General features: G+C 38.8%; 5 protein-coding genes, 1 long non-coding RNA gene and 1 pseudogene across 13 annotated transcripts; 2 read left to right on the forward strand and 5 right to left on the reverse strand.

The window, feature by feature from the left end:
* The first annotated feature begins 15,639 nt into the window (after nucleotides 1-15,639).
* Nucleotides 15,640-61,716, forward strand: tbl1xr1 (transducin beta like 1 X-linked receptor 1). Of its 2 annotated transcripts, none has more exons than XM_005813028.2 (16): nucleotides 15,640-15,968; nucleotides 37,389-37,457; nucleotides 53,143-53,244; nucleotides 53,883-54,028; nucleotides 54,139-54,364; nucleotides 54,442-54,574; nucleotides 54,658-54,799; nucleotides 55,508-55,571; nucleotides 55,759-55,856; nucleotides 55,930-55,990; nucleotides 56,075-56,196; nucleotides 56,298-56,372; nucleotides 56,799-56,926; nucleotides 57,794-57,959; nucleotides 58,036-58,137; nucleotides 58,215-61,716. In XM_005813028.2, exons 3-16 carry the CDS (start codon nucleotides 53,187-53,189, stop codon nucleotides 58,239-58,241), a joined length of 1,548 nt encoding a protein of 515 aa, XP_005813085.1. In that variant the 5' UTR covers nucleotides 15,640-15,968; nucleotides 37,389-37,457; nucleotides 53,143-53,186; the 3' UTR covers nucleotides 58,242-61,716. The 2 variants fall into 2 exon arrangements, with proteins under 2 accessions (XP_005813085.1, XP_023195324.1); XM_023339556.1 differs by lacking the exon at nucleotides 15,640-15,968 and adding an exon at nucleotides 22,045-22,063.
* A 2,989-nt stretch (nucleotides 61,717-64,705) lies between these two features.
* LOC102222825 lies at nucleotides 64,706-136,803 on the reverse strand. 2 transcript variants are annotated; one of them, XM_023338917.1, is made up of 18 exons: nucleotides 136,634-136,803; nucleotides 132,711-132,752; nucleotides 131,853-131,926; nucleotides 131,682-131,750; nucleotides 130,418-130,517; nucleotides 126,018-126,156; nucleotides 120,111-120,176; nucleotides 113,383-113,506; nucleotides 96,462-96,561; nucleotides 94,595-94,653; nucleotides 93,042-93,106; nucleotides 84,736-84,882; nucleotides 68,994-69,036; nucleotides 66,755-66,869; nucleotides 66,511-66,613; nucleotides 65,798-65,867; nucleotides 65,596-65,699; nucleotides 64,706-65,500 (listed from the first exon to the last, which is right to left on the reverse strand). In XM_023338917.1, exons 1-18 carry the CDS (start codon nucleotides 136,776-136,778, stop codon nucleotides 65,290-65,292), a joined length of 1,776 nt encoding a protein of 591 aa, XP_023194685.1. In that variant the 5' UTR covers nucleotides 136,779-136,803; the 3' UTR covers nucleotides 64,706-65,289. The 2 variants fall into 2 exon arrangements, with proteins under 2 accessions (XP_023194685.1, XP_023194686.1); XM_023338918.1 differs by lacking the exon at nucleotides 120,111-120,176.
* Nucleotides 136,804-144,250: 7,447 nt separating this feature from the next.
* Nucleotides 144,251-543,512, reverse strand: naaladl2 (N-acetylated alpha-linked acidic dipeptidase like 2). 4 transcript variants are annotated; one of them, XR_002753301.1, is made up of 19 exons: nucleotides 542,985-543,512; nucleotides 542,798-542,860; nucleotides 460,693-460,731; nucleotides 390,122-390,298; nucleotides 388,974-389,151; nucleotides 387,756-387,917; nucleotides 343,401-343,668; nucleotides 333,974-334,093; nucleotides 327,931-328,063; nucleotides 297,907-298,041; nucleotides 285,470-285,562; nucleotides 272,441-272,628; nucleotides 271,025-271,153; nucleotides 245,257-245,409; nucleotides 215,873-215,962; nucleotides 174,866-174,959; nucleotides 162,764-162,962; nucleotides 146,634-148,611; nucleotides 144,251-144,754 (listed from the first exon to the last, which is right to left on the reverse strand). XR_002753301.1 is itself a non-coding variant. In XM_023339997.1 (18 exons), the coding sequence occupies exons 3-18, from the start codon at nucleotides 460,697-460,699 to the stop codon at nucleotides 148,365-148,367; spliced, it is 2,373 nt and encodes a 790-aa protein (XP_023195765.1). In that variant the 5' UTR covers nucleotides 460,700-460,731; nucleotides 542,798-542,860; nucleotides 542,985-543,512; the 3' UTR covers nucleotides 144,251-148,364. The 4 variants fall into 4 exon arrangements, 3 of the variants coding, with proteins under 3 accessions (XP_023195765.1, XP_023195766.1, XP_023195767.1); XM_023339997.1 differs by having other exon boundaries at nucleotides 144,251-148,611; XM_023339998.1 differs by having other exon boundaries at nucleotides 144,251-148,611; nucleotides 542,798-543,512.
* LOC111609752 lies at nucleotides 541,602-567,688 on the forward strand. Its single transcript, XR_002753302.1, has 4 exons — nucleotides 541,602-541,700; nucleotides 556,664-556,716; nucleotides 557,653-557,733; nucleotides 567,604-567,688. It is a non-coding gene; the product is annotated as an uncharacterized LOC111609752 (long non-coding RNA).
* A 12,219-nt stretch (nucleotides 567,689-579,907) lies between these two features.
* Nucleotides 579,908-930,990, reverse strand: nlgn1 (neuroligin 1). 3 transcript variants are annotated; one of them, XM_023339777.1, is made up of 13 exons: nucleotides 930,519-930,990; nucleotides 922,322-922,398; nucleotides 922,089-922,198; nucleotides 886,118-887,078; nucleotides 782,202-782,261; nucleotides 769,977-770,129; nucleotides 593,892-594,104; nucleotides 592,531-592,797; nucleotides 592,084-592,445; nucleotides 591,038-591,198; nucleotides 586,579-586,735; nucleotides 585,903-585,980; nucleotides 579,908-584,721 (listed from the first exon to the last, which is right to left on the reverse strand). In XM_023339777.1, the coding sequence occupies exons 4-13, from the start codon at nucleotides 886,650-886,652 to the stop codon at nucleotides 584,119-584,121; spliced, it is 2,589 nt and encodes an 862-aa protein (XP_023195545.1). In that variant the 5' UTR covers nucleotides 886,653-887,078; nucleotides 922,089-922,198; nucleotides 922,322-922,398; nucleotides 930,519-930,990; the 3' UTR covers nucleotides 579,908-584,118. The 3 variants fall into 3 exon arrangements, with proteins under 3 accessions (XP_023195545.1, XP_023195544.1, XP_023195546.1); XM_023339776.1 differs by lacking the exons at nucleotides 922,089-922,198; nucleotides 922,322-922,398; XM_023339778.1 differs by lacking the exons at nucleotides 782,202-782,261; nucleotides 922,089-922,198; nucleotides 922,322-922,398.
* Nucleotides 930,991-961,309: 30,319 nt separating this feature from the next.
* LOC111609738 lies at nucleotides 961,310-975,069 on the reverse strand (annotated as a pseudogene).
* A 115,480-nt stretch (nucleotides 975,070-1,090,549) lies between these two features.
* On the reverse strand, nucleotides 1,090,550-1,144,719 carry ect2 (epithelial cell transforming 2). Its single transcript, XM_023339531.1, has 26 exons — nucleotides 1,144,633-1,144,719; nucleotides 1,141,651-1,141,808; nucleotides 1,137,393-1,137,472; nucleotides 1,136,009-1,136,101; nucleotides 1,131,748-1,131,930; nucleotides 1,130,889-1,130,978; nucleotides 1,130,281-1,130,388; nucleotides 1,129,440-1,129,513; nucleotides 1,128,187-1,128,317; nucleotides 1,126,969-1,127,084; nucleotides 1,125,683-1,125,745; nucleotides 1,125,337-1,125,562; nucleotides 1,125,059-1,125,217; nucleotides 1,111,649-1,111,773; nucleotides 1,110,575-1,110,694; nucleotides 1,110,413-1,110,481; nucleotides 1,110,157-1,110,267; nucleotides 1,109,580-1,109,676; nucleotides 1,109,296-1,109,377; nucleotides 1,107,817-1,107,895; nucleotides 1,106,926-1,107,045; nucleotides 1,105,314-1,105,452; nucleotides 1,104,875-1,105,029; nucleotides 1,101,968-1,102,075; nucleotides 1,099,990-1,100,124; nucleotides 1,090,550-1,091,673 (listed from the first exon to the last, which is right to left on the reverse strand). Exons 1-26 carry the CDS (start codon nucleotides 1,144,641-1,144,643, stop codon nucleotides 1,091,584-1,091,586), a joined length of 2,922 nt encoding a protein of 973 aa, XP_023195299.1. The 5' UTR covers nucleotides 1,144,644-1,144,719; the 3' UTR covers nucleotides 1,090,550-1,091,583.
* Between the last annotated feature and the right edge of the window lie 8,714 nt (nucleotides 1,144,720-1,153,433).

The following is a 1,153,433-nucleotide window of genomic DNA, read 5'->3' on the forward strand; positions in this document are numbered from 1 at the left end:
GAAAATTGATTGGAATGTTGTGTAGGCTATGTGTGTGCATATCTGCGTGTGCATGTGTGCGTGTGCATGTGTGTGTGGGCGTGTGTGTGTGTGTCACACAGTACATGGTTTGTCTGTGCCTGTGTGTAGTGGGGAAGGGCACAGTAGTTGTGGCTGTAACTACTTGCCTGTCTGCCTTTCAAGGAAAACATCACAAAAGCTCTGTTTTGTTTCTGAGTGCTGGGGATTGTAGTGATAACGGTGCAAATACCACTGTGAGTAAAGAAGTGGCCAGACTAGTTTCACATAAACAAGAAACAAAAACTAGAGGGGAAAAAAATCATGAGTCTATCTATTTTTACACTTTAGCCAAAAAAATACAAAAATAGATAAAAAGCAGTTAAATTTAGCAGGTTGGTTACAGTAAGCTAGGCTAACGGTGCAGCTAGGTATCTATCGGCATGAATCTCAAATAAAAACATGCAAAAATAAATAACCTTCAGAGATGATTCCTGGTCTTTACAACAAATGTTGGTAACACTTTATTTGACGTGTTGTGAATAAGACTGACATAACACTTGTCATGAACATGAGTAAATCATGAATATTTATGACTGCTGTCATAAAGTATCATTCGGTAAATCATAACACTTTTAATACAAAGGTGACATTATTCAAAATGTCTTTGTTATGACAACTTGAAATCTTGATCTGACATAAATTTGTTATAAACGTGTTACTGATTAAACTTTAGCTTTAATAACATAAAGCTACAACATTTTTAAAGTTTAAAGTTAAAGCCAGAAAATAATATATAAAGTAGCATTGTGCTTTGGTATCTCAGCCTCCCAAGCTGCACTTTCTTTCAAATATTTTAGATCTGCTGTATGAAAATATCCACCAATAGGGAACTTTGGAGTAACAATCTTGTTACTCCAAAAAACTGCGAATAGTTGAATCCACAAATACTGGCCTAGGCAGGGGTCTGCTGTAGCTCCAATAATTCTGATCTTTGTCTGAATTCTGTTTCATAGTCATGATCTGACATAAATTTCATGTTTGTTTGTTTTTTCCTAACAAATTATTCTTTGTCTTCATATGAATTGCTTGGTGCTCTCAAACAGGTGTGTTTCACTCAGAAATATGCAGTTTTAACTAAAGGCCCTCAGAGAGCAGTAATTTGCTGGTTAAGACCATCTCTACTCAGAAGACCATGAGAATAAAGAAGTAAGAGAATTTATTTCAGACTATCAGTACCCCAGTGGGCAGGTACACATGGTGAAAATTACATTACGCAGTATGAGCAGACAGTGCAGCAACAAAGAAGCATAATTGAGGCATTGGAGAGAAATAGTTCCTTTATGTAAACTTCCAATAAAATATTGTACACTTTCACATCGAAACGAATAATGGCTTTAGGTCTTATGATGACATTTTAGGGTGTTTGGAGACTTCTTTTTGCATCTGGCGCTCATCTCTCAGGACAAAGAGTTAGACCTGAGTTTGATGGGAGTTTGTTTGAATTTCCTACACTTGTTAAGTATTTTCCACAAAGACAAATGGCTAATTTCAAATCCTTCTGAGGCCTCTTTAAGTCTCTTTTCAGACTTATAAACTGCTATAATCTGGTTTCTCGAAGTCTCAGACAGCAAATTTTAATATGCCATGTTGTTAAAGGAGCATTTAGAAAGGTCAACTTTAAGTACTTCCTTCTTTTCTTGAAAAGTTAATTAATAACCTAATTGCCAGAGAAATATGGGGATTCAAATAATAGTGCTAGTATATTAGTACTAAAGACTCAGCATAAAAGGAAGCTTTGTGAAATCTAAAATAGCATAAATGGTCACCCAACATCTGAGGAGTTTGATAAATATATCAAATAATGGAAGACTGAGAAGACAACCCAGTGATGTGTCTCATTTAACATGTAGACAACTGGATTGTGAATATCAGTAAAAACTGAATGCACCTATTAATCAAAATCAAAAGTACAGGAAATTAAATAGAAACCAGACTGATAAAGTTGTTGGTAACATGTTCGTCCACCCATGGTTGGCTTGTCCCCTTTAGTTGCAATAGGAGTTTTAGACATTTTCATGTTCAATATTTTCCATTGTCTCTCTTTGTAACTATGCTCTTTGGCCAGTACTTCCTTCTCACTGTAAGTTTTTTCAGACTTTTTCTCAGCCGTAATATTTGTGGTTACTCACTGAAACACAAGCTACAGTCGTGGTCAGAAGCTTCACAAGTTCCGGTTTATGTGGTAATATTTTCTGTTCCTTCCTCAGTTCTCTCTGTATAATGAGCCTTCAGCCAGAGCTTCTCTAACGAGGTGTTTTCTCTCATGTAACCTACTGGTGGAGGGGGGAGGGCGTGCTTGTTACGTATCATCCAACCACAATACTTTGTGACAAAAGAATACCTAAAAATCGCTGTACCAGAAAAAACCTTGTCAACATTTATTTTTTAATCCAAGGTTTACTTAAATAGAAAATTATGAAAAATTATGCTTCCTCTTTATTTTTTTCAGTATTTGGTTTCTGCTAAAAACACAACAGCTGTTAACAACAGATGTGCTTTGAAGAACCCGTATCTGTTGAGCTCAGCAGAAGAGTTTAGCCCTGCATCATGGCTTAAGAAGGACACAAAAACACCATTTTCATTCTGGTGCAAAATAACTTTTTTCTTCCTCTTTAGTTTTGCTGCTGTATGCAAACTGGCATGACGCAAAAACAAAAAAAAGTATTTCCATTGCAGTTTTGTGATATACACAAATTTTGATCTGGCTGACAAACCTTCTCCACTTGTCTCACGTCAAGACAACCACCTGGATCCACGACTACCTCACAAACAGACCAAAGTTTGTGAAACTGAAGAACTGTGTGTCTAACCAGGTGGTCGGCAGCACAGGAGCACCACAGGGAGCTGTACTCTCACCATTCATTTTCACTCTGTACACTTCAGATTTCCAGCTCAAGTCCCATGTCTGTCATCTATTCAAATACTCAGATGATTCTGCAGTTGTCTGTTGAATTAGAGATGGACAAGAATCTGAGTACAGAGATCTGGTAGACTCTTTGTGTCATGGTGTGGAAACAATCATCTCATCTTAAATGTGAACAAAACATGGTTTAGATTAAACCCTATTTCCATCATGGGAGAAGAAGGGGTGATGGTTGAGGATTATAAATACCTCTGTGTTCATCTGGACAACAGACTGGACTGGACCGGAGCGAGAAGCGTCTATATGAAGGGACAGAGCAGACTGGACTTCCTGAGGAAGCTAAGATCCTTCAAGGTTTGCACCAAGATGCTGCAGATCTTCTATCAGTCTGTTGTTGAGAGCGTCATCTCTTCTGCTGTCACCTGTTGGGGCAGCAGCATCAGAACCAGGGAACTAAAAACAGCCTGGTAAAAAAGGCAAAACACTGTTCCCTTTCTTGTCCACTGATTGGCTGTACCCCTAAAAGTGGATATGAGGAAGACTGTGGTTTTTGCAGTAGAGTCAAGAATATTTGACTCTGCATAATGCATATTAAGATATATGGTGTTTGAAATATTATAATAGGCAATTATGAGTGGTTTTAGAGGAGGTCTCAAGTATTCCAGGATTTCAGCTAAACATGGGCAGTTGTAGTCAATAACCCATGTGGGGTCCACTCCATCTTGACTGAAGTTTCAAGCTTTCCACATGGACAAAGCAAAGGTATTCTAGACAAAAAGATTTTATAATCAAACAAGGCAAAGATTGCACGTCTGTTTGGAGGTGCGAGGGTAAAGGCCTGAAGCCTAAAAGCACTTTAGCAACCGTGAAACATAGCAGTGGTAGCATCATGCTAAGAGTCTGGTTCACTGCCAGCAGTTGGGATTATGAAGACATCCTCATATTTAACCCTAAATCTAAAGCTTGATGGTATCTAGCTTTAGATCTAAGGGTTAGCGTTACACAACGTGGTGTTCCAGTAGGACAATGATCCCAAAGACACATCAGAAGTGGGTTTGGGAACGCTTAAAGCAGAATGACATTAAGCTTCTGGAATGACCCTGACCTCAACCTTATTAAAAATGTATTGCCCATGCTTAAAAGCCAAGTCTGTGCTGAAAAGCCAGTTTAAATGAACTCTACTGGTTCTGCCAAGAACAGTGGTTAGCTAACCAGCCAGGAGTACACCAGAAACTTGTGGATGGCTTCAAAAAGTGTGTGGCTTTTCTTCATTTTGCTAAGGGGCATATAGTGGGTTTATATTTCTGTTTCACCCTGGATGGATAATTTGGAGCATTTCTTTAGAAAAAAATCCCACAATAAATCTAAACTTGTGTGTTGTTTGCTTTGGGAAAAAAAATGTTTTATTTTATATTTTTGGGACACTCTTGAATAAAGGCTCAAAGACTCATTCAATGAATGTATTTGAACATCTGACTAGAGAGGCATATTGAGTTGTTTCACACAAACACATTAGAATATGAAGTGAGTTATCTCCTGTCGTTGTTCACAGACCTTCAAGGCAGCAGATTCTTTGTGAAATGAGCTCCAGTAATTGAAAATACACAGCCTGCTTTGTAAGAGGAACGCACAGAAGGCATTACAAGAAAAAATTTTTTTCCACATTGTCTGAAGGTTTATAGCTTTCTGTGAGGTGAAGTGCACTTGGTCCCACTCAAGCATTTTTATGGACACATTACCCAGAAAATGGTTACTGAAGATACATCAAATTATTCTGCTTCACAATACACCCCACGATTTCTCACAGTGCTTCTTATTCTGTAATTTTGAACAGTGTAGCTTATATACAGCACATCATCACCTTCCTAAAATAAGGTCTTGAGTTATTTCTTACCAAAAATGACTTTTTTTTTGTGTCTGTGTGTGTAGGGGTGTGTGTGTGTGTGTGTGTGTAAATTATATTTTGCCGAAAAGAGTTGGTGATTTTTATTTATATATATATATATATATATATATATATATATATATATATATATATATATATATATATTCTTTTTTTTTCTTTATATATATATATATATATATATATATATAGAGGTATAAAAAAAATATATATATATATATATTCTTTTTTTTTCTTTATATATATATATATATATAGAGGTATAAAAAAAATAAGGACACATCATTTTGCAGCTCTCTCTCTCTCTTTCTCTCTCTCTCCACAGAGCTTGGACCATCTTTAACTAAATGTCATGGTTATTAATATTCCCACAGGCAGCCCCTCTGCAGAAGGTCTGGAATATCTCATGGACTATTGTGCATGTGTCAAATGGCTCTGGCTACTTGTAGGCCACAGAAGAAAGGGTACTTCATGGTGCCCCTTCCCCTCCCCCATATGACATATCTCTCTCTCTCTCCCTCTCTCTCTTTCTCTCTCTGTCGGTGTGTACAGGCCTGTGTTTGCGTGTGTGTGCGGGTGTGTGGGTGTGTGTGTGTGTGTGTGTGTGTGTGTGTGTGTGTAGGTGTGTGTGTGTGTGTGTGTGTGTGTGTGTGTGTGTGTGTGTGTGTGTGTGTGTGTGTGTGTGTGTGTGTGTGTGTGTGACCACCTATCTCCACCTGCTGACCTGCATTCTGCTCCTCAGCCTCCAGCCTCATCAGCAGCATGGAAGATGTTGCTCTTTTTCTTCCTCTCTCTCACACGCACACAAACACCCCCACCCCCACACACACACACGCCCACACACACATATGGCTGCTGGAATAAAGGCAGCACTGTATCCTACAAAACCAATGATGATGTCAGCTTGTTATTGACTCTCCCAGGTCTGAATGACTGAGCAGAAGATAGGGGGTGGGGTGGAATCTATCTATTGCAGTGTGGTGACCGGCCAAGCACAAATGAGCTGTAGTGTGTGTGCGTGTGTGTCTGTGCAGTGTGGGGGATGGGTGGGATCCTGCAGTCCTCGTTTCCGCAGACATAATCTGTCCCAGTTGCTGCACACCTCTTACAGTTTACAATAAGCTCCATGTACCCCTCCCCCACCGCTCTGTTTCTCTCGCCCTGTTCCTCTCTCTCCCTCTTTCCCATGTGAAGGTGGATGATTCCATTTAATCTCCCAGGTAGATACACGGACATAAAGGTTTGACGATCAGATGTTGAAATCTTATGTGAAACTAATACAAAACGGTCTCGTTTGCTAGATCCCACTGCTTACTATCCCTCAATGCTCGGCGCATTGTTTGTATTTGTGCCTCATTAAGTAGCACCAGCAGCAAAACTGAGACCAGGCAGTGATCTGCATCATACACGACTATGATGGTATAAATCCCTGCAAACAAAAATAAATTAGCAATAAATAATCTTTCAAGCCATATTGTCATATCATCTTGAGTACATATTCTTTACCATCTTCCAGTAAGTCAATTCTGTCAGCTTGCAGGGAGAGTTTGAATATATTGTAGGTTATGTCTAGATATTATCAGTTATATTTCCCTACATGTAATAGAAAGATTTCAGGTTGGAGGGAAGTAAAGAAATGGTCTGATGGGTCATTTAAAACAAGTCAAAGTGTAACATTACAAAGATATGTTAATGAATACACTTCTGAAAAACTTCTGTGTTATTTACTCAAATGCAAATATTTGGTCTCTTCAGCTCTGAGTGGTAAAGTCTCTCTGTGGTCGTCTTCATGCCCCCCAGTCCTCTCTTGCCTCCACTGAACTGAAAAGCCTGAGTGACTTAAATCTTGTCATCTACCGGTTCGACACACTGTGGGATTTTTCTGACCACACTGGCTGTGCAATCCGACAGCTACAGTAATAAATCTATCCAAAGGGAGGCGCCAAAAAGCAGATGAAGGAAGCAACAAGTCGGATAACAGGCAGAAGAAAAACAAGTGTGTTTTATGGAAGTACAGCGAGGAGAGATCTGCAGTTTTCCCTCTATGCACAGAACATCTGTCAGGGTTACGCCATCTTCATTCTGATCAGAAATAACTTTAAACTTTTTGGAGTTCTGCTGGAGCATCTAAACTGGCTTCATGAAAAGGAAAGTATTTCCGTTGCAGTTTTGCAAAATACACAAATCTTTTCTATCAAAAATCATGATATTTTTACGAAATTGTTTCCATTAAGCCAATTTATTTTCATAATTACAATTTGCACTATTTTATGGTCTTTGGAAACACAGCTACATGTTTCTGTGTTGTTTTGTTGATGCAGTAAAGGGGAGATGGAAACCAACCTAACGAATAAGTTCTGGCGCAGTGAACATTTGATCAGCTCTTTCCGCTGTTGGAATGATTAGAATAAAAAAATGTCTCTTTTTTCTTTCTGTTTACGTGACAAGCCATTAAAAATCATGGCAGTGACGATGCTAGCGCTCACCAACCATCAGCCAATCAGAGATGCCAGTGTCTTATTCAGGTTTTGGAATAACAAGTTGCCGACTCTACAGAATCCATAGAACAGTTATGGATTCAACACATTTAAATAACAAATAACTTTTTTTTAAACTATAATGCTGTGAGAGGTCTGACGCTTATCTTGGTGGCATAAACAAAACAGCAAAACAAGTATTGTCCGAAGAAACATGAGTCCTCACTGGGGGTTACTATAAACCCCGTTGCAGGTGTAGCTTTTGTACAAGAACACCATAAAAAATTCAAATTCAAAATTTGAATTTGAAATCGTCCAGTTTGTGTAAGAAGTGGTTCGCAAACCGGGCCAAGGTAAAGTTCAGAGATGCAGCCACAGGAGCGCGCCAGGCGGCCAACGGTCAGAGGCTCCAGTGGTGTGATTGGTGCTCCAGTGGTGTGATTGGTGCTCCAGTGGTGTGATTGGTGCTCCAGTGGTGTGATTGGTGCTCTCCCGGCTTCATGCCCGGTTCAATGCATCAACCATAAACACGTCTTTCAGGAATTATCCTGCTCTGCCGGTGAAATGCTCAGCGTAGCAGAGACGCATGTAGTCCGGTGTTACTAGTACGTTAAAAAATCAACTAGAGTCATTACCACTTTGGAACACTTTTGTTCAATATTTTAAAAATAACTTGCAAAAATACAACTTGTCTCATAATTCTGCACACAGTGGATATTTGACATGAGCTCATTCTTTGCATTCCAGTGAAACAGTCAGCCTGCTGGACGGAGTCTCAAAGCAATAAAATGGCTAAAAGCTCACAGATGAAAAAGATACTAGTGTGTAAAATATGGTTTTTATCAGTACTGATATCTTCATCAAAGTGTTTCCAAATAATATCACCTTTCATGACATTTTAAAATCCTTATTTGGAATGAAAAATTCAGGCTAACGTTAGGAGCCCCAACCTCAGAAATCTATGAAGTTGTGTGTTGTGTAATCATTCATCCTGGTAAAATGCACTGATAAATTCAAGTGAGTATTACAGTAATGATTAATGAAAAGCCATATGACAGTGTGAGTTACAGGCACTCTATGCAGTGTAATCAATACAATCAATAAGTCTGAATTAATGATGTGATTGTGACTGTTTGTTTCAAACAGATGTCATTTTCTCTGACTGCAACACATCAGTCATCATTTTCTTTAGCCACTCATGCTGGTTTGTCCTAATGGAACAAACCATTAGGTACCATTAGGTACCCACGCATGCAACGGAACAAAGTCGTTCCCCGGAACATGTGAAAGTAAAACTCTCCGCATGTTTTCCAGATACATTCGCCCAGTGTTGTTCTCTATTCCATGGTATGAGTGTTTTAGTGAGATTCATAAAGATTTACACATCTGAGCTGCTCCCACACACCATTTATTATTCACGCTGAGTTCTTCTTTTCACTCTGCCATTCTCGCCTCGAACACATTCTGCATGTCCTCCATCCCAAGGACTTCTTACCGTTTAACTGATGCGTTTCTGTAACAAAAACGCAGCAGCTGCTGCAGTTGTTTGTTGTTTTTTTTATCCCTTCTCTTCATGTAAATGAACAATTTCTTTAAATGTTTTAATAAATAATCAAACTCATTCTCAGGCCTATTTTTATGGGGGAAAATGGTTGTTTTTGAGCAAGGGATTAAATCACAAGACACTTAACTTTATCAGTCATTGAGGCTGAGTGCAGCTCAGTATGGGGGTGGGGGATCATAGCTATAGCAACCACATCCAATTCCATTTCTATTTCTTATTTTCCCAGAACAATTTTCTTCTGCCTCCAGAGAGGAGCAGTGACCATTTGAAATGAAGGTTGGATTTAAACATAGGTGGGGACTATAAAGGGCTGCTGTGGCTGCAGCACAATCTAACAGGCTGAGACCCGTCACTGCAGACATTAATAGGTTTCTTCTTCCAGCCAGAAATAGCAATTAAGGTCTATAGCTCAGACCAGGGGTGTCCAAATTTTTATCATGTGGGCCAAAATTGTCGAGCCAAAACGCCCCGAGGGCCAAGAAAATAATTTTTAAAAAGAAAGATTTTTTTTGCTTGCTCTACAATAAGTTAAATGCAAAATATTTTAACCAAGGAAAGTAGACCAATGTTTTTTCTTTCTTGTGGTAAAGCAGTGTTATTCTTCGCACATCTAAAACTTAAAAAAGGATTTTGTACAATTGCTGTATTTAAAGAAAGGTATGTAGTTTTCAAATGAATTTGGAAATCAAATTTATTCTCACTTATAAGAACAGGATTGTTACATTTAGCCAAGTTTAATGCATTAGACAAAAGCTTATTTTGGTGCAGCAAAGTCGGCTTCTCAGTAAAAATCAACTGTGCTAGAAATATTTTTGCTGATCAAATGTAGCGCAATAGATTTATATCAAGCTTGTTTGGTTTTGTTCATGGGAGCAGTGAGGGGGGGCACAAACAAAAAAATATGATGCACAAATATTGGACACCAATTTTGTTTAATTTGAACTGTTTGACTGTGATCTTTGCAATGAGTTGAAAACAGTAACAGTGCTCTTCCACTCACTTCCATACACCATCTTTGTACCTATTTGTATAGGCCATGCCTATAAACTATAGATCCTAACAGTGTGCAGTTAGGATTCATCGTGAAAAGATGGGACTGAGGGTCTGTCCTGGGGGCCGCTAGGTTAGCCAGATCCCACGACTCCTCAGCAGGAAAAACAGGGCTGCTGTTTTCAGTCCTAACTTTCTGGAAACTCTATAAGTCAAAGTTTAAAAAAACACTATTCCAGATTCCGGCTTGAATATTCACCCACATCCATGCCAGCAGTCATTTTTGGGTTCACTAAAACACTTGAAATGGATGTTTTTGGACTGTGAGAGGAAGCCAGAGTCCCTGAGGAAAACCCACGCATGCACTGGGGGAACATGCAGCCCTTTTTATTTCAGGATATACACAGAGGGCTTTGCTGCCTTTGGCTGAAGACATGTGTTTACCATCTCACTCCATATCACCAACAAAAACCCTCTAGATACTGACTGACTGCATGCCAAACTAACCAGCAGACAGTAACAGCCTCATTGCATCAACTTTTAAGCAAACACAGCCTAGTTTATCTCAGGTTTGCTCCAAACTGAAACCACAGCTGTGCATGAAGTGTATATGCTGGACTTTGATTAATGTGCAGCTTTCCTGCAGACCTCTTTGAAGGAACTACGGTAAGTAATACACTGTGAGGGATGAGCCGCGACACGTCTTCACTGGGTTATTTTTCCAGAGTCTTCCCCACAGAGCTGTTTCCTTTTATGGAAGTCTATCATAACCTGTCACATGGCATCGCTGGGATGTTTGGGGAGCCTTGCAGCTGCTGTTCAGGATTACCAGCTTAGCTTAGCATCCTGGAACCCAATTTAAATCAGAATCAAATGAGAATGAGTTTAGTCAGATTTTCAGATTGTCAGAATAGAATATTTATTATAGGAAAATGAATCATAGGAGAAGACACTTTTTTAGGAAGCTGCATAGGTATGGCTGTATAGTTTACATAGTAGGTTAACCATTTAAATTTACAATATTTACAGTCTTCCTCTGTAGCTGCATTTTCATTAACCATATAATTTGCAATTTGACATTTGCTTAACAGGAACATGTCAGTTCAGAAAAAGCTCTTGTTACATGAAAAAAAAAAGTTTTGGCAGTAGGACGAAGTGTATTTTCGGCCGTATAAAAATTGTTTCATTTCGCAAAACTGCAATGGAAACACGTTTTTCGCATCACGAGTCACATGATCAACAACTGGATGTTGCCGCTGGTGCAAATCATGAAGACAACAGGAAGTAGGTGGAGGACCACTGTGCAGCATGTTTTTTAATGCCATTGTATGAATAAACTTATTCAAATAGGATTTTAATTGTGCTTCTTATTTAATGGAAACACTACAATTGCAAAATTGTGAGGTGCGGGGGATTACATAAGCAGAATACTGACAAAGTTTTGTAATGGAAACACAGCTCGTGTCTGTTATTTGCAATAGAAAAAAAAGTGACCAAAGCTAAATCTGTCTTTCTTGTAAAAGAGAAAATGTAGTAACTCTTTCAGGCAATTCCAAATGAGTGCAAAATGTTCATGTTTAATAGAAACAAAAAAGTGTTTCTTATTGCCAAATTTTGAAATTTGTTTATGAAAACATTTGTTCACATGATAAATGAACAAGTTCAGCCACAGAACTGCCTCTCCTCAGGCATCAGAGGAAACGTCAGTGTCTTATTGAGGTATTGGAGCAACAAGCTCCTTAAACTTGGGAGTGACTACATATCCAAAACTGTAGACTGCCATTTTGATTGAGCTATAGATTCAACACTTTGGAATGACAAACTCCACTGTTGATAAACTGTGTGATTCTGTGAGACCACTGGTGGAGCCAGATGTGTATTGTCCAAGCTGGATTCGCCTAAGAGACATGATGCGAAAAACGTTGTTTTTTACGGAGGCTGCCTGATCACATGAGAGAAAATGAACAATTTGTGCTTGTTATAATTATGTGGTTCCTACAAAATAAACAAGTCGTTCCCACAAGATATTAGGTCATGGCCATGATTGTTTTGTTTTTTATTTTTCTCCCATGTCAGTAGACTGGCACCATAGTTTCCATTAGTCTTGGTAAATTCACCAAATACAATATAGCTGAAAAACTACTTTATCCTGCCACAAAAACTTTTTTTCATATAAAAACGTCTTTTTTGTAATTCCATTGAGCACATTTATTCACAGAATTCCAATTTGTGCAATTTTATGATCAACAGCTAGTGATGCACAACAGATAGAGGCTCTGCAGCTGTATGCTCTGTAAAGCTGGAGAAAACTCCATTTACTCCAACACTTCCTTTGACATCTCATTACTAGGACTTTAGACCATACAGGGGAAAAAAATCTGTTTTGAAACTTCACAACCATACAGATCTGTGGTTAAAAACAGATTCACATAAAATCGAGATTAAATCTTTCAATAATAATGCATTGAGAAAGATCAATAGTTTTGCTTTCATTTACTTATTTTATTGGTATTGTTTGTTTTTCTTCACTCCGCAGGCTGTGTCTTTGTCCAAGCTGGATTTTCTAGTTGTAAATGTTAATGTGTAACTGGGTGAGCTGGGATTGATGGGCTTATTAGATGGGCCGACTTCCCCTTTTGTCTTATCAGCCTGATGATGCAGAACACACTGTGCAGCTCCCCCTTTTATTGGTCAGCACACAAAAACACTCATGAAAGAGTAACTCATCTCTCTCTGTTTTTCCTCTACCCTGCTCACACACAAACCGCACAGAGACACCTTGCGATATCTTTTCCCCCCCTCTGTCTCCATCTCTGCTGCGTTAAATAATTTAATCAGTTAACAGAAACAGCCGAGCGTGCTATTCCAGGCTCTGCTGCAGAGGATAAATTATAACTCACTAGGTAGACGACAGCCATTACTGTAAGAAGACATATTATGGAGCCATGAATTGTTGAGACCTTTTTATTGTTTGAACACTAAATATCCCTGAGGTGGGACGAGGTATTGCTTGTCCTATGAATGTTTATGCTGTTTGAGGCTTTTAAAAGTGGAATTCACAAATGTGCAGCTTCTGAAAAGTGGTCAAACCAATATTGGTGTGAGCAACTGCACACCAATATTGCCAGGGATGACACAACCCCAAAACACATGTTTGTGCGATTCAGACATGGGTGCTGAACTTTTTACGTATACCTTTGAAGTCCATGTATCTCTTAACAGCTGGTTCACTGTCTCATCTGTCTTTGTTATAACAAAGGCAAATGTTTGGATTTGGATCAATTGGAGGCATGTATTGATGACTAATAGACCATGTTTCATGTTGAAATATGAGCTTCCTTGGTTCTGCATTTATACATATGATTGTTGTCTGAGTGCAGAATGGAAAAGAACCAATCCTGTCAATGCACCAGTGTTACTCCAATAATCGTTGGTCTGGAAAGTTGTTGGATATGTCTCCAGGTCACCGCTGGTGGTAGCCAGGAAATCCTGACTTCCACCCTGTCAGAAACCGTCTCAGACTGCAGCTTGGTTCTCACTTACTAAGACCACTCTGATCACTCTCTCAACAAGATCCATCCCCACATGGCACAAACGTCTATGAACTACCTTCACCATGTTAAGGTCCTGATGTGGACAGTCTCCAGATATTTTTTTCTCATCAAAAGTGTTTGGGATTAGTTTGACCTCCAATCCAATGCTACGTCTTAATAACCAGTTACAATAACTAAGGGTTTTGTTGCAGAACAGGCTGTGACAACCGTATGACTCAAGATATGTTCCTCCCTTTAGAACGGGTGGATTTCTGCAACACACATTTTATGTGTGGCACTCAGTATTGACTCTGCTTAATTCAGGTGTGCCCAAATCCAGTCGTCGAGAATTACAATGAGAACCATTTGATTGAGGTGTATTAAAGAGAAGTGTCAACGAAAAGTTGAAGTATAGTAGCTCTTGAGGACTGGAGATGGGTACCTATGGTTTGGTTGTATCTGCACAGAACACTGCTGGTTTGATTTTTGATTGATGAATGACCTGAGGCAGCTTTGAAAAGAGATTATATCTGAAAAAAAGTAGATGACTTAATATTTCCCAAAAGGCCCAACAATCTCCTTATGAAGCAAAGTCTACAAGGTACTGCAAAACATTAACATATAAGATATATGACATATAAGTGAATAATAAAAGCAAAAACAATATATTACTCAGAAAATACAAAAATAAAAATTATATGTTTCAAGCTTTATTTGTAAAAATCCAGTGTTTTGCACTGTAGCTTAATATGGACATTCAGTTGTTATTACAAGTTATGTTATAAGACAATATTGTCAAACACATCCACTTTAATAAAACCAAACTTCCTAATCTAGAAATTCAGATATTTATAGTAAATATTGACATCATCACATATGCTGAAGTCATTTTGATTGGTCTGTGATGGACTGAAGACCTGTTCCTGCCTCTCCCCCAATAATCACTGCAGATGACACCATGCAAGGAGAGGCAGGTATGGATGGATGTAGAATAGTGGACCCGTTGCGGCAATGTAAAGTAAAAGTTATGTAAAATTTCCTGCAGTCTCTGTACTATTAGCCATCCTCCACTCCTCTATTACAGCCACACCGTAGTTCACTCTACGAAGCAGCCTGAGGCATTCTGTCAATGTTTGCGTGTCTCTTTGACTCAGCCAAGCCTTATCTGTGCAAGTGCCTGTGTGTTGGAGCATACTGATAAGCATAAGATTTCAGTTAAAGCAAACATGAGTAGCCGACAATTTTTCTACTTAATTCTGAAGACTATGTTGTGTGCCTGTTTGGATCTCCTTATGGGGGGGCAGTTAATGTTATAAAGGCACCACCATATTAGTAGTGGTACTCAATTGAAATCTTTCATTGAGTTAATTACAGAGTCTGTATTTAATCAAAATATCGCATTTTAATTGAAAACCATAATTTGACAAAATAAACATTTCCAGTATTAAAAAACCTTATTTCTTCTGAATTATTGAATAAATAGATATGAGCTCAACAATAACGATATATTGTTTAGAAATGTGGGCTGTATCCCCGTTAGCATGTCCCGATTAGCGTCGGAGCGACTGTGCTGTTGCTATTTGTTTAGCATCGAGATTCTATTTAAGGCTTGGCTTTGTGCTAACATCCAAATGTGCGCAGATGGTGCGTTAATTTTTAGACATGCAAAAAATTGTTCACCAGTTGTTTTTAGAACAAGTGGTGAACAAAACAAGCCTACTTTGTTATTCCAATACACTGTGCATGGCAATATAGGAAACGGTAAGAAGACGAACTGAGACAATACGCAAGATAGGACTTTTTATAACCTCTCACAGAACCCGACTTGAAAAATTTCAGAATGACATATGTGTATGTTTGTGTGTGTGCTACTTCAGCATATTAATTTTGTTATATATTTTTTATTTTTTACTTCGGCAAAAAAACTGAACAAAATAAAATGTATGAATAATAAACAAGTAAACACGAAATAAAATATATATGTTATGAAAATTTTGTTTTAATAGAAATGTATAGTGTACCAAAAAAAAAAAAAAAAAACAACAACAAGATTTTAAGCTACTTAGTGTTAAATAAGGCCAATTGCTTTCAACACAATATTTTTAAAATTATTATTAAGCTGCTAACGCCAACCCCCAGCCTGACAGCACAATCCTTTCTCATACTGCGACACCCATTTTGATGTTTATGTGACTGGAGTGTGCTTCCTGCAGAGAAGAGCTCAGGCCTACCTCATTTTCGCCTGGCAGGTCAGCTGCTCTGTGTTTCAGTCTGAAGCCGTTGGCTGCTACGGAACCGTTTGGCTCTTTTCTCTACTAGCGAGCAACACTACATTCAAGACTCGACTGTACACCCAGCTCAATTTTAAGGGGATTTATCACTATATATGCCCGTATATTCAAAACACATCGCTCACTGGGGATTCCAGCTACCGGTTGACCTGTTCCGAAGGCCGTTATAACGCTCTTTTCGGGGTTTAATTAGAGCTTGAAAACAGCGGTGGTAGTGGAGGAGATTCCATATTAGGAGCACAGAGGAGAAGGCACCCCCTCCCCCCTTGTGTGATTTGGAGCTTTAGGTGAGTGTTTATCATATTTTGGCTTTATTGCCGTTATAACTTATAACCCGGTGTGCAGCGGTGCCGTGTGAATGTCCAGTTAAGGTTTGGGCGCATTATAACGTTGTTTTCGGTGTTTATTTCAACATTTTATTTCTGTGTGGGGGATGGGCAGCATCAGCGCGTGAGTAGGCGCGCGCGTATTGTGCACGTGTTCGCTGAGTAGTTCCCGTGTGTGGTTTGTGTTTGTGAGCGCGCCCTTCCTTCCTGCTAGCTGTAAATGAAACCCTCTGTAGTCATTTTTAACCTCAGTCATTTAGAGAATGTTTCGAACATGTAGTTACTGTTGGTGGAGTTTTGCTCTCAAATTAAATGCTTGTGTTCAAGCTGGCCTTGTACTTGGCAACTTTTTGCTTTATCAACTTATAAGATTTGAATGACTTCCACAAGGCATTAATGTGTGCATTTCCTTCATAGATTAGTCAGTTTAATGTTATGTCAGGCATTTTAATGAAGTGTCAATAAATAAATTTTTAGTAGTTCACAGTTTGAAAACAAGTTATTCTTGCCTGCTTTTTGCTTTAAAACCTCCTAATCACTGCTAAAGTTTAAACTAAGGTTGCACTTTGACCTAAAAAGTTTCACCATCCACTTAATTACCTTCTTTTTAGGTTGATTGAAAGTTTACTAGAGTGCAGTGCTTTTGGCGGCTTTAAAGTTGTAAGAAGAGTGGGGGAGGGATGAATACACACAAATGTACTCAAACACACACACATACTCATACACACACAGCTGAGATGGCCACTTGCCAACCTTGTGAATCTTAATTCAGTGACACAATGTACTAGTCCCAGATAAGCCTTCTGTAACTCTGTTACCAACTAATTGAATGTGTTTAAAGCTCACAGCCTTGTGGGTTTCGAACACATTTATTGTTGTGATCATGTAGCAGATATGGACGTCTGTTTTTATTTTGATTATTTTAGAAGTTTAAAGGAGAGTGCGAGTATTCTATTATTCGGTCAATTGGCACCTACATTTGCCAACTCATACTAATGCAGTGATATTTTGTGCTTTCAGTAATGCCATTGTACTTGTAAACAATTTCATGCCCATGCAATTAACCCATTGTGTATGTGTTGTGTTTTTTGTGTAGTTAAGTATGTAGGGAAGCAGGTCTTGAATTGTTGTCAAAACTCATTTATGAAAGGCTTCCTGTCAGACTGAATCACAACTCTGTAATGAAATTACAGAAAAAGCTTCCAGCCCTGTGAAAGTGGTAACAGTAACAGAGAAGGTGGGAATTCTGCATAAGCACTCTGGGAATGCCACAACTAGCCAGCTGCTAATGGTTGATGTTGCTGAAGTTGGCATCTGCTTTGGACTTTTGAGACTGGACTGCAGTTGTGTATGTCTAGTTCAATACTCAAGATACTTTAAATTGATCAAACATGAACAGGATCATTCAAAAATTCGTTAGAGTACATTTTCGTGAGACCTTTATTCTGTTTATGAGAGATGGAAAAAACAGTTTGTGGGTTCAGATTAAAATATGAGATAACTATCATTGCATGAAAATCTAAATATATCGCTTTATTTTGAACACAGCTGCTTGCTTTTTGCAATGCTTTTATTTGCACAAAGACTGCCACGTTTTCACCAGTCTTTGGTGTGTGTGTGCGCGCGCGCTTGCATAACAAATGAATACACTGGTCAACACATTGTAGACATGAGTTGCCCATTCAAATGTCAGCTCACACTAAAAAGCACAGTGAGCTAATTGATCTGGACCTTTGCCACAGTCCCGGCTCCCTATGTGGCCCTTTGGAAAAAATGAATGACCCACCACTGCTGTAAACTGAAAGATTATCTTAGGTAACCTTTTCAGTTATTCTTAACAAGCACAGAAAATAGGGCAGGGTGTAATATTTCTTACCAGATTGCATAATGTTTATTTATTATCATCATTTTAAGTGAACAAATGCTACGTGTGTGAAGAATTGTTGGAAAAGCCATACAGTTTTTTTTTGTTTTTTTTTTTAATCTGGCAATTTTAGGACAGCTGTTTGGATGGTTACTCACAATATTATGTGATTTTTTTAGTCAAACAATTTCCTGGTACTGTAATAGAAATGTATAATTCTATAGAGGGAAGATCAAACAAGATGAAACAATTCCTCAAATAATTGGGGTAACTAAAATACAAAAAAAATTTCTAGGCAAATTATCTGCTTCAAATCTTTGTTAAATATTGCAATAAATTCTGTTAATGTACGTGGCACACTGTGTTTTAGCTGAAAGGTTATTTATGTTGCATGACAGTGCTCTAGAACCTATGTTGTGGATGCGTATATTCTAAGCGCTATTTTTAGCTATGGAGGGAGACTTAGATGAGCAAAAAAAAGCTGTCTTTCATGTTAAAGATGTAGTAGGAGGTATATTTTGATTATAGTCACATGTGCCGACTGGTTATACTGGCTTGCTGGCAGGGTGTTGACTAAAGAGCCCAGCATGGTCGGCCTGAAGTCAAAGTGTCAATGTGTGGTCATGTGATTTTCAGACGTTTGTTTTTGCACACTCCTTTCACCGTCCACAAGACACACTAAGTCAAGCTCCTCCTCCCTCTGCATCATGGTGTTTTACCATGTGTGATATACAACATGGTGTCAAACACAGCGATCATGGCAGAGAGCAACGATTATTATGAGTTCACGAGTTTGGAGGAGAAGGAGGAAATAATGGCAGACTGGAAAATCTCATTTAATTTTCCATGTTATCTTAAGAAAGAACAGAAGGTTTTGGTGTGATGTCTTTCCACTGCATCGCATGAGAACAGATCAGGGAGAGTTTTATAGTTGTTCATAAGTTTCTAATCGAATTAAGATCAGTTGGATTGTTTTATACATTCCTGCTTTAACTCTTTCAGTTGAGTGGGAAATGATGCCTGGAGATAAGCTGATTGGCTAACAGACCAAGCACACAGCTGGTCTTGATGCTCAATTCAGATTTTTATATTTGTATTTTTTTTTTTTTACTGAAAACAGATTTTTTTGTGTGGTTTTCAATACTTGTAATTTAATGCGACCGCAAGCAGACTTGTGTGAATGCTTTACGACCTTAAACGACCCGCGTGCACAAAAGAACATAGACGTCAAACGGCAGCGCTCTGTTTATGGAAGTCATAATGGATGGAGCTTTCTATGGATGGATTTTAAAATCGTATAGTATCGTCACTCGGTCATAACAACATGAAGGAAGCTAATGAAAAGAAAGCATAACTAGTACGTTTAATGGGGTATTGACTGCAGCTTCTGTAGAGAAGTCTGCTTGAATGTGAAGACAGAACCAGGAGTGGTGGGATTGGGATGTCATGTTTCAAAATGTCAAAATAAATATAATTTTCAGCCATTGTTTATATCTGTCTTATTCTGGTTCAGAGTTATGACCCATATCTTGTGTCAATTGCATAAAAGTTTGATAAAATGTGAAAAGATTGTTCAGATCTCCAATGCATTTGAAACTATGGGGTATATTGTATAATTTAGTTCCTTTTATGGAAGTGACACAAATTAATTAAAAAAACAAAAAGTTTTTTTTTGGCAATCTGGGCGTTCTGAGTGCTATGAAACAGTTGGACATAGGTCACCTATGGGCCAAAAAGCCCTCAGATTTGGTTCTCATTCTCCTGCTGTGTGAACGCAGCCTTAGTGCCTGGAGAGAATGTGAAAGACAGCTGACTGTCTTTACTAGGCAACAGTTTCTTCTCCATATTCCTCACAGCTACACATGTTGACTGCCACTGATACTGGAGGACATCAACCTCCCTGATGATCTTTCCAGAGTTGATTTTCAGTTTTGGAAAAACATGCTGATCACGTTACCGGCCGGTCCTCAAACTAGCAACCCTCTACATTCATTTCTACAACTCAAGATTCACTCCTGCTACAAATTATGGAAGCAATTAAATATGAAATGGGGAAATGCTTGGATGCCTTTTACCGGATGTATAAATATGTGTTTGTATGTACATGTATGTCTGTCTGTATATGTATGTACATATGTACGTGTGTGTGTGTATGTATGCATATATGTGTGTGTGTGTGAATTGTGCTTGCTTGTTTGTTATTAATGTAGCAGATAGCAGCAGTGAGGACCCAGGAATATGGCGAGCTGCAGATCAGCAAGCTGAGTCACATTATCTATGTAGGACACTGTGATTACTTGGTCTTAATAAATCACACAGGAGGTGTGTTGGAGTAGTGCAGTTATGTAACCGGTGCTAGGCGGTGTTGTGAATAGTGAAGGGACAGACAAAATGGGCTTAAGTGCAGTGCGTGAAAACATCTTCCTTCATTAGGCCCAATAACAAATAGAGACAAACAAACATAGAACAATCATTAATCCCTGATTTCGATTTAGTTCATTAAAAGTCTGTATGATGTATAGTTTTTATTTTTTTCTTTTAATGGTGGAGGCGTAACAAGTCACTGACAGGACATCACAGCGTGGTGGGATGAAGTAGAGAACACTCTAGGTATTGTTAGAGATTTTTATTCATTACAAAAGAAAGTGAACACTTGGTTTGACTTAGTATGAGAGCAGATTATTTTTTTTACCCCTCCAGGGGGTCTTTTTGTGGGCTCTATTGTCCCTTATGTGACAGTAGACTGACAGGAAACGGGGAAGGAGAGGGGGGAAGACATGCGGCAAATGTCGTCGGGTCCGGGAGTCGAACCCGCGACGGCCGCGTCGAGGACTCAAGGCCTCCAAATACGGGTCGCGCTAACCGCTACGCCACCACGGCACGCCCGAGAGCAGATTATTTTAGTTTTCCCCTTTTTTTTACCTGATGAAATATCCGCTAATGTTGTATAACAAGTTTCATAATCTATATTGAGTCTCCTGGAGCTCTAAGGCAGCAGGGATTCATCAACTCTGCCTCCACTGGGTGTGCTAAAAGTGGGCAAAGGTCCATGAAAACGTCTCAATAACACATCTTTCAAACAGAGCACCTCTCCTGGCACAGACAAATCTCCCTTACCTATCAGGGTTTCCCCCAGTATATTATAAGCCTGGTTTACTTACCTCCTGCCTCAGGCTAAGCTTGTATATATAAAATAGTTTAAAATATATATTTTTTAAACACACCAGTAACCCCTTACTGCATGCGTCTCTGCCGTTTTGAGGATTTCACCGGCAGAGCAACATTGTTCCCTAAAGATGGGTTTATAGATGATTGAAGAGGGCAATAAACAGATGGAATGGAATGTTCTATTTATTTACTCTTATCAGTTCCATAATTTAAACAGATTTTCTAGACCTTTTGAATATAAAAATTGGATTCTGACTTGAAAGGTGACCCTAAAAATTGTAATCGAATCATTGCTAGACACTGAAAGATTAGCATCTCTTGTGTCCACTCATCCTTACAAAGTCTTAAACTCATGTATCTAAAATTAATGACCTAAATTGTCTGAAATTAATTAAAAAAATTAAGTTTGCTTTAGAAACATGAACCACATGTCTTAAATTTTGCCACAGAAGGACTGTGGCAAAATTCTATGCAGAATCCCATATTCTATGTAGTTTTTTTTCTCCCAGGATATTTCTGTTAGCCAAAACTTTGAGTTGTCACGTCATCATAATATTCTGTGATTTGAGACGGTTACAACTACCGGCTAACTAGCTGTTTACCTTTGCTGGCTAGCTTTTTTCTTTAACACAAACTCTGAAATCATCGATTTAGTGAATTTAACATGGTGCTCAAACACCAGTCTTACCAGTTGATACTATGGAGGGAAATACTGCTGAGAATGTGGGATTATCAGACTAAAAAGTTTTTTTTTTAACTTGACATTATATGTCTAGAACATACAGAGATTGGCGTGGTACCCTCAGTCATAAATGGTGTTAATCAGTCATTAGGGTGCAGGAAATGGGTGTGAGTGTAGTGGTCGTTTGAGTTAGTGAAACCTGCAGAAAGCCAAATGTGTTGCCGTCCTTCTGTGTTCTCTCTCTGTGTGTGTGTGTCTAGGGAAGCCATGCTGGTGACAGGAAGTACATTCTGGTGGGACCAAGGCACTTCTCCTTCCTCTGCCTTCCCTTACTTAATTCATGTAAAGTATTTTTGAGTGCTTAGAAAATTATTATGCAAATAATAGGTTATTATCATTTATTATGATTTATAAGTTAGAAAGTATGATCGTTCTGAAAGAATAATCAGATCTGCTGTTAACAGTGAAAATGATGTCCCATTTTTAGTCATGTATTCTGTCCTCCCTGGACACTCGGTAGGAGTCTGGATCAGTGCAGGTGATTTAAAATCCATTCTAGTTGGACACATTTCTTTAACGTTTGGAGTGACGGTTCAATACCTTTATCAAATACTTGCTATGAAACAATCTGAGATTAATTATCCACATAAATCTGTTTCCACAATGGATTCCTGAACGTTTTTGGTCTGGAATGTAACTTTCCGTAACCTTTATACGGTCTCCTGGAAAGAAATGGAAAAAAAAACATTTTTGGATAGGAATTACAGCTGACTATTTAAAGACACGATATCTGACTCATTTGTGACATCAGTGCATTTGAGTGAATAATTGATATTCAGTATGGGTGGCTGGGCTTAAATGTTGTTGAAGCACAAAAATGCCAAAGTCCTTTGTGATACAAAGTTAACAGAGAATATGACTCATGAAAAGTATTGTGTTTGTCTAGTTTGGTCCTCGGCCCAAAAGTGGAAACGCAGGAAGGAGAAAAAGTTAATTTCTTGGAAGTTTGTTCCAGATTTGTGGTGCATAGAAGTTTAATGCTGCTTCTCCACGTTTTGTTCTGTATGTAGAACAGACCAGAACCAGAAGACCTGAAAGCTCTGGAAGGTTGATATAACAACAGAGGATCTTTAATATATTGTGGTGCTAAGCTGGTCAGTGATTTATAAACTAACAGCCGTATTTTAAAGTCTGTTCTCTCAGTGAAGGATTTTAGAATTAGGTGATGTTCTCTATCTTCCTGGTTTAAGTTAGTACGTCAGCAGCAGCGTTCTGGATCAGCTGGAGAATTATTATTTTTTTTTGTTTAGGCAGACCTGTGAACTGTTGCAGTAATCAATGTCAGTTATTTACTACAACAGATAAATGCATGGATGAGTTTCTCTAGAGCTTACTAAGATATTAGTCCTTTTATCCTGTAAATTTTCTTCAGGTGATAAAAGGCTAACTTTGATTCTGACTAGAATAGAAGTTACATATTGCAGCTTTAAGACAGTACCAGTGTGTTATTGCATCTGATGCAGTGCAGCGCTTTGGTTTGTTTGACTGCTGCAAGCAGCTGGATTTGGGCTTCAGCTGATTGATTCTGTTCCAGGTGTGTAACTCAGCTCAGTGTAGAGTGATCTACATAATTTACACTATTTAAATACGCCGACATAAAGTTCTGGTCCTGTCCACCTTTCTTTCTCCTCTACAGCTGCATGACAAACCTGAATGTTTCAGTGACAGCGGGGAGTCTTCTCTTTGTTTTGGTGGCACTTCTTAATGTTGCTCTTCAGAGCGCTCCTCAGAGATCACGCATCAACATTCTGGATGAGTTCAGGATGTGTTCAGGTAGAGAACTGGGCTGTATTTGTTTGGTACATGTGTGTACTGAACATGAATATTTTTGGTACAGTTACCATTGCAGCCCTAATGCACATAAAGAAACAGAATAGTGTGCGATGCTAGCTGACTCGGCATCCATGTTCTGCATCCTCTGCCCTGCTCCCAGATTCTGCTCTGTATTATTTCTAGTTGTCCAAATGAAATTCCAGCCAATAATCTCCTGCTGACTAATGTATGTATGTGTGAATGGCAGCTGTGGAGCAACTCTATGATCGTCTAGAAAACATTCCCTTATGTGTGAACTTGTGATGGTGGGCTCTACTTGTTGTAACATGTTATTGATGCCCCTGTTTGACTGTGTGTGTTGTCATGTGCACATGTTTTTAGCACACACAGAGTACATTGTTAGAATAACTGTGGCATGCTACATTCAGCGTGCCAAGTTGGGGGTGATGGATGAAGACAGCAAATGTTGGCAAAACACAGAGCTCATAGCAAGGAGGATATGAAAACCCTGAATTAAAAGTTTTCATATTGATTTTTTTAAATGTGGGTGTTCAATTTATGTAACTGAAAATTAGAAAATGGTAAATGTTGTACCCACCAGACCATCACAAGGAGCTATTTTTATTCTCAGAATCTCTTCTATTAGTTTCAGTTTGGCTGCAGAATGCAGTGAAGTTTCTAAAGCGGAGAGATACAGCACATAGTTTCACAAATTAGCTTGAATTTGGATGTTTTTCACCTGACGGTCTGGTGGACTTGGTGCCATTGGGGATCAAGGTTGAAACCAAACCCTTTGAAAAAACTTGTTCCCCTCCTCGCCTGTGGTGGTGCTGCACCAGGAACCATTGAAGGAAAGAAGAAAACCTCAGAACAAGACACTGAGCACAACTTCATTTTTCACAAAATCTAAACAAATGGAGTAGTGCCACATTTCAGAGGTTGTAGGATTTGTCTTTAGCAAAAGACCACAAGTCGTTTCTCTAGTGCTGGACATGCACATTTGTTTTGGCTGTATCTACCCAGAATGCACTATAGTCCACTTCCTGCTTTTAGAACGATTTCTGGTCCACTTGGCATTTACAAATCCCTTCAAATCGCACACACGAGTGTCTGCAGTTTGAAAACCATTAAAATGGGTGCATCTCTATTAAATGTTTTCTAAACAGCTGAATTCTTAGTGTGTGGTGTGTCTGTGTGGTGGCATGAGGGGTCACTTCCTACAGTTTGAAGAACATGTTATACCTTTTTCTTTTCTCCTGTGAAGTGTTGATATTTGCAGGGTTGTAGCTCCCTTTGCTTTAGTGTGACAGCACCTGGAAACACTCCTTTCTCCAAAGATTACTGGACAGTATAAACCACAGCAGAATTATCTGGTAAATAGGCCAATATGGACAAATATTAGTGTTGATTTATCATCTCTTTCATACATTAAACTTGAGACCAAAAGTGATGTTTAAATGGGCAGTATTATGTATTTGCCATTTTCTAGCACATCAAGTAACTGTTAGCTTCACTTGTTATAAAAATGTATAATGAAATATGACTTAAAAGAAATTTGACTTTGTAATTTAATGCCTTGAAATTGGGCTTCTGTCTCTTGAAGAAACACTTTTGGTAGCTCTGTCTTCAGGAAGTCATCAGAACATGGCTTGTCTGTTAACCCTTTAACAGCGTTTTTACCAGTTATGCACTTAGATGTTGCTCCTATAATGAACGCTGTAGATGCGCAGTTCCACCAGGTGTTTTCTAATTGATACTGGCTAGTCTGAAGGAGTCAGAATGCAGTGAAGTTTTATAAAGCGGAGAGATACAGCAGGACTCGGAAGCTTCAAAACTGCAGCTCTGAGGAAAAGCTGCGTCTTAAAGGCAGCACTCTGTCCACCCAGGTTGAATGGTTGCATTAAAGCATTTCTCAAAAATGCATGAAAGAATAATGGTAGCACTTCAAGTATGTTTTTGATGAAGGAATAACATAACATTTTTACAAGCATATTTTACTAGCTTTACTAGCTACTACAGAATGCAACAATATTTTTGTTTTCCAGTTTCTCAATCAATTGTCAGAATATTTAATATATTAATTACTAAAGTAATCTTTTGCAAGGGCCCACTCTCATTGTCTTAATTTAATCCAAACACCTGACAGTTAGTCATACTTTTGCTTTGACAAATGTAACGCATGTGACATTTTTCTGTCTGTGTCTCTTTACACCAGTAGGTCTTCCCTAACCCTTCCATACCATTGTACTGTGGACCCTGCACAGGCCTGTTTGGGTGTCACATGGTGTCTGGTTCTTGGGACAATCAGAGCTGCGGCAACCATGAACAGAACTGTTCTACTGCAGTGTGCAGATCCTCAATAGCATCCAGAGGTTGGAAGAAGTTAGAGCTCATGAATGCTGGTATTTGTTGATGGGTTGGTGTTGCTGTCTGTTGCTTGTGGTGTGTTGAGTTGCACTGTCCTGTTGGAGGAAGTGGTTGGGCTTCAGCAATGTTTAGTAAGTGTTTCGCATCGAAGTAGCATCTACATGACTTGAGCTAGAACTAAACGTTTTATTGTTCCTCTGTTAGCTTTTTAGAATACTTCTAACCAGAGTTGTTTGCATGCAATCTTGAATTTGGTTTTTGACATTTCTAAAAAGAGTCCTGCAGTGAAATTGTTGTCTGCTTAGTGGGAGACTTTCATTTGAAAATCAGACAACAGATCTGTTGGTATATAAACCTTATGCGTCTCTTCCTGCTGCATTAGCTTTTATTTTTATCTGTCACTTCATCTGACTTGATGAATAAGGGGATTTTCTATTAACGACTAGAGAGTTGGCTCTCAACATAGACAAACCATTTGACTTAAGAGAGGTGATGGTGGGGTGGAAAGTGTGACCTGGATTTGATGTTTTCTTGAACCAGAAACTCTAGCTATGGTATTTGATGCTTGTTTACCGCATATCAGATAACAGCACGATGAGACCTTCACCGCAATGTGGTGGTGCCTTGAAGACTTCTGATAAATTGATTTGCATCACCATCAGGGACTGTCTGAGCTCAGAGCTGCTTCACAGGCTATTGTCTTTATATAGGTTTTCAGGACAATGTTGCTATCAGGCAAGTTGTAGTTGTTCTGTCTTGTCAACCATTATTGGTAATGTTGCTTATTGTCTGGAGACAAAGAAAAAGAAATGCAATTTTAATAATTCTAACAGCAAAAACAGCTGATTCATAATAAAAGGCAAATATTCGATAGGTGAGAACTTACTTGGGAAATGTGATTCCATTTCTCTTTAAGCGCAATAACCGCACTAAAGCCAAAAACCACCTCAAGCGAGTGTAAAAACTTTTTTTTTTTTAATTAAAATTGAGGAAGTTATTTTGAATTTTGCAGTTTCCATTAACCTTGTCTAATGTGATGCTTCAAATGCGCATAAAAAATCGTTAATGGAAACATTATTTTACAAGGAATGTGATCTAAACGTCTAACGTTTCCAACTGTTCAGTAGAAATGCATTCAGCACACAGTCCAGGTAGATGTTAAAGTTCTGAGATCTTAAGTTCTAGGGGTGTGAATGTTTTACCAACTTTTGATTTCGTTTTTTGGGCCACGATTTGATTAAACATTAATTTTCAATTCAAAACAATTATGATTTCAGTTTTATAAAGCGTGAATGTGAACAAAAGTTCCATATAAATGTCTCCTATGTATACAAAAACCGGATTGTGGAAGTGGGCTGTTTGAAGAGAAATGTCAACATTGCTGTCTGAGCGCATTTCTGCATAAAAGACAGCCACAAACTTCTGAACAATCACACCCTACCCCACACAGAGCTCCGTACCGGGGGGGCTCTGTTGCAGTGTTCCTGAAGTGCTCAATTTGTATTTTGCAAACCTTGCACAAGGTGAGGCTAATATCAAGTTCTGAGTTCCCAGACATTCTGTAAAAATAAGTGAGTCCTAATGAAGACATGGCTGGTTGAATCCCCCCTCCTCCTTTATAGTTTCTTCTTTATTGTGGTGCTTTCTGCGAATGCTAATGTTCCGGTACTGACTGCTTGGCGATGTTGGATCATCCCGCTCAGTCAGGCCTGTTGCACTAAGCAATTAATCAATAAATTGCATGGTAAATTAAAATGAGCTTGATAATTTGTTGATAATGTATTTTGAAGGACAGTTTTGTACAAATTAATTCACTTTATTTATAAAATGGGTTTTATGAATATAATTTTTTTAATGCAATTTTTACGTTTACAATGTTTTACATTTTACAAAAGTGCCAAGGATCCCGTCGCTTACATGGACACAAAACGACCAGGCAAAGTGAGAGTTCATATCTTTAATTGACTGAAGATGAATATGTAAACTAAAAACTGGACTGTAGACATTTTTAATGTCTTTGTGAGCCTGCTGCTTTATTTATGCTTTATTTTGATTTAAATTCTAAATTTTTGTGTATTTGTTTTTGTCTAAGTCGACTTAAAAAGTAATATATTATTGTTAAGGTCTAAGCTACAGAAAAGTAAGTTATGCATAAATATGCGCAGATATTATATCCAGTATTAATCCATTTCTTATTACAGAATTTACCAGGATTTAATTTCAGCAATTTTTAAAAGTTTTTTATTTAATTTTTTATTTATTTATTTGATTACTTGATTATTACTTGACCAGAATAGTCAATAGTAGGGGTGTAGCGATACAATAATCTCACGATACGATACAATATATGATATTCTGATCACAATATAATATATATCACAATATTTGGCAAACGATACAATTCGATACAATTTGTTGCACTTTTATGATTTTCTGAAAGATTTTAGAAGGACAGAGTGATTTTAGTGACATTTTGTGTTCCATAGACTTGGATTTAATTTACTAAAAACTGATTAAAAGCACCAAGTACACAATACCTGATTGGACAGAGTAACAGTCTACAACTGGACAAAATGAATCAAAGATGCAGTGAGAAAATTAGCTTCTGTCATTTAATTCATGTGGATTTGACATAAAACTCAAAGTTTCAACAGTGATCAGAGGCAGGGGAACCTCAGACGATTAAACTAGCCTTATTCTGTAGAATATGGTCATTTGGTGCATCATGGGTAAAACTGAAGCACACTAGCTGTCATTTTCCAGCCTCCTCTTCAGCTTTCTTTGGTTTCATGAAAGCAATAAACACACACTGACCAGAGAGTGTGTTTTGGGTTGATGTTTCAGAATGCTCCGTTTCCTCTGGGAGTTCTTGTCTCTTCTTGGCCACACTCTGCTGAAAGCCATTTGCACCATGGCTGTCAATTTTTCAACAGACATGCACACTTCCATGTTAAGCCTGGCTGCTCAGGTGGAGGTGGCTACATAGTACCAGACTTTCAAAATGTCAGGACCCCTCAGTGCTTTAAGTATCTTTAACAAGCTTATCATTACAGGACAAAAACCTACTGGTCAAATCGCCTGTTTTGGTCAGAAAGCTACAATATTCTACCATTGTTTTCCTCCGTCTTCCCGCATTATTAATTTCCCTGCAAGTGTCCCTTATTATAATATAATCATTTTAAATAAGAATTTCTGTGCCTCTCCAAACTGAATTAAGTCACTAGCCTCACGAGAACTGCTACCTGCAGTAGCCTGGGAGGCAGTTATCACAAGGTTAGTGCGGACAGCGGGAATAAACCAAGTGTTGTGACAAAAAGTGATAGGGTTAGATCACTTACCCCATCAGAAGTAATTCACTCTGGGAGCGCATTCAGCCTGCTACAGTGTCTTGTTGCATCATTTTGAATGTCTTTCTCTGTCGTTTAGCTTTTTTAGTCAAATTATGCTAACAGCAATAAAACATTTATCGTTTTATGCCCAAGGATACATCAAAGGTTTGTCTCGTTTGTTCTTTGCTTCCCTAAAACTTGGGATGTTCTCCCCATGAAAGTGATGCACTTATTCACAGTGAGAGTGTTATTTACAGATATTTGTCATTTAACATAAATATCCACCCATTTAAAGGCCTAATATGCATATAGCAGTAAACATGTTCTTTTCATGGGTTATCTAAGGGTGCATTCAGACCGGATAGTCAGGTAGACTCTGTACGATTGGGGACTAAAATTGCAACATTTGGTATATTTTCAGAACTCTAGTTTGCATTCACACTGCATTATGTCAAACGACTAAAAAGTTGATAAAAAGTTGTAAAACAACTTCAGACCTTGCCGACACTAAGCTTTTCCTTGCTTAGTGTCTGCACACAAACCCGTGTCAACACTACCATCTTCGTTAACCTGCAGAGCAGAGAGTAATATATTGACCAGAATGTCCTGCACTGTTGCTAACTTCCTGCTTTTGAAACGGTCTCTAGTCAGGTTGTATTCAGAAAGGTTTTTCTACTGTTTTAGAGTCCACTTCAACCCAACCGAGTCCTAGGTTTGTAGTACCTGAAAAGGCTTTGCTTCACTCAAAGGGATTATATCTCATAGATATGGTATAAATATGTAAAACAAACAAATTTGCTTCAATTCCCTTGTGTGCTTTGATTTAGACTCTATTTTAGGAATTATATACATAGGAATATCCTATGTATATAGGACACCTATCAGATTCAGAGTGGTTGACAGGTAGTTATTTTAGATTTCTTGTAAACCTGTCTTAAACTGTAAAAGATACTGGACCTCGGTTTCCTGCTCACAGTCAGTGGCGGAAAATCTTTCCCCATTTTTAAATCCGAAAAAAGTAGCACAGTTCATGTTGTTGTAGAATGAAACTAGAAATGCAATGAAAGAGCTGAATTAGAGGACTTCAAGGTTTTGAGATGAGAACAAATAGACGACGACCTGTGATCTGGGGCTCAAAAGGGCGTCTTACTTTAATCTCGTCTTTTTTGTTGGGAAATCCTCCAACCAGCCATTCTTTGGATTTTAGTTCAAACAGAAGGACTCAGTAAGCACCTGTGGTTTTGGAAAACATGAGTTTTTGTTTTTCTTTTTAAATATCAATGTTACACTGAAGTGTTGAAATTACTTTGTTTTAGGATGAAAATTCTAAGAAATAACTCTGCAATTAATCCTAAACGAGGGTCAGAACTCTGAAGAAGATAACTGCAGTCAGGTTAACTCTTGTTTTGGTTTTTCTTGGAGTATTTATTTGCCCCTGAATGAGCCTGATAGCAGGTGTAGTCATGTTCTCAGTCTTTGTCCACTGCAGTCGGGACAGTTCCTTGGTGAACTTATTTTCGTCCCATAAATGTTTGCAAATCAGCATGAAAGATACCTATATTATTGCTTTATTAGCTCAGACGTTTTCCTGTTTGAAGTTTTTCCAATTCTGTGCTCCATTTTGAGCTTGATGTTGGTTTAATGAAGACCCGTTTGCTTTTTGGTCATGATTATATCCTAAGGTGTTATCCAAAGTGCATCCATCTTGTGTTTATAAAAGGTTGTCAACATGCGAATTCTACTTATAAATGTTTCTGTAATTCCACAAATACTGTCTTTAAATCTTGTATTTCATATGAGCAGTTTGTGAGTTGAGTTCATCAGAGTGTTTTCATTAAATGCGGTATTTCCCGTCAGTCATCCAAAAAAGCTGGGGACTGAATTTTTTTCTGCATGTCAGGGTTAGAGCACAAACAAGTTTGAGTATTTCAGCGTGTACCATTGCCATATGTAGCATGTAACGGTTTTTCTTTATGCGCTCTCTGTCTCTCACCTGACTCGGTGTGTGTGAGCATTGGTGACACAGAGTAGAAAGCGGGTGTTTTTGTCAACTTTGGTGTTGGTGATTTTGAGAGTCTGCGATGATTCCGCGCAAGCGAAGCAAATATTACTCTTAGTTCAGTGTGTAAACTACACAACCTGAGCCAAAAGTAGAAGAATCACCATGTAAGGACAAGGGACAGAACCTTATATTACTACGTGTAGGTCTGTCACGATAGCAAATTTTGCTGAGCGATTAATTGTCTCAAAAAACTATTGCGATAAACGATAATATTGTCTGAAGACCTTTTTACACTGATTTAATGGAAATGACGTAATAATGCATGTGATTTCCTGCCAAAGATAAATACACTTTATATTCAAAAGAACACTAAACACTGGAACTGATAAACAAAATAAACAAAACAACCAAAAACAAAATGAATTCTCAGTCTCCATTAACAAAAAATGTACTTGATAAAAACTAAACAACATAAAGCCAAAGTGGAAATAAATACTGCATTCAACCAAAAGAGTGCAGATTATGAAGTCTGTATATTATGTTGCCCTTCAGTAATAATTAGATTTAAATAGAGAAGATGGGCACATCGACTACATGATGCAATAGTTCACACTACATGATTTTTTGCTCCTATTTTTCCCCTTTTGACAATCTTAAAACGTTGGTCTTTCTAAGATTGTGTGGTGTGTTACAGTAGATCGTCGTTGCCGCTCCGATCTAAATCAGGGTTTTTCCCCGACTGGGAGCTTAACGCAGCCTGTTGAATGTGACAGGTAGCCAATCAGAAAGCGCGGATTCTCCTCCGGGCTTTCTGAGGGGAAATTACGTCGGGGAATCCCAAACAGCTGACACGGCGCAACCAGAGGTCCAGCGAACATTGGAGATGATACGTGGAAACAACATTAATGTTTATTCAACATGCAAAGAATATAGAAATGACAAGAGGAGGAGTTGGAGCGAAATTGCTGCCGCAGTTGATAAACCCGGTAACTTTTCAGCTGTTCTTCGTTAACGTGACATAAATAGGTTCTAATGATTTTCATTCAGTCTGGACTTTACGCTGACACTAGCCACATGCATTGCAGGTAGATTGTAGTAAAGGATTGATTAAAGCCTGGTTTTAAAATTAGTTCACTGGACTTGTAGCCATTATTTTGTGCCCATTGTTGGACATCACATAGCAGGACCGAACCCGATCGAACCGTTATACCTAGGATTTCTGTCGGCTAATGTGTGGTCTGTCAGGTTTTGAAAATGGGCCGACAATCGGCCCGTGTGTGCTGGACTTTACACTAAGTAAATGAGGAAGGGAGGGTCAGTGGAGAGCACCGGAGTTGAGCCTTTTTTCATTCGGTGTCATCAACAGAAAGAGAAAAAGGATGGAAGAGACGATAGTGGCGATAATTGAAATGACGTCGATAGTTTTAATTTATCGTACGATTAATCGATTTATCGTTTATCGCGACAGGCCTAACTACGTGCCATAATCTTTTTTGTGGAGTGGGGCACCCTCCTTGGGTAATGGTACAGGAAGCAGTGGGAATCTGAAAGCTGTTTAAACAAGCCATACACAAAAACAGGTTGCTCAACAGCACACAGTAATGGTCTAGTTCTAAGGTGCAAGACGAGCAGAGGCAGCACATCACTGAGAGCTGAGCTTTGATACAGAAAGCAGAACTTTCTTGATTTAAAATAAATGAGTAATGTTGAGAAGATTGTTTGTATCCTTTGAACCTGAAGAGTTTCAGTATTGATAACCTAAAATCTCTTCTAGAGATTCGTGCTAAAAGTCCCGTTTTCTCTTCCTGATCATCTCTCTTTGATCCAGACAAGTAATCTGTCTCCTAATCAAACATCTGACAAAGAAGACTCCTCACATTTGTAACAGTGTTTCCATGCTTTCTCAGATCACCTGGTTTAAAAGAAAAATCTGCACAAGGTGGAATGTTCTGCCTGAGAGGAGGGGCAGTAATCCATTCCATGAGCACTAAGAGATACTGAGCTATAAGCGAATTAGATGCAGACAGGTTGCTATGGAAATTGTGGGTGCACTAATAAATTGACCTGATTTTCTTAATTTTAGGTGATCACGATACTTGCTTACATGTGAAACTGACCTTATCTACTGATCTTATGCACCTCAGCATAGGTCTGAAAGTGCAGAGTTGGTGTGGGCTTCTTGCTGACCAGACACACACAGACGACTACATCGAAAAATGATGCCACTCAGATTATTGTAGTGACTTGCTTACAAAATCCCTGAACCTTCTCTTTCATTCACACAACACTTTTGGTACACACACGCCCACACACACGGATTTTTACTACATTTTGTTTCTTTATAAAATATGATATGGATAAAAGGTGTACTTTTAATTTCAAACTTGGCGCAGAAAATGATGATTCAACTAATTAGTCGCACTTAGGAGCCTATTGTTTTTTCAGAGTAGGGGCTCTTGCTTCGACAGCTAAATAATAAACAGTCCTGTCTTTGTATCACATTCAGCTTCTGGGAATCCTTTGCTGCATTTGAATTGCATAAGCTGAACACCAGTGGACTGAATACACCTTTAAGAGGTAGAAGGCATGATTACTGCCCGTCATCACTTGCTGTAGATTTTTAAGCCTTGAATTGCTGTAAGAACCAACTGTGGTGCAGATTAACCGATGGCATCTGTACTGACACTCTATGCTAGGCTAGAGCAAAACACTGCTGTAATCAGTAGCTGGAGGTTGGTGACGTCATGGAGCTCTAGTTTTAAAACTTCAAAGTTGCTTTCAGTCTTAATTTGCACAATTTAGGACAGAAAACGGTACAAACAGAGCCTCAGTGTTTCATTTGAAAAGGAATAACAGAAGATTTTGCCTCGTTTCCACGGACTAGTACAACATGGGTCGATGAGGTTTGATACACCATTTTATATCCGGCGTATTTATGAGAGCCAGTTGGACTCTCTGAGCAGAAGGGGTTCAACCCAAACGCCTAATGTAACGCCATGCCAGTGAGATGACAAATGTGGCACACTTGTATGTCTCAACATGTTGCAAGTAGTGGCATTTTTCTGTCCCCCAGTGGACTGTGTTCAACACTAGTAGGTCTACCCTAAGCATACCATTGTCCCCTGTGCCTACAACTGAAGGGGGCCCATCCATGGTGGGTGGTTGTATGGGCTGCTTTCACAGTAGAGACGAGCAATATGGCGTACCGAACCGCACCGAACGGAGTTGTACTGCTCTCTGGAAATGTCCCTGATATTCTAGTGTGGAGGAGCAAACAGATCAGCAATTAGATTGTCTAGACCAGAATTTAAACTCAGAGATACTTTATTGATTCTCAAGGAAAATTAAGTAGCTAAAGAAGGACCTGCTTTTTTTTAGTTAAGGTTTCCTGTTTCACAATGAATTATTCTAATTGTTTTATTGCCCTCATAAATAATATTTTTTGTTGATCTAAAAGGTTTTGACTGCAGTATTGTTGTATGTTTAGGATTGAGGGGTGGGTTGTGTTGCCACATAAATAATCGATTTGTAATCCCAGGGTCACCTTCTGAATGGTAATCAAATTGTAAAGCACCTAAAAAATTTCCACCCCTAATCATAATCCAGTTTTGGTCTGTTTAAACCTCATTTAGTTTGACACAAGTCATCATGAAGTTAGAGTGAACACCACGGTAAGATTGAGAGAACTGTCTGATTCATTCAGAAAGAAGATTGTAGCAGTTAATGACTCTAATAAGGGATTTGATGCTGAGGTCTGGTAATCTAAGCAACTTCATGCTGGAAGCAGGATGCTAGGAGTTTCCCAAAAGCCTAAAATATTATCACAGGACACAGCAGTCTCTTACTCCTCTTGATATGGAAGTTCATGACTGGACAATCAGAAAGAGACTACAAGAGGAAACGGTAGCTCTTTAAAAAACCCCAGGAAGGCCAGATTAAAACATGGCAGACAGAAAACCGTTCTTTTGACAAATGAGTCAGCCTGAATTATTTGGACACCACAGCAGAGGACATGTTTGGTCTAAACCAAACAGCATTCCAGGAAAAGAACCTTGGAAACAGGGTAGTGTGACTCACTGCTTCCTCAGTCAGAATACAGATTTCAGTTGGCATCTTTTGTTTCAGTAAAATGAAGCTGATATTGTTTACTTGTACAGGGATTCCTCCAGTGTATTATAAGCCTTTGCCAGGCTAAGCGTTGCTTGTTTTTGTTTTTATAATAATAATAAAAAAAGATTGCTTATTTGTTTAAAAAAAATTTTTAACAAGTTGGACTGCAAGGGTCTCCGTTGCTCTGAGCGTTTCATTGGCGAAGCAGAATTATTTCTAAAATATGGTTTATAGTTGTTGCATTTTAATAGGTCACAAAGCGCGGACCAATCACACCACTGGCGCCTCTACACATTGCCTTGCACGGTGAGGTTCCATATGGCTCAGTAGTGTGTCATTGTACCTCTGTAGCATCCACTGTTGGGCTGATCTCACGGATGTCTTGATTGGAGCTAAGTATCTTAGAGCTTTATTCTACTTACAAAGCTCATTCCTGGCATGCCAGGGCTGTGTCCTCCACCAAGTACACTGTAGCTTTAAACACAGAAGCATTTGTAGCCACACCCGGTTCCTCCCGCTGGCGTCTGAGTGGTTAACTGTATTTCTGGCTTTTATCTGCAGGCCTGCCAACACTGTTGAAGGCTGGAAACCTAGGAGCGGGAAAGATGAAGGAATGAATGGAAAAAATGACTAAGACGGTACAGAGGGAATTCAGGTCAGGGAATACAGGGAAGCAAGGCGGGAGGAGGCCAGAAAAAAACGGCATGTTCAGATTGTCTGTAATAATTACATGGCTTTGATCATGGTTTCACTGATTGGTGGACATTTAGGCATTCTCAGGACAGTGTTGCTTCATATTTTTCACTCTTCAAATATGGAGAATAAAATCCAAGAGATTTTGACTGAAGATATGTTTTGTGGTAGAATCAGACATGATGTCACACCATTCAATACCCCTGTGCTGCTGGCTGGAACTGTAAGCATTTTAGCATTCAGGTCAGTCCATTAGTGAGTGAGGATTTTCCATTTGATGACGTTGAGCTGTGCTGCTTCAGACGGCAACAATATTTCTTTCTAGTCGGGCACAATGGCTGCTGCCTGTGTCAGCCGCTGAGTTTTCTGGGACAATGTTTTTTTTTTTTTTTACATTTTCTACAAATAATAGTTTTACCCAACATAAAGAGTGAAGATAAACTATTGTGGCATATGAGTCAACATTATAACTGTTATGTTAACTTGTCTAAAACTGTTGTTTCCTTGCATGTCTTCTTGATAATGCTGATCGTTGCTAAAGTTTTTGATTTCCAGACGTTCTCTGTATCAGCCTGTTCTGTTACTATGGAGAGTTAATAGTGCCAAATTACAAAAAAACAGTGTATGAAATAAATATTTAAGTGTCATTAATTTATTAAAATCATAAATAAATACAGACATAACATTAAATAAATAATTTTGACGTGCCTCAATTAAATGTATTAATTTCATTTTAAAAATGAAATTAATATATTACCATAGCTATATAGAGCTATAGAGGCTGGAATTGCTCACCCAGAGTTTGTAGTAAATCAATTACAACAATTTATTGACATTATTTCCACATTTCCAGTGAAAATACTGACCCAGAGTCATAACAAACTTGGAAGAAATTGTCTTGACTTGCGGTTTGAAGCAGGCAGTCAGACGTCAGAGTCTTCCAGTAACCCCGCCCACTGAGTTTGATGGATGATTTTGACAGTTGAAATGAATTTAAGGGTTTGGGTAAATGCTACAATTTTTACTCGGAACATAAGAAACTAATTTAATATTTGTTTAAGAATGTCAATGCTACTAAATTTGATTTAATATTTTCAGCAAAGGTAAATTGTAAGATTTTAAATTTTCACATTTAAATAAGATTAAAACCTCAATTGTGTAAGATAGAGTGGGGTCTAGCTGCGCTGTTGAGGAGCCATATCTTAATTTCCAGCAACCTCTTGCTGATATTTCTGTAAAAAAAAAAAATTCAAAACTAGAACCCTTTGCTCAGTGCATCCATCCATTACCCATATTTGTTTGCTCTAACTGTTGATCCTTGTCTTTGCTGCAGGTTCTGAGCCCATGGTCCAAGTCCTGACTGACTGATCATAGTGGTGGTGCATACAGACTTACTGCTGGGGTGAGTGCTCTCAGGTCTGGCTGTTAAACCTCTCTGTTTACTGTGTTACTGTTGGCCAGTGTGTGCTAGTTTACTGTAAACAGTGCTTCTCATAGAGGGACCTCCATGCTTACTGGTTAAATATGGTCAGTGCAGGATGACGGCATCCACAGAGTATTCACAGTGCTTCACCTTTCCAATATTTTATGGTACAGCCTTATTCCAAATTGTAAATTAGTTTCTTAAATCAAAATTGTACACATAAACAACCCTTTATGACAATGCATTTTTTTTTTTTTTACAAATCTATTAAAAATAGAAAACAAAGAAATCACATTCACCTAAATATTTACAGCCTTTGTCATGAAGCTTGAAATTGAGCTTTTTCCACAGCTTAAATGGAGGTAATCTGTGGTAAATTCAGTTGATTGGACTTGATTTGGAAAGGCACACAGCTTTCTACATGAGGTCCCATAGTCGACTGGGCAGGTCAGAGAGCTAACACTAAGCATGAAATCAAATGAATTCGAGTAAGGTTGTAACATAACAAAATGTATGTAATTCATTTCAAAACTCCTAATTCGCTGCTGATTCATGGGCCTGCCTCCGTTTTATGTAAATTTGACTTTCAGAGAGCAAGTTTGACAATCTTTTTTTTTTTTTTTTTTACTCTAAAGCAGTTTAGAAATACAGTCACTGTTTGATTTCTTACTTTACATTCTGAAATTCTGCTGTCATTTATTAAGTGGTCCTTTCAAACTGCTACAAGATGACTGTGAAAAATAATGTTTATCCTCTACTGTTTTACATTAGATTTTTGAGCTTTTTCTGCTAGTTCAAATAAAAAATGAGCCCATGACCTAAGCAAACATTAGCATAATGGCTAATTAAAGCTGCCAAGTAGAGGAATGTTCCTAATTCTGGATGTTTTGTCCTTTTGTTTAATTTGGGCCTTTTTTTTGCTCGTGTTGCAACAGACAAGACAAAATGGAACCGTTTGACATGGGAATTTTTCAGACCAACCTTGCTTCAGTTTGTAACTGCCAGGCTTTTCCATACTTGCACCATATAGAACAAAAAAGTTTAAAATTAGTACTTGTGATACTGAACAGATTAACAAATTGGGACGGGGCGACTGAACCTGGAGGCTATTTTATTTATTTCTTTATTTATTCTTTATACCTGTTTGGAGGCTTTATTTGTATTTCACCTTCAACCGCATAGTTTATTTTAAAATCAGCTAAAGTTGGTGATATAATAATGATTGAAGGTAATGGTGTTTTTTTGGAAATTATCCAAATTTACATAATAGTGTTTGCGTGACTCAGTCTTGCACATTTGTTTCCGTCTGTATTAAAGTATTATGCAGCTCTGGCAGCTGATTGGGTGCTTCCACAGATAACCTGGTTTACAACCTCTTATCCTGAAATGCCTCGTAATAGATCTGTTTATGGTCACCTGATTGCGTCTGGCTTCCTGTTTGTTTGACTGTTACACCACTTCTGGTTTGTCACGGTGTTACTGAAAATAGATTATTGCTGTGTGCTAGGATAATTAACAGATTACCACAGTAAAGCTGTTAAAACGACACAAAACAATGGGCATAATCTGGGATATTAGGTAGCCACCAAAAGCTTCCAAAGCTTGGCCAAACAACCCAATTTTAATTTGTTCAATTGGCCCAATCAAGTATAGAACAGCCAACTAGTGGGAAATGGCTTCCCACTAACTTAACGTTAATAATAAACAATAGGTTGACTACCTTAGTCAAACATGCAGAAATAAACTGCAACAAACCTTCTGTCAAATGGTTCATAAAGTGCAATTAGCAATGCTAAATATAATGTAAAATAATAAACGGAAAGGAGGGAGAATTAATATTTGTTAAAACATTTCAAAATACAGAAACAAAAATCCTCTTGAGCACCATGAAATATAAAAACCATCCCCTCATTTCCATTGGTTGTATTTATCTATTGCATTCTCCATTAAATTATTTAAAATGAAATAAAGATAATAATACCTGCTGATGTGAGTGCAGAGCATTATAAGCAAGCTAAGTCGTAAAAAACAGACTGGAGTCACGGCATAGAGCCGTTCAAAAGAATTGAATCACTCTTGAACGTTCCAACATACTCTTAACAGGTATGAGTTATAGTTAGAAATATATATCTTTGGAAGTTTTCAGCTTCTGCTCCATTTGTCAACAAAGTTGAGAGCTTTTGTCTTGTTAGCTTCTGCAGTGGTGGTTTCTGATGTGGGCGATATGGGCAACCACCCAGGGCAGCATCTTGCGGGGGTGACATTGGCACGCCCCTCTCCCCCAGCCCCCACCCTGTCCTCAAATGCCCCTAGGCCCCCCTATATCTTTCATTTTAAACTCTATGAAATGTCAGTGTACAAATATATGGTGTATCACATATGCTTTTACATTGCTTTAACACAGAAAGGACCAACACAAAAACTTAATTCTGAAGGTGTGGGACTTTTATTTTGCTGTGGTGGTGCTCCACCAGCAGTTACTCTTGCTGGAAACCCAAAAAATAGAATTAGATTGAATAGGACAGCCCTTATGGATCAGGTACATTGTCAGCGATATCCAAGCTAGAAGATTTTTCAATATCTGACACAGATATTAATATCGGATCGGTGCATCTCAAAACCCGTAGAATTAGAACATTTTATTTTACATTTTTAAAGTAAGCTAAATCACACAAGATATCTCTGACTATCTTGTTAGCTTCAATTCAATTCAGTTTATTTATATAGCACCAATTCACAACAAATGTGGTCTCAAGGTACTTCAATTACACATACATTCCAATCGATCCTAGTTATTAAACAGGGCATTATACTAAATTATTCAAAGACGATGAAAAAGTTTCTATCCAAGGAAACCCAATAAATTGTATCGAGTATTGGCTTCCACCACTCTGAGCTCTTCCATCTACTTCACAGAGGGAACTATTATTGAAAACGTGGCAAGACCCAACTTGATAAAATACTCCAAAACTAAAATTTTATAATAGGAATATATGATATATCAGCACTGACAACAGAACAGGCTGATGTTTTTTTTTAACATAATGAGCCAATAGTAATGAACCCATGTTTATTTCCATCATCTTGCCATTTGTGTATGGTAATGTAGAGGTGAAGGATATTGATCGTGTAGTTTTCATTTGGGCATGTGATAGTAATGCAGCGCAGGATTGTGGGTATTATAGCTGAAGGAGAGAAGTCAGTGGTGTGGTATAACCTCGGTAGATACCGGGTATAAGTCTTAGCAATTTTGGATTTTGATATTGGCCAAAATGTTCATATTAGTGCATCCCTATTTTACGGGATGACCATTCATCCTTAAAAAGTATGAAATTCATTAGTGTGATGTATGTTAGTCTTAAATTAGCCTGTCCTATGCTCCTTCTCCTATGCTATTTGCTTCGTCCAGAGAGTTCGGGTTGAAAAACGATTGCTTCCTGGAGGCATACACTCACAATAATGCTGACGGGACTACTTAATCTTGCATATTCAGTTTTTTTTTCTCTCACAGAACTTTGCTGTCAGGCAAAAGTTTGAGTTGTGTGTCAACATCTTCATTGTGCTTTTTGGCCATTCTCATGGAGAAGGACAAACGATTATTTCCTCATTGTGCAAGTTCTATAAGAAACTACTGGACAGGTAGAGATGTTGCCTCACTTGAGCACAAAGTTATTTGTTCGTTTTCGCCACTTGCTCACGCCTGTTGTCTGAGGCTGGGTTCATACAAAGCAACTTTCAAACTTGGCACTACAGGGTTAAGGCTCCCACTGAGCCATATGCAATGGGAACATGAGAAGCACAAAGCCTCTGTCAAGAGCCATAAACTGACCCCAGAAATGTCTCCATTTTTGCTATGCAAAATTGTAATGAAGCAGAATCCCTAATTTAAAAAGGTCTTTAAAAATCATAAACTTTGACATGCTGAAACTGCTTTAATACACGTTGTAATAAAGTCCATATTTTCCACAGAGCCCTGCCAGCTGTTAGTTTAGGCTGCCACATCAGGAAACTAGACATCCATAAAAACGAGGATACTCAATGTACGGCAGCAAGAGTCCGATTCAATATCATGGAACGTTCTGGATGAAGAAATCTTGACAACCTGTTGAAAATATCAGAGTTAATATAGAGTACACTCTACAGGGATCAATTTTTACAGTTAATTATTAATATAAGACGCTAAAAACAGTCAACCCTGTGGTCATATTGCTTTTATCATAAAATGTAATGAAAATCTGTTTAGTTGCAGAACTGACTGCTCTCTAACATGCATGGGCCTGATAGAAATATTGATCAATTGTGATAAAAATATGTGTAAGGCTCCATTAATGTAACAGTAATTTAATAATTTTAAATTAGAAAATTACGTATTTCAAATTTAAATTATTTCTTTAAAATTATTCCTCTAAAATATTAAGCCATTACCTTTATATATTTTGAAATGTCCTTTAGAAAAAATGTAATGGGTGTGGAAATGAACATTAGAATAAAGAGATCAGATGTCACTAATTTCACGTTTCTGTTCTTGAGCCAAAAATGATGGAACATTTACTGCTGCAACTCCAGGGTTAACTTCATGTTTTTAGAAATCCTTTACAATATTTGGATGAGATTATTTCCAGAATGTGCAGATTACTAAATATGTACAAGTCTTCTTCCTGTAGACTTCTCTTCATAATTTTTCTGGTTGAATTATTGCGTGTTTGGATGATTATTCTGTCTGGTTCTGGATCCTGTCCTGAGCAAGAATGAGTTTTACTCTCTCTATTCACTTACTTTACTTTTGGACAGTTGCTATGATGTATATTTGTGGCAACAATTAGGCCTGTCACAATAACAAATTTTGTTGAGCGATTAATTGTCTCAAAAATTATTGTGATAAACGATAATATTGTTTAAGACCTTTTTACACTGATTTAATGAAAATGACGTAATAATGCATGTGATTTCCTGCAAAAGATATATACTTTATTTTTAAAAGAACACTTAACACTGGAACTGATAAACAAAACAACCAAAAGTAAAAATAAAATGGTTTCTCAGTCTCCATTAACAAAAGATTTAATTGAATAAAAACTAAACAACATAAAGCCAAAGTGGAAATAAATACTGCATTCAACAAAAAGAGTGCAGATTGTGAAGTCTGTATACTATATTGCCCTTCAGTAATAATTAGATTTAAATAGAGACGATGGGCACATCCGACTACCTGATGCAACAGTTCACACTAAATGATTTTTTGCCCCGATTTTCCCCTTACGACAATCTTAGAACGTTGGGCGTTCTAAGATTGTCCTTTGCGATTTCGTAACCGATCATCATGTAGTGTGTGGTGTGTTACGGTAGATCATTGTGGCCGCTCCGATCTAAATCAGGGGTTTTCCCAGAATGGGAGGTTAATGCAGCTTGTTGAATGTGACAGGTAGCCAATCAGAAAGCCCGGATTCGCGCTTTCTGAGGGGAGGCGTGGAGGGGAATCCCAAACAGCTGACACAGCCGACATTGGAGATATGTGCAAACAACATTAATGTTTATTCAACATTTCGTGCCAAGAATATAGAAAGGACAAGGGGAGGAGTTTCAGCGAAATTGCTACCACAGTTGATAAACCCGGTAACTTTTCAGCTGTTCTTCGTTAACGTGACATAAATAGGTTATAATGATTTTCATTCAGTCAGGACTGACACTAGCCACATGCACAGCAGGTAGATTGTAGTAGATCATTGATTAATGCTTGGTTTTAAAATTAGTTCTCTGGACTTGTAGCCATTATTTTGTGCCCATTGGACACCACACAGCACGATCGAACTCGATCAAACCATTATACTTAGGATTTCTGTCGGCTAATGTGTGGCCTCTCAGATTTTGAAAATGGGCCGACAATCGGCTGACAGCTCTTAAGACCGTATAGTGTGCGTATAATTTATTACTTTTACAACTGTGAGTAGCTCATTGGTGGAATCAAAGCTCATTCATCAAAGCTTTGATATAATGAAAATCTCCATTTTTTTTCTTTCTTTCTGTTATTGAAAGTCTCATCAGGAAATTCCAGAGCAGCCCCACGACTTGTTTTTCTGTAACCTTTTTGAAGAGATGGCTAAAGTGACTGCTAATATAAGCTAGCTCAGTGTGAGGAAATCATGTGTGATTGAGTGGCTGTGCCTCAGCTAACCTGCAGCATGCAGAGCAGGTTTAACTGCTCATCAAGTGAGTCTTGCTGGCACAGCCTGCGTGCCACCATCTGTCACTGACACACACTTCTCCTTGTTGACCCCAAATGGGGCATGCGAGGCAGGGTGAACCCTGCCAATACAATCTGTGACATAAAGAGACCAGGAACTCTACAGAAGCCGGGAGTGGGGTGAACGTCATGTAGGTTCCAGTTTTAGTTTGATTGCCATTAGAAATATTTTTGTGGGTTTTGTTCAGTCACTTTAAGTGTTTTTGGCCTGGGTCAGCGCTCTAAATGGAACTGCTGTATCTGTTTGTGACACTGAGTGTTTTGTCTTATTGCACAAATTAAAATCCGTGTATTTCTATTTGTCATTTCTCCTCACTTGCATCGTAAATGTAGCTGTTGCCATCACCAAATGTATTAAACATTTGTTGATCCATGTTGCTGGCTACAGATTCAGTCGCTGACATGTGCAGGCGTGCTAACGGAGGCTACTGAAGGAGTTGTATGTCTGAGACTGTCAAAAATTGTGCACTCTTTAGTCTTAAAAAAATCTTGTGCTTGGCCAGGTGTTTTCTCAAACTAGACGTGTTTCCACCGCTGGCCTTGTACTTCGCGTTGCAAATATTTCAATGAGCATTTGCATCGCATTTTGAAAAGTGGAGCCGTACATTTGAGTATTTTCTACCGGTCATGCTTTCTTTGCTTGCTGAACCAGTCAGTTCCTGACGTCATGACCCTCTTGCTGCCTTCAGGACAAGCGTGGAAAATCTCTCACTCTTTTTCCATACTGTCCCAATGATGTGTTTTGGGTACCGAAACAAGGTACATAAGGACAAGAACATAATTGAAATAAAACACAGTGGCTCATGACACGAAAAAATCTAAAGGAAATACATATTCAGGATTTTTTTTTAGATAAAAGGTAAAATGATATTGCTAATAAAGCATGTTTGGCCACAAATAATACTAATAAGAAATATATTTTTCAGACCGTAATGGTAATGAGTTTATTGAACTGCTAAGTGTAAAAGGGCCAACTTACTTCTCTGTTTTTAAGCAATGTTTATTTTATATCTTTATTTTTAAGTCTTATTCTTCATGCCCACGTTAACACCATGAGGCTTGAAGTTGGAAAAAAAAGCTGCTCTGTTACGCTTTGAATCTGATTTAGAATTGGCTTTGTCCTTGCAGTTATTATTTAAATACATGTATTTTCTGAATTCAGGATACTAAGCTTTCTGATCCAGGTTTAGTAAATAAATCGCTGTTGCACTAGAAGGGACTCTGGGGAAAATAAAAATGTTGCTTATAGCTGGAACGAATTTGTATGGCCCATTAAAAATGGCATTAGCTGTTTTTTCCGTGAGTTGTTTCTTTTGGTGTCAATCAAGCATTATTACTGTAATTAAGAAAGTAACATAAATAAAAAAAATCACTCTTAAAAAAACATGGTGAATGGCACAGCCTATCGCCGGTCTTCTATGCTCTCGTCTAGTCGCCCAACATTATTATTTATTCAGTAATTTAGCAGCAGGAAATGTTTTAGAATTGAAAAAGTTGCTTATCTTGTCAATGGTTTGTTATTTATTGCAGTTATTTAATTACAAACCCTGTGGTCAACTTGATCAATCAACCAATCAAGTTTATTTGCATAACACATTTCAGCAACATGGCAGTTCAAAATTCATCATAACATCAAACATCATAAAAAAACAAAAAAATACAAAGTTGTAGAACACACAGTCCTCAATTATAAAGTGCCATCGTTACAGAGCAGACAGAATATTGATTAATGTTTTATTTATGATGTTTCAAAAGCAGGTGGGTTTTTAGTTTATATTTAAACTCAGTGTTTTGGCTGCTTTGCAGTTTTGTTCCAGATTTGTGGAGCACAGAAGCTGAATGCTGATCCTCCATGTTTGGTTCTGGTTCTGGAGATGCAAACCAGAACCAGAAGACCTGAGAGGTCTGGAAGGTTGATACAACAGCAGATCTTTAATGTTTTGTGGTGCTAAACTGTTCAGTGATTTATAAACTAACAGGATTTTAAAGTCTATTCTATGAGCTCCAGGGAGCCAGTGGAAGGACTTTAGAACTGTGGTGATGTGCTCCATCTTCCTAATTTTAGTAAAAAAAAAAAAAAAACAAACCAGGAAAATCTTAATAGAATCCCTTAAATTCGCTTAAAAAAAAAAACGCTTAAAAACACAACATACTCCATATTCTATATAATATGGAGTATGTTGTGTTTTTAAGCGTTTTTTTTATATTTATATTTTTTTATATTTATATTATATTTATCAAATACCAGTTGTTCTGTACATTTGGTGAAATTTCCGAAATTAAAATGTTTTATTCGGAAATGCTCTTTGGTCAATTATCAAATTAATTTATGGGAAATACAAAATTCTAATGCTGTTTTACCCCATCACTCCTACACTGGCGTAATTTTAATGAGCAATATTTGAAAGCTGAATAAAAGTCACCAAACATATAAAAAGCACTACCTTCAGTGGACAGGTACATCTTTAAAATTTCGGATCACTTCACCACAGCAGATGTTTATATTGTTTTTCAAGAACAACGGCCAAAAGAAGAGCAGTGCCACCAACACAACCAGGAGCGTTCTCCAAGAGCTCCACATGATGACATGTAGCCATGTTTGGGAAAGAACATTCAAGGTTTTCTGTGGTTTGAATCAAAATCACCATTATTAATTGGTAATGTGTGGTTTCAGTTTGGAATTGGTTTGGCAAGAGAGACATAAATTTCTCTCGTTAAAACTGGATCCAAACCATCAGGCTTCAGTCAAAAGCTGTAAATAGTACCAATCAGTTTTTGTGGGGTTCTACTACAGAGAGGAATGCACCACTCCTCAGTTTGAGGACTATTGACTCAGAGCAGAAAATAAATTCTTCTAAGTTTGATCAAACAAGCCAGCCGTTGAATCCACCTTAATGAGAGACATATCCTTTAGATCGAGCATTTAAACTCAGTGGAAACTAGTCAGAGTTATTTATTCATATCAGCACAGAGCAAGATGAGGACAACAGCAGGAACTATGGCTGACTTTATCCTTTGTGTTCAAAAGTGCGAAACCTGTCAGATAAGTCAGTTAAAGTATGATCTGCTTTTTCTTTAGAAAATTTATTGTCACTGCTGTTTGAGTTTGCCATTTTAGCCTTGGCTAATGCCAGTTGGTCTCACTAATCCCACAATAAGTTGAAAAAGCTTTGAAATTGTATCATTTTGTCTTCCTTTTCAAATAATGTTAAAAATTCAACCTCACTAATACAACTGCAAACTGCTCAGTGACTTTTTCTTTCTTCACCATTAATGATCAGGAAAGTTCATTCACTATCATACTTTAAGAAGGGATTCACAGATGAACCGGTCCAGCTTTCTTTAATTTTCTGACATCGGTGATCAGCTGGTACTTGCATGTGAAACCGATCTGATCGACTGATCTTATTTTTACCTCAACAAAGGTCTGAAATTCAGTCACTGTCTCCTGTTGCTCTGCTGACTGACAGACACGCCCACCAGGTCATGTCTGCACATTTACAGTTAACAATAGACACCCTGCGTCTGCCAACTTAGCAACTCGTTAATCGGTATCGTCCAAAATCAGAATCAGGTCATACTTTTTAAAGATTACTGCTCTGTCAGAAACTTTCAATCGGTTCATCTGTAGATTTATTATTGTTAATTCAATTTATGGAAATATTTTCCTGCAGGGCTTGCAAGCATTTAGTCTATCAGTTGCTCTGTTGAAGTTTTTTTTTTTAATCCTGAGTACCCTAAAGACCACATGAACAGTATAGAGTTGGTTTAGGCTACTGGATTCTCTGGTCCTTCATGTTTTAGGTGTTTCCCTGCATGAGCAAGCTTCATTTATTAAAGACGTAGTCCTGGACCATGGGCCAATTTAAAACATGAAGGACGGTGTGCCCTGACGACCTCAGGTAAAGTCTTTATCGATTCTAATCACATCAGAGAAAATCATGTTAATCGTAGATGGAATTTTTGGAATTTTATGGAGCTTGTGCAACTATATCTTGTCACTGCAATTTCAATTGTATTAAAATTTAATAAATTTAGAATATATTTTTCTACAAATTGCTGGGTTATTAATTGTTTCCCCTTAAAGCAAATGTCTGCTGGTGTGATGAATAAGATGAACTCTCTCAGGCTTCGTCACTGATGCGTTTGGTAAATGTTGCACAACACCCTTCAAATAATGCATGAAGATGTTCTTAAGGAGGGACCTACAGTACCTCTATCAGGTAACTGATAGATTCAGGCAGAAAAACCTTAGTAAAACATTAGTATTCAGTATGATGGCCTGGGGTTACAGTTTGTAATTCTACAAAAATGTCAAACTAAAATGGTTTTTCAGTCACAATTAATGTAAATTAATTAATTCAACTCTGTTGTTTGAAAACAAAGCAACATGCTAGGAAACCATTATTTTAAGGGGTGCGAATTAGAAAAGCAGAATAGAAGTGGTTAAAGTTGTTTTAAACCTGTTTATTCCTTTATTTTCTTTGCTGCAGCTGCTGTCATTTCTAAAACTTGAATAAATTACACAAACATTTCTTTGTTTGTTTTTAGAACGTGGTGATATGCATAACAGTCATATAGGAGAAAATATTTCATAAAGCATAGGAGTCGTAGTTTGTTAAATTTTAACAAACTAATTTTAACAGTGGAAATTATGTAAAATTAAATTATTGACGAATATAAATGATGATTTGCTTAGTTCTCTTTTTCGTCTTGCAGGACTGGCAGAAACAAAACCGTTTATAGATTTGTATTCTGGGAAAATACAAACTTTACATATCAAAACATCAGCAAATTTCTCAGCTTTAACTTAAACCATATTTTAAACAAATTGGGTAAGAAATTAGGGCACTATGACCACTTTTGTGACAGATTCCTGTTCATCCCGCATTGGAACAGTCGACATGACTCGATCCATAGTAATGGCGCCTGCAGGACTGTTAGTGTCACTGAAAGCCTATCATTTCTTCATTGTAATGTATATCAATGAAGACATCCTTCAACTGCTAGAATCTGATGCTGTGCCATTTTTATTTACATTTTGGGAAGCAGGAAACTGCTGGTCTTCTTCATAGGTTTTTATGTTGTTTCCTTCAGCAGTTCTTAGTGCAGCGCTACCAGAGGCAATGGAAGGAACAGGTTTTTCAATTAGTTTGGAATTTGACACAGTGCAGTGTGAAGGCAAACCACACCAGCTGAAAATTTTACTATTTTGGTCGCCAATCAAACCCAGTCTACCGGACTATAAGGTGTGAAAACGCCTTTAAGCACTCTCTGTCAGGACATCAGTTCCTAAGATTTTCTTTAATAGGCAATAAAGCAAAATGGTCATTAACCATGTCAGGTTACATGTGATTTTTACATTTCACAGAAAAGTGAACTTCTGTTATTGTGATAACATGGTTCAGATAAACACAGTGTGGAAAATAAAGCATAATAAAAGCCACTGAGGTGCAGTGCATTCATAAGCCAGTTTATTTACAGACTCCTTCTAGGCCACTCATGTTCTATAACAAATTTCTAGACTCGCTAGGTAAAATTTTAAGTTTCAGCTCAGTAAGAACATACATGACCTCTTTCAGAATTGGTTTCGAATGTAGTCATTTCATATCTTCTGTTGTTCTTTATCAAGTGTTGGAACATGTCCTGGTCCTCCTCCTCCTTCTGCTGATGGATCGGTCTTTGTGTGGCTCCAGAAGTAGGGCTGGATTGAATTGTACTCACTAGTTTGCTGCTGGCAGTTGTCTCAGAGAGAGGAGAGGAGAGGAGGGGGTTGGGGTGCAAAGACAGAGATTCCCCTCTCACCACTGTCCCCATGCTGTGATCAGAGCGGCAGCTTCTGCAGTTTGTGGCTCCACAGCGCCACTGCAGCGAAGGGAAATGCAGCTTGTTGTTTACAAAGTTTCAGTGTTCCACAGACAGCGCTGCTGACTACAGCGTTGAAGTTATCACTGCCTGAACGGTCTCTGCAGCTCAAACTGGGTCGAGGACGGGGAACCGAAAAATGGTCGTTTAAAAATAGCTGCTGGATGGCTACACAAAGCCTGGATCTAATTATAACATTCTGCTGCTGCTGCTAAAGGGGGCTTTCAAATCTGTGGGGCAGATTCTTTACATTACAGTGCATTTCTTGGTGTTAATTTTAAAGATGTTTATTGCTTTTATGTGCTTTTAATTTATTTATTTTTAAATATGTAAAACAAGCGTTGAAACATGTCAGGTTTTAATAACGGTGATTGACCAGAAAACTTCAATCAGTGCATCCCTACTATTTTTTGCTAACAACAGTAAAAACAGTTAGTCCTCCTGCTACTTACAAGACTGCAATCTGCTGCCAAAACTTGACACATTTAACCCTCCAGCAGTCTAAAGAGACAAGATCATTTGAACTGCACTGACTTGTTTGCGCTTTTACAAGGCTTTCTTTGTGTGGTTTCAGAAACTGAAGGACTACTAGTCTGATGGGACAACTCGTCCCCGCTGTCCAACCATGACATTTGCGGCACTCTGAGACCATGAGTGTTAAAAAACGCTGATATCTTTGCCTTGCGCCTCTTCTGATCTCCTTGTGAAGAGGGACCTACCCACAATATTCTTGTAAGACTTTAATCAGATGATAGAGATTTAGTCAGTTAGGATTTTTTTATTCTGTTATCTGTTGTAACAAAGATGTGAGAACAGTTTTCATGTAGCCTTGCTGCCAGGAGGGGTCATAAAATATTTACATCAGGCTCAGAGGCGATTTCACTCCATGTGTGAAAACGCAATTACTGTGAAACAAGTTTTAAGTGTCCTGACACAGAGAGAATTGTTATGAAATTAACTCTTTTAAAACTATCTTTAGCAACTGATAATAGTGGTCAGCACAGCAACTGTAAACATCAGTCTGTGTTTTCTATATTATTTATTACTAGTTACTTTAATTAATTTCTTAAACGCCAGTAGATGGAGGGTGTACCCAGAAATCTAGCTCAGCCTGGTGGTAGGAGCACCAGTGAAGTCCACCAGCTGTCTACTGCGTTTTTGTATTAGAAATGTTAAACTTCGCAATTATTTGCAATAGTTAAACACCAACTATAGACAGTACAACATAATTAAAAGAAATATGCATTTTTGGACTTCAGTTAAATCCTAATAAAGTAATCAGCCAGTGGATCCAGGGAATACACTGGTTAAAAAAAAAACCTGTGTGATTAAATTACTTTAACTTTATCAAAGTTGCAAGAGCAGACACAGAGCAAAGCCTGAACATGTATTGTGTTTGAGATGTAAACACACACACACACACACACACACACACACACACACACACACACACACACACACACACACACACACACCACACGTTATTCTTTGCTCACAAAGGTATATTCACTCACAGTAAAGCCAGGTCGCCTGCCATGCTTTTCATACGGAGAACACAGTTAAATCTCACTTTCCACCAATGGTCCATGCTGCAGATCTGTAGGCACTGCTGAGCCAACATGTCAGAGAAACACACGTAACCTTTTCTCCTTTGATGTCCTGGGGGTTATACAGAGTCCACAGATCAGCATTGGCAGCTTTATTCTCCTGTGAAGGTGCTGTCTCTGTAACAGTCACAGTATTAAGTCAACACGTCCTATTCTTAAAATTAGCAACAGTAACGACACAAACACACTAATGCTCTGTCATTTCACGTGGTGTGTATCCTGAATTCAACCCTTTTTTGTGCTGCTGCTTCATTCACCACTTTAGGTCATCAATGAAGAGTAACCAACTGTTGAATTACTCATTTATACTGTATTTTCCTGATCTTTTCCCAAAAATTTTGATTTATTACATAGAAAATGTTAAAAGCTTCAAAAACATTGGAAGTTTGACCCAGCGTAAAGAATTAACCAGAAATCAAATTTAATATTACTTTACTGGCTTGGATTTCTTATTGGTAGGTGAAATACTGAACCATCAGGTTAATGTTTTTATGTTTAGAAATACACTAGAAATTCTACCTATATCAAAGAGCAAGCTGGACACTTGGTTTTCTTTTTTTGTTACAGTACTTTGGGAAAAAAAATCTCAAAGAAAAGCAGAGACTGTCATGAACAGGAAGAAAAGCTACTGCTAGAAAAGCAGCAACTTTATGACACCTGATGTTATAAACTGTGTGAAACTGTTCAGTGTTGTGCTGTGAACCCCCAGACCTGGACATTACGATGGACAGAAAGCAGACCTCTAACACTGCAGCAAACTGAGCTCTCCACACTCAGACCCTGGGCTGCTTCACAAAGACCAACAGGACCTTCACAGGGTTAATGTGGTGGCTGTTGTCTTTAACCATAAACCGCACTTATTGTTTATTGTTTAAACAAACCAGGGTTCACTTTCTGTGATTCCATCAGTCTGACTGAAATAAATTTGTTGAGATGTTTATAGGATGTAGGAACAAAGCATTTTCCCTTCAAGTCTGACAGCAGGTGTGTGTTGTCAGAGAATTCTTTAGTTTTTGTTCTGGTATAGTCACTGGTGGAGACACAAAGATCTCTAGGTAACTGTGATCACATTCACCGAAGCCACACTGGACTAACGCTGCGGCAGCCAGCCTGAGCCGGGCCTTGGATAATACATGTGTGTAAACCTTTCTTGTGATTGATGGAAGAAGCAGAGTTTGACCTTTCAACTTGTTTGGCAGGTATTTTCTCAGAGAACACAGTGGAAGTGTAGCGATAGCTGAGAAACGTGGCTCAGGTTTAACATCACCATGACCCCGACTGCTTCCAGAAACAGCCGGCTCAAGTTCTGATGGCACTGCACTCTGTCATTAACCCCAGAATAACACATTGTTCATTTTCCAGGTATTATATGTTGGCAACAGGTGGAAATAAGATCTGTGAGTTTATCAGTGACTCCTGTTCTACTGACAATCATTGAACAGCATTGTCCTGTTACATGTTTGCTAAAGCAACATGATTGTTGCCTTAGTTTACTTGGAAGACATAGCGGTAGCAAATAATAAAAAGGCAATGGTGGGTACCGTTAACTAAAAGGTTTGCTGCGCTAATCTTCAAGCATCAATCATTCTGCTAACGCTAGCGCGTTACACCAACACAGTATTTAGCAGAAGCTAGTGCTAAAGCGCCAACTTCAATTCAAATCAGATGAAATCAGATGTGAATGGTTCATAAGCTGTAACTGGCTAACAGTTAGCCTCTGATGATAATGGGGTCAGAATTGTATTGTCTGCCTCACATCCAAATGACTATTAGTTTTATTTTTGAGTCTGAATTGCACTTTGCATTTGATTGAAATTATTAATAGACCATACTGATTAGTCATATTAAAAAAATGTTTTGTTCCATAAACATCTCATTTTCATGAGCCCAATATAATAAACTGTGTGAGTTTATTTCCCTGCCACTGATGATGCTCCTCTCTGTGTTCCAGGCTAGAAGTGTGTGTGCTGACCTCATGGTGTAACTGGATTAAAAATGAGCATTAGCAGCGATGAGGTCAACTTCCTGGTCTACAGATACCTACAGGAATCAGGTATCCATCCCCACTTCCACCAAAGAATCTGATAGGCTCTTCCACTACTTTACATTCAGACGTGACACCTTGTCGCCTTACAAATGTTATTTACACAAGCTGTTTACCAAACACTGTGAATGTGGGTTAGAAAAGAGCAAAGGCAGGAAGGAAACCACACAGGGGCTTTTAGTTCAGCTGTTCAGTGTTCCAGGTTTGATTCCAGAGCTTCATTTCTAATCGGCGTTGTTTTCATTTTATTTCTTCTTGGCCATCATTTGGTGACTCAACATAAAATCTGGAACAAAGCTTTAGTGTCGACCAAAAGTGACAGAATTTTATAAATTTACTTCTGAGAATCCACTGATCACCCAGCCACTCATTAAACTAATTAGTTGTAGCCAGAAATATTTACCATTCTTAAATATTTGCATATTTCATCTTCACAATAAATTCTCTGTTAGATAAACATGGGTGTACTTCATGTTTGTCACAATAAAAGTCAAAACAAGACACACTGAAAGATGAAGTAACTTTTTATCATTCAATCTTCAAAACCTAAGTTAAAAAAACTTTAATAATGGGTTCTGTTTTCTCTGGGAGCCTTGGTGTCCATGGCAATGCTGTTAAACACCCTCTGTTGTGCTCCTGTTTGTCAGGGTTCTCCCACTCTGCATTTACATTCGGCATAGAGAGCCACATCAGCCAGTCCAACATCAACGGAGCTCTGGTGCCCCCTGCTGCCCTCATCAGCATCATCCAGAAGGGCCTGCAGTATGTGGAGGCTGAAGTCAGCATCAACGAGGTGGGAAACAAGCCCCTCCCCTTCATGCTACACCTGGTCCTGCTGCGGAGCGCTCCATCTTTGTTCAGCTCTCACTTCCTGTCTCTGTCCTCTCCTGTCTCGCTCCGCAGGACGGCACGTTATTTGACGGTCGACCCATCGAGTCTCTGTCGCTCATCGACGCAGTGATGCCAGACGTGGTCCAGACGAGGCAACAGGCGTACCGGGACAAAATGGCCCAACAGCAGGCTGCAGCCTCGGCGCCGGCGTCGGCTGCAGGGGGCAGCATAGCCGGCAACGCCAAGAACGGAGAGAACACTGCCAACGGCGAGGAGAACGGAGCCCACGCCTTAGCTAGTGAGTAGGAGCTCTCTGGTTAGCAAAGCCACGGCCCACATCTGTTGGGTGTGTGACAAGTCCAACTGTGTCCACAGACAACCACTCGGATCTGATGGAGGTGGATGGAGATGTGGAGATCCCTCAGAACAAGGCCATGGTCCTAAGGGGCCACGAGTCAGAGGTGTTTATCTGTGCCTGGAATCCAGTGAGCGACCTGCTGGCGTCTGGGTCAGTTCCTCTTCCCCTACACACAGTATGCATCAGCTAGAATCTGGAAGATGTAACGTGTGTATGTGTGTGTGTCTGTCTAGGTCTGGGGATTCGACGGCTCGTATCTGGAACCTGAGTGAAAACAGCACCAGCAGCTCCACACAGCTGGTCCTGAGGCACTGCATCAGAGAAGGAGGACAGGACGTCCCCAGCAACAAAGACGTCACCTCGCTGGACTGGAACGTGAGTTCATACCAACAAGCTGTGAGGTCTAGTTAAAGCCGCTGCCTTCAGACCAGATCATTTAACCAACCAGAGCAATTCTGGGTAGGACAGATTTACAGACAGAAGATGTTTTGTCTTTAACGTTTTGGACAGTTTAGCTTTGAGTGTGTTGCTCTCTTAGCTGACAGGATATTTTGGTCTTTGGTTATTTTGGTTAACATCTAATCAATTACTAAATTGGTTAACAATTATTTCAATAATTAATTAAACACAATTAATGCGATGAATTGTTACAACCCTCCAGTCATGTAACTGTTACTTTGAGTTATTAAAATACTGTGTATATAAAAATGACTTTTAAAGTATTTTTTAAGAATTTTCTGACACTGAAGGGACGTCACTCCCCTTATGAGGGAGTGACATCATGAAATGGCAGATAGCTAAAATAAAAGTTTCAACACTTGGTATGCGTTGATGAGGAATAGATCACTGTCACTTTACTGAAACTTCCTCTGGAACAGGAATGGACACAACACATGAACATCATCTCATTTTTCTAAATGCACACCGACACACACCACGTTGTCATGGAGCATTAGGCAGGTTGCCATGGTGACTCAGCATCAGCAGTATGGATGTTGGTTTTTGTTTTTCCAGACAGATGTTGGTTAATAAGTTGAGCATGAATCTGCAGCTCTGCTTGCATCAGTAATGTTTGTGTTGCAGAGCGAGGGCACCCTGCTGGCCACAGGCTCATATGACGGCTTTGCCAGAATATGGACAAAAGACGGTGAGATGGCTTTGATGGAAATGAAAAATGTTTGTTCATAATCAGCTAGTTTTCATCATCATGTCCCTGGATCCTGTAATAACTCATCATCATCTCATTGCTATTGCTCCTATTTACTGCCATCTACTGGCAGCATTATGTAACATCTCAGTGTCAGCTGACATCAGCTTTTGTTGTCGTCTTGCAGGTAATCTAGCCAGCACCCTGGGGCAACACAAAGGCCCCATTTTTGCCCTGAAGTGGAATAAGAAAGGCAACTTTATCCTGAGTGCAGGAGTAGACAAGGTAAGCACATGATGAGAAGCCGATAACGTCTGGACTCTGACACACAGATTCATCCCTACATCTGTTCTTACAGACTACGATCATATGGGACGCTCACACAGGAGAGGCCAAGCAGCAGTTCCCCTTCCATTCAGGTACTGTAGGGTCTCCTATGGGTTGTATAGGGATTGTTGGGAACTCGTTGAACTCAACAACATCCTGCTGTCCGTCTCCCACAGCTCCAGCTCTGGATGTGGACTGGCAGAGCAACAACACGTTTGCTTCCTGTAGTACGGACATGTGCATCCACGTCTGTAAACTGGGACAAGACCGGCCTATTAAGACATTCCAGGGACACTCAGTGAGTGACGTGGAGGCAGATACTCTGTGGTTTTAAATCATACATGTTGAAAACGATGTTATTCTGTTTCTACATGTCCTCATTTCTCTCTCTCTCTGCAGAATGAAGTTAATGCAATCAAGTGGGACCCTACGGGGAACCTGTTAGCATCCTGTTCAGATGATATGACGTTGAAGGTAAAACATATCGTCTCCGTTCCACATAAAGCACAAGTTTTTCATCCCTAAAGCCTGAGCACCCCAGTTGCCATGGGCAACAGCATTTCCACTAACAAAAGCATTCCAAACGCATACTATACATGAAGTAATACTTGATATGGATACCAATATAGCATATCCACGTAGCAAGGAATGGCTCATCCAAATGACAGTGTAACTAATGTTTATGATTGCTGCTTTAGGGTTAGCGCAGCTAGCTTTTTAGCTAGCGGTGCTTACCACTGGCCAAGTGTAATATCAGTTCAAACTAAACAACTAAACATCTTGTTTAGTTTCTTTTGCACATGTTGACTGTGGATATTCAGTGGAATTTAGCTTAACGGCTTATGAAACCTGGAACGTGACAGTTTTTTTGTTGTTGTTGTATGGTGTGTGTGTTTTCAGATCTGGAGTATGAAGCAGGACTCGTGTATCCACGACCTGCAGGCCCACAGCAAAGAAATCTACACCATTAAATGGAGTCCTACTGGACCGGGAACCAACAATCCCAGTGCTAACCTCATGCTAGCCAGGTGAGAGTGTGTTCATGTGAGAAGACTGTGCGTCAATGGCTGTGTTTCCATTATGAATGTGTGCAAATCTTTCTCTATATTCTTCTGATGTCGAAAAAACACAATTTTACAATCGTGATGTTTCTATTGTATTAAAAATTTAATTAAAATGACATGTGAATAAGTTAGTTTATGTAATAAGTCATTAAAAATCATGGCAGTGATGGATGTAAACGGTTACATGAGGTATATTCATAATTCAGTCATAGTGTTAGATCTGACCGATCAGCCAATCAGAGGAGACGTCGACGTTTTATTTAGGCAATGGAGCAACAAGCCCCGCCTACTTGGGAGCGACGACATATGCTGCGTTTTGTGGAAATTGTAGTTGGTGATTTTACAGAAAAGTTATGGATTCAACACGTTGGAGTGACACACAACTTTTTATGAAGTGTGTGATGCTGTGAGAGCTCTGGTGGAGCCGAAAAACCCCAAAAACAAACCATCATGTTACTGCCATCAATAGTTACGTCCAGCTGTTGATCATGTGACTTGTGTGATGGAAAACATACATTTATTTCATTGTGGGTGAAAACCATCTCATCTTAGTGCAAAACGTTTTTATGGAAAAATGTTTTTCAAAATTGCTATGTATCCATTAAGTTAGTTTATTCTTGTAATTTCAGTTTGAACAATTTTACGGTCAATAGAAATACAGCTAATGAAGCGATGCATCCAAATCTGCTGACTGAATTAGGAGCTGCTCCTTTTTACTGCATTCTGTTTGTCTCGCTAATTTTAAACAGGTTCTGCTAGCCTAGCCAAATGTTTTATTTCAGTAACTTTAACCAGCTGTGTGTGTGTGTGTGTGTGTGTGTCTGTCTGCAGTGCATCGTTTGACTCCACAGTGCGTCTGTGGGACGTGGACCGGGGGATCTGCATCCACACGCTGACCAAGCATCAGGAACCGGTGTACAGCGTGGCGTTCAGCCCCGACGGGCGCCACCTGGCCAGCGGCTCCTTCGACAAATGTGTCCACATCTGGAACACACAGGTAGGCAGACGAGTCTGTAGATGCTGCGACCTTGTATTGACCTCCTGTGGCCTCATACAATACCCTCTGCCTCCAGACGGGGGCGCTAGTGCACAGCTACAGAGGGACGGGCGGGATCTTCGAGGTGTGTTGGAATGCAGCGGGAGACAAAGTGGGAGCCAGCGCGTCAGATGGATCTGTGAGTACGCAGGGCTGCGAATTGGCTGCTCGTTCCCATAGCGATGCCCCAGCTGACTTCCCGCTCTTCTCTTCCAGGTGTGTGTATTAGACCTGCGGAAATAGAGCTGCTGTTCGCTGGAAGCCATGGACCGACCATGAATGTGTACATAGCCAAATGACTGTCCCTGCCTGCCCTGCGTACTGCTCACGCTTAGGCCCCGCCCACCGACTTACAGGAAGCAGGACACAGGAACAGGAAGCGAGTACCGACACAGCAGGTCCACACACGGGGATAAAGTGACAGATGGATGGAGTGGCGCCCCCCTCTGTTGGGTCAGACTCTCAGAGAGAAGCAGAGGCGGGATGCAGCGGAAACGGAGCAGAGACGTGACGAATCGGAATATTTACCAAAATATGGAAGCTGTTTGGCTGTTTGATCTGGGAAACATTCCCATCGTCATCAAAATGTAAAACAATGAAAACGTGTTGATCTATGTTACTAGTCAGATCTTATTGTGGACATATCGGCTCCTCCACCACAGATAGGATGGCACTTAGGGTTTCTTTTTTTTTTTTTAAATTTCAGATCTCTTGTTCTATATTTTTTATCATGTGGGAGGGTCAAAGGTCATGGAGACGTCCTGCCCTCTCCCCCCAGGCAGGTGGCAGCGCCTCACTAAGCTTCACCATGCTGATCAAACTCTGGATTCCTCTGATTCATCCACACGGGCAAATAACACATGATGTCCCCCCCTTACCCCCCTTCCTGTTCTGACCTGGAAGCTGCAGTAGAACCAGAACCAGGTCCAGACTGTCTGCTGGTTTGTTCTGATTTTTACTGGGAGCACTGGGAGCTCTGTGTGTTTTCTACTGTTTTCCATGTCATTTTTACAGCTTTTTAAATTAAATGGAATAGTTTCCCTTTTTTCCAGTCATAACTTGTTTCCATTCAGCAGTACAGCGCCCTCCAGTGGCTGTGAGGGAAATGTGACCTGACAGCAGACGTCGTCTCTGTGGATTTAGTCAGGACAGTGTACCATCGCTCCAACCATTGAATGGTTTCCACTGAACCAGTTCCAGTGTGAAACTGGCACTAGTGCTGTTCTTGACAGCAGTGGTTTGTGTTTCAACTGGTACCGATCAACTGGTTGGGCTGGGCCAGAACTTCTCATGGAGACCAATAATAACAAACCAAAACTTTGCATACACCATGTTTGAACCTCTGAAGTCCAGCTCTGGTTTAAGAATAAGCGCTTAGCTGGCAGAAAAGACCCAGTTAGGGAACATGAAATATTTACTAAGTCTCTTCTTGGAGCTGCACCAATAAATCAGCCTGGGATCTGATTGATCAGCCAATACACACATGGAAAACCAATCTTATCCACTTTCACATCAGACACCGTCTCCTCCTGTGAGAGAGGACTGACTGACCACCAGGTCACGTCTGCACATGCATGGTTAGCAGTGGTCACCTCTTCATTGTCTACTTAGTGACTTTTAGAAACTATTCTGACAAAGATATTGGTATATGCCAAAATTGGAATCAGCAGGATTTTCCTCCTCTAGTCTGTTTGATTCTCTCATAAATTCTTGTCTTGTTTTTGCTAACAGGTTGATTTCTACGGCCAGCTGTTTGGCTTTTCTGTCCTCTGTTCAGCTGAGCTGTTGCTCAGAGCAACAGGATGTTCCAGTCACAACAGCTGAGGACAGGAAGGGCTGTAGGAATCCAGTTGGTGCAAAACTCTTTACAGGTTTCAACATTTTTAAAACATTCTAATCCAGCCAATGTTGACGGTCCTAAATAAGCCGGTTCAAATCAGAACGAAAGGAGCTTTAAACCTGGTGTGAACATCTGGGCTGATCTAAGAATACTCGGTTGTCGTATTAAAGAAAACGGATGGAGATGATTTTTTTTGTCACATCTTCACCTGATTACAATCGTCTTTGTTGTGTCGGCTCCAGTTTCACTTGTTATTCTTCGGCTTGATTTAAGCAGTACTGGTCCCAGTGTAGTGGTGAACCTGGACAGACTGGGACAGTACTGGTGGACCTGGACAGACTGGGACAGTACTGGTGCCGTTCCACCGGCTGCAGCAGGAAAACATTTCATCCCCCAGACGCCGTTCCAGACATGCAGTCCCCACAAATCAGCTGGAGATGTTCACGTCTCTTTAATGATGACTGAGCATGGCTGAAAAGGAGTGTTTCCATAGCGACCACACATCCTCTGTGTTTTGCCCGTGTTCATGCAGGTTTCACAAAGGAAGAACTAATGAGCTCTGAGCTGTTCAGGTCTGCTCCCTGCATCATGACCTCTGACCTCCAGTCTGCTCCTCACCAAACCTCTGCTCAGTTTTCTACTCTTCTAAAGCCACCCTGTCATTTCACTCATTTAGAAACATGAGGCGAGCAGATGATGGCTTGGTTCTTTTTACCTTTTCCTTACAGCAATTAACCACTAAATGAATCAGTTTCCATAACAACGTGATCTGTTGGAAACATTTGTCCAAGTGACAGAGAAAAGAAATTTATCTTTAATTCTAAAATAAAAAAAAACAGGATTGCAATGAAATATGAATGTAATTTTCCAACCAAGCAACAGATCTGGGCACAGCAGATGTTTGATGGGAGGATCAGATCTGGAGGTGGAGCTGGTTGCCATGGTTGCAGCTATTTTTTTTTAACTGTTGACATGGTTTATACATGAAACCGAACACAGGACATTTACAGAAAATACTCTGGGTATAAAACCTAGCTGCTTTTTTGTCTCTGATCTCTGATGTTAAAAATATCAACTCTTTCTACTTCTGATCAAATTAAAAAAGGAAAAATGAGTGAATTGGAGCTTGTAAGCTTTACTGGACCAAAACCTTCCAGAAGCTTCTCCCTCTGACAGCTGCTGCTGACCGTTGTGTTTCCGCCTCCCCAAGCAGAACTCTGGACTTCTGGACTCCACAGATTGATTCATGTTCCTTTGATTCATGTTCCTGGTTTACGTCTTGTGTGTGATTTAAAAGAAAATTTTTTTTGTTTGTTTGTTTTTCTTGACTGTATCTGAAGTTCTGAAATCCAAACTTTCAAGCGGCCATCTTGGACAAGCCGGGGCGTTGCTGAAGCTGCGTCCGGGTCTGGATCAGTCCCCAGGGCTCCATCAGCGCGTTTTCTGTTTTTCTTTGCAGCTTGCATCTCATCCATCTGTGTCATCATTTAAGTCAGATCAGTAAAACTTCAGTGCAGAATAAAATATATTTTGATAAGAGGTTTGAGTTTTGATTTTTCTGTGTGGGGGAAATGAAGTGTGAGCGCTGGGGGGAAAAACGAGACAAAACACCCAACAAAAGAAGAAAAAAGAAATCGGTGACAGTCGTGTTTGTTTTATTTTATGTCAAAACACAAAGAATTGATTTTGGGTTTATGAACAAAATAAAACTTTGATTTCAATGTTCTTGAGCACTTATGTTAGTTTTTCTCAGTTGCCGACATTTTCAAAATAACAGTTATGCAACAACAAAAAAAAGCAAAGTTAAAAATACTTATGGCATTCATGTCCATGAGGAATGTTGTACATACTGCTGTGAATTAAAGAACATGAAAAATTGAATGTCCAGAATGTTAAAACAATGGTTTCTACAGTTTTTCTACAGATTTGACCGTTTACTGTAACCAAAACCTGAAAAAAGTTTGAAGAATTGAAGCCTTCAGGATGATGGGACAACGTTCCACATTTGTTCTGCATTTCCTAGTTTTACCTCAGAACAGCTTGTTGGACGTCACCCTGCAGGTTCTGTGCTTCAGAACCACAGTCCATAATCTAATAAATAAATATTGGGATGCAATAAAAGGGCCCAACATGGAGAGTTCAGTTATTAAAAACACTTTATTAATCCCAGCATGATTATAAAACATCACCATACATCACCACCATATGAAACCAGCGCCACTGTTCATCATAATGTTACACTCAAAAACCAAACCACAATTCAAGGTCACTGTTCTTTGGCAAACTGTAACCTTTTGTTTTCAACATTGTGACAGTGTGGAGCTTTTGTCTCAATTTGTAATTATAATAGTGTAGCTTAAAAAACTGCATAAAAGTGTAATATTTCTTGCCAGTTGTCTCAGAAAGTGACGCACTTTTTGTTGAGATTCATTAAGTTTTAATTTTTTGCTATTTCAAAAGTTTCTGAGGTGACTGGTGAGAAATGTTACACTTTTACCCAATATTTTTTGACCCAATACTGTTTCAGTGTTTTTCTGGGTTTTCTTGGCTCATTCCACTAAGCACCTGCCTATTCTGCATTTCCTAAACATTTTTCCCTTCAAGGACTTTTGAAGGACACTGTTGTGAGTGAGGTCCAGAGTGTCTCCGTTCCCAGACAGGACTGTACTACGACCAGCATATAGACCCATCAGAAGCTCCCGTTTACAGGATGAATGACCTCACTGACTGAACTCTTCACTAAAATGTTTTTTTTTTTTTTATTCATTTTAAAATAATGTCACAATCTGGAGGTTTCCTAATGCTCTACTACAGATGACAGTTAATGAGCGGCTGGTCGTCCTACACTGACTGCTCACGTCTTGAGCTGCTGTCATTTCGACCCGACTTTCCAGTCAGTGTTTCAGAAGTTCAAAGTTCATTTCCAGAGGATTCAGGTGTTGAACTGTTCATCCTTCCATCAGCAGATTCTGAGCCCAACGTTCAGGTGAAAATATTAGGAGGCCAAACCACTCTGATACACTCCACTTGTAACAATACTCTTCCATTATGCCATTTACATCAGTTGTTGGAAGTTCAGAAGATGTGCATTTCCACTAGGGGTCTGCTAACTGCTGCTGCCGCTAGTCTGAAGGAGCTGAATGGGGGAGGGGAAAGCTCAGCTGGAGACTGAACCTCAGAGGAGGAGCTTTGTGAAATTAGGCAGCACTTTGTCAGTCTGAGCATTTAGGCACCCCCACAGGGTTGCCTTGGAGATCTAAGGATTTCTAAACATGCATGAAAGAAACAAAGCAACATTACAGGTATGTTTTTGATGAGGGAATAACATTATAATATTATGCAATATAAAAAATAGAGATAATTTTACATAATATCAGAAGGCAAACAATATTACATAATGTCTTCTGAATGACTCAGTGTCTCCTTGTCTGCAGACCTTGGCAAATATCAGTTAAACGTGCATAAAGATGGATTTTTCAATGTTTGGCAGCAAGTGAGGAGAGGAGGAACCCCACTCCAAATAGTTCCAGTTTGGTAAAGTCAAACTGAACTTTACCAGTTTGACTGGGGCCTCATGTACAAAGACTGGCAGCCAGAGGAATCAGCCAGAGGAATGCCACTGGCCCCATCAAGGTACAGAACGAAATATTCACATCGCCTTGTTGATGGGCATGAGAAAGTATTAATGGCCTGGAAGGAAGGGGTGTACACACCATCCATCCATCCAGACAGACGTGTGTATTTTAATGTCTTAAAAATTTCAGCGCAATTCATCACATTTTTGTTATCTTCCGTACAAAAACCCAGAGCAGGAACCTTGGTTTTGTGTTTCTTGTACACCCGTAAATCTGATGCACAAGCGACACCCACAAACAGTGATGGAAGAGCATTTCTGGATAAAACACAGCCATAAACGTCTGACCAATCACACATGACATCACACAGAGCTCTGTGTGAAAACATTCATCCACAGCGGCTCTCATTGACGGAATTGTGTGACGAAAAATGCGTCCTCTAGTTCACAGGTTCTCCTCTTCTCACCAGGCCCGGTCAAAAAGACAGAGCTGTGTGTGTGTGTGTGTGTGTGTGTGTGTGTGTGTGTGTGTGGTGTCATGTGATTGGTCAGGAGTGTGTGTTGTGTTTTATCCAGAAATGCACCCAGACAGCAACGTTGACATTTCACTTCAACGAGTTTCTAATCCAAATCCACGAGGAGAGTTTATCAGACATGATGAAGAATTATTTCTCTGATTCTTTACAGAATCCCTACAAAGACAAATATCAAATAGCATTTTCATTCTTAGCCAACATTGTGTCCTCTGAATCATCTCAGCCGCTGTCAGGAAACAACCGCTCTCTGCAACGCATAATATACTCATCAGTAGGAGGCGCTGTCTCCAGGCGCTCTGTGCTGTGTATGAACGGTGTGTGGAATATAAACAGGCCGACTGTTCCACCCACTGATTTACTGCTGCCTGCTAACGCTAGCAGAAGACAAGACGAATGTTCTTCATGCCTCAACCTCATCTAGAAATGTCTGAGACTCCAATTCCTTCAAGTTCCTCTGCTTCCTGCATCTACTACTGTTGGCTGACAGATGCATACTTACACGCATTCACATATTTAATCATTTAGTGTTGTGCTTTCAGTTCCATATGGATTTATCAAAGAAATCTACATGAATTCATGTGTACGCACAGCTTCCTACAGCTGACTCGTACAAGGAATTATTAGGGCCATTTGTAAATAGAAAAAAAGGAGGAGTCGATTTCTAACAAAAAAAACAAACAACAAAAAACTCAGAAATGAGAAATTTGATTATTCTCAGAGATTTTCTAGAAAAAAACAAAGATATTTTTGAGCTCCAAAAGTCGGAAAATTTTGAGAGAAAAAACTCAAATGTTGAGTTTTTTCAACATTTGAAAAATGTTGAAATGTCTGAGATCGACATTTCTGTCGATCTCAGAAATGTTCTAGGTAAACATTCCAAAAGTCAAAATGTTGAGTTTCAAAAGTTTAAAAGTTTTAACGTTTGAAAATTTTTTGAGATTCAAACGTTGAACATTTTTAACTTTTGAAACTCAGAAATTTCCAGTTTTTTTCTAGAAAGTTTCTGAGATTCATTTCAAAATCTCTGAGTTTTTTGGAGCCAGTTTACTCATCTCTGTTTCTATCTGTAAAAACTCGGGTTGTTTGCGTTTCCCTCATGATTGAGCAGAAAATCCACACCAGCCTTTGTCCATGAGGCTCTGGAGGGGAGGAGAAGGGAAAACACCCTGGAGGCGTTTTAGGCCATGCTGAATGCAGAAGGAGATTGAATGAAAGTGCAGTGCAATGACAATGAAATATTTATCAAAAATGCTAAACTGTTCCTTAAAAATTGGTTAAAAATAAAAGAAGAAGAAAGCACTTGCTACGCTGCAGCTTGGTGGCGTGTTGACGTCGGAGCGCTCAGAGGAAGGAGGACAGGTTTGCTGCTGTGACGCTTCCCGTCACGTTGTAGACGTGCAGCTCCGGCTCAGGGCCGTAGTAAGGCAGGTAATGGGTCACGTCTGCCAACGTCTGCAGGATATCGTAGGTTACTGCAAACAGGAAGTACGTGGGCAGCAGCCAGGTGAGGCTGAACACACACTCCCCCACTGGCAAAGGGACGGCCAGGTGTCTGGAAACCAGGAGACAGAGAAGCGCCTGAATGCACCGCAGGGACACCTCACACGGCGCCTTGTGAGCAGGCGGCTCATCTGTTCAGGTACTCACTGGAATCGCTCTTCTCTGGACTCCCTCAGCATGATGAACACAAACAGGCCCACTTCAGTGTTGAGGGAAAACGAGACAACTTTGTCCAACATGACAACAAAACCCTGCAGTAGGAGGAGAACAGATTATTCCCACAAATCTACCATTACTCTGTGTGTAGGGGGGTGCAGGCGTGTGTGTGTGTGGTGTGTGTGTCATTTACCCTGGGATCACACACTGACACAATGAAAATGATCCCAAATCCAAGCAGGGAAAATCCTAGTTGGGCGAAACTGAGAAACAAAAAGACAAAAACGGAAAATGAATCGACTTTAAAACCCAAACAGTTTCTGCTTCACTTTTCCAACGTCTGCCTCTGTGTTACAACACTTCAGCTCGAGTAATGCTGATGATTCACTGCGGTGAAACAAAGTGATATAAGGCTGGATCAGGTTTTAACTGTCTCTCACAAAAAGCAAGATAATTCCTGGACAACAACACAATACTTGCATATAATTGAACAGATGAGCCTTCAGGCTTCAGTCAATTGTTCCCAGGATGAACCAAACTGCAGCAGCTCCATGACTCTCTTCCTTTGTCTTTCTACTCATGTCAAAACAGAAAGCACTGAGTTCCAGGGAGCCTCCAGTTAACTTGGATCATCTGGGCTTTCCCTCATTGTGTAAAGAGACAGTAATCATTTTGCATGTAAACTTCTGATTTTGAAGACAAATAAATCTTTGGTTATCAAGTTATCAAAAGTGAATTATTCCTGAACCGGCACAAGACTGCTATAACACAACAGAGGTTGTTTTTAGGCTACGATAAAGAGAATTTTGACTCTGACTTTTTGGAGCTTTCCTGGTTCTTAGATTGAACATGGACTCTCAGCTATCATCATTTCAAATCTCCACCAGACAAGCCATCCTGTCTTACCTCCTGGTGGAGCAGCGCTGGTGTTTGCCTGGTGAGTTTCTCTCCCAGGCTTCAGCCAGCCACTGCAGCCGGCTGCTCCACACAGAGCTCACCAGACCATCGACTGGAAGGAAGGAAACACGCTGTGAGAACCAAACCCAGCAAAACATTTTGCAGCTCAGAGCAACCCCAGCCGGTCTGCAGTCAGGGAACTGTCCCGTCTAGCCAAAATATCCGGAGCCTCTGTAGTGGCAGCAAAACTCACTGGTATGCTTCATGGCGGATCCCATCACCAGGAAGGACACGGTGACACTGATGGCGATGAACACCTGGATCAGCTGGGCCACCCAGGAGTAGGCCCTGTAACGCTCATTAATGATCTACATGGAGGGGTGGAGGAGGTGGAGGAGGTGGATGTCCAAATGACAATGAAGACCCGACAAGGGTCCAGATAGACAGCGTTTAGAAAATCACAGCTCATACAGTGAGTGACATATTAGCCTTAAAACGCTCACAGGTTCAAATATTCATGTTTCATAAAGACATGGAGTCTTCATCCAACATTCTAACATGGAGAGTTTTATCTTCTTCCACAACATCTCACCCCCAACCTGCTGATCTACTGTTTCACTATAAACCAGATGTATCGTAGTTTTCTCTTCTGTAAGGTCAGACTGGTTGTCATGTCAACAGATACTTCTGAGAGGTAGATCTCACCTGCTCCTTCGACGTCACCCTGAGCCACCTGACTGAAGCTGTCCATGCCAGGTGAGTCCAGGTGAAACACTCCATGTTTAGATCTACATGGTTCCTTCAGCAGCTCAGACTGTTGGATGTTCTTAGCTCTGCTTTAACCCTCTCCATCACCTGGTCTGCTGTGTTTGTTAGTCTTCATGATGTCGTTTGCTCTCACCGAAGTGGCCGAGATATTTCTTTTTATAAAGACCTGGCTGTAGCAAACCTCTGATGTTTGAACAGAACGACCACACTCTCTCCGAAGCCTCGCTCACACGCAGCCGGGAATTCAAAAAACAAATATGTCCTGAACATAGTTTAAAAAGATATTATCGTTTCAGACAAGCTAAACCCTATGTTAGCCAATCAGAATAATTCAAAACAACCACGACTTCCTGTTAGGCATTAAAGTTAATAAGACAAGACGATTTCTGTTGGGAATTGTGCCAAAGGAAGTATGTGGATATACTGGCGCATTAGTTATCACAGAATGTGACCTCAGGTCATGGACACACACAAATACACAGTTTTGTCAAATCTCCTCTGTGTCGGAGCTTTTATTAATAATTATTTTTAGTGATATTAAACAGAACTTTTGTGAGGACGGTAAGGCAACTAAACTAAACATGTATTAGTTTTCCCAGATTTCTGGTTCTGTGTGGACTGAGATTAAATCACAATCTTTTTAGTTTCCTGATTTCAACTGGTTTCACAAAATACACTTAGACATATCAGATTAAAAAGAGTGTTTTACAGTTTTCAGATTTGTACTCATATGAAATGTTGAAAATGTATTCTTCAATAAAGCACCGCCTCAGGTTGCTAACTAACTAAACTCCCAATAACCGTTGGGGTGTGAGAGGCACTGAAGGACAGCAGAGCTCTACATGTGGAAGCAGTGAGGGGAGAATATTGACTCCTTCCTTTCAGGTTGTGTGACCTGGAACTGGGACTAAATGAGCTGGCCGGCCCTGCAGCTCTCTGCTGCGTGTTTTTATTAGCACCACAGGCGGCTGTTTACCGAATGGAAGCATTGTTTTCTGGCTAATTGAATCCAAACACTGGTTGATCACATTTTTATTCCAGTTGACTTCATCCTTTATTATAATCCACGGGCCTCTTGGAGCGCCGGCTGCCAAACCTCTACAGCTTCTCATGTTATTCATTTAAGTTTGTCAGAAAAACACAGAGGAAAAAAAGTGGAGCATATAGAAAAGCTAAGCCTAGCATTAGTTTTATAGGTGTCTAAATTATTCTGAATTTATGGATCTTTACATCAGCTGACTAATGGGCATTCACATTTATGTACAAACACACTCACACACTAGAGTGTATTTCCTCCAGGCCTTCAGGGGCTGAACATGGGAAGATATGGAAAGGTTTCATAGTCACAGATGATAAAGACTGAGTTGTGTTGCTCAACCTAGCAACACTGTAGCAGCGCTGCTGTACTTGATAATGTAGCAATTGTCAAGTAAAGCAGACTTAGTGTCAACCTGAGGATTTGTCTTAAGAGGCAATTTGTCAATATGTTTATGATTCATCTGATCAGGTTTAAACGATGTTGAATGAAGCTGAGCTCCTTCTACTGTGTAGTTCTAACTTTAATCAAAGCTCCCACTTTTTCACACATCTCAAAGTCACTACAATTTATTGTTTAGCTTAAACTAAACATAGTTTTCATAGAAAAAGGTTAGCAAAATAAAATTTGGACTCATGTTCTAATTTCTTGATTTTATCATACATTGAAGATTCTTGAGAAGTCTCACCTTTGTCAATGGAATGGTAGCTATCTCTCCAGCCTTTTCAGACCTGAGGAGAAATCATACACACACACAACCACACACACCCACAGTGAATGTTGGTTGATCTGAAGAATACCAAAATATTTCTCACATCAGCAAAATGTTTAGCAATGCCAAGTCTAATCGTGTTGTGTTCATAGATTCTGTAAAGCATTTAACAATTCTGCCTGAGAAAACTGACACCGCTCAGAGAGACGGTAAGATAAAACATCCCATCTCCAACTTACAAGCCAGGAACAGTTTTAAATAAACAGGAACAGAGAAGTGGGTCAGGACAGAACTTCAAGTTTCCCTTTCTGTTCTTGTAGATGCTTGCACTTTGTGTTTTTTTCAAAAGGTGTTGGAATTAGATTTCTTTCAATGAAGGATCAAACTAATCCTGTGAAACTAAACAAAGCAGAAAGTGAAACATGAGGCTGGTTCTTGGCATGAAGCAATAAAACCTGGGTTGGAAACGTTCTGTTGTTTCTTTGAACACAATTCAAACCACCCAGGTTACATTAAGTGTGGATGAAATATGACCTGGCAAATGTGAGAAAAACCCATAATCATTAAACCATAAATTGAACCACCATGACAGCCAAAAGAGGGTTTGTTGATCCAACATCCTGCCAGGCAGAGCAACCGTCTAGTCAAAGCAACAGCCATTTGTGACAAAGCTGCCAGATGGGCTGTTTGCGTATGGAGGAGGGCGTGTGTGTGTGTGCGTGTGTGTGTGTATACATCAGCAGACATCCTTGTGTAACAATAAGGAGAGAATCACAGAACTAGAACTCATCCTTAGAATAATACTGTCAGAAGTTCTTTTTATGCTGTTTTCATAAAAAATAGCATCACATGGACTGAATTCTTGAAGAGATTTCAGGGAAAGAAAGGAGCAGATAAAAATTTTGTAATTATGGTAAGTTCTCATCTTATTTGCTATAGTCTGAGCTAGTGGGATCATGTTACGTAGATATGATATCAGAGGGACCCCAAGGTTGAGCCTTGGGGAACCCTTCACGTGATTTCTGTCATCTGTGATGTAAAGTTACTAACAGGCCTGATTTCACACTAGAGTCACAAGCAGGAGGTTCTGTAACCCAGAATTCCTCTTCTATTCTTTGTATTTATCTCTTTAAAAACTCCTGCTTTCTGAAGCCCCGCCTTCAGGCAGTCATCACAGCATGGCTCCTCTATTAACCCTTTAACAATTTGACCAGAGTCTGATGAATTCAACAGATGAACTGCTCTACCAGGTATTTGCTAATTGCTGCTGGCTAGTCTGAAGGAGCTGAGTGGGGGAGGAATGCTGCTCTGTGAGGCAGAAGCTCTGGAGGTTGAAAACTGTAGCTCAGAGGAGGAGCTGCGTCTTGAAGGCGGAGCCAGGTCCACCAAGGTGTTTTGCACAGCTGAATGGTTGCCATGGGAGATTAAGGGATTTCTCAAACATATGAAAGAATCAAGGCAACACTCCAGGTTTTTGATCAGTGAATAAGATTATAACATGACATAAAGCTAAAAAAAGTTGATTTTACATAATACTGTCCCTTTAACACACCAGAATACAATAATTTTAGGGTCTAGATGAGTGAATAGTTTTGGCAGCATAATGCAGCTGGTTCCTGGTGACACTGAGATCTGCTTTCAAACTTAGTTTATCTTTCCACGTCTCTATTAAAAGTCTGACCACATTTGTTCTTCTCCACTAGGAAGTTTGGCTCTCAGAGTAGAGAAACATCAGAAAGTGAAGGAATGGCCTAAATTATAAATGTGCTACCAACAGAAAATAAAGGGAACACACAGCGAGTTACTGATAAATCTACGAATCACTCCTTCCATTCTAAACTCTAATGCTATGGATTTGTCTGCAGCACAGCAGGTTTAAATAACAGAACTGAGACCTCCTCTGCAAAAGCAGAGAAGGACTCTAGAGGTTGTGATCACAGCTACAGCATTCAACTGTAAAATCACTACTGAAGATTCTTTCCAGTTTAATATTTCTAATGGGGCCAGAGAGATCAGACTAACATCAGATGTCGGGGGTCAGAGGACAGTCAGTGCTGCCCTGATCTCATCGTCATGGAGCTTCTTTAGGAATGTGGATTGTGGACGCTAGCATTAGCACTCATTCAGAGCAGGTAGGGCTCTGTGGATCTGAGTACTGCTTCTCCTCTTCCTCCTTCTTGGCCTTCAGTGAAATCATCTCTTGCTCTGTAGCTTTCATGTTCCACCACATTCAATTTCTGCCTGACCACATGCCCTCAAAATGTAATTTTTATGTGCCTTAACTCTCCAGTCGCCTCTGCCTTCTTCTCATCTGAGGTCAACTTCCCATCATTCTTGAGCTTTGCTTCTGCCAGACTAACTGACTTCCTGAAACATGTTCATTTCTTCAGTGTTTACTCATTTCAAGCAGTGTTACTTTTCTCGTCCACCTCCTTGTCCCTCCTCCTGCAACGGTAGCGCCTTTAGCTTACAAACAAAACTAAAAAGCTCTGAAATAAATGACTAGATCCAGCATGAAGGTTGCAGCACATTAGGATACATTAGTTTTCGCTGAGCAGATCCAGCAAACTGACAGCTGTACATTTGTTCTCATTTAGGCAATTCACAACGCGATTCCTTAAAATAACAATCGATTAACACAATCTTCTTGAAATTAATTGACTATGCCTGAATAACAAGATTCGGATTTAATGATGTTTGATATAAAATAATTAACATTTCAGACTGGTCTGATGCTCCGTAAATGGCTTCTTACTCCATACACTGTAACAAACCCAGGCTAATTAAATGTTAGTAAGTGTGACGATAATCAGTGTGATGTATTGGTGGCGTATTGAGGATGTGTTTGATGTGAAACGTGGTCCTTCTCAGAACCATGCCATGCAGATTTCCTCATGGTCTGGTTCTCCAGGGTCAGGCTGAAGCGAACAGGCCACACTGGGGGCAACATCAGCATTTTAAATCAACCAAAACCAACAAGGCAGACAGTCCAGCCTGAACCCGACTCCAGCCGGGTCAACGCTACAAACGGAGCGACTCACAAAGAGCAGGAAGGAAACACACACAGCAACAAATGTACGCATTTATCTGCTTAGTGATTCATGAGAGTCGTACGCTGAAAGCTTATGAATACATTTTAATGAATGTGTCTCCACTCTTTAATATCTGCTGAAATAAACAAAAATTACTGCTCTGACAGTGGAGGAGTTTTGGCTCAATTCTCTTTACCAGATTTCTTATCCTCTTTTTGCTTCTGTTCTTTTTTTTTCTACCAAAGCCTTTCAGTCAAAATGAGGGGTGGGTTTTAAGTAGGCCATTCCAACACCTTGATGACCCAGTTTGATTCAAACTATAGCTGACTGTAGATGGCTGTAGAGTCAGATGACTCCACATTTGACTCTAAAAAATTTTGGTAGATATGGTAGTTCATTCCTGAATCAACAGATGAAAGTTCTTGTGCCTGTAAGACGAGAGTTGCCTGCTGAATGCCTGTTAGCAATAAACTAACAACGTTGGTCAGACCCATAGGTAACGTTAATGGAATATTTTTCATATTTATAGAAAAAATTCATACAAGGTCCTAACTTCTAGCTAAGTTTTGTGATCTGCAGCAATTTTGTAGTCCAAGTTCAGTTGTGCCAAAGTTTCAAGTAAGCAAGTCAACAAGTTTGGTTCTAGTGTATTAACACACAGGATTCCTTACATCGCCCCTCAGCATCGGGGCCTCTTCAAAGTGCATGGGGAACTTAAGGACGAGTGCTTTAGCGACTTGTGGAAGTACCAAGAAGGATTTTCCTAAACACTTTGTCTGATTTAGGATATAACTGTTCCGTATGTTTTGAATACAATTATTTGGCTTTGTTTTTGCCATTTTTGTCTTGGGGGGGGGAAAAAATGATCCAAATGCTTTCAGTGAAGTTCTTGATGACTCCTTAATTATGTCTAGGCTTTGTTGACTTTATTCATATTATGGTAGCATTAATGTTTTAATAGGTATCTGACATGCTGGGACACTACAGTTAAACTACGCTGCATATTGTAGGTAGGTGGTATGTATAGAGAGGGTGTAAATACAGTAACAACACCATTGTGATGCATTCATTTGAATGCATGCTTCTGCAGGTTGGTCGTCTTCATTCTCTGGCTCAGACTCTGGCTCTAACATGTAACATCTAATGGACAAGTCTTCTGTTGTTGACGTCTTTAATAAACTTTGGAATAAAATGTTTCTCTGCCAGTAGATAATTGTATTGCTGCTATCAGACTACAAAAATGGCTGAATGGGGTGGAGTGGACCGATCTGTGACCTGGAGGGGGGCGGGGCGTGAACTCTCTCATTCACATTTAAAAAGACTGCAGCACAACAAGTTGCTCTAAAACAAGTTACTCTAAAAAACACCTCAGAACAGAGGTAAACCAAACCAGGGGTCTGTGGAGCTACAATAACTAGATATTCTGTGTAAAGTATTGCAGTTCTACTTCATATAAGTGAATGATTTAAAAGTGAAAAAGGTTTAAAGGCACTCTACATCTCCAAGCTACTGTTTTCCTGACTTCACTGCATTTCACTGTGATAGTTAAGTTCACCCTCCTGTACATCAGTCATCATGTGCCTCCCATTTGCTGTGTTGCCTAATGCTCATTCTTCTTTCACACTTTTTTGCATATTACTACAATTTGGACATGGAAATGACTGTAACTGTGAGCTACAAGCCTGGAAACAGATATGTTAACATTTTATGAATACTTTAACCCCTCTTCTATGTGAATTAATATAACTCACACACCATTAATAACGGATTTCTGGTTCATTTTTTTTTTGCTCGTTCCTCCATCTCCACATCTTCTTCAAATATTTCTTTTGACATTCCAGTCTTTTCTTTATACCTCTAATAATTAACACCCACTAGACATAACACACTTTCCACCATCTACTCTAATTTGATTATGCTCACCTCCACATCTTGATTCCTGACCTTCTCTGATGTCAAAAGCATTTTAATCAAGTTTGCTCTGCTAAATGTTAGGTCCCTCTACGGGAAGACTTATGGTAATGATTGGATTTTCCTCATAATTTAGACTCCTTTAGACTGATACCTGGAGCTAAAGAAAATGTGCTCCAACTTCCAATGTGTGCTTGAATTTCAGTAATTTTCACTTCCCCAGGCTGAGTGGCAGTAGTCCTCGCTCTTACAGTGGGTTATAAAAAGAATCTCAAACACTCTCCTGGCTGTAGATTTAGCAGCTTAGGGGTTGCAAATTCAGGAATTAGAATAAAGTTTACAGATTTGAGTAAATTTAAAGTTGAATTATTTTCCATTTAAATTCTTTTTCAATTCTCTTCATGATTTTAAACTCATCTCTCAGTTTTTTTAACTGGTCAAAATCACTGCTTAAAGCCATGTTGAATGCAAAGCTACACTGCATACTGTTCGGGTTCCCTTGCCTTTATACGCAGATGAACTTTAATTACATCTTATTCTTAAAGTAAAGGCTTCAGGGTGCTTAATAAAAGCTGAAAAATGAACTGCTGTGTGCAATTAAAGTATATAATGTGTTTCACTAAGTGGTGAAGTTCCTAACATAAATGGACTTTCCCATAATATGCTATTTTATTAAATAGGTTGTCAAAGAGAGCATATGTAAGGTTAAACACTGATGTTGGATGATTAGGTTGATGTCAGTACTCAAGTGCAGAGCAGACAAACTGCTCCATATTAAACACAAACACTCTTTAAGGACTTTGCTTTGTGCACCAGTGCTGGATGAAATGTTTGAGCTCCATCATACATTTTTAAATCATCACAGTATGATGAATCTGCACATTTTAGTTAAAATCATAAACTTGTTTTTGTTTTTGCTGTTCCTCATTGTCAAACTCACAGCTGAAGGGTTTCTGTATCTTATGTTTTCTCCTACATATTATGTTGTTTTTAAATGTTGTTTCAAAGGTCTGTATTATTATTATTATTATTATTATTATTATTATTATTATTATTATTATTATTATTGTTGTTGTTGTTGTTGTTGTTGTTGTCATTTTTCCTTTCCTGACAGTTCAGGAACTGTCAGGAAAGAGCTGACATATTTCAAAATGTCTTTGTAACACCTGATTTCCTCAGTGTAATAAAATGACATCAGACTTATATAGGGCTTTACGGGCTTTATGGGCTCCACACACTGGGAGTGATGTCACTCTGTTGTGTACAGATTCCTCAACACACTTCAGCAAACCTTCTCCATTTATGAATGGAGAGGCAAAACATTATTGTTTATTTATTTATTTAATTCAACCTTTATTTCACCAGGAAAATTACATTGAGATTAAACATATTTTTTGCAAGAGAATCCTGGCAGCATTAACATTTAATAATCTTTACCAACTTAACACTACAGAAAAACCCACTAGATATTGCCGATGAAACACATTAGCATTTCAAAATTTCAACCAATAACCTTTACCCACCCAAATGTCAGAGCACTAAAACTGTTGCATGTCTAAACATTAACTGCTGATTGTGATGCAAACTACAAGGCTGCAGAATTCCCTGGACTCTCTTTCATCTTTGTTAATCCCCCCTCCTACCTCATCTAAACAGTGTTAAAAGCTCATAACTGTTTCAAAAGAGTCAACAGATGAAGTGAAACAAGGTTAAAGGAAAAGGATTTATGGAGGTATAAACAACAATGTGCTCTGAGCAGATGTTTTGTTTTTCCTGGGTTACTAATTTACAGAAATCCACAAGAGGGCAATGTTATTCCACTCAAACCCTGTTGGGCAGAGAAGAAGACATACCTTTCATTGAAGGTGTCTGAGCCATATGGGTCACAGTCACAGTGTTTTTTTTGGGGGGGGGGGGTCTAAAAGATGAACAATGAACAGTGATGGGTTGAAGGGGGAAAGAGGGTGGAGAATAACAGAAATAAAAATTCATGCCAAACAATCAGAATGAAATGGTATTTCTGCAAATCAGCGTAATAAAAGAGGCTTTAATGGAAAAGGAAGACCTGAGCCAGGGAACCGTTGCAATCCAAAGATACTCTGAAATAATTACATATTCTGCTCAAGAGCTGTTAATTGCACATATTCACAGCTTTCTGCTGATGTATCATCACTGTCACTCTTGCCCATCAGCGATATAGAATCACCCAGAGTCAGAAGCACAAATGAAAATCTGCTGCAGCCTTTTTCTGATCTCAGAATGGCTGTTGACAATATAAAGCCATAAAAGGAGCATTATGCTCAGAAATGTTTTCTGACAAAGTGTTATTCTGTTTTTTTTACAATAGGAATGGCTCCCTTCACATGCTATGATTCTGCACCACTGTACCTCGCCGTCTCTCAGTGCAGCACAAACATTTTCAAATCAAGAAGAAAAGAGTAAGTGGACTTTATGGGGGGCGAATTGACTGTCAGCCTCGATTTTCATTAAAATAACATCGAGAAATTCTCGCAGAGGATCAGTTTTGAATCAGAAAGTTGGGCATCCAGCTACGGCAAACCGGCCTTGATGAACAAGGCTCTGAACACTGGAGACCAACTCTACTGCCTCAGTTTGACTCAGTATTTCTGAGGGCCATAATACACTTGGAGGCTTATTTCAGAACTAACACAGAAAGGTCACAGGGATTCTGTCAAATTAAGTTGGACAGTTTTTTTTCTAGACAGAATGTTAAAATACAGAGGCTTACAACATTAAAGTCTATAGTTAGGTTTGCACATGGAATCAACCTCTTTTACTCTAATGCACCTAAATAAATCTGGTGCACTAATTCTATTCCACGATCCAGCATCTTAGTACACAGATGACAGATGTAATGTAATCTCAGTATAAATGTAGATGGGACCGTCTGGTTGCAGAGAAACAAGCTCAGAGTTCCCTTTAGTCGTTATCAGTTAAAATTTTCACAAAAGTAATATCTTCATTTTTGTGGCGTATTTGTATTTTGTATCTTATTTTGAAGGGATATGTAAACGTTACCATAGCGACCACAGTCAGAGCATTAGAAGTGGTCGAGATGAGATGAGAGGAGTAGAACTTGTGAGTTTTAGGTCTGGTTCACACGGCACGATTTAAGGATTGTCGGCCGATTTCCCAAACCTCAGTGACCACAGAGCCGATAAAAGTCCAACAGGTTCGATCGGTTCGTGAGTCCAGCCACACGGCAGGAGCAACACACCACACGAACCGATTCCACATGAAAATCCCGATTCCAGAAGAAAATCCAGTAAAACCCCAACATACCAAACGTGAATTTAGAATAATCAAACACGGATGACGATGTAGAAGCAGCAGTGATAGTTTGTGGACTAATTTTAAGCGATAAAAAAGAAAAGGTGTTTGATAAAAGACGGAGGGAGAAGCCGCTCTATTTGCTGCACTATGATTCGGAGGTGAGTTATGTTAGTTTGTAGTTAACATTTTTAACTGAATAACCAGAACCACATATAACAAACATGTATAAAAATGACCTTTACATATAATAATAAACATTTCCACATATCACCTCTGATGTCCACCGGACTCTCAGTTGCCACGTCAACGGTTTGAGATTTTCCTCCGTTCTTACATCACCGCGCTTTCTGATTGGCTACCTGTCACATTCAACAGGCTGCGTTCTCGCTCCCAGTCAGTAAAAACCCCACAGGCTGAGATAATCAGGCCAAGACAAGTAACACACCACACACTGCAGGATGTTGTAAGATTGTCGTAAAGGGAAAATCGAAGCCAAAAAAAAGAGGCTTTAGTGGGAACACCAACATGCAGAAGAATTATCTGAGTTTGTTAAGTTCAATGTGAAAACAAAAAGTGGATTGTTGGTCACTGATATAACTGATCATTTGCCAGTGTTCACTATGTTGGATATTAGTAATCAGTTAAACTTAAATATGACAAAGTAAATTACTAATTTAGTTAGAGTAAAATCACCTGAAGCTGTGGAAGAATGAAAGTACAATTATTAAATTATAATTGGCAAAATGTTTATGTTGATGATGTTAATGAGTCATATAATACATTTTTGGAAATATTTGTAAGAATTTACAATCATTATTGTCCCTTAAATATTATAAACAAACATCCAAAAATAGATTGACTCCCTGGATGACAAAGAGTTTGGAGAAGGCATGTACAAAGAAAAACAAGTTATATAGGGATTTCATTAAGTGCTCAATTCAGGAAAAGAAGAAAAATATAAAATATATAAAAATAAGTTAACATCAGTGCTGAGAAAGCAAAAGCAGGATTATTATGATGGGTTGCTGCAATGATATTAAGGGTACTTGGAATATAATTAATAGTATTATTAAAAATAACAAAGATAGAGATTTCCCAATATGTATTAAACACAACAACACTATAGTGGAAAAAAAGAGGATATTGTTGAAGTCTTTAATAAGTACTTTGTTAATATCGATCCTAATTTAGTAAACAAATTGCCAAAGGGTAGAGATGGAAAACATAATTATAAATTTAATAATATTAATACAATGTTCCTGGGAATAGTGAGCGAAAGTGAGGTAATTGTTTAAAAGTAAATCTTTAACTGCATAAAAAGAGAAAAGCTAGAACAATTAATCAGATCTATCTCTACTACTATCATGTTAGATGATGAAGTTGTAACACAATTACAAAAACATCAAGAAGAGTTAGATGAGATATATAAAGAAAAAGCACATGGTGCTTTTATTCAGTCTAGAGGAGAGTGAAAACAACAGCAAATACTTTTTTAATATGGAATAAAGAAACTTTGAAAGAAAATCATTATCCAAATTAAATATAAATAATTCTGTAATAGAAGATTATTCAGTAATTTCAAAATATATATAACGTTTTTATAGAGATATTTATAAAAATGATAACTGCATAGATAGCACAGATGTATTAAACTCTTTGGTAGAAGTGAACAAAGCTAATGACTCTTTAAAAGAAATACTCTGCATTGAGGACATAAAATGGAGCATCAGTAAAATTAAATCTAACAAGTCACCAGGAAATGATGGTTTGACATCAGAATTTTATCACAAATTCTCAGCTGAAACTTCAGAATTTCTTCTCGCTGTTTGTAATGAATCCATTAACAATGAAGAACTACCCCGTCAATGAAACGGAGTCTTATCACTTTGATCCCTAAACCAAATAAAGACCATTTAATAAAAGATAATTGGCGTGGCATCACTCTATTAAATAATGACTATGACATTTTGACCTCCACCATGTTTCAGTTACTTGATTATTTATTTTGCATAATGTTGTTAATTCCACCTATGAGTTGATGACAAATGCTAAGATTAGCAGGATAACCTCTGATTTTCATGTTCGGTCCAGGGTATCCGGGTAGATTTCATTGCTTGATGTCTGGGTTTTTATTGTTTTTTACTGTTGCCAAACGCGAATCCTTATATGTCTGGTGCGATGCTTTTCTCCTGCTGGAGCTGCTGCCTAGTGGCTGGTTCAAACAGAACACAGTGGGCTGTGGGTTAGTGTAGCTAGACAAACTGGAAATAAATTTCCTGTTATTCCTGTCGCAACAAACAGGTGGTGTTGCACAACATGACGGTACATATGTGTTTCTGTGTGTGACGAAGGAGCCACATCTTGTTGCTAACTTGGACACAAAAACTATAGATGGCTGGAGAGTTCATCTATTAAAGTGACTGAAGATGAATTCATAAACTAAAACAGGAGTATAGATATTGTTTTTTTATGGGTGTCTTTGTGGACCTACTGCTTTATTATTAAATTGAATATAATTTCAGGTTTTTGTATAATTTTTTCCAGGTTGACTGTGAGCTATTATTGTTATAGGTTAGTTACAAGTACAGAAAAGTAAATGTTAGGGATGCACAAATTTGAAAATTTGGGGCAATATTGATATACAATATTAATACTGCTGTATTAACCAATATTTTGTCAACTGACACTCACATTGGAGGATATTTTCCTCTTGTTTTTTAAATTTGACACACTGGCTGAACACCACGGTGTGCTAATTTCTTCCCTCCAACACCAATTCTAGCTGATCTTGTTTTCCTACTGCTCAACCGGCCATAGGGTTCCTTTTCCTTGTATACTGAGCAGACACCGCCCCTGAGCAGTGTGTCTGTTGAATTATGCGCTGCATAGCCTTTGAATTTATTGTGCCTCCTGCTGAATCTCCTGCTGCGAGACACATCAGGGCAGAATTATAAAAGCAAAGAGCAACCAGAAAAAAAACAGGGTTCGGCAGTGGAAAAAATTATACTTTGCTTTGTGTTAGCCTATCATTTTATCCTGAGGTCGTTTTAGTTCCATGAATGTTCTTCACATGCTTTTTCACTTTAATTCTACTATAGTTTGTGTTGCCCATGGTAACAGCAGTGCTTGTTGCATTATGAATTTTGAAAATAAAATGTTGAAACTATCATTTTAGGACTGGTGAGCAATAGGGATTAGAAACTTCCCGCAGGACTAATGGGCAGTTTGGCATGTGCAGAGGTGTATTTTATTAGCTTCCTGCTTCCAGTTGAGTATGATTTCATTAAAAACAGTGGATAACTATGTTTGAAAAGCGCTGCCCTCTGACGTAGCAACGCTGCAGATTTATCGTCACCTCTTCAGATCACTGCGGAAATTTAATGAGAAGAGGGAAAAGCTTTTCTATGTGGAATACAGTTGATGGAAAACAAATTAGGTCTGTAAGAAAGTTCCAGTAGGTTTTTTAAGTAAAGGAAAAAAGTTTTCATTTGACTGTTGATAGGCAGTTACTAAAGCTATTGATATGGAAAGGTTACTGTAACTTTCAGAGACTAGTCAGTTCATGCTGTACTTTCACAACATGACAGTTTTACCATCCATCCATCCATCCATCCATCCATCCATCCATCCATCCATCCATCCATCCATCCATCCATCCATCCATCCAGGCTCAGCTCTCTCTTCACCACGATGGACCGGTACAGCGCCCGCTTGACGGCAGACGCTGCGCCAATCCGCCTGTCGATCTCCCGCTCCCTTCTTCCCTCAGTTATGAACAAGATCCCGAGATACTTGAACTCCTCCACTTGGGGCAGGACATCCCCCCAAACCTGGAGAAGGCACTCTATCCTTTTCCGGCTCAATACCATGGCCTCAGATTTGGAGGAACTGATCGCCATCCCAGCCGCTTCACATACAGCTGCGAACCCGAGGGACACGGTCGAACGGCTTCTCCAAGTCCACAAAACACATGTAGACCAGTTGGGCAAACTCCCATGCACCCTCCAGGACCCTGCCGAGGGTGTAGAGCTGGTCCAGTGTTCCACGACCAGGACAAAAACCACACTGCTCTTCCTGAATCCGAGGTTCGACTATCTGATGGACCCTCGTCTCCAGGACCCCTGAATAGAACTTGCCAGGGAGACTTAAGAGTGTGACCCCTCTATAATTGGAGCACACCCTCCGGTCCCCTTTTTTGAACAGGGGGACCACCACCCCAGTCTGCCAATCCACAATCCAGGGGAACTGCCCCAGATGTCCATGCGATATTGCAGATACCGCGTCAACCAACACAACCCTACAACATCCAGAGCTTTAAGGAACTCCGGGTGGATCTCATCCACCGCTCCTGGGTGGCCTGGCCACCGAGGAGCTTATTAACCACCTCGGCGACCTCGTCCCCAGAGATTGGAGAGCCCAACCCAGAGTCCCCAGACTCAGCTTCCTCGATGGAAGGCATGTTGGTGGGATTGAGGAGGTCTTCGAAGTATTCCGCCCACCGGCCGACAACATCCCGAGTAGAGATCAGCAGCACACCATCCCCATTATAAACAGTGTTGGTGCTGCACTGCTTCCCCCTCCTGAGACGCCGGATGGTGGACCAGAATCGCCTCGAAGCCGTATGGAAGTCTTTCTCCATAGCCTCTCCAAATTCCTCCCACGCCCGAGTTTTTGCCTCAGCAACCACCCGAGCCCCATGCCGCTTCGCCCGCAGGTACCCATCAGCTGCTTCTGGAGTCCCACAGACCAAAAAGGCCCGATAGGATTCCTTCTTCAGCCTGACACCATCCCTCACTGAAGGTGTCCACCAACGGGTTCGAGGGTTGCCACCACGACATGCACCGACAACCTTGCGGCCACAGCTCAGATGACCCGCCTCGACAATGGAGGCACGGAACATGGTTCACTCAGACTCAATGCCTCCCACCTCCCCCAGAATGTGTTTGAAGTTTTGCCGGAGATGGGAGTTAAAGCTCCGTCTCACAGGGGATTCGGCCCGTAAGCACAAACAACAGTCAGGACCCCGTACCCCCATCCGTAGGCGGAGGGAGGCTACACTCTCATTCACCGGGGTAAACCCCAAAGTACAGGCGCCGAGATGGGGAGCAACAAGTGTGCCCACTCCTGGCCAATGCCTTTCACCTTGGGCAACTCCAGAGTGGAAGTATGTCAAGTCCCTCTCAAGGAGACTGGTTCCAGAACCAGAGCCATGCGTCGAGGTGAGACCGACTATTTCTAGCCGGAACCTCTCAACCTCACACACTAGCTCCAGGTCCTTCCCCACCAGAGAGGTGACATTCAATGTCCCAAGAGCCAGTTTCTGCAACCGAGGATCGGACTGCCAGGGTCCCCTCCATCGACCGCCACCCATCTCGCAATGCACCCGACCCCTTTGGCCCCTCTCACAGGTGGTGGGCCCATGGGAGGGGGGACCCATGTTTCCTCTTCGGGCTAAGCCTGGCCGGGCTCCATGGGAAAAAGCCCGGCCACCAGACGCTCGCCGTCGTGCCCCCCCTCCAGGCCTGGCTCCAGAGTGGGGCCCCGGTGACCCACGTCCGGGCGAGGGAACACGAAGTCCAATGTTTTTACACATCATTGGGGTCTTCGGGCTGCGCGTTGTCTGGTCCCTCACCTAAAACCTGACAGCCTTGGGTGACCCTACCAGGGGCATGAAGCCCCAGACAGCATGGCTCCTAAGATCATTGGGGCACTCAAACCCCTCCTCCACGATAAGGTGGCAGCCCAAGGAGAGGATATGTGAAAATAAAAAAAAGATAAAATTATAAAAGTTACATACGGCAGCTTTACTTTCACTTATGAGAGGCAGGTCAGGAGGGACGTGGGTTAGAGCTGCTAATGGCTGACTCATCTGTTGTTAAGTGGTAAAGGGACAAGTTAAATATATGAATATCTTGGTAATTTTTTTTTTCCTTAATTCAGTAAATGCTAGTGAAAAGAAGGCAAACAGTAGTCTGTAGCTAAGCTAACTATGCTAAATGGTTGATAATCTCACAGTCTACCCATCTCTAAGAGAAAAACTGAGTTAACAAATTGACACTCTTACCTTTTTCTTTCTCCATCTCTCTATTTTATTTTATTATTTTTTTTTTTTTTTGAAAACCTGATTTTATCATTTTTCTTAGCAACAAAATAACCGCCACAGTACTTCTTGTCTTCTACTGACTGCTGCCGAACACCGTGACCGTCAAGCACGCTAAGCAGGAACGAACCATTTCATGAAGATCCAGGGGGGTGTTCAGGGCAAAAATTGATGTGTGTTTTTTGGTCTGGGAGTGGTAACATTAAATTTTTACTGCTAAAAACAATCTTAGAAAACACAAAATGATTATTTTGTAATTGACAGGGCCCCATTTTTTTTATTTCTATGAACAAAAAATAAGTAAATAAATTGTGGAGGGCCCCCTGTTGGTCAGGGGCCCTTAGAATTGTCCTAACTCCCCCCCCCCCCCCCCCCCCCTCCTAGGCTGTCTGCTTCAGCATTTAATCTTTTGCCATCCACAAAGAAACTCAGTTGAAGCAATGCTGTAAGTTACGTTTTATTATAAGATACATACTGCTTAAAATGTGTCTGACATTATTTTTGTTAAAATACTAACATTTAATTATTGTGACTGGTGTTTTCATCTGACTGCTTATGGAACATTTCAGTTAACTGCAGAGCTCCTAATTAGGTTAAATTTATGTACTCTAAGGTTTGTTTAGACACGGAACTAAGTTTGTATTATTTTGTGTTTATTCTGTCTGCAGTTTTCACCGCAGCACGTGTGAACAAGGAAGTCAACAGTAAATGGTCAACCTTACTTCTCATCTCCCTCTCGTCATTTGCTATGGTTTAACTCAGTGTTTAGCCAGAGTTGTTACACCCTTAATGAGAACACTACAATATTACATCACAAAACTGCAATCTTGAATTGTAGGTGACATCCAAGAACATTTATTCATTCAAGAGTTCAAGGAGTATTGAGAAAAAAATGAATGAAAACTCTGAGACCCGAAAGGAGATAGCGACACACTTGGGTAACTTAATTCAAGTTATCCAAAAAGTAAGAGGCAGTTTGGATAAACTGAGCATGACGTTCAATGACAACAATTTACTTAGAAAAATTGAAGAGCTGAATATTCAACTTAATGATACCAATTTGAAAGTCACCAGGATAAGATAAGAACTTCCTGAAGCAAGGGAGGTCATGCAAAATATACAATAGCTGGACGACCAGCTGAAAAACTAACAAAAGGAGGTGAAGGAAATGAAGAGATTACTTAGCCAGCAGCCATGTAAGATGTCTCTATTATTTTATATATTTGTTGCAGGCATCAGAACATGTTTAGGTGTAGGCCTTATAATTGTGGGAGGGACATGCCTATTGAAAACCTATGCTTAATAGACTTTAATAATCTCATTTTGCGCATAAGGTCCTGGAGGAGAGCAGTAGATCTGGGGAGTTGGAGTTAACACTTACTCCTCCAATGAGACGTTGGAGATCAGCAGGGGGTGGGCTGACGATGGAGGAGCAGGGGGGCTGCTGGAGGTGGGCAAGGTTGTTGTGTCAGTGGCCATCCTCCTCTGTGGTGACGTCTGTGGGACGATCTCCAGTACTGCCCAGCACCTGGTAAACACACACACACCCCCACACGCACAGAAAGTTACTGAATGATTAAAACGTGTGTTGCATACATAAATGAGTCATGAACTTGCGTGTTTAGCCAAACACAGTGAAGATCTTTGGAACTTGGAATTTTGTGAAATATCATTTGATTGGCTCTGACTGGTTATACTGAAAAAATGCATTTTTTCCCCCAAAGCGTTATGCATGTTTTGTAACATTTTGGTGCATTAATACATGAGCATTAGATATCTACAGATATATTGCAACCGTTGACTGGAAAAGTGAATATGACTTATAAGTGTCAGTGAAATAATTTATTTCTTGGAAAAAAAATATGTTTAGGATAATGTGTTTTAAGTTGGTTGGTTCACGTTTTGAGATTTGTGTAAAATGATTGTATTTTATTTCGTGTCGAACTATTTTTTGTTGAAATATAGTATAGTATGGTATAGACTACAGTATATACTATAGTCTGAGCTTATAACTTGATGCCAAGTTATAGTCCATGATCAATACATAAAGTAATAAAAAGTCACATTGAACATCATATCTTAGTGCAAATATACAGATTCTTTACAAATATTTCAAAATTAGCAATTGGCACAAAATGTGATTTTGATTACAAAATCCACAAAAGCAATCATAAAATCCTGGAAGGACTGCTATTTATTGATATATTAACAGTTTAATGGATTTTACCAATACATTTTGGCACAACAGGCCCTTTTATAACTCTAATTTGTGATATGGCCCAAAATGAAACTGAGTTTGACACCCCTGCTCTACGGTCACTGGTGCAGTTTTACCCAAAAGTCAACACCAAGACTTTCATGGAAATATTAAAAACTCCCAGTTTTAAACACAGTGTCTGACATTCAAGGTCTTGAAGTGTTAAGCAGATGTCATTTTGGCTTTAAACCTGCAAAGGAGAGCTTTTTTTATTTTATCTTTATTGATTCTCAAGGAAGCATCATTTACATGACCTTAGGCCTCTACATCACAAAACTATCTTCAATATTTGAAATAAGGTGGACAAGTAGACCATTATACATTATAACTGTCAAAACAAAAATGCAACTTCACTTCCCTGAGAAAGATTATAAAGTACAGAGTGTGAAAGAAGAAACAAAAGGAAAGAAAAAATTAAGTTTGAAATGTAAAAAGCAAACCACAAAAAAAGAATATATTAACAAAAAAAATATAGTATTAAATAATTATGAAGTATGTCTATCATAGGAGTGGATTATCGAGGAGATTTCATCAAGTTTGGTCTCTAAAAATGAAATCAGATCTTTTACGTTTTACATAGTCTACCCAAATCTGCCAATCTTGAGATTAAGAGGCTGTTATTTTTTCCATTTTATACATGTTAAATGTTATGTCGATCCAGTCGTCTAAAGTTGGTTTGTCTTGTGATAACCATTTTCTTGTAATGTTTTTCTTACTTGCTATTAATAAAATAGTCATCAGATATTTGTTTCCCTTTGAAACGTCTTGAGAAATTATGCCAAAATACATAAGTTTGATCTCCAAAAGAATCCGGTATCCGGCTGATTATAAAACACCAGATTGCGTCTAAATGAAAACGTACTGTATAGAAAAAAACATTATGAAGCAATAATTCACACAGAAACAGGCTGACCAATCAGCATTCAAGGGGATGGTGCTCGCTGAACTACATCAAATCTAAAAGTGGTTCCTTCCCAGAGGCACACAGACAAGTCAAAACTATACAGAGCCATTGCAGGAGTTCTAAAAAATAGCTAAAGAAATTTTTAAGTATTATGTTAACATCAATATATATATATTATAAAATAAAATACCAATCTGTCACAAAAACTCAATGATAAGTAGCCTGCAGGATAATCACTTTTTAAAATATACTCTCTGTCCTTATAAAGTTAATACTGCCAGCTTTTTGTCTTAATGTCTTCAATGTCAATTTACTTACCTAAAAATATTTTTCATTAAAATGTCTTACATATTCAAAGAGAACACATGCAAACTCCACACAGATTCCAACCCAGGACCTTCATTCCACAAGGCAACTGTAGCTGCATTTCCATTGGCCATGAAATTGTGCAAATTAAAATTGCGAAAATATATTTGCTTTAAGAAAAAAAACACCAATTTTGAAAAAAACCTTCCTTTTTTGATAAAACGTTTTGGAGCCAGGATGAAATGGTTTTTCAGCTGTGTGAAATTGGTGTGTTTTGTAAACACAATGCTGAGCTGTGGCTGAAATATGAATATACTGTATATCATGTTCACATCTGCCGCCTCCATGATTTTTAATGACATGTTAAGTAAATAAACTAATTCACATGGGATTTTAATTGCATATCTTATTTAAGGAAACACAGTAACTCCCAAATTGTGTTGTTTTATTTTGACATCAGCAAAATATCAATTAAACATTTGAAATGGAGACGTGCCTAGTGTTAAGAACTACACCAGTTTACAACTTTTCCGTTGAAAACACAAAGTTTCTCTCGGACTAATGAGGAAAAAAAACACCAGAGTTTGTTGGCTGGCTACATCACCTCAATAATGCACAAGGTAAGATGAAGCTTCCAGCGCAAGGAGCAACATACCTACTGAGTAACATGGAGGGAGTTCAGCTTTGTTTTTCTGCATCTGCCAGGTGGAACCTTGAATCTGTGTCGGGCAAAAAGGAGCGATAATACTAACGGGTGAAACACACTGATCAGTGTGGAGAAATGTAGCTTCCTTCCAGTCACTTCATGATCGTCCAGCAAGATAATAACATATAATAGCTAAAAGCAAACAAGAACGGCTGTGAAAAAAAACAGAAACAAAAATCTTGGACCTGCATGAGCCTACATACTAATCCTGCTCAACATCTATGGAAACACAGAATACACCAGAGACAGCATGAGTAGTTTGCTCAGGAAGGGTGGGTCAAGCTGCCTGCTGGGAAATGGAGTACAGAGGTCGCTAGTTGGTAGTGATTGCTGCAGAAGGTCCTGCCACAAAATAACAAGTTACAGAAACCATCGTTTTTCTCTTTTATTAAATATTCAGCTGAATTAATGTTGAAACAAAAAAGAAATTTATGTTAAAATATTTCAACTATTAAGTTTCAAGTTATATTAGATAGTCGTACCACCAAATCTGTCTGCATCTGCATCAGTATTCTGAAATAAACGCAACCCACTGAAACAAGAACCAAACTTTCTCATTCTGAGGTGAAATATTGTCTTGAGGGATCGCTCATGAATTATCATTTGCTTTACAACAACGAGAACTCAGGCATCCCTAACAGCTGCTAATGTCAGTAACGTTCAGACTCCTGTACCGACATCACACTGCAGGCATGCAGCAGTAACCATTAAATGTTAACAGATCTGGGTTGTGTATTTTATGAAAGATGATGTTTGACCGGGAGGTCAAACCAAACACCCCACAGGGGATTTTCGCTCCTGTTTTTACGGCTTTTTAAGTTTGTTGAAAATCAGAATGATAATCCTTCAGGATATAACAGGCCTTTGAAAGTTTTCTTGGTGACAATAAAAAAACCCAGACTGAGAAGCTGAGGTTGAATCAGAAATTCTTCACTCAGAAGCAAAGGGCATAAAGGCCACAGACTGTAGGAAGAGAGAGGAAGGTGGGAGATGTCGGAGGGAAGGGGGGAGGAACAAGTGAGCTTTCTCCTCTCTGCAGCTGTTGGTTGAGTCGGCAGTGCAGCTCTGAGAGATTTATCCTTTCATTTGTTGTGGCTTCGCTCGAATGCACCCAACAACACACCATTTCTATTTTATTCTACTAGTCTTTCACTCTGCAGGGTGGCTCAACAGAATTATGTCCCCAACGATAATTATCAATCAAAATTATGTTCTGAAAAATGGAGGCAGAGGAAATTGCTTACCAGGACGTCAAGCTAGAAAAGAACCCCAAAAGAAGAAGTGTGAATGGAGCGAGGGAGCAAGAAAGAGAAAGAAAGAGATGGAAGCGGAAGGGATTTGCATCTGTGCTGGATCAAGGACTCTGATTCCAGTCAATTCAGAACAAATGCTCACAGATGTCAAACTTTTTACAGAGTTCAACCTAGATTGGAATGAAGAAGCATGTTTACGCAAATTTCTAGTTCAGTTTGCATCAAATATTTCAGACATTATCTATTATTATTATTAGACCTATCGTTAAATACCAAACAGTCAGAAGATTAACCTTTTTCAGTGAAAAGAGTTATGGTAATCAATTGTGCCATATTAATGATTTCATTTTTGTTTTTAAGGCCATCATTGAGAGAAAATTTTAAAATTCTTCTTTTTATACCAGCAATGGTTCTCACTCATAAAACAGAAATCTGAGAAGTTGTCAGTGAAACATTTTCTGACCATGAAAATATAGGTGAATAGATCTAAAATCCTCATCAGACAGTTTTAGCAGAGCCTGACAGGGAAGTACACGGATAATTCTTCAGTAATATTAAAATGGAACACACTTCAGCAAACACACACTGGTAGCTTCACACAAGCATATGACTGGAACCTTAAAAACTTATTACTTCAAATTCCCATTCATGTTCTATTAGATGTTTAAGCTTGATATTGACATGTTATTTACCCAAATCATTTTGATAGTTTTGAAGCCCGAAGTGCTTTTGTTTAAATTGGCAGTATTATGTGTTCCAGACTCATACTGCCATTTTATAGCACAATCAAGTAACTATGTTACCTTCAGTTGCTATAGAAATATATATACAGTATATATCAAATACCTTTGTCCCTTTAAAAACTCCTGACCTTTCTGAAACCACGCCTCCAGGAAGTCCTCACAATATGGCTCCTCATTTAACCCTTTAACAACGTTTTTACCAGTGTTTCACTGAGAAGTAGCTCATATAATGAGCTGCTCCACCAGGTGTTTGCTGATTGTTACTGGCTAGTCTGAAGGAGCTGAGTGGGGCTGGTGCAGAGAAGGAAGCTTGGAAACTGCAGCTCTGAGGAGGAGCTGCGCCTTGAAGGCGGGGCTAGGTCCACCCAGGTGACCATTCACAGCTGAATGGTTGCCATAGAGATTAAAGGATTTCTCAAACATGCATAGAAGAATCCAGGCAACACTCCAGATATGTATTCAATGAGGGAATATTATAACACACTGTAAAGCTAAAAAAAATACATAATACTGCCTCTTTAATAAAGGCATAAAAAACAAAAGGTAACATAATAGTTTTGTGCATAAGGCAGTAGGGGAAATTTCAAAAGCTGTTTGAAACAACTCTGGAGTGTTATAATGAATCAATAAATGAAGTTCTATGTGGGGAAAAATGACTAAACCAGAGCATTTGCCACACGACATTGCTTTCAGAATGTGGACTGCAGGTTGGACACAAAACAAAAGGGGAAGAAATGTAGCCAGAAGCTTATAAATCTCAGGAAAGTGTCCCAGAGGAGAGAGACTTATTGTGTGGAGCCGCTGTACAATGTTTCACCAGAAGCCGATCAGCAAAGTACACCATAGGTCAGAACCAAGCAGTCATGGAGTTCAGCTCAGTGGAATCTGTCATGGCTGTACAGAGACTCATCTCATGCACCGGGGCTAAACAATTTTTTTTCTGTATGGGTAAATTTATAAAAGTAGAAGGAGGAAACCACAGTTTGGACACTGAAACATGCTGTGTCCACCAGCTGTGTTGTGGTGCTTGGCACTCCAAATAGAGTCAATTTTTATGGGGAAATAAAGTAGGTTTGATGAAGTAATATGGGACGGATTTTAGACTAAATAGAAAGAAGATGACCAAATTTTGATGGCACTGCATATTCTGTCATTTAAAATGGCCAAAGTGTATAAAACACTCATTTTCCCAGAGGAAAAATGAAGAATGCAACAAGAATTCTAAACTAAACTCTCGGACAAAGTTGAAGCTCACAAAGTAGCACACCAACACACAAAGAGCCAGATATTAAACCACACAGAGCAGCACACAGCCTGGCCCTTCCTGTTATACTTGCATTAAATGGTTTTAACAAACATATGTGTCATCTTCATGTTTCTTTAACTTATACCAAAAATAAAACAGATTTATGTGATATTTCTTCCTGATATCACATCATTGTTTTTCATTTTCCCATGTCACATAATGAGGCATTCTGTCTGAGACATTCCTTAAAACACGTTGCCTGGCACACCTCCACTTAACTCCAATATTGTGAATATAACAATCTTAGTGCATGTAAACTTCTGACTTTAAAGAAATGCTTGTACGTCTTTTCACACAATGTATGCAAACGTCTGGTTTCAGCTCTTAGTGCAGTTTGGTTCAAAAATCTATCCTGCAGAAGCTTTTTCTGTGTAGAGGCCAGAAGACAGCAGGCTAAACATTCTCCCTAAATGCACCTGACTCCCCAGCAGTAAAGTGGGGTTTAAGAGACTGCAGATGGTTTTTGCTCTTTTGTGCATTTAGAGTCCTTTGTGGACGGTTATTTTGCCAGATGGCCATTTATTTTGGCCCACCATGCTCACTGCTGCTTTCAATGTTCGCTCCCTTCGAATGTCTGCTCAGGGTCTCAGAGGATCTTGTTTCTCCAGCCAGTTCTTTTTTTTATACAGCTTACAGAGTGTCTTGTAAAGATTATTCACCAGAAAACATTAGAACCCTTACCTATCACTAACCTAATTTGTTTGTTAGGAATTTATCATTTACCACAGGTTGTATTTGTGAAGGTGAAGAGCAATTTTTCACAATGTTTTTAACGTGTTTTAGAAACAAAAAGTAGACTAATTTGTTTTTTTGTCATGATGGTGTAAAACATTCTGAGCCACATGAGCAGACACTCCCAGAAGACAAGTAACAATGAAAGATTTTATTGCAAAGAATTAATTATAAATGGACTCAGATCTGGGAAATGACTGGAGGCCAGGAATCGGGAACTCTGTGAGGAGACAGGACGGGTGAGATTGGGCTGATGGTTGAATGTTCATGAGATTTTGAGAAGCGCTTACGTAAGTTTGTTTTTTATAAGAATGCCAGGGAGAGCTGAATAGCATGTGGTTGTTGATCTTTGTGTGGTTTTCCAGGAAGCGGTGGATCTTGTGGTAGAATGAGGATCGCCAAGGAGACAGGAGTGTTGGGAGATTGGGCAGGTAAGCGCATGAGGATGATGATGAAGGAGAACTTGAAGATGCCAAACGTAGAGATTGTTTCCAGAGAGTCAGATTTGTATGGAGTCTTGAAAAGGGAAATCCAGAGAAGCTCAGGGAGGGAAACCAGGTGGACACAGGAACACCAAGAGAGCAAGGGAACACTAGGAGACAGGGAGGGCTTGGGTTCCCCACACAGGGCTAACACTCAGGCGTCAGAGCTCTGGCAGCCAGAATGCTGCGGATGTAGTGAATGTGGCGAGAAGGAGGACATCTGATTTCTGCAGGAGACTCCTGGCCTCGAGCTGGAGGAAAGCAGGTGGTCCAGACACTCCAGAGTAATTCCGACACTAACGAGTTAGTGTCGGAATTGTCACATGTTGGCTCCACACATTAATATATTCCAGTGATTCACCTGATATTCAGATTACACTGAAAATGATTAAAGCTGGACTATACTGTGATCTGAGTAGTCCTAGTTATTTTTTTCCGTCAACTGCGTCTTTTGGCTTCTATAAAGCATTGTAATTACTGTAATTAATAAAGTAACTCTTAGGTCAAAAAAAAAAAAATCAGTCTTGAAAAAACAAACGGTGACGGGCGCAGCCTATCGTCAATGGTTGATAAATTCCTCCAATCACCCAACCTTACAATAAAACAATCCATTCTTTGGCTTTTGCCATGCCAGATTATAATCGGCTTGTTGTCAAAAGTTGCATACTCCTTGATCATTTTTATCCTTTTCTATCAGGTTTTCAACAAATTACAACCCACCATAGCATGCAGCATTTTTAACAGAAAATCCCTAATAATGTACATTATCAATAGTACACTTTAATTTTCATTTTTGAGTGAAAACGCCTGAATATGATGTTAAAGCCTACAAAAAGATGTATACATAATAAAATAATAATTATTATTTGTTAAGCGTGCTGCATCTGGCTGAGTGAACTGGACAGAGCATGACGTTTTGTCTGAGTGTGTTTGAGATTTTTGAGTTTCTGACATGTTTTAAATAAAGGATTTGAATCTTCCTACTTTTGTCCATTTACCAGAGAATGTTCAGAACCATGCAGGTTGTCAGACCTCCAAGAACTGCTCTCCGAAACCACAGGATCTAGACAGAAACAAAAGGCAACATCTCATTGGTAATGAGAAAACATATAATCTGTTGTCCTGTTTTCTATAATAACATCTGAGGCCTACAAAGCCTGTCTGTACAAGTGCAGCATGGAGCAGACAATGAAAAGTTTCTTTGAAGATTATCAGGTTGGAAAACATCATTGAATCATCTATATAAAGAATCTGCCATTCAGAAATTCATAGTTAGGCAGATGATGCTGTGATCAAGGAATCTCAAAAGATTGTCCAAGTGTCCTTGGATGTTTTTCTATTAGACCATTTTAATGTTGTCAGATTAACCCTCAATGCCTTCATATCAGATAATCCTATCATTTGTTAGACTACTGGCAGTACAGAAGAATGAATGAGACAAAAAAATGGCTTGAAAGGAAATCATTAGAAATGTTTATTTAGTCTGGTACAGACGCGTGTTCAAATAGAGAACATTGTTTTATTCTGCTATTGACCCTGAGAAAATACAGCAGACAAAATGCAGACGTGTTTTACTGACATTAAAGTAGAACAATTAAATGTCTTTTTTTTTCTGGCATTAATTGTAAGAAATTTATTTACCTGGGCTTTCAAAACCAACATACAGTATGTGTCCAAATCAAACTTTCTAAAAAGTTGGCCATTTTTATTTTATAATTTTTTCTTGTCCTGTTACATGTGTGTCTATGTTGTTTCTAGTTAGGGGTTCCACCCAAAAAATACTTTTCTGATATCAGATATGAGGGTTTTTTTTCACGATGGTTCAGCTTGCAAGAGCGTTTTTTTTCTGAACAATGAATTTATATCTTATCTAATCTTATCTCGTTTAAGTTTCATTCCTTTAAATAATTTGATGTTGTGCTCTATGGGAGGGACATATCAAACCCTTCCAATATTTCTTTGGAAAACATCTTAAGCACTTTAATAACCACTTTGCACATTTTATTCAGATTTTGGAATCTCTGCTCATTGGAAAACTGTAGAAACAATTTTTTTTTACATGTGAAATTATGCTACAATTGTTAATTTCCTTATTTTATTATGTTCTTAAAATGGCACCCTAAACTCCTTTTTGCAACTTAGAAATGCTTCATTTTTTTGTGAATATAGATAAACAAAATATCAAACACAGCAAATATGATCCAGTTATCAGGTAGGGCTTTGTTGAAATCAAATGTTACAAAATGTGAAAGTAAAAATCTGGACCAAAAATTGAAAACGTCTGTCAGTCAAACCAAACAAAACAAAGAAAGAGGGTCCGTTTAAAAGGCATCTTCAAATTCATTTAAAGAAATCTTTTCCATTCCTCTGGATAATTGTTCATTTTAAACAGTTTTGTAGATATCAATATTTCATAGAATCAAAACAAGAAGCTGCAAGAACTGAAAGTCATTGGGTTCCATTGCTTGTTTTTAGAAGTTAGCAGTGTAAGGACATCAAAACAGACAACAGAACAACAGGTAGAGACAAATTAAGTCTAAGAAGCAATTACTTGTGTTTTGTTGTGTGAGATCTGAGAGAATAGCAGAGGCATCACATTCACAATCCCACCTGTGGAGACAAGAAGAAAACAAGAGGTTAATTCCTCAGTCATTTACACAGTCTGATTTATTTGTGTTTTGTTTTTTTTTCTTTTTTGACTTGTTATTTTCTGGAGGCGCATCGATCAGAATGTTGTGGCAAATTTCCAATCTCCAGTTTTTATAAAGCTTTGGCCCTGTTCAAGTGCTAGTTTAGATTTTTTTTCTGTGAAGTGAGCTTTTTAGAAATCTAATCTTAGGACCATTTTGTTCTGGTGAAAAAGAAGCACTGCCATTCTCTTTTGAAATTGTGGACTACACTGGATTTGCAAAATTCTTCTGTGGAACAAAAATTAACAAGGATTAAAAGACATGGAGAAGAGTGTTTTAATTTGTTGAAAAAATAACAAATTAATCATGGAGATTTTGGCCATTTGTGGACTCATCTGAGCTCATTTTTAAACAAACAGCTAACTTTGCACTTTCAGCATCAACGCCAAAGGAATGTTATCATGGTGACCTGCTTGTAAAAAGATTGAGTATCCTACATACTGGTCATTTGTCATAGTTGATCTAGCTGAATTTGTCAGAATATTGACTTTTGTTGTTTGAGAATCTAATTAAATTGTGCACATAAATTTGTCTGATCTATACAGTAATACTCTATGTATTATATCAATATTGTTTCAAAACCGTCCTGCTTACCATAGAAAGAACAGTTCTTTTATGTAACCAATGGACAGGTAGTAGAAGGAAATAATATTTTGGACATAGATTTACTTCTTTCTAATGTTTTCCTTCTGGTTTTCTCCTTTTAAGTTTCTTTTGCTTGAAGGTTATCTGGCGGGTTTTTAAATCTGGACCAAATTTTCATGATCAAGGGAAGTCTTTTTTAAATCTCGACAAAACAACTTCAAGATGTTTTTTTCACATTCCAAACAACTCAGAATGACAAACTGCAAAGTGGCTGTCACAACTGGCAGCTTGGATATTCCAACAGGCCTCTGAAGTAATAGAAACAGCAAAAAGTACAGTCAGAGCTGTCACAGAGAGGCTAATGGAACTGAGCCATCATTCCTCATCATGCCACAGCTGATGCACAAAATCCATGCTGCTGTGCTGGTAGGGAGAAATACACTTAATGGAAATCCTTACTAAGAGACAAATACCAGACCACAACCTGCTTCTACCTTTAGCTATTATTTTGTTCTGGTTTGTTGTAGCCCAGAAACACTTTGAAGCTGAGCTAATTAACGTGAAGCGATGTGACTGACACTAGCATGCACTGCTAACAGTGCCTGGGTAAAGAGATGTGGGTCTCAGGTGGGAATGATGTGGAAGGTGTTAACAGCACTGCAAACTGCATTCAGCAGCTTTCAGAATGAGGTGCAGTGCTTCTCCACATCTCTGTTGAAGAGTCAAGATTTTGTAATGTAAACATATGACACTATTTAAAATCATTTCACAGCTTATTACATCATTAATGTGGCACTTACTTTGTATAATTAATCTATCAGTAGGGGAAAAAACTAAAATGAGTTAGAGTTGGTGCATCTTCTTTATTATTTACATTTCTCCTTACACATTTATTTGTTTCTAAATTGAATTTTATTTTTATTATTTCCTTTATTTAACTAGATAAAACCTCATTGACATCTAGATCTCATTTTCAAGATGGACATGGGCGTACTTATGGTTGCTATTCAGTAATCTTCAAGAAACTCTCAGCAGTCTTTAGTATTTTTGACTTGAAAAAGACAACAACAGAAGAAAGGCAGAAGGACAAGAAAGGATGCAGACAGAAGAAGGGGAGTGATGATGAGCAAAGCTGAGTCTCACCTAGAGCTACGGTGCCCATTAGGAAAGGTTTCCCCATCTGACTGAAGTCACTGCTGCTCTGGAGGCCCACCTCAGAGCCCACTGCAAATGTCACCACCACCTGAGACACACACACACACACACACACACACACACACACGCACACACACACACACACACACACACACACACACACACACACACACACACACACACACACCCACACACACACACACACACCCACACACACGCACACACACACACACGCACACACACACACACACACACACACACACACACACGCACGCACACACACACACACACACACACACACACACACAATGCAGAGTGATAAAAAAGTTAAAGAAGCACACCCAAAACAGACCAGCTTTGAGGAATTGAAATGGTCTTCAATGAACCTCTGCTTAAAAAAAATACGTAATCAGTATTAGGTACATGTTAGGTACATGTTCATTAAAAAGAACAACCAAGACAGAAATAAACGTTAGAGAATCTCGTTAGATCTATAATTTTACTAAGTACCATGAGTTACAGATGTAGGTAAGCAGACTGATAACAAGGGAAATGATCTTGCTTATATCCACTTAACGTGCTTTTCACAGATGTAAGCTGGTCTTTTTGAAATTCTACAAAAAGCAACTAGGAACTTCGGTTTCTTATCTCACAAACTGCAAATGAACTTATGAACTTAGTTTTCCCATGTATTATTAATGCCGCAATGTACATGTTTCACTTCAACTTTCAATTTGTCCCATTATTCTGAAACCAGATTATGTCTAGAAATAAGGTCAAAAGGCTAATTTATACCTTGAACAAACTTGAAAAGATGTTTTAGAGATGGTTGTGTTCACTCTCTCATGGTGGGATTATTCCAGTTCTGTTTGGACGAACAGCAGAATCCGGTTTAACCACACAAACACACATGAACCATAAACTTGACTGTGCTGTCCTCCTCCCAGTGATCTTAGCGCCCTGCACCAGGCTGCACTGCTCCCCTGCTGTCATGGGAGCCAGTGGCATTAAAGGTTCAATGACAACTTTATTAGAGGTGAGAGTCTGGAATCCTAAGCAATTATTAAGCCTGAATAAATGTCACACTAATTATTTCCAGAAAGCCGTGAAATTGCGGTCGATTCTCCATGAATAATCTCCCCTCCAACACTGTTCAACTGCTTGGTGCATGAGGGTGTGTGTGTGTGTGTAAAACAATGCAGCATTTTCATGTGTGGCTGATGTAATGACTAAAGCTACACTCAGGCCTATTTCACAATGACTTAATAGAGCTTCTACAAAGGTGCATAAACTTCATTTGGGTTCTCCTCTTATTTTATTTAGCTGCAGGTTTTTGTGTGAAGCAATCAGTCAGATGTCAGGCCTTAAGGAGCTGCTGGTGCAGCACATCGATTTGGACGAAATTACAGAGAGAAGCGAGCGCTGGAAAGAACAGAGGAGGAGAGAGGCGGAAAGAGGGGAATTCATTTTCACCAGGACGCAGGGGTCCCATAAGGCTGGGGCAGATGTGATTTTATTCTTTAATTAGCATGTGTAGTTTTTGCTATTCCCCAGCGAACGGGATGGAGCGCAACACGAGAGGCAGCTGAAAGTTAACTTCAGAACAAAGCGTTGCATAATGGATCTCCCAGATCCTGCACTCCAGATGGATGGCGAAGACATGCTGGCAGGAAATGGAGGTAGGCAGCGCCACAGCTGTGTTTGGAGGAAAACGCTGATGTCAGCCATCTCATCTGTCCAATCACAGGACTGGAATTCACATGTCTGAGGAATCACTATTGCCGTGTTCACAATCATCCACAAACCTCACTGTGTTTTACTGAGATTTTATGTCAGCACATGATTGTGAAGTAAAAGGAAAATAATATATGATTTGAACATTGCTTTTCAATAGATACTGAAAATCTGTCGTTTGCCTTCAGTTTGAGCTCAGATTCAAGGAAAAGAGTCTGAACGTTTTTCAATCTAGATCTACAATCTAGACTTTATATATATATATATATATATATATATATATATATATATATATATATATATATTAAACTTGAAATAATTACATAAGTAGCTTGTCAAGCTTGTTTTAATCAAATTCCTTAATACTGCTTAAAAAATTACTTGTTCTGTTGGCAAATTATTTCACTTATATGGAAAATGATTTGGTGTAAGTGAAATAATCTACAAACCCAGAACAGGAATTAAACCTATTAGAATGAAAAAATACAGAGAAACTCTTACCAAAGATGGAGAACCAACATCTAGTTTTATTACAACAATCCAGAGAAACCCCTACTAGTTTATAAATTACGGACTACTTTCATGTGTAAAACATTTTAAAGTGCCTTGTTGCTGAAAATGTGCTATAAAAATAGAATGACCTTACTAACAGGACAAGTACATTTTCATCAATACTAAGAAATTGTTTTAAAACAAGCTGCTACGACACAACAGCATGTTCCAGTTTCTGCCAAATTCCGGCAACTTCACACAGCCATGGAAGAAGAGAGGACCAACATTCGCAGGCCACAATCCAAACCTAACCTAATCAAAGGAGATGTGTTGCACTGCATGAGGCAAATGGCGGTCACACCAGATATCAACTGGTTTTCAACCCCCCCAATAAAGCAAAGCATCACATTTCAGAGTGGCTTTTACTCTGGCCAATAAAGGCACACCTGTAAATAATCATGCTGACTAATCAGCATCTTGATATGTCACACCTGTGATGTGGGATGGATCATCTGTTCATCCTTTGATGCAAATAAGTGATAACTATCAGATTTAAATCAGATTAAATTTTTACAATATTTGAAATGATTTTGTGCATATAGAAAATGTTTTAGATTTTGAGTTCAGCTCATGAAAAATGGGAGCAAAATCAAATGTGTTGCATATTTCCGTTCGGTGTCTAAAGCTCCAAAAATTACATCTTGCATAATATTCCATTTTTAAAATTCTGCACACCTCTTTTATGAAATGAGCTTTCCCAAATGAGAGGGCTTTCACTTTTCATATGTCCTCTAACATTGTTTTCTTGCAGCTTATGCCCCTCATCAGCTCTGTTTATTCATTGACATACTGGCAGATGAACGGATGCTGTGGGGATTAGTTACAAAGACATTGATTTTAGTGTTATTAAATCTTGTGCCGCAGGCGGCAGGAGAGTCAGCCGAGCGGTTTATACTGCAGCCGTCAAACGACTTGGGGGACAGACGTTAGAGGATGACCACATCAAGAAAGAGCATACATTCAAAGTCGCCATCTCCTCAGATATTACTATTTGACCGTGAAGAACAATTTCTATCCAGAACTTAAGCTGAAAGATGGCTTTCTCATTAAAAATACCTTGAATAAAGTGAACAGTAATCACAGAGGATCTTAGTCTTAAACTGGTGGGTGAACATGCATAACTGATCAGGATCAGGGTCATGAAAGTTTTGGGTTTTACACTATAGTTCAGTTTTACTTCATTGTAACTTTTTGTTTGTCTAATTCAGTTAGTTTTAGTTAGTTCTTGGAGTGTGTTTGCTCATTTTTATTACCGGTAATTAGCATTATTTCAAAATTAAGTTTTTGTTTAGCTTTTATTAGTTATTGTAGTAGTTTTAGTTTTTCATACTTTGGTTAATTTTAGGTGCAGAATTCAAAGACTATTGTATTGTGATTACATCGATTGGGTAATGAATACTAAACAGAAGATATAATTTTCAACAAATGTATTCAATTATTGTTGCACAACCAGCTGACTGATGTTTTTTCCATTGTCATTTTGCAGATTAGCATTAGCGCCGCCTGGAGGAGCATGGAGCACCGTAATTTACCCACAGCTGATGTAAACTGTTTATGTGGGGGAAAAAGTAAAAACATCAATTTCACATCATGGATGTGAAATAAATTGATTCATAAACTTGAAAATGATGGATATTTCTATAATTTCAGTAAGTTTTAGTTTTATAAACGCATGATATAGTTCCAGTTAGTTGTAATTTCCCCCCATTAATTAGCACTTTTATTTATTTCAATTAACAACAATTTTTTCTCATTTTTAGTTTTGATATTTTAGTTGCTTGATCAGAATGCATCAGGATGCATGAACCCAACTTCAGACGGTTCAGCAACATGCAGTCAGTGAGCCGCATCTCCCCAAACAAAGGATCTCCTGTCCTTGAAGAACAATGAAGAAATGGGACAGACTGCATCACACAGCTTATTGAGCAACAAACACACACTCACCTCAACAGAGTCTGTGTCATGTAGGTGGTGGTTCAATTTCGCAGTCATTATTGACGCCTATTTTTTAACAGGAAACTGATAAAATCATCCTGACACTTCATCATGAGGTACCTCCTCATGCGCGTTATTTTGGGAAGTAGTCAGCGTGTTTTTGCACCCTGTAGATGGAAATGTAGATGCACACACACACACACACATACACCCCCCCCCACACACACACAGAGTGAAGAAACAGTGACCTGGAGCTAAGTCCCAAGCAGAAGGAGGTGCTAAGATTTAGAGGCTCAGCTGTGTAGCAGGGCACTGAGAGCTATTTCTTCTTCTGTGCATCAATATGAGTGAGAGCTGGTCAGGCAAGGCCGAGTGCTCCCGAATAAAACACACCACTGTCAAGAACCAGCCATTTATGACCCAGCAAATGGGATTTTTTTTCTGTTTTTGTTTGAAATATTAATGTTTCTATCTTGGTATACTTGCAAAGAAAACAGTTTTCAGGCTCTTTAGTGTAACTGTTGAGGTCTGAGCCCTGAGCCCAGCCCAACGGTCCAAAGAGGTTTACCAGACGGCAACCTGGAGACACAAAGACAATCAACCCTGCTCACAAACATTCACACCTACAGGAAGGGTTAAAACAGAACATAAATGTTTTGGACTTTGGAAAAGAAACCTGAACACCAAAGGAAAAAAAACAAAAACAAAACACACACACATGTTGTCATGTTGCAATCTATGATTTACATGACGGACACACAGTAGCACATAATAGCATAATAGTGAAATGGAAGTGGTGCATGTTTTTCTCTTTTTAATTTTTTTAATTTTATTGTGTCATGCAACTTTATTTTAGTGCAACTGTATCATTTTGGTTCTCTTGTATATCTTTCTTGTTCTTTCTGTACATTCTTGCGTTATTCATTATTTAGCTTCTTTGCTGTCACGCTGACTTATTAATATATTGAAATTCCTTAAATAATTACATTTTTCCACATGAAAAGTTCAAAGTATATTTATTGGATATTTTATCTGGTAGGCCAATGCAAATTAGAACATAGCTGAACAGTACAGAAAATGATAAAAGTTTTTTTTTTTTTTTTTGCTTTATTTATGTAGAGCCCTGGAAATATGTTAAGAACGTGATAATGTTAAATTAGACTACTTTATTATTTTTTATTTCATAGATTTCTGTTATGATAATATCTCTTTAAGAAAGACACAATGCATGATGGGAGTAAAAAGTTCATGACCTGTGAATAGACGAGAAGACAGAAAACTACACACGCTGTATGCTGAACCGTGGATTTTGTTTTAATAAAGTTGCACAAAACGAAGACCTTTGAGTTTTTTTTTAGTTCTTTTTAAGGGTGCAACATAAATTTTGGTGTTTCCGCCCGGTTCAGCAAATGTTTTCTGCAATGAGAAGTGATTTTTTTTTTGTATGAAGAGGAACTACGTTTCAGCGGAGCAACGCGAACGTGCTAGTGGCTATGCTAAGTAGCTATGCGGCTAGCCAGACGACATCTACTGAAAACGAAAAACAACTAATGAAGAAACAGACATGAATCTTTCCAAGCAGTGAATCAACCAAAGACGAAGCATCATGGACAGTGAGTGGGAATCTCTATTTGCCGATATTGAGAAGAAGCTGGTTACTCTGTCACTGGATGAGCTAAATGCCCTAAGTGAAGCGCTAGGCCTGCAGCTGAGTGAAGAGGTGAAGTCGTCATGTCGGTTAATGAGAGGAAAAATGCTTATTCACTTGGAAAGCGAAGATGTCACTTCTTTAGAGGACAATGGATTATCAGTGTTGTTGACCACTAATGATTTGATAGATGACTTGAATAAGAAAACGGATATGAGTGTTTTGTCAGGTGCTGCGTCAGAGCGCACCGCTGCTGAGCAACAAGTGGTTGGTGAGCAACCTCTGCTGGTACAAATAGGTACTACACCTTTAGTTTTACCACCGCAAATATCAAGCAGCTCACCAAGTTCTGAAAGAGAGTCATCGCAAGTCAAAGATCAAATAAATTTGCATCCGATATACAGAAAGGATTTTCGAATTATTGGACAAATCGGTGATGTGGGACAAAAGGATAAACTGAACTTTACTAGTCTTGAAAGACAAATGGAACGAGGACTAAAAAAAGGATACGATGAGGGAGAGATCGTTGAAGCAGTGATCCAAGCCATTGCACCTGATGTGAAATTAAAAAGTTATCTAGAGAGTAGGTCGGAATTATCCTTGAACTCTCTCAGGCAAGTGCTTAGGACACACTTCATAGAGAAAGATGCAACAGAACTCTATCATTCTTTGACGCGTGCAGTACAAGATCCCAGAGAAACTCCTGTTCAGTTTCTTATACGCACAATGGACCTTAGACAAAAAGTGTTGACTGCTTCTGATAGAGCCAAAGCTGGACTAAAGTACAATCCTGAGCTCGTGCAGACACAGTTTTTGCAAACTATTCTGACTGGATTACAAGATGATGCTGTAAGAGTGGACATTAAACCTTACTTGCAGGACGCAACTGTTAGTGATGAAATGCTTCTTGAGAAAATGAGCGCTGCCTACAGTGTTGAACTCGAAAGAAGGAATAAACTGTCGACCAGACAAAAGAGCATCAAAGTGGCCTCAGTTCAGGAAGAGGATAACTGCAAAAATGAAAATGGAAGCTCAAAGAAAAGCAAAAACCAGACAGAAAAGCCAAACCCCATTGTGGAAAAGCTGGAAGCTAATAACAAAGTTATTTGTGAAGCTATCCAAAATCTTTCAACACAAGTTGCTAATTTGACTCAAGCAAAAGTGAAAACTGAAGACAAAAACATAAGAAGTAAGCCATACTATCCAAGTGCTACCAGAAAGAGTCCCAGAAAATGTCGTCAATGTGAACAGTCAAACCCAGAAGGAAAATGTACACACTGTTTTAAATGTGGAAGCAGTGAACATTGGGCTGTTGGTTGTCGGAAAAAGAAAGACTCAATAGTTAATGTCAATAAAATCGAAGTACATATTGCAAATGTTATTGACAGTGTTGTTCCACAAAAGGATGTGCCTTTGTCAAAAAAACAAGAAAAGACAGCAAAACTAATAGGACGCAAAAACCTTGTACAGTGCAACATTGGAGGTGTTCCAGTCACAGCTCTTTGGGACACGGGATCACAAGTGTCAATTGTGGATCTAAACTGGAAAAGAGAACATCTACCAGATGCCGAGGTTCGATCAGTGAAAGAGCTTCTTGAGGAAGGTATGTTAGATCTTTCTGCAGCAAATGGGACTGAGATACCTTATGAGGGTTGGGTAGGAGTTGAGTTTAGTCTTACAGAGAACAGAGACAGTGAACTGTTAGTACCGTTTCTTGTAAGCTCTGAGCCAATTACCAAGCCAATAGTGGGTTTCAATGTCATAGAAGAACTTGCAAAGTCTAACATATCAACAGATAGGACTCTTCCCAACAAGTTTTTGCACAGTCTTGGGTCAGCATTAGACGTAGGACACAAAAAAGCAAAAGCAGTGTTCTCCGTGTTAAGTAAAGACAAATCTATGTCGGAGAGTCAAACAGTAAGGCTAGGGAGACAAGATGTTATTATCCCAAAACATCAAATGTTCAAAGTAATCTGTGGAAAATTCAAGAAAAATGTGCTAAAGGGACAATATGCAGTGTTGGAACCAAATGAAAGCACACCATGGCCAGAAGGATTACAAATACAGCAGCAGCTAATACACATACCAATTGATGAGGGAGCAACAATTTCAGTTGTAGTCGAAAACAACACAGATAACAATATCAGACTACAAAACAGGACAATAATTGGTTCATTATTCACAGTGGATAACGTACAAGATGTAAAAGAGATCACAAAGAGGTCACAAAGTGAAAGTGGACATGAACATACCAAAGACATGAAAGTGACACCAGAAAATGAAGGAAAAACTGACGAACAAATATGGGATCCACCAGTTGATGTTTCACACTTAACAGCAGAACAGCAAGACAAAGTGAGAAAAATGCTAAGAGAGGAAAGTGATGTTTTTGCACAAAATGAGTGGGATACAGGATGCATAACTGATCTGCAGATGAAAATACATCTCAAAGACAGCATTCCAGTGACAAAAACATACAATTCAATCCCTCGTCATTTGTATCAGGAAGTGAAAAAGCACATTCAAGATCTACTCAGTAGGGGGTGGATACAGGAGTCAACTTCTTCTTACTCATCACCAATAGTAATTGTAAGAAAAAAAGACTCTACCATCCGACTTTGTGTGGACTATAGACAATTAAACGAAAAGACACACCCCGACAGACATCCCATTCCAAGAATTCAGGAAATTTTGGAAAATCTTGGCGGAAATTCCTGGTTTACTGTGCTAGACCAAGGAAAAGCCTACCACCAAGGCTTTGTTAGTCCAGAGAGCCGAGCATGCACTGCCTTCATCTCACCATGGGGACTTTATGAATGGCTGAGGATACCTTTCGGACTAACAAATGCCCCAGCTGCTTTTCAGAGGTACATGGAAGGTTGTCTTGGAGATCTCAGAGATGAGATATGTGTGCCCTACCTCGATGATGTTTTAGTTTTTAGCAAAGAATTTGACCAACATGTGGAAAATGTGAGAAAAGTTTTACAAAGACAAAAAGAATGTGGAATCAAACTCAGAGCAAAGAAATGTGATTTTTTTAAAAGGGAAGTGTGTTATGTTGGCCGTGTCGTTTCAAAAGATGGATACCGGATGAATCCAAAAGAAGTAGAAGCTGTGCAATCTTTGAAAAAGTCAAGTCCTAAAACAGTCAGGGAAGTAAGATCTCTTGTAGGCTTTCTAGGCTACTACAGATCATTCATAGCCGACTTCTCAAGGATAGCAAAACCGCTTTACGATTTGTTGTCACATCCAAAGACAAAGAACAAATCCTCAAAGAAAGGTTCTTCACAGTTGCCACCGTCTCAGTCTGTGGAATGGACAACATTACAGCAGGAGGCACTTGAAAGGCTTGTAGACGCTTTATCAGATCCACCAGTAATGGCCTACCCAGACCTTGAAAAACCATTTGTGTTACAGGTGGACGCGTCAGAGGAAGGTCTTGGGGCTGTCCTGTATCAAAGGCAGGAGGGAGCATTAAGAGTCATAGGCTATGGTTCACGTACACTCACTCCAACTGAGAAAAACTACAAACTTCACTCAGGGAAGCTTGAATTTTTAGCTCTGAAGTGGGCTGTTACTGAGCGATTTCGAGATTACCTCTTCCATGCCCCACACTTTACAGTGTACAGTGATAACAATCCCTTGACATATGTGATGAAAAGTGCTAAACTGAATGCGGTAGGACATCGCTGGGTCTCAGAATTAGCTGATTTCCGTTTTACTCTGAAGTACAGACCTGGTAAAGTCAACCGAGATGCTGATTTTCTATCTCGCAAACCTGCAGAAATGGACAAAATAATGTCAGCATGTACAGAGGAACGTAAAGCTGATGACATAACAGCACTACAGCAAGGACTCAAAGCAGATCACTGTGGTGATACTGACTGGATTTCAGCTGTTACATGCAATGTGGATGTACTGTCACAACTAACTGCTCCATGTACAACTCCAGTTGAGCCAATAGCAATCAAAGACATTCAAATTGCTCAACAAGAAGATCGAGTGACACAACGAGTAATCACATTAAAGCAGAAAAATGAGAAAGTTAAATACAGGGATAAAGTGAAAGAGCCAACTGAAGTAAAACGACTTTTGAGAGAATGGCCTCATCTTTACCTAGACAAAGACGGAGTTTTACGACGAAAGACGAAAACTAGAAATCAACTTGTAGTTCCTGCTAAGCTAAAGACACTGATTTATCAGCAACTTCATGAAGAAATGGGTCATTTAGGCGCAGACAGAATGATCTCATTGGCCAGAGAGAGGTTTTTTTGGCCAAAAATGCGAGAAGAGATTGAACATTATGTTACAAGAGTCTGCCGCTGTTTGAAACAAAAGAAACCCAACCGAAAAACTAAAACCCCACTCCAAACTATTACAACCTCTGCACCTTTTGAACTAATTTCGATTGATTATCTGCATCTAGAGAGAAGTAAAGGTGGAGTAGAGTATATTCTTGTAATAGTAGATCATTTTACTAAGTTTGCACAGGCTTATGCAACATCTAACAAGTCTGGAAAGACAGCTGCACGCAAAATCTTTGACGACTTTATTCTGCGATTCGGATACCCTGCGCGAATCCATCATGATCAGGGAAGGGAATTCGAGAATGAGTTGTTCAGAAAGTTGCAAAGTTACAGTGGGATACAACATTCAAGGACAACACCTTACCACCCTCAGTCAAACCCAGCTGAACGTTTTAACAGAACTTTGTTAAGCATGCTCAGAACACTGGAAGAGACACAGAAACCTAACTGGAAAGACTATTTGAACAAAGTAGTACATGCATATAACTCTACAGTGCATGAATCGACTGGCTTTTCACCTTTTTTTCTGTTATTTGGAAAAGAGCCAATCCTACCTATTGACCTATTGTTTCCAAAAGAGCAAAGGCAGTCACAGTCTCATCAAGACTATGCAGACAAATGGCAAAGGTCAATGCAGGAAGCTTACAGCATTGCACAAGAAAACATGAGAAAAACAAGTAAGAGAGGACAAACGTATTACAACAGAAAAGCCTGGAGTTCAGAACTTCAACCTGGAGACCACGTTCTTGTCCAAAACCTATCTGAAAGAGGAGGACCTGGAAAAATACGTTCTTACTGGGAAAACAAAACCCATGTTATAAAAGAAAGAAAAGGGCAAGACAGTCCAGTTTATGTGGTGACACCATTGGATGGTGAAGGGAGGGAAAGAACCCTTCATAGGAATGTCTTACTACCCTGTCCTTATCTTATTGATGGGCAAGACATTAAAGAACCAAAAGAAAAACACAACCAAAAGAGACAAGTAAACAGACAAACACGCCAAACCACAGACCAAGTTCACGAGAATTCTGACAGCTGTAGTGAGGACGAGTATTCTGTGTGGATTACCCATCAAAGCCAGACTACCAGTCTCAACCCAAAAGCCCCAGTCTTTCAGTCCAGATCAAGCCAACCTGCAGAAGAAACCCAAACTAGGAGACTTGTACAAAGACAAAGCCAGTTTCAGGATGAGAATGATTCTGCTGATATCAGGAATCAGGTGGACGAGAGACATGAGGAAGGAGATACGCAGAACCAAGACCGAAGTCAAAATCCGGACATGGATACTGAAGGTCAACCATTTGAACTTGAAATGCCTGAGGAAGACATCAATGCTTCTTCAGAGGGTGATCAGGAGGTGGAGCAGGAGCGACGTTCCTCAAGAACACGTCAACCAAAATCCATCTTTACATATGATGAGTTAGGGAAACCTAGTTTCATATCTTTGAAGAAATAGGAATTGTATTTTGAACCATATATAGTTACAGTTACAGCTAAAGTTAATTGAAAATGTTCTATTATTCATTTGGTACACAATATTCAGTTACAAGTAAGAGTCATTTTTCAGAAATGTATTTCTAGTGACTACAGCTACACTTAAAAGTTATTGATGTGTTTACAGAAGGAAATAAGTGTTTTGTAAGGTAACACAAAAGTAGTCTGTAAGAAGTCGTACTACATTCAAAGTATGTTTAATGTGGATACATTTAATAAGGTGGAATGGTAGATTTAGCCATATGTGACTTAATGGACTTGGGAGGCCTACCAATGTACCGATGATTTAAGTCAATACACTGAAACGGGAATATAAGTAAATGTACTTATCCTGTACACATACATGTGTAGTCATTTAATGTGTAGTATTGGTTATTGTTTTGAAGAGCAACATGTAACTAAATGGTACCTGAGATGGATGAGTTCAATGTTAGAATCTAGTAGCAAGGATACATTCTTTAAGTTTTAAAGTGTAAAATGTTTTGAAAACATTTTATTATTTTAGTAGGGGAGGGTGTAGAGCCCTGGAAATATGTTAAGAACGTGATAATGTTAAATTAGACTACTTTATTATTTTTTATTTCATAGATTTCTGTTATGATAATATCTCTTTAAGAAAGACACAATGCATGATGGGAGTAAAAAGTTCATGACCTGTGAATAGACGAGAAGACAGAAAACTACACACGCTGTATGCTGAACCGTGGATTTTGTTTTAATAAAGTTGCACAAAACGAAGACCTTTGAGTTTTTTTTTAGTTCTTTTTAAGGGTGCAACATTTACAATAAACATTCTTATTAAAGGAGTGTGGCAGCCTGGCTGAAGGTTAGGATTGGTTTGCAGAGCAACATCTGACTGAACCACCAACTTCTGGAATCACATGCTCTGGGTTAATGAGACCACAGTGGACATTCTGTCCATATTCCACAGTTTGGGAAATAAACTCTGCAGATCAACACAAACACCTCACACCAACTGTACGGCACAGAGGTGGAGATGATTGTGGTTTGTTCTGTAGCCACAGGCTCTGGTATCCTTAAAGACACTGAATGACTAAAGTATTCTGCAGTCATGCTGAAGTTGGACTGACAAAGACTAGTCCAAGCAATGGATGAATATTGTATGAAGAGAAGTGGAACGATGTTCCACAACAATGTGTGAGACATTCCAGAACACAGCTGCTTCAGGTGATTATTACTGCTACAAATTGCACTTCTAGATTGCTGGCGTGTAGATTGGTTTTCACAATCTGCTCCGATTTTGGCTTTGTTACTATAAAGTAATTCAAAAAGAAGAACTGTGTTGTGTGTGTGTTTTCCTTTGCTCTCTTGAGGTTAGACTGAAGTGTTTGATCTGCAAAAATCCAGTGGCTTCAAATGTCACATTGCAAGTTTTATTGAGATATCATGTGACACACCTACACAAACCAGTGCACTGTTTGTAAAGGACACACAGTTCTTTAAAGCATAAAACATATACTGTGATGAACATTTCTTCTTATTTTTGTTCATCAATGCTTTATTGATGAACATCATTCAACAAAGAGTTGTGTTTCTCTGTTTTTTCACTACAGGTCCTAAAAATCTACTATAACAACATTAGAGTGGAAAAGCAGAGGCTAGACACAACAGTGGTACAGGCACTGGTGATGGTGGTGTTGCCTAGTAACCTTGTTCTCAGTGGGTCTACTATGAACTGCATTCCTTCATTTAAATCATTAATCAAAGGGACACACAGATCCTGTGGCTCTTTCTTCTGTCTAGTTAATCCCTGCTTTTCCATTCTAATATATTTTTAAATAAGTAGTTTACTCTCATGAAGTATGACAGAATATGATCAAACAAAAACAGTCTTGTGCTTATTGATATTATTTATGTGAGCCATGTAACAAGATTGAATTAAAGCAGACTACAAATATATTGTAGAACAATCTTTTTAATCATCTGTTGAAACTCACATAAATAATTTTACCCTTGTGGATACAAATGGAGGCACTGGCAGAATGAAACATCCTGGAGAAGAGCGTGCCATTTTGTCCAAACACTCTGATATGAAATGACCAAAACTGCAAAAGGATAAAATGATAAAAAAGTTTTCTAGAGGAAGTCAAATCGCCCCAAAAGGCTATCTGAGGAAACCAGCAAGGGCTGGCCAACTTTAAAATTTTAAAGACCAGTGACAATGTACATTTTGCAATGAAAGAGGTCAGTCAGTACCAAACTCCCTGGTTGGGCAGCACATCCACCTTTCACTCTTGCAGCAAGTAGCACAAGTGCATCTTATGTAAAAAAAAAAATAGAGGGGGAACAGCAAAAAGCAAACAAGACATTACTGGAGTGGCAAGTAGTGCATATAATACAGAAGTTGATTTAGTTCAGAGAATCTTAGTGTTTACTGTTCCCTTGAGAAGTTATGTACTTTTATGTCACAGTAAGGCCCTGGGCAATCGACTTGTTTAATAAAATAACTGGCTAAAAATAAAACAGCAAAACATGTCTGGTCTAGAACAGTTATCAAGTTCTTATTACCATGGGTAATAAGTCTGGTGCAAGGATGGAAGTCATCGTGTGCAAGTAGTGTGTTGTGTGTAATAAACTTGATTTGACAATGAATAACTTAAAAAATGCCAAAGTCAACAATTAACAAAACTAATAATTTAAATACACATTACCAAGTCAGGGCACCACCTAATTATCATGAAATAATAACCAATTACATCTCAGTCTCAGTAATTGGTGTATGAAGATGTGCCTGATAAGGCTTAGCTCATAAATAATAATAGATGAAAGATTAGGTTTCACACTGATGTTTTCAAACAGACACATAGAGAATAAACACAAACAACTTGTTTCCAAAATAAAAGAATATCTTAACAAAAATACACCAACTTCCAGATAACATTTTTTTCAGTCAACAAATGAAGGTAGTTGCATTCTCAATTAAACTATTGGAAAAAATCAAGACTAATGAAATACCAAAAATAACAATAAAAATGTAAAAAGAATGGGCTGCACAGTGGCGTAGTTGGTAGCACTGTTGCCTTGCAGCAAGAAGGTCCTGGGTTCGATTCCCGGCCAGGGTCTTTCTGCATGGAGTTTGCATGTTCTCCCTGTGCATGTGTGGGTTCTCTCTGGGTACTCCGGCTTCCTCCCACAGTCCAAAAACATGACTGTTAGGTTAATTGGTCTATCTAAATTCTCCCTAGGGGTGTGTGTGTGTGTGAATGGTTGTTTGTCCTGTATGTCTTTCTGTTGCCCTGCGACAGACTGGTGACCTGTCCACGGTGTACTCTGCCTCTTGCCCGGAACGTAGCTGGAGATAGACACCAGCAACCCTCCTGACCCCATTGGGGACAAGGGTGAACAGAAAATGGATGGATGGATGTAAAAAGAATAAAACCAGTAACCAATAAAAGGATGAAATGTTATCCCAGTATGACATCAATGTGTTTACTTAAAAACCAAGTTGTGCCTTGAAGAATTTTGAATGAGGCTAAATTAGCTAATAACTAAGATTAGTTTAAGACTAAATTATCTCCTCTTCACTCCCAGTTAGTGTTTGTGTGCCAGTGTTCTGGCAACTTTTACCAATTCAACCTGGAAAACCATTTGTTATTAGCTGACTGTTTGCAGTGGTTCTTTTTATCTATATAATTTTTGGAGGTAGTAGTCTGTGCTCTGTAGTGCAGACTGGTGAAATGATCAACAGACCATCAAAAGGTGCGTCAAAATCCACACTAAACTTCTCCCAAAATAAACAAGATGTGAGATGTTTCCCAACATGTTGCATCTGTATTACAACAGCAGCAGCAGATGTTGCAGCTATCTCTACAGCTCTTTCAGACTGTAATCATCTGGGATGCAATTGTGTTAAATGGACTCTGGCCCGTACCCAAAGATTTCTCTCCAGAGCTCCCAGTGAGCCACTGACACTTCAAAATGACGACGAGCACTGACCTGGAAAAGCTCAAACCAGCAAATACACAGGGGAGCTCAATATGTCTGACAACTTCTGCATGAAAGGACAAGTGTTTCCATCCATTTTCCCAGCATGACCTCATACTGGAAGGACGACCACATTGCATTTCTCAAGAAATGAATGAAGGGCGCACAATAAAGAAGGCACCAAAGAGAAAGTTATAAAGCAGAAACAGTGGAGCAGAGAGTATTTTTACAAGAGTTAACTCTTGTGTTTGGATCTTCAGGAGTACAATAGCATTTAGTAATGTGGTTGGATTTTTCAGCTTTACTAGCTCTATTTTCAATCAAATATTTTACTTTTTTGGGGGGGCGGCGGGCAGGTTTCCAAGAATAAATCTGCAAATGAGTAAATCTGTAAACACTGAGGCTCAAGTAGGGTCCACAGTAAAGTGTGGACCCTACCTCACTCTTTCAGTGTTCATGACTCTGTTACATTTCCTTCACAATAACTGATTTGTAGAAAGATATAAATGGTTGCTAACCTTCAGTTGATGTGTGGTACTCCAGGAGTGTTCACAAACCAAAACCCTGATTTGTTAAACTCCTAGTCTATGCTACTAATAGACTCTAGTATTGTCCATCTGACTTAATATATCATATGATGTAAATATTAAGAGAAGTAAACACATTTAAATAAGCCTGGTGCTGATACCACACTTAAGTAAAGCTAATTCTTTGTTTTGCATTTGGTCTTTACTTTTGTCCTGCACCTTTTACTTGTGACCACCATTGAATCTAAAATATTTTAATCAGTAGCTCTCTTGCATATATTCAAATTACCTTAAGTGACTCTCTGCTTTGCACAGAGTGCGGGCTACATGCTTCAGTATGGGACACTCGTTTGTGAAGAGATGTTTTCTCTAATTTCCCATGAGGGTTGTGTTGCATAATGTAAACACCAGCCTGGTAAGAGTGTGTGAGAACATCCATTTATATAGTCTTGTTTGTATTAGGTTCTTGTCTTTGGATTAATATTAAAACACTGCATGAATAAAGTTTTGTATGGTGCACATAAGTTCAAGGGACATAAATACTTTTACAAGGAACTTGATAATATAAGAACATCAGGATTAGCTCAAGTCTTCTTTTTTAAGGCAAATTATCAAATTATTAAAAGTCACTTTTATTGACATTCACATTTTTTAAAATCTCCATTTAGACAACTTGACCCTTCTGCTTCTCTTCTGAAAGATGTTTGAGTTATCACCAGAACAATTACCCTGGAAAATCCTTTACTAACAACATTAGACAGAATTACCGTAACAATGAGCAGGATTCCCTTGAGGAGGGTGAACAACGAGGTGATGGGCTGAATGACTGTGTGGCCACGTAAGATGGCCAGGGACAGAATCCAGGTGAAGGCAGGGATCACATAAAAGTGTCTGTGGAGACATGGAAACACATGGAGAAATCTTACCTGTTAGCTTTAATAAATCACACGTCTGCTTTCATCGAGGGAGAAATATTTAACCTAACATGCTGTCACCATGGAGATCCAACAAACGGTATCCTTCTAAAACACATCTCGGCATCTTTGTTCAACGACTAATTTTTTTTTTTTTAAAGAATAAATTGTTGATTTGTTTTATGTCTGTTTGGAGCAGGGGTGGGCACTCCTGGTCCTCGAGGGCCGGTGTCCTGCAACTCTTAGATGTCTCCCTGGTCCAACACACCTGAATCCAACAGCTGAATCTCCTCCTAAGTGCAGTCAAGTTCTCCAGAGTCCTGTTAACGACCTCATTATTTGACTCAGGTGTGTTGAAGTAGAGATGCATCTAAAAGTTGCAGGACACCGGCCCTCGAGGACCAGGAGTGCCCACCCCTGGTTTGGAGTGACACATTTAAATGAGTGCCGAATTGTTTGAGTTGCACTAAGGTAGGTTGGTACGTTCATGCTGTTCAAATAGCAGCTCTGTTTTTTTAAAGTAATTCTGACATTTTGACAGAAGCTAATACTTTAAAGCTAAGAAACCCAATGGACAATTCAATTTCAACATTTGAAAAACAGCTGCTAATGTTTAGTCAGATTATATAAATTGTTTGATGATCTGAAATGTTCAATTGCACAAAAGAGCCATAAAAATAACCCTACATAGGAGCAAATAGGTCCAACATGTTTCTACAAAGATCAACAAGGTGTTGATCAAGATCAAGCATGAAATAAGAAGTAGAGAAAAAATATTAAAAAGTAATGCGGGCGGTATTAACAAGAGCTAAATTACTAAGTTCACCATCTGTAGAGATAAGGCTGAGCTTGGTTTCATCTTAATTAAACACATGAGATTTAACTGATATTTGTGGGTTAAAGATAGTTTTCTAATCCTCTTATATTTTAGGCTCGAGGGAAAATCCTGACTTTTTGAATTCTAAAACTCACTTAAACTAAGGCTAAATCACAATGAAGTGAATGCTGAGGTGGAATGACTCAGTAAGGCTGTAAATCCTCAGCAGCTCAGTGGGGTTTGTGTCCAAGGCGCCCACCACCCTGCGAAGGCCATTCTGCACACAAACCTGCAGCACTCTATTGACTGCAGCATCCTGGAAGAAGGGGGAAGATGGTTTATCCAAAGGAGGCCTCCCAAGATTTTTTTCACTCCACTAACCCTGCCTTCCTACTCCCACAACAAATCGCTGCATCTCCCCTGGCGCTGAGCGTGCTGATAATGAAGCACCCAAGCGTGCCAATGAAGCAGTCCGACCGTCCCGCAGAGTGTGAATAATATTATTTGGGTAAAGGATTTACTGGGGCATGACAAAATAAATTAGCCCTGTTAACTGATAAAGGTAATTATAGGCCTGGGAGGGAAAGAGGAGGTGTGAATTGAGGGGAGAGACAGCAATCACCAGAAGAGACCCAAATAATCCAACTGTGAGTTTAAACAGTACAGCATTCTGGCTTTTACTCTACTTCTGTGCAGTATTCTTTCAGTTTAATCACTGTAAGCAACATTAACTACTGTGAGTAATGCATTGCAGGAAAGAAAGAAAAGCTCAGTAAGCCAACAGAGGGAGCAACCTAAACAAATATCTGATTCTGTTCTTATTTCCATACAGTAAAAAAATATCCCTGTCCTTTCACACAGCACTGCATCAAACGATCCAAACCCCATGCTTACCCCCTCGTCTGTGGGGACACTGCACCAAGAACCACTGACGGAAACAACACCAAAACCTCTGATGAAACTGAGCGCAACTTCCTTCTTCACAAAATGGAGCCAAAAATGGAGTGTTCTGAGATATTTTAGGTAGTAGGATTTCTCTTGTGTCTTTGGTAAAAGACCAGAAGTCATTTCTCCCATTAGCGCTGGACTCGCACATTTGTTTTAATTGTATTTACCCAGAATGCCCTGCGCTGTAGATCACTTTCTGCTTTTGGAGGACTCTCCGGTTTAAATATGTATTAGAACCACACCAGAGTTCACTTCAACTGAACCAAGAACCAAGGTGTGTAGACGGACCAGAGTTTGTGTTTTTGGTTCGATTTCACATTCACAGCTCCCTGAACAAACCGGAATTTCTGGATAAATAAACTGGAGTACAACTAACATGGACTAAACAGAGCTGGTGTGAACACAGCCTAAGTTGATGGTTTGAATCAGGAAAAATGGGGAAGCATAAGGATTGAACTCCATCAAGGGTTAAAGATCCTTTACATCTCTTCCAAAGTTCACCTACTGTATGTCCACTACGTACATTTTACTGGAGGAAAATGCATCTAAACTCATGAATGTAGTTGAAAAGTAAAAGATGAAAAGAAGCATCACCTAAAAACCTCATCAAGATGTGGAGCAGCAGGTTTCCGACAACAGATTCAAAGAAAGTAAGCCCTAATCCACCCGAATACAGACTGACCCAGCTGGCTGCAGGATGCTGGAACAAGTACAATGATTTGTTTTTTTCCATAACTAAAATAAAGATGTCAGATCGAATTCTATGGATGTCAAGCAGTGATATTTCAGTCGGGCAGGGTTTGCATATGCGAGCAGAAGCTCTTTATGTTCATGTATAATTCCTACAAAAGACAACTTTTAACAACCAGGTTTAACTTGTTCTGATGTCTAGTTTAGTCTTTGAGACGGTTTCATGCCTGCCCATTTGACAAACAGGGTTCCATCCAGATACATTTAATGTAGCCGCGTGTCTTCAAACTTTGACATGAAAGCAGTTCTTTCTGTCAACATCTGAAGCAGTAGGGTCTATATGTAGCATACGACACAGTCATTTGCTTTGCCCAAATTTAGCATCTAATTTCAGCATCAAACATGTCTCTGATGGTTATCTTCAAACACTTTTTGAAGTGCCTAAGTTCCTGTTCTACAGCAACAACTCACAGAACACACATTTACAGCAACATGACATTCAAAGTAACACCCGCTAATTAAAGGCCATTAGCACAGAGATGAGATGCAGATTTGCTTTTTTCCCATCATAATGGAAAAGAAAATAAAACCTCAACGGTGTAGTTTCCTCCCATCTCTAAAGTTTTCCAAAAGGTCATTTGCTGAGTTTTACAAGCAATTTCATGCAACTGCTCAGAGCATTCCTCCTTACTGGAATATCATCATCATATCTAAAAAAAAAGCTAAGGTCATATCTAAGGTTGTGTTGTCTTTTTAGAATTCTAAGAAAACTTCTGTTATTATTTGCAATGGGATCATTGCAATATATAATTATATACTTGTTTTGAACAACCAAGGAACCAAAATGTAGTGAGAGGAACTCACTACATTAACTCTTCTCCTGGTGAAGAGTTAATCAACTTTCATTTGACCACATGTTGGTTTGCGATCCAAAATCAGACAAGTCCAGCCATTATAGAGCTCTAAACTTTTCTTTATATCCGTTCTTTGCACATTACATGACAAACTGACAAACATTCCAAACAAGAGGGAGCCACCCCTCTGATTCAAACCACCTGGCTTTTAAAGCATGGCCAGGACTAATTAAGGGGCGGAGACAACAATTACATTTCCAGGTAAACAAAAGAACAAACATTTGTGCTAAACAATATTCCTAAACAAATATTCACAGAATTACAACTAACAATTTAACACAAACAAAAATAAGCTGGGACCAAACAAAAAATAAAACAAACATCTCTCTTCCTTCTCAAACAATGGACCTTCCCAGTAAGGTAAATTGGAAACACCAGGTCCTAGGCATCACTGCTCATGGGCGCGCCTCCATGGCAGCAGATGACCTCAAAGGAAAGAGAGGATGATCAAAACAAAATATTAAATAAAGCAACAATACAGGAAGCACAAAAAAACAACAACACCTGTTGAGGGGTGGGGGGTAAATCCCTCACACCACAGAAATGAGGAACTCCAATATGGTTTCACCATCCTCTCAATGTAAATACATCTTTAATATAATATACACAACTTATAGAGAATAAAGGATTTAACAAAGCAGGCCTGACTGCTCCACTATCAAAGTCCTAATCCCAGGCGGAAAACGTTTTTAATTTCCACCCATATGTTGGAACGAGCGAAAGCACACAGTGATGAGAAAGTCCTAAAGTTTAAAAACATGTCCCTTAAAACTGTGTAGCAGCACTGAGGAAATATTTCCCACATCTGTTCACACATGCAGGCTCTAAAAGTCTATTTACTGTGACAACAAATTCTCCTTTCCCTTTCATACAGAGAGAAAATGACGTGAAATAATTTTTAGATGGATTAAAATTGTTCTTTAATGACATTTTTGCCTCATATCTGACTTTCTACAAAGAATTAAACTTTAAACAGCAACCCTATCTATTTTTAAAGATGCTGCCTTATGTATTTTATAGCATAGTCAAGTAGCAACAACCCTCTTCAGCTCATCATCAAAACAATACTTCTCTGTGATTTTTCTCTATTTACATCTGTTCTTAGGAGCATTTCACTGAAAAGGAGTTTGTATAATAAGCTCAGCAGATGTGCAGTTCCAGTAGGTGTGCTGCTAATTGTCACTAGTCTGAAGGAGCCGAGTGGGGAAAGTGCAGGGCAGGACTGCTAAGTGTAGTGGAAGCTCAGTGGCGAACAGCAGCTTTAAGGTGGAACTTTAGTTAAATAGGCGGGGCATTGTGAGATCAACGTTTTGCACAGCTTCGTAGCTGTCAATGGAAATTCAAGGACTACTCAAATAAGCATGAACAAATTAAAACAACACGCCAGGTATCTTTTGATGAGGGAATGGCATTATAACATGATACAAAAAAACAAAAGTCAATTTTACATAATTTCCAATTTTCAAACATTCCAGTCTTATTATGGTAAAGGTTCTGAAATAAATGCATTCAATTTCCAATTTAATTCATGTGTATTGCACTCATTCCCAACAAATGTACTTTACTGAAAAATGATTTTAATTCATCACACACACATTGCAATTGATCCTAGTCATCAAAAGGTATGCCCAATTAATTATTCAAAGTAGGCTGACTAATTAAATTGAAATAAAATTGAACATATAGTTTAGTCCTTTCATGCATAAAGTTGTTCATTAACCAGCTTGGATGCAATACTTAGTATGGTATTATAGATCCATCTATAAACATTAATATTTTGAGAAGTTCAAGTTCTTTACAATTTAAAAATGACATTTTTTAAACTATCACTCAAAGAAATAGAAGAAAAAGATCAGACAATAGGTTAATGGCAGTCATTAATGATGAAATATCTTCATATCACCGAGACATAGCTTAACATTACCATGGAATTGATATTTTATATTATCTCCCATCTTGCTAGCAGGATATATTTATCCAAAGTAGTCTGATAGTAAAACAATAGATGAAGTGCCTTCTGACATTCAGAGTCTTAAAGGTCCACTATTATGCAAAATTCACTTTTTGCATGTTTCTATCCTTCCAGGGTATCTCCTGCTTCTAGAAATAGTCCAAGAGCAAAAAAAGGAAACCAGCAGAGAGATGTATTTTTGGGAATAAGTAAATGTTCTGCTGGTGTCTGGTTCAAAGTTCTTGCATTACAATTTTTTTACCTGGCAAGCCCAAGCCAAGCCCAATCCCTCACCTGGCACGCTAAGTTTGTTCTGCTGGTTTTACCGCTGTACAATGGCTGCTGGAAAATTTTAATATTTTGCTGTCGGCTGCCATGCAGGGCATGTGACATTACATTTTCCTCCAGTCACATAGAACAGAGTTACACAGCTTCATCTCATTTTTGCTTGCAATATCCCTGCAATGTTGCCAAAGGAAGTTTAGGATTGTTTCACAACTATTCTGTATTTTCCTAATCAATTTTCCTAATGCACTCCTGATTCCAATAATAGATGCATTTTGTGTTTCAAAATCAACCAAAAATGTTTACAGAATAAATGTAGGGGTGCACCAACAATTTGCCTTGGCTATTCCTTCGTTTTGGGAGATTGGCGATCAGCTGATGCATGAGAAATCAATCTTATCCCCTGATCTTCTCTACCTCTGATAAGGTCTGAAAATCAGCCACTGTTCCCATTTGCTCTGCAAAAGAGAGAGCAGACTGACTGGCCCACCCTCCGAGTCATGTCTTCACCTGGGCAGTTAACTATAGTCACCACACTGCTGCCAACCTAGCGGTTTTGTTGCTATGTTAAGCAACTTTCCAGACAGCAAAAACATAAACAAAAAAATGGTACTGACCAAAATCTGAATGAGTGGGTCAGGCTTTTTTAAAGATCAGCGATCGGCCAGAAAACTGCAGTCGGTGCACCACTAATAAGATGTACATTTCTTTGTAATTGAAAACCTCCAGTGAACCATAGAACTCTACCTATTTTTACCCTGCAAGGCTGCTTACACGCACAGTGAAGGAGAGCAGAGAATTTCAAATGTACATGTGCTGCTTTAGCTGATTATGTAACACTAAATTGGAAAATAAATTCTATTAGAGATTTAAGAGGATGCTGATTAAGTGACTACAGTTTGGTTTTGGGTTTTATAAAATGCTACTTAAGTTCAGCCAGTACACATTATTCACATCGTTCTTAAATTCAACTCACCTGATACCAAGAAGAGCAGCAAAAGCCTCACTGCCAGCCAACACATAGCTAATTCCAATTGATATACTGTAAGTAAAAACAAAACAACAATCAGGACAGATTGAAAAAAATAGAGAAATATATAGGAATATGATCAGGTATCAAAGCCTTTAGAAAAGAGCTCCTTCATTGAACAAAACAGATTTTTCATGATCAAAGTGTCTGAAAGATATGAAGAGTTACGAGGTTTAGTTTTAAAATCACTTTCTGTTTGTAAAGCAATGCCTTTATCCTCCACAACTGTTCCAGTTTAGGTTTTTCAAAACAAAGGATGCCTTTGGGATCAGCATTGGGATCTTCTCTTCATGTGCTCCTCGAACATCACAGTCTGAGAAGCAGCATTTCCAAAACAACACGCATGTCTTCATAAAGAGGATCGGCGTGACAAGTATCAGAGAGGAATGCTTTTACAGTTGGTTTCAAGACAGGTTTCAACAATTGTTCCCTCCTTACACGTTAAAGCTCCTGTAATCTCTTAACAGTTGGTTACTAAGACTGCAGATCTATTGCTGGTTTCTCCACACACCTAAGGGCTGAAGTACACCCAAGCTTTTGATTCTGCTCACTTTCAAACCATTCAAAGGAGATACCAAACAGACGTAGGAAGAGCCATTTTCAATCTAGAAGAAAAAAAAACAATCTGCATCTACAAACCAAAGACCTTTGAAAAGAACAAGTTATTGCAAAAGTTTGAATTTATTGCTAATTTGAACTAAGTTATACTTTGTCAAAATAATTAATACAGGAAGAAGGAAAGAAAATGTGTATGCCTAATTATTTTTTCATTGTAGCAATCATTCTTGTTTATTCCTCATTAATAGGTGCCACAGTTATAAGGAAAATTCTTCTATGGGCTGAGCTGCAGAGTTGTGTGTGGGAGTTGTGCCCAGTAAAAACCTGCTAAATCGTCTCTGTCAATGCCAGACAGCTTAATCTGCTAAATACTCTTGTTTGGTATGATTTACTAAATTGGATGGAAGAAGTTTGATGAAACAAGACGTACTGCCAATTTAATTATTTGTCTAATACAGTAGTGTGTGTAAGAACTATTGGGATTAGCTCTGACATCCCAGATGACAGAGTTCTATCCCAACAGTCTGAGATGTGGGACGATTGCTGGTTGCAGAATCTCTTCTTATTACTATCAACCTTCCAGAGCACTCAGGTCTTCTGGTTCTGGTCTACTCTGCTCTCCACTCTTCCAGAAAACTGCTTAACAGCTGAAACACTAAGATCCTTCAAATCAAGGCTACAAACACACCTGCGTTCCAGCTGTTTTGTAGTTTTCTGCAAGTTTGATACAGATTAGTGGTGCTTAGAAGCTGAATGCTGGGCGTGCCGTGGTGGCATAGGGGTTAGCGCGACCCGTATTTGGAGGCCTTCAGTCCTCGACGCGACCGTCGCGGGTTCGACTCCCGGACCTGACGACATTTGCCGCATGTCTTCCCCCTCTCCTTCCCTGTTTCCTGTCAGCCCACTGTCATATAAGGGACACTAGAGCCCACAAAAAGACCCCCTGGAGGGGTAAAAATAAAAAAAAAGAAGCTGAATGCTGCTTCTCCACATTATTTGGTTCTGGTCATGTAAATAAAACGGAATCAACAAATATTCAGACAGACTTGTATCAGAAACCTGTTGATGGGTACATAAAACAATGTGCCTTCAAGTTGTAATGCTTTATTGGACGTTTAAAGAAATATGAATGAAACTGTATGTTTTATTCAAGGTATAATTTTGACCATGTGAGAATACCAATCCATATAAATATACTTTGTTAGATGTAAATGCATATAATCTTTTATGTAGGAAGATTTCACTTGAGAAGAACAGTTGAAGTCCCCAAAAAACAAGAATAACACTTGTCTGACATTTTTTCCGACCCACATGGGCCTTAAAATGTCCTTCAGTGAGTCGTTCCAATTTGCAGCCTAATCGGATGTCACAGCTGGATCCGAGGGGAATTATCTGGCCTCCCAATCTTTATCTCCACCCACAGGTTGACATTGTGCCTCATTCACTGTGTCTCAGAGTAACTTCATATTTGACCTCTCCTTGTTCAGACTACAAAATAGAGTGAAGTCCCTGTTTGGGCAGTAACTAGAGTCTTGCACATTTAATCACATTTTTCAGTCAACTAGAGACTCTTCATAGTATATGTTTACATTTTTATCAGTTGGCTGATTAGCCTCAAGTTAATCATAAAGACACCAGGCCTTGAGGACTGAACTTATACACCCCCGGTTTAAAATCAAATATGAAATACCCTTTTTGATAACGGGAAAGTTTTATATTTAACCTGCTGTCACATTATTTATATTGTCATGTATGCTGGCTTAACAAAAAAATAAATGTTAGGTGGTTTTAAAAATGAGAAAATGAAGGGGACTGTGCAGATGGACATGTGAATCATATCCTCCAATGTACAGGACACGTGCATTGGGATCAAAGATGGTGGGAAGGTTTTTATTTTATTTTTTTTAAATTACACTCTCATTTTGTTGTGTTGAGAAACAACTGACCTAGAGATGAAGGCTTGGGAATAAAATGTTAATGCTCCATAAGTGCTTAAAACAGAAGTTGTCAAATAATTATTTGTCAAATGAATCGAAAGTAAGTCATGTTTCACTTTCAAGTATCTAGAAACCACAGGTGAATAAAGCACCTGTAAACCGTAAAATTAGATTGATGAATGTTATTATTGCATCATTCTACAAATTAGCTGCAGTTGCATCAGTTCTGCAGCAGAGCTACACAGACCATCTGAGAGCTGCAGCCTCCCTTAGCTGATGAACATTACATATATTCTACAACCATATTTTCATGGCATAATACTTTCCTATGTCATTGACAGGAAAGGCCAGGCAATAGAATAATGAAGGTATTAGAGCAATCTGTTTTTGTGTGGCTCTGACTGCCTGCAGTGATCCATGTAAAGAAAAAAAACTAATGAATTTTAAGTTGTTTTATCCAAGATTCTATTGTAATGAAAATGTAATTGTAATCAGGCACAGATCTTGCATTTCACGTGTAACAAGAACTAGACTCTTTTCAACAATCCAGTTTCTCTGCTAGACATGAATGACTGTTCTTCCCTGCTCTTGTTCGGAGCTAGCATTATGCTAATCACTGCTCATTAGAAAACGATCAGCTTGTGATCCTGTTGCTTTGTTTTGGTCTGCCTGTAGTGCATGTTGATCGGTATTTCAGTGAAGCATCTTCAAGGTGTGCAACATCTAAAGATCACTCTATAGTTCCCTAATTCACAACTTCTCTCAATGATAACATATTATTTGTGATAATAGAAGGAATGAACTTTGTAATTAGTTTTGTCTTCTAGAGTTGAAATCTTTAGCATTGCTACATTGATGAACTTACGGTCTTTCTGCCTCCAGGACAAAATATGTGATGATCCTCCAGTTTGGTTTTAAAATATTTTCTTTTATATCAAAATTTAATCTTGTCCAGGTGATTTTCTCTTTGCATGCAATATTCACAAAAAACCTGTGTGGGTTCTTTAACATTAGGTCATGTATAAATATTAAATTAATCTAGTTTTGAGTTTTAATCTAGTTGCCTCTTAATGTACTGAAATTTTGCTTTCACAACTGTGAAATATCACAAATCAATACACTAAAGCTTTAGGTACACATTGTCCATCACTACTCCAAAGACATTACATGAAAACAGGCACTTGTTACTAATTATGTAAATTTTCATTCTTTGTTCTTAAACAAAATGCTTTGGTATTATGAACACATGAAGCTTATGAGTCCCTGTCATTGTGTAGAGTCGTGCCAACAGACCAAGGCACGGCAAGGGTAAAGGATGCAGGTCATGTTCTGGGTGGCGTTTGTGTGTTAGTGCGATTGAGCCTCTGCATTGATCGACCACTAAGCCCCCTTGAACACAATGAAGGAAGTATTGATTGGCCAGGTGTTTCAAAGCCTCTCACACCCTGATAACAGGACCTTCCACCCATGTTGTTAAAAGCCTTGCGCCCTTCCTCTACGGACTTACACTCTCCTGCAAACAAACTGGTCAATGCTGCAAGCATTAACTTTGAATAATACAAGATCTATAGCTTTTTCTTTAAAAACAAAGTTACAATCTGAATTCAATAAGTAAATGGCTATAGCCGCATACTAATTTAGTATTTTAAAGTACGGTTGTCTCTTCTGGAAGCCACACCGAACTCAAGGTCAAACAACAGATCTGAAAACAGGGGGATCACTTTAAAAAATTACAGAGCCTCAGGAATTGCTGTAATAAATCATATTTTATCAGTGTTTGGCTCAGTTTGGCTTGTAACTCACTATTTCAGCTCTGTGCAGTAGAAGGCCAGGCAGTAAAGCCCTAACCTCAAGGACGGTTTTTACACAAGTCCGTCCTAGCTCTGTTAACAATCTGCAACAGTGGAGATTAAATGACTTGGCAAGTTTCATTCCAACAATAATGCAGTGAACATTTTAGTAGATCGCAAAGTGTTCAAAAGCAAAAGTAGCCTGTAGGAAATGCTACTGTATGATAAGGTAATTTAATTTGCAGGGGAGACCAGGGTGTACAGATAAGCCTGTGATGTTGTTCTTAGGTTAATGTTGACGAAAAGAGGTTGTGAAAAGTGATTTTCAGGGAACAAAAGAAAAAGTTTCAAATCATGAGGAAGCAAAGGAATACAGAAAAAAGAAGTTCAAGGAGAAAGGAAAAGGCTGCAGTGTATGTATTAAAATAGTCTGGCAACGAAAAAAAGAAAGAAAACAGTCTGGGACATATGCAAATGTAAAAATAAATATGTAACCTGCTGTCATTATGTCTTTATTTCAAGGGAATCTCTTTCACTGTTAATACATTATAACACAGTTCCACTACTTTTTATCAACCACCAGATCATCAGAGCTGAAGGGAGCCATGACTCTTCTAAAGATCTCTCCAGGGTGTGTGTGTCTTTCCCCCTCAGGCCACTATTTGTAAGTGCATGTTTTATATTTATATGTCTTAACATTTTCAAGCAATTAAAGTAAAAAAAAAGGAAAATCTGTGTGTGTACATTTCATTATCTTAAATCCTTATGATATGTTTTTGGAATGTGTCATTTTATGTAGAAATAAAAACCCCAAAAAACCACATCAAAACATACATATGAAAGTCAACAATGTCTCAGTTCAGTTGTTAGTGGGAGCAGCTTTGGGAGAAATTACAGGTTTTAGTCATCTTGGCTTTGACTCAAAGTTGTGCAGGTTAGATTTGGGTGGTTTATTCTGCATCAGTGATCAGTTACACCAGAAATACACATTTATATTCTCACCTCCTAAAAAGCTTTGGATGCTTCCAGACTTACTCCCTTTATGTCAACTTCCTCCATTTGACATCCACCGCCTGCAGTTCCCGAACTTCACATATGAATTTCCTCTGGAAGTTTAGTTTTTAATGTGGGATTAGAAAAGTGATCAATAAGTATACATGTGGCTTCCTAATTGTTATTTCAGTTCTGGAAATCAAATTAAATGCATATGCGTGTTTCAGTAAATAGGAAAGAAATTACATCAGGGTAAAATAAAATAGAAAGGACGTTACAAATGGTTTCAAACTCCTTAAACATTTTCACACATATCCATTCAACTATGCACTGCTTTGTTGCCATATTGCATGAATTCCAATAAAATGTGGAATTCGTTATTTCTAAGTGTCAAAATGTAAAAAAGATTAATATGCTTGAATATTGTTATCAAGCACTTTGCATCCCAAGGAAAACGGAATAAAGATCAATAAACTCAACCACTGGCTTCCTTCCCACACACAGCGTTATTCCACTTTTATTATGTAAATGATTCAACTTCATGACATGGAAAGATGATTGCCATGGTAACTTACAATTGGAAGAGGAGAATGCAGTTGAAAGCATGGCTCATGGGCCGGGAGAGGAAGAGGCAGCCAAGCAGATGAAGGTTGGGTTGCAGGTTTTCAGCTTGGTCACACAGAGCTGGTGAGCTGGACTGTAGTAAACCAGTATCTGTGAGATACAAATGGGTTCGTGAGGACAGACAAACTGCTACAATATATGTCAGTGTGGTTCTTTTAAAAGTGTCCCATCATCATGGAGCTGAATGTGTCACACATTCTTCCAATCAACATGTCAGTGACTTCTTTTGGTCTAAGTTCACGTAGTCAGTTAAGGTCAGAGTTATTAGTCCCCTAATGAAATCGCACAAAACTCTTAACGTTTTCACGGAAATTACCATAATAAAAGCTGTTCACACCTTTATTGCTTCCAAAACAAAATCTCCACAAAGTTTGATCAGTATTATATTGATGTGCTCAAGAAAAGAAAAACAATGAGAAGGCTAAAATAATTAGCTTTTTTAACTACCAATACAAATTTGAACATTCAATTAACTTTCACTGGTCAATTGAGAGATCAGTTACCACTGGACCTTAAAAAAAGAGAGCGAGAGACTGGTAAGGTCAGTGGTACTTCAAACACCTGGACTCTACCACGTTTGGTAAAAAATAAATTATATGAGCCTCTGAAAAAAGGACAGTAGACATTTGTCATGAGAGTGAAGGCTACATTACTATTTCTGAACCTTACATGTTGTCTGAACAGCAGTACAATGCATCATTGGAAAGCACCAGGACACAAACCTTGGGCGTGACCATGAGCACAACATTTCAAAAATGTTCTAAAGAAAAATAATCAGAGGTGTTAACAAGGATCCCTGGGTGCAATCTAACGTGTTGCTATTTCAAATACAGTAGTCAGACTACAGTTACTTATCCAAAACACTTTGCGTTACTGTGCGTTTCTTTTGTAATTAAATTTTATTTCCTCTACGTGTCTTGGGGAGTGACCAGCGTTTCTATGCAACAGTATTAGCAGCGACAGAAACATAAACAATGGAGGGAAGCGGGAGATGCGCATTTTATTACTGGAAAAACAGGAACTATTTTGAGTTTCTGTCGCCAAGTCCAATTATTATAAACGACTTTGGGCATGTTTTTTTCTAAAGTCGCTTACAGATTCAATGAGTCGTGGGTTTGCTGTTTTTGAGCTTGCAAATAAGCAGACATAAGTCTGGCATCCAGTTAGTTTTAGTCAGACTCTCCCTGTCCATCATTTCCCAGATGATCCGTCCCTCTGTGTCTTTGTTAATGTCAAATTAATATATTACCTCTGAATTACATCGAGCTTCGCGTTGCGCTCCAGAAAACTGCAAACATCAAGACTAATTTGAACAGTGCAATGAAGGTGAAAACAACCACGAATGAACGAGTCTAAAATCCTATTTACAGTTTTCCAGACAATAGAGGAACACACAAAAACACACACGATTTACTAAAGTTTTTTTGTATTGCTGTAACCATTAAACAATCTCCCCTTCAGTTCATCCTTATAAATGGAAATACATTGTTGATGTTACCATTATAAAATAACTTGTAATTAAGTATTGGCAAAGATCAATGTAATTTTCACAGCGTTGTTGTTAGCAGCTGCTGAAAGTAACTAAAAAAGTTACTTTTAATGTAACTTAGTTACTTTCCAAATCAAGTAATCAGAAATCTAACTAAGTTAGTTTTTCCAAGGAGTAATCAGTAATCTGATTAAAGTTACTTTTTCAAAGTAACTATGCCATCACTGGGCATTAAGGAGCTATGCTGGCTTCTGAAAAAAAAAACATTGATGCAGAAATGCACCCTATCTTGCAACCAGTTTCATCAGCATCAGCATTTGCATTGTTTCCTTATTTATTTTAAACCTTGAACCAGGTTAAGCCATTGCATATAATATATTGCTTAGATTTAGAATTGCTGTGCCTTGTTATGACATCTGTGATTTTAATGTTTTGTTATTTAAGTACTCTCAGAAATCCCTGACTTATTTATGCATTAGTCAGCATGAAAACTGCATATGTTTTTGCTTTTGGCAAAACATATGCAAAACATTTTACAGTTTTATCTCTCAGCCCACACTGAATGTCAAGGCCGGAACCAGAGAAAAGCAGAAGAGGTTCAGCGCTCTACCTCTGACTTGCTGTAATCATCCATGTATCTTGTGATCCAGAATAGTACAATGAACAAAACCCTTTCTGCAGCTAGAAAGATGGAGAGATGGAATGTTTTGGGTTTCTTTGGGGGTGGGGATTCCCATACTGCTCATACAACATGGGTGTCAAAAGAGTGACCCAGGGGCCATTTGCAGCCTTCTGAGTGATTCTGTGCGGCCCTCGACCACAACACAACAATGCCACAAATGCTGCTTTGTCAGCTCAAGAGGTTGATACTGACCCAAAAAAACAACAAAAAAAATTAATCTCTGACATTTTCACTTTCATGCTATGTCTTTCAAGAAAGATAAGGACAACTTAAAGTATTCTAAAAGTAGAAGCTACAACACAAAGTTCTCTTCTCTTACTAACAATGTAAAAGAGGAATACAAAGGTAAAAATGATGTTTACTCAGAATACTTTGTTGCACCCACTAAGTAAACTTGGCTGTTGTTATTCCTGAAACACACCAAAAAAATCCACATGAAATTGACTTAACATTTAGGACATTGTTTGTAGGTTTCATTCATTTGTTTTTAACAAAGCAAAACTCCAAGTTGTTTCAGATCTGTAATGATTGTCAGGTCCCATTAGACCAGGGGTCGGCAACCCAAATGTTGAAAAAACCATATTGGACCAAAAAAACAAAAAAAAATCTGTCTGGAGCCGCAAAAATTTAAAAGCCTTATATAAGGCTTATAATGAAGGCAAAAGAGGTTTATATTAGCCTATTATCAAAATGACTAAGCATTCAAGATTAAATGTTTATTTTCCCTGCAGTACATCCTGACAGTAATGATGCACCACGTGACTAATCTGCTGTACAATGGTGCTTTAAGAGTGCATTCAGACCAACCCAGAATTAGAGTTCTGAATCAGACTCTAATCCGTTTGTCTAGAAAGTTAGATTTTTTGGGGAGGTCAGAATGCAAATTTGAATTCCAAAACGGACTTAAAAAGCCATCTCCAATCAGCCTCAAAACCTGGGACTCGGTCCGGTTGAAGTGGACTCTAAAACGGTAGAAAACCTTTCTGAATGCAATCTGACTAGAGACCGTTTCAAAAGCAGGAAGTTTACAACAGTGCAGGACATTCTGGTCAATATATTACTCTCTGCTCTGCGGGTTAATGAAGATGTTGTGTCGGTTGCCATGGCAACGGGAATGCTTGCCGACACAGAAGGCGAGAAAAAGCAGAATATAAATGGTTTAAAGTTGTTTTACTGTTTATCAGCTTAAATAAGGTAATCCTTCCGGATTGGGATTGAATGCAAATGGTTCGGTTCAAGAATTGTAGAATGTCTCCTCGGCTATTTTCGGCCCACCACACACCCGTCGGTTTGTTTACAGCAGCCACCTGCCGCTCAGCTGAAAGAAACGTGTCACAGGCTATGACGCAAATCTTTGTTGACAGAAATGTTGAAATGTAATATTTACTCTACACATTTTTATAGCATTGGAAAATGTTAAGAATGGTTGTGTCATGTTTGTCCTCCTACAGAAACCATATTAATAAAACAAAAATTATATTTCCCACCCCCATTTTTTTTTCCATTTTCAAACATTTTTGAAAAAACTCCAAAGAGCCACTAAGGCAGCACTAAAGAGCCACATGTGGCTCTAGAGCCGCGGGTTGCCGACCCCCGAATTAAACAATCAGATTTTTAAATATTGTGCATATTTTCTGTTGAGGTTGTTAAATTTAACATTTTAAAATGTTCTTGCATTCTTAAAGGAAAAAAGTTCACATTTTGTGGCTCTCAACTTTAAACTTGACAGTTTTGGCCCCCCTGGCAAAAGTGCGGACACCACAGCTTCACGTTGCCTATGAGGATTTCTGTGCAGCTATGCAGTAATCTCTTCTTTGCCAGGTGATATGCCCCCCCACTGATCAGGCATTGCAGGACAGTATCACCTTAGCAACAAAGCCAGAGTCAACAGAAAAGGCTTAAAGTGATTCCAAGACACAGGTATGATAATCAACACTACAAATTCAAACAAGAAAGGAAAATCAGCATCTCAGAGGAATCACACTTCGTTCTTCCACATCAACCAACCCTGACCATTTTATTCCAACCTACTGAATGAAGTAGAGCTCCATCTAATCATCTTAGAGGTCTGTGGTGAGAAGAAAAAAACTTAAAATGCTTTCTTTAAATTTTTTTTTTTTTTTACAAATTCTCAGTTAAAAATGTTAGTCTGATCCTCTGCAAACACAAACATGTCTCACCAGCTTCTGCATTTTCAAGTTCTTCTTCCTCTTCTTCGTCTGGTGTGATTGGATTTTCTGGGCTCACTTGATCCATCACAATACACTCTGCGACACCTGTCTGATTACAGCATAAAAATAGACATTAGAAAAACAACACATACTTTCTATAGACTGTAACTGATCCAGCTGGGGGCTGAGCTTAATTTTACTTATGATTTAGACCATAAATTGTTTAAAATAAAATCTTACTTTGACTAAAGGATTTACTGTTTTTTGTTACAGATATAAGCTCTACCTTTAACTTAACAGAAGAAAATCGCTCTGGAATTAAACAGATGTTACTGAATAATAAACCAAAACTTTAAACCAATTTAAAATGCTTAGCACTCTTCCACTAAAAAACCTCCATCTAAGAATTGTTGATGAAATGGAAAAATCCCCCCCCAAAAAACACGGACTAAAGGTGCACTGGTAATCTGTTTTTACCAGTTTTACAGACAGTGTTTCTTCAGGTTTCAACAACCCAAATGTAAGTCTTTGAGACCTTTTTAAGACTATTATGAATGTCATCTATAATACATGATGTAGCACCAGCAGCAGTTTTCTTGGGAGCTTTTGCCACTCCAGCGGATCAAAACTGTCACAATTCTGGGGTCTGTGTGTGGCTCCAGGCAGCAGCTGTGTGTTTTTCACACTGCATATGGCTCTCTAGTCTTAAGCCCCACAGGGCCAAGCTTTTTTTTGCACAGAATGCATTGAGCATCGTATAGGTTGGCAAGAAGTGAGCCAATGGTGAAAACGAACATCATACAACTAACTGGCAATACATTTGCACTTACCCGTGGTAGACTCAAAAAGACAGTTAACAATAGCATATTAGCAGCTTGTTACCAGTAGCCTCAACTGCCTCGAAGGTGTCTGCGCATGACTAACGACAACTAAAATGACAAAAACTAAATGATTAAATAGGCCTATTTAGTCATTAAATAGAACTGTTTAATGATTAAATATTCCTGCCACAAACAGAATTTAAGACGTGCAATTAACATATTTAAGGCCTAATTAAAATTTTTAAAATTTAATTTAAGACATGTTATGACTTTAAGTTTAGCTACATGTACTTAAGACTTATTTAAGGATGTGTGGGTACCCCGCGAAATACGAAGTAGTAAAATTGGCTCCTGAAAACCAGCTGGGTTCCTGCAGTCGACATGCATCACTAAGAACGTCACATACAAACTGTAAGTAGAAAAAGGAAAAGAGCCTGGTTTGTTCTCCTGACCTTTAGAGAGTCCAGCTGGGCCACTTGACATTTTTGGAGAAGTTCCACAAACAGATAAATGAGCAAGGCCTACAAAGCAAAAGATACGTCAATTCATAATGCATCAATAACACATAATAGATAAACAGACAGAAAGATGTTTGCATTAACATTTTAATACACCTTGCTTACCTGAACAAAGAAGCCAACCAGAAAGGAGACCAGGAAGGGCACCAGGCCAGCATGTGCTATAGTGACTGGAAGACCTGAAAATGAAAATAATGTTGAACTGCCTCTGAATTTGATTCCCACCCAGGTAAAAGTGAAAACATGTGATAGACAATGTCTGTCGAGCTTTTTGTCGATGTGTCTCAGAAACGTCTCTCTGCGCTGGCTCCAGATTTCTATAAAATATAATTGACAATGCTAATTTCCAAATGAGATTTAAGTGGCTGAGCAAGTATTAACTAGGAAGGGTCAGACCTCTGAGGAACTACACAAAAACTCTGCTCAAAACAAAGCAGTTAAATGTAATGTCCCATGTAATTTCCACCTCGACAAAAATCTCTCTGGTGTTGGCCACACTTCATAAAACACATTTAAATTTTCCTCTGCCTGGAAATGGACAGTTTTAATTATATTCCAGGTGAAGTTATATTTCAGAAAAAACATGTAGGAGAAAGAGCAAACAGTCGCCACTGAACCTTGATTTTCGTACTGTCATCTTTTCCAAAACTACTACAAAATTAGGACGTTAATATTTTTAAACCTAAGATGCCAGGTTTGAAGTTTCGGGTGGTCCAAAGTATATTATTGCATTGATTGATGGCTACCTATTTTTTACTTAGGGAGGCATAGAATGTTTTTCCTCCCGTTTTTCTTTATCTAAAGCTTTCAGTACTCATTATAAAATAAAACTCATTGGAATGCTAACCTAAATATTAAACAATATTTCAGTTGTAACCAGTGAGGAACGCTAACAAGAAGGGCTTATGTGATGAGAGGAAGATTAGAATGTTTATAACTTCATAAAATAGTTTCAAAACTTACCTAAGATTCCAGTTCCTAGTATTGTTGCGATGGTCAGGAAGTCTAGAAAGACAATAGTTGAAAATATTAATATTAAGGCAAAGACTGTTTTACCCTTTATCTTTTATGCAGCTTACAGTCATATCTTGATTTTTCTAAAGATTATGCTACATAAAAAACTAATTCCATCTCGCTTTACAAAGAAAAAAAAAAAGCTAAAGAGATACAAGTTCAGCACATACACGCCTATACATGCACACATTTACTACATAGTAGACCCCAGCCTGTTCATGTTCAGCATATTTTTCTGTGGAAAAACATTCCAAATTCATAGAAAATCTGCATGTTCATGGTTTTTTTGTGCATAGCTAAAATACTCCAAAGAAAACACAACTTGGGAAGCTGAACTACTTTGGTGCAAGGATACTTGACACTACTAACTGGCTCCAGTAAAGCAGTCAATTTATTTTCCTTGCCACTCATTGACTGTACCTTCAAGAGTGGGAATAACAAATACTGTAGGTATTAGACAAGGGACAATTTCCACTGTGTGTATCATTGCATTTTAAGGTAGATTTGGTGTGTGACCCATAAAAATGAGCATTCCTAATCATTTTTCCAGGGGGTCTTAAGTCCTTGTTGATTTCAGCTATTTGCAGTCAGCTTTGGTCTTTAACACTGACAAAAACTCAGTTACATTTTTAACATCTTGAGTCAAATCAAAATCTACAGAGCACACTAGGAACTAGGAAATGAATCTAACATTAAAATACTAGACATAAGTAACATGATTAAACCGTGATTATGGTTTAATAATGGTAGACTATACCAAAGAATAACTAGACACAAGAAATAAACATAATAAACTAGAATAATTAAGAAAATACTTAGCTAAGAATGGATAAGTAATTCCATCTAAGCATGGATTAATACTTGAAATTTAATAAATGTGAAAAATACACCTTGTCTCCATTTGTAATTCTGCTTTGCCTGAAGTTGGTTATCAGGATCCTACAGATTCCAGCAGAACTCTTTATAAATAGCCATTTTCAATTGAAAATCAACTTTGAATCGTTGCTGCAAAGATCAGATGAGATAGTGAAAGAGGAAGACTGCATGCAGTTTGATAAGAACTAGCATGCAAACTCTAATAGCCGAGAAAAAGACAATTTTCTACACACATTCATATTGCAGTGACCATTTTTTGTAATATGGGCATCTGTGCAGTCCTGTGTGAATCCTCTGTGTTGCCTAACTGCTGACGGTACTGACAAGGTCGGCAGATTTCAGATGCATTTTATATTCATTACTTGGACTCGAGGAGCTAAAATTATCACGAGACAGACATAAGCTATCGTTTTATAAATCAGCCTGGTCAATTTTCAGAATTCACTTATCCCTTCTGTTATGTTCTCCTGAGACATCTGATCAGTAATCAAACCTGTCATCAGAATTGTTCTCACTGTCTGTGTTCCTAGGGCTCCTAATAACCACTCAGCTACTTCTGATTGACAGAGATCATAAGAGTTCCAGAGGAACATGGGCACAAAGATGCTAATCGTCTTAAATGCTACTTTGAGTTTGATGCTTCAATTGGTTGTCACTTCTCCCTTGTATCTTGAAATGCTTCAGTCTGATCCAACTTCAAAGTATAAAGCTGTATGTTGAAAAGAAGGAAAGAAGTCAAGAAAAAAGTCATCCCAAATGTCACCTTACTACATATTTTAACAGCTTCTAAAGGATTTCAGAAAAAAAATGAAGATTAATTTCAAAGAACAAAATTAAATGTGACAATAATAGGCAGCTCCTTTTGAATTCACTGTGATTCAGGTAATTCAAACCATTACAAAAGCACCTGAGCTGAAAATGTGCATGCTGTGTAAGTGGCCAAAATTCATTTTATAAAAGTAAAAAAACGACATGACGCAAAGTGGAAACATAAAAATAAAAGTGGAAAATGATTGATGCATACTCTGATACAAATCTGACAGCAATTTAGAGCTGTAGCTATGTACAAGTAAATATAAGAAACAAAAAGAAAAAAAAATGAAGATGACACGAATGATTTCAAAAAATCTGGCAGAAAACAAAAGCCCAGCTGTCTAAAACTAAATCTGTGTTGAAATGCAGAAATGTACTTATTTTACCATTTTATAAACCTGGACACACATCAGTAAAATTTACCCTCTCCCAGTTTAGATTGCAGACACTTCAAAGAAAAAAAGTTACAGTATTCATATACAGAAGTCAAAATATTGTAGCAAAACCAAAGACAATGACACCAAAATCTTCATAAAGGTCAGACAGACAAAATAAAGTCTGTTTTGTGTCTTAATATTAGAACTAGGACTATGAGGGGCCATTTAGGACAAAAATTATGTTTTGTCTCACACACACTACTAAAGACTCATACACACACACACACACCCCATATTAAAATTGCACACATATACTATTAAAATGTCACACACACATACAATTTTTCTCTCACAATTTTGCTCTATCGCCTTACTCCGGGGCGCCAATATCCAATATCCAACTTTAAGCTAACTTCACTGTGGTAACAACGCATGCGCGATCTGATCTCCAAATTATGCCCCCCGCCACCTCCCTCTTCCGTGACAACTCTCACACAGACAAAAAATGAGTCTCTAACACAGAAAAATACAAGTCTCATCCCCATTCATCCATTCATTCATCCTAAGTGTTAGGTCACACACACACATACATTTTCGACCTATCATTCAGAATACAATGTCTGTATTCTTTGCGTGTAGGGGTGTGTATGATATTTTAGTAGTGTATATGCACAATTTTAGTAATTTGTTTATTTTTCTCAATCAATCAATCAAATTGTATTTTTATAGGACATTTCAGCAGCAAAGCATTTCAAAGTGCTTTACATAATAACAAACACAAAAACACAAAGTCAGGCAACATACTGTAGAATCAACAATCAGAACACGACATTAAGTCAAGTTCCATCAATAAATTCGTAGTTGATTACGTTTCAAATACAATCCTAAACAGGTAGGTTTTTAGTCGAGATTTAAAAGAAGTCAGTGTTTCAGCTGTTTTACAGTTTTCTGGAAGTTTGTTCCAGATTTGTGGTGCATAGATGCTGAATGCTGCTTCTCCTCGTTTGGTTCTGGTTCTGGGGATGCAGAGCAGTTTGTATGTTTATGAGATGGTGGTAACCCACAAATCTGAGCATTTTTATAGGCTTTCTTCACTTTCCTATAAACTCCCCTGTCATGTCTTGTGTTATCTGTCTACTATGGGAAATTCCACAGAGCCTCACTTCAAAAAATCCTAAATATCCGTTTATGAGAATTAAACATATATAAAAGAGAATGTTTAACAAAAAACACATAAACCAGGTTGAAATCTTGCGTGGAAAAATATTTCCTGTGTCCTTTATTCCTTCCTGACACTGTGTGAAGACCAACAATTTTTGATCAGTCTTAGAAGAAGAAAAAATCGAGTCCATATCACTTTTGTTTTGGTTGACATATTTTTTAAGGCAGGGTATAACGATATATTTGTTTACTAACTTAAGCAAACATTAGTGCTAAACGTGCCGCAAATAAATTATTATAGTAATTTATAGCAGTTCAACCACAATTCAACAGACATGCTACTGATGTGTATGAAATAACTGACCTAAATGTAATTTCCTTGAGGAAACTGCGGCGTTTCCATCCAACACCGCAACACCTCACTGCAGTCTACCTGCTAACTCCCCCCGCCCCTCGCCCTGTCTCCCCTTAGCGCCAATGTTTATTGGAGGGTTTGCTTCTGCTAAACTGGGATATGACTTGGGTCAGTTATGATGATGTGACAAAGCAAAAGGTGGACATTAATGACAGGTAGCGCGTTTGTCATTTATTTTTCAGACATTCAGAGACTGCCATTTGTCTCCCATAATGTGTGTCGGTACTCACAGCACTGCAGATGGACGCACCGCAACCTCCAGTGTCTGTCCTGGTTTTTCCGCGTTATTTTGATGGACAGAGGGCTGAGGTTGTAGTCGGGGTTGGGACAGGGGCTTGTGTGAGCTCTTATCTCCCCCGCTTCGGTCGCCATCATTTTCACTTCTCCTGCTTCCTCTCTCCTCCGCCCCCTCCTACCCCCCTAACCCCCACCCTCTCACCCCCGCCCTCACTCACGAGTGAGCGCGAGCGACCTCCCGGCTGCGCGTGCCTGGCAGGATTTGTTTCAAAGCAAAAAGGTAAACTGACTATATGTATGTCGACTGTGTGATTGAATTAAAATGTTTTTGTTTTTTTTTGTTTTTTGTTTTATGTATAATATCTAGAGACTACATTTGTTGTGAATTGGCGGTATAGAAATGTAATTGAAATATAACGTTAAATATAGTGCAGTAAAATACTCATGTACTTTGGAGACATGTATGATTGCCTCCTGAATGGTTAGGAGCTGTTTTTTAATTGTACTTCTTATCCTTTTATCACATTTGTTTTCTTTTTTTATATAATTTGGACTTTGAGTTTGTAATAAAAATCTATCTCTATAGTGCAGATTAGTATAGAGTGAAACTCAGTTTATTCTAGCGACGAGATGAAAGCCAAAAGACCTGTTTATACCTTGCCGTAGCTAAGCCAGGAAAACGTGTATGAAAATGCTTTAAACCAAAAGCTAATTTTCAGCCCACATGCAAAAACACTACATCATTCTGAACCCATCATTGCTAATGGAAAAGGTGGCGTTTCTTCAGCAGGGACAATGAAGTTAGTCAAAGTTCCTGGAAAGATAGATGAAGTTAACTGACCAATTCTTTGAGAATGATTGTTCAAATTACCTAAGACCAGAGGTTCACTTTTAGAACAGTCTCTGATCATATTAAAGTGTTGGAAAGGCCCAATCAAAGCCCAAACAAACATCCAAATGACAGTGACAAGACTTGAAGATTGACTCCGATATCCAATCTAACTGCTTCAGCTATTTTACAAAGGAAAATAGGCAACAATACCCTGCACAACAAAATGCTTTTACAAACTAGAAGCATTTTGTTATGTTTTCTCACACAGTGAAGCAGCTGGTGGCAAAGTGACAAAATGTGAGAAAATTCAGCTGACATGAAGTTTTTCATTTTAGTTTTTGACAGCTATGTCAGTGCAGTGTCATATACAGGAGATTCTCAGGTCAGGAAAATATCCAGAATATAATTGACTTAGAGTAAGGTCAGGCAAGGTTCAGCAACAGGAATAAATAAAACTCTTCTCACATACCAGTAAGGACTAAGCAACAGGTTTGGTCAGAGACAGTCAAGTCCAATAAACAGCAAAACTCTCATGGATTATGAGGTGAGGCTTGAAGCCTGTGACAAAGACACGAGACAATCTCAAACTGAGCAGGTGTCTAAATAGGGAGCAGCACAGGACAATGAGTTATCAGCAGGAGAGAGGAAGAGTCAGCAGCATGAATCAACTGAAATCAGGAGTGCTGTCATGATTTCCTAACAATTATGCTTTTTCATTGCAGGTTTTCTTGTATTTTTCTTCAATTAAAGGTGATTATGAAATGAATTACATTTAATGTTTTTTTTTTTGTTAATACTTTTTTCCCCCAAAAGAGTTTTAATGACTTGTCTTTTCTTGAATGGTGTATTATTCTTTTAATACATTCATTATTACCTAAACAGGCATAAGGTTAAGTTGTCTATCACATAAAACTTCAATTACACAAACACACAAAAAGCCACACACACACTCCACCAAACCAGAGAGTGCTAGTGTTGTCTTCTCATGCCTTAATACTAGTCAATCACAAATCGAAGTTACAGAGAGAGAAGGTCGGCAGACACAAAGGATTCTTTGTGGCACATATTTAACACAATTCAATTCAATTTATTGTGTTTGTTTATAAAGCACCAATTCACATTTGTCACCTTAAAGCACTTTACTAAAAGTAAATAAATAGATAAATTCAGTCCAATCCAACAGACAGATTCCAACTCAAGCATATTTATCCAGTCGTTCTTCTCCTTCGCCTCCTCCTGCCCTCCCTCATGATGCTCGATGCTACAAAGACACATCCTGGGCTTACGCCCACAATTCAAGCACTGGTCTTAGGAGAGCTGCTAAAATCCAACCAACTAGATTGGCTGATCAGATAGGTTAACTAGGAAAACAAACATCATTTTGTAATTCTGTTAGTCTCCAACTTCCTAACTATTTAGATTTTGATTTATTTCTTTTTCATAAAGAGTACAATGCAATTGTCCAAGTTGTCAAGAAAATCCGAGCTCATCCCACTTCCCCATGCTGGAGATTTTAGTTTAACAGTAATAATAAATAAAGTTATCTTTAAAATGAATCACTCAAGTGACATCTAGGCCCAACAGTAGACTTAAGTGTCAATAAAATAAATCTGGTTGTGTGTGTTGTTTTTGTCTCATGCAAACTTTGCTTTAATTCTACTTTTTTCTATCTAATCATAAGAAATCATAGTCAGTCAGAAAGAGTCATTAAACAGGAAAAGCAGGTTTCCTGGAAAAAGAGGAAGTAAGTTCCAGCCTGCAGATTTATAAAAAATAGCTGAGACTATTCCTTATTTTAAATCATGAAAGTTTAAAGAATGAAATCTAAACATTTTTGAGTAATTGGATAAGATTCAAAGTAAAATACTTATATTAATATTGGTTTACTTGTAATAATACTTACACTTACATTTGTGGGAACAGTTACAAGAAAAACAAGTAACTGTAACTTTGGCATCAAATAATTAGAATCATGTATTATTCTTGGTTTCTTTTCAGAAAAACATCTGTAATAACTCACATTAGGATTATAATAAGTATAATTAATAAGTTATGGTTATAAAATCATAAATTAATGATAAATCAGAGAAGCTGAAGAAAATAAATGTGATATAAATGTGATTTTGACATTGAACTTGAAATGGTGTAAAAGGTGTAACTGCAATTAAACATCACTGATATGTTGGAGGTAGAGAGTAGGTGAAAGGTGAAAGGCAAGGAACTAACAGGAGAGCAGAGATGATCAACGCCTTATTTAGAGAGTAGGTGAAAGGTTGTGCAGGCAAGGGACATAGGAGGTTGAGCAACTCTGAGACATTAGCACAGACATCAGGCCATAATGTCTGTAAGACAGTGATGGATATGAGATCATCTGTCTAAGCAGACAGCCAATGAAAACGCACCAAAAGGTGGATAAACCCTATAAAAGGTGGGTGCAAAAGAGGAACCGTTCGTTGGATCCTCCGGGCAGCTTCGAGCCAAGAGATGGACAAAGAACTCTGCAGCTGAAGAAGAGCCGGGGCCACGGAGCCGAAGACTGTCTTGCTCATGGAGACCAACCCGTCAGGCCCACAACCTGTGGCTTCGAATCGCACTTCTCTCATCGGCTGGGTTCAGACCCCAAAGACAAAGATGAAGACAAAGACAAAGGCAAAGACAAAGAAGAAGAACTGGTGCCTTTTTTCCTGCCAGCACCAAGTCCTGTGTGACCTCACCATCCATGCGGAGAGGAGGCTCATCAGACCTACAGAGATTCCTGCCTTCGCTGATCAGCTTCCTCCTCCTGCTGCAACACCTTCTTCATCATCAGACCTGCGGAGATCCTGGCCTTCATCGATCGGCGTCTTCCTCCTGCTGCAGCACCTTCTTCGTCGTCGTGCCAGGTCTGGGGTTCGAGGCGCCAGGCTCCGTCCGTCTCTCTCAAAGGTTCCCTTTTTTAGTTCTCAGTGTCAGCAGTAGGGAAAGATAGACTAGATGACTGATTTTACTTATTTGATTATTTCTGCTACTGAATTAAGCTGTACTGACCCTTGCAAAAATGCCTTACTAATAAAATATTTAGCATAAAGAAAATCTAAAAGATGTTGTGGACATTCAGTTAATGAGTCACCTTAAAGTTCTTTGATGGTTGTAAAATAGCTGTGATGTTTGATTCTGGAGAGGAAAAAGTTTAAAATGTTTTATAGGTTGCTGGTAGCCCAAATTTAAAACGTCATCCTTGGGACTCGCCCGAGTCACTAAAACCTACCTGGTTCAATAACAAATGCAAGTTGTAAAATAGAGAACGAGCGACCGTTAACAGGTGTGCTCTGTGAAACTAGTTGGCTGTAGGCTGCTCAGTCTGGCTAATTCACAGGGGGAAGAAGGGTGGGACACCTGGATGTTGGCCGTCAGAAACCAGGCGAATCGTTTCTCGATACCAGCTTAAACAGAGTTTACTTCAGTTCTGGACAGGGTAAATCCCAGCAGATTTAGGAAACTCAATTAACCCGTTAGAAGGAGAGCTGGTAGCACATCTCCCCTCTCAGAAGAGGAAGCAGAGAGTGTGAGAGTAGAGACAGAAAGGAGGGGGGGGGGTGTTGCGCAACAACAAAGTTGAGTTGTCCAGAAGGCTCAATCAAGGTGCTGCCCCGAGGAGTTAGCCACATTCTGCAGTAAACATCATTGTTTAAGTCTGGAGTGAGCAGTTTGGTCTGTGGAGTTTTCTCAGGGTTACCTCTGTCCTCTTTGTCCCTGCTCTACTGCCTCTATACTATGCCCTTTGATTTATAGTGGTGCCACTATGGGTTTTCATCTTTAATGGTGCTACATGTATATTAAAAATGATTTATTTTCCATGCAATGCTGCCAGTCAGGACTCATCTTCAGTTTGTCTCCACTCCATGTAAAATTCTTTATTGTTTCTCAAACCAAGCAGACCAAGGTCCTTTGACAGTCCACTCAGGTGCACTTCAGTGAATCAGCTGAGAAAATCATACAAGTTTAATAGAGGCACACAACATATTTAATCGCAACAAATATATTTTCATCATCACAAGAGAATGCTTTGATACAATATTTGGTAGGATGCTATGTTTCATGTGCAATGCATGCAAATTCTTCATGCCAAAATGCCTGGCTTGTTGGTTTGTAATAAAAATTGTGTGAACATTTCAACGAAGGAAAGATAAAGTCAGGAAAAATGTGGCTTGGTAGTAAACCATATTTAATATTCACTATAGAAATTGGGTGTTTTTCAGAACTGATTCATTTTAAGGGGTAACACAACAGAAGTTAAAAGGTTTGCTGAAAAAAGTGACATGAAGCCCTTTTTAATGTATTTGTAGGTGTGTGTGTATGTGTGTGTTCTCATTTCTGTAGCCTGCATAGAACCTTATTCACTAACATTCTGAAGTCCAATAAGCTTTATGGGGCTCTGGTCCCGTTCTCATGTGTTGGATCCAATTTTTACCATTAAAGGTTAAATTTAGAGTTATGTTGTGAGTTTGGTTAAAGTTAGGTACAGGAATATACTAGTAATGTGTAGGGTCAGTGCTAAACATAAAAGCAGTCACTAAAATTAATGGAAGTAAAAACAAACTCCTAATATGGTTGGACATACAGATTTTTGTGTTTGTGCATGTGTGTATGTAATATGGTAAAATAACTCTTATTAGTCCATGAATCCTCACTTGCATTTGCGATAAATTGGGAAGGGAGACATGAGCGTGCCCAAATGAGGCTCTCTGTGTTGTACGCAATATCAATGATACCAACAATAAAACAGACTCAGGGTTAAACATACTTTTATTGTAAAACATTGTTAAATTACTTCAAGGGTGCAAATATATATAAAAACCCCAAACATGCCAACAACACTGACGTCATACATTAAAACCAGAAAAAAAACAAATTTAACATCTGGAAGGAATGCTCTGATTTGGATGTATTTTGAGCACATGCAGTCCAGTAATGACAGGATTTCCAAGGATCTGGCATGTTTTGAAGGGCATCAAAAAGTGAATACTGTGACATCTCAAGGGAAATAACAGTAATGCTAGTCAGTGGTAAGAGTGAGTCATTGTCACTTCCAACCCATAATTCACTGCTTTGACCAACTGTCAGAAGCTCTGGCCACTGCCTGTAAAACTGAAGGCCCCACATACTCAGGCGTTCTTCACTCTATGGAGGTCCACACAAACTCGAGGTGGACTCACTGCTGGACACGGATGCATAGAGGTCGATTGCTTGGCAGGAAACATTGTTCACATCGAACTGTTTTGTATGAGACATCAAGGTTGTGAGTCACTGCAACCAGTTGCAAAGACACCACTCTCTGTGCCGCACTGACAGCTGTGTGTGGTGGCGGCCCCGGCGCAGAAGAAATGGGACTAAGCGCCAACTCATAAAACTTGCTACTATCCATTCAGATTGTGGGAAATGAAGGAATTCATCATGAGAATTTTTGGCAATGAAATCTAAACTCTCTGGAGAAAGTGCACAGTGTGCACAGACAAATATGCACAGTACACTGTAGTATGTGAGAGCCTTCACTTCTCATCTTATGCCCTTTGGTACTGTTCTTAATGTGCAGCTCCTTGCAAATTCTGTCATTTCAATATAGCATTTGTTTTCAAAGTTACACTTGGTTTGTCAAATAGTACATTTTAAAAATGCTTAGACTAATTTGTACACATTAAAAAAAGAACTATTTCGCCTTTACAATTTTTTAATGTAAATATTTTACATCATCAGACAGATTTTAATAATGTCCTAAAATGTCCTGAGCACATATAACATGCAGTTTTTAAAAAACGCTTTACAAAACAGCCTATATAGAAAAGTGACCCCTGACCCCAACCATCGACACCGAAGAACCATATTTTTCAGTTCAACACTGACCACACCTGACCCTGATTTCTGCCAGACCTGCAGACTTATAAAATAGTTTGTATTTTAAAAAAGCAATACATCATACCCTGATGTAAAGAAATTGAAAACACTTAACCCTTTTTTTTTTTTACCTTTGCATAACTGCTTCTGGAGTGTTGGATAACATTAAATGCATTAAAATTTTACTGGGCTTCCGAAGGTCACTCATTTTCTCACCTTTGCAGTGGCTATTCACTCTCTCTATCTGAAACTTCCATCCTTGCCCTTTCTACTCTGTGCAGACTAATATCATTCAAGAACAACTTCAAAAGAAAAGAATACACTGATCCAGGAGATCATAAAACCATCTTGAGCTCTGCAGGCCTCACTTGCCTCAGGTAAGGTCAGTGTTCATGATTCAAGAAAGACTGGGCCAAAGCTACATCCATTCCAAGGCTAAAACCACTACAAATATTACAAACTAAAACAAATATTTACCAAAAAACATTTTGACTTTTGCTATTACATTTCTGTAAATTTAAGAGATAAAAGTGGAAGGTGTGTGACCTCTGACAAGTGGAGTAAATTTACCGTAGCATTTCATACCAGGCATGGTAACACGGTGACGGTCTGGGGTTGCTTTCTACTTTGGGAACTGGACCACTTGGAGTTGATAGAACCAGGAATTCTACTTTCATCCAGAAAATCCTGACAGAGTACATCCATTAGACCACTATTAGTAGCTGCATTTCCATTACAAATGTCTGCAAAACTTTCCCAATAATCCACAAAAAAATTTACAATCGTGGTATTTCCATTAAATAAGAAACAAAATTAAAATCACACGTGACTATGTTTGTTAATGCGATAAGTCATTAAGAAACGTGAAGATGACCACTTCCTGTTGTCTTCTTCTTTGTGGTTTGCAGCAGTGGCAACATCCGGTTGTTGATCATGTGACTCATATGGTACAAAAATTGTTTCCATTGCAGTTTTGTAAATTAACCAGTTTCAATATGGCCAAAGAAAAACCCACCTCACTCTAGCAGCAAAACTTTTCATAAAAAAACAAGAGTTTTTTTTCAAAACAACTATTTTTCTATTAAGCAAATTTATTTTCAAAATGTGAAATAGTGCAATTACATGATCAATGAAAATGCAGCTACTGTTAGCTGTAGAGAATTTGGAATACTAACATGGACAATAATCTGAAACACATCAGTAAGTACACCTTGGTTTTAAGAAAACAAAATAAGTCAAAGTCTGCTCTTAAATCCAACGGAGACATTGTGGCATGACCTATGACCTCCTGGTCATGCTTATTAGAAACCCTTCGGTATTGCTCAATTTGAACAAAATCTAATGAGATACAATTCCGCCACAGCGGTGTGAAAGTTGTCTAACGCAGGGGTTACTTCGAACAGTTTCCTCCCTGAATAAGAAGAAAATAAAAAAAATCACAATTTTAAATGTGCATTTTGTTTTCACTGACATTGTATTTGTCTGATAAACTTGTTTGAGGATCTGAAATGTTTCAGTGTTATTAAAAGCGAAACCAGATTAAATCTGTAAGAGAGCAAACACTTTTTTAGTTTGCTAAAAACAATATCTTTTGTTGCTTTTCAAAACAGAGACAAGAAGCATTACTGAATCTGGCACTAACTCCTATACATCATTCAAATTCTGTACAATTTCCAAAATACAGCAGTTTTCATAACTGCCTACAATGAGGCATATTTAATATTGCTTACATATAGTTTACACAGACAGCAGGTCAAGTCAAGTATTTTTCAAAAGGTTTCACAAAGGTAGCATGTCTCTGTGGTTGTGCAATGATGCATTGAGTACTGCATGTAACCACATTTACATCAGTTGATTAGGATCATTCTTAATTTGCATTTAACTTTTTTACATTGATAAGTTTAACATAAACTGTTACAGAACAGTGATCTGTGTTCTGTCCATGCGATTACAAAGCATACAAATGAACCTGATTAAATAAACTGAAACAAACGAATCATCCTGCAGCACATAAAGCCTGTCCGTCAGCTTTCTAGATTTCATCCAAGATGGATACAGTGCAGAGATTATGAAGCAGATTATGAATTGACTACATTCGCATTTCTACTAAGCCAACTAGGAGTAGAGTCACAGCAAAAAAAGCAGAATCAAAAGCCAATTGTTGAAAGTATTGTTTTTATATCTTTAACCTTTATAACCCAAATTCACCATGGTCATGTGTCATGTTTGATTCACCACTAATCACACATTCTTAAATTAACAATTAAGAATTTTTAATTTACATTTTTCATAATTTAAATTAAGAAGATCATTTTAATCCCCAATCTTGTTGATTTGTGACCTCAAGTTGGGTCCCAACCCCTACTTTGGGTTTTTTGCATTTATTAGTTAAATATAAATTTACACAATGTTTGATGCCAAATTAGTGTTAGAAGAAACTCTGCTTAAGTCTCGGAAATTATACCATTATGATTTACTTTGTATAATTTAAAGGCCAGTGTTCAGGATCTAACTATGGCATGAACAAAATTAGATTGAATGTCCTGTTTGTATTTGCGCTGCCCAAGGCTGGACTTCCAAAATGTTGTCACTCAGAATAAATCCAACCTGTGTCACAGAGTTACCTTGAAAAAATTTAAGTCATAGAAAACAGCAAATATCAGATTTTACATTGATTTTCCACCATGTATAAAGAACAATAAATTTGTGCTATTATTCTAAAAAGAGAGAGAAAAAATATGCACTGCCAAGTATCATAACCCGACAATATACTCATGACTTTGTTTGTCCTAATATAAATTAAAGCATGCATAACATTATTTAAAGTGATTTTGCCAACAAAGAGACATATTGATACAGTATTTTTCCGGTGTAATGATTTTCAAACTACTGACAATTCCACTCATCACAACATTTAGGATCGACTGGTCAGACAAACCTACACTTCAAAATCATTACACACTCACTGGAACACAGCAAGAGAAACATGAGACAGACACAATCCAGTTCACAAAGCTGAAAAAGACATAAAATGCTGCCATCAAAACAAATGGCACACAAGCAAACAAAAACTATAACTCCAACAGCCAGGAGAGTAAAAATGTGATGCCTGGGTTTTCAGACCAACAAACCAACAGTGCCTAAAGTCAAGTCCTTCTTTTTATAACAACAATTTGTTATGTTTGTACAAATAAACAAAAACAAAAAACATAACAGTTTTATTTCCAGCAAATAAAACATATATAAGAATTTATTTGATTCAAAGTTACAGCAAACCAGTTTTCACTCACCTTGTTAAAGGTGGAGTTTATAGAGTATGGCGACATCTGTTGGTGTAGGCTGGAATTTGCAGCCCCTCCTCTCACCACTCCAGTGTTTATTTGTCTCTCTTGCCAGAATAACAAGACAAATCAGAATTAAAAATTGCACTTTCTAGGTACTAAAAAACACATGAATGTGTTTTTCCATGCAATTTTACAAGCAAGAAGAAAAATCAGGGCTGGGAGGAAACTAAATGCAAATCACAGGTTAATTGTGGAAACCTCATGTTGCCAAAGATAACAGGAATTTTTTTGGTAAAATATATAACAAACTCAAGAAAGCTCCTTATTAAAGGCACACAAGCTTTTTTTTTATATCCCTGACAAGATTTTTTTTGTTTCATTACTGTAAATTTCTGCATTTAAAAGTTTGGTAGTTACATACCAATAATCGGTCTAACTTACAAAATGTTCTTTATCAAACGTTCTTAAAAATGTATGCACATCTATTAAAAAAAGACAATATATGCAAAGACTTAAAAATCAAAATTTTTTAACACATCATAATGGCTATAGAAACACAAAAAACCAGGAAATACATCAATCAAAGAAATTCTTCCTAGAAAACCTAGAAAGCGTTTTTGTGTATTTTCCAGCTGGCTTCCTGAAATACATTCACATAAATACAACTAATTAATGCTAAGAAAACCATCATAAAATATAAGAGACTAGAACAATCATCATGCCTTGAAACTGTACTTGAAAATACGTTAAAATATATATTATTCTTTTCATAGCATTAAGTTACTTTACTAGATGGTTTGCACAAAAACTAGCAAAAAAAATCATGCCTAACTACAACAAAACTTAAAGGCCTGTTAAATCTTTTTAAAATAAAATCTGGAAAATCCTTTTTACAGGATTTCTGATGATCAATTAACACAGAAAAGTCACATACTGTGGTTGAGATTAAAATAACTATATTGACAATAAATATGGATTAGCTCATAGTGATCTTTACTGAAACTAGGATGGCTTTTGTTCTTCGCATTAACAGATTAGTAGATTTTTACAAAAAAAAAAAAAAAAAGATTTATTTTCCAACCTGAATTGAATTTCACTTCAAATGCAGACTATCATCTATTTGGAGAGAGTTGGGATTTCCTAAAGCAACTTCAGAAACCAAGTGACGTCCTGGTGTTTTATTGGTGAACAGTCTAACACACTTCAAGTGCTCAAAGGGATTAAAGTGTTAAATATATTCTGTTCATTCACCAAGGCTACACTTTAAAGAGAAACTCAAATACTCTTCTATTTTCTTTGCTTTTAAACACTGACATCTGGTTTTCTTTTCAACCTAACATTGATTCTGAAGTGCTACTTTCATTTTCTTTTTACATTTAGTGCCGGAATTTGTTTAGTGGAAAGGAAAGAAACTTCCACATCAAGTGGAGCAAGTGTTAAGAGGAAAATCAGATAAAGTAACATAAAATTTAGAAAATAGCCATTCACCTTTTGGTTCAAACTCATTGGAAGACAGATTAGTGCAATTTAAGCAGACCCACTTTTCCATATCATTTGCATATCAAATAGCAGGTGTGCAACAAGTTAGAGTTGATACATTCATACATATTTTAAATTCTGTTTTTGCATGATTTGGATTTAAAAAAAGTAGCTGAAACTGTAAATTTCATTCTTTCTTGAACCGCAGAGTGATTTTTGAGATTGGTAGAGGAGGCACTCTTTATATCTGCATCAGAATCATTTGGTGGCGCCCGGGTAATTCTGGAACAGGTCCAGCCCAAAGCCAACTAGCCTCTCGGCCGAGCGCAGCGCCCTCAGGATCAGAGACAGAGACTGGTTCTTGGCGCTGGTGCAGAAGGCGTCCTTGTTTGGAGAGTAGTGCTTGGCCACCTTGCTCGTCACGCTGCAGTGCAGAACCACATCCGGGGAGAACTTGAGGACGGAGAACTGGGGAGTTTTTCCTGGAAGGCTGTAAAGTAAATTTCTGTAGAGACCAAGAAAAAAACAAACAATTGATCAGATTACAAAAGAAAAACCAAAACAAAGCTTTGGATACTGCGATGAAGAGATTCTTTTGTGGTTACATACAAACAAACAAGTTTGAGAAGAGATTTTGCTGTTTCCTTGTTTTTATTGGTGATGTTTTTCATTGACTCTACATTGTTATGAAGAATAATAAGATTAAAGGGAATCAAGTGCAAAGTTAATGAAAATTATTGAAAATGAACTGAATCATAAAACTCATTGTTTTCATCAGTTGGCTATTTTGAATTTCCAGTTGGAAAAACAACAAAATCATCCCACGGAAGTTGGAATTACGCCTGAGAAAGATCAAGATTGCCAAGCAGTTCTGAGTTTAGTTTCCAGCATGGCTGCCAAGGATAAAGAATGTAGTAAAAGTTGCTTGCATAAATGATTTAGTAGAATTTCTGACGATTTGCATTTGATTAAACCAGAGCCAACAACAGTGCAGTAAAATATCTATTTGTGAACATGTTCCTTTTGTGTTCTAAAATGAATAAAACTCTGTTCTTCTGGGCTTTCATCACCAATACCAAGTGACACTAAAATAAATGGCAAATTGCAACTAGACTGATTTCAACTTGGCTGTGATTTTATTTCCAGATCCAAGCTCCAACTCCTAACCATGTGAAACACTAGCTATCTCACAAAATGACCTGAAGGCTTCATTTCAATGTTTTCAGCTGCTAGCTCAAAGGAAAGTGCTAACAATGGTTAATTAGCAGAGCAGACGAAGGTGCTAAAAATTGTTCGTTTGTCAACCATGTTCACTTCAGAGGAAACGTGCTTCTGGTTGAAAGTTGAAACTCTTCTGGTTGAGAGTTTCACAAGAAAGGATGCTGCTGCTAGCAAGACGACGCTCAAATCAGCTTTTCATCAAACCACCAAGAACTTTCAGCTGCTCTAAAAAGAGACACAAGTTGCCAACTAAGTCCAGCAGCTGCCTCCATGAAGAGCTTCTAGTTATAGGATGGGCTTCCCACCATCCCAAAACCAACTGGCAGGTTGGAGTGTTTCCACACAGCAAGCTGGAATGTTTCGTACTCTGTTCTGGATGAGCCTCGATCCATGGTAGAAGTCATGGTGGAATCTACGATGTCTGGCATAAGATCAGTTGGATAAAATTGGCGTCAAATATTCAGGCTGAAACATGTGCAGGTTTCAGACAGCGTAGCCCTGTCAACATCATACATTTTGCAGGACGATAAATTGTCACAGAAAATTATTGCAATAAACGATAATCTTGTTGATTTGAGACAGTTTTCAAATAACACATTTGAAATAACATATTTGAAAACTTGCATCATTATGCAAACTTGCATACTGATTCAAGTTCCCTCAATCAGACAAATACACTTTAATTCTGTGCAGAACAAGATATTTTAAATCCATCCATCCATCCATCCATTTTCTGTTCACCCTTGTCCCTAATGGGGTCGGGAGGGTTGCTGGTGCCCATCTCCAGCTACGTTCCAGGCGAGAGGCGGGGTACACCCTGGACAGGTCGCCAGTCTGTCGCAGGGCAACACAGAGACATACAGGACAAACAACCATGCACACACACACTCACACCTAGGGAGAATTTAGAGAAACCAATTAACCTGACAGTCATGTTTTTGGACTGTGGGAGGAAGCCGGAGTACCCGGAGAGAACCCACGCATGCACAGGGAGAACATGCAAACTCCATGCAGAAAGACCCTGGCCGGGAATCGAACCCAGGACCTTCTTGCTGCAAGGCAACAGTGCTACCAACTGCGCCACTGTGCAGCCCTTATATTTTAAATATTTAAATAAAAAAAAACAACCAAAACCAGGAAATAAACTAGAAATAAAAAACACGCACACTTGAAACCATAAAGAAAATGGTTTATGATGCCTCTGAAAACAACATATCCCTTCAAAGAATATTGACCACCAGAATGAAAATGATCAAGCTCATTTTAATTTGTCATTCTTTGGGTGAGAAGCTCAGTCATCCGGGAGGGACTCAGAGTAGAGCCGCTGCTCCTTCACATCGACAGGAGCCAGTTGAGGTGGCTCGGGCATCTGGTCAGGATGCCTCCTGGACGCCTCCCTGGTGAGGTGTTTCGGGCACGTCCCACCGGGAGGAGGCCCCCGGGACCCAGGACACGCTGGAGGGACTATGTCTCTCGGCTGGCCTGGGAACGCCTCGGGATTCCCCCGGAGGAGCTGGAAGAAGTGGCGGGGGAGAGGGAAGTCTGGGCCTCCCTTCTGAAGCTGTTACCCCCGCGACCCGACCTCGGATAAGCGGAAGAAGATGGATGGATGGATGGATTCTTTGCTCATAAAAAATACGATATTTTAAGATATCTTTAAAAGTTCCTATTGATACAAAAGCTCTGAGCTGGAATGCTTTTTGAAGCTCGTTCCATTCGTTCCAAGACAGAAACCTATTTCTAGGATTTTTCAGGGAAACATTTTCAGGGCCACATATGTCATTTAAAATAAACAGTCAGAGGTGGGTCTCACCTAGCAGCGACATTCAAATGAATCAACAGAAAACTGTCTCTCCTCAGCACGTGCCTTTTTCTAAATCATTCCAATGGCCATTTTCCGTCATGGGTTTGTGTAAATTGCCTGACACATTTTGTCGACTGAAAACAGCAACTTGTGAAGAACTGTTTTTCACTCATTTGACCTCTGCTCTCTTTCCTGTCTGCACCATGTAAGTTATTGGCTGTAAAAGTCCTCTCTCCATACAGTACAGATACATAGATAAGTCTTTGGGGGTAGCAGAGTAGTCATTTGTAGGTCAGAATGGCACAAACTGCAGAGTGTTTCTCTCGATGGGACTGAAGAACATTGATTTGTCCTAAAGTGGCTGAACGGACAGTCTTAGAGAGTAAATGGAGTGATTCTTCATCTGTTAAGGCGCAGGTCGTGTTCTATAGGGTGTGAAGAGCACTGACCTTCAGCACACAATTCAGACTCAAAGACAGAGCACTGTGAAAATCCTCCGTCTACCTCTGGAAACTGCTAAATATACCACAGAGACTGTCCCTGAAGGACATAGGCACTGAGAATATGTTGATAATATGTTATTGGGATGACAAAGGTGAAATCAATCCCAGTCCCCATGTTCAGAGAATAGTTTTTCTAAATGAATTTCTGAAGGAGGCGCCAACTTTTTCTGGAGTTGTTTCAGAATGCTTCTCAGCAGGGGGGGTTGTCTGCTGGGTCTGTGTTCTCCCAGCTGGGCTTTATACTGATATTTGTCTCACAGACTATTAAAAATGGCAGAGGAAACTGCTTCAAAGTGTTTCTCCTCACTCTGCAGTCCCACATGCTGCAAAAACATGCAACAAACCAGTCAGCCCCTTCTCTAATGACGAGGCTTTAACTGGGTCTTCCCCAGTCAGCATTTGTCTCCATATGCAGGTCCTGCAGTTCTGGAACCATCTCAGCCGGACCTGACCAGGTATTGCATGCAAGCAATTTGATTGGCAGCAGAATGCATTCATTGATTGGTCTGTGGATTTCTGTCACACAGTGAGCAAAGGCGGTACTTGTGGGGCGCATACAGCAACTGGACGAAGCAACCAGCAATGAACAGATAAGCTGACAAATTTCAGAGAAATGATCTGCCCGAGAGTACAACATGACATCATCTGAGCACCGACCAAAGTGCCTGTGTGCTCAGGTCCCACATTCCCATTCAAGAGTGACGAACACACCACCATTAGCTGGATCCAAATCACACATTTACCGGCTAGAATGAGACTTGAAAATGGCTCTGAAATACAGATTAAAATGATCACATCTGGCTGGAGCTCATGATGATTAACAAATGTTAGGTTTTCATACAGCAGAAGCGCTGAGGGGTGGGGGGGTACCATGACGACACAGAGCTCCTTGTGGACTTTATTTATTAAAGAACTGTGTAATAACACAGACTTCTTTTGAGTTAGAAGTGAATTACATTTACCTTTAAATGCTACAGAAGGGCACTAGACTATAATAAATTCACAGTGATCACTTAATCACTATAAATTTACATTTGCAAAGCTGGTACCGACATGCAGTAAAAAACCTGCAGCTGTAATTGCAGCCATAAATGTTTCTTCTCCAAATTATTCACTCAGGACGGCTAAACGCATGCTGCATCTTTCAGAGATTTTTTTCATACAGAAATTTTACAGGTCTGTCCTGCCCACAGCCATCACCATCTACAACAACGCTTTAATTAAAAGAGACACTGCAGCATTTCATGTCCATTTGGGATCAATGAAGTATTTTTGAATTTGTATTGAATTTGAAAACCAGGTCATTTTTCCCTCCAACTCATAACTGCGAGGTGTTTAGTGCTGGTTTATCACATCAAATATGTGACTGCACTATATTACAACCACATTTATTGTATTGTGTGAAATACAATACAACCACACATTGAAACACATATCGAAACATATGCTTCATATAGAAATACAATATATTGACTTCTTCCATGTTGCTCATGTAGACCATTGCTGTTCTAGAAGCAGCTTCGTTGAGATTTTATAATCAAGTGGAACATTTTTCAATCTTATCATTTTTGTCTAAACACCTCTGGTTGGCTCTCATCTTTTTCATGCCAAAATGTACCAGTACAAAAATAATTGGCAGCTTTGGAACTGAAAGCAGACCCAAAATGAAACTCCACACACCAACAAAAGAGACACAGCTGATGCTCAAAGTCTCGTTCCTAACAAACAGGAGGCCGTTCAGCAGCTGTCTGTTACCATTCTGGTTTATAGGAGCTGCTTTTGAAGAACCTGTGAGTTTAGAGAAGATGTCTGTTATTGATTGGTGTGCTCCTCCAAATCCTGACAAGGACCCCTAATGGAGACCACCTGCTGCTCTGAAACACAACAAATTGTGTTCAAGCCAAGTCTGGGGCCTCAGGTTTGAGTCCAGGCCCTGCAGCAGCAAGCTTCCAGGACCGGTGGCTGCTTGGAGCGTCTGCAGCCTCTCAGACTTCTGTGGATTTCAAAGAAATACTTTTATCTCCACAAGCTCTTAGTAAAGTAAAAGATTGTATGTGATCATTCTGAATAAAAAAGAGATCATGATAAGCTAAAATATTTCTGGATATTCATATTGGACATATTTGAAGAAATGTTTTTTATTTTTTTGTTGTTTTTTTTGCAAGTGATTTTTGGCTAATTTTTAATGAGAATAAAAATCCATCAACTAAAAATGTCCTTCAATTTCTAAAAGCACTCTAAACAGCGGGGACCTGTTGTTAAATAGCATAATGTGTTATTATATCAACATAATCATAATGTTTGACACAAAGCCTCAAACTACTGTACATATGGATAATGTTAGAAAGCGGAATAGAATCTTCTGTTATTGGCACATTTATTGCTTTATGGAAAAAAATTGAACAGCTTATAATGTGAAATGTTTGCTCTAACACAGATGGCCTGCAAATTCAGTGGTTCTAGCAAGTCTTTTATTGCCTTCAATAAGAAGCAAACTGTGGTATCAAAGTCCTTATTCTGGTGCATAAACTGGAAAAAGATGATGGTATGGTTAAGTTGGCACATTAGTCTTGGAGGTAAATGTGGAACTTAAACTCTGAAGCGTAACGCGACTACTGCATGTGCACTGAAGTCATACGCTACACCCAAAAAGATGAAAACTGGAATGGATAATATATGCAAGCAGAGTGACAGACTGTGCATTTTGGGAATCAATCATTTGACAGGCAAAACCTCATTGTAGTTACAAAGCCTGTTAAGGTCATGGTTTAGTTCCATGTTGTTTTTGTATAACTCCATATTGATCTCCCTTGTAAGAGCCAAAAATGTTAGCTTGTAACATTGTTTATTATTGTGTATGCCTTTTGCATATTTAGATATTTTCTTAACAATAAGATTCTGTTTTAGTATGTTTTTGTAGAAAAGCAGCACCTAATGGACATAAATGAAAATATATAGAAAGTGCTGTGCCACATTAGTTCAGAAAGGAAATTGAATGCGGTGTGTTTAACGGAGCTCTACTCAGTTTTTTGACCGTTAAATGTGGAATGCTGTGCAAGATTAAAGAATCCTTTCTAATATCTGCTCAAAGAAAAGTAAAGTTTGTCGTTCGTCACTTTGTGAGGATTTTGTAAGCACTTCTTTAATTCACTAAGAGATGCACAAGAGCATATTGTGGGACAGAAACGCGTCAGCTAAGAGCCAAGCTAATGAACATCAACAAAAGAAAACTGAAGCTTGCTGAACAATATAGTGGCTTTACACTAAAACGAAAAAGCAGCCACTACACTCCTCACATGTGCTACACTCTCCTACTGCAATCATTTCACCTTACAAAGTGAAACGATTGCTTTATAAAATCAGCCTTCCATCACCTGAAGAACATCTCCAGGATTAAAGGACTTAATGTCTCAGGAGGATCTAGAGAAACTCATCCACTCATGTTTTTAGTGACATTGATTACTGCAGTAGTGTCTTCTCAGGTCTGGATAAAAATCCAACCCTCCAGATCCAGAACGCTGCTGTTGATGTTCTGACTAAAACCAGGAAGATAGAGCAATCGCCCAGTTCTAAAGTCCTTCCACAGACAGAATAGACTTTGAAAACCTGTTGTTAGTTTATAAATCACTGAACGGTTACAATACATAAAAGATCTGCTGTTGTTGGATCAACCTTCCAGACCTCTCAGGTCTTCTGGTTCTGCTCTACATCCAGAACCAGAACCAAACATGAAGAAGCAGTTATCAGCTTATTTGCACCACAAATCTGGAACAAACTTTCCGAAAACTGCACAACAGCCGAAACACGGAGTTCCTTTAAATCTAGACTAAAACCACCACCTGTTTAGAATTACTTTTGTACCATAATAAATGGAGCACTGACCAAAATATTGAACATGTATGAATTCACAAGCAATGCTTTAATTTCTTCATCACATTTCACCTTTTTTTTACTGTAACATATCTGCCTCAAACATGTGAAGTTAGAACTTGATAAAATGACAGAATGAACCATCACCCCCTACATTACCAAACCTTTTACATTATTGCAACGTATACTAGACTTTGTTGGGACAAAGTGAACTATTACAGCCAAGTGTTAAATATGTTGCAGTGCCTTGGATCTGCTTTGCCAGAGGGGAATCTGAACTACGAGAGATTCATTTTTAATCGCTCTTCAGAAGCCTTGCTGTCCCAATTACATTGGACTAGTACAGTCAAAATAAATATTGACGTTAACATCAGTTGAGTCCAGTAGCACCTGGCTGGAATAGCTTGGAGTTAGTTTAGCTGATGTGCTACTGGGGGTTATGCATGGTCTGCCCTACATAACATCTAGAGCTAAACTTGTGGGTTTATAAATGTAACACCAGAAAGTGAAAGTCTATGCAGAAAAGGTTTTGTGGTTCATTCTGATCCCACTGACACTTTCATTAATATGAATATTTGCTCTTTTGCTTTTATCCATTCCGAACTAGTAACATTCGTTTGCAGGTTAAATATAGGTTTTGCAATTTGTACTGTTTCAAAGAAATGCATGAGCTGTTGTGAAAATGTTAGAACTTCATACATTATGTACATTATGGCACAATTGGTGAAGGCAGATATAAGGAAGACCAAAAATGCTAAAGGTGAAGAGGCATGTCCAAGATTTATTTAAAATTTAAGGCTCGACTGGGACATAAACATCAGTTTACTCCAACTAAAGATGTAAACGCACAAGAATCCCACACAAGACCAAGGCACGACTAGAACTTAAATACTATATGAGACAGGTGAGAAGGACAGCTGATGAAAAACATGAACATAAGACAAAGATGGCTGAGCTGAGGAACTTAGAGAAAGCAGACTGGACAGAGAATACAGAAAAAAATTCAGACAAGAAAGCAAATCTGACAATCAGTATAACATGCACTAACTGAACTTATTGAGGAGATTACTAACTCTATAGATAAAAAGAGATTTGCTGTATGTGTATTAATAGATCTCAAAAGAGGATTTGATACTATAAATAACAGTTTAATCAGCGCTCAGCGCAGCAGCGTTGTTTCAGCGTTCTCAACATGTGTCTACCAAAATTGAGATTAAAGGATAATTAAACAGACTATTACTATTTGACCTTTGGAATGTCAAGAAGAAGCTTTGAGAGTGTACAGATAGACTAAAGCTTAAATTTAAAGGAATTACAAAAAAAGAAAAACAATAAAGAGTTTATCCAAAGAGAAAACCACTAAATAAAAATCCAAACAACAAAGGTTGAAATCGTTTGTCCCGGGTCTGGTGTTGCATTCAGCAGGTGGATTCCTCTCAAACAAAATGATGAGATTTTCATCATAGTTCTACGTCAATAGTAGCAGCTTTCAAAACTTTGGATCAAGTAGCAGTAGAGAACTGGACAGGCTGACTCCTGCTCTAGTGTTACGGACATGGTTACTCTTCTCAGATTGACATTCAGGAACATTCTTAGCTGCAATCTACACAGCAGCAAAAAATGCTCAAACCGGCTTTTAATCAGCCAATCAAATACATGTGGTTCATATGAAAACAGTAAGGGTGTGCTTTCTTTTTTACATGCAACATTTCCCAATTTGTTTCTATAAATCTGAGGCTGGATTTTGATGAATTTACATTCTGGTAAACATCATAACCCCAAAAACTTAATATTGATGCTCTTTTTTTTAAACATTATTGTGCACATTGCCCCACACATCATCAACTCAACGCCCTTCACTGAAGCTTACAGATTATAAATACACAATGAATTCTGTATTCATGTTGGTTCAAACACGGCTCAGGTTTTCCAAGTAAACAGTTTAATGATTGTTCAGCATCCCAACACCAATTGTTCCAACTCTGTGAAGGAATAGTAATGTCCTTCATAAATGAACGTGATTAAGCCTTAATGGCTTCCAAGCATGATGAAGCAGCTAATTTTAGTTTGGATGCTAATGGAAGTAGGGGGACAATTAACATGTCTATTACTGCCATAAACTGTGAATAACAATGAAAAGCAGACGCCATTTATTGTCAAAGCATCCAGCAGAAAAGCAGATCGCTTTAAGAGCCACAGGAGGAGGAGAGAGCCAGTGTGAATGCTAAAATCAAACACAGCAGGGGTTTACTGTCACAAAACCCTACACAACTACAACATCAGACAAGGAGGTTCCCGCCGACAGTCAAGGTCAGCTGGACTCTAAATGTAATTTCATTTCATTTATAGTGTTTATTTTTTAACTGTGTAGTTTGACCTAAGCAAATTAATCAGCTGATCTGGAGCAGAGCCAATGAATTAATAACAGCTGTTCTGCCCCGAGGAGCTCCTGCCAAGAAATAAAGTAAAAAAAAAAAAAAAAAAATCTAATGTTTCTCAGCATAAAACTTGACTTGTTTTCTTTATTTAATCAGAACTTCTAAAAATGCACGTGACTCCATGAAGCTCCAGTTTGTGTTTTATTGTTCCTGTTCTGCTCCAGATGTAAAACAATCAGAGGGAGGGTTAAATCACAACTACTCCCCCACATCATTTTACTGAGACAGAGATAAAATTACCAGGGAGGGCTGCACCATCATTTCTTTATCATGATGGTGCAGCAAAACTGGACTGTAATTTCGAGTTTCTTCCCCCAAGTCAGTTGAATCCTGTGTGGCTTACGTACTTTTCCTCTTAATTACATACGGGCGAGAGGGGAGACTGCAGACGTTTTAGAATCAGGACTAGAGTTGAAACAAAGAGTTATTATGCAAAACCCTATTTGTTTAGCTCTTATCTTTTAATATACTGAATTTCATGAGCAGAAAGAATCCTGCTGCAGCAGTGTAACTGACTGAGCTGGATTCAATGTCACAATTTAGGTTTTATTCGACAAAACACAGAGAGACACTTTAAAAGAATGCGGTTATGTATAAAAAACAAAAGACAGATACGTTCATATGGACTTTGATCCAACAAAGGAGCTGCTGGTCACAAAAGCAGTAATGCATAAGTTACCATGGTGATTTATCCTGTGCAGCTAGCCTGCTCCAGACCAGGCTCGAAGCCAGGCTTAGTTAAGCCTGGAGCCTCGTCTGTTCACCTTGCATTAAAGTACTGTACTGCTAATTCAGTTTGGTATTCAGTCAAGTACTATTATGTTAAAATCATGATGGTAGAAATTACAATTATCAGTTTTAAAACAATCAATGTAGGCCATGTCACACCTGCCATACGTCATCCATCCAGGACGCATTGCACCGTAAACAACATGGTGATGTTGTAAGCTGTCCAGAAAAACTAAACAGCTCACATGAGCTTTACTGTATTGTTTTTACATCTACTACAAATATTTGGAAATTAGCAAATATATATCAACACATATATGTGTTATATATCAACCCTATGTGGTTGATATATAACTACCCACATGGTTAAGTAGTTATTCTGCTTTCAGACGTCCATCTTATTGATGAAAGTGAACAACAATAGTGTTGTGAACATCCGTTCAAAGCTGTGAGTTTCCCTGCCCTCAAGGTCAAATGCTCTGATGGATTAAATTTAATCTCTTATCAAAATTAATTCAAACACAAAGTTTACCATTTGAAACTCTATGGATTCTGTATAACATCAACTAGCATAGTTATCTGAAAACAAAATATTTGCTAAATTTCAGTCAGAATTTTTTTTTCCTTTTTTGTTCATTCACTAATAGTGACTTCACTATTAGTGACTTAGTGAAATCACTAATAACTTGGTGAAGTTATTAGTGACACTAATAACTTCAAGTGTCTTCAAGTTATTAGACACTTGAAGGACCTGCATTATTTTTTCAAACAATTGTATGCAAATGTAGACGTGATGGAAATTCGCAACCATCCCACCCTTCAGGAAGGAGACGGGTTCTGGTCCAGGATGTGTAGATGGACACCAGAAAAACAGCCAAAGACCTTGTGAAAAAGCTGCTGAAGCTGGGGAGACAGAGTCATTATTCACAGTGAAATGTGTCCTGTACTGACATGGACTGGAAGGCAACTCAGTGAGGAGGAAACCATTACTCCAAAAAGAAACATAAAAAGTCAGATGAAAGTTCTCGAATGCACACAGGGACAGAGAACATTCCAGAGACGTGTTCTGTGGTCCGATGAAACTAATGTGGAACCAGTTGCTCGCTGGTTGAGCACCAGCCTCAACTGTAAGCCTATTTATATGAACTCATATAAATCGTCATCATAAATACCACAAGCGTAATGATCACTGCTCACATACATCTGAGGCTGCTTATTAGCCCCTTTTTTTCTTGCTGTTTCTCACAGACTAACATCCTGTTTTTCTGAATGTTGCTGGTAGCAGCTGGACAAACTGTTGCTGGGCAGCTGATTGGACCCAAACAGGTGTACCCTGAAAGAAGGTTGTGAAAAGCTGCATTCACCTCCCCCCACACTCCTGTCCTGCATTCATTCAGCTGCTGTAACATCCTACCAATCAGACTCCACAATATTGCTTTATCACCATATTCTGACAATAAAGAGTTTTGCATGCTAAACAGCTGACATTTAATAAAGGCCCATTTAATTATCTCTTTGATGGCAGACGACTGGAAGACCTTTTGAAATGAAGCCATGAATTTAAATAACTCCAGGGGATATATGACACACCATGTGACCGTTTCACTCTCCTTTATTTTGGCATTTAATAAATGACTCTCAAAAGAGAACAGTGAGACGAGGATATGTCAAGGAAGAATTCATTCAGATCTCTGTTTACAGCGTTTAATGTGCCCTGTAGGAGCACAGTCAAAATTAATTTTGTTATTTAAAACCAATTTATTCACTCAATAAAACCATCTGGCCTTAAGTGGAACACACTGACCAATCACCTAATTACTTCAGCTGATGACCTTTAGTCAAATTTACAAATCTGGCATTTCACTTATACATTCTAAACTCAAGAGTGCTTGACCTTCACTGGAACATAATTTGGAATGATATATGTGTCACGCAATGGCTGTTTAATTGTTATTAATTGAGACTTTAAGAGAACGATTGGGCTAAACTGAATTAAATGAAAGAGCATATCATGTAGATCTGCTTGATTATACTTTGTAATAAATTGGATTTTCAGAACTGTCTGCCCTACTAATATTCTAGTCCGAAAATGTTGCCTTTAAGTTGTTGGGAACTGAAAACTATTGATAAGGAAACTGTGGTGGTGAACCTTTACTTTGACTATTTGTTGTTTTTAATCACCTTATGCAGGATTAATATCCCCCGTCTGGTTGACCATCCCACTAAGCACTGCCTCTGCACTATAGTCCTTATAGTGCAGATGTATCATAATTTTTTTTTGACTTTGTATGCTATTTAAACTTAGATTCAAAGAGTGCAACAAGCCCCCAAAATCTCTGGGATTCATTCACAAACCACTATAATGTCCATTGTTCATTCCTGCTTCTCCTTCATATTTGCAGCAGATTTACAAAGCAGGTTGCACTAAAAATAAAACGATGTCCATCAAGTCCAGCAGATGGGAGCAATTTGTACGACTCTGCATCAGTGTGCAGTAGCCCCCTCTTCACCTACAATCACAGGAAATCATTGAAATGGAGAAAAAACTGTTTGACTCCAAATGATTATATTTAGCAGAGAGGTCCATGTGATCAAAAGTCCTGAAAACTTTAAACCAACCTCTGCATGAAGGAATCACTTTAGAATGGTAGTTCTAATTCTAGAACTGACGCTGCAGATTGCAAAAGAATAAAGTGTCGCAATGATGCATCCTTTTTCAGATAGAAAAATAATCGACTAAAGTTAAAAATCTATTAGATAATATTTTACATGTAGTCCTTAGAAATATATTGTACTAACTTGCAATCATGCCAATTTCTTTGGTTCTTCTGTATTGCAGTGTAATCAAAAAACACTTTCAGAAAATTATTTTTGTGTGTGTCATTTCCATTAAAAAACAGCTCTGGCATTTGAGAACCAAAAGCTTTATCCATAAATACACACATACTGGTAAACTATGGAATGTTGTCAAAGTTTGTCAGAACAGTAAAATGTTAGGATATTTTGAAGCAGACATTCTGTTTATCTACTTTCAGAAATAGAATCCCAGAACTTTATGAATTGATTGATTATTTAAATGAGACAATGCATAAGGGAGGTCCAGTGTTGTCATAAATTTCTGATGTTCTGAATTTACTACTATTAGCAAAATTAGTATTTTGCTAAATATCAACTTGCCTGAAATACTTTAATGCAAGAATATTTAGTGCTATCCTGAGTTGGATTATTAATTTGTAATTCTGATTAAATGTAACTTACAGTTTGCTTAATATTTGACTTGTCTGAATTGACAGCTGAGAAACTGTAATGTACTGAAAAACTATTTACTTCCAACAGGAACGCCACAGTCCAGCTGACCCCCAAAATAATAAATATATAATCATGACCCCCCAAAATAATAAATATATTAATCATGTCTCCTGCAGACGACCTGCAGCACAATCTCAAACAGCCGACATGGATCCATTCTGTCTGACAGCTTTTAGAGGATTTTAGCTTATTCTAATAAAATTAATAGATTTAACAAATCCATTTTACAGGCTTCTCCCTTAATTTCCTTTTTGTTCTCCAGTGAACAACACTTTCACTGTGCAGTTGAAAGTGTTCATGAATGCATCCGTTTTTCTTAAAGGCTGACTGGAAGAAAAACAACGAGCAAAACGTGTTTAAACTCCCACTGATGTGCTGCTGTGTATGAGTGACTCTTCAATAACAGAAATCCGAAGTTAATGAGCCGAAGACGGGAAAAAAATACGTAGAGAAAAAGTTCCTTGCTAGTTTGCCAAAAACAACTTTAAAGTAATTTACAACTAATTATTTTCACCCTGTAGGAATCTTCTGAGCCATCGTGAATTATTAACTAAAGCAGAACATCTTAGATTTTGCACATAAAAAACCACGAAGCAAGATAAATTTTACTGAAAGCAAATAGTGGATCTTGTCATACTCTCAAATTTTTTTATACTAATATCGTGAGTGTTTAATATTTAATCCATTTTCCAAAATGAAAAAGCAGACAGCGTCTCAGGGTTGGTAGAAAACTGCTCAGCAGTAAACAGAATCTGACAGGAGCTTCCTCTGTCCAGTGTGTACCTGAACACTCCGGCTGGCGTCTGTGGCATGATGAAGCTTTTTTCCAGATCACGGAGCACATCGTTCAGCATGCGTACATGGGAGGGGTCACGCTCTTTGGGGTCATTCGCCGGGCGCATGGCTTCGGACTGGAAGAACGCCGCGTGGTCTCTGAGAGCGGAGGCTGAGGACAGCAGGGGAGGCGATACCACATTCTTATCTGAGCAACAAGACGGAAAAAAAACAACGTTAAGATATCTCACCATGGCTTTCACATGTAAAAATATTTTTATATGTATTTGATGTATAATATTCTAACAACCTTTTGTGCTCAAAAGTGTATTTTACTGCAATGGTTTCCCAACAAGTGGTCTCCTGTTTTTAGGTGGAGGAAGCTTATTTTGGAAAACAACCCACTTGACTTATTGTCATGCTTTGTCCACTGATATCCTTGGATGGAAACCATTTCTGGACTACACTGAACAAGACGTGTCCACCATCTTGTGTTGTACATTTATTAACTCATAGACTCGGACTATAAAATGTTGAAAATGTATAAACCTCACGGTCAGATTTACAGGGTGCGGGCCGCAGGGCTGGAGTCAGTTTCTATTGGTAAAAAAGATTTTACCAATGCAAATTAAAGTACATTAATATGTACTCCTTTACATCAGCGGGTCTGATCTGACACAGGTCTAAGCTGGTTGGTAGCTCCATGTTGTCCACAAAAAGTACCATAACTTCATATTTTTCAAATATTTGAGTTTTGTTCATTTTCATAAAATCCTAAAATATTTATACAATTCACACTGATTTGGGCCAGGAGTTTTCAATAAAGTACAATGTTTGCAAAACACACATTTCTTTAAAAAAACCCCAAAAAACCACACAAATAAAAACAGAAACTAAAAATCTCTTGGGCCCCTAACAGTCGGGGCCCGGGGCTCCTGCCCTGTTGACCTTTTCTAAAGTCTGACCCAGGAAAGCCAGGGAAGTTTTTTTGGTTTCTCCTTTAAACCGTGTTACCGAGCTTTTGTTTGGTGATTGAATTTTGTTCTTAAAAATAAAAATTAATAAATATAGCTAAGAAAAAAATAAATATATAAATCTGAAAGATGTTGCACAGATTTGTATACAGCACCATTCACTCTTATTTATATTTTTCCCCTGGAGAAGGGGGAAAAGAAATTAATAAGTTAAAAGAGCAAGCCATTAATAAACTAAAAACCCATTTTGTTTGGAAGAAAAGAATAATATTTCTGTTGTGTTATCTCCTGCTGGTTGACACCCGCCACCATGGGGATGCTCCAGCAGGTAATCTGACACAGATCCCTCCCTACACACGGCGCTGTTGTTCACAGAGCCTGAACAGATGAACGAGACAATAGAGGTTTTCTGCCTGGATAAAAACATCACAACGTTAAGTTGCTTGAAACGTCTCCTTTTAACTGTCGAGAGCCCTTCATCTGTTCACATCTGCATCTCCATGTGAGAACAAATTTAGGAGCACAACTCCTACAGAGAGTTCCTCTCTGCTACATCTCCCTGTGAAGGGCTCACTCTGCAGCCAGGCATCTGTCAAGGTGGAGGTAAAACAGTTGTACTGCGCTCTCAGAGAGTACGTCTTTATCCATTCATACAGATGAGCGCAGCCAATGCTGAATTTGTGTGTTTGGCACTTTGTAGGGAAAAGAAAGAACGCCTAATGTGGTGCAGGCATCCCATTTCCATGTACTACACAATACTACAGCCGTTCCAGTAGGAAAGCTTTACAGGTACAACACAGAATCAAAGCAAAGTGAGGTTATTCATTCTGACAGGTGGTCCTTATTTAAAGAAGTCAGTAAATGTTGTACACACTAGTTATAGTGTACTTCCCTCTGAGTGAAATGACACCAGACATTGTTCCCAAGAACAGCTTACCTTGAATAAAAAGCTAATTGGAGAGGAGAAAGGGGTTTAAAGAAGTGTGAAAATGATGCAGCTCAGCTAAAACCATCCTAAATGCTTTAAAATGGAAACCAGAACAAAAAGACATGGAGGAAAATGGAACTGTTCGAGTGGATCAAAGAACAGCAAAAAATGACTGAGTCAGCCAGTCGTCTGCTCCAGGGTAAACTAAGAAGAATGGTGTAATGTTTAAACTCAACTATTTAAAGCCAAGCTTTCGGCAAGCGTCCCATTGCTGAAAAGCTGACGGCAGCTGAAGATGTTACAGGTTGCGAAGAACTCAGCGGCTGGCCTTGAGAGAAATGGAATATTTTAGAGACATATGAAAGAGTGAATGGTTATTTTTGGGACTACAAGCTGCCAACAGTTTGTCAGATGATCCCCAAGATCCAATCACTGTAGTTCTGCTCTGTAGCATAGGAAAGTGTTCAGTTAAATACTGCTACACTTTCCAAAACACCTGATAATGCCTGGCCACTGTTTTCCTATTTCAATGAATTCTCGTCTTCCTTCAGTGCTCCATCTCATATTTCTCCCATTGAACTGGATTTCTCGGGATGCATCCTGGCCAGTCAATGAACAGAAGGAGGAATTGTAAATGAGGCCGTCGAGTTTCTGCGCTGTTTGAGAATTGTATGGTTTGGATATGGCAGTGGAGGAAGAGAACGAAGTCATTCAGTCCATGCTGGACATGCTTCCAAATATTTAGCACTTAAAGTGAGAGCAAGATGAATGTTTTTAGCCTGCAGTTCTCATTAACTGCCATCTTGTTTGGCTTGGCACAGGCAGTTTTCAGTAAGCTTCATAGCGTAGCTTCCTTCATGGTCAAACGGGAGCATTACATACATCATGGTCAAATGTTAGCAATTAGGTAAAGTCAGATCCAATCGTTTTAACTTCAACAGAATCCACACCTTCAAGAAGTAATCGTTTCTCAGTCGCCAAGAGTCTGGGCGACTGAGGGTTTCTCAGACCCCCTGAACGAAGCAAAGCACAGAACAAAGACCTGGTTTGTGCCAGGCTATAATGTAGCACACACAATTAGATCTTACACTGTGATGGAAACCAATGACCCAATATTTTCTATTCCATCTATGTCCATATCTAATATTTTAACTCATCTTATGCTATGCAATAAGATGCTACATCTGCATAAAATAAGATGATTTACTGTTAATGATTTTCTCACATGTTGAATAATTGGAGCAGCTCCAACTGATGGCAGCTTGGCCTACCTTCTAATTAAGTTAGCTAACAATTTTTGACCACTGGTGGGGACTCGGAGAATAGAACTTTGTCACCTTGATTCAACCTGATCATAGACAATTCTTTAAGGTTACTGTGTATAACTTTTCATATTTTCTTTATATAATTATTCTAAGCTTATTTTATGTATTTTATGTTATTTTTACTAACTCATGCTTCATTGCCTTAAGTCAATGAGTCCTTGTCAGAAATGGACACTTAGACAAGATTCAGTTATGGTAAAAGGGTTATTTTAACAGAGTCATCCTGAACCGTATACCAGAAAATCTGTTGCCACTTCACAACTTCTAGTTTGTCAGAATTGTTAGTTATTTCACCAGAGCAGCGTTTCGCAATCCACTTCTGGAGTGACAAATGGCTCACTCTCCTGAAGAAAAGTGGAGGTGACAATTTGTCACTTCTATTTAAATACAAGGCTTTCAATAGTTCACTGACTGTTAAAAAAAAGAAAAAAAGAAGAAAAGAGGTTTATTCTACAAACCATCAAGACAAGAAACCGAACTTATTTAGTAGATGTCATCTTTTTGGCAGTGAACTTTACCATTCTTCTACCCATTTCTAAATCCTTTTAAAAATTTCTTCCAATCAGTCTGTTACCAGCTTATTTTAACTTTCACTTTAATACATCCTAGGAGTGGCCCTGCAGGTTAGCTATACAGCTAAGTTTGCTTCATAATGTCAAGTTTGGTCACAAGGTGGCAACATGTGATCATTTGTTACAGTCAAAGAGTATGTGATTTTCATTTCTTCCGGTCAGACAATCTTCTGATCAGAAATGATCTTTCTGTAACGCTGTGCATAACGCCACGCCCTGATGTGGAGTAAGGAACGCCACATCCTGTCTGTCTGAACGGCTCAGTTCTGAAAAGCCCGACTTGTGCCTCTTCCACATGCTAAATCACATACATATTTGATCGTTTTCAAAACGTTTGCATTCAGAACGGCCATGTCGCATTATATCTGACTTAAAATTAGAATACTATGGAAAGGGTAATTAATGAAAACTCCTAGAGCCACAGACTGATCGGCTCTAAGCAACATCGCATTGATGCAGTCAATCATGCAAACGGCCCTAACACGACTGCATAGATGTATTCATACTTTTCAGAAATCTGACATTTGTGCTTATAGCATCTGTTTTTGATTGGTCTGATGTAATATTCTAAATTTATGACATTTGTAAGCATTATCTGTAAGCCATCATCATAATTACAAAAATTAAAAAGCATGAAATATTTTACCAGTTTACTAATTGTGTTATGAATGAGATGACAAGCAAGATTTTTTTTTTTTTTTACACATAATTCATATTTTTGGGGGATAATAGTGGGAGATTTACAATTAACAACCTGTAGTGTAAACATCCAAATTTCAACTCTCTTGATACGTTTATCTCAGAATTTGTTCTGTGATTTGAAACATTAACAGAAACCTGAAGACATCCTTCATTGAGGACTGAGAAGAAGCAAGGGAAGCCCAGGATTAATTCCAGTTTTATTATAAACATTATTGGGAAGGAGGCGAACTGTCATCCAAGATATTAATCGGCAGGACTTGGTATGTCTTCATATCGCAGGGCCACAGCAGGTTTGGAACAGAATGTGACTCATCGGTGGGAAAAATGTGAAGACAGAGGGGCCAAAAATAGGCAGCGGGAGCTATTCTCCTACAAATTTAAATGGCTCGCCTCACAGCCAGCTGGGACTCATGAAATATTGTTTGATTGTTGTAATCCATCATATCTTTTGACACCCTGGGACATACATGGGAGAGTTTGCATTCATCTATGCAGTTGGGACTTGGACTCTTGAGATAAGAGCAGCAGGGAGAAGAAAGGTGAGAAAAACAAAACACACTCAAGGAGATGCTTTTATTCATCAGAATAATTTCTATTTTTACACTAATCTCTACAGATACCATAGAACCTGGGGACTTTCCTGCATGTACATTAGTTTTAAATAATTTTGTCAAAAAAATCCCCTCTTTTTTTGGTTCATTAAGTGAGGACGAATAACGAATAATTTTCTAGCTAACTGTACTTACAGTTAGTTGTTTTTATATAAGTCATGCTATAATATACTAGCAGATTTTTCCTGTTACAAGATCTATAGCTCTAATTACATGTGGGCACACATATGGCCATTACATTCAGGAGAGATGCACTATTTGCACTCATCTATGTGAGGTCACAGTGATTTCTTGACCCTCCGCACACGCTGGTATTTTCAGTCTGCAACCTTCATATCCAGGATAGATGAGCAGACAGGTCCACGGTTTGTGGTGGATCATTGGTTTCCCCGTCCTTCTCCAAAACAAAGCAAGTAGAGAGAAATGCCTCGATGGACTTCAACTATGTTATTCAATACCAATAGGTGTTCTCCAAATCCTTCATTTATTTGTGTTCTGGTCATTAACCTCTGCCTATCAGTCAGGATGTTCCTCAAATATCAGATTTTTATTTTCTCTCTTTCCTACCTTCTGTTTTCATGTTGTGTGAGAAATAGACATTTGTTCTTGACTGCATCAGAATTATTTTAGAGTTTCAGAATATGTATCGGATTATAACAAAAGCCATAATCTGATATTTTGAAAATGAAAGAAGTATTTTAACATTAATGCAATGTGAGTTTGCCGAAAAAAATGTGAAGGGAAAAAAAAGACTGGGAAAATAAAATATGCATGACATAATATTACAGTTCAGCAACAATAAGGGAATATAGAAAATGATGTAAAATCTAACAGTAAACAGTTTAGATAGATAGATGGCTACAACTAATAATTATTCTAGTAATCTGTTATTCTCTAAATTATTCTTACAAATAATCGATTAATATGACAAAAATTGGCACATTCTGCAGACGTAAGCCTTTTAAAACAATATCAGAACAATGTTATACAATATTAGAAATACACTAAATTCCTTTTTCTAAATAAACAAATATTTTACTGCCTGAAAGTCAATAACAGCATTTCTTTACAGTACACTTGATATTTTTGTGATTAACTGATTACTAATTATACAGCAAAAAGTACCATCAATCCATCCGTCCATCCATTTTCTTACACCCTTGTCCCCAGTGGGGTCAGGAGGGGTGCTGCTGTCTATCTCCAGCTAACGTTCTGGGCGAGAGGCAGGGTCACCTTGGACAGGTCACCAATCCGCCGCAGAGCAAAAAGTATCTAATAGAAGATTTTTCTAAAGAATGCAAATCAGCTGAAGTTGCAACAATCCCACTTGAAGATTTATATATTATGGATATATTTTCAGACAAAGATTTTATTTTTTATCTTAAATGCAAAATGTATACATTTCTTTAATATATACATTATAGCTCTCACTGACTTATTTAATCAAAATAGCTCTTTCTTTGGTCTGCATACTCCAGTTAACGATTAATTGATTACTAAATTATTTGACAATTATTTCAATAATTGATTAGTCTCAATTAATCCCATTAACTGTTTCAGTCCTTGAGAGATGCACAAACAGTTTCACTAATAAAAACTGGCCAAAGTACAACTGTAAGTCTGGAGATTACTTTTAAAACTAATATCAATACCTTCTGCTGCCCTGAGGTGAGATGGAAGGCTGTTCCATCAATGTGGGTAATAATAATAAAAGAGTCATCTCACTTATGTGTTCTTAGTCTCACTTTAGGTTTACATTGAAGGCCTGTGGGTTCTCAGTGAACATGGGATAGAAGTAAATCTAATAAATAGGTAAGGTCCAGACTGGTTTATTGGCTTTTAAACCAATAAAAGAATTTTCAGATCGATTCTGATGCAGAACGAGAGACAACACAAAGAGCATTTCCTGACCCGCTTGCAGGTGAGAGGAGGCAGAACATTTCAGCCGTCAATCCTGCAGGTAATAAAGAAGTGCTGCCCTGTCTACAGCGGGTCATGAGAGAGGACTGAGCTCAGGGAATATTATACTGATTACGAATTACAGTCTTTATTACATCTCAACTGGAAACTGAAAAAAAGAATCAGCCTTGACAGCCTTACGCTTTTTGAATTGTTTCACATCAAGTTTCTGATATTAGTCAGCAGAACCACTCTTCTGATCATCAAGGGAGTTGAAGTGACAATCTGGAGAAAAATTACTGCTAACGAGAGAACTGACAGGCAACATGTCGCCAAGAACAATGACACTAAAAAAAACAAATGGCAATAAATTATTTTTCAGATTATATTAAGGTTTTAAAGTGCTAACAAAGCAAGTCTCATATTAAGTTCGTCATCACATGAAGTTAAAATAATAAGTAGCGTCAACAGTCACACGTTAGTCATTAGATGCAGTCATATGTGAATAATTTACTCAGTCTACAACACTTTCCTGAAACATTCACACCTCCTAAATTTTAATACATTTCAAGAAGGTAAAAACACAGCTCTCAATGTTTTTTCATGGACAGGTTGATAAATACATAGATTTTAATCTGGTATACTCTTCCAGTTCCACTTTATCCTTTAACTCACTGAATGAGTGAGATACAACTTCTAATCTAAAATCTCAGTGATTCCACTGCTCTCTTTAAGGTGGAGGTCAGAAGAACATCTCCATGGAAAAAGGCTCCACTGGTAAGAAGTGTCTAAAAGCTGAACTGAGATGGTGAGAGACTGGGCTCCATGTTTACTGTGACGTCTATAAAGCTTAGATATACAGTATCTCTAAATGGAAGAATTAAAGGAAGTCTTTTTCTGAAATCGCCAATCATCCTTTCATCGGTAAGGTAAAAAGCTGTTTCAACAATTAACTAACTTCTTCACATTAACCTACCGCTTTGATGTCATTCAGTCTGGTTTCCATGGTTACTACAGTACTGAGACTGCCCTCATCAAAGGGTTCAATGACATCCACATAAATTCAGAGTGTGGAAGAACCACAGTGCTGGTTCTGTTGATGACGATACTTTGCTGGATCCACTGGAAAATTTTCAAATAGCAAGATAAGTTGCCATAAATATAAAGATGATAGCACGGCATGTCTTTTCAATATTTATATTCGTGTGAATTTAGTTGTATTTCTTTTTAATCATTGCTTCCTCTCTGTAAAAGGGAAAAATTACTACCCACTGTCGCCACATGTTTGCTCAGTAAAAGTGATTGCTGAGTTAAAAACTCAATGATGCAATAAGTGGAAGTGCAACTTTCAACCAATTGTCATAAACTGCATTTGACAACTAAGATGCATGACATTAAATTTGCATTAATTTGATTATATTTTTCTATATAACAAGATGTTAATTGGATGTTTTGTGTCTTCTAAAGTATCTTTTCATGACATTTGTTTAAACATAGATGCTACACAGCTACACAGTTTCTACCTTGTCACCATTTTCTAGAGTTATTTCACTCCATCCTGAATTCTCTGCATTTTAAAGCAGTGTAAAGACGCTGTGAGGAAGTCACAGTCGGGTTAAAAAGCATTTCGAATATTTGCACCGTTGCTAAAGGCCAATTTTAACTTTGACACATTTACAGTGAGACATAGAATTACATTTAATAACCTCAATAAAAATTCCAAAATCTGTCACTGCAGCCTCTCTGATACTTGTGGCAGATGAGAATAATAAAACCAATTGTGAGCATAAATAACACGTCCTATAAACCACAATGGCATAATGTCAAATTATGAAGGGTGTGCAATTAAAATAAAACATATTCCAAGGTCCGCTTTAAGGTCAACACCTAACTGCAGCGTTATTCATGTCTCATTCTCATTTATCTTGTGAAGTTTCATTGTCAATCTATTTATTGCCTTCCGAACAGAAGGCAGCATATATCGCCTTTCAAAGCTTGTGCATAGACTTCATTAGAAAAAAAGGTTTACACGATGTATTCAATGTATTAAAGAAAGAGCAGCTAAACATTAAAAATAAAAGATGTTGATGTTACTTTGTTGAACAAAGAAGTGAAAGAGAAGAGAAACTGGGGAGCAGAGATGTGGGGATGCAGAGGGACAGAGTGATGAAGGAACAGACATGGGGGCTACAGGCAGGTATCATAATCATTTCTCTCTCAGGTTATAATCTTTCCATTAGTCTCAGATGAGGAGGCATAACCACTCAATCTAGGCTTTAATGGGACAATGCTTATATGCTTAGACAGAGCCAGTGAACCTGAGGCTTAGAGTGATTGCCTTAGTGACAAAATGAATGAGACTTGAAGCTGGAGCTACGTGAGGATCGTCCGCTCGCCTACAGCGCTTTAAATCTCAGATCATGGTCCGTAGATGATCGATAATCCTCGCTTTACAGATTTTATTTTGTCCCGGCGATGAAGAATGAATTCTCCACAGTGCATATTCCACTGACTATATCTAGTTGTGACTCTGCTTATAAGAAACTCCAGTACTTTCAGGATACCTCTTGATGGAAGTAACACTTCACTTTGTTTACTCTGAATTTGCATGATGCCAGCTTGCAGGCTACAGGCATCAAAGTCTATTTTTTATTTTTTTGCAGCCTTGTTCAAGGGCCATTTTAATATTCAAGGACAGTCTTTGCGAGCTCTTAGAGTGTGACTGAATAAGCCTATTTTTGCTCACAGGGCTTGAGAGCTTGTACAGCATGTTAACTGCTGAATGTTTGGCAATAGAAATGTGGGCTGGGTTCATTTCAGACTAAAGCACTGCTTACTTAAAACAGAGAAAGTTGCACATGCAGACATATGTAAATTAGTATATGTAACAAACACACAGAGAGCCACCATCTAAAGTTCAAATGTGCATGCAACAACAACCAACTCATCTTCAAACCAGTACACACATTACTTATAGGCCTTCAGTCTTTCCTGTTCTGATTGTTCCAGATTGTCTATGTCTTATAGACTAAAAAGAAAAAACTTGATGCATTTTTTAACAGAGTTATTTGCATGGTCTGTAATTAATTGATTCCCATGAATCATATTTTAGTCAAAAACTTTATATTGATATAAAAAGCAACATTCTCAAAGACCCATTTTACTTCTAAATGATTGAAAAACAAATAGACACATGAGCTCAAACAGATACATTTTGGTTTTTGTTCTGCAACCATCATAGACTGTGCTATTGCTACATGTTTATATTTGAGATGCTCTTTAGACTTGAATAGCTTTGCTGATAGACTAACTCCTTTTAGCGCAACTTCAACACAACAATAGTCTTTACCAGCGTCCAATCAGATCATCTTTGAAGCAGAAATAAATATTTCAAAAGCAGCTCCAGAATACCATGAGAAGTGACCCTGTCATCCACAGATGTTGTTTGTGGATGTAGCTTGTGCGTCAGATTTATGTGTGTACAGAAACACAATACAAAGATCCTGTCTTGGGATTTTTGTATGTCTAAAAGAAAAAAAACCCCAAAAACTATGAATTGAATTAAAATCTATGTAGTTCATCAATTGAAATTTATGGCCCTATTTAGATGTGTCAGAAGGGAAAAATACTTTGTTATCTGTCATAACATAGTAGTGATGATGGGCCCAAATGCAGCAAGGCAGAGACGGCAAGTAGATGTTGGCATTTTAATAGGAAAAGTGAGCAAAAACTTATATATATATAAATATATAAACACAGGGAGCCAGAGTAGAACAAAAAACAGATCCCAGGGAACAAAAACCAGCAGGGGAAACAGGGAAGTAGTGGGATAAATGGGAGGAATCAGCAAGAAGGGATAAGAGAGAGGTGAATAAATACTGGGAGCGTGAATGCTGGAACAATAGACCGGGCTGATTGACTAACATGTAGCAGGAGTGAGGTAGAGAGAGAGAGAACATGGGAACAGGGGAACTTAGAGAATGAGTCTAAGAGTAATCTATACCTAGACACAAGGAATAAATAAACAAAATCACTGAGAAAAGACTGAACAGTGAAATCGAAACAAGATGATGTAATCAATATAAGGAAGCAATGAACACAATAAAAATGCAACTAGAATGAAATAATCAAAACACCAAAACAACCGTGACATTAGGTTCCTGACATTATCTCAAACCAGTCTTCCCTTTCTCCTCTGTCCTAAAAAAATGGCTTTTCTGTCCAAAAAGAAGCTGACAACTGGATATTTTCAACCATTGTAAGTAAACAACAGAGAAGGTTTTGGGTGCAAATTCCAGTTAATCTGCAATACTCAGTCCAGCCTGTTAGGAAACAATGACCATACCACATTCAAGTCAACTTAAACCAGAGTTGACCTTCCTGTGATGCTGAGTTTGACCTTCAACAACTCCCCTTCACCATTTCTACAGGTTTAAATGCATTGACTGACTGCCATGTTATTGCACAGGGATACCTAACAGAACAGCATGGAGTGAATGTTACTACAATCACCAACAGTGCACCAGAGTTCTTCGGCTAAAATCACGAGCAGCGTGATTTTATTATTTTTCAGAGTCCAGTTTCATCGAGAGAGAATTTCAGCCGCCTTCATTTTCCTGATGTTTAGCTTTGGTTATTATTAGCTGTAGCAGCAGCTTTAGTAGGTGAACTTTAAAAAGTGAATTTCTTCTCCAGAAGATCTTTTAGCTCCAATTATTAACATCAAATTACAGCATGACAGTTTGAGCAGGTGTGCTCGTTCCAGGATCCCAGCTTTGTGCATGAAGGCTCTAATTCTTGTGCACTGAGTGGAACTGAGCCATTATTAACTAAATCTGTTTCTGTTCTTATAATGAGGGCAATATGGCCACCAGAAAAAGGAGAAAATGTGTAAAAGTGGAGAAAAATAATCAAACCCAGCTCTATTCTGGAATCGGCTGCAAAGTACCAGAGCCCTTTACAACTGGTAGAAATACTTCTTGAACTCAATATATTGTTATAGAAACAGTGCACAGGTGTAAAGTCGAATATTTTTTCATATTATTACTATTTTTTTTACATCAGCTTTAGTCTTACCACTATTTTTACATCATATGTTACCTTTAAGTTTGTTTTGAACATCCAACACAATGTCCAGAGGGTAGAAAGGCAGCACAGGGTCACTGACCAGGCGCAGAATGGCTTCGGCTGTCATCTGCAGAAACAGTCACATAATAAAGCAAGTTAGTTTACTTTATTCATTCATCATTTCATATTAGCAACAATAATCAGTCATTTAAAATCCACAAGTTCATTGCGGTCTGCAGACCGAGGATCAACTCTTGGTCAAGCATGTTTTCTGTGGTCCCCAGTTCACCACCCAAGTCTGGAAACTGTTCTGTTCTGCAACAGAACATATCTGTCCTAAACACCAAGTTCAGTCTGACTTCTGCTTTCCATCCACAATCCAAATAAAGACATATAAAATGAAAACTTGAATCCACCTTACGCTGCCTCACCTCTACTCCTTCCAACTGGAGTCAGTTCCTCTCCTGGGTTGAATATGCACATGATTCTCACATCTCCTCAGCCACTGGTATTTTCCCGTTTGAGGTCTCTTTAGGTTATCAGCCTCCTCTTTCCCCTCTGATGACTGAGAATCCACACTCTTAGAATCTGTAAGTAACTTCAAATACCCAGGGAGACTTATTCCTTGTTTTGTCGTGGCCTGTCACATTTGTCTGCTTAGTGCTGACCTTCAGTTCCTGTTCTGAGGGATTGCTGGACAGGTATCTCCACTAATCAGACCATCATTTCATGTATTTCCCTTCTAGACAAACCAGCATCTTGTACATTGAAAAACTGACATCTCTATCAGTGGTTCACATGTGTATAAACTTAAATCAGAAAATTCCTTGCAGGTGCTGAACTATTTCTATGAGTGACTGTTTACGCTTTTAATGAAGGGTGGCGGAAATCTGAGACAAACATGATCTCATATTACAAATGTAATCTCAGTCGGGTAAAACTCATAGACAATGATCCACCCCTGACTGACAGCCCATGTTTGAGTTGATTTATCTAAATCAATTACTGCTTAATATGCCTCAGTCCTTGTTATATCCAGCAGATATGCCATATTTCCCTGCACCTTTGACCTGTTGACTGCTGGGATTTGATCCATCACCCCAACAACTCTAACAGAGCCAAATGGAAAGAGGAAATAGTCAAACCATTTTTGACTGACTCTGGCGTCTGTGTGCCGATTGCTTATGGGGGCTTAGTTAACATTTCAAAGCTGGCCAAAAATCCTTTTCTCACATCCCTGAAAATGTCCAATGTTCCCAACAACTATGTCTAATGGACACTTATTGTATTTGTGCAAAAAGCCTTGTGATTCTTCTTCTGCCAAAATCATACACTTAATTCTTTCTGTGTAGCAGCGTACAACTTAACATGCAACGTGTAAATTTTAGCAACTTTCAATTTTATTGTCCCTTAACCCCTAAAATTCCCAAAATAAAGAAAAATACAAAGTTCTGTCATCCATCCATCCATCCATCCATCCATCCATCCATCCATCCATCGCCTCTCTTTTCTAGCACTTGAGAACCCGGGGACATCTCTTTATGTTTACAAGCTGGCTGTTTCCTTCCTCTAGGATCTGCCATATTGTTATGTTTATACCAAAGCTGTAAAATCCAGCTGTAAAATTGCTGCAGAGCTTCTTTTATCCCTATTTGTTGGCTCTCCTCTGTCACAGACACAACACATATTCAGCCAGCAATATGCACTGGAAGCGGTATAGCATCAAAAATATGTCTACCGCGGTAACAAGAACAAGAGACATCATGTCCACTTTTACGCCTGCAGCTCTGTTTGTTTTACAACCTCCCAGTTATCTGCCAGTGGATTCTGATTGGTGTTTATCAGGATGGAAACAAGCATCTAGATCATGTTAGGTCTAGTCTTTTGTCATTTTGACAGATTCAGGTTCAATTCAAATTGTAAGAATCTGTGTAACCTTAGGTTTTCTTATCAATAAAATGGAAGCTGTGTTATAAGAGAAAAAGAATAATTGGGCTCTAGTGCAAGAAAACATTTCCTTGTGGCAAATTGAAAATGGGACTCATTTTATTAAACAACGGCTTTCTTCATGTGTCTCTTGCATAAAAGGAGAAATTTGTTGAGTGCACAACTAATAGCTACCATACTCTGGAGGAGTGCCATGGTGGCTCCTCCAGAGTCACTCCAGAGTCACCATGGCACTCATTTCAAGTGGTATGAACCGGAAGGCATTGATTACACAGTATTCTGTTACCATATGCATTTTTTTGCTTTGCCTTTCCCCTGACAACTTTGAATTACTCACTGAATAATTTCAAACATAACCTCATGGAACTTTAACTGCCTGGCCTCCATTTTTAGAGCCTGATAAATGGGGATAAAGAGATTTAAGAATCCACCGCTATCTCCACTACAGATCAGTTATACTGGCTTTCCTGCCTCTGTGATTTGTGGGCGCTCATTTATTCTGCTAACTGTAACCAGCTGCACCTATATAACTCTCGTTTGCAAGTATTTTGAAAAGAGCTTACAGTGTACAGATCTGCTCTGCACCCCTCTGCGCTGTTGTCACTGCCACCGAAATCAATCTGGCGGAGTGGGGGCAGGGGAGGATTATCGCATTGATTTGAAGCCAGTGAGTAATACGACTGCAGAAAGCATTCATCAAAAGCCTGTAATGTGGGGGGACAGAAAAGGCCGTTGATTTCTTATTTATGGCCTTATTTCTGGATCATCTCTTTCGAAGGCAGAGGCAAGGGAGGAGAGCAACGCAGAGACAGGAGATAATGACAGGAGAAGAAAAGCAGAACGGGGGCTGTGACAAAACAGAAAGCAGAATAATGTCCAAGCTGAAGAAATGTGACAGTTGGTGGGTTGTGGAAAATATAACAAACTAACCCCAACATCTGTTCTAACACCAGTTGTTTTTGTCGCTTATTATTCCATCTATAATGCACTTCCCATCTGACATATAATGAACAGATGTGTCACTTGCAGTGAAGGAAATTAGTTTTCTCCATTTCTAAGAGCAGCTTTCTAGGTGATAACCTGGTTTAACTGAGTGGCATTGGAACAGGGTGACTGCAGAGTACTGAATGAGCGCTTTAGTAAGGCTTTGTCCTGCAAGGTCAGAAGCAAAAATCAAAATACACAAAAGGAGATGTGAATTTCTGTGAACACTTCTGGCTTATTTTGTGTTTCAAAGTTTAAAAAGATTTCAAAGTCAGTTAAAGTGGCAGTATTGTGTGCTTTTCAGGAAGTATTTTGCCATTTTCTAGCACAATCAAGTAACTATGTTAACTTAAAAAAAAATGCTACATGTATTAACTATGACTTTAAATAAATTTGACTTTGTAATTGAAAACCTTGAAATTGGGCCTCTGTCTCTTGAAAAATTCCAGCTCACAACCTCTCTTTTATTAACCCTTTAACAACATTTTATCAGTGACCACAGCAGTACACAGTTCCACCAGCTGGTTGCTAATTGGTGCTGTCTAGTCTGAAGGAGCTGAGTAGGGGAGTCCCTAGGGAGGGTTGATCTGTGAGGCAGAAACTTGGAAACTGCAAGTTTACAAGTTTGAATGCAGCTCCTGGATTGAAAACATCAGCCAATAGCATCTCAATAGTGGTCACTTTCAAAAATGTCAGAAAAAAAAAATCCATGGATGATTTAGAGTTTTGTTCCACAGAAACAAATCTGTGAATTGGTGAATTCATGAACACTGAACCACAAGTAGGTGGTAACGTATACTTTGACATCTTATTTTCTGTCTGCGTGTGTGATGAAGAATCCAGAAGCATGCAAAGAGGAAGGCAAACAAGTGAGCACAAGGAGAAAAACGGGAGACAACAGGAACACAAGCATGGAGACTCCACCGAGGAGTGTAGGAACTGGGTGGAATGATTACTGGAAATGGGATCAGGGACGACTCATCTTTGACAAACAGCTGACAGCAAACAGAGAGTTCCATCATAATGAGACAATGTGGGACAAGTTTCCCTCTTAATTGAAGAGCTTAGTGTTAGTTGGTTGGACGGACAAGGACAGAGATGACCTGTCAGAGCAATCTGACTTTATTATGTCAAAAATATACATGTTGAATAACATCCTATAAGCTAAATTAGATGACTTGCTGGTTAATACAAAGCCTTCATTTGATCACATTATGGTAATTCATTCATTATTTCGATCTTAGAGGAATAATGAATGAATTACCGGTTTGGACACATGGTGGAAGTGGGCACCACTGACCACCACTGATGAATCTTAACAGGTTGTCTGTGGTGTACCTGGGCTAATGTGTCATTTGAAGTGGACAGATTACACAAGGAAACTGATGGAGGCTGACTGGAGGAAATCACTGAAGAAAATGAACACAGGAATCAGGAGAAAATAATCCCTCAACATGAACTCTGTCCCACTCAAGAATCCACAAAACCAACACAGAATCTAAAAGCTAAAGTGACTGAAGTGACATTGTAATCACCACCTACTGTATGCATTTTATATAAATACACACAAACACCCCCCCCCCCCCCCCCCCCCCACACACACACACACAAGAAGTGTAGTCATTTAACATTTAGAAGGCACTGGATGTGTGGAGTAACAGGCCATTCAGTTAAAGTTAGTACACATCTCTTAATCTCTTCACATAATGGTTTCTTCTGTTTTTCAATTCAAAAATCCTTTTTGGTGCTAAATTATTGACTAAACAGACATATGAGCTCAACCACAAATATATTTGTTTTTAATCTGTTCTTCAGATTCTCCAGCCATCAGATTGGTGGAAAGTTCCTTTCTAGCCTTTCAGCTTTCAGAGTTTCTGTTTCATTCATGGACTGTGGACGCTGACTTAGCGTTGGGGACGTCTGTGCTGCTGCTACATGTTTAGCATGAGATGCTATTTGAGGTTTGAATAGCTTTGCTGATAGGCTAACTCCTTCTAGCACAACTTGAACACAACAGTAGTGTTTTCAGTCTGTGTTTCAAGCAGAAATTATCCCCCAGTGGGCCATTCAGAGTTTTGTTCTGCAAAACTCTAAATTGTTATCATCTGCCCATAAATCAGATTTATGGGCGTACCCTATAAAGGTTATAGTTGGGGACTTTGTTTTATTTTTTATTTTTTATTTTTTTTAGAAAAAACCTGATTATTCACATTTTTAATATGTTAATTGCGATGTTATTAAATAATCAAAAGCGTTGTGTTAGCATCCTGGCCGCAGTTAATACTTAAAATACTGGCTTGGCAGCTAATGCAATAATTATATTTTAATCTGTTGGCAACAAATTCAATTTATTTTTCTCTAAATCTTCTCTGTTGCAACTGTTGAAAGTTAATATTTTGTTACAAACAGGAAGGTGATCATTTAGAAAGTCATAAAGGAGCAACTCTTAGAAGGCCTCTCAGTTGATTCCTCTTCAGCAACCATTTTAGCTCATGTCTCCTTCAGCTCTGTCATTGACATCATTGCCTCTGTTTTGATATTGCCGCCAGCAGACCTCTACTGGCTCAGCAGTCCATGAAAAACTAGATAAAACAGTCCAATTTTATTTCTTTTTTCTTTATACTTCTACTCAAAATGCCAAGCTAACAGGAACTATTTGATACAAACTGAAATTGAAAAATGACATCTACCTTTCAAGGGAGCAGACAGTTGTTTGGGGGCATACTTGAATCTAATGTCAGTGCAATTGGGAAGCAAAACAACCACAAATAAAAAAACATTTGATCCTTATGTATGAGCTCTGAAGAAAGTGGTATTTATGTAAATGACAGAAATGCGAAATGAGGCTTATTTTTCAACAGAGCAGTGATCTACTTGAACACCATTAACTCTGGCTTTCACCGGTTTGCCCTGTTAAAATTCAGCAAACAGTCAAACAATCCAGTCAGCCAGTTCACAAGTTCCTCCAGATACCAGTTCAAGACAGTCTGATGAAATCTCGGAAAGGCAGGCCAACTCTGACACACCATCGATGTCCAAAGAATCTACTGCTGATGAGTTTGATTTAGGTACTCAAGAAACTGCCAGAAATGTTTTCTCACTTCTACCGTTTGTACCTCTCAGGTTGGACACCATGATCACCTGACTCATAATGTGATGTTCCCCCTTTCTGCTGCCCAAACAGCTCTGACCCACAGAGATCATTTGAGCTGAGATTGGGGAAATTCAAATAAAGACCTCAAAGTCTTTGTTGTCATCACAAAATCATCACAAACTTATATATTTTTTATTTGTGGCAGGGTCCATGACCCTGCTAAATATTAACCATTAAAAGTTAAACCCAAGATTATTCACACCCGTGGAAGACTTACGTTTTAAGAATCTTTTAATTCAGCCCCATCAGTAACTTTCCTCTTATGGATGTCTAATCCAGGACATCCATACTCTTAAATGTCCACAAGATCAATGGACATCTAGATGTCTTAAATTCAGATGGGAGAAACTCGACTGCTTGTGGTTCATGATAAAATAGCAAATAGAAATTGGTACATAACCTGTACTTGTGTAGCACTTTGTCAAGTCCATTGGACTCAAAAGCGCTTCAGACTCTATTCACCCATTCACACACACATTTACACACCGATGGTGGCAAGCTACTGGATAGCAGCCACAACTGCCCTGGGCAGACTGACAGAGGCGAGGTGGCCAGACACTGACACCACTGGCCCATCTAACCACCACAAGCAGTGGGTCTGAGTGTTGCCTCTTTTTTTAAATTTTACTGAAATTATTTGGATTTATTTATTTATTTTTTTGCATTGTTCTACCGTCTGGTTCAAGGAAGGGATCATGGAAGGGGAGAAAAAAGTCGAATTTTTCATAAGACAACTTACAGATATTTACATTATATTGCTCTAATACTTGTCAGTATTTTACATTCTGTATTTTATAATTGTCGAATGATCTAATCAACAGTGAATTGAAACAAAAAATATTTAATTAAATTAAATTTAGGTTGTTTATACTGCAAAGTCTTTCTGCAAAGTAATGGAAGGAGTGAGAGGGGACATACTTTGTATTTTCCAAACACATAGTGTCATTTTATGGCACAAGTATCTATGTAATCTTCAGTTTTTCATAAAAATGTTGTATATATCAAATATATAAGAAGAATATATATAAAGGAAATCTGACTTTGCAATTTGATGACTTGGAGCTCATCACTCAAGGATTTGTGAAAATACCAGTGAAAAGCTAAAGCAATTATCACATTTATTTTTTTCAATATATACTTCCTTAAGATTGTTGCATTATCCTTTTAGAGATACCGGAGTCAGAAACAAACATCTTGCTTGAATAAATAGCAATTCTACATCAGCCAGGGATATGAATAATTTTGGGCTTAGCTGTATAACCCGGCCTGCAACAAATATTTACTTCCCCTGTCAGACGTCATAGAGTTACGACTGACTAAAAATGTAAAAGGACATGCTGGATGGTTGCTGCTTCCACCAGCAGAGGGCTCTGCTGCGACGTCCTGCCTCGACTTCCTCTCCCCTCTCCATCTCACACACACACACTCACACACACCCCGGCTGCACTGTATCCTCAGTGACGCACAAGCACCACAGCCTCTCAGCCAACTCCTGTCCTATCCAGATTGGTAGCATCATTTGCGAGGCTACTTTACATACTGTAAATAAATTCATGTCGACATCTAGAGTGGCAGTGCTGCTTTCCGAGCAGCGACGCACACCCTCACCCACACATCCCCACAGGCACATGTACACAGATGAAGCTGGTGAGAAAATTTAATGATGAGGGTCAGATGGGTGGATGGAGTAGGAGAATGGGTTGCGAGGATCATTTTCTCCTTTTCGTTCAGTGAAGTGGTAATTCTGTCCAGGTCTGCGATCTCGCTCGCTCGCTTGCCTGTTTTTTCCCCCAGGGCTCGTGGAGAGATGGAGAGATTTTGGTCTCATTCAGAATGCCTGGGCAAAAATAGGCCTCATGAATAAACCATAAACTAAGTAGTTAAGTTATGTAACAACAGCGCGTGGATAGATGCGGCATGGTAAAGTACAGTAGGAGGAGTGATATTTAACTTCTAGGTTGATGCTATGCTCCACTACATAAACAAACATCACAGCGTTCATGTAGCGCCTCTGATCATATAAAGTCAGTCTGCAAGTAAAATTCCCTGCCTTTGCAGCCAATGAGGTGAGCAGAGGGCAAAGACAAGATTTTTATGATGCATAGGAAACTTTGAAGGCTGCGAGACAAAATGTACTACTTGAGAAAACACACTGAACAGCCAGGACTGCTAAACCCACAGAATGAAGGAACTGTCTAAAGAACTCAAAGGACAAATCCCATTTCACCCCCTGCTTTGTAGCCTCACCCAGCACTCTGCATTCAATTATAGGAGTTTTGGAATCTAGATTCTTTTAGGAACCTAGTGGGAAGATAAATATTATCACCAACTCGTCCTTCAAACTGAGATTTACCAAAGACATGCTTGTAAGCAAAGAAGGAAGAGGTTTGCAAAAATCACAACTAGAGATGCCTAAGTGCATGCCGACTAAGCCTTTGTAACTGTTGCAATGTTGGTTTTGACCTAACTTTGTCACTTAGCAACACTAATTTAGTACCTGAGAGATATGCAGACGAAGGTCATTGTCTCCAGACCCCTTGGTTTTAACAGCCGATTGCTTAAAGACATTTGGACAGTATTTAAATAAATGACACTTGTTACAGCTGAGAGTAGGAGCAAGAAAATGTGCTGTAACAGAAGAACGCTATGAGGTTGTGTTTACATTGTTCATTTATTTTAGTCACTTTATTTTTTTGCCCTGTTTGACATTTTACTTCCAATATTTCCTACAAACTGTCACTAAGTAAATTTAAAACACTGTAACCTGTAATGGGTGAAACAGAACATCACACTTCCAGCTGCAAGCAGCTAGAAAACTGATTAACACTAATATCCAGATGCTTGTTGTGTGATTGCTTTACTCACCATTTATTTCCAAGTACTATAGCTACTAATCACACAATCAGCCTCATTTCCCAATCTCTCTAAGTTATATAATTTCAGAAATGATCAGTAAAACAGTTGCTAGCAAATCTGAAACTCAAACAATTAAGACACTTGTGCAGAGCATTCATATTGTTCTGCTCCATTCTCATGAAATCAAGCAGAGTGGAGGAATTTGGCAGCTCCCAGTTCCAAACCGTACAACACCTTAGGTCCTGTGAGATCACTGATGTCTATAATTTAAGACATCTGACCAAATGAGAGTTACCGCAAACAGAAATCTAACTAGAGAACAACTGAGAGGCATTTTGCACAACTTGTCTTTTCCACAATCTCTTCCGTTAGACATATGGTAACTTTACCAACAGCAACTCAAAGATGCCAGGAATAACATCTCTGGGTGGTAGAGCATAAATATTCAGAAAATACGCAATGTATTATCAGATTCTGTGGGGAGTCAACAGAACTGGCCTCAGCTAAATATTCACAATCAGCTCACTTGGAGCCTGAGGGACCCCAACTGAGACCCCCTCACTTGGGGACTCAGGCCCCATGTGAGGCCCCAAGTGGCAGCAAACTTTAAAAGTTTGCTGCCACTTGTTCTGTGCCACTGAACTTGGTTTGTATGAAGTTTAGCTTTTTCTGTGAAAAGAAAATATGAGGTGGGACTCAGATTGCATAATTTCAGTCGTCCATATTTCACTGTTAACATGTAATGTTGGTATGAGGAAGTAGCATCTTTAAATTTGAAAGACAGGCATCGCAGTGACAAAAAGGTCAACCAAGACAACCTCAGAGACAAGAATACAACATGGTGGACTGGAGCTGAGCAGAAACTCCCTGGTGGCTCCACTGCTCTGGAGACAATGAGCTCTCTGCCGCCTCAGGGGCAACAGCATATAACTATTCTGTGCCAGACAAGAGCTTTTTGATCAACAGCCACAGTTCAGCGTTCAAGTGTGTAAGCAACTTAATTTGAAATTTGGTAATTAGATGTGTCAGTAAGAAGTTGTCTGGGTACTGCAGAAATAAAGATAAGGACTTTATACTGCTGACAGAAGGCAGCTCCTGTTATCCTCAAACAACCTTGAAATGTAAACATTTTCCATTTTTGTATTTTATAACATGTTATTAAAAAAAGTTTAGCCGTTTTTTCTTTATAGAAAAAGAGTGGCTTCTAAAAAGCTTTTAAAATAAATCACCACAAATAACATTGCATAAGGCAACAATGGAAAGTAAGATGAGCTTTAAATTAATTTGCCTTGAGGTCAAACTGACTTTATATGAAGTAGGTTTTCTTCATATTTTCAGACTGTCAAATAATAAAAGTTTACCAACATAATTTCATCTCTATCCAGACCATTCCATTGTTTTTCACATAACCTATGTAACTGAGCAAGGTTTGTTGACTACAAATTTTCATTAGGATTATGATCAGGGTATCGTGATCTCCAATTGATTTGTCCTTCAGAAGTAATCGGGATTCATGCTTAGGGTTAATGTCCATTTGGAAGACCCATTTGTAAGTAAGTTTTACTTTTCTCATTGACGTCTCCAGATGCTGCTTCGATATTTCTACATAATGTTTTTATGGTCAATCAATGTTATCAGCTTGGTTTTTCTTTCAGTCAAAGGTTATAATGTTCAAAATTTTCTCTCATTGTTCACACCAACTACATAACCTGACCTTAATTGGTTTGCTTATTCCTGCTCCCCCTCCCACACTGCTACTGTTTACAGTTTGTACACACTTGCTTGTGCATGCTTTGTCTGCTGCATGTTCACTCTCTTAACATTCTCACAGATGTGCTCACAGACCAACTGAACACTAGTGGAGGAACTTTAGGTTACTTGCATGAGTGAAATGTGTCACTATGGGATACGGCCCTCCGGCGTATTCCTCAGAAATGTTTATCTCATTACACCGATCTTGATTGGCTGGTGATAGCAATGCTTATGCCACAACACGGCTCTTCTCGCTTCACCCAGTAAGAAGGGTTGTCTGGTGAGGCATGTCACTCACGCTACTCTGAGAACCGCGGTTACACAAGTAACCTAAACTTCTCATTCATAGCATTCGTTTCAATGTCTCACTGTGGGATATGGAGACTGTTGTATTGCCAGACAGCTTATCTGTAGCAATCCCCAGCACTTATCTGTGATTGCCCCATTCCAGCAAGGACCCAGAGTTTAAAACAGCTGAGGCCACACTTGAAATGAGAAGTCCAGCTTCTAAAATAAAGCAAAAGTAAGTGGTGAAGACCAACTCGTCACTTCACATATGCTCTGAATAGAAACCAAAGGGTCCAAGATGCAGCCAGGGCATTGGTGGAGTAGGCATGTGGGATTACAGGTGCCTGAAAGCCCTGGCCTGTATAGGACAATCCAATCGCTCCCACAACCCAGTGGGAGAGCCGCTGCTTGGTGATGGGCTTCCCTCTGGAAGATTTTGTCCAGGTCACAAAGAGCTGATCGCTTCTACGGAAGCTACTAGTCCTGTCCAGATACGCCTAGTTTGACAAACCTTGTTCCGCTGCTGTTCCTCTGGTGAGGAAAAAGGTGGTGGAGAAAAGGCTATAAGAATAATTACAGAGTATGAACCCACCACCTTAGGCAAATTCCTGACCTTTTGTACTTCAAAATAAGAGTCTGAAACATAAATAGGTCAGATTTCTTTCAAACTTAAATAACTTTGTCCAGAGGAAAAACAAGTCGTAGTTGCTGGTGTTGATAGAAAATCTTAGCCTGCACTTGTGACCACTGCCAGGAGCAATATTTACAGCCACTCGATGCACTGAGCTGCTTTCCCAAAAATATCTCTGCCTTGCTTCAATAAACTTGAGCTTTAATAACAGATGGTCCCATCTGCTGTATTTGTATCCAGACACACTTCATGTGTTCTTGGGCTCCACTTAAAGAAAATTTTCTGTCAGAGAAAAGCACTTCCAAGAATACATAAGCACTGAGGTTAGGCTGCACCTTTTAGAACCACAAAGATGAAGAAGAAATAATGAGAACATTTTTCTTTTCAGATTTTCATAGATAATCACTATAGTCTTTATGTTATGATCTTGGACAAAGAAAACTAAAACTTTAGTAATAGAAGGTAGATTTATGTGGGGTTCTTAACGTTTTATTTAGCCACTGAATTCCATGAAGAAAAGGGAAAAAAGGGAAAGAAAATGACAACAGCTCAACAGCTTCCATTCAGACTCAGCCCATGTGCTGCAGGACAATTTAGGGATGTACCAGAGAGTGATTTTGCTTCATCTTGGATTTTTTTTCATCAGCTCGAGGCCTTGTTAGATCATAGAGCGTGACATATTAGATAGAAGTGAAAGAGAGCCACCACACATGTTGCTAATGAATTCACACTTTGGTGACCATAAATGCTGGCGCCTGCTGTCTCTGCCTGGTACTGTGTGACATATGTAGCCTGGAAGATTGATACTGCAAAGGCAGCATGCAGCCATGTTCCTTACAAAGGCAGATGGTTATATCTGTGTGTGTGTGTGGGGGGGGGGGGGGGGGGGGGTGAGTGTGTGTGTGTGGTTGTGTATGTTGTATGCTTCAGGAAGGGTTCTTCTAAATTACAGTTGACTCTTGGTATTTGCCGGAGGTAGGGATCATGATTGTCTGCAAAAAGCTAAAGTCTTACTTTCAAGTAATATGTTACTGTAATCGGATTACTTTTTTCAAGTAACAAGAGATTGCGATTGCAAAAAGATCATTAAAAAAAGCATGTTACTTACCCTCATACAGACTATGTTACAAAACCGTGATTTTGTTTGTAAGCATCTGATAATCATGTATGAGCGTGTGACGTCATGGTAACAGGCAGGTGTGTTGATCAGCAAGAGACAACATGGAGTGTTAACATGGAGCAGCAGGACCGTTCAGTGTTTAAGGCTTGGTAGAATTGACATTAGTTTGACTCAGTGGCCAGACCATTAGCATCCACTCTACTCTATGCTTGGGAAGAAAACTTACCTTAAGTAAAAAACTCCACTTCAAATCTGAGCAAGCAGCAAGCTGGGGAAAGCCCCGGAGCCCCCCCACAGCCCCACTGACTTCACTGCTGCTGCTAACATCTAATTCCACAAGGAAAACCTTTGGCAGCCTCCTGCTAAACAGGTAAAAACAGATTTTGTAAACTCATTATTGCTCTTCTCTCCACTTCACCAACTGTTAACAGATGTAAATGCTATTAATTCAGAAATAAATGCTAAATGACTTTGGTTAGAACCTGCTTTGTGCTGCTATCAGCTCTAGGCTCAGAGACTGCTGTGTGTGCACATTTCATTAGGTTATAGTACAACTTGTGCTTCTTCGTTTTAAGGCTCCTCAGTAACCAAAAAAAAAGTTGCTTTTGCTCCTTTGCTTTATACTTTACTGTGCAACAATGAAACCTGGCTAGTGATGCACCCACAGAAGCGTGGAACTGCAAAAAAGTTTTACAAGCAGCAGCCAGATCTTGATCATTTTAGAGTTGCACACCAAAGCTGAAAGCTTGAATAAACATATGAATAATTAATTGTTGCAACACATTTCCTTTAATTTCAGGGGAAACACTTAAGAGTTGCTATGGTGTTTTTGCCAGAGTAATATCCCATGTGGCCGCTGGTTATGGTAAAGTGTATTTTCACAACATCAGAATAAGATTAGTGTAGCTGTTTTCATTTGCCTCAGTGATTATGTGGTGGAAGTAGTAGATTTGTAGCTGTGGCGTTCCATTCGTTGCCAGTGTGAACAAGTGAAGTAAATTGCACTCATCATTTATAGATTAAACAGGGAAGGAGCAGCAGACAGAAACAAATGCTTTCATGCATCTTCAGTGTTTTAGCATTTGTGTTAAGGTGTTTGTTTTGTGGCACACTACACCCTACTCATGCTCCGCAGCCAGCCTGCACCACTCTTACATCAGTAACACTATAACCCAGTTCCATTTACCTCGCTCTTTGGTTACCGTGGTAACTCCCTGAGTGTTGTAATACCACTCAAATTTGTTTTTACACAGAAAAAAAATCAATACAATTATAGAGAAAATTTGTTTTTGAAGAGCTGATTAAATAAAATATGTAGTAATTGCAGAAAAAAAATCATATTTTTCTTTTTCATATGGCAGAAAAAAACATGGCAAAACAGAAAGATAAAAAACTCATTTTAGTTCTACATGTTAAGTATCAAATTAAAGAGGTATGAATACTTTTGCAAGCCAGTGTATTTTGTCAATTAAGGTCACATTTGTCACATGGCAATGATATTTCTACCAGATTATGTTGAGCCCTTGGAGCAGGTGGTGAATATCTGCCCTGTCCTCCAGTAAAGTGTTTGGACTTGAAGCCAACTTCAATTTTCAAGCCAGCTCATTCCATAATGCTTTTTTATTTCACAGTTGCACAATGGAAGGTTATTTTCTTTTAGAACATATCAACAATTTCAACATTATTTGATGACCTTAAATGCCCTTGAGAGAGCATGTTATGAAGTGTTTATAAGTGTTTATTCCCATGGAAATGTTCTCATTTTGTCCTTAACAAACATGAGCTTCAATGTTTTTTATAAGGGTTTTATGTGTCTAGCGCAAAGTAGTGGATAATTGTGAACCTGAAGGAAAATGGTCACTTTATTTTCAAAATTTATTGGGACAAACATGGCAGCAGAGATGGGCAAAGTAGCTGAAAAATAAGAGAAGCACTTTTCCAAATAGAACTAAAACAGTCATCAGAAATGGCTCAAGTCAAAGTAAAGGAGTATTTGAAAAATAGATTCCACTGAATCTGAAAAGTCAGAAACAGTTTTTCGAGGAATGCAGCATCCTTGAAATTGGGATTTTGAGACAAGACCACAGAAAGTTCAAGCATTTTAGTCCAACTAATCCAGCAGATCGAAACAAAAACAAGTGATGAAAAAAAAAGATGTAAGTGAACTGCCAAAGATTTTTTAAGAGAATTGAAGAGCAAGCTGACACAACCTGTTCTCCTGCAGTGCTGTCATAATAAATACTGGTGCAGATTCACTGCACCAGTATTTATATCAACCCTCTACCAGGGATCATTTTTGGTGAATATTGAAAAAACATTTGCCTCAACTATAAAATCCACACAGCTTGCTCAACCATCGCACACTCAGTGCAAACTTGCAAAAGCCAGACTGAACTCAGTTTTTACCCAGAATGCCCTTGCGCTATAGCCTGCTTTATGCTTTTGGAAAGTTCTCCAGTCCACTGGGCATAAACTCATCACACCAGAGTTCACTTCGATTAGACAGGTTTTTAGTTGGACCAGAGGGTTTTGATCTAATTCAGAGTGATTGCAGATTCACACCTTCCCAAATGAACCAGACATTCCAGGCAAACAAACTAGAGTTGGATTAAAGTGGACCAAACAGGGCTGGTGTGAACGCACCGCTTCTCTAATGCTCACCTTGCCCACCCTGTCTGTTTAATATTTTGTATTTCTCTCTACATAAAATCCAAATAAAAGGCATTGATGTTTATGGTTGTTACGTGACACAATCTGAAAAAGGTTCTTGGGGGAATAACACCTCTAAAGGCAGTGTATCAGTTTCTGCAATCAGGTCAGTGAATGTTAAAAAGAAACCAGAGGAGAGGAGTTGGGCAGAAATCAAACAGAAGCTAGATGAAGGGAAAGATGAGTATGGGAGGAGGAACGACAAGAGAAAATGTGATTATGAGATCGGAACAAAAGGATGAGGTGAAGAGAAAGATAAAGGAAAGTAAAAGTAAAAAAAAAGAAATAAAGAAAAAAAAATCAGGAGATGGGGAAGAGAAGCACTATTAAAAGGATAAAATGCTCTTTGTGCTCCTGGGAAACATATGGTTCTCTTGCTAACTCAAAGAGCTGTGCAGATCCATTTGAAGCACGCACTGAAAGAGAAAGTGTGGCATACAGAAAGGTTTTAGTACACTGTCCCAGATTGAAGTAAGGAGAACACAGACAGCAAAAACCCTCCATGTGTCCCCGGTGGATCATTTGTTCTACATAATTCTTGGCATCAACTCTTGTCACAGACAAACACGTTGCTTTCTGCACAACTCAGCTCACTGAATCAGAAGAGACAACTGACTGACAATGTGTGTGTGTGCACTGCTGAATAAATTGAGAATCACTGCATCATAAATGGAAAACGGGGATATTTGAAGTCACAAATAAGAGCGACCTAAATAAATACTGATTATCATTAAAATATGTAATCATTTAGAATCAGGAAACACCTGCAGGCCACACAGAGAACCTAACCTAAACAAAGCATGGCAGGTTCTGAACAAATATGACACCACCACAAAATCCCAGATGTTAAATTGGTTTAGTCATCCCAAAAAAGCTCTCAGCATGAGAAGGCCTATCAATAGGATGGAGTGTCCAGATTGGTGCCACCCCAAAGCCTGGAATCAAAGTGCAGCAAGACTTGCTGGAAACCTCGTCTCATTTGGGCACCAACAGTGTGTTGTCCTGCAGATGTCTACACAATCTGGTCTGGCCAAAATGTATGAAACAGACCCATCATCTCATTACTGCATTATGTGTTGGTGGCAAACACAGCAATATGCTAACATTACATGTTGACGCTGTGACTAAATCCACTAACACCATCACTCTGTGGTCCAGGTCAAGTGAGGACATAACACATTGGTCAGAGACACGCAGGACAAACAGCCATGCACATACAAACACACACTCTCGCCTATTGGTAATTTAGAGAAATCAATCAATGTTTAATTTATTATAGTTCAAAAGTAACTAACCAGGTGAGGCTTTAGTCTACATTTAAAGGAACTCAGTGTTTCAGCTGTTTTGCAGATTTCTGGAAGTTTGTTCCAGATTTATGGTGCATAGAAGCTGAATGCTTCTTCCCCATGTTTGGTTCTGGTTCTGGGTGCAGAGCAGAACCAGAACCAGAAGGTTGTGTTTGTACTTAGCAAGCATGTGATTATTTTAAACAGTTCTGTCAGTTCAGCCTTCAGTGGGGTTGATGGGTTGTGGTTGGATGTGACAGCCAAGCAGGCAGCGAGCCAGCGTGCAGCCGCCGCCACACGACCCTCGCACAAAGACGCCGTCTCTGCGGAAAGAGATCTCATTCACATTTATCTTCAATCCCCTGCGAATGCACTGAAAACGCTCCCCTCTCCTCTGCTTGCCAATCTCGCGAAGGCTGATAACTCTTCATTTTTGACTCCTGATAGAAATTTTATTTTCACTGATAACACCCCGAGTGCATCTCTGCAGTCGGGGCACCAGCCTGGATCCTTGCTTCTCTGAAGGCATTTCCTTCCCTGGCTCACACACCAACACTAACGCCCCTCCATCAGCAGCAGACATGCTGCACTTTCATGTCTGTCTATCGATCGAACGCTGATGCAAATCCTTTACCCATCTTCATCATCATTTGCAGGGTAGCAGTGAGAGAGGCTGTTGAGCCAGACAGGGATACACTGAAAACAGGACGAAGCTGCTGGAGGTCATCAGAGGGCATCAGAAAAAAAACAAACCCCGACATGAGTGAAGAAGAAAGAATTGCGTTAATCTGGTGTTTGTCCACTGAAGAAGCTTTGGTTTGAGTTCATCTGGTGCTGTTTGTTGACACCGACAGAGGAGAATGACTTTAGGTTTGGATTAATAATGCATCAGACAAAATATTGAAATATTGAGAGCTACACCTGCCCGTTTGGCCGACAGCATTTAAGAATCACTTGACTCTGTGGTAGCGTGTCTCTGCTTTGTTTTGCTATGCATTTGTGGGGTTGAAAGCTGGTCACTCCACTCATCCTGTGCAGCATGAGAGGACAGAGAAATGCAGTTTTCTGCATCTCTGAGGAGAACAGAAGGGTGGGAACTCAGTGGAGTTTCCTTTCATCTTTTAACATGTTCCATTTTGACAGACTCTAAATTGCTCTGTGGGACCTGAAACAAGACGTCAAGGGTCAGTAACAGGAAGACAGCTGCATGTTAGTATCATCGTCGAAACAAACAGAGAAAACTAATTCACATGCTTATTTTCATGAGCAGATACTTTTTCTGAGGTGTTAATGAAATACAGTCCAGAGCTATCTATTGCTTTCACCTGATGAGTAAAGGTCCCTTCATGCTAGGGTGTACTTCACTCTGCTCAGGTATGCTAATACTCAAAGCTGACCCAAGGAAGCTGCAGGGATTGGTGTTCACAGTGACCTGCATTTTTTCTGACACTGAGTTGATGAGGTTGAGAGTCAGAGTTATCAGTGGCAAAGGTTTACGGTCGCTGCCATGGTAGGGTAGGAACAGGGCTAGGCACCAACTAGCTCATTCATTCATATTGCAAGAGATGAAGGATTTATCATGAGAAATGTAGAAAATCAGTATGCTCAAGTATGGAATCTCAACAGTCTGCACATACTGTAATAAATGAATTTTTACCTTTCTTTTAACTTTCTTAATTTTAATTTAAGGATCTGGATTACGCTGCAGAAAGGAAAACCGAAAAACATTTTCCAACACATCAAAAATGTCACAAAGTCGTTTTTCCTTTCTTTGGTATTCATAAAAAGGGTTTGGAAGATTATGATAAATGGAATTTTAAGGACCTCTCAAGAGGCAAGGCAAGTTTATTTGCAGAACACATTTAAGGAACAAGGCGCTTTACTTGATAAAAAGGCAGGGAAAGATATAATTTGGAAAAGTAATTGTTTCGAGGCTGAGTATTTTCACTATAATTACCATGAGATATACAGCACCTCCAGAAGAAAGTAACACTTCTCAGTTTCTACTTCTTTAAATTTGCATTCTGTTTTTATGACCACAGTTATACTGCACTGCATCGCAAAAGTACCAACAGACTGCACTTAGAGGAACATGTTCCTGTTATCAGCTTCAGCCACTCCCAGCTGTATCTGCTCAGCCTGACTGGAGCGCAGGCCAGAGGGTCACCTTGAATCATTTACAGTCGGTATCAGATGATGTCAGGTAGATGTAATCTGTGTCTGCAAACGCACCACAAATCATCACACTCCCGAAACTACACAACCCCTCATACAACAAAACACTGTTTAAACCATGCAGATTCTTTATCTTTTGTAGTGAGAAAACATTTCAATTTCTGAAGATATGTTACAAACACAAACTAAAAGCAACATTTTCAATGAAACAGACACACAATTTGGCTGTTAAAAAATATTCTACAGTTAATTTTACGAAGCTGTGGACTGAGAATATCCATCCATCCGTCTGTCCGTCCGTCCATCACAGAAGGGATACAGAAAATATTCACAACTCTTCACTTTTTCCACATTTTGTTATGTTATGGCCTTATTTCAAATTGACTTCAATTAATCACTTTCCACACATATACCTCATTCTGACAATGTAAAAAAGTTTTCTTGACAAACATGCATTTGTCTTATTAGCCCAAAGAATATTTTTCTACTGGTCTTCAGCTTCCTCTAGGTAAACTGCAGACCTGATCTGATTGGGCGATTGGTTTTCTGTTTTCTGTTTTTAATGAATTTTCAAATTTCACATTATCATAATGGGGTATATGTGTGTGAAATTTTAAACACAGAGAAATTAAATTGAGGCTGTAACATAAAATGTGGCAAAGTGAAGCGCTGTGAATGCTTTCCAGATGCCCCGTATGCATGCCCACCAGCATACCCAAAAATAACCAAAAGGTGGCAGCCAGCCTGATCAGATGCCTGAATCAATTCAACAAAGATCTTTTGATGTGCTGAGAGTCCTCACATCTTCTCTCAGGCTAACCTCAGCCACCTCGCTTCATTTGGTCCATTTATTCAGCATTAAAAAGATACTTTTCTAAAATATGAAAACCCTGCATGGTTCTGCTCTATTCTCTTTGAATACCTCAAAATCCATCTGTTGTTATACCTTCTTGCTGCAAGACAGCAATGCTAGCTGCAAAGTGTGCCACGGTGCACACTGCCTAAAAATTCAGAGCGCAATAATAAAACACCAACCAAAGCTTCTTAAAGGGGCAGCATTATGCATTTTCCAGGCACATAATGCCTTTATACCGCACAATTAAGTAACTATGTCACTATCAGTTGTAATAAAAATGCTATATACCAAATATGACTTAAGAGAAATTTGACTTTGTAATTTAACACCTTCAAATTGGAAATCTGTCTCTTTAAAAACTCCTGCTCTATCTAAAACTCCGCCTCCAGGAAATCATCCCAACATGGCTCCTCTATTAACCCTTTAACAACGTTTTACCAGCATTTCACTGAGAAGCAGCTACTACTGCACAACTAAGTAACAGAGAACAGTTCCACCAGGTGTTTGCTAATTGCTGCTGTCTAGTCTGAAGAAGCTGAGTGTGTAGGGCTAGATCCACTCAGGCATAGCTGAATCGTTGCCATGGAGACTAAACGCTTCTCAATCATGCATGAAAGAATCGAAGCAACTCTCCGGGCATGTTGTTGAAGAGGAAATAAAATTCTAACATTATTTAAAGCTCATAACACTGCCCCTTTAACGCAAACATACACCAAGTCAGTTTGAGTTGAAAAAGGGAATTTAACAAATGAATTGTTAGTGAAAATAAAAAAGAAGTAGGTTTCTACCTCCCGCAATGCAATAATACCTCCAGGTTTGATTTGTTGGCAGCTGTTTATGTTTCTTCAAGGGAATTATATTTTGAACAAACAGCGGTGGAATTGCATAACATGAACATATAGCATTTTAATTAGGAAGTATCTGAGTTGAATTTGTCCAGGGGAATGATGTTTTTAATAACCCTCTCCAGTTGAGAAAGATGTAAGGATATTCATTCTGTGGCTGTAATATTAGCAAGAAACAAACAAGCCTTATTGTCATGGTGCAAAGAAATAAGCATTTATGAACAGGATTACTTCTCCCCTGATGGGATGTTAGCAGCTATTTTAATCCTTTTCTTCATGTTGGAGGCAGATTTCTACTAGAGATGTAAATATGTTATTTTAAAGTACACGTTTGAATGAAAGCTAACAACAAAAAGGAACCAAAACAAAAAACATCTACAGATTTATAAAATCTTCACTGTTTGCCTCTGTACATTGTATACGTTCACAACTATTCCACATGTGAACACTGATCCCTGTCCAAGTTGGGCTGAGCTGAGCGAATGCTAGGCAGGAGGAATTTTATGTCAGTTTCCATGGCAGCTAAAGCATGCTCGGCTGCCGCTCCGCTACCGCCTGAACCCAGCTCTGGGAAATATGAAGTTGGGCCTCAGATGAGCCGGGCAGAAGCTTAATCATTAGGCCTGATGGATGAGGGCCTGAGCTGAGCAAAGGGGGGAGCAGGGAGGAATGGAGGCGCAGGAACATTAGACAGGAGCGATGGTGGGCGATGGAGGGTAAGTGGGAAAGAAAGAGTGCTTGAGGAAGATTTACAGGACATGCGATGAAGGCAGAGCGATGGGGAGAAGGATGAACGGAGGGAGACGTGCGGGCAGCCGCAGAGGAGGATCTGTCTAACAAATTGCCTTCTCCTCCATTACAGAGGCTGTCAATGTGGACGCCTCTGTCAGCTCTCATGCACACTCACGTCTGTCTCTGTTGCGCACGCTAGCACACCCCCCCACACGCACGCACACACACACCCACACACACACACACACACGCACACACACACACACACACACCCACACACACACACACCTACACACACACGCACACACACACACACACACACACACACACACACACACACACACACACGCATTTAGTCAAGCATACGACCACCTGGAATTGCTTCATCACTTCCTCCAAACCAAACACACAAACTCTACCTCCTGTTAACAAATGATAAAGTAGCTTGTCATGGCTGCACTGCACACTGCTGCCGTAGTAACGTCATCACGACTCCGGAGTGTGTCAGACAGAAGTGACTGCTCATGTTTTATCGCAGGCTGTTGGAAGCTGGGCTGTAAGACTTGAACTGACTGACTGACCGACTCAAACAGGTTTTCACCAAATGGTTCTCAGGCCGATCGGTGCATTGAGCAGGGATTTGGTTTTCTTTCATTTTGACTTTCACCTGAACATTTTTTGTGATTATCTACCTTTCTGTCAGAGCTATGATTCATTCTATTCAGTTTATTTCTGGAGCACCAGCTCACAACATATGTTGTATCAGGTACTTTCCAAGAAAAAAAAGTCAATTTAATGATATAAATAATAGAACATAGAGCAAAACACCTCAACAAACTGTATGTGCATCAGATCCTGCTGAACTTAACTGACTCTGTAAACTTGTTTGACCATAAAAGTTCAAAACAAAGTTTTATGTTGGGCTGGATAAGGATTTTCCCCTAAATAACTTAAGCAATCATTTGAAAACAGATTTTGTTTTGTGTAAACTTCAGTTTTACCTGTTGCTGATGTGTCTATGTTTTTTATTATTTATTTTTATTTTTTTTTAGCATTTTTACTGATCTGAAATGTCTACAAGAGGAATGACTCTGTACATCAACACACTCCAGCTGCAGACCCTGAGGAAATAAAAGCTGTCAGGATTTTATGACAATAGGCAAGTATCCATCAATGTCTTCTAATACAAATTTTAAAGTACTGCTTTAGAAAAAAAAAATCCTCAATTTTGCTTGGGGTGGATTTTGTCTTTTCCAAAAATAGAGTCAAAGCCCTAAACGGGGATGGAAACACCTTTGCTTAATAACGTCTGACGTAGTGAATCAGTCCAAACCTCCAGCCTGGAGGAGAAAACTCTCCACGCCAGTTTGCCACGTCTACTTCCTGTTTATAACATGCATAACATCAATATCTGACAAAATGATGGAAACACACCTAATTCGTGTTTTCTTTTTAGCAACGTTTTACAAATTTGTTCAAAATGCATATGACAATTGGATGGAAACATAGCTAGTGGTTTCTGTTATTAAATATTCTCAACCAAAATCAAACTTGTGTACATACTTAGCACAAAAGATAAATTAGAAGGTTTCACCCTCGTTTTCAGAACTTATTTGTGAGTATCATCTTGGTCTATGGTTCTCAGTCTGTGGTACAAGTACCAACAGTGCTATTCAGAGTGGCTTCAACAATCAGAGGACATTTTGGCCCAATTATTTGCAAGGTTTATATGGACAACCTACGTAGCTGTGATGTAGAGCTTATTAGCATGTCGGTTGTTTAATCGTTACATACATAAACACAGTCTCAGACTTTCAGATCGTGCTTTTTGGGCATTATTCTGAGAAAAGGACACGACAGACATGGCTCCAAACAGAAAAGCAGACAACTGCAGTATGCACTGTCTACATGATGTACATGATGCTGATGTAAGGTTTACATCATCTCAACAGAATATCTACATGCATTTGACTGTATGACTGTTCCCATTTTCTGGGTCAGCTGTTAAACTTAGCAAATATCATGTTGTAACATTTGCTTAAAGCGTCCTCCTTCAGTTGACACTTTCTTAACTCGTGTGTTAAAAAACAAACCCTGACTCAAATTAGCTGCTCCAGCATCAGTTCTGATTTTATTCTGTGGGTGTTATTAACATGAGAGAAAGCTGACAAGTTTAATGCTTTCTTAACAAAATGATTAGAGATTTCACAAGCAAATAAATGACTTCCTGGAGAACAATTCTGAATGTCATTATGCATAACTATGCTGAGGATATGAAAACCAACCCAAGAATTGCAGAACTAATGTTGTACACGCAAAAGCCAAGATGATGACTTCATCCATGTTGACAAGCCTGAAGACAAGGAGCAAAAGAGCTGCAATTTCCTTGAAAACTTTGGGGTGACTCAACATGTTACACAGACAACCCACAATAAAGGACACACACTGCAATTAAAGGAGGTACCATAGTTCAACGTGACGTACATAGAGAGATAAAATAAGCAAGAGTGTAAACAAACATTCTTGAATTGTGTTATTTAAAAGTAAGGCAGATTTAATGTAATTTGAAGTTGAGGTTCGTCCGAAGTCTCTGAATTTCCCAAATCTCCCCTAATATGTTGGCTAATTTATTTTTATTTTTTTCCATGATGCCACTCAAAGCTCTTATAAACTAACCAATCAGAAGCTTATGTGTCCAAAATCTGTAAAAGTATAATAATCATATTGTATATAAATAACAATTGCCTTAAAAAAATTCCATTATTGTGATGTTGAACTGTTTAGTCATCTAAACAGACCTAAACAGTAAACTGTTTATCAGTGAGAGAAAATGTATTTCCAGTGGACCACCCATTTTTGACAACTCACCTATCTACTATTTTTTCATAGAGCATATTTAAAACATTTGAAAGAAATTGTAACTTGGGAAGTTGGAAATGCCTAGCTGCATTGCTATTTATATGCATTTGCAAAGCTGCCAATCCAGGAGCAATATTTTGCTCGATTCTGATTGGCTTTACCAAAAGCAGAAATAACAAGGACTGTAAATATTAGCTTCTGTGGTAGTCCTAATATAGCTTCCACTGCACACAATAAGAAATGTAAAGATATATTTTGTGTTTGAACTATTAAAACAACCAATAAGCAATATAACAGAGAGTCTCAAGAATTTGAGGATATCAGCTACTCACAGGTGGATGTGGTTCCTAATTAAATTGTTTCACTCTGTTTAGTTGTCTACAACAATTCTAACAAAGTGATTCAGATGCATGGTTATAATGACATCCATCACTTATAGGTGTAGTTCTATTGTTTCTGAATGTTGTCATATAAAATGATACTGAGGTCGAGACTAACATGTCTGTCTAGTTTAATGAATGATAAAAGAAATACAAACAAGTTGTTTTTCTTAACATCTTTACCAAACTGTCTTCAAACCAAGTCAGAAATAACTTGCCTCAGAGGAGAGGTAATTACATGCCCTGTACCTTCTAATTCCCCATAAGATTACTCCTTGCTTTAAGCAGAAGCTGAAACATCCAGAGTGCAGAATCTAGCAAAGGAAATTCTGCTTCTTTGTCAAAAAAAATTGTTGCTAGAATCTGGTTTCATTTTTGTTAACTCAAATGTTGTGTGCTGCCTTGTTCCACAACATGGGGTGTATTGTTACAACCTTATCATGCTCTGATTTATTTCTTCTGTCATCAAAAGGTAGATGATTTAGAATCTGTGCCAACTGCTTTTACTCTGCTTAGAGTCTGGGAAACAAACCTTCAATTTCAGATTTGAGGATAACCGCTCAGTTACCTCACAGCTGTCTGATAACCTCGAAGAATTTCCTAAACAAGACTTGGAATAAACTATGTAAGGTGACTTTATTAGAACTCTTAGATAAAAAAAAAGACTAGAATCCATTTAAATATGTCATATAAAAATCAAACTTGTACAAAACAGCAGAAAGCAACGTACCTAAAATACTAAACATTGTGGTTGGACGTCAAACTTTTAAAAAATGTAATTAAACATAATGAAATAAAAACATGCATATCCATCGATTTATCCACAGAAAAAAATTATTCTCCCCAGACCTAACAGCTGGTTGTGTCACCCTCGATGGCAACAACTTCTGTAAAATGTTCTCAATAAATGGTTTTCAAATGTCTGTAAAAGCTGTACTGCTTTAGCAGACTTGCTGGAATTCAGTAACATTGATGGTTTATCTTTATGAAGGTGGACTTGGTGATTTGATTTTGCTTTTGATCATTGTCTTCTGCGTAACTTGTTGGAGCTAAAGCCCACAAACTGATGCCAGATATTCTTTTTCAGGATTTCTTATTAGAAAGCAAAATATTTGACTCTGAATTATAGTGAGTTGTCCAGATCCTGAAGCAGCAAAGTTACCTCAGACTATCACAATGCCACCATCATACTTCATATATGTTTCTTTTCTAAAATGCTGTATTAGGTTTTGAAAGGTTTTCAAGGTACCAGTGGGTTTTATTCAACAGTAACTGGACAGAAAGAAGAGAGAGACAAAAGGAGAGCCTGTAACAAATGTCTCAGGGCTGAGCAACGAACTGCAGACTGCTGTCTCTGTCTGTGATGCTGAACCATGCAGCGCCCCCTGCTGTATTAGTTTTACTCCAGAAATAAAAGCAGTATGCCAAAGTCTTGGGGACAATCAATATGTTTTAGAAAATGTGAGATGGGTTGTTGCGTTCTTTGTCACCAATAGTTTTGGACTTTGAAATCCACCAAGGATTTCCTTACCCAGTCTCTTTCTTTTTGGTGATTCAGAGACACCAACCTTAACTGAGGTGAGTGATCCCGGTGGTACACTTCTTTTGTGTTGGACAAGGACTCACTGTGCCTCAGTTGAGTTGTAAAGCCTTAAAATGGCATTATAGCGATTTACAAACCTGACAGTTACATACAACACCAGGTTTATCGTCATCAGTACTTTGTGGTAAAAACTGGTGAAGGAACTTGGCAGCAGTGTGTTGTGCCCCAATCAATGCCAGGTTCACCTTGAAAAGTCAGGACATGCCAACTCATATGCAAAACACCTTGCTTTAAAATGTGCTCCATGGGGACAACTAGGCACTGAGAGGACAAGGGAGACATGAGTAGAGAGAGAGGAAAGGAGGAAAGAAAGGGTAAAAAGGGAGGGAGAGATCCTTCCTGTTGCCACCTGCCACCCTGAACTCTTGCTGGCAAGCTGCATCTAAAACTGCACTTGACAAATGAGTACAGGGATTTAGAGCAAAGGAAGTCCCTGAGCTACAACACTAACTATGCACATATACTGATCCACAGAGAATAAATGGGAGGACGGGCTTTGGCGCATGTGTGAGCGAGAGGGAGGCAGACAGAAAAAAGGTTGCAACACTAAGCCAGCAAATGGGGAATAAAGAGCTGGTGTAGAGCTAATATTAATGACCCTGTTATACATGAGTCATTTTGTAATTATATGTTAATGCCAGAGGTCTACAGTGGACATCTGCATATCATTTGCACTTCACAATGTTTTATCTTTTCAAAAGCAGTTAAAATAAACTATATAGTTCATTTGACACTAACAGTGTCAACTTCTGACTGAGTGGACTTGAGGAAGCAATTGAAATTTTTGCATATGTTGTACTATTCGACTGTGAGTTATATTTATTTTTTACTGTCAATCAATTTTCTAAAGTGAATTATCAAAGTAATAACATCATTCAGTGATCATTTTGTTCCACAGTTTGGCCTGTTTTGCCATCTTCATCTTTTCAATGTCAGTTCATTCTCTTCTCTAAAATGAATGAATGTTAGGGAACTTAATATAGAACATTGTACTTTTTGGATGAGTGGGTTCTTTTTTTTTACTGTGCAACATTTGCCCAAAAAACAGGTCAATGACTATAGTTTATTCTGCTCCATCGTTGGTTTTCTACTTGTCCCCCTGAATAAACACACTTTGGGAGCTGACTGGTCTGGCATGGACTGCTGCCCACGAGTTTCCTTCAGTACTCACAGCAGACCAATCATCTCACACCACAAGCACATCCTGAATCGCCTTCTTTTGTTTTGCAAGCAAAACACTGGACAAGAACAGACACATAAAGCAAACACGGCAATGGGTGAGTTTGAAAAGTCACCAGAAAAAGAAGGAGATCCTCATGTTTGTAAAAACACTTTTCAGCTTTTCCAAGTTATTTTATTATTTTTTTAAGTTTTCTACAGCAATGGTTCTCCAGGTTTACTGAAGAGACATTTTAATCAGAGATGAGATTCTTTGTACCCACTTACATTTTTTTCTTTGTATCCAAGAACTTTTAACAGAATGGAGAATGAGGAACACTTTTCTCAATCATGCAGGTATTCAACCACTGCTGTGCTGCTTCAAAAGTAGAGCTTGACAAATCAATGATAAAACCTTGCTACGTTATTGTGTTGGCATACATTCTGTTGTTACAAAAATGTTTACACTGATGTACCGCCACATTTTGCAGACTTTCTTTGAAACAACAGGTTCAAATGCTTGGACAGGACCTTGGTTGAGTACACTGAGAAATCAAGTTTTGTGACCAGAATAAAACAATTTTTAATTAATCAGCCATTTGATGTGTTTTATAGGTGTATCTAAGTAGAGGCTTCCACATACTCAAATATATTGTGTGTACTTTGTTAGCTGCACAGACTTTGTGCACACACTCCGTGGGCAGTTGACTTTCATAGTCAAGCGTACCGATTTCCGATGGAAAATTCCAATAGTGCCTCTTCCTTACCCAGAGTCTGAGGTATTTCCTCCCACATAGTTTTATCTCTCTCTTATATTCCCTTGTTAGATGTTTCAGAGGACATGTCCGGCGGACATCCTCTTCGTCTGCATGGAGTCCACCTTGAACCTTTGCTGAGGTTCAAGGTGGACTGAGTATGTGGGAGTCTTAAGTCTGCATCCAGAAGTTGCAGGATCATAGTTTTCTAAGAGTTTGAGCATCCCTCCTTTAGAAAAACAAGATTGGTGACATAGCTTTTATTAGTGTGTCTTTACCTCACCGTTTGCCTGACAACAAAAAACAAAGCATGCCACTTTACACCCTTGAGATCTTGTGCCCCATAAACAGGTGGAAGTTTCCTCTGCTGTGTGTCTGTGTGGAGGGATTTATGTCCCAGATAATTAGTAGTACAAGCAGATGTACACACGTTAGAAAAGAGGTCAAAGTGTCTTAAACCCTGCCTGTGTTGCCGTTCCGATCTGAATATTCATCATGGGGAATCTCTGCTACTTCCAATTTGCCCTTCATCTTGACATCTATTGAGTATCTGTGTACTCCTGGCCTTGTGCTTTATTATTAATCTGTGTCTATCTGTATCTGTCCCTTATCAACCATCTCTACAACCTGTACAAACAACATGTGTTCCTTTGTCTGACCTGCAAAGATATAGGGGTTGAGGCCAAACAACTACTTACTTCCCTTAGGCTTTGTCACTATGGCAGCGAATTTCTTCATAAATAGACATTCCAAAGACAAATGCACCAGTTCTATGCAAAAAAACAAACAAATAAACAAAAGACAAAGTGTAATACAGTTATATCAATCTTATTCAGTAGGAAGAAGATAGATTATGCTTTGTTTATTAATTCCTTCAGCACTTTGTCCCAAAACTCCGGTGCTATGCAGCTAAAGGTCCTCCAGCACCTCTTTGTTTGCATGTTGGCTCTGTGTGGGTTTCCTCCAGGTGCTTCAGTTTACTTGCATAGTCCAACTGCAGTTTCATTAAGAAGAGGTTTTAAATTGGCTGTAATTTGTGGGTGTGGGCGTGGATGGTTGTTAGAGGTGTCAGTCAGAGCGACTGCAAACACCTGTGTGAAGATTCTTTTAAGTGTGATAGGAAGCCCAACATTTAATTAGAAACAGAGAAGAGTTTTAATTATAATGTTTACGCAACACACCAACCACTTTAGATTTTATCACTTGTCAAGTACTCATTTCACAGACAAGAAAAGTATGCTGTCAGGATGTGTTGACTGAGAGATAAAATGTGTTGCCGAAGGGGAAGAACATTAGCTAGACTTTAGCTGGAGAAAGAACTGAGATCTGAGTTGTGCTAATGGACACTTTTCTTCAGTTATATTAAGAAGAAGTTTTAAAATAGTAACCATTAACCGTGTAAGGTTTTCAAAAACTTAATAAATAAGAACAGTGAAAGAATATTCCTAAAAACACAGGTGCTTGGGACTTAAAGGAATAATTCACAATTTTGGAAGTGAGAGCTCTTTCATAAGTGATGAAAACTTAATTACAACAAATAACTATCTGGATTTACTGTATTCCACAAACCAAATACCATGAATATATACTGTACGTGTTTATATCCCAAAATTTATGTAATTTTATATTTATATATATAAGTCATGTATTACAATTTTCATCGGAAAATGTTTTAGTAATATATGTAAAGGTATAGTGTTACATGTATGTCTGAAATATGGTAGGGTATGTTTTGCATATGTGGAGATATAAATGAAATATATGCATCGATATTTGAGCAATATATGGTAAAATATATGAAGAATATGTACAATTATATATAGCAAGTCGATGTGGACTGTAAACTGCCACAGTAGTGAGGGTGACACTTTGCGCCACCAGCAGGCAAGACAGGCCCACAGTCACAGACGCGGGTGGAACGGAACTCTAACTGGCAAAATACTGATTGTATTTTCTGCCTTTAGCATTTACTATTAACAAAATTGGGGATGAAAAGTAAAAATGACTCAACTGACAGAACTGGTAGAGAACTTAAAATGAACCAACGTCTCCTGACAGGAATTGCAACTTCAAATTTGACTTCCTGGAGAAAGACTTGAAGTAATTCACACTGAAGTCTGCAGGCTTCACTCTGCGGCTCCTCTCTCTACCATCTGTCTGATTATTCTTGTAGATGTATGCCTGCAGATATGAAGTCACAAACAGGTTTGTAGTTGGGATGTCTAATCAGTGCCTCATTTACAGAGAATCAGTGGTATTGGTGCTTGACCTGATAGCATCTCTGCTGCATAATCAGACCTAAGAACAGTTTCTTTCCTGATGATTTGGTTATACTTGTGACAATATTGATACATTTTCAGCCCTTCATAATCAGTGATAAAACTTCTAAACGGGGTTTAGAACCATTCAGCCCAGCTAAGTAGACTGAGGAATTGGGCTGGTACATCAGGTTGTCTGATAGACTTTATTATTGGCTTCATCTACATACAGATCCCATTTCTGTTCTGTTCATTGGGCATTCCTCAGGGCTTTGTTTTTGTGCCATTGTTGTTTCTCCTCCCCTCTAGGGCTACTTCTATCATTTTTTAAGAATATTTACTATTGTTGTTTTGCTGATGATATCCAGTTGTATATTTCAATTTTCGTTTTTACAAATTAAATTCTAAATGGTGCAATTTACTAAATTGTCTGGATTGAATTAAAAGCTGGATGACTGACTTTTTCTGTATGAAGAAAAAACTGAAGTAATCATCTCTGCACCAGAAAAAAATAACTGTAAAGAGAGCAGGTCCTTGGGCCTCTGGGTTATTTGGATAAATATTTGGAATAGAATATTTGGTTCTATTCTGGTTTTAGACAGGAAAATTTTTTTCTGCTTCTGCCATCAACAAATATTGCCTCATTCAGCCCTACTGTTTCACAGAATCAAAAATCTTACTTCATGTGTCTATTTCATTGTCTCTAGATTATTGCAATGCACTGTTTACATGTCTAACAAAAACCTCTCTAGACCTTATGCAGTGTGGTCAGATACATTGGAAATGTAAAGAGAGTATTAAATGACATAGTTCTGCCATGTGCCTCCATTTCTGATGCAACTTAATTGGCTCTCGGTTCATTACTTAGTCCAATTCAGGATATTGGTCTAGAATTGGCGAACTCTGCATGGACAGACACTAGCCTACATCTCAGAACTTGTACATCCCCACACCACCATTGGGGCCTTGAGGTCCTGTGATCTAGACCTGCTGACTGTCCCTCATACTAAACTAAAAGAGACGCAGACTTTCCTTCTGTGGCTCCAAAACTCTGGAGCTCCTTTCCTTTACAAATTCACTTTTTCCAACACCTTTTGCAATGCACTCTAAATAAAAGTTTGATATTGCTGAGATTGTGCAACTGTAATTAAAGTTGAATTTATTTTAAGGTTTCACCCACATCTTTACCAGAGCTGTAAGATGGTGCTCCATTTCATGCAACACTGAAAGCATAAATTCCACTCCACAACCTCTAGTTGAATAATGATAACCAAATTATTCTTCCATTGGGTATGAATGTGACTGGATGGGAGAGAAAGACAAGTAATTCCCCTTGCATAAAGGCAGCTCCATCTTGGCTCATTATGTTTGGAAATGTCATCAATCAGGTGTAAATTCTCCTCATGCTGGCAGCTGTGCCAGTGATCACTATCTTGCACCTGCACTCACCAACATAAAACCACATTCACACCAGCAACATGTTTCTGCTGTTCTTTGACAGAAGATAAACAAAGCAGTGGGAGAATCAACATGACTGCAGCTGTGACAGATTACAGTAGAAAAAACGGGAAAACCAGAGAGGGAATCTTGGTGCCTGAAGATAAAGGTAAGAGGAAGGTTATGTTTGGAGCTCCAAAAATATTTCACCTGCTTTTATTAACACAATCAACACAAACAAAGAATTAGCATGCTAAAAAGGCAAAATATGTGAAATGGTTCTGCAGTAAATGTGCTGTATCTGTACTTCATAAGGACTTGGAATGTATTTTTTATATTCACTTGGTTAAGCCTTAACCTTGTCCTCTCTCCAGGTCATCAACAGTCTTCCCTTGCAGCAAAGGAAGACTGTAATATTCTGTATATGCACAGAGCGTCATGTCGACTGCCAGAGGAGCATATAAGTTACTTATATTTTCAAATCTCTCTCAGTTGTGGAAACAAGTACCTTTTTTATCCAGAATGTGGCTTCCTGATGAATAAATACTCTGTTTTTTAAATATTCTCAGAGAAGACCATGAAACTTGTAGACTTGGATCTCAGTATGAAACTAATCAGATCAGATGTTCTAACTGGTGCGAAATCTGAATTTACACACTTAATGATCAAATTCCTTTCCACAAGAACTAAGTGAATTCTATAAAAGCACTTTGAATTCATAGATTGTGTAGGTACAGTATACACAGAAATAGTACTTGATACATGGCTGGTTTTTCAAGTTTCCCCACCAACAAAGAATACAACTTAGCTGTGAGTCACAGTGATCATGTCCTATCATGCTGTAGGAAATCAGCTCCCACAGCATAATGGTTCCACCCCCATGTTGGGATGTTGTTTTTGGTTTTGTACTCACCCTTCCTCCTTCTGAAAGGAAAGAAAAGTTTATACTAAAAAGTTCTATTTTGGTCTCTTATGACCACATAACGTTCTCCCATGTTTCCCCTGGATCATCAAGATGGTGATTGGTAACTTCAGACGATCCTGGACTTGTGCTGTTTGAGCAGGGAGACCTTTTGATCCCTGCCAATATGTTGTGTTAATATGGTAACCTTAAAGACTGTGGTACAAGCTGTCTTCAGATCAGTGACCAGGTCTTCCCATGTAGTTCAGGGATGATACGCCTCAGGGAGGCAGGAACTGCAGCATGGCTGTGACGAAACACCCAATGGAAAACAGAACCAATATGAACCAAAAGAAATAAGCTACAAAACTAGAAATTTATGATATGTAGAAGGGCTCCATTAGAAATATGTTAACAATTTTGAAGTGTGGAGTGGAAAAGAAACAAATCGGCAACATTCAAAAATATTGAAGATTTGTGAGTACCAAGTCAGAATCAGCACTATCTATGCTTACTGGCAAAGACAGGATGCAAATAAAAGATAAATATGTGCATACACAGTGTGTGTAATTACAGGACAGACAGCGAAGTAGAAGGTTTTCACAAATAGTGCTCTGCAGTGCCAACCTGAAGGTAAAATCTAAAGAATTTGTGTCCAGTATATGTGGGGTCTGCACCTGTACATGTCCTGGTCAGAAAAAAGATCAGTCTGAATAATCTTCTTTCCTTACCTCACTAGCTAACGGTTAGCCACTAATAATGCTAACATTCCAATTAAAAAACCTTAAAAAACTATTTCAAAGCTGTCTAATGAGTCTGAACTGCATTTGATTCTCTTTAGTTCAACATATAAAATATACTGAGTGACAAATCTAGAGATTTATGAAACTTTCATTTTATTTTTAAAAAGCACAAAAAAGATTTGATCATACTTTGAGGTAAACAAACATAGCAGCTGCAATGTATCCTGGGATGTTTCTTTTATCTTGGTTTTTGGGGTTAAAAACATAATTAGAAATCAGACTTTCATTGAGATTTTTTTTTCTCCACATGAAGTAGTTCTGTCCAGCCAGCACTTCTACAAAGAAAGATCTTTGTCTTTTATTAAAAAAGAGGATCAATTTAATGCTAGCTTTGGACAAAACGTTTGGCTCCTGCTTCCTCTTTTAATTTTGCCCGGGATCTTCGAGCGGCGTTCTCCGTGAGCGTCCTGCAACCGCGTGCTGCTAAAACGAAACAACAACAAAACGTGTTGACGTCACAGATCACGGAGTTTAATCTCATACAAAGCAATCGACAACAAAGCTGCAGAGGAACAGAGATATGCATTATATCACAAAATAAGACACACAAGGGAAGACAAACGAACACAGAGACAGACAAAGGCGCCCACGTGGAGAAAAGATGAAAAAACTCAGAACTCTCGGGTACGGACCTGAAATTATAAACCAAAAGGGTGTTTCCCTATTTAATATATGCAAAGAAGGCGTTCTGCTCTTCGACCAATTAGAACTCCCTCAGGCCCCCAAAGAAAGTTGGGACTTCCTGATTTATAGCAAAGGTGTCTGTTTTTTATCTAAGCAAAGGGCGGACTACCCCGTGGTCATCTCTGCCTGATACGGAAGATCCCTGGCGCCAAGAAGTCTCTTCTGCTCTATCGGAATTGTAAATTTTATTGCTGTGTCTGTCAAAAGGGGGAGGAAAAAAGGGCCCTGCTCTGTCTGCTTACCGCATCTCAGACGAGACCTGTTCCAAATAAGAGTATTGTATATAACTATTACACATGTCGTATATTAGCTGTATTAAACGCCAACAAATAATCATTTTCCTTTACACTTTACACACCTGAAAAACACATAACAGCCCAAAGAACAGCAATCCATTCATCTCCTAAACATAGTGACACATACTTATTACACATGTGTTATTATTTTCCATGCCACTTGTCCTGACAATCCAAATACAGTCACTGTCATCCATGATATTCTCTCATCTGCTAAATAGAGCAGCATGCAGTTTGTTTGACAGCCTAGCAGGTGATCTCATTACACTTGTCTAAGCTTCATGTGGGCAAAGGAATACACTTGAAAACAACTGCAAACCTCCTGCAGACACATCACTGTCCACGCTGCTCCACCAACTGTAGCTGCAACGTGGTCATCCATCTAACAATTGTGTTTGCATGTATGTATTTTATTATTTAGGACTGAACTACACAGAAAAAGGTTTACACCGTCACCCATGAATATAGTCTGTAACAGAAACCACACATAGAAACCAGTGAATGCCACTTAAACCATTTATTCAAAACGTCCTCTCTGTGTCACTCATTTATATAAAGAGGAGAACAATTTATCTTCTGACTTCAAACTACCAGATGTAGCTGTAAAAAAACACTTTTTCTATGGTTCAGATATATTCTCCTTTAGAGGAGAATATATCTGAACTTTGTTACTAGCAAAGTAGCAAGCTTCCCTTCCTGCTTTTTGCAAAAGAAACAATAGAAATATCTTTTGTCCTGAGCAGCAGTGCAGTGAAAAATTTTATTGATGTACATAAAGGGATAGCTCAAGAGTTTTAGAAAGGGTTTCTGTTAAAATGCTCTAAGCAGTTATTGCTAACTAGTGGTTTCTCTTGGTGTTTTTATTAACTATAAATCAAGATTTACCGAACCCTGATGCTAAAGCTAATGGCTACACCGACAAGGATCAAGTCCAGAGAAGACCTCTGCCATTAATAACTCCTGTTTAAAAACCATCACAGCTATCACTACGTAATGAACCTTTAATCGGTCATCATGTTTGGAGTGTGTAACTATTTTCAGAGCAGCTGATGATTATGTTATTGAGAAATGAATGAATGCACCACCAATGATCCTGTCTGAGAACAAAACACACAATTTATGATCGCAGTGACGGTCTCATCAAAATAGTAAAAAACACAAACATCCAACTCTGTGTTGTCACAGACTTGAGTTGAAAACAACACACTTGTTAAATTTTGATACAGTGAAAACATCTAAAGTTAGATTCTTACTAGCTTTTATTTCAGTACACACAAATGCATTGGGAACATTTTCACTTTTATTCCAAATGGAATCTTGAATTACTGAGATTTGGTCTGAATTTTTCTTTACAAGTTCAAACATTTGGTCCTTCGATTGCCGGTCGCCAATATACCGGAAGGATTCCGGCAGGTCTGGTCGACCCCAGTACAGACCGTGCGCACGGCAAGTTTCCTAGTGGAAACTTATCAGATCCTGTTCAAGGGCTGGCGCTCGACCTGCCTGCTGGGATCTGACGGTTGACGGTGCTCCAGGGAAAGACAACGGGGGTGAGTGATTCTTGTTTAAAAGTGGCGAGTGACTGCGCGCACAGACAACCCTGTCAATTCTAGACTCTAACAGGTAACAAATAGTGCACGAAATCTGTGGAGGACGGCGGAGTCCTCGCGCAAAATTTCGTGGTTAGGTGGACGGAGCCTGGTGCCTTCCTGTTCAGGGAGACGGGGCCCGACGAATACCCGTTGCAAAAAGGACGACGGAGTCCTGCGAGAACAGGCGCTTAAATTCCGCGACAAAAATAAAAAAAAGTGTGTGACTGTGCGAGTGATTGGAGGTAGAAATACCACTTGGTATTTTACCTCATATAAAACAGTAGGATTGTAACCAGCAAACCTCTTGAGGATGCAGAGGTAAGAACCCCCACTCGAAAGAGTTGAAGCGTGGGTTACCTCAACAGGTTATTTCAATTGCTGGCCTACTGAACAGAACTCCAGTTTTTAGGACTCCCTAGGCGTCAACAAACTGGGCCAAATTTTTATAAAAATGGGGAAAGGGATAAGTAAAAATAAGCTGACAGACATCAAATGACTGGAAATATGTCGAAACCCAGGATCCTGGTAAAATAAAACATTTGGATAATTGGATAACAAACTATAACTTTGACGGCCGTCTAAACTCACAAAAACCTGACATTTACTTGGTGAGGGACAGGGTACAACCTGGACAGGTTCCCAGTATAAACATGTCAGCATCCTGTGAATCACGAAGATAATATTTAATTGTAGAAGGGTTGTTGCTCATTACTGCTTCATACCTGTGCTACATGAAGGGACAGCTGGACTACATTTATTAGTTCTTTTTGCACTTCTTGGTTTTTCTTTTGAAAAAGCAAAGTTGATATGACTCTAACAGTTTTATATTACATTCCTTGTAGTAATCCAGGGAATCAAAATAATGGTTTTTACTTGGTTATGGTGTCTCGGTCTCTGTCTTGTGTCATAAGGTCGTGTGATCGCTTCTAGTGTTTTGATGAACTCAGATTGAGCCATGATCTCTGGCTTAATCTGAGCCAGATTGAGCCGGAAGTTATTATGTGTTGGGTGGAATATGATAAATATGGCTGACACACGCCCACACAAAGGTCCTGTTCAACATTGTGAAATGGTGACCTTCCAGCTGTGAGGTCACCACACTTCACCCGAGTGTGTGTGGATTAAATACATAACATTTGTCATATCAGTATTGTAGGTGTAACATTTCTTTTCAAAATACCTCTAGTGGCAATGATACTCAAACTTGTTCAACCCACAAATGCAGAGAAGGACAGAGGAAAAATGAGGCATCATGCTCAGGCATCATGCATGTGCACGTTGAGTTAGAACAAGCTGTCCTTAGTTTTCATATTTGTTTCGAGGTCAGTGAATTTCTGCACCTGTCTGTGCAGATGAAGGAAATGGGTGTTTGAATCAAATCAGGAGAGAAAAATGAGCTGCCAACGAGGCGCCTTTTAAAAGAGCAATCACCATCCAGCAGGGATGGACTGCATGTGAAGGGCATCTGAACACAGAACGTCAGCACTGTACTCTGCCGACACACACACACATGCACACACACACCGGCCGTCAAAACTGTGTATCATGTTTCACCTACAGTATAACCGACTTTAACTACAGCCATGTTTGAGGATATATAGGAGCGACAATGAACAGCTCTGATGAAAATGAATCCCTAGGAATGTTCAGGGAAAATATTTTAGTGTTTACATGTATTTAGTTCCATCTATCTTCCCGTCAAGAAGCATTTCCACAGCATGACACTGCCACCACCATGTATTACACCATGCACACACACCTCCTTCTTCCACATCTATGAAGAGTCCTCTGCAAAGCTTGCAGGGAAACTTTCACATTGAATCTTTATGTCTTTCTGCCAATAGTTTCCATACAGGCCAGATTTGTGGAGTGAACCATTTTTAAAGATTTGAAAGGTTGTAATTGAGGCATTATTTTCTTCATGTTCCAAAATTGTGAACTACTTCATTTAGGTCTGTCACACAAAATCCCAATAAAACACATAGATGTTTGTGGTTTTAAAGTGATTAAATATAATGAAGTTTTAAGAAGTGTAAAAACTGTTTATATCAATACTCGATCGTCACAACTTTTTAAAATGTTTTTGACTAATTGGAACTTCTTTGATTTAACGTTGGATTTTTCGGGGTTTGAAATATGTGATGCCATACACCGTCAGAAAGAAACAGCAATAATTTGGGTTATTTAGTCTATCATAAGAGAAAAAAATGTCGCTTTACTTTTCAAGGTCATATTTTCACCATGGTTTTCAGAGTCTAAATAACTTAGTTTGTAAATGAAGTATTTAGCTTGATAACTAAATATTTAGTTATCAAATATTTAGTTTGAAGCTAAATGTTTAGCTCCTTTCTAAATATTTAGATTGGAGCTACATATGATGAACACATGATTTTGAAAAATGAACCCACATTTTAGAGTTTTACGACAGGCTAAATAACCCAAATTATTGCTGTTCCTTTTTAACTGTAAGTGTAGATAAGCCAGTCTTATTGAAGCATTAATTGTTGTAGAGATTTTTTTTTATTTATTTTCAGCAGGCTTTCCAGGAAGTAAAAATAAATTACAATAAATCATTTATTTTTATAAATCAGCTTCTTCTGAAAATCTGTGTACCTTTGAATTTATTGAAGGGATGACATGTTTTAAAAAATTCTGCAAGTCGTATTGAATGAAGAGTGATTTTAAACGTTCGCGCTGCCCAGGCAGACTCACCAATTTGAAGAGTCTTCATTTAGAGCCAGGCTCCATAAAAGATAATGAAAATGTCACAGAGCCTTATGTAATTTGTAAGCGCTGACAGCTTTCCCACAGAGGTGATAACTATTGTTAACTGGTGACATTTATAAGCAATGAGAGTGTTCTCTTTAACAGGCAGGGCTATGTTAAAAAGGCCCAGTTACATGAGATAGAAATTTTCATTTGACAACAGCTTACGTAAGCTCTGTGTGTTTTATTGGACTTTTATAAAGATGTCAAAGCGGGACAAATGAGAATTTATTCATGCAATGAAAATAACAAGAAGATTTTAACCACATCATATTCTGACCATCAGGTGATATCTTTCTAGATTTTGCAGACAAAACATTTTGGGCGGATAAACTGCTTTTTGAATTGCAGCAAAGTTGTTGCAGCTTTTTTATTAGATCCGCCATGCTGCTGAACAGAAGAGAAAAGTAAACTGCTGCTGCAATGCCTATATTAGCTCCAGTTTATATTGTTAAATAGGACAAGGTTTGACTGACAGAGATAAAAATGGATGTTTTATGCTGTACTTAGCTAATAACCCTGCTGTTTCCCACTAAGTGACTGACTGAAGTTGGCTTTGAGGCTGACTGTAAATAAAAGATGTTCTCAAGCATCTACTTTATAAGGATGTGCATAATGAGCAGCTGTTGATGAATACATCAACACTCCCTCAGAATTTGTTGTGTTCTGCACCTTACAAAAGCTGACATGTTAACTTGGAAAACGTATGGCTGCTGTGAAGCTGAACATGCGGCAACAAATGTTTGCTCCATTGACAGCAAACATTTGCTTGGTTTTGACAAAACCAAACTTTCGGCAAATTAAGACTTCATATTTATAGCTAATTCTGGATTCCAGTCGCTGGTGTTTAGACAGTTCCAACAAGTTAATTGTTTTACTTTCTAAACTTGCTAAATAGAAAAACCCTGTAATTAAGGTGAACTATCTATGGATGATTTTTGAAAGAGATGTCTGAGGGAAGCCTGTATCAACACAAACTATATCTATGCAGCGCCAAAGGTGACCCTGCTGGTTATTTAAAGCAGGGGCTCCCAAACCTTTCCACACCACAGCCCCCACAGAGCACTGACCTCTGGCCAGGGACCCTTTCTGCAAACACACAGTCAATGCTACAAAATATGTTAAAAAAACAAAACAAAAAAAAAACAACAATCTTTACATTCAGTTTGCATTAATGCTGTGTTATGTCAATACTTTGTTTATTCCAATCAATCAATTTGATCTATAAAGCACCCTTCATGTTGGAGGCAGCTCACTGGAAACACATAATAAATAAATTGTATTTCTGAACTGGGTTTGAACCATCCAGGGTCACAGTCTGCAGGTGCAAATCCCAGAGTTGTGAAGTAAAGTGAAACTGGTGGGATACTCCCTTTTGCTCCAGTCTTTGTAAGAGGACTGGTGGATATTAAAAGGGATGTACTTTCATCTTTTCTTCACTTCCCTGAACTAGCCAGTAGAGTCATTGCTCATATTCTTTGCTTAATTTCTTAATAAAATAATAATCAAAATGCATTTTGATTTGTTCTTGATTGACTCAGTGATTACATGCTGCCTCAAACTTTTTGATTTCAGATGGCCTGGAGTTCTGTGGCAGAAGATTTTACTACTAGATAGTACACATTTTCATCACAATCCCCTCTTTTGATTAAAAAAAATATACAGTATGTCATATTTTATATTAATCACATCAAATATTATTTTATCCCTACAATTCTTATGGTTTTTACAGCAGTGTCCTCCACAGCTGGATGGTTCCTTTGGTCTTTTTCTCGCCAGAAACTTTTCCGTTTTTTGCTTTGCAAGCAAAACAGCTTGATGAATTTGACTGGCTCTTCTGTAGTTAACAGTCCCTGCGGCTGGAAGTTGGCCCCTGTCTCTTTAGCAAACAAAATCAAATAGGAGCTTCTGGGGTTTAAAAGTGTAACTCAAAGTAATGTGTTCCTAATGTTGAAGTCAAACTGTTTCTTATTTCACAATGCATGTGTGTGAATGTGTGTGTCATGCTGTGGTACATGTGTTTGGGATAAAGGATGTAAAATTCACATTTTAAGGATTCCTTTACAATGAAGTCACATTATTGCATTTGTTTCTTTCTCCAGGCCCAGTTACATGACAAAGAAAGACACTTTTACTCTACCTGAGTATTAAATTGACCAGATATTTAATTAAAGGTGTTTGAGTGATTAGTGGGACAGACTCAGCAGCCGTACCTTTGCAATGGTTTCATGGAACTTGAACAATGGGTCGAGTTTTTCTGGCGACTCTGCAGAGAATTGGGCCTCTGACAGGAAACCGGTGGTCTGAAGAGCAAAATGGAATCGTTAGACATGATACAAATAAAGCTTTTACATTTTGTCAATTAGTCTAAACTAATCTCAATCACTTTACAGGTAATTCGACCTCATCAACAAAACTCTTCAATACAAACCTTGGTGTTTAAACATAAATATTCATACTCAACTATGAAATTATTATTTATTATTTCACAGGGTTTTTTTGTGTGTGTTTGGTGTTGCTTTGTGAGTAATTTACAGAATATGAACCAAAGATCCTGACAGAAAATTCATAAACAGTCACAATTAAACCAAACTGGGGCTGAATTCGTCATCGTTACTACGGTAACGGAGCCTTATCCCAACCTAAAACTGCTTTGGTGTGTTGAAAGGAAGCTAAAACGAGTCAGAACATTTTGGCTGTATTCAGACCCACAGGACCTCACTCTGAGCACACACCTGTGGATTAGCCCCCCTGCACACCCACTCCCAGCTAGCTCAGAGCCATTAGCCTTAGACACGCAGTGCTAAAGAGCAGGCCAAATCAAGCACTCTGTTCTATACTTCACAGGGCCAGTATGAATGGCCAGGGAGAACTGAAGGTTTTAAACAAAAGAGCTTTAGCCAAGATCAAAGACACCTGAGTTTCATTCCCATTAGAGGCCTTTGTGTTGCTAATCTACACCTCACTTCATCTTTCACACAACACTAGCTCGCCGTGCCTTCATCTCAGCTCTCACCCCTATTTTTTTCCTTTTTGCTTTTTTCTGGTAAGAATTTAAATTAGAATTATAAAGAAAAATATCATTCGAGGTTCATATGAACAAGCTGCTAAACCAGTTAGCAGATTAGGTTATGTCACTAATGGGTTATAAATGGCCTGTCAAAGACTAGAAAATGTTAGCTCATTGTGAGAGCTTGTAAATAAAACTAACCTATCAGCCCTGCTGATGTTTCTTATGTCATCACATGTATCAACTGAGGTCTGGAAAAATGAAGAGATCACATCATGATCTCCATGTATGAGGTCTACTTCAGTTTCAGATGTATTTGAATAAAAGCAGACCCTATTCTACTTACTGAAGTGGTTGATTAGCTAATTACCTGAACCAAATGTTTTCTTTAAAGAAGGTGGATATTAAAATCACTACCATGGTCATCAACATTACTCTTTCAATGGGACCAGCAGGATTCCAAGACAATGTTGATGGTATCTAAAAATAGGAAGGCAGGAGTAAGTTCATTTTTTTCTGTCACCTTTGTATTGCTTTTATCTACTAACATGCTTCAAACATTTTTATCTAAAAAGGAAGTGTTATGTACACAATCAAGTCACTATGTTATCTTTAGTTGTTATAAAAAAAGCTAAATATATCAAACATGACTTATAGTTCAACACATTGAAATTGGGCCTGTCTCTTTAAAAACTCTTGCTCTTTATAAAACTCCACCTTCAGGAAGTCATCACAACATGGCTCCTCTATTGACACTTTAACAACATTTTTACCAGGAATTCACTGAGAAGCAGCTTCTATAATGAGCTCAGCAAATGAGCAGTTTCACCAGCTGTTTGCTAATTGCTGCTGGCTAGTCTGAAGGAGTTGAGTGGGGGAGTGGAGGTAAGGTCTGCTCTGTGAGGAGAAAGCTTGAAGTTTGGAGTCTGCAGCTCTGCAGAGGAGCCGCGTCTCGAAGACGGGGCTAGATCCAACCAGTGGTTTTGCACAGGTGAATGGTTGCCATGGAGATTAAACTTGAACTTTTCTTCTTAGATTTTATACATTTTTGACAATTACACATTCAAATGATGTAAAGGAACACGTGGTTTGCAACTTGTTGAGCTTCTTACTGTATCAAAATGTTCTGCAAGTATTGCATGAAAATACCTTGTTTAGTATTTTTTTTCTTTAAAATATTGCTAAGCAATGTTTTAAAATGCAATGGCCGAATTTCTTACAAGCTGTGGTGAACATGAAACTTCAGCTGATAACCAAGAGCTGCAGAGCTTCCCACTGGTGCTAAACTTAAGCATTTTGTCATGTTTAGATTAAAATCCAAAATAAAAAAAAACTGATCAAACTGGAATAGGATTGAGATTCTCTAAAACACACTTTGACATTCGTGAAAACAGAAAATCTCCTTTTCGCCCATAAAAAGGTTGTTGTTTTTTTTGTTTCAGCCAAAATGTCTAAAATCTTGTTTCATCTTTTGAGCTCAAAGGATTTTGTTTTTTAAATCTCATTTCATTGGCTGGATGCATATCTACTCTTTCATTCTATTTCTAAGCTTTGCTAATGTTTTGGAGATGCTGCATTGATAATAAAGAACTTCTAATCTATTCTCAAAGTAAAGGGATTTCCACATTTTCCAGGCAGAACATTTGCTACCTTCAATAACTCTAATTTGATGCTTTTGTCTACCTGATTTGTCCCGCAGGCCGTATTTATTTGGTGACTATATTAGACTGGGAGTAAACAGGGTTTGTGAAATTAAAGTGAGCATTTGATTTTTTTAATCAAATTTAATTTGACATAATTGGAAAACTGCCTTTTGTTATGACTAAGGTTTCTTTATCCAATATTATGATTTTTTTAAAAATAAAACAAAGAATTAATTGAATAAAATGAATAAAAACCACAAAGGTTTTATTGATTAACTGCTTGTAAGGCCAAACAAATTCTCGGATATTCACATCAGTTAAATCATACAATAAATCGGTTGCATGCATTGTGAAATACAAAAATTAAGAGCTTAGTTAATATATTGAAGAAATACTTCAAAATCATATATGGCAGAAGAAAACATGGGAAAACAGACAGTTCAGCTGATACTCAGGACAGAAGCAATAGAGCGAAGGGGAGAGAGATAACGTTAGAAAGAACAAAGGGAAGGAAGAGTAAAAGACAAAAAAGGGATGATTAAAAAATCTTTGAGTGTTCATGAGGTTAATGTAGTGAATCCTTGTAAAATGAACACCCAGACAAACATCCACTTTCATCACAGAACGGGTGCGAAGCGAGGAGAGGCGCTGCATCGCTGAGCTTAGTTCCACCTGAGCTGGATTGCCATTGATTTTTTTTTCTCTGCCTCTCGTTTCTTAGTGAGGATCCCATCTGTCCATCTCCCTTCCTCCTGTCTTTCCAGGTGCTGAATGTAATTGGATTTTCTCACTGTAAAACTATGTGTTTAAAACTCTGCTGGACCAGGAGTTTGGACAGCCAGTCAAGCTTGGAAGCTAAGCTGAAAACAACAGATAGAGCGGCTTACCCAACACCTGCCATTTGTAAACAATTCGGAGTCTAAATATAGATATCTGTTTGAGGACTATCATTTTCTAAAGATATCTGTTTGTGGATGCTAAGTAACTAAATAGAAAAAAATATTAAAGCTGCCAAAGTGAAAAGTCAAACTGTCCACAGTCAATAAATATTATTGAACCTCAACATTTTACATTATTTGAAGTCATTTTGTTGGCATTTTTTTATCTTGAAAACACAAAAACAGCCCAGGCCATGTACAGGTAAGACCCGGGGCCTCATGCATAAAGCGTGCGTGCGCACAAAAAATGTGTGGCGCCATATTTTACGCACAAGTCGGCATGTATAAAAATTAACTTTGCGTCAAAGTTTGCGTAAATATACGCACACTTTTTCACTGGTGTAAAAATGTGCGGCAGCAACGCAAAGTTTTTCTGTGAACAATATCAAACTACAAAGCGTCAAAACTCAGGTGAGTTTTGACTACATTCGCTGTTATTTAGACCAAGAAGCATCAAACCCGATGTTTTTCATGATTTTAATATATTATTGTTTAAACGTAAACAATGAAACTGAACTGCATTTATCCTCAGACAATAAGCTAACACAAAGTAAAGAAAATAAAAATAAAAGTATGTGGAAATCTCCTTTGAATGTAAATAGAACTTTTTCTCAGTTTTTGTCTCATAAAGATGTAACGCATTGGTCCGTGCACCAAAGAGCAGGAAATGCATCTATGGGGTAATTTCATTCTCACTAAAAGAAGAAAACAGGGTTGGATCAGCAGATTAACTCAAACCTGCTGATTAAAAATAATCAACAGGTTTGATTATTTTTATATTACCCCTCCAGGGGTCTTTTTTGTGGGCTCTAATGTCCCTTAAATGATAGTAGGCTGACAGGAAACGGGGGAAGACATGCCGCAAATGTCGTCGGGTCCGGGAGTCGAACCTGCGACGGCTGCATCAAGGACTCAAGGCCTCCAAATACGGGTTGCGCTAACCACTGCGCCACGCCGGGTTTGATTATTTGTAAGGTGATCAAGGTGTGTATAAGTATATAAGTAGCTGCGTAAAGGTGAGCCGCGTAATTGTGGAGCGTTTTGGCTCTGATGGAGAACATCGCCAATGGAAGGATTCAGAAGGAGCGATTGATCAGAGATCATATTGATCTGCTGGGAAATGTTGATGATGGTTTATGAGCGTTTAGATCGCTCAGACTGATCATCCTGGAGCTCTGAGCAAAAGAGTCGTGCGGTACCGGTACCGGTCCAGCTGCAGTCATCCTTCAGTCGAGCCGCCCGCTTTGTGAATGCGCCTTATGGACATAAAGCATCTTTATTCTGTAAATGTACAACTCATGCACATGATTCTACTATTTAGAATAAACGCCCACATTCCCCACTCAAAGGACTCTCTGACTCGCTGTCTGTCTTTAAATCCCGGCTGAACGCGCTACTGTTCAAACAGGCATTTGCAGGATCTCTTTATTTTTTAATTTGGATTTTTTTTTCTTTAAAATGTATTTTTCTTTTTTTGAGGTGACATTATGTGTCCTCAAAGCACCTTTTAAATAAAAATATATAATTATTATTATTATAAATATTTATACTGCTTCGAACAAGGACGTTGCCATGATTATTGCTTCAGGTGGTGGCAGACTTCCGGGTATTTATGCTAATTTACATATGTATTTATGGGTGGGGACAGGGCGGACCAGCAGCTGCGCTCTATTTCCCGCAAATTAGGATTTATAAAGGAAAGGTGCGCAGCCACATGCGTGCGCACAGCTTTATACATCCATTTTTTTTTTGTGCGCCGCACTTTTCTAAATTTTTCCGTATGTCAAGTTTTAGTGTGAAAACTGCGCACTCTTTTATGCATGAGGCCCCGGATGTTTACATGCACTGTAAACCTTCAGTTTCTCACTGTCTGACATTAATGAGAATGCTTTACTGTTTTAGGTCAATTAGAATTACCACAGTTTCCTATTTTCTAAATGTCACAAGAAAAGGCCATTTTAAATTACTTTCTTCAGTTAGAAACTTCAACACGCTTTGCTTCTAAGTTACAATGAGAATTCCAGATAATGTCATGGCTGTGTAAGCTTCTGATAGGTTAACTCTCAGAATGCAACAGGAGGTAAATCCTGTGAAGGACGTTTAGGACAGCAGCTCAAACACTCTGCTGGGTTTAGGTTTGAAATCGGCATATTAACGTCGGATCAGAGGCAAAAGTTCTCATGAAGATTCTGGCTGAAGCTGGTAAAAGAAAAGCGTTGTCTTCAACAAAATAACTGTTGTACCAACACTTGCTAAAAGGCCACTCAGAGCAGAAGAAGCCATTTTTTTCAACAGCAAAACAAAGTCAGCATAAACATTGCAGCCTGATTACAGGTTGAAAATGCAAAGAATCATTTTTGGAGACAGTTCCTGCAGTCTGATGAAACATCATGTTGAGTATTTTGTTGAAGGAGCGGCTTGTTAAGACTGGCTTGTTTTGATTATATGATCCTATCTCCATTATTATTATGTTCCTTATTTCTATTAGATCAGCCTGGATACTATTTTTACTTTACTTCAGTTCTGAGTGATTCTAGTGTATTATGTTTATTCTTAGTGCATAGTTTTGTTTCTCTTTGATTCATTTTCATGTCTCCTCTGGTATGTACTCTCCCTCAGTCAGTCAGGCTGGTCCATTGTTCCAGCATTCACACTCCCAGTTTTTATTTACATCTCTCATTCCTCTTCAATGGTTCCTCCTGTTGAATCCTGTTCATTTCTCTATTCCTTCCCAGTGCAGCCCTGCTTCCTTTTCACTCTGGATTCCTGTTTTTGTTCAGCTCTGGCTCCCTGTGATTCTGTAAGTTTCATTTATTCAACGCCTCTGCCTTTCTGCATTTGGGTCCTAAATCAACACCACTCACAACATAACAAGATAGGTGCACTTCATGATATATGTAACATAATTACACTTTTTTCCCTTTTAAATAGCTATAATTCCATCAGACTGGATGAAGAGTCACTATGCTCAAATTCTCAGTTGGATTTATGTCTTTACTTTGGTTAGGCCCTTCTAGGACAAAGAAACTTAAGTCTTTTGTAGTTTTTAACTAATTTTTAAATACAGATTTGTTCAGTATATTGGTGCATCTTTCTTCCTGTCAACTCTAACCAGCCATTCTAAGCTTGTGGGCCCCTGCAGCTGTCCTCACTCTGTATTATATCACACTCATTCTGCAATCTGTTATTATCCCATACAGTTCATAATTGCTAAAAGTTGGTGAGGTAAATCAGGAACATACTATCAGTGAAGTCACTTAACTGTGATGGGGGCCATCACATTGACTGTGAAGCATGAAGATGACATGTAGATCATGGAAGGAAAGGATGATCTAAAATGTTATAAACACCCACTAACATAAACTGAAGTCTCTGTCATGTGACAAAATGTGAAAAAAATTGGAGGCGTCTAGCTAACTTTTAAAAAATGTCTCTTAGCTTACGCCAAAGTATGTCAGCTGTAGTCCAAACCCCCTAACAGCATTCCCTCCTTCTCATTAATATTTTGTGTTTAATGTTTAACATTTCAAAGCCTTGGTTTGCTTTAACCATCAGCTCAACGCCATCCCTGCCCCGACACCAGCAGAACCACTAAAAGTTCGAAAGCTTTCACGTTGGAGAGGTCCCATTACCAGACTGCCCTCTTAAACATTTGGTAGGTTCATAAATATTGATGGGGTGTGCTCCTGAACCATTATACTTTATTAAGAGGAGGAGAAATGTGTGTAAATTTGCTAGAAGAAAGTATTAAAATAAATGAGTTATAATAAAAACTTTGTGGTTCTTTTCATTCTATTAAATGTCCTCCAGCAAATTAAAAATGATCGTGCCCTGGCTTTCCAAATATTTGAGGAGTTCTCTCTTGTTCACCTTCACCCATTGCAGCGTCTGCTTCTTGAGTTTTATGCTTCAGGACATCACCAAGGTGGGACAATTAGGGAAAGCCAGGAGTCTGAGGTAAAAATCTGATTATATCACCTTTCCATAAAACCAAGGTTTTCACTTATCACAAAATAGTAAGAATTACTTTGTAAGTAACAGGCTAGAAAATGATTTGAACTTTAAAAAACACATAAAACTTTTATATTTCACTACTTCTTAAACAAAATGTGTGTACAACAGGTTCAGGTAATTAAATGCAAAATATGAATGTTATTATTTAATCAAGGTGAAAATCTGAGAAGTTGTCCATCATCTGACTTGGGTCAAAAAGCCTTTTGAGAACATCAAAAACACCAGCTACATTTCTACTCAATTATGTGAGTTTTAAGTACAATTAAAATGTAAAACAGAAAATCCAAATTAGCTATTTTTCCTTCTTCAAACAGGCTGTGCAGAGTTTAATTTAATCAAATATTGATGGTAATAGTAAACAGGAAATAGAGCTAAATACAGAGTACAGTTAAGGTGCATTCTTTGTTGGTAAAAAATAATAATGCAAAAAGCCATGTTTCAAATTAAATATCATACAAAATCATTCTCTGGATTCATTTTACAGTTCTGTCTCACAAAATTTCAACTGTATTCGTTGGAATTCTGGTTTGTGTGTGAGATCTGTTTTCAGAGAAGCTCTTTGCTGGGAGCTCTTATGGCAACTATGCATCCAGTTTATAAACACAGCACCAATGCACAACACATCATCTTAAGGGACTTTACTAGCAAAAGTTAATTCAATCCAGTCATATATAAATTCAAATTAGCAATCTATCAATGCAGTCAAGCTCAGCCTTTTATTCAAATTAGTTAAACAATGTTTGACTATGAAGTAAAAAAATTATACATGGTTTCCATTTTGCTTTTACCAATTAACATCTGAAAAGTGTCGGCCCTTTTGATTGGATATTCCTAAGTGATCAACTGCCTTTAAAAGACACCACAAATAAATTAATCTCTGATATATTCTTTCATTATTGTGGCAAATAGAAATAATTTTGATAATTCTAACTGACTTGAAATAAGGGAAGTTTGGTCTGATTTAGCCTTACTCGGTGAGAGAGAAAGGTGTATGTGAGTTTTTATTGAGCGTATGTAAACTTCTGGACTCAACTCTAACTCGGCTGCAGGGATTTGAACATTTTCAGCCACACAAGGATCAAACCAACAGAAACCTATCAAAATTTAACAATCTGTGTGAGGTTAGACATTTCAGTAGTAAGTGAGACAATAAAACACAGCTCTGTACTAAATCTCCTGAGAGGCAAAACACAAACTTTACTGGAGGATATTTCTGGGCCCTGTGCTCCGATATTTAGAAATATATAGTCATGTGGCACCTCATTAGAAACCTGGGAAAATTATTAGCATTTCAACTACAAACATCAACCTCCACTTGATTGTTTTTAATGAGTGAGTGAAAACATTGAGAAGTTACTTCTATATTCAACCTGAGTGTTAAAACATAGTTGAAGTAACATTACTGTGACTAAATCAGTAGCAGTATGTGCATCAAACCATCTATGCTTGCGTAATACAACTCTTCCCGTGACCTTTACCATTCAGTGCCTGTCTCTCATAGATATTGTGGAAATTAAGACCAACACTCAGCGCAATCTGAGGTTTTGCATTATCGAGGCTCTCTTCAAATGACAGGGTGATAATAGCTTAGAATGGAGCTTTACAGTAATCACAGAGGCAATCACTGTATCCATCATTACAGTGATTGCAAGGTAAAGTTTAAAAATACTGCGGACATTACAATTAGTCGTCCTCAATGGGTACTTGCACATTCTTGATTGGCTGACATTGACATTTAATGCTGCATTAGCAACAGTTGAGGAAGGCTTCAAATTTCGGGTGATGAGCTGTGTTTCTGGAAAGGTCTGTATGGGTCCATTCAGCTGATATGGAAGAAACTGTGATGAATCAAAAGTAGGAAAATTAGGCATTTATGATGGAAGACAGCCTAATTTATCAGTGGACATATTTAGATTAGAACAGAGTCTGCTGCCACCAAGAGGAGGAACTCACTGCACTTTGTGGTGGGTTTGTTTCAGCCTTTCAGTTTGCTGAATAGAGTTTTTAGCCACATTTTGCTGAATAGGTTGTCTATGAATTTACTTAAACAAAGCAGACATGTCTGTCTTCTCAGACACAGTCATGGTTTTTAATATGGACAAGAAGTTAGTTGCCCAGGGTGGCATTAGAATGGGTTGCCTGGTTCCTTACACAACCAGCAACTTTTAATAAAATATTGTATTATTAAGTTTCTACCATTAGTTACTCACTAAATAACTAACTAACAGTTAGGTACTGAGATAATGTAGATATTGAATTAACGCTCACTATTTAAGGGGATCTTAAACTACATGAAGTCGAAGAGAGTCAGTGGGGAGAAAATATTTGGGTTTCCTCCCAGGTCTTGTTAACTCTACTTCTGCTTATCTGAATTCAGTGGTAAACAGGTGGCAAATGTAAGGAGAAAGGGACAAAAAAAAAAAAAAAGATTTAATATATATAGGTAAACTCCTATGATTTTACACCCTGTCATACTGTTGTCATTGTCATGTACAAGACGACCCAATCGATTCCTCAAACAATATACACTGCCAACTTTATTTAGCTGAACCCCTGCAGCTAAGTCTGTCCGGTTGTTGTTATTAATCACTGAGTATCTATGAAACATAAGAGAATGCTTCTATCCCCTGCACTGCAATCCTGTTCCTGGCACACTTAATCTTTCTGGCAGTTATTTGATTATACCTTGGGGCACAAAAAAGTAAGAGAGAAACAGAGAGTATAAAAAAAGGTGAATTAAAATTTGACAGTGGGGAGAAAACGATGGAGAAAGAGGAGATGAAGAGTTGGGAACGCTCAGATAAAGAACGACAGTAACATTGCGTGGATCAATAGGGTTTGGGTTCCAAACATTTTGTTTCCTTCCTCTCATCTTCCAGTCTTGGTCTCTTTAATACACATTTTATTTTCTCATTCTGTCTGTCTCCAGTATCAAATGTTTACATCGGGGTGGTCCTCAGTGACAAACTGAAGCAGTTTGTTCTGCTGTTACAGAATCCCAGTGGCCAAAGCAAGCTAGGAGAAATCAGAGCTGGGTCCCATTACCATTTTAATTAAGGCCATTGTACAAATGAAAGCGGTGTCATTAGTGAGCCAGAGTATTTGGACTTGAGTGGGTGGAAAACAGAAGACCTCACAGTTGGTCGTTATGTACCACTCTATGAGCTCCACTCTAATATTCACCACAGGACATCCACAAGCTCATGCAATATTCGCATGAAGTCCATTCACCATTACACATACACATGGTCCTGAATGCTCAAGAACGAAATTTATATAGATGCACAAGACAACATTCGTATAATACTCTCATGGAATGGATCACCATTAAAGACCAAGGTAACAGAGCCATAGTGCTGTTGATTTAACAGTTAGTTCAGCATTAAATCATTGGGTATAAAGTGATACAATGATATGTAGAATAGAGCAATTTTTTTTCAACTCCTGTTTATCTTTTACAACATTTCTAAAATGCATGTTTCTCTGAAGAGGACCTCAAGACCCTTCTTTTAGAAAAATACTTTCTCAAGAGTTTCTTCCACTCTCTTATCAAAGAAGAAGGACAAAGATCTCCTTAGCAAAAAGCCTTTTGGACTGAAGTGGAACAAAACATGACACCAGAATAAACCACAAGCACATATCAGAGAACACAACTTCAAATCTATTTATCTTTCCTTCGGCACACATTTATATCTGTATATTGTCCATCCTGGTATCTTGGTTGCAGCTGAATGTGTAAGTGTGGGTATATGTCTCTGTACATTCCTTTTAAATGAGTCTCAGCCCTCACAGGATCCACCAGCGTATCGAATTAGATGCATGTTGGCCTGTCAGGATGTGTTAGGGCTGCGTGACAAGCCAGCACACACAGACTGCGCTGGCACTCAGACGTTTTGCATACACTCAGTCATGTATGCTTTAATTACACTGTCTGCTAACTGGTGGTGGAGCGCAGCAGCTGAAGGACACTGACAATAACCAACTCCCTCACCCTACATAATAGGACATACACCTAAACAATGTAAAATATGTGGAAAAAATAAACTGCAAACAATTTCTGGGCCCTAGAATTCCATTAAACATTCATGAAAACATATATCAATACTTAAAGCAGACACCGATGTGAAAAGAGTCAATGACATGTTCCCAGAACCTGACCGAAGAGTAGAGGAGACCGGACATTTGCTGTTACTGGTCTTAGTCTGTGGAATAACTTACCCTTTAAACATTAGATCTGCACAGTCTGGAACACTTCAAATCATTCTTTGGCATTTACATAAGACATTGTCATTTACCTGCCCTGTCTGTTTAATTTATTTAAATTTATTTTTATGTGTTTTTATAAATACTGTATGTTGGTGCAGTTATTATTTGTTTTTAAATAAAATTGACATTGACTAGATGCAATTTTCTGAGCTTTCTTAGACAGATACATTTCTCCAAATTGGCATTATGAAATGATTTGCATTATACAGCATTATAACAACAGTTAAACCAGACGGTCTGTAACTCAATCTGTCTACTGGATTGTACTGGAATGACTGGGACTACTTGATATGAACTCGAGCTTCTATAGGGTCTAGAGATGGCACTTGTTGTGCTTTGGCACCTGAGCTGAAGCAAATGTAAAGGGACAAATAATCTGCAGCTATCGATGCCATCAGGGGCAACATTAAAAAATATCTCAACTCTCAACTTTGCCCAGTTAACAACATTTCACATGGATCTGTGACTGTATCATTTCCATCAGTTTTTAATTTTTTATTTTTATTTTCTCTGAACACTAAATAGTGTCAGATGCCTTGGAATCTGGGATTACTGTTCTTTATCCATCTAACCACATTGGAGTATGTAAGTCCAGAATGTATAGATGAATTTAGGAAAATGTTATTTCGAGTCATTTATATTTAGCAAAACAGCCATAAAAAGAGTTAACTGAAGGGAAGTTATGCCTTTCCTCATAAGTTAATTGTAGTGTCCTTGTTATGGTATAATATTTTCTTTAATCTTTATTTTGCATCTCAACTTAGTTACTAAGCTTCCCCCAATAAGTCTGTAATAGAAAGATCAGAGAAACAGATAAGGCAGGTGATTCAAAGCTGCCAAATGATAATTTCCACTGTTAACCTGTGTTTCCATTTATGTTTTAGCTCAACGGATAAGCAAACTTAATGGAACATGCATCAATATTTCCTAAATTCCAGATCTATCTACTTATCGCCTTATAATCTCTGGACTAAAGTAGCTTCAATAATGCCAGAAAATGATAAATCTCTAGGCTAAAAAGAGAAATATGAAGCAAGGAAGCAGATGTTACCATAAAGACCCTGCTGCAATTGTTATTTTTGTAGATATTGGTGCTAGCGCTAGCTAGCCTGTCATCCTGTAAACACCTCCCAGGGGGCGATATTGTGATTTTCTGAAATGATTTCCCTAGTTCAATAAAACAAAGGCTCAGTAAGGACATGATATGGAATTAAACTGGTTCAGTGGGAAGATTAGTCTTCTCGTGATCTGTGCCGTTGGTAGAGGTCCTTAACCCCAACCTGCCTCCAGATCTGCTTATCGCTGTAAGAATGTGGGAACGTTTGTGAATGTGATTGGGAAACCGTGGCTCCAGTGTGACCACTATAAATTTAGTCCATTTACAATACATCAAGAAATAATTTATCTTCCATCCCCACATTCCAGAGTGTGTGGGAGTGTGATCTGAAACAAATTGGTGCTCTGCTGGTAACACTACCAAATCCTGTAATCCAGCCCATTGAACTGAACAGCTGTTTAGGGTATTTTTTTTTGTACAATTATGTGTGAAACAGGTAAAGTTCTCCTCAAGAAATTAGTAAAAAAGAAAAAAAAAAAACAGGAAGAGGAAGAGAACAGCACATGTGAGGGGTGTAGATTAACCATAGAAAGAGGATACATACAGGCGTAGTCCACATGCAGCCGGATCTTTTTCAGAACTATTTTCCATAAAATAATCTTGTCCAAGAAAACTGTTCAGCCACACAAACCCCAAATCCACCAAATGAGTGTTGTTTTAAACATGCCAAACCCATAGGGGGCAGTGCAGGGCAAAGCCATAACCTAGCAGCCATCACAGTCTTTCAAAACAATCACGACTTCCTGTTAGAAGTTAAACATGGTGGCAATGTGACGGCTCTGACGTCACAGTGCAGACTGTCATGTTTACCTCCAAATCTCGGGTTCCAATATTCACACGCAAATGCAAAAATGGAGAATTCAAAAATCTTTAATTTGGCTAGAGTGTTCAATGATAATAAACAATGTTTCAGTGCTGTATTTTAGTGCTATTAAATGGAAGTTAGTTGTGGATGAAAGGCCAAAACATATAAAAATGTGTTTAGTTTATCAGATAGCCAGCTACATGTGAATAAAACCACAGATAGAGAAAGCAGCCAGTAGTGATGATGACTAATGACTGAGCAGTCAACTGAAAAATAATCCTATAAAAGAGTTTATACTTTTTTAAAAACAGATTAAGATTTATTTGCTCTCACACCAAGAAAGTGTCAGGTGAAGCACAATCAGAAACAAAGTAGGGTAATATGTTTTAATTCTGCCAGATAGTTCTCTGAAAAGCTCACAAAAACCTCTCTGCACTGGTTTATGTAAGCCTGTTGAACTCTTGAGAAACTACCCTTAGCTGAAGTCTAGTGGTCTGTTCTGTCTCAACAGGTCACTCTGATCTAGGTAGTGCTAGCTAATGGTGGCTAACTGGTGGCACACGCCATTTTTAATCTCTACATTACATCCTTAGTAACTAAGCTGTATAGAAAGGCTTAAGAAGAAATTACTAAGTACCAAACAAAAGGCCAAACAGCCAAAGGAAGGAGAGATGAACTTACAGAAACACAGAAAATGAGCTGTAAGGTAGAAACAGACGTTTGGAGAAACAATGGAACTTCTTTTCATTCTGCCAGACATTAAAGAGGAATGATATTAAATTACAAGTGTGAACTGTCCTTTATTTGTTTTTCTTTGCAATGCCTCAGATTTGGAACCATTTTGTGTATATGAACTGCTGTCTGACACTGGAGGGTCTTACAATGGGCTTTTGACAGCATTAGAGGTGTTAGACTGAGCCCATTATGGAAGTTGCCATCTTTTCACTTGATCCTCCTCTGAGTCGTCCTTCTGGAAAGTTCTATAAAATTAAATGTGGCTCCCTAAAATCCTTTTCCAGTAAGCAACCCGGCTCGTCATCTTCACCAACGGATAAGTTATGTGACCATGGCCACGTTCCAGAACGCTGACACCAGACGTAAAACATGTCCTTAACAATCCACTAGCCTGATCTGTAGTTTTATTATTTACTTTATTTACTTTGAGCTTCTTTTTTACCATTTGCATCAAAAGACTGTTTTTAAAATGTACTTTTTCTCTTCCCCTCTCTTTAGATGGACTGTCTAAATTCCTTTATATACTTATCTTTGCACAAAGGTTTTGATTTTCATCTAACAAGTTCTTAAACTTAAACTTAAAGTTCAGAGTTCAGCAATAACACATCAGGAGCTTTAAACAGATGAGAAGAAAGACTTAGCATCACATGCTATTCCTACACACTGAGATCTGGACTAATCTGACTGGATTAAACTCTGATCAGAGTGCACACTGCATGTTTGCATAACTTAAGGTAAGTAGTTTTTTTTTTTTTCAATTTACATTTACAAATTCTATGTAAACATATTCCTTACCACCTACAAAGTGTCTGATTATATGGCTGATGAATACGATCTCAGTAACTCAACAGCCAAACATCCATTAAAGCAGCAGGAGAAGAACAAGTGATCTGCCAAACTTCTGAGTTTACAAGAAAAAGGGCAGAGATTGTACACAAGGTGAATTTGGTCTTCAGTTCCACTAATGTAATAAATCATTTTACAACCCATTACATTTCTAAATTCGGATAAGGCTTTTTATCTGCAAGTGAACCAGGGCAATGATCATTCTTTGAGACACTCTAGAGACCACCAAGAGACTTTGATTGAAGAACTGTTTAAACAGGCTCTAGTCAGACATCAACAGCAGAACTCCAAAAGGTTGTCTTAATTTCAGCTCCTGAATGTCAGGATCGGTGTTTTGTTTTGTTTTGTTTTGTTTTTTGTGGAAGCCTGCTGCTTCCCACTTCCTCCACCAGATGCCGCCTAGGAGCAGAGCCCCTGGAGAGGCGTGGGGTCGAACCCGGGGACACACCTGTGGCGCATTGTCTGACTGAGGCTGGGAGTATTTAAGAAGCGGCGAGCGACACTTCCTTGCCTGAGTGTTTGTTTACCTCGGTAACAAATCGTTCCTGAGTAGGCCCTCTGAGCATTTCCCAAGATAATCGCCTCCTGTGTTTTTTTCCCTGTTGTCAGGTTTACCTGGATTCCTCCGGAGGTTTCCGAGAGGAGAGTTCTGTGGGTCGTTGGTCCCGGACTCCGACCAGCCGTCAGTTCGCTCCTCCGCTCAGTCTGACTTACCTGTCCGCCCTCCAACGGTTCGCTGCCTCTCCACGCCGCCCCTGGGTCCGTTGTTGCTCCAAAGGAAACATCCATCCGCTCCTAGTAAGCCTTTCCCTGCGTCAACATACATATTCATCCACCTTCCTGGATTCGTTTATTCTAACAGCTTCTCCTCGTTGACAGTGGCTGAACTGGTTGCCCCTTCCAGACTCCTGCTCCGTGTTTTCTCCCCAACCCTATTCCCTCTTGTCAATAAACTCCATTATTGTTTTGCACACGCGTCTCCTGATTGTGTTTGTGCATGTGGGTTCGTAAACTGGAACCAAACATGACAGAACACTCAGGCCTACAGTCTACCCCTGCAGACGCAATTAGGAGAGCCTTGGCTGAACAACAATCTCTCATTCAGTCTCATGACGCAGCCCTGCGAGAGCTAGGTAGCCGGCAAGCAGAAACTAACCGCCGGTTAGCCGAAATATCCAATTTCCTCCAGGGATCTGCCCAACCGGACCCGAGCGCACCGCCAGCGGCAGCTCAAGCTCCGGATCCATCTAGCCACGCCACGTTTTCGGAGGTACGACCGCCAGCACCTGAGAAATTCTGTGGTGAGGTGAGGAAGTGTAAAGGCTTTATTTTACAATGTGGAATCATTTTCAACCACTCACCTCAGAGTTTTCGCCATGATAATGCCAAAATAGCTTATATGTTATCCTTGCTAACTGGACGTGCTCTGGAGTGGGCTGAGGCTAGGTTTCCCTCCCCCACCAATTTTGGGTGCACATTTTCTGAGTTTGTGAAGGAATTTAAGCAGGTTTTTTGTCGTGACACCGACAAGACTTCAGTTTCCCGAGAGCTGTGGACTCTCAAGCAGGGTCAAAGAACAGTTTCTGAGTTCGCTATTGACTTTAGAATTAAAGCTGCAGCATCTGGTTGGGACGCAGCTGCGCTAAAGAGCGCTTATTTCCACGCTCTGAGTGAGCAGGTAAAGGATGAACTAGCCACTTTAGATGAACCAGAGACTTTAGAAGATTTCATTAAACTCACCATAAAGATAGATAACCGCATCAGATCACGTGCTAAAGAACGAAACCGTCGTGACTCACCTTTTAGATCTCATTTTCAGAACCTACCTGCTATTTCTCCTGTATCCCCTGCATCAACACCTCTTCCCGAGCCTGAACCCATGCAGCTGGGGCGAACTCACTTAACCCCGGAGGAGAGACGTAGGAGGTTACATTCACGTCTTTGCCTGTACTGTGGTGAGTCTGGCCACTTCATTGCCAACTGTCAAGTCCGTTTAAACCCCCAGATCCGACAGTAACGACGAGGAGACTGTTGGAGCCAACACCCACAACCCAATCTCGTCTCATCCTACCGGCAACTCTCATAAATAATCACTTGTCACTTCCCCTGTCAGCACTTATCGACTCGGGCTGCGAACAAAACCTAATCGACTCGACTCTGGCCAAGCAGATGTCCATTGAGGTAGAACCACTGCCGGTTCCCCTCCGTGTTGCTGCCCTTAACGGTAAAGCATTACCTCATATCACACACAAAACCAAGCCAGTCTGTCTTGTCGTTTCAGGTAACCATACTGAATCAATATCCTTTTTTGTGTTCAGTGCTGCCAGTTCTCCCATTGTTCTAGGATTTAACTGGTTATCTGCCCATAACCCTCACATTAACTGGGTTAAAGCTCACATAGAGTCCTGGTGGTCCAACTGTCATGCTACTTGCCTCCGTTCAGCTATTCCCTCGAACTCCCCAACTAAGGATCCTTCTGAGAGTGAACCCCCCGACCTTTCCTCAGTACCCGTTGAATACCATGATCTGGCGCCTGTATTTAATAAAGATAACGCCCTGTCACTTCCACCTCATCGTCCATACGACTGCGCCATCGACCTTCTGCCTGGCGCCCCACTACCCAACAGTCGTCTGTACAATATCTCCCGGCCCGAACGCCAAACCATGGAGAAGTACATTAATGATTCCCTAGCAGCAGGTATCATTCGAACATCCACCTCACCCCTAGGGGCTGGATTTTTCTTTGTTGGGAAAAAAGATGGCTCGCTACGGCCATGCATTGATTACAGAGGATTGAACCAAATACCTGTTAAAAACAAGTACCCGCTACCACTCCTCTCTTCAGCCTTCGAACCTGTTCAGGGAGCGACCATTTTCACCAAACTAGACCTAAGAAATGCCTACCACCTCCTTCGAGTTCGCGAAGGGGATGAATGGAAGACTGCTTTTAAAACACCTATGGGTCACTATGAGTATTTAGTCATGCCCGTCGGCCTGTCAAATGCTCCCGCCTTCTTCCAAGCATTAGTGAATGACGTGTTAAGAGACTTTATTAATGATTTTGTATTTGTCTATCTGGATGATATCCTGATTTATTCCAGCTCCCTGAAGGAACACAAGCGGCACGTCCGACATGTTCTCCAGTGCCTCCTAGAGAACCGGCTTTATGTCAAAGCCGAAAAGTGTGAGTTTCATCAACCCTCAGTCACCTTCCTCGGCTATGTGCTTGAGGGCGGACAGGTGAGACCGTCGGGGGATAAGATAAAAGCAGTATTGGAGTGGCCCAAACCTGAAACCCGGAAGCAACTGCAAAGATTTCTAGGGTTCGCCAATTTCTATCGCCGCTTTATACGCGACTACAGCCGGACGGCTGCTCCATTGACGGCACTTACATCCACCAAGACGACGTTTACCTGGACGCCCGAGGCAGAGGATGCTTTTGCACGTTTGAAGTCATTGTTTGCTAATGCACCCATCCTCATCCAGCCAGACCCTACCAAGCAGTTTATTTTGGAGGTCGATGCATCAGACTCTGGAGTAGGAGCCGTCCTGTCCCAAATTTCTTCGCAAGATCACAACACTCACCCTTGTGCCTTTTTCTCCCGCAGACTGTCCCCGGCTGAACGAAACTATGACGTGGGAGATCGGGAGTTGTTGGCGATAAAGCTCGCCTTGGAGGAGTGGCGTCATTGGCTGGAGGGAGCTGAACATCCTGTAGTTGTCTGGACTGACCATAAGAATCTTTCATACCTGCAATCCGCTAAACAGAACAACCCCCGACAGTCCCGCTGGTCAGTATTCTTTTCCCGGTTTAATCTGTCCATTTCCTACCGCCCAGGATCTAAAAACGTCAAGCCGGATGCCCTCTCCAGACTCTACACGCCTGATGATTCTGATGAGGGTCCAGCACCCTTGTTGCCCCCTAGCTGCACCGTAGGGGTGGTGACATGGGAAATAGAGGATATAATCTGTCAGGCTCAACGCCTGGAACCCCCACCCGAGTCTTGTCCCCTAGGGAGAATCTATGTCCCCACCTCCGTCCGACCCTGCTTCCTACGGTGGATACACTCATCCAAATTCTCCGGACACCCAGGTATGAGCCGCACAGTCGGGTTAATTAATCGAAGGTTTTGGTGGGACTCTGTTCACAAGGATGTGAAGGAGTTTGTTCTCGCCTGCCCCGTCTGTTCGAGAAACAAGTCATCTCACCAGCCTCCCGCAGGGTTGTTACAGCCCCTTCCCATTCCCAAGAGACCCTGGTCGCACATTGCCATAGACTTCGTTACTGGACTACCCCCGTCTAAAGGTATGACCACCATTTTTACTGTCATTGACCGCTTTTCGAAAGCCTGCCATCTCATTCCTCTCCGCAAGCTTCCCACCTCTGCTCAGACCACCCAGTTATTGATTAAGCATGTCTTCAAGCTGCATGGCATGCCTCAAGAGATCCTGTCTGATCGGGGCCCCCAGTTCACATCACAGGTTTGGAAACAGTTCTGTTCTGCATTGGGTGCCAAAACTGCTCTCTCTTCCGGTTATCATCCCCAGACCAACGGGCAAACCGAGAGGATGAACCAGGAGATGGAGGCTACCTTACGCTGCATCTCCTCCTCCAACCCCGAAGACTGGGCTCAGCATCTCCCTTGGGTCGAGTACGCCCACAATAGCCACATCTCTTCTGCTACAGGGTTGTCTCCGTTCGAGGTCTCCCTGGGGTACCAACCACCTTTATTATCCGTTGACGAGGGCGAGATTTCGGTAACCTCAGTTCAGCATCATATCCGCCGTTGCAATAAGATATGGAGGGAGACTGTAACCGCACTCAACCACACAGCCGCACGAAACAAACATCTGGCCGACCGCAGGAGGACGCCGGCTCCAGTCTATACAGCTGGTCAGAAGGTTTGGCTCTCCACTAAGGATATTCCCCTAAAATCATTGTCCAGGAAGTTGTCACCTAAATTTATTGGTCCGTTTGAGATTTTGTCGGTTGTCAGTCCGACGGCTCTACGACTTCGTCTGCCCCCCTCCTTACGTATTCACGCCACCTTCCATGTCTCCCAGGTCAAACCGGTCCGGTCGAGCCCCCTTTGCCCTCCGGCCGAACCCCCTCCTCCCGCCCGTGATGTTGACGGTCACCCGGCATACTCCGTCCGCCGGATTGTGGACTCCCGTCGGCGAGGTCGTGGGTTTCAGTACCTCATCGACTGGGAGGGCTACGGCCCGGAGGACCGTTCCTGGGTTCCCCGTTCTTTTATTCTTGACCCCTCTTTGATAAGGGACTACGCCGCCTCTCTGCTGTCCACCTCTTCTCGGCCGCCAGGGGGCGTCCGTTGAGGGGGGGGTACTGTCAGGATCGGTGTTTTGTTTTGTTTTGTTTTGTTTTTTGTGGAAGCCTGCTGCTTCCCACTTCCTCCACCAGATGCCGCCTAGGAGCAGAGCCCCTGGAGAGGCGTGGGGTCGAACCCGGGGACACACCTGTGGCGCATTGTCTGACTGAGGCTGGGAGTATTTAAGAAGCGGCGAGCGACACTTCCTTGCCTGAGTGTTTGTTTACCTCGGTAACAAATCGTTCCTGAGTAGGCCCTCTGAGCATTTCCCAAGATAATCGCCTCCTGTGTTTTTTTCCCTGTTGTCAGGTTTACCTGGATTCCTCCGGAGGTTTCCGAGAGGAGAGTTCTGTGGGTCGTTTGTCCCGGACTCCGACCAGCCGTCAGTTCGCTCCTCCGCTCAGTCTGACTTACCTGTCCGCCCTCCAACGGTTCGCTGCCTCTCCACGCCGCCCCTGGGTCCGTTGTTGCTCCAAAGGAAACATCCATCCGCTCCTAGTAAGCCTTTCCCTGCGTCAACATACATATTCATCCACCTTCCTGGATTCGTTTATTCTAACAGCTTCTCCTCGTTGACAGTGGCTGAACTGGTTGCCCCTTCCAGACTCCTGCTCCGTGTTTTCTCCCCAACCCTATTCCCTCTTGTCAATAAACTCCATTATTGTTTTGCACACGCGTCTCCTGATTGTGTTTGTGCATGTGGGTTCGTAAACTGGAACCAAACATGACACTGAACAGAATAACCTCATCAATAGAAACATTCCAAGAACTTAAAATAAAACTAATAGAAGAGATAGTGTTTCTTTTCCATTAAGAGATTTCAGTTTTCAAAAACAGCCTACTTAGTTATTGAAAGACTTTTGGTGTTTTTTGGACAGTCATTTTTTGCAGCATTTTTAATAAAATGCTTCACATCCAGTAAACACTGATGACCTTCCTCCCCTATAATATGAATTGAAGCAAACAGATCATCCAACAGTTTATCAGTTTTGCTGAGTCAGCCAATGCAAATTGTGCTTTATAAACTGTTCATGAGAAAATGTAGATGACTTCCCAATAAACTGATCTGATCATGGCGTTTCTTTGAAATGAATATTTAAAAATCACCATAGGAGGATAAATACTAGGGCGCTCATAAGTAAGTAAACAGGAAGTGGAATATTAAATACACTCAGGAATTCAGATTCTACTTTGGTGGTTGACTCATAATGAATGCTGCAGGGGAGAAAGCAAAAGGGACAGAACCAGGCAGCACCATCCAAGTGGTTCTGATGTGTCCCTGTGTGGGCAGAACAAGTGCTAAAAGTCCCCCAACATCACCAGTTCTGCTTAGTTTTATTTATCTAGCAAGGCATTATAAATAAAATTCATATCAGGGTACTTGAGAAGACAAACAGGTTAAATTCATATCCAAATTTCATTTAAAATCAATCCTGAACATTACAGTACAAACAAGTTTTACACTCAGATGTAAGCACATTCAAATTTAAGTACTTCTATTAAGAATTTCTTTCTTTATGATTATAGTACAATAAAATCCAGTTCTGGCAGTTATATGTTGATATAGATACGTTGTATGTTATTGCTTACATCTGGAATTTTCATGCATACATTGAACACCAGAGGGCAAAAAGACAACTTGCCAACCATAGTCACGCTTTGGCAGTAGAACAATTTGTTCCTCCAATGAAACCTGGAGATGTATTTCTTATTAATTTAGTGCAATGAGCCACAGCAAATGGAATATAACGCAGAAAATCGTTAAAGAACAACTCAAAACTACTTGTATTCTTTTTTATGGCTCTCAGTGTCTGCTATGCTAAACACGGACTCGCTGCCATAGCAGCTGACTGACAACAGCTCCACTAGTGTATCAGGATTCAATAAAAAATACGTAAAATATTTCAAACACAAAGAACAGAATAGAATCATTGGCTTTGGAGCCATTCCTACTTGTGAATAGCATGTAGTTACAGTGGACTTACCATGCATAATTTAGTGTGTGGTCTGCTCTAGTGTGGTGTATTGACCACGTTTCACTCACTCTTCTGTGATGCTTCCTTCTCCAATATACTTTTCTAGTATTTTTCAGTTTCTCTTCTTGGTGGGTTGGCTCATGTGTGATTACCCTGACATTAGGAATACTCTTCATCTAGACTGGTGGAGACGTTGACCTATTTATTCCTTTGGCTTCTGTCTCTTTTATTGGCAGTCTTGGCATCTGTTTGTATTTCTAAGCTATTCTCTTTCTGAATTCACCCTTTTGGAGTTCATAAAGGGTGAATCACAGATTTATAAATATAAATATCTGTGTTTATGTGTGTGCGTTTGGTTTATTTCTCCCAAATAAACCAAAAATATTTCAAAAGTAGGTGAACTGACCTCAGATAAGATGTGGAGTCAAGATGGGAAGTGTTTCTATGTATTTGTGTGTAGTTTATGCGAGTCCTCCTTGGTGTTCCCACCGTTAGTAGCTGTTAATAGTTGTTTTTGGCCTGACAGCAGAAGAGCTGGATGCAGCTGTAATATACTTCCATCGTTTCTCATCAGCTTCGGACTTCCAGAATGACTGGTAGCACAGTGAGGTATTCACTGCCACTAAACAAGACTCAATTTAGTGTGTTTTTACAGTCAAGACATGCTGCATGAGGAATGCCAAATGCCACTGTAAAATTGATGTAATAAAATGGTATATCAGCTAGAAGAAAAAAAAAACAACAACACACAAGATCAAGCCTCAATGGGTTCCAGTAGTACCTGTTAGATAAAACTGCTGTGACATTTGTGTGTCCTTTCAAAAAAACGCACTAAATCACATGTTTACTGGTGCATGTATAATGTTAGCTGCATCGCTCTTCCTGCACTGGGACTTCTGAATAAAAAATATGTCAGAGCAGTTCATTCATAATGCAGACTGCAACATATCTCTGCAAAAGGAACTTCTTAGAGATACACAGTTTTATAGTTGATAGATCAAACTAGATGAAATGTTAATTATTAAGGAAAATTACGACCACATTCTGAACCTCACTCACACAACAGTACAAAATCAAAGTGAATATGTGCTCTAGAAAAAAAAATTAAACATATTATAATAAAAGGCTTTTTAGCAATAGCAATCCTTTGACCCTTCACACAGATATTTTCAACTAGAAAATGGACTGAGCTTCATCATCACCATCATTTGTATTTTTTTCAACATCGTTGTGATCAATATGAAAAAACACATGCAAGACCCAAAACTACTTCTAGAAAAACAAATAAAGCTGCTAAGTGAACTGATCTGCATGCATAAGCAGCAGGTAAAAAAGAGGCACGTGTTTTATTCAGGAGTGGAAGTTTTAAACCAGGACAGTGAAAGGCCATCTGGCTGGAGCATTCCACCAATTAACCATTAGTACATGTGCCTTATTAGTTGAATTAAATAAACTTTTGTTCTGAAAGTTCTTTTTAGGAAGGTGGGGGGTTCTTTAATTGTTTAAGAGTTGGGTTGGAAGGAATTTGCACATCTTATCCTTCATTTTTATCCTTCTTCAATGTTGAACTCTTTTGGGAATTTGGGAATAATTATTAGTAAAACCTGCCAAAGGGTTTCCTATTCAGCCTTAACAGAGACAAGAGTCTGTCCCTAGAGTAAAGTACATGTTTGTGTAAAAAACATCTAAAGCAAAATGAAGTGATGATATAATGCGTTTGTGAATTAACTTGCATAGATTTTTAATCTTTTGTTGTACATTGGTACATTTTTGCCTCACGACCTTGTTTCTATGACTGCAGTTCAATAGCTGAATGAGCAGCTTGTTACATTGTTTTACCAGGTCAATATGCACTCCCTATCCTGGGTTCTCATAACAAACAAATGGCTTGTTAGAAACTCCCAGAGATCATTGTGACAAACAAACAGGTCCTTCAAATCTCCTGGAGGAAAAATATAACTGTGAATAACCCCACATTAAGCTCCTTATTTTATATCCCCTTTTTAGCACTTATTGGTTTTATTTTGTATGATATATGGTTGACTGGTTGACTTCCAGTTTTTGATTTGATGCCTTTATTTTGATAGGACAACTTCGTAACAACAACCTTAACAGAAGACAAGTTGCAACAACATCATTATCTTGTTATTAGCGACCCCCTTTATAGAGGCGCAAGGTATGTTTATTTTGTAAATAACTATATTTCTATTATTGATTGGTTGAAATTGTGGATTTGTTTTATTGTAAATGAATACTGGTGTAGTTTTTGAATAAGAGTATATATTTTAGTAGTGAACGTTAATTTTTGGTTCAAACGTTACGGTTGTAAGAGTGTGTTTTTGTAGCTCACACCGTCTTCTTTGTGTGTGTTTGTACATAGAGCTCTGACAGTGAAACTCAGGGTTTACTTCCAATAAACCTCACTGCTCATCAATAAAGCCACAATCTTTCATTCTGGAGGGTCTGCTACAATAACTTTAAGTCTCCTTTAAGTTTTTCAGTAGGGCTGGTAGCAGTCCTCGTCTGGTTCCTGTTAAATATTGAACTACACATGCTGAAAGTAAACATATGCAGGCATTCAGGGGTCTATACAGGGTTATAATTCTGTCATGTCATCTTGAAGACATCCCATAACTGAAGGATAGTAAGAGGGGCATGTTAGAAAATGTTAGAAAGCCAGACACACAGAAGATTCACTTTGGGGGAGTAGAAATGACCTGCTGCTGTCTCTAGGCTGCTAGCTTGGACTCAACACCATAGCACTGCTTCCAGAACCACCTGTCCCCAGCAGCTAACACAGACACTTCCTCTTTGATTATCATCACAATACGAAGTTAGATTCACGGCTTTCGTGTTTCACCTGTTGTCACTGAGCCTTGTAACAGACATACAACTTTTTCTGGTATGGGTTCTTCAAAGATGCAAAAGGTACGAGGCCAAAAGAATGCTGCCACCTTCGTCCCTACCTGTCTGGAGGAGCTGTCTCTATCTGTAGAGCGCGGCAGGAATAGCCTGTGGTATAAACACAGCACTTGCCAAAGTCAAGCTGAAGATCCCACTGACTTAATATTTCACTATCCCTACCTGAACCTGAAAGTTGCCCTGAAACATGTAGCTGCAAAGATGAGCTCTTGTCAGATATTCCTCTCACACCTCAGTGCCCTGCCTGAGTTTTTCCCTCCAGAGCCCCAAAGCCAATGCATCTGCCTGATGACACATGTCAGAAATGACACCCACGTTGCACCGACGGGAGAGAATTTTACTTCCAGATTTCTGCACGCAGAGGTGAGAACACACAGACTGAAGGACATTTTTGAGAATTTGCACGCAATCCCAATGAGGAAGAAATAGTTGCACATCTGGCCTCATAATGCCATTACTTCATAGTCATTTTTAAAACATGTTTTTGTGCACAACTGAATTGAATTTAACAAACTAACCCTATAAGGTATCAATAAGACGTAGTAGTATTTTTTCACGATGGCTCAACCAACAACTTTGTGCAACAAACTTTAGTTGCTAGAGGTGCATAATCACATCACGAAGGAGAGCACTTTGACGAAATGAGAAACAGATGTTAAATACGGAACAAACACTGTTCAGTGAACCACATTTCATTTCTGAACACTTCAGAGCTGCTACTGTACACAACATCTGGAACTCTCACAACACATTACAGACTCAACAACTTTGTTTGCTCAGCATATGAGGATGAATGGATGCAATTACAGATGCGGCAGATTATGTATTGTAATCTGTATTATCACCATAGAACACAGAGCCCTAAAAGATGCTCATATGGTTAAAGTCACATCAATGTGCTTTGAGAAATGATCTTACTTTGTACATACACTGTTTTCAGATGTTGAGTACAGACATCTCTGTTGTTTCAATATGCATGGTTCAATGTAAACTTTATTATTCCACTAAGGGAAATTTAAGTGGCCCCACATTGCACATCTCATAAAGATATACAATGTGAAACAAATTACAGAACAGGCAATAGCTATAACACAATCTGGACATAGCAAAAATACCAAGGAATAAAATAACAAGGATAACCCTTGTGACACAATAATACCTAATGTATTCATTTTACATTTTTGATTTAATCTTAATGTCTCTAATACTCTTTTAAATATATTTTTGTACACTTCATAACAATATATTTTTATGAAGTATACTTTAAATTATGATTAAATATATTATTAAAATTAGACTATGGAAAATCTTTGTAAAATTATGCTGTATTTGTACAAATGTATATCTTAAAAGCAATTTTTTAAAATATGTTGCTTATATATATACAGTATACTGTACATATAAACAATATGTATTATTTTCAAATAGATTTTGTATATAAATAAAACAAAACTCACAATGAAATTACTGTAACAGATGTAATGTTACATGTTTTCACCTTCAATCTCTTTCAAAATCGTTTAACAAAGTAATAACAAATAACTGTGTTCATGGCTGACAGCATCAAACAAACTTTAGTGACAGAGGTTCTACAGCAAAGCCTTTACTGGTCTTTAACATTAAATGTAGAAGGCATCTTCAGTTTTACATCTCTCCAAAATACTAAATACCTAATTTTTCAAAAGTATAACGCTTATGAATTTGAAATACGTTCAAAATACTATTTAAATGTAATTCTTATACTTAAGTCTTACTAATTAAAAGTACATAAAAAAGTCATATACTTACAGTGTACAAAGTATATTTGAAGTATTTCCATTTTAGCATGCAGCTGTACAATTGATTCACCTCAAATTGTGATTTTCTACAATTTATTTACAACTAAAATATATTAAGTACAAAATGTATATACAACTGTATATGTACAACATGAAAATATACATTGAGCTGAATATATATTTTGTACTTAAACAGCAGCATCTGATTTTATGTATTTGAGAAATTACATTAACTTTTATCAAATATGTATGTTACAAACCTCTTGATCAGGAGAACTTTGTCATGAACTGAAAATATGTAACACATAAAGCATCATCAACATGTCTGACTGCTCTGCTGTTTTTTTAAGCTCAAGTAAAACCTGAGATGTTTTTGCTCTTCGGGTTTTTTGTGAACTGGAAAAGCAAGATAAAATACAACATGAGAACTGCTTCACTGTGATGGTGGTCCCTCAAGCCCAAAATGCAGGAATAGAGAAATCAATGCTTTAACCAACCAAAACATTGTCAGAAGGTAAACAGCCAAGAAAAAAAACCTTGAATTTCTCCCCCAGCTTCCTCACTGATAATTCCTACAAATTCAGATATGAGGAAAATTGGATTCTTCCAATTTTTAACGATGTCAATGAGTTCAATTGCTGCTGATTTTATGGTAATCTTTGCCTACAGGAAGTTTTTTAACAGAACTTGTTTATGTATCAGACTATTAATTTGGGCTTTTAAATAAGCCTGGACTTTATCTTCGCTGCCTTTTGTTGTTTTAATGCTGATAGGAAGCCTTAGAGGAAGATAAACATCATGAAGATCTCTTACATTAATTAAGCTCCTAGTTACCGGTTGAACCAGGAGTTCCACATTTGAGTGGGCTGATATTTCTGGGGGAAAAAAAAATAAAAACATCTCTATTTTTCTAGCCCCAGGTAATGCAACACACATCCATATTGCATTCTTAATAGAAGCGAATATGGGCATGAATAATTTCTACTCTCTAAGATGCGTATTTGTTGCTCGCAGAGACAAGATCCAAATTGCATTGTGTCAAACTGGGTTTGTAAATGATTTTAAGATCTAAAATAGCACTATTAGTTTTACAAGCTGAGGATGGTGGTTGTCACATTCAATCCTGAAGAAGTTAGTTAACTACACTCTCAACATGTCTGTCTTTTGCTGCTGCTCTGAAATTAAACACACGTTTTTCCCTGAAAACTATTGAATTGACCATGCACATGCACTGACAAAGCTTTTGTCAGACTGGTTCCAATGAAAGATGTGCAACTGTGATTGAAATCTGCATGTTCTTCCATTAGCAATGGCACCTAAAGAGTCAATTTTGAAGCCTTTTACTTGGTTATGAACATGCACTGACAAACATTTTGTATTTTCAGTGAAACTGCAGTATCAGTGAGTGCGACTTAAAAGGTCATGTTGGACTGATATGAAAGCAACAGTGAAACTTAGAGAAGTCCTTCTCTCTGAATCATTAGAAATGTGTGCAAAACTCAGCACTCTGGTAATGTTGAAAAAAAACAACAACACATTTTTGCAAATGAGAAACACATTTAAAATCCCAATGAGAATATGTTTGTTTATGTGATGAGTCATTCAAAATCATGGTATGATGAATATAAACAAGACATATATATTCATAATTCAGTCATGGAGCCAGATCTCATCATCTATCAGCCAATCAGAGGAGACGTTGGCGTTTTATTCAGGCAATGGAGCAACAAGCCCCGTCTACTTGGAAATGGCTATGTATGCAGCGTTTTGGGGAATTTTACAGAAGAGTTATGGATTCAACACTTTCACATGACAAACTCAATATTTGACGAAGTGAGCAATGCTGTGAGGGCTCTGGTGGAGCTCCAAGGAGGACAGTGTGTCTACAAATAAGAGTGTTGCTGCTGTTTACGAACTGGTGTGATGTGAAAAAAAGTGTTTTGTATTTGCAACCTCAATAACCACATCACCCAATCACAAAAACCTTTTATCAAAAAATTTGAGATTTTTTGAAATTGGCTCTTTTCCACTGAACTAATTTATTTTCAGAATTCCAATTCGAGCAGTGCTCACCTTGGAAACAAACTCAGTTAGTGTTGGACATCACTTCACATAAGACGCAACATTTCCATTAATCTAGAAATGGCAGCACAAACTGAAAACAATCCAATTGGTCAATGAAACGTGAAGACAATAGACGCTTTAGGCCACACCTACCTCTGTGCTCTCTGCTTTGGTCTGCTCAAAGGCGAATTCCACGGTAGGAACAGCCAGCTCGTTGGCAAAGAAACTCACATCTCCAGGCAGCTGAAAGGAGCTCACGTTGGGCCCAGGACAGTTTCCTCCACGGATGCAACTCAGCAACTGTCTCTAGAAGTGTGAGAAAAAACACTGGAGAATCAACTTGATGGGGAAAATAAAACAGCTCCATGAAAGGAACCATAATGTGCAACGGTTATTTGTGCTGGATTATAATTCTTGACTGAACTGTGACATTGCAAGACCTGTAATAATTCAGATATTTATTCAGACTGGAGTTGGAGAGTGGGTTGTTTCTTTGCCATCTCTAGCAACAACAAACTGATAAAGAATCCTCCCTCTGACTGCTGTCGGTACCTACAGCTGACAGCTGAACAACAAAACACTAAGAGCCTACAGATCACAAAAGAGACTTTTAGTACATAGAATACATACAATAAAGAAAAGGTCAGTAGAGCTAGACTGGATTCTTTCTTTTCAAGCTTTCTTTGTCCAATTTGGAATGCATCACACAAAAGGAGCATTTTACACATTCTGACACTTCTGCAGAAAAACACAGATGACCCTGACAGAAGTACTTCAGTATTTCAGTTAACTTGGAACAAAACGAAAAAAAAAAAAAAATACTAAGGATAACTTAGCATTGTGATTAATAAGTGAGTGCTTCAGAAGCTTGTCGAAATGTTATTCCATGTCTGCCACTGAAGTTGTGACATTGATTACAATACAGGTCTTCAAGTTTGAAACATTTTGCAATCGTAGAACTTTTTTATTAAGTATTTTTTGCAACATAATTGCATTTGTTAAAAAAGGGACTGATTTAATGGGTCTTAAATGAAAATGTGTTCTCAATCAGTTTAATTAAATGTTAAATAAATAAAATAAAATATATTTTTTAATACCACTCCAATAGAAGTGGTTTTATACTGTATATTTCTGAAATGATTTGCCAGCCATTGTAGCTTTTAAACCTGAACTTTGAACTATCCAATATCAGGAATTTAATTAGCCTGTTTGTACATCTTTTTTTCAAATACATGCATCTACAAATAACCTTCATTAAACCAGTAGAATTTTCTTTCTAATGACCTGGACCCACTGCACATAGTCTAATTTTACTCCCATAGCAGTACCTAACTGCATCTTTTGTTCAGCAAAACCTTTGCATAATTCCACTAAAATTACAAATTAAAATTCTAACATATGCAGAGTTTTTTTGTCGTTATTTTTTCCCCCAAATTAGTCTCCATGATGTCATTGACGTGAGATAATAAGTTGTATAAAGGACTGCGCAAAACCCCCCCAAAACAAACAAAAAGAAATCAGCAAAAAACTGGAAATAAGCCTCAAGACCTGCTGTGTGAATGTTGCCTATAAAATGTCAGAGTTGTAAAAATCGGACCACAGAACGTTTTGACATGTACAAGAAAATCTGTAGCAGCCTGTCTGAACTGCCTGGCCAAACTGCATAAGCAGGGGTCAAATTAGACTGAAGTTGATGTGAATGGAGAATATTTTTCCCTAAAGATGCTTGTCTTCCTGTGCCATTGAAAGAGAAAGTAGAAACAATAGGTGAATGGATAAAATGGGTATATATTCTTCAGGACTGGTTTGTACAAAGTAAAAGTAAAATAGAATGATAGGCTTAAACAAAATGGTCGCCAGCAAAATGCTATAATAATGCAATGATATATGTAAGTACAGGTTTCCACCAAAGTTAACCTACAGTACAACCATATCAAACGAGAAGACTGAAGCTGCGTTTCCAATGGCCATAAAATTCAGCAAATTGTAATTACCAAAATAAATTTGCATAATGGAAACATGCCAATTTCCAAAAGAACTTACGTTTTGCTATAAAAAGTTTTTTGCATAAGGATGAGGTGTTTTAAAGCTGTAGTGAAATGAAGGTGTTTTTCAAAACTGCAATGGAAACACTTGTTTTCACATGAGTCACATGATGAGCAACATGATGTTTCTACTGGCAGAAAAGATTAAGAAGCTGACAGGAAGTGGTTGGAGTATGGCAGCAAGGCATGTTTTTAATGACTTATAGCCTGAACAAACTAACTCACGTGTAATTTTAATTATCTCTTATTTAATGAAAACACCACAATTGCAAAATTGTGAGGTTTTTTTTGCATTAGTTGAATATTTACAAAGTTTTGCACACATTTGGAATGGAAACGCAGCTTGATATTTGAGTCCCAGCCTTCAAACACCTAATGTGTTTTTAAAATGTATCATTTTTCTTGGATGCTTAAGATGTGCAATCAGAATAATCTCAAGAATTATCCCCCATATTTATTCCGTCATTGCACTGAATCTCCACATTACGTTAAAAGCTTAAGCAAAACCTTCTTGTCTTTAACAAGACATTGCAAATTGTTTGAAGACTCAGTACTAATCGGAATTTTTAACTACAAGTCTAAATCTAGCTAAACAGGAAGCAGTGCGTGGAGAATGTGGGACGTGGTGAGGGTAGTGTTGTGGCTAATTGCTGACTCCAAGCTTTTGTCACAGCACCGCTAACACGCAGCTTGTCAGCAGTACTGGATGCTTTCCGCTGTTGTTCTGTAATTGAAAGAGCAACACAGCTGCTGGAACAGAAATTGTTCAGACTACAGTGGGTAGCGGAAGCAAACAGACTGCAACAGTCAATCAACTGAAGGCTTATCTCTACTGTCCACGTCCTCTGAGCCCACCGCATGTCACAATGTCCTTTTGGCCCATTGCATTTAATTAGAGTTTCCTTTTATCAAGGTTTGTCAAAGGGGAGAGAGCTCTGGTGTCCAATCATTGTCGCCACGGTCACTGACACATTGTCAGCCTGTTGTAGTTTATCACTCCTAAAGGCTGCTGTTCTCTGGACATGAACAGCTGTGGTGACAAGCTCCCAGTCGAACAGAATGAGGGGCAATAAGTCATACCTGGAACCTCAGCACAGAGTAAAATTTCTCTTTAATACCAAACTTTTCCAATTAATTCCTCAACAAGACTGCAAGGATGAAGGGCCATTGGTGAGGGGGATTTCCAACTCTCTGTGGAAAAGTGGAGAGTAGATATGGATACTCTGCTAGTTTATGTGTCTTTAGTTTCAATGCAACTGATAAGAAATCTAAGCAGATCTCTGAACAATTAAAAACTGTCAAGATTCCCAATGCACCATTAGCCATCTCAGTTTAAATAGGAAATAATGTACAAGGCATCCGTAAAGTATTTCACATTTTGTTATGTTACATCCTTTTTACACATTGTATTAAACTAAAAATTCTACACACAAATGCCCCATTTTGACAATGAGGACATCTTTAGGAAATTTGATATCCCTAAAATAAAATCAATATATCTCAGAACTGCAAGTTGTATTTGATTGGTTCTGGTATCAACATAAAGGTAACACTCCAGTGAATAGACCAGAGGTCTAAAAATCCTACTGGTGAGAGCAAATATGGAACTCAAAAAGGTGAATAAGTGTTTTTTTATGACATTGTGTGATGTATAGAACACTATTTACTGTAACAAACTTCATTTAAGCACTGAAATTTTGGAAAGGTATTGGTTGAAATAAGTCCAGGTTAATTAAATGCTCTGACTAACTGAAAAGCTTTTAATGTCACAATAACACCCTCAGTTACACTGTAAACATCATCCTGAGAAGGAAAAAAATCATGGAACGTGCCTTACTGTCAGATTTGATAAGAAAACCTCTTTCATGCCGTGAAAAAACATATTTCCAAAGATACGCAATTCACCATGACACAAACATTACTTCAAATGCAAAACTTTGATTTAGAGCAGAAAAAGTTTTTTTTTTGTTTTTTTTTGTCTTGACCTAGTAGTAGATCTTGAGCAATGTCCAAAATAAATCGCAGAGCTCAGGATGATTGAGAATCTGCAGTATGATTGTAAATTTGCCGTGCACCAGTGGAATCCATTCAGCTTGAAGGAGATGAAACAGTTCTGTCTTTAGAATTGGGCAAATTCCCAGTGGGAAGATGTTTCCAGCTTACAGAGACAGACCCCTGAGAGACGAATCCTTTAGCACACTCAAATTTTCTGTCTTTTGTCATATTTGTTCCACAATGACAAATGTTTTGTGCTTTCAACTATGTAGATTTTGTGTTGAACACGTTTTCAAGGGTTGCTCTACTTCCTGCCATCAGGACAACAGCTGCTGCAGTCTTTCAAAAGACTGTGCTTGTTAAAGGGGGAGTATTATGTGCTTTCCAGGCACATTCCGCCATTTTATAGCACAACCAAGTAACCATGTTACCTATAGCTGCCAAATACATCAAATACGACTGAAAAGAGACTTGGCTTCAAATTGGGTCTCGTTTTACCAGCATTTCGCTGAGAAGTGTCTTGTCTAATAAGCCCAGCTGACGCACAGTGCCACCAGATGTTTGCTAATTTACTGCTGGCTAGTTTGAAGGAGCTGAGAGGGGATTTTTTTGGGGGGGATGTGATCTGTGTGGGAAAAGCTTGGAAGCTGCAGCTCAGAGGAGGAGCTGAACCTCGAAGGTGTTGCTAGGATCATACAGACATTTTGCACAACTGAATGGTTGCCATGTAGATTAAAGGCATTCCTTAATGTGCATGAAAGAATCAAAGCAACACTCAAGGTGTGTTTCTCATTATGGAACAACATTATTACATGATGTACAGCTCAAAAAAGTAAATTTAAAAAATCACTATGACTGACTGACTGACTGACTGAATGAATGAATGAATGAATGAATGAATGAATGAATATCTACTCAACATTAAATAATTGGGAGCTGTTGTGTTCCCATTCTTTAATGGCAACTGGCAGTACTAAATCTTCAGTCAAACTCCATCTACTCTGAGTAATGTTCCTGTCCCTGCAGAAGAACAGGTTCCTTACAGTATCATACAAACAACGACTTGGAAAATTTTGAGGGGGATTTATTATTACAGCTTTCTTCTTGCCTCGATCAGGTTATTCTGAATAATCATTCCATTAAAGCTGAAACTATTGATGTGGCACCCAGGATTATTGAGCCATTCAAAGTGACGACAGATGCACCTATTTTCTGTGTAACATTAACATGCCTTTCAAAATTAATCTTTCCATATAATTAAACCAAATCAGCACAAATTAATTTCATTTCCTGTGTTTTTGTAAACTGAATGCGAGTCCGTATTTTACAGAAGAAGCACATTTCACAGAGGCATGTACCTATTGTTTGCAGCAGTTGTTTGGTTTCTAACGAGACACCAACAATCACTCTCTCAAAGCCATCATGTCATGAGGCTCTGCATTTCCAATGGTACCTGTCATCATGACTATATTTGTTGGTTGTTCATTTCACAGGAACATTGCTGCAGAGGCAAGATATTGAATGAACTTCATCTGAACTCAATTTACATAAATGCCTGTGATTAAAAAAAAAGGCACTACTACTACTACTACTGAACAATTCAATTTGTGAGCAAGTGCGCAACTGAACAAGCACGCTCGTAACTGCAGCCGGCTGCCATTACAAACTCCGAAGCCATCGCTCATGTTAGGAATCATTCTCCTGAGCTTATTTAGAGGAGGGAGGAAAAAAAGGAACTTTTGTTCTTTCTCAGCAGGTTTTTAATGTTGAAATTTAAGAACTAGACAAATATTTATACAGAAAAGCTGCAATTAAATCATGGTAACATGTTTATTACTCTTCATATATTTTTTAGCTGTATAACTCTTTTTGTACCGGCTGGTTTTAGAATGTGTTCAGAACCTTCAACATGATGCTGGTGTGTCCGGGAGTAAACAGTCGAGCAGGAGAGAACTGGATCCATCTGCTTCCTGCCACGTAGAACTGAGGGTTAATTAATAGCAGTGATTTGTTTGATGGGAAGTGATGCAATTAGAGTTCTGCAGGAGAAGTGTGCAGCCTGTAACACAACTCCCCTGACATGGATTCACACCTTCCACTTATTATTTTTTTTTTTTGCAACAAAATAGCAAAGACAAAACAGCTGAATATGTGAATATGTTTCAGAACATATTCAGCTGCTTTCAAGACAATTTGAGGTTATATTTAGGTATTTAAAGGCTTAAAGGTCTATCAGGTTTTTAAATTCAGAAAAAAAGGGCTTAAGTGGCAAAGGGTTATGTAGCGGCATAGACCACCAGTTTATCAGCTGAAGAGGAGCTTTAGACAAGAGTAAGTGTTGAATTTCTCTCTTTTTCTCCTGTACAACCAACAGAGGCTTAAAACAGACTCCGAGTGGGAAAGAGAAACAGTCACAGTGAGTAGAGTCCTTTAGAGAGGCAATATTAAAGAAGAGAGGCATAAAAATGGGAATTCAGTGGGAGGAGAAATAGAATAGGCAAGTGAGCAGGGATGGAAAGAGAGCAGGACAGCAGAGAGAATGGGTAATTTCAGCCTGTGGGCACACACCGGGAATCAATATTTAATTTCTTTGTCAGCTATGATACGGGGAGAGTAAAATCATTTGGAGATCTCAGCCCACCACTCAATATCACTCAATCTACAGAATCAAGTGTGCTACATGGAATGGCTTGCTGGACTCGGGCGTAACAGGATGAAACTAGATAATCTCCCAGAGTATATTGACTCGACATCATCAGACAGGAACATGGCTATAAATTCACAGATAATATCTTATTTTCATTTCCACACCAAACAGACAGTTTGCGGACTAAGGACGCAGTGCATAAAGAAATGAGTTACATCAAATATAACCAACCACCGACTGAAACTGAAACTCCTCATGGACTGTGGGGGGAAATCTGGAACTCACATCAATACTTATTCAAGCAACTGTCAAATTCTCTTATGAAATTGAAACATGAGGTGTTTTGTCACCAATTACGATATCTAACTACTTTCCACAGTGTTCAGAGTAAGTTCTGGCTTGGTTGTTATGTCTGGAATGACAGGATATGAGCCGATGGTTGCTGAAAATGTTTCTGAACTACTTTCCCACCATAAATCAGACTTCTGAAAAGTTTTCTCATGGGGGTTTGGACTTTGTGTCATATCAGTGATACCTGTTGGTACATATGGAACATCAACATCTTAAATCAGTAACTCAAAAACAGACTGGGGTTCAAAAGCATTATTATTATTATTCTACGAAGACAATACAAGCTAAATAAAAACTCCAGGGCAAAATGTCTAATCTATGTGTTACGGTCATGGAACTATTGCAACAACACATAAATTACGCTATTTCAATATTTTTAAGAAGACAGTGTTATGGAGGTATTATATATTCAACATCTAGCCTGTCGCTTCCAAAGATCACCTCACCTTCTATGACCAACTCTAAAGTCCAGCCAGTGTTCTTCCAACATGAATATTAGATGAGCAGATAGAAGGTTAAGTCCAAGGGAACCTCAGGAAGTGATGTACCCAATGTGGGGCTGGAACAGTATGGACTCAGCTCACAGCAGGAAAGCAACTTGTCACATTGCAATGGGGGATAAAACACAATTAGAGTACCGTACATGTAAAGTTATGTCATAGCAACAAATAGTGGAGAAAAGATATGCTGCACTCAATCTCCTCTGGCCAGGTTAAAGACTTTTAGACATTTGATTCAGTTTCTTTCCACACTGCAGATGAGACTGGTTCAATGGATCACTCTAAGTCATCCACTATACTGCAGATGACTTACATAACAGAACCCCAGGATTCACTGGATGTCTTTCCACTTTGATTTCTTTGTGTATATATATATATATATATATATATATATATATATATATATATATATATATATATATATATATATATATATATATATATATATATATATATATATATATATATATATATATATATATATATATAAGGTATATTAGCCTGATACAAACCAGCTCCTTGTTCTTTGCTTTGCTTTGTACAAAGAGTCCAATCCTTTAGCTATTGAGAAGCAATTACTTGCTAGAGGTGTGAGAAGATTGGATCTGTTTTTACCTAATCGCTAACACTTAGCCATGAAGTATGTAATGGGCCAGCTTGATGAAGCCTACCAGAAATTGTTTTTGCTGTAAACAACCTTGTGGGCAGTAGGGCCACAATACCTTTGCCAGGAACAAAATGCCTTAAACATTCCTCTTGCTCCGACTTTAGTTGCTCAATAATTGGAAGCGTGGCCAACATGGACTGAGTGGCTTTGATGACTTCCTGTGTGGCCAATAGAAATAGTATGTAAAGGTTAGTAGTTTCTACTACTGGTTACTACTTAGTTACTACTACTCATACTGTGTTTTGGTGACTGGAAACATATGAGTCCTCATCCTGCCTTGTTTGAGTTCCAATTGTTGTCTTCCATTCAGAAGCAAGTATAACCAGGGCAAGTACAAAGTAATTCCACAATGAATAAAAGTCCCCAGAGATTCTGATCAGCTTAAAAAGTATAAAGGGAAAAAATGCTTCTGTTGCACTTAGTGGATAGCAGTTTGTGTGTGTATGTTTGTTAAAGAAGGTCAAAATAATTCAGGACTTTTTTCAAATATCAGGGATGTTGGTTTTAATGAATTCTGTACTTTTACTATAGTAGAATGAGATCAACAGAGAGATGACTAGACAGACTGAAAGTGTAAATATTTGTCCCAGTTTTTTTTAACTTAAGCATTTTTCCTCTTGTGGCATACATTAGCATTGCAACATATCAAATCAGCAGAGAATGGTGGGGAACAGACCACAATCAGAATGCAATGAGCAGCAAAAAGTGCCAAATGAGGAAACAATTGTTTATTATGTGTGTGATGATAATAATAATTCTGTTCCAGGCGGCACTCTTTGGAAAAAACCATTTGCAGCTGTTGAACTGAAAAACATTTCCAAGCCATTCAAAACGTAAGTGACTGGAATATTGCAGAAATGAAGAGGGAATGAGCTGGAAGAAGACAAAAGCACAAAAGGGCTGAAACAAACAGTCGAAATGGAGCATTTTCTCTTTTCCTATCATTGAAAAAAAGGGAATATCGACAGAAAACCACTTCTATATAGCTATGGCACAGAATGCAACAGAGCCAAAGATGGCCTAAAAATATCCAATTAAATCCAGCACTGGCAAATAGTTTTAAATACTTTGCAACCAATTAACATTGCTTACTTTACAAACAAACTCTTTGACACCTGTTTGCACCCTGTTTATGTGGGAGTATTTGGCTTCCTCCAACAGTCACATCAGCTAATTAACTTGTCATATTCATTAAACAAAAGAAGTGAGCGGCTTTCTTTCTTTTGCAGAATCGAGTTTCATGGAAAACGCTTCACCTGCCTGTGCTTACAGTGATAACAAAGATAAAGACACATCTGATGTAAACCTCAATTATAATAACGTAATCAGCATCTGGAAACAAATCCGTAATCCCAACCTTTCCTCTCTCTGTTTGATCTCATTTAATCCTTCATTATACCTTCAGCCAGAAGTTGCAGAGATTTAACTCCAGCTGAAAGTGCAATTAAGAAACCTTTATACTGAAAGAGTGTTGGCCTCACCAGATGGCCACTCTCAGTGCTTCACACTGCTGTGCTAACAATGGATCTCACTGATCAAAACTGCCATTGATTAGAGTCAGATGTGGAGACGGCTAAGAAATACTAATCATTTATAGTAAAAAACAGATATTTATACACACTTCCACTGGTGTCTAAAAAGGTTTTTTGGGTTGTTTTTTTTTACGACAGACAGTTGTATTGTAGAAGCTTGCAACATTCACTTTTAACAGGTATGGTCACAAGCTTTCTCAAGCATGATGTTGTTAAGTCAATAATAAAAATGTGTAATTTGGATCCTACACATCTTAAAATTTAAAGGCCTATCTTCCAAAATCTCTTTTATGTCAAAGCTCCCTGAAAAAGCCGCAGCACAACGGCTCATTTCTTTTATGGCAAAAACATGAAATCTTTGACAAACATCAGTCTTCCCACTCCACACTAACAAATTTACTCAAAGTGTTTATGACATGTTGATGCCAGTGCACTCTGGAAGACCTGCTGTAATGATTCTCCTGGAACTGACATCTGTCTTTGACTCTGTATCAGTGGTGGCAAAAGCACTCAATCACTGAACTTAAGTAAACATACAAATAGAGACAAAAATATACTTAACATACTTACTTCCTAAATATATTCCCTACTGCAAAGCTCTGAAACATCTTTGCATCTATTGTATGTAAGTTGTCTTCTATACATCAGTAGTGCTGTGCCATTTTAATGAACAATGCTGCAGTTAATGCATGTTTTTATTGTGCTTTCCCTCTGTGAATGTTTCTCTGAACTCGGAATCAAACCTGCAACAGCGGCATCGAGGACTTAGAGCCTCTCTATGGTGTCCCAAATATTCGGTTTCTTTTTGCAAAAAAAAATAATTAAAAATTAAACAATGTATTGTTTTTCTCCCACTTCATAAGTAGCCACTTTCTGTCAGGTTGCCATCCTAATTGCTAAGAAAGCACAAGCTTGGGATTGCTCTCTGTCACTACTGTCTGCTTGCCTTCTATCGATCAACTTTGAAGAAAACGCTTTAAAAAAATCAACTTAGCAAGCAGAAATTGATTAATTGGTGCTTCGTCCAGTTACACATTTTCCGAGCTTCACGTTGCTTAAAAATTACATCATAATCAATCTTGGATTAATTTCTGGGTCAAGTAATTACCTAAATAAATGTCAAGAAACCTTTGGCAGTGCGACTTCATGCTTCTCTATTTTACACAAACAACACGCCTCATATTGCCTCTGCAAGGCAGGCGAGCCACAAAACTGCTGTTGGACAAATGCATCACATCACAGAAAATGACAAATGTCAGAGCCAGGAGTAATGACAGCGCTCATTCCTCACCTAACACACATTTTCATATGCGTTCCCCTACTTATGTTCTTGCCGCTGTGATATGAAACTGTGATGGAGGGGCCACGCTGTCAGCTGCATAAATGCCTTTGAGGCCGAGCGGCTTCTCCTTGAGATTATGCAGATTCATGGAGCCTGGCACAGTCGCACAATGCCTTCCCTGACAATACAAGAACTATGGTAATTCAAACATATTGCCAACAGCGTACTATTTCAAACATTATGCCAAGTGCGCTGTCGAACCGTCTTGGATGGCTGTAAAGTCACACACTCATTCTGGTGATTTATCGTCAGCTTCCTTCCTTCTGGCTTTATGTGAGAAAGCATATAAATTAGGCATACTTGCATATTCCTTCATTTAGATGATGTTCAGTTTTAACATTTATGATGCGAATTGGAAGCCAGCAGACTGTCATCCTCTCCTTCACTTTAAACCTGTCATGGTATCTCAATCCAATTAAAATATTGGCCATATTTCTTCTACTGAGTTTGCACAAACAAGACATTTAAGATGAAATGTGTGAATTATTTAAACTGAAAGTTCTAGATGGAATGTTTTCATTTGATTCTATTTTTGAGCAGATTTCTGAGACTTTTGAACTACATTTGTGTCAAAATCGATCTTATGAGAGACTTCATAGAGCACTGTAAAAAGTTTCTACCCCTAACAGATTTCTTTTTAGATCATCTAATTGCAAAATCAGACAAAGATAACCCTAGCAAATACAAAATGCAAATCTTGCAAACCTAATAAATGGCTAAGCCACCCCTGAGCATTTGTGACAACTGCTTTTATATCGCTATGGGGGAACTGTGGCCCAGCATGCATTGAAGTAACATTTTAATTCAGGTACTTTGGAGGGCTTTGAGGTGTTTACATCCCCTCAATCAAACTTAAATTTGGACTTTTACTAGGTCAGTTTAAGGTGGTCATGCTGGGGGTTTTGGATTATTCTCCTACTGGGACCATAATGGGTGTGTTTCTATGGGAGTCCATGTTTGTTATATACCATTATCCAATATCCAATAATAATAATAATAATAATAATAATAATAATAATAATAATAATAATAATAATAATAATAATAATAATAATAATAAATGATATAGATTGTATTTCACATATCTTAGCTTTAACAAGTGTTTATTTGGGTCTTTACATGAACTCACATCAGACTGTCTATATTCTCTGACCTCAACAAGACATTTCAGTCAACTCAAAGGCTGCTCACTTAGTGCTTTCCTTTTTTTGCACTGTGCGCTGTAAACCTGAGGGATGTTTGTGTAATAGATCAGGAGTTTTGCACATCTGACATCAAAAAGCATTCCATATTCAAGGTTTAAATCTCTGTTGTTTCCATTCCTGATGCTCAGTTTGAACCTCAAGAGATCCTCTTAACCTCGTCTATTGGTTTGCTGGTATGTGATTTACTTTTTGTGCTAAGAAAGCATTTCAACAGGCATACCCACTGGAGTTGGTAGTGAGTATCACTCTTCTTGGCAGCAGTAACAGTTCCCATTAGGTTAAAGTAACAACAGCATAGTTGGTTACTTTTTATACTGATTTGAGTCTGAAGGAGGTTTTAATACATTATCCATAACTTTCTGCTTTTCTGTTGGAATAAATATGTAGTCACATACTGTACCTTAGTTGGGAAATTAGAAGAAAACAAAACATGGCTACTCACTTAAACGTGAACAGGTGGAACTGTGACAGACAAGGTTGGAAGCAGATCTAAGTTTGTCCTTCCTGTTCAAGGCACCATTCCACAACGACGTAAAAGTGTGATGTTTTCGAAATTCGAGTGCCACTGAAACTTTCTCCTTGCTGAACTTTTTAACTGAGCTTTAAGATTAAGCTTTTCAGAAATATGCTCACCTGGTGTGGAATCCAAAGCAGGTTGAATGAGTCCAGACAGCACCTTATGCCAAATGCAAAGAAACCTGGAAATTGTGTCAAAGCCAAACAGTTGATGTGAGACATGTGGATCCTGTATGTTTGTTTTTGCACACACTTTTGTACAGGCAGCTTTATTTGTGGACAACAACGATGCAATTTCCATCCAGCAGTTTTTAATAATTTGACAGTCTTTGTAGTTGTAAAGTGAAGGATTGTACAGATGTACATAATTCCTCACCGCATCCGATTTACGTTCCTCAAACAGTATTTATGTCTCCCACAAATACAGAAGCTGGACAGCGAAGTAAGAGTGCATTTCCACATAAAACACAGCAACAAACTTCTGACCAATCACACAACACTTCAAACACAGCCTAGTGTCAGGTTTGGCAGGTGGATGATCTGGATGATCTTTTATATTCACAGTATCTGAGTGTTGGCATCAAAGTTCAATAAAACAAGAAGAAGAAGTACATTTCAAAAGCTGGGTTTCCTTTCTCCCATTTTAAAGAGAAAATGACAACAAACTGGAAAAGACAAACTAACCACGTTTGATATGCTTTGCCTTCCTGTTATAAATGTGCGCAAAACTTTTTAAATATTCTGCTAAGGTCAAAAAACACAGTTTGGCAAGTGCAATGTCTCCTTTAAGTAAATGCAATTGAAATCACAGATGAATAAGGTTTTCACACAGTGAGCCATTAAAATCATGGAGGCGACGTTTGTGAACAGGAGATATACAGTATTTTCCAGCCATCAACAGCCGTCAGCCAATCAGAGGAGACTTCTGCATCTTATTCAGACGTTGAAACAACAAGCCCCGCCTACTTGGGAGCGGCTACGAATGCAGCATTTTGGGCTGCAAAAGTGTTTCTAGAGTAGTTTTGCAAAATACACCAATTGTGACAAATCCAAAAATAAAAAAAACACCTCGTCCTACTGCAAAATCTTTTCATGAAAAAATGATCTTTTTTTTTTTTATTATTGTCGAGCTTTCCAATTTGCATTTCCAATTTGAGCAATTTTATGGTCAATGGAAACTCGGTTAGTGTGACAGAGCAGGGCTCAGCAGTCGTGCCAAGAAACTGGAAGCGAAATTAATCCCCAAATCAACTTTTCCTTACTAAACTTTTTTTTTTCTGAACTGTCAAAATAGGTTATTTAGGGTTCCATCCTTTCTCCTGTCTGTGCCAGCCTGGGTGGGGAGTCAAAAGATGGTAGAGTAAGCATCACCATGGCAACTAGCGAGCATTGATAGATAGCAATGCTCAGCTTTTACAAATCTGTGATTTATTTGCAATGGGTCTGCTCTGCTCTGACTGTTGGTGAAGGTATGGTGTTTAACAAATGACTGTGTAGCGCTTCATTCTGACTGGCTGAAGAGCCCAGGAAGTTGGAGAAGCTAATGGCGGCTAATGGCCACTCTCACTGCTCGCTCAGGACAGACGCACTGAGGCTGAGCTGCAGAGTGCTGTCAGCATAAAAGTCTCTCACAACACAGAAAAAGAGTCGTTAGTTTTATCACTAGTCAGTTGCTGTTTTGATGAAAGTCATTAGAGGAGTCTGAAAAATTGATAAGTGTTGATACAAAATGGACAAGTTGACAACAGTGTTTCTTTCGTCCTGATCACACCCACTCATCCCCACACTTGGTCGTGTGTGTTGGCTCTGCCCACTTTGAGTTTTTCAAAATTTGCCAGGGGTTTAGCTTTAGTTCAATTAATCAATCAATCAAATTTTATTTGTATAACACATTTCAGCAGCAAGGCATTTCAAAGTGCTTTACATCATTACAAACACAGAAACACAATGCAACATAGAATCAATAATCAAAACACGACATTAAGTCAAGTTCCATCAATAAATTTGCAATTGATTACATTTCAAATACAATTCTTAACAGGTGGGTTTTTAGTTGAGATTTAAAAGAAGTCAGTGTTTCAGCTGTTTTACAGTTTTCTGGAAATTTGTTCCAAATCTGTGGTGTATAGATGATGAATGCTGCTTCTCCTCGTTTGGTTCTGGTTCTGGAGATGCAGAGCAGACCAGAACCGGAAGACCTGAGAGGTCTGGAAGGTTGATACAACAACAGCAGATCTTTAATGTATTGTGGTGCTAAGCCGTTCAGTGATTTGTAAACTAACAACAGTATTTTAAAGTCTATTCTTTGAGCTACAGGGAGCCAGTGGAGGGACTTTAAAACTGGTGTTATGTGCTCTATCTTCCTGGTTTTAGTGAGAACATGAGCAGCAGCGTTCTGGATCAGCTGCAGCTGTTTAATTGATTTGTTGGACAGACCTGTGAAGACGCAGTTACAATAATCAATACGACTGAAGATAAACGCATGGATGAGTTTCTCTAGATCTGGCTGAGACATTAGTCCTTTAATCCTGGAAATGTTCTTCAGATGATAGAAGGCCGACTTTGAAACTGTCTTTATGTGGCTCTGGAGGTTCAGGTCAGAGTCCATCACTACTCCCAGGTTTCGGGCTGATCGCTGGTTTTTAGTTGTAATAACTGAAGCTGTGTCTAGATCGTTCCTCTTTAGGTCCAAAAATAATAATTTCAGTTTTGTTTCTGTTCAGCTGGAGAAAGTTTTGGCACATCCACACATTTATTTGTTCTAAGCATCTGTTCAGTGATTGGATGGGCTCTGAGTCACCTGGTGACATCATAATGTAGAGCTGTGTGTCATCTGAATAGATATGATAGCTAATATTATTTCCTGTTGTGGCAGTATGCCCTGTGGGCTCTGAACGCACCACACAAGTGCCTGACTTTAATTGGTTGTAGCGCTGTCTGTATATAAAGGGCCCTCCCTCACCTGGTAGACAACACGTTCTCCTTCCGGTTCAGACTTCACTGTTTACTGGCGCTATACGACTGACGCGCTTAATACATTAATTGCTGTTCAAGCCTTCTTCTGGTAAGAAGCTTCTCACACCTTTAATATCTGTAAGTCTAGCTTTAGTTCAGCTTTACTTGTAACATCTAGGTGACTTGTACCAGCTGACTGCTTCTTCTCCCTGCCAGAGGCATAACGCATCAAGCTCAGTGGTAAGCGAAAGCTCATTTTACGTATGCTTCCAGATTCTATTTTTGACATGTATGTTTGATAGACGCTGCTGTTTGTCCTTGGCCGGCTGCTTGCCCGTACTCTGTTGTCCCTGGTTGATGGTCCGTCCGCCTGTGACCTGGTTATTCGTCGTCGGCTGACGGCGGCCTACCCGTCGCCCTGGTTGTCGGCTTCATACCCGCTGTCCTGGTCGGCGTAAGCTGGCTTTTGACTCTCGTCCAGTGTGGCTGATTCAGGCTGGTTTATGACCAGCTCGTCCTGATCCCTCTGGTGCCGCTCTGGCTGGCGTTTGCTGTGGCGCGGCGGTTCGTCTCAGGACGGACTCCTAACTTGGACTGCTATTGCTTGATTTGTGAGGACTGAACTGTATAACCAAGAAATGTATGTAATTTGAATGTCTCTTCTTTTTTTGACAGGAACGGCCAGCTCGTGGTGTTGGTGGTGGACTTTCCGGGTGGTGGTACTTTCTTTGGTTTGGTGCACGATTTTCTTTTATTTGGTTTGCTGTTTCCTTTGTAGGTCCCTGCCAGCTTCGAGTTGAGCCGTAAATGTAATTTTAATGTGTGAGTGATTTTAAATTAATATATTTCTGACTAGAAAATTGAAATAAATAAACTGATTGGATTGAGTGGAATTGTCTCGTGCCTCATATGTAGCGGGCCTGTGTGCCTTAAAGGTAACTTTACAGTATTATTAAATTAGTTATCTTAAAATTCAAGTTGCCAATCGGGAAGCATAGGTACCGTCACACTGTTATAACCTGAGCTAGTGGGAGCATATAAATATTGAATAAAAGTGGCCCTAGGATTGAACCTTGGGATACCCCACATGTGACCTTTGACCTCTTTGATGAGAAGTTTCCAATTGAAACAAAGAAATCCCTGTTCTTTATGTAGGATTCAAACTTACACTTTAGTTACACTTTAACTAGAAAAATTGCCTTAACAGCACCGCTCAGTCCACATGAGAGAAACATTTGAGTTAGGTTATGTCAAATGCCAATATTTTGTATGTTCAGGTATATTTCATTGCTTGAAGGTTGACAGCACATCACTAAGAACTAGCACAAGTTAGCATGTCATTTATTTGCATTGTAAGATTTTTTCCTGACTTGTGCTGCTAATCAAGTGACAGAAAACGATCAGGGTTCGGGTAACTGTGCAGGACAGGCTGTCTTAGCTTCATGACTTTCAGTGACAAATAATAAAAGAAAACATAAACACACACAATGCATAGTAATGAGACGTGACTTTGAAGTGTGTTTGGTCTCATTATACAGCAACACTATGAATCCTTAATCTGAACCAGAGGGTGAAACACGTCTCAGAGGAATGGCTTTCTACTTCTCTTCAGTCGGGTTGGAGTTGACGAAACACAGGTGCTCAACTCCACAGACACAGACCCCCTACAAGTTTAATATTCCCCCCACCATGTCTCCCTGTGGCTTTGATCCACTGCAGTGTCTTTCTCCTGCCTACTATTTTCCCACACAAACACCCATCTGGTACGACCACAACTGTTTCAACTTACAGCTTCAAGCACTTTTATTGCATCTATTCTGATTATTGTGTGCAGAAACTCTGACAACTAACCAGGGGAATTAAGTAAGTTTGAGTATTTGAGTGAATGTAGTTGTTGCAGCGAAAAGTTTAAGGTCAGCATAACTCAGGCTGTTTGGTTGACTTACCACAGTTTTAGCTAAAGGTTTTGTGCACAGATGATTCCTCTATATACTCCAGTTTCCTCCTGCAGTCCAAAAACATGTATGTTTGATAAATTAGCTTTGACTGAGTAGGTAAACTGTATTCACACACCTCAAGGTGGGGCTACAGGGCCTTTTTGCCAACACAAAAGTCGAGGACAAAGTATCCAAAAATTATAAGTAGTTGCCTTACAATGTGTTCCTTCTCAACTAATATTTAAAAGTAACCATCTGAGATATTACTTACCAATGAGTTAAAAATTATTTCATAAAAAGACTGCAACTGATTAGATCATCTGATATAATATTTAAAAATGATGTCAGCCAGACATAAATGTAAAATTATCTTCAAATTATGGTATTTTAAAGACAATAATAGAAACATAAAATGTATAAAAACTAAAATTACAAAGTCACAAATTCAGAAGAAGAAACTGTTTCCAAATCATAAAGTTCTGTACGAACATTCACCCTGTATGTTAGAACAGGATGAATGAAGTGCATCCATTGCACAGCAGGCTCAGTAAGTAGAAGCTAGCATTAGCAAAAAGCTTCTGCACGAACAAGAAGTCTTAACTTTGTGTGTTGGTGTGTCTGCTTTTGCTTATTTTTCTTCATTCAGAGAAGTTTCTCACTGTGGTAGAGAATCCACATATTTTGCTCAAGTAAGAGTAGTGATGCTTTGTAAAAAATATTACAAGTAAAAGGTCCAGTGTAGTAAAAATACTCCTAAAAGTATATTCTATTCTAAAAATAGAATATATCTACTCACTTATTGCTCAAGTAAATAAGTGAGTAGATATGAGTGGTAAGTCCCCTCTTCTGGTTGAGGGAATGATGTAATGATGATGTATGATTCAGGCAAACAGCCAATCACATGATTTACAAATAAGATTTTGAAATAGTTTCCAATGAGAAAATTAAAAAGGTGAGATATATACATGAATTCAATTGGAAGCATTGGCTCAGCTAACAACAGGATGGGGGATCGCTGAGGTCGTGACATTTTGCTGTGATCCAGGTTCTCGTTTATACATCTCTAGTGACCAGAGTCTCTTACATTGGCACTCTTTGAAACCAAGTTGCAGAGTGGAACATTTCCGGAACACAACCAACTGTTATCAACTCCAAGCAGAGATACAATAATACCTGGTTTTAACTGCACTAACCAATGAGAAAAACAATTGAACCCAGGAGCATTTTTAAGAGATAAAAGGGAAGTAAGAGCACATGAAGTATTAATAAATAGTGCGTTCTTCCACTGTACAGTCGACTCCACTGACAACCATTAGTTTGAACTACCTGCTACATGCCACCCACATACCAGCTGGAGACCAGGCACACATAAATGTGAATAAGAATACCTAATTAAAGCACAAGCTTCCATCCATTTGTTTCATAGTCACCTCGCCTCCTTTCTTGCTTTCTTTCTGACCTGCTTTCTCTTGTTTCCCTTCCCTGTCCATTTACAAACTTAATGTCCATCCTCTTCCATGTACATTCCCAACAAAAAGAGTAAGTATTTTTTATTATAATTGGTTCCTAAGCACCCATTTCAAAGCTATCAGTACATTAGCATCTGGGTTTGGAAGACAAGCTCTAAGTAAGATAAGTAGTAAGTATTAAAGCCATTGTGGACAAAGGATTGATGATGTTTAAAACCATTTCTACATATTGGGAGGTGGGAGATCTATCTGGGGAGATCTCAGAGTAATGGGCCAAACAGCACAAGACCAGCAATAATACTTTTTTCTTGGACTGTTTGATAGAAGATATAACAACTCAACCTGGAAACTAGAAGAAGTTAATAAATTGTAGCTAGGGGTGCATTCACACCAGCCCTGTTTCATCTACTTTATTCAAACTCCAGCTCATTTGACTAGAAGGTCTGGTTTGTTTGCATGACATGGACCAAAAAAGTGAACTGTGGTCTGCCTAAAACCCTTAGTCTCAGTTTGATTACAATGAATTCTAGCACAGTCTGAATGCATATGTGAATGCCAAGCAGACTGGAGACCGCTCCAAAAGCAGAAAGTGTACAATAGCGCAAAGACAAAAGAAAAATCCCACAATCGCTTAAACTTGACGTGACTCCATTTTTGTTTATAAAGAAGGAAGTTGGAAGGATTTTTTCTGTTGTTTTCTTTGGTGGTTCTTGGTGCAGCGCCACCACAGGCGAGGGGGAGAAAAGGTTTTCAAAGGGTTTGGATCATTTACCACAGTACAGCATGAAAGTGAACCGCAACCAAATGTTGCAACATTGATTCCTAATTGAACCAAGTCTATTGGACTATTTGGTGTTAAAACACAGTAAGAGTGTGAAGCCAAAACATTCCTCCATTTGTCACATCAGCTTCATAACACCATTCACAACTTCAGCATGTCAGGATTTCAGCATGTAGAACATTTCAAAGCAATGATGCCCTGCTTCCTGTCCTTCAAACCATCTAACTCAAATTAATGGCAGCAAAAACGCTTCTGAAAACCAGACAGAACTTTATCTTTTTTTTTTTTACTTCTTTCCAAAGATGACTGTGCCCAAGTACATCCCTATGTACTTGGGCATACTTCAGTCTGTGGAAAACTGCATGTACCTGAAGTGGACATCTGCTGTGCACAACCACACAAAGCTAAATTTTTACAACATTTTTACAGCTTTTGTACTCTGTGTTGCACAGTAAACTGTTCAGCAGGAAACAGTGTTCACATTGAACTGTTTTGTATGTGACACCGAGCTGATAAGGCTGCCACAAGACATGGAGCTAAGAATCCAACTAGCTCAGCAAACTTGCTGGTATCTATTTAGATTGTGGGAAATGAATGAATTTGTCATGAGAAATATAGGCAATTGGTACACTCGACTATGGAATCTTAACCGTCCAGGGACAGTAATATGTGCAGAGTCTCTGTACTTTTCTTGACTCAGCAACTCAGTGTTCTCTCCCAGATAAATCCATTGTTATAGCTGGCAGCCATGTTTGTAGATAAACATGGCTGTCAGTGACACTGGGACATTACCGTTTATTGGTGATGTGACAGAGGACAGAAGTCGAATTTATTCTGAGGTCTTAAGAGACGTACGATGTGCTCAGATCCAGCTAGATGCAGCCAAACTGATAGGACAGCATTTCATTGTCCAGATGCACAATGAGCCAAAACACAGTCAATGCAACCCAAGAACTTATTACAGCAAAGAAGTGGAACATTCTCAAATGATCAAGTCCATTACTTCATCTGAACCTGACTGAGAATTTGACTTGCTGAAGACTAAACTTTGGACAGAAATGCCCACAAATAAACAGGATATCTGGTATCCTAAATGTTACATGAACATTAAGTGTTTCTGTCTCAGTGATGTAATTTATTAATGTCTGTGTAATTTTTATACTTGTACAATTCTTCAGAGGTTTGCTTTTGTATATATTATCAAAGTTTTGAAATGATCCTTTAATTTAGTTTGCTACAAAACAATGGAAAGGAGAAAACCCAACATCTAGTGGTGAACGTGGGTTCTGGTTGCAGTCATTGTCAACAAAGGGTTTTTTAACAAGGTATAGGAAATTAACATTTTCATTTCATTTTTTTAACTTGTCCAATTACTTTGACCTAATGAATGCTTTTGTTTCTTACAGGTTTATTCAATCTTTTTGTTAAAATTTACCAATGTCCACAAGCAGGATGGATGACAGAGCCTAAATTGGGCTGGCCAAGCCCAGCCCAATTTGAAAGACTTCTCTGAAAAGAAAACAACAAATTTAGATGAGTTCAGCTAATTATACAAGTTCTCAATACATTTTTAAATATTCAGCTAAATCACTCCTGATATCTACATAAAGGGTCTGATTTCTCTGCCACTTGCAAAAAAAAAAAAGTGTACAGCATGAAAAGTGAGGTCTTACTGGAACTTCAAAACACATTTTGATGGATTTTATTGATACAGATTACCTAGATTTTTAACCTACCTTTACCAGTGCAGTCAGTATGCATCGCTGTGTTAATAGCTGTTAATTACCTTTTTTTGTTATGAAGAGCAGGAGAGAATGCAAAAATCCTGAATGTGAATGTGTATGTCTTGGTTTAAATAGAAAGTGCAGATCTAAAACACTTGTTTCTATGTCATTTAATAGAATAGAATAGAATAGAATAGAATAGAATAGAATAGAATAGAATAGAATTACTTTATTCATCCCAGCAGCGAAATTATTTCGCAGTTACAGCAGCATAGAGACAAGACACACAACAACCACCACTGAGTAGCAATATAGACAAGATAAAATATAATATGCTGTCAATATAAAAAGCAGCCTAGAGCAGACCTTGCAAGGATTCAAAATGCAGAACAGAATGTATATGTAAATATATGTACAGCAAGTGTGCCAAAGTGCAGTTGTGCGAAATTGGACTGATTAGTGCAGAACAATGATTTAGCTTTTATTGTACAGTGAGATGGCATGTGGCAGGAAGGATTCCCTGTATCTGTCCCTACGACAGCAGAGCTGGAGCAGTCTATGTGAGAAGGTGCTCCGCTGTCTGTCCACTATGTGGTGGAGAGGGTGCTGTTTATTGTCCATAATAGACAGAACCTTCTTCAGTGTCCTCCTCTCCACCACAGTTTCCAGGGACTCCAGCCTTAGTCCCAGTACAGAGCCAGCTTTCCTGATGATTTTGTCCAGTCTATTAGAGTCGCTGGCTATGATGCTGCTTCCCCAACACACAGCAGCAAAGAAGATGGCACCGGCAACAACACTGTGATAAAAGGTCTCCAACATCTTGCTGCACACATTGAAGGATCTCAGCTTCCTTAAAAAATAGAGTCTGCTCATCCCCTTCTTGGACACAGCGTCAGTGTTAGATGCCCAGTCCAGTCTGTTGCCGATTACAACTCCCAGGTATTTGTAATCCTCCACCTCCTCCACCACTTCCCCTTTGATCTTTAGTGGCCGTGAAGTATGGTGGGCTAAAGAAGGCGGGCTTTAATGACGAGAAAGACAGTCAAAAGCTAGATCCCAATAGTGTGCTTGAGTTTATTAATTTATTTTCCCTTAATTGAGTAAACTACAAGAATGGCACTTTCCTTTGGGGATTCAGAAAGTGTTGTTGCATTCAGTTCATTAAAGCGCAGCAGAATATTGTGCAACCTTAGCTGATTTTTGTATTTATTTTCCTGTGGAGACGTTACTTTAAAAATCAGGACGTTTCTCACTTCATTATAGCAGAATAAAGCAGCCCAGGCCTTTTTAGTAATTACTTCAAGCTACAGCAGAGGAGTAATGGCACACTGAAATGCAGCTGTCCGCTTTTTAAATCATGTATCTTTCTAGATCCAGGGCAAGAGAATATATTCTCTGAAACCAATATCGTTAGTGTTCTGTGGAACCAAAAAAAAAAGAAAAGAAGTGAGAGATATGATTGGGAGATTTTAATGATGTAAATCTAAAGGTGTGGGGATGCAGTGCCTGCTGGTGATGAAGGAAGAGATTATGGAGTGATATTAGAACAAGGCAGGTGGGGAGAGAGGGAGGTAATGCTAAAGAAACATGAACTAAAAAAAGAGTTGAAAGCGGCAATAGAGGGAGAAAAGGACTGAGAGCGTTAATGAGGCATTATCAGGCAAAAGTTTCCATTGTAAAAAGAGACTGCAGAAGTTAGGGAACATCTCTGTCAGAGCATATTGGCAAAACAATCCCAGGTTTCAATAGAGGGACAGTTTAAAGCAGCAGTATACATTTTTAATAAAAAATATGTTTGTTCATGGTCATAGTGACCGTATGTGTTAAAACGGTCTCTATGTTGTGACAGTAAAGCATAAGACAGATAATCTGGAAAAAATAAAAATAAAAAAATCAAGCTCCTCTCTGTGGTCCTACTGCCATCTGCAGAAATACACCGCTCCCCAGTCAGAATCAACCAATCAGAGCCGGGGAGAAGCTCTTAGTTGGATTCACTCTTTCTATTCCAGTAGGGGGCTCTACACTTTGTTTTACATGAAGTCAAAGTGACTTGATGGCAAACCAGAAGTGGTTTTAAGTCACCACTGACTGAAGCAAGCAAGCCAAGTTAACTTTCCAACTACAGTAATTCCCAGTGTGGTGAGTTGATAATGAATGTTAAACTATTCAGATATATGTTTTATATGTCGGTTTTGGCAAATTATCTTTAAGCTAATGAAAATGCTAGTGGTTTTGTGGGTTATTTTGTACATTAGCAGCTAATTAGCATAATGCCGTCCCTTGTATATTGTACAGGGATGTTTAATGCTGATGTTTATTGGGGCTTGCCATACAAATGAATGTTAAGCTGGCAGTTAGAACAGAATGATCCAAAATGCCAACATGCAGTGACTGGACATAGCTTCCCCATCTTTGAGTCTATAGGGATTTCTCTTTGTCTTTTGCTCTTTTTACAATTACACAACAAAAACAATATATTTATTACTGACAGAAATTCAAACAATCTTTATATAATGGTAATAATAAACAGCCTTCTGTCTGGAATCTAACCAGTCCAAACAGTTTTAACCTTAACTTGTATTTAAATTAGATATATCTGTTGCCACATCCCTCCTGATGTGGGATGTGGCAATTTCTCTCCTAAGTGAAATTAAAGCTGCAGTATGTAACTTTATATATAAAAAAAAAAAAAATATATATATATATATATATATATATATATATATATATATATATATATATATATATATATATATATATATATATATATATATATACTGTATATTACATACAGTATTTGTTAGAACTGTCATAATGTTGTGAAAGTATGGCATGACAAATAATCTGGAAAAAATAATTTTTTATTTATTATTACAATCACCTTATTAATGTCCTCTGTCGACCACATGACAACAACAAGCCTTCCAGTGGTGCGTTACACTTTGCTGTTTCACCCATTAGTGTGGATAAAAATAGGTGACAGCTGACAGCGAGCCATTAGGTCTTGTACCATGGGTTGGAGTATAAATGGAGGCTAAATATATAATATAGGTGTACTTGTTTATCTTTTTCAAGGCAACACCTCAAACAGACTGCATCCTTGTGACATATCATAAGAAAGATATCAGGAGGAATATAAAGGACCTCCACAAATCTGGGTCATACTTGGGTGCAATTTCCATATATCTGAAGATGTCCATCAAGTCAAGCAATTGTATGCAACTATGAACATCATGAGAATGCCCTGCTATGAGATGAGTCCTGTACCAATGAAGGGAAAAATGCCATTCAGAAAGAAAGAAGACATTCCAAAAGCAGCATAATAATCCAGATTACAGCTTTCTCATACACAAATCTATGCAAAAATCTATCTTCCACAGACAAGTCATTTGATCAGATGAAACTAAAGCTGAAGTGTTTGGCTAACATCACCAATGTTACATTTGGAGAAACCTCAGGATAGCATCCAAAATGTGAAGCATAAGGCAGTATGATGATGAGAAGACATTTCACTACTGGAGGGAACTGGTGCACTTTACAAACTACAATGAATCAAAAGGAAATAAGATGAAGCATAAATTTTCTAGCAAGATCGCAAGTTATCAGCCGGTAAAATAAAGACGGATCACAAACAATCTTGCCTCAACTACTAAGTTTTAACATTGTCTTGGGAACAACAAAGTCAATGTTTTGGAGTGGTTACCACAAATCCTTGACCTCTAGCCCAAAGAAAATTTGTGTGCAGAGCAGAAAAATATGTGTGGGAAAAAAACTACAAACATGACTTGGTTACATTCATCATTGTCAAGTGGAATGAGCAAAAACTCCAGCAAACTGTTGTGAGAAGCTTCTGGAAGGTTATTCAAAATATTTTGACCGAATTTATGCACTTTGAAAGGTAACTGTACCAGATACTTTGGAAATGTCTGTAAATGTTTTAATTTGAAGAAATAAAATAAAAATGTCTGCGATGGACTGGCGATCTCACTAGGGTGATCCCGCCTCTCGCCTGTTGACTGTTGAACAGAAGCACCAGCATCCCACTGGGTTTGACAATGGATGGAAAATAAAAATGTTGTCACTTTGGCATTCAGTACACAGAGTTGGAGTAATCCTAAACTGAAAGGTTTGGTCTGATTTAATGTCACACTGAGAAAAAAACTTTGTGTCTTTGCAGTACGTGCAAAGACACAGAAGGCCTGTTGGAGAATGTATTGTTCAGTTGTGTGTATTATTAAGTTGCGTAAGAACTTACCCTTTGTATATCGGAGGTCAGTTGCAACAGAGTTGGAGATGCTGTAGCTTGAAGTGTCTCAGTCCCTTGAACTGGAGAGTTCAGACTCACGTAGGCCACAGCACTGCTCTGAAGGACAACACTGTTATCCTGCAGGAAGAACCGAGAAAAAGGAGTTGGGAATCAAAGTTATGGAAACAAAAAATGCCGTACCAACCTCACACAGTGACATCATAATCGTTGGGCATCAGAAGATGCATCAATGTTTGGCTTATGTCATTAATAATTTACTCAATAATTTATTATTGAATAGATTATTAAGAACATTAAAATTATTTAGCTTAATCAGAGCACCAACTTCAGTCTCTCATTAAAGAATGAATTCAGATTACTAGCAGAAGAAACTCACACAAGTAGTTATAACTGACACACTGATTTCCAATCAAGTCTGACAATTATTAACAAAATAACCAAACTTTACAGCTGAATTATTCTGTGAAAAAAAATCTTTCTTTAATGACTAAGATGCAATCCAGCTGCAAATGAAATGACAAAGAGAATATAGTTATTGCATAATAAAATGGGATTCAAATCAGATTGATGAACAAACTATGACAAAGTGAGACTGGAATACTGAAAAATGAACTTCAAAATTAATTACCTAATTCAGCAAGAAAACAAGGGAAAAGTCTGATTTACAGAACCATAAATGCAGCATACAGTGTCATAAAACAGAGTAACCTCATCCCTCTGGTGGAGGAGGAGGGAGATAAATAAAAAACCGGGAAGGTCACTGTCCAGACTCAGACCAGCCCACCACCTTAACCAAACAACTCAGTCATGTGTTTTGGCTAACCTCTAGCTAGACAAATTAATCATGGCAGGAGGTCTTTTATGACCACAAAGTGGACGTCTGTGCAAAGTAATCTAGGAAAAGAGAGAAGAAGCAGAAGGCAGAGATGGAGAAGAGAGGCGAAGAAAGGAGCCGATGAATTCTAGCAGCGCTGAATTCAGTTGTTCTGGATCCAATCTCTAACATGAGGAAGACTCAAAATGGCAAAGCAACGACATAACAGAATATCACAGCACATATTCACCAAAACATTAAGCAAGCTTTGAACAGAAAATCAAATAACAATAGCTGTCTTCAGCACAAGAAGTGATTAGAAATTAGTTTTGGTCAGTTTGTGAATAAAAATGGATTCCTACATTGTCTACCATTCGGAACTGTTGGCATATTTGTCACCCTATCATCACTCCACAATGACCTTCTACCTAAGTTAAAGCTGATTCTCTCCACTAAAGTTGGGTTCAATTTCTCTCTATCTACTCTTCATTTGTAAGTCAAGACTTAAGTTTGATGCCATTTATTATTGTCTTCTCTCTTTAAGCACAAAGCTGGCATTACAGAAAGTAAACGTTCCTCGTATCTCTGACCTTTCCCCACTCGTAGGACCCAATGTTCCCCAGGGCTGTGCCTCCCCATGAGCAGAACACAGTGGTACGGTCCGGCACCCATCCCTGTTTGGTCTGCTCTGTTAGTGCTGCGATGAGTTGAGTCATAATGGCCGAAGTTCCACCTCCCTGGTCGCTGTCATGACGACTGCCAACCAGAACGTGGCGATCTGAAAACAGAAACAAATGAAATAAATAAATTGCTTTGGTGAAATTGCAGAGACTCATCCTTAGTAATAAATAGTTTTCTTTAACCTGCCTTACTGCTGAAATGTGTTATACAGATAAACTTGATTGATTGTTCATAACTCCTTGATCTGTTTGCTGATTGGTCATGATGAAATTTGTCCTGAGAAATCCAGCTGATAAGTCCTCCAACTGGCCAGGCCAAAGAAAAGGTTCAATGGTTTCAATATTTATGCTTAAAATATTCCATTTATAGATTTTGGTTATGTGGATGCTGTGGGGTGTGAAGTTGGATGAAATTTAATTGCTTTATTATTAACAGGGCCAATTTTTTTCAATAGCTGTTAAGCTCATTTTGATGACCTCTCAGCCGTATTAGAGGCCACTTGAATATTATCAGGACAAAATAATAAACACCAATTCTAAGAGAAAACACAATAAGGTAGAAACAGAATAAAAATCATTATTCTTGCAGGTGTGCCACTTAGTTTAAAATGGTATCTTTCATATTTTCAATCCAGCTGGTACTACTGTGGAAACACGGAGGCCAATATGCAGAAGGGAGGATGAGTGTGGGATGATATTATGTTATCCATTTTGCTGGTGTGCTCTTCTTCTTTATATTCCTGGCACTGGTAATAACAATGTTTTCTGCAATATAATTTCATATTCAGATGATACATGTATAATAACCTTCTTTGATAAAAACACATTAGGCAAAGTACCTAATGTTCTTTCATATTCTCTCTGCCCCATGTTGCTCTAATTCCTTCTGACTCAAAGTGCCATCTCTTCTTATGAACCTCATGACGAGGTTTCATCCATTTAAAAGGACAAACGGTATATTCAGAAGTAGCCGCTGCCCCTCTCGGCTGAAATGGAAGCCGCCACCTGCTAAGCCAGGCTGCAGATTTCTTTTCAAAAATAATAATACAGCAAAATAAAAACGTTAAATTTCGACTCATCTGCGACAGCAGCGCTGCCTCCAGACACAGACACTGATGAGCTCACACTTCGCACCGCAAGGTCACTTACTGTTTGAACAACTTAATGATGCACACCTGTTGTGAACATCACTGCTGGGTTAAATATCTGCATTCAGAAAAGCACACAATGATAATGTTGGGAAAATGACAGGGGGACAAGGCAACCTCTCCACAGCAGAGCCACCATCTGTTCAATATTTAAACACCATCAGGCTTCCTGGCTTTATTTTTCTCCGTTGATAATAAATGTGGAGTTGATTTCAGTAAATATGTAAAACGCAATGAATTTATACTGCAATTCTGTTCTATTGCTGGTTTTGGCATTCCATAATTTGATCGTCTTAATGTGGAGAAAGTGCAATATAAATATTGTTATTATGGCAAGTAAATGCTAAATATTCCTGATGTAACTATAAAAAGCTTAGCTGTCTGACCTCAGCTAAGAAGAAAATAGAATGAAGGAGATGCGACGCAGGAAACAGGTTTATTGTCACGCACTAAAAGAAGATTTAAGACTTTTAAGATTACAACAGAAAGCTGTTTAAAACACACCAATAGATTGCTTTGTGTCAGTTTTAGTCATCATGAGTTATTATGATGGAACATTTGCTGACTCATGAAGCATGCAGCATCCATGCCTCTCTGGTTAGATAAGTTGCAGTTATCACGTTTTCTCAGCTGTGTTAACAGCATAATGTCAACCACACAAGTTGCTTTATCCATCAAAACTGTCTTCATGTTCAAATGTCCCTGTGGTCACATTCCTTACTAAATCTTTCACGCATGACTTATGATCTTTTATGTTAGAATTTTTTTTCCAAAGTGATTTTGATTTTTTAAGGCATAAAATGGTGGGGGGGGGAAAGTTGCAAAAAAAGAAAAAAAATATATACATATTTGCATGATCAGTTGTAATTTTCTCCAAATAGAAAGTTATTTGGAAAATACATCAGTTGTATTAGTTTTAAGGGGTTACTTGATGTCACAATGTTTTTTTTTAACCTGCTCTACAGTAGAAGGAGGGACTGGATATTCCTGAGTTGCTTTTTTGTCTGTCTGCCATTTTGGATTTAACAGAAATTTTCTTGCACATGCAGTGGATGATCAGCAGTTGATAGTGTCTTGTATGACGCACTAGTGTCCACTTAATTATATGTTACAAACTTAGATTTCTATAAATTGAACAATAAACACTAAGGGTAAGTACATGTAAATTGAACATTACATCTCCATTTCTTTCCTGTCCTGATGGAATCTCTCCTCCTGCTCATCATCATTGATCCAGATTCTCAGGAAACCGATCCAGAATTGACACAAGTCCTGCATTTTGATGCTCATGTTGCTCCATAGTTCAGAAAGTTGACCTGATTGACCAAAACCAATGTGAATTTTGGATTCAGCACATCAACATTACCCTAAAACAGTTGAAAACCCGACAATTTCTTGGCTGTTGACCAGTGTAATTCACATATATAGAAATGAATCTCATCCCCGGCTCACATTTTCTGTTGACTATTAACTGTTTTTAAGACACTGATGCCTGATTACAGAGAGAGGAAGTGAAACTAATAATTTGTGGCTTAAAAGGTTTATGTCCAGGAGCAAAAATAAAAACATCAAGCATTGGATTATTAAGATTCTTAAGAAATTATGGACTATTGCTGCTGGGTGTGTTTGTGTGTGTGTGGCGGTGCTCCTTTGGGACATGTCCCACAGGTTTAATTTATTTAATATCTGTGAATGTTACAAACTTTCTCTGCCTTTGAAGTGCCTATAATTCAGTTTCACAGAGTAAATCCTGTGAAATGATCACCAGTTTATGGCCAGAACACCAGTTTTATTTCCCCAACAGCAGCTGTCGCTGCTCCTCTCTTCCATCCTCTCCACTAAAGTGAGAAAACCCGGAAACTGCTCCAAGATTTGTCGATAGATTGACTTTTATGGCAGCCGCTACCAGTCTGAATCTTTCATTTGTTCAAATGTTTGGGATTGGACTACAAAGATGTTATCTTGGATCATGTAGGAAGGATTCTCTGGTAATGGTGATGTGATGCAGCCCATGAGGAAACAGCCAAATGAAGGAGGAAGGAAGAAATCTCATAATAGATAACTGGGTACAGCAGGCTGTCAATAATAATAATAATAATAATACATTTTATTTGTATGGCACTTTTCTAAGTACACAAAGACACATTGCAGGAGTACAATGACAGAAAATCAAACTGGTGAAGAAGGCCCAGCACAGACTCCATTTCCTGAGAGTCCTCAAGAGAAACTACATTTCTCAAAAACTGCTGGTGTTCTTCTGTCAATGCTCTATTGAAAAAAAAAAAAATCTGCTGTTGTCTCTGTGTGGATCTCCAGCTGGAACAGTGCGTTCCAGGGTGGGGCAGCGATGGGGAAGGCTCAGTCTCAGGTGTGGAGCTTGGTATAAACCAAAAACCGCCTATAATTTTCCATCCACTCCACAATTATGCCAAACTTTATGATGCTCTGGCAAAAAGCCCATATAAAATAAATGGATGCGTGTGGTTGTAATTTGGACTAAATATGAAAAAGAAATATGAATATATTAGCCCTTTCATGCATAGTGGTCACTGCAGTGGACAGCTAAGCCATTATCTTGTGTTTCTTCCATTTTTTGATGTTATAAATGCACAAAAAACACTTAATACACTCTGTTAGAAAACATTTTTTTCCTCCTAAAACCTTTTTTGGATGAGAAATATTAACAGAAATGAACTGATAATGTCACAAAAATGTGTTCAATTTAGTCAGAAGATCATATTTCTCTAAATCAAATTAGAATAAAAACCTGACCTGATTGAGGAAAAACAGATGTCATTTTTGGATTCAGAGGTGCAAAATAGTCCTAATTCAATTGAAAAAAACATAGACAAGTACCAAAAAAAATGTTTGTTGTAATCCTGTGTTATTGAAGGTCTGGTAAATGAAGTGGAAATGCAGGAAGACGGTGAGGCCATGCTGGTTCCTAGAACATGCTCCTGGAGTGGAAACCTGATCAGTGCAGCACACCACACTGCCGACTATCTGCTTGTTTAACTGAAATCCTGGCACTACAGCGTAGTGCAGCTTCCAGGCTAAATCCCTCAAACACTAACTAGTGTGAACTTCTTCAAATCAGTCATATGCTAAAGTTCTTTTATTTTAAGGGGTTTTGTGTGTGTATTTTACACAGTAGAAGATGACACGCTTCATCCCGAAATCGCTAGTGAATGAGTAACATTAGAGGAAACCATGTTTTTTGTTGCTCTTTGGCTGAAGCAAACTGCTGAATGTTAAAAAGGATCAGCTGTGATTTAATGCATTCAGCAGAAAAGATTTTCTTTCTAACCAGTTCTGTCCTAAAGTTAAAGCTTTTGAGGCAATTTGTGCAGATTGAAGTATTCATATTTTTCATACTTTGGTAATTTTTTTGGTTAATCTTCTCATTCAGACATTTTCCATTTTGTAGAAGATTAGAAAGAGCATCAGCAAGAGGTCTAAGCAAATCTGTTGACTCTCAAGTATGAGTGTCGGAAAAATAATAGCTTATAGTGATGGTCAGAAAATTAGATAAAATAAAATCTAACTTACAATAAAAAAAAAAAAAACTTGGTGCTTAAGTTTGAATTTAACACACATTTTTCCTCGTTCTAAACTTGGCACTAAATCCCAAATTGCTCACAAGTCTTTGTATTTTGTATGAATGTGAACATGAAGGGTAAAGCGCAGTCCACATGACTACACACAATTAGTCCATTTACCATTTTTGAAATTCTTTTGAAGTTGCTGTAGGGAACTTTTACAAAATGTTTCTTTATTTTACATGTTTGTTAAAACTGTCACCCTGTTGTGATAGAATAAAATCTTTGTGGTCCAACTGTACAAATACACGGCTTAGTCAGAAACAACCAATCAGGGAAGGGTTAGACTGAACGTTATGCTGGGTAAAATCAGAGGATTGAAGAAAACTTTACATCTGAGGATAATGTAGAATATTACTGTCATAGCAGTTCACAATGAACCAAAAAGCACTCTGTGATGTGTTAAAGCAATAGTCACTGATTATTTTATAACATTATATTTTAAATAATATCTATTCCAATGGAGAACTTCATCAACAATGTTTTTTCTCCTCAACTACAGCAGAAATTAGCTTTTGTTTAAAGGTACGAGGCTTTGACTGCAGGATTCACATGCGTGGGGGCAAAGAGTATTTTAAGATTTATTATGATGCTGCCTGTCTTTGTGCAGCCATAAAGTACATAAAGCTGGGCAGATAGGCCTGATGCAAGCATGCATGAATATTCATTTTGCTCATGTTTGAGTGTAGAACATGCATATGATCAAATGCCAACAACCAGTTGAAGTGTTGCTACTTGTGGAGATTTGTGGCCCACATTATGTGTTTTAGTGGCCCATTATGTCTGCTTAATATCACACTGTAAATCAGCGAGGTAATTTTCCACTGGTGAGTGGGCAGGACAGGTAGGGTTGCACCACAGCAGTGGGAGTGGAGGGGGAGGATGTGTAAGGAGCAAGGCTGTTGAGGAGAGGCAAGGACAAGATGAAAAAACCTTTGATTTACCGACAATAAAAGAAAAAGAGACAAAACGAGTCAGAAATTCACTCCCTGGAGCATCAATGAAGTGTGAGCCACTATGGACTCAAATCCTGCTTTACAAGTTCAACATTATAATCTAAACACATTGAAAAAATGTCCAGGTTGTGTGTGTTTCAGCAGTGGAGGAGCTTCTATTTTTTTCAAACTTCCTGTAAATGTTAGCTGTGTTGTGTTGTTGCGCAACACCCCCCCCCTCCCTTCTGTCTCTACTCTCTCACTCTCGTACTTCCTCTTCTGAGAGGGGAGATGTGCTACCAGCTCTCCATCTAACGGGTTAATTGAGTTTCCTAAATCTGCCGGGATTTACCCTGTCCAGAACTGAAGTAAACTCTGTTTAAGCTGGTTTCGAGAAACGATTCACCTGATTTTTAACGGCCTACATCCAGGTGTCTCACCCTTCTTCCCTCTGTGAATTAGCCAGACTGAGCAGCCTACAGCCAACTAGTTTCACAGAGCACACCTGTTAACGGTCGCTCGTTCTCTTATTTTACAACTTGCATTTGTTATTGAACCAGGTAGGTTTTAGTGACTCGGGCGAGTCCCAAGGATGACGTTTTAAATTTGGGCTACCAGCAACTTAAAAACATTTTAAACTTTTTCCTCTCCAGAATCAAACATCACAGCTATTTTACAACCATCAAAGAACTTTAAGGTGACTCATTAACTGAATGTCCACAACATCTTTTAGATTTTCTTTATGCTAAATATTTTATTAGTAAGGCATTTTTGCAAGGGTCAGTACAGCTTAATTCAGTAGCAGAAATAATCAAATAAGTAAAATCAATCATCTAGTCTGTCTTTCCCTACTGCTGACACTGAAAACTAAAAAAGGAACCTTTGAGAGAGACGGACGGAGCCTGGCGCCTCGAACCCCAGACCTGGCACGACGACGAAGAAGGTGCTGCAGCAGGAGGAAGACGCCGATCGATGAAGGCCAGGATCTCCGCAGGTCTGATGATGAAGAAGGTGTTGCAGCAGGAGGAAGACGTTGATCCGCGAAGGCAGGAATCTCTGTAGGTCTGATGAGCCTCTTCTCCGCATGGATGCTGAGGTCACACAGGACTTGGTGCTGGCAGGAAAAAAGGCACCAGTTCTTCTTCTTTGTCTTTGCCTTTGTCTTCATCTTTGTCTTTGGGGTCTGAACCCAGCCGATGAGAGAAGTGCGATTTGAAGCCACAGGTTGTGGGCCAGACGGGTTGGTCCCCATGGCCGGACAGTCTTCGGCTCCGTGGCCCCGGCTCTTCTTCAGCTGCAGAGTTCTTTGTCCATCTCGATCTTGGCTCGAAGCTGCCCGGAGGATCCAACGAACGGTTCCTCTTTTGCACCCACCTTATATAGGGTTTATCCACCCTTTTGGTGCGTTTTCATTGGCTGTCTGCTTAGACAGATGACCTCACATCCATCACTGTCCTTCAGACATTATGTCCTGATGTCTGTGCTGATGTCTCAGAGTTGCTCAACCTCCTGTCTCCGTTGTCTTCACAACCTTTCACCTAAATAAGGCGTTGATCATCTCTGCTCTCCTGTTAGTTCCTTGCCTTTCACCTTTCACCTACTCTCTACCTCCAACATATCAGTGATGTTTAATTGCAGTTACACCTTTTACACCATTTCAAGTTCAATGTCAAAATCACATTTATATCACATTTATTTTCTTTAGCTTCTCTGATCTAGCATTCATTTATAATTTTATAACCATAACTTATATCACATTTATTTTCTTCAGCTTCTCTGATTTATCATTCATTTATGATTTTATAACCATAACTTATTAATTATCCTTATTATAATCCTAATGTGAGTTATTACAGATGTTTTTCTGAAAAGAAACCAAAAGAATAATACATGATTCTAATTATTTACTACTAAAGTTACGGTTACTGGTTTTTCTTATAAATGTTCTCACAAATATAAGTGTAAGTATTATTACAAGTAAACCAATATTAATATAAGTATTTTACTTTGAATCTTATGAAATTACTCAAAATGTTTTAGATTTCATTCTTTAAAACTTTCATGATTTAAAATAAGAAATAGTCTCAGCTATTTTTTATAAATCTGCAGGCTGGAACTTACTTCCTCTTTTTCCAGGAAACCTGCTTTTCCTGTTTAATGACTCTTTCTGACTGACTATGATTTCTTATGATTAGATAGAAAAAAGTAAAATTAAAGCAAAGTTTGCATGAGACAAAAACAACACACACAACCAGATTTATTTTATTGACACTTAAGTCTACTGTTGGGCCTAGATGTCACTTGAGTGATTCATTTTAAAGATAACTTTATTTATTATTACTGTTAAACTAACTTTATTGACACTTAAGTCTACTGTTGGGCCTAGATATCACTTGAGTGATTCATTTTAAAGATAACTTTATTTATTATTACTGCTAAACTAAAATCTCCAGCATGGGGAAGTGGGATGAGCTCGGATTTTCTTGACACCCCCTCCACGAGGTCAGACCTTTCACATGCTGGGAGTCCATCACCCTCCTGCAGTTCGCCGTCCTCATCCCCTGGAAAGAGAAGAGGTTCGTCTGGGATGTGAAGATGCAGATTCTTCATCCTCAGTTGTCACAGAGGGCTCAGTGTAGTCATCAAAACTCCACTTCTCTTGACACCCCCTCCTTGGAGTTTTGATTTCCCCCATGAGGTGATGAATGTCGAAGAAAACTTGGATCGCTCTGATTCTTCTACAAGAACCTTCGCTGGATGAACTGTCAGTTCTTCAGGATGTGGGATGGTTCTTTAGGGAAGATGGGCTGAGACAGAAGGCCTCAAACAAAAAAAAAAAAAAATTCTGGCTGTTCAGCAGAGCAAAGCAAAAAGCATAAGCATCATGACGCTTTATCCGTAATCATGATCCTTTTCCATTTTAATCCATCAGGTTGTGACAGGAGTTCTTCTTTAGCATAATCCAATTTCTTCACGGCCCTCCCAGTCCAAAGCCTTGAAGTTGTTCTTTGAACGGCAACCTTCCTGTAATAGTGGCCAGTCTACTGTAGGATGGCATGGTGCTTAATTCTCTGGCCATCTTCTCGTAATGTTCTGGTTCGCTGTAGCTAAGAACTGGCTTGAGCACTGCTTCCTCATGGACCCCTTTCTTCATCAGTAGTACTGTGTTGAAGTTCAGTACTTACTTTACAAAATCTTGGGCGTTGAATCTCAGCTTGATCCCCGTAGCTGCAGGCCGATCTTGAGCTTTAATCCAAACTCTCTGCCCTGTTTTCAGTGACACTTTGAGCTGCAACTTCCCTTTTCCTCCTCTGAGCAAAAAGGAGAAGTGTCTTCGCCTCCCTGCTTTCTGTGACGTGAACGGAGTTCCTCTGCAGGGGAAGACCTGCTCTTCTAGCAGTTGTCACTGTGTCCATCAGCACCAAGAGGTACTTCTCACCTCTCTTTCCTGTTATCCCCATTGGCTCTGCTACGTCCATGCAGACTGAACCCCATGGGACTGTGCTCTTGATGAACAAACCTTCCATCCGCTGTCCTGGGTGCCCTGGGTAGCTGTGCAGAAAGTTGATGCAGTTCTGTTGAGGTCTCCTCCTTTTCCAAACGATCTGGACGGCCGGCTTCCTCCGGTTTCTTCCCCAGATTTTCCTCCTCGAAGTGATCATCCATCACTCCGTCTCTCTGTCGGTTCGAGTTGTCTATCCCCCAAAGCCTCTCTTTGCGCTCTTGAGCAGGGATGGGTCTAGACTATGTTGGCTACTAGCTTCACTGTCTGGATCCGGTCATTCTATCCTCAGTAGAAGCTTTCCCTCACCTGTACGCTATACAGTTACTGCGAGGGTTGTGACTGATGGCCTTATCAGTCACCACTAACTCTTTTCCCTAAGAGTTAGTAACCCAAGTGAGCTATTCAGAGTCTCACATCTGTTTTCACTGACTTGGTATCTTTGGGGCCCGCCTACTCAGTTGTGCGCCGCCCCACGTTGGGCGCCACTTGTTGTTGCGCAACACCCCCCCCCTCCCTTCTGTCTCTACTCTCTCACTCTCGTACTTCCTCTTCTGAGAGGGGAGATGTGCTACCAGCTCTCCATCTAACGGGTTAATTGAGTTTCCTAAATCTGCCGGGATTTACCCTGTCCAGAACTGAAGTAAACTCTGTTTAAGCTGGTTTCGAGAAACGATTCACCTGATTTTTAACGGCCTACATCCAGGTGTCTCACCCTTCTTCCCTCTGTGAATTAGCCAGACTGAGCAGCCTACAGCCAACTAGTTTCACAGAGCACACCTGTTAACGGTCGCTCGTTCTCTTATTTTACAACTTGCATTTGTTATTGAACCAGGTAGGTTTTAGTGACTCGGGCGAGTCCCAAGGATGACGTTTTAAATTTGGGCTACCAGCAACTTAAAAACATTTTAAACTTTTTCCTCTCCAGAATCAAACATCACAGCTATTTTACAACCATCAAAGAACTTTAAGGTGACTCATTAACTGAATGTCCACAACATCTTTTAGATTTTCTTTATGCTAAATATTTTATTAGTAAGGCATTTTTGCAAGGGTCAGTACAGCTTAATTCAGTAGCAGAAATAATCAAATAAGTAAAATCAATCATCTAGTCTGTCTTTCCCTACTGCTGACACTGAAAACTAAAAAAGGAACCTTTGAGAGAGACGGACGGAGCCTGGCGCCTCGAACCCCAGACCTGGCACGACGACGAAGAAGGTGCTGCAGCAGGAGGAAGACGCCGATCGATGAAGGCCAGGATCTCCGCAGGTCTGATGATGAAGAAGGTGTTGCAGCAGGAGGAAGACGTTGATCCGCGAAGGCAGGAATCTCTGTAGGTCTGATGAGCCTCTTCTCCGCATGGATGCTGAGGTCACACAGGACTTGGTGCTGGCAGGAAAAAAGGCACCAGTTCTTCTTCTTTGTCTTTGCCTTTGTCTTCATCTTTGTCTTTGGGGTCTGAACCCAGCCGATGAGAGAAGTGCGATTTGAAGCCACAGGTTGTGGGCCAGACGGGTTGGTCCCCATGGCCGGACAGTCTTCGGCTCCGTGGCCCCGGCTCTTCTTCAGCTGCAGAGTTCTTTGTCCATCTCGATCTTGGCTCGAAGCTGCCCGGAGGATCCAACGAACGGTTCCTCTTTTGCACCCACCTTATATAGGGTTTATCCACCCTTTTGGTGCGTTTTCATTGGCTGTCTGCTTAGACAGATGACCTCACATCCATCACTGTCCTTCAGACATTATGTCCTGATGTCTGTGCTGATGTCTCAGAGTTGCTCAACCTCCTGTCTCCGTTGTCTTCACAACCTTTCACCTAAATAAGGCGTTGATCATCTCTGCTCTCCTGTTAGTTCCTTGCCTTTCACCTTTCACCTACTCTCTACCTCCAACATATCAGTGATGTTTAATTGCAGTTACACCTTTTACACCATTTCAAGTTCAATGTCAAAATCACATTTATATCACATTTATTTTCTTTAGCTTCTCTGATCTAGCATTCATTTATAATTTTATAACCATAACTTATATCACATTTATTTTCTTCAGCTTCTCTGATTTATCATTCATTTATGATTTTATAACCATAACTTATTAATTATCCTTATTATAATCCTAATGTGAGTTATTACAGATGTTTTTCTGAAAAGAAACCAAAAGAATAATACATGATTCTAATTATTTACTACTAAAGTTACGGTTACTGGTTTTTCTTATAAATGTTCTCACAAATATAAGTGTAAGTATTATTACAAGTAAACCAATATTAATATAAGTATTTTACTTTGAATCTTATGAAATTACTCAAAATGTTTTAGATTTCATTCTTTAAAACTTTCATGATTTAAAATAAGAAATAGTCTCAGCTATTTTTTATAAATCTGCAGGCTGGAACTTACTTCCTCTTTTTCCAGGAAACCTGCTTTTCCTGTTTAATGACTCTTTCTGACTGACTATGATTTCTTATGATTAGATAGAAAAAAGTAAAATTAAAGCAAAGTTTGCATGAGACAAAAACAACACACACAACCAGATTTATTTTATTGACACTTAAGTCTACTGTTGGGCCTAGATGTCACTTGAGTGATTCATTTTAAAGATAACTTTATTTATTATTACTGTTAAACTAACTTTATTGACACTTAAGTCTACTGTTGGGCCTAGATATCACTTGAGTGATTCATTTTAAAGATAACTTTATTTATTATTACTGCTAAACTAAAATCTCCAGCATGGGGAAGTGGGATGAGCTCGGATTTTCTTGACAGTTGCTATGCTAAAAGCTAGCTGCAGCCTACTTCCACACAGTGGACAAGGTTTGGCTTCATGTTTATTACTGTCCTCTTTTCTTACCATCACAGCTTTTGAAGGCAAAAAAATACAATTTACTTTTCTACCGTGCTGATAATAAGCTGCTACATCACTCACTCAAATGTAAAGGTCCTTCGTAAATTTAAGATTTTGCTTAATCTAACATGAGAAATTGATACACTGTTCCATTTTTAGAAGAAGTGACATTGCTTTCAAAGCAAAAACTGCTCAACTCACTGTATGTAAGAGGCAACAATGGACTTCAAATTGGAAAATAAATATTTGAAGCTTTTTGTTTCGCAAGGAAATGACTAGAAAGCATTAATATCAACAATCAGTGTGAAACAGCAAATGTACATGGTGGTGACAAGAATTTGCCAAGTACAAATATATTTCCTCCCTGTTTTTGATATTTTGCCACACTTAAATGGTTGAATTAGTCAAACAATTTTTATTTTCAGACAAGCAAATCCAAAAAGCAGTTTACAAATAATAATAATAAAAAAAAACTACTCAAACCTGACTGGGTTTTTTTTTGTCTACATAAACTTAAAGCTGATGGTGTCACCCTTGGCAACACCTGCCATAAAGTGATAATCAAAGGAGGAGGTTTTATGAAAATGGGTTTGATGATCTCAGACATACACATGGCCCGACCACGGCTAGCATTAGAAGTGTCTGTAGACCATTGTCATTTAAAGGTCTACAGACCATTAATTGATGAAACTATCGAAGCCAAACTTCATTGACTTACAAACTGGATACTTTTTTTTATCAGATTCTTTCAATAAGAATGTGAAGGAAACATTCTGTCATAAACCAAGTCCAATGCTCTAGGTGTTTTGATGGTTCAGTGTAGCTTAAAACTCAGTGAGTTTTAATGAGTTCTGCTTTAAGATTGTTCAGTTGATTTGCTCTGTTCACATAATTGTTCATTTCTTACAAACCTGGGTTTTTTCTTCCTTTCAGGTATCCAACAACGTTGTAAATCTTCTTGTAGGACATCTGGTTTCCAATAGTCACAGTAATCTTCTTTCGCTCTGGGATAAAAACAGATCAAAAAAGACATTACAACATGTATTCTGTTTATTCAGTCTGCTCGACAATGACACAGCCACTGTTTTCGGTCTCAATCAGCAGCTTTAGGTTCTGTGGTAAACCCTGTCTTCTTGCTCTTCAGGAGAAGAAGAAGAAGAAGAAAACGTCTCCGTTTGCCACTATGCCTCACTCTTCTTCACTCTCGGCTTCTCCTGCCATCAGCTCTACATTTACACAATTGCTGGCTGCACTTACCTGCCAAATTTTCTGCTCTGTCTGTAATGTCTCCAGCCTGCTGCTCATTCACTCACCACCCACAGTCCCTCGTCGCCCGCCTCTCACTGCAGTCCACTCAGTCATCAGACATTTTCCCTTCTTTTATCTTTCCTCTCTATTCCCTACCATCATCATGCCCTTCTATTGACTTTTGCAATAACTGGAACTAGGTGACAAGAGACTACAAGTCTTGCAAACATATTCATACCCTTCAATATCTTTTTAGCATATGTTATCATACTGCAACCACACAACTCAGTGCTTATTAAGATTATACTTGACAAACTAAATCAAAGACGTTTATACATGTTAAGTCAAACAAATATGATACATGGCTTATAAGAACTTTTTAAAACCTTTAGTGACCGACCCTGCTGAAGAAAAGCATGAACACATGGTCCGGATAGAATGAGTGCATATATACAGTATATATATATATATATATATATATATATATATATATATATAACACATGGTCCGGATAGAATGAGTGCATATATACAGTATATATGAGTGCATATATATATATATATATATATATATATATATATATATATATATATATATATATATATATATATATATATATATATATATATATATATATATATATATATATATATATATATATATATATATATATATATATATACACTCACTCTGAAAAGTAACATCTGCTCCCCAAACATAGACACCTGATAAAAAGGGAAGCTATATTGGTGGGAGCTGTTGCTAGTGGAAGGACAACCAAGGGGCCGTTGCTCAGGAGCTCAAGAAAATCAGTTTCACATTTTGCACAAGAGTTTGCATTGTACACCTCTATCTGTGTCACCACCAAATGAGTCCAGTCAGACCAACACAGACTCCAGCAAATATTGCATGTCAAAGTCTTTTCCCATGTCTGTTGACAGTTTTTTCTCCCTCCATTAGAACTGGGGAGATCTCTTGGGAAAAGTGTTTGCCTAGCTTTTGGATTGCTGTGTGGATAAGACTCACACAGCATGGGATGGATGAAGCCTCTAGAAAAACCTTTTTCTGAGTGAGACACCTCCTGGTGATGATGCTCAGGTTCAGGACACTTTGAAAAGTGGCATTCACCCAACTGTTTTGGAGTTTGTTGGAGAATTTCTCCTCCTTTATTTCCTATGTCCATTTGTCCATGTCCTGCAACTTCCGTCCTCCCTACATCTGGGATGTCTGAGCCAACTCTCTGTTCAGAATTAATGTACCAGGGAGTAGTTGACTAGTTGACAGGCACTGTTAAATGTGCCCTGTAGAGAACTCTTCTCTGGCAATGCCAGAGATGGAACCGATGAAGGCAAAGCTTGTGCTGTCAGTTCAGCAAAAGCTTTGGCTATGAGGTCAGTCGCAGATAAATCTTCCCCAGCAGGGTTAGATTTTTCTACAACTGTACTCTCACAATCAAGATTGTGTTGTAGGTTAACTTTGAACAAACTTCCCCTGACAAATCAGTTTGTTCAAAGACAGTACAGTCGTCCTCAGTACTGTCTCGTATAGTCTCAGTCAGGTCAAAGTCTGCGGCCAATACAGATGTAAATATCGGATTGGTGCATCTCTAAGACAAAATACTTTTAACCTTTTTGTTTTGATTTGTGGAACTAAATTCGTTTTGTTTTAGCTCAAATTTCTATTTGGCTTCAAAAACTGGTGAAAAAAAAATATTTTTAAGCAGTTAAATTTTTTTTAGTGCTGTATAGTACTGCATGACCTCTTTGTGTTAAAAACAATCCTCAGGGAAACATGAGACCAAAAAGAGGAAGTTTCCCTAAACCTTCTTATCAATTCCAGACAATGCATATGGATTTTAGTGAACTTACACAAAGCGGACCATATAAATATTGTTTGTTAATGATTGATGCTTTTTCTAAATGGGTTGAAATAGTCCCAGCAAAGCACGCAGATGCTTTGACAGTAGCTAAAGCTATTTGTAAAACTGTTATTCCATCACATGGCATACCACTACCTTTTTATAATAAAAAGTAGATTAACACAGTTAAGATTCAATAACCTGAAATTTATTATTTATTGCTTCACCTCATATTCACAAACATCACAAAGACCAGATGAGTTTTGTGGAAAGAATTGCTAAAATTACTGTGACTGTGCTTTATTCAGAAACGAGAAGCACTGAAAACGTCCACACACACGCCTACATGCCCACACACGCATACACTGCTGGGAGATTCACGTGACTTAGCAGTCAGTGGAAGCTGTGACTGCCAGCTCTGCTGCCATGCTGGACGGCTGTGAGCTCAAGGGGGCTGATGGCTGGATATCTGAGGGAAAATACAGACGAACCGCCAGTAAAGATGTGAAGCGGGGGCTCAAACTGTGTGTGACAGAGGTCCCCTGCCTGCAGCACCACAGCATGACAGCCCACTTTCCCCAGCTCCGCTCCTCCGACCCTCCCAGTCCGCCTGTCTGCTTGCCCTCTCGCTCCTGTTTAATGCATTATAAAAATTCACTGCTCTCTCTTATCTGAGCCACATAACCCATTTATCACTTTTGACAATGGCCACAAATGACTACAGCTAAAGAGAGGGGATGGAACATGTGGCCCTTATGCGTATTCAGTCTGCAGACATACAGAAGCAGAGAGCGTGAGAGAGATTTGTCAAATAGCGATTCCCCTTCATGATGAATGAGTTTACAGATGGGGCCGTTTCTGTGGGTAAGAGCTTTCAGAGAAGATTTTGTTATTTAAAGACACTAAAATGTGTCTCTGATTCTTGCAGAATAAATCAAACATAGTATCATACCTGTATTCACAAAAAAACATATAGCTGGCCCAGCCATCCATTTGTTTCATTTATTCATGACATCCAAATTTAACAGTGTCACAGTAAGAAAAACCTGGTGGAAACTATGGAGACTTTTTGACTTCCTCTGATTCAGTCTGTCCTTATGAAAAAAGGACCAAACATGCCTGTTACGGTCACTGACCTCTAGGGGCTCTCTTCATGAGAGAGCTCTTTCTTTGTGTTTCAGCTTTACCTGGCTGCCACAGGTGCAATGTGTTGGAGCTCGTCAGCCACCCCATAAAGAGCTTCAACCGGAGAGGTCAGATCCCTTTTTTCCTTGGGCCTTGATCTGATGTGATCTTGTCAGTGAGCTGATTGTTTGTGGAGACTTTGTATGGTTTTGCTGTGAGCATTCTTGTGAAGCATCAAGTGTATAACTTAAGTTTTGTTTCTCTTCACAGTGGAAGCTGGTAGGGGTTCTCTGCCATTTTGTTTAACTGTTTTCTCCTGTTTTTGGTTAGTCAGGGAGTTCAGGTATTGTACTTTCTTTTTCAGTTCTCTTCTAGAAAGTGTTTCTATTTTACAATTAAGAGTGGGATGTTATGTTTGTTGTTTTGGCCTTGGAGACCCTGAAGTTTAAAGCTTCCTTGTGCTTGTTGTCTACTGTGAGTGACATTTTACTTGAACTGCAAATTAAATTATAGTTTTGGTATTGACACCAACTGTTTAGGTGGCCTTCTTTTTGTGTTCCACCCAGTGCCAGACCTGACCCTTATTGGTTTTGTGGGGGGTTGTAACAATGCCCAAGACATCAGGAAAAGAACGGTGTGTCTCTACGGGTCTGGCTCTGTGGGTACAATTTCCTGCTGGCTAACTGTGACACTTTCACTTTCTGTTTAAACAGTCCAAGTATAAACATGGGTCTATTCAGCCACTCTGCTGTGCAGGAAGGAGATGGGTCCAGAGATGAATATGTTTGGGTGAGAAAGGTGTGAAAAACATCCAAACAAAAAAATGTAGGTGCTGGCTGAAGATCTGAAGTCCTGTTGAAAGAGAAGGTCACCAGAAGGCAACAATTTGCCTGCGACTTCTGAGAAGACGCTGTGTTCCCGTCAACACTTTGAAGCGCTGCATTAGAAAAGGTTAGATGGAAACAGCAAAATTATAAATAACTTTGAAAACAGTCCAAACCTCCAAGCTTGGAGGGGATGACTCTCCATTTTTCTGAAAAGTATGGTCCATGCTGGTTTACAACCACTACATATAGTTTATTACAGCCATGCATAACGTCTTCATCAGATGAAATTATGAAATGGTTGATCCACACACGTCTACTTCAAAATAGTTAGATTGAAACACACCTCACTAGCATTTTTTTGTGACATTTTAACAGTTTGCTTAAAATTTGCATGACAACTGGACAGAAATATAACTAGTGATTTTCATAGCATCTTCTTTGTTAGCTTCAAACACTGAAGCTAACACTAAATCTAATTTGACCATTTTTTTTTAGCAAAACGTAATCTAATTGTTACTTTTTCGAAACCAACAATCAGATTAGTTACTTATCATGACTATTTTTATAATTTTCCTTTAAAAATAAAAAAACAAACAATATATTTGCTCTCTTGTTGCGTCGCAGTGAGCACGTTACACAAAGTCACGTTTTCAGCATGAGGACAACTCACATGGAAAAACATACCAAGGAGTCGGTAACACAACAGTGTAAGGAGGAGAGAGATGTGTGTTTTGGAGCTGGATATACTGTTATTATTGTGAGTTTGTGTCAGCTAAAGATGACAGTGTTAAAGGCTCGCTGTAGACTGTACTGGCTACAAAGTCTCATCTAGCTTATCTCAACATGGCCATCTTTCTGTTCCATGAAAGGAAAGTAGCTTTATTGGTTCAGCCTTTGAAATAATCAAAAACTGTTTACTTCACTATAGGGTGGAGATTTTCTGCAGATAAAAGATGCCTGGCCAAGTCTGGAACAGCAGAAGTTGTAGTTATTTTTCCTGCTATGAAAGGTTTAGATAAAACAGTTTATTACAACAAATATCTTCTTTACAGTAAGTTTTTAATCTCAGTGCTAAACGTTTTGAGTTGCTTTGATTTGTTTTCTGCCTCCAATCCGACAGCCTCCAGAATGTTTTAGAAGCTCTTTCTCAAATTAAATATATTTCACCTCATGCATCTGAAAGCTAATAATTAAAACAGACATTGTGTCTAAAGTGTTGATCCAAATACCATGGATGAAACCTTTGTTTAGTTTATTCCAAATATCAATTTTATTTTTGAGGAGCACTTTTTGTGTTTTCTCAGATAGCAACACTTTTTTCAGAGTAAAATGGAATCTGATTTATAAATGCAAAAGTTTTGATTTATTTCTTAGAGATTAGCTACTGAGAGTTTCAAAGAAATTCAAATATTCTTCTTTGTTATCACTAATAGGCTGTTTCTGGATACGTTAGCAATCCAATATTCATTTCTTTTTCTTATTTTAGCTGTAAAAATAAAAGCAGATTGAAGTTGACTTGCAGTGCAGAATAAATAATATTTTTCTTAATGAAAAGTTTGCTCCTGCAGTAGTTGCACACTTGAGAGTGAGCACTTCTTGTGGACATACTTTGACAGAAATAATGTATGTCTGTTATGAATATAGAAAAAGGTTTGGATTTTTGACTTCAGCTCAAAAGTCTCATATTTTAAAATGTACTTTCACTGCTTTAACCATCTTTTCGCTATCAGTCTATGCCTCTGTTTTCTGGTCCATTTTATCTATGTGCTGTGAGAAGTAGATGAACTTGACCCGTCCAATTGTACGCAGTCAAAGTGATGAAAAGAAGAAGCAGAATTTTTTTTAAGTGCTCCTTATTATTTCTGCTTCGAGGATAAAAGAACTAAAGTAGCAAATGACCTTTTATAGATTCACAGTTAAAAAAGAATGACCACTTAAATTGTAGGATTTATTATATCAGGACATAATAAAAAGGATCTGTGGCCTCATGCCTACGAGGTACGTTCAGACAGAAACATGGCCTTCGTCCAGTTCCTTCCACGAATTCAGTTGGCTCAGAAATAATTTAAATGTCTGGTCATCCAAAGCACAACATATATTCGAGGCAAAAATTTATACAAACCACCTTTTGGTAAGGTGGTCTGCACAGATACACAGGCAGAGTACATCACAGTTTTCAGGGGGAAAACAAACAGTACCAGTTATTTGGAGGAATTTCAGACATTCACATACTGATGGGGGTCAAGCTGCTACACTGTAGCAACAGCCACAGAGGCCAGGCTGCCATGCACCACCCGGCCCTCTGACCACCAGCAGGTAGGCAGGTGAAGCATCTTGCTCAAGGACACAACCACTGAAACAGACAGAGCTGGGATTGAACCGGCAACCCACCAATCACTGGACAAACTACCACCGTCAACACCATCGTTCTTCAAAAATAAGACTTAGAGACTTTTTCCCCACATTGTTATAATGGGGTATTTATGTGGCAATTTTGGGGAATGGGATTAATTTAATACAACTTGGAATACGACTAACAAAATGTAGACAAAATGAAGCACTGTGAAAACTTTCTGGACGCTCTTTGCACTAATTTACATAGATTTCTTAAGGTGTGTGGATTCACTGGGTTGTTGCCGACATCTGGAGTGAACTTTCATTCAATGGGCCAAATGGAAGACATAGATATGCTTCAGAGTTTTTTCTACTTGCTATGTATATTATATTGGCTCTACCTTTTTAGTTTAAGTAATGGAAAGATAAACCGAACTGGAACATTTTATATAGAACTATATGTTTTATCTATTTTGTTTCTACTACCTCCAGTCTGTGCCGTCTAAACTCTAATCACTGAGAAGCATTCCAGTGACATCCTCTGCAGGGCATGTTTAATGCACATTTAAGAAACAGTAGTCATTGAAAGTGGGGAACTTCCACATCACAATCAATAAGGGTGTAATTAAAGGGCCTGGGAGTACTTTTTATAAAGCCATTTTAAGTTGCTCTGCTTCACTCGATTCTCCCTCTGCAGCAGTGCAGAAATTTGGGACACGTTTGGCGTGGAAGAGGAAGATGGAGAGGAAAAAAATAAGAACCGAATGAAACAAAGACCTGCAGAAATCCACCGAGAACAGGTTTAGTAGACGTAACAGTATGATCTCCTGTACTGCAATTACTGATTTGAAACATATTCCAATTAGGTCCCCATAACCTATAGTGTGATTATGTCAGTCAGCTGCTGCGGCAGGTAGAACAGGAAACTTTATTCTGCTGTGGCTACTTCTTTTGTACCCCCTGAACTCTTTGTGTCACTCAGGTTCAGCCTGCATGCTTCTGAAAAACGTAAAAAAGAAAACCAGGACTTGAAGCTGCAAGCAGAGGTGAACATCTCTTGCACCTCTGCACTAATCACAAACACATTTTTAACCCATTAAAAAATATATATATTTCACTTAAAAAGCATAATCTTCTTCAGGAAGCTGCTGGTCTTCACTGACATTATTCAGCATCCTGGACACAAACTGATGGGCACAACCAGCACCTCACAGCCTGAGCAGTCAACTACACCATTGTGAAATAAATATTTGACTATTTTAACTAGTTCCAGAGCCAGACTAAAAATTAGTCTTATTACGAAAATAAAGTCAGGATATTTTCTGGTAACGTTATGACTTTGTTTTTTTTATGGTATGGACTATTTTGTACAATCATGACTTTATTCTCATATTATTACAACTTTATTTCAGTAATATAATCCTTGCGTAATTTCGACTTTATTCTGGTAATATTAGGACTTTATTCTCATATTATAATGACTCTCTAGTTGTATAACTTTATTCTCTTAAAACTTAGGTTAAGTTTTAAAAATCACTGAGCCTGGCTCGAATACTCTGTCTTACTAATCTGTCTTTTTTTTCCTTTACATAAATACTGTAAAGTAATGAGTGTACATATATTGATCAACTTCATTTATTTATCCATAACACCTACACTCCCTGAGAGTGTGAAACCAAAGTCAAGTTCCTTATTTGTTGCACAAACATGGCCAAGAAAGCCGATTCTGATAATTATACAATGCTGAAGAAATTGTTAAAACCAACAAGAACAAACTATTCAAAGCTACTGCAACAGTTCAAAATATTACAGTTTCCAAACAGAAACACTCTCCTAATCATACATTTCACTGTGTTATAATGGTATATCTAATCTCACTATTCAATCTCCAAAGTTTGAAGGGACGTGGACAGACTCAATACAAACAAACACAAACAGGCAAAGGTGGAAATAAAGTGCCTATACAAAGTATTTACCCCACTGGATGTTTTTTCTCTTTTCATTGCTTTTATAAATCAAGCATGATCAACAGCATTATGCATATTTTGACCCTAAAAATAACAAACACAACAAAAACACCCCTTTAATATTTAACATAAAAGTAATAACTGTTTCTGAAAAATAATGAGAATTAAAAATATGTAACAAAAAATAATAATTGTATAATAAATCACACCCCTTAAATGGACTGACCTAATTCAACAGAGGTCCAACTAACTGGTGCTAGTAGTTTTACAATGACTGGAGTGGAGATTATTGAATAAAAACATAAAAACTTGAATAAATCCCCAAGAACCAAAGTGGGACTCTGAAATGAAAGGTCAGATATTATATGACACAACATATTTTCAGTAAAAAAACAACAACTACTGCTATAGTGCATTAGGTATTATGTATTTGAATACAGTGTGGCATTTAAAATATTGCCAGAAAACAATTCAAGAAAAGGCCACAGCTCTTAGTTCCTTCTCAACAGAATCTGGAATGTCGTAACTTTCCCTTTCAGATTGACAGTTCAGGATCAGCTGTACTATAGTGGAGGAATGTTAAATATTTTTCATTATTTTTCAATACAGAAGAAAAAAAATATATATATATATATATTTATATGTGGCTTTGACGTTTCAGCAATCAGCTCCAACTGGCTCCGTTAAGCAGCTGCCCAAGCAAGATGAGAGTTAAATTATTCATGCTCACAAAGCAGAAGCAGGAAATCATTTCACACCAGCCATTTCCACAGATCATCAGGTAATTTAATAATATAGGTTTAAAATCAAGGTGGAGGTTAATGTGGGGACAGGAGGACTGACAATGTTCAAACACAAGCTCCACCTGACTGCAGTCACACAGTTCTACTATGACCAGATTTAGTTCGCCTTGATGCTACAGTCCAACATTCACCGTCATGTTCTGCAGCTTTGCTCTCACAACTAGGCTCTTTATGAAAACATGACTGTATCAAATAAATCCCCCTTTTCCTATTATGAAAACAGAACATTAAATGACCAAAGAAACAAACAAAAATATTACTATGTATACATAGTAATGTTAGTTTATTAAAAGTGGATAAACTAATGCATAAATAGCTTAGTGATGATGAATGACTTGCAAGTAAAATAACAGGTTTTGGTGTCTGAATGTTTTCCATCAGGACACTGTCCAATGGAAAAGGCAATTTAGCTCTTCCATGGCCGGCTTCAGTGGATGACTCCAAACTGCCATGTTCATGTTTCCAGCCCTGCTGCCCCTCTCTCCTGTTGGAGCAGGAAGCAGGAAGCAGTAAATAGGAAGCCTCCTCTGGGGTCAGGAGAGTTTCTGCAGGTGACTCTTTCTTGCAGAGCAGACATCTTTGCAGACAAGTTTCTGCTATGTTCAGACAGGAGGCGATTTGTCAGTTTATGTGATATCTCTATTTGGACACAGAGATGCCCAGGAAGCGTAGAAAAGCTTTTTTGCGCCACCTTCAATGTTTTACTGTTCTGGTCAGGCCACCCCTATGAATATTTCTTCTGGACATGTCTAGCCGGATGTTTAAAGTTATTGTCCTGCTGGAAAGTGAACCTCCATTCTGTTTAAAGTTTTCTGCAGCCTCTAACAGGTTTTCCTCCAGGATTGCTCCATGTTTAGCTCCATCAACTCGGTCTGCCTTTCCTGACCCTTGCAAATGAAAGCATCCTGACAGCATGATGCTGCCACCACCATGTTAGCAGGGTTGGTGTGGTCAGGATGAAGTGAGATGTCAGGTTTTCATCACACATTATTTTAAGGGAATAAGGTAAATTTGAATCTGATTACATTTCAAGTACATTGATGTTTGTGGCTCCGATGACACAAACAGTGAAAAATGCAGTAAGCGGACTTTTGTGAGGCATGGTGCATATGGACACAAAACACAGCAACTACAGAGGAACAAGAATCCCGAGGCTCCCCAAGTCATCTCGCTGGTCTCCAAAGAGCAATTAAACAAGGACCAGGCAATGCAGCCACCTTTAATTGAACTAGAATTAAAAAAGAAAAAAAAGTGTAAAAAGAGACTTGTCTAGAAAGCAAAGAAAATTGAAAAGAGGCAAGCAGATGGAAACAAATGATAGTGGGATCCCTGGTGTGGTTATGGGTGCAGCTAATTGATTGGAGACAAAATACGTCTCTCTCACTCTTTGGCTTCGTCTTCCACTCAGTCTCTGTCCCTCGTAGTTCATCTACCAGTTTCACTCATTTGATGTTGTAGAAGGAGCCGACCCAGCAGGTTCATTCAGTGTGGGTTAGGGTCGGTCCACATTGTGAACACATTTGCGATACTTCAAACTGTTCAGTCCATAACCAGCAGAAACATCGTTAGAATAGGCATAACATCCAACATCAGGACACTGGACACCAGCTGTCCTTTCAGACCAGAGATACTGACTTGTTTCCAACAGAAAACCACACAGAGTGCAGCAAACACATGAAACAACTTCTGCACTATAAGATCAATACTTTTGTCAATATTGAATGTGTCACTTATTTGCTGAGTGACTCCTTAAGACAGCACTGAAGCACAACAGCGACAAATAACTGCACACGTGTGTGTGTAGCTAATATCTGAGCACCAGAGGAGAAGGACAGCATCCTGTTTTCCAGCCACTGGCCAGCTGCTTGGATTTATTGGGGAATAAATGAAAATGGATGGAGTGTACACACAAGAAATGAGGGAACATGCTGTCAACAGGAGATGATGGTGGAAAAACGCCTGAGTGGAAGACAGAGGGACGGATCAGAGGAGCAGTGGAGGTGACTGTATTATTGATACTGATAAGTTTTGTTTTTTTAAACTCCTGTGGAAATCTGCCAACATAAAGAAGAGGGGACTTCTTTCAAAACATAAAAAAAAATCTTAGCCTACAATATTACAACTGAAATGATAATTTTATATATTTTTGCCAAGACGTAGCAGTTTTAGTTTATTATTTCAAGCTGGGATATCAGTTGAGATGCACAAAAGTCTTTATGTTGCATATGAGCCTTGTAGAGAATGGAAGGTTGATCCTAATTTTGAGTATATTGAAAAAACTGGATTCATGTTTAAAACAAGGAGAACAGCCAAAATAGCTTCTATATAGCTTCTATATAAATATATGCAGAGAAGATGCTAGCATCTACTGACATGTAATCTATGAGCACCTTGTGACCAGGGTACCTAAGAACATCATGCCCAATGGACTCAACCCAAAGTCCTGTCTATGGCCCAAATTAGAGCGACTTCCCTAATTCATTATCCTGCAGCTGCACTCAGAGCTGACCAAAGCAATTTCCATCTTACAGCCGTGCTCTAAATAAATATGTGTACTCACCAAGCAAGCTGTAGGCGAGTACAACACCTGATCTGAGACTTCATTTGCAGTAATAGTTGGAGCACCCTCATTAAAACTGTTATTTGAAATGTTGAAGTTTGAAGAATGAATATACACCAAATATATAGATTGAACAACTTATATATTTGAAATGTTGAAGTTTACACCGGGCACAGTTCTTAGATCTGATTTTTTGAGCAGCTCTTAGTTTGAAAGATTTGGACTAACATTTAAAACAAGCTAATAATCTAAAAAGGTCATAGTTTGAACCGTTTTAATGTTTGGAATCATCACAATTTTTCTCCAAAGGTCACATTATATAAATATAAAAGACTTGGATATTATGTAATGTACTAAATCATCTAAACCAGATGGGGTCAAATTCAACTTTGCATTTCCTTTAATTTATTCAGGCTAAAGGTAACATAATCCATGAATATAAACTAATATCACTATTGATCTGTTGAAGTCACACAACTTATAGAATAATTTGATTTGTGTTTTACAAACAGATAGCAAAGCTGAGCAGCTCTCTGATGAGGCCCAATGAAAGACAGACAAAGTTAAAAGTTGCTACAGTTAATGCGATTCCATCAGCAGCTCTGCAAATGATTTGTTGTGCTTACCTGTGTTGGGAGGCATGGATAAAAGAGTGCAGGCATCTGCTCCCTGTTCCACTGATGGTGGTGACAATAAAGTCTTGGCAAGGAAGGCGGAGATGGGCTGAACCAGCAGGGATGTGAGACTCCCTCCAGACCCAGCTAGCAGAAAAACAAAACAAAAGACAAGCAAGAAAAAGAAAAAAGGCAATTAAAGACTCTCTTTTGGATCTTTCTGCAAACCAACAAAATTACATTTTATGTAATGTAGTTTATAAATTGTATTAAATTAAAAATCTTACACTGCATTGTGATATAGGAAATGTTTGAAAATCACTGACATGATGGCATTTGATGCTGTTCAATAAAACAAAATATACTCAGTCCTTCTTGATTTTAACAGTTTTTTTAAGTACAGTTGATGCCTTAAGTCTTTTTTATATAAATTAAATAAATACTGAACAAGAAGAATAAAGGGCCTGAAATGAAACAGCCTCTGTTCACAATTGTCACTACAATGGATAAGATTACAACACTGAGAAAACCATAATATCTCTGTTACAATATTTTGATATATAGAAAAAGCTACAATAATTGGATCTATAATAGTAATTTATTGTTGAAAATTTTCAAAGGTTTTCTGGGGCACTGAAAACCTTTGCACTGCACTGCACTGCACTATATATATATATATATATATATATATATATATATATATATATATATATATATATATATATATATATATAGCCATACAACTCATAGAATCAACATATTGAATAGATATATTTTCTAAGGGTCTAAAATTATTAGTAGCAACATCCTTTGTTTTTATCTTATTTTCCATTCCTGCTTGTTTTATGGTTAAAGAGAACCATCAACTTAACAGTCATGTTTTTGGAGGAATCTGGAGTACCCAGAGAGAACCTACATATGTATGGGCAGAAAAACTCCCCAGGCTGGGATTGGACCTCAGGCGACTTATTCTACTGGACTGCTTCAAATAGGGACAAGCTCAGATGGATTGAAGAGACACTTAGCTCTTCTTTTTAATTAAGCTCCTCTTCAGTGTTCATTTTGCATGTATCCTCATCTCTAACTGATCCTGTTTAAGCAGAAATATTATTACCAAGGCGATTAAATTCATGGAAATGTGTTGATAAGAGCAGAGTATGAGCTGTAATGTGTTCTGTTCCGTCACGTTGTGACGGACCCGAACTGAGAGTTTGAAGCCTACAGAGTTATTTTTAAACAGGGTTTTCTTTAGCTTCAGTAGAATTACAATATTAGGGACATTATGTCCCTCTGCAGCATGTAGTAGAAGAAGAGCAGATCAAGTAGCAGAACAACTATGTACATATAGGAACTAAGTTGTTGCAGCCTTTCGTTCCAAAAAAGCAAAATAAAAACTCCAATAAAGGCTGTGGGTGGTAACAGGTGGTTTGGGATTTGTACGCACTTTGACTTGATTCATTTATTGTAAAAGTAGAAATAAAGGTCTTGTAACTTAGTTGAAATGAAAAATAATCTCAATTTAATGTTTGAAGGTGTAAACAAAACAAGTGTAAATAAGTGTAAATAAGTGTTCAAGTGTTCAAAAAAATCATTCTACCAAAACCTCCCATCCACACCAGACATCCACCAAACAATCCTCCCAGCACCAAGCACCCGGTGTGTTCTTAATTACTCAAATTGGTGGGAGGGTCTAACAATTAGCAACGTAAATTAAACAATTCCAAATATAAAAATTAATTACACATTTTAATTCTAAATTAACTTAAATATATTCAAACTACCCAAAGAACAAAACAAAATTGGTAGAAATTATAAACTACAAAACTTTTACATAAATGGCCACGGCATAAGTAATGGCACAATTTTAACAGTTGTTAAAAGTTGAGTGGAAGACAGATGGGTGAAGATTTAGAGAAATAGTTTAGATTGGTGCAAATTTTTATAGTGTATTGCAAAAATGTTCATACTCCTTTAGATTTTTCACCTTTTTTTACATTACAACAACAAATTGCTAATAGTAATTAAAAATTTTAGGATTTTAAATTATTCCAAAGAGCAGCCCAGATGCCAGTAGAGGGGAATGAATATTTTTGTGGGTGCCAATTTATAAGAACAGCTGTGACTCATTGGTTTAGACAAATATATGCTACATCAGTGATGCATCTATCAGTATCTGGTCCTTGTTTGAGCGTATACCACCCGGCTTCATTCTTCAAAAGAAACTCTCGTCCTTAATTAAAACAAATGCACAAAGTTTTTCAAAGACAAAATTGCGATACATGCTCAAAAATGATATGTAACATTTCTCCAACAATTCATCAGCTCAACAAATGAACATGGTCACAATTTTTTCCCCAAGTAAACTGAGTAAATGAGTAAATGAGTTACTACTCACCTTAATAACTGCAACACAGTTCACCAAAAACTAGTCAAACACTTTTCTATCACATGTGATGAAGTCAGCTGTTCTAACCTCTCCACAAACAAGTTCAATAAGAATTTTCAATTAGACATTATTTTCAAAAGCACATGAAGAGAACTGATGTGTTCACAGGAAGAAAATGGAAACTCAATGCAGAAAGACCTTCCAACCCTCACACTAATTTAACATTTTTATAAAATCTAGCTTGCATTCAATATCATTATAAACAATACATATGTTGCTTACATGCGACCTTTACTGGCTCCAATCTGTAGAGAAGTTTATATCTGAAAGAAAATTGTGTAGGCAAATTCACAGAAATGTGTTAAATAGTGTTTTGTTGTATTTTCTTGCCAACTGCCAGATAATCTACAGCCAGTAATAATTCAGTAAAACAGGTTCAGTGTTGCCAAATATCTAATTTCTTCAGCTAGTTTTATTATGTGTACTCAAGTATGTTATTATGCATCACATTTTATCCCAGCTACCCTTGCAGTTGATATATATTTTGCTCTAAGTTTGTTAAGAATCAATGTTCTAACCTTAGCAGAGAGGAGAAGTTCACCATCCAATGGAAAATCCCTTGGGGACTGTTTGAACCAAATTTATGGTGGATGACTTTCTGCCACACTTCTAGAAAGTGTCACAGCAGCACTCCAGCCCACAAGATGATTAATAATCCATGAACCACATGGGGGACATGACAAGAGGGTGTACAGGGAGGGGAGAAAGCAAAGGGGTGAGAGACTGAGAAAGGAAAGGCAGCCAGAAGTAAAAATGACAGCGCAAGTCTGGAGACATTTGGAGAAGATTGGAGAGAAAGAAGTCCTGGAGGAGAAGAGATGAGGGTATGGAGGGGAGAGGAGTAGATAAGACAAGGGGTGAATAGCAGATGAAGTGGCAAGAGAGGAAAAACTTTAGAGAAGATGAGCAGAGGGGAAACGAAAGAGATGAGAAGACTTAGAGAGGAGAAGAAGAGTGCGTGCTGAGGCACGTAGAAAGACTCAGGAAGAATGCAAATGAGAACTGGACCAGGTTCAATAAGTAACCATTTGAAAATTGACCATTACTTGCTTTAGATCAAAAGCCTAAAATATGAATGGAAAACCACAAATGCAACAATTCAATCATAGAAAAATCTATTGTTAATTTCTTTATGTCAAATAAATAAACAATTTAGATACTTATTATTTAAATATTTACTAATTATTTCATATCTAGTCGGAGTCATGCAGATTGGATCTCATTGTTTCCATAGCAACGGAGTTTGCTTAGGGGAAGTTTGCTTTGAAAAAGAGGCAGTAGACTGTGAAACCACAAATACTGATTTGGCAATGACGTCACAAGATTTTGGGAACAATTGTTCCCTTGTTCCCAAAAACAAAACTGACCCGGTTGGAAAAAACAGCGGAGAGTTCCTGTACATTTTCAGATTGAAAAATAGTTGGGTGAATGCCAAACACTTTTTTCAGTCTTGTCTTTGAGAACAGGGAGCAACACACCACTGGTTGGGGTTTCACAAATGTTCCTATCTGGTAATTGAACTTCTCCATCCGGGGAACAGTTGACCTCAAAAACAACGGAAGGCCTACAATTCAGAGGTGATCTTTTGGACAAGTCGACGGCTGTGACATCTTTGTTGACTCTCTCTGCCTCTTGAGATAAATTTCCTATCTGGGGAACTTAGTAATTCAAACACACTGGTGTATGTGCCTTTTAGTGGAGACTTCTGTGGCAAAGCCAGAGATGAAATTGATGAAGTGAAAACTTGCTCTGTCAGTTCAGCAAAGGCTTTTGCTGTGAGGTCAGCCACAAATAAATCTTCCCCGGCCAGGTCAGTTTTCTCTTTGGGAATGATTGAAAACTCTACAATATTTCATAAGCAATATTTCTGCACTTTAATTACCTGTCTTTAATTACTGCTGAAAATGTAGTAAATGTTGCAATTTTGGCCCCAAATCAAACCGAACTACAATACTCATCGAAATAAAGGCTTTCAAACATCCATCTGTGTGTAATTGTAACAGGGTTTTATTTTAACAGTATTATAGATGTGGAGTTTGTCAAAAATTGTTTATTTATTCATTGAAATTTATTTTGTTTAGTCAAGAAGTTGTTTCTCCAAACAACTCCAGCATTTGCCACGGCAACGCGTGTGCTTAAACAACAAAGAGAGAGAGTAAAAAGCTACGAGTGGTTTTGTGTTGTTCACCTGTTCAAGTTATTTTACCTTTGTTTACGTTTGTTACAGCCGCTGTGATTTCTGGATGTTCAATAAACGTCAAAATTGGACAAAGGTATTTTCCGGACAATAGAGCTCATCTCATTATAAGTCGCACCCACAAAATTTTTTAAAACAACTGGAAGCCGCACCGGGCTATAAGCTGCTGGTATCACCTCCGCTCTCGGTTTTCCACAATAAATCTGCTATTAAGGACGCAGCCCTGCGTCTCCGCTAAACCATAGATTAGTTCATGACGAGCTTACATGCAGCAGTTATCGATCTGTACTGCCAGATCGACAGCCTTCAACTTAAAAGCAGCATCATATGAACCTGTTTGTGTGGTTTCCATGATGACGGGGTATGAGTTTCAAAATATTTCTCCATCGTGCCTGCTGCTAGCATGTGCTTGTTCTAAATGAAAATCAGCACTTCTTTCTTTGATTTCCAATTTTGACTTCCAATGATTCAGTTCCTGCTTTTAACAAAAAACACTGACATAAAATATTGTCTGTCACTGCAGCAGACATCCCACCCCATTTGAGTAGGGAAGGCTCAAATGGGCCGGGGTTGGCGTCCCTTACTTTAACTTCTGAAAGTTGGCAAGCTGAGTATAAACATGATGGTGAGATCAAAAAATTATTTTAAACCTAACTCTCCCATGAATATGAATGATTTGGGGCATAATGGTTGCACTACAATAGGTCAAGCCACTTAAGGTAGAAGATGGGCATAAAATCTGAGAAAGGTTTAAATGCTATCAAAAACTGGATCCGGATTCACCCCACAGAATGTAGCTGTAACATGATTAGATACAATATCACATTCTGGGTACACTCTAAATCATTCATGTTAGTTTATTGCATTCTCATATCTAAACCAGGGCGGGAGTGATGGATCGATGGATGGATGGATGGATGGATGGATGGATGGATGGATGGATGGATGGATGGATGGATGGATGGTTGCACAGACAGCTGGACGGATGGATGAAACTTAAAAAAAAGGCACAGATTTATTTAAAACCCAGGTTTTTGAGGAAACATGCTACATTTTATTGAAATGCTTTACATCAGGGTGCAGGGTTCTCTGCACCCCGATGTAAAGCCTGCAGCATTTTTTTAACACATACTCAAGACTATTTCTAATTCGGATGAAGTATAAAATATAGGAGAGCCTTTAGTTTGGTCATCTCTAACAGCCTTGGTGATCCATTGGGTTCCAATGAATGTATAGCTGATAAAAATCCAGTCTGACAAAACAAATTGTCTTAAGCTCATGTAACAACATGAAAGAGCTTGTTCCAATCCTTATTTCTTTTCTCACCATATTTGAAGCATTTTTCTATAATGCTTCTCATTTTTCTCCTGGAATTAACCGCTCTACAGCCCTTCTCCTCTTTTCTCCATCCTCTGAATGTTCAGAAAAGCGAAAACTCAACAAATCAATAGTTGGGCAGCATCTACGCTCTGTAAATCAGCCTTTCCATTACTGGACACTGATATTGACTGATACCTGGATTGACAGACTGGCTCTAAAGTACAATTTTTCTTTGTGTGTAGGTGGGTGTGTGTGTATGTGCAGGGCACTGACATCTTGACATATTCACAGAGGCAAGACATCTGCTGTTACTATGATGTAGAGGGGAAACAGAAATCAGCCAACTACTTAGATGAAAAACTGTCAAGAAGCCTTTAAGGAACTGAAAGTAACCGCAAGCTTTCCCCAACTGATGTCTGTGTTTAATTGGCAATGTTCCGACTTATGTTTTGTTTTTGCCAATAACTGACATCATTCTAATAATTTATGTCCAAATATAACAAAAAGGAGGATGATACTATGTGGACATGGGGTGACAACTGTAAAAGCTTTCATTATACAGTCAAGCTATTGGAGCTTTATTATGTAATGTAGAAAACTGGAATAGATATAGCTGTTTTCTCTTTATATTTAAAATCAAATGTATTTTTGTTTCACTACTTTAAACATAATAACATAATGTTGGAAGATTTTTAATAATAGATGCCGTTCTTTTCAGGAAGTCAAATATGTGGTAAAACTTTAAAAACATAAACATCTTTTCAAAGGTTTGATCACATGTAGTCTGTACAAGACTTGAAATTTCTTAAGCACAATGACGTCAATCCCATGACTATTTTATTTCATATATTTACTATTTTTTTAAAACACAGAATTCAAATAGATTTTTATTTTTTGTAAACAAAATAAATAATAAAAAAAGGATTTTCTTGAAAAGTGAAAATGGGTTAAGAAGCATATAATGAGCTTTTGTTGTCATTGGATTGACATTAAATGTGACAAATATGAACTAAGCAGCATTTACAGGAACATATGTCCAGCCACCTGGCCAAAAGACACAGCTGATACAGCAGCTGTGGCTAAGAAGACAGAGTGTTCATGGACCAATTGGAAGGCCAGTAGTTCAATCCCTGGCTTCTCCACATCATTTATCAAAGTGACCTTGTGGAAGACACAAAACTCCACTTTACCCCTGCACTATGCTTGGTGCATAAAGGACGGAATAATAATAAAAAGCTTTGACTTGGCGATACAACATGTGTCAATAGTTATTAGATGAGGCTTTTAGTCTGTCATTTGTTTGGGGCATGAGGAAATTTGTCAGTTAAAAAAGGACCAAAGCACAACTTAAGTAATTCTTACACTTTTTCATCATCTGGATAAATGTAAGGATCAACTCCAGGATCTCGTCATGGCCTTCAGCTACTACTCCAAAGCTTTTGACAAGTAAAATGAAGTCTTCTGTGGCATGTCGCCGTACAGATTGGTGATCAAACAACACTGTAAGCATTCTGCGATTTTAATTACCACAACTACAGCAGTCATGGAGTGAGCTTAGGCTTTTCTGTAACACCAACCTGAAAAAGTCATTTTATGTGATCACTTAGAAATCAGCACTGTTGAGCAGGAGGATGTCTGGCTGTTGGAAGCCTTCCCTGTGGCTCTGACATTAACTCCAACAATAGCTGCATTTCCATTGACCGTATAACTACACAATTTGACATTTTGAAAATAAATTTGCTAAATGCAAATACACCAATTTTGAAAAACATGTTTTTTGATTCAAAGGTTTTTGGTTTATTTTGCAAAACTGGGAGGGAAACAGTTTTTTGGCACTAAATGAGTCACATGATCAACAACCAGATGTTTTAGAAATACATCTTTATGAATCTGTTGATCTTCATTTATTCTGGTGAGAACCATTTTCACCAGAATAAATGAATTTATTCTTATGTTTTAATTCAGCTTACATGACATTCCTACAATGGTACGATGCATAGCAAAAGGCCTGCTTACAATAAGACATCAGAGCCATTAAATAATGAAACCCAACACTGATGTCTAAAAAGTCTAAAAGAAAATCCTAATGTCATACACAGTTGACAAAATTGTGCATAATTCTAGAGAAAACTATAATATGACAGAGGATAAAGAAACAAAAAATTGACATGAAACTAATGCAATCCTTGAAAGCATCTCAATGATCAAAGCAAAGGAAAGAAACGCATTACAGCTAATAAGCTCAGCAGGAGCCACATCACTACATCACACACACACACGCACACACACACAGAGAGAGACAAAAAAGACCCAATCTGGAAAAAAATCCTTTCTTTCCTGCAACCTTCTCCTTACAGTCTGATGAAGTCAATGCAAACATTCATGTTTGTTTTTTTTTAGTAGATTAATATACTGTGGTTTGTTCAGTGGTGACCTGAACCTCCTCCTGAAAGGTTTCAGAGAGGATTGTTTTCAGTTATTTCCACATTGTTTACATTATGGTAGCGCAATGTTCTCCTGTCTTCACCTTCAGTCAATTAAAAATCTTTCCAAAACAGTTTTTTGTCTCTTGGTCACCAATATTGTTGCAATAATGTTCAACCAAACTATTTATTTCTTTATAAACGTACTCATGTACAAAGTGGTTCTATGTATGTTTCTGTCCAAGTACATTCTATTATGTTCTCGGAGCATATTTGGAGCTATTATTGTCAGTTCGCACATTTATACAGACTTTAAACGAAGTCTAAGTTAATCTAAAAGTCAAGAAACGATATGTATACCAGAGGTTTGTCATCAGATAAGTGGCCTGGAGGGAATTCACTTTTTGTCATTTGGCTACTTTGGTTTGGATAGCTTTTCTCTCAATGACATTGTTATTTGAAGACTGTACAGTGTATTGACTCAGGTTATTATTGTTGAGATTGACATTTGATGATCTGAAACATTTAAGTGTGACAAAAACAAAATTTGCAATGCAGTACCATGAAAAACCCTTCTCACCATCATCAAGGATAGGCATGAGCAAATAAATGACCACACTCCAAATTGTATATAAATTGTTAAAACTAAAATGCATGATGCAAATATTTTGAGCTAAAATTCTAATAACATTATATATGCCTGTAAATGGCAAGCCTGGATATTCAAAATGGTACACAACAATATTGGCAATTCTAGGTATTCTGTACCTGCACTTAATATTCTCTTGCTCACAGAAAGAAACCCAAAAATATAAAAAAATTAAGGATGCAGAGCCAACAGGTGCTGTTTGTGGGTTTTCATCACTGTTGTTATAAAAGACTGGCTGTGGTTTGATGTCCCCAAACCAATCAAATGGTGGATCCAAAGAATAAGTAATCCCTCTCTAATGATGATGGTGTTTTAATGAAAGTTTAATGACACCCTTAATACCCCGGTATACTAACTGTCACCGTGTGCTAAAAACCGAGAAAGATGAGGGAAGAACAAAGACTGAGAGAGGGGCCGAGGCTGTGGTTAAGAGACAAGACCACTAGCTGTTCTGCTAGGGATCCTGAAGGGTAACTACTACATGGTGTCTTCATTTCACAAGTAAATGCAACTCCTGGTTTACATTCAGACAGTTCACTTCTCATCCAGAGTTTATCTCTTTGCAGACCAGACAGCAGGCCAAAGGTACATCTAAATCAGTGAATACTGAGGGAATACCGCAGCTTCTGTTGTATGAATAACAGAAGTACAACTGAAACCAGAAGTTTAAATGCTCCAAATAAAAAGACACACCGTTTTCCTGTCTGAGGTTAAATCAATAAAATCTTCTCTTGTTTAGCTGACTTAAGATTTACCAAAAGTGTTTATATTTGAGAAATGTCACAATGCTGAAAGACAGAAATGCCTGGTATGTGTGTTTAATTTTCTTATTATTCTTGTGTAACATTTTAATGTTATAAAAAACTGAATAAGAGGTTTTCATCATGGCTATGATCAACCAAATTATAAGAAAATATTGCAATATTTCACTCTGTAATGAATCTATATGTACACTTTCCGAAGTTATTGCCAAAAATATTCAACTTTTTCATGATATTCAAATACTTTTGAGCTGCACTTATAGCTTGATAGACAAGCAGATAAATATCTTCATGAAAATATGATGTCCTCATGTCTGCACATGCCTGCAGTTGCTTTGTCTGCTGTACAGTTGCTTTTGGCTGGCTCTGTTGAGGTTTTGTGACATTGCCCCTCATCCATAACACAACAGCAGAGGAAGCGTCTACACCTCACCACTCCTCTGCTGTACGTGACTGTATGAAGCAATAATCTGATGATGGAAAAACTTTGTCCCTTAGAGGGAAACATGATGCCAGTGGCAGTTTGTCTGGTTTATTAGTGAAAGACCTGCACTAGACAAGCAGTTGTGATTCAGTAATTAATTTTTATAAGAACTGAGGATAACAGTTACTTGATGGTACTATAAATTGGCCAGGAAAATACATAATACTGCCCCTTTAGCGCTGCCACCATCATCTTTGAGGTTGGTGTTCAGAGGTAATTTGAGTTCCACACCTTTTTCATGCAAGACAAGAAAATCAGCTTTAGTCTCATGTAAATGTTTGAATGTTTGCTGTGACCAACAGGATGGCTGTGGAGTACATCCTTAATACCGGCCCTGTCAGCAGATTCTTCCACCTAAAAGCTAGGCAGAAGGAAAGCAACAAAAATCTGATGAAGTTGATGCACTGTAAACCATTCCATTACAGAGCCCAAGATAGAAAATACTCTAATACCACCTCACAATTATGCTTGTGCTCCCACAGGTATAAAGTACCTGTGGGAACTGTGGCAAATACTAGCTTCGCATATTCCTTTTGTGCTTTAGCCCTGACATATCGGTCCACTTTGTCGGTTTGCTTTATGACACCACATGACGTGATAATGGTCAGCAAGGGAGAACTCTGTTGCTTACACAGAGAAAAAAGTGTTGCTGGTGGCACTGAGTCTGGTTTAATGCTAACAAAAAAACATCAGACCACCATCTGCAATCAGTTATCAATCTATTAGTAATGGCTAAAACTGAAAAATTAACAAAAGCTGCTGTTTAAATTAGATTTTCCAAGAGGGAACAACACATTTCATTTGTCAGACTAAGAGCACATTGCCCGTCTAAGTACATACTGAGAATAAAATGAAAATAGAACCATTATTCCCATTTATATGAGGAAAGATAAAAGGTATGTGGCCAGTCAGAAGTCATCAGATATACTCAGGATGTATTATTCAGGCTACAGAGATGTTAATAAGGAGGTTAAGGCCCAGAATTACTTTTTCTTACCAGGAAATGAAGCAGAAGCACAACGACACAAGGGTCAACCGCAGCTGAATACACAGCCACGCAGTAAATTTGTACACACACAGGTCATACCACTTGGCGTTTCTTCCGCTTGACAAAATGAGTGGCTTTGCCAGATCTCAGCAGCTTGCTCTGCAGTGTGCACACATGAGAACATAATGAGATTAGAACTGAATCAGCCTGAAGCCACTTTCACTCTGATATGGGAACACAGCCACTTGTAGAATTATTCATTCCTGTTAAGTTAGGTTATATTTTGTCATTTGACAACCACAGATTTCAATTTCTAATTATATTGAGATTTCATGGAATACAACAACAGTACATGAAACTACAGTAAATATACAGTGTGATATGAATTGATGTGTCATAATCTGTTGTTGCCTTATTGAAACCTGTTGAGCTGTGGATCTCTGTAGTTGTTCCAGAGTTGCCATTTGCCTCTTGGTGGTTGGGCCATAAAACACCAACAAAACAAAACATGGTGGTTATAAAACTAAGTGAAAAAATGTGGGTGTACATCCAAAGAAATTTAACTTGATGAATCGGAACTTGTTGAGGTTATTGGGGTCCAAAGTGGTGAAAATAATAAATAGTTAAGATGTTAGCTAACACACATGTACTTGTGTCTCTCTGTTGCAAGTGCACATTTGTATGGTAAGAGGTTCTTCAGCAGTGGTCTTATTCTTCATTCAGAGGAGAAAACTTGATTGAAAGGCAGCTACAACAAAGAATGAACGCTTCATATGCTTCAAAGAGAAGACAGAATGCAGGCGAATAACTGGAGAGGAGAGTAAATGCCTTTGACCTCTGACACTGCTGTCAGTAATCTTCTTCCTCCTTATTTTACATTTAAATAGAAATCGATTTGCTTTCTGGAATGGAGGAAGCTTGAATGATCATGGTCACAACAAGTCCTTATGAGGTACATCATGTCTGCATATGGCCAGATTCAGGTTACAGTTTCACACACAGGGAGTTGCAGGAAACAAAGGATGGCACCGACCTATTACTCACAGAATGCAGCTTAATAGAAGATGGGAAAATGGAAATGGAGAACATTTGATTTCATTTACCCCTATTTAATCTAAACTATGTTTCTGACCAGATTAGGGAATGAAAAGGTTTGCCATAAGTTGATTCTAGAAATGTAGAAAACTTCATTCTAGTTGTACAAATATTTCTTCTCTAGCTACAGAATTTACATCAGTTATTATCACCATCAAGCATTCCATCTGACGCAAAAAGTTATGCGATACAAAAGCAGTGGCGACTGGCCAGTAGGCATAAAATCTAACATCTGCATGTTTTTCACCAATCTGTCTGGTAACAACACAGAGGCTAATGCCAATTTTTTATGATCTTATTCTAATTACCAGTACCTGCACATAGTTTTTTTGTCTGTATAATTACATAATTTCCACAAATTTAATTAGATTAAACAGCTGCTACTCAAGTATATCTTGAGGCAGAACTACTTTTAGAGCAATCGGCCGATCATAACGCCCGTTTCACATGGCAGAATGTAGGAACGATTATAGGAATGCAAAACTGTTGACTTGTCATGAAGCGGTGTGGTGGAGTGGTGAGGCAGAGGCAGCGGACCCAGGTAAGATGAAAATGATGATTTTAATGGTAAATAAGTCCAGTAACAAGCAGCAGGCACAAGGAAAACACTGACTACGACTAGACTGAACAACCACAACGACAAATTGACGAGGACCCGACGAGGAACAAGGAACACAGGTGGAGTTAAATACACGGGAGGGTAATCACAGAACGAGACACACCTGGGATCAATCAAGGGGAGGACAGGACAACGAAGAGACGCAAGGACACAGAAAACTCTAAATAAACACAGAAAAACACAGATCCTGACAGTACCCCCCCTCAAGGGCGGCTACCAGACGCCCACAAAACAAAAACACAACAAGGGTGTGCGGAGGGGCGCTGGACGGGGGGCCAGAGTCCAGAAAAAACAAAAAACAACCCACCGTTGTGGGCGGAAACACAGGGAGGGCCAAGGGTCCAAAAACAACAAAAAACTACCCACTGGGTGGGCGGAGGCAAAGGAGGCGGGAACCACGGAGGTGGTCCGGCGGTCGTCCGCGGCGGCGGGAACCACGGAGGTGGTCCGGCGGTCGTCCGCGGCGCTGGAGGCGGGAACCACAGAGGCGGTCCGGCGGCCGTCCGCGGCGCTGGAGGCGGGAACCACGGAGGCGGGAACCACGGAGGCGGGAACCACGGAGGCGGGAACCACGGAGGCGGGAACCACGGAGGCGGTCCGGCGGCCGTCCACGGCGCTGGAGGCGGGAACCACAGAGGCGGGAACCACGGAGGCGGGAACCACAGAGGTGGGAACCACGGAGGCGGGAACCACGGAGGCGGTCCGGCGGCCGTCCGCGGCGCTGGAGGCGGGAACCACGGAGGCGGTCCGGCGGCCGTCCGCGGCGCTGGAGGCGGGAACCCCGGAGGCGGTCCGGCGGTCGCTGGAGGTGGCGACGAGGAGTTCCGGGGGCCGCCCACAGACGGCGACGACGAGCCCCCCGAGGCAGGGTCTCTGGTGGAGAACATGGGGTCTCAGTTGGAACACAGGGGGTTTGGGTCTCGGGAGGAACAGATAGGAACTGGGTCTTGGTCGGAGCGCAGGGGGTCTCGGTCGGAGCGCAGGGGGTCTCGGTCTCGGGTGGAACGCAGAGGGCCAGGGTCTTGGGTGGAACGCAGAGGGCCAGGGTCTCGGGTGGAACGCAGAGGGCCAGGGTCTCGGGTGGAACGCTGGAGGTCAGGGTCTCGGGAGGAACGCTGGAGGTCAGGGTCTCGGGAGGAACGCTGGAGGTCAGGGTCTCGGGAGGAACGCTGGAGGTCAGGGTCTCGGGAGGAACGCTGGAGGTCAGGGTCTCAGGAGGAACGCTGAAGGTCAGGGTCTCGGGAGGAACGCTGGAGGTCAGGGTCTCGGAAGGAACACTCGGAGTCTCGGTAGGAACACAGGGAGTCTCGGTAGGAACACAGGGAGTCTCGGCCTCGGGTGCGCCGGCTGGAATGCCGGCTGGAACGGCCTCAGGTGCGCCGGCTGGAACGCCGGCTGGAACGCCGGCTGGAACGGCCTCGGGTGCGCCGGCTGGAACGCCGGCTGGAACGGCCTCGGGTGCGCCGGCTGGAACGCCGGCTGGAACGGCCTCAGGTGCGCCGGCTGGAACGCCGGCTGGAACGGTTCGGGTGCGCCGGCTGGAACGCCGGCTGGAACGGCCTCGGGTGGAGCTGGAGGTGCTGGTCCCGGAACTGGAGCAGGATCTGGGCTGGTGGAGAAACTGTGCGGCTTGGGAGGCAGAGGTTCGCCAGCCATGACGGCTAGAGCCGCCATACACTCCCACTCTGCCTCCCTCTGCAACTCCACCAACCCCGGGTGCAGAAAGCGAGGAACCCAGTAGTCCAGCAGCAGTCCCAAGCGGATGGCGAAACCGAGGCGTCGGATGGCAGCGTACGGCTTGGCCATTGCCTCCTCGTACTCTCTGATCGTTTCCGTCAGCTCCCTTAACTCCTCCGGGTCCATGGTGGAAAGTAAAAAATAGCGTGCCTCACCGTACTTTCTGGTCGGGTCCTTCTGTCATGAAGCGGTGTGGTGGAGTGGTGAGGCAGAGGCAGTGGACCCAGGTAAGATGAAAATGATGATTTTAATGGTAAATAAGTCCAGTAACAAGCAGCAGGCACAAGGAAAACACTGACCACGACTAGACTGAACAACCACAACGACAAATTGACGAGGACCCGACGAGGAACAAGGAACACAGGTGGAGTTAAATACACGGGAGGGTAATCACAGAACGAGACACACCTGGGATCAATCAAGGGGAGGACAGGACAACGAAGAGACGCAAGGACACAGAAAACTCTAAATAAACACAGAAAAACACAGATCCTGACATGACTTTAATAAGGCAGTTTCAAATGATATTTTTTGCCCATTAAACAGAATATTACAGATGATTTGTGTTACTAAGTATTAATTGTAAGTTTGAGCACAAAATGAAAAACTTAAAATAAAATTTCTATTTTAAAGTTTCAGTTTGTTTCTCATTGTCTGCCCAACTTGCCCATTTTAACAAGTTAATCGCTTATGAGAGAAACTATTAAGATATTAGAGATTTATTTTCCTTTTAATGTTATTTTTCCATATGTTCTTCTTTTCAATGCATTCCCACACAACACGTTTTTTATATTACTTTACAGTAAGAAAAAAAACCTCAGCATAGACAACATAATTCAATGTCAGGTTAAGTAAATCTCCTTTTTCTGTGCCTACATTTGATATTTTACCTGCTGAGGCAAAGTCCCTGCAGGCAGAGCATCTATTTTTACTTCTCTCCTGGGCATAGCAAAGCAGTGAGGCACAGATGTCGAAATTCCCCACTGGACTTGAAAATGCATTGAGATAACATTCAAAAGCCATCATCTGGATGACAACAATGTTGCTTATGTGTGTACAATTAGCCAAACATGCTCCCAATAAGCTACTTTTTCAATCTATCAACATGAAAATGAACAGAGCTGAAGCCAGGGTTTGTAAATAGCATTGCCACCATTCCTTCAAATGGGTGGAAGAGTGAGACAGAGCGCAGAGATCCATTCTCAAAGTGGAGTTAAGCTACAGTATGCTGATAGCTTTGATACATGACTCAATTTGACTAACAGTGAGTGAACGAGAACAGGGAATGAGTTGGGAAATGTTTATTTTGGTATTGCTGGAAATGGAGTAAAGGTCTATATTACCAATGGTTTCTTGTCTTTAGGTCTGTGGTGCACATTTCTCTTCACATTGCACCTTTTTGCCATGCACTGTAATAGAGTGTGTGACAATACAAACACCTCATTCTGTCATTGTCACTGTGCTAACAGGCTCATCGGACTGCCTTGTTACCCAACTCAAACAGCCCGACTCAAAGAAACCACAGCGCATTTCCATAATGTTATTGACTGAGTGCCGAGACTCGACACTGCCTGGAATGCGCACACTTATCGTGCTATTTGCATGTCTATTACCTCGGAAAACTGCAGTTCTTGACAGAAGTCAAGGAGAGCCAATTTGAAGCTCCGTTGCACAGCAGCCTCCTCCAAACCACCTACACGTAAATCTTAACACGCAAGAATCCAGGCAAGACGTGAAAAGCAAAGGGTTTCTGGGTTAAGGAAGTAGAATAAAGTAGTGTAATGAAGGCCAACTGTGTCTTTTTAGTGGGTTAAATACACTCTTGAAATGCATGATGGATCAGCTGTGAAATAGGCTGGAAAGCAAAGTTCAGTAAAGCTGGCATGACTGGAATTTCAAACAGGAAGTACCTGACTATCTTTCCGACTGGATGTCAGGTGCCAGCAAACGTGTTCGGTTTGTGGGATTGCATATGACACAGGTGGCAGGTTTAGCAGCTGTGATAGCAGTAGAGGATTATGTGATCAGTACAAGGAGCCTCATTGACTGTAAGGCAATAAAAAGCCTGACTAAGGCTTTTTATCGTGCCTTAATCAAGCTTGATTATAAATAAGGTTAAAAATAAGGGCCGTATTTATAACCTCCGTGTTTTCGTTTGGCATCTCACTCTTTGATTTGACCAATTGAGTACACTGACCTAACTAGAGATGAAAAACAATTAACTTTAACTATAAATCGTCATAGAGTCAAATTGACTCTATGAGCTTTTTTTAACTTTCTGTAAGCCTCTGGAGTTGAGACGCCCAATGGTCAAACATTATGACTTTTCCTAAAATGACTCACACCACTTAGCATCATTTTATAGCACAATCAATTACCAATGTTACCTTCAGTTATAAAAATGCTGTATATATCAAATATGGCATAAAAAACTGACATAATTTAATGCCTTGAAATTGGATATCTCTCTCTTAAAGAAACTTCTAAGTCCCACCTTCAGGAAGTCATCACAACATGGCTCCAGGTGCATCTCAGAGCCATGCTTTTATTTTGGTAACATTCTGTGTAACGTATTTATAATAACAGAACAGAGAGAAGGTTAACTGCAAAGAAGGAAAATGTTAATAGCAAGAAAAATGCATAAAAGGCGACTTAAATTTAAGCTTCAGTCAATAAGGGAACAAGTAATGGAACTGAAGTTTAAGTTTTTTATTTTGTGACAGCTTAATTCATGATTCATGAAAAAAACTGGTATCAATGTAACGAGCTATGCTTCACTAACGGTAAACCAATTGTAATTTTTTTTTCTCTTGTTTAGCTCTTATGGCAAACAAGGATGGCTTTAATAAATCATTTCATCATCAGTTCCAGCCTTCTCAAAGTTGACTGAATGCTACAGTTTAACTGTATCTAAACCACTTTCTTTCCCAGAGATAAATAACTTCAGCACAAAGCCAGCTAACATATTTTTTAAATAACTGAATATACAAGAGGATGTACTATTTTTTTTTTCACATGACTTCTCAGAAATTCAAAAGGAAGCGATGAGTGGCATTCCCTGACTTCCACTTTTATTACTTGGCAGTTCCTTAAAGCACAGAGAGAATAACAGTCCTTCTTCACTCCAAATGAAACTGGATCTGGTCCAGTAAAGGATTTTAATTTGAAGCAGTTTTACCAAATGAGGCCAAACAAAGCTCTTCATACCTTTTTAATCTTTAGTTTTCCTAGAAACATCTGCCATAACTTGTTTGGAGCATTTCTCAGGATGTTTTTTTTATCTACTGACCAGTAAAAACATCAAATCAAAGAATTATTTTTGAAGTCTAATTTTAAATAATCTGACATCAAATATTAATGAGCTGAGTTTATGTGTTTTGATAGATGCCTGACTTCCTATGAAACATTATTTTATACAGCAATGGCTGTCATTTTATAAAAGATATTTTTAAATAATCTACAAAATTCTTATTTCATTGTGTGTCCGGTATTTCACAAAAGCTGCATCTTGAAATATTAACTTAGAACATAACAGAAATAGGAGTTATTGCTTCACAGAGCAATAGTTATTGCTTTACATCCACATAAAAAATTCCAAAAATGTCAAAACATATGAAAATAAATCAGAATCAAATAAACAAGCTCTGATTTGGGTCTTTAATGTCAAAACAAAACAAAGCCATAATGGCCATTAACAATGATTTTATTGTTTGGTATTGTGTTTTAAGACCAAAGGAAATTTATGTGGAGCCATACATTTAAAAAATGTATTTGGAGAAAGGACACTAGACTATTTAGTTGTGACCCAGCTGTCAGTTATTTGTGACAAATCAAGCCAAGTCCATCTCCTACACTGAGAAACAATTTACTTTATTTTTAATAACAGAGATTAGACAGAAGGATCTGGAAAAGGTATTCCTGAACTGACGAGGGTGAATATTGGGACGAGGATCAGGAGATTTAGCTGCACTGTAACTCAGAACAGACGGGAACTATAGGATGAACGCAGCGCAGGACTGAAACAAGGAATAACTGCAGAGTAGACTAAATATGGAACAGAAAATGTGTCATAGAAAACTAAAGTGGTAAAGATCACACCATTTGTATGTCTTCTCTAATATCTGCCTATGAGTTTTACAAAAATCAATATCTTTTAATCTAATATTGCAAATATGGTAATAGAGCAGTCAGTGTGAAATCTTTTCACGGGAACCCTGGCCAGTTTTTAAAATCCCAGGCATCTTTATAAATGTCTTTGAAAGAACATGTAAAACTTAAAAAAATTATATTAAAAGTGAATATTTCCAGCAGTTTCCTGTCTGCCTGTCATTTGACTCGTTCTGTTAGCTGTGTGCGGCTCTGCTCAGACCGCTGTTGGAGAAACACTCGTCATGAAATGTAGTTCTTTAAATTTACAAAGCAGGAAAAGCGTCTGTTCTGTAAGATGTCTCATGACGTGATTAGTTGGAAAAGTATTGAAATACGTTACAAGCAGAATTATAAATGAGTCATATCAAAATAAATATGTTGATGTCAGGCTACCACTTCAACAAACAACTTTGGATGAAAGTATTGTCAGCGGTTTATGGAAGACTGAAGCTGTGCACAGTCATATTTAGCTTTAGAAAGAAATGATGAAGCCATGTGCATTTTAAAGGAAATGTTTTAAAACATTCTAGCAGCAGTTAATCGATGAGTTAACTTAAAGTGATGTTCTCTGAAGTTGTTTATCCTTAAAGTTATATCACAGGCAGCTTGTTAAACAGCTAACAGATCATCACAGTGGTGGAAGCTAACAACACTGTCTGTTTTAGTTAAAGTTAGAAAATTAAAACTACGGTCATAAAATGAATCCATGCAGGTGACACATTAACTATGAGATGAATATTTTATCCGTGGATGTTATTACAAAACACAATGTGTGGAGAAAGACTAATCCTATGTATCCAATAGATGGAGGTAAATACTGAACAGTCCTAAAGAGAAACCAGATAAATTCTGCAAAACACTTGAGGCTGAGATTCACCAGGTTTGCGTCACTGTTTAAAAAATCACTGATGTTTTTTCCCAGAGGTTAAATGAAATAAATGGCACTTACTCAAATCCATGGATGTAAAAAGCAACTGTTTTCATGGAATAGAAGGCCAATACATGAACTGTAGAAGATAAAGTCTTGACTTTGTTTCCGCTCATTTACACAGGAACAGTCTGGGAGTGTTGTTCAAAGTCCTCATTAAAGCTGCAGATGCTTATTTTTGGACTTCATTTTCATTTGAACAATTAGGCAATCTGCCTGGGAAAAACCTGTTTGGTGCAACACTCAGGAGAGAATGCAACACTGGGGACAGACATGCTCTGTTCTTTCTTTGTGACAACCAGAGAAAATAATTGTTTTTGGCACCTTTTCACATCACATGCCTCATATCTTTTGCCAGGCTTTTGCCCCTGGTAGTGAGGCAATCTCCTCTGTTGTGTTAATGTAGCTGCCATGTGTTGGGTTTGTCTTTCAGAGATTTTTTGTCAGAATTCCCCCGACATGTTTAACTAATGAGTGGTGCTGGTCAGTTTGTAATTGCTGCCTGTATTTGATATTATCCCTACTGTTACTGTGTTTGACTGTGATCGCATAATTGTTCACCTCCCGAATGCACTGATTCTTTTTATTAAAACTCCCTTGATGCAGCAGTTGAATATGCTAACTGTTTCAGGTTGTTACCTTTTGGGTGGTCAGAAGATGAGCGCTTTCATATGGCCCATTTGATTAGTTTAATGCCTCTGTTAGAGTTAAATGAAGACACTGAATGGAAAGTGGTCTTTAGCTCATCAGTTTAAATACAGGGTGGTGATGGAACATCAAACCAAAACCTTTATGAGGTTAATAGAGGAGAAGAAGAATTATTTATTGTACAATAGCTCTGGTTTGACTATGAATATCTATAAATGACTGCTGAGAGCAAATGGTAACAAAACTAGTCATTTAAACCACAATTAAATATCAGAGCATCACCTGATAACCAGGAAATAATATTCAAATAATTCCCAGTCTCAGTTACATGAAGAGGCCTAGGTATTAAAATAAGACTAGATGGAATAATAAGTCCAGCAAAATGAGATAAAGACAAACTGATATATCCTGATATATGCACACAACAATACCAAAATATTTAAGAAACAGGAATTATTTCATAGAATGATATATGGTGATATATAAAAGTTAAGTATGAATACTGAAAATTCAAGGTTTTAATTTCAGAGTTTTGGAAGAATTAATTAGGCCAAATTAACTAACCTGAATAAGATAAATCTAGGAAGGTTCAAACAATTCAGAACGCAAAGTGAAGATAAGACAATTTTGACAAAGTAATGTTTTATCAAAGATTTTGCTGAATCAATAACCTCTTGGATGATTGATTCTTAATTTATTAATCACTCACAGCAGTGATAGATCTATTTAGTCATTTTTGGGATACTAAGATTAACATAACTTAAAACTAACAAAGAATTATTTTTATGTTTTGAAAAATATATTCTAAATTCAACACGTACATTAATAACAGATTGTTTCAAACTGCTCCAGCTGATTGCAAAAGCTGGGTGCACTAATAGAGAAAAGCTTTATTTTGGAATGCTGTAGCGTGGGGCTACCTTTAGCATCAATAGCATTGAGCCTTTGTCTTTGAGCTAGCATTATGCTAGAGCTTTGTAGTTTAGTGAGGGGAAAGAAGCTATGATAAAATAAAGTAAGATGAATAAAATGCCCATCAATCAATCTCATAAAATACTCTATCCACAACAGCATACCATGATATTTAACATGTTTATCCTTATCCAACTTATCCCTGCACAGGCACAAGGGTGAGTTCTTAAGAACCACGGTTAACTTCTTCTCTCAAGTCCAGGGCTCAAACATGAGGCAGTGGTGACAGTGTTGGTGGGGAGAACTGCTCAGCTAGTGGAGCAGCATCGGCTCGGCTGACATGTTAGCTTAGACCGTTGGAGCATCCTCAGCCTGGTGGAGGGCCATGGTTTCTGCTCTCAGCTGTGGGCTGAAGCAAGCATGGGGCTGAGGAGCCAGTGGTGTCTGTTTCATGACGGAGTCAGAGTCTCCCTTTTGGGGAATCTATCATTCAATGATTCCTTCTACAGAATTTCAAATAAGTCGGGGGTGAAAGCTTATTTATTCAGTTGGAATATAGTAACCAAAGGCATCTTGGGAGAAGCAGCTCTCTCTTTGCTGCTAGCAGGAGGTCCTCTCTGGCGTCGCCCCTAGCAACGGTCTCTGTGCCAATGTGAGCCGGGTGAAGACAGGCTGGGGACTAGTCAGGGAGCTCCACACTGACCCCAAAATACCAAAAATATTAAATACCAATAACATCAAAAGTGTCCACAGAAATATTCGCACCACTAAAGTGAATAACCTAATTCAACAGACTGCCAGTCAGTTGGTGCCATTAGTCTCATAATGACTGGAATAGAGGTCACCTTACTGAGTGAGACAACAACATGAAGATTCTACTAGTGTTTGCTAAAAGGCACGTGAGAGACTCCAGGGTCAAGTAGAAGAAAGTTTTTTGATCTGATTGAGCTTATTGTTGATCCGGCACCAAACATACCATGAGGCACCAACATGTTGTAAAGGTAATGAAAGTAAATGAAAGCAGCAAAATCTAAAGAAATCCTGGAGGACATTTTGCATCCATCTGCTAGAGAACTACACCTCCAGAGAATATTTATTCTCCAGCAAGACAAAGACCTGAGGCAGGAGTTCTTAAGTTGTGCTCTACTGAAAATGTGAAGACTTGGTTGCATTTGGTTTTAGTTAAAAGCATCAGAGGTGGGGGCTGTACACAAAACACTTGCACATTTCTTTTGAATTTCTCATTTGAATAAAATCTAGGGATATGAATACTTTTACAAACCAATAAAAGCTGCTGATTTTTTAAATTACACATTATGTTTTACTTTTACAAAGTCTTTTGCAAGAGTCTATACGGTTGTACGGCAAGCCGTGAACTCCAAGCTGAAGGATCTTTTCCAAGAATAAATGCATGCTGCAGCAGCATGGTGCATATCAAACCAGATGAACGTGGAGTAAGGCTGACAGCAAACACCTGCTGATGATATCAAAGCAAACACTTCGGTCTCTGCAGGAATCTGCATGTAGCTTTATCCCCTCACATCTCCTTTCTTTAGTCATTGTAGTGTTACTAAACATGGGAGAAAAAAAAGAGAAGAAAACTTGGACCCATACACAGGGAAGAGTGTTCATGCAACACTAATAAGCAGGAAAACTTTAAAACCATCACTGCTGCATGCAAGGAAAGTTTGGGACATACAAACGCATGGTTGGCGACGAAAGCCCACGCTAAGACAAATTACGCGTCCGCAGTGACAAGAACACGTAAACAACATCATATGCTGCGCATCTGGGAGAGATGCATGAGGGTTTGTTTTTGCTGTATGTCTCAGCAGGCTCTGGGTGACAATTCATGGAACAGTCAAATTAACAAGGAGAGGAAGGAGGAGGTGAAGGAGCAGAGTGAGAGACAACAAAGACCAAACTATGAACTGAGATGTGGAGGGAAAGTCTGGGGAAATATTATTTGGCACCCAGGCAAACAGTGGAATTATATTGACTTTAAACAGCCCTCCACTGGCAGCGTTTCCACCAGGGAGCTCTACTGACAGCTTTTTCTAGCTTATTTCTCCATTTGAAAGGAAGGAACTGTTGACACCCCAGAGAACTGAGCCTGTTTTAAAGCTCTTTAAACACCAAAGGGCCTGAAAGCTAAAAGCTTCTAAACCCAAAACAGGTGCGAGGCGATTGCTCTTTAAACGTCTCACTAAACAGAAGACGATCTGCTTGATACGGCCGGATCCGCTGGAAACAAATGGCCTCCGTTCGCCAAACTGACCGGGCTGGGTTTGGGTTAGCCTGGGAGGAGTAAAAGGCCCGGTCCGAACCGAGCTGGGCTCAGGATCTCCTCATTCAATTCTGATGATTCTTTTCTTAACACATCAAGCAGCCAGGAAACAGCACTGTGGAATCATCATAATACAGCACATGTTAAGTAGGTTCTGATGGAGAATTAGCAGACTAATGGCACAAGCTCACTTTACAGCTCTAATGGATCCAATTTTCCTCTCGACCCCATGAGGAGTCATTTAAAGATCCAACCAAAGAAAAGCAAGTAATCAGCAAGAGCACTGATTATTCAAGATACTTAGAGATCAACAGAAGCTCATATTTAGTCCTTATGATAAAAAAATTAAAACGTACATGTCATGTTACACAAAAGGACTTGCCGTTTAATGAAAGGTACGACGAGTACATTATTAATAAATATAACAGATAAAAATACCATTTTTGGTTCAAGTTGGGAGAGATATGATGGTTCTCAAAAGTTTGGACACCCTACTGTCATTTTGTTGTTTACAAAATGCAGCAACAACAAAACATCCCTACAGATCTCTGGCTAGGTCATCGCTAGACTTATTTTCTTCTGATAATAACAAAATCCCTCTATGTTCGGTTTTCCAGCAGACAGTTTTGGGTCAATACAGCCTGGTATTTGGTGGATGAAAGAGGATTGATCCAAAATATCGGCAATACTGATGTTAAGTCAGTACTGAAACCAAAATATGCAGTATTACACACTATTTAGAGCTGATGATAACTGCATCCACATTGATTAAAAAAAAAAAAAACAAACAAAAAAAACACTAACACAAATTTAACTGCAGGTATAAATCAGGCCAGAATGTTTTTTTTTTCTTAGAAGTTAATCCTTCTGTCTTCAACCCTAATCCTTAGTCCAGACATACAAAGAATGCTATTGTCACATTCAGAACACCAGCAGTAATTGCTAGAAATTCCTGCAGCATTCCCTCAGTGAGGCAGCCGTCCTCCTGGCAGCCACACTGACCAGCTTCTGGCTGGTCTTGTCCGCAGTTTGGAAAAACTTCCACCCTGACCCTTTCTGCTTACTATGGCTTTAGGTAACAAGTTAAAACAACAAAATGTCAAGAAAATTCTGAACTTCTTTCTTGTAAACGAGATTTTCTCCACTGATCTTAGATATGTATGACAATGGGCAAAAAGATACTTGTCTAAAGTGAGTCACACTTATGAAAATCAGGTAAAAACAAGTTTTATTATTGATTGTTTTCTCCCACTACATATATACTTTTTAAATGTTCAGTTGAATTATACAGAATAGAATACATTAAAGGAGAAAGAATTTTAAAATCATTTTTCATGTTTTCATGCCGATTGTTAGGGGTGTTAATACTTTTGAGATCTACTGTTACCAACCAGCAGAGATGTTCTTGCAGAAAAGCAACTCTGGATTCCAGACTCCACACTATGAAGATCCTTTATGAACTCTTCCATAAAACTAACGTGTAAAAAGTGAAAACCTGGCAGAAAAAGATAAGGAGATGGATGCACACATTATTAAAAAAATATATGTTTTGCTCAGTGTGTAGGACACCAGCTGCCTGAGGTACACATGAAATACTGTCAAATTTATGACACCTGTTTTCTGACATCAAGTGCTTTTGGATATTACTGAATATTACCAATAATAGCCAGTTAGATTAGACATTATTGGTCGTCAATGAATAGGTGTGTGAAGATTTCCAACTTACTCTCTGTTCTGATAGAAAGACGCAGCAAATGAAATATTTCTCCATTTCGTGGCTCCCAGAGATCTGAGGACTTTTCAGCTGCCTGAAATATTTTAATGAAACTGAACCATTAAAGTATGGATTCATAAATGTCATGTGTGAATGAACCGAAATAATCTTTAATTTATTTAATTTAAAGAGAATAAAAATCTAACTTTCATTTAAGCAGTAATATTACATATTACTGTGTAAGTGGTATTAGATATTATAAAAATGACAGCCTGAGTAAAGATTTATTGGAAAGCGATGTGATAAGAGAATCACATTAACTCAACATTCTCATATCCACTTCTCGGAGGTAAGGGGGCTTCTGTCAAAATATGCCGTTACCTGGCAACAACAAAGACGAGCCCCCAGAGGAGGGCTTCCCCACATTAGAGGTCTGAAAGAACTGAGTCTAACCAAAGCCAAGCAGTTTCCGAGGGAACCAGAGAACCACCCAGACCAGCAAGGACCACATGAACCATCAGGCCTACCAGGTGCACTCAGCCCCCCAGCCCTACATTGACCACCCCTAAAGCAGATTCTATAAACCACAGTGAGTGATTTGCGCAACTTTTTTGTGTATTTGTAAAAAGAACACTTTTTTAAAGGGGCAGTATCATGTAAAATGGACCTTTCTGAGGTTCATATTACTGTTATTACTGTCGTGTTAAAAGGCTATTCATTCAGCAAAAACATACTTAGAGTGTTGCTTTGATTCTTTCTTGCATGTTTGATAAATTCTTTAATCTCCAATGGCAACCATTCGGCAGTGATAAACGCCTGGTTGGACATAGCAACAGTTTCCAGGCACAGCTTCTCCTCAGAGCTGCAGTTTCCAAGTTTCTTCAGACTAGCCAGCAGAAATTAGCAAACACTTGGTGGACCTGTGCATCTGATGAGCTCATTATAGCAGCTACTTCTCAGTGCAACACTAACAAAAATGTTGTTGAAGGGTTAACAGAGGAGCCATGTTGTGATGAGGCAGTCATCATAAACACAGGAGTTTTTAAAGAGACAGAAGTCTAATTTTAAGGTCTTAAATTATGGCATCAAAATTTTTTAAGTCCTACTTGATAGATTACTTTATTACTTTATTCCACTATAAAATGCCACTATATCCCTGGGAAATACATAATACTGCCATTTAAAAAAAAATCATTTTGAAATCTCATCTTGTTCTTGTGAAGCCGATATCATAGACTGTGACAGGTACAATATCTATCGCTATAGCTACTGCTCATCTTTCCCTGAATTCTCAAGTTTCTGTAGATCTGGCCATTGACAAGTAAAGAATGTTGCCTGCATGCACAGATAAAATCCTTGTTAAAACTAAATACTTCCCTCTTCTCATATGCTGTATGACATGCTTTAGAAGATTAAAAATAACCTTCATATCCGAACTACCTTTGGCACATATGAGCAATTAGGCGTCATTTATCATCCTCTGGTCTCTTGAGCTCAGTTAGCACTGAGAACCTTGATGGGGAACTGGCCATCTGATAGGATGGTCAGCATCTGTCTCTTTTCTAGTGAAATACACACCATACACACCCCTTCACATGCTCACACAGCAGCTCCAGACATCTGCTGGGGTTCCAACAGGTCTTTGCACCATGGCACTCAGGCTATTACAAGAACTAAGGATACTTGAGTGGTAATGACACATCCCTGTTGAGCAGACCCAGCATAAAACCAGGAAGTGGGGACAAGACTGGGGTCAAAGAGGACAAGAGCCCTGGGAGGCTGATTTAAATACAGCAGAACGGCGTCCTCTGCCTGAGGCCAGGGTAAGATACGAGAGCATGTTTCAGACCTGGACGACGTTCAAGAGAGAACACTTCAACAAAATTAGAGAAAATTATTTAAAGCAACCTAATAATTCAGTTTTTTGTACTTGTGATTAGTTCCTGTATCATGGTATTTACTTCAAAAGTTATGTGTTTTCTGTGGAGATAACCAGCAAAAAATGTTACGATACTTTAGCCTCATTAGATTGTAGCTTTAAAATACTGGTGTATGACCTGGTTGTAGAGGATGGAGGCGGATATTTAACTAACATCAGGACAAACATTAGTTTTATTGAGCTACATCTCTACTTGACATTATGTTTATTTGGTGATTATTGGAACCCTTTGGGCCCTTGGTACTAACTGGACCTCAATTAACCATCATATTCCTGCCTGAGTATTGTTGCTGACCATGCCAGTTCCTTAATGACCACTCATACTCTGATAGCTACGTCCAGCAGGATAACGCAGCATGTCACAAAGCTCCAGTTATCTCCAGCTGGTTTACTGGACATGAAAAGGGTTTCACTGGTCTCCAATGGTCTCCACAGACCCCAGATTTTAATCCAGTAGATCACCTCTGGGATGAGGTGGAAAGGGGGATTTGCATCACAGTTGAGCTGTAGAAAAGTCTGCAGCAACAGAGGAATGCTATCATCGCTAGGTACACTCAAAAAAATAACTTGGTGAAGTGTTGAACTAAATAGATGGAGCCCTGCCCAAACTAATATTTATTATTTATTTTTAATTTATTTTGAGTTATTGTATTATGAGTTGGAATTTCAAACATAACACACTTTATTAAGTTTAACATAATTTTTTTACTTGTTAAAGTCACATAAAATTATTTTTTGGTGCATCAGTAACAGGGCTGAGTGAATTCAACAATCCAATGTGTTCCTTTACAAAGTCCCCCATTGTATTGTGTGAAGACGACACCGCACATGCTGAGAAACTCACTCTATCAAGTAACTTAAGTAATAGGACTGTTTTTATGAAGATATTTCTAGAGCAAGTTTTTTTCAGTCTTTCATAAAGACAAAATAACAGTTACACCTCTTCAAATTCTTGTACAAGACACAAATTGTATTCTTTCAGTCACACTCACAAAAATCTTACACTTACAGTTTTGCACCAAATAATCCCAAACAAATGGTGCAAAACAAATTCACACAGCCATCTCAGAAAAAAAGATTACTTGTGGATATTAGTTGGTTTGCTCCTTCTATGTTGTCATACAGTGAAAGTCACCTGCCATGTCCCTGTAATAAGGAGCTAAACCAGTTTTAATATGAGTTAATAATAGACCCACTTTTCCTGCCGATTTGCTCTTTAGTGAACATATTTTAACAATCTGAAGACCAACAAAGAAAATGGAAAATGTTGATTAATTGAAAACAGAGTTTATATATTTGCATTATTCTGGTGTATTTGTTTGTCATGTGTCTTCAGTGAGGCATTGTGGGTAGGATTTATGTTTGTTTTAGTCATTTCTTAAATTGTTTAGCATTGTTGCTGTAGTGATCAGTCTGTTCCTGTTGTAGATTATATGTTGTTGTGTGTTAAACCACCCAGCAGAGTGGGTAGTCAGACCTGGACGATGTTCGAGAGAGAACGTCAGAGAGGTAGTCATCATAAAGACATGTGGGTTTTACTCCATCAGGTAATTCAAATATTAGCCTAAAAAGCTACATGTCATGGTGGATTCTTGAGCTAATCAGGGCTGCACCCTCTCTGTAGCTATAAGGTGTTATAATACTTTGGTAATTGGTTTGTTGTCTGTGATGCTTTGTTTTATCAGTAATAGATGTTTAAAGAACATAGCTCAGTTTTGTGGAAATTGTTGACATAACTAACTGTATTAGGTATGTGAAGATCTCTGAGGAATGTCTCTGACACCTGGTGGAATCTATGCTGTGAACACTTGAGATGTAATGATCACTAAAGAAAGTTTAACCTGGTTCTAGCAAGGCGTGCCTAACAAAGTGGCCTCATCATTCTGAACACTTTATATGAGTTTCCATTAAATTAACTAAGTCAGCCTTTAAAAATGCCACTGAATAAATGTGAGTAAGGTTTGTTACAAAGTACAGTCACTAGATAAAAATAATATTACAGATGTCCACATTAACATCGGTATCAGCCAATGTTAGTCATTTCTTAAAAATATGTAAAGTGTCCTGATATTAATAACCAATATGTATTTCCATCCTTCAGCTGTTTGTGTTTCAGGAGGAAGAGGATGGTTGGTCATGTGGTATTTGGTACATGATGCAGCACAGAGTTGGAGGTGTTTTTTTCACCGTGTCAGAATGATCAGGAGATATAGTTAACATCTGTAAACATAACAGCAATATTAATATTTAATATCGATACTGGCCAGAACTTTCACATCGGTGAATCCCTAGAACAGATAATGATCTCCTCTTCAGAAATAATTTAACACTTTGGAATATTATGACTGGAAAGATGCTAGTTGCCACATAACTTTACTGAGTTGGAACCAGAAGTTTACATATGCTGAATAAAAAGCTGTGCACTCTGTCTAAAGTTAAATGACAGTAAACTTCTCTTGTTTTACCCCAGTTAGAATTACCAAAATATCTTTATTTGCTACATTTACTTTTAAAATGTCAGATTATATCAACAATTACAAGTACATTTATTTCCCATATTGTTTTGTGGGTACTATTATTGTTCAGTGTTAGGTCAATACACTGGACAAGCAAATGTGCTATGATTTGAGAATAACAATAATTATTATCAAGTAGGCCATCAACAGAATTTAATTAAAAAATCATATCAGCAGAAATGTATTATAATGTCATTTAAAAAGAAAACACCTTGGTCACTTACCAAAAGAAGGGTTTCCTCCAGGATTTAAAGTGACTCTGAAAGCTTCGTGCCAGATGTTCCGGCCAGGCGGAGCATCACAGGGATCGATGTAGAGAAGAACGCCTCGAAAACCAAAGTCAGATAACAGAGACAGCTGGGTGCAAAAACACACAGAAATATAATTAAAGAGATAGTAATTCTCCCAAGGTATAATTAAAAACATTTTTAATTCTTATTCATAAACATATTGCAACTTAAATTTCTTATGGCAGGACAGGTATTGTAAAGAAAATGAAGGTCCAACCACCTACTGCAACTAGTCAAAAAAAGGAAAATAACATTAAAGAAAACTATGCGCAAAAACTATGAAATGTAACTGAACAGGACAAACAAATCATGTAAAATATTGATTATGCAGCTTTAGAAAAACATAAACTGAGGAACACATCGATTAATGCTGAGAACAGGTTGTGATGAGAGTCTGAAGCAAAATGACAGAAATAAGCAAACAAGACATTTTCCAAGAGCAAAAAAGACCAAGGATCATCTAATAAGCTATAAACCCACCAATAACCTGAAGTGGACACAATGGCCATCGAAAATGACAAATAATTTCATCATAGCAACAGTTAAAGAAATATTCCTTATACAGTGATTTTGCTTGCTTATTAAATTGTACTCCAGAAAAGTATACTGCTCAAAAAAATTTAAGGGAACACTATAAGTGTGAAACACCTGTTTAAGTGTTCCCTTTATTTTTTTGAGCAGTGTATATTTCTTCTTATTGTATAAGTGGAGAGTGGATATAAAATAGTCTACATACCACTTAACCACAAAACTTAACAGGAATTCAAACCTTTTTCCATCCTTATTTATTAATTTCATACAATTAAATTGAAACAAAACTACTGGATTAAGGGGTAGTGTAAAAAGTAAATTAGATTAAAAAAACAGTTTGCTTCTCTAGTTTTAGCTTTTTGTGTGAAATATTATCACCTGCATCATTTAGAAAAAGACCACTGCTTGCAGAAAAGGTTGGCAGAAGAACAACACTATAGGTCTCCAAAGGTGCAGCATGCCACCAGTGAAACAGTGGTGGCAGTACTATACTGTAGATTTAGAAAACTAGAATTTTTGTCAAGGTAGATTACGTTATGAACAGCTCCAAATCATTTTTGGCCTAAAACTTCAGACTGAAAACAATTTTTTTTCAGAATCACAGTGAGTCAAAACCAGGAAACGAACAGCTTCAGTGGGAGAATATTAAAGCTCTGGAGTGGTAGAGACAAAGTTCAGCGAATCTGAAGACACCTGCAGTGGACAAGAGACGTCCTGAAAACACTGAACTGTTAGTGAAAAGAAGCAAGCTATTATCCAGTCAAAATGTGGGATGTCGCTCGACTCCAACCAAAGAAAACTGAATTCTAAAATTAGATCATAACATTCAATGTGACAAACTGATCAATGTCACATTGAATGTTTTGCAATAGTTTATCAGTTCTGTGTTTTACGTCACAACAGGTGGCATTTCAATTGACTTTCAATAATCTCCATACTGGTTTTAATCATTTGCATGTTTGTTATCATTAGCTACAACACAGCAAGACCCTCAAAATGAATGTGTATGACAGGTGTTTTACAAAAGTTACCAAAAGACAACAATGCAACACAATTCTACTTCTCCCATATTTGAAATCATTGATGCCGCATTATTTTTGTTGATTTTTGTTCATTATTAGCATCCTGAATAGCAGGATGTTTTGCATGGTTACAGTTTGTTGATGCGCCACCTTGTGGAAATCTCCAGCACGCAACAGACTTGTCTATTTAACATCAGGCTTTAAAAGCAAGTAAAATGCACAGCATTAAATTGTCACATTACCACAAGAAAAATACTTATCACTAAATTAGCTTCTTACATTCTTATTGAATGAAATATATGATTGCGTGATTTCAGATGTTCGATTATGAGGGCATTCATTTAGTCAACAGCAGTGATGGGAAAGACAGAAAGATGTTGCAGTTGTCACAGAACAGAGCTGTATTTCACAGCTGTCAGTGGGAGGTGTCCTTGTTTCTGTTTTTTTATTGTTTCATGGGTGTAAATAAAAGTTTTATTGAATATGTGACACCAGCCACGGAAATTCCACACACTACACAACTCTGTCCTTCTCTGCAATAACACTGAACACATAGAAAACAGCAACAAAATCAGTTGCTTACATGATATTTACATTATCATGTAAATAATGTAACATTTAAATTCACATTTTACAAAATGTAAAATATTGTAAAATCTGCAAATAATTGCAGATGTAAATAACTTTTACATATGCTACTCACTCTGCAATTCTTCATAAAAATTATCTGTTCTTTATAAATACAGTGAAAGCATGGATATGTCCAGCACTGTATCATATTTTATTTTATTGCACACTTTGGGCCACCTTGACAATCATTTGAACACATCAACCTAACAGAGCATTGTTGGTGTCCATGTCCATCCTGTTGTGACAGCAATGTACCCAGGAAAACACACGGCGTCACAAAGCTCAAATCATCTCAAACTGCTTTCTTGAACATGTCAACGAGTTCACTGTGGCTCCATGTCCTCCATCATTGGAGGACATGGAGGACATGGTTCCACAATATCCAAAGATATTGTGGAACAGGACATTCTCATCATGGATGTGTGTCTAGCAAATCTGCTGCAACTATTTGATGCCATCACTTACATTAATATGGGGACAGGGCAGCTGTGGCTACAATCCAGTAGCTTGCCATCATCAGTGTATGAATGTGTGTATAAATCCTTGTAAAGTGTCTTTGAGGGTCCTGAAAAGCGCTATACAAATCTGACATCATTTCATGTTAAAGAAGATGGAAATCTCTGAGGGATATCACTGATATTTTTTTGAATCTATGCTATGATTAAGGTAGTTCTGAGGTAAAAACAGATGCAAAATCAATACTAGAACAGTGTTCAAAAATAAATAGATACCTGTTGAGTGTATGCAGTATTAATATTGTGTTTCCCTGTGATGGACTGACAGACTGTCCAGAGTGTACCTCACCTTTTGCCCAATGAATACTACAAACACTACCATAACCCAGCAAGGACAAGCAATGAACAATGGATGTCAGTTTTATAAAAGTATAAATATAAACTGTTTTCTGTTTGACTATGAGTCTAATATTTGACTGTGATGTATAAACTGTGCCAGCTCAACCATGAATGTAGCTACGCTATGAAGCTGTACCGGAAATTGCGTGTCTGTAGACAAGCATCCTCCACTGAGAAGAGAGAAATGTCAAGCTGAACGATATATCTCTGTCAGCAGTAAAATGTCTTATACATTCCTCTTGCTCCAATTGTAATTATGCTGCATTCAGATCAAACGTGTTATGCAACTCAAAAATGCATCCAACGCCTCAAGCTGGATGCTTGTGCACCAAAGTCATAGTGCACAAGAATCTGACATTTTGTTTGAGACGTGCAGTGGGAGAATTTCAGAACCTAACTGGACACTGACCAGTGTTCCTATGAGCACCATCTTTGTCTCACCTGAGCTCAGTTTGACAATCTGCTGACCCACATCATGCCTACACCAACAAAACACGTAACAGAAGGAACTCAATGGCGACAAATTGACACCACAGAAAACATAATTAAATCAACCTCATAATAATATTATATAAAATCATTAGACTCATATATAAAAAATAACAGCACTTTACAGTAGAGCCAGATTCACCCATTTGCACTCAAACATGCACACATTTGAATCACTGCAATGTGAAAGACAACCACAGCAGCTGGAGATTAAATAAATTTTGCAATTTTTATCCCCTATGTAATCTTGTCTATTCGACTATCAGCTGGGAAAACATCCTTAAAAACACACACAAGGACAGACAATAATATATTTTTTTATTCTTATCCTTACTGATATCTTTGAATAATGAGATTCTTCTGATCCTGTGGCTTTAGCTAAAGAACATATGTGCCTGATTAATCCAGCTGAGCTTTACTTCTGGTTCATCACCACATATCATACAGTGGAAAGTGAGTGCACTTTATCCAATAAGATTATTGGACCTTTTTAATGTATACTGTGTCCTTTTAACAAGGTTGTGTCGAATTTTAAGATTCATCATAAACAGCTCTGGAAAACAATAAGAGACCACTTAAAATGATAATTTTCTCTGATTTTACTTTTAATAGGTATATGTTTGAGTAAAATGAACATTATTATTTCATCCTATGAACTAATGACAACATGTCTGAAATTCCAAGCAAAAATGTGGTATTTATTTGCAGAAAATGAAAAATGGTCAAATTAATGAAAAAGATGCAGTGCTTTCAGACCTCAAATGATGCAAAGAAAACAATAAAATTCATTAAGAAACAACAATACTAATGTTTTAACTCAGGAGGAGTTCAGAAATCAATACTTGGTGAAATAACCTTCAGGTTTTCAATGGGGTTGTGTGCAGTGGTTTCTTCATTTTTTCCAGAGCTGTATATTATGTTTGAATTACACAGATGATATTCTTAGTGATAAAAAGTGTGTGGATCAATGTCAGCTACTTCTAAACTATATAGAGTTTAAAGGATGACAATGAGAACATGTTACAGCACTCACTGTCTTTTAGCGACTCTTGATTTGGACTAAAAAGCTGACATGCTGTTGAACAGTCTCGCATCAGCAAACATAATTTCATTCCAAAAGACAGAAACAATGAAAAAAATAAAATTCAGAGCTAAAAGCCATTTAACATTTGATTCACAGAACAAAATATGTTGATTTTGGACTGAGTGGATATACATTAACTCTGGATGTAATAGAACCAAACAGGGTTTAACCATGAAGATAAACAGGAGCATCTTGCTTTTGTCAAGTGTGACTCTTGCTGGCTGTGTAACGTTGGGCCTGCAGTCACCGTCACACACTCATTAGTGAGAGTTCAAGGCTCATCAATCACTTTTTTCCCCACTTGTATGTAAAGGGCAATCATTTCTCTCAGCTGCTGGCTCGTAGCACCATTAGAAGGAACACATGATCAACTCTGTCACAAACTAGGTGAAGATGAGCAAATGGGTCAACAGCTTCTTACTGGATCATTACAGGTTCCAGAGGTTCCAGTATGGTGTGGTGTGTTCAGCTGTGTACATTCAGAGAATGTGCAGTCACCTCCACTGTCTCACTTCCTCTTTTCCCAATAGCTTTATATAAAAGATTAATAATTTTCTGCAGAAGCTGAACTGTTTCATGAGGCAGAAAGTATATTTTTATTTTTATTTATTTTTTTATTTTGGATTTTATTAATGAGTCCCAGTGTTTTAAAAAGCTATATGAAAGGATTAAGATAATTCAGTTGACTGCAACCAATTCTTATTTCTACTGCAATAAACATTTAAATTATTAATTAGTGAAAATTTCTGTCACCAAATATTCTCTTAGAGTTTGCATGCAGGTTTCTATAATCAAATTACCTTTTGACTGAACGAAACATGCAGCTAAATTTATGAGCAATTAAAATGCAAGTAAACGTTTATGTTTTAATTAACTGGGTAGGAATTTGTATTTTCCCTGCCATATTCTAATTGATGGCAAAACTGCTTTAAGCAGAGTTTGGAACAAATCCAAGCAGAAATAGGCCTAATCAATCAAAGCACTGCTAATGTTAGTACGCTAAAGGAATCCAGCAAAGGAGCAGGCTGAGGATTTTTATAGAAAATATTGTATAAAAAAAATGAGGTGCATGGCAAATTAGCTCATGTTGAGTAGAAGATTCCTTTTGTAACAGGCTGCAGTTAGTATGCTACATTTGGAGCCTTAAGATAAATCATCAATCTCTTTATTAGACGGAAAACATGTCTGAGTTATAATTAAGTTATTTCTGAAGGTCAAAAGATGTTTATCCTCAGTTTGGGTAAATCTGTTCCTTCTTGTTGCTGGATTTCCTGCATGGAGGTGTCAAGTATCTGAACAGTCTACCTTAAGTGATTAATGTGAAGCGCTTATCAGCAGAATCCTGCTGTACTTTGATTTGTTCTTACCTTATATAATAAGGGTGCTTGACCAAGCTTGACCACAGCAATCTGGTTAGTGAGGTTCAGGGAGTCTTTGGCTCTTCTCAAATCTTCCACACTGGCATACTGGACATCCACCACCTCTCCCTGGAGAGAAACAGAGCAGCTTCTTAGAGAAAATATATTTTCAAAAGGAATCTAACGATATTTGAGGTTAATATGATACAGAGATGACAGAGACGTTAGCAGACAATACACATCCACTGAAATTCTAATTTGAGCTGTTTCCTTCAGGGCAAAGGTTTTGCCATCATTTATTCTCAAAAAACATGACAACATTTTTACTGATGTATATTTTTTAACTCATTGTTAATGCCATGTTTGTATATGCATGTTTTACGTAAATGCCAGCTGACAATGCTGCAAACTAGTTCACCCATGAGGACAAATAAATAGATATGGCTGTCTAGATGTTTAGCTTTTTAATTAATAATCTCTAAGATAATAGAATTAAAAACCAAAAACATAAAGATGCTGCACAATGTGCCACTGTACCATTTGCTATCAAATGTCATAATATGGTTCACATCAAAATAACATACTATTCTTTAACTAGCAATTTACAACAAGGTCTTGTAGGTGTTCAGAAAGGAAAATAATTTCATTCTTGTGGGTAGACCTGCCCACAAGAATTAAATTCTAAGAATTAAAATAAATAAATATATAAATAAAAATAAAATAGTCAATAATTTGGTAATAAAGAGGTTCTTCTATTTTTTTTAAATATTTTAAAAAAGCTTAATGTGCCTGTCTGTGTGCAGCGCTGCAGATCATTATATGTACTGATGAGTTTTATGGTCCTGATGGGGAAGCATGGCCACAAGAGACAACAAAATGCTAAAACACAACATCCAACATCACAATGAAAATTTTATTAAACTTGCTAGCATAACTTCCATTTTTGCATAACCACCATTAGGGGTTTTGGAAGGCTCAGACCGACCTATACTGGACCAACACCATGACCTGTTCAAAGTCACTTACTTCCACCCTATCTCCTCACCTTTTGATGTTTAAACTGAACTTCAACAACTCACCTAAATACCTTGGGCTCATGGCATATGATTGGCTGATTTGCTATTCCTCATAGCAAACAGATGTGCCTAATAAAGTGGCCGCTTGGTGTTTGTAGATCTGTTGAAGCTTCAAGAGAAATTATTTTATTTGTATTCATCCAGTCTTTATTCAAAAAGGTGTTGGAAGCAAGCCAGTGTTGTCTGCTGGCATGAGTGAATCTGTTTGTGTGAATCTTTGAGAGTGTTTTCATCCTTCTCATCCCGGTGACCTAGAAGTTGTTGGGGAAAGTCAAAGCATTACTTTTTGGGGTCTCTCGCTCTCATTCATCCCTCTCCTACTTGCCGCACCCTCACTTTAGCACTCCCTCACCGCATCACCTGGCTCTGATTCATTTTTCATGTGGCCTGGGGGCGAGTGTAACACAACGCTGCAGCGGGAAGAAAGCGTGCAAGTGGTAAAGAGGGACACTGCCAATGAGTCAAAGAGAAAGAGGGAGCAAGGAAGAGAGAGAGAGAGAGTGAGAGAGGGCACATCGCTTTGAATCAGGGGAGTTCAGGAGAAGAGAGCGGGAGAGATTTATCACTGCTGCCTGCATTTGCATCATAAAAGTCTTTCCATTTAACTTGCAGGCTGGGAAACAGTACAAGGCACAGTGAAATGTAATACTGAATAATCTCTCCGCTCACTGAGATGGTTCTGCTTGAACTGGATCCCTCTCTCCTTATTCCCGGCTTGCATTCTTCTGTTTCATCTTAGCAAGGTAGTTAAATTTACGACGAAGGTGACAGCTCTGGCTAAAGGAGTTAGCATCATTACACACAAATATTTCATTTTCCCACTATGCGTGTCCTTCGCACTAGATTTAGAAATTAGGGCAAACGAAAGAATATGTTGATGAATGGTGCCCAATTATTTAAACTGGTCTCATCCCATAATTTATTACTACTTCCTTTCTAAGCCATGGTCACATTCAAGCATACAAAAAATTAAAAAATAAAAATTACAGAGAAAACTGCAACTCACATTGAAATTCACACCAATGTATTTAGTTGAATTATGTGAGATAGACCAGCCTAACGTAAAGCATCAGTTCATTTCTTTCCCTTTTTTCAGCCATGCCAAAGCACTGGTTTCTTTTGGATATACACAAGTCAGATATTTTGACAAATTATAAACAGAGAGATGATGATGTGACAATGTCATGTGTTTTGTGAACTTGTCCATATTTCCCAACTTAAAATAGGATAGAAATAGTCTTTACTGTCACTTATGGGGAAACTTCATTGGATGTAGAGAAACTACACCAAAAAGTGTCTTCACTGACCTTTTTGACCTTCATCTCATATATTATCCAACAGATATGAATAAAATAACAGGGAAACCTGATTTTGAAATGCAACATCTTGGTACCCAACTTGAACCTCCACCATGGTACTTCACCTGTACTTGAATAGCACCTTATCCAATCCAGAGGACCCCAAAGCACTTCACATTCAATTCACCCACCAACACACACATTCACACACTGATGGTACCAAGCTACTGGATAGTACCCACCGCTGCAGTCTGACAGAGGAGAGGCTGCCAGGCTGTCGTTGGGCCCTCTGACCACCACCAGCAGGCAAGGTGGGTCGAGTGTATTGGCCAAAGATACAATGACTGAGACATACAAAATGAGATTTCAAACTGGCAACCCATCAATTACAGGGTAACACCCACCACCATAGTCTATCATCTAAAACACTCTTGATGAAACCATCGACAAAGCTTCTAGAATAATTCCAGTTGAGCATTTAGCTTCTTGGTTGAATTAGTACATATTTTTATTAGTTATGTTGCTGGTATGCTTTGAGGACACCCTTTGCTCCTTTTAAGAGGTTTAGGGATCCATTTCTGTAGTATCTCTTTAAAATCTGGATTTCCATCTGATGTTTTTTTTTTTTAGTTTAAGAAAGTTTTAGATTAAATTTATTTTGTCTTCATTTGTATCAAACAAAATAAAAAATCACTTTATACAATTGGTTTGACATCACCTGTCAATAATTCTAGGGGTTGTGTCATCAACTGACCAACCGGCGGTTGCAATTTGCTCCGAAGTACACATCCCTTATGTGGAGGAACTGAGCCTCAGTCAGCATTGCCGGGTTCATCATTGCATACACGCTGCAGTCATAAAGATTAAGGAAAATAAAAGGAAATCAAACGTTGTCAGCGGGGAACATGCAATTCCGACAGCCGTTACCCAGAGCGTTTAGAGAAACAATTCATTCAATTTCCAAAACCCAAATGAAGTCTGGAAAAATGCAAGGGATGGATTAAGGCCTGCATCTGACTTCATGTCCAATTGAATCAAAATGTGATTGACGGCAACATGTTAGTCTGTATAAAGGTGACTGGTTGCTAACATCCCATTTTTTGTCATAATAGACACTGTATGACTGCAGGCCAAATCAAAGATCAATAAGTGAAGGTAGTTATGCTTGATTTTATGAGTAAATTAAATAGGTAGCTCTAAGGTAGCATGAAAACATGGACTGTACTAACTGCTGTATTAACATTTAAGCACCTTTTTATGCTGCTGTTTTTTTCTAAGCAATTTCCTGAAGACAAAATTTTTATAAGCTCACATTATTTGAGTCATTACTGACCAAGTGAGTGCAAAATGTGTTGAAGATATTTTTCTCTCACATCCAACGAGACTTTGTGCCCCTCATCATTCTTCCTCTAGCTGTGATGACCTTACAGAGCTGATGGACGACTCAGAGAATTTTCTTCCCTGTTGTCTTTGCCTTAGTGTTGGCTGACAAGATACAAGTAACTCTCAAAATGTCTTTGATAACACATTGAGTTTCCACATTGAGTTTCATTATAATGAAGCCTAGGCGCAAATTCAAACTCGAAGACTCTTTTATCCCCACCGGGACCCGTTAATTGAAGCGACCTGCCCACAATCGTCGACCTATCAACGCCGGACCAAGCCACGTCACGTCCAATCACCGACCAAGTCCCAGCTGATAAGGACCTTCATTCATGGCGTCCTTCGCTCTCCAGCCGAGCTCAACCCACCACCACCCCTTCTCCTCCATTCGCCCGGTCCTGAGGCCCGCACCCTTCTTCAACCTCCACCACCAGTGCCGGGCCCCGGGGGATGACGTTCCTAACAGCATCGGGGATGCTCATCTGAAGCCTATCGCTAACGCTGCGATAACCGTTATCCCCAGCCGGGGCCCGAGCGCCAAAGACTTTAAATTCTGTTTGTCAATAAACTCTTCTAATTGTCTTCTCATCTCCGTCTGAGTCTCTCCAGATTGAAACACTGTTTGTTTGGTGGAGGTTTGCACTGCTTCCAGAAGTGGGGGTGGAGCTGGCGTCATGTCAACTGGTTCTGTAAAAAATTTTATCTAACAGACTCTGGAGGTAAGGCATCGTTAGGTCATTTGATCAACTAAAACATTTGAAATTGCATAGAAAGGTTATTGCCAGCTTTTCAAAACATAGTTGGATTTAGTTCTTTCTACAAACTTGATTTACCATTTCAAGCAAAGAAAAACGCCCATTGGTGAAGAGTTTGGAAAATATGTAGCACTAGGAATTTGATTTAAAGAAAAAGACAGAAGTAAGTAACATAAATGTGTCATGGAACAGCTGCATGTCTCTTATTGTGAGAATAAGAGACATACATATGAATGAGCATCCTTTTGAAGTTGAACCTTTAACAGACATACTGACATCGCAGACGGTAGGTGTGATTAGTAAACGGTGAGATGGAACAGATCTCTTGTGTCCCAATGCAACACTGTTGACATTTATGTTTCTCTCCAGACTTGTCTTCTGTTACTAAACTCTTGTCTCCACAAAAACTAGTTATTGTTGTGGAGAAGAAGATCTTCAAACTACGTCTAGCAGTGATCCGTATTTCAACACCACCAACGGCATCAGAAGGATCATATAGAGAAAACAGGTTTTCTGTCTACACAGTGAATCAGGTGGTGGCTGAAAAGGCTACCCCATTTTATTCCTCTGATCCAGGCGGCAGGAGGCCAAGTATAGCTTCTCGTAAAGGGCAGCACTTCATACATTATATCTCGACAGTTAATAGAGTTCTCAAAGTCCCAAATACATCTAATTTTCAGGCTGTTCCACTGAAGATGTCAGCAAGTGCCCCAGGGTACCTCACCCAGAGTTTGGGGTGCAGTTCTGTTTTTTACCTCTGCTAAGGTTAATGAGGAGTAAAACAGTCTGACGTCTGCCTGTCCTCACCTGTATAACTGACTCACTTAACCTGGCAGCGCAACTGTCTTTGTGATTGGACATGTCCTGCCTTCCAAGCCTGTTATTGTGGCGCCATCTCAATCTGTGCATTCTTTTAGCCAGTAAAATATGTTTTCTACCTTCTCTTTCTAAAATGCTTGACAATATGGTTTATCAACACACTTTTACACATTAATAAATGCAGACATGCTTCCTTTCCTTTCTAACATTTAGACATGTGTCACCATGGCTAGGGCTGTAGCAATACACTAATCTCCCGATACAAAACAATACCTGATATTCTGCTCACCATATGATTCAATACATTTTTAAGATCTTTTGAAAGATTTTAGAGGTACAGAGTGATTTTAGTGACATTTTGTGGCTGTTCAATAGACTTGGATTGAATTAATTGAACTGATGTAATACGGGTGTAATAAATGTTTTTGTTATACATTTGTTATACAGTCGCTTTGTTTAAAATTAATTGTGTGGCTTTGTGCATTTGGTTATGCAGAAAAGGAACCTTTTTTGTCTTATTCACTTATATTTGATAATGTAACTTATCTATTTCATTATTTAATTAATTATAACTGGTTGTTTCATTACATGTCATTTTTCAATGTACATGTGCAACTTGGTAAAAAAATGTCACGTGCGATAGCTGTAATTTAATTCATGTAGATTTGACATAAAACTCAAAGTAGGACTTAACGCATCGATACCCGCGGATGAAAAATCAATATTTTCTGAGGAAAAAAAAAATTGATAAATATTGTTGAATCGATCAAATTACAGTCTTACCCATGACACAAGGGGACACATGTATTGTTGGATTGTTGTTACAAAGTAATCCTGTAATGTTTTATAAACAAAATATTATAGGATTGTAAACAACAACATAGGGGTGTAATTATAAATTCTAAGTATTATGCTATTTAGAAAAAAATAACTCCTTCGAGCAACTGGATGTCTCATCCGTTTACTGTTCATGGATACGTAACAGTGCAGGGATAAAGAGAGGCTGGTGTCAATCTCCAGGGAGCGAGAGGCAGGGAGCACACCAGCAGTCCATCACAGGCCAACATGGACAAACAACCGTTTCATTCAATTAGATGTCATCAGTAACATGGATGTTATTTAAACTGTCTGGAGAGAAAATGCAAACTACATGTTAGACGAAACAGAATTTTGATAATGACCCTTTTTACAGGAGATACGTAGATATGGGCGTTTTACAACACATTCAAAAATTGCATATGGAGAAAAACTCATCCTGCACTTTAGAGTGCAGGATGAGTCACTATTTTGTAGAACCCTTTCTACCAAGAGTGAAAGATTCACCAATTCTTTGCAAAGTAGGTCAGTTTTCAAGTTCTTTCACAGATTCTCAATCAAATTTAGGTTAAAACCTTGACTGGGACATAGAGTCAGATAAATATGCTTTGATTTAAACCGTTCCATTTGGGGAGCACCAATAAACGGGCTAGCCAATAAATGGTCACAATCATTACATATGCAGTAGATTATAACATATGTTGCCAAAACACAGAGAAAGGAGAGAAGAAAAAGGGGTGAAGAGTGCAACACACAAACGACAAGGGAGGCAATTTTCTAAGCTGTGTTAAATTAGTTAGAAGCTTTTCCCTACTGCCTTCCTTGAAAGGCTTAAAAGTGAGCATTTAAAAAGCATCCCTGAACTTTCTGACTCTGTGATGTTGAGACATTTAATGAAGCCCTTGTCTTTACTTCATCCTCAACTCTGTTATTTGCATACACACGGATTTGTTCAGAATTGCACTGGTCCCTATAGAATATAGATTGTAGAAAGTCTTTGCATATTACATCTGAATATATATTGTTAAACTTGGTTAAAATCTACCTGCTGCATTGCTTCCTTTAATTATAACAAAGGTATATATAAACTTTACACATTTGGACAGATACATATGTGCAAATGTGCCTCATCCCCAGAGGACTACCCCTCCAAACATGGCCAACACCAGGAATCATTACTTTAGTATTCTTCACAACGACTCCAATCTATCAATCACCTATGCCATATTTAATTGTGAAAGCAACACATAGACCCTGCAAACTGCCACTTTATGCAAGGAAAGGAATGGAATGAAGCTAGGAAATAATCTGGTGATGGATGACTGTGACCCTCCTTTTTTTTCGACTTCCACAAGAGGACAGCTGGATGGATCAAGCAAAGCAGAGAAAGGAGAACGGAGAGCGGGGGGAGTGAAGAGTGAGAGGAAAAACTTGGTATTCAGAGAATGGCTCCAACTTTTCATCTGCCCTCAGGCCGAGTGGGGGGGCTCAAGGGAATAACAAGCTTCTCCTTCAACCCCTTTCTCTGTTCCCGAGATACAGAGAAGTAAAATCCTCTAAAAATAGTGTGACGGCATTTCTTTGTATGTGTGTGTCTGGCGCCCAACGCAGGCAGACTACATGCATAATGACTTCCATTAACCTTCACACTTTGGAAGGATGGTGGAAAAGATTAACCACGCATCTATTATGACTCAAATGCCATCTTTTAAAAGATGTTTTTTAATGGTTTCCATATTTTGGAGTTATCTGGAGCCACTGCACTTGTAAGCTCAGTTCCTATCTTTATTAGTACAGTATGTGTAAACTGCTCAGTGGTTCAGACCAGATGCACCTACTTGTTTGTTTTTTTTAATTGAGTTTTAGTTTGCTGTAAGTGCAGTTTATGGCTCATTTCAGTCCAGTTAATACATAAGAGTACTTAAATTTGGAATTTGCTGCATTATCCTGGATGTAAAAATTCAGATTTTTTAAACATTTTCTACATACGATGAGATATCAGCGCTGTACAAATCAACTGAAAGGAAATTCTAAATAGTGCAAGGAAAGACAAAGGCACAGCAAAATAAATACAATATAGTTCACTCTTGTATCAGCTGTAGGTTTCCACATGATCCGTACCATCTTTTAGAAAACTTTTTTATAAAGAGGTTTTGGTATAATTTGACTTTGTTTCTCCCTTTATTAACCAAATTGTGAAAAACATAAATAAATAAAATTGTTCTTTTGTATGAAAATGTCCTGTAAGTACATCTGTTTACACCTAAACTGCAATTTATCTAGTTAGTTTACTTTTGTTTATTTCCCATCTGATGTTTTTTTTTTCATGAGCTGAATGAGAGGTGAAGTTGAGTAAAAATGAATGAACTGACTTTCAAACTATTTAACCTGGTCAAAATGTTTACCAAACAGAATAGAAATGAAGCAAATGTCACTTCACCTTTCTCTGCTCTGGATGTCACAGACACAGGACCAGAACCTGGGAACCAGCAGGAGGAGAGTTCACTTCAAATAGGTCAGCTTTGTTTTCTAATATTCAGACTATGTAAGCATATATGAATGTGTCTGTGTTTCAGGTCTTGTAACACAGTTACAGTTAGGTTAGATGAGCAGTTTTTATGCACCATGCGCACCGTGCTTGTATTCCTGTGGGTTAGGTGCGGTTATGGTTTTGGTGCATTCCCTCCAACAATACCATGCACACACTTTGTCAGTTTCTCTTTCGTTGTCACTCTCAATGTCACTTTTGTCTCACTCTTTAGCTTGTGCTATTCTCTTCATCACGCAACAGTCCGGCCTCTCGAAACCCATTGGTAAAAAGCTGTGTATTAGCCACATCACAGTGCTTACAGAGTGTGAAAAACAACACCATGGTGTCTGCTTGTGTCTTCCAAGCAGACTTTAAGTGAGAACTAAGTGTTTAATAGGAGGTTGCTGTTTTTTTCTAAAACTGACACTTGAAGAGTTCTGGGTTCACATATTTACAGACAAAGAATGGTTTTATGTTGAATGTAAAAGGTATACTTTTTTGTAGTTTGGGCTGAATTGCCATTTTTAGAGTATGTGTACTCCAGTTAGCGATTAATCAATTACTAAATTACTTGTTGGTTATTTCAACAATCAATTAACACAATTCATTTGCTTATTTATTTCAGACCAAATATGTTAGAGTAGAAACAAGCTTCATAAGTTTTCACAATTTGACGATAACAAAAGGGTTAAAGAGGCCATCCAGCCATACAGAACCCACTCATCTGTAGCAGGTCAAAACCAAAGAGACAGCCGGTACCTGAACGCTGCCTACTGCAGAGTAGGCTGCGTAGGAGAACTGCTGCTTCAGCAGGTCAGTGGGCCCCCGCTGGTCACACGGGGCCCCATGGGGAAGAAAACACTGGTGGCTGGATCTGTCGGTGATGGTGTTTGGAGTGGAGCCAGGCAAGCTGAGCAGAACCGTGTGATTGTACAGCTGGACATCAGTAAGGCCAAGTCCGATCCACTGCCTGTACAGGTACCTGGCCCTGGACTCCTCACTGTCACCTGCCAGACTGGAGAAAGACCTGGAACACAATACAAAGATCAGGACAGCTAAAGAGTTTGGGATTATAAAATCTGTTTTGCTTATTTTTTTATTCATTTAGTTTTAAATAAATAAATATATAGTCATTTTAGACCTAAAATGACTATATAGCATTGGAAAATGTATTTTGCTCATTAACCATATATAGTGAGTAAGTGAAATAAGTACCAAGCACATAAACTTCTAATGTTCCTATTAAGATAAAGTTCCCACCATCATTCAGAGTCCAAGTAACACACACACAAAGAAATTCAAAGTAATCTCCAACTTATGTTATGTGTTATGAAGTGGAAATAACACAAGGAAAACATGAATAACATCATATTCAAAATGGATTGAAAGCCAAGGGAACAAGCTAAGATTTGTCAATATTTAGAAAGGATTCTTGGTGCTGTTATGCGTAAATCATAACCAGTTGGTTTAATATTAACTGAATGACTAGAAAATGTTTTCTCTTTGTAACCAAAGTAACTGCAGTGTGGTGTGATTTTTAAAGTAAAAAAAAAATCTTTACAGTAAAGCTGTGCTGTTGTAAATAATGTGAAAAGCGACGGCTGAAGCTGCTTTCTGAACCTCTGATTGATCCAGCAAGCTGCATGGAGTCACGATCAGAGAGACCGACGTCTCACCATCAGCCAGCGACAGAAAAACATTTTCTGATGGAGAAATCAACTGAAGAATATACAGACAATGAGCACTCAGAGAGCTTCGTAGACCTGAACGTAATAGGCACAGTTTTACCAATATTTTCGTACATTACTAATTGTAAAAAGTTCACAATAAAATAGCAAAAAATATATATATTTTATCTTTTTTGTCACTATGCTACTCAGTCAAAGTAGGAACAAAAATTAAAACCTGCTTGTAAGACTGATGGGCAGAATCCAATTCAGAATCCGTGTTGATAAGTGCAGAACATAAACTAATTGATCTTCAGTATCGCAGATAACGGTTCTATTCATCCCCAATCTGTTTTGCCAGGGGGCTAAACTGAATTAACTTCTCGTCTTTCTTTGCTTCTCAAACACACCGAAAATCCTCACAGGATTCTGGAGTCCCCATCATTCTCATTTTCCTAATTGCACAAAAGAAATGTCAATAAAGATTGATCCAAGTCTTATTTGATTCTCCTGGTTTGTTTGGTTCTTGATGTTTACCCTTCTTATTGTTTTGACTCGCAGAGAGCTGGACTCAAAAGTTCACCAATAAAAACGTGTACAGACTTGGCTGGCTGGCACTTCAACCACAAAAACCCAGCACTCCACCAGCGGTGATTTTTGAAGTAAAATAAACCTGAGGAAAACTGCAAGTCAAGAGAACTATAAGTATGAAAACAAAAGGAACAAGTACAACCTTATTTTTCAGGAAATTGCTTACTTTGCCTTACTGAAAGAATATCAATCTCAATATCAGTTATGCTTAGAGTTGAATTGACCCTCCACACTACTTCTTTGCAAATGGAAAATTAAAACTAACCAATCTGATTCCCAGCTAATCACATTGTTTTGGGTAGGTTCCAACATTTTCTGATGGAAGGAAGTCTGATATGGGTTACGGCTGCACCATACGAGAAAATCTTGCGATGACAATCTCAGGTGTTATATATGACAGTTTTCTTCTTCTATGTTTTAATCGGTTTATACTATTCTATTAGTATGAGCATTTTTGGAAATGTCAATTATATCTAGTGTGAGTTTTAACTGCTGTCAGACTCTATCCTACTGTCTAAACAGCAATAGCATGGAAATTACAACTTCAGAACTCAGAAGAGTTGAAATCTACTGCTATATTTATATCTGTTTATTTAAGGATCCCCATTAGTCTCTACTATAGTAGAAACTATTCTTCCTACGGTCCACATCACAAACATTACAATAAAACATTATAAAATACCTTATGAACAAAATTACAACACAAAAATTCAAATTAACCACCTCAACAATATCAACATTTTACAAACATTACAAGGGCATTAAAAAATACCCTAAAACACAAAAACAAAGATCAAAAGACCAAACATCAAAAATTTCAAAGATAAATTCAAAACAAATAGTAGCAATCTTTATTTTGAATATAAATTCACCCATTCTATCACTTCAATATTATTTTATTATCTATTATTGATTTTTTTAAAGATATTTTGTAAATTTTGTATGATCAGCAATTATTGTAATTACGGAAGGAAACATGTTTCAGTAAGAAAATGCTTTATTCACTACTGACTGACCGTCAGGAAAGAAAAGTTTGAAGGAACTTTAGACAGTTCATGAGTTCCTGCAGTAGTTTATTAAGTACATATCAGGGAGTAGATTAAGCAGTTAGCTGAAACCACTGCAAGCACTCGGCATGACCAAAGTGAGTGATTCTTTCTCAGCGCAGACAGAACATTTGCATAGTGTTAAATAAACTAAAGTAATGGTATTTGGTCACTAATGTGAAATTTAACTGGGCAACTGAAGCTTAAGGCAGGGTATCTTTATTAATCATTGAAATGCAAAATCAAAACTCAACAGTGTGCTGTGAGAATAAACTTTATCTAAAGTATAAACTCTTTGTTCAATACATCACCTGCAGACATTGTAGCCGTGTTTGTGTTACAGGCACCAGACCCAGGGGAAAGCTGGATGCTAGTCAGTAGCACACAGCTACGGCGACCAACAAACAGACGAGGTGTTTGTTTTCCATAAAATACTTATTACAGCGAACTACATCTGCACTATCCTTGTTGAATACATTCATTAAAAAACCTACATCAAACACCATCAAGTGCTGGTAATGTTGTCAAAACACCTGAACAACATTTAAAATGACTTCTAAACACTTCAGTGAATCTATGTACCAACTTCTGATACCTCCACTTATTCCACTTCCTTTTTAACACCAATTGCTGTTGAAATAAAAGTACATCTAAACAAACTTTCCTTTAGGGTGCCTAACTGTTATTGTCAGTGAGTGTACTTGGGTGGGAAATTGGCGCTTTCCAACACTTGACATCTATTCAGACACAAACTACAAGATGTTATGTTCCCCACAAGCCTCTATGAGAGGCCATTATCCCTCCTTCTAGTAAAAATGACTAACCCTAGGTGTGTATGAACAGGTGAGGAGCGCTTTTCAATCTGCAAAGCAGATGTTTAAATGATGTGGATGATCAGTTTTAAACAGGGATTGTGAGTTTAATGTGTGGGTAAGAGAGAAACGTGTACGATATCTCTATCAGACTCAGGAGCAGACGGCCCAAACGCACCGCTGGGCATTGTGTTGTTAGAAGGCTGCAACTCAAAGCTCTCCAGCAGTCACGGTGAGCCGGGCCGTGTGCAAATGTTTCCATTCATGTGTGCAACAGTGTTTCCCAAGACGTATGTGAGACCTTCAACCATAAGCCAAGTGGTTGGAAGGACTCCCTGTGTTTTGGGACACATGCCCAACACTGCTGACACTTCAAGTCTCAAAGGACTCTGCATGTGCACCAGTGTGTTTGTGTCCGTCAGACTGGCTCCTTCTGTAAGTAATCAACTTTGACTCTCTTTGATTAAAAGGTATGCTGATGTTTTCTGTGGCTCCCACACCCTACCATTCCCTATTGTGTCCATACAACAAATATGTTAACATTTTTAAATAAATTAATTTTTGACCAATAACATACCAATATAATACAGTTAAGAGGCAAAACTTAAATACATATACTGTAAAAAATAAAAATAAATAAAAAATAAAAAGCTAATCCATAAGGCAGGGCCTTTTTTCACTGAAACCCCACTAGACCTTCCACGCTCAGCTGTGATCACCAATATTCTTCCTTATTGCTAAATGTCAATAATTAGAGAAAAAATATTTGGATATTTTATTCTATAAATTTATACATGTACATATATTTCATTTGTATTTGATAGAATTGTAATTTTTAAGCTGAATGAGCTGATGAAACATTTAGGGTATCCAAAGTACTACTTTTGTTGGTGTCCTCAAGCCACCCATGTGCTTCATGCTGTGGAGAAGAGCTCAGGTTTGGAAGATTCCACATTTGAACTGCACATGTAATGATTGTAATTATAGCCAAAGACTTCAATTTTAGTTTGATCAGTCTGCAGGACATCTCAGAGGTAAATTAAGTCATTTACCTCTGAGTGCATTTGCAAACTGTAATCTGGGTTTTTATGTTGCTTTTGGAATAATGGCTTCTTCTCCGCTTAGTGGTCTTTCAGCCCATGTTGGTACTCATTACATTGTGGATAATTATGCTATCTTACCAATTTTCTGACAATATCTTCCCTTGGCGTTTTACTTTGGTTCTGTGGCTGATGCACAAAATTTCTCAGAACATGCTCGTTTCCATGCTGGCTGTAGATGTCAATTCTGTTTCTATTTGCATATAGTTTGAACAGATGACAGCAATACCTTCAGGCATCTGGATTACCCAATGAGAAAACAGCCTCTGGGAGTCCACCATTCTTTTCTTCATGTCTTCGCCATTTCTTATGATTTTTCCAATGAAGGCATTCAAGGAATCAGTATGCTTTGAGTGTTGCCTTAATATGCATTTAGAGATGTCTAACCATGTCACTGAAACATCAACTTACTAAAAGCTCACAAAAGATTAGACTTTCCAAATGGTGTGAAATCCATCCATCCATCCATCCATCCATCCATCCATACATCCATACATCCATCCATACATACATACATACATACATACATACATACATACATACATACATACATACATACATACATACATACATACATACATACATACATACATACATACATACATACATACATACATACATACATACATACATACATACATACATACATATGTGATATTTATAGAGGAATGAATAACAGAAAAAAGGTGATTTTGTAAACTCAACTTCAATTTCTTTTCTCCTACGACAGGCTAAATAACTCAAATCATTGATGTTCATTTTTGACTGTGTAACTTTACAGACATCATCCCATACAGTGACTGTAATATTGGTTTTTATCTCTCAAACCCTCAGCAGGATTAAGTGGTTAGAGCTTTCATGTTGATGTTAATTCCACCTCCTCATAATTGATAAGTAATGGAAGCTATGTATAAAAATGGCTTATGTAACAAATTCATTTCAGCATGTTAAAATACACACATGCACATGCATAAAGTATTATGTCAGGTCAATTTGTATTAACCAGTAAAATGATAGAACCACTAGGGAAAATAGAGGATCCATTTATCAGAATTCTTAAACAGATGAATTAATTCATTTCTAACATTCATTTAAAATGTAACACCTTTACTATAATAAATTCCAGGTTTTATATTCCAGGTTAATTTCTTTTTTTCTAGCCTAGAACTAGCAAAGTCCAGGAACAATGTCGGTAGCTCGATGAAATTAAAGAATCATTGATAATGAACTTCAAAATAACATAAGAGCGACATGGGGCAAAACTCAGATCGCTACACTGACACTTCCATTTCTCCTTTGGGGAGTTCCAGGGCTTCCCCAGGCCATAAAAGATATATAATCCACATGCTAATCTGAAAAAAATGGCATTAAATCGTCAGCCTGATGGCATTTTAATCAGATCCCTACACTGCCAAGCCCAATTTAGTCAGTTGTTTACTTCTGAGAAAGTTACCTTAGCATCCAATCTTGTCTGCTTGAGGCACAGACTCAACTCTGGCCAAGAGTTGAGTCTGTTATGAAATTAACTTCAAGTTATTAAGTTAATTTCACAGAGAGAGAAAAGCATCTGCCTTCACCGAGAGCAGGAAGGTACTGATGTGTGAATATTATTGTGTATACAATTTGCCAGACTGACAAGGCAGCTATCAAATGTTTGGACTCCTCAAACAACTCTAATACACGTGAGCAATTGAACTGAAGCACAACTACTTGATTGTTTGGGTTTTGTCATAAACTTTTAGATTTTTAATTGGAGACAGTTGGGTTGCTTTTTTTCTCTGAAACCAACTTATAGTTTCCTTGGCTGTGTATTTGGAATAATGCCAGTAAATTCACACTTGTTTCACCTTCAGATTGTTGTAAATGTCCTGATAAATTTCTCCAAACGACCTTCTTTCAGATCTTCGAGGTCTGCCTCGTAGATTTGAACTATATGATGTGAGACCCTTCACACCAAAATGCTACTGTCAGCTGACATTCTTTCCTCCAATGTATGAAAGTATGTCCATGACAACTCATGCTGGAAATCACTGGATTTGAGCTGAAAATCCAGCCAATCAGATCAGTCAGAAGAGTTACCACCCACAACTGACAAAGATGCCCAGTAAACAGAGAGCGATTTTCTGGCAAAGGCATACTGATAGCGGGAGGGATGGTGTTGTGCTCTCTCAATCAATATACAGTATGTGCTCATTACCCCGTGTAAGGATATTAATAAACCGCAATTCAGGACAGGACAACAAATTCCTAATTTTAACTAAACCAAATAGGGTCACCACTTTAGATTGTGCTGGACCTTTCAGTTCAGAAAAGTTAGACACAACCATCGATTCTTGTCTTTTGTTTGGGGCGGTTTGGTCTTCTTGACATTTTCCTGCAGCTAATTGAACATGGCTGCTGTGTACATTTATGCATTTATTCGGTTGAGGAAACAATACCAAAAGGCAATTGAAAAACTTCAAAATAAGGTTATTAAGATAATATGTGTTATTTCCATGCTGTGTAACCTTTCTTGTGCCTGAAGAGATGCTCTGATTGTTTTGAAGTGGTAATATGGATGCATTTGAAGTCTGCTTAGAGTCTTTACTCGATGCATGGGATGAATTGCCTCTGATGTCGCCCTCACAAGGGAAACTTATTGAAAAATGATTTGTTTAAACGTCAGCAGGCGGCACTCATGAAAGCTTATTTTGTAATGTTTCATATCTGGTGTTTTTGTCAGCTAAGCTTTAATTAATACTTTGCTCACAGTATGAATTGATAATAATATAACAGTTGAAACCCGGATCCCTTAATCTTGAATCTGAATGTCTTTAAAATCCAGCATCTTTTGTAATAACACAAATGTAAAAATGACAATATTACTCCACTGTAACATCCGACAGACATCCGACAGTCTCCTTGTCACCACCAGACATATGAGCTCTTAAAAAAACGTCTCGTCATGCTCCTATTTTGCTTTATGCAGCAATATTTTTATTGCATGTTTTAGACTCATTATAATGATAATAGGCAAGAGCTAGGAGCATGGGTGGAGGCAGATAAATCACATTTACCCAATGCGTATTGTAAAAATAATTGACTTGGTGAGTGTGCTAATGTGCATTCCCGGGCCAAGCAGACTTAGCATACGAGACGCTGTTGCCTCTGCTGGCAGCTGCGGAGGATAATATATTCCTGTAGGACACAATCATTTTAATAGCTCATCCATTTGTTCAAGAGACAATTGATTTTCTCTGTTTCAATGCACGTTAGTCACATTTGATTTCTCTCGTCCCATTTGCATTTGTCATATTTTCAGTGTGTGCAGCTTTGAGCTCAGGCTTTATGAAAGGAAATCCTTATTCAGGTGCCACGGTTGGTGTTTAGATGGAATCCAAGTGAAGACTGAGTGCCAATGAAGAAGATTTAAGACAACATTGGCATATCATTGCAGAGCAAGTCAGAGGGGAAAAATTCAGAAAGAACATCAGAGAGTTCATCAACTAACATCCCAACAGAAAACTTGGTGCAGTGATGCTCATATCCTTCAATGATATTGTGTATCTTGTATTCCTATTGTGTTTAAAGCTTTAAATAACACATATGATAATGTAGAACACACAATGTGATCTCCAATTAAAGTTGGAGTTGCATGAGCGTTTTAACTGAGGAATTACTAACAGAGTTCAAACTAGATGTTTTCATGCTGTAAACATCATTGCATGCAAGGAGAAAGGAGGTAACCTCCCCCCTCCTTACTGCCATTAAATTATACAAACCTCTCCAGCTTTAGGTCAGTCAGGATCACCAACATTATTTTAACATTTTCTAATTTGAAAATATGAAAACATTCTTGGAAGATATTAATAGAAAAGTTAATCCTTTGGCGCAAATGAGTTTTCTAAGCAGACAATAATCCAAATAATAGCAGAAAGTTAGCCACAAAGTTGCATAATGACAATAAAGTGAATCACAAAGAGCTGATCTCAGACCAGTACAAAATGTGCATTCAGAGCTGAGCAGGTGTGCAAACAAAGCAGTCTACAAATCTGACTCCATTAGATCAGTTCTGTCAGGGAGGAATGGGTCAAGATTCCAGCAAGCTATTGTGCAAAGATGGAGGAAGGACACCTGACTCATTTCACACAAATCATAAAGCTTAAAATCTAAACCTACCAAACATAAAGGGAAGGTATACATCTATGTGTCATAGTGGAGGAGGCTCCATCATGAGCTGGGAGCTTTTTCCTTCAATGGAGCTTCTGGTTGTCCACTGGCATCAACCATTAGACAACCAGTGGGCGATGCGGAGATGATGTAGCAAGTGTCCGTGTGGCAATCATAGAGTTTTTCAACAAGACTTGGTCAGGTTCCTTTGAACCTGACCAAGATGAAAACATGTTGAGGCATCGGGTACCCCTTTCTCATCATTAATTGACGTTCAGTGTTCTCTCATTGAATGCTATAGCGCTCCGCAAGCATCGGAAACAAAGAGGATGAGTCTATTCAATCTTTTTAAAAGGTATAAAAAGTACAATTTCTACTTCTACTTGTTCAAGTAGAAAAATATCCTTTGTTTTGAACTATTCTACATCCTTCTTTGAACGTAGCTCCAATGATATCATTTGGGGATAGATGACGTCTAGTGCACGTTATGTTGTTCTAACATTTTAGCATCAGAAATGCTGAATAAACTCCCAATCTTGAAATTACAGGACATTAGGGCAGTAGAAGTGGATCCTAAGAATAGCAATCTCTATTCTTCCTTACACTTAATCATCAACCATGGCAGCTTATCACCTGGAGTGTTTTTCTCTGCTCTAACTGTGTGTGAGCGTGTGTGTGATCAGTCTTGAACAAGAAGACATTGTGGAAAGACTTGCTTTGCATACAAGAGTATCTAAAAGGCCTATCTGGATGTAAAATATCTTCACTTTTCTTTTCTACACCAGCTTTGCTAACTAGTATTGCTCACACACAAACCGTAAACCAGCAGGCGTCAACTCCAGTCCTCTGCAACTTTTAAATGCATCTCAGGCCATTAGCAGGACCCTGGGGAACGCGACTGCATACTGGGGAGGTAACTCAGCCATTTGATCCGGGCGTGTTGAACCAGGAAAGCATCTAAAAATTGCAGGACGCCGGCCCTCGAGAGCTGGAGTTCCAAACTCATGCCATAGGCTGTGCACTTGACTTATGAAGCCCCTGGACAACATAGAGATTAATCTTTGGAATCGTGGTGACAAGAGATCTTGAACACACAATTTTAGCCTAACAACCAACATGACCCTGGCTAGCAAAATCAAATATGTTGGGTCTGCTTAATTAATAAAGTTTAACCTCGCACTTTGACTTTTATGAAATCCATTAGCATAAAGTTATAAGATTCATTAAACAGAGAGATGACTGCAAGTAAAATCAGCCTAATGAAGTCAGATCTGAATCTACAGAAAGAATTTTTCAAAGTTCACAATTTGAATAAGAACAGAAAGAAAGAAAGAAAGAAATATTTCTGTGATGAAAGACAAATATGAGCTTGATGAATTCCAGGTTTTAATTAGAACGCTGAAAAAGAAAGAGATGCAGAGGAGTATTTTGTCTTAATTGATTGATGTGTTTTATTTCAGTGTTGGAAGGAAAAATATGGTACATTCATCTGAAAATAGAAATGTGCTGCTCACTGATTCAGATATGGTGAATGCCATAAAAGCCATCTTTGGCTTTTCCTTATGTCACATTATCACAAATATATTACTCATGTAGCAATACTAGTAAATTAAATAATAATACTTCACCTGGTTTTAGTCTTTGTGAGTTGAGGGAGGGTTATTTTGGTTTTCCCAGGCACATAGTGCCATCTTATAAGTAACTACATTACCCTTAGTTGTTATGAAAATGCTGCATGTACCAAATATGACTTTAAATAAATTAGACTTTGAATCAAACGCCTGCGTCAGAATAATAAACAGCGTCAGATCATACATATCTGACACCTGGAAATTCTTCTCTTTCCCCCCTCAGCATGTCATCAGAACAATGCTTCTCCATGATGCCATTTACAACCATTCTTAGGAGTTTTGCAGTCTGTATGATGGGCTCAGTAGATGTGCAGTTCCACCAGATGTTGTTAATTGATGCTGCCGCTAGTCTTTAGGGGAGTTGTGGGGGTGAGGAGGTTCTCTGGGGGGCAGAAACTCGACTGAGGACTGGAGCTTCAAAGATGAGCTTTGTTTAAATAGCCGGCCCATTGTAAGAGCAGCTGTTCAGGCACCCCGATTGGCTCAATAATTATTATTACTATTATTATAGTTTTCAATATTCAATATTCAATAAGGTTAATACAAGAAATTGTTCACATTTCTTGATCAAGAAATGTCATTTTTCAAACACAACAAACCATTCTGATTCATCAAAAGTTGTGCTTTTTCACAACTTTTATTACTCAGTGGTATCCATTAGTATTAAAAGGTTCTGGGATAGTCTTTGTGTTGTTCCACATTGTCTAAAATCACTCATTTCTTAAGGCTGACTGGAGGCAAACTAGATAAAGATCCCACTATGTTCTCACCTGACCCAATTATAAGTTTAGTATGTAGCAAGTTTAACACCGAAAAAGCTCTGCAAACACCAACACTGATCATTCTACTTTATATATATATACTGTATATATTAAGTAGTACTTCTCTACAATAAATGGAAACAGCTGGAGATATTTTATGTTATAGTTTAACAAAATATAGTTAAAACTGAATCATTAGGGGTCAGAGGTCGATTAGTCATGCTTCCATTTATTGCTAGGGTTTAGGCATCGTTTTTCCTCCAATTTAACCAGTATAATAATCCGTCTTCAAAACATAATTTTAAAACCAACTTGATGTCACTACATCTGTGGACACACAGAAGGAAACACTTTGCTCTGCAGGATAAACGTTTGGTGGCGTTTCTTGCAGGTTACTGGATGAATCCATGATGAATAAAAAAGTGAAGTTCAGGTGATCTTGAAATTCTTCTGTCAAAATAATCCTGTTAAGGCTCAGTTTTTCTGCAGCTGAACGCACTCTGAAAAGCCTTCACAGCTGACTGTCACCTCTAGCGTGAAATAGGGAGGATTAAGAGGAATGTGATCCAGCAGCAGAGTTAAAATGATACAAGCCACCAATTTAAAGTGGTGTTAAAGTATTAAGCAATAGGTTCTCTCTCTCTGTTTGTTTGTATGTTCTCTGTTTAGCTTCAATGCTTGTCTGTTAATATGTGTTTGTATAATGTGAAAGTAATTATTTTCAGCTCCAAACAACTTTATTTTTCCTGTTAAACTTTGCTTTTTAGAAAGAGCAGCTATATTATGTGCTCTTCTGTGAGTAGTCACATTGTTATGACGCTATGCTGATTTTTACATGTATAGTTGGAAAAGCCTCTCATAAACTTTATGGAATTTCCCTTATTTAAAATTCACAATTTTTAAAACAATTTTGTTTTCAGAAATTGGTTGTACACACTGATATATACTGTATGTAATTTGTAGAACAAAGACAGAGCTTTACAAAAGCTCAAACTTCCTCATACCATCATGTTACAACCACAAACTTCTAGATTTTACACCACATCATCACAAAATAGTGAAAAAAAGAAGAAAAAGATGACGGATTTGCACATGCAGACACCTTTTGCGTAATTAGTCTTTTTTTTTAAATGCTTGTTTTTCTTGGCAAATGCAATCCATCTTAAGCCAGATGAGATGCAGAGTGTTTGTGCACCGCAATTTTAAAATCCAATTAAGAAATTTTTGAATGTTGACTAGACCATTCTCTATTCTTCTATCCAGCACTCTATGGAAATTCATACGTGAAAGCTATTTTATGGGTTTTGTCAAACACAGATCACAAACTTAAATGTATTTTACTGAGATTGAATATGATAGTTTATGTTTGCTGCATTCACACAGCAAGGAAATACGACCCAAGTCCGATATTTTTGCCCATATGTGTCCCATATCCGATGTTTTCACAGGAGTCTGAATTGTCCAATTTGGATCTTTTCACAATCTCCCACAAATCAGATTTGTGCCACTTCCATATGCTGTTCTAAATAGGATGTTTATCCAATATCTTTCAAAGCATCTCTAGTCTGAACTGTCATGTTGAATTTAATCTGACTTTTACATCATTGATGTGATATATGGGTCATAATTCTGCATCAGAAGCCAGAGTGGCTCATAACTCAAGTGGAAGACAGTGTGGTTGTCTCTCCAGCAGGTCAATGACCCTAAACCTACTAATAAAACTTAAATGCAACAAATACTTTTTATCTCTCTTAACGTATATTACATTTACAGCAGGAGCTGAAAAGGTAGTACCTCCACCAACAAACTAGAGTTTGATTAAAGCAGAGTAAGCAGGGCTGGTGTGAATGCACCCTGTGGCATGCCAAACGTTCATGGTACCAGTGTTCAAAGTCAGTACTTAAGAGCTGAAATTAGATATGTTTCCAAGGTTGTCCTGGTTTGACACATCTAATTATGTTTTCATCACCAGGTCTCTGTAGAGGTTCATGACACACTGTCCGGCTCTTGCTGGCTAGAACTGAACATCCATGGTCTATGGACTTCATGTTTCTCACTGCGGTACCACTCTGTTCTGACATCCTGAAAGATGTCCTGGTGTTGGCATCTCATCTCTTGTTTTTCTATCATTTTGTGCTTTTCTTTGGGATCATACATTTTACATAATCAGTAATTAACAAAGGGAAACACAACTGAGTAAAAGCCTATTTCTTCCCTGCATGTTATCACTCTGATATACTTTAATGTATTTTGAGGCAAGGTTTGATGTTATAGTTCTGGAGTGTGAAGGCCAGTGGGAATCGTTTGTCAGATTAGATCCAGGATGTTAGGCTCTGTGTCTGACTTATTATGGCTGTAAGTCATGTGGTGTATGACCTGAGTTGCAGCATAGTGAGTTACATTCACTGTCACAGGTCTGCATGTCGCCTCCAAAGGTGCTAAGAAAGACTACATCTATAGAGGCCAAGACCTTAAAGCTAACTTTCACAGTAAATGTAACAAATATTGGATGTCAAAACTCATATGTTCACAGAATCCAGCTGAGCTGTGTCAGACTTGTGGCTTTAGTTTATTATCACAACTGAAATCATTTAATTTCCTAAGATGACAAATCATCCTAGTGAGTGTCTAATGAGCTGTAAAAGAGACATCATAGATCTTAGTTCTCTGATGCGTGTCCATTTCTGTTTAAGTGCCTAATTGATGTGTTTTTTTCTGTTACCAGAAAGAGTTGAGGAGACATAGATTTAGGCTGTGTTAAGGAAGATTCTAACACTAAATTCCATCTACATCTCTCCCTTAGGAAAAGAGAACATGAAACGATAAATAAGTTGTGGTGACAAAACGAGTTTCCGCAGCAAGTTAAAGGATGAAGTGCGAAATTAGAACAATGCCTGACTTACTGCTTTATACAGCTGAATGCAGACAGAGTCTGAAGAATAAATGAGCACAATTTTTATTTGGGAAGAAGTATCTTTTGAAAACAAAAACTGGGGAAACACCAAAGCTGGGGAGGCTATTATCACAGAGCTGTAGTCGGATCTGCTGGGGAACATGGACAGAAATTGCCACCTAAACTCAACTGAAAGCATCAAATCCTCAGGGAAACTCAGATGGAGGGTTTTAGGTTGCGTAGGAGATATGCTCAAAATTAAGACAGAATATATTTATTATCCCTAAAATGCAAGAGATGCAATATGCAACAGCTAAGGTTATTCTATAATTACATTTTTCAAATCAAACTTGAGCATGTTTTTCAATAATTCAATGAGTTTGCATCATCTACTTTTGACCTGTTTTTAATGCTGTCTTCATGAACAACAGTACGTCTTTATACGTTATTGCATAGACAAAAAGAAAACAATTGAAAACCTAAATTGTGTTAAACCATAAGTATTGTTTGTTTATAACTAAGCTCCATAAAATATTGTTAAAATAACCTGTGCTTCTTTTATAAATTAATTAAACTTTTTTTTTTCAGTTTAATAGATTTTGACCTTTTTGTTCTTAATTTATTTTAGAAAATTATCTTCATTTCCTCTGAGTGTCTTTTCTTCTTTATCACCAACGTCAGTTTTACCTGCCCCGTATGAGACATCAAACCAATTAGTTAATAGTTTGTACTATGTCTACAATATGGTATATTTACAATTAGAGTAAAAAAAAAAAATTAAAATAAAAAATATTTGCACCTCCATAGTGTGTGAACCTCTCTGTATTTCAAAGGCGACACGTTTATAGTGAGGTCTGAAATCAGTTCACACCCCAGATCTATGTTTAGATTGGAAAAAAAGATTCCCAATTGTTTGACTGACTTAGAGTGAAGATGGGTGGGGGTTGCCAAGTCATTCTACAGACGCTTCCCAACTATGACAGACAGACTTTTCTTGACCGGGAATCATGACTAAAAGCTAATGATTCCCAGCATTAAAGTCACTGGGGGTCAGAGATGAGCAGCTTTCCTGGAAAACACTGCAGCATGCAATGGGAATTAGAAGGAGTTATACATTATGATAGAATCATAATTGGGTACCCAAGATTTACAGCTATAGTAAAGAAATCAGTATGTGGCATGGAAAGCAAAAGGTAGGTGGTGTGTGAAGTTTGGACGCTGCGTTGCTGCAGTCAAAGTTCAGCTTGGTTGAACTTTTATGCTGCATTCACACCAAACACATTTTGAGCAACAGGTGCATCTTGTTTACATTAAAAATCTATGTGGACATGCATTGAGAGTGTGTCATGGTGCATTTTGCGCATATTTGAAGCACTTTACGCGTGTCAAACACGCACCACGTGTTGACGCAGAAAAAAAAAATTAATATGGAGGATAAACTAAATGTTGCTGTTTGCTCTCGTTCTATTATTCACAACCAATCAAATTATGACTACAGAGACAGGAATACAAAGGACTTTGCTTGCGAGAGGTTCAGCGAGGAAGTTGGAATCTTGGGTAATTTATAACTTTTACTAATTGAAAATATTTCACTGCATTTGAGCTATCCAAATCCATCCAACAAAAACTTTGAGTCATGTTAAATAAACATTAAAAACATTAGATAAACATATTTATTTAGTTAAAATATGCAGGAAACTGTGGAAGAGTTTGAGGTACATGTATGCCAAGGAGTCTCCTTTCAATGTCCGCTAAGTGAAATTTTGCCGTGTCTGATGTGCATCAAGAGCAAAGTGTCAAGCATCTGACTTCAAAGTACACACACAACGAACTTGAAGCATTGGACGTTTTTGAGGCACGAAATGCGTTCAGTATAAACGCAGCATAGTGGTTATCTGTGGAATACTTTCACCACAGCCAATAGAAACGTGGCATTTGACAAAGACATTAGAAGAACATAATTTACCGAAGATTTTGTTTTCTTCCCTGTTCCTGTATTTTCTGTATCAGCAGCAGGCCTTGAGCTAGCTATTGTTTTTAGCGTGTTGCAGATCTTTCAGTGACAAAAAGAGCTAGTGCTGGAAATATAACAGTACTTAAGACCCAAAGCTACTTAAGCTTGTTTTTCACAAAGGACATCAGAATATAGCTTGCTATGTCTTCATTATGAATTTTAAAATGTAATAATCACTAGATAGCAGGGATGCTCAGGTTATTTGCTGCTTATTCCGATACCGATCACCCATGAGGCCGATCTTTGCCAATCGCCTGGATTGACTGTTAATTTTTCGCTTTAGGTATAAATTAAAAAAATGGTCTGGCAATAAATTTAACTAATTTAGACATAAACATACAAAATACTTGCAGGCACAATACAGCAGCTAATCAGTCAAAAGGACTGAAAAAACTGCAATCAGTAAAACAATATTCAACAGTAATGTTCTCAGTACCGTAAATTATTAGTCAAAGAAATCTGCCTTTATCAAATAATTTCAAGTAATAAAGGAAACATGAATTCAAAATCAATGCAGGTTGCATTAAAATGAACAATCCTAAGCTACTGAATGAAAACTTCCTGACAGCATGGCTAGCTGAGTAAAGCTGGTCCTGATTGGTTGGTTTTGACTGAGCTGAGTAATTCTGTAGAACACAGAGAGGAGGCAGAGGAGATTTATTATTTTCAAAGATTAGCAATCTCTGTCTTAGGTTAGTTCAGTGAAATTCTTAATGCATATCTCAAATAGTTTTTTTTAAGTTACATGCCACAGCTTTAAACAGTCTTTCAGTGTGAGGTTGAGCAGCTCTACATCTGTGAAATATTACCATTGATAGCGCATAGCGGTGGTTCAAGAGCGAAAGCAGAACCAGCGTCTTCCATCACCAGCTCAAAGACTTGAATTATTTTTCAGGTAATTTGTTTAGCTTTCTGACCGTGATGTTAATCAGGGTGAATGTTGGTACTTGTGCGCTGCTTTACCTGCTGTCTGGCCGCTCCAGATGTCTTGTTTTCCTGAATTGAGCCTCGATGCAGCCAAACTCCGTCAAGTGCTTTTTTTTAAATGCCATATTAGATTCGTTTTGTTGATGCATTTTGACGTGCTTCACTCCCGAGGTAATTTTCCGCCGCAATGCACAAATGTTCCCATTCACTCTCAGAGAGTTAGAGTTCCACATGACAAAGTGAGATACAGATGATCGGTTTTGATGATCGGCAACAGGAGATCGTGATTGGCGATCACTGATCATACACTTTTTCACAGAAATCGGCTGATTATGATTGGTTACCAATCAATCTGCACACCTCTACTAGGCAGTGCATGTCAGTAGTGCAAATGGTCAGTAGTCAATAGCTTCACCCAGGTTAATAATAAGAATTGATTTGACTAGAACTTAAACATTTATCATTGAAAGTATGTTATGATGTTTTTAATATCAGGGCAGCCAAGGACAGGGCTTTAAAGATTTTATGATGAGCCAGTGCAACAAAGGTTCCCATTTTCTTTGAAACCTACATAGTTTTTCAGCTTTTGCAGCTTTTTTTCCTCTTTCAACTTACTCAGTTAATCATTTAATTCAATAAAGGGCCATCATTGCATTACATTTTGCAAAACTGATAATAGCATATCCTACAACCTGTTTTCATATAGTTTAAAAACTATGAAGGTTAGGTATAATTTTTATGAGTAATTCTCTGAGTGATGCCGTTTTCTTTTACAGTATGATAACATGGCTATGTAAACTGATCATACATGTGAGAATTAGTGACAGGTAATCAATAAGGCCACTGTAATGGAAGCCTTCCCAGTGTGTCCTTGTCAAGTTCAGTTTTTGCTTGGATGGGTGTGTTACCTCCTCAGGATCCAGGCTAAGTGAGTTAGCTAATAGCTTGATCTTTGCCTCATCTCCCAATTTCAGAAAGGCTGCTTAAGAACAACATTAGCAATCTTGGACAGACCCTTTTTCACGCAGTGTTGCAGGTCTGGGTAAACAAAAATCAATCTCTTTTCCTCTCTCACTTTCTTTTGCTCCATTAACCAAGTCATGCGACATCTCTATTGGTGTTAATTAGCAGAGCCTGGTGTGCTGGTATTGATTATTAACTCTTCAAAAATTCCACAAGGACTGCTCTGAATGTTGAATACAGCAACATCTCCAACACCTTGGCTGAATCCACCAATTCCTTTTTAATCAGACTCTTGCTTGTTTTTTTATGCTTCTATTCTAGTTTGTTTTTTCGATATACAAAGAAAATGTGCAATTGCCAGGTGAAGATAGGCTGTCAACCAAATGCACAGAGGGTAAAACAAATTGTTCCTTATCCTATTGTTTGGCAACACAGAAAATGAAAGTAATTTTAACTGAACTTTAAAATGATTGTCTTTGTTATCATATTGTTAGAGTGTGTGTGGGGGGGGTTGTTAGCATACCGCTAGACGTTTTTTCGGGGGGGCGGGGGGGGTTCAAAGGAGAGATGGTGTGGAGGGGGCTAGCGTATCGTTGAGTGCTGGGGGGTGGGGAGGGACAGACGGACAGTGTATTGCAAGAAGGGAGATGGGGTCTGAATGTAAGCTAACCCCCGCCTGCCCCCCCAGGTATGCTATTTTATTTATATAATTATAAGTAATGTCACTACCAATAATGTGTCTACCAGAGGATTCCTCTGGTCATTATCTTTAATTAGAGCCTCATTGATGACTGTATGTTAAAGCACTGAGGAGTTACAGTCATTTCCAGTTTGTATATTAGGTGTTTTCCAAGTGTGAGATATGGAGACTCCAAATGGCACACTTGAACCTGTACATCCTCAAAAATAAACATGTCCAAAATGACATTTCTTTTTTGTGCTATTTTGATCAGTCTTGAAATTATTCTACAGATTTATTGTATTTCCCAGTCCATACATTCTACACTCAATATGCATTTACAAGAAATAAAAATGAAAAATCTGGATGAAGCAGAATTTTTCCATTTTTTTGTGTTACAAACGTAATAGCTACAAATTACTTACAGTTAAAGTACTTTTGACTGCAAAAATGTAAAATTTAGCTTGTCATCTTCATAAAGAGACAGAGCTTTTGCATGTACTCCAAATTGTTCAAGAACAGCAGCTGATTTAATGTGAGTATACCTGGATTTTTTTTCAGCAACTATCCCAAATGAAGAGGTCTTCAGTAAACATTGTTTTCAGCCTAACCCTCTGGATTGTAGCCAGAGGGTTACAGTAACTACGGTTTGATATTGTTAAGATGAAAGCAATGAATTAATATTCATATCAGTATTGCCTTTTCCCTAAACTGTTTTCAGAGTTCGTCACTGTAACATGATAGCTTGGTTCATGTTGGCACATTTTTGCTTTATAAAATAAATTAGCTGAATAAATGAGCCGTCCTGACATCCATTTGAATCAGGTGTGCTGCCTCACTGGAACATCTAATTCATCCAAAGCAGCAGTTCTGAACAACCAAGACCTGGAAGAAAATCTGATTTAGATGCGCCAGTAAATTCCAGTTCAAGCAGAAACTCGAACCTTCATTTGCAAACATTGTCAGATTTAGTTATGTGCCTACCAATGAGTACCATACCATACCATACCATACCAACTTTATTTATAAAGCACTTTAAAACAACCACAGCTGATACAAAGTGCTGTACATCAAAACACAACATAACAATAAAAAAAACATAAAATAAAAACTTACAGTTTAAAAACAAAAACAAAAAAAAAAAAAAAAAAAAAACATACAATTTAAAACTAGATCCCGCTAGAGTTAAAAGCCAAATAAAATAGATGGGTTTTAAGACGAGCTTTAAAAGTGAGTTAAAAGTGAGTACTGGTTAAAGCTCTGGGCAAAATTCTACCATCTCTTATGAGCATGTTGAAGTGAGCTGTGTGGGTAATTAGATGTAACCCTAACACACTGACAGAGTAAAATGAAATGCATGGAATATGTACACCAGTCTTTCAGTAATTAAGTCCAGCTTTTAATGTTTCCTTAACAACAGTGCACATGTTCCATTGTGAGGCTAGACCTCTACATGTGAAATACCCTCAGCAACACAGAGTTGCTGAGGGTATTTCACTGAAAATCACACTCATCAGTTTTTCATCATCTATTTGCTGTTAATAAAAAGTTTGCAAACAATAAAATGAAATACATTGAAAGTAAAATTTAAAATAAAACTGTTCGTTTCAAGTCAAATTTATTTGTACAGCACAATTCAGCAACAATGTAATTGGAAGTGCTTTATATGAAAAAAACATAACACAGTGAATAAGAAAAATGAACCAAAACAAACATTACGATGCAGTGTAGTTCCCAGATTTCAGACCTGATCACGTTTCTAGCTGGAACTCTCTCCCACTGTTTGTGCACTGGAACTACATCGACTCTGAAGAAGCTGTTAAAGACAGCTATACCAACAGGCTTTTAACTAAAGTGATGCATTTTATTTATTTTTTGAAACTGTATTCTATTATAACTGTATTATATTTTATGTTTGTGTCAATGTGATGTAATTTGTTATTTGAATGCCTCTGATAGGTGCTGTACAAATACATTTTACCTAGTAGCTGAAGCTGTGGGCTGCCTCCTGATTGTTCCTTTGGGTCCTAAAATAATTATGTTTTCATTTTTTTTTTTTTCTAATTAGCTAAAGAAAGTTATGGCACATCTGCTTGGTGCTGAAATGGGTTTATTGTCACCTGGCAATACTGTTGTAGAGCTGTGTGTGATTTATCCTACTTGGGGGAATAAATATAAGTATTAAGACAAATGTGTAAACCTGGACAGATTTATTTCACACTACACACAGATTTTTCAAGACATTGTTTTTGGAGGAGAAAATTAGTTTTCTCAAATCAAAAGTTAAATAATTAAATCTTGTCTGTCACATTCTCAGTTACTGACGGCAGCATTGAGAACCGACACTTGGCGTAACAAAAAATCCCCAAAAAATAAATAGAGGTTCGTGTTTGACATGACCGCATGAAAACATTCATGAAGCGTGAATACTTTTACACCGTATTGTTAGTCAAAACTGGTTCTAAACAAGCACTGGGACTATTGGTATGCAACTAAAGACTTAAGGATTTGAGGTCAACATGAATCTAATGGTTATACAAATCAAACTGAGTGGGTCAGTGTCCAATAATGGACATAAAGAAAAAGAACATCTTTGAAGCTACTCCAGCAAAGGTAGATTCAAGAAAAGAGTTAACAAATTTTTCAACCATGAAATTCTTTTCATGATCAAAAATCTTACAAAATACAAAACATCTTAGCTGTAAACTGAAGTTTAGCGTGCTCTCAGATCGGTTGCCTTTAAAGAAAATAACTGCTCTTGCCGTCTCTGTGCTATAAATATGCTTGTGCCCATGTTTGCTGCTACGTCAGTTCATTCACAGGCTTCCTCATACTGACAGGAGCAGACGCTGACAGATGCACATGATGAAATAAGAAGCATATCATTTAGAAAATGATTGGATGAAAATGGTTTCTGTTTGATTTCAACCTTAACAATCTTGTTTGCACTGCACCAAATGTTCACACCCCCATGTAACTTCAAATCCTTCACCATGAATGTTCACCTGCCTTTGTTTGAAGTCAGCGAATCACCCGGGGGTCAAAAGGAACACTCTGCAGTATGATGAAATCTTGACACATATGCAGAAACGCACTGATATGCAAGTGCTTTATAAAAGAGTTCTAGCTGTGGGCAATGGAAAAGTGATAACAGTGCAGCTCTTTAATCTTTATAAGTTAGGTTGTTTTTCTTTTGTATCTTGCTGTCGTACTTCAGGGCTTTTAAATGAGATGTTAGTCTCTTCTCACATGCAGCTCACCTGCTAAATATCACTGTCTTTAATGAAGTAAAACACTTTACAAGTGAAATTATGCAAATTTCACTTTGTGCATGTTTCTGTCCTTCCATCTGGTATCTCCTGTGTCTAGAAACAGTCCAAGAGTAAAAAAAAAAGAAAACCTCAGCCGTTTTTTGGGAGTATGTAGATGGTCCACTGGTGTCGGCAAAACGACTTGTTTCAAAAACTGCTAAATTGTTGTGTTATGATTTATTTGGCCATCAACCCCAAACCAAGGCCAGCCACTTGCCTGGCAAACCAAGTGAAGCTCCACCCACTTCATGACAAGACAACACTAAGTTTGTTCTGCTGGCTTTACCAATGCACAATGGCTGCTGGAAAAAGAAAGTGTTTTACTGTCAGCTTCAGTCTCAGTAGTACAGAGGATGTGTCCATGCATTTTCCCTAAGTCACGTAAAACAGAGCTGTGTGGCTTCATTTTATTTTTGCTTGTAATGTCCCTGCGATGTTGTCAAAGAAAGTTTAGGAAGGATTCCTTTGAAAACTACCAACACTACACGGCAGGATTTACCAAATACTTGGATTGAAGGAAGGTTTTCTGTGAATAACTGAAATTTGTGGACATTAACTGAAATCAGCCAATAGATGAATCTGCAGAATGGGAGGGATCCAAAGTATACATTGATGAACATCTACAGACTTACTCTTGCAAAGGCTTATTAACCAATAGCCTACTATTACGGTATGATATTGTTGCTGACTGTAGCATATTTTCTGACATTTTTTGCTACATTTTATCCATTAGCTGGGCTACAGATACAGAAGCGTTAGAGGGGGATCTGGATGGAGAGGTCCTGGTCGATGCTTTGAGGCTCCAGTGGAAAGGCTGTTCTTCAGGTCAGAGTGTTTTGTGACTGGCAGAGACTCATTGCCTCAGGATGGCTGTATGTTTACGGTCGGGTTGTCAAGGCAATGAACCCTTAGCCGCAGAGGCACAACTATCAATCGGTGCTTCTTCACAACCATCTCAGAAACAACTACGCATGTATGGAACCTGGAAAACAAACCTACACAACAGTCATAGCCACTATTCAGCAAACAGAATGTCTTTCTTTTTATGTAAATGTCTCAAACTCTCAAAATAGTTTTCATTCTATACGTCATAAATGTCTGAAAAGCAAACATTCTTGTCACTAGAAATGTAGAATGACAACCTTCATGAAAATGTAAACAAAATGTAAAGGGAAATGTTCCCTATGTGTTCTCTTTGTTGTGTGTCCAACAAGAATCGCATTGTCACAACTTCCTTCTGTGTAAAAAATCAAAGTTTGGAATGAAAAAGGATCGGGGCGGGTTGCCAGGTGGCCCAGTCAATGTTTTGACAGTTTACCCACAGCACAGTGCCATCATGGCAGCAGGCTGTCATTTCCATATATCCTCCTGAGGCTCATTTACGTCTGTGTCTCTCCCGCGCTTCCTTTCCTTATTTGTGATATTCTCCCTTTTTCTGCATCCACGTCTCATCTTTTTTCTGCTGCTTACACATCCCACAGGTTCCTCTCTTCTCACTCACTTTTCCCTCTTTCGCCTTCATGTTTTCATGAAACCAGAGTTAGAAAGAGAGCGGGCTCCTGCTTTGTCTCCCTCCACATCGAGACCCCCTCCTGTGCTTTGACTTCCTAAAGAGGCAGAGATGTCTAACATACCTTAACATAGTTTATCACAAGAGGTTCTCTTTTTGTGTGCATTCTGAAATAACATCATAAGCTAAATTCAGACCGCAGTGGCAGCTCAATGAGTCACCAATTAGAAAGCACATAAAAATAATCCATCCTTTGATTCAGTTTTAGTTTAGTTTGGGCAAGATTTTCCATATGTGCCAAGTAATAATCTTCTTGAAAAAAACACAACTCATTCATGAAGGACATATTAAATAACTCCTCCTGCATAATGCACTGCTAAGTCATATTGCTACTATGCAATATGATTTTTAGATATGGAAAATTTCAAAAAGAACTTTGAAAAACATCCCTTCAGTTACAAAACAATAAAATCCTAGTGATACGGATGCAGCTCAGTAAATTAGGATCTCATTGAAAAGTTCACTTGTCCAAGCAATTCAGTTGCAAACACTCAAACACTCAACTCATTGCAAACACAGTGATATACCTCTGGCGTTTATTTCAGCTAACTTTGATGATTATTGTTTGATGATGAAAGCAGTTGAATGGGTAAAATGGGCCACAGCTCAGAACAGTGTCAACTGACCATATTGTCACAAAATGTGTAACATTTTCAATTCAAAAACCATTTTGGCTGCTAAATTATTCAATAAGTGAACATATGAGCACAACAACAAATATATTGTTGTTAATCTGTTCTTCGGGTTTTTCAAACATCATATTGAATCAAAGTTCTATTGTATCCATTCATCTTTAAGGAGTTTCAGGAACTCCTGATCATTCATGGAGCTTCCATAGAAATGTGGACAGTAGACACAAGCTGTGTCCGAATTCAGGGTCTGCATCCTTCGAAGGACAGATTTGTAGGCCGATTATATCATAGCGTGGCAACAAGGCCTGTCTGAATTCAAAGATTCCTTCACACACGGCTTTCAAATGTGTCCTTCTTTTCCCCAGATTTGAAGGATGGGTCCGGTGTATCCTTCACGGCCCTCCATATCCCATAATTCATTGCGGGTCCCAACCGGGCATTCAGGCAGAGCGACAATAGCAGTGAAGAGCGGCAAATTATTTTGTTATATTACACTTTAAATGACACAAGGTGAATTTGTACAACGTTTTTAGGCGAGAATGTAAGTGTGTAAGTCTCAAATATCTGCTTTGTTCACCAAAACATAACCTGCTCTGACATTTTCGGACATGTCTGCTCCCACTGCGTTAACAGCCAGCTCCCCTCGCCAGCTGTCAGCTGGCCGGGCGCTTCAGGTTCGGTATACCGGAGGAGAACGCCTGACTCCCAACACATTGTTATAAAAACTCCCACTAGCTTTCCCAAATGACTGGAAGTTAAACACCGATATTATTCAGACAGGAAATATCTAGTTGTAAAATATTTGGTTTATTAAAGTATTTTATTTATTCCTGAGCAAATCGGTTTGATTGATTAAAGTTAAGCCTTCAAACATACTAGTTTTATTTAACTGTAATGGCTTATCCGAGATTCGGAGAGTATTATATTTTAAAATGAATAATTTGCTAATATTTGTTCCTGGTAGAAATGTGCAATACAAGTTTGAACATTTTAGAATCAAACTAACAGGTTTCTTTTTTTACTATGGAACAGCCTTTACTATAAAAGGTGAAGAATAATACAGAAATCAGGAGTAATACATGACCAAAAAACAAACTTCAGCTCCGTTGTTTTTTTTCTTCGCCACTCTTTGCTTCATGCTGTCATGGTTGCTAGGCAGCATGAGTTACGCTGAGGTGGGAGTGGGGACAGTTGGTGAAGGATAGACCTGTCCAAATTCACAGCTTTTCTCTTCTGGTCTTAGTTTATTCACGGCCTTGGAAGGACCCGGTCTACGTAGACCGATCCTTCGAAGGATGCAGACCTTGAATTCGGACACAGCTACTGACATCTGTGCTGCTGCTGCTACATGTTTAGCATTGAGATGCTATTTTAGGCTTGAATAGCTTTGCTGATAGGCTAACTCCTTTTAGCACAACTTGAACACAACAATAGTCTTTTCCAGCGTCCGATCAAATTGTTTAAAGCAGAAGTTAAACCCCAGTGAACCAAGATAAGCAGCTTTGTCATTCATCGCTGTTTGTGTAATTTTCTTGTGTCAAATTTATGGGTCCAACACAAACATGCAACTACAGAAGGTTCAGTCTTAGTATGTTAAAAAAAATATTAACAATTTTAAAGCATTAAAATCTATGTATATAATTAATTAGCATCAATGTGTTAAAACATGATGCATGTGCTTACATTTTACATGAGGCCCCTGAGTCTTTTGAACACTTGGTGTATTTCTTCCCATTCAAGAAGTTTCTCTGCCTGCTTGGGATAGACGCTTCTGGTGAAGCAAAGATTCAGTGCAGTCATTTGGCTTATTCCAGCAGATCAGCTTCAAATCGCATCAAATGATCACCTGAATTAGAATATAGTGTATCCGGATTATAATGGGATAGAAATGAACTGTGTGTAGTTAGATTACAGGCTGGACATGGCTGCATTGGATTAGAATGGATTTGGATTAATTTGATATATAATTGAACAGCCCTGCATCATAAAGTTCATGCTTGCTCTGCATTGGTCGGATTATATATATTATCCGACCTGAAATTACTCTTGTTCTATGAGGTGATTTTTTTCTAGCAATTTTAGCACTATTTTCCTTTGAAAAAAGAAAAAGAAACATTTAATAATAAATTAGAGAACTTGCTAAAGTGAGCATTTAAAAAAGGAGATTTTCTTCCCTCCATTAGTGTTCTTGGAAGGTAGATCTGTGGCTGGAACGGAATCCTCCAGGGAAGTTTAAAGCTGCTAGCACCTGCTGCTCAGACCGGCATTGATCAGAGGGACACCGCTGTGGCAGACAGCACTGTGCTAAAGTAATTACCTGTGGGCTTCACACGGCTTCACTCTCCAGGGAGCTGCGTTTTAGTCTATTTGAGCATACATGCACGTATACACGTTCTCAAGTAAGTCATTGCTTGCGATTGTAATTGAAAATGGATGTCTTTGCCTCTGCTTGCTCCTTCATAGAAAACTACATTACTGTCTCACTGCCTAGCTTATTACAAGCTTTGGTAATTACCCAGCTGGGTAGTCAGAGGACAGTCAGAGGAACCAAGAGGGGGGTGGGAAGGGTGTGGATGCATGTTGGATGAAGAACTCGCTGATTGATGCTTTTAGGTTTCATCCTGATAAGGAAAAAGGAAAACATGAGATCCTCGTTTATCTCTTTCCCACAGCCAGGATTATGCATCGTTATACAGTATGAATATTATACTACTAATTTTATTTCATACCATTTTGGATAAAGTTTATAGTCAACAGATAAGATTAAAGTCTGAAAAAATAAAAAAATGCACTTTTTTTATTTAGCCTTTTAAGAGCATTTCTCTACCAAAAACACTACACTTCCTAATAAAGCCTCACATGTTAGTGCAGTGATCTCTGACTTTGGAGACTCAAGTGTTTACCAAATGGTCCACAATTTCCTAATGCAAGCATTTGGATGAGTGACTGGGTTTCAGCCATCTTAACAGCCTGTATTCCCTCTGGCTGCAGATAAATTAGTTTCCACTGTAATTTGCAGTGAGCTGTGCGAAACGACTTCACCAGCTTTTTGTTTATTTATACCCGGAGAGCGGGCGAGGGCAAAAAATTATGCGAAAGAAATTCCAAGTGCTTTCTAAAATGGAGGAGTGGGAAGAGCTAATTACTGGGAAACTTTGAAACCTACTTTTACTTCTAAAGAAACTGAAATTAAACCCAAAAGACTTTATCCGCCAACTATGCGGCGGATGATTATCAAGCAGAAACTAAACGTCAACTCAGAATGTGTCAAACTCATCAGTTGCTACTAAGGAGGAAGGTTTTGATGGAGGTACATTAACATGACAGGCAGCAGAGACATGTTTTCTGACTGTACTTCAAGTCAAGAGCCTCTAGCACCATTCCTCATCATTCCAGCTGATTCGTTGTCACGGCAACTCTCACCAGCGTTCAAGGCTGATTGCCCATATACAACCTTTTAATTCCTGTCTTGCTGTCCTGTCACACTTCAGGAACAAACTCAAACCCATCAACTCTTACAACACTGACATTTGTTAGTCTTGTCATGTCCTAACTGCACGGTGGAAGAAATGATGGATGATGGGTGTTACATAAAGGAGAGGAAAAGGAAAGCATACCTACATGTGGTAGAGAGAGCTGAAAACAGTCTCCAAAGTGCCAAATCTTCTCCAGATGCACACAAAAAACTTGTCTGCTGTGCCTGAGGATATTTACAGCATGTCTACTTCCTCCATTGTGGAAATGTAGCATAACAGCATTACTATCAGCCTGAGTTTCACTCATGTCAAGTAGTTATGGGAAAGCTCCACTGTAAATGCATTTCAGTTTATCCATGACTGAAAGATCAAGAGAGCAGCAGGAGTTTGAGAAGCTCACACAGTAAACTGTGAGTGAATATCGGATTAAAGCTCACGGTTCTTACAACTTATCTGTCAATGGACTTGAAGACAGGCTCTATGATCAAGCACTGTATGAATGTGCTACCAGTCTGGAATTCCATTCTTTAATTAGACACAAAATATAATGGATTTCCTAGCTTGCATTACTGTATATAAATTATACATACAATATACAAATAGAGATACTCTGTCTAATGCATGATTATAGTTTAAACTTGAAGAGTTGAAAAAATGAAGAAATTTGTGGTCTGAACGCACCATGTTCATGTGTTCAAACTATTGTACACAAACACTGTAAGTATATTTATCGACTGTACTGTTCAGGTAAGAGACAAGTTTACCTCAGATGTGCACTAAAGAAAAAGACAAAGATATCATAATTCGCTTTATCCTTCACAATTTCTAATTTCTTTTCTTCCGCCTTGCTTTGAACAGATACATGCATAAATGTGCCATAACTTTCTCCAGCTGATTATCTTTGAACCTAAAGAGGAACACACAGCTTCAGCCATTACAGCTGGAAACTAGAGATCAGGCTGAAATCTGGGCGTAGTGATGGACTCTGACCTGAACCTTCAGACAATCACATAGTCGACCTTTTATCACCTGAAGAACATTTTCAGGATTAAAGGACTGATGTCTCAGCAAGATCTAGAGAAACTCATTCATGGGTTTATCTTTCTTCTCATTGACTGAACTGCTCTGTTGCTGAAATGAGCTTTACGAAACTTGATTGACTGACTGATGAATGCTGTTGACCATGTGAACTTAAACTACTCCAGTTTTTTTTCAGAGCTGAAAAACTTTATATCTATCAACTAGTACTGATTATAAAATATTCTTAAACTATAAAGCATATAAAATATATATTCAGTAAGTTGACTGAAAGGAGCATTAGTCAGTGCATCAGAGTTAGTTGAAGTGAAATCTAAAATGTGCATCATATTTTGCAACTCGCAAAGTATTCTGTTGCCTTTTCTCATATATTTTTATTTTTATATGCTTTTCCCCTAAAAATGCTTTTCATAGTCTGTTTCCAAATCTGCAATAGATGTTGCATTGACTAAAGCATTCTGACAGGAATTTTTGAAACATTTCCACATCTGTCAGCTGACTTTCTCCCTGTTGCTATGATTCAGACTGTAAATCCCAAATGTTTTCTTAAGACAACATATGAAAAAACAAAGACAAGGAAGTTTCTTCCAGAGAATTTGAGATATCTTACAAATAAAATGGGCTATCTCCAAAGACTTATGAACACAAAATGTCAATATCAGGGATAGATTGCTATGGTTTTTACACTGTGGACTGTGAAGCTTTGTGACAACATATAATGCAAAGCAACTTATTGTAGTTGGGCTACAAGCTTAAAGAGAGAAAAGGGTGTGCAAGAAAAAAATCTGAAATAAAACCATTCAGCTCAGCAGTTTTAATTTCAATAAAAGATGAGGAAGATCACATGCGTCAAGACAAAGAGGGCTCAAACTAATGGAACCCATTGAGCCGAGAGAGAGCTCCCAACAGGATTGGCCAAGGGATGCAATTTTTCATTCGTTTAACCTGCACCTGTCCACAATAACAGGATTGTAAGTAAAAATGTAAGTTGTGGAGAATTAGACCAATGGAGAATCTTGTAGAGGTTAAAAGACTCTACAAGACTAAGAACTATTAGAATTTACCTCTTTGGAGACGAGGTAAATTCCTTGCAATGTGTTTGAAACCACCAATTGAAAAAAAGAATGTCTTTGCTGCACTTTGTGTCTTACTCGACCTCACCATGTTTATAGATGCATTCTTAAGTAAGCTCTGCACTGATGGAAACATAATTCTGTCATGCACTTTAGTGCTTGTTGGACATTCTTGGACATGTGAAGCATGTCCAGCGAAGCTTCTTCCACTGGTTTAGAATTTGTCACCTTCATGGGTATTAAGTTCCAGAAAACTTATTTCAGGTGAAAATGTTGGAGCAACTGTTGCTTATTAAGAGGTAACCACTAACCAAAGGTTTCAGCCATATTTTCCCATTTTTACAGCAATACATTTATTTTTACAACGTTGGTCTTACTTTTGATGTGGCTATACTGACATGACGTTGGTTTATCATTTTACAAATCTTTTTGTGAAATCTTCCCTTTATTGTATTTGGGGTAGTGTTCTATTGACAGATTAATGTACAACATTTATGCACACTAAAAGATGTTGAGCTTGTCAATTCAGGTTTGATGTTGTTCTACAAGGAAATGATAGTAAACACACATCTCAAATATGCAAATGAATCATTGAATAATGTTTACTCCCGGGTGAAATCTGAAAACATACATTTGTCACTGCCAACAAATAAATGTTCTATTTCGTTTGGTCAGACTTAAAGGGGAAGTAGTATGTGTTTTCCAGGCACGTAGGGCTATTTGATGGCACAATCAAGTAACTATGTCAAATTCACTTGTTACAAATATACTATAAATAACAAATATTATGTAGAAGAAACTTTACTTTGTAATTTAACACCATGAAGTTGGGCTTCTGTCTCTTTAAAAACTACTACTTTTTCTGAAACTCCGCTTTCAGGAAGTCATCACAACATGGCATCTCTATTAACACTAACACAATTTTTACCTCTGTTGCACTGAGTAATACCACCATGTGTTTGCTAATTGCTGCTGGCTAGTCTGAAGGAACTGAGTGAGGGCTGCTCCAAGAGGCAGAAGCTTGTAAACTTGGAAACTACAGCTCTGTGGAGCAGCTGGGTCTTGAAGAAGTGCTAGGTCGAACCAGGTGTTCATCACAGCTGAACTGTTGCCATTGGAGACAAAATTAATATTGTAACTCGACAGAAAGCTCAGAAAATGGTAAATGGCTACCAAGGACTCATAACCCTTCACACCACATTTAGTCATTTACCTTTTCACACGCTTCTAGATAGCAGCCACATGTCCTCTGACCTCACCAGCAGGCAAGGCAGGTGAAGTTTTGCCCAAAGACACAACAACAAATGCGGACAGAGCGGAAATTGAACTGGCAACCCGATGATTGCGGGACAAACTCATACTACCGTCACCACAGTCATCCCACATTTTTTTAATATGTTATGGGAATGTGAACTGAGCTTTTATAACTGAAGTGATGTTTCTTCAAACTGACATTATGATAATAAATAAGATATGACACATGTCACAGCTGCTGTGCTGCAGAGAGTTTACATCAGCTTTGGCATTTAACCTTAGACAAACCTTTCAGTCACAGTAACCTAAATAGTAAATTGTTAGATTTTTGGCAATGTATTTATTTATTTTTTTTGCAAAAATGTCAACCTTTTTGTCTTTAACCACTTACACACATTAAGTAAATTCCAAACACTGGGCACAAAAGCCAAAGTTAATTTTTACTTCGTGTTTTGAGTATCTCATAAGATCTTTGTCAGTAGAAGAGCCTGCAAGTTGTTCCTTTGCATCAAACCACAATCTTTACTCAACTTTGAGTAGGGAAGTTCTTCAGGCCTCTGATAAGCACTGAATTGGCACACAGGATGCTGACACATAGCATCAAATGATAATCTATCTGTACCAGGGGTGTCAAACTCCAGTCCTCGAGGGCCGCAGACCTACAGTTTTTAGATGTGCCACAGGTACAAAACACTGGAATGAAATGGCTTAATTACCTCCCCCTTGTGTAGATCAGTTCTCCCAGTTTTGCTAATGACCTAATTATTCTATTCAGGTGTGGTGCAGCAGAGGTACATCTGAAGGTTGCAGGACTGCGGCCCTCGAGGCCTGGAGTTTGAGATCCCTGATCTATACCTTAAAAAAATACAATATAGAAATTCTATGCAGTTATCAGAAGTAGAAATGTTTTACTCAAGACAAGGAAGTAGGAAGAATTAGAGGGCTGGTTACTGAACACCAGAACAGTTATATATTGAAACACAGGAAGAACTTTAACCAGTTCCTTTAAAAGTGACTGGATTATTTCAAGTAAGTCAGAATTGAAGATGAATAACTATTATATGCATAAATCTGTATATTACCAATATCATCAACCTGATATGTCCAGTTGATACACATCAAGTCAAACATCCACAAGACGTGTAAGGTCTCCTTTTACAGAAATGCCCCTCTCCATTTACTCTTATTATATTGTATTCATACTGTGCATTAAGACAAGACATCTCCTCATTGCAGACATGACGAATTCAATGGGTTGAGTTATTTTGAGTTTCTGATTCTTGTAACTACTTGGAAGCCTCTTGCCACTCAGCATACTGTCGAAATTCATCCACAGATTGTTTATTTTAGGCTAGACTCTCACTCAGTGGCGAGGCACTTCCCTCTGTTGTCTTGAAAATGTGCAAAGACATCGAGGACTCTTCAACCTCTCTCTCTTCTTTTGACTTGGTAAAATAACAAATGTCCCAATGCTTTTCCTCTGAACGTCCTGCAGCTGCATACTCAATTGAGTTGGTGTTTGGGTTGATGTCTGCATTGCTGATGGGTTTCGTTTTTTCGTCATAATTGCATTTAGCAGTAGGAGAGGCTGAAAACCCCAGAGCCCTGTCACTGGTTTTGGAAATCTAAAGATGCTCTATTGTTCAGCATATACAGCTCTGTAGCTTTATATCATTATATATCCATGTTGGTATTTGCTTGTTGTGTCACTCAGTGGTCCCTCCTGCTTGTGTTGTTTGCATGTTCTCCATGTTGACATCGGGCCTCTTGTAGTCTCCTGTCTTCAAGTGTTTGTGCCATTTTCTATGTAATTACTCCCCCTGTATACTCAGAATGTCCCTCCATGTCTAATACATTATAACTGAATCTTCCTTTGCCTTTTTATAAGGTTTTCATTATGTGTGGATTGTCAGTTTGTAGGGAATGTGGCCCAAACTCCAACTGATAACAACTGTGGGGGTTGTACATTGGATTTTTTACCACAGGAGCAAAGTCAAATGTAACATCTGAGTCAGTTATTGCCTCCTTTCATTTTCATGATGTTTGTTAAAGATTGTGAAGTAAAGCCTGGCTGTTGTTACTGTTGTTGATTTTCAACCACTACTGACCAGGGGAAAGACAAGCTTCAATCTTGCAGCTCACGTGAGATGGGATAAGCTACTAAACTTCTCTACTCTTTGAGAGTTTACCTAAGGTTTTTGTGTGGATAAAAGTAAGATTAATTCCCAGGCCCACAAATTCAAATGTGTGTTTTTTGGCGCAGGCAGTATTGACTGCAGCAGCAATTCTAATCACTTTTTTTTTCTCTTTTTGTGTAAAGTTGTTAAAAAGGCTTTTTCCATCTCATGAATAAAAAAACTAATCAATAGCAAAAACTAGTGTATTCAAAAAATGCATTTTGAATAAGAGATAATGGTACAAAATATAATGAAGAGACAAGGAATGATTTATTGAGTTTTGAAAGCAGGACTGATTGTGATTTAGGGAATGCAAATTCTTACATCTGTTCTCCCGAACCAGTCTAAGAATACTTATTTTTTAATTTTAGTTAATGTGGAGCTATGAAAGTTTTTTAATGTGAAGTTTCACAGAACACCCCACGTTGTAATAAAGCTGGCTCTAATAAGGACTGAAGAGTGAATACTAAAAGTTCTCCTGCAGAGAGATTCAATAGTTACAAACCCTAGAATATGGCAATTAACTACACTGAAGATTAAAGCTCTCATCAAAGCTTACTGGGCTCTAAGTAGCAGACAAATCTCATCATAACTTGTTGGGAGGAGATGGTGTAAACAGGCCTTCCTGTGCATAATGCTGCAAAGAAGCAACCACAATCAGAGGAAAAGAAACCAGAGCTTTATGTTGTATATATGAGAAAGTAAGAAAGTAAAAAAAGTACATATATAGATGAATAAAGTTTCAATCATCCAACTCTAATGCTTAGATAAAGAATCACTCTCTTATAAATATATACTGTTTGTGTGATTTAATATTAATATTAGGTGCTGTTTTTTATTTTGCTCCATTCCACTCATTTGTTTCAGCTATCCCTAAATTGCATGAAGGTGACCCATATTTCCTTAAATTCAATCAATTTAAGGAAGTTACAATCAAGCAAAGTTATGATTGTGTCAGTTACAAATCATAACTATCCAGAAGTACAGCACAGCATCCAAAAGCAGAGGAAATAATTGTCCGAAGGCGCAACGCCTCAACCCAAAAAGAATTATGGACAAGTCTGCAAAGTTGTGCAATTTTAGGATCTGGAGTTACCCAGTCAGGATCCTGACTTAAAATCATTGAGGCCAAAAAAATAAATAAAGTGATGGCAGGGACAGGTTCTGTCTCAAAGACTTGGGGTTCGTTACCAAAGATTAATTATCAATTTACCGGTGGAAAAATGAAAGAATTTGTTGAAGAATCATTGGAAAAGTTTGATTGTTGTAATGCTTGCAACATGTTCTGATATATTTGTTGTCAATTGGAGTCAAACAAATAAACTGAACTGTATGTATCAATGTATTTTTTTTATTGTACCTTGTACTGTACAGCAACCTAAGTCGAGCAAACTGAGAATGGAAATAAAACAAAAAAACAATCCAGATTTATGGAACTGCCTGGGTGCATGAAACCAAGCTCATTTGCTTTACACATCCCAATCAATGTGAAATTGAGTGCACACTCCTCCCTTGACACTCCTCCATTAACAAATGCAAATCGATCTAAATAAGCTCTCTATGTGTGATTCTCCTCACTACATAGTCTAAAGTCCTTAATGTGTCAGTTGGAGATGCTTCTAAAATGGGGCATTTACTCAAGATTCATTTATGTTTTATTTGCAAACACGGACATCAATCAGTGATGTCCACCACTTATATGCGTGACATACACACACTGATTTGTAAATAAATGCAGATGTGCTCTGAGAAAAGACTGCAGCTGCAGTTATTAAACTTTATGCATGTGTTTATTCACAAAAATGAGTTTTGTGAACTGATGCACTCAGGGGCTTTGTAAACTCTTCTGAACTTCAGAATTTCAGCCAGAAAAAACAGGAAGCCACTCAGTTTGAGCATTTACTGAGAAAAAAAATCCAAAAACAAGATGATGTCTTCATTGTGCTGACAGGCAGATCTTCGTTCTGCTCTGGTGCCGATGTAGAAATTTAATTCCAGTCGATCGCTTCACTTACAGAACAATGAGGTCACGAATCAGACTATGGTTAATAATGGGAATCAGAGGTAGCGTTAGACTTTTTTGTTCTCCGTCATCTTGACCAACAGCATTTTTTAAAAAATTGGTCATGTACTATTTTTACCCGTCAACTTATAATCACATTAACATCAGCTATTTAGCCGCATTTTTTGCGGTTTAGTTAATATTCACTCAGTTGAACCATGAATCCAGATCCCATCATACATAAAGCAGATGAACGCATCTAACTTTTTCTCCGTAGTGACAAAAACCACTGACTGTGGCCCCAATAACTTACAATAAATTAAATTAAGCGACTCTGCTTAAATTACTAGCACTTCACCTGCTGCGGTCTGAACGCACAGCCTCACTAGTTCCTCCTGGTCGCATCTGCAGAGAAATCTGCGCTGGTTCATCAGTCAGTTGGATCTGTCTGATCCAAACCGACCAATTGAACCCCGCAAGCTTTTTACCCTGTGCAGTCCAAGATAAACATCCTGACATTTCTGTTTTAATTTTTTTTATTGATCTCATGCAGTATTTTAATTTTGTGAGAAGTTTGAATTTGCAACATCTTCCATAATCAAAATTACAAGAAACAGAGGCTTAAGCTATTTAATTTAATGTGTAATGAATCTATGAAATATATGAGCATCACTTTCAAAGACAAGGTTAAGGTTGTCTTTGAAACCTTAAGCATGATGGTAAGGGAAATGAAACTGCACAAAAGGCTAAGTAAATATATTTTTTCCAAATAATGTGTAGAAACGGACTGATTGCATTATTTCAGCAACTGTTTAAAAATGAACGACTCTGTCTTGATGTTTAACATAAACATCATAGAAACCATGTCTATTTTCCAACAGTCTGTGGTCAGAGAATGTGTATCATCAGAATGAAGCTAAGTGTTAATTTAGCAGTAGTCATATACTCTCAGCAAAAACATCATCTTTCTCTTTGAGTCTTTTTTTTCTAATCTGTAAAGAAATGAAGCGAGGCAGAGATATGTAATCACAGTCGTTTGTCTGTCTGCCCGACTAACTGTCAGCAGGGTTGCACAAATTCCATCAAGCTGCAACTCGTGAAACATAGTGGAGGACAGGCAAAAAAAATATATATATATATGGGTGTGATGATTGTTTCGCAATTTCAAAACAATGTCTGTGCAGCAAATGAGCTGCATTCATATCTATAATCTTGGACTTGCTCTTTTCTGCACCATTAGTATGTGACCCTATCCAAGATATATTTCATTTTTTTGTTTTACCTTACCACCTAAAAACAATAAGACTTAACACAGTTTCCACTGTGAACATTAATGCGTATTAACGGATATTTGGTGTTTGAACCATTGAAATAGGCAGTTACAACCAAATACCGGGCCACAGCAGACAAGTGTGTTCAACTTCAGTCCTCGGGGGCTGAAGTTATGAAACTTCTAGAAGTGTCTCTGAATCCAATGATCTTTCCTCAGTCAAGTTCTCCTGTCCTACAAATGACAGACTCAGGTGTGCTGAAGCACAGACACATCTAAAAGCTGGAGATCACCGGACCTGAAGGACTGAATTTCGATGCCTGTGTCTTAGAAGGACAAAGTTTAAGATTGGGGACAAACATGAGCGAAATTCTATCTCCAAAAGTCAGCCAGTATTCTTCAGAGATTCTGCTACTAACATAGAAATTTATTGTAGGCATTATATACTACTGCTTTCAGTGCTCCAGTTATCGTGTGTTGTATCTTCTGAACATGCATGGAACCTACTAGCAACCAATTTCAGCTACTTTCTTACTGATGTGCTGCCCACATAAAACTTCCTGTGGTGTGTGTGTGTGTGTGTGTGTGAGACACTCTTAGAGGAGCTCCATTCAGAAAAGAGCAGCAAATATTTACGTTGTTAAAATCCCCTCAATACTTTATGAATTCGGCACTAAATGTTTCACTCTGGGTTTTGCTTTTTTTAAAGCAAAAAAAAGAAATATATATATATTTTTAAAAATCAAAAAAATTGGGGCGTGCCTTGGTGGCGTAGGGGATAGCGCAACCCATGCTTGGAGGCCCTGAGTCCTTGACGCGGCCGTCGCAGGTTCGACTCCCGGACCCGGCAACATCTGCCGCATGTCTTCCCCCTTTCCTGTCAGCCTACTTTGAAAAAATAAGGGACACTAGAGCCCACAAAAAATATCCCCTGGCAGTGTACAAAAAAAAATATATATATACATAAATCAATAAAATTTATCTTTGTCTTGATCCTCTTCATCATCCTCTGTAGCTTGATCTCCATGACGACTGTAACTGTCTGCCCTCAATGTGGCTAAACTTAGCCATTCAATCCCCCATCAGTGAAGTGTTTTCAGTGATTGTCTCTCTCCTACCTACAGCTGACCATTTCTGTTTTCATTTTTATTCTTTCCCATCTTCATGTATTCTGCTCTTCATTCCTATAATGTGTGAATGACTTTATGAAGACACCACTGATGTAAAAAAAAATTGTTTTTTATATTGCAACTGCAAATGTTTCACTTGTAAATGGTTATAGTGCAGCTCACCGCCTGATAGGAAACATAAAGTACAGTGATATTGATGCACATGTCATGTTGAAATGGTTCTGCTTCAAATTTAAATACCAAAAACATTCTTATATTGAGGCATCACATCTTCAAATGTGTAGATTTGTAATTCCGTATCTCCATCAGCGCACATTCAGGCAGATAGTCAGAGGGCCTGTGCATGATGCAAAATCTATTCAAAATTGTTTATATACAGTTCACACACAGTAAATGCTTATTGCCCAAATAACAGATGCTAAATTTGGCCTTACACATCAAACATCAAGTAAAGTGAAAATCTGCAACTTTGTTGTTTTTTGTCATCTGCATAATATTGTTAGACTTCTCTAAGTGCACAATAAAAAATAGAGGTGCATATATAAAGTGCAATTTATCTGTCACAAGTACCGTATTTTCCGCACTATAAGGTGCACCGCATTATAAGGCGCGCCTTCAATGAATGGCCTATTTTAAACTTTTTTCATATATAAGGCGCACTGCATTATAAGGCGCATAGAATAGACGCTACAGTAGAGGGTGGGGTTACGTTATGCATCCATTAGATGGAGCTGCGCTAAAGGGAATGTCAACAAAATAGTCAGATAGGTCAGTCAAACTTTATTAATAGATTACAAACCAGCGTTCTGAAAACTCCGTTCATTCCCAAAATCAATAAACAGCTGTTTTATTATTTTCCCCGAGGTAATGTAAGTGACGTGGTCTTTACACAAAACCCAGCATGCACCGCGCGCTTCTTCTTCTACGGGGGAAAATGAAGTCGGCGGCTGCTTACCGTAGTTGCGAGACCTGTTGTGGCTCAATATTGGTTCATATATAAGGCGCACCGGATTATAAGGCGCACTCTCGGCTTTTGAGAAAATTGAAGGTTTTTAGGTGCGCCTTATAGTGCGGAAAATACGGTAATAAGTATTTAAATTGTATGTTTGATTGTTTAAGCAGATGTTCTGAATGACTTGAGCTTATTTGAAAACTAGATTCAACTGAAACCATAAAATGGGTTAAATGTGATTAATTAATTATTGAAATAATCGCCAAAAGCAGTATACATAAAAATGCCATTTGCTTAAAAAAACAAAACTCACAGAGCAGTAATAAAGCCAAAAATGTATTATATATATATATATATATATATATATATATATATATATATATATATATATATATATATATATATATATATATATATATTTTTTTTTTTTTTTTTTTTTTTTTTTTTTGCAGTTAAGATGAAAAACCCTCTTTGTAAACATGTTCTAACCCAGAACTCCTCTAGTGGTAGTTTTAGCTTCACCTGGTTCAGATACTATTAAGGATCTATTTCTTACTAATTATCAAAATATAAAAAATAAAAGTCAACAGATCAGCTCTACAGTACACTGCATTGATATTAAGTCAAGCAGAAAGGGCTGAGCCTCTCAGATGTAGATGCTACAAGGATTATTTTAGCTGGAGATGCAGCCTTTGCTATAAATGATCAAGTGTTCAATAAAGGAATTATGTGTTATTGCGTTAAAGACTAAATAAAAATCTGTTACAATGTTTAACTGGTGCTGACGCTTACTAAGCTCCAGTTCTATTTGATTCCACCAAGACAAACTCTTAGCTGACAAACTCTAGCAGCCAATTACTGAGGTAAGTGCCACATTTAAACCTCCAGAGTTTTTTTGGACTGGTCAAATAACAGTAAAACAATGCACTTCAACAGGAATGAAAAGTCAATTTCACCTGAGAATACCCCAACCAGATTGTCTATCTTCAAAAACTTTATTTTAAAATCCTTTGTGACGGAATTTAAGTATGTCATGTCCAGCTTCAATCTGTGCTCACAGCTAATTATTTAGCCATAAATGTCACTTCTAACTAAGATCTTTAACACCTTTTAATATCTCCAGGTGGTGTCAATAAATCTCACTGTGGAAGCTGAGATTAACTCCAATTTTCCAGTTGCTGGTTGGGATGAGAAATCATTTGATTAGGATTGTGAGGCATTCATAAGCACCACTGTGTTCAAACTACAACTGAGGCATCTGCTTCAGAAACACTGGGATAAATAATGCATGTGTGGTCAAATAGTCCTCATACATAAAAACATAGAATGAAAGACAAAACGTGAATGAGATGCTTAATGTCGTAACATGTCCTTAACTTGGGTCTTGGCTGTTGGGAAACCAGTTACAACTGGCTCCAACACCATAAATGATTAAGGACTGCAACCTCTTTTGTGGAAATGCCCAATGTTTGCTACATTCCACTATTATTACAGGAGAACTATTATGGAAAATTCACTTTTGCATGGTTTTGTACCATTTTTTTCTGTACTGCTTCTAGAAACAATCCAAACACTAAAATGAATCAATCAGCTATTTTCGGACAACTAGTAAATGTCTCATGGTGTCTGGAAAACAAGCCATTTCAAAAACGTCAATTGAATGTCAATTGAAACACCATTTCAATAGATATTGCAATCGGCAGGAGGGCAACAGTTAGCTTGAGGTGATGACTTGGCCTCCAAATTCTCCAATTTTAGATCCAATCATGCATGTATGGTGTGTGTTGGAGAAGCGTGTCCAATTCCTAGAGCTCCACCACACCTCTTCCAGAACTTAAAAAATTCTTCAAACATCTCATTGTCAGATAATGCTGCAAACGTTCAGGGGTCTAGCAGAATCCATGTGTTGATTCATCAGGGCTGTTTTCAAAGCAAAATGAAGACCAACTCTCTGTTGGCAGTTTGTCATACTTCATGTATGACAAACATGTGCTGTAGAAAACCTGTTTGGTGTGTAAACATCATGTCCTAATGCGTCATTCATGTCCAAGACAGTGAACCTCAGTCAGCTCTTGCATATGTTTCAAACATTTATTTATGCTTTTCTTTATATTTACATTAATAGTGACTTAATGAAGCCATCTCAGATCGCCTTTACTGCTACTAACATTCAAAACATCCCTACTTCCTCTAAAGATAGCACATGAATCACATTTTGCCTAATTTTTCATTTTGCCCAGCCTTTTTATTTTTTATGCCACTTAAAGCAAAAATGAAAGTCCATTAGCATTCACTGGGAGGGAAAAATATGTTAATGGCATTTTAATGGTCCAAATGCAAACCTTCTCTGTCATCACTTACCCTGTCCTCTGTCTGTGTTTTCATCTGTCCTCTTGTTTCTCTGTGCATAAGCTGTTCCTAGGCTGCAGACTGGGGGCTGTGAATATGTAGCCTTCAGGCAGTAACAGCCTGAAAATGTGAGGACTTAAAAAACAGACTTATCAGATTACATCACATCTCCTCTGCTTTCCCACCCCAGAGTGTCAGTGAACTAATGCTGTTTGCATGCGTGTGGGGGTGTGTGTTTTAACAAGGCCTCCTCTGAAACACATAAATGTCCTCATATACATAGCAAATTATATACAGCTACTATTCCAACAAATAACTTTCTCATAACTGTGTGTAGTTCTGCATTTTTGCTACAAAACCAATTATTATTATTTTTTGTTCCCATATCTGGTGATATTGACAAAGCGTTTTGTTGCCAGTGCTCACCTGAAACAGTCTGATTGTTTACCAACACTGGATTAAAATATGCATCTGTCTGTATAGCGTAAATATGCAAACATCTTGCCTTATTTACTGCTTGGTATTTTCATTTTTGCCTACAAATGAAAAGAAAAAAAATCAAAAATACCAACTTGCATCCTTTTTTTCAATTGTGACATTGTAGTGATAATGATGGTAAATATTAGATAAGTGATATGTACTGATGGACTAGTGACATGTCCAGGATGTGTCCTGCCTTCCACCCAGCATGGAGAGGGGAACCGGCTCCCCTGCGACCTCTGGAAAAGCAGATATTGACAGTGGATGGATGATGGATGATGGATGGAAGCATGCATTTTAATCTGAAGTGTCAATCAAGCTAGACAGGATGTGCACTGACAGCTACATGCTCTCAGGATATATTAGAGACAAAGTTGGGTGTGGTCCACATACAAATGACGAATTGTAATTTTCCAGTCAGACCTACTACACACACCACTAACCCAACCCTAACCCATACAGCAGATGTTGAGATCACAGAGAACATAGCGATAAAAATAGTTAAAAATAGTGTTTTCCGACATGTTTTCCACACACAATCCTGGACTTCTACATTATTTGTACACAGAAAGGCATTTTGGTCTATAGCTTACTTATGAAACCTTTGGATTATTGGTACACGGTTCCTTGTAACCTACATGTGCCAGGGCAGCGTTGCTTCACAAAAAAGGAAAAACTGAAAATGGAATCATGAATGCTTGACGGACATTTATGAAATCAGCCTTGTACGTGGTATCGAAGTAGACAAGTTCGTGCTGCATAGAAAGAAAATCTTAATCAATTCAACATTATTTCTGAGTCATCATAATGCTGAGGTTAAATAAACAATGCATGATGCCAACTAAGCTGCACCTCCTTAACCCTGAAAAAAATACTGCATTGCATGTGGGAAAATCCCTGCTTTAATGCAGCAAAAAAAGTTAAATCATCAGTAGTTATTCAGTATATACCCAAAAAGATATTTCAGATTCTTTTTTTTTTTTTATTAAATGATGTGCAGCCGTTTCAGCAAAGCAAGAACGATTGGTTCAGCAAAATGTTAAAGGTTCACAAACTACACCAGTACAAGATGCCACTGTTCTCCACCGAGGACTTTGACAAACTTCTCCAGACAATCAAAGTGATAGAAATGAACATTCACTGAGTTGAAGTAAATGTAGAGGAAAATGCTGAATATGGAAATAAGACAACCGACACACAGCACCACAGGAAACCTCCCTGAAAATAAACCTCATCCTTCAAATCTGGGAAGACATTTAACAGGTGAACCAGCCTGACCAGCAGAGAAACAGGGAAAAAGCAGCCATAACAAGTGACATCAGGGTTAAATCACAAGTATTTCACAGAACAAGTCCGTTGCACCTCAACAAGAATCTATGAGTGACTCATCAACTTCAAACACCAAATGCCTTTCTAATGAGATGTGCTATACAAATAAACTTGACTTCAGGCCATGTTGGATCTTCTTGCTATTTTGGCTATTCTAATCTAAAAACTGTTTTCTGTTTTCTTCCAACAAAATGTCATGTTCTGAACCTGTTTTCGCTGACAGGATGCTGTTCTTCTGAAAAATGTCTGGAACCATCCAATTTACAAATATTTTCATAGAGGAATGCAGAACTACTAACATACAGAATTTGCTGGGCTGCCGGTATCTAGGAAACCACTGGTTGAGAATATCCATATTATCCAGATAAAACATATGTTTGGCCACCTATTCAAAACCTGCAATTGTTAATCAGAATTAATCACTAAATACTAAATAGTTTTTTTTTTCCTAAAGTAACATGGCAGAATTTGTTAATTTTGAATAATTAGCTGGAGTGACAGACATTTCTTGGACAATATATCAGTATTGACAAGCAACCTTCAAGTTATTTGAACCTGAATTAGTTTCTCTTCAAAGATCTGCATTTTCATACCTCTTTGAAAGAGTAAAAAAAAGAATTAGTTACATAAGTGTTGAGTGACAAATTAAAAAAGTAAAACCTGCTGTTTTTCACTTTGACACAAATAAAAAAGTGTTTTTTTTCTTTGTTTTGTTTTTTAAACTGGCTGACAAAGAAGGGAGATTGGGAACCTAAAATAAAAAGCACCAGCAGAAGATTTATCTGGGAAACGACTGTCTGTTCCAGTTTGATTGTTCTTGACTAAGTATGTATCTATCCATGCAAATGCAATCATTTCTCAGCTTGGGATAATCCTACAATCCAAACAAGAGTTAATTCTTACAGAAACATCTCTCCAGTTCAGTCAAGCAAAGCTGTTTTGATGTGCTCCAACTTCATTGTTTCTTTACTTGAAGTTAGTAAGGTCTTTCTGTCTTCAGAACGTCTTTTATGTGGCTTTATAAATTTGCCTACTTGAGTGTCTGCTTGCTGCTGCCAACTAACATCCAGATTATTACATGACATTGCGTACAGTAAGAAATGAAAACAATTGAGGCAAATCTTACAGATACAAAAAGACAGAAGACATACTGGAGCTCTCAAAAGTATACAGAACACTTTAAAGAGCCAAACTGGTACTATCAAATACCAGCTTACAGTATAAATAATTACATGCTTATGTATAACTTCAAAACTATTTCCAACTGTGATATGAGCCATTAAGCTGCCAAAACTTCAAATTTCAAAGTGAATTTGAGCAGCCAGTCAGTCTCATCCAACATCAGTGTCTTCAAGTGACCTCATGAATTTGCTGCTTGAGCAATAGTTAAAAAGACAAAACACTGTTTTGAAAGCCATCACAGAAAGTTTAAAACTGGTGTTACTGCAAAGGGCAGGCTGATGTCACACAGAAAAACTCAAAGATTTTGATAGACACATGCTAACAAGGAGAGAAGAGATCACAGGTGAGGATGGTTACCTTCAGGAGTCGTTGGAACTCATGTTTTTAAACTAAGCTTGAACAACAATTTTTGGCATACAAGAGACAAACTGTGGCCTGTATTTGTCTCTCAATTATCAAAAATTAAACCTAATTATCACTTGCTCCTTTATACGGACAACTCTGAATACAGAGTTTGAGAAAACACTCCTTAATACTTTATTTTAGAGGCCTTAGTAAAATTTGCCTTTGTCTAGTCGACATTCAGATTGCTCTGTTTTATTAAGTCTTATGTGCCATATGTATGTCATCTGACTGTGAGGACAATACAAACTTACTTTTGGAGAGCATCTATCTTGTCAGCTTTGATTCCTCTGAGCAGCTCTTCAAGCAGGTCCAAGCTTTCAGGTGGAGGAGCAGTTGGACGTTTCGAAGAAGTGTGGATGAACCAGCCAACAAGAATACCAAGGACAAAAATTCCCACCCCGGCAAGGAAGTATCTATGGACAAAATCGGAGAAAGGTTTCAGTATAAAACAGCAAAGAGGAACAGGAAACTGTTTCAGGTTAGCTGACATGATGGGAACGATAAGACCAAGAGAAAAGAAGACAGAACTCTAATCAGAGTATAATGATAATACTTGAATAGTCTTTCAAAGGGAATTGTAATGAATGCATTATGTGGAGCCAGGGTATGCATTTAGAAAAGTCATATCACATGCAGAAAAGTGAGCATTGTACTTCTGCTATTGGTGGTGATATAGACTTAACATCTGCTGACATCTGAATTGCAGGGAAGTTATCTATGAATTATTAATGCAATGTATTGTTGCGCTGCTCCTGTTAAGTGTTATACTGAATAGAAATCCAGAATGTTCTTTCATCATTCAAAATGGAAAGGTTTTGTTTCACAGTGAAGAAAAAAGTCTATGATTCCTTTTATAAGATGTTGCAAATTTCCCAGCTTAATCAGATTTTGGCATGTTGCATCAAGGTTGAAGTGGACTCATCAAAGAGGTAGAGACATCGAATGGACAGTGAAGGTTTAATGAAAATGATGATGACAGACAAAACTTACAAACAGCCAGATGAACACAAAATGCAGGAACAATAACTGGACTAAATGACTAACAGGTAGCAGGTGTGAGAGGAGAGAGAGAGAAAGAACATGGCATACAGGGCGAGGGAGAGTACAGCAGGAGAATTAAGAGAAAAAAAGAATAACGAGATACAAGGAATAAACAAATATAATAAACTTGAATCACTACAAACTAAACTAAAGTGAGACGGAAACAAGACTGATCTGACCAAATCAAGAAACTAAGGAATACACAGCAATAAACAAACCTCAAAACAATGCAAACAACCCAGGATCCTGACAGATCATTATTTATGCCTAGTAAATAGATTGAAAATATTCCATAAACAGCTAAATTATTTGCATGATTTTTGTATTAACCTGAAAAGCTGTGTTAGCATGGTATGAGATGAGGTAACATTTTACCGGTTGTGTTTTCCATTAATGCACCATATACAGTAAAGCTGCTCTGTAACTACCTGACTATGAAACAGTGAAGTCGCCTTTGACCTTTGTGGCCAGTCGTCCTGGTGAAGTGAGAGATGTAGTTGGGATCCTCTTGGAGTCTTTCAAAGCGTCCATGAGGTGAAACTGAGACGGAATTCTGGATGGGTTCTATGAACTCAGGGTCAGGGTCAGGGCCAGGGTCTGAGCAACCTAGAGGTCACAGTTCACATAATGTTTTTGCTTTTTATTTTTTACATTAACATTTCCATTTCTAAATAAAGGGAAAAGAAGAGAAACAAAAACAGCAAAACAAAAAAAGAACAATAAGTCAGATACTATGTTATTCAGGGACGATGGGTTATTACCAATCAGGGTACTGAATCAAACAGGGATAATTAAAAAAAATGTGTACAGAAATATACAGTTTCTAGCTCAGCATAATGTTTGATGGACTGAGGAAATTAATCATGTTGGGTTCAATCAATCCTGACAAGTATTAAAACGAAGACAATGAATGAAAAAAAAGAAATTAATAACAAATTAAAATGAAATTTACATTTAGTTCAGTCAACTACAGTAGATAGTTTTCCATTATTGATAGTAAAAAAAAAATAGATGTAGTAAATTTAATAGTTTTAAATTTTTTATAAATGGTCTTCCAACTGTTGCAGCTTTTGTCAGAGGAAAAAAATTGTTTAAATGACTCAATATTGTTTGTTTTGAGATCCTGATACATATTTTCAGAAAATATTTTCCTCAGCCTAATCAAAAGCATGTGGGATCTGTGCTACAGATCTGTACCAACTGCAACACAAAACTGAATCATATTTGCATTATAAAAAATCATGAATCTTACTCATCAATGGGTGATGAATATTGCATGAGGTTCAGCCCAGCCTTATTACACATCTCAACAGCAAACAGAAGAGCATAGATAATAACTTAGGTTAGGTGAATTATGATGATTATTTCATTTTCCCAATAATTGTCTGACAATGCGCACTTTGTGAATTCTCAGTGCAGTGAAAGGTTTTTATAAATGGTTCATACACTCAGTTTTATTAATCTGACTTCACTTGAAACATTTATTGACTAAATATGAGCTGAAAGATTCACAACAACTTAGCCTGATTAGGCGACAAACCATAATTATAACAGAAAGATGGCAGTAATGTCTGACCTGATCTCTGGCAGTCGCCATGCTGCATCTGCGTGCGCTCGCTGCTTGGCCCTGCTTCCTGCAGCTCCTCCTTGTCCAGGTCCCAGTCGAGTTCCAGGGATCCAGAGCAGCGCAGAACCTCTCCATCCAGTGGCCCTGCCTGGGCATCACACACCTTCCTGTAGGCCATGAAGTCACCTGGAGCATAAAGACACAAAAACAGACGTTTATTGCAGCTTTTTTAGAAGCACATGGTCACACTGCAGGCTGTGATGTTCAATTCAAATTTTTGGTTTACTTGGATTCATTTTGCATGGTCATTTACATTTCCAATTATATGTCATCTCCTGATTGAACTGCAAAAACGAGCTCAAAGTGTCTCGCATGCACAGTAGAGGGCGCAATAACGTCACACGTAGCAGGTGTGCTCAGTGGAAGTAAACGTGAATGCTAATGGTGGAGCATATTTTGGGATTTTAAAGTTATTGTCCAACCAGAGCTAGCATATTAACAACTTAATCAACATGATCTTCCATGGTTGTTTTTCCTTCTGCTTCCATGTATCAGGTGCAGACAGTGAGGTTTGTCGAGTTTAAACGACGTTCAGGCCTGGCCGTATAAACACAGGTCACATTAGAAGGGGTCAGATATCACATATCCAAGTGGCCTGAGCTGCATTTGTAAAAATGGGATCTGTGTTGTTCAGACTGTCATGTAAACATCAGGTACAGGTCACATTAAAGCAAAAATATTGGATTTGGAAATGGAGATCCAGCTGAGTGCCATCTAATTCATAACCCATATGCTGTAACATAAAGTCAGCCCAGACCTTTAGCTATAACAGCTTCAACAAAGGAACCACGCCCACCTACTTAGAAACACACAAATAAAAACTCCATTATTTTTCCTGCACCATCTTTTACACTTAACATAATGTATTCAAGCAAGTGCCATTCTCCTGACAACCATAAAACTCTCCTCTGTTGGACTGTCAGACAAGAAGTCTGCTGCGTCCCTCCAGAGAACATATCTCCACTGCTCCATAACCCAGTGGTGGTGTGTTGTACAGCACTACATTCGAAGCTCTGCATTGCTCTCCGTGATGCAAGGCTTGCATGCAGCTGTTCGGCCATGAAGCTCCCTACACACTGTATTGACTATGCAGAAAGTCGGCATCCAGAGTGTGTTGGGCAACTCAGCATCTCTTGACACTTGGGATTTTCCGTGGCCTTGTTGCCGTTATCGCTCTCCTTTCCATGAAAGGAAACTATATTTACCAATATATTACTGGAAATATTTCAAAATATACAAATAACTGCAGCTTCCCATACATTAAATTATATTAAAGACAACTACGTGTTTATATGTCCAAAAATATAAATAATTGTATATTCATTACCAACTACCATAATTTATTACAATTTATATGGGAAAATGTTTGGTAATATATGAATAGATATATGAGCAGCATATATGCATGTTTTGTATTTATCTATATACACTTATAGGGTCTATACCAATATATTGGAGAATGTAAATACTAAATCTCATATATGAGAATATATTGTTCAATGTAATGAATGATATCTTCCAATATACTGCATCGTATCTACGATATATTTTTGTTTTGTGAGGATCCACTTTGTTGTAACACCACTAACAGTTGACTGTAGGGTATTTGGTTGTTAGAAAACCTTTATGGCATCCTATTATGGTACCATGCTGGAATTCACTCTTACTGCAAATCTGTTTGATCTTATACATCTGTGGACATGGAGATCATTGGAAAGACCGAATTCAATTATTTAGATGCTGAAATTAATATTTTTAACAATACAAAGTAAATGTGGATCCTGAAAACAAACTAAAATTGTGATGATCTAAACTATAATAAGTTGCCCTTCCATATACTAATACAGCTAAGAGAAGTTGTGTTTGGCTGAAGGATGTAGATAAATACATAGCAAAGTGTCAGACTTTAAGGAAAGTCCTGTTTGTGTTTTGACCCCAGCTACTGGATCATTAAGGTTTTTGTTGAAGCTTTCCATGACTGACATATACAAAGACAATTTGTGGTTCTGCCAGGCCTGAGCTGCATAAAACCTTCAAGCAAATGTCTTACTATGTCTTTAAGCTAAATTGTGCTTTTTACGTCATCCATCGTAAAGCAGACTATAAAAGGGCAATTATATTCACTAAATATAAAACAAAGTGGCGTAAAGAAAAGCTGCTTCTGGCATTTAAACTTAAAGAGAATGGCTTTGTAATTTTCACTCCGGCACAGATACATCAACACCAATGTTCTTGTTATGAACATTTCTTTGTACTTAAGTGAGACTTTGTTGAATTAAAACAAACACAAAACTGCACAGCAACTGTGACTGATACCAATTTCAGTTTAGGTTTGAAGTGGTTGCCTCAGATGTGCAACTGCTAAATCACTCCTATATCTGGGAGAAAGAATTGAAAAAGCAAAGGTAAAATCCTGCAGAGAAGAGTGGACAGAGTAAGGTAAGGAGAAAAACACACATCATGAGAGACAAAGACAAAGCAAACAGATGAAAACAGGAAGGCAGAAGAGACAAGGCAGAGAGCTTATAGATGAATGAGAGAGGGTAAAACGCAGAGAGGAGGTCTGGGAGTTCCCTGGCATCAATCTTCAATGCTCCACCACACTTTCATTACTTCTAGCTCAATGCAGATGAAAGCATCTCTCACTAAAATGGAACAAAAGTTCAGTGCAGCACTGACCTCCTGTTACAAGCCCCACACAGTGCAGATAGCATCACCTTACTCTTCTCACAGCCTGGGAGAACAAAGCCTGTTAAAACGTTTTACCATTATTGTCTGCACATGTACGTTGGCTTTGCAAGAGTTCACCGTTTTCCAATTCTCACATCTTCATTAAAAAAAGCAACTAAACTAGAAAGTGTGAATGCTCAATGTAGGGTGACCATATCTTACTTTGGGAAGACCCGGACAACCTGCGGGGGCGTGGGGGCGTGGGGGGTGCTGGGAAAGCCAGGAGAACCTGTGGGGGGGGGTTCTCCTGGCCAGAACACCTTAGAGGGGAGGTAGGGGGGGTGCTGCCCGCACTGACGCGGCTCAGGGATAACGTGACACGCAGCGCCGTGCGCAGTGCCCTAAACTATGTAATGTGTTTTGAGGCAGTTGACCAAAATCCCGGACGATTTGTAAATTCCCCCCAGACATCTTTTTAGGTCTGAAAAGTAGGACATGTCCGGGAAAAAGAGGACGTCTGGTCACCCTAGCTCAATGCTCATGGTGAAAATGGCAAAAACGTTTGAAGCCAACTCCTGAAGACTTGCAGAAAGGTTCGAAATAGTCCATGCAGAGTGAAAAACCCAGGTAAAAGCCAAAATTAGCTAAAAAGTTAAAACTAGATAAAATACTAATGATAGCATCTAGGATACCACTAGTATGCTGGGTTACAGTAATTTATTCCATGCAATGTAAAAAAAAAGAAGTAAAACCTAAAATTTGAAAAGGACAGAAATGTTCCCCTATTCTTCCTGATAAAAACGGTGGGTGAATGAAATCCATACCTTTTATGGTTCTTGAGATATCAACATTTGTTTGGAGGCATCGTTTAGCACAGTGACTACAAAAACATGCCACATGCATGTTTTCGTACAAGCAGAACGAAAAAAGCTATGTCAAAAGCTCAAACTATTCCCAGGTGTAAACTGCCCAACTTCAAAATGGCCACTGCTTTGTGTCCTCCGTGGCAGCCCTGAAACTGGATGATTGATTGTCATTAATATGCAGGACCTAAAACAACTACTGTGAAACATGACATTTTATATTGTAATTCACAATTTTGCCACAGGATGGAACGGTTTCCCCCATGGGGTGAAAAATTCTATAAACAAACGCATCAACAGATGAAATATTTGTGTAAAATTGCTTGGTCCACTTATTACAGTGTTAAAAAACCATTTACCATTCAGTCTATTAAAAGTGATTGTCTCATCTCTGGGTCCTTTTGTATGGAAAAAAAAAACAAAGTGATTAATTTTGCTAATATGGATATAATTAATTAATCGAAATGACACATCAAAGTATTTACATAAGAAGAATGTAAATACATAAGTCTGTAATAACTCCATTCGTGTCTAATCCTAAATAAATCTTAATACACACCACACCTCTAAACTTAACTCTAAAAAACAGAGTTCCTCACTTTAGGGTCAGGCTTTGGGTCCCAAAAGGCCTTTAGGCTCTCAGATGATCAGTAAATGTTCAAGAGAATGTATTAAACAGGCAACATAAACATTAGAAAATAAATGTGATTTTTTTGATCAGCTTCCTCTCATTTTATCTCCGTTAGCTTCCAACAGAATGACAAGGTGGTGTGTCAATTCAAGCCTTTTTACTTACCTCCTATTCATAAAGTGCCATCACACCAACATGCTGATTTTACAGTCAAAGACATTTCCCTGATCAAGGCAGATCAGACATAGCATGAAAGTGGGGGAATATTTTTCCCAACCATTTAATTTGACACAACCTCCTCAGCTGCTTTAGTTATGGAATATGAAGCGTGCTGTCAATCACGGCTCTCCAACACCGAGGCACCAGCAGGGGCAACGGAGCACCGAAAATTATTCAAATTTCCTCATAAATTAAACATGAAAACAACCTAAAAAAGCCACTTACTGTATAGATTTTCACATCATGACGAAAACCTAAACAGATTAAATAGTAACCCCAACTGCCTCGTGTGTTTCACAGCAGAACTGTGAGATAATATGAGTAATAATACTAAAAAAATAATAAAAAAAAATGTAAAGCCACACGGGCTGATCTGGGTAGCACACTGTAATATAATGGCATGACAAAGTGTATCCATGGAGACTCTTTACATTTTGTGCTTGCTGGTTACAGTCAAGTGCTAGTGGGAAGCCGACAGGCTTGTCTTAAGTAAAGAATTGTGGAAGTGCAAATGTATTCTCTGAAGCATATTTTGATATCTTGATATTTTTATTTAAGGTTAAATTCTCACCAACCTGTGGAAAAACAAGTAAACTGGATAAACCATCTGTTCCTGCTCCTGCTTTGATTCTTGATACACTCTCCACTCTGGACGTTCTAGCCAGTCCATCAAAAACTGCATTAAACTGCAAACAATACTGTATATATCAAATGTGACTTAAAACTTGATTTCATAATTCAACACATTGAAATTGGGCCTCTGTTTCATTAAGAAATTGCTGCTCTTTCTTACACTTCTCTCAGAGAAGAGCAATCTAAAAAGGCCAATCAAGCCTTCACCTTTTTATCAAAAAATTTGATAAAAAGAAATGGAGCGATTCTCTGAAAGACATTTAAAATACTGCAACTGGAACTCTTTTGCTTCGCCAAAGCATCAACTGCCACAGTTTATGTCAGATGTGTTAAAAACACTATTTTGGTAGACTGTAAACATTCAGACAAGGTATTTTAATTCAAGTACCTTGCTGGGAAGTGGACACACTTTATGTTACAGTTATTAATTATTCCAAAAAGTGGGAAAAAAGGTGTTTAGACTCTGTTTTACCAGACATTAAATACATTGAAAGGGCTGAAAAACGGTGCCTTCTGTAACCACAGCATCAACATCTGCATGTTGTCATGTAGCTTTGAGAGTCTGTTACAGGCTGCAAGGCCATCAGAGTAAAAACCTTTATTTTTATAGTTCTCATGAATTAAAGATGGCTCTCCCTAGGGTGTTGAAGGAAAGCAGAAGCTTTATGGATCTCTCTTTTTCTCCTCCGCATGAAATCTCCTGAATACCACAGGCCATGTCTCAGGATGTTAGACATGGAAAACAATAACAGGCAAACACTCTTATGTAGTTGTTGTTTTATTTTCTATTCCTCCCTCTCAATACCAATTTTCTTTATCACCCCTCATCCCCCCCACCCCCACCCCACTTCCCCATCTGTTCCTGACCCTGCTCCCATTCTTGCTACATTCACTCTGGAGGTTCAAGCCAGTCCATTAAAAACTGCATTACCCAGAAGTCAACAGGTTATGTACCCCATTACAGCTGAAGGTCAGGCTTTGTTGTTCTGTTATGGGAGGATTTTGGAAAACAGAGTGCAGAGGGTGAAATAATGACCAAGTTTCCCTGAAAACATTAAATTATACTCAGATTCTCTAACACATATAAAAACACCTTTAAACTTCTTATTCAGTACAAATAATTATTTGTTATGCTGTTGTCGCCCTGAAGCAAAAAGCCCTGAGGTTTGAATCCTGCTCTGGGGATTTTCTGCATATTATCTTTGTGTAAGTGTTGGTTCTCTCCAGGTATTCCAGCTTCCTCCCACTCTCCTAAATATTTAGAGAAATACTACAATAATTTTATTTAAATCCAACACTAAAGTCCTTCTGTCAATTATTCAACTCAATAAAAATAATTCTTAATTGGCGCTTTTGTCTACGAATCAGGTTGTGAAGCTGATGCAACGGTTTAAAGGGTTCATTAATTGCTTGAGATTAGGGATGCTCCGATCAGTTTTTTTATTGCCGATTCTGATACCAATCACTCATGAGGGTCGATCACTACCGATCACCAAGATTGGCTGTTAATTTTTCGCGTTAGGTATAAATGCTACTATGTGATGTGGCAAAATTAAAAAAATATCTATTAATAAATTCCCCTAACTTAGACATAAAGATGGAAAATACATGTAGGCACAATGCAGCGGCTACTCAGTCAAAAGAACAACTGAAAAACCTGCAATCATTAAAATAATATTTAAGAATAAGGCTCTTTATACCCTAAATCACATGTGTCAAACTCCGGTCCTGGAGGGCCACTGCCCTGTAACTTCTAGATGTGCCTCTGCTGCACCACAGTTGAATAGAATAATTAGGTCATTAAGGCTCTGGAGAACTGATTTACACAAGGAGGAGGTGATTAAGCCATTTCATTCCAGTGTTTTGTACCTGTGGAACATCTAAAAACTGCAGGACAGCGGCCCTCGAGGACTGGAGTTTGACACCCCTGCCCTAAATTATACATAAGTCAAATAAATCTCAACACTGCCTATATCAAATAAGGTCAAGTAAAAACTAAACATTCATTCAAAGTCAAATGCAGGTCAAATCAAAATAAACAATACTTAGTTACTGAATCAAAACTTCTTGAGCGCATGGGCAACTGATTAACGTTGGTACTGATAGGCTGTTTCTGACCGAGAGGAGTAATTCTGCACAACACAGGGAGGAGGCAGAAGAGATCAATTATTTTCCCCAGAGGTTATTTTAATACATATTTAAAATCTTGTTTTTGTTTGTTTAAGTTACATGCTGCAGCTTTAAGCATGTTCGGTGTGAGAGTTTGCTGCAAGTGGAGGTTGAACGGCTCTCTGTATATGAAATATTACTACCAGTACCGTAGCGCGGCAGTTCAACAGTGAGAGCAGAACCTCTTACACCGCTAGCTTGTTGTCTTAATTCATTCACTGCCTTTGCCTCACCCCTTGGTCTTCATGAGTATAACAGACTTGTTTTCGCACCTAGTGAAGAAGAGGCCATTAAGAGGCTTGAGATGGTTTTTGAATGGTTGAATAAACACAAACTTAAACTGGCCCCCAAGAAGTATCACCTTCTGTGTTACTCAGTCCACTTCTTGGGCCTTGTCATTGAAAGCACCAGTATGCCAAAGTAAAAGCTATACCTAAGATGTCAAAGTCAGATTTGATGTCTCCTGATGGCCACAAACCCTGCCCTAAGAGAATCAAGTCCTTTCTGGGCCTGGTCATGTGGTGCCAACGCTTTGTTCCAAACTGTTCTTCTGTGGCAAAGCCTCTCTTTGGACTAACATCTGAAACAATGAACAGAACAACAGCTCAAACAAAGGGAGAGTGTGTAAACATCAACATACCTACAAAAAGCTCACAGCTGCAGATGAAGAATGTGACGAAGCTTTACAAAACCTCAAAGATGCACTGCTCAATAATGCCATACTGGCTCACCCTGACTTTTCCAAGCCATTCATCCTTTCCACTGTTGCATCATCTGACGGCACAGGTGCTGTACTATCTCAAGTTACTCAAGCTGATGGAAGGCCTCATCCTGTCCATCTTATTCATAGCCCCCATGAGGCTTTGCGTGATTTATAGGCGCGACTTCCACCGCAAACCGGAAACACCATTTGTTTACATGTTAGCAACTAGCTAACCAGCTTTCGCCAGAGTTTTTAGGCTACATAATATGTGTCAACACCAGCTATCAAAGCTTAAATGCGGCAATATTGTTTTACCACAACCTACAGCTATTGTGGGGAGGGATGGTGACTTGAAGAAATGGCCGCATTTCTTCATGTCGCTACCTGCACTAGCATATGTAGCAACTTCACTGACTCAGTTGCTCCGGGTGCAGATGCAGGTTTTCTTCCTTTGGCTTTTTATCCACACAATGTAATTAGCACACATGAAGCATTTTGGGTTCTCTCTTCAAGTTAAGAATTTTTAGCCAAATTCTTTTTGTTTGCTTATCTGTCGGTAGGCAATGAAAACTACCGCTTTTCTTTTGGAAGCCTGTTCAAAACACACTTGCTGCAGCCACAAACTAAACGTGGTCTGATTATTAGAATACAGTCACGAACAGCACAACAGTTACCCGAGCTCCACAAGGACATCTTATGACACTTTCCAGTGGCAAGTTGCTCTCTCTAACAGGTTAATGTGTGATTCGGTTCGGTTCAAGTCCAGTGGGGAGATTCTCCATATTGCCGTCTGAAGCGCAACAGCTGCGGTTATCTCTCTGCTGATTTGCAGCGAAACTCAGAAACGGAGAACCTCGAGGTTCTCGTTGTGATGGACTAAATAATCTCAGATATTTTATTTTGTCTTACAAATATTTTTTTCTAGTCCAATGATAAGGATAAAGACTCAAATCATTAACTTTTTTATTTTTTAAATTCAAGCGAAAAATAAAATTCACATCACACCAAGCTAATACTATGTAGTACTGGTGTTTTATACTGTCAGCACAAACCTGCAGCTCAGATCTCTGACCAGCTTCTCTGCTTTTCTCTTCATTACTGTCAGTTCTTCAGAGAAACGAGCTGATAGCAGCGCTGCTAATTCACGGTCATTCTGTTACAAAACTTAACAATCGTGTTCCTGTTGCTCCCCGTGATTAAACTCACAATTATGATAATCTGTACTGACCAGCTCTCTGATAGCAGATGGTGTGTCCATAAGCAGGTTTTACTAAATATTGTATTATAACCAAAAAGAGAGATGTAACTTCTATCATGAATATAGACTAGCAAAAACCCCTACAAATTAAAATGAGATACTGCTACTTTTGGTGGGCGCCGGAAGTAAGACCCACAATCTTTCCCCCAGCAAACATCCCAGGAATAAGGTGGATAGTAAGACATTGAAAAAGGCTCAGAGTAAATACCCTGCTCACCGACCTGGTGTTTTTGGCGCTGAAATGGGCAGTCTATGAGATGTTCAGTCATGTTTTCACTGCTTGGGCAGACAATAACCCATTGTCCCACATACCCATATGGTATATGCTTCATAAACTGAAGCTAAATACATGTGAGCAATGCTGGGTCGCAAAGATAGCTGCTCATGAGTTTGACATCAAGTATGTACCTGGCCCAAAAAATGCTGTTGCATTTGCCCTTAGTCAAGAGCCTTTTGCTATGAGAAGGATAAGTCAGTGCCTAATCAGTGAGCCATATAGATGTCTGCTAAAAGAATCTGAGAGTTTATCTGGAGGAGATATTCAAGATGTTTTCAGGTGGTCAAACATTCATCAAGGTACCCAGAAACCTTCACAAAGACACAACATAACAGTACATGATGTAACAATTCCTTCAGTCAGTTCCTTGTCTGTAGCAGAGGTGTGAGCCCTCCTCAATTATCATAATAATTGGAATACAACCATGAGAATCAGGTCTACAGTGTTGGTGAACCACATCCAGTGTGTGATGTCCACTGGACAAGATGTACTGCCATCATTCTCCAAGCAAGACCTTAGAGACAGGCAGTGAGAAGATGCTGACCTGGCAAGAGTAATATAATAATGTTGAGCAACATCATAGACCATCAAGAAGGGAGAGACCTAAAGAAACTGTGAGTGCTTTGAGGCTCATGAGGCAGTGGAACAAACTGGTCATAGAGGACTGTATTCTGTACTGTGTGTCTAAGGATCTAATTACCAGGAAGAAGAGACATCAATACATTGTCACTTTGGCACTCAGAGAAAATGCTTTACATGGGTGCCATGACGATGCAGGTCACCAGGGTCAAGACAGAACATTCTCTCTTGTGAAACAGCGGTTCTACTGGAGTTTTATCGAGAAGGATGTAAGGGATCACATTAAGCACTGTGCCAGCCAAAACACCAGACCCAGATGGCCATGCACCACTCGAGAGCATCAAAACTACAGCACCAATGGAATTAGTATGCATAGACTTCTGAACGGCAGAAGATTCCAAGAACCACACCACTGATGTTCTTGTAATGACTGACCATTTCACCAAGCTGGCACATGCCTTCTACTGTCCTGACCAGACAGCCAAACAAGTAGCTAGGAAACTGTGGGATAACTTCTTTTGCTACTATGGATTCCCTGAAAGAATACATTCAGATCAAGGTGCTGATTTTGAGAGAGAGTTGATGGCAGCCCTTCTTCAGAACTCTGGTGTAAACAAGTTCCACACCACAGCCTATCATCCAATGGGAAATGGATCTGCTGAGCGATTCAACTGTACGTTGGGCAATATGATTAGAAGTCTTCCACCACAAGCAAAACATGTTTGGCCTCAGATGCTACACATTTTGACATTCATGTGCAATAGCACCATCCATGAGACTACTGGATTTCTACCCTTTTAACAAATGTTCGGCCGAGTTCCTTGCCTCCCTGTTGATGTCCTGTTTGAATCTGTTCTGAGAGACGGCAGTAAAATTTCATTCCCACAGTTCATCAAGGAACTGAGAAATTATCTTCATGAAGCCATGATCGTAGCAGAGAAACATACAAATGATGAGCAACAGTGGCAAGCCAACATATACAACAAGAGATTCAAAGGGGTGGAGATTGAAATTGGTGACAGAGTTCTCCTGGCAAACAAGGCAGAGAGAGCACGCTGAAAGCTGGCAGACAGATTGGGAGAAGTGGTCTATACCGTGGTCAGAAGCAATCCTAAGACCCACAACTTTGAAGTCCGCCATCCCATCTCAGGTGAGACAAAAGTGGTCCACCGTAATTTGTTGGTATGTGTAAACTTCCTGCCAGTCCTGCTTGATACTGGTGAAAGTGCCTCTCACAACAAATCTTTTTTGCTTTAGTTGGAAATGATGCTGTGGATTTTTCTAATGAGCAACAAATACAACCTGTCTCTTCTACTCCCTCTTGTGCTTCACTTGAGAACAAAGATGTGAATCTCTCTAGTCTACTGTGCAGTAGACAAAGCTGTTCAGACTCAGCACTGGGTCTCCCAGATTTCTCTCACATTATTCTCCATTGGAGAATAATGTGAGATGGATTCACAACATCTGCCCAAAGTTCTGGTACTCACATCTGCCATTAGTCCCTTCTGCTTCCAATCTTTTTATCTGACAACAGCATCTCGTATAGCCAACGGAAAATCCACATCAACACACACTCACTGGAGTAAACAGCTCCATCTTCCCATCCCTCCAACCCTAAACACCTTTCCTGTTTGATCTCCCACTCAGCCTCCTGCTTAATCCTCACTTGTCCCGAAGCTTCCACCAAATGAAATGCAAATAGCCCAGCATAACCTGGGGCGTCATTTATCTAAATTAGTGTGCGGAGTGTTGATTCTCATGGGGCACCCATATGCTAGGGCAGTTAGCGTCATTAGATTCATTAGACCTTGTCAGGCCATTAATTAAACATCATGCCTATCAGTTAGCCCAGGATGAAAGAGCCCAGTAAGCCCATCCAGTCCACACTTTGGTGGGATTGCTGGAAGAATAATGCTTTGAAAATGTACAACTAGATAAAAAAGGAAAAGTCTTTCATGACACAGAATGATGATTGTTAAATGTAAAACATGATCTCATAAAATGATTAAAATAATCATTTAACACTGTGCTTATTTAACTACTTTCTTATGACTAGTTTACATTAATAAGCCACAACATTGTGGCTTAACTCACTGTTACGGTATGCAACAAATTTTCTTGTGTTGCTATGTTCTAAAGAGTAAACTTGCACTGAAACATGCACAGTTTTTAATTGGTTGACACCTGCTAAAAGCTGTTTCTCTTTTTCAACCAAAACAGAAACCATCGACTAGTAACATTAGTTCTTTTGAACAGATGATTAAAGTTCTGGTTTTGGCATGAAAAAGACCATACTCAGACTGTAGAGGTTGAATTTTGTTTCATCGTTCATGATTTACAATGAAACAGTAAAGTAATTCATGGGCTGACTGTGGGTTAGGGTAAGCACTGGCCAGGGTAGTCTGGCCAACTTGTTCTTTCTGTTTCTTTTAGCTTTAGAGGGTGAAATATAAATGTTTGGACTGACTCAGGTGTACTTCACTACTCAAAGGTTTGCATACTGGAGTCAGACTCAAAGTGGAAAGAGTATTCACATTGAACTCTTGTTCATAAGGTAAAATGTTGCCATAAACAGTCATGAGGACGAGAAGCAGCTACACCACCACTTTTTGGTGCTCTTAGAGGAGCGGTGGCTGGCCTGGAGGGAGAAGGCATCCAACTAGCTCAGGGGTCGGCAACCCGCGGCTCCAGAGCCGCATGCGGCTCTTTAGTGCTGCCCTAGTGGCTCTCTGGAGCTTTTTCAAAAAATGTTTGAAAATGGAAAAAGATGGGGGTGGGAAATATATATTTTTGTTTTAATATGGTTTCTGTAGGAGGACAAACATGACACAATCATTCTTATCGTTTTCCAATGCTATAAAAATATGTAGAATAAATATTAAATTTCAACATTTCTGTCAACAAATATTTGCGTCATAGCCTGTGACACGTTTCTTTCAGCTGGGTGGGGTGCGAGGCAGGTGGCTGCTGTAAACAAACCGATGGGTGTGTGGTGGGCCATGGATAGCAAAAGAGAAAAATAGCTGAGGAGAGATTCTACAATTCTTGGACCAAATCATTTGCATTCATTGCCAATGCAGAAGGATTACCTGAATGTTTGCTCTGTAGCGAGAAGTTGTCAAATAACAAAAAGAGTACCGTACTTTCCGGACTATAGAGCGTACCTTACCCTAAGCCGCACCTACAATTTTTTTTTTTGAAAATAACCCATAAGTCGCACCGGGCTATAAGCCGCATGGTTCAAAGTGTGGGGACAAAGTAGCGGCTTATAGTTTGAAAAATACGGTAAAACATTGGAAAAACATTTCCAGGGAAGGCGCTACATTAGCTGCCGCGTCAAGATTAAAGTTGCATCTTACAAACCCGATGTTGACAAACTGTCCAGTGATGTCCGTAAACAGAAGTCACATTAAAGACATAAGAACATAATCCTGCCATAGGCAAATATATTTAGTAACAAAGTTGTTGTTTTTATAAATTGATTAATGATTTTTGTCAGTATATATTTAAAATGACACTTAGCAATATTATTGTGTTTTGTCGCTCAATTCCAAGGATGGTTGCGTGTCAAAAGAGAAGAAGATGCTGCTTTGTTTTACCATTGCATTGCACTGACTTGCTTGGTATTTGCACAGAAATTAAACTTAAACTTTATTAATTTAATTTTATATACTTTACCTTTTCAAAAGGCTGCTGTTTAATTTTATAACTGCAGGTTGCATTTTATTGCGTTTGTTGCCCAGTAGTTATAGTTGTTTTTTCAGTCACACACTTAAGTGATTATTTACAAAGAGCGATCGTCGTTATGCAAACTGCATTTTGGAGCAGATTTTCCAAGTTCCAAAAGGAAAAAAATGACCATTTCCCTGTCGATCTTCATAATAAAAATGACATCAAAAATCAGATTTCTTTATTGCATTTCTTTAATTTTATCAATGCAACGAAACACAATACATTAATATTGTAACGTAAGGTAAACCTAAAGCATCATTGTACAACAGAGTCACGTGGTGCGTCATTCCGTCCAGGACGCACAGCAGGGAAAATAAACATTTAATCATGAATGCTAATTATGGATACACTTAGTCATTTTGATAATAGGCTAATTTAGCTAATATGAACACTTAAAGCTTGTTTTGCCTTCATTATAAACCTTATGCAAGACTTATAATTTTTTGCGGCTCCAGACAGATTTGTTTTTTGTTTCTTTGATCCAAAATGGCTCTTTCAACATGTTGGGTTGCCGACCCCTGAACTAGCCCAACAAACTTGTTAACATCCATTTGGATTGTGGGAAATGAAGGAATTTGTCATGAGAAATGTAGGCAATCATTACATTTGACTACAAAATTTCAACCTTTGGGGCAGTGTGCATAGAGTCTGTGATGTTAGTCTGGCCAGCTTGATTTTTCTGTTTCTTTTTATTTTACCCTGAAGTAAGTCTCCAAGACAGGTCTCAAAATTTCTTCAGTCTGACAAAAATCGTGTGGCAATCTCAGGGTGTGTGTGCACTTGTGTGTTGCTGGAGTTTGAAGGATGAAGCATGAACCAAAGTGTATTTTGACATCTTACCAAAGTTTGGACTGATACTTGGTGTTGGCACGATTCAGAGACTCTGCTACAACGTTAGCCAGGAGAATAAAAGTACAAGACAGCCACAGAACTGATTCCTACAAGATGATTGGATTTTGTTGGTTTTTGTTTGACTACTGTTCCCACGACTTCAGTCTTACATTTTGGGTTTTAAAACTAAACTAGATGAGGTGTCAGGCACCCACACACATTTATAGAACTGATCTGTTTCAATAGCGTATACTCACATTGCGAAAAGCCTGCCTCCATAGCTGGCTGTAATACCTGAGGGCCTACTCTAAAGAAGCTGTCTTGCTTGGTCTGGCAGAATAACATATTGACTTCCTGGCAGTATTTAGGCCAGTGGGCTGGCAGGTATCTAACTGTGAGAGGCAAAATTGTTGTAAGAGAGCAGTATTATACCCAGGGCCCAGGATCAAGTGATAATAATATCAGTCAACACTGTTCTGAGAGAGAAAGCTCAGGGGTAACATGGAAAATGTAGTTTTCTGAATTAGCCTGCTGTTAAAATCTTTTGACAAAGGCAATTTCAGGGCAACTGTAAAAAGACCCATATTGAGTTCAAAGAATAAAAAGTGAAAGCTGGTTCTGTACACACCACTAACTTCTAGGTTCAGTCAACAGAATAGAAACTTAAAAATACAACATAAAAAATTAAGTGTTTTGGTCAAGTGCCAAGGTCTTTTACACAAATGAAGTATATATTGTCCATTATGTTCCCCCATTACACAGACTATGCTGTGAAAAAGCATTTGCCTCTTCACAGATTTCTTCTGTTTTTGCTTTTATGTCATACCTATAAATTTCAGACCATCAAAAACATGACAGTGATAACCTTAATAAATACAAAATGCAGTTTTTAAAATTATTTCATTTGTCAATGAGGGGAAAAAAAACTACCTAAACCAATAAATTAAAGTGCCATTGTTGCCTCCTAAACGAAAAAGCTGCCTCCACTCTTGGCAGCACTTAATTGAACTGGAGATAAATCATTTATGACACTATGAATCTTATCCTGCTGTTTGCAGATTTGCTCAGAATACGTCACTGCATGCATTCACTTCAGTCTTAATTTAGAAGAAGAAAAGGTATAACCATAGTTATTTAAAAAAAAACACATAAAATTCTACACTTCTATTACTCTACATAGTACAAACTAAGGCAACATGTTTGTGTGAAAAGCTTTGTTTGAAAAACTAAGTACACCCTTGCTGGTTGCGTTAGATTAATGAAGGATAAGTCATTGTTCATTAGATGCCTTTGATAAACTAATCTTTAGCTGTTGATTAAGCTGTACTGTGTTTTGTTCGGTGAGTTATTAGGGCCAAAACTCAGATTATAGTGACCCAAGAATGGATATATATGCAGTTGAAGCCAAAAGTTTAGATTCTCTCAGACGAACTTCTCTTGTTTCAGGGCAGAATTATCAAAATTATTTCTATTTGCTAAATGCCAAAAATAGCAAGAGAATTACTATTATTCATTTATTGGAAATGTACAGAATGATAACCGTCTCTAAAGAAGAAGGGAAAGCCCACATGATGATGTCATGGCTTTGGAAACATCTGATAGGTGGACTCAGTTCCAGCCATTCTGTCAGGAGGAATGGCCCAGAACTCCAACAAACTATTGGAAGAATCTTTAGAAGAAACATTTGAACCAAGTGAGGGAGTTTAAAGAACAATTCTGTCAATTACTGAAAAAATGTCTGTAAGCTTCTGATTTTGAAGACTTGAATAAATATGTTTCTGACATATTCTCTCATTAACAATTAGGAAACAGAAATTATTTTGTAATCCTAACTGACCAAAAGAAAAGTTTGGCCTGATGATGTTTTATGTATGACACTTACGCTTCATGTGATGCTGGGTTACAGTAAGTTAGGTCACAACAACTCATGCCAATGCAATTAATACATGTCACCAGCAAAAGAGATCAGTAGCTGGATCCAAGATAGATAAAGCCTCCTGTGACAAGAAAACAATTTTGACCCTACTACCATGCCATATTTTTGTCAATTTCAAGTAAGATTAAAATAGTCTTATTAACATTTATGTCCAATTGATTATTGATAACTGAAAAAAGGACTAGCAAAGATGCTTGATTTTTATTCATGTCTATTAGCATATTAACTTTATGCATATCAGAGGACAGTGGTTGAAATTAGATAAGTTTGCATCTGCACACGTAACTTCTGGAGGTTTTTTAAGTATGCTTTGGAACTGATCCCACACATGCAAATTCAGCTTTAATTGCACATTGTTCATTCAGGATTTACTTCTGCTTCATAGAATCCATTCTTCTTTCTAACTGGGTAACGATCTCTGTGGCACTGCCAGAAAAGAAGTTTAGCAGATGCCAAACTGTTCTTCTTATTTGTGCAAACTGCTCCATTTAACATTCATTAGAGCACAGTGCTTGTTTTCAGAAAACAAGCCTTTATCTGGTCGTTTCTTCAAAAGGATGAGCAATTCTGTGTTGATCTAATGTCATCTTTCTGGAGTGTGCGATAATGTAGGATTGGATCTTGCATCAAAGAAATTTCCAGGTACCTAGGTACTTTTGAATAATTGATCAACATTGTATGAAACTGCACATCCATTCTGTAAATTATTTTTGTCTTTCAGATTTCAAGTGATGATTTGAATGTCAAATGTCTAAAATTCCCCCAGGAAAACCTACATCTTTACAAACAACAGCAGCATGGAATCAAAGACAAATGAGGTTGTTCTCCTCACCCACTCTGATTTATGATAAACTTCTGCTTTTTTGAAAGTCACACCTCTCAATTCCTGTCTAGAACAGCACAATTAGCTCTAAATATAGCTTGGATCACACAGCTGAAGGGTGATATACATCACTCATTATCACCTATCATCGTCACTGCACACCCACACACAGACACAAACAGGCTCTGCTTCTGCATTTCTTTAAAAAATGACACTAGAACAACAGCTTGTTGACAGTGACATGTGGAGTATGCATGTGTATGCATAGGTAATCTTAATTAAATGCATTATGGCACTGATCCAAAAGTCAAGAGCGCTACATTGAATGTTGAACCATGTAGATGGAAAATTTACTCAAAGACGTTAAACATAATCTCTCAAGAAGTAATTTTTGATGAATAGTATTCAATCCACAGTGCTGCACGGTGGTGTGGCTGGTTGCAACATTACGCTGCAGAAAGAAGGTCCTGGGTTTCAAACCCATGTGTTAGCATGTTTTCACTGTCACTGTCAATTCAATATTACAAAGCTTGGCCAACACAGACTGAACAGCTTTGTTCATTTCCTCTGCTGCCTGGTAGACTAGAACCCTAAAACTGAGCCATTGTTCACAACTTCGCTGATGGGCCTGGTTGAAATTCTACCGGAGAAATTCACTTCAATGGGAGAAAGACCCTGGTGGGGAAGGAACCGGAGCTAGTGCGTGAGGTCGAGAGGTTACGGCTAGAAATAGTCGGTCTCACCTCGACGCACGGCTCTGGTTCTGGAACCAGTCTCCTTGAGAGGGGCTGGACATACTTCCACTCTGGAGTTGCCCAAGGTGAAAGGCGTCGGGCAGGAGTGGGCATACTTGTTGCTCCCCATCTCGGCGCCTGTACGTTGGGGTTTACCCCGGTGAACGAGAGGGTAGCATCCCTCCGCCTACGGGTGGGGGGACGGGTTCTGACTGTCGTTTGTGCTTACGGGCCGAACGACAGTTCAGATTACCCACCCTTTTTGGAGTCCTTAGAGGGGGTACTGGAGAGTGCTCCTCCTGGGGACTCCCTTGTTCTGCTGGGGGACTTCAACGCTCACGTGGGCAATGACAGTGAGACCTGGAGGGGCGTGGTTGGGAGGAACGGCCCGCCCGACCTGAACTCGAGCGGTGTTCTGTTGCTGGACTTCTGTGCTCGCCATGGATTGTCCATAACGAACACCATGTTCAAGCATAAGGGTGTCCATATGTGCACTTGGCACCAGGACACCCTAGGCCGCAGTTCGATGATCGACTTTGTCATTGTTTCATCGGATCTGCGGCCGTATGTCTTGGACACTCGGGTGAAGAGAGGTGCAGAGCTGTCCACTGACCACTACCTGGTGGTGAGTTGGCTCCGGTGGTGGGGGCGAAAGCCGGTCAGACTTGGCAGGCCCAAACGTGTTGTGAGGGTCTGCTGGGAACGTCTGGCGGAATCCCCTGTGAGACGGAGCTTTAACTCCCATCTCCGGCAAAACTTCGAACACGTCCCGGGGGAGGTGGGGGACATGGAGTCTGAGTGGACCGTGTTCCGTGCCTCCATTGTCGAGGCGGCCGATCGGAGCTGTGGCCGCAAGGTTGTCGGTGCCTGTCGCGGCGGCAACCCTCGAACCCGCTGGTGGACACCTTCGGTGAGGGATGCCGTCAGGCTGAAGAAGGAGTCCTATCGGGCCTTTTTGGCCTGTGGGACTCCGGAAGCAGCTGATGGGTACCGGCGGGCAAAGCGGCATGCGGCTCAGGCGGTTGCTGAGGCAAAAACTCGGGCGTGGGAGGAGTTTGGAGAGGCCATGGAGAAAGACTTCCGTACGGCTTTGAGGCGATTCTGGTCCACCATCCGGCGTCTCAGGGGGGGAAGCAGTACGGCACCAACACTGTTTATAGTGGGGATGGTGTGCTGCTGACCTCTACTCGAGACGTTGTGGGCCGGTGGGCAGAGTACTTCGAAGACCTCCTCAATCCCACCAACATGCCTTCCACTGAGGAAGCGGAGCCTGGGGACTCTGGGTTGGGCTCTCCAATCTCTGGGGGCGAGGTCGCCGAGGTGGTTAAAAAGCTCCTCGGTGGCAGGGCCCCGGGGGTGGATGAGATCCGCCCGGAGTTCCTTAAGGCTCTGGATGTTGTAGGGTTGTGTTGGTTGACGCGACTCTGCAATGTCGCATGGACATCGGGGGCAGTTCCCCTGGATTGGCAGACTGGGGTGGTGGTCCCCCTGTTCAAAAAGGGGGACCGGAGGGTGTGCTCCAATTATAGAGGGGTCACACTCTTAAGCCTCCCTGGCAAGGTCTATTCAGGGGTCCTGGAGAGGAGGGTCCGTCGGATAGTCGAACCTCGGATTCAGGAAGAGCAGTGTGGTTTTCGTCCTGGTCGTGGAACACTGGACCAGCTCTACACCCTCGTCAGGGTCCTGGAGGGTGCATGGGAGTTCGCCCAACCAGTCTACATGTGTTTTGTGGACTTGGAGAAGGCGTTCGACCGTGTCCCTCGGGGAGCCCTGTGGGGGGTTCTCTGGGAGTATGGGGTACCGGGCTCTTTGATGCGGGCTGCCAGGTCCCTGTATGACCGGTGTCAGAGTCTGGTCCGCATTGCCGGCAGTAAGTCGGGCTCGTTTCCGGTGAGAGTTGGACTCCGCCAGGGCTGCCCTTTGTCACCGATTCTGTTCATCACTTTCATGGACAGAATTTCTAGGCGCAGCCAAGGTGTTGAGGGGATCCGATTTGGTGGCCTTAGGATCTCATCTCTGCTTTTCGCAGACGATGTGGTCCTTTTGGCTTCATCAGATCGTGATCTGCAGCTCTCGCTGGAGCGGTTCGCAGCCGAGTGTGAAGCGGCCGGGATGGGGATCAGTGCCTCCAAATCCGAGGCCATGGTCTTGAGCCGGAAAAGGGTAGAGTGCCTTCTCCGGGTCAGGGGGGGTGTCCTGCCCCAAGTGGAGGAGTTTAAGTATCTCGGGATCTTGTTCACGAATGGGGGAAGAAGGGAGCGGGAGATCGACAGGCGGATTGGCGCAGCGTCTGCTGTCAAGCGGGCGCTGTACCGGTCCGTCGTGGTGAAGAGAGAGCTGAGCCAAAAAGCGAAGCTCTCGATTTACCGGTCGATCTACGTTCCCACCCTCATCTATGGTCATGAGCTTTGGGTCATGACCGAAAGAACGAGATCGCGGATACAAGCGGCCGAAATGGGTTTTCTCCGTAGGGTGGCTGGGCTCTCCCTTAGAGATAGGGTGAGAAGCTCAGTCATCCGGGAGGGACTCAGAGTAGAGCCGCTGCTCCTTCACATCGAGAGGAGCCAGTTGAGGTGGCTCGGGCATCTGGTCAGGATGCCTCCTGGACGCCTCCCTGGTGAGGTGTTCCGGGCACGTCCCACCGGGAGGAGGCCCCGGGGAAGACCCAGGACACGCTGGAGGGACTATGTCTCTTGGCTGGCCTGGGAACGCCTCGGGATTCCCCCGGAGGAGCTAGAAGAAGTGGCTGGGGAGAGGGAAGTCTGGGCCTCCCTTCTGAAGCTGCTACCCCCGCGACCCGACCTCGGATAAGCGGAAGAAGATGGATGGATGGATGGATGGATGGGAGAAAGACCAGACTGAGCAGTAAAGAGAGATTAGAATCAAGCAGAATGTAATTGGAAGGCAATGACCAGGCTAATAGTTAACTTCAGATCAAAGCATGTTGTTGCATTAACATGACCCAGTAGAAGTTCAGACCTAAATTCTACTATCAATCTGTAGCAAGACCTAAAGAACAATGTTCACAGATACTCTCATTTAACTGAACTGAGACTCAATGTGGGGAAAACAAATAGACAAAAGGTTTAGTCGACTTCAGATATACTTTTAAAGACAGCTATAATCCCAACAAAAGGTGACACTAGATTAATGAAAGCAAAGGATTGACTCTGTGAGGCTGAATACAGATATATGCCAGATGTTTCAGATTTTTTCTTCTTTTTTTTTTATCTGGAAAAAAATGTTTCTGACTTCCATTTTACAATCATGCAACTTTTGTTGGTCTTTCACATAAAATACTAATAAAATGAACTGAAACTTATGATTATAAAGGTGGCAAAATGTACAAAAAGGGTAAAAAAATATTTTATGAGGCAAGAATGTTGCACAGTACCTCACAAATATTATTGCAATATAAATGCATGCAATATTAATACTACGTGGCTACATTAAATACGATTGAATTACAAACTACCATGCATCCAGACTGCATGCATTACTTGCCTGTAACTAATACTTGTTGCTTAAGGTTGCAGATAATATTTTAGCAAGGTGGGAAGATGTTCTTGTTTCACTTTGAAAACAGCAGATGTTGCCAGATACAATATTTTCAGTAAATAGGATGGATGTAATTTTATTTAATTTATTTTCAGTAGACGAATAGATTACCCACTGTCTGGGGTCTATATATGCAAAAATCCAAAACAACAACACATTAAACACTAAGCAGTAAGTTCTCACAAGATACATTGTCATTTACCAACCATATCCCATATCATGTATTCTTAGTACTAAGGCACCGTAGGCAAAGGTAATGTACTAGGGTATACTGTATAGATAATTATGTGTGTCTGAGAATTTAAGTTACTCACCTCATGGGGAAGTGTTTAGGATATACACTCTTAGTACTGTGTAAGCTAACGTAACAGTTTTGCAAAAAGTGTAAAACAGTAAATGAGATTGTAAATTGGTGACATTGTGTGTAGTGGTCGAGTTGGACCCAAATGCAGAAAGGCAGAGGTAGAAAGTAGATGAAGAATGTTTAATAAAAATGATTAACGGAACTTTAAAGAATGGCAGGGAGCCAGAGAAAAACAAAAGCAGGAATCAAGGGAAAAATAACAGCAGGAACTTGACGGTGAAATAACGGGATATAACTGGAGGAACCAACAAGGAGTGACTGAAAGTGAGCTGTATATGAATATTACAAAAGAAAGCAGTGTTTATTTCAGTCCTTCCATTTAAAAAGAAATTATATTCTGCACGTTTTTGAAATTCCCTGTATCAGTCTGATTCTCCTCCTATTTTAGCGTTTCTCAACGGGGCGGTACCGCCCCCCAGGGGGGTGTTTAGAGGATTGCAGGGGCGCTGGCGGAAAGTTTTACAAAAGGGGGGGTGCTGGGATTCCTTTGGAGAGCGTTTGTTCAAAGGTAAACTTTACACTTTAAATGCACAACAATACTAGTTTAGACTTTGAGCAACTTGCTAAAACTGTATTGTGTAAAATTAAAACATGCCTGGCTGCAGTTGATGGTTGCTCTCCTTCTCTTCAGTGTTTGTTAGCTTCTCCTGTCACTGGTAGCTTCACCTTATCAATTCAGTGTTACACCGACTGATGACGTTGCTGTGAGTCACTTGTCTGATTTTCAAATATTTTATGTTTTATTGAGGATTTTTGTACATATATTTTGGCAGTGCTGTGATCATATCAAAGCAGCAACTTGTATTAAAAAGTGTTTTAATGTTCTTTTGGATGCTGCACTCAGAAGGACAACGGAATATCGCTCTTAGATAGGTAAATGACATGATGAGTAAAGGTTACTGGTGTTGAGTATCAATACAAACGATAAAATAAAACTAGCAACAGGAAAAAAACTAAAGAAGACAGCAATAAAGCAAGAGATGATAATACTAATGAAAGAAAACTAAATGGAAATGAATGAAAAACAAAATGCAAGAATAAATTAAGAAACTAAAGTAAATACAGAAGAATAAACTTGTATGGCAAGATCTTTTGAACAATAATTAACACAGAGGACTGTATGGCAAGAATAAACAGTCATTGTTTTTCAGATAAAAGGTAAAACACTATTGTTGAAGTGCCATGGGTGTGTTGGGACCACAGCTAGTACTAAGAATAAATATATTTTACAGACAAGAACAGTAAGGAACTTATCACTTATTTATGTTTTTAATTAAATTTTATTTTATATATTTATTTCTTCAATATTATTTTTTATGTCAGTGTTAAGGTCATGATGGTGTTATGTGACTCCATGACACTTTCAGTTTGACTGATTAGGATTTGATTTAAAACCTACTTGGTTCTGTGTAATTTCTTTCCAGTAAAACTATTAATCTATAAATCAATAGACAGGTCTAAATAAAGATATAATCACAGTTTCTGTCCCATATTTGTATGGTATTAAAATAATCTGGAACTTTTGTTTTTCCATTGAAAACTCTGGTTTACGAAGTAAACGCCATGTGGGTGAAATTTTATGGATGATACTCTGATCTCCCATTCTCCTGAAGGTAGCACAGAGCTGCACCAAAAGAAACTCAGAAATATTGGAGAGAAGAAGATTTCTGATTATAAAGTTGGAATTCTATCCATGTTTTATTGTTGCAGTACAGAGTCTTTTTGCAAAAAGTTCAAAGTATAACCTGTCATTGTTGTACATCTTTTATCTGGTCATTTTGTGTAATATTTAACAACTAGAAAATGGCACTGAACAAGAATATTTTTTCCACTCTGATTGGCTACTGATAGGTTTGCCAATTTTAAGTTGAATGTCCATTCATTGCATTTTTTGTAGACGCCTGTAAAAATAATTTCTATTCACATGGCTTTTTTGTTCTCTGGGAAATTATTTTTGACGATAACTCCAGAAACAACCATAAAAATCAAAACATTAACAACAGTGATAGTAATATTAATAATAAAATAATATTCAGTGAAGAGTAGCCTACAAATTCTTTGATGGGGGGCAGTAAGGGACCTGGATAATGGATAGGGGGTACTGGCCCAAAAAGGTTGAAAAACACTGATCTATTTAGTCCCAATCCACTTCCATAATTCCTCCTTGACTTCTTTGCTTGCAGTAGCGACTGGAGGTTCGCAGATGAACCGTAAAGGTTCTGGGTTTAATTATCCAAAGCAGAGCTACTCTTAACCAGAAGCTGCCCCGCTTGGCCGGGTGAGGTGGATGACGACCTTCACCATCTGGACCTGCCACAAACAGGAACACACTCTGTGCAAACCAGTCACTTCATCACCCTGTTTCACATGAGTTGTGTATGTAGACCCAATCAAAAACATGGCAATGCAGAACTCACTCTGTTAAGATCCAGAGTAAGGTATGCATCACATATATTGTCATAATGTGTAAGTATTTACACATATTTACACACCCTGCATGTGGACAGCATGTTTGTTCAATATCTAACATTTTGCCAGAGTCCAAAATCTACCTGGCAACTGTTCAAAGTGTGTGCATGGGTGTGTTTGTCTACTTGGCACAGATCTGTACCAGCCTCAGAGAACAGATGGTCCTCCAGCAGGTAATAATGACCCAAGACAAACTTTCACGTTTTATTATGTCTTTGTGAGGGCATACATTCACAGTATCACTTCCATCATGAGAGGGAAGGAAACATAAAAAGAAAGAGAATCACAGATGTAGTCCAAAAGTCTGTTTAGAGGAAGTTCTGAAGTGGGTCACAGGACCTACAAGTTTCAAAATCCTGATAAGTACTCCTCTTAAAGTTTTGATCAAGGTCACATAAATGCTTTTTAACCAAATGAGGTTTGGTTGAGGTTTTGTTTTGTCATTTCTTTTTACACTGTTACGCTGTATCTAAATGATTCAGCAGTGGTTGAAATCTCCATGATTTTGGGTGATTGTTTTCTGAAAGGAAAACCGGACCAAGTCAAACTACTGGCTCTATCGACAGCCTAAGGTTTAGTCGCATCCTTGATGTTTTATTAGAAGTATAAATGAGGCCTTAAATTCTGATATGAGAATAATTTTGATTTACAGACTGCTGGTGCATTGCTAGAAAACAAGTCCATCAAATGTATCTGCTACTCCAGTGTAGATATGAGTGTAGATATAAGTTTGATGATAATAATAATGTCACAAATGATCAAAACTAGGTCACGCAAAGTAAACTTGATCCACTGACATTTTGACAGTCTGATATTTCAAGCTGAGTTTTGTGTCCTCTGCAACTAGCTGCTTTGATATTCTCAATAAACAAATGTTAAAATTGTACATCTGTGGTGTTCGTTAATGTTTGCGTGTCTTTGCTGTCTTTGAAATAATGGATTTTATTCCACAGGGCTGATGGTTGTATACACATAATAAATTAATATTTTTGAATGCTAGATGTAGTACCACACAGAAAGTTTTCAGTCAGAAAGGTCAAGCTAATTTATTTAAAGAATAAAATTGTGTGTCCAATCTGTCTGCATGTTTTGTCTCATCTTTTTTTTTCTATATGAAGGTTTTGAAAAATACCTTACAAATATGTCTGGAATACAATCAATAATTTTGATTGTAAAACAACCCCCAAATCAATCGCAAAATCTTGTAAGTACTGATAATTGTACCTAATATTAGGAAAAAATCAAATTGCAAAACATATCAGCAACAGGTTGTTTAGTTTGCAGTTCTTTTCAATAAACATCCTAGAGTAGATTTTGTTTTTAAGTATTTTAGTTCAAAATGTGATATTTCTTAAATTTGTTCATATGAAGATAGTAAAGAAAGACATACAAGAAGAAGGATCCAAATAAGCACAGCAGAATCATTGTTTATTAAAAACTAAGATACTAATACAAAACATTATTTTCTCACTAGATTTATGTTTATACTAGCTTAGCACCCAGATGACAAAAGCTGTCATCTTTAACTGAAAATTCTTACAATTATATTTTTCTTAGAAGCCAGATAAAATTTTTGATTGCCAAGGACACAGAGGGAAATTGTGGAGGGTGAGCAGGAAATTGGTAATGGCAAGGCAGATGGACAAAAAAATTGAGAAACTCTGATGGCTCAACATCAAAATCTCAGATAAGCCTGAGGCAATGAGTAATTTAGATATGGACGCTGAGTTCCAAGTATTAAAGGCAGAATGATGCATAAACATGGCAGGCGGAGTGCCCTTCCTGCAGGGCCTGTTAGTTGCCATTGGCAGGGCAGTGAGCGATGTTCTTACATTGTGGGCAATGGCTCAATAAAAAAGGTCGGAGTAATGGAAAGTGACAAAAGGATAACACTAAAAACGAGCAATGAATGGAGGGAAACTATCACTGTGTGTGTGTGTATAGTTTGGTGTGTTATTTGCATCTCTGTCAGATTGAGTTCTAGAGACTCAGCCTCTAGAGCAGTGACTCTCAACTGCAGTTTGCAGTCAGTCCAGATCCTGATCCTGGAAAACACAATGGATATTGATCCGTTCCAGATTTTCCAGGTCTGAGAAACCACCACTCTGTGACTATGGTTTGGCTTGAAAGAGCTGAAGATGTGATGGGCTGTTACTGGGTCAGACAGCTGAACACATCAGTGAAAACGACTTTTAGAAAAAATGTAGTCTGCTAAGTTTGGGTAAGCAAGGCATGCTCCAAGTTCACCAGAAAAAAGTAAAGTGGACAAGGAAAACAAAAAGAGTGATTGGGCAGAGGAGTCAAAGATCCATCAGCCTATGAATGTGCTCCAAGTCTAAATGCTGTCCTGTTGACAAATGACTGGTGTCAACATTAGAGCTGCCTATAAAGCACTTTGAAATGTCTTGCTGCTGAAATGTGTTATACAAATAAAATTTGATTGATTGATTTGATTGATATAAGTGAATTTACTTTGTAAAATTTTTTCCCCAGGAAAATGCACTGGAATGAAAAAGACAGGTTGGTTCATATTATGCTGCTGCAAGAAACCGAAATTATGTGAAGGATTTCTACACATCATCAGGAGTGTCAACAGGTGTGGAGGGCAAAGCACAAACAGTCAAGTGAAGAAACTAATTAGAGCAGGGAACAAGGTTCAAACAGGATAAACATTCGTGGCTCCATTTGTCAATGTCACAATTTTAAATATGTGTATCCTAATTTGTTCATCATCATCAAAAAAAAAAAAAATCCTGCTAGCCTTTTTTACTTGACATTTCTATACATAGCAGTCTTTCAGCCATTTTGCCCATTTTAGATAACATTTGACCTCAAACAATATCTTTAGATATTTGATTACACATTTACACCGATGACATATATTTGATTGGAGCTGTGTCGGTGTGACCCATGTCCCAGGCCGGAACAATTGGCATCTGCAGTCAGTTTGTAGAGCCAGGGGGCAGTTGGCCGCTGACGAGTCGGTTCTGTCTGGTAATACATTGGCTGCAACGCGCTAAACTTGGGCTGGATTCTGTTTCAGTGGCCATCTGGGCTGCTGGTCCTCGTAGTTTTCTTTTTTCTACTTTCTTCTCTTCATCTCCATCTGTCTCAATGACTTAACCCACAGACTGACAGTCTGTGATCAGCTGACTGACTTGTGATCATTTCGGTCCAAATAAGAAAATGACTGACTATGTGTTTTTGTCAATCTGTTTAAATCACTGGTTATAAATCTATCTTATTGATTTTTATGTTTTTACAGAACTAACCTTTAAATCGAATGCAAATTGATTGAGATGGGGGTGTCCATCGTAATACCGCAATCTCTGGGGGTATTTTTGTTGTGGTATTTTCATCAATTAAATTTATTGGAGAAAGCGCTAAAAAAAACAAACAAAAAAATCCCCCAGAAAAATCTAATTTGTCACATTTTTGTTATCTGTGGGTGTTGTTCATAAGTGGTTGCATGGAGATGTACTTATTTAGAAACAGGGATGGAGCTTTGTCTATAGTGAAGAGGTATTCTGAGGTAAACATGCAGGTGAGCTCCTGATATACTGGTCCAATTGACATTTCAGCCTTCGCCTCTGGCTGTAAGACAGATATAATTAGGTCATTTCTCCCAACTCCAGGTCAAGTCAACACCAAACCTAAAGCTAAAGACATTGTGAAGATGCTGCTGAAGCTGGTAAGGCAGTGAAACATGCCCTGAAGTTGATGTTACATGATGCTGCCCCTTGACAAATTTATAAACTCCTGTCAATCGATTAAAAAAGGTAATTATATTGATCACACTCTGGCACTGTGGTTAATCACAGTTGTGCAAGGCCATCTGTGTGCTCTCCAAGCAATCAAAATTCAGACAATTATGTGATTTATTTTTTTATTTTATTTTTTTTGCAGCATAAAACAAGTAGCTCAGTCTCCCAGTACTCAGCAGCAGCTAAGGGAAACTTACTCCACTGAAAATGCATACAAGTAGTAGAAAGCAAGTTCAGAGGACAACTGATGCATAAGATCTATTTTATTTTTTAGTTCTTTCTGTTACTGCCCTGGACAACTGCCCCTTAAACCCATATCAAAACCCACCACTGCATGCACTTTTAAAAATATATTTTTTTCTTGTTTCAAACCAAACGTGTCTGAAGATTCTCAGTTTTCTAGGTTTTTATATTCAGGAAAGTTTAAAGGAAGTCATTTTGTTTTAAAAGATAATCTAGAAATTTCCTTCTCCATTCATTTCCTATGGAACCTGTGCGTTGAGGTGACAGCCTCTTGTCCTCAACCAGCTGAGTGACCTGTGAGTGATTAATGAGATATTTTGAGCTCGTACACGTAGATGTGCACAAGTGGGTAAGTGAAAGTTGAAATGTTACATTTTTGTTGCTGTCTGCTGTTGAAGAAACTTTCACTTTTTGCTGTCGTTCATCGCTCCCCGTGTGTCGACCCATAATGTCCTGCTGTGAACTAGGCAGCCCTCTGCAGGAGAAATGCTTTTACGTCAAAATAGTAGTTAAATTAATCAGCATTATGTAATATTAATGCGCTAAAATTTTCAGCTTGATGGCATGTGTTAATACATTAATGTTGACAGCCCTATAACTAAACAAAACTAAATTAAAAATAAATTAAATACGTACATAAAATGTATTTTTAAAAAAGCTTTAGGAAAAAAAAAACTACACAAGTTAATAAAAATAGTGTATCATCTCTTGTCACCATTTTCTCAACAGTTAATCACAAATGGTTCCCACTTCTAAGCTTCCAAACAACAACATCTGTGTGGGAATTTTTCACTCATAGGTCAAAATAGTTAGAGTGCAGCTCTAGTTTAATGTGTTTTGTGATGAGAGTTACAGTGGGATAAAATAAATGCATTTATGATTTAGCTCAATTTGCATAAAAAATAAGTGATAACTATTTAATTGGTAAAAAACAACAACTGTTCACCACAGAGAAGGTAAAAATCTTGTTGCTGAACAGCAGCAGCAGCAGCTACCATCAAAACTCCCTACATATCAATTTAATTATAGTAATACACAAATGTCCTCAACATCACTTTGACCTATTTTTTTTCTTAGAGATTTTTGTGGCTCTGGTGGCCTTTATTCTTTAGTAGCTGAACAGAAAGAAGGGCAGAGAGAGAAGGAAAACATTCAGTAAATGGCCCGGGGTTGGGAATCGAACAGGGTGCTGCGCCTGCGCCCCACTTTCACCTATTTTCAACCAGGTGAAATGTTAACCTGGTTTCAACGCTGGCTGCCCTTTCCTGTATTTCATTAACTTTGCCTGTAGTCTAACAACGCTGAGGCTGACCACTGAGAGAGGGGGCTCGGAACAGAATTATCACAGTCATGAAAAAGAAGATTTCTCTGTTCACTGTGGTGTCATTAATTTTCTTCAGCCTTAATTAACTGTGGCAAACCTGTAATTTATATATACTGGACCCCTGGAGGGATGGGAGACGAGGAAAGGAAAGGACATTCATGGCTGGGCAGAGAAATGAGTGGCGACAGGAACATGGAAAGGGTGGAGAGTTTGTGCTGTGTGTTAGTAGTTAACAGCATGCCACAGCCCATTTGACCAAGGACTTCTTTCACTGGAAATTCCATTATGAAATAATCAACCCATTTCAATGTAATAAATGTGGCCTGGACCCTGGACTCCATGATTAATCACTGAATTTAGACAGCAAAATACACACAGGGCTGAGATTGTAGAGCAGGGATTGGGTTAAATAACTCCACATCCTTCTTCTGGTGTTTTAGTGGAACACTGTAATTCACAACTCAGTTTTGCTGATAATACATGTCTAAGTTCATGCCTTCAGCGCTGAAAATATGCAAGCATTTTTTAAAGAGTGAAACCAAGTTGCTTTATTTAAATATATATTTGTCACAAATATATATTTATGTTCAAAGTGTAGCTCTTTATTTTATGGAACATTGTTTATTATGGATGGATGTGAGCACTGTTTAATAAAATCCTGTAATCCTTTGCTGCTTGCAAATTTCTTTCTTTGTCTTCCTTCCTGATCATTAAATCGGTTGTCAGAGGATCTTAAAACACATTCACTGAGGGAATGTGTTTTACATTTAAACTACAGCCTGAAAATCAATGCACAATTTGGAGGTGTGTGTATGTGTGTATACAACTGAGAGCCCAACTCCATGAGGAGACCCAGGACACACCTCTTTGTGGATGGAGCCTGATCTTAGCTTGATCTTGGCATTAAGTTTGTGGATTGTTGGATGGTTGGTGAGTTTCTGTTATTTTCAGCCAAAGCACTAGTAAAATGGGACACACCAAGGAACTGTCCAGCCAAGAACATTACAATAAATGACTTGGTGCAATGCCAGCTTGATGATGAAGTTGTAGCCTTGTCGTGAAACCAGAGTGACTGTTCCTTTTCAAACTCTACAGTGGTCCTTATGGTTATAATTCCATAAGAAAACAAATGCTGTAGGTCCACGTACCTAGAGCTGCTACCACCTACATGTGCTACCATTATCATAATGAAAGTCCATGACCTGATGAAGTTTCTGTACACTTAACACTCAGCCAGACACAGCAATTAACTTCTTCTTAATAATAAGTTCTTATTTCTGTCAAAACAAATGTTTACTAGAAAGTCAGTAATCTTCCTTAGATAACTTTTTCTTTGCTAATTATTGTTATGTGATGCTTTGCATTCCACTGTAATATCTCTGCATAAACCTGAACTGAATGTGAAAGTTTTGTGCTGAATTATCTGGGCTAAAATTCATAACTGAAAATGAATTGGACTTGTTCTGTCTTTTAGACGACTGATATAAGTAAAGTGAAATAAATTAAGTTCAACTAGGTTACAATACAAAAATCATTCTTATGTCTGATTTGCTAAATTCTCATGTTTAATGTTTGATACAGCTCTTCTTTTACATGCATTTGCATTGATGTTATATGTCAACATTGTGTGGTTACCTGTTTCCAATAAATACAAAAGTACAATAACAACACATTTATGTACAAGTAAACCATGATAATTGTGATGAGTTGGATTCTGTAAAGAGTATCCCAACAGAAGTTAAAACTACTATTTGTTGAAAATGTAAACTAAATGCTAATGGGTTGCCGTTAGCATATGTTAGGTATATGGATTTTAATAATATCCTGCTGCAGAGATTAAGCATAGCATAAATTTATTATTATTTTATTTATTTTTAAGAATCAGTGAGTCATATAATAAGGATCTGAGAAAATATCAACAATCCATTTCATTTTTATGAGATAACTGAAGAACAGTGAGGATGGTTTGGGATTTTAGCTTTACGTTTCATATTGCATTGTGTTTTTTGGTAAACAAAAGATCTCTAATTAATTAACACAGGAATGACAAACAATTATCCCTAGGGGAAAATTACTCTTCCTTTTAATTATCTTGCAGTTAGGTTATCAGCGGATTAATTCATGTATACATATGTCACTGATCATAAGCTGCATTCACTCTGTGAGTGGTGATCATTTGGACATCACCATCAATGCTGCATATCTCAGGCATGCTAATGTGCTGTTGTATGAGCAGCGCTGTCTGAACAACACTAAGACAACTTCAAAATTATCAGCTGAAAAGGTCACATTATTCTATATTTACACTCATACTTTTTGCAGCCTGCTGTCATCTCTGCGTATTGTAATTATGATCACTGTGACCTTATAGCAACACTTCCTGTTTACAATGTCCTATCTTCCCCAAGGTTTGGTTTATGACAGATGAGCATGAGAAATACCTTTAGCACTTAATCTCTGCCTTTTTATCGTAGCAGCAGAAATCCACTGAGAGCCATTGATTGGATAGTCCACAATTCATCTTTGTGGTAATTGGAACAAACACTGTTTAATGCCAGAGAGGTCCAATAATTGGCAGTGGAGAAAGCTGCTCTTTGCAGAATACCTCAGAAGAACAGGAAGATTCATAAAGCTGGCGGAGTATTGATCTGGGAGACACAGCGATGCTATATTAGGGTATGATCACCCACACAGAATTAAATACATAATGAAAAAGATGAAGTGAGAGTTAGAATGTCCCTAAGAAAGGAATAATTCAACAATAAATAAAAAGTGGACACTATTGGACATCTCCCTGTCTAATTGCAAGTGTTGGATCAATGTCCTAACTGGTGTTTGACTGATGGGGTTACTGACACCTCAGTGTTCAGAATTACAAGGATGTGCATTATGCAAACTATTTCAAAACCTCTTCAGCAACATTTAATGGACCAACTATCACATACTTTTGCAGCACATATTTTTCCATCTCTCCATCCATCTGTCCATTCATTCACCAATTCATCCATGCATCAATCTAAAGAATGAATCAGCCGTGGTCTTCTGCAGCTGTTAAAAGAATATTCTTCAAACAAAAACTGAAGATGAAACCAGGAAACAGAACTTCCGCCTAGACTTCTGGAAGACACAAGGAAGGTGTAGAAGAATAAAGGCTGGAAGCAGCAAGTACTAACACAATTTGAAAAGTCTAAACACTGAGAAAGAGGTGGAAGTGAAAGAGAGACCAGAAGAGCCAATCACAGGTGAGTAGATGCAGCCCAGTGAAGGAGAGCAAAACGGCAGGGATGGGGTAAGGGGAAGAATAAACAAAGAAAAGAGAATGAAAAGGCAGAAAAGAAACCTAAATCTGTTATATAAACTACAAACAATGAAAATAAATTAACTCAAGGACTAAATCAAGACAGGAAGATAAATGATCAAAACAGAATATAAATGAAATTTAGGTCCATCCAACAGATCATGACATGTTTATCATGGTAAGTTGAATAAACAGCATAATTAACAATGAGACAATGAGACTGAAACTTCACAGAGGGAATAAAAAATACATTTACATATATCAGAGCATTCTAGTGTTAGTTCCTCACCCTAAAAAGAAACTCTATAGCTTTAATCGCCTGCTTGCCATACTTTATTATTCACTGATTACTAAGAATATTTAGTACACCAGAGATTCAGCTTCTCTTTTAGAGTCCAACAAGGTCTAATAGATGGTTCATTACTTTAATGATAATTTGTTCAAATAGAAGAAGATGGCATCCTTCCCTCTCAAAGCCATAATTTACTAAATTGAATTAAAATCTCTCTTTGGGGCATTTAGGGTTGTTAGGGAAACTAAGGACTTGAATAGGAAGCCTAAGAGGCACAAGCTAATCTAAGGTCAGCCCTTCAAGTGCTCATGGCCTAATGAGAATATGACTAACAAACAGTGCTTGACAAAAATGTTCATCCTTCCTTATGAAATGCATTTAGATGCAGTCAAAAGTTTACATACACTCACTATGCCCATGAATGCCATCTGCTTTATGGCCTTTAATAGATAAATGTGAACTGTTTTTTTTTTTTTTTTGGAATGGGATGGTTAGTTTCTATAACCAATAATCAAAAACCAATAATTATATATATATATATATAATTTATATATATATATATAATTTATATATATATATATATATATATATATATATATATATATATATATATATATATATGATATATATGATATATATGATATATATAAATGATCATATATATATATATATATATATATATATATATATATATATATATATATATATATAAATTTTATAAATTTATAAATCAGTAGTAGATATATATAAATGATCATATATATATATATATATATATATATATATATATATATACAGTACAGACTAAAAGTTTGGACACACCTTCTAATTCAATGGGTTTTCTTTATTTTCATGACTATTTATAAGGCAAGAAATCCCACTTATTAACCTGACAGGGCACAGCTATGAAGTGAAAACCATTTCAGGTGACTACCTCTTGAAGCTCATCAAGAAAATGCAGAGTGTGTGCAAAGCAGTAATCACAGCAAAAGGTTGCTACTTTGAAGAAACTAGAATATAAGGGCTATTTTCAGTTGTTTTACACTTTTTTGATTAGTGCATATTTCCACATGTGTTATTCACAGTTTTGATGCCTTCAGTGTGAATCTACAATGTCAATAGTCATGAAAATAAAGGAAACTTATTGAATTAAAAGGTGTGTCCAAACTTAATGCACCCTTGTCCCTAGTGGGGTCAGGAGGTGCTGGTGCCTATCTCCAGCTAATGTTCCGAACAAGAGGCGGGGTCACCCTGGACAGGTCGTAAGTCTGTCACAGGGCATATATACCAACATTTAAAAATATATTCTTTCTCTAACCCACAGAGGCTCGAAATTATACATACAATCTCAAATATACACATGCATCCTGATGAACATTAGGTTGGAGGATCTGAACCTGACTGTGACTGTACTGAACTGAGGATGAGCTACACTGTAACACGCATAAAGCCAACTCTTCCTTTCTCTTATCTAGTCATGATAAATACTTAAACAACATTTAGACTAGAGCTACATTCACTCCAGGCAGCTCTACTCACAAAAGTTTATTCATATACTTACACATCAGTTCATAACTTGGGGTGGAAGGTCTTGCCCAAGGGCAAACTGACTAGTGACAAGGAGGAAACCGGAGTTAAACCCAAAACTTCCCAATTGAAAATTAAAAATTCTTATCAGTGGACCACAGTCTCTGCACTGCATAAGGATAGGCTATTAATAATAAATCTAACATATGTCCTTCCATGTTGAATAAAAATAAAACTTGAGCCACATGTGTCGGTCCAAATAAGAAAATGACTGACTATGTGTTTTTGTCAATCTGTTTGTCAATTTGGACCATGTGTCTGCATCACAACACATTTTACTGGTAATTCAGTTTTCATTACCCTTGGTACAAGTTTACCAAAAACAAAAAAAATCTATTCAAATAAGAAACTGGATTCTCCTTTACTACAATACAGAATCTATTTAAAAAGTCCCAAAACTGTTTAAAATGTATAAATACTAAAACAAATCTGCTGTTTGGTGGCCTCCATTTTGTAACATGAGGGACATTCTGATGTTGCCAAACAGTGAAAGCTGGGCCAGAGCATGCAAGAGCGAGACGATGTGACTGATGTCATCGTTTTCAAAACTTTACGCTTTGCATTTACACAGACATGAGTCTCCAAAAGGTTTCACTAGGAGCCAATTGTCAAATCTTTACATTTTCGTCCAGCCAAAAGGCTGTTGTGATGTAAAGCACAACAAAACATTTGCATTTTACGGTCTTGGTGTTGTTGTGTAATCAGGGAATTAGATGTTTTTAGCACCTGTCTATTTCAGAGTACTGTCACATGAAGAGCTTTTAGTTCGTCTGATGATAGAATTTAAAAGCTTTTTGAAATCTCAATTCACATGTTCACCTAAATTCCTTTAATTTTTAACGATTTAACTTCTTCTTTCAGTGGACACTTCAGTTCCTGTTTTTATATTTATGTTTCTCTTTTTTTGAGATTTTACAAGTTATCTTAGCTGCACTCCGTCCAACATCCTCAGCCGTTTCATCACCATGCCATGGAAGAAATAGCCAAGGGTCCATTTAACGTCAATCTGCACAACCAACACTATTCTGCTATGTAGAAGAGAGAAACGTCTTGACAGGGGAAAAGCCCTTTAAAGTCAATGTTTTCCAGCCCCTTCACATCTCAGAGTGAATCTACAGGGGGGTTGTTCTGTGCTAGGGCACAACTGAGCACTGGCAGTCCGAAATACATGCTCTGGCTTGTGTTTATGAAAACAAACTTCCTCCACTCAAAAGGAAATAAAACAAGTGTTGAAGCTAAAATAGCTCAGGATCGCTATGAAACAACATCTGTGATCAACGGGTGATACTTCTCCAATATGTTGGCCATGCACACAGAAGACAAGAAAAACATAGAGCTATTTTACTAACACTGTTCGTGTCAAGCTTTTCACTAAAGCTGCTGTCACACTATTCCTTCTACAGTCACATTCATAAAGGGTATCTAACAACATTTGTTAAGCTTGAAGAAATTGAGCACGGTTTCGGCTCAAGTGTTTTTGAAATTGAAATATGCGTCCTGTTTATGATGTGCTTTATTAGCTGTATATTGGGCTGAAGGGTGTAAAATGTACAGTGGGCCACATTGTCAGAAAACAAGAAGTTGATGCCACCTTGATGCCACTGCTTTTTCCATTTATATTATTTTTTCTACATATTAGGTTGAAAGTTCAAAGGTCTATGCATATTTAATTAGTGCCCCACAAGTGATGAAATATACTTAGCTGAATTAATCACAAAAAATTGCAATATTAAAAACCAAAAGTGATTGGACATTTACAAGGTGAACAAATCTATGAGAACATCTGCACTGGTTACTATTAGATTAAATCACACACTTTTAGATATTTTCTAGAATATCTGTGTAACTGAGTTAAACTTCAATTTTACATTTACTTTACTTCATTCTTGTTTCACTCCTCTTTCAATGTCTGCAATATATATGTGAATTCTATTTTCTATAGAATGAATTCTATAGAAAATATGTTCTATACGCATGTATTTTGATACACAAAAAACATGCGTAAATTATGTAGCCCTCTCACTTGCTCCCCATCTTTGTTCTCTCTGCAAGCCTCATTAACATTTTACAACAGTATAATGGCAATCATCTAAAATATATCAGATGAAAATCTGGATAATAGTTTTATCTGTCTGTTTATTATATATAAAATTATTTTATTATTTATTTATTAAATACAAAAGTCCCATGTTGGAACCTTTCATATCCGTGTGTTCTGTACTCCTGGAGATCTGACGCGCAGATGACATGCTATCAGCCATCACCATGCTGAATGATGATAAGTGGTGAATTTCACCTCCTCTATTTTTATGTCCATTTTAGCTTTCAGTTAACTTTTTATCAAGAGCTGAGTGTAATATAAGCAACTGATATAGTTTTTATCTGGAGAATTGCACCCAAAACTCATTGTACAATGTTTCACTGTTGCAATACAATAAAGATTCTATCCTATAGATACAACACCTGATAGTTGAACAACCTACCAAAAACAACAAATATCTTTGTTGTTGAGCTACATATATTTTACATGTATTTATTCAACAAGTTAGCAGGAAATTTGATTTTTGGATCCATTGGGGGGGGTTTGTAAGGTTTTTTTTTTTTGTAAAGTTTTTGATTAAAATCTGAAATAATTGCAAGTAATTAATTACAGACTGTGCAATTAACTTAAAATTAGATAAAAAATTTAATTGGAGTCCCAGCTTTCCTGGTCTGGAGCTCACTGTTTATTAGCCTCAGGATCAGATAAAGCAGGAGCATTAAATCTGTCACTGAAACATGAAGCGCATACACAACAGTATACAGGGGTTATAGATAGTCATGTAGTTTTGCAATCCAAAGGGTACTTGTGTAATATAAGCTTGTGTAATATAACTTCTACACACACAATGAAGAAACCAAGGCCCTTGCTTCTGGTTATTGATCAGATGCATCATCACCCTAGTTTCATGGTCAAGCCCTCGAAGCAGCTGTGTGTATGTGTGTGGGTGTGTGTGCGTGTGTGTGTGTGTGTGTGTGTGGGTGTGTGTGTGTGAGCAGCTGTGTTTACATCTAGGCATGTTAAAATGAGTTTAACCTTGCCTAACACATCCAAAAGGCAACAGAAATCACTGGATTATTATTAACCAGTGGGTGTGGAAATGAGCTTCCCCCCGTGTGGACAATGTGAGCACTGCATACAAGTATTGCGATGTCAATTAATGGAACTGAAGTCAGAAGTACATTTAATGCTCATGACTCTGTACAAAAGTAACAGGTTTCTTCTTCGTTTTAAAGAGACTTGATTCAAGAACTTCTTGAAATCCCAATTCACATGTTCACCTAGATTCCTTTTCTTTTTAGCCAATTGACTTCTTCTTTCAGTGGACAAAGGGACAAGCCCTTTAAAGTCTGTGTTTTCCAGCCCCTAGTTCAACATCCAAGATTTAGACTGCTTAGACCTCGGCTGGATTATTCTACATTGAACAGACTTTGGTTAGAAACACCTTCAGATTTAGATACGTTCATAAATCTGATGCACAAATAGCATCCATAAACAATGATGAATGACAACTCTTGACCCACAGGGAATTAATCTTTGCTTCAAAAACAATCTGACTGGACACTGTAAAAAATTGTTGTTGTATTCAAATTGTTCTAAAACGAGTTAACTTATCAGTGAAGCTATTCAAGCCTAAAATAGCATCTCAGTGCTAACCATGACGTCTCCAATGCTAATGTCAGCATGGAGAATAGAGAATGTATGGTTTGGAGTTTTCCAGCAGTTAGATAAAGCCCTCACTCTCTTTTCACAGCCACTGATGGCATTGGTTCTATGTGGCTGTATTTCTTTCTTAGACAGTTTGTGGCATAACAATGTCCATAATGAAATGAAGGCTGTTCAATAATGCAGGAGGACTGTTGCTGGGTTAAATATAGGTCACTAATTGTACATGTATCGAACCTTGGGCATGAATAAGGCATAAACAAATGAGCTGGTGTATGTTTAATGTGGCTACACTGGGACTGTTTCTGTGATAAATGGGCTTTGAATAATGCATGCACGTACAACAGAAGGGCAACAACCTTCAGGTTTACCATCTGGTGTCCCACTATATATACTGATCTGAGAATACATGAGAAATATGGCTTTCCCCTGATTCAGATGGTTTGTAAACTGTTAATGAACATATTAGAAACGATCATCCATATTCATAGTCGACTGGAGCATTGTACTGGATAGTGTATGCTTATATTATTCACATTCCCAATTACTTTTCAATGCTGTGGAGAAAAGCAATGTAAAATATGAAGCACATTGGTCCAATAACCGAGAGAACGTTACTATATTTATACATTTTCATCAATGACAACTTGAACTTTGGGCTGTTTATGAGAAATAGTATTTATAGCATTTTAATCAGAAGTCAGTTAATATTTCAAATATTCAGCAAGTGCAGTGAATATTGTGTTACTTACTGCATGTTACTTCAGTTAAAGCATTTTGGAAAGAAAGTCAGGGCAATATCATTGTTACGTTTATGCCACACATTGTGTTTTACATGTAGGCCAGAAAGTTCAGTGTTGGTCTCATCTGACCAAAGCAGATTCTTCCAAGTGTTTTCTGTGTCCTCTACATATCTCATGACTATGTGCATCTTTTCCAAAGGTAAGATCCTTTAACATATGGCTTCATAATATTTCCCTTATTATAAAAGCGATGTACTTTATTTGTTATTGATTATCAGTATGGTGCATTAACAGTTTGCCTCATCCTGGGAATTGTGTGCCTTGCAGGAATAATCATTCAGCATATTGAGTTTAATTCAGTTATTCAAAATCATTATGCTTATCATATTATTATAATTTTAAAAATTCATGCACTGTGTGGGATAACTACTAACGTTAATCGTTATTTTAATTAAAAGCTGAAATAATTTCACTAACATATGATCCCTGCCAGCAGAAATGGAAAAGAAATGAAAGAAAACAGATGAGTCATACTGCAAAAATGTGATTTAAAATTCAATATTAAGAATTAAATTTGGTAATATTTCTGCTTTAAGTCAAGTCAAAAAAAAATTTCAATGATTTGTCCAGATATTACTATTTAAATAAAAGTAATGATTTTTTTTTTCTTTAATGGAATTTATCATTTTACGAGAAGTTATTATAGTTTTATACTCAGCACAGTGCTTGCTGAAGTTTGTTTACATTTCACAGTACGGTTCCTGAATTTTCTCTACTTCCTCTGCAGAGATTGACATGTGTACTCAGGCATCCACAAAGGCTTTAAAACACAAATACAAATTAAAGAGTCTTGATCTGAGCCTGGTGTGTCCATGTCAACAGGAAGTGGTAATGAGGGAAAATGTGCCCTGTGCTGATCATCGCTTTCAAGAACTGGTTGGCAAAACATTTTCCCCTTTAGGTCCAGTGGGACCAAACATCAGTGACCTGCTTTGTTCAAAGCAAACTGAGGCCTTTACTGACTTGCTGACTGCTACAGATTTTTCAAACATGCACGCACAGCACTTTACTTCATTTAATAAGGTTTTTGCTGGAACAAGCATCTATAATCATTATGCTGATTTTTAAGTGGGCATTGTGCTTCAGCCATTCATGGATCACCTTATGCTGGCTCAGTCAAACCTTCCTTAAAACTAAACAGCATGTGGCATTAAGGTTCCTGTATCCGCTCAGTTGTACAGTATATGAATGGGCTCTGAAAATACAGTATATCAAAAGAAAACAGTAACTTTAGGGGTGGACTAGTACAAGTTTTACTCCTGAATAGACACAATCGCTACTCACTGCTGTCAGTCAGAAGATGATACAAGGACATGCCTTTCTTTACTTTTGTTAAGTAGACAAAGATACTGTTGTAAAGTGCTTCCTACCCAAGCAAATTAAGATAGACAGGTAATCATGGCACACAAGATGTTTTTACCAGACGTTTCCTGGGGTTTTCAGTGATGTTTGACAAGAGGGGACACTGTGCAGGAGGAATATGGAAAGTTAAAAATGTCAATCTTTGCTTGAGAATCCCTGGAAGAGGACAAACAAAAAGCAACGTAATAAGCTAAAAGAAACTGAGCTAGTGCATAGTCCACTTTTGATGTTCTTGTTGTGTTGATTCTTTAATTTACACTTAATCTGCAGTTATAGTGTGGTTTTGTGCCACTGGTGTAAATGAAAGTCTGGGTAATCTGTTTGGTCTGTGTTAGGAGCATTCAATACACAGTTGTCAGTAGAATGGTTGTGTGGTTGTGCTGCCAGTTAAACACAGATCTGCTAAAAACTACAAAACACAATTTTTGCTCTGTTAGAGCTGAAAAAGATACTATAACTCAGACCTGAGTTTACACCTTTTTGGTTACAGAGGGTATTACCTCGGTATGGAACTGATGGGGGGCAATGGCTTTTCTACCTGTGCATACTGTACATCAAGAAAACATTGCATCAGTTTGCTTTCCTCCGAGGGGGACGAAGCCACTGAAAAAATGGCCTGGATACAACAAAGTTGTGTTTTGTTTGAATCCAGGTCATAGATGATTGACCACAAGACAATCATCTATGACTGATTGACTTGAATATGCTACAGCCAAGGAAGACTTAAGAAAAGACACAAAAATGAGAGCAGAGGAAAACTTGGAGTTACAAGAACAAAAAACATCACAAGAACATTTAAAGGGCCAGTACCATGTAAAATTAACTTCTTCGAGCTTTGCATCAGGTTGTAATCTTGTTCCCTCATCAAAAACATACCTGAAGTGTTGCCTTGATACTTTCATGCACATTTGAGAAATTCTTTAATCCCCATGGCAACAATCCAGCTGTGCAAAACGCCTGGGTGGACCTAGCACCGATTCAACACTCAGCTCCTCCTTTGAGCTTTAGTTTCCAAACTTTGAAGCTTCCACCTCACCTCCCCCATGACTCCACCACTCAGCTCCTTCAAACTAGCCAGCAGCAATTAGTAAACATCTAGTGGAGGTGCGCATCTGATGAGCTACTTCACAGTGAAACATTGGCCAAAGCATTGTTAAAGGGCTAATGGAGGAGAGATGTTACGATGACTTGAGAAAGAGCAAGAGTTTTTAAAGAGCCAGAGACCCAATTTCAAGACTTTAAATTGCAACATCAGATTTCATCTAAGTTATATTTGATATCTAAAGCATTTTTTTATAACAACCGACAGTAACAGTTACTTGAGTGTACTATAAAATGGCACTATATGCCTGGATAATACATAATACTTCCCCTCTAGTCAAAAGAGAAAGATAACAAGGAGAGAAGTGTGGGAAAGATGAAAGGAAGAAGAGAAGATCAGAGCAAAGAACAGGGAGGTAAAAGTTTATGACTGGAGCATAAAACTGAGTTAGAGATGTGTGGATAGTGGAACAGAACCATGTTGTGCAATAAAAAAAAAGTATGCTCAGAGTTTAGATGAACTTTCAAAGACAAAATGAAACAGAACCAACAAAAAAGCCATTTGTTTTGTAGTGTAATATATTTCAAATCCCTTCTCAGCCCTTTTACTTACAGATATTCTTTAATTTTTGCAGTTGACCCAAATTCTAACATCCATTGAACATTCTGCAGGGTCTCTTAAATGCTATTAGAGCACAGGCATTTACAAAAAGTTTGTAATAAAAAGAGCTGTTGTTAGAGACTGATGGGGGTGCCTGCAGATGGTTTGATGGGCAAAAAAGCAGCATTTACTGAATGAATGAGGATTAAAGATAGAAATTGTGAGTTTCTGAATTAAAGAAACGGAGCTGAGTAGCAGCACAACAGGAGGCCGTGAAGCGTGACGGGAGAGGAGACGCAGGCTGGGTCTCAGCGCCTCTGGCAGACAATACCTCTCTCACCTCATATCACTGCATTGATGATCACAGAATATGAGGCCAGGGACCGAGCCTTTCTTCAACACTGTACAAGGGTGAGCCAGTCCATCATGTATTATTAGAATCCTCTGAAATAATTAAACTGTTAATGATTTTCTTGAGTTAATTTTATTCTTTTTGCATTGTCTTTCTTTTCTGGCCACGTTCTCTGTCAAAATGATGCTGCAATAAAAAAAAGAAAAGAAAACTAAAATCAACAGATTCTCCTTCAAATGACCACAGAAGAATTTTTAGCAACTTCTTCTACACACTTTCTAGAGTTCTAATGAAGAATATTGGAATATTCATACGTAGGTGAATATAACCTCAATATTAATGTCAAAGTCTGAAAGAAAAACATGAGAATGACTCAAGCAATGCTAGGTAAATACTGTATATTCGGAAGCAGTCAATTTCAATCTTTATCATTTAAAATTCTGAATAAATTCATATATACACTGTGGAGGAAATTAAAACTGCAATGGGAAAATAAATCATCAGCTTGAATGAGGGCTAAATAAATAACTTTATCATTACTACTGTCTCTAATGCTGGTTTGTCACAAGGTGGACTTCCATTCACTGAGCATGGCAGTAATTAAAGGGACCAGCATAATGTAAAATCTTATTTTTTAGCTTTATATCATGCTAGAATGTCAATCAATCATCAAAAGTATATCTGGAGGGTTACTTTGATTCTTTCATGAATGTTTGAGGAATCCTTTAATCTCCATGGCTACCACTCCAGGGTGCCTTAATGCTTGCTCTCACATAGCGCTGCCTATTTATCCAATTCTCCTCCTGAGAGCCGCAGTCTCCAGCCGAGCTCCCGCCTCACAGGGCGGCGCTCCCCCATACCTCCCTGACTCAGTCCCTCCAGACTAGCATCAGCAGCAATTAGCAAACACCTGAAAGGCTGCTGAGCTCATCATAGGAACTACTGCTCAATCCAACACTCCAAAAAGCAGCTGTAAATGACATCATGGAGGAGCATTGTTGTGATGACGTGCTGAAGGGGAGTGTCGGAAAGAGTAGAAGCATCTTAAAGAGACAGAGACCCAATTTCAAAGCGCTGGATGCAAAGTCAAGTTTCTTTAAAGTTATTTTTTAAACTATTTTTGTTATGAGAATATACAGCATTTTCATAACAAGTGAAGGTAACAGTCATTTATTTGTGTTATAAAACCACAATATTTGTACACATGGAACACAGAAATGTATCCATGTTCCTAGAGTTTGGTCATATGGTTGTAACTTACCCTACTGACACAAACATCATCTAGCTCTATGTAACAAAATGTGGGTCAGACAAACACATTACCTGTGGATCACATCTACAGGTAAAGGAAGTACTACACTAACACCTAGGGAAAGAAGACGACTGAAGGCATAACATTAGACATTGTCATTTTGATGACACAAAAAATTATTTATCTTGATGTGCATGTAAAAATATTGTGCAGATGAAAAAGGCAGTTACAAATGACGTCGCTAACTTCCTCATGACGACTGGAGCATGCAAGGCTTTCTTTCTTTAGGAATGTACATAAATTCAAAGCCATCTGGCTGGTAATATTCCTCCTCTAATAATGGGAGCATTACGGTGGGTTTTAGCAAGTGAGCCTGTCTGTCTCAAGTGTGTGATGAGTAAGGTCTAGTTCGGAGGAACCAAAGCCTGCAGTAAATCCTTCCTCTAATTCTCTGCCCAGCATGAATCCCATTCCCTCCAGCCTTCCGCCGGCCCTCTGGGAGGATTCGGATCAGCATCTAATGAACTGCCTTCAATTACCTCTTTCTGCACAATTTGCCCTCTACTGCTAACTGAAGAACACAATTAAGTTCCTCCGCTCTTGGTTTCCTGTTCACAGGAAACCAAGAGCGGAGGACCTCTCGGAATCCATGAAGGATTCTGAGAGGTCATTAAGGTCAAGAACAACCCGGCAGAACTCTGAGCTGCTCCCCCCACTGGAGGCTGATAAAACTCTCTGACAACCCTGTTATCTTCACATTATAAGTAGTGAACATGCTGGTTTTTTAAGGTTAAGATGTCTTTAGATTAAAAAAAAAAAAAAAACAAGATTATTTTGACTTTGGAAAAATGATTACAACAATCAGTCATTTGATGTCATAATGGCATGGAGGGGAGCTTCAGATTATTTGCTATTCAAAAGATAAGCAGCATTGCTTCACAGTAAAAATAAGAAATGTTAAATATGGCTCCAAAACTATGATTTGGTTAAAATTTTCTGTATTCTTATTTACTTTTCACACCTACAAGACACTATTTGAGGTGTCCTTTGCGAAAGAGTTAGGAACATTAAACTTTTCAGTTTTTGTGACAAAACATCTTTGTAGTTTCGCTATGACTGTCTCACTTTTCGCCACATAACCATGCAGTTTAAACCTGAAAGTTTAATAAAATATTACATTAAGGACCTAATAGTCGCATCACTTCACCTCCATCCACAAGTAGTATGTCCAATATAAAATGCTGTTTGGTCCTAAAATGGTCACTTTCCATTCAAGCCATAGATAAATGATACCTAGAGACTTAAAGTGTAGGTGAAAAATGCATTCCCAAGAGGTCGGTGCATGTGACCCATATACTGAGGCCTGAGGCCTGAGTCCATGACATGTTACAAAGGTCATGGGGCCGTCACGACCCCATGACCTTTGCAACATGTCTAACCCTTTCCTGTCTGACCTCTCTGAAATAAAAGCTGCTAGATTCCCACTCAGGAATCAGTATTCATGTCGTGACTTTTGGGAGCTTTAAGCCTCCTGCGGTCTTAACATGATGCTGAGGAGGAGTATCAAAAATCTCACAGTCAAGCATCGGGGAAGTGGAGGGGTTGTCCTGTCAGACCGTCAGTTTCCCAAATAACATAAAAAATTTAAAAAAAACACGGGGTCAGTGCGACCCCCACTGGACTGACAACAGAGTAAAACACTTGTGGGGTGAAAATGACCTTGTCTCTTAATAATGCTAGGGGGTAAAAGATCTTTTAAAACCTGTTTTTTTTTCTCTTTTAGATGAGTAGTGAGTAAATTTTTTTTGACCTTCCAGGGGTTCTGGTTTTCATTCTGAGTCTGTACCGTACTATTTCCATTGCAGTTATGAAATTGAGTACATACTTTTAATAACCACCATACCTCCAGATATGAGTAGCTGAAGATATTTGTAAGAGACTTGGAGATTTGGTTAATTACATTTCTAGAGGCCATAAGACATGTTTTCTTCATTTTGACTTCCTCTATTGATGAGTCCACAGAGTGCATGCATGGTTGATTTTAAGAACTTCATCCTCACCTTCATCCGCAGCACAAAGTGGCTGCCAGTAAATTCACCAGCAGGGGTGTTTGGTGAGCCTCTTAGGCCCTTCTCAGCACTGACCTCTTAATCTTTATCCCTGGGATTTTGATGTAACGTTGATCAAGAGTCTCTCTAGCTGGTGTGATTCTGTGTTTGCCGATTTGTTTCCCCACAGGGTCCCTCAGCAGAGCTCATTTAGCAGCCTGATGCTTTATAATTAAGAGCAGCAGTGGAAAGCATTACCAGTGCTTGGTGAAGGCATCTTGTATTCTATTGGAGAGTTGGCAAATGGGCTTATTAGCCTCCTGTGTGTGAAGGCTTGCAGTGGGGTAAAGGGTTCAGGGTATGCCAGATGTTGTGGACTTAGAAGGAAAGGGGGTGTTTACCTGAGCATACTTGGATGCCCCTGTGGCATATAACACATTAAATCAGCAACATCTGGAAAAAAATGAGATATGTTCAAAAGCGTAACCTCCGTATCTACCATTTAAATATCAAATTCTGGGACTTCATTCCTTGTACATTTTATTTTTTGACATTAAAATGTAAACCTATTTTGCCTATTTTTTACACTTGCAAAAGGGACACCAGAAGTCCACATAGTAGACTTTGCAGTGTCCTCATCTGTCAACTGCATGGATGGAATAGAAAGTCTAAGGCCAGATTCACATCATTGCATTTCTACCAACATTAGCATTGTTAAAGGCCAAAAGTACATCTGTTGAGTGCTCAGCATACTGCTCTGTGTTTTTCAGCTAGCTAAGTCTAATGTAAAAAGTGGACAACATGGTTGGAATATTTGATGACTTGCAAAGTTGATGTCCAGATATGAAACCTTGGTCTTCTTACTGGGACTGAAGGAAGACTGACCTGATACACTTTGATCTATTTAGGTTACAGTTTTGCCAATCTGTGCCCAGCAGCTACATCTTATAATTGTTAGGCGATGCTGTTTGTGGGAAGAAGAAATAAAGTGACACTGATTTACCCATTGAAGGTTCAACGACTAATTCCTTTACTATCTAAAAATAAGGGTCTTAACCAATGAACCCATGGCTTTGGCTTTAAGATTAAACACACAGATAGCATAAGAATTTGTGCTCACCATCAGGGATGGATGGCTAGATACCGATGCCCAAAACCACAACAGTATTTGGTCCTTCGCTTTAAAAGAACACATCTGTGTGTTCACAATCTTAATTAGACAATTTTTTCACAGTTTTTTACATTTGTCATACAAATATTATGCATCATAAGCTTATTAATTCTGTTTTTAGAGTGTGTATCAATGTGTGGCTGCATTTAATAACTTAAACTAATAATGGTCATAACTAGCTAAGATTTTATACCAAGAAGAAGTTTTGAGTAATTAAAACTTTTTCTGTTAGTTTTTGCATTGTGTGGTGTACAAAAATTTTAAAAACTGGAAACTTACTGTACATATATAAGCCACACTGGCTATAAGCCGCTGGTATCTACGCCGAGCTTACGTGCAGCGACTATTGATCTGTACTGCCAGATCGGCAGCCTTCAACTTAAAAGCAGCATCATATGAACTTCTTCGTGTGGTTTCCATGATGACGGGGTATGAGTTTGAAAGAAAATTCCACAGAAAAGCCACACAAGCCTTTAAGCCGCATGATTCAAACCGTGGGAAAAAAGTAGCGGCTTATAGTCCGAAAAATACGGTACATATTTATCCTCTTCTATTTCATACTCATTTTCTTTATCATTAAATTCTTTAGATCCAACAGGGCCATCATACAGTTTACTTTGTATATATTTCCAAGCTGTAAATATAGTATTATAAGATTTTCTAAAGAGAATTTATAACATAGAAGACTGTAAAGTTTCAAAGTAAATGACTTTCACAAGTACCAGATCAGTGTCTTCTCTGCAACATCTGTCAAACCCAAGAAATCTTACTTGTTTTGATTACCCTAAAAAAAAAAAAAACACTATCACATTCTTGATGATGGGATCTGTCTGTTAAAAAAATACAGATCCCTAATTTGCATATGAAAAGCTTCCACTGAATTTCACCAAACATATCCAGCAATCACAAATTTCTGTCAATTACCCTCCAGTATTTAATATGCAGGCATAAACAGCCAGCCTTCCTTGTTAATGTTACACAAAGAAGTCGGAAAAAAAAGCATTATAGCATTATAGGATATATCCCACAATGCTCGCTGTCAGCTCATTGTTGTGACATGCATTGATTGAAGTAAAAAGCTCATGCCGTTATTCAAAGCCATCCAGCACTCAATTAACACTCCATTTGCATTACGGTGGAACTCCACTGCAGCCTTTTGATTAATACGTCTCCTTTTCCCTCACCAGTCAATCATGAATCATCCTCTACCAAAAAACAACATCACACTGCGGAGTGAGGAGGGGGGAAAAAGTGGATGAAAATTGGGCAAGGAAGTGAAAGCACAGAATTCAGTCAAATAAGAAGTAAAAGGGAGAAAGGAGGAATAAAAAGTGAAATGACTGCCTGCAGTCCAAATTAGGACATTCTGTTAAATGTCCAGTTCTTTGAAAAGAAATGTTCACATATTGGTGTCTAAAGAAATACCCAGACTCCCTGCCGCTGAAGGTAAACACCAGACCCTATGCCACTCAGATAAGACAATACATGAAGCAAACACCGAAAATCACTCCTTTGCCTTCTCTCAGTGCTAACTAGAAACAACCAATCAGAGGAGGGTCTTAGCTCTGTCAGTCACCACTCTGCATGGCTCTGCTCATACACCTAACCCACCAGCTCCCTTTGCTCTCTGCAGCTAGCACATCTAGTCATGAATGCTAGGCTGATGACGACGGAGAAATAGTTTTCAATGTATATCTACGTATATCATTAACATTTGCATGACTGCATCGCCACGGAGAAATCCATCCTGATTTAACACCAGCTCTCCTGGCATAACCTCTTCTGCTATTTAATCTTTCCATGTCCCAGTGTGCCACGAGAAGTTCATTTGAGATGTGTGAGGAGGAGGGGGAAAAAAAGCTGATTTTATTTCTGGCTCACTGGTGAAGAGAAGATCTACCAGACAACAAATTAATGGAAATGTCACTTGACTTATACCTCCATCTCCTGCCTTCATAGTAAGGCTCAGTGAGCATATTAAGGTGGCAGCTAAGATGCTCCCTCGCTGTCTTCGTTCACATCTTCTGCAGCGACCTCTGCTCACTCCTCCTCTAATCTCAGCGTACATGCCTACACTCACTATGGGAACCATACATGCTTGTTTGATTAAAAGCAGAGCGCAGCCTGGGCAAGGTTTTGAATGATCCTTTACTTTATCTTGACATAACAGAGTCATGGCCCTGTGAAGGCAGAGACTGCAGGTTAATGGGAGCCCTGACAGCCAAGGCTCTTCCATCAGCAACAGCAGCCAGAGAAAAGGTCAGCCACTGGTCCACACATCCTTATGAGCACAAGGCTCAAACTTTAAGTTTGAATTGTGCTGAATTAGAAGGAAGAAGAAATGCACTCATTTAAAGTCAAAAACCTTTTTATAAAACTATGATCACAAGCAGGAAGTTTGTATATTAACATTGCTACAACTGACTAGAGAGAAAAAACTATGGAAATGTCAGTTGGCTCTAGCACAACTGAACAAACTAATTTCATAATGCAGCCATTTTTAAAAAAAATTGCATTTAGTGACTCTACTAATGTAAAAAGATGTATTAATTAAGGTCCATAAATTGGCTAAGTGTTGTGTAATGGAACAAGACAGTATTTTATAAATTAATATAGTCAATTATCATGTCTTTGATCATTTTAGCAAATGTCTAATACATTAGATTTATTGTTGAATCCAGATATTTACATAATACTGCTTAAAAACTATATCATCTTTATTTCCCACATACACTAAAAGGCAAACTTCCTGATAACTCAGTAAGTTTGCTTAAGACCAGTGTGATTAAACTAGCATTACAGATTTAATTCCAAAGTACTTGTAAGCTAAACTGTTTTCATCAACCATTTTTATGCAAATTTTTAAGTACAGCAATAGAAAAGGTTAAAGGAAATGGCAAAATTCAAAGTAACTTCTTATTTTGAAGTTATTTCAAGTAAGATCTCAAGGAAATCTATTACTAAAAATAGATTTAATGTGAATATTGACAAACAAAACTGTGGAAAAATGGACATCTTAAAAAAGTAACCAAACATTTTGCTTTTGTAGTTGTAATTAAAAAAGCCAAAGATGGTAATATTACTACCTCTCTGCTTATTCTCATAGAACTAAATGTGGTTGCAAAAATTGGTGAATGTTGCACACACACACACACACACACACACACGCAAATTTATCTTTGACCTGATTAGGTAAATACTTACATGTTAATGTCTTGTGAAAAGCTTTACATACTCAGTATTTTAGTTTTTACAGTGTTTCCTCACTTATTCATGTTTCCCTGATTACAGAAATCTGAAGAGGAAGTGCCATCCATTAGCTCTACTGCTGTGGCTGTTCAGAGGTAATCCTGGAAGCCGTCAGTCGGAGTGTGTAGATCCAGAAGGAGCCTGACAGAAGTTTGGAGCATCTGTGAAATGCCAACCTTTGATCTTTTGCAGTATTCTTGTCTACAACACCTGCGCCTCAGAAGACGATGGATTTACAAACAGATTATTTTACTCAACCTACATATGTTTCTGTGAGAAACAGATTTTTGCAGCAATCAGAACATTTAATCAGAGTTTAAAGAAGCCACAGAGACAGTCTCCTGATTCCGTTAATTGCTTTCAGCTCTCGGATGCGCGGTTCTCTCCCCTCTGTGGAAATTTCTAATTTAGCACCATTTCATGTATTTATTTATTTATTTATTTTTTTTACCTTCACTCCCCTAGTTCTCATTCAATTTAGAGCAGCAAGCCATTCTGTTCAGTGCAGCCACTAAATTGCGAACATTAATCATTTCAGAGTCATTATCAGCATTTTAAAGGTGAAAATCCAAACAAATTGTTTTTCATTTGGCCTGGGCTTAATAGGATTGTTTTCTTTAATTTACAGCCTTAAAGCATTTAACACAAACACTTAACCGTAAATTAGTAACCCTGCTTATTTATTCCCTAATTGTGCAGCATTAAATTGTAAATGAAAATTATACATAAGATATTTGATTGGGCTTTAGATGACACTGATATTTCTAAGTCTCTGTGTCTCAATAGTTACAAATACAAAACTAAGAAACAAAGAGAAGAAGCCAGAATAAACTTTTGATTTCAGGATGTTTCATGCTGAGGGTGTGTCTGATATGCCCACTGGGGGGACACTCATCCTCGTTCTACCGTCTCCTGTTCTCAATAAACGTGGGCTCAGGATATGGAAGTGGTGGAAGCACCTAATAAGTGAAAGACATGACAAAATGAGAGTATACCTGCAATGCAGAAAATGGCAACGCAAAACAGAATTCTATAATTGTCTGATAGGTTGAACAACCAGAAAAAACATTTTGGTCCAATTCTGGGAACTGTTCTGGAGCTGACTAAACAAAGAACAGTCTTACGGACAACCCTGGAGTGATGGGAAGTTTGGCTCTTTCTCTTTTCAGAGAGCTGACTCTTGTGGCATGGCTCCCAATGGAGCGCTTCCAAAGGGATCTTAATTTATCATCATCTGTATCCTCATATTTTAGCTTACCCTGGCAAATTAGAATGTTTTGTATGCTAATCAATCCTTTAGCATTCAATGAGTTTTTGAGAAGTATTTCCTAATTTGATGCATCTGTTCTGTTACAAAAGAAGGAATTCTTACTTTTGTGTAATATTTTAATCAAATCTAAAATTTTTATTAAGGCCAAAAGCAAATGAACAAAATACAGCAAACAAAATCATTTATAATTATATGATTATATGTTTACACTGCAGCCAAATGTTGATTGTTTAAAGGAGTCAGTTATATTTTTTGTGACACTCTCTTCACTGCTGTCTACTGACTGAGGGGACGAGCAGATTCTCCACCTGACTGTCTTGACTGTTCCTCTGTTTTCACATAATGGTATGATCTTGCATCCTTACATGTGATTGGCAACAAGGCTGCCATGCAACCAATCAAAACAAAGTTCTGCCATGTGCTGGGCAGAGCCACAGAGTGAGAGCTGAGCAGCGAAAACTAAAAGAAAATGGGGAGCTGGTTCTCACTCCAGGGAAGTCTTTTGATTCACAACAATGACTACAACCCTGGGGTAAAACAACAGTGTGTCTTCAGTCAGAGGCTTGTGTGGAAGACAGACCTCCACAGGAGATCTTGCATAGTTTCTACAAAACTCTACATTGGCTTTATGGAGAAACACTGATAATAATAATTACTACAAAAACTAATTCTGCACATATCAATGAACTCAAGTCAAGAAACATCTCATGTGAGTCACCTTGTGAATTAAAGCATTTTAAGAGGCTTTTCTGCTGTTATCACTTTAATTTACATTGTTACAATTTCTTAGGCGATATCAACATATTTGGTCCAAAAACTGATCCACTATTTTATCAATGCAAACCATTTTCATTGTACTTAAGCAACAAACAAAGCATATATGGATTAATCTTACAGTAGTAATTATGCACCATACTTCTCAGTTCAATCAATAAATCTATCATCTTCCCAACAATTGCTGAGCCATTCTTTATCTTTTTTTCCTCTGAATGTCCAATTGAACAGCAGCTGCTTTTCAGTGATCACCTGCTGGTTGCCCATATTGGAGATTTGCAAGCATTGGTTGTAGAAAACTTAGTGACCGTGTCGGTCGAACAAGACGGCTACAGTTGGTTGCCTCTTGTGCTTGTCACTGTAGCAGCTCACCGTATGGCTCACACTGAGCACCGGAGATATGGCGAGGGCACGCAGAAGCCTTGGTCAGAGAGTCTACATGTCTGTGACGAGGATCAGAAATGAATAAACTGGGTGACTCTGTGGTGTATGAGGATCAAAATGGACAGATTAAAGCTGAATGCGCCACTGCTGTCAAATCAATGCAGGAAAACACATGAGCACAAACATCCACATGCAATGTTGATAGGCAACCTGACCCTTGATCTGTTCTGCTAGTGGACTCCATCTATGTTTGTAGAGAAAATTAGGAGAGGAGACAAAGACAGCAGACGTGTTCTTTAACAAGGACAGCAAAATGTGGCAGTCAACTCAGTGTAATCTAATGATTTTAGGTGTTTATACCCACACATACACACATCATCAGATAATGTTCTCAAAGACACAAAGCTAAATTATGCGTCCAAGCGACTCAGAGGAAGCCGCAGGGAAGAAATTTTATTTCTCCCATTTTTCATGATTATACTGATCTCATGAAGCAACTTAAGTTATTTCTATCTGGGGATAACCTTATCATCAAATTCAAGACTGCTCCATTTCAGAAGCTCAATTCAATAATGATGAACATGATACAGAGATGTTTCATCTTTCCATTTTCTCACTGCTTTGTTATTTCATCTCTTCAGAACTGGAACCCAACTAAGGAGAGTTTGTGTTTCTGCTTTTACTGCCACATGAATCCTGCAATGCCTCAAAAACCTAATAGAGAGTTTAATCAAAAGAAACGATTAAAGCATTTCATCTGAATTAGGGTTAGCAAACTCAGGGTAAGAATTCCAACCAAGGTGTGATATGATAAGCAACATGAAATATGACACTATTGAGCATAATTGCCAGGTATACCTGCAAGATTTTACAGTGGATTAGAACCTGTATTATGATTCTTACAGTGCAAGTATCACCCAACCTGCTTTTAAACTGACCTGGAGCACAAAGTACAAACAACACACACAACGGGTAAAGATGTAACACTAGAAGGTGTGGAAATAGATCAATCAGAACAGAAAAAACATTATTGCTGACACCCATTAAACACTGTTCAGCTTTTAAAACAAAGCAATAATGCAACATGGAGTGCCATTTATAAAGTTACCCAGTCAAACATTAGCAGCTATAATATTGGTTATGTAGTATGTCATAAGAGAAAAAAAAATTAGTGTGGGCCAATTTTCTAAGTTATATTTTTTTATCATGTTATTCAGTCATCTATAAATGTCCACTTCTGTGCTAGCTAAACATTTTTGTTTAGAGCTAAATATTTAGATTGCTACTTAATTATTTTAGCTTGAAGCTGAACAACATGGTGAAAATAAGTCTTAAAAAATGAACTCCCATTATTTTCCCTCTTACGACAAGCTAAATAAATCAAATTAATGCTGCTAATTTTTGACTTTGTAACTTTACAAATGTCAGCTCATAATGGAAATGCAGCAAACAAAGAAATGTGGCTGCTCTGAGACACATTTGTACATTCTGAAAAAAGGGAACATTCCTCTGAAGCTGCATAAATCCATTCATTAGCAGTTAGATTTTTTAAACAAGCTTTTTGTTGAATGTTTATGGTCATTGTGTGTCTTACTGAGTGTTATTTTCTCTCTTATCGGTACTTAATTTTAAGCTATTTTATTGGTTTTATGTCCATTGCTCTGTGACAGTTTATTTTGTTAAAGACTTTCTGGAACAAATAAGCTACTAGATTGTTATGAACTGATGTAATAAACCCAACATATTTTTAGCCGAAAGGAACTGAAATACTGAATAAAGTACACCTCTGATATGATAACCAAACCTAGCTACTCAAATATGTTTAAACACAATTGTTTTGTAGGGATATTCACCACGGATAAGTCAGCAACAAACCAGCTGCACTTTATTGTTTTTTTATTGGACAAAAAGCTGAATACACCCTGCACAGATCACCAGTCAGGACATCCAACCATCCTCGCTCACACTCAGACTTCTCAGGACCTTCTTGTTGCACAGCAACAGGGCTACCGACTGTGCCACTTGATGAAACCAGATAAACAGATACCAAAAGAAAAACCAGTCTGACTGTTCAGTCATATTTCACTGTGATCTGCAACCACAGACTTGGAATAAAGCCTTTGCAGCAGAAAATGACGAGAGCTAAGATGCAAGCTAAAAAAAGGTTCTATGTCAGAAAAAAGCTGCCACAATGTGTATTCCTCACATTTCAGAGAATCGTCATAGCTAATGGAGACAGACCAGCAGTGGAAGGGGAATTAAAGGCAGCAATTGAGAGATCCTTGAATGCTCAACATGCTTCACTGTGTCCCTGGGGGCTTTTAGACTCACACTGAGCCAGAAAGGAGACGGATGACTTTGAAGGTAAGCGTGGATCCATCCACTTCTAGCAGCCCTAAATCAATGTGTCCTGTCACTTTGACGACACCGCATGGCTGGTCCATAATGTGTCCCATATGGTTAGTCTTTATGAAGGGGATGCGAGCTCTGCTTTAATAAATGCACCACATGCCTGGTTTCAATCATCTTTACACGACATTTGCTTTGGTTTGTTTTTCTTTTTTTATGCAAATACAGAATTGTTATTTTGTTTGTAATGTTATTTTGTTTTCCCCAAATTTGAATGAATTGATCTTAAATAATAAAGAAAAACCTTTCAGTGTAGTAATCCTGTTCAAACTGTCCTGTGGTTCAATCACCACACAGGCAGACACCTAACATTTCACTGAATATGCATATAAACTACAGAAAAGTTTCTTTGGTGCCAGCCTGTAATGAAAACAACGAGCCACACTGTCCATACCACAAACTGCACACTGAGCAAAACTCAGGAACAGTATTTCCATAAGGGGGGCTAGGAAGTTGATTAAGATGCACATTAAGTCTCCTTGTTCGACACAAATTATGGAGGTTGTGCAGATGGGTTGGCCTCAACTCTAGCAGCTCTCCCATGTTGACAAAACCTTACAGTTACTCAGATTATTCAAAAAATAAAACTGAGGAGCGTGCTGTGGTGGCGTAGCGGTTAGCGCGACCCATATTTGGAGGCCTTGAGTCCTCGACGCGGCCGTCGCGGGTTCAACTCCTGGACCCGACGACATTTGCCACATGTCCTTCCCCGTTTCCTGTCAGCCTACTATCACATAAGGGACACTAGAGCCCACAAAAAGACCCCCTGGAGGGGTAAAAACATTTTTATAAATAAATAAAAATAAATAAAAAAATAAAACTGAACTCTTAAATTCTTAAATAAAATTTAAATTTAATTCTGTAAATCAATCACTCAAATATGGGCAGTATACATGACTTTTCTTTACCAGTGGTGAAAAGCTAATTTAAGACAGTTTCTCATTACATTTCAGATATTACCAGGGAAATCTGTTATGTCTGTACTATCTTAACTGTAAGGTATGGGAGTGACAGCATCATGTGGGACTGAGGAACTGGTGCCACTTCATAGGATGGATGCCATCATGAGGAAAGAACATTATGTAGAAATACTGAAGCAACGTCTAAAGACATCAGACAGAAAGTTAAAGCCGAGGTGGAAATAGGTCTTCAGATGGACAATGACCTGAAGAAGTGCTTAGAAACAACGGAGTCAATGTTTGACATGGCCGACACAAAGTCCTGATCGCCGTCTTCTAAAGAATTGGAGCGCGGGTCTGGTGTATGTAGGGCTGAAATGATTCCTCAAGTGATTCGAGTACCTCGATTATTAAATTTCTTGACGAAAATTTATCTGCTTCAAAGCATTGTTAAGTTATATTTTATTTTTTAATGCACCGTGTTTCGGCCGGGTTATTACTTGCGTTGCCCAGCGCTCTGACTTCCGCCTGAGTTGTTGATGAAAGCTAAGTGTTAGCAGCATAACGTCCAGTTTTCAAGTTCGACCTGGGAGGATTTTATTGATTGATGATAATGTCTGGGTGTTAGTCATTTTTTCGGGGGACCAACAAGCATCCTTAAAATGCCTGGGGTATCTCTCCCAGAGGTGCTTCCTGGAGGCCGGTTCAGAGTGAGCGGCGAGGATGTGAAGGTGTATTTATTCAGGTGAGCAGATAGACTGAATACTGCAGGCGGCTGTGCTTTGATGATTAACGTAAGTGTAGCTTTATGGACAAAATGGAAAATTTTTTTCAAATCATCCCGGTCTCAACAAATGTGTGGTGGAGCGCATTGTGACGGCACGTAGCTAGTAGATGTGTTTCTGTGTGTGACGAACAAAGATGTCAAATCCCGTCGCTAACATAAAAACAAAAGCTATAAATGTCTGGGCAAGGTGAGAGTTCATCTATTAAATTGACTGAACATGAATACATACACCAAAAGCTGGAGTATAGACATTTTTTATAAGCGTATTTGTGAGCCTGCCTCTTTATTATTGAATTGAATATAACATAAGATTATTGTTTAACTTTTCTTCAGGTTAACTTAGAAAGCAAGCTGTTATTGTTACAGGTAAATTTTCTAAACTACAGAAAAGTTATTGTTAGGGATGTTCAAATATGAAAAATTGGACTGATGTTGATATGCGATAGTTACACTGCTGTTATGTTATATTTACCAATGTTTTATTCTATCTATTTTTCATCTGATTACTCGATTAATTTGAGGAATAATCGATAGATTACTCGATTACTAAAATATTCGTTTACAACAGCTTTAAATGTACGTGAAATGAACCAGAACTTGAGCAAACTGCTGGGATAATTTTGGGGACCGAAACCCAAAAGGCTTGACCCAAGTCATTCAGTTCTGATTTTGAAGATATAAATTAATATCTTACATATTATTTCTGTTGGCATTTAGTAGATAGAAACATATTGGCAATTCTAACTAAAATAAAGCAAGAAATGTTGGTTTGATTTATCGTCAAACAATGAGTAAAGAAGGTGTATGTACAATTTATGTATTTTTGTTGGGTTTCAAGGTTGAAGGAAAAATAAAAATGATGTAGCTTTGAGTAAATAATACTCCAGCTTCACCTTGCTGTGCATTTAATCAGCAGCTAAGCTAGTCAGTGATGCATTCGGATGCCAAAAATTTCCAAGGTATCATTTTTGCAATTCTGAGTTGCTATATATACTTTTCACATGACTTAATGTGGTGAATTTGATACAGTGTATACACTCATAGATCAGTGAAGTTTGGAAAGCAATGCAGAGATCAGAAAAGATGAGTCCACATGTGCAACACAACACAAAGCGACTGTTAGATGTAAATCTGATGCTTCTTGCTGTAAAGTCCTAAGCAAGCCAGCACAAAGCACAGAGCATGTGTCAATCTGGGGAAGAAATGTGATAAATTCTTGCTTCTCTGGAGAACTGAAAAATGTCACCAAGCTGCTACTATGTGTGAGATTACACCCAGAATCTGATCAAAGAGTGTGGAAAGACAACTGATTCGTCTCTGCCTTGGAAAACTGTCCATACAGCTGGATTTGTGTGTGTGAAACTTTCCTTCACAGCAGATGCAGCTCCTGACCTGATGAGATCTGTCCAAACCAGACTTCCACTTTTTTACTACCCATTCTTCTTTGTGAAACAGTAGAGGTTAAGTAAAATTGGATGGAAAATGTCTTTATATAAATATTTTCTCAATTAGATTTAGATCTGGACTTTGACTGGACAGTTCTAACACAGATATATCTGCCTCTATGGTTTTGGGTTGCTGTCCTGGAAGATGGACCTCTTCCACAGTCTTAAGTCTTTCTCAGATAGTTACAGCATCCTTGAGATTGTCAAAAGGGAAAAATTGTGTCAAAACTGGCATTACTGCAACCCGTCAATAAATCCAGTGGGTTTGCTAGCAACTTGTCTTGAAATAAACTCCCCTTACCCCCCACAAAGTTGTCAGGATTTATCATTACAAATGCGCTATGGTCATAAAGATTTGGTGAAAAGTAATAGGAAAAAAATGGCTAAACATTCTCAGTGGGGAAGGTGCACTTAAGACAGACTTTACCCAGAGCATGTAGAGGGCAGAACAGAGTCTATTCCATTTTCAAAACCCAAACAGAGTCTGGGAAAAAAGATGGATAAATGCCTGTGAGTGACCTCTTGAGCGGAGGAGAGCTACACACACTCAGCATTTAATGTTGTAATTACATCATATGCTTAGTGGTAAATCAAAGATTAATGTGTCAAATTGGGTCCAAAATCAATAAATCTGTGTTGTGGCTACAGTTTCTTTGCAAAGCCATAACTTTTCAGATTTGCTAGTTTACTTATTATTAAATTGTCACCTTTTTGCAAGTGCAAAATGTGTCTAACACAGCTTTGCTGAGAAGGATGCAAGGACCCAATGACAGAAAACATGGCTGGTCAACTATTTGGCGTTTGTGATGCTTCACAGAACAGCTACATTTATACTGAAATTAAGTTACACATGTAGTTGCTACTTATAAAAGCATAACAACAAACTTAAGTGTAAGTTGTGGTTGTAACATGGTCAATGCGGGGAGAACATTCAGAGTATAAATATGTTTCAAAGCACCGAGTATGCCAGTAGATGTTACGGTATGGAAAGTTCAGATTTAAATGGGAATAACTCAGGGGGTTTAATGTGGCATTTCAAAAAGAAAACATTACATGTGTGAGAAAATGACAGTACTGCTGCTGCTACGAGATGATGTTTCAGTTCTCAAAGGACCACACATTCCCTGTGCATGTATCTCTTATCACCCCAGTCTACCTCTAAATATGAAAACATAATCATCCGCACACGCCTCAGTTGTGCTACAACGGAGCCTCAGAGCTGACAGCAGAGTTCAATCGATGAGAATACGGCGAGGCTTCACCAGCAAACTACCCATACTGCTCATTAGTCGATGGCAAAATGTCCCGCTCCCTCCCACTGATTACATCTACTGAGTTAATGAGCCACACACCACACACTAACCCCCTCACCCCCTCCTCTCTAGATTCTGGATCCCAGTCTCCTATCTCTTTACCTTCCTCTCTTTACGTCTCATGAACACAATGTTCAGTTTCATCTGAAGTGGTCCTGATCAAATTTCATGAGAGATCTTCGTTCCCACAAACACTACAGTTATTCATCAAATCTGTGGGAGGACAGTTTACCAATTATCAGAAAGCGGTGTTGCGGCGCAGTAGCTGGAGTGTGCTTTGCTGATTGGTTCGCTCTGCTAATTGATTACACTCACAGCAGGTTGTGTCAGACGGAAGCTCCGTCTCTGTCAAAAGATTTTCAGGATGCTGCGATAGGGATTTACCTGTTGTATCAGTTCAACAGATACCCACACAGGCAGCGCTGTTGATAATCACTTTAACCATCCTTTACTCACCAGGGTTGTTTTGTTAATGTTGTTTTTCTAATTTTCTCATATGTAAGATGTTCTTTAGAACAGTTTTGAGATTTAATGTGGTTTGTCCTTTAAAAATGAAGCTAAAAAAGAAAAAGAAATCAGTTGAACAAAATAAATTTTTGTTTAATTAAAGTCAGCAAATGGAAAAGGGTCATTTAAACAGAACAAAAAACAGTTTTCAACACAACCTTGGGTCATCTGTTTGTTTTATTTTCATCTGACTGTTATTAGGTGACACAAAACAGAAGCAAAAGACAAATATCTCTGGCATTTAATATGTGAAGAAACTTGGAACTGATTCAAAATAATAAGCTTGAAAAATTCTGTTTAATTCTCCTCTGAAAATTTGATTTAAAACAATTCAGCCGATTTTACTCTATAGCAATCTAGATTTAATGGTGCAAAACATCAATACATTTTGATCCTTCATTTATGTTTCTGTCCTTATTTACAATTACACAAAAAATAATTGTTGTTGTTGCTGTATGAAATTATCAAATATGAAATTAAGCAGATTTTAAGATATTGCATACAGCAGATATTAATGTGCAACTTAGCTAAATTAGACATAACTCGGTCCAGCTGATTTTAACTAATGATGGGATTTCATTTGCATAAATTTTATTTTTTTTATGCATTTATATATGTTTATACTTTAATCTGATATTTTGTTTATATTTGTTCCTTTCTAGGTGATTCTTCAGACTACCCAGTGTATGAATTATCATAAACAAACAAATTTGTCTTGCTTTGGTATGTGCAGAATTTGGTATGTGTCAACCAGTGTTGGTGGGACACATATGCCATCTTGGCTACATTAAGAATAGAAAGTTGTTTAAGGGTAACTTGTGGTCATAGACTGTTGTGGACAGGAGCCAGCAGGGACCTGTGCCTCTATTAAAGCCCTTGTACTGAAGATAAACATAAATCAAATGTTATGTGTATATGTCGTGTCACAGAAACTGGACCAATTTAATTTTATATCTTTTCAGATTTACTTAAAAAAAAATAATGTGTTGCACTTTAAGCTTCAGCCATATCAAAAAATAATCAGAGTTTTCATCTGCTAGATCAGGAGTCTGCAACCTGCAGCTCTGGAGCCACAGTTACTCTTTGGGTAACTTTATGTTTTTAATATTAAAATATTGCATTGTTTTTTTATTATTTTTTGCTTGCTTTGTTTTTTTCCACTCTTTTGTTCTGTGGCTCCATGAATGGACACTAACCCTATGACCACCACCAGCAGGCAAGGTGGTGTAGTGTTTTGATTTATTTAGTTAATCTTATAAAGGACCATAAAAGGCACTACAAAGAATTTTTTTAAATATTCAAAGTTTAAAAATATACACATTTTCAGTGTATTGACTCAGGTTATGTTCAAACAAGTACTGATATTAATAACTCAAAGTGAAATACACAAAGCTTGGGTTAGAGTGTATTTGGAACGCCTAAATAAATGAGTGGGTGGATTAGAGTTTAATTACCAGCTGGTGCATCAGTGTTTAATAGCTATAAACTTGACGATAAGGCCTGTGGGTACTGAAAGCAGAACTTCTCTAAATGCATCTCAACTCCGCCCGGGTCCATTCATTACCCCAAAGAGATAACCCAGGCCCAGGAAAATGCAGAGTCAGCGCCTGACACACTCTCTGGGATACAGCGAATCAGTCTCTCTTATTTTCTGTCGCCCTCTAATGCAATGCAATGAGTCGGTGGCGTACCTTAGTGCAGAGTTTCAAACTGCTTCTTTCAGCCGCAATATTCCTGGCAGCAGCTTTCCTGCATATGAAACTATTTTCATGCAAAGAAACAGTGATGGCACAGAAGGAGGGATGATTCCATTCGCATCTGAGCCACTGTTGGAACAATCTGACTGATATCACATTACTGAGATGATTTCAGCAGGACTGCTTGACTTATAATATGAGCAAACTTAAATTAGATTAGCCCACAGCGTTGTAGCAGTGCGAAAAAATATACAGAAAACTGGATCTGGAGGAAGTGAAATTAATATCCAATACTTGAATTGACTCAAAAATAAAACTAAATAAAAGGTTATAAAAAAAAAAAAAAAAAAAAAAAAAAACCCATAAAATTCCTCCTAGTGTCTGCAGGTCATATAAATTATTCCACCTTGAAACAAATTTTCAAAGCGGACAGACTGAGGTCACGGTTCTGCAGTGGTCATCCCAGTGACCAAACCTTCTCTGGTGCTGAACCGTTTGCCATTATATGGAAGGGAGGGGGTTTGCATCATGAAGATTCTCCCCATAAATCTGCAGCAGCTGTGCAATACTGTCAAGTCACACTGAGCCAATATCCCCTGGGAGTTTTTTTAGCAGCTTGCTGAAAAATTATAGCAGCACCGACTCCGACAGGCCAGCCTCACATCAAAATGGGAAACATATTTGAAGCTCCCCAATGAAGGCTGAGGAAATGTGAAACTTTTTAGAGATATGCTTTAAGTCTTCTCACTGACAGATTCTAAATGTTCAAGGAAAGAAAGCAATAATAGCAACTGAAAACACAATAAAAGTGCAATAAGACAAAGAATCCGAAGTTAAAGGAAAATAAAATGCAGGAGACCGCACGTCTATTGGTTAAATGCAGAAAAAGGATGTTTATCTGTCATCTCTTGCTATTTGCATAAAATACCTTTCTCTCATCTTTACCTTTGAGGAAAGCACACATGCCTTTAGAAAACTTTTGGAGTACAGCAGGTCTGTAACCAGTCACCAGAATGCTGCTACACTCTGAAGAAATGTAAGCACTAGAGGCCACGGCCTGGCCAACCAGAGTCAAACCTGGGGTCAAACCTGGGGTCAAATCTGGGGTTTAAACTGGGTTTGGCGCCTTTATGGCTTCAATGAAAAAGTTTTGTGTTTGATGATAAAATCTGAATTCAGACGATTCAGATTTTCTCTGAATCGTCTGAATTTGTGCACCGGTCACTGTGAGTTGATCAGAAGGTGGCTCTTAAACTGTTTGAAACTCTTCTTGCTCATCAGTAAATATGAAACACGTAGAGTTTGGGCTCCAATTGTATTCTAAAAAATATATTTATTTCTTTCTTCCTCAGCAACAAGAAAGAAGAAGCCTTCATTGGTGCAACATAGAGTTATGCACAATTCTCCTCATTAGTTCTGACAGTCCACTTTGTGCCTGGGGATAATGCTGTTTTTATTGGGATGGAGGGTGTGGAATATTTGTTACAGCTGTTTTATGAAATCCTTTTGATTGACAGCAGCTGCAAAACTCATAATAACTTAGAGAACTGCCAACCTGGAGAGGACATGATGATTAGGTCCAATACTTGGCATAAGACCAGATAATCCAGCTTTGCTTGTACTTCTACGAAACCAAATTCTGGGTTTGTTCACTACAGTCTATGAGTCAAACATTGTGCAGATTGCAGAGCCCATGATTGCGTGAGTCCCTGATAGTCTGATAGGAGACTGCAGTGAACGACTGCAGAGGCCCAAGCTAGGTTGGGTATTGAATTAGCAAAACAATGACAAAAAGTAAAAGTTAAATAAACCCTCAAATCTCATTCAGAAGAAAAGAGAAAAATGGCTATGTATAAATTTCATGGCTTATTGAGGAGCTTGCGGTGTAACGATGTTTCTTGCTGTTCACTGTGTACCTTCCACACCTTTTTCTCAAGACGGTGTTCTCAAAGCAATACCAATGGCTCCGGCCTCCACTGAATCTAATACCCAGTAGTGTATGAAGTGGTGTCTGAATTCCAACATCATTATTTTGTTTCTGAATCATTGCTTGCATAAAAACTTACAGGTTCACCAAGGTCAGAGCTTTGATGCAAACAAACCACTCATCAAAACTTTTAACTCTCCACTGCTTTAATTAGCAGGCAGCAATGCAGACAAGATGGTTTCCAATGCTGTCGGGGCCTTCAGCGTCCGTTTTCAGCTCAGGCCAATTTCACTAATTATTGTTCAAATGAAACGTCACCACAGTGATTGCTCTTATTGCGCTGTGGAAATAAATGTCGCGACTGATGATTGCATTAAAAGGGCCACTCTAGAAAGGTTCATTATTCCTGTCCTGAGAGACTGAAAGGTGACTGCAGAAAAATACAGAGCAGATAATGTAGCCTTGATTGTAGAAACATAAAAGGTCAAGTTTTTAGAAGATAACTTTTATTACTTTACTATGTTTAGAATTCCAGGCTAATAAAAAGTGATTCTACAGTCCTATTATGTATTTATCTATAAAAAAAAGTTTTGAATTAGTCATAAAGCTAAAAATAATTATTAGATTGAATGCAGGATTTGAAGAATTAGTGAAAACTGAGTGCTTGTTGTTAGGTCAATTTGTCAGCAGTGTTTCAGCACCCTAAATCCAAGTGTATTTAAAGAACTACAGTAGACAAGCTTAATCAAATCTTCCCACGTGGTTTAATTTGATTATGCTTATTACAGTGAACATAATCAATTTGTTCACTCCTTTTCTTTTCCCCTCATACACAGATTGTCTCTAGTGCAGCTCATGGATCTGCGGAACATGCATTAACTGACAGCTACAAGCAGAGCTGACCTTCAAAATAATAAGCTGTAGATTTACTACGTGCTTATCTCTGAGTCTTGGAGAAGCACCCGACAACAGGCAGGTTTCATCCTCCCAGTACACCACTCCAGTGACTGGATCCAGTTAAGCCAGTTTGATGAGGGGATAAGCTGCAGACTGCGCGCGACAAAAAGGAGAATCTCATCCGCCTCTGTGTTACAGCGTGACATGCCTCTTCAGACTCACTTCAGACCCGTCACTCTCACACACTCCAGGTTCTTCAGCTGTACTCATTGGACAGCCTCATCCAATATATTTCTGTCTCTCTTTAAATATATATATGTGTGTGTGTGTGTGTGTGGGTGGGGGTGGAGCGTGTAACATGTCATTTATGATTTTATAATAAAACAAATAAAAAAGAACTCAGCTGCGACAAATGCACACCACAGAAAACAAGATTAAATCTAATAGCTTGCCATCATCAACATGTGGAACGTATGCGTGGATGGGAATAACTGACTTTGTTGTAAATAACATACAATGGTCAACACAGATATGTAAAAACAGAAAGCCACATTGACCACTTGTGCGCCTCCTCATTTTCTTAATCATTCAAGTTCAGCATTCATGGCGATCACCATACAGGAAAAGCAGCACGGCGAGGTAAAAGCTGCTTAAAGATAACACTGTTTCCTTTATTTACTCTCATTCTGATTCTTGTTGGATCCAGCCAGATTTTATTTGGCCGAACCTACTTTAGCTGGTCTATAAATCACTGAACGGCTTAGCACCACAATACATTAAAGATCTGCTGTTGTTGTATCAACCTTCCAGACCTCTCAGGTCTTCTGGTTCTGCTCTGCATCCAGAACCAGAACAAAATCATGGAAAAGCAGCATTCAGCTTCTATGCACCACAAATCTGGAACAAACTTCCAGAAACGGCAAAATAGCTGAAACACTGAGTTCCTTTAAATCTGGACTAACTGCCTATTTATAGTTGCCTTTGATTAATAATAGCTGGAATGTCACTAATTTAATCACAATTTTAATTTTTCATTACTTTTCTTTATCGTACCACTGTAATGATGCTTTGTTTGAAGTTTTATGTCATCATGTAAAGCACTTTGTCTTGGTGCTGAAACGTGCTACTGCCTAAAATAAGAACTGTGGTGCTTCAACTGGGTCTCAAGTGGATGTGTGAAAGCAAAGAGACAAATTCTCTCAAGACATTGTGTAACTTCTATGTAGCAGTAGTCAGAAGAGTACATAAAGGTCGGTACACATTCTGAAAGAACAGATACATTTGTTCTCCCTCCCAGGGCAGCAGGGACAAAATGATGTCGATCTGTTCTTGTAGTTTTGGTTTGGGAATACTTGCAGCCTGTTCTTGACACGTCATCTGGACAGATCTTTGTTTCTTGCATGGGATCCAGAAACTAATATACAAATGCTACAGTGGGAGGAACCCATGGGGACTTTCCAAGAGTACTGCAGCCAAACTCATAGGTAAAAAGTGTCCTGGGCAGAGAAAATGTGATGAAGGTTGTCTTCTGAGACAGTGCGCCAAAGATCCAGGCAAAAACAGCAGAAGACGAGAGCATTGCAATAAGACGGAGCTAAATAAGCACAGTATGGATGACATTAGAATAAACAGATTCTACAGTGTTAAAGAAGAGAGTAAAAAATGTCACAGGGCCACTTAAACATCTCCAAAGGCTGCAGATGAGTAATGGAGGTGTCTGAATCTTGTCTCTAGTTTTCACATTGTTATTCTTGTTTTATGGGCCAGAAAGAGGCTCAGCATACAAAGTCTAATTGGCTGTTGTTTTACGTGAAAGCACAGCTTGTGTCGTATCCATCAGGAAAAAGGAGGCAGGAAAAAAGAAGCAAATATATTTGTCAACATAGATGCTCCTGTATTTATTTGATAACCAGAAGGAAAGAAAGGGGACAGATATCACATACGGAACTGCATCAGAAAGGCTGGGATCACAGGGAATCAAAAGGATTTCAACAACCTCATTTTTTTTGGTCAAGCTGGAAAGAGTGGTTTTGTGATGAGATCAAACTGTAGATAAGAATATCAGAGGCTCTTCTATAAAGAACATTTCAATGGGTTTCTAATTAGGCTTTGCAGACAGAAATATAGAACCTGTCTAGGAGGTTCCTGTCTATGAATAAATCCTTTCAGAGCTGATGTGGTCTTGCTGTTCCTGATGCTGCCTTGTTTTTGCTCAAACAGCTCATAGACTAAAACCAGCAGAGCTCAGATCAGAAAGCTCTTAATCTATTCTGCATGAGCAGCACAGAAGCAGTTTTACACTCATTCTAACTACATTTCCATTGGTCATTATATTGCGCAAACTGAAATTACGAAAATGAATTAATGGAAACACGCTGATATTGAAAAAAAAAAACCTCATGTTTGGATAAAAAGTTTTTTCTCTAGGATGAGATGATTTTTCAGCCATATTTAAACACTTTTTTAAATTTCCTACAAATCCCAGCCGGATGTCGCTACAGCCGAAAATGACAAAGACGACAACAGGAAGTAGTAGTTGTTTCTGTTTTTTTGGACAATGTGCAGGTGGCTCCACCCTCATAAAAAGTTGAGTGTCATTCAAATATGTTGAATCCATAGCTCTTCTGTAAGACCTCCAATTAAAATTTTCTCAATACACTGCACACCCAAGTAGGCGGAACTTGTTGCTCCTAAGCCAGAATAAGAGACTGACATGTTCTCTGATTGGTTGATATATAAGCTCCAGCAATATGGCTGAATTATGATTATATTTCATGTAACTTCCATGATTTTAAATGACTTATTGTGTAACCAAGCGTATTCACATATGACTTTAATTTTATCTCATATTCAATAGAAAAAGCTATTGGGATTTTTTTTTTTAATCAGCAGAATATTGCTCACATTTGTAATGTAAGCTCAGCTCCAGTCACACATACTGGTGCAGTCAATTGACATAATGTCTATCAAACCAGTTCCAACCAAGCTGGAGGTCAACATACCTGGTCAACGTACAGCCTTCATAAGACCCACAGTTCCTACTGGTTCCTAACATCTAATTTCCTGCTAGTTGGTGCTGATAGCGCTATAGTTTTTTACTTGTTCAGTGTACCTATTGGTTTTATGGAAACCCTGCTCAGCTCATGCTGTACCTTAGCACTGCTGTGAGCAGCAGGGTGCCTATTGAAGCCAGCAGGAGTCCAGCCCATGCTTAGCACACATCTAACTGAGGCTCTGCCTTCATGAACCCCATTTGAGGTATCCTTGAACTGTAATGGCAACAAATCCTTTTTAAGCTGACAATACCATCTACAGTCAGTCATGATCACTGACAGCAGACTGTTGGGTGTTTAGGGAAAAGCAGTTGAGCCATTTGAAATAATTCGGTCTCTGTGTGGACCAGATCAATAAATCGATCCAAATCTATAGATCCAGTTTTTGTTGCAGTGCTCCCAGTATAAACTTTTCAGGTTGTTACATAAGGATTTTAATAACTGTCTGCTGGTCAGGCCACTGAATGATGTTTAAATATCATATTCATCACAAATATTTTTTTACTGGTTTTATATAACATGTAAATTTTCAGAGATTACTTTTGGTTTTAATTAGCTTCATGCATAGATATTCAAGTTAAAAGACAAGTGCGTGATATATATCACTTTGTTGTAGTGAATCTATGTATTTTTTTTCTTTATTTCACTTGCTAAATGAAACTGCTGAATTAAATTGACGTATTATGAATGCATGAAGTTGCATTCGGAATATTTCTGCATCAATCTAAAACACAACCACATATTGGATATTGTCCTCATTTTCTTTCAATTCTAGTAAACTGTTAAAAATAAATCAAATGTCTTCCCCTTCAAACATGTGTCATTCTTAAGACTGCTGGCTGTTCTGGTAAATGTGATGCCGTTTTTGCTGACTTTTGATGATAAACAAACATAATTCTGCTCATAAGTGAGAATAATTTATATAATTTATATAAATATATATATAAAGGAAAAAATTGTTGCTTTTAAAATTAGATATAATGTCTGAAGAAAATCACTGCTCCTCCACAGCAGCACTGCACACTGTCTAAAAACGCCCTTAGCCTTTCCCCCCGAACACCAGAAGCAGTGGATTTAAACAGGAACATAATGAAGAGAGACACAGTAGAAAACAGCTCACTCCTGTATATTTAGCTAATGGACATCAGTGTGTGCAGGGGTGTGGGGGTGTGTGTTTCCTTTCACGTGTGTGTCCTGCTTGCTGCTCTCAGAGTCCTTCATCTTGGCCCTGGCTTTTATTGACCATATTGGAGGCCATAAATCATTGTGTGTGTGACTGCAAGTTTGTCTGTGTGTGTCTGTACGGCTGAGTGCTTCTCTGGGTGTGAGTAGCTGCACACAGCAATCTCAGGTCAGAGGAGCAACAGAGCGAGCAGTGTGTGCTGGGGTGTGCTTGTGTGTGGAAAATCTGCGACAGGGCAACAGTATCCAATGTGGCCAACAGGCCAAGGGACAAGATGTACCCGACTGCTTCGCACCATTTTCCCACAGAAATGTACGTGCCACTCAGCCACGCAAAACTTCAGGCGAACAAATAACTGCAGGCGCGCGGAGATGCAGCTGGAGATGGAGATGGTGGGCGTTACACTTTTCACTTTATCGGCCCTGCAGCCTACTTTTTAATCTCTCTCCACCTTTTTATCCGTCTTTCCTCAAGGGTGGTGGTGCTTAAGTGTAGATGGTGTTGAACTGGATTTGACATTAACAGCCCTCCATTAACATTTTTCACGGAGCTACTGGAGTGAGCAATCAAGTCAAAAGCTGGAGCAGACTCACTGCAGGCAAGCATCACATGTAACACAAACCGAAACATGCACAGATACGGCCGTAAACACAGTCATGTGGGACGTGACAGGAAAACAAAGTGTTGACCTTTCCAATTTCCAAATGTTTGCAAGCAGAAAGTTTTAGCAATGGGTTGGTGTGTTGGGATGGGCTGCAGTTGATGACTTAAAGACACATCACTCGCTGCGTTTTCCATTGTCTGTATAGTTTCTCAATTTGACATTTCGAAGATAAAGTCAGCAATTTCAATAAAACTCTAATTTTCTAGCAAATAGTTTTGGCCCTTATTTAGCTAAACTGCAATGGAAACATTTTTGCCAAAGTGAGGAAAGTATTAAGGGGTGTAAACACTTTGCTACATTCTTTGGATTCATTACGGGTCAGTCCTGTAACATATCATCCCTCCCATAGTGCCTGCACTAACACCCTTTCTCAATGCATCAGGTCATTGGAAATCACATGACTGACAAATCCATAACTGCATCAATTCATCTGCAAAAGGGAACATTCCTTCTGCAATCCTAACTTATATCTGTACTTTTTCTGTCAGGGAGCATATTTGAATATTGCAGCCGTTTTCCCATTGGGTATGGAAAAAGGAACCGCTTTGATATTTTCCCCCAAAAGATAAAAAGTAAGCAGGGTGACAGATAAAACTAATCAAACTCCTTCCTGAACTGACCTCAAATGCATTCCGTTACAAAGTTCACAAAGTTCTTTGAACTTATCTGGATTATAAAAAATAAAAAATTATAAAAGATAAAAAATGACCAGACAGATAAAACATAGATGCGTTTCATCTTATACACCAAGTAAATGTTTCCTACTCACAACTCATGTGCTGGATCTTAATCTTCTGATTCCAAGGGTCTGCCAAAAAAAGAACAACAGGTGAGATGCAAGGACTTGTATGTTTATACTGTTTGTGTGAATAAATAAATTAAGTGCCTTTTTATGCAGGCTTTTGAAGTGGGCACCCCTGCAGCTTGGAAAAAGCAGAGAGATAAATTGTCAGCAGCATATTTTTTAAAGTTTTTCTTCTGCTTCTCTCTCCTCCTCCCTTGAGATGGGAGCTTTTGTATCACCTCTCACAAAGCCTTCCAGAGTGTTCTCTCTGAGAATCGTGCAGATAAAGGCTGAGAGGGAGTTTAAGCTGGTCACTCTTTATGGTTCAACAGTGAAAAAGTGGCAGATAGTAGTGGAAGGATCGGGTGTGTGACAGATAGGAAACCATCAGCACAAATCACACAAAAACATGACGGCTGTGGGAAAGGTTATTTTCTTGTTCAGAGTAAGCCCAAAAATACTCATATGCCTGGAAAATTTGGATTTAACAATTTTCATTCAAGGAAGAAGTTTTTTTTGTTTGTTTATTCTTTATTATATACAGTACAGACCAAAAGTTTGGACACACCTTTTAATTCAATGAGTTTCCTTTATTTTCATGACTATTGACATTGTAGATTCACACTGAAGGCATCAAAACTATGAATAACACATGTGGAAATATGAACTAAACAAAAAAGTGTAAAACAACTGAAAATAGCCCTTATATTCTAGTTTCTTCAAAGTAGCAACCTTTTGCTGTGATTACTGCTTTACACACACTCTGCATTTTCTTGATGAGCTTCAAGAGGTCGTCACCTGAAATGGTTTTCATTCATAGGTCAACCTGCCCTGTCAGGTTAATAAGTGGGATTTCTTGCCTTATAAATAGTCATGAAAATAAAGAAAACCCATTGAATTAGAAGGTGTGTCCAAACTTTTGGTCTGTACTGTATATATATATATACAGTATATAGTTGATCGATATATTCAGTCAAACACTTATACTTATATTACTACTGAAATAGATTAAGATTTTTTTTCCAAAAGGATATTGATTTTTATTTCAGTCAAAAATCCATAAGACATTACGTCATAATAATAATGTGTTGTAGTGATGTTCCGATTAGGTTTTTTGCTGCTGATTCCGATTACCCATGAGGGTCGATCGCTACCAATCACCTGGGTTGGCTGTAATTGTTTTCGCTTTAGGTATAAATGCTAAGATCTGGCAAAATGAAAAAATGATCTGGCAATAAATTCACCTAATTTAGACATAAACATGAAAAATACAATACAGCAGTTACTCAGTTAGAAGGACAACTGAAAAACGTGCAATCAGTAAAATAGTATTTAACAGTAAGGCTCTCTGCACCATAAGTTACACGAGTCAAATAAATCTCACAACACTGCCCATATCAAATAATGTCAAGTAAAAAAAAACAAACAAGCATTCATTCAAAGTTAAATGCAGGTCGAATCAAAATAAAACAATCCTGAGTTACTGAATCAAAACTTTCTGAGAGCATCGCATTGTTTTGTGCAGGATCTGCTCTTTAAGACTGAGCTGAGTAATTCTGCAGAATGCAAGGAGGAGGCAGATGAGATCGATTTTTTTCCCCCTAAGATTATCTGTTTAAGGACAGTGAAAGTTTTAATACATATGTAAAATATTTTGCCCGTTTGCTTAAGTTACATGCTGCAGCTTTAAGCATGTTCGGTGTGAGAGTTCACTGCGGGTGGAGTAAAATAGTATGTGATTACTACAAGTAGTGCATAGCAGCAGTTCAACAGCGAAAGCAGAACCAGCGTCTAACATCACCAGCTCGTTGACTTAAATTATTTTTGGGGGTTAATTGTTTATCTTTCTTTCCATCATGCTGTGAGTATTGGTAGTTGTGGTCTGCTTTACCTGCTGTCTGCTCGCTTTTTTCCTGCAGTGAGCCACGATGTAGCGAAACTCCGTCAAGTGTTTGTTTTTTAAATGTCATATTGGACTGGTTGTGTTGATGCATTTTGACGTGCTTCACCTCCGAGGTATTTCTCCGTCGCAACACGCAAACATTCACTCTGAGCGTTAAAGTTCTTCACCATATTGCTTAGAATTTGTTGCTGCGCGCTTGCGCAGTGCGAAGGAAAGAGGAGATAAGCTGCGAAGAGACACACAGGGGATTGGTTTTGGGGATCGGCAACAAGAGACGGTGATCGGCGATCACCGATCATACACTTTTTCACGGAAATTGGTCGATTATGATCGGTGGCCGATCGATCGGCACACCTCCAAGTCTTGTATTTGTGCTGTGAAATGCAGTTTCAAATGCCATGTTTGTCAATTTGAACTAATTGTCAAATTAATTTTGTACTCTTGTATATCTGCGTGTGTGTATTTATTCCATATATATGTATGCTTTCATCTATTATTTTTAAACCTAGGTCATATCAGACAGGTATTTGTGAACAATAAGTGAGACTGAACTATTTGGCTATTTTCTCAATAATTGAGTGATGCTCTGACTTAGTAATTCTGAACTAAATTACTAATTGTTCTAATAATTGCCTTAAGCAATTATTAAAGTCATTCATAGTTAAAGCTGTCCTCCTCCCAGCACAGCATCAGTGTCACTTGTGGAAAACACAAATAAAACGTTTTAACTTAATGTAGCAAAAAAAAAAGATTTTATCATGAAGATCATTTCCACCTTCACAGAGCATTATAGCTTGTTCACCTCTCTCTCTTTTATTTTCAGCTGCATAAAAGGTAGAGGAGAAACTGAACAACAGTGCAATCAGTTGAGCAAAATCTCTTCAGCAGCTTAAAAATGTGAATATACCCACATCTTTTTTCTTTTGGTAAAAAGGTAGCACTTTCCTTCAATGTTCCTTTGTCCAGGACTCCTGTCAAGCCTTCCCTTTAGATCCTTCCTCACTTACAAAAATAGAAATTATCAGACTCCAGAGAGATAAAATATGAATCCGCTTTAATTATAAATGTGCGTGGGCTTTCCTGGGATTGGCGAGAAGGTTGTGCTGTTCTGCTAAGAAGGGACTGCTTCACTGCACTGGAAATTACACAGGTCTGGGGGAAAAAAACGGAAGCAGCAGCAGCGGCACAGCGAAGTGGTAGTTATTTATTGATTAGTCGAGTGCAGCAAATGCCCTCTTTAAAGAATAGTACTCTCAGATGCATGTAGAGGGACAGTGAGTGAAAAATAAAACTATAGGGGGATAAAAAAAATACTTCATAGCTGTGCTGAACACCTTGTTTCTTCTTGGCTGCTTTTTTGTCTCCCCGAGGAAGAGTAAAATAGAGAGATGCTGTCTTTGACAAAAAGCTCACTGGCCTTGAAAAGTTATTTTAGGACCTCTGCTGTAGAGATGAAAACGTGCTCTTAATGAATCAGGAGAGACCTCTGTTCCAGTAGTCAACACATTTGTGCTTTACCTGTTAACACTGTTTATCACAACAAAAACTGATTGTTGCATTTCTTTTACACATTGCATTATCCCTGTATCATGACTTTATTAGAAAATCTATCATGCATCTATATGGTCAGGAAGAGTTGTACAGTCATTTTACCACAATTCCAACTGCTGAGAGAAGTTATCAAATGACTATTATATAAACTTTGTGAGACAAAATCTCTCACTCGATAATTTGCCTATTCATTATTTAGTCATGATTCATGGGGGCCAGTTGCTGAAGTCATTTCTATTTTTAATAAATGTGATGAAATTGTCCACAAATAATGGAAAGAGAATTGAAGACAGAGGCCCAGAAGGATGTTACAAGCATGACTTCCGCCAAACAAAAGAGAATCTAATAATCTGTCCTAAGATAGATTTTCATAACATGCAGGATGTTAACGATTACCTTCCAGAAAAGGGATGGGCAATCCTGGTCCTCGAGGGCCGGTGTCCTCCAACTCTTAGATGTCTCCCTTTTCCAACACACTTGAATCCAATAGCTGAATCACCTCCTAACTGCAGTCAAGTTTTCCAGAGTCCTGCTAATGACCTCATTATTTGACTCAGGTGTGTTGAAGTAGAGATACATCTAAAAGTTGCAGGAGACCGACTCCCGAGGCCTGGAGTTGCCCTCCCCTGTTCCAGACCAATGCATTTCAGATTTTTTAAACTGCATCACTCTTCTACATAGTTAATCTTTACTTTTACAGTAACAACCACAAATCCTCAGTTCTTCCACTGAGGATTTGTAAAAATGTAGCCTGACCACAGGCTTCTGATTATTATCTCCCTTTAAATGCTCCATCTGAGATTTCTCCCATTGAGCTCAATTTCTGTGGTGGAATTTGAACCTGGGAATCAGCGAATGGAAAGAGAAGTTGCAAACAATGATGTTGATTTTCTGTGCTGTTTTTGAATTGAAGTCTGCCTATACATGGTTGTATTTTAGCAATGGGAGTGAAGGAAGTGAATGAAGCCCCTCAGTCCGTGCTGGTCACTTTTCCAAATATTGAGCCACTACAGGCAGAGCAAGAAAAATGTTTCAGACATTTTATTGCTGGAAAAGATTTTGTGACCCTACTTCCCACGTGGTTGTGAAAAGCACAAGTAATTTTCTGTGAGCTTTATGGCGCTGAAACATTACGTACATCACAGCTAAACGTTAGCATTTTGGCAAAATCAGATCAGATCCTTTCAAGCAAAGTCCACACCTTTGACAAACAATTGTTTCACAATAGCTGAGGCTCCGAATGCTGACGTTTAATTCTCCTGCTGTCCTAGTTTGTGTGAGCCAGACATTATGATCAGATGACAGGGAACCAATAGGGGTCTCCCGTTAGTTCCTGAAATCCCAAAGGTGAAATAAAAAGCCATAAAAGCATATGTCTGGTCAGTCTGAACCTTCTGGGACCACGCACAAGCTCAAAAACCCATCCTAGGTCCATTCAAACCCTCCTGGGACTCCAAGATTACTGCAGCAGTACATTACAACAAGGAGCTGATGAAAACAAAACAGTGGCTTATAGTTAAGTGGTATGTACTACTGGTATTCCCTGAAATTACAGGTAATTCTTAATTGATACACTTCTTTAACATATAGGAAAGTCTGTCATTTTAACAGTTTTTGACAAATAAATGGAAAACAAATTAAACCAGTGTCAACAAATAACCAAACATTGTAACTTCAGAAACGTTTTTATCATCTGACCACACAGGACTGCCATGATGTTCTGTTGCAAGGCATTCAGACATGACTCAGGGAAATTTCATTGCCATTAAAACAGAAATAGAAAGTGCATGTCCTACAGACCCAGATCTCTGCCTATTAGTTCATAACAGGTTGTCCTTGCAGTCAAGGGTCTCAAACACGATTTCCAATTAAATCCTAACAAGACACTGAATCCCAGTTCTGGTCACTGCTGTGAGTTGGTAATGTGGAATTTCTGTAAGCTAGGCTAGGTTGCCACACATTTTATGGATTTATGTAGCCCAATTACCTTTTGAGAACATTGAATATAGAGCAGTTGATATACCTTGTATTTAAATATTTCTTATTTTTCAACCTACAAGAAAAGGCCAATTAAATACACCTGCACAGACTTAGCATTGCCCAATAAACCATTTAAGGTGGTTCAACAAGAGAAAACAACAAAGCATTAAGACACAGGTGCTACTAGCGGCATTAAAAGTAACCAAGCTGTCCTCCCCATTTTCTTTCCCTCCCATCTTGCCCCTGCTCATTTCTTACACATTACATTCTCCTCCCTCCACTTCCTCATCCCTGTAAGCAGTGCAGTGACCTGAACGATACAGTGGTGATTACCTCTGCAGTTCAATGCTGAGGTCTCATTTCAGAAGCTCCATAAGCATTCCTGGAGGCACAGCTCGGCGCTGATTGATGCGTAATAAAAGCCCATCTTACGGATGTAAGGTTTTCTGTGAAAACAAGCAGGGTCAGGATTTTCCATCTGCTTGGTTCCCATGCATGTTTTCTACATTTGTATGGCTGCAGTCAAGGTTAAGGCTTTCTAATCTAAAAGCAGCTGTTGAGAATAGTGGCTTGACATTTAAAAATTACAGAATTTTGGGTTTAAAAAACTTTGTTATATCTCGACTTTTCCTTACAAATGCTAACATGTCAGCCACAGGGGAAAACACAGCCCCAACCTGGGTCGGTGCGGTTTGGTACTCTATAGTCTCGCATATTCAGGAGTGTTTCCATCATGCATTAGACCAGTGTTTCCCAACCCTGGTCCTCAAGGCACACTGTCCTACATGTTTTAGAGGTTTCCCTGCTTTAATGTGCCTGATTCAACTGATTGCTGTTCAATAAATGCCTGTTAATCAGTCATCAATTGAAATCAGATGAACTGAAGCAAGGAAATACCTAAAACATGCAGGTCAGTGTGCCTTGAGGACCAGGGTTGGGAAACACTACATTAGACTCTAACGGGTCCAGCAGGGTTCAACACAAATGCCTAACGTGCAGTCATGATAGTGCAACAACAAACATGGAACACTAGCATGTAATATTCCAGGAGAGGTTAGTGCTACATGCACACTATTCCTTGATTAGATTGAAATACATTTGGGTTAATTAATCCAAATGAATACTTTATGTGGGCACGAAGTTACTTAATCCAATCATAATGTATGTTTCTATGCACCTGCTTTATTCTCAATAGAAGCGCTGACATTCGCAGAGTTGTAGAAATTCCCTAAATTTCCCTAAAAGCACACAAAAGACGTTGTACCTCTGTCTGTGCTGAATAATAGAAACAAACAAACACAGTAATGTGTTGGTTCTGTCTCTACTGGGCATACAGAATGGACCCCTGCCAGGGTCTGATAATAGTTGAGATGTTACTGCACTCCATTATTAAACTGCAGGCTAAGCAACACATGCTATTGGTCTTCCTGCAGTACAGAAGGAGAGACCACAGAGAGGCTTGCTTCTCCAACATAGCATCTACCCATTGAAGGCAGAAGTATGTCACATTGACACAAGGCAGTTTACATAAACCAGCCCTCTCATTCAGAATATTCTGATTGGGGCTTTTACATGATGCATTTTTAGTTTGATCTGCCATGTACTCTGATTCCTAATCAGAATTGTAAGTGTGCTTATTGCTACGTATGACGCTATGGACCTCTTTGTCTTCCAAAGGCCCTAGGCAGATGAACTACTTTCAACAGATGTTGAAATTCATTTTGTGTTGACAGATTGAGATGGTTAATACAAATTACATATTTTTCTTTCAGCTGTCATTTGAGATGTACTAAAGGCTTTTAAGAGGCCAAAATAAAACCTAACCCAAAGTGAAACCTCTTATACATTTCAGTTGCAACAACATTTATTGTCTTTTTTTTGTTTTGTTTTACCCCTCCAGGGGGTCTTTTGTGGGCTCTAGTGTCCCTTATATGAAAGTAGGCTGACAAGAAAGGGGGAAGGACAGAGGGGAAGACATGCGGCAAATATCGTCGGGTCCGGGAGTCGAACCTGCGACAACCGCGTCGAGGACTCAAGGCCTCCAAACATGGGTCGTGCTATCCCCTACGCCACCACGGCATGCCCCCAACATTTATTGCCTTTTAATTTACACAACATAGTACAGCTAAAACCTTACATTTACCTTGCATACATGTGTAATGCATTCTTTTGTTTTTGTTTATGCACTTTAGGATTTCCTGCTATGTGGTCCAAACTAGGACCAAGACGGCCCGATTTCCCCTTCCTGCTGCAGCACAGAGCAGGCGTTTGGATGTGTATGTCTCTGTGTGTGTTTGAACATATGTCACTGCCATGCTGCCACTTCCACGTAGTAAATTCTCCATCATGACTATCAGTATGATTAAATAGCGGTACCTGACCACATCCATCACGACACATAATCATAGAGAAGGTCACACAGGTTCTGGGCGATATGCGGGGGGGGGGGGGGAACTAATGGTGTAGCGCGTTTAGTGTGAGTACATTACTGTGTGTTCCAAGCTTTCATATCCTATTAGGTCTTATTACACAAAAGTAAGGCAGTGAGTGGATGTATGAGAATGAGGGAGTTACTGGTTCCCATCATGTTCATTTGGAAGTTTGCAATAAATAAACAGCTTAATTACTTTAGAAACTGAATTGTACATTGTTCTTGTTCCTGCTCTTTTTTTCTGGAAGTACACAAGAGACTGAATTTTAGGTGTTTCAGCAGTAGTGTGCCCAGAGAGCGGTGTCACACACACAATGAATGCATACATTCATTTCTTTTTTGCACAACAAAGTTCTTTCTCAAAAACAAAAACTACCAGGGTCAAAATTATTAGTCCTCTTGAGAACTGACCTTTCTCTATAGCCAAAGCACAAACCACTTTCACTTTGTAAAACTAAGGGTTGTCCTACACTTTACACACAATGTAAAATCCTCATTAAGCATTTCAGAAATAATCATACCAAAAACAAAAACATACAGCTTAAACTCAAGAAAAAGAATTGTTGATGCTCACAAAGCAGGAGCAGAATATACAAAGTTATCACAGCGTTTAAGTGTCAAGAAGTGGAGTGAGAAGTATCATCAAAAAACTCAAAGAGAGTTCCACAATACAGAACAAGTCTGGCAGAGGTAGGAAGCCAAAGATTTCAAAGACTGGAAAAACTAGTGAGAGATGAGTCCACAGAGCCTAGATCAACAACCAAACTCTGGTTAATGACAGAACCAAGTCAGGAAGTGTACTGTCAAATAAGACAGTCAGTAGAGCCCTGTTGGCCAAGAAAAACTACACTTCTACAGAAGAGATGCCTTCAAACCAGAAGTACTGAAGGTGAAGTGTGCTAAGGACAATCTGGAGAAAGGTTATGCATACTGGAGCCATGTTCTTTGGTCAGCTGAGAACAAAGTAGAGTTCTAGAGTTTGGAGATAGAAGAGAGAGGTGTGTAACCTAAAGCACACTGTCCCCACAGCTTAACTTAGTGGTGGGAGTATCATGTTGTGGGGATGCTTCAGTGTGTCTGGAAATGGGAATCTGGTCAAGGTTGACAAAAGAAGGATATGTGAAGATTCTGAAAGAAAACATTAAAATCTTCAGCTTGCCCCTGACTTCAACCAAAACTTGCGCGATCTTCTCTATGGATCGTCACTTTGTCTCCTAACATGACAATGACCCAAAACACCCATCGATCCTGCTCAAGAGCTACCTGCGGAAAGCCAAGGTGAACGGTATTGACTAGCCTGCACAAAGCCCCGACTTGAATCTCATTGAAAACCTGTGGTATACACTGAACACCATGTTCATGTGAGAAGACCATCAAATCTGGAGGACCTTGAAAGATTGGCCAAATGGACTGGGATTCGTCAGGAGAGGAGAAAATCATCGATCGGTTCAACAGTACTTAGGTATTAAAAAAATTATAATAATAATTAAAATTAGATTTCATATGGGAAGAACATGGTGAGTAGGCTAATAATTTTAGCCTCAATTGTATGTGACAAAAAGCAAAATTAAATTGTAAAGATGCAAACACAACCTAACTAACATTTATGAGCCAAATCTCCTTAATTTCAGATAGACTCAAACTGTTTTACAGTTTAGTTTTTTCTCTGATGCATTTAAACTGGGTCTACCTGCAGATGTGGCCTTGAACAAGAGCAACACCTTGGCACTCTACTAAAAGGCTTGTCAAAACATCCCATCTGGACCATTTTAAGAACAACTGACACTGCACTTGGAGGTCAACACTGTGCTCTCATGCATACCCTTAACAATCTTGTCGTGAAAAAGGAGATTTTTTTTTAGACATGACTGTTTCATGACCTGCAGTGGCAGTCACAGTCTCTCTTCCAGTGTTTGTGCAAGGACAGACATGCTCCTCAGGGTGTGGGTCTTTGACAGCGATGCAACATGAGCTCATTATGCCCTTTACACAACAACTCATACTTTAAGAGCTCCCAGGCTGATTACAAAAACCTCAGCAGTAAACTAACACTCAGAGGGAATTAAAAAGGGCTGGGCAGATCTTTCTAATGAAACGTCTTTCGGGAGTCAGAAAGCTAAAAGTCAGGGGTTTTTTAGTGCTTATATTCAGTCAAATATTTCTAGAAACTCACAATGTCCATGGCAACTTTTGAACAAATAAATTCCAGCCAGGCCAGGTGATGGATTCTCTATCTGTCCGGGGTCTACCCTGCCTCTCACTAACTGGCCATCAGGCACATCTAATCCATATGTCTGACATCATATCACAATTTGTTCCTGGACTACAGAGCTGCAGCTTTCTGACAAGCTCAGTACCATAAGACAACTTCCAATTGTTAAATGAAAGTCTATGGTAAGTTTTTCATTCTGCAGCTTAAGCTACAAATACATTTTCCTACAAATGTGCCAGAGTTTAAAGGAGGACAAATAAGCTTTCTGACAGAGTAAGATTTATTGCAAGGAAGCATTGTTACAACAACAGCAAAAATCTACCAAACAAATTTATTTGTTCTGTGGCAAGTTTGTGTTTCTGAAATAGTGGTAGCAATTTTTAACCACAGGGTGATAATAAATTTGATAGCAAATGAATTGGCCTTGTTTGAAGCTGGCCAAATAAGTTCAAACGTCTTCATTAAGGTAGAGTTGTAGTACTTGAGACTGGTCTTGGTCTCGAGACCACTAGTGAAAGCAGGTCTCAGCCTTGTCTTAGACATGACCGTTTTTGAACGTGGTCTTGTCTCAGTCTCGGACATTGATGGATTCTGTATTCTAGACCAGTCGAGACCTCAACTTTGGAAATGTCACTAAATTGGTTGTCTTGGCAACAGGTCTGCATGGAGACTCAGAGAGAGAGGAAAAGCAGAATAAAGTTGTTTTACACCTGTATATCAGCTTATTTTTCCTTTGCTGTGGCGCTGTGCAGATTCTGTCATTTTTATACCTTAAATAAATAACAAAAAACAAATTGACTCGTTTGTCATCAAATAGGATGATATTTCATTTGTCTTATATGTATAAGGTATATGAGTCATGGTTTGTTACATTTTGAGAAACTAATTTTGACAGCAGCAATTATGTAATAAATTATTCACCAATGTGAAAGAGCATTAGTCCTCGCTTGCATCTTGACAGAAACAAAGCTGTTTATAGATTTATATCAAGGGAGTATACATATTTTACATACCAAAATATCAGCAATTTCGTCAGCTTTACCTTAAGCCACATTTATAGAAATCGTATAAGAAATAAAGGCGCTGGGATCATTTTTGTGACAGATTCTTGCTCATCCCGCATTGGAACACTCTGAATTTGTGGACAGACTCACTGCATAATAACGACAGGAGTGACTGGCTTTAGCGGGAAGTAGGCGATGTCCAAACTAGTAATGTATATCAATGGAGAAATCTTACAACCACTAAAATCTGACACCGCTATCTGACACCGCTTGTGTACTTTTTGTGAAGAAGGAAGTTGCGCTGGTCTCCCTCAGAGGTTTTGTGTCGAACTAAACTGAGTCTACCGGACTATCAGGTGTGAAAACACACTAAGAAATAATACAAATCGGCTTCATGAATCATAAAGAATATATTTATAAAACAACATGCTGTAAATTCCACAACGATTTGCTTTCAGAGATGGTAACGACTACATCAAACTTTTATTGTCACTTAGAAAGGAAGCATGAAGAAGATTAGCTATATGTAAGTGAGATTCACAAAGATGGCTATTTAGGGTTAGGAGTCCGGTCTTGGCTTTGTCTCGCCCTCCCTCGGTTTTAGTCTCAACCCTTAAAGGTCCTGGTCTTGTCTCAGTCATGCATTCTGGCCTTGGTCTTCATTATAATTCAGCAGTCACTCCATGCATTACAAGCAAAAATATCAACAAATCACTTACTCATCAAAACAAAATCTTTTTGGACCTTCCATAGACCTTCTGATACTGTGCTTCCTTGTCATATTTACCATAGTACAAGGGTTTGATACCAGACCAAACAGTCGGGAAACATATACAAGGGTCAGACAACTGAAAAATGAAAGGTCACTTAAGGATAGAAACACTGTTAAATAAAAGAGACAGCCTCTTCCCCCTCTCCTCTTTTGAATATAAACTCCCCAGTGATGCTGTGAATGAAATTCAGATTAGTCTCTACGCCTGACCTGGTAACTCCAAAAGACACAAGAACATATTGTAGCTGTAAGATATCAGGAGGGGAATACAGCAGATTGCAGATGTATAAAAAAGGAAAAAGTGTACAAATATGAAAGGGAGAACAATGTTTTGCTACAGTGGAAATGAGGAAAGGGGAAAGAATTGTGCCTGAAGTAAGAGAAATAGAGTCATGGAGAAGAATAGACGGATGGGAAAGAAGCATATGAGGGGGGAGGTTAAGCAGACAGGAAAAGACATGAGGTAAATGGAAAGCTGGGAGAGTGGATGGAATTAAACACAGTTCAGGGTGACAGATGCCAGAAGGTAGCCATCCCCTCTGTTGACTCTGTTCTCTCCAGGGAGGAAATGTACCATGTAGTATGTCACACATGCACAGAGGAATCGTGCATTACCATGTCTCTGTTGTACACATGATTTGATATAACCGGGAGCTACATTCCATCAACCTACAGAAAGTCTGATGCATGGATTTCCATATGTTGTGAAAATATTGTGCTCACTTATGCACTCACCAAACTGAAACTATGCATATAGCACAGGCAGGATTATACAATGTGTAGGACTGCAAAAAAAGCGATAATTAAATTTTTATAGTTCGTTGTTATTTATATGTTCCCTTTCAGATAAAAGAAGCATATGAAAGAAGTGCCAACAATGAATCAAACATATAAATTGGGACAAATTTCAAAAATGAAAAGATTTGTTAGATTATGTGTTATTACTCTGAGAGAATTTTAGGGTATTTTCACACCTCAGTCTAGTCATATCTGATAGTCAGTTTGATTGGGAATGAAAATTGCAACATTTTTAGTTGGCGCACTTCGCTTTCACACATGTTTCCCTCCTCACCTGTGGTGGCGCTGCACCAAGAACCACTGAGGGAAACGACATAAAAATCTCTGAAGAAGACACAGAGTTCAATTTCCTTCTTCAGAAAATGTAAATGAAAGTGGAGAAGCATCAGATTTTAGTGGTTGTAGGATTTTTCTGTTGTCTTTAGCAAAAGACCACGAGCCATAAAGAGCTAGGCTGTTTTTGTTGTATTTACCCAGAATGCTATGCACTGTGGTCCACTTCCTGCTTCTGGAGAGGTCTCCAATCTGCTTGGCATTCACATAAGCATTTGAACAGCAACAGAGTTCACTTGAACCAAACAGACATACTGTACATGTGTAGGCAGACCAGAGTTTGATTACCAATTTACACCTCGACAAACAAACCGGATTTTCTAGACAAACAAATTAGAGTTCATTTAGAGTGAACTAAACAGGGTGGGCTAGCATTATAGCAAATGCAAAAGATTAAGAAGATTTTTGGCAATTTAGTACATACATATACAAAAGTGCCTTTGGTGTCCAAGGACACGTTGTGTTCTTCACTTTATAAACTTTTTGCCATCAGTACTGACAGCCCTCTGACCTAATGTTGTTGGTTATTTGCTAATGTTGTGATGTGATATGATGGGATAAGATCTCTGCTCTGGCTGTTGTTTAAAAGAATTGACATTCCCTCCACAGACTGAAAGCCTGACTTTCTGCCAAGCGTCTGTGCTCAGTGTTGCTACTGTCAAAAATAGACCTGTCATGAATAGAGTGAAGAGCTGCTACTTGGAGGCATCTGGAGTGCTTCTGACACTCTGCGGCACATTTAATGGTATCACAGGTATCGTCTTGAATGGCAAAGATCAACTCAGAGGTTGTGTCACAGTCAGAGTAAGAGTTATGCTGTCTTACTCAGAAATTCAACAATCCTCACAAGATCATATTTAGCAACTTTCACAGAGCTTTCTTCTGCTCAGAACGAGCTGCTGTGCCCAGTGCAGGCTCCTCCGCATTGATCACAGTAGTCCTTATACTCACACTTTTACTGTACACAACGCTGGCATTATGTATGGCAACGAACGTGTGACAATATCAACATCACAGTGTCTCATGCAGGAGTAATCTAAACTAATTGCTCTGACAAGATGTCAAACGTCGAACAATTAGATGTGTTAAATGGGCCAGTAATGACTGCTGAACAAGTCGGCCATATGGATGGGGCCCACTGAGATCTAACTGTTGGCAAGGAGCCCAACAGTGTTGTATCAAAGAGAGACGAAATAGATGAGAGAGCAGGTGAATCAGGGTGGTGGAGAACTGCAGGAAAAGGCTGATTTTATCCAGCTGGGCTGGCACAAAGAAGAGTGTTGTGAATGGAGATGTTTGGTGTGGCACTTATGTCAATCCATCCATCCCTTCAAAAAAGTTTCCCTTTCCAAAACATACCTGGAGTGTTGCTTTGATTCTTTCATGCATGCTAATAGAATCCTTGAATCTCCTATGGCAACCATTCTGAGGTGTGTGAACGCTTGCTCTCACAAAGCACTGCCTATTTACATGAAGCTCCACCTTGGAGATTCAGTCTCAAGTCAAGCTTCCGCCCCACAGTACATCCCTCCCCTCTGCTTTTCCCACTCAGCTCCTCCAGACTAGCAGCAGCAGCTAAAGGCAAAGTGTCTGAAAGAGGAGAAGCTTAAAGAGAAGGAAGCTGGGATGTGCTGTGGTGGCGCAGGGGTTAAGCACAACCCACATAAGGAGGCCTTAGTCTTCGTTGCGCCTGTCGCAGGTTCAATTCCCGGCCTGGCGACCTTTGCCGCATGTCTTCCCCCTTCTCTCATTACCCACTTTCCTGTCAAGTAATTATCAAATAAAGGCCGCTAGAGCCAATAAAACCTTTTTAAATTCCAGTGCATCAAAGCCTACGTTCACGCAGGTCTTGATGTTCAATTCAGATTTTTTTGCCAAAATGTGACTGATTAAAATCCAATCAGACTTCTGTGTGATTTTTTCCGTGAGCCAACGGAGCCACATGCGCAGAAGAATATTAACTTCCACTATTACTTCTGCTATTTACGGAAGTAATAATTAATGCCTCTGTCTGCAAAACAATTTGAAGTTATACAGCAATGGGAGCCGACAGTGTTGTCACAAGATAACAACACGAATGAAGCTAAAAAATAGGAAGCACAAAAAATATCAACGACTTTTTATGGAGCATCGACTGCATCTTCTGTAGAGAAGTCCATTTGGATGTGTAGTCGGGTCCAAGAGTGTTGGGATTGCAATATGCTACATTATGTTATGATATGATATTGTATTTTCAACCATTTATGTACATAAACATGAAGTTGTCATGAATTGCGGGTGTGAGGTGGTGAGGCAGACGCAGCAGACCCAGGTAACGTGAGAAATGACGGTTTTAATGATAAATAAGTCCAAAATAGTCCACAAACAACCAGGCAGCACGACTGAGCAGAAGCCAGGGCTCAACGCCGGTAGCAATTGGTAAATTGAATGGACAACATGAAGGACTGAACGCACATAAGACGAGGACCCGACAAAGAACAGACACACAGGTGACACTAAATACACTGGGGGTAATCAGGGAACAAGAAACACCTGGGAACTAATCAAGGGGAGAACAGGACAACACGGAGACACAGAGACACCGAAAACTCGAAATTAACACACAGAAAACACAGAACACGACAGAAGTACTTCAAGTAGTAGGAGCCACTCGAAATATTTAGATGGTGAATTAGATTTTGTTAAGGATAAACTGACACAACACTGACCAATTATTGCCAAAATAGTACTGTGGGGTAACATGGCAAATTTATGCACACTAAGACTGGTTTCCTATATAACAACAACAGTTACTAAAGTTCATTCTTAAATGTTGTGAAAGAGGGCTGTTGTTTTTTGAACAGATATGTTGCAAAGGATTATGACCTGCTTTACTCAAGTTTGCCACCACCTGTTTGCTGAATTGGTGCCAGACACCCACTAAGTAGTTAAGTAAAGCTGCTCTTTACTTAAACCTTCAAATTCCTTTGACATCATAAATCAGTTCTAAGCTCATGTTTGCCCCGTCACATTGCCCCATCAAACATTCTGCTGTTAAATTCAGGGCATGATCGATGAAGGAAAGGTTATTAAAGCTGATGTTCTTAAACAGAACTTTGGCTGGTAGATTAAATCTGCCTGAGGGTCACCTAAGCAGTGCTTTGTTAGAAAGATGAGTCAAAGGAGGAATCACAGGTTTGCTTTACATCGATTGCATCCTGCGCAATATCAGGACTTTTATCTTCATCCTACAATATTTATAGCCTAATAATAAACAACAACAAAAACTGGGAGTTCCTTTGAATATTTAGGTTTTTCAAAACTAAGGTTTACATTTGCTTTGAAAGAACACACACACATCCATCCCCTCCTCCCCCACACACACACCTATTCAAGCATAATTCTAATTCTAAAAAGTAGATCAAGCTAAAACTGACTGGCTGTGTATCTGCAGTCCATCTGGAAAACTGTCAAGAGTAACTAATCATGCTACTGTGCTCAAATGTATGCAGCAAAACTGAAAGGTATTGCTTTGAAAATCCTCTCATCCTCTTATGTACAAAATGAATTGCATTTCCAGATTCCTGACATTGAATACAATGTTTTGTAGAACTATGGTCTACATCTAAATCTTCAGCCAAAGTTTCAACCATTTAAAAAAACTGAATAGTTTAATTCAATAAAATACGCAGATGGGCATCATGCTGTGGAGATGCTTTTGTTAGAGACTAGAAAGCTGTGAGTATGCCTGAGAGAGCTTTATAAATGTTGTAGAGTTATAAAATACACATAGCAATGTTCAAACTACTGAATGTCCAAACTACTAAATATTCCAGTGAGGACTGTTTAAGCCACGATCAGAAGTAGAAAAGACAAAATATTTAGTTAGTAAGCTAACTATTAGCAAGTTATGTGTTAGTTATGCCAACTCATAACTAACTATGTGTTAGCATATTGGGCTATTAAAATAAAAGCTGGGTGTTGAGGATTTCTATATAAACTCCTGCTGGTGAGACTGAATCCTTCAATGCTGGCAGTCAATGTAGCTGTAGATCCTTTGGTAATCATAAATGTATTTTAACACTGACATAAACATACCAGGAACTCTGACTTCCTGGAACATGAAGGTGATGTCACAAAATAGTTGTTACAAATTAGCAGTAGAGCAAAAGGCACATAAAGCTGTTACCAGTTTAGCTAACTGAAATAAAATCAGAAGATATTAAATTTCTCTCAGCCTTTCATTAGCCTTAAAAAGTTGACAAAAATATTTACTTAACATACATTCCATTACATTTTCTTTTCAATTTTCTAGGGCTAGCAGAGAAGGCCCTGCTGGCCCTGACAGCCCATAGCTGAATATTACTAGTTTTAGGTATTTAAATATAGATATAAAAGAGTTTCTTTCCATAACTAGAAAGGCTCCAAGGACCTCCCCCACGCCACATCAGTCCCTATCATTGAATCTGTCATCAGTCCACAGCTGTCCGTCTCTGTCTCCATTCCATCCCATGTTCCACATCTCCAAAGTAAAACCAGTCCTTACTAGCACATTTTGCCCTCCAGCCGAACCTCCTCCACCCACCTGGGACCACCAGGATCACCCGTCTACATGGTCTGAAAGACCATAGACTCCTGTCAATGAGGTTGTGACTGACAATACTTATTTGACTGGGAGAGCTGTGGTTCTGAGGTCTGAAGTAGACCAGCCCTTTCCTTTATCTCTGACCCCTCGCTCATCTCAGATTATCACTCCTCTTATCCTAACACGTCTGCCCAAAACAATGACACAGCTTGCTTTACTGGACCAGTCATTGTTGTTTAAATGTCATATTGTGTAAGATCAATCCGACTTCATGAAAGCAATGAAGTACAGATGTTACTTGAATGGATGCGTCTTTTGATCACTATGTGGAGCTGATCTTTTGAAGCACATTTTTAATCAGTAGCTAATATTCACAGACATTATGTAGAATTATGCTCCTGAGCTTGATGTGTGTCAGCTGTTCATGCTGAAAGCAGCCCAGTTTGTTTTTCATCGAACCTTCTGATGCTAGAGTGACTTTGGGTGTCATTTTAGAGGACATCAGAATCCTTTGGCCTTATTTTGTCTTCTCTCTTTCCAGCCTCCACGTACACACGTTCACAATATCCGAAGATGCAGGGCCTCATGATGTGTCCCTCATATAGTTTCACCTCTCAGAGGACACAGACATTGTTAAACTCGGGCAGGAAATGAGTTCTGTGCCATAATGTATGACACACAGGCCTCTGTGATCGCCCTGCCCTTCAAAACTGATGGATACTAATATGTCACTGCATGAAAATGTGTCATGAAAACTGAAAAAAAAGAAACGCCAAAACACAGAAAGAAAGAGAGGAAATGGAGCAGAAATGGCCCACAGATTTGTCAAGGTGCTAAAAAGGCCTGTGTTCCTTCACTGCTTCAGGTATACAGAGATAACCTCCTCTACAGTGAATATCAGGTGTTTGTCGAAGAATATAAGGTGTTTGTCCTGGACATGCAAGCAGAAATAAAATCACTGCTCCTTTCTCTCCTATCATTTTTCTTCTCAATTTTTTAGACTCCCAGCTTCCATCTAAGGGGATTTTTTTTCCCCCCTCTTATTTCTGCCTCTGAAGACACTTCAGGGGCCTAGGCGCTAGAACATTGTTCAGTGGAGCAAGGTTTTCCTGCTGCAAATGAAAACCAAAATCCATTCTACAGGCTGAATTATTAAAAAGCCACAAACCCGTGGAATCCCAGTGTCAATAAGAGACAGAGTGGAATGGAACAGTGTGGAGGGAATAAGGGCCTGGGAGCAGGGAAATGAAGGTCAAAATCTTTGCAAAGGTGTAATAAATATGTATCAGGATTTTCATGACAATGCAAGGCGTTATAAATCAATCAAGTTTCAGTTACACAGATGTCAGGAAATGACATTACTTTCATGAGAAACACCCGGTGCCAGGCTGAAGTTGAGGAGGTTCTGGCATTAATCAGGCCGACCTTCTGACATTTTGAATTCATATCCTACCAGCATGTATGCTAGGTCTGTCCTAGATGTTGGAACCGTCTCAACCGACTCCTTTCCATGCAGAAACTCGGTAGGTCTACTTTGAGCACGCCTCAGAAGTGCAAACTAATCATCTCATCTCTACAGTCCAGCCAACCCACAGATGAGGCTCATTTCAATTCCTTAAGAGTGCAGTCTGGTCCTTTAAGTCATCTTAGATCATGACCACAGGTGAGGTGAGGGCAGCAAAGCAGACAGACTGATAAAGTACTTTGGTTTTTAGTCTCAGCTATTTCCTCTCCCCTGTTCACCACAGTAGGGATCAAGATATTTTCAGACCCTTAGAGGCAGGATGAGAAGCTCAGTCATCTTGGAGGGACTCAGAAGAGCTTCTCCACTTCAAGAGGAGCCAGTTGAGGTGGCTCGGGTGCCTGGTTAGCATGGACACCTCCCTGGTGAGGCGTTCAGGGCTCGTCCCACCAGGGGCAGACCCAGAAGATCAGGACATGCTGGAAGGACAATGATTCTCTGCTGGCCTGGGAATGCCTTGAGATACCCCTGGTGGAGCTGGAACTCTGGGCTGTAACACTAAGGCTGCTGCCCCCATGACTGGACCCCGGATTATGAGAGAGATAAAGGACGGAAAGAGAGGCTTCAAATCACATATTAAATAAGCATATTGCCTTTAAAAAGAATGTCATTCAACCACAGCCTCCTTGTTACAAGCTTGTGAAAAGGAGTCAAGTTTTTCTTTAATTAGTAAAGAGAATTTAGGCAAAACTTTCTGGGATTTTCCAGAGTTGTTTTTTTCTAGATTAGCTGCTTCTCTTTGACTTGTTTTATTGATTTTTGGAACTTGATCACAATGAACTAAAGGCTCTTTAAACAAGGTCACTTTGGACTGACCTTTGCCTCATTTTGTGAGGTAGAAAGGTACTTTAGATCTGAAATGAAACATCTCATTTGTGCTGAAAGCTTTCATGTGAGCACTGCAGGGTTTCCCTCACATCCCAATTGAGCCTTTTAGTGAGATTTGCATATGCTACATGTGTTCCAATTAGGATTAGCCGCTTCTTCTCACCAAGGACTACTCTGACCTCAATCTGCATCCACCATGGGTAACTCATGACCCATTAAATGCTTCTTTATTTCTTTCTTTCATTTTTTCAACCTTCTGTAGCAGGAAATCCAGACATTGTATCCATATCACCATGTCAGGAAGATTTTATCAAAACTCTACTTATTATGCAGTTAAATTTCTTCCCGACAACCACCGCAACAAGTAATGTTCTGCAACACTTCCTCCTTTCATTGTTATGAAAAAGAGTCAGTTGAATACCCAGAAAATAGTCAAATAGATCTATTGAGCATATAAAAACAGTAAAATTTACTAAAGTATAACAACATAGGTGGTACATTAATTTCTTGCTTTACTACATTTCTGACATGTCATCAAAAAAGTACTAAAACTTAAAATATTTTCAATCAGTTACCAGTCTACCAACAACAGCACTCACTGAAATCACATAAGTGATTGCTCCTATAGAAAAAAGGATGTGTTCCTGCCATATCACACCATAAACGCTGTGTTGCTTCAGAAATAGTCCAACCACAACAGGGACAGAACTAAAGAACACTTAAGGTTGCTGCTTTTCTCCACAGCACAGTAGGGATATAACAAAGCTGCACAAGTCAATAAAAAGCCCAAGAATAGCATGAGTAAATCTCAGAGAGGTAAACAGTCCCTTAATAGATGTTTTTTATTTATTGTTGGTTGATTTTGAGATATATTTAGAAACATAACACGTTAAACCTTTGTGTTCTGATATTTTCTTCATGAGTTTTATAAGGGCTTACAGTAAAAAGGATGTGCAATTATTCACATCACCCATGAACAAATATGTTAGTCTGAAGATTAGTAAACAAAGAAGTGTGAATAACAATTTTATATACACATTGTCAGATTTGCAGGTAATCATAAAGAGTGATATGATCATTGGTGAGGGATCAGCTACCAAGGAAGACTAATGAGCACAAGAAGTGAGACAAAAACTGTAGATGAGAGAGTTGAGTGAAAAACTAACTTCAAGTCAGATTGAAATATGAACCGCTTCAGTTCATAAAATACAACGGGCAATGAGCCTCATCTGAAAGTCTGAGTTGAGCTTTTAATGTTTCTCCTTCAGGGATGTCTTAAAATTTAGATATTTATAGGAGAAAATGGCGATCCCCTCTCAAAACGCTTCTAACTGCCCGTTTAAATGGTTGAATAGTTGCTTATTCCAAAAGCTCAACTCATCTTATTACCTTAAATCAAATCTTATCACTTTTACATGCACAAGTATAGTATTTCATAAACTCCCTTTAAAGTCAATATAAAGGGAGTTTATTTAAAGGGAATGTTCCTTAATATCCATTCATACACAGGGTGGAAACTGTCTAAGCACTACTGCAGAAGCTAATATCAGTCTTCCTTATCTCCACTCTTGGGGTCCAGCCAATCACCTCCAAGAAAAATAAATAATGCTCCTGGATTGGCTGGTCAGGAGCAAAAGCAGACCAACACACCGTCAGGCAACCAACTGACTGGTGTGTCTCAAACTTGGCAGGCATGAAGACTCATTTCACACTAGCTATGTTTTCCTTCCAATTGTCATGCGAATTTTGAGTCAATTTTTAAAATGTCAAATTAAAGAAAAAAAAAGAAAGTGCAAATTTGGTGTGTTTCCATCAACTGGTTTGGAGTGAACCAACCAGCAAAGCATGATTTGGTTAGATGTTGATGTTGTGCATGGCTGTTGTAAACAGGAAGTAGAGGTTACAGACTAGCATGGAGCACATCTCAGAAAGAGAGGTGGTTAGGATTGTGTTGACATTGGACAGGTTGTAGTTCTGTCTTGTGAAACTGGTACTGGTGATGTTACATGCTGCCTGGAGACGTAAAGAAAAAAATGCAAATGCCGACAGTGGAAACAGATGATCACTCGTGACATAAATGTTCGCTACTCCAGAAGAACATATTTGTCAAATGTGTTTCCATCTCTCCTTTGACACATTAACTTTTCCAGAAAAATCAAAAAGCACCTCAGGTGAGTGTAAAAAAAACATTTATGAAATGGAGGCAGTACTGAAATCTGCCATTTCCATCATTTGTTGCACTTCAAAACATGCATTTGGAAACCTGGTTACTCTCTTAAAAAGTTTGGTGTTATGTTGTAAGAAGTATCTAAAACTGAAAATATTTCATTCTGATCTGTTGAGAAACCGGGTAATTCCTTTTACACACTACTAGAAAACGCCTCTCTTCTTTCCACTAAAAAGAGCTTTAGGAAAAAAACAAAACATTAGCTCTACCCTGATTATTCTCTCCCCTTCGACTTTAAATTGTTCTTGTCACCCAACCTGCCTCTCGCCCCCACTGCACCATTCTCCTCGATATGGGAAAATCGTGGTGAAAAAGCTCCCTTTGTTGCTGTGCCGTCCCACTTGGTAACAAAGCGCTGGTTTGAATGGGCTGACAGCTCGTGAAAATTTCATCAGCATGAGAAATGCCTGTTTTCCCCTCAACTTTCTGTTTACTGCTATCAATAATTTGTGAACACCAAACAGCAGATGTCTTCGCCCATAACGGAGGATCTGTGTGTGTCTGTGACGGATTTGGTTTACATGCGTGTGTTTGAGTGTCGCTGTATGTGCGTGTGCACTTTGTGTTTGTGTGCTGAAAGAACAGCTGTTCTCTACTGCTTAAAGCAGACAGAGACTTTGAATACTGGAACTGTTTGTGAATTCATCAAATAGAATGAAGACACAAGGCAGGAAGAGCACAAAGTAAGAAAACTTCCTTAGAATCTTCATTTTCTAATGGTATAATCATAACATTAGTAGATACGCCTAGGTTATCAATTATAAACATTTACTGGCTCTAAAGTACTTTGATGAAATCTAAAAGGTGAAGTACAACTTTGTCATACCCCTGGTTGTTTGGCCTCTTTGTTTTTGTTGATTTTCTTGTGTTGATTTATTTCTCATCATCCCAGTCTATTCCCTCAGTTAGTTCAAGTATTTGAGTTTTGTATTTGTTTGCTTTTGTATGATCTAGTTCATTCCTTTCACTAGTCTAGATTCTTATTTTAGGTGTTGGATTTATTTTGCGATCATTTCTGTTTAGGTTTCCCTTCAGTTACACCTTTGTTTAAATTGGTCAGCCATTCACTCCCCTGCTGCTAGGTTTTTACCTCACCAAGCCTCACTCGCTCCCTTCCCAGCTGCATCCATTTGCCTAAGTAGTTCCTTCATCATCTCCACTTGCTCTTCTGTATATCTACTTTCTGATCTCACTACTTGCCACTGGTACATTCCATTATCAACTCATAGTCTACTGTTACAAAATATGGTTATTCAGACTGTCAATAACACTGAGAATTTTAGTTTTATAGGGACTAATAATGTTCTGTAATTCAGTCATTGGTGGCTTCGGAATACTTTTTTTTTCTCAAAATAGCATACAAATAAAGTACAGATGTAAAATAAAGCTTTCTTTTTTTCTTACATAACTCAAAAAATAAAAAAAATAGAAGGAGCCACAACCATTATATAGAAGAGTTGCATTCAATTGACTTTTAGTAGGTGGTAAAACTTTTCCAAAAAATGAACGCCAATGATGAACCCAACAGGTCCACAACACTGCCTGTGTCCAGCAGTCGTCTTCTTAGAAAGACATCAGCTTAAAGCACTTCTTGCATCATCCTGCAGAAGAAGAAAGCTGCCTGCAGTGAAACTTCCTGATCTATGACTCCCACACAGAGGTCCAGGTGCTGATTACACACCATGTGGCCAGCTGTGGGCAACACAAATGAGTTTACACTGCACTTGTCTCATGCTTGTGGCCAGCCATTTGCACCCGCAGATTCTCTCACACACACACATGCACCCCCACAATTGAACCTGCTCAAGGTAAAATAAAGCTCATGCACTGACACACAATGGGAGCCCAGGGTATCAAAACATTTACTGCTGAGTCCATCGACAGGATAATACATTATATGTCAGAGGTCCTGAACTCAGCAGCGGGGCAAAGAGAAGATGAAAGAATACCAAGAATGAGCAAAGGGAATGAAATAGAACTAAAAAGTAAAACCACAATGTGTTTTGTCAAAAATAACCACAGGCTGTGTTTCAAATTCACTGTCAAGACTACTGGGAACAAAGACTATCACCTTTGTCATATTGGTTTGAGGCATTTTAATATAACCTAATATTAGATTAAGAAAACGTAGGTATATACAAAATCACTTATTTATTTGATGATGGAAAAAAGTTATCGAAATCTTTCAATGGTCAAAAGGTGTTTCACATGGTTCTTATTAGACAGGTCTGAGAAACTCATCATTACAATATGAAAATGTAAAATAACCACATTTTATTGGTGCTCCATCACTGCTAACTCACTGTTACAAAACATCTGACTCAAGCTATTTGTCAAGCTAAGTAAAGGCAGTAAGAAAGTCCCTGGGGAGTTGTGCATTTGACATTATTTTAGAGAAACTGGAATTGTATGTGGCATTTCAGTGGAAGGCAGGAACGTTGATAGAGCTGAAGGGCAAGAAAGGGTGAAAAGCGAAAGAAAATACAAAAATAAAAAAACAAGAATCTGGCTTTCCCGCCAGGCAGATTGTTGAGGGATTCATCCTTAAGGAGATGAGAACCCCTCTTTAAGTGATGGCGCAGAAAGAAGCACCTTCAGGCTATTAATCGCTGTAAATAAACAGCAGCTCAGCTGAGTTTTGTGACAGCTTTTCTACCATCCACTTCCTGCAGCGGCAGGTGGTTCTTGTCTCTAGAATAATGAGAAACAAATTAATCTGTACTTGTCTACTATTTAACTAATTCAACAGCATTTATTAAAAACATTATCATTGTAAGAGGTCATTTTAGGAAGGTGTGCTCCATGGTTTTAGAGACATACATATACAGTACAGACCAAAAGTTTGGACACACCTTCTAATTCAATGGGTTTTCTTTATTTTTATGACTATTTATAAGGCAAGAAATCCCACTTATTAACCTGACAGGGCACAGCTATGAATGAAAACCATTTCAGGTGACGACCTCTTGAAGCTCATCAAGAAAATGCAGAGTGTGTGCAAAGCAGTAATCACAGCAAAAGGTTGCTACTTTGAAGAAACTAGAATATAAGGGCTATTTTCAGTTGTTTTACACTTTTTGTTTAGTTCATATTTCCACATGTGTTATTCATAGTTTTGATGCCTTCAGTGTGAATCTACAATGTCAATAGTCATGAAAATAAAGGAAACTCATTGAATTAAAAGGTGTGTCCAAACTTTTGGTCTGTACTGTATGTCTGCCTATAACAAATAGGCAGACACTACTAATCTAAAGCAGTTAACCTTTAGTTTAGGCTAAAGGCTAACACTGCTAATCTAAAGGCTGTCCTATACTCACATCAAGGTGAAAAGTTACAATTACTATCAAGGTTTTAGCTGTCAAATTGTCAACATAACACAATAAATCTTAAGTGTATGTGTGACATATAAAAGAAAAAGGGACACCATGTTTGCCACTAATTTCTAACACTATGACAACCAGATAACAAGGCTAGAAAAAAGTTTTCATTAAAAAAAAGAAAAAAAAAATAGCTACAGTGAGGGAATTAAGTCAGTCTGGCTAGTTTGATGTTGACAACCCTAAAATGTAGATGTGCTATGGAATGCTGTGTGTTGTGGTTCAGTAAACAAACAAACAAAAAAAGCAATCCACACAGATCAGGAGATTAAATTAGCTAATCAACCACCACTGTGTCTACCACAGCGATCATTTACTAAAAATCACAAAATAAACATCAAACCTGAAAACATTAAACTGTAATGGACTGAATGTTCTGATCTTTGTCAAGAAAATGTTTGTGTGTTTTTTAGTGTAGAAAATATATTAGTGGCTTTGTTGTCAATAAGTTGCTATGACAATAAGTGTGTGCTGCATAGCAAACAGCAAGAAAAAAAGAAGGATATGAGTGGATTTTAGGTGTTCTTTAACAATTTTTCTGCATTATTGTTCCCTTTGCTGAACGGTGCACTGCACTAAATGTATAAAGCTACATCTCCAGGTTTCATTCAGTTAACAGAATTGTTCTACCACAGCAGCAGAATAATCCCTCCAGTCATGCGCACATGCACAACATTTCCAGATGTAAACAATAACCTGCAACGTGTCTACAGGTAAGCCCACACCTTTCTGCAGAAAGTTTCCTCCGTGGACAACGTTGATGCAATTTGCATCCAGAAGTTTTTAGCCATTTGGTATCCTTTGTAGGTATGTAGTGAAGATTCATACAAATGTACGCAATTCCTCAACGCTCCTCAAAAGTATTCATATCGCATACGGATACAGAAGCTGGATGGTGGAAGCAGAGTAGTTGAAGCGAAATATCAACATTGCAGAGTGAGCTCATAACCCCATTAAATTCAGCTACTAACTCCAGACCAATCACACAACACATCACACAGAGCTGTGTGAGAAATAGTTAAACCTGGGTCTGGTGTTGAAAAGGGGAGGAGGACTCTGTACAACCTGGAGGATTCAATTTTCTTCATGCATCAGTGAGAGCTGATTTTCACGCTTCGGATGAATGGATAAGCTCAGAACCTGTTTGTCTGTTAATGTGGGTGAATTATTGTCCTTGTGGAGGAACACTGGTTTAATTTCCCAGTTGCAACTTCATGACCAGTAATTTATTGTACGAGTACATTTTCCACAAAATTATGGTATTTTAAAATAAATTTTGGGGATTGTATATTGGTATTCTTTGAAAAGTTTCCCAGTTGTTGCACAACCATTGAAGGAGGCTCTTTTTGCTGTGTTTGTGCTGTAATGTGTCGCAGGCTAAGTGTTTGACTTCCACAGAAATGTCTTCTACATGTGCTATAAAACCTGAGAAGTGATATGAATAGTGGCTCATCTACATAGCTGCTACAGCTCCAGGCATGAATTAGCTAACCATACGACAAATAACTGATTGGTTCTCCGGAGTCACGTCAAAACATGTCCGACTGTTTTCAAGCTAACAGCATTAAATAGTGGCTGGAACAAATCAAATATAAAGCCTTACTAACATAAATAGAGCAATCACAACCGTAACAATAAATATGACAGCCAGGATGAAGTGTTTACATGTGTTTACACACACACACACACACACACACGCCAGCACGCACACACATAGACGTACCATTTAAACTCCCATGAGGACCGCCATTATCATCAATAATCTTATTTATGGTGCTCCTTCTCAGCACTGGGAGAACGATAGTAAAGCTGCTTTCATAAAGTCTATAATGGGTCCCTAATGGATTTGTCAAATTGACTAGGGAGGAGATGAGCTGCTTGGAGGGAGGGAAATGGGTCCGAAGTGGTCTTTGATGAGTGTATGTATGAGAACACACATGTGTGTGTTTCATCTGTTTAACACAGCCTACATGTCTGGCAGGTCAAGCTTGTACAGGCCTCACAAATGTAATGATGCCACCATGAACCATTTTACATTCTTCAGTTTGTAAAGTCTAACCTCAACATTGTTTTGGATTCCATTGGATAGAATGTTCATTGTGAAAGTGCATTCATCACTACAAATAAAAATCATTTGGTGTGTCTCTGCCAGTTTTGTCAATTCAAATCATTGAATGAAGAATATGGAGCTAAATTAGAGCTGCAAAATTTGTTCAAAAGAAAAAAATGACATTGAAAATAAAGATTTGAAAAGGAAAAAATGTGTGCAGAACGACGTTTCAGATTGAATGTCTTTTATTCTTATTAATTGGGGCCATAAAGTACATATTTGTACTAAACAAGCACTTACAGTGTATTGCTGCTTATATACAGCTAAGTCCTTGTAACTTTCTTTAAACCAGTGCTGTTATTTTTTGCAAAGTCATTTGAAATACTGTCCTCCCTGGACTCTTCTGTTTTGCTAGCTTTATCTTAGCTTTTTGTGTGAAAATGTTTAAAATAATGGGTCATTTTTCTTCCATCTCCCAGTTATGCACTGCTTTGTTTTGATGTATTACATAAATCTCAGTAAATATGGTTAAATGCAATAATGTAAATAAAAAAATCAATTTCTCTTGCGAGAAAACACTGAATAGTATGGATTTCCTGGGTTGCTTCAGTTTCTTCCTTAACACTCGCACACTTAGCCATATAGAAGAGATTTAATTATCCAGTATTGTTAAAGTCTTAATAATTCATGAAAAGTTGGAGATGTTACTGATGAAAGTGCTTCACATCCTCACTGTGTGCTCAGTGTCAGGACAAGCTGTCATACATGACTCTGGGCTGTCACACAGACTATTGTTCAGCATTTGCAGACTCAGCTTCGTCTCCTTTTGAAGTGTAATTACACTCTTCATCTGAGGCACTCAACACACACCAGGGATCATGTCAAAAGCATTCAGACACTTGAAGGCAACATTGTTTCCTCCAAAGAAAAGAACACACTGACATTTTCTGACGACCTAACCTGAAAAGCGTTCCTGGAAATTTTCTGATCACTTCACTTCAAGAGCTTCTTGTTGAAATAATAGAAGAGACTCAATGAATTTAAACTTTGACATTTTTTTCTTTTTTTTGTTCTTTATAGCCATGTCTTGTGAGAGTAACTGATTAGACTCACAAAACTGACTCAATGCAATAATTAAACAGCACTAAGAAACGTCTGATTTGATTGGTGAACATTTCAACACATTACAGTTTAAGAGGTCTTAAGAGACTGGGTTATTTATATCATTTTATATCCCACGGGCTTTTCTCTGTGTGTGGTCCAGTATATATATATATATATATATATATATATATATATATATATATATATATATATATATATATATATATAAATAAAATTCCCTTCTCACCCACCGCGGGTGGTTCTTATGCTCTGAGCTCGGGTCCTCTACCAGAGGCCTGGGAGCTTGAGGGTTCTGCGCAGTATCTTGGCTGTGCCAAGGACTGCACGTTTCTGGACTGAGATGTCTGATGTTGTTCCTGGGATCTGTTGTAGCCATTGGTCCAGTTTGGGGGTGACTGCCCCGAGGGCCCCGATGACCACAGGCACCACTGTGGTCTTCACCTTCCAGGCCCTCTCCAGTTCCTCCCTGAGGCCCTGGTATTTCTCTAGTTTCTCGTGCTCCTTTTTCCTGATGTTGCAGTTGCTTGGTATTGCTACATCTACCACAACGGCTTTCCTCTGTTGTTTATCCTCTACGACAATGTCTGGTTGGTTCGCCATTACCATTTTGTCTGTCTGGATCTGGAAGTCTCACAGGATCTTAGCTCTGGCGTTCTCCGCCACCTTTGGGGGTGTTTCCCACTTTGATCTCGGGGTTTCCAGTCCATATTCTGCACAGATGTTTCTGTACACTATGCCTGCAACTTGGTTATGTCGTTCCATGTACGCTTTCCCTGCCAGTATCTTGCACCCTGCTGTTATGTGCTGGACTGTCTCAGGGGCCTCCTTGCACAACCTACACCTTGGGTCTTGTCTGGTGTGGTATATCTGGGCCTCTATTGCTCTGGTGTTTAGGGCCTGTTCCTGGGCGGTATATATATATATATATATATACACAGTACAGACCAAAAGTTTGGACACACCTTTAATTCAATGAGTTTCCTTTATTTTCATGACTATTGACATTGTAGATTCACACTGAAGGCATCAAAACTATGAATAACACATGTGGAAATATGCACTAAACAAAAAAGTGTAAAACAACTGAAAATACCCCTTATATTATAAATAGTCATAAAAATAATAGTAAAAAAAATAATAAAAAAAAATAGTCATAAAAATAAAGAAAACACATTGAATTAGAAGGTGTGTCCAAACTTTTGGTCTGTACTGTATATATACAGTATACTATATATATATATATATATATATATATATATATATATATATATATATATATATATATATAAAGTTAAAGTTATATATGTTTTCATATATAAAGTTAACACTGAAACATCCATTTTCAGCATTTTCCATGTTCAAATATCCTAATATGTCTCAGAGAAGTACCAAGACAGTGGGGGAATGTGTGTACTATTTGCCCATGATTGTACCAAGTCAACTCAATTGTGTTTGTTTTTGTTAAGGTTCCCATTCTGTCCATGTATCGAAAACGTAATGAAGTGTGGCTATGTTAAAAAATTAACTCCAACACTAGATTGTCGTGGTACACCAGAGTTGTAGCTGATGCATAATAGATGTTTGTACCAGGTCTGTGTGGCACACATTTTATATCTAAACAATCTCTCACTGTAAAGTTGTCATCGTTTTGTTGGATCCAAAACCACATCAGCAGCCATCATCCAAAAAGTCAATACCATTTAATATTCATGTTATCTATTGAAAGAATATTGGTTTCCCAAAGATGCTTATGAAAATAGCACAACAGTGTCACATTCAAACAGCATCTCTGTCTAAAACTAATTTTAAGTCATACACTTTAAATATTTTTAAGTCTTTTTCTAATCTTCATGTCCACCTACAAAGATGTCGATTGTAGGTGTAAGTTGGCTTGTTCCTTTCAGATCACTTTTTCTCAATTCATTTTATAAAATCTAAGAATTTTAAATGTGGAGTACAAAAACAGTATCTCCTGATTGATATTAAAGTCTGTTAAACAAAAGAATGTATGTTTTGCAATTAGCTAAAACTGCTACATTCAACAAAAAAAGGTTGTCTTAAGAAGAAAAGTGAGGTTTTAAATGTTACACAATTATTTTCCAAAGAGTTTGTAATAGAAACAGGAAAACTGAAGAGTCATAACACCAGAAAATTTTAAAATGTAAAATAAAATCAGATTTTGCTGCTACTTTTCTATAAAATTCCTTGGCACAAAACACTTTTTGTATGATAAAAAAAAAGTGGTGCGATACTGATATATTCCTCTTCCCAGGAGAACACATTATAACATGTATGTAACGGTGTAAGTGGAGCAGACTCTGGTCTACAAAGCAGTTTTAAAACCTGTGAATAGTTGTTGCTGTGGCCATATTTGTTCACCAATCCCTTGATGACGTGCATACGGATGGCTATGATATCTGCTCTGTGGCTGCCGTGTCCAACTCCAATGAACTTTGCCAATAAAGCACTTTAAAGCCAGGCAGGATTTGAACTCAAAGTGCTTCTATCAGATATGACAAGTGTCCTATCAGTGCACCACAGCAGTTCAGGAAGCCGCTTCGGCACCATGCTCAGTCAGCAGAACCATGTCAGTTCACTGCACAAACATAACAAATCCATGGCTACAGTCACAGTCTGCAACAGCACAAGCCAAACATGTCACCCAATCCCTCCAGCTTCTGTCTCCGTCAGCCTTGGCAGCCGTCCACAAGAGACCGGAGATAATTAGAAGCTCTTATTAGCCCAGCAGCACAGCGGTGTTTGCAGACTGATGCCGTGGTCATAACCAGAGGGGCTCTTACAGAGGAACCATGTTAAACCTCTCATTCTGTCGGATCATTCATGTTTTTAAATCAGGAAATTCCAAACTCAAAATGATGCTCATCAATGAGCATAAGCTAGTTAAAAGTCACAACAAAAAATATCTAATCATAAATTTCTACTGGAATATTGAACATTATATTTTGTCATAGTTTCATGTTTTCATTGGAAAACCAACATTATATCTCTGCTTCTCTGATTGTTTTGTAGGTTTCATTCATTTCTTCTCTAATGCTGCTCAGTTAAGTGTCAGAATCCTTCCTATATTCTCAGATTCTTTGATAATCAGTCCCAACTGACAGCAGCTGATGGCTCAGATTGGAACCTTGCAGTGTGTGTTGCTCCACTATGTTGATGAAGAATGCAGCATTCTGCTTTCTTCTGCTCTTAATATTAATGGTCTTTACCAAACTTTTCTTTTCATTTTATCTCCAGTGTGAACCTAAGGTAAAGAACATTTTGCATTGTTTCAGGCTTTAGATAAACCTGTCAGGAGTCTTGAGATTTATGCTTTTATTGCTAAAAAAAACTGCAGTGTTTTATATTTCATTCAAAATACTGTCACTTTCTCATGACTTTTATACAGAACCATCATCACAAAGTTGAATCCTGGAGGCGTGGCCTGTGTTGAGGTTTTAAGTTTTACCTCAACATATTTTATCTCACTTGGGAAAATGTTGGTAGCAGTGGGGAAAATGTTAAACACAGTGCAAATTTGTTACTATTATAGTTTTTCCAGGGATACTTGTGTGTTGTGTTGACATGAGCACTGCTTCACTTTATCAGTGAAGCATGTTACTTTTCAAAACCAATCACACACAAAGAATATTGATGATGTTTTAAAGACGTTTTCAGTTCCTGTGGTCTCTGAATGCAACAGTGTTGTCCAGCTGTTGTGGTGAGCTGTCATTCATTATTCCATGCCCACCACACACACACACACACACGCCCACCCCTACATCATCCAAGGGCCCACACTAAAACAGGGCCAAAAGTTTAAACTGGAAAAAAACAAAAAGAAAAACTGAAAAACTGTTTTGAACTTTTTTTTCTTCAGTTTGCAAATTTTTTGCTCAGGTCCCTCTTGAAAATGAGATCTAGATCTCATCGGGGTTTACCTGATTAAATAAAGGAATATGTAATATGTAGTTTCAAACAGATTTTTTTCAGATTCAAAATAATTTTTCAGTTTCAAATCTTTTTTTTTCAGTAATTTTTTTTTTTTTTTAGCAAACTTCATGGTCCAAATTTAGCTCCATACATAAACACATATTTTCCAAAAAAAGGGATTCCAAAACATCTGCTTCCTTAACTATAACATTTATATGTATCCTTGCTTCTTCCCAGTGCCCAGCACGGCTCACTCTGGAGTCAGAAGCGTGTTCTGGCCACAGCTCAATTTATCCGTTAACCAAAGGTCATGCCAAGTGTGTTTCACCAACCAGTCGGTACTTCAGAGTTCATTTGCTGCCTCTTACTTCTACCCTACAGCTCCCTCTGACTCAGCGTTTTAAAAGCAGGTGGAGAAAATCAGCATGGAAGGCAAGTGGTGGTTCTGTCCTACTGACAATTTACCATGAAGCAAGAATGCATGTTTGCAACTTTTTTAAGAACCCCAGTAATGGTCTAACTGTATCACATAGTTCAAAGTGTCTAAAATAAGCATCTGTATCAAATGCGCTTCATGAGCTGGATAAAAATTTACAATTTATATCATTTTGAGGTGGTAAAAAACAAACATGTCTGAGGACTACCTCAGACATGTAAACAGCACATTGTCTGGCCCTCAACAACAGCAACATTAGCTTAGAAGGCTGTTTAGACGGACTTTGCCATCATGTCAAACCAGAAAACAAAGTTTCTTCTTCAAACAAGTATATGACTATTACTGCCACCAAATGGCAAAGATTGTGTATCACATGACAGGGAATAAACACACAGAAAACAATAAAATCCAGAAAAAAACTCCTTATTAATATCATTAAATAAATGGTTCCTGCATTGCCTGCACACTAAACTCATCTTATTCCCACTTGAGTGCTATCAAGACGATGTTCTGCTGACTTAACAATTATTTTCATTTTCCCATTTTTGGATTTGACATCAGCAGTAACATTAATGACTCCAGCATTAAGGGTAACAAGTCCTTTTTGTCTCCTGCCATGATGCAGACTTCTGGACAGATTTTTCTGATTTGGCAAGATTACTTATTTTTGTCATCTGAACAAACAGTAGGGTATGTTTGTTCATTTGTATCAAAATCTATGTATATATGTACAGTATGTATTCTTTATTTAACCAGAAAAAAATAACTCAGAGATTAAAAACCTCTTTTCCAAGTGTGACATGGTCAAGACAGCAGCATAAAACCTCTGAACAACTAAGGTCCTAGTAAGGAGCCATGAGGCTCTCCCTCTAAAACAGGAAGGAGGGAGGAACAAGACCCAGCTGGTTTGACACTGAGTTTTACCAGATAAATAGTTGGACCTCCACTGCATGCATATTTTCATAAAATCCTCAGGAATTGTCTCAAATCAAATATGACTGAAGGTTCTGTTTTCCAGTTTTTCATATTCAGGAAGGTTTAGAGGAAGTCATTTTCTTATTAATGTTAATCTAGAAATATCCCTCTCCATTCATGTCCTATGGAACTTGTGCAATGAGACAACAGAAGCTTTTCCTCATCCAACTGAGCAGTAACTTGCGCAACTCATGCATGTGAAACTTAGAGCTCATACACATTATGTTTTTGAAGACTTCTTAATACAGGAGGCAGAAAATACACATTTAGAAACATGTGCAAAGAAATAAAATAGCTTTTCTAGTACGCAAATGTAAAGTTTTGTCCTTTGATTTTAGTTTAAAGCCACTAACCAAACATTGCCAAATTCAATTGTACATCTGTCAGATATAACAAATGTCTCAAAGTATCAACAACTCCACTTCAATGTTATTATCTATGAAGACAATAAAGCAACAAAAAATTCACAGAGCTAAAAACACACAGATCCACACAGCCTGGGTATCAGCTTGCCTTTGTGTGTGAGCGGTGAGAGACATTCTTATCAATGCTTGATGATAATATAGAAGATGGGATGGTTTTCCTCCCACAGTGCATGTAGATAACAAAGTGCTGGACTCTGTAAGATACGGAGCCAGAGAGCAGCCGCCTGCCCTCCTTCTCTACCTGACACCCACCTTTTCTTTCTCCCTCTTCCCCTTTGTTGTTTGAAAGACACATCAGATTGTGTTGCAGAGGAGAATGCTACCAGAAGACAGGCGATACCATGTCTGCTTTCAGGTAAAGAATGTCAGATGATATTAAAAAACGAGAGGGAGGGAGTGGGCAACAGAGTAAAAAGAGTGTCTGCCATATCAAAGTGCATCAAGTGCAAATCTGTCAGAATTCAAGATGTCTTCATGTAACATTTTGTAGAGAATTAGCATCTGACATACTTTTGGAGAATACCTGCATAGGAAAAAGTGGCACGTCACACTGCAGACTGCTGGTGACAATACATGAATGTATGTGTTTTTAAACTGCACAATAATCACCATGACTATAAAACTATCCATACAATAACCTTATAAGCTAGACTAGACCACCACTCATGTGATCTCTGCTTGTGCAGCTGTGCTCCTATGTTTTCATATTCTGAGATGTTCTGATAATTTGGCCATTTTTCAGAGAACATGACAGATAAAAAAAGTTTTCTATCTTTTACATATACTGAGTAAATTTTGCTTTTGTGTTTCTTTTTAACTTAAATAAAAAGATTAAAAAATACAGAAAATACCCCAAAAGACCTTGATCAGAAGTTCATATAGAATATTTCCAGTAGTGGGCAACACTAACCAAAACATTAGTTATGCTGACCCTAAAGAACTAATCATACGCATTAATTCTGCTAACACTAAAGCACTAGACCAGCTGGGTGATTAGCAGAAGCTAATGCTAAAGTGCTACGTAAACATGGTATTTAGCAGAAGCTAATGCTAACGTGCTATACCAGCATTGTATTTAGCATTTGTCAACAGCCACAATGTATGTGTTAAGTTGCCCTTAGCAGGGTCAAGCTTACAGCAATGAATTCTGGGTACAGAATGAGTATGTCAGTGTTTGGGTACAGCTCTATTTCACAAATATCAGCAGATGTTTCAATTTTAGAAAGAGACATGAAAGGTTAAAAACAGCTCAGGATGTGAGTATTGATCATTTCAGGTCCTGCACAGCAAAAGATGAACCTGGTGAACGGACAGAGAGCAATGATGAGGTCAACCGGGGTAATAACTGCTGACCTAATGGATAACCCAGAATTTGGTCTTAGACATTTCTTGTTTGTTTTAGTAACTGTCAGGTTATGTTTATTCACCTTGGTCACCAAAATGTCACCCAAGAAAACAAAACAAAACAAAAAAAAAAAATATATATATATATATATATATATTCTATCATAAATTACTGTCTTGACAATAGGATATGGCCTGGTAGTTTTGACTTCTGGAATCTTTCTGGAATAAATCAATAATCATTCCGGATGTGACACTAAACAAACTAAGACAAAATTAAAAGTAAATACAAATATACGTCTCTAGTAATCAGTTATTAGAAATCTATTGATTACTGAATCTAGACTGGATTAAGAAAAGTGTTACGTTTCACATCAAACAACTTTCAACAGACAAAGTCAATATGACTATGTACAATTATTTCAGCTAATAGAAGGAAAACAAATCCAAACCTGGCCCTGTGTAGAAGATGAATTGCTCGCCATGACAGACAGTAAGAGCTGCCATGACGCGTTTGTAAAAGCTTCAAATGTGTTACTGTGGAAGCATTCTGAGCCACTCAGTTTGGACACAGTCACATTAAAAGGTTTGACTGAAACTGGTCGTTTAAGGTCATGCTACTGCTTCTGATTGTGTACTTGAGCTTAAAGTCACAAAGTGATAGCCATAGATTTTCCTGACAAGCACAATTTTTAGTTCTTTTATTTCCGGCAAGACATCAAGGCTCTGAATTAGAAAATCAGGGCAAGGCAATCACACTACACCACCAAGTTTGACTGTCAATATTAAGTTCTTCTGCAATTCTATTAGTTTTAAACCAGATATTCAGTAACAGGACACACACGCTCCTTAAAGCTGACTTGTCAGTCCATAGAAAATGTTTCAGAAATTTATCCCGAGAAATGTTGGAAAATTTGAGACAAACCTTTGTGTTCTATAAGTGTTTTAATCTTAACGGTCTGGTAGTAATAAGGTCTGAGTGTGACACAAAACCAAAAATGTGGGTATCCACAATTAATTAATGAATTTTCACAGTTAAGTTGCTTTTTTCCCTGAATAAATAAAATCCTCATTTGAAAGCTTCTTTGTGTTTTCTCAGGTTTTCTTTTTGATATTCAAATTAGTCTGATGATCTGAAACGGTATGACTAAATCCATAGGGAAGCAGTCACTTTTTCACAGCCTAACTTTTATCAACGTTATCCTTTCTTCTTTATTGTTGTTAAATGAATGAGTAAGTGTTTGATGTACAAAGGAGTCCCAGCCCCAGATCCACACACCAACAGAGAGAGGGAAACAGCGATACCTGGAGCCTGCAGCCAGAGCACCTGTTCAAACCCAAACCCAACATCTCAATGTTGGCACCTGAGGTTTGCGCATACTACCTGAAGAATGCAAAACAAGACAAAACCAGAGCAGAAAGGCAACACTGTATTACAGCTTTGTCTCGTGGAATACACACTGCAAGTTATTGTTTACATCCGGAAACTTTGCACATGTGCATAACGCTGGAGGGCAAAAAGGACTATTCTTTTACTTGCCATCCATGCCTGCATTGCCGCGGTGGTGCAATTCTGTTAAAGTCAAACCTGGAGATGGATGTCATTAACTTAGTGCAGCGTGCCACAGCAAAGGCAAAATAACACAAAAAACCCCCCGTTGAAGAACAACTCAAAACCACTTGTATTCTTCTTTTCTCTGTGTTGGCTAGCTACTCTCAGACCCGTTGCCATAGCACCTGATTGACAACAGCTCCATTAGCTGACCAAGCAGAGATTACTTTAAAGTGTATCAGGATTCAATACTAATAAATACAACATATTTCCCACACAAAGAACAAAAAAATCCCTCTGATGTTGACAACGTGGCAGGAAGACCAGTGGGAATCATGGCTGTCCCCCTGCTGGAGGGCGGGATTGTGTTTGTGTGTGTGTGTGTGTGTGTGTGTGTGTGTGTGTGTGTGTGTGTGTGTGTGTGTGTGTGTGTGTGTGTGTGTGTGTGTGTGTGTGTGTGTGTGTGTGTGTGTGTGTGTGACGTCACTTTGAAACGTGTTTATAGATGAGGTCTTCAGGCAAGAACACACAGCACAGGACAACGGCACTGGCCAGGTGGATCGTGTTGCATGGCAACCAGTACATTTACAACTTCCTCAACTACTCTAACTTTTTGAAACCTTTTTATGTGGGTATTTTGAGTTTTACTTATTAAAAAAAGAACAAGATGCTGCCAATGTATTGACCAGACTCCCAAAAGACCCCAGCTGGCCTGGTGAGCGCTCTACAACAGGATAACCAGGAGCAAACGCACAAAGATGGTCATAGGAAATGAACTACACACCTAAACAATAAAGTGTCAAGAACTATAAATGGCCTGCATGCAAATTCATTCACCCACGTCAAGCCTTTGAGATGTTAGCAAACCCAGTCTGTGCATTTACCTTGTAAAAGCTGAGCTGGTTGAACACCCAGGTGGTTGCCTCCGTCTTTGTGAGTGTGTCTGTGTCAAAGAGGGGGCAACAGAGGATAAATGCTGTCCTATTTGCTTCTCTTCTGTTCTGCAGCCACTGTCTGCATCTCTCAGGCAACAATCCCACAGCCAACAGGGAGAGCAGCCTCCTGTTTTACCTGACACACTGACTTCTACAAAGCAAACTGGTTACTTGTGAGGCTGCTTGTCCACTCCTTTACCTTTAGCTTGTTTACCTGTCTGCAGTAGCTGCCTGCCGTCAGAGCTCACCTTTACACCTGTCAGTGTGCCTGGCTGTAATTTAGTTGAGCTGTCTACCTGCAAGCTGCTAGCTTCTCGCTCTCTCCCTCCCTTTCTTTTTTCTTTCTTTCTTTGTGTGTGTGTGCTGACATTAGAATAGTCCTTCCTCCTTTCTTACCTGGACTCACCTAACCTGTTTGGCAGTGTTGCTTGCACGTTGTGTTTGTGATTAACACTGATCTGCTCATTCATGTAGGAATTTGAATAAGTAACTGTGACCTAATTCAGGCACACAAAGGCAGAAAGAAAGTGCACCTTAACACAAACGAACATGAACTATAAACATATTTTGCTCTATGCACAAGAAAATGACTAAGTAGACTGCTTCTGTAAGATTTAGGAGGAACAACAGCAGCCAGTTACTGGTGATTAAATGCTGAAAATAAGTGGGTCACCTCAACAAAATCTCCATGTCCATAGGTTAGCATCAGAAAGAAGATGTTTGTCCACGTTGAACTGGGTATGGTTCTAAGACCATTTCCAAAGTATATTTTATACATTTTTCATAAATGAGTTTAGAATGCCATGGGGAATTACAACAGCACAAAAAACTCTGTCAGATTATACAAGCCAAGTTAGCTTATCAAATACAGTTTCTTTTTATAACATTGATTCACACCAAATGTCATCGCACAGGAATTCACAAAAAAAAAATCAATTCAATTCCACATACATGACAATTGATCCTATATGAAATAGTACAGAATGCTCAATTAATTATTCAAAGTATATTAAAAAGTTTCAACCCAGCAGTTGCATCAAATCATTGATTTAAATGTTCATGGCAGGACAGTTAAATAAGAAATTAAACATGTGAATAAGCTTGTTTATGCAGTAAGTCATTCAACTTCATGGCAGTGATGGGTGTAAACAGTTACATGAGATATATTCATAATTCAGAGCTCAGCATTTATCAGCCATCAGAGGAAACATTGGAGCTAAAAGCATTTCGTAGTTTGGAGCGGCTATGTCTGCGGCGTTTTGGGGAAATTATAGTCAGTGATTTTACAGAAGAGCGATGGATTCAACATGTTCCAACAACTTCTTATGAAATGTGATGCTGTCAGAGCTCTGGTGGAACCACTGGCACATTGTCTGAAAAAAAACAAAACAAACCATCATCCTCCTACTAGATGCCATCGTCGTTTTTGTGGTTTGTGCCGGTGGCAACATCCGGGTGTTGATCATGTGACAGTTTTGTGAAATATAGCTATTCTGATACGGCCGAAAAACCCCCACCTCATCCTGGTGAGTTTCTTTTAAAATGGAATCAAAATTCTACAATTCTATGATTAATGGAAAAACAGCTACCGATGTAATCATGTGACCTAAATTCTTGTTCACAGGGAGATAAACTCCTCCCCTTCCTTCTCGACACCAGACCTATTTTGTGCACAGTGTTGTGTGAATGGTGAGAAGCTTATTGCTGTGTTTCATGCAGCGGTGCTGATGTTTGCCTCAGCTAGTCCGCTAACATTTTTTGACCTGGTCTTTCATATTGTGACATGAAAAAAATCCACTCATCGATCCAGACAATTTTTTTATTGCCATAAATCTTTGTGCTTACCCATATTTTTAGCCTGAAACACATGAATTTCAGGTACAGAGTCACCCACAGCCAAATATCACTGATTGCTATTTGTGCTCTTGGGATATGAGCCGTTTTGACAAATATGTAACAACTTGTGTCTCTGAAATAGAACCACTGCAGATGCGGAGAGAGTGCATCACAATATCCTCCCTTATGGTTTCTATGAAACTGGTTGTACTATTTTAATCAATTGTACCAAGAGCCACTTTAATAATGAGATACATTCATTGCATATTCACATATTTTCTAACATGTTTTTCCTTTTAACTTGTTTCTTAGAACCTCTTCAGGCATAATACAATATTGTTTTCACCTTTTAAGGTGATGAGAGAGAATCGGTTGCATATTGGAAGCTTTTTACTCTGTTATGGTGCTTCTTTGTGCTCAGTAATACTTGATCTGACAGACGCTGGTGCTATATGTGGGTTTATTTACCTAAAAACAGCATACAACTAGTATAGCAAAAGAGAAACGGAAAACACAAACTTAATAAGAGTTGAAGTTTCTTAAATTAAATTGGCATGTGAGGCAAAAAAGTAGATGATTTTTTTTTAACTTATTTTCAAACATTTGATGCATCCGTGAGATAAATGGCTTTATGTAGAACGTGTAGAACTTTATGTAGAACGAGAGGAAACATCTTGAACCACACAACTGATTGGATAAGAGCCTTGTCAGTGGACAAGCTGAATAAAAATGCTGCTGCTTAGGTTTAGACATGTTCTTGTTCTTAATATTTCACACCCTATCACTTTACCAAGATATACACAATTCAAACTCCAAAATGTTGTATGCTGTAATGAAATGGGTGGAGCTGCACTTGGGTTGCCAGGTGGGGGGGCAAGGCTCGACTTGGGGCTGCTAGGTAAATAATTGTGACACAACAATCTAGAGGTGTTGCAACAGGCTGTTTTACCAGCAGAACTTTTACTTTTTCCCAAAAAATGGATGGGTGTTTTTTTTTTTTTTTTTGCTCTTACACTATTTCTTTAAGCAGAATATATACATATGGAAATACAAACATGCAAAAAATGACTTGCATAATAGTGGACCTTTAAACTGGTAAATAAAAAAAAATCCTAATTTATTTAAAGATATTTTTAATCTGGTTTCTTTATTGTATTTTGATGCTTAGCGATTTAGAGACCCATTAACACTTTGTCTTTTTCCCCAAATACAATCTTCAGGCCTTTGTGTTTAAGTTAGAGAGCTGACAGAGTTTAGCCAGAGCTTTTCTTTCATCAACTTATCACAACAACAAAAAAATATATAGACAGAAAACAAAATAAATTGGTTTTGTACAAACTGTGAAATGTACTACTTTGAAACTGAAATGCCAAAGCTAAAAATAAGCTATGTTGAAGAAGACTGTTACATTGTACATTGGAAGCAGAGGTTTATTGACCTCAAGGCTCAACTTTTTCAATCTAGGATATTTATCTAGCATGTGTTCGAAAACCTGCACACAGAGCTAGATTCCACTCAGACCAGCAGTTCATGAAACAAATCAAACTGCAACAAAAATAAAATTTGAGGCTTGTGTCAACCTTATGACCACCAAAATCAATGATAAAAAAAATCTAAAAATGAAAAATGTGATGAATAATGGGCTTACAGAATACATCGGAAAAAATAAGTTTGAAATTAAATTTGTGAAAAAACATAAAAATAAAAAAACAAAAACAGACCCATTATGTCACATGTATAATGAACTTTTTTTCATTATGCATGGGACAAATGAAAAACAATTCCCTTTTTTTTGACAAGAAACCACAATCTCTTCTTATAAACCTATTTGTTTTGATCGCCTGCTGTTGCACTGGAATTTCCCCATTGTGGGACAATAAAGAAAAGTTTATTCTATTCTTCACACCCCAAAGCAGACCATCTGACTGAAAAATTGAGCCTTAAAACTCCTGATTAAAACTGTATCTTTAGGTGTTTTAAAGTTTTCTATGTTGCTCTGCCCAGTTTTTTATTAGATTGCTCAGATTCACTGTTTTACTGTCTGTCACAGATATATTGATCCAAATTTATGCAATTCTCCCTGCTGCGATTAAAATAAATGTCCATATTTGAATGCCATGTTTACAAATGATTTTTCTTTCAGAACATTTAAAAATCAAGCTTGTGTAAGAGAATTAAGATTGTACAAAAACATGAGGAATAAGAAATGTTCAAAGTTCTTGCTTTGAACATTACAGTAAATCAAGTTGTCTCATAATAGTTGTGGAGAACTGTTTTCAGAAATATTTGCACTTACAAAAACAAATCATTCACTTATTCCGTAGAAACAGAATCATTTCTGGATCTGTAAGCATATTAGGTATAGTCATCTAGTCTTTTATATGACTTCTCATATCAATAAAACATTTAAGCAGATTATAAGTGTCCAGTGGATCAAAGAAGCCATCTTTAGAGAGGACACAGATTCTAATTAGACATTCAGTCAGTGTTCCTGCTTACATGTAAGGACATTTATTTGCATTTAAATTTGATATGATAGGAGGAGCATTATATGAAATAAGTCTGTCCTCCCTTTTTATCCTCTTGACACTGCATCTCATTTAGTCGGAACCTTTTTACGGCGGTGCTGTCATCAGGCCTGTGGTGAATCAATATGTCTGCTTTTCTATTCATCAGTAACGGGAGCATGCAAGCAGACCAACTCTGTGGTTGTGGGAATTTGATCCTAAATCTGTTTGGGCGATTCCTGTATCTCACTAATCTGCTGACAGTTCATTTGTTACATGACTCATATCTTTAACTTGTGAAAACAGTTGTAGAGTTTAACCTCAACTTCAAGAGATGACAAGCTCTTGAGGTTGAGATCTCCACTGGTTATGTGCAGATCTGGGTTTCCCAAAATCAAAGTTCCAATTTTAGAGGTACCTGCTTCCCAAACCGTAGAATAGTCAGAGTCATTCATCATTTTCAACCTGGGTATCTGAAGGCCCAGATTACAGCCATGCCTGGACTGGTTGTTGGACATTTGAAGAGGTGAGCCAACACACTTTTAGACTTGGCACATTTTTTTGACCAACCGTGCACTTCATAACACAGAACTCTGTATGGAAATAATAAAGTAACATTTCAAGACACAAGTCCAGAGATTCAAGCTAGGCAGCGGGTTTTCTAAATGAACAAAGGTCCTGAGCCTGCTGTGGGCTTAGTCACAAGGTGTCTCAAGGACAACAAAGCCAGTGTCTATGACATTCAGAAGCCCTGATCTCAGTCTCATAGAACATTTTTGGGCGGAGATGAAATTGTGTGTGAGTAAGGCGACCTACAAACTTGACTCAGTTCCACAAGTTCTGACAACGAAATCCAGGAATCCATTTGACTCAAGTCCTGTAGTTCGAACGGTGGTTTGAACTACAGGACAACTACACCAAACAATGCAATTTCAATTTAAAGACATCTCTGTAAAACTGTCTTCTCCTTTGATTCTGGCATTTAGCAAAAAAAACATTCTGGTCATAGACCAGTCTGCCGTAGACAGTGGGGAAATGGATTGTATGTTTTTATACGGTTTATGTAAATATGATTTTAACTGTTCAATACACACATGCACAAACACCCACACATACAGCCAATTGCCTTTATTGTAACTCCAAACTCCATCTTCCTCTCTTTCTGGCACAGTGACAAGTTCTATTTTTTTATGAACCCACAGTAAGGTTAATGGACAAATGTACTTTATTTATTGTGATATTTTGATTGTATTGAATAGTGCAATATCTTTTTTGTATTATATTAGATTTTCTACAGTACAAAAAGTAGAAGTTTTATTCTAAGTCCTTAATAACAGTAACATTTCGACTCACCAAAGAACTGATTTAAACTTGTGTTTAGATTTGTTCGAAACAAAAGTGATAACTTCTTCTGAAGTTAACTTTAATCAATCAGTTTAACTGAATTTAACAAATTTCATTATTAATCACAAGCACAATCTCTTACAACACTTACTATACATGAGTGAAAAGGGAGCAAGAAGAAGAAATATCTTGTATAAACCTGAACCTTGTTCAATAGTTAAAAAATACATTTTCAGGGCCATATTCATTACATTAGCAATATAAGTTTTAAACAATATATTCATTATCACCTCAAAATTATACAAGATGTCATTTTTTTCTTGTTTTGAATAGAGCATTTTTTCAACTCCTCATCCAGACTGTTCTATAATTTTACTCCATGTACTGAAATGCGCATTTGTTCTAAAATTATGCACAGTTTTCCTTTTCAAATCCACCTGCAACCCAAACTAAACCTATGAACTGCTGGCTTTGGAGCAGCATAGTGTCTAAGTGTGGGTGCATCAGACACACAGATTAATATCAACCTGGGGGGTAAGTTCCACAGATCTGCCTCCATCTTTAACCTGCTGTGTCTCAAGATGTCAGCCTTCCAAGGAAAACATAAGTGACACGGAGGCTGTGCCCATTAAAATGAGAAGTTGAAAGTGAGAGATGATGAGTTGTGGTCACACTGCCAAGTGAGTCACAGATTGCCAACAGTGGAGGAGGCCTGTCTGTCCTTAATTGCAATTAGGCATCATTTTCTAGGTGTAACAGCACAATGATTGGGGAGGCTTGAGTTCTCTGACAGGAAGGACAACTAATGACTTCATCTGTAAATATCAATGGACAAAATATTACATTTTCCTGCTTTATTAAGAGTTTCAAACCAACACCAGGATATTCAACAAAGTTTTGAAAATATAGAGCTATCTGTTTAAACATTTATAGTAGCTGAAGGTATTTCAATGTTTACCACATGGCTGTGACTGCATTAACAGAAAAGGTGTTTAAAACGAGCCAAAATTATGTTATAACTTCAAATTACAGTGGGGGAAGGGTGGATGCGTCTTTATCTCCTTACTGCTGGAATTAAAAATAATAATAACAAGATTTCAAATTAGGTAGGGATTGTTCCATTAAATGCTGCAGTTCACACCTGCTGGAAAAAGGCCTTCTGACGTGAGAGAAACTTCCTTTGCATTCAGTAACATATTTTCAGTTTTCAACAGTTTTAATCAGTAGTACATACAATAGGTAACAAGATTGCAACAAACACCAGAAATAGAGCGTGTAGAAAGGTCTACACACAGTTTCCATCATCTAGTAATGCAGTTGTCATCTAATCATGTAGTTTTGAGTCAGACCTTATGTTCAGGCTAATCACGAGAAACCAGAAACCACACAGATATCCTTCACTCACAACACACAAATGCCTGTTGTGAATGGGGACAGTTTGACCACATTCCCATACTGTATCAAAAGAATTCATCAGAGGTAAATCAATAGCTCAGTTAACAATCCAGGGACAGCACTGGTGCTCCCAGTGAGAGGGGAGACAGAGGGACACATTTACTATGGCTCAACTAATCACTACTAAGGAGTTACATGAGAAAGCAGATCAACATGACATGGAGGAGAGATTGAGGTCAGGAGAGACAGTCAAGGGATGGACAAATGCAAGCAAAGAGGCCAAGAGCAGGTGAAAGTTACAATAGAGCATCTGTTCCAGGGTTGAACAGCAAGAAAAAGTTGAGAATATAGAAAACAGAAATATTGATAGGTAGGTGTAAAACTGCAAAAGGATATTTCAGAGAAAATCCATCTCTGCTTGCACAGGAATACAAGAAAAATAGAGTAAAAGAATATCAGCAACAAAAGGCTCCAAAATAAGTTTTTTTGTGTGCGTTTGGAATATCTGCCAAACTATTTGAAAGGACAGTTAATATATATTGTCTAAAACTTTTAAAATTATTCAAATAATCTGAGTTTTTGAGTTGACCTCATTGCACTGTAATGGCTACACACATCCAAGGTTGGCCAAACTCAAGCAACGCTTTGCTACTTCAAGCTTCAAGTACAGTCATAAATGTTCAGTGGCTTTAAGGTCAGGTGCCTGCTGAGGAAACAGCCAGTCCTCCTGGGTCTCTGTTAGCCCACAAGTGGTTATGTGATCCTTTTTAGGTGCAGTTGGGCTCATTATCTTGCTGCAGCTCCTTCTCCACAAAGATGAAAATACAGCCGAAGCATATTCAGAAAATGACAGTTTCCCTTTTTGATCAAAAATCCAAAGCAGCAATGCCTCTCTGTCTTTCTTGTCTCCTTCCACTGCCCCAAATCAAAACTTTGAAATCACAATAATAAAATCAGATCATTTACCATTTTAGAAATTCTGTCTTTGAAGTTTAATCCTATATTATTTAGAAAACAAAAAATAGTGTAGCGAAATCCCTATGTTTTTTTTTTTGTTTTTTTTTCATAGTCATACCCCCATCAAAAATCAGCTTGTGTGTCAAGAGTAAGTGGCTGTTTAACATATAAGCATTGTGGATAAAGCAAGGTGAAGTGATAGCTTTTCTACAAGGTTATGCCTATTCAAGTGTCATTCATCAGCACATATTTGCACTTCTATAAATGCATTCTGAATTTCTATTTGCCTTTTAACTTGACTTTTTTTGTTTAAAAAATGCTAACAACCAACATTGAACAGAACAAAGTAGGAGAAGTGATAAACTACATAGGAGCACATGACCCAGCAAAGCTGCAAAATTAACAGGCCACATGGTAACTGGTGACAACTCTCACAAGGATCTTGGTCAGAAGTGTCAGTGGTCCGTCATGTTCGCAGCACTGAGTTTGCAACTTGTGTTGGATTTTCTGACCATTGCAGAACATTGTTTAGCTGTTCCATGGCTAATTTACACAATGATGTCCCGTGGCTGACATGATATTTAGAGACTGACATTTCTAGGCTACCATGGATAGCGCACAGTAAAATAATGGCTGATCACCCTTAAAAAATGAATACTGCAGCTGGAGATGTTAGGAAGAACTGAGACTAGAGGCTCTCTGCTTAGTTTCTTTTTAATAGATAGATAGATAGATAGATAGATAGATAGATAGATAGATAGATAGATAGATAGATAGATAGATAGATAGATAGATAGATAGATAGATAGATAGATAGATAGATAGATAGATAGATAGATAGATAGATAGATAGATAGATAGATAGATAGATAGATAGATAGATAGATAGATAGATAGATAGATAGATAGATAGATAGCATTTATTGTCATTGAACAGGATTCAACAAAATTTCTATTGCAACTCCCGTGCAAAAAGTCAAATATATACAATAAATAAAATAAACAAACACACAATAATAATAATAACAATATATACAACTAAAATTAACTAAAGGCACTCAACCACACCAAAGAAGTAGCAGCAGGTCCAATTATGGCAAAGTACAGATAATGTGACAGTGCAAAATGCAGAACAATATGGCTGTGTGGGGGTGGGGGATATGTATGTGTGACTGCAAGGTTATGATATGTATGGGAGGGGGGGGCGGCAGGGAGTAATGGCTCTGACGGCTGTGGGGAAGAAACTGTTTCTCAGTCTATTTGTTGTAGTCCGTATATTCCTGTATCGCTTGCCTGATGGCAGCGGCACAAACAGTCTGTGGCCTGGGTGGCTGGGATCCATGGCTATGGATCCAGCTCTCTTCTTGACCCGGTCTGTGTAAATGGAGTCCAGGTCTGGGAGGGGGCATCCCACAATGCCTTGTGCTGTTCTCACCACCCGTGTCAGTTGTTTCCTCTCCAGTGCTGTGTAGCTACAATACCACACAGTCATGTTGAGGCAGAGGATGCTCTCGATCGTCGCCCTGTAAAAGTTCACGAGCAGCCGTGAGGAAAGTCCAGCCCGTCTCAGTTTCCTGAGGAAGAAGAGCCTTTGTTGTGCTTTCTTCACCAGGTGGGAGGTGTTTGTGTTCCAGGAGAGGTCAGACGTGATGTGGAGGGCCAGGAACTTGATGTTGTCCACACGTTCCACCACTTCTCCATCTATGAGAAGGGGAGTGTGATCCGTCCTCCTGGACCTTCTGTAGTCCACAATGACCTCCTTGGTCTTCCCTGTGTTCAGCACCAAGTTGTTGGCTGAACACCACTGAGTGAGCTGCAGAATCTCCTCTCTGTAGTGGGTCTCGTTGTCTGAAATGAGACCCACTACTGTTGTGTCGTCCACAAACTTCACGACTGTGTTGGTGGGGTGGATGGCCACACAGTCGTGTGTAAACAGGGTGAAGAGAGCTGGGCTGAGCACACAGCCCTGCGGCGTGCCTGTGTTGAGGACCAGTGGGGACGATGTTGAGCCGCTTATTCTCACCACCTGAGGCCTGTTGGTGAGGAAGTCTCTGATCCAGTGGCACAGTGAAGTGGGCAGCCCCACCTCGAGTAGCTTCAGCACCAGCTTGTCTGGGATGACGGTGTTAAATGCTGAGCTGAAGTCTACAAATAGCATCCTAACGTAGGTGTTGGGATGCTGCAGATGGGTCAGGGCTGTGTGCAGAGTGATGGAGACAGCATCCTCTGTTGACCGGTTCGCTCTGTAGGCGAACTGAAGGCTGTCCAGGTTTGCGGGGATGAAGTCTCTGATGTACCTCAGAAGAATCCTCTCAAAGCACTTCATGATCACCGGGGTCAGAGCGACGGGCCGGTAATCGTTCAGGCTGGTGATGGACATCTTCTTCGGTACAGGGATGATGGTGGAAGACTTGAGACACTCAGGAACCATGGCGAGCTGCATGGACAGATTGAAAATGTCCAGAAACACTCCTGCCAGCTGGTCGGCGCAGGTTTTCAGCGTCTGGCCTGACACCTTGTCCGGTCCTGTAGCTTTGTGGGTGTTGATCCTCCTCAGGGTGGACGTCACCTGATGCTTCTGCAGGACGAGAGGCTGGTACTGCTCTTCCAGTTGGGGTAGATGTACAGCTTCTCTGCTGCCCGCCGTGTCAAAGCGGGCAAAGAAACTGTTTAAGGTGTCAGGCAGGGTGGGGTCGCGGCTGGTCAGCTGAGTGCTGTGTTTGTAGTCCGTCATGGTTCTGATGCCTCTCCACATGCTTCGGGGGTTGTTGTTGATGAAGTGTTCCTCAATCTGCTGTTTGTACTGGACCTTGGCCTGCTTAGTACCTTTTTTCAGTTCCGACCGGGCCCTGCTATAAGCCAACCTGTCTCCAGACCTGTAGGCAGAATCCCAGGCTTTCAGCAGGGCCCGTACTGTGCTGTCCAGCCATGGTTTCTGGTTTGGAAACACTTTTATGGTCTTAACAGGGAGGACAGCGTCGTTGCAGAACTGAACATAGGACAGAACGGACGATGAGTATTCCTCCAAGTCTGCGCCGTCCCTGAACACACTCCAGTCTGTATGCTCAAAGCAGTCCTGAAGTGCAGAGGAGGCCTCCTCAGTCCAGACCTGAACTATTCTGGTGGTCGGCTTAGTTCTGCAGGCCAGAGGCTTGTAGACAGGAATCAGCTCCACTGAGATGTGGTCAGACATGCCCAGATGTGGAGCTGCTACAGCCTTGTAGGCTCCGGGGGTATTGCAGTAAACCTGATCCAAAATGTTATTGTATCAATTTTCAACAGATGCTTAAGCTTATATCTATACTTAGAGCAACCAGAAGACTTTAAATAATATAGAAAGGACTCCAGACATTACCATTTATTTGCAAAAAGTGATATTTCAATTAATTTCTTGTATGCATACATTTCAGGCACAAAACAAAACATAAATAATATCAAAGTGAACAACCCTTCTATTGGTTTGTAATGCAGGATCCCCGATGTCAACACTTTCTCATTCACACAGATCTGCTTCAAAAGTATACCACTTTGTTTGTTTTCTGAAAGATATGTAAGTCATTTTTTGCTAAGAATTGTTCACTTGGAAAAAATGTCCTTCATCTACCAGAAGGAGCAGTCCCTGAAATAGTAACTTTATGACAAAATGTCCAACAACAGCCAACTATATATGAAATAGTAACCTATAAAAACATGTAAATGATCAACAACATTCAACATACAAGCCATTCTAAAAAGAATTGCCATCAGAATTGGTTCTTTTATGTATTTATAGAAATCCAATGGTTCTAGTACAAACAAAATCAGAAACTACAATCTGGGAAAGGTTAAAATATAAAAGTTACTAAAATATTTACAATTTATTTCACCAAAGGTTCTCACAGCCTAGGAAAATATACTTTAAAGTGATTTAATGATTCTTATATTTTGTCTACTCTTTACTGAATTAAGTTCTGTGCTGTGCGCTCTGAGCATCACAAAAAAAAGAACTATCAAAATCATTACGGCGGTTGTGGACCTTCAGTCATTCAATTTTTTGACATAGTTATGGCTCTTTACCAGCAGTAAAAAGTCTGGGTCCTTGTGTTCAATAAAACATTAGGAGGCTTAAAAAGGTTGCCTTAAGGCTTAAGCTAATAAGAAAAGCAACCCTGGGACTTTGTTTAGGCCAGTAATAAGTGTATGTTTGCTGTTAATGTCTTCATTTCTTTTTGGGAACTGGACCTTTTCTACTGATCTTCTCCCCTATGCAGGGAGCCATTGTCAGCCAAATCAAAAACCACAATTGATGCTAGAGAGAACAAATCAGTAAACATGTTGATGTCTTGAAACAGAAAAGTAATTTGATAAGACACCAAATTTACAGTTTTTGCACAACTTTGAAAAAAAAAAGACCAATAGATAGGTTTGTCTTAAATACCTGTCTATACCCAATGTATCCAGTGGGTTACAACACATACATTGTGTTTCCACATTTTATGACTACTGGTGACACATCAGTATTTCATCAGAGTTGCTGTTTTGTATTATTTTGCTGCTCCCATTTTCTGACCACCCAAACACATTGAACATGACACTAAGCAGAATGAAAGGGAAAGAAGCTGCATTAAATTGGATATGCATCCACACAATGATGCTGTTGACAAGCCTCTTTACAAAAGCCCACACTTGTCTTCGCTCTGACTGACAAAATGAATCCAACGTTAGAGTAACAACTAGAGGACATGTAACACAATGAATCCTGCAAGGGAAATTACTTTTTTCTGTTATGTAAAAACTGTGTCGCCTTACTGTGGACAAAAGCCTTAATGTGCTGTTGTCAGTTTTATTGCCATCACTTCTGCATTGAAAAGCGACATCCTTATCATTAAGAAAACATGTCATGGTCAGACGGGTCAGGGTTGACTGGTGTGTGCTTGCATGTGTCTGTGTGAACCAGGTTTTTATATCCTTGTGGGGACATATTTCTGTCTGCATTGTGGGGTAGTGGGGACCACTGCTTCTTGTAGGGACAAATCCTGGTTCCCATGAGGGGAAATATTGTTTTCGGGTTTACAGGACCTGGACTTCTGAAGCTTTTACTACTGACTGCACCATGTTTTCTAATGTGAAATGTCAAAATGCAGCAGTACAACTTCAAAGACAAATTCAAGAGAATCATATTATGAGAATTAAACAGGTGCAGTACACTACCTGAAGGCTTTAACTCACACTTTTCTTCTACATTTGGGTATACACATTACTGACTTTGGCACACGGACCAGACATCTCTTGTTCTCACCCTTGATATTTTTTTTCTACCATTGCATTATGTAATTTGTCATATTGGTGTTGCAGAACAAGAAAGCTGCTGTAAAGCTATTGAAAAGAGCTTTTTCACTGGTGTAATTAATAACATGAACAATAGCTGCAGTCAAGAGGTGCAGTGTTGGACTTACTGACTTGGCCCTCAATGAAACAAGGGCTATACAATGGTCCAATCAATGAAATTGTTAATGATGACTGCAAGGTTTGAAATGTAGAATAAAATTTTACTTGCTAAAGAATCTTTCCAAAAATTCTGTTGATCAGTTTGTCAAAATCCTAATCAGGAAGACTTTGCTGTGTAAAGTGGTTAACTACCTGCAGCTCTTAAAGACATAAGCCGTTACAACAATATGACTTTCTTAAGGCTGCTGTCATTCTGAATGTTGGAACTTTGGAAAACAACTGTTATGTTTACTGAGAAAACATCACAGCCTTCTGCTATGTTATGACCAGGTGCATGAAATTGGGTATTAAAAGTACATTCAACTTTAATATGTTAGAACATACATTCTGATGAGGCTCACCTGTCAGATTAAAAGCACCTTTTGAAAGTAACCTCTAAGAAGTCATTAACACCACTTCTAAAAATAGTTCAGTCTATTGGTTTAAACTAGTCTGATGTGATATTCTGATTTTAAATGTTGTGTTTTCATTAGATTTTTTATGGAAAAATCATCACAAGTACCAGAAATAAAGGCTCGGAAACATCACTTGTCATTTTTGTTTATGTTTCAAGTAATTAAGTTACTGAAATAAATTCACTTCTCAAAAAGATTCTAACTTAGTAAGCAAGATTAAATGCTCAAAAAGTATCTCAAAATGGTCATATGTATTGATAACCTGTAAGATTAAGACTTTAAAGGATGGTGTGAATTTCATTTTCAGTTCCAGTCTGAATTTTGGGGATTAGTAAGTTGTCTACTCAGCTAACTCTGAGGGCCAATGTATCTCAGTGGGTACAATGAATGTCTTGCAATCTTGCAAGTTGCTCTTTAAATACATATGTGCCTGTGAGAAGGATTGGGTGAATGTGGCTCTAGGTGGTCAGTGTTTAGTACTACTTACATAACCTAGTCCTAGTGTAAGATCAGGTAATGTTCGTCTCGGATCAATAATGTGAAATTTGGCATTATGTCTTCCAGTGCCACAAAGATGAAAAAACAAATGTACAATAGTGTGACAAAAGTATAATCCTTCCTGCAAAGAAAGCCTCTTTCAGCCTCTTGTATTTGTTCTCATTCATCAAAGTTCATGACTACAGGTGACAGCTGGATTTCAGGATGACATATTTACTTAGGAGGAATTTCTGCAGTCAAAGGCCACATTCATAAAAGAGAATCAAGATGCAATTTCATAGTTTGAGTGTGAAAGGACAAAGAGCTAAATTAACCCGCCACTTTTACATCCTTTGCCAGCCAAGCGACATAATTACAGCCATGTAAAAGCTGAGTTGGGGGAAAGGTAGATCTCTGTTGTGACTTGAGAGTGTGATATTGCAATTAGCAACAGTCCATGCAGCTTGTTGCCCAGTAATTAGGGTACAAACACTCAGGGACCGTATCAGTATGGTGTGCATTTCATGCACATCATTCCTTACTACTGACACAATGATGAGTCAAGCTGAAGTGAACCAAGACACAACAGTTGGCTCTACCTTCTTTCCTTTTCTCTTTCTAGCCTATCTACCTTTCTATCTACTGTCTCTCCTTTTTTCCTTGCTTATATCCCTGTTTTCTTCATTTATTTTCTTCCATATGTCCTAACTTCTCTTCCTTGTGAGTTGAAAAGGCTAGCTCCATCAGGGAGATCACCAAGTCTGACTAAGTTATTCCAGTCCTGTCATGAGGAATGGGCCAAACTTCTTGCAAAGTGTTGTATCACGCTTCTGGAGGGATACTCAGACAGTTTAAAAAGTCAACCAAAATGTTCAATAAATATCAAGGAAATGCATGTAAACCTCTGAGTTTAAAGAAAAATTTTTCAAAAAATATGTCATTCTGGAATTGAACAATTTGACATAATTTTTATAATCCTCATTGATCTAAAACAGGATGCAAGGTCGAAAAGTGAGGAATAAAAGGTATGGGAATAAAATGTATGTAGATCTCAGGTGCCAACTATGTTGTGCAGCGGTTTAGTAGTTTTTTGTTAATGTATCTAGTTTGCTTCTTGTTTGCTTATTTTGAAGATGATGCCAGGAACACCCCAGTGTGTGGGAGCAACTGAAGGTTAAGTGAACCTTTTGCTTTCAAAGAAAACTCCATCAGTTTCCTGACTAGAAGAGAAAACTAGATCATTAAATTATGACACAAATTTATCTTTTCAATGACTTTACATTCATACGTATCCACTCACACTGCAGTTCCTGCCATTCGGCTACATGATAACCAACAAGCATCTGGTGACGGACTGGCTTACAGTCCTTCACCAGAGGTTTGAAGCCAGCAAACCTCTGAGCTCTTTAAAGATGTCGTACAGGAAGAGCTGGATACGTAACCTGCCAGCTGCACAGACAATGTTGACATTTTCAAAAGACACCTTCAAACAACTCCTTTATTACTGCTCTGTGTGTGTCCCACAACAAATAAGTCATATCAGCTTTATTAAACAATCCACCCTCTAGTGCTCATTCTCTTTCGGTGTATGTATTTGTGTGTGTGCATGCTGACTGTTCCTATCTGCCTTTCCTTGCTGTGGACCCCTGGGATATAGTGGGCTGCTATTTGAAGCCCAGGACCTAGTTTTCCCTCGTACTATGAGCTCTGCTTTAGAAACAAATTGAACAAAAAAAAATACAGAGACAGACTGGGACAACAGGACCAAGGAATTGCCACTGAAATTGAAGCTTCTAAGAATTTGCAGTAAACAGTACAAGGAAGATAAAATATGAAGTCAATCCAAGTAGAAATATTTTGTTTTCTAGTTAAAATCATTAAAAAATGCCTGTTTGGTTGTTCTACACCAGTTGGCGGCAGTCCCATGTGAACCTCACAGATAGAGGAAAAGCGGAAAAAAAACATCTACACACATCTTTGTGTTTATAATGTAGCTTCAAATGCATCCATTTACTAGATGCATGAGTCAAAAAAAGAGATCAAGGATTAGAAAAGTCATTAAGGAGGGTAAACACTTGACAACATTAATATTTTGTGCCTTTATGTCAGCTTGTAATCACTGAGCTTACACAATATACGTCAGCATTTTATAATGGGCCTCTTGACATAAAGGTTACATTGAATCCCTCTCAGGAATCACTTAGCAAATCCTTCATCTGCAGAAGAACTTTGATCCTTTTTCTACATGTGAAGTTTTGTTACTTTGAACTTGTATTACTCAGTAAGAAAGAAAATAATCAACTGAGAACAAAAATTACCTACTTCTAATGAATTATGGAGGTTGTGGGTACAAGTTTACATATGCTCAGTAAGTACACAACACCATCATATTTCAAGGTCCTGTTTATTTAAGTTGTTCTGTTATGTCAGTGTTGTACAGGACCCTGATTCAGGAGCACTGCAGGGTCAAGGCAAAGAGAGAGACCTCAGTGAACTGAAAAGCATAAACACTAAGAACAACAGGAACACAAGGCAGATGAAGAGTCCAACAGTTAATCATCTGAGAAAAAAGAGAGCATGGAGGACATGATGAACCAGAAAGCTCTGCTCCAATGCTGCAGTTAAACACAACTTTCAGAGCAAGACTTATTAACACCACTTGAAAACACTGAACTGAGCCTGAAATACCATTTAAGGATTCAGTGGAACATAATCGGTATTAGACGAAGCTGTAAGCAGCACACTGACCTATTTAGACAGTGTGATGCATGAGAAGATAAGAGACAATCAGCTTGGTGTTCTGGTGCTAATCAAACATCTTATCATTAGTGAAGAGCTGAATTTTACTGATTTTGTTTTTATTTGTTTTCAATCTTACCAATCAAAAGCAAAACTAAAGTTGTGCACATGCCGTTCTGATTGGTTGTTGTTGACCAATCTCCTGGTAACAGTGATGTGGATTTTGGGTGCTGGGCCAGTTAGTCTTGGCTGTGGTTTCGGGATTGTTTTGGATCATAAACCAAGCTGGAAATCTCATTTAAAATATATAAAACAAAGACTGTAAAAGTATATGACTTCCAAATAAAGTGAAAAAAAAAACATCTAAAAAACCATCAGAACCATCTAAACTCCAGACATGCTATTAATTTATTGTTCCACACTTATTGCATAGCAGTATGAGGCAATAGTAAACCTCTGTTTGTAACACTACATGCATTTTCATTATCAAGCTCATAGCTTTCAAAAGAAAGCTGTGAGAGTTTATACAAAGTGAATGTTGAGAACAGAGAACATACTAATAAATTCTCCATTCAATCTTGAAAGGACTTTGTTCATTTAGAAATTCTATTTGTCCTAACATCAAGTGATATAAATAATGAAAGGAAGTAGTTATGAGTAGTTTTATCTGACAGTTGTCCATGTTTTAGTTTTCCTTTTTTAATTATGAAAACTACGTACTTAATCTACCAACTAAGCACAGTGAGATTTAAATAAAAAAAAAAAACAAACAAACAATAAAACAAATACTTACAAAAACCAGGAGAACACAGGGAGCCTGAACAGGAACAAAAATCCAGTGAGGAGTTCATTTGGGGAGAGGTAATTACTGAGTGTTTGGATGTGTTACAATGGAACAGTGTTAATTAGAAAACAAGGTACAGCTGTGAAGGGACAGCAGAAGGCAGACTGAGAGAGAGAGAGGGACAGAGGGACAGAAGGATGACTCAGGGGAGCAAGGAGGAGTAACACAAACAGGGATGCTGGGAAAAAATCTAACAAAGAAATGAATGAACATATCTTTAAAAACTAAGAACCAACTGATCTAAAGTAAAACAGAAACAAGGTTGATCTAATCAAAACAAAAATAACCAAGGTCCTGACAGAGCTCTTTTATTTTTGATTTAATTGCAATCTCAAATCTCTTCTACATACTATCCCAGCTTTTTCCCCAGCATGCTTTCACATTATTTTCGCAATGGAAACATGCGCACTTTCAGCAAACTGCAGACATGTTTCCTTCCTTCTCAGACATAGATCTGTGTTAGAAATGGATTTGTAAATGAGTTTTTGTCCAGTGAATCAGCCTGTAAGATTGATTAACATGGTTTATTTGAAATGTAGTTCTTACTTTTGCTGAATAATACAATTTTGTTGACCACAGATCAACTGTGAGAACAGTAAATCTGCTTCTGAGATCGTTGGGTGTTATTAGTAGTATTCAATAACGTTTTATCACACACTGAGAAAGTTTTAGACATTATGCTAAATTTAAGCTTTTTCTACCATCTCCATAAAGTAATCACTGCAGTGTTTTGATCTACAGGGTGGGCCATAACTATCCATACATATGAGAATGTAAAATGTATATTTCTTTTATATGTCAGACAACCCAAGAAGATGCATTTTACAAAAGAACATAGAATTGAAATTACACTGATGGCTGGATTGGGAAGCAGTTGCATGGTTGCGCGTAACTTTAACAGAAAACATGGAACGAGCATCACACACATGACATTGTGGCAAAACGTATATGCAAGTTTCAGAAAACTGGAAATGTTGCAGACCATGAAGATGTGCAGCAATTACACAGAGTCCCACAAAAATAAGAAAGGTTGTCCAATATAAAATGTTTATTTTTTCTATGTATGAAAACTTATGGCCTACCCTGTACATACACCATGGTGTTAGCCTCATGCAGTAAAGCCTATGAATTGTTCTAAAATGCATGTAAATAATGTTTGTTGTTTATTAAATGTGATAGTTTTTAAATATACTGAGTTATTTGTGAGAATCGTTTCTGTTTGAATATTTACGACAGCATCTTTTCAAAGTTTTATAGGGTGAGAGAGCAAGGACAAAACAGCTTTTATTGCATTTCATGTTCAATGCTCTTAATGCACATGCCAAATAAATGTGTACTTATTAACTAATTGCTCACATAATGAAATATTACCTTGATTAAGACCACATACTTTCATTTACATTTAAGAATGACTTGCTTAAAATAAGCTTATATATCTTGTTGAACAATTACTTTACTCCTAAAGTCAGTGTTTGTTGTTTCTTATTTTAGCTGCACTAAGATATTTGCACTAGAAACTAGATCAAAAATACCTAAAAAGGTTTTCGGTTAGTGACCAGATCTTAAGTCTTGTGTGGTTTACCATGTTTTTGGTCTTTGAGTCAGCAGTCTTCCCCCATTCCATACCATAAATATTCTTTATAAAAAATGCATTTTAGTTTATTTTTTTTATAATAGAATATTTTTACTCTGAGAAATTGATATTTTCTTGAATTAGCTACAAACAATGACCTTCAAAACTATATGTCAATAAATATTCAATGGGAGTTTAACTTTTATTGAGAAATGTACTTTTTCATGATATTCTCAGTTACTGAAATTTGGTTGCATTTGATCTTAAGGGCATTAAAGTAAAAAACATTAAACATTAAAACATTTGCATCCACTTGGCAACTATTTGCTACTAATCCCAATCAAACTCATGGAATTTGCAGTTGCAGTCACAAAGTGTAGTTCCTCTGCAAATAAATGTATGTTGTTTATAAGTTCAAACTATATTTCATGTCTATTTTTTCATTGTCCTAAGGTAAAAAAGTGATTTTGAATGCGACCTGAACCGGAGTCCAAAAATGGATGGAGCAAATTCTGCTTTCCTTTCAGTCTCTCTGATTGCCTGCTGCTGTAATCGTGCCACTGTGTTGAGGTCCAGGACCTTTTGTGAAAGAATGAACTAATGGGAAACAAGCCCATTTCCATTCTGTGACATTAATAATTTGCCATGCCAAGAATAGTTTCATTATTTTTTCTTTAAAGGGGTGTCTTGAATGACACACACAAAGAAAGGAACCAGCGGGAGAGAGGTGGCTCAGCGATGGAGACGGGAGTGGATCTGGGTATTTGAGTTGCTGAGAAGCAGGACGGCTGGGGATGTGAGGACGGCATAAATATGCATCATATGTGATATCTTTGTAGAGGAGCATTCACGTTGGATGTGAGCCAACTCTCTCCTCCCCACGCACCCTCCTTTTTGTCCTGCTTCATCCTCCTCTGTTGTCTTTATTTTTCTTCTTAGCTGATTCCTGTTTTCATAATACAGATAGTCACATGAAGTCATGAGTACAGCAGTCAGCCGGCGCCGTCAGTGTCCGGAGCATCAGAACCAATATCAGCACTTCCCAAATTAATTAGCAGCTCTCTTCCTGGCCTGTTTCAGTAATAAGTCTCTGAGGGAGTCCAGTGATAGACTACACTGTAGCTCCCCCCAACCCACCTCTACACCCCCATCTCCTCACAGTTGTAGTCTTTGAGCACTGAATGCAACCCACCACCACTATGTTGCTGCCCCCATGCTGTATGAGGAGAGAGAGAGACCCTGTAAAACAATCTCTCCCTCAATTGGCTTTGTGTCAAACAGAATAAAGCCGTGTTCCATAATGGGAGCTGGACCGCAGTAATAGCCACCGCATGCCATGCACCAGCAGGATGTAATGACCTACATATATATATATATATATATATATATATATATATATATATATATATATATATATATATATATATATATATATATATATATATATATATATATATATATATATATATATATATATATATATATATATATATATATATGATAATATAAATACAAAATATGGCATGTATAGTATATAGTGCATTCTTAACTAAACACAAAGTGTGATGTTATGTTATAAATAAAATAAATAAAGCTTTAATCTGTTTGCTGCCAAATTATATCAATATGTCCCACCAGTTTCTTGAGAATTGTCATGGAAATTCATGCAAAATCAACAAATCGATGTACTTTTTTTAGTTAATAAATAATTGTTAGTATATCTCAGATTTTTCTTAAAAATTGCCAAACACTTTCTTACTTGTACTAAACAGCTGCCTCATCCTTAATTGATGTCCATTATCTATGCAGCAAATAATAAAAAGTAGCATTCGCGGTCATAAATTAGTGCAAATTTTTCCAAATTAATATCACAAACACTGAGTTTTATTACCCAAAATTATAAAAAGTACCACGAAATCCTGGAGCTACTCAAAAGATGTTTTATAATATTATTTCATTTTAAGAATTCATTGATATTTTAATAGTTTCTGAACATATTTTATTGATACATTCTGGCACAACCGGCCCTTTAAAAGCATTCATGATCTTGATTTGGCCCAAAATGAAAATGAGTCTAAATTAACCGTCATCTATTGCTCCTACAGCAATAATTCATGGGAAAAACAAAATATTAATATTATTAAACAATTAAGCAGGGAATTTCCCTTTCTGCCTAAGCTGTTGACAAAGGGACTCTACTGGCAGTACGGGTGGAGCTGTACCTCACTCTAATCCACATGTAGCAGTGGCAAGGATTTCCAATACTCCATAAATTCAGGGCTTATCTCCAGACAGTGACTAGTAAATGGTAAGCAATGCTATCAATCATGGAGCTCCCTGCTGTGTGATTCATAGTAATGTGTTTCCATTTAAAATCCCCCTGGGGCTGGAGGAGAGTGGAGAGAAGAGAGAGGAGAACAGCAAGTCTCCAGGCATCAAATTCCACACAACAATCAATATGTGGAGCTCAAACAGCCCATGCCTTAGTCAGCCCTGGGAAAATAAATGTATTAAGGTAAGGAAAATGCATTAAAGAGGAAGGGAAATGTGCTACAGTGAAAGGAGAATAATCACGAATGGAGTATCAAAGCAAAGGCAAGGAACTAAAAAAGATGTATGGCTGTTTGTAAGCAAGGCCTGAATGGAGCAGCTACAGTGCCAGACACATTAGTTAAAAGGCAGCAGAACTGAGATATGTTGTGAAGCAAAAAGCAAAGGAAACAGACAGCGAGATAACAGTGGCAGTGGATAGAGATGGCACTGAATCTTAAAGACTTGAACAGCACCAGAATAAAAAAGGGCTTTGTTTGTGTATGCATTGGTGTGTACTGTGTGGGGAAGAGGTGGATTGGCCAAAAGGAGGTTATCCAAACGGCCAGAATAGTTGGAATGTGTGTTTTTTTTTATTTCAGTTTTTATTATTCCATAAAGTGCAGCAGCGCAGCCGCTCTCATGGTGCAGTGAAACGTCAGACTGGGTCAGTCTGATGGTTTGCATACTAAACCATCAGGGGAGATACATGTGGCTCCTCCCAATCTGGAAAAGAAAAGAGCGGAAGAAAGGGAGGCGGGTTAAATTAGCTAGCTTGCCAAAAATTAAGAGGCAAGAGGGACTTAAAAAAGACTGGAGTTGCAACAGTATCTGTAAGAAAAGACAGAGCAGACTGGACTTGTTGAGGAAGCTAACATCTAAGCTAAGACGACTGTGCAACCTCTTTTTCATAAAATCAAGAAAATTATGGACAACCCTGACCATTCACTTCATGAGACTGTCTTAGATTAACAGAGTTACTTCAGTCAGAGGCTTCTTGAAATTCACTGTAATACCGACTGCTACAGGAGATCTTTCCAGTCAACAGCCATCACCATCTACAATAACTCTTTGAAGAATTCGAATTAATATGAGTTACAACATTTAATCTCCCTTTGGGAACAGTAAAGAATTTTTGAATTTGAATCTCCCAGCATTCATAGCTACACATTTTCTTTGGGTATGCAAAAGTCTATGTATGGCAGGACCTCCTTTCAATGTAGCACAATTACCCCTGGAACACCAACCCAACAGAGACACAAGAGATTTTAACGTTTTTTCTTCTAACCTGCTGACCAGGAAGAAGATTTGTTTCAAAACCTTCCAAGGTTTCACTGGACAACTTTTAGAAAGCAGTCTGCATACCCTGAGTTTCTGTGTTTCCATAGAGACGTCAGAAGTCTCTTGATGTGTCTGTCTATAGAGGCCCGCTGTGACGACCTCTCCATTTCGCCACCAGAACTTGTCTTGGTTTTAAAACACAAAGTCCTGGAGGCTCTGCTGTGAACCCAGCTGGAACGCCAGACAACTTTACACCTGCTGCCTGAAAAGAACAAGTTTTTTTCCCTCTTCCATCAATTTTTGGATTTTTTAGACATTGCTTTGACCAGACTGATGCTCGATTAAAGTGAGACCATTCCATAATCTGGGCTGAATTACATGTGAGTTTATTTAGTAGATTATACAACAGCTATTGCTGAAGCACAAATAAGTAGATGCAGTATAACAGTTGATCATTTACCAAGATCTGTATAATATGCATGGAGAACACTGAAATGTGACAAAACACAACAGGACTAAAACAATCTTTTTCACAAAAATGAAAAAGAAATCAAACTGATGAGATCAATAGTTAGTAATCTCAGTCTACCTGATTTTATTTTATTTCCACTCAAAGCATCAAGATTGGCACCGGAAGCTGCTACAGCAGGAACAAGTACATTGAAGTCACTGGCTTGCTTTAGGTTAGCACAGTTCTCTGGCAGAGGAAACACACACAGTAAACAGCACAGGAACGGAAGACCCATGTTAGCTTTGCCACTGTAAAGAAGACAAAAAAAATCTCTCTGTTGGGCATTTTTTCAAGGAGACATTATGCTACTGCAATAAAAGATTAATTTATTTTAAGGAAGTGTTTAACATTTTTACTAAGGGGGCCAGTGAACATGGCCAACTCTGTATTCTGCTGTTGTAAGTTTCTCCTGAAAGGGCTGGTATCAATAAAACTAATGATTTTGACCTACTAGTTATTTTCATTAGCCTTTAAGTTATTGCTTTTCAACTCTTAATATGCTACAGGGATCTGAGCTGCTTTTTTCAGCTTACAAAGCATTTGTGTTTCTGGTAGCCCTAATTTGAAGTAGTGGTGTGCAGAAAGAGTGGAATCCAGATAGTTGGAATTAATTATGAATAATAAACATGCTCCAGCCCTGTGCAATAGATGAATGCTTATTGCAAATGGCATCAGAGCAATGGAGAGCCAGGCAAAATCATTTTTTAAAATTAGAGGCTATCTATTTTTGTGTGCAACCAGACATCTTCTCAGACTTTATCTATTTGCTGAATAAAGAAAATGTTCTATTGTGTAGCATTCAAAACAACAAATAATGCTCTTACAACTTTTTAAAGATTTGTTTCAATTTAATTTCTCTGTATCAGAAAAACGGCAGAAAGCAGCAATTTATTTTCTAGCCTTTCACCAATTGTTATTCTTGTTCATAGTTTTATTTCCTGATTACAAAAGGCATTAGACAATTAGACTTCTGCATATTTTAATGCGGAATGCTGAGAAACTGGAGAAAAAAGGCTGCTGTACACGTCTGGAGGAGTCGTACACAACCTGGAGAAACTGTCTGCTGTGTATAAAAACATCCTTTGCCAAGCAACAATATCATATTTTTCCATCACTGGAGTCATGACTGCTGATCCATTAATTCCCCCAGCCCTCAGCTGTAATACTTCAAAATAAAATTGGTTATATGAAAAATAAATTTATTGGCAACCTCTCAAAAGTAATTACTTGATCATATATCAGCAATTCATCAAAAAAAAAAAAAAAAAAAAGCTTCTTCTAAACTTTCGGCTTGCACGATGGGCCCTGACTAGGCCTGTCGCGATAAACGGTAAATCAATTAATCGTAAGATAAATTAAAACTATCAACATCATTTTAATTATCGGCATTATCGTCTCTTCCGGCCTTTTTCTCTTTCAGCTAATGACACTGAATAAAAAAGGCTCAACTCCGGTGCTCTCCACTGACCCTCCTTTCCTCATTTCCTTAGTGTAAAGCCCAGCGCACACTACACGATCTTAGAGCTGTCAGCCGATTGTCGGCCCATTTTCAAAACCTCACACTCCACACATTAGCCGACAGAAATCCTAGGTATAACGGTTCGATCGGGTTCGTTCCTGCCGTGTGGTGTCCAACAATGGGCACAAAATAATGGCTACAAGTCCGGTGAACTAATTTTAAAACCAGACATTAATCAATGCTTTACTACAATCTACCTGCAATGCATGTAGCTAGTGTCAGCGTAAAGTCCTGACCCAATGAAAATCATCATAACCTATTTATGTCACGTTAACGAAGAACAGCTGAAAAGTTACTGGGTTTATCAACTGCGGTAGCAATTTCGCTCCAACTCCTCCTCTTGTCATTTCTATATTCTTTGCATGTTGAATAAACATTAATGTTGTTTCCACATATCATCTCCAATGTCCGCTGGACTTCGGGTTGCCCCGTGTCAGCTGTTTGGGATTCCCCTCCCCTCCGTAATTTCCCCTCAGAAAACACGGAAGAGAATCCACGCTTTCTGATTGGCTACCTGTCACATTCAACAGGCTGCGTTAAGCTCCCAGTCGGGGAAAATCCCTGATTTGGATCGGAGCGGCAACGACGATCTACCGTAACACACCACACAATCTTAGAAAGACCAACGTTCTAAGATTGTCATAAGGGGAAAAATAGGAGCAAAAAATCATGTAGTGTGAACTATTGCATCATGTAGTTGATGTGGCCATCTTCTCTATTTAAATCGAATTATTACTGAAGGGCAACATAATATACAGACTTCATAATCTTTTGGGTGAAAGCAGTATTTACTTCCACTTTAGCTTTATGTTTAGTTTTTTTTTTTCAAGTGAGTTTTTTGTTAATGGAGACTGAGAATCCATTTTATTTTTGTTTTTGGTTGTTTTGTTTATTTTGTTTATCAGTTCAAGTGTTTAGTGTTTTGAAAATAAAGTGTATACATCTTTGACAAGAAATCACATGCATTATTACGTCATTTCCATTAAATCAGTGTAAAAAGGTCTTCAAACAATATTATCGTTTATCGCAATAATTTTTGAGACAATTAATCGTTGAGCAAAAACAGGCCTAGCCCTGACCCAACCAAATTATTTAAAGAAGTGTTCTCTTTGATTACTGATCCAATTTTATATATGATTAATCTCTAGTAAATGGATATGTACTGCCAAATATTTACAAAATATTTACCATCAGGAAGTCCACAAAGTACAATTTAAAAGCCTTCAGCTCATCCATTATCCTGCAGCAAGACTTTGGATGGAAATTCAAAAGAGAGATCATATTTCTCCTATTGTAGCTTCTCTTCACTGGCTCCCTGTTAAATCCAGGACAGAATTTAAGATTCTCCTTCTCACATCTAAAGCCCTTAATAATCAGCTCCATCATATATTAGAGATCTGATTGGATCCGATGTTCCTAACAGACATTTTGTTCTCAGACTGCAGTTCCACTGGTTCCTGGAGGAACTGCATCATATTCTACTGTGGGATCTTTCCTGTTCCAGTCTGTGAGGCAGACACCATCTACATTAAAGACCTGGCTTAAAACTTTTTACTTTGATTAAGCTTATATTTCAAAACAGAAGGATGTCAATTGGGAAGTCAATTCTTATGGGATTTTTTTTTCCATTATTTTCCTTTTTCTTGTGGATATGGTGGATATGGTCATAATTGTGTCTGTGTAACCAGTGTATTTAATAAAACAGAGTGTCTTTGACATCAATTTTCACTTCAACTTGGAAAGGTGGTTACCTCTTCTAAAACGAAAATATCTGAACAGTATCAGTTTTTAACACGGTTTCTATCTTCACTGTAAGCTGAATTAACAGAAATATGCAAATATATTCTCTGGGATGTTGTGTACCATTGTTTATCATATAAGTAATCATCATAAAAATGCTAAACTCTAAGGTGTAGTTTATATGAGAGGAAATTTGAATCCGTAAGTACACTGATGTACTGTATATGTAGATTTATGAATATTTGTGGATTAAACTCCTTCCTGCTCCTTTTAAACACATTTCAAAGATCATTTTATTGGCTTTTTTTCAGTCATGTCCATGACTGGAAGTGGATTCTTGGGAAAGGTACAATTAGTAAAGTGCATGACTGACAGAATATGCTATATTTGGAGATTAAAACTGTTTTTGCTCCCGTTTCAGCAATCATAATATCTCCCATATTGTCCTCTCACCCTCCTATCCCCAAAACTCTTCATCCCAGAGCAGTTGGTTGGCATCTGGTCACGTTATTGGAAACTAAGCGATTAGTGACAAATAGGTAAGAACACTGCATATGATAAATATGCTAAAAATTGTCACTGACTGAGTGATTAATTAAATAGTCTTTAAACTGGTGACAAGCAAACAAAAAAACTACAGACGACAAAAAACACAACCTAAAATTAGACCAAGAAGTTTTTAACCATAACTTTTGGCATGTAATAATTATAATTAGAGCAATTCTTCACATAGTTTGAGGAGAACAGCTGTGTAGTCTGAGGAAGAACCGGATCAATGAATGTGATTAAAAAAGCTTTTAATTTGCTTGAAGGTCTGCAGATTGGATTTAGAAGAAATGAAAAAGGTCCTGATGGATTCAGATTGAACCTGTTCTACATATGTGATGGAGCATTTAGATCACAGGAGCAGGAGATAAAACACAGTTGTCTTTATTACCAGTAAGCCTTCCTAAATTCCTAGAGCTGGTGCAAAAAGTTGTGATGAAGTGCAGTGTGACTGTCACTCTGTGGTGCTCTGAGCGGTGTGAGGGTCTGACCTAGTGCGGAAGAAATGGGGCGAGGCGCCTAGCTTGCTCATCAAACTTCCTACTATCCATTCAAATTGAGGGGAAATTAAAGATCTATCACAAGAATGAATCCAATCTGAAACCTCAACCATCCGAGGACGGTGCACAGTCCATGCAGATTTCATGATACACCTCAGTATGTCGGAACCTTTGGGTCTGACAGAGTGGATATCGCCAGTGTTTGTTTTTTATCTTCTGCTTCCAACAGATGATGGATAGATCAGATCTGGCCATCATTAGCGAGAGTGAGTCAAATCCTACCACAGTGACTATGACCAATCACAGACTGTCCTGTGGAAAGTAAATATGCCGGTGTCACATGACCAACTTCGCTCTTTAGAAATCTGTCTGGGCAGTGTAGAAGTGAGAAAGAATGGAAAAGTGTGAGACTCGTCTCAAGTGTGAGAAGTGGCAGTGCACACCACTAGATAACAGAGGTGCAGAAAAAAAAAAGATTCTATATAAAATTGCAGTTATTAGTCGTGGGAATTCTGAATCGATTCAAAATGCTCAAAAAACTATTTTAAAATGTCTTTAAGTTGAACGTCTTTGCCATTCCTATTTGTGAGAATGCTGCATATCACATTTTATGTACAAACCTATTTTTGTTTAACTATAAATTAATGGAATTTGATACAGTATAAAACCTTATACAATTGTTTTAAATAAATGGTTGATTTGTTGATACTGTCTTGTCCTTTTGTCAGTCACATCATTTAACAGAGTCTCCAGAATAGAAAAATCTCTGAATAGAATTTTTTTTTTCCGAATCTGAATCGAGTCGTGACTCTAAAAATTTTAATTAAAAGACTGAAAGATTCACATCTATACTCGATAAATATAAATCTTCAGCAAAGTTAATTCTCTCACTGACAAGAAAATACTCAATAGTATCTGATGAGTAGAAAAGTCAGAGTAAAAGTGACACCTTGTGATTTGATTGGTTACCTTATGTGGCATTACTCTAAACCAATACTCTGACATGTTTTTATTAAAACACAAAAAGAACTTAAAACATGTCAACTACCAAACAAAGTATAAATGGAAAAGGTTGCCTTTCATTTAACTTTCGTTCTTTGGTAATTGCTTTCAGACATGAGGGAAATGAAGAATGAGTGACGCTTGCTGAACACAAAAGACCTTTTCCTTGTGCAAATGATCCATGTGGGCTTTGCCCTCACTTTGTACTTTCATTCAGTCAACACGGTCACAAAACTCATAAATATATTTTACCAATCCCCATTAGTGACGTATTGCACAAAACCTTTTGAATTACAATTTCAAATGATCTCCCCATCTCTTTCATAGGCCTACAATGTGAATGATATATTCTGTGCAGGACAATATATATATTTTTGCCATCACACAATCTAGCCCCGCTGCCTCGTGGAACTTCAATTTGGATGGTCCAGGGAATGTGTTAAGAGGCCATGTAAAGAGAGATGGGAAGGATAAATGGATGGCTACTGTCATTCTAAAGGCAGATTTCTCATTATGGACCAGTTAAATCAAACCAAGATGACAATTTAAGACTGATTAGGGCAACACATTAGAGCAGGAGGGAGATTTTGAAAGGGATCCCAATCATAAAAATGTAAGAGATGATAGATTAGCTACCATCAGGATAAATACAACCACTTCATGATAATGGGTTGTGAAGTGTCGTACCTTTAAACAAAATTATTTCAACTGATATTTCATTTAAAAAAAAGACTTTATGGATCATAGTCATTCAGATTGTTTGCTGTCAAGACAATAAATGTAAAAGCTTCCTCCCTAAGTGATGAGAGATTGGACAATTTGGCAAAGTTTCTGAGATAGAAATCAATGTTGCATTATTTATTTTTTATTTTTTACAAGGCGTGCCACAGTTCAGGGCTGCAGACATATTTCTGCATTTAGACTGTTACATTTCTGTAAAGATTAGTGTTGCAGGTTGCAGACTGTAAAAGGACCTCAACAATTTTGTACATCTGTGAACCATAAGTACTCAATCAGCTATAGTCAGAAACATGTATCCACTACATGACTTTTTTTTCTTTACCGACATTAAATCACAGTAAAAATTCACACCTTTGCAGCTCTGCCATTATTAATTTCAGTTAAATTTGGATCAGGTCATTGTGATGGCCACCCCTTTTGCCTTTATTTGTTGTAATTAAGCCACTTTGTAACAAATTTGGGAGTATGCTCATAATTTACTGTCCATTTGGAGTCTTAGTTGTACCCAAGCTTTAATGTAGTGGCTGAAGTCTTAAAATGTTACATTAAAATTTCCACATAAATTTCTTTCCTCATGATGCCATCTGTTTTGGAAATGGCACCAATCCCTCATGTCTCAAGAGATTCACCCAACATGATGTTGCCAACCCCGTATTTCACAGCTGGGATAGAGTTGTTGTTGCAGGATATAATTCTGATCAACTTACTTTCATTAATATTTGTTTCCTTTATTTGAATGATTTGTATTTGCATGTTTTCTTAAGTCGGTTTAAAATGTGTCACTAAGTTTTTTTTTTTTTTAAATAGGATAAGTACACTGACATTACCTGAATCGTCCATTAGGGGGACTCACAAACTGTTCCCTCACTTGAGTAAATGCAGGACAAAAAATTTGGTTTTATGTGATAATTTTTTTTACCGTCTCCTTTTTTAAGGCAATTTATGGGATAAAATGTTGAAGAGAACGGCATATTTAAGTTTCTAACCCAGTATGTATGTGTACGGGTCACATACATACTGGTTTGTATGTATGTGACATACATACACCACAGATTTGTGTTTGGTGCTTTGGACTTACTTGTGAAGTATTAAGCTAACAAGTTTGCCAGTATTGCTAGCCATTTCTCCTGCTGAACAAAGATGCAATGAATCAGTGTCTCCATTTAACTCAGATGTGGTGAATTAACCAAATAGAGACTTACAAAGTCATTATATCTGGGCTTTCTTGATTTAAATGTAAGGTAATCCTATATTTTAAAAGTTTGAATCTGTAGAAGGCAATAAAAACTATCCATTATTCTGGCATTTAGCAAATTGAGATAATTTTGGTAATCCAATCTAGTCAAATTTATTGTCTGACAGTAAGAATAATAAATGGTTTTTTTTGTTTGTTTTTTTAACACAGTGCTAGTTAACATCAGGTGTCAGTTGTATGTTGTCACTTGGCTTGGCATATAAAGTCTACTGTTCATGCTGCACTCATCTGGATAACCTTGGTTTTACAGCTGAAATGTTATACCACACATAAATATTCATTCATTTCCTGTGTTTTACAATCCCAGCAAGACAGAATAAAGATGGAATAAATCAAGCAAATCCTGTCTCTTTAGAGGATGTGCTATGACAGTGCATGCCAAGAACATTGTTAAATGTTGTGCAGAAAGCACCAGACTGTGTCAGAACAACCACAAAACAACCCCAAGCTTCCCTGCACATCCAATTCTCTTGGATATGAACAAGACTGACACACTGAGAAAAAAGATGGGGCAAAACACATTTAAGGGTGTGTTATTATTTACCAGTTTCTCTTTTAAATATTACTTGGGTGAATGTACATATATTTGAGCCATTTGTTGGCCAATCATTAAACCCTGCTGAAATGCCACCAATATCACCCATTAAGAGCCATAATTTAAATGGAATTCATAAGTGTACAAACGTTCAAATGGTAGATTTTAAATGAACACAATTTGGTGTTGACAGAATAAATAAGGCACACTGATTAATAAGTAAAGCAGTGAACATTTTACAAAAGATATACATTGTAGGACAGTATATGAAGAATGTAGTCTAGAGTCTAAGCAATGATATAAATGGAAAAGCAATAAATGTGTCAGCATCTTTCAACATAGGAGGGAAAGATGGAAAATAGTTTCTGTGGGGGAGAACAACAACAACACAATAACAGGAATTCAAACATGTAAATGCTTGTTTGTTGTGTGTGCCAGATATGTTCAAGGCAGCAGCATGCTGTTCAGGCAAGTAAAACATTTTTTATAAACCTCTCACTACCTTGTCTCCCTTCAACTTAGAAATGCTCCAGAGCAAAGTAAACAGCACTAAATACAGGCTTAAAAGTGGTCAGAATGCCTAAAAGGAGGAATGAGTGAATATTTCTACCAAAAAGAGAAGAAAACCCCTGAAGACAAATGGGAGCTCATATCAAAAATAGAACTCTTGAGGGAATAAAGTGATGCTTTAGTATTTTGGTTTCAAAAAGCTTAACACCAGCCTTGGAGAAAATGGCTATTGGTTATAATCTGTTTAATCTTACTCTAGAGACAATGTCCTTATCTCTACCTACATTATTGATCATTTGTGTGTATCCAGGGCCCCAGAGCAAGTAAACCTTGTCGCACAGTATGCCTCTTAGCAACAGTCCTCTTGCTGACTTATAATCCCTTTTATTTTAAAAGTTATTATAGAACTTCTTGTTAGCTGAATGTGGTAGAAAAACATGCTACGCAGGAAGCTATATAGGTTGCTACTGCCATTTTCTTGAAATTTTATTTCCACTTGAAGATGCATATGTGGGATGTGGGAACCTTCATAGAGCATTTAAAACCAAAGACAATATGTTTTTAATTCTATGGAAGGATGATAAGATACCCACAGCTGTAGGGTCATTAGCCTTGATTCATATAACCAACTAATCAAAGCTTTGAGGTGTGAATTTGTACGGTGTTTAAATGAAATGAATTAACAATGCGACAACCTCAACCACACATTGGTAAAATCAGTCCACACACTCACCTCATTAGTTTATGTTTCCCCCATTGTGTAAGTGGTTTGGCCTTATAACAGTATAAGTTACTCCTCTATGGCTTTGTGTTAGGTCAGTTTTTGAGTAATGCTGCATCTCATTTATCTTGGAAGTCTGAACCAAGAGCTGGATTTGACGACACATCCGAGGTAACAGCGTTCCAGTTAAAATAGTCCGAGAAGTCTGGATTTCAACATGGTGAAGCCTAGGTAGCCATTGTTCACAGTACCTCTTAAGAACATCATTTAAAGTTGTACTTTCCATATGCAAATACCATTTTCAATTTGTTCACTTTAGAGTTTAATTGTTAGCCCTCCAATTAACAGCATTAGCAAATGTTTATATTATTAAGTAGCACTGAATCTGTCAGTAATGTCATCTAATCTTAGCTCGTTGTTGCCGCTCACTTTGAATGGAAATGTGTATCTAAAGACTGGAGATTTGTGGCTGTGGAGATTTATCACCATCATCAAATGTCATATATTTCTCAGTGTTCAATAACACTATCCATCCCTTATGAGAAGAATTAGATATTGTGGGTGTTTTAATAACAAAGTGAGTCTATAATTGTATCTTTGTTCATGCATTGAGTGGGTCCATAGTGTTTTATTCCCCGTATTTCCTTTTTATTTCTGTTCATAATTGGTGCCCTATTCCTCAGTAGAATTTACATATTACATCCGAGTTGTTAATTGAACAATATTAAAATCCATGCCTTATAAAAAACAATGAATTACATTTGAAAACATTCTTTACTGAACACTTTATTGAGCTTGGATCAGATTTTATTCACAAAGTAAGGATGGCATCAGTATGGACTTTTGTGGAAAAAGGACGAGTCATACAGTAGACCCCCGGATATTTATGGTTGAGTGTTTGTGGATTTCTTTTGTGAAAACTGTTTTCAAATTATTTTCAAATACATTTTCTAAAAAAGTTTTCTAAAACCAGAAAATCCCTTGAAATAAATGCTATAGCGTCAGTATCATCCCACTGTTACATGAGATGAGTGAGTCATGATCTATTTGCAAAATGAGATTGTAAAAAGATCACTATTGAGAGTCCATTTCAATTGTTTTGTCTTGCAATTTGCCACTGTAAGCTACATTGATAGAGGGGAAGCCAGTTCTCCAAAAGAAGGTGCTTTGCTTTCTTTAGATGGAAATCCAATGTTGATATATCTTTCAAATACCTCAAAATAAAATCAGGGAACATTGAAAAAGATAATATTCTTTTACTGAACACACATGAGAATGGCTTAAGAACAATGTTAAGTGGTGACAGTTAAGCATTTTCATTTGAAACCCACCACAAAACTCCATGTTAATCTTGGCTGGATATCTGGGTGAGTGAGGAGCTGTACAGTTCAGGTAATTGGAAACAGGGGAGAGGATGGATTAATCGGAAGCAGCCTGCCAGCCGCACTTATGGAGAACCATGGGGAGAAGAAGGAAAGCAAAAAAGGACAGCAGAAAAGGGGACAAGACACAGCAAGACTAAGAGATACTGACAGTCACTTTCAACACCAATGACTTAGAAGTTGTGTCTTCCAAAAAAGTTTACTTGCTGCTTCATTTGCCGTTTATCTGTGGGTTTTTGTAACAGCTAATCCCCTAACCCTAACCCTACATAACTACACACTCAGATGCAATGTTTCCATCCATCTAAACTCACTTAGAGACCATTCACACAGAGACCAATACCGTAGCTGAGAAGCTAGTGCCTATCCCCAACAGTCATTGGATGGGAGGCATCCAATGACTGCTGGCTACCAGTCTTTGGATGGAAGGCATGGTACACCGAGGATGGGGAGCCAGTTTGCCAAAGGGCAACACAAACATACTAAACAAATAACCATGCAATAATTAGCCCTACAGTCAAGATTTTGGACTTTGGAGGAAACTAGAGTACCTGGATTTACCACCCACATAAATGGGGATAACATGCAAACTCAATACCACAAGACACCAGGCTGGGATTCAGTTTTGTGAAATTCCTGCAACCACCATCTGTCTTTGTCGTAAGGAAATGTGCTTTTGAAAAAAGGTCTATATCAAAAACAATTAATTAGGTAGGAAGTTGCTCTGCTACCCATCTACTCAGTTACAAATCAAATTCAATGGCTTTAAAAATAGGAAGATTTATATGTAAGGGTAGTTATGGGTAATTATTTGGATAATGCCCGTTGTTACTTTAAAGTGCAAGATCATTGTCACTCTTTTGTAATGGAGATCATCTATTTCAGTCTGAACACAAGGTGAATACAAATAGCGTTATTTCATCAACAATACAAATTACCACCCAGTGAGACAGTAATTGGTTGTAATGAATGTGCATCAGCAAATTTACATAGTCATAATAAATGCTACAGTAAACACAGCTGTGAACAAATAAAGTAGATTCAGCAACCTCTGTGTTTAACCAACATACCATCAGTGTCAGCATGTCATCACAGAATGAAATGGGAGACTTGTTAGAGATGACAGAAAGGCAAAAGTAGCTCAAATAATGACTTGTTGCAACCAACATAGCTGGTTAATCTCTGAATGAACAACATGTCAAGTGTCAGTGTTGTAAAGACCACCTAACCTGACACTAAGTGAAGACCAAGACTGAACCAATGAGATGGATATGTTGCTGCAAATGCTTAAAGAAAATCAAGAAAAAAACAGTTTTTTCTTTGTTTTTCTTTGTTTTTCTTTAGTTTGTTAGGTTCACTATTACATTAACATTTATTTAACCAGGATGAAAAAAACCCGCTGAGAATAAAAACTGGACAATGGTAAGTGGAAGCATTTAGGCTTGCCTGAAACATACCTACACTACATGTCACTTGTTCAATGAATCAGACGGACAGATAGTAATTTAAACACACAAGCCAGACAATTCTGCAAAGTGCATACATTCAGCATTGGCTGAGTAAGTTAACAGTGACAGCAACATGGTGGAGGCACTGGACTTACCTCAGTGTTTTTTTTCTCTTGAGTTTTATATTCAAAGAATGTCTAAATATTTGTCCTGAAAATGTTTATCCCTCTTGTTTTCTCATCACTCATCTTCTAACTCTATGCACAAAGTGACACAGGTGGCAGTATTGAAATTATTGAGAACAAAAAACTTGAATTTCATTTAAGGAATATGTCATTAAGTTGTAGTTGTTTGTGGTCTCAAAATGATCTTGGGACCAAGTACCAGAGCACACTACTACAATGTTTCTGGATACAAAACATGTATTTGGCAGCATGGAACCTAGTAAATTCTAAATCACCTGTTCTTGCTTTTCCTAGTCCTGAAAACCCAAAAGCACTTCACACTGCAGCTGTGGCTGCTACTGCAGTACGCTGGGGTTCACTAACAGAGACGAGGCTGCAATGCCTCCTCTGACGACCACCAGAAGACCAGGCTGGTGAGGAGTTTTGCCCAAGGACACAACAACAGAGAAAAGACGTGGAGATTGGACCAACAACCGACCGGTTAGAGAACAAACTCCTACCACTGCTGCTCCTCATGAGAAAGTGGCTAGTAAATGTATGCAGTAGAAGTGCAGCGCAAATGCACACAATGACCTAGTACTCTGCAACACCGAACTGTCATCCCAACACACACATACACACATAGAGGTAGATGAGATCGGTGGACAAGATCGTGTTTACATCTAAGTATCGACCATTCGCCCAAACAATAAATGAAATAGGGTTTGTTGATTTATCAGCCCGCCGATATTTGATCGGCCTGCTGACTTATCAATGCACTCCCGTCTTAAATTCTGACTAAGTATTATGATCGCTGTGCTTTGACATTTCAGGGCATAATTTTTATTTCTACTAATGTTCCTGAACCCAAGTAGTGATTTGAGCCACTTCAGTTGAAATCATTACATAAAGAACATGGCTTTCATTCTTTTTTCTCTTACGTGCTTAATGTTGCTTACAGGTCCTCTGCTACTTTAAATTAGAATATGTTATTTATAATATATATATATACCGATATGTGTTGGTAATTATTCAAAAAGTGTCAACTCTACCTTGGACTCTCTTGGACTGTGGAACCGTCAGCCAATTAACCTTTTTCAAACTGTTCATTTTTTTTATCATACCATAAATTTAACACAATGTCAGCTGCTTCACATACAATGTATAGTCTTGTAGATTATAAAGAAATGAATGTGAACATTAACAAAGTAGACTTGGCCTTAAAATGAGAACAACTTTTTGGACCTGTCACTGTATGGTACCAGCAGGGCCAACCAGCGAGGTGTATGGGAGAATGGCTTGACACTCCCATCTGACACAAGTCTAATGGGCCAGCAGGGTCATGCTGTTTAAAAGCAGTTAGCTAGCTGAGTGACAGCACTGTACCAGGCCAGAGGCTCAGCTGTCATGGATCGCAGGTGTGCAACTGAGTTATGGGTTGTTGTACGAAGCGATAAGGTCGACGAGACCGGGGAGAAGAGAGGAAAAAAAGATAGAAATAGACCACAGAGAGGAAATGCTGTCAACAGGGATGAAGCCTGAATATGGGTTTAGCATGCAGCTGGTGAGCAAATGCTACACAATCATCACCATCAACATTTGGCTGCATGGAAGAGTTTGTCCTGTTCTACTGACAAAGATCTTTAAAAACGAAGTCAAGAAAAAAAAAGTGTAAAATACTTCATAAATGCCGATTGGAGGTGCATTCACACTAGCGCTGTTTAGTTTGATTTAATGAAACTAGTATGCTTTCCTAGAAAGTCTGGTTTGTTTGAGGAGGCGTGAATGTGCAATCAAACTCTGAGGTGGAATTCTGGTCCACCTAAAAACCTAAGAAGAAGAAGACACTGACCCATTCACTTCAATCGAATACATCTCTATTCGATTGAAGTGAATTCTGGCACAGTTCAAATGTAGAGACTGCTCCAACAGCAGGAAGTAGACTATAGTGCAGGGCATTCTGGGTAAATATGACCAAAATAAAAGCTCAGGTCAAGAGCTAGTGGGAAAAATGGCTGTGATCTTATATTAAACACAAAAGAGAAATTCTACAACCACTAAAATCTGACACTACTCCATTGTGAAAACTGACTTTTTGTTTCAGTGTCTTCTTCCTCAGTGTCTTCCTGTCATTTTCTTTAGTTGTTCTTGGTGCAGCAAGCAGAGGGGAAATGTCCAAGCAGGGTCCTAAGTTGTGAATTGGCTTTAGCTATATATTCTTTGTATAACACATCAGTTACAGACTCATTTCATTCTATGTTTGTATACATTGTACCGCCACAAATAAATTAATAAATGAATGAAATATGACAAAGGTTGCCATTTTAGTCCCAAATCGAGCAGAGTCTACTGGACTATCAACTTGTCAACTTTAGTTTTTGAGTGAAACAAGAGAAAGGGGTACATGACCTCTGTCAGCCCACACACTGTTGACAGAGGTCAGCAGTGTGTGGGCATTTGTTATGTGCAAGGCTCACCCCTGACCTCTTCATGGAGAGATTACTATACGGATAATGCAAAGCTTGTTAATTATGACAATAAATAATTCTTTCTTCAATGTTCAGTCTGTGAATGATCAAGCCTAAGTAATATCTGAAAGGTATAAGCTAATGTGAGTATTAATGTCAACTACATCTCCCAGGACTATATTTCCTATGACTGTTAGATCCATTTCAATATAAAAAGTATTTTCATTTTGGGTTTTATATAGAGTCCCTCTACAACATACTGAAAAACACTCTACAACCAGAAAAAAGGCCATGAAGGCTTATGTGTGCAGCCTAAGTGGTGCACTGGAGCAAGTAATAGGAGACAGTGATTGGAGAAATGGATGACTCCTCAAGTCACCTTGAGTGAATGGAGCTCATCATTCACATGCCAAACACACACATAGACAAAATTTGCAACAAAGCGCAACTGACCAAGGTCTTTGTCAACGCCAAGGGCTTTCATTACTCACATCTTCAACCAAATCTGCCATTACCACAGCTAAAGATGACAATCCTGGCAAAGATGTCATATCTGAAACATCGGCCACTTCCTGGTTTGTTGTGATTTATATATGATCCTTATTTTTTCAGGCCATTTACTGCTGGAGTTGGCATCTAAAAAGGGAAAGATCTCCTAACATTCTTCAGAGCATGATTCTGAGATTTTTCTGATTTGATATTTTGGTTTTAGGTCAAGTGTGTATACTCTGGATCCACTACTTCCATATGTGGGATGGACACAAAAGGTGAAAATACCTCTGTTCAAATGTAAAGTTTTACACAATGTATTAAATGTTTGTTTCCACCCAATTGCCATGTGAATTTTAAGAGAAATTTTGAAATGTGCCAAAAAACAAAAGAGGAAGGTGTGAATTAGGTGTGTTTTATTATACTGGCTTGGAATGAATAAACCAGGCCTTATGTAAAGTGTTGGCATTATGCATGGCTGTAATCAACAAGATGCAGAGGTTGCAAAACTTGTATGGACCACACATCTCAGAAAAATGTTGTGAGTCCTCCTCCCTGCACTTTGGACCTCGAAATTTTGACCTGATGATGTACCGGACCTGATGGTGTTCCACGGGTTTCTATACAGGGAAAGTTTTGCAACTTCCTGAGCTGTCTGAGATAGGTGCAACTGGCAACACTGTTTTCCACCTTGCTTAGAGAGTAACTTCAAGATTTTCTTTGACAACTGCTTCACAAGTCTCTCTCATAGAAACACATGGAATTCATTGTACTGGGACTGATCATAGCAACAGACTAAGGTGTCAACTTAATTTCTGAAGGTGATGTTGAAGAGAACTTTTTAACAGTTCTTTTTAACAGAAGACATCCGTTGCTGGAAAAGAAAGCACCTTTATGCAGTGGGGTGATATGGTAACCAGTCAGTCAGTCTTCTCAGTAATTACACTGTAGCACTGAAGTTGATTTGTCCCCTGTCCTGCTGTGGTCAGAGAACACAATAAAACCATGGGTGGAGTGGATCTGCTTGACTCGCTCTATGCACCGTATCGGTACTGGGTGAAAAGAAAGGGAGATTCAAAGTGCCAGAATGTAAAAGAACACATAAAGCAGAGTGTCAAAAAAGTGTTCTCCACCTTTGCTTCACATCCACCAGTAACTGCTTCGTGAGGTTTCATGTAGAATAATACAGAATAATGCAGACTACTAGAGAAAAACACCAATCCAATCAGCGCTCCATAAAAACACACACTCTGGAACATAAATGTACACAAAACCAAATTTCTGACTCCATGATTGAGAATCAACTTCTGACTGCTGTCTGTTGAAAACAAACTTGTCAAAATTATTGTTGTTGAAGTAAAATATTGTCTAATGTATTTATTGCCTGTTTGTTTCTCATTCTAGTTATATCAAGGGTTAAATATTTTTTTCTCTTTTAAAATTAAAATTGACGTCATATCAGATTATCAAAAATCCAAGTATGTGCACATCTCCAATATCCTCCACCGACAATATGGACATACACATTGTCTTCCACTTCCTCAAGAAATCCATAGTGTATCCAGCTGCATAATGTCTTGTCGGGGTAAGAGGTGCTCTCCTTTGCCCACTCTTTTTGTCGTGAAAATCTTATCCACTGTGTTGAGAGATCAACTGATGAGATCTGTCATTTGCAGTTCAGAAATATCCCAAAAGGAATATCCACATAAAAGCAAACGCAGGCCAGACAATTCTTGTAAATAAATTAGACATTTTAGAGACACTTTGATTTGTAATTTCCTTAAATTTTTCCTAAAATAGTCAGGGTAGCTATTTTGGGATTAGCGCTCTGGTTTTGGGAGCAGAGATTTTCAAGTAAAATTCAGTTTGATGGAAGCAGCTCTCTCGCAAAACAACTAATATAGCACATTACTGACTGCTCCCAGATAGAAGGCAAAGAGAAATATTTGGCAGAATAATTTATGTCATTGAACAAGAAAAACTTAAATCAGGCAGAATCAATATCAGAAGATCAGAGCTTTACAAAACCTGTTTATGTGAGTTTATCTGCACTAAACAACCTAGGAAATGTTATTTTTTCAAGATGGCTGCTCCCTTTAAAAATAAATAAATAAATAAGGACACTTATCATTTCAACACCTCCTTACAAAAATACATCACGGGTTTCAGACCGCATGTTAGAGCTCTGCTGATCAGGACCGATGCTGTGTGGGCTGTAGCGCCAAGGTTTCTTGGTGATATATTCACTTTAAAAATACCATCAAGCTTTTTCTTTCTAATGATGAATTCATTTTCCCGTTTTATCCTCTGTACATGTCCTGATATGTCTCTGGTGTCTTGAAATTTTATTATGTGAGAAAAACATCAGTGTTTAAAGAAGGCTTTAAATGGCTGTTTCTGGCATTAAATCCATCTAATTATGTCAAAACAGTGATTCCTGCCTGCAGTACAGGGCTGCTTAGTGACGATAAATCAAGACCTCATATCTGGATCCATAAGTTTAAATGAGGTGAATATTATTATGACATCTACTGTAAATTATAAGGCACAGTATTGCAATTATGTTATGCAAGTTGACAGTCTCCCAAGTATGCATCCAAGCAATTGAGAGTTGTAATATTTTGGTACCGTTTGATTGTTCTGATTATTTTTTTCTCTTTAGAACTTTCAATGTATGAGTTAAGTGGAGAAAATATTTAAGTCAGTAGTTGAAAAGTGGACCAAGTAGAATACATTAGTTTGGATGTGCAGTAGAGGTCTTGCAGGTGAAGACTTTACATCTTATTGTAGCTAGCATCTCTGTAACATGTGCGCTGATCTATCTGGCAGTGCATTGTCCATCATAGTTCTGGTTTACATTAGGCTGAATTCATGCCTAATGTATGAATTCAGCCTAATGTGGCCTTTTTGCATCCACACAAAAAGGCCATATATTTTTGTGTGGATGCAAGCTGCAACAGTGATACACATTTCAGAAAGGGTCGTGAAATAAAAAGAAATGTGGCCCTGTGGTAAACTGAGGTTACTAGAATTTGCTCCTGCATGTTAAGGTTAATAGAGATCTTACATAGTTCAAGTCAGGACACAAATATATTCAAAGAAAACATTTTTTTAATATGGCACATCATTGGTGACAGATATAGATTTCATATTCTTGTTTCTGAAAGAAATAAAATAGGATTCACTTTCTCCACTGTTATTACTAAACTACGACAACAGGCAGATCACAATTCTAAAACAGCCATAAAAATCAACGTTATTCACAATTTTTTCTTTCTGCTCTCTGATTGGCCCTGTGGAAATTCTACTGGAGGAATCCAAATCAATGGGAGAAATCTCAGATGGAACACTGAAGGGAGATCAGAATCAAATGAAAATGTGTCGAGAGGTAATGGCCAGGATAACAATAAGAATGTAGGTTTAGTTCTTCAAGCACGTCGACCATCAGCCTGTAAAAGCTTGGTTTCTGCTGGAATGATTTCAATCCTGAGATGCTGTTTAAGCCCTTGCTGCTCCAAGAAATCTATTCAAGAGGCACCAGTAAATAACATGGCTTATTTATGCAATCCCTTGATGTCTAATGGGTGATTGGGACCCATTAGACATAGACTCAACCAGGATACTTCTGCAAATACCTTGTTTATTCTCTGACTTTGAAACCCTTCAAAAAGACTCTGAGGTATGAAACAAGACACCACAAAGCATCTAAAGATTTACTCTCTCACACATTTATGCTAAAGAAACCAGCTGGCTGCAGACCGCTGGCTTCTCAGTGAGCGACATGCATCATTAACATCTTTAAATGCTGAGGCGTCCTGCCTTTACAATCTTCAAACAGGCTGTCCTTCAACCCCCTCTGCTTAAAACCTCCCACCCACCACTCACAGTCTTTAAAGTGTTACTAAAGAAGCTTAACAGCCCATTGCGAAGGGTGTGCATGGGGCGTCTGTACTCCATAAAACTCGCTATAAGTAATGGTATTTCATCAGGAACTCTTATGGAACATACAGTGCTTGCTTTATGGAGACGGTTAAAGGCAGCAGGTGAGTAAAAGGATCCTTTCTGGATTGTATTTGTTTTCCAATAATTGATCAAAGAGGCAAACTGGAAAAGTGGTTAAAACACAAACTTCTCTTAGCTGACAGAGAAGTTTGTGTTTGTGTATGACTACAACAACAGGACTGAATCCTTGGAGCATCACATGATGTAAACACAGCAATGACGCATTTAGCAGCAGCATGCTAGGAAAACTATAACAGAATACATTCAGTACGCTGTATACACAAAAATGTTTGGATTCCAAGATATTTCGCATTTTGTATGTTTCTAAGATTCAAGTATGTAGTAAACTAAGAGACGGTTTATCAGCTCCATTCGACAGTAATGTTAAAAATCACTTCAAATGAAATCAAAGTAAAAAGAAAAATAAGCTGTAGATTTAAAAAAAAAGCTCAGTTATATTTGCATGCAAGTCTAATGAATCTGGTGTTCAATGAAATCTTTTCCAATTGTTGATAATATTCCTCAAAACATTTTTTTCACTCTACTGATTTTACATAAACGGCAATAAAAAACAACAAATGTTTTCACGATTTACAGCAAAAATGTTCATCCCCGTGCTGTTCATATGGATATGTGAAGATCAATTCTCCGATAAAGAAATTCAGACATAGCATAATTTTCTGCTAAAGCCAATAAAATAGTCCCGAATGAGATGGGGAAATTTTGATAGTGAACCCTGGTGAAAGCCACATCTCTCCTTTAAACAAGTATCCTAAAGATTCAGAGAAAGCACCGCGATCCAAAAAGGTGCAGTGTGTCTTTAATTCCTTGCCTTTGTGGCGGCGGCAGCTAGCAAGGGCATCTCAGGCAAACCACAAAGCTAAGGGGTTAAAGACGGTACCATGTTGGCTCTTTGTGAGCGGGATTCCACGCCATTTTTCCAGCTCTTTATTTTCAAGTCATAGCTAACCAGCTCCAACTTCCTGCCTGCTCAAAAACCAAACGCCATTCGAGGACAAGGATAAGAGAAGCAGAGCCGGGACACAAAAAAAACAAAACAACAACAACAACAAAAAAAAAAACAGGAGGAATCAGTGTTTCAGGAACATGAAGGGAAGGTCATTGTCTGCAAGCTTACCCTGGGAGAAAAACAGAGGGCCTGAACCTGCCAGAACCTATCCACGGCGACCAGGAGGTGGACCTGCAAGAGACCAGAACAACAAAGACAGTTTGTGACAAAGCTGAGGCGCCGCAGTCCGAGAGGAGTGAAATCAAGTCTGACATTTTTCATTTATTTGTAAATGCCTCCTTGGCGGCACACTCACTCGAAGCGACAGTTGGGCTTTTACCAAGTTAAGGGGAGATGATGGTAGAATAGAGGGATCCTGACAGAGGTTGTAATGAGATGCCGCATTAGGGCCGCTCTCTCATCCACTCTCCCCTCTCTCGCCCAGGAGCACGCCCTTCACTTCTAATCTGCCACCCCGACCATTTGGAGATGGTTAACCCCGTGAAAAACTACACTAACCCTCTTTGGTGCGCTGATAAAACATTCTTTCTGGGTTTATTTTGTCGGAAAGACTTTGATGCTTACAAATGCTTTTGTCAAAGGGATTTTAGAGCTCAGAGCCTCGGGAGGGTTCGGGGAAAGAATTGCGATATGCATCACCTGCTCAAAATATGAACAGGTGCAGAGGATGGAGCTAACAGAGGGGAACTGGAGTAAAAAATACCAAGTTAGTGAACAGTGAGAATAAAGCAGACTTACTGTGACCTCTGGGAAACAGCAAGTCATAGTTTTCATCATGTACACTTTTACCAATTCTTAGCAACATAAAATAAACCAAACCAAATATTTGTTAAAGAGAAGAGATTTAACACATTTTGTATTTGTACAGATTTGTTAAAAACTTACATTGTATTTTCATGTTTCTGCAAAGCAAGTTGTGACATAAACATAAAGAAGCAGTTATTTCAACAGTTAACCTAGACATGCTACACTTACTTTAGCTCACAGCTAATTCAGTATTTAATGCTTCAAATCAGAATCCATTAAGGGGAACAATGTTCTGACATTTTTCATTTATTTGTAAATGCCTCCTTGGCGGCACACTCACTCGAAGTGTGCCGAAGCTCACTCGAACACCACACAAAGCCCATGTGGTGTTTTTCTTTATCTAAAACATTTAACTTGCTAAGAGGATCCAAGTCTGCAGAAAAAGTCCAAAAACCTTCTGGCTCAGTGAGAACAAGGATGCTACTTTACCTTCTGGCCAGGTAAACAGCGGTTAGCATAAACAACAAATAACCTTCTGATGCTATCTAGTTGTTAAAGTCCTAAGCCTGTTCAAATTTCAAAAATGTAAAATTTTGTGCTGAAAATTAAAACACCAAAGAACAAATCTGCTTTGTCTCCTAAAACTAACTCAACTTTCATTTAAACTGCTTTATGTTTGGCATCAATTTGTCAGTTTATATTTGTTGCTTTTAATGAATGACTTTCCTTAATGTAAGCCTAGAATGGTCCAGTTAAAGCATATTGCAGGTGTGATGAGTACCTTCAACACCAAGGCTTGGTAAAATACTATAGTAATAATACAGCCCAATGAACAGAATGCAAGAGTATAAAATACAGTGGAAATTCACATTACACTAACTTTACTAATGTTCCATTTTGAAAATCAAGTTTTAACATTGAAATACATTATTGTAATGTAATTTTACCTTAGAATGACAGAAAAAAATGTGAAAGCACAAAGGACTGTTTGTTATACTGGACACAAGAGCTTGCTGCAAACAGGAAGATCAGAGATTCCAGTTTATATATGCTGAACACATATTTAGATCAAATTCACAAAATATCCCCATTTTCATTTCATTTCATAGACTTATTGATATAGCACTTTTCAGCAACAAGACAATTCAAAGTGCTTCAAATGAGGAAAACATAAAACGTTGAGCTTCATAAATAAATATGAAATAAAAATATATAAAAAATAATAAATATAAATAAAAGAGTAACTCACAACAAATGGGTTAAAGTTGATTTAAAAGAACTCAGGTTTTCAGCATTTCCTCAGTGTAAATATATGCAAAGATGGCTAATAAATCTACAAAAAGCCACTTCTGTATCATAACCATTTACAGAGTTTATGCATAAGTGGAATTTCCACGTCAAGTGCTGCATTAGAAAAATTCCTTTGTTCACTAATTCATTCACTTCATTTCACTTCAACTCTTTTTATGTAATAAAGAGCTTTCTCTGGACAACAAAGACATTCAGTATAATTTTAGTCCCTTTAAAATCAGCTCACCTACATATGTTGAGGAGAAGAACAACCATTAGTGAAATAGGTTGTGATTGAGTAGGCAGTTAGAACGGAGCGATGGATTTAACTTTGGCCATAGCTGCTCCTGAAATATGTCATCATTTTTGGTTAAATTTGAATACATAAAACCGTTGCTTTAAAAGCCTTCCCACTTAGTCTGCAGAAAAAAAATGGTGCACCTGTTTTTCTACCTTGAAATGAATGAAACAGAAAAAATCTTTTTGTAGTGTGGTCCTGCTCTCCCCACAGACTATTCTGCCGTCCATGTCTGTGCATCACTGAAACCCCCTCTCTGTTGTAATCTGGTGGTATAGTCCTGGTTGTTGTGAGGGCTGGTTTTGCCTTTGCTAAGCCATTCAGCATATCTCAGGGTCAGTTTGTCCCTCACTCTGTCCCTATCATCATTTTCAGACTCATATTGTCATTTCATAACTTCCTACTTCCATTTTGTCCATCTGGAGAGAAACTTACCTGTGGAGCTAAACCATTCTACACCAGTTTTTGTAGTCTTTCTTTACGTTTGAAGGTTCTCACAAATAACTGGGATAATTAATCTTAGAAATGTTCAAACATACTGAATACACGTTCCCCTTCAGTACAAAGTGACTCATTGTCAGCCCAGTGGTGGCTTGATGCTGCCGTCCAGCTGTTTCTTGTACTTCATCCCCTTCTTTTGCTTTTGGGAAGTACCGACTCCAGTTCCAGATCAAATATTATACACATTCCATTTTGTACTCATATATTCAAATAACGGAAGTTTAGTATAGTCATAAGAATGCTCAAAACTATATAGTTGGACATTTTTAAGTTCTGATCCCTGTTTGGGCCGGTTGACGGGTTACAACTTGTAATCACACTAAAATTATTCCAGGCATGCTCCTGCCTTTACATATTTACTCTGGTCACATAATGAAATGTCAATTGTAGGATATGAGTGGTGTTTGTACAAATTATTGGTAGTCAGAGAGAAACATACCGCAGAAGATTGCTTGAATTTCTCCCCACAACTGTATAAAACGGTAAAAAGAGCAATATGGTCAACACCAGCCAACATGAAGGCATATTGTCATAAGTCAACACTGCTAAATTATTGAATAAATAGACATATAAGCTAAACAACAAAGATATTTAATATCTTTAATCAGTTATTTAGGTTCTTAAAACGTCAAATTGGTGCAAAGTTCTGTTCAATCTGTTCATTTTTTAAGAGTTTCAGGAACTCCTGATCAATCATGGAACTTCTTTAGAAATGTGGACTGTGGACCCTGACATTAGCATTGGGGATGTTTGTGCTAATGCTACATTTTTAGCATTGAGATGCTATTTTAGGTTTGAACAGCTTCACTGATAGGCTAACTCCTTCTAGCATAAACTGAACACAATAGTAGTCTTTCCCAGATACTACAGATATTTTTGTCTCCAAAAATAAAAATTATTGTGATAAAGTTAAATATTGGAAACTCTTGGTGTCGCACCCTAATTAGCTAATAAACTCTAAACATTTTCTTTGACTAAAGTCTCTCAGTCTGGGTCAGCAGGGCACAATGATGTGCATAAGACAGTCATGGACATGGACATGGACATCATGTTCATTACCCCCCCACCTCCACACAGAGGGGAAGACATCATTACTGAAGAAGCTGGTTATTCACAGAGTTTTGTGTCCAAGCATATTGAAAATTGAGTAGAAGGAAGAAGTGTGGTAGGCAAAGGTGCAAAATGACAAAATGAGAGAACTGAACAAAATGTTTTCAGTTCACTGAGCACTGAGCTCATAATGCTCAGTGCTTTACTAGCCACTATGCACAGACTAATCCACACTTCTGCTGCAGATGTGCTTCTCATGTCAGGCCATTCCTGAACCAGACTGGACTGTTTCTCAGTGGTCTACCATCCTCTCACATGAAAGTAAAGTTGACATTTTATTTGGAATTTAAGGTCCCAGAATCCACAGTCAGTGATGCTTCAGGGTGTCATGACTTTCCAGCAGGACTTGGCAGCTGCCTACACTGCCAAAGTCACCAAAAGCTGGTGCGATTATCATCATGATACTGTGCTGGATTGGCCAGCCAGCTCTCCTGACCTTTAACCCCAAAGAGAATCTATGGGACTCTCCTAAGAGAAGCTGATCTCCTCCACAACTCAGTGCAGTGCCCTCTAAGCTGTCCTCCCAGACTGAGTGTGTGTGCCATGGACTTTGCAGCATGTGAACAATGAGTTATGTACTTCATTAAGCTGAAGTAATTTCCCTCCCAGATATCATGTCGCCTTCGAGCCTCTCAGTAATCCATCCCAGCCGCCATCAGCTAAAATTAGCTCAGTGAAGCAGAGAGCCACACCTCGTCAGGACGCTGCAGGTAGGGCTGTCTGGCTCTACAAGGCATCATTAAAATACAAGCTTTTAGATTCAAATTATTGTTGGTGCTGGAGATACAATCTGTAGGTTTTCAGTGGCATCCTCTTCATCATCCTAAACTAATATTATCCAAGCATTGCACTGCGGTAATTATTGAAATCATAAGCATGACTTCAGGTCTCAGAAGGTGTATAACCCTATGACAGCTTGTTTTTTGGTAGACTTTCATTAAATATTTGCTTCTCTTGCCAATACATTGAAGCACTTCAAAAGTAGATTTTTTTTTTTTTTGTGAGGGAAAATACTTTAATGGACAATAACTGTCTTGGCAGTTCCAGTAGAAATGGTTTCCATAACCAACTCAATCATAGCTCAATTGAAAAAAAAAATGTTTAAATATTTTAAATTGATTTTTCCTTCCTGGTCTACTTGTCACAGTCCTTAAGCAGCCAATATGACATAACTACAAAAGAGTTTCAAACTGGCATTTTTTTCCAGACACCCTTTAGAAGGTAGTCTACAAACAATTGATGGTTTAACTGAAAGAACAGAACAGTTCTGGGGTTTTACAATTTGGTTTAAAATCACTTCACTGAACAGAATCTGCTCTTTTGAAAGTTTTTAATTTATCACAGTGTTGCCCTCGTGTTTTTAGACTTGCATTCAAAAACATGCCTAGAGGAACATTAAATTTTGTTATAACTCATGTCATCCAAGGGGTGATGCTGTGGGCCTCAGCCTGCCGACTGTGAGACGGCCTCATGTCTGTCCTGACATGCTAACAGCTCAGTCATCAGAGATCAGATTCCACAGCAACATGTCCTGGATGACACTATCAGTTGTTGGCAGGCTCTGCTTATCGTCTCATTTGTTTTTGCCTCTCCTCTTTAAATCTCTGTCTGGTTAGAAAGTCGACCAGAGAGATGTGAAATCAGATATGAAAATTGGCCTTTGGAACCTCCACTGAGAGTCCCTCCCCATGTGGTCGGGCCCCTGGCTGAGGGGTCAGAGTGGATGCTGAACCCAAGTTAGAAAATCACACTACCATTTTTTATTTTTTTCTTCCCCCTTTTACATTTGAGGCAGCTGGCTAATGTGAATCCAAACTTTAATCAAGTCTTTTTCACCACTTGCCTGGATCACTGCACCACACTTTAGAAAGGACTCAGTGATCCCTGTGTCTCTAAGCTTTAGAGGGTACAGACTGCTCCTTTTAACTGGCACACCAAAGTGACCACATTTCTGCTGTTTTAGCCTCTATGCACTGGCTGTCTACATTTTCAGGTTCATTTTAAATTATTTTATTTGCTTTTGAAGTTCTTAAAAGCCCTGCCCCGTCTGCCCTAGCTGCTACATCCCTACACTCCCCCTTGTTCCTGTCAGTAAGCTGATCAGCTGCTCTTCACATCATCACAGTGCTTTTGCTGCAGCAGCTCTGATGTATGGAGGACTTCAGCCTCTTCCCTGCCTCTCTCTTTTTAAAAACACATTTCTTCTCCCCAACCTCAGCCACCATCTAAGATGTTGGCTTTTGAATGGTTTTTATTCCAACCTTTTATGTGCTGTATCTTGGCTGCTTGTATTGTTGTTTTTATTTCAATACAAGCAATAAATAATATATTTATTTTTAAATAATTTTAATTCTATTATTTCTTTATTACTTTATCATGTAATTCTTCATTGTTTTGGGTATGGCATGTTGGTTTTGTGTGTGTTTAGAGTGCTTTATAAATAAAGCTGCTAGCTTTATTTGCCACTGGTGTAAATTCCCGTTTTATATGTATGATTTCTGTGTCTCATCCGTTGGTTTCAGCCTTTCTATAGATGAACAATCATTGGTATTTTAATCATTTGTTAGTGGCATAAAAATATGCAAGTTTTCTGTGCGGAGTGCTGGAAACCAAATGAGCAAAATAATCATTGGCACAAAATTAAAAATCTTTTGTACAGAAGTTCATACAGAGATTACTGTAAAATATTATTTTAACCCTGATTAGGTGAAAGGTGAGGATATACTTAACTATTTGTTATTTAACTAATTGTTAATATGATGTCAGAGATATTCTCTCAGCCTAATGAGAGGATCTAAATGGCAGAAAAAGCTCCAACCTTCTTTGGTTCCCAGGAACCAACACAGTCAAACTCTGAGCCTATTTTCATTCCAACACCAGGACAGTGAAACGAAAATGTTTCGATGCATTTCAGCCTCTCATTTACACGGCAACAGCAATTTGGTTGTTACCATGACAACGGGCTCCAGAGTGAAACACAATGCAAGTCAAGTCCATGTATACCAGGGGTCTCAAACTCCAGTCCTCAAGGGCCACTGTCCTGCAGTTTTTAGATGTGCCACAGGTACAAAACACTGGAATGAAATGGCTTAATGACCTTCTCCTTGTGTAGATCAGTTCTCCATAGCCTTAATGACCTAATTATTCTAGTCAGGTGTGGTGCAGCAGAGGCACATCTAGAAGTTGCAGGACAGCGGCCCTCGAGGACCCCAAACCATATGGAAACTGTGATGTCAGTCATTTTCCCTTATACCACCAGGCTCAGTTTTCACCTGGACACATCATAACAACGACTCCATGTCTGCTGCTGCTGCTGCACATCTTCAGATTATTTGGCATGTTAAAGCAAAATCTGCCCTTTGACATTGTGGAATATTTATGCCATCAGTAAAAACAGATTACATGCCCCAGATGTTGTGTAAAGGTTACGAAAACAGGCTTCTGCATCGGAAAGTTCACAAAGTGTCACTGCCTCCTACAGGCCTGGCTTGTGCACTACATCATTTTCAGTGCTATTTGCGTTTTCATCCCACTGTTGTGTAAACATTTATTTTTTTCTGATACACAAAAGAAAATTATTTTGGAAAGTTTGGCGATGCGCATGAATGTCGCGGTCACTACAGTCACAGCAAGGAGTCCGAGTAGACGGCACTAAGGTCCCGCAGAAACCTTCACATACTTCAGGAAAAGCAACATACAAAAGAACTGATAGAAAAACAATCTGGCTTTTGAAGAACATGTACTCAGATTCTTTTTCATGTGTGTGTTATAAGCACAATTACACATGTCCAAAAACATGCAGGATATTTAACCCTTTTAAGGATTAAGGATATTTTATTTCACTCTAAATTCCATGCATTCAGCCATTGTCTGTACCTGCTTTTTCTTACCGGGTTGTGGGATAAGTGGTGCCTGTCCAAATTTAACAATGCATAATATTAACGCAGAACAGTAGCGAGAGTTAAAAACAAAAATTGGAATCAACAGATTGTAGAATGTGGAAGTTCAGAAAACTGTAATCAGAGTATATCTTACAGTTAGTAAGTATATTATCAAGTGTAGGATATAATAACAGGCTAGTTTGATTTGCCAATTTTAAGTCAAGATGAAGCTGTTTTTTTTACTGCCTACAACAAATAGGAACAACAAAATGAAATCAGCATAAAGAGTAGAACAACTACAGTGAGAACTTGGCTGACTTTGAGTGATTGGATGTAGTTTGGTTTATTTCCTAAATGTAACAGTGATTTTTTTATTTATTTATTTTATTTATTTATTTATTTTTTTGCTGTTTTGTACCAATACAAAAACAGTCTGAAGTAAAGATAAGAGAAACTGTAAACATTTACAATGACACTGACATATTAGCAGTACAACCTTATGTCTGTATGTCATACAAGTCTGCTTTATTTCCAAGTATAACTTGCTGCTCACATGGATTAAAAAGGGTATTTGAACTTTAGCTTGTGGGCATAAATTGTTCACTCAAACCAACTGGGCTCAGTTTGAGAAGAGAGAGAGCATCAGGACCACTAGTGGAGTGTAAAATGTAGATTATACCCCTGTGAAGTGGCTGTCCATCACAACCTGAGCTCTTCCAGGCAATATGCCAATTAGGACATTACCATACAGACTGCCACTGAAATTATACCTACGTCAAGGCTGAAAAGAAATCTTTTCAAAAAGCTGGCAGATGTGGTAACTGTCAGACTCCCAGATGTCTCAGTCAGAGCAGCTGAATAAAAATAACTTTAAAATAGTCTGTACCCATGCATGAAGTTGCTCACCTTGTATGATGATGGGTGGCTATTTTTATAACCATTTTGACACCTTGACTTCCAGTGTAATTCTCATCATTTAACAAAGTAGATGAAAAAGACGACAAGCACTGAGATTCTTGTATATCAGTTTATGCTATGAAATGGTGTAAAAGAAACATTTGTAAGTTATTGTCATATACAACTCATTATGAGGTTTCATAATGAGTTGTGAATGACACAGAAAGATTAAGGTTTAGACGCCACATTGCCAGCTCTTAAGATTTTTTTAATGTTGAAATTTGATGGTTAAGGCTGACACTTGTTCTCTTGTGGTGGCATCTTTGTCTTTAGAAGAACAATGAAACTATTTTCTTTACAACCCCTTAAATACTGTCTACATGATCTCATTCACCCAAGAAAGAACCCGATCTGAGCAAACGTTAATTAGTTTTACCCCTTTAGCTTCTTGCATCTTTTCGCCAGTCTGACATGATCTGAACCAGTTTTGCCTCCCACTCTCAGCTGGGAGATGTTTGAGGATTCCTGATTTATGCATCCCATTTCAAGTGACTCCATATTATCCAGATCTAGACTTTGACTCAACCAGTAAGTCCTCAGCTAGTTCTTGGTAGATTTACCAGCATGTTTTGGCTTGGTGCAGTTTTTTTAACAAATGGTCTCACATTTTTCTTCAGGTAGCCTCTTATACACAACGGAATTCATAATAAATGCTTTGGGGCTAATGTGCCACAGGTGTCAGATTAGAAGTTAGGCTGTGTATGACTGGGTCGATGTGTGCGTATCTGCTAAAGTGTGCATGTCAGGACTGCCTGACTTTGTCTCACCTCTTTGATAAATAAAATTCCACTATAAAGATGAGATTTTGACAATAACATGCTGTTATTGTAGGTCAACATGCTAGTGCTAGCTGCTCTTAGTCAGTGTTTTTTTTCCCTCTGCATGGAGTATGTTACTGAAGGTCACCATTTTAGTCCAAGATTAGATGTTATCATTCATATTTTAGCTAGTTTTAGCTTTTTAGCTCATCTTACCTTGTAAGCTCCTACGACCGAACAGTATAGGCTTGAAATCAGTATTCTGCAGTGATTTCTAATAGTCTTTTTTTAACTGAAAGGTTTCCCTTCTCTTCAGCAGTTTTTCTATATGGATTTTTTTCTGTTTCTTACATATCTGCAAGTTTAATTGATTTCAAATGATTCTGCAATTTTCATCAAAAACATTCAGCTTTACAACGTTCACACTGCATTTTCACAAGAAATGCATTTTTATTCTAGTTATATTTCATATTTACTTGCATTCCTATCTGCTTCCAGTCGGGAGTTAGGTACAGTCTGACTTGAATCACAACAACCTACCATATCATAAAATTAAAAAGACAAGCAATAATATGTTTTTGTGGGTTTGTAAGAAAGAACTGCTGTTGCCAATTTTAAATTCCTCTCCTTCACTGATGTCTGACGGGCTATAATTTCTATTCTCAGTCCAGTGGAGCCTACTGAGCGGGAAATTATGAAGTGACGGTTTAGATTTTTAAGCACTGATTTCATCCGGTTTTAAATCTCAAAAAAATATTTCAACATAAATAAAAATAGATGCATCTTATAAAACAACCAGGCAGTCGAGCTAAATCACCCTGTGCTTCAGTGAACTCACATTTTTTAGTGTCACCGTTGAGTGAACATTTCCTCTAGTTAGTGTCGGCCTACATATCGATGGAATTCCTGTCTGACTAATGGCTGTAACAGAAGTTGGAGTGAAAATCTTGGGTAGAACATTAATTTTCTAATTTCCCTGTCAGTCTCAATTTTGTCCTTCAGTCTGTCAATAAAGTTGCATTGATACTGCAAAAAGGCCATTTAACACATGGCAGTTGCTAACTGATTATTGACGAGAACTACTTCTGTCTAAAGGGAACAAATCCTTTACAGCTACTAGAGTTAGCTATTGCTACTGCTGATTCAAATTACTTTTATTTTTTTGGACCTAAGTAGTAACAGGGATATTCTGTTGAGTATTATTAATACTTTTTTTGAAAGTCGCTTTTTACTGACTTATGAGTCTGCAGTGTTGGCAGGCAGGGGGGCAGTCAGTGACATCAGAGGAAGCTGTGGAGAACAGCAAGAGGGAAATGTTCTGATTGGGTAGCAGTCCATTTGATACTCAAATAACAAAACATTCCACAGCAGAGATGCATATCAATATCTGCATTGGTCTAGACATTGAAAAAAAATATAAAAAATTCTACAACGGGCATCTGTGACAATGTGAACAATCCATAAGGACAAATCTATTCAGTCTAGTTCCATGCTTTGTGCTCTGAGCAACATCATGCTTTATTATTTATGTTACATATTTACAGTTCCTAATTGCACTTTCAAACCATTTGAAAAAAAAAAAAACGTTTGTTGCTGTTTATTTTGTATGTGTTTGACCAAGGTAGTCAGTTTATTTTTTCATTTGCTGTTAAATTCCTAATTGCACAGACTGAACAAATTAAAGTTGTGTTGTTTTTACATGTTTGAACAAGCTTGTGAAGTTGTTGGTGTGTTTAAGTGTGTTGTACTGGTGCAGTTATTAATTTGTAACTGCACCAGACAGTAGCAAATAAATCAATTTTTAATTCAGTACAGTTATGTTTGTGTTTAAAAAACAAAACATTTTGAGTCAATTGAGCTGTTGTTCTGTATTGGATCTGAATCAGCTGAAACTAAACCTCAGGTATCGGAAGTGAAAAAAGTGCCTCAGTGATTCCTTAAACCACAATTCAAACCACAACCCAGAGCAGACTGGACTTGTTGAAGAAGCTAAGATCCTTCAAGGTTTGCAGCAAGATGTTGCAGATCTTCTTTCAGTCTGTTGTTGAGAGCATCATCTCTTCTGTTGTCATCTGTTGGGGCAGCAGCATCAGAACCAGGGAGCTGAAAAGGGTCAGCAGTCTGATAAAGAAGGCTGGTTCTGATCTGGTTCTGTTTGGTTCTCATCTGGTTCTGTTCTGGGTATGACAGTGGAACCTCTGGAGATAACGATACAAAGAAGGATTTTTTTTTAATGAAATCAAGAGAATTGTGGAAAACCCTGACCATCCTCTTCAGATCATGGTCAGGGTCTTATGGCCCCAACGTACTCAGGCGCACTTCAGTCCGCAGAGGTCCGCGCGGACTCGAAGCGGACATGTCCGGGCTTTATACATGTCCAGGCTTTACATATAGATTTTTATTGCCGCGTACGCATACTCGGTGTCGCACATTAAACTACCCGGTGGAAACAGTGTTCACATCGACCTGGTTTTCATGTGACACCGTGGTGATAAGTTTGAGAATAAGGGCTTTAATGAGTTCATGTTGTTTCAAAGTTGACAGTCAACATAAAGTTGTCACGGGGACGTGATAGACAGGTAAGCGAAAATACTTAACAGCAACATGCTTTATATATTCACGCAAATATTGACATGGTGAATTATGTAGAATTACAAGAACAAAAAACAAGACATCATCCCAGACTTCTTTATCAACAGCGGAGCAGAGAGGTGGTCCATAAGTTGAGTCTGACTTTTTTTTTTTTTTTTCCTTGAACAACGGCAAGGAAAGGATGATCGGGTATGTGCTCATTTTTGATTGCTGCACAAATTATTACACCGATCACAATTGTGCTTTTGCAACATAATAAAGTTTATTGAATGGATCCCTGATTACAGCTAAAGCCAGCGCAGCCTCCTGCAGTAGGAAGCTGCGCTGGCTCGGGCAGCGGTTCACTGTCTTTGCCGGACGAATCGACATGTGACTGCCATTCTCTGTCCCGTACTGAGAGGTGAGTTAAGGCTTCCCAGATGGAGAAGAAGCCGATCTACCCTCCCAAATAGTTCGTCAAACTTGCTAGTTCTCATTAGGATTGTGTGAAATAAAGGAATTTGTCACGAGATAATTTTAGGTAATCAGTACGCTCAAGTATGAAGACCCAACCATCCGCGGACAGTCGACGCGGTTCATGGAACCGCAACCACAATACGCCCGAGTGAGGGCCTTTAGAGAAACAAAGTGTCTTAAGTCAGAGGCTTCTTCACGTTCCCTGTAATATGGCCGCTACAGGAGATCTTTACTGCCAACAGCCATCACCATCTACAATAACTCTTTGAAGAATTTGAATTAATAAGAGTTACAACAACACTTAATTTTTCTTTGAGATCAAATACAGTATTTTTGAACTTGTATTTGATGCAATGATGCAGTTGATAATATCAAAGCTAACAATAAACTATTTAGAAGGAAGTCCACTTGTCAGGCTCTGTCTGAGGTGACCACACAGAAATGGAGTGCAGACCAGAAAGAAGGCATTTGACATTTAAATGCCATTATGTCAAAATAACTTTATATTTTATATTTTGTTCTTTGTTTTTATTTCCAAGCCAATTTTTGGCACTGGTGGTATAGTTGATTGTGTAACACCAGGAGCTATCAACAAGCTACAAGAACAAGTCAATATATATAGACGAAAATACACACTCAGAAAGTCCTTAAAAGCTTAGACATGCTAAATTAAGAGGAGGGGCCCTCCAGGTTCCCTGTGGCACTCAATGGAAGCTGTCATGCAGCAGGGCTACCACTAGAGGGATGAATGCTATCTGCCGGTTTCTCAGAGCTGTAGTTCCCCCTTTGTCCTGCTGGAGCTGCAGTTAGACGCCCCTCCGTTGTTGGTGCTGGTTCGCAGCTGCATGAGTTTGCTCTGGCAAGTCTGCATTTTGGATTTATATCTTAACATGACTGTAGGCTTATTTGGAACTTGCATGTGTGCTTCTCTTATTTCTCTGTGTTAAACCCTCAAATAGGTTGAGGAGTGTGTAGAATGTGCTATGCTTCTCTTTCTGTGTCTTCTAAAAACTTAAAAACTCCTCATATTTTTTAAAGTGCAGACAAAAAGTACAGTTTTTACAAACTACATATTCCTTTTGGGATCATTTCTGTTTGATTTCATTGTATGTGGTTCATCATGACGAGTGAAGGAAACTTATTGAACTAAAAGGTTCTTCAGGTTTGTGCAGCACTCTGGCAGTTCAGGTGAAAACAAGTCTTTATGAAATCCTGTCTGCATTTCATTAACAATTCATTTCTTCATGTTTTTAATATGACAAAACAACAGCACTCTTTGACCATCTGTGACACTTTGCAGAACACCTCTAAACATTTTTATCCTCAAATATTGGAAATGGAAACATGTGCTTTTCTCACAAAATCTTTCTAATTTTCTTTTCAGGTCTGCAGGCAACAAGAAGGACCTACTGAGGTCATTTGAAGGTCATCTTTACTGTAGGTACGACCTGAAGCTTTGTCTGCACACCGTGTTGCAAAAACTGGTTCACTCAATGATTGCCACTTCTTTTTGAATAGAATACCATGAAGCTATCACCTTTATCATATTTTTCAGAATAAAGAAAGCTTAGTACGTACAATATGCACACAGCACTTCAGTTTTTCTACAGACTTTTAAAAAAAATTGTCAATTTTCTTCCACAGTCATACCGAACGGTGTATCAGTTGGTTCTCAATGAACTACACTGAAGCTGCAGTATGTAAGTTTTATTTAAAAAATAATTAAAAAAAAAAAAAAAAAAAAATATATATATATATATATATATATAACATATCTGTTAAAACTGTCACTATGTTGGTTGTATGGTATGAGACTGATAAATGGTAAAAAAAAAATCCAGCTCCTCTACCTTCACCCAGTCCTTATTAGAAACAACCAATCAGAGTCAGGAGGCAGGTCTTAGGGGTGTCAGTCATGCAAGGTTGATTTTCCTCCTGGCCCTGGTTGGTTGTTTGTGGTTGGGAGAAGTTCATTTTTTCAGACAGCAGTAGTCAGTAGTGGAGGAGATTGATCTTTTCACAGATCATGTCTCATAAACTGCTACAACATGACAGTTTTAACAAATTTGTTAAAACCAGATTTTTAATGAGTTACATACTGCAGCTTTAAAGTTTATGGTTTTAACGTGGCAACAGACTACGAGGTAAAAATTCACAATAGCAGTTGTAAAAAAAAAATTATTGGTTCAGTTTTCCTGTACATACTGTGCTTTTTCCATATATTTTTGTGGCATTTAAATATTTCACATCATTGAATGTATTTTGAATGACAAAAACAGCCCGTTTCAATTAAGGTCAAGGTAGTTATCAAATGATTTGCTTTGTTTCTGTAGGACCTGGCTGATGTATGCTATGACAAATTCTTCTGTTCAGCAGGAAATCCTGAAGGACAATGTGAGGCCATGAGATTAAGGCATGAGGACTTCGCTATGCACTAGGAGATGATCAGCTTTGGTGTGTGAAACCTACCAGTGTTGCTGAATTTAAACAATTTTGTGAAACTTATTCACAGCCTATTAAAAGCTAGATGTCAGTTACTATAGTCAAAGATTGCAGTAACCAAATAAGGTCTAAAATGATGATTACTTTTTCATATCAGGCCAGGTTGGTGTGGAGGAATTTTTTCATTTAATAAGATATTATTTGAAAACTGCATTTTATGTTTACTTGGTTTCTCTTTGCTTTATAATACACTTTGTTTGTTGATTGGAAACATTTAATTGTGGCAAAAAGCAAATTTGGAAAGGTCCCATTCATGACATCCCACAGATGATAGAATATCATTCATATTTTCATGTTTCATGCGATTGTTAATGTAATAATTTCATGATCATTACAAATAATACAAGGAAATAAAAATGTTTTTATTTATTTTTTAAAGATGAATACATTTATTTGACGCATCCATCTCAAATAAAAAAAAAAAAACATGTAGACATATAAGGTGAGATGGTGGCAATGGTGGTAGGTGTTCGCCCCACAATTGGCAGGTTGCTGGTTCCATCCCGGCTCCTATAGCCTCTGATAGCCTCTCTCCAGAAGACTGCCCCAGGGCAGCTGTGGCTACTATCCAGTACCTCACCACCATGGGAGTGTCTGGGTGAATGACTGTAATATGAAGCTCTGTGAGGTCATCTAGACTTGATGAAGCAATACTTATATAAGTCATTTATACAAAGCCATTTACCATAAATTTTATTGAATTGTGGCACTTTTGGTTTTCCATAATTGATGCAGTCCAAACTGTTCATTGTTCATTGCAACACATTTAAGATACTTATTGTTCTACACCTAATAAGGCGTCTCTTTATTTATGTGTCTTGTGTTTCTGTCAAAGCGGCTCGTACCACTGCAAGCAGCTCCACGATGTATCATAATGTGGTTCGATCTTGTCTGTCTCATAACAAACTGTTATGACGTGGTGAGAGTTTTAACAAATATGTAAAAACATATTCTATAAAATAAGTTACATACAGCAGATTTAAGTTATGTCATCTGTCCCAGATAGAATTAAACATATTTTTTGGTCTAACATTTGCATTTGGTAGACACACATTGTTTTGGTTTAAACATAAGATTGACAGTTGAATTTAACCCAATAAAACAAATACATAAAGAATGTCTAATACAAATAAATGTATTTCTAAAATTGAGTAAAACATTTAGAGGCAAACAATCAAACATAAACTTGTAAGCTCAGAAACTCTCGACAGTGAAACTTGAACTTGAAGTGATGATGTAAAGGTGAGTGTCCCTTCAATGAGCATTTCAATTTTAATTATGTGTCAAGCAGACACTGAACATGTTCCCATTCCTCATGGTGTCTGTCAGCACCCAGGGGCCGAACCCCTGCTGGAGGGCCTCATTAGATTAGGCTCCCCAGGAGAGCTTCATCCTCAGCAGAATGCAACTTTTCCATCTTCCATATCAAAGTACTTCTTTTCTGTTTTCCATCCTCTGACCTCGTCCAACTTATTTGTTTCCAAGACATTACGTCATAATGTAGTTAGCATTTTTGGTAATAACATAATCTAACAGTATGATGTACATGACCGTTACTTATATGCAAATTCTAAAAACTCCGTCAGTCACATTTTCCAACCAGAATTGTGCAGACTGTATCAGTGCAAACCTTCATTGGCGTACCTGGTACAAATTGTTTATTGTTTCCAAAGTATTATTAAAGGCCGTCACAGATCTAATGAGGACCTTATCTAAACAGGCCAAGATTAAATACTAGCGTTCCTTCAAAGTGCCACACTATCCTACTCAATCAGTGGCAACCAAGCATTTCTCATTAATTGGATCTCTAAATATTCAAACGAGTCCTTATATGTTGATCTGTAATCCATCTAAGAATGATCCCAAATCGATGTCTTAAAGGCAGCAAGGAGACCATGTTTTATGCCCCTCTGAATTTAAATCAATTAAGCAAAGAATGGAGAAGCTAAATGACCTGTGTATAGTACATTCGATAAGCCTATAATTACTGCCCACCGATCTCCTGCGCAGTATATTGGCCCATGAATAGGATAAAGGTCAGGATGTAACATTGTGCATCGACTTGGTTTTTACACTAATGGACGTCAATACAGAGTGTGTACTGCCCCTAAATGGCAAAGCAATTTAATTATTTGTCATAAAAATATACTCATAATGGAGAACCATTATTATGTTAAGTCATACTGATCAATCTTTAAATAGATTATTATCACCCAGTTGTATATTTCTTTCAAATGTCAACTCTGCAATGATTGATACAGTTATTTAACGAAGTATGAATTTGCACAGCAGCATTTACAATAACACTACATTAAAAACAAAACAAAAATAAAACAACTTAACAGTGAAACTAGGCAATTCGCACATAGTATACAAACATTAAGGTTGGCCTGAAAGCCTTTCTTTTCAGAAAAAATCCTTTCATAGATGAATATTTTGAATATTTGAAATACCTGTTCCAAAGAAAACATTAATTATGTATTCATCTATTGAAGAACTTAAATCCAACTTTAAATTTCGACTGATGACAGTCTAAAGACAGGCTGGGACGTTCTGCAGGCATTCTAAAATGATTTTTGTCTTTTTTCCCAGCCGCCACAAAGTGTTTAGGAAATGATCACAGACGATGCAACAAACAGCTTTCTCCCGTCTGAAACACACTGCATGTTAGCCTCATCACATCACATGCTGTAAAGGGGTCACACCTCTGGATGAGCTAAGTTTAAAATTTAACCTCTAAAAGAAATTGTGAATGATTTAACAAATGTCTGCATAGTTCCAACATCCTGTCACTGGCGCTGGGTCATCAGGCTTCACCTACTTGTCACTAAAAGATGTATCATTGTTTTCTGGAACTTCTATATTCTTTTGTTCACTCGGTAAAGGTTTAGAGAAATGTGAAGTTATGTTTTAGTTAATTTTCACTAATTCACAACAAAGTCATCTCACTTTGGAAAACAGATGAAATTTTAATTTGGTTTTAAGCAATGAATGTCATATAATTCATTGCAAAATGCACTTTTATCACATTATACCTGTATTTCTGTAACTCTTATTTGATTGAAATTAGCCTTTAGCCTTTAGTTTAGCGTTAAAGTGGTATTAGCAAACGAGAGCACTAGGTCCAGGTTTAGCATTCATCCTGTTCAGTTTTAAACCCATTTTAAAAGGCTCATAATCGTCTTACCCATTCTTATTTGTCTGAACTGCTTCTCCTTTACTTGAATCATGTGCTCCTGAATCAGCTGACCTTTGACTTGAAGACATTTTATAAATCCAGAGGAGACTTTTGAACTTTTCACTCCCAAAATGTGAGAAGAGCTGCAGCTGCAGGCTCCATCTCTTGCTGCTCCATTTCTTGATCTTTTCTCCCTGGTTGTAACCCAGTGTGAGTTTATCATCAGTCTGCTAATATTTTACCCTTTGTTTCAATTTTCTGCAGCTCCTGTGTGGTAACTCATAGCTGTTTTATAGACCTATTCTTGATTTCTCTATTCTGTTGTTTGGTCAGCTGTTTTGTTTTTGCTGAAGTGCTTCAAAAATAAAGCGGGATGGGGCGTGGTGGCGTAGGGGATAGCGCGACCCATGTTTGGAGGCCTTGAGTCCTCAACGTGGCCGCAGTGGGTTCGACTCCTGGACATGACGATATTTGCCACATGTCTTCCACACTCTCCTGTCAGCCTACTTTTATATAAGGGACACTAGAGCCCCCAAACGACCCCTGGAGGGGTAAAATAAAGCAGGATGGAATAGTTTTATGAATAAGATGTATCTTGCAGGTTAACGTAAACCTTTAAAATCCCCTAAATTTATATTCAAACATTTATTTTCATCATGATCCAATTGGATGTCTCTTCTTGCAGTGCAGAATAATATATTTACTCCTTTAAGACAACTGTGAAAAGAAATGAGTTGCAGAATTCTGAAAAAAGGAAAAAAAAAATCCCAAAATATATTTGACAGTCAAAGTGAAATACTCTGTTCTCCTTATTTTTTCAGTTTCTGTGGTTTCCATCTTTCTAACTATTAGCTGTTCTTCATCTGCCCTGCACAGACCTAAAATGTATCATCAGTCTGTTTCAATTCAGTAACTCCATTTGAAAGATTTAGAGGTTGTTTGTTTGCCGCAGGAAGCAGTTGCTCCTCATTTCCATTCCACTTCTCACTCTGCAGCTTACTTCAGAGCAACTTATCGGCTTTTCTGCTGTGATTGACAGCTCAGAGACACCTTGCGATGACTTCTCTGCCTCTGTCATGTTTCGTCTCTCTCTATCTTCTCTCCTCTTCCTTTTGATGCTCTTTGTCTCTCCAGCCTACATGTAGGCCTTTCTTTAACCTCCCTAGGGACCTTTCTGTCCCCTAGCCTTTGGAAGCTCAAGGAGAACAGTCAATAAAATAAACTGGCTGGATAAGGAAATATATATTTATATATTTTCTGTTTCTCTTTATACTTTCCGCCTCCTTCAGGTCTGCCGCAAAGATGCACAGCTGGAGCCCAGGCTGATTGACAGCTCCGGGGCTTATTTTGTCAACTCTTTATAAGCAATCATCTCCTGTGACTACTTCTCTTGAGACAGACACACTTTGAAAGCATCAGACCACCACCTTTTTTAAAAGCATCAATTGTTTTAAGTGGCCAAGTGCCTTGAAGCGTTGCTTGCATGTTGGAAGAGTTCTAAAGCAGGAAAATACAAGTGTTTCTGTAAGACTGAAGCCCGGCTCTGGGTTGTTAGGAACTATGCTGCTGAAGCCTCTGACTCTTCTGCTTTAGAACTTACTGCAGTGTTTTATTCCTCGCAGTCTAAGATTAGGCTTTTCATGTGGATTGAATCGTTTTTTCTCCTTGATGCATTTTATGAGGGCTCCTAAAATATTTGTTCTAAAAATGTTTGGTAATGATACATACCAAAAATGTTTTGGTATGTATCTAGAACTTTATTTAAACAGAACTTGGGAAAGTGTGTTGTGTTAGAAGAATGGTGGGCCACCAGGCTGAGCGTTGTTTATTTGAAATAGGGTTTTTTTATACTCCAGTGACCGTAAAGATGGATTAAGCTATGGGTTTATGGGTTACACTTCAGTTATGAACTGTGCATTTTGTTTTAGCCTAGGTCATCTTTGTCTAGTTCAGAACTAGACAATAAACCTTATGTCCCCCAGCTACCTCTAGAGAATGGCACCAATGCAAAGTTAAGCAGATATAATGAATGGACTGATGGATGTTTTGGATGTTTTCTGTCACAAACGCTCAAAATAATACATTGAAGTTTAAAGTAATGTGAGAAAAGGTGAAAAATGTTTTGCAAAATTCCAGATCCTTTTTAAATTTTTCTTTAGCTAATCCATGTCAATCTCTCAACATGAACCAATCAGTTCCAATTATTATGTGGGATTTAAGCAACATAATAAAACCTTCTGAACCCTATATCACATTATGAATGGAAGAGATGCATCATGTTCCAGCTGATTCCAGGCTCTGACTAACAGCTCTTCTTAGAGCAGAAATGCTATTTCATGTCTTTCAAATGGTTAAACATATTCAGTGGGTTTTGCTGATGTATCTTATTGCCTGTCATTTTACAAAGGGCATCCCTGACATTTCTATGCTAAGCCAGATAAAAGCAGCATTCATTTCTTCAGCATTGTAACATTTGAATTCTACCAGATTTTAGCATTGTTGCAAGTTCAAAAACGTCATTTCTTTCCTTTCAGCTAGAAAGGAGATTTAAAAAGGAATAACTGCCTGGAACATCAGGGTCAACCTGTAACTTTGACAGTCGAAGGAATCTGAACCTTCACATAATATTTAGAAGCTCAAAAGCATCATCTGCTTGCTGTTCTGGATCTCTTCAAGGATTAAATAGTTTTTTCACCAAATGTGATATAAAACAAAAAAATCACTTTGAACAACAGAAGTATGCGCAAATATAGCCAAAAAAGTCTCAAGAGGGAATTTCACAGTAGTGACTCACAACTTAAGAGCTCAATTACAAAGCACTGACGGCCATTGCTTCAGAATTTCCAACCCTGATGCTTATTTTATTTGTTTGACTTAGAGCTCTATTTGTTTGACTTGTTTGACTCTGTGGTGGGAGACAATTTATAGGGACATAAGAGGCTGGATCACCTGCAATAGAATTAAGTGTGTGCTTTTGTTTTGTTGCGCCAATATCTACTGCATCATGCAGGTCCGCCTCAGGATTAATGTTTTCATTTTAGCCCTAGACAAAGTTGTATCGACTTTGCTTAAGCACACTCTAAATATGAGATGTCCACTGTGGAACCTTAAATGTTCCAGTGAGTAATTGATCCTTGCTTGGGGTCAAAAGCAGTGAAGATTTGAAGTTAAAGTAAAATATCTGTCTCACTAAGTCAAATGATATAGCGAGGCTAAACTGGTTGTCCACAGCCTGTGGGCTTGGTAGTTACAATTCAGTAATTGATTAATTGATATTGCTGAGGACAGACAATAATGATTTTCAAACCCTATTATTGGCCAGGGGTGTACTTTTTTTTTTTTTTTTTTACTAAACCTGTAAATAAACCCAAGCTGATTATGCATTCAGTAAACAGAGGAAAAAGCACTAAAACACATGAAATAAACACACACAACTTCTCGCCAAGATGCAAATGTAACAAAAAGAATTTCCAGTTGAGCTACTTTAATAAACAAAAGCATGAAGCAAATAACACTCAACTACTACGTAAGTATATAAAAGAATAATGACACTAATACACTCCCAGAAGGCAAAACAGTAAAAACATGCAATAAAGAATAAATTGAATAAAATGATGCAATGTTCAGTATGAACTGAGTATGTTAAAAAAGCAGATTTCTTTTAGAGGAATTTGGAAATGAGGCCAAGTGATTTTTCAACTAATAAACGAATACACACAGAAACACCAACATATGAACTCAGAGAATAATATACAGTATAGTCATATCACAGTCTAATATGAATTAGGACAACAGGCATGTGTTCAAACAACCAGTTCATAATGCAAAGCAGAATTATTTATTTATTTATTTATTTGTAACTTTTTGGACATGTCAAGTTACAATTAAGATGACAGCAATGCAACAAATATAAACATTATTTTGAGAAAGTAATGTTTCATTGAATAATTTACAGAATTAACAATAAATACCCTTTGGATATTTTTTATCATTCACCACAGCGATGGATCTAATTTAGTATTTTTGGATACCAAGACAGCATGTTGCCCCTCAAAACATGGTGACTTAAACTGACATAGCTCTAGAAGCAATAGCTTCAGTAAAACACCATAGTATTTTACTGTTTTAAACTATCTCTTTTTAGTCTGATACATACTGTATGTACCGTAAATAATATTATTTGTTTAGGGCAACAATTTCCTAGGGCTGACCACAACACAGACAGAGGGAAATCGAATATTGACACTGGGAACAATAACAATAGCCTGAAGTTACACTAGGCAACAGACTGCAAATGTTAAGAAGCAACATCTTTCTGCACCACGCAGTGAAGTAGGACGTCCCCTTCAAGGTAGCAGGGAGGTCCTCTCTAATGCAACAGCTGCTCTTTTTAACATGATGATGTCACATATTCACACAGTGAAACTCTTCCTGCTAAAACTGAAAGAGGGTTAATGCAGTGCATTGTGGGACTATGAGGTTTTATACCAGTCTCTTTGTTCCAGTAGGTATGTCACTCATGGCTGGAGGTACAAGTTGCACATTCTCACACTGAAAAGGCTTCATTTTGAGTGCATTTATTACATGGGGAATACTAAATATTAAGAAAGAATTATTTGTACTGTTGATTTGTTTTCTCATGAAATAGGCCTAAAACAAAGGCAGTCAGCAAGCTTTAAAATGAAAAGTACTTTCCGAAACAAACTGAGTCCAAAATAGCTTTTGTGAATTTATGTCTATTGCAGTAAAGAAGCAAAGTCTTACAAATAGAGCATGAGAAACCCTGTGAAACCAGCAGCATGATGAGAAACAACAGGAGAATTTGTCAATAAACTGCTTCTTTTTTCCAAGTGAAGCTGGCGCAAACTTAATGGTGCATTACTGCCACTGTCTTTGAGGACCAAGATATACCTAAAATGGGGCAGCTTAAACAAGCCAAGATACACACTCACATACACTAAAAAAATAAAAAAGCCATTTGCAGATCTCCTATATCCTGCAGAAATGATCTTTTATTTCCTTTAAGAAGCACAAGAGTTCTCTGATAAGCAAACCTCTCTAAAGAGTGAGATTTCCTCTACACAAAGCTCCTCATCTCTCTTCTCATCCTCTCTCTGGATCATTTCTGTTTCTTACAACTATTAAGGATTTGTTCCATTGATCCTCCTGCTGCCATTTCTTCCATAAGCCTGTCTGGTGCGTCCCCGTTACTTTTGAAAGTTTTGTTCAACCAGTGCATGCTCCAACCTCGACGTAAAAAGTGCTATTTTGCTCTTCTATACTTCCCCCATTCATGCTAACTTTAATATTGGGTTGAAACCATACAAATCCCTTCCATTTTATCTTGATTCCATGTGTTGTGAAAGTATATGACATTGTAACATGCATATGCTCTTCATATTAGTTTATAATTTGTTCACTACTGTTACATGTGCAGAAACCCAATTAAATTTTAGCTGACCAACCCACACTTAAAATCCACCACCATTTAAAAAGCATATCTGAGCTCCATTGTGACTCATAAAGTCAGGATGGATCCACACATCCTATATGTATATAGGAAGAGATTTATTTCCTTCTCATGTACAGATATGGACAATATATACAACTTCTCTCTTCAACTCCCTCGCACAACTGGAGTATATAAAATAAACCTCCATACTAACCTCCATATAAAATAATCCTCCTCTTTATAATAAACAAATGAAAACAAAGTCTAGCCCTTAGCCTTTGTAACACACTACTTTTTACCAGACATAATCACAACCCCCCCCCCCCACACACACACACACACACACACACACCCTATAAGGTTTTGACCTTATATATTTTTTTGTTTCACTTCATTTTTGTCTGCACTTTTTTATATGAGCAGTATAATTACGCAGTAAATATAAAATGTCCAACACAGTCACTGTCCAAAGTTTACATATACTCTGACAGAGTTTATGAGTGGTTTGCATGAAAGTGCCTTCCCTGGTGATAAAGAGCGGTGCTCTGTGACAGTGTCATATTTATAATGTTTTTTAATAGCAGAGCATGTTGAACTTTACTGCTGTAGATGGTAAACACTGAGAACATTTTACCATGTAAAAATAATGCTGGACACTTTGATCACTTGCCATATGTTTTCTGTCACATCACTGTCCAGTGTTAAAAAGTATGAGTTTAAATAAAAGGATGTCTGCTGCATTAATGCAGCAAGGTAGAGAAGTGGTGAGCGCTACTGTCTCACAGGATGAAGGATTCCTTAGGGTGGATTTTTTTTTTTTCGTAGTCTACCTGAGTAGATTGGTCTTTAAATCTAACAAAAATAATGTATTAGAAATATCTACTGAAAAAATAATGAGCTAGACTAAAAATGATAGATAGATAAAGATAAGAGGAGGAAGGTGCTGTATGGCAACCCATTCTCACTGCATGGTCAATATATGACGAGTCGGGAGTGAGAATGTGTTGTGTATGGACATGAGGTCATCCTGAGCCAGTGCTGTACTTATGCTGTTGCAGGTTTAGGTTGATGGAGGACAAACTGAACACTTTTCCTCACTTTGCTCCTGTCTTCTTCTACTGTCCAATTTGAATTATGTGCTGTTATTTCAGCTGTTGACTTTGTGTTTTATCTGTTATTTTTCTCCCTTTAGAAGCTGGAGCTCCATTCATTCTGTTTGGCTGCGATTCCTTCCTGGAGGACGACATCGGCTGAGAAAAAAAAAAAAAAACGTTCTCTCTCTCCTGCTGTTTACTTTTTACTTGTTTTTAACTCGAGTCGAGCAAATCTCAATCTCGTTGTAATGTGTTGATGACAATGACAAATCGTATCTTATCTTATCTTATCTTATCTTATCTTATCTTATCTTATCTTAACTTAGAAAGCACTTTACATCAGTTCTTCAGCTTCCTTTTGTGTCTCTGCTCTGTCTCCTCAAACCCCCAGTTGGTGGTAGCAGATGAAGAACCCCGATCTCAGGTGTCTTCCTGTTAAAGGAGAGTTTTTTCACTCCACTGTCACTACATGCATGTTATGTATGAGGGATTGATGTAATGTCAACAACACAATGTAAGTGATTGTCTTTTTAAAGTTTCTGTCTATGTTTCTGTGTCTTATTATTCACTTTGAATAACAAAAGTGAGCTTTATGTGCTGCTTAATAACTAGGACCAATTAAAATGTATGTATGATTGAACTGAAGTGACTTTTTGTAAAGTGCCTCAAGATGACATTTGTTGTGCTGTATAAATAAGCTAAATTGAATTAAAAGTATTTTCTGTATTATTTGCCACAATTGCAAATTATTGTTGCTACCAAACAGAGCAGATGTGTAATAAAAGGATTAGTAGTTTGGCTGCCTCATAAAGCGACAGGTTTGTACCTGCAGGGAGTCAGAGCCTTACTGGGGGTAGCAGTTAATCTATTAATATAATTGTTAATATTATATTAGCTTGCTCTCCTAGAATCTTTAAATCCCTTTTAGCCTTTATGATAACTTCACCCAGACTCTAGAGCTGAGCAGCTTTAGCCACTACCAGTAGATCTACCTACAGGATTCCAGTGGGTGTCCATAGGCAAATACAAAAAAAAAGATAAATGATCCTTTGACTTAAGAGAGTAACAAAAATACTACTCTAGACTTACCATGCTACATGAGGCTATCAAGTATTCATTTGTGCTCTTTGTCTTTGTTGTGCCATTTGATCATTTTCACCAGGATGATGTGCTAGGAAGCCCATAACACTTTATTTTTTTTAAAAAATACACAACACAAATCATGATGATGATTTTGAGTGCACATTATCATAATAATTAGAATCTTTTGTGAAAGCAAGCTTACTTGCAAGTACTTCAAATCAGAGTTAGGAACAGTACAATTCCATTAATGCAGACACTCTGGCTGTCGGTTCGGTTAAATTAGTTTTACTGTTGACACGTCCAAGTTTCTTCACTTTAAGAGAGTAAGAAGGAACAGGCCAACTGCCAGACCTCATTAAGCTTAGAGGTATTCTGTCAGACAGGCTGGAAGAGGCATCAGATCCTTTCAGATTGAATTTGTTTGGTTCAATCATGGCAGGCAGATTGCTCGCAGACATACGATGAAACATGAGACGTAAGCTTGATTTGATCGTAATGACCGCAAGTTGCTTCTACCTCAAACAGTGTGGCTCTCTAAAAATTATTTTGGAAAAAAGATTGCTAATGGCTCCCAATCAGCCTGCTTTAGAAAATCTGAAAAGATGTATCATTTCCTTTGCTGTCGAACAAGCCTCCTCCCCTTACGCTTCATCTTCAGTTTTTAAAACTGACTCGACAAAATCTATGTAAAAAAATAAATGTAAATTCTAAACAGATGTTATTTATAAATCAAAAATATTTGATCATAAATCTGTAAACGATATATGTTTGAATGTGTGCCTTTTCCCAGCCCCAGCATGTCTTTCAGAAGAAGAAAAAGACAGTGCAGCGATTTTAATTGCCTTACCTGAGGGTAACATGTTTCAGATGATGTAGAAACTCAGCAAATCTCAATTAAATCCAACACGGACAACGAACAAAGTTTTGTTGCATGTGTTGACAGGAAAAGAACAAAAGCCTGATTAAAAGAGCTTGTTAAGGGGAGAAGTGTGACTCAGCAACTTCAAAGCGGAGCAAATTTTGGATATCTAATAAGTGTCCTGGGAATTTCAGTTAGTAATTTCACAGTTTTAGTCTTGCCATTTGAAACATGGCAGCATAATGTGTTTGCTTTAATGTGAGTCAGCAAATTAAGTGTCTTTGTGAGAGACCATACCTCCGGAATATGTGATCAGACAAAAACTGGAGTCAACTCTTCATGGGAGCATTAATTAGTTGTGCAAAAAGACTTGAATATGAGGTGCTGTGGTGGCCACAGGCCGGATTTCACAGGTTCGGCCCGATGACCTTTATTGCAGGTAAGGTAATTTTATATATATAGCACATTTTCAGCAACAAGGCAGTTCAAAGTGCTTTACATGAATTACAAGGAAATACAAACAAAACAATAAACCAAAGGAAAGAGCACAAAGATAAAACAAAAGAAGAAGAAAGTGTTTGTCTCCGTGTTTGGTAAGATTAGTGATGCATAAAACTAAGTGTTGGTTCTCCATGTTTGATTCTATAAAGTAGATGGTTCTAAATGTTGATTGAAGGTAATGAGTAGTTTCTCTAGATAAACTAATAGGTAATGAGAGAGGGGACCTTCCGTCTCTCTCATTGCCCAATTCACTGTCAAGTGGAGGCCACTAGAGCCAATAAACCTTAAATAAAGATTCCAATCAGATTTCTCTCTTTTGCCTTATGGATGATTTATGCTGCAAGCAAGCATTGAGAGTGGTTTTTAAATGACCACAGTAAGTAATACATGTGGTGGATGCAGAGTGGAGAGACAGCGCTGGGGGAGCTCGTAATGGGTGTGACTTTGGGTCACCTCTTGTAGTGATTTGGAGGACTAATTTTGATTCCATCCACCCCCCCCCCCCCCCCCCCCCCCCCCCCGTTTCCTTTCTTTGGTTTTATATGGTGCTGTTTTACATGTCTGCAATGAAGTGACCAGATAAAGGTGGAATACTCCCTACTTGTTGGTGTAGAAACAGCTGAGCCATTTTAGTGGTGTGTCTACATCAAAACAGGGTACCTCGATGAGAAATGGCTCTTGATCCCAGATGCAAACAGCTAAAACGAGCTTCCTCTGTAAGGCAGCTGGGCTCCTGCTGAGCGTTGGGACCAAGAGCTCCACAATCTGGGAGCTTGAAGTAGAGCCACTGGTTTTCAGCATGGAAAAGACAGACTCGAGCTGATTCAGACATCTCCTTAGAATTAGATGACATTTTGTGACAATAAATAAGTAATTTTATCCCTTTTTACATATTTAATCTCCAAAATGTTTGTCTTTTTTACTCCTTGATTTAAGATTTAGAATTGTTTTCATGGTCAAATCTGAAAAACATAAGCAGCTTTACTGGTTTGTTGAGAATTTCACAACTATAGATAGTAATTGTGAAGTTATTTTAGCAATTTAAAGGTAATCACCAAAAATGTTTTGTGACATGTAAACAACCTTTAACTTGGAGGAAAGCTTTTTTTTTTCTTTTTTTTATATAGTTATGTAGCTTTTAAAGCAAACAGTTAACAAATAATTAAAACATGGATATCAGTGGTTAAGTGACTAAGACTAAATGTGCCTCGCAGCAACAATGAAAAATCTCCACATAATTTCTCAGACTAAAAGGCTGTGTTATCAGAAGCAGCACATAAAATGACTCCCTGCATCGGTGCATCATGGAAAACTTTTATTTGTGAAACGCTGCTAAAGTACACAGCAATTATCCAACTGTTTTGTTGCCTGTGACAGTGGCCCTGGGAACACTGCCACACATCTAGATCAAACAGTTGTGCTAAATTAAAGAGTGGGTTATCAGACTGGGCAGGAGTGTTTGATGTGCACAGATGAGATGCATTATTATGGTAAATAAGCCCCCCTTATCAAGCTATTCCTACAGGGCCCTCTAGCTAAGCAGCCCAGAGTAGCGTGTGCCCTTGGTCAGACAAATACACACATGTACACGCCTACACGCACACATAGAAAGCAGTGGCGGAGAGCATAAATACATGCTCTGTTGATCCTTCACACTCCACTCCAAACAGCCACCTGCTCTCCAAATGTCAGTCAGTCTCTGGAATAATTTGTTTCTAATCATTGGCAAAAAACGGGAAATGTCACAGTTTTCCGAAGAGGATGAAATCTGATTGATTTCCAATTAGTACTAAAACAAAATGCCAGTATGCCCCCCTCCTAACAAATCTCTCCCATGTCCTTGTGTGAAATACTGCTTCTACTGTATTAGTGGTACAGTTAGATAAGAGGAAACACTAAGAAGCTTCAACCTGAAATTTACAGAAGACCATAGAGTATTTTAAATGATCTGTGTACTCTACAGATTATATGTAACTCTTGTCATGAAGCGTGAAGCCCTGAACTTAATAAACAAGCATGAAGTATAATAAAGTAAGCAAAAAGAAAAGAAAAAACATTTTCAGAGGGAATGCTGTTGTCGATGTAGAGAGTCTTTGGGTGAAATGGTTCTAGAACTTTTTGTGAATGTGGCAAAGTTTCAGCGAAGGTTCAAATGAAAAAGCGAGTCACATCAGATTGCTCCATATGTGAGCATACAACCTATTCAGTTAGAATCCAAAGACATTGACTGCACAGATCTACTCAGAACTTTACGCGTTGGTCAAAGGTATCTGGGATTGACAGATTTTCTTTAGATTTTGATCAAACAGAATAGGCTGACTTTGGTCCACAACGTATGGTGAAGACTATAGTTGCTGCAACAACACTCACCTTATAATCCAGCTTTCCCTCTACTGCACATGGATTGCTCAATAATGTGTGGAAGCAATAATCTTGATTATTAGATTCAAACAGCCTATTGTATATAGAGTTTATTATTTTTCTGGAAAATAAATTTGCTGTTTGAATGTATACACTCATCAAATGCTGCACACACGTCAGGTGTTTGCAAAGTTGAAGGGTTTTGAAAAAGTTAGTACAGAGATTGGTCCACTGCTCCCCCAGCGCCTCATTTAGCTTATGTTTTCATTGAGGTTTGGCACTCCAGCTCTACAACAAACAGGAAGTCAAACATCTTGAATTGAATTTGGGATTTTGATCCTCTATTGGCTGTTCACTTCCTCTTCATGTGACTGAACCCAGAAGAAGACACTGGGCTAACCCTAACCTGCTCTCATTGACATGGTCGCATGATGGAAATATCTTGTTCACATTAAAGCACAGTACACATTTACTTTGCTATACATACCTCCACATCCAAATGAATCTTCATCTGTCTGGCTAACATGCTGAAAAGAAAGCTAGGATTATTCTTCTTCATCTTACTGTGAATGTTACATAGTTCAAAAGTTGCTAAAGGCCTAATTAAATGTTAAAACCATTTCTTTTTCTATTAGAGGACTCATTTTTTTTCTAAATTAATGGAACTGCACTTTCTTTTTGATCCACAATGTATTTTTGAGTATGCTGCTGTACATTCAAATTAGAAACTAGCCTTCTTTAAAGGGATTATTCTTGTTCTCCACACCAATGAAAAACCAGAAAAAATGTTATCTTTGCCAAAGGTGAAGATAAAATCATATCTATTTTTAAGGATCTTTATTTCGGCTGGACAACTGTTGGTTTGTCATGAAGTAAAGTTTAGTCTGTTTTATCATTGGTTACAAAAGGAACAAATGGTGTGTACTTTAAATCTGGTGAAATTCTGTTTATATTTTGGCTATGTTGCTTCATAAACAGTACATGTTTAGGGCTCATATCCTCCCAGTCATGATGGATGCCTGGTCATCCTGGTTCTGGTACTGTTGGAGACATCTTCCTAGTGAAAGGGAATGGGATCGCTCCATTTTCTTTGTATGTGGAGTCACGTGGAACAGACGGAATGGAAATAATAATAATAATAATAATAATAATAATAATAATAATACTAACACATATCAGCATATTAAAATCATTTATTGTGCTCCAGAAGAGTAAGACTATTTAACCAGAAAGAAAGACAAGTGACAAAAATTCTACAATACAAATGCCAGACCTGCTCACATGGTTCCCCACATCTCACATGGCATTTGAAGAACAAACCTCTCCATAGCTTTAAGACTGTTAGAAAAAACCTCCAAGGATGTAGCTGAGGTTTTGACTGTTGCTGTGAACTGAGGTCAGAAAATGGCACGTTGCTCTACATTCATTCGCAGTGTTCGCTCTTCCCCTTCCATTTGCTTTGACACAGGCTGAGTGTTGGCCATGGTCAACACATGGTCAGGGTAGATTTACACTAGAACAAAAGTGAAGCATCCCCCTAGAACAGGGTTTTTTAAGTGTCCTTAGATCCCAACTGTGAGCCTTTTGTCTCCTGCTATTCTGTCTCATTAAACCTACACATGATGGGGCTCGAAGGAAACAGCTGATGCAACTTCAATGAGTTTTGTTTGTTTTAGAAGCTCCCCTTGAAATTGACTGAAAATCTGTGTTTTATGGAGGGTGACACTGGATAGGAGTCATTCTCATCTCTCAGGCATTCTAGGATTATATCTGCATTCTGGACATGGGGCTCTGAAAGAGGCGCTGCTTCCAATGCAACACCTTTAAATCCAAAGTCAGACTAGCTGGATGTCATTTTGGAAACACAGCAACCAGTAAATATGAAATCACAACCCACAAAGAGAAATGAAACACATGGCTTAAATAAGCAGTTGTTATTACAATGTTTACAAGGCTCTGTTTTTTGACCATGGAAAATAAAGCAGAATGTTGCAAATTAATTAAATTAGTTCAAAATGAATGCAGCAAAACAGGACAAACAAAAATAGAACTATACTTCGACATTGTGGGGTTGCCATCTTCTGAAGGGGAAAGAAAATAAATCCAATTAAAACCACAAATGCATTCTGTTCATGATCATAACATTTTCTGAAAATACAATTTTTTTTTAACCAGGGGCTGAATCCAAAACAAACAAGTTAAAAAGGTTAAATTTAAGCACATGCGTCACCAGAAGAAAATGAAAAATGAAAAGCTTTCTAACTCCTAATATTATCTATAAAAATGCCACAAGTTAATAGCTGTAATGAAATTTTTAACTCATTTCAGATTTATTTGCTCATTTAATGAAATGGCTGGGTTTAACTGTTAGACATGAGTTCAATGGCCTAATGTTTCCATCAAAAAGTAGTTGTAAAACCTGCTTTATTTAAAGTGGGGTTGTTAAAAGATTTTCCAGGAAACAGAGTTCCAGCAAACAGTTATGATAATCTATATGTCTATCCAAAGTTTTCAGTCTGATGCCAGGAAAGTCCTTGGATAATTGGTAAAGATGAACTCGCTGCAGCTTACAGACCAACAGCAGTGTTGTTGTTCAGACTCTTACAAAAACAGATTTATGATTGGTGATATATTTGGGCAGCTATTGTACTGACTGAACATGTTTTAATATTTACGTTTTACTGCCTGCCATCCAGGCTAAATGAAAGGAATAAATCCAAATGTTCTTTCTTGAAACTTCCACCAAGAATATCAACTATAATATTAAAAAATTAAAAGGTAAAATGTCTTAAAATCAGATTGATATTTTTAAAATTATACATAATTTTTTCACCATTTCACAAAAAAAATGACATAAAGGAATTTTTTTATGCATTTTGACTAACTTTTGTTAGCCTTAGTCACTTCTAGCCCTTACTTAAAGCATGACAGTATGATTTAGTTTTCATATAATTAATAGCTAAACAAAGCACACACTGTGGATGTTATGAGCAGGGACTGCTCAGCAGAGTTTTCATGTGAAAGCCCAGCTTTGTTGATTTCTATGCTAACTGTTGTATGAAACTCGCAGTTAGCACAGTTAGAGGAATGCCAAGTGCAGAGGTCAAAGGAACTGTTAAAACCAATTTTTAACTCTAGACTAGCAATCTTGTTACATTTAAAGAAGACACGAAATTAATTAGGAGGAAAGGAAATATGGATGAATGGTTTATGAGGTAGAATATACATTTTGATAGTTAAAATGACAATGACAAACAACCAAAAGCAAATTGACAGGCAGGTAAAACAGACTGACCGACTATTTATAGATACATTAGAGGAATTTGTCAGAAAACTTCATTTTGCGTTCAGATTTTAGAAGTGCCTTATAGTTGCTATGCCTTTGTTAGCCAGTTATGCCGTTAATCCAATCACCTGCTATTAATGCCACCATTATCCAGAGAAGGGGCAAACCAATTCACCCTACACTCAGTCATTCACCCCTTCATACACTGATGATGGAAAGCTACTGGAGAGTAGCCACAGCTGACCTGGGGCAGTCTGACAGAGAGGCTGCCACCGGGCCCTCTGACCAACACCTGCAGGCAAGGTGAGTGAAATGTCTTGCTCAAGGACACAACTATAAACCAGAAATTGAACCAGCATGCCTGTTAAACTCCTCCCAGCTTTGGTTGTTCAAACATTTGCAGCCAGTTCTAGTTTTAATCTATTTTGCAACAAAGTTTTGTTTTTCTGTTCTGCTGGTGTTCATTTCGAGTAACATCAATAGTAACATCAATATTTATACCCAGGTCTAAAATTTATGATCAGAAATTTCACCTGGTGCCTCACTTTTTAAAGTTTTATGTTTTCTTTAAGGACACATATAATGCTTCTTCATGTCATTTCTCATCTAGATTAAAAACAGATTGCTAAATGATTGAAATAACTGATATTTCACTAATTTTCAATTCTCTTAGCTTCTTTGTAAGTTTTAATTTTTTTCTGGGGAAAATATATTTTTATTTGTATGTAATTACTACCTATAAGTTATGTTGTGTTATCAGTTGCCAGGACACATTTGTAATGTCAAAAACTGAAATATGTCAGGGCCTGACCAGCAAATTTGTGGTAATATTTTGGGCCTTGCATATAAAGTTATAAATAGGAATTCATCCTGAACTGTCAGCTACTTAGTATGGCTCTGTACATGCTTGACTATTTACCCATTACTGCAATTACATGCTTAATTCAGTGGATGGCCTTTAGTCCTCCGGTGATAATGCAGTGTCCCAGTCCCTGTGAGGATCTACAGAATAGATAAAATAAAAAATCCAATGCCTTTTAGTAAAGGAAAATGAAATGATGTGTATATAAATATATCAACTTCTCAATTTTCGTGTTTTGTAATATGACAAAAAAGCAGGTCTTTAAAGACAACAAATGATTTCCTAATTAGCCGTCACCAGGCAAAGTAATCTGATCATAGTCAGTCACCACGTCCATCCAGGGTGCATTTTTATTGCTTTTTAAATGAATTAATTCATGTATTTGTTTATATATACATTTTTGTAGAGCCCGAAGAGAAAGGAAGTCGGTGATGAAGTGATCTAAAGTACTCTGCACCAAATCAATGCTTGAATATTTGGTACAACGCAGGAATATGACTGACTTCACTAAAAGGTCTGTGACCATAAAACAGATTAACAGACTGTGACTTGTTGATGTGCATAAGTGGAAAATAAAGCAGGTGTGAAGAACAATAAGAATGTGAATTAAAATTTTAAGACCAAAGAATTTATAATTTTCTCAACTGTGATGCTCATTGTGTTAGCTAAGGTCATGCTAGTGATTGATGGAAGCAGTTTAGTCATTTGAATTTCAATCACTGTCATGTTGTCATGGTGACCCTTTCAGGTCATCCTTTCATTCCTGCTTTACACGGGTTTCTTAGTGATGTAACCCTCCAGAGCTGCAGAGAGCAGTAAAAATTGGCTGGAGATGTTTATTTAAAGAAAATGAAAAAGTGCTTCATGGCTTGGAAAAAACACATAATGGAGGTATTTAACTTTTCAATAACAGTTACCACTGTTGTTTCCAAATCTGATGCGATGCCTGCTCACATTGGGCTAATAGTTTTCTGACCTAACAATGCCATGTTGTTTTATTGGAATTATGTGCTGATAGGTTGTGTTTTATTACTTTGTTTATCTTGTTGTTGTCTTGCGGTGGAAACAACAGAAAGCTGACCACTTAGTGTTTCATTGTTGAAGGGTCTCTGGCACATCTTCTAAATAAATCACAGTAATGGAATTACAAACATAAGCTCATGGTGATGTTTGTGGGCCTAATAAATATTATGTCACACTACATGGAATCAGTTCAATTTGCAAGCAGGAAATATGCTGAACACAAACCAATGTGCTCAAACAATTTAGCATCAGTTTTAATTTGAGGTTGTTTTCATTTTTTTTATGGAAATAAAAACCATTTCCTACAATATGTCAGAATTTAACCTTGCATGCAGGTGGGTGCTGCAACAGCAATCTGTATTCATTATTTTAAAGAGCTGCATAGTGCTTGAGAGAGAGCCAAGAGGGGCAGGATGTATTCTCACTACAGAGGCCTCCACATGTCCACGTTTTAGTGAAAGGAAAACAGGGAGACAAGCATTTGAGCCTAACAAGCAGCCTCTCTGTGCCAGCATCCAGATTTTTGTATCTGAGCACAGGGTATCTGTGGCATTCCTTTCACTGTGTGTTTTGAAAATCACCACTTTGCCCCCGCAGTGACTCAAACCTTGTAAGCCATGGGATTTGACTGCAGTCTGCTTGGCTGGATGACTCATTCCTTCTCAGTGGCTAACATTGTTAGATGCTGAGGCTTCAGTGACCTAAAGACGTTAGCAGGCACCCTCACAGAAGGCGGGATACTGAAGATGGTACAGATGCAATGGGAGCCGGTTTGTTAAGCAGTCCAAGCTGCCAGCTTGATGGGAAAGATGAGAAAGACAACAATCCCTGGAAAGAAGTGCAACGGCTCTTCAACATCAACTAAAAACAGGCTGTGAGGCCCCGCATCTTCATCTCTATCCAAACAGTGCTGTGCAAAGGTTTGGTCTCCACTAGTCATCGACATGTCTGCCTCTGTAAAAATCTAAGCAAATACTGGATGAACTCAGCTGGAAAAGTGTATCATGTATAATACAGTGAGTGTTTGTAAGTCACTGTATTTTTTTCAGTTTATTTATCTGTTTCATTAACATCTTAACTTTCTAAAATGTTGTCCTAAGCCTCAGCAGTCTTGAGAGCCCTGAAGGAGCTGCAGGATCTTTAGTTAGCAGTCTAAATATTTAGCATCCTAAGTAAACATTTAGTTGAATTAAATTTTGCTCCACACAAATTTATATTTACTGAAAAAAACTAAATATTTTTAGCTAGCAAATGAGCTTTGTAAATATTCAGTTAGCAAACTAAATATTTAGATGGCAGGTTGAATATTTAGCTCATTAACTAAATATTTAGTTTGAAACTAAATTTGCAGCTTGCCAATTCAATATTTATTTTGAACTGGACTGTGACATTTATATAATATGTTGAAAATATGACTTTGAAAATTGAACTCCTAATTTTGTCTCCTATGATGCACTAAAAACCTGTTCATTTTTGACTGAGCAACAAACGGCACCTCATTCTAGATCAGCTAGATTTAGCTGCAGTTATACATTAAGCCTATTGGTTGTGCAAAATACTAAACTTAACACAAAATGGAGTGAAATCTGTATTTGGTTGATTATGACTTTGCTCTACCAGTACTTTTGGCAATAAATCTTGTGTATTTTCCTTTACATTTTGAAGAAAAATCCATTTGCAGGTTGATCAGCTGAACAGCGATGGCCTGTTCCCGTTAAAATCCACACTGCTGGGGCCGAGCTGTTTGTAAAGGAAGCAGTGTACTGATGGTACAAGACACCATATCATCATTCTGAATGCAGAGAGAAACTGAGGTAAGACCTAACAACCAGTAGTGGTCCAATTTCTCCTCAGACTTGGTCCAAACTCAACATGTTAAGATGACGATGCTCTGCCCTACAGAGCCATCCTTTTCAGAGACCGGCTCCAGAATTAGGAAGTGGAGAGGATTAGACTGGCTGCCTGCAGTCTTTAACCCCACTGGACACTTGGGATCATCCTGTTGGTTCTGGTGTTGCTAGTCTTCATCACAACCAAAATGCCTGTTCTATCGTTCTACAATGTCAAAATACTTTTACCCCATGCTCAACTTGTCTGTGAAACTCTCAAATATTTTATAATTTCCTTCAAATATTTCAGTTTAAAGAGAAAACAGGCTTTACATCAGCAAAAGATAGGTAGGCAAGAATCATAGCAACAGCTTGGAATTAAATGACCAAAAGCAGATTTTCTTCCTGTTTGTGTTACGTTTCTGTGGATTATGTGATTCTGAGCTTCTTGAAAAGAGACTAGAAGGATGAACAGATGGTATTACCTGGTTACCTTGTCAGATTATTGAGACTGCAACATCCAGTTTCTTTTGTTTGGTCAGTTTTGTTAGTTTTTTCTTTAACAACAGACATGCAGAGTCCTGATGTTTTTGTTTTTTTTACTAAGATGCCTTCCAAAACAAACAATCCAAGAAAAATTAAGATAAACATGTATTTTTTAAAACAAACTTTTGGAGAATTCCCTTCATTTAGGCAGCTGGCTAAATGACATGAAGAAACATGTTGGGGAGGGGGAGCGCTGCGTTTCGGGTGGAAACTCTGCTCACTCTGGAACTCTTGATGTCTCAGGAATTTAAACTGCAACAAATGAATGGTGATAAACCTGAACCCAGAAACAAGCTCCTCCGTAATTCCTCACAATCTGGATGTCAAGAAAATAGCCAGAAATATTTATTAAATGAACTTGTAACAGCTCTGCTAACTAAAACTATTATAATAAATATGTTTAACCCTTTTGAGCAAAGTTTTTTTTAAAGAAAACATTTCATATAAAGAAATCTTTAAATACAATTTAGCTCAAGGCTGACTGGTCAACTGATCATGTTTTGAATCCTTGTGGATCTTTTAGCATCAGGATTCAGTTCAGAATGTTTTGACCTGATTTACAACACATGCTCTCTCAATGGACTTTACAAGAGGAATATATAGTTCTTTATACAAACATATTGTCAATTCAATCCCATCCAATCATACAGACAAGTTCAAACTCAATGCTCCAGTTTAATCTGAGAACCAAGTTAATGGCAGGATTAGCTCCTTTGGTGACTTTTTCTAGAAAATAAATTTCTACAGGCAAACATAAATTCTCTAAGACAGTAGATATATTGGTAATAAAAATAGTACATACAGAGTAATGTGGTGATTTTCATGAATAGCTCTTTCAGTAGCTAAGAATATCATTTGAAGAAAAGACGGTGAAGTTATTGTCGGTCACAGATCAGCTGATGGCCTTCATGGAAGTGACTCAGCAAACAGAAACCATCGTTTTTTTTGTTTTGTTTTTTTTATTTACCTGAAAGTCGGCTAGTCAGTTAAGCCAAAACATTTTGAATGTACGTCATACCTATTCCAAGAAACCTTAAGATTAGAAAGAGAATAGTTACTAAAAGGTTGATTAAATTATCCTTACGGGAACTTAAAATACAAAGCAGCAACCTCAAGATGGACGAATGGAAAATAGAAACACTAAACACGATGAAAAACAGCAAGTAAAATTTTAAAAAGATTAAACTTATTCCAAAAGGAAGGAATAAAAATCCAATTGCAGTTAGAAATTTTCTTGGTGTCTTCAATTAATAGACGTGCAGATTAGCTGGTTCAGAAAGTTGAAAACGTCCTGAGAGCTACCAAGACCAACACAGACTTCTGCTTCTATGTTCTTAAAATAAAGTTAAAAAAGAAAAAAACATGAATTACTGTGAAAGGTAAAAATCATACAAGTCTGCTGGTTTTCACACTGATTTACTTTCAGATCAGGACTCTGACCAGTCACAAATCAGATGTTTGGTGCTCAGTGATTTTCACGTGTACAAACCATCCCAACTCTATTTACTGTGTAAACAATCACAGGCTGTGATTACAGCAACCATTTTTTATGTGAATTTTGAAGTATTTCATTTAAAAGGTTGACTGAAACGACTAAATGTGGCTTTTGGCTTTTCTGAGTTAATGGGCAAAAGGAGAGAAGGAGACACATTTGTTGAATAAGTTCAGATGTAGCAAACATTTCCCTCACAGGACTGATCAGCTGTTTCTGCTGTCATTGTGCATTAGAATTGCAACATCACCAATGCTAGTTGGCATTACAGAACAATTAGAACTTGTCCGATAGCAGCAAACTCCTGAAAGCCTCGGTTCATTTCTCTAAGATGTGTGGTCCATGCTAGTTTTCAGCTTCTACTTTCTGTTTGTTACATGTGTCGTCAACATCTTATGGAATCACAACCAGGCTACACAACCTGCGAACCAGAAAAAGCAAACACACCTAATTTGCTTTTCCTTTGTCTTTTTTAGTCAGCAACATTTTGAAAGTTTGCTTAAAATATGCATGATATTTGGATGGAAACGTATCTACTGGCTTCTGTTTACATAAATATCCACTATTGAACTGCTGTGACGTTTTCTAGATTAGGGTTGTGTTAGGACAGTAGATGTCCACCTCAGTCTTGGCTCCTTTTGGATCAGCCATCAGCATCAGGCTCTTCATTTTGGTTCATGCTTAATTAAGAGGGTAAGAGATTCATGTGCTGTGCATAAAACATTAACTGCGTATAAGCTTTTAACAGAACCTGAGCTGCCCTTTTAAAGAAGTGGGTACCTTTTATCAACCCTGACACCATGGCAGACATTTGGAGCACAGCACTGTGTGTGTATATAGGAAAAAAAGCAAAAAAAGACATTAAGTTGAAGAGGTAAGACTTTTTGCTTTTGATCATCCTGCTTTACTGGCAGACACACCGACATCTCTCCAACACAAAGCACCACCTAACTTGATTCAACTTGGCTAATGATGAAAACTACATAAAAAGTGCATCGTGGGAATTGACCCAGCCTGATACTCGCTCTTCCTCTCAGGCTCCTGCTGTGCATTTCCGTCGACTCCCACCCCATGTGATCTGTCTGGCTTTTATCTTGAATTAAACATCTATAGGCAGTCATGTTTAAGTAGCTCTGGAGTTCAGAGCTTTGTTGGATAAATCATTAGCAAATCTACATCGCCTGGAGATGGAATTCTTCTTTATATTTTTCAATCATTTCACCCTCCATTTTCCGTACCAATTGGGTCCACCGTGTTACTTTTTTATCTTGAAGTGTCGATTTTTGGGGGGCATTGGGGTGACGAGAGGTCAATGGAATAAACAGTGCAGGTAATTACTTTGATACGGTCCGGTCCGGTTCTTCAATAGGTAGAACAGCAAAAAACATTGATTTCAACTGAAGGTACAATGGGTTTGATTGATACAATGTAATGCGATTTACCCACTATCAAAAAGTAGTACCAACACATAGAGTACAAAACTAGTCCTTATACGTCCAGCCCACTCAAGCTATATTATGTTATGCAAGAAATCTTTTCCCACCCCCAAATTTTTTTGTTTTGTTTTACTATCTAAATCCATCCAGTGACATCCACAAACCAAGCCACAAACCGGGACTGCATTTCCCAAGGTTCCGTGAGAGCATTGTGTTTTCTAGTAATCCAATAAGGAAATAGGTCTTGAATCTCTCCAACACAAAGAACAGGGTGAAAATTATTCTTATTAATGACATAATCAGCAGAGCAGCCATCAAGCAGGTAAATTGTCATGCGCATCGTGCTAAAATATCCCAATTATCCTTTGTCCCCCCAGCTCTCTGTGTTGAAGTTGGAACTGCCAGAAAGCCGCTCGGTGCATTCTCACTTCCTACGTCCCGGTCCAACTGGCAGGTTGCAGTGTGAACACCCCGCCCAAGAGAAGTGGGCTTAAACAGCCTTGGTGCTTAGATATGTAAATAGGTCCTATACAATAAAATTGTTTCAATCAAAAATAAAAGGATGAAAAGTATTTGCAAGATATTTTTTTCTCCTCAAAATGGTTCTGTTGTGCATACAGGGTCGCTTTATCTTAAAGTTTTCAGTCCTTCGGTTTACTCTGCTGCTTTTGGCTTATCTTACACAGCCTCCGTTTACGACCCTCAGACATGCCTCGATTGGTTTGCACGGCATCTACTTTGTGCCCCACAAACAGAGTGTTCTGCAGAGTAATGCCAAAGGAAAACAATATGTTTTCTTTCCTTTACAAAGTGCTCCCCTCTTCTCACCTCCAAGGCGTGTCTGATGCTCCGCGCTGCTTCCAGATAATACTGTCAAGCAGTCGTTTGTCAGAAAATCCCGAAGGCCATAGCTGTCGCTAGAGAGAAAAAGTGTTTCACTGTTCCTTTTTGTTGCTGTAATACCAGAACAAAAAATAATGATAAAAAATATCTTTCTCAAATGTTTCAGGTTGTGAGACGTTGTTCTGCTATAACCTTTATGCCCCCTCATGTCTTTCCATTTTTTTTTCCTACAAAACCATAATTACTAATATTATTATGTTTTGATCCTTTGATCCAAAGCATCTGAAACCTTTTATCATATTTCCTCCGGTATTAACAGAATGTGGTATAATTCCAGTGTAATTCCATCTGTGTTTGGCATCTCCGGGCCGGCGGTTTAACTCCTGAAAGGTCTGTTTTTCAGCAGGTCGGACTGAACTCTCCGCTGCAGCGCTGCAGTTAGCTTGTTGCCTTAGCCGCCAGAGTCCTGCCTGTACGGGTCCATCCACTGGGCTATACCCGGGTGGTGGAGTGTGAGTGTGGGTGCGGATGAGGCAGAGTGTTGTTCTGCCCACTGCTGGGATATGTGTTAAAGGAGTGGAGTGAGGTGAGGCCTCCCATGGTGCTGGGGATCATGGTTATGGTGTTTGGTGTCATGAGCGGGATGTCATCTGGCGAGCGCCTCATAGCCAGGGTGTAGTCTGGGGGGCAGGCAGTCCTTAGGACCATGTCATGTGGGTGGAGGGAGTCCCCCACCCCTCTGCAGTCCCTGTCCAGGTCAGAGTGCTGCTTCATCTGCAGAGACATGATCTCCTCCTCCTGAGTGTGAGCCAGGTCGTTGGCGGCGCTCCGCTGGGGGCTGCAGCGCCGGTGGACGTCATGCCGCCGCTTGTCCTTTTTATAGTAAAGAGCAGCAAAGGCCAGGATGTTGAGGAAAAGCAAAGAAGCTCCGACAGCAATAGTCACCGAAAGTTCTGTGGAGTAGTCCCGCTGGTCCACCAGGTGAGGCTGGTTGTGGCTGCCTTGTGTCTCAGTGGGGAACGGAGTTGGGTTTGGGCGCTTGGTTACCAGAACTTTGGTCTTTGGTGTGCGGTTAGTGGCTTCCGGAGGAGGAATCTGTACAAAGATAGAAGACCAGATAAAGATTTTATACTGGCTTTGACACCTCTAAGCCTTTAACTGCTTTTGGTCTTTAGGTGAAAATAAATGCTGGAAGCACTTTACCAGCTTCTTGCTATTAACGTTTTCCCATAAATGTCAAATCAAAACTTGATACCTGAATGTAATTCTGTTCTACATGTAAGAATCAAAGCTTGGAGATAAATTCAGGATCTGTGTCTTTTTCACGTTGATAGGAGAAAGTTTCTTGTTATAACAATAATCCAGAGAAGTATAACATTGTGTCTGTACATGACAAAAAAAAAATCATGTACAGACACAATGTGCTGGAGTTTACAAGACTGTCAGATTATTAATAGACAATTTGACTTAACTGATTAAATTATACAATTTGTAAACTGTACAAAGGCTACAGCCTGTGTTATTTTGATTTCAATGAGATCTTGTTATAACAAGTTTAAAATGTCATTAATAATCTCATTAGTAAGATGCTTCTGTATTTATTTCCCATCTTTGGCAGCAAAATGCTTGACCAAAGAAACTCAATGTTATTTTATAGAACTGGAAATGATTTTACACAGCAAAAGTTTAAGACTATTAGTTAAGACTGTTACTTGATTTTATAAAACCACAGTCTCATAATAATATTATCTTTTCTATAGAAAAATAATTTGCTCTGAAATGTGCTTTTTATTCCATCTGAATTCCATATCTACAACTAGACTGCAGTACAAACTTCAGGCTTTGACCAACACACATCGTATAAACACACACTATGGATTCTTTTTGCTTTTGCAACCAAACTTTCAAACAATGAGAAACCTAAGAATAGGTTCAAAACAACCCTAAATATTTCATCACTGTCAGTAGAGGCACACGGAAAGTTATGAACTCCCCGTTATTCAGCTGCTTGTAGATGAAAATTTCAGCAACAACTTGAAGTTGGGATGTCTGTCCTACATGTTGTGGAGGAATCCTGGCCTGCTCTTTACATCGTTGCTATAGTTCAAATAAGTTATATAGCATTTGTTTATGCAGGCTCTCTTAAGCACCAATTTCTTTTGTTACAACATATGTTGGAACATCTGAAACATATTTTGAGGGGTCTAGTCATGACAAAAATAAAGCCATATTGTGACTTGGTGAGCTACAGCAGAGTGACTGTGGCTGCCACTAACCTTGGTAGTGGTAGGGATGAGTGGGGTGACCTCATTGAGGCTGTGTAGATGAGGAACCAGCTCCAACCATAGGTTGACCTGAGAGAAGAACAAGAAGGCATCATGATAGCTTAAACTAAAGAAAGAATTTAAAACCTTAGGTTACTGTTTGCTCTTTTTTTAAAGTAAAATGTATTTAAAAGTATAAATGATGTGCAAAAGTATTATACTACGAAACTGCCTGTAGATTCTACATTCAGCTTCCTGGTGGGAAAAAAAAGGTATTGTACATGAAAGTAGGGTGCCTGATGAAAAACACCTAAACAGACCTATCTATAGGAGATAAACAACCAAACGACAGCACTCAGTTTAGAATATATAAAGGTAGCATTAGGCCTGTACTGCAACAGCTACACAATTGCCCATAAAATATTACAACTGATCTCTAACAAAGTTATTAGACACACCTATTTTGTTATGAAATACAAACTGTTGATGGTGTTTAATTCTAACATTTTAGAGCCTTTCTCCCTTTTGTAACATTAGCCTCTAATTAACAGTGTGTACCTGAAATGTAGCCAGCTTTTAAAAGGCCCAAGCTGCATGACTTATTTAATGCTAAAAAACATAAAACATCAAATAAAATTATATTAAACACTAAAAGACTAAATAAATCAGAGACAGGATGGTGGTTAACCTTGTTTGCCCGGTAGTGCTCTTTGACCCGAGGCTTCAGGCCGATGTGCAGGTAAAGCTGGTCCTTCTGGTTGTAGCGTGTCCACGCCACTTCTTCAAAGCGATTGGGCTTTGTGTGGATGAACTTGGTGTCTTGTGGTACAGGTTGGTTTGGGTCCCTGAAAAGAAAATTAAATTGAGTGTATTTATATCAGTAAAACAGAAAAAAATCAAGGTGTCATGGCTGCTCCAGTCCTCTTCTGGAGCATCCATAAGAATGTTACATACCATTCTGTGGGAATGTTTTTTGTCATACCCAAATGTTTCAGACGATAAAACAGAAATTAAGATCAGAGAAGGCAAGAAAATTTTAAAAATGCTGTTTTTAAAATGTAATTTTATTGAATAAAGGTTCAAAGTTAACCAGACTACTGAAACGTTGGAAATGCCAGAACTAGGAAATACTGTAAATTCAGGAGCAGAGTTCCATCAAAACGTTTTTTTCTCATTGCAAGTTTAGATCGCTTCATAACAAGATTTATATCTCCTTAAAATAAAATGGTATTGTTTAAACAAGAAAGGTTGTAACAGTAAAACAGCAACATTTTATGGGAACGCATGTCAAACTCAAGGCCTGTGGGACAAATTTGGCCCCCCACAGCTTTTTATGTGGCCCTCCAGGGCTGCATAAATAGAACCTTCTAGGTAAACATTTGTGTGCTTTAAAATTGTTTTATCAATCAATTCCAAGTATATTCTAACTGTATACTGCCAAAGTAATCAATGTAAAAGCACATTCAATATTATTTTGTGGTAATAAATACTCATTGAATGCAGAGGATATACATACACACATACACACCCTGGTCTGGAAGATGGAGAGTCAGAGGAAACCTCTTTATGACTTTTTAAGAAGTCATGATCTGTCAGAGGATTGTATTGTTATATATCATTAAAATAAGAAATGTTCTAAAATCAGACCCAATGGTTTTAAACTTTAACAGAGTTCACTAGGGGTGCACTGATTGCACTTTTCTGGCAAATCGCAGATTACCAATCTTTTAAAAGCTTAACCTGATGATTCCAATTGAGCCGCTAAGTTTTTTCTCTGAAATGTTGCTAAATATAGCAAGAAAGTTGCTTAGTTGGCAACAGTGGAGTAATTATTATTAACTGCAAACATGAAAACATGACCTGGTGGGCCGGTCTGTCTGTCAAAACTCTCTCATGGAGCAGAAGACGACAGTGGTTGATTTCTAGACATTTTGCTGAGGTGGACCAGTAGATAAGATCGACTTCACATGTACATATCTGCCGATCACCGACATCCCAAAATGAAGGAAATCTGCACTAAATAAATCAGTGCGCACCTAAATTCCACGCCTCCAGCAAGCAATTGTTTCTCTATAGCTGATGGTCCAGAGACTCTGGACTAAGCAAAATGTAAAACAAGGCACTGGACTTTCATCAGGCAACCAAAATACACGAATGGTCTAAAATTCCTCCACAGCTGTATAAAAAACTGGAAAAATACTATGAACCAATGAGACTAAATTCGATTTTTTTTTTTTTTTTGTGATGTGTGAATCTTGCTACATCTGTTTGTAAAAGTAGTGCGACATGTTAATGGAAGCAGGAAGTCTGCTCTGATATAGAAAATCCTAAATGTTTGGCTGTTGGTTCTTGTGCTTAAACACACATGGATTTTGCAGCATGACAATAATCCAAAGCACACTAGTAATCTTGCGTCTATGTGAATGGCTCAAAAAACAAATTCAGGGACAAATCATTTTTTTCATTGCAATGTGGATCAGAGCTTCAGAGTAAACAGGTTTTGTGTACAAAGAAATCAAGAAGGCATTGAAATCTTTTCAAAACTTCATTAACCTTACGGAGGTTTTTTGGTCTTTAAAGAGGGCAAATACTTTCTTCAATGCAATATTGCAATATTGTATACAGCCAATATAGCATCAAGCACATTTTAAATTTTGCAGTCAGAATTAAAACTTAAACTGAGTACTTAGAGGACCTTTTGAGACCACACTGTATAATTATTAAAATTAGAATATTGAACTGAGCATGGCATTTGCCACAGGCTAATCGACGTAATTATAACGATGTTGTAATGGAGTAGTGAAGTGCAGCCCACAGGTTTCATATGATGTGAGTCACCACGGTGTCAGAAATCACATCCGATAAACTCCAAAAAGCTCAGAAGTTTTTGTTTTTCAAAATGTTCTGACAGAATCAAAGGCCTTTATGTAGAGAGTAGCCTCCTATGATTAATTTTTAATCTTAAATTTGAATGATAAAAAATAATGATAAAACTTCATGTCAGAGATTAAATTCTTTTTTTTTTATTTGAAGTGAGCATATTTATACATAAATTACGTATGCTTTCACCAAAGATGTCGTCAGAGTGAAGATGGAATTCAGCCATGCAGATTATCTCATTAGGTTTTGCTGTAATTAAAACATCATATTATGCTCCATCTACCTCACATATTAGCTGCTGGACTTAATACCACAGAGATCACGGTCAGTGTAAACATTGATAAGCATTCCATATGAAAACCCTCCTGAAGTTTAACATACAGATGGATTTTTAGAAGACATTGAACATGAAGTCCTGTGCTATAAACTCCTAATCTGAGCTGAACACTGTGCTGCAGTGGCCCATTCAGTCTTACTGAGCGCCCTATTGTCTGAGAGCGGCATAAGGAGCCGGCCAAAGCTCATGTGGAACATGCTTAACCATTCAAATGGGTGGCATAAATCTCCCAGGTACCGAGCATTCCACGTCAATTTGGGGTTATATATGTAGATCATTAGTGGCTCTCTGTTCCCCTTAGGGTTACTGCGTGGGGCTCAGAAAAAGCCGATGTACCCCTATTATTCCTCGAAAAAACAATTACAGCCATAGCTGGACGCTGGAAGGCAACGTGAGACAGAAGCAGGAAAAGGACATTTTAATTTTAGGTCATAAAGAATGTCCCTTTGCCGTGCATGACCATTAATTAATAATGAATTTAAAGATATGTGGAGGGTGTGTAAGAAGAATACCAATGACACTGTGGGGTCCATAAAACCCAGCAGAGCTGTTCACGACCCCCTCAGTCATCAAACAGAGTTTAATATTGAGGAAACACAATTACAATAAAATGATTGATTTGTTCATGGTCTTGCAATGGCAGTTGTATGTTGCTCTAATTATCCTGGTAAAAAGCCCCTTACAACATGTTGCTTCTAACTAGTGGTGGGACTCCATTAGCATTTTTAATCGAGGTGATTGCAGGGCAGTGGTGTGCCAACATGGCCTGGGAGGCCTTATCTGCTGCTCTATCAGAACCCTTAAGATATCTTAGATATATATTTAACACCTAAATTATGTTTGTTCAATTAAATTTGATAAATTTTCTTCAAATAGTCTACTCTTGTTTCTTACGTTTGTCTGAGCTGTGCCACTTCCCATACATGTTTGTGTGTTTCGTCCAATCAGATTTGAGTGTCTATGTGCAGCCAGGAGCAGGCTAATCTCTCCACAGCCCGCACAATAAGGAGACCTTGTAATATTGTGCTTTTTTCTTTAGCACTAGTGGCTTGCATAATTGTAATGTCATAGTGGTGCATGAAATCAAAAAAGTCCCTCTGATGGCACCAGATGCACGACCCACCTCTGTTGCAGGGTATGTATTTAATTAACTGCAGTTAATAACACTTTAATCAAAAGCAATATGATAAAATATGCAACATTTTCAATAAAAAAATGTTTTTTCTGTAAACAGACATGTAAACTAAACAACATAGATGTTTGTTGTTTTTAATCTGTTCTTCAGATTCTCCAACCATCAGATTAGTGCAAAGTTATATTCTATCCATTCATCTTTCCAGAGTTTCAGGAACTCCTGAACATTTATGGAGCTTCTTTAGAAATGTGTAGATGCTGACATTAACATTGGGGATGTCTGTGTTCATGCTGCATGTTTAGCATCATGTTGCTATTTTAGGCTTGAATAGTATTTGAAAATAATTATAATGTTTTTCATTTTCATTTTTTAACAAATTAAAATCGATGTAATTATTTTGAATTAGGGTTGAACTGAAGACATAAAATGCTATGTAGATTATTCCAAAAGTCACCAATGTAGGCAATTGGCACAACTTTCATGTAATTGTCCTACTACGTGTTTGACTCAGTGGACAAACAGTTGATCCCTGATCCCTGCTTTGGGGTATTTACTGCAGTGTTTTAATTTAATTCCCTGTTTAACTCCATCATATCCACATACAGTTTTATTTTCCTTTCATGATTTTTCACTTGAATTTCAGTATTTTTGAATTTTTACTGAAGCCAGTTTAGTATGTGGGTAACATGAACTACAGCATTTCCTATATTTCTAGCTCAGTCAATGACAAAAGTAATGTTTAATTCTCTACATAAAAACTAAGCATTATTAACAAAATTTCTAATGTGTTCATACCCGGTCTTGGCAAAATTTGTCCAGTAGGTCATGACAACAGCACTCAGCATCACATCATTCTTGGAGAAGTTGCATGGAAACAGCTCTGTCGGCCCAATCATCGGCAGCCCAAACACATATGGGATCTCATCTCCATGCGCTGCGTCTGCCCACGGTGGTACCTAATGAGCAGCAGATGAAACAAATCACATCAATATTATTATGTGTGTGACAGATGCAAAACATTAGTTAGCAAAGCATCTCAGAAAAAAAAAAAAGTTTGACAATCACTAACACATCATGCTAGTGGAAAAACACATTCAGCTGAGGAAAACAAATGAATGTCAAAGTTTTAATATTGAATTATGTATTATACATTTTTTGGAGTCAATTTTGGTGTACTACTTATCACAGATTGTATAATAAGTAGTAAGTATTTAGATTAGCAAATTTCAGGGCATTATGTTGAATAGAAAAGGGTCACACTAGAGGAGACAAGGGTCTTTAAAAAATCTAAACTTTGACAATTCAAATGGTGTGGTCACTGAACATTTTTAAAATAAACTCATAGAAGTTCATAGTAAAGATCACAATCAGAGTTAACTTCTTTTTAAATGTTAAGATTTTTGACAGGTATTAGAAAATTACATTTATCTATAAAATGACAAAAGATTGGACTGCAATGAGGAAATCTAATACTTAAATACCCGCTATTGCCTTATCCAAGACCAGTTTGCAGTAGCAACAGCCTATGTTGAGAAGATGGTAAAATATCTCATGGTAGGCTTGTTTGTATATTAAAGACATCCTTAATAGATATAATTTCTGCTTTCTCCACTTGCAACTGTATCTTCACTGAAATAGATAATAATACAGTTCCCGTCTGTGCACTGTGCTCTACCTATTGATCTCCCACTCTGCTATGTCCCCACCTATGAACAAGTCAGCAGGACAGCTTCCCTCTTGGGGCAGGAGCACAACAGCATGAAGCTGTCGATCAGTCTTTTCTGGCTTTTTAACTTGAACAACATTAAAAGAACCCATGGTATAACCATAGAGAGACGTACCTGTTCTGTCTGACAGTGATGGTAGAAGGCATAAAAGTATGTTGGCGACCCAAAACTTGAGTGCAGATCAGCTGTTGCTACAGCCGGGGCTACCCACTGGTGATCAGTAAACAGGGCCAGCAAAGTCTTCCGCCGGGTCTCCGGGTTGTGCCTGTCGGCCCAGTCCGTGTACATAAACTTGATGGTCTCACGCAGAATATCTTTACCCTCTGGGTAACCATAAAGGTCATCAACAAAGCTGGACACTGCATAGTCAAAGTCATTGGCCTGGACACCATTGTCATTGTCAACGATGAGCTCCACAAACTTTAGGCCTTCACCCTGGTTCACTCCCAGCATTATGTCATAGTTGAGAAACTCACCTGTAAACATAAGCATAGACCGCTATTAGATCACAATCCAGAGCAAAATGCATCTTCAGTAGAGCATGGTAAGTTTAACTGATACCTTGCTCCATCAGTATCTGAGGGTCATCAGGTATTACATCTCCATCAATGACTGGGCCAAAGGCAATGTGGTAGCGGGCTGGCTGGATGTCTTGATCTACAAGCTCCTTGTAATGTTTTCTTTGCAGGCACACCACAAGTTCCACTGTGTCCTCCAGGTTACAGCCCACCTTACGGGCCAGCATCCGTGCATATTTGGCTGGCTGGAAACTGACAGCCCAGCTGGACAGAGCTGTCCCACTCTGGGCAATGGCCCTCTGAAAAAGACCTGAGGACAAAAACACACAGCGTAAATTACTTAGCTTTCTTTTTAGATAAGATGAAGAAAGTTTAAGTGAACAAACTGAATAATAAAAATAAGACATTTGATGAAATCATGTAAACTCTTGCTTTCTTTTACTAATTACTTTAACTCTACATTCAATGAAATGATTGAGCAGTTTTTAAAGAACATGTTTGACAGATTGACCTTGGTAGTTAAGGCAACAGCAAATATTACTTTCAAGCACTACTTAATTACAAAAGTTACTTGTACAGTGACAGAAAATCAAACATTGAAGAAGACAGATAAGTGCTATGAAAAAAAGTGTTTACTATCAAACCAAATTCTTCAATTTTGCTTGGTTTTGCTCCACTTAAATGTGTAAGTGAACAAATTTATTCTCAGATGAAGATAATATTTGGGAAAAGTGTCCAAAGCATACTACCCTAACATAGAAAAACAATTCCACCTACTCCTAATTAATGACTGGTTTTGCAATAATTGGCCACAAGATCCACCATTAACAACTTATAATGGCAATGAATCTTTTACATTACTGTGGATTGATTTTGTATTTGGCTTCCTATCCAAATTTGTAGGTTTGACTCCAACTTCCACATTTTGATGTTGTATAAATGTGCGGCTGTTTGGTAGTGTGAATGTGGCTCTAGTGACTGGAAAAGAGACACATAAATCCGGTCCATTTTCCATTTCTCTTTGCTTAATAGTTTTTAATGACTCACATTGGAGAGTTTCCATTATGATTTCAGACTATTGAATTCAAGTCAATTCAAAAATACTTTATTCCCAAAAGAAAATTAAATGTTGTTGTGACTCATATTAATTCAAATTCAGTCTGTTGTCTAGATGAACACCGAGGTCATTTGGATTCCTCAACCACCTGCACTTCTTGGAAATTAAATTAAATGATCATTTATGTTTTTATCTTTAATTGGATAATTATCATATTGTATGGAAAAAAAGAAATGGGCTTCAGCCTTCAGACCAAACTAAATTACTGGTAAACTTACCCCAGGTTTGTATGTGAGACAATGAAAAAAGGAATCATTTTGTAAGTACACTTGTTAGGTGAAGTTTACCTTTAGTGGAGTTGCTCCAGCGGTTGCCCTCTGAATAGTGAGACAGAGTGAGGAGATTTACACATGATGCCCCAGCACCCGAGCCAAACACGGTGATGCGTAGCGGGTCACCACCAAACGCTGCTATATTCTCACTGGTCCAACGCAAAGCCTGGATCTGATCCAACAAACCGTAGTTCCCTTTGGCTGCTTGGTCACCTGTACTCAGGAACCCTGCACAAGACAACAAAGGGAAGAGGGATGTTATCACTCTTGTGTCTTCAGAATATGGTTCAGTTACAGAGCACTGATAAACACACTGATATGGATTTTGGGAAGCTACACATAAACAATCATGGAAGACAAATCCATGGTAGGCATAGACTGTATTGTAATGAGAACTCCTCCAACTTTCAGCTTAAAGCGCTGGACCCTTCAAAGCATCTGATCAGCTGACCGGAGGGACTAGTTAGAGTAGTTGTGATTTAAAAGTCTGGTGATGTAAGAAGTGGCCCAACCATGAAGAGATTTCTACGTAAATAGCAGGATCATGACAGACAAAATAAAGGTTCACATTGGTGTAATACGCACCTTTCTTGCAGTTGCTCAATATGTAACAATAGACCCTCAAAACAAGGGTCTGGGCAACAATGTCAAGATAAGGAAAAACTATGATTTCTGACATGTAGAAGAGACTGAAATCTGTTTATACCCTCACTACATGGTAAGATGTAATGCAAAACTTCCATTTTGTTTTTTACTTGGAGGGCAGTGCAGGAGTCAGTCGAAGCAGTGAATAATGGTGATACTTTTGACACAACTAGGATGTGTTTCAAACAACACAGAGTGTGATAGGGGTCACAGAGTGGATATGCATGAGGTCAGGGAGTCACATTGTGCAGTAGACTGTTGAGGACATTCTTTAAACAAGATGCAGGAAGACATTCCATACGTTTATGCATTGGGTTCAAGTGAGACATGTCATGCCCCACATGCTGGGCATAAAGTCTTCTGTGTTAGTACTGGCTGCTGAATGCTTTGAAAAAGGCCTTTCTGACACAGAAGCTGGACTTGTGATGCCACAACCTTTTCCCTCTAGTTCCTGCTTCTTGATGTTGTAGCGCATTAATCAATGGTCATGTGCAAGCCATTACAGGTTTACGAGGTGCCATTTGTCAGTTTGTAAAATTACACAGTGAATAATTATGACAATATCTTGGGCTATGGCACCCCATAAATATTTACTAAGGAAGCTAAATATTTAGCTCTGAGCTAAGTATTTAGCTTTAAAGTAAATACTTGGCTTGCTAAGTAAATGCTTAATTGGCTAACAAAATATTTAGTTAACAAGCTAAATATTTAGCCTGGTGTTAAATATTTAGTTAGCAATGTAAATATTTAAACATTTAACATTTAAATATTTGTTTTGTTAACTATTTAGTTAGAAATTGTGAAATTTAGAAATGAATGAAAAAAACAATGAAAATGTGACTTTAAAAAATGCCCCCCCACCCCCCATTTTTACTTTTATGACAGGGAAACCCAAATTATTGCTCTTAATTTTTGACTGTAATTTTACAAACTGGAGCCTATACAGGTCTCCATCTGGGCCAATTTATGTCTAACTCTGACCTTTCCTTTTCTTGTATTTAATGTTTTCGGAGGCAATTTGGGAGCTTTGCTGCCAGATACTATATTAATTTAAGTCTTCCATATGCTCTAAAAGCTCATGCAAACAATTAATGAATCCAAAAGTCATTTTACAAAATAAATGCTTCCTCTGAGTCCTAGCCATGCCACAGTGGATACTTTAATAATCCCTTCTTTGTTTTTTCTCAGTTCAGTATAAACCCAGAGGTAATCATGATCTTGGAGGCTGACTAAAGCCCCATTGCCACCCAGGTATGAATGTACTGACAGGGACCCTCCAGTATTTCCACAGGGAAGCTCTGGTCTTTTAGAGCAATTTCATGTCGAACACACAACAGCGCTTCCTAATTCTTATTTCTATGCTAAAAGCTCCATTACCTACCTCACCCATCTAGGGAGCCCCCCACAGCCCACCAATGAACTAATCCCCCAAATTCACATTCTGTATTCAGCTTTCGTCTTCTTACTTTACCACTACAGCTAAACGACTCTAAGAAGCTACTGTTAATGGAGTTTCTTTATCAGCCTATGGTGAATAAAGGACATTACAAGTCTTTGAAGTGAAAATGAGTATTTATGTCAGCATTTTGCTCACATGAACAAACAGGAAAACAACGGAGAGGCAGTCATTTTGTTTTCCATCTTCATAACAGCAGCAATATACTTCAGTCAAGGACACTATTGTCATTTCCCCCAAGTACCACTCCATCCCTTTTAAAAGAAATGCCTTTTCCAGACACTACATAATTCCGATTGCTGCCACTTTCTTGTTGCTGTTGTTGTGGTTTATTGTTACAGGATAGCTAACAGAGCTTGAAGCCTTTGATGAATGTTTGACTCTAAAAGCCTTTGAGGAAAAGGAGGGAATACGTTCCTGACTGCTGGAAGGCTTTTAATGTGAAATAGTGTAGGGCACTTAGTGCAAACCAAAGTAAAAGCTAAATTGGTGTTTAAACTCAGAAGTGATTATACCGCCATGCTGAGTTGACTCCACTGGAAATTTGATCAGACGCAGATAGAAATTACACATGGAATATAAATGGGAGTCAGAGTTTAAGCATCAGGCGTGATATTCCGCCATTTCAGATGAATGAATCCAACAAAACAAACAGACTGTGAAATATACATGACACATACGCATGTAGAGAGCAATGAATCTATGATTGACACTATTTTGTGAATTATGTTCATTTGGATTGTGTGTTTAATTTTTACACACAGATCTAACAAAATTTGCATCAGACCTTTTATGGATACATTAAGCTACTCTGTCTGGCATTGGTAATATTTAAGCATCCATTAGATAACTGTAAATAAAATCAGATTTAGTACCAACAAAATGCTTTGGAGAAATGAACGGTTATTCACCACAGTCAGCACATCAGATCATATATCAGGCACATCAGTGCTTCCTCCCATAAAAAGCCACCCTGGCTCTACACTTGGTCAGCAGCACACTGCTTTCTTCCTGTTGAAGGAAAGTCATTTCATCCAACTGTTTCCACATGCTTGCTCAGGATGAGGAATTGCTTCAAAATTGACGACAAAATCATCTGGATCATCCTCAGATGTAAGATATCTTAAGTTATAAAATATAACTGGTTATCATATATCTCATAATATATGCTGAACCAAGCTGGCCTGGATAACACTAATTCTAAATTTATAATTTGATTATGAACTGGGCTGAAATGAATTAGCAGACTGAATTCGACTCCTGTATGATATGAAGCGGACATACTTAGATATAGATATTTTTAATTTTTAACCAGTGATCCCTACAGTGGCTCACCTATTCAATTAATTTTTTTAGCTGCGCTTTGAAAACGGTTCCACACTTCTTCTTTTTTAAGCAAGTTCCTAAGCTGAGAGTTGGGATACCTCTACTCTGCATTTCAGGGCCTTCCTGCTTTCAGCTTTCCTTTCTGCTGTTGTGCAGGTTCTGACAGGTGGGATTAATCAAAGAGTCTGGGAGCGCCTGGTCAGTCCAAATCAGATGATCAAAGTCTTCCTGAGACTTCTCCTTCCTGCGGGCACCCTGTTGGTTTGGTCTGATTTTGATGTCTGCATTTTATATAACCATATTAACATCCTTCTACTAATGCAACAATTTACTGATGCAAATCAATTTGCATGTTTAGATGATTTCGATTTTATAATATGTACTCAAAATTTCTTTTGTTAAAATGAAGGCTTAGGGATTTGTTCTGCCATGGATGCAGCATTCACATCAAGTGATTGCAGAAGAGAATCAGCTAAAAAGGTATAACCTGACATAAAGGTTTTGTCATTGCATATATATCTCGTCTTGATGATTTCTATTGCAAATACAGTTTTTTTTGTTTTGTTTTTCAAAACGGTGCAACACTGTGACATTTTAAAGAAGCAGACTTCAATCAATCAGGATGAGTTGGTAGGCTCAATGTTATTTAGAGCTTCAGTTTCTATGTTTAAAGTTAAAAATATAAAGATGAAAAGTTGTCATTTTACAAAGTTGTCTTTTGAAAGAAGAATTGCAAGGCTGATCTGAGTAAACTGCCACCTGGGAAATCATGATTTGTTACCTTAACATATAGTCTTATTTTAATTTAATTTATTCCAAGAAATCTTTTCTTGTTTAACATTTTACAGCACATGTACATTAGATAACTTGGTTGTTGTTCATATCCTCTTCAATTGAGTTTTTATATATATCATATTTGGGCAGTACATTTTTTGCAGCATAATGTTTGGTGGTTGAGCCGGCCATGCTCAGACCAACAAACAAAGACAGCACTGAATAAAGAAAGTGTTTGGTTCAATGACCTTTGGTGAGAAATGTTTGTACCAGCTGGTTAAAATCAACATGCTTTGACTGTTCAATAGATCTCAGCTGTGCTCAGTATTGACTGCTAGGTTGTAAATGTTGGCACTGACATGCTGAGCTAACATGACAGACATTACAGCCTTTTGCTGATAACATCATGTTGGCCCTATTATGAGAAAAAAATCCCAATAGAAGCTTTGACCTAGAAAAGGAAATGAGTGAAAGATTTAAGATGTAACTGGAAAAAATGCACCACATACTCATATTCATTCCCTTTCATCTGTAACATCTGAATAGATGCTGAACTAGTTTACTTCATTTTATTTATTGTTTTTTGCCATAAGGTCTATTTTTAATCAAGCATGCCATACTGACTTAAATTAATGTGCTTGTTATGAAAAGTAATTAAGCATAAGATCGTATGCAAATAGCACCAAAATAAACATAAGAAGGATAATAACTGTTCATACACATTTTCCAGACAATTACTGTGGAAATACAGTATGTTTAATGTGCCAATGCATGATAGACAATTAAGTTATTAATTTTGCACCGCGTCAACAAAGAAGCACCTAAATGCATCGCGGTATGTCTGAGCATATGATTGGCTCCCAGATGGGCTGCTTGTCTGTCTGAACTGTTGGCAAAGCGAAGCTGCAGCAGCTGAGGGTGGCTTACTGCTTACTAACCAGTAAAGAACGGGCTTGACCAATTATCACTGCTGGTGAAATCCTGATTTGCAGTTGGGGTCAGGTTTTATACTATAGAGCATAAACTCTGACCCTGGCACAGAGAGGAAGAATCCGACTCACAGCAATCTCATGGAGGTGTCCGCAAAATGTTACATGGTGTGTATTTTGTTCATACTTTTGATGCCGATCAAACAGAACACTTGACAAAGTAAGTACAAAAAAAATTACAATACAGTAATCGATTACAATTAGTAATTATAGTACAATTAGTAATCAATTACTGTATTGACTACTCTGACAATTAATCAATTAAAAATATTGGCTCATTCTGTAGATTTCTCATCTAGCCACTTTTTTATACCATGTTATAAATTACAAGGTGCAAGTAAACAAATAATTCAATTCCTTTTTTAAACAAGAAATGCAAATTTTCTTACCAAAATTGCAATAGCAGCATTCCTTTAGTGAAAGCTTGATATAATTTGTAGGAAAGGATCCATCTGGAGATAAAACATCCTTCAAACATCAACATAGGAAAATCTCAGTCTTTTCTGCTGGACTAACATAATATCACTAATATTAATAACATCAATAACAGTGTAGAGCTGGTATGTTTGTTTTTGGATTAATTGATTGATAAACGAACAGAAAAAAGGTGCTGAATAGAATTTTATTTACTTTTATTTATTTTATTTTATTTTATTACTGAATTTGGACAGGGTCATGCTAAAACTACCACTTGACAAGTTCTGGGTTAATGTATTTACAAACCAAGAAAGTTTTCCATCTTAAATGCAAAATCTATAGATTTTTTTTTTTTTTTTTGCAGTTTTGATTTAATTACTGCTCTCCGTATGTTGCTCTTTAAACTTCTGCCCATTTTTGAGTCTGTAAAACAATTTATTGACTACTAAATTAGTTGATGATTATTTAAATTATTGAGTCATCACATTCATCAAGATTAATCGATTCAGATGTACAAAAACTGCCTGAATTCACTTCCCTAGTGGGCCACACATAAACACAGACTTCTGGAGCTGGTTTCCTGTGCTGATTATGGGTCTATGAAGGACTTGCCTAAAAAGACACCCTCTGATCTGCAGGACTGAAAGCCAGCATCTTGACCTCTAAGCTCCCTGAAATGACAATAAGAAGGTGAACCCTGATCCGGGAATCCAGCTTTTATCCCTTCAATCTCTGTTAACACAGAGGGAAAAGGCTGGATGAGGAGAAAGATGGGCATTTTTTTTACCCTTCTCCCTGCACACATACAGTATGTTTCTCTCAGTCATGGTCGGTGGACATTAATCCGCTTTCTGTTTTCTCTTTCTCCCTATCCATCCTTTTGACTCTGGATGTCAAGAAAGACTGAATAAAAAGAGCTGCAGAGGAAAATGTGGGAGAATGAATACTGTCACCGAAGCATGCACTCTGGCAGCAGACATGCTTTATTATAGTTGCTGCAACCGGAAGAAAATGTAGATTTCAAAGAACGACAGAAAAAGCAACATGAGGGTGGAGAAAATAAAGACAATGTTTCAGCTTAGAGAGACTGATAAAGTAGAGAGCCCACTGTCATTAAATGTTAAGCAATAGAGAAATATATTACCAACAAGAAAGGCAGTAAACAAATACACTTGATTAATACAATTCAGCAAAACTGTTTCTTTTTGTTTGCGTTTGTTGAATGTAGCACGCTTTTACATGTAAAATTCATGATCTTTATGCATCACCTGGCCAACAAGCACTTATAAAAGAGGACAAATAAAAACAGCTCATTGGGCCGGCAGACACCACCTGGAAAACACTCTAAGATCCCCCCATCTCTTCTAAATACTTTATGTGGCAGTATTCTGATCCACTGATACAAAGACAAAGCAGAGAGAGAGATGATAGAAACGATTTGCACACCCTGGAAGAATACCATGATTGGTTAGCAACTAGCTGCTAATCATGCACCTTCTTTCTTTTTTTATATATTCCTTTATTTAATCAAGTACACCCCGTTGAGATCTAGATCTCATTTTCAAGAGGGACCTGAAACAAACTTCACTCCCCGTCGGGGAATCGAACCCCGGTCTCCCGCGTGACAGGCGGGGATACTCACCACTATACTAACGATAATTTATAGCTTCTCATTGGTGCAAAATGATAAGAACATTGCTTTTCAATGAAATTATTTGTTATAGTTGTAGTCAAACTGGTCAAAACTGATAATTCCACACAATGATTGTTAGAATAATTATGTTTTGTTATCATTCTTACATAAGTAGTTACCAGTTTGTTTTCATTTAAAGGTTTAGTATTCACACCCCAGAGAGGAGGAATTTATTAAACCGTGTGAAAGACAAAACTTTGCTTTTTCCCTAAACATTGAAGCTGCAGCTGCTTTCTAATCTAGGGATACTCCTTAAAGGGCCTGTGTGTTCTTCCTTGTTTCAGAATAGCCATTCTTTGATGTATCACTCTCCCACATTTCACTCTCGACTCCCTTCTTTTTCCTGCTTAATAAAAAGACAGGCTCTGCTGCAGGGAGTCAGAACGCATGGTAAACACCTTGAAGAAGTGGTTTGCTATGTTTTCTCCTTCTGCAGAAGCTTGGTTGAAAACTCATAAACGTTGTCTGTGGTTCTTTCTTTGTGTTTAGGTAAACAAAATACCTATCAATGATTCTTTAAAATAAATATTGAGATTTATAGAACGTCTATATCAACAAAAAAATATGTCATATATCATGTTTTAGCTCGATGGCAAATATGTATAGCTGTTCATTTAATTAGTTGATCAATTAATTTGATTTTAACTGAAAACTACATATGAATAAAATAAAGTATTGAATAAATAGACATATAACCTCAACAACAAAGGTATTCATTGTTTTTAATCTGTTATTCAGGTTTTCATCACAAAAAAGAGATTCATAGCATGAAAATGTGTAACATATTCAATCTATGTAATAAATAAGAATTCACACATTACTATTATACTTTAGTACCCTGTACTATATAAAGCACAATTTGTGACAATCTGAACTCTATTTGATGAAAAAGGGTAGTTGTAATTTTCCAAAAAATACAATTAAAATATCGTCTTCTCATGTGCATGTCATTTCATTTCATTACAACCTGGGGGAATGCATCTTTCCATGTTTTTATTGTTTACCTCACTATTATTACTAAAATTTTTATAAGTCAAAGGAGATATAAAGATGGTAAAAGTGCATTGAAAATGTTTGAAAATGGTATAATAAGTGTGGACCTGTGTTTGGGCATTTTGGTTGGCAAAAAAAGGGTAAAAACAAAACCTTTTTCATTTTGTGTTACATTTGAAATTTAAAGTACTTTCATGTCTGATAGCAAAATGACTGGTCAAACAATGTGTAAAAAGTATGCATCAAAAGCTTACCTCACCTAAAATACACACCTCCCAGTGTACCTCACCCCACTGTACAACAAAATATGCTACAGCAGCTCCAAATATTTACATAGCCTCAGCAATGCTCCATTTATATCTGGTCCATGCACACAACAGCGCAGACAACGGCATGCCGAGGGCAACTGGCTGGGGAAAATGCTGACGGGGCACAACACATTTCTCACTAGGAATAATGAACATGGAGCTACAGGAAGTTCATTCATTCAGCCTTTATTTAGACAGCGCGAGGATGGAATGAGCTGTGTTTCTCAGGTGTGCTTTGTTTGCATGGTGACAACTTAAGGTGTACATCCATTGAAGAATGGCTGGCTATGTGGTGAGCGCTGTAGACACAGTGTCTTATAGACAACCTTAGGTTAATTACAAAACTACAACTACAGAGACTCACTATCATCTGTCAGAAGAAAGCATTTCATGTTGAAAATATGGAGTTAAACTACCTTCCGTATGCTTTAGTTTTGTGAGGTTATCCTGACTCAGCTATGCACATGGCAAACATGTAGAGCTGTTCATGATGACGTGAAGATTTTCTAATATTATACATAGATTGACTTAGTAAGGCACTATAGGTTTAATCTGAGTAGAAATGGATCAAACTTATAATTTTTACCAAACCACTCATTGATATGCAGATTGGTAACTTGAGGTTCAGAGTTTTGCCCTAGAGCATATCCGCATGTGACGGGAAAACTAAACATCTAACCTTCAATTTTCTGTTTGCAAGATGGCTTCTTTTTCCACTGAGCCATGGCGGTTCCAGAAGTTGAGTACATACTGTATGTTTATGTCTGAGTGGAGACCAACTGTAAATAGCAAATGGCCTGTGCTTGTATAGTCTATGAACTAGTCCAAAGGACTCCATCCTGCATTCAGGTATTCACGCATTCACACACCCCTTCACAAGCGGCCTGGGGCAGAATGACAGAGGTCAGGACGCAATACGCAGACGCAGGTGGCGTCTGCGTATAGCAGAAAAAAACAAAACAAAAAAACAAGTTTGGCCCTCTGACCACCAGCAGGTAGGCTGGTGAAGTGTCTTGACCAAGAACACGACAACAAAACAAGATGGAGCGGGGATCAAATCGTCAACCTATCGGTTACAGGACAAACTCCTACGGCTGTTACCACCGTCGTTCCTGTCACACTGAAATCTTATTCAGTGAACATTTTAGATTTGCGGAGTTTGTTGGGAACCTAGATGTTTGGTTTTATTTGTGGGGTTTTTCTCTGTTCGCCTGCTGCTTCATCTTTTATCCACCAGATGGTGTTAGAGGCTGCACACTTGGAGGGGCGTGCCCGCTGACTCAGTCAGCGCACCTGTGACTCATCACCCAATCATCCTGGAGCTTAAGAGGAGCAGACTGCCAGCATCTCGCTGCCTGAGTGTTTGCCAGTAATGGTACTCTGAGCCCTTTGAGTTAGCTCTTTGTGTTTTCCTTAAAAGACCTTCTAGCAATCGATTCTTGTTGCCTCTCTGTCTCTCAGGTGATACTTCATGGCATCTTGGAAGTTACCCTGTGAAAACCCTAGACCTGGCTTTTGGATTTTCCCTCCTTGTGACGCCGTGGATAGTTACCCACTGGTTGCCCAAGTCCCTTCTTCATCTCTGCAGATTAACCATAAACCGTTCCTGGATTACCCAGCTGGCAGTTGGCTAGCTCCTCTGTTCTCCTCCACGCCTGAACTTACCTGTCCGCCCTCCACCGCAGCCTCCACGTCATTTACCCAGAACTTACTCAGTCAAGACCTCACTCTGGAACCTGGATCACCTTAAGGACACCCACAAAAATACTGAAACCATGAACCAACAGTTTCCCTCTTCTGGGTAGAAGTAACCCTCAAATCAAGTAGGACCAGTCTAATTTCTCTTGAAGTTCCAGTTTTCTGATTACCTCAAACTCACCATCTTCCCTACTGCTCTTCAGTGTGCAGATGACCCCGTGTGCCTACCCCAAGAATCAAACCCTTTCACCAACATTTTCATATTGTTCAAATAAACTTTATTTATCTGATTTTCTGTTCTCCTGGTGGAGTTCTGCATGTGGGTTAAGAAACTGGAACCCATCATGACAGAGTTGGGTTGAAAAACCATCTAGGAGCTCTGAAAACGTCCTCATCGTTATGTTCCCCAAACTTAACTTTCAAATGATGCTACAGTATGTACTACCAAGATGGTGGAAGGCAATGTTTGTCCTTTGTCACCAGCAAATTCTTTGTAGCGGTTGTAGTTCATTTTTCTAACAAAAGAACTAACCTAATGGAGTGTCTTGAAAGTGTAATGACACTCTAGAGGTACCTAGAAAATCAGCCACAACACAAAAGTGAGCAGAAAACTCAGATTATTTATTAAAAGACAGGAAGCTATTAAAAGCTATTAAAAGGAGGAAGCTTGAGTCCAAACTCGAGCAGAACAGTGTGAGAGATGTGTGGAAAGGAATGAAGAACATCGCTGGAATGAAGGGGAAGGACACATAGATATCTGGTGGCCTGGATAGAGCAAACCAGTTCAACCAGTTTTTCAACAGGTTCAGCTCACCTCCTGCTACTCCCATACCACCACCAGCCCCCCACACATCCACACTGCCCCAAGTTGTTCAATCCACCTACTGGCATTCTCCAGCACACCACCTCTCCTTCAGCCCCCCACCCCCCAGCCCCCTCCTCCCCCATCTCCACTGCAGACAACAACACCTACCCCCAGCTAACAGTGACTACAGGCCAGGTTGAGAGACAGTTGGTGGAGCGATTACACCAGGGGAAGGCTGCAGGACCTGATGGCATTACACCACGGATCTTGAAGACCTGCTCCATCCAGCTGGCCCCTGTACTGGCACACATGTACAACCTGAGCTTGAGGCTGGAGAGACTCCCGCTGCGGTGGAAGACATCACATGTGGTTCCTGTTCCCAAGAAGCCAAGGCCAGCCGACCCAGAGGACTACAGATCAGTTGCTCTCACATCTCATGTGATGAAGGTCTTAGAGAGACTGGTCCTGGCCCAGCTGAGGCCTCGGGTGAGGACATTTCTAGACCCCCTGCAATTTGCCTACCAGCCCCACTTAGGAGTTGACGATGCCGTCATCTTCCTGCTGCAACGAGCACTGTCGCACCTGGATGGTGGAGGAGACACTGTGAGAATCACATTCTTTCATTTCTCCAGTGCCTTCAACACCATCCAGCCTCTGCTGCTGGGTGACAAGCTGCGGAGGATGGGTGTCAACGACTCAGTGATCTCCTGGGTTACTGACTACTTGACAGGCAGGCCACAATTTGTCTGTCTGGGCAGTGTCCTGTCTGATGTGGTGGTCAGTGACGTAGGAGCTCCACAGGGAACTGTGCTTTCTCCCTTTCTTTTCACCCTGTGCACCACTGACTTCCAGTACAACTCTGAATCATGTCACCTACAGAAGTTTTCTGATGACTCAGCGGTTGTCGTGTGTATAGGGGATGGAAGGGAGGGGGAGTACAGGACACTGGTGGACAGCTTTGTGGAGTGGTCTGAGCAGAATCACCTGAGGCTCAACATTAGTAAGACCAGAGAAATGGTGATTGACTTCAGCTGGAAGAAGATACCTTCACAGCCACTAAAGATCAAAGGGGAAGTGGTGGAGTTGTAATCTGCAACAGACTGGACTGGGCATCTAACACTGACGCTGTGTGCAAGAAGGGGATGAGCAGACTCTATTTTTTAAGGAAGCTGAGATCCTTCAATGTGTGCAGCAAGATGTTGGAGACCTTTTATCGCAGTGTTGTTGCCGGTGACATCTTCTTTGCTGCTGTGTGTTGGGGAAGCAGCATCAGAGCCAGCGACTCTGATAGACTGGACAAAATCATCAGGAAAGCTGGCTCTGTACTGGGACTAAGGCTGGAGTCCCTGGAAACTGTGGTGAAGAGGAGGACACTGAAGAAGGTTCTGTCTATTATGGACAATAAACAGCACCCTCTCCACCACATAGTGGACAGACAGCGGAGCACCTTCTCACATAGACTGCTCCAGCTCCGCTGTCGTAGGGACAGATACAGGAAATCCTTCCTGCCACATGCCATCTCACTGTACAATAAAAGCTAAATCATTGTTCTGCACTAATCAGTCCAATTTTGCACATCTGCACTGTGGCACACTTGCTGTACATATATTTACATATACATACTGTATCTACATTTTTTGAATCTTTGCAAGGACTGCTCTAAGTTGCTTTTTATATTGACAGCATGTTATATTTTATCTTGTCTACATTGCTACTCAGTGGTGGTTGTTGTGTGTCTTGTCTCTATGCTGCTGTAACTGCGAAATAATTTCCCTGCTGGGATGAATAAAGTAATTCTATTCTATTCTCAGACCGGGCACACTGGATCATCAGCTGCAGCACTGTGAAGCGGGGTGGAGAGGAGAGATCGGTGACTGGAGAAATAACAAAGAAGAAATCTGTTGGTGTGTAGGAAGGGAACACCAACCTGGCTTGGCGATCAGGTACAGGAATGATCAGCCGAGGGACAAGGAAGAGAGCAGATGCTGCACTGACCCTCAGGAGGGAGTGCATGGGGAGGAGAAGTGCTGATGCAGGGCAGCGCACTAACTCCGTGAAGCAGCAGAAGTACCAGATCCAAATCCTTGGTCAGACGGGCCGCGGTCATGCCCGATGGGACAGACAGCAGAATCCGTGGGAGTGGGCGTGGGTTGAGATCCAGATGGGCAATCAGCAACTGTCCGACAAGGGCAAGGTAAAAGGGGCAAATCCAGGGAACAAGAGCGTGGTTGCAATGATGAGGGTGAGATGGGAGTACTGAAAACTACTAGCTGAAAGCGTTCGATAATCTGGCAGCGTGGTTGTGACTGAGAGAGGCTTAAGAAGGAAAACAATCAGGGAGCGACACAGGTGCAAGGAATAACGGAAATGAGGGTCGTGACATGGATCGGCTCAAAACAAAAAACACAGAGCACCATGTGAACACCAGAGAGTATTATCACCTATTTTCCGTTGTCATATTTAAGTCAACCAACCTCATGTAATTGTTTGAATAGACAATAGCTGTGAACGGGTCAATCCTTCGAAGGACCTGATCTATAGAGACCGTGTCCTTTGAAGGCCATCAATATAAGAAGACCGGAAGAGAAAAGCTGTGAATTCGGACAGCTCTAGCCTCCACCCACTGTCCCCGCCCCCACCTTAGCGTAACTTACAGTATGTTACCTATAGCAACCTTGACCTAATGAAGCAGAGAGCGGAAAAGAGAAAAATAACAGAGCCTAAGTTTGTTTTTTAGCCATGTATTACTCCTAATTTCTGTACTATTCTTTGCCTTTATAGTAACAGCTGTTCCATAGTAAAAAAAAAAAAAAAAGAAGAAAGAAATCTGTTTGATTCTAAAATGTTCAAACCTGTATTGCACATTTCTACCAGGAACAAATATTAGCAAATTATTCATTTTCAAATATAATACTCTCCAATCTTGGATAAGCCATTACAGTTAAATAAAACTGGTATGTTTGAAGGCTTAACTTTAATCAATCAAACCGATTTGCTCAGTGTTAACCTTTCCTGCTCAGTCTTCTGACCGTGGTCGGAGGACACAGGGGAGTTCTTCCTCCAGGGCCGAAGTGAAGTCTACTTCGGGGTTAACTCCTTCATATGCCTTGAACATGAACCACACAGTGGCACGAAGGTGGCTGGAAGTTAACTTTTAATAGCGCCAGCTAACAGTTGAAAGCTTCACAGACGTTTTTCCCTTAGCCACTGCTCCGGTCGTCGGCTACACTCACCCCTCACACATACTGTCTCTTCTTTGCTTTTCCAGCATCCCGGTTCTTCTTGTTTTTAGCACACAGCGCCCCCCATTCTGACCGGAGGACGGTTGCCACACATCTCACTCACCTACACTCAACATACACACCACTTTCTGAGCTATCATCACATACAGTGGAGGCACTTTCCGCAACATCAGGAATAAATAAAAGCCAAACATTTTACAACAAGATGTTACCTGTCTGAATAATATCGATGTTTGATTTCCAGTCATTGGGGAAAGCTAGCAGGAGTTTTTATAACAATATGTTGGGAGTCACGCATTCTCCTCCGGTATACCAAACCTGGAATGCCCGATCAGCTGGCAGCTGGCGAGAGGAGCTGGCTGTTAATGCAGTGGGAGCAGACATGTTCGAAAATGTCAGAGCAATATTGCAATTAGGTAACAAATTGATGATCCGAGCAGATATTTGAGAGCTACAAAGTCACATTCTCGCCTAAAAACATTGTAAAAAAATCATGTTGTGTCATTTGTGTAATATGGCCAAATAGTTTGCCGCTCTTCACCGCCAATACTGCTCAGTTTGGACCCGTAATGAATCATGGAGTAGAGTGGTCCGTGAAGGATACACCGGACCCATCCTTCAAATCTGGGGAAAAGAAGGATGCATTTGAAGGAGTTTTTGAATTCTATGAGGAGTCTTTGAGGCTTTGTCACCAGGCTGACGTAATTGGCTTACAAATCTGTCCTTCGAAAGACGCAGACCCTGAATTTGGAAACAGCTAATATATTGCTCAAAGTATTTGCTCACAAATCCAGTTGAATCCCGGTCTTCCAAACATCACCATGGGAACAGATTCAATAAATCTAGTACCTAGGGATGCAAACTACTTCTATAAACGTTTGTGAAAGGCTAGGTTACTCTCAGGAGCTCAGTGAATTCTGATGTGGTAATCTGACAGGAAGCCTCCTTTCATAAAATTGCTAGCAAGCAGAAAGAGACAACATCAAGTCAGCCATTTACAAATTAAAGAGTGGTTAAATTAGATGTTTCTCAGGAATGTAAACAAATCAGTGGGGAAGGTTCGTTTGCACGGAGAACTGAGTGCTTCAGTAAACAGGGATTTTCAGAAATACTTTGTCTGATTGAGGCATCAGTTCTTTCTCTATAGAAATGGACACACCAAATGGACACACCAAAGCAATAAGCTGCTAATAATGCTAAAACAACAACAAAGCTAATTTCAGATATGAATTTTGTGTGTTGATAATGACGTTCTGGCAATTGGTTTGACAGTAACATTGAGGATTATTGAGGATATAACTGTACTGCATAATTTAGTTTTAATACTTGGCTTTATTTTTGCTGTTTTTGTTTTGGGAAAGAAAAATGAACCAAATGTTTTCAGTGACATTCTTGACAACTCTTTATTTATGTTAAGGCTTCGTTTACTTCATTCATATTGTGGTAACATTAATATTTTAATATGTATGTGACATGCATGGACATTACTGTTAAACTGTGCTCCTTATTTTAGATAGTCGGTGTGTACGGAGAGGGTGTAAATACAGTAACAACACCATTGTGATGCATTCATTTGAATGCATGCTTCTGCAGGTTGGTCGTCTTCATTCTCTGGGTCAGACTCTGGCTCTAACATGTAACATCTAATGGACAAGTCTTCTGTTGTTGACGTCTTTAATAAACTTTGGAATAAAATGTTTCTCTGCCAGTAGATAATTGTATTGCTGCTATCAGACTACAAAAATGGCTGAATGGGGTGGAGTGGACCGATCTGTGACCTGGAGAGGGGCGGGGCATGCAATATTTCCTTCACGTTGAAAAAGACCGCAGAACGAGTTGCTTTAAAACATGCCTCAGCACAGAGGTAAACCAGGAATCTGTTGAGCTACAATAACCTGGAATTTGGACCAAAGCATTGCAGTTCTACTTGAATGAATTACATGTGAAAAGGAAGCATTTAAAATGGCATGTCCACTTTAAGTCAGAGGGAAAACATTTCACAGCAGTGCTTCTATCTATCTATCTATCTATCTATCTATCTATCTATCTATCTATCTATCTATCTATCTATCTATCTATCTATCTATCTATCTATCTATCTATCTATCTATCTATCTATCTATCTATCTATCTATCTATCTATCTATCTATCTATCTATCTATCTATCTATCTATCTATCTATCTATCTATCTATCTATCTATCTATCTATCTATCTATCTATCTATCTATCTATCTATCTATCTATCTATCTATCTATCGATCGATAGATATATCTCTCTATATATATAGATATATATATTTCCATATCTATATATATAGAGAGAGATATATACTATATATCTATATATAGAGAGAGACATATACTATATATATAGTATATACTCTTTAATATATTTAGATAGATATAAGTTGTAATCCCACCTGATGCCCATAGTGGAGCTTCAGAATTAGCATTCATGTATTGGTAGTTCTTGTCAATAATGGTGTTTTGCATTTCATGGTAACTTTGTGAAAGTTCTTGTATATGTGAATAGCTCTGAAATGTGAACAAAAAGCTTAATAAATTAAAATGATTTGTTTTTGGCCCAAGGGCAAAGACACAAACAATAAAGATTTTGTAAAGCCAGACAGGGAGCTGTGGGCAGCATAACAGGGTTTGTGATAATTGTGAAATTCCCCCGGAGGAGCTAGAAGAAGTGGCTGGGGAGAGGGAAGTCTGGGCCTCCCTTCTGAAGCTGCTACCCCCGCGACCCGACCTCGGATAAGCGGAAGAAGATGGATGGATGGATGGATGGATGGATAATATCCAGAGGAATTAAATGAAAGGTGTGTATGTGCACACCAGTGTGTTTGCTTTTTCAATCTCAACTTTGACAAGTAAAATTACAACAAAAAAGGCGCACCGAAGAGTAAAACGAAAATAGTTGGTCATTGTATAGTCAGACATTTGTCTCACAATACATGTTTTATCTGCTGACGGATCCCAGCGTCCTGCTGTCTGCCTCTAGGCCTTCAAAACCCTCCCATCTCCAGCCCTGCCTCGCCCCCTTCTCCGTGCGCAAATCAAATTACGGTGTCAGCTTCAAAATGACACTAGCTCCCATTCATACATCTTGTTCTACACAAACACAAACATGTGTTAATTTGTGTTGCTGCCCCAACAGATTTGCCTGCAGGACACGCTGGTATAGATTACCTCCTTCTGCTGGGCTGAAGGCAGCAAGGGAGCGAGCAGGATTTCTGTGTGGGTGTGGATGTGATTAAACTCTTACTCAAGATATCCCAACATTGTAGTGTGAATACATAACAGCCTGTAATTGATAAGATAAAAAAAAAAAAATAGGTGTCAAATGCACAGCAAATGACACAAGAATGTCAACAAATAGGAAACCAGAGGCTGGAGCAATCAGTTTGTCTGACAGACAAGCTAATGACTTAAAGATTAAATGTAAAACAACATTGCAGAATCTACTTTGTTTTTGATCACATTAGCATAACATACCAGCAAAATGGAAACATCCAAAACCATTTGTGTTACAGAAAGAAACTTATCATTTTATTTTGAAAACCCAGTTGTCCCTTGTCTTTTCTAAACTGGCTCAAATCAGCCAGAAGCAGAAGGAAGAGTGAGCCAAGTGAGTCTGTTCTTCAAATGTATCACGTTATGATGTTTTCATATTGAATATTTATGAAATACATTCTGCTCCTGCCTGTTTTAGTAGTTCATACACCAGATATATTTAGAAAGCATCAATAGTGGAAACTTTCTTAGCACTTCCAAAGAAGTTAAAATCTAGCATGTCATGCATTGTTCCTGGGTATTCCAGCTTGAGCTGCTTTTCTTTCTAATATTGTAGAAATGCTCTACATTTGCCTAAAATGTGATTAGGCATTTTTTGCAAATAATTAGGAGTTATGTTCCACAGAAAAACTCATGAATAGGTAAATCCATGAACACATGAACCAGGTTCAGTGTAGATTTAAATGAGAGAAACTTGAGAGAAGAATCTTAGAACCTACCGGCTGAAATAAATAACAAACAGCATTTCAAATATATTTAAAAGATTTAATTCTGTTGCATAAACTGAGCAGTACCTACATGTCCAATCAGATATACTGGAAAGCAGTTGGAGCTGACTTTAACAATGCTCCTGCTCTCCATAACACCAGATTTACAGGAAAAATCTCAAGTCAGGGGTTGTACAAATATTTGTTGAATGTGTCCTTCTCAGAAGTATTTAAAGTCTTTACTGAAAGATAATAACCCTTCTTGCCACACCCCAAGCCCCATGAAAACAAAAACTGACTAGGCTCTTCCATGCCATCAGCTGATGACTTGTGAAATATTGCTATGAATGCTTGTGTGTCTGCTCAAAGTGAATTATAGTTGAAGCTTTGAGGGTTATTATTCAACCCTCAACAATCAGAAGCATATTGAGCAAAAAATGACAAAGGGAGAAACCACTGATGACCAAAAGACCCCAGTGGTGACACATCAATGCCATGCATCCTGCTACATCTGCTACAGCCTTTCAAAACAGGGACTTCATGTCAACAATCAAACATGGTGGGATTAGTATAATGTCCTGGGTCTGATTTGTGGCTTCAGGGCTTTTAATAACTTGCTGTAATTGGTGGAGCTTAAATAATTTTGCTAAAGGACTGGGCCAAATCTCTTTTACGGCAATGAAGAAAACAACTGTCACAAACACTTGATGGTGGTTGTTACCTCCATAGTTAGCACAACCAAGGTTAGCAGAGTTTAGAGGGCAGTTATGTTTCACTTGGGCCATATTGTTTTAGATTCCACATTATGTATTTACTCAGGTTATATTATTAGTCTAATTTTTAAAAGCTTTTACTGATAATAAGTATGACAAACAAAATCAGATGAAATGTATTTCTTTTTCTTTTACAGCATTACATTTTTACCAAGTTTCTTAAGTTGATTTTAACTGTATGTCCTCACTTTTGTTAATAAGAATTCTGTAATTTATGATCACTTAGTTCCATTACAAAAACATCATTTGTAAGTTATACATGCATAAAGACACAAAAGGACATGTTAATGAGCAACTTTAACAAGGAACCAAAAAACCTCCCTTTAGGAATGTAAAAAGCATTTCAGCAGTTGTGCAACATATACTGTGACAGAGATGTACCTGGATAATACAGGATTGTTGGATGTCAGTAGAATGTAATCAAAGAAAGAAAGGAACGAAGGAAGTATTTTCTTTGCGACCATTTCTATGTTTGATGGCAATAATAGCTTCCAAAGAATGAAAAAAAATAGAAAAGGTGTACTGAAGAGACAAAGGCAACAAAGCTCCCTGGATGGCAGGATGGGGAGCTGCTCTGGTGGGATATGCACTGGCAAAGAAACAGAATGAAGTACGAGTGAGTGTTTGTGTGTTTGTTTATGCATACATGAATGTGTTGAGCCCTGATGTGAATGGGTAAGCAGCTTCCTTTCTTAGTGCAGGGACATCATTAGCATAAGAGAGAGCGAAGAGCCCTACAGAGAGTGAGAGACGACAACAGATTGGTGCAAACCAAACAGGCCGAGAAAGTGGCTTTTGGGTTGTAAGGTAGAGAAATAGAGGTGAAGATTAGGAGACAGATGATGGGAAATGGGGTAACAGGGAGAACTCTGAATGAAAGATTTTTGAAAAAAAATCTAATTTGTGTATGGGAAATTAGAGATAGCTCAGACATGTTCAGTCCTGTAGAGGGATGATGAAGGCAAGATGAAAGCACAAAGATGGGCAGGAGGAAAAAAGGTAATTCACCCATGACGGGGTGGGGGTTGCTTAAGTTCAGGAGTGGGGAGCAGATCAAATTTCATTTCATGTGATTTGTAAATGGAGCAGTGCATGCATCTGGTCGCTTTTTGCCTAGGTAAGCTGGAGCTCTGGCTTTCTGAGAGCAGTACCGTAATTTGCAAACGACAATCTGTTACTTTTTGCACACACTGTGAACACTGCGATTCAGGCAACGTACAGACTTTTGGCAATGGGCTTGGAAAGGCTGGACTGTTGTGAGAGCACAACCCCAAGAGCAAATTTGCTTCAAGACATAAGTGACATTGACCGCAATGGTCAAATATAGACTTAGGAAGTGTGTGTGAGGTGGAGGTGGGCGATATGACCTTTAAGTTTTAGTTCAACATTTTTCAGTATTATTGTGGTGATAAAATTGAGTGTAAGAACTATTTGCTACATCTTTCATAGATAAAAATGAACAATAAAACTGTATAATAAAATAATTTTCTACTTATATCCTTGATTCATTTAGTTTCTTTGCATACTTTAATGGTCCACATGGTTTCCCACTGTTGGAAACCATCTAATTCCAAGCTTTTCATGCTGGCTATCAGACAGACTCCTTCCTGTTCTCCATCCTAATGCAGACCGTAGGGATGGGCCTTCAACCACATGTAGGTCAGACTATAACGGCATGTTACTAAAATGTTGCGGCAAGGTGCCTCTCAAATATACATGTCTTATAAGAGCTGCACGAGCCGGTTAGTGCTTTTATAGCAACTCGTGGTTTTGGAGCCACACAGCACGCCATCGCCTGTCTTACTGCTTCATCATGGCACAAGGAAAAGACACAATGTGCTATCTCATATGAGCTGACTGAGAAACTTCATGACAGGGTGGGAAGAAGCGAAAAGGGAAGAGGAAGAGCAGAAAAAAATCTGCACGACTGAGATTTTCCTCAAGTTTTGGTTTTGTCTTCCTTAGCTGAAAGATGTTACTGTATTTGATTTGCATAAATATAGTTTGGAAGCCTACACTTTGACTCACAAATCTTCAATATTGATCAGGATGAGGCTGTTCCAAAAGTTTGTTTTTAGACTGCTTTATCCATTAAAGAACTTGCTAATGTGTATGTGGGATCATTGTGCTGGTGGGACATTCAGTTTAAGTTTCAGTCATCCAGCTGTTGAATTGAGTTCAAGTTAAACAATTTGGTCATACATAGTCCTGCTGAGCCATTTTGATACATATGTTTGTTTGATTATGGTTGGGTAATGCTGATCATTAAAAACCTCATGTTAATGTTTTCAAATACGATTGAATTACAGCAAATCTGAAGACACTCTTTTTTCCCAGTCTCATGAAGAGGATGGTCAGGGTTGTCCATCATTTTCTTGATTTTATGAAGAATCCTTATTTATCATCTCCAGGGGTTCCACAATCATCCCCAGAACAGAACTCTATCTCTGATATTGTGTCTTTGCAGTTTATTCTGAAGCTTCTTCCTGTACTTCTCCTTGCGGTCTCTAACTTTGACTTTGAGCTGCTTCCGTATACTACTCAATAACTCTTTGTCTCATCCTGTAATGGCTTTTTTTCTTGTTTAACAGTTCCTGTAGTTCACAGTTGATCCAGGGTTTGTTATTTGGGAAGCATCTCACTGTTCTGGTGAGAAGTTTATGTACTCAGTCACACACTCAGTCATGACATGACATATCATCTCCGTCTGGCTCGCAGAGAGTAGTTCAATCAGGTGCTTCAAAAAAGGCCTGCTTCTGCTTCCTTTGACCAATGTCTAACATTCAAATGTCAAATGTGTCATTAAAGCCCCAAATTAACATTGCATTCATAGTCATACAGGTGACTGTAAGTTCACAGGTACTTGTTGCAGAATTATTTTTCCTCAATAAATTCCTAAAAAGTCACAAACAGACTGGTATTTGCTTGCTAGTTTTTTTTTTGTTTGTTTGTTTTTATAAGATTTTGGTGTTGGCATAGGTCTGTACTTGTTCCAAGTTGGTGGAAGCAGAAATTGCTATTTCAATTTTTCAGAAAGTGGAAGCTAACTAACACCTCACCATTCGCTACCCAAAGGGTAGAAGTGAAAAAGAATATTGCCCAAAGCAAACAGAGCAAAAGATGGCCGTTTTACATGAAATTCTTTTCTGCAGTCATGTTCAACTCTCCCTTTCTGTCAGTGTTTCCACCATAATGAGGCCCCAGCCACGCAGGAGGTGATGTCGCGGCGCGGCTGCCCGTCGCCTCCAGTCATAAACAGACTGGCTGGAAATGTCAGCCTGCCTCTTGCACTATCTCAGCTCTGCATATGCAGACACAGACACACACAACTCCACCTGAAAGGTAGCGCCACACACACACCATGCTGCACAGCCCTGCAAGATCACAACCTTCTCTCCATCCTTCTGCTGCTGGAGGCATATGCATACATACTCCAACGTACACTTAAAACACATGTCTAGCATCCACTATCTCACCCTTCTAAGCCCACTTACACAGTAAATACCTGCTGCACACATCACTCCAAAGCCACCTGATTGGTGGCTGGAGAAAAGGTTACTTGCCCAGATGGAACACTTTGCTCTTTTCTCTCTTCTTCTTTTTGTCAATTTGGGGGAGGCTGAGTAAAGGTTAGCAATGCTGAGGCACTCCTTCGTCCTCGTTTTGTCATTCTTTGGCCTTTTCTCTCTCTGACTTCACTGATGGTTCTCCGAAGTTGTTCTCATCACCTATCTACGATGGCAGTTTGGTAAAGGGAAGCTTGTCCTAATATCAGAGCTGTGACAACATCAGATTAACAAGTAGATTAAGTCAGGATTTTCCAGATATCCTGTCTTTATTTAAAAAGCCTAGGTTCGGTTTCACAAAACGAGTAGCACATAAGTTACTATTGCGATTTATCATCACAACTCAAACAGGAAGTCAAATTGATCATTTTTCATTCATATTTATATCCTGAAGAAATGAGCAAAATTGCTTACAGCTCACAGCAAAACTAGATATTATTACAATAATTAGAACAAGGTGTTATACTGAAATGGAATAAATTTTAAAAAAACATGCTTTTATTTTGTAATTATATCATTTCAATTAACTTTTCATTTTCATTTTTTATTCATTAGGTTAGTTATCTGGCTAAGACAATGAATCTGCAGACTGGTACATCTGACAGCAGTTATCGCCACAAACTGTAAAACTAGTCTGCATCTTTTTTTACCTCACATATGGACAAGGAGCATCAGATCGTGCTGAATAACAGCCTCTGTGGCTTAGACTGTGGATTATTATCAGATACAAGAAAGCTTAATCGTCAGGGCTTACAGTCTATTCATTTAGTTACAGAAGATTATCACTCTTAAATCACTGTTTATGGAGAAAACATTTCATGAGTTTGTTGAGCTGGCTGATACATATGTTAGAGACAAACTAAACAGGTTGCACAATAACATGTGCACAGCTGGTCAGACTGGAATGATTTCACTGAAATGCTTATATTTATGTGGATACAAATCTGATGGAGGATTATTTGCATAGATAGGAGAGAGTTGGATAAGATGGGCCAGCGGGTAGGTTGACCCACCTCCTGTATCTAGGCAACGGTATACATTTGCTGTCTTGTGATCATAAAATACGTTCCATTTGCTGTTCCTGTAAATGGAAGAAGCATGTGCGTAGGTGTTATTTGAATATCAAAGTAAATTTTATACTTTTCAGGTATAACAACTGCTACGTAAAAATGAATTTAAGTCATTTAAATCATTTAGCTAGAGTAACTCAAATTGCAAAGCTGTCATTTTTTCCAAAGTGGAAAAGTTAGCTAAATGCCTTCAGGTAAAGTTAGCCTTTTGTTATTTTTTTCCACAATTTTGTTAATAGCAAAAGGGTAAATCTCAAGTTATGCACAAGGTGTAAAAACTAGAGGAAAACTAATAAGTAAAGATGAAATAAAAATACAATCCACTTTCTCAAACAGCAAGATTAGCTTTCCACAGTAGGAATGTCTCCTGGCACCATTAATTCTAAAATTGAGAAGAAATTTCCTTAGAATTCATTCTGTGTTCTAGTCAGGTCATCACGTATTTGTAGTTTTCTGACACTACCATTTTATCAGTTGTTGTTAGAACCATCCGACTTGCTTTGCTGCGTCCTTTGTGTAATGTAGTGAAAACAGTTTCAGCATCACGTCCAAGGTTCCATCCTATGTATCCTCAGTTATGTCAATCATTTCGACTTGATGCGAAAAGAAAAATGTCATCAGATCAAGTTTGTCTAAATGGTAACTGTTTCGAAAGGAGAACATTTTTCATTTCTAACCAATATATAAGTGGTGTAGCTGTAATTGGTATCATTTTAAAGACGAAACAATTATTCAAATGTGAATTCACTGAAAAATTGTGAGAGATTAATGTTTAGTTAATCAATATCCCATGAAGCGAGCGGCTCTCAGGATGCCTGACAGAACAGCAGCAACAAAACCTAACCTCCAGTTTAAAGCAGCAGTTGGATGACGGGAGACATGTGAGCCTTAAAGACACAATCCCAGACAACAGATAGTTTTATCTGGAGAGAGAGAAGAGACTCGCTGGCCCTGCCAGGTTCCTCACACAGTCTGTTCACATTCATGGCGTCCAGCAGAGACTTTAGTCTTGGCTGTCCTTTCATCAGCTTTTCAACTGAGTAGAAGTTTCAACTGAACTGACTGAAAAAAACTCAACTTACTTTGTTTGCATAGTTCCTTCCCAATACAAGTTTATCTATGATGACTTAAGGAATAGGGGGAAAAAAGAAAGATAGAAACAGATCCAAAAATCTTCTTCAAATGTCAGCTGATGCAAAGAAAAATTATTTTTGGATCCACAGAATGAAGAGAGGAGGGCTTTATCTTTGATTTGGGTTGACCTGTCAGGTCTGCACTGTCTCTGTGGGCGTCTGCTGGAGGATTTCATCAGATCAAAAACTATTTGTCTCAAGAGACAACAGCAGATTTTTTTGTCAAGAGAACAGAGTCTGGGCACACTAGCTATGTTAGATTGCTGTCTGTTTGCCTCAAACTCTTTATCTTTACACTGTCTTCCAAGATTTTCATCTTTCAAAGGGTAAATCCGTCTAAACATAAACCCCTAAGAATAAAGAAGGGCATGGACAGGAAAATTGTACCTTATAAGAATAAAAATAAAAGTTTGAAACATAAAATCTGGATTTGTTCAAAGGATCAAAAAAAGAACGTACAAAGGAGATGCTTCTGTCTAGTCGTGCCGTTTTTTGTTCTGTGCCGCCCACACACACATTTACTCCCAAAAACTCCAGCCGTCATACTGTGTTTTATCTTCTCTGTTGTGTCCTGAAGATGTCCATATCAGCTTTATTTATCGATCTGTTCCTCCCCATCACAACACTCAGTGACTCATAATCCACTTCATTATTCCACCTACAACATGCGCACTCTTGCAGGCACAATGAGGTGAACAAATATGCAGTGCAAGTACCCGTGCAGTTCCACAGTGCAAATAATTTTTCAATTAAATCTCTGACTCCCACAAACCTACCCACCATGCAGTGCATTTGCAAACGGGGGTCTCATTTGACAAAGTGTGCACAGACCAGGCCAAAAGCAGCACATGCACCACCTACATCCATGCTGGGATAAATCTCTCTCTTTCTCTCTCACACACACCCCCACACACACCCACACACCTTTATGCAGAGAACACCAATCGATCTCACCTTTTTCTGCACATGCAGACTATTATTAGGTTCTGCTAGTTTAAATAAAAGGAGTGCAATCCTGCAGCCTTTGGAACCTCCTAACAGATCAGTCTGAAGTCTTATGGAGGGCTGCAGCTAAGCCTGAAGAAACAGTGATATCTTCAAAATGTCACATTAGGAACTGATAACAGACTTTCTCATGTTTTTGCTGCAGTGCACCAGTAATGTGCCTCAGGGTAAAGAAATGGGCCATGGGAGGAAAGGTGGGTGTGAGCCTCACAAGGGCTGTGATAATGAAAAGACACATCTGTCAGAGTCGATCTCATAAAACACACCTAGAGCAAACGTCAGCCTAAGACTCTGATATTTATTACACCATACTGTTTGGAAAACAGAAGAGGAATGAAAATGGGCCTGATATGTTGACTGTAACCATTCCACACAAAGCAGTTTTGGCTAAAATGTTTTTTTTTTCCAAATTCAAACCAAAAATCAAATTAAACTTTCTTTCTTTTTCTGTTGTTTATTTGCATGGGGACAAGAGTCAACAAATACTGAACTCTACCACATTTAAAGCTACAGGTAATCTGTAATACAGGCTGAATTTTAACAAAGTAAGACAGTAAGCAGCATCGCAAGATAAATCTCAGTTCAAATCTTCCTGATGCATCACAAGCATCAGGAAGATTTGAACCAGACCTCAGCTTCCCTCGTCATTGGCATTTGAGTCTCTTTGTTTTTGCAGCTCAACACTTCCATATGCACATATACAATGCATCCAAGCATTTGCATTACACCACTGAAACTGACACTCACATTTCATTGTAGTTTTTGTCAATCTGCTGACAAGAAAAAGTTGTAGTGGTAGCAGAGAGCGAAGGGGGTTCAGAGAGGGGATGAGAAGCGCCACACCAGATTGTAACTGACAAGCTCTAAGATGCAGCTCTGGGCTCTGATTGGTTAATTCTAGTTAGCACTGGGAGCATTGGGAGAAGGCTCAAGGGCCATCATAGAACCATCTGGTTGCTAATCATAACTATGAGACTGGTCTTTTTAAAAAACTGATTCAAACCTCCAGCTCTAAAAGGAACCACAACACCACTGCGCATCTTTTAGCTGTCTCCCTTCTCTCCCAACACACTTGAATCGAATGCTGAATCACCTCCCAAGTGCAGTCAAGTTCTCCAGAGTCCTGCCAATGACCTCATTATTTGACTCAATTCAAATTTCATCTGCTTTTACAAGACAAAACCCTTCAAGCACTACTTTAATTTTGACATAATTTGCATGTTCTAAGGAATTCCTTTTATATTAATACCTTGTTCTCTACTGCCTGTTTTATTTTGTTCCTGTATGTTTCTTATTTTCAAATAATGTTGCTGCAGGTAAAAAGAGAAAGAACATGAGTAGAGTAAAGGGAAATACTGAGTACTGTCTACACCAACTTCAAAATAATACCATGAATATAAACGTCTTACTTCTTGAAGAATTTGTAATAGTTGATAATGAAAATTTCAACACAGATGTTGAACTTCAACTGAAACTTTACAGAACAGCCAAGTAAAGTAGTACTTAGAGTTAGCTAAGTGGTAAACGTTAGCAAAAGCTCTAATCAAAATATTGGCTTTGCTATGAGCACTTTAGCAAATTCCACTGCTGAAACCATGAGAATATTACAGCTTAGTGTGTCAAATGGCTTTTTCAGGTTTTAAAAGACAGATTCCACTAGTTTTCCTTGATCTCACGATCAAGGAAAACTAGAATCAAGTTTGCCTTGATTCTATTTTATAAAGAAGCCACTTTTTTAACACATTATTAAACTTATTAAAATAACTTCTTAAAAAGAAAGAAAGGTGTATATTAATACTTCACTCAATCGAGTTTTGGGGAAATCACTGCAGCTGAAATTAAGCATGTCTTGGCTTTTAATCATGTTATTATTTTTCGGAATTTGTTGTCAGTTTTATAATTGCATTATTATTATTATTATTATTATTATTATTATTATTATTATTATTATTATTATTATTATTATTATTATTATTATTATTATTATGCTGTTTTATCATGTAAGAAATTACCTGTGATGTAATTGTTGTAAAGCACTATAATCAGCTGAGGTTGTTTGTAACTGTTATAAAATCAAACTTTGACTTGACTTAAATGTGGGACCTACCTGTTTCTCCTGTTCTTTGGAAAATACAGATAAAATATATGATGGCCATAAATAAGTGAGTTGATGGTTTAATTCTATATTATCTACATATGGCCAAGTTGGTTCAGATAGCTCTTGTTTTTTTAAATGACAATATCATTTAGAAACATCTATATTAGTACAACTCATCTTTTCTCTGATATTAAAACACCTTGAAGATCTAAATATTTTGACAATATGTGATAATAGTGGGACAAAAAAGCAAAGACATAAGAATTCTGTAAGGCAGCAAATACTTTTTAAAAGCAAAGTACTTTTTCTTGTGAGAAGGGTTTGAGGAAACAGCACTATCTACAGCTTTCTTCATTTTACTAAACATCTTAGAAAAGTTTATAAAGTCTACAACAATCTGTTGTATGTTGGGAAATAAGAGCCATTAGCTATTCATCAGACCCACAAGTTTTTCTCTTTATGCTCCACAAAATTAACTCTAAATACAATTTTATTAAGTCAGACAGCTTCTCTGAAAACTTTGCTCAAAGCTTTATTTTTTAATGAATCAAACAAAAGCTGTTTTTATTCAATGTTGATGAGTTTCTCAAGCATCAAACACTTTGTCTTTTGCTGCAAAATGACAGAAGCAAAGCCACATTCACATATTAATTAAGCATGGCCTCTCTCATTGTCACACGTCAACAGAGGCATCTTTTATTCATCTGCTGTATGGCTGGCAAGTCTGCAAACAGATGTGCACATCCAGACTTGGCACATAAACAGGCTTGCTGGGGAATTGGATTTGCTGAACACTTTATACACACAGACCACATTTGCACATAAATATTCACAGTGCCACTGCACATTAAGCCGACAATATTTTGGGTTCATATTTGAACATTTTCTGTCTGCTGTGGAGAAAATTAGCAGCCTATAAGAAAAAGAAAAGGGGGATCTGAGGTGCAGAGCAGGTAAGCTGAATATAATGGCTGCAAAAAGGGACAAGAAAGAGTCAGTGGCCCTTGTGCCTGTGAGATGAATGAGGCTCTTGGCCCCTGTGTAACTTCATGGCAGGGGTTTTCTTGCTGAGCTCATGATGCAACGTTACGACGCAGGCGGAGATCAGGCACCAAGCGTTCTCAATCCAGCTTTTAGCCGATAGGATCTTGTTCCTGCCTGACACTTTCCTACATCCCATTAAACCGCCTTTGATTTTTTTAGTCCCCTCCTCAAGTAGGTGACAATTAAACCTCCTGATTCCCGCTGATAGCCCAACTCCCATCTGCACCTGACACGCAGGTGTCAGGGAACCTTCTGTGCCAGGTGTTGCCATGGTTACACTATCACCTGCTCATGTAATCCTCTTGCCTTTACAAGGAATATATTATCTGACTTTTCCAGGCAATTGGTGGATTTACCCTCCAGCTTTACAAGCCTGCCTCTTTCAACATCCAATTCTGTGGGCTCAGATTATTGCCTGGAAGATTCTGAACTCCTGAATTCATGTTCATAAGTGATTCCAAGACTAGAAAGTTTGACATCAAGCTTTGTGCATCTGTAAAATAAATCTGCCAGTCAAATTCAAGTGCCGTGTATTTAAAAGAAAAACAAATCTGTGTATTCAGGAAAAAAAATCAAAAAATAATCACATTTCTAGTATTTGAAGACACTCAGAAAACAGAAGCAGAAAGTGACTGTGAACCTGTTGTGAATTCAGGGCATGTCTGTCTTGCCTCATGTTAACCACACATCTACCTGACCAATCAGAGAGCAGGAGCTTTGGTTGTTGCAGATACTCAGAGTTGAAGTAGATTTGAACAATGTATGATAATAAGCCTCTGGCTGCAGCTATTGTCTTATGACAAATGAAGTTGATATATTTTGGTCTAAGGAAACTAAGCTTAACTGATCTCTCACTAATTCTATTTTAGTTCTTGCATTAAATTTAACATGCATAGAGATTTTTTCTGTCCCTCTTATAAATTAGAGAGTGATAAAATACAGTACTTGGTTATTTGATTTTCATGTTTGGTTGGTGTAAATAAATAAAAATTAAGTTGGAAGTCTAGCAAGGCAGGTAATATAAAATAACTGAAATCAGGGCACTATGCTAGTGGGAAAGGTTTAAAGTATAAAAATTTGTAAATGTATAAAAAATAAATATATATAATAAATTTAGTTGTTTTATTCAGTGTCTATATGCATGTGTCTGATGGAAACCATTAATTTGCAGGCATGAGTGCTGGTCTGGAATTTGCAATTCATGCAAAGTATCAGGGTCGATGGGAGATGGATAGCTTTGAATTTTATATTTTGTGTATAGATGTGTGTATCATGTATTTTTTGTTTGTTTTTGTTATGCACAAATTTCTTTCAATCTTAAATTAGAGTGTCCACACTGGATCTCCAGATACTTTGCAAACACTTGATGAATTCATACAATTAACTTAATGCTGTTGATCTAACAATAAATCTATGAAATTCCACATCATTGTATTATAGTTTGTTTTTCTCTTTAAAATAACCTTGAATGAAGTCGTACACCACAGTTTCTAAACACACAAGCACATCACCATCCTGTTATTAGAAGCTATTTAAGTTCAGGTCCAGTGAAATGATTGGTCTTAAATGACTGGATCTCTGAGGCCTGGAGCCTAAGATGAATTCGCCTGTGATCCCGCTCTATTGAATCTCATGAGAGACCAGCTGCTCCTCAGGGTAATATGGGGGCTTATTTATAACCTCTTCAGGTAGGTGGGCTGCTGTGCGGTGGGGCAGATTCTCCAAAATGAAAAGGAAAATCCCCTTGCAGCACTCAGGAGTATTTTCTGGGCTCAGACACCTGGTATGAAATAATAAAACCTTATTGATGGGCTGGAGTCTGCAAAGATCCAGCCACATATTATTGGTGGTGCACTCTGACTAGATGATATCTGATTTTAATTCAAGACCAATATTTGAAAATCCATATACCAGCCCAAACCCAAACACAAGGCCACATGTGCCCACAGAATTGGGCAGTTCGGGGGGCACTCACAGTCACACACAGATGGATGACAGATTCTGTTGTTTGGTCTCAAAAAGAAAGAGAGACTCCACATGGAACTGTCACTGCAAACGTAGTCAAAGATGAGAAGTCGCTGCTGGACTCTCTGTGCATGCTGGGAAAGGAAGATTAGAGTACAGAGAAAAGGAACGCGTGTGGAGGCCACTGTTACTGAAGCTTCAGAGCAGAGGATAGGAAAAGGGAGAGGGTGAAAGATGGAAAAGAAGCGAAAGATGGAGAGAAACGTATGAGAGTAGAGGAGGCAATGCGGTGTCTTTGGGGAGTTGCTGTCAAACCTCTCTAGGAATGTGCGGAGGAACAAGTTCACACACAAACAGCCACGTACACCCACAAAGACAGCAACAGCAGGTCCAGGCAGAGTGACGTCTATTGAAGTCTTTGCACAAACATCACTAAGCAATACTCCCATAAGGCTTTGCCTCAGACCAGACATCATCTTATCGAGAAACAAACAACAAAAATTCACTGCATTGATGGGAAAAGCAGGTTCAATATCAAAGAAGGAGAATGTCCAGGAATCTGAAACTGCCAAAAACACGAGCACATATCCATCCAGGTGCTGAGTATGGTGATTCACACCAGTATATTTATTTGTTCATCTTCACTTAGTTGCCTTTGTGAGGGACCAGTTGCTGGGGACTTTAGATCAAGTAACCCACCCCTTCCATTAAGATACGATTCTATTCTCTTTCCTATGAATATTTTGTTTTCTTTTGTTATTGAAAAGCACTGTTTCATTGTCCATGTTAAGCTGAACATTCATATATATCCTGGTAATTATTCTGGCTGAGAGTGAAATGAGTTTAGAAATGGATCAGTTTTGAACAGGCGCTTAGGGCAGCCTTCGGTCCTAAGTTTCTTTGTTGAAGAACGTAAGCTCAGTAGAACATAGTAGCCATAGTGTGACACACATCGGATTTATGAATGTTGTTTGTATTTTCAGAAAAAAGGGAAAGCAAAAAAAATGTACAACCACCGCATGTCTCGACATCACTTTTGTTTGAGTGTGCAACACCTTCATATTCACCCCTTCACGTGTAATCTATCCATCCATCCATGGATGTGTACAGTGTACACTGCTGTACTGAATGAAGAGGAGCACAGTCTAGGCTTCACCCTGGTCAATCAGTTAACAGAAGGAGGAGTTGTGAACAATGACATTGAGTTTTTTGTTGCTTTCTTAGAATGGTCTACCTATGGTTGTAGTTTGTCAATGGCAGTGGAAAAAGTGAAGCGTGGCCAACATACTGAGCCAGAGGAATGGTCAAGACATAATATCTGTGGTAGCTTCCTACACAATATCTAAGAATGTTGAGTAAACTTGAGCAAGGGTCCTGGTCAGTTAATAATCAACAAGTAAGTATTGAAAGTAGGCCAGCATTAGAATTACAGAGCTTTTTGTGCAATCAGAAGTAGTTTGTTTCGACTTCTGAATTCCACCGAGAGCCAATGTGGTGATGTCCATAAGGCACAGATGTGATCCCTTTTTGTGTTACTGGTGAAAACTCTTACTGTGATATTCTGGAGCAAATAAAGGACTTTATTGGAACTATTAACACATGCAACTACAATTGAATCGTGGTACTCAAGGGGATAGACAGTTAATGCTTGAGCCACAGTTTTTCCACATTAGTTTGACTCAGATGCATTATGAAAGTGAACCACACCAGATGAAAATGTATCAAATGTTGCAATTTTGGTCCCCAATCCAACTGAGTCTACCAGACTATCAGGTGTGAAAACAACTTAATGAAAAAAACATTCATAATGACTCCTTCATGTTCATGACACGTGTTAATAAGTCAGTCTTATACACATGCCTTCAAATAAAGTGTTACCATAAAGTTCACTGGTCCACATCAAGACCTTTATGTTACACCAGGCCACTTCTCCCCCCAACTGGGTAATTTAATTTGACAATATTATTTTAATTCTCTGAATGAACTACATTCATTTCAAATTAGACCAAATTGACTTCTATTTAATGTGATATAAATTGGGTCTTTTCATTAACAGTGCAGTTTAAATTATTTTCATGGTGAATTGGCCTGGTTTTGTGATTGCTTAACTAAAATAAGAGTGAAGCTAAAAAAAAACCTAATAATCTTACAACTACCACAGAGATCATTAATATTAAGGCCACAGCTGACACAGTCATAAGTCATAAACAGCGTATTGCTGTTTTTTTGGCTGCATTACTTTCTTCAAATAAATTTTCCTGGGTAGAATTGTGTTTACTGTTTATGCTTCTGAGGTTGAAGAAAAAAGCCAATATGCAGACGATCACCCACAGCGGACTTGTGGCCAGCTTTACTGCTTTCAGAAACAAATTAACACACAATTACATGACAGACACGCAGTCATACGCAGGCAGCTGCTAGCAGAGAGGGCGGTGATTAGCCTACCACACAGCTTGCCTTTCATAGGCCGTGAATGACAGACACTGTTGCTTGGATGCGCGTTGGGGCGTGTGTTTGCATGTGTGTGGTTGACAGCAGAGCCAACAAACCACCATAAAGGCATGGTTTCAATAACACATTTTCCTGAAAAAGCACACATGGGGCTCCTCAACAACCTGCAACATGCCTCTCTGTGCAAAAAGGGTGTGTGAAGCGGTGTGTATGTGTGTGTGTGAGATGGTTATAGCCATTGAGGGGGCCATAACAGTCTCAGAGCCTCGGCACCATGAGTAAACCATCTACAAGTGTAGCCAAACAAGCATGGTCGAGCACACCCCTACACGCCTACACACAAAGTGTGGATATACGACCCGAGGGTTGGGTATGAGGAGCTGGCCTGTGTGATGTATAAGCCAAGGCCCCAGTCATAGATCTAATAAACACAATGAACTGGACCTTGAGGCGCATGCAGACACTTTTCCTGGCTAAGGCAGAGCTGACAAGAACTGTTGATTTCCCTCAATGCCCTAAAACACACATGCATGCAGACACAAACAGCCCCGGTTTGAACATTTCCACAGTACGTTGGTCATTTGACACGCCGACATGGCGTAACTGACTGTAACCGGTGTAACAACCGGTTGTTCTTCAGCTCGCTGCAGCATCATCGAGTCGTCTTGCTCCAGGCGAGCCATCTGCTGGAGCTGACATGTGATAACCAGGCACATAATCCACTCTTGAGTCACTCACAACACTTTGAACAGCACATTTCAGATGGTGCAGGCAGTTGGTGAAAGGCACTGCATGGAAGCCCCTGGTTATTCCAGCGTTACTTGAGAATGTGGCTGATGTAATTAATTAGCGGCTGGAATGTTTGCCCACTCACTATTCTTTCTTAAACTTTTGTCCTCAAACTGCATTTTCAGCTGAACAGAAAGACGAGCCACTTCTTTCCACCTATCTCTTTCATTTTATTTCTTTTGTACTCTCCTCACCTAATTTAATTTTGTCCATTCTTTGATTCGCAGCTTGGCAGAATGCAATCTTCACTTAATGATGCACTGGGTCAGGCAATTAGAAGAGTCTTTGGATGCCTCTTATTGTTAACGTTGGCCACACATCTGGGCTTGGTCTAAAAAAGTATGTGTGTGTTGTTTGGAAACAGGATGCATAGAGTTTTTGTTTTTTTCAAAGTACAGCTAAGTGATAAGATTGCAGCTTAATTGTCCATCGTACTTAACCCAGACATGTCTTTCACACACTAACACAGAGAAGCAGACCAATGCAAACAATTTCATAGTTGCAAATGTGTGAGTTTGCGTATCTCAGATTAGCCTGGTCATTATCTTCCTATGCAGTTGGTTTGACATAGTCCTTCAGTGTTAAAGATGGAAATTCAATTGGACATTGAATTTGCCCAATTCAATTTGAGATCAAATTGGACAAATCTCAGAATGCATTTTGTCCTGACCAATCAGCATAAGAGAAGGGTTACTTGTGAACGATGACATTAACTTTCTATACTGTTTTAGAATTGTAGTGTGGCTAGTTTATCTATGGCAGTGGAAATTATCAAAGACTTTCAGTCAGTGTTGGCCATATTAAGCAATTGTGTCCAATGTGTTAAGCATTGGCCACGGATGTCTTAAATGTTTAAGACATCTTATTGCTAAAGATTGGTAAAGATTTTGTGGTTCTACTCCCCATGAAGTTGTTCATAGCGCACACAATTTATGGTAAGCTGGATAGTGTAACTTCATGATCGGACTCTTGCATTACATACGTCACGGCCAAACATCGATGACTGGGTAAAATTTCAGACTTCAACAGAGTCCACGCCTCCAGCAAGCAACTGTTTCTCAATAGCCGAGGGTTCAGACCAGTGGTCTCAATCTCCAGTCCTGGGGGGCAACTTTAGATGTTCCCCTTATCCCACACACTTTAATTAAATGGTGAAAATGCCTCACTAGCATGCAATCAAGCTCTACAGATGTCTGCTAATGAACTAATATTGTAATGGTGTGTGCTGAAGCAGAAAAAAGTCTAAAAGTTGGAGGACACCAGCCTCAGAGAGCTGGAGTTTGAGACCACTGGTCCAGAACCTCTGTACAAAGCATAATGTAGAACAAGGGGCTGCTTTCTTTCACCAGAATCATCTGAGAAAGCTAGTATGTGATAATTGCTATGAGATAATAACCTTATAACAATTTAGAACTCAGACTGATGATTATATGGTCGATAAAGAAATGCATATATTATCAATCCACTACCAAACCAAAATCAATTAAATATCTATTTCAATCAAATTCAAAAACAGTCCATTGACCCCAAAGGGAAATAAAATGTCATGGATTGATTGTTGATGTTTTTCCATACTAGAACAGTGCAGGATGTCTTCCAACACAACACAACACAACACAACACAACACAACCCTCTCCTGGGTCATGCTAAAGTTGAAGAGGTCGTGCAGAATCACAGGAATGCTCCCTACAGGCCAACAGAACTCTTTGACTGACACCATCTGGACCTGCACACTTGTTCCGGTTCATACACTCCAACTGCCTCTTCATCTGACTTCCAGATACAGGCAGACAGGCGGGAGAGAGGAAGGGAAGAAAAAAAAAAAAACAAAGCTGCAGGATCTCCTGATTCAGTCGTCGACAAAGACGATGGGGGGACAGCAGAGGATGATGCTTATCTTTTCCCTGACAAGTAGACTGTTCTTATTCAGTACTGCTAATAGCTAGCCATTAATTTCTCAATATAATAAGCACATCTTGCTGGTTTTCTGATCTGGAATAAGATTAAATTAAGTTTGATGTTATAGTTAGATCCAGTTCCTCACTTTGGAGGTAAATAAGAAACCAATACCACTTCATTTTCCCCATTACAGCCCTCATGCCAGTATTTTCTTCTTTAACACTTAGACTTTTGGGGCCTACATCACAGTGTACATTTCTGATAGCGGAATGCTTTCTGGGTATTGTGGGCTCGACACACGGGGAGGGAGGAATGTTATCAAAAGGCAAAAGTTTTCTGTCATTCAGGCTGATCCCAAAACATGGAATGTGATAGAGATGGCACGTTCCATGTTGGCAAAGGTTGAACATTTTTCAACTTTCTTGTGTCATGTCAATAACTTGATCGCACACATCTAAGTGTACAAGCTGGAAACTTTTACATGCAGGAATTTCACTGGTCGATTGGCTGGAGGAGAGCAAGCGACTGTTGCCTCATCGCCCCAGTTCCATTCGTACTGAATGTAGAGGTAACGACGTCGAACCCTGTGTGTCTCTTTACACTCAGAACAATCCACATAGTAATAAATATCTCACCATGCTGATAGTTATATGTTGTTCCACCTATGAGGGCTTTGTTAGAAAAATTATCTAAGTTCATATCAGGCTTCTTTCAGTATGGTTTCCATTGTATGGAAATGTTGTGTGGCTGCTGTCTTCGTGTCAGAGACTCTTGTCTGGACTGTGGAGAAGAACAGCTGTTACCAAACCCAAACCACGGCATCCTGCTCCTACCTGCTGAATATGTAGTCGTCACGCTTGTGGTTGCCTGCATTTGTGCTTTTTGCTTTTGGGAATGAGACAGCCATAATGAATCTGATTAATTAAAATGCACACCACCACTAACTGCTCAACAGTCAGATTTTTTTTTAAATTGAATGAATTAATTAAAGTTTTGAACATTACTTTTATTACCATGAGGATCAATTACACATTTTACCACTGAGTGATTGCCTTAATTGTTTTAATACATTATTGGAGCAAATAATGTTGCTTTACAGAAAAGATCTGCTTTTGCTGAATCACCACCTGTCTCCAAAAATTACAAGTACATGCAAACCCACAAGTGTATTACCTTGATTTAATTGGCTCTGCATAAAAACAACTAAAAAAATTAAAAAACAAAAAACAAAATACATTTCCTTCAAAAGGCATGTCAAACTGTGCTGGAAGAAGGAAATTTTACTTAAATGGATTAGAGGGTCATTTGAATTTATCTTCTGTAAAGCAGACGTTTTGCTTGTATTCCTGTCACAGAGGGATACAGTTGAAAGTCTGTGCAGGATTTGGTACCACCCCTGCGATGCATGCTTCACAGAACACTTTTTTTCTATTTCTTAATCTGTTTATCAAGTGTTCAAAACCACACATATACACACAGGAGCACACACACATGCCAGAGAACAGGAAGTATCAACCATCCTGCTGATCTCATGCAAAAAACCAATCCTACTGATGGACATAATCCCTTTCAGACAGAGGGCAGGGAAAGGAAAAGATGTAAAAAGACTCAACCTGACTAGAAAATACAACTACTGAAGCTGTTTTTGAAGGAATACCACATACATGACATTAAATGACAGCCATAATGAAAAATGGATGGAAGATGTGTTATTGGACTGAAAAATACTTGTGTAAGCATAAACGTGGAGGATGGCCAGCAGAGGTGGGGCATGTGCAGAATGGTCATGTTTGCATCAATGTCACAAAGGGAATAACATGGTGTTTGTTTATATCTATGCAGCTGGTAGAAGGGATTAGCCTTGATTGTGTTAATTCCTCATCATTGTTTTTTTCTGATGGTTTAAAAGAAACAATAAACTTGGATAATCAGGTGGATCCATTTAAAAAGCACATTATATCCTCTTTCATAATATAACTGGGGCTGGGACTTTAACGCATTGATTCCGTAGGTCGAACTTGTTAAAAATTGTAACGCCATTAAGTTTTTTTCTTTTTTCTATATACAAGAGTCCCAAGCCGGAGTCTTTGCATTCACATGTTTCTGGTACGGTAATTGTGACGCACGATCAAAATTTGCAAACATCAGACTGACTAAGTTGTCTCTCTTGGCCCACTTGGGGTTCATTTTTGGTTCATCAACCAATGTGGACGCTAAAAAAGAAGTTGTGCATGAAGGAGTTAGTCTATCAGAGAAGCTATCCAAGCCAAGCATTTCAATACTAAACATGTAGCAGGAGCACAGAGTTTTATGACAGTTTATAATTATGGACATTCATAAAGAAAGTTTCATGAATGCTCAGGGTTCATGAAGCATTCACCACTGAATGTGTAAAATAGCACTTTGTACCAATCTGATGGCTGAATAACCTAAACCTTTAAAATAAAGTTCCAACTAAAGACTGTGTTTGCATATTAGCATGTGACTAGAAAAAAAATATATATATATAAACAGTTGCTCTGTTTTCAACATGTAACATTTTTAATGTGCTGTTCTTGATTAAATAAATTTGATTTGAATTGAATAAATAACACATTTAAAATAATAAATATCCTTGTGATTGAGTTCTTGTTGTTGAGTAGGAAAAATTATTGTTGAATTGAAATGCTCATTTTCCCAAAAGAGAGTTTTATTAAAAAAATATATTAACTTTGATAAATTAATTACAGATAATGCAATTAATTTTATTAAAATTGAGTCCAACCACTAAATATAACACAACATTCAGTCTAGCTTAAATACATTTAAGTACTCTATCATTTTGACATTCTGGCCTTGAACTAAATTAAACAAAAGACTGTAAAAACTCTTAAAGCTCATGAAAAATATTTGCAGAATGGGTCAATGTAAGGGAAGGTAGTTAGCTCAACCAACTGACTCCACCCCCATCGTGTGTTTAGTCTGTGGCAACAAGCATCATGGGATGAGAGAAGTGATGTTTAACAATAATGTGATGAAGTTGTGATGACAAAAATTATGTGACTAAATGTTACAAAACTAACATTTACTTTGAAACACTGAAATATTGACTCAACCCAGAAGAAAAGCTGTGGTGGGTTTGAGATTTTCCTGGTTTGGTGAAATGACAACCAGCTAAAAGTGTCAAGGCCAGTTGCTTCTTCTGCTTCTTCTTCTCTGTGGTGATGAGATCAAAAGGTTACCTGTAGTGTACATGTTGTTGTGTTTCTCAGATATCAGATCTCTAACTTCATTATGTTCCACAAATGATAATGGCGAGTGAGTCAGAAGGAGAAACTTAGGTGGTCACTCTCAGCCCACCTAATCATGTTTGATTTTATGAGCAGAAATCAAACATGAATTCTTTCAGCAGGTCACATGAAACAGGTAACAGTACAAACTTTATTGTACTGTGTGTACAGTTTGCATATGTGTTGGTGTGTGTGCCTCCAGATGAAAGGTGAATTGGGTGGCTGCTGTTTTGAAACAGACAAAGACACCAGGATTTGTAATAACTGTGACATTCCTGTCTGCTCCCCTGCACACTCCAGGCAATGGTCTGAGAGTGTGTACTGCGTGGGTGGATGTGGCGAGAGCGCCGGGAGGTGTAGAAAGTTTGCTTTCTGATTGAACAGAAATAGAGAAATGTAAAAGACAATACAGGAACTTGTGGTCTTTGTTCAGGTGATGCTTGGTTCTAATGTAACCATCTGATGAAAGAAAAGGTCGAAGTCTGATGACATAAAACTGAATATGCAAATTCTCAAATATGTAATGTAGGATGTCTGGTTTGGTGGGAGTCCTGAGCTCTACCACCCAAACAGAGAGCATCTGGCAACACAAAAGCAAGAAGTTCCCCTGAAACCTCTGGTGTAGAGCCCCGATAATACTGTGACTTATAAATGAGCTCCCATACCCAGGTCTGGTTGTTTATGATGTTGGTTTAATTTTACAACTCACATGAAGGGAGTTGTAAGTTGCCCAACAATTGAGATAGAAAGTACTGTTGGTTTAAAGCAGGGGTGTCAAACTCCAGTCCTCAAGGGCCGGTGTCCTGCAACTTTTAGATGTGCCTCTCCTGCACCAGAGCTGAACAGAATAATTAGGTCATTAGCAAGGCGCTGGAGAACTTATCTAATTAAGCCATTTCATTCCAGTGTTTTGTACCTGTGGCCCATCTAAAAACTGCAGGACTGCGGCCGTTGAGGACTGGAGTTTGACACCTGCGGTTTATAGGGACAGGATGTACCGATAACTGACGTGGTGACCACTAAGACGGAATGAACGTGATAGCACTAGAGCCGTGTTTCTCAAACCTTTTCAGGCTGAGGACCACCCTGTTTAACAAACACTCTCAGACCACCTAATTTAAAATTGTCCCCGCAATTGCACGAAATCTTAATATGCATATAATAAAAAAAAAGACTTGTGTTTCTTTGGCCAGTAGATAATCCAACACAAACAATTTTATTTTACTTGTAAAGATGCAGTTAGTCAGCGTGGGGTGCAGCTTTACTCACCGCCTTGTCACTGTCATGTCACATTCAGCATAGCAACCTAGATCTGCATGCCTGTGTCATACTATGTATTACAATAGAGTTCAAAAACCAAAGTTCTGCAACTCATCTTAAGAAACTTTCCATGAATTAATATGAATTAATCTTATGTAACTGATTACACTTAACTGTTTACATGATTTTTAATGACTTATTACATGAACAAGCTTATTCACTTCTTATTTAATGGAAACACTGCAAAGGGAAAATTATGTTTCTTCAAGGCTAGCAGAATATTGACAAAGATTTGGGCGCATTTGTAATGGCAAAGATAATGCACAAGATTCTATTTCAGTAGATTATGTGGATTTCACCCATGACCCACAAATACAAGCACATACAAAAAAGGGGCTCATCAACATTGACAAACGTATTGAGGTGATAGCATTTGATGTTACACAAAATGTACCTAATTTCTTGATGTCTATAGTCAAGTAGGACATGTTTTAGATACAGCATTTGTATGGCATGATAAAAATAGTTTGTCAGCTTAGGAAGCAACAGTAGTTTCAGCCAAACAAAGTAAAGTCCCAAAATAAGATATTGCACATCAAAAAGCAGTTTTCATAAGAGAGGAAACTGAGGAGTGATGATCAATATTTCAACATGCACACTCACTCCCTCTTGCAAACACAGACCCACACCTGCATACACACCCCCACATGCAAATGCACATCCCTCTTGGGGGGCCAAGGTGATGTGAGTGCAGGTGTCGTGAGCCATCAGCTCACGGACAGCACAAAAAGATAGCCAGATATAGACCCAGACACATGCAAGAAAGTTGCATTGGTGTGAACAGACAAGAAAAAGCTCCCAGCTAAAAGGAGGCTGGGCTCATCTAATAATGATGCTGCCTGAGAAAAATCAAGTCCGATGGAGGCTTTCATCACCACCACATGTATAATCCACAAAGCCAGGGAGGGAGAGACAGTGTGACAAAGAGGCATTGATAAAAGTCTACTCTATAATTTATTCCTGCCATATACGCACACATTATATGCGTGAATGCAATTACATTGGTAACAAAAATAAAAAAAGTTAAAGTATCTATATGGAGGCAAAAAAAAGGGGTTTAATAGCTGTTTCAATCTGGATCCATCTATCTGTGCATTCATCAGGTGTAATATAATTAGATTTTTATGTTAAGATAATCATAAACTCAATAAATATTACACAGTTATTTTCTTTCACACTGTAAAGGAGTTCTGAGTTTGCAATAGTTCATCAAGCTGACTTAATCTTAACTAGGTCATTAGAGAGGATGTGCCAGTGTCTCAGGACAGATGTATAATTAGTGAAATCTTAAACAGAGCGGTGCTGGGAATGTGCATGTGAGTTGAATTTACAGAAATGGACAAGCATTGCCTGCCGCTAATGACTGCTTTGGATCCATATTCCTTCTCGGCTCTGCTTTTATCAGAGAACACCTTCATTTTGATATCCTGTAGTCTCTGCACCAGTTGCTTTCATCTACCCTCTGCTAGACAGCTCCAAATAATTTCCACCACACACACGCACACACACCACACATCCACATTACTAATAGCTGATAGAATAATACAGCGACAGCAAGTAATTTACAGAAGCAACAACTCCTCATTGCTGCTCTTTGTCCCCTTCCCATTTTTCTTGCAGCTGATGAGAAAGGTAATAAGTCCGGTGGAGTCCAACTTGAGCGTATGCTAATGTGCCCTGTGAGAGTATGCAAATACAATTTGCAAGAATTTGCATTTAAATGTCTTCGCTAACAGCTGACACTGTTGGTTTCTTTATTGTAGCAAAATTAAAGTAAGCTTTACAAACAACATAATCAAACCAACAATTAGAAAGGTTAAGTTAGAAAGGAAGTGAGCATCAAGAAGTTTATAGTAGTGGAGAGTTTGACGCAATTACCTGAAGGCCACCACCACACAATGTTTGTCTGCCTGAAAGGATATTGGTTTTATACAACCGAGGTCTGCAATAAATCATAAAACTAAGTACAGAATTACAAATAATAAATATTTAAAGGGACGCACGATTAATTGTAACAACTTTATTTGAGAAATAGTTATTTTAGATGTAAAAACAATGCAGTAATAGTACTATGGGTTATTTAGTTTTTATAAATTTTAATAAAATATCGTCACAGGAAAGTTGCCATGTTGCTCACCCTGAAATGCATTCTGGGAAATTACATCAAATTGATCCAACTGCCTGACTCCCTCCAGCCAAAACAGTATGAGTAGCATTATTAAGACTTTCCAATTTGAACTGGAGCTTGTTGAAATCGATTGGAACGTATAAATCACAAGAGGTAATGATAATGAGGATGACCAAACAGAAGAAGAGGACAGAGCTGGCCATAGAAGCTGGTGTTTGCTGCTGCTGCTGCTGCCTTCAGCTTCGTAAATGAAACAATGAATGACTCTGTCTGGTTCGACAAAAGCTGTTTAAAGTCCGAACTTTGTCCAGTGTTGTAGTGGTTTCGCATTCAGTGACAGTGTTCTAGCTCCATTAGTATTTACAGTAGTAATAGCTCCGTTAGCACTGTTTACCTTTGATATTTCTCCTAGCGTCTGTCCAGTTCGGCAACAGCTGTGCTGAATAGGGTCTGGTGTCGGTCCGGTAGTAGCTGTTAAGGGTGGCCTTGGTCCGGTCGATGTACACCGTGTTCCAAATTATTATGCAAGTGATATTTTCTCAGATTTTCTTAAATGGTCAATGCAAATGATGGTCAGTATAATTTTCAAGTCATGAACTATTGCAGTATGAATCAAATTTTACTGAACAAAGCTCCTCATGAGAACAGTATTTTTTTTTAAATAAAAAACTCAAAATGCACATTTCTAAATTATGCACAACAGATTTTCTAAACATTTTATGGATTATAAAGAACTGCAAACAGTCACTCTTTGAATGTGTAGCATTAAGTGGTCACATGTACTAAAATCAAAAGCCATTTCAATCAAAAACATCTTAACAGACCGAGTTACATGTTAACATTGAACCTTCTTTGATATCACAGCACAATTCTTGCATACATTGACCTTGTGAGTTTGTGGAAAGTTTCTGCTTGAATTTCTTTGCAGGATGTCAGAATACCTTCCCAGAGCTGCTGTTTGATATGAACTGCATTCCACCCTCAGATCTTCTGCTTGAGGAAACTCAAAAGGTTCTCAACAGGGTTGAGGTCAGAGGAGGATGGTGACCACACCATGAGTTTCTCCCCTTTTATGCCCATAGCAGCCAATGACACAGTGGCATTTCTTGCAACATGAGATGGTGCATTGTCATGCACGAAGATAATTTTTCTACAGAATGTAGGGCTCTTCTTTTTGAACCATGAAAGAAAGCGATCAGTCAGAAAGTCCATATAATTTGCTGAGGTCATTTTCACACCTTGGGGGACTCTGAAGGGGCCGACCAGCTCTCTCTCTCCCCATGATTTTGGCCCAAAAAATGACTCCACCACCTCCTTGCTTACGTCACAGCTGTGTTGGGACATAGTGGCCATCCACCACCAATCCACCACCATTTCTGATTGTGAGCACTGGTTAGGTGGCCGAATAGTAAACCTCTGGAGGATCCTCCACTTTGAGGTTCCAGAGGCACCAGCAGCTTCAAATAACTGTTTGCTGCTTTGTAAGGGCATTTTAACAGCTGCTCTCTTAATCCGATGAATTTGTCTAACAGAAACCTTCCTCATTATGCCTTTATCTGTACAAACCCATCTTTGTTCTGAATCAGCCACAAATCTCTTCACAGTACGATAACGCTTCAGTTTTCCTTAAATATTTAATGTTTTCATATCTTGTCATACGGCACTACACTATCTGATGATTTTCGTCAGCAGAGATTCTTTCTCTTTCCCATATTGCTTGAAACCTGTGGCCTGCTTAATAATGTGGAACATGCTTCTTAAGTAGATTTCCTTTAATTGAGCTCACCAGACAAACTAATCAACCCATCTCTCTGAAATTAATTATAGTGATTCGAAGAGCCCTGAGACACAATACCATCTATAAATTTAAAAGCACAACAAAAAATGTAATCTTTATGACACTTAAATCCAATTTGCATAATAATTTGGAACACTGTGTAGTACTGGAGGTAGTATAGTTCAGTTAGCATTTCAAAGAACATTCAGCTCTGTCTGTCTCAGTACAGCATTTATTTTTAGCTCATTAAGGTAAAGATCACCTGTTAGAGCCTTTGTTAGTTCTGCTGTCACAAATGACTCAAAGTCTTTTGGAGAGAAATGTCAAAGGTAGAGATTAAGTCCTTTGGAAGTTGTTTTTCACTCCATCTCTTCTGCTGCACTCTTCTTTCTTTCATGTGGTAAATTATCCAAATTCATCTCATTTTTTCTTTTCTTTTTTCTTTTTTAAATTACAGCCAACAGTGACACAGCGTTACATTATCGAAAATTATACCAGTCAACGCAATATGATTAGCAACTACTCAGGTAAATTTCCTTCCTGTGTTTACTCTGTATTTTCCATTACAGAATGGACCATTATGCATCATCAACCCATCAATGAAAAAATGGATCAGATAACTAACATCAAATCTACTGAAAGTCTCTTCATTGTCCTCCTTTGACTTTGTTTTTCATACATTTTATTATTTCATCCCATTTTGAATACAACTGTCTTCAAGCTGACTTTGATTTTTCTTTGCAAAAGACCAAGGAACAAGCCAGAACAGGTCGGAGATTAATAGTGGCCCTCAAATGGTGAATGCTGTCCACCACATCCGATCTGCAAACCGTCTGTGTCTGAACTTCTGGCTGCACACTCACTGTCTGCAGTTCGCAGTCAGTCCAGATCTTAATCCGGAAAACACGATGGATATCGATCCGTTTCCTTTTTTCTTTTTTTCCAAGTCTAACAAACAACCACTCTGAGACTTTGGTTTGGCTAGAACAAACTAAAGATCTGACAATGATCTGTTGATGGGCTTTAACTGGGTCAGATGGCTGAATGCATCAGCGAAAACAGCTTTTAGAAAAAGATAAATCTGCTAAGTTTGGGTATGCTCCAAGTTCACCAGCAATTTAACATCCTGTGGTCTTAGCATGATGTTTAGGGGAAGCACAGCAGATGTTATTGTTGGACAGCGGGGAACATTTTTTGTAGGAGTTTCTTGTATATGTAGATTAATATATAATTTAAAATGACATTTTATTTCCATATGTTTCATGTTTTTGGGTGAAGAGGAACTTGAATTAGAGTTTCTGGCTTGTGTATAATAACCTTTTACTATTTGAACAGAGTTTTTGTGGAACTTGAAGATTTATATTTACATTTGAGCACTTCTGGTTTAGAGCAACACTTTGCTAGAAAATAACATTGCAAACATTACACATCTTACAGAGCCATATGTAATGCATAATCTGAAATTGCAAGGAGTGTGGCACAACTATGCAACTGTGCGCCATTTGATGGCTGTCCACTTAAAGGAGAGCATTGATTTATCTATTTGTCTGTCTGTCTGTCGGTTAGCGTATAATGATGATGAATAGATTTGCAAAACTAATGCAAATATTTTATAGAATTTTAAAACAGCGCCACACATTGCACAAGACTGGTGTAACAGTTACAAAACAAACGTTTTTATGAATGTGTGATGGTTCGTGTATTTATGGATCCATCCACAGACAAGCTGTGTCACAGAACAGACTAAAATATGTAAATAAAAAAAAGTGAAGTTTGGGTAACTCACACACGCTATGCAGATGATTCAGCTTGTGTGCAGCTGCTGCCTTTTCTCTCCTTCCTCACTCTCTCCATATGACATTGATGATTTTGCTTAACGAGGCCACAGCGGCTCTGATATTGAGCGTCTGTTTATTTACACCACATTTGATGATTGCTGAATATGAACTCTTTAGAGGCTCATTTGTGTTCATTATCATGTTTTTTTTCTTGCCATCACTTTGAGGTGATGTTTGGGTTGCGGATGTCATACAAGGGGCCGGAATTTGAAAAACACCCACTTAGAGGCATTGAAAATTTATTTTTCATATGCAGAGACTCGTCGCTCTTACTCAAGAATATTTATTTCAAACTTGATGATTTCAGTAAATTAATAAATGATGTATAGACTCTCTTTGTGTCTCTGACAATTTCAATTCCCTGCTAATGTTGAGTTACTCCCATGCAAAATCTGAAGATTATGCAAGGAGATCATGAGTAAACAAACATAAATAAATAAAAATGCATATTTAGCACATCTGTTCACCTGAAGCCCAACTCAACATTTAGTTTGACTCCTAAAGATAACACACATATATAATTATTTGTCAGATACCCTTTGTTTTTGGGGGTGACTGGACCCTAACCCAGCAGAGAGTGGGTGTGCTGTAAGGTACATCCTGCAGCTCTCCAGTCCATCAAGTCTGCCATCTCAGAGACAATAATGTATTCACATATTTACTTACAATTAGTGGCAATTTGAATTCAACAGGTAACTAAACATGCATGGTTTCTGGACTGTGAGAAGAAAATTAGCTGTGGGAGAGAATGCAACCCAGGTGTATCCTAGCTGGACTTTTGCCTTCCACTCGATTCTCATCTCTGGTTAGTGCTCAGGATTTACATCAACAACATTTCAACCATTGTTTGAAGCATTGTAGTTGGCAAGTGCAAATTGATAATTACATGGTCAAATCTTTAGGTCCCAAACGTTTTCATCAAGCATGATAGAAGAGCAAATATAGCTTCAACTGAACGAGGCAACCGGCCCAACAAATATTTTGGAGAAATGGCTGCTTAAATTTAGACATGCAAAATGACATAATCACAGCCATGTTAGTGTCCAAGTTTTCACACCCACATAGTGAGGAACACACTGCCACTGGAGACACACCCAACTTGGCTAAAACAAAACCATTATCAGGTTACAATGGTTTATAACCTGTGGAGAGGGCCTATAGTTGCAGGACACTGATTATTGGTTACTGGAATCTAAGAATCCTGGATTAGTTAGAATGTAACTTTGGGTGTAACGTTTAGACAACTGCTTTGAATATTAAGACTATTCTGGTAAGAACTGATACTTCTCTTAGCCATGACCTTCATTAGCTGCGTTTCCATTACAAATGAGTGCAAAACTTTGTCAGTATTGCAAATTTTGCAATTGAGGTACAGTATTTCCGTTAAATATCAAATACAGTTAAAATCAAATGTGAATAAGTTTCTTTAAGCGATAAGTCGTTAAAAATATTAAAAGCAGCCCAGTGTTGCCTTCTTCTTGGTTTGTGCCAGTGGCACCATCTGACTGTTGATGAAAAAAAGTATTTCCATTGAAGTTTTGCAAAATAAACAAATTTCAATGCAGCCAAAAATCACCTCAACCTAGCACCAAATCTTTTATAGCAAAAAAAAAACTAGTAGTTTAAAAAAAAAACTAGTTTTTTTTTGTTTTGTTTTTTTCAAAATTGCTGTGTTTTCATTAAGCAAAGATATGGTCTATGGAAATACAGCTATTGGCTCTCACAATGTAATTTCAAGAGGTTCTAAGCAAGGAGACATTGTTATGTTCTACCAAATCAGATGCTGTTTATAATCAGGCTATAAAGAGAGTGTTGCTGAAATGTCAGATTAAGTGTTCTTATTCTAATGGTAGCTTGCAAGTCTGTCCTAAGGCTGTGTTGGTTTGCATTTCAAGAGTGAAATAATTAATGCTCCATTTAATGCTTGATTATTTAATAATAATTAGTCATTTTTGCACCATATTGCAGCTTTAAATCTGCTGTTGTAGTAAACAAGTCCATCATTCACTGAAGGCAAGGCACTTAGCTTCAGCTTGACTTCACAAAGATCCACAGCAATGCCTACAGACACAGCACACTTTTGACATATTAGTTAGACCAAAGGCATAGTGCATACAGACATTCACACAAACCCAAAGACGGCTCGTTAAGGCTCTCCATGTAAACACAGTTTACTCGGCGAGCTACCGCCGCTGGGAGGTGTTTTTTTGTGCAAGTAGATTATTTGGATTTCAAGGAGGAGGTAGAAAACGGAGGAGGAAGTGGAAAGAAGGACAAATATGGGGGAAGAATAAAAATAAGTAAAGGGAAAGAGCACACAGGATAAAGTGCACAGAGGAGGAGGAGGACAAGAAGAAAGAGATGCAGGCATCCCAGATAAAGAGGTTTAATTGACTATTACAGAGCCTTGTGGTTGTGCTGCAGCTACTAATAGTCAGCTAGAGGCTGCTGAGGCTGGCGGACACGTACAGGCTGGACTTTCCTCTCATTATTGCTGCTACCCTCCAGCCTTCGCTCCCGTTTCCTCTCTGTCTCCCACACTCTGTGTTGCAGAATGCCTCACTCTGTTCAGCTCTCTGGACTTTATTGACTCAGACATTTGAAGAGTCATTTGCAAAAGAATCCCATGATGAACAGAATCATTAAAATCACTATCACATCAAAAGTGCATACAGTGGAAATCTGGGAGTGTTTACTGAGAGATCACTTAATGGTGATGTGCTCTGGTGTGTACAATACTAACTGTCTAGCTCTCTGTAATACCACAAAAGTTCTTCAGCTAAATTTGGGTTTTATTGGAAAGCCAATTTAAAACATCACACGACTTTGTGATATAAAAATGCACCAATAAATTGGTCTTCTGTTAAATCGACCTCGACTTCCTTACTTTTGGGACATTGACAATCTGCCGATATTTGTACATAAGAAACCAATGTTATCTACCAATCTGCTCCACCTCTACAAAGGTCTGACAGTCAGCCACTGTCCTCTCCTGCTCTACTGTGAGAGAGGGTTGACTGATAGACCCCCCAACTCCGCCCACCCCCAGGTCATGTCTGTATGTACGCAGTTAACAGTAGTCTGACTTTATATTTAGCAACTTTTCAGAAAAAGAAATCAGGTCAAAGTCGGAATTGGCGAGTCAGACCTTTTAAAAATTGGTGATTCGCAAGAAAACAACAGGTGGTACATCCAAAGCATGGTAAAAGATTTAATTTGATCCAGCTTTTGATTGAGACAATAGGATCATGGACAAGACATCGGGAGGTTTGTTGGAGGATGAGTAGGGCGAACAGGAACATAAAGACAGATGAAAAAAATAAATGGCACATAGCTAATGTGCCATTTATTGAGGGGAACGAAAAGGGGTCACAATGAAGGTTAAGGGGTGAGTGAGATGTAACAGACCTAGAATTAGGATAAAGGAGATTATATGGGACAAAACAGAGAAGGTGGGATGTAATGAGGGTAAACTAGGAAGAGTTTGATAGAAAGGTTTGATAATAAATGTTAAAGACAATAAGAGAAAATTATAAAAATCAGATGAAGAGGATGAGTTGGATGAAACAGGATGATGAGTAGGATAGTTGAGGACTGAAGATAAGTCGGGACAAAGTCAAGGCAAATCTGTGAGGTCTATTTGAGGTGGCCTTGTTATCATATCTGGGATAATTCATTTACTTTCAACAATAAATTGAAATTCACCATGACAATGATGAATCAAAAAGCTTGACAAGACATTTTTCATGATAAATGATGAAATAAATGCACAGTACATAGGGGTGCATTTAATTAAAGTTTAGCTAAAAATCATTCAAATTTTCCAAAATCCTAGCCTAGTAAAAATCGGGTTTGTACCAGGGTTTGTCTCCGTTAGAGACAATCTACCGGAGATTGTAGATTCAATGGGAGAAAGCCCAGACTTTGATGGAAGTGAGAATATTTTTCAAGTGAAATTGCACATTAAGGTAATAGAAAGGCCAGCAAAAACCTCTTAAGCAAAATGACAATTAATTTAGACATGAACAGCAATGTAACAGTAGCTTTTTGCTACACAGACTCTTGTAGCTAATGTGCTAGTGTAGTTGTATTTGTGATTAAAGCTAAAATCTCTTCACTCTCCCAAGTCCTTCCAGTCTTGCCTCACCCCCCACTCCCTTGCCTGCCCTCATGCCCCCCCTCACCCCTCGCCCTGTCCACTCTAATAGGCTATTGATTTTCTATCTGCTCACGAAGCAGCCTCTACTTTTACCGTTCACTCATGATATTAGCTGTCCATTAACAGCAGTGACCAGCTCTGCTTGCATGTCAGCACCTCAGCACGCACACACACACACGCCAGACCCACACACACACAGATAGACAGAAGTCAGCTGTGATAATCCCACATAGGACATCAGCTTTCTACACGTTTTCTCCTAGTTGTTGTTTCAAATAATAAATAACACAAAATAACACATCTAGAGGGCAAAACAGACCTGGACTCCTACTCTGATCACTTGGAATTGTCTGAAAGCCAGCTTTTTAAGGCCACAAATGATAACAAAGAAACAAGAAAATAAAGGAAGAGAGAAAGAAGGAAATAAATAGAGAAAATTATGTGCAAGAGTATGCAACTTTTTAACCTTTTTATTATCTATTTTCGTCAAATGAAGTGAGTTAATTGATTCCTGTAGCTCAATATCCAAAGTTTTAATTGGGTAGCTCTGAAGGCACCCTGTGGGAATTTTAGTTTAGGAAAAATGTAAACTTTGTAAGAGAATCCATCTAGAGAAAATAATCATGTTCTTTCTGGGCGTTGCAGCAGGATTATAATTGTGCAGGTGCCAATGTAATCTTATGGATAGAACTTGTAATTACAACAACAACAACAACAACAACAACAACAACAACATAATAATAATAATAATAATAATAATAATAATAATAATAATAATAATAATAATAATAATAATAATAATAATAATAATAATAATGCATGTATTTAATACAAGCAGGTACACACACTGCCAGTATGTGCGGTACCTGTTCATCCCTGACTGTAACCTCCTGGAGAAGATGTGGTTTTACCTAAAAAACTGTCTGTTGTCAAAAGTCTGGTTGATCACAGTTCTTCTGTAGAATGTACATATTTGATAATAAAAAGTTAATTTCATCGTCTGGCAACAATTGGCATAACAACTAAGCAATAAATCTGACCCATTATAACTGAAAACACGATGCCTTGATATCCCTTTGTTTATTCGTTCATTACATTTTCTTTTCCAATAATTTATGTAGACAGAATAAGTATCCATAAATAGATACATATTACTAAACGTATGTGTTTTCATAGATGTGTTTCTGCTCAACCCACCGATGCATTTTTCTTACAATTGTGTCATAATTTAATGGCAAATAAACCGTATAAGATTTATTATCAAGAAGCATTATTGGAATAAAAAGAAAAACATACATTTTCTTGACATTGTTTTCATAAATGCTAGATAGTTTTAGCAATAAAGTTGATAATACATGAAATTAATATAATAAGATAATACATGAAAGCAATAAAACCTTAAATTCTGTAGAGAGCTCAACTCTAAGGAATGCATAAAATAGAAATCATTCTTATTAGGGACATTAGCAATAATATTGACATCAACACGCAGATGCTTCAGTGTAAAATGTGAAAGTAACAGCAGAACAGCTGTGAGAAGGTGCAGTTTGGGACATTAGAGCTGAGAATGTATCATGTGTCGATGTGTCATCGATAAAACGCCATGCTGTACACTTTTATTCAGAACATGCTCCACCAAATAATTTGATTTTGTCTGAATTGTTTTCTTTTTGGGTTGAGGCCACCTTTGTCAGAGGAAGCCACACCCTTCTCTTTTTATTGATGCATGGCCTACTGACTGAACATGTTTAAATAGAAAACAAAATAAAAGCAGCACGTTTTGATTTGTGCACATAAGTAACCGATTTGCCTTGTGAAATATCTCATTTTCATGTTGATATGTCAAGGACATCTGAAAGGCCAGATACAGCATAAACTAAGCTAATATATCGTAGCATCTATCTTTATCTTACCAATACATTTTCTGTTAATCATTATTTGTTTTTCCATCTCCACTCTTTATGCAAAACATGCAGCTGTGTTTGTGATTGTTCAGATAGCCTAATTATTGTCCTTTCTTTATTGTACTTTGTTTAATTACTCATAAAATGGCTTTAAATGACAGCACATTACTGCCACAGTGATTGATAAACATTATACACCCAGATCAAGTCTATTCTTTCTGTCTGAAATCAGTTTTCTGATGTGAGGCAGAGGATTCCTGAGCAGAATGCAGAGCAGACTCTAAACAGATTGCTGCATTATGATTAAATATACGATTTCTCTGTGTTATGAGATGTTATAATTCACATCTGTAAAGCTGTCATAGCAGGAAATGTATTGGAGCAGTATACTTTGTGAACAGCAACAAAAAAAGGTTGAGTCAATGACAGTGGGGCGTCTGAGGGAGTTTAATGATGTATTGTGTCGTTAGTCGTACAGTCTGGCTCAGCTGCCAGTTGTCATTATCACTGGCAGGTTGGACATCCTGATGCTTCCTGCTGCTCAAGGCTGAAGACTTTTTCACTGTTGTATTTAAACTATTCAATCTATTTATTTATTTATTTCGTAATTTTCTTTTTTTAAAGAAAATTGTAAAACGAATTCAGACAAACAGGGTAGGAGGAGAAGAACATGGATAGACACAAATGAAACAAGAAACCAGGACAGAGGTTTTAAATAAAGAAACAATAAACAACAACAGCATGAAGGAAACACCTGAAATTACCGACCACATGCAAATAGACAGTCAGGCTAGTGATAACTGATGACAGCCAGGTGAGTACAGTACGAACAGAACTCACAGTCAACAAAAATAGACAACACAAAACAGGTGTGGCACAAATACCAGGAGCAAAAGCAAGCTAATATTTAATACTAAAAACTCCCTCAACACATTTCTCAACAGGAAGCAGGCTGGTATGGACAAGTAGACAGACAGGAAATTTACATAGGAGACTCAAGATGGCGGGGTAAGTTCAGTATGTGTGTGAGGTGTGAGGGATGTCACATGTGAAGCAGCAGTAAATCATCAGCTAGTTACATGAAACTAGACTGTTGGCCTCACTGTGTTTAGATGAAGCATCCAGGAAGAATGTACTTAGCACCCTGTGAAGGCTGTCGATGGACATGCAAATGATTTAATATGCAAGAGACCAGCAAAGTTACATGTGGAGCTACAGCACTGCTGGCATTGGACAGTTGTTCAGAAGAGTGAAGGCCACCAGACAGATACCAGCATTACCTGGACTTTACATACAGGAGGTTACACTTTCCAGTATGCATAAACTAGAAGGTCTTATCAAGCAAGAGTCTGGGCTGAGACCTGGGACCTAAACAAAAGCATCTGCACCCAGAGCCCCATGCTGCATAGATCCGCGCAAGTTGTCCAACCGAATGACACAGGAGCCGGGCCCCTTAAAAACACTCAAGCAAATCCCCAATCAAGCCCTGTAAAACACTGCTGATGCGGTCTAATGTATGTACGACGCAATTCCTTCTCTTTGCTGATTAGCCAGGATGAAATTCATCTGGGGAAATGCAGTTCAATGGGAGAAATCCCTGACAGAGCACTGAAGGGAGATGAGAATCTAGTTGAATTGGGTAGGAAGGTAATGGTCAGGCTAAAACTGCTCTGCCATGCTAGTGTTCATTCTGACTGTTCAGTTAAATACTCGTTTCTGTCAGTGAGCTTGTTTAAAATGTAAAAAATCTATTTTATTTTACTCAACACACATCCGTATGTGCCTGATTCTTTTTTCTTGCTGTATATCATATTTTTTTCCCTACTAGAGTCTTTATTGTAATCCTTAATTCCACTTGTTTATACATAATCCTTACTACATCTATTTCTTACTCACCTCCTTGAAAAACCATTCAAGTGAACAGTTGTTTTCAAACTCAAAGTGAAGACTGTAATCAGTTGTTTCCCAAAATAGAAGATTTGTTCAACTTCCTGCTATGTCACTCCAGAAAAGCGTAATCTCTGTCTTTTTTCCTTTCATCTCCGTTCGCTCTGTCGGTACCTGTCTGATGCAGCAATTAAAGTTTCACAATTCATAACACACAAAGCTAGCTCAACTGCTGTCATTTATTGACTTTCTAAAGAATAATAGCAACAAGATCAAGAACTGAAGAAAGTTAAGATATTCTATTGATCATATTTTTGCTGACAGAAAACTCTCTAGGTAAGAAATCTAAATGAAATATCTTATTTCCAATGCAAAAAGTAACCAGGTGCTTCTTTATTACCATAAAATGTTATGTTTAGGCTTATGCTTTGTGTCAGCAAGAAACATGAAGATGATTTATTTTTTTGGCTTTAAATGATACATTTGAATATTTTGAATTTATTGCAGATTTTATCCATTACATATGGATTAAATAACATACACAGAGACTACAAAAATATGTATACATCTCTGATAGAATTTTTGCCATTGCTTTTTACTATCATAAAATAGTCTACACAGTCAATGATGTTATACAGTGAAGCCAGTATTACAACATCAACTGAGGCAGTGCAGACAAAGAAACAAGCATCTAATCTGAGATTGGTGCATTGGTGTCATGGACAACTGAATGCCTTGTGGAGAAAGATGTTTGTATAAGACAAGACAACTGTTGAGCTGTGAAGCCAGAATCACATATTGACTGTTTGGAGGAGTTAAGGTTGGCCTTTCCAAGAAAAAAAAGGCTGTCAAGCACCTAGGTGTTAGTATCATGTTGAGGGTTTGTTTCACTGCTGGTGATACTGCTGCATTACACCAGTACTAACTAATGGAATAACGAGGTCTAGCTACAAATTCTTATAATTCCCCTGAAATCAAGGGATGGTTAATACGTTCATAGATTTGTTGCTACAACAAGGCACTAATCCCTGGTTCTGGACTGGCTAAAGAAGCCGAAGGCTATGATTACACTAGATGGTTGTTTGGAAACTGTCTGTATTTATGGATGTTAATCAGGGGAAAAGTTCCAGGTTAGACCACCAAGACACTTTGAATCTGCATTGATTTCTTAAAATAACTCAAAAAGCTCCTAAATGCATGACTATGAACAGTCTGCTGGAACATGTTGGATGCAGTAGTCGCTTTTTTCACCAGCCCTCAACTTCCACTGGTTCAGGACCTCAGACACCAACATTGGTGGAGGATAGCCACTATGAAGCCACGTGCAAACTCAGGCTGAAGCTTAGAATCACTATTAAGTTTGTACTGTAGATTTTGGAATGAATCTAATCAATGTAAGGTCTGAACAAGTACTGTGCACACAAAAGTGCATGACCGAATGCAAGTAGGAATGTGTGTGGAAGATGAAATTGCATTGGCCTTTATGGAGCCGAGTTAATTGTCTGATTGGGCGACTGGGCTCCCTCCTGGACCGCTGCAATTTACGGATCCCTCGGCATATGCGAGGCTGGCACAACGCATACTTGACCTTCTCAAATAACTGGGCCGCCGAGAGGGAAGGGACGTCTGTGCGAGTGCGCACACATGTCTCCATGTGGGTGTGCGTTCTGACAATTTGTTTAATGCTGAAGTGGACAGCTGGGCCGACAGCTCTCTCTTTGGAGAGCTAAAAGCCTCTTTAATTTAGAGAGTTGGAGCGGCGGAAAAAAAGGAGACGGGCACGAGAATCACTGAGAACACAAAAAAGTACCACAAGGAAGAAATTAATGCAACTGATGTTGATTTCTGCTTCTAATCCCTGCTAAATAAATAAATAAATGCTCAGAAAAACATGTTGAGTTGACACGTTATTAACAGATTAAAGACAGAATCTCCCTCAGCTTTTCATGTGGTCGGTCATTTAGGAAAAATCTTTTCCAATGTGCTGCTTTTTTCCCCCCGACTTAGTAGAAAGTACACAAAGTGATATCAACAAAGTGTGTGTGCTGGCAAGTTTGTGAGCACATGTGTGCATGATCTGTATCCATATCGTTTCATCCTCCAGTGCACTTAGTGAGCCTAAAGCTTTCTGACGACACCTGCACTGACATCACCTGAGCCCCACAGATAGATGTGTGTGTGTGTGTGTACGTGTGTGTGTGTGTATGCAATAGCTGAAATATTGAACATCCCTGCGCAATTTCTCCTGGATGAGAGCAATATAGGACACCTTTCTCACCGCAGCTGCATTTTGGTCTGCTTCAGAGCAGCTTCAGTCCAGCATTTTGCTGTAAAATGCAACTCGAAAACTGATCCATGTTACTGACCTGGCAACATAGTACAGGAAATACGGAAATATAAAAAATTGCAATGGAGAGTCAGTTAATGCTGTCCAAGAATAAAGAAACAGTGGCACTGATCGCAAATGATATCAAAATGCTAAATGTAGAACAGTGCACTGTGCATGTGCTGCGGCCATATTAGTTTCAGACAAACTGTAGCAGTAGGCTGTGTCTTGAACAAGACAATCCTAGTTAAACCATCGCTGCTTTGGTGTCTGTTGTAGTGACTTTAGATATGGTGATGAGGAGAAAATGAAAGGAGATTTTCTTTACTCTATTTTCAAAATCCCAAAGGACTGTTGAGGAATATTAGCGCTGGATACAAGCTTGTAAGCAAGAGGAATTTACTGTACAACATGCAACCAAAGGCGACTGTATGTGCTCTCTACATTTCATCGATGGAAAGGAGCCAACAATCAACGTTCCAGACAGGTACTGACATGAAAATGAAAACGTCAGAGTACCTGACATGGCACCTCTGACTTTCAATCGTAAACATGGCACACATTGCAACGTGAGACACTCAGACATTCATGAGTTTTGTGACATTGTGACAGTTCTCAATGTTGCTCACCATGGCATGACAGGAGATCTAACTGATTTCCCAATTGATATTGAATTTTAAAGAATGTAAAGGATTAATCAATATTTTGACCAATCTGCATCATATTTTAACAAATGTGCAGAAAAAAAGCTATTGATAATAAAAGTTACATATTGAAGCTTTAAAACTAAAATGAGACTGCTTCATCTGAACAGGGTCTACACCAAACAGAATTTGAATCATTATGTTATGGTTTTGATAATTAAATCAGAAATTAATTTGTAATTGGCAATGTCTACATATGAATTAGTGTTTTTGTTGTTTTGTTTTTTTCTCCCCACAAAAACTGAAATTTATGTGACAACATATGGAATTGAAGGAGTGTGAATGATTTCACAATGTTCTGTACTCTCCTTAGTGATTTGGGAAGAGTCTGGTTCATCATGAACGATAATCACACCGGTCCACAGATGTTGCACAGTGTCAGAGATGATCCCTGACTGAGCAAGTGTGTTTTTGTCTTTGCAGTTCTCCTCTCTCCCTTAGCCTCTCTAACTCTCCCACTCCTCCATCTGCAAACTTAAACATCACCAAATGGGCCTTTGAAGAAAAGTTACGTCAAATAACTTCTGAGAGTTTTCATTCTGATGAGCAACTTGTGAAATTTCACAGCCTCAGACATCAGTGGGCGGCCATTACAGCATGCAGTCTTTGCTCCGATACACAGCGTTTTATGCACATCTTGCAGAGATGTATTCAGAGCATGCAAACGTGTGTATTTCTGTGAGCGTCCCTGTGTCTGTGTAGGTGTGTCCCGCTTGTTGGTGCAATGACTGTAACATGAACTTCAGAATTATTCATCGTATTTTTATGAAGATACCACAGGGAATCCAAAAATAAGACTATTTATACCGCAGAGATACCATGCACTCTATCGCCCCTGTGCATTTTATCTTGATGTGGAGTGACTAGAAAATTATCTGTAAAAATACACCAAAGACTCTGATTCCACCTTTTTGTTTGCACCAACGTTAAACATCTCATGCCCACAGGCATCTCGTTGTGATGCTATCATGACAGAAGGTTTCCATCCTGCATCAGAGCTGCAGTTAATTTCACAGAGTCAGCCTCAATGACTTCTGCCTGCTTTTCTGTCATCATAAGATATGAGTCAAAGCTGACAGAAGAATTGTTTAAAAAGTTTAAACAATTAAATTAATTCAAGGTCAAATTATAATTTTTAAGCTACTGATTTGAGGAAATTGGATTTATTAAACAACACCTCAAACACACTTTAAATTTCAATGCAGTCATTAAATAATATAAAGGACCAATATGTCAGAAAGTATAAAACAGGGTTCTGCCACGTCTTTGGACCTTCCATAATGACTCATAAAAGTGCAGAATCCATGATTGAAAAAAAAAAAATATAGAGACATAACAGATTTTAGCAGCGTCTTTTTGTGCAGAATAAATTTTGCATTAACTTTCAGAAAAGAATAACAACTTTCAATATATACTGTTTAAATATTTTTCCTAATCATTACATTGCAAACTAAGTTAGTTTTTTTTGTTGTTTGTTTAAATAATTTTGTTCCCCTAGTTGGGAGCAGAAAACTCTTCCATTTGACTAAAGTCATACAACTAATAATCATACAATAACTACTAAGAACTAAAAAATGTATGTAAATTTCTAAACTTGTAGAAAGGCTTTCTTTTTATTCATTGTCGATATTTCTAATTCTTATGTTGTGTTGTGTAATACTATTCCACGCCATTAGGTAGAGCTGCTGACAAGAATAAATGAGAAATGGTAGGACGAGTAAGAGATAATGTTAGAAGGTATAACGGCATTGTGCTAATTTAGTTAGTTCGTATTTGATGTGCTACATTAAATAAATGCACTGAGTTATTCAAGAACGTGTCTTGTTTTCCATACCATTACATCTTACAACAGGAAAGGTTTAGTATGTATATATTTTTTTTCAGTTAGAGAAAAAAATGGTTCCTCATATTTCAGCTTTCAGCTGCATATAATGCTTTCATCTTACAGTATGGAACTTGGCCTCGTCTGACCCAGTGTAATAACAAACCAACAGTAGGTTCTGGGCAGTACTCTCATCCTGAATCATCCTGAACCTTCCTTTGAGCCAGCAGCACAGAGCCATACTGAGGGGCCAGAGAGAGTCCATCTGTCCTAGCAGCAGAACGTCTAAATTACCCAGCAGGCCTCAGTGCTTCCTGGTGCTTCCTGGTGGAGGCCCTCTGCCTTCTGAGTTCAGAATCCAGTAGTGGAACCCTTCGCTAGCTAGCGTCCTGATGCTCTCCTCTCTGCCTTCAGTGACAGAACCTCTTTCAGACCTGCTAATCTGTCACTCTCCGGATAATCCCACTCATCCACACACTCCCACTCCTCCCTCGTTCTCTCCTCCAGAGCTTGTTTTATCTGACTCGCTCACTGTCCCCCGTCTGCCTCTCACATGGATCTCCTCTGTCATTGTAAGAGCTTCTTTCACCTTGCTTCTTTCTTGTCTGAACTGATAATTTAGACATATTTTAAAATTTGGTTAGGATATTTTGCTTGTCTTTCGTAACATGCTGCCATCCCAAAGGTTTTGCACTATTCCCAAAGGAACTAGAGTCGTTCCTCCAGGTCTGGCCTTCTAGATATCAGTCTGTCATTAGCCTTCCCCATGACAGCAAACAGAAATGTTTAATCCTTGGTTTATGTCCATCTCTATGAATTAATATTTAACACATCTGTCAGAAAATGTGTCATGAAGAGGAAAGAATCATTTATACGATTGACTAAACTATGGAAAAAAAAAGTGTGACTTACAGCTCAGAAATACGGTAAATCTCTTCTTCATATTTTTTTCTCTCAGTGTTGTGGCATTTAGCAAATATAAATTATTTTGTTAATTCTGACTGACCTGAAACAAGAGGAACTTGATTTTATCTAACTTCAGAAAGTAAGGGGAAAAAAAGCTGTATGTGTCTTTTTATTTAGTGTATGTAAAATTCTGGTTTCAACTGTATGTTGTTCTTTGAGATGCTACTTGTTTTTATCCACAAGATCTAAAGCTCCGTGCTTGCCTGATACATTTCATTTAAAGCTGGTCCAGAACATACCAGATTTGAAACACACAAGGCTTCAAAGCAGTTTTTTAAAGGTCACCAGTCTGGTTTATAGTTTTGTTTTTAGGAGAGTCTTTTCCTGCCTTGTTTTTTTCATTGTATGTCTTTACTGTGTGCAGCAGAGCCAGTTTTGGAGATCATCTGGGCAGGGTCAGGGAAGGTTATTGCTTTCTCAGACCTGTGATGTTACTTCAGTCCTTATGTGGCACATAGGGGAGGGCAGAGGAGCTATTAGATGGACAGCCCACCATGTCTGGACTGAAAACCCACTCAAATGGTTGTCTGAGGCTAAAAGCTGAGGATGTTGATGCACTCTGCTCACAGCTATTCTGCCGGGTGAGTTGACACAGAGAGTGGAAGTGGTTACAAGGGAAGCAGTGGCTGTCACTGCACAGAAAACCTAATCTACAGGTTAAAAAATAGTGTCTATATATTTTTTTTACACTATTTACTCTGTGTGAGCTCTAGTACAGCTGCAGATATAGCAGCAATTTCATCATGTTGAAATTTTATTGCTGTGAAAATTACTATTAGTGTGTGTGCGTGGGCTCGTATGAACCATGGGATTTCTTTGTATTACCACTACTCTGACGGTTATTTCTTTCTATTACACCCATCCAAATATTAATTTTCAGCTCAGTGAACATCACCATCATAACATCCAATTCATACTTCAAGCTAAGACCACAACTTTCCCAGTTGGGTTCCACAAACACACATACACACTCACGCCCATACAAAGAATAGTTGATGCTGTTTCTATTATTTGTTGGTGTGTTCACGTTTGACATTGCTGCTGAATCATTTAAATACATTCACATGTGCGAAATGCTGCAGACAATACCTGCTTTTATTTAGATGTTAGACGTTTTTACCAAACAAAATAAGATTAAATTAAAATGAATTTGACATGGAATTTATAAATTTAGTTTGAATGAACGCTTTTTGTAAAGTGCCTCAAAAAATATTTGTTGGGAATTGGTGCCATGTCAGTAAGCTTAGTTTCACTCAATTATAAATGAATGAAAAAATGTTATTGAATATTTTTTTATTCAATAACCAGTTTACACATCGTGCTAACACATCAACAGAGGACTCCATTGCTGTACCTCTCCACTCAACACCATAATCCCGAACAGACTCATCTCAAAACCGATCACCCTCTCTTTCTTCCTCTCACATGTGCATGGATAAAGGACTTCCTCGCCGACCAACTGCAGACTGTGTGACTTGGCCCTCATCTCTTCTCTACTTGTACACTGAGCATCGGCTCCCGACAGGGCTGTGTGCTGAGCCCCCTCCGGTATTGCCTCTACACCCAAGACTACAGTCCAGCCCACCTTCTACAGCTCATCCATCGAGAGCCTGATAACATACTGCATCACAGTATGATAAGGCAGCTGCACTGTTACCGACAAGGTGAGGCTGAAGAGAGTCATAAAGGCTGATCAAAGGATCCATGGCTGTCCTCTCCTCTCTGGTGGACATTTAGACCTCCTGCTGCCTCAGCAGAGCCAGGGCCATCACCAAGGTCAGAACCTAACCTGGCTTCAACCTGTTTGACCTGCTGCCCTCAGGGAGGTGCTACAGGTGCAAACAGACTGCAAAACAGTTTCTTCTCAAAATTCTGAAGTCTAAGATGCACTGATTTTATGGTGGTTATATATGTGTGTGTGTGGGCGTGTGGGGGTGTTTGTGTATGTTGTGCATATCACAATTTTTATGTTTATTTTGTATTTATATTTTGTTTCTTACACTGCACTGTCTTTGGAACTGTAATCTTACTGCACATGAGTGTAGTGACAGTAAAGTCATTAATTACTTCATTCATTCATTTCATAGAAATCCTCAGGAAGTAAAAAGTCAAGCCTCCCGAAGCTTTAAGATGTACAGAAGAAACCATGCAGCAGAATTCTTCAAAATCACAACTAAAAGGAAGAGAAAAATAGCTGATGGAAGGCAGCTGAAATATTCATGCCATTCATTGAAAATTCATCTTGCTCCTACTATTCCAGACACGGGCGATGCAGCATGAGGACTTCCGGATTGATGGATTCCCATCATTTGCCACCAGTAAGCACTACAACATGACGTAATGTTGGATGGCTGTTCAACGCCGGCACAGTCCATGATGATGTTATCAGAAGCGACGGTTGTTTCTGCCTGCCGGGTGGGGTGTGTGTAACACTCTGGCAGGAACAAGCCACCTTGTCAAATACGTGATTCGTTGTCTCTCTTGGTGCGGTCACGAAATTAAGGTCAAGCTGTGCTAAAAACGACTGTCAAAACAGGATCTGTGTATGTGCATGCTGCCATACAGCACAATTATTTCTAGAGACCTATTCCTTCCTGAAGCCATCTTGAGGAAATCGATTCACCTTTCACCTCATAAACACACACATGCACACCCCCGCACACCCCTTCAGTGACACTCAAACACACTGATTTCTACGTGCAAATACAACAGGGGAAAAACGCATATCTGGTGCCTCAGTGGAGGCACTTTTGTGAGAAGTTGGAGTGACATCAATTGCACTCAGATAAAAATGGATTTGGCCCCGGCTGTTGGCTCAGTAATACATTCTGATGCAGCACCAGAGGAAGATTTATCAGGAGTCAAATCAAACGCCTCACTTTCACACACAATCTCATATCACATATGGAGAGGCAGCAAGCAGAACTCATGCATAGTATTATACTGCACACACTTGTGTGTTTGTTTCATTTTTTCAAAGTACCTCATTACTTCTGGATGGTTTGAATGCATTAGGAAAGTAAAGGTGATTTAGTCCTGTTTAGTTGAGTGGATAATGTTCTGAACATGATTGTTTGGCTCCAAATTCAAATTCATCCCTTGTCATCACTTAATCCCCCCTAAGATTTAAAATGTTCTGTATAGAAAATATTTTTTGTTGTTGTTCTAAAAACTCATCATGAAGCATAATTACAACCTGAATTCCCCTGATATCCAAAGACAATGTGCTGACTCCATCATTATGTTTTGTTTGGTTGGTAAATTTTAAGTTAAACTATGGACCCTTACTGACACCTAGTGGACATTGTTTACATATTTAATTTGATCAGTCAAGCAGAACTCGTCCAGCTGTACGGTTGGTGTCTTCGTCTGTCCTTCAGACACGTTTGTTCCTTGGACACTATTTGTCTGTAAGTTCATTTTATTAATCGTTATTTCAGCATTGTGTAATATTTTGTAGAAAAGTTTTATGTTTCCCAACCAATATTTAAAGCTACATCGTTAGCTAATTGGAGAGAATTGGGAGTCACATGTTTGCCTAATTGTTTTCTGTATCTGTAGCTGATGTATACTTTTGTGTTTTGTTACAGTTTTACAAAAAACTAAACTAAAAGAAAAGAAAAGAAAAGAAAAACAAACCAGCGAAGAGTTGCAAAATAAAACAAGAAAACTATCAAGGACTGGATTATTTTCAACAACTCAAGTGTTAGCTAGCTGTCTAGCTTTGTAAGAGCAACACATTGTGAGGGCAGCATAGACAATGTAATAACCCAGACCTCAACCGCTTAAGGTTTAACATGGAAATTTTTTCTCATTTTCAACAGGGACTGGCATTATTGGTTGCAGAAGATCTGAAAATGTGTGTAGGCTTTTAAAACAAAGGATTTTCAGAGCTTGAAGATGCCGGTGGATGAAACAAACTGCTGAACAGACGACCAGCCTGCTTAGTGACAAAGGGACTGGGATGGAAACAACTCACATGTCACAAGATATTGTGAAATTTAAACACCACAATATTTCTTGTCAAACTAAAAGGTTTACTTTGACAAGTAAAGTAAAGTTTCATTCATTGGGTTTAAACTTGACACTGTCTTATGTCTGATACTTGCTTTGCAGCAGGACAGATAAATAATTCTTGGGTTTTTACCACTTTGTTTGACAGCGCTGACCATTAAGAATTATAAATCATTTGGGTCAAGCAAAAAAATAATATAAAATAAAATAAAAAACAGAAACAGCAGAGACACCAATAATTTGTAAGCATTTGTAATGCTTTATGTATACACAATATGCTGAACCATCCTGCAATATGGCATCTGCATGGCATCCTGAACCATCACTGAATGGACTTCAAACCCTGTGGATTATTTGCATCTCTCCTCTTCCTCCAGACTCACCCCATTTTTAAAGTCCTTCCACTGAGAGAATAGACTTTAAAATGCTTTTAGTTTATAAATCACTGAATGGTTTAGCATCACAATACATTAAAGATCTGCTGTTGTTGGATCAGCCCTGCGACAGACTGGCGACCTGTCCAGGGTGTACCCCGCCTCTCGCCTGGAACGTAGCTGGAGATAGGCACCAGCAACCCTCCCGACCCCATTAGGGACAAGGGTGAACAGAAAATGGATGGATGGATGTTGTTGGATCAACCTTCCAGACCTCTCAGGTCTTCTGGTTCACTTCCTGAGGTTCTGCTTTGTATCAACAGAACATAGAAGCATTCAGCTTCTAAGCACCACAAATCTGGAACAAACTTCCAGAAAACTGCAAAACATCTGAAAATCTGAGTTTCTTTAAATTTAGATTAAAACCCCACCTTTTCAGATTTGCTTTTGAAACATAATCAATGAAACATTAATAACAATCTCACATGTCACGACGGCACTTGACAAAATGTAATGCTTCAGTTGCTGACTGTGTGTTCTATGACATTGTACTTTTGTGTTTTTATGATGTAGAGCACCTTGAACTGCCTTGTTGCTGAAATGTACCATAAGAATAAACTTGAACTTGAGCTTGGGATTGCAAATTCCATATGAAATGCAAAGTGTACTTTAAAAAAGAACTCTGGACCATTGTCCACTGCAGTTTTTTCTACTGACTCCAGCCTCTGTCCATTCCTTGTAATGCTCTCCCAATTTTAGTCAGGTAAAGTTTGGCCATCAATTGATGCAATAAAAGTGTCAGTTGTTAAAGTCAGATTTTAAAGTTCCCTTCAAGTTATGCACATTGTTCTGCAAATACAGAGTTTTGTTGGTGAATTATATTTAGTTCTCACAGTGAAGAACTAAATGCAGGGTTCTGAAGTGTTGCTTTGCCAGCCTTCACCTCAGTTATAGGACATAAAAAGACAAACCACGCTCAATTGAAAATGAAATAACACAAACTCACTGTGGAAAGTACTTAAGTACATTAACATTTATTTCTTCCACTTTCCCCCAGCAAATTCCAGTTTAAGATTTGAACTTTACGGTTAGTAAAAATGGTGGCATGTGTTCATATTGCTAAGGAAAATGATTATTTAATGCTAAAAATACACTTAATCTTACGACATGTGTAAAGGGATAGCCAACACTTTATTTGGAACAGTTTTCTGTGGAGCATGGGGGAGCTCACAATAGCAGACATTCAAACAAAGCAGGGCCCTTTTCCTCCCCCGCTGACACACAGAGCAATAAAATTTACAGTCCGAAAGGGGTCAGAGACTTCTTGGCGCCTCTCGGCCCGGGTCGGATGGAGATGGGCACGAAGTGGTCCGCCTTTGCTTAGATAAAAAACAGACATCGGAGCGGTAATCAGGGGAGTTTCCGGGGTTCTTTGGGGGGCCGAACAAGGTCTCTAATTGGTCAAAGAACGGAACGCCTTTTTTGCATATATTAAATAGGGAAACTCCTCTTCTGTTTAAAAAATTTCAGGGCAGCACCGGAGAGGGGCTGAGAGAGTTTTTTCATCTTTTCTCCACGTGGGCGCCTTTGTCTGTCTCTGTGTTCGTTTGTCTTCCCTTGTGTGTTTTTATTTTCATGAGAAAATGCATATCTCTGTATCTCTGCAGCTTTGTTGTCGATTGCTCTGTATGAATTAAACTCTGTGATCTGTGACGTCATTCTGTTTCGCCGTACTTTTGCAGCCGTGATGACATCCGCTCGCGACCCGGCTAACAGGAGGAAAAGGAGAGCCATACTTTTTCCAAAATTTAAGCTAACATAATAACTTTTCTCCTTAACAATATCCACCAAAGGCTTGCTTATGGTCAGCTGGACTGATGGACATGTTATGTTATATAGTGGAAATATTTAGCTTGAATAACCCAGCATCACTCCATAGCAGCTGTATGAAACACAGAATATGTTTTATATGAGACATCGCAGAAAGCCGGCCCATCTCTTCTCCTTTCAGTCTTCCAAGTGGAGATAACGAAGTGTCTCGAGTGAACACTAGATTGGCTTAGTTAGGCCTCATGATCACCCACAGGTCTCTTCACTAAAAAGTCCATTGTGAACGTAGAGCTCCATTAGTCTGCAGTGAATGGTGGGGTTTGTCTGGTTGGGGAACAGAGCAGTTCATCGTCCAGACATCCAGCTGATGAGCTGTCTGTCTGGCAGCCATTTTGAGCTCCAGTGGGCCCGTTGTTGGACAGAGATTCAGAAGCTGCCTCGTCCTGCTGTGGACCATTTTACTCTTTGCTCCTTAAAGACAAAATTACTCCAAAATACATTGGAAAACAGAGAGAGAGGATGAGAAATGTGGACTCTCAGTGGTTTAGGTCTTAAAACCCACAGCTAAGTTCTACAATAATCTAGGTATAAAGACAAAGACAGCATAGCTAACTGACCCTAACCTTAATAACCAAAATCTTTACCTGTCAATTAAGTGGTAATAAAGCCAGGTGGTGTCAAACTAATTAGTTCCATATTTTTACTGGAGCTCATAGTATTGTTTTGATGTCACTCACCACATTAATATGTTTAGTTACAATAAATACAAAGCATTTTGATACCAAACTACATTATTCATCCCTCTAATATTAAATGGATGGCTGGAAGTTGCAACAATAACAATAAACAATACATTTAAAGTTAAAGCTACTAGTTCAACTACAGAACCAACTCCAGATGGCAGTGACTGGCAGTCCAGTCTTTTGTTGTCCTTATAATTTTTCTCTTTTAAAAGAAAATGTTAATCTACAATTAATCTGGAATTCTAATATAATGAAATACCTATGCCTTGTCAGTAGGTGGCAGTAATGCTTACAGTTATGATCTCTGGAAGTTCAGAGGAAGACCATAAAATTAAATTAAAATATTTTACCTTTCCATCCAAGTAAATCTTTTAAAAACGTCTCTGATCTTGCAGTTTTCTGGAACAGAAAGCAATCTCAACAATGAAGTTGGTATTGTACAACCATCACTGGAGTTGTCTAAAAACTTTGTCTCATTCATAATCAGTTGTCAATGTCTACAAAACCATGAAACTGCTATAAACTTTATAAATCCATTTTAATTTAAAAGAATGATTGCTGTTACACTTATGTCAGAAGTATATTTGAAACTCTTGAATCATAATGAGATCAATTCTGCTTTAGCTGTGAAATTTGTAACGTTTCTGATTTCTGATGCAATAGACTTCATGGGGGAAAAAAAGAGGTCAGAGGGAGAGAAGAAGAGAGTACAAGAAAATACCAGACATATCCTGAAGAAAAATGGCGGTAAGGGTATATTTTTGGACATGAAACAGTTGAGGCTAGGGGACATGAAGAGAACAGAAAGAGTGAGCAAGAGCACCATAGTGTCCAGATTTCTTGCCAAGCCCAATTACCTTTACCTCAGAGACAGAGGCAGGAAGAGAGTCTTTCTTTCACAAGGCTGGATAGCAATAAAACGACTCTCTGGATGAGAATGACAGAACCAAAGATCCCAGTCTGTCCGAAAGGTTCAAAATGCAAGTTAGGAACATATGCCTTAGTCTGACTTTGGAGATTGTAATATGATAGTAATATGATAGTATGCACATAGAAAGTACAAAATTGGAAATGATTTTCACATTTCCAGATGTTAAGATGCTTCTTAACATCTTTGCACATTGTTGAATTTACTGATGGACACCCTCTTCTTGGTTAAGCCCCTTAGACCTTTTCAAAGGAGCTTCAGAAGGAAAAAATCAATGTCAATCCTCAACTACCAGTGCTACTCCCCACACAACCACAAAGCCTGCATAATGTCCATCTATCATCTGTATCATCATGCTAAGGTCTGCAAGATGTCTGTGCAGAAGTCCATGTTCAACACAGATTTTGGCTGCACATGATGACAAGAGGACCTGCAGAGAAAGACAGGAAACATACAATAGAAAAAGAAGTAAGAAGTCAGATCCAGAGCTCTTTTGAAAGGAATACATGAATGTGTGCATGTATGGGTTCTCTTCCAGGCCTTCCTGGAACAGTCCAAAAGTCAAACTAGGAACGCTAATTTACTTGTCTGGTGGCAGTGGCTCAGGAGGTTAGGGTAAAAACCTCACTCCCCTTACAAAAAAATCCCATGTTCCACATGCGATAAAGTATTTTGTTCATGTGATCCATGGTTTATTCAACATGGGATCACATGTGATCACATATTTCTCACATGTGCCTTAGTTTATGTGCCTCTGGCATAACTTATCAAAATAAAATATCAAAATAAAGGGTTTAAGTCTGAGCTATTATATATATATATATATATATATATATATATATATATATATATATATATATATATATATATATATATATATATATATATTCTTGTCTTGGAAGTCTTGATTCATAGCTACAAGTTTACTTTAGTATGCAGTTATGTCTTAGAAAATTATATGAGATTGACATATTCATCATGAAAAGTGAATAATATGAAGAAATTGGACATTTTCATGGTAAAAAAAAGGTGGTCCCATTATTTTATAATTGTACATATGTATATGTATATCACATCTTTCCACATGTGGAAATGTGTATATCACATGTGTATCACATATTTCCACATGTGATTTTACCACAAAACTTCCCAAAATCACAATGTGCTTTCACTTGTGATTCACGTCTCTCACACATCATTCACATGTAAAAAGTTGTGTGGTTTTCATGCGGTCACATGTGATTTTCATGGGATTTTTTTGTAAGGGTCAGTCTGTCTCAGTCATTTAGTCGTTGTGTTTGTGCGCTCTAGGACATTTCTCCCACCTTGCCTGCTGGTGGAGGTCAAAGTCCCAGTGGCACTGATTGAGTGGCACCCTGTCCCAGGGCAACTGTGGCTACAACGTAGCTGTCTGACTACCATCATTGTGTGAATGTGTGAATGACTGAATATATTGTGACGGATTTGGAGTTCTTTGACTTGATAAAGGTTTATAAAAGTGCTGACCACTTATCATTCAATGTACACATGATTTCCTTACAAGAATGCCAGTAAGATGAAAAACAATGTATGGATATGTCTTATGAGAAGTTCCCTAGTTCAAACTGTCCCTACAACAAAACTAAGTAACACACTATAGTTTTTTTTCTCACTCTCTTCAGGCAGCTGAGACATCATCTCTTCCCATGACCTCATTTGAGTGAATCACGCTAATATTCCCAGGGTTTGTTGATGCTTAACCTGTTCTCAACCATTCATTTGCCCATCATTGTGATCAGTGATGTTTATTATGTTTTCCCTATGTAAGGCCATATATGATTTTTTTTCTGTTCAGTAGCACCTATTATCTACATGCAAACAGATGATAAACAGATTTGACTCCTGAAGGTGAGTATTTTTACAACTGAAGATTTTAATAACTCTGTTACTTTTGGTTAGCAAGGCTTGAATAATTTGACCTGGAGCATTGATTTTCCTCATGTCCCCAGCATAGGACATAGGATTCCTCATGTCCTATGCTGGGGAAATGAGGAATCATTTGATTCAATAATCAAATGATTATTGAAGCAGATAATCAAATGATTATCTGCTTCAATCAAATGATCTTGTCTGTCGATGGCAAGTGCATGCAGAGCAGCAATCACTTGACTATTCTGAACTACAAGCCAAAGGGTGAACAAATGCACCAGCCAACAGGGGAATGATGTAAGTGCTGCAAAAAGAGGAGCTAGCGAGAATCTGTGATTCCAGTAATGTGTATCAGGTTGAGAAATACCTGGCATTCCTCAGGGTCAAACATAACCAGAAATATTTTGGCTTCTCTGCAGATGTAAAATTACCATCTGCTACTTAAATAAATAGGCCACAGATCTCAAGTGCTTTACACCTGAATTCAAGTGAAAAATATCTGCTTTATAGCGGTGCATAGGAACTTATAGAAACATCATTTTGGGCCTGTTATAAACATGGGGTCTTTATTTCATTAAATCTGTGCTGTTTATGCCATGTACTGTACAGCCTGTGTGAAGTAAGTAAAGCTACTCTGAGTATGCAAAGCTTGTAAATTCTCTCCTGTCCATGCTGGCATGCTGTGCTTACACAGGGCTTTTGGCAGTAATGAAATCTAGAAACAAAATGTTTAATGCATGCACTGACCACTTTCTGCTTCCTGCTTCCATACATACAGGTTTAAGGATACCTGCATGAGCACTGTTTGCAATGGGACAAGACATTATGTTTGTGTTTTGCAATGTTTGTTGTGACAAACATTCAGTTTGTCACAACTGAATGTGACAAAACATTCAGTTCACAAGGTAAAATGATACACACTATTACATTCAAAAGAATAACACAAATTGTTTTACACTAATTTTTGAGTTAATAGTTGGGGCCTGTCCATGGCAATGCATAGGGAGGGCACTGACTGACTTGCATGGAACGAATGGCAGGCACCTATTGTTCTACACCTAATAGAATGTCTCTTTATGTATTTTTCCTCCGTCACCATTAATGAAGCTTGTACCGCTGCATGCACCCCCACAAAAGTGATATATATATATATATATATATATATATATATATATATATATATATATATATATATATATATATATATATATATATATATATATATATATATGTGTGTGTGTGTGTGGCCATTATTTTAGACTGTAGCAGAAAGCCGGAGCGCCCGGAGAGAAACCTGCAAATTTCTTTTTGATATTTTATTCATGAAATGTAGTTACAAAATGTATTTCTAAAATTTTGTAATTAAATGTCAGAAATGCATTTAATTATTTCTGAGCCTTTATTCTGAAATACAGGCTCTAGTGGCCTTTATTTCATAGTAGTAGACAGGATAGTGGGTTATGAGAAAAGGGATTCAAACCCAGGACTTTGTTGCTGCAAGGCATCAGTCCTCCCAACTGAGCCACTGTGCAACCATTTTGTTCACAAATTAATGTTTATTGACACCTAAGGAGAATTTAGAGGCCAATTAACCAAACAGTTATGATTTTAGACTGTATATATACGTATATATATATATACATATATGTATATGCCGGAGAGCCCGGAGAGAAACCTGCAGACAGGAAACCTGTCAAATCTTTTTACCCTTGTATCCCAGAAAATTTTGTGTGTCTTGTCATGAATGTTTAAGTAACTGAACTCATCAACACATGTTCCCCAGTTACTTAAACTTCACCAGCCTCAAAATGCAGTTATTTTCTCATCAGGGATAATTTCCTCAACCAAATTAGAAATTTCTAACTCCTCTCCAAAAGCACCTTTATCGCTTTCGAGAGGAGGGGCTGGAGAAACTGTCACATTAGATCTGTTTACCTGGTCTCTCTGTTCTTTCTTTCCTTCTCATAAAGATAAATAAAGCCCCTTCTGAACATGTCTTCACTGAAGCGGCTGTCTGCAGTGAAGACGTGTTCATCAACAGCCTTCAGTGTTTGCTGTCTGTGAATTACGTAGGTGTAAACTGGGCTTGGTCAGAACCACAGCAGATGACGGTGGACAGGTGGTACACAAGTAAGTGCTATTTTGGGCTTTATATGACTGGTTTAAACAAACCACTGTTACACATTGGATTGGTGTGGCAATTTAATATGAAGCTTATTGAGAATTTAAAAATAAAAGCCTCAATATTCCTCTCAGGTTAGGGCACCACCAGAGGCGGTGCAATAATATTAGCCTGCATATCTTTTTCTCTCGGGTTAGGGCACTGACTTGCGCAGTCAAGTCAGTGCCCTGACCCCTAATGTCCCTAATGTCTCAAAATCAACTTGTCAAAGTCCCAGCCCTACTTTTTATTAATTTAGGGTCAACATTTTATCCTGTAAGTCAAAATATAACTAACCTTCTCTGAAAGCTAACCCTCGTACCCGGCCCTCAAGGCCCTTGGGCACCACTGACAGCAGAAGCACATATCAGTGGACTTCAGCAGAAGCAGAAGTCCCTAATGCTAATGCCAGTGTCCACTGTCCACATTTCTAAAGGGTTTGTTCAAAGAACTTGATTAAAATCATTTTATTGATTGACCCCACCACTAATAATAATATGATTTTAAGTTGAGCCTCCATCTGTTGATGAAACTCTTCTGGATTACTGAGGCACCAATGACTACTTTAATATGGAAGCAATTTTTGATAATGTTTTTATATCATTCAAAACACTAAATGTTACTGGAGTAAAATTGTCTTATGACATACTATATCGAAAGGCTTGTTAGGTAATTTCTGCTTTTATTTCTTAAAGTACTGTATAAGGATTTTAAGTATTTTTGCCAAACTGTTTAATGGGAATAATAGTAAGATGGTGATGGCAGAAATGCTAGTGTTGCTATATGTCATGTAAGGATTAAAATGGTTCCTGGGTATCATCAGGTGAAGTAGAGGTCCGCTGCTGGTAAAGCCTGTCAGTCCAGCTTAATCGTCTTTAACAGCCTCTAGAGTTCATTTTCAGGCAGATGTTACGTCTCACTGGATTACAGCCCTGTTGGATGTCCACAGAGTCCAACACTGCAGCACACGATGCAGTTAACATACAGGAAATACTGCACGCACAAATCAGACGTCCAAGGACACGTTCAGCAGGAGGAATTCTTGATTGATTCTACTATTATATTTTATTCCGCTAACATTTTGATTTTGCTGTCCCTCCTTTCCTATTTCTTCCCATCAGTTTCATTTAATTTCATCTCACTTCTCCTTTTTGTCCTTCTGCCTTTTATTCGTTGAGGGTGGTGGTGAAAGATGTGGACGTAAGCACCCGCTTTACTGCCAGGCCCTGCATTCAGTCGTTCTGTCTCGCTGTCCATCTCTTTCATCTTTACAACATCCAATTTGTTGTACAGATCCACAAGCTTTGTATGAGTAATGTGTATATGTCTGCCTGACATCTGCTGTTTGCACAATGCTTTCACCAAACACGTTTGACTGTTGAGGTACATGTCGTAGGTACAGACAGAGACGCTCTAATGTCCGAGTCTTTAGAGATAAAGAGCTCTCTCCAATCCAAAGATTCCTGGTAGAGGGCAATAAAGGCTGTCACAGTGACGATGCCTTGGCAATGAGATTTCCTGGATAGTTGTAAATGTTCAATCACTCTTTCCATCTTTTCTTAACCTCTGTGTGCCCACAGCCAAATGAGCTGAGAGAGGGGAGCAAGACGTACGGCAGAAAAGAAGAAGGAGGAGGAAGAGGTTAGAGAAGCGAAAGGAATCAACTTAATTAATGCAATGGATGGAAAGAGGGAGGACAGAGTTGCAGGAGAGTCTGACTTAGAAGGAACTGATTGCACAAGCAGCAAGGACATCTTGGTCTTTAACACTGCTCCTAACCCTGGACAGATGGCCATGAGCTGGGGACAGAGGAGTTACCAGAATGTAAATTTGTGTTGAGCACTGGCGTGTTTGATGTGGGTAGTTGTATTTGTCAATCCTTAGCAATTTCTCTTTGACTGTTAGAAAAAGTTATATGCTATTTTCAAAATGTTGCAGCGAGACTTTTAACTGGAACCCGGAAACAAGAGCACATAACACCAGTATTGGTTTCTCTGCATTGGCTCCCAGTTTATCGGATTGTTTTTAAAATTATTTTATTGGTTTTTAAAGCTTTACATGGCCTAGGTCCAGCTTACCTTCAAGACCTTTTGATAGCCATTCTGTCTCTAGGACACTTTGGTCAAACAATACATTTCTTTTACATGTTCCTAGAGCCAGATTGAAAAGACCGAGCATTCGCTGTTAATGCTCCTAATCTGTGAAACAACTTGCCTTTTACCATTAGATCTGCCCACAGTCTAGAACACTTTAAATCACTACTTAAAATTTATTTTTATTCTTTAGCTTTTCCATAAAGCCTGACATTGTAATTTCCTTACCCCTTCTGTTTTAATTTGTGTTTTATCTGTGTTTTATGAATACTGTTCAGCACTTTGGTGCAGTTAATATCTGTTTTTAAAGTGCTCTAAAAATAAAATTGACATTTTCTGTGTTTTTATATGGTTTCTTAGGGAAACCGGATTGCTAATTCTAGGAGCTAACAGTCACAGCTGGTAGTACTGCTTCACAATTTCAACTTCAACTCCTGCTACATATAGTGCTTCTGCTTTAGTCAGGCAAAATTCAGGTGAGCAAGCGTAATTTATCATGAATGAATGTGAGAATTCTTCAGAAACACATTTTTTCTCTCAATTTGTTGCTCCGAAGCCTTCAATGGCAGGAAGGGGGGCAACTACAATGGTCTTACATAAGCAACTGTCGCTCCCCGTCAACATAAGAACAGTTATGAAGAACAGTTTTGAGGAAACAATCAAACAGCTTGGAGTTCGTCATTCTGCAGATAAACAGATTCACAGGTGGAATATGGAGAAGAAAGTTGTTTCTCTCTTTCTCTATTGCGCGACATTTGTTAAAAGTAACACAAATAAAATGGCAAGATATCTAAGAAATGAATCTTACTTATTGATCAGTGAGACTGTTAACAGTTTTTTTGCTGCCCATCATGTGAAAGGTTCAAATGCCAAGCAGACCGGAGACCACTTCAAAAGCAGGAAATGGACTACATCATGAAGCATTCTGGGTAAATACAACCAAACCAAATCAAGTACATCCAAGTACACCTCGCTGCAGCAAACAGAAAGGGGAGGGAACAGGCCATATGTCAGTCTCATACCTTATTTTTAAATGGGACCATTGCACTCCGGAAGTGAAGGGGGCGCTATTTCCTATATTATCTGCGGTCTCCCGTTTTTATTTTCTTTTGAAATCTGTGATATATCTTCATCTTTAGGAAGGAATTTCACTCTCAGCATGTATTTGAACTTTTTCTCTTTTTTTACTTCAGCGCAGATCACAGCTTAACAAATTCTCTAGCTTTCAGTGTACTTTTGCTCTTTCGTTTCATCTTTTTGGGTCTACTACTGTCTCTAGTGGCGTAGGGGTGGTAACACAACTAATATAATTACATTACTAAATGAGAATAGCACAAAGTCTTTATTATTTACTATTAATTCCGGCATTACTGGTACCGTAAAAGACAAATTATCTTATAAAACACCATATTTTCATCATTTTCTTAAGGATGTAGAGCTAGTTAAATGACATAAACAAGATATTTATATATTATAAATATCTAAAGACATGAAAAGCAACATGATCAACTATGATAAAAATACCATTTACCATGTATACATAAGAAACTTAATTGAGCAAAAGTCAATAACGAACAAATAAATTAGGTTCACAGAAGAATAACAAATCTGGTTGTTACAATCAGGGTTGTTAACCAGAAACAAGCAAAAATTCACATCTTTGCTTATATGGTGCCATGTATATCAGTCTGATAGATTTTTTTTGTTGGTAGAGTCTTATATATAAAAAAAAAGGTAAGATGAAACTAGTAAGTCTTTCAAGGTGTAAATTTTCCTTAGACTCTAAAAACTATAAAATACAACACATTCATAGAACCACAATATCAACAATTTGTGCATAGAGTAAAACACTTAAAATGCTATAGGTAAATGTTATCATTTAGTCTGGTTAAAAATGATTATTGCACTGTCAATGAATGACTTTTAATCAATGTTTTTAGGTACCAGGGGGAAACAGTAATGCATGAGCTTCATGAGCTTAGAGGTTCAAACTGATGAATAAAGAGGATGGATGCTATCTGCTGAAATTCCTTGCTGTCTTCCATGTTCTTTCAAAATACTTTGCCATTCTTAAAAATGGCAAAGTATCTGTATGCAAAACTATTCTGGATCAAATCTTAGGCCACCTACAACTTTTATGAAATTTGATTAAAAAAATAAAAACACACACACAAAAAAACAAACACAGCAGCAAAAGCTGAACATGATGTAGAAAAGGCCCAATTAGAGGGTGGAGCTTGAACATATGTTTACAAAATCTGAAAACAGGTGTAAAATTGTAAAAAACAAACGAACAAAAAATGTGGGCCAGAAGTTCCCCACAAAAATATAAGAAACTGGCCAGGTCTTATAAATAGTGTTTATTTCAAGTCAGCTGGAAAAAATGAGTTCCAGAAGCTTCTGAATCCTTTGGTTTACATGGAATTTTCTTTGTACTGCTTTATTATTTCAACTTTATTTTTTCGATCATTAGTTTGTAAGTTGTTTGTAAAGCTTTTTATTTATTTATTTTAAAAAGTGAAATAAGATATGTGAACTTTTCCTGCATAGCAAAGACCAGAAGTGTCATTAATGCTATTAGAATTTCTCGAGAGCCACATATTTCCTCCCACAGCTGTGTGCACTCAGCAGTTTTTCTGTGCATGTGCTGCTTCTTCCCTGGATGCAGAACAGGGCTGCTGGAGATTGAGCTATCCGTCTGTCTGCAAGACAGAGACGGCCTCCCCTGCATCATTCCTAGTAAGCAGCAGACTCAATCACAATAAAAGCCTGCTGCGCTGGCACTATGCACTCACAGCGTCTGCTCGGGGGAGATCCATGTGATGAAGAGGACGGGGACAGAGAGGCAGGGATGAAGAGCAGCAGCAGCGGGCCCTCCGCGCTCCCTTCCACCTTGCCCGTCTCTCCTTCAGGATAATGAATCAGACATGGAGAGAGGCCGATGCATAAATAAAACCTGCAGAATAGAGACCCTGTGTGCTGCGGCTGCATGAATCCAGCTTTCTTTTTCCTCTCTAACACACACCACTCACTCATCTCACCACTATCTCACTCACAGGAGCTGTTGTGCTCCCATAGCATGTCTGGACCATCATAAAAAGCTTTCAGACAAATGGCAATCTGTCCTTTAAAATAAATGAGGTGACAGGGAGAGACAGATGTGAGGATGTGTGCAGGGGGAAGTCAGGATCTTCATGTTACTCTGCTCTCGATGATCAACCTTAAACACACAAAACAGCCAAAACAAGACCAAAGAGTCTGCTACTATCCTGTAGGAGACTTTACTTTATTTTTACTTCATGTTCTTACTTTTTTTACTTCCCTTTCCTATTTTCTTACTATTGTTTCCAGTGTCCTTTGTAATATTGCTCTAGTCAGACTTTTTTTTTTCTGCCCAAGAAGAAAACAACATACAGCTTTCTTTCATCTCTGTTTTGAACTAAAAAGACAAAGATCAAAGTTTTAATGTGTTCTCCAATGGCCAAGAAGGAAAAAAACATCAATTATGCAAAAAAATATTTACCCATTTAACTTAACAGGAAACCCTAAAATTTGCATATCCAGGTCCAAGGTCTGGGTTTGGTTAAATCGAACTCTGACAGGGTTTGAATGCATAATGTGAACACCAAGCGAACGCATATGTGTGGGCTGCTTTTACAGTGGAAACAAACATAATACAAACCTGTCTCACTCATTAAAAATGATGCACTATTTCAGTCCTAAAGAGCTACCATCCTGCAGCTTTCAGATGACAGCTCCAACACACCTGGATCAAAAGGCTGGCTCATTACCAAGGCTTCTCTACCATGATGGCATGCTGAATAATTGGTAATTGAGTCATTAATTTGACTGTGTCCCAGTATGGATTCATCTTAAAGCATCAGCGCATGCACACTTCATGCTTGATTTGAAGCCACTGCTTTCCCTGTTGGCCTTCCTACTTAAAACTTATTTGCATTTTAAAAATACTATCATAATAAATTACAGTAAATTAATTAGAATCATTTAGATTTGATGTGATTTAATTGGGTGCTAATTGCTTAGGCTGAATTAAATTATCTTTAAATTGATTTAATTTGATGAGAAGGATTCAGTTTGAACTGGTCTGCAACAAACTTGATGACCCTGAACAAAACATTTTGACCATTTCTATTTACAGTCTTGTGTTTTTTACCTTATTTTTCATTTGCTACTCTACATTTCTCTTACATACCTTCAGTGACATTTTCATTTGATCATGTGACTTCTGTATCTGAGACTGAGCATAACGGTTATTGTCTAAATCAGTGACATAATCCTGAAGGAGACAGACTTCAGGTCCTGGTTTTCCTCTCCATTAATTTTTGACTTTACTCTGCAAACACATTATGGTGTTTTTGCATTACTAAACACTCGCAGCAAAATTCCTGATTGTTACAATTTGTAAGGTAATCAAACCTGGATAATGACTGGATGAACATTCCTCATACCAATTCATTTTTTCCTCATTTGAACGTATCACCAGACAAAGGAATGAACCTGGCGAGTTTCTGCTGACAGAAACATTTTTCATAAGAAATACTGTATTTCTAATGAAAGTGTTTTTCTTTTTCTTCTGAGAACGTATTGCACAAGCTAAGACAACTGAAGCTAGTCGTAAAGGAATTAGTTTTTTCTGAAAAAAAAAACAAAAAAACAAAACCTTCCTTGTGTAGTGGTGAGATCAGTAGTGGTTTCATCAAAATATGAACCAGGTTCTTGTGAAAGTTTTACTCTAATTAATGCTTTATTGTTCAGCTTTACGTTTACCAGTGTGAATACAGTCTAAGCATTTTAGTGCATGTTATGTGATGTAGTGAAGGGGAGAAAGAAGGGCAGCTAGCTGCTAAAAAGAACAATATTCATCTCCAATATCCAACTCCCAGTGGCTCATTTGGGACAAAACAGCAAGCCAGCAGGCCAGTGGCTCACGTCTGAACCTTACCCAGCCACACACACTCCACAAACACAAACACCCTCTGGGCGATACAACAGCCGCTGCCCTGCGGCACGGGGACGATGGTGAGTAGAACCCAACCAAAGCGCAACAGAACAAACTATCAGCGTCTGGCGGATCAGTGTTTCCCCGTTCACATCCAATCACACGCACACAGGCAAATATTCACACAAACACTAGCAGCTCTGACTATAATCTATTGTCAATGGCACAGTGAGGCAGACCCAGCAGACCAGTCAGAGAAGCTGCAGCTTGCACAGTGGAAAGGTGCGCCATCTATAGGGTAGAAAAGGAAAGGCGGCTGGAAAGAGAAATTACTGCACAGGGACTCATAATTTCAAAGTTTGAAAATGTGTGTATTAATTTATAGAGGGTGTTTTTTTATCAGATTATTTTAAAAAGAAATAAATTAAAAAATGTTAAAATACGGAACTTAATGCAATCTGATCTACTTTTCTAACTCAGAAGTATGAAGCAAAAGTAGAGATGAAGATAAAAGCCTTATAATAAAAGATCATATATATATATTTGGCTAATTTTTTGTTTGGAATTGATTCTGCAATGGCAACAGCCAAGGGACAAAAACACCAATTGCATTAAAGTTTTTAATAGGTCAGCTTCATACAGCCTCATTTCCTGCAAACAGGAAAATGAGATTTACTTAAATAATGATGTAATTGTGCAACATAATCCAGTCCTCGGGGAATTGCTGTGCCAAGAAAAAACAAGTTTAATTGGACAAAAGATAACACTGTTTTTATTGCACAGACAAATGAAATACAAGATAAAAATGATATCAAAAGTATCCTTCATGGCACAAACCACCCGATGCGTCTCCATAGTCTTATTTGTTCCATAGCCTCTCTGTAGAACACAGCACTATGTGCAGAAGTACACAAACCCCTGTCCTGGCAATTAGAACTGATGGGAGCTTGGGTAATGAGGCTGGTTTAAGACTTAAACCCACTGATGATGCTGGCAGCCTAAATCAATAGCTGACAGATAATTAGGCTGAGTAATATAAACAGATTAATATCTGCCTGCCTGTCAAGGTACAGCAGCAGCAGCAGCAGCTGCAGTGAACATGGGAAATATGTGGGAGGGTGTTTGAAGGCGAGCCACTTTTGACCGTTCAGCAACTAATGAAGAGACAAGGTGAAAGTCTGTGTGGATGACATGGATGAATAGACATATTGATTTTGACTATAATGCTGACTATAATGCTGACTTTTCATAACAAAGATATTGCAAAAAAATTATCTCACCGGGTCAAATCAGACTTACGCATCAGAGGGTTATGAACAAATTTATGTAGAATAGGATGGAAAAAGTCTAGGATGTATAATGTTTAATTAGCCTTTTCTTTGAAAAGAACTTAAGACATACTATGGTGATATTTGCTGGACCGTCAGATTGTTTACATGCCATATGTGAGCAAATTGATATATTCATGTGCAAAGAACTTTCTACAGCTGAACATTTATTGACTTCTCATAGGAGTTGCCCAGTTTATCATGGGGGTGCACTTACTTTGTCCTGAGGCAGAGTCCCTGCCTCAGGACTTTCTGCTTGGACTTTCTTTTTCCTGTGCATTTTTGTGGTCTGGCTTCCCCCCTCAGTCCTCATTGCTCTGGGCTACTGTGAGTGCATGTGTGCGTGGGGGGGGGTATGTGTGTGTGTGGTTGGTTGTCCTGCATGTTTGTTTCGCTGTGACGGACTGCAGACCTGAACAGGGTGGACTTCTCTCGGCCGTCTTTACTTTGTCTGTTCAGAGAAATACTCAGCTGGACCATGAGCCTGGCAGAAGTGAGATTTGGGCTTTGAACTGACAATCTGTCCAGGCTTTTCCCTGCACAGGACTGGCTTTAGAGATACAGGGATCTGATGAATAATCAAATTGTTATCAGAATATATTTGTTAATAAATACATTTTTTGTTTCTGTGATTTTTTGGAAGCTGTGGTGTTATTTGTTTTTGTTTTTTTTCTGGGTTTTTTTCTTTAATGGATCTCCTGTGGTATAAACTGATACTATTATTAAACAAGAAAGCAAAGTCAGTTTGGGTTTTCTTTGTTATTTTCTACTTCTTGGCAAATTGAAGTGTTTGCTACAGAATGAGTAAGTACTAAAGACTTAAACTCCAACTTAAACTTCTATCTTTATCCAGCATGCCTTTTGCTCTGCAGCCAAGGCCAGCGCAGTGCTAGCTGACAGACGCTGGACAGTGTGCAGAGCGGGTTGAAGGTGAGTCAAGCTGGCAACCAAGTCTGCAGCCAAGTTGATAATTCTGTTAGCTTGCTTGGCTACAGCAGGAGCGGCGCAGCGCTCTGCATGCACCTGGCTTACAGAGCAATCTCCTGAGATAGAAACAAAGAGCGTGAGAGGGTGGTGGAGAGATAAAGAAGAGGAGTAAAGGAATGGAAACACAAGTGAGACTGAATAAAATATAGAGAGGAAGAGATAAAAGGCCTCTCTGTATTCACCGGGCTTCCACGGTCTCTCAGGGCCAGGATCACCTCCACTTATTGAAGAATAGGAGCCGCTGCTGGACCGGCTGATAGCTGAGACAATGTATGCGAGGGCGAAGTGAGAGAGGACAAAAGATCAGGGGGGGAAGGAGGGAATATGACAAAGACAAAGAGGGCTGGATGAGGGAGAGAGTGAACAGGAGCTTTCACACTAGTTTTCCTCCATTTATGCCCCGGCGTTATTAAAAACAAACAGGCGAAGGCGACTCACTGAATGCACAATCGTCTAACTGGAGTTTTGGGTCACTGCAGCACTGAGGCTGTACATCGCCAAGGTCAAACACACAGTCGATAAAAAGAGACACAAGAATCTCCAGATCTCTATTAAAGCCGTTCCCCCTGCCTTTATATTAGCTTTCCCATTTAATGATAACCAAACAGGAGTTGAGAAAGTCAGCACTGGCTAATAGCTTTGCTGCAGCCTTTAGGACCCATCATGAACACATCTCATATAAATGCAGGAGTTTCACATGTCATAAACAGTGTGTGAAAAACATTAAAGGGGAATAAAGTGGAACTGCTGCACAGAACTTCCGTTTGAGTCGAAAAGGTTTTTATATGTAAAATCGTCAGACTTTTTCATTACTAATATCAAAACACAATGAAAACCTATTTTCACAGAACAGAAGAAGTTCTGATTGGTGAATGAGAACTGACCATGAATCCAAAGGAAAGCCTGGACCAAAATACCTTGATCTCTGGGACCGGAGCCTGAGCAATGTGATAGCTGGACATTCCCATCAGGTCTGTATTTGCATATAATTGAGCAGATGAACGAGGCGCCTTCAGGCATCAATAAATTGTTCCCAGGATGAACCAGACTGCAGCAGCTCCATGATTCTCTTCCTGATATCGCAGAAGATTTCTGCTGACTTTCCCATCAGAGAGCAGTGAGTTCCAGGTGAGGCCTTAAAATCCATCCACAGGTTAGCATATTATTAACTTTCCTCCTTGTTTTAAAAAGCACTAATCACTGTGAATTTAAACTTCTGGTTTTGAAGACATCAATAAGTAAATCTCTGGCTCGTTTCTCTCATTGTGGTAAATATAAATTATTTTAATAATTCTAACTCACCTAACAAGAGAAGTTTGTGTATGTAAACTTCTGGTTTCAACTGTATGTGTAAATGTGGAAGCAGATCTAATGCCACAAAAACTATTAAACATTCCATATTTACAGATTATTGGAATTAAAAGACTAAAATTTCAACTCAAATTTGCAGGTTTGGAAACGCAGAAATTAAAAGAATTGGAGTTTATGTGTAATAAATATAGCTTTTCTCTTTCAATCAATAAAATATGCAGCATATCACACAAATTTAGTGTCATTAGTCGCCCCCCCAAAATAAAGCAAAAACTGGGGCATAGAGCACCTCATGATCATCGTACTTATTTTATGAGCCAAACAATAACTCAGGAGCCAAAAAACACCAGAGGAATGTAGACTTTTTGAAAGGCCATGTCTGTCATACATGTACATTCCAATACTGAAACAAATGGTAATAAAAGAAGGAGAAATGGCCTGAATAAAATCCTGTATGCATGTAACGGAAAATTGTAATTGGTATAATTTAGCTCGGGTTAGCTGGAGCAGAAAGCAACTTAACAAGGGTTCACCACAGCGACAAAAATGAATAAAGAGTCATTTTGTGAAGGAGAAGCTTGACATTATCAGCTCCCCTGGAGATGCACAGCCATTTGCAGATAAATTGAGGCCCTTAGTTTAAAGTTAATTGGATCAACCTGCGGTACACCTTTGGAGTCACAGAGGTCAGCTCATATTATTCATATTCAGGTAATTATGTATTGCGTGGATGTCTCTTTGTCAGCCTGCTCTCTAAAGCCTGAACTGAGCTGAACATGTGAGGAGGTTAACGTGGCCTGGAGCAGCGGGAGGAGCAGGCCAAGCACCGGGTTACCGCACTCCAATTTCAGCCAGGAAAAAAGAATAAAACATGGAATATGTTAGACTACTTCCATTTGTGACATTAGTAGTACACTATTACACCCATGATAACATGCATGCTGTTTATATTTCAGGGCTGTGCAGCCATTTTCGTCCTCATACCATTCTTTAGGTCTGTCTTGCACTCAGTCTTCGAGTCTTGTTCACACACACCCTGTTCTGTGGTACCTCACCTACACACACTCACACATACATTTTCCTGCCGTGGGAGACTGTGGCTTATGTCCCTGTGAATAAAAACCCCATTATTCAGCTAATTAATAACTTAATTAAAGCTTGCTGGCACGTCAGCCGTGGTTGATTACATCATTATTAGGAGTAATTGGGGATTTCTTTTATGGCACCTTGAGAGAAGGAAGCAGAGAAAGACAGAGAGAGAGAGATATTCCTGCATCTCCTGCAATGTTCAGTTTAGCATTTATAGAATCACTCATTCAAATCAAACTGTAGGAATGAAATTGAGCTCAGTTTAATCAAACGACATCAGTTTACTGCTCTGTGCAGAATTTTTCTTCTCACTAGTGAACTCATCAATAAATCAGTTGGCAGCTGTTTTGGGATCATTATTGCACGCTATGTGTTACGACTTGAGTGGAAAAATATAAGTCTGTATTAATGCAGAGACACTAGAGTATATGTATGAAGAAAGAATTATATTAAAAAGACTACATTTCTCTAAAAAAATTAATTTTCAGTACTCAGAGAAGCAAATGATTCAGGAGTTCAGTCCCACTGCAGGACAAAACTGAGAGGGAATAAAACATTAAAAATGTGCCTCTTTTATCTTATCTATCTTATCTTTGTGTAAGATAGATCACTATCTTACACAACAAACACATGAACATTATACATAAATAATAGGATGGCATTCATGAGATTCTAAGATATGTATAATAACAACAAAATATGCTGAACATGAATTAGAAAATGTAGACACTCTGTTCCTTCTCCACCAGCGATTCACATCTAGGTGTCACTTTCAAAATAATGTCTTCAAACATCATCAGCCTTCCACCAGAGACTGTCAGAAGTACTACAGCACCAAGGGCAGCATGTCTACACAGTTATTTATAAAAAAAGAATCAAATGATTTCAAACCAGACTTTGAAAACTCTCCCATCAGATCGGACCACCAGTAGCTGGTTTCCATTACAAATGAGCACCAAAATAGTTGGAAGTATTTTTTCTGCTTGAAACTTTTTCTTTTTACACTCTACATGTAAATTCAAAATAGCTCATTTGACACATTTGCAACACCCCCTGTGTCTACTTTTTAAATAGATACTGTTCGGGTCAATTTGAACCGGCAGTCAAGTTGAAGGGTGAAAAGGGTCAAAAAATGTCCAATTCTATGTTTTGTTTTTTTTTGCAACTATGAGACATATTTCACCACACACACCCCCACAACCATACACATACATACACATGCTCACACACACAAGCCCGCCTTCTCACTATTCTCTTTAGTTCACTAGGAAACTGTGAGAAAGCAGGTGTTCATACAACTTTTGACAGAAATCTTTTCTGATCCCGTGAACAAACTCCACCCACTCTGAGTGACACTCAGCAGAAGTGGAGGAAACTATAAATACTCTCTGCATGACTCATTTGTCTTGATTTTAATCAGTGGGTCAACTTGACCTGGAACAATATATGTGTCTCAAGTTCAATTATAAAGATCACCCCTTGAAAAAAAATAAAAAAATAAAAAATTATATTAAAAAAAATGGCAAAAGATCAATGTCAAGGATAATTCTTGTTTTTTTGTGTATAGGTGTTTTCAGTGGATATAAAAAATGTCATTTACATTGAGTAAATTAGTAAATTGTCATCATTGATTCTTTATTTGTGAGAAATAAAACATCATTACACAAATATAGATTCAAATGGTTAGTATTGGAGTTAATCAGATACAAAAATGTTTTGGAGCATTTTTTTGGTTTCTGACACTACTGCATAATTAAACACTTCACGGGTCAAACTGACCGAGGAACATTATTGCTGTACCTCAGAAACGAACATAACAGGAGGGTAAAAAGCTTTGAAATAATATCTGGAGAACTTTTAAAGAAATACTTTAATACCGAACCTCAACTTTCTAGGTTCATGTATGACCAAAGTTAAGACATGCACAACTGTTTTACAGTCTGCTTCCAAAAGCCATCTGAAGAGGCTTCTGCTACAGTCTATGAAAGGCTGCCCTTTTGGTTCTTAAACCAGTGGTACCACTGGTTCTGCATAGAACCCACCTGCCAGTTTGCCTGTCGTTCCAGAACTGGTTTCTAATTCAGTGTTTTGCAGGAGCCCAGAAGTCAGCTCAGACCTGAGTCAGCCGATCATCTAACAAATTGAAAACACATTTTGGATGTCGTAAGCTACAGAATGAAGTTATTTCTGGTATCATTGAGCTGTAAAGTTGGGTTATATTGTTAAATTCTCAGACTTAATTGCAAATAAGTGAGTCAGTGATCATTTGTTGTCATCTAAGGAGTTTTATTTTCTGGTATTTTTGAATTAATTCCTTCATGAGAGATTAACAAGTCTGACTGACAAAGCCCCAACTCAACTAAACTTTAACTTTATAAATAATTACAATTAATAATAATATAATTACATAAACCAAACATTAATGCAAATGTTGAATTCCATCATAATCATAAGCAAAGCTCAGGGTTACAGCCAGTCTTCTGACATGTAAACATTTAGCATATTTTATAGCCTCTTACATAATTAGAAAACATTGAACTGGCTTCCACTCACCCCAGCAGTGTTGAATCCACTGTTTCCTGAGTGCTACTGAGCTATGATAAACCATCTGAAATCTCCTCTACAATGACTGAAACAGGAGGGCATAATGAAATTAGTCCAGACAAACCCAATCCTTTCTTTTTCTGCCTCATTAGAACCTCATGGCCATTCACTGCACACTCCCCGGGTCTCAGGTAGGAGCCACTGAAAGCCCTGCATGTGAATCCATCTGGCTTCTTTTAATCAACTGCAGGTTGAAAGGAACAAAAAGTTGACGAGTGAAAAGAGGCAGCTGTTTTGTTTTATTTAGCTGGGGTATTGCATTAAGCAGTCTGTAACTAAGACTAATTATTGTCTATTTTTTTCCTCTATCATTTTAATTTTCTTCATAATTTTATGTAATCTTGTGTGAATAGCACCCTACCTCTGAAATAGCTTCATATATGGCTTGGTAATGAGGATGATTATGTCTCACAATGTATCATGAAACCACAACGAGTTCTGGAAACATCAGCTTTAACATCTGGAAACCGCAGCCATAGAACAGTGGGGTAAAGGAAGACTTTGCCCCAAGCAGGGCTGCTCCTGGATGGATGGGTGCAGCCATAACAAGGCTTCGCTCCAGTCCAGTCTGGTCTCTGTAGTTAGGTTTACAAAGTATTTGCACTCTCAGAAATTTATTCTGTTTTTGCTTTTTTGTCACACTTTAATGTTTCATATCATCAAACGAATTCTAATATCAGACAAAGTCATGGCACCTGGGCATGTAGCTCTGAATTTTTGTAAACTTTCACACAAACTGGACAATTTGGAAGATGTTCTTGCAGAGCAGGTCCCCCTACACTGGCCTTTATATAAACCTCATTTCATTTTAGGAGAATATGTCTCCAGCCTACACAAGTTATAAACATTATACCGCTGGCTTGGCACAACTAAACTTTGACTATAACTCAGCCTTTCAGAGTGCTAATTAATTAAAAATCATGCATGATTTTATGGATTTATTATTTTTAGATTCCCTCTCAGTTGCGGTGTACCTATGAAGAAAATTACAGAGCTAAATTCTTTGAAGGAATCAATGTGTTAAACACTCCCCCAGGACCCTAACATGGCCCTCTATTCATATTTAACTGAATTTGCTACCGGAAGTCTTTTAAGGCACAATTAAGGATGGGACAAATCTTCTATTTTCTTATTCAAGTCTGCTGTCTAAGGAAACAATGTTTATTGGTGTGTTGAAGGACACTGCGAATGGCTGGAATCCTGTCAAAAGCAGCAAACAAAAGAGCCTGATGTACCGGTCAGTCTTCTTTGTCTTTTGCCAGATGACAACTCCCTTTTTATGTCCAAAATGGAGCATGTAAATAATAATCAAGTCAGTCAGGATAAACTTTCCTTCATCACTTTCTGTGCGCTGGAGAAATGGGAAACCGTAAGCCTCCAGGCAGATCCATCTCCAGCTTCCATTCTATTATTTACTCAGGATCAGAAGCATTTCTGACTAATGAGCAGCTCCGCAACAATCCATGTTCAAGCCATTGAGGAGAATATAGTGTTTGTGTAACAGAGCTATTCTTAAGTGGATTTTATTGGATTTTTTTTACCCTCTAAATCCCTTTTATTATGCTGTAGTAGAGGAAGAAATATTACGGAGGAGAAATACAGTGTTTGTTTGTTTTTTTATTATTATTATTATTATTCATTTCTCTTAAGAACATTTAAACAGCTCTAACCTGTGAGAATTAAGAAGCTGGAGCATTTGTCCAAATTTGCTGATCCACTTTTAAATCCTTATTTATTTAGCTTTATACACTCCAGCACATTGGGAGTTGACTGACTATAAGCTCATTTAAAGACACAATTTCCAACTTAATCTCCTTACACAAAGGCACAGTGAGAAACAAATAAGTGAATTACAAAGATTATCTCATGGCTATCTAAATCTCTGGCAATTTATTTCCAGGAAAGCTAATAAAGAAAAAAAATATATGTGATTTTTGCGAGAATGCTGAAAGGCAAATGCTTTTGTTTTTACAGGTTCATCTTCATACTGTGGGGTGCTTAGTATCAGACATGCTACAGAGGGACCTTCCATACCATGGAGAGCAAACTATTTAATAATCTAAAGACAGAGTTGAAACTCTGCCAGGATTAAACTCCAGCTTAGATTTCTATTTCTATTTTCTAAGTCTGAAAGGAATTTGGACTGAGAAGTAAAGAGATTAAGTTTGATTTAATGTTCATATCCATTTTTAAAACATCCTCTTGTCAGAATTGAACTAGACTGTTCTTTCTGACATTCTCCCAACATTAATTCTGAATCTTTTGACACATCAGCATCATTCATTCAGTTCTCTCAGCTTTTACAGCACATGTGTGATTCATGTCAGTCTGGGGTCTGCAGCTCCAGTCCTCCAGTGCAACTGCCCTGCAACTTTTAGATGCATCTCCAATGCATCTGAATCAACAAGCTGAATTATCTGCTTTGCATGTCAGAAGGTTTTCGATTGGTTTGGTCATTAACTTTCCCTTTGATCCAGGTGTGTTGGAGCTGGAATCCATACAAAATTGGCAGGACAGTGGCACTTGCTGGAGTTGCAGAGGCTTGATGTAAAAGGAGAAGCTGCTCACAGATTCCCCCAATGGGGAAAACTGCAGAGGACTCATTATGTGACTGAAAACTTAGAAGGGCTGTTATCACTTTCCATGGAATGTTAACTAGAGGTCTGCATGTACTCTTAATCAAAGATCAGAATTTCTTTTTATTTCACTTTTTACTTTTTCCTCCAGAACAAAATCCTCCTTAGACAGAAAGGGTGTTAAAGCTTTTCACCATAAAATGCCACTTGTAGGACTGTTCTTTTTGAGCAATGCCTTTTAAACTGAAAGTCTGATGTTTACCTCGTATGTACCTTGACTGGCAAACTTCCCCATAAAAAAAATAAATAAATAATCCCCATAAACTCTCCTAAACTTTGTGCCTTCCCAGGAGAGTTTAAGTTGTTTTAGCTGCAAACCAACATCATATTGAACCACTTGGATTAGGAATGGAATGTCACTTAAGCTCATATGTGAATCAAGGCAGGTGAGCAAGTACTTTTGTCAATGTAGTGTATGTCCATACACAAAACTGAAAATATTATTTTGTTTTTGTTCAGAGATACTCAGGTACAGTGAGAGAACATTTTAGCTCAAATCTGCTTATTTAATTAGGATACTATATGAAGATTATGTCAAATTATGAGGACATCATTTTCAAACTTTATTTGTGCTGAATATAGAAGGTAAAAGTTGCCGTCCTCTCTGTGAGACATGCAGCTAACATATTCAGTTGTCAGACTAATAAAAAGGAGTGTATGTCTAAAATGGGATTGAAACTATGTAATCCAGGAAAGACTGTAATCCTTTTCATGGCAGATAATCAGAGTATGGTAAGGTCAGCTTTTCGTCAAACAACACTGACAAATCAAATAGGAAATGACTGAAATGTATCCCAGTGAAACGAACCTCTTCACCAGGATTAGTGTTAGTGATTGAGGAGAAATTCTCTGAGTTCTCTGTAACAAAAGACCAGTCGTCCTCCTTTTAGGATTTCCTACTGAGAGAATTTGTTCAGTGTGCTTTGGCTTTAATCAGAGCTAAACTTGCCAGCCAGGTGGTGCTGCAGTCAATACTCATGAATACTCATGGATCCTTCAGCACAAAGAACCAGCTTCAGATAAATCATCTTTATGGAGCCACAAGGTGAAGAATTAACAAGACGCTAACTCAACTGGCTAACACCAGTTAGCACATAAACACTCAAATATTTCCACTTTCACTGGAAGTCAGAACTCTAGCAATGTCCCAATCAAATGTCACGGTATGAACCGTGTTTCAGCTGTAAATCAGAAACCAGAGTTTATTTGTTCTGTGACATTAATACGACATACAAAACTACTAGCCAAAAACAATACCTTCACGATATATGAATTCAAACATGTTCACACTTGGACAGAATTGTTGGTACCAGTCTGTTAATGATTTTATAATAATGTACAGAATTATTATGACATTATAATAATGCTTATTATGATGCTTTTTTAATCATTCTTTTGAACTACAATGAAAAAACAATTTATGTTTTACTTTGATTAATATTCAGAAGAAATGTATTATTATTATAACTTGTCAGTTTCAATATATTTCAGTCACCACTATAAGATATTCAGTCATTAACAAAGGAGAACCAACAATTTTGTCAAAAAGTATAAAACAACAGTTTTCTACAGATATCTAAGCTCTAAACAAGCATGCAGAACCATCTTGGGTTTTGAGGTCAGGCTTACTGAGAAACATCCAACTTGCCAAGTGTTGTTTTAGGCAGGAAGTTAACAGAACACCCCGTGTCGGTTTTCCCAGTTTGGACCTTTCTGTGTTAAAGCTCCAAAGTTCTTAACCAAAAAATTAAAATGATTCTATTCTTTAACTTGAGACTCAAATCATGAGTCTTAATGAAATGTTCATTTTCTGCTGTGTTTGGCAGAAACAAAATTAGAGCACTGTTTTAGACTTTACTGGACCGTTTTTGAAATCTAATGGGTTGCCATCTACTGATGCACCAACTATATTTCAGAACATGGAGAGGCATTTTGTCGCAAATGGAAGACAAGTATCAGCAATAATAAGTAAAAATAATGTTGCTGAGGGGCCTGTTTGTATATCTGCTTGTGTCTACCTGATGGCCAGACTATGCCACTGCCTCCCTAACTTTGTGTCATGTGTTAACACGTTCTGTCATGCTGGCTTCTGGCCAGACTCTAGCTAATCGCTTCCTGTCATTTGCAGCATTCCCACGTGTGTAGGAACGCCTGTGAGCTAAGACACACTCCCCTCAGACATTCCATCAAAACAAAAATCAATCTATGCATCAACTGTTCCGTTTCACAAAAAGAGAATTAACATTTTGAGCTTCCTTTAATTGGCTTCATTGCAGCCATAAATCACAGTAAGATACAAATGTGTCCTGGTATGACAGTCAATAAAGTCATTATGCAGGGAGGCAGATGGGAGCTGTTGCTGTAATTTCCGTTTTGGATCAGAACAACATGAATTCATGAATTTGAGCTCTGCTGCCGTCCAGCAGAAGGCTGGAGCAAATAAGCACTTCTCTGATGACTGCATGTCTCTTCACACTCTGACAGCGGTCATCTCTCAACCAGCACACAGCTGCCTGCTGGCACAAATCAAGCACGGCCAAATTTAATCAGCTGCACATGGAGGCAAACCAATCTAAGGGCCTTTGGGCAAATGCAAATTTTACTTCTACAGTGAAGCTGCCATTTTGCTTTCTATTCCCATATTTTTTCTTCCAGTTTGAGAAACATGGGTTCAGGCAGCAAACACGGCATAATTAATAGCATTGTATGAGGAAACATGCAATAACACTATGAGATAATCAATTGCAATATTTTAAATGCAATCTAATATAAAGAACCTAAAGTGGGCTTATGATTGTAAAGTGCTGCCTGGGTACGGGAACCCCAAAGGGCCTGCAATCTGAGAATCAGTGGTCCATACATCCTCCTCCTCTACAGAGTCCAGAAAAAAAGTTCTGACCTACATTTTACAGCTCATTAAGTATACAAAGACTAGCTGCAGAAAATAAACCGACAGAGAGCATGAGTGTGTTGTCTCTGGGCTCATTCCTGAGAGCTAATGTGTGGGAAAGTTTAAGCTCCTGCATGCACACGCCACACATTCAGAGAGTCTCTAGAGCCAGGAGCGAAAAAAATCTGAATGTGACTTGATGCTTATGGAGAGGACATCCATGCAAACAAACAGGAACAAACAAATCCAGGATTTTATATTACCATGAAGGAGTCGCTGTTATTTATGTATTGGAGGATGAAATGTTTATATTTCAAAATATAAGAGCATTTATTATTACTGCAGTTTAAAAATGTTCAGATATACATCCACAGAAACTTTCAATCTGTGGATTGTTAAACAATATATTACCAAACATAACCATTTAGTACAGGGGTGTCCAAACTTTTTGCAATGAGGGCCAGATTTGATAAAGTGAAGATGCCCGGGGGCCAATAGTTTGTTTGGACATTTTTTAACTACAAAAGTTTCATGCAAATACACACCGTTATAAAACAATTTTCATTGTCACAATTATCTTTATTTTTCAAATGACAAAATAACCAAATATAAGCCACTCAGGCAGATGAGAATAACTCTAAAAACCCAAATTCTGCCTTTCATTCATATCTGGAGAGTCAGATAACATTGAACAAACTGTATGAAATACCTTAAATTTACATGAGTTTAAAAATATCTTTGCCTCAAGAACATTTTAAACAGGAGTTATAAGTAATGCAAAGTTGTCTATTATTATTAAATCTTAAAACAAGTGAATTTTGCTCGTCATTTACAATATCTTTCAGAAAGTAATAGTTTGTCACATCTACAGGTTCATAACATCAACAGTAATAACCAAATCTTACTCAAGAGTTTAATAAAAATAAGTGCCATAAATCCAGGTGCATAAATGTCCGATTCGCTCTTCACTGCTGATAGTGACAGACGTTACCGTTCAAAATACTCAGTTTCATGTCCTCAACTCTCAGTGCCACACTGTTACTGCCAGGCAAACATTTTTCTCAAATTCTTGCTTCTTCTCAGGGCAAAATGTTCTCCACCATTTTCATAACACAGTTTTGATAAATGTACCTCCAGTAAAAGGTTTGCCATGTTTAGCTATTAACATGGCCACTTCGTAGCTTGCTTTGGTGGTATTTTCTTTTGACTCACAGGCCCGCGCGAAGAATCGCTGTTGTGATGCCAGTCCAGCTTGGAGCTGCTTCACTTTTTCAGCACGGCCACTTCCTGTTAGCTTGTTGTATGTGTTAGCATGTTTAGTCTGGTAGTGTCTCTTTACGTTGAAATCCTTAAACAAGGCAACCGTCTCATTACAAATTAGACAAGCACAATTGGCTTGATTTTCAGTGAAGAAGTATTATAATTCCCATCTCTCTTGAAAGCGGCGGCCCTCACTGTAAACTTTCCTCGTTTTCTTTGCAGTGGCCATGGCAGAAATGAGTGGAGAGGGGTTCGCTGCACGGAGGCAGAGACTGATAGTATTAAAGTGGTGCTGCCACCATTTGGTGAAAGGAGGAATTACAGTTTCAAGTTTTATGATTTATTTATTCTGTTTGACAGTGGAGGCGGGCCATAAATAATACATTATAAGACCGAAGCTGCGGGCCGTATGAAATCTGACCGCGGGCCGTAATTGGCCCTCGGGCCGGACTTTGGACATGCCTGATTTAGTACAGTACAGTATCAGTCTAGATAGTAGAGAACATGTTGTCATTGTGAAAAAAACAAAAAAAAGAATAGTTGATTTTTGAAAACAACACAAATTCTTTTCTGTCTTTATGTTCATCATGGATAACTAATGATAATAGCATACATTGTAAAAAACACAAAATAATCAATGCTGTCCTTAAAACATCTCAGCTTTTAAGAAAGTCACATCTCTCTTTTATTATAACCCCTCCAAGACAATTTGAATAACAGATGTGATGTATGTTATCTATGGATACACAAAATATCTGCATAAACATTGGTATCGGCCAATTTTAGACACTATTCAGCATATCAGTATTGGTTTAATAAGTAAAACTGCCCCGATATTAACAGCCAATCTTTGTATCTATTTTGTTTGTGTTTCAGGAGAAGAATGTGGTGGGTTGGTCATGTGGGATCTATTCAGTCATATGACAGTAATAGGTTTGTATGGTGTTTAATTGAAGCAGAGAAGCAATGTGGGGTGTGTGGTTGCCTTAACATGGTGCTGAAAATGTAGGTAAATATTAGCCTGGTAAAAACCAGCGTCTTGTTCTACGATTGGCTTCATTCAGAGGGTCTGAAGAAACGATAGCTTCCTGGAGGCATGGACTCTGTTGAGGTTTTACATTTTACCCCAATGCTAACATTTGGCTGTGACGTATGTAATGCATCATTTCAATGCTAAGAAGCTTCCTGGATACTGACTGCGCCGTAAACAACAATCCTCCATTGCAAAGAAAGAAGAGCAGATCAGCCCAAATATTCATATTAATGCATCTGTATGCTCAGTATTATTAGTACTGGTACTGGTGATTTGAAGGTTGAATTTGTAACTGATTAAGCATATTTTGATTGGGAAATCCTGACTCTTAGGATTAATCGAGGGAAAAGTTTAAAACAGGTTTAATACCAGAACTGTTGCACATAAAATTTTACAGTTCTGATTACATCGGGGCATGGTCAGTAAGAGAAGATCTGTGTATGTGGACCTACAGAATACATGTGATGGGATGCTAAGAGAGGAGCTGAAGTACTGCTTGGGAATGCCAGATATCTCATAGAAAAAGAAGTGACAGCCAGACAGCAGTGAGGTGTGTGGTAGAAATGGTAGCGTTGGTCAAGGTTGGATTGGAAGTGCTTTGGCGATCAGAGTTCTGTGTGAACGGTTTACCAGCCCAAAGCAAACAAGAAAGTGTAGAAGACCACAGCAGAGTTTTTCATACCTGCGGTGAAGGAGGATGAGTCTTGTTTAACAGAGGAGCATCCTAGTGGTGGGATGAAGGGAGGAGAATGACCACCTACCATGCTTCAGAATAATCTTATCAACTGTTCTTGAGCAAAAGTTGCAGGCAAAATTAATCTATAATTTTGCAGCAGCCATTGGATTAGGCCATCAGTGTCAAAGGACACTTTGTTTCAGAGTCAGTCATTAAACTGTTTGTATTTTTAACTCAAAAGCTTAGATTCTTGTCCTACTTGTCTAATATGGTCATCAAAATCTGCTCAGCCAACAGAGACATTAATTATGATCACTAGAGGCTGTCAGTAGCAAAAACAAGCACTTTTACTTTCCCTTGAATAACTGTCATTTGTAATTATATTGTGACAATTGCCTGTCACTGGGTTCGCTCATAACACTTAAGAATGTCAAAGATTTTAAAGTTAATGTTTGAAAGTCAGATACAAACTTCTTTCAGACCTTAACGTGTGAGCAGACTTTCAGCTAGCTGGATGTTAATATCGAATGGTGAAAAACGGAAGTATTGCTTGTCCATAAATACATAAGAAAGACTGCTTAAGGTTGCATATGTGTTTCAATAATCACTCATATCCTCAAGCCAAATCTTGAAAGCTACAGAGAATAATATTTAAGTTCTTGTCCTGAACATAAATGACATAAAATAACAGTTGCATTGATGATAGAGGGTCCTGGATAAATTATAGCTTTAACTCAGTAAATGTCTCTTTCTATTTCCTTTCAAAATCAACAACAGGGAGATTGCAAAATGCGACACGTCTAAATGTATAAGCAGTCAACAAAAACAGCATGTTCTTCCAGTACAGTCGTAAAACTAAGCACACACAGACAGATATGTCGTTGTAGCAGTGAGTACAAAGAAAGAAAGAAAAAGTAGAGGAAGAACATATCAGGACAGAGAGGGAGTAAAATGAAGTTGAGGAGAGTGGAAGGGATTGATTTTCTTTGACATTTCCCACTAAAAAACTTTTGAACTCGTCATAAAGACTCAGAAAAAATGAAAAAAAGAAACCATATCTAATACATACACTGGCTCCTCCAGCCGTTCCTAAGCAACAGCCTTCACCGGAGGCGAGATCGACGAGGAAGAGGGATAGACGGAAAGATAGCAGCAGAGAAGCAAGACACAGATAGAAATACAGAGATATGGGAGTGAACTCTCTACAAAGCGTTGGGTGGAAGCTTTGCTGTATTGATTTTAGGTGATATCCATGTTTAATGTTTCAGGATGGTTTTGAAAAATCCAATGGATTCTATTTGGAAGACTGAAGATGCCAAAAGGGAAAGACGAGAATGAATGTTTCAACAAATATAAACCGATACAGAATGAAAAAAAAGGAAATGTAGTGTTAGAATGTTCTTTCACTCTAAATTCCTTTCATTATTTCCTACTCAATTTACAAAGCAGTTTTATCTTAGCTTTGCAGCTGCAGAACTATTGATGCTTTCACACCTCGTCATAAGTCTCCAATAAGACAGAAAAAAAATCCCTGCAGGATCTGAAAAGTTACTAAATATAACGGCAAAGTGGGTAAGTTGGTCAAAGTGCTTCACCTCGCCCTTACCACACCCCCAAGAGTATATTGGCTAGACCCACTTTGGTAAAATTTTTCAAAATGTGACTGAGGGCGTAGTAATGGGTTCACATAGATGTTAGTTACACTATAATGATTATTTATAGAAATAAAATACTGACAGGGCATTGGCCTCCTCAATGTTAGCAACAGAATGCATCTTTCAAAAGAAAATCTGTACTAAAGAGCAACATTTTCACATTTAATTTGGAAGCATCTGATTAAGCTACAACATCAAAATGGTCGACCATGAAGTCAAGCAGCCACTTAAAGAAAGCTCACAGAACCCAGCAAACTAATAAATAGGCCCTTGTGGAGATTAGAGAACTAATTAAAGGATTTGTACACATCCTGTATAATACAAAGGAACAGATTATGGAGTATGTGTAAAAAAAGAAGAAGAAAACAAAAAACAAAATTAAGCTATCAAAAAACTTTGAGAAGTTCCTAGCAAAAGAAAAAAAACAGCTAGTAGCTTTTTTCTAACTCATTCTATTTCATTTTCTTGTTAATACCCATGACAGCAGCATCACTTTCTCCAGAAACTGAAGTATTCCTTTTAATCCAGTAACATGCAGATCTCAAGAGACATTTTCTTTGACATATTTTATATACATATATAGAATAAAAATCTTTTTTCCTCTTGAATGTCTAATAAGTATCAGACATCCACTGTAGGAGAATCTGTCTTTGCGCATGTAAGAGAGGTTGGGAGCACAAAGAGAATATTTAACCTTCACTCTGGCATGGCAGCCACCAGATGGCTGCTGACACCTGCACTACAACTACCTCTGAACACAAACCTGCAGACACACATCCGGAGAACAACCAAAGATTTAGGCGGTGCTGCTTTGTTTTTGCCATCAACAGGGAAGTCCCAGTGTGCTGATGAAGTGATAATGAAGCGTATAGGCCAAAAATCTGGATACATTAAGCTTCACCAGAGATACTTCAGTAATGAATGCCCAAAGAATGCAGAATAGACCTGCAAAGTCCAGTTAAGAGCTGAATTCCCAGAGTTTAGTACAACTTCATGACTGTACTTACCACTGCTAGTGCTCAGCTTGCTCACTAACTCTGAAAAATCAGTTTTCTTCCACTGTTTCAAACATGGCTAATATGAGAAAGGCAAATTTTCCAGAAGGTAATAAAAATAGGAAACCAACTTTATCTGTAGAAAGTAAAGGCTTTTAAGATAAAAGCTTTATACATGATGTACAGATTATCTGTACACTGTTGTTCTGTATTTTTATCCTCTTCCACATGGCGTGCTCTGCATGGGAACAACGACAAAAGAGGCCAAAAAAAAAAACTCTATTTGGTGTAGAGATGGCAGCTAAAGATAGACAGTTTTTTGTTTTTTTTCACCCAGAAATATCTAATGTAAGATGTGAGTGGGGATCAAGGCAGGGACTAACAGAGATTATAAATAAGCAATGATACTCTCTCTATCATCTCTGCCTTGTGTAGATCTCTCTCACCTCTCTCTCTCCTTATTTTCTCTACGTTGTCACTTCTTAGGGTCTCTCCTCTACACAGACTCTTTCCTCCCTCTCACTCAGTACTGTGTGTTTTCTTGCTTGTGTTTTTTTTATTCTTGACATCTTTTTCACCACATCAGCCACCATTTGCTTCATAGCACACGATTGTTTTCAAGAGGACATGAGGCATTGTCTCTGTTGTATTGTACACTCGCATGTCTCTCATTCCCATTTTCTTGCCTCCTTTCTTGGATGTGTGTCTCTTGCCACTAAAAGCGCCGTGCTAACAAGGCGTAGTCAGAGGTCCTACGAATTTTCCATTTAGAAATTCCACACTTTTCCAGACTATGGGGATTTTTTTTTGCAATATATTTATAATTTGGATTTTATTTTTTATATTTATTTTTGGCAAATCATTAAAGAACAAAGCTCTGAATCTGATTTCAGATTATGCAGTGTGATAAAAGGTTATGTCATTTATGACAAAATTGCTCGTAGTTGTGTTCTTGGGCGAGATATTGAACTCGCCTCTCCTCCTGGTGGTGAACAGAGATTACAGATACAATGAAATGTACAGACTTAAAATTCAAACTTTTTTCCATTCTATTTTTTTATTCCCTATACTAATCCTTGGAAAATCTTCAAATCAATTTCCAAACCTTTCCAAACTTTTCAGGAATTCATAGAAACCTTGCGCAGAACATTTTAACTTCATATCTTTCTTTAAGTCCATAATACAGTTATAAACTAGCATTTGTATATTTTAATATTTCTAATGGAACCTAAAATTCTCACCAAATGTCAAGAATCACCAAAAAAAAAAATCAAAAGATAGGTGTGAGGATTTAATCCAAGTAAAAACAAAGAATATTGTTTTTATATACCTGTGATGACTGAGATCAGGTCACTGTGCCAAATGTTCACCTCAATAACATCATGAAAACAAAGAATGAACACTGATGTTAAATTACATCATGCTGAGACATTAGATGCCTGAAAGATAGATTTTATTCCTTTTCTGTTAATGTTCCCACTCCACTTCATGGACAGCTAGCCATGGTATCAAATCTTCAGCGGAATAGGAAAAATAACTTTTGGCAAAAAATGCAGCACAAGCAGATTCGCATTATTACCTGGAGCCACACCTCCAGCCAGCTGGAGGAACAGAGCATGAATAATGCAGATTCAATGTAAACAAACTCCAAGATGTTTTGCTGGAGAAAAGCTACACTGTGAGAATGATGGATTTTGGGGAAAAAATAAATAAAAAATGCTGGATTAGCTGTCCAGCACTGAAGCATGTATCTACTAAATAGTGACCTCATTACAATTATTTAACAAAGAGAACTCCAGAGACATAGTGCTTACCTTCTGGATGAGGTACAACCACTCTGTTATAGTTGTTTTGTCATGCAAATTCTTATCAAACTTTAAAATGTTGCCAAACAGAAAAAAAAGTGTGAATTATGAAATTATGATGTAGTGCATTTACATCTACTGGCTTGGAGTGAATTAGCCGAATACGTAAAGCGTGATTCCATCAAATGTTGGAACAAACTATACATGTTGCACATGTATAGACCACACATCTCCGAAACATCAAGAGAGTTTCTTGATGTTTCCCTGAGTTGAAATTGGGCAAGTCACACTCGCTTTGGTCTCTTCGTTGTACTTGTTGCTTCCAGCCATGTTGTCGCACACTATTGGAATATCTGGGAAGACAGATATGCCCACACCAGAAACAGCTGATCATTCATGTGAGGTAAATGTTCGCTACATCAGAACCTATTTGACAAATGTGTTTCCATCTTTCCTTTTACGCATTAACTCTCTTGGAGCCTCTCTTGGAGGCGAGGTGTTTTGTTTTTTTAATTCAAATTTTTATTTAGGAGCAACATGAAGAAGAAAATGTGCTTCATCTGTTCACAGTGTTACACAATATTTTACAATTCTCCAGTTGGTTGTATTAATGAAGATGTACATTTCCAACAATTATTCAAAATATGGAATAGGTCAATGTTGCTGTTGGGATTCAAGAAAATGTAGACACAGTCTCCTTTTCTAATGAAGACAAAACCAAAACCTAGCTCTCAGTGAATAGGCAGCATGGGTTTCCACTAACCATGAAGGCTAAAGTTGTCAGTCGTCTCAACACACACATCCACACACACACACCAACACACCCCTATGTGCATGCTGAGTGAAAACACAACACTTGGAGATCTGCTTGTGATGCAAATAAACTAAACAGTTTTGGCAAAGTGTATGTTTAACTAGTCACCATGGAAACCCAGCAGGAGATTGCTTGGTCTGTTTGCTGCTCTTTCTTCTCATTTTATGCTTACACTATACTGATAAATTGTTGAAATTATTTGATAGAAAAAAAAAAAATAAGCAAATGTTCCTTTGTGGACATTTCAATATAGACATTGGAAATCGGAAAGACCTAAATGAGTCAGTGATTTAATTAATTTCTCCAATAATTGATAAACCAAGAATTACATCACAGAGTGCAACTCTCATTAGAAATATTTTCCCTGATGTAATGGTCAAAAGATAAAGGAGTGTGGTCTTGGTAAGAGATGTGATCATTTACCTGTTTTTACAGTTTACAGTGACTATCATTGCAGTAAAGGGGGGAATGCTACTGTGAAAAAAAAGACAAGAAATAGATCAATTGAAGAGAAGAAGAAGTGTTGAAAGATGACTTAAGAAAACAAAATTGGGATACAGTATTTGTACATGATGTAAACAAAGCATATGACTTTTAGGATCACACTGCAAAGACTATGATAAAAATTGCAAATCGCCAATTTGTGCTGCTCTTTACCAAAGTTATTAACAAACCATGGATGAACAAAAAAAGATTAAAAAACACCTGCATTAAGAAAAAAAATATGGATAATTCAAACAAAAAATCTGAAGAGAAAAATAAGAAATATAAACACAAGTTAGTACGGATTAAAAAGAAAACATAAAACAGACTATTACAGTCAGTTATTTAGTAAAAATAGAAATAACATTAAGCCTCAGTAGTGTGATAAAAGACAAACATGTTTTCCAAAATATATATTTTTAAAAAGCTCCAAAATTTCAAATAGAAAGAGAAAAACAGCTCAGTTCAATCATTTTTTTACGAATGTTGATCCAAGCCTTGCAGCAAACATCCCCAAAACAAAAGTTGATTACAAAAATATTAAGAATAATTTCAACACTGTATTTATTTCCAAAATAGAAAGAGAAGAAATCATTTATACTGCTAAAACTATACACATTGACTCATAATTTAGATATAGACATGAGATTAGTGAAATCAATAATCAATTTGGAAATTTGATAATGTTACTTTTTTCTTTATTATCTTTATATATAAATTCCCTGCTTTGCGTTTAAGGATGTGTCTATGTGGATGGTTGATGATGCTTGGTTGCTTGTGTTGTAAATTGAGGTAAACTATATAAGATGTTTGTCTTCAAACTACTCCTTTTTATTCAGAACCTTTGTCTGTTAACATGTGACATGTTCATTTTAAACTGTAAGTAAATGAAATAAACAAATAAACTATAATTCCTCCTCAAAACGCGTCGATGAGAAAAAGGAAATAGCAAATCTAGAAAATGTTTTTAGATTTGCTCTGTTACTACATTTATTAAATCAGAAAAGATCAAATGCAGTTTCATTTAGGCTGTCTGTTGCATTTCCTGTTAAATGGTTTACCATTTAATATGAATATTTAATACGTTTCTTTCTCCGAATTAATCCTTGTGAGCTGATAGACAATACATAACATTTTCTAGTTTTATTAGGAGGAAGTCTGTCTTTGTCTGAGGACAAGGTGCCTTCAACATTCCAGTGATATATTTCCTGTATTTCTTTGGGACAAATATTTCCTACCAGTAAATAAAGAGGCAGACAGAATTTAATAGTTTGGATTTTATGTCTTCTTATACTGTTGATTGGATGTTCTCTTTTCCTTCCACTGACCTTTGCTCCTGCCATCAGGCTGATTTAGCGAGGTGCATAGACAAGGACAGATGAGTCCCTATCAGGAGGAGACACTTGCACCTGTTGGTAAATTATTTGGGCTCTAATACTTATTACCCATGTGACCCGGTGAAAATTGGATATAAATAAACCAGCAATAAATCTGACACAAAATATACGTTTCGGTGCACTTGGCATTTCAGGATTTGAGCTTCTACAGAAGCGGTAGCTGCTCTTTGCACCGTCATTATTTCCCCACTTAAAGACAGAGCCTGAGCCTGTTTGTCCCCTGCTGTACTTGATGATCCTAACACGGCTTCCTGTGCGGCTTAGTGGAGGGAAAATTCAGAAGTTTGCCCCTTCAGAACACCTTACAAATCAGCTGCAATTTACGGATTAAATCAATTTTTATTGCTGCGTTATTTCCCTTCAAACACTTTGTCATTTTGATGAGTTGAGTGCAAATCATGTAAATGACATTAATGGTGTAAATTCATCATTAAAAATGATGGATGAATCAACTCTCCATGCATTATTTATTCATAGAATCTTTCATTTTCACTTAGAGGCCGTAGATGAGAGGCCGCAGTCACCTTCTCGCCAATTTAGCGCATGATAACTGCGGCTGAAGTGTTTGAGATAACTCACATTAGAGTGGAAACAAAAGAGAACTGTGCAGTACCGTAATTAGCTCCTGACGGCACTGGCAGGTCGAGATATCTCCTCACGTCATGTTTGTGTCTCCAAAGTGTCCAGCCATGAAATTGTAAATCACAAAATTAAAGATCTGAATGTGTGACGGTTTCACAGCCATACTGCAGCATGTCCCTATGGCGATAAACCACTTCAGAACCTGAGGCTGGCCCAATATTTTATCTCAGCACCATCACAGAAGGCAGGTGGAACTGATTGAAAAGAAATTATGAAAGAGGAGAGAAAAAAGAGGCATACAGCATCTGCAGAGCCTGGTCGAGGACATTGCAGAGAAGATTGAATACAGGTTATCAAATCTAGACCCAAAATAAATCTCTTTCATCAAGCTCTTCGCCTCATTCTTTCTCTGACGCTTTTTTTTCCCTAAGCCGCCTATATACTCTGTATAACCAGATCAGGCCTGCGATGAAGCGCTGACTCAATCATGGCTATGGCTTTAATCCAGAAGTGCAGAATTATCTCTACCACTAAACCCTGACACGAAAAACTCGCCGTAATTTTAAATTATGCTTTTATTGAATTTTTGAAGATACTATTTTTAAATCTGGTGTATTGTATCAATATAAATCAATATTTGAAGTAACAAATTCTCATTAAACATAAAAATGTGTATTTTAATTATATGCTATCACTCATACTTACCAATTTATTAGCTGTAACAACTGATGTGTAATTATACTGGAACATAATTTGTTTACACATAATTGTGAACCAATCATAAGCTGGATTTAATGGGATTGTTATTGTAGTTTGTTAAGTCACAAAATGGTGTAACTGAAATATTGCTAGACCTGCAAACTTATGTCCAATGTTTTTTCCTGAAAAATGTGTAATCATCAGTGATAAAATCAAAATGTATATATAAAGCAATTCTTCCCTACAAAAAATGAAATTTTTTACATTGATTTGATATTTAATAGATTGGTCTAAAATGTTTCAGTTTTTTTAAGTTTTGGTCACCATTATGAAGAGTGGATGCTAACTAACACCCTCGCTGAAACAGAAATGATAAACTCTTCCATGTGTTGATTTTACATTTTTATTCTTTGGGTACTTTAGCTCTCAAGGACAACAAAGATACAAAACTGAATGGGTTTAATGGAGAGCAGTAATTTTAATCTAGAGCAGTAATTTTAATCTTTCAGAGCTATTTCTTCTTCTTTGCTGAGCAGACAGGCTATCTATCAGAGCAACGTTGCCCTCCATGAGGTTCAAGTAAAAACTCTTTAACTGAAGCAAGATTTTAAAATTCTTGGCTAGTTTTCAAAACCTGAGACCACACAGGCAACGGCGGTCCTAGCCTGTTTGGGGCCTGGGACAAACAACCCCACCGACTTTGTCTGACAATGACGTCTCCTGACATGGGCAGTTGCCTATGTCACCCATATCAGAAACTGCCACTGCACACAAGTATATGTGTAAATATACATTATTTTTTTCACATTCAGCTGTCAGACAGGAAATCTCACAAAACTCATGATTTCAGAGTAAGCAAACAAGGCCAACAAAGAAAATGCAATGGCAGAAATATGTGAGCCACTAACATCCACCAGACCTTCTGATGTGCCATGACTGTTCTTTGTCTTCTGCATTTCCCTCTGTGGTTCTATCACTTGCTTTCTGATTGCATACACATCACACTGTGTTGTAGTATGTAGTATGTTGTACCCCACATGCTAAAAGTATGAATATAGCTCTGTATTTGTTTGCAAAGGTCAAGCATTTGTACCTGTGTACTGCCTTCAGAAAAGGTTTGACTTATGCCTGGTTCACACACCAAGATTTTAAAATCTTCTGATGATGTTTGAAACCTGAGAGAATTTAAACATCATGAGCAAAAAATCACACACAGCTATAGCAGATTTGTCTGTATAGTGTGTGGTGAGGTGGGAAGTTTGTGGTTCCAGTTGTTTATGCTTTCTTTTACACTGTTTCTTCACAGGAAATGCGACAGTTTTATTGTATTGACTGACCTCATGGTAAAATCTTGTTTCAGAAAAATTTGCATGACAAAAATCTGGCCAGTCTATGCAGAGAGCACATGAACAGCACAACAATTTGTGTTTTTAAAAATGAAGAGATCAAATAAACGTATGTCGAACATACAACAGTTTGTCAAAAATTACTCGAGTTTGTGCAGCAGGTCCTTCAACAGATCTTTTCATAAGTAACAAAAATTGCTTCATAAACGTGGATTTTAATTCAAGATACTATAATCACCTGCCTCATGAAACCAGTGTCATGTGAACACCTGGCCCCAGCACATGTGAAGTAACACGAAGAAGGGCACCCAGACAGGACGCTTCATCAGGATGTGTAGAACAGTTCATTATGTGGCAGACAGGTCATGACAGGTCTCCGTGGGCTGTCGGAAACGAGAACGTGCACCACACCAAACAATTAAGACTCTCTCCACTTCACCCTCAGAGGCAGACGCATACTGGAAGCATACACACTCACACTTTCTGGATGAAGGGAAGCAAACACAGAGTGGCGGCATAGTTACTTTGGTAACTGCAGTTTGCTCTGACAGCCATTTTAATGAGATAAGGAGAGAAAGAGGATGAGTCAGTGCCACCTTCCTCCCTTCGTCTCTTCCTTCTTCTATATGTGGTCAGAAACAGACAAGTGCTTCAAAGAAAACAAGACAGCCGAGGAGAAAATGGATGGAGGACGAACATGGAGGAGATACAAGGAAAGAACATGCGCCTGAAAATAAAACAATGATAAAACAAAGAGGAGACAAGAGGAGAACCGGTGATGTTTGGCTAACAAAAGGGAAGCAACGCTGCACAGGCCAGACTGTGTGGAAAGGGTATATGGGAGTAAAAATAACAGAGCTGCTCATATGGTGGTAAGGATCTTTAATGCTTGACTTGGAGGAGGCAGGGGGGTCAGCACCAGCTGGACAGCAGATCCTTCCTCTCCAAACATTTAACTGAGTTAAAAGCAACATGGTAACTTAAGCTAGAAACCGGTTGCTGGATCCAATATGCTGCTAATGTTTGTCCAGCAGGTTGCTGCTTACTCAGCTCTCCGTCACTGACTCCTGTCACCTGTTAGACAAAGCTGAGCAGCAGGTAGCTGGATTATCTTAAAGCCTACAAGCTACACCACTCCACTTCAAATAGAATCAAGAAGGAGGCCTGCTGGGAGCACCATGTAGCAGCACAGCTACCTGTCACTGTAGCATTGTGAAACCACAACTATGCTCTGATGTTTTAAGCTGCAGGTTGATTTCAGTTGGCAGCAAACATCTAGCACAGCATTTATGCTCAGTCAAATGAATGTTTCTCAGCCAGTCTGTAGTAAATATGTAGAGCAGGACAGGTTATAGATCTTTTTCTGACTTATCCAAAGAATGGCTGTCAGGCTTGGCTGGAGATCAAGGTACAGTGACATGTTACAGTGTCAGCTGCATAGCAAGGCAATTCTGGAGTGAGATGTACCTTAGGCAGTGGATCTAACTACAACATTAAAGTGTAAAGGTGATATATAACATTGTCACTGAAATATTAGCCTTAATTCATGTACATTATTTTTCATGTTTTTAGTTCTGGATAGAAATGTTCCTATAAATAAAGCTATGCAAACTTTGACGGACCACCATATTCACATGAGAGTATAAAAAGTTCAGTCTGTGAATAAGAATGGATTCCAACAGTCATTAACAATGACCAGACTTTAAGCTTGGTAAAACTGCTGGAAATCTTTACCCCACTGAAGAATTTTAAGAAGTGCATCTCACTAAAAATGCAAAAGACACTTTATCTCCTTTATCTCACAAAATAGACTTTCCATCCTTTTCTTCCAGTGTGTGTAAATGTGTTGTTGTCTGCACATCCCTTATCTACATTACCATCCACTGAAAACCTCGTAACTCTTGCTAAAACACACTCTCCACCACAGGTTTTCTATTTTCATCAGTTAAATGTATGCACTTGTCCAATCCCAGGGTTGCTGTTTGATTATTTTTATTCTGTATTTAAAATAATTTTGAAAGTGCACTGCTCTAAGACTCAGAGTTCTGTTAGAACACACAGCAAAACACAATCACAGTCAAAGTGGATGCCAGATGGTCACATCTGTGACCAACTGCCATCGTATACAAACCAGGTGTTGAGTTATTCTAATGTGTGCCTGTGGGCGTGTGCTTGTGTTTGTGTGAGAGAAAAAGAGAGACTGTGTTTTCACAATGGAATAACACTAAAACCTCATTGTCTGAATTGGAAAGCCATTCTCAGATTAGAGTATGCCTTTGATCTGTTTTGTACAATCTATACACAAAAGTTTGGATAACAGCCCTTATTTATGCCTTCATATAGTTGTTTGGTCTTCTTTTAATATGCCACTAACAAGGAAGATGGTATATGGGACATCATTTTTACAGCATGTGCACCCGTAAGATTTCCAGGTTTTCATGCACAAACCAAAATACAATACAAGATTCTTAGGTCTTAAATTTAGATCATAACGATTTTAAAATTATCTTAAATTTTGATTTCACGGAACCTGCAAAAAACCCTAATATAAAGTCATTAAAAAAGAATTTTTGTAAGTGTAGCCTCTTACATTTTCATATTTTCTTCTTTTTCTTTAGGTTTTGTGGCATTGGCAACCAACTTAAAGAAGAATTTCCACCAAATTTTAATTTATCAAATAATTTTAATGTATATTTTGAACGAATTTCTGATAAACTTTAAAAGGTTGTCTCTTTAGTCTCTCTCTATGTTGGAACTGGAAGAAAGAGAGCAGAGCCTAATTTTTTACTTCTGTATCAATCAGCCTTACCACATGATAGCATAGCAGCTGGTGTTACCCCCCCACCCCCAGACCCTGAGACACTCCCAGACAAAATGATGCTGCGTGTCTTGGTGCTGGCGTGGGGAGTGTTGGATGTCCTGTCAAGTTTCCTGGATGTGATGGTGAAACTGATGAAGATAAATATCAGCCTCAAAATGACTGCCTTAGACAGATGCAGAACACAAACTGTTTTAATATATCAAACTCACACAATCCAGTAATATATCACACAAACATTACACACACACACACACACGCCTTCACACGCGCTCACACATACACAGACAAGTTTAATTCATCATTGCTCTGTGACCTATATAATGTTATGAAGAAAACCCCAGCAACACAAAACGCAGGAGGAGCAAAAGACGTGGGAAGAGTGCAGAGGAATGGTGGAAAACATAATGGATGGAGGCAGGAAGGCAAGTAATGAAGCAAGCTGTGCAACGCAATATGGTAGCAGACAATAAAATTTATTCAAACCACTCGCAAAATATCTATCGTTACACCAGGAAGATGACAATTGTGACTGACAGCAGATCAGAGTCTATCTCCATTTAACACCCACTAAGCTGGTTCTATTGGAAATGATGTAGTTTGTACTTCAACGGCAGAACAACAAAGATTCGTCAGGCACAGTGATGATTCTCTTCTTAAACTTGTTCAATTTTTTTACGTTTCAGGACCAAATTAAAACTGGTCTCTAACAAACTAGATAAACAGGCTTCCTAAATGCCTCCCTGGTGAGGTGTTCAGGGCTCATCCTGCCAGTAGGAAACCCAGAAGAAGGTTTCACAGGACACATCTGGCCTGGCAACGCCTTGGGATTCCCCCGGAGGAGCAGGAGGGGGCAGGGAGACCTGGGCTCTGCTGCTCTTGCCACTCCCCAGATAAGTAGATGATGGATGGATGGAAAACATCACTGGGAATATTGCACAGTATTATTGCTTATTTAATACAAAACAAGCTAAAATGCAAGCTTGTGAGAAACTAAATATAGAATATAGGTTATATAGGTTCTTTGGGACATTTGGACGGTTTTTCTTTAAAACAAAGAGTGTTGTCTGAAGCTTAGGAAATTTTGGGTTAAAACCATTATCCAGAATAGGAGTTTTGCTTTCATGTTTGAATTAGAAAATTTAAAAAATATATATTTTGATGACGTACCTATATAAATACATAAGTTCTGTGTTTGATTTCAGAGAACAAATTGAAATCAATGAGAATCTCACAAAAGCAAAATCTCTTTTATTCCAATAAATATATATTGAGTATTAAGAATCAGATAACTGTGTTTAATATGAAAAGTAAAAACCAGTGGGATGCTTTGTGCATCCTGACAGAAAAAGACTACGGTACCAACGCTCTTCTGTCACCAAAACTGAATCGTTAACAGTTTTTTTTCTCTTATTGATTTGCAACAAATGACTCTCTCCCCCTGCCAATGTCTCCTCCACTCCTCCTGCACAGTGTACAGATTACATCTCTGCTGTCATTACGCAGCTTTATTTTCCATAGCTGAGCACAAATTGTGTCTTGCTGTTTGCCATCATGCAGCTTTATTAAAGCAGCAGCCACACAGTGTCAACAGGCTGCTCATTCTGATTCTGCTTCCTGTTTGTTCTTACACAATCCTGCCTCAGAAGCCAGTTGGATTGGAAAATTTTCAGCAGCTGGAGGAGCAAACACTTCAAGTGGACATTGATTAATTAGAATCCAGCCTGTGGTAATACTACATGCTTATTTACTTTCTTTTGGGGTTTTCTTGTCTTGGGATGGAAATCAATCACAAGTTATAAGCAGAATGAGCCTATGATGTCATGAAACAACTAGTCAAAAGCTGTTTCCAGCTTTCTCCTCTAATCTGCAACACTTAAAATCGTCTTTTCAAAAAATTATCTTATTGTTGTAAGAAATATGCAAATCACCACTTTTTTAATACACCTCTGCTAGGACAACATTAGCTATGTTTCCACCCAATTGTTACGTAAAGTTTGAAATATTCAAATGTTGCAAAGATGAATAAATAAAGCAAATTATATGTTTGTATCTATGTAAAGCATATTTGACATTACATATGGATCATGCAGCACACCTAATGCTAACTTAGCAGCAAATCAGAGGTACTATAAGTGACCTGTTATGATCCATCGTTTTCCAAACTGCAGCCTTCTCAGTGACAGAAGCAATATTCCAGCTCAGAAATGTACAGATTATATTTTTATATACTAGTATCTCTCTCCCAAAAATAACACCTGATAGCTAAAATGGATCCTAGAATCAGTGGGGAGGTTGCCTCACTACCACCATCTCTGGAGTAAAGGCACACTTTTTTCTGCTTCACGGTATCTATGGAACAATATGGAACAATTCAGACATCCTCTGACCATACAGTTAGTTTGTGTAACATACATGACAGAGACTGTCATGGATTAGTTTAGCTCATGGCAAAAGAACCATGCAGCAAAAAAAAAAGACCTAAAAAAATGAATTATTCTACAATATTCTGTGGGAGATTTTTCCTGCCAAGAGTCATCAGCCTCTTCAACTCTGAAGAAAATTGTGTAAGTTACAACAGGATTTAATGTCCCTCTGGAATTAATAAAGTATTTTTTTTTATTATTTAATTGACTTAACTTTGTGCAGGAAAGAGTTTTTCATTGTTTACAATAGAATACATTTTGCCTCTGTGCCACAGATAGCTGTTGTAATAGGAAATTGTTGTGCAAAGAGCAGCTAAAGTTCAAGTAATTAGTCCTGTCCATTCAAAATCCTCAATACGTCATATGTACTTCAGCAAAAATAAAAACAGGAAGAAGACATTAGTTTAAAATCTGTAAAAATGTACAACATATCTGTCATTGCTCAGAGGATCAGTTAGTATAGAGCTCATGTAGTCACTGGTGAGAGTATAGGATAGTTTAGATTGCAATACTGATGAAATGTAGAACTACATTTACTGGCCAAGGCATAGCTTTTAATGATGTAGCATTCTGGGAATGAACAAATGCCTACTAAATCGACATCAGGTGAAATAAATTCTGATTTGGACAACTGGAAGAGGTTTGGATTAGTCCACTTTCTTCCTCACATTAAATCAAATGTTCAGTACATACTAATGTACTGCCAAAATGTTGCAATTGAAAAAATTCTACAAACTGTTTTCTCAATTAAAAGGACACCAGCACAGTATTTAGTGGAACTTTAACCTGAATACAATCAGTTTCTTGAGATTTGCTTCACAGTGAGAAAATCTCTTTTGGATAATAATGTACCTTCATGCATACCAACACATTACCAAGATGGTATAACAGTGTAAGTCTGCATTATTAACGACCATGATAAACCTAATCAACTAGTGTTTGCACCTAAATCCTGATGTGTATTAATCTTTTCCTAACCTTACAAATCTAACTTGTTTTAACCTAATGGGTTGTAATAATGCAACAGCCTACAAATGAGAATGACTTGTTTATTTCCATGTGACTGTGTACATGGTTCTATCTGCAGGGTGCACATGAGTGTGGGTGTGCAGTTTGACTCAAGTGTCACTGGCTGTAACCGCTGAGCTGTGAACTAACAAGCTCTCCGCTAATTGGTTGGAGTTTGCAGGAAACTGAAATAAAGTACTCTTGTTTTTGCTTCTCCTCTTTCCCCCAAGAAGTCTGAATGAAAATAGAGATAAAAGACAACAGAGTCTGCGCCGTATACTCACTGATGAACACAAAGGACAAGCTTCTCACAGAGGAGATGCACCTGTTAAGGAAAGCAAGGAGGAAAAGACTAATTGAGCTGCAGCAATGCTTTCGGATTTGTCAGCTGGATGGATGCAGGATTCACATTTATAAAACAGCCAGCCTAACAATCTGAGTTCTATGGGTTCGCAAAGTGTAGTCTCTTCTGGAAAACACTACTTTCCTCTCCCCACATGTTCTGTAGCCTGTTGTGTTACTTCTCTTTCCAACTCTTTCTTCTGAGTGTAAATGCAGTAGTAGCTCATGCTCTTTCAATGGACATCTGTCAATCTGTTTCGGTTAAATCTTTTCTCCATACTGCAGCCACTGGTGGAGAGGAAGGATAAGATGGCTGCCTCAGTCAAATGAAAATAGCTTGAACTTTTTCAATTTACCACCAGGAAAAATGGGATTGTTATCACTGAAAAGGAACGGCGGAGTGATTCGTTAGATTATTGTATAACTACACCATATTGTGCTTGTTTGCTGAAGTGCAATGTGGAGTGTTTGTCTTGAGAAATATGATTAATAACAACCAATTGCATCATTTCAATAGGTATACATTTATTTCTTCTATGAGAAACTTGTAGGGTCCAAATGAGCCCGTCTCAGCCCGCAGGACTTTATAAATACGGTCTTGCAAACAAAATCAAGCAATTTTTTGGGGGGGGGAAGTGCTTGGTTATCAAAAAGCAAATGTGCATGTTACCTCAATATTTAGATCATGTGGAAACTAAATATTTAGCTAAAGGGCAAGTATTTGGTTAATATTAGGTTAAAGTGAAAAGCTAAAGTTTTAGCATGGAAGTTTAAGTTTTTAAAAAGGAACCCCTGTTTACCTTTATTTTATAACAGGCTAAATACCCTCAAATTATTGATAGTCTTTTAATGTATAACTTTACAAATGTGTTGGGACTATGGTCCCATACTGCTGCTGAGCAGGTTGCATTACCAATACGTCTATTACCTGCTACCATGACATGCCTCCTTCAGCAATGACTCAACCTGTCAGTGGGGGTGCTAGAAGACAGTAATAAATATTTGCTTGCTCACTTGTTCATGCATGATGGCATGCATATGTTTGTTGGTAGCAGTGCAACCTTGGCACACCCTGGAAAACCTTTAAGCATGCCTCTGCACAACCTACCGCAGTGTGCTGCTAACCAAGTGTATCTTTTAAAGAAACTGGAATTCTATTTATACATTTTCCTTCCAGGGTCACATGGAGGATCAGATAGATAGAAAGCAAGTAAACGAACCAACAAGTCAGAACAGAACAAAACACAATATGCCTACTTTATTTAACAATTGGATTAATGTAGGGACAAATGATTTTTTAAATTTCTTAAGGATACAAGCAGGGATTCTAGACTGTTTGCTAGATGGTAGCACTTTGTACTGAGTATGGTCTGACAGCACTCTACAAGCAAGTCTGAGGACAGACTACATAGATGGACTGCATACCTTTCTATAATTATAATTGCAGTTTGATCCATTCAACTAAATTTAGTTTTCAGCTGCACACAGAGATCACCAGATCATGCTGACATTCCTAAGCTGATGATGCTTTAAAATGGAATAACAGCATAAGCTTCTGGCTAGCCTCAAGGACTTTGTGTCTATGTGAATTAAGCAACCAGAAACCAAGAGGAGGGGTAAACTTTGGTTAACTGGCAACCTGTCTAGTACCAGACAGACATACACACTCACACCTAAGTAATTAAGAGAAACACACTACTTCAGTGTGAATGTGTTAGGATTGTGGAAGGAAGTCAGAGTAGGTAGAGAGAACCTGCACAGTCACAGACTGAACATGCAAGCTTGACAAAAAAATCCAAACATTCCTGGACTACCTTACTGCATTGAAAGGATTAGCAGCAGATAGCACTGCAATCCCCCAGAAGTCTGTTAGAGCCAGTGCCCAGATGAGTAAGAGCTGTTTTGGCAGTGAAAAAGAGAAACCTACTTCATACTGGGCAAAAGCACATAATGTTGTTCCTAAAGGGTTTATTTTGCTTGTAGCCAGACAAATAAGTGCACAGAAATTATAATAAAGACTCTGCATAAACCATCATTAATGAGATTGGCCACCACATTTGGCATATGCACTTTATTGGGTGAATATTTTTTTCAGATTGATGCACTACCCTCATATCATCAAAACACTTTGCCATGCAGGTTTCGTCTCCAGCCAGCTGTCTAAGCATATGGTGAAGTTTATTGGCAGGATCAGACATGGCGAGTACCTACAGCGGCAGTGTTGCACACTGCTGCCACTGACTCAAAACACACAACATCAACCGTTCTGGTCAGCACATGCCGTGGAAGCAGATGATTGCTGGAAAGCGGTTAAGTCTATACATCTCTGTCACTTTGTTTTACTGCCGTCCCTCTAACTCTAGTTCTCCCTCACGTAGCTTCTCTCCCCCCAGCTGCCTAAAATATTCACACTACAGTCACAAGGGGAGATTGTAGGAGGACAATGTGTGTTTCTCGTCTCCTCCACAGTGATGCAATGTAACTAGCTGGCCTCTCAATGAACCTATGAGACTGTCTCAGCTGTCTCACAGCTCTCTGCACATCCATAGAGACACTCTGGCTGTTACACCCTGGTGTTCTCTTTCCCTCACTTGATTCTGACTTATACCAATAATGAAAATGAGTCAGAAATAGCTGGCCTACTTTGATTTCAAACCATTACAGGAGATCCACCTGAGGGGTTTGTCCCATGCTTCAAAGTTGACAGATGCTTCATAGTTTAAAGGGTAAAGACTGGGTTAATCGGTGAGTTGAGAAATCATGGGACCACTAAGAGTTTCATTTTCTTAGAGTAAAAGTGAATGCATGCAATATTCAGGTTGTGGCATGGCCAACACAAACATGTAAACTACCAACTTAATGAAGACATCTGAGTATTATTCATGCTAACTTTATGTGAAGCAGCTAAAATGTTCCATTTAAATGGCAAAGCAGTCAGAAAGATTCATGCCAAATATCAGTAACTTCAAAAATAAAACTACTAACACAAGAGTGTTTCTTAATCTCTTAAAATAACCCATAAATATGATATCACTTAGTAAATAAAATTAGGTTATCAATTATTTGGTTAATTGAATAAAACAAATTGCCTCACTTTGCAGATTTTTCATTTGACCAAGCTTATTTTATACAAGATTAAAAATACACTGAGAGACTACAAAAACATTTCTCTTTTAAAAGGGACATGCAAAATTCATTTTTTAGCCTTTAAATACAGTATTATGCATACTTTGAGTCTAGGAGTTCAAAAAAATTTATTTATTCTCTACTGGTGCATCATAGATTATAAGATATGAGACAATAACAGTACGTCCCTTGCCCGTTGCATCTATAACATTTGCTAAGTTATGAAAAAATGCTTTTGGCAGACAACCAAGTGACTTTGAAAATGGATGAAATCAATAATTTATCTTAGAAGGAATGTCTGGAAGTTTGTAGCTCTTTTGTCTCTTGAGTAGATGTGATAAACAGAACTGCAACACTTCAACTACCCAGAATAACTATGTTAACATTAAAGCTTATGTACATTCATAATTTTGTTTTATACACCTAAATTACTAGAAAAAAGTTCTGCAACACACAAGCACACACAACTCTGAGGCTCAAAGTCACCACAACTGTGTTCAAGAATGCTTTTTTACATTAATGGGGCCTGAAGAGTTCTATATTTTGCAAATATACAAATGTATTCTGTATGGTTTGCTACTCAGGACTTACTTAAGCAGCACTCTCAAACTTAAAGGTTTGCTTCTTTGGAAATGACATGAAGAGCGGCTGAGTGAGGCTAAAGCAGGGACACTCAACCAGGGACGGAAGAACTGAAGGGCCTTGGAGAGTGACTGGGAAGCAAACGGTGAAACAGCAGTGACATTGACACTGTTTCATTCAACAGCGCAATTAATCCTGTGGAATTAGAAACATAAGATTCACCATATTCAGCAGAAATTGAGGAAATTTATAGCATTTAATTGCTCTCAGTAAGATGGTGAAAGAATGAAAAGGAACATTCTCTTATACGGTGGAAATATCTGTAATTTATACAACAATTTACTTATATATCGGATATACTGTATATACTTAACAAATAAACTTAGTACATTAGGTATTTTGGAGACTAGGTACAAAGTAGCTTGCAAAGTTTTTTAATGTAACCTATCTTGGTCTGCAAGGAAATGGGCAGCCTCTCAGGCAGACTGATGGTGGATAATAGAAGAATCCAGCAGTGAGTGAAAGAGAAGGAGGAGCTTGATTACTGGTAAGTGCCAGATGGCTGATGGGGAACAGGGTCCAGCTGGGAGGGGAGACCAGGCAGCAGGCTGAGGGAAGGACAGTAAAAAGGAATAAAGAAACTGGACATTTTGTCAACATATGGTTTTAGATCAAAATGTGTTTCATTGCACGTAATGATTTATAACACTACAATTAGCTTGATTAAAAATGTGAACTGAGTACAACCTTTAGAATTAACATCTTCCAGTACTTCTTGCACCAGGGATTAACAGCCAACCAGGGATTAACTACCCAGAGTCAAAAAGCAAGTGGATAATTGTGTCAGTGTGCACTGAATGGACAAACTGTCTCACACAAATAAGCCAAATTGCTAGCTTAGTGGTTAGCGTGCTACTTTGTCATGAGTGTAAATAGGAAACTTGTTCCTACTTATTTCGGTATTAATAATCCAAGTGAGTCAAGGGTTGTTAGAACAGTGAAGGTCCCGACAGGAAGAGACCAGATCAGTGTGCAGTTTTTGCAGTGAGAACCATTTTGTTGCTATAGCAGCTCGCCAAGCCTCATTTAAACTAAACTTGCTCTCCAAACACAGGATGAATAATTCTCTTTGAGCCACCTCCTCTTTCTCTCTTCTACTCCTCCTCCATCCTTTCTTCCTCTTTCCTATCCTCTCTCTACTCTAGAGGATTTTTTCTAATAAGAATTTTTTTGGAGGGGGGGGCAGATGCGGCAGCCTTGAAATGCTCTTCCTCCAGGCTGAGATGGATTTATGATGCGCTGTCAACTTGTGGGGAGAGAGAAAGAGAATAAGGAAGCACAGTAAACATGTTTTCCTCCCTCCTACTGTAATTCGAAGGGGATGGAGTTTAGAAAAAGGGAACACAGCGGGGTGCATTTTCATAATCTCCTGCATTGAAAGTCAAAACAGAACAACAACAAAATCCTCATGCAACACAAAGATATGGCTAGGTCACTGCTGATATTCTTAACTGATTCAAGAGGTTTAATGACATAAATAGATAGTTTTACATTACAGGTGGAGCTTTATTGAATATAATTTCAGCATTACGCTGATTTTCTCAAGGGTAAATATTAAACCAGCCATTATCTTGTTTTTTCAGTGTGTTGGTGTTCTGACACACTTTGTGACACTTTTTATCAGGAGTGAAAAATGTAGAAAATAGACCAAATAGATTTATTTATCAAATCATCTTCAATAACAGAACAAGTTGAAAATGGACGGGAAAACATTTGCTGTCAGGGTTATCAGCCTAAAAGAAATCATTCCAGATAGAATGTATTTGTGTTTAAATGTTTAGACTACAGTTAATGTCCTTAGGCTGTGTGTCAGTCTTCTTCTAAGCTATTTAACCTATAAGAAGATCTCAGAATGGTGCACTATGTACATAATGTGAGTTTTCTTACACACACAAATCCTTTATTTTTTAAGTTTAATTTATCATACTTGCAGGACATTGTAAAATATCAAACTGTACTGTTTATGTATAAAATCTGTTATAATCTGTTACTGAAACATCTTCAGAAAATGTTTTATGAAATTGAGGGTGGGCACAACTTAAGGGGAACACCAAATTTCAAAATATGTAGGATTTGAACAACTGTGAAAAGATTTTGTATCTCTGTACCTGGAGTCAAACAATGGAACAAACTGAGTTTGGAACTGAACAATGTTCAACCATCAACCAGTTTTCCGATGAAGAATCTTGGAGGCAACACTCTTAAGAATTACCTCTGAAAAGGTAATCTATCTTATTGACCTATTTTAAAAGTGTAATCTGTTTTCTACAGCCATAATTCTTTATGTCAGGACATAATGATTCATGCTGATGGTCTGCCATCAACTTTCACAGATATGCAGATAGGAATTCTGTTAACAACATGTTACAATCATGTCTGAGGACGTTAACCTCAAATGGATGTTGGTGTAGCTGTTGTCAACAAGCAAGATGGTTGCAAAAAACACAACAAAAAAAACAAAAACAGGTTTTTGATACGCTGCTGCAATGCCACAATATTTATTTCCATCCAGTGTCTCATTATAAGATCTTGTATTGATGATGGGAGAGTCCAACTGTCAAAGCCTTCACCTGTGTTCAGGTCTGAACTCTGTGGAGATTGATCCACATGCCAAACTAACTGCTTCCACTACAGTTTGCACAAATCTTTGTCTATTTTCTCCTAATTTGGAAAGAAACAACATTTTGCACCCCATTGAAGCATTTCCATTAAATGGGAAATTAAAGTAAATTACATTAAAATCACACACAAATAAGCTTGTTGACGCAATAAGTCATTAAAAATCACGGCAGTGACAGATGTAAACACTTCCATGAGATATATTCATAATTCAGCTTAATTGGACGGTTGTGTGTTCTGTGAAGGCCCATCAATAGATGGCTGTGTTTGAAATGTGTTGCTTCATCATGAAGGCCTCCTACAGATACAACAATGACTTTCACTCTTTTTTCTCTCTCTCTCTGTATTTTTAACCACTTTTTATTCAGCAAGTATTAGTTTTCTGTTCTATATGAGTAGTTAGTGACAGCAAATGTCACTGCAGCAAAGTCAGGCTCAAAGAATAAGTGACACGCTGAGTGGAAAATGACATTTGTAATAATGACATTGTAATAGCCAGATCTGAGATGCTAAGAGGCCTGATAATAATAGCCTCCTCTCTCTACACATGATGAACGCTCCACATACAAAGAATACAATGTTCCACACTTTGTTGAAACGGTGAGAATGAGGAATGCCAGTCAGTAGTGATAGCTGACATGTCTCTTTGTTGAGGTTCCTTAGAATCATCCATGTCTCATTCATATAATCTTGTTAAAGTTTCAAAATAAATTCTGTAGAGAACAGGAGAGTAATACCAAAACCTTCATCTATAACTACATTTCTCGCTGAAAGCAATAGACTTAACATCAGGGTCATTCTGTAGTGTTTTGTTGACTTTTCTTGTTTTGTCTCATATCTACGCCTTTGTTTGCTCCATTCAGTGTACTTGCACACTATTGACACATTATTTCTCAAATTCTAAGAAAGATGAAACTAGTCAAAAAGGAGCAACATTTCTCAAATTTCTCAGTCATCATCCTCAAAAATTATTTTTCTAATTTCAAATCTGTTTTCTTTGTGCTAAATAATACATTGAAATATTTATTTCAACCATAATTTATTGTAAATTACCTACAATTACTAAAGTAGTGGGTAACGTAGGTGGGTTTTTTAATGAAGCAGTGAACTGTTTCTCATAAAATGCTGTACATCTATAGAATTATGATACCAGATCTCAAACATATAATTTTCTTTAAAAAAAAAAACTTCTTTTTTTTTTCCTTTAGTGCAGAAACTCCAATGACTTACTCAGAATACTGGTTCCCATGGTAACAGGGGAGCAATGATAAATAAGCCCATTGGCACTAAAGATTCCCCTCACATTCTGTCCTGCTTCACTCATACTTTCTCTTCCGTCTTTCCGACTCCATTTTGCCTTTCTGCAGTGCTTTTTCTTATGACTATTTATCTAAAAGCAATACAACAGCTGAGGAGAAGCAGGTCTCAAAAAAAATAGATGAAGATATAATAGATCACAACTAGTGGTTGGACTTCACTAAAAATTTAACTGAGTTAATTGCGGGGTCTGCAATTTATTAATTAAAATCAATTGCACTTTAATTTAAAACTATATATTAACAAAATAAGCAACAATGTTGATTCAACAACTCTTTTTGCTGCTAAACTATTGAATAGACATATGAGGTCAACAACAAAGACATTTATTTTTAGTCTGTTTTGCATCATATTGGAATAAAGTTCTATACTATCCATTCATCTTTCCAGAGATTCAGGAACTCCTGATCATTCATGGAATTTCTTTAGAAATGTGGACTGTGGACATGTTATGAATCAGTATCAGTCTGGCTACTTGGTCAGCAAAAACTATTTACCATTGATGCAATATGAGGCACACATGCATTCCATAACCTCGAAGAGTTACCGAACAAAAACATACAGCTTTCATTACAAACCCTTCGCCTCCAGCCAGGATTTGAACCCAGGATCTTGTTGCTGCAGGGCAACCAGTGCTGCTATACAGTAAATATCATGTTTTTTGTTGTTTGTTTTTGTTGTAAATGTGACTGTAAGCTCCAATTGGTATGTGGTACATCACACTAAGTAAATCAGCACATAATAATAATAAGTTAATTTTATGAAGTAAATTTAACTCTGTAAAACTAATATGACAAAAATAGTATACTGTACAGCATTTCCTCTCAGTGGACAGTGACATTTAAATTATACTTACTGGTCAAGTTTGATGCGTCTCCCAACATGTGAACAGACACCTTTTTGGATAATAGAGTATTATTTTAAAGATGGATTCTTGTGTTGTTCAAGCATTCAAAAAAAAAGAAGCTTGAAATGTTTTTTCTTTTTTATCGTTCCAGGTGTATTGACTATCCTGAAGAAACAGATGTAGAATGAGTTGCAGCTTATTTTCAGCCAGAGCTGAAATGATTTATGTTTCAATCACTGCTCAGAAAGTCAGCCTCTAGGTCTATTGTCCCACTGTATTAATGTCGACTTTAAAAGTTTTTCGTTGCTTTTTGCTTGCTTAAAATTAAATACACTAGCACAGTCAGTAAAATAACGTTCAGTTGCTGAATGTTAAACCACATACAACTGCTTTAATTTATCATCATATACAGCCGTTAAGTTAATTGATCCAGAATGTGTCAATGTATGAACATCAGCATGATTCAGCATGTAGCAGTGACATTATCAAAATATACACCTGGATTACCTTTTCTAGTTATTATGAAATTACAGGCTACAGATCCAACATTTGATGAAATGATGATACAATTCAACATTGGACAGGGAAAAGTCCAACAGACAGAGCACACACTACACGGGAGGATTTGATAGTCTCTGCTGTGGCTGTCCTCCATCAGCGTTTCACTCTGTGTTCACCTTGACTTCTGTGTTTTGCTGCTGCGTTCAGGATGCTTACAGCGTGTCGGAGAGTCACTTCAATTAACATTGAAAGCATGGGAGAAGTTTTACTGTGTTTCTCTGTCCTTTGCCCCTCTCCTAAGGTAATGATTGATCTGTAAGGCCTTGATTTCATCAACAAAGGGGAACAGAATGCAGTGACACAAAAGAGTAATGCAATAGCAACCAAGTAAATTCATTTAGAAATAAAAATACCTAAAATACACATTCCAGTGCTTACATCAGCTTTTACAAATTAGCTGGAAAGACATTTTATTAGAAGTTGCCACAGCTTTGCTACCCCCATTGCCACCCTAGCTGGTGACTATGAATTTAGTAAATAGTTATGGCAAATCAGACATTAAGAATGAGAACTTCTGACAAAACTGAATGTAACACACTGACACCGACTCCAGATGTTCTGACCATTGATTACTGCTTTGTGCATCACGTGACAATGGAGGAGCACAAATGCACTGAGTCAGGAATATTTGTGGTTGGGAAAATGACACAATAACACAAATAATCTGTTAATTGTCAACACTATGAGGGCTAGATAACAAGGTCCAAAGATATCGACTTAATCAGTTGCCATAGCAACAGGTCTGCGTGCACGATGCAAGTTGTTTAAAGTTGTTCTTCACCTGTTTTTTGCATTATTTTTCTCTTGTGTCACACTGCAGCCACTCTAATTTCTAAAATTAAAAAACAAAACAAAAAAACCCTGGTCTAATTGCCTCATTTGTTCGTAGAAAGTGGCAAATTCATAGATAGATATTCCACCATCAGTAAAAAACCTTGCTCCTGTCTTTCCACTCCATAGATATTTTTCTAGATTTGCCACTGATTGTGAGGACATGAAAGAGCAAAATTAGAATGGTGTTGTTTCACAGAATCACAATTCATCATTTGAAATGAATGTGTTCTGTATGTTACAACAGTGGCCCATAAGGGTCAGCCAAAATGAAAAACCACAACTGGACAACAAAAGCCACAACACAACAGTCAATGGAATTTAGGCTTAAGCAAAAAGTTAAGAAGTCGACCTAAAATAGAAATTATGCTAAAATGAAGGGTATGCTAAAATATAATTTAAAATGACTATTCTGAAATAGAAGTTAGGAAGATCAAATGGAATTTAAGCTAGAACCAATGTCATGCTATAACAGAAGTTACGATAAATGTTAACTCTTCTGGGACACCGTATATTATCAATGTGTAATAATTTGGTTTAATGAGTGAATGTGCAACTGAATTCTGATGCAGACCAAAAAGTGAACTCTAGTCTGCCTAAAAAAATAGGTCTTGGTTTGGTTGAAGTGAACTTTAGTGCTGTTTGAATTCATTATGTAAACTCATCTGTCCATGAGTGGAATGGAGACCGCCCCAATAGCAGGACTTGGACTAAGGCCTTTTGGGTAAATGCAACCAAAACAATGCTAGTGGGAGAAATAGCTTATGTTGATCCCATTGTTCAGTGTCTGTGTGGCACCTTTGCTGAAGACAAAAGAGAAATCGTACAAACGCTCTCATTTTAGACCACTCTATTTTTAGAAGTTTCTATTAGTTTCTCTTCTTCAGAGTTTTTTTGTGTAATTTCCTTTAGTGATTCTTGGTGCAGTGCCCCCACGGGTAAGGAGTGGAACAGGTTGATCAAAGGGTTTGGTAGGTTTGACTCAGTGCAGTGTGAAAGAGAACCAAAGCAGCTAAAAATGGAACAACTGTTGCAATTTCAGACCCAATCAAACTGAGTCTAACGGACCATAAGGGATGAAAACAGCCTTCCTTATCCTAACCAGAAAAGCTCAGGCTGCTCAGATCAGTGAGCTGTCAGTCACGAGCTGACCTGTCACAACCAATCCGCTCCCTCCACTCTCCTCCCCCTTTAGACTGCTTTCCATTGTCGTAACAAAGAGGAAATAGAAGAATAAAATGGAGTGGGTTCATATTTGGGGCATAATACTTAATGATTTTGCTTTGCACTCGCTTTATTGAAAACAGTAGCAGGTGCAAATTGAACTAACGCCTGCCAAGGTTATCAATTTCACAATAGTTATTAGTCCCCAATCTCCTCCACAAAGCCACTCAATCAACACAGACTCCATTACACTGATGTCTGGGTTGTCAACATGCACACACACACACACCCACACACGCACACACACACACACACACACACACACACACACACACACACACACACACGCACCCATAGAAAACACTGATTTCTCCTTCCAGCAACTGGTGTCTGCTGCCACATTAAATGCTGTGCCATAAAACCCAAATCTGTCCATTCAGTCTCTGCTTTCTTCTGCATGACAACAACAATAACTTGGCCTTTTTGGATGCTCAATTATGTAGAAGTGCTCTTGGGCAGACAGGCAGATGACACCCTTGGCTCCTGTTGCCGAAGAATTTGCATGTGCGATTTGTCAAAGCAATCTGAGAATTTTTTGATGGTGTCTTTCTCTCTGCGTATGTGTGTTATGTAAGTCTTGCAGGCATTTCCTCTCCAAAAAAGGAAAGTAGAGTTAGCTGTGATCTCTTGAGATTATGCTCTGCAGACAAAATCTGCTTCAGTATGAAAATATTCTTCATCTGCTTTAAGTGCCAGTGGTAGAAAATTCATTGGTTTACCCATAACTTCTGTCAAATAAGGCTTCAGAGATGCACACAGCATGCAGTGTAACAGCTTTGCTGTACAACAATCCAAGTTGGGAGATAAAATTAAGACTTTCGCAACTAGCATTCTTTGTGAGCATTCAGAATGGATTTTGTCTAGGCCAATAGGAGCAACAACTAAAACCTTAAATCCCACAATGTAAGAATGGAAGAAAAAGCAGACATGGTTCTGTCATATCTGTCGCTGTGGAGCTCACCTCACTAAGGTAAACCAGACCGAACAGAACCAGGTATTTAAGATGAACATTTTAGAATTGTAAACTGGATTTATTTAGTAGTAAAATTTTTTAACACTAGGATTAACACAAAGTTTGTAGAAATGGGGATGCAGTTCTTTTTCTGTGTTCCACTTTAACTCAGAATAAGTTGGTGGATCTCTTCCTCTGTTCATTCTCATAGTGATCCAGAACATCTGGCAGGAAACCAACAATGCAGAAAACTGCAAATGTTGATCTATTCCGTAATAAGAACCATTTCTATAACTGAGAGCTTCTTGTCCAAAATAGAACTCATGAAAGGAGCAAACGTGGAGCTGAGCTGGAAAAAATCCATCTGCACTCCAGCGTATATAGGTAGTGAGTTATTGGGGATGAATCAATGTTTAAAAAGGAAGTGAATCTGAAAACTATTCTCCCAGTCAGGATTAATTTGATTAACACAGAGTCAGTCCTTTATGTTCAGAGAAACAGTGAGCTTGTAAAAGCGTGTTTCTCACAGAAAAACTATTTAGTTTTTTCTTCATTTCAGGAGACAAACCCTTTTAGCAGATGTTGCAGGAAGGTACTTAGTTCATAATGAGTAAACTCCTGCTGTTCCTCCTGTCAGGCTGCAGGCAGCAATGGAAGGAGTTGTTTACACTGGTAAAATCTTTCTTTGATTGCCTCAGATTAGGCCTACCCTGAAGTAGGGGAGGGCAAGACATCGATGTTAGATTGTGAAGGAACATGTTGATGACTCTTTTCCTTCAGCTTCACAAACTTTATCCCAAATTGCAGAAATCAAAAGATTACTGGTTTTATGTTGCTTACAATTGTAGTAGCTTAGCATTAGCATAGTTAGCATCACCTTTTGAAAATTAATCCAACTTAGATGCTTTAACTATCACAGATCACAAGGTATTTAAGATGGACATTTAAGTAATTTTATTTATTGATTTTATTATCAGCTTTTTGGAGATGCATCTTTTTTATATTAAAATCCATTTCTTAGACTTTGCAACACAGTTTGAGACATACTGTAATTTAAGTGTTAAGTAAGCCGACAAAAGTATTAAATGTCAATTCTGAGAAACATAAATTAGCAAAACTACGGAACCCCTAAGGGGACCTAAGTTAAAAAAAAGATTTCCTGAGGGCATCAGGTACTTTCTGGTACTTTAGACTTTTCTTTCTTCAGTTTTTGGATGACATTATCAGAGATAATGTGTTTTCAGGCAGTATAATCTAGTCTGAGTTTGTGGACATTGCTTTGTTGACTGTCCATGGTATTTGGTACACATACTATCTGGTGTGCTTGATTTACTGTGAGAGAGTGGGTGGTGCACACAAGAATATATATGGTGCGCATGAGAAACCTATTTTATTTTTTTATTCAAGTCCCCGTATGTGATCCATAAAAAATTGTGCAAACTGTTTTCATAAAAGTTCCATAATCTTCTATTCTTTCATGAAAGGAAATTTAAATAAAATGGAGTTCCTGGTTTAACAGGAAGAGTATAATTGTGCTGTGAATTTCTCTCCAGGATTATACTGACGACATGGACACTAGATTTAGACATATTTGACAAATGGATTTCAGAGGAGAATAGAATAATTATTGTATGACTAAGCAGTGTACCACAGCTAACATGTTGAATGACTCGCTTCACCCTAAAGTTCTCTTTAATGTGTTTTGTTTCTGAGCAAGTAAAGCAAGTATTAAAATACATATATTTGACAAAAAATTTGATCCACAAAATACTGACTGTATTAGTCATAAATAATCTCATTGTTGATGAGATTATTGTCATTGTTGAAGATTTGTTTTTGTTTTTTTAAACTGGTGTTAGCAGAGGATGCGGTCAAGTCATATGACTTAAAACAAAATCAGACTTGAATAACCATTTTAATGATTTTAAACTCAACTTGTTAAAATCACCAAAAAGCGTGAACTTTCATCGCAGTGACTTGTCACTGGAGTTGATTGACTTGAAAACACTTACAATGTAACACAGCACATGTGTGTGACAGACAGCAGGAGTCTGAGGGAGACAGAGAGAGGCCATTTGACCTAACAAAGAGAACCTTGTATGCTTAGGCTAATTTAACAGATTCACCATTTCAGCAGTTTCAAAGCAGGTGACAAAGACTCTTCCAAAATGATGAAAATGTCAGAAAATATGACGCTTCCATTGTGACGAGCTAAATTGTTTTCTGTTGGGTTAGCAGCTCTTTGTGCCGCGGTGAGGAAGCTCTCACTGCTGCCTCTAGCAGATTTGTAGCCTGCAAGGCACTATGCACAAACATACATTCATCTACTTTTTATTGACTGGGGAAAGGCGGAGATCACAATTTCAATAAAAAGCCAATATCGGGTGGATAAGAGTAATATATTTCATGGGGTAAAAGATAAAGAAGCACAAGCTGACACTCAGAGTACGCTAAAGATATACAGTGTAATTTATGGATAGATTAAGGGAAGGTGTAGTTTTAACATATCTGGGGGGATTTTTGCCCACATTTTTCAATTGGGAAAATACAATATGACTATAGTTTACACTCCAAATGGAATGTGTGAAGCAGAAACAACTGTGGATTAATCAGTTGATACAGACACCCAGATCTTGACATATGTTGTACCTTTCTGATGACTTGAGACACTGTTGGATTGTTCAATAATAAGGTCAGAGGAAAAACATGTTGGAAAACAGTCTGTCTTTACATGAGTGTTTCTTTAACTTTCCTCTACTGTTAACTTTTTTCTACTGCTATGTTTTTTTATTAAAGTCTGAGAACTTAATTGATGTAATAATATTGATATTGTGACAGATATATATATACACGTGTGTGAGGTTAACAATCCTAATCCAGAAGGATCCGTCAAAGGGTCCAGTCCCACCCAACTACCGACCAATAACCTGCCTCTCCACAACATGGAAGCTCATGTCAGGCATCATAAGCAAACACATGGATAAACACATGAGCACGGCACAGAAAGGTATCAGTGTAAATAGCAGAGGAGCCAAACACCAACTCCTCGTAGACCGCACAGTAGCCCGAGACTGCAAAACCTGACACACCAACCTCTGCATGGCTTGGATTGATTACAAGAAAGCCTATGACTCAATGCCGCATACTTAGATCATTGAATGCTTAGATATATAACATCAACAGGACTCTGAGAGCCTTCATTGCAAACTCGATGAGGCTGTGGAAAACCACCCTTGAAGCCAACTGCAAACCACTTGCACAAGTGTCCATCAAATGTGGCATATACTAAGGAGATGCTCTGTCCCTGCTACTGTTCTGCATAGGCCTGAACCCCCTCAGCCAAATTATCAACAAGACTGGCTACGGATACCGACTCAAAAATGGGGCCAACATCAGTCACCTTCTCTACATGGATGACATCAAGCTGTATGCCAAGAGTGAGCATACAGCTCACTCTTGCAGGATCTACAGCACGGACTGCAGGATCTACAGCACGGACTGCAGGATCTACAGCACGGACATTGGGATGTCAGACAAAATGGTAATGGCGAACCAACTAGACATTGTCGTAGTGGATAAATAACAGAGGAAAGCCGTTGTGGTAGATGTAGCAATACCAAGCGACTGCAACATCAGGAAAAAGGAGCACGAGAAACTAGAGAAATACCAGGGCCTCAGGGAGGAACTGGAAAGGGCCTGGAAGGTGAAGACCACAGTGGTGCCTGTGGTCATCGGGGCCCTCGGGGCAGTCACCCCCAAACTGGACCAATGGCTACAACAGATCCCAGGAACAACATCAGACATGTCAGTCCAAAAATGTGCAGTCCTTGGCACAGCCAAGATACTGCGCAGAACCCTCAAGCTCCCAGGCCTCTGGTAGAGGACCTGAGCTCAGAGGATAAGAACCACCCGCGGTGGGTGAGAAGGGAATTATATATATATATATATATATATATATATATATATATATATATAGATAGATATAGTTGAAATTCTCCAGTAGAGTTGGATTCTACTGGAGAAATTCAACTCAATGGGAGAACTCCCCGACAGAGCACTGAACGGAAGTGCTATGCTCATGTGTCCTCTGGGTCTCCTGTTGTGATGAGAATGTTCTCAAACAAATCATACCTCTGGGTTAGAGATGACTCTGTGCCATGTACGAAATATGCATTGATGCCTTTGTAGTGGCTGATGAATAGATCTATGTATATCACTCTTTATTTTGCTCCCTGGTGAAAAATTCTGTAATGGTGTTGACCAAAGGGTTGTGTACTGACAAAGAGCTGTTCAAAAGAGTTCTGTGATCAGCACTGTGTGAAAAGTTCTGAGATCTTTTTACATGAAGAAGAAAAGGGATGCAAAAGAATAAAATGTATGTAATAACACCTGACATGACTTCCATGGTTACTCAAACCCTGTTTGACGAGACCCGTTTGGGTGAAAAGCTTTGCAAAGCCTTTCTGAATCAAAATTAATGTTTGCACCATTTGCTTTAATTATCCTCTCTCCCCAGAGTATGAGTGTATCCTAATGTGTCTCTATTACAAGCCCTTTACTCTTATTCTTCCACCCATCTTGGCCCAAAGGTGGTATTAATTATTAAGACCACAGTCATTATTTCAAATATTAGAAAAAAGGAAATAGACTTTTTGAAAGCTTCTAAGACAGAAAAAAAAATCTCACAAAGCTTGTGAAAAGAAAGGCCAATCACCTTGTCAAATCTGCACTTTGCATATTTTTTCTTTGTGTGGCAAAGATGTGTAAAGTAGAAATAGTAGAAGTAGAAATTTTTTATGTATTTTGCACCTTTTCCCTGCTTTGAATTTTGTTTAGTATATATTGTAATCTCTTCTGTTGTGTTCAGACATTTTGTCTCATCAAGCTTAAATTTGAAGACAACTTGTTTTATCCGAAATTTATTTTCTTATAGTTTGTCATAGCAGCACATTCATTAGTTTAGGTAATTGAACACCATCACAATGACATTTAAGCTGCATAAATGCATTTAAAAAAAATAATCTTGTTTCCTTCTATCACTATAATATTTCAGATAATTCCTTCACACCACTGCACTTTGTTTACACCGTGGCTTTATCCTGATTCATTTTTTCTTTTCACTATATACTGTACAAGAGACCAGTGTTTATAACCCTGACTCCTCTAACATAGCTATGCTGTGTAAAATCATTAGCGAAAAGAGCTTTCGCTGTGTAATTATTATTGATTCAACTACAAGCTGTTTTGGCCATCTGAATAGCAGCTGCAGCAACAAATTCACAAGTTATTAGCAGTGTCTTAAAAAAGACAAGCCAACATGAAAGATAGCAGAGGGGTTGTAGTAAATATGAGAAATTAAACCCCCACGGCTTCTCAGAGGATCAACTAATAATACACTACAGGTTCTTGGGACGCTAAGCTGTAATATGGACACTTTTGCCTTGGAAGACAGAGGGGCTTATGATTATGGGGGAATTTCTCTGCCATATTTAGAGAGTACATATTTTCAGTATGAAGATTTCATGTCTTTCTTCTCAAAACCTGTAATGTTTGTACTCAAAACATCTGCTCTCTTCCAACTATTCACTGTGCTTTCTCAAACCTTTCTCCTCGAGTTCAAAATTTCTCTGTGCTCTGATCAAATCTCTTGCATACTTCTCTGCTCACTTGCAAATTCTTTTCTGCTCTCTCTTGGAGCAAAAAAGTACCATCGCCTGGCATCCTCTCTATAGAAAGATTACCTATCATAACTACACAGATGATACACAGCTCTACATTACAATGTCACCACAAGAACCCATCCAAGCACTGAACAGCTTAGAACAAATAAATATGTGGATGTGACAATTGTATCCAGCTGAACAGAAACAAAACTTATGTTATTACCTTTGGACCTGAAGAGGAACGATCTAGAGTCAGCACACAGCTTCAGGTGTTACAGCTGGATCAGATCAGGCCTCAAATCTGGGTGTAGTGATGGACTCCATGCATTTATCTTCAGTTATATTGATTATTGCAACAGTGTCTTCACAAAACGCCCTTAAAAAAAAAAAAGCTACAACTGATCCAAAACGCTGCTGCTGGCGTTCTCTCTAAAATCAGGAAGATAGAGCACATCATACAGTTCTAAATTCATTCTGTTGAAGAGAATAAACTTTAAAATACTGTTGTTAGTTTATAAATCACTGACCAGCTTAGCACCACAATATATTAAAGATCTGCTGTTGTTGTATCAATCTTCCAGACCTCTCAGGTCTTCTGGTTCTGCATCCAAAGAACCAGAATCAAACATGGAGAAGCAGCATTCAGCTTCTATGCACCAGGAATTTGGAACAAATTTTAAATGTGTTCCAAATTTGAAAACAAATCTCAAATTTGTTTGAAATTTGAAACAAATTTGCAGAAAACTGAAACACTGAGTTCCTTTAAATCCAGGTTAAAAACCCAGATGTTTAGTGTTGCCCTTGATCCATAACAAACAAAACATTGACCAAAATATTCAACATGTATTGATGATTTTAATGACGACATTTGACAAAAGGTAATGTTTCTTGTTTTTGAGACTTTATATTTTTGTGTTTTAATGATGTAAGGTAATTTGAACTGCCTTATTGATTGATTGATTGATTGATTGATTGATTGATTGATTGATTGATTGATTTCATAAATGATTCACCTTTTGGACACTTTGATTCTCTTAATTTCTTTGTGAACATATTTGGCTTCTGTACATGTATTTGTGGTTGTTAATTTCTCCAGGTAATTTTACCATGGATTTGTCAGGTGGAATTCTCAGCAACACCAATTCCTCATAAAGAATTTGCCCCCAAGTGCAGATTATCCAACATCATAATTCTGCTGTAGGTTTTTATCTTCCAATGTGCGTGTGTGTGTGTAAGCACCTATATGATTCACAATAATAATAACTCTCAGCCCGGCTAAGATAAACCTAATCTGACACAGGAAGTAATTCCTTGTCTTTCTCCAGCAACAGTGGGATTTGCCTCTGTGGCTGCTGGCTGATAGTGTCATGGTAGAAGAATGAGGGCTTCTGGCCTCACAGAGCAAGGATTATGTCTCGACAATACACCTCTCTCAGAATGCCTGGTCTTTATCTAAACTGTTGCATTAGACTATTTGAAACAGGTACGTAATGGATTTGTAATTACACAATTACAAGGTGTTAAATATAGATGTTCTCATTACATGCAGAGATACGAAGCTGACACTGGCTTTGTTTCTGAAGGTTTAAAACCTTTGAATCTCTCACAGCCATTAAGCATTGAGAAAATCTGCACTTTTTTGGAAACCTAAATGCATATATTTTCAGTTCTTTTCCTTACAGATAATGATGGAGAAATAGGCTCGACTGTCTTCGTTGGCTCCAGTATGAGCAGTTTCTGCTGTTGCTGCAGGCTGGAGAAAAGCAGAGGTACAACACTGGAACAGTATGTTGAGGTAAATCTAATGCCATCTGTGTATTACATAACTCTGAAAGCAGCTTGAAAAAATCACTCTCATCACGCCGGAGCATAAAATAAGGGAAAGCTCTGGTAACGCTGCATATGTGATTACCCAGGGCTCTCTTTCTTCTTCTGACACAAATTTTAAAGCCTTTTTGTCCCCAAATTCTGTACCATCCATAGCAACCACATCGACCACACATTAAAGTGGAAATGTCAAAGTAAATGGAAGGAAGCTGGAGCAGAAAATTGTGCTTTGGAGAGTTTTCTTTTCTCTTTTGCCCTGGTTTCCTCTCTGAGTCTCCTGCCAGACAGAAGATCGAGTCTGAAGTCTAAATAAATTGTGCTGTTGAATTTATCACATACAGGGAAAAGTTTGGGGCCAGGGATTTTCCATGATTATCCCAAATATCACTATTTGTTCAAAGTACAATATTCTTTCTTCCAAAGTATACAGCGCTCAAATGTCTCAGATCACTGAATGTATTTTCACATTTGATAAAGATAGCCTGAGTCAGTGCACAAGGCAGTTTAAAAATGATGATTTCATTTATGAAAGGGAAAAAGCCCAAACTGGACTGGCTCTGTGGACAAAAGGTAAGAACCACCGAAGAACTGCCTGTGACACCTTTAGAAGCAAAAACTTCCCTTTTTTTTAAGTCAGCCATGATGGAGGGTTTTGTGTATGAACAAGATATTTAAGGTCATAACTACTGTATTTTAATTGGATTTAACTCCAGACTTTGTCTAATATCAAAAACTCATAGCCACATACACAGCTTAGTTTAAATGAGGACAGCATCACCAATGATTTCCATTGGTTGGCCTGCTGCAGTCAACTAAGAATTATAGATCTGTCTGTTACTGTCATACATCTCTGCTTCTGCTTGTTTTCTGCTGCTCTGTGACCAACACAAAGACAATCTACCTCACTTAAAGAGCACTTACACCCACAGGAAGTACACACAAGATAGAAAACACACAAGCACACATCAGGGGAAGAGTGTGTTGGTCAAGGAGGATAGCCATGACTTTGCCGGAGGGAGTAAGGACAAGGGAGCAAGGGTAGGGTGGCAAAGGGAGTGAGACTTACAGAGATTAATGACCCCAAACTGTCTGTTTAGAGTGTGTTTGCCATGTGTTTGTGTGGGGCCCCTCCAGTGGAGACATTATGCAGACGATGGGCCCGTCTCTGACGGATGGGCTCGTTTAGCAGTGAGAGGCTATTTCCACAGTGACTCGAGCTGGCTCTCACACAGAAATACACTCCGACACAGCAAGCGATGCTGCCGGTTCAGTGTGGGTGTCACCAAAAGTCAGCTGTTACCACGGCCCCCAACTGAGTGACATATTAACCTGGTACTCTCACAAACACACCCCCGCACACGCACGCCCCCATGCATCCACACACTAACTGTTTTTACCCACAGCATGTAAACTGAGGCAGGATGCTAACATGATGCGATCATTGAGGGGCTTGGTGCAGGATTCTGCTTACACACACATTTGCATACGCATAAATTTACATGCGTTTCTAAATACACACACACAGGAACAACAAAGCAGGCAAGCTGCACAATCAACACAGAGAAAATATGAATTAAAGATTGATTGACATTTAGTATTTTCTCCCTTGTTAGGTTACAGAGTATATTTGGTATGTTAGACACAGAGGTCGCGCTAGACTTTTTTGCTCTCTGTCATCTTGACCGACAGCATTAAAAAAATTGGTCATGTACTATTTTTACCCGTAAAACTATAATCATATTAACATAGGCTATTGAGCCTCATTTTTATGCGGTTTAGTTAATATTCACCTAGTTGAACCTGAATCCAGATCCAATCCCACATAAAGCAGATAAACAAATCTAACTTTTTCTCTGTAGCGACGAAAACCACTGACTGTGGCCCCAACAACTTACAATACATGAAATTAAAGACTCCACTTAAATTACGGTCAAAAACCAACCGTCTCAGAGGCAGTTTTTACCCGATAGCAGTAACAAAACTAAATGCAATCAAAAACAACCATTAATCATCATGAATGATGTATGTGAGAATGTGGCTGTTCTTATTTATTAGTTTGTTTGTTTTTTTTTTTTTTACCAGTTATTTGTTATTTGTTACATTGTGTGTGAATTGTGAGACAGTTATTTTTTGTTTTTAAGCATATGCACTGACTGATGGCACTTTTTAAATTTCGTTGTTTTTGTGACAATGACAATAAAGATTTATCTTACTTCACCCGCTGCGGTCTGAACGCACAGCCTCACAAATTCCTCCTGGTTCGCATCTTCAGAGAAATCTGCAGTAGTCCATCAGTCAGTTGGATCTGTCTGGTCCAATCCGATCAATTGAACTCTGTGGGTTTTTTACCCTATGCGGTTCAGGCGTGCGCTTTTACAAGGATCTTTTTACGTGGTTTTGCTTCCCCAAAACGGGCAAATGTTACGTCTACATCGCTCCTCCATAATGCCATTTTCCTTCTGGGCATGGGAGCGTTACATGCACCCAGAAGGCTCCTTTTATTGAAACCGCAGGATGAATTAAGTTTAATTCTTCGCAGCGGCGGAGTCGTGTCCACATTGGTTGTGCGGCCGCAGCGCACTGCGCATGTTACGGTCTAATTAACTTCTGCACCGTCATTTATTTCCTCAAGATAAACTGCCGGCTCCTCTGTTTAGACCGTAGATGGATTAACACAACATTGAAAACTCTTTAGCTTTCTCTGTTCTGTATGTATTGGAGACAGGAATTAAACGCGTCATTTCTACCAAAGGTTTGGTTTGGAATGTGCTTCCTAACCAGACGCTCCAAAGCGTCCGGTCCATGACTCTTCAACACGCTGTCAGCTCCCGGTCAGAAAGACCCATTTAGTTCAGTGTCCATGAGATGATATTCAGAAAGGATTCTTTTATTGATTGATTTTAGTTGCCTCTGCGATGAAATCGTTGCGTAAAGTCTAAAATGTCTGCTCATGTGCATCAGTCAAGGGTGTTAATTATAACCTGTCAAAAAGACTGAAGGGCTTCAAATTTTCCGTCGTTTAAATAAACATCTGGTCAAATACAGAAAATGTTCAGTTAACGCGACCTCTGGTTATACATCCTACAGGGCCTCAATGGTTTTTCTTTTCTAAATATTGTTCTGCCTTGATTTATGAAAGTCTTTATTTACAACTACAGTTGATATAGAGTTGGAACAGATGCAGAACATGGTAGGTCAGGCTCTGGAAACTGTTTATTAGCAAAGTGCTTGACAACAATGTATTTTGTGTGCTTTTGTTTAAGTGAATCACAGTATTCATATGAAAAAGGTTACAAACAGAAATCATTCGCATCTGGCTTGGTGATACACATTCTGAAAACTCAGTATTAAAACAGTATAAGTACAAAATACAATCAATACCTTCAACTGCAGCCATGTGACCATCACCATTGTTAACCCTATTAATCTCAGCACTTTTGCTTTTCACTCCATTTCATGATTCAGACTCACTAAGCTATTGAAGGCTGCTACTTTTTGGACAATTCCAGGGCATTGAAAAAAAATTAAATAAAGGTAAGTTTGTTAGAACCTGCAAACTCAAACATGGGTATGAAGTATATTGAGGCCCTAAGAGAAGGTAGTGATTTTACAATGTTAGTTATTTTGAAATTGTCTAACTGAATTGAATTAACTTCCATTTGGTTTCTATATCATCAGTTTACAATATATGTCTCCAGACGATTTAATAATTCAATCTATTTAAAGTCAATTCAATCGAAACATGCAACAGATTTAAAGTTAATTGCACACATTCTATTTTTATCCTTATTTAAAAATAAACTTTGTAGTCAAATTCAGGTTGTAGTGCCATTGGCTCAAATGTTTTCTGATTGCACCGAGGAACTGATTTTGCAGCAATCCCTCCTCAGCATAATGAATAGAGTTGATTGTCATAATGAAATGTGATAGCTTTGCACCAATTTTGAAGCCAAACATTCTTTTAACATCTCTGTTCCATATAATTCTCTAGGGATACTTTACTCCATAATTATTTGCCCCCCATGGGACAATGGGATTGAAAGCATTTATAGATATTCTATGTAGGGCTTCCTAAATGTTTAGTGCCAGACACACATTAGATGCAGCAGACGGGTGAATGTGGTACATCTAGTGATTGAGAGAAAGTGGAAAAAAAACAATTTTTTTGATTAAATCCAATTTATTTCAGAATCAAAATGAGGTATCTCATAGAGGGCTGGAATTACATTTCTCCTCCAACATTATACTATTTTTTAACAAGAATAGTTAGTATTAAACATATTCTAATGAGACAGCAGACTCTTCACCAATCTCAAACCATCAGCAGTCATAAGTATCCTCATCAGCGCTAGTTAAAGCTTTCATCAACCCAGAGTCTCAATTGTGTAAACTTCTTTAATAAAAATTCCTAGGGTAGAATTCTGATTGTTGTTTAATATCAGTGCTTATATTTGTTCAGTGTTTCAACTTTAGTACTGAATTCATTCATTCATTCATTCATTCATTCATTCATTCATTCATTCATTCATTCATTCATTCAGCTATGCTACGTTATAACCAATGACATTCAGATTTCCTCTTCATCTTATATTTTATAAATATTTCTATTTAGAATATGTCTATTCATCTTAGAGATGTTGTAACTTAACATTTCATATCTGTTTTTGATTCCTACTGTAAATGATAAATTGTGCACACTTGAGTGGATTACATGACCCACAATCTAAATCAGCAATGCACTGTGCTGCAGATTAAGAGAGACACAAGAAGACTGAACCAATTTAGCCCGTTCTGTGATAGACTCCTCCTCGTTTCCAACGGACACACGGAGAAAAAGAACGACAGACACCGCACAAACTGCAATCTTACTTGTGTGACTTATGTCAAATTGACTTCATGCAAATGAGTGTCATGTTGATCCTGAAGGGGAGAGACAAGAGACAGAGAGGAGAGGGAAATCAAGTGAAAAAAGGAGGAAGATTATGAAATCCACAGAGATGGCCATTAAACTCAACATAAACCGCAATGACAAAGATGAGTAAAAAACCAGAGCAATTTCCAGAGTAGGAAGGTGGTGGGAGGCGGAGTGTGATCAAGTCAGAGAAACAAAGTGTTTCAGCAAATGAAATCCATCTCCATAAAACTCAATCCTCTTAGTCTGCAATATGCTCCAAATGGACAGATTGATATAAGGGGTCGCAGCCCTGACCGTATCCCTGGCAACCATACTTGTTACCATCCCAACCCTAACACTCTATTTCTTCTTTTCCCTCATATATCCTAACCTTTCTTTTTTTACCTAGTCTGGCTTTTCTTGCTGTTTTTCCCATTTCTATAAACTCACTGAAATTCACTCAGATCAAATTCACTGACTGTAGAGTGGATATTAAAGGAAATACAGTCCACACCCTTGGCCCTCGTTAAAGGACTGACTCTGCAAGCTGAAAGCAAATATCAAGAGATTACTGATAAAAGAGTCCAACAGAACCCAGTGATTTTTACATTGCGCAGGCAAACGGCTCACACTTCTGCCTGTGGTCTATGAACACAATAAAAACTACATAATCTCACACTCTAAAGGTTCTCACGTACTCCATCCGAAGTCAAATAGTCAAGGCGTGATCACATGATTTCCAATTCGGAATACATGAAACCCTCACTCTAATTTTACAAAATGCTCATGAAGGGAACAACCTTCATACAGACAGCCTCTTCTATGGACGACGATATTGCAATTTCCATCCCTGAGTTTTTAGCCATTTCACGTTCTTACTATTTATGAAGGGTTATGGTAGAGTTAGGTACATTGTACAAATGTAAGTACACATTTAACTGCATTGAATAAACATTCTGTAAGAGGTTTCAGGTTTCCTGTAGATATGCAAAATGGACAGTGGAAGTGGACTAATGGAAATGAAATATCAATATGGCTGTCTGAGCATGCTTTGAATAAAACGCCTAAAAACTTCTGACCAATCACACAATACCTCGCACAGAACTCTGTGCAAAATCGGTCGACATGGAACGGGTGTTGTGAAGAGGATGATTCCTCTTTGAGGAAAAAAAATGACACTTTCATAAAGAAATTTTTTGAAAAAAAAAAAAAACACAATTTAATTGTTATAATGTTTCCATTAAATAAAAAATGCAATTAAAATAATTGATTACGTTTTTCACGCAATGTCACTAAAAATCATGTCAGTCATGCGTGTAAGCATGAGATATATTCATATTTCAGTCACGGCTCTAAAGCTCATTATCAGAGGAGATGTCAGCATCTTCCTGAGGCATTAGCGCGGCAAGCCCCTTAAACTTGTGAGCCCTTAAACTATGTATGCTGCGTTTTGGGGAAAATCTGGAGGGCAATATTATAGAAGAGCTATGGATTCAAAATTGTCAAATGACACACTCGATGAGATGAAATGTGCAATGCTGTGAGAGCTCTTGTGGAGCCAGCTTCACATTGTCTAAGGAGGCTAGTGCCTACAAATAAGGAAGTAGCTATTGCTGCATCCAAACTATCGTATCTCATGTGATGTGATAAAAAGTTTTCCATTACAGTTTTTGTGGATTTCACCACAAATTTTGATACTCCTTAAAAATCATGTAGTACTAGCTGTAACACATTTTTTATTGAAAAATCATAATAAAATAATTACTTTTGTAATCCCACCTTAAGTAATTTTATGGCCAATGGAGAGGCAGCTTCTGAGAATTGATTTTGGCACTTCGGATGCAGCATGTGGGAGCCTTAGCCCTAGCTACTCAACATTTCCTAACCCTAATTTAATGTCATACTGAGACGTTGAAAAGACCAATTCCTAAAAAAATCCCTTCTGAACTTAATCAAAAAGATTTTTAAACAGTTCAGTAAATCTGTGTGAAACGCCTATTTGCATTTCACCCCAGCACAGGTTCACAAACAGTCATGTTTCATTCAAATCCAATTTAAGCACTAAGAACCATTTTTTTATTGACTTTTTCTTCCAACCAGTTAGAAAAAGCAAAGGCACTCCTCTGACCTTCAGTGTCATCTACCAGCTTTTAAACACAAGCTCTACATGGAACTGGAGTCGTTAAGTAATGGTAATGGTCACCTTAAGGTGCAAACATCATTCCATCATGACGGTGGCCTAATGCCACTAAGCTGACAGTGAAGTCATGAACTGAGGTGAGTTCCTCCGTGACTGTGAATAGCAGATGTAATCATGCATAAAGCTTTTCAGGCACTATATTTATATCTACTTCCTGCTGAGAGACTTGGCAGACTGCTGCGAACTGTAAGGCAACGATTGAGTGAACAATGAAGCCTGCGGAGGTCATCAGTAGGCTAGTTTGTCATTCGCCCTTGTAGCTTGTCTTGTACTGCAGGAGCTAAGAGTAATGAAGTACAAACCACATCTGTCCTTGTAAGATTTCTTATACTCTGTTTAGCAATAGACATACAGTATTTATAAAACTCACAATTTAAAATGTGAAAGGAATGAGCATAATGTAAAAAAAACAATAAGACTCAACAGGAGCTGCCAATTTTAAAGCCACTTTTTCATGGCATGTAGTGTCATGAAAAAGTATTTTCCCCTTACACATTTCTGATTTTGCTTTTTTTCAGTCACATTTAAATATTTGAGATCATTATTAATGGAAAAAGCAATCCAAACTAACATGGGCGTGTGAGAAAAAGCTGTGCCGCTTTTTGTCTCAGCAACTAACATCAAGTATTTACATCAACTAAACGTAACTTTTTTTGGAGGAACTTTATTCCACTTTTTGTCTTCTTGATTTAATTCAGCCCTTTTAATGGGTACATGTATTAGTAGCTAAAATAAGGTAACTCCAAGGCATCTCAATTTAAGCACATGTTTTGACTAGGTCATTCCATTACCTTCATTGTGTTGTTTGTTTCCTTTGAGCTATTTTGTCATCAGGGGAAAATAGATGCCAATTTTGACCAAAACATTATGTCAATCACAATAGTTCATGATATGTTTAACAAGGGGTAATTATATTTTTTTACATGGAGCTTCATTAGTTAGGATTGTTTTTTTCATTAATTAAATATCATTTAATCTAACTGTGGCTACAAAGCAATGCATTTTTTTATTGCTTCCTGTTCCTGCAGCATCACCATAAAGCAATTGTATCTGTCAAACTCACCCATCAAATTTCAGGGGTGAAACACTGGGCTCCAATTATGAGTTTTGCATATTTTAGAAAGTATATTTTATTACAAATATGTCTTTGTTATTATTAAATATATTATTTAAACACTGAATTTAATATTATTCATTTCATGGTACATTTAATAGATGCTTTAATGATGTATTTTTGTGTTTCATTTGTCCCTCTTGGTCATCCATAAATTTGGGTCTCCACAGATTTGCATGTTTTTATTCAGGGGTTAATGGCCAACAAACAACAGACAACTTCAGTACATTTTAAAAAGAAAAACTTTTAGTCCAAGTTTGAATTTCTTTGGATTTTGGAAAAATCCTAACACAGGCTCAAAAATATACGTACAACCCCAGGAATATTACGTTACTTGTCACTAAAAGAGTTGCACCCTAGCTGAATTTTTGTAACCATTAACAATATTCTGGTAAAATTCTGGCTGGCTTATGTCAAATGGCTCTTCTTGGCAAACTTTATCTTAGTGGAGTTTATCTTAGTGGATTAATTTCATAGGACAGACCTGACTGGGTCTCTTTCCACTTAAAACTTGCAATGTTCTCATGTGATGTGCCAATACCGTGAAAGTCTTCTTGACTCTCCTGTTATGTTTGTTTATGAGGTTGAGCAATAATGTTCCTGGGTCAATTTGACCAGTGGAGTGTTTAATCATGCAATAGTGTCAGAAACCAAAGAAATCCTCCAAAACATTTTTGTATCTGATTATTAAATCAGTCAAGTATATTTGTGCAGCACATATTAGCAACATGGCAGCTCAAAGTGCTTTACATCACAAAAATATGTATAAAAAACACAAAAAAGTCATAAAAACATCAAATGGTCACCAATTTGAGAAACCAGCAACAAACATTACTTAGACATAGACTTAGACTTAGACTGACTTTATTGTCATTTTGCATGCACAGGGTGTATACAGAACGAAATTTCGTTGCATACGGCTCAGGAAAATGTTTTGAGCTTCCAATGTTGTGAGTGACCTCACAACATTGGAAGCTCAAAACATTTTCCTGAGCCGTATGTACATTTTGCACAGTGCCTTCATCAAAAACATCAACAGATCAAATATGTTGGTCAATGTTACATTTATTATGGTTGAAAGTCCACTCTACCAAGGTGGGTAAGAAACTCAGTGTTTCAGCTGTTTTGCCATTTTCTGGAAGTTTTTTCCAGATTCTTGCTGCATTGAAGCTTATATGAATATTTTACTATAAAACTAACTGTGACAACTACAACAACATGAAACGCACTACAATATCTGGTTTGAAGTATATCAATTTGCCAACATCGGGCTTGATATCTGTTTACATGAGAAACTTTGACCAATGAGTTGTCAGTAGATGGGATTACGCATTCACCTTCCTATTTATGTGCCATCGATATTTACAATGCATCCTGTATCTGAAGATGTATTTAGAAAGAAACAAAGCAGGCATTATGATTACAAACCTATTTAAATTCAGCCTTTTTTACATAAAGACTTCTCTAGTGAAGAAGTGAAACAGAAGACATAGAGTACATCAGACGTATTATAAACTAATAAAGAAGAGGATTAGGGCCACTCAAAAAAAAGATACAATAATTTGCCAGATATCAGAGATTCTTTTCTTGTTGTTGTTTTTGGTAGCCCTAATCCTCTTCCATAAACAAGTCATTGCAGTCATTATACTCTCATCTGAATTTGAAAAGATGTGGATTTGCAGTGCCATGGTAGGAATGGAGATTTTTTACTCCATTTAGTTATTTATTCATCTGTTATTACCCTGACACGCTTTACTTTGTTCTATTTTGGCCTCTTCCACCACCGGGAGACGACATTCTGCAGAAATGAAGCTGCTCCCCAGGCACAGGGAATTATGCACTAAGTTACTGGAGCAACATTTCAGCTGTTCTCTGAAGAACCTGTATTACACTGAGACTTCGACACAGTGGGAACACCGGAGGGTAAGAGGAACGCCGACATGCACCGACACCAAATTTGAAAAGAAAAGAATGTTTACGGCCGTTTTAGTCCTGTTAGTGGTGTAACATAATGAAATGATGTATTAACAAGATAATACACAATATTAATGACAGCATTTTGTAAACATGCATTTTGCTGGCATCACGATGCTGACATGCAGCACATCTAAGTCCATTGTGTCATAAGGGTCCAATGTGATCCATATAAAGCACAATCATTCTTTGTTTCTCCTGATTCAAATCAATAATTCTTCATAAAAATAACTGTTTTATTAAGATGATGTCATTTTATGTTCCTTTATCTTTTGTGGTGTCATTTAGAGAGACTGATTGTGAAAGGATGAGCATAAAGAAGATGCCCAATATTATCATTTAGCCCTGCCTGGAACAGCTAAGCAGATCTCGCGGTGATACTTTATTGACTTTTGGGAAGTCAATATTTAGGATCATAATAAAGACAGAAAAGTCAGTTAGATACAGTTTGGAGAAAACAGGTTTACCAAAGGGAACAGAGCAAAGCAAACACTCAAGTTACAGAGGATCTCTCAAATATTGCAGCGGTGCTCTAGTTTTCTTTGAAAACTGATGATCCACAAATTGATTAAAGGGGATCAGTTCGTATTCAATCTTTTTAAATCATATATTCACCCTACTGCTAGATACTTTATAGAAAATTACACTGCCTATTGCTACTCATGCTTATACTGAAGATTTCAGAAAACTATTTACTGAGTGAGAGAGCATTTTGGAGCACGCATGTAAAAAATAGATTACTTAAAGACAAAGTGCAAAAAAAAAAATACAAAAGGAGGCAAGTTCACACCTCACTAACAAAGTGAATTGCCTCAATATGTATTAGTTAGGCTTGCTGCCCAAAGAGCACTTACTGGTTCAGTGTAAGGTTTGATACATTTATACATTTATATATAGATATAGACATATACATACTATCTAGTCTCTTAAAGTCAGGTGTTGCAGTCACTTAAAAGGCCACAGGTGTTCCTAAATACCAGCAACTCATCCATAAACTTGTAAGCCATTTTAAAAAACCCATGGATGCTGAGTTCACCAACCTTTTGTAGTCTGTATTTTCAGACCTCTAAACTCCATCTGATCACCCGATTAGTTCAGGAATGTGAATTATTTTCCGTGATAGAACAACTGTATTCACCCCTTCGCACCAACTACAGTGCAAAGCCCTGGATGTTGCACTGGAAAACATGCCACCAGTCAGATGTGGAGAGTTGTTTTCTAGAGGGATGAATCCCACTTGTTTGTCCAGTTGATGAGTTTTGGTCTGGCTGTGGAAAAGAGATCAGTACTGGTCAGATAGAAGTTTGTCAAGACGTTTGGCACAGGAGAGATCGTGGTGTGAGACTACTTGGCCTCCTTGTTCCAGAGAAATTCATCAGTAGAGAACTGTGCCCTTTTAGTTCCAGTAAGACTTCCCACAAAGCAAAGGTTGTAAAGATATGGATCGATATGTTTGGTGTGAAAAAAACTGAATGAAAATTTTTGTAAAGACTGCAAAGGCTTTGTCACCCTACATTAGTATCTGATCTAACAAATCAATTTTTGGAAGAATGTCAAAAATATATATATCTTATAACCACACTCCTTAGAACATTCCCTGAAGAGGTAAAGCTTTTAGAGTGGCAAGATTTGACTCATGTCATAAAACCTTATGAATTAAATGTGATGTCCCTTGAATTTATTTGTGAGACAAATTAATTTAGTATATTATATGTAAAGATAAAGGTTAATCAGTTTCCTACCACAGTTCAAACGCATGCATGCCCAGTGTAATGACAACTCCAAACTTATTTTTATGGTTGTGGGCCCCTGCGTTGCAATATAAACAGGATGATAAGCTTTGCTCTACAACTGTACCTTTTAAATTGATTGATATGTACTGTATGAGTGTTGCCCAAAAAGGCTCATTTCTACACCTTAAGCACACTGCTTTTCATTTGGAAACCACCCAGCTCCAAATAGCACTGACAAAAAGTTCACAATCCTCCAGTTTTGTTAAAAGATTGGAACTCACATCAGCTGGAGATAAAATGCCATGCCTCTGAGTTGTAAAAAGCTGTAATTGTATTTCAGCTTTGTATCAAAGAGCTCCTGATTGAAGGATGAGGCAGGAAACTATCTTGTGTACCCATCTGAAAAATGGCCAGGAAGCCTTGTCTTAAAGACTACAGCAGGATACAATAAGTCACTGGAATGGGTTCAAGTGTGCATCAATCATTCCTCCATCCAATCAAAGGAGCACAGATGGCGAGGTACGCCATCAGCCAAGTTGTGATTGGGTTAAAAGGGACATAGCATGGAGTCTGTTGGTGCATTATCGGCTTCAATCATTGTAATGCACCATGCTCCCAGAATGACCTCTGGGGTGTGTGTCCCATCATATATCATCACTATCCATCTCTGCGGACTCACTGACCAACAAACTCACATATCCTGGCCCCTGAAGACCGAGATGCAGCAAGCTCCCCATCCATACAATATGCATGAAATAGCTCATACAAACTATTTCAAAGCATGAATGCACCCCGAAATAGTGTATCACGGAGTCTATGAGAGAGGAAACAGGATTAGAGCAGTGGTTGGGTGAGAGCAGAGACCTGTAGCACAGACACAGAGCTCCATCACAGTCTGCAAAGCCTTGTAGGGACAATGAGACAGTAAGAGGCTGAGAGATGAAAAGAAGGATTCCTTCCCAGTTCATTTCAGTCCCTCCTACTGCTCTTTATCTAACCCTTGACTTGGATGAATCCTGTTATGGTGTGACGTGAACCTGGGGCAGCAGAAAAAGAATACATTGGACAGACAGAAGCAGGCAGGGAGCTGTGGGGGCAGAGGCTGATAGATGCAGCTGAGCTGAGAGGCTCATAGACAGGTCATTGCTCAGTCCGCTATGGAAAGTTGTGAGCTGGCATGAACCCACAGCCAGATGGAGCTGTTAGGGTCAACACTGGCAGAACAAAAACACCACCTATTTACTACTATTCACTAATAACGTTGGGTTTCTGCACAATATGTACTTTGTGCTGAATTTTGATCTTCAAGCACAGCATTACATCTGTACCCAGGTCTCTGCAGGCATGTATGCTTTCTGTGATAACACCAACGACTCACAGAAGAACAAGGACAGTGGTAGGCAAACAAATCTACTGATTCATCTCTCAAAATCATGTTCTTCCCATTCTAATGGGGATAAATATATATGGCATTTATTGGGGGAAAGGGAGGAAGTCAAAGCTGGTAAGTTTTTGGGTGAGGAAGGGTCTCACCCGGAAACTGACTGACATTAAATTTCATTACAGCTGGGGGAATATCAAAATGATTTTATGGAGGTGGATGAGGGGGTGCAGTTGCAGTTGGGGGAGTATGACAGCTAAAAATCAAAACACTGACATATATTACTTCACTGGAAATCCATGACAGATATTTTCATGTTTAGTGTTGAGCATTATTAAAAGGAAGATTTCCTTTTATATTAATAACGAGGGGGTATAAATATAAAGGGGAAACTATAAGAAAGAAATAAAATGCATGTGATAAAATAAATGAATTTGAGAAACATATTTTTTATTCTGATCACTGTAAAATAAAAAAAATAAACATCTGTTCGTTTTTTTACAGATGTAAAAAAACATCTGTAAAGTTGGACTTGTAACTTCAAGTCCAACTTCAACACATGATGGGAGAAGCAGGAATGAGATTTCCAGTCCTTTCAATTGTAGACAACTCACAGTGAATCACAGAAAAGCAATCTGTTTATCACAAGGTCTGCAAACATGAAGCCCAACATCTATAACAAGCCAAAATGCAGTACTGAAATGAAGCTATAGACAGCAGCAGAAGGCTACAAGAGAATCAACATTTGCCATACAGTGGACCTCTGCCTAACCATTGTGCCCATTTTTTTTTTTTTTTTTGCAGAACATAACTCAAAATTATTTGTGGAAAATGCACCTATTCTTAGATTCTTTTTCATACAGCAAACTATTCAAAATAAAATGAAATGCAGCTGGGGAAGCAGAAATACCTAGGCACAATGCTAATTCCAACACTATTAGTTGATATTTCCAAAGCAACCAATCCAGGAGCGCAATTTACTGTGATTGGTGCTGATTGGCGTTAGACCCAACAGCAGAAAAAAAGATGGTTTCCACTGTGTGTAATAATGCATATTAAGGTATTTTAAGTGTCAACTATAAAAATAGGTAGTTCTAATTAGTTTTAGAGCTGCCTTCTAAAGATAGAATATTTGAGAGGGAGTCTCAAATATTCACAGATTTTACATTTCCACAGAAAATTGTGATCACCAACCCTTGTGGATACCAGAGATGTCCACCGGACTCTCAGTTGCGCCATGTCAGCTGTTTGGGATTCCTCTCCGTTCTTACGTCACCGCGCTTTCTGATTGGCTACCTGTCACATTCAATGGGCTGCGTTCTCGCTCCCAGTCAGGAAAAACCCCACAGGCTGCGATAATCGGTCCAAGACAATCAACATGTTGAACATGCCCGATTTTAGCTCGGTTATATTCAATACACCACCACGTAACACACCACACACTGCAGGACGTTGTAAGATTGTCGTAAAGGGAAAATCGTGGCAAAAAAAAGGCTTTAGCGGGAACACCAACATACAGAAGCATTATCTGAAGGTTCCTCCCCCCCAAACTACCCCCACGCCCCGGCCGCAGCAAAATTGCCAAGTCTTGACCGGTCCGCGATAATAAAACGGTTGGGGACCACTGCTCTAAAGAGTTAAAGATTTTACATTTCAACCTTTTGAGGACCACTGCCCTTACTGTAAGTGCTGTATTTTACATCTTGAAATTTAGCTTGAAGCAGACGAGTCAGGGACCCTGCTGTATCACAATGTTTTGTCACAGTTCAGCAAAAACGTGGCAAAACAGGAACATTACTGCTGAGCATTAACACACTGTGAAATTATAATGGCTAAATAATTAGCACACACAATTAAACAGTGTAATGGAAAGCCCTATGAACATAAGGGTAAACCTGGGAGATATACAGAAAGTAAAAACACAATAAGATAATTTCTTACTTGACAATATTGAGCATTAGGGATTTCACAACTCAGACACTATAATTATGTGTCTGAGACAGGAAGTGGGTCATAGGAGATTTATCTTGTTAGTGAATGTAAGGGTTATCTTTTCCCAGCTAGTTTGAAAGAAGCTAATCTATGGTTTAATTGGTTCTTGCGGTGCAAAGAATAGTTCATCAAAGGATTTAGGATGGACTATGTATTATAGAGGAAGGATTAAAATGATATGTGGTCACATTTCTGGAGGACAAATCTCTCCTAGCAGGACTCACTTGTGTTGTCCCTGCAAAGGCTAGAATCTACTCCAAAGAAAAATTTAAAAGAACAATATGGTGCAGAAAAATGGAACTCACTGACAGTTCTTGTAGATACACAAACATTCAGTTAGACAGAGGAAAAGCTAGCACATTTCTGTGACTCGGTCACATATAGATTGTACTATTTCCACTACGTTCCTGAGAAATTTTAACTTCACTTTAACCTGATCCAGTCAAGACATTTTTGAATGAAAAGTATTGCAGTCTTTGATGGATTTTTGTCAGTCACACCACTAGCTGGTCATGTTTTCTGACATAGGTTCTTATATGACATGTAGGTTGATATTTTTGCTGCCCTTTAGACTTGTGAATCTTCATTTACATGCCACTGAATTGTAAAATTTAATGTAGTAACCTATTATCTATGAATCTATTAGATCAGATTCCGTACTGGGAAATATATGATAAATAGCATGGGGTGGATTTCCCAATCTCTTTTTTTTTTTGCCCAAGGTTAAAGCCAATGATTTTATACATGACTTCAGTTTTGGTTTTATTCTGTACAAGTGGAACTTCTTCAAATGTGTCTCATGTATTCTTTGAGAGGATAAACTATATGCATTTGAGAGAATGAGTGATTGCTTTGTATGATGTTTCTGCATGAGCTCATCATACTTGACATTTCTCCTTTAAGTTATTTGAGGTCACTTCAGAATCTGCACTGAGAAAATAAAACATTTGCAGAAACAGGGGCAGGTTATGTTAAGAAGCATCATCCAAGCCTGGTGTGTTAAGTGTGATTTGTCACAAGCAAAGGCTCTGCAATTGTGATTGAGTGATCTCCTCAAGTCAAGAACACAATTACAGTGTAATCACATAGCTCCCTTTCTGCTCCTCTAACTGCAGAGGAGAGGTGGACAAGCAGGTTGATATCGGTCAGCTAAAGAGCGTCAAAGCAAGTTTCCATAAAAAATGACCAAATGATGAGGACAGAGAAGATACATCTGGTCAGATCGTATAGATTCATGAGCTTCATTGAGTGGAGATGTTTCTTAGGTAAAGTTAGCATACAGAACAAGCAACAGTTTAATCCCCTTTAGAGGACCCTTATGACAAAAATAATCTTCAACATTTTCACGAATCAAAAGAATGAAAAGAATACTGCCATACACTACTATTTAAAAAACCATGTCCTGGTTTTACACTATTTGCTTCATTCAGAGGGTCTGAATGTGGGATTATTTACTGAAGGCGAGGACTCTGATAAAGTTTTAAAATTTTAGCAATCACTAATATTTGGCTTTGATACATGCAACATACGCAGTGTGATGCCATGAAGCCCATCGGAAGTTGCCAGTGATGTAAACAATCATCCTCCACTGAAGAGAGAGAAGTGCCTATCTGAACAAGATGGCTGTTAATGTTAATATTTGGCCAACAGGAATTGAACCACTTCCTTCACTCTCTCCGCTGCCATTAGTAAAACTACAGGCAGGTTACAATTCTAAAACAGTGCAGAAAATCAACATCCTTCAAGTCTCAGCCAAATAAGATGTTGCCTGACTGGGTTGGGTTGGCCAGTTATCGTCTTTATTAAATCTAGAAAAAATAACTCATGTTCTGTCCAAAGCCAACAATTTAGACATACACTGCCTATTCACAAGATATTAGATTTTGTGATAGTGCTAAGATTGTTTCTACTGAATGTATTAATGCATATAAAGTAAGTTTGATGTTTGAACTATCAAACCCAGGCAGTGAGAAGTGTTTTTAGAGAGGATCTCTGGTATCTGAAGAGTTTAGCTATTCATAGGTGGCTTCACAATAGATGTCTTCGTGTTCCTGCCTGGCCACTTCTTTTGTGGAACTAGTGACCTTTATTCAAGTTAGTAAGACAGGAAATAGGCAGAGAGAGAAGGGGAGAAGACATGAAGTAAAGGCCCCAAGGGCAGGAACCAAACCCTGAAGAAAGAAAAAAGAACCTTAATCAAGGATCAAAAGTCTCAGGTTTTATCTATATCTCCCAATATAGATGACATTATCCATCTTTATTCATTTATTTTGTTATTTAATAACGGATATTTGACTTCAAGGTCTCAGACTTTTAACAACTGTGTGTCAATGAAGACTGACCTTTCTGACACTAGTGGCTTTTATTTACAACAAATCAGCCAGGAAGTGAGTAGAAAAAGTAGAGGGAATCAAACCCTGGACAGCTGAAGACTATCAGCAGCCGCTCTTCCTCTACACTACGCACCACCCCTTCACTGTATAACTATAATCAGGTGAATAAATAAATGGAATAAAAAGGAGAATGAATATATGAGAGGAGGTAATGTGATGTAAGACAGAATCAGAAAAGGAGAACTATAAAATGTTTAGTTTTGAAGGACAGAAAGAAAAGAAAGTCTTCAAAGTTTTCTATTATTCTACTCTAGCTTGGCCACTCCACCTGTAAAATAAATGATATGTGTGAGTGTGTGTATGTTTGTTTACTGTGGTATATGAAGCTAAACAGGAAAAAAAATGAAAAAGGAAACATTAAACACAACGAAGGAAAGCAAAAAGGAAACCAGATTCGTCTCGTCTTTGAATGCCTCAACCACTCCATTTCGCTTTCTAATAGAACTTGATGTGTATTCAACCCTTAAACATAAAAATCCCCTCAGAATTAAGATCATTCCTTCACCTGTCACTCCTCCCTCCCTCCCTCTTCTTCCTCCTCTCTCTGACAGTGGTGATGGATGTTGCCTGTGCCTCAGACTGAAAAGGGAATAGACTGCTCTCTCTGTGCGTTTCACAGCAATCTGAAGCTGTCAATAAGCACACAAACACACACACACCTACACACAAGTGTGTGAAGCTGTCATGTCTCTATCAAACAACCTGTCTCATGCATCAAAGCCAGACAGCAAAACACCCAGAGAGCACGCAAACAGCAACAAAAACTCAAAGTTTGTCCATAGAAGATACAGAAAAGTTGCATTTCGTTATCGCAGCGTCTTCTTTTTCTCACCTCAACATTTACCTTTGATCTCTCAGCAGAAAATGTTACAAAAAGGAAGTGAATGTGAAACCAACTGTCAGTTCCATCTGAGTCATTGTCATTGAGTTGCACCATGATGCAGTTTCATATCATGACTAATGCAATCTCAGTGAAGTGAAAATCATTCACTCCATCCTATCTTAATGATGTAAAACTTTCACTCTGTGTCTGATTTTGTCTCAACATTAATCAACCAAGACATCACTTACAAGAGTGGATGTTGATGTGAGATGGGCAGTTATCCAAGGCAGTATGGGTAAATAAAAGATAAGTTCTGTTTAGTCCGCTTTAACTGAACGATAGCTTGCTGTGCCAAAAAAGTCTGGTTTGTCTGCAGAGGTGTATATTGAACTCTGATGTAGACTTAAAAGCAAACCCAGGTCTGCCTGAAAACTGAGGTTTTCCCCCTGGTTATTGCCAAACAAAGCATTATGATATATATGTTTTTAATTTATTAAAAAATATATAATGCCACTGTTGGAAAATTGCGATATAATGGCAGAGCACTTCCACGTCTTTTGGTACTGTCATCTCCTACAAAAATACTGGGAAGATATATTGAGACACAAAAAAATATTTTCTGTTGAAATCCTGAAGGACCCTGTGCAATTTACTCTGGGAGTTCCTCCTGAAACCCTGATTCACAAAGACCAGAGATATATATTACACTTTATTTTGCTACTTGAATGGAAAACTATTACTGCAAACTGTAGAAAACCATTCCCTCCAACCAAAAGAGAATAACATTAAGTTATGCCTTTAACCTCCTGAGACCCGGGCTTTTATTTGATGTGCATTTTTTATGTCTCCTTACTATTTGGGATTAGTATGACCTAATTTTAGTTGAAATTAAATTTTAGCTTTCTATGTGCTCTTGAACTATGTCAAAACCAATGCCCTCATATGAGGACAATGGGTCTGTTTTTGCATATACATTTCTCCTTGTCATTTGGGATCATAAGGACCCAATTGGCCTAAAAATGAAATTTCAGCTTTCTACAATAAGTGGTTATCTCAAAACCCAATGTCCTCAGACGAGGACATTGGGTCTATCTGTGTGACGATAAGACCATTCAATCAATGTTATTATTTACATCTGTGTTTACAAAAATGTAATGTCCTCATATGAGGATGCAGGGTCTCAGGAGGATAACTTAATGTTATGGAACATTAAGTGTTTCTTAATGACTCAAACAAGTCATTATGAAACACCTGCCTTCAAAGGTCCAACTGAAAATGGACATCTTTCCACAAAGAGGTAGTCTAGGGACTCAATACCTTAAGATGTTTATCGAGGATGGTACTTTTGTATGTACACTGCTTGTTTATTGATCTTAAATAAAAGTAAAAAAAAATAATAAAATAATATAAAAACCTGGGTCTCTGGTCTGAATGCATGTTCGAATGCCAAGTGGACCAGAGACCGCTCAAGAAGCAGGCAGTGGACAGTCCACTGCATTCATGACAAACACACAAGTCTGGAGCTAGTGGAAGAAATGTCTTGTGGGAAAGACTAAAGAGAAATCCTACAACTGCTGAAATCTCCACTCCATTTTTGTTTGCATTTTGTGAAGAAAGAAGTTGCGCTTTTTCTTCTACGGTTTTGGTTTTGTTTCCTTCAGTGGTTCTTGGTGCAGCGCCACCCCAGGTGAAGGGGTACACAGCTGGCTCTAAAGGTTTAGTTCGTCTGACACAATGAAGACACAATGAAGTGTGAAAGTGAAAAACAGCAGCTTAAAATGTAATATTGTGGCAAGTTTGTCTACTGATCAATCAGGTGTAAAAACATCTAGCAGTGGTGTAGAGGCTAAAACACATTATAGCTGTTCAGGAAGCTTTTCTCATTGAATTTCCTTCACATTGGCTTTCAACACAAAGCATAAAATCTTTAGCAAATGAAAACATTGGCCACAGTCTCAAAAGGTTTTTTTACCACTTGATATTCTCTGATACACTCATGTTTATTTTAGGGAAATGACCAACAGCTTCATGTCAGCATAGCTACAGTTTCATGTTTGCTTCAGTTGCACTGATGAGTCAGACAGGTCTGTACTTGACATGATACAAGTTAGAGATGCCAATGAACAGTCGTGATAGATGTGAGACAGATTTCACAACACTCCGATTGAATTTAGGCAGCTTACCAAACACTTGAAGGCAGATTGTTCTACTTTTTCATTTAGTAATTATCAATCAATCATCAATCAATCAAATTTTATTTGTATAGCACATTTCAGCAGCAAGGCATTTCAAAGTGCTTTACATCATTACAAACACAGAATCACAATGCAATATAGAATCAATCATTAAGTCAAGTTGCATCAATAAATTTGTAATTGATTACGTTTCAAATACAATTCTAAACAAGTGGGTTTTCAGTTGAGATTTAAAAGAAGTCAGTGTTTCAGCTGTTTTACAGTTTTCTGGAAGTTTGTTCCAAATTCGTGGTGCATAGATGCTGAAAGCTGCTTCTCCTCGTTTGGTTCTGGTTCTGGGGATGCAGAGCAGACCAGAACCGGAAGACCTGAGAGGTCTGGAAGGTTGATACAACAACAGCAGATCTTTAATGTATTGTGGTGCTAAGCCGTTCAGTGATTTATAAACTAACAACAGTATTTTAAAGTCTATTCTTTGAGCTACAGGGAGCCAGTGGAGGGACTTTAAAACTGGTGTTATGTGCTCTATCTTCCTGGTTTTAGTGAGAACGCGAGCAGCAGCATTCTGGATCAGCTGCAGCTGTTTGATTAATTTGTTGGACAGACCTGTGAAGACGCTGTTGCGATAATCAATACGACTGAAGATGAACGCATGGATGAGTTTCTCTAGATCTGGCTGAGACATTAGTCCTTTAATCCTGGAAATGTTCTTCAGGTGATAGAAGGCCGACTTTGTAACTGTCTTTATGTGGCTCTGGAGGTTCAGGTCAGAGTCCATCACTACTCCCAGGTTTCGGGCCTGATCGCTAGTTTTCAGTTGTAATAACTGAAGCTGTGCATTGACTCTAGATCGTTCCTCTTTAGGTCCAAAAATAATAACTTCAGTTTTCTTTCTGTTCAGCTGGAGAAAGTTTTGGCACATCCACACATTTATCTGCTCTAAGCATCTGTTCAGTGATTGGATGGGCTCTGAGTCACCTGGTGACATCGTAATGTAGAGCTGTGTGTCATCTGCATAGTTGTGGTAGCTAATATTATTTCCTGTTATAACCTGAGCTAGTGGGAGCATATAAATATTGAATAAAAGGGGTCCTAGGATTGAACCTTGGGGTACCCCACATGTGACCTTTGACCTCTTTGATGAAAAGTTTTCAATTGAAACAAAGAAATCCCTGTTCTTTATGTAGGATTTAAACCAGTTAAGCACTGGACCGGAGTTCCACTTTCAAAATAATTATGTTATTTTGAAAGTGGAATGTAGAGAGCAGTATAAAATATGCAATTTATGTTTGTAATTATGTCAATGTCATCTGCAGAGGCACATATTAAAAGTATCCAACTTTGCCTTCTTAAGTAAATACAAAGCCAACCAATACCACACTCATGTTTCCATATGACTCTGTTAACAGCTTCTGCAAATCAGTAAACATTCGCTGTCAGACAGAGTGATGGTTCACTCAGTCTTGGTTGTCCAATCTCACTCGCATTACTGACTAAGCAGTTGGGTAAACAGAACATAGATTGAATTAGTCGAACTCTGTCATTCGTCCTAGCTTCAGAAAGAATAAACAAACAGTGTGATCAGCATACAGGAATGATCTGACTGCTGCTTAACCAGCTTAATCTGTCTAAAGATCCAAAATGATTCCCTGCATTTCCTAACATGCTTGCTATCTCTTAGTCTGCCATAGCAATGGCAATGTATTTAGTGAAGCACAACTAATATGGTTAACAAAGCATTATGATTCTGGTCTATTTTCAGTGATCTAATGAGTCTTCTGTTTATGTTATTTGAGGAATTCAGAAAACAAAGAGCATCCTCTCTCAATGTCCTAAAAATTCTTTAGGCTGCAAACGTAAAGGCATGTGTGGCATATTCACAGCTTGGCTCTGTCTTATGGTCTTTTTACTACATTAGATATCAAGTTTAACTATTTTTATGCCATTAAACAAGTACTATAAAAGGGGCATTAAAAAAGAAAACAAATGATACATGATGGAAATACTATCAAAAAGTCATCATCAGCAAAATTCTGACCGTAAATCTTCTAACCAGTCATTCAGAACAATGGTGCTTATCACTAAATGGCATGCTGGAAAGCCCAAGGGGGGCAATCTGTTATCGGGCGGCGCTATTGGGGTCAAACAGCATAGTCCGTTGACTGGGGAGTAAACATTACTGCTTGCAACTAGCACAAGACATGGTAGTATGTTACATGGTCATACACAAGTATGATGCCATGTTGGCTGTGTGGGTTTAACCCCGTCTGGCAGAGTTGGACCGGTGAGTGATAGGTATTTTCCTTTCGAACCTAAATAAAAGAAAGAACCACAGACAACGTATATGAATTTTACGTGGAGCTTTTGCAAAAGGGAAGGCTCTGCCAAACTTCTCCTCCGAGCAGTTTTACAGAGCGTTCTGATCTGCTCTCACAAGAGCTCCTGTTTTAATTGTCAAAGAAGAACAGGCAAGGGGGCAGTCAGGAAAACAACAGAGGTCATAAAGCTTCTAACCCAAACATCTAACAACCCAGTTCCAGATGTGATATCTGATCAAAGGTCTGAGCCCGGTTCAAATCTCGGTCAGTACTGTCAATAAAACAAAATACGACTGCTCACAGGTAGTTACTAAATTAGGAGGTGAGTAAAGTTGAACCGACAGCTGTGACCTCCATACACACGTAAGGAAGAGAACACTTTAAACAGAAAATCACAATGATCTATAGGCTGAATGTGAACTAAAGTAAGAATAAAATGATAATACCAAAAAATCTCTAACAGTGAGAGTCCAACTGGTTGTGCAGATCCTTTAAATGCCGGACCATAAAACAACATACTGACCTTAACCTTACCACTTCATGGAAAACAAATATTCCTCAGGCTCTGCTGATGGAATGCTATTTGGAGACTTAAAGGATTTTTGCAATTCCTTAGAAGCATCACACAATATTATTGAAATGTTTACCTAACAACTTCAGCCTGTTGAGCATAAATTAAAGTAATTTAACACTGCTGTGTTTTATTACTTTATTGCTTAGGTTTATCAATCTGCAGATGTTCAGATATGGCTAGTTATGGGTCAAAATACCACAATTTTGTGGCTCAAAGATGTAAAAAATAGGATCCAGATGAAAAATTGGAGGTTAATTTGAAGGTGGCAACATATTTTTATCATCACTCTCATTGGTACCATAACACTCTTCCACAAACATGCTTTGGAGACTGAGACTTTGAAAGATTCCTGCTTCATGATGTTTTGATTTAAAGTAAAAAAATATGTATTGTTTTAGGGCAAATGAACACATAAATGCAAAGAGAAAACTCTACAGGGTCATTTGAAACATTGCATAAATAGATTTTAAGCGTTCCATTCTGCCTCATTATAGAACACCATCGATATATCTGAAGGGGCTGTGTAGTGCTTGGTGGAGCCTAATGAATGGAGCATCAGCAGTGACAAATTGATGGCACTTTGCCACAGATTGAACTCAGTAGATGAAACTCTGTGCCAAGTTGTCTGACCGTCCAAGGAGTATTGATTTTAACACAGATGATCATGCTATGGCAGATATTACACAACGCGGATGCTCCCCCTGCATTCGCAGCATAACAGCTGACCTTTTCATGTATGTCACCATAAGCTGCAGCTACTGGAACCCAGGGAAAACCTTCCATGTTGTAAGAGAAAACACACAACTCCAAGAAGTGAGAAATAAAGAGAAACGTTTTATTGTTTAGGCTGGCTAGAGTTTGAAAAAGTGAAACTGGTAAGATTAATTGCAACAGCAAAGTTCCACTATGTAAAGCAGAGATTTTGAATTTAGACATTCAAGTTAGACATGTTAAATGCAGCATTGTTTTGTCACAATATTGACTGTTCCAACTTCTTGTCTTCCTAGGGTATTTTCATACCTGATAGTCCAGTAGACTCCGTTTTGGACCAAAATTGTAACATTTCCATTTCACTTCCACACTGCACTGTGTCAAACCAACAAAACCCTTTGAAAAACTTTTGTACCCCATGTATAGTTTTTTCATGCACAAAATCATGCATGTTTTTGAATTTTCCAACATACCCAATATTTTCAAAAAACATCTATTAGATTAAAAACAGGGAAAAAATGCATACAGGAGGGTGGACACCGAGCGAGCTTAGGATTACCAACAACTGCCCAGCTCATTAATATGTCAGGTAAAATGTTCCCCTCAGCTTCAACAGGTATACTGTTCATGATCACAACTCTTTCATTTAGTATCACAAACCTCTGCTAGAGCTGTTGTCTGAAAAGTCAGTCCAGCTTAAGACTGAAGTTCAACACACTGAACAGAGAAAAATGGGACTCTCTCTTGTTCTAGACTCTCCTTTTTTCCCTTGTTTTCTCTATCCAACTATTCTACAGTGAGACTCTGAACAGTGCTGTGTGACATAGAGCCAATGAAACTTACTGAGATTACATCAGGCCACAGAGTAACTCGTGAGGTAAACTACTGCTGATTCCTCCTCTCCAGCCAACCCCGTTGTTCGCTCATTCTGCTGCTCTCCAAAGCAGTGATATCACAGAAACACTTCATATCCAGCCTCAAGCCACTAAATCAATTTCCTTCAAGCCAGGCCAATCACAATCACTTGAACGTGACTGCAGCTCCCCCAGCATAAGGTTGCAGTGCCAAAGCGACTCCCACTCTATTGGTCAGTGATCACTGTTGCTTCCAGGAACACAAAGGAGGTTCTACTGCAGGTTGGCCTCCCCAGCTGATTAAAATTTACATGCATAATTCATGTCAGCTTCCAACAAGAGTCCAGCACTTTTGATTATATTTTATCTTCGTCTTTGATTACTATCAAGTAATATAACAGTTAAAGCTAATTTGCTCTGAGTACTCAGGTTGTTAACATTAGCAGAATGCAGATTGTGCCGAGGCCATGGTATATTTTTATTAATGATGATCTAATTTAATTAGTGATATTCTGAGAATTTATTTTTGCACTCATTTGAGCGACATAGCTGCAGAGTAGTTTACTCTCATTTGTTCCTGACCCACTTACAGCAGTGAGAGCAAGGCTTCAATTGGGAAGCCAAAATTTGTCAGTCCATCCATCCATCCATCCATCCATCCATCCATCCATCCATCCATCCATCCATCCATCCCTTCCTCACTCCCTCCCCAGAAAACTGCCACAATGTTCCATCTGTAAAGCATCAGAGTTAAATTAGCCAGGTCATTGCCTTCCTTAGCAATTCTACACTATTCTCATTTCGCTTCAGTACTCCATCTGAGATTTCTCCCATTGAGCTTGATTTCTCCAGTTGAATTTCCTCTTGGCCAATCAGAGTGAAGGAGTTGTGAATAATGACGTTGAATTTCTGGCTGTTTTAGAATCTCAGTTTACCTGTGGTGGTACTTTGGTAATGGCAGTGGAGGAAGTGAACAAACCCATTCACTCCATGTTCTCCACACTTCCAAATACTGAGCAATTAATGTTGAAGCAAGATTAATGTTTAATACATTTTATTGTTGGCAAAGATGTCATGTGTCTCTGCATTTCGCAGTGGGGAATGGGTGTTTACAGCATAAGCAATTTCCGTTAAACTTCATCAAGATCATATAGTTTAAAACATCAACAGAGTCCATGGCTCCAGAAAGCAATCGTTTGTCAATAGTTGAGGGTCCGGTCCCTCTGGACAAAGCAAGGCGTAGAAGAAGGGGCTGGATTTTACCATGCTACTCTGTGGACTGATGAAAGTAGAACTTTGGCAAAGCCCTGTCTTGAACAGAACACACCTATTCAGCAGTTTGTTCATTTACACTGTGCCACTTTTCTCATAAGGATAAGTCAGCATGTCCATACATGCTGACTTATCAGCATGTATGGACGTGTGTGGTCCATACATGGACATGCTGACTTATGCTGAAATCCTAGTTTCGTCAGACATACCTGCAAACATCCCAATGTCTCATGCCTCTGTTTGGTGACGGTAGGAAAGTTACACCATCTGTCTAACAAAATGATACAACTGTAGGTTGCTCAAACTAGAATCCCTCCATATCTTTACTGCAGCTACAAATTATTAAAGCACTGGAGTGAAAACAGAAACAAAAGTTTAGCAGAGTGCAACACTGGGAACAAACCAGACTTACAGCTGACAATGCAAAACTTACTCTCCATCCAGTGGAACAGGAACAAAATAGCCTATAGTTAAAGGCTCTGGTCCATTTCTGAGGAAGCACCCAAAGGACAACACAACGTACACAATCATAAAGATTCTTGGTGCAGGGATAGTTTATTTATATTATTTCCTTTCAAAAATGAAGAAAAAAGTAATATATCAGCCATACATTTTAAGCTTTTTCATCAAATAAAACATACTTTTCTTCCCTTGATGTGAAACTGACAGGAACGTGTGTGGTTCAGAGGAACAGTTTGTGGGTTGGTTATCTTGCCACAGCACCCTGTTTTCGAGAGAGTGTCTCTATGTGAATTGCTCATTAAAGCGCAGCAGCAGCTACTGATAAAGAGAATTGGATTACTGTGATTAATACAATGTGTCACTTGTAATGTCTTTAACAGTATGAATCACAGAGCCCCATGTACAGAAACAAACCCACACATTTACTTATTTCAACAGTTTGGAGTTGCAGAACAACATGAAGCTCATCTGTCTGAGTAACACACAGTCCTACAAAATGTCACACACTCATAGCAATGGTGTTTTTTTTAAATGGCTTAGTGTGTTCAGACTTCTTAAAGCTTTGGAATATTGCACCATCATCAACATCATTAACAATTTTGTGAATTTAGTTGGCATGTGTGCACTACAGGAACATATTCCTCTGATCATGTCGGCGTGTACACGCCGACTTGAACAGTGAGTGTGTGCTGCTCTTCAGGGGCTTTGGGACCATTTGCCAAATCCCAAGCGTGCAGCACAGAGTCCTTTAATTGATGAAGTGAGGAAGATAACATCCACACGGTTGGAGATGATGATACTAACCTGAATAAGCAATATCTGGGTGTGCTTGTGTGTGTGTCTGCGTGCCTGCCTGTGTACGTTTTTGTGGTAAAGTCCCCTGGCTGAGGCTCTTTCTGGCACCTCAGGCACAACAGATGCTGCTCTGTTACACAGAACTGTGCACAGGCATTTATATACATGTGCATACAAACCCACATGTGATATATTGAGAGCAAAAAAGTGAATTAATCATTTAACCTATTGTACAAAAATGGTATCTTATCCAAAGAGCATATGGAGGTTGGTTGACTGGGCAGATATTTCTACCTTTGAGAACGTTACCTTTATTAAATTAATTTATTTTCTCTCCTCTTTAGCTTGCTTGGAATGGATAACACCCTGGCAGCAGACTGGACAGCAAAATGAGCAGAACCAATAAGGCAAATATCAACAGCCATGTGAAACAAAACAAAACTGAACTATCTATCAGAAAGTCATAGTTGGTTAATGATAGCAACAAGAAATGGAAAACAAAACAGCATTATCCTGACGGCTGTATGCTCATGCTTGTTGGACAAGAATGTTGATGGTAATATCAGAGAAGGCACCACAAGAAGTTTGCACATAACTTCATGGCAGCAGAGAAGATATAATGTCATGCAGTTGGCTCAGTGACCCAAGATAGTGTGGCCCATTGAGTGGTACAGGACCCAAAATGTCTACACAAAATAAATCCTCTCTGTCTTACCTTTATCTATTGTTTCAATGGATAAAGAAACAATAGTTTCTTTATCTATTGTCTATAGATAAAGAACTACCTGCTGCCAGCCAAACAAACACAACTACACCCTAAGACTCCAACCCAAAGTGATTACATTTTGTTGTTAAATTGGACATGGATTTTACATTAACTTCGCAGAAGTTCTGTTCGCACTTTCAGCCTCCTTTTGGTTGCCAACAGCAAAAAACATCCATCTTTCTAAGACTACGTGATTAGCGCCGACAATACAGGCTGGGGTCCAAATTAGTGAAACGGGGTTGGAAATTGAAAGCAGAGGTCAACTCACCACAGGAAATAACAGCTTGGTCAGCAGCAGTTAAAGTGTAAATGTCACTAAATGTATGGTCGCGGAAAGGTCTCCGTGGGGCAGTAAATGAAACACACAGACGCACAAACTTGTCAACACTGTGACCAGTTCACAACTCCCCTGGGATGTGTTATGAAGCCGCAAGGCCAGCATTTATAGATCTTCACTACTCTCCACAAACACACACGGACACACACACCCCTCCACGCCATCACACACAACAAAGAGTAATTGGGCTTCCTGTTTGCTCTGCTTCTTGGTTGCACCTGAAGGCCTGTGGAAGGAGAGCTATCTAAAAAAAAATTCATTCTTTTCCATGAAACTGGACCAAGTTTATTAGTGGAGATTGAAATAAAAGGGAAGCAAGATAAAGAAGATGAAGTGCAGCAACAACTGGAATAAAGATTTTGTTGATGTTATTTAAAAACGCTGTCCTTAAAAATCAATACCTGCAGAGCTACACATTACTCAGTAGGATGAGTATGAGGACATTAGTTAAGTCAGTCTTTAGGATTCAGGCATCCGGCTGATGGAGATTTAGGCTGGACAACATGCTCACAATTTTACATCATGAAAATATTTAACAGAATCTATCCATCAATCCTTGTCTGTATTATATTGGTCATCGGGGGTTATATGGGGGTGCCGATCTCCAGCATTCAGTGAGTGAGAGGTGGGGTAAACTGGACAAGTCGCCAGTACATCATAGGGCAACATAGAGACAGACAGGACAAACAACCATGCACACACACATGCACACCTGCGGGTTAATTACAGCGATGAAGTCGGAGTACACAGAGGGAACCCATGAAGGCATGGGGAGAACATGCACACTCCATGCAGAAACACCCAATGTTTACCAACTGTACCGCCATGTAGTCCCATTTCACAGAGTGACAAGACAAAATGTGATGGTGTGTTCTACGATCATGTGCAATGCCATAAAAATGATTTACTCCCTAACAGATGTCTTCAGTTTTTGCTGTTTTACTCCTCTATGTTTCTGTATAGTCACTGTTTTTGGGAACCGGAAGGAGAATTCTTATGCAGTCTTTCATTTTATGTTTGATCAGTTTTTATTTGACATTATTTTGTAGAAATCAGTTTTCACTTGGACAAAGACTATTTTTTTCCAAAAAATCCAAATTATGTTAATCATAATCAATTTGCAGATGGATTAAAATGGATAAAACACCGAAGGAGGTAAATACTTTTTACAGGCAAGTTAAATTGGTGTTGCACTTTTTTGGATGAATGTCTCAGACTTCATATCATAATTTATGCATTCCTAATTGAGTTGCATCAAATGGACTAGCCAATATCTGCATTCAAAAGTGTAATCAAGGGAGACGGTTCAAATTTGAGTGGCAACCACATACAGTGAGTGAAAGGTAGAGAGATGAGAGTCTGCCGAGAGATGGAGAGTCGAAAGAGGAGACAGTTAATTAATAGAAGATGTATAATGAAGATTGATGCAGGTGTAAACACAAGTAAGTGGGGCCCTGCAGTGCTGTAGCATTAGAGGGAAAACAGAAATATTAATAATCATGCATATTAATATTGATTAATGATTAAGTGGCTGATAGTTTGTGTAATTAGTATTAGCTGGATGCAATATGCTGCAGATGAATGTTGCACATGCAAATCAGCCATTTAGTTTTCAATGATCACACTGTCTCCTGTTCTCTGGTTCCCTGTAATTTAGCCACCGTTTCTGTGTTTACTCGTACAACAGGCTCCAGGGTGTGTGGGCCTGATGACTTCTGTTGGGACTAATATATGTTCCAAGTGCAGAGTGTATGTTACTACATGACGAATGAAAAACAGCCGCAGGTCTCTTCACAAGCCTGCTTTGAATTTGCCAAAACCCAGAACCTAAAGATTTCTGGCTTTACAAACCAGGCCCACAGCATGGAAAATGATGATAATAATCATTCAGCAAAATGAATTAAGTTTGGAACCAACCACTAAGTAAGCCAGTACACTGACAGTGTAGGAACCGCTAATTGTTGGCTTCTGACAACGCTTCTTATGCCAGTAAATAACTTTGCCGAATCCAAATGACTGAAAACAAAAAGAAGCCAAAACCGGAGCGAACAGCGGTGCACAAGGGAGACGGAGGGAAACAACAGGATCTCCCACCGTCTCATCCACCTCCTCGTTCCCTTTTATCTCCCATATTGTTCTATTGTTTCCATTGGGGAAAAACAAATGAATACATGGCAAGTGCTGAGAGCTGTACAGGCAAGAAAAGAGAAGGCTGACCTTTGAGAGGATTATGGGATTTGTTTCGGAACAAAGCGAGAAGGCAATATGGCAGATGGATTCTGGAAAATAGACTATTGCTGCAGTGAGATGGCAGGAATGGCAAAGTGAGTGAAAGACAAAAACGGAGATAGGATCAACAAGTTAATGCAAAGGTCTGATCACAGAGTTGGTTCTATGAATAGCAGTTCACCCAAAGTTACACTGCTGAAAAGATAGGACTAGTTTCTGTTGAGATACTGTCTGTGAGCTATCACTTCATGGATAGGGAAATTACTTTAAACTGTTCTGTTGGGAGTTTTAGGGGGTAAAAGTGAAGTTGATGTTTGATTATGGGAAGAAGACATCAAAGTGTAAGCTCACACTTTCATGGCAGATATAATATAGTAAAACCTGTCACACTATTGATCTTCTTATAATTTCTTGTTTGCTTCAGTTATGCCTAGTTCACATGGCAGGACTTTAAAAACCTCAGAGACCACACAGCTGCCAATAAAAACTCTTAGGTATAACAGGTTGGATTGTACCATGTATGGTGGGTGTGCAGCCACAGGGCAGGAGCAACACACCACAAACACACTCATTTCACTTTCCAATATTGAGATTCATGAATTTGGAGTAGAAAAACATTGCCGAGGATGCAATGGCAATAGTTTGTGGACTTATTTTAAGCGATAACAGACATAACAAAAACAAAAGATGTTGGATAAAGGAATGGAGACAGCAGCTCTTTTTGCTGTACTATGATACGGAGATGGAGGTAAGTTGTTCTGTTTTGATGTTTACAATTACATTGAGAGAAATGGGCACAAAATGACAGATATAAGTTCAGTTAACAAATATTAAAACCAGGCATTAGTAAATGTTTTACTAGCACAACTACAATCTACTTGAAATGCAAGTAGCTTGTTTCAGTGTCAAGCCCTGGCTGAATGAATAAAGTTATCATTACAACTAACTTATGTCATGTTAACGATGGATAGCTGAAAAGTATATATCAACTGCGTTAGCAATTTCACTCCTACTCATCTCCTTGTCATTTCTCTTGATATTCCTTGCACCAAATGTTGAATCATCCATTCACATTGTTGCCACATAACACCTAGACAATCCTCCATATCCAACATCCACCGGATTCTCATGTCAGCTGTTCTTTGTTTGGGATTTCCCTCTGTGTTTTTTGATTGGCTACCTGTCACATTTGTGGAAAATTATCCTTTCTCTATTTAGGTTCTTGATGTATGAGGCTGAAAGAGAGTCAGTGAGTTGAATTCATGAACGAAGACGAAAATACAGCGCTGGTCCATTTGTTCATCCTATCCTTAGGGGCTAACAGAGGAAAATGCAATAAACAACAGTTTCTAGTTCTCTTTGTTGGCCTTTATCCAAGCTACACCCTAAAAAGGGTGTTTCATAGTGTGTCTTAGCTTGGTGCGCATGCGCTCTTATGTGTGTGCATGTATACATACGAGCATGCAAATACCTAGAAGAGAGAGAGGAAAACACAGACTTCAACACGTTAAACAGGATACATTTCCATTCACAGTCAGGGGACTCCACACGCGCTGCCATATTGGGCCAAGCCAAACATGTTGAATATCCCAGATTTTAGATTTTACTGACCGAACCAGTCTTAACACACCACACGCAGCAGGATGATCAGCTATAATTTTCTTAAGCAATAATCTTAAAGCGCTGAACCCTCTATGATTGTCTGAAGGGGAGTATCGGGACCAAAAATCCTGCCATGTGAACTAGGATTTATATTAATTAAGCTCTCTAATATACATTTTTCTTTTTGATTTTGAAAAGACAACTGTGATGTGAATAAATTACATGTTTGCATTTTATAATATGGTATTTTCATTTCTGAAAAGTTGATTTGAAAAATCCCTCCTGTTTCTGATATTAGCATATGTTATTATGCATGTTCAAAGTCAAATACGGATGACACTAAAACAATGTTTTGACAGCAGTAGTTTTGCATTAAAAATGCCTTTTGGGTAAGGTTGGAGTAAGTACCGCAGCATTTTACAAGGCAAATATTTATTGCATGTTCAGTCTCCTTTGTGAAAGTCAGATGTGCTTGCTTCATGCTCATCCATCACACCGACCTCGGCAACGTTTCGCTTTCAGGGATACAACTTAAAGGACACTCTGCTCAGCAGGATGACACCTAAAGCTGACACATTGTTGAAATCAACGGAACTGCTCATTAAAACTGATGCCAGGACATCCATTCTGCAGACAAAAATGTCTCAAATAACAGACAGGAAAATCTATAAGAAAATGGTAACTAGAATGAAAGCAAACTACAGGTTAAACAGGACGTCGATATATATTATTAGCCTGTTATTGACCAAGATGACAGAAGAACTCTGACATGTTCTCAGCTACATGAAGCGTCATGCTGTTCTCTCTTCCCTCTCCTGTTGCCTGATGTCTGACCTCTAAAAATATGGCATTGGCAGATTTGTGACTCACACTGATAACCAATCAGATGGCTTTTGTCGTGCCGGGCGGACAACCCCCATTGTGTCTTAAATCACATTTTCTCTTCATCGTTCTGTCCCTCGGACTCTTTGTCTTCTTTATAGCTTGTTGGCAATGGTTTTATTCAGTGCTGGTAGATAGTCTGTGGAGTTCCCTCAGGACTGTGGAAAGACTGACAACCTGAGAGGCAGAACACGTCTGCACCACACTTACAGCAAATGCCTCAGACCATGCAAAAATCTAAAACAGGCTTTGAAAATTACAAAGGAATGAATAACTATTACAAGTCAATGAAACTATGACTGGTACACATCTCTATGTATGCAGTATGCCGTGGTGGGAACTACACCACACACTTTGATCGTGCTCGCATATGTACCTCTGCTGTATTAGCCTCATTACACACATGCAGACATGAACATAAGCTTACAACCCTTGGCTCAAGCTTCCAGTCAGAAGCAAGCCAAAGGAAAGGCTTTGATCAATAAATAACAACATCACCAGGGGTTCTGCAAATGGGTATCCGCTCACGCTGTTTACATCGAGGTGTCTACAGTTGGATTTAGGGGGATGGAAGTTATTTTTTTTGTCTCTTAACCCATCTTTCCACGTGCCCCGCTGGCCTCCTACCAGGATAATCAGCTCTGTTCCAGGCTCTTGCAATCAGTTGGCCTCTCAGAGCCCCACCAGTTTGAAAGTAGCAGGACAGGATTTTTGATGCAACCATAACAACATCAACTGATCCCCAGTGTTAGCAGGATGCCAGTTTTTTTGAATAGCTGTATTGATTATAAATTCAAATAGATTTTAAAATGAAATGGGGCAGTATTATGTATTTTCTAGACACATAGTACGATTTCATAGCACAATCAAGTACTATCAAGTTACTGCCAGTTATGAAAATACTGTGTATATCATATATAACTTGAAAGGAATTTGACTTGAAATTGGCCTCTGTCTCTTTAAGAATGTCCTACAGATAGAGACACTGTCCCTTCAACACTTTATAACAACGATGGTTTCCTGCTATGCTGTTTACAACTGTTCTTAGGAGCCCAGCAGATGCACAGTTCCACCAGGTGTTTGCTAATTGCTCCTGCCGCTAGTCTGGAGGAGCTCAGAGGGAGAGCTGTGAGAGGGGTGTTCTGTGAGTGAGATTCTCATCGGCAGACTGCAGCTCTAATGAGGAACTTTGCGGTAATAAGCAGTGCTTTAAATCAGGAGGTGTTAAAGGGATGCACAATTAGTTAAACATGTTCGCCTAATTATGTTGTAATTTTCATACTACCTGAAAAATTGTGGTTTGTGATGTGTAAAAATTCATAATTACTCCAAAAATTTAATATCTTTTGTTATATTTTTCACTCATGGAGTATGCCATTTTTTCACCTGTTTAATGCGTAGTAGGTTGATGGGTCCATTCTGTCCTGGAAGCTACAGAGTCAGCACAGGAAAGTTAACTTTACCTGGATTATTTGTCATCAAATTCCATTTGACTGGTGTAAATTTAGACAGTGACACACTACGTTGCTGTTGGCTGTAATAAAAAAAATTACAAAAAAAACAGTGAAGTGCCGAACACAACTTGCGAAGGACCTATATTTGTGCCCTCAACATTTCTCTCCATAAGACTTTGAGTTATTTGTAACTTCAAAACTGAAGAAGAATCTAACAAGCTAAAAGCAAATGGCATGCAACAAGACGTTGGGAGAAACATTAGAGACATGAAGTACTGGAAACTCTTTTAAATGATAGCAAAGCTTTTGCTATTGCTTTATGTGAAGACATGAACCCAACATCAGACTGAAGATCTGACCTGATACAGGCATGTTAACTACTCAAGGATCACACAGTCCGATCTGTTTCATTCATGCAGCTGAAGGTTGCAGCAGCAGCAGAAACTCTTTCCTCCATTTGGTACTTATCTTTATTACCTCTTCTGATTTCTACATTCCCATCAATTTCAACATGTTCTGGTTCAAATTGAAAAAGCTTAGCATTACTCATCGCTGTTTTGGCTGGATGGAACTAGTGCAGCTGGACATAGCATACATTATTTACCCAGAATGCATTGCAGCATAAGCAACATGCCTATGTACAGCATGTCATGACAATATTTTATTTCAATTCATAAAAGCTAAACCATCTACAACATTTTTACAGTATTGTTTTTACAGCTAAAATAAGTATTTTTCAAATATACTAATCATGTATTTGATGAAGAAATGACATTACAACAGCTGACAAAAGTTGAATTTACATAATCTCCCTATACCCATAATCAAGTGTAAGTATGTTACTTGATTGTGGGTAAATTAAATGCAACAACTTAATATAAAAGGCTTTAATCTTAAACTAAATATTTTTGAAGCCCTGGATTAAGGTGTCCAGACAAAAGAATCTGAATAAAACTAGAAAGATGTAGTATTTGATCAATGTTTAGACAACTTCTTTAAAAGCTTTGGTGTTGGAAGCTCAGAGTGACTCTGGGCATTAATATTCTAAATAAACAAGAGTCTTTATGTTATATAATGGTGTACTAAGGCATAATGGTGGACTAAGTTCTGATGTGAAAAGGTTTCGGCCAGCATGTCCAGATAGTCAGCTGTTGCCAGATGAATCCAGTCGGCAAAGCTGCAGTTAGCCCAACACTGCCAAGCGTTCCGTTGCCAGATCACCATTAGTGTGGTTAAGGTCTTCTAGCTTACCCGCCCACTCACTGAATAGATGATTATGTTGTAAGTTAAATGCCAAATTAAAAAGTGAGCATAGAGGGAAAAGCTTTGGTTCAGTAGAGAATGGCAGGATGGCACAGCTGAGCCAAGAAGATGTCTGCCATTTCCCCAACAGAGGATGCAGGAAAAAGAATAGAAAGTATCTATAAAATGCTTATTTAGCCAGCCTCTGGCCATGCATCGCAATAACTATATAACCACAGTACTGAAATTCTGTGGATATACTAAATGTTCTTATGTTTTAGACAATATTAGAAATTCAACACAGGCTGATGGAAAATTTTTGATTTTGCTGTTTCCTAGCCTGATAGTTCTAAACAAGCTCCTACTACATGGCTGTTTGCCATAGGAACAGCCTGATAGGACATATTTGGACTTTTCAGACATTATCTTGTTAGGCCTCTGTCCTTTGATGCACAAAAGAAAAAAACAAAACAAAAGAAATGTTGAAAAATGTTCTCCAGTTTGGCTCCGGCCGGGACGCAGAGTAAGGAAAGTATTACAAACAGCAGAGCATCTCTAAACAGCTAGCTTACTGATCAAGGCTAGCTTTTCTCTACAGTTCAGATAAAATGTTGTAGAGCAGGAGACACTGAGATCTAAAGGTAAACAGGTGATTCATTCAACGCAAGCACACACATTTTAGAGCCTACCACAAAAAGCCCCGGGATCCAAACTCGGAAAAATACCAGATCCCAGACAAAATATGGCCAGAAATATTAGCTCAACTGCTTAATACAAACAAGGTTCTACAGGGCTGAAAAAATTAATCAGATTAATTGAGATCAATCATTGAAATAATCATCAACTGGTTAATCATTAACTAAAGAAAAGTTTGTAACCCTGGCCCTCAGGGGACACTGCACTGCATGTTTTAGGCATTCTCCTGCTTCAGCATACATGGTTTCAGTTGATGGCTGATTAACAGGATTTTGCTGAATTGCAGTCATCTGAATGAGGTGTGTTGAAGCAAGGCAGGTCAGTGCCTTGAGGACCTACTTTGGGATTCACTGAACTAGAGTATAAAGACTAAAAAAAAATAGCAGCTAAGATTAAACTAGTATCATAGTTCAAAATAATTAGCACCTTTTAATGATGTGTAAATCATGTAAATCTTAGAAGTATTTTTTTAGCTGCAGATGAATCCTTTGCTACAAATAATCAAGTGTTCACTAAAGGAATGCTGTGAGGGCATTTAGGCAATAAAACGTTTATTCTCTTATTTAAAAAGAAATTGAATTATTTATTTACATATTTTTTATGTATTTCTAATATTATATGAAAAGGCATAAATGGTTAAATGAAAAATCCACAAAATGTGCCAATTTGGATGACTAATTAATTAATTAGTCATCCAAATAATCAAATCCAAAAATAATCATTAGCAGGAGCCGTAATTTACTTATGGACATCTTTAAAAAGTTGTGCAATTTTTTTGATTGCTATTTGTAAATATACACTGGTGCCTCATTGGAGTCGCTGGCCTCCTCACATAGTTGTGAAATTAATTGTTTCTAGGTGGAGTTTTTTTTTGGTTTTTTTGCATGCAACATTTTGCAAGTAAGTAAAGAGGGGACACAGTTATGAGCACAGAGCATTGAAAGTAAATCATTAGGGTATTTGTTTCAGGAAGAAAGGAGTTAATCAGCATGAAAGTAACAGCCCCAAACATCCAAGCAGCAGGTCAAAGCAAGCACCAAATAAGAAACACGATTACAGAGTAGAGAGAAATAGAGGGAAAATATATGACAGTAAGCAAGGAAGTGAGTAATATTTTCAAAAAGAAAGTAATGAGGATAAGGCCTGTGTCAGAGGTAATGCTCCTCAAACAAGCACACATATTCATAATTTAGAAAAGATTGTGGGCACACAAGCTGAAAACAATACATGAGTTAAATAATGAAAATTTAGTTTTTACTGTTTATCGCATTGAAAGGGCAGGGGGAGCAGGAAACTATTACAAATAGCACTCAAATGGAGAAATCACACTCAGACTTGCTTTCTGCTATGAGGACATGAAGCATGCACTGTGAGACATCTTACTGCATCTGAACCATCCGTTAGCATCACATGCCACGTAGGTTTAACACATGTTTAATGCCAGCTGTCTCCTCTTTGTCAGATTGTTATACACAGAAAGTCCCGGTCACATGCTAGTGCAATCTGGTCCATCAAATGGTACAGGTGTGAGCACTTTGTTTGCATCAGATAGCTGATGGCTGTCCTCCAGTTATGATTTAAATTTGATGCAGCAGGCCAAAGTGAACACCATAATAGAAGAAACAAAAAATGTTTCATCACTGTCAGTGCCAGGTCTCAATAGATGAAAACCTGAAGCATTGTTTAACTAACTCTTTACTGCCTGACTTTACTTATATTAAGTCAGAAAGGGGGTTTTCTGTCAAGTAGAAATGAAGGTAAGTATTTAAATAAACTATGTACAAAGTGTATGAAATGTATAGCATGAAAATTTGGCTATTAGTAAACCAATGTTAGTAGGAAACATGACACCTTGGCTGCATTAAATATGAAATAACTGACAGAGAAGGTAAGTTTGTCTTATACATCATATTTCAGACAGCATTTACAGTGATATTTAATAAATTAGAATATGTCTAGATGAGTCTTGTTTGTCCAAATAAAAATACTTTTTGAAAATAACCTTTAAGCAGGTGTCAAGGCTGCATTTCTGTATTAAATATTTTTTTATTGGTCCCGTGTAAAAACTTAAATCCTCTAAGTGGAAAATCCTCTTAATTAACAGAAATCAAGGCTTTCAGGCATCCATCTATGTGTAACTAATATATGTGTTTCACTTAGTGACAAAGTTCCTGAAATAAATTGGCTTTTCAGCAATATTCTAATTCATTAAATGGGTCTGTATAAGTAAATTAACCAACCACAGTGGACCAGCCCCTGTTTGTGACTTAGTATTTGTGGATTCACCTATTTGCAGATTCCTTTAGTGGAAGTCAACTAAATTATTCATGAACAATTCATCAGATGATTTTAGTAGAGCATAAATCATCTACTAAATCATAAACCACCTGAGAGCAAACATCTCTCAGAAAACATCTGAGAGAAAATGCAGCTTGGTGAGGTAAAATATAGGAGCAATGCTAATGCTCTTATATTTTACGGCTACGGCTCAAAGGAAAGCTCTCCAAAGGGTTGTGAATACAGCCCAAAAAATCATTGGCTGCCCTCTCCCCTCACTGGAGGACCTGCACAGCGACCGCTGTCTAAGAAAAGCACAACACATCACAAAGGACACTTCTCACCCCGGACATTCTCTGTTCACACTGCTGCCTTCAGGCAGAAGATACAGAGCAACCAGAACAAGAACCAACCGTCTCAGAGACAGTTTCTACCCGATAGCAATAACAAAACTAAATGCAATCAAAAACAACCATTAATCATCATAAATGATGTATGTGAGAATGTGGCTGTTCTTATTTAGTGTTTTTCTTTTTTTTTCTTTTTTTTTTTGCCAGTTGTTTGTTGATTCTTGCGTTGTGTGTGAATTGTGAGACAGTTATTTTTTTGTTTTTGGGCATGTGCACTGACTGATGGCACCTTTTGAATTTTGTTGTTCTTGTGACAATGACAATAACGATTTTTCTTATCTTATCTTATCTGGATGTTGTTTCTGAAGCACCCAATCCAGAAGCACCCTTCCCTTTGCTGTATTGCAGCAAAGATAAGAAACAGCTTGAATGTTAGCCTCTGTTGTAGCGTAATGACAATCTGAAGTGTGTGGATTAATGCAGATTCAGGCATATTTGGTGTTTGAACTGTTACAAAAGGCAATAATATGCACCTGATGAGGGGGTCTCAAGTCTTAGTAGAATTCAGCTGTAGGTGGGTGGGTGGTTGTTGTTCCCAAGCTCCACTCTGGGGGGCTTGGGAACGCCCCAGGTTCAACACAACTGCCTTTAGTAGCTATATGTTAGTTTTGTCACACACATTGCTGGTCTTTAAAAATAGGATGTTTTTGGAATTCATTTTCACTCAATGTGTTTTTAATTTCTTTCTACCAAGTCCTTTTAAAACAAAGACTCATTACTAGGTATTGTTTTCCTCTCATTAAACATGAATAATTACTTTAAAGTAATTCAGAAAATACTCTTTAAAACATCAATCTCCAACTGCATCCCCATCCTCCCCTCAAAGGTTTCTATGGCGATCCCAGGACTGTAAAGAGGGCAGAGCTAGAGGAGCCATGCCATGCAGAGAAATGGATATTTTACTGGCCAGGTATATCTTAAAACAATCAAAGGCTTGATGAATTGGCTCAAAGGCTGATGTATGGCTGGAATGGAAGAGGTATTTGGAGAAGGTTTGAGTCAGGGAAATGCACCTCATCAATCAGCATGATTAAAGGTTTTGGCCAGGCTAAAACAAACTCAACACTGTGAGGGCCCAGCCTTAAAGACACAGCCTCGCTTTCTAGATGCCCTGCATCAAATCACCATGGAGAAACCCTTCATTTAAAGCAGCACTATGAGCAAAGCCAGTATTATCGTGCCACTTTTCTGGCAATTTTCATTCAGGTTGGACATAAATAATAAACAATTTCATTTGTTTGTAGTTAATACAGCCTGAATGTGGTTAGTACCTGATTATTTGTATAAACCAAATTAATGTGAGCCTCCAGCTGAAAGCAGACCAAAAGTGATGCAGATGACATGAACAATAAATACTTGCCACTTTTTAATGGCACTTTGACAGCAATACAGCATGTGTTTCATTATCACCCGATCGGCACAACAGAGAAACTCCTGAAGAAACGTGCTTCTGCACACACACACTCACACACAAACTGTAAAATACTATATATGTGCCCCATGGCCAAATCCATTGTAGCCAAGGCTCTTTACTAATAAATACAGCTTTGTGTCAGCAGCTCTACATATTTAAAGACATTAATGGCTTCTGGAAAGTGCTCACTCTTGCACACAAACCCACAAGGAGGAGCAGGAAAACCACTGGTGTGAGGAAAAGAGGCTGGTCTGTCAGCAAAGCAACAGACTCTAGCAAACAGGTTGTAGTGGGCCAGGTAAGGTCAAATGCACATCTCATAGTTTGTGTCTCAATTGTGTCCTTTTGAGGTCCACAAAAACTTTATATGATCCTGTGGTTGAGATGTAACCTTCAAGTAAATGTATTTTCTCATGGAGTTTAGGACAGCATGTAGCATGTTTTATAAACCATATCAACCAACTGAACAAATTTTCAACCAAAGGGGATCTATGTATCTTCCAGGCACAAAGTCTAATTTCATAGCACAATCAAGTAACTATGTTACCTTCAGTTGTTTTAAAAATGTTATATGTACAAAAAATAACTTAAAATAAATTTAACTTTAAAATTTGAAACCTTGAAAATGGCATCTGTCTCTTTAAGAAGCTCCGACATCCCCTTCAGTACGTCATCATAGCAATGCTTCTCTGTGATGCCATATACAATGGTTCTTAGGAGCTCAGCAGATGTGCAGTGTCACCAGGTGTTTGCTGCTGCCGCTAGTCTGGTGGAACTGTGTGTGTGTGTGTGTGTGTGTGCGTGTGTGTGTGTGTGTGAATGGGTAGGTGCTCTTTGGGGCTGGAGCTCGGTTGAAGACTGCAGCTGAAAGCTGAATTGTAATTTCTGATTAATCTGTAAAGCTACACTTGCACTAAGCATCAGTTATAGTGCAGCCAAAATTTTAATTATCAAGGAACTCAAACATTTAATGAATTGTTACATCCTTAATGATAACTTTCTCTATGACTCACATATGAATGAGCAAAAAAATGTCAAAGATATTTTTGGATTTGTCTTCCAACTCAATGCTGACCACCTGAACAACTGCCACAGATCAGAGAAACTACTTTATTCTGGCCAACGAGGTAAACCTTCACTGTGGCCACTCTAATATGGCCACCATTGAAATAAGGTGAAATGTGATTAAGTTGGGTAAGATTTAATTCCTTGATGTTACTTCAAACATTTTTAAGGCAAAATAAATGGAACATTAAACACAGGCTCAGAACTTCTTAATTTCACACTAATATGTATGTCCTAACAGAGCAACCCAGCAAACTGGCTGATGTACTTTTTAAATGGATGACAGAGTTGAAAGACTCACTTTAATAACTTGCATACAACACCTCACACACACACACCCACGCCGACGCACGCAAGATAGAAGGTTTGGTAAGATAAAGTAACACACTCTTCTTCCACCGCCAAGAGGGTAAACATGTACACAGTCTAATCTAAGGAGAGACACCATGTTAACCAGCAAGAAGACAGTTTTCTCCAACACTATTAGGCCTGGAACCATTTCCAACTTGGACATCAGAGCAAAAGGAAAACGGGAAGAGAATTAAGGGTGGAGTGGAAGGAAGGCAGGTTGGAAATAAAATGTGAAAGGTTAATGTTTTGACTAGATTTATTCTGTTTTAAAACACAAGTGTTTTCTTCCAAGGAACTGGGGAGGTTCCTTGGAAGAACTTTCAACAAACTTCCACTTGGAACTTCCACTTCCAGGTGGAAGTTCCAAGAAAAAAGTTCCAACAAAAAAGTCAGATATATATGATCAGTATAGTTCTGTATGGATGGTTTTCATGAAGTATTCTCTTTAAAGCTTTTAAAATAGTTTCTCAATGGGTTATTCTAGCAAAGTTTAAATTATACAGTATGACTTCTATGGTAGCACACTGATGTTAGTACAGTAGGAAACTGCTTCTGTTAAGCATTGCAATTCTGATAAACCCAATCTGCAATAAAGAATCCCTCAGGGATTCATCCTGGGGCTAGTATTATTTATATTTCATAATGACTAGATATCTGGTTTCTGACTTGGGGGAAAAAAATGCCTTTGACATGATGAGCAAAAAAAAAAAATCTAATGAATCGGGTCTGAAAGTTTCATAATTTTATCGGACACACCAATTTCTATATTGAAAACTGGTTCCACAGAAAGTCTCAGTGTCATGTTTTGTGTTGAGGATGGTCGACCCAAAAGCAGCAGTCTAAAGTCATCAGGTGGTACTGATGTAAGGCAAAAAAATAAATAAAAATAATAAAACTTACAAAATGTGAAAGTCCACAGAAACAGAAAAATCCAAAAACAAAGTCAAACTGGAGACATGGGGGGGATCATGAGGAAACGTAAAGATGAGGAAAATTACCAAGTAGACATGACAAGAGAAACAACAAGACAAACTGGCAACTAGTGGTAGAGGCAGAGAGCCTTAAATATTGGGAGGTAGAGTGTGGGAACAATAGAGCTGACTGATGAGCTAATAGGTTGCAGGTGAGAGTAGTTGGAGAACGTTTAGGTAAATTGGAGGGGGGAGAGAAGGGCACAGGGAAGATTACACAGGGGAGGAGAAAAAAAGTGACAAAAGATAGCAGGGGAGAAAACACAGGGGAGCAGAAAATAATTCTAACACTAAAGAAAAATAAACTATGGAGAGAAAGACATAAGGAGAAACCGTAAAAGAACTGAACAGAAACGAAACTGATCTAATAAGGACTAAGGAACATAAAATACTCTAACTTGAATAACTAAAAAATATGAACAAAAACAAAATCCTATACATTTTATAAACCTCATGCCAGTGAATCGTCTTTTTTATTAGTCTATATGTGTAGCAACAGTATTCCTATCAGTTCTGATTAGAGTATGCCGGCAGAGTGAATAAATAAATCATATAAAAGCAATCAGTCTGAATGATTCAAATAACACTAGACAGTGTAGACTACTGCAGACAGCATTAATATTTGACTCATATTTTGCTTATTTGCTTTGGAAGGAATGGGCCATGTCTATGCTCATTCTTCACTTTCACACATACATCTACAAATAGAAACAAATATGCAGAGACAGATTTTCATTGGAATGAAAGGTGAGTATTGCCCTCAATCACTAGTTCAGTCTAGTTTAATCAGAAAAACCTGAAACCGTAGTAACCAAACAATATGAAAATGCGATCATTTCCTCTCATTCAAACAAACCGCAGTATGATCTGCTTTAGTCAGTGAAAGTTGTGTTTTCATCAACTATGCGATACATACCTGCCCTCTGGAAGAAGAAGGAATTATGAATACAACTGATGACAAGATACAATGGAGAGCAGAGAAAAGGGAGAATTGATTGTCCCAGTATTGATCAAACACTGTTGACTGGAGAACAAAAAAGAGGGTCATGAAACTTGAGATGATTTACTCTGAGTCCATATTTTTCAAACCTTCAATATTTACACTGAAAAACATATGTCACATTTATGTCAATCGGAGTGAAAATAAAAAAAAAAGTGCATCCAACACAGAGTAACACAAATCAGCATCAACTTCACTCTATGTGTGTATGACTAAGCCTTGTCTAATCATCATCTGCTGGGGATCAGAAACCCAGGAATGTCTTCAAACTGAATCAACGGAAAACATGCCCTGATGGCCTCATGCCCACAAACCTTTCAATGACGTGGACTCATCCAACCACAGACATGCTTGACAATCTTCTGCGGTTTTCGTCTGTCAGATGAAATACCTCAACATAGCAACCATCTTAAAGCAACCTTTCAGAGTCTTCTTCACAATGGGAAAGGAAAAGAGAGCCGACACCAGCCACAGATCAAATTACAGCAGAGTGAAGCAAAAACTGCCTGAGTACTCCCAGTTCAAGCCAGAAAGCAACGCTATGTTTGTTCAACCATGAAGGAAAGATATACAGAAAGAACAAAGGAAAGAAAGAAAAACAGAAAGAAACAAAGAAACAAATAAAATCCAGTTGCTTGCAACATATGAAACAGAAGGATTCTTACCTAGGACGCCCAGGCGGTAGTTGACTGTAATAACGATGACGTTCCCATAGCTGGCTAGGATGCTGCCGTCAAACATATTTCCAGTTCCTTCCATGTAAGAACCCCCGTGGATAAAAACCATCACCGGCTTGGGGCTTCCACTCTCCCTTATATCTGGAGGAAGAAGAGGAGGTGGAACATGCAGAAGGACTGATTAGATGACAGATTGAAGGTGACAGACAGTGATGAAATTTTAATTCTCTAGTAGACTTTGGCTACCTCTTAGTTTTTTTTTCCAGAATTGTGCTGGCACACTGGCTTTTTAATATGAAGACCTTGTTAGCTTCAGGCATCAAATTGATTTTTTTTTTCCATTCAAAGGATTGGACTGTGTTGACTGGTAAATGGGGATTTATTTTGTGAACCATTTTAAATTTCACATACTCTCTGTATTAATGAAACAGAATACTTAAAGCGATGAGTCTTGATTATACTCCAGGAAATCAGCTGTCAACAGGCAGGAGTGGCAATCTGACCTGTCATATCAAACTGATACAGAAACTGAGCAATTAATCAGCAGAAAAATTGGCTAGTAAATACAACGATAGATTCGGCCTTTTCTAAAAAAAAAAAAAAAAAAAAAAAATGGGTCATTGAGATGTAAATTTGCCATCAGGTAATTGCTTTATTTATCTGTTCAGCTGTAGAGAAATATTTGCCTTTAAGTTACAGTTCTGAAACACACGAGCACTTGATTTCACTGGAGGCAAACAGGACTAATTAGAAGTTAAATAAGACACCTTTCTGTTTAAATAAATCAAAGGTTTTGCTTATATGACAAAACTTAAGTCTGGAAATTTATTTAGAGTTAAATAAATTGCAGCTCCATCTGAGTGTTTGTTCAAACGACACTTAAAAACAAAAAAGTGTAGTCCTTGAACTGCATTTAAGTAGTTATCCTCTCACTTTCCTTATCACAGAATTTAAACAAAATCTTATCTCAATAAAAAAAAAAAAAAAAATTAAGAACCCAAAAGAAATGGTTGTAGATGGACATAATTTGTTAACCGCAGCACAACAATAGTTATGTACAGTCATTCTAAAAAGAAAGTATGCTGGTTAGGGTATAAATGGTCTGTCCTATGTTCTAAAAATATTTACATCCAAATACAAATGTAGAAAACTACACATGTTATAAACAAAGATATAAAAACAAATGAAGCCAGTAGGGAAGTTTAGGGCTAACCCCAGACCGCAGGCATATGGAAAATATGCCTGCGGTCTTTACCATACAAGTATTTGTTTTGTAATGATCTATTTGTCATGGCTGAATTTTAACTTCAAACAGTTGGCAGGTCAACAATGATAGCAGGATTCTTTCACAGGTGAACCAGTAGCATGTTCAGTCTGTGCCGATTAAGCAGGTTGGATTTGTCTTTTACAAGAAACTTACAGGATGTGTATGACTGCCTGTACCGCTTGATCTCAGTTTGTGGGTTGCTAATAAAAGCATGATGTATACTATATTGTTTGTTTCCTTATATATAACATTGTGGCCAAACTGGACAATTCCTCCCAGGGTTCTTTTTGAGTGTCAGTGAGTGTTTTAGTTTTTAACAGTGAGCTAAATTAGAATATGCTACCCTGTTTCCATTGTAATCATTTAAATCTTCTTTTATGACTTTGGCTTTTAAATTGTGGCTTTCTGAACTTTGATATAATTACATTGACTTGATGTGTATTAACATGCAGTAATTTTTCATTTCCCACTTTAATGTTTGTGTTACCTTTGAACATATTTAGAACACATAGCTTCTCCTGATTTAATTGCTCCAAGTAGATACGAAAGAGTTAATATATTTGGCTGTTTTGTAAACTTTCAGTTGAATGAAGTTCATTATCTGTGTTGAAGTTTTGGTTATCAGCTATTAAGAATTCTTCAAGTAGTTGGATGCTTATAGTCATGCTCTTATTTTGAAGTGATGATGCAGCAGATCCTTTTACTTCTGTGCTTCATTTCAAACAAGAAACATGCTGGAACAAAATAAAACAAGGACACTAAAGAACAAGATATAAACATAAATACAACATCTAAGGACATTACAGAACATGCAAATTATGGTGTCAAAACTACATTTGTTTTTGAGAGTCGTAGTCTGTCAAGGGCAAAAATAATTTAGCTAATCCGCTAATAACTTGTTGCTGTAGTGCTTTAGTATTAGCAGAACAAGTGTTTATTAGTAGTGCTTTATGCTTAGTTCTTTCCAAAAACATGACTGTCAGGTTAATTGGTCTTTCTAAATTCTCCCTAAGTGTGAGTGTGTGTGTGCATGGTCGTGTGTCCTGTCCTGCGACAGACTGGCGATCTGTCCAGGGTGACCCCTCCTCTCGCCTGGAACATTAGCTGGAGATAGGTACCAGCACCTCCCGACCCCACCGGGGACAAGAGTGTTAGAAAATGGATGGATGGATGGATGGATGGATGGATGGATGGATGGATGGATCTACTTTGATTTGTTGATAGTCTTTGTCTTTCTACTTTTTCAATAAAATGAAACATTTTGCATTTTTTGCAATGGCTTGTTCCACAAAGTAAGCAAAGTGACATAGTGAAACAGTAGGTGTGAATCGCCCGCAGATGTGTGACTATGTACCACTGATACTAGTTTCTGAAGGTTAAAGGTTTTTTAAATGAGTACAGAGTGAAAGGAAACCAATATACTGCTACTTATTGAGTCATCATAAGTTTTACAACTTTCAGTTTCTAACAGACACAAATCATCAAGAAGATTAAAAGCAAAAGTGTTTGTAATGGGAAGTTGGAGTCCCTGACAAGGCTCTGATATAAACCAAGTTGCAAGCAGAAGGGATGGCATGATTTGTGGAGATCCAACAATATTCTGAAAAAGTGAAGCACAAAACATGGAGTCACTTTCATCTTCTGCTGCCCAGAAATGAGTGACTCATCTTGCTTTCTGACTCTCTTCATTGGTGCATGCAGCAACATACTTTGTTAATGCCTCTGATGTGTTATCACTGAGGAACGTTGGGCTAGAGGGAGATCAGTGAGTCCATGGGGAATTAAAAATTAGCCATTCAAGAAAAACTGTTACTTATAGATTAAAAATACTAATTGAATAAAAAGGACTTTTCAGTTCAGGAAAGTTTTCCTACACCATGTGATTAAAGCGTCCACACTGAACATGGAAGGAAAATTGTGGAAAGGAGCACATTTGGCTTCCTTATACATCTGCCATTAAGGTGACTCAACAGCTGTAGAACTGATTGATACCAAGGGTGTTTAATTCTATGAAATCTTTATTGAATCAAAGCAGCAGAGCATCAGAAATGTCCTTTCTCCTACCATGGTGGGGACTGCATCTTAAAGAATTTTTTTGTAAAGTCACTTTTTTGTGACATGGAGGAAAAATATGCCATATGGACATATTTGGATTCTACATTGTGAAATGCACATTGTTCATACTGGACGAGTCAACTGGGGAAAGGATTTACTAAGCATTGGCTTCTTCCTGCTCCTTTTGTTACGTATATTTTTTTTCTTCTTTTTCAATTTCTTTCTTTCTCTCTTGCATTGTTTATTTTTTCATGTTCTAAATAAATAAAGATTTCATTTCAAAGGGAAATGAGGAATAAACAGAGGATAAAAAGGTGACCTTGGTTAGTGTTTTATTTGTCTTTTTTACCTTTTCTATAAACATACGTAGCTGACATCATTCTCTGTAACTTTTTTCTTTTCTGGAATCCAGCATCTTGTCACAGAGCACACTGAATTATTCCAAAAACTTGTAATAGAAAACGGTTAAGTGTTTGTACTCTTCAATTAATATACTGACAGTATTTGTGTGAGTCACCATGGCGATTTTCATGTCATTCATAGTGCTAATGTCATAATATTAATCAAAATGTATAGCTGGATATGATAATGATATAACACGGTAAGTGTAACTCCAATTTTATATATTGGTCACAATGAGCCTCAGTAATGAAATCGTGAAGCCTTGATGATGAAAGTGATGAGTGACAGTAATGAGGATGATAATAGCTGTTATGGTGGTGATGGTAAGTGTAATTAAAGCCATTATACAAATGAATTTAGTCATAACAATGTTGACAGTGAAGATGGCAGCAAACAAGACACAGATGCTGATGTTGATGTCAACAGCAGCAGTGATTGTAACGATAACTACAACCAACTCTCTTCAATGGTGATGACCATTTGTTGTGTCACAAGTGTGGTTACTATAGTTACCTGCTATAGATGGTGATTTTATAGACAATATGAAGGAGTGATGAGAAATTGTCAGACATCTTATTTAGGCCATGATTTGAGCTTTAAGTCAAAGCTGATGGTGCTAACCATGCTGGTTTATAGAAGTCAAAGTTACATATGTCTGTGATTATTATTCTGAGACTGGTGGCTGTTGGTGCTGATGATAGTGATAACCATGGTAATAATGCTGAAGTACCAAACCAACAGTGATGTTTCAACAACTGGTGCATGATTATCACATTACAATTAAATATTGTTATTAGTTACACTTTTAAAGGATTTAAAATTACTATTAATCACTATAATCATGGAAATAATGATTTAGACCCTTGCTATGCTATTTACTTTTTTTTTATTTCCTCCCCGTCTTTCACAAAATCTGTGATTCCAATCAGAAATGCTGGAACACTCATGCCTTGTCAGTAAGACAATGAAGACATTTAAATGAAAAGAAGGAAGATCTTGAAAATGGCTCTTTTTATTCTTTCCTCTAACCTAAATGTGAAATGGATAACCTACTTGTTGCCTCTACTTGTTGTTTATCATTTAGATCCTTCAGCTGGTCCACCTTATACACATGATTATTTCTGCAAGGAGAGATTTCTTTTCTAGATACTAATAAAGAAATCAAGACAAATGTGGCATCTACAGTACATGTAGCTAACATCACATTGTGAATTTAATATTGAAATCTAACTTTCTGCTGAGATTTTATTGGTTGTTTGCATTATAGTTTTAATGCGATCACCATCAGGATGATCCAGCACCAAAGTGACCCACAAGAACAGAAGAAAAAGGGACATCAGACACGGGATTCTGTCTTTATAAAAGTAAACATATATCCCACTTCTTATTAGGTGTGCAGCGATAAAAATGCTGGGTGATAAAATCAGCATCCAATCAACATCCAATCAGATGCTGTGCTGTTGCTTTGCTGTGAGAGAGGACTCACTGACCCTCCCACCAGGCCACTTCTGCATGTAAATGGTTAACAATAGCCACTCCAGTGTCAGCAATTTGTAACAATGTTTAGTAACTTTTCAGACAAAAAACCCCCATAAAACAGTATTGGCCAAAATGTGAACTGGCAGGTCAGGCTTTTTAAAGATCAGTGATTGGCTAGAGAAGTGCAATCGGTGCAACACTACCACTTGTGTACAACTGCACCCAACAGCTTTCTGACTTGCATCCACTGTTCATAAGAATTGTTAATACTGTTGTCCCAAGACTTTTGTTTTGAAGGAGAGTTTAGGAACATGTTTGTGTAGCTTGGCTTGATGTACTTATGCAATGTTGCTCTGCAGGTGTGTAGAGATGCATCTGAAACTGGCAACAGTGGACATGAGCGCATAATTAGAGCAGCAACCACAACATGAGTCATGCTGCTGTCACCCGTTATTTAGTTTTGATGCTCCTGATTTCCACCTCCTCCTGTACAAAATGCTGTGACGTAAACCATGGATAAAGTGTGACATCGCCTTTCAATATGGTACCTATCTGATTTAGGACCACATATGAAAATGACCTCTGACTGATTTGCAAAGATTGTATCATGGTCAGATGATGATGGAAAAAAAATCCCAGGTATGGGACATATTTGCCTGCTGTATGAATGTGGCATCCATTCATTTTGTCCACAAAAAGCCCAGGGGGGAAAATGGTGAACTTGGCTTTGTGTGTGTCATTTTATGATTGGTATCATAATTCATAAGGCTACGAGATTCCCTTCTTTCCATTCTGGACCGCAATCTCAAACTACAAGGTAAAATTGCCAATTAGAAGATTTAAAAGCATAGAAAATGCTACATCAATTTTAAATTGAATTTCCTTTTCACCTTGTTCTAAGCATTGAGGTTTGAGAAGCAAATACATATTCTAGTATATGTGCTTAGAGTATGCAAATATGATTGTGCTATTCATTTTAAAGTGTAAAAGTGAATATTTTCACATCTCTGCCTCAAGAAACCTTACACGCTCCAGACAAGTGTCCAGACAGCATCATGGGTTACAGAAATAAGGTGGGTATAAAAACTTAATTGATCCCACCCAGATTCAAATTTTTAGGAATTTGTCATGTCTTGGATTTTGATAATCAAAACAATGCTTCTGGTTTTTAGTAAGTTTCCTGTAAATATGTTGAACTTTTGATTAGGTATGGATAACCTAAGCAGTCCTCCTGCTCTGCTTGGTAGATGTGAGCTCTCAAGTACTGACTGAAAAAATAAATGAAAGTCTGCCTCAGGGAGATACTGTACATCCGGCATTGCTGTTCTAACGACCTCCCTTTGTTCTGCTCTGAAGGTCAGTGGTAATGAGGTGAGGTTAAAGGAAAACTGCAGCGGCTTTGTGGGGGAATTTGATGGATTTACCTGCATTTACCTGGATTTACAAAGTGAAAGAAGTTCCAGTGTCAACAGAACACAATGTACTTGAAAATTCCAGCCGTAAGATCTTCAGTTTTATTTATTCACTATATGCTTCCTGGCATGCTTTGATTGGCTGTCAGAGAGCCAAAAACAATCCTCTAAAGCCTCTTCATTCCTTTCAATTAATCTTCATTCAGCTAGTGGAGGGTTTCACCATCTTTCATAACATGACTTAATGATGTATTTAAAGTGATTACCAGAACCACTGGTAATCACATAAATATTGATTACTTATTGTAATACTACAATTGCTTGCTCTTGGTCTGGTTTTTAACTGAATTTTCCTTTTGTATCTACTTCTTTTTCACTGACTATTGCTTTTAATTAAGCTAACTAGGAATAAGTAAGCAAACAAATCAGTCTCGTTCCAACCTGGATTGTTTTAAGGTGAGCTAAAAAAACAGGAAAATATGTGAAAATGAGACCCGATCTTGGAGCGCTTCAACTATTTAGACATTCCTGAAATAAGTCTGGGTGAGAAAGAGAGAGAGGGAGCTGTCTGAGAATAGTTAGTCTGCATTTTTCTTTCTCAGGTATGAGGATATGATCAAAGAGGTTCAGGAGCTTTAGATTTCTCAAAGCAAACCCTGAGAGATGCCCGCAGGCTGCGGCAACAACTTTAGTATCCTATTCATCTGCTCATGTTGAAGACTTATCAAACCAACAAGACTAACAAGCAGTAGGTTTTTTTCTTTTGCTTTCTATGATCCTGTCTTCTGGCTGTGGCTGAGGTTCTCAATAACTAATGAATCTGTATTGTAACGTCACATATTGAAGCTGCAACTGGCCTGTTTCACAGTTTGGATAACATGCACTCCTGATCTCCATCTGAAAAACTCGGACAGGATTTAGAAGAATTTAATATTTATACTGCTGGACCATGAAAAGGTTATAAGAGGTGCTTCAAAAGAAGGAACATGAGCAACAAGTTAAGCGTAAAACTTTTAAAGAAATGCATTCGGACTCAAACAGCTGATCAAAGTCTTAAGGCTGTTATCCTTAAAATTCAGAGCATAAATCAGGCTTTCATTACATTTTCTGCCAGGCATTCACAATCATAAGCCCCAGAGGGCTAGAGCGGAGATCTGCCTTTGAACATGCCAGGAGTGCAGAGCTGCACATCCAGCTACACGCTATCGCTGCAGAGGTTGGACGCAGGGAGGCAGTTGTTTTAAATCTCTTAAAATATCACAAGATTCATGGGACAAATAACTCAAGTGGTAGACTCAAAGCAATTTCACCTGCACAGAGCCAGGGGATCCGGTGGGCTTTCATGAATGCACTGGCAGATACTCAGCCTAAATTAAGGCTCTTACTCTGCTTACTGCAGAGACAGTGTCTGTGAGAGAAGAGTTTAATGAACAGAGGCCACATTTCCTTCAACACTAAAAACATTCCCCTAGTTAACATTTGGGGATGGATGGAGAGAGAAGCTTGGAAAAACAGCCAAGAGATCCAGAACATCGATGCTCCTCGTTAAGGATGCTCCCTCCAATAAGTGGAGGGATTTCCTACAAGTCTGTAGGGAGATTTCCATCAAGCATTATGAAACTAATTTTAAACAGGAAGAATGGTGGTTCTTTTCATACGTTCATCTTGACGTTCATTTTTGGTTTTATTAGCCAAAATTTGAAACTTTAAACTGTGCCAGTTAACATGTTTTCAGTAAAATACCTTCTACGTTGCTTTGTCTCTTGCTCCTCTCTGACCTTTGTGCATTTTGAAGCTCCACTTAAAGACTGGTTCTGATTTTCAGAACGCTGTGAAAGCATGGACTCTTTTTAAGGTTTGATGGAGTGTATTTATTCTATTGTAATTCAACAAATGCTTATCGGTTCTTTATGAACTTCTTTGGTTTTAATTTCTTTGTATGGTACAGTTATGTAAAATGATAACTGTTTTTTATGAAGTGAGGCTCTGTGGAACAATAAGGCAATGTAGACAAATGAATCTGACCAGATATTTTGAACACATCCTGTTTTGCGATGGGTGTCAGTTGAGAAGGCCAATAATGAAACTCAAACCAAATGGACTTTTTGAAGAAATTTTACTTGTTACAGGTAGCAATTAAAGTGACAGTATTAGTGACTTCTAACTGCTCTATTAATGTGGTTGATAAGTATAATTAGTATAATTCACTTAACCCATACTCAGAAGTGAAGTAAACATTTGGGTGAACAGTGTTCAAGAATCAAGAAAAAGTCTGGGTGTTTTCTATTTAAGCTCTGAGCATTGTAGTCTCCTGGAGGACTGAGAAGCTTTTCCACGGTTGCAGACAATCAACCATGAGGCTCCTTACTAGAAAGTAAACAATGTCTGTAATCAATGCTTTAAGGTTAAAGGTGAAGCTGGTTTAAAGGACTGAAACAAGCCTTTGCATTAGCCATGATGGAATGTTTTGGTTTGGAGTCATTTCTAGATGACAGAAACTTTTTGTCTCACCTAGTTTGATCTTAGCAGGTAGTCTGAGCTCTGTTTCTTCATCTAAAACTGATCAAAGGTTTGTGAAGATGTTGTGCTTTGAGAAGGTGGTTTATAATACGGCATGTGTTTTCAATCAGCTACATCTCTCAGCTTTCCAGGCCTAAATCTGATGACCACTGGCTTGGCTTCAGGTCTCCGTTGGCCTTGCATCAGCTACTTGCAAATCTTGGCCTTTCAAAATATGATACCCCAAAAAGATGGATATGAGGTATGATGGGGTTTATGAGCTCCATAAGCTCTTGTGAATTCTACAGTTCATGACATCTATATTTATAACTACTTCAGCATTATACGGTGAAAATCTTGAGCTTGAGGTAAATCTCTAGCTTTTAGAGACTTTCTCAGTTACGTTTCTATTCTCAACACAAAAAGGATTACAAACACCAGCTTCACAGAGTCTACAGAGGGAAATGCAAGATTTACTGGTCAGGAGGGGCAGAGAGGTCAGGGGATGTTCTCTGACTGCGCTACAAGGCAACATTGGGTCAAAGGTTAAGAGTATTCAGACATGATGTGTAGAGAGAAATGGGTGGAGGGGTTGGGAGTTGATCAGAGAGGGCCTGACAGACTTTGGTTTGGTGTGTTTTCCCAGCCATATTTTCCTCTATGTTACTCTGGATTAGGTTTCCTGCATGCATCCTTTATCAAGATAATACTTGAGGCTTGTTGGGATTTTACTGCATACATCTGTGTGGTTCTCACTAATCTCGTTAGTGTGTGTGTGGAAAGGTTCGGGAGACTTGGTATGCATACTAGTTCCCAGAAAAACAGCATGGTGGCACAGATCAAAAGGATCCGGATGGTTGTGAGTCTTATTTGGGTGAAACTTCTATTTGCCTCGTGATATTATACAGTAGAAGTGCCTTATTAAGACCTTCTGTCTGTCATTAAAGCTGCACTGCAGCAGTCTTCAGGGGATATGACACTCTCCTCTGATTTTATCAAGGACATTTTTTTCTGATGTGATTTTACAATAGAGTTACTATCTGCAGCAATCAAGCTAAACTTATCCTTTTCTTTTTTATTGAGAATGTGAAGCTTAAACACACAGTCAGAGCTCTACACTCAATTTAAATACCAATAAGAGAACTGCTAAAGTCTTATATTCATGTTGTCTTTGTCATAATTTATAGAAGGTGTTGATGTTGGACTCAGTGCCTTTACAGCACTAACAGCTTGGATGAAATGTAAATGCATTTCAGATGCGATTGAAAATCATGTACAGAGCAGATATTTCACTCCCCCAGTTTTTACCTGAAAACATTACATTAGCTTGACTAAATCAGATAATGAATGCATGAACTCACAAAGAGTAAAACACTGCATGTGTTCCAGCAATATATACAGCTGAAACCAGATGTTTACATACACCAAAAAATTTGACACATCCCAAAAAATTTTCTGACTGACTGAAGTTAGTTTACTGGAGTTCTGGCCCACTCCTCCAGACTGAACTGGCTGGCATCACTCAGTCAGGTTTGTATGTCACCTTGCTACCCTTCTCCCTCCTGAGCAGTGTGCTGGTTGGACATTCCCATCAGGTCTGTATCTGCATATAATTGAGCAGATGAACGAGGCGCCTTCAGGCATCGATAAATTGTTCCCAGGATGAACCAGACTGCAGCAGCTCCATGATTCTCTTCCTAATATCTTGGATGATTTCTGCTGACTTTCCCATCAGAAAGCAGTGAGGTGAGGCCTTAAAATCCATCCACAGGTTAGCATACTATTAACTTACATGGATCAGTTAACCTATCAGAAGTTTCCAAAGCCATGACATCATCATCTAATCTTTCCCTTATTGTTTAAAGAGACAGTAATTATCCTGTATGTAAACCTCTGATTTTGAAGACATTAATAAATACATATCTGACATAATCTTTCTTTCATTATTGTGGAATTTAGCAAATGGAAATTGTTTTGCTAATTCTAGCTGACCTAACCAGGAGAAGCTTGGTCTGATATAACTTCAGAATGACAGGCGGAAAAAGGTGTGTGTGTGGGGGGAGGGGGGTGCACGTGGTGTGAGTAGGCGTGTGTGTGTGTGTCTTTTTATTTCATGTATGTAAACTTCTAGCTTCAACAATAGTTCTGACCATGCCCTGATGCTGTGTTGACATTTCAGGTTGTTTCAATCTTAGATTGCTTTCTCAGGTTGGAAATTGAAATTGGACAGGATTTCTGATTCCCTTTGGCGAGATTGCGGCACAAAGGGAATCAGAAATTCCTTAAAAACATCGTAGCACAGAGAGAACTGGAGGAATATATTTGTGTGAGTTGGTGGTCTAAGTGGTTTGCTTCACCTTCAGTAAATACTGCAGCTTCTCCTCTTTTACCTTTTGCACACATGGTACACAGGAAATCTCTTACTCTGTTACTAATATTATTTTTATTGGATTTTATTTTAAGATTTTTTCAGTTCAGTGCAGTGTGTTTTGTAATATTATTTGGCAATGTTTCATGTTTTTTTTTTCTTTTTGGTTTAAGGATTACATAATTTTAAAATCAGGAAGTTGATAGATGCAACTGGAGTACCAATGCTATAATTAGCCAGCACTTAAAACTGTATAGAAACATTTGATTTGATGCCTGAAACATGAACAAGTCTAAGTGTTAGTAAATTAGCCAGTGGCTGAGTTCCCTCAACACAACCACGTTTAGGCAAATAAAAGGAAAAAAACATGCAAAAATGTGGCAACAGCTGGCTGAGGGGTTAATAATTTTTATATCTGCTGGTGGGATGCAACATAGAGAAACAAAGAAAATGTAAAGAAAACAGCAAATCCAAGCAGAGAATTTATGTTACAGTATAAATATCAAAGAATGGTGGGACACATGTAAACTTCAAGACATCAAGCTGAAAAGGACAAAACACATTCAGCCCAAAAAGAGTTTACAAGTAAAGAGCAAAAAGAAAATGTCCATTACTTTCAAAAAAAGGACAAGAAATGTAAGAAAATCAAAGAAGATAAAAATTGGAGGAGAAAGGGTAAGTCTGGTTTCCCTTGTCATGCAAATCAGATTGGCATTTGGGGGAAAAAATACCTTCATCATCCGTGCGGTCACTATCACTTAAATCATCAGTGTGTTTCTTTGTAAGGGGACCTATAGGACCAAGAAGGAGAAAATGGAGGAAAACAAGGTCATCAAGAACACACACAGCCTTTAAAAGATTCTCTCAAAAGATAAGAAAGGTTCTCAGTGAATATATTTTTTTATCACTTCTTTAAAGAAAAATTCTCACTCCGACTGCAGAAACGCCACCTCATTGTCAGTTTCACATGTTTATAGTCGGAATTTGGTGCAGAAAAGTTTGCTTTAAGATAGTTACAGAGCAAAAAAAGAGGGAATTTAAAAAAGAAGCAAAAAAAATTAGTTCTTTGGTAAAAATGAAGGATTAACTGACGATGAACCCATGGGATCAAAAAACATTAGGCACTGTGAAACAGTGCATATATTAGCATATATTCAACATTTCTGACGTATTATTGTAACAATTGAAAATTATCTGCATAGCTGCAAAAGAAACAGACAGTAAAAGAAGCAATATCTTTAAGAGCATAACAAGCTACAGAAGCACATGACCAGCTCCACCTGTTGTTCATTCAGGGTTCATCTTGTGTTAAATAATACACAAGCATACACTGTAAACAAAAAAAACAAACAGAAAACAATTAAAAGCAATTTCTTGTTCACATTAACTTTCAATTTGATAGTTTGTTTTTTGTATTTCTACATTAAATGCTGATTAATAGATTAGAAAAATAACAGATGTAGGAAACATTAATAATATTATTATATGTGACCTGTTAGACAATTGATAAATCCAAAATAACAAAGGAAAGGAAAAATATTAAAAAGAGAATTTACTTTTTTGTGACGAAAGCAAGCAGGTTGCTTAGATGTCAGGGATCCATGTCATGTTCCATATATCAAGATTGTTAGGTTAGCTTAGCTTGGCTTAGCTAGGTTAGCACAAAAACTGGAAAATACATTCTGCCACAACTGGTTCTTTGAAAACACTCACGATCTCCCAAAATGAGGAGAATGAGTTGACACTTTTGTACTAATAACAGGGTTTATGTTTATTTTTTTCCATGTGTTACCTTTGGCAAGTCAGACTTGAACCTGACATGTCAGGGAAGATTTGTTGTATAAAAAGGAGATCTAAGGATGCTTCGTAAATGGGTGATTGAATCCAGACTGCGTCCAGCATCAAAGTAAGCAAGCCACACTGACGTAATAATAACTTGTGTATTTATGACTTTCAAAAATTTGGATTATGTGTCTCAAAACAAAATTCATCTTTATCTAAGTATTGCCTTGAAATTGTTGAACATGATTCCTAATTTCAAATGTTTTACACTTTAATGCAGAGGCAGTAACGCTATGTCTATGGACCATTATATAAAATGCAGCTTATTATTTATTTGTGAAAGAAACTGACAGTAATTCTACAGAGTAATGAAAGTAAAACTGAAGCAGATGGAATTTTATGGGCTTCTATAGTATTCACTCTTGAATGAGATGCTGGTTATGTTGTGATCCTGAAATGGATTTCTTCCCTCGCGATGTATTTTTAAATTTTTGAAAATCTTAGCCAAAATACCTTTTAATTTGACTTTCTAACAGAGATGTAAGTTCTCTCTTAAAGTCAGCTAGCCTTACCCATCAAGAACTCAGCATGGACAACGGATGATTCTTCAACGTTCACTAGCTGAACGCTGTACTTTAATTTGATTGCTTTCTTTTTATTGTGCTCTATCACTGAATCTCAGCCAGGGGGAGTGGTCAGTTGCTTCTTTAACCACCCAACATGTTGTCACATTAAGTTTTTTTATTCACACAGAATCATAAACATGTACGTCCTTCAGAAACATACACAGACACACAAACACAAGTACACTCCTACTGACATGCTCACATGTAAACTTTATAACATCAAAAACATGCTGAAGTAAGATTGCAAGATGTGTGACATGCAGGAAACAATTGATTGGATCTTTATGCAACATGAACTCAGAACATGTGATGCCACCAGGCCTTGAACTGCCTTAGCCAGAAAACACCCATGCTCATCCGACCAACTACAATTACCAGCCAGCACTGCAACCCACATCCTCTGCAACGGTCTGACTTTATAGCCACATAGTCTCTATTAAAGTAAATGTAAACAAAAATCACATAAAAAGAGTACAAAGGTAAACCCAGTGGGGTATTAACTTACAAGATTTATAATTGCATCAGTAGCTCATGTTCATGAGCCAGTCCTTCTCAGCTATGCGAGTGCTTCTTTCTAATAACTTTAAGTGGAAGAAGTTTCCCTGCATATAATTTTGTCCCACAGCATTCTCAGCTTGCCTTTGTGAATCTGACAAGTGATTTGATAAGCAAAAGCTGAGTGTGCTTCCTAGAAGTGCTGAATGAGCACTAGACACAAAAGTCACTTCTTTCAAAATGTGGAACGCCTAAGAAGAACGTCTCGACTGTTGCCTGTGGATGTGTGGCCTGTTCTAAAAACAGAACTTCATGTTATGCTGTGGGTCATTTATGGTGACCTTTTAGCATTACGCTGAGTGATAATACGATATTATGGAGAACAAAATCAGATATTGTGTCTTCGCTGGCCTGTAATCCGGATTAAAGCCGGTTAATGCTGTTCTCTCTCTGATTAAACTCTTGACATGTTTCCTGGCTCCCTTCAGTCCTCTGATCATCACAGAGTTTCTGGGAAAACAACAGCATCACCCATCTCTCTATTCTTATTCAGGTCTTTTTACCATCAGGGTTTGGTCATAAAAATGTCTTCCCCCATTATGTAATTTACAATATCCCCAAAGACTAATGCACTTTTTCTCTTTAGGTGCATAGTATTGCAAAGAAATAAAATGGGACAAACAGAAATAAAAGACAATCTTCCAAACAATCTATTTTAAAGTCAAGCTTAAATCTGCTCTGATGAAAAGACACAGCCACTGTTGGAGCAAACACCTTCAGTGCTGCTTGTTTCAAAAACTCACAAGTGCCTCACTCAAGCTCCATCTGACACTATCAGCCCATTTCAGCACTTCACCAGTTGTTTTTGATGCAGGAGGCAACATGGCTCCCACCCCCAGAGCAGCTTTGTCTTCTAAGGCTGAAGTTGGTCTCTGATTAATAGTTCTCACATACAGTCATGCTGGGGCAGCAGGCTGAAGGTGGAGGACATCAGTAGACTGAAAACTGATCCAGAAGGCCAGCAACGTCGTTGGAGTGAAGCTGGACTCTGACGATGGTGTCAGAGAGAAGTATCCTGTTCAAAATGCAGGTACTGTAGTCTTTCACAATGAGTCTCATCCACTTCATGACGTGCTAGATGGACACAGAAGCACCTTCAGCCAGTGACTCACTTTACCAAAGTCAACCACAGAGCAACACAGAAAATCATTTCTGCCTGTAGACATTAGACTTTACAATACCCAACTATGAGTAACTTAAATCTAATTTTCTCTGCACTCCTTTTATATTAATGTATTTGCATGTGCATGCTTGTTATTTATTTATTCTTTATTTATTGAACTACTCTTAGGTACATATGTATTTTAAAAACTTTATCTCTTATGATTATATTTGTATTATTAATTAACACCTTAGATGGAGTAGCTTGTCAATGGATAAGCAATTTCCCCTTGGGGATCAATAAAGAATATTCTATTCTATTCAGAATGATTAAAAAGTTTTTTCCATTAAGTCAACTCACTGAGTAAAGCACATTATATTGATTATTCCATGCTGACTGATGTTTTCAGGCCTATATCCATCTTAATTGTGATGATTTTTTGCTTACAGTCAATATTGAAACACAACATTTAAGATTATAATATTACACTAGACCAATAAGAAAACATTTTAATATATAACTTTGGGCTTAATGAAAAGCTTATTTAATACCTGCTTATATGTTATTCTCAAAATATACACCTGAAAAATGAGCCTTAACAGAACACATAAATCTTTTATTGTTGTTATTGTTGTGAATCATGTCTCTGTTTTATGTATATGTGGACCAGGAGTCTGTTGAATAAATCAATCAATTAAAACATATTCCAATTTAATGGCCATGACTGTAGTTACTGCATAAAACATCAAAGGTTTTGCTGCCTTTTCCTGTTCCTGAAAGTATCTGGCTTCATTACAGGGACACTGAAATGTGTCAGTAAAGGTGCACTTACCGCAGATTCACGAATACAACATAAGAATGTCTGGTAGAGATCGACTTCCATAAGTATGCTTTTAACTGTAGCTGGGCGGAAATACAAAATTATATGTAAACAAAATAGTTCAATTCAGTTGAAAGAAAACAATAATTTCTTGCAGTTGTCTGTTATAATGTGTTGACCACAGATAATTGGTGATGTTTAGTGATGCAATGGGGAAGTGTGTGGTGAGATTCTATAGTTGAGACCTTGTTACTGAATTTGTTTGAATTTAAGCTGGTTTTGAGGGAAAGGCTCCTGAACACACCGCGTATCACAGTGGTTAGAGTATAATGCTGCCTGGCTACTGAACAAATTGTCATAATGCTACACATGATTGGTGTAGATAAGTGTAGCAACCAAAGCAATTAGATCAGGACGATTAATAAAAAAAATAAAAATTCTAAATTCCTTAACTTAAGTTAACAACGTAACCTGAGTGTTTCTGAGGACTGAATCCTGAAACCACTATGTACTCCCCAATAAATAATCTAAAATAACTAGGAAAAAAAGAACAAATGAAAACTTGTGAGATATAAAAGAAACCCATGACAGATGTGGCTGCTATTGGAATTGCACATGTGCAGTAATTACTATGGTATCTTTTTTGAATCGGGGGTTAGTGGGGATCAGAGCAGACACGACAGCTGCATGACAGGTCTTATCACAGAAACCAAGAAAAGGTGAGAGGGAGAAACATGCCCTCCTACAATCAAGTTTAATTTCTAAATCATCAAGTGACAAGCAGGTCCTGACACTGGCCTTTAGCCCCCTACCTGCCACTGTGGAATATCAGTGATACACGTCCACAGATACTGGTGAGGTCAGCTGATATCGGCTCTGATTGGGAATATGGGACTTTCATCTATCTATCCTTGTGTGTGTTATCTTTACAGCTTTATTTATATTTCTCTCACTGCTATCATACACTCTTCCCCTTATTTCTTCATCTGCTTTTGACAGCACTATGTCTTTTAAACAGGTTGCACACAGACTGAACAATCTGGATAGACTGCAGTCATATTAGCAAGCTTTTATTTGGATGGAAATCAAGCCAGTTTTATTATTTAAGGTATAATCATGATCAGAGGAGTAAAAAATACATGTAAAAAAAATTGGGAAAAATCTTAGAATTCCAGTCAGATAAGATAAGAATAAATCTCCTAACATGACAAAATGTTAGAAGTAGTAAGAAGGACTTTAGTGAGCCTAAGAGTGTCTCTATTAACAAAGACTTTGTTTAGACCAACAAAGAGAGATATCCTTTGTAAAATGCTGTTCCAAAAGCAGGCACTGCGTGTTGATACTGCCTGGCAATCAATTATGCATAGTTTAAACATCCCAGTGAACCTTTAGAAAGTCATGAGGACTTAGGAAGAGCACATGAGGGGTGTTTGCTGACTTGGCAAGATCTAAAAGCAAAGGTAAGCATTGAAGACTTTGAATGAAAGACACAGGCGGTATGAAATTAAATCCCAACTTATTGCTGTTGAAGGCCCGGATGAAGGTTGGATACCATTTCCCAAAAACTCTCACAAAAGATTTTATTCAGCTTTTAGCATTCCCCAGAGAAAACAGTGAAGAACACAACGGTGGCTCTTGAGGCAGGTTTTGCCTGACTTAAGAGCTAAACCTGCCTAAATGGAAACATTAGTCTTTCTTAAATGTTTCCATTTGCTATAAATCTATGAAATAAATAATGACATTGGATGTTTTTCCACACTTGATGTTAGGGGTGAATACCTTAGAGCATGAAAAAGACTACTTGATTTACAAAGTAAAACTATGAGTCCTGAAAGCAAAATGCTACCAATGTGTGCCCACTGGTTCGCTGTCTTTGTATGTCTGTTCATGCCGACCACATAAATGGATGACTGTTCAAATTGACTTTCATGCCTTTTGACAGACCAAAAACCAACCACTCCAAAGCCGCCTGGGAAGTAAGAGTGATACAGACAAACACCTACAAAAACTAACTCAAACATCCAAGCTGAACCTTTAGGCTAGCCCTCTTCTAGGTAAGGTAATTATTTCATAAAGAGTCTATGCATTGATTAGCACTCCATGCAAGATCTGTCCATATCTACATATTGGTCCATGTATGCATCAGTCAAGACCAGCTTTGGCACAGAGACACACAACTTTAATCAATCACCAATGCAGATTAAAAAGGAGCTCTACCAGAGCACACAGTTCAATGAGCAAAAGAGGTAGTCTACAAGTAACCAAAGATAAAATCCTCACAGGTTTTAAACTACAAACATAGAATCCATTCCCCACTGTTAAAGCAGGAGTGTATTGGAATTGAGCAACAAGTTCTGATGTGAATGAAGTCATCTGCAAGCAAACAAATGACACATTCTGTAGGAGTTGATGGTGTAGTTCATATCTGAATAACCGGTATATCTGAAAAAAAAATCTAAGGTTCTCATCAGCTAAAAGAATGATTAGTTTTAAATAAGATTCAGTATGCTACATTCACGGTGTTTAATTATTCTGTTTCTTATGTATTATTTATTTAGTTATTTTTTTCACATATTGTTGAGAAAAGACAAAAGTTATTCTGATACTGACACTACAGATCAGCTGACTAACCAGTGCAGTGGAGACCTTGACTGAGAAACAATAAAACACTAATGGCTGGTTCACACTGCAATATTTTTGTCCCGATTTTCTCTTTCTGATAACCTTAACAATGCTCTGATTATTGGAATAGCTCAAGATAATCTCGTGAGATTATCTGTGTGTGTGTGGTGTGTTGGAAATAATGTCCACTCAGAAGGACATTAGGGCCCCTTCAAAATAAAACCAAGAATATTCAACATGTTGCAGCATGTGCGGTGTTCCCCAAGGAACAACAGGTAAGGAGGTTGTTGAATGTGATGTGTAGTCAATCAGAAAACAAGATGATTTACACACAGAGGGGAATACCAAGTACAAAAGGCTGAACAACTACCACCATGAACCAGAAAGTCCGGCTGATGTTGAAGACATCTTTTTCTATTGTTTTTTTTCTCTGCTAAAAATAGTCGACAAGTTGGGGTGTACTGTGGTGGTGCAGGAGTTAAGCACAACCCATATATGGGAGGCCTTAGTCCTTGACGAGGCCGTCGCAGGTTCGATTCCCGGCCTGGCGACCTTTGCCGTATGTCTTTCCCTTCTCTCATTACCCACTTTCCTGTCAATTAACTATCAAATAAAGGCTCTAGAGCCAACAAAACCTTTAAAATAAAAAATAGTCGACAAGTTATCATCACTCCTTCTTCCCAGTCAGCCAGGTTTGTTTAGTCTGAACGCATCCTTAGTCTTGAGCAATTTTGCAAGATTTTCCAGTTGACATCTGAATATTCATATCAGCGGACAATTGAAAAAATATTTCCATATGAACCAGGCACAAGATGAATTACCTCATTATCTGGATTACCTTGAAATAATTTTGTCCAGTGATAGGAATGTTAAAGATTTGGTTTGGACAGAGCTGTCACATAAAGAAATGTACCAGACATGGGCGCTGGCATGACTAGAGAAGTGATAAGGCTACAGCCAGTTAGCAAATAATCTGAGTCAGTCAAAGCAGTGGATCACCAGATCTTGAAGATGCTTCAGATACTTGAAAAAAGATTGCGGGCTTGCATTAGGCCACACTTTCCTTTATGATTATTTTGGTAGTTGACTAATGTCCTAATATTTGTCTCAAGTACTCCACTGGTAACATTACTTTAATCCATCTCTGCTCTGTGTGAACTCCCCTCTTGTTGTCAGTGAAGTGTTTTCTACAGTAAGCCTATATGTGCAGACCCAGACATTTTAGATCAACTCCTATAGTAGGTTAACATATCTGGATAGACAAGAATTTGAAAATATTTTTATTTCTTTCTTTGATAAGGTCTAATTGATGATAATGATACTGGTATTGGTATCGGCCTGATACTAGTGCTCTGGACTATCTAAGTGTTACTTTCCCGACCCAGAACTAATCAGGATCAAAGCTGTCCTGTTTAACCTCAAACGCAACCCTCTTTCCTTAACTATTGACAAATGATAAGATCATCTATGTTGAAACCTTGTTGCATAGCAATCAAACCTCTCTTCTCTGACCAGAACTTGTAAAAGGAAACCAGAATCATCTATTAGTCAGAGCAGACTTGACAGATTCCTTTGATTCTGTATTTTTGTTCTCACCTTGCATTGGTTTTAATACATTTCTTACTCTTCTCATCTTGTTAAAGTAATTTTTTCCCATGGCAATTCGTACTCATAAAAACAAGCCGATACACACAACTAGATTTTCTCTTGTGCTGTGCTGCCATGCAAATCAAAGACAAAAGCACACTTCATACTAAGTGGTGGTTGTAATATACCAATAAGTTATTTGCCGATCCTCGAAAAAATAACTCAAAAGAAGTAGATGGAGAAGTTTGATGGCAACATCTGTAGTTTGCAGCAGGGGTCACACTAGACTTTTTGTGTTGTCTGTCATTTTGACTAATGGTGTCAAAAACAAATCTGCCATAATCTAGTTTTACCATCAGTTTTCAACAATATTGATAACTATCAACACATACTACATTTTCATCAACCTTAAAATTTATTGTTATTAGGTATCTCCCTATTGAAACTTTAGCTGCAATTTGGAGTATCGTTCTACCTGAAATGTTGATCTTTACCAGGCAATTTGACTTATGAACATTTAAGATCTTCTCTGACGATTGAATGTTAAAATGTCTTGTCAAGAGCAAGGCAGTAAGATATCAGGATTTTGCTCTGTCTACAGATAAATGCAGCAATGCAGCAACACAGTGCTGCCATGGTAACATAGATGCTGGGTGAGATATCAGATGTTTGTTTCCAAATGACATGCTTTCATTTGGACAGAAGTTTGCTTGCTTAGTCTGCGCCAGATTTCAGGTGAGCTTTCAGAACTGTCACAAGAAAGCAGACTGTCCAAGCAATCAAACTCTGTGTCGCTTTAGCCAAACTGAAGTCAATTCGGTGACATTTTATTTGACGGGTTGTGAATAAGACTGTCATGACACCGTCATAAACATGACATAACGCCTGTCATGAACATGAGTAAGTCTTCATTAATATTTATGACTGTTAAAAATTATGTAGCTTTATGTTACTAAAGCTAAAGTTTAATCAGTAATACTTTTATAACAAATGTATGTCAGATCATGATTTCTTGGTTAATGTCAAGTTGTCATAACAAAGACATTTTGAATATTGTCAACTTTGTATTAAAATGTCATGATTTACCAAATGATACTTTAAGACAGCAGTCATAAATATTCATGAAGACTTATTCATGTTCATGACAGGTGTAATGTCATGTTTATGACGGTGTCATGACAGTCTTATTCACAATCCGTCAAATAAAGTGTTACCGTCAAACCTCATCAAATAAATATTAGCAGCTATTTCAAAAAGCAAAATATTGCTTTATGAAAAATACTCCTGACACATACAAACACAATCTGGCTAGATCTAAACTTTAACATGTTTCTAAAAAATGGTACTTAATACTCAAGCCATCCATCAAAACAGCTGTACAGCAGTGAACATAATCAAGCTGTCATTTGTGAAGATGACATTGAAACATGATGAATGGGGTGTCAGGGGAACGACTAAAATATGTCATTTAAAGGAGAAAATATGTCCTAACTCACAAGATCTTAAGATTATACAATCCTAAAAGGTAGTCTGCGCACGGGGGATGATGCATTAATTTTCCAGATCATCACCAGGCCCGTTGCCTGTAGCATATAAAGTAAGATTAGTCAGAGGAGACAGACAGGATTGAGAATTACTTAATCACTTTGACTCCCCGCCAGCAGAACAGAACTAAATGAGAAGAAATGTTGCATAAATCTGCATACCGGCCTCTGATTTTAGGTCTGTGACGAAAGGAAACACAAGTCATGAGGACTAAATAAGTCAACCAACTGAGGTAGTGCTAGACTTTAAACATGCACATGTCTTTAGCATGTGATGACCTGCATTTAGATGCCTGTTTACATTTATCATATCAGGAAAGAAGGGGAATAAACCACAGAAAAACATTTTTCCTACTCACAAGCAGCAGGAGGCAGCCAAAGAAGGAGGGGGAGATTTACCTACCTGAACTGAGGATTTCTCATTTCTCTTATTTTTTGGCCCATTTTCTTTTTTGCAACCACTCTACTTTTCAGGCATCTTTAACTGCGTTATGAGACTAAGTCTAGAATTTATTTAGCTAAGTCGTGGGGTTTAGCCTTTGCTTTTTTAAGGGAAGGCATGACCCAACACCAAAGCTGCATAAATAAATTTAAATCTCTCTGACGTGAGCAACACAAAATCACACACTAGTCAGACTTTTAGACATGTCATGCAAAACCACCTCTGACAAATTTGTCTATTTATGTCACACTTAAAAGTAGCAGTGCATCAGTGAAATTTTAATCTCATACAAAGATAACCTGACTAAATAGAGAATGCATTATTTTATTTGTCCAATATATCTAATATATGGCAGCAACACATATTCATTATTTGCAATAATTGTCCATTATTTTCTCTCTCTTTTTTGCATTCACAAACGCAGTGATTTACAGTATTTTTTTATAGAGAAACAGGTTGGTATGAATGGCTGCTTTCCCCATTTTGTATTTACTCAGGTTATTTTTGCCTGACATTAAAAAAGAATGTTTGATGATCTCAAACAAATAAATGTGGCAAAATAACTAAAATCAACAGAAATCATTAAAAGATAAATAATTTTTCACAGAGCTAAAGCTGGCACAGAACAAAGAAATTTCTAAATGAAACACCTCTTTTATTTCATTTGTGGAACAGTAATAGAAATGTCATTTTGTAGTGGTAATGTCATGAGAAAGAATAATTTTACTTGCCTATGAAAGTAAATGCTTTAAGTGTGGATGATATTAAATTGGTCGTCAGTGATGAAGTAAGAAACCTGTGTTGGTTTTGGTCAGGATGCTATTTAAATCCCATATTAAACAAGTTTTTAGGACTTTGGTCATTCATCTCCAGAAGTTCACAAAATTTTGTTAAAGCCTCCAGCTGATCCAAAACATCAGCAAGATTTCTGATGAAAATTAAAAAACGTATAGCTCCCGCTGCCGACAAAAATGCTTATTTCTTCTGTAGTTGATACACTTGGCTCAGTGTTTAGCTCTCTCTCTCCCTATACAAAGCTATTGAGCTTTCTCAGTGATTTATATATATATATATATATATATATATATATATATATATATATATATATATATGTATATAAATACATATATATGTATATGCATGTATATATATACATATATATATATATATATATATATATATATATATACACATATATATACATATATATATATATAAAGTAATTTTTACTTTATATAAAGTAAATTTATATACTATACATATACCATTAATATTACATATACATCACTGCATATGTAATATTCTTTAGTTTGTAACTGAAAATTCTATTTAATATTTTGTCTTTACTGTTTGGAACCCTTATGCTGAACTGCCAGGTGGCGGTTCTGTTCCTGGTTGTCCCTTTATAACCAACAGCACCATTTGGCATATATATATATATATATATATATATATATATATATATATATATATATATATATATATATATATATATATATATATATATATATATATATATATATATATATATATATATATATAACTTTATTTAACCAGGTAAACCCCGTTGAGATCTGGATCTCATATTAATGTTGTGTTCCTGTTGTACTCGAAACTGTGAAATGCAAACTTTCTAGAAGGAAAAATCAACTGGAACACGCAACAAACTTGGATTTCCCATTGGGAAATTTGGAGAAACTCTGACAATTCCCGATTATAAATTGCGTTTTAATATGGCCGATCCTTGCATCAGCAGTAGTAAGCTGTGGTAAAAACATGTTTATTTTACAAGACACACATATGAGAGTGCGTCTAAAATAAATGTTATATGAGGCACCTGCAGCTATAAACTGTACGAATTAAAAGTGCTGTTTGCTTATGGAGAGTAAAGCTTAAAATGATGTTTAAAAGGTACTACAAACAATGTATGGGTGCTGCCATGTTGGAATCTATACTTCTCAATTGGAACAATGTTACCTTGGGTCTGAGGTCAATCCCAGCTCCAAGATCTGACTTCCAAGGATACTGGGAAGCAGCATGGTAATCTTGAAGACCAGCTCAGAGCTCGTAGTTTTCCTCTCCCTGATGAAGCCACTAAAAGAATTACTGTGATTATGTTGTCACTTTCTTTAACACAGAAAGTACTCCTGGGTACTTCTATGTCTTTTGTGTCTCTGCTCTGTCTTTTCAAACCTCCAGATGGCTGTTTGTACTGAGCCAGGTCCTGGTTCTGCTGGAAGTTTCTTCCTGTTATAGGGAAGATTTTCCTCTCCACTGTCGCTACAAGCATGCTCAGAATGAAAGATTGCTGTATAGTCAACAACACAATGGAAGTGACTGTCTACTGTTGTTTTGTCCAGGAGGAGTACGTTTCTAACTGATTTAAATATTAAGCTGATCTTGACTGGATTATTTGATCACTAAGAGCAGTTGAAATATATACTTAACTTGGAATCTGTCTTTATGATTCAACTGAATTCCACTTTGTTTTGGAAAGTGTTCGAGATGCCATGTTTTGTGATTTGGATCTATAACAATAAACTGAACTGAACTGATCTAATTCATTAATAAAAACTTCTGACTGTTGTGCAGACAAGAAAGTCTGTATAGTTAAAAAGAGTATAAAATCATATCAAAATCTCTTGATTATTTTTTACTTTTTTACAAAATTCAATGTTAAAGAGAGATATTTTTTCTTCCTTCAGGGAGCTCTACTTGTGAAAAAAGGGATGAAATCTTCAAGAACATTAAAAGAGAAACCTCAGTTCAGGTCTTGATTCAGACATTACAGCCCAGATCAAACAGTGAGCTTTTATGTACTGTAATGAGTTCTTCAGTATTCAAGGGCACTTCCACAGCTTCTTGATTTAACTTGATTTGCTGCGTTTACATGGAGTGAGCTTTTTGTTTTCCATCTCATTTGTACAAATGAACACTAAACAAACAGACTGAAAATGCATTAGGAAGAGGATACTGTTCCAGAGGAGGCTCAGCTCTGAGCTGTCACCTGACAGACTAACAACATGGCCTTCAAGGTAAACTGTGCTAAAATGAGTAAGATACATCTGCAAAACTGCTGTTTTATTTCCACAATATGAATCTACTTGCCATCCCTTTTCATTTCATTGTGGTACTCCTTTACTTTAATGCTCGTGAAGAATGAATTTTTGCTCCGTCCTACTGTGGCCCATAAGGATCAACAAAATGAAAAAGTCTCAATGCAAGTTATGCTAAAATGGAAGCTATGGAAAACTTGCTAACATAATTTTTGTATTACTCTATCATTCACCGTGGATTTAGTGATGTTTACTCTTAACCACAAGGTTTATTGCCCCACAAAACCATATAGTGAGCAAGTGTTTCATAATTTCTAACATGCTAACATCTCATGAAAATAACAAGTAGCTCCACTCTGTCCATGATAGGATCTAATCAAAAATATTAATGGTCAAAAGCTATCTGACTATTAACAAAACTATGAGGGGGAGATAGAGCTGAAGTGAGGCAGATTTCCACAAGCAGAGTCCAAATCTAAACTTCTCATTCCTCATGTCTTCTTTTTTTATGACCAATATTTGTAATTGTGTTTTCATGTAGTCCACTGTATGAGTGGAAGGAGCAGAGAGACCATGTTTAACCAGGAGACAAACTTGAAATAAATTGATAAAAGCGAAAAATAGTTTTGGAGTGCTCTGTTCCAAAGGGGGAAACAACTGATCGGATTATTCATGATGAATCGATTTTTAAATAATTTATTAAGTAGTTGACTAATTGTTAACTTTAATAGACACTCAAAAAGACTTGTTGAAAGAACAACACGTTCTGAGAAACGAAGCCAAAACTGTTCAAAAATATAAACATTTTGTGTTTAAGATGAAAACCTTCTTTGTCTGTAAATATGTTCAACCCAGAACTCCTTGAGTGGCAGTTTTATATTCACCTGGCTCAAATTATGTAAGAAAATATCTCACTTTTTCTGTCCAATTATTTTTGTGTTAGAACACTAATCTCCAAATCAGCTCCACACTGCATTTATGTTCAGTCCAATAGAAAGGACTGAGCTTTTCACATGTGGACATTAGAAGGAGTTTTTAGCTGCAGATTCAGTTTTTGCTACAAATGAGTCTAGGCTCACTCAAGGAATTTTGTGTTATTGCATTTTAGAAACTGAATTATTTGCATATTTGCATCTTTGAAATTCATTTGTATAAAAAAGGCTTAACTGTTTCATTGAGATCCCGAGATACTTGAACTCCTCCACCTGGGGCAGGACACCCCCCTTGACCCGGAGAAGGCACTCTACCCTTTTCCGGCTCAAGACCATGGCCTCGGATTTGGAGGCACTGATCCCCATCCCGGCCGGTTCACACTCGGCTGCGAACCGCTCCAGCGAGAGCTGCAGCTCATGACCTGATGAGGCCAGTAGGACCACATCGTCTGCAAAAAGCAGAGACGAGATCCTAAGGCCACCAAATCGGATCCCCTCAACACCTTGGCTGCGCCTAGAAATTCTGTCCATGAAAGTAATGAACAGAATCGGTGACAAAGGGCAGCCCTGGCGGAGTCCAACTCTCACCGGAAACGAGCCCGACTTACTGCCGGCAATGCGGACCAGACTCTGACACCGGTCATACAGGGACCTGACAGCCCGTATCAAAGGGCCCGGTACCCCATACTCCCGGAGAACCCCCCACAGGGCTCCCCGAGGGACACGGTCGAACGCCTTCTCCAAGTCCACAAAACACATGTAGACTGGTTGGGCGAACTCCCATGCACCCTCCAGGACCCTGCCGAGGGTGTAGAGCTGGTCCAGTGTTCCACGACCAGGACGAAAACCACACTGCTCTTCCTGGATCCGAGGTTCGACTATCCGACGGACCCTCCTATCCAGGACCCCTGAATAGACCTTGCCAGGGAGGCTTAAGAGTGTGACCCCTCTATAATTGGAGCACACCCTCCAGTCTCCCTTTTTGAACAGGGGGACCACCACCCCAGTCTGCCAGTCCAGGGGAACTGCCCCCGATGTCAATGCGATATTGCAGAGTCGCATCAGCCAACACAACCCTACAACATCCAGAGCCTTAAGGAACTCCGGGCGGATCTCATCCACCCCCGGAGCCTTGCCACCAAGGAGCTTCTCAACCACCTCGGCGACCTCGTCCGCAGAGATTGGAGAGCCCAACCCAGAGTCCCCAGGCTCAGCTTCTTCAATAGAAGGCATGTTGGTGGGATTGAGGAGGTCTTCGAAGTACTCTGCCCACCGACCCACAACGTCCCGAGTAGAGGTCAGCAGCACACCATCCCCACTATAAACAGTGTTGGTGCCGTACTGCTTCCCCCCCTGAGACGCCGGATGGTGGACCAGAATCGCTTCGAAGCCGTACGGAAGTCTTTCTCCATGGCCTCTCCAAACTCCTCCCACGCCCGAGTTTTTGCCTCAGCAACCACCCGAGCCGCATGCCGCTTCGCCTGCCGGTACCCATCAGCTGCTTCCGGAGTCCCACAGGCCAAAAAGGCCCGGTAGGACTCTTTCTTCAGCCTGACGGCATCCCTCACCGAAGGTGTCCACCAACGGGTACGAGGGTTGCTGCCGCGACAGGCACCGACAACCTTGCGGCCACAGCTCCGACCGGCCGCCTCGACAATGGAGGCACGGAACACAGTCCACTCAGACTCCATGTCCCCCACCTCCCCCGGAACGTGTTCAAAGTTTTGCCGGAGATGGGAGTTAAAGCTCCGTCTCACAGGGGATTCCGCCAGACGTTCCCAGCAGACCCTCACAACACGTTTGGGCCTGCCAGGTCTGACCGGCTTCCTCCCCCACCACCGGAGCCAACTCACCACCAGGTAGTGGTCAGTGGACAGCTCCGCACCTCTCTTCACCCGAGTGTCCAAGACATACGGCTGCAGATCCGATGAAACGATGACAAAGTCGATCATCGAACTGCGGCCTAGGGTTTTAAAGGGATTGGCGCAGCGTCTGCTGTCAAGCGGGCGCTGTACCGGTCCGTCGTGGTGAAGAGAGAGCTGAGCCAAAAAGCGAAGCTCTCGATTTACCGGTCGATCTACGTTCCCACCCTCATCTATGGTCATGAGCTTTGGGTCATTACCGAAAGAACGAGATCGCGGATACAAGCGGCCGAAATGGGTTTTCGCCGTAGGGTGGCTGGGCTCTCCCTTAGAGATAGGGTGAGAAGCTCAGTCATCCGGGAGGGACTCAGAGTAGAGCCGCTGCTCCTTCACATCGAGAGGAGCCAGTTCGGATGCCTCCTGGACGCCTCCCTGGTGAGGTGTTCCGGGCACGTCCCACCGGGAGGAGGCCCCGGGGAAGACCCAGGACACGCTGGAGGGACTATGTCTCTCGGCTGGCCTGGGAATGCCTCGGGATTCCCCCGGAGGAGCTAGAAGAAGTGGCTGGGGAGAGGGAAGTCTGGGCCTCCCTTCTGAAGCTACTACCCCCGCGACCCGACCTCGGATAAGCGGAAGAAGATGGATGGATGGATGGATGGATGTTTCATTGAGAAATTTGCAGAATGTGCTAGATTTGTGTCAGTTTAATCTTCTGAATAATCAATAGAGTAATCGATTACTAAAATATTTGTTGGTTTCAGTGTTGCTTTTGAATTTTTTAAACTCAAACATTTTTTCATTCAAATGTACATACTACACATTGTTATAATATTTGAATTTTTCAATGAAAAGAAGCTGAAATCAACACTTCTGTAGGAAATTCCTGCAGATATTTTGTATTAGATTCTATTGGGAGTTGAGATTAAACTGTCATTCATTGTTAATGACACGTATTAAAGGACTTCTAATAACCACTTATAAAAGCACATATAAGCTAAATGTAGGACAAATTGTGGGCTGTGTTGTAGGATTTAGAGGAGCTGATTTTAAAATGGTTGTAAGATTGAAGCCTCAGTGGTTCAGTAGTCACTGTCCAGTCTCACCAAATCCATCTCTGGATGTGTCATAGCAGCACGTCTCTCAGCTAACGAGGGAAAAAAACAACATTTCTTCATCTTTTTTCCTTTTTGTTTCCTTTGGTAAACTGACTCATTTTGACCACGTTTGTCAGCTAATGGGCCAGTGGCCAGTCCATTTATCAGGGAGTCAAGCTGTTTTTGAACTGAGCCTCCTCTCCTCACGCAGAGACTTGTCAGCTCTGCTCTGTGTTCACACACTGCACTGTGAAATATGGCATGACAGCAACTGCAGAGGTTTTAAGCCCCAGTTTGTGACCCTACTTACACAAGAAAGAAATATGGATTCTGACTTCAGGCTTTTGAGGCAAAACTCAGCAGAAAAGATGTTTGTGTAACTCTGCATAAGAAATGGCTCCAGAGAAGGAAAGGCTGGTCTGAAGGTCTGTCCTGTTCATGCTCAACTGCTTTTATGTGTTGCTTCAGAAATTGATTGCTTTAATATGGCACCAAATAAAAATGGACCATGTGACAAATTAAGACACCCTATATATTTAATATCAATGCTGACCATGCAGAAAAATTCAAGCCATATATAAAAATAAAAAAAATTCCCTTCTCACCCACTGCGGGTGGTTCTTATCCTCTGAGCTCAGGTCCTCTACCAGAGGCCTGGGAGCTTGAGGGTTCTGCGCAGTATCTTGGCTGTGCCAAGGACTACACATTTCTGGACTGAGATGTCTGATGTTGTTCCTGGGATCTGTTGTAGCCATTGGTCCAGTTTGGGGGTGACTGCCCCGAAAGCCCCGATGACCACAGGCACCACTGTGGTCTTCACCTTCCAGGCCCTCTCCAGTTCCTCCCTGAGGCCCTGGTATTTCTCTAGTTTCTCGTGCTCCTTTTTCCTGATGTTGCAGTCGCTTGGTATTGCTACATCTACCACAATGGCTTTTCTCTGTTGTTTATCCACTACGACAATGTCTGGTTGGTTCGCCATTACCATTTTGTCTGTCTGGATCTGGAAGTCCCACAGGATCTTAGCTCTGGCGTTCTCCGCCACCTTTGGGGGTGTTTCCCACTTTGATCTTGGGGTTTCCAGTCCATATTCTGCACATTTTATATATATATATATATATATATATATATATATATATATATATATATATATATATATATATATATATATATATATATATATATATATATATATATATAAAAATTGATTGCAGATTTTTTTAATACATTATGTAGGAAATATTGAACAATTGGCATTAAAACTAGGAGTGAACTGATAAATTGGCACTGATTTTCTTAATTTTGGGAGATTGACGATCAGCCAATACATGAGAAGCCGATCTTATATGTATCAACAAAGGCCTGAAAAACATCCTGTCTTCTGCTCTAAGGGAGGACCGACTGATGCCAACTTAACAACGTTATCACTATTTTCAGCAATTTTTCAGACAAAAAATTATCTGTAATGGCCAAAATTTGATTTGGGAGGTCAGGCTTTATAAAGATTCTGATTGGCCAAAACATTTCAGTCAGTGCACCCCTAATTAAAACCTAAGCTGAAATGGACCCTGTAACATTATAATGATATCCACCAACGAATGGCAGAAAATTAAGTAATAGAAATGTATGGGCTCAGTCAAAGTCCAAATTTTGAAGCAGTGGTGTGACTTAAAACTGGCTTAAAAGTTAGAAGTGGGCCAAACCTTCCTTATAATAGATATTAAAGGTTACTTTGATCTCCAGAGATAAATTGAAACAAAATTTGATATTGATCTATGAATAGTTATTGGTGTTGATAGTTATTAATAAGTAATATATAGTTATACAGTATGTATATGAATAGTAATTACTATCATATATGTATATGAATAGTAATTACTATCATATATGTATATGAATAGTAAGTACAGACTGTTTGTCTGTTGCGCTGAACATGAGAAATGTTAACAATGTTCTGTGTTCTAACAGAGTTTTAGTGAATTGTTAGGATTCTTGCAAAAGGATGGATGAAATCTGCAGGATTATCACACCATCAAAGAGAATCAGAAGAGCTCTGTAATCCCGGGAGGGTTCTAAATGCCAATGCAGTGGAGAGCACTCACTCATGCTTTTAGTTGATGACCTTTTCATCTCTGCTCTAATGTTGTTCTATAAAATGAAGAATCAGTGATTTATTGAAATAATGTGCAGCATTCTCACACATTTGTTGTTTGGTTTTTTATCTGAAAATAAAAGAAGCATACTGTTGATGCCACGACAACCTTTTTTCAGATGTTTCTCTACAGTGACAATCAAAAAAATCCCACAGCTTTAAAAGGGAAACATGAAATGGAAAGAGAGTTAGTAGATACAAACTGTGCATTTGACTTGGTCTGGTAAGTTACCATGACAGCTTGAAGTCACATCTAAGTGTAAGACAGTGTAGTTTAAGTGATGCGAGTGTGTGTGACGTAAAAGTGATTTTAAAAAGGAAGCCCAGGGCTTCATGGTGACAAAACCAATTAGTGTAAAAAACATGAACATGCAGCTGCATTTTAATGAATCCCAGCTCATTTTCTGCTGTCTGAGCTGTCTTTCTTTTCTTCTGTCTCAAAACTACAAGCTAGCTAACAGAAGTTCTAAAAAAATGTCATGCAGCGGGACACTGTGTTGTTAAATGAGTATTGTGAAACTTCATGGCAGCTGTCTGGATCCTCTAATGGAAGGACTGTAGACCATAACCTTGTTTCAGCTGTTACCTTTTTATAGTACAATGGAAAATGGGTAGATATACAATTATCCAAAGGTTTCAAAGTGGTAAATGACTAAAACTGAAAAATAACAAATCATTCCTATGGCTCAGAATCCTTTTACTGGCATACTAGTGTTTTTTTATACTGTTGTATTTTGACATAGGTGATCTAATTTTAATAGGTTTCCATAGTAAGTACATCCTTATTTATGTTAGTATAAGGCCAATTTTCCAGTAACATTTACAGGGGTCTTCATTGACAGTTCAGGGTTACTTCAAGGGATCCATGACTAGTTGTAACAACAGATTGTAGACAAGAAACATTAATTTCAGATGTAAAAACAATACAGTAAAATACCGCTTACAAGATTACTGTTTGTTTTTGTTTTTTTGTGACTGTGTGAACATGTTACCCAGACCTATTTATTCATGTTGAGGAGAGTTATGTTTTATTACTAGAACATGTTATTCTTTTAGGAACATTGAGTAAATTCCCTTAAAAATTAAAGGTAAAGTCAGATCAAGTTTATTGTTTTATTTAGATATAAAGCTGAGATAATTTCACAATGCTATTGATGAAGTAATGTTATGTTGTAAAGGGTTGTGTTGTGTTTGATTGATCATTCTGTCCAGGAGTTGTATGTGCAGTGAACCAAAGGAGGGAAAACTATCAATGAAACCTGTCACTGTAAGCTCATTAACAACAAAGGAGGAGTACAGTATGGTGGAGTAAATAAGATTTACTGATAAATTATTCACTGAGAAGGTTTTATAATACTGGCCCAGGAACAAACCACAGCTTAAGGTTTGGTTCTGTTACTTTGTGAAAAAAACCCACATAATCAAAAAAAAAAAAAAAAGCATTTCTTCATGTTCAATGTTCTTCATGTTATTAAATAGTTTTAACAAACATTGTTTTTTTTAGTTATTTTCTACCAGGTTATGGTTTCACTTTCTGTGTGAATCAGGCTACTCAGTCAGGTAACCGGAAGTACATTCATTTTGTTATTAAAGAAGAGTCATGCAACAGACAGATAAAACACATCAGAAAAGCATTTGCTATTAGTCTGCAAGCTAATTATAAATGATTTTTATGAACGTAGTAGATATTAATCTTAATTTTTATTTGTACTTTTTTTCACAAACAAGCACAAGCATTAGAATTCAAATTGAATAGAAATACTATTGTCCTGGAAATCCAGGTAAATAGAATCTTGCTAATTCAAACTGGGACAAAAATATAAAAACAGAAAAGTAAGAAAAAGAAACTGTTCTACTATATAGGAAATATATAATACTGTAGAATTAATAAACATAGCATACTCAGATTAGAAGAAATGTACAACTGGGTATGATGAGATATATACCAGAGTTCATATTTGTACATCTTGTAAAAGCATTTACAAGATATTTAAGAATTTATATTCAATATGTTGCAGTTGCAGAAGATAATATTTTATTGCACAATAAAAGATTACTTTTTATCTTTATTGTTATGATAAAGATTATATCTTTATCTTGTAAGATAAAGACAAAGATGTTATCTTTATCTTACAAAATAAAGATAATTATCAATTAATAATTATCAAGTATTAACTGATAATTATTATCGGTTAATAATTATAATAAATTGACTATAATTATTATTATAATCAGTTAATAATAATTAATAATATAATAAAATAATAATAATTGTAAAACTGATTGTTACTGATTAATTTTTTTCATAAGTTCTAAAGTTCCAAAAACACGTGTTAAAAACATATGTCCTATTTGCAACAACTTGACTGTCTATAAAATGGATTCCTCTCGTTGAAGGCTTTACTCTTTTCATTGCTATTACAAATCAGTGATGATCAACAACATTTGACTTTTTGACATAAAAATTAAGAACAAAAACTCTCTCATCTCAAAGTAAAAACTAATTTGTACAAAATAATGACAATTAAATATCCAATACCTTTAAAGTGACTGGCCTTATTCAACAGAAGTCCAGCCAAATGGTGCTGGTAGTCTCATGATGAGTGGAATGGAAATCACCTGAGTGCAAGGTTATCTGCTGATGTCCTGCCCTATCTAAACCACAGAGTCACATACTGCTGTCCTTTTAAAGTAGAACATAGAAAAATATTCACACCCCTTTTTAGGCATTCAGACCTCCATTCTGGATCGAATATTTTCTCACTCAACAAAACAAACTGCAAACTGAACTCAGAATTAAGAGGTAAAATGTCCCCTGATTTTAAAGCTTTGAGTGAAGTACCATCACTAAAATTATCCTCATGCCGAAAAGGTCAAGTGTGTCTAATTAGCTCCGTGAGGTTGATGTGACTCAACAACATGACTCCACAGTGCTAATTGCCCCTGGCAAATAAAGTGATGCCATATTGACAAGTGGAGAGTTAAAGAGACGTGCTGCTATTGGCGACATTGTTGCCTGTCTTTCTGCTGTGCCCTACATTTTCCAATTATTGACTGCAAATATTCTTCATTCTAGAATCTTACTGCTTATACATCATTAGCAGCAGTGATCAATCACTGATTATTAAATGAAATGTCCATTAAGGCTGAGGGGGATTTCCATTCTGGGAATAGGGCCAAGAAGTAATCCTGGAGCAGCAGCAGAAGCACAGGGACTGCTGCTCTTCCATTTACATCCATCCACTGACTGCGAGGTCATTGGAGGTCACATCTTTTTCTTTTATTTTCAGATGCTTCCTGGTTTAGACGTGGACCTACATGTGGGCTAAAAAAAAACACACAGGTGTTTGCATTAACAAACAACAATTTCTGCCATTCAGTTATATCACTCCACATCTCGCATCTAATCCAATCTGTTCAACTCTTTCTGTCCTTCCGGCTCATTTCCTCTAATTTGTTATCAAAATGAAATATGGACCTGATTACACATTCATCTTAACAGCTGTTGTTTACTTGATTAAGGTCTTTGTATGAAAAGCTATGTTTTCCTTGTATGTTACTAATTTCTGACATAAATGGTAATGATTTTTAAAAACCCTTAAAGTGGACATATCATGCTTTTAAATCCTTCCTCTTCACATGCAAATAATTTAATTAGGGTCTATTTAAAGTACAACTGCAATGCTTTGATCTGAATTCCTCATTATTGTAGCTTCACATACCCATCATGTACTTCTAAAATTGAGAAATGTTGAGTTTTACTACACAAATTTGGTGGGAGGGCTGCAAAGTGGCGCAGTTGATAGCGCTGTTGCCTGGGTTCGATTCCTGGCCTGGAATCTGCCTGCATGTTCTCCCAGTGCATGTGTGGGTTCTCTCCAGGTACTACTGCTTCCTCCCACAGTCCAAAAATATGACTGTCGGGTTAATTGGTCTTTCTAAAGTGTGTGTATGTATGGTCATCTGTCTCTGTGTTGCCCTGCGACAGAGTAGCGACCTGTCCAGGCTCTACCCCTCTTCTCACCCGAAACGTTCGAAGGAGATAGGCACCAGCACCCCTCCCAACTCCACTAGGTACAAGGGAGTAAGAAGATGGATGGAAATTTGGTGGGAAATATATATTTTTTCAAGACAGCCTCTCTTATTGTCAACCCTGCAGTAAACACTTTGTATTACCTTGTTTTGCCAAAAGGACAGCACTTAGTGGTCTTTTCCAAGAATATATTCAAAGTGAATGCGACCTCTCCGTTGTGTTGAAGAAGAGTTCAATATCCAAAATAACCAGCACTTATCTCAATATTTACCTCCAGTTGTTTCATTTGCGAACACTGAAGTCTTTGTATAATACTGTGCTGATCATTGTTTTGAGTCATTAGTAGAGTTGAACCTGGGTTGATCTTGATATTCCTCGCTGGATCATGAATCTTTATTTCTACCAACTGTATAATATTGCTCATGTCCTCAGAGTCGGCCAGAGGCATCTTGTCCTGGTTCAGCTTGGAAGTGGAAAATTCCACAGTCCTTAAATCTGAAGTAATCCACTTATGAGGTTTCATCCACCCAAGAACACATGGATGAAACCAAAATTCCTGTACCATGCTTGGCCCATTAAACTCCTAATATCTAGCTTTGGGTTGTCTTGCAATGAGCTTCTGTGAAAAAAAACAGGGTAACCCTATTAGCTTCATATCATACATTGCCAAACTTTGCTGAAAAGCAACCGTAATCACTGTGACAAAGGCATGCTCCCCCATCCACAGGTTGGCACTTTAAACCAGTCCCTTGGTTTGATTCTGATTCAAATTTGCAAAGTAAATATCTTCTGGGATTTCTCACCTATATATTTATGAAATCTGGAACGCGACCTGAGTTTGTGTGAGTGTTGACATTTCTGCTTATAGCAAGATGTCTGGGTGAAAATGTGCAAATGCACACACGTGAGAACTAAACCTCCAATCCAGCTTCAGCTTGATTTCTCCTGCACTGGGAGCTGATGCTTAAAAACAGGGGAGGGGAGTGCCAGTGAGACTAGGGCCCAGAACAAGGCCTTCTTGCAGTGGGAGAGGCACGTTCAAAGGGGCTTGGTTGGCCCCAACGGTACCAGCAAAAACAGCTCATTTGCCATTGCAATTCTATTTTCACATCATTTCAATTTCAAAGACCCTTCTGGCTACATTTGCATTCGACTGGGATAAAAGAAAAGTTAGTGAAGGGCGGAAGGGTAGAGAAAGAAATAGCAAGTGAAAGTAAAGCAAACAATATGAAATCTGTACTTTATGTTCTGATACTGGCATGTTTTTTTCATTGGCATTTCTAAAATTAGTCTCAGAGGAAAATATCCAGGAGAGGAATGCTCTCATCCTTCCTTGTACGCACGTTTGGGTTGTTTACGATCTGACAGAGAAAGAGCTCAGATTTATTTCACTTTCTGTGACGTGGAATGTCCACTACAATATTTGCCTACAGCAACAACTCTCTGTCACAAGAATTTACCAGAAAACTATGCAATTGTTGGAAGTTCAGTTGGTCGGATCCATTCCTGTTTGAAGGATATGGTGATACTTTGGCAAGTGTTTGCTTTCAAAGGGAGCCAGATAACCTCAGGATACAGAGTGTGGTTCTTTATATTGATCATTATAACAACTGATTTAATTAGTTGTTAGGCCTATTTGAATAAGGTCACAAATCAAAATCCTGACATTGAGAATGACAAGTTTTGCTTCTGCAATTCATCACACTGATTTATAAAGGTTTGTCTCCCCATTTTTGTTATCTCTCCATAGAAGCTACATCTCATTTGGCATTCTGTTTGGCTGTGATTCTTTCCTGGACAGGGGCATTGGTTGAGATAATGCTGCCAACAATGAATCATTCTCCATCTCCTGCTATTAACCTTTTACTTTTCATTAACATACATGGAAAGTACTTCTATGTCAGTTCATCTGTTTCTTTTTGTATCGTTGCAGTCGGTCATGGCAGATGGCCGTCTGTATTGAGCCAGGTTCTGGTTCTGCTGGAGGTTTCTTCATGTTAAAGGGGAGATTTTCCTCTCCACTGTTGTTACATGTAGGCTCTGTGTGAGGGAATTTTTTTGTAAGGTCAACAACTCAATGCCAGAGTTTGTCTGCTGTTGCTTTGCCCTTGTCTAGGAAGAGTGAATGTTGCAAGTCAATGACTAGATGCAATCTGATTGGTTTTTTTTATATAAACTTTTTAAACTAATTTGAATAATCAACTGACCTTAATGTAACTAAGATCAAATTGAATCTATGTGTGATTGAATTGAAATGATTTCTTTTGTAAAGTGCCTCAAAGGTGAATTGGTTGTATAAACTAAACTTAAACTGAAATGGAATTAGCAAGAGTTGCTGATTTTAGAAAATAGCAGTGCAAATTGGACTAGAGATGTAAGCATGTAGACCTGACCACATCAGAAATGTGACATCAGTTACTAGGAGTCAAGTTCTTACTGCTATGATCATAAAAGGAATCTTCACAAGTCTGACTCATAAACTACAACATCTGAGATCAAGTTTTGTTTAGACTATTTTCAAAGGCCATCAGCTTTGACGCATGACTCGTTTGAGTTGGAGACTTTGTTACTAATGGGCTTAATGTTTGCCCAGCACTATTTTCCACTGCAACAAGCACTCAGAGCAGCAAAATGGCTATGTCATTGAAGATGGAAGTGGTTTGATGAACACCAATGACTAATTATAATTTCACCATGTTTTAAACTCCTAACTCAGTTTTAATTTTAGTCTCACTAATTTAGGCCACATACCTAAAGCAATATCATAAAAAATAGAAGAAGAAAAAAACACAAGCCTCTCTCTGTCTCTTATTTTTTTTGTTAGTTTTATTAAAAATTGCCCATGAATAAAGTGAGTAAAGTCATCACTGAGCTTACTGAACTGTTGCATTTTCAATTTCATTTATAAAATCTGTTAAATCCTGGAAAAGCCCCCAAATATGCTTTATTTCATAATATCAAAATGACTATATATATAAAGTATACTGTATATATTTATATATATACAGTATATTCCATGGAGAACAGGAATGTTAATTAAACATTGGTTTTAAACATTTAACATTTGTTTCAAAATGTTCAGTGACATAATGTTGTGGCTCAGAGCTGGATCTTTGTAAAAACCCACACAGAATCTCTTTTGTGTTTTTGTCAAACTAGATGAGATATTTAGGTTACATTAATGAAGCACAAATGGCATCACTTGACCGCATATTTTCACCCAACATCCCAAATTAACAGAGGAATCCAACATCCCAAATTAACAGAGGAAGCACTGTGCCTTATGCTTGTCAATGACACATTTAAAACATCTGCTTTTTCAGCAATAGGTAGGACATAAAATGACAATGAAATATGCAGAGCTCAGTGAATCAGCCTTTGAATATATTCTGCTCTGGAAGAGAACATTTAGGTATGAAAACTATCAAGTGATAAGACACAGAGAAGTCCCTCTTTAATCAGAATACGTCTTCAGCCCTCTCCATCCTCCCTTCTCCCCAGCTGCCAAGTCACAGTAATAATCAATGACCTGACTGTAAAATATTTGAACAATGTGATTTCTTGCATTATTTTCTACCCTTCTGATGCCTTTGTCCTGACCTTTCTTAACCTTTCTTTGAATTTAAGTTAATATTATGTTTCTCTTCCATGCTATATGTTATGTGATAGTGGTAGAATTTCCAACCAATTATTTAAGTTTTCATTTTTATGCACCTTAGAAAGTCAAATTAACTATTAAGAGTGAGACAGTTTATGTTCCGGGAGGAAGTGAAACATTTGGCTTCAGAGAGGTTCAGGCAGGCAATGCAATCTTAAATAGCTCAAAAAGTTCAATTTAAGGTCCCCGTGTGGCCATCTATTCACCTGTGTAGATGAAGCTTTTGATATGACTTTAAATAACACACATTGAAATTCTAAAGCCTGGGGGGGGAGGGAATCATAAAGGGTGCAAAGAATTTATCTTGACAATAAAAATGAGCCCCAGTGATCCAAATGTTAAAACTTTCGTGAGTGCAGAAGCTGTTATTCTGCTATGTTTAATTGACTAAAGTCAACAACTATCTGTTTCTATTATGCTGTAAAATTGACAGTACATGTAAGCTGATTGGTGTATTTTTATTTGAATAACGCAGATCTCAGTCTGCTGTCAAAGTTTAGCTGCTTTAAACTGGAAGCATTTTTCTGATTTCATTAAGGAGATTCCCAACCACAACGTAATCTGATGTATCAGACTGCCATTTACTGAATTTATCTCATCTTGCTATTGTCTGCAAATGTTTGGAAACATCTATACTGTATATCTCTACTTTCGCTCTACCCTCTGGTCCGTCCATTCTCTCTCTCTTTCTCTCTCTGTCTCTCTCTTTCTCTCTCTTTGTCTTTCTCTTTCTCTCTCTCTCTTGCTGCACCAGTGAAGCAGATGCCTTTGATGCCATGCTACAAATCACACATTTAGCTTTTCATCAATATTTCATCTATCCATCCTTGGCTATGCTCTTTCTAGCTCAGTAAATCATAGGGGGAAGCTCAGGGATGTTGGAAGACATTTGACTCAGAACAGTGAGGAAAACCAAAGCAGGCTGAGGTCAAACCTTTTGCTTATGAAAGCTGGAATAGGGCTGCAGACTGATATGTAGGGTCTTTAAACAACCTGACAAAGTGGGACACAGCAGGTCAACGGGTAATTTTGTTTTAGCTCAAATCCACGTAGAGGTAGGTAGGCCTGTTGCAATAAGCAATAAATAAATTAGTTGCATTATAAATTAAAATACTCAATACTTTTCATTTGCATGATTTATCGTTTTCCTCTTTTCTCACTTTCAACCAACAACTGGTTGATAAAAGTCTTCAATCTGATGCTTTAGTCTCAGCTAGCCCTTTGTTAAGGACAATTTTGTTTACACAACCTGACTTCATAATTAATTTTATTTGTTGTGTCAGTTGTTTTGTTTATTTTTTTTTTTGCATGTTTAAAATGTCTTCCAGTTATAGTCATTAGAATGCTCATTAGAATTTAAAGTTTATTGATCGTTGAGAAAGTGTTCTTGAATTACTATTTATTTACTATGATGTTACTTGAAAATGTCATCAAAACAACCATGTTGTCGTTTATCGTAATAACTTCTAATAACAAATTTTGATACATCTTAAAAAATTCCACAATTTGTTGCACTGCAACAACATTTTTTTTTTTGTTGGGATTTTAGGACATAATCAAAGACAAAGTAAACATATTTGTCAAGTTGAAGGAATATGATCATTGGGGCCTGCCATGCAAAGCAATGGCAGGAACCTATTGCTATTCTCCCAAGAAAAGTTTCTTTATTATTATTATTATTGGGGCCTGCCATGCAAATGGCAGGAACCTATTACTATTGTCGGAGAGAAGTGTCTCTTTATTTATTTTTCTTCTGTAACCGTTAATGCGGCTCATACCGCTGGGTGCACACCTACAAATGAGGTATCAAAACGTGCAGAAAATTCACGCCATGATTGCTATTACTTTTGGTGGGATTTGGGCTTAACGTGGCGACATAATTCGCAAAAAACTACGAAAAAAATCCCATTATAAGTCAATGGGAAAAATCCTAGAAATACCCTATTTTACCCTATTTTTGAGGATTTTCTGTGTCGTCACAAATTCACCTAGAAATGCCATTCAAATTTCATTTTGTAGATACGTCTGTGATCTCTTCGAAAGTGAAGACGGCTCGTCGATACGAGTTACGGTTTGTCCACAATTTGCCTCTAAGCGACCCAAAGTTTCTCATTTTTGCTCATATTAGAGTGACAGCCGATCTCGGTTCATATCTGGGCACAACATTTCTTTCTCTCATCACTGTAAATGCTCTGAGTGAGGTACAGATATGAATCTCGGGACTATCGCAGAAGACACATTGAACTGTCATACGCTCGAAACGCTTTTCGAATATGTATTACGGTTCCCGAACAAGAAGGATTTGTTTCCAATGCTTTTTTTCAGTAAAGTGTGTTTGCTCAAACACACAATTGTGTGTTTGACAGCTCACAGCTCACACCTGCTGAGACCATTATTTGCCATAGCAACGGAACTCAAGAGGCTATTGGCTGCTGATTTGGACTACAGATACGCATCATTGTAGTTCTATCTATCCTCAGTTGAAACAGATCAGGACTGAGAACTGGCCTTTACAACTACTTGCTGCTTTGGGCTGTATATAACTGATTTAACTCAGTAACTGTTACACATGGGATTAGTTTGGAACTTTAAAATTAAGCATACTGAAAATTTCAAAATAAAAGCCTTGAATATTTTTACATCATGTAATTGCTGTTTTTGGCCTTATGTGACTTTTTTATCCAAAGCAATGTTACACATGGGATTAGTTCGGAACTTTAAAATGGAGCATAATAATAATTTCAAAATAAAAGCCTTGAATATTTTTACATCAGGTAATTGCTGTTTTTGGCCGTATATGACTTTTTCATCCAAAGCACTGTTACACATGGGATTAGTTTGTAACTTTAAAATGGAGCATAATAATAATTTCAAAATAAAAGCCCTGAATATTTTTACATCATGTAATTGCTCTTTTTGGCTTTATCTGACTTTTCCATCCAAAGCACTGTTACACATGGGATTAGTTCGGAACTTTAAAATGGAGCATAATAATAATTTCAAAATAAAAGCCTTGAATATTTTTACATCAGGTAATTGCTGTTTTTGGCCGTATATGACTTTTTCATCCAAAGCAATGTTACACATGGGATTAGTTTGGAACTTTAAAATGGAGCATAATAATAATTTCAAAATAAAAGCCCTGAATATTTTTACATCATGTAATTGCTGTTTTTGGCTTTATCTGACTTTTCCATCCAAAGCACTGTTACACATGGGGTTACTTTGGAACTTTAAAATGGAGAATATAAATAATTTCAAAATAAAAGCCTTGAATATTTTTACATCAGGTAATTGCTTTTTTTGGCCGTATATGACTTTTTCATCCAAAGCAATGTTACACATGGGATTAGTTTGGAACTTTAAAATGGAGCATAATAATAATTTCAAAATAAAAGCCTTGAATAGTTTTACATCAGGTAATTGCTGTTTTTGGCTTTATTTGACGTTTTCATCCAAAGCACTGTTACACATGGGATTAATTTGGAACTTTAAAATGGAGAATAATAATAATTTCAAAATAAAAGCCTTGAATATTTTTACATCAGGTAATTGCTTTTTTTGGCCGTATATGACTTTTTCATCCAAAGCAATGTTACACATGGGATTAGTTTGGAACTTTAAAATGGAGAATAATAATTTCAAAATAAAAGCCTTGAATATTTTTACATCAGGTAATTGCTGTTTTTGGCTTTATTTGACGTTTTCATCCAAAGCACTGTTACACATGGGATTAGTTTGGAACTTTAAAATGGAGCATAATAATAATTTCAAAATAAAAGCCTTGAATATTTTTACATCAGGTAATTGCTCTTTTTGGCTTTATTTGACTTTTTCATCCAAAGCACTGTTACACATGGGATTAGTTTGGAACTTTAAAATGGAGCATAATAATAATTTCAAAATAAAAGCCTTGAATATTTTTACATCAGGTAATTGCTCTTTTTGGCTTTATTTGACTTTTTCATCCAAAGCACTGTTACACGTGGTATTAGTTTGGCCCTTTGAAATGAAGCATTCTGAAAATTTCAAAATAAAAGCCTTGAATAATTTTACATGACGTAATTGCTCTTTTTGGCTTTATTTGACTTTTTCATCCAAAGCACTGTTACACGTGGTATTAGTTTGGCCCTTTGAAATGAAGCATACTGAAAATTTCAAAATAAAAGCCTTGAATATTTTTACATCAGCTACTTGTGTTTTGAGCATTATATAACTATTTTAACCCAAGGACTATTACGCATGGGATTAGTTTGGCCCTTTGAAATGAAGTTTAACAAAACTTCCAAAATAAAAGCCTTGACAACATTTTAAATCGTACCGAACGGTGCACGTCCGCCTCGCTTAACGTTCTTGCGGTTCTCCGCGTGCCACTGCTTACGTCGCGGCGTTCTTTGGCGTCGACGCCGATTTGTGGCGCGACGACGCCGGGCCCGAACCCCACGGCCGCGCCTTGGCAGGCCCCGGCTAAATTTCTTCCGAAATTTTCTAGTTATTCTTTATTTTTCATCCGTAACCGTTAATGCGGCTCATACCGCTGCGTGCACACCTACAAAAGAGGTATCAAAACGTGCAGAAAATTCACGCCATTCCAGCTATTACTTTTGGTGGGATTCGGGATTAACATGGCGACATAATTCGCAAAAAACTACGAAAAAAACCCCATTATAATTCAATGGTACAAATCCTACACCCTAATACCCTACTGGCTAAAACGGAGAATTGTCTCCCCCAGCTGGCTCAAAAAGAGAATTGTCTAACCCAGCATCTCTAAAATAGAGATTAGGTTTATGTGGATACCAGCTCATAAAGATATAGCAGGAAATGAAATGGAAGATCATTTACCTAAGGTGTCCTTAAAACAAAGTAGAATTATGGAAATAAAGTATTGTAAGTCTGGAAAAAATATAATGAATTATTAAGAGCAACATCAAAGGAAACATGATATAGAGACATTTAAACTTAATAAGATATTAATTAAACACAAAATAAATAAAGCGGTTATTACATTTTGGAAGGTAACAGGATTATATGTAAGACTTTAGATTGGGGAGCGGTTAACTGAGTAACTGTTACACATGGAATTAGTTTGGAACTTTAAAATGAAGCATAATAATAATAGGCTTCTAAAGAATAAGTTACAGTTAAAAATTCCAGATATTTTGGGATATTCCTCTTCCTCTGAATATTTATGTTATTTCATAAAATTTCTTAAGAAAACTAAACTGATAGAAAGGATTTAGTGTTTTTTTTTTTTTTTTAAGTTGCGCCCTGATCCACACTCCATACCAGTAGGTGGCGGTAATGCACGCCCTGATCCACACTCCATACCAGTAGGTGGTGGTAATGCACACCATTAAGTTGCTTGCCAACCGCCATTAAAAACAAAAAGAAGAAGAAGAGCTTTCTCCTTCCGACTCTCCTTGGTTAAGGTAAGAAGTGTTTGTGTTCTGTCCATAAAATATACTATTTAATTTCATTACTATATTATTAGAACTGCTTACAGTTGTTAAATGTAATGTGTTCTTTAAGAAATGTGATCGATTTTAAAAGTTTGACTGCTGTGGGATATTTTGTTGTGGCTCTGATAGCGTAGCTGCTAGCTTGATGGAACCGCAATTTGTTCACATGTTAGCACTTTGCTAACTGGCTTTCGTGAAACCTGTTAGGCTATAAAATCGCTGTTAACATCAATCTGATCAGCTGAAATAAGGCAATTTTGTTTTACCTCAACCTAGAGCTATTGTGACTTGCAGAAATTGTCACAAATAACCGGAACTAGCATATTAAGCTACTTCACTGACTCAGTTGCTTCGGATACAGATACTCTCAGCTGCCGTCTTGTGCCGACAGTGAAAAACAGCAGAACTACATAATATTAGCTTGGTATGATGTAAATTATAATTTTTGTTTGAATTACATAAAATAACTTCATGATCTGAGTTTTTTTCATTATGTTTGGCCTATCAATAATTTCAAATAATAAAACATAAAATATCTGGGTTTATTTTGTTCATCCGAACCAGAACCTCCAGGTTCTCCGTTGTAGAGTTTTACTGAAAATCAGCGGAGAAATATCTGTAGCGCAGCAGCTGCGGTACAGTCTGCCCACTAGAGTAGAACTGAACCGAACCAAACATGAACGTATTTCATCGCCTAACGAAAGACAAGGAAGCAAAGAGATTTCGGCTAAAGAAATCTGAACTTGATTACGTTGCGGATGCCAATTTGTAGCGTGACGACGCCGGGCACAAACCAGACGGGCGCGCCTTGGCAGGCCCCGGCTAAATTTCTTCAGAAATTTTGTTTTTCTAGTTATAATTCTTTATTTTTCATCCGTAACCGTTAATGCGGCTCATACCGCTGCGTGCACACCTACAAAAGAGGTATCAAAACCTGCAGAAAATTCACGCCATTCCAGCTATTACTTTTGGTGGGATTCGGGATGAACATGGCGACATAATTCGCAAAAAACTACGAAAAAAACCCCATTATAAGTCAATGGGGAAAATCCATTGAAAACCCTAATACCCTACTGGCTAAAACAGAGAATTGTCTCCCCCAGCTGGCTCAAATGAAGTATTGTAAGTCTGAAAAGCGAAAAGAGCAAGTATGAAAAAAAAAAAGATTGTGCCTTGGATATACTGGATTAAACAAAACTTTAAATTTGATTGGTAAACATCCAACAGGTAGATGTGAGTGTGGTATGGATATGGAAACAGTAGAACATGTAATAATTAATTGTGGAAAATATAAAGCAAGTACAATAAATTAGGAAATATGATATAGAGACATTTAAACTTAATAAGATATTAATTAAACACAAAATAAATAAAGCGGTTATTACATGTTTGAAGGTAACAGGATTATATGTAAGACTTTAGATTGGGGAGCGGTTAACTGAAACGTGGGGCGTGCTAACCCCCTGCGCCACCACAGCACGCCCCATGAATATTTATGTTATTTCATAAAATTTCTTAAGAAAACTAAACTGATAGAAAGGATTTAGTGTTTTTTTTTTTAAGTTGCGCCCTGATCCACACTCCATACCAGTAGGTGGCGGTAATGCACACCATTAAGTTGCTTGCCAACCGCCATTAAAAACAAAAAGAAGAAGAAGAGCTTTCTGCTTCCGACTGTTTGGTTAAGGTAAGAAGTGTTTGTGTTATGTCCATAAAATATACTATTTAATTTCATTACTATATTATTAGAACTGCTTACAGTTGTTAAATGTAATGTGTTCTTTAAGAAATGTGATCGATTTTAAAAGTTTGACTGCTGTGGGATATTTTGTTGTGGCTCTGATAGCGTAGCTGCTAGCTTGATGGAACCACAATTTGTTCACATGTTAGCACTTTGCTAACTGGCTTTCGTGAAACCAGTTAGGCTACAAAATCTCTGTTAACATCAATCTGATCAGCTGAAATAAGGCAATTTTGTTTTACCTCAACCTAGAGCTATTGTGACTTGCAGAAATTGCCACAAATAACCGGAACTAGCATATTAAGCTACTTCACTGAATCAGTTGCTTCGGATACAGATACTCTCAGCTGCCGTCTTGTGCCGACAGTGAAAAACAGCAGAACTACATAATATTAGCTTGGTATGATGTAAATTATAATTTTTGTTTGAATTACATAAAATAACTTCATGATCTGAGTTTTTTTTCATTATGCTTGGCCTATCAATAATTTCAAATAATAAAACATAAAATATCTGGGTTTATTTTGTTCATCCGAACCAGAACCTCCAGGTTCTCCGTTGTAGAGTTTTACTGAAAATCAGCGGAGAAATATCTGTAGCGCAGCAGCTGCGGTACAGTCTGCCCACTAGAGTAGAACTGAACCGAACCAAACATGAACGTATTTCATCGCCTAACGAAAGACAAGGAAGCAAAGAGATTTCGGCTAAAGAAATCTGAACTTGATTACGTTGCGGCGTCCTTTAGCGTCGATGCCAATTTGTAGCGTGACGACGCCGGGCACAAACCAGACGGGCGCGCCTTGGCAGGCCCCGGCTAAATTTCTTCAGAAATTTTGTTTTTCTAGTTTTCAACTTATTTTGTTAATGAAGATCTGACACATATAGCATGTATTTGTGTTCAACTCCTTAACCCTCATACCCCAAAATAAGATCATTTACCTGCAGAATTCACAAATTAGTATCCACCCCTAAGTCACTGAATCCCAGTGTAAAGCCACCTGCTTTATAAATGTATGAGAGGTTTCTTAGAGACCATGGGACACATCAGACAGTCCAGGGACAATATATGGAGAAGTTTATGGGAGGGTTATGTCAAAGACAGCCATCAAATGTTCACTTTGCAGTTTGTCTCGAACTACGTGGAGGAGACATTATACAACTCAAAAAGAACTCTGATCAGTTGAAACCAAAGAAGAAATATTTTGCCTTTTATTAAAATGATTATTCAATAACAGTGTTACTCTACAACACAGTGTTTTCAGAATAATTTTATGGAGATACAGTATTACAACGTTTGATGTGCTGAGCATGTCTACACGTCACACTTTTCTGTTATTTTATTTTTTTGTAAAAACACACAACCGCTCACTACTTTCTCCTGATCATTCATGTAAAGTTCCAATGTGCATTTCACTGCAGGTACAAAGTGACATTTCAAAAATGAAAATGAATACAAGACACTGATAGTGTAAATGAAAATGTGGGAGGAAAAAGCCTGAAACATTTCCGATTTTTTAGATTTGATTCAAACTTTAGTAATGGCACCATGAACATTCACACATTTTAGTTTAATTTGATTTCAGTTTTTTTTACAATTTCAGTACAAAATCTAATTCTTCTTTGATAACATAAGCTTGTTGAGGTGAGTTTTGCCACCAGTACTAACATACTCTTCTTTTAAACAAACCTGAAAAGAATCTCCTACTTTAGATAAAAAGAAGACACTGAATTGTTTCTGGTTAATTCCCTTTCCTCTGCAGCTCACTTTGAGCGAGCAGAGGAAGGAGGTGCTACCAATTTAAAGTGGAGCACACAAGCCTTTTTTTAACAAGGAGATTCTAACAAGAAAGAGGACAAAGGTGTAATAAGGGAGACTGCAAAACAGATACAGATTGAGAATTTTAACAAGAGGGAGCCACTTTTTATTTTCTTTTTACAACAAAAGTAAAATACAAAATAGCAACAACAGTCTTGCTGTTTTTTTAATTCTCACCCTACATTTCACCACATTTTGGGTGATTTACTGTTATATATTTCCTTTCTCATAGATTGTGCTTTGCACTCCTGACTGCTCTTTTGAGATTGGCACTGGGTCAGAAAGTGGTAAAATGAATAAACCTCAAATGATTTGTAGCTTTACACATTTACATGAGTTTACTCTGTTAATCTATGCATCTTAAAACAAAGGAAAAAGTCAGTGTTTGTCAGCATGTAATATTTTCAGTGAGTGTGTGCAGACATGGCATGTCATCCAATAAATGTGAAATTCAGAAGAGAGCAATTCTCATTTTTGCAGAGATGGTGGGATATTTCATAGTTTTAAGATTGTGGAAAGTAACTCCATGATTTGCAAATATGTATTAGTATTGTCTCAGATTATCTGTGACAGACTTTGGTCCTCAGGTGGTAGCTCTGCTGCCTACCAACAACAAGGTCCTGGGTTCAAATCCCGGTCTGGGATTGTTTATCCTGTCTGTCTCTGTGTTGCCCTGCGTTAGACAGGCGACCTGTCCAGGGTGACCCCGCCTCTCACCCGTTGACCTGCATGGATTCGAACCCAGGACCTTCTTGCTGCAAGGCAGCAGTATTACCAACTGCACCACTGTGAAGCCCAGGTTGAAAACTTATCAACTTTTAAAGATATAATGTGTGCAGACTTTTTATCTGGAATTTGCTATAAATGTGATTCAATTTAAAAGTATTAACATAATTAAGGAGCAATCTGACAGATCCATAAAGTAAAAATAAAGAATAGGAAAAACAAATTAAACTCATTTAATCTCAGTGGAGGATTTTTTTTTGAGTACAGAATATGCACAGTCCCACGTCTAATGGGAAGGATGGAACAGTCCGAGGCACTCACGCATTCACATGGAAAACAAGCTCAAACTGCTGCTTCATGGTAAAGAGTTGCTGTGTAATTGACTGCACAAATAGATTTTGAAAGAACTGAGGCAGAAGTTTTTACAGACTGCTGAAGGGTAAACAAAACAATATGTCGAGAAACAATGTGACAAAGTCAGTCTTCAAAGAGTTATTCCAAAATCGGAGCACTTTTTGGTTTATTCATGTCAGCTTGCAGCACATATTTCTCCAAGAGTCTGATCACAAAGACAAACTTAGAGATAAAATGAGACAAATTGTTATATTCTGTAGCATGGCTCCACATAGAGAAGCCATATGCCACAACACTGTCCCCACAGGCATGTTAAAAAGTATTTCCCCCTTACAGATTCCATTTGTTTTGCTTTCTTTCTCTCATATTTAGTTGTTTTTGTCTATCACTAACTGTTAATATAACAAAGTAATAAATACAAATATGGAATTTTTAAATGACAATTGACTGGGATTTTATGATGATGAATTCTAAATTAGCTGTCCATTTGTTGGACTCTCAAACAGAACACGTAAGTAAGTCAAAATATCTCAAAAAGAGACACTTAATTCTTTCATCCAAAAGATTCAGGAATAGTAGTTTAAATTCCTGAGTCTAGAAATGGTTGCTAAGCCATTAGAGGCCTTGGGACCTCAGCAAAACAAAAAGAGTTGCCTTAGTTACCAATTGAGAAAGCATTTAACAGTTGTTAGTCAACCAAACTAACTCTAACAAGTGCATCAACAACAAAGAAATCCAGAACAAGACTTAGAGCTCAGCAGTTAAGGTCTGTGTTAAAGATTAGAGAGGCAACTTCAGTACAGAGGACCGCCGCCTACTCCAGGTTCAGTACTTGCAGATTCACCTATTTGAAGATTTTCCTTGGAGATGTAGCTGCAAATTATTTGTACAAAATTTATTTATTTGCAATTTTTTTTGTGAAACATTTCAGGCATTTAAAAGAAAATACAGCTCAGGAAACTGAAATACTAAGGCACATTTCTACTGGATGGCGGTTGCAAAGCAACAGATCCAGAAGCACCATTCATATTCAAACATATTGGTATTTGCTGTACCCCAGAGAGAAGATTTTCATTGTATATATTATTGCATACTAACGCATAATTGAATATGTTATAACTATAAAAATAGACAGATAAAGACATTTTTAGGGCAGGTCTCAAGTATTTCTGAATTTCAGCTGTTGTGAGTGGTTATGGTCCGTAACCCACACGACTACCAAGGGGCCACTGTACATAACTGTTTTCCAAACTGAAAAATATTGAAGAAAATTTCAAAGACAATCCTATTTCACATGTGGAAGAAAAACATCTTGATGTTCTCCAAGAGTGGATTAATACTTGAGCACCTGGATGACTTTGCTTGGCAGATGGAACCATGGATTTTGCTCTGTAGCAGAACATCCTTAAGGAAAATGTCTGGTCATCAATTTGAGACCAGTACCAATGCTAATGTACAATATGTGCTATACAGTGAACCCCTGGCTGTTTGTGGCTCAGTGTTTGCAGATTCCTAAGTTTCCTATTTCTGAATTTTTCTGTGGAATGTTTGTGTTGTTGTTGTTGTTTTTTCAGGAGTTTTCCATAGAGCATGTCTAAAATATACTAAAGTAAATGTAGATTAGGAATCTGAAATACCTAAATGCGATACCAGTAGACACTCTGTTGGCTGCCATTTGCAACGCAACTAATACATTAGCAACATTTATTTCAACATGGTGTATTTTTAAACAGCTTTTCCATGCAAAGAAGCAAAAATTTGATTGAATAAAAAAATCATTACTGATGAATGAGGGAGTAATGTAGAAGAGTCACTTCAAAACATTTTTCTCTTAGTATTTTCTCAGGTTGTCTTTCTTCTATAATATTTGATGGTCCACTACATTTAAAAGAGACACGCAAAATCAAAATCAAAATCAAAAGAAATCAGTAAGGGGGCAAATACTTGTTTACACCACCGACTTCTTTATTCCAGTTAAACATATTGTATCACTTGTTCCATTTATTGTAGTACCAGCTATTGTATCAACTTTCTCACTGCATGCTCACAGATAGATGCCTTCAAAAGACTTCTTATCTGAGGAGTTGTGTTCAAAGCGAAGGCTTTGTTCAGAAAAATGTGTCCCACATCCAATTAGCTGCTGGTTAAACGTGAAGCACCTGTGAAATGGATCTACGTGTTCACAAGTGTGCTTAGTGTTAAGTCATTAATTTCAGTTTGTAGCCAAAATGTTTCTGTGTGATTATTGGAGTACTGGCTGGATGACAAATCTTTCTAATCAGTCTTCAGGCTTGGCAGCTCAGCAGTTCCTCCACTGATCTGCAGATAGAACAGGAAGTGCCTATGAATCAGATGTTCGTTTTATTTTTCTTTTATCAAGTGGTTTTAAATCCAAATCAGAACAGTTAGATTTGCAAAGGAAATGTTGCACATTTTTCTGACAACTCAAAACCATCACCATTGTCAGGGTACCATTTTTATGTCTTTATGTCTTTTATGTTTTTATGCCTGCCATGCAAAGCAATGGTGTGGTATCAAAACGTGCGGAAAATTCACACCATTGGAGCTATTACTTTTGGTGGGATTCGGGGTTACCTTGGCGACATAATTCGCAAAAAATGACGCAAAAAAACCCATTATAAGTCAATGGAGCGAGAACAGAAAAATCCTAAAATTACCCTATTTTTGAGGATTTTCTGTGTCGTCATGAATTCACGTAGAAATGCCAGCCATTCAAATTTAATTTTGTAGATACGTCCGTGATCTCTTCGAAAGTGAAGACGGCTCGTCGATACCATTACAGTTTGTCCACAATTTGTCTCTAAGCGACCCAAAGTTTTTGATTTTTCCTAAAATTAGAGTGTAACTCAGAGCCACTGCCCCTCTGCTAGAGTGAGAAATGTAGAGAATTTTTGACCCCAAATCATTTTTTAACTCGCCCTCACGCCCACAAATATCGCATGATTGGTATCAAAATCGGTCCTGACATTGATACGCATGCCTGCTCCGGTAAAATGTTTTCAAAATTTATCTAGGCCTTACGGTTTTCTGTCACGGTGCTTCAGAGCAAAGTCATGTGACAGGATTTTCTGAGGCTCTCTCAGGCTGTCTCCCATGTATTTCCATGTATTTCTCTAAAATTTCAGATCTGGGCACACCATTACTTTCTCTCATCGCTGTTAATACTGTGAGTGAGGTAGAGATATGAATCTCGGGACTATTGCAGACGACAAATAGCCCTTTCATACGCGTTGGCAGAAATAAACACAAATTCTCTGGTCCATTCCTCTTTAAACTGCCAGTTTTTGTTGTTGATCTTGCTTTTTCTGGCATACATTACATGCTTACACCAACTTCCGTTTTCTAAAAGCTGTTTTCACTGATGTGTTCAGCTGTCTGACCCAGTAACAACCTATCGATTGTTGTCACATCTTTAGCATGTTCAAGCTAAACCAAAGTCCTGATTCCTTGTCCATCCAGTAAAATGTTACAACTGTAATGCCAAGACATCACATATTGAAAAGAAGGATATGAACGTACATCTGTATCAAGCTAATCAAACTGTCGGGCTAAATAAATCCACATACTGCATACTGTGGATACAAAGACTGATTCTTTGTAGAATCAGTCTCCTACAAAGCAAAATTCTGTTCACATTTACTTCCATAAACTCAGGATGCTGCAGGTGATGTCATCACCCTCTCCACATTCAGGTCAGTTCTCAGTTTCAGACTATCTGACAGCGTTTGCATTCAAGTTATAATGTGGACAACCAAAAAGCAACAGAGCTAAGGAAAAACATCTTAGCACCTGCAATATGATGGTAGCCTACGCTTTACATGAAGGGCAGCCATGTTGGGGAAAGAAGCCTTTATCATCTGATGGCATTCTAGTTGAACTGAAATAAAATAATCAGTTTGTAGCTGTAAATATTGTTTCTTTAATAGCTCTAACTGTGTGCAGAGAAACCTTTCACACTGTCATGATCAAACTGCAAAACAAACATGAACAGAAATTTTAGCTTGTTAGGCCAAAATATGGAAGATATTAATTTACTTTGCATGCATTGGAATGAATTAATGAATGAATATACTTTGTTTTTGTGAATTAGTGATTCATAATGCAAATGTAAGAATAACTTTAAAATACATTCACATTTCTCTACTACCAGTTTCTAAATTGAATTTGTACAAGTAAACCAAAAATATTTGTTTCTATGAAAATGATTTTCCTAAGCTTAAGCCAGACAATATCCTTGAAGTAACAGCTCTGAAAGCACCATGCTACATTATTCCCATTCTAAAGAATCTCCTCTGGGTAGAGCAGCTGTCTGAGTAGGCACAGTGGGGAAGCTAACATACGAGTCAGGTTTTTTCCATAGTTAAGAAATATTTTCAGAAGTTGCAGTCATTGAACACCTTTCATAACTGTGATCAGCTTCACTAATTGGATGTGATTTCTACTCTTACCCATACATCAGAGGCATTCATTTTGCTTCCAGCTTTCTCCTGTGTCGTTTTTCCTTCTTTGTGACTAATGGTTGGAGCTGCTGATTCTGGCAATTTAGTGAGAAAATCTTTGGTTGGGTGGAAAAGGTTTCAGTGCAGCCTGAAACCTAATCCCTGCCTGTTGTTTGTACTTCAGTCAATAGCGTCAGCAGGAAGGTCTGACTAATTCATCTCTTTTCTTCTAAAGCGACTGCAGGGTCAGTGAGCACAGTTATAGCAACAATACCTCATCAATCAAGTACAACTTTTAGACTTTAATATGGCAGAAGATTAAAGGCAGACTGCTTGACAGAAAATCAGTTTGTGTCAGTGGATTAGCTTTCCTGGTTATTGTGAAAAGTGCTAATGTGTTCTAAATGATCACATCAAAAAACAAGCTACACCATCAAATTATTCTCCAAGTTGTTTTTCATTAATCTACAACATACAAAAGGAGAATGTTTTGACTTCAATTTGATCTTCATTACTAAAAAACTGAACTCAAGTCTGACAACATAATTTGTAATTTCTATTAACCATAACCTTGATTTAGTTATTGCAAATGGTACAAAACAAACCATGTTTTTATTAAATAATACACGCCTCAAAATAGAAGAATTAGAACCACTCAGTTTCCTCATATTTCTAAACAGAAAGCTGCTTTAAAAGAAAGACTGCCTGTGAAGAAATACAAATCCCTGCATAGCAGTTCACCTTCAGCATTGAACTGCATTGATAAGGTCAATGGGCTGAATAAACAGCAACAGCAAAAGGAGAACGTTTTCTACCAGCTGAGGAGAAACCCAATACACAGGACGCCATGGTAAATCACAAGATTTAAAGATTTTTCAAATGTCTTGTGTGGCGTCACTAGCCTGTGTGTGTCTGCGTCTACAAGCTCAAAATTTCACATAGCAGGACTTTTGCTGCAGGGCAACAGTCACCTCATCGTACAAGTTCCATAAGAAATGAATGCAGAGGGAGTGATGTCGCCCCCTGTGTGCCGGGCCCATAAGAGGCAGGTACCAGTATTTCACACACACTTCTGCCACAAGTCCTCTATTCACTATTACTTGAGTACAACAAGCTATATCGTATTTTATATTGTGATTTGATAAAAAAAAAAAAAGAACTGCATACAAAAAATCTATTCTAATGTGAATTTAGCAAAACAAACCTGTTGTTCAAAAACCAATTTCTGATTGAGTCCTATTTCCACTCAGGCACACATACAAAAGACTTTTTCCCATCACATTCCCTTGTTGACAAAAAACAAAAACAGCAAAACCCCCTTTCCACCAAAGGCAACCTACATTTGTAAGTGAAATATCTGTGCAAGAATAAGCATGAGGACTACAACAACAAAACAGCAAAATGACACAGTTTCTTTTCCCTGTCAGCTCCATTTACAGGCACTTTGGTGTTTGTCTTGTCTCCTTACCAATATGTACTCTGAACGCTCCCTGGACATACAAACTCTGTTGAGAGAGATTAAAAGACATTTGGCACATGGAGGCAAGAACACAAAGTCTGTGAGTAAGAGAGAGAGAGATGCAGCAAGGAGGAAAAGAGAGGTGGTGATAAAGAAGGTGAAGATGGGAGAAAAGAGAGGAAGGTTGTGAAACAATGAGAGTGAGGAAGTGAGAAATGACAAGGTGAGTACTCGGCAGAGTGAAGTGTAGAAGATTACAGAGAGTCAGAGTGGAGTCAGACAAAGGCAGCATCTCACCTAATGGAAAGCTGGCTGCGCCTGCCTGCCGTTTTTATTTGTTTGGTTTATAAAAGCAGTTCAATTCAGGGGTATTGGTGGCCAAAGATTGTTAAAAAAGGGATATACATATACAAACATCCACAGCCCTTGCTTAATTCCTTATCTTTGAGGTTTTTCATTCTAGAAGTCATCAAATGAAGCTATTTCAGATTTAATATCGATCTGTTATCTATTGTTCATAAAAAGCAATACTATTTGCAGCACTGTGCTGATGCTGCTCAAGATCTCAAGGAGACACACAAAAATGTAGAGCAGGCAGACTATTAAAGACTTGCCATTCACAAGATGATCAGATGTCAAAGATTATAGCTCAAGAAATAAAAAAAACTAAAAATTTCAAAAAAGACTGTTGTCCCACATTCTTGTCAATCATTCAAAAACTCATTTAGGGAAGCTACATGGAAGTGTTTCCACTTTAACTGTGATGCAAATGCAGCTTCGGTAGCTTGGAGCTAGTGTTTATTATTAACCATCACATACGTCTTCAAACTGCTTTAATGAGTTTTATTTCATCAGAGCCTGCAGAATGATACCAAAGAGGGATGTTAACCCTGGAGGGATTAGAGCAGGGCTCCTACCACCCTGCAACTGCCTTCAACATGCCTGAGTTAAAAGGCTGACATCCCACAGTCTCTCAGCTCTGCAGAGTCCTACTAACAAGCCATTGATTTGATGCAGGTGTGTTTGAGAAGGACTGCAGATGGTAGCACTCTAGGACTGGACCTGGACTAGAGTCATTTTAGCCTTGGTAGGAAAAGGGTTGAGGGTTAACGTCACATACTTGAAGTCGTGTGATGAAGATTATGTTGTTTTGTTCTCAGCCTAATCAAATCCGACTTTGACTTCACCATTTAATGCAGGCTTTTAGTAGTCAGTTTTAGCTTTTGATTCTATCGATAAACAGATATAATTCAGAAATCATTGTTTCATTAATTATGACAGGCCATCCTGGCCCAGATGCAGCTAAATAGGGCCAAACTATTTTAGCAGCAGCACGTGTTTCACAGATGGGCTAATGCTCTGCTGCTGTAATGCAGCGTTTTCTTCAGAACATGGAGCATCCTTCTCATCCACACCATGTTGTCAACTGCAGCTTTTTACATAAAATCCTCTAATACAGTTTAAATAAATTAAATTAGAGTAAAACATGAAGTTCAATTTTTAACCAAAATGAAATTGTTAAAATTGAACAACCGTATAACATTAAATACACTTTTAACTATTGGTCCCTTAACATTTTTGGTGATTATTATGCATTAATTTGACTGAATAGGAATAAGATATTAAATTTGGCTTATCTGTATCATTACCTCTTTCCATTTTCAAACAATAAAGAAATGAAAAGCATTTTTTGTTGTTGTTGGAAAATGTTTATATTTACTGTATATGTATATTGTTATAGTTTTTGACCAAAAAATATGAAGATTTAATTTGATTTTAATATTTTATTACTTTAGGCGACTTTAAGTGATTTAGGTGACTCAGCAAACTTTCTGCGTTCAAAAGTGTGGTGAAATAAAATCATTATTTTTTTTCATTTTTGGTTGGTAGTTGAAAGTGGAAAGACTGAGTGCTACACAGATTTTGTTCTTTTGGGGAATTTTTATTCTTCTATTTGTCCAGATCTTGAATATCCCTTCAACTAAACAGAGAAATGTCTCTACCTTCTTTCTGCTGTTCACATAAATTCAAAACATTTGTTTTAAAACACATTACCATTAGTAATTGATTTCTGTTTTTCATTCTTCCCCGTTCAATATTGTTGAAATTTCTTACAAATTTAATGCTGCCTTTTCTAATGTTAATCCGTCTTTCAATTTGAATGTAGGCAATGGAAAATGGGGACAAAACGTTTTATGATTTATAGCCAAAGAAAATAATCAGAAACCAGTTCATACTTAATTTTGACATTTAAATGATAATGTAAAACTCACTTTCAATTAAAAAGAAAGTACATTTGTATAAGTGGGACAGGAAAATAAATTCCACATTGAATTTTGAATTTTTGGTAAAATAAATAAACAGATAAGAAAGTAATACATTCATAAAATACATGAATACTTGTGTTTGAGATGAGGAAGTAAGTTTAAAAGGGGTCTCATACTTTTTTGGCAAGCATTTTATTTTTTTTCTACTCACACTGTGATTCTTTTCAAATGACTTCATACAAAACAACAATCAGCACCAGTACTGGTGCTGATTCCAGACAGTTCCAGAATATTGAATCAGAGTTCAAAATGAAGACACTCCAGAAACATAAAATGAGTGTGAATGTGTTGCTGTTTTTACTCTTGCTTGCCTGTGTAAATTATTTCCTTAAAAAATGCCAGTGTTACTTTTCTAATTCATTTGCTCTGACTTGTAACATTGTGAGCCTCAGATTCTTACCCCATCGTCTTTCCCTCCTACCCTCCCTCCTTCTCTCCTTCTCCTATTTGTCTGTCTCTTTTTTGATGACCTGAGAGGCAGTGGCCAATGAAAGACAAAAGGTAAAATGGGTATGGATTTTTCTCACTCAGCCAACCATCCCTTAGATGATTAAGTAGTTCATCAGGCAGAAATATAGAATTCTTCCCGGCGTGCTCATCGACCTGTCCTATAGATACATTAAAATGTCGGCAGGAAATCGTTGCAGAATGCATCGCACTACAGATAGACTGCGAGATTCTCTGCTTCGATTGATCTCTGTTGCATCTTTTTGTGCCTGTGTGTTGAGGGTGGCAACCCGAGAGCCTTGCTCAACACATACGAGGCATCACACACATATAAAATCAAGACTGATGATGGAGGCTCCTGAATGTGTTGTTAGAGGGGGATTTTTTTACTGCAGTTTGAAACAGTTTAGTGTTACTTAAAGCAGCATTTATATACAGTAGCTGCTCTTTTTTTAAGAAAAATCTAGCACATGACATCCTACTTTTTGCACAGTTCTGTGCTAGCCATACAAATTGTGCATTTAAGCAGTTGAATATTTAAAGCACACACATTTCCAAATAGCATATGAGACTTAACCAATGACTATTTGCACGCTGGCAGGCCTATCAAAAGTCTTTAAGGAGGAAAAAGCGAACTCAAAAATCTACAGAGGCATGGGGCTAAGAATGAGGGGAGCAGGGTGTAATCCTAAAATGAGCCACACGCCTTAGGATTCAGGGCTAACAGGGATATGACTCGAGTCCCTGAGGAAATCACATCTACTGTTCAAACGGACACTAAAACAAAGGAAACCAACAACTGAGAACTTTTACACTTTGCAGTTGTTCCAGGATTCCACAATGGTTTTTGTGATTTTTTGTAATAAATATCATAGATTTTTTTGGGCTACTTTAGAAATATTTGCAGGATATTTTGCAGTATTTGTGCTTTTGATTGATTATAAACATCAATTTTTGTTACTCGCCAGTCACCGACTATAAAATGACATCAAGTAAGGCTGACGCAGCATTGGAATAGAACTAAGAAATACTGCAATCCTGCAGTCACTGAAATCCAATTATTTTGAGTATTTTTGTAGAAGATTTGGAATAAACGCATAAATATGAATTGCCGTTAAAAAAAAAAAATGTGTGGACCAGGAAGTTTGTTTCCATTTCCACTATCAAGGAATCGCTAAAAACTGGAGGGACTGATATTGATTCTAATTTTCTCATACCATAAAAGTAATCTGGAAACTATTTAAAATGCCAACGCCACCTTTAAAAGTTAATACAGAGGTTGCATATGTAAAGAAGCCCCCACCTCCAGCTCACCCTATATCAATTATATGGCAAAACAATTAAATAAACAATTAAATAATTCCAGGCTAGTTCATGGTCTAATAAATGATTATGACCACTCGGGGATGGACATAATGCTAATTCTTCTACCACAACTGCTTGCATAATCTCTATAGGCCTAACGCTATGTGCTGTATATCACACTGATTATGACAACAACAACAAAAAAAAAAATCTTCCAGTTTGCTGGTCCTCCAGATGGGAATCAACTGCTGAAAAACTTCCAGTTGAAGGAAAATGTATCTTTTAATGTATTTAAGGCCTCTCTTTATCAGTTGGTAAATAAGGTACTTTTTGTTAATGCTTTGATTAATATCAAGTTGTATTTTAGTCCTATTATTTCTTTTATGGTTGTGTTTGATTTTTGTTATAGTTCTTCTTTTTATTAGAAATATTGTATTTTAATTTGTTTTTGGTATCTATTATTTGTAATTGTCATTGTGCTCCTGCCAGTTTTAGCCATGTCGCTTTTGAAAAAGATACTTTTAATGTCAATGAGAAATACCTGGTTAAATAAAGCTTACATACACAAATAAATATATAGGTGTGCTCATGGATCAGGAGTTAGAGAACCAACTCCAAGGTAGGCAGTTCAATTCCCAGCCACCGCGTGTGTGAAGTGTCCTTGGGCAAACACTGAGTCTCACAATAACCCCTGATGTGATCATCAGTGTGTGAATATGTGTGTGAAAACAAAGAGACAGGGTCCATTTATATAAGTGAGTATCAAATCTAACGCCTCCTGGATGGTGTATGTGAATGGCTGTCTGAGAATGGCATTATACAACTCTGTTTATTTAGTTCAAGGTTATAAAGCAGAAATGAACAACCATTACAACATGGCAGGTGGACACATTTTAAGCTTCTAAAGAATAAGAAGCTAGTTTGAGGAAAACAGATTGTCAGGATACATTTAGTAAAGATCTGAGCCAGAAATAGACATCAGAAGAAGAGTCCCTCCAGAACACTAATTGTTTGTCCTTTTTTTTCACAACTCTAATTTTAAGGGACACCTAGCTTAGATATGTATGCATGTATGTATGTATATGAAATATATTACCCAAATCTGTTTGAAGCAAAGAGAAAAAAAACCCTCAAAAGTAAAAAGTTTCTAAGAAATACAACAAATCAAAGCCTTACAGATGAGTTTAATTTCACACTTCTTAATATTGAATCAACCCCATAGCATTGATGTTATGAGGTTGTTACAAACTTATATTAAAATCGAACTAATCTTATTAGATTTTTTTCTCACTGTAATCATCAGAGCCAATTAATAAAGACTTTGTGCAAGAGGATCATCTCAGTCAGTGAACAATACATTAATATGTGAGAAATAACGGTGTTTTAATGGTCCCAAGATGTCTTGGTGCTGGGATGGAAATCTAAACAAGGAAGAGAAGAATCAGGAGTGGATCATTTTCTGTTAAGATATAGAAAAAAATCATAACTGGAATCTTAAAAATGTGAATACCCAACTCAGTTTGGTCCACAGTGGAAAACAGAACACTCTAAAAGTTTAAAATCTGAAGTTGAAAGAGCTTGTCTAGTGGTAGAAAAGTACAATTGGTTCCCATTAAAGAGTTTCTGTTGGAGATTTTCTGATCAGTAATTGGGATCAGATCAGGACATCCTGCTCACGGATGGTTTTTAGAAGTAGAACAGGAGTCAGACCTTCTAACTACCAGACTCTTCTCCTCTGAAACCATCTCCAACTATTTATTCATTTTGTCTGTCTTTTTGTCAAAGACAGACAGCCTGCCCTACTTTTCAGACTCTGCTTTGAGGTAAATGTTTTCATTTTGATGAAGCTCGAAGTTAGAGTCATTGAAGTAATCCTGAGCTGCCTCTGTAGTTATGTCATTAAAGATTTAGGTTGTTGGATGATACATTGTTTTATTGTGCTTACTCTGTTAGTTTCTCCTGCTACTCTCCAGTTGTTTATGTACAGTATATATTCCACCATTCACTTTATGTTCCCTCTGTTTTAATCTAATACTCCTGTAAATCTGATGCACAAGCAACAGTGATGTATGACAAAGCTGTTTCTCTTGGCCCAGTGCAGATTAAGCGATTCAAGTCTAAAATAGCATCTCAGTGCTAAACATGTAGCATCAGCACAGATGTTATCAACGTGAATGTCAGCGTCTACAGTCCACATTTCTAAAGAAGCTCCATGAATGACAAGGAGTTCCTGAGGCTAAATTGAAAAGTGTGTAATTAAATATAAATTTATCCACATTTGTCGTAATCAGCACTATAAAAACAATAAAACATTATTCAAGTGATTGACATTGCTGCTGTCAAAACTCGCAAAATCATGATACATGGTGTAGGTGCATTGCTTATGATGCTGTTTGTCACATACCAGTGAACCAAGAAGCTGAAACTACCAGACCTACTCTAAAATTTACAGCATATATTCAGCCAGCAAAAATACATTTAGAAATTGAAGATGGAAATATGGAAATTCAGGTTCAACAGCAGCACAGCAAAGGTAAGTGGAAGCATGCAGATACTGTACATACAAGGAAAAGAAATATCTGAGAGCAAGAGTAAGAGAGTATTATACAGTACATATAAACACATAAACAATGCTTGTTTATTTAGAAGTCATTTAACAGCTGAACTATAGATAGGTTAGAGTAAAGTCTCCTGAAGGTATAAACATCTCAAAATGGTCAGGACTAAAAACCACTCTAAAGCATTTTGTAAAATATGTGATGAATATATGATGAAATGGGCCTGTGAGCAGTGAGCAGTTTTTTAACACTGTGGTTTTAAAAACACCAATATTTTATATCTTACAGATCTTACAGTTCAAATGGATAGTTAGAGTCTGAGTTCTATATGAAATCCTGTAAAACTGTGATATTTTCACACATGGATACGAAGCATGGGAATCTCATGCTATGCCTGATGACTTGAGACTTCTGTAAGATTTTCCACACCATTCTCACAGTTACCCATGATAAAAAAAAAGCCTAAATATGGTAATCATTAGGGAACTAAATATGCAAAAATCTAGCCTGGTAAAATACAACCCCTTGTTCTTTGCTTTGCTTCCATCAGAGGGTCTGGACCCTCAGCAATTCAGAAAGAATTGGTTGCTGGAGGCGTGGACTCTGTTGAAGTTTTAAGTGACTGGATGTGATTTTACCTAATTGGTAACATTTGGCTGTGATGAATGTAAAGCACCAGCTTGATGAGGCTAACCGGAGATGGCATGCACTGTAAACAGACTTGTACAGACTAGAACCACAACATCTTTGCCAGCAATAAAGGTCTAAAGCATTCCTCTTGCTTTGGCTTTAATTGCTCAATATTTGGAAGTGAGTCAAACAAAGACTGAGTCACTCTGTTTATTTCCTCCACTGCCAAATTACAACCATACACAGACTACAACACAAAAACAGCACAGAAAATCGAGATTGTTCACAACTCTTCTTCTGCTCATTGATTGGTCAGGATGAAATTCAACTGGGGAATTGAATTCAATGGGAGAAATCCTAGATGAAGCACTGGAGGGAGATGAGAATTGAACTGAATTTGCATAGAGTGGTAATAGCCAGGCTAGCAGAATGCTTTGATTTCTGCACAATGCAAATTGAAGCATTACTTCTCCTTTCCCTTCGATCCTTTCTGATATTTTTTGACATTCATTTTCACTGAAGCTCAGTTTAGTTTCAGTTTTCTCACGCAGCCAGGCTTACAAAGGATAGGCTGCTAAAACACTGTTGCCCTAAACTTGTTGACCTTCCTGGCCTCTGCCCATACTGAATGACTGAATCTCAGACCGTCTTATCTTAGGCCACCTCCCTATGGAGCTGAAGGCCAGTGTCACTTTCTGTGCTTGTCTGCAGACTCATGCATCTCATTTTTATACCTGCCTTGGCACAATAATCACCAGTGAACAAAGGCAGAAGAGGCGTTGTGGCTGATTGCAATAGCCTCATTATGTTAACCTTTTTAAAGTATCACCCTTATTCACTGACTTTGTTAGGCTTACAATTCTATCAGTGTAATTATGGACAAGATGTCCTCTCATCTCTCAACTGTGTCCTCATCCTCTCCGAGGGTCGAATCCATTGGCAGTTAATGTGTATATTTAATCATTAACTCTGGGTCAGTTGTTTCACATCTTAATTCTTTAATATATGCTGCAGACAAAGAGATGGATTTTTGTGCATACTATTATACAAGATCTTGTATGCTTAAAACACCAAACATGACTGTCAGACATTCACGTCTTCTGGAATGTGTTTTGGGGATTGGCTTCAAGTTTTGTTCATTATTTTCAGATTTGGAGCATATCTTATGTTATATGTTTGCCATATGTTTGTCCTTAACTTCTTTGTTAGCACATTAGCACCACTTTATACCAAACTAACTTTTAGCTACATGAGAGATGTTTTTTTTTTTCTTTTTCTTTTTGTTTTTTTTCACTTAACAGCTGAAGATGTAATCATGTCTGTAATTAGTCAAATCACAGACTGTTAAATTGATTATTAGTACATTTTAATGTGTATTTTTGTCATCTTGGAAATATGGGGATGTTCACAGAACAAGCTGTGTCTATCGCAAAACAAAGAAAAAAATATCTGTTTTCAAAAATCTGTTTTCAAAAGTAAAGTATTGAAATTATTTTTTCCTGTACTGAACATGTGTGATTACATGGAATTTTGCTCTGTATTCAACAAGTCATAACAAAACACATTTGAACAGTCAAATATCTCCAATAATGATTTTGGAAGGCGAAAATACCTTTACTGTATATTTAAAATCAATATTTTTTGTTGTAGTTGTACTTTGTAACCAGTTCCACCAATTTGGATGTCAAAGTTTCTACACAGAGGCATCCTGTCCCAATTCTCAAATTTTTGCACGCTTGTAACCTGCGCACTCAAACCCGTATGTTCACTTCGACTGAGTCCACACTTCACTGAGGAGCGAAGGGTGCAGCCAAGTGTTGGGACTAGGCCTACAGCTTGACATCAAGGCTGAGGCAGCAGTGTAGTAGAAGAAACGCTGCCACCTGCAGGTGGGATTTAATCGTCACTTAAGCCCAGAGGCGACAATTTTTGAGGAAAATTTGCTATAATTTCACAATTATACATTAGTTTGAAAAAATGCAGGGATCTGTTGATTTCAGAATAAATGGGAGGGATTGATAATTTTGCCAACAAAAGACAATCATCAACAGACCTACTTTCAATTGATGGATTGAGAAACTAGTCAAAAATGCAGCTGTCCAGGTGTGTTTCTTGCAGAGGTATTACCTTTTAATTTGTGTTCTTCAGGAAGATTTCTCCATATGTTTAATTTGTATGACGTCCAACAAATGTTCCAGCATTATTTCCCTGACCAATGCAGATTCCGGCATCATCACCACATCCTGCTGTCCCAACATTCACTTCTTATTCTATGTTCTTGTTTTTTATTTCTTTTGGTAAGCATTTAATATTTTCAATATTTGTTTGCATCGTGATTCTTTGAGGTTTTACCTTGTTTACTTGAATGTTTCCCTTTCACAACGTTCAGATTTGGATGAGAATTGCTCCACATGATACCCAACATCTTTTGCACCAACAGATGCTTCCTGGTTTGGAGCCTGTAAGTAGACTCAGACATAGTGATTGACTTCTGTTTTTTCTAAGCTGCATCAATGTGAACTGTGAATCAGTCATGAAAAAGCATATTATAAAGGTTTTTAATAAAGTATTTTATAAATTCCTCCTGGTGTGAAATGAGTCACTCTCTCTGGTGCCATATGTAAGCTCAATAATAGAGAGGTGACTGTTTGAGCCTGGGTGAGGTGCTGGGTGAGAAGCTGCGGAGGATGGGTGTCAATGACTGAGTGATCTCCTGGGTTACTGACTACTTGACAGGCAGGCCACAGTTTGTCCGTCTGGGCAGTGTCCTGTCTGATGTGGTGGTCAGTGACGTAGGAGCTCCACAGGGAACTGTGCTTTCACCCTTTCTCTTCACCCTGTACACCACTGATTTCCAGTACAACTCTGAGTCATGTCACCTACAGATGTTTTCTGATGACTCAGCGGTTGTTGGGTGTTTAGGGGATGGAGGAGAGGGGGAGTACAGGACACTGGTGGACAGCTTTGTGGAGTGGTCTGAGCAGAATCACCTGAGGCTCAACATTAGTAAGACCAGAGAGATGGTGATTGACTTCAGAAGGAAGAAGATACCTTCACGGCCACTAAAAATCAAAGGGGAAGTGGTGGAGGAGGTGGAGGATTACAAATACCTGGGAGTTGTAATCGGCAACAGACTGGACTGGGCATCTAACACTGACGCTGTGTGCAAGAAAGGGATGAGCAGACTCTATTTTTTAAGGAAGCTGAGATCCTTCAAAGTGTGCAGCAAGATGTTGGAGACCTTTTGTTGCCGGTGCCATCTTCTTTGCTGCTGTGTGTTGGGGAAGCAGCATCAGAGCCAGCGACTCTAATAGACTGGACAAAATCATCAGGAAAGCTGGCTCTGTACTGGGACTAAGGCTGGAGTCCCTGGAAACTGTGGTGGAGAGGAGGACACTGAAGAAGGTTCTGTCTATTATGGACAATAAACAGCACCCTCTCCACCACATAGTGGACAGACAGCGGAGCACCTTCTCACATAGACTGCTCCAGCTCCGCTGTCGTAGGGACAGATACAGGGAATCCTTCCTGCCACATGCCATCTCACATTGTTCTGCACTAATCAGTCCAATTTTGCACAACTGCACTGTGGCACACTTGCTGTACATATATTTACATATACATACTGTAGCTGCATTTTTTTGAATCTTTGCAAGGACTGCTCTAAGTTGCTTTTTATATTGACAGCATGTTATATTTTATTTTTATTTTTATTTTGTCTACAATCGCTATTCAGTGGTGGTTGTTGTGTGTCCTGCTGCTGTAACTGCGAAATAATTTCCCTGCTGGGATGAATAAAGTAATTCTATTCTATTCTATTCTATACCAACATTTTTTTTATATATCCATAGGCACATGATGTTACAACTTAATGCAGAATATTAATTAGAAAATTTACTCAACAAAACAACAGCAGACACATTTCAAAGAAATATTCTCGTCATATCTCCTCTGCCAGTCCTATTCTCAGTGCGTTTTCTGACTCATGTACACACACCTTCACTTGCATTCATTTCATACCTCTCCCTTCACACCTTAAGCTTCCCAAGCCTCATGGATTTAGAGCACAACTCTCTTTTCTCCAGCTCCTAATTCAAACCTTTAATAAAGCACTAAGCAGTGTATTAGGTTTCAACTATGCAGTTAAGAACGGTGTCAGAGTGTTATCCAAGCTTTTAATTTTTTGTGCCGTATGTCGAGGCAGACAAAAACCTCAACATGTGAAGGAGACAATAACCGCCATGCGATATCCCACCATAATGCTGTTAATGCTGCGTGCCTCTGTCTGTGCAAACCTTAAAATGGGTCATAGTTCTCACAGGAGCAAAGAGGCAAAGAGCACAGATGCATGTCACACAAACTGAAAGTTACTCTCAGTGCTAACAACTGTGAAGGGAAGGAAGGGAAAACTGCAACAGCAGGTTCAAGATAAAAAAAACAATAAAGCAAAAAAAAACAAAAGGAGAAAAAGTTAAAGTAAAAGGCAGAGGTGAAATATTGGAGAAAATGAAAAAAAGAAGCAGGGAAGATGTGATTGGGTGCAGAAGAAGATGAAAATGAGACACTGAATGGAGAGACGGAGAGAGCCATCATCTTTAAGTAACAAGGGTTCTTGTCTTATCCCTTCCCTTACACACACACACTTCCTCCTTCTTAGTGACTCAGTCACCACGGCAACAGAGCAGAGGGTAAATCGCCACAGCAATTGCCCTAGGACGTGTCATGCATGGGAATGCTGGGTCCCTGCTGCCACCACAGTGTAAAATGCAAGCATTTGTGCACACACCCCTACACACACACACCAGAATTAGTTACCCTGAAGAACCCTCCTGAATCCTCCAGAGAATCCCCACACAACCTCAATCGCAACTGTTATGCAGGTCAACTTAATGATTAGATAGATAGATAGATAGATAGATAGATAGATAGATAGACAGACAGACAGACAGACAGACAGACAGACAGACAGACAGACAGACAGACAGACAGACAGACAGACAGACAGACAGACAGACAGACAGACAGACAGACAGAGATAGATAGATAGATAGATAGATAGATAGATAGATAGATAGATAGATAGATAGATAGATAGATAGATAGATAGATAGATAGATAGATAGATAGATAGATAGATAGATAGATAGATAGATAGATAGATAGATAGATAGATAGATAGATAGATAGATAGATAGATAGATAGATAGATAGATAGATAGATAGATAGATAGATAGATAGATAGATAGATAGATAGATAGATAGATAGATAGATAGATAGATAGATAGATAGATAGATAGATAGATAGATAGATAGATAGAATGCTGTTTAATAATCATAGTCCTCCCTGCTTGTGTATTGTCAGATTTTCCTCCAGACGTTGTGCCATATTTATTGATTGCATTAGATGGAATGCATCATTTTGCATTTAAACACTAATTTGTCTTAAGTGTTGAGCCAGACAAGTTGACACATCGGAGGCGGATCGTTTGGAGGTCGAAAAGTGTACAACCCACGTATCTTTTAAGGTGACAGCAGCAGATTAAACACCCACTTTTCAGTGTGTTAGATGATAGCTACATTAAACAAGAAGCCTGAAGACATCTATAAAATAACAACAATATCTAATGTAGTAGTGAAAAAATTCATAGCATGGGCTTCTTGACCAACAAATATTGCTACACCATTTGTTAGTTGTACCTACTACAAGGAAGCAGGTCTCTACTCATACATGACAACGACTAACAGCCGGAGAAAGACTAAAGGGACTTCTTCAGTCTCTCTTGTAGTTTTTGTTCTTGTGGGTCCTGAGGGATGAAGTATCAGCCAGCAACTCTCATTCTAGAGTATCACCAAAAAAACAAAACTCTTTTGCTCCTGGTCTGTAGTTTCCTTAGTTTGATGTGTGTTTGGAGCCCCCTCTGAATGGTAGTTGTATTGTCGCTGTCTGTGCACTCAGCCAGTGAGGTCGGAATAATCTGGGGAGTGGGTAGTGCAATTGATGAAATTTACACTACAAACACTGTGATCAAGTGGACAAAAAAGCAAGCTGGAAGGTATGTACGTCTTATTGTGACCAACGTAAGGATAGAGTTGAGATGAGTTAACCCACCACTGGTATGTGTATGAGCTGCCAAGGGACGCAGCTACAGAGCTTAGCTTGGTAATTAGCTTTGAGGTAGTTGGCTACACTACAAGCATTTCAATGTATCAAACCATGGTCATGAAGGTGACAGCAAATGCTGTCATTTGCTGATTCTACAGTGTCATATTCAGTTATGTAGGAGCATATTGCAAACTTAAGAGTAAAGTAGTTTCATACAGCTGTGTTAACACAATGAATCTCCAATCAAATGGATGCTAATTTGTTCCCAGTAAATTAGAGTCCATTCAGAAATAAAAATTAAGAGCAGATGACCACAAAAGGGAATAGAAGTATTATTTATAAGATTTCAATGGCAGGGCTTTCAGGAGGTGAATTTTAAATGCAAGTAGGGCTTCAGTTGATTATTTTTTTTAAATTAGTTGATTTTTCTGACACCTGAAAGATTGGATAACAAAAAATTGGCACGTCTTTTTTAACAACATACACTTATTTTATGCAATATTAGAAATATCAAATAACATGCAAAAATGCAGCACTAGTATTCCTTTAGTGAACACTTGATCATTTGTAGCAAAGGATGTATATGACGTTAAAATGTTGATTATTTTCTGATTAACCAATTCATAATTGGATAGCAAAGGTGCTTACTGGGTGTTATTATTTATTTATTTATTTTACAGAATTAAGTTGAAGACTTCTGGGTTGAACAGATTTAGAGACAAAGGAAGTTTTCATCTAGAAAGGAAAGTGCAGGTATCCTCTGAGTATGTTGCTCTTTCAATAAATGGCTGCAGTTAACAATTAATCAATTACAAAATTAGTTAAATATTTGTTTCAGTGTGCTATTCATACAAGTCAATAGCACACAACATGGTAAAAAGACACAGATTGCTAAGCACTTGAAAGACTGTTATGTCAAACATTGTTTTATTTCAATCAATCAATCAATTTGATCTATAAAGCACCCTTCATGTTGGAGGCAGCTCACTGGAAACACATAATAAATTGTATTTCTGAACTGGGTTTGAACCATCCAGGGTCACAGTCTGCAGGTGCAAATCCCAGAGTTGTGAAGTAAAGTGAAACTGGTGGGATACTCCCTTTTGCTCCAGTCTTTGTAAGAGGACTGGTGGATATTAAAAGGGATGTACTTTCATCTTTTCTTCACTTCCCTGGACTAGCCAGGACAGTCATTGCTCATATTCTTTGCTTAATTTCTTAATAAAGTAATTATCAAAATGCATTTTGATTCATTCTTGATTAAGTCAGTGTTTCACCTGTGTTTCAAAGACCCCCCACCAAAGCCCCCATGAAGTAAATACAAAGCCTCAATAAATTCTATAAATATTATGTACATCAAAATTGTGCAAATGAAAAGCAAAACATAAAAATGTTCTGGACCAAGAAAGATTAAATGAATAATTATAAATTACATCAATTAGGGCTTACATTTGGATCCCAGGGTGTCCGATGGGAGGCAGATCTTTCAGTAATCATTGTTCTGGTGCTTCTAAAGGTCTCAGTCATACCATACCTGCTCACAATGTCAATCCAGATATTCAGTACAACAACCTTTTTTTTCTTTCTAGCATTTTATGAATCATCAAATCTAATATTATTGTCATTTTGATGGAACTGGAGTGTCTGTAAGCAGTTTGGAGTAAAGATTTGGAGTAAAGTTTGGAAGTAAAGCATCTTTGTCTGACTGGATTATCTTTGTTTAAGACTGAAATTCTGAAAAAGAAAGTGAACTGAAAGATTTCAGATTGAACTGGGCCTGTCTTGCTTAGTTGAATGGCTGGAGGTGATTTTTATTGTGATCGTGGACTATATTAGGAACCAGAATTGAATGGAACTGTGTCATGTACAACAGCGACATTTTTGTTTAAGGTTTACCCTTTTTCATATCAAAATCCTTTGATATGAAACTGCTGAAAATCTAATGGTAACTAAGATGATGGTGTATATCTAGGGTAGTGGCAAACAGATGTTAAACTGAACAACATATCGAGAGGAGCAATGTTCATGTTCTTTGAGAAACAAACACAAAGAGAAATCATCTTCAAAGTGAACAGTAGATAAGAGCTCTTTGGGTCTTGAGGGAATTGCCTCGGCTCACAAACAGCATGACAGGCTCTGTGCCGAACACTAAACAGGTGTCTTCCTCTCAGCTATGTCTCTAAAGCTCTATGCTCCTGATAGTCCTTGTTGTCTTAAGCTTGGGGTGTTAAGGAAACTTTTACCTTTTCTTTTATAATGCGCACTGAAGAGGTTTTGGTATAAGCTCTACATCTTGACGCTCAGCTATATAAGCGACCATTCCACTGACACAGACACGGTTTCCACTGAAGTTTTGTGGCACTTCTTTATGAGTCTCCTGATGTACACTTTAGTTGCTTTTTTCAGACAGGTGTGATGAATCTAAATGTAAAGCTTGTGAGCAGAAAAAACTACACTTAACTGTACCGTAAGTGCCTAGAAAAGATACACAAGAGAGCAACATATAGAAAAACAGAGGTTTACACAGTCCCAACACCGGATGCTCAGACCTGACCTTTATCAACAGGTCCTCAATTACAGCATTTCTTTTGAGGTGCAGTGTAATTCAGCTGAAAGGTTTCCTGAAGTGTCTCCATCTTCAGTATAATAAACTGAAATCAGACATCCTCAAAGCAGCATTTTGTTCTAAGCTGTGTTTACTGATGACGTATCCCTGCTTGCATTGAAGGAACAGTTAAATCAGGACCCGTCGTCCTTGTCGCTTCTTATTAAAGCTCTGCTTATTCAGGTGACCAAGAATCAATTCATTATCGCTTAGACACAATTAGTTTCAGCAACTCTGCTCCGAGCAGGAAAACAATCATCACTGCAAAGGCTTCATTAGTGGACTATTTTCAAAGATTTTTTCTGCTCTAGTACTGTTTAACTTAGTAATAATAAGTGGAGCGCTAAAGACCCCCTCAGCTTTAAATTGTATCAATTTGATTAGGCAAGGGATAATATTTTTAATTCTTTTACATCAGCAACCAAATATTAAACAACAAGATAATTTACTTTCAATGACTGCAAAGAGAAAAAAGAGTTGGTTAAATTATGTTATGATCTGCAGTTGTTTGGACTTTGTGCTTCTGGTTTGTGATAATTTCTTTATTATTTACCTAGATCTTCCATTTCAGTTTGTTTCCGATGTGAGTTTATGTTTTCTTTGTACTTTCTACTTTTATACTTACATTGGTGCATCTTTCTGTTCACTGTTAAATCAGTCTTACGTCCTCTGTTATGTTTTCTCTCCATTGTTTCACCTTTCCCACAGCCTCCCACTTTGCTTCCTGTCCCAGCTGTTTCTCTTTCCTCATTTGGCCTGTAGTTAGGCCTTGTGTGGTGTCATTTATAAAGCTTGCATGCACACAAAACAGGACCTGAAACTTGCATGTGTCACTTTCCATGCAATTGTTCTGAGTTATAAAACATAAACTTGACAGGAAAATGTGCGGTCCCTCACTCCAACTCTAACCGTATATGCTTGATTTGGAAATGGAGAAAACTGTGAGACAAATGGTGAGAAGGGAAATTGAAGTTACACTATATTATGATTGTCTATATTTACAAACAAACAAATTACAAACTTTACCCAACGACTGACTTGTTTTTTAGTGTGATATATGTTTGCACTGAGAGACATAACTATGAGGATCTTTCAAATACGCAAAAAATGATCTTTAAGATAGCAGTACAATTTTGGGGTACTCTAACTCACCTCTATGTATGAACGATTGATCTATGAATTATCTTTTTTTTTTAATAAATACATTGACATAAAAAAATATCTATCACTGCAATGACCATCCCACCCCATGAGAGTAGGGGAAGACGGGCTGTGGTGGGCGTCCCTTATTTTAATTTCTGAAAGGCAGCAACCCTAGAGACTATCGAATCATCAGCTGACAAAACACCCTTAGAAATGTTTTTTTTACATGTATTTCTTTCTTTTTTCATTTTGTTCTTTGTTTTTTCCTTTCTTTCTAAGATTTTTAACCCTTTTAACAAACCGGTACATGTCACTATTTTTAGATCAAAGCCTAACATGTTGTATTTTGAGATCTTTCAGCCCACTTCATGTTGTCAAAGAGATTTCCTATGAGTGATGTCTTGATTGTGCAGGCCCAACAGTAATCATGCCAGAATGTGACAGTTTAAGGTTTACCCTTTTACCACTAACAAAAACAAACACACACCAAACTGAGCTCCCAAAGGGATTTGGCCAAGAAAAAAATGTTCAAACAAATTCAGACCAGAGCTGGGTATGTAAATGATTGAATTTACAAGGAACTGGCAGCATTAGCACAGCACCCGAGGGAATGAGTGTTGGCATCACAGCTGATATGACAGTATTACAGACAGGTGCTGAGGCACCAGGCGTTCAGCTGGAGCAGTGAGTGAACATTACCAGACAATGGGCAGAAATCTTACAAGAATGACTCAGCATTACAGCATCTGATTTGGTAGGAAAAGGATTTTCTAGTTACCAATCATGTGGGGATTACTTTTTTTTGCAACCTTCTGGAGTGTGACCCAGTGACCTGACATCAGTTAGTTAATATCTAGATTCCCACATATTGTCAAAACCACGCTAAAAAGAAAGATATATTCCACTGAAATTTTGAATCTCAGTTTTCTTCATATTGTCAAGTTTGATACGGTGATAATGTCAATATCTGGAGAAAACAGTTTTTTTTTACAATCCATACTAGTGGTGAATATCATAATATTTCATCATAGTAGAAGGCTTGGTCTTCACTATGTCTGCCAGAAAAAAAGAGCAAAAATAACATAAAAGAGAAAAAAAAACAAAAAATGTGTGGTATGAGCTGACCCCAGAGTACTGGCCAACTGTAATTCACTGTTAAAATTGAGAAATAAAAAGCTTGAGAAAATATACAGATAAAAATGGTTTATATCTTCTTCAGTCAATGTTTTTCTTTCTATCTTGATCAAAACAGCTAAAATGGATGTGAGTCTGCTGTGTTTGTTAAGAGCCCGGAGAAATAAATGGGGTGTCTGTGGCTCAGGTGCCAAAGCAGGTGGCTGCTAATCACAGGGTTGTTTGATAACCGCTTAGTCTTGTCCACACACAAGACCCCCAGTTGTTCCTGATGGCAGGAGAGTGCCTTGAGTGGTCTGACATGATTTGTTTGAGTGTGTGTGTGTGTGTGTGTGTGTGTGTGTGTGTGAATAAACACAAGCACACAACCAAAAACAACTGAAAGCTGCAATTTCTCAAAAATGCCTTACTTTTCAGAATATTTTGAGTTTGAATTGGATTTTGTTTTAATGTACTATTGACTGGCAGTAGGTGACTGAATTTAGAATAAAGAATTTAAAAAAATAGCAAAATGTTATATTTATCTTATTTTTTATTATTATTATTTAGGTTGTGTTTGCAGAATAGAAGATGGGATCTATATCATATTTAGCTGCATTGAAGAAACGTATCCTTACACGTTACCAGCATGGAGAGACACAGGAAAGTTTGGAGCTTTGCAGCTTCTCCTTTGGTGCTTTCTAGGAGCTTTAGAAGCAAGAAGTGCAGGGGAGGACAGGGTATGCGGGGCCTGCTCAGACTAATTGCCTAAGCTGTAGATCAATAACTCAGCTAAAAAGGAAAGACCAAAGCTCTGTGATGAAAGAATCAATAGATCCCAGGAGGTTGAATCATCCCCTGGGTTTAAATTTGTCATTCTTAAAGAAGCAGTGAATAGTTGATGAGAAAAAGACTCTACATGCTCAACCCTTCCTGCTCCATCAAGTATCACCAATTCAGGCAACCAGCATCTCTAAACTGTTCTCATGATTACATAAGCCTCAACACAAAGCTGCTTTTTAAGGATTGCACTAACGCCTCTCAGATATGATGATGTCATCTTCTGAATCAAAGCACTGCAAAAATAGATGCAGTTGACAAAAGCTATAAATGTCTTTATGGGGTTTGTAAGCAACCAACATGAAGGTTTTAGTCATGGAAGAGGAAGAGAAATGGAGAAGAGCCACTATTATGTACAGACACTCACCATCCACTTCTTATGACACTTCTAGCTGGTACCAGATTATATCCATGATGTGAGTCCAACATGTCACCAAAGGAGCATTTTTGTTTTGAGGTGTGGTGACTGTGGAGGTTAATGGAGCTTTCTCAGTCAATCCAAAATGTTAATAACCTTTTAAACTGGACTATTTAAGAAAGTCAAAGTGAGATTTTGGCTTTCCTAGGAGAATATCTATGTGTGCATGATCATTGGGCAACTAATAATGTACAGAATTATTATGCAACTAAACAAAATGTTCCCATCTCACTTGTTTCTTGTCATCCGTTAAAGTGAGAATAATAAACATGTAACTCAAAATTGACAAATAAACATTTCTGACATTTAAAAACTAAATCAGTAACCAACATAGACACCCTTCTTTTCAATAACAGTTCTGTCGGTTTCTTGATCAGCCTCCCAGACACTGTTCAGAAATGTGAACTGTTCTCCTTCACTGTAAATCTCCTGATTAAGAAGAGCCCACAAGTTCTCAATGGGGTTTAGGTCTGGTGAGGAAGGGAGTAACTTCATTATTCATTCATCTTTGTTTGTCACAGCTGAATGCTTGCCATGAGAGATTAAAGGATTTCTCAAACATGCATGACAAAATCAGGCAACAGCCCATGTATGTTTTTGATACGGAAATTTTGCTATTACAAGATGCGAAGTTCAAAACTGTTGACTTTACATAACACTTTCCTCAATAACACAATTTTTCTATCTGTTTATGATGAAAGCACAACTTACTGTTTCTTTTATCAAATAGCAAAGGTTCTTTTAAGGAATACTGGTTAGTCAGTAAAATTAGAGGCATCAAAGACAAATTAAGCGACTCTTGTTTTTTATATTTCATCCACCATGATCTGAAAGCCATTTAATTCAAAGCAACATACTGCCACTTCTGCAATTATTTAATTTTGGAAATAAAAAGTTTATTAACATGAAAGAAAACTGAATGTGGACAGTGATAGGGTGCACATTCATGGAAAATCCACAGGTAAAAAGAAAGGAGGTAATATAGCACCTTTGCTTTAAAAAAAATTAATAACTCCATGTTCCCATTTGTTCTTCAGAGGTGATTTTTTATTGTTATATTTATCTAAATGAAGTATAACATTTGGTGAGAGCATGTGGTGTGTGTGGGCAGTCGGTCTTCACAAATGCTCTAAAAAGGTTCAGTGGGGAGGATTTTGCTGTCTAAAAATGATAATTCCAAGCACTCTAGCTTCAACAGAAACACACGTCTTAGCAAGAACAATTTCTTTGCTAAAATTGTGTTGTTTGTAGATATATACCATTAAAATTTAGAACTTAGGAAACTACACAAACTAAGGTCCCCATAAAATAGCTTAGAATCAGATGAGTTTTATTCTTGCTGTTGAGGTTCAGAGACAGAGGGAAGATTTGAACAAATTTTGCTGGACGCTGGTGGTAGTAGGTGAGGTGGGGGGTGACTGTGGGCAGAGCAGGGTAGCGTCCCTGCAGACTAATTGCCCAGAAGATGGCAGGGTCATAAAGCGACAAGGCGAGCAGAGTGGCAGTGAAAAGGACCCGCTCATAGCAACATCATAAAAGCTAATTACCGTCATACAAAGAGACGCCCCGACCATTGTGTCATTTGGAAAGGAGCAGAGAGAAAAACAGCAAGACAGAATGAGAGAGGGAGGAAGAGCAAGAGAATAAGTGAAAGGACCTGCAGCAATAAAGACTTAACCATTAACAATTAGTCTCCAGCGCCGCTAATGAGAAAGCTGAGATAAAACGGAGGGCTAAATTTAAACATAAGGGTTTCCATAGCGTCTCTCCAAGGTTCAGTGCTCTCTCTCGGTAATAATGGCAACATCCTACTAGCCCCCAATGTAAGCTATAGAATGAGGCAGAGGCACTAATGCTTCCCATGGCCTCTCAGGGTAATAAAGTCTTGAGCTTTAGTGGCCTGTGGCAACGGATAAGCTAGCTGCTGCATAGAGGATGGATTATCTCTAGAGAGAGAAGGTGAAGAGTAGTTAAACGGGCAAAACAAATGCCCCTCAGCTACAACATATTATATGTATACATCATGGTGGGAATATATCACATGGTTACTTAGCAAAAGGAGCATCCTTAATGTTAGCAGTTAAAAAAAAACAACAGGATGTCTCTACGTGCCACAAATATAGTGGCTTTACAGTACACACCCTGTTAAAATACCAGATTGTACAACATGATTCACTGGTACATTTTCCAAAACCTTTTCCAGTCATTATGTGTAGTATATATAGTATAATTGAACATGGAAAATAACAATACAATTGACAGCTCAGATAATTGTAGATAAACTTAACTGACATTTTGTTGAAGACCCTCTTGAATCTTTGTAATATTTTATTTGTAATAGTTTTGTCATGAAGTGCAGTGTGTTGAGGTGGTGAGGTAGACGCAGCGGACCCAGGTAAGATGAAAAATTATGTTTTAATGATGAAGCACAGTCCAAACAACGAGTAGCAGGCACACGGAAACACTGAGGACCACTAGACTGGACATTGCCTGGACATTGACGTAACATTGACGAGGACCCGACAAAGAACAGACACACAGGTGACACTAAATACACTGGGGGTAATCAGGGAGACGAGACACACCTGGGAACAATCAAGGGGAGGACAGGACAACGAAGAGACTCAAGGACACAGAAACTCAAAATAAACATAGAAAAACACAGATCCTGACAGTACCCCCCCCTCAAGGGCGGCTACCAGACGCCCACAAAACAAAAACACAACAAGGGTGGGCGGAGGGGCGCCGGACGGGGGGCCAGAGTCCAAAATAACAAAAAACAACCCACCATTGTGGGCGGAAACACGGGAAGGGCCAAGAGTCCAAAAAGAAACAAAAAACTACCCACAGGGTGGGCGGAGGCAAAGGAGGCGGGAACCACGGAGGCGGTCCGGCGGCCGTCCGCGGCGCTGGAGGCGAGAACCACGGAGGTGGTCCGGCGGTCGTCCGCGGCGCTGGAGGCGGGAACCACGGAGGCGGTCCGGCGGCCGTCCGCGGCGCTGGAGGCGGGAACCACGGAGGCGGTCCGGTGGCCGTCCGCGGCGCTGGAGGCGGGAACCACGGAGGCGGTCCGGCGGCCGTCCGCGGCGCTGGAGGCGGGAACCCCGGAGGCGGTCCGGCGGCCGTCCGCGGCGCAGGAGGTGGCAATGGGGAGTCCCGGGGGCCGCCCACAGACGGCGATGACGAGCCCCCCCGAGGTAGGGTCTCTGGTGGAGCACAGGGGGTCTCGGTCGGAGCACAAGGGGTCTGAGTCTCGGGTGGAACACTGGGGGTCTGAGTCTCGGGTGGAACGCAGGGGGTCTGAGTCTCGGGTGGAACACAGGGGGTCTGAGTCTCGGGTGGAACGCAGGGGGTCTGAGTCTCGGGTGGAACACAGGGGGTCTCGGTAGGAACGCAGGGAGTCTGGGTCGGAACACTGGGGGTCTCGGGAGTCGGGGTCTCGGAGGGAACGTAGAGGGTCTCGGGAGTCAGGGTCTCGGGAGGAACGCAGGCAGTCTCTGGAGGAACACAGGGAGTCGGGGTCTCAGGAGTCGGGGTCTCAGGAGGAACACAGAGGGTCAGGGTCTCAGGAGGAACGCAGAGGGTCTCGGGAGTCGGGGTCTCGGAAGGAACGTAGAAGGTCTCGGTTGGAACACAGGGGGTCTCGGGAGTCAGGGTCTCGGAGGGAAACCCGGCTGATTCGGCCTCCGGTGCGCCGGCTGGAACGCCGGCTGATTCGGCCTCGGGTGCGCCGGCTGCGGGGGCGAGCCGGAGCGAAGTCTCGGAAGCGGCTGCGGGGGCGAGCCGCAGCGAAGCCTTGGAAACGGCTGCGGGGGCGAGCCGCAGCGAAGCCTTGGAACCGGCTGCGGGGGCGACAGCTCCGGAAGGCGACGAGGGGCCGGGTGCACCGGCGGCTCACGTCGCTGTCTCCGGGCTGACCGTGGAGGTGGCGGCTCCGGAAAGCGACGAGGGGCCGGATCTGCCGGCGGCTCACGTCGCCGTCCGTGAGCTGGTAGCGGAGGTGGCGGTTCAGGAAAACGACGAGGGGCCGGATCTGCCGGCAGCTCACTTTGCCGCCTGTGAGCTGGTCGCGGAGGTGGCGGTTCAGGAAAGCGACGAGGGGCCGGATCTGCCGGTGGCTCACGTCACTGACCTCCCGGACGGAGGAATCGACGGGGGCCGTATCCGGGGGGTGCCAACACCAGTCTCGTCCCCCGGAAAAGCTCCCACTGCAAGTCGGCGAGGGCCTCCGCCAGCTCCCTGTCCTCCCTGCCGGACCTCCACCACGGGCCGCTCTGCCCTCTAGGAGGCAACCTCGCTCCAGCTGGGTCCATTTTAAAGCGAGCCTCACCGTTCGGTTTGGTCGGGTCCTACTGTCATGAAGTGCGGTGTGTTGAGGTGGTGAGGTAGACGCAGCGGACCCAGGTAAGATGAAAAATTATGTTTTAATGATGAAGCACAGTCCAAACAATGAGTAGCAGGCACACGGAAACACTGAGGACCACTAGACTGGACATTGCCTGGACATTGACGTAACATTGACGAGGACCCGACAAAGAACAGACACACAGGTGACACTAAATACACTGGGGGTAATCAGGGAGACGAGACACACCTGGGAACAATCAAGGGGAGGACAGGACAACGAAGAGACTCAAGGACACAGAAACTCAAAATAAACATAGAAAAACACAGATCCTGACAAGTTTACCTTACAGTTGTTTTTAAAATGTATCATATTGTAAATACATTTGTTATGATAGTCCTCAAATGACTCCTCAGATTTTCTTTTGAAATTAGCTATAGACTCCAGATAGTCAATTCTAATACTTTCATTTTCCTGTGATGAAATCATTTTTTTCTGTGGATGTTGGATGTGATCTAGAACTCTGTGATCTTGGAAAATGAAATGCACAGCTTTTCACAAACAATTTCAACAGTTTTGTCTCAAAACTGAGTTGTATTAAAAAGTATTCCTGCTTTCTCCACCTTGACAAATACCCCCATGTTTCACTTCAGGCATGGGATTTTGTTTACTGATGTTCAGTGTTATTTTTACATCAAACAGACCTAATGCAATTGTGTACCCAAATACAGAACGTATGCCACATTTTATATGGAAAAAGTGTGGAAATTCAAATGTATCTAAGGTCCTTAAAACAGTATGGGATTCCATTTTTAAAGTTGCAAAGTCAAACATTAACAGCAATAACTTGGGTTATTTAGCCTGTCAAGAGAAAAAAATGGAAGTTCGTTTTTTCAAGTCATATTTTCATCATGTTATTCATCCATTTATGAATGTCGGTTTCAAACTAAATATTTTATTAGCAAACCAAATATGTAGTCTGTAAACTATTTAATTATCATGCTAAATATTTAGTTTGAAGCTAAATATTTGGGTTCCTAATTATATAGTTTAAAAATGAACTCCCTTTTTCTGTTATGACTGGCTAAAAAACCCAGATTATTGCTATTAATGTTTGACTGCGTAACTGTGTATCTAGAAATGGTATCCCATAAAACAGCACCTGACACAAAGTGATGCACATAGTTATAAGCCATGAGAATACAAAAATAGTAATCATATATATTTAAGACATAGGAATGAGGCATGTAGATTTTTAAAATCAACTGTACATGCATCAACAATGTAAATCCTTCTGACAGATTAGCAGCAGGAGAATGAAGAACAACTTCTTACCTGATAACCTCTCTTCAAGCTACTCACCAAACATGAAGTTTAGAGAAGATTATGTTTGTAATTAAAGATACAGCATTGGTCTACTCAAATGTGGTGTTAGGTTACCCTGCATTTCACTTAATCCACTGAGCTGAGATCAGTTTTGAGTCCAATAGACAAACTGCAAACTGAAAGTGAAATCTCTTAAAGACAGAGGAAAGTAAGGAGTTCTAAGACAAATTTACTGGTGTGAATCCTTGACTAATTAAACAGGAGATATTTGCAACATTTCAGTCTTTTTTTTTTTTTTTGATCTTTCCTAACAAAATTTCTGACCATTTACTGTATATGAAAGATCAAACTATGTTTGATATCTTTGGAGAAAATCAGGTAGAAAAATAGAAAAAAATACAAAAAAACAAAAGGTATGGGGGAGTCAAACACGCTTAAAAGTCTTTTCTTCTCAGTAAAAAAGAAATGTGTCACAAAAGGCCTAAGAGGTCTACCTGCATCCTGCAGTGAGCAAGCAAATTCTTTGATGGTGACATCCTGGAGAGACAGAAGGAAAAGCAATTTTCAGTGGGCCTTGGCTGCAATGTAAGGGCAATGAGGTTTGAAGTTGCTCATTAGCAACACCTACAGAGGCACGGAAGTAAGGCTGACAGCTGCCAAGGTGGAAAGGACCGAGAGGGCACCGCTACAGGTGGTAGAGGCAGTGGACGGAACAAATGAAGGCCAGGAATAGATATCGCCTCTAGAGTTTCATATATTTAGTTTTCACAATTGATGAGAAATTTTTGTAATTTCAACAGGATGGTGAGACTGATATGTAAAAGCACACACAAACCTTTCCCCACAAACTTGCTCTGTTGCTAGGGCTTATAAATCATCAATTCTTTATGTTTCCAACAACACAACCTCTGGCTTTAGCTCTGGCAAATCTGTGTTAACCCAGCACCACTCTAAAGAACCACGTCCACCAGGAGCCAAGGTGAAGAGCAGTCAATCAAAACATTGTGAACATCATGTCATCTGTGAAGTGTTCTCAAGCACTGCTTGTTAATTAAGTGTTAATAAACAAAGAGGGTGAAATTAAATCTTTATTTGCACCATATTATTTTTGTGGATAAGTAGTCTCCATGTACTACAATCCTTTACAAAAACCCTGATGAAAACTGGGGGAGGATCAAACAATTATTTTACAAGGCATTTAGAATGACTTGGATGTGAAAGTCAAACTGGTTCTTTTATAGTACCAGTTAAAAATTAGCTCTAGCCCAGATTAGAATGACAACGGCCTTATCAATAATAAAAAACACATTGTAAAGTAATTGCTAAATTGGGAGACCTAATTTCCTCTGAAACCCTGACTGCGCACAAAACATACCATGAAAACAGTTTGTTGCTTTCAAGGTGAACAATCCCCTGAATCATCACTTAGATTCTCATGAAAGATTAATCTGTGACTCATTAAGGTTAGCATAGACTAATGAGGTTAGCATTAGCTGAGAAAGAGGTGAGCGAAGCAGGTCTATCGAGACGATATTTCCATGAAGAAATTATTGTACAAACATTATTAAACTTATTGAGTGGCTAAAATTATAAATGGACAAGTGTCAGAAATGCAATGAGCCTAAAGCCTTTGTGGACAGCACTGACTCACTGTCACATCTGTTACTAACACAGGAACTTTACAAATTAGTATTTAAGCACGGAGGGCTGATGGCCAGCCTAGAATTATGAAAGATATGGTTCCAAAAGTATTAAAAGTTTAAATTTTCTTGGTCTTATGGTTTAAAGTCATATTAAGGAAAAGGCAGAGAAATGTCCAGAAATGACTAGAGACTCTCCAGGTTAACTGTTTCAGTATACTACTAGTCAATCATTTCTTCTTAGTTACCTTTATAAAGGCACTGCTGGGTAGAAACTAGTTACATTTACTCAAGCAAACTTTTGGAAAATGAACTTTGAGGAATACTTTCACTGCACAGTACTTCTTACTTTTACTTGAGTATTATCATGAAGAATCACTAATCTTAAAGTGAAATTTCTGGCTAGTCACTGTGAGTAACTAAATACATTAAAACAAAACTACATACAGTAAAGGTGAAGGTACAGTAAAGAGTATTGTGAATAAAAGTATTTTATCCTGTTGAAGCATACATACACATTACATACTGCATGCATTAGTTTGGTAAGTTGCTTGCTTTGCTGGAATTTCTTATGTAAAAATGGTTCTTTCATTATATTCTTGAAATTCATTTTTTGAATTTAAACATAGGCTACGTATTTTTTTTTTTCATTTGATGACACTATTGGAAAATATCATACACAAAGGCATGTTTACTAACTTTACTAACATCAGTATCTGTACATTCTACAGTCTTCCACTACTGTGTGCATTTGTAACGACAAAAAGAAATAAATAATAGCCAATTGTAATAGACTTATGGACATGGATTTCTGCCCATTTTAGCCTTGTTTTCTGTTCTATGGCTTTTTATCATCAGCCACAGAAATCTGTTGCCAAATATATCTTTAGGAAACCATAAACATTTTCTAGGCTTTACTGAGAGTGAATGAATCCACCCCAGTTCAAGCCCAGCTGATCCCTGGAATTGTCCATCTTGTCAAATTCATGTACTTCAAACCCCAAGGCTCCAAAAGTTATGATATTTAGCATGTTATCACTTATGTACCAATATCAGTAATATAAAATAATAGTTTTTAATTTTATAATAATATGTTATCCTCAAATTTCCTCTATTCAGTCTCCAATTAATCTCACTCACTCTCATGTAATTAATACTTGCCAAGTGCCTCAGAACGCAATTGTTCTGTTTCCTATAACAAACGCACACAATCATTAACAAATATTTTTCTTGTACCACAGGTTTGACGTTGCCACGTCTGCAAACCACCAGGCTAATTGACTGTTGACTGAGAACTTGCAGAGTGAGATCTGACTAATTACCTGAGTCTGCAGCCATATTACGGAGAAGTGCACACACTCACACACACGCACACAAAATTAGGTTCCAAAGACATTTGTATTCAGGATCAAAATAGGTGGAGAGGTTGGATGCAGCAACACAGAGAGTTGTCTTCTGTTCCACAACTTCTTAATTAACCATCATAGCAGTGGTACAAATGGATGACAGAGAAGCAGATGTTACATGAAACAAGTTCTTCCCTCTTACCTAACTGAAAGGACATGGTTACAGGAAAAAAAGAGAGATAATTGACTGTTGTATTTGTGCATATTCTCAAAGTTGTGTTGTGTTTTCTCTGACACAACCAGGAAGGTTAGAAACAGCAGCAATATAAATGAGTCACTTTTTTGTTTTCAGTGGAAGAAAACAGATTGCAATATGACAGAAAACATAGGAATTATTTTTGAACGAAATGCCACAAGAAATGGGCTACAAGGTGACACGGTTGTTAGTACTAAGTTGTGGGTTCAAATCCTTTCTGCTAATAGTCTATATTTTAGGCCTCACTGAGTATGTGCTGGCTTGGTAGTTTCTCCTGTGATGAACTGGTGACCTCTCCTGGCTGTACCTGCCTGCCTACAATAGAAATGGGAAGCAGCCCCTATGACCCCAAAAGGAATAACTAGGGATAGATGGATGACATAATTATTTTCTACAATAACTTGTAGAGTTTAATGACAGATATGCCTAGTAATCAATGTATATTTCCAGAAATACGCACCACTACTTTGTGATTATTTTTTCAATTTGTGTAACAATGGACATTTCTCATTAAAGTAAATAACACAACTAAAACCGATTTTCAGTTTAAGATTATCTGTAGCAAGTAAACAGTAACAATCTCAGTTATACAGAATATAGGCCATACATGTCCATTCAGTTTGACCTTTGTAAAGCTTCCCTGAGGTAATCAATGAAGCCAGTGACATTTTGTGGACTGAGATTGAAAAGTCTAGCTACTTTCCAACTCCATATCTGCTTACAAATATCAAGGATAAACTTCAAGTCTAACTACATAAAATTAATCAATTAGACAGTTAAAATTAGAGATTACTATGTTTTTTTTGTAAATGTAAGAATATACTTTACCCAGGAGAAAAAAAAACTGGGGTTTAGCCTGGCTATTTGCTAGTAACTTTGCTAAATAAAATTACAAAATTACGTAGCATCTATCCATCCGTCATCTATCCAAATCTATCCATTTCACTCATCCAAGAAGATCCAGGTTCGCAAGTGAAGCCTAGTGAAGCCTTCATGGATCAGTTATGAGCTGTTCACCCGAAAACAAATCCATCTTTATGTCTATTTTGATAACTTTGTCAATAAGTCAATCCTTCTTTCCCCACACAATTCACTGTTGTCATTGCTCAAACGTGACTCAGTCTGCTCCATTGTTTTCTGTAGCATTGGTAGGAACAGCGATGGATCATAAGGCCTGAGTGAATCCAGGCAACCTTTTCCAGGCAATGATCTCTCCTAGCAACAAAATCTGCTGAGACTGAGAAGAAGCCAAATGCATTGTCAGTTGTTGTTAAGAAAATGGCAGACAAATTTAAATTTAAAAGATTAAAATGCAATGTTGGGCAAACTTTATTAACAATATGCATTCTTTTATTGAATAGTTATGTCAAGTTTTGCTATTTTATTTACTTTTTAATTTTTTATTATTATTAGCCTGTACAACACTTTGGGTGAGCTTTGGTTTTAAAGCACTTCATAATTAAAAAGGTGATGATAATGGTGATAATTATATGTCTACCACTCTTAACCCGTTTAATCCCACCGGCAACAATTGTTGCCAGACATTTTTTCTAACTTCTGGAAGCTATAGAACAATTGTTTTGAGTTTTGGCAGCTAACTGAAGTTTTAAAATAAGATAATAGGGTGTCTACTCTAAGCAACATCAATGTCATGTATCTAGTGTGAAAGGTCACATGACCAGACCTCTTACTGTGTGTTACACTGGAAATAAATGTTTGTCACAAACCTGAACAAGAGGAAGTCAGTAAAATATTTAAATAAACAAATATAAATAAAGTATTTTGAACATATGTTATTTGAAGTATCTTCTACTGATATATAAAGAAAATTGTACCCCTTCATTCATCTTTTGACCAAACGAAGAGTGAATGTAAACAAATGGCGATAATTGTTGCCGCTAGCATAATACATAGACAGCACTATGCTTTGTGTCCTTTGATTTGCTGTTTATTCTATATACCTTGCTGTTCCCACACAGCTTAAAACGATCAGATATTTTAGATCTTCTAGACCTTAAAGAACCTCAAAATTATGTTTTCTACATCACTGTCAGTCCCAGCTCAGGAAGCGGGCCGTGATCCAACATTCAGATCTTAGTTTTACATCTTAGAACAGCATCAGACGCAGTTATTTCTTGCCCTAAATAGATATGTCACTGATGCATAGCATAATCCACAGTATGGTGTAATTAGTGGCTTGCTTTTTTTTGTTTTAAATACATACTCCATTGACAAACTAAATTGTCAGGGCTCTGTTGAGAACCATATGAACTGAGGGAGTCATCTTCTCTGTGTGCAAAATGCATTGAGACTTTTCTAGATACACGTCCACTTAGAGACGCTCCTGGCTCTCAAACTGCGTCTGAACACATCACGAGTTTTATTTATTTTATTGCTGGTTATATTAAAGACCTACTTTAAACACCTTGCAGGACATTGACACCTTGAGATTAACAAAAACATGAGTATATTTCCCCAAGCCAACTGGTTAATAGATGCAAATGTCACATGAGAGAAACCCAACACCTTTACAAGCAAAAATGTTTAAACGCCGTGTAGAAAGTGCTTCACTGTGTGTTTCCATGTCTTGTGTATGGTTCACCTGTTACCTTGAGCTGTCAGAATACTAAAGAAAATATTTCACCACAGTCCACCTCAACATAATCAATGTCTAGTACTTTATTTTCCTTGGTGCTGCAGAACATTACCACAGGATGATTAAAATTCCACATGTAAACAGCAGATAAAGAAAACAAACTCTCCAGGTTCAATTTCATATCCAGGAGGTCTCTCTTGGATCTTTTTTCTCCTGGATTAGGAGAGAAAGAAAACGGTCGCTAAAATGAATCACAATGTCTCATACAGAGCAACTTCACTCAGGGGTTTTTCACTACTGTGGCTTTCAATACACTCAATTATTTATTTGTCATCAGCCAATTACAGTGCACAGATTCACAGCTGCTACCTCCTACTCCTACACTGTTATATGTTAATTGACTGACACACCAGTCCAAACAAATGCACATGTCACCATGACATTGAGAATTCCCAGGGACGTGAACGGCTGCCAGAAAGACACATGAAGCGACTCGCAGGATGTACGCCAACTGGAACCAACGGCTGAATCAAACTGGTACCATTACCCTCTATTTATTCTTTCCACTAGGTTGGATTATTTTACATCCTTCAAAGCAGAGAGAGTATCGGGTAAAATATTTGCATAGCAAGAAATGTCATTAACCTGAAACATATTTTCTCTTCAGCTAACAGAGGAAGGATTGTTTTGAAGTGTTGCTCTTTCCCTCTCTGTCCCAGGCAGAACACCAAAGATGGACGTGCTGCTCCACCTCTCTATCCTCGCTATCATGCAGACGTTCAAGTGAGTGAACTCAGAAGTACATCAAAGCAAACAGATCTACATGCATGCTTATCCAGTAGACGCGCATGTATGCACCCGCACTTCAGCAACCAGGCTTCCTTGACTGCCTTCAGTCATGTTGCCTCCAACCACAAACATTCATGCTAGGCTGGTTTCACAAATGTTTCCTCCCAAACCCCCCATCTGCAGCACATAGGAACAGCCTTTCAGGGTGTCTGTGCTTTAGCCATGCTGTTATCCTGGTGAATGGAGGTTATGGAGGAGTCTTTACTCTCCTGCTACTGACTTGAGTTCTCATGATGACTTGGAGCAAGTGGATTAGAGAATGGTACAATCTGAGACAGGAACATGTATGCTAGGTATTGAATGAACTTAAAAATTTAAACATTTTTGCCCAAAAACAAGGATGAATGTACAGATCAGTATCACGTTTTTGATCAGTTTTTTGTTAAGATGACGGAAAAATTTGTAGCCAGTTCGTCATTTGACAGGTTAAAATTCACACCCTTGAATGGTGCACATAGGCAGACATTTTAGACTTTATGCAAAGAGTTCATCGCAGAGACAACTAAAATCAATCAATCAAAAAATCCATTCTGAATATCATCTCATGTACACTGAAATAAATGCTTCTCTCTGACCAGGAGCTGACAGCGTGTTGAACAGTTATGGACCAGACACTTTGGAGCGCGTCTGCTTCAGAAGCTCATTCTTAAACCTTTGGTTGAAATGGCACCTTTAATTCCAGTCTCCAGTACAGGAATTATTGTACTGGAGACTGGAATTTAGTTTTAGAAAAAACTAAAGAGATTGCAATGTTGTGTTAATCCATGTATTGTCTTTTGTGTGTGTGGGAGGGGGGAGGGGGATGCGTGCGGGGGTGTGTGTGCGTTTGCATGCGGGGGTGTCCATGTGTGGGAGTGGGTGGGCGTGTGTAGGCGCGCGTGTGTGTATGTTGCAAAAAACGAATATTACTAACGCCGTGCGCATGTGTGTGTGTATGAGAGTGTGTAACCAAAAAAGATGATTTGAACACACTATCAGCAATTAAAAGAAAACACAAACAAACAAACAATAAAGTATTAATACTGGAAATAATAATAATAATAATAATAATAATAATAATAATAATAATAATAATAATAATAATAATAATAATAATATATCAATAAATTATGAAAGAGGTAGATATAGACATATGATGGCTCAATTAATGCAACTGATAAATGAATTCTACTGAGTGGAATGTGTAATATTGAATATAGGAACTACATGAAATGGGAAGGGAAGAATGATGCTGAAAAAAGGAAAATGAAGAAGAGCAGAGCAGGGCAAAAACAATGACCATAATAGATAAATTATGTTATTTATAGTATTAATGAGAATCATCTAAAATCTGTTATTTTCCACTGAAATGTGTTCAATGAGTAAATTTTTCCAATGTATCACACTGATGGCAGTCTTTGTTTTCCAATCCATAAGAATTGTTTTCTTTGCAATGGTTTAAGCTATAAGTAGTTGTTTAGTATTTGGAACATCATTAATAATGTTGGTGGTGTCTCCCAATAAATAAAGACATGGCCATAACCATAAAGCATAAAAGTATGTATCAGGGCTGTTTTGTGAACAATTTCTGCAGAATTCAGACTGAGTCAAACCCATTTTATCCGTGCTTTGAGTTGTGTACTCTGTGAAATACTTTATATTGAATGAGCTGAAGATTAGAGTTTTTGTCATATATAAAATATTATTGCAAATTTCAATCCAGAAGTTACAGTCTGGGTTTATATTCAGATCTATTTGGCATGTTAAGTAGGTATGGATATTGTTGAATCAATCCTGTTTAACATTCTGTAAACTGACTGAATTTTCTTCCTAGATGAAATTTTAAATAGTTCTGTAATTTGTGCATTAGGTTCTATTTTGACTTATTCCAGGTCATATTTACTTTACATAAGAGATTTTAATTGAAGATATTCTAAAAATTGAGTGTCATCAAGTTTATATTGCTTAGTTAATTCTGAAAATGAAAGGAGTTTATTATATCTAAAAATATGTTCAAAATGTGTGGGTCTTTAGTGACTCACAAGCTAAACAAGAGGAGTTTTTTTATTTATCGTGAGAACAGGATTATTCCAAAGTGGTGTGTATTTTGAGGTGGTAAAATTTGAGTTAATATCATTGAATTTCCACCAAACGTAAAGAGTGGCTTCAATGATTGGTGATTTCATCCATTTAATAAATTTAAAGTCTAAACAGAGGGGATGGCAGTTTATCTTGAGGAAATAAATAAAGATGCAGAAGTTAATCGGACCGTAACATGCGCAACCAACGCAGACGCAGCTCCGCCGCTGCAAAAATTAAACTGGACTCACTCTGCGGTTTTAACACACAGAGCTGGAAGACATTACCCTCCCGCACCCCGAAGGAGAGCGGCGCTCTGGAGGAGCAGGGCAGATGTAACATCTGTCCGTTTTGGGGAAGCAAAACCACACACACAAAAAATCTTGGTAAAAGAGCACACACAGACTGCGTACAGGGTGAAAAGCTCCCATTATTCAATTGATCGGTTTGGATCAGACAGATCCAACTCACTAATGTACCAGCGCAGATTTCTCTGCAGATGCAGATCAGGAGGAATTTGTGAGGCTGTGCGTTCAGACCCCAGCAGGTGAAGTTCTTGGAATTTAAGTCATTTAATTTAAAAGTATTGGGGCCACAGTCGGTGCTTTTTGTCACAATCACTCACGGACAAAAAGTTAGATGCATTAATTTGTTTTATGTGAGATGGGATCTGGATTCATTGTTCAAGTTAGGTGAATATTAACTAAACCGCATAAAAAATGCGACTGAATAGCCTACCTTAATATGAGAATAATTTGACAGGTGCAAATAGTACATGACAGACTTTTATTCTGTAAGTGAAAATGACAGACAACAAAAAAGTCTAAAAAACACCAAAAAAAAAGACCTCTGGTACGGATGTATGGGTCAATGGACTAACTGACAAACTGACTAAAGAGTTGTTGGATAGAAACTTTAACCATACAGAACAGGGGATAAACTTTGAAAAGCTTAATATTTTCAATGCTTCCTTTTTCATTAAGGCCTGGAAAATCCTTCAATCAGATTCTGTGTAGGAACCCTGACAGACCATGCCCATTTTCACAGTCCATGTGCATGAACCTTTGTCACACCACTGCATTGTGTCTCTTCCGCATATGAAGATATACAGCTTCATATAATAAGTAGATTTCTAACTTTGTCTTTCTGCACATATCTGATCATTTGCCTGTTAAGTTTCATCAAATTTGGCTCGGGGATTTTTATAAAGTGATGGTGAGGAACAGTTAGATAAAACGGTGATGAAAACATGAAACATGATAAAGTAATAAAATGTGGCCAGTAGTCAAAGGTTGAAAAGGATTAAATCGCTCCAGATCTGGCAGCATTCCTCATGAATAGGATTAAAACATACCCCATATCTTCTGACCAAACTTTCTGTTTCATTAAGACTTGATTCACCATCAATCAGGTCACTGCAGATAAATAAATATTAGGATCAGAAAATGGGAGCTTCTGGGCGTGCCGTGATGGCGTAGGGGTTAGCGCGACCCATATTTGGAGGCCTTGAGTCCTCGACGCGGCCGTCGCAGGTTCGACTCCCGGACCCGGCGACATTTGCTGCATGTCTTCCCCCCTCTCCTTCCCCATTCCTGTCAGCCTACTGTCATATAAGGGACACTAGAGCCCACAAAAGAACCCCTGGAGGGGTAAAAAACAAAACAAGAAAATGGGAGCTTCTAAGTGTCATTTGGCTGAATGAGATGCTCTGTTGCCTGCTGTCCACCTCTCCACTTTGTCCACCCTCTTCTCATTCATCTAGCTCCTGTCATCTATCCCCATAGCCACCTTTCTTCCTCAAGGTCTGCTACCTTGTTAATCATCATTCCTTCATTAGATTCTCTCTCTCAACAGCACACAAATGCACGCACACATACGGCACCCCATGTTAATCTCTTTCAACAGTGTAAAAGATTAACATTCAGACGATTTTATGACTACAATTACTCAATGCTGTCAGATCTTTTAGTGCTACTCTTGTGCTGGGAGATGTCTGTCCCCAAAAACATTACATGCGTTCTCACCGTCCATCAATAGGGTTTAGAGTGCATTCACACCAGGCCTGGTTAGGCTGCTTTAATCAAACTCTGCTTTGTTTGCCTAGAAAGTCTGGTTTGTTTGGGAAGGTGCTAATGCGTAGTGGAGCTCTGAAGCAACTGGCACACCAAGTTTGCCAGTTGCTTCAGGTATTTCTGCCTAAAGAAAGTTTGATCAGAGATGAAGGAGGGTAGGAATAAAATTCAAAAATTATTTCTAATATTTCATTTTCAGTTGCTGGTTTAAAAAACACATAAATATTCCTAAAGAATTTATAAATTTGTCTGTAGTGAGAAAAAAAATCATTGGGTCCAAAAGACTAGCGAAGAAAATCTTGATTGTGTTTTCCCAACAAAAAATTGGTGAGCAGCTGATCCATTTCACCCCTGGTAATAGCAGGGATGATCCAAATTCACCCAAAGAAACCCCTGAAAATATACATTCTTTTCATTGACTCATTTGCTTGCTAAATAAAATGTACCATAACTAATTTTCATCATATTTTTATATGCAGTATATCTACATAACGACTGTTTCAACATTTCACTGCTAAAAAGTCACAATTTATTTAAACTCCTGTGTATAAAGAGCAGCAACATCCAACTTAATGGTTTCTGGTTACATTCATTTGAAGTAATGAATAATTACTTTTTAATTATAAGTAATTATATTTGAAGTGAATAATTCTCATTTACTTTGTGTGATGATGTTTTTGTAGTTAATTATGTCCTTCTGTGAAAGAGTACGATGCAGTGGCTGTGTTGAAGAGGATGTGGCCTATTTTCTGTTTGGAGGAGACAGAGAGAACCAGTATTTCTAGCCAAATCCCATGTGACAGGCAGATATGACAGCAGGCCCAGCTGTGCTGGGAGGGGAGTGGAGGTGGGGGGAGGCAGGGTTCCTCTCACGTTTTTCATCTGTCTCTCTTTTTCTTCCTCATCTACTCATCTGCCTCTATCGTTTTTTTCCTTCTACCTCAAGTCTTGTCTCCTCTGTCTCCATCCCACCTTCTGTTGAACATCAAAATGTTTTAGACCGAACAATAAACAGCTGTTTCCCCTCTGTTTTCCCTTGCATTGCATCATTTGCTATTGTTTTGAGAAAATGTAAATCTGAAAGTGTATTTTTAACATTTTCGCATGCTTTTGGAAGTATTCATGGAGCAACGGGATGGAAAAAGGGGAATCATTTGTTAAGGCCTTTCAGGTCAACAGATCTCAATTTGCCATTTTACCTTTTAAAAAGGGAAAATGTCACTGCAAATCTTGAGCAGGGCTTGTGAACACGTATAATAAGTTCATTATTTCCAGTGTTGGGCACCTCTAACTAAAATGTTAGTTATACTAACCTAAAGCACTAACAACTGACATTAGTTCAGCTAATGTTTGTTGTTTAGCACTGCATTGTGCAGTGCTAATCCTAAAGCACTACACAAACACTGTATTTAGTGAAAACTAATGCTGAAGCACTAGCTTAATTTTTAATTTTATCTGCTCTTGAAAGACTACAACCCTAAGCACTAATTTAATTTAGACATTATTTAGATGTTCTATGATGCCTAAGATACTGTATTTGTGTTTATATTTTGCTTTATACTCTGTGATTTATTTTGTTCCCGCATGTCTCTAGTTTAAAGTAAAATTTTTGGGAAAGAGAGATAAAAAATAGAACAGATTTATCGAAGTTTAGGTCTTACCTCAGCAACAATTTTAGTTCACTAACATACTCAGATCTGCATGACTGTTTCAATGAGAAGTGGAGAGACGCACTGATGCAGCCTCCACCATCACCACATAGTGCTGATATGTCTCACATATCAGCACTATGTGAGACAAATGCAGACAGATGTTCATGGGAAATTCATTGCAAAGTCTTTGCTGGTGAGTTAGTGTTATATGCAACCTTCTCAAGTCCAATTGACAGAGAGCTCTGCCCTGGACATTCCAACAGCTACATATGTCAGAAAGGTTAGTCAAAACCAATTTGACCTTTTCACTATTTGATAAGGCAGTAGCTGTTATAGTATAAAAAATCTCAGTGTGAAATAAACCTTGGTCATGTCCAGGACAAGGACCAACAACATAAAGCTAACAGAGAAACAGTTTGATCATTTTTCTTTACCAAGTCTTTACCAAGTTCTTTACATGTATTGCATTCTTACTTTTTTATTAATATGTTCTGTTTTATTTTTCTCTCTTTATTTGTGTGCATGCAGGCTGGACGTACCTGCAGTGTCTGCCCATTTTCCATGTGATTCATCCTCAAAAACTCAAAGCTCTTAGAAAGTGTCAGCTTTTCGCCCATGAAGGAAAACCTTGACTTGAGTTGGGACTGCAATCTTTCAGACATTGTAAAATGGCCTGAGTTGCTGAGTTTGGGCCCCTGATAATATGACTTGTGTAGCCCAAGGAGGTCCTTGTCACTACACAGTAAAAACTGGACAAATGAGATTACAAACAATACCACTACAAGGGCTATTTTCACAAAACCAATATGTATCCGCTGAGAGTTGGGTGTTGGACTCTCACAGCTGTTTTCTTTTTTTTTTACACATTGTTTGATCTTCGTTTTAACAGCACAAGCAAAAGGAAATGCAAGGATGTAGAAGGGTTGGTCTCTGGTGCATAGACTGCTTCACATCCCTAAATTCAACAGCTAATTCGGTTCATGCATGTTCAGTACCAAAAAGCACAGACATGAACGATGTCAGGTTATTGAGTAAATATGATCACTGGTAAACATATCTGCTTTTATTCCAGAAATAACTAAAAGGTCACATTTATCCAATCAACTGTATGCATAGCAGCAGTTATTTAACACCATCTGTCTTTTGGCTTGTAACATAACCACTATGTTTGTTTTTTTCTGGATAAATACATTAAAAAGTAAATGTATCAACCTGTCGTGTAGAACAGTTGCTGTGATTTCATTGTTAAAAAGTATTCCAATTTCCACTGTTTATAACTGATTTGGGTAAATCCTGATGTTTTCAGGTGTGTGTGAAACAAATTAGTAATTAAAAAGGGGCGTGTGCGTCGGCGCAGGAAGGCGCAATCGGGGAGGAAGACGCTCACTGTGTGATCTGTGCAGCGGGAGTTTTGACTTGTCTGAACGTTTAAAACTAGTAAAAATCAAAGGAAAGATATAAAAAACAGCGATCAAAGTTCGCCCAGTGCCACAGATAGTATTTTAGGAACTGGATCGGAGTTTGCACCCAGGAAACCGCGCCCGGTGCAAGTGGACGCCGCCAGTGCGAGAGAACGATCCCGAGGGGAAGGAGAAACGCTCCCGGTGAGATCTGGACTGTACTTTTCTTTTTGGGGATTTTTGGTGGTACCACTCTTTTTTGTATCTTTTTTGGGAGGGGTTTTTGACGTTAGGATTTTTCATTTTGGATCGGGACTTTGGATCAAAACGGGGAAATACTTCCAGGACTTTGTTTATTTTTCGAGGATATGGAACTGCTTTGTGGACAATAAACTCTTTGAAAATAGGACGGGAAAATTTTGGACATTTAATTAATTAGGTCTTTTGCTGATTCAAACCGAGTAACCATAATTATTTTTTGAGGGAATGGGGTTATCGATCTATCTATCAAGATAACTATTATTATTTCGTAGTATTGTAATTCTTATGAATAAATCATTCTTGCTAAGGATCAACTTATTTCTTATTGAGTGAGTGGGTATTTATTTATTTATTTATTTATTTATTTATTTATTTATTTTTACGAATTAATGGTGTAGCATACCTTACCTGATTCCTGGGACAGATCTCCCTTGTGTGTATTGTAAGTTCTGCTTTAAGCCGGATGTAACAGGCTTATTGTATTGCTTCATTAGTTTATACAGCAAATAACATGGTTTCATGATAATCCACATGAACTTGAAATGCTTGGAGCCGGAGTCATGACGGAACAGCCTGAATAGTTTTCCTTTACTGTGGAGAATGTAAGTGTCCAGTGTGATAAGCTAAGTCATTGACTGGGATAGATGCCGTGAGTTGTGAGGCACCAAAATGACTCTGGGACAGCAGTTCCACCAAAGACTGGACAGACTGGAGAGCTGATGTTTTTAATCATTATGTCTAAATTCTTCTTTTCTGTCTTCATAAGTCAAAATATAAAAACGTTGTAGAGAAATTCCTCCTAAGTACAGAAAACATAGAATTAAAAGAAGAAGTAGCAAAACTCCAAGATAAAATGGACAAGAAAAATAAAGCAACCTTGTAAATAAAGCAAATAAAACCCCAGTCATAGCCTCACTCTGGGCTGAAGGCCCTTCAGTAAAAATGTAAAGTTTAGAGGTGAGGGATGAAGTGTAACTCATCAAGATTGTTGTTTGAATAAAATTCAAGTTTGGATAGTTGATTTTTTTATGTGATATGTAAATACAAATGGTGGAACTTGATTAACATTTTAATCAAGTGAATTGAAGGGTCTGTAATTAAGAAACTAATTGCATTTTAATTGAAAAATAAATTGAGATAGTAAACATTTTCAAATAAAAAACCCTTCTTGCTGCTAAATAGTTTAATTCATAAACAGACATATGTACTTAACAACATATGTCCCTGGTACATTTTTATTGTTTTTAATCTGTTCTTTAGGTTCTTCAACCATCTGTTTAGATCAAAGTTCTATTTTATCCATTCATCTCTCCAGAGTTTCAGGAACTCCTGATCATTCAAACTTCTATAGAAATGTGGACTGTAGATATTAACATTAGTATTAGGGACGTCTCTGCTGATGCTACATGTTTAGCATTGAGATGCTATTTTAAGTTTGAATAACTTCACTGATAGGCTAACTCCTTCTAGCACAACTTGAACACAACAGTAGACTTTTCCAGCGTCCAATCAGATCAGTTTTGCAGTAGAACTTAAACCCCAGTGGGAAGAGAGAAGCAGCTTTGATGTCTTTCATCACTGTTTGCTGATGTTGTATGTGTGTCAGATTTACAGTCTTATCAGAACTATGACAATACAAAGGTTTGGAACATAGGTATGCAAAACAAATGAATAAAAATGGGATTAACTGAATTAAAATTTTTAACCTGTTAAAACCTTTAAAATTAATTGAAATTAATGCGTTAAATTCCCGACCCTAATAAGTACATACAAACATACAAAGCTAGGTTGTGTGATATAAAGTTGGTTGCATCTATCTCACTAAATAACTTCTGTCTTGGCAGAAATGAAGCCTGAAACTGTCTTGAGAAGCGATGCAACAAGATGTCCTCCCCATGTACACCAGGATTCCCTGGTTTTTCCCCACCCTCTGAAAACATGTTGCGAAAATAAGTGGGGACTCTGCTTTGAGCTTAGTCAGTAAGCAGTTTGTTGTCTGTAATAAAGTGGCAGCCGGTCAGAAGAGTGTCCCACCTCTCACCTGGTGGATTGACCAGACGGCTGCTGAGATTAGGCACTTTTTAAGTTAAATACAACAGTTTGGTAACAAAACAAACTTTAGAAATTGCTTAAAGGACATATTGGATATAAATAAATGTAGGTACTAACTCTTTAGTAGAGGTGGGCAGAGTACCCAAACATTGTATTCTAGTAAAAAGTCTGCTCAAGTAGACTTGAGCAGTTAATCAGTTAATCAACTGATTAACTGGTCAGTTAATCAGTTGATTAACTGATCAAATTATCAATCACTTAATATTTAAAAATGACATCATTGGATGGACCAAAATATAAAGTTAAGTGGAAATTTTTGTATTTTAAGGACCAAAATGAAAATAATTCATATAAGTAACACAAAATAACAAAGTCAGGTAAAAGAAAATGTTTCCAAATCAGTTTCTGTCAATAAAACAATTTATGGAACTTTAGTAAAAATTGTAGATGTGTGTTTCTGTCAGAGGAATTTGGGGTGAATATATGTTTGACTGTCATTCAGTTGGTAGAGAATACACAGATGCTTTGTAACAAAATGACTCAAGTAAAAATAAAAAGTACAGTGTAGTAAAAATACTCCTAAAAGTGCATTTTTTTAAAAAAATTACACAAGTAAATGTAACTGAGTAAATGTAACTAGTTACTTCCCAACTCTGCTCACTAGTTTAGCAAGAAAAGTTTGGGGAACAACTAGGAATAATGTAAAAAAGCAAAACTAGTTCTTTCAAGAAAAAAACAATACTAATTTGGGATGGTCACCTACAACAGGTGATAATAATAAATAATCATTAAGAAGTATTAATAATAAATAAGTATTAACTTAAATATTACTATTAAATTGAATTTCAATCAAATTTTTCACATTATGTCATATTACAACTCTACTGTATTATTCTACTATTCTACTGTTATTCAACTCTACTATTCTGAAAACCACAATCAACATGTCGCAGACGAATTTCTTTTGTAATGACGTTCAAAAATTGAAAGAGCATAACAACAAACCTCCATGGTCACCACTGTCTACCAACACTGACTGAGCCCGTTTCCTTCATGGCTGCACTCATGCACAGCTCAGGAGGAGACCCTCCTAATGTCATGGTGACAGCATTATGCTGTGGGGATGCATTTCTTTATGCAGGATCAAAGAAGCTGTCATCACTGATGGGATGATGGAGGAAGCTAAAAATGGGAATCCTGGAAGCTAATCTATTAGAGGCTACAGAAAACTGGAAACTGAGGTCAATTTAGGAAAATGATTCTACAATTTCCACCATGAACAATAATGTAATAGTTTACATCAAAGAATTTAGTCGCCTAGTCAAAACCCAGAGCTGAATCCAAATGAGAATCTATTGAAAAATCTGGGAAAAGATTGTTGATAATTTTACTGATCTTAAGTTGTTTTGCAAAGAAGAGTGGCCATACATGTCTGCTTCTAGATGTAGAAGAGACATACTGTAACTCAAACAGCCTGTCCTGAGTTTCCCATCAGTGAGTTGGTCACATCAAATTTTAAAGCTTGTGGTTGTAATGTGCCAATATGAAAAAGTAGATTAAAAGAAGTAATATGAACAGATTTTCAAGGCAATGAGTCTGCCTCTTCTTCATCACTTTGTTGTATACATTCTTCACCCTCATCTCGTCTCTCTCTTAGTGTTTACTGATGGTCTCTTAATCAACCATCTCCTCTGCCTCCATCAACTCCATACTATCCATCACCTTTGCTTTTATCTGTCAGCATGGACCCCCTAAACCCCACCCACACTGGCTGCAAACCAAGACTTATCCCTGGGTGTTAGATTTTGTTTGCGTGGGCTTTATCAAACACACACAAAGCAGCCTGGAAGTTAAATGGGCCTTGAACAAACAAAAATAGCACAAAAATCACAAACCAAGCAAGAACAGAGTAACACACAAGCAGTAGAGTTGATAGAATGCCAATAAGCTTAATGAAGGAAGTGATGAGTTATTGACAGCTGCTGTGCATCTAAAGGTGCTGAGGTGTCTATTGGTGTCTCTTGTGTGCTGACACACACACATATACACACGCCCACCCTCCCATACACAAACACAGACAGACAAGTGGCCCTGAAATTTTAATCTAATGTTCAATACAGCATCCCAAGTAAAACAGTTGTGGTCTATAAGCCTATAGAGAGTAGATACTGAGTGCATCATATTTGAGCTCACTGTTATTCTGTGTTAAGCCTCCGTGCGTGCGTGCGTGCGTGTGTTAGAGTACATGGAGCTTCATACAGGCTGAAAAGTCTGTGTCCTGTTAGTTTCTTTAGGACAGAATGAGGTAGAATCAGTTTTCATGGTCTGATTAGAGACAATGACTAAACGCACCAATTACTGGATTTAGAATAATGAGTAGAAGTACACAAATGCAATAGCTTCAGCCATCACCGCTACACATACAAAGTCATTCTGCAGCCAGGCGGTGGTAGTGATGACCTTCTTGCAATCAGAAAGTTTGGGCCTTGAGTCCAGCTTCCTGTCCAGGAGGTGATGTGACTTTAGGCAAAGCACCTAACCTCAACTTTCCTACCAGTCTGCATATCAGTGCATGAATCCATCAGAGATGTGCACAAGTCATTTTCTCCAACTTCAAGTCAAATCTCAAGTCTTTTGTGTCAGAGTACGGTCTCAAGTCTCTAATGACTGGAATAAACATTTTCTCATCAAATCCATGACTTCAGGTCACCATTAGCCCTGTGGCTGCAGGATAGGGCTCCAAACATGGACTGTGTCCAGACCTACATTATTACATGAACACTTATGTATTGTTTTCTAATATTTTAATATTTAAAACAACTACTCCTCAATTTAACATTTAATTTCTGTGGGGGCAGCACCATCAGAACCAGGGACCTAAAAAGGCTCAGCAACCTGATAAAGAAGGCTGGTTTTGTTCTGGTTCTGATCAGAAGGAGAAGGATTCTTCATAAAATCAAGAAGATTATGGACAACCCTGACAATCATTTTAATGAGACTGTCTTAGAAAAACAGCGTGTCTTCAGTCAGAGGATTCTTCAAATTCACTGTAATACAGACCACTAGGTTCCTCTTGCATGCAGCATCTACAACAACTGAAGAATATTAGATTAATTTGAGTTACAGCAACATTTCATTTCCCATTGGGATCATTAAAGCATTTCAACATTGAGCTGAATTCACTAACATGTAAAGCAGATCTACAATATTTTCTTCTGAATCCAATTTCTATTGAAAAATTAATAGAAATGATAAGATAGCAGAATGCAAAATTTTGTAACTTGTGCCATTACTTCATGTAGTTAGTTCTACTTCTAGGCACTTAACTCAAGGCTTTTTCTCATCTGCAGCATAATATATCTGAAACCTTCTCAGACATTCTGTACACTCACTAGTTTTTTTCTTTCAGCTGTTACCGCGCAAAAGCTCAGACTAAAACTCTGTTTATCTGCTTCTTCTCCCATTAGTTCTCTTTTTATCAAATTAAATTAAGTTGGACTAGACGTTATATAGCCTAACAGAGATAATTAATTTTGAAATAAAAGTCAGTTTCAAATTCTTCATTCAGAAATTATGAACAAGAGAGGGCTGTTGGTTATTATATGGCCTTATTAATACTCTTCCATAGAGGTAGCATATACAGTACAGACCAAAAGTTTGGACACACCTTCTAATTCAATGGGTTTTCTTTATTTTCAAGACTATTTATAAGGCAAGAAATCCCACTTATTAACCTGACAGGGCACACCTATGAAGTGAAATCCATTTCAGGTGACTACCTCTTGAAGCTCATCAAGAAAATGCAGAGTGTGTGCAAAGCAGTAATCACAGCAAAAGGTTGCTACTTTGAAGAAACTAGAATATAAGGGGTATTTTCAGTTGTTTTACACTTTTTTGTTTAGTGCATATTTCCACATGTGTTATTCATAGTTTTGATGCCTTCAGTGTGAATCTACAATGTCAATAGTCATGAAAATAAAGGAAACTCATTGAATTAAAAGGTGTGTCCAAACTCTTGGTCTGTACGGTATATATATATATATATATATATATATATATATATATATATATATATATATATATATATACTGCAACATCAGGAAAAAGGAGCACGAGAAACTAGAGAAATACCAGGGCCTCAGGGAGGAACTGGAGAGGGCCTGGAAGGTGAAGACCACAGTGGTGCCTGTGGTCATCGGGGCTTTCGGGGCAGTCACCCCCAAACTGGACCAATGGCTACAACAGATCCCAGGAACAACATCAGACATCTCAGTCCAGAAATGTGCAGTCCTTGGCACAGCCAAGATACTGCGCAGAACCCTCAAGCTCCCAGGCCTCTGGTAGAGGACCTGAGCTCAGAGGATAAGAACCACCTGCGGTGGGTGAGAAGGGATTTTTTTTTTTTTTTATACATACATACATACATACATACATACATACATACATACATACATACATACATACATACATACATACATTTTGGTCTGTAATTCAATGAGTTTCCTTTATTTTCATGACTATTGACATTGTAGATGTCTATGTATATATATATATATATACTGCAACATCAGGAAAAAGGAGCACGAGAAACTAGAGAAATACCAGGGCCTCAGGGAGGAACTGGAGAGGGCCTGGAAGGTGAAGACCACAGTGGTGCCTGTGGTCATCGGGGCCCTCGGGGCAGTCACCCCCAAACTGGACCAATGGCTACAACAGATCCCAGGAACAACATCAGACATCTCAGTCCAGAAATGTGCAGCCTTGGCACAGCCAAGATACTGCGCAGAACCCTCAAGCTCCCAGGCCTCTGGTAGAGGACCTGAGCTCAGAGCATAAGAACCACCCGCGGTGGGTGAGAAGGGATTTTTTTTTTTTCATACATACATACATACATACATACATACATACATACATACATACATACATACATACATACATACATACATGCATGCATGCATGCATGCATGCATGCATGCATGCATGCATGCATGCATGCATGCATGCATGCATACATACATACATACATACATACATACATACATACATACATACATACATACATACATACATACATACATACATACATACATTTTGGTCTGTAATTCAATGAGTTTCCTTTATTTTCATGACTATTGACATTGTAGATGTCTATGTATATATATATATATATATATATATACTTGTATATATATATATATATACTGTATACTGTATATATATATTGTTTGCTTGTTTTGTTTTTTGTTTTGTTTTTTTCGTTTATATTTCTTTCATATATATTTTTTTCTCCACATATACTGCTCAAAAAAATAAAGGGAACACTTTAAGTGTTAAACACCTGTTTAAGTGTTCCCTTTATTTTTTTGAGCAGTGTATATGATTTTTTAAAAATGCCAGGAAAACAGATGAAATCCTAACCTACACAAGACGTACAAACCTCTGTGAAGCTGTGATTACTATAAAGAAAGAGATTCCTTAAATTAGACTCATCTGCTGCAGCAGACACTTGCAGAGAGAGCGGTAGCACCCCTTTAAATAATTTATGCTGAGGTACAACTGCACATTAGATCCAATTACTTCTCATTATGCCATAAAGTGTTGTGTCTTTCTGCTGTTTTTGTTAGTACAGCACATAAATATTACAGATGAGAGTCACAGTAGCTATTTCTGAAGGGGAGAAGGGCTTCTTATCAGCTCAAAGGTGGGCAAAGGAGCTCAAGGTAAAAGAAATAAAGTCAAGACAGCAAATCAATGGGTTCAGGAGACTTAGCCTCATCCAGTGATGCTAATCTGCTTTATGTTCACTGAAATTACACAAAAAACATGTTTAGTCTGAACCAAAAGTCACTTAAATTTATTCCCAAAATATCTTAATTGTTTATGATTTGTAGTATTTTATACTCCACTTTTTTTGTCAGAGATGGGTAGTAACTTTGATAAGTAAAATTTGAAGGAAACAAATCACTTCGAGGAGCAGTTTCCCCACACCATACCAGTTATAGCCAGGTAATAAGCAGGCCTTTGTTCAATGCTTCACTTTGTTCAGAAAGTCTGGAGTCTTGGCTTTTGGGAAACCATTGCTTCCTGGAGGCATGGGCTCTGTTAAAGTTTTACATTTTACCCAGTTGCTAACATTTGGCCCAGGGTTATAATGGTTACCTAAAACGAACTAAATAAATAAAACTGATATTGAGAAAGCATATTTTTTTGACTGAATTAAATCGAAAGAGTAATCAATGGGAAAAAATTAGAACTAAGTGGAACTATGTCATGAAGCCTAGGCGCAAATTCAAACTGGAAGACTCTTTTATCCCCACCCGGACACGTTAATTGAAGCGACCTGCCCACAATCGTCGACCTATCAACGCCGGACCAAGCCACGTCACGTCCAATCATCGACCAAGTCCCAGCTGATAAGGACCTTCATTCATGGCGTCCTTCGCTCTCCAGCCGAGCTCAACCCACCACCACCCCTTCTCCTCCATTCGCCCGGTCCTGAGGCCCGCACCCTTCTTCAACCTCCACCACCAGTGCCGGGCCCTGGGGGATGACGTTCCTAACAGCATCGGGGATGCTCATCTGAAGCCTATCGCTAACGCTGCGATAACCGTTATCCCCAGCCCCGAACGCCAAAGACTTTAAATTCTGTTTGTCAATAAACTCTTCTAATTGTCTTCTCATCTCTGTCTGAGTCTCTCCAGATTGAAATACATTTATAAAACTAACTAAAACATTTAATTTGAGCAGGAAAATCATTTAGCTTTAGATTTGTTTGGATTTTTAGAAATGTAACTAATATTTATTATTCCTAATGGCTCAATAACTTACCTATGAAATGTGTTTTTTTTTACGTTACAAAAACATTGACGTTAGATATAAGCATGCTGCAGTGTCACAGTCTGTCATTTTTCAGGAATTAGCCAGAGTCAAAATGCAAAAAACTTTGCAGACATTGCTTTTAAACAAAGTGTTGAGTAGCTAATGGCATTGCATGCAGATAATGTAGCTAAATGACAAGTTAGCCCATGCCATTCAATCAATTCACTAAGTGAATTTCCATCTGGGATTAATAGAGTACATTCATTCACTCATTAATAGCATTTTAAGCTAGCTAACAATATGTTGGTGTTACCAATTCTGCATCCATTGCTAGTTCTTAATCCCTTTCATTTCTGTACAGAAGTTGTGCTTACTGTTGCTTTCCACATATTTAAAATACATTTTTATTGTCATCACAATAGAAAGAGCAAAGTGAGGGAGGAGACATCAGAGGCAGCAGGACCATGATGCAGATCTCATCAGGCAAGGACAGATTAGAACTTAATGAGAATCAGATATTTGCTGTACAGACAAACCAGCCAGGTATCTGCACAGGGACTTTACAGATATTTCAAAATTACTTTCATTCACTGACATATCTTAAACATTTTAATTAGAATTTTGTGCTTTCAGAATGGGAAGTACAGCTGTCATTATGTCTGCAGGTAACAAGTTGACAAGTTGTGAGCAGCTTAAAAAAGTAATAAATCTGACAATATATATTTCTTGCCATGTGCGTGGGTTTACAAAACAGCTCATGTGGATCTGACGATATGAAAATGGATCACTCACTAGTTTGAGTGAAAATAAAGTTTATTATGTGGAGATCACATTCTGCTGTCATATCCTTTGAAATGTTTGTGTTGGCCTTTGATGCAGTAGTGGGGGTGTGCGCGTGTGTATTGGTGTGTGTGGTTAAAACATGAATGTCCCCAAGTTGTCCAATAACTATTATACTTGGTTAGTTTAAGCATTTGTCATGCTGAAGAGAGTAAATTCCTCATCTGTGCAGACAAAGTGTTTGCAAAGCATAGCATGAGACTAGGCAACATGTTTTTAGTTCATTGCTAAGCCCAAAAAATCTATTGCAATCTGGCATAGATTAAAATCAAATTATTTCCGTTACAGTGTGAAAATAGGAAAAGGATTATTTAGCCTTATTATAGTGGCACATAAATTCTGCACATATGAATTGGTGATAACACTAGTTCTCACATAAAACCAAGTATCACAACACTGTTAAAGTCTGTGCTGTAAAACAGAGGACTGACTGTACCAATAGGAGAAAGAAATCTGTATGTATGATTACAATGAAGCTGGGCAGATGGCCAGCTTTCCAATGTGCAACCTGCTCTATTCATCCACACCCAATTTAATATCACAGCATAATTAAGGACTTGGCAGCTCTGCAGTGCAAATATTATGGAGCGATCTTGTCTGGAGGTTATTGAACGGGGCACCAGGATTACATAAAACACAAGAAAAACTAAATGTAGCACCAGAATGGGATGTGTGTAAATGTTTATTTAAACAATAATTAGCTATTTTTAAAGACCCTGGTCTGGGTTTGCAACATGTTTATCTGGGTTTATATCTCACTTCAATTGGAAATAGAATGCAACAAGATGTCAATAAGAAATGTTTCTTTTCTTCTTCTTGACTGCTCAAATGGCTTTCAGCGCACGTTTGCTGCAATTAACCAATGTCTTGGAGGGATTTTAAAAGTGTTATTGAATAACTCCACAAAATCCCTCTAAATTGATTTCACTGTAACCAGCAAAATAAATACCTTGAAGAATAAAGTTGTCTTGTATTGTGAAGCAGATATTTTAAGTTGGGTTCATCACCTAATGCCAGTGGAGGACAGAACCAATAAGAACATTGAATTCTTCAGTGTCTTCTGCCTGGTGTTAGTCCTAAAATACTATCAACCAACAGCCTTGCATCTTTGTAAATACAGTCATTCAATTGAAATCTTCCAATTTGTTGATCATTCAAACTATTTGTGGATTTCCAGAAATGTTGCCTTGTTGTCACCTTGTCAGTTGGGCTTTTTATGTTCCTTCTGTCAGACACTGAAGATGGTGCATAACATTCACATAGCAACCCTTCTGAACACTTATCAACTGATTGGGATTAATCTAATCACCTGTCTTGGCAGGCAGGTTCTGTTCTGTTGCCTCCCTCCACAGAGTTCTCATTAACCCCTAAAACCAACAAGATCAGTAGCCGATTATCAACAATGGAACCATTCTAAAGGGCTGCTAATGTCATATTTCAAGCTGTGTATAAAAGCTTTTTAAACTTAAAGCTGATTAGAAAAATACTGAATATGAATTTTCACACATAAACTTCATGCTTAGGAAGGATTGTACATTGATCGTTTTCTTAACACTGTACACTAAAGCAACCAATACTGAAAAGAGCTGACTCTAGCTCATGTCCACAACAGCATACACTAAGAAGAAGCACGGGCAATGTCTCAACGTAAGGAGGGGTCAATAGAAGATGAACTACATACTGTGATACTAAAAAATAGCTCTGAGCCTCTTCTCTGCAAGATTCCTAACACTAAAAGTTGCTCATACTAACAAGATTTTAGGAAAATTCTTTGAATTTCTGAAATTGTTAGATTTATTTTCTTTTTTAGAATTTTACCTGATTGAGATGAATTATTCACAAAATTTCCCCTCACAGGAGGCTAAAAATGGCTCCCACTGATGGCTTTAGGGTTTTTTGGAATGTTCAAAATTCTAATATGGCAAAAAAAAAAAAGTTTGGGGAAACAATGAAGCAGAGGTTATGTGAACCTTTCTGAAAAATTTTAACCTCAGCCTTAAAACTTACTGTGTGATTGAAGAAAATATAAAGCTTTATCTCTCTGGTTCTCCCAAGAGGAAGTTATTTTCCTGTATGTATTTAATACTCAATCTTCACCACATTATTCCCTTTATATTTACTCCTAATGTCTGTTTTTCCATGCAAGATCTGGGACTTCATGTATAAAAGAGTGCGTAGTTTTCACACTAAAACTTGGCGTACGGACAAATTTAGGAAAGTGTGGCGCCTAAAAAAATTCTGATGTATAAAGCCTTATGTACGCAAATACCTGCACACCTTTCCTTTATACATCCCAATTTGCGGGAAAGAGAGCGCAGCTGCTGGTTCTCCCTGTCGACCCCCATAAATACATATGTAAATTATTATAAATACCCAGAAGGCTACCACCATGTGAAGCTATAACCATGGCAACGTCCTTGTTTGTAGCAGTATAAATATTTATAATAATTATAATAATATATTTTATTTAAAATGTGCTTTCAGGGCACATAAGGTCACCTCACAAAAATAAAAATAATACATTTTAAAGAAAAAAAATCTAAATTAATAAAAAGACAAAGAGATCGTTCAAATGTCTTAACAGCAGAGCGTTCACAGAGAATCATTTGAGCGGGCATTGTGAACGTCTATTCTAAATAGTAGAATCGTACATAAGTTGTACATTTACAGAAACCACTCTATTATAATAATAATTAAAAGTAAGTGCTATACAGTAAGAGGATCAAGATCATAATTCATTTATTGCCTTTGATTGAGCTTGTGCAATTAATAATATAATAGTTTAATTATAGTTCTTAACTGCCTTTTAAACCCACCATTACAGACATGTACAACCATTCTGGAAAGGCTCCCCATGAATAATGACATAGAGTGAATTAGAGGCTATGTGAAACCTTGTTTTCCACATATCTTTTTGTTTTTCGGGCAAAACTAGAACTCCTCCAGGTAGACATTTCCACCCGCCACTTTCCAAATAGGTGTAAAATTCATCCAGATTGATAAAAGCACAGTGACAAGTTTGGAATCTTAACAAGAGAACAACTGACCTGAGGGGAACAGTAACATGTCTGAGCTGGCAGTAGACCGTTGTCATGACATCATTGGCTTTTTTTGAGGGGGGGTAGTTATGAACTGAGCAAACAACACAATCAGCATCAGCACCCAGCATATTAGTCAACATGTTACTTTTATTTACTTTCAAGTTGTTGTTTTTTTACATTTCCAAAAGCTTTCTTACCTACGTCAAAAAGCTAAATGATGTTAGGTCAAAAAGTCTACTTTTAACCTAAGTACACTTTGGTTAAGTTTTGAAGAGGACCCCAAGACCACTGACTAACAGTACGTATTTGTGACCCCTGTTAGGGACCGCCACTTTTTGCAACTACTATGCTAAACTGTGTTATGCTATAAAATCTTTGAACATTCGTTTTGATTCAGGAGACACAAGGTGGACTTTTGTGACAAATGTACATGCTCAAACAAGGACCAGATCCAGGCTGGCAAAGGCAGTGTCTCACCAGTCAGGTTTTAGTTTTCACATTCCCACCACACAATGGCAATGATTTTGACAGGATTTTCCTATGAACACTTTCTAAAAATCCACCAAGTGTTGAAAAGCAGCCCAAATTTTAACAACCTGCACAAACCTGTTTTTTTCCATCCAAATATGTTCAGAAGAAGCCCAGTTGGGTGGAACCTGCTCAATTTGGCAACACTGACTACTAGTTGACAAATCCAACCCCATTGGCCAAAAAAGAAAACCCAATGCATCTGGTGGACACACAGCATACACAGCTTGCAAACATCTGAAAGAGGTAAATGACATTTAAATGTAAAATCATGGAGGTCTTATAGGATCACCATTTTAATACCAATTTCCCTCATATATTAAGATTGATTTGTTTTCCCCCTCTTGTACAAGTTCTACAAGAGAGCTCATTATTCCCCTGATAGAAACACACTTATTCAAATTCCATGAAAACATTCAGAAAAACACTGACACCCATAAAAGGTTCACACAGAAAAAAAGAATAAGCAGAGGAAAAGTTGGGTGGTGAGCGAACATGACAGAGATCCTCAAGGGAATTCTGAACATAAGAAGGTTCATGCCTCTCTCTTTCTTGCATTTTTCCCTCTCCAAGTCAGTGTGTGTGCACACGAGTGTGCCACCTCCCACCGGAACCTCCTTCAACAACTGCAAAACTAGGACAAAGCCTGAGGAAGAAAAAAGACAAAGGCACATGGGAAGAAACTAAGATGGTTGGGTGAAAAGTCAAAATGGACAGCCAGAGGAAACACTTGGGAAAAGGCCAACTGGTGCAAAGACTGATCAAGACAGATGTAAGAAGCAGAGGCAGGAAAGAAAACATGAAAGAAAAAGGAAGCAAAATGTCGTTGTAGAAACAACGAGAAACTGTCCAAACGTGGACAAAAATCACGTTAAGAACAGCTTTATATTATATATATATATATATATATATATATATATATATATATATATATATATATATATATATATATATATATATATATATATATATATATATATATATATATATATTATTTTTATATTTCTGGAGAAGGAATAGTGCAATTTCAGAATAATGTCACATTCAAATAGGTCTAAAACTATTTATTTTGTGATGTCCTCACTACGCTGTACAGCAGCAGTCCCCAACCTTTTTAGTCGCGCGGACCGGTCAGCCCTTCGCTATATTGCTATTTTGGACCGGGGGGGAGCACAGTAATCCAATGTTGTTTTGCTGCTCATTCTGCTGCAAGTTGACTCAATTTTGACACGCAAGAGTAACTGGTAAAATCCGGTTTAGGATTTTCAAAATAAAAGATCCGGAAGTAGTTTATTATTTCTTGGGCCCGGTACCACTTGGTCCATGGCCCGGTGGTTGGGGACCAATGCTCTACAGGACTAAAAGAACCTCAATAATTGTAATTGCAGACATGTGCTGCTACATTCTCCATTACTCTCAGTTTGTACTTTGAATACTCAACAGGTTGCTATGACAATCCCACAATGTACACCCAGGTAGGGCTGGGTGATGTATGGAGTATACCCAATGTATCACAACCATCAAGTATTAATTGTCATTCTTGACAAAACTTCAGCATCTAATTCACAGTGAGTGTTGTTTACCATGAGTCCATCCTCTCTCTCAACCTAAACATTTTCTGCTAGTCACACCGCGCACGAAAAAAAAATATAGCGACGGTGGGAGTTTCAGAAGAATAAGACGGTAACTAAAGTAAAGTCAGATGAACTAGAGTAGTTCCAAAGAGAAACAATGCTGGATCAATGACCTGTCAGTGGTTTGGATTTTATAAGGAGTAAGTGGAACAAAGTGAGATAATTCGAGAAACATGCCATAAAGCCATACAAAAGGTTGTACCACAAAATTATTTCCCCACCTAAAAATATATCCGTAGGCTTGTGACTTTATCACACATTCTCTAGAGACCCCTGAATGTTTTGCATTGATAACAAATATTCAGAGGAATAAACGTCACCATTTGGACTTCAGCTTCTCTGATTGCAGTTTAGACTTATTTCCTTTTTGCCTTTTACCATTTTGGTAAAAGGCAGCATGTGCAAATAGTTCAATACCTGTGACTTGTTCTGGGTCTGCTGATTTTATTGTCATTTGAACTTTTACTTCTCTCATCTGATCTCATCTGTTTTTTGGGTTTTTTTGTTTGTTTTTTTATTTTCATTTTGAATTTTTTATGTTAAAAGCACTGAAGAGGTCCTTTCCCTATGGATTCTGGTGGCTACAATAATTTATTCTGATTTTGTATACAAACAAGAAAAAACATGAATGGTGCATCTGAAAAGAGTACTCCTCTGCCATTTCACCTGCTATCTAGTTTAAAATAACAATTGAGATTTTTAATATATACACTGCTCAAAAAAATAAAGGGAACACTTAAACAACACAATATAACTCCAAGTAAATCAAACTTCTGTGAAATCAAACTGTCCACTTAGGAAGCAACACTGATTGACAATCAATGTCACCTGCTGTTGTGCAAATGGAACTTTGTACAGAACAAAGTATTCAATGAGAATATTTCTTTCATTCAGATCTAGGATGTGTTATTTGAGTGTTCCCTTTATTTTTTTGAGCAGTATATATATATTGTACATCATGAGATAGCAGAAATATATTAGGATATTAGATTTTCCTAATATCGCCCTCTCAAGATGCAGCCACAAAAACATGCTAACCCTGTCACCACTGGTGGCAGTGGATGAGTAAAGTCATCCACTGCCACCATCAAGCTCAACCCATCACATCACGATGCTGCCGCCACAATAATAAACCCTGGGTTCTTGCTGTTTACATGCTTGAATTCTCATTTCTGATAATCTTCATAGCTTAGCCTCCTCCACAGTCAAGCCGCCACATTACATACTGTACATCATCGTCAAACATTGTAGTGATTGGGTAAAATCAGATGCAATCATTTAAAAGTTCAACTGAGTCGATGCTTCCAGTAAGCAATTGTTTCTCAATAGTTGAGCAAACCAGAGCATAGAACAAGTGTCCGGTTACTACCAAACTAGAATTCTTATGGTGTGGAAAAGGTTTTTTTTTTTTAACGTGTCAAATTCTTGTGAAAGAAACTCTTAGTACTTTAGCATCAACAGATGTAAAAAACAAAACTTTATCTGTTTGCTGCAATTGACAGGAAGTTTTTTTAGAGGGGCCTGCAATAATCAGTTATCCATGTATCTGTGTGAGTAAAGAAGAAATGCTAAGTTGAGTTAAATAAATTCAGATAGATGAATTTAGATTTTAAAAATATATTTAAAAAATGACAAATGTTTTTGCTAAAATGTGAGCGATTAATATTTTAAGTCTTCAGTACAAATCTATATGCTTTTTTTTTTTATTTCTATTTACCATTTTGTCTTTTTGAAATGGGTTTGTAACAACCCATCAGTTTCAGTCACCCATCAGTGACTGAAACTGGAATGCTGTGAGGTGCATTTAGGACTGAGAAGTAACAACAAAGCAGCAGTGTGAGAACAAACTGCTGAAGTGTCTAGAAACTGCTTGTTTAAGGAAAAACAGCTCTATTAGTCTGACACCACTCTTTCCCAATACCGTCAGTTTCTACAGCTGCTATTATTCCCTTATCTACTTCTATATCAATTTGTGTTTCTATTCCCGAGTCGTCTGGTGACAACACACCGAGCCGGCCATGGTTCAGCCTGGGAGAGTGGAAGCGACTGTTCAAACAAACACAGTGTGAGCCATCAAACCAAATGTGAAAATGATATTGTAAATATTTATCCAGTGAAATTGTGGTGAACCGGTACCAACCCGGTAAAAAAAACTCGAAAACTAGAGCTAAACATCTGCAGCAGTTCAATGGAGTCCATTCTGGTGCAGCATGGAACGCCGACTTCACTGCAGAGAGGAAACATCCGCAGCAGGTCGTCATGGCAAAACGCATCGTGGGATGGAACTCACTGTCTCTGCACAGTGAGTTCAGAGACAGTGCTACCAGGGTAAAGACTAAGGAACAAATGGTTTCATCAGGATTAAACACGCCCCTAACTCCCCCATCCTGGCCCGGAGCGGTGGCCTTCAGCCTTCTGACCAAACCTTCATCAGATTATAATGACTGTAAACAGAAACCAGTAGTAACACATGCAGCATGGCACTGAGAACAACAGCTCTGATCACAACATGTTTTTGGGTCTGCTCATTTTTTTTCTCCCCCGCAAATACTATGCATTTCATCTTTTTTAAACAAATCTGCTAGAATTAACCTAAATCCTCATAAATTATTGAATATTTGAACCCCTTAATGCCAGCATTTTTTAGCTTTAATCAAAAGCTTTTGTCCCCCTCCCTCATATTAATAGAAATTGCTTTACTACATAAGTTTGTATTATTCAAGCCTGGGAGTATCAGAAGCTGGCAGCAACATTAATAATAATTAATTTAAATTGTTTATTATTAAGTTAAAAATCATATTTATTTTTTTTACCAAGCAAAAATACTTTTCATTGATCACTGTTCTATTTATGTAAGTATGGCAATTTACATAAATGGGACTCGGGCGAGGGAACAGTTTTTTGACAACTTTTCAGAAGCAATTTAAACACAGATGAAATAAAAATGGCTGTTTTCCAACAATGTTTCTAGAGAGAAACTTGAAAAGAAAATTGCCCTCCCAAATACACAACCATGGTTATGAAAAATTTAAATTAAGAAACCACAAAGCATAAATATGTTTAAAATGTTTTAGTTCTTCCTTTCTGCTGCAGCTGCAATGTCCATTGTCTGTTGTTTGATTTTATTGTATTTTTTTCCTGAGGGATAGCCTCTTACACTTTGACGGTACCATATATAATGACAACAAAAATATATTAATTGAAAAAAGAACAGCATCTAACAAATTTTAATTTGATTGATTTGTGCCTGATGATTGATATCAACTATGAGGTACCAGTGAAAATAACTTCTGGCCTTTAGAAGACAATGAAAGAAGAGGCGAGTGCTGCGCTCTCGTCCCGACCGTCTCCATTTGAAGCAGTCCGAGCAGATCTGAAACTCCTCTGTTGGTTCTGCCCAGCTGAAGCAGAACTTCCTCATCTCCTTCCCAACTTCAACTTCTGGTGTGAGCCAGAGCACTTTCAGGACACCAGGTCACGATCCACACCCCCCCCCCTAAACTCTCCAAGCATTTTCGCTCTAAACCCACAGAGTTGATCAATTTGTTCTGTTTGTGATTCCAAAACCGAGAGCTCAGAAACACAGAGCCGAGGAGAGCAGCACACCTGCACACAGCTTAGTTTATGACACATCCATTACAATGTGGGACCACTAGAGGTAAATTGAAATTTCAAGTGATTATTTGTCTTTCTGTGCCGTCTGTGGGTGGTGAAGTTAAGCCAAGGAAACAACAAAAACAGCCTTTACTGTAAAAACAGCCTCAGTAGCAGGCCTGCCATCTTACTGTCCTTTTCCTGTCTCAGACATTGTTTCCAACCCTAATCTCCTTTCATCGTAAAGTAAAAAGATACAGGATGTTGAATGAGTCTTGGTTTCTAAATAGTGATTTCCATGCTGTGTGACTAATATCCAGTGTAAGCTTCTGTAATCTCCCAATTTACGTCAATATCTTTCTCTGTGTGCGGGTGCGGGGGCGTGTGTGTGCGTGTGCTACGTTAGAGCAGATAAATGATGCTAGGATTTGAGGAGACCAGTCAGATTGCTTTGTATTTGCCTAATAAAAAGCTAAAGGATATACAATAAGTGACAATGTGAGTCGCTGCCAAGACGATGACATTAACACCCAGACCCAATCAAGGACACTGTCGGTATCTCTTTGCTCTCACACACTCACACTTCCAACATGTCCTCGCATCCAGAGAGAGGGATTGCCTGAGATGGAGAGAGAGAGAGAAAGAGCAAGAGAGAGAAAGACACAGAGAGAGGGCAATGCAGGGCATTATCTTGATGAAACAGAGCTTGATACAGTGAGCCAAGCCAACGTGAACATAGCCCTGCTTTCTTTTAATGGAAATTACAAGGTCCACCCTGAGCTCTTCTTGTTCAATACTGCGTACAGCTACATCTTTGTGTGTGGGGGGGCCGTGGGGGTGTGCATGTGTGTGTGCTGTCGTTTGAACTCTCCTTCATGTAATATGCTGCTATCCCACCACACTGTTACCACACACCTCCTGACATCAGATATGGCAGCCAATCAGATCTCCCGTCCGTTCCTGAGCCTTGCAGTCATTCCGTCATAAAGGTCGACAACTTGCACACGACTCAGGGTTTTAGGGTCTGATTAGGGCTGGGCGATATGGCTTCAAAATCTCCGATTTTTTTCATACAGGACCCAATTTCCCATTTTTATTTCTATTATTTTTGTTCCTCGGTGTCTTTTCTATAAGAGAAATTACAAATGACAAAAAATATTTTCAAAAAGTTTATTTTTTCGCACCACTCTGTGAGTGGTGGGATGGAGTATTTGGGCCAGTTGTTCTATTGTGAAAATGTTGTAATAATAATAATAATACTATTGGCAAAATAAAGGTTAAATTTCACCATAAAAATGTCTTTAAATTACAATAAAACGTTGTAATGAGAAAAAATAACCTTTCGATAGACCTCGCATGAGCAGCTCGATTTGTGTGTTTGTTTCTTTTTACAATTGGTTCAATGTTCCTGCTATTGATAAAAACTAGATGCTAATGTGTTAGAAAATAAAATATTTCTAGTAGGTATTATCTGTAAAACCAACAACAAAGTATACCTTCCAGATGATCAACATTCCTTGTGAATTTTTAGTTTTTTTTGTGTTGGAGATTTCATAATTTTACTACTTCATTCTCTGAATATTCTGACTTTATTTTTTGGTGATATAATGACTTAATTCCTGTATTATATTGACTTTATTTTCAACTTTACTATTGTAATTAAAATAAGAAAAAGTCCTTGTTTTACCCTAATACTCCATCATAGAGTCAACCTGAATTTAAAGTGCAAATAAATAGAACATGTGAAACACATCTTTTAAACAAAATGGTCGCCCTAGGTGAGCTGGCATCACTCTGAAACTCAAGGAGTGCATTGTTGGACAAAAATCCACATTTTCCAAAACTAAAATCTTCAAAAAACAAAATTTTGATTAATTGATAAAACTGATTTATTGCCCAATACTAGATCTTATCAGACATGAAGAATCAGAAGAAAATAGTTTCTTTGTATTTTTAACCATATTTTCTGATAAGCCTTAATATATATTCAGTCAGAATACTGACTCTGACTTCTTGACTTTCCAACTTATGCAAATACCCACTTTCTGGTTGCCCTGAGTCATGCCCTGAATGATTTGTAGACCTCAGGTTTATAAAGCTGCACCCTGTACAGGGTGCCATACCGCACAATTCTTCCTCGTAGTCCCACAGTTTTCCTTCTACCCTCTGTGGCATAGTGAAGGTTGCATTTAGATCATACATACCTCCTTGTTTACATATTTTCTTGCCCGGTTTCCTGGCACATTCCTTGGATATTCTTTTGACTGTAAAATGAATAGAAAACTAAAGAATAACATGGAGCTCCTGGACGCGCAAAGCACACAGGAGCCAGCATGCACACACACACGCCCACACACATCCCAACACACAGAGCTGATTGACTGAAAGAGACTAAGAGAGGAAGGAGAGGAAAAACAAAGGAAAGGAGAGAATGAATGAATCACGGCGGCTCAATCAGAGCAGCATTCAATCTATCAGTCAGCCAGCCAGTCATTCAGTCAGCAAAATCAATCAGTGATGATCATGACAACGACTGTCTTGTTTAATGAACTGTGGCCTTTGTGGCAGAGCACAATACGTTATGATGAGGTACAGACATGGGGGTGTAGTGAAGGCAATAAGGAGGAAGAGGATCAAGAAATGGGATGGAGGAATTAGAGGAGGATGTAGAGAAGGTCAGACAGGGTAAGATGGGAGAAGCTTTGAATGGACATTAAAGTTCTGTCAACACATGTGCACACTGCTTTCTCTTAAACAAATTATTTCCACATTCTCAGGTTTTATAAACACCGGCATGCACATTAAACATGCAAAGGTCATGCTTTTTGTCTACTATCAGACAGAGATGCACTCTCACACTGAACACTTCCCAACAACACAGATGCTCTCTAAGCGACGGTTCTGGCTTTATTTCTCTCAGCCCTTCCACAACCGGCCTGACTGCTGGGCCTGCAGGCCTACTCACCATCCTCAGTGGGAACATAGATGTTGAGATAGAGGCAGTCCTCGCTCTGGTCCTGAACGTAAGTGGACACCACATCGATGCTGTTGGTGAACCAAACTGGCAGCATAACGTCTGGCAGGCGGCCCTCCACAATGCTCTGAGGACACACCGGGGCAAAGTGTGTGGCATTGTGAATGTCTGACCACGATGCTGGCATCTCTGGAGGCTGGAAACGGCGCTCGCCGGTGGGCGGGGTGGCATAGGGGACGCCCAAAAACTGGATGACGGGCCCCAGGATCTCATTGTTGAGCTCCTTCTTGATGCCGCGCAGCCTGCCGTAGGCGGTTGTGACCACTGGGTCATTCTCGTCCAGTTTCTCGGCCAACACGGCAACCGGACACAGCAGAAGCAGCAGTCCGACCCATGTTAGTGTAAACACCCAGAAGCCCATGCCCAGTGAACTTCTAATTGGTTCACATCCCATCCTCCTGCCCCTGTTCCTGGCAGTCTGAAAGAGAGCACTCCAAGTTTCTGAGTGGTGCCTCCACTGAGACATGATTGCCAGTTCTCAGCTTAGTTTTTTATCCTTAATGAAAATGTGTTCAGTTAAGCTTTTCCACTTATGCCATGCAGATGCAAACACAAACAAAATCCAGGGTGACTTGTGCAGATGACGGTTGCAGTTGCTAACAGCCCTTTTTATAACCCAGTGAGCTCCAACCATCCAGAGGAACGGTAGCAGTCATTCATTTTCTTCCTGCACATCTGAGAAATATTCCTCACTAGATGGAAAACACTCCACAAAAAGGTCCCATCAGCATCCTCTGAAGGAAAGATGAACACTCTCATTTTCAAACATCAATTCTCAGGGGTGGAACCGCCATTCACTGAAGAGTGTCTGTCATTCTGAGTTGTAGACGCAGGAGTAGCAGCGTGGTGGCGATCTTGGTTTAAGGGTTGATTATGTAGAGAGGTCTGTCCTCTGCAACGGAAAAGAGAGAGAGAAAAAAAACACCAGTCAGCAAACGTATGAAGAAAGATAATCACATTGTCAGTTCAGTGCCCTTTATTTTCACCTTTTATTTATACCTTTTATTGGACATTAAATAATAAACCATTAACATTAAATTTTATCTTATACACAAATGCACAGGCATCCATCAAATAAATAGGACCCTTTTATTTATAGCACATCGCCACATGATTAAACTTCACAGTGGAATGGTCTATCTGTATGCAGAGTTTGTTCAACAATTAAATTTTATATGAATCAAATACAGCATTAAACCATTGACAGCTTTAATGACTGTTCCGCTTGAGAACACTTGGTCCTTATAAAGCTGGGGGATGTAACTTCAGAATGCACACCTCTCTACACCATAAAATTTGCTTAGACATGGATTGAGATTTGATCCAGTATCAGCAGGATGTCCAAAGAGAATTATCCCAGGAGACAAGGACTCAAAGGTTCATCCACCAGTATCCAGACAACAGGCAAGACAGAGGACCTAAGCTGTTCTGGAGGCCCACATAAAACCTGCAAGCGTGGCCAAAAGACTCTGTAGTGACACAAACATGCTTTGACGAAACACAGATAGAATAACTACAATGAGGTGTATAATTTTAAAAATGTTCCTTTATGACAAAAAATAGTCCTGATTTTTTGTTATGGAATAAAATGATCAGCTAATTTCTCTCCTCCATCGATAGGCTTCTCTTGATTATGAAACCCATAACTTTTTGTTTGCCTTTACACTGTAAATATTCTACTCATATCGTGTTCTCTACTGTCAATGCTTTATTTCATTCCTGAGAAAAGGTATTGTGAAAGAGTGCACTATTGCCAACTCCTCAGCAAGGAAAGTAGTTAATGGGAGCAGCTGTACTGCTCACTGCAACTGCGTTTCCAATGATACTGTGCGTGTTGTTGCCAGTGTTTAGTAGCAAAGAAAAATGTCGCTAGTAGCTGATTTGAAAAAATTTTGCTGGACCATCACTGAAAAGTCACTAAATTGGCAACATAAGTGCATAAGTGCTTACTTGGTTTTGTGCTTCTCCAAGACTTTTAGAGAAGACCAGGGCAGTATAGAGCATGTAAATGATAATGATAAAAATGAATTGGTGCTTGAGGGTTATAGTTTCTCAAGATATCACTTGAATTTAAGTTAGCACTTTAGCCTTAGGTTCCACTAAATAACATGCTGGCATAGTGCTTTGGAATTAGCAGAGCTAATGTTTATGATTAGTGCTTTAGTGTTAACGCAACTAACTCATTCGAACTCATTCGTTAGCGGTCCCCATCACTGACAGATAAGAATCTTGATGTTATCCAAAGGAGTGTTCTTACTCTCAATTATTCCCAGGAACAGTTTCATGAATGCAGAGTGATATCAAAAAATACTTCAAAAATAACTGCCATAAAAAGAAAATGTGGTGATAATCTGCATTTCCCAGCATGACAGAGCACCATGTCACAAGGTACAAAAGATAAAATGGATCAGAGATCAAAACAATAACATTTTTTACCCATGTCTATGAAACCCTACAGATCAGAATCTCACTGAGTCCCTGTGGTCAGTTCTCAGAAGGCAAATGAGCAAAGTGAACATAAGCCAACAAACCGGGATCGACTCTAAGCCCTAATAAGAAAAGATGGAATGCTATCAATCAGGATTGGTCCCAGTAGAGGATAACAGATGTTAAGGAAAAAAGGATCAACTCTGGAAAAAAATTGACTCTTTACTCACATCGACTAGAGGGCTGTTAGTGATGATCAAACACAAAATTAAACATGTGAAGACAACTGATGTTAAGGCTGGCTGCTGCAATCTGCTTCCAGTGTGTTATTACATTCTGGAGAGGAACTGACATGGGGGTATAGAGCTAGCAGTAAAGATGCTTACAATATATGGTCTGTTTTCAATAAAAGTAACTGCGATTAATGCAGATATCTAAAACTGAATGCTGGGCACAAAAACTAAAAAAAAGAAAATAAATATTTTTCCTTTTCTTTTAGCAGTCTATGAAGAACCTGAAAAACAGATCAATAGGATGACTCAGACAACATGAATGAAATTACTTTTGATGCATTGAAGTGTTTCTGTCTGATTTAGATGGCTAATGTAAAACATTTTGGCTCTCATTTTCACTCAGTTTAGAAGCCAAACCATCTGAAGAGGAATTAAAACATTTAAACTGGACAAAGATCACTTCCGTTTCCAGAGGAGCTGCATGTACAAAAGAATAAATTCCGACAGATGAGCTGGGTGGGAATGGCAGAAGGAAAGAGAACAATTTTAGCAGCAGTGGGATAATAATGAGACAGAAGTGAATAAAAAAAATTAATATCAAACTACCACATGCAGCATAAAGAGGAAGTTCAACCCCTGTTTGTGTAGATAAAAGTGTTTTGATCATGACAACATTAAAACTTTTCACCACTGGCAGAAAGTTGAATCTTGTTAATGAGCACACCCACCATGTGCCTACAGAGATGCAGGAAGACCAGTGTTTGTGTTCTGAGCATCCTTTTCCACATAAATAACTGACGCACACCAAAGAACATGAATTATGTACATACATTTTGTGCACTTTTGAAATTCTTAAGCATCCACCATTTCATTTGGCATGGCCCCATTTGGGACAGTTTACCTTTTCACTTCCTTCAAATGACCACAAATACTATAAACTAAAACAATATAAAGCACTTCTTAAACTTGCTTGAAATCAACATCTCTCCTAAGTGAATAAAACACCATACATGATCTTTTTAGTTTGTTTAAAAATGCATCCAAGCTGCTCCTGTTTTGACTTTTCCCTTCTATATCTGTCAAGCTGTAGGTTGTTGAAATGTGGACCCAAATGTATAGAGGCAGAGGCAGCAACTGAGTTAGATGATTTAATGAAAAAAAACGCTGAGCACAAAAAATAGAAGATCCAATGTGACAGCAAAAATTAAACCAAAAGAACTTCCAGTCAGGAGACATGTGGTAGAAACAGGGACACACAAAGGACTGAGGTGAGTAGACATAGGATCTGACAAGTAATGGCAGAGATTGAAGGGCTGAGGAGCAGGGTGAAAGTGGCACAGAGAAACTACATAGATATACAGGGAAACACAAAAGAGTGAGGGAAGCAGCATAAGGGAACTGGAAATAATTCTAAAACTAAGCTAAAAGAAAACATGATAAAGTAGAAAAAGATGAAGGGAAACAATGAAAGAACACAGAGTAAGAGCAACTAGAAGGACTAAATAAAGAAATAACCTAACTAGAATCACTTGTGTTTCCTCTCTTGCTCCCGGTGAAGGCGGACACTTTTTTCCTCTGCTCCCTCCCTGATCTTGACTCCCCTGCTTGCTCTGTTTTTGTCCTGTCTTTTCCGATATTTTTGGAGCCTTTCTTTGGACATCCTCCAAATCTACAAATTATGGATCTGGTCAACCGGTTTCTCAAATTTTCTTGACGGGAAGACTGGGCACAGGAGAGCCTTCTTGTCCTGCGGGGACACACCCGGTGGGATACACCCTGGATTATTCATGATAACAGGATTTTTGCTGTTTGGAACTTGTAGATACCTGGCTTATCGACAAATTTGTGATGGACTTGGCTGAATTAGTGAACACTCAAACTGTTGGTGTGGACAGAGACGCAAGTTGGATGTGAGTCTTGCTGAGACTCGCAGCCCAGCTCATGACTCAAAAACTCACTAACGGGATGGAATCGATCTTGGAGAAGTTGCTAGTTTTGGTTCAGTGGAATGTCCACACTAATTTGGATTATTGGGAACTGAGATGTATCGGAGAGACTGTAGGGAAGACTGAAATTTATAATCTACCTGATCTAAGACATTCTGTATCTGAATTGGCTTGTCCCATGTTGCCTTGGAAGTGCTGCATATTTCCAATCTCCTTGAAGATATATAAACATAACACTCCTTCCCATCTCACCCCCTCCTGTAATCCATGCAGCTGTGGAGCTGAGCGCTCCCAAGGACATGCCTTGATATGCCTTGAGATCTTATCGGACTTCTGCCGGGAGGCTGAGCAATGTGGTTTGATGGCCCTGTGATGTCACTGTCTTCACTCATGTCTTTGTTTTGTCTCAATGTTGCCATGTGCCCTAATGTGTCATTACCTCTTTTTATTTTATTATTTAGAAAACTGTGGAGTACTTACTTTTAACCCAGAAAAGGAATTAGATTAGTCACTCTTTAGCGTATTTTTTAGAAACTGTAGAGTACTCACTATTTAGATCAATATTATACTTCTTAGATTATTTTTTAGAATATTATGCAGAGAGACTCCTACTATTGCAACCCAGAAAAGGAATTAGAACAAACTAAGAATCCAGAAAAAAATCTTCCAGGAACACTTAGTTTTTATTATTACTTAGAAACTGTGAAGTACTCATTACTTTTACAAATTTAGGGCATACTTAGAAAGTCCTGAGATTACTTACTGTACTTACACTTATTTAGCAACCCAGAACAGGGATTAGAACTTGAATCCAGAAAAACTACCTTAGCAACTACTTTTGAGACTCCCATTCTTCCAAACCACAAACCAGAAAAGGAATTAGACCAGAGGATACATACTTATACTTATCTAGCAACCCTGTATAGAAGTACATAGTTTATTTACTTTGGATCAACATTACTAGCTTTTTCTTCTTTTGCTCTTTCCTTTGGTTTGTTATTTTGTTTGTATTTCCTTTTAATTCCTGTAAAGCACTTTGTATTGTCTTGTTGCTGAAAATGTGCTATATAAATAAAATTTGCTTTACCTTTACCTTTAAAGAAAGATGGACATACAGTGTGTGGTACTGTGGTGGCTCAGGGGCAAAGCATGACCCACTTATGAAGGCCTTAGTCCTCGTGGCAGTAGTCGCAGGTTCGATTTCCGGCCTGGTAACCTTTGCTGCATGTCTTCCCCCTCTCTAATTACCCCCTTTCCTGTCGGACTACCTTCAAAACAAAGGCCACTAGAGCCAACAAAACCAAAAGAAAGAAAGATGGACAAAGATTCAGCCATTAAAGAAGAACTAGACCCAAAGTAACATAATAAGAAAACTACAAACACTATGAGAGAGGCTAAAACAAGGAATAACTAGAAGGACTAAAAGAAATAATCTAACTAGAATCACTAGAGAACGACAGACATAGACTCAGACCAATATCAACAACTGAACCTAGGACACTGACAACTAAGAAATAAACATAACTAAAAACACTAAGAGGAACTGAAATAAGAAGAATAGGAACAATACAAATCTAACCAAAATAAGTTACCTTAAATAATGAAACTAGAATAACCCTGAAAGGAAAAACTAAAATGAAACAGAAACACCCAAAAACAAAATCCCCAAAACCCACAGTCTTGGCAATATCCTCATTGAGGCTTCACAACAGGAGATTATGTTAAATTATATCAAATTAGTCTAGTATGACAATGCCACATAGAGCATGAATGCATGACACTACATGATGCAAATGATCTTAGTTATGATGCCAACACACAGTAGGGCCAGACCTACACACTTGCCTGCCACCTGCACCTTGCTACATCCAGTCCCAGTGTTCCTAACAGCAAACGCTGGGCTCACATGGAGCCCAGCATCCTGACGCTTCCTTGGGCTGAGCTCTTTTCAGGTCTGGCTCCAGAAGAATGCCCTGTTACTGGACCTGCTAATGTGGTTCCCTATCATCAAAGTCAATAAATGGCTCCTCCAATTTATCTTGGAGGAGATAAATTGACCTCCTCCAAGGTCAATTTACTGTGAGAGAGTGTACCAGAAGTGAACAAACACCGAGAACCATAGGGACAATAGTACTCCTTCAACAACTCAAAGTAGTAAAAAGGGGAGTGAAAGTATGAGATCCTGGATAGGAATGTGCTTCCTCCATTCTGTGGCTAGGCCTTAGACATGAGGTACAAACTTATACAGTCCAAGGGGAGTTTGGCACAGAGCCCATGGCTCTGTGAATAGGAGAAGTTCATTGAGGCGGTTTGGGAATCTGATGAAGATGCTTCCCTGGCACTTTGGTTTGGAGGTTTTGTGGGCTTGTCCAACTGGAAATAGCCCAGTAAAAACCAGCTCATTGTTCTACGCTCTGCTTTGCTCAGAGACTCCAGACTCTTGCCTATTGAGAAACAGTTGGCTCCTCAGGCAGAGACTCTGTTGAAGTTTGCGTTTGGCAAACTACAACGGTAGTCAGACTACAATTCTAAATTAGAACAGAAATTCAACATCATTTCTATGATGATGCCAATCAGTGAATCATTCTGTTCATTGATTGGCCCTGTTGAAATTCATCCTGAGAAATCAAGCTTAATGGGACAAATCCCAGACAACCGAGTGGAACTGCAGAGGAAAGAAATGACTATTCAAATATCAGAAAGGACACATTAGAAGTGGAAGACCATTGGTGGGTGGATGGTTTTAATCCTTTCTTACTTCTCATTGTGCTTCATTAGAAATAACACAACATCGCGGGAATATGCTGTTTTAACATAAGGATGATAACAAGCAAGTATTCACAGTTTAGTTAACTAAATGTTTAGTTTCTGATTGTAATTTTGACTAAGACAGAACATGTATTTTAGATTCTCATAAACCAGTGGTTGGTTATGGGGAAAAGGGATCAAAGACATCCATCACTATCAGCTGTGTTAAGATGCAGCCAGATTCCTGACTCAGTATCACAGAACAAATCGCAGCCCTTATAACTTTGACAAATAAAACCACTTTTAAATCTCTTCTCCATTGACCTGCACATATATTACTAAATACTCTCTGCACTCACTATTCTTTGCCTTAATTCCTCGTCTCCTTATGTGTGTCAGTGACATTTTTATAAATGGACAATGTTAAAAAAAAAAGGTGGCATTCAATCAGCAGTCAGTTGAAGCAATATCAGGGGAAGGGGAGAAGGAGTGGGATATATATATATATATATATATATATATATATATATATATATATATATATATATATATATATATATATATATACACTGCTCAAAAAAATAAATAAAACACTTAAACAGGTGCTTAACACTTAAAGTGTTCCCTTTATTGTTTTGAGCAGTATATATATATATATAAAAAAAAAAAAATTCCCTTCTCACCCACCGCGGGTGGTTCTTATCCTCTGAGCTCGGGTCCTCTACCAGAGGCCTGGGAGCTTGAGGGTCCTGCGCAGTATCTTGGCTGTGCCAAGGACTGCACATTTCTGGACTGAGATGTCTGATGTTGTTCCTGGGATCTGTTGTAGCCATTGGTCCAGTTTGGGGGTGACTGCCCCGAGGGCCCCGATGACCACAGGCACCACTGTGGTCTTCACCTTCCAGGCCCTCTCCAGTTCCTCCCTGAGGCCCTGGTATTTCTCTAGTTTCTCGTGCTCCTTTTTCCTGATGTTGCAGTCGCTTGGTATTGCTACATCTATCACAACGGCTTTCCTCTGTTGTTTATCCACTACAACAATGTCTGGTTGGTTCGCCATTACCATTTTGTCTGTCTGGATCTGGAAGTCCCACAGGATCTTAGCTCTGGCGTTCTCCGCCACCTTTGGGGGTGTTTCCCACTTTGATCTCGGGGTTTCCAGTCCATATTCTGCACAGATGTTTCTGTACACTATGCCTGTAACTTGGTTGTGTCGTTCCATGTACGCTTTCCCTGCCAGTATCTTGCACCCTGCTGTTATGTGCTGGACTGTCTCAGGGGCCTCCTTGCACAACCTACACCTTGGATCTTGTCTGGTGTGGTATATCTGGGCCTCTATTGCTCTGGTGTTTAGGGCCTGTTCCTGGGCGGCCAGGATGAGGGCCTCTGTGCTGTCCTTGAGTCCAGCTTTTTCCAGCCATTGGTAGGATTTACTGATATCAGCCACTTGGGTTATTTGCTGGTGGTACATCCCATGTAGGGGCTTGTCCTGCCATGATGGTATCTCTGGCACCTCAACCTCCGTTCCCTGTTGTCTGAGATATTCACTGAGCACATTGTCTGTTGAGGCTTTGTCCCTGATGTATTTATGGATCTTAGTTGTTTCGTCCTGGACTGTGGTTCTCACACTCACTAGTCCTCTGCCTCCTTCCTTGCGGCTCGTGTACAGTCTCAGGGTGCTGGATTTGGGATGGAATCCTCCATGCATTGTTAGTAGTTTTCTAGTCTTAATATCAGTGGCTTTTATCTCCTCCTTTGGCCAGCTAATTATTCCAGCAGGGTATCTGATTACTGGCAGGGCATAGCTGTTTATTGCGCGGATTTTGTTCTTGCCATTGAGCTGGCTTCTCAGGACTTGCCTTATTCGTTGGAGGTATTTAGCTGTGGCTCCTTTCCTTGTGACCTCATCGAGGTTGCCATTTGCTTGTGGTATACCTAGGTACTTGTAACTGTCCTCTATGTCTGCTATTGTTCCTTCTGGGAGTGAGACCCCTTCTGTGCGGATGACCTTCCCCCTCTTTGTGATCAGCCGACCACACTTCTCTAGTCCGAATGACATCCCAATGTCCGTGCTGTAGATCCTGGTGGTGTGGATCAGTGAGTCGATGTCTCTACATGGATATATATATATATATATATATATATATATATATATATATATATATATATATATATATATATATATATATATATTTAAGGTTAGAGAAAAGGGTTCAATAGTAATATGATATTTGAAACCTGCTAATGGACCCGTACACAGCAGCACTGAACTCCATAAACCACTACAAGTCTTTTAATTTCCTGTGCTTTGTCTCATTTCTCCAGGCTTCTCATCAATCATTTTTGTGACCTGAACATACACACCCAGAACCACAAAACACACACACGCACACACACACCTGCCCACACACGCCAACACTAAAACAAACCATACATACAGTACATCTGTTATACTTGAGTCTTAAAAAGAAACAATTTAATTTTTAATTGAATTATGTAAGACTTTAGTTCATAGTTAAGTAACAATACTACTAATGAACACAAGGTAAGAAACAATAAAAATGTTGTATATGAGAGCTGTGTATAATTCATCTGATAATGCATTATTATGGTAACTGTCATCTTGATGCTTGGGGATAAACTCCTTTGTTAGCTGCCTTTAAAACTCAGCAGTTTCGTTATTTGTTCTGGGACATGAGAATTGCTACCTGAAGCCCTTTTACTTTAAGGAAAACTAATATATGCTAAATGGTCCCTTAGGCAACTGCCAAAGACAGAAATATGTAATTCACACATTTTTCACATAAAGATAGCAAGTAATAATAGAGGTAAGCAGAGCTGAACTTTGTTATCTCTCATCTGACAGCAAGGCTTTTAATTAAAAAAGTTTTAATCAGCTCAATGTTTTGCTAATTGTGTCAACAGTGCAGCTGATGTGTCTGCATCATCATATGAGGCTACAACCATGACTGGTAATAGCCATTCGAATCAGTATGTCTGTAAAATTGACAAAGGTCATGAGTTGACTACTCTGATATATGGGGACAACCAAGCCATGATTCTATATGATTATGTAAAGAATTGAATTCTCAAGACGTTAACCAATTATGATTATGGTGAGAAAATGATGCTTGAGCTTCATCTGGTCTCAATGTTCAGCTTTAATGTCATGAAACTAAAACTAATGCACTGACCAATGACAATGTTACCGGATGCAACTTTTTCAGCTTGAATCAGTCGAGGGCACATTTCTGAAACCCAAAAACATCTTATAGATCACATAAATCAATAAACTATCATTAAAATTAAACAATGTGGCAAACCTGCTGCAGATAACAACCAGAGTCTATGTCAAAAATGGTCAGAAAGTTTAAACAGACAAGTTTAGAGTTTTGAGTGAATCTGGAAAGAAAGTCTTTGCTTCCAATATCAAAGACCAAAAGGAAAAGAGTTGCAGTACTCAGTCTGTGACATGACGAGACTATGGATAAAGATGGCAGCAGCATGAAGTGAGGAAAGGGCAGAGTTGATTGATGCTGTGTAGGTGGTATTACTTGTGTGAGACCAAAATTCTGACAGGGATGACAGCCAGACTCCTCATCTAAGGGCAGCCAAGGATGGAGGAACTGTCAATGCTAATGGAAAGATTGTGGGATTTGGTCTATGTGAAACCTAGTCCAAGACTGCAAGCATCTTTTATTTCTTGTAAGTCTGAGAAAGCTGAAGGAGGACCACAATTTAATCAGCAAGTGATAGTAAAGAATGGAAATGGAAGGCTGAAATTAGGTTAAGGGGAACTATAAATCTTGGTGTCATCAACACAGCAGTGGAAGTTAATGAATATGAGCCTGAGACAGTCTGTAAATAATGAATAGAAAGGGTCCTAACTAGTGGTGCCTGGTGAAAAAAAATCTTCAAATGATTCAAATGAATGGTTGAAAAATGACTACAATTCCACAATATTACAGCATTCTTCATTCAAAATAACATGAATAGTTAAAAGTATGGCCTGCAACAGACTGGCGACCTGTTCAGGGTGTACCCCGCCTCTCACCCAAAACGTTAGCTGGAAATAGGCACCAGCACCTCCCGACCCCACTGGGGACAGAAAATGGATGGATGGATAGTTAAAAGTAAACATTTTGTTCAGTAACGTGTAAAATATATAGTATTTAAACATTAAAACTGTGTCAACAGCTAGTGCTGAATCAGAATCAAAAATGGAAAATGTATAATCACCTATAAAATTTAACCCTTGAGAATCAGCATGACACCAGAGCCCTGTTTCATAAAGCAGGGTTAGCAAGCTCTGAGTAACAGACAGTTACTCTGAGTAAACCTAACCGGTTCTGTGATACTCAGGGTTTTCGGTTTCAGAACAGCGGATATCAACTTGCTAACTCTATTCTGAATCAAGGTACCCCTGAGTTATTGCTAAAAAATGCTATCCCCAATAAATAAGGTTATATACACTGTGTTTACATGGAGAGACAGGCTTACTTTAACATTTCTCCTGTTTATCCTTGACAATTTTGATGAGTCAGCAAATAATTATCCATTTGTTTTTGTCAGAAAATCCAGAAACAGAGTAAATCATTCTATACATATATTACTTCCTAAGTTAATGTGTGTTACATTCACTTCTTGGGTTTGTTTTCACTGTAGCTTGATCACAGGCATGCAGCAGCAGGTAAAGGAAGCAATGTGCCAGTAAAAGTGCGCCATCAAGTCAACAAACAACTTAAGTTTCCCGTCTGCCAGACCTTACATTCCCTTTGAAACATCGGTTTAGTCATATTAAATATTCGAGTTCCAGAGGTAAGGCATTTCATCCGACCAGAGAAACACACGTTCTAAACTGAGGCTTCTCAATCCCTCTTGGTTAAACAGCCACACTGTTAGCCACAAGCCCTTTTCCTCCTAAACGGCCATGTGATGGATGCTCCTCCCACCACCACATCATGTTAGTATTTTTTTTTTATATTATATTACAGTTTATACGTTTAAGTTAGTTATTTCATTTATACATACATTTTCTAATGGGTTCACACTGATTTAATGTCTGTCTGAATGGTTTATTTACACTTGTTCATTGTTTGAGGTGCTGCTGAGACAAATCAGCTGGAGGAGGAAACCTGGAACAAACCATTTGTTTTTGAAAGACTGAAGGGGGAAGACTTGTTTCAAGTTGTTTTTAATTAGTTAATTTTGTCACTTAAATATTCACTTATTGTTTCTGCTAAGTAAGAGTTAGTTTTGCTTTATTTATTTCATAGAATGCTTTAGTTAATTTTGTATTTATTTGTTCTTTTGTTATGTCGTGCCTCCCTCATGTGGTAGATTTAGGTTACTCCACCCCTATTTAAGCCTTTTGCTCTTTGTTGGCAGGTCAGTTTTGTTTGTGTTCAGTTAGAATTCAGTTGACCTCAGTTAAATTGGGCCCAAAATTGTTATTTATTCTTTGACTTATTTTTGCATTAAATCTTTATGTTTTGTTTGCAATTTTGGAATAATTAAATTGAATTTTTGCTACTTTGAACATTTTTTTGTCCTCATTTGAGTCTGGTCCCTCACAGGCCATAATTCTACATAAACCACAGCCTATTGACAAAAAATAACATACGCACTAAAAAATGTAAAACATCTTCAACACTTGCCAAATAATAGCAAGCAGACAGAAAAGAGGCAGAGTGATGCTGTGAAGGAATCTGTCTTCATTGATTGTTCAGTTGTTTTGTTAATGAGCCTGTAAAAATAGCAGCATTTGTCCCACAACAATGCTGATGCAAATAAAATGACATGATGCTCATTATGAACACATGGGCTAGTCAAAAACACAATTAACAAGCAAAGTACTTATCAATTTAGAAACAAACCATAAAAAATAGGCCTTTTTTATGGGCCTTTTTAGAGCACACTAATACTATTGTTGTAGAATTTTGCAACAGGTATTTTTTTTACTGTGATTACACTGCAGAAAGAGAACTGGTCTCCCAAATTTCTTAAGTTTTACAAATAATTAAAAAATAAAAATGAAAGCCTAAAAATGTCAATTCCTCAGTTAAACTGAAGAAAACATGTGGAGGATGGACAATGGCCACTGAAGCAAAATGCAGAAAACATACCTGACAAGTACACTGTAAAACATTTAAGCCACATTTACTGTAGTTGTGTCTACTATTTTCTACTCTTTAAATCAAATGAAGCCTAGGCGCAAATTCAAACTGGAAGACTCTTTAGCCCCACCTGCATCATCCAGTCGGCGCGTCCCGCTCATCACCGCCGACCTATCAACGCAGGACCAAGCCACGTCACGTCCACTCACCGACCAAGGCCCAGTTGATAAGGACCTCCATCCATGGCATCTTCCGCTTTCCAGCTGCGCTCAACCTGTTCAGCCGCACGCCTCAGCTCCCAGTCAGTTATCTCACCAGATCCTTTTCTCCGTGATTGCTCGCCCTTCCACCTCTAATGTCCCTCTTAAAAGCCGCTAAGCCGTTTGCTCGGCCCCTTCTTTCCCTCAGTCGCTCCTCGGATGGAAGAAGTATTCCTCCCGGCCTCATTCATTCTAAGCAGCTTCTGCCGCCGCTCTCTCGCCTGACCGGGACCCACCGTCCCTTGCTCCCGCGCCACCCACTCCACGGCCTGTCTCTGGCAAGCGGCCACATAATCCCACTGTCTTCATCCCTGGGCCATCTTTCTCCGCCTCAGGCCCCTGGCCGGCCCGCCAAGGTCTCGCCGCACCGATCTCCGTCGCCCTCCCAGCTCGTCGTTCATCATCTTTCCACCGCGTTCATCACGTCGCCTTTCTACCGGTTCCCCGCTCTGGTTCGGCCACTTCAACAGCTTCACTCACTTCCGCATAGCTGCTGGCAGCCCGGTCATCAGCGCCTCCCTTCGGATTTCCCACACTACGCCCGCCTCGGGCTTTCAGGGTAAGACGTAGCCTCACTTGTCTCATTCATGTTTGCAACGTTAGGAAACGCGGAACTTAGTCTATCCCCTTCCCGAACTTGCAGGCCCATTTCGCATGCGCCATCCGGGCGCGGTTCAAGTGCTTCAGAGCTTTTAATTGCATGAATGCATAAATGAATTGGTAATAGTGGCATCCCTCCCGGCGTGACCCAAGGTGGATCGCCAACCTCTTTTCTACAGCTTCCCGACCTCGGTAGTAGCCTCCGTTATCAAGCCCCGTACATTCCTCCTCTAACTTTATTATGCCCGCACTGGACTTACTGCTCCTTTTCTCGGCCCCTCTCAAGCCAGCGTTCGTGTTTGGTCACGTTTATCCGCACAGCGGGATTATTCATTCATAAAACGGTAGACGCATGCGCACCCAGCTACGTAGAGCCGTTCATGAGCCGTCATGGTTACCGTATTCATTTTCTCTGCTTCAACAGTGACTATCTTAAATCGTGCACCCGCCGTCTTTAACCGCGTGACAGTACGTCACGCTCCCACTGGCATTGCTGAGCGGGATGCGCATTATAATCAAAAGGAAAAAAAAAAAAAAAACTCGACATTTTGCATGCCGTTGTCAGGATTCGAGCACCTGGCCTTTTAACAAAGTGCCCCTTTTTCCTAGCTTAAGTTTTAGGATTGTCTAAGTCGTTTTCTGGGTTTATCCTTGGTCTCAAGAGTTTACCTGCTTCCCCGCCAGGCCCAACGGTACGGGTGAGCTTCGGAGTGTATAGCCTGCCCAGAGTAAGCAGTGCCCCTCCCCACCCCCTGAACCGGAAGCTGCCCGTTTCCACCCCAGAACGGCCAATTCTCCGTCATTCCTATGTTGATTTGATACTATGGGGGCTCCCGCGCTTCCCATATCCGCGTCCCCGTCACTTTCAGCAGTTAAAACTGTTTAATCCATTAAATGTCGTAACCTGTTTCCCGAGCCGCCCTCAAACGCAACTTGAACTCTGAGATGCTTGCTGGATTTACACCGGTGCGGCAGCGAAGGAGACCTGCTGCTGTTGCGCAGAGCTGTGTATGTCCATTATAATCACGCCACAAACGCAGAACCCTGCTAAGTTTTCCCCCAAGGTAACGACCACGTTGAGCAATGCTGTCGGATGCAGGTATCGACAGATAAATGATGCTCAGCTAATATTACAGCATCTTAAGCCTGTTAACAAGTAGCCCGCGGCTACCGAACCGTTACCTACGTTCAGCTACGTAGATTCATTTTGCCCCCAAATAAGTCCATGCCCCCTGATAACTTGCTTAACCGTGGCCCGCCAACAGTAAACTGCCTCGTATGCCGACATTTCAAGCTCATGTCCCTGCTGGCGCTTCTAAGCTTCATCTCTCACCAGACAATTGTCCGGATTCGCATGCTATTCCCAGGCCATCCTGTCATTTCCAAGTCTATGCAGCCTATCCTCTAGCTTTCCCAGGTTTCACTAGCGCATTCGTTCCAGTCCCTCTTCCGAGCCAATTATCATAAGGCACCTACGAGCCACCCTTGCTGCCAGTTAGCAACGACCTACCAGCACTCGCAGTTGTTCTGAAGCCAAGGCCCCATCCGGAGGAGCAGAACCTCCAACATCATTGCTTAGGTCCAAGTCAAGTTAGTTCGCATGGTTCCTTTCACAAGCGCCAAAGCTTTGCACATCTTCGGTTTAAAAAAAAAAAGAAAAAAAAAAAAAAAAGATTTCATTATCGCCCATTTTCTCAACCCCCATCGGGGTAAAGCCAGCACCTCCTTATCGCTGGGAGTATAGGACGGCACCTCCTCTCTAATTTTCTCATTCTATCCAGCCTGTCCTGCATGACCCTTTCGAGAGGGAACCCCCATGCAGCCGGTTCAGCTCCAACCTCCATTTCAGCAGCTCGAGTCCTCAGCATTCTACGAAGCCCGTTCCACTTCTGTAGCCTGTTTCCCGAGGGGTCATTTCCGTAAGCGTCCCCACATCGCCGCTCTCCGCCATAAGCTATCATGTTTGACCCGCAAAGCCGAATCTCCACCATTTTCCTCGCCATCATTGGCCATTAATCAATTTAATTGCCACTAATCATTCTAATCACCTCCGCTTATGGCAGATCTGGCCTTCATCTACTATCATCCCGCCATTCGAACACTCTCGCTTCCCCAGCTGGCCTTCATCTTCCAGCATCCTGCCATTCTATCACTCTCGCTGATAAGCTATATCTCCCAGCCCTTGTTCAGTCCAGTCCAGCTACTAGACAAAATAATCTATTTCAAACCCTCATCCACGCCTCGCACCGTAATTTTATTCCCTATAGTTCCTCAGTTTCTCATCCTCATTTCCAGTCTTAGCTTCCTCTTCATGCTCATCCATCATTCCAAGCCCCTGCATTCTCTCAATCTCGAGGCCATAATTTATATACGACATCAATCAACTCTTTAGATCACGTTTAACCAGTTTTCCAGGTATTCTCTCGACCTTACGTCAACAGCTCCATAGTCATCTTCAGCATTCTCTTCATATAATTTTACGTATCTCGTCTCCGTCTTCATAGCTTCCCTCAGTGCCCGACGTGCACTGCGCAATTCACTGGTGGTGGTTGGTCAACCTCACGCAAAGCGCACACTCCCATCCAGCAAATGTTATGCTCATCTTTCCCTGTTGTCCTTCACTCCCCTATTTTAAGTTTCATTCCAGAATGTCCCCATATCTCGCTCGCATCCTCTAACGTCACCCTGCGAATCTAATCCTGGTTCTAGCATCTCACCTCCAGTAGCAGGCAGCTATCTTCTTACATCCTAATCTATTCCCTCTCCCATCCTTTTCTCGCTATCTCAGTACCATGCAGCTGATCTCTTTCCTACAGCTAAATCATCATTTCAGTCGGTCTACTCTACGAGCACCCTGCCATTCCACGCCCATCTATGTCTCCGGCTGACCTTCATCCACTGGCTTTCATCATTTTCCCCTACCATCAGTACCGTCACCCTGTATAGCCTCCTTAAGGTTCCAGCCCGCAAGCCCCGAGTTGGCGTAGCTCCCGACCTTTTCTCACTCTCCCAGTCTCTAACTCCCAGCTCCGGCCCCAGCCTCAGCTTTCATTTTTGGGGGGATATTATTTCTAATTGACATACTATTTCATAGCATCACCACATTACCCCAGTCAGCCTTCATCTACCAACTTCCTGCCGTTTCATCTTAACGGCGCCCCCAAGTTAGCCCACATCTACCAGCATCCAGTCTTTTCACAAATAGCGGCTTCCCCAGCCGGCCCACATCTACCAGATCCGGTCATTTCAAGCATAGCGGTGTCCCCAGCTGGCCTTCATCTACCAGCATTTAGTCATTTCATGCATAGCGGCGTCCCCAGCTGGCCTTCATCTACCAGCATTTAGTCATTTCATGCATAGCGGCGTCCCCAGCTGACCTTCATCTACCAGCATTTAGTCATTTCATGCATAGCGGTGTCCCCAGCTGGCCTTCATCTACCAGCATTTAGTCATTTCATACATAGCGGTGTCCCCAGCTGGCCTTCATCTACCAGCATTCAGTCATTTCAAGCATAGCGGTGTCCCCAGCTGGCCTTCATCTACCAGCATTTAGTCATTTCATACATAGCGGTGTCCCCAGCTGGCCTTCATCTACCAGCATTTAGTCATTTCATGCATAGCGGTGTCCCCAGCTGGCCTTCATCTACCAGCATTTAGTCATTTCATGCATAGCGGTGTCCCCAGCTGGCCTTCATCTACCAGCATTTAGTCATTTCATACATAGCGGCGTCCCCAGCTGGCCTTCATCTACCAGCATTTAGTCATTTCATGCATAGCGGTGTCCCCAGCTGGCCTTCATCTACCAGCATTTAGTCATTTCATACATAGCGGTGTCCCCAGCTGGCCTTCATCTACCAGCATTCAGTCATTTCAAGCATAGCGGTGTCCCCAGCTGGCCTTCATCTACCAGCATTTAGTCATTTCATGCATAGCGGCGTCCCTAGCTGGCCTACATCTACCAGCATCCAGTCATTTCACGCATAACAGCATCCCCCGCTGGCCTCCATCTACCAGCATTCTGCTATTTAACGCCGCACCTCTTCCCCAGCTGGCCTTCATCTACCCACATCCCGTCATTTCATACCTCGCACCATCCCAGTGTCTTTCATCTACCAGCATCTCGCCAATACACGCCTAGCAGCATCCCCGCTGACCGTTATCCACCAGCTTCATAATTTACCCCTATCACAGTAACATCACCTACTACGATCTCCTCAAGTCCTAGTCTGTAAGCCCCGAGCTAGCGTAGCTCCCCCACATTACTCTCTGACCCTGATGCTAATTCCCCGGCCTCGGCCCCGGCCTCAGCCTCCCTTTTTGGGGGATGACATTCCTAACCTACATCGGGAATGCTCATCCGAGCTGATCGCAATTCACAGCTCAATGTCCTCAGCCGGGGCCCGAGCGCCAAAGAACTTTAAATTCATGCATGTCAATAAACCTGTTTAATCGCTGTTTTTTCCGTCTGAGTCTCTCCAGATTGAAATGAAGCCTAGGCGCAAATTCAAACTGGAAGACTCTTTAGCCCCACCTGCATCATCCAGTCGGCGCGTCCCGCTCATCACCGCCGACCTATCAACGCAGGACCAAGCCACGTCACGTCCACTCACCGACCAAGGCCCAGTTGATAAGGACCTCCATCCATGGCATCTTCCGCTTTCCAGCTGCGCTCAACCCTCCTCCACCCCTTCTCCACCTCCACTCTTCAGGCTCCCATCCTTCACCGACCCCCACCACCAGTGTCGGGTCCCGGGGGATGACATTCCTAACCTACATCGGGAATGCTCATCCGAGCTGATCGCAATTCACAGCTCAATGTCCTCAGCCGGGGCCCGAGCGCCAAAGAACTTTAAATTCATGCATGTCAATAAACCTGTTTAATCGCTGTTTTTTCCGTCTGAGTCTCTCCAGATTGAAATAAATTTGGCGCATTTTAGATTTTGAACCTAAATGTTTGAGTTTGTGAAAGATAAACTTAAGTTAAGTTGTGTTAACTTTTTATTAATTTTGTCAAACCTCCAAGAGTTGAATAGACTTCAGTTATTAGGTTGGCACTTAAAAAAACTGACAGAAGAAAAAGACAGCAGTGAAAACTATTTCCCAGAGTACTTAGCAGCATGTTTTTCTATCCTGAGATAAAAGTGTGTTTCATCGATCTGACTCTTGTGTGAGAAATGTTTATTTTAATGCTTCAGGATAATGTCCTGTTCACAATTGTTTTTGAGCATAATTCAATGTGATGTTTAATAAAATTCATTATCAGATCAGAAATTTTGTTCTTGCAATTTGAAACAAGAATTTAAATTATTCTAAAGTGAAATAAGCAGTTATTCTAACTTAATATTAGAGAAATATGTGCTCTTTAACTAAGTGTGGGACATATTTTTCTTGCACATTGTGAAATTGTTTTTGGTTTCACTTGCAGCATGAAGTTCAAACTCACAATTCAAGATTATTTAATTCAAAAACAATGTTTAGATCAATATAATTTTCTTGCTGACTTAAGCTGCCTTTTCAAGGCAGCAGGTGGACTTTCATTTTCAAGTTAAACCACCTTCAAATGTTTTACAGAGTAAAACAGGAAAGAGGATTAGTGTATGAATGACAGATGAACTGCAGTTGCCATAATACTAAAGCATTGGTTGTGCATCATTTGTTCCTCAGTATTGGTGCACTGGCTGGGCCATGTTATCTCTGTCCTTTCATCTAATTCTGGTACTAATACAGTCAATAAAAAAGTCAAATTCTCTGAGAAAACAATCCTTCTCCCAGGGGTTGTTGGAATAACTTCACTTACAGGTAAAATATTTCTTAAAGATAACATTTGCTAATTTTCACTGAACAAAAATTAAAGTAATGGATTCAATCAAAAAAACAAAACAAAAAAAACCTTGTATCTTTAAAGCTCATTCCAAGGGGTGGCAAATGTAATAAAAATATTTTAAAAATCAAGAGGACTGAAAAGCAGGACCTTTTAATTTGTATTACACAGAAAACAAAGATAAATTCAGAATTTTCTAAATCATAAATTGTAGTAGAATCTATAAAATGAAGGTGTGATTAGGCTGCACTGCACAATGATGTTCATAAAGGAAAAAAAATCTTACTACAGACACTTCATATATATGAAGTAATGACTGAAACATCAAAAGGCCCTAAACTGAGCACTGCAACCAGACATCTGGACATGTTGTAAATATCTGCTGAGGATAGGGAAGAGGTCCCCTCAGGTAAAGAGGGAAACACCATGGAGAGTGACTGTTGAGGATTCTGACATATGTTGCTCATTTTTTTATCGCTGGTCATAAATAGTTTTATGAAGGTTTACTGAATAACCATGGTTACAGCGGTGCATTCCATCGCAGAACATGGCAGTTTATTTAGTTTATTATCATCAGTAACAGCTGCACCACTCTCAACAGTAAACAGATCAGGCAAAGAGCATTAAGAAGGAAGAGGAAACTGCACAAACCACTTTCAAAATAGAAGACTCACTTCGAAATAAAAACAGGAAGAATTATTAGCAGTGATGGAGAATGACAGAACTAAGGTCTTTAGGGGCTTCCAGACCTATAAGCTGGTGAAGGCTAACCAACAAAGCAAAAAAGGATTGACTACAGCAGAATCCAGGAACATACCAAAAGAAAATGTAATTCTTGGAACAACTAAGATGCTTTACAGAATTCTAAAGTTCTGCAATTGAAATTTACTAAACTAATTAATTTTACAGGTGTAGTGTTTTGTTTTTTTAAGAATTTGCATTTACATAACACATAGTGGACAAATTGAATCTCCTTTATAAAATGTGTTTCTCTGCTTTGTTCTGTGCCAAGAAACCTGGCTTAACCCAGAAATCTACCATTCATATTAGGTAGAGGCATTCTACATTTAAGTTGCTAATTAGCATGAGTAATTCAAGGTTTAGCCTTAAAAACTTTTCATAGCAGCTCAATAATTGGTTTATTATATTATATTTGAATCTGAGTTCCAAGTGTGTTTTCCAATTCAAAGCTGCAACGGGCGTGCTTTTTTTTGCTTTGTTTATTGACTAAACAAATAGGGTTCAGATACGGGTTATCTGGGCCTTGTGATTACTGCAGTATTCAAGGCACAAGCAGAAAAATCAAACCTCTCTTCCAGAAAGGAGCTCTGCTTCACATAATGTAAAAACGCAGAACTCCTTCAGTTCGTTGTATTGCTACAATTTAGCCTCAACTGTCATGTTAAGGTTTCATGATTAAACCTTTTTACATTACAATGTGCAGGATTCAGCACATTCAGGTCCTAACCTGTGCAAAACACACATATTACATTTAATTTACATTTATGATATGCATGATGGATAAAGTAAAAATGCCTATACTTGAATTTTTACATCTTCCTTTGTACAACCTATCCTTCCATTTTGTAAAAAGTATAGTTAGAATTTGTAATATTTGAAGTGGCCAAATTAGTTGATAAAGAATGTGTATTTTATAAAATCCTTTCAGAGTATTAGGTATTAGATTGCCTTAAAATTTAGTGATGTGTTGTGATATAAAAAATCTTGTGGTTGGTTTTCCACTTCAATGGCACTAGGCTGAAGAGACCAATCAGAGAAATCTTGCATATATACAGTACAGACCAAAAGTTTGGACACACCTTTCTAATTCAATGGGTTTTCTTTATCTTCATGACTATTTATAAGGCAAGAAATCCCACTTATTAACCTGACAGGGCACACCTATGAAGTGAAAACCATTTCAGGTGACTACCTCTTGAAGCTCATCAAGAAAATGCAGAGTGTGTACAAAGCAGTAATCACAGCAAAAGGTTGCTACTTTGAAGAAACTAGAATATAAGGGCTATTTTCAGTTGTTTTACACTTTTTTGTTTAGTGCATATTTCCACATGTGTTATTCATAGTTTTGATGCCTTCAGTGTGAATCTACAATGTCAATAGTCATGAAAATAAAGGAAACTCATTGAATTAAAGGTGTGTCCAAACTTTTGGTCTGTACTGTATATATATATATATATATATACATACATACATACATACATACATACATACATACATACATACATACATACATACATACATACATACATACTTCTTTTTTTCAAATGATATTTGAGAGTCTTTGAGCTTTTTATTGCATTGGTGTTGAATGCATTCACTGGATGCACTCCCTTTCACATTATAGTGTCTACTTTCCCCCAAAACTGGCTCAGCAATTAGTCGAAGAGTGAGTGAACCTATAATTTCCTTTTTTACTATCATACATGCAAACTCACTTGGTCACTTGCCTTGATACTCACCCGAACTCTAATGACATAGATCATTTATTTTAATACAAAGGTTTTAAAATAATCACTCCACCTTTTATAGCTACATCAGTCTCAGCTCCTCTCGGAAAGATTTCTACCAGGTTTAGAAAGTGTGTTTTTGTGAATTTTTGTGCCATTTTTCAGGAGGCACAGCTGAGAAGAATGCCTTAAACAAAGCTTGTGCTTTGTGATGGTGACCTCTCAGACTTAGGTCTGGACTGGACAGACATCTCCCTCCACATAATATTCTCTCATTATTCATGTTCTTGTAGACCTTGATTTGTGAACTTGTTTGCAGTCTTATTGAAAAACAGAAGGGGCCATCCCCAAACTGTCCCCACAATCTTTGGAGCATGACATTGGGAAAAGTTCCTGAAACATAAGAGTTCTTTACATTGGAACTCTACATAGATATTCTATTATGGTACATGATGAAATTCACTGAACTCATCAGAGCAATCCATTCTTTGACAATTGTTTGTAGAAGCAGCCTGAATGTTAAGTAAGTAGGAAAAAACTATACAGTTTTAAGCATCCAGTGAGAACCAAAACTCAGACTTTTTGACATTTTAGCTGGTGTACAACATTGACATAAATAAGATATAGCTACTGGATCTGTGTGAAGATTAGAGTAGGCAATGCATGTGAAGTCACCGCACCAGATTGTTCGATGAAAGACCAACACAAAGGAACGATACATCCGTATGGAAAACAACGAAAATGGTTGAAGAGCAGCTGTTCAACAGAGCACACAAACACATTCAGGAACTATTTGTGTAAGTATATTGCAATTTTTATTTTTTTGCAGAATGCTGAAGGCAATGGAGAGAGGAGAGAACAGCATGAACAGATTACTTCCATGCAGCTGACCAGGCTGACATCACACGGTTAACTTGATAATGTAATTTACCATTAAAAATGGAGCCCTTTGCTGTTTTGGTGGCACAACCATACTTCACCCAGTCACACTGGTAGTGCATCATTCTAGCACACCTCCTGCTAAAATTTAAATAAAATGCGCTGGATTATAATTCCATGAGAGGAGCACAGATTAGTCAGTACTAGAGGAGAATGTAGCTTCAGTCTGCGGCACTTTGCTCTGATTTTGTGCTGTGTGAGTACGTGCGTGTCTGCCAATTGCTCTCGTCGTTCCATTTTTGTCCTATCAAATTATTCTCTAAAAGGCAATGAGTCTATCTATCTATCTATCTATCTATCTATCTATCTATCTATCTATCTATCTATCTATCTATCTATCTATCTATCTATCTATCTATCTATCTATCTATTATAAATTTTCTGCACTCAGTTGTAAGTTGTATTTTGATTTAAATTTTTATATTAAAAATATTGTTATTAGCGCATACTATGTTTTAATTCTTTTCTTGCTCTCTCTATCCCCCACTCCTTCTCCTCTTCCCCTGATATTGCTTCAACTGACTGCTGATTGAATGCCACTGGGTGTGCGAGGCAAATTTCACACGTGGCCGGGACCAGGAAACTGACTGGAAAATCCCTGCTCAATCTTCACCTTCAGTCTTCACTCCATTTCTTCACCTCTCTGTTCTTCATCCTCACCTGCATTTCCTTATTTCTTGGCTATTTCTTCCCTGCTAAGCTTTAATTTTGAGCTCAACGTTCTGGCACCCTGCTGCGCTTGCTTTTTAATCTGAACATCTGAAGCAGTTCCTCCAGTATTAAAAGCGCTGTTGTACACCAGGACTGGGTCTGGCATCAGAGTCATCAACATAAAGCAAAATTTTAAAAAGTTACAACTTTAAAACAACTATCATACATTTTATATGAAATAAAGTTTTATTAAAAAGAGGCCAGAGATGCCTTTGGAACACCTGTTGACTGAATGAGAGCTGTAACACTTTTACCTGAGAAAAACTAATTCTGCTGTTTGGAAATAGTTCGCAAAGTCTTGGAAACTGAAGGAGACAGCTGTTAAAGTTAATTCAATATTAAAGGCAGACTATAATTCTAGAACAATGCAGAGAATCAACGTCATTGTTCGCAACTTCTCTTCCTGTTCGCTGACTGGCCTGGTAGAAACTTTACTGGAGAAATCCCATTCATTGAGAGAAAGCCCATACAGAGTAATGAAATGAAGTTAGAATTGAGCAAAAGAAGGCAATGGCAGGGCTTCGTAAACACTTGTATACCCAATGAACTCTGGAACTTTGACCAGGGTATTTCACGCCAACTGAAGACCATTCCCTGAATTTGATCAACATATGCCCTGTTGGGGATCTGCAAATCATTCACATCATCAACCTAATTATTATGTCAAAGATTGCTGAATAAAGGAGTTTGCTTTTTAAAAGATTGCTTTTTTCTTCCAAAATGAAAAAGATTCCCAAACTGACCAAGGTGTGTGTAATAAAGCATTTCCCTTAAAGATTAATGTGTTTGAGTCTAAGGTTATAAATGAATGGTGGGGCATTCTAATTTAAGATTTCCCAGTAGAGGGCAAAGTTCATGGTCCCATCAGTGAAAGCAATCCATGTTCTGAAACAGTGACGCAGTCTCACACCATAAGATGACCACAGCCAAGTTGGATTGTCTCTATACAGTGAACTTCTATTCTCAAATCCATTTCCTTTAAATCAAGGCTAAAAATCCACGTTTAGAGTTGTCTGATTTATACCAGCCGTGAAGATTGACTAAAGTGGCATAACTATGTGTTTTCCAGGCACATTGTGCCATCTTATAGTGCACTCAAGTAACTATGTTACCTTCAGTTGTCATAAAAATGCTATATATATCAAATATGACAAAAAATTGGACATCATAATTTAACACCTTGATATTGGGTCACTGCCTCTTTAAAAACTCCTGCTCTTTCTGAAACTCAGGAAATCATCACAACATCTCTTATCAGCATTTCACATAGATGTAGGTAAAGAGCTCAGCAGATGTGCAGTTCCATCATCTGTTTGCTAATTGCTGCTGGCTAGTCTGAAGAAACTGAGAGGGGGATTTATAGGGGAGGGCTGCTCTGTGTGCGGTGTTAGGTCCAGCTAGTTATAGTTACCATGGAGATTAAAGGATTTCTCAAACATGCAAGAGAGATTCAAGGCAACACTCCATGTATGTTTTTGATGAAGGAATAACATAATACAAAGCTCAAAAAAGTCAGTTTTACATAGTACTGCCTCTTTAGCATATTTGATTTATATTTACTCTCGATGATTTTGATGAAGGCATTTGTCAAAATGTAATGCTTATTGCTTGTGTCATAATTAGTTACTATATTAGGTTTTTATGGTGTAAAACACTTTGAACTGCCTTGTTGCTGAAATTTGCTATACAAACAAACTTGACTCTATTGGTTTGACAATCAGTGGTCAGCTGAAGTCCCAAAGCCCTAGAACTAGGTTGCTTTACCCTTTCCCCTTTCCTCTTAATCAATGAAGTTATAACTTGAAAATTACATTCATTTCTTTTAATGTAGCTCCAAAATTGAATGTGGAGAAATAAAAAAATCAAGAAATGTATAAAAGGAGAAAAATCTTTTGATAGCTTCCTATCAAATGATCACCAACTTTTTCTATGGTAGAAACTCGTCTTTGGATTTATCTACTTTATTTACAAAGCTTCTATTCAAAGCTTATAAAATGTAAGTTGTACATATTGTCCTTTATATTCATGTGCATTATGTTGGGTTTTTTTCTGCAGGTGAGGAATCAGTGCTCTTTTGTGGCTTCCAGTCTGCAAGTCCTTTCTGATGCCACCCATTTTCTAACATCCTGTGCGACCTCACAGCCTTTACCTTTTTACCCTCACTTCTTCACTTTGCAGCTGTTCATTACCCTCTCTGTTTTATTACATTATTCAAAAAGTTTGATTATCATATCTAAAGTTGATTGGCTCTTTATTGACTTTGCTTTCTTGTCATTTCTCCTATGTCCATTTTTCTCTTCCTGACCAATAGGTGTAAATTTTTCCCCATTGTCAGCTCCACCCTCCCTTTTCTTTGACACCTCTCTTTCAGCAGGCTCTTCCCTTTGCTCTCAATTTCCTCCTGCTCTGCTCCCCTAACCTCACGTCTGTCTCCTCACAGCTTCTCATCATTCTCTTCGTCTCTCCTAATTTCAACTCCTGGCTGGGGCAGGAGTGGTGGAGCAGCGTAACAAATCCCTGCTGAATGGCCTCCGCCTGACTCACCGCTCTAATGAACTAAGATCAGCCGCGGCGGCCCACAGCCTCACCGCTGCCATTTCACTTACGCTCAGTGACAGTCTGTAAAGTGACATGTATGTGTGCTGGGGTGTGCGTGTGTGTCACGGGGTTATAATTCTGTTTACACAATCCCACTGACATGTGGGGACAAATAGCAAGTCCCCATGAAGACTGTGTGTTGTGTTGGAGTAGGGGAGCAGAGTTTGTGATGAACCTGACCTGTTAAGAACTACTTAAAGTGGAAACATTAAATGTCTGCTCACCAACTCAAGGAGATCTTTCAAAATAAAGTTTGAATTTAACTTTGTTAGACCATATGTCTAATATAGTTTTCATATATTAGACAGAGAAGAAAACATGTGTCTGAAGCATTTACAGAAAAACAATTAGGAACACTTTTGTGTTTGTGGCCTGGATTTGAATTCCATTATGAAAGGTGTCATCATGGACAGGCTTCATTTCAGACAAAAGAATGCTAAGTTATGAAACACCCAGATTTATAGATGGGATGATTTAGACAGGGGGGGCTTCCTGTCCGCTCAGTGCCACCTATTGGTAGACAGGGAATGGCAAGTGAGGAGTAATGGGACAATAACAGTAGTGGTTCATTATCAATCCGTAATATGTGACACCATGACAACTAGAATCTTTTTGTTCCTCAGAAAGAACCATAATGTTTCACTTAATCTTTTGTATTATATTTCTAAGGATTTCAAAAGGATGAAAAATCATGTAGAAATTAAAAAAGGACAGAATGGATTATATATAAAAAAGACTTCCTGAATTCATTGGATGTGAATTCATGGTGTTCCAGACTTCACACTTCACTTTTGGCATAGTGTTTCTGGATTGATGTTTAGAACCTTTCTTCCTCCAAACATACTACCTCAGAATCTACTAAGAATTAATTAACATATACTGTAGATGTGTTCATTACTTATTTGATCCACAGTAGCAGAATGTTTGTACTCAATAATCATTTGACTTTGTGGAGAAGAATCAATGGTCCCATCTGACCGTTTTTCTTCATAACTTTGGTACCTCACTGACCCTCACAGGATGTCATCTTCTGATTCTTATGTGCTAGAGTATTGACTTGCTCCTACTTTGTTGGATGTTGTTTCTTCACCTGCTTCTTGAAACTTGACTGCATGTTCTCAATAGTGTTAAGACTTGGGGAGCCACTAATTTATCTCTTTTGCCTTATGATACATTACTCCTTCTTGCTGAAAAAAACTACAGATTACAAAGCTATTTCTAGACTTTGTCATGATTCATGTTCTGTCCTGTCCATGCTGTGCTTAAACACTGATTCAGCTCACCTGCCACGCCTGTTTCCTTACCTGTTCCACCTGGGCCGCGGGGCCAGGTGGAACACTTAAACACCTCTCAGAATCTGCGTCCTTGCCAGTGTATCAACAGCCACGTGCCAGTAGAGATCCAGTGTTTTCTTCCAAGCCTTGAAGTGTTTCTACGACCCATTTCTGTCCATGGATTGACCCCCCTCCGCCGCCGCCAAGCCCTTCACGGATTCCTTCTGTTCTGGATTTCTGGACCCTGACCCAAACTTTGCCTCACGACCACCAAGTATTGCCTGCCCCTCAAGCTAAGTTTGCTCTCTCTGTCCACCTGTGTATGACCTCTGCCTGACTATCATCAAAGTCTCTGGGTGTTGCTTCTTGGATCTCCTTGTGGAGATCTTTGCTTTCACAGTAGCCTGTTCTACCTGGTTTTCTGAACCTCCCTGTCGTCAGGCCCTTGGTTTCTCAGCTCCACCCGTCCACTGTTCTACAATGCTGTGTTTGACAACGTCATCCTGAGCAGGAACCAGAGTCTGAAAATTTAATTAAACTTGTTTTTTTCCTTTACAAACTCCTGTGTGTGGTTGAATTTCCGGGTCCCCACTGAGTGTCCTTACAGACTTTTGGAGAAAAATGCTGGTACTTGCTCTTTATTAATGGCAGTGTTGTTGGAAAGTACTGTGAAGAACCTCAGCTGCTTGGCAAAATCGACACATCATTGGGATGGCTTATTTATTTGAAGGTAACTGTAGCTTGCAAAAGAAGAAAATCAATTCAAGTACAATTCTCCCTTTGTTAGTGCAATCAACCTGCTATTTATATTGATGAAGTCACTGCAGGTGGCAGCTACATTGGAACAGCTGTTAGCATTATCACCTTGCAGAAAGAACATCCTAATCATTTGGTCTTCCTATATAGAATTTACAAGCCTTTGAAACATCAAGCAAACATTGTTACTCTGAACCCAGATGTCCACCAATGTTTCTGACTGTTTAGGGGTCAGGACCACTGAAGCCCTAACATTCTATGACAAACTATGTATTCTACATTTTCAAAAGCCATCTCTCTCTAGCTTATTTGTCATCACCAGTTCATCAGCCATAAGTGTCCATAAAATGCATACAGTATATAAATATAGATTTTACCCAGTTTACGGTACCTGACCAAGTCCTGGGCCCTACAAGGATAAGTGGGTTTAGCTAATGGATGGATATAAACATGGAGATAATATATGCCAGCAGCCTAAAGGAAGTCATTGATATTGACCATGTCAGAAGCTTAGATTGGAGAAAATGTCAAAAAAACCCAAGTCAGAACTTAAATGAATGACTGAACTAAGGATCAGCGCTACTGTGTTAAATGTCCAAATAAATTGAAAACATGAATCTCTGAATGACATCATACCAACTTAGTTACGTTCCACACACGTTTAAGTTAGTGAGATATGTAAACGGTTAAAAAAGTTAATGAATTACACCATTTTCAAAATTTTGTGAACACTCGCTAAAGCTTTGACACCCACCCACACTCACAAAATAGACTGAATTATAGCATTTAATAAAGTGGAGTCAGTATGTGGCAGGATCCAATGGGTGCAGTAATTGTCTGAAAGGGCAGTTGGGAAAATCTAAGAGCCAATCATTTCCTCCTGGTGCGTCAACACATGGAACGCGCTATTTTAAACAAAGGAAGTGGAGAAGGAGAGAACAGTTAAAGGGAAAGAGATGGGAGACTTATAGCTTAGTCACTCAGCTAAACACTATCAGCCGGTGCCGTGGACGGTCTCATCCATATCCATATTCTATTTTCCATCATCCATCTATATACAGCTCTCCTCCAGCTGCTGCACTGTGATAAAACCTCCCCATCCTCACATTTTGCCATCACTCCATCCAATTGTCTTACCCTGTTTTAAGCATCTCATCTCACCTCCGCCTACAGTATCACAAACTCTCTTACACACACCCCCACACCCATGTGCACACACACACCAGGGATTACAGAAGGGATTTATCATGACCCTTGGTGGGATGCCTTGCAGGTCTAACCGGATTCAACTCTCCTGCTCTGAGACCAGTTGGTCTGAGTGTATTATACTTGAAATATTAGAGTTTTCTGTTTGTCAGGACTTTCTACTAACATGTTGCTGACATTGCAAACAGAGCTTTGCCAGTCAGTATCTTAATTAAAACGGCTTGAGCTAAACTAACCTGACACTTCCATTTCTTTCCTCTTTGTCTCATAAAGGGCATGGTATCAATTAGATATTTTTTCAACTGTTGATTCTTTACACAAACTGTCTTTAATGGCTTTAAAATTTTCTCAACTTTCTCATGTCAGTGTTTTGGTTTTGGGAAAACACATTCACATTAATATTAATAATACCTTCTTTCAAACACACCCCATGACAATAACAGAAAGAGTAGTGTACAAATGTGATATTTGGTATTTGTGCAATTTTGGACCATGATGAAGCCAAAGTGCTTTACAGAGTCATATGTTTCTTACAAGAAAATGTCATATTTACATAACAATTTACATTAGAATACCAAGCAGGCAGTAGGTGTAAAATACTGGTAGTTGAACGGATCAGTGCAAAATTTCACTATGGTCCATGTTAAAAGTTGTTGAAGAGGTGGAGCGACAGACGCTTTTAGCTGATTTACTCATGAGGAGTCAGTTTTAGAGAAAGCATATATTTTGCTTCGGTTAGGTGTTTATAGCTGTTTGCTGATATGGATCAGTCCAACAGACTATCTGAACTTCTGTGCAGATGTGGTATCCCCTGCCAAGACTGTCCGCTGTTACCCTAATAACAAGCCATAGGTAACGCGGGAAGTCAAAACTGTCCTCAATAAGAAGAAGGCTGCCTTCAGGAGAGGAGACAGGGAGGCCATGAAGGCAGCACAGCAGGAGGTGAAACAGTGTGTGAGGGAAGCAAAAGACAGTTACAGGAGAAAGGTGGAGCAGAAGCTGAGAGAGAACAACATGAAGGAGGTCTGGGAAGGTGTGAGGACCATCACTGGCCTCAACACAAGACCAGAGTCGTTGGGGGAACAATGGAGAGGGCAAACGAACTGAACAACTTCTTCAACAGGTTCAACCAGTCCATGGCCCCCCAACCCCCTCTCTCACTGCAGCCCCTCCCTGCTCCTTACCACACACCTCCCCCCAGACAACACTAACTGACAACCCCCCCACACACCTCAGCACAACCCCCGCCCCACATCACCACAGACCAGGTCAGAGAACAGCTGAGGAAGCTCAAGCCCAGGAAAGCAGCAGGGCCGGACCAGGTGGGTCCAAGGCTGCTGAAGACCTGCGCTACTGAACTGGGAGAGCCACTACAGCGGATCTTTAACCTCAGCCTGCAGCTAAGGGAAGTGCCCACCCTCTGGAAGACATCCTGCATCGTCCCAGTGCCCAAGAAGAACAGGCCCAGCGAGCTGAATGACTTTCGGCCCGTGGCACTTACTTCACACCTGATGAAGACGTTGGAGCGGCTCTTCCTCGGCCTCCTCAGACCCCAGGTGGAACATGCCCAGGATCTCCTGCAATTCGCCTACCAGTCAGATGTTGGTGTGGAGGATGCCATCCTCTACCTGCTGCACAGGCCCACTCCCACCTGGATAAGGGCAGCGGCACGGTGAGGATTCTTTTTTTGGACTTCTCCAGTGCCTTTAATACAATCCAGCCCCTTCTGCTCCAGGATAAACTAAACAGCATGGGAGTAGACCCGCACCTGGTCACCTGGATCCATAGTTACCTCACCAACAGGCCGCAGTATGTCAGGCTGAAGGACACCGTGTCTGACACTGTGGTCAGCAGCACAGGAGCCCCCCAGGGCACAGTGCTGGCCCCTCTTCTCTTCACCCTGTACTCCTCTGACTTCCACTACAACTCGGAGCTGTGTCACATACAGAAGTATGCTGATGACACAGCCATAGTCGGATGTATCAGGGACGACAGAGAGGAGGAGTATCGCTGTCTGGTGAGGGACTTTGCTCTCTGGTGCCACACAAACCACCTGGAACTCAACACCGCTAAGACGAAGGAGCTGGTTATAGACTTTGGGAGGTACAGACCAAAGCCGAGACCAGTCGCATTAGAGGGAACTGAGGTTGAGGTCGTGGACTCCTACAAATACCTCGGGCTGTGGCTGGACAGTAAACTGGATTGGTCAAAACACACTAGCCACCTGTATAGATAGATAGATAGATAGATAGATAGATAGATAGATAGATAGATAGATAGATAGATAGATAGATAGATAGATAGATAGATAGATAGATAGATAGATAGATAGATAGATAGATAGATAGATAGATAGATAGATAGATAGATAGATAGATAGATAGATAGATAGATAGATAGATAGATAGATAGCATTTATTGTCATTGAACAGAATTCAACGAAATTTCCATTGCAGCTCCCGTGCAAAAGGTCAAATGTATGGGAAAGTGCAGAGCAGGATGTACTTCCTGAGGAGACTGCGGTCCTTTAACATCTGCAGCAAACTGCTCTGGATGTTCTACCAGTCTGTGATTGCCAGTGTCCTCTTCTACACTGTGGTGTGCTGGGGAGGCAGCATATCCAAGAAGGACACGTCCAGACTGGACAAACTGACCAGGCGTGCCGGCTCTGTGGTCGGCATGAAGCTGGACTCTCTGGTGACGGTGGCAGAGGCGAGGACACTGAACAAACTGCTGGACATCATGAACGATAGCAGCCACCCTCTACACGCCGTCATCAGCAGCCAGAGGAGCCTGTTCAGTGACAGACTGCTGCTTCCCAAGTGCCGGACCAATAGATTTAAGAACTCTTTTGTCCCCCATGCCTTCAGACTGTACAATTCCTCATTGGGGAGGGTAGGGGGGTGACACAGGACAGAGGGTGGAAGGAGTAGTGACCCCTTGTATTTTTCTCCATACTTATCAGGTCAAACCACATAGTGCAATACGATATCACTGGTCAATCTATCCGCCAAATTCTTATATTCTTTTTGTGTTGTATTTATATTTACTTATATTCTTATATTCTATATTCTTATTCCTTGTTTCTTGCATAATTTAAGGTTTTTCTTGCATAATTTAAGGTTTTGGTTACTCACATTTAGTGTGTACCTTAGTATTTAATTTGTATTTTTGTATTCTTTTGCACTTTTGCTTACTGTGTGTTATCTTTGTTTTTTGCCTGGGAGCTGCTGGTAACTACAATTTCCTGAGGGAGTCTTCCCAAGGGATCAATAAAGTACAAGTCTAAGTCTAAGTCTAAGTCTAACACAAGCTATACTTCACTAGTTTAGTGTGGAATATGTAACACAGCATAGTTTCCCCATTCATTTGGTGCAAGTACTACAATAAGAATCCTAATGTGGCCCTGAAGGGTCATCAAAATGCAGTTTAGTATAAATCAGTTAAGTATAAAACTGATTTATGCTAAAACAGAGTTTATGCGAAAAGAGAATCTGTGGTAAAATGGAATTCATGCTAAAACAGGCCACCACATAATCGCCTGAATAGTTTAGAAGAGAATGCAAAAGAAAAGTTTGGACAGTGCTGGTACTTACAGTATTTGATGATGCAATGCTCTGAAATCTTGTGGAAAGCACATAGCATGCTTAATTAAGAGCCATTGCCAATGAGAGCGCCATTTGTTAATATGACAGCATGCAATTCAGAAATCTGCCACGCTTAAGGTCAGCTATACTGTAAAAGTTAACCTGTCTACAGATTGCTGTGAGAGTCCAATGCAGCAAAGCAGCACAATGCTGAAATCAAAAAGACAAAGACACCACATTGTTTATTTAAAGCACTTTAAAAAACATTTCTTCTTAGTATTTTTGTTTAACTTAGGTCTGTATTAAGTTGACACAATAGAAATGCTCTGTAGAGCTTTAAAGGGAAAAAAAATGTATTTCTCTAACGTTCAAATTCATGAAACTCCAACTTTTTCTGATGCTGTAAGAGAGCCTGGCAAAAATAATAACAACATGGTCAAACAGGAAATGAACAGAAGCCTCTGTCCCTCCCCATCACCAACAGCTCCACTCATTCAATGACATTTAGATAAACCAGTCTTTTTGTGTAAGTGAGACACAGTCTTTCAGTACCTTGTCTCTGTCTCTGTGAAGGACCAAAACTGACATCATTAAAAATAAAAGCAGTAAGATATATATATATATATATATATATATATAAAATAAAAGCATTAAAAATAAAAGCAGTAAGATATATATATATATATATATATATATATATATATATATATATATATATATATATATATATATATATCTTACTGCTTTTATTTTTAATGCTTTTATTTTATATATATATATATATATATATTGTTTTGCTTTTCCTTATACATGCATTGATGTGTTTATATTTATGTCTCATTATGCAAATGAGGTGGGCCGGTATTTTAAGGCTTCAACTTCTGCCTATTGGTTGGTTAGCATTACACTATGCATAGCTCAAAACTACTATAGCTGCTACAAAGATAGCGACCTATGACTAGTTTATCAGAGAGCTGAAGTTTAGCAGCTTTATTAGAAAATAGTGCTATAACCCCTGACTTTATTATTTTTCGTGTGGCCCCTCAGACAGAACGTGTGTTTCAGTTAGTGACTCTCATGGACACAAAAGTTCACCGTCAGTTTTTTCATAACCTGCCGGTTATGAAACCTGTGGATGAAGCAGCTGTTTAAGTTGGCTTCTGATTGAAGCTTCGGGATTCCTCCAGAGGTTCTTCAGACATTGAAACAGAGGCTAACGCTAATGTTTGTTTTTCAACTAGAAGGACAGAACCCTTCAGTTTAGTTTGTGCTAGTTCAGAAGTTTGACCTTTTTTGATGCAAGATTTGCAGTTTGTAGTTGTATGTTTTCTCAGTTGTAACACAATTTTTATTTCTAAATAATGAAACCAGAATAAAAAAACTCACTTAAAATTGTTTGAGCATCAAAATTTGCACTATGTCTGATGAAAACATGTCGATGAAATGACAGATTTAATGACTTATTATATTAAACAGCTTATGAGCCTGAAATGCATAACTCATTTTAGAGGGGCAGCATTTCTAGATACTGTAAGAGTAAAACATACAAGACATAAGGCTGAGTTTCACTATCTCTACCATTATAAAACTGTTTGTGTGTCAGAGGTTTATTCTACTTCCTGATAGAGGCAGAGTGCAGGTCATGCTAATTTTTCAAGTAGTCAGATGTTTATATTCATGGTATCGAGTGAAAACTGTTAACGCAGTATTTTTCTGTACTCACGTTCCCCATTTGTGATGTGATGCAACAAATTATGTTTATTCTGTACCCAAAATGAATCGCTGTATAGCTACAGGCCGCAGCTTAGCTGGGTGTCAAAATGGTTGAACTTAGCACTTTAGCTTCTGCTAAATACCATGTTGGTATAGCACTTTAGTCTTATAATTTGTCCATTAGCTAACTTTTTAGTCAGAGGTACCCACCACTGCTGAAATTCTTCTGGACTCTCTACATGTTGGGTTCTGCAGGGGAGTGGATTTGTGTTTTCTCTGGATCTACAGGGGGCAGGCTGATGGGATCCAGCTGGTGCTCATCATCACCAATCAGCAAGGGCCTTAAATAGGAGCCGTTTCCCTGAGGCAGAAGCCAAATGGTTCCGCTTCAACAGTGGTACACTCTAGCTTTCATTGCTGCGCTTAAAGTGTTTAAACTTCTTTCCCATCTATTCCTTCCTCATAGAACCAGCTCTGACCAGTCTCTGGTGCTCATACCCACCTGTACTACCAGATCCTCACTGCTTCTCTAGGCCTCGCCCCTGGATACCTCCTTGAGTATCACCCAGCTGCTGCCTGTCCACCCTCAGTCTCCTGCTGGAACTCCTCCACCTGGAAGCACCCACAACTGTACCAACTGCTGGGAAACCCATGCTCATCTCAATCCTCAGACTATAAGCCATCACCAAATTACACCATCATTCTCTCCATTTACTCCCCAGTTTAACTGCTCACCTTTTCTCAGTTCCTCCTCTGACCCGGTTCCTCCCTGCTGCCGCAGATCAACACCTCTCCAACCTCTCTCCATTGCCCTTAACAAATTCAATAAATCTGTTAAACTGCGTTGTGTGTTCGTAGTTGTTGCTTGCCTTTGAGTCCTGGTATCCTAAAGACATACTGCTCTGCTTTGCAAGGAATCATATTTTCAAATCACACACATTTACTGCAAGAGAAAGCAAAGTTATTTCTCTATGAAAAAAAAGTGTTTTCATCACCGGAACATCTTGTGCATGACTACATGTATAATGCATGCTTAATGTAATATATGAACTTATCTGTGGATTTTGGGTTTGCAGGAGGTTCTCACAAAACTTCCCTGAAGAAGATCCAAGCACCAACAAAATGCATATATCTGTAGAGTTCTCTGTCATTTTCTTTTATACTTTCTGGCAGTAAATATTCTTCTTTGCGGGCTGTTTGCTGACTGTTGGTCCTGAGGCAGCAGTGTCGTGAAAGAGGCTGGCTGACTGTTGTTCAGGCTATTGACTGGGGAACGCAGCCAGTGTTCTGGCCTGTCAGTCTGGATCAGTGTGCTGTGGGCCCTTGGCTCCTACAAGCAGAGTTTAACTCCAGCACAGAGCCTAGGGCACATCACACAAAGCCCACGCACACAAACACACAAATACACACAAGCTAGCCTAGGGAACGGTAAGGTATACGAGTACAGACTGAATGTGTGCTGAGAGGATGTGCATGTTCTGTTCCTCATACTCCTGTCGCTGTCTCATAAGCCTACCCATCTTTTTCTAGTTCATCCTTGTAGCAGGAAAATACTATTTCTATCTACCTATAGTACGGTCATGACTAATAAACAGCTGATTTAGTTTAAAGTGTTTATTCTTTGGACATGCAGTAACCTAATGTGATAGAGAAGATGAGTATAATAATCACCAAACTGCATGTATTTTGTTCTGTGCCATCATCGGCACTGAGTGGATTAAATGCCTGGATGTTTTGTAGCAGTGCCACAGTCTGGAGGCGTCCATATTAAGCAGGCTTGTTTAAAGAGCACTCTCGTTACATAAAGTGAAAAGTGACCGAAGTTGTGTGTGTGTGTGTGTGCGCGTGTGTGTGTGTGTGTGGGTGGTGGATGAGCCAAGTTTACTTCTGTTCACTTCACCTGGCAGATATTTTGTGCCTCGTTGCCAGGAAGATCACCAGTGAAGTCATAGGTTGGCATGAAAATGGCTTTCCTCGCTACCATCACCTCAGTGGGAGACGCGTCCCTCAGGACAGATACCAGGCTGAGTGACGAGGAACCACCTGAGAGCTACTCAGAGAGACTCACTCAACGTCCTGTCTGTCTGTCTGTCATCGCTCTACAGCTGATAACTGCCATGTTTCTCATTGCGATCACCTCTGTGCGACCTGTCTGTCTGCCCTCCTATGTTTCCATCTTCAGCTCCGTCCTCAGATCAGATCAGCCACCACATGGACAATCGTAAATTCCACTGGCCTCCACCAGGTTAACTTCCACCATTCATCCAGTCAGCTGCACAGATTGATTGTGTTTTTACACACTGCTTTTCTGCTGTGCTTTATTTTTATTAAGTAAATAATAAGAAAGATGAGATGGATGTTTTTGTTTGCTTAAAGATAGATATCTATAATCTAGTAATTATGGTTATTGTCATCCACACACTGTCATTCCTAGAAGTCTTTTTCTCCCTCATCTCAATAATTAATAACTAACATTGTCTTATGTATACACTCTCAGTTTTCTGATATTACTGTTTTTTATTTTACAGAACACCCCGTCATGATAACCTGTAGTACACAAAGCCACCCTCTACAGCCCTATAAGCCAAACAGAACAGTCTGGGCCTTTTGGCTTCATTCTCTCAGGTGAGTTTTCAGCTGATAGATATGTGTGAAAAGATTTGAACCCTTTTAAAAAGCAAAACTCTCAGGGGAAACAGATAGACACAAAGGAGACCAAAAAGCTTGATGGCCTTCCATTCTAAGCATCAAAGCATTTGAAACAAATTTTAATTTTCACTGTCTAAACCTGGGAGAGGTTTAAAATGCATGTTTTGTTCTTTTTTGTATAAGAAAAAACATACAAATACTTGTACTTAAAAGTTACAAACATGTAACTGGTTATTTTACTGTATCCTGGACATACTGACGTCTATTTTATGCATGTAAAGTTATGCGACCATGACCAGGCTGAGAACCAAGCTTCTGCTTAATGTGCATTTTTTCAATATCCAAGTTACATGGTATTAGTGGGACCTAATAAGTTTAATAACAAAATCCTGTCATGGAAAAGTTTTTGAAAGAAAGGATGTCTAGTCCATAAGACGGTCCATGTTTGGCATTTTGACGGTTTCTAGAATGCTTACTAGGTCATTATTTGGTTGAAAAATTTACTTCTTGCAATAATTATTTATGCTTGTGAACTGTTTTAAATTATCCCAGATTTATCTAACCAAAATTTGTGTCCAAATACCACTTACTGTATATGAACTGTTCATATTCTTAAAAACTTATAAATATTCCCAAGTTTATCCACAAGCAGTGATGTCAGTAACACGTAACATATTTTTTTTACAAAGATTTTACTGACTCTAGCAGCCTTAGTTTGTGAGTGGTCAGACAGGAAAGTGGGTAATGAAAGAAGGGGAAGATATGCAGCTAAGGTCACCAGGTTTTGCAGACTGTTAATCGAACCTGCGACTGCTGCGTCGAGGACTCAGCTCTTATGTGAGTCGTGCTCTACCCCTGCACCACCACAGCACCCCTACAATAGACTAATTCAAATATTTGAAAATTCTTAAGTTATAATTGATTTCTTTCAGAACAACATATGAGTACCTAACCTAACAGGAAGTAACAGCTAACCTAATTATATGACGGGTTATGTCTAATATTATGGCTGCTTTAATATGTTTTGTCTTCTTTACAAGGATATATTTTGACTTTGAGTTTCTTTTATCCTGATTAGTGTCCAATAAAGCATGCAGTGAATCTAAGCAGCAACAACTTGTGACCAGAAATAAAGAGGAAAGAAGCTTTTTCCCCCTTCAGAATAAAGGCAGAGTAGCTGAGTAAAAACATCTATGTCCTTTCTATCAATACCTAATTTATTTTTTTGCTGTCTCAGTAAAGAAAGATGCAAATTTCAATTACTGTAATGGTTTCCTCACTGCCTGATTACAGTATAATTAGATCCTAAAATAAAGAGCATTCAGCAGTGTTTATAGACCACTGATCCAGAACCGCACAATTTCAGCTTCAACCCTCAAAAGAAAACAAATATAAAGATGGGTAAATTATCAAACCTAACTGAACCATCACTTACCACCTTTTAGTTATGGTTAGAGGTAATAGTTAAAAACCTTTTCCTAGGATTGGAGTCAAAGCCAGTATATTAACTGCTGGACTTTTAAAGCAAGCCTAAATGGCTAGAAGGTTTAGAAAAAGACAGTTTTTAGTTGAAAGGGGAAATAGCAAAACATTTTTTCAGCCTCTGAAGCGAGAAGAAAAAAGTCAAAAGAAGTTGATGAGCCCTGGCAAAAGAGGAGTGATGGCTACAAAGTCGAAGCATAAAGACAAGCATGTTCAAAAGGAATCTGACAGAGTTAGTACAGTGACTTTTTCCTCAATAAATTTCCATCCTGATAATCTATTATTATCCTAAACAAAGGAAACAAACAAAAACTCCTCTGTCTCCACGGAAGTGTTTCTGTAAGAAACATGCCTATAAGTTGTAAAAACACCCGGGTTCAAACTGTCTGTAACAAAATGGGATGTTTTGGTAAAAGTCAAAATAGTGATAATCTTCATCCCCCAACAGTAACAAGGTTATGAGTCTAGTGTCACATCTTTGTCAAAGAAAGTAAACAAATATGCAGTCTATGGCAGAAAATGCCTGATCTTACTGCACAAAGAATCCCAAACCCCTTGCTTGCGGGAGGCGGCCCTTCCATGTCTGAGGAATCACACACAAGCAGCAGCAGCAACTCACAGCAGAGGCCAGTATGCTGGAAATGTGCAGGAGCTGCTAGTCTATAAAGAGTCTATATAAGTAGGGAAATGGACTGGTGACGGGCTAAGTTGTGAGGCTAAGGCCAGTGTTTTGCCTTAAGGCTGCAGTTCAAAGGTTATGTCAGAATACTGTTTGTTTCTTATCACCTTTTTGGTTTGAGAGGATGGCCCAAACTAGTTGGCTAAGTGAGGGAGGAGATCATAGTCTGGCTTAATATACAGCCTATTACAATGTTAATGCTGCGCATTGAAAATGCAGTAAAGAGAAGCCAGCGTATTACAATTTGAGGGCTGCTGGAGCTGACAGAGCAGCCGTATGTGACGAGCTGGAAGTAAAAGAGTGCACTCAGTGACACTGCATAAAGCTTATGGCCACCTCAGGTCTGCAGGTAGAGGCCACGTCATCTGCGATGATCGTCTCAGTCAGAAGGAGACGTGGCTGCTAGCAATGCCACATCTTTATACTTCTTTGGCAGGGCAGGTAGGGAATGATTTACCCAAGCTACGGCAAGCATCACTGGTTGAAAACAGCCAGAAGGTCCCATGCATGATGTATCAAAACAGCAATTTCACAAGCCGGCTATAAATACAGAGTAGCTTCAACGACAATAATAACACAATAGTAAAAAGGAAAGAGCTCTTCAGAAATAACAATAAACCACCATAAGTCAACTGGAAGTGTATAATTTACAAAGCGGCACAATCCTAAGTATAGAAATGGTGGATAATGATTGGAGAGGAGGGAGCGCTTGCATCAGGGGAGCGCTACCGAATGGGGAGAAAAAACGAGGAAGGCATCGATGAGAAGAGCAGAGGTTTTCTGAGACATGTAGAGCAGAGCCCACGGGGCCCTCCTTCCACACAAACACACACACAGACACACCCAGATCATCCACACAGGACAAATGCAAAAGGAGAAGAAATAACATAAAAATCAAAGTTCATTAAAAAGGTCAGTGGCAGATCTCGTCTTCATCACACCGCCAGGAATAGCATTCATGTCACATGTTGCCATGGCTTTTGCTTTTCTACTTTTTTTTAACCAAATATTTTAGCTCTGAAGGAGTGGAGCATTACAACGGTCAGCACTTCTGCCTCTCAGCAAGAGCGATCCAGGATCAAATCCTGCATTTCTTTATGCAATGTGAAGGTTCCGCTCTGCTCAGGTCGGCTCCCACACACAAACTGGATCCATGAGCTGACAACAGCTCCCAACAACATGGAAGTAGGGTACAGAGGAAAAATTTTATTTATTTAATTTTCTTGTGGCGGGAGTTGGAAAATATTCTTTTATTTTTGGGGGAGGAGCGGGGATGGGGCACATACACTTTACATAAAACTCATAGGTCTAAATCATGTGAGTTGTATTATTTTGGGATTTTTATTAATGTAAACAATTCTTTTCTTTTTTTACAAAAGATTTAACTGACTCTAGCAGCCTTTATTTGTGAGTGGTCAGACAGAAAAGATGGTAATGAAAGAGGGGGAAGACATGTAGCTAAGTTCACCAGGCCGAGACTCGAACCTGTGACAGCCGAGTAGAGGACTCAGGTCTTCTTATGTGAGTTGTGCTATCCCTGCACCGCCACAGCACCCTACAATAGACATATTAAAATATTTGAAAATTCTAACGTTATAATTGATTTCTTTAAGAACAACATGGAGTTATTGGCTAGTGGACCTATTAAACCTAGCATGCATCAATTAATACCTGCTGAAGTACAGGAATACCTATTAACCCTCTATGGCATGGCGTTGCCCTCAGGCAACAAACCACATAGCTGTACCTCACATTGCTCCTTTATTTTATTTTTTGGGGGGCATGATTTTTGACATATTTTTGTCCAAAAAATAGTTCTTTTATGAATATAGTTTTTGTTTGATTTGTATTTCATTTCTCATAATCAGTGTAGACAATCTTGGTGTTCTAGACCAATGTTACCCTGAGGCAACAAACCCAAATCTGGTTCCAGGAGGTGTCAGAGTCCGATTTTATGATTGACATGTAATTAGGGACCACCAAGCTCCCAAAGAATGCAGGAAAATATTTCTTCCCCACAAAAATAAAAAGTCATGCCATAGAGGGTTAATGTAATTGACATTAGGAAAATAATTATTTTCTAGTCGGCACCAAAACTGGCTCTAGCCCACTTTAAATATGTTGATCCTCCTGGTGGACCCGAAATGTTTGATGTTTTTTGGCTTCAAGACGGCATGTTTGATAAGATTTGATAACAATAATTAAAACAATGGAATTTTCTAGCAAAATGTTTTTACATTGGCCTACATGACTGCATTAAATTAATGAGCTATGAGCTGTAGCTGGTGATATGTTGTTTACTGCTGAGCATGATCATTTATGTGGCTAAAACAAAACATTTTACAACTTCTAAACTTCTTCAACATACCTTCAAAACCATTTGAAGTTTCAGAATCAACAGGTATACACTCTCAGGTGAGAAAGAGTCACCTCGTATAAAGTACATTTTTAGCTATACGAGAAATTCATTTAATCAAAGTATATCATTAATATGTGTGTATGTATTCCATCTTAAGTAGGGCTGCACCGATTGAAGTTTTCTGGCCAATCACCAGTTACCGATCTTTAAAAAGCCCATCCTGCTGATTTTGATTTTGGCCATTTTTTTTTATATATATCTGAAATGTAGCTAAATATAGGAAGAATTTTGATGAGCTGGTTACAGTGGGGGATTATTATTATCGTTAATGTGCAGACTTGACCTGATGGGCCGGTCTGTCAGTCACACCAGAGCAGAAGAGGACAGAGGCTGATTTTTAAACCTTTGCTGAGGGAGATGAGATTAGGGGATAAGATTGGCTTCACATGTAAGTATCGGCCGTTACCAAAATCGGCAGATTACCAAAATTAAGGTAATCGGCGCCGATAAATCGGCCGATCAATAAATGCATCCTATATTATACATGCATACAGGGTATAATGTAAACAGCAACATCAAAATGCAATACGTTCATAATAGGTGTGTGAATGAGCTAAGTGTCCAACTGTTGATTGCAGCAATCCACTTCGTTAGTAGAAGTAGAGGCCCCCAAAACCACATTCTGCTTAAGGCCCCATGGAGGCTTGGGCCGGCTCTGCACATCAACAAACATATCTAACCACTGAGACTCTCTGAATGTCACACAAAGCTTTTTTAAAGAGATTCTGTCCTTAAAGAATGAATGTGGCAACCAGATATCCAAGCATCTGGAATCTTCACTTCTTTTGTGTGTGACAAAAGTCCTTAGGTGCGCACACGCAGATAGGCACACACACTCACAACTACCGCATTCATCCAGTTTTATATGGTGATGGTGCCCCCGCAGTGGCCGACAGGCGTAACTTTCCTCCGCCTCCCCCTTCTGAGTCTGGAAGAAGATAGAGAGACCTCTATAGTTACTCAGAAGCCTCTCCGTCCTGAAGCCTCACACTGAGCCCGCTGGGAGCTCTACTTTCTGCTGCATAACAGCAAGATTGTAAAGACACATATTCCACTGAAAACCAAATGTTAAACAGATTAAACTCCAAGAAGGGTGGCTAAAAATTTGTTTAGACAGAACCTGGTCAGTGACCGAAGACTCCCACTCCGCAGGTGGCAAAGGACACGCTGATTTATCCGCGTTCTGTTCGCTGTAAAATCCTATTTCTGGGAGCAAACTCCCAGCAGAGCCTCTTCAGACGCCCGCTAGGATTTCTAACGCGGCTGTTTAGCGCAGCTCGCTCGGCGAGAGTGCGCGACTCTGTGCGTCTATGCGCTCGGAGCGCAGAGAGAGGGAGTCAAAAGTGGCTGACAGAAAGGAAAAAAGAAGACTTTTCTTTATGCTTCTCAACAAGGACCACCACGAAACCCCCGGCCCCCGTACTCCCGTCCCCCTCCACCTTTCCATCACCCACAATGGGAAAAAACCCCCCAATAAAACAGACATGTGATTTCATTTCATGTTGTAAAGCCAGGCAGCGTTCATCTGAACTTACCGCTCACCAACACATCTCCGGGATAATTCTACCGTGAAAAATCAAGAACTAAACATCAGCCCACTGCATCGTAGTTGCTTGATTTCACTTGGAATTGAGCAGAGCCCCAAAGCCAAATGACTTAACGCCTCACGGAGCTTACAGAATTGAGTCTAGACGTTTATTTACCGTTAAAGAAGAATCCCATTCGTTGCGCTTTTATTTCTTCCTTCACACTATATTCCTGTTCGCGTTACGTCCCGTTAGGATAAGGTCCAGTCCTCCCAAAAGCCCCATAAGGAGAGAGAATCCTGACGTTCCAGCGTTTGGAAATCAAACTGGTGCACTTCCAGAGGTAACAACTCAGCTCAGATGCGGTCCAACACCTCCAAACGCATAGAAAGAAATGAAGGAGCCCCCTTTTAGTTCAGAACAAGTGAGCCGTAAATCCAAAATGTGTTTGGTTTTTTACTAAGAACTGTTGGAAGAAAGATTCTCCTGTGGCCAGCAGGCTCCGGGTTTCTGGACGCGCACCGGTCTACATCTTAATGAAGGTGATGCTGGAGGAAAGGAAACAGGAGAGGGATTTTTTCCCCCCATCGTCCGCTCCTCACGATTCAGGCTGCACTTGGCTGATAAAACGCTGTCCTCTCTCCCTCTCTCTCGCTTTCGCTTCCTCTCCCCCTCCTCCCCTACATCTCTCCTCCAGCTCCACGGTCTCCGTCGCAGACTTTCATGGAGCAGAGACGCGCCTAGCGGCCTCTCAGGGAACACCACTTCCAGGAGATTCCCTCCGCCCCCTCCCTCTCCTCAGCGCGCTCTTAAAGAAACATTTATTAGGCCCGAGCAGCAAAGCGCTGCGAAGGCCTATTGTATCTGTGCTGTTTATTATTATTATTATTATTAGGCCCGAGCAGCAAAGCGCTGCGAAGGCCTATTGTATCTGTACTGTTTATTATTATTATTATTATTATTATTAGGCCCGAGCAGCAAAGCGCTGCGAAGGCCTATTGTATCTGTACTGTTTCTTATTATTCTTCTTACGATTCTGCCCCCCTCTTCGTGCGCCTTTTTGGGGGCTTTATCATATTCAAAAACTCACCAAACTTGGCGGAAGCGACTAGGCGGTTTAAAAATTTTGAATTTTAAGGTCGCCGCAAAAATCGCAAAAAAAATTGCTCAACGGCGGCAACTAGCAATTTTCAAAAGACCCATTGCTATTCACTTACTTCATCGTAGAGACTTGAAATTCGGTACAGTTGTAGAGCTCACTAAGACGCTCAGAATTTACAAGTAATGTCATAGTGCAAGTATCACAGGAAGTCGGCCATTTTGTATTGAAGGTCCATTTTGGACCTCGATTTTGACGTTTACAGCCTTCGTATTTGATCGAACTCCTCCTAGGGATTTCGATTGATCGGCTTCAAACTCGGTCAGTCTGATCATAAGGCATGTCTGATTTAAAGTTATCAAATTGGTGAGTTTTGGAGCATGTTGAAGGGGGGTTAGCAGGGGTCAAAGTTCACCTACACGCCATGAAACAAAAACCTCTTATATTTCCTATACAAAAACACATAGAGGGACCAAACTTTCAGTGATTGATCGACATCAGGTGTCCTAAAATACCCTGCAGTGAAATTTTTTTTTTATGTAGGCCACGCCCCCTGAGAGCAGGAAGTGTAATGTTTTACTGTGAACGGTCGCTATCTTAGCCCTTTGACCTAATCAACATGAAACTGTGTCCAGAGACAGAAGACATGTTGGTGTGTTGTGGATTCCAACCCCGACCGGCTGCGATGAAGCAGGTGGGCGTGGCGGCGTTGCGAACGCCATCGAATTTCGTTTGGCTCTGAATTCCACAGTTTCGGGGTGAGCTGCTCCAAACTCACTAGGATGGATCCTTATCCATCCCCGAACAGGAATCCATAGCGATATTTGGTGGGCGTGGCCTAATTTTTCTATAGCGACCCCTAGAGTATTTTAAATGAACAGCCCCAAGCCATGCTTAAACCTAGAATTACGAAACTTGGTACACATGTGTATCTTGTCGGGACGTACAAAAAAGTCTCTTAGAGCCATGCTCTAAACCCAACAGGAAGTCGGCCATTTTAGATTGAAGTTCATTTGACCTCCATTTTGACGTTTACAGCCTTTGCATTTGATCGAACTCCTCCTAGGGTTTTCGATTGATCGGCTTCAAACTCGGTCAGTCTGATCATAAGGCATGTCTGATTTAAAGTTATCAAATTGGTGACTGTATGAGCTTGCTGAAGGGGGGTTACCAGGGGTCAAAGTTCACCTACTCGCCATGAAACACGAAACTCTTATATTTCCTATATAAAAACACATAGAGGGACCAAACTTTCTGTTATTGATCATCAATAGGTGTCCTAAAATACCCTGTGGTGAAATTATGACATCGCTTAGGCCACGCCCCCTGAGAACAGGAAGTGTCATGTTTTACTGTGAACGGTCGCTATCTTAGCCCTTTGACCTAATCAACATGAAACTGTGTCCAGAGACAGAAGACATGTTGGTGTGTTGTGGATCCAAGCCCTGACCGGCTGCGATGAAGCAGCTGGGTGTGGCGGCGTGGCGAAGTGACCTGTAACGCCGATGCCATACGTTTGCTTCTAGATTCCACATGTTTCGACCGAGCTGCACCAAACTTGGCCTGACTCATCCTGGTGTGATGCCTGACAATGCTTTGTCATCATATTATGACGTCATCTAAGCCCCGCCCCTCAGAATGAATTAGAGAGATCTTCTGTGTAATTACATAATAAACAGTCCATGTTCGTTGTTTGTAGGGCAATGCTGCCCTCTGCTGCCCACTGAAATAGTTTCATTATTTCAGTAATTCGACACCAGAGGGCAGCATTGCCCTACGGAATGACAGTTCAATGTTGAATTAAAGAGGAAAAAATTAAATAATTTGTAATTCTAACACAAAAACTGACAGAGACACCAAACCTTCAGTTATTGATCATTATCTTGTGTCCAATAATATCCAATGGTTAAATGATGACATCACGTAGGCCACGCCCCCTGACAACAGGAAGTCTTGTATTTTACTGTGAACGGTCGATAGCTTCTGCACCAAACTTTGCACGAGTGACCCTGGTGGGATCCCTGACGACCCTGTGTCATAATATTATGACGTCATCTAAGCCCCGCCCCCTCAGAACAGGAAGTGTCTTTTTTTTCCTTGGAAAGCTCCGTTTATGGCTCTCTTGACCTAATCAAGGTAATTCAGATGATGAGCTCTGTCAATGCACGCTTCTGGCTGAACCGTGTGGGCGTGGCCAAATGGCGAATATCAGTCCCTCGCCATATGCATACGTTTGGCTCTTATTCACGCATGGATCATCCGATTGGCGCCAAACTGGATATGTATGACCTTTGTTCACCTCTAAAGAGCCCGACGGATTTGAGATGTAATTTGACTCCACTGCGCCCCCTAAGTTGATACATCGGCCGTATCTCCTCGACGCATCGACCGATCTGCGCCAGATTTTTCGACAGTCGTCGGGGAGCGCCGCCGAACGCATTCACGCGTGTCGCCCGGTGGACGGGCGGGGAAAACGCGCGACAGCTCCTGCGGCGGCTGGCGTGCGGCGGTGCTGGAAACTGCGGCGGAGCTTCCGCGGTGGGGAGCGGGCTGCGGCTCTGGAAAACGCGCGAGAGCTTCTGCGGTGGCCGGAACCCCCGCGGTGGCCAATAGGCCGGAGCGGCGCTTGCTGCGAGGGCCGCCCGAGGCTGCTTGCAGCTTTAATTAGGCCCGAGCAGCAAAGCGCTGCGAAGGCCTATTGTATCTGTACTGTTTATTAGGCCCGAGCAGCAAAGCGCTGCGAAGGCCTATTGTATCTGTACTGTTTATTATTAGGCCCGAGCAGCAAAGCGCTGCGAAGGCCTATTGTATCTGTACTGTTTCTTATTATTAGGCCCGAGCAGCAAAGCGCTGCGAAGGCCTATTGTATCTGTGCTGTTTATTATTATTAGGCCCGAGCAGCAAAGCGCTGCGAAGGCCTATTGTATCTGTACTGTTTCTTATTCTTCTTACGATTCTGCCCCCCTCTTCGTGGGCCTTTTTGGGGGCTTTATCATATTCAAAAACTCACCAAACTTGGCGGAAGCGACTAGGCGGTTTAAAAATTTTGAATTTTAAGGTCGCCGCAAAAATCGCAAAAAAAATTGCTCAACGGCAGCAACTAGCAATTTTCAACAGACCCATTGCTATTCACTTACTTCATCGTAGAGACTTGAAATTCGGTACAGTTGTAGAGCTCACTAAGACGCTCAGAATTTACAAGTAATGTCATAGTGCAACTATCACAGTAAGTCGGCCATTTTGTATTGAAGGTCCATTTTTTACCTCGATTTTGCCGTTTACAGCCTTCGTATTTGATCGAACTCCTCCTAGGGATTTCGATTGATCGGCTTCAAACTCGGTCAGTCTGATCATAAGGCATGTCTGATTTAAAGTTATCAAATTGGTGAGTTTTGGAGCATGTTGAAGGGAGGTTACCAGGGGTCAAAGTTCACCTACACGCCATGAAACAAAAACCTCTTATATTTCCTATACAAAAACACATAGAGGGACCAAACTTTCAGTGATTGATCGGCATCGGGTGTCCTATAATACCCTGCAGTGAAATTTTTTTTTTACGTAGGCCACGCCCCCTGAGAGCAGGAAGTGTAATGTTTTACTCTGAACGGTTGCTATCTTAGCCCTTTGACCTAATCAACATGAAACTGTGTCCAGAGACAGAAGACACGTTGGTGTGTTGTGGATTCCAACCCCGACCGGCTGCGATGAAGCAGGTGGGCGTGGCGGCGTTGCGAACGCCATCGAATTTTGTTTGGCTCTGAATTCCACAGTTTCGGGGTGAGCTGCTCCAAACTCACTAGGATGGATCCTTATCCATCCCCGAACAGGAATCCATAGCGATATTTGGTGGGCGTGGCCTAATTTTTCTATAGCGACCCCTAGAGTATTTTAAATGAACAGCCCCAAGCCATGCTTAAACCTAGAATTACGAAACTTGGTACACATGTGTATCTTGTCGGGACGTACAAAAAAGTCTCTTAGAGCCATGCTCTAAACCCAACAGGAAGTCGGCCATTTTAGATTGAAGTTCATTTGACCTCGATTTTGACGTTTACAGCCTTTGCATTTGATCGAACTCCTCCTAGGGTTTTCGATTGATCGGCTTCAAACTCGGTCAGTCTGATCATAAGGCATGTCTGATTTAAAGTTATCAAATTGGTGACTGTCTGAGATTGCTGAAGGGGGGTTACCAGGGGTCAAATTTCACCTACTCGCCATGAAACACGAAACTCTTATATATCCTGCACAGAAACTCACAGAGATACCAAACTTTAAATTATTGATCATCATTAGGTGTCCAAAAATACCCTGTGGTCAAATGATGACATCACTTAGGCCACGCCCCCTGAGAACAGGAAGTGTCATGTTTTACTGTGAACGGTCGCTATCTTAGCCCTTTGACATAATCAATATTAAACTGTGTCCAGAGACAGAAGACATGTTGGTGTGTTGTGGATTCAAGCCCTGACCGGCTGCGATGAAGCAGCTGGCTGTGGCGGCGTGGCGAAGTGACCTGTAACGCCGATGCCATACGTTTGCTTCTAGATTCCACATGTTTCGACCGAGCTGCACCAAACTTGGCCTGACTCATCCTGGTGTGATGCCTGACAATGCTATGTCATCATATTATGACGTCATCTAAGCCCCGCCCCCTCAGAATGAATTAGAGAGATCTTCTGTGTAATTACATAATAAACAGTCCATGTTCTTTGTTTGTAGGGCAATGCTGCCCTCTGCTGCCCACTGAAATAGTTTCATTATTTCAGTAATTCGACACCAGAGGGCAGCATTGCCCTATGGAATGACAGTTCAATGTTGAATTAAAGAGGAAAAAATTAAATAATTTGTAATTCTAACTCAAAAACTGACAGAGACACCAAACCTGCAGTTATTGATCATTATCTTGTGTCCAATAATATCCAATGGTTAAATGATGACATCACTTAGGCCCCGCCCCCTCGGAACAGGAAGTGCTATTTTTTTACTTGGAAAGCTCTGTTTATGGCTCTCTTGACCTAATCAAGATGATTCGGATGATAAACTCTGTCAATGCTCGCTGCTGGCTGAACCGTGTGGGCGTGGCCAAATGGCGAATATCAGTCCCTCGCCATATACATACGTTTGGCTCTTATTCAGGCATAGATCATCCGATTGGCGCCAAACTGGATATGTATGACCTTTGTTCACCTCTAAAGAGCCCGACGGGTTTGAAATGTAATTTGGCTCCACTGCGCCCCCTAAGTTAATACATGGGCTGTATCTCCTCGACGCATAGACCGATCTGCGCCAGATTTTTCGACAGTCGTCGGGGAGCGCCGCCGAACGCATTCACGCCTGTCGCCCGGTGGACGGGTGGGGAAAATGCGCGACAGATTCTGCGGCGGCTAGCGGGCGGCGATGCTGGAAACTGCGGCAGAGCTTCCGCGGTGGGGAGCGGGCTGCGACTCTGGAAAACGCGCGAGAGCTTCTGCGGTGGCCGGAACCCCCGCGGTGGCCAATAGGCCGGAGCGGCGCTTGCTGCGAGGGCCGCCCGAGGCTGCTTGCAGCTTTAATTATTCTTATTATTCTTCCACCCAAATGAATTGCCTTTTTGGGGGCTTTATCATATTCAAAAACTCACCAAACTTGGCGGTCGCATAAAACGAGTTTTAAATTTAAGTACTGTAAGGTCGTCGCAAAAATCGCAAAAAAAATTGCTCAACGGCAGCAACTAGCAATTTTCAAAAGACCCATTGCTATTCACTTACTTCATCGTAGAGACTTGAAATTCGGTACAGTTGTAGAGCTCACTAAGACGCTCAGAATTTACAAGTAATGTCATAGTGCAACTATCACAGGAAGTCGGCCATGTTGGATTGAAGGTCCATTTCGGACCCTGATTTGGCCGTTTACAGCCTTCGTATTTGATCGAACTCCTCCTAGGGATTTCGATTGATCGGCTTCAAACTCGGTCAGTCTGATCATAAGGCATGTCTGATTTAAAGTTATCAAATTGGTGAGTTTTGGAGCATGTTGAAGGGGGGTTACCAGGGGTCAAAGTTCACCTACACGCCATGAAACAAAAACCTCTTATATTTCCTATACAAAAACACATAGAGGGACCAAACTTTCAGTGATTGATCGGCATCGGGTGTCCTATAATACCCTGCAGTGAAATTTTTTTTTTACGTAGGCCACGCCCCCTGAGAGCAGGAAGTGTAATGTTTTACTGTGAACGGTCGCTATCTTAGCCCTTTGACCTAATCAACATGAAACTGTGTCCAGAGACAGAAGACATGTTGGTGTGTTGTGGATTCCAACCCCGACCGGCTGCGATGAAGCAGGTGGGCGTGGCGGCGTTGCGAACGCCATCGAATTTCGTTTGGCTCTGAATTCCACAGTTTCGGGGTGAGCTGCTCCAAACTCACTAGGATGGATCCTTATCCATCCCCGAACAGGAATCCATAGCGATATTTGGTGGGCGTGGCCTAATTTTTCTATAGCGACCCCTAGAGTATTTTAAATGAACAGCCCCAAGCCATGCTTAAACCTAGAATTACGAAACTTGGTACACATGTGTATCTTGTCGGGACGTACAAAAAAGTCTCTTAGAGCCATGCTCTAAACCCAACAGGAAGTCGGCCATTTTAGATTGAAGTTCATTTGACCTCCATTTTGACGTTTACAGCCTTTGCATTTGATCGAACTCCTCCTAGGGTTTTCGATTGATCGGCTTCAAACTCGGTCAGTCTGATCATAAGGCATGTCTGATTTAAAGTTATCAAATTGGTGACTGTATGAGCTTGCTGAAGGGGGGTTACCAGGGGTCAAAGTTCAGCTACTCGCCATGAAACACGAAACTCTTATATTTCCTATAAAAAAACACATAGAGGGACCAAACTTTCAGTGATTGATCGGCATCGGATGTCCTAAAATACCCTGTGGTGAAATGATGAGATCACTTAAGCCACGCCCCCTGAGAACAGGAAGTGTCATGTTTTACTGTGAACGGTCGCTATCTTAGCCCTTTGACCTAATCAACATGAAACTGTGTCCAGAGACAGAAGACATGTTGGTGTGTTGTGGATCCAAGCCCTGACCGGCTGCGATGAAGCAGCTGGGTGTGGCGGCGTGGCGAAGTGACCTGTAACGCCGATGCCATACGTTTGCTTCTAGATTCCACATGTTTCGACCGAGCTGCACCAAACTTGGCCTGACACATCCTGGTCTGATGCCTGACAATGCTATGTCATCATATTATGACGTCATCTAAGCCCCGCCCCCTCAGAATGAATTAGAGAGATCTTCTGTGTAATTACATAATAAACAGTCCATGTTCGTTGTTTGTAGGGCAATGCTGCCCTCTGCTGCCCACTGAAATAGTTTCATTATTTCAGTAATTCGACACCAGAGGGCAGCATTGCCCTACGGAATGACAGTTCAATGTTGTAATGGAGGAAAAAATTAAATAATTAGTAATTCTAACACAAAAACTCACAGAGGCACCAAACGTTCAGTGATTGATCATAATCGAGTGTCCAATAATATCCAATGGTCAAATGATGACATCACTTAGGCCCCGCCCCCTCGGAACAGGAAGTGCTATTTTTTTACTTGGAAAGCTCTGTTTATGGCTCTCTTGACCTAATCAAGATGATTCGGATGATAAACTCTGTCAATGCTCGCTGCTGGCTGAACCGTGTGGGCGTGGCCAAATGGCGAATATCAGTCCCTCGCCATATACATACGTTTGGCTCTTATTCAGGCATAGATCATCCGATTGGCGCCAAACTGGATATGTATGACCTTTGTTCACCTCTAAAGAGCCCGACGGGTTTGAAATGTAATTTGGCTCCACTGCGCCCCCTAAGTTAATACATGGGCTGTATCTCCTCGACGCATCGACCGATCTGCACCAGATTTTTTGACAGTCGTCGGGGAGCGCTGCCGAACGCATTCACGCGTGTCGCCTGGTGGATGGGTGTGGAAAATGCGCGACAGCTTCTGCGGTGGCTAGCGGGCGGCGGTGCTGGAAACTGCGGCGGAGCTTCTGCGGTGGGGAGTTGGCTGCGGCTCTGGAAATCGTGCGAGAGCTTCTGCGGTGGCTGGAACCCCCGCGGTGGCCAATAGGCCGGAGCGGCGCTTGCTGCGAGGGCCGCCCGAGGCTGCTTGCAGCTTTAATTCTTCTTACGATTCTGCCCCCCTCTTCGTGCGCCTTTTTGGGGGCTTTATCATATTCAAAAACTCACCAAACTTGGCGGAAGCGACTAGGCGGTTTAAAAATTTTGAATTTTAAGGTCGCCGCAAAAATCGCAAAAAAAATTGCTCAACGGCGGCAACTAGCAATTTTCAACAGACCCATTGCTATTCACTTACTTCATCGTAGAGACTTGAAATTCGGTACAGTTGTAGAGCTCACTAAGACGCTCAGAATTTACAAGTAATGTCATAGTGCAAGTATCACAGGAAGTCGGCCATTTTGTATTGAAGGTCCATTTTTTACCTCGAGTTTGACGTTTACAGCCTTCGCATTTGATCGAACTCCTCCTAGGGATTTCGATTGATCGGCTTCAAACTCGGTCAGTCTGATCATAAGGCATGTCTGATTTAAAGTTATCAAATTGGTGAGTTTTGGAGCATGTTGAAGGGGGGTCACCAGGGGTCAAAGTTCACCTACACGCCATGAAACAAAAACCTCTTATATTTCATATACAAAAACACATAGAGGGACCAAACTTTCAGTGATTGATCGGCATCGGGTGTCCTAAAATACCCTGCAGTGAAATTTTTTTTTTATGTAGGCCACGCCCCCTGAGAGCAGGAAGTGTAATGTTTTACTGTGAACGGTCGCTATCTTAGCCCTTTGACCTAATCAACATGAAACTGTGTCCAGAGACAGAAGACATGTTGGTGTGTTGTGGATTCCAACCCCGACCGGCTGCGATGAAGCAGGTGGGCGTGGCGGCGTTGCGAACGCCATCGAATTTCGTTTGGCTCTGAATTCCACAGTTTCGGGGTGAGCTGCTCCAAACTCACTAGGATGGATCCTTATCCATCCCCGAACAGGAATCCATAGCGATATTTGGTGGGCGTGGCCTAATTTTTCTATAGCGACCCCTAGAGTATTTTAAATGAACAGCCCCAAGCCATGCTTGAACCTAGAATTACGAAACTTGGTACACATGTGTATCTTGTCAGGACGTACAAAAAAGTCTCTTAGAGCCATGCTCTAAACCCAACAGGAAGTCGGCCATTTTAGATTGAAATTCATTTGACCTCGATTTTGACGTTTACAGCCTTCGTATTTGATCAAACTCCTCCTAGGGATTTCGATTGATCGGCTTCAAACTCGGTCAGTCTGATCATAAGGCATGTCTGATTTAAAGTTATCAAATTGGTGACTGTATGAGCTTGCTGAAGGGGGGTTACCAGGGGTCAAAGTTCACCTACTCGCCATGAAACACGAAACTCTTATATATCCTGCACAGAAACTCACAGAGATACCAAACTTTAAATTATTGATCATCATTAGGTGTCCAAAAATACCCTGTGGTCAAATGATGACATCACTTAGGCCACGCCCCCTGAGAACAGGAAGTGTCATGTTTTACTGTGAACGGTCGCTATCTTAGCCCTTTGACATAATCAATATTAAACTGTGTCCAGAGACAGAAGACATGTTGGTGTGTTGTGGATTCAAGCCCTGACTGGCTGCCATGAAGCAGCTGGCTGTGGCGGCGTGGCGAAGTGACCTGTAAGGCTGATGCCATACGTTTCCTTCTAGATTCCACATATTTCGACCGAGCTGCACCAAACTTGGCCTGACTCATCCTGGTGTGATGCCTGACAATGCTATGTCATCATATTATGACGTCATCTAAGCCCCGCCCCCTCAGAATGAATTAGAGAGATCTTCTGTGTAATTACATAATAAACAGTCCATGTTCGTTGTTTGTAGGGCAATGCTGCCCTCTGCTGCCCACTGAAATAGTTTCATTATTTCAGTAATTCGACACCAGAGGGCAGCATTGCCCTACGGAATGAAAGTTCAATGTTGTAATGGAGGAAAAAATTAAATAATTTGTAATTCTAACACAAAAACTCACAGAGACACCAAACGTTCAGTGATTGATCATAATCGAGTGTCCAATAATATCCAATGGTCAAATGATGACATCACTTAGGCCCCGCCCCCTCGGAACAGGAAGTGCTATTTTTTTATTTGGAAAGCTCTGTTTATGGCTCTCTTGACCTAATCAAGATGATTCGGATGATAAACTCTGTCAATGCTCGCTGCTGGCTGAACCGTGTGGGCGTGGCCAAATGGCGAATATCAGTCCCTCGCCATATACATACGTTTGGCTCTAAATCACACATGGATCATCCGATTGACGCCAAACTGGATATGTATGACCTTTGTTCACCTCTAAAGAGCCCAACGAGTTTGAAATGTAATTTGGCTCCACTGCGCCCCCTAAGTTAATACATCGGCTGTGTCTCCTCGACGCATCGACCGATCTGCGCCAGATTTTTCGACAGTCGTCGGGCAGCGCCGCCGAACGCATTCACGCGTATCGCCCGGTGGACGGGCGGGGAAAATGCGCGACAACTTCTGCGGCGGCTGGCGGGCGGCGGTGCTGGAAACTGCGGCGGAGCTTCTGCAGTGGGGAGCGGGCTGCGGCTCTGGAAAACGTGCGAGAGCTTCTGTGGTGGCCGGAACCCCCGCGGTGGCCAATAGGCCGGAGCGGCGCTTGCTGCGAGGGCCGCCCGAGGCTGCTTGCAGCTTTAATTATTCTTATTTTTCTGCCCCCCCAAAGAGGCGCCTTTTTGGAGGCTTTAGCATATTCAAAAACTCACCAAACTTGGCGGATGCATACGGGGAGTTTAAAAATTTCGTATTTTAAGGTCGCCGCAAAAATCGCAAACAAATTGGCTCAACGGCGCCACCTAGCAATTTTCAAAAGACCCATTGCTATTCACTTACTTCATCGTAGAGACTTGAAATTCGGTACAGTTGTAGAGCTCACTAAGACGCTCAGAATTTACAAGTAATGTCATAGTGCAACTATCACAGAAAGTCGGCCATTTTGTATTGAACGTCCATTTTTTACCTCGATTTTGACGTTTACAGCCTTCGTATTTGATCGAACTCCTCCTAGGGATTTCGATTGATCGGCTTCAAACTCGGTCAGTCTGATCATAAGGCATGTCTGATTTAAAGTTATCAAATTGGTGAGTTTTGGAGCATGTTGAAGGGGGGTTACCAGGGGTCAAAGTTCACCTACACGCCATGAAACAAAAACCTCTTATATTTCCTATACAAAAACACATAGAGGGACCAAACTTTCAGTGATTGATCGACATCGGGTGTCCTAAAATACCCTGCAGTGAAATTTTTTTTTTACGTAGGCCACGCCCCCTGAGAGCAGGAAGTGTAATGTTTTACTGTGAACGGTCGCTATCTTAGCCCTTTGACCTAATCAACATGAAACTGTGTCCAGAGGCAGAAGACATGTTGGTGTGTTGTGGATTCCAACCCCGACTGGCTGCGATGAAGCAGGTGGGCGTGGCGGCGTTGCGAACGCCATCGAATTTCGTTTGGCTCTGAATTCCACAGTTTCGGGGTGAGCTGCTCCAAACTCACTAGGATGGATCCTTATCCATCCCCGAACAGGAATCCATAGCGATATTTGGTGGGCGTGGCCTAATTTCTCTATAGCGACCCCTAGAGTATTTTAAATGAACAGCCCCAAGCCATGCTTTAACTTAGAATTACGAAACTTGGTACACATGTGTATCTTGTCAGGACGTACAAAAAAGTCTCTTAGAGCCATGGTCGAAACCCAACAGGAAGTCGGCCATTTTGTATTGAAGGTCCATTTTGGACCTCGAGTTTGACGTTTACAGCCTTTGCATTTGATCGAACTCCTCCTAGGGATTTCGATTGATCGGCTTCAAACTCGGTCAGTCTGATCATAAGGCATGTCTGATTTAAAGTTATCAAATTGGTGACTGTATGAGCTTGCTGAAGGGGGGTTACCAGGGGTCAAAGTTCAGCTACTCGCCATGAAACACGAAACTCTTATATTTCCTATATAAAAACACATAGAGGGACCAAACGTTCAGTGATTGATCGTCATCGGGTGTCCTAAAACACCCTGTGGTGAAATTATTTTTTTAAGTAGGCCACGCCCCCTGAGAACAGGAAGTGTCATGTTTTACTGTGAACGGTCGCTATCTTAGCCCTTTGACCTAATCAACATGAAACTGTGTCCAGAGACAGAAAACATGTTGGTGTGTTGTGGATTCCAACCCCGGCCGGCTTTGACATAGCAGGTGGGCGTGGCGGCGAGGCGAAGTGACCTGTAACGCCGTTGCCATACGTTTGGCTCTGAATTCCACAATTTCGGGCCCAGCTGCTCCAAACTCACTAGGATGGATCATTATCCACCCACCGACAGGAATTCATAACAAAATTTGGTGGGCGTGGCCTAATTTCTCTATAGCGACCCCTAGAGTATTTTAAATGAACAGCCCCATGCCATGCTTTATCCTAGAATTACGAAACTTGGTACACATATGTATCTTATCGGGACGTACAAAAAAGTCTCTTAGAGCCATGCTCTAAACCCAACAGGAAGTCGGCCATTTTAGATTGAAGTTCATTTGACCTCGATTTTGACGTTTACAGCCTTCGTATTTGATCGAACTCCTCCTAGGGATTTCGATTGATCGGCTTCAAACTCGGTCAGTCTGATCATAAGGCATGTTTGATTTAAAGTTATCAAATTGGTGAGTTTTGGAGCATGCTGAAGGGGGGTTAGCAGGGCTCAAATATCCCCTGTGATTGACTGTGTAATATGTTACACAGTCAATTACAAAGGGGATTATTTTGTCATGTGTAAGGCAATGCTGCCCTCTGGTGTCGAATTACTGAAATAATGAAACTATTTCAGTAATTTCAGTAATTCGACACCAGAGGGCAGCATTGCCCTACGGAATGACAGTTCAATGTTGAATTGAAAAGGAAAAAATTAAATAATTTGTAATTCTAACACAAAAACTCACAGACACACCAAAGTTTGAGTTATTGATCATTATCTTGTGTCCAATAATATCCAATGGTCAAATGATGACATCACGTAGGCCACGCCCTCTGACAACAGGAAGTCTTGTATTTTACTGTGAACGGTCGATAGCTCCTGCACCAAACTTTGCACGAGTGACCCTGGTGGGATCCTTGACGACCCTATGTCATCATCTTATGACGTCATATAAGCCCCGCCCCCTCAGAACAGGAAGTGCCGTTTTTTTCCTTGGAAAGCTCCGTTTATGGCTCTCTTGACCTAATCAAGATGATTCGGATGATAAACTCTGTCAATGCTCGCTGCTGGCTGAACCGTGTGGGCGTGGCCAAATGGCGAATATCATTCCCTCGCCATATACATACGTTTGGCTCTTATTCAGGCATAGATCATCCGATTGGCGCCAAACTGGATCTGTATGACCTTTGTTCACCTCTAAAGAGCCCAACGGGTTTGAAATGTAATTTGGCTCCACTGCGCCCCCTAAGTTAATACATGGGTTGTATCTCCTCGACGCATCGACCGATCTGCGCCAGATTTTTTGACAGTCGTCGGGGAGCGCTGCCGAACGCATTCACGCGTGTCGCCTGGTGGACGGGCGGGGAAAATGCGCGACAGCTTCTGCAGTGGCTGGCGGGCGGCGGTGCTGGAAACTGCGGCGGAGCTTCCGCGGTGGGGAGCGGGCTGCGGCTCTGGAAAACGCGCGAGAGCTTCTGCGGTGGCCGGAACCCCCGCGGTGGCCAATAGGCCGGAGCGGCGCTTGCTGCGAGGGCCGCCCGAGGCTGCTTGCAGCTTTAATTATTTTTTCTTCTGCCTCATGGAGAACAATCCATGTAGTTAAAAACTATTGTGCAACGAAATATGCAGTAGTAAATAATACATTTTCAGTTTGCTCAGGTGGATTACATAGAAACACATCATTTATTAAAAAGAAAAAAGCCTGACAGACAATCTAATAATTAAAAAATGTAACTTCTATGTAATTATTCTAGGTGGTATTTTTTAACTAATTGCGATCATGTAGCAGTGGGCAGATTTGTTGGTAAAACTTAATGAAACAAGTTAATCTTAGACACAATTTCAGCCTTCATTCAAGTACAGTTATTCAGATGAGCAAAAATCATCTTAAAACATAATTAATATTCCAGCTCTTGGTGGTAGCATGGGGGCGCACCATTATGTCAGTTGTTTTCTTTTTTGCTTAAAACATTGCAGGATGTTTGGACAATCTTTCTTCCTGGCTTTGAGAAGTGACCAAGCAAATGAGGTGGATTAGCAGAGCCAACAAATGATTCAAATTCAAGTTAAAAAATATTTAGTCAATCCCAAAGGGAAATTAAATAGTGGTGTCATCCAGCAATATTGTCTATGCTGCCTGAAAACTGAAAACTGAGCTGTTAGCATGTCAGAACAGCAACAGTGTCTTTAGTCAGAGGCTTCTCATTTGTTACCACGTTTACCACATGATTGCTACTGGAGATCCCTACTGCCCACAGCATCACCATCCACAATGAAAATAGGAAAAAATGAAAACTAAATAAACTTGGAAGTTTCTAAGTTTAGAGATCGATATGCACTACAAATCTGGAACAAACTTACAGAAAATTACAAAACAGCTTAAACACTGAGTGCCTTTAAAAACTAAAAACCCACTTGTTTAGATTCACTTTTGAAACATGATAATGAAAAATTAATCAACATTCTGATGTGCAACAATGGCACTTGACAAAATGTAATGCTTCAGTTGTTGACTATGTGTTCTATGACTTTATTTTTTTGTGTTTTTATGAGTAAGGCACTTTAAAAGGCCTTGTTGCTGAAAGCTACTATACAAATAAAATGATTGGTTATTTGCCTTTAGGATTTTTGCTGTTCATTCTAATTATAATTTTATTTTCCTTGTTTTAATTTCCTATCATTCCAATGCTCAGAGAGAAATGCAAAGTAACCAGCATCAACAAAATCTACTGCCTCCATCCTTTTAATAAGTACCTCATGTTTGACACTTGAATTTTTTACATATTGACCTCAGTAACTGAATTCCACACTAACGCCCACCCACTGGTCCACACAACAGAAAACTGCCTCTGTTTGTTTTCTGTCACTCTACTACACCTGCTAGTAAATTATTTGCCATGGAGACATGCTTCCTATAGAAACCTATGATTGATCTGGTTAGTGAAGGTGAACATCGATAACTATCTGGATTTCAATTCCCTTAACTCTTTACTGTCATGTAAAAAAATATGTTTTGTGTGTCTCTGCTGAGAAACAGATTCTAAACCAAGATCAAATTATTTTTAAACAAAACATAAATGAGGTATTTATAATGCAAATGAGCATAGCTGGGCATGATTGGACAAAACTGACAACTACTAGATAGCAGCAGAGTGGGTTTCATATGGTCCTTGGACTGTGTTAATATATTGACTGTCTAAAACAGTCATGGCAATGTTTTAACAAAAGAAATATAGAAATATTCAATGCCGTAATATCCCATTGGATAATTACTGCAAAGATGATTATGTTTCAGGAGGCAAAAATGATGTGAGGCCAACTAACAGAGTGAGCAGCAACTAATTTCCTCAACAACCATGCCAGAAGGATGCATCCTGTGATTATAGAAAAAATTTTAGTCTGTTTCAGAAGGGTCACATCAGTATTCTGCATCAAACAATAAATGGAGGATTTTTAAAAACAATAACATTTCATTAAATTTTCCATCCATCCATCCACCCATCTTTTTCCGCTTATCCGGGGTCAGGTCATGGGGGTAGCAGCCTAAGTAGGGAGTTCCAGACTTCCCTCTCCCCAGCCATTTGTTCCAGCTCCTCTGGGGGAACCCCACGGAGTTCCCAGGCCAGCTGAGAAACATAGTCCCTCCAGTATGTCCTGGGTCTTCCCTGGGGCCTCCCCCCGGTGGGACGTGCTCGGAACACCTCACCAGGGAGGCTTCCAGGAAGCATCCTAACCAGATGCCCGACCCACCTCAACTGGCTCCTCTCAAAGCCAGTACGTAACGCGAACTCTGAGTCCCTCCCAGATGACTGAGCTTCTCATCCTATCTCTAAGGGAGAGCCAAGACACCCTGGGAGAAAACTAATTTCAGCCGTTTGTATCCGTGACCTTGTTCTTTTGATCATGACCCAAAGCTCATGTCCATAAATGAGGGTAGAAACGTACATCAACCAGTAAATCTAAAGTTTTTCTTTTTACCACAACAGATCGGTAGAGCACCAGCTTCACTGCAGAACGTGTGCCCATCCATCCCGCTCCATTTTTCCCTCATTGATGAACGAGAACCCGAGATGCTTAAACTCCTCCAATTGGGGCATGACAACCCCCAACCCAGAGAAGGCACTCTATATTTTTCCGGCTCAAGACCATGGCTTCGGATTTGGAGGCACTGATCCTCATCCCTGCCTCCTCACACTATTCTCCAAACCACTCCAGTGAAAGCTGCAGATCACAACCTGATGAAGCCAACAGGACCACATCATCTGCAAAAAGAAGAGATGCGATGCTAAGGTCACCAAAACTGATCCCCTCAATGCCTTGGCTGTGCCTAGAAATTAGAATTGGTGACAAAGGGCAGCTTTAGCAGAGTCCAGCTCTCACTGGAATCGAACCCGACTTACTGCCGGCAATGCAGAATGGGCTCTGACACCGGTCATACAGGGACCTAACGGCCCGTATCAAAGGGCCTGGTACCCCATACTCCCGGAGAACCCCGGGAGTTCTCAGGGGACGCCTTCTCCAAGTCCACAAAACACAGGTAGAGCAGTTGAGTGAACACCCATGCACCCTGCTGAGGGTGTAGAGATGGTCCAGTGTTTCACGACCAGGATGTAAACCACACTGCTCTTTTTGAATCCGCGGTTTGACTATCCGACAGACCCTCTTCTCAAGGACCCCCAAATAGACCTTGCCAGGGAGGCTTAAGACTGTGACCCCTCTGTAATTGGAGCACACCTCTGGACCACCACCCCAGTCTGCGAATTCAGGGGGACTTCTCCTGATGTCTATGCAATATTGCAGAGTCTCGTTAACCAACACAACCCTACAACATCCAGAGCTTTAAGGAACTCCGGGTGGATCTCATCCACCCCCTGGGCCTTGCCACTGTGGAGATCGTTAATCACCTTGGTGACCTCATCCCCAGAGATTACGGAGCCTGCCCCAGAGTCCCCAGGCTCCCCTTGCTCAATGGAAGGCATGTTGGTGGAATTGAGGAGGTCTTTGAAGTATTTTGCCCACCAGCCCAAAACGCCCCAAGTCGAGGTCAGCAGCACACCATCCCCACTATGAACAATGTTGGTGCTGCACTGCTTCCCCCTCCTGAGATGCCAGATAGTGGACCAGAATCGCCTCGAACCCGTGCGGAAGTTTTTCTCCCTGGCCTTTCCGAGCCACATGCCACTTGGACTGCCAGTACCCATGTTCTGTGGTCCCACAGGCCAAAAAGGCCCGATAGGACTCCTTCTTCAACCTGACAGCATCCCTCACCAAACGTGTCCACCAACAAGTTTGAGGGTTGCCGCTGTAACAGCCACTGACAACTTTACGGCCACAGCTCCAAATAAGGCGCCTTGACAATGGAGGTGTGGAACATGGTCCACTTAGACTCAGTGTCCTCCACCTCCAGAACGTGTCCAAAGCTCCCCCAGAGCTGGGAGTTAAAGCTCTGTCTCACAGGAGACTCTGCAAGGCATTCCCAGCAGACCCTCACAGCATGTTTGGGCCTGCCAGGTTTGACCGGCATCCTCCTCCACCACCGGAGCCAACTCACCAACAGATAGTGGTCAGTGGACAGCTTCGCCCCTCTCTTCACCCGAGTGTCCATGACATGTGGTCGCAGATTCGATGAAACAACAACAAAGTCGAGCATCAAACTGCGGCCTGTGGTGTCCTGGTGCCATATGGACAACTTTATGCCTGAACATGGTGTTCGTTATGGACAATCCATGACGAGCCATGCTTAAATTTTCAACACGGAAAAACTTGAAGGTATTTTTTTACACATGGTTTGATCAACATATAATCCAGGATGGAACCAATTGAGGATCTTTATGATGTAATGGAGAATAATTTGCACAGTGTTCTGTCTCTTCCATCTACTTTACAAGAGCTTGATGAAAATAAATGTGAGTCTTTACTGAAATAAATGTTCTGACATTTTAGAAGTTTCATCAAAAAGATGCTACGATGACTGGATTTTGTAATCAAAGCTTAAGTCAGTCTAACAAAATACTAGAGCTGGTGAGTTTTTTTGGGAGAGAAAGTGTACTTCAACCAAAAAGGCATTTGTCATATTCAATAAATTAGAATATGGGTGGTATTTTAATATTTTCAGATTAAAAGTATTAAGCAGATATTATAGCTTTGCAATTCCTTAAACCTGCAGTAAGTAGTTTTTATTTTAACAACAGTGAAGGAGCAGGCGATGAAGGATCAGATAGTGAGGACGTCGCCATTACAGATCCTGAAGTCTGGAGGTCGACTGATGGAACCCACAAAGACGATCTAGATGTCGACCATGAGACCAGAGGACACACAAAGGCCATATGGAGGTTAGCCTTTCGGCTGTTGGGACCCAGATTCTTGACGATGTTGTTGGTCTGGAGGCTGAAGGGCAGAGGAGCGTGGTTCCGGAGGAGCTTGAAACTTGGGGGTCGGCATGGGATGAATGGTCTTAAAGGTTTCCCATTGAGACCTGGGATGTCTTTGTTGTTGTTTTTATCATGCAAAGCACTTTTGATAATCTTTATGCCATACTATGCAAATAAACTAGTGTTGCTAAAGGAACATAGAGTGCACAGTAATTAGATGCTGCAGCTGTTACTCTTACAGTAAACTACTTCTTTCATCCCTTTTATTAATCTGGAGCAAGAAAACGTACTTTATCAACTTGTTTCTATGTTAATAAAATGTAGTGATATTTTTTTTTGTTTACCAAAACAGTTAAACTGAATTGCTTTTTTGGATTTTTTTCCTAGAAGTGTGTGGGGGGATTAGTGCAAGTAATGTGTGACTAGTTCTTTCCAAACAGAAATTTTCTGTAGGGAAGCACTAAGGCAGTATCTCAGATGATACTGATATGTTCCAACAGCAACAAATAGACAACATAACTTGTTTAAAACTAAAAAAAAAAGGTCTCAATGAAGTATGCGCAATCACACCAAGGCATTCTAAAACTGTCTGTGTGTCACATGCCATTTACACATATGTCTGTTCGCACCGTATGAATTGTACAACTAAACTCATAGGGCACTGTAAGTGTACTTGCAAGACCTACAAACAGCTAGAATGTCACACTTTGGCAGATGGACCAGAGCTCTGACTCCTACATTCAAACAGTAGGGCTAACTCACTCACATTGCAAAACAGAACCCACAGAACTGTGATTTAACTGTCTATGTCTCTCTCTTGTGGGTGTGCTGAGATCTAAAACATACCCTTTCATTCTACAATCCAAACAGCGAAATTGTTTGGATTGTACAATTCAAACAATTGTACACATTGAACACATTAGTTCAATGTGTTGAACTAATATTTAACACATTATTTTGTATTGAATAATGTTAAAGGACAAAATTGTCCATAAAAGGAAAGTTTCTGTGACTGTGCAAGGTTTCTCCAGGCACTCTGAATGTTTCCCAAGATCTACAGGAATTCTTGTTTGGGAATTGAAAGAGGAGCTAACAAGTGAAGTGCTGTCAGTATCTCACCTCTTGACTGTTCTCTGATATATCCATTTATTTTGCATTATTTCAATCTCTTTATGGCCGAAATTGCCTAATTTAAGTATAGAAGTACAGATGAGGCAGTGCAGTGCCGTGTCTTACCGCAGGAGGCGCTGTGTCACAGAGAAAATGAAGCAGACAGTTGGGCCATGCCCGTTGCTGTTTCTCTTTATATTGCCATCATGCATGCTTAATCACCCTTGTACTACACATTCTGACATTCCATAGTCTGTTTAGTATATTACATGGAGGTATGTAACTTATTTAGTCTTTCTGATTGGCCATAAATACGCAATAAAAATACGCATGGTGAAGCAGAACGTACAATGTCTCACCAATAGGTGGCAGTTCTGAGCTTGATTAGCTAAATGTGTAATAACTGATCTTCTTCTACGCATTGAAAAGGCTAAAAAGTAAAAAATACAGCCGCAAAATAACTATTGCAGGTTGATTCTCTCTCTGGCAGTTATCTACATCACAGCAGCCAGACTTTTAAAAATAAATGGAAAATAGATAAACACATTTTTGCAACAGAGTGACAGAGATATCCAGAAGGATTGGTGCATGGACTTTATATACAAATCAAAGTAAGATGCAGTTTTTGAAAATCAAAGATCTTCAATTTTAATAAGAAAAGAGAAATCAACTGGGGGAAATTTTATTTTGAAACATCAAAATTTGATCTTAGATATTGTTTTCTCTTTTTACTATCAGTATGGATCAAAGCATCAGTATGGATACTTTCATTAATTCCATACAGCATGAAATTAATCATGCCTTAATTATGATACAAAATAAGGCATAGTTGAAAGCAGTTAAAATAACTAAATGTTTCAATCAAGGTCAAAACTGCGATATAAGCTGATTTAGTGAATCATCAGTCAGGAAACTCACCACATGTCAATAAACTAAACCCAACATGAGGCATAATGCCATCCCAAGATAAAATTAGTAAAATTCTACTAACGTGGTTGGAGCCAAGAGACACTGAGCTCTGTAGCCAGTGTCACAGTTGTCGGCAGCACAGCAGAAAAGAGAAGAGACCCACATTACAAAAAACTCAGGCCTGTGCAAACACTATTGATCACTATTGCAATTCCAACCTCTAAATGAGGGCGTGTCTGAGTGAGCAGGTTTTAGACACAAACAGGAGCTGTTTGACATAAACATCGACCAAGCTGTACCGTTTGGAAAATTCAACTGCAGTAATTACCTTTCACCCCAAAGATGGTTTTAGATTACATATTGCAGTGTTGAATCCATTCATGAAAAAAATGTCACAATTTGCACAATAAAAAAGGATAGCACCCAAACTGATCAATTTTTTCAGTTTATTTAAAAAAAAAAAACAAAGTTAATTTGGGGTTTAGTTACTGTTTATCTAAATCCCAAATTATCTACAAACAAAGGGGCACACCATCATTATAAAGGTGGTGTAACATTTGCATTTGCTGAAACTGGCATTAGACTTAGACTTAGACTGAATTTATTGTCATTTTGCATGCACAGGGTGTATACAGAACAAAATTTTGTTGCATACGGCTCAGGACAATGTTTTGAGGTTCCAATGTTGTGAGGTTACTCCAGAATAAAATAAAATATGAATTTAAATATGAATATATAATATAAAGTGCAGGAATGACAGTAAAATAGAAGTTATTTAGTTATGTATATGTGCAAGGTATGAAGTGGAGACCAGTTTTTGAGTGCAGTCCAGTTAAGAGTTTAGCAGTCTGATGGCAAGTGGGAAAAAGCTGTTTTGGAACCTGGTGGACCTGCACCGGATGCTGCGGAACCTCTTTCCAGAGGGCAGCAGGGAGAACAGTCGATGGTGGGGGTGTGAGGGGTCACTGATGATGTTTCGGCCTCGGGACACGCAGCGCTGGGATGAAATGTCCTGAATGGAGGGAAGGGAGGCCCCGATGATCCTCTCCGCTGTCCGCACCACTCTCCTCACGTTCTTCCAGTCGGAGGCGCTGCAGCCTCCACACCACACAGAGAGGCAGCTGGTCAGAATGCTCTCTATGGTGCTTCTGTAGAACGTCTTGAGGATGGGCGGGGGCAGGTGTGCTCTTCTCATCCTCCGCAGGAAATACAAGCGTTTCTGTGCCCTCTTGACCAGAGACGTGGTGTTCACAGTCCAGGTGAGGTCGTTTGTGATGTGCACCCCCAGGAATTTGGTGCTGCTGACCACCTCCACAGCCGAGCTGTTGATGAGCAGTGGAGCGTGGCTGGGCCGGTTCTTCCTGAAGTCGACGATCATCTCCTTCGTCTTGTCAACGTTCAGGATCAGGCTGTTGTCTCTGCACCAGTCCACCAGCTGCTCCACCTCCTCTCTGTAGTCTAGGTCGTTGTCGTCTCTGATGAGGCCCATCACCGTTGTGTCGTCCGCGAACTTCACGATGTGGTTGGTGGCGAACCTGGGGGCGCAGTCGTGTGTCATCAGAGTGAACAGCAGAGGGCCCAGGACGCAGCCCTGAGGGGAGCCTGTGCTGAGGGTGATGACATCGGAGGTGTGTTGTCCGATCCGGACTGACTGAGGTCTGTCGGTGAGGAAGTCTAGCAGCCAGTTGCGCAGGGGGGTGCTGAAGCCCAGGTGTCCCAGTTTTTCTGCCAGATGCTGTGGGATGATTGTGTTGAACGCTGAGCTGAAGTCCAGGAACAACATCCACACATGAGTGTTCTTCTCCTCCAGGTGAGCCTGGCTCAGGTGTAGGGCGGAGGAGATGGCGTCCTCAGTGGAGCGGTTTCGGCGGTAGGCAAACTGGAACGGGTTGAATGTGGGGGGGAGTCTGGAGACGATGTGTTCTTTTACCAGCCTTTCAAAGCACTTCATCATGATGGGAGTCAGTGCCACAGGCCGGTAATCGTTGAAAGAGGTGACTTGAGGTTTCTTTGGCACCGGAATGATGGTGTTAATTAAGTTGATTTTGTTGAGTTAATATCTCAGCTCTCTTATTTTTCTGAGTTTTCTTTGGGATTGATGCATTTGCTTAATAATATATGTTTTTATTTAGCCGTTGGAAATGTGTGTGTTCATTTTATTTCAGACCTGTAGGCTGACTGTAGAGCTGGTAGTCCAAGAGGTAATGGTTGTGTTCTGTGTGTTCCCCTCATTTTAAATTTGTAGCGCATGCGTTACTTACGGTGTGAGCGATGTCTCCTCTATCGTTTACTCAATTCCTTACTTTGACACCAACTACAGTCAGTAAGTCTTAGGTTCCTTTGTGTTTTTGGTAAGGCTCATTAATAATCATTAATTGTCATCATTGTCGGCCCAAGGCATATGCAAACTAAACAGCCGCTTAGGGCCCCAAGGCCACTAAGGGGCCCCTGAGTGGAGCTGATTTTTTATTATTTTTTGTAATAATTTCTGTCATTATAATATCAAACACACAATTTCACTATGAAGTGATTTGTTTTTACAATAATATATATTTGATAATGTATGTAGAAATTATTTTATAGATAAAAAGAAAAAAAAAAAAATTGCTCTCGGGGGTCCCTGGTGGCCGCAGTAGGTACCGCATGCTTTGTATCATGAGCTGCAGTGCAATGTCCAGAGCGCATCCAAACGTACAAACAGGGCCGGCCCAAGCCTCCATGGGGCCTTAAGCGAAATTGGGTTTTGGGGCCCTCTAGTTCTGCTAACAATGTGGACTGGCTGCAAACAGCAGTCCGATTATTAGATCATTCACACACCTGCTATAAACTTATTGCATCTCTGGCAGTGCTGTTTACATTATATACATGTATACTAGGATACATTTATTGGCCAACTGATTTATTGACCAATCGATTTCTGGATTTCCTTAATTTTAGGGGATAGTGATTGGCCTATACTTACACATAAAACCCATCTTATCCCCTAATCTTATCTTTGTCAGCAAAGGTTTAAAAAACAGTTTCTTTCCTCTTCTGCTCTACAGTGAGAGGTGTGACTGACAGACCAGCCCACCAGGTCAGGTCAGCACATTTGCAGTTAACAATATTCACCTCACTGTTGCCGACTCTATCACTTTCTTGCTATATTTAGCAACATTTCAGACAAAAAAAATCATATCGGCCAAAATTGGCAGGTCAGGCTTTTTAAAGATCGGTAACCAGGGATTGGTCAGAAAACTGCAAACCGGACAGCCCTACACACATATTCATGACATTCTTTGATTAAATACATTTCTTTTGACCTTTACTCCATTAGCTAAAAATGCTATTTATACCAAGTGAGTCTTTCTCCCCTGAGAATGTGGATCGGTACCGGTACCGGGTTAATTCTGAGCCTTCAAATGATTTTAATAGAAGTTTCACTTAACTTAGAAGTTGTGTAAAATAATGTTAGCTTTTGCCACAAAATGATTTTGCTCAGGAGTAAACAACATATCCCCAACTGCAGCATAGCATAGCTCGTCGATGTAGCAGCTAAGTAGCCTGACGTAAAAACATTTTGCTAGCCAATGTCAAACATTGAGTCAAACATTGAGTAGTTTTAATTATTGTTATCAAACATTATCAAACATGGCGCTTTGAAGCTAAAAATAGCTCAGAAATATACAGAGCTAACCATGAGAATCAACTCATTTAAAGTTTAAACTCAGTTTCACACAAACACAAAGACCCTAGCATAAATATTTGGCTGTTGAACTGAACCGTTCCAGGTTGCTATCAAGCTAGTTTTCTATTAGCAGCTTTACTAATCTTTTACATTACATTATTAAGGCACATTAAAACAAATGTGCCTTTATCTAGACCTTTTTCTATTCTTCCTCTTTCTTTTCTCTCTCCCTGAAAGATATGTCCTTTTTTGAGACATTGTTTTGCTAACTTAACTTCTGACCGGAGCTTTGGACGTTTGGATGCTGTTGTTGCGCAACACCCCCCCCCTCCTTCCTGTCTCTACTCTCTCACTCTCTGCTTCCTCTTCTGAGAGGGGAGATGTGCTACCAGCTCTCCATCTAACGGGTTAATTGAGTTTCCTAAATCTGCCGGGATTTACCCTGTCCAGAACTGAAGTAAACTCTGTTTAAGCTGGTTTCGAGAAACGATTCACCTGATTTTTAACGGCCTACATCCAGGTGTCTCACCCTTCTTCCCTCTGTGAATTAGCCAGACTGAGCAGCCTACAGCCAACTAGTTTCACAGAGCACACCTGTTAACGGTCGCTCGTTCTCTTATTTTACAACTTGCATTTGTTATTGAACCAGGTAGGTTTTAGTGACTCGGGCGAGTCCCAAGGATGACGTTTTAAATTTGGGCTACCAGCAACTTAAAAACATTTTAAACTTTTTCCTCTCCAGAATCAAACATCACAGCTATTTTACAACCATCAAAGAACTTTAAGGTGACTCATTAACTGAATGTCCACAACATCTTTTAGATTTTCTTTATGCTAAATATTTTATTAGTAAGGCATTTTTGCAAGGGTCAGTACAGCTTAATTCAGTAGCAGAAATAATCAAATAAGTAAAATCAATCATCTAGTCTGTCTTTCCCTACTGCTGATACTAAGAACTAAAAAAAAGAGAACCTTTGAGAGAGACGGACGGAGTTTGGTGTTTCGAACCCCAGACCTGGCCTGATGATGAAGAAGGTGTTGCAGCAGGAGGAAGACGCCAATCGATGAAGGCAGGGATCTCTGTAGGTCTGATGAGCCTCCTCTCCGCATGGATGGTGAGGTCACACAGGACTTGGTGCTGGCAGGAAGGAAGGCACCAGTTCTTCTTCTTTGTCTTTGCCTTTGTCTTCATCTTTGTCTTTGGGGTCTGAACCCAGCCGATGAGAGAAGTGCGATTTGAAGCCACAGGTTGTGGGGCTGACGGGTTGGTCCCCATGGCCGGACAGTCTTCGGCTCCGTGGCCCCGGCTCTTCTTCAGCTGCAGAGTTCTTTGTCCATCTCTTGGCTCGAAGCTGCCCGGAGGATCCAACGAACGGTTCCTCTTTTGCACTCACCTTTTATAGGGTTTCTGACTGCTCAGACAGATGATCTCATATCCATCACTGTCTTACAGACATTTCCTGATGTCTGTGCTAATGTCTCAGGGTTGCTCAACCTCCTATGTCCATTGCCTGCACAACCTTTCACCTACTCTCTAAATAAGGCGTTGATCATCTCTGCTCTCCTGTTAGTTCCTTGCCTTTCACCTTTCACCTACTCTCTACCTCCAACATATCAGTGATGTTTAATTGCAGTTACACCTTTTACACCATTTCAAGTTCAATGTCAAAATCACATTTATATCACATTTATTTTCTTTAGCTTCTCTGATTTAGCATTCATTTATAATTTTATAACCATAACTTATATCACATTTATTTTCTTCAGCTTCTCTGATTTATCATTAATTTATGATTTTATAACCATAACTTATTAATTATACTTATTATAATCCTAATGTGAGTTATTACAGATGTTTTTCTGAAAAGAAACCAAGAATAATACATGATTCTAATTATTTGATGCCAAAGTTACAGTTACTTGTTTTTCTTGTAACTGTTCCCACAATTGTTCGTGTAAATATTATTACAAGTAAACCAATATTAATATAAGTATTTTACTTTGAATCTTATCAAATTACTCAAAATGTTTTAGATTTCATTCTTTAAAACTTTCATGCTTTAAAATAAGGAATAGTCTCAGCTATTTTTTATAAATCTGCAGGCTGGAAACTTACTTCCTCTTTTTCCAGGAAACCTGCTTTTCCTGTTTAATGACTCTCTCTGACTGACTATGATTTCTTATGATTAAATAGAGAAAAGTAAAATTAAAGCAAAGTTTGCATGAGACAAAAACAACACACACAACCAGATTTATTTTATTGACACTTAAGTCTACTGTTGGGCCTAGATATCACTTGAGTGATTCATTTTAAAGATAACTTTATTTATTATTACTGTTAAACTAAAATCTCCAGCATGGGGAAGTGGGATGAGCTCGGATTTTCTTGACAATGCGTACTGCAAGTTGCACGGCAGCTCATGTCACCAGCGAAGCGTGCGGTACCTACCGCTGCCACCAGGGGGCCTGAAGATCAATATCTTTTGTCAATAAAATAATGATTTCTACATACATTATTAAATATATATTGTAAAAACAAATCACTTCACTTCATAGTGAAATTGTGTGTTTTTGATATTATGATGACATAGGAATTATTACTAAAATAAAAAAAAAATCAGCTACACTGAGGGGCCGTTAGTGGCCCTGGGGCCCTATGCGGTTGCTTAGTTTGCTTATGCCTTGGGCCGGCCCTGCCTCCAAAGCTCCAGTCAGAAGTTAAGTAAGCAAAACAATGTCTCAAAGAAGGACTTTTTCTCTCTCTCCTTTGGGGAGAGAGAAAAGAAAAAGAAAGAATAGAAAAAAGCCAAGACAGACAAGTTTGTTTTAATGTGCCTTAATAATGTAATGTAAAAGATGTGTAAAGCTACTAATAGAAAACTAGCTTGATAGCAACCTGGAACGGTTCAGTTCAACAGCCAAACATTTATGCTAGGGTCTTTGTGTTTGTGTGAAACTGAGTTTAAACTTTAAATGAGTTGATTTTCATGGTTGGCTGCATATTCCTGAGCTATTTTTAGCTTCAAAGCGCCATGTTTGATAATGTTTGATAACAATAATTAAAACGTCTCAATGTTTGACATTGTCTAGCAAAATGTTTTTACGTCAGGGTACATAGCTGCTACGTCGGTGAGCTACTCTATGTTGCAGTTGGTGCTGCAGTTGGGGATATGTTGTTTGCTGCTGAGCATAATCATTTTGTGGCTAAAACAAACATTTTTACACTAACTTCTAAGTTAAGTGAAACTTTTGTTAAAATCATTTAAAGGCGCAGAATCAGTCCAGAACCGGTGCCGGCCCACATTCATGAAATGTTGCTAAATATAGCAAGAGAGTCACTGAGTTGGTAACAGTGGGGTGAATATTGTTAACTGCAAATATTAACATTTGCAGTTAACATTGCTGCAACATTTGCAGCAATGTTGCTGCAAATGTTGCAACAGGTTGCAATGCAGGTTTGCAACCTGCCGCAATGTTGCCAGTCAGGTTGACCGGCCCAACCTGACCTGGTGGGCCAGTCTGTCAGTCAAACCTGTCATTGTAGAGCAAAGAGGACAGAGGCTGATTTTTAAACCTTTGATGACAAAGATAAGACTAGGGGATAAGATGGGCTTCATGTGTAAGTATCGGCCAATCACAATCCCCTAAAATTAAGGAAATCGGTGTCCAGAAATCAGGTGTACAGTAAATCAGTTGGCCAATAAATGTGTCCTATATTATACATGTATATAATGTAAGCAGCAGTGCCAGAAACAACTGGCAAAAAAAAAATAAGAACAGCCACATTCTCACATACATCATTAATGGTTGTTTTTGATTGCATTTAGTTTTGTTATTGCTATCGGGTAGAAACTGTCTCTGAGACGGTTGGTTCTTGTTCTGGTTGCTCTGTATCTTCTGCCTGAAGGCAGCAGTGTGAACAGAGAATGTCCGGGGTGAGAAGTGTCCTTTGTGTTGTGTTGTGCTTTTCTTAGACAGCGGTCGCTGTGCAGGTCCTCCAGTGAGGGGAGAGGGCAGCCAATGATTTTTTGGGCTGTATTCACAACCCTTTGGAGAGCTTTCCTTTGAGCCGTAGTGCTGCTGTTATACCATACGCAGATACAGTAGGTCAGTATGCTCTCTGTGGAGCACTTGTAGAAGGACACCAGCAGCTTCTCCTTGATGTTGTTCCTCCTGAGAACCCTCAGGAAGTTCAGTCTTTGCTGGGCCTTTTTTATCAGCTCCAAGGTGTTCATGTTCCATGTGAGGCCCTGCTCAATGTGGACCCCCAGGAACCGGAAATCAGCTACCCTCTCCACACATTTTCCCCCAATGGTTAGTGGTGTAATGTCCGTTTTATTCCTCCTGTAATCTATCATGAGTTCTTTTGTCTTTGAGTTGTTGAGGAGCAGATTGTTCTCCCTGCACCACACCAACAGCTGCTCCACCTCACCCCTGTAGGCGGACTCGTCACCTCCTGAGATGAGCCCCACCACTGTGGTGTCATCAGCAAACTTGATGATGGCGTTGCTGTGGTGGGCAGAGGTGTAGTCGTATGTGTACAGACAATAGAGCAGGGGGCTCAGCACACAGCCCTGTGGAGAGCCAGTACTAAGGCTGAGGGCAGTGGATGTATGTTTTCCCACCCTAATTCTCTGCTGTCGGTTGGTCAGTAAGCTCAGAATCCACATGCAGGTGGAGTGAGGGAGGCCCAGGTCCCCCAATTTGTCCACCAGTCTGTGAGGGAGGATGGTATTAAAAGCAGAGCTGTAGTCTACAAAGAGCATCCGCACATAGCTCCCCTGCTGCTCCAGATGTGACAGAGCAGCATGGAGGGCCGTGATCACAGCGTCCTCTGTGGATCTGTTGGCTCTGTAGGCGAACTGGTGGTGGTCAAAGCCAGGAGGGAGAAGTGCTGTGATGTGACCCCGGACCAGTTTTTCAAAACACTTCGTCACCACAGGGGTTAGTGCCACTGGCCGGTAGTCGTTGAGGCAAGAGATGTGAGGTTTCTTGGGTATGGGGACTATGGTGGAAGATTTCAGGCAGGATGGGACTGTAGACAGGGCTAGGGACTGGTTGAAGATCCTGGTGAAGACTCCAGCCAGCTGATCGGCGCAATCTTTCAGGACACGTCCAGGGACGTCCTCAGGTCCAGCAGCCTTCCTTGGGTTGACAGCCCGCAGTGTGCGCCTCACCTCGTGATCCTCTACAACAAGGGGTGTGGTGTTGTGGGTTGCTTGGTGTAGTGTGGCTGCCTCTGTTGGCTTCACCTCAAAGTGGGCAAAGAAGAGGTTCAGCTCCTCTGCCAGCGTGGCATCGCCTTCCGCAGCTGCGAGGTTGGTCCTGTAGTTGGTGAGATGCTGGATTCCCTGCCACACCTGCCTGCTGTTGTTGCTGTCAAGGTAGCCCTCTATCCTCCTCCTGTAGTCAGACGTAGCCATTCTGATGCCGCTCTTCAAGTTAGCTCGGGCTGTACTGTAGACGGTCCTGTCCCCAGACCTGAAGGCGGCATTCCTGGTCTTTAGCAGTCACTGGACCTCCCGAGTCATCCAGGGCTTCTGGTTTGGGAAGACCCGGATGCGTTTATCCATAGCTACAGTGTCAATACAGTTCTTGATATAGCACAGTACACTGTCCGTAAAAACCTCCAGGTCCTGATGTTCAAAAACATCCCAGTTTGTCCTGTCGAAACAGTCCTTCAGCTGCTGTGTCGCATCCTTGGGCCAGGATTTGATGGTTTTGGTGATGGTTGGAGCAGTTTTTCTGAGGGGGGCATAAGCAGGAATTAAATGCAGGGACAGGTGATCCGACTGACCCAGATGAGGAAGTGGTCTAGCCCTGTAGTCTAGCTTGATGTTGGAGTAGACTTTGTCCAGAGTGTTAGCCTCTCTTGTAGCACACTTTACATGACAAGGAGTGACATTTGCCCTTGTCATACACAGTCTTCTACAACAGGTTTACATGGTAAACATTATTTTAATACTCGCTGCTGGTAGTAAACTCTATCTTTGGCTGGCCAAAAAGTCCTTTTGAAATAAAGTTAACCGACAAACTACATGTGGGAGTGGATGTCAGCATGCTTCAAAAGCCCTAAAAAACAGCAAACTTCCTACGTTTGTAGAAAGACTTGCTGAAAAGGTTGCAACTGAGCCAGGCAGCATACCTAGGTGGGATAAATGCAGGAAAAATAAGGGTCCCACATGGGTATATCTGCAGTTTCCAGTGGTGGTTTGATATGGGCAACATGGGCAGCCGGTGGCCCTATGAACGTTTGCCTAGATAGAAAATCCATGTGTTTGTAAACCTCTGATTTCAACACTGTGAAAATCACTATTACCCTGGAAAAAAGTAAAAAAAAAAAAAAAATACATGCAAATAGACCAAAAAACATTCCACAGTCAAGATGAACTGCTAGAGAGAAATGAGGCCTCGGCTGCTGGGACAATCACAAATCCCTGTAATCCCTGACAGCAAAATTGCACTGTGCCATTTGATCCTTGCTTTAAATACTGTGGATCTCTGACACTGACAGGTCACGTTTAAATATAGGCACTGAAATAAAAAATAAAGACTGAATTTGCAAATAAATGCTAAAACATGGCACACCTTTTCATTTTCACCATCATGTTTCTGTGACATATTTGTCTTACCTAAAATGCAAAAGTGTTTACCAATATTTTGTGAAATAAATTTCTGCTGGCTTCAGTTTATATAAGTGAGTAATTTTGAAATACAAACACAAAAACAGGCATGAACCTGTTGTCAGAGAAGCTCTGCTGGTCCCCAGGTCTGTTATGTAGGTGTATAATAACTATTAATCCAGTTTGTCCTCATTCCCCCTTCTCTCCTGTCCAAAGCAGGCACCATTAGCAGAAATGGGTCAGCTTTAATCCACCGCCAAATTAATGGAAATAAAAATGCTTCCATTTGTGATTGATGCCGCAGTGTGTGAGGATTTCTTTGAACGGGTAAGAGGGGGTGTGAGCTGTCAGCACGAATTCATTATCCAGGTGCCCTGTAATGTCTATATAATAGTTTATGCATACGTTTGTGTGTGTGTATTTCTGTTTCCGCAAACAAAATGTGGAACAAACCTTGCACTTCAAAGAACAGTGGCACTGCAAAAACTTTTTAGACAATTTCAAAACCACATCTATAGTGTTATCTCTTAAGGCAGTCAGCAATCTGCAAACAACCAAGAAAAAATTAAATGTTTTTAGTTTATTTTTGTGTGTGTGTGTGTCGTTCTACTGTATTGCACCAAAGATAAGTGGCTCTTAAATTGTCTTCGTCTGCCACATCCCATGATAATGTCCATAAAAGTTTTGCCACAATTAAATGCAAACAATCAATTTCATCGTCAAATACAACAAAGTACCCACTAAGGTCTGCTGTGGTAGCACATCCTTTCAAAGTCAACACAAATTCATTTAAGAAATATAAGTCCAGTTCAAATTCAATTCAGTTCATTTAGCAGTGCCAATTCAGTCATTATCCCTCTCACTTGTGTCCACACATGAACACAAAATATGTAAACATAAATTTTTGATACAATTTTATTTTCCATGGAATAGAATTTTATACAAATTCTTATTTCCTATTGAAAAAAGCATAGGAAATTGACAAATTTTCTATACGGTTTAATTCCTTTTTGTCATACATTTTTCTGTGTGTGTCTGTTTGTGATCTGTTTCTGCTCATTTTGGAGTGTTTGAATGGGAGTGACTGAATGCCCTCTGGACTCTGTTCCTTTATAAGAACAGACAATTTACCATCTTCAGTTTCAGCAGGAAGACTCTGTGATCATGTGACATCATGTTAATAAAGAGGAGCCAGTAACAGAAGTCTGGGACGTCCTTCTGAGACAAAGCAAGACCTGCCGTCGATTTCTTCACTGTAAAAAGAGGACTGCTTCTTATAAGATTCAAAATACATACCCTCCTGCTCAAAATGTTAAGACTGGATTTCATAATCTGGCGTTTGTGAAACAGCCCTCTCTCCTGATAATGACACAAACACAACAGTTTTGTTCAGTTTGTTTATTGTTTGTCATCTTGTTTTATCAATATTATTCAAACTGAAAATATTACTCAGTTCAGTTATCATTATGAAGTTGTTGGTCTATATTAGAAACTATTTTCAGCTTTATTGACTTTTCTGATTATTAGAATTTGCTGTCTGACAATTATTAAATGAAAGATATTTGTTGTGGTCAAATAGCAGTATAATTACATACCAGCCATTAGACTAATGAAAGGAAATTATTGTTGTTTTAAAGGTCTGACTTTTGTCCCCCTTAATTAACCTTTCCATCATTCTTTCCCTAGATCACCAAGAAAATCAAAGTTCTGATACTAACTCTGGTATGTTAGGCAGCCCTGTGAATTCCAGCTCACTTATTCCATATTTATGCTCTATTTAGGGTCACAGCATCAAGGACATGTGCACTGTTCTTTTTTTGGCCTTTCAAATGTTAATAGTTTTTATCTGATGCTTCTATCAGCCCCTCCGGTACCTAAGGGGTATAGATATAAGACATAACATTTTTATTTGGCATTATGCTTGTAGAACATAATGAAATTGGAGTGGTACCCTCAGTGATATATATATAAATAAATAAAGTCTGTATCAGTCGTGAGGATGCAGTAAATGTTTGTGAGTGTGTCTGCAGGGGGCAGGACGGAAGGTGGATAGATAGATTTCTCAGCTCTCAGCTCTTGAGAATAAGCTGTTCCTTAGTTGAGTGATTGTGCTCTTTACGTATTTGTACCATTTCCCAGAATGCAGTGGTAGAAACAGTTAATCAGTTTGTGTCCTGGATGGCTGGGGTCAGTACAGCAATACAACTGGCCTTCCTTTGCAGCATACCTGTCAAGTTTTGGTCTTCAGAATATGGGATATGTCTAGATCCGGGAGGGTGGGGGGTTAGAAGGTGAGAGATATGAAACATAAAATGAAATAGGACCAGGGGACTATGGGAATAAAAAAACGGTAGTCCTTCCATCCATCCATCCATCTTCGCGGGGGTAGCAGCTTCAGAAGGGAGGCCCAGACTTCCCTCTCCCCAGCCACTTCTTCCAGCTCTTCCGGGGGAATCCCAAGGCGTTCCCAGGCCAGCTGAGAGACATAGTCCCTCCAGCGTGTCCTGGGTCTTCCCCTGGACCTCCTCCCGGTGGGGCGTGCCCAGAACACCTCACCAGGGAGGTGTCCAGGAGGCATCCTGATCAGATGCCCGAGCCACCTCAACTGGCTCCTCTCGATATGAAGGAGAAGCGACTCTACTCTGAGTCCCTCCCGGATGACTGAGCTTCTCACCCTATCTCTAAGGGAGAGCCCAGACACCCTACGGAGAAAACCCATTTCGGCCGCTTGTACCGTGATCTCGTTCTTTCGGTCATGACCCAAAGCTCATGTCCATAGATGAGGGTGGAAACGTAGATCGACCGGTACATTGAGAGCTTCCTTTTTTGGCTCAGCTCTCTTTTCACCACAACGGACCTGTACAGTGCCCGCTTGACGGCAGACGCTGCGCCAATCCGCTTGTCGATCTCCCACTCCCTTCTTCCCCCATTCGTGAACAAGATCCCGAGATACTTGAACTCCTCCAGTTGGTGCAGGACACCCCCCCTGACCCGGAGAAGGCAGTCTACCCTTTTCCGGCTCAATACCATGGCCTCGGATTTGGAGGCACTGATCCTTATCCCGGCCGCTTCACACTCAGCTGCGAACCGCTCCAGCAAGAGCTGCAGATCATGACCTGATGAAGCCAAAAGGACCACATCATTCACACAAAGCAGAGATGCGATCCTAAGGCCACCAAAACAGATCCCCTCAACACCTTGGCTGTGCCTAGAAATTCTGTCCATAAAAGTAATGAACAGAATCGGTGACAAAGGGCAGCCCTGGCAGAGTCCAACTCTCACTGCAAACGAGCCCGACTTACTGCCAGCAATGCGGACCAGACTCTGACACCAGTTATACAGGGACCTGACAGCCCATATCAAAGGGCCTGGTACCCCATATTCCCGGAGAACCCCCCATAAAGCCCCCCGAGGGACACGGTCGAACGCCTTCTCCAAGTCCACAAAACACATGTAGACTGGTTGGGCGAACTCCCATGCACCCTCCAGGAACCTGCTGAGAGTGTAGAGCTGGTCCAGTGTTCCACGACTAGGATGAAAACCACACTGCTCTTCTTGAATCCGAGGTTTGACTATCCAACGGATCCTCCTCTCCAGGACCCCTGATTAGACCTTGCCAGGGAGGCTTAAGAGTGTGACCCCTCTTTAATTGGAGCACATCCTCCGGTCCCCCTTTTTGAATAGGAGGACCACCACCCCAGTCTGCCAATCCAGGGGAATCGGATGTCCACGCGATATTGCAGAGTTGTGTCAGCCAACGCAACCCTGCAACATCCAGAGCCTTAAGGAACTCCGGGCGGGTCTCATCCACCCCCGGGGCCTTGCGACCGAGTAGCTTTTTAACCACCTCAGCGACCTCATCCCCAGAGATTGGAGAGCCCAACCCAGAGTCCCCACCAACATGCCTTCCTCAATGGAAGGCATGTTGGTGGGATTGAGGAGGTCTTCAAAGTTCTCTGCCCACCGGCCCACAATGTCCCGAGTAGAGGTCAGCAGAACACCATCCCCACTATAAACAGTGTTTGTGCCGTACTGCTTCCCGCTCCTGAGACGCCAGATGGTGGACCAGAATCGCCTCGAAGCCGTACGGAAGTCTTTCTCCATGGCATCTCCAAACTCCTCCCACGCCCGAGTTTTTCCCTCAGCAACCACCCGAGCCGCATGCCGCTTCGCCCTCCGGTACCCATCAGCTGCTTCCGGGGTCCCACAGGCCAAAAAGGCCAGATAGGACTCCTTCTTCAGCCTTCGGTGAGGGATGCCGGTTTGAGGGTTGAGGGTTGCCGCTGCGACAGGCACAGACAACCTTGCGGCCACAGCTCCAATCGGCCGCCTCGACAATGGAGGCATGGAACATGGTCCACTCAGACTCCATGTCCCCCACCTCCCCCGGGGCGTGTTCGAAGTTTTGTCGGAGATGGGAGTTAAAGCTCTGTCTCACAGGGGATTCCGCCAGATGTTCCCAGCAGACCCTCACAACACATTTGGGCCTGCCAGATCTGACCGGCTTCCTCCCCCACCACTGGAGCCACTGACCACTACCCCAGGTAGTGGTCAGTGGACAGCTCCGCGCCTCTCTTCATCCAAATGTCCAAGACATACGGCCGCAGATCCGATGAAATGATGACAAAGTCGATCATCAAACTGTGGCCTAGGCTGTCCTTGTGCCAAGTGCACATATGGACACCCTTTTGCTTGAACATGGTGTTCGTTATGGACAATCCATGACGAGCACAGAAGTCCAACAACAGAACACCGCTCGAGTTCAGATTGGGGGAGGCCGTTCCTCCCAACCACGCCCCTCCAAGTCTCACTGTCATTGCGTTGAAGTCCCCCAGCAGAACAAGGGAGTCCCCAGGAGGAGCACTCTCCAGTACCCCCTCTAAGGACTCGAAAAAGGGTGGGTAATCTGAACTGTCGTTCGGCCAGTGAGCACAAACGACAGTCAGGACTCGTCTCCCACCCCTAGGCAGAGGGAGGCTCCCCTCTCATTCACTGGGGTAAACCCCAACGTACAGGCGCCGAGATGGGGAGCAACAAGTGTGCCCACTCCTGCCCGACTCCTCTCACCTTGGGCAACTCCAGAGTGGAAGTATGTCCAGCCCCTCTCAAGGAGACTGGTTCCAGAACCAGAGCCATGTGTCGAGGTGAGACCGACTATTTCTAGCCGGAACCTCTCAACCTCACACACTAGCTCTGGCTCCTTCCCCACCAGAGAGGTGACATTCCACATCCCAAGAGCCAGCTTCTGCAACCGAGGATCGGACCACCAGGGTCCCCTCCCTCGGCCACCACCCATCACACAATTCACCCGACCCCTTTTGCCCCTCTCACGGGTGGTGGGCCCATGGGAGGGAGGGCCCATGTTTCCTCTTCGGGCTAAGCCCAGCCGGGCTCCATGGGTAAAAGCCCGGCCACCAGGCGCTCGCCATCGTGCCCCTCCTCCAGGCCTGGCTCCAGAGTGGGGCCCCGGTGACCCGCGTCCAGGCGAGGGAACATGAAGTCCAATGGTGCCGCTCATCATTGGGGTCTTCGGGCTGCGCTTTGTCTGGTCCCTCACCTATAACGGCAGTTTTCCAGCCAAACAGGAGACTTGACAGGTATGCTTTGCAGTCTGCCAGTATATATTAGGTCCAGGTTTGGTAACTGACTCCCCACAATCCACTGGTCAGTTTTCACCACCCAGCCCAAATCTTTTTTGTCCTGGATTGTGCAGCTGCTGCACCACATACTGGAAGTAGACACTCTCAATCACGACTCTGTAGAAGTTCTTGAGGAACTGAGCAGGAAGTCAAGCCCTTTTCAGTTTCCTGAGGAAGAAGAATCTTTGTTGGACCTTCCTTTTCAGAAAAGAGGTGTCCGGCAACCAGGTCAAGTCCAAGGTAATGTGTTTGGTGGTGGAGTGTGTTCACGCACTCCACCACCTCCCCTTGAATTGTCATAGGTGGGTGCACTGTCCTCCTGGACCTCCTGCAGTCCACTATGACCTCCTTGATATTGCTGGTGTTGAGAACCAGGTTGTTCAGTGAACAGCACTGGGACAGCTGCTGGATTTCTTCCCTGTACAGAGCTGAAGGGACACCAGATATCTTTTTGATTAAAAGAATTTAAAGAAAGGATATCATCTTTATCTCAAAAAGTTAACTTTAATCTTGCAATGGCAACCATTTATTATGAATCAGATGAAATACTTTAAAATCAAAACTCACTTTTGCTAAAAGCAACATCTCAACTGACAGCTGACTATGATACAAAAAGTTAGGAGTATTTGACTTGCACTAGTTAGTCAAATACATTCTTAAACTTGTTTTCTTAACTAACTCCCTGTTCCTTTATTTAAACTATGATAAGTTGATTAGAATTTCATATTGTGTATCTCATGTAGTTTTCTCTGTGCTGTATGTATTTCAGGCTTTTTAAAAAACCACTACAGAAGCCTGAGTCCAACCACCATCCATAAAATTTTGGCCTGAATTCCAGGTCTGGCTCTGCTTAGGCTGAGACTACAGATCTAAACTCTAAACCACAGTACAGGCTCTGACCATTTACTGGACCAAGATTTATGCAAAAAAGTGAAGCATAGATGTTCTGGAGAGAAACTAATAAAAATATCTAAGTGAATCTTCTGAATTAGCCATTTGTAAAAATTTGGCACCATATGTCCCATTTGAAATTTCTCAGATTTGTTCCTTATGTTTGTAAATAGTAATTCTACCTTAAAACAATTGTCTTTATAATGAAATGAGTTAGAAATACTCCTATGTGCAATCTGAGTGCTGTGTGTGAAAGCATTCAGTACTGCACACAGACAGAAAATAACACAGGGCAGTTTCTCAGGAGCCCATTGGCAGATTTGGATGATAGACATTAGTGGTGTGGCGTACTAGGAATTATATATAATTATATATCAGTGACATGCAGGAGGAGTCAGATTTTGTACAAATCCAAAATCCAGTAAAGAAGCTTATATTTCAGTCTTGACCTTAACTGATTAAAGATTTTAATTATGCTTTCATCAATAATTCAGCAAGGAAAATAAAAGAGTAATATAAGTCACATTTGATTTCTTAAAATGTAAATGTTTACCTATGCTAAAGTATAAATAAAGGTCAAATAACAAATAATTAAAAGACAGATGTATGATCACTGAGCTCTGATGGATGCTCAGTGATTATATCCTGCATCATTTTGTGGCACCAGAACAATGCAGGATAATTTTTACAGTGATGTAACCTTCTCCTGGTTCAGGTTACAGTTGAAGAGGTGCTGCAGAACCCCACAGAGCTGCTTTGCACCAGCCTTCACAAGTCTGGGCCTGACACCATCTGGACCTGCAGCCTGACTTCTACAGACAGACACAGAGGTAAAGGGAGTAAACAGCATCTCCTCATTTATTTGAAGCATCTGATTAACTTCTTAACACTGTAATGATACCTCGACTACACCACTAATTTCCAGATGATCTGAAAACAAGTATAGAGAATAAGGACAAAGTTTAAACTCTTCCATTGTTCACGTGAGATTATTGGCAAACAAAATGGATGAACTTCGAGCCCTCAGGACACAGCTAGATTACTGAGAATGAAACCTAAATTGTTTTGCTGAGATATGATTGCAGGATCATCTCCTCGACTCCAACATCTCTCTGCTAAGCTTTCTCTCTAATCAAGAAAGACTTAAAGACACGAAACAAAAGCAAAGGAGGTGGGTTAGCAGTGCTTGTAAACAACAGAAGGTCATGTTACTGTGGCATCATCTCTGCAGACCAGACACTGAACAGTTAGCAGTAAGTTTTTGTCCATGTTATTTTAGAACTGTTGCTATGGCTAAACGTCTTAGCAACTTTCAAATGTAAAAAAAGGATCAGTGAAAATTGTTCCAACTTTGCAACATCCAAACCAGAATAAAAAATTGTCCAAAAAGCAATGTTTCAGCCAGAAAAGAAAAAATAAAAGTAATTACTTCTTCAACTTGTTGATGGTCTTAAATTTAGATAAATAAAAAGACAAAGTTAAGCAGAGAAAGAAGTATTAAAGTTTTGTTATAATGCAAATCATATGCCCCGATATTATGGCCAGATGAAGAATGAAAGAAACTAGAAAATAACAGAAATTTTGGTGGAAGAATTGGGCTTTAGCAGAAACAGAAGATCAAGAGAAGTAAAGAGAATAATCTGTATTCTGCTTCTGTCACTGTCTTGAAACATTTTCAAGAAACCTTTTTCTATTTCTTTGATTGCACTCACATTTCACCCCACACTAAATTATTTGAACTCGCTTCTTCTTAGAAAATTGCCTCTCATGCTGAGATCACATTGCCTGTCCAGAGAGGACAACAGGTAAACTGTCAATGCAACCTTTTCTTTGGAGGTCGATTTTAATGCCGTCTCTATGCACTTGCTTACAGATTTTACAATCTCAACCTTTCATTAAAATAAACATAAGCTCCTCCTGTGCTTCTGGGGAGAAGGAGGGTCCAGAGGGCCCAAAGCTCCACTCAGTTCTCTCACAGTTCCCGCAAATGCCTCTGTTTCTGCTCTTATAGCTCTGTAGGCAAGAAAGGTAATGACAAATTCTTCTGTACCTGTTTAAGGGAAATCAATACATGACACTTTCTAGACTTTAGTCTCTAGTTGGTTATGGGGACTAACCAACCACAACTGCTTCAATATTCTTTTTTGTTTCTTTTTCCAACATTATCTTTATTGGTTTTTCAACAATGTTTCCAATAATATATCAATTAATCAATCAATCAAATTTTATTTGTATAGCACATTTCAGCAGCAAGGCATTTCAAAGTGCTTTACATCATTAGAAACACAGAAACACAATGTACCATAGAATCAATAATCAAAACACGACATTAAGTCAAGTTCCATCAATAAATTTGTAATTGATTACATTTCAAATACAATTCTTAACAGGTGGGTTTTTAGAACAGGGATGAGATTTAAAAGAAGTCAGTGTTTCAGCTGTTTTACAGTTTTCTTGAAGTTTGTTCCAAATTTGTGGTGCATAGATGATGAATGCTGCTTCTCCTCGTTTGGTTCTGGTTCTGGGGATGCAGAGCAGAACCAGAACCGGAAGACCTGAGAGGTCTGGAAGGTTGATACAACAACAGCAGATCTTTAATGTATTGTGGTGCTAAGCCGTTCAGTGATTTGTAAACTAACAACAGTATTTTAAAGTCTATTCTTTGAGCTACAGGGAGCCAGTGTAGAGACTTTAAAACTGGTGTTATGTGCTCTAACTTCCTGATTTTAGTGAGAACGTGAGCAGCAGCATTCTGGATCAGCTGCAGCTGTTTGATTGATTTGTTGGACAGACCTGTGAAGACGCTGTTGCAATAATCAATACAACTGAAGATGAACGCATGGATGAGTTTCTCTAGATCTGGCTGAGACATTAGTCCTTTAATCCTGGAAATGTTCTTCAGGTGATAGAAGGCCGACTTTGTAACTGTCTTTATGTGGCTCTGGAGGTTCAGGTCAGAGTCCATCACTACTCCCAGGTTTCGGGCTGATCGCTGGTTTTTAGTTGTAGTAACTGAAGCTGTGCATTGACTCTAGATCAGTGGTTCTTAACCTTTTTTGAGGTACCGAACCCATCAGTTTCATATGCGCATTCACCGAACCCTTCTTTAGTGATAAATAATTTTTTTTTTTTCAAATTCAAGACATAGGAATGAACTCACAGCAAGTTACAGTGTTACTGTATTCTGGCCCCCAAAAATATTTTGGCCCCATAAAAGAGTTTCAGCCCCCAAAATATTTTTTTTACTATTTTACTAGTTTAAAAATAAATTTGGATTTTTTCAAAGAATGACAAATTTTTTAATAACTTAATTTTTTTTTTTTTTTTTTAAATTTTGTTTGTTTTTTGTCATTTTGAATCCACAAAATACTTTTTGGGGGCCAGAATAAAGTATTGCACAAATTACATACCTGCAAATCAGTGTGACTTGATTTGCAGGTTGTTTCCCTGTTGTTTTTGGGAGACCAGTTCAGAGAGGCGTGGCTTCACTTTGGCAAGTGCATCTTCAGAGCAAAGTCTGTTCATTTTCTTCTTTTTATGCTTGACATATTTAGTATGGATTAAAATATTAAGAAAGAAACCACAGGTGATAGAAGGCCATCGTACAACTACGACAGCTGCTGATACTGCGCCCACTAAATTCCCCGCTGCACTGATTGGCCGAGCAATGTAACATGATCCTCTGCAGCAAGTGATGGCCAAGCAGGGCGTGTCATCACGACTTTACACAAGTGTGTCTTTACCTCCGCAGCAGAGGCTCCGCCGAACCCCTGAGACCGACTCATCGAACCCCTGGGGTTCAATCGAACCCAGGTTAAGAACCACTGCTCTAGATTTTTCCTCTTTAGGTCCAAAAATAATAACTTCAGTTTTGTTTCTGTTCAGCTGGAGAAGGTTTTGGCACATCCACACATTTATCTGTTCTAAGCATCTGTTCAGTGATTGGATGGGCTCTGAGTCACCTGGTGACATCGTAATGTAGAGCTGTGTGTCATCTGCAAAGTTATGGTAGCTAATATTATGTCCTGTTATAACCTGAGCTAGTGGGACCATATAAATATTGAATAAGAGGGGTCCTAGGATTGAACCTTGGAGTACCCCACATGTGACCTTTGACCTCTTTGATGAGAAGTTTCCAATAGACCCTTTTCACATGACGTCACACAACTTCCGTTTTGACTCGAAGCTGTGTATCCTTAGTTCCGGTGTACATAGTAAGTAATGATAAAGTTGTCTATTTCATATATATATATATGTCATATATATATATATATATATATATATATATATATATATATATATATATATATATATATATATATAGAGAGAGAGAGAGAGAGAGAGAGAGAGAGAGAGATGTATAAATCTGACAGCATATGTTGATCAGACAGATCACCGGAGCATGGAGTTTACACAGTCTCTAAAACATTTGCCTAAAATAAGATTTGAAGATATATCACGATTTGCAAACCAGTTCTCTCTGACAAAAAAAATCTAAATTAGACAAAGGCTACAAATTCTTCACCGAACAATACCTGTTTGACTATGAAGGTAGGTATTTTTGTTTTGCGTAACCGTTAGCTTAGCATTAGTGAATTTTGTTAGCTAGCTAACTACGTGACATAACTGTTCCTTAACCAGAACTTTTTACTGTTTTTGAACTATAACGTTTTAGGCTCTAATCTTGATCAGATTATTAAATTATAGACTGGAGTTGCCACTCATCCCATAAAATAGGGATTTGTTTGTTATAAGCAGAGATGTCCGGTGCCGCCGCTGCTTTGTAATGCCTTTAATCGGACCACTTTTTCGGTAACGAATAATCTAACGAGTTCGTATTTCAAATCCAGTAATCAGATTAAAGTTATTTATCCAAATCATTGCACATTAATATTTTCTTGTGTATTTATTTTTATTCCTTCTTTGCGTCTTTGGGAGAGACTCTGTGACAGTTAGCAGTGACAGAAACATGAACAGTGCATGGAGATGCGCATTTTGTTGCTGGAAAAACAGAAATATCGTCAAGCCCAACTGTTATTTGTGGCTTTTGTCTTGTTTTTATTTTCCATTAATACAGAAAATGAACCTCTAAACGTTACATCACTGACAGGCGGCGGTGTATATGTTTCCTAACTGTGGCTAAAGCTGCTGCTAGCTGGTTTACTCATGATCGGAAGCTGGTTCCTTTGAATACAGTTGGAGAATGGTAAATTGACAATGACTTATAACGGTTATCTAGCACGTAAACACTGTTTTATAAAACACAGAAAGTGAACCTCTAAACGTTACAGCGCTGACAGAGAGTATATTTTTCCTAAATGTGGCTAAAGCTGCTGCTAGGTGGTTTACTCTCCGATCGGAGGCTGTTTATTTTATACACAGATAGAGAATGGTGAATTTACAATGATTAGTAACAGCTATCTAACACTTAAATGCTGTTATTATTAAACTTACCTTTTATTATATCCTTAAGATTATGAGAATGCGGGAAGTTTTCAGCTTGGTTCCCAAGGCAAAATCACACCGGAAGTAAAGATACCCAGTTTTGAGTTATGGCGGCCATTGTCTGACGTCACTGTGAAAAGGGTCTATTGGAACAAAGAAATCCCTGTTCTTTATGTAGGATTCAAACCAGTTAAGCACTGGATCGGAGAGTCTGACCCAACTCTCCAGTCAATTCAGTAATATGTCATGGTCAACAGTGTCGAAAGCTGCACTGAGGTCCAACAGAACCAGCACTGTGGTTCTCCCACAGTCTGTATTTATATGGATGTCATTGAACACTTTTACGAGGGCGGTCTCTGTGCTGTGGTGAGCACGAAAACCAGACTGGAAGGAGTCAAAGTGGTTGGTTATTGTTAGGAAGCTAATTAATTGTTTACACACAGCTTTTTCAATAACTTTGCTGATGAATGGGAGGTTGGAGATTGGCCTGTAATTCTGCATTAGTGATTTGTCCAGATTGTTCTTTTTTATAAGTGGTTTGATTACTGCTGTTTTCAAAGCCTGGGGGAAAACGCCTGATGAGAGCGATGAGTTTACTATTTGGATCAGGTCAGAAGCAATAACAGGCAGGACTTTCTTAAAGAAATGTGTGGGTAAAACATCCAGACAGCAGGAACTTGAGCTTAGTTGACTTATAATTTCCTGTAGGGTTTTATAATTAAGTAGTTGGAATTGGTTCATTTTTCCTGTATTTATTTTGTTTGGGCACAGCATTGGTACTGACTTTATAGTGGATGTACAGATTAATCCTCTGATTTTTTGAATTTTCTCTGAAAAGAAGCTGGACAACATGTTGCAGGCGGCATTAGATTGAAGTCCAGGTGGTAACGTCTCAGGAGGGTTTGTGATTCTGTCAACAGTTGCAAATAAAGCTCGAGCATTGTTAATGTTTTTGTTTATGACATCTGCAAAGAAAGCCTCTCTTGCATGTTTTAGTGTTAAATGATAGTTACGTAGTCTTTCTTTATAGATGTCATAATGAACGTGGAGTTGAGTTTTACGCCATTTTCATTCTGCCCTACGGCAGAGTTGTCTTGCAGATCTAACTGTTTGTGCATTTCTCCATGCAGATTTCTTCCTACCAGACACAACCTTCATTTTAATTGGGGCAATGGAATCAATAATATCTGAAACTTTAGACTGAAAATCATTTACCAACTTATCTACATCATTACAGCTTATGGGTGAGGAAGAAGAATAGATTTGATTAAAAGTTTCTGCTGTGTTTTCAGTGAGAGAATGTTTTGTGATGGTTGCTGTTTGTCCAAGTGGGTTAAAAGATAAAGAACTTTCAAAGATAACAGCGAAGTGATCCGACAGGGCGACATCAGTTACAGAGAGATTGGAAATATTCACACCCTTACTGATAACCAGGTCCAGTGTGTCCAGACTCCTCTCTTAATATACCGGACATAAGGGTGCTCTCACATCAAAGGAAAAGTCCAGGGTAGTCAAATTATTGTCCAACATTCAACTTGTCTTTCCTTTTAAGCCAGGTCATTATGAGATATTGTAGAGCAGCACCTATTATATACAGAGTATATGAGAAAAGAAAAACAATGCCCCCAACCCCAAACCCCCTGAGAAGAAACAACAATTACAACAATAATGGTTTCTCTATTTTCCAGGAATTAGCCCAAATTATTTTAGTATTGTATGTGGTTCAGAAAATACAAACTCGAATGTATAATTCAAAGTAATGTAGTCAAGTATACAAATAAAGAAGATTATCTCAGGACACTGCAGGAGACCAACCGCAACTATAACTCACCCTCGATACCCCTCATATCCATATTTTCTATATATTCCATAAAAAGACCTTAAATATTTTGAAATAGCGATAGTTTCTGTTAAGAAAAAGGATTAATTTTAGTGCTTAATACAGTTAATCTACGACATGTGTAACAGTTATATACAATACTCTTATTTGGAACAGGTCTCGTCTGAGATGCGGTAAGCAGACAAAGCAGGGCCCTTGTCCTCCCCCGCTGACAGACACAGCAATAAAATTTACATTCCGATGGGGGGGAAGAGACTTTTTGGCACCAGGGATCTCCCTGTATCAGACAGAGATGAACACGAAGTGGTCTGCCCTTTTACTTAGACAAAAACCAGACACCTTTGCCATAATGAGGGGAGTTTCCAAGTTTTTCTGAGTCCCTGAGGGAGTTTCTAATTGGTCAAAGAACGGAACGCCTTGACTGCATATATTAAATAGGGAAACACCTCTTTACTTTAAGATTCCGTGTTAAGAAAAAAACCAGAGAGAGAGCGGCCGCTATTTTCGCCTTTTTGTCTTTGTTTCGTGTTCGTTTGTCTTCCCCTTGTGTGTTTTTAGTTTTATGAAAAAATGCATATCTCTGTTCCTCTGCAGCTTTGTTGTCGATTGCTTTGTATGAGATTAAACTCTGTGATCTGTGACGTCAACACGCTTTGTTGTTGTTTCGTTTTAGCAGCACGCCGTTGCTGCACGTCGCCCACGGAGAACGCCGCTCGCCGAGGATCCCGGGAAAAATTAAAGAGGAAGAAGGAGCCAAACGTTTTATCCAAAGCTACCATTAAATGATCCTCTTTTTTAATATTTCCCTTTTATAATGAAAGTAATCTTTTCCATTGGTAATGTTGTGGATATTTCATTAATCCAGCTAATTAGTTTTGGTTTACTGGTACTCTTCCATGAGAGCGCAATGACTCTTTTTGCAAGTAGTAAACATAAATCCATGGCAGTAATAATCTTTCTGGACATCTAATGTCTGTCAGGATATAAACCTATAATGAACAATTTGGGGTCAAAAACTAGTTTTATACCTAGTGTAGTCTCTAGATCTTGTTTAATCTCCCTCCAGAATTGTTTGACTTTCTTGCATTTCCAGATGCAATGGAAGAATGTTCCCTTCTCTTCTCCACATCCAATACACAGGTCTGGGATGGCACCATTATACTTATTAAGCTTTTCTGGCGACACATATGTTCTCATTAGCCAGTTATATTGCAGTACTTTGAGGTGTGTATTGGTGGTTTTGCTTCAGTCCTCTGAAGACAAGTTTTCCTGTAAATCCTCCCTCCAGGCATTGAGCTTCCATAAGAGGATCCCTCCACTAACATGCTATATAGTTTGGAGATAATTCCTTTTCTAAAGCAATCATTCTTCATTTCAATTTCCAAGGTGGACAGCAGAGGGATGGATTCACATTGATTTTGAGATAATTTAAAATAATGTTTACTTGGGATATCATACCTGGCCTTCAACTCTTCAAATGACATCAAAACCCCATCCTCTGTTTCCACAAGATCTCCTATTGTCTTTAAACCTTTTTCAACCCATTTCCTAAAACCAGGATCTGCCCTGCCTAGACGGATAGACTGGTTACCCCATATTGGACTGAAGCATGATAGGGAGGAGGAGTCACCTAAATACTTCTTCAACTGATACCAAACCAAGATCATATTTCTGACTATAGGGTTTTTTGTCTTTTTTTCCAGCATTCTGATTTTTGCTAAGTAAATATACTGGGGTAGAGGGAGAGGTACAGAACAATTTTCAATATTCACCCATGACAAGAGACATTTATCTGTAAAATAATACATCATAGTCCTCAATTGAGCTGCCCAATAGTACCAAAGTGGATTGGGGCACCTGAGGCCTCCTCTATCATACGGTAGGTACAAAAGTGTTAAACGTAGCCTTGGTTGTCTATTATTTCACAGAAAGCCTATGAAAATATTTTTTAGGGCAGAAAATAAATTGGCAGGAGGTGGCAATGGGATGTTCTGAAACAAATACAGAAGTTTGGGCATCATATTGGATTTAAGGACATTGATTCGTGCTATAACTGACAAGGACAGGTAGTTCCATCTATCCACAGACGCAGCAATTGAGTCTGTCATGGGGTTATAGTTAACCTCAACTGTCATTTATACTTGGTACTATCCTAATCCCCAAATATGTAAAACAATCTACCTTTTTGAATAGGAAAGGATTCCCGACACTGTTTCTTTCTTCTGAATTAAGTAACATTAACGAAGACTTGTCTTTATTTACTTTATATCCTGATATTCTTCCAAATGCATTTATTAGATCTAACAAGGCTGGAATAGAGTCTCTCAGTTTGTCCAAAAAAAGAATGACATCATCAGCAAATAAAGTAATTCTATGTTCCTGTTGGCCTATTGTCAAAACAGTTATGTTTTTATGAGACCGCACCGAAATGGCAAACGGTTCTATTCCTAGAATAAATAATAAAGGAGACAAAGGAGACCCTTGTCTACAACCTCGTTTAATTTTAAATGATTTAGATATAACTCCATGAGCATAAGGCTCATTGTATAAAAGTTTAACCCATCGACAAAAGTTGTCCCCACAGCTAAATCTTTTCAATATCTCAAATAAATAGGTCCATTCAACTCTATCAAAGGCCTTTTCGGCATCCAATGATAGCAAAGCAGTGTCTGTATTTTTCTTTCATATTATAAATGATATCCAGCACTCGTCTCACATTATGAATCTGCGCTTTCTGATTAGCTACCTGTCACATTCAACAGGCTGCGTTAACACTCACAGTCAGGGAAAACCCCTGATTTAGATCAGAGCAGCCATAATGATCTACCGTAATGCACCACACACTACAGGATAATCGGTTACAAAATCGCAAGTTACAATCTTAGAACACCCAACGTCCTAAGATTGTCATAAGGGGAAAATCAGGGCAAAAAATTGTGTAGTGTGAACTATTGCATCAGGTAGTCGGATGTACCCATCTTCTCTATTTAAATCTAATGATTACTGAAGGGCATTATAGTACACAGACTTCATAACCTGCACTCTTTTGGTTGAATGCAGTATTTATTTATTTTGGCTTTATGTTGTTTAGTTTTTATTAAGTACATGTTTTGTTAATGGAGACTGAGAATCCATCTTATTTTTGTCTTTGGTTGTTTTGTTTATTTTGTTTATTTTCAGTTCCAGTGTTGTGTTTTTTTGAAAATAAAGTGCATCTATCTTTGGCAGGAAATCACATGCATTATTACGTAGTTTCCATTAAATCAGTGTAAAAAGGTCTTCAAACAATATTATCGTTTATCGCAATAATTTTTGAGACAATTAATCGCTCAGTAAGATTTGTTATCATGATAGGCCTAAGTACATTTAGAGGCTGTCTCAGCATGAATCCTTACTGCGACAAGTGTTGTTTAAATGTACTGTTCAAAAATTCTAGTCTGAAATATTTTATAACACGATTAAACATTATTTCACCATTGCTCTGCTCAGGAGCCACTGTCAGCTTCTCCCTGGGGGATGAGCAACCTGAAACTAAATCCTCTTTTATCCACATTCCTTGTTTTCATCAGAGCCTCTTTTGTTTCTTTGGGTTTACGTTTGTTTCTTTTGTTTGGAAATCTAATTTCCTCCTGATAATTTCTAACCAATCAACCACAATTGAAGTTGATTTATCTTCTTCAAGGACTTATATTATACTTTTATTGTTTCCACTGGCAGCACACTCTCAGCTCTTTAGTGTCTGCAAGTAATTTCCATGAAACTCAGACTCAGTTGCATAATTATGCTTTAGCACATATTTGTTTTAAAAATGCAAATTAAAGGGTGATTGTAATGTTTCCATCTAATTCAACACCTTATTTATTTTTAAGGTGATGTATTACAATGCTAAAATGCTTTAATGAAATATTAATGTGTGATATGTCTGACTGAGTCACTATTTTGTTCTTATTGTTATATTTTACTGTATAGTAAAAAAACAAACAAACAAAAAGAAACTGACCAAACACCATAAAATGAATAAACATCTTTTGCTGGCGTTGTAGCTTCAGGTTAGTATTGCTTTCAGACAGATTGGATTGCTAACAGACAGAGAGACTACCACACAGCAGAATTGGTGCACAAAATGGTGAGAGGTTGCAAAAGCAAAAAAGGACTTTTGTTTGCTTGCTGGAGAATTAGTTTATTCAAGATCCTCCAGCTGAATTAAACGTGTTGGTTAAGAGTGGAGAAGTGATCAAGAAAGACAAACTGCTTCATGAATGAAGTCCAAAATAAACATCAAGTAGATGGCCAAAACCTTAGAGCCATGTCTGTCAGACTACAAAAAGAGACAATGATGGAAAACTGAGACTAGCATACACACTCCAAAAAGCCAAAGTCAAGTTAATAAAATCTAGAGGGAATGGATAAGATCATCTGGAAATGGAATAATGTGGAAGGAATGTGCACCTGCAAGATTTCATCAAAGGCTATGCATAATACTATCACTGCACCTGAACCAGAAGAGCACAACCACATCTCCAATGCACCATCATCTATGTGTCGTTCAAACCACAACAAACCTAAACCACACAAATACAGGCCATATGCGCATCATGCGCATGGCCCTCAAAAATATTACATCTAATCTGCTGTTTTTTCTTAAATATTTTTAGAAAGTGTACAAAATAATAAAGACAGGAAAACAAAGTCTACCATGTGATCCACAGGAGTAGGAAGATGGAGATGCCCAGGATCTGGTGGTGTGTCTTCCTGAGGAAGAGGTGAAGCAGCAATGTTTGCTTGATCCTACTCTTGTTTTTGGTAAAGTTTCAACTTAACAGCTGTTACTCTGGCAACCCCTGCAGAACTTCACACACAGTAAAAATCTCAGGCAGGGACCACTCTTAGAACTATGGGAGTGTTAAAACTCTTATTCATTTTTAACTAGCTTCACTGTATAGTGACGTTTAGCTCTCAGAAAGAGCACCAAGCCGCCAAATAAAAGTAAACTCACCAATAAGATTTAGGTTTAGGACATGTCCATCCCCACAGAGGCGGGCTACGTACAGGATGTTAAGACACAAAAGACCTTTTTAGTAAAGAGGTAAAAGGATTAGATAAAGAAAAATTCTATAATTATAATAACAGCAAAAACAACAACAATAATAATAATAATTTATTATTATTAATTTTTAATCTTTTTTTAGGTAATTTTTTTAAAAACTTTTTTTAACTTAAAGAAATATCTCAAGGTACGCACAATGCGTACAGCCGTATAGGTGCAGGCACTACTAGAGATAGGCACCAGCACCCCTTGCTGTCCTGCTAGGGATAAGTATGTTAGATTATTCATGTATGAACGGATTGTATAAGAACCCCATTATAAAGCCTTGCCCATTCTCTGGTCACCCCTTGTATAAAAGTGTATGGGAAGGTTGGCGCTAACATGTGACCTAAAGGGAAGCTGTAATCAAACTCACAACTTGCCATAAAGTCAGACATGCACTTTAAAACTGGTAAGCAGCAGTTATCCCAACAGTAAATCTATATGAATGCAAGTGCTTGGTTGGTAATTGTGACAGCTGTTCTGTCAAGAGGGGAAAAAAAACTTCCAAGTCTGCAGCTTGTGACAGAGGTGTTGGTACAGTAAGAAACATATGCTGCATTTGTTTTATCTTGGCAGAAAATACCCACATCCTCACAAGACAAGAATGACTTATTTAGCCCTAATTTAACACACACACCACACGCTCACACACGCCCACGCACAATCATGCTCATTAAATGAGATAGTGCTTCATTTATCTGTGGTGCATTATTTATCAGTAGCAGTGTTGCTACTCCTCAAGGTATTTACAGCAGAGAAAACATTTACAGCAAAGAAGGGAAGATTGGAAAAATTAATATTCCATGGGATTGGTATGCAAATCACTGGTCCGTCTGGAATAATAACCCTTATAACACAAATAAACACAAACACAGGAAATTCTCAGTAAGAACTTATAAGAGATGGGGTTATACTTAGGAGGTGGAGGGATTAAGGGTAAAATGGCATTTAAAGGTAAGTAAGAAATTCTGTCCTGTTAGTAGGATAGAATTTCTAAAACAATTACAAGAAAATACATTAACTTTGGGGATGAGGAAGAAAATAAAGAGTATGTTTAGTGTAAGGGTAAGTGGTAATTGTTCAGGTTAGAGGTCATAAATTAAAAAGCAGTAGGTTTAAAAATGACTTGTGAGTTTGTCGGATGTTGACCTTTGGTGGCTATTGTCTTGCCTTGTTTCCTCATTCAACATCATTTTCAGGTATTTTCATTTATTTTTGTTCCTTTTTGGATACAGTATTACAAATCCTGAGTTCAGGAAACTATATACACTGTATGAAAATTGTGATTATTATCAATAGCAATATTGTTTTAGTTTGAATAAAACAATAGATTTATTCAAAATAACAGTAAGACTAAGCCATAATACGGAAAAACAAACAAGCAGTAGTGAAAAGCTCTCAAAATAACATCAATTTATGTCAGCAAAAATGTCCCAAAATTTAATTAATTTAAATTAGAATGAAGCCTATGATAGAGTTCCAGATTCTCAGTGGCGTCTTCTTGCGTCTCTCCCAACAGTCTCTGATTCACGCTTCAAACTCTATCAGCCATTTTATGTAATTTCTTTCAACTTATGTTTGTTTAAACAACCATAAAGGGAATCCTCCCGCACAAGGGGTACCTGATCATGTGTGTTTCTCTTGTTGGCTGCTACGTCAACACACACCTTTATAACTGTCCACACCTGAAACCATCCATGTTTCTGTCCAAAATCAGTTTTAAACAGTGAAACTTTAGATAACCCATAAATCAAATAACTGAAACTGTCCTGAAAAACAACTTGACATGTTTACCTATTACATTAATTAATCAAAAGAAACATAAACCGCTAGAAGACAAGCTTCATTGTGAAATTAATTCTGGCAGTCGTACAGGATGTTTGTTAATTTTGCTTCATCAAGTTTGCTGTGTGGATGACAGGCTTAACCAGGAGAGACAATGTTGCCACTTTGTCAGCTCTCTCTCTCTCTCTCTGTATGTCTGTGTGTGTGTCAGATCCTTCCATCAATTATCCTTAGATAATTGATTAGAGCACATTTTGTGACGATACTTATAAAAAAATCCAGTCCATATTTTGACAAAAGTGGAAAGTGACATGTAATCTGCTTCTGATTCTGCAAACCTATCTCATTATATGCTGATTAGAAGTAAATATCTGTAAAACACAAGCATGAGATAATTGGTAAAGAAATCTGTCTAAGTAAGTTGTAAGTCAAAGATTTGCAAGACTGAAATCACCAGTGGGATTCTACAGCTATATACGTATATTGGTGATAAAAAAAAAAATAATTGGACAAAAATAAAGAGGAAATGTTTAATGTAAAGTCAGAATTCCAACCCACCAGTAGTACAACTACTGTATATTACCAGACAAAGATGGTCTCACAACTAGTTTGGGATTTTGTTGTCAGCTGTAACTATTTATTTTTATACATTAAACTTTTTTGAACAATAAACACTTCTACTGCCTGTCTGCCTGCAAATGGGTCACACCATTACACGTCACTAGTCTGCTTTTGAATGCAGGCCAAATTTTAATTTTTTTCTTCATTGAATTTTACTTTTCGGATATGTTAAACCTGAACATGGGCAACTGTGAATGGCAAAAAAAATTAGAGACTCACCTCTACTAGTCAGTTCGCAAAATGTTATGTCACACCCATCCATGTGTCTGAGCTGAGCTGCTGCTCAGTTTGCTGAAGAATGATGGACACTTTGCCACTTAAACCATCAAGGTGCTACCATGACAGAAGAGAACACAAAAAACAATCATCAACTGCCTTCTGAGTGATGCACACCAGATGATGATGATGGCACATCTAGAGTGTGTGGATGGTGTGTGCGTGTGTGTGTTTAAAACTCATCAGTTTGGCTTTGCTGAGTACTATATACTACAGATTCGATAGTATCTGTTCAATATACAGTGTATACAGTGTACAAAAATGCACATATACTGTATATCTTCTTGCTTTTTTCCACACTTACATGTTTCAGATCTTAAAATTGATTTCAAAATCAGACAAATATAACATGAATAAATACAAAATACTGTATGAAATGATTATTTTATTTATTCAGAAAAAAACTATCCAAACCAAGTAATTTGTTCATAAACAGTCTGTTTATGCCAATCTTGATGGCAACAGCTGCCATCTTTACATCAGTGTAAAAGATCCTGGCTTCTCTTGTGTGTTTATCAATAGTGCCATTGAAAGGTTCTCTTTAAGGCTCTCTTCAACTCCCTGCTGCTTCCACAGATTCTCCTGCTCTGCATTCCAACAGTCCCCTGTATTTAAGCATCTCGTTTTACTCCTTCTTTGTCAGATCCTCATATTACTCTGTCAGGTTACTTACTGTATATATGACTGAATTTCTGCTGCCAGCTTACGCATCATAAGCCTTTATTAAATTTAAAATTGATAGAAAAGCCAATTTCGTGGGCATGTTTGGGTCCTTCTCCACAACATGGTGTGTATTTCTTGTCAGTTTGTGTCATTCCAAATATATCTGGTGGGGAAAACTATGTTTTCAATACTTATTTTCCCAGCAATTAATTTGATTAGAAAGTAACATGATCAGTTATTGAAAAAGACATATACTCCACTTTGTTCCAAGATTTAAGATGAATATGATAAAATAAAATCATAAGCAACAACATCAACATCAACAACAACAAACAGCACTATCAGCTCCCTTAACAGCAACAGCTCATTTTCCATTTTCGTCTCTCATGTCTCCCGTGTTGTGGTGTACCAGAGGAAAACACAAACAGACTCAAACATGAATGTTTTAAAATGTTGAGAGGAAACAGGAAAACCTGCAGATTACCCTCTTAGTTCATTCAGTGTTTTGTTTATTTGGAATAATTACATTTTTATGGAAATGCCACCTTGCACTATTTATCACCCAATTTGTTGTGGTCCATGTAATGTTATTACAAGCTTTCTATAATGACAATAAAGATTATTATTATTATTATTATTATTATTATAGCAAATGCTACCTTTAGTCTTATTACAATCTACAAAAAGCTCCATATACTCAGCTTGTATGATTGTTATCTTCCATTCTGGTTCTAATATTCAAGGTTAGTTTTTACGATTTCTGTCTCCAATAGCAGAACAGATAAAACACCAAAAGTAATTAAAAAATACTTGTAAACTGTATGCAACCCTGAAGGATTACCCCCATACACAATTGTTTCTCGGCTGGACTGTAGTCCAGTGCTAGATCACCAGAAAACAATCTCAGTCAGTCATGCTACTTTGAAGACACTGCTGTAAATTAACTGGTAAATAACTAAGACTTTAAAAGAGAGTCCTAACATGATTCTGGGGGAACTTTATGGAGAAAGAAACAAGATGTCTGTATTTAGATGAAAACCTCTTTCTTTGCACCAATGGAGTGTGTCATTAATTGCCATAGTGAGGCTGAATAGGTCTGGCCTGGGATGTGCTTGAGGCCAGAAATGCAACACATGAATTGGCGCTGAGTCCAACCGTATGAAAATGAACTTTCTGCTCTATCGCCAGTGCAGCCGTGTAAAAGTCAGGAAGAGAAATAGCTCAAAGAAGAGGACGGCAGACTGTCACTGTATCAAGCATGCAGTTTGTTCAGCTGTGAGACCTTGCCAGCTGGAGCCATCAGCTGATCTACTGCTGCTAATAACTAAATGTCCTGTCATGATTTCAGCTCTACCTTGACTGTGCTGCTCCCTTTTTAAACAGCTGCTCCTCAATAGTTCAGTGTGAGATCGTCTGTTGCCCCTTTCACAGTTTTTAAGACCTGATTCATGTACGAGGAGTTTCTGGTTTTCTTACCCTGCCTGTTTTTGACCACTGCTTTTGCCTAGTTTTTACTGCTTTGAGAAGAGTTTCTGACCTCCAGTTGCTGAACATTGCCTGCCTCCAGTCTACTGAATATTGGATTTTCCTTGCCTTGCCTCTGTTTTTGTGTTCCAGACCTGCCTGTGTGCCCACACCCCGTGGAAGCCATTCAGCACTATCTCATTATTTCTAATAAAACGTGTGGTAATCTATCACTTGTCTTGGCTGCATATTGGGTTCTGGCTGATTTTACTTAAGCCTTACATGTTCTCTTCCTTTATATGATAAACCCATTGATGGCATAGTTACTTTGAAAAAGTTACTTTAATTGGATTACTGGTTACTCCTTGAAAAAGTTGCATAGTTTACTTGATTTAGAAAGTAACTAAGTTACTTTACAAGTAACTTTTTTTAGTTACTTTTGGCAGTTGCTGACAACAACCCTCTGCCACCTTACATGGAGCTTTGCTAATACTTAATTGCAAGTTATTTATAACATCAACTATATATCTCCACTTTTAAGGTTGAGCTGTATGGGAGATTATTTAATGGTAAAACATTTTTTTTGTGTGTCACCCTGCCCCGGTGTTCAGTTTCAGTGTTGAGCAACTTCACGTTCAAATGCAAGCCCAAAACATCGCAACTCATGACTCATTAAATTTGCAATTGACTTTAGAAAAAGCAAGCCCTACAGACTTGGCGACAGAAACTCAAAAGTGTTCCTGTTTCAGTTATCTGTCACCCTGAGCAAAAATCCATACTGTCTATCTGAAATATCACCACTCTTCTCAGCTACTGAATACATTTAAAATTAGAGTTAAGTGTTAACTCTTAAATTTAAATTTATCCAAGAATCACAGCTAAATGTCATCAATGACTCCTGACTCTTATGAAACACTTGCTATTAAATTTTTTCTAAAACCATTAGATCAAGTGTGGAATAAGATTCAACCCAAACCTTAAAGAATTCAATATGAGGACAGCGGGTCACACGGTTTCAGAAATAATTCAGTTAATTCAGTGGTTAATTAGATTTAATCCCTTTTTAATCTATAATATATAATCATAAACATGTGAAATAAATGAAAATCCTCAGGAACTGCATATCATCCCACATGCTGTCACTTTAACTACAGAGTGTACCCATCAAAGTCGAGATGTTATGTTGCATTAAACTCCACTTGTTTGCTTTGAGTGCACTGGATGCTTGGAGTCAGCTGGAGTCCTACTGCATGGCAGTTATCCACTACTTTAAAGCACTTTGATGTTTGTCAGCTTCCACTGTTAGTTCTGATGTTTTCTCCTACAGCTTTGTGCTGAAAACTGACTCATGGCTCTATTAACAAACAAGCTCCACTGACAGCATTATAGAAATAAGGAAACAACTCTTCAGGCATTCAGTTTGAGAACATTCCTAGAACTTAGATGACAAAGATACATATAAAGACAAATTTTAATAAAACTGTGACTAAATGTTGTGGAAAGCATGAAATCTGAACCTGTGGCAAAGAAATATGAACTTGTGTTTATTCAGAAGTAAAAACTGACTGATTAAATGTATTGTACTGCTTTAATTTGAATGCATTTCAAACACTTCTGCTTAAATAGATTTTGCAATTCGTATTTTTGGTTCTATTTCAGTGGACTTCAAGTACTGAACAGCCATGAAATTCACCCATGGTTGGGGCCATTCCAGAGGTTTAACATTAGCCTACTTTCTCCATCCCAAAATCAGATTTGGTTTGTGCTTGAGATTAAAGATTTTTCACAAGGGTGTCCTGATCATCATACAGTTAAAACATTTAGTCACAAAACCACAGTACAATATCAATAATATTAAATAAAAACCATTCTCCTAAAGTCAATATAAACAGTGGCATATAGACTTTGTTTCTGCTAAATCATTTCCAAAACCATTGAAATAATAAAATGAGACCAGCTCCTTCAAAATAGTTAATCCTGAAACAGATTCCAAACCAAAGGTGCTGCGAAATAAAAAGTCAGCATGGACTTTAGGAACAATCAGCAAAAATAAGTCCCATGAGTTCAGGTGATGCCCTATGGGTTTCCTATAAATAAGATGAAGTAGTCTTACTAATGCCTTATACATAAAAAGATGCCAGTAAATCCAACGTCGCAAGCATCAAATTCTAAATGCGTGACTGCTGGCAGAACCACAATAAAGTTTACAGTTTGAACATTAAATATTTTATTGCTGTTATGAATTCAGTTGGATATGGTTTGAAAATGATTAGTTTTAGTTTATGTTTACACAACATCCCAACTTTGTTGGAAATGGGGTTGTAGACCCATGGGCGTGTGAATGGGAGATTAGCTCCTGGTTTTGCCATGACCAGTCATAAATGTCTGTATTTTCAGAGACATTCACTATAATCACCATGTAAAGCATTTACTACCTTCAATCTGAAATAAGGATCACTTTGTTCACAGGATGAATGGCCTCATTGGCAAAATTGATATCACACTGCTGTTATCTTAACACACACCCTTAGATTTCAACAGCACAGAATCAACACTATGTATTTCAGGATGGTTGGTTTTCCATTCTATACAATTCAACTCACTTCAGTTCAGTTTTAATCCAGAAGTTAAATGAAATGTGGTTGTAACTCAAACTATCCATGTTTCTTTGAAGAGTTGTTGTGGGATGGTGATTTCAGTGTATTTCCTGTAGCAGTCTGAAGTGGTTCTTAAAAATCTTCTGTCTAAAGACACTGCTTTTATAAGAGTCTGATTTAGAGGATGTTCAAGGTTGCCCATTCTTCATTTTCTGAAGAATCTTAAATGTCCACACTTATTTCAAGATGTTCCACAGGTAATTCTAGCTTTCATCATGTAAGGTACTGGCACCCAGCCATGAAGGACTTGAAGTCCAAACAGGGAACAAAGAGACTGAAAACAGAAATAAAAACTGGAAGCAGAACCCGTCTTGTTTTCTTTAGATGAGACAGACACACAAAGAGAGCTCATACGAATCAGTACGATGTCAAACTAAGCATTGTCTGAGGTAACTCCCCAGTCAAGTCAACAATAATCAGACAGATGCAAATCTGGCTCCTCCTCTGAGTGACCTCTTGTTTTGTAGGACATGCTCATCTGCAAACATCCCAGATGACGTATAGCTACATATAGTGGTTAATGGGTTCTAAATGACATGTAAGCCCATTTAAGGTCTCCTTAAGACTTAAGGTCTTCCTTAAATCTGTGTGCTGTGTTTGTTCCAGGAAAAACAGCTGAGAAAACAGCCTCCCAACATTCATGTAGCTTGATGAAGATTTGGAGGTTTTTTATCCATGTCTGACATTTGCCAAAATTCTTATATGCCTAAAAATAACTTGGAAAAAACAAACAAACAAAACATCATAAACACCTCACACTGCTTATAAGTCTACTCTTATGTGATGTTTTTACAAATTTTTCAAAGAATGAATACAAAACTGATTTCCCTCATTGTTTGTTGTTGGGTGAAATTATCACACAATAGGTTTGTTCTTTCTGGCAGTTGTGAAGTGAATCTTCAATTCTATCTGTTCTGGATCTGGATGTCTTTCCTCTCTCTGCCCTCTCACTTTCTATCAGAGACATGGCAGAAACAAGCAAACAGGAGAACTGGACTCGCCGATCCCTTGGATTATGATTTGTCTATAGTAAATTAGTAGTTGCAGTGATTCAGGGCCACGCAGGTTCTGGAGGTAGAATTTCGTCCTGTGACCGGTGGGTTGTTGGTTCGTCTCAATCATTGTGTCCTTAACCTGGCACTTGACCCGCCTTGCAGTGATGATGATGATGATCTAAAATAGCATCTCTTTCTCTGATCTTTACACACAAATCAAAGAACTGTAGTCCCTTCTCAGCATCCAGTTCTCCAGCTCTGCAGAGGTCTGGCCACCAATCCTTCATTTAATTCAGGTGTGTTGGGTAATGGATGTGTGCATGGGTGTAACTGATGCGGGGTACGGATGTGACATGTCCCGCACGCTCCCAGAATCAGGGCCCTCTGTCATCATTTTTTTAAAATGTTATTCACTCTCCTCTGTGGCTCTATCAGAGGGAAGGGAAAATTCCCTCTGATGAATGTAAAAGTTCATGAAAGCGATATCATTTCTGCATTCACACAAAGAACAAAGGTGACACAGTATACCACTCAGAGTAAAACCAGAAATGTCTCTCAGTGACTTTTGCTTTACCAAGAGAATTGGACTTTTGATTGTAAAGTGGCTAAGACACAATTACATTTTAATGGTCTTGGATAGAGGTTGTTATTTATAATAAGCATTATTATCAATCAATGACACTGCGTAGATTTAAATGTTCTAAATACTGCCCTGACAACATAACCACTATACTGTGTCAGCAGTATATTATTATGTTCTAACAAGAACTCAGAGTTCATTTTGAAGGACATTGAATTGTAGGAGTCTAGGAGAAATGTTATTTTAAAATCTGGGAAATCAGGAACTTTAGTAAATTCTTCTGCAATTATGTTTGAATTAATTTGAGTTTTTGAATTAATGAGTTACAACATTTAATTTCTCTGTGGAATCAATAAGGTATTTTTGAATTGAATATAAAAATAAATATTAGAGAAGAAAATAAAGATTAATTGAAGACATAAAAAAGAGGGTAAGAGCTGTAAGTAGGAGATTGACATTTATGTTGGGAAGATTTATCATCTATCCTTGTACGGTTGACACTTGGCTCTGTGTTCAACTACAAATTTATTTCAGGTCCTAGCAGACAGGTACGGTCATTCCTGAGGTGGAGATGCCATTTTTGAGGATTTCTCTGATCTGATAAAGTGTTACAGTAGAAAGCTCTGGGTATTCTATTGGCATAGTCCTTAATGTAAGTTTGAGCCATCTAAAAAAATTAAATTAATGAACTATAGTGACAAGACTTTGTTTCTGAACAAAGGGACATGTCTTTATCTTATAAACAAACCCTGGTTATCTCTGGGAGAAATGATAATGCTGCTTCTTATTTTGAATGTCTTTAAGTCTGGCCACACATGGAGATTTACACTGGTGTTAGCAGAGTTAAAATCTGATATTTATACATGGATAAAAACACACAAAACAGTTCTGTCCTCACTGACTAATATTACATCAAACAAAACTTTAGGCCACTTTAGATAATCAAAGTCATTTTGTTTAGTAAATTCCAGAATAATCAGGGAGAGCATTTTGTTTCCATTCCTTTCTCAAATTTATGGACACCAAGATTACTATGGCTCTGTAAGCATATGATTCATGTTTGAGTTAAATAAAGGAGTTCCTCAAACATTCTGCTTCTTTCTGCCACATTATGAAAAATCTAAAGATATCAACCGGGACATCAGAAAAGAATTGTGAATCTTGTGAAGTTTAGTTCATCCTGGTGTACAGTTTCCAGATGCTTGAAGATGAGACATTCATCAAATAAAACATTTATATGAAAGTCTAAAATGCATGGAAATCTTCAGTCATCTTAATGAGATGACTTTTCTGTCCTATAGATGAATATATTTTGGTGTAACTATAAATCATGGTAATTCTAACTGACTTAAAACAAGAGAAGCTTGTTCTGATTTACCTTCTGACAGTGACAAAAAAGAAGTGACTTTTAAGTCTGTATATTTAAACTTCTGGTTTCAACTGTATACTTGAGTCTTTACAATGTTTATAATTTTGACCAAAATAGATCCACAAGGAATAAAAACTTGTTTTCTGTTAGATTTGTTGCTTGTGTGATCATTCCACTTCAGAAACAACTGCACATACCTAAAGTTAATGAGTTAAGTTAACCACTAAGTTAACTTAGTGGTCACTACAGTGGACAGCTATCTGAAAGCCATTTTCTTGTGCTTCTTGTGGATTTTTATGTTATAAATGCACACAGACCACTGAAGTGGACACTAATGCATCATAAAATACATGATCAACTACTAGCCATCAGCTGCAAATGCAAGAAATTATTTTTGTTGAATCCGATATGGCCGAAAGACAAAATCGTATGCCAACCAACCCTGTCCATCCTTCTACTGTAGATGACTCGTCCAGGTAAAAAAAAAATATTGTGACATCAGATAACCCCTAAAAAAACAATACTACTGATGTATTTTTCAAATAACAACTTTGTATTTGGAGAAATTACAATTGATCACCTAATATATATATATATATATATATATATATATATATATATATATATATATATATATATATATATATATATATATATATTATTTTTACAAAATTGTTTTTCCTAGCTTTTTTATGCCTTAAGAAAATTTTAAAAAAATTGGAAAAAAAAATCCTGATACAAAGGATTATAATTCATCCATGAAAGGGTTAAGTTTCACAGGAACAGAACACAGTCAGACATACTGTACTTCCCCTTGTTGGTCCGTTAACACTTCAGTAAATCTATTTTGCAGACAGAGTTTGCGGTGAAGTCCTTTAACCAATATTCATTCACACACTTTGCTCCATCTGCTGATGTGTCCATTTGTACTACAAACATGCCACTAATGCCTGTCCTCTGTGCTGATATGGTATCCAGCGATACAGAGCAGACAGTAAAGCCAGTTAGCAATAAAGACTACCTTGATGACAGAGAAAAAATGGTCAGCAAAATCTCACTCGACACAGCATAAAGCAAATGATGTCTGTTTGGAGATTAGAATATAGCTCAAGAAGCTCATTTATTTCAGGAGTTCATTTCAAAATCTGAATCATTATGCTCAGAGTAATATTGGATGTTTATTTTCTAGTGTTTTTTGATGATTATGGTTTCAGTTGACGAAAACTCCAAATTTAGTGTCTAGAAAACTTAGAATTTTACTTCAGAACAATAAGAGGAGGAGCTTTGTGGATATGGCTTTGTAAGAGCAAGGGTTTAGACACCCCTGAATGGTTTCCACTGGAGATTCATTGATTCCTTGAATCAAAAGAAATATCCAGATATATTTTTGATGAGGCAGTAACATAATAACATTATTTAAAGCTCCGAAAAGACAGTTTTACGGAATATGCCCTCTTAAAAGTGCAGTCCATAACTTTAATACAGAATATATTTTTATATTAAACCTGTCACCATGTCATGACAGTATAATATGAGACAAATAATCTGAAAAGATGGATGTCCACAACCTCCTCCCTGAGCTGCTGTTCCTGTCTGAAGAAATGAACCGCTCTGACCAAAAACAACCAATCAGAGCCAGGAGGAGGGGCTTAATCCTGCTCTCTCAGTGATCAGGTTAGGGCTGAGATTACAACAACGAGAGGTCATCACTAGAGAGGGGGCAGCACACAGATAGAAGACAGTCATTTATACTGTTGGAGAAGTACTGGGGGAAAAAACTTCAAAAGGTATGGAAATACCCAGATACTTTGGTGCATATCTTCAAATAATTTTTGACATTATCAAAACAGAAAGTGAATTTCTCAAAACAAATGGTACAAACAGCATAACTGCATGAATTACCTGCAAAAAACAGTTTCTTTCTCAAAATCCTTAGTTCATTTCTCAAAAGCAAATAAATGTTTCAGTTACCGTATCAGTGTCTCTGAAAGAAAAGTCCATGTTTGTTTGCGTATGGGTAAGACAGTTAAATTGATTGGCCATGTTGTCAATATAGCAGTGTTTTGTTGTAAACTATAGCTAAACTTTAGATGACAAAAATTGTAATTGTGGGGGTTCAATGACGAGACTGGACAAGATTCACATTTATATTTTTACTGTAATTTGTTGACAGGCGGTAGGCCATCTGGGCTTCCTGAAACCAGGAGAACCATAGACAGTTCTCCTCCATGTCATGTTGCAATGATGCAGTAATCCATGCAGAAGGAGTTTTGTTTCTCAAGGACAAATGCACATCTGGTATATGGAATGTCAGTAGCTTTGATCCTTAAGTAAAGGTCACCTGCTTAACATCTATTTTTTCACATAATCAATGACCTCACTAATTGATCTCAGCACTGCTATTTTTTAACATGCCCCTTTCAGTAAATGAAACATCAGCACATAAGAGGAGGAAGATGAAGTAGAAGAAATTACTTTCAACTTTGATTGCAAGACAACTGATCCACAGCCAGTCAGGGTTATTGTGTAAGAAATTAAATAGGCTCGTTAGTAAATATATTAAAAGATCAGAACATGTCAGGAACAATAAAAAGTCAGTTTATATGTTTGGTTTAGTCTGCTCACAGTATTATGCAGAAAAATATTCTTCAGCATTCATTTCCTTCCTTTCTGCTTAACAGCTTGCTTGTGTTTTTTAGCCCAGGGCTATGTTTGAGTAAAGATTCGTTTGTGCTGGCAGTATAGAAGTAAAATTGTGTCAGTAGAAATCTTTAACACACCTTTGAATGGCAACTGTATATACTTTAATACATCATTTAAAAAAACTTTTTGGACAAGGCTTTTCATTATTTGCAAAGTTTATGATGTGTTTATGATGATCACACCTGGTGATAGTTCTCAAAACTCTTTCTGAAGACTGAAAGATTTTTGCCAGATTTTACCCAATATTACCAGTTTGGCAGTTTCTGCACCAGTCTACAAAAGTTGTGGATTGTCACCATAGTTTGTCTGCACACACATCAATTGTTGTGTGAGAGATTGTTATGTGCTTCGGGCACATTCTAATCATTTTTGTATATTTTTCTAGATTGTTTTGCTTATAGACTTTAGTTGAGTGACTTTCTGTTTTCCTTACTATTTTGGAGTTTGGATAATTTATTATTTTTGGTAATTAATTTGATTATGTTAAGTTGTGGCTATTGGTCCACCTTTAAATAGGCTGGATTTCGACATGTGTGAAAAGACCCGCCTTTCCGCTCACTTCCGCTCACTCCACCATCACCACTGGGCATGTGTCCTGACGCTGTGCGCGCGTCTCCAGTAGCTGTAGGCCACATCTGACGTCTCCAGTCTGCCATGCGATAGTTTTTGTTAGCCTTTGTTTGTTTGCTTTTTGGTTGTGATTTTGGCCTGGTGGGACCTGCTGTCCTGTTTTCGATCTTCTGCAGTAGATCTTTTTGCTTCAGTCCAGTACTAGTAGGGGCTTCGACGACCCTGTATTGGGTTGGCCCCCTGCTGCATTGTTTTGTCCTTTTTGATCGGCTCACCAGGTCCAACTTTCTGTTAATACTTTTGGGGTTTTGTTTTTCCCTCTCCTTTTTTGGGACACCGGGGAGTGAGTGTATTTAATTCTCTCTTTTTTTTTCTTCACAGAAAATCAAAGCAGCTGAACCAAAAGAAAAGTCTTTCTTTCAAAAAAGTTTTAAAATAAAATAATCTTTGAACCCTCATTTTTGCCTCTGTGTCCTCAAATATGTTGTGCCCTTTTTAGATGTAACAGAGATGAAGATACAAAATCTGCATGTGTGTAAAGGGAACAGACCCAACCCCACCTTGGTCACAGCCAATCAAACAAGCTTGCATTTTTAGAGTAAAATCTGTTAATGTTTTATTGGTGGTTAGCAATGCACCAATTTGTAGTCTACTATCACCCACGGGACTTTTGGCCTTTTTGACTGGAGCCTTAGCAGGAGTTTGATCATCCAGTCAGTTTGGAAAATCAGTCTGTGATCCTCCATTGGGTGCAGTTACATTTATGAACATCAAACGTAGGTGTAAAGGCAGAGGTATTTTTTGCTTTAGGATTCAGTTTTTTGGGAGATCAGAAATGATTTTTTGAAAACAATCATTTAACACATGCATAAACAAAACACTTGCATGAATGTTGTGATCATATCAGGACTCAGGCCAAGGTCGTATGCTTAGGTGAAGGTGGATGAAAGAGACAGTGGGTGACAGTTGAGATGCACCTTTGCGCTATTTCAGAAAACTGGCTGATCTAATGCTTTAAATATACAGGTGTAGCGAGCTCAGCTGAGCCTTGGATTGAGCAACCTCTCGCTAGCTGTGCTGGCTCCCATTCGATGGGAGCATGGTCCTCCTCTTTGTATGTTGCCAATAAAATGGTTAAAAACATTTAAAATAAGGGAAAATCAGTTCATATATTATGAACTGATTTTCCATTATTTAGCTCATGTATATAATGTACAGTGTGTTTTGTCACCAACTGTGTGTGTGTAACGTGTTTCGTGTGCTGAGGAGCAATCATAAACAGCAGAGAACACACTTGAGGTGAGGCAGGCAGTTTTCTTGCTGCATGGAAGGGGGCGCTCATGATCCCAAACGTTGGTTTGTGACTCTACTTCTGCAGATTAAATGACAGCGAGCAAGCCATACAGTAAATAAGTCAAGCGTTGGGAACTGGAGTCTTAGCCTTGTTGGGCCTCTTTGAACTTTGTCTTCAAGGTTTTTCTTCTCAGTGTTTTTGCAACCTGAATTTAACTCTGACCTCCTTGCAGGTTTTCCATTGTTCTGTTCAAAAGTAAACTTTATTTAACTGATTTTATGGTCTCCTGAATGCAGGGCCGGTCCAAGCCTCCATGGGGCCCAAAGCGAAATTGGGTTTTGGGGCCCTCTAGTTCTGCTAACAATGTGGACTGGCTGCAAACAGCAGTCCGATTATTAGACCATTCACACACCAGCTATAAACTTATTGAATCTCTGGCAGTGCTGTTTACATTATATACATGTATACTAGGATGCATTTATTGGCCAACTTATTTATCGACCAGTTGATTTCTGAGACCTATTTCCCTAATTTTGGGGGATCGTGATTGGTCGATACTTACACATGAGACTGATCTTATCCCCTAATCTTATCTTCGTAGCAAAGCTTTAAAAGTCAGTCTCTGTCCTCTTCTGCTTTGCAGTGAGAGGTTTGACTGACAGACCAGCCCACCAGGTCAGGTCTGAACGTTTACAATTAACAATATTCACCCCACTGTTGCCAACTGTGTCACTTTCTTGCTATATTTAGCAACACTTCAGACAAAAAAAATGAATATCAGCCAAAATCAAAATCAGCAGGTCAGGCTTTTTAAAGATCAGTAGCCAGGGATTGGCCAGAAAACTGCAGTCGGTGCAGCCCTACACACATATTCATGACATTCTATGATTGAATAAATTTCTCTTAATCTTTACTCCAATAGCTAAAAATTTAATTTATACCAGGTGAGTCTTTCTCCCCTGAGAATGTGGATCGGTACCGGTACCGGGTTAATTTTGAGCCTTCAAATGATTTTAATAGAAGTTTCACTTAACTTAGAAGTTGTGTAAAATAATGTTAGCTTTTGCCACAAAATGATTATGCTCAGGAGTAAACAACATATCCTCAACTGCAGCATAGCATAGCTCGTTGACGTAGCAGCTAAGTAGCCTGACGTAAAAATATTTTGCTAAACAATGCCAAACATTGAGACGTTTTAATTATTGTTATCAAACATTATCAAACATGGCGCTTTGAAGCTAAAAATAGCTCAGAAATATACAGAGCTAACCATGAGAATCAACTCATTTAAAGTTTAAACTCAGTTTCACACAAACACAAAGACCCTAGCATAAATATTTGGCTGTTGAACTGAACCGTTCCAGGTTGCTATCAAGCTAGTTTTCTATTAGCAGCTTTACTAATCTTTTACATTACATTACTAAGACACATTAAAACAAGCCTTTATCTTTCCTTTTTCCGATTCTTCCTCTTTCTTTTCTCCCTCCCTGAAGGATAAGTCCTTTTTTGAGACATTGTTTTGCTAACTTAACTTTTGACCAGAGTTTTGGACATTTGGATGAGTTCTGCACATTGCACAGCAGCTCATGTTACCGGTGAAATGTGCGGTACCTACTTACCAGGGGCCCCCAAGAGCAATTTATTTTTCTTTTTATCCATAAAATAATGATTTCTACATACATTATCAAATGTGTTATTGTAAAAACAAATCACTCAATAGTAAAATTTTGTGTTTTTTTTATATTATAATGACAGAAATTATTACTAAAAAAAATAAATAAAAAATGAGCTCCTCTGAGGAGGCCCTTAGTAGCCTTGGGGCCCTAAGTAGCTGCTTAGTTTCCTTATGCCTTGGGCCGGCCCTGCCTGTATGTGTTCTGTATGTGGGTCAAGTGAGTTGCTCCCACCATGACATCAAGTGTAGTGATATATTTATTATTTTCTCCTCTCTTCCGACGTCAACATGGATGAGTACTTGTTTACACATGTATAGTTTTCTAAAGTGGATTTTCAATCGTAGCAGGACCTAATACTAAAGGAAGGCCAACATCCGAGCTGAAACTTTTGGTTTAAACTATGAGACCGAAGAATACCCGTTCTTTTCAAATGGAAAGAAAAGACTGGCTTTGTGGAAGTCCTGCTAGAAACTGCCTTTTCTGTTTTCCTTGCCATCTTTTCTCAATTTGTGTCAAGGATAGACTTGGATTTGGATGAACGGATATTTTTGTGCAGAATGAGCGGCGCATGAACTAAGTTTATAAGTAAAGGTAAGATGGCACTAACATTTTTTGGTTTAGTTTTAAATGAAATGTGCGTTTTGTGGGCTACAGTTGTAAAGAACGCAGAAAAGAAACATAACCTGCAAATTGCTGTTAGCGTAGCTAATAGCAGCGGTAGCTATAATCTACCACAGCAATCACTTATAAATAATCAAAAAATAAACATTAAGCCTAAAACCATACTAGTGCAACAGAGTGAATGTGCTGTTCTTTGTGTGGGAAATATTTGAGTGGTTTGTGGAGTTGAATCCTGAAACATAAAATGGTGTTGTTGTCAGTTGCTGAAGCAATCTACTGTATATTGTAGTCACTTGTTTGAGCCTGAAAGTCCTTTTTAGCATCCATCATGGATCACAGAAGTCCAAATCAGTTTTAAACATGTAAGGCTATACCCCACATCGAGTTTACTGAAGACAACAAATCAACCTGGAACCTAGATCTTTGAATCATCACTGCTGATGTTTATTTCCAAAGAAATATATCTCTGACCATTTAGTTTCAAAGATGTCTGTTCACAAATTATGAAAATAAAATAAAAATTGCTGTCTGAGAAGTATGTTAATTTTTCTGTTTTTTTTCTATAAAGCACTTGACTAAGAAACTTTTAGAAAGGGATCGCAGATGAAGAAATCTATTAAATTTTACTAATACTTAGAGAAAAAATGCTTAAGTAAATGCAGAAATTCTCCTTTTCAAGAACACCAAAAAGTTCCGCAGCATATACTGTTTTCACTTGTCATGTGTGTAGGCGTGTGTGTATGTGTGCTTATTATGGAATGCCTTTGTAGATCTTGATTAGAAGAGACAGTACAGACGTGGATCTAATATGACAGTGAAAGAGTAAATGCAGAATTCTGTCACTCTTTGTGGTTTTCACTTCATGGAACTTAAAGGCATGAGCCGCTGTGGTTAAATATTTCTTTGCACCACCCAGCAATGCACATGCAGAAATACATAAGTTTCCATACATCAACATTCTCCATTATGTTTTTGTGGGTGGATTAGCAGGTTTCTAATGGGCAACCACTGACAGCATTGGAGACATGGTCTCTGAAATGACACCAGCCATCTTTTGTTGTGCTAACAGCTCCTTGGAGCCCCATTTGCTGGCTGAGTGGGTCTCCCATCCCACAAGGCGATTGCCATGTGGGATGTCAAAGTGAAAGTGGGTGAGGGGATTGTTGTCAGAGTTGATAGAGAATAAAATGGATACAGTCCTGCTCAGAGTTATAGGCATGCTTAAGTAACAGAAAAAAAGATTTTCAGAATTCAGTTGTGAAATAATTTGTTTTCTATTATTTTAGAATATTTCAACATTTAAGTCCCGCAATAAACTTTGGATTTTGGAAGTTTAAATTCAGAAAAATGACAAAATGTGGTCCATTTTTAACCTTTACAGCACCTGTTACGACACAACTCAACCAGGAGGAAGGAAAAGTAACTTTAAAGAAACCCAGATGTTAATAAATTTGATTTCCATTGATGATTTTTGTGTGATTTTGTTGTCAGCACATTCAACTTTGTACAGAACAAAGTATTCAATGAGAATATTTCTTTCATTCAGATCTAGGATGTGTTATTTGAGTGTTCCCTTTATTTTTTTGAGCAGTGTATATATAGAGAGAGATAGATAGATAGAGTGTATATCTTCATCTATCTTTGTGTGATTCTCTTTGTTGTTATTGCTTATTACTTTGCTCCTGTTGCACAGAAATCTTCCCATTGTGGGACAATACACTACATTACTATTCTGACATAACGTCAGTCAGCTTCTCCTGGATGTTTCTGGTCATATCAAAGAGTGGCTTCAGATACTGGGTATGAAGTTTAGCAAAATTCAGCCACTTCTCTACATATGTGTGGTTTTTGCTCATTTTTGGCAGACAGCTTTGTGTTAGGGTTAGGTTTACTTTAAGCTCTCTGCTTAAAGTAGTTAGAACATCAACCCACTGGTCCAGCTTACATGCAATGATGCTGAATTATTTGCAGGATGTATTGAAGCGGTCCAAATTCTGGCTATACCCCTGAAAACATGCAACTGTAATCCCCTGCATGTACATTCTCTTGTATCCTTCCTATGTTTAGTGTTTAATATTTATATTCATTAACAGGATAATGTGGTTTAGAATCCAACTAAGGTCTAATCTGAATGCTAAAGTGGATCCACCGAGCCTTCTGCAGGCTGAGCCACCATTCTTTTGTATTCTTCCTTGTTAGATAGATTAAGACTTCTGGTGTCAGTTTATCGTTATGAGAACTGAAAGTAATTAAACTCTAGAGAAAGAAGTCAATTTGCTGAAAAAAAGTTTTATCTTGGAACCTTTGCTGATGTGTATGCCAAAGTACAGAGACAAAAGAGAAGACGAAACAAAAGAGACGTGACTGAAACAGTATCAACCCCAATAATCATTTGGCCCCAGTCATTTGCTATTAAAAAAACTGAAACAATGAAGATTGAACTACGAGTGCTGAAATATGACAAAGCATGATTTTAAAAACTAACAGCACTTTTTTTGTTTTAAGGAATCAATTTCGAATCAATTCAGTTTGTTCATATTTTATTATCAGAACTACATTTGGGGTTTTTCAATAGTGGGATCCTCTTTAAAATCTTTTGCCGGTAAACTATGAATCTATCCTAACATGTTGTCTGTAGTAAGGACAACATGTTAGGAATATAGGGACATTGCAACAGGCACATAAACTATGCTGACTGACATGTTCCACAGGCTGAGCTGGGAACAAACTACACCACTGTTAATCTCTGAGTTTAGTAGACCAGTTTCAGCAAAATGTATGTTTCAGAACTGAAATGCTGAGGATCACAAAGTTTACAACAGAAGAGCAGAGTATTGGTTAAATCAATTAAAGCTGAGGAAACACATCAGCCTCTCATGGTCCTTCAGTTTTCCTCTACACCGGGGAAAACCTTTAAGCAGAGATTGTGATTTTGTCAATCATTTTTCACTTGATTGCATGAATCATTGCTGGTATGTTTGTTTCTCAAGGTCAAAAATTCTGTCATGTTATGTTTGCAATTAACCTGCTAGCTGACCAGATCACCACACATCAACCCAACCACCTTTTCTTAATTAGTGTGTTACTGCATTGCAATAGTTTATTTAAGGAACACTGGGTCCTTAAATAATTTAAATGGTTCAATCATATTGTGAAGCACTTACAAAATGTTAAAGTGTGGAATCTTTATAAGTCCATTTTTTAGTCCTTCATGTTACTTTAAAATTCAATCCCCAGTGATGTGCCTTGCAAACCTAGGCAGCTTACATTTTTGAGAACTTTGAACTGAAGAATGCTGTTTTGAAGTGTACAGTAGAAAGACAAGAGAATGGAGCTCATATTGATATAATTTCATGATACTGTGGAGTTAGACAAATGTTTTATGAAAACCATTTTTAAGGTTCAAACCTTAAATATTTCACTGAAAGGAGTCACAGTATTTTCAGCTTTTTTGGGTTGACTGCTATGGCATATTTTTATAAATAGTGTCACACCTATGTCGCCACATTGTTCATGCTGCAATGCATTCTGGGTAAATGACGTCTTAAGATCCAACTGCACTGAAACAGCAATGAGTAACATCATTAAGCCTTTTTAATTTGAAGCAGAGCGCATTGAAATTGATGGGAATGTAGAAATCAATAGAGGTGATGAAGATAAGGAGGACCAAACAGAGGATGAGGACGGAATTGGTCATATGAGCTGGTATTTTGCTGGTGCTTCTACCTGCAGGTTTATAAATGATACAATGAATGACACATACATCTGGTCGGAATTTGTGATCTGGTAAGTATTTCTATAGCTCTATGTCCAGTCCAACAACATCTGTTTAGGGTCCGGTCTCCTGGTCTGTACATCAATGGGTGGCAGGAGTGGCACTGGTACTTCGGCGGCAGAGCTCCTTTAGCATATAAAGTGCACACTGGCGGCAGCTGGGCGTAGGCTCTTTGTGGTTAAAAACAGGGCATTTGTTTTCAACTTGTTAAGGTAAAGATAATCTGTTAGAGCCTTTGTCAGTTTTGCTTGTACAAATGGCAAAGTCTTCTGGAGAGAAATATTGAGAGCACAAATGTAGGTCTTTAGGAAGTTATGTTAGGCTCCGGCTCTCTCCTAAGATGGTCTTCTTTTTTTCGTGTGGGAAGCAACCCAGATTCACCTCACTGTTTTTTTGTTTGCTTTTTTTGTTATTATTATTTGTAGCCAACAGTGACAGACAGTGGTATTATCTAACATTACACCAGTCAAACTCATTATGATAAACATGATGACATTATGATAAACAACAACTCAGGTGAAATTAGCCTTCCTGTGTTTCTGTAAATTCCAGTACAGAAAGGACCAAAATGCATCGACAACCCGGCAGGTGAAAAAACGGCAACCTCCATGGGTGAAAAATATAACAAAACATATAATTTTTTTTAAGTAATTATGAGTTTAGTCTATCATAAACAGATAGTGTTAAGGAAAAATGATTATTTTTAGTGCTTAATACAGTTAATCTTACAACATGTGTAAAGGTATATTCAGCACTCTTATTTGGAACAGTTTTCTGTTGAGCATGCGGGAAGGAGCTGAATAGCAGGCATTCAGACAAGCAGGGCCCCCCCCCACCGCTGAAGACAGAGCCATAAAATTAGCATTCCGATGGGGCAGAGGTAAGGGAGTTTGGGGGAAGAGACTTCAGAGGTATCTGCGAAATCTCATCTCAGGACTTTCGGCGCCAGGGATCTGCCCGTATCAGACAGGGATGAGCACTAAGTGGTCCACCCTTTTACTGAGACAAAAACCAGACAGCCGTAAATGAGGGGAGTTCCAAGTTTCTCTGAGTGCCTAAGGGAGTTTCCAGTTGGTCAACAGGAGGAACGCCTTGACTGCATAAATTAAATAGGGAAACACCTCTTTAGTATAAGGAGAAAAAATACGGAGAGCGGGGCCACTATTTTTTGCCTTTTTGTCTTTGTTTTGTGTTTGTCTGTCTTCCCCTTGTCTGTCTTTATTTTATGAGAAAAATGCATATCTCTGTACCTCTGCAGCTTTGTTAATTGATTCATGCGTTGCTTTGTATGGGATTAAACTCTGTGATCTGTGACGTCAACGCGCTTTGTTGCTGTTCCATTTTCTCTAGCTGCAGCACGCCCGCTAAGGATCCCAGGACTTTAAGGGAGAAAGAGCCAAACGTTTTGTCCAAAGTTAACGTTAAAATATTCTTTTTTTAACAACAGTTAATAGGAAAAATACAACAGGCCAAACTGTTCAACTAATCTTGCGTCCCTTTAATACCTCCTTCCCTCATGAACCTGGTGTCATGATGCAGGCAAAAAGGTTTCAAATAGTCTCATATCACAGGTATATCTTATTAGTTCAAACTGTTTTCTTGACCTTGCCAAGCAGATAGTCCACTCAGTCAGAAAAATGAGGCTCAGCTAAGACAAGTTTTTCCACTCTCATTCTTTGGCCTCAACTCTTATTTCCTACATTTTTCTTTACCTTTCCTTTTATTTCAAAATTTACCTAGAAATATTTACTACTTGTTGTGTTTTAAATTTACCCAGTACTTATTATTCATTTAAATATTTTACTGTTTTTTTTGCTTTACATTTTACATCAGCTCACTATGCTTTCTTGATCTTTCCTAAATTTAAGGAGAGGCAAATATTTTTTTATTTTTAACATTTTCTTCAGCAACAAAAAGAGGATACTGGATACTAATTCTTTGAAAATACTTGATTTATTTAGTCAAGTTTAATGAATACAGTATATACAGAAATATAAAGTATAAAAATGTCTCATTTGTTAAATTATATAACATACTGCATCATTTTGTTAGCTGTTGCATGGCACACGAACAGGGATCCCAGGTGTCTCGACTGCCCCTGCCTTTCTTCCCAATAAAAAAACGTGAAGGTCCAGCTGCTAGGCCTTGGTGATTTAGACTTTCATCAAGCATTTTTACAAACGGTCTGTTACAAACACACGGTCTGTTTGTTACTTTAGAAATTAGCTCTCTCCTATAATAAAATCTGCTAGTCCAAAGCAAGTTATGTATGCAGTTGTATCTTTTCCACACTTGACTGATTTGGTGACCTCTGAGTCTGGAGACATGGTTTGGAACAATCCCACAATTTCTGTATTTGAGCTATACGATTGTTGGTTTGTTACCATGTAGAGCAGGGGTCCCCAAACTTTCTCCTGTGAGGGCCACATAACTTGTCCCTTCTCTGATGGGGGGCCGGGGTCAGTTTGTAACAGAAAAAGTGTGACGATTGTAAGAGTGCTAAACATAAAAATGTATTGTTTTTCAGAAAGCACAATCAAATAACCTTTTCTGGATTCTTCAGAGAACAAAAGTCAGGAAATAACACTATTTATGAAATAAATAATAACCAAATAACACTGGGTTCTCCACATAAAAAAAGGGTTAGGGTCAATTATATGCATGTATAAAATAGTTACTAACTAGTAGTTAATAATAAATAAAGTTCATTACTAAGGAACATTTATTTTATTGCAAAAGTCCAACTTATCAAATAAAAATGCACATATATGAAAATACTCTGGTATTGTTCAGGGGGCCGGACCAAATGTGGAGGCGGGCCGCATCTGGCCTGCGGGCCGTAGTTTGGGGACCACTGATGTAGAGAATCCATAGAATCTAAGTGTGTAATGTCAGTTCTAACCTGACGACAACACTGAGGTGGTTACCTGGAGTTGCCAAGCTGTTGTCTCTCAGGCAGCATGGAAGTGCTAGTACTAGAGTTAGTGCTGGTTCTCTACCAGATCTTTAAACCTATTCTGGGTTTAACAGGGAGCTAATGAAGGGAAATTATTTTTAAAATATTTCCACACTGCTAAGTGAAACCAAACAGGCAGGTCTTTAGGCTCCACTTAGTCTGTCTTATCTAGTATTAATAAAAATTTCCTTAGCTCTCGGTGAAGGCGGATGCTTTTTTTCTCTGCTCCTCTCCCTACCCATTCTCACCCTGCTTGCTCTGTTTTTGTGTTGCCTTTCTTTGTACATCCTCCAAATCTACAAATTATGGATCTGGTTAACTGGTCTCTCAATGCAATTGATCAAATTTTCTCAACGAGAAGACTGGACACAGGAGAGCCCTCTTGTCTTGTGCCCGGCGGGATATATTCACCCTGGATTTATTCATGATAACAGGATTTCTTCTGTTTGGAGCTTGTGGATACCTAAGATAAGATAAGATAAATCTTTATTGTCATTGTCACAAGGATAACGAAATTCAAAGGGTGCCATCAGTCGGTGCACATGCCCAAAAACAAAAAATAACTGTCTCACAATTCACACACAACGCAAGAATCAACAAACTGGCAAAAAAAAAGAACAGCCACATTCTCACATACATCATTTATGATGATTAATGGTTGTTTTTGATTGCATTTAGTTTTGTTATTGCTATCGGGTAGAAACTGTCTCTGAGACGGTTGGTTCTTGTTCTGATTGCTCTGTATCTTCTGCCTGAAGGCAGCAGTGTGAACAGAGAATGTCCGGGGTGAGAAGTGTCTTTTGTGATGTGTTGTGCTTTTCTTAGACAGCGGTCGCTGTGCAGGTCCTCCAGTGAGGGGAGAGGGCAGCCAATGATTTTTTGGGCTGTATTCACAACCCTTTGGAGAGCTTTCCTTTGAGCCGTAGTGCTGCTGTTATACCATACGCAGATACAGTAGGTCAGTATGCTCTCTGTGGAGCACTTGTAGAAGGACACCAGCAGCTTCTCCTTGATGTTGTTCCTCCTGAGAACCCTCAGGAAGTACAGTCTTTGCTGGGCCTTTTTTATCAGCTCGAAGGTGTTCATGTTCCATGTGAGGCCCTGCTCAATGTGGACCCCCAGGAAACGGAAATCAGCTACCCTCTCCACACATTTTCCCCCAATGGTTAGTGGTGTAATGTCCGTTTTATTCCTCCTGTAATCTATTATGAGTTCTTTTGTCTTTGAGTTGTTGAGGAACAGATTGTTCTCCCTGCACCACACCAACAGCCGCTCCACCTCACCCCTGTAGGCGGACTCGTCGCCTCCTGAGTTGAGCCCCACCACTGTGGTGTCATCAGCAAACTTGATGATGGTGTTGCTGTGGTGGGCAGAGGTGCAGTCGTATGTGTACAGACAATAGAGCAGGGGGCTCAGCACACAGCCCTGTGGAGAGCCAGTACTAAGGCTGAGGGCAGTGGATGTATGTTTTCCCACCCTAATTCTCTGCTGTCGGTTGGTCAGTAAGCTCAGAATCCACATGCAGGTGGAGTGAGGGAGGCCCAGGTCCCCCAATTTGTCCAACAGTCTGTGAGGGAGGATGGTATTAAAAGCAGAGCTGTAGTCTACAAAGAGCATCCGCACATAGCTCCCCTGCTGCTCCAGATGTGACAGAGCAGCATGGAGGGCCGTGATCACAGCATCCTCGGTGGATCTGTTGGCTCTGTAGGCGAACTGGTGGTGGTCAAAGCCAGGCGGGAGAAGTGCTGCGATGTGACCCTGGACCAGTTTTTCAAAAGACTTCGTCACCACAGGGGTGAGTGCCACTGGCCGGTAGTCGTTGAGGCAAGAGATGTGAGGTTTCTTGAGTATGGGGACTATGGTGGACGATTTCAGGCAGGATGGGACTGTAGACAGGGCTAGGGACTGGTTGAAGATCCTGGTGAAGACTCCAGCCAGCTGATTGGTGCAGTCTTTCAGGACACGTCCAGGGACGCCATCAGGTCCAGCAGCCTTCCTTGGGTTGACAGCCCGCAGTGTGCGCCTCACCTCGTGCTCCTCTACAACGAGGGGTGTGGTGTTGTGGGTTGCTTGGTGTAGTGTGGCTGCCTCTGTTGGCTTCACCTCAAAGCGGGGAAAGAAGAGGTTCAGCTCCTCTGCCAGCGTGGCGTCGCCTTCCGCAGCTGCGAGGTTGGTCCTGTAGTTGGTGAGATGCTGGATTCCCTGCCACACCTGCCTGCTGTTGTTGCTGTCAAGGTAGCCCTCTATCCTCCTCCTGTAGTCAGACTTAGCCATTCTGATGCCGCTCTTCAAGTTAGCTCGGGCTGTACTGTAGACGGTCCTGTCCCCAGACCTGAAGGCGGCATTCCTGGTCTTTAGCAGTCGCTGGACCTCCTGAGTCATCCAGGGCTTCTGGTTTGGGAAGACCCGGATGCGTTTATCCACAGCTACAGTGTCAATACAGTTCTTGATATAGCACAGTACACTGTCCGTAAAAACCTCCAGGTCCTGATGTTCAAAAACATCCCAGTTTGTCCTGTCGAAACAGTCCTTCAGCTGCTGTGTCGCATCCTGTGGCCAGGATTTGATGGTTTTGGTGATGGTTGGAGCAGTTTTCCTATAGTTTTCCTATAAGAGATATACCGGTTAAAGACCAGAGAGACAGAGATCGTCTGCTCAATCTAAGGAGAATTTGTTATTCTGAATCTGGCTCCCTGTTGCCTTGGCGGCTAACTCAAATCTCCTGGAGTTATTGTAAACAAACTGCTCATTCCCATCTCCTCACCCTCCTAAAGTCACCTGTGGAATCTTATGGCTGTACTCTCAAGGTACTTCTCTTGATTTTTCCACCTTTATCAGAGACTTATTTGGGAGAACAGGCTGTGAGAGATATAGGCTAATCTGCAAGCACGTCATAATTACAAACACACTCTTTGACCTCAACGCCTTTGCCAGCATGTCTTTGATTTTGTCTTGCTTTATGTGCCATATCCTACCCAGTGTTGTCTTTTCATCCTACTTATTTTTATTTTTATTCAATTACTTTTTAGATTACTTCTTAGATTATTATGCAGAGAGACTCCTATTTTTGCAATTCAGAAAAGGAATTAGAACAAACCTAGGATCGAGAAAAACTACTTCTAGAACTGGAACATTTAGTCATTATTTTTACTTAGAATTTGTAGTGTACTCACTACTTTTACTAATGTAGAATATAGTTAGAGAACCCAGAGAATACTTATTTTACTTTTTAGATTACTTTTTTGTATGGTTATGCAGAGAGACTCCTATTATTGCTGCACAGAAAAGGAATTAGACCAAACTTAGAATACAGGAAAACTACTTCCAGAACAGGAACATTTAGTTTTTATTACTATGCGTGATGATGCAATCTAAAGGACAAACAGACAGGAGTCAGCAGTGGAACGTAGCGCTGCCTTTAGCATCCAGATTGCTTTTTTTTTAAATTATTATTATTATTATTTGTTAACACACAAAACCTTTGTATTATAACACAGTAAATCCTTTTACATTGCCACTGGTCTACCTTCATGACAGGCAAAAGTCAACCCCACACTGCTGAAGACAACCGCGGCACATACACCAAACAGGACAAACCAACTGCCGCAAAGCTTCACTGTAATTTTACTGTATTCCTTTCTTTTAAAAAAAACAAACAAATAAAACTTCTCAAACACCAACGCGTTAAAATATAACGGTCCTACAAGAAGACGTTATATTTCAACGGCCCCACATGAAGACGTTAAAACATAACGGTCCTCAGAGCGAGCCGGCACATTACCAACTATCCCCGTCTGACAATACTGACAAAACGGTGCATAGAAACCGCGACTCAGTGATACATCACATCAATCAATATATACACATCTTACAAAGTTGTCTTAGTGGGTTTTTACCACTGTATACTGACCTAAAGGACAAACAGACAGGAGTCAGCAGTGGAACGTAGCGCTGCCTTTAGCATCCAGATTGCTTTTTAGGGCAGACCGGAAGTCCATCCCAAAACCAACCTGGAAGCAGCGCCCCCCCAAACAAAGGTTCCGCTTCGCCATTACCACTCCCGTCCCCACTTCAGGAACGCAGTATTAATGTAAACAAATGAACTTGCCTACCAGTAAACAAAATGAAATTTGTTAATTTAGTATTTTTCTTTAAGAAAATAGAATAAATTTTATCTGAAACTATTTCAAAATTAATAAAAAAAACTAAATACTGTGGCGACATTTCCTTTTTAGGTGCGCCACACTCTCCCCAACTTAAAAGGTGGCTCCCGACACTTCAAAGCCAGTGATGACAGTTCACAATATATTAACAACTTGGCTATTATCACAGGAACCTCACTCACATTACCTTTTCCTTCAGTGTCCACATCTTAGTATACAAAATTATAAGGCATTGTAAAAGGGACTGCCATTGCATAAGGTACAGTCTGATGAGGAGCATAAAAATGTCCTTGTACAGGTTGCATTACCCACAATGGTGGAGCTTGTAATCCACACAGTCCAACATGACCTATGACCCCTTGTGGCTGGTAAGAAGGCTGGCCCAAAGTGTTGTAGCCGAGTGTCTGAGGTGGTCTCCTTGCCCGTGTAGACCTTCTGAGAGATCCCTCCTGAGTCGGTGCTTGCTCCTGCTGCTCAATTTCAAGTTCAACCTGTTCATTGTCTCTCTCCAGTTCTTGTTCTCTTTGTTCATTGTCCGTTTCACAGTTTTGGACTAGTTCATTTTCAGCTGGGTGTGGATGCTCCGTTGGAACATTTTCATCTGTAGTGTTCAGTTGGGAGTCCCCCCCTTGGTCCACGGGTGTGAAAACTTGGCTTGAGGCTGGATTAGTTTGAGTGGCTGGTTCCTGTACTCTGGTTGTCACAGGTACTCTGAGCCAATAACGCATCCTGGAGTCACTCTCAGAATCTGATGAGTCACTGTCTCTTTTACTTTGGCTTGAACCAACCTGGCGACCTTTGACTCTGCTTCTGATTGGCGCTTTATCTTTTCTGTGACCACCGGTTACAGGTAGGTCATTAACCAGGTGTAGGAGATTTCTGTGGAGAACCCTGGTTTTCTGGGCATTGTTCTCAGGATATACTTTTAGATGGGGCTGTCATTAATCTGTTCTTTGACAATGTACACAGTCTGCTCCCAGTATGACCTGAGCTTTCCAGGTCCCCCCTTTTCTCCAAGGTTGCGAACTAGCAGTCGGTCTCCAGGCTCTAAGACAACTCCTCTCACATGTTGGTCATAGTGTTTCTTTCCGCGAGCACTCGACTGCTCGCTGTTGTTGATAGCAATACGATAAGCCTCTTTCATCCTCCTTGCCCACTTTTGTACATATCCATGTGGTGTTTCACTGTCCTTCTCGGTGTTGAGTCCAAACATGAAGTCCACAGGCAAGCGGGGGTGCCGTCCAAACATTAAGAAATGTGGGGAAAATCCAGTGGCCTCATGTTTTGTGCAATTATATGCATGAACAACTTGGGGTAAAAAGTCTTTCCAGTTATCTTTTTCCGTCTCCTCCAGAGCTCTCAGCATTTGTAGCAGGGTGCGATTAAATCGCTCGGCAGGATTTCCCTGTGGGTGGTATGGTGTGGTACGTGAGTGGCTGACACCTGACAGCTGCTGTAGGCCCCTAAACAGTGAGTTTTCAAATTCACGGCCTTGGTCGTGATGTAGCCTAGCAGGGTAACCGAAGCGAGGAATAAAATCACTAAATAGTTTTTCCGCAGCAGTTTTGGCTGACTTGTTTCTGGTTGGCCATGCCTGAGCGAAACGCGTAAAGTGGTCAACTGCGACAAGTATGTATTCGTGACCACCTCTGCTCTTTTCTAAATGCATAAAGTCAATGGATACTAGTTCCATGGGTGCACTGGAGCTGATGCTCCCCATGGGTGCCCTGACATGTGTGGTGGGTTTCTTTTGTTTTATACAGGGACATTGTCTCGTCACATAAGCCTCGATGTCCTTCTTCATAAAGGGCCAGTAGAAGCGATCTCGGACTAGGTTGATAACTCTTTCAGTACCGAGGTGACCCATGTCATTATGAAGGTGTTTTAGTACCAAGGACCTGTACTTTGCTGGCAGTATAAGCTGCTTCCTACCCCCAGCTTCCCTGTAAAGTAGCTCATTCTCAACCTTAAGTTTTCCCCACTCACACATTAACCTCCTCACTAACCCATCTGCATTTTGTCTATCTCTGTCAGTTAGTGTGGGTTTTGTCTCTTTTAATCTGAGAAGTTCTTTTATTGTTGTGTCTTGTCTTTGTGCTCTTACTAGCTCCTCGTGGCTAATGCTAGGTAAGGCTGGTGTGTCTGACCTAGTGTTCTGAGCCAGATTTAAAATAGCTACATAGGCAACATCACTTTTCTTTGCCACCTCACTCCCCTCCCATGTTGCACAAACAATGTCTCGGCTAAGCTCCTCTGTACACTCCCCGACATAGCTATCAATGTCCAACGGAAGGCGTGACAAAGTGTCAGCGTCCACATTCACTTTACCTGGCCGGTACTTGATGTTAAACCTGAAATCTGCAAGCTCTCCTACCCACCTATGTCCTGTCGCATTCAACTTTGCAGTGCTCATTACATATGTCAGGGGATTATTGTCGGTATACACCGTGAACTCTGGGGCATAAAATAAATAATCCCTGAACTTTTCACAAATGGCCCATTTAAGAGCTAAGAACTCTAACTTACCGGAATGTAAACAATAGTTTTTTTCAGCGGGGGTCAGAGTTCTTGAGCCATATGCTATGATTTTTAATTTTCCCCCCTGCCTCTGATACAACACCGCCCCAAGCCCTTTCCCACAGGCATCAGTATGTAAAACAAAAGGCAGTTCAAAGTTGGGGTAGCCGAGCACAGGTGGATCAGACAGAGTGTCAATGAGCTGCCTCAGGATGTGGTCGTGTTCACCTGTCCAGCTGATAGGAGTCTTTGAGGGCAACTGAACACTTTGGCTTTTCCTGGACTTGGTCTGAGTGTTTTCAGGACTCCCTTTGACTTGTAGAAGGCTGTACAAAGGTTTGGCGATCCTGGAAAAATCTTGAATGTAGGCCCGATAATAACTTAGGAACCCAAGCAGTTTTCTTAACTCACCTACATTCGTTGGCGTTTCTGACTGAGTGACTTGACAGCTTCATAGTCCTTTGGATCGATCCGGACTCCATTTTCTGAAACCAGTCTACCCACATATCTGACCTCTGCTTTAAACAGTTCACATTTGGTTGGGCGAAGCTTGACCCCATGTTGCTGTAGAGCTCTGAGGACTTTGCGCAACACCTCAACATGTTCAGTGAAACTCTTTGAATAGCAAAGGATGTCATCCAGATATGGGATACAACAATCATCACGCAGGGTGTCCAGCATCTCTTCCATACTGCGTTGGAAGGCAGCAGGGGCATTACTGAGACCAAAAGGGATCCTCACCCACTCGTACAATCCCCAGGGTGAGATGAAGGCAGTCATATGGCGGGAACCCTCGGCCATGTATCCCTGGTGGTAAGCTTTACCTTGGTCCAGAATGCTGAACCAGCTGTGGCCACCCAGCGTGTCCAGGAGGTCTCGGATACGTGGAAGTGGGTGGCGGTCAGGCACGGTTTTCTGATTCAACTGTCTGTAGTCAATACAAAGTCTTAGCGTGCCATCCCGTTTCCTCACACACACTACAGGTGCAGAAAATGGTGATTTTGACTTGACTATCCAGCCTTTAGCCAGTAAGTCTTGGATATATTCTTTCACCTCTTTGTATAGTGGCTTGGGGATGGCAGTGTATGTGCGTTGGACTGGGATGTCATCTTTCAGGTTGATAGTCATGTTCAAACTCGGAATATCTCCAATGTCACCATCATCTCGGGCAAAAGCATTTGATTCCTCAAATAACATCTGCTTTACTTCTTTTTGTTGTTCTGGTGTTAAATGACCAATGTCCACCGGGGGGTGCCAGTGGGCAGTATTGGATGGCTCCTGGTCTTGACTAGATTTGGACATAGAGCCAACAACACAGGTGGAGACTGGTGTTGTTTCACAAGAGTCTTTGGGTTGGTCAGTCTCAACTATTTTTGTAATGGCCTCAATGGAACCCAAAACGGTTGGACTGCGTAAAGTCACACTCTGGCTGGAATAGTTTGACACAGGTACTTTAATATACGGCCTATCTGTTTTTTCTATCTGTAAAAGTCCTGCTCCAACACTAAGCTGTTCGAGGTGGACATCATCTAGCACTGGCTCAAACAACACAAGTGACTCTGTGGAGCTCATACTCTCCGGGACTCTACACTTAATGTAAGCTACCTGACTAGGATAGACTATCCCCCCTTTGAAACCTACTTTTACAGTAGCTGGCTCATGTATGGGACGCTCTTGGGTCTGGATAAAGCTTACTAAGGTGTTTACAGCGGAAATGTCGATTCCCATTGCTCTACCAATTAGCTCAATAAGTTTGTAGTTCCCCCCATTGTCTCTAATGAACTCGTGGATCACATTAAAGCCTACTATGGGTCTCTCGATCTTAAGGCGGCTCACAAGGAAGGGTACGCGTACAGATAGGTCTGGGTCGTCGTTACCCTCGAGGTTGACTACAACCTCCACCCACCCATCATAAGGTACTGTGTCCCCGGTGACTGCTTTCACATTAAGATCATCATCCATCAGTTCACTTAAGGGTCTAACCTGTTGTCCGGGTAAGTATCTATTTAGCCACGCATGATCTAAAAGACTTACCCCCGCCCCTGTGTCTAGTACCACCGTTACTAGGTAACCTGCCATTATACATTTGAGAAGGGACTGGCGACCTACTAAGGGAGCTACTAAACCACGCGGTGTTCCTTTGTCAGTTTCTTGTGAACATGCACCTAATGTCTCTCTGCCAGTAGTTTTGGATTTTTCCTTTGAGCGGGACTGCTGAGGTTTGCCGATCAGAGGTGGTCCCTCTGCTCTGATCGTCTCCAGTTTCCCGAAGTTTTCTTCAGGCACCCTACAGCACGATGCCCTTCCTCTCCACAGACAAAGCAGTGGTTACAGTTTGGATTGGTTTGTGAAACACAGTTCTGACAGCATTTTCTTTCTCTTTGAGGTTTTCTCTCTGGTTGGGGTTTTGAGCTCCTCTGCTCTGGTGCTGAAACATGAGCTGTCATTGCTTTCAGGTTTTCCATAGCTTGTGTCAGTGCTTCTACTTGGGCGCTTAGTCTTCGAAGTGTGAAGTCGTCATTAATCTGATTTACTTTCACATTGTCCTTTGTTTTCTCTTTCAACTCACTGTCTGCAGCGTGTGCATGACTCACTTTGATGGTAGAACTTCGGCCAAGTCGATGCTTCCGCTCACTTTCCTCTGCCGTGGTCTTTATTACTTGGCGAAGTAGTGCCTCATCACTGACAGTTGAGTCACCTAGGAGGGTCTTGAGGTCTCGACGAACACTGTCATACTTCTCCCCTATGCCCTGGCAAATAGTGTTGAGAAAGATGCACTGAATTGTGGAAATATCGTACTTAACGACTGAGTCTGGTTGTCTGAGGGAGAACAGGATCTTTTGCTTCAGTCCAATCATTCTATACAAAAACTGCTGAGGAGTCTCATTTTCAAACTGCTTAGCACACATTAAATCTTGGAAGAGTGCTGTGCTACTTTTCTCACCTAAGTGAGACTGCAGGAAACTTTTAAGCTCAGAAACTGTGCGATCGTCTTTTATTGTTAACATATCTCGGAAGTTACCTGGCTTAATGGCACGTAACACTCCTCTAATCACCTCATTTGGAGTATGATTCTCCCTGAGACCCTCATCTATCTGTTTACAGATGCTATTGTAACTGATTTCTGATGTTGTGTCACTAATCATTCCCCCATGCACTTTGAATTCTCTGCGGGACAGCAGCGGCAAATCTTTCATGGCTATCATACTCTCACCAGTGTGACTTGGAATGTTCCCTGAACAAGGAACAGAGTACTGTGGTGAGCATCGCTGAGTCGGGAGAAGTGGGACTCCTGTAGCTGGTGGAACTGATGCTCAAGTTGCCTGCTGGTTGCGATATTGGCTGGCGCAAGATGGTGTTGGATTCCGTCCCTGTGGGTCTGGAGAAGCGGAAGTGGATAAGGCTTGGTTTAATTGAGCGTGAACAGTGTCATAGCGGGCCAATAATCTCTGTATGTCTGTGTCACCATAACCATCTTGTGGCTGAACAGGGGAAATGGCCTGCTCACTTGTACTTGCTTCTGCTTCAAAGGACACTGTAGTATGTCCACGATTCGTCATAGTGCTGTCTATGAAACATTCCAGTCTTTTTAATAATGGCAAACCCTGGTCCTCACGACCCAGGATTGTTGGACATGTTAGGTAGGTAGTCAGATATTCAACACAACTTTCTTCATCATTCTGAGTCAGCTGACTGGAGTCCAGTCCCTCCACGTCTCCAAGAGAAGTTGCGATGAGGTGGGCTTCACTACCTGTTAGCTGGTGTAACTTTTTCTTGATGCTCCATACTAGTTGTTTTCTCTCACCAGAAGACATCTTGCTGATTTCGGACACTTGAGTCCACAGTGCTGCACTCTGCAGGCAAGTACACCCTTTTTACCGGTTACTGGCCTCTTTACTGCACACTGGGTCACTCCTGGCTCCGGAAACATCTAACACGACAGGTCCTGGTAGTCAGTATCATTGGATCAGTAGTAGCCCATGGCTGTACGGCCTGCTGATCCCGGACGAGCCCCCACAATCTGTTACAGGTCCTGAGTGTCAGAACTGCTGTAACAGTGATGATGCAATCTAAAGGACAAACAGACAGGAGTCAGCAGTGGAACGTAGCGCTGCCTTTAGCATCCAGATTGCTTTTTTTTAATTATTATTATTATTATTTGTTAACACACAAAACCTTTGTATTATAACACAGTAAATCCTTTTACATTGCCACTGGTCTACCTTCATGACAGGCAAAAGTCAACCCCACACTGCTGAAGACAACCGCGGCACATACACCAAACAGGACAAACCAACTGCCGCAGAGCTTCACTGTAATTTTACTGTATTCCTTTCTTTTTAAAAAAACAAACAAATAAAACTTCTCAAACACCAACGCGTTAAAATATAACGGTCCTACAAGAAGACGTTATATTTCAACGGCCCCACATGAAGACGTTAAAACATAACGGTCCTCAGAGCGAGCCGGCACATTACCAACTATCCCCGTCTGACAATACTGACAAAACGGTGCATAGAAACCGCGACTCAGTGATACATCACATCAATCAATATATACACATCTTACAAAGTTGTCTTGGTGGGTTTTTACCACTGTATACTGACCTAAAGGACAAACAGACAGGAGTCAGCAGTGGAACGTAGCGCTGCCTTTAGCATCCAGATTGCTTTTTAGGGCAGACCTGAAGTCCATCCCAAAACCAACCTGGAAGCAGCGCCCCCCCAAACAAAGGTTCCGCTTCGCCATTACCACTCCCGTCCCCACTTCAGGAACGCAGTATTAATGTAAACAAATGAACTTGCCTACCAGTAAACAAAATGAAATTTGTTAATTTAGTATTTTTCTTTAAGAAAATAGAATAAATTTTATCTGAAACTATTTCAAAATTAATAAAAAAAACTAAATACTGTGGCGACATTTCCTTTTTAGGTGCGCCACAACTACTTAGAAATTGTAGAGTACTTATTACTTTTACAAAATTAGAACATACTTATAAAGTTCAGACAATACCTACAGTACTCACTTTTACTTTAGCAACCCAGAACAGGGATTAGAACAAACTTAGAATCCAGAAGAACTACCTCAGCAACTCAGAACTGGAATGGATTATCAACATTATTGTCATGTTCCATGTTTTTCTGTGTGTTTATTTTGAGTTTCCTGTGTCTCTGTGTTGTCCTGTTCTCACCTTGATTACTCCCAGGTGTTTCTAGTTTCCCTAATTACCACCTGTGTATTTAGTGTCACCTGTGTGTCTGTGTCTTTGTCAGATCCTCGTCTCATTTGACTGCTAGTCTGTTGTCTGTGTACCCAGTCCTTCATCTCGTCCGTTTGTGTTACGGTTGCTTCCGGCGTCGAGCCCTGGCTTCCGCTCGGTCATGCTGCCCGTTTGTTTTGGACCATGTTGGACTGTGTTGTTCTGGACATTCTTCATTAAAATCATTCATTTACTTCAACCTGGGTCTACAGCGTCTGCCTCACCACCACACCTCATGACAATTATTAGATTCTCTTTCTTCTTTTCTCTTTCCTTTGGTTTGTTATTTTGTTTGTATTTCCTTTTTAATTCATTTAAAGCACTTTGAATTGTCTTGTTGCTGAAAATGTGCTATAAAAAAATCACCTCACTTTACCTTATTCTTGCATTACTTTGGTGCGTATTCTTGTATTCTTATTCTTCTGTTGCAGTGCACATCTTTTTTCTCCACCAGACTGTGATGGCTCTACTATAATGATATGACATGAATATACAAACAGGTATTGAACTGCCCTGCAAACATAGTCAGAAGCCATTAAGTAAGAAGTTTGTTTAGGGGTAATTCATGATCATTTTTATGTAATGTAATATGAATTGTTCCACAAAATCTAAACTTACACTATATAGTTATACCATAGCCTATGCAGTGCGTCCTGAGTTTTCTATCTGCCTTCTGTTCCCTCATGGCTGTCTCCTTGTCTTCATCTAATTGCCTCTGTATTTCCTGTTCTTTCCATTGCCCTTATTTCTTTCCCTCTGGTCTCTCAAGGTATTTTCCATTCATACAGCTGTCAGAAGGTCACTTGACTTATTATCTTGATATGAGATATGCCATGTCAGCCTTGGGTATCTTCCTCACCCGCATAACATCAGCCTTCTCTTTCCTCATCACTTTCTTATATCAGGTAATGGGTGTATTGATCTCTGGCCACCTCAGTGGCAAAGTGACAGTGGGGTTAGGAATTAAGTGATCAATTGGCATTATTAGCATGTTTGTACTTTTAACATCCTCAGTGGTTCCCAAAGATTTTCTGGGTGCCCCTATGGATTACAATGAAATCCCCCCCAAAAAAGAAGAAAAATCAACTGGGCTCACACATCATTCAACCAGACATAAACCTATACACATATTTTGTTTTCAAACTACACTAAAGTTTATTTCACACTTCAGGTTGCAACAAAACACACTATCTATACACATTGTTACAGCGAAACACTTTTGTGTAACTATTTTTTTTTTTTTTTATTCATCCGTACCGCTTCCTGCACCTCCCCCTCCCCTGCAATGGCCCACATTTTGGGAACCACTGCTCTAACTGGTTTGATATTATACAATTATATATCTATACAGATGTTTGTATGTACTTTTTATGTACAATCTTTAGAAATACCTTAAAATTTGTACGTTGTTTCTATTCAACTTTCCATATGTGAGCTGAAAATAAATAACAATCAGTCTGAATTATAGGAGCTGGACCTTACTTTAGTTCACATTGTGTGGGACAATTTGAAGAGATGGAAAACAACAAAGGTTTGTCTCAGATGGCAACTGTCTTCACCAGGGAGGCTTTCATTAAGCTTCCTTTTATTCCTCATTGTTAACTGAGGAAAGGACACACTGATGGCAGTTCTGAGGTCTAAGTGTGCATTCATAGATTCAGGCTGCCAATGTCTAAAAAAAAGAAAAAGAAAAAAATAAATTCAGCTTTAAGAAAAAGGTGTGCTTTTTCAAAGAGGCTTTCAAGAGTTGGCATCGAAACAGTAGGGACGATGACAAGTGCTTCCCCGAGTGTCTACTATGCGCTGGGAAGGAAAATGGTGATGCTTTACAAATGCAGGCCCTCAGCGAGAGAGACGCATTTCCAAACACAAAGTGCAAGCCAGTCTGCCTTCTTGGATACAAATGCCACAGGTTTTGTTTTTCATTTTTTATATAACTGTTGCTATTTAAATATTGAAAATAGCAGTTTGAAAACGAAGGTGCTCACTCCCTTTGAGCATTTCCAAGAATGTTAGGGTCTACCACAGCAAATGGCAACAATGGTAAAAAAAAAAAGGAATAGGCCAATCAGCAAACAGAAGAAGTTGTGAATCATGATGTTAGTTTTCTGCCCTGTTTTAGAATTGTACTCTGCCTGTAGTTTTAGCAATGGCAGCAGAGGGAGAGAACAAAGCCAACAGTCCATGTTGGTCACGCTTCCAAACATTGAATTAATATTAACAGCCGCTTCGTTTGACTCTTTTTCCACTGTGAAGAATGATTGTTTACAGAGCAAGCAATATCCGATAAGTTTCAGTGCATCAAACTGGATAATTACATACGTAACAGGCAAACTTCAGCAACTGAATAAAATTTTAAATGTCAACATGGTCCACGTCTCCAGGAAGCTGAGAGCCAAGACCTTCTGAGCGCAGAATAATGGACTGCTTTTTATCAAAGTACAGTGGAGGGCTTGTGGTCACTGAATAGTGCGCACATGGCACATTTTTTGCACGCATAAGGATAATGCACACATGAGGTGAATTAAAATATTGCTCCTGTCAAGTTTGGGCATAAATTACTGAGACATCATAGTGTAATCTTTGTCTCAACCTGTTATTGATTTCTCTTAATCTGCCACTAAAATAAAATGTTTTTTGCTAGTCTGTTGTTTTTATTTTTCTTCTAATATGTAAAACACTTTGAATTGTTGCTGACAATGTGCTATACTAATAAAATTGCCTTTCCTTGACTTATTGGGGCCTGCCATGCAAAGCAATGGCAGGAACCTATTACTATTGTCGGAGAAAGTGTTTCTTTCTTCTTCTTTATTTTTCTTCCGTAACCGTTAATGCGGCTCGTACCGCTGGGTGCACACCTACAAATGAGGTATCAAAACGTGCAGAAAATTCACGCCATTCCAGCTATTACTTTTGGTGGGATTTGGGCTTAACGTGGCGACATAATTCGCAAAAAACTACGAAAAAAACCCCATTATAAGTCAATGGGAAAAATCCTAGAAATACCCTATTTTTGAGGATTTTCTGTGTCGTCACAATTTCACCTAGAAATGCCATTCAAATTTCATTTTGTAGATACGTCTGTGATCTCTTCGAAAGTGAAGACGGCTCGTCGATACCAGTTACGGTTTGTCCACAATTTGCCTCTAAGCGACCCAAAGTTTCTCATTTTTCCTAAAGTTAGAGTGCGTCTCTGGCTGCTTAGAGTGAGAGATGAAGACAACTTTTTCAGCCCAAATCATTTTTGAAATCGCCATCACGCCCACAAATATCGCACGATTAGTATCAAAATCGGTCCTGACATTGATACGCCTGTCTGCTCCGGTAAAATGTTTTCGAAATTTATCTAGACCGTACGGTTTTCTGTCACGGTGCTTCAGAGCAAAGTCATGCGACAGGATTTTCTGAGGCTGTCTGAGGCTCTCTCCCATGTATTTGAATAGAATTTCAGATCTGGGCACAACATTTCTTTCTCTCATCACTGTAAATGCTCTGACTGAGGTACAGATATGAATCTCGGGACTATCGCAGAAGACACATTGCCCTCTCATACGCTCGAAACGCTTTTCGAATATGTATTACGGTTCCCGAACACGAAGGATTTGTTTCCAATGCTTTTTTTCAGTAAAACGTGTAGGCTCAAACACACAATGGTGTGTTTGAGCATGTATGACTCACAGCTCACACCTGCTGAGACCATTATTTACCATAGCAACGGAACTCAAGAGGCTATTGGCTGCTGATTTGGACTACGAATACGCATCGCTGTAGTTCTATCTATCCTCAGTTGAAACAGATCAGGACTGAGAACTGGCCTTTAGAACTACCTGCTGCTATGGGCTGTATATAACTGATTTAACTCAGTAACTGTTACACATGGGATTAGTTTGGAACTTTAAAATTAAGCATATTGAAAATTTCAAAATAAAAGCCCTGAATATTTTTACATGACGTAATTGCTCTTTTTGGCTTTATTTTACTTTTCCATACAAAGCACTGTTACACATGGGATTAGTTCGGAACTTTAAAATGGAGCATAATAATAATTTCAAAATAAAAGCCTTGAATATTTTTACATCAGCTAATTGCTGTTTTTGGCTTTATGTGACTTTTTCATCCAAAGCACTGTTACACATGGTATTAGTTTGGCCCTCTGAAATGAAGCATACTGAAAATTTCAAAATAAAAGCCTTGCATATTTTTACATCATGTAATTGCTTTTTTTGGCCGTATATGACTTTTTCATACAAAGCACTGTTACACATGGGATTAGTTTGGAACTTTAAAATGGAGCATAATAATAATTTCAAAATAAAAGCCTTGAATATTTTTACATCATGTAATTGCTCTTTTTGGCTTTATTTGACTTTTTCATCAATTTCAAAATAAAAGCCTTGAATATTTTTACATGACGTAATGAAGCATACTGAAAATTTCAAAATAAAAGCCTTGCATATTTTTACATGACGTAATTGCTCTTTTTGGCTTTATTTGACTTTTTCATCCAAAGCACTCTTACACGTGGTATTAGTTCAGAACTTTAAAATAAAGCATACTGCAAATTTCAAAATAAAAGCCTTTAATATTTTTACATCAGCTACTTGTGTTTTGAGCATTATATAACTATTTTAACCCAAGGACTATTACACATGGGATTAGTTTGGCCCTTTGAAATGAAGTTTAACAAAACTTCCAAAAATAAAAGCCTTGAATATTTTTACATCATGTAATTGCTCTTTTTGGCTTTATTTGACTTTTTCATCAATTTCAAAATAAAAGCCTTGAATATTTTTACATGACGTAATTGCTCTTTTTGGCTTTGACTTTTTCATCCAAAGCACTCTTACACGTGGTATTAGTTCGGAACTTTAAAATGAAGCATACTGAAAATTTCAAAATAAAAGCCTTGAATATTTTTACATCAGCTACTTGTGTTTTGAGCATTATATAACTATTTTCACCCAAGGACTATTACGCATGGGATTAGTTTGTCCCTTTGAAATGAAGTTTAACAAAACTTCCAAAATAAAAGCCTTGACAACATTTTAAATCGTACCGAATGGTGCACGTCCACCTCGCTTAACGTTCTTGCGGTTCTCCGCGTGCCACTGATTACGTCGCGGCGTTCTTTGGCGTCGATGCCGATTTGTAGCGACGACGCCGTGCCCAAACCCCACGGGCGCGCCTCGGCAGGCCCCGGCTAAATTTCTTCCGAAATTTTCTAGTTTCAAAATTAAACCTTTTCAGATGATTTGCCTGTAGTTTTAGCTACAGGCAAATCTGAGCAGGACTCTTGACTCTTAAAACATACCAGACATGTCATGTCTGGTATGTTTTTTGGGATGCGTCATCTGATCCTTTTGCAGATAATATGACATTTTATGAACATAGCAAAGAATTTATGTGTACTTTATGCACTTCTGAAATCCATCACCTGTTATTTCATAATAAAAACACAAGTGAAACTATTTATTTTTTCTTCTTTTTGTTTAATTCCCTGGAGAAAATCAATAGAAATGAGCATTTCCCAAATGAAGGGATGATTATGTTTCCATTCTTTGGCTTCCTAGGTCCTGAACAATACAGATTCCAGTGAGTTGTTACAATGTCTATCAACAGCTTACTCTGTGAAAATGGCAGTTAGTTTTTCTTTTCTGCTGGAGCTTTTGCTAGAGCAGTGGAGCTTTGGTTCACCATGTGACATGTCATGCAGGCTGAAAATACCATTCCAGATTGCTTCAGGTCAGTCTGAACATTCCAATGTTGTATTTGGTGCTTTTCTGAATCAGCACTAACCTTCATATCAGAGAGTTCATTCTTCTTAGTGCCAAGTCCTCAAAGCAAAAGCTAAACTATTCAAGAACATTATTGTCCAAATTACTGTTAGAAATTGGGATTTCAAAACTGTTGAGTTGTTATTTCACATCATGCCATTTTGAATTTAAGTTTGTCTGCAGCAATTATATTTTTCTTGTTGCCACCATTAGCTAGTAGAAACTAGAATTGGTTGCCCACTTTATACCGAAACTGTCATGATGGACCAATCAGCAGACAGGAACTCAGGAGATGCATGATGGAGATGGAATTTAATGAAGCATATTAGTTAATGAGAACTGACAGGCTTTATTAGGTGCTGTTACGGCCAGTGGCCTTGTATGTTTTCTTTTTCTTTTTCTTTATGGCTGCAGCTTTTTTCTGCCAATTGACTCCACTGGGAACTGGATGCAGCCCTCCTCCTCCTGTGTCCCTCCCTGAGGCCTATAGCAGAGCTCATTGGCTCCACCTGATGAGGCCTCCCTTTTTAAATCCAAAACTTCCTCGGAGAAGGTGCAGCTGGTTCTTTAAGACATCTTGCCACTTTGCTGGGTGTTTGACTACTGTAAATAGCATTGTCTTTCTGTGACCTTCTGTAAACTTTGTTGACAGCTACTATAGCTTTGTCCCTCTGGGGTTTTGTATGTAAACTTCTAGTAGCCTACTAGAGTTTTGTAGTTTGATTGTTTTTGTTTAACTTTAGACATTTGGTCCAGATTTAATTAGTTAAGATCTTTGGTTTACAACCAAATTGTTCTGTGGATTTTGTGTTGTATTTAGTACTTTTGGTTGCAAGTCGATAACTTTTAATTGTTTTTGATTTTCACCTTTTTTGTTTTGTTAAACCCAAACAATAAATCTTAAACTGTTAAACTCTTAACCAATGGAGGCCTGGATTTGGAGCCACACACAAAATTAAAGTGAAATAACACTACACGCTGATCCAACTTTAATGTAATGTCCTTAAAACAAGTCAAAATGAGGCTCAGTATTGTGTGTGGCCTCCACGTGCCTGTATGACCTCCCTACAACGCCTGGGCATGCTCCTAATGAGGTGGCGGATGGTCTCCTGAGGGATCTCCTCCCAGACCTGGACTAAAGCATCCGCCAACTCCTGGACAGTCTGTGGTGCAACGTGACGTTGGTGGATGGAGTGAGACATGATGTCCCAGATGTGCTCAATCAGATTCAGGTCTGGGGAACGGGCTGGCCAGTCCATAGCTTCAATGCCTTCATCTTGCAGGAACTGCTGACACACTCCAGCCACATGAGGTCTAGCATTGTCCTGCATTAGGAGGAACCCAGGGCCAACCGCACCAGCATATGGTCTCACAAGGGGTCTGAGGATCTCATCTCGGTACCTAATGGCAGTCAGGCTACCTCTGGCGAGCACATGGAGGGCTGTGCGGCCCTCCAAAGAAATGCCACCCCACACCATTACTGACCCACTGCCAAACCGGTCATGCTGAAGGATGTTGCAGGCAGCAGACCGCTCTCCACGGCGTCTCCAGATTCTGTCACGTCTGTCACATGTGCTCAGTGTGAACCCGCTTTCATCTGTGAAGAGCACAAGGCGCCAGTGGTGACTTTGCCAATCCTGGTGTTCTCTGGCAAATGCCAAGCGTCCTGCACGGTGTTGGGCTGTGAGCACAACCCCCATCTGTGGACATCGGGCCCTCATACCATCCTCATGGAGTCGGTTTCTAACCGTTTGTGCAGACACATGCACATTTGTGGCCTGCTGGTTTTGCAGGGCTCTGGCAGTGCTCCTCCTGTTTCTTCTTGCACAAAGGCGGAGGTAGCGGTCCTGCTGCTGGGTTGTTGCCCCCCTACGGCCTCCTCCACGTCTCCTGGTGTACTGGCCTGTCTCCTGGTAGCGCCTCCAGCCTCTGGACACTATGCTGACAGACACAGCAAACCTTGCCGCAGATCGCATTGATGTGCCATCCTGGATGAGCTGCACTACCTGAGCCACTTGTGTGGGTTGTGGAGTCCGTCTCATGCTACCACGAGTGTGAAAGCACCACCAACATTCAAAACTTACCAAAACATCAGCCAGAGAGCATAGGTACTGAGAAGTTGTCTGTGGTCCCAACTGCAGAACCACTCCTTAATTGAGTGTGTCTTGCTAATTGCCAATAATTTCCACCTGTTGTCTATTCCATTTGTACAACAGCAGGTGAAGTTGATTGTCAATCAGTGTTGCTTCCTAAGTGGACAGTTTGATTTCACAGAAGTTTGATTTACTTGGAGTTATATTGTGTTGTTTAAGTGTTCCCTTTATTTTTTTGAGCAGTGTATATATCTATGTATCTATCTCTCTCTATATATATATATCTATGTATATATATCTATATATATATATATAGATATATATAGAGAGAGATATAGATATAGATACATATATCTATATATAGAATATACACAATATAACACAAGGTCTGCAGTATCTAATGATAAGAACCTGATTGATTATGTGGAGAGAAAAGGATTAATATGTCCTCAGTCCAAAGTCGATTAGTCAGAAAGCGGTTCAGGGTCATGCATTCACGACATCCAGAATCTTGAACACAGTACTGTATGTAAACCAGTCTGGTTTTTGAGTCTGAATTTATATCAGATGGCAAACAATATTACCTTTTTTTTTTAAGATGCAATTATTGAAACACAATAATTCATAGACTACACCCAATGGAGTCAATTTGGGAAGAAGTTTGGAAAGAGGACAGGCATACATTTGTTAACATGTGAGTTACTGTGTAAAAGCTGTATTTAGCAGCATAAATTACAAGAAGCCCTCGTGCTAGACAAGAGCCAAGTGAAAAGAATGATAGAGAGTGTGAGAAAGTGTGGAGGTGGCAAAGAGAACTGAGACAACACAGATTCAAAGAAACTGCACTTCAAACAATGGAGTAGGAAAGGAAAAGTGGCATGGCAGTGGTGGGAAGATGCATCTTTTTATCAGAGCCTGTCTGTTTCTGCTCTTTCTCACTTTATATCTGTTTCATAATCTGTTACCTAGTCTAGAAGAGTTATCTGTGGAGAAGGAGATGTGGCTTAAAGATGGATGGATTCATATTGTCCAAACATGTTCTTTTGCTCAAATATTTAAAACTACCATCAACCTGAGGGGGTTGCATATTAAGGTGCACTAGCTTTTATATAAAAATAAACTGCAGTTCACTCCCACAAACTCCTTAATGTCTTTTTACAAATGTAAAAATACATTTAACAGAGACAACAAATAGTGTGGCTGATTGAATGAGCAGAGAATGGATGACGGGATTCCGCATCAGCTTCTTTTATAGTCGTCGTCTTTGGCAAGCCACCAATTTGTTGTCTCTGGTCTTCAGGAGCCAATCAGCAATGGACACTTGCACACTAAGATTTGCATAATCAAACCTTACGACATGAGTCGTAAGGTATAATTTCTTTTCTGTTTCACAAGTGGAACTTATGGAAGATGTTCTAGGTCAACAACCTGGATTTTTTTCTTCATTACACAATCAAGAAATCTGCATTTCTATAATGGCAAAAAAAGTCAGTCACTATGTGAGTCATCCCTGCTCTCTGTCTGCTGAGATTTGCGAAACATCACAGGAGTTTAATGCCGTATTAGATTCTGTTTATGGATGTGGGAAGGTGCTGGATTAAGTCAGAGAGGACCTGTCTCTGTGAAAGTGATGTTTGTATGTGTCAGTATGTCACTATGTTTGATGCCATATAAATGTTATGAACCACAGAGAGGATATAAAAAGATGAAGAGGGAAACAAACATATTTTATTTATTACAAAGGCAAATTAAATGTCATAATTCATATCATCCAAGTATCTTCAAAAAATTATTCAATGTTGCCACATTGGGTGCTCTCTTGGCCTTCATTTGAACGCATGGGGCTGGAAAAAACCCAGCTTCTAGAGCAGTGGTGCCCAAAGCATGTTTTAGGATGCCGGCCCTTCTAGAACAGGGCACCCCTGTTCTAGAGGGTTGTTTGGAGAACAATTTGTGTTTTTTAAGCAGTGTTTATGGGAAATTGTATCAAAATAGATGTTATTGCTATGCTGTGCCCTTTCTCATTTTATTAGTTTATTTATTTTTGAAACGTCTGAAATCTAGTAGTCAACGATTAATAACGACTAGTAATCATGGACTATAGCTATTAATCAAAGATTAATAGTCATTTTTAAGCAAGTGTCATCAACGTTATGATTTACATCACTTATCACACGCCTATATAATATAATAAAATACTGCGATGTCTGATGTTGTTCCTGGGATCTGTTGTAGCCATTGGTCCAGTTTGGGGGAAGACCACAGGCACCACTGTTCACCTTCACCTTCCAGGCCCTGGTATTTCTCTAGTTCTCGTGCTCCTTTTCCTGATGTTCTGCGCCACCTTTGGGGGTGCATATTCTGCACAGATGTTTCTGTACACTATGTTTCCCTGCCAGTATCTTGCACCCTGCTGTTATGTGCTGGACTGTCCCAGGGCAGCTTTTTCCAGCGGGTTAGGGTACTGATATCAGCCACTTGGGTTATTTGCTGGTGGTACATCCCATGTTCCCTGTTGTCTGAGACATTCACTGAGCACATTGTCTGTTGAGGCTTTGTCCCTGATGTATTTATGTGGTTCTCACACTCACTAGTCCTCAGCCTCCTTCCTTGCGGCTCGTGGCCATCTAATTATTCCAGCAGGATATCTGATTACTGGCAGGGCATGGGGCCGTGTATCCCCTGACTGGGTGGGGACTTGTAGTTAAGTCCCCACAGTTCTGACATCCAGGTTCCTCCTTTTTGCCGTAGCATTTGTGTTGTATCTCGTCAATCTCAAGTTGTGATAGCAGTTGCCGTTTGCGGATGTTGGAACACTGAGCTACTAGTTGTTTAGTGCTTAGTGTTGACTGGGGATGTCGGATTCCTTCACCAGTCTTTGTAACCTCTCTGATTAGGGTTACTTGAGTAGTAGCATTCCAACAGATCCACATTTTCATCTCTCGCCCATTTCCGTCTTGTTCCAGAAGCCCATTTGTCATCAAGGTGCTCTGGTTCCCCAACACCTGACGCAGACGTCTGGCCGGTTATGCAATTTAGTATCCCTCATGGTATGAGGTAGGCAGTAGCTTGAAGGGTCTTGCCTAAGGACCCAGACTGGATTCGAACCCCCACCCTCTCAGGTGATATACTGATGCCTTATCTATTGAGCTATCCAGTCAGCTATTTTCTTTATTTTCAAGACTATTTATAAGGCAAGAAATCCCACTTATTAACCTGACAGGGCACACACATATATATATATATATATATATATATATATATATATATATATATATATATATAGTACAGACCAAAAGTTTGGACACACCTTTAATTCAATGAGTTTCCTTTATTTTCATGACTATTGACATTGTAGATTCACACTGAAGGCATCAAAACTATGAATAACACATGTGGAAATATGCATTAAACAAAAAAGTGTAAAACAACTGAAAATAGCCCTTATATTCTAGTTTCTTCAAAGTAGCAACCTTTTGCTGTGATTACTGCTTTGCACACACTCTGCATTTTCTTGATGAGCTTCAACAGGTAGTCACCTGAAATGGTTTTCACTTCATAGGTGTGCCCTGTCAGGTTAATAAGTGGGATTTCTTGCCTTATAAATAGCCTTGAAAATAAAGAAAACCCATTGAATTAGAAAGGTGTGTCCAAACGTTTGGTCTGTACTGTATATATATATATATATATATATATATATACATATATAAATGTATACTGTATATATATACTGTATATATACACCAGGAATCTGCCAGGAATCTTGGGCCCCATGACAAAAAATTAAATTGGGCCCCCGCACGCAGCTGCTGTTACAATTTTTTTAGTCTATTTGACTTATCAAAAGCGTCACAATTTTACAGGCTTGCAACTGCCTTGCTTTATTTGGTCCAACTAGCAAAAATATTTACTGCTCCTGAATTTTACATGCAACAGTCTGCATACAGTATGCAAGTATATTGTACAGTATACAGTATGCTTACATTTTTTCTATTAGTTTTAGATTACTGAAATGCCTCTCCCCACCAGAAACAGAATCAATCCAGACTTCTCAAAAAAAGCTATGTAGTTGCATTTTATTCAAGCTGCAGTATATGCTAACTAGACTGAGCATTCACAACAGGCTGCACTAGCTATAGCATAGGGAAGAGCAGCCATATGAGATTGTGATTGACAGCACTAAAACTCTCCCGTCTCTGATTAGCTGTTTCTAGATAGCACTGGGAGAAGGCAGAGGAAATAGATTTTTCACAGATTATGTCTCATGCCTTACTGTCACAACATAATGACAGTTTTAACAAATATGTAAAAAAAAAAAAAATTCCATAAAAGTTACGTACTGCAGCTTTAATTTCACTTAGGAGAGCCTGGTCCGGAAGGACATGGGTCTGAGACAGTCAGAGCTGCTGCTGACTGTTTCATCTGTTGTTATGTGTGATAAAATATACAGGTACAAATTCGATATATGAATATGTTGGTCATTTATTTCCTTAATTCATTAAATGTTAGTGAAATGGAGGCAAACAGTAATCTGTAGCTAAGCTAACTATGCTGAATGGTTGATAATCTCACACAATCTGCCCACCTCTCGGAGAAAAACTGGGTTACAAATTGACACTTTTAACCTTTTCTCTCTCTGTTTCTATTTTTTATAAACCTAACTTTATTATTTTTCTTAGCAGCATAGTAACCGCCACAGTCGTTTTTGTCTTCCACTGACTGCTGCTGAACACCGTCACCGTCAAGCACTCCAAGCAGGAACGAATCATTTCTCACTTTTGGGTTCAGGGCAAATGTGTGGTTTTTGGTCTGGGAGTGGTAACATTTAATTTTTACTGCTCAAAACAATTTTAGAAAACACAATATAACTAATTTTGTATTTGACAGGGCCCCATTTTTTTTTTTCGTTTTTCTAAAAACAAAAAAACAAAACAAAACAAAAATTGTGGAGGGCCCCCTGTTGGTCAGGGGCCCTTGAAATAGTCATAACTTTGTAACTTTGTAACTGACAAGGCCCCATTTTTTTAAATTTCTATCTACAACAAAAAAGAAACAACATTATAATAATACTAATTTTAACCTCAGAGATGATATTCCACAGTACCATGTTCTGGATGATAGCATCAGTTTTTGGTAAGTACTGCTAATCCACCTCATTTGCTGTTGCTGCTCCTTCCTAAATCTCTGTCTGGTCATATGATTAGAAAGACTGACAGAGAGATGTGGGAGTCAGGATGTGATTCTTGCCTTTATGATCAATGGAAGAGATGGTTTGATCTTCTACCCTCTCTCTCTGCTCTTTGGTCATTATAGAAGCATTAAGTGTAAAATAGCTCAATTGTCAAAACTGTGTGTAATATTTCAAAATGCTTAGAAACACAAAAGTACAAAAACAAATTTTCATATTTATAGAAAAAGCAAAAAGAGAGACAAAAAAGAAGAAATTCTGAAAATTTGAAGGGAAAGTGAATTTTTAAAATTTAACCATCAGCAAAGAGATTGAATTTTGTATTGACTGGTGAATGTTAGAAGGGATACTGGTGGCGGACTATAATGGGATTCTGGTAGCAAACTATAATTCACCTTGCTTGATCTGACTGATTGCTGTGAAAAACCAAGAAAGACCTATCAGACTCATGCTATCTAAACCAATAATGTGCAGTGGGACCAGCGTAGCTGCCTAGATGGTCTAAGACAGGGGTGGGCAACTCCAGGCCTCGAGGGCCGGTCTCCTGCAACTTTTAGATGTACCTCTACTTCAACACACCTGAGTCAAATAATGAGGTCATTAGCAGGACTCTGGAGAACTTGACTGCACTTAGGAGGTGATTCAGCTGTTGGATTCAAGCGTGTTGGATCAGGGAGACATCTAAGAGTTGCAGGACACCGGCCCTTGAGGACCAGGATTGCCCACCCCTGGTCTAAGAGAATGTGGTCATCAATCTTATTGAAAGCTCTGATAAAGTCTAGAAGCACTTGTACTGAAACTGAACCTGAGTCTGAAGAAGTGATAGATAATTTACCACTGCTGGCAGAGAGAATTATGTACTGTACAGGATTTTGGAGCTGTAGTTGGGAAAACAAAAAACTATAGGTTGATGAGGTACTAAGTTTTTCATATTTCACAGCTGTGCTTTCAAAATAACACTTTTAATTATGCTTAGAAGTTGCTTAAAACTTTGGTCTTTCTGTGTGACCCGATATCCTGTTACTGCTAACTGCTAACTTAACACATCATATTAAATCTGTGTCAGATAATGTTCATTGTTCAAGTGTACAATGAACATTTTCTGACACCGGTTCTTTTGAAACCAGGTCTCAGAGTGGAACTTTTCTGGAACACTCTGCTGAGGTGTGCAGGTCTCTGCAGGTGTGAAAGATCGCAAAGCTGTCAGATTTGTTTAATGCATGAACTGATATAACAGCTAAACAATGACCATTGTGCTGTGTGCGCTAAACCTGGTCAGTTTAGCACAACTTTTGATATGGAATATCAAACGTTCTCTTGTGTTCCAGTGCTCTTGTGTTACATGAGCACTGGTTCATTGGAGACAACACTTTGAATTTATTGCAGATATTGAATGAAGTTATGAGGGGAAGAAGAATAATGACAACATGCTGTTATCACTGTGCCATATAGTGGCCTGACATGATAGTCATAGCACATTCAAAACAGTGAAACAGTGCTCTTATATAATCAAAATCTAAACAATATTAAAAGTAACACATGTAATGCATTAGCTGCCCTTGTGACTTGTTGTTTAAAATATAACAAGAAGTTGACATCAGAGGACTTGTTCACTATAACTTTACTATGAACACAATTCTTTAATTTTTGTTATCTTGTGTTTTAAAACAACATAAGTTACTATTTTCTTTGATGATCAAGTGGTTGATGCTTGAGCAATTCTCTGGAAGGTAAAAATGGGTCCAGATTGTGATATATATGTCTCTCATCTCAATACCATTTGCCACCAAAAATGCTCTTCTAAAAAGGAAACCTATTTTATGTGCTGTTCTCTGAAGTAAGTTAATTATATTTCACTAACAACATGGTTAAGTCAACAATTATCCTTCCCCTGGTTTAAATTTATTTTCAGTGTCCTAGGGGTGTTTGTTGTTTTTCTTTCATCTTAGGTGTCCACTAGAGGACGCAGTTGGAGCTTGTAGTCTGAGCTGAAGGGTAGAGTGCAGCAGGTGTGTTCGCCATGAAGGGTAGAGTGCAGCAGGTGTGTTCGCCATCAGCTGGGGACATGGGGAGCTGGTTGTCAGTCCTTTGACTCTTGAGTGCTCAACATTGTGATAACTTGAAACGTCTGTGTTCATTTGTGATTAAACTCTGTGCTCTCATGCGAAAACCATTTTGTGTTTTCTTCTTCCTAAAGGATACCCTCGAGCTGACTCCAAGTTTTTAATAATTCCTGAATTAAATTTTCATGACTGGCAATCTCCTCTGAGCAACCTATCCCCCTCCAACACTGCGTCTCTGTCTGTCTCCTACCTGCCACATGGACCACTCACTCTGGTCCTGTTGGCCCCCCCTGGCGTTCAACCTCCACTTCATCGAGTAAAACTCCTTCTCATACTCATCAGTAACTCTAGAGAGCATTACCTCCACAAACTGCTTGCTCACTTTCTCACAACCCTGGGCTCTGGCAGATCCACTGACAAGTTTGCAAATTCATGTTTGGTGCAAATCAAAGTTCATCTATTCGTTACTTAAAACCACAATGTCCTCAGAAAGATCTGGGATTAGGATGCACTGCCAAGCTGATGGCATGTCTCTGTGCGGATTGAGTCACCCTCCAGCCCCCACATGAATGGAGTATTATAGAAGCAGTAAGTGGAAAATAGCTCAATTGTGAAAACTGTGTGTAAAAATGCAATTCTTTGTTTTTTTATTCACACTGAAAATATTATGATTGTAAGGCAGGATCAGTAGCCAAAGGATAGTGATTCATCTTCAGAGGTAAATGGACAGAACTCTGATAAATTGTGCATACCAAGGACAGTGTGAGTGCTTGGCGGTTGGTCTGCAGGCCATACCAGAACCAAACATTACCAAGGTCCTCCACTTTAATATATGAAAATACCTGGATTTCCTCACAGTCAAGAAAACACTTGCCTTTCTTATCCTCACAGGATACCCTAGGTTTATAAAATACATGATGCTACAAAACGTTATGATACAATTTACCCCATGTAAAGAACAGCTGTCAGGCTGAAGTCAGGTTCTCCAGATTCCTGCTAAGAACCTAATTATTTGATTTGAGTGTGTTGAAACACTGATGCGTCTAAAAGTTGCCGGACATTAGACTTAAAGGCATACAGTTTTAAATGTCTGTTTTTAATTATCTGCATCTGTGTTTTAGCAAAATCCACAAGGCTGATTTAGAAATGTCATCCTGAGCCATCCATGGATGGATGGATGGATCCTGAGCAAGAATTATCCGTGACACAGTGAGATGTTCTTTCTGGACCACCTTCAGACTGACAAGACCTGGATGTCACTGGTATTTGTCCTTCACTGTTCTGTCTCTTGGTTACCTACTGATTTTTTACAGAAAACCGCATTTAGGTGACAGTGGTAACCTCTAAAAGCAGTGTAAATTCTTTTACATGTGTTCCTATTGACCTGGTTAATAGAGCAAGTTGTTTAGTAAACTATATGCTAAAAAGGAGCAGATGACAAACTTAAATATGGGGGAAAAGTCAGCTGATAGTGCCATCTAAATGTTGCCTGTCTGTTAATTAAGAATTCATATAAACTGTTGGATAATAAACTATAGATGCACACATGCTTCTGCATCCATGTACAGTGAAATGTCTGTAGTCCAAAGCAAGTTTTATCATTTGAATGCTTTTTGACAACATAATGTTCTTGATTAAAATTATGAACAGAACACAAGAGTAGGAAAAAGTTTTTGTTTCTATTTCAAAATTTTTCAAAATGAATAAAACTGAGAACTCTGATAAGACATCCAACATAAGCACAAATAGCAAATATAGTTAACATGGGCTGAGATTTAGAGTTTAGAGTGTATAAGTGTTTTTGTTATATATCTCCAGTCTTGGAGCACTATGCTAGCTCTGGTCAGTAAATGGTTACCCAGAATTGATCTCAAATAGACTTCTTAAATATACTGAGGCACAGAGCTGCCTTCTGGCGCTCTGCAGTACAATTTATCTTAGCTTATCTCAATTGGGTTTAGGCTGGGTGATGGTAGCAGGCAGCCATCACTCTCCTCCTGGGTCAGATAGCACTTGCATAGCTTTGAGGTGTTTTTTAGGTCATTATTCTGTCATTATTCCCAAATGTTTCTTTTGCAGTAAAGTCTACCTTGTTGGGCACTTTCCAAGGTCATTACGACCTTCACTTGTGTCAAAAAAGGAACCTGAAATATGTGGAAATCACTTCATAAATGCTGACATTCCTCACCCAAAATTCAGTAATATAAAAAAATATGTTTCAATTAATTGCTAGAGCTACATTGTTGAAAACACATTGTTTTTCTTATTTTTTTATTTGCTTATCTTGCTGAAATGTCAGAGCAAATAATACAAACTGCAACCAAAAAATCTGATTATTTTCTTAACTACCAAAGAGTGAAAGAATAAAAAAGGTTTCTTTGCTTTTTGTATGTGTTCCACATTGTGGATTGCTGCACTGCCTTCCCATGTTAAATAATCAGTTTCATTAAAAAAATAGACAGTATATATAAACTTAGATATACTGTAGGTTCATGGAAGGTTGCTCATGTGGGCCACATTCAACAACTATTTAAGGTTTCAATAGCTAAGGTGGTGAAATGTGTCTAATGACAAGATGTACAGAAACAGTTGTGCAACAATAGATTTAGCATGTTTATGAATAAATATTAAGTACATAAGAAATTTTTAACAAAATTAGTAATTCAGATGAAAAATGCCAAGTTGGGGTACCACTTGATTAGCATGAAACAATAGCCAAATGGTATTTAGTCTCAATTATTTCTTTAAATAAGAAATAATTATTTCTTATAAGAAATAATACCACGATAAGGTGGCCTCTCCATGGGCTGCCACCCTATCGTGGTGGAGGGGTTTGAGTGCCCCAATGATCCTAGAAACTATGCTGTCTGGGGCTTTGTGCCCCTGGTAGGGTCACCCAAGGCAGACAGATCCTAGGTGAGGGACCAGACAAAGCGCAACCCAAAGACCCCGATGGTGGAAAAGACCTTTGGACTTCGTGTTCCCTTGTCCGGATGCTGGTCATCAGGGCCCCACTCTGGAGCCAGGCCTAGAGGGGGGGCATGATGGCGAGCTCCTGGTGGCCGGGATTTTACCCATGGAGCCCAGCCGGGCTCAACCCGAAGAGGAAACGTGGGTCCCCCCCTCCTATGGGCCTACCACCTATGAGATTGGCCAAAGGGGTCGGGTGCAGTGTGAGATAGGTGGCGGTCCGATCCTCGTTGTACGTTGCAGAAGCTGGCTCTTGGGACGTGGAATGTCACCTCTCTGGTGGGGAAGGAGCCGGAGCTAGAGTGTGAGGTTGAGAGTTTCTGGCTAGAAATAGTCAGTTTCACCTCAACTCATGGCTCTGGTTCTGGAACCAGAGAGAGGGGCTGGACATACTTTCACTCTAGAGTTGCCCATGGTGAGAGGCGTGGTGGGGGACATTGAGTCTGAGTGGACCATGTTCCATGCCTCCATTGTCGAGGCGGCTCATCGGAGCTGTGGCCGCATGGTTGTCAGTGATTGTCGCGGCGGCATTGGTGGACACCTTCGGTGAGGGATGCTGTCAGGCTGAAGAAGGAGTCCTAGCTGGCTTTTTTGGCCTGTGGGACTCCGGAAGCAGCTGATGGGTACTGGTGGGCGAAGTGGCATGTGGCTCGGGTGAATGCTGAGGCAAAAACTCAGGCATGGGAGGAGTTTGGAGAGTTCATGAAGAAAGACTTCCGCAAGGCTTCGAAGCTATTCTGGTCCACCATCCGGCGTCTCAGGAGGGAGAAGCAGTACGGCACCAACACTGTTTACAGTGGGGATGGTGTGCTCCTGACCTCGACTCGGGCCGTTGTGGGCCAGTGGGCAGAATACTTCGAAGACCTCCTCAATCCCACTAACATGCCTTCCATTGAGGAAGCTGAGCCTGGGGACTCTGGGTTGGGCTCTCCAATCTTTGGGGATGAGGTCGCCAAGGTGGTTAAAAAGCTGCTCGGTGGCAGGACCTCGGAGGTGGATGAAATCCGCTCAGAGTTCCTTAAGGCTCTGGATGTTGCAGGGTTGTGTTGGCTGACCTGACTCCGCAATATCGCATGGACATCAGGGGCAGTTCCCCTGGATTGGCAGACTGGGTTGGTAGTCCCACTGTTCAAAAAGGGGGTCCGGAGGGTGTGCTCCAATTACAGGGGGGTCACACTCTTAAGCCTCCCTGGCAAGGTCTATTCAGGGGTCCTGGATAGGAGGGTCCGTCGGATAGTTGAACCTCGGATTCAGGAAGAGCAGTGTGGTTTTCGTCCTGGTCATTGAACACTGGCCCAGCTCTACACCCTCTGCAGGGTCCTGGAGGGTGCATGGGAGTTCGTCCAACCAGTCTACATGTGTTTCGTGGACTTGGAGAAGGCATTCAACCGTGTCCCTCAGGGAGCCCTGTGGGTGGTTCTCCGGGAGTATGGGGTACCGGGCCCTTTGATATGGGCTGTCAGGTCCCTGTATGACCGGTGTCAGAGTCTGATCTGAATTGCCGGCAGTAACTCGGGCTCATTTCCGGTGAGAGTTGGACTCCGCCAGGGCTGCCCTTTCTCACCGATTCTGTTCATTACTTTCATGGACAGAATTTCTAGGCACAGCCAAGGTGTTGAGGGGATCTGTTTTGGTGGCCTTAGGATCGCATCTCTGCTTTGTGCGAATGATGTGGTCCTATTGGCTTCATCAGGTCATGATCTGCAGCTCTCGCTGGAGAGATTCGCAGCAGAGTGTGAAGCGGCCGGGATGAGGATCAGTGCCTCTAAATCCGAGGCCACGGTCTTGAGCCAGAAAAGGGTAGAGTGCCTTCTCCGGGTCAGGGGGGCTGCCCCAACTGGAGGAGTTCAAGTATCTCGGGATCTTGTTCACGAATGAGGGAAGAAAGGAGCGGAAGATCGACAGGCGGATTGGCGCAGGTGCTGTACCGGTCCGTCGTGGTGAAGAGAGAGCTGAGCCAAAAAGCAAAGCTCTCGATTTACCGGTCGATCTACGTTCGCATCCTCATCTATGGACATGAGCTTTGGGTCATGACCGAAAGAACGAGATCGCGGATACAGGTGGCCGAAATGGGATTTCTCTGTAGGGTGTCTGGGCTCTCCCTTAGAGATAAGGTGAGAAGCTCGGTCATCCGGGAGGGACTCAGAGTAGAGCCGCTATTCCTTCACATCGAGAGGAGCCAGTTGAAGTAGCTCGGGCATCTGATCAGGATGCCTCCTGGACGCCTCCATGGTGAGGTGTTCCGGGCACGTCCCACCGGGGGGGAGACCCAGGGGAAGACCCGGGACACTCTGGAGGGACTATGTCTCTCGGCTGGCCTGGGAACGCCTTGGGATTCCCCCGGAGGAGCTGGAACAAGTGGCTGGGGAGAGGGAAGTCTGGGCCTCCCTTCTGAAGCTGCTACCGCCGCAACCCGACTCCGGATAAGCGGAAGAAAATGGATGGATGGATGGATGGATGGATGGATATTTCTTTAGGAATACAAGGGTGGGGTAGGTTTTTTTATTACAGAAGAAGTTTTTTTATTATAGATGAAGGTGTGAACTGCACACATGTACAGAATAAACAAGCAACTTCACTCCAAAATGTAAGAACTTACTAACAAAATACCCCAAGCTCCAGTTAAAATACTTTAGTCCACCTAATCACTAAACTAGAAACAAACTAAAAAGTGAAATAAAATTAAAAGAATAATGAGAACAAACTATGAATATGAAATGCTGAAAAGGCACAAATAACCAATAAAATGATGCAGTGATACCACCGTTCAAGTTGACCATATATTTAAGAACCAAGGCTTTGGAATGAGGCCCAATGAAGCTGTTCTGTTTGGCCAGTAGGAGCCACTGTACATCCTGCTTCCAGCTTTGGGATTATGCATCTAAAACAAAAAGCAAACAACCACAGAACATAATATGCAAAAATGTTTCTGTGCATGCAGTTCATTTTTACTTTGTTTTTTCAAAATCAAACATTCTCTCTAATTCAAAATCAAACATTCTCTCTAATATACAATCTTTGTGTCTCTTAGTATCTCATACACAATCTAAAAATGTTATCTGGAAGGAGTAGTTCATTGCAGTGAGGGTAGAGGTTACTTTCTGTAATCCCAACCCTGATTCAATCTCCACCCCCGAACAAATGAAGGACTGAATGAGAACCAGAATGTGGTTATCTAAGTGCTGACTCAATGCCTTTGATCATTACTCAGCAATCTCATCTTGACTTATTGCAGTTCTTAATCCTTTCCATATGGCATCATATTTATTCTCAGGTAAATCAGTGTATGGAATTAGTTCATGCAGGATAAAGAAATAGACACATAGGCAAGTTAAATACAGATGAGAAAAAACGCTTCAGCAAAGCACAGCAGAGACCCGGAGCTTTCAATATGCGTGTGTGTGGAAGTGTGGGTGTGTGTATGGAGGAGAGATACTCCAGCAGTATAAAATAGCCACACTTAGAAACCTAAATATTTTTTGTACCTAAATTATGCTTTTGTGTTTCACAATAAGGGTGAGAAGATGTGTGTATGATAACAGTATAATGCGCTGCATATTTTTCATCATTGTGTGATTCAGTGATAAATTAAAAATGGTGCTTAACTAAATTTAATAGGTTATCTTACTTTTCCTATTTTGTTGTACTCTGAGACTGGGTGCATTGCTGAAATGAGCAAAATTAAAGACAATAGGAATTGTATGTTTTGGATATGACTTTTCAGAAGTACTCTACCAGTTAAACACAGAAGGGGTTGGACCAGCATTCTGTGGTCTGGTACAAAAGCATTTCTAGCTCTTCACTTTTGTCACATTTTGTGATGCTACAACGAAAATGTTTGGCATATTTATTAGGATCTTATGTGATAGATCAACACAATGAGGAGACATTAATATTCACTCCCACTGAGTCTATAGTTTGCAGGACCACCATTGGCTGCAGAAGTATTTTGATGTGTGTGTAAGTTTTTTCAACACTACCATTTTCACATCATCTGGCAGATTTTTACAATTTGGAAGTGTGTTCAATGCTTTTAGTTGTAGAAAGTACGTTTTGTCATCCTAAATGTCACAGTGTATTAGATTTCTGTGCATTCCTTTATACCTCACAACTGATTTTAAAGATAGTGTTCTGTGTACAAACACTGTGCAAAAACTACTGAAACCCTAGCTTAGTCAACTAAGGGGAAGAAGTATCTGCATTTAAAAACCTGCAACAGTCCTAGTCTAGCAACATCAGTCACAGTTTTTATGATTTTGCCCCTTTTACAGGTGACTTTTTAAAATTGCAGTCATGCATATTTGAATTTCAGAGCCTATATCTTTGAAATAAGACAGTCTTGTATCTAGCAACCTGTTCACTTGCTAGATACAGTGAACAGGTTTTCACCTCTATGTACATCAAATGTGCTTCTGGTTTAAAATAATAAAGCAAAATAACATGATGACATCAGAAACAGTATTGAAAAATGTCATGAAGTTTTTTCAGGTTTCTGAAATGGTGCATTTTTTAATCTTAGTGAAATATCTGTCTGTCCATCAAATTATCCATGCAGGAAGCATGTCGATCCCTTCACCATGGTTCTTTGGTAAAAAAAAAAATAACTAATGCGCTCAAACTGAGACCATAAGAATCATGTGGTGTAGTTTAACATGTTTCTGCCATATTCATTTTCACTTTGATAAAGGAACCACCTTAACTAGATCATCAAGGACATGAAAAGTAAATATATTATTGTAACCCTGAAGAGCTTAGAGCTTCAGAATTAAAAAAAATAATCTGCTCTACAGAACACACGAGAGCTTATCCAAGGCAGACTGGAGGAAACAAACACCAGTCAGAGGGAGACTTTGGGGAAACTAGGAACAGATTATCAGAACAAACCTCTCCACATCATATTTATGATCTGCCTATTTGTACCAAACATGCAGGTGAAAACTGTTGATTTTACATCAAAGTTAATCATAAAAACAAATTTAAGTACCCAACTTCTCAAGCTTTGTACTTAGCTTAACAGCACCTTGCCCACAGATGCAAAAAACCTAAAGAATGATTGTGCATCTTACAGAGAAAACGTCTGATAGAGACATTGTGTATCTCTGAAAATAGCATCAAATCCAAATAGAATTAAGATTTTTTCCAGTACGAAGTATAACCCGCTCTCATTTATCCTCTCCACAATGGATTCATCTTTATTCTTTGTCTGGAAATGCCTGTTATCTGCTTCTCTGTGCAACCAGTGTCAGTGTCAGATTTCTCTGATCTTGCCCTAAATATGGGCTTTTAACACCTTTGAATCTTTTTCCACAGGATGTCGTCTTCTCAATTTGTCTGTGTAAATCGCACATTCAAGGCCTGAGAAAAACCCCAAATTAGATTTTAATCCCTCTTACACAGTGTTGATCAGATTAGCTGATGAAAATTGTTCTCAAGCATATATCAATGCATATCCTCTCAGACACTTGGCAGGAGTAGCTGTAGAGGTTGTTTTTTTATTCTTGGCTTGGCTTTCCTGGTAGATGAAAAGGAGACACGTTGACAGAGATCAGCCTTCTGAGAAAAGTCGACCTGCATGTTTTTTATCAGCAGAAGGACACAATGTGCTCATCAAAGGCTCTAAATCTCACTACACAAAATTCATTCATGGCATCTTCTCTTGGGAAAGGTATATGTGTAATACATGAGCGCTACAGATCTGAAGCAATAGTCTACATTTTATGAAGGGAAGATGAATCTAGAATTAGTGAGAACTGGTATAACGTAACAAAAATTCAAAAAGGTTTTAGGTATCATAGACATTTATCAGCAGGTAATACAGCATGTTTCTAACTAGTGATGGGAATTTCAGCTCTTCTCAGAGAGCCGGCTCCTAAAGAAGAGCCGGTTCCCTCAGTTTCATCAAGCAAGCTCCATTGCTTGGTAGATAATTCATTTATTATCATTTGTAGCATCATATTTTATCTTAACTTGGCAAATATTAATGTTTTGCATAGTAAATCATTGTGGTTTAACCTGGTTTAACCTGTCTTGATACACCATGCTGCTCCAAACAAGGATTGAAGCTTTAATGACTCTGATGAGATTAAATTCCTTTCAAAAGCACATTTCATTTATTGTAGCATTGAAATTCATATATCATCACCACCGTAAGGACTGAAACACATATGAGTGTAATTAATCATTTTACACTGTTTCCATTATGCCGGATGAATATACTAACAGACAAAATACACATTAATGTCAGCCCTGACATCAGCATCAGCTATGGGATTTCAAGCTTTCCTCTCTAAATGCACCATTCATGGCAGGTATTGAAATGCACAGTGATCAGGTGGATCCTAATTAACTGTTCTGTATCCAAATAAACACAGAAAACAGCTAAGACTTTATTATGGCGATTTCCTTCTAATACATAGTTTTTGATATCATTTGAGGAGGATGAGGATGAGGAGCGCAAATACGCAGAGGAAGGTGAGGAACGAGTGAACTTTACGCAGTGCTCTTTATTCATCAGTTAACCTACTAATAATTAATTATTAGCAGTTTTTTGGTGTATTGAGCGTGAATACCGTTGTTCTTAAATAAGAAAGAAATACAGCTAGGACAACTCCAAGATTCTACACTACAGCCAACTGTGGCAAAAAGAAAAAAAAAGTATAATATTCATTCAGTTACTGAATATTTCTTAAAAGAAATATTCAACATTACTGAATATTTAGTAACTGAATATTATTGAACATTCAATTACTGAATATTATTGTGTAAATAATTATTTACACAGCAAAACTTCAATGAAGTCATGGAGATAATCTTTTTGTTTAAGTTACAGCAACAAATTCTTATCTGTATGGCCTGTTCTTTGTTTTATTCTTGGCTAATCTCAGCCATTTAATCTGCAATGTTCCCCAGAAGCTTTAAGTGTTACCGCTCACAGCTGAGAGCCCTGGTCTTCCAGTCCTTTAGAAAAAACCCATTGTGAAAATGTATTTTTAATTGTTTCTGAGATCAAATGAATTTCCCCATCGCTGTCAGCTTAGGCTGCATTCACACTGCAGGCTGAAGTGACTCAATTCCGATTTTTACGTAATGCAACCTGTATCTGATCTTTTCATGACAGTCTGAACAGCACATGTCGGATTCTTTTCGAATGCGACCCAGGCTACTTGCATATCCGATACGTATCCGATTCAAATGTGACCTAACGTTCAGGTCACATTCATTTGAACTGAACGTCACTGATACTGGACAAATCTCACTATTCTGTGTCCTGATATGCGCAAACGGGACGTATAACAACAACCACGACAGACTATAATGAGGATTGTAGAATCTTGTTAATATGCTACTCCGGCTGGACAACAACTTCAAATATGTAAGCTATGCTCCACCGTTAGCCTCCATGTTTATTTCCAGAAACACTGAGCACTTCTTTTTGTGGCGGTTGGCAGAACACTGAGAACGCTGACGCTATTGTGTCCTCTACTGCGTATACGGGACACTTTCAGGTCGCTTGCCCGTTCAGACTGCAGAACAAATACAGGTCGCATATGTATGTGGCAGTGTGAACGGCCCCGGAAAAAAAATCCGATTTGACAAAATATCGGAATTGGGTCATTTCGGTCTCAGATCACTAGGCCTTTTATAATATATTTACCACCAAAAACAAAAGAAAAAATACATATATTTTTTCACTTTTCTTCTAAATTCACCAACTGCACAATTCTTGTTAAGTAGTAAGTAGAGTAAGGCTGTGTTCACACTGCAGCCTGAAATGACCCAAATCCAATTTTTTGTCAAATAAGATTTTTTTGCCAGGGCCATTCACACTGCCAAATGTATGTCACCTGTTTTTATTCTGTATTGTGAACGGGCAAACGACCTTAAAGTGTCCCGCATGCCCAGTAGAGGGTGCAATAGCGTCAGCGTTCTCAGTGTTCTCCCAACCACCACGAACTGCCACAAAAAATTCACCAACTGCACAATTCTTGTTAAGTAGTAAGCTACGGAGCCCTCTAGGGGACATGGGGAATTTTTTTTCTTTTGCGTTACCTCGCAAAAGTTTTGCGTTACCTCGCAATACTTTTGCGTTCCCTCGCAAAACTTTTGCGTTACCTCGCAAAACTTTTGCGTTCCCTCGCAAAACCTTTTGCGTTACCTCGCAAAACTTTTGCGTTACCTCGCAATACTTTTGCGTTACCTCGCAATACTTTTGCGTTCCCTCGCAATACTGTACTGGTCAGTTATGCAGCATAATTGAACACTGCAAGCCTTTCTTACGGTGGGCGCCGTACTTTATGCTTTAATATAAGGTTATGTGAGGTTTTTCCATGAATTTTAGTATCTTTTTGTGAAATATCTGAAGTTTTATATCTTTCTTTAGGATAGAAAGGCGCCACAAACCTACGATATAAACAGAAACTTTCCGTAAGTAGGAAAGAAATAAAAATACATCCTAATTTGGACTATTTCTGAGTTATTATCGCGGGTAATAAATCATCTGACAGTTTTGATTGTGTCTCTGTTGTGTTCTAGTCTGAATGGTTTAAAGAGCTGCTTTCAGTGCCGCTCCATCTTAGCCTTAACAGACATAAACATGCAGTAAAAAAATAAATCGATTTTCAATCTGCTTTTTGCACCAAACAGTTTTTACTATTAACAAGTTTTTATTATTAAAAACACGACAAACTAATGATGGTAAAGGGCCGCACTGGGTTAACTCGGGGAATCGCATCTGTCCGTGTATCAATCAACTCCAAACCTTTTCTTTGTTCTGTCACAATTATCGATTTATTCCATTTTGATTATCAGGCTCCAAACTTTGCAAGGACTGACCGCCCCACTCACCGCTTCCTAATACACACAAAGCCAGTATCATTCCCATTCATACCTGGTGACGTCACTCCCTCCTCGACACACCTAAGTGTCAAAGCCTCCTGCTCCTGTCATATCAATAATTACTTATTTCATTCATATGGCTCTTACAGAGCCTCAGTGAAAACTTGTTTATTATCATTAACTGTTTGGTGCAAAACACTGATTGAAAGTCGATTTATTTTTTACTGCATGTTTATGTCTGTTAAGTTAAGGCTAAGATGGAGCGGCACTGAAAGCAGCTCTTTAAACCATTCAGACTACGAACACAACAGAGACACAATCAAAACTGTCAGATGATTTATTACCCGCGATAATAACTCAGAAATAGTCCAAATTATAATGTATTTTTATTTCTTTCCTACTTACGGAAGGTTTCTGTTTATATCGTAGGTTTGTGGTGCCTTTCTATCCTAAAGAAAGATATAAAACTTCAGATATTTCACAAAAAGATACTAAAATTCGTGGAAATACCGCACATAACCTTATATTAAAGCAGAAAGTACGGCGCCCACCGTAAGAAAGGCTTGCAGTATTCAATTATGCTGCATAACTGACCAGTACAGTATTGCGAGGGAACGCAAAAGTTTTGCGAGGTAACGCAAAAGGTTTTGCGAGGGAACGCAAAAGTTTTGCGAGGGAACGCAAAAGGTTTTGCGAGGGAACGCAAAAGTTTTGCGAGGGAACGCAAAAGTTTTGCGAGGGAACGCAAAAGAAAAAAAATTCCCCATGTCCCCTAGCACTAGAATGGCTAGAGTTAGTCCACTTTGACGTATACCTATATCGGCTTCGATAGTCCAACTGGCCTGAAGGATTTTATCTAGCAGGTGCTTTTGTTAAGTAAATAGGGCCATTACCTTATCAGTACCCTGGTAATGGCCTCAACGCATCTCACAGTTGCACAATAGACTTAGACTTCGACTTCGACTTAGACTGACTTTGTTGTCATTTTCAATGCACAGGGTGTATAAAGAACGAAATTTCGTTGCATACGGCTCAGGATAATGTTTGAAGTTCCAATGTTGTGAGTAAAATAAAAGTCTGATGGCAAGTAGGAAAAAGCTGTTTCGGAACCAGGTGGGCCTGCACCGGATGCTGCAGAACCTCTTTCCAGAGGGCAGCAGGGAGAACAGTCCATGGTGGGGGTGTGAGGGGTCACTGATGATGTTTCGGCCTCAGGACACGCATCCTGCATCGATGGTTGACCTGACACTTCGCCCTTTTGCCTGAGCTGGGTGTGGAAGGTTGTTGCCGAAGCAGTTTCTCCTTGTGTGCCTTCTTCTCACTCACATGAGAGTTACCGAACTCTTTTGCAAGCTCAACCAGGAAGTCCACCCGTCTCTCCTGCACCCCAATGCATGCCTGATAAAGCACATGTGCATTCAGTGCTGCCATGTCAATCATGTTTGCCAGGTTTGCTGACCAGCTGTCACATAGTGATGGAACCTTGGTCACCCCCCGCAAGATTATGACTGAAATAAATGCCATTAGTTCTTGTGAACTAAATAGGTGAAGCAGTCACCTATTTATCCTCCACAGCACAAAAGGCTGCATGCAAATTTGCATGTGCAAAGTCTCCCAGATTTCTTTTGCTTACACTTTTTGCATGATTTTTTTGAGGTGGATCAACACAATTAATTTGGTTAGTTTATTTCTAAACTGTCATGTTATACCCTCTTAGCTTTATTTCAAAGAGAAACATTACTAATTTCTTTTAGAAAAACCTTTGCATATTTTTTGAAACAGATTCTATGTTTTGCAAACTCTATGTACATTTGGCAAAATGACCTGGATAATGCAGCACAACATCATGGATCAGCTGCAAAAGGTCACATCTCTCCAAAAACACTTCATGTATGCTTCAAAACTAAACTGAAGAGCACTACCTACAGGAGACCTGATCTCCTGCAGGTATCATAGATACCCACCCCCAACATGGACTATTCACATTCCTACCTTCTGGCCTGACGGTCAACGACCACATTTACAATTGAAGAAGGGATGCTAATTTGAGCCATCAGAGTCGTCAGGGTGGACTCCGGCCTATTGGCCCTGCTGAGCCGATATGGGAAGGACTCGAAAACTGTATCATCCTAGTGCTAGAGGGCTCCGTAGTAAGCAATGTAAGATAAGTAGTATTTCAAAAAACAGAGGAAATCTTGTGTTTTTGAACAATAACAATATTTGCTGCTAATTTGTTGCTAAGAAATTAGCGTGTTTTTTGGTAACCAAGTGTCATGAAGTAAACAGAAGGGAGTGCGATAACATTAGCACAAACGTTAGCAGTGCACTGCCCCCCACCAGTGTGGGGCAATGTACTGCCCACATTAGCATTAGCCTTTTCCCTAAAATAAGCTTTTTAGATATGTTGTTTATTTATTAGCCTTGTTTATCACACTGAATGGAGGAAGTCAATGTAAGACAACATGGTAGTTATATCCCACATGTCACCGGCAGCATTTAGGCTAACATTAGCATTTTGGCAAATTTTAGCTTATACACTAATTTTAACATACTGAATGGAGTAAGTTAATGTTACAGTGATGGGATTTTCGGCTCCTTTTCGAGATGCGGCTCTAATGGCTCTTCTTACTGTGGAGAGCCGGCTCTTTCAGCTCACAAACCGCTCCCCATATATATTTTTGATATTATTAATTAATTAATAGCTTAAACCTAATTTTATAATATTTTGTTTCATTATTGACATTGTTAAGCACTTATGATGAGTAACAATGCTTTATAAATAAACCTTTTATTATAACCAATTAAATTATCACAAAATAGCACCACTTCCACAAAAAGAACTTAAAATAAATTAAACAGTTAAATATAAATACAAACACCCACCACAATACGAAAAAGTATCAAAGCAGCTTCATAACAGAAAAGGTGCCACAATACAAATATCAAATAATATTCAGTGTTATGTGTGATTGGTCAGATGTGTGGAGCACACGCTTGACATGAGGGCAGTGGACCGACCGAGGGAAAAAAACTCTCCGCTCTAGCACTGGCAGAAGAGCAAAACGCGCAAGGAGTGGGAGAAGGGGCGGAGAGACAGCGAGGCACCGCAGGACAAAAACAAAAACTATGTGGGGAAAAACTATCGGCTCTGGCACTTGCAGAGCACAAGCACAACGACGGGGAGGCGGAGAGACAGCGATATACTGTAGAAAAAAACCCGGCTCCCAAATAGGATCCTAAAACGGCTCCCATTGTGGAGCCGGTTCCAATCGTTCACTTCAAAGAGCCGGCTCTTAGAGCCGGATCGCTAGCGACCGACACATCACTATAATGTTACTCAACATGCTTGTGACTCTCCACATGCTATTGAGAATACTGTAGCTTACTTTAGCATTGATGCAAATTTTTAGCATCAGAACGCTAGGTTCCAATTGACGGGCACACTTTGGCAGGCCCTGTTTAAATTTTTTCAGAAATGTTCTAGTTTTATGTAATTCTCTTGCATTTATTTCTCTTCTTTTCTCAGCAAAGAAATTATTGGCTATTAAAAAAAGAGATCAATCAAGAATTGGCACAAAACTGCTTACCTAGTTATGGAGAATGTTGTCTATGCTCCAAAAGAGAGGCTTGATTACTTGACATTTTGTGTTTCTGTCCTGCACATTACCAGAAAGAAAGGTTGCATGGTAATGAGCTGGGGCTGTGAGTGTGTGACTCTTAACACTTGCAAGCAGTTTTCAGCTGGTGTTCAATCAATCTGCTAAATATTCTTTAACGTACTCAAAGGACTCTATAAAGGTTTAGATTCTACACCAAGAAATTGTCCTAAGCTGGAGTTATGTGCATATAGTGTACCAGCAATTTGCACAGCAAATGTTAATAAATGTGCACTTGCAATCTGTGTGTAATTAATGTCTGATTCATGAAGCCAGCAACTCATTATGTAATCAGAGACTAGCCGCCCTCCAGACACATTCTGAGAGCAAAGAAGAGCTCAACAACTTCTTTTGAGCATGCTCAACTGCAAAACTACCATATTTATTTAAAAAATCATTACAGGCCTAAGAAAAATGTCATTCTAATGAAATGGTAATGAGCTTTAGTTGAAATGCTGGAATGAAAGCAGTGGGAGTTGTTTAACAAATTTCTGTCACGCAAATATGCTGAGATGAAAGAGATCCTCTAAAATAATCTCAGTCACCTTCCACTCTAAGTGACTTACTATGTCTTTGGTACCCTATGATGATTTAGCATTTACCATATGATGATACACAGCAAGCATGGCCTGTTTAAAGACAATTTAAACAGCTTCTATGCAAAGAGGAAATGTGTAGCAAATGTGCATTCAATCCTCCTGCCCTGAACTGCCAGTGAGGTTTGGAAAACAGCTTATTGTGTCTGACTGCTGATTCCCTCTACAGGCTAAGCTACTGATCTGCTCCTCAAAAAGGGAAAAAAGACAATTACAATTAATAGCACAACAGGTTATATTTATTTAAAGATGTTTTCACACCTGATAGTCTGGTAGACTCAGTTCTATTGGGGACCAAAATTGCAACATTTGTTACATTTTCAGATGATGCTGTTCAGTTTCATAATGCATGTGTCAAAGGACCCAAAATTATTGAAAAACCTGTTCTCCCCCTCACCTGTGGCGGCGCTGCAATAAGAACTACTGAAGGTATTGACACAAAACCTCTGAAAACGACGTTGAGCGCAATTCCCTGCTTCACAAAATGTAAACAAAAATTGAGTGGCATCAGATTTTAGTGGCTGCAGCGGCCTATCAGCCGCTGCAGCTAGTGACGCTCCTGCAGGCTGCTGGATAATGTCTCCCAACAAAAATCAATGTGTTTAGATGCATGCTGACATTTGCACAATCTTCCCAATTCTTACTCATTTTACATAATATTTCCACTCTTAACAGGCATCTGTTTTTCTGTACTGCTATAGTGCATGATAAATATTCTATCTTTTCTATGTTTAATACACATGCACATGTACAGTTTTGGAAAAGTATACCGCAAAAGTTGTACATCCTTTGGATTGCGAGTCCAACATTCATATATTTTTAAGAACTGCACAGTATGTTGTGTTATGGTCTTGTACAGTAAAGCTGTTATAGTTATTTTTAATCTTGTTTTTTATATTTTAACACTAAGACTTTTTTGCGTGAACTTCTCTGAATTTCCCCTTTGCAGGACAAAAACAGCTGTTTCTATTCTACTTATAGGTTGGGTTAGAAAGTAGAAGGACTTGTAATTTAAGGGCATCACATAGTTTATTTTGTATAAGTAGAACACAATCCATGGGAAAAATGTGCAGATTGTTCACTGGAATAAGTTAATTATAATGAACTTGTAAAGTAATTCATTGTCAAGAAGCCCTGCTGCAACACAAATACAGTGAGCCTGAACCAGCAGCACTCCTTACGCTACTTTTCTGGAGATCGATCCATCCATCCATCTTCCGCTTATCCGGGGTCAGGTCGCGGGGATAGCAGCTTCAGAAGGGAGGGCCAGACTTTTCTCTCCCCAGCCACTTCTTCCAGCTCCTCCGGGGGAATCCCGAGGTGTTCCCAGGCCAGCCGAGAGACGTAGTTCCTCCAGTGTGTCCTGGGTCTTCCCCGGGGCCTCCTCCCGGTGGGACGCGCCTGGAACACCTCACCAGGGAGGCGTCCAGGAGGCATCCTGACCAGATGCCCGAGCCACCTCAACTGGCTCCTCTTGATGTGAAGGAGCAGCGGAGATTATTCAGAAATTCTCATTTCATCAGAATGGGAGACCAGCTAATCCAGCCAGTGAGTGCAGTGATGGACTCAGACCTGAACCTTCACAGCCACATAAAGACAGTTACAAAGTCGACCTTTTGTCACCTGAAGAACATTTCAAGGATTAAAGGACTAATGTCTCAGCGAGATCTAGAGAAACTCATCTTAGTCGCAGTGATTACTGCAACAGTGTCTCCCAAACAAACAAAAAAAATAACTGAAAGCTGACTGAAAGCTGCTGCTGGCATTCTCACAAAACCAGGAAGGTAGAGCACATCATAGAGTTCTAAAGTGCTTCCACTGAGAAAATAGACTTTAAAATACTGCTGTTAGTTTATAAATCACTGAATGGTTTAGCACCACAAATCATTAAAGATCTGCTGTTGTTGTATCAATCTTCCAGAACCCAAACCAAACATGGAGAAGCAGCATTCAGCTTCTATGCACCAGAAATGTGGAATAAACTTCCAGAAGACTACAAAACAACTGAAACACTAAGTTCATTTTAATCTAGACTAAATCCCACCTGTTTAGAGTTGCTTTTGGACTGCAATAAACAAAACATTGTGCAACAATGGCACTTGACAAAATGCAATGTTTACTGGTTTTCTCAATTGTTGACTGTGTTTTTATTACTTTGTATTTGTGTGTTTTATGATGTAAAGCCCTTTGAACTGCTTTGTTGCTGAAATGTGCTATACAAATAAAGTTGATTGAAGTAAAATGTATTTTAACAAAAAATAACAAACTTAAAAAATAACTGAACAATGGAAGAAAAAACATGTAAGAATCATGAATCATGAGAAAATTATCAGCCAGACAAAAGAATTGGAACACGGAGAAAAAAAACTAAGGGGACCTGACATGAACAGAAAAAGGAGTCAGCGAGGAGTGAGAGGAAGTTAAATGCCTAAATTCTGAAGAGCTTTGACACTGAAATGCTTCTTGAGTTCATTTACAGAATGAATGTCAGCTGTGAGTGAAGCCGGACTAAGAGACTCAGGGAAAGTCAGAAGTAAAGACAGAAGTGCACACACCAGAATCTAGGGAAACAAGAGACCAGAAAAGATTGGAAGCCAAGTTACAACCCAAAATGACAATAAATACCAACACAGCCATTAAAGAGAGGCCAAGAAACATGAATAAAGCATTATAGACAACAAGTGACATCACAATAACTGTACCTGATATTTATTTTAATATTTAACTGAATAAACTACATTACTTTAAGAAAATTACACATGCATTGAAATTTCATAGAAAAAAAATGTTTTTTAAAATCATTATTCAATTATTTCATTTTTTAAAAAATTCCAAAAGCTTCACATCACTCATCTTGAACTTTCCTCTACAACCTAACTGTATATCAAGAGTAATGAAACTGCTGAGAAGCTTCGAAGATCTGAAAATGGCTACAGACTTTGGTCGGCCTGGAGCGATGTAGACTTTTACCAAAACCCACCTAGAACTGAGTACCCTAAAGATAAGTGTGGCTCTAAGGATGAAATAAAACTAATCAGTAAAAATCTTTATTGAAGTTATTTTTATTTAGTAATGCGGCGATACATTTAGATACATTTTGCTTTTTACTGATGTCAAATTGCTGCAAACAGTCCTAGTATAAGATAATATACTAGGTTTTAGCTTTTAGTGTCAGCTTTACTTTCTACATATTTGTTAATTTGATCTTCCAGCTAATTTACAACTACAGTCACAATCAGTGGAGGAAATATTACAAACCTCTCCTTACAACAATGGCAACAACTATGACATAAACTTCACCAACCAGAATCCTCTTAATTAATAAGGAAGCAGTCTCCTCACACCCAAAAACAGCCACATCTAATAAGACACATCTAGATGATTTTAAATGGATGGTACCAGTTAAATTAGTTCTTGAGTTCACAGCTGAACTTCTTTATTGTTGCTTGTGGCTATCAGTTGCTCTATGAGTTGTAAACATCAAATTAGGGTTACAGTAGAAATCTTAAAAAAAATTAACATAAGTCAATCTAATTTCCTTTGACATGACTGTAATGTGTGTGTGGGAGTATGTGTCCTAGGGGGATGTTAGACTTAAAATTGCCTGCACGCTGAAATTAAATGCACTAACAGTGTGTGGGAGGTACTGTAAAATAGGAAAGTCTGATGAGTATCTTTGTGTGTAAGAAGTCTACATACAGTGTATATCAGATTAGCTCTTTTACACAATGATAACCAGTGAATATCTGAGAGAAAAAGCACCGGTGGAAGGTAAGTTAGAAAAATAATATTTCAAAAAAGGACCTATCCTTCAGGAAGAGAGAAAAGAATGAGGAAGAATAGAAAAAAGCCAAAATAAAGAAATGTTTTAATGTGTCTTGGTAACGCAATGTTTTTCACAAAGCTTTGTGGAGCTGCTACAAAGTTAGCTCAACAGCGGTCTTGAATGATTCAGGTCAACAACGAAACATTTATGCTAGATGTTTGTATATGTGTAAAACTGAGCTTTAACTTTAAATGACTTTATTCTCGTGGTTGGCTCTGTATGTTTCTGAGGTTTTTTAAAACGGATGAATGGCTGATTAATCAATTAGCTCCTCTAACCTGTACTTGGCGACAAGTTGTTTGCTGCTAAGCATGATCATTTATGTGGCTAAAACAAACTATTTTTACATCAACTAAGTTATGTAAAACTTCTCCTATTAAAATTATTTGAAGGCTCAGAACCAGAGCAAAAGCCAGGTATAAATCACTGCCCACAAATTAAATCTATTTAAATAATAGGCCCAATTCATAATTCGGGGCTATTATTTTTCCCACTAGATGCTCAGTTTTTCACTTTCTTTTTCAGATTATTTTTCTTATCATAAGAAAAAAAAACACTGCAACATAACATTAGTTTGAAAATATTGACCATGGGTTTTTAAAGCAGCAGAAATTCTCTTCTCCTCTAGCCTACATTCATTCTTCTCTTTGCTCCAGCTGGTGAACTGATAAATGTTGAATGGGAGTTTCCAGGCAACTCCATCTCCTAATCCTCTAGTCAATATAACATTTCTCCATTTGGTGTTTTATCCCCATGATCTCTTTTTTTCCACCCTGAAAAACACAGTAAGACTCTGAAGTGAAATCCTTCAAACATGACTCGCTCCTCTTAAAGCATGCAATTGCTTTAGAAAAAAAATCCCAGGTACTATTGAACTCACCACATCAAAGTCACTACATCAAAAGCATGTAAAGATAAGCTACATGGTAACTTGATGTTGTGTAATAATCTATGCATTTGCCTTTTGTTGGCTGTGTGTTGTCATTTTTAAAATTTGTTATATTTTTTAGATACTTAATGTGTTACTAACAATAAAACTATCACATGTTGTAGGCTGAACCACCTGCAGCTCAATGTGACAAAGACCATTGAACTGGTTATAGGTGACTATTGCCATCCAGGGGATCAGTGTGGACATGCTTGTTATATTAATTATTTATTTATATTTATTCAGTCATATTGAATGACATCACTATTAGGTGCATATATATTTTATAACTTGATCTCTTACTATTAATTAATATATTAATGTATTAATTGATATATTAATGTATTATCATTATTAATGTCTTAATAATAATAATACGACATTAATAATATGGAGTTGTCTGGGAACCCTGAACCTTAGTAGAATTAAACCATTTCTAAACACAATATGTTAGACCATGTTTTCTTTCAGCCCAAAGAAAGTTTGATATAAATAATTTTACTCCATCCATCATTTTGCTCATATTACTGCATATCATCAAGTGATGCAAGTCTTCAAAACATTTAACAAAAAGAAAATATTTAATCCTATGTGTTGTAATAGTGTTCTAAAAACGATGACAAACTGAAAAGTATTCTTGCAGACTTCAGTGGATTCAATTATGTGTGTTTCCTGGTGTGTTTTCTTTTCACTAAAATCTTTCTGGTGAATGTTGTCAAGTAAGGATTGCAGTGTTAGCATCAAAATGTCTAACTACTCATGTTCTGCTACTCTCTTAAAGAATCCATCAACACATTCTCTGGAGAAAGTGTTTTAGCTGCCTAACAGTGTCCCAAGTGGAGAATGTTTTTCTCTAATAGCATTTATTGTCAAAGTTACAGATCTTCTCCATTTCACCATCTGTGTCTTCAATTGTTGTGGAAGCTTTAAATAGTCATGTGTTCCTTTCAAACATGTCGCTTTTTGGTCAAAACCAATAATAAAAACATTTGAAAAGTGAAACAAAGCCAGTATGTCAATCAGCTGCATCCCGTCACCTCCGGTAGACCACCAGTTGGACGTTTCCATTGTCTTCTGGGAGCCAAGGGACGGGCACCTGCACACTGACGTTTGCATGATTAAATTTACGACGCCAGGTGTAGGAACTGGTATTCAGACAGTCATCCCAAAATTCTAGAAAATAACTTTGTAAACAAAAAAAAATTTATGAACAAGCACTTGGATCCTGTTTCCATAAAGCAAGCCAAAGTGGAGTGGCTCTCAGATAAAGTTTTTTTTTATTTTACAATATTTATTCTACATTAATCTGATTAAAGACTATTAACTATTAAGGAAAGTTCATGTTTTAGGATCTTCCTTTTACTAAAATTCAATGCAATCTGACCTTTTGTTCCAAGGAAATAACATAGAATAAATTGTTCCTAAAAAACAATGTTCCCTCTTGGGCAGCACTGTAATAAATTGATTTAAATTTATTCCATTACAAGACTGGCTGTAGTATGAACAAAGGATGGGAAAAGAAGCACCTGGAAAATTGACTCTTTTTCGATATCTGTAGGTCTAATGTCTTTCTTTTAAACACAGAAACTCCCTTTTCCCTCTCTGATTGATTTTTAAGGCAAAATAACTTCTTCAAAGTGAGTCTGTAAAAATGTGTCTGACTGTATCTGCCATCAGAACAATGAGGCTGACGTAGCACTGCTTATCGTTTCCTTGTGTTAGAACGGTTACATTCTGTTTTTATGTATGTAATCTCCTAACATTAAGAGGAAGGACACTTCCAGTGAGAGGAGTCATGACTGAAAATAGACAAGCATAAAACAATTTACTCTAGAAAGGATTTAACAAGAAGCCCTTGGCTTCAGAGATCATTATGGAAACCTGAGGCATTTAGAGAAAGAATGAGTTCAAGTGAAATTATATGAAAGACTGCTAGTCACCTATAGAACAGAGTTAAGATTCTTTTTTCATAGCTTGATGTTTTTTCACATGCTGAGAAACAAAATTTTTTCACACATCAGCTTTTCTCCTCATATAGATTAGATTAGATTAGATAGCATTTATTGTCATTGAACAGAATTCAACGAAATTTCCATTGCAGCTCCCGTGCAAAAGGTCAAATATATACAGTATAAATAAGCAAACACACAATAATAATAATAACAATATATACAACTAAATTAACTAAAGGCACTCAACCACACCAAAGAAGTAGCAGCAGGTCCAATTATGGCAAAGTACAGATAATGTGACAGTGCAAAGTGCAGAACAATATGACTGTGTGGGGGTGGGGGATATGTATGTGTGACTGCGAGGTTATGATATGTGTGGGAGAGGGGGACGGCAGGGAGTAATGGCTCTGACGGCTGTGGGGAAGAAACTGTTTCTCAGTCTATTTGTTGTAGTCCGTATATTCCTGTACCACTTGCCTGATGGCAGCGGCACAAACAGTCTGTGGCCCGGGTGGCTGGAATCCATGGCTATGGATCCAGCTCTCTTCTTGACCCGGTCTGTGTAAATGGAGTCCAGGTCTGGGAGGGGGCATCCCACAATGCCTTGTGCTGTTCTCACCACCCGTGTCAGTTGTTTCCTCTCCAGTGCTGTGCAGCTACCATACCACATATAGATATTTCAAAGACATTTGTTAAAGGGGAATATTATGTAAAATCGACATTTCCGAGGATTTTACATAATATAAAAATGTGGATTTTATATTATGTATATTATGTAATATAATATTACATATAATATAATATATTATATACTGTATATATATATATACATATATATATATATATATATATATATATATATATATATATATATATATATATATATATACTGTATATATATATATATATATATATATATATATATAGATAGATATAGATATATATATATATATATATAGATAGATATAGATATATATATGTATAAATTATATTCATATATAGCAATATATATGTATATATATATTGTACTGCTCTGCACCACTGTTGCACCTTTAATCAAATGCATGGCCAATCTTTGTAAAGTGTGTACCACACAACAACTTATTGCGCATACATTTTTTTAATTCTTTTATTTTGCAAACAATTTTTTTCCAACAATGGTTAGGCTCTATAACCATTGCCCCCAAGACACTCAATACTTGTTTACATAATTTTAATGAACAAGAACACATGAAATTTTTGACAATACTTTCATACTTCCCCCTCTATCATTACCCACTTTCCTGTCTGACTACTCTCAAAGGCCACTAGAGCCAATAAAATATTTAAAAAAAAACATGAAATTGTCTGACATGTTGATGCACCTGCTTCTGCTCTAGCCTTGCAAATATATTTATTTAAAAAACTGTACTCCTTCCATAAACATTTCACACCAAGATGTTTTTTATACTGCTGAATAAAACTAGCCAATGAATCATAGTGCACTTAGGTGACATCATCATCAGCCAACTTTGCTATGCTTAACTCAATTACTATACTCAATTTCTCTTGTGTCACTTTCCAAAGAGTAAAAATAAAAATGTCTTACTCTTGAGCATGAGGGGTGATCACTAATGACAAGCATGCACCACACTGTGATGTTTGTGCTATGGTGCATTCCAACTGTTTGCACATTACTGTGTCAAAAACCTTGTAGGTCAACTCAAGCTTCACACTGTGAACATAATTACATTTGTGTCCCATATGAATTTGTGATTATAAATCTGGAAAAAGACTTTTATTCATAGTTAATGACTCATACCTCTGACAGACTTGAATTCTAAATTGTTTTCTTTTAGTTCAGAAGTTTTCTTCTGGTAGGAAATGTGAGCTTTTCTCATAAGATAAATACAAATTTAGAAACAAATCAGCTTTTTATGGTTAGAAAGAAATTAGGTTGTGAAAAGCTATGGTTGCCCTTCTTTGTAACCAATGGAAAAATCTTTATTACCATTACTGCAATTAAAACCTTTACATAATCTTAATCTCCCTGTGTAGATTATCTAATGGATTGTATTCAGGACTCTGCTTGAATAGCTCCAGCCCCAGGACACTATGAAGACTTCCAATCAGAAATAACATACTGTTGAAATAAAATTAATTTAAATCTGTCATTTTGTGGGGCAAAACGATGTCTTTAAAAACATTTTTTTTTAAATGCTGTTGTTTTTTCCCAAGATTTAATGATTTTGTGATAAATTCAATATGTAACGTTGACAGATCTGAAACATTCTGATTAAATTGACATGTTTTCTTTTTGCAAATTGCCTCAAGATAATATATGTTGTAAATTAGCCCTATATAATTACACTGAATTGAATTCAACTGTCAACACTTTTGGGTTAATTTGGGCTGGGATTAATAATTGTTCTGGGACAGTTTAATTTTCTAAAGTGTGGTAGAATGTCTTAAAAGTACGTCTCAAATTTTCAGCTGACAATGTTAGAGCATGACTAGGAAAAGAAAAAAAAAACACATTAGGCAAACATATTAACCAAAACCCCGTCGTCAATTACACTGAATCTAAATGGCATATGATGATGCATTAAAATGTAGACCTTTCACAACCAGTTCTCCTCACTGATTTTGTCTATCAAATATAAAAGCAACACTCAACTATAAACTATATCAAAACAAGTCAATATAATTAATGGACAGCAATCAAAAGATATTGTTAACAAGATATTGTTAGCATCATCTTGCAGTGCAAGGCATACCTTGTTTATTATGCAAGCAATGTCCAACCTTAACATACCCATTGCCAGTATTGTACCCAGGGGACATACCTCTAACTCTAGGCTGCCCCAACATGACAGACTCCTTGTGAAATGGAGAAGTTGCAGAGGTCATAGCCTTACGGTCAGGAGTTGGGGCTTTGGGGATGAGTACAGGACAACGAAAGACAGAGAAGAAAGTACAAAGTACAAAGTACTGACTTGGTTCCACAGAAACCAGATATAATGTGTCAGAAGGTTAGATGTTTACTCCTTCTTGGAAATACTGGAGACAAAGGGAAAATTGAGAGAGTGGCAGACAGACATGACAGAATTAAAGAACAATACATAAAAAGAAAACCAGAGAGAAGAGAGTTCAGTTCCATTAGCCTGGAGAATACATGAGTGTAACTGCATCTCCTTTAGACAGGAAACACAAACAGACCAAAGATAAAGCAAGGGCCACTCGTCCAGCTTTCCTGATCATTACTTTCTGGAGTCAGTAGCAAACCATCTGGGAGACATAAAGCTTCTGTACTTAAAACTAAACATGATGAGAGGCCTCACTATTATCATCACCTAATGCCATTGCTGACCAAAAGTTGTTTTATGTGGTGTTGGTGAAGATTCTCCATGTTATAAATATAGTTCATCAACATCAGGCTTCTTTAGAACATGTTAACAAACTGTTTTGGTAAGCGGAGTGTGTTTGATAAGAGATTGTAATAGAACATTTCATCTTTAGCCTTATTTCATCTTTGATGGAACTGATGATACGTTTAACCATTTATTTTCTGATTATATCTGCAGTGTTTTTGTATTTCTACAAGATGTGTTTTTCCAATAAAGAAGTTTCCATATAGTGTTTAGATGTTTCCACAGCTGTGATAGCAGAAGAGACCTGAAGGCATCTTGGGTAAAATGCCTGACCTGGAAATTGTCTTAAAAGACTAACATGTGTGAAATGTAGTTGTACCCTTGTTTCACCTTGCCCCCATGAGTAACTGACAAAGAAGAATTAGAAGTTTCTCTTGCTCTCTTTCCTGCCATAAAATCGTCCCCTCCAAGAGGTGAGGGATAGTTCATGAGGTGGGGGTAAGGTTGTCTTGTGGTCCATATGGCAATAGAGATAAGATCAGACTTTGGGTGGGTCTTTGTCTTGCTGTGACTATATAACCATGTGATGAGTGTTGTTCAGGGCTCTTCTCCTGACTGTGTTCAGTGAGAAGTGTCTTCGAACGCTTTTGCCTTCGAAATAAGAAACTTAAAGACAAAGATTAATCTTTCTCTCATTATTGAAACAGTTTCTCATTCATTGATAAATGAAATTTCCATAACAGGATATACTTAAAATAACTGCAGGACAGTGCATCCTGGGAAAAAGTCTGTGCAGGAGAGCAATATTATAAGAGCTGAGAAAACAATAAAAACATTTTTTGTTAACCATAAAACTTTGATGATGATGATGATGATAATTTATTTCAGACAGACATTTCACCAACAAAACATAATAATAATATAGACTTTCATGTTTCTAAGTGTAAATGCAATACCTTACTATCAAATTTACATACTCAAATACATGTAAATACACCACTTGTTCGGTGACTGTAAGTCTGAAAAGGAGTATGATGAAGTTTAACTTATACAATCATACCCCTTTTCCATTCATTAATTCATAGCATAAATAGTCTTCCTTTACAAAGACTGATAGACTGTACAAAACTAGGCTGTACGAAATTAAAAGTACAAAAAAATGTATTTAATGGAAACAAGGCAATTTTGAAAACAAACAAACATGTTTTTAAATAAAAAGTTTTTGCGTTGGGATAATTTTTTTCTTTAAATCCATCAGAAGTAGATATCATTCACAAAACTGCAATGTAACAGATTTTACCTCTTGGCAAAAATGACAAAGAAGAAAACAGGAAGTGGTGGGAGGATGATGTTTTATTTTTGTTTTTTTCAGTCAATGTGCAGCTGGCTCCACCAAAGCTCTCACAGTTTATTACAGATTATATATCATTTGAATGGGTGGAATCCATTGCTCTTCTGTAAAATCTCTGACTACAATTTCTCCAAAATACCACATATATAGCCTCTCCCAAGTAGGGAGGACCTGTTGCTCCTATGCCTGAATAAGACGCAGACGTCTCCTCTGATTGGCTGATAGAGGATGAGCACTAGCACCAGGGCTAGACTATGAATATATCTCATGTAACTGTTTACATTTGTCGCTGCCATGCTTTTTAATGACTTCTTGTGTGGACAAACTTATGTACATGTGATTTTAATTTTATTTTTTGCATAATGAAAATACAGCTATTGCAAAGTTGTTTTTTTAACATCCGGAGAACATAGACAAAGGTTTGTGCACATTTGTTATGGAAACATAGCTGATGTGTGTGCTTTATGGTTATTTCTGGTCTCTATGTTGATTACTGCTTTGTAAATATACAAATCAACCTGAGCAGAAGTTGCTAACCATATTGCCCAATTTGTTTTTTGTTGTTTAACCTTTCCTGGGTTGTGATTGGTGTTCTGGGTCTGACTCATACTAAATCCTTTTCAATACCAGGTGGAACACAGTCTGACTTCATCAGTCTTGGTTAAGAATCTTTGAAAATAAACTAAGTTGGACATAATTCAAAACTTTTCCTTTCTAAATATTACCTTTGATATTATCATTGTGTTGTACACTGCAATCCCATCCTTGTCGTTAAGTAGCCCCATGAGGGAGTAAGAGAAGATGTCCAAGCTTATTTACTTTGACTCTCCATGAAGTTTCAGGGTCAACCATTAATATGCCTAAAAGTGATTTAGCCCCCGGTGAAGAATATTGAAGTCAGATGCAACAAAAGCAGCACAGAAAAGTCACAGCCAAGGACGAACAGGCTGGAGCTCTGCACAGACGCAAGAGGAGGAAAATATTAGATTATCTGTGAATGTGAATTGTAACTCTGACATTTGATAGAGACTGAAAACAGATCCATATTTTTGCTTGAGGGACTTGTGACACAAAACGATTAAAAGGCCTGGAAAAAGATTAAATCAAAATTATTCTGCTGTATTCAGTCAAGTCCACATTTACCTGCTTTCACACATGCCTACACAAGGTCACTTGCAGTTGTGCACACCTGTCCTTCTGAACAGCAATGCCATGGGTTCGGAAAATGTGTGGGCTCAAGAGTCAGAACAGTCTGGACAGTTGAAAAGAAGTAGTTTCTACCTGAGAAGGTTTTTAGTCAGTGAGGAGCAAATTATATCTCTGAAAAATGATTTTATCTTATATGTTATATTTTATTTATGTATTAAAAGAGTGGCAGGAGAACATTTACAAGATGTTTTTGTTTTTTTATGGTTAGCCCAAAATTTATTTGCTGTAAAAATAGAGACCCTTTCTTTAGACTGAAATTACGCATTCCAAGACGTTACCAAATGCTACATGTCACTTTTTCATTTAAAATGTTAGTTGCACAGATACTGTCATTCTCCTTTCAGGTAAACTGTTGCTTTATACAATCATTTGCTAATAAAAATGTCGTTGAAATGTACTACTTTCTGCAGTCCAGAAGCTGCACAGTTTGCCACGTTAGCCTTACAGCAAGAAAACCCTGGGTTCAGTTCCTTCTCTGGACTCTTTCTGGATGAAATTTGCTTGTTATCTCTGTGCAGGCAAAGGCTTTCACTTTGCCTACTCTGGCCTCTTTCAACAGTCCAAAATCAGGTGTACCTCACTACCAGCCCCAAAGCATTAGGGTGCCCTGGCCATTGCCTTCCTACACATTTCTGCCCAATTCAAATCTCCCTTCACTCACTTTCTCCCATTTGACTAGATTTTTCCTGTAGGATGTTAGCAGGCCAATCAGTAAACAGAAGGAGAAGTTGAACATTGACACAGATTTTCTGTGCTGTTTTAGAATTGTAGTCTACTTGTAGTTTTAGCAATGGCATCGGAGGAAGAGAACAAAGCTGTTTAGTCAGTGTTGGTTACTCTTTCAGAACATTTGATTAACATCAAATGTGGCTGATGCACAGTGCACTTCTCTCTTCACAGTGGATGGTGGCTGTTTACAGTGCAGGCTATGTCTGGTAAACTTCATTTTGATGCACCAGTTCAGCGTTGAGCTGGAGGAACGACTCCACAGTTGAGTGCATATGGAACATGCTACTGGTGTATCAACTATGGTTTTAACTTGTAAATATGACAGTAGCAGTTATCTAAAGGTAGCTCTGACAGATAGACAAAGCTGTCTACACATGCTAACGAAGTAGCACAGATCGTCAAATCAATAAGCCAAACCGTTGTGTAAATGAGCAATAAATTTATCAACAATAAAGGTGAATGGGACATTGCTATGGGATTAGCAGCAGTAAGTAGAAATGAATTATTTACCTGTGGAGAAGTTTAGGCAACTTAGGACAATGTCTGGAAGGAAAGGTGGGAGGAGGTGAACAACAACAGCTGTCATGGCTTTGGAGATGTTTGGGAGCTGCAAAGGGACAAGTCCTGATGCAGCAGAGCTCTCTGAGCGGTAAAGTTACTGAGAAAATTGCTGCCATAAAAATCCATACTTAGAAAGTAAGAAAGTATAGCCCAAAGAAAAAAAGACTTCATCTGAAGCTGAGTCAAGCATTTTCTATAAAATTACACAATTAGCTGTTTTTTTATGGGCAATGCCTGTTATTGTTTTTTATTTTGTCCTAATATGAGAAAGTGTTATTAATTAATAATAATAGCAGCCTCCCAGATTTACTTTTTTTTATTCAGCTGATTAAAATGAACTAAGATGAGATGGCGACTAACCAGTCAAACAAACTAATCTGTACAGTTTTGGTCAGCATTTAAACCATATTAACCTGCTGGAAGTCATTCAAAGCTCATCACTGATGATAACATTCTCCTTAGACAAACAGCTTGTGGCATACTTGTCCTGTTAGATCTTCATGCTACATTAGACACTGCTCATCGCAATGTTTTACAGAAGCTTGGTAATTCTACAGCTGGTAGATCACATTTAAGACAAACTCCAGTTTGTTCATTCATGTTGGCTTCTCTTTTTCTTTTTTTCATGAAAGCATCCCATCAAGTCTGCAATAAGCCTATTGTGATTCTTTCTGTTCCAGGAATATGATTTTGACACTATTTAAACCGCAAACATTTGGATAGTTACTGCATGAACAATTATGTTTCAGCTGCCAACAACTTGCGTAGCCTCTAAAGCCCCTTTCTTAACATTAGGCCAGAGTTCAGACCTGAGCCCTGCTCAGAACCTTTGGGATGTTGGTGAAGGCTTTGTGCAGTGGCCATCATCAGTTTAAGATCTTATATTGAAACTCTGGATCTAAATAAATCTGGTGATGCTGCAGAAGCTGGAAACAATGCGACAGCAAATGTGTGCAATAGTTAAAGCTAAAGGAGGTTTCATAAAATAATGTGTGATCTTTTAATTGTACTAGTATACAATTTATTATGATAGTTTATGAATTGTGTGGCCACAATATACTTGAAGATGTCATAAAAAAACAGATCCAAATGCACTGACTGGTCACTACAAGCCGACATGTTGAAAAGTAAACTGAAATAAAATGTTTAACAAAAAGGACTGATTTATGTTCTCCATTGTCCTGAACAACACTTCAGCTCCCACACACACACACACGCACCCGCACACGCACGCCCCCACACACCCACACACACACGCGCCAGCAAAGGCTCGCACACTCTTTGTGTTAAATGACTGTTTATGTTGTAACCTGCCATCCTAATGGTTTGATTAGAATTCCATTTGGTGCCATTACAGCCTTAAAAGATTACAGAATAATTAGCCTCCCCATGTCGCTCTAATTTTAGCATCAAAGGACAGAGAAGACCTGCCTCATATACAGTACAGACCAAAAGTTTGGACACACCTTTAATTCAATGAGTTTCCTATATTTTTATGACTATTGACATTGTAGATTCACACTGAAGGCATCAAAACTATGAATAACACATGTGGAAATATGAACTAAACAAAAAAGTGTAAAACAACTGAAAATAGCCCTTATATTCTAGTTTCTTCAAAGTAGCAACCTTTTGCTGTGATTACTGCTTTGCACACACTCTGCATTTTCTTGATGAGCTTCAAGAGGTCGTCACCTGAAATGGTTTTCACTTCATAGGTGTGCCCTGTCAGGTTAATAAGTGGGATTTCTTGCCTTATAAATAGTCATAACAATAAAGAAAACCCATTGAATTAGAATGTCCAAACTTTTGGTCTGTACTGTATATATATATATATATATACATATATAAATGTATACTGTATATATATATATACTGTATATATACACCAGGAATCTGCCAGGAATCTTGGGCCCCATGACAAAAAATTAAATTGGGCCCCCGCACGCAGCTGCTGTTACAATTTTTTTAGTCTATTTGACTTATCAAAAGCGTCACAATTTTACAGGCTTGCAACTGCCTTGCTTTATTTGGTCCAACTAGCAAAAATATTTACTGCTCCTGAATTTTACATGCAACAGTCTGCATACAGTATGCAAGTATATTGTACAGTATACAGTATGCTTACATTTTTTCTATTAGTTTTAGATTACTGAAATGCCTCTCCCCACCAGAAACAGAATCAATCCAGACTTCTCAAAAAAAGCTATGTAGTTGCATTTTATTCAAGCTGCAGTATATAACTTTATCTGCTGTCATTGGTAGCTATGCTAACTAGACTGAGCATTCACAACAGGCTGCACTAGCTATAGCATAGGGAAGAGCAGCCATATGAGATTGTGATTGACAGCACTAAAACTCTCCCGTCTCTGATTAGCTGTTTCTAGATAGCACTGGGAGAAGGCAGAGGAAATAGATTTTTCACAGATTATGTCTCATGCCTTACTGTCACAACATAATGACAGTTTTAACAAATATGTAAAAAAAAAAAAAATTCCATAAAAGTTACGTACTGCAGCTTTAATTTCACTTAGGAGAGCCTGGTCCGGAAGGACATGGGTCTGAGACAGTCAGAGCTGCTGCTGACTGTTTCATCTGTTGTTATGTGTGATAAAATATACAGGTACAAATTCGATATATGAATATGTTGGTCATTTATTTCCTTAATTCATTAAATGTTAGTGAAATGGAGGCAAACAGTAATCTGTAGCTAAGCTAACTATGCTGAATGGTTGATAATCTCACACAATCTGCCCACCTCTCGGAGAAAAACTGGGTTACAAATTGACACTTTTAACCTTTTCTCTCTCTGTTTCTATTTTTTATAAACCTAACTTTATTATTTTTCTTAGCAGCATAGTAACCGCCACAGTCGTTTTTGTCTTCCACTGACTGCTGCTGAACACCGTCACCGTCAAGCACTCCAAGCAGGAACGAATCATTTCTCACTTTTGGGTTCAGGGCAAATGTGTGGTTTTTGGTCTGGGAGTGGTAACATTTAATTTTTACTGCTCAAAACAATTTTAGAAAACACAATATAACTAATTTTGTATTTGACAGGGCCCCATTTTTTTTTTTTTTTTCGTTTTTCTAAAAACAAAAAAACAAAACAAAAATTGTGGAGGGCCCCCTGTTGGTCAGGGGCCCTTGGAATTGTCATAACTTTGTAACTTTGTAATTGACAAGGCCCCATTTTTTTAAATTTCTATGAACAACAAAAAAAACCATTATAATAATACTAATTTTAACCTCAGAGATGATATTCCACAGTACCATATTTTGGATGATAGCATCAGTTTTTGGTAAGTACTGCTAATCCACCTCATTTGCTGTTGCTGCTCCTTCCTAAATCTCTGTCTGGTCATATGATTAGAAAGACTGACAGAGAGATGTGGGAGTCAGGATGTGATTCTTGCCTTTATGATCAATGGAAGAGATGGTTTGATCTTCTACCCTCTCTCTCTGCTCTTTGGTCATTATAGAAGCATTAAGTGTAAAATAGCTCAATTGTCAAAACTGTGTGTAATATTTCAAAATGATTAGAAACACAAAAAGTACAAAAACAAATTTTCATATTTATAGAAAAAGCAAAAAGAGAGACAAAAAAGAAGAAATTCTGAAAATTTGAAGGGAAAGTGAATTTTTAAAATTTAACCATCAGCAAAGAGATTGAATTTTGTATTAAGTGTAAAACAACTGAAAATAGCCCTTATATTCTAGTTTCTTCAAAGCAGCAACCTTTTGCTGTGATTACTGCTTTGCACACACTCTGCATTTTCTTGATGAGCTTCAAGAGGTAGTCACCTGAAATGGTTTTCATTCATAGGTGTGCCCTGTCAGGTTAATAAGTGGGATTTCTTGCCTTATAAATAGTCATGTATATAAAGAAAACCCAGTGAATTAGAAGGTGTGTCCAAACTTTTGGTCTGTATTGTATATTGACTTCTTTTGTATGACTAGAAATTCCTGAATCTATACTAAAAATATATACTATATCTTTATCATATTCTGCACAGCATTAAATAATTATTACCTATATAAATAATAATAATTAAAATCTTAGTAGCAATAATTCTTAGCATAACAAGACTGTGACTCAAATGTTGGCATGGTGGTTTGCTCGTTAGGAGTAAAAAGGTTTTGAACCTCAACCCTGCTTTTTCCTGTGGATCTTATAGGTCCCTGAATGCATCAGCGTGGATTTCCTGTGAAAGAAGTTTCCCCCAACAATCCCAAAGATCAGTGTTGTATAGTAACGAAGTAAAAATACTTCACTACTTTACTTAAGTATATTTTGGAGTACTTCATACTTTCCTCGAGTATGAAAATTTTTGATGACTTTCACTTTTACTTCACTATATTTCCGAACTTAATTGCGTACTTTTACTCCGATACATTTTCAATGTGTGGTTTAGTTACTGGTTACAAAAAAGCGAGAGAGAGAAACGGAAGTGTTTTGACCCCACCTACTGATTGACTGCAACAAAGTCGGTAGCCTACTTGCCTGGGCTTGTTCATCACCACCAATAGGATACACCTGTTTCGCTTCTCCCATTAAACACAAAGCAAGTCTCGCAATCAGCAGCAGCCACATGGAGGAGGAGACAGAGACCACAACGACTGCAACTACGTCGGACACGGCTCCAGGGGAACCACCAGCTGGTGATGAGAGCCCATGGCCTTATTTAAACACAATATATTCTTTCGTGGGTGTTAAAGATTCGTCGTACCGCATGCAGTTTATGTTATTCCTGCCCGAAGATGTGGAAATTCTATCTTACAAAAACTCCCCGTCCAACTTGAAGAAACACATCGAGGTAACTTCTTCTGAAATGGTTACAATCCTCCTGTTTCAGTAACTATAGCTTGGTCACTAGGCACTATTGTGAAATCTTGAGCATAACGTTACCTGTATAAATGAACTTTGTTTGGCATTGTTTCAGTTCCATACATGGCGTATTTAGCTGAGGCCTAATGTTGACTGTAGCAGGCTACCTAGACTCCTCTGTTCAAGGGGGGACAGAAGCCATAGCGATAGCAATTTAGACTAAATGTAACGAATATAGGGAAGGCATACAAGTTCAAAACCACAAACCATTAACATGCGCTACTCTTTAAAACTGGAACAATTTATTAGCAGGTTTAATTTTGCCTGCACTTGGTTGTGTACATTATTTTAAGTGTATTTGACAAGTTTACCAAAATATAAAAAATGTCATTCAAACTGCATTTGCCTTGTTTTACTTTTTACTTGTACTTTTCATTACATTACTTGAGTACATCCATTTTTACAGTAATTTCCATACTTAAGTACAAGAAGTTTCAGATACTTTAAGACTTTAACTCAAGTAACATTTCAGTCAGTGACTTGGACTTTTACCAAAGTCGTATTTTGGAGAGGTACTTATACTTTTACTTGACTCTGAGATTTCAGTACTTTATACAACACTGCCAAAGATGTAGGTTAACATCACTGACATTTTAATCCAGCAATTGACGATTGGCAATGTGTTGGAACATTTAACTGGTTCTTACTGATCATTAATATATAAAAACCAGCACAGAAAGGCAAGGTGTTTCAGCACTGGTTGATCCAGTTCCTGATGATGACTCCTGCCTCTTGAAATTCTATTACATAAAAATAACTGCAGCCTTTTTCTTCTTCCTTTGCCTTCATTTCCTCTCGTCTTTTGCTCCTTTCTCCCCATCTCGTTTCTGACCAGAACAGGGAGGGCGCATCAAATGTTTTCCACTCCATAAAATATCTATAAGGGAATTTGTAGGCTGTGAAGCTCTACTGCAGTAAAGATGGCGGAGCTATTTTATTTTGTCTGTGTGGGGCTTATTTTCAGACACTACCCCATCGCCCTCCACCACCGCTCTTGGGTTGTTCTCCTCCTCAGTTAACCTTCATTGATTCCTCCATAGTTTATTTCTTCTTTTTTCCTGTTCTAATTTATTGCCTTCTGTTCATTGTATTCTTATTTTATCTCCACGTGTCTTAACTGCTTTAGCTGTCCCTGATAACTTATCTTTCTTAACATTAGTGCAATAAAAAACATTTTAAAAGTACACTGATTCTTCACAAAAGAGAAGTTTAAACCAGAACTTTATACAAAACTTTTCAGATTTTTCAGATAAATACTGTTCACTAATATATGAAATATTATAGAAACAGGAGGGATCCAAATTGTGAAAGTAATGAAATTAAAATATACCTTAAAAAAAAATCCCTCCAAAACTTGTGATGGCACAATTATTCTTCAGAGCTTTTGATAGAAAAAGAGAAATAAATCAAGGATATTTTGCTGCTCTTTACCAAGTAAGAATACATTCTAACTTTCCTTGTACAGGAAACACTTTGTCTGAATTTATATGACACAGTTGGTCAAAAATGACTAACAAAAGTTGGTCATTTTTGTTCTAAGTGCAAATTTGCAAGACAAATGTCAACATCCACAGGAATGTTAAAATATTCTGTCTTTGCCACAAGAGAAGAGTCAGACCGATACTGTTAAGCTTTCCTCAGTGAGGAAAGCTCACTGGGGCTGTATCAGCTTTTAGCTGAGATTTGAAGTTTAGAGGGCCATGTAAATACCTTTGGCTGACCAGACTTGGCCCACAGGGCTCAAGTTTGACTCTTGTGTTTTAAGAAAGGGATGACATCTCTGTAAATACCTGCATACATTTTGTTTTGTGATTATTCTTAGTTGTTTCAGTGTTTTAATTTCTGCACCTGTGGGTTTGACTTTTGTTTATTGTTAACTCTCACCTTTGACTGAAAAACGTAACTAAACAATAAGCCACTTTACTGTTAAACCGTTGACTGCTGCTTGTAATGTTGCTCCTTTTTCTCCCTGACTGAACTGAGTTGTGACACAATAACCACCACTGTCGCCACCAATCTTCAGCTTGAGCTCAGTTCAGTCAGTAGCAGTTTTTAACACTGTGAGTACCAGAGAAGGGTCCTATGTTAACATTTCTACCTTTGGAGCCCAGAGACGGGTCGACTGACCTGAAGGATTTTAGCTATATTTGGTTATTTTAGCTATAACCAGTTTTGCATGATTTTCCACTCCTCCTTTCTGGCCTGACGGTCAATGGCCACGTTTACAATTGAAAAAGGGATGCTAATTTGAGCCATCAGAATCGTCAGTTTGGACTCAGGTCTTTTGACCCTCTTTCGGGACTTCAGGGGAGAGGTCGAAACCCTGGTACTCCCAGTTAAATGAGATGCTCATTCACATTATGTAGCACTAGTAAGAGACAGCTCCTTTTAAGCTTACTTCAAATATTCAGATATTTGAAGTATTAAAATACAGTTTTAATCAAACTGTGTTCTTTGATGTAATTAAATATTTAAGAGGGAATAAAAGTCCAACTTGTTTCATTTATGTTGTTTTGCCATTCCACTGGTGTGAACAGCGTAAAGTCCCTAGGATCTTTAGAATGAGAGCTATGTTTGTTTTTAAATAAAATAAAGTAAAATAATGTGCTCTATGAGAAAGAAAGCTTTAACCATTTTCCAGTTCTCTCTGATTAATTGGTAGGACAAGAGGAGGGAACCCAGATTCTCCTCTCTCCGTGACCTTTAACTCTTTCTGGGACATCAGAAAGGTCAGAAAGGTCATCAGGTCAGACAGTTTACTTATAGAACTTTCCTTCTAAAATTTGACTTCATGTGAAACTGCTGACTTTAAAAACAGTTGAAGCTTTATGATATACAGTACAGACCAAAAGTTTGGACACACCTTTTAATTCAATGAGTTTCCTTTATTTTCATGACTATTGACAAACTACGAATAACCAACACATTCTCACTCCCGACTCGTCATATATTGACGAGTTGGGACGATTTCTGACCATGCGTCACATTTTGACGCGAAGGGTACTCCCTTCGATTCCATCTGATTCCAGAAAACAAGAATCAGATACTGTTTGCTGCGTTCTCCCATAAGGAAAAATGGTGCAGCGCTGCATTTTGATCTTAATAAATGGAACTGACAACTCGGTCACTCTTCTTTAATCTCACAGTACGAACCACACTGGAGAAGGGGTCATCTTCAACAATTGTTAACATCCATATTAGCTTTGATGCTATACAGAGATAGGGATCAGTGGCGCCAGCAAATGAAAGTCTACCTTAGCAAATATGCACAACTCCACCTTCTGAGTTATCTATAGCTATTATACATAGAAAAATATAGTACTTTTCTTTAAACAACGTAAGACTTTTGACTAAATAGTAAAATAGTAAAAAAAAACCAAAAAAAACATGTTTTGTTCAAATTAGAGAGAGAAACTTAATTAAGCTGCCTAACTTACTTAAGGCAGCTTTTAACTATGACATTGGCTTTCAACTCAGAAGTCTAACAAGACATGGACCAGTTGTAAATATCCAGTCTAAAAACTAAAATATGCATTCATTCAGTTTTTTGTTTGGTCTGTTATTCTGAGTAGTCCATTAATACAGAACTGTCTCTTTCTTAATTAATGCCTTGTTCGAACCAGTAATATTGTTTGCCATTTACTTTTCACTTCACAGTATTGCCAGTGCTTTCAGTCATGATATTTCGGAGAAATGTCTTGATTCGTTTTGAATGTACAAAGGCATTGTTCATTAGAAATGTGAAGTAGCTTCAGTTTCAGAAAACATCCCAAAAGTTGATTTTATTTTTTTTTAAACTCAAACAATGCTATCACACTGCTGCACATTATAAAGTCAAGGTTTCTGAATATGAGTGCTGCCTTTGCCTCATTGGATATGAAGTAACTTGTCAAATAGTGTTTGGAAGGAGTCAAACCCAAGTGCAGGTAGGAGGAGGCAGTGAGATTAATTCAAAAATAAGGTATGATTAAGAAACTGAAGGCAAACTTAAATAGGTATAAAAGACTGACAGAACAGAAGGAACCAGTGGAGAACAGAGAGTCATTGGAGCTTAATGTGCTGAGGAGGAGACCAAATGACAAAGGAACTGATTACAGGTAACGAACTGCAGCTGGGAAGGGGAGGAGATGGCAGAGTGAGGCCAAACAAAGATAAAACTAGAAGAGGACCTGAAAAGAAGTCAATTCTATATCAAACAAAATAAACCCAACATCTAAAATGAATATAGACCAACTTGTAAAGGAGGCAGAGCCCAGTTTGCCTACTTTGGTTTTTGTGTGAAGCCAATGGCTCTGAGAATCTTAATGTTTTCACTCACTGAGTATAAGTGTCACAAGTTTGTAATTAGTCTACGGAATAGCTCAAATAAGTGCTTTCTATGGTTTTTATTTCAGACTTATCTGGGCCCAGAGACCCCAGTGGGCCTCTGGGGGCCCAGTGGACATTAGGTGAGGACTGTTCACTTGTCATAAGGCAGCAGAGGTACAAGATAAAAAAAATATGCTCTGACACAGATAGTAAGTTACATAAACTATGGGGTAAGAAAATATATATGTGATTTGTTTAAACTATAATTTGTTTCTTTGTTCTTTTTATTCTGGATGTCACTGACAAACAACACAATCTCAGAGTTTATGTGTAAGCATACAATTTATGCTATGTTTTAAAAAGGTTGTTAGATAAGAACACATATGGGTCATTATGCTTGTCATCAACATGGTTAGTCTCACTCTGCCAATGTTCATTCCCTTGTTAGCCTTAATTGTAACAATGTCTTCTTTCCAGTCTTAGTCATTTCCTAGAGTTAGACATAAGTACACTCCATCACTTGTTTATTTATCAGACCTATCAGTTATGACAACACAGCACTTGCTAAAGTAATTGCTGTGATAAAAGTCAATGCTTCTAAACATACAACGGTAAACATTCAATACAGTAGCAGCCCAATCCCCCCTATGGGCCAACACAGTAGAGTATCAACAGCCTAAAATAGGTTTAATGAAGACAATAGTTAATATTTAGCCAGTAAATATGGAGTAGGCCCTTATAAAATGATAAACATGTTAACACAACTCTAATGCTAAAAGTGCATTAGAATACCTAATGTAGTGTTTGTTTCAACTAATGGCAGAAAAACACTATTAAATGAGTCCTGAACATGGCAGCTGAAGCTTCAATATGCTGGAGGTTCTCATGGCCAGTTCAGACTAGAAAAGGTTCCTCTGCTCTCTCCAGTCAATACCTCATCTCCTCCAAGGTCGACTAGATAGCCAACAACTCTTCATCCCCAACATCATTTCTCTCTGTGGGAAAAATATTCTTGGAAAAGATGCAGAGGGAGGAAGCTTATGATCACCATATTGCTAAGAACTGCTCCTACCCAAGTGTCTGAGGTTTCCACTTCAACAATAAACTGTCTGTTAGGATCGGGAGAGCCAAGCACAGGAAAGGATAAACAGTAGATTAAGGAGGGATTAACTTGTTTATTCCAGGTGACCTTGATCTTTGAGAAAATAAGGGCATGGAATGGAATAGATGCATGGATGCATTTCAAATGAATGAAAGTTTGTAAAGTCAAGGAACAAGGTATTGGAACGGTGGAACTTCCATTTCTCTGCCTTGAAAAAATGCACGTTGTTCTTGAGCAGATAGATGAAGGACAACAGATCTAACATGATGTTCAAGAGCTTTAAATAAAATGTCCAAATAAACAAACTCAAATTGGTCAACCATAGCCCAACATTGTGATCTGCTGCTAGGAAGACTGCAGATGCATTAGTCCCACCATAGAAACCCATAATGCACCATGGAGGTTTAAAAGACAATTTTCCATATATTCTCTTCTCTAATTTTAACCAGCTGATGAGCAAATCTTAAATCCAACTTTAAAAAGTCATTAGCTCCATGAATCAAGCCAAAGAAAGTATTCATGAAGAGAAGAAAGTTATGATTTTTAATTTCATTAAACCCTTAATAACTGATGCTTATACAGATTCATTTTGTCTTGAGGCATGTTCTGGAACAGACAAACAGAAAGATTGATCTTTTGGTGGAGATGGACCACGCAGCAGAACAATGGCTCACTTGTTGACTGGTGAGTGGGCAGCAATTTGGATATAAATGTTTAGGATTGGAGAAAGGAAACAGTGGGAACTAAGAGGCCTGATTAGTGCTCTGGAAGAGCCACTTCAATTAACTTCAGTTTATTTATATGTTTAATTTAATAATTCAAAATCTTTGTCTTTGTGAGGCAATTTACAAAAATAAGTCATTTAAATTCAATCACACATATGTTCTAATATGTTCAAACAGTGGAAGCTCAGTTTATTATCCAAATTAAAAAGTTTCTACCTAAGAAATCTGCATCAAATCATTGACTTGCAGCTTTCTCTCCTGGATGAGCATGTAGCAACAGTACACAGTTGTTTGTGTTGTGTTGTTGACTTTAAAGCAATCCCTCATACTGATCATGTGTGTAGTGACAGTGGAGAGGAAAAACTCCCCTTTAATAACAAGGGATGTGCAACAGAATAGCTTGGTATGAGACACACTAGGAGAGCTGAAGGAACAACTAACTGTGCACAGTGACCAGATCCAAATGTGATTTGCCCCAAACAGATTGGGAAAGTCTCACTGTAGATTCCACTGTCAATTCAGGAAACAAAACTACACAATGTTAATGAGTATGAAGGATAAACAATGATCAACTTTGTTTCCCCTTGATTATCTTTCTGAAGGGCATCCTGCTTATACATGTGCACCCCAACCTCCCCATACAGGTTTAATAATCCATGTGTTCTCCTCTGGTGGCTCTCTGCCAGCACCAGCACAAGTCGTTCAGCAGTATAGACATCCATTCATTTCACAGCTGAATTCATTAGTGGCTTTGAATTCAGACATAGCAAGGAGACTCTGTGGGCATTGTTACTGTATTGACATCTTAAAAAGATTAATTATACCCAAGGTGCTTTGAAACTGGTAAACAATTATTATAATTCTGCAAACCTCATGTATGAGTGGATGATATGGTTGATACAAAACCTACATTTTCCTTAGTGTGTAAAGCAGTGTTGTAGCTGGTTGCAATGAGTAAATTATCCATACCTGCAATATGAAATCTATTTAATATAAAATACAAATTAGTGTCTCTACTGTATGTCAACAGTAGACAGTTGTATGTATTGTGGTAAGTACTTTGGTAAATATGTTAGAATTGACTAGATCCAGCAAACCATTTTTGCTGCTGCTACTATAAAAATGTAAACTTTTACAAGCACAAATTGTTTGTGAATTGTTTTTTTTCTCTTCTCAGAAATAAAAATTAAATATGGATACTGGTGTAACCTCCAGAGGGTTACACCAGCAACTATCTATGAAAAACTAAAGAAAAAGTGCATTATTATTATTATTATTATTATTATTATTACTAAAAGTTTATATGACTTTAAATTTGCAAACACTGCTATATATGTATATATATATATTTTTTTCATTTAGTTAATAGGAAACTCTGCCGCTCTGGAGTCATATTCTGTCCTATGCAAGCAAAACACTTAATATAGAATATTCAAATTTGAATTCACTTTATTGAACCCAAATGGAAATGAAATGTTGATGTTAATAATTTAATTAAAGAGTTATTTTAGATATTGATGGCTGTGAATGAATTTAAATTAAATTAAATTTATTAATCATAATACAGTAGCTTGGCCAGAAAAAGTTAAGATAGATAGATAGCATTTATTGTCATTGAACAAGATTCAACGAAATTTCTATTGCAGCTCCCGTGAAAAAAGTCAAATATTTGTTGTAGTCCGTATATTCCTGTACCACTTGCCTGATGGCAGCGGCACAAACAGTCTGTGGCCTGGGTGGCTGGGATCCATGGCTATGGATCCAGCTCTCTTCTTGACCCGGTCTGTGTAAATGGAGTCCAGGTCTGGGAGGGGGCATCCCACAATGCCTTGTGCTGTTCTCACCACCCGTGTCAGTTGTTTCCTCTCCAGTGCTGTGTAGCTACAATACCACACAGTCATGTTGAGGCAGAGGATGCTCTCGATCGTCGCCCTGTAAAAGTTCATGAGCAGCCGTGAGGAAAGTCCAGCCCGTCTCAGTTTCCTGAGGAAGAAGAGCCTTTGTTGTGCTTTCTTCACCAGGTGGGAGGTGTTTGTATTCCAGGAGAGGTCAGACGTGATGTAGAGGCCCAGGAACTTGATGTTGTCCACACGTTCCACCACTTCTCCATCTATGAGAAGGGGAGTGTGATCCATCCTCCTGGACCTTCTGTAGTCCACAATGACCTCCTTGGTCTTCCCTGTGTTCAGCACCAAGTTGTTGGCTGAACACCACTGAGTGAGCTGCAGAATCTCCTCTCTGTAGTGGGTCTCGTTGTCTGAAATGAGACCCACTACTGTTGTGTCGTCCGCAAACTTCACGACTGTGTTGGTGGGGTGGATGGCCACGCAGTCGTGTGTAAACAGGGTGAAGAGAGCTGGGCTGAGCACACCGTCCTGCCTGTGTTGAGGACCAGTGGGGACGATGTTGAGCCACCTATTCTCACCACCTGAGGCCTGTTGGTGAGGAAGTCTCTGATCCAGTGGCACAGTGAAGCGGGCAGCCCCACCTCGAGTAGCTTCAGCACCAGCTTGTCTGGGATGACGGTGTTAAATGCTGAGCTGAAGTCTACAAATAGCATCCTGACGTAGGTGTTGGGATGCTGCAGATGGGTCAGGGCTGTGTGCAGAGTGATGGAGACAGCATCCTCTGTTGACTGGTTCGCTCTGTAGGCGAACTGAAGGCTGTCCAGGTTTGCGGGGATGAAGTCTCTGATGTACCTCAGAAGAATCCTCTCAAAGCACTTCATGATCACCGGGGTCAGCGCGACGGGCCGGTAATCGTTCAGGCTGGTGATGGACATCTTCTTCGGTACAGGGATGATGGTGGAAGACTTGAGACACTCAGGAACCATGGCGAGCTGCAGGGACAGATTGAAAATGTCCAGAAACACTCCTGCCAGCTGGTCGGCGCAGGTTTTCAGAGTCTAGCCTGACACCTTGTCCGGTCCTGTAGCTTTGTGGGTGTTGATCCTCCTCAGGGTGGACGTCACCTGATGCTTCTGCAGGACGAGAGGCTGGTACTGCTCTTCCAGTTGGGGTAGATGTACAGCTTCTCTGCTGCCCGCCGTGTCAAAGCGGGCAAAGAAACTGTTTAAGGTGTCAGGCAGGGTGGGGTCGCGGCTGGTCAGCTGAGTGCTGTGTTTGTAGTCCGTCATGGTTCTGATGCCTCTCCACATGCTTCGGGGGTTGTTGTTGATGAAGTGTTCCTCAATCTGCTGTTTGTACTGGAGCTTGGCCTGCTTAATACCTTTTTTCAGTTCCGACCGGGCCCTGCTATAAGCCAACCTGTCTCCAGACCTGTAGGCAGCATCCCGGGCTTTCAGCAGGGCCCGTACTGTGCTGTCCAGCCATGGTTTCTGGTTTGGAAACACTTTTATGGTCTTAACAGGGAGGACAGCGTCGGTGCAGAACTGAACATAGGACAGAACGGACGATGAGTATTCCTCCAAGTCTGCGCCGTCCCTGAACACACTCCAGTCTGTATGCTCAAAGCAGTCCTGAAGTGCAGAGGAGGCCTCCTCAGTCCAGACCTGAACTATTCTGGTGGTCGGCTTAGTTCTGCAGGCCAGAGGCTTGTAGACAGGAATCAGCTCCACTGAGATGTGGTCAGACATGCCCAGATGTGGAGCTGCTACAGCCTTGTAGGCTCCAGGGATATTGCAGTAGACCTGATCCAAAATGTTATTGTCTCTGGTGGGAAAGTTTATAGACTTGTGGAATTTGGGAAACACCGCCTTCAGTTCCACGCGATTAAGTAAGTAAGTAAGTAAGTAAACTTTATTTCTATAGCGCTTTTCACAGACCAGGGTCACAAAGTGCTGCACAAAGTGTAAAAAATGAATAAATTAAAAGCAACATACAAAACAATAAAACACAGTATTAAGCTAAAAAGCAAGTTTAAAAAAGTGGGTCTTAAGTTGTTTCCTAAAAGTGTCTATACAATCCAGAGATCAAATGGTACAAGGTAGCTCATTCCAGAGGCGAGGTGCCACAGCTTTAAAAGATCTGTCTCCTCGAGTCTTAAAAAGGGTCCGAGGAACCATCAGCAAGTTCAGATTGGACGACCTGAGGCTCCTAGTCGAAACATAAGGCTGGATGAGGTTCTTAATATAGTCTGGCGCTTGTCCATGAAGCGCTCTAAAAGTCAGTACCAGGATTTTGTAGTGCATCCTGTAAGATACAGGCAGCCAGTGCAAGCTTTTGAGGATGGGTGTAATATGTTCCCTCCTGTGAGTGCGAGTGAGCAGGTGTGCAGCAGAGTTTTGTACAACCTGTAGACGCGCAAACTCCCTCTTGTTAAGACATGTGAACAGACTGTTACAATAATCCAATCTCGATGAGACAAAAGCATGAACAATCATCTCAAGCTCACCATAAGTCACCATCTTACGAAGTTTAGAAATGTTCCGAATTTGGAAAAAGCAGTTCCTAACAAGCTGATTTATGTGCCGCTCCATAGACATCGCTCCATCCATGAAAACACCCAGGTTGCGCAGGTTGCTTTTAACTGTGCAGCTCAAGTTTCCGAGGTGCTGCTTAATTCCAGGCACAGCACTGTCAGGAGCAACAATCAAGGTCTCGGTCTTGTTGGAGTTCAATAATAGGCTGTTTTCAGTGAGCCATTTTGTCACTTCGGCCAAGCAACTAGTGAGAGTGCAAAGTTTATGTGGCTCACTTGGCTTGAAAGAGCAGTACAGTTGCAGATCATCGGCGTACAGATGATAGGACACATCACTGAACTTCTGGATGACCCTGCTCAGAGGAAGTAGGTACAGCAGGAACAGAACAGGTCCCAAGACCGATCCCTGCGGCACACCCCACAAAAGCTCTGCAGAATCAGACACTGCATTTCCCACTGACACACTAAAAGTTCTGCCAACCAGGTAAGAGGTGAACCATTTCAAAACGCAACCCGACATTCCAACCAAATGTTGGAGCCTGTTTATCAGGATGCCATGGTCCACTGTATCAAACGCCGATGACAGATCCAACAAAACCAGCACAGAACATTTACCGGTGTCAGCTGCCATCATAATATCACTAAACACCTTCAACAGGGCTGTTTCAGTGGAGTGAAACTCACGATACCCAGATTGAAAAGTGTCATAAATGTCATTTACCTGCAAAAATGATCTAAGTTGGGTGCAGACTACCTTTTCCAGGACTTTGGCCAAGAAAGGGGTCTTGGATATTGGCCGGAAATTCTTGAGTTCGGAAGAGTCCAGTCCCGTTTTCTTTAACTGTGGCTCCACAATGGCATGTTTGTAAAGACAAGGAAACACACCACTAACCAAAGACATGTTAAACATTTTAGCAATATAGGGCCCAATGGAGTCAAAAACCCTCACAAACAGTTTAAAAGGAAGAACATCTAAAGTACCAAAGGATGGTTTCATTTTTTTCATGATGGTTGAGATGTCTTCCACAGTGACAGGCTCAAATGAGGCCCAGCTCTGAGTGGGAGGTTCCAAATGCTGGGAACCATGGCAAGGAGGCAAGCTGTCTTTTATTACTTTGACCTTATCAATAAAGAAATCCAGGAACTCATCACAACTAATTGTAGAGTTGCGAGGATTTACAGCAACAGGTGACACAAGAGAGCTGATAGTGTCGAAGAGCACTTTAGGATTTCTTTTATTTGAGGCAATCAGACATTTAAAATAACTTGCCCTGGCCTCCTCAATCCTCTTATTTATGAACAATATTAAGTCCTTTAAATGCAGCCTATGGACCTCCAATTTAGTAGACTTCCATAAATGTTCAGTCTGGCGGCATGTTCTCCTCAGAGACATAATTTCATCATTTATCCAAGGACAGAAACTTTCCTATGGTGCCTTCCTAGCCTTAACTGGCGCTACTTGATCCAAGATATCAGCACATTGGCTATTAAAACAATTCACAAAACAGTCAGTTTCAGTGAGATTATTAAGAAGAGAAGGATCAAACTTATCGCAGAAAAGCATGGCTGTCGCCTCTGTGATGATTCTCCTCTTTGCCTTAGTAAATACAGGCCGAGGTTCAGATGGCACCATCAAGTCAAAGAAAACACAGTAATGGTCACTGAGAAGCACATCCTCCACACACACATTGGTAATTTGCAAGCCCAGTGCAAAAACCAGGTCTAACGTGTGACCTGACACATACTGTGTAAAGTTGAGCGCCTCTGTCAGTGATATAAGATCTCTTGCTGGGATAGAAGTAACATCATCAATCTGCAAATTAAAATCACCCACAATCAAGACCTTTCCCAATCTAATTATAGAAGATAAAAAGTCAGCGAAATCCTGAAGAAAAGTCCCAGCAGGGCCAGGAGGGTGATATATCAAAATAGTATAAAATGTATCTGAGGAACCAACTTCCATCATGAGGGTTTCAAAAGAGGTGGTGTAGCTTGTTTTTGACAGTCTGCATGTGGACCAGTCACGGTGCACAGCAGCCAGTCCTCCTCCATGGCGGCCGGAGCGAGGCTTACCTACTGCCAAGCAACCAGCAGGACAAAGCTCATTTAAATGGACAAATTCATTTTCCCTCTGCCACGTCTCTGTGAGGAAAAGGAAGTCCAAGTTTTTCCTAACAATGAGTTCATTAATGGAGAACGATTTATTTGAAATTGAACGTGCATTCAATAATCCAATCCGATTTTGCGATGACAAAGAAGTCAGATCAGGAGTCCAGTCGGCTGGGCACAGCGGGATAGGCTGAAGACATCTCCCACGGTCACGTGACAAACAGCTGTACTGGCATGACCGATACTGCTCTCCTGATGTAAGCACGAAACGTTGAAATGGACCTGGGGCCCAGGCGCCTCGTCCATCGCGGGTCCAGCGATGTCCACGCCTAACTCCACAATCCTGAAGAGTGGCGAGATGCGTAGATGGGGCAGCACCCCAGCTGTAAGGCCGTGTACGAGCGGTACCTGACGCAGCCACCTGTAGCTCCGATTTGCATGAACCGTACGCCACGCCTGATCCGAACTTGGACACCCGCTCGGCAGCCTCTTCTCCTCCTTTTCGGATTTCCTGGACGTCGCCACAACGCCAGGTACTCACGGGAGGTTGGGGGACACACAAACTGAGGTGGAAAAGTTTGTTTGTAGCTGTCCCAGTCGTGAAAGGGGCTTTCCATTGACTCTTTGATTTCGAAAAGAAAGTCACGATTATAAGTCCTTATTGCACTCACGCAAACGCTGTCCATCAGAGTTGATATGACAGCAAACACAAGCAGAAAAGTGGCAAAAAAGCAGCTTTGTAACAGGCGAGCGGCAGCCTGAACACACACAGGCGCCATCTTGCTCTGACATCTATAAACAAGAGCCAAGTAGATGTGTGGTGTATTCCCACCAGGCGGTGGGATGATACAGAAAACAAAAGTTACGGGGGATTAAAGTCCCCCGCCACAATCACAGCCGCCTCCGGGTTGGAGTTCATCTGCACGCTGATCAGGCAGTAGCTACAGCTCCTCCTTAATGTTTTCTATTAAATCTGTGTGTGTCAGAATAGCATTTGTATGTTGAAGTTATATTGTCAATGTATAGAGATTAGAACAAAGAAGTGGCCAAAACTAAGGCATATTTATTTTAATCTTTTGGGGTCCTAATATAAGATGAAATATTTTAATAGTAAAAATGAGGAATGTACCAGAATCTGAACATTAAATTTATTCTGACTAAATCTGTTTATTTAGGGTGACCATATTTTAATTTGGGAAAACCAGGACAACCTGGAGCGAGGGGTGGGGTAGGGGGGGTGTTCGGAAGAGCACAACATCGTGGGGCGTGAGTTGGGGGTGGGGGGTTGCTCTAAAACCGGGGAAACTCCACATACATTTGGGCTTTGGCATGTTGTTGGCGTGCAGGGCTGCCCACACTGATGCGGCTCAGGGATTACGTCACACGCAGCGCAGTGCGCAGTGCCCTAGTGCCTGTAAATTTAATGGTCCAATGAAGAAAATGTAAAAAAAACAGGACATTTCCTCACTTTCTAAAAAAAACCCGGGACGCCCGGGACAGGACGTGAAATACGGACATGTCCCGGGAAATACGGACGTTTGGTCACCCTAGTTTATTAGAAACATCTCACTCTAGTAATCTCAACAATGGTATGAATTATTTAATAGTTTATTGTGAATAATTTATTTAGAAGTGCATGCAGAGTTTATATTTGAGGTCAATATTCTAGCATTTCTTTTACTCACCACAAGCAGGGAGCTCAAAGGGTCAGGAGGAACAGGAATAGGACACAGCGCAGGACCAGAGGAATGACTGCAATATGGAGACTGAGAAAGATTACAATTTTTGACCCTAATTAACATATCCTATATGTTGTCATAGCTACAGTCACGGCTGTTGTGGACATTGTTGTACCTTTTGAACAACTATTAACTCGATTATAAAGCAGAAAAGTGTGTCCCTCCTTAATGCAATAAAATCCCATTAACAGGATTTAAACTCTGGAGTTGCTGCTCAGACCTCCATGTTTACACCAGTCATCTACTGTATCTGCTCCTCTCTTACACTTATTACATTTTTACAACCACAGTGGGACTAGTTATGATAGACCTGATCATTTATTGGCCAATGACCTAAGAAAAGTTGTAGAGGCTTGAGTTTCTTTCTGTGTACATCTGGAGAGTATTCCCAAAATTATAGCAGCTCAACTTTTTCCACATTTTTATTTTATTCTAGAAATAAAGTGATTATTTTCCCACTAAGACAATTCACACACCCTGTAAAAAAAGTCACTGTAGAATTTACAGTAACTTACTGGCAGCAGGGTTGCCAGCCAGTTACTGCAAGCCAATTTTTACGGTAAAGAAACTACAGTAACTTTACAGTAACCTTACTTTTATTACATTTTTACTGTAATTTTATTAGTTTTACCATATTTTTTATGGGGGCTTAGGTGTATGTGTGGGGTGGTGGGTGTGTGTGAGAGTTTGTGTATGGCTTTTGAACTCTTTTTCTGGTGTTTAAATGCTTTTATAATTCATGGGTCAGAAATGACAATCCTTACACCCTAGTGGTGTACAACCCACATGGAAATATAAACAAAAACAAAGTATCGCTTTTTTTAATGACGGGGTCAATTTAGGAAAAGTCATAAAATTTCAAGTCGGAAAAAGATCGTTTAAGGTATTTTTTCTACAGCTAAACATGCCAGTGGTTGACTTTTGACCAGCAAGACAAGGGTTAAAAAGTTCTTTCCCAGTGAAAGTCACTGTTGGCCCCGCCCTCTAGCCCATGAAAGTTCGCCTCCAGCCAGTAAATATCCCACAATGCAACTGTACATAAAGAATTTACAGTACAGCTGTAAATTTCCGCACGTGATCCAGCGGTCCAATCATCTCCCATATACTTTCCATACGCATTTCAGATCATAGTAAAGAGCTGTATTTTCAAAACCCAGCCACCTTACTGTATTTTCATGCTTTAGTTTTTACAGCCATTATCCCAAAGCACAGTATCCCACAATAACAAATGAGATTTTTGTAAATTCACATTTCTTTTTACAAATTAATAAATAAAAAAATCCACATGTTCACATGAGTATTAAGAGCATTTTCCCAATACTTTCTTGATCTTGAGCTTTGTCAGCCATCAGAGTTTGAAGCATTCTTGGCTATGCTCTGATAAACATGGAAATCTATTTTGGGATATTTTCCAAACTGCAGATCTTCTGAAGCTCAGGGAGGTTGTTTTTTGTTTTTTTTTTAAGACAAAACTGTTTTTTCTTTGGTTTCATAGACAATATAATGTTTTTACTGCTGACCCATGCAATCTCCAACTTGCAATTTGGCTAAAATGAAGGATGGAAGCCATGTCCATCTGTCCACCCAATCACCACAGGGTTATTTGGGGCACTCACCACAAGCAAAACAGGTAATGGCCCTGCATGACACCACCCACTCAGATTTTCTCAATTCTGCTACTCTTTTAATTGTTGGATGAGAAATGTTTCTGATAACCAGAACTCTTACTGAGTAAGGTGGTTTTTATGCAAGCACTTAAATAATAAGGCCTTGATTATTTCACACCTTCCTGAAACTAAGTTATTTTGTGTATAAAACTGTACCAAATCATGTCTCCCTCTAGTCTTTTTTTTTATTTCCTCCCCTTAATTTGAACTTTTCTCTCTGCATCTTTGCTGCTCTATTTGTGCCATTTTGTCCCCCTCCTCTCCAATCGTCCCCAGGCCTCTGGCAGCGCTTCCTTATCTAGTCCTGTTGAATGAATATGCTGCGGGCTCATTTGCGAACAATCTGTGCCGTCAAAACACAAAGGAAAGCACAAAGCCCTCCCAACTCCTCAGTAAAAAGAAGTCTGAGGCAATTACTGGAGAGGAAATTGGAAAAAGACCAACATGTAAAGCAACAGCAAGAAATGTAGAGGTCAGAGTGGAAGGTTATTCTGTGTGGGTAACAAGGCAGGGGTATTCCCTGCTTCTCTGATGCCTGGTTACCCTAACAAAATACAGGGAGAGACAGACTTCAAAAATAGTTAAGCTCTTTATTTAGCAAAATAAAACAAAAACAAACAAAATAGGGCAAGGGCAAGTTTTCCTGCTAGAAAGAACTTTTTAACTTTCCATCAAGATGGTGGAACAAGTTGTTGGACAAACATTTCTAAGGTCAGATGTTGATGTTATCCAGGAGGAGCACACCGTCTCTGCGTTGGTCCAAACCAGTTACCACTTCAAGGTTGAAATCTGCATTCCTCATTCTTTGTCTCTCTTTGTTCATTTCCTTGTGATGTGGTACACAATCTTCAATGGACCCCTGCAGAATTACATCATCAGTAAGCCATTAGCACCTCTATGTTTCATCTCTCCCACACTCACTCCCATGTACAATCACACAACAAAGATTTCAGTTATGTCTGCTTCAATCCTTTTTGGTCAATTTTTTAAATATATGGAAAACTTTGCTTTATAGTTCTCTGTTCTGATGCATCAACCCAAGCCACACTTCTGAGATAGCATAGTGACACCTGCAGGAAAAATTGTTTAGGTTGTTAAATAAAGCAGCTTTAAATAATAAAAATATGAATTAATGCAAAAAAGAAAAACAAAGAGTGATGTTTTGGTTTGTTTTTTTATACACTATGTGTGCACACATTGTGCTCACAGCCTGGGTTCCTCATCAGGCTAACCTGACCTTCTTTGTTTCTTTTTTTCCTTTTATAACTCTTCACTCTCCATCATCAAGGACAGTTATGAGAAAGGACAAAAAGTGATCAACGGCATACATCTGAAACCAGCCGCTGACATGCACTGCCCACATAGCAAAATCTGAGTGAACAACTCCTCAGACAAACAAAACTGCATGTTCTGTTGCTTATTTAGATACAAAAAAGTTGAATGTAGAACCTGCTTTTAAATGGTTTGGAATATATGTTTTGCATTGCCTTCTAAGCACAGAACATATACCTTTAGAGCATAATATAATTAAAAATGCATCCACATACAGGCACAGTCCTTGCCAGTAATTACTGCAGTAAAACTTCAGCTTCTCTCAGCCTTTGATGTGAATAAACCACCTACTGACACATAGGCAAAGTTTCTCTCCTGTAAAAGGATTTTTTAAAAGCCAAAATCTACGAGCACTAAATTAAACATTTGTTCCGAGCATGAAAGAACTATATGAATAAAAATATAAAACAGAAAAGAGATTGAATGATTTGATTTCACAAATTTGAGAATTCTTTCAAAGGTCTTTTAACCCCGGGAATTTACAAAGGCCCTGGTACTGGAGGACAGACAAATAAAAGTCCTTCATCCCCGGAAAACAATGCTTTATGATCGGAGACCTGGTTGACACACATGCCCACACACATGCACGCCCACCCCCATACATATGCTGAAGTGTTTAACAGAAGCTGCAGCTTTCTGCTGAAACCAGTAGAAACAGGTCCTTGGATACAACCTGGCACCTATTTGTAAAAAGCCCAATGCAAATATGATACAATGTTTAGAATGAAAACATGTGACTGAACCTGCAACTGTTCATGCCTTCAGTAATTAAAAGTGTGATTTTTCTCATTTATAAGAATAATTTCACTCTATCCCGCCATTGCTGAGGGTCATTACCTTAACCCTCAGTGTTCAGTTGGGAGCAGCTAGGATGGCTAGGGGAATGTGGTCATTGTTTATGGAAACTGATTGCATACTAGACTTTGCATATTTAAGAAACATCACTGTGAAACCTGAACCATTTTAACTGTGAGCCAAAAGTACGACTGTTGCTGACACGATAAAGGCTGCAAACACATTGTTACGCCCCCAAGGTTTAGGGGTTCAGGGGCGGTAACATAAAAATGTGTCCAGAGAAAATAAGTGGAATGTAAAATGATTTATTACAAAAAAATGGTTTCACAAAACCAAAACACAATACAATTTAACCCAATTTAACAAAAGAAAAAGACCAATAAATTCAAGAATTGTTAAGTGCAAATTAAATTACAAAATGTTCAAACAAGTCAGTCTAAAGTAAACTCAAAAACAATCCAAAAGGGAAAAAAAGAACACACAAAGGAAGCACCAAGCCTCCCAAACACGAGCTTCTAGTTTGTCAGAACAATCTAGAGCAGACACAAACTGCTTAACTGAACAAGCAAAAACAAAATAGTTCAAAACTACTCAAAGCAGTTACAAGCACCAAAGGTGGGGGAACAGCTTTACAAAGCCTCTTCCTGATAGCTGCCCCACTGGAGGAATGATTTCAGGAGCCTTTTATGTGGTGCAAGTGGGCCTCATCAGCACCTGATTGGTTGGACAATCCTCTGCTGGTCCAATGAGGTCGCTGCTCCTCTGCCAATTAGGGAGGTGTTCCCTCACAGTTGAACCTGCATAATAAAAAAAAACCTGAACAGCCTCAAGAGGCTAGGGGCCCGAACAACATCTTGAAGCCAATATAAACAGAATTACTTACAAAGAACAAAACATGCTGACTTCTCCTGCCATGTTGTCACTACTTGATGACGATGCTTCTACCTCTGAGAGTTCTGACAGGGATGCAGAATAATTCTTCCAGTTCATGAACACACTTAGGCATAACTCTGGGAAAGGTTCTTTTAATTTTAAGCAGCTTTAGTTAAAAAATCCTATAGCTTTGGTAAGAGGATCAGACATGGGATAATTTATCTCTAGTAGATGAAGCAACTGCAGGCATTGCTGCTGCCATTTACTTTTTTATTGTTCTTTAACATTAGAAAAATATGTTAAAGATTAATATATTCACATGCACTCCAGGAAATATATATATATATAGTATATATCAGGTTGAAATCTGGGAGTAATGATGAACTCTGACCTAAACATTCAGAGCCACATAAAGACAGTTACTAAGTCGGCCTTCTATCACATGAATAACATTTCCAGGTGATAGAAATGCTTTTATCTTCGGTCGCATTGACTACTGCAACAAACTTGCCTTGCTTTCCATAGTGTGGCAGGAGGGTCTCCAGGGAACAGGTTGTCTGGGTTTTCTTCCAGGATCTGTTACCCAGGTTACGCCATCTGTACAAAGTGAAGACAAAGGATGGCTGGACCATTTCCCATACTAATTCACATAATGGTAGGTTTTCTGATCCTTCCTTTTCCCCAAAGACTTTTTTGAGGTTAACAAGAACCATAAACACAACATTTTGCTTCCTCTCCATCAGTCCATTGTCCTTTGCCTGTCCTTTGACAGGGTGGCTGAGGTTTTGCCCTTTTTCTAGTGAGATATGTGTGCAAAACATCTACATAACGAATCCAGGTCAGATATTTTTGAATCAGTTTAATCGACTAATTTCGAAGTGATGCAGCTGTGGGTCCTGAAAGCTTCTCGTAGATGAAGGATCTCCTCAAATCATCTTTAAAAATGACCCTAACCATCCTACAGAGGAAGCTCATTTCACTTCCTTGCATTTAGGTTGTTCTTTCAGTTAGTCTACATCCTACAACCAAGGTCAAAGGTTGGACACAAAAGGGTATCAGATTTAATCTGACAATTTATGAAGTAATGTTTTCCCTGGAATTAGGAGATGATAGAGTTTCCTTCCCTGTCTGTATTTTCTTACTGTTGGGGTAGATCTTTGGTCATGGTTAAGGAAAACTCAGTTTTACCAAACATGAAAACCTGTCTCTAGTATCAGAGAAGAGCAGCACGCCTTACCTTGACTTCAAGGGATTTCACTGTGAAATCACTCTGTCTTAAGACAGCTCTCCTCTGTGCAGTTCAGATGTGTAGAGAATGTGCTCCCATCTTATTCATTCCATGTGCACTATATCTTCATAAAGTACACTTTTCTGTTGTAGCATGTAGTTAAATTATGCATTAGGAGTTGCTCTGACTAGGTTAGCTTTTGAACTGATGATGGTAGGTTGGATTCTGCTCAGTCCTACAGCTCAGGCTTCAGCAGCCCTTCATCCTCCTTAAAACCTGTCTCCTTTTTTGTTCCACTCTTAAACAGCCACTCAGAAGCACTTTGAAGTATGGTCAAAGGCAAATATAAAAAGAGTGGAGTGTCCTCTGTGAAGAGGTGCCTTTTGGTTGCATCTATTCCCCAGCCTCCCTTGGCCTCAGGCCTGCATGGCAGCCCACCTCCAGTGGCTGGCAGCCTGGCTCAGCTTAAATATCCAGGAGACATAGATTATATCCTGAAGCTTTGAAGAGATTACATGTGAAGAGGACAAAGCAGGAATCAACTTTCTATGGGACGACATGAAATACTAAAACAGATAAAACACACCTTTCTTCATTGTGAGGCAGTAGACCCTCTCCGGGGCAGGTGTGTTAACCCAGTGGATATAATCTTTTAATCCCATGTTGTATCTGTGGCAAAGTTCAGAAAGTCACTGGAGAAGCTGGAGATCAGTGCTGAAGTGTTCACCCTGACGTTGGAAGGTCTGGTTTTGGTCCTGAAGCTGATGTTCCTTTAGACCACTCGAACCCGTTTGTCCCCCACATGCTCAGAATGAGGAAGATTGCAAACCTTTGGAAACACTAGCTGATAATAACAAGGTAGTGAGCATAAAAGAGAAAGACTGATCCAGCTTGGAGATTGTTTTGTTGTCATGCAGTGTTGACGATCTTCAATTCAAACCAAAAATGTTCGTATTCTGTTCAACAATACAACTTCTTTAAATCACAGTTTGAAATGAAATCTGACTAAACATTTCCTGTTTTAGGTCAGCTATGTTTGCCAAAATGTTTAGCAAACTCTCAGAATATCAAGAGAGAATTTTTATAATTACGTTTTTTTCCATAAACTAAAATAATTTTCAATTGAAACAATGTGGGGAAGCTCATATGATGAAAATATGAACCTTCACAAAGTCTAATTCTTTCCATGTGGCTATAAAATGCAGATGCCTGACATGCTTCTCTGACCTGTTCAAATAACTATGCAAAAGTATCATAAACAACCAAATGTCCAGCAGTCATAACGTTCAGAAATGAGCGAAAGTTCTGTGTTCCAAGAATGAACGAGTTTTGGCACAAAATCACTGACTGAAACATCTGACCCAAGACAAGCGTAGAAAGGTTCTGCTTCCAAAATACTAAAGGAAATTGATGGAAACATCTCAAAAAAGTTTGTGCAATCTAGCAAAATGAAATCACCTAAATTAGGAAAAGTTTACTTGGACAATGACAAAAAAAGGGGGAAAAAAGTGAATTATTTTCTAACAGTGTATGTAAATATCTGCTTTCTACTATACATAATTTGATTTGCCAGGAGCTAGCATCACAAATAGAAACTAATGCTTTTGGGCAATTGCCATAGCATCTGAACTCACTCTAAACAGTGAGTGTGAGCATCAAACAGAATTTGAGGGAGTTTTGCTTGTGGGTTTAAATCAGGTCAAGCAATGTGTAATCCAGGCGTACATGTTTACAAACAGTACATGAAAGCAACACCACACGTTGTCTCTAAACATGCCTGCACAACGTATGTCTCACATGGTGGGCACTTGCTGAGATGACTGACATTTAGCACATATGAACGTTGACAGGAATGCAGTCCCTTTATTGAGTAAATTCAATTCAGTTCATTTCTATAGCACCATTTCACAACCAATATCATCTTTGGGAACTTTACAAAAAAACTGCAACTGTGACAACGTTGATCTAGAGTGGAAACTCGTTTGAGATTTGATCTGCACCAAACCAGACGGCCAGATCTGGCTCTAAATTTGCTCCACATGCAGAGCACGACGTTATGTTAAAGATTTAAATTTACACAGAGCTGGCACACATGAAACAGCAGTAAAAGACAAGACTCGTTACATCCCACACATTTTCTCTGGTGACACAAAATCATCCTTTAGGTTAGCGTTTCTCAACAGGGCCGTGCAGGGGCCGCTGGTAGTAAAGTTTACAAAACAGGGGGCGCTGCCATTCCGTAGGGGGGCGTTTGCTCGAAGGTAAACTTTATTCCTTAAATGCACATGCTAAAAACTGAGGTGTGTAACTTTAAGACATGCTGTAACTGTATTGGCAGCTCTTCTCTTCAATGTTTCTGTTGGCTTATTGGCGCAGCTCCGCACTCTTGCAGACCACCACATCAGTTCAGGGTTACACTGGCTAGGCCTTACTGTGATTCACTTGTCAGGTCATGGCTGTCTGACTTTCAAATATTTTATGTCCTATTGAGGGTTTTGTACATATGTTTTGGCAGTGATTTAATTGTATCAAAGCAGCAACATTGACATGACTATTAAATTAAAAACGGGAAAAGTGTTTTAATCTGCACCAAACCAGACGGCCAGAACTGGCGGCCCATCCATGGATGCTGCATGCTTCCATGGATGGGCAACGGAATATCGCTCCAATAAACCTGTAATTTACAAAATCACAATACCCTCACTGTATAGCCCTTAGAAAACTGAACCCATTTAAATAAATAAATTCTTCCATGGGTGATACCACGATAAACATAGTTCATTTTATAGAGTTAACATCGATGCTGTAAGCCGTCCGGTATGCAGCGGCACTAAAAGCGCTTTTAAATCTCACTGATCAGTATATCAGGATTAACTCATTTAAAATTTCAGCACTTATACACATTTGAAAACATTTTTCCAACAAAGAGAAGAAACACTTATTTGAATGCCACTGACTTCCCATATTTAGTCACCAACCCAACAAATTAAAATTTGGAGTAATTTTTAGTTTGTTTATAAAAGACATACACATAGCCAAGTTTAAGTGCATTTAATATAGAGATAAAATAACGAGTGACAAACAGTAAAACGTAATGACAGACAAATTCATCATGAACATAAATAGCAATAAAAAGATTGGCCACAGTCTAACTATTCATGAAAAAAATAAATATGTACACTTATACAACACCCCTTTGCACACACGTTGCAGACAATAATGGGTATACATAGAAGTAGACTAATATGCTTTTATTCTTCCCAACCTCGTGTTTAGAGCTTTATAAAAGCTCATTCCTATAATAGTTTACATGCAGAAAATAAAGGTCAAATAAAAGAGCTGAAGTTAAAGGTAAAAACCCTTTTTCCCACTAAAAAATGTCAGTTTAGACGTTTGTCTAATATTAAAAGAGAATTAAGTCAGTGAGAGAAAAATTAAACTTTGTTATTACAGGAACAGCTGAAGATTAATTGGTTTTTTAAAAAGCCTCATCTTTGAAATTACAATCACATTAGCAAACATGTTAGAGTCCAGAAACAACAAGGGACAGACAAACTAATATGTACTCTCGCTCTACAGCTAGTGTCAATGTGTCAATAAACAAAGCAAGTAATGCTAGTCATGGAGGATATTTAACAGCAGCGTGTCAACAACCTGTGCACTTACCAGAAGTGGTCCTTGTTAATGCAGGACCTCAGCAAAATTGAACTAAAAGAGTCTCCTTCATTTCTTTTTTCAGTGTGCAGTGAACCTCAGCATGACAACATGCCATTCCAGCTAGGAGATCATAATACCAGCCACATCCATGGGCTGAGCTTCAGAACTTGCATCAGGATAAAGAACTGGTGAATCGTCTTCATCCTGGAAACAGGACAATTCTGATACTGGCAAATATCAGTATGTCCTTTCTGCAGATTCCTTCTCCAAAATACTGTCACATTTTCTGCATGTGGAAAGACTGTTCAGAGCGTCAGTGTGGAAACATGGAAGAGTTGGCCCTGAGATTACTGCTGATTTAACCAGAAAACACATTTTCTGAGTTTATCTTGGTGTTGGAGGAAGCTGGTTCACCAAACAGTGACATATCAGAAGAGATGGGTGGATGACCGGGAGAATGTGTGGTACTTCCTCTCAAACATGGTTGGCAGGTTGACCATGGAGGGGGAGTGGTGCGCCTGCAAAAAAAACAACAACAAAAAAAACACAACTCATTAATAGGAGCATGGACAAAAAGAAATAGAAATCTAATGTTTTTTTCCCATATTTGCTGCTAACAGATTTAGGTTATTAAAATGAGTTATTTGCAAAGAATAGGAGTTCAGTTCTTTGAAATCTGATAGTGGGACTTGCATGTAATAATTTTTATTAGATGTGTAATACTGCATATTTAGGTATTGATCCAATAGATAAATATAGGATCAGTATTGCCACTACCGATACTTTTTATGTTTAACAGTAGGTGTGTTTTTATGTATTTCTGTGAATTATTTTGTTCAAACTGAATTTGGACATTTCTGCATTGAATTCTGCTTTTTCTTCCAATGTTGTGCCTGGACTTTATCATCAGCTGAATAGCATGGTGTTGCTGGTATTCTAGCCCATGCTTCATTTTAAACTGGTAAAACAAATTGCTTGTATTCCTCTCTTCCACAGACTTTGCAGATTACATTTTTCTGCTCCTGGTTTTACAGTTTAACCCTCCGACAGTCTAAAGAGATGGGGTCATTTAAACCTCACCACTTCTTTTTTTTTCCTGTGCGCAATCCTGCAAAAACAATTAAAGGTTCACAAAAATATTTTTTGTTTTGTGTGTTGGTTTGGAAAGACAGTCAGACCGTCACCCCGCCCCAAGGTGTTTCCTCACTTTCCGACCGTGATACTTGCCGTGCTCCTACTGAGTGTTGCGCTAAGACTGCAGGAGGGTTAAGAGACGCTTTACCTTGTGCACGTCCCGGCAATTTCACACTTACTTCACCTGCGCATTTAACCCCTGTGTCCTTACTGTCTGACCTTTACATCTGCGGTGCTCCTTCTGAGCAGCAAGCCGAGACCACCAAACGATAAACTCGAACTAGGTCCAGATAATTTATGTATTTGCACCAGCCTTTTTAACAAGCTCCTCCTTTGTGCTCTCAGCCACACTGCTTCCCACTTGCTCTGTATTGATGCCAGCCAGTTATGTCATCAATAAGCATTACCACAGTTGGCTAGTAGACTGCAGGTCTCTTTTGTGAGTCAAATTTCTATTGTTTCTACCATACATCATATATATTGCACATTCCTATTTGAGAACAAATAAAAATCTACGAGGTAGAGTTTGGAAACTATAAAACTTCAAGAGGGAATCTGAATCTAATGTATCAATCTTATACTGACTTGGTATCGATATTCATATTTTGGATGGACCCGCCCACCTCTGATTTTAACCTACAGTATGAATGTGCTGCCCCGGTGGCCTCTGGCAGTGTTATTTGTAATTTCAAACGAGAAACAAGAAACAATGTAGAGAGAAACACAACTAACCAATTCCTTCTACATGAACTCAACAGCATGCAGAAACAAAGTCGTCCAAGTATTTCCTTGTTTTTCAAATGTCTTAAATTCACATCAGATTCAAGTTTCCATTTTTTGGCAGATTTTTTTATAATATCAATTTGAAAGTTCACCATGTTATTATACAAGACGTTCTATAACAACGCCAGGAAAGAAGGACGGACTGAAAGACCAGACGGCTGGATAGATGGAAAGGCACATACATAAACATACATAAGCTTGATAAAGCAGAGTGCAAATGATCGATGAAGTAAGGAATTTTAATATTTTCTAAAGCCACAATATAACTAATCAGTAAAGACCAAAGTTCTTCATGCCTGGCCAATATAACTTTAAAATGATTTCCAGTCAATCAGGAGGTCTATTTCCAATAAAAAAAAAAGTTAGACCGGCACTTTCAAAAGATACAGCAAAGGACCTTTTACCTCTGGAAGGCCTCCCACCCATTCCCCTAATCTTTAGATTCTGTAGAAGATTAAAGTCATGACTCTGGCTGGGAGAAACATGTTTAAGAAATTAAAAGATGACTTGAATCCTAATTCTTCAGGAACATCTGTGGTAATAATATTACAATCCTCTATTAAAGGTGCACAAAAAAGGAAAATATTCCTGTATGTCTTAGCTTCTAAGGAGTTGATCTTGGTCTAAGATATCACCAGTGCCATTTGTTTTGTTAGTGTCAAACAGAACACACCAATGAGTGAAGTTGAACCCAACATTAGAACCAGTATTGGTGAACCCTTAGAAGAGATCAGACAACAGTTAAACTTTGCTCACATGGGACTGCAGGAATAACATCAGTTGCGGTTTAGATCAGCATCTCTCTGCGAGGACTGGTCAGTACAGCAGACTGTGGCTCCACTTGAGCATCCAGGCACGACTCAGAAAAGATCCTGGTATTCATGGTAACAGGCTGAGGATCTGGGCTTCTTGGCTGAAAACCTCCAGAGGCAAGACGCCTGGCCAGATCCTGGCCAGACTGTGGTTGGATATTTTTAAGATGAGGGGAGCCATGACCAGCTTGTGTGAAGATGGATTTCTTTGGGATTGACTTGGGTTGAATCGTTGGTACAGAATGAGAGGTGGACTTGTATTCTTGGATGACAGAGCTGTATTTGAGTTCAGGACCACCGGAGGAGTCTGATGCGCTGTGGGATGAGTGTATTTTGGCTGGCGTGCAGGGGCTACGTTTACACACAGGGATTCTAGGCTTGACAGGGGCATGATCCAAAGAGTTAGAGCGCTGAACCACAGCACTGTTTTTGGTAGATTCGTTCAGACTGAACGTGGAAGCAGAACGGGGCATCTGAGGTGCTCAACAGAAGGAAGACACATGGAGAACAGGTTGGGACATGAAAGGAGCAGCCACAATATCAAAAAGAGAAATTAGTGAGAACCATTCAAGTCCAACAAAACATTTCAGCTGTAAAATATACATCTTTAAAGAGTTTTGAATCTATAGTTTGATAGTAATATTTTGTATCTTTCAGATAGTTGAGCTTGTTTCCTCCCAAACAAGTGCAAATTTGCAAAACTTTTCACCCTTCATGAACAGCTTCAGGGCCGGGGCTTCATGGAATCAAGTTTTACGATACAGCAAGTAAACACACCAGACACGTTCAATAACAAAGCAGGCACCCCCTTATGTATATCTTTCTAATATTGATTTTGTCCCAACTGTGCTGCAAACCTTCTTGATGTGCAAGTACAGACTCTACTGGATCTACCAGGATCCTGCATGTCGTCCCACACCAAGGAGATCTTTTCATAACCCAAAACACCAGGTGGGGCGTTTTGGGGTTGTTGAGTTGTTTTATCTCAACTTTCTCCATACTCACAGCTGAGCAGAACTGGAGAAATTGAGAGCAGCTAAACATCCATCAGTGTGAGTATTTCTGAAAACTTATGCTAAGGGGCACATTACTCCGCTATAAAAACACCTCTGGTACTGGGAATAACCAGAGGTGATGAAGGAATTGTGCTCACTGGACCAGTGTTGTATAAAGTACTGAAATCTCAGAGTCAAGTAAAAGTATAAGTACCTCTCCAAAATACGACTTTGGTAAAAGTCCAAGTCACTGACTGAAATGTTACTTGAGTTAAAGTCTTAAAGTATCTGAAACTTCTTGTACTTAAGTATGGAAATTACTGTAAAAATGGATGTACTCAAGTAATGTAATGAAAAGTACAAGTAAAAAGTAAAACAAGGCAAATGGAGTTTGAATGACATTTTTTTATATTTTGGTAAACTTGTCAAATACACTTAAAATAATGTACACAACCAAGTGCAGGCAAAATTAAACCTGCTAATAAATTGTTCCAGTTTTAAAGAGTAGCACATGTTAATGGTTTGTGGTTTTGAACTTGCATGCCTTTCCTATATTCGTTAAATTTAGTCTAAATTGCTATCGCTATGGCTTCTGTGCCCCCTTGAACAGAGGAGTCTAGGTAGCCTGCTAAAGTCAACATTAGGCCTCAGCTAAATACGCCACGTGTGGAACTGAAACAATGCCAAACAAAGTTCATTTATAACGTTATGCTCAAGATTTCACAATAGTGCCTAGTGACCAAGCTATAGTTACTGAAACAGGAGGATTATAACCATTTCATAAGACGTTACCTCGATGTGTTTCTTCAAGTTGAACGGGGAGTTTTTGTAAGATAGAATTTCCACATCTTCGGGCAGGAATAACATACACTGCATGCGGTACGACGAATCTTTAACACCCACAAAAGAGTATATTGTGTTTAAATAAGGCCATGGGCTCTCATCACCAGCTGGTGGTTCCCCTGGAGCCGTGTCCGACGTAATTGCAGTCGTGGTCTCCGTCTCCAACTCCATGTGGCTGCTGCTGATTGTGAGACTTGCTTTGTGTTTAATGGGGGAAGCGAAACAGGTGTATCCTATTGGTGGTGATGAACAAGCCCAGGCAAGTAGGCTACCGACTTTGTTGCAGTCAATCAGTAGGTGGGGTCAAAACACTTCCGTTTCTCTCTCTCGCTTTTTTGTAACCAGTAACTAAACCACACATTGAAAATGTATCGGAGTAAAAGTACGCAATTAAGTTCGGAAATATAGTGAAGTAAAAGTGAAAGTCATCAAAAATTTTCATACTCGAGGAAAGTATGAAGTACTCCAAAATATACTTAAGTAAAGTAGTGAAGTATTTTTACTTCGTTACTATACAACACTGCACTGGACACCTCATGAGATTCTCCTTATTTGTGCCATAGACTCAACTAAATGTTGGAAACATTCCCCCAAATTAAGGCTGCACCGACTCCAAGCTGACAAGCGTGTTAGCCAGTAGGGTCTGCTGCTGCCATAGTCTATGTGCTTCAGGTTTCAATGTCTTGTGAGCATCTCCCTGCTATCACTGTTGTCCCCCTTTTTTTCTCCATTCTGATGCACGACTCCTCACTAGCTGCCCCAATGGTCTGTCTGTCTCTGTCAAATTTACAAGTGTTCATACAAACATGGTCCATGAGGGATTTTATCACTTCAGATGGGTGTCAAATAGTCTTTTACATGAATTACCTGACCAAAACAGCACTCTCTACTGATTTCCCCTGTAGTGCAACCTAACGTCAAGTCCACAAAATCAATAGCTGTATATAAATCTTCCAAATGTAAGGGTTCATTCACACCATCCCGGTTTAGTCTGCTTTAATCCAGCTCTAGTTTGTTGGGGGAGGTGTGAATATGTAATCGAACTCTGATGCAGACCAAAAAAGTGAACAATGGTCTGTATAGAAACCTAGGTCTTGGTCCAGCTGAAATAAACTCTGGTGCGGTTTAAAAGCATATGTGAATGCTTTTCACATATGCTTATTGATTATTTTTTATCACATATGATCTCCTTGGTGTGGGACGACATGCAGGATCCTGGTAGATCCAGTAGAGTCTCTACGGAGACCGCTCTAGAAGCAGGTAATGGACTACATTGCAGGACATTCTGGGTAAATAAAACCATAACAAACGTGTGTGTCTAGAGCTAGCAGGAGAAACGGCTCGTGGTCTTTAGTCAAAAACAAAAGAGAAATCCTGCAACTGCTACAATCTCACACTTTCCAGTGTATTCTTCAGAGGTCTTTGTGTCTTCAAAGACATCTTGAAGACAAAGACATGTGTCTTCAACTTCAGGAACAGAGAGTTCCTGAAGTTGTTCTTGATGTAGCGCCACCACAGATGAGGGGGGAGAAGAGATTGTCTACTAGCATAGCTAAGCTTGACCTATGTAGTCCAGCTGTAGTTATGTTGTGATCCAATAAGGCACTACCAAACCAAGAGAACATTTCAGTTTAAGCCCTGGTCTTGATGACACATTGATACCTTTGCTGTACAACAAGAGCAAATGTATAATTGATAATATAAAACAAACACTAAGCAGTAAAATGCAAACATATTTAAATAACTATGTATTTTTCTTTTTAAATGTCTTTAAAAAGAAAGAGACATTCTTGGACAAAAATATATGGTGAAAGTATATAATTTTGTGTTCTGCTACTGTTAAAGATCTGTTTTTGTGTTTACTTGAAAGCTGCAGAAGGAGTTTGCTGAAGGTCAGTGACATGCGGTCAGGGGAGGCAGGTGAGGGAGAGCCTCACCTATCATCATGGGAAAGTAATATATAATGACAAAGTAATTTATATTGCTATTTTCACCCTGTGGTTTGCACTATAAAGTATTTATTTTTCATTTAGCTTAACCAATTTTGATTATTTTTTCTTCAAAATCGCTGAACTTTTGAAATTTCCCATTCAAACGCTCGGAAGCGCAGCTGGTGAGCCAGCAGGAAGCTGAGCCTTACCTTCGATTGCGCAACTTCTCGCTAACTACTATTCTGAGAGCATGCTCTTCATGTCTGTATGTCGCCAATAAAGTGGTTAAAAAACACTAAATATATAAACTGATTTTCCATAATTTAGCTTGTGTATCATACAGTGTTTTTTTGTCACCGACTGTGTGTGTAACGTGTTTCGTGTGCTGAGGAGCGATCAGAAACGGCAGAGAACAGATTTGAGGTGAGGCAGGCAGTTCTCTTGCCTTATGGCAGGGGGCCATGATCCCAGACATTGTGACTCCACAACTGCAGAGTGAGAGACAGTAACAGCAAGCTAGCCATACTGTCAAGTGCAGCGATATATTTATAGTTTTCTCTTCGTACCACAGCAATCACTTTTTAAGAACAGAAAATAAACAGTAAGCCTAAAACCATACTACTGCAACAGACTGAATGTTCTGCTCTTTGTGTGGAACATATTTGAGTGGTTGTTTTGTGGCGTTGTCAGTTGCCATGGCAATGAGCATGCGCGTAGCTGCGCTGATACAGAGAGCGAGAAAGATGTGGTTTTGAGTTGTAATTTAATGGTTAATGCTCCTTTGCTGTGGAGCATAGCACAAAATTAATAGTATCTACATGTCCAAGTTTGATTGAGTTAAGGGAATTATTCTATGGTGGCAGCGCAGCTATGCATAGCATGTAAAAGAATACTTTTGCCCTCCAGCATTGTCCGCTTGGGTGAAATTTCCTTATGTAAACAATAACATGCAGGGGGCCTATATTTGTAGGTCTGATTTTGATTGAGTCAGTGCCTCACCAACTATGAACCTCACTGCTGAAGGAATAGCATCTCGTCAAAGCGCCACTGTTCTGTCTGACCCAGAGGCAGTTTGAGCTTCATTATTTTGTAGGATTTCTAGTAAATTTTAGTACTGCTCTAATGCTTTGAGTGAGATGCAGGATTATATTCCCTAAAGGTTATTTCACTGACAGTTCTAAAGAAAAAAAACAACAAAAACATATTTAAGAAGTAAAACTAATTAAGATGGTTTGGACATCATGATGTTTGCCGTCAGGATTGTCCTACATACAGCTAGTATCAGAACCATTTAGGGTCTGGATATTTTTTGATATTTTTTAAAGAACATATTCCTTCATAAATGTTCTCAATTAGCGCTGCACAATGTAGCGCAAGTTTTTCATTGGAATATCAAAGCATGCAATATGCATGTAGCAACCAGGAATGAAAGGAACATGAGTAAACAATTTAGGTATCAGCTGCTTTGTGCATGTATGGTAGCAGAGCAGTTGGGTGCGTTCCCTTCCTGTTGAGCTATCCAATAAAAGCAGACTGATTAGACATGATGCTCAAGGAGGGTCACAAAATGCTGCTAACATATTTCTGACAGAAAGAGCATCAGAAAAGTGTTGAAACAATGTTGTATGTAAGTCATGATGTGCCACTATTCTGTTTCTCCTTCGGGCCATCATTTGGATTTAGAAACAACTGCGTGAATTAGAGAATACAAAGAAACATTGTTTTGGAATAGTTTATCAGAGGAGAACCAATGCACATTCACCGGTCCTTGAGAGTGGAAATGGAGAGACACAGAATCCATTACTATCAGTAGGAAAAACTGATCAGGAGGAATGACTCTCTCAGAGTTTGTATGAAGTTTGATTCATTAGGTTTCATCTTCTCATATGTACATACAGAAAATATAACTAAAACCAAAACACAGCAGACAGCCTCTTGTGGCAGCAACACATAAAGCAGAGGTCCGTTCTCATGAATCAAGAGCAGCAATCTGGTTTAAGGAACAAAGTCCCAATGTTAGGAAACCGCTTGATGTGTCTAAAAGATAACTGCTAACACACTGATCACTAAGAATAAAGATTTACTTTGTAATCAGTTCCATGGAGAGGAACAACTCACCATATTATTTTGATCTCTAAGATTTTAGGCAAGCCCAGCAAAAATAAAGCCACAGATTGGTCCCCATTTAGTCAGAACAGAAATCACATCAGAACTGGGTTCGTGTTCAAACATGACAAATATATTAAATAAAAAGAAGGCCATGTGCACAAATCATCCAAGTCTGTCAGTAGCAAGGCCATCTCTATGACAGACCAATAAAAATAAATTAGACTTACAGCGAACGTTGAGGTGCTGCAGACCCGGTTCTCACAGCTCAGCCTCTGACTTTTCTCATCTGGAGTGGTGTTGGCCAAGAAGGCCCTCTGAAGGACACGCTTGGGGGTCTTAGTGAAAGAAAACGCCCTTGTTACCTAAATGGAACAACAAACAAGTTATGTGTTTTTGTTTTTAAGACATGTCTGTTAGTTTTCTTAAAAGTAACATGGTGGCTAATTTCATCATGAAGAAACCAACAAAAACTAGTTTGAGTCATGGTTCTATGAAGTTCTTACGACTAAAGGTGCACCGATTGCAGTTTCTGGCGGATCAATTATCTTTAATCACAGATAATTAAAGATATCTGTTAGATAATTCTAACTCTGGCTGATACTGTTATTTTTATACACAGCATTGAAGTTGCTAAGTTGGCAACAGTGGGGTGACTGCTAACCGTCCAGTGCAAAGGTAACCTGGTGAGTGGGGGGGCTGATTGTCAAACCTTTGTTTGGTAGATAAAATCGGCCGATCACTGATTACCAAAAATTAAGAAAATCCAGGACGATCAATTGATTGGCCAATCAGTGAACACTAGTTATGATTAACATAAATCTCCAAATCCTTGCAAACTGTTACAGTAAGCAAGGGTTTACTGATTTTGAATTTTTTTTTACTCCTCCAGTCAGACAGTTAAAGCTGCAGAGAAAACTGACCATCTCAGTCTTTTTATGAACATGAAAGAAATCCCTTCAAACAGATAAACATCTCAACCCTGTTAGTAAGGAGGTTCTATGATAGCAAGTGATGAACAATAACAGGATTTATGAACATATTTTGAGGTTTTTAGTAACTTTAATTAGTCATTCCCTTAATGTTTTGTAGAACTCTCTACAAAAACTGTAATAGTTCTGACAAAAGTTTTCCTTCCAGAAGCTTCTCAGAACAGTTTGATGGAATTCTGGATCATTCCTGCTGACAGAACTCAGATACATCACATATGTGATGTATCTGAGACAGGTTTATCGGCCATGTTTTATGTTGCTTTTGGAGTAATGGCTTCTTTCTTTCACAGTGGCCCTATGTCAAAAAATGAAGCAGTAAATTTGAACAAAATAACTTTCAATCCACAACCGCCCTAGTCACACCAATACTCCTTCCCCATTTCCTCTCAGACTCGATCCAGTCTACAAAAACAAAAATAAAAAACCAAAACAAATCATAACAGATAAAAACACTTTTCATATATGTGTGCACCACAGATGTGGACACTTAGCATAACAGCTCATGATACAACATTGGCGAAGATATCTATTTAAATGGACCAAGAACTTCGTTTAACTGATTCCTCAGAAGCCCAGGAGAACAGACTCTCCGTTCGGGTTTCAAGAGAAAAAGAAAAAAGAAAAAGATGGTTCAGAGATGAGGTTGAAAACTGCTGCTGAATTACAGCAAACCAAATAAGACGGGATGATGGGTAGGAATAAAGTTTAGGAGTTCACTCCCTAAGTTTAGATACTCACAGCAGAATGAAGTGACTTGATAAATTTAAGATCTATAACTTAATTTCATTGTTCATATGTAGTTAGTGAGGCCACAGTCAGTGGGTTTTTTTTTCCACTGTGGTGAGGCGGGTCTTGGTGTTGTCAATCACCTTGGCACTTCTCATGACACACTGTCACAACATGGTGACGGTTTTAGGAAATATGTAAAAAAATAAAATAAAATTCTGAATGGCATTAAAGCTACATACAACGCCATTCTGAACAGATATGATCAGACAATTTTTGGACCCAAGTAAACTGGTTATTACAGATTTTTGTCTGTACCTCACATGAAGATGAGAGGTGAAATGTCTAAATCAAGAAAAGAAAAAGCTGCAGATATTCAAACCCATTGTCTGGATTTTATTTATTATTAAAGGGATGGGCCTATTGTGACCTATGTATGTCGTGGACTTAGTAGCAGCTGCCAGCTATAGTCATAGGAATGAACTGTTACCTTTTTTGAGGTCTTCTTAATGGCTCTGGAAGCTTTGCTTAGTGTGCTGTCCATATCCTTAGTGGTGACCTGCAGTGAGTCTGGCTCTGTGCACTGAATCAGATCCTCCTGGTTACAAGACAAAAATGAACACAACTTTAATCTTAATCTGATCAATCTGAACCTGGAGGGTGTGATCAGTGGAGATGGCTACAGCAGAACCAACAGGAAAAGACAGAGCAGCAATGGGATGCAAGGCTGAGCTCACATCCAGAGGGAAATTTGTCTCTGCAGAGGCTTTTTAACCAGAGAAGCTCTGTCTTGTTGGTATTCACACTGCAACGCTGACCCAGTGAAAAAGAATTAGAAATGCAGCTGTGGGGCGACACAACAAATAGAGGACAACAACGCCCCCTGCTGCCTGCTCTGCTAAGTGCAGCAGCTTGATTTCATTTACCTGAGCCAGAACGCTTCATGTTTCAGTGACAGAAAGAAAAATAAAACTAAATAATTAGCGTAACAAAAACATAGACAGTTCGGTAGTCTAGATTATAATTCACACAAAAATCATTTATTCATTATATCAGATGGCCTCAATGTAACAGCTGTTGAGTTGTTTCTATGACAATTCAAACAGTATTCAAAAGTCTACATCCAGTTTGAGAAATGGAGCATTTCTGTTGATGCAACTGGAAAAAATAAAATAAAATGTTGCTGTTTTGTCAGCTCCCAGAAGCATGATCTTATGTCACACATACAAGGAATCAAAGAGTTTCCTGATCATTATCACCTATCAGTGTTTACAGAAAGTTCACCCTGTATAACAAAAGTCAACACACTAAATGCAGGGCTTCCCCCAGGGTATTGTAAGCCTGGCGGCCCGCCATGTTTTGCTAGGCCCCTCGCCAGGGTATGTGTTGCTTGTTTTTATTTTTAGAAAAATTTATAATTGGTGAAAAAATAAAAATCGCTTTTTTGGAGGGGATAAATCTTTAAGCCGGAGTGCAAGCGTCTCTGTTCTGAGCGTTTCACTCGCAGGACAGATTTATTTCTAAAAGGCTTATAATTTATGCATTTAAAGCCAGAGAGTGGACCAGTCACACAGCTGGCTCCTCTGCGAACTGCAGCTGCTTTATTAAGTTTACCTCAGCGCGGATCCCACGCGCCACCTTTCACTCGAACTGGACACAGGCTGACCTGTACGGATATTTACATCAACCCAGTGTGGGTAGCTATTTTTCTTTGGAGAACTCTATATCAAGATAAGAGTTTAAAACAAACCATGTTAGCTCTGGTTGCACATCTCTGTGAACAGCAGGAATAACTTGTACTCGCGCATCTGTTTGTAGCCATTTGAGCGAGTGGTGAGAATGATTTATCTTTGTGGACAGAATTATGTATGCCGTTTACATCTCAACACATTGCCCAGCGTGTGACTCTGTCTTCCCTGTAAAGTTTATGTCTATGGCCGGAGCATTAATGGTTAATGAACTGGCGCTAACCTCAGCATGCAGGTTCAGCCCATTGATGAGTTTTCGCGCTCGCCTCGTAGTCACGCATCACGTTGGTTTTATATTATTTTATTATTAGTATTATTTTTCCGGTTACACTATGCATCAAACCATACCAAATGCTTTTCCCACTTAGTCAGACAGAGTTAATGGACGCGGAGATCTGAAAATCTCTCAACATAAACTTGAGCAACAAAAACAGTTTCTGTGACTCTTATTAAAAACTCAACAAACACGAAATGTAAGAGCTACTAAAGCCACATTAGCAGCATTTAATTAAATCTCCTGTTTGTTCCGCATCTCTGCGCAGTCTGGTCCAAAGCTGTATGAGGCCTTGATCAGAATTTGACTTAGGGGCCCCTCTTGCTGCTAAAAACATCAGCACCTCTAACAGCTTCTAAGTTAGATTTAATCTGGGAGAAGGGCAGTAGTTTAATTTTCCAACCTAAAAAGCAATAAATTATAATTGTAGTTTACTAATTTGTATTTGTCAACTAACAGAGCTCAAACTCAAATATTAAATTCACAGCATCAGATTGTTGCTATGGTAACAAACCCATCTAACTATGAATGTTGTTCTATGAACTTTTACAAAGTAAACATGCCAGGTCCTTTAAATCTTACATGTAAATGTTAAACAATTTAAAATATTTTAACGTATATATGCTGAAACCATTAAATCAAATTCAGCAGCATTGATCATCTCAATAAACAAATGCTATATTTATATATCTGTGGTCTATGCCAAAATATCAGCATTTATGGGGCCCCTGAAGCCCTGGGGGAGCCATATGAAGACACTGACTTAATTTGAATTAAACAGAAGTGCAAATAATTGATATTCATAATAATTGTATTTTTTGATTAGTTGTTTTTAAGCCTAGTTGTGGATTTAAATAGCATTTCACTGGTGATGTTTCTCCGTAACATATAATTACAAAGTAATATTTTTACTTCTCCTATCTACTTAACATCTTTTAATACAAAAACACGGTGGACCGTCTCGGCGCCCCAACCACCGGGCTTAGCAAGTTTTCTGGGGGAAACCCTGAAATGCCACAAGAATGTTCTTCTGCTCCTTCTTGTGTCTGAACAGGCTGCAGCTGAACCTGCAGACTGCTTTGCAGTGAAATACTAGAGCCAAATCTGTGGAAATCTGCAGCTGGCCTTGAACATTTCCACAACTATTAAGACGGGCTCTAAAATACTGTCTCTTCCAGTATGACGTTAGAGTGAAAGAAAAAAACATGACATCAATTTGATTGTGAGAAAAACTTTTTCACTTTGAAGTGTGGAAAAACAAGTTGATGAGGATGAGTTAGTAAAGCTCCACTCTAGTCTCAGTGTGTCTGAGTTTTTCCTTCTTTTAATTTGTGTGTATGTGTGAGGGCGTGTTTTCGTGGGGGTGACATCTCACCGCATCAGCTCTGCAGATGGTGTTGGCAACATGACGACACAGAGTACGCAGCCAGTCACGTTTAACCGTTTCCTCTCCGGCCAGCTGGAAGCTGAACAACAAGTTCTCCTGTTCGGTGGGGGGTCGGACCACCAGGGCGAATGCATTTACACATTCTGAGGAGGAGGAGGAGGAGGAGGAGAGACAAACAGGAATAAGGAACATTCACATTGATACAGACTTTGAAAAGAAAAAGATAGTTGTTTGACCATAGGCTACACTTATCTTTAAGCACATTGTAACATAATACTTACAAAGCAAGATTTTAACCTATAATGGAATACATACCTGGAAACTAATGGAGTGGCCTAGCAGACCAAACAATTTCTAAGGCTAATTGTATCTTTAGAGTTAGATTAATGCATGTTCACACGAGGGGTTAATGCTTAATGTGAGTCACCTTCAGTGTCATGCAGATCCAGCACTCTGCGAATCTGTGAGAGCGGCATGAGAGCGATGTGCTTCAGCGGAGGGGGAGGCCTGGACTGCCCCACTGGACTTTTAAATGTATTGATCACTTTGTGACGCTTCCTGGCAATCTGCAGACACGCAGTTAAACAAACATAACAAGACAGCAATGCGAGAGAAAGAAAAACAGAGCCAACTTCAAAGTTGGCTCTCTGGGTGTGGGTGCAGCTAGGAGTGTGTGAAAAGCTGCAGAGGTTTACTTAATAAATCAATGACCCTTTCACGGAGGTAAACGACACGAGTCATTACTGTCACATTAATTACGTGGCCAGAGCAAAGACAGGGAGGACAAAAATCAAAACACATTATAGGTTGAGATGAAATCAACAGTTGCTAATGATTGAGGGGAGAAGCGAGGCCACCCACTGTGAGAGCAGCCAGTCTACATGCAGGCTGTGTGAAACAGCCTGTCAGGACGAACATGGAGAGCTCCGGCTGATTAGGAGGTGTCTCTCACTCCTGAATCAGCACAGCCTCTCAACTCGTCTTGTCCTTTCTGCTGACCTGTGTTAATTAACACACAGTTCCTGTGACCACACTGACAGACTGGATACACACGGGCTACTAAAGGTCAAACAGAAAAATACAACTGCTGTTATCTGAGCAAATAGACAACCAATCAGGCCCAGGAGGAGGAACTTAGCGCTACCAATCACCCTGATGACCCTCACATTGACCCCTTGCTTTCTGCTGCTGTACAGCAGGTTCACCTGTTAGAAAAATTATCTAACTCGTGCCCTTGTAAGGGCATGTCCACAAAAGGTTCCAGAACATCCTGTAGTAAAGGTCATTGGTCAATTCTTTGTGTGACTGTATGAAAAAGCCCAACCTCCTTCTTTGTTTTTTCTAATAAAAGAGCAGTGGGGTCAAAGAGCCGACGGAGTTGATCACAGACAGTGTTTGACCGCGGTTCTCCGCGTCTGGCTCAGCTTCCCTCTTCTGCAGAAAAGTAATTTGTGTCTCTGGTTGATTCTTTGCAGGTTAGGAACTAAAACAGACCTATCATCACCAAAGCAGAATCTGTTATGAACGCTAAGGCTAGTCAGCATGGCCACCAATGATGAACTGTTTTTCTGGAACAGTAAGTTGTTGTTCTGCCATTAGCACATTGAGCAGCAGTTTAAATAAATGTTAAAAAAAAATAAATAAAAAGGTACCATTTATTCAGCTTTTATGCAAGAAAAGTTGATTTAGGGTTTAATTGGGGAGAGGGCTACTTTAGCATCACAAGGTGCCAGGTGCTAACTGGCTGGTAAATATTCACATGGTTTCCACAAAACGCAGCAGTGCAACATTCTGGTATATATTCAACTGAAACAAAGTGAGAGAGAGAAAAAAAATCTTGTTCCTCGCAATGATAAAAACATCTCATTGGTTTGATCCTACAGCTGTCATTTTTGTTTCTGCTCATTAATTTTGTGTCATGTTGAAAGAAACAGCAGGAAAAATCCTTTAAAACTCTTTACAGACAGATGAGTAGGACTAAAACACTGGTCAGATATGACAACTTAATGGTAATGAAGTTCAGATTCATGCGTCATCACCTCCAGACAGTCGTTAAAGAGGAAGAGTGTGACGTGTTCGCCGCGGTCACACGGCTCGTCTCCCAGAGCGATGGTTTCCACTCGATGCACCAGGCTTCGATGGGATGACAGCAGGTTGGCCTGAGAACAGAACGGCAACACGTTGAAAGGTAAAAAAGGTCAAAAAAATGTCCAATTCTATACGTTTCCTGGAAACTATGAACCATATTTCACCACATTCACGCACACCACATCCATACATGCACATGTGCACCCCCACAAGCCCACTTTCTCACTATTCTCTTTATTTCACTAGGAAGCTGCAAGAAAGCAGGTGTTCATACAACTTTTGACAGGAACCTTTTCTGTTCCCGTGGGCAAACTCCACCCACACTGAGTGGACACTCAGCAGAAGTGGAGGAAAACATGAATGCTCTCTGCATGACTTATCTGCCTTGATTTTTGTCAGCGGGTCAATTTGATCCAGAACAGTATATGTGTCTCAAGTTCAATTATAAAGACCCTTGAAAAAAAATTCAAATTGTAATAAAAAAATTACGAAAGATCAATTTCAAGGATAATTCTTGTTTTTTTTGTGTGTAGGTTTTTTTCAAATGAGTAAATTGTCATCATTGATCCTTTATCTATGAAAAATAAAAAAAACATCATTGCACAAATATTGATTGAAATGGTTAGCATTGGAATTAATAATCAGATGCAAAAATGTTTTGGAGAATTTTTTTTTTTTTTTGTGACACTACTGCATGAATAAACATTCCACGGGTCAAACTGGCCCAGGAACATTATTGCTGTATCTCAGAAACGAACATAATAGGAGGATTAACGGACAGCTAGACGGCTAAATTACTGTATGATAGAAAACATGCCGGCAGCAGCAATCTGCAAACTTACAGGACATCCATCAACTTCATAGACAACATCAAAGATTTGCTTCTGGCCTTCAGTCTTCCTCTTGTCCTCATTGATGTGTCTGCAAAGTTGACAGAGGATAAATAGAAGAATGCCAGTCAGAAACTAGATAAAACAAATCACTTTCCATTTTAAACAGATTTGCATTCCAATATTTCCTTTAAACATAAAGAAATTTGCATTAAATTAATTGAATATCTTTCATCATCTACAACAAATACAATCTGGACATCGGATGGGAAATCCTCCCATTTTGTAAAGGTGCCACCATGCAGCAAAAACATCTGGAAACAGACATCTAACTCTGAACCCTCTTCGTGGGACAACTTCCACTAATGCATTTTGTGCTTGGAAACCAGACTGCATGTGTGAATCCAGTTATACGCCAAGGTGAAATAAAAAAGCAGGGGATCTCTGCTTTGTGCAAGTTTACTGAAAATGTAAAACATTTACAGTACATTTTGTTCCTGTAAAGCAGGATGTGTCGTCGTGGATACATTGTGACACCTTGTAAACAGAAAAGAACTGACAATTTCATTTTCTACACGATAATTTAAGCTTAGAAAAAGGTTTTTATTTGTAAAACATAATTACACACGTTACACTTTTAGTTAAAGTCTGCTTATAGATCTGAAGCGGGAAAAACCCCCAAAAACTAAGTGAGTTTCAACTTGCAAGTATGAATTATGACAAGATGTTTCTTCCTCTCAGAGGATTGGTCAGTTTAGCAATCCAATCTGAACAGTTTGGATGTGGCTGCCAGAAAGACACACTACTGGGTTGCAGCTCTAATAAAAGAAGGAACTTTTCATATCTGCACCTCTGGAAATTACAGAGTATAATATCCCAACATGATTTTCAAAACTCCTGCTTCGTCTTCTAAATGTTCTTTGCTTTTCGTACCACTTTTGGTACTAGGAATTACATATTTTCTCTCCAAAATTAAAATAAACTGGTAGAAGTTGATAATAGCTATAAAATGTATAACAAGTAACTTTTGTTTAGGTGAAAATAAAAATATTACATTAAAATAAATCTAGAAAACATGACGTTACAACTGCATCCTGCAGTCATGACATCATGCTTTTTTACAGCGTTTTATAACCACAACCTCATGGAGCATTGATCTGCAGAGAAACAGATAAAATGATAAAAACAAACTTAGATAATGGCAAAAGTCTTATTTAATCCTTCTTATGAGATATATTCTTTTAGTTTTATATTGGTTTTATTAAATAAAATCTGACCAAAACTTCACAGAAATAAAATTTGTACTAGAAAACAACTCATAGGCTCCTGGAAAATGTATATTATTACCTTAAAGTCTAATAAGCCATCTACTAATCATCAGCAGATGACTTCTAATCTTATTGGTCTAAATTATTTCAAAAACAGATGAAACAGCTGAAAAACGTTTAGCACACACAAAAAAAGTAAAAGGTCAGAGTTGTTTCAACTCACGTCATCACTTCCTTTAGGGACTCTATTGCTCTTTCCAGAGTTATCTTGTCTGGGTTGTCATCTGATGTGTGTTTCTTTATGTCTACAATTAGAATGAAAAGGGAAAGTTTGGTGAGAGGCGTGCAGGAGGAGACGGAACATCACAGCGACAGAGAGCATGCTCAGAAGAACAGACATTAAGTCAGCAAAGAGAACAGGCTGGTGGCAGGTGTGGAAGGCGATAAATCCAGAAATGAACGATAAGCATGGAGGTCAGAGGGAAATATTTATAGTGTGTGTGTTACCACTGAGGAGGAGTGCCACACTTGGCAGTCTCTGCACTGGTCTGATGAGCAGCTCTGCAAGCGTCTGCCTGCCGCACTCTGGCTTGGCCTGGTTGATCTGTTGGTTCAACAAGAGTATTTAAATCAACCTTCAATTAGGAAGACATGAGGAAAGCAGAGGAATCAAGTCAGCTTTTCCCAGAAAAGATTGAACCTGATGCCTAATCCAGCCACCACAGGATCAAGTTACTTACTAGTTCAGGACAATAGGAAATGGTATCATTATCCTGGATAACTGTTACAAGAGTAAGTCACCTTCATGAAGAAATTGAAAACTTTAAATGAAGAAATTCACTGTGAGAAGGCTGGCTGTGTGATTCAGCCAGCCAGTCTCCTATTTTATCTGAACTATTTCAATTATAGAGGGAAACAAGCAGAGAACCAAGGAACCCAGATCTGAACATGAAGACTGAGAGCAGGGCATGCTCCCTCATCTCCAGAAGCACGCAGCATTTAAAGACGTCCTCAAAGCAACAGAAACATGTTCTCATTTAGGGGGCTTGAACACAACAGGACTAAACCAAGTGAACAGACTCACCTTGAGGAAAGCATGGAAGCGGGCCTTCTGTTTTTCACATCGAACAATGGTCTCTTTGCTCATCTCAAAGAAGTTTACAAATGGGGGATAGGCCTTCACCAACTCTTTAGACTGAGCAAAGAAAAATTATCAACAAGTAGACATTAAAAAAATCCTGCTGGTACAGATTTATTGTATCATAAACAAATAAATACCACTAGAAATATTTCAATATTTGGTTAAAAACTTCATCTTACTGTTAAAAATCTAAACTCACGTATTTGAGAATAATGTCTCCAACACTTCTGCTTTCTGACCAGTCTGTGAGGAGCTCCTCAAGGTCATTCTGGAGAGATATTTCATCAAACATTCAGAAATTCCACAATCACCCAGGAAACAATTATACAAGCAGAAAATCTGGTTGACAATCAAAAACTACCTTTATTCTGGTGTGAACCTCGTAGATTTCTGGGATGCTACCAAAGATGGTCTTAATTTCCTCCTGGGCCAAGATGGGCCCTCCAACCTGGCCCTCTTTTTCTAATGGATGCTTGAAAAGCTGCAGAGATTATCAGAGAGAAGAGCATGTTTACAGCTGTGAGAAAGCTCCCACTCCCCTTCTTCTGTGTTTCACATCATTGTACTGATTTTAACATTTAAGGGAACCTGGAGAAACTCACTGACAGATCTGCATGTATAATGTTCACCCCACTGTTGCCAACTTATTCACTATATTTAGCAACCTTTCAGACAATAAATAAATCAGAGTCATCAGGCTTTTTAAAGATTGGTGAACAGCCAGGAGACTCTTACAGAGTGAAAAGCAAAACGTCTATTATGGAATTTTGTCTGCACTTGACTTAAAGATTAGAGGTGAAATGTTCATTCAATTGTGCATTTTTTCATAAACACAAATCACCCCTTGTTAAAATGATACATTTATTATAAATAGTACATATAAAAATTAACTTTAGTAAAGCAGAGCTCTGAACTTTGTAAGCCTTTTCAGACTAATGGATCGAAACACGAGGCTGATTAGAAGTTTGGGTGGGAGTTTAACTGATGTTGGAGTTCATTTATAATAAATAAACTGAACATTCCTGGTAGGCAACCTGGAATTAAGTGCCAGCTTCCAGGAAGCTGGAAACGAACCTGCAACCTTCCAACATGGGATCTCCAGTAGAGTAACCTCTGGTTATCTTAATCTGATATTAATATAAACTAATTATCTGAAAAATAATTTATGTGGGTTGAATAAAAATAACTGCAGGATACAATAATATTTGAAGGGAGAACTAAACTTTGCATCATACAAAATAAGCAGAGATGAAGTTGAATTATTTCTCAAAAACATGAACAAAAACATAAGCAGAGTTTTTTCTTAAGGATTCAGAGGAAAAAGGATCAGGGTCATGTTCTTCTTCACTGGGTTGTCTGTTGAGTTCCACCCTCCGCCCCCACCTGGTAGCCAGTGTGTAAAGAAGAGTTGGAGCTGCTAACAGATAACACCCACCTGCAGGACGGTGTTTAAGATGTCTACATAGTTGCTTTCGGTCTGATAGAGCTCCTTGGAGACCTGCCACCTGGCTGACTGCTTGGAAACCACTGGAGTTGAACTCTTGGAAGGTTTTGAACTCTCTGGAGGAAGACAGAATAGATTTTTAACAGGACAGACTTCCAGATGTCTTGTAAACCCTTTTTAATTAACAGAATTTCCAGGTTTCGCTTTAAGCCTTGTAATATAAAAAGAATGATGAAGTGTTCATATAGCCAGGGAGATGCAGGAGAATCACTTTGTTCTTCGTTTGGTAAGTTGTTTTTTCTTTCGATTGGCGGGAGCGGGGACGCATTTGCTTCCCGTGTTGATTTCCCTATTGCTGGTGGTAAGGCGTTAGCCGATTCCGACCAGCTTGTTTGCTTAGCCGTATTGGCTTGTATTGCAGCCGTTTTTGGGATTGCTTTTTCTTTATATTGTGCACCATATCTGACTTGTCTTTATTTTATTATTGTAGACGCTTCAGGCTTGCTTTTGTTACATTGTGCAGCCGGCTGCTTAAATTTTGTTATGTAACAGCTGTTTCCGGGCTTGCTTTTGTTTGCATTGTGCAGCCATGTTCGGCTTACCTATATTTTGGTACATAGCAGCCGTTTTAGAGCTTACTTTTTCTTTCAATGTGCAGCCGTGTTCGGCTTGCCTCATTGAGTGTTGCAACCGTGCTGGGCTTGTACTTTTTCCGTAGCTACGGTGGTCGTAGTGCTCCTTGCAGCTTTTTACGCTGCTGGGGAACACCTGGTGGCGTTTTCTGCTCGACCGGGTTTCCTGGCCTATTCACTCGTCGGCTTAAGTATCAAGAGTGGTGATTTCAGCTCAACCTGACCTAGTCCTGTGAGTGTGAGATGCTGGACGTGCCGTGCTGCAGAGCTTGTTTGGCCCCTCTCCAGTTGGAGGATGGGCATCATCTGTGTCCCTCTTGTTTGGGGCCAGATCACCTAAGAAAGGCCTTGACTGATGCGGCCTGCCCTAATTGTTCTGTCCTGCCCTTGTCCCTGCGTACTGCTCGTTTGGCTGACTTTCAAGGTGCCAGCCAGCCTGTGAAGCCTATGGCTCCTGAGGGCCTCTGCGGAAGAGGACCAAGAAGAGCTCCAGGGATTCAGAGGGCCTATCTGGGCAGATGGCCCATCTCACTTCTGAGCTGGAGGAGATGAAAGCGCTGCTTGAGTCCCTTAGGGACGGGCGTGGCGATGGCCTGACTGGAGACCCTAACCCAGGGCAGAGCATTGGTTCAGGACTCTCTCCTTTAGAAGACAATGTTATATCCCTGGCAGCATCTGGCACTGTTTTTCAAGATCAGTTTGACTCTGGCTCGCATCTGTCGCCAGCCAGTTCGCGTATCTCTTCCGGCTCGATAGAAGATGGTTCGATAGGCGCGCCTTGAGAACTGCTCTTGCTCGGTTGCAGCTGGATGCTCCACAGAACCAACCTGCGGCCTCCAGTGCTTTCTTTCGACACCCTACTACTAGGTTGGCCTTTATGGTTCCACCATCTGCCGAATATGTGAAGGAGGTTCATGCCTGTTGGGCAGACGCTAAGGCCTTTTCACGGCCGACTTCTGATGGCAGGGTGCGGCCCTGCCATCAGGGCCCATGTTTATCTTGCCCATGATATGCGCCCATGATAAACATGGGCGCATATGCCTTCTGTCAAACCTGCCATAGCATCAAACCTGCTATGGAGGAGGGGGTAAGAGACCCCCTCTTGTCTCTTACGCCTCACAAGCTCTTGTGAGGCTCCACAAGCCTCATCTTGTGGCGCCAGATGAGGCTTTGAGAGTTAATGCCAGGTGTCCTCGTCCTCAGTGTCGTGTGACTGATGATCTGCTCTGTAGAGCCTATGACTCAGGGTCTCGTTTGGAGCGACTTGGTAACTCATTGTCGCATTTATTACTGGGTCTCTCAGCCTCTTTGGAGGGCTTTGCGATTGATGCGCCTACTCTGGGGTTGATGGATGCATCTCTTCATGCATTTGCTCTTTTGTCAAGGGAAATTGGCCGTGTCCTGTCGACCCTTGTCCAGGCACGTCGCCAGGTTTGGCTGGCACAGTCTCCTCTAACCAAAGCCTGTACAAGGACCCTGATGAGCCTTCCAGTGGTATCTGGGGAGTTGTTTGGCTCTGCTGCGATTGCAGCCTTGGAACGGTCAGCCCAGGCTTCTCGTACTAGGCAGCAGTTGGCCGGCCTTCATCGCAGACAATTACAGCGTCCTGGTGGGAGTGCCTCTGTGTCTCTTTCGCCCACTTATCCAGCTCCGAGTACACCCTCCGTGCGGCAGCCATGGCCTGCTGCAATGCCTGCCCATGGCCAGTGGGATCTATCCAGGGGTCAGGCTCAAGTCGTTTCTCAACCCAGGCAATTCACTCTGCGACCCTCCTGCCCTCTTAAGGGCAGGGGGGGCTTGGAAATGACATCACCGAGCTGGCGGTGACCAGCTCAGTTGCTGGACCGCTTTCGTTTCCGATCCATGGGTGGTGTCTACACTTACCCGGGGTTGCACGCTACAGTCCCGCCGCCACCCTCCTGTTACTGGTCGAGTTGAGATGATGGTGATTCACGACCAGGTAAAGGCTCAGACTCTGAGCCACAAGATAGATGCCTTGCTGGCCAAGGGCGCTATATTGCCTGTCAACCCCCTGCGGGATCCAGGGGGCTTTTACTCAAAGTATTTTTTAGTCCCAAAAAAGACTGGTGGACTCTGCCCAATTTTGGACCTGAGAGGTCTGAATGTTTTTTGAAGACCATCCCTTTCCACATATTGAGCATCAGGGATGTGCTTCAGACAATCTCCCCAGCCAACTGGTTCACCTTGGTTGACTTGAGGGACGCATACTTTCATGTCCCGATTGCACCACATCATTGGCAGTTTCTCCACTTTGCATTTCAGGACAAGCATTTTCAGTTCAGAGTTCTTCCATTCGGTCTCTCTCTGTCCCCACGTGTGTTCACTCGGTGCGTGGCTGTGGCCCTGTGTCCTCTGCAGGCCAAGGGGTTGAAGATCCTGCCCTACTTGGACGACTGGCTCATCTGTGCTCCCACAGAAGCTCAAGCAGCTGGCTGCAAACACACACATATTACTCAATCACATAGACCCATTGGGTCTTCGTGAACCGGTAGAAGAGCAACCTAGTTCCATCTCAAGAGGTCACGTTTCTTGGAATCACGATGGACTCCCTCACTATGACTGCTCGCCCATCGCCTCAGAGTGTCGAGGGCATTCAGCAAATGCTACCCCCCTTTATTGCTTATCTTGTCTGTTGGGCAAGCTGACTGCTGCCACTACAGTAGTACCCCTGGGACTGTTGTCTCTGCGACCACTGCAGATGCCTAGTGTACGAGACCCATCTCGTACACTGCACCATCGCAGAAAACTGCTGGTGTCCTCTCATTGCCTCGCATCACTGGCTCAGTGGTGAGATGCAGTGTTTATGAAAAAGGGGGTTCCACTGGGCTCACTGCCGTGTCGACAAGAGGTTGTCTCTACCGACACATCCACCACAGGATGGGGGGCGTCGTGGCAGCAACAGATTGCCCGGGACACATGGTCTCTGCGGGAAAAACTGCAGCACATCAACGCCTTGGAGTTGGAGGCTGTGCAGTAGGCGTTGCAACACTTCCTCACAGACCTGCGCAAAAGGCATGTCCTGGTGAGGTTGGACAATACTTCAGTGGTTTTTCATATCAGCCATCAATGGGGAACACGGTCGAAAACATTGCTGAGGATGACCCAAAGGCTCTTGGCAAAAAGAGGCTGCCCCTCTTTTTGCCAACCTGAGGGCAGCCCACATTCCAGGGGTGCAGAATGTTCCGGCCGATGTTCTGTCTCGGGGATGCCCACCACCGGGGGAGTGGAGGCTCCACCCAGAGGTAGTGGGGGTCATTTGGGAGGGGTACGCAAAAGCAGCTATGGATCTCTTTGCGTCCGAAGACTCAACACATTGCCCACTTTGGGTTTCCCTGGTAGACAATGCCACTCCCCTGGGTCAGGACACACTGGCACACGACTGGCCGAGAGTGCTGCTCTACGCTTTTCCACCGCTTCCCCTGATAGGCCCAACACTCCTGAGAGTCCTTCAGGAGGGGCATCAGGTCCTTCTAGTGGCCCCCCCGGTGGCCAGGGAGAACCTGGTTTCCACTGCTGCATGGGCTCTGTTGCAGCTCTCCAATGCTTCTTCCCCACAGGAAGGACCTTCTGTCACAGCTGAGGGGTCAGATCCTGCATACCAATCCAAGTCGCCTCCGACTCTGGGTTTGGCCGCTACGGGCCATGACGGAGACATCAGACATACAATGACTAATGCCAGGGCCTCTTCCACATGACTGGAAGGGGCTCTGGCACGACTGGAAAAACCTTCCACCCATAAGTGGAAGGTTTTTAGCAGCTGGTGTCATGCAAGACATGACGACCCAGTACACTGTCCTGTTTCTGTTATTTTAACCTTCCTTCAAGCACTGCTTTTTCAAGGTCGGTCTCCATCCACTCTGAAAGTTTGTTGCTGCCATTTCTTGCTGGCATACGGTGGTGAGTGGAGAAACGTTAGGCCCTAACAATGATGTTTCCTTGTTTCTGAGAGGTGCTTGATGTTTGCACCCTCCCACACGCCCTTTCGTGCCTGTGTGGGACCTCTCTCTTGTCCTCACTGCCCTGCGATCTCCTCCGTTTGAGCCATTGGCAGAGGCGAGCCTTGAGTGTGTGTCCAAAAAGACAGCTTTTCTCCTCGCCATGGCTTCGGCGTAGCGGTTGGATGAACTACAGTACAGACCCAAAGTTTGGACACACCTTCTAATTCACTGGGTTTTCTCTATTTTCATGACTATTTATAAGGCAAGAAATCCCACTTATTAACCTGACAGGGCACACCTATGAAGTGAAAACCATTTCAGGTGAATACCTCTTGAAGCTCATCAAGAAAATGCAGAGTGTGTACAAAGCAGTAATCACAGCAAAAGGTTGCTACTTTGAAGAAACTAGAATATAAGGGGTATTTTCAGTTGTTTTACACTTTTTTGTTTAGTGTACATTTCCACATGTGTTATTCAAAGTTTTGATGCCTTCAGTGTGACTCTACAATGTCAATAGTAAAGAAAATAAAGGAAACTCATTGAATTAAAAGGTGTGTCCAAACTTTTGGTCTGTACTGTACATGCGTTGTCTGTTCACGAGTCCTGTTGCTGTTGGAACCCAGCTGGTTCTGGGTAAGGTGGCCTCATCTGCGAGCCACACTGTGCCCCTCCAGCTTGTACGCCTTGATGCAGATGGGCCTGATGAGCCTCTCTGCCCTGTTCAGGCACGGGAAGCATATGTCAGACTCACAGCGTCTCTGTTGCAGTCTGATAGTCTGTTTGGTACGCAGGACCCCGCAAGGGGCAGGCCCTTTCTAAACAGCGTCTTGCACGTTGGATTGTGAACGTGGTGGAACAAGCGTATGTTCTACAGGGTCGCCAACGCCCTGCTGGTGCATGGTGCCATTTCACCAGGAGCATTATTGTGTCATGGGCCACTATGACTGGGGTCACTCTGGAAACTATATGTGCAGCAGCCTCGTGGTCATCCCCAAATACCTTTACTAGGTTTCACAGGGTTAACTTGGCCGCCTTTCACCCATTTTTGGGGATCTTATCCCGGCGCGCATCATCATCCCAGTGAGGTGGGCATGTTTTTGGGGTTGTTTCTTTTCTGTGTGTGATTCCTCAGGACTCTGTTGGTAATCGTCATCCAGTGCTTTAAACACCGCCTCTGGGGGTCAGGAGGGATGAAATAGAACAAAAGATATGACTGTAACTACGGTTCTATTAATCCCGGATGACCGCCAGAGTGCTTGGTCCCTCGGAATCATCGTGTTTCGCGAGAAGTTTAAGGGACTGAGCTGTCATTGTCTCGTGACTATATAGACTTACCGGTGTCACCGGGAGTCACACGTGACCATGTTGGTATAAGATTCTCGACCTGTGCATGCGCAAGAGTGATCATTCAGTGCTTTAAGCACCGCCTCTGGCAGTCATCCGGGATTCATAGAATTGTAGTTACAGTCGTAACTTTCGTTATCCTGAGTCATCTTTGTAGTTATGCTTCTACAGGCTCAGGCTGCTTTCTTCTTCTTCTGCTCTCCAGTTTGCATTATTTGCCGTTTCTTCAAATGTTAACTGTTATGTTTTCCCTCAGTTATTTTTCTCTCCATAGAAGGTATATCTGGTCTTGCATTCCGCTTGGCTGAGATTCCTTCCTGGAGGAGGACATCGGCTCAGATAATGCTGCATCAACCAATGGTGCCTCCTCTCCAACTTTAACTTTTTACTCATCGTTAACATAAAAAGTAATTGTAGGAGCCATATATACATTTTTGGAACCTAATACAAAATGTTATTTGTGTTTGTGTATTTCCTCTGTTATTTGAAAAAGATAAGCGTCTTAACTGTATTGTGTTTGAGCTTATGACATGGTGCCTTTTGATTGGTTAGTGACTAATTAGTTTATCCAAGACGAAAGTACTTGCTCTTTGTAGAAGTCTGGCACCTGGAGAGTAACACAGTCTTTTGACCGTCACTTTCTATTTGTTTTGAATCTGTTTGTTATTTTTATGTTCTTTTAAGTTCAGTAAAGACTGAAAGATGACCGTCGGATTCAAGACCTCTTTTTTCTAGAAGAAACGTGTCGCGTATGAAAGAGCTTTAAGGGGCTAGACTAGTGAGAGCTTGCGCACTTACATCAAGTCAAAAGACTATTTTCTCATGGGAGGACTCCTTCAAGACTAAGTAAAAATGAAAAGAGGACTTACAGACGAACGGAGATTCAATTCTGAGGGAAACGACGGAGTTGAAATAATACAATCCGTAAGTACTAAGTTGTTATCAAGGGCGACAGAAGCTTCCCCGGCATCAGCTCGGTTGCTAAGCTAACTTGCTAACTAAGCCAGCACGTGTCAACTAGATAAATCCCGTGAACTACGGATAAGAAATCCTGCACATAAAGAAACTCTGTCACACATGTTTGTGAACTTTTTAGAAGAGTAAGAAGCTGTTTGGAGACTCACAATTTATGTGTGAAGATTTAAAGTAAAGTAAAAGTTTGCGCAGGTTGGACAGAAGAGGGAGCCAAAGCCCACAGAACGAGCTCGAGATGACAAAATCACTAGATTAAAAGGAGAAAGAAGAGGAAAGCTGTCACAGTTGACAAAAGAGAAGAATAACATTGAAAGATTGAAACAGAATGAATGCAATACTGATTTCATGAATGAAGAATATTTTCCAATGTTTGTCAATTGTCTGCGAGAGTATGAACGCATTAATTACGAACTATGTGAACTGATAAGTGAAGATGATAAACGTGAAGACCAAGAGAAGCCATGCTTACAGCATTCAAGAAAGAAAAGGAATGCGAGCCAAATTTCCTGATCTTGTAGAGTTCATCTATCAACAAGCAAAGGTTGCTAATGATCGGCTTTTTGGAGATATTCTTGATGTCACACCAGCTAACCAGAGCAGCTCAAAGAAAAAGTCTGACCAACTAAAAGGCCTTTCAAAGAGAAGCAGTTTTGCCGTGAATATATCCTGCACCGAAAAGGATACCATTAAGAGTCAACGTGATATAACAACTTCTTCAGTCAAGACCATCAGTGCTTTTCAAAGTCCATGTCTTTATTGTAAGAACAGCCATGCTTTGAGTGTTTGTAACAAAATTAAAGAAAAGGCTTCGAAAGACAGAATACAGTTTCTGAAGTCACATGGTCTTTGTTTTGGATGTCTAACTGCAGGTCATCTATACAAAGCTTGTAGAAAAAAGGCCTCATGTTCCGAGTGTTCTTTTAAGCACCCAACTATTCTACATGTGGTGAAGCAGAATGTTGTGTCAGAAGAAAACGTGGTTGACAACCCACAAAACACAAGCGAAGTTACAAGTGCTCTTGTGTCCACTGGAGCCAAAAAAGGTGAAGTCACTGGGGCCGGAGAAAATGAATGCATACTTCCCATTGTGCCTGTGCAGATAAGACACAAGAAAAACAGAACCATCATCAAGACATATGCATTCCTGGATCAAGGTAGCACAGCAACTTTTTGCACTGAGGATCTGGCCACAAAGTTGAATGTACGAGGAAAAAAAGAAAGAAATCCTTCTTCGAACAATGACACAGGAACAGAAACTCTGTAGTTATGTCCTTACAGATTTAGAGGTTTGTGGACTTGACGAACAAGACTTCATCATGTTGCCAGATGTGTACACTCAACCAGACATTCCTGCAACAAAGGGTAACATACCAAAAGAGCAAGATTTGGAGAGATTGCCTTACCTGAAACAAGTTCATCTTCCAAGACTAGAGTCAGATATTGGACTTCTCATTGGTGCTAATGCGCACAAGGCTATGGAGCCATGGAAGATTGTCAACAGCCAGAATGACGGACCATATGCCGTGAAAACAGCCCTAGGTTGGGTGGTAAATGGACCAGTCAGCAGATGTCAAGATAGTGAATCACGTGTCACTGAAAAACAAGATTTTCTTGTCAATCGTATATCTGTATTGAACATTGAAGACATGCTGGAGAAGCAGTATAATGCAGATTTCCCAGAGCGACAGTATGAGGACAAACAAGAACTGTCTCAGCAGGATAAGCAGTTCATGCATGCTGTATCTACATCAGCGCAATTCATCAATGGTCATTATTGCATCAAGTTGCCTTTGAAAAATGACAATGTGATATTGCCACGCAATCGTGGTATTGCTGAACAAAGGCTTAACTCTTTGAAGAAGAAGCTGAGTAGAAATTCAGACTTTTGTCAAGACTACAAAGCTTTCATGGACAACATATTGAAAAAAGGTTATGCTGTAAGAGTCCCTGAAGAACAGCTGAGTCGCAGTGATGGTCGAGTATGGTTCATTCCACACCATGGAGTGTACCATCCAAAAAAGAAAAAACTGCGAGTTGTGTTTGACTGTACCGCTTCTTACCAGGGAGATTCATTGAACGATCAATTACTGCAAGGACCTGATCTCATGAACACTCTTATTGGAGTTTTACTCAGATTTAGACAGGAGCCCGTCGCCATGATGGCAGATATTGAATCTATGTTCTATCAAGTCAGAGTTCCAGACGAAGATGCAGACTTGCTGCGTTTTCTTTGATGGCCAGATGGTGACGAAACTAAAGAAGCGGCAGAATACAGAATGTGCGTGCACCTGTTTGGAGCCACGTCATCACCCAGTTGTGCTTCATATGCACTGAGAAGAACTGCTGAAGATGGAAATACAAATACATCAGCAGAAGCGACACAGACAGTTCTGAAGAACGTCTACATGGATGACTGTCTAAAGTCAGTGCCAACAGAAGAAGAAGCAAAAGAACTGATGACATTGTGTGAAAGTGGTGGGTTCCGTTTGACTAAGTGGATGAGCAATAATAAAGCTCTGTTGTACTCCATTCCTGACAGTGAAAGAGCACCTGTTAAAGATTTGGATTTGTAACACAATAAGCTTCCTTTAGAACGAGCTTTGGGCGTGCAGTGGTGCACAAGTTCTGATAGCTTCAAGTTCAAAGTTCAGCTGCCAAACAAGCCATGCACAAGAAGAGGCATTTTATCTGTTGCCAGCTCTGTGTATGATCCTTTAGGATTTTTGGCACCACTTCTTCTACCTGTTAAACTTATTCTGAGAGAGCTTTACAAAGAGAAGCGGGGATTGGATGAAGAAATCTCAGAACAGTCAAGCCGGACATGGCTAAGATGGTTGTCAGATCTCGACAAGCTTTCTGAACTCAGTATGAGCAGATGTGTAAAGCCTGCTACATTTGGACCCACAAAGTCTGCACAAATTCATCTCTTTTCCGACGCTAGCCAGGATGGATATGGAGTTGTGTCATATCTTTTGTTGACTAATGAACGAGGTGAAACACAAGTGTCATTCCTGATAGGTAAATCCAGGGTAGCACCTCTTAAACAAATGACAATTCCCAGAATGGAATTAACAGCAGCAGTGATTGCAGTCAAAGTGGATCGGATGCTGACAGAAGAACTTCAACTACCACTGAAGAAATCAGTCTTCTGGACCGACAGTACCACAGTACTGAGCTACATTGAAAATAACAGCATTCGCTTCAAAACGTTTGTGGCAAACCGGATCTCTTTGATCAGGGAACTGACAGACCGATCTCAGTGGAAATATGTGTGCAGTTCACAAAATCCAGCGGATCTGGCATCAAGAGGTTTGAAAATTGAAAGCTTCATCAAAAGTGTAAGTTGGTTTCAAGGACCAAGTTTCCTGTTAAATGAAGAGCATTGGCTAAAACAACCTAAACATTCTAGGCTAATGGAACAGAATGAAGTAAGAACAACAGTTGCAACGACGTGTGCAAAACCATGGAAAAACGATGAGACAATGAGTCGACTTATCGAGCATTATTCCAGCTGGCATAAGCTCAAAAAGGCCGTTGCCTGGATTTTGCGCCTGAAAGAGACTCTGAGATACCCGAGTAAAAAGAGAAAGAAACTGTACTAAAGGTGCAGCAATCTGAAAAAGATCCAGAGAAAGTTGAGATTTTAGTTGAACAACAGATGATCACATTTAAAAGAAAGTTGGAAAAGAAAATGCTCACTGTTGAAGATTTGTCCAAAGCTGAAACAGAGTTGGTCAAGTTCAGTCAAAGACAAACTTATGCAGTTGAAATCAGAACTTTGGAGCATGGAAGCGCACAGGTGGGCAGAACCAGTTCAACCTCCAGATTAGATCCATACCTACAAGATGGTGTTTTGAGAGTAGGGGGACGTCTGAATAGATTGAAAATGCCAGAAGAGACCAAGCATCCTGCCATTCTGCATAGACATCACAGAATAGCCAACCTCATTCTGCATCATATTCACCAAGTGACAGGACATGGTGGCAGAAATCATGTTTTGGCCAGAATGCGACAAAAATATTGGATACCAGCAGCCAATACAGCTGTTAGAAAGGTAATCTCGGAGTGCAACCTCTGCAGAAGACTGCATGCAAAACCAGGGCAACAAAAAATGGCAGATCTGCCACCCGACCGTCTGCTTCCTGATAAACCACCTTTTACCAACACAGGTGTGGATTATTTTGGTCCTTTTGAGGTCAAAAGAGGGCGTGTCAAGGTCAAACGTTATGGAGTGCTTTTCACATGTCTAACTGTCAGAGCTGTACATATTGAAGTTGCCCAGTCACTCGATACAGATTCATGTATTAACACTCTGCGTCGTTTTCAAAGCAGAAGAGGACAAGTTTCCATCATTCGCTCTGACAATGGAACAAATTTTGTTGGAGCAGAGAGAGAGTTAAAGGAGGCATTGAAAGAGCTGGACCACTCTCGCATTAATGACGCCATGATGCAAAAAGGAGTACAGTGGATTTTCAATTCACCTGCTGCATCTCATCATGGAGGAGTCTGGGAACGTCAGATACGTACTGTTAGAAAAGTCATAAGTTCCGTTGTTAAGCAACAGATACTGGATGATGAAGGACTGCAGACTCTTTTATGTGAAGTTGAGAGTATCATTAATGGAAGACCCTTAACCATGAACACAGACGATCCAAATGATCTTGAGCCTCTTACGCCAAACCATCTGCTTCTGCTGAAGGGACAACCTATCTTTTCTCCTGGTACGTTTGTCAAGGAGGATGTCTATTCTCGCCGTCAATGGAGACAAGTCCAGTATATGGCAGATTTGTTCTGGCGAAGATGGTCACAGGAGTACCTGCCTCTATTGCAGGAACGACAAAAATGGCTTGGCCTAAAACGAAACTTCAAGGTCGGAGATGTCGTACTAGTTGCTGATTCATTCTCTCAGAGACATTCTTGGATGTTGGGTAGAATCGTCAACGTCATGCCAGACTCCAAAGGAACGGTTCGGAGCGCAGAAGTCAAGACGAAGACAAGCATCATCCAAAGGCCGATTACAAAATTGTGCTTATTGCAAGGAGAATGAAACAATAGAGAATTTATTAAAAGATTGTTTTTGTAACCACGTAAAAAAAACAAACAAAAAAAAAACAAGGTTTTGTTAAGGTATTTGACTATTTATGGCTCCATTTTAAGTTGAGTTTGTAATTGAGATGCTAATACATAGTCAATTAGGGGTCGGAAAATGTAGGAGCCATGTATACATTTTTGGAACCTAATACAAAATGTTATTTGTGTTTGTGTATTTCCTGTTATTTGAAAAAGATAAGCGTCTTAACTGTATTGTGTTTGAGCTTATGACATGGTGCCTTTTGATTGGTTAGTGACTAATTAGTTTATCCAAGACGAAAGTACTTGCTCTTTGTAGAAGTCTGGCACCTGGAGAGTAACACAGTCTTTTGACCGTCACTTTCTATATGTTTTGAATCTGTTTGTTATTTTTATGTTCTTTTAAGTTCAGTAAAGACTGAAAGATGACCGTCGGATTCAAGACCTCTTTTTTCTAGAAGAAACGTGTCGCGTATGAAAGAGCTTTAAGGGGCTAGACTAGTGAGAGCTTGCGCACTTACAGTAATCCTACATTAGTTCATCTGTTTTTGCTCTGTCTTCTCAAACCTCCAGTTGGCCATGGCAGATGGCCACTTGTATTGAGCCAGGTTCTGGTTCTGCTGGAGGTTTCTTCCTGTTAAAGGGAGGTTTTCCTCTCTACCGTCACTACATGCTTGCGTGTATGAAGGATTGTTGACCAGCGACAGTGATTATCTGCTGTTGCCATATGCTCATCATACTGATTGATAGCCAGGATTAACTGGTATGAATGTGTGGTTGAACTTATATGACTTTTTGTAAAGTGTCCGATGACGATATTTGATGCCAATTGGTTGCTATAAAAATAAACTGAACTTCATAAAAACACAGGTTCAGTCAAGAACTTTGTTGAAGTTGGAAATTTAATGGCGCAGTTGGTAGCACTGTTGCCTTGCAGCAAGAAGGTCCTGGGTTTGAGTCCCGGCCCGGGGTCTTTCGGCATGGAGTTTGCATGTTCTCCATGTGCATGGTGGGTTCTCTCCAGGCACTCCGACTTCCTCCCACAGTCCAAAAACATGACTGTTAGGTTAATTGGTCTGTATAAATTCTCCTTAGGTGTGAATGTGTGTGTGCATGGTTGTTTGTCCTGTCTGTCTCTGTTTCCCTGCGACAGACTGGCGACCTGTCCAGGGTGACCCCGCCTCTCACCCGAAATGTTCGCTGGAGATAGGCAACAGCACTCCTCTGGAGTAAGAAAGAATGCTGTAAGAAAATGTATGGATGGAAATTTAAAGGAAAACCTGGGAAGAAGGGTGGTTGGATCTGAAATACCCAGGGAATTTAAGTCAGAAAATCCATGTTTTCTGGATAACGATCTCTAAACGTACTGTGACACATGGCTGTTGGCTCATCACAGACCGAACCTGAAAACAGAAGCTAACCTGCACACGTTCCTTGCTGCTGATTTTCAGAGGTTTGCCGACCAGCACTCCGGTGGGACCTTTTTCTCCTTCTTTCCCTGCCTGACCTAGACCTCCTTTCTCTGGTTTTCCTTCTTCTTATCCTTGCCCTGGTCACAGTACTGTCCTCTAATCTGTCTTCTGGAATAAAGAGGGGTGGTATGATTCTCTTATGACAGTGAAAAAATGCGCATAGTTGTCTGAGTTATTTCATGTTCTCCTCTGGGTGAGGAAAAGGAGCATATTGGTGTGGTTCTCACCTCCTAATGCCTTGCAGGTTTCAGGGGTATTGGAGATGTCCAGCAGAGAGCCAATAGACAGGGAGTGTTCTGCTGATGGCCTTTTACGTGGTGGCGGAAAGGGGGAGATCTCTGTTTCCTTGGTGAGCTGAGCGAGGGTGTCCCTGAGACGCCGGCGTTTGCGGTTGGAGGTGGGGGTGGTGAGGGACAGCAGGGACACGGCTTTCTTCATGGTGGGACTGTCGTTCTGCAGCACAGCAGTACAGATCAGCAACTTGTCGGTCTACATCTGGTCATGCATTTATATTGTGGCAACGAGTTCTTTTCTACTGTTTATTTAAGTGTGTGAGAAGTTAAACATACTCACCTTTTCATACAGGTACATGGACTCTCCAGCTCGAGCGTCCATCTGAATGCTTCCCCAGAACCACTTCAGCACAGAAACGGTCATTAACAATGTAGACATGAACAACCAGACCACAGTACTCAGCTCATTACAAACAGGAAGAATGAACAGTTTGCACTAAATGTGGTTTAACAACAGGATCCTGATACGGTTGTAGCGAAGAAAAGAAGTTAATAAAGCTTTTTTTTTTAAAAGATGTGATAGAATCTTAAAGGACTTGGCAAAGGACTAGAGATAAACAGATCTGATATTTTTAAGCGTACTGTACTGGTGCAGAGTTGTCAAATAAATTTGTAATTCAGTACATTTATGTTTGGGTTTAAAAAAAAGAAAGTCAATTCAGCTCTAGTTTTCTGAATGAGAATACATCTGTTGTATATTAGACTAATTCAAAGACGAAAAGGAGTCGGATGGATTATTCAGATAAACTTTAGTGAATAAAAAAAGGGATGAACGAATCGTACATAATAATATACGACAGTGTAGGCATTCAGCTAACATAGCTCTTTTCTCGGAAAACCAACGGTCCTAAGTACACTTCTTCCTCCAACCTCAAGTTCTTCTTCTATTAGTTCTAAAGCATCATGGGATATAGAGTCCATTCTGTTAAAGGTCCACAATAGTCAGTTTTGAACCAGATACTAACTATCAAATGCTAACTAGATTTATGAAACAACTGCAACTAAAGTAGTTACTTATATTAAATTGTAATATCCCAAATAATAAGTCTTAAGCAAATCCTGCTTAAACCCAAAACAAATTCTCAACAACATAGGCCAATACTAAACCTCAGATATCGGTATCGGAAGTGAAAATAGTGAGCTGGTGCATCCCTACAGAGAACTTGTATCCCTCTCTCATCTCCCTCAGTTGGTTTTCCCCTTTATGTATTTTCGTTAATAATTGTGGAGATGAAAAGTCATAAAAATTGTAAAATCTCATGTATAAATTTAACAAATTGTTTTCAGGAGTTGAAATAGACTGGCAACCTGTCCAGGGTGACCCCGCCTCTCACCCACTAACCGCTGAAGATAGACACCAGCACGCCTCTCGTCCCCACAGGGTAAGTGTGTAAGATAATGGATAGATTAATGTTTTCCGCAAATGTTGCATTGCAGTGTGTTTCAAAGTCAAATTAACTATGCAATCAGTTGATTACTGTAGAGAATCTACAGTAGACTGAGTAGAATTTTTTTACTAAATTAGACTTTCCATTGAAGTAATACACAGAAATATTAAGAGCTCACCTCCTGTTTGACAACAAAGAGTTTCTGGGAGGGAGACACTGGCAGATCCTTCACAGAGTTCTCCTCCACCACCATGTGTGTACATTGGTCATCTCCAACCTCAGCATATTGGCCACCTGTCACACACACCGCCAGGGAAATCCATCCATCAGAGTAAATGATGAACCTCTGAAGGTATCAAACTTCTAAATGCTGACTATATGCTTAAGCTTCTACAGGAACATGATAACCTCAACTAAAACTAATTCAGAAACTGAATGCAGACACCAAAACATTTATATATTCAATATTAAAAATAAGATGAATTTCAGAAAGGAGCTTCACTGCTTTCTTTTCCCAAATCAGTAGAAATGTTATTTAATTTACTGCTGCTAGTGACACTTTACTACATTTACCAATAATGTAACTCTATCATATAGTTTTCTAAAACTTAAGGAGGTTCTATTGAACTCTATCCAGTGCTATGAGCCACACTGGTACTGTAGTCACCTCTGGAAGACAGAAAAGTTCAGGTTTTTATCAAAAGTGAACATTTTTATGAACTAATGATCCACCAAGTCAGCCAGATGTGGTTCCACCTTGACAACGGAAAACCAAACGGCAGCATATTTATGTTGACTGCCCCTAGTAATCTGGAGAACTTCAGTTTTCTGGAGCAAGTTTGCAGCGTTTTGTGGCATTTACCTTTTTGCTACTTTCTTCTGTGTTTGCAGCATTTTTCTGTTGCATTTGTTCTTCATTTTTTGTGTTTTGTAGTTTGCATCATTCACATGCTTGCAGCTCATTTTGCTATTTGCTTGACTGTAGATAGTATGAAAGTCAGCTTCTACAATATCCTACTTTAGACTTTATGGTAAAGATATCATGTGTGTAATGAGAACTGGTTATGCTGACTTCACCGTCAGAAACACACAACTTTGTAGTTCCTGAGTAAACCATAATGTCATGTGATACCAGGTGGCAAAAAAAAAATCATTCCCTAAAACATTTTTCAAACCAGAAGTTGTTTCTGAAATGATTTTTACTTTATCCAGTAGCACAAAGTACTTAATCTGAGAAAATACTTAAATAATATCTTTGGTGACATACTATATTGTTTGATTAACCCATTAAAAAATTAAATAAAATAAATAAATTTAAAGTACAACTTTGCTAAATGTAAGGAAGTAAAATTTACAGGAGAAAAAAAAACACCTCCATATGAATTAAATCACTAACCATGTTTAAGAGTTCTCTCCTCCATGTTGAACTTCTCTTCCTCTGAGAAACCCAAAAAACTGAGGATGCAGTTCTGGAAGGGAGGGACTTTGAACTCTGTTCGGAACTCCTCATCATTGGCATGAAAATGACTTAATGAAGAATGAGAGAAACAAGGTTGCTCAGGAATGTCTGTGAAACACATTTTCAGCATTTATGTTTATTTTAATCATATGCTGTTTTAGATTAGCGAGCAATATATGTGCACTAACGACGGTACTGGCAGATAGTCAATATTTACAACAATGATGTCGGTCTGATAAATAAAACTCAATAATAACAACTGATATTTATTACTATTTTGTTGATTGTTTCTGGATGGGGGAGTTAGTCACGTGATATTTGTTTGGTCATTTGACAGTGATAGAGCAAAAGATTGTAGGGTGTTTAAATGAAGCAGAGAAGAATTGGGGAAATCAGCATTGTGTGGTTGTTTTTTGCAAGGTGACAAAAGAGTATGGAAGTATAATATCAGTAAAAATCAATTAGTGGCCATTATATAATTATTAATGTCCTCTTTAGGCCCAAATTTTCATAAAGGTGCATCTCTACTTTATATTGTGGTGTTAAGCGCAAAAGAAACCGGTTTACACACCAGAGTAAACTGGTACTTCATACGGTAGTCTTTTCATCTGCTTTCAGGATGTTTAGGTTTATTTCGATACTGGCCATTGCCTTCCTGTGCAACTCTGCTCAAAAAAAAAATTCTCGCTTCCAGCACAGTCTGGGCATTCTCCTCTTTACTTGGATTGTCTCTTGTAGATTTTTTGACCAGACTAATCAGCAAACAGAAGGACAAGTTGTGACAATGATGTTGATTTTCTTTCCTGTTTTAAAATTGTAGTCTGCCTATAGTTTTAGCAATGGCAGCAAAGGAAGAGAACGAAGATGTTCAGTCCATGTTTGTCACTCATCCAAATACTGAACTAACATTAACAAGCACCTTGCTCAGATCAGCACTTCCCTCTTCACAGTGGAGGATGGATGTTTACAGCGCAGGACATTTCCGGTAAGCTTCATAACATTGTACTGACACATTACATATATCACAGGCAAACATTAGCAAGTGGGTAAAATTTAAAAGTTCCACGGAGTCCTCGGCTCCAGGAAGCAATTGTTTGTCAACAGCCAAGAGCCCAGAAAAAGCAGATAGTGTAGGACAAGTTACTGGTTTTTCCCAGGCTAGTGGTGTTAAAGAATGATGTTTTACTCACACATGGTCTCTTTTTTCCCATGCCTTCTGTATCCAAGATGGAGAAAAAATGGGAGTTCCCATACACACCGCTAGCTGAGACAATACAGAGAAGAAAAAAACCATAAGCTACTGGTGTAGCTCATTATAACGGCTTCTGGTTTTGTTTCATGCACCATAAGCACAACAACTTTCTCCTCCAGGTGCAAAACAGAAAGAAGAATAAAAACAATTTCTGGAGATAAATGATGGTTAATTTATCTTCAGAAAACGTTACCAACTACCATTAGTACTACTGCAGGTGAAAAACTATATATGATGCATTGATACCTATGTAATGATTGATATCTAACAACAGCACCGTATAAAGAAGAAGTACCGATCAAAATAAAAGTCTGGTGATGTCAAGAAAGTGTCAAATATACTGAAGGAAAAAACAGACTTAAAGACCATTACTCTAAAGTCCTGGAAAGTCTTGAAATATTTTAAGGAAGCTAAGGCAACTACACTGCTGTGGGTTACTTTTTAAAAAGTTCCTATTTGTCAAGTCTGAACAGAAAGAACAAAAATTCTAAATCTCTAGTTCAGAATTCTTGGGGGGCAGGAGGCTCTCAGATTTGGATGTGTAAAGGACAGAGTTTTAAAGATTTTCCACATTCTTCCATCTTGGTGGTGAGCTCTAAGTACCATTTCATATTTCCATAAACATTTTTTTAACTACAGCAAACTAACCCAGAAATATCTGATTCCTGATGGGATTCATGAAAAATATGTCTACTTTTTGCTTTCCACAACAAACTGAACACACATTATTATACACACATATACATGCTGGACACAAACATGATGATAGAAATACAGACCCTGTATTTCTCTCCATGAGTGGAATAAGCAACAAGATGAGTGACCTTGGCGCTGAAGTCTTTCCGGATTGTCCCACCCATGTGATGAACCATATTCACCAAGCTTTTCTGCAAGGCAACCATAAACATTAATATCAGGAAATTAAATATTCAAATTGATTAATACTCTACATACACAGAACTTGAACTTAGGGGAGCAACGATAAACTGGCCGGCCAGTCAGCCCCAATTTTGGGAGATCGGTGATTGGCTGAGACATGAGAAGCTGATCTTATCTGCCTCCACAAAGGCCTGAAAATCAGCCACTGTCCATTTTACCTCCCACCCCACGGTTCCTGTGTGTGTGTAACCTGGTGGCTAACTCTAGTCACCCCATTGTTGCGAACTTAGCAACTTTGTCGCTTAGTAACTTTTCAGACAGAAAAATAAATAAAATTATAACAGCAGGTCAGATGTTTTTAAAGACCAGTGATCAGCCAGAAAGCTGCAATCAGTGCACCACTACTTGCTATGGCCAGAGATTTGATGGCAGCAGCAGGCAAAGTTTATGGTTTCTACACATGATAAACTGCAACTAAACCTTTTTTGATACACAAAATTATTCTCACCATTTCCTCCTTGTTTCTGAAGCCAGTTAAACACAGCGTCAGGTTCAGCATGGCAGTGCAGTAAAGAGGACGGCATGAAAAATGGAGCGGCTGCGGAGAGAGGACTAAAAATCAGTCATTGAACATGAATCATTCCTGCAGGAGTTAACAGTTCTGACATCAAATGGTTATATGGCGACCCTAAAGTCTTTATCAGGAAAAAACAACAAAAAGAAAACTTCACATTCAACTTTCTGAAGCTCGGACTCCTGAAGAGTAAATGTTCTTATAAGTTTATGGAGAATATTTCAATAGCGGTCAGTCTTTAATTATGAAACCTGGAAAAACAGACACTTTGTGATAGAGAAAGGATGGATCAGGGAAGAAAGGAAAGAAATGACTCAAGGAGTGAAAAAAGATGGAAGGGAAAAGAAAGGAAAGATCAGATACATGAAAGGATGAAGAAAACAAGATGATAAGATGACAGATGAGGAGGAAGGACAAGGAAAGACAGGAAAAAGAAGGAAGGAAGGAACGGATATCAGAGACAAAAACAAAGACTGAAGGTAACAAAAAATGAAGAATCAGGTAAAGAAAAGGAGCAAGAACACAAAAAATGAAAGACAAAAAAGAAGAAATGTTAAAAAGTAAGCACAAAAAGGAGGAAGGAAAGAAACATAGACCGCAGGACTTAAAATATGGAAATATAAACATTTCTTTGCTCTTTTTCAAAACTTATTCAGCCCTGGAAAGTGTTGAAAAAAAATCAAGTTTTCCAGACTGTAGGATCCTGTAAAATGAAAGCTAATCAAGTACAAATTCTCCTGGCTTCTTATCCAAATCCAGCATAAAATAACCCGGGTATTGATAAAATACTCACCTCTTCCTTAGCAGCGCAGCGCAGCACAACAGGAGGCCCAACGATGCGGTTCTCGTGTTTGTAGAGGTAGAAGTAGTCAGGGGAGCTGAAGTCTGTGAGGACAAACACCATCTCAAAGTCTGTGTTGTCTCCATCTGCAAATTCCTGGACGTTATCCGTCTTTATGAGCGGTGTGTTGATATCCTGAATAGGAAGGATTGTTTGCAGAGATCAGAGCACAAAAAAAAACATTAACAAAAAATAAATAAATCAGTTTTGAGCCTTGCTGACCATGTTAATCAGGCTTTCCTTTTATGGGTATTTACTTGCCAATATCCATTCTATTAATAATATGACAAAAAACTAATGAAATGATTAAACCCTTTCATTAGTTAGATCAGTGGTCCCCAACCACCGGGCCGCAGACCGGTACCGGTCCGCGGACCAATTGGTACCGGGCCACGCAAGAAATAATGAACTACTTCCGGATCTTTGATTTTGAAAATCCTAAACCGGATTTTACCGGTTACGTCTTGCGCGTCAAAATTGAGCCAACTTGCAGCAGACAAAACAAAACAGCATCGGAGTGCTGTGCGCGCACCCCCCCACCAACAAAATTGCGAAGGGCTGACCAGTCCACGCGACTAAAAAGGTTGGGGACCGCTGAGTTAGATCATTTATTTAATGTACACAAATCTTGATGAAAATAAATAGAGCATCAAACAGCAGATTTTGGATATGGACACAGAAAGCATGACCTTTTCCTCCCTGCATTAGAAGCACTGGATCACACAGGATTTCAATAAACAATTTCATTAGGTTTTTAAATGTTTCCCCCACCTTCACAGATATTTAAACCATCAAGGAAAACAGGAATAATAGTCTCCAGAGCACAATTACTCAGTTTTATATACTGAATAACATTCAGCACTGGTGAAAATAATCAATTGCAACCGTGAAAATGAGTGTCGAGTTACAGCTGAGCTGTTTAAATCAATGGTCTCATACTAACTGCCAGACTGAGCTAGCCTCCAGCATGGTGAAAGGGAGGAAAGGGTTCATGCTGCCATACTGTTAACCTGGTTAGAAAACAAACTGAGACATTAAACAATAAATATTCCACAAGGCAACAGAGAATGGAGGAAAATTATAGGAAGCTATGAATTGGCAACAGATATTACATTGTTACAGTCTGCACCAACATATTACAGTTGCAGAACACAATGGTGTTCTTTTAAGAACACCATCATGTGTTTTATCCCTGCAACACAAGTTTGGAACAAATAAGGACAAAAACTGATAGGAAAAGCTTGCTAACCAGAACCATTTTAAATAGTTCATTTAAAAAAAAAAATTATGTCAACAGTAAAAATACAATAATAAAACTGCAGTGTTCGTTCTTAAGCTGACTCAAAGGAAGTCTAAAACATTTAAAAGCAAAAAACAACTTTAGCCAGTGAAACTAAAAAAATAAAATCGGAATAGATAAAAGTCATTACTTTTTTTAATAGTAAAAGCATCTTTTGAAAAATTGCTCTGATTAACAAGCAAATTTACAGCAATCTCTAGCTCTGCTCTCTACATAAGCTGGTAAATGTCAATAGTTTTAAAAAGTGGTGAGACTCAATAAAATTTTTAATTGAATTGCAGGGTCTATAATTACTCAAATTTTAATTGAAAAAAAATACATACAGAGAAAAAAAAGTAACATTTTCAATTCAAAAATCCTTTCTGCTGCTAAATTATTGAGTAAATAGACATGAGTTCAAAGATATTTATTGTTTTTAAATCTGTTAAACTATCAGATTGGATCAAAGTTCTACTTTATCCATTCATTTTTGCAGTTTCAGGAACTCCTGATCATTCATGGAACTTGTTTAGAAATGTGGACAGTAGACGCTGACAATAGCATTAGCTTTGGGGACGTCTGTGCTGCTGCTACATGTTAAGCATTGAGATGCTATTTTAGGTTTGAACAGCTTTGCTGACAGGCTAACTCCTTTTAGCACAATAGTCTTCTCTAGCATCTAATCAGATTATTTGTAGAAGCAGAAACTGACTCCAAGGGAAGCTACTTTGTCACCCATCACTGTTGATATGACCCAATCAAATGTACTTCCTCTTCTTTTGATTACAATTAACTGAAGAAAGAAATTAAACCAAAACAAATCATTCATAACTTACATGTAGATATATTAATAATTACCACATTTAAGTAAAAGTATTTCATAGTAACCCATTACTGTAGAGTTACACTCTGAACACTTTTTAAAAAATTTTATTTGCACTACAGTTCAATCTCAGCTATGAAAACTGAACACTTCTGGGCTTTATCAATGGATAAACAATAAAAACTATTCTATATAATGGGCCTATTAAATGGGCCTATTAAAAGTATTCACATGTTATTAACCTCATATTGCTTTTACAAAATCAATTATGACCAACAAAATATGGCTTCTCTCTTTTTTTACTAAAAAATTACACACATGCATATGCACCGTATTTTCCGCACTATAAGGCGCACCTAAAAACCTTCAATTTTCTCAAAAGCCGAGAGTACGCCTTATATGGGCACAGGTCTCGCAACTACGGTAAGCAGCCGCCGACTTCATTTTCCCCCGTAGAAAAAGAAGCGCGTGGTGCACGCTGGGTTTTGTGTAAAGACCCCAAAATGGCTCCTATTAAGAGACACGCTTACGAAGCAGAGTTTAAGCTCAAGGCGATCAGTCACGCAGTAGAACACGGGAATAGAGCAGCAGCAAGAGAATTTAACATGAACGAATCAATGGTTATAGTGAAAGTGGATATATATTGTAATTGCACTAACGTTTGATTTGCCGTAACAGTATCAGACTGTTTTTTACGTGTTTATTGAATCGAGGAAAAGTTCCCCTCCACTATATGTTATACCTTGCTGTTGTTAAAAGATAAACTGTGTCACGAAAATACCACGTCACTTACTTTACCTCGGGGAAAATAATAAAACAGCTGTTTATTGATTTTGGGAATGAACAGTTTTCAGAACGCTGGTTTGTAATCTATTAATAAAGTTTGACTGACCTATCTGACTATTTTGTTGACATTCCCTTTAGCGCAGCTCCATCTAATCTAATGGATGCATAACGTAACCCCAGCCTCTACTGTAGCGTCTTATAATGCGCTACATTATAAGCGCATTATAATGCGGTACGCCTTATATATGAAAAAAGTTTTAAAATAGGCCATTCATTGAAGGTGCGCCTTATAGTGCGGAAAATACGGTACATAAATATATAAGTACATATATGCACACATATCCACTATACATACGTGCACACAACTACGGACACGCAGGCAAATATGTACACACATATACATATATAATATTCTAAGTGAAAACTGATTATTAAAAAATTGGCAATTAAAAATGTATAACATAAAATAAATATTCACTGCTTTTAAAGTGCCTGGCCTAATTCAACAGCGGTCCAATAGGTAGCCACATAATGAGTGGCTACCTCATTATGTGAGGTATTTATCTCCGATATACATGTTAACATCATGTTAACATGTATATCGTATGGATATAGAGGTATTTATCTCCGATACACACATATACATATATGTATGTATATACATATGTATATATGTATATACATATATATGTTAACATGTATATGTTAACATAATGTTACCGTATACATGTTAACATTATGTTAACATGTATATCGTATGGATATAGAGGTATTTATCTCCGATATACATGTTAACATTATGTTTTGTCGTAATAAACCTGAAAATTTGACATAAATACATTTTCTTTTACGAGAGTAAATTAGTCGCTTAAAATCAGTATGAAAACTTGTCACTGGCAGCTTTAAAATGTGGATTTTTAAAATTAAAATCATTTCAAGGTAAGTTGCTGCTCAAAAGATCTAAACCGAACAAAAAATCTGGACTACCGCTTACGATGAATTTGGTATTTGACTCATCGCCCTATCATTTGGGTTTTTTCATTTGCACCTAAACACAGGCAAACACTGACACCATTATTGAAAATAATCATTTCTGTTCAAGTTTTCTTTTTAAAAAAATTCAAAAAGTTGCTTTGACTTGGTTGTAAAAGTACACAGAACTCATTATAAATATTCATCCACAAATCTGTTCAGCATCAGTAAGTTAATCATGCAGAGTGATTGAATGAGTAACCAGTATGAATTAAGGGTCATGCAGCACATCCCAACGTCCCATCAAAGTGTCAGAGAGTCATTCACACAGAAAGGCAGACGCTGTACTGTACCATAGTGACTATAGATTTTATCATCATTTTCTCCTTGGAACCCGCCTTGCATTCTCTTATCTTTACCACAGGTACCTCCATTACTCTGATGGCCTGGAAGAAAACCAACCAGCAGGACATGGAGGTCAAACACTGGCATTTCAAAAAAAAAAAAAAAAAAAAATCATAACAAAAGATGGGCAAATATGAAAGCTGAGAGAGAAAATTGCAGAAGGGCAAGGACAAATGCATACAAATTACCACCATGTGAGGACAAAAACACAGTGAGAGGTGGGTTTCTGGACACAGCAAGGGGCAGGTGTAAGAAGATGGGGCGGAATCTTTGTCCTTGCAAAGTTTAAAGATGGCGTCTTCAAACAAATATGACACACCTGAAGGAGGACGGACGAGGAGCAAAAGTTCATCCTGTTAAAAATTTATATGATGTTCAAAGCCTCAGGAGGGAGGTGGAGAAAAGGGACAGCTGCCGATTTGTTCTTGGCTCTGCTGAGAACAAATCTGAGAATAAACTCCAAAAAAAATAAAAACCTTAGCCATGGTCTGGCTTTCCTTTCTACCTTACAATCTGCAACAAATGTAAGCCGGAGGGAACCATAGAGGACCAGCAAGTTGGGCAACCTTCTAAGTTTCAGTGTGAAGTGATTTCCATAGAATTATGAGCAGCCAAAGTAGAGGAGAATAAGGGTTCAAGGTAACTACAGCCCTTTCTCCATGGCTGTGGCTTACACCAGTCAGTCTTGAAAAAACGGCAAGTCAAAGCCAGAGGGTACAAAACCAGAAGTATTGTATTAAGACTGCTTTCGTTGACCTGTCTCACCATCTCAACCAAACTGATCATAGCATGGTTAGACCTGAAAGACCAAATCTTTTTATAAATTAAGAAGAACAAATACAACATCAACTGGATTGAGCAACCTGCAGCAAACAGATGGAAGAAGAGATTTTGGAGAAACAGGTTGCCTAAGGGTACACATGCAAAATGACATCATCAGAGCGACAAGCACAGATCCTGCATGCTCACGGCCCACCCACGTTCCTGCCTATACTCATCCCCACATAGAGAGGAAGAAACTGCTAATGGAGACATAACCAACTCTGCTAGCATCGAACTAGACATTAACTGGCTAGAGTGGGATTTGGCAATGGAGGAGGTTAGGTTGAGTAAAGCTTCAGGACAGAATAATGGCAACACACCAAAAGTGTAAATATTTATGTCAAAACAATGTGAAGAATATGATACACACATATATAAAAGGGGTTAACCGATTTATCGGTGCCGATTTTCTTCATTTTGGGAGATCGATGATCATCTGAATGCATTCAGATGATACATTCTGAATGCACTCCATTCCATAATCACTGAATGGAAAGAGGACTGATGTACCTGCAGGGCTTTGACAAGAGCTTCATTTCTGCCTGCTTCTCCCACCAGAACAACTTGTGTCTCCACTTTGGGCAACATATCTGAGAAAGAGCAGAAGCAAAATTAATATTCAACCATTTTCTATCAAAGTAACAAACAATGACCAATCATTTGGAACGAAGACAAAGTGAAAACAATTCTGTCCATAAATGAAAAATTTAAAAGAAACAGACAAGCAAAAATCAACTTATTATAATGACAACATGGAGGAGATGAATCTTCACTTCTAGTATTGCCATCAACAGATCAAACTTAATGCTTTAGGAGATCCATTTAAATGTTCTGAAATTTCAAAATAAGCATTCCACACAGATAGCTGATATTTAATTAACCCCATAACTAGTTGATGGAATTAAAATAATAACCTATACTAATCATTATATTTAAGGACTGTTAGATTCTATGTCTGTTTCTGGAATGTCTGCTTTGTGAGAGATGTCTGCAGGAAACTGATAAGCATGCCAGATTGGAAGCAGATACCAGCCACTCTGGAGACAAAACTAAGAACTGCTCTTAGTAAAACACCAAAAGGCTAAAAGGTCAAAGCTTGTGACCCACAGACACAGGAACTGTTTTGAGACCTCGACAGGAGATTCATCGTATAGAAAGATTTATGACTGTGTTTTAGCAGCTGGGTTTTGTTTCCCTTCACCCCTTATGCAAATAGGCCAATGTAAATTAGGATGTCATGATTGCAAAATAAAGGAGGAGAAGCAAGAGAGGATTCTCAGAGCGAGTTTGGAGACTGTGAAAATCAAACCCTCCTCTCTGCTCTCCTCGCGAGTAAAATCCAATTCATTTGTCTCTCTCTTCTTTTTGTCTATTTTAAGGCTGTAAACCTGACACTAGCGGTGCACCGATTGCAGTTTTCTGGGTTACGGTTAGTGATAGGGTTTGGTAATTATGCTACCCAATTACCAATTTTTTAAAAAGCCTAACTTGTTGATTCCGATTTTGGCCAATGCAAATTTTTTTGTCTGAAATGTCGCTTAATATAGCAAGAATGTTGTTGAATTGACAACAGTGAGGTCACTATTGTTAATTATAATCATGCAGACATAACTTGGGGAGCCAGTCTATCAGTCAAACCTTTCTCACTGGAGAACAAAAGAGGAGAGTGGTTGATTCTTAGACCTTTGCCAAGCCAGATAACATTGGTGGATAAGATCAGCTTCATATGAAAAAATTGGCCGATCACTGATCTCCCAAAATTCATGAAATCGGCACTGCACCCCCATAACTGCCTTAAGGACAATGGTTTCCTCAATGCAAGTATGCAAGTGTTTTTGGGATGGCAGTTAAGGATTAAATAAAGTCTATTCTAGCAGAGACAAAAAGTTAGGACACACTGCCAGCTAGGTTATTTCTATGACTCTTTATATGTTTACTCTCTCACTTCAACATCAAGCTAAATATCTGAGGCTCAAACAGGGTAATCCCTCCTCAGAATGCTGTATACGCGTTCTGATCATGTGCTGCTGATTTGTTACACAATGTGAGACTTTAGTTGGGGTTAAATGTCGATGTGTCCATAGTTATTCCTAACCAAATTGCATTTATAATTAATTTTACATTAAGTTTCATGTATTTTCTTACTGCTTATTTATTTTACTCAATATTGTTAAAATTTATATTTAATATTCTATTAGGGATTTACTAATAACAAACTAGGCCAATATTATTTATACACTGCATGGCCAAAAAAAAAGTCATCACCTGGATTTAACTAAGCAAATAGGTACAAGCCTCCTATTGTATAAGTACTGCATAGGCGATTATCTTTCAGCTGGCAACAAGTTATTTAACCCCAGCTGATGCAATGAGTAACTCCTCATTTCTTAAACAACCATGGCAAAAGACACATCCTGTGGTCGTGGAAAAGACGTTAGCCTATATAAGAAGGGTCAAATCATTGGCATGCATCAAGCAGAGAAAACATCTAAGGAGATTGCAGAAACTACTAGAATTGGGTTAAGAACAGTCCAACGCATCATTAAAAACTGGAAGGATGGTGGGGAACCATCGTCTTCCAGGAAGAAATGTGGTCGGAAGAAAATCCTGAATGATCGTGATCGGCGATTACTTAAACGTTTGGTCAAATCAAATCGAAGAAAAACAACAGCAGAACTCAGGAGTATGTTTAATTGTGAACGCAAAAACATTTCCACACGCACAATGCGAAGGGAACTCAAGGGGTTGGGATTGAACAGCTGTGTAGCCGTAAGAAAACCTCTAATCAGTAAGGCTAACCAGAAAAAAAGGCTTCAGTTTGCTTGGGAGCATAAAGATTGGACTCTGGAGGAATGGAAGAGGGTCATGTGGTCTGATGAGTCCAGATTTACCCTGTTCCAGAGTGATGGGCACATCAGGGTAAGAAGAGAGGCAGGTGAAGTGATGCACCCATCATGCCTAGTGCCTACTGTACAAGCCTGTGGGGGCAGTGCTATGATCTGGGGTTGCTGCAGTTGGTCAGGTCTAGGTTCAGCAACATTGTGTGCCCAAAGAATGAGGTCAGCTGACTACCTGAATATACTGAATGACCAGATTATTCCATCAATGGATTTTGTCTTCCCAAATGGAAAGGGCATATTCCAAGATGACAATGCCAGGATTCATCGGGCTCACATTGTGAAAGAGTGGTTCAGGGAGCATGAAACATCTTTTTCACACATGGATTGGCCACCACAGAGTCCAGACCTTAACCCCATTGAGAATCTTTGGGATGTGCTGGAGAAGGCTTTGCGCAGTGGTCAGACTCTCCCATCATCAATACAAGATCTTGATGAAAGATTAATGCAACACTGGATGGAAATAAATCTTGTGACACTGCAGAAGCTTATTGAAACAATGCCACAGCGAATGCGGGCTGTAATCAAAGCTAAAGGCGGTCCAACAAAATATTAGAGAGTGTGACCATTTTTTGGTGGCGACATTTTTTTTGGCCAGGCAGTGTATATCTCCGTTTAAGAAAATGGCAGTTTATCAATTAATCATTAGTCGATCACTAAAATAAGTCACCTTTAGATGAACTCTATTGATAACTTGCATCTTTAACAGATAGACATGAACCTGTTCTTACCCACCTCTGCAAAAGTCTGAAAATCAGCCCTCCCCTTTTATTATGTCATGACAAAGAACTGACTAACAGATGCGACCACCAGGTGATGTCTGCATTATCAATAGTCACCATACTGTTGCCAACTTGGCACCTTTGTCGCTATATTTAGGGGAGAAAAAAAATATCTGAATCAGCAAATCAGGCTTGATAAAGATCATAACTGCAATCAGTGCACCCCAGCTAGCATGGCTTCTCTGCTTCTGTTCAGCCCACAGTGCTGTGCTGCATCACAGACATAAACAGCAACAAGAAGGAAATAATAATTGTTTATCAATATCGGCCAAGTTTTAGATTGATGTGTTAAAATTACTAACAAGTCAATACCAACATTGATGCTTATTAGGCCTGCCACAATACGTTTTTCTGGACAGTCCCAGAAATTATTGCAATAAGCAAGGATATTGTTGTTTTGAGACCATTTTCAAGTAACATATGGAATAGTAATGCAAGAACACATTCTCAAATATCAATAAAGTGTAAATTCTAATGAGCATTTAACACTAGAACTGAAATACATTTTAAATCCAAAATGAATAAACAAAACAGAAGCAACAAATAAAATGAATTAAGAAATCTCAAAAAATTGTCCTGAAAACTTTATTCATTCAGTTTTTGGTAGAAAGAGAGACAAAAGAAAAAAATAATAGATCTTTGAGATTGTTTTAATTTATCATGTGATCAATTGATTTAAAATGCCTAATGCTTATATGTCGTGGATCTCTAATTTATATGTCCAAAGGTGTTTGAGGAACACACAGATCAGGGCAGCATGTGATGGCTGGTAGAGCAGTCACATGCTCAGGATCTTTGCTACATGTCTTCACCCTTCCTGTCTGAAACGCCTGTTAAAAGTCACACCATAAATCTCTAACTTACAGGGTGTCCTAACCTTTTCACACACACCATTAACAGTTCTACCTTTTCAATGTTTCTGTAAATTCCCAGATCACACAAAAGGTATGATAAATAAAGGATATGACAGGAATCTGAGAGACAGTCCTGATCTTCACTTGGTTATGCAAAATAGAAAAATAAAATACCAGGCATCTGAGATGAAAACAGAACTAGAATGACGAGCTTCCGTTGTCAGTTCTCACTCACCTTCCCCATCTTCACTGGTCATCCCCAGGAAGCCCTGGTCCTTTGTGGTTCCAACAATCCTGGAGTCATAGACTGAAGAATCCACCAGCAGACTCCGGGTATGCCCCATAGTCAGCATGCTGCTTTCAGCCATGGCAGGAACCCTGGGATGTTCAAACCTTTCAGGGAGTGACCAGAAACACAAAAGAGAAGAACACTGATGTTCTTTGCTTTGCAGCAGTTCATAAACTGATTTGGTAAACTTTAAATAGCGAGGAAAAAGAATGGCGAGATACATACATACATAAAACACCGAGAGAAATAATAACATGAGTTAACAGTTGATGCATGCTAAGTAATGAAGTTCAATACTTAGTCAGCGGCTATATAGAAAATGAAATTCGGATTCAATAGCTTAAATCTCAATAAAAAGCAGACCTACAACTTACCTTCGATTAGGTCTCTAGCTAACTTAGCTAACTGCTGAGTTGCAAAGATAACGAGATAGAACTCAATTATTTCCTGTTAACGTCTCTTCAAACCAGTTCGTTAGGTCCCCCAAAGAAAAACTCCAGAACCAGTCAGTGCATGTTGTTCCAAAACGGTAAAAAGAGTCTAATAAGCTTTTCTGTTTGCTTACATTTATTTACCTCAGTGAAATTGTCAGTGTTCTGTTAGAGCTCAATTCAAAAATGAAGGCAAACAACAGAGCTGCGTATTGATTGGTCTGGAGTGACGGAACGCCTTCTTGCTTCCGCTTGGCGAGGTTTCTGATTGGTCCGTTTGTTCAAATTCACAACGCACACCTCAGACACGACAGTCTTGTTACATTCAGGTGCTATCGGAAATATTTTATCACTTGCGTTACTGTATGGTGATTTTACTTCATTTTACCTAATTTAGATAAATAACATTCAGCAGTACTAATTAACAAAATAACCAGCTTTATTTTCTGTATTATGGTAAATGATCAACAGCGAAAGTAAAAACTATCTTCATTCAAAGAATTAAGCATAATTACTATTTTTTTTTTTAAAACTGGAGCTACAAAGCATGAGATTTATGTCAGTGCATAAGATATGGATAATGTGTAGGTAAAAAAGAATCACAACATTCAATGTAGATGCACCAGCTGCAAGTGTTGTTTCTGACAGCAGAAGTATGGCAGCGAGAACAAAGAATATGTTCCATGGCTACCGGAAAACAAACACAATACACAAAGTCATTTCACAAGTAACAAATACTTGTGAAAGTACTTGTTACTTGCATCTAGAGTTAGTGAACTATCTAGATGCATAGGTGGGTGGAGTACCCAAAAATATGACTCAAGTAGGAGTAGCGGCACTACTACAACATACAGTAGTTTTACTCATGTAAAAGTAAGAAGTATCCATCTAAGACATTACTCAAGTAAGAGGTATAAAGGCAACTTATCAGATCATCTTATTTAACCCATTTAAACCCACCAGTTACAATAGTGACCCATGTCTGGGAAAAATTTCTGTTTAAGTGGAATTAATATCAGGTGACATGACTAAACCTGACTGTTTAGTCAAAATTATTTTTATTATTTTCTCTTCTGGTTCCATGACAGCATCAATAAATAACAGTAAGTTCAAAAATATGATTAAATACAATTATCGTGTGCAGTTCAATGACAAAAATACCAACAGTTAATTTTCTTTTTCACCCAGGACATGATTTTTCTCTAAATGGCACCCAGTAACATCTTGTATTCACACTTCCTTTCTGAAACTTAACTAGACGTTGTCTTTGAGTTAGTCAACTATCTTGAAATTCCTATTAATAATTTTTGCTTCTTCAACAATTACATAAAGGACACATGTTTTTTTGATGGAAGGCATCAAGTATTTTCAAGTCCAGCTGTTTTTAGTTATTCTTTTTTCAGATAAACAGTTTACTTCTCATCTACAAACATAACTACAAGACTGTGGAAATAAATAAAAACATAAAACACAGCTATGACAACTCACTGTTTTTAAAATCAGTCATGTTCAAAACCTTCCGTAATTTTAGAAAGTCAAGCCTAAAATCATAGCTCTTATAACTCAAGTTGGACCCAGGTCCATATACTGTATTAGGAGCCATATCTACACCTCTGCAAGTTTTCATATGAAATCAACAGATTTGATGCTCTATGCTGTAAAAAAAACAATTACTAACTCGGCAGATTAACACAAACGCTTTAAAAATGGTAATTAAATTAAATAATATTCACAAATATTAACACATAAGTTATAAATAAAGTAAGCACTGGAAAGTTGAGTTCAGTTTTACATTTTCAAATCCATTCACTTCTCACATGTTATTCCTACCTAGGAGAATATTTTTTTAAAGTGTATTAATGGTAAATACTGTACATGTGTCAGTGGAGAATTCAAAACCAAAGATTGAGTCAAGGCGAGACAAGACCAAGATTTTGGGGATCTAAGACCAAATGCTCAAACCAAAACAAATGACATATCATTTTTAGAATCATTAATGCCATTGTTGCTGCAAATATTGAATGAAGCATAACAAACAACAGAAAGGCTCCAACTGGTTCCACGGGTTCCAATCTTTTCTGTGTGGTCTGCCAGAGCATTTAGGTCAACCAAAACTTGTATATGATCAGTCCCACCCACAGCCTGCAAGGATAAACAGGGATAGAGGGATGGATTGTATTTCATACATTGTTCATTCTTTTGTTTTGAGATTCATATTTGTGTTATTTGTGTTTCGGTTTATTTTAGTGCTAGTTTTTGGTTTAAAAGTTCCTTTGGAGTTCGTGTTTATTTCTGTTACTTTGTAATGTTTGCTCGGTTACCCAAATACCTCCTAACCAAGCTGATCTTGACCCTCATGGTTAGTCTCAGCTAATTCTCATTTCATTCAATATCAGTCGGGACCTAGTGCTTTTTTTTTTCCTTCTTCCATTTGACTCCTGCTATATCCTCAGCATGCTTTTCACATTCTTGACCTGTCAGATTCTGGTCCACTCACCACTCTGACATCCACAGCTCTTCCTCTTCTGCGTCTTTGTGTGTTCAGTCCTCAGGAGGGCTCTCACTCTGGAACAAAGCTTTGTCAGGAACTCTTCCAACCTTTGTTTTCTCTGCTCTTCAACGCTCTGTCACCAAGGACCAACAAATACAATCACTCTTGGTTGAAACTCCAGCAATGCTGCTCAGGCAGGTGGGGTGGGAGGACTACAATAAATCCAGTTTAAAACCGAAATACTGTTTTGTGTGTATTGATCGTTTTTAACATTATCTAAAACTAAAGTAGCTGAAGGCAGTTGTTCATCAAGTTTGGTAAAATGCTTGTATGCTTGTAAATGTTGTGTTAAATAATTTTCCCACCACATTTTTATAGCACTTTATCAAGTCCAAACGACTACAAAAGCGCACAACCTTCAGTCATTCACACATTGATGGTGGAAAGCTGCTATATAGCAGACGCTGCTGCCCTGGGGCAGCCTGACAGAAGTGAGGCTGCTATGCACTGGTGCCACCTGCTGGCGCCAGTACATGGCAATAGTTTATATGTTGCTACATACAAACTAATTGCAAAGCATAAAGTACTCCTTTAAAACACTTTAAGATCTACACTACAATAAGAAGTGTTCAATTTAAGATTAAAATCAACAACCCTAGTTTCATTTGCAGGAAGCCAAAACATTCGGTACATGCTGAGTTTCATTATGTACATTATCACGTTGCACAGTTTATTAAAAATGGATTATTTTCCTCACACATTTAAAACAATGACAAACTAGCATATAAATATGATTTTTTCTAATACAATTGGATGATCCTGTAGTTTCTGATTTAATCATGAAGGCCCTACTCCAGTGTCTAAGGTTTCCTTTTAGAGTTCAGGTGTGGTTTGAGTTTTTAGTTTATACTAAAGTCTCTTTTTCGTTCTTGAGCTAAAATGTATTTTGTTTTTAATAACAACCCTTAAGTATGTGTTAGATGTGTTCTGATGTAAATAAAATATATGAAAGCTGTGATTATTTGAGACCAGACAAGAAGCATTAAGCATTTAGGACATCATAATATTTTTTCCATAATTTATGGTTCCATCTTGGATCAGTGAAAAGCAGATAAAACAAATTGGCACTAGAAAGGCAGAATACATTATGCATTCAATCCTCTCTTCCTCTTCAGAAGGATCGCAGACCCGGCTGGAATGCCACTCCTCCACATTTCCTGAGGATTCATGATCAATGAGAGAGAAACAGACATCCACTGAGACCTTTTATGATTCATGTGTTAGAAATCAGTAGCAATGCTTTACTTTCTTTTCCTCAGTAGCCAACTCACAAGACTTTTATTTGAACACAGTCTTACATAATTACAATACAACCCTGCATTCAAACGAAGCAGACAACGCGAGTCTTAGGATTGATCCTGATAAAATCTCGTCTCAACAACTCTCTTTTTATTGTGCTTTAAACATCAACCTGCCAATGGGACTAAAGATGGAAACTAGCCAGTTGGCTATAATATTATGCATTTATATGTAAATGTTCATAACTACATATCGTGCCAGTTTTAAAAAATAAACTTGTGAACTTCTGTAAATCAAGTCTTCATGATAATGTGGATAATTGTGTCTCTTTTTGTCTCATTGATCCAAATGTGGAAATGGTGATTCCTAACTTTACCAGTCAATATTGTTCAGTCCCGTGATCACTCTGTAGAATCGGCTTTTTGAGTTTTATCTCATGTTATAATGTTATGTGCTCACCAGACTCAAAGGTTCCAAGTGTTTGCCAAAAACTTCTGCTACTCCCATAGCTTTGTAGAAATAGGAGGGGCATTGTGAGAGCAAGAGTTTAGGTGCCCTGAATGGATTCCTCAGGCGTACATGAAAGGATCAAACCTACACTCCAGGTATGTTTTTGATGATACGGAATAACATTAGGTCTTTTTTTGTAATGTCTGTAAAAGATGAATTGTAATGTTTGGTGTGGAACCTAGGAAGAATAGTGTGTACTATGGCACAGAGTAATGGGGAGCCTTAAAAAACACAAATAACCAAATACAAACTACTCCTCAATCCAATGCTCATAAAAACAGATATAAGCAGCATAATGAAGGAGGATTGTTATGATGATGTGCTGAAAGCAGAGTATCGGAAAGAACAAGGGCTTTGTAAAGAGACAGAGGCCAATTTCAAGGCGTGTAATTGGGAAGTCAAATTTCTTTTAAGTCATGTTTGATATATACAATATTTCTATACTAACTGAAGGTAACATAATTACTTTTATGTGCTATAAAATAGAATGATGTGCCTGGAAAATTCATAATACGGCCCCTTTAAGATCAAACTTACATGTTAAACTAAAAACACATACAAAGACAGCTGCCAATATGATTATTATATTGTACTGTACTCTGAGCAAACTTTTAATATTTTGCCTGGGTGTAATGAATAGAAAGCATAGGTTACAGACTAGCATGTACCACAAATCTAAGAAAAATTAAGAGGTTTACAAGAATGTGTGGATATTGGGCAAGCTCTGATTACTCTATCATGTAAAACTAGTGTTGATGATGTTACAGGCTGCCTGCCTGGAGACGTGGAGAAAGAATGCAATTCAAATGCACACAGAAAAATACTGCATCCACAGGAAATGGAAGCAAAATGGAAAATGCTGCAAATAGCAAAATACCTGCTCCATACTCCCCCTACTGGTCTAGAAGTTCCATTTTATGAAAAAATCTTTCAGCATTTCATACTTGCTAATTGCAGCATTTTCATTTTGCTTCTATTTCCAGTGGTTGCAACAATTTTTGTTTGCATTTGTTTTGTTGATTGGAGGTTTTTACTCCTATATTCTGTGATTGCAGTTCGTTTCTTTTGTTTTGGATTTTGCATCACATTTTCACCTATCAGGCACGGTATAGAATAGAGAAAAAAAAGAGAAGTCCAAAAGAAACAAGGCAGCAATTTTCATATTGTTAAGGTATTTCTTCATTTTGAGCAATATGTACAAAATAATAACAGATACAATATACAGTTGAAAAGATTATAGCATTGTCCATGATGCAGTATAACAGAATTATTTCCTAAAGAAAGATACAGCATTTTCCAATTAATTCTGGTCAAACAAAATATGTGGATCAATGCAAATTACACTTATGGATCAATTCTTATAAACAAATCATTCATTAATATACTCATTAAGGGGCTCACTCTATATTACACAGTAGCACAGTAATATCTTTCCCTATGGTATGTGTTCAGTTATCTGACAACCTGTGATAAACTCTGATGTATTCTTTCATTTGAAACACATTACAGCTTGTAGCCAGGGTAATTTAAACAAGATATAATCCATCTGGGAGTGAAACCGGGAAGCTACAGTATATATCAATGTTCTCAAAGTGATGTCATCAAAATACAAATGTTCAAAAATGCATGTTCAACAGAGGGGAACAAGTGTATATAGACACAGCAGTAAAAGATAAAATAGATTCAATATCAGTTGAAGACAAATGTTTTATCTAGATCATGAAACATACAATGCTTACTGAAGATTAGTTCTCTAAAAGTCTTTAGGGCATATTGTTTAATAGTCAGAACTTTTTATTCAGTGTACTTTAGATTATAGTTAGAATAATAGTTTACAGTGTCCCTGATTTAAAATGGCAGCTTTCACAGATTGGGAACCAGCACTAAATTTTGAAACGCAACTACTGTAGTAAAATATTTAGCTTTCACGCTTGGTCTTAAAAATATTGTGATGGAAATTTAAACAGTATGTGAAAGTGAGCTGAATAAACAAGTCCTTCTGCTGCTGACCCTGACGGTGAAATGTAACAAATAGAAATGTGTCAGAACAAGTTAATTATACATAAGAAACGGTGTCAAACAGTTTTCTGAATATAACCACTAAGTATTTATTTTCCTGTCACTGTGCAGCCTAATAACAAATATTAGAAACAATATTTGAGTGTGTCCTGTCTGCAGGTGTAAAGTCAAAAACAGCAACTCAAAGTGTGAAATGTCTTGAACAGAATCTCATTATGTAGAAATGAGTGTGAGCTTTTCTCTGGGCCATGAAGCATAACATGTTGAAGAGACAAATCGGTTTCTGAACACCAAAATGATCATTTCCTTCAAAAGACATCTGGTTTCTTCCTCATACTTTCCATGATGATGTACAAAGAAGAAAATGGAAACACATCAGATTTTATTATTTTTTTCTGCCAGGAAGTGATTTAACCATCTTTAGCTGATAAAAAGAATTTGTTGTGAATTAGACTTTCCAAGATGCAAGAACCCCTGACAGAAAAAATGTGTTCATGTTGCACCAATCAGTCCAAGCCCAAGATGGTCATTTAATCACGGTTGCATGTGACTCTGCATACTGTGCTATTGGCATCACAGCCTTGTTCCACTTTTAGGCTCATAAGAGCTAACTCTGGTTGGGGCAGAACCCCTCTTCATGAAGCTAGAGCTGATCTATCAGTATGCAGATGAACCCCTTTAGCATTTCTATCTGCTCAAACCAAAAAACATAACCAGCTCTGAAGTCAACTAAAACACAGTAAACAAGCCCCAACAAACTAACTCTGCAAAAATTGCTATTATGCCCCTGAGTGACATAAAAATCATTAGTTATAATTTTGTATCATCAACATCTTTTTTCAGAATTTCCACTTATGTAAAACCAAGTAAAGATATTTTATATTAAGAGCTGTTAAAGTAATGTAAGTATTTTGCAGTAATTCTACAGCTATTAATTTCTTACAGATGTGCACAAAGGCAAGTCAGAACAGTCTCCTCAGAAAATATTCAGATCTCTTAAGTTGTTTCAAACTGAATGCAATCACAATGATCTTCACCTAACAAGTCACAGAGAAACTGAAATCATCATATTAAGAGTTTTGTTTTCACATGTGTATTGTATAATGAGACAATGCAGCCACAAAGGCGACATTTTGTTCTTTTTGTTGTTGTTTTGTTCTAGATAATGCAGAGGGTTGAGTCAGGCAGATCAGTGGAGCAAGAACCCCATTTATGTCTCAGATTTATACTGATTTATGTATCTATAAATCAGAATTATACTGATTTATAGATACATTTTCTACAAATGTTTTAATTCAATTCATTAAAACATAAAATTTTTAGTTTGCTGGTTGGGTAAAAATAAAAGTCACATTTCTGGATTTTTTTTTCATTTTTGGGGGTCCACATGTCCTTTTCACGTCATAATTTTGACCTGTGTGGCAAAACGTTTTGATGTAATTAAACTAAAACACTAAATACTCAGGCTGAGAATACAATAAAGAATATCAAGCATTTACCAGGAGACACCTGTTTTGTGACAGGGCAGTGAAGGGGCTATGGAGAAGTTATTCCCTTCTTTCTACAGAAGCTATTAAAGAACAGCTTTAGGAGCAGAAGAAAGCAGCTTCAAGAAAATTTGCTGATGTCAGTAAATGTCAATTTCATCTTTTCACATATTTAGCACATTTTACCAGCAGCATTTTTAACTGTATTGAAAATAATTTTAAAAAGTGGCTCTGAATAGTTTCTGAAGAGACTGTAAATCTGAAGTTATGGGATGTATTTACTGTATATAGCTGCTCCACTCAGTGGGAGTACAAATTAGGGATGCAACAATATGAACATTTGGGCCAATATCAATAGCTAATATTAATATTGCTGATATGGCTAATAACCAATACTATATATGTCTGACTTTCCCAGTGCTTCTCTGTTTGAGGTTTGCTGCATCAACATTACAATCACATGACCAAAAAAATACCACACGACCAACCTCCTTCTCTCCTGTCCATAAACAAATGGCAACAATATAGAAAAAAATATCAGTTGTTAATATTGGCCTAGTTTGATTTATCAAATCGATGTATTAAAAAAGTTACTAATCGATTGATACTGATGTTAGTGCTGATATATTGTGCATCCCTAGTAGAAATGATTTTTAAAATATAGGAGTAGATTTTCTAACAGTGGCACTTTAGAAAGTTCCAGCTTCTTCCTGCCGGAGTCTCACTGACAAACATCAGTGAATCAAACAAAAAAAATTACAACAATAAGAGCAAGGCATATCCGTAGTCCATTAAAAAGAAGTACAAGTAGTTACAATCCTTTTAAATTACATGTTGAAGGCTGCAGTTATTAAGCTGATCAATGTCTGAGATCAAAGCCAAACGGATTACAACAGTCCACTGGTATTTATTTGCAGTCCTGAGATACATCTTCCCAAGTACTGACGTTGTTTTCTTCAGACTCAGAAAGTGCTGCTGTACACAGATCACTGAAGATATCTGGAAAAACAGGGAGAAAAACAGTCAGTTCAACTTCATAGTGAGCAAATGATGAAACATGAGAAATACGCAGGGTCACATTCAGGAATCACAACTCAGACTGAAGTAAAGGGAAGAAACCTAGAAGGAAGACAGACAGGAGTAGTCATCACAGGCAGCAGAGAGAATTTAAAAAATAAATTCCAAATACAGTGAAGCTCAAATGCTATCCAGAGAGGTCAGTTTGCTTCAAATATATGTGAAATGGCAAGCAAGGAAAAAAAGCAGAAAAAAGGAGAGAATGAGCAGTTATTTTAGAGTCAAAACACCAAAACAAAATAAGCAAGTCTACCGTAATCATCCAGGAACCAGGTTCAGGTTTAACAGGAGGTAAAGGAGGATTTGTTAGAGACAGAGGGAACATAGAACACAAATAGAAATTGATGTTTTAAAGGGGAAATCAGTCAGTGTTGCGACTGATGCAAATCTAGACAGTTCTTTTTAGATCATACTTTTAGTTCATGATCTACTTGCTCTTTACACATCACAATCAGCTGAAAGTTCTCAAGAGGGAATGGGAGTGAAAAAGTTCTTCCTCCAGTGTTACACCTCTGATCCACCCTGGAGGCAGAGGCAACTGTGGAACAAGTGTTACACAGTTATATGATCGAAGGCAAAGAAAGCAGCAGCACAGAGGGAGCAGAGACACTAGAGAATCTTTCAGTGCCTGATTGACCTAAGAAATAAGTTGATCAGCAGAATCTGATGCAGATAACATCAAGCGAGTTTTCTTCTACATTTAAGACCCAAATGACTCCTACCTCTGGCAGACTCATCTGTCAGCACCAGAGTCAAAGTTTGGTTCTGACAGGAAATGAGACTGTTTCACTCAAAACATAAAACAAGAGCATCAGTAAAAATTACTCAGTTTCTATGTATATTTAAATAAAACAAAAAAGGGCTGTCAAACTATATTGATACCCCTTTAATTACTCAGTGGTGATGAGCTCCACATCTTCAGGGTTGGAAGGCCTCCTTCCCATCACCCTAATCTTTTAAAGATTTAAAGATTCTCTATCAGATTCAAGTCAGAGCTCTGGCTGGGCCACTCAAAATCATTAAAGGGTATTCATGCAATATCAACATTGTTGAGCTTTATGTCATGTTGTAGTGTTATTCCCTCATCAAAAACATGAGTGTTGCTTTTATTCATGTTATTCATGTTTATGCATGTTTGAAAAATCCTTTAATCTCCCATGGCAACCATTCTGGCATGCCGAAAAATTTACATGATTTACATGACTGTGCTACAAGATGGGATCATGTGCCTGGAAAATATAGAACACCACTCCTTTATTATTATTTTTAATTTAGAGGGAACTTGTTAAGATTATTTGAAACTCAAATATGTCAGGTGTATGAATAATTATGAACTTAACTGTACATACCATGACCCTTTGGTTCTATGATCCCAACTGTGATCTCACCAAACTAAACTTGAATAAAGTCATTAAAAAGAGCAACAAATAAATAACATAAAAACTCCAAATGATACATTGAAATAGTTTATCACCATGACATGGATGACCCCTGAACAGAGATCACAGAAAATTGCAATAACACCTCCCTCATTTCAGATGAGAAAAAACTAAATAAATCTTTCTGGAAAACTGGAATCACCAGCAGACCTGGCAGACCTGGACATACAGTACATCAAGACGTCCAGGAGGGACAGTTTTCCTGACAGGTCATATGTGCCTTGGTGGCTCAGCACTGCGCCGTGTGTCTGACATAGCACAGACCAACACTCACAACATGTAGATTTCAGTGACAGCAAGCCTTCTGATGTAGTTGGAACATCCACTGCCTTCACGCTGCAAAGAGCATTTTAATGAAGTTTTTAACTATTATTATACTATAATATACAGTATATATATATATATTAGTGCATACCAACAAGAAAACACAAAATGCATAATGCAGACATATAAAAGGGATTTTTTGGGTTTAGGGTTATTTAAAGAATACAGAGAAACAACGTTAGAGTGTCTTTCTATAGAGATGAGAAAATCTCATCAGACCTAATTTAATATTTATTAAATTTTCATAATACATATCCTTCTTAATGTTATAACCACATGACGCTGTCAATTATGACAGAAACAAGTAAAGGCTTTCATTTTCTGACTGCTGAGTTTCTTTTTGCTTTCTCTTCCAAAGTCTGACAGCACCGGAACTTTAAGTGGGTAAACATTAAGGCTGTGAACAATTACTTTTTCATAACACAACAATGGGCAATGGAGGGAGATCTGACCTTGTTAAACACGATAAAATACAAAGACATGAAGTGGGCTTGAGATGGGTGGAGGGAAGAAAAGAAAAGAAAAACTGCTGTGTATTTTCACACAGAGAAATTACATGGCTACAGTGCTTTAAAAAATTATCACACACCTTCATCTCTTTTATATTTTATCACATTACAGCTGCTCCCTCCATGAATTTATCAGATAGTCC

This window comes from Xiphophorus maculatus, chromosome 9 (assembly GCF_002775205.1).
Source record: "Xiphophorus maculatus strain JP 163 A chromosome 9, X_maculatus-5.0-male, whole genome shotgun sequence".
NCBI classification, from domain to species: domain Eukaryota; kingdom Metazoa; phylum Chordata; class Actinopteri; order Cyprinodontiformes; family Poeciliidae; genus Xiphophorus; species Xiphophorus maculatus.

What these genes read in the sequence shown, in the direction of transcription:
- tbl1xr1 (XM_005813028.2), top strand. Translation starts at nt 53,187, where the DNA reads ATGAGCATTAGCAGCGATGAGGTCAACTTCCTGGTCTACAGATACCTA. An exon ending in AGCGACCTGCTGGCGTCTGG is followed by an intron (nt 54,575 to 54,657) that starts GTCAGTTCCTCT and finishes GTGTCTGTCTAG; the next exon opens with GTCTGGGGATTCGACGGCTC. An exon ending in CAGATGATATGACGTTGAAG is followed by an intron (nt 56,373 to 56,798) that starts GTAAAACATATC and finishes GTGTGTTTTCAG; the next exon opens with ATCTGGAGTATGAAGCAGGA.
- ect2 (XM_023339531.1), bottom strand. An exon ending in GAGACATTATTCTCAAATAC is followed by an intron (nt 1,110,268 to 1,110,412) that starts GTGAGTTTAGAT and finishes TTCTTTGCTCAG; the next exon opens with TCTAAAGAGTTGGTGAAGGC. An exon ending in ATGAAGTTGATGGATGTCCT is followed by an intron (nt 1,107,046 to 1,107,816) that starts GTAAGTTTGCAG and finishes TTCTGTTCTCAG; the next exon opens with GCCAACCTGCTGTCATCCCA.
- naaladl2 (XM_023339997.1), bottom strand. An exon ending in CTTCACTGTTTCATAGTCAG is followed by an intron (nt 387,918 to 388,973) that starts GTAGTTACAGAG and finishes TTTTGTCCATAG; the next exon opens with ATACTTCCTTGCCGGGGTGG. An exon ending in ACGCCAGCCGGAGTGTTCAG is followed by an intron (nt 148,612 to 162,763) that starts GTACACACTGGA and finishes TGGTCTCTACAG; the next exon opens with AAATTTACTTTACAGCCTTC.
- nlgn1 (XM_023339776.1), bottom strand. Translation starts at nt 886,652, where the DNA reads ATGTCTCAGTGGAGGCACCACTCAGAAACTTGGAGTGCTCTCTTTCAG. An exon ending in ATCACTGTCAGACAGAACAG is followed by an intron (nt 591,199 to 592,083) that starts GTACGTCTCTCT and finishes GCTGCTCATTAG; the next exon opens with GTACCACCGTGGGCAGACGC. An exon ending in AGCACTACCGGGCAAACAAG is followed by an intron (nt 585,981 to 586,578) that starts GTTAACCACCAT and finishes TTCTTCTCTCAG; the next exon opens with GTCAACCTATGGTTGGAGCT.
- LOC102222825 (XM_023338917.1), bottom strand. Translation starts at nt 136,778, where the DNA reads ATGATGGCGACCGAAGCGGGGGAGATAAGAGCTCACACAAGCCCCTGT. An exon ending in ACTTGAAAATGCAGAAGCTG is followed by an intron (nt 126,157 to 130,417) that starts GTGAGACATGTT and finishes TGTATCTCACAG; the next exon opens with ATACTGGTTTACTACAGTCC. An exon ending in TCCAACGTCTCATTGGAGGA is followed by an intron (nt 69,037 to 84,735) that starts GTAAGTGTTAAC and finishes ATTTCTCCTCAG; the next exon opens with GTCTGAAAAGGCTGGAGAGA.